General features: G+C 47.0%; 3 protein-coding genes, 2 long non-coding RNA genes, 1 other non-coding gene and 1 pseudogene across 14 annotated transcripts; 1 reads left to right on the forward strand and 6 right to left on the reverse strand.

Annotated features, from left to right (window-relative positions):
- Positions 1–298,523: 298,523 nt before the first annotated feature.
- On the reverse strand, positions 298,524–303,192 carry LOC119969986. Its single transcript, XR_005461501.1, has 3 exons — positions 302,951–303,192; positions 302,011–302,129; positions 298,524–299,042 (listed from the first exon to the last, which is right to left on the reverse strand). It is a non-coding gene; the product is annotated as an uncharacterized LOC119969986 (long non-coding RNA).
- A 39,369-nt stretch (positions 303,193–342,561) lies between these two features.
- Positions 342,562–507,381, reverse strand: mllt3 (MLLT3 super elongation complex subunit). 7 transcript variants are annotated; one of them, XR_005461575.1, is made up of 12 exons: positions 507,292–507,381; positions 504,948–505,131; positions 438,016–438,098; positions 434,904–435,047; positions 420,477–421,043; positions 386,824–386,905; positions 377,991–378,105; positions 371,291–371,393; positions 362,385–362,456; positions 354,353–354,429; positions 351,406–351,477; positions 344,961–345,010 (listed from the first exon to the last, which is right to left on the reverse strand). XR_005461575.1 is itself a non-coding variant. In XM_038804623.1 (11 exons), exons 1-11 carry the CDS (start codon positions 507,364–507,366, stop codon positions 344,879–344,881), a joined length of 1,629 nt encoding a protein of 542 aa, XP_038660551.1. In that variant the 5' UTR covers positions 507,367–507,381; the 3' UTR covers positions 342,562–344,878. The 7 variants fall into 7 exon arrangements, 6 of the variants coding, with proteins under 6 accessions (XP_038660551.1, XP_038660555.1, XP_038660554.1 ...); XM_038804623.1 differs by lacking the exon at positions 354,353–354,429 and having other exon boundaries at positions 342,562–345,010; XM_038804627.1 differs by lacking the exon at positions 354,353–354,429 and having other exon boundaries at positions 342,562–345,010; positions 507,302–507,367.
- Positions 507,382–507,569: 188 nt separating this feature from the next.
- focad (focadhesin) lies at positions 507,570–873,731 on the forward strand. 3 transcript variants are annotated; one of them, XM_038804621.1, is made up of 45 exons: positions 507,570–507,588; positions 582,886–582,993; positions 599,254–599,348; positions 599,441–599,515; positions 611,468–611,622; positions 615,266–615,370; positions 640,666–640,767; positions 641,607–641,811; positions 649,083–649,289; positions 654,726–654,813; positions 667,456–667,658; positions 669,426–669,686; positions 670,529–670,633; positions 671,564–671,665; positions 672,437–672,567; positions 676,251–676,377; positions 681,558–681,692; positions 684,102–684,152; positions 684,850–684,933; positions 717,372–717,519; positions 721,907–722,095; positions 732,638–732,759; positions 735,401–735,493; positions 749,877–749,965; positions 750,629–750,670; positions 755,382–755,490; positions 757,511–757,627; positions 761,353–761,591; positions 764,893–764,982; positions 766,579–766,726; positions 781,435–781,554; positions 786,880–787,002; positions 790,355–790,432; positions 792,505–792,576; positions 805,237–805,339; positions 809,936–810,016; positions 813,582–813,710; positions 814,983–815,098; positions 819,840–820,100; positions 824,133–824,222; positions 839,018–839,195; positions 842,293–842,390; positions 843,030–843,281; positions 846,404–846,479; positions 873,151–873,731. In XM_038804621.1, exons 3-45 carry the CDS (start codon positions 599,292–599,294, stop codon positions 873,222–873,224), a joined length of 5,430 nt encoding a protein of 1,809 aa, XP_038660549.1. In that variant the 5' UTR covers positions 507,570–507,588; positions 582,886–582,993; positions 599,254–599,291; the 3' UTR covers positions 873,225–873,731. The 3 variants fall into 3 exon arrangements, with proteins under 3 accessions (XP_038660549.1, XP_038660548.1, XP_038660550.1); XM_038804620.1 differs by lacking the exon at positions 507,570–507,588 and adding an exon at positions 574,478–574,630; XM_038804622.1 differs by lacking the exon at positions 507,570–507,588 and adding an exon at positions 576,521–576,539.
- Positions 710,333–710,494, reverse strand: LOC119970810. Its single transcript, XR_005461680.1, has one exon. It is a non-coding gene; the product is annotated as a U1 spliceosomal RNA (small nuclear RNA).
- LOC119970272 lies at positions 811,871–852,069 on the reverse strand. The gene is made up of 3 exons (XR_005461576.1): positions 852,003–852,069; positions 819,028–819,079; positions 811,871–812,121 (listed from the first exon to the last, which is right to left on the reverse strand). It is a non-coding gene; the product is annotated as an uncharacterized LOC119970272 (long non-coding RNA).
- Positions 873,732–888,902: 15,171 nt separating the features above from the next.
- Positions 888,903–984,563, reverse strand: hacd4 (3-hydroxyacyl-CoA dehydratase 4). Its single transcript, XM_038804630.1, has 7 exons — positions 983,781–984,563; positions 931,733–931,839; positions 919,691–919,818; positions 916,467–916,579; positions 898,113–898,219; positions 892,817–892,948; positions 888,903–891,091 (listed from the first exon to the last, which is right to left on the reverse strand). The coding sequence occupies exons 1-7, from the start codon at positions 983,852–983,854 to the stop codon at positions 891,009–891,011; spliced, it is 744 nt and encodes a 247-aa protein (XP_038660558.1). The 5' UTR covers positions 983,855–984,563; the 3' UTR covers positions 888,903–891,008.
- On the reverse strand, positions 909,641–911,779 carry LOC119970274 (annotated as a pseudogene).
- Positions 984,564–1,153,433: the final 168,870 nt, after the last annotated feature.

Raw genomic sequence — 1,153,433 nt, forward strand, 5'->3', positions numbered from 1 at the left:
ATAATAATATTCAGGAGCCTCCTCACATTCGTATTCAGTTGCCTGCCCTTAACGAAACCCGTCTGGTCCTCCTCAATCACTCCCGGGACACAGTCCGCTATTCTGGTGGCCAAAATTTTTGCCAGCAATTTGGCATCTACATTCAGGAGCGATATCGGCCTGTAGGATCCACATTGGAATGGATCCTTCTCCTTTTTCAAAATGAGCGAGATCAGTGCCTGCGACATAGTCGGGGGAAGGGCTCCTCTCTCCTTCGCCTCGTTAATGGTTCTGAGCAGGAGTGGGCTCAGTAGCTCTGAGAACTTCTTATAAAATTCTCCAGGGAAGCCATCCGGACCCGGGGCCTTGCCTGACTGCATACTTGCCAGCCCCTTAACTACCTCCTCCAACTCAATTGGAGCCCGCCTTTTTGCTTTTTAACCTGACACACTGTGAGTCCTCCTTCTGTCTGGCGTTCTTATCAAATGATTTGCCTCACTCAATTTCCTTTTGTTCTGATAAGGCCCACTAAGTCTTGCTTTTAATGGTTCCTCAAAAGTGGACATGGGTATTAAAGGTGCTGGTTTGAGTACTGCTTGAGGTTTCCCCATTACCTGACAGGTGAGACATGTATGGCTAAATTCAATTTCATCCTTATGCAGTCCAGCCCAATAAAAATTTATTTGTACTTTTGCTTGCATCTTCCTTACCCCAAAATGACCTCCTGCTGGAGCCTCATGTGCTACCCGTAAAACCTCCTTTCTATAGCCCACTGATAATACCGCTTGATGACCTTCTGCTCCTTTCTCATCTGCTCGAATATTTAAAGGTTTCCATTTTCTCATCAAACCTTATTTCTACTGTAATACCGTTGTGGTATACATTCAGATTACATCTCCGGATATGCTCTCTGGCATAACTTCCTTAGCTCTGAATATTTTTGTTTCAATTCAACCAACTTGCCTAAACTACAGGCATCTGCTTCCTTCACCACCTGCTCTGGCGCTGTACTAACCATTTGATTAATACGGTTTCTGATAATTCATCCAATTAATGCTCTTTGTCTTGGCTTATTATCTGATCAAACAAGGTGTCTGATAATTCAATCTCAGCCTCCCTATCATATTTCTCAAGTTCTCTTCCTCCTGTCTCAGCCGGCGGCTTTGTGATCAGGTTCCCCACAATCAGGAAACACTCCCAGATATACTTATTGCAACATCTCTGTTGTTTGACATTTCACTGGCTGTTCAGCTACAGTGGGCTGCACTCCCACCTGTGGTCCAGCTACATTATTATCCAAGATAAATTATGCCCCTAAAAATGGTATATGTTCATTATTCCTCACTTCACCACTTCCCATTGGACTCTCTGCCCTTACCTTACATAGTGGCTCGAACTAAGACACTTACCAGTAATGGGCCACATTACCACTGTTTCTGGCAATACTCCTTCCAAACTACACAACTCCTTATGTCTCACCAGTAAAGATTGACTTGTTACTGTATCCCTTAAGATTTTAATCGCCTTTCCTAGTCCACTTTGCCTGCCAATTTGCACAAATAAAAGTACAAATTCTCTCCAGCTAATTGCTTCCCCACCAGCCTGCTTTCAATCGTCAGAAAAGTGATGTAAGTTGTTGTCAACAGTGCTATTAAGTGATACTCAACAATAACCTGCTCACCGATATTCAGTCAAAATTTGACCCAGGACCAGAACATGTGCATGTGGTTCACAAGTTCAAACACCGTGCGCACCGATCTTCAATCCCCGCAAAAGAATCAGCTCATGCTGGCCTTGGTGAGGTGTGCCCTAAACACCACCTTGAGCTGTATCATGCTCAATCTCACATAAGATGATGTAGCATTCACCCTGCGGAGGAACTCAATCCACATCTCCTCCTCCAATATTGGTCCCAGCTCCTCCTCACATCTGACCTTCATCTCTTCCACCAAAACCTGCTCTTCCCCCAAGATCCGTCCATATACCTCAGACGCGCTTCCCCTCTTCTGACCCCGCACAGGAGAGAATCCTCTCCAACAAAGTGGATGGCAGCGCTATTAGGAATGTTGGCAATGCCCGCCGAACCAATTCCCCTACCTGAAAGTACAAGAGCACCCCCCCCCCCCCCCCCCCCCCACCCCCCTCCCCAAAGTCCTGCTTTATCTTTCAACTCCTCTAAGCAGGCAAACTGCACCTCCAGAAACAAATCCCTCATCCTCTTCCAGCCCCTTACCTTTCTACACCCCCCAAATGTGGCATCAAATTTCGCCGGTTCAAACACACGATTCCCACAGATAGGGGCCCATCTTGACACTATTCTCAACTTAAAATGCTGACTGAGTTGCCGCCATAATTTCAGAGCGTAGACAACCACTGGATTTGAAGATTATTTCGCTGGCGTAAATGGCGGCGATGCGGTCACCCGCGCCTCCAAGCTCGACCCTTTCTACAACCCCGACTGCATCCGCACCCAAGTAACTTCCTGGTCCCCACACCACTCCAACACCTTCTCCGCATTGGGTGCCCAATAATAAAACATCAAATTTGGCAGCGCAAATCCCCCGCCTGCCTATCCCTCTGTCGGACCCGAGGAGTTTTCCCCGCCCATATGAAACCCAATATGAGCCACTCCATCTCCTGGAGAAATTACATAGGTAGAGAAACTGGGAAGCATTGAAATAAAAACACAAATCACGACAAGATCTTCATCTTAATGGATTGAACCCGGCCCACCAACGACAACGGAAGGCCGTCCCACTCCTGTAGATCCGCCCTGACTCTACTCACCAGGCTAGTGTAATTCAATTTGTGAAGCCACGTCCAGTCCTGAGCCGCCTGGACCACCAGATACCAGAAACTAGTCCCAGCCAAATGGAATGGCAGCCCCCCAGTCCAGCTCCTCCCCACAAAGGGCTAACCACAAAATACTTACTCTTCACAACGCTCAGTTAGCCTTACCAGTGATGCCCGCATCCCATGAATGATAGCTGGTGTAATGCTACTCTGCCATGGTGCACTGGTTCTTAGCTGTTTCTTTGTCATTATTCAGCTTCCTACTCTGTCACAACCTTGGCCTTCACTGCTCCTTAAGGGAAGCCATGATGTGGAGATGCTGGCGTTGGACTGGGATGAGCAAAGTAAGAAGTCTGACAACACCAGGTTAAAGTCCAACAGGTTTGCTTCAAACACTAGCTTTCGGAGCACTGCTCCTTCCTCAGGTGAATGAAGAGGTATGTTCCAGAAACATATATATAGACAAATTCAAAGATGCCAGACAATGCTTAGAATGCGAGCATTTGCAGGTAATTAAATCTTTACAGATGGTGACTTTGCAGAACAAAGTTATGTAGCAGGCAACATTTACTCTTGAAACTCAGCAAGGGTTGTAGGTTGTACTTTGATATCCCCTTTTACCCTAACTTATCTCTACACACATCTTTTAAGTTCTGCTTCAGGTTCCAATCAAATGATCAGTGATCATCCTTCTAGGTAAGGTGCATCATCATTTCTGTGTTATACTTCTGTTTATACTTGGTACAAAAGGGCCATTAACCATGTCTGCAGTGAGTAAACTTGGTCTTCCTTTCTTTGAAATAATGGTGTAATTGAGAATTATCCTTAAAAATAAAGCATTTTCCTTGGCACGGAACTGCATAATTGTGCATTTTAGTCATATACCAGCTGCAAATTGATGGAGTAGCATTGGTTGGCATTCATGCATAAAATCATTCTGGGCACGGGGAACCAAATGATGCCATGCATGAGGTCAGTGAATGCATGGTCAGCAAATCTATAGAAATTTATTGTGCTGATACTGTGGGTCCTTTAAAAGAATTAAAACGTTGGGCAAGCAGAACAAGATCCCTATTACTTCTGTGGTGAATCTGTGTGCATCAAACTGGCTGACAGTGCATACATCGTCATATCTTACGTAAAACAATCCGGAGACATATATATTGATGGCCATGATGACTTTCATTGCCTCTTTGAGTGCCATATTGAACCTCGATTTGTGGGGCTCCATTCAGCATGTGGAACAGCTCCATCACAGCCTCCTGCCTCAGTCGCTTAAGGCAATGCTCCTCACTCATTACCAATTTATTTTGTTTTAGAATTGTACACTGAATGGCCCGATGGAATTGGCAAACTGGCATGCTAGGCGGTGGCATGAATTTGCATGCTTGCCCCCATTAGGGGTGAATAAAGCTGCTTCATTAGGGGCTAACAATTCTGCCCATAGTCATGGAAAATGTGTGTGATTTGGCTTAGAGCCATTTTAGTGCTGTGGTAAAGGCAGAAACTTGGAGAGTTGTGGGGAAAATGGGGAAAGTGGGGATTTAGCAGGTTCAAGGACCTGGGAGGAAAAATAGTTTATGGGTAGGACTGTAGTTTGCAAAGACAGCAAGTTGAGGTGTCTGAGGAAGGCATGATTAGGATGCCTTCAATAGTGGAGGTTGGTAATATATGAACAGAGGGAATCCTTTTACAATTTAATTTTGTATGGAAGTTGAGTGGTTAACAGTTTAGTGGGAATAGTGTCGAGTGAGTAGAAGGTGGTTGCATGGAGAAGCATTTAGATAAAGGAGATGAAATCGAGAAATTTATTTTTTCCAATTAATGGGAAATTTAGCGTGGCCAATTCACCTACCCTCATAGAATTTACAGTGCAGAAGGAGGCCATTCGGCCCATCGAGTCTGCCCCGGCTCTTGGAAAGAGCACCCTACCCAAGGTCAACATCTCCACCCTATCCCCATAACCCAGTAACCCCACCTAACACTAAGGGCAATTTTGGACACTAAGGGCAATTTATCATGGCCAATCCACCTAACCTGCACATCTTTGGACTGTGGGAGGAAACCGGAGCACCCGGAGGAAACCCACGCACACACTGGGAGGATGTGCAGACTCCGCACAGACAGTGACCCAAGCCGGAATCGAACCTGGGACCCTGGAGCTGTGAAGCAATTATGCTATCCACAATGCTACCGTGCTGCCTTGAACATCTTTGGATTGTGGGGGGGAGCCAAAACCCATGCAAACATGGGGAGAATGTGCAAACTCCACACGGACAGTGACCCAGAGCCGGGATTGAACCTGGGACCACGCGCCATGAGGCAGCAGTGCTAACCACTGTGCCGCCTTGCTGCCTTTTGACTCATAGTTAGAATGGAGATTCTGGGGAGGAGTTTCAAAATTTGCAGATGACACAAAACTTGGAAATATTGTGAACTGGAGAAGGAATAACAAATCGAGACAATATAAAATTAAGGGTACAATTTTAAAGGAGGTAGAAGAACACAACTGGAGATATATGTATATAAACCTTTGAAGGTGGCGGGGAAAGTAGAGAAAGTGGTTAAAAAGCCACATGGAATCCTGGGCTATAATAAATTGAGGCATAGAATACAAAATAACTGTCTAAAACACAGGTTCAGCCTCAACTGCAGTCATGTGTCCAATTAAGAACACTGGGCGAGATTCTCCGCACTCACGACGGTGCGGAGAATAGCGTGGCTCGTAAAATTTTACGGCCACGCTGTTCCGACGCCCTCCCGCTGTTCTCCCCCCCCCCCCACGCCCAACTCCCGACACGAATCGCTGCCGCCGTATTTTTACGGCCGGCAGCGATTCACAGCTGATAGATGGGCCGAGTTCCCAGCCCTTTACGGCTGTTTTTACGAACAGCAAACACACCTGGTCTGGCCGTTCGTAAAAACGGCCGTAAACACTCGCATTTTATAACCATGGCACCGATTGGCACGGCAGTACCACGGCCGCGGGCAGCGGGCCCGATGCCCGCGCACTATTTCTCCTTCCGCCGCCCCGCAGTATCCATTCGCGGGGCGGCTGAGGGGCAACCCGGCCCGCGCATGCGCGGGTTTCGCGCAAATGCGCGATGACGTCATCCGCGCATGCGCGGGTTGGAGTCTTCCAATCCGCGCATGCGCGGCTGACGTCATATGACGCGTCAGCCGGCGCTAACTCCGGAAAGCGGGCTTAACGAAATTCGTTAAGCCCGTGATGCCGGAGCTTACGGCGTCGGGCTGCTAGCCCCGACCGGGGACCAGAATCGGTTCCCGGTCGGGAAGGGGGGGGCTGGCGTCAAACCCGCCCGGGTTTGACGCCAGCCTTATGATTTCTCCCGTTTTGGGAGAATAGCGCCCACTATGCTTTAGGAAGGGTGTGAAGGCTTTAGAGAAGGTGCAGAAAGATGTACAAGAATGGCTTTAGGGATGAGGGTCTTCAGTTATGTGGATAGATTTGTGAAGCTGGAGCTGTTCTCCTTTGAGAAGGTTGAGAGAAGATTTGATAGAAGTTTTCAAGATGATTATCATAGATTATCATAGAATTTACAGTGCAGAAGGAGGCCATTCAGCCCATCGAGTCTGAGATGAGGCCTCTGGACAGAAAAGATAGTCAGAGACTATTCCCATTGGCAGAAGGATCAAGACCAGAGGACACAGATTTAAGGTGATTGCCAAAAGAACCAACGGCGATGTGAAGTAAAGGACTGGCTAAGGTGTATGGGTGTATGATGTAGGCAGCTTAAATCGTGGCTTGCAAAAGGGAATTAGGTAGATACGGAGAAAAAAATTGGAGGGTAATGGGGAAAGGGCAGGTGAATGAGACTATCTAAGCTGTTCTTGCCTGGATATGATGGGCTGAATGGCCTCTTTCTGTGCTGTAATTATTCTATGGTTCTATAAATGAACACAGGGAATTCAAGTGATATAGGCATAGCAGAAATTAGGAGAGATGTACAGAGAACGGGGCCTATCAATATGAATTAGTAAGAAATCCAGTGCTTGAATAAAATTTACTTGCAGAAAGCATGGAGTCAGACAGTGTGGAGAGGGAATGAGATTAATTATAAGTGGGGAAAGGTCACCCAGTGTGGGCTGAGGATTTGTAGAGAGTTAACGAGGAGCTGTCAGAAATTGGCCCAGAAATCCTGTGGGGCTGGGCAGCATTCGCTGTGTGCAAAAGCAAATCGGTTATACATCAGTGGAGTGAGAATTTTGAAAGTGACCCCCAAGAACCAGTAGCAGTGAATTTCAGGAAGCCCGGGAATGAGGTGTGTGGACGGTGAGTTGGAAATATAAATTTTAATGACCAACACAAGATGAATGTAATATATTTGTATTTGATGACACAAACACTCAGTTGAGATGCATTTGTCAGTTCGGAAAGTTATTTTTGCATTATCATTAATAGTAAATTGACAGTAATGAACACTGTGATTGATTCACTGACAGTGCAGTACTTTTAAATGAAAGGCGCGATTTTGTGGCCGCGTTGCGTGCAAGCGAGAGCACAACGCGGCCGGTAGAGGCTTCTCGTGGGCTTTCCGGTAGCCTTCAGCATGCCCAATAGTGGCGTGACCAAACGGCTTGGGTCTAAGTTTTGTTTAAACCTGCTTAGGAACGCTTACTCGGGATCTACTGGCCTCCCGAAATTGATCAGCCCCCCCAGCGAGGCTGCAACCCTCTGCCGTACAGCACTGGACCAGGTGGAACGGCACCCAGAGGGTCTCCCAGGCCATCGGGGACCCATGGGTGGCGAGGGATTGTGCAGGTTGGCTCCTTGGCCCTCCCCCTGGAACATGGGAACCTTGGCACTGCCACGCTGGCAGGAGCACTGCCCAGGTGGCAGAGCAAGGGTGTCTAGGTGCCAGGGAGGGACTGGCAAGTGTCAGGGCATGACGGGGCCATGCCCATGAAAGGAGGGTGGAGTGGGGGTGTGAAGGATGGGGGGGGGGGGTTTGCATGGCAGGGAAGTAGGGACCTCTGGGAGTTTGGGGGGTGACGGGTGGCTGTCCGAGAAAGGTGGGTGGGCCTGTAAGGGGCGTGGGGGAGCCTGAGGAACGGAGACCACCAGGGACCCTATGGTGTCCTCGGAGAGGGGTGTGGGGTTGTGTCCATGTGTGTGGGGCTGACATTGCCGATGGGTGGGGGACCCACAAGCTCACTTAGAGATCAGGACACCCTTTCAAAATGGCAGCCTAAGCTCGGAGTTCAGTTTCCTAGTGCTGAAATGGGCTAAACTGGTGAGAAACTCCCCAGGGCCCACAAAAATGACTACGGGCGTGATTCTCTGGAAAAATTTCTAAGCGTGGTAACAAGTGGGAACTACCACGAGCTTCTTGGCGCTGGGCCTGGGGGGCCGGCAACAGTATTCCACATTAATTGGTCCACTTAATGAGGCCCCAGGGGTTTGAGCCACAAATGAAGGCTCACCAGCCAATTCGCTGGCACTCCGCTTGCCACTCCCCCGCTAACAAGGTCGAGCAGCGCTTAAGCAACACTTGCTCAGCCAACCCCAGCCAGCTTGCAACAATGGCACCGAGGAGATCGACCCCAAGATTCGGGGATGCAGATCTGAGGAGGCTGCTAGGTGCTGTGGAGGCTAGGAGGGATGTCCTGTTCCCCCGAGGTCCCCGGAGGGTGATCCATAGGGCAGCCTGTGCTGCCTGGGACGAGGTGGCGATTGCTGGGTGTGTGACCAGGAGGACCGGCCTCCAATGCGGGGAATGATCTACACCGGGCAGCACGGGTGGGTAGGCTCCAATGCTGTCACCCACACCTCTCACTACTGAGACCTTTCCACTGGAGAGTCCACCCCCCAACTCTCCATGCAATCCCCAACCATCCTTCCACCTCCCCTTCTTTGCCCCCCCAACCCTTCCTTCATACCCCGTCCCACCACTGTGAACCACATGTGCGCCTAATGATACCCTCTCTGTGTCTCCTCAACTCTCCCATAGCCATTAGGAGAGGACCCAGACTGGCAGTGATGTGACAGACATAAAAGTCCTCACCACATTCGAGGAGCATACCCTCGAGGTGACTGGTGTGGCTGAGAACAGTGCAGTCACCAACGCAGAGGCGAGCACGAAGCAGAGGTGAGGAACCACGGGTCCCAGCCAAAGGAACTGTCAAACGTGAGTTGTTATTGCCTTACTGACTGACCCATCCCTCCAACTGACCACATGTCCATTCTCCCACAGGTCCTCCACCGACAACACATGCCCATCCCGAGTGGCCCCCTCTCCAGCTTCCCATGAGACCACCGCGGAGGAGAGTCCGAGGATGCCACCGTAATAGACGCATCACGGCTGTTATCCCCGCCTTCCACCCGATTAGATACACGCACCTCGGTGGGAAATGTTAGTGGTCAGGCTTCTGGGGCACAATCTGGTGAGCACCACACCACTGATGATGCACATCAGAAGGCATGATAGCAGCATCCCAACATGATGCTGAGCCTATGGAAGAGGTCACTCTGGAGCTGATGGAGACGTTAGGGGCGGCAGAACATTCAGAGCGAGATGTCAGTGTCCCTCCAGCAGATCCCTAGCTGCTTGGAGGAGTCCCAGAGGCAGGCTACGGGCGCAGGAGGTGGCAATGAGTGGCATGGAGGCCAACACTGCTAGGGTGGTAACCGCAGTGGAGAGCCTGGTTCACGCTGTCAGCACCATGAATGAAGGTGTCCAAGGTGTCACGCGGTCTGTGACGGCCATGGCTGAGGGTCTCGGTAGAATGTCCGACTCGCTGGAGGATGTGACCCTGTACCAGGCTGACCTTGATGAGGTTCTGTGGGACATGTCCCGCTCTCAGATGAGCATGGCCGATGCACTGCGGAGATTGTCCCAATCACAGGTGGCCATTGCCAAGGCGCTGCAGAGCATGTCCCAGTCACTGAGGAGCATCGCCGATAGCTTAGACACGATGGTGCAGACCATGGGGAACCGCCAGGACTGGCAGAGCCAGATGCTGCAGGGGCAGCCGGCGCTCGAACCAGCTGCCCCTCCATCCCAAGGTGAAGCCCAGCGACCTATGGGAAACGAGCGAGAGGAGGGGGCACTGGGGGCCAAGCCGGACCCGTCCCATGGAGTGGTAGCGGTGGGCACCAGCTCCCCCCCTCCCTGAGTTCCATCCCATTGATGAAACCCGTCTCACAGCCAACACACAGGACAGGGCGGCACGGCTGTGCATGTGCTGCTGACATATGAGCCGGGACCCACCGGCCTCAGCCCCTAGAGGACCCCCACTAGGAGCATCGAATGCCACGGGACGTGGTAAGCAGCAGGCTGCCTCCACCTCAGATGTGCATCCTGGGGATACACCACAATGTAGCGGTAGAGCTAGGAGGGCCAAGCACATCAAGAATCACTCAAGGTACGGGGGGAGGGGGAATGGGGTGGTGGGATAGGTAGGGGGTGAGGGGGTGGGATGGGGGAGGGGTAGGTGGTTTGTGGAGGAGCTGTTGTCAAGTGATAGTTAAACCCCAAACACTTCTTCAGTGTTTCCCTCCCTACCTCTTCGTCTAAGCAAAAAAAAACAATCACCGTATGGATCCCAGCCGAGTAAAGATCAAGAGGGAGACTCGAGGGCAGGTAGAAGGAGAAAGAAGTTGAACCGTGACGTCACAGCCTGCAGGTAAGTGATTGGCTGGTGAGTAGTTTTTCTTTTCCCTGAGGTGTTCTCGTGCCTTGTGCAGTGGTTGCTGAGTGAGTGTTTGCTGAGAAGGGGAGTAAATTTTTTAAAAAACTTACTGTTGGGAGTTTCCAGCTGAATCCGGTCGGAGTGAGGACAGAGTGACTGCTGGGTAAGTAGTAAAGATTTAAATTGTTTGCACGGGCCCATAACAGCTGATTGCTGTTCTCGTGCGGGGCGCAGTGGTTGCTGGTTAAGTGTGTTATTTTTACCTGTATTTAAGTTGGGCGGTTCCTAAACCCTAGCCACGACACTTGTAGTGTCCCCCACCCCTCTACCTCCTCTAACTTAAGGGGTAGAGTGATTAACAGGAAAGCTCTTTCTTTCTTTTTGTTTTACCTAGAGGGGATGGCTGGGAAGGCAGTGCGATGTTTCTCCTTACAGAATGTTTGAGGTGAGGGACGCCATCGGTGTCCTTGTTGATTTCACCTGTGGGAAGTGCACCCATCTCCAGCTCCTCAGAAACCGCGTTAGGGAACTGGAGCTGGAGCTGGATGAACTTTGGATCATTTGGGAGGCAGAGGCGGTCATAGATAGTAGCTTCAGGGATGTAGTTACTCCGAAGAATCAAGATAGATGGGTGACGGTGAGAGGGGCTGGGAGGAAGCAGTCAGTGCAGGGATCCTCTGTGGTCGTTCCCCTTAGTAACGAGTATACCACTTTGGATACTGTTGAGGGAACGACCTACCGGGGTAAGCCACGGTGAACAGATCTCCAGCACGGAGTCCGTCCCTGTGGCTCAGAAGGGAAGGAGGGAGAGCAGGGGAGCAATAGTTATTGGGGACTTGATAGTTAGCGGGACCAGATAGACGGTTCTGTGTCAACGAAAGAGACTCACGGATGGTCTGTTGCCTCCCGGGTGCCAGGGTCCATGACATCTCGGACCGTGTTTTCAGAATCCTTAAGGGGGAGGGGGAACAGTCACAAGTTGTGGTACACATCGGTACCAACAACATAGGTAAGAGAAGGGACGGGGATTTAAAACAGGAATTTAGGGAGCTAGGGTGGAAGCTGAGAGCGAGGACAAACCGTTGTCATCTCTGGTTTGTTGCCGGTGCCACGTGCTAGTGAGGTGAGGAACAGGGAGAGAGTGCAGATAAACACGTGGCTGCAGGGATGGTGTAGGAGGGAGGGTTTCAGGTACATGGATAATTGGAGCACATTCTGGGGAAGGTGGGATCTGTACAGACAGGACGGTTTGCAGTTGAACCAGAGGGGCACCAATATCCTGGGAGGGAAATTTGCTACGGCTCTTCGGGGGGGGTTAAACTAATTTGTCAGGGGGCTGGGAAAACAAGCTATAGTCCAGAAGCCAGTGTTGAGAGTAGTGAGGTACTGAGGAGGGTATCAAGGTCGCAGGAGTGTACCGGCAGACAGAAAGGTGGGTTGAAGTGTGTCCACTTCAATGCAAGGAGCATCCGGAATAAGGTAGGTGAACTTGGAGCGTAGATTGGTACTTGGGACTACAATGTTGTGGTCATTACGGAGACATGGTTAGAACAGGGACAGGAATGGTTGTTGGAAGTTCCGGGGTATGGAAATTTCAATAAATGTAGGGAAGGTGGTAAAAGAGGTGGAGGAGTAGCATTGTTAATCAAGGATAGTTTAACGGCTGCAGAAAGGCAGTTTGAAGGGGATCTGCCTACTGAGGTAATAAGGGCCGAAGTTAGAAATATGAAAGGAGTGGTCACATTGTTAGGAGTTTTCTATAGGCCCCCAAATAGTAATAGAGATGTGGAGGAAGAAATTGCAAAACAGATTATGGATAGGTGTGGAGGTCTCAGGGTAGTGGTCATCTATAGGTCGAACAGTTCGGATGGGGCAGTTTTTGTACAGTGTGTGCAGGAGGGTTTCCTGACACAACATGTGGATAGGCCGACAAGAGGGGGGGCCACATTGGATTTGGTACTGGGTAATGAACCGGGCCAAGTGTCAGATTTGTTTGTGGGAGAGCACTTTGGAGATAGTGACCACAATTCGGCGTCTTTCACTATTGCAATGAAGAGGGATCGGGCCATACGGCAGGGCAAGGTTTATAATTGGGGAGGGGTAATTATGATGCGATTAGGCAAGAATTAGGGAGCATAAGATGGCAATAGAAACTGTCAGGGAAAGGCACAAATGAAAAGTGGAGCTTCTTCAAGGAACAAATACTGTTTGTCCTTGATAGGTATGTCCCTGTCAGGCAGGGAGGAAATGGCCGTGTGAGGGACCCATGGTTCACAAAAGAGGTTGAATGTCTTGTCAAGAGGAAAAAGAAAGCGTATGTAAGGATGAGAAAACAAGGTTCAGTTGGGTCGCTTGAGGGTTAAAAGGTAGCAAGGAATGACCAAAACAAAGGGCTCAGGAGAGCTAGGAGGGGGCATGAGAAGTCCTTGGCGGGTCGGATCAAGGAAAACCCCAAGGCTTTTTACTCTTATGTGAGAAATAAAAGAATGACCAGGGTGAGGTTAGGGCCGGTCAAGGACAGTAGTGGGAACTTGTGCATGGAGTTTGAAGAAATAGCAGAGGCGTTGAATGAATACTTTTCTTCAGTGTTCACCAAGGAGAGGGGCCATGTTTTTGAGGATGAGAGTGTGATACAGGTGGGTAGGCAGGAGGAGGTAGATGTTATGAGGAAGGATGTATTAGCAATTTAAAAAAACTTTAGGGTCGACAAGTCCCCTAGGATATATCCAAGGATTCTTTGGGAGGCAAGGGATGAGATTGCAGAGTCTTTGGCTTTGATCTTTGGGTCCTCACTGTCCACAGGATAGTGCCAGAGGACTGGAGAGTGGCAATTGTTGTTCCTCTGTTCAAGAAAAGGATGACCCTGGTAATTATAGGCTGGTTAGTCTTACTTCGGTGGTCGATAAGTTAATGGAAAAAGTCCTGAAGGATAGGATTTATGACCATTTGGAAAGATGCAGCTTAATCTGGGATAGTCAACACGGATTCGTGAAGGATCAGTCTTGCCTCACAAATTTAATTGAATTCTTCGAGGAGGTAACTAAGTGTGTAGATGAAGGTAGAGCAGTTGATGTCATATACATGGATTTTAGTAAGGCGTTTGATAAGGTTCCCCATGGTTGGCTTATGAAGAAAGTAAGGAGGTGTGGGATAGAGGGAAATTTAGCCAATTGGATAAGTAACTGGCTGTCACATGGAAGACAGAGGGTGGTGGTGGATGGAAAATTTTCAGACTGGAGACCAGTAACCAGGGGTGGATCACAGGGATCAGTGCTGGTTTTTATCAATGGCTTGGAGGAGGGGGCTGAAGGGTGGGCCAGTAAATTTGCTGATGACACCAAGATTGGTGGAGTAGTGGATGAGGTGGAGGGCTGTTGTAGGCTGCAAAGAGACATTGATAGGATGCAGAGCTGGGCCGAAAAATGGCAGATGGTGTTTAACCCTGATAAGTGCGACGCGATTAATTTTGGTAGAAAAAAATTTGAATGCGATTACAGGGTCAACAGCAGGGTTCTGAGGAATGTGGAGCAAGAGAGAGATCTTGGGGTTCATGTCCACAGATCTCTGAAGGTTGCCACTCAAGTGGATAGAGCCGTGAAGAAGGCCTATAGTGCGTTAGCGTTTATTAACAGGGGGCTTGAGTTTAAGAGCCACGGGGTTGTTCTGCAACTGTACATAACCCTGGTGAGACCACATTTGGTGTATTGTGTGCAGTTCTGGTCACCTCATTATAGGAAGGATGTGGAAGTATTAGAAAGGGTGCAAAGGAGATTTACCAGGATGCTGCCTGGTTTGCAGGATAGGTGTTATGAGGAAAGGTTGAGGGAGCTAGGGCTTTTCTCTTTGGAGCGGAGGAGGATGAGAGGCGACTTAATAGAGGTTTATAAGATGATGAGGGGGATAAATAGAATGGACGTTCAGAGACTATTTTCTCAGGTGGATGTAGCTGTTACAAGGGGGCAAAACTAGAAGGTTCAGGGTGGGAGATATAGGAGGGATATCCAAGGTAGGTTCTTTACTCAGAGAGTGGTTAGGGTGTGGAATGGAGTGATAGTGGAGTCGGACACTTTAAGAACTTTCAAGTGGTTATTGGATAGGCACATGGAGCACACCAGAATGACAGGTAGTGGGATAGCTTGATCTTGGTTTCGGACAATACTCGGCACAACATCGAGGGCCGAAGGGTCTGTTCTGTGCTGTATTGTTCTGTATTCTACATTCTATCGGGAGGGTGGGGAATTGTAAGACACAATAAATACCCTTGGGCACAACCAGTATTACGCCTCTGGCACTTTTTTCTGCAATGCGCGCCAACCTCCGATCCCTTGGCCCTTCTCACCAGGCATCTTCCCCTCTCTGTGGCACACCCACCCTCTGTCAGTGGACATGTCCCTGGCGCTGTGTCATATCCTCTGGGTGTTCGGATGTTGGCTGCTTCGTGTGTGGTGTGGCCTCCTGCAGTGTTCAAACACAGTGTCCATGCATCAAGGTGTGATTGGGATGCTAAGCAATGACTCCCATATACTACATGGCCCACCCACGAGTTCATTTGGGATGTGTGAAGTGCTCACTTAACCACGATTTCCAATTCCCTATTAGCAATAACCTTCAGCCGCATGGCCAGAGGCCTTGGCAGTCGATGGGGAATATGGGTGGTCGGTGGGGCAGACGGGAAGGGACACATGATCCAGGGGTTGGCATGTGGTTGCCCTCCAGTTGCCCCCCCCCCCCCCCCCCCCCCCCCCCGACGCCTCCCTTCCCCGGAAGGCTGCTGGATATGGGGAGGCTCTCATTAATTGTACGGAAATAGGGCTTAATTGGTGATAATTGGTTTCTTGCCACACTGCAGCGAGATTCTGATTTTGCCTACGGGAGCAGGCTGGTTGCATCGCAAACTGTTTGGCGCCCAGCGCGTTTCTCATTTTCTGCCTCTCACTCTATTCACTGGCCTCGTTTCGCTCGAGCAAGAGCGCAATGAGGCTGGAGAATCATGCCCTAAGTTTGATAGCAGTGGGGAACTCCCTGAAAAACCCACTACAAATGAACTTAAAAATGTTTCCGTTAAATTCCGCCCAATATGATTAGCCATAAAAACAACTCTCAAGTATATATGATACATGTAAAATTCGCGTGGGAAGCCTCATTTAATTTTATTCCTGTTTCCTATCAGGTCCAGCATTGAAGTAGACAATGATGACAAGAATGTTCCAGAAAACTGGTATGTGATGACATCCACACTTGAGGATCACTGATGATAAAGCAATTGCTGCATTTTTGTCAAGTGTTTTTCTGCAGTCGATAACCAGAAAATTATCCAGCCAGAATACATTAACAATTATCATATAGAACAGCATCAAGATGCTGTTTGAGTGTCAGTTTGGAACATTGCGCATTAAGGTGACTAAATTTCCAGATTATGCAAGTTATATTTCTATCAGATTTCAATATTTTTGTTCATAAATGATTGCATAATGTTATATTTTATTATACAGACTTTTACATCAAAAAATACAGATTATGTTATCCTGTCTGCATTGAAATAAAGAGTCATCATACACCACCAGAGTCTAACTCCTTATTTCCCAGGATGTCAAAACTGTCAAACTACTTGAAACAACAACTTAGATTTATATAGTGCCTTTTATGGAATGAAACGTCACAAGGGACTTCACAGTAGCATTATAAAACAAAGTATGACACTGAGCCACACAAGGAGATAGTAAGTCAATTGACCAAAAGCTTGGATGAAGAGTTCAGTTCAGTTCCAAGGAGTGTCTTAAAGGGGAAAGAGAGACAGGGAAATTTATGGAGGTGTGGTGATCCACTGTGTAATTATATGTGTGCCTGTATTAGGGGATGTACAGTAGTACCTATACTACAGGTTCGCCGGTAGCCCCTGCCGGCTAGCTCCGCCCACAAGGAGCCGTATAAATATGCATGAGTTCTCCTGAGCAGCCATTCTACCAGCTGCAGTCGGAGGATAAACATCTAACTGTAATAAAGCCTCTATTGTACCCATTCGAGTCTTTAGTATGATTGATAGCGCATCAGGAGGGTATTCCAGAGCTGAGGCAACTGAAGGTGCAGCCACCAATGATGGAATGATTAAAATCGAAGAGGGAAAAAAATCAGTAAAAAGAGGCATGCAAATTTGTCTGATGGTTGTGGGGTTGAAGGAGATTCCAGAGCTGGGAAAGGGCAGGGTCATGGAGGGATTTGAAAACAAAGACCAGAGTTTTTAAATCACGGCATTGCTTCCCTGGGAGCCACTGTAGGTCAGCAAGCGCAGGGGTGATAGGAAAATGGGACTTTGCATAAGTTAAGTCATAGGCAGTGGAGTTTTGGATGATCTCAAATTTACAGAGCATAGAATGTGGGTGACTAGCCAGGAGTGCTTTGGAATAGTCAACTCTAGAAGTCATGACAGAATGAGCAAGTGTTTCAGCAGCAAATGAGCTGAGCCAGGAACAAAGTCATGTGATGTTATGGAGGTGGAAAAATGTGGTGTTCACGATAACATGGATTTGAGTTCGGAAGCTCGTTTCTGGGGTCAAATGTGACGCCAAGGTTGTGAACAGGCTGGCTTAATCTCAGACTGTTGCTAGAGAGAGGGCTGGAGTCAATAGTTAGGAACTGGAGTTTGGATCAGGGACCAAAATTAATCGCTTCCGTCTTCCCAATAGTCGCCTCCTTCCAAGTTTTCTTTCTCCTTGAAGCTCCTTCGTTGCCCCCAATTTAGCTGAACACATCATGCTTACCTTCTGTACCTGTAGCATGATATAATTAGCCAGTTAAATCAGTGGATCTCCTTTAGAATTGTTCAGGATATTTTTTTTTATTGGAGCATTTAACTAATGTGTAATGATCAATAAATGAATATACTGACAAGATTTAGGGGCTGAAGCTATAAAAATTAATATGCTAATTTTCATTGCAGCTGGAATGACAGCTCAAAGCTAAACCAGTGCAGGTTATTTCTGGCCATTTGAGGAGGATAGCCTGCTTGAAAATCACTTCAAAGAGGGATGAACTCTTCCTTAAGAAGCTCCACAAATAGAAGTTAAGACTATATAAATAGGCCACTAATCAGCTTACATGAACACATTAACTGTGGTCTTTCATTAAATCATTTGAATCCTTTAATTCCTTTCGTAACCTTTATATTTCTTATTTACCATTTAGCTTTACCAATTGTGACATTTGACTCTTCATTTATTGAAATTCTTGTTATGCAGTAGAATTCCGTCCAGAGGGGCAGATGCATACTAGGATAGTGCTCTTTCCAGCCACAGCAATCCATATCATTCGACCACCTCCATGCTGATTTAATGGAAAATGGGCAACAGCCCTCACTCTCAAGAGCTTCTTAATTATGTTTTTTTAATCATCTTTATTGTCACAAGTAGGCTCACATTCACACTGCAATGAAGTTACTGTGAGAAGCACTTATTCGCCAATTCCGATGTCTGTTTGGGTACACTGAGGGAGAATTCAGAATATCCAATTCACCTAACAGCACGTCTTTCAGAACTTGTGGGAGGAAACCGGAGCACCCCGAAGGAAATCCACGCAAACACGGGGTGAACGTGCAGACTCCGCACAGACAGTGACCCAAGCCAGGAATCGAACCTAGGACCCTGGCGCTGTGAAGCAACAGTGCTACCGCCACCCAGACATATGTCAATATGAAAAGACCTATGTTGTCACAAACATACAGCAGCCAAATACTTTAAATGACCCAACCTTGAGAGTTGTAGTTAGAAGAAACATAAGGTTTGGAAGAAAAGTAAAACAAATTAGGGAATTAGGAGGTGGAATACAATGATTATTCTGAAATCTTTGATTGAGCATTGGTAGAGAAAGTTTTTTACCATTTATTCTAGGTTTCTGGTGTTTTCAATAGATATTTTCAATTGTTCCGCCTCATCAGTTTCTCCCAAAAGTCAGCCTTGCATCTTTAATGTTCAGTCATACGATAAACTAACCCAAGATCATAACATGCTTTCATGTGAAAAGGTCAAATATAACCCAATTCCTTGATTTATTTTTGATACTATGGATGGATGACTAGAATAATGATTTACCATAAACCACAACACAATTTATAATTTTTCCTGGAGTGTTTCACGCAGGTGTCAATGGGCCTCTTGGCCCAGCGATTCAGTGGGCCACAGGAGGCCAGCACGGTTTGGAGTGCTGCGCGCAGCTCCGGCGGCCAAGTACCTCCGGCGCGGGTTCGCGCATGTGCATGGTGGCCGTTTCCACGCTGGCATATGCGTGTGGTGGCCGTTTCCACGCTGGCATATGCGTGTGGTGGCCGTTTCCACGCCGGTGCATGCACGTAGTGGCCTATTCCGCGCTGGCACTGCGCAACATGGCGGAGCCACACAGCGGGCCCGCGCTGAAGGAGGTAGGCCCCCTCTAGATCATGCGCGCCCGCCGATCGGTAGCCCCCGATCGCTGGCCTGGACGTCGTGCTGGCCACCCCCTGGATTCTGATCCCCCCACCAGGACAGCCACTGCGGCCGCAGGTCCGAGTTCCCGCTGGGTGGTACCAGGTTGGAACCACGCCGGCGGAACTCAGCGGGAATTCGACCGGTTGATCGCAGAGAATCGCCGCGGGGGCCATTTTCAACAGCCCCCGATCAACGCCGCCAATTCTCTGATCGCCCAATGTCAGAGCTGGTGGCGGGAATTTCCGGCATGACCGTCGATTCTCCAAACGAGAATCCCGGCCCATATTTTAGCAAGGATGTCACTGCCTTAAAGAGGGTACAGAATGGTACAATGAGGGACTTCAGTTACATGCAAAGTTTAGAGCAGCTGTGATTGTTCTTCGGGAAATAGAGATTTAATTCAAAATCATGAAGCTTTTAGATAGAGTAAATAAGGAGAAATTGTTTCCATTGGGAGAACGATTAGTAATCAATTGAACATAGATTTAAGGCAATCGATAAAATGGCCAGAAGTGATTTTTTTTTTGTTTAATTTTTTAATATTGTGATCTGGAATGCATTGCCTGAAAGGATGGTGAAAGTAAATTTAATAGCAAGTTTCATAAGGGAATTTAATAGACTTGAAGTGGAAAAATATACAGGGTTCTGGAGAAAGAGCAGGAAAATGGTAATAATTGAATACTGCTTTCAAAGAGCTGCATAGGCATGATAAACTGAATAATCTTCTGTACTACAAGCTTTTATGATTCTCAAAGTACAAATATGGAACACTGCACCGATTTGTGTGCGAGATACCGCATTTTCTAACATTCTTATTGAAACTATTCTGTCTAAAGAGAGCTTTTTCACTGTAATACTGGGAGAGCTCACAAAGGGACCTAATGGGGTAATTTTCAATATTGCTGCCCAGCTGGTAACCTGGTAAAGTGGGCTCGGAGAATCGGAGTAAAACAGCGCCAGCACGGCGGGCGCCGTGCAGCTCGCAGAAACGCTAGAGGTGGCCAGACGTGCAATTCTCCGGACACGCCGGCGTGGTTCTCACGTGGTTTAAAAAGGCGTCAACCAGTTGTGCTGGCTGATGCAGTGGCCGGAGGAGGTAGGGGACAGCGTAGGGCAAGATGGCAAGGCCGTGGCTGCGGGGGATGGGTAGGAGCCCCCCCCCCCAGGGTCGTGGTGCCGGGTTAGTGGGGGACGGGGGGGGGGGGACGGGACAGACAGCCGCCGTGGCCGGGAACGGCCTGCCATGACAGGGCAGAGCCAACGCCAAGGATGCCATGATGCTGGCCATGCAGATGGGCACCCACCCTGGTCGCTGGCTCAGCCCAAGCCTTCCGGCCGTTCAGATGGGTGCTGCCAGCCCCCCAAACCACCGCCCGCCCCCACCCAGCTTTTTGCACCCACCAGCAGGTAGATCCATGGCCGCACACACGGCAGCCCCTGGTGAGGGCAGTGCCATCAAACGGTGGCCCTGGCAGAAGGGACAAACGACAGGAGTCAGGGCATCAAGGGGGTGGGGGTGAGGGGGGCATGCGTGGCTGAGGCACAAGCTGCCAACCGGGGTGACCATGTAGCCCATGCCACCTGGTTGTGGAGGGGGGTATGCACCATACATAGAACATAGATGAAACTTTATCTACTCCCCCCCCCCCCCCCCCCGGCAGATCGTAGCATTGTTGGCCGCCGTGGTGGGAGCCGCTGCCCTGCATGAAGCCCTGTGGGAGCTGGAGCAGGAGCGTGACAGGGAGCTGCAGAGGCTGCAGCAGAGGATTGTGCCACAGTGGGTTAGGTGCCAGCCACTCAGGCTGGAGGGCCACCTGGAGGAGGAGGAGGACCATGACGAGGGGGAGCCACAGGACGAGGATGCTGAGGAAGAGGAAGAGGCGAGGGGAGGAGGAGGAGGTGGTGCCACGGCAGTGGAGACGCCCGATGACACCTCGTGTGTACTGGCGCCGCATTTCCGTCCAGGACCTCCCGGACAGAGCAAGCAGGAGGAGACTCCGGATGAGCCGGGAAACCATCGCCCATAGTTGCCACCTGATGGCACACCTGGCACCGCGTGTGACTGGGGGGGGGGGTGGACTCCCTCTCCCGGTGGCCGTCCAGGTGATGGTCGCACTCAACTTCTACACGACAGGTCGTTCCAGTCGCCGAGTGTCTGCATAAGTCTGCATAGGAGTCAGGGAGTGAGAATCCCTCTCCACCATTTAGAATATCAACCTTTTTTGGTATAGGGGGAATTCTAAATCTAGTGGTGAGTTTTTAACTTCACTACTCCGATCTGTGTCCGACACCGTCGCCCCCATTGCCTCACCGCAGATGCCAACCTGTGCGGTTTCGGCCTGGGTGCCAAGCATGACTGGCACCATTTCCTGCTCCTGCACGCGGATGCACTCCTCCACCTGGTCTGCAGGTGCTGGAAAACCACCATCGTCCCCTTCTCTCGTCCCTGGGCCTCTGATTGCATCGTTCACTGGGTGGGTGTGGGTATTCCAGGAACCTGGGACCCGTCTGGGTGGCAGCTGGTTGCTGGGGCCGGTCTGCACTCCGACCATCTGGCCCCTCAGCTGCTCCGACCTCCACCTGCTGTACCGGAGGGGCTGTGTGGTGCGCAACAGTGAGTGTTCCAGATGCCTCATCGCTAAAGAGCCCAACCGAGGTGATAGTCTCAGCGACGCTGGAGGTTGTAGGAGATAGCAGTGGCGTAAAGTCGATGTCCTCATCGGACCCGAAGTCCGGCATCCCCTGGACTGTGGTGTCATGTCTGTCTGTCCCCTGTGTGCTGGTCCCCTGGGTTGGGGTGCGCTGTGTGTCTGCCTCCTCTGTGCTGGTCCCCTGGGTTGTGGTGTCCTCTCTGTCTGTCCCCTGTGTTTCCGTCCCCCGGGTTGGGGTTTTCTGGCTGGCATCAGCCAGAGGGCTGTTGTTCTGGCTGCCCTCCCTGTCGTTACTTGCGTCCATTGGGGGTGGCCACCCTGGCATTGACTGGGTGTGGGGTGCGCCTGATGGGCCGGATCAATTGCCGGGCAGTCCTTCAGGACACAATATACCACGTATGGCCAGACAAGCAGACGGGTGGGATGAGGGGTGGGGTGAGAGGGTGGAACGCGGGGTGGGGTGAGGGGTTGGGTTGTGGGGTGGGGTATGGGGTGGGGTGGGGGTGAGGGGTGGGGTGAGGGGGTGGAACGCGGGGTGGGGTGAGGGGTTGGGTTGTGGGGTGGGGTATGGGGTGGGGTGGGGGTGAGGGGTGGGGTGAGGGGGTGGAACGCGGGGTGGGGTGAGGGGTGAGGGGGTGGAACGCGGGGTGGGGTGAGGGGTTGGGTTGTGGGGTGGGGTATGGGGTGGGGTGAGGGGTGGGGGTGAGGGGTGGGGGTGAGGGGTGGGGGTGAGGGGTGGGGGTGAGGGGTGGGGTGAGGGGTGGGGTGAGGGGGTGGAACGCGGGGTGGGGTGAGGGGTGAGGGGTTGGGTTGTGGGGTGGGGTATGGGGTGGGGTGGGGGTGAGGGGTGGGGTGAGGGGGTGGAACGCGGGGTGGGGTGAGGGGTGAGGGGTTGGGTTGTGGGGTGGGGTATGGGGTGGGGTGAGGGGTGGGGGTGAGGGGTGGGGTGAGGGGCTGGGGCCAGGCAGGGCGGTCTCACTTGGTGGCGCGCCTCCGATCTCGACATGGGCAACCTCCCGGTCCTCGAGTCCGTCAGCGACGTCCAGTGCCCTCTTTCATGCACAGCGAGGGCGTGAAATTCAGGTGAACCCCCTCCTGTTTTCTCTCTCTCTCTACAGTCTTGTCCTGGGGGGGGGGGGGGGGGCACACAAACATCAGCAGTGTTAGGCGGTCCGACGCATGCAGCCCAGCAGTTGGGTCTATGATCGCATAGGTGCACAGGGCACCCGGCCAATGCGCCTGGCATGGGTAGGTGCTGCCATGTAGGTCACAGCGGGGATTGTATCATCCCCCTGGGAAGGGGGGGGGCTGTGTCACGTGTGGGGCGTAGAGGGGTTGGTGCCATGGGCACACTGCTGGGTACTCACCCTGACTGCCCTGAGTAGGTCGTTCAGCTTCTTGCGACACTGCTCGCCTGCCCCGGGTATCATCCCGACGGTGCTGACGGCATCACCCACCTCCCTACATATACGTGAACAATGTTGCGCGTGGTCCTGCGGCCGGGTCCGGGTACAGAGACCCCCCCCCCCATCGGCTCAACTGCGTCCAGGAGCGTGTCGAGGTCAGCATCCCGCAACCTTGGCGCTGCGCGGCAGACGGCCGTCTTGCAAGCATCATCTGTGTGTGGCGGGGTTCGCGTCTATTTGAGTGCGCCCCGGCACCCCGTCAATTATCCAGCGCGCGTCTCTGACTCCGGTCTGGGGCTGCGCCCTCGCGCCTCCCATGGTGCCCGTGCTGGCCCCTTGTGGGCCACAGAATCGCTGGGCTTTGGGTCCCATTGACGCCGGCGTGAAACGCTCCGGTGTTTACGTCGGCATCAACATTTAGCCGGATTTTCGGAGAATGCAGCCCAAGAATGTTGAATCTGACTTTTTATCAAAACCATAAGATAGGTTCAAGCAAAATTCCCTTCTGGACAAAGTAGCTAAAAGTCCCAAAGATTAACACCCATCATTCCATAAGGGAACCTCTGAATACATTGCTCCTCAAACAGATGCAGTCTGTCAAGGCTGATACATTCTGTGATCAGCTCGGAGCCTCACCCCGGAACAGTGAGCAGAATATTCCAATAGTGGGGTTTTCCATCCCGCTACCTGAAGCGTTGGCGGGGTACACATCCAAACGGACATAAAATGGCACCTATTCAACAGGGTGGAAAATTGCCCAGTCTGTCCACGTAAAGAAGGGCAAATCGAATTCCATCAGGATACGCTGAGACATGAGAAAGGTGAGCAAGGTGTCGTCAACAGTTTCATCAAATGGCACACATTTACCAATAATCTGCTCATGGATGCTCAGTTTATGTTCTGTCATGGCCTGTGGCTTCAGATGAAATGAAATGAAAATTGCTTATTGTCATGAGTAGGCTTCAATGACGTTACTGTAAAAAGCCCCTCGTCACCACTTTCCGGCATCTGTTCGGGGAGGCTGGTACGGGAATTGAACCATGCTGCTGGCCTGCTTTCAAAGCCAGCGATTTATCCCAGTGTGCTAAACCAGCCCCGGATCCTATTAATCCCCTTGATCCAAACATGAACAAAGAAGCAGAACTCCCAAGGTAGTGGGGAGACTGACTGCCCTGACATCAAGGTCGGGTTTGACCATGTGTAGCAGCAACCAAGGCAAAAGTTAAGTCAATGGAAATGGGTGAATATTCTCTACTGGCTGAACCAAAAGCTAGAAACAGAAATATTGAAAATTACATGGCCCAACAGGCGATCATTTGGACCACTGTATCTGTGCCATCCAAAATTATCAGCATAATCCCAACTTTCACTTCTTCCTCTGTAGCCCCTCAGGATACAGAACCCAAAGTCCATATTCAAATGTTTTATAAATTGGATGAGCATTTCTGACTCTACCGTCCTTTCAGGCAATGAAATCCCATGACCCTCTGGATGATTAATAAGGGGATCAGAGGGGCAGCATGGTGGCACAGTGGTTAGCATAGCTGCCTCACGGCGCCGAGGTCCCAGGTTTGATCCTGGCTCTGGGTTAATATCCGTGTGGAGTTTGCACATTCTCCCCGTGTCTGCGTGGGTTTCACCCCCACAACCCAAAGATGTGCAGGGTAGGTAGATTGGCCATGCTAAATTGCCCTTTAATTGTAAAAAATAAATTGGGTACTCTAAATTTATTTAAAAAAACAAGGGGAGCAGGGGTTATGGGGAGAAGGCAGGAGTTTGAGGGTGAGAAAAATATCAGCCATGATTGAACGGTCGAACAGACTCAGTGGGCCAAGTGGTTTAATTCTGCTCCTATGTCTTATGATCTTAAAACATTGCTCTTCAACTCTCTTCTACTAATTACTTTAAGTCTATGTTCGCTGGTTATTGACCTCTCTGCTAATGAAAATAGACCCTTCCTGTCTATTCTTTCCAAACCCCTCGTAATTTTATTCATCTCAATTAAAATTCCTCTTAGCTTTCTCTTTTCTGAAGAAAACAACCTCTAGCTAATCTTTCCCCATAGCTAAAATTCTCCAGTCCTGGCAACATCCTCATTAATCTCCCCTTCGCCCTCTCTAGTGAGATTCTCCCTTTAATCCAGCGACCAGAGTGATTCGCAATACTTCAGTTACAGTCTAACTGGTGTTTTATGTTCTTCCTCTAACCTCCCTCTATGCCTCACTATTCCTTATTAACCACCTTATCTACCTGTCCTGCCACCTTAAAGGATCTGAGGACATGCACTCTAAGGTCCTTCTGTTCCTCCACACATCGCAAAATAATGCTCTTCATGATGTATTCCCTTGCTTTATTTGTCTTCCCCAAATATATTGGGCGGGACTCACCGTTGCCCGACGGCGATTGTCCAAATCAGGGGGCGGTGCGGGTCTGACGCAGGTTTTCTATTCTCCACCCCTCTGAAATGGCGTAATCGCGTTGCATGCCGCATGTCATTGGAACGTCGTTGGCGCGTCACTTGAAGGCCCTCCCCTGATGCTCTGCCCCCGATGGGCCGAGTTCCCAACCGCGCAGGTGAATGTGGTCTCAACGGTCGGGAACCCGGCGTGCCAGCTGCGGACTGTTTCCAGTACCACCACAGTCAGCTGGGAGCCATGCTGATGGCTGGGGGGGCTTCCGCAAGGGCTGGGAGGACTGGTGGGGGGTGGCCAGGGGGCCATTATTTGGCAGGTCGGGCACGCGCATGGCTGGTGCCATGTTTTACGGTGCGACCGCTACAGATCGTCGCCGTGCGCATGCGTGGTTATGGACCCGCCCATTCTCCAGCCGTTTATATTGTGGGAGACAGGAGTTTTACTCGGCACGGCTGCTAGCCTCTCACCGTTTGCAAGATCGGTGAGCGTTCGCCGCCAATTTTGACGTCGTAAAATGCCACAGTCCCTACACTGGCGTCAGCACATAACCTCCAAAACGATGAATCCAGCCCATTATCTCATAAATACCTTGCACAAAAGAAGTTGGCTGTGGTTGTTAGAGGCCAATCATTTCAGTTCCAGAAAATCACGGCAGAAGTTACCCAGCGCACCCGTGATCAGCTTAACCATCTCGAGCTGCTTCAGCAATGGCTTCACGTTGTCATAAGATCAGAAATGGGGATTTTCACTGCAGATTCTATAGTTTTTAGTAACATTCCTAACTCCTCAGATACTGAAGCAGTCTGCATTTTAGACAATATTCAGATTTGGACTAATACGTGGCCAGAAACATTGTGCCACGTTAAGTGACTGGAAATGACCGTGTCCAGCTCCTCTTGATATTCAACAGCACCACCATTGTTGAATCCTCCAGCATCAACACCCTGGAGGTTACATTGATTAGAAACAGAAGAGGACCAAGCGCATGAATACTACAAGAGGAAATCAGAGGCTGGAAATTCTCTGGTAAGTAACTTGCCTCCTAACATTCTAAAGCATGTCATTCATCGACAAAGTTAAGTCAGAAGTGAGGTGGAATACTCTCCACTTTCCTGGGTGAGTGTAGACTCAACAGCACTCCACTACTAACACTGCTGTCCCCATCATTACCATCGGCTCCTGCTCACTTGTAAAATGTGAGTTGGCAGAGGAAATCTCAACTAATTGTCTATCTTACAGGATACTGCAAGGCCTGGATAAAGAGGACGTGGAGAGGATGTTTCCACTTGTAGGAAAAACTAAAACCAGAGGACCCAATCTCAGACTAAAGGGATGATCCTTTAAAACAGAGATGAGGAGGAATTTCTTCAGCCAGAGGTTTGTAAATCTGTGGAACTCTTTGCTGCAGAAGGCTGTGGAGGCCAAATCACTGAGTGTCTTTAAGACAGAGATAGATAGGTCCTTGATTAACAAGGGTATCAGGGGTTATGGGGAGAAGGCAGGAGAATGGGGATGAGAAAAATATCAGCCATGATTAAATGGCGGAGCAGACACGATGGGCCAAATGGCCTAATTCTGCTCCTATGTCTTATGGTCTTATCTGGACTCCTCAAAGTGCAAGTATCTTAGCTGGTGCATGGTCTTCCCAAATCCTGTATGGTGTACCCTCAGAACAAATGAACTCTTCAGAAAAATAATTTCTAATTACTTCAGTTAACTCCTGGTACATGCGTGAAAGCTCTATGAGAGATAAAAGAGATGAATGAGCACTGGCAAGGCAAGAATGTTGCAACTTCTCATATCAACGTGGTATTATTTCATTCGTTGTTTACATGACAGCTAGTGCGGTATGACATTTGACTGTCTGATATTATTCTGTCATAGTTGGGATGTTCCCATCTCTGATGGTCGGACATGCCTAAACTCTACTGCTCTCCAGTATCTCTCTACTGAATTGCGATGTCACTGGAGGATTACTTCAGATCTCTGCCTTTTGTTCCGCTGTCTCTTCTCCTTCAAGGAGAGAAAGAAGGGACCAACTAAAGTTCAGTGGCACGTGATCACCTGATGGATGACAATCTTTTAAGAGGGTGACTATGAGGGAGAGGGGTCACATTGCATAAGGATGAGAATGAGTGTCAGTGGTGGATGGGGGTGTGAGGAAGTGTATAGGGAGAGGGTGAGTACACCCTCAAGGTGGATGTATATGAAGAATGATGTGATAGAATAACTTGTGACAGCAGGGTAGGGGTGTCTGTGTGTGTGGTGAATGTGATTCATACTATATATAGTTGCCAATGTCACTCCATGTATATATGTTCGTTATCTACCCATTGTAAGATCAATGCTGTATATAGTTACCAATATAACTCCGTGTATATATGTTCACTATCCACCATTGTAAGTGCAGTTGCACTATCCGACCACCAGGGGGAGTCGTTCTAGGAGTACGCGAGAATTTGTACTGGGCTCCTCCCTTGGCTCCGCCCATGACTCCTCCCCATGGGACCGATGTATAAAGATCAGTGCCTTAGAGCCAGCCTGCAGTCATCTGGAGTTCAACGACGAATAGGCTGGCTCTGTTGTTAGTGTATTAAAGCCTCTGTTCAGATCCAACTACACGTGTTCGCTGAATTGATGGTTCCATCAATTTAATACACTTAAGAAGCTGCCGAAGTAAAGCATGGAATCTGCTCTAAAACCAGGACGTCTAGAACTCAATCCGCAGGATGCAGAGGCGAAAGAAACCTTCTGCCACTGGCTGAAATGTTTTAAGGCCTACCTGGCTGAGATTAGCACCGCTGAAACTTCGGAGGAACAAAAGCTCAGCCTACTGCACGCGAGGGTAAGCCACAGAATTTCTACACAACTAAATCCAGCCAGTTCCTACACCGCAGCGCTGGCGATTTTGGACAAAATGTATATTAGGCCTATGAATGAGGTCTTTGCCCGCCATGTGTTCACGACTCGCCGACAACGGGCTACTGAAACTTTAGCTGAATTTGCACGCGAGTTGAACAATCTCTCAAATAACTGCAATTACCAGGCCGTAACCGCGGCCGAACATAGGGAGCTTGCTGTGCGGGACGTTTTTGTAGTGGGCCTTCGATCTAACTATGTACGCCAGAGACTATTAGAAAATGGGGCCCAGGACTTAGAGGCTACCGTAGAGGCTGCTATCACAATGGAAGTTTCCTTCCGAAGCCTCAACTCGTTTCCCGCAGACCCCGTTAACCACGCATGGGCCCCGACCTGAGGACCCGCCAAGCCTGTGCCGCAAGGCCCCCCCAGCTATCGCGCTGCCACAGCCGGTCGCCCTACTGTCCCAGTCAACTACTCAAGCTATCCAGCTGCTCCAGATAATTACTCAGCTCCCCCAGCCAGCTACTCAGCTCGCCAAACCAGTTATTCAACTGCTCCAGCCTGCCACTTCTGTGGACAAAGCAGCACTGCTCAGCCTGATCCGCGACCTGCAGCAGCTACGGGAAGAAAGGCCACTATGCTAGAGTGTGCCTCGGCAGAAGGGCCCCAGCCCTCAAAACCCCAACAGCCCAAAAATATCGCCCCCAGCACCAGCAGGCCCGCGGGGCCCGAAACGCTGCGGCCTACGCTAAGGCTCCGCCCCCTCCCGCCACATGCGATACATGGGGGCCGCTATCTTGGGAAACCTCCACCATGCGGCCGGCCACGTGCGATTCATGGGGGCCACCATCTTGGACGCCATCTTCATCACCATCCTCCACGTGCAATCCACGGGCCCTAGCTGCATCCCCAGACTCAAACGACCTCCCCGGACAGTCACCACATGGCCCGCAACTCAGCGCAGTGTTCCTGCATCAAGCTCGCCAGAACGCAGCGGCATCTACTCGACAGGACGCCCGATCGGAAGAATTCGACTCCCCCGGGCACTCACCACGCGGCCCGCAACTCAACGCGATCACCCTCGACCAATCCCGCCCCAAGCATCTGAGAAATTCGATGAAGGAGGTCCAGATCAACGGGTACAACACGTCGTGCCTCTTCGACTCCGGGAGCACAGAGAGCTTCATACACCCAGAGCTGGTAAGACGCTGTTCCCTCCCTATTTATCCCGTCAACCAAATTATCGCCCTTGCTTCGGGCTCCCATTCCAACCAATCCAAGGCCGCACTACAGCAACGCTAACGATTCGAGGCGCTAGCTATTCCAAATTTAAACTGTATGTCTTGCCCGACCTCTGCGTGCCACTCCTCTTAGGCTTGGATTTCCAATGTAATCTCAAGAGTCTCACCCTCAGCTTCGGCGGGCCCCTGCCCCCACTCACTATCTGCAGCCTCGCCACGCTGCGCATCGCCCCCCCCTCCTCTCTTCGCCAACCTCACCCCGGATTGCAAACCGGTAGCCACCCGCAGCAGGCGGTACAGCCTGCAGGATAGGGTATTTATCAGAACGGAGGTCTGAAGGCTGCTCAGTGAGGGGATCATAGAGGCCAGTAACAGTCCCTGGAGAGGTCAGGTGGTGGTCGTCAAGACCGGGGAAAAATTCCGCATTGTCGTCGATTACAGCCAGACCATCAATCGCTTTACGCTCCTAGACGCGTATCCCCTCCCCAGAATTGCAGACATGGTAAACCAGATCGCCCAATATCGGGTATTTTCCACGGTGGATCTGAAGTCTGCATACCACCAGCTCCCAATCCGCCCGGAGGACCGCCGCTACACGGCGTTCGAGGCCGATGGCCGCCTCTTCCATTTCCTCCGGGTTCCCTTCGGCGTCACTAACGGGGTTTCGGTGTTCCAACGAGCAATGGACCGAATGGTAGACCAGTACGGGCTGCGGGCCACGTTTCCGTATCTGGATAATGTTACCATCTGCGGCCATGACCAGCAGGACCACGACGCCAACCTCCACCGTTTTCTCCAGACAGCCCAAAAATTAAACCTTACATATAACAAGGCGAAATGCGTGTTCCGCACAAACAGACTAGCCATCCTCGGCTACGTCGTGGAGAACGGAGTCCTGGGCCCAGACCTGGACCGCATGCGCCCCCTCTTAGAACTCCCCCTCCCCCATGGCCCCAAGGCCCTCAAACAGTGCTTGGGGTTCTTTTCGTACTACGCCCAGTGGGTCCCCCAATATGCGGACAAAGCCCGCCCACTCTTCAAGGCCACACTATTTCCCCTGTCTGCTGAGGCACACCAGGCCTTCAGTTGCATCAGGGACGACATCGCTAAAGCAGCCATGCGGGCGGTGGATGAATTGACTCCCTTTCAGGTTGAGAGCAACGCCTCAGAGGTAGCGCTAGCAGCCACTTTAAACCAAGCAGGGCAGCCCGTTGCATTTTTCTCCCGTACCCTATCCGCTTCAGAACTCCGACACTCCTCAGTCGAGAAGGAAGCACAAGCCATCGTGGAGTCGGTCCGACACTGGAGGCACTACCTCGCAGGTAGGAGGTTCACCCTCATTACCGACCAACGGTCGGTCGCCTTCATGTTTGACAACTCGCAAAGGGGCAAAATTAAAAATGACCAAATTCTTCGGTGGAGGATTGAACTCTCCACTTACAATTACGATATCAAATATCGACCGGGGAAGGTCAACGAGCCCTCGGATGCCCTATCCCGCGGGACATGCGCCAGCGCGCAAATCAGCCGCCTAAAAGCCATCCACGATGACCTCTGCCACCCAGGGGTCACCCGGCTCGTCCACTACATCAGAGCCCGAAACCTGCCTTTCTCCAACGAGGAGGTAAAAGTGGTCACCAGGGACTGCCCGATCTGTGCGGAGTGCAAACCACACTTCTATAGACCAGACAGGGCCCACCTGGTCAAGGTTTCTAGGCCCTTTGAACGCCTTGCGATCGATTTCAAAGGGCCACTCCCCTCCACTAACAAAAACATTTACTTCCTTAACGTTATTAACGAGTTCTCCCGATTCCCCTTCGCCATCCCATGCCCTGATATGACCTCCCACACAGTCATTAGGGCCCTGCATAGTGTCTTCACCCTGTTCGGTTTCCCCAGCTACGTGCACAGCGACCGGGGTGCGTCCTTTATGAGTGACGAGCTGCGTCAGTACCTGCTCGACAAGGGCATCGCCTCGAGCAGGACTACCAGCTATAACCCCAGGGGGAACGGACAGGTGGAGAGGGAGAACGCGACGGTCTGGAAGACCGTCCTACTGACCCTCAGGTCCAGAAAGCTCCAAGTTTCCCAATGGCAGGAAGTCCTCCCTGACGCGCTCCACGCAATTAGGTCCCTCCTGTGTACAGCTACCAACCAAACCCCTCACGAGCGGCTCTTCATTTTTTCCAGGGGCACTACCACAGGGGTCTCACTTGCGGCGTGGCCCGGATGCCAGGCCCGGTTCTCCTAAGGAAGCACGTCAGGGCGCACAAAACCGACCCCATTGTTGAAAAGGTGTGCCTGCTTCATTCCAACCCACAGTACGCATTTGTTGAGTTCCCAGACGGTCGCCAGGACACAGTATCCCTCCGGGACCTGGCACCCACTGGATCCAGCCCCCCATCTACTCCCACCGAGGAACTCCTTTCCCCGTTCCCTATGCGGCCGCCCCTTTGCGCCCCTGATTCTGCAAGCTCACCCCACCAGTCCCGAGCGCCAGCACCAGCCCGCCCCCCGCGCCCCCAGTCTCCTTTCGACCAGGAGGTGTATGAGGCTCGGACAAGACTCGCCCCGGAGCCGGCAACCGTACCCCAGACTTCGACGCCCACCCACCACAAGAGGCTGCAACCCCGGTGCTCCGCAGATCAAAACGGACAATTCGTCCACCGGACAGACTGACTCTTTGAGCCATCACCCCCGCCGGACTTGATTTTTTTTTAACAAGGGGTGAATGTGGTGAATGTGATTCACACTATATATAGTTGCCAATATCACTCCATGTATATATGTTCGTTATCTACCCATTGTAAGATCAATGCTGTATATAGTTGCCAATATAACTCCATGTATATATGTTCACTATCCACCATTGTAAGTGCAGTTGCACTATCCGACCACCAGGGGGAGTCGCTCTGGGAGTACGCGAGAGTTTGTACTGGGCTCTGCCCAGGACTCCTCCCCCTGGGACCGATGTATAAAGATCAGTGCCTTAGAGCCAGCCTGCAGTCATCTGGAGTTCAACGACGAATAGGCTGGCTCTGATGTAAGTGTATTAGTTTATTCAGATCCAACTACACGTGTTCGCTGAATTGATGGTTCCATCAGTGTGCATTGCTGTAGGTAGGTAAATGTGTCACTTACTTACCTTTCCTTGTCTCGTTATGCAAGTGCTTTCCATCCTGCGTGCTTCTGCTGTTATCCTCCTTAGCAAACTTCAACCTCTTCAGAAATGACTGACGGATACAATTAACATTCTTCTGATTTTCGTACCCACGCTCGTGATAGCGTACCCCCACCCCTATCAGCTCCCAGTGTGCTATCCAGGTAAGATCCAGGCCCAAGTAAGTGACTGGATGTTCCCTTAAAGACATTTCAACCTCAGGATGCAGTTTAGTTGCAATTTATTTGAGCACTGTACAAACCTGCAGCTCACCCACCCCAGACAGGAAACTTACATATTTGGTGTTATTGCATTACTTCCAGATTGTCTCCTTTATCTGTCTTCACCTCTTTAATGTAGGAGCCCACTATGCCCACCTCACTGGAAATACATATCAATGCAGAAGGGGCAATTAAGCTCCAGTACAACAGCTCTGCGTGCCATTTTTCTGTTCATTACATCCTGTCAATTGATGCACTTGGGGTATAATGGGTAGGAGAATAGGCCCGGTGGTCAATGTTACCTTTGTGCAATGTGACCACCCACAAGTTGGATCCTTTAAATAACTGCTCATGGCCATATAAAAAAATTTAAGGAGCTCACACACTTAAGCAAATCACCCAGGGCAGCATGTGGCGCAGTGGATAGCACTGGGACTGCGGTGCTGAGGACCCGGGTTCGAATCCCGGCCCTGGGTCACTGTCCGTGTGGAGTTTGCACATTCTCTCTGTGCCTGTGTGGATTTCACCCCCACAACCCAAAGATGTGCAGGGTAGGTAGATTGGCACACTAAATTGTCCCTTAATTGGAAAAAAAATAATTGGGTACTCTAAATTTTTTTTTTTTTAAACAAATCACCCACGCACTCCAAGAAAAAAATTAAAAGGTATGTTGGTCAGTGTGTGAAGTTTCCAAATTGATGTTTGATGCAGACTTTTTGAACGGATACTGAGTGCTGAACTGCAGCTGTACCAGTTTTGGTTTCCTCGTATTCACGAGGCAGTGTGGCTTAAGCATGGCAATTATTCTTATTTCTCCAGTACTGTAGCCAGGCAGCTTTAATTATTCCGTAAAAAGGCTTTGGTGTGGAATAGACTAACCTTACCCAGCCCCTGACTTTCTTAGATCTTGAATCCAAGAACTAAAGATGCTTTTGTTCCCCTAATGCTATAAAACGGGATTATGATTCTCCCTCACTGGATGGATTCTTTTATGAATCTTAACAGAATTGGGTGATCTCTATATAGCAATCTGGTTTAATATTGTAATAATATGTTTATAATATCTCCATTAATTTATAAATTGTATTTTATCTTTAAAAGCTTTTTTCTAAATGGAGACATGAGTCAAAATCACTGGTAATGTATTTATATGAAACTCCATTATCCTCTATTTAAAAGGGCTAATGACTTAGTACTAATATGATGCACACAATTTGAACTCCAGATTATTACATAAAATTATAGTGAAAAGACAGCATACTTCTGTTCAAATAATTCAGATCTATTGTGTATTCTGCTCAATGCACCATCTTCCTCAGCCGTATGTTGGCAGTTAACACATCCTAATCTATATTCTTTCCTTTCACAATCACTTATTCAACTGCACCTGTCACATAACATGGACTATGTGTACACCACCTTCAATCATAGATCCAAAACAATTGAATAGTTGTAATAGAAATGTGATTCAGAATGCTGACATGGAACTATAACAGCTTCAATTTCTTGATATTCACAAGGCAGTCAGGGTTAAGTGTAGCACTCTTTTCCCTTAGCTCTAAAATAGTGGACTAATAGCCCAGGCAGACAGCTTCAGCACTGTACAAACAGGACTTTGGTGCGGAATAGCGAATTCCTGACTTTCGAGGGTTGAACTCGATTGAATCAGGCTTTTTAAAAAACTTGTAAAATGTTACAGCAATGTTTTCAGGACACATTTAAATAAAGAGGAAGGTGGCTAATTGAGTAAACACGATCTAATTGTGTGTATATTGCTAAACTGGAAAGAGTGCAGAAAAGAGTTCCTAGGATGCTGCTGGGACTTGATGGTTTGAGTTATAAGGAGAGGCTGGATAGACTGGGACTTTTTTTCCCTGGAGCGTAGGAGACTTAGGGGTGACCTTATAGAAGTCTATAAAATAATGAGGGGCATGGATAAGCAAGATAGTCAGCATATTTTCCCAAAGATAGGGCTGTTTAAAACTAGAGGACATAGGTTTAAGGTGAGAGGAGAGAGATACAAAAGGGTCCAAGGGGCAATTCTTTCACACAGAGTGTCTGGAATGAGCTGCCAGAAGCAGTAGTAGAGGCGGGTACAATGTTGTCTTTTAAAAACAGTAAGAAGTCTTACAACACCAGGTTAAAGTCCAACAGGTTTGTTTCAAACACTAGCTTTTGGAGCACTGCTCCTTCCTCAGGTGCTCCAAAAGCTGGTGTTTGAAACTAACCTGTTGGACTTTAACCTGGTGTTGTAAGACTTCTTACTGAGCTCACCCCAGTCCAGCGCCGGCATCTCCACATCATGTCTTTTAAAAAGTATTGAGACAGTTATATGTGAAAGCTGGGTACAGAGGGTTATGGGCCAAATGCGGGCAATTGGGATTAGCTTAGTGGTAAAAACTGGGCGGCATGGGCAAGTTGGGCCGAAGGGCCTATTTTCGTGCTGTAAACCTCTATGACTCTAATACTATTTGAATAGGTTTGAAACCTATCAATCATATCAATTATTTCATATCAACCAATTTCTTCGGTTAAAGACAAATATTAGAAACTCATAAACTGAAAATTACCTTTTGGCTTTAATATATGAGTGCTTAATGTGTTTGTATGACATCACTTTATCTATTGTCAACATTTTAAATAAATTGAAATTTAATGAATTAAAATTGAAATATTGGGCAGTATGATTTCAGTTGATTAAATCAAACATTCATACACTAATGTAACCACAAAAGGTCGAGGCTATGGTTGTACATGGGGACAAAGGGAGTGAAACAGTGATGCTTATTCACAAATCAGCTGTATGCCTTCAGCAATACATGGGATGTCTGATTTATAGAACTATTGTTGTAATGAGCCTTTCAATAAGCACTGCAGATGGAATTATCTTGTCCATTGTTGTGTTTTGGCATTATCAGTCCACAAGATATAAAATCTACTTTGGGTATTATCATTACAGTTTTATTTTTGTACTTGATTTAATTGTAGCTACTCATATCATCACAAAAGTAGGAATTCAATAATTGCCCTAATACAGAAACGACTGAATAGACTGAAACAAGCTCACTAATTACTTTAGATCAATTTTGATTGCCAGTAAAATCAACGCTTGCAGTATGGTTTCATTTCTCTAACATAAATACTTGCAAATCTGCAAAATATTACCAGATGCACAGGAGGTGTTTAATGTGTGGGTATGAAATTATTGGATCTTCGTTTGCATCGATCAGGGGTGCTATCAGTCAAGCTTCCTTGCAAATAGGAATCTGGAATTAAATCTCAGTAATGTTATGAACTGTGTGCCATATACATTATGGGCGCGATTCTCTGGCCTCGTTACACTCTCGATCAAGCAAAACGAGGCCGCTGAATAGTGGAAGAGGCAGAAAACAAGAACCGTGCCAGACTCCAAACAGTCTGCAAAGTAACCGGCCCGCTCCCATGAGGGAAATTGGGATCTCACCGTAGCGTGAGGAGAAAGCAATTATCACCACTTAAGCCTTATCTCCATACAATTAACGAGAACCACCCCACATCCAGCGGACTCCCGTCATTCAGCGGCCTCCCCAGCCACTTAGTACTCCTTTCGAAAGCCATGAACCTGGTGGAAGGCCTTCAGTGGGGAGCCGAGGAGGCGAGTAGCTATCTTTGCTCACAGGCAAAGAGTCCAGGGGCACTGGGCTTGCCACCCCAGTGTTCGATGGGAGGTGGGGGACCCCCGGCTAGGGATGGGGGACTCTCCACAGGGGTAGGCTCCATGGGAGATGGGGGTGGTGCTACGGGGCAACCGCACGTGGCTCCGTTCCTGGGGTGTCTACCCCAACGACCACCCATTACCCCCACCGATTGCCGAGGCCTCTGGCCGTGCGGCTGAAGGCTACTGCTAATAGGGAATTAACAATCATGTTAAGTGACCACTTCACACAACCAAAGTGGATTCCCATGGGTGGGCGGGCCATGTAGCATGTGGGAGTCATTGCCCAGCATCCCAATCACACCTTGATGCCTGGACACTGTGCTTGAAGACTGCAGGAGGCAACACCACACACGCAGCAGCCAACATCTAAACAGCCAGGGGGTGAGACACAGCTCCGGGGACATGTCCACGGCAGGAGGGTGGGTGAGTGCCATGGGTAGGGGAGATGCCCGGAGAGATAGGCTTTGGGTTTGGAGGTCAGACCACATTGTGGAAGGAAGTGACAGAGGCGTCATACTGGTTATGCACAAAGGTGTTTATTGTGGTTGACAAGTCCCCACCCTCCAGATGGTGCTGCCCCTCCCCCACCCTTAGTTCCCTCACCTCCTACCTACCCCTCCCCACCCCCTACCACCCCTCCCCATGTGTCCTCAGTGATCCTTGATGTGTTTGGCCCTCCTAGCTCGACCGCTATGTCTAGGTGTGGCCCCAGGATGCACATCCGAGGTGGAGGCAGCAAGCTGCTTACCATGTACCGTGGCCTTTGATGCCCTTGGCAGGCGTCTTCCGAGGCCGGAGGGCCCTAGCTCACTTGTCAATGCCAAATGCACAGCTGTGCCACCCTGCCCGTGTGCTGGCTGTGAGACGCGGTCTCCACAGAGGGATTTAATGGGGGAAAGCTGGGGAAAATTGACACCTGGCGCTCCTCCTCCCGCTCGGTGCCCACAGGGCCCTGGGTTTCACATTGGGATGAAGGGGCAGCTGGTTCAAGCCCGGGCTGCCCCTCCATCATCTGGCTCTACCACTCCTGGCAGTTCCCCACGGTCTGCACTATCGTGTGGACGCCCTTGGCAATGCTCCTCAGTGATGGGGTCATCTCTGCAGCGCCTCGGCAATGACCACCTGTGACCAACTCCGCAATGCCTAGGCCAATGCCATCTGAGAGCAGAACATGTCCCACTGCACCTCATCAAGGTCTGTCTGGTACTGGGTCACATCCCCCCGCTAGTAATGGTGCGACATTGTGCACCAGGCTCTCTGCTGCGATTGTCAAGCTAGCAGCGTTGGTCTCCGTGCCACGCATTGCTGGCGACATCTCCTGCGCCTGTAGCTTCTGGGACTCCTCCAAGCTATGGATCTGCTGGAGTGACGCTGACATCTCCCTCTGAATGTCCTGGCCGCACCCTAACGTCTCCATCATCTCTGAGTAACGCGCCTCCACAAGCTCAGCATCAGGCTGGGTCCCAGCTGAGTCCTTCGATCCAGCAGACCTCCGACTGCTGTCTTGCCTGGGGGGTTCCTGCCTTCACCTGATGTACATCATCAGCAGTAGTGTGCTACTCACCAGATTGTGCCCCAGAAGCCTGACTAACATGTCCGCCCAAGGTGCGTGTATCTGCGCTGGTGGAAGGTGGGTGAATGACAGCTGTGACGTGGCTAGTACGGTGGCAATCTCGGCGTTCTCAGAGGTGGTCTCATGGGAGACTGGAGAGGGGGCCACCCGGGATGGGTAGGCACTACGGGAGAATGGTCATGTGGTTGGTGGGAGGGATGGGTCAGTCAATAATGCAATAACAACTCGTGTTAAACAGGTCCTCTGGGTGGAGCCTGGTGGGTCCTCGCCTTTGCGGTGACCGCCAGTCTCCGCGTTGGTGACCGCTCAGTCCTCGGCCACACCGGTTACCTCCAGGGCACGCTCCTCAAAGGTGGTGAGGATCCCAAAGTCTGGCACACCACCACCTGTCTGGGCCCTCTCCCAGCAATTGTGGGAGAGCTTTTCCTGAGGCGACACTGGGGTGGCATTGTTAGTCACAAGCTTGGTTCACAGTGGTGGGAGGGGGTTCTGAAGGATGGGTTGGGGGGGTGGGGGGGGGTTGAAGTGGGAAGGGGGATAGAGGAAGGGTTTGGGGGATTAAAGGTGGAGGGCGGTGGACCTCCCGTTGGGGTGGAAAGGTCTTGGGGGGGGGGGGGGGGGGGGGGGTCATTGGTGTCTATTCACTCGTGCTGCTCGGTGTAGGTCATTTACCTTATTTTGGCACTGGAGGACAGTCCTCCTGCTCACATTCCCCGAGCTCACAGCCGCTGCCACCTCATCCCAGGCGGCACTGGCTACCCTTTGGCTCACCCTCCTGGACCTTCCCAGGAACAGGACATCTCTCCTGGCCTCCACTGCATCGAGCAGCCTCCTCAGGTCAGCGGCCTGTAATCATGGAACCATTTCCTCGGCGCTATTGTAGTCAGCTGGCTGGGGTTGGCTGAGCAAGTGCAGCTTAAGTGCTGATTGACCTTGTTAGCGGGGGGCTGCTGAATCGGTTGACAACCTCGTTAAGTGTACCAACTAACGTTGAATAGCGTTGCTGGCCTCGCTGGGCTAAGCGCTGGAAAGCTCGCGGCAGTCCCCGCTCACTACAACAGTTAGAAATCTTTCCGGAGAATTCCGCCCATTATTTCTTTTGCAGTGGCATAAACATATTTAAAATAAATGGTGTTATGGGAGCGAAGTTTTCAGAACCCAAAATGTATCATGGAGTTCAACCAACTTCTCCCTTTAATTTATTGTTGCTTTTGAAGCACACGGCTTGGTCTCCAGGTGTGGTATTACAATTATGGACACGTGGGTTTTTAAACACAAAACAATGTTTATTCCATGAATTCAACTTAACCTTTTTAAATAAACATTGGATCCCTTAACACCCCTTACTTCAAAGATAACCCCGAAAATAATACAACACTAAATAATCCCTCAAAATGTTCCTTCAAACCTCCAAAAGACTTAACACCTTTAAACAGAAAAACATCAAGTTAAAGACATTACTATTATGAGTTTAAGTCACCCAAATGATTCAGAGATAGTCTTTCATGGCAGAGATCACCGCAGATCCAACTTATTGCAAACACAGACACACCCAAGCTCTTTTTCTTCATGCAGCTCTCTCAGCAAACCAGCCAGGCACTTTTCAGCTGCTCTCTCAAACTGAAACTAAAAGCAGAAGTGAGCTCAGCTCAGTTACTTCCACCCTCTGACATCACTTCAGTAATATGAGCTGCTCCATTTCTTAAAGGTACATTACGTAAACATTCATTTCTTAAAGGTACTCTCACATGACACATCCCCCCAAGAAAAAAAAAACCCATCAACTTCAAGATGGTTTCATTTTTCACTTTTGCACCATCCACTAAGAAATGTACACAGTAAATATACTTTTTCGTTTCACAAAGAAAAACAACACACGCAAACAGGCATAATAATAAAGTCCATCTTTCCCGTTCTTCTTCCTCCAACCAAAATCCTTCTCGATTGACAGTCTCTTTGAACAAGAAAGTCAATGCATGATCCACCCATTCCCCTACACCTCGGCAATTCTCTTTAAAGTTAGATACTTCAGTTCAATTTGATCAGAGCCCCTTGCAATTCTCCAATACAGGGGCATCGGTTATCACAGCTTTCAGGCAGTCACATGCCTGTTGAAAGTCCGCTGTCCATTGAAATTTTTGACGTTTCTTTAGCAAGTCCATCAGTGGAGTAATCACGCCACAAAACTTTTGCACAAAGGTTCAATCAAATCCACTCATGCTAAGAAATCGCATTATTTCCCATCGTCATGAGGGTATCGGAAACTCCTCAAGGAAAGTGATTCGGGCTTCTCCAAATTCACTTTCGGCTAGGTTCATCACCAAACCCGCCTCCTGAAGTCGATCGAAGAACTCCATACGATGTTTTAAATGTTTTTTCCATGTCTGGAAGTTGGAAATAAAAGCAGATTGTCCCACTTTCTCGCGGCAATCCTTCAAACGTGGGATAGGGTAAGAGTCCGTTCTTGTAACTGCATTCACCTTTCGATAATCCACACACAACTGTTGGGTACCGTCTGGTTTAGGTACCATCACTATGGGTGAGCTCCATTGTCCGCAACCCACTTCAACTATGCCATTTTTCAGCATACTCTCAATCTCTCTGTTAACCCGTGCCAATTTTAAAGGATTAAGTATATATGGATGTTGTTTGATAGGAACAGCATTTCCCACATCTACGTCATGTATAGTCATTTTAATACTTCCCAATTTATCTCTACAAACTTGCCCATGTGATATCAATAACTGTTTCAGGTCAATTTGTTTTTCCTCTGGAAGGTAACTTAACAATTCATCCCAATTTTTAAGAACATCTTCATTTTCCAATTTAATTTGAGGTATGTCAAATTCACAATCATCTGGATTTGGTTCGTCACTTTGAGTTAGAATCATTAAAACTTCCTTTTTCTCTCCTTCCCTTTCAAAGTACTCTTTAAGCATATTCACATGACGCACTCGGTGAGTTTTCCTTCTATCTGGTGTTTTTACTACATAATTCACCTCACTTCATTTCCTTTCAATCTGATACGGTCCACAAAAGCTAGCTTTTAAAGGCTCACCTACCACTGGTAACAACACTAAAACTTTATCCCCACTGACAAAACTACGAACTTTGGATTTCTTGTCCGCTACCCGTTTCATCACATTTTGTGCAACTTTCAAATGTTGTCTAGCCAATTCACCTGCTCTATTTAATCGTTCCCTAAAATTTGACACGTAATCCAATAGTGTAATTTCCGATTTCTCACCCACCAATTTTTCCTTAATCAATTTAAGTGGTCCTCTTACCTCATGACCAAAAATTAGTTCAAAAGGACTAAATTTGGTAGACTCATTAGGTGCATCCCTAATTGCAAACAATACGAATGGAATTCCTTTATCCCAATCCTCTGGATAATCTTGACAATACGCCCTCAACATTGTCTTTAATGTCTGATGCCACCTTTCTAACGCTCCCTGCGATTCTGGATGATACGTAGTTGATTTAAATTGTTTTATTCCTAAACTATCCATAACTTCTTTGAATAACTTTGAAGTAAAATTTGATCCTTGATCCGATTGAATTTCTGTGGGTAGTCCATATCTAGTAAAGAATTTAAGTAACTCCTTCACATTCCTTTTAGCTGTAATATTACGTACTGGAATGGCCTCTGGAAACCTAGTAGTCACATCCATTATAGTCAAAAGATTGATTCCCACTTTTTGTTTTAGGAAGCGGTCCTACACAATCGATTAGGACCCTCATAAATGGTTCCTCAAATGCTGGAATGGGTATTAAAGGCGCTGGTTTTATCACTGCTTGAAGTTTCCCTATCACTTGACATGTGTGACATGATTGACAAAATTTACTACATCTTTATGTAGTCTAGGCCAATAAAAATGTTTCTGTATTTTAGCTTGAGTTTTCCTTATTCCCAAACGACCTCCCACTGGTACCTCATGTGCAACTCGCAACACGTCCTTTCTATACCCTACCGGCAATACTACTTGATGAACTTCTGCCTACTTTTCATCCGCCTGCATATGCACAGGTCTCCATTTTCTCATCAAGACATCACTTTTACGGTAATAACCCTCTGGTATACTCTCGGATTCCTCTTCCGTATATGCTTTCTGATATATCCGTTTTATTTCTACATCTTTCTGTTGTAAATCCGCCAATTTTCCTGAACTAAAAATATCCGTCTCATCCTCCACCTGTTCCTGTTCTTTTTCAACCATCTGATCAAAATCGTTTCTGATAATTGCACTTCAACTCCATCTTCACTCTTTGACTTCTCTTGTCTTAACCTGTGACTTTGCGACCGGGTAAGTACACAATCCGGAAAAATCCCAGGATATTCGTCCTTCAACCCTTCAGTTGTCTGATTTTTCCACTGGCTTATCAATCACAGTAGGCATCAGTCCCACCTGCGATCCAGCTATATCATTACCCAAGATAAACTGTATTCCTGGACAAGATAGTTTATCTATTACTCCTACTCCCACTTCACCACTCTTCACTGGACTTTCCAACTTTACCTTATATAATGGAACACTGCTCCTCTCACCCTGAATTCCACATATTACCACCTTTTCTGGCAACATTCTTCCCAAACTACATAATTCCTCATCTCTTACCATTAAAGATTGACTAGCCCCTGTATCTCTTAAAATTGTGACTTCTTTAACTGCTCCTCCTGATACACATGAGTAAACTTTACCCACACAAGTAAATTATTTAAAGACATCTGGCACCTTCTTTTTAAACTCCTCCAAATTTTAAATTTAAATTTAAATTCTTTTTAAACTCCTCCAAATTTTAAATTTAAATTTTAAATTTTTAAACTCCTTCAAAAGTATAATTTCTCTGAGAGCTTCATACGTTTGGTCTATTTCAAAGCCTTTATCCACCTATCAAAATTACTCTGTTTGAGCCTTTCAAACTCCATTTATGTTTGACCAAATTCTTTCCTTAAATTTCTAAACCTTTATCTGTAAGCTTCAGGCACTAGCTCATATGCACTTAAGATGGATTTCTTCACCTCATCATACATTCCAGATACCTCCTCCATTAGTGATGCAAACACTTCACAAGCTCTACCTACCAGCTTTGTTTGAATCAGTAACACCCACATGTCCTGTGGCCATTTCATTTGTTTAGCTACCTTCTCAATGCTTGGACATATTTAAATAGATTCCCACCAAGCCTTCGACTATGATGCTCCATCTCACTATCCTCATCACTATCATCCAACTGTACGTTTCCCTTTATGTCTGCCAATTTTAATTGGCTTTCATGTTTCATGGCCATTTTCTGAAGTTCAAACTTCCTCTCTTTATCTTTTTCCGTGATCTGTATCTCCCTTTCTTTTTCTTTTTGTTCTGCTAGGGCTATTCTTTCTTTTCTCCTTTCTTCTCTCTCCTTTTCTTTTTCCTCTCTCTCTCTCTCTTTCTCTTTCTTTCTCCTCTCTCTCTCTTTCATATTCAAGCCGCTTTAATTCTTTCTCATGTTCCATTTGTTTAATTTGCAACTGATTTTTTGCCATTTCCAATGAGTCAGACTCTATCTCAGGTAACTTTAAATGCTTAACCACCACCATAATTACCTCATCATTTCACATTTTGTCAGGTAATGGTAACTGCAATGTTTTTACCAAATCTAACAGTCTGCGTTTCGTCTTTGTCCGTAAGGTACTGCGTGTGACATTCTCCACCCCCCAAAACTTCTGAGCCTCTGAAAGAGCCATTGTTCACAACATTCTCCACACCAGAAAAGCAAAACTCCTTCACTGTCTTTAAGTTCACAAAAGCCAATCCAATAGATAGACTTTTATCACGGACGAGCCCCCAATTGTTATGGGAGTGGCATTTTCAGAACCCCAAAATGGAGTTGAACCAACCTCTCCCTTTAATGTACTTTTGAAGCACATGGCTTGGTCTCCAGGTGTGGTATTACAATTATGGACACGTGGAATTTTAAACACAAAACAATGTTAATTCCATGAATTCAACTTAACCTTTTTAAATAAACATTGGATCCCTTAACACCCCTTACTTCAAAGATAACCCCAAAAATAATACAACACTAAATAATCCCTCAAAATGTTCCTTCAAACCTCCAAAAGACTTAACACCTTTAAACAGAAACACATCAGGTTAAATACATTACTATTATGAGTTTAAATCACCCAAATGATTCAGAGATAGTCTTTCATGGCAGAGATCACCGCAGATCCAGCTGACTGCAAACACAGACACACCCAAGCTCTTTTTCTTCATACAGCTCTCAGCAAACCAGCCAGACACTTTTCAGCTGCTCTCTCAAACTGAAACTAAAAGCAGAAGTGAACTCAGCTCAACTCCCCCCACCCTCTGACTTCACTTCAGTAATATGAGCTGCTCCATTTTTTAAAGGTACATTGCTTAAACATTAATTTCTTAAAGGTACATGACAATGGGTTAATACCTCCAAGAAAATGTGCAGAAAGGATTTTGATACACGTGTGTTAATCAATAATATGATAACAGCGCCAATGTTACTTTAGAGTTTTTGTTAATCCAGTAAGGTTATTGGGGTAAATTCAATCCCACAGTAGTCAATGTGTCTCTCCTCTCGGGTGTTAACATTTAGTGATGTTTCCTGATAAAGTTCTCCCTCACATCATGGTTAGATATTTTCTTTAGAGAAAAATAATACCTAGTTTATCTTTCAACTTTTTCATCTATGATGTAAAAATATCAATATGGGTTATTTTCTTTCTGTTTTTGAAGACTTGCTCACTAAAAATTTAATTTTTCATCATAAATTCATTTTCCTTTGCTGGATGCACACAGAACGTTTTTAGAATGCAACTGTGCAATATTTTTCAAAGTGTGATCCTGCGTTTTAGATTCACCTTTCTAAAAAATATTTGTATTGAAAATATTTCATTTATGCTGATAAATTTATATCAAAACTAATAGCACAAAGAATGGATGTAACACAAAATAGTATAACAAAAGCACCACCAACCAAATAACTCTCAACCAAAGAAAACAAAAAGGAAAACAATAACCCTTCCCCCACCTTCAACGTCCCAAACAACTGACGATGTCTAACTCCTTAAAGAAAGAAAGAAATGAATGGTTGCCATCTCAGGTAGAACTTTCAACCGACCCCCTGACAGTGTACTTGACCTTCTCCAGATACAAAAATTCCATGAGGTCACCCAACCAAAACAAGGCACTAGGACAAGAAGGAGATTTCCACCACATCAGAACTTGCCTCCGGCAAAGGCGAGAACATTGGCCTTCACCGCCATTTGCAGCCCGATGAATCCGACGCCCTAGAAATGGACACCAAAGGACAAGGCTCCAGATGAATGTTAAGAATCTCAGATGTGATGTTTCAGGAGACCCAAAGGTTTACCAGCTTGGGATACAGTTAGAGCACATGGGCGTGGTTGGCCGGCCCCCGGAAACACCGCTCACACTTGTTTTCTACCCCCGGAAAAAAAACACCCTTCTTAACCTTAGTCAGGTGAGCCCTATGCACCACCTTGAGCTGGATCAAGCTGACCAGTGCACAGGAAGTTGTGGAGTTTACCCTGTGAAGGGCTTCACTTTACACCTCCTCATCCAAAATAGGTCCCAATTCGCCGTCCCACTTCACTTTCACCTCATCCACAGGGGCTGATTCCACCGACAGGATCCACCCGTAGATACCTGAAATACTGCAAACCCCCCCCCCCCAGATCCTGCTGAAGCTAGAATGTGCCCGAGCAGGGGCGACAATGGTGCCAAAGGAAATTATGGAAAAGCCTTTCGCACAAAATTACAAATCTGGAGGTGTCTAACCAAATTCTTCCCAGTTTCTTGGCCTTCTCCAGTTACAGGTTCCTTATATCTTCAGATGTATGGGTTTTTTCAACAAGAACACCCCAAAAACCAGGCAAAAAGGGTCAAAAAAGAAGTACCCTGGCAGGAGCTACCTAATGGAAGGCCTCACCCTACATGCCATTACCAGTAGTCTAGATTCATCTTTTTATACTGCATGCATGACGAGAAGTGTTTCCACATCTAGGGAAATCCAAAGCTGAGAGCGATAAATACAAGAGTCACCAATCAATCCATGAGGGAATTTCGGAGTAACATCTGTACTCAGAGCGGTTAGAACGTGAAATTTGCCATCACATGGAGTAAGTTGAGGTGAAAACTGGAGATGCACTTAAGGAGAAACTAGGTAGGTACATGAGGGAGAAATGAGTGGAAAGTTATACCGATCAGGGTTCATGAAAAAGAGATGGAACAAGACTTTTTTAAAATGTTTCTTTATTCATTCATTGGATGTGGGTTTCACTGGCTAGGCAAGTATTTATTGTCCATTTCTAATTGCCCATGAGAAGGTGGTGCTGAGCTACCTTCTTAAATCATTGCCGCCCACCCAGTTGTAAGTACACCTACAAGCAGTTAGAAAGGGAGTTCCAGGGTTTCGTCCCAGCGACAATGCAGGAATAGTGATCCAGTTCCAAGTTAGGATGGTGTGTAATTTGGGGGAGAACATCCAGGTGATGGTGTTCTCATTCCGATGCTGCCCTTACCCTTCTAGAAGGTGGAGTTCATGGGTTCGGAGTATGCTTTCGCAGGAGCTTTAGTGCATCTTTTAGATGGTACACACTGTTGTCACGGTGCGTTGGCGAAGGAGAGAGTGAATGTTTACGTTGGTGAATAGGGTGCCAATCAAGTGGGGTGCTTTGGGGGGAGCCGAGGAGCCGAGGAGCCGAGGAGCCGGGGCGGAGGAGCCGAGGAGCCGAGGAGCCGAGGAGCCGGGGAGCCGAGGAGCCGAGGAGCCGGAGCGGAGGAGCCGAGGAGCCGGGGAGCCGAGGAGCCGGGGCGGAGGAGCCGAGGAGCCGGAGCGGGAGCCGAGGAGCCGGAGCCGAGGAGCCGGAGCGGGAGCGGAGGAGCCGGAGCGGAGGAGCCGGAGCGGCGACAGGGGGGCCCAACAGCAGCAGGTCCATCCCCTCTCCCCCCCCCCCCCCCCCCCCACGCGGGCCAGGAGCGGTGCGGCGGCGGCCCCTCTTCTCTCCCCCCCCCCACGCGACCCAGGAGCGGTGCGGCGGCGGCGGCGGCGGCCCCTCTTCTCTCCCCCCCCCCCCCCCCACGCGGGCCAGGAGCGGTGCGGCGGCGGCGGCCCCTCTTCTCTCTCCGCCCCCCCCCCCCCCCACGCGGGCCAGGAGCGGTGCGGCGGCGGCGGCCCCTCTTCTCCCCCCCCCCCCCCCCCCACGCGGGCCAGGAGCGGTGCGGCGGCGGCGGCCCCTCTTCTCCCCCCCCCCCCCCCCACGCGGGCCACGAGCGGTGCGGCGGCGGCGGCCCCTCTTCTCCCCCCCCCCCCCCCCCACGCGGGCCAGGAGCGGTGCGGCGGCGGCGGCCCCTCTTCTCTTTCCCCCCCCCCCCCCCGCCAGCAGCGGGGACCCCCCCCCCCCCCCCCAGCCAGCAGCGGGGACACAACCCCCCCCCCCCAGCCAGCAGCGGGGACACAACCCCCCCCCCCCCCCCAGCCAGCAGCGGGGACACAACCCCCCCCCCCCCCCCCAGCCAGCAGCGGGGACACAACCCCCCCCCCAGCCAGCAGCGGGGACCCCCCCCCCCCAACCAGCAGCGGGGACCCCCCCCCCCCCCCAACCAGCAGCGACCACCGGCCCACTCGCCCCTCCCCCCCCCCCCCCCCAACTGCTGTGACCACCACGTGGCAAAGACAAAGGGACTCTCTCTCCTGGTTGAGTGGGGAAAAAAGAAAAAAGAGACTTGTATTTCTGTTCTTCCCAAAAGAAAACTGGTAAAGAGAAAAGGGGTAGGGGAAATAAATTTAAAAAAAAATATATATATATATATACATATATAGATATATAATAATAAATAAAATAAAAATAGGGTGCGGAAAAGGGGGAAAAAGAAGAACAAGGAGAGAAGAAAAGATGAAGGGGAAGGGGGAGAAAAAAGTGCCAGAAAGGAGCCAAGAGAAAGGGGGCACCGGAAGTAGACTGGGCAAAGGGAAAGCCAGCTCGGGCGAACGAGTCAACACGCGAAGCGGCGGGAAGGATGCTTCGCCGCATCCAGAAGAGCTGGACGGGCGGGCAACCTCTCCCCTGGGGTTAGAGGGGGGCGTGAATTGGAAGGAAGCCTTTGCCGAGGTGGTGAGGGAGCAGCTGCAGGCATTCAAGGCAGAGTTAAAAGCAGACGCAGAGGCCGCAGCACAGGCAGCAGCGACCAGGGCCATGTCAGGGGTGCAGCAGGTTCTGACCAGATTGGAGAAGAAAGTGGATGCCCAAGGGAAGATACTGGAAGCCCAAGGGAAGATACTGGAAGCCCAGGGGGCAACCATTAAAGAGCTGGAGAAGGCAGCGACTGACGCGAGCGACCGGGTCATATCCCTGGAGAGGGGAATGGTGAAACTGAGTGCAACACAGGGGAGCCTGAAGGGCAGGGTAGACGACCAGGAGATCAGCTCGAGAAGGCAAAATATCAAGATAGTGGGCCTGCCAGAGGGGATAGAGGGCAGAAATCCCACAACATTCGTGGCTGCGATGCTGGGCTCCTTAGTGGGGCGGGAAACTTTTCCCACCCCACCGGAAATGGACAGAGCTCATCGGTCACTGCGCCCGAAGCCCAAGGAAGGGGAAAAACCGAGAGCAGTTATAGCCAGACTGCACCGGTACCGGGATAGGGAGACAATCCTGCGCTGGGCCAAGGAGAATAGAGCCTGCAATTGGGACGGGCACGCCATCCGAATCTACGAGGATTTTGGAGCGGACATAGCTAAGAGACGGGCGGAGTTCAACAGAGCGAAAGCAGCTCTCTATAAGAACAAAGTACGTTTTGGTATGCTGTACCCAGCAAAACTCTGGGTCACATACCAACACAAGGAATATTTCTTTACAGCCCCTGCCGAGGCGAATAGATTCGTCGAGGAGCACGGGCTGGAAAAACGCCATGGGAAGTAGGGACGAGGGGCCCATGGCAAGGAGACACGTCATGCCGACGGGGGGGTGGGGAGGGGCGAGGCAAAGCCAGCCCCCTCCCCCCTGGCAGAAACACCCAGAACGGAAAACAACCCAATGCCCTAGGGCCCGCTCCAGGTGGGAGGCCAGGCCCCGGCACGAGGGAACGGGAGTACTGGAGAGGGGAGAGGGGAAGCGGGACAGCAACCTCCGAGAGGGGAGCCACCGTGCTAGCAGGAAAGCTAGCGAAGGGGGCGCGCAACAGAGCAGGGCCGCAGCGCACCCCCAACAGGGGGGAAGGCGCCAGGCAGGGGAGGGGGGGGATCACCCATCAAAGGTGGGAGAGCAAATGGGGACAGGAATGGGGGAGAGAGGGGCAATGGAGGGGTACACAGGGGTATCCCCGAAAGGGATAGAGCGGGGGGGGGGGGGGCACCCGGGGGGCGAGAGACCAGGGAGGGGAAACGCAGGGACGAAGGGACAAAAGAGGCCAGTAAGGGAATAGGGCCACAAAGTGCCACAGACAAGGGCTCGAAACAGGGAACTGCTGCAAGCACCCACCCAGTACGGTCTGTGGGTGAAGGGGCCCCCCGGAGTGCAGGGGACTACCCGCGTGGCGGACACAAAGTGGACGGCCATGGCGGGTGTCCCCGGGACAAGGGGGAACCCCGGAGCGCAGGGACCCGACCGCATGGGGAGAGCAGTGATAGTGGACATCCTGGACGGCCCCCTAACATAGGGAAACCCCAGAGGGCAGGGGCGCGTCCACCGGACAAATATGGTTAACCCCACAGGAGCAAGGGGGCAGAAGCCCCCCACCAGAATAGTCACCTGGAACGTAAGGGGACTTAACGGCCCAGTGAAGAGATCTAGAGTCCTCACCCACCTTAGAAACATGAGGGCCGACATAGTCTTCCTCCAAGAGACGCACTTGAGGGAGCGGGACCAACTGCGGGTAAGAAAGGGCTGGGTGGGACAAACCTATCATTCCTGTTATGGGGCAAGGGCCAGGGGGGTGGCGATCCTGATTGGCAAGAGGACAATGTTTAGGGCGACAAAGACGGTTACGGACCCAGGGGGACGGTATGTCATGGTCAGCGGGGCCCTGGATGGGGCGCCGGTAGTTCTAGTTAACGTGTACGCGCCCAACTGGGACGACACGAGCTTCATCCAAAAGACCATGGCAGAAATCCCGGACATAGCGACGCACCGACTAATCATGGGGGGGGACTTCAACTGTGTACAGGACCCAACGACGGACAGATCAAACCCCAGAACGGGGAAAACCTCAAACATGGCAAGGGAACTCAGCCACTATATGGAGCAGATGGGAGCAGTAGACCCCTGGAGATTCGCCCACCCGGGGGAGAAAGAATTCTCTTTCTTCTCCCCAGTACACAACGTGTACACCAGAATTGACTTCTTTGTGGTGGGGAAAACGGTGCTTCCAGAGATAGACAAGGTGGAATACTCCGCAATTGTGATATCAGACCACGCTCCACACTACATGGATGTGCGGCTAGAGACGGGAAGGGCCCAGCGCCCCAAATGGAGGTTGGACGGTGCCTTACTAGCTGACAAGGCCTTCAGCGAAAGGATAGCGCAGGCCATAGCGGAGTACACTGAGATCAACCAAAACGGGGAGGTCTCACCCTCCACGTTCTGGGAAGCGCTTAAGGCCGTACTAAGAGGGGAAATCATAGCCTACAAAGCGCAAAGAGATAGGGAGGAAAGGGTGGCTAGGCAGAAGCTGGTCGACTCCATACTGGAGGTAGACCATAAATACTCCGAGGCCCCGACTGTAGAACTCCTGGCGGAGAGAAAAGAATTACAAAGGAACTTTGACCTGCTCTCCACCAGGAAAGCAGTACACCAACTCCGCCAGGCACGCGGGGCCCTATACGAACACGGAGACAAAGCCAGCCGCCTGTTGGCCCACCAGCTGAGAAAGCAGGCAGCCAGCAGAGAAATCGCGCAAATCAGAGATACCAGAGGCACGTTGGAAACAGAACCAGAGAAGATTAACAAAACCTTCAAGGCCTTCTACCAAGAGCTGTACACCTCAGAGCCCCCAACGGGGAAGGCTGGGATGAACCGGTTTCTTGACGGACTGAACATACCAGTTGTGGGAGAGGGCAGAAAACGGGATCTGGAAGCACCACTAGCACTGGGAGAGATCATGGACAGCATTAGCTCCATGCAGGCGGGGAAGGCGCCGGGACCGGACGGATTCCCGGCGGACTTCTACAAAAAATTTGCGACAGCGCTGGCCCCGCACATGCGGGAGATGTTCACAGACTCGCTAGCTAGGGGCACGTTGCCACCCACGTTAGCACAGGCCTCAATCTCGCTGATACCTAAGAAAGACAAAGACCCAACGGAATGTGGGTCATACAGACCCATATCTCTGCTGAATGCAGACGCCAAAATACTGGCCAAAATCCTAGCCAAAAGGCTAGAAGACTGTGTACCTGAGGTGGTCACAGAGGACCAGACGGGCTTTGTCAAAGGTAGACAGCTGACCGCGAACATCAGGCGCCTGCTGAACGTGATAATGACCCCCTCCGGGGAGAGAACACAAGAGGTGATCGTCTCCCTGGACGCAGAAAAGGCCTTCGACAGAGTCGAATGGAAATACCTCATAGAGGTACTGGAGCGGTTCGGGCTTGGAACAGGGTTCACCGCTTGGGTAAAGCTCCTGTACAACGCTCCCATGGCGAGTGTACAGACCAACAATACCAACTCCCAATACTTCCAGCTGCACAGGGGCACCAGACAAGGATGCCCACTGTCCCCGCTGCTGTTCGCACTAGCAATCGAACCGCTAGCAATCGCGCTCAGGGCAGCAAAAAATTGGAGGGGGATCCGAAGGGGAGGTAGAGAGCACAGAGTCTCACTCTATGCGGATGATCTGCTCCTCTATATCTCGGACCCACAAAGCAGCATGGACGGAATCATCGCGCTCCTGAAAGAGTTTGGAGCCTTCTCGGGCTACAAACTCAACATGAGCAAAAGTGAGATCTTCCCATTACACCCGCAAGGGGGGGGGGGGGGGGGGCAGCACTAAAGGGGCTGCCGTTCAAACAAGCCCGACATAAATTCCGCTACCTGGGGATCCAAATAGCCCATGACTGGAAAGGGATCCACAAATGGAACCTCACCAGCCTGACGGAGGAAGTTAAAAAGGACCTGCAAAGATGGAACACACTCCCGCTCTCCCTCGCGGGGAGAGTTCAGACGATCAAAATGAACGTACTGCCCAGGTTCCTCTTCCTGTTTAGATCCATTCCGATCTACATCCCCAAGGCCTTTTTCAAAGCGCTGGACAAACTCATCATGGCGTTCGTATGGGGGGGTAAAAATGCTAGGATCCCAAAGAAGGTCTTACAAAAAACAAAAACCAGGGGAGGGTTAGCCCTCCCGAATCTACAATTCTACCACTGGGCAGCAACAGCCGAGCGAGTAAGGGGATGGATCCAGGAGCCAGAAGCTGAGTGGGTGCGTGCGGAGGAGGCCTCCTGCATGGGAACCTCCCTCCGGGCCCTCGCCACGGCAGCACTCCCATCCCCACCCAAAAAACACTCCAGCAGCCCAGTGGTGACAGCCACCCTCCAATCCTGGAACCAACTGCGGCAGCAACTTGGCCTGACCAAAATGTCGAACAGGGCTCCCATCTGCAACAACCATAGGTTCAAACCAGCACTGACCGACGCCACCTTCAAAAGGTGGAGGCAGGACGGGGGGACACTGACAGTCAGGGACCTATACACGGACGACAGGATCGCAACACTGGACGAACTGACAGAGAAATTTCAGCTAGCTGGGGGGAACGAGCTACGGTACCTGCAGCTCAAAAACTTCCTACGAAAGGAGACAAGGACGTACCCACAACCGCCACGACAGACACTACTGGAAGACCTACTGGACGCAAGTATCCTAGAGAAAGGGAACTGTAGTGACATGTATGACCGACTGGTAGATAGGGACGACACCGTACTGGACGCAACAAGGAGGAAATGGGAGGACGACCTGGGGATGGAGATCGGGTGGGGACTCTGGAGCGAAGCACTGCATAGGGTCAACTCCACCTCCACGTGCGCAAGGCTCAGCCTGACGCAACTAAAAGTGGTACATAGGGCCCACTTAACAAGAACCCGTATGAGTAGGTTCTTCCCGGAGGTGGAAGACAGATGTGAACGGTGCCAAAGAGGCCCGGCCAACCACGCCCACATGTTCTGGTCCTGCCCCAGACTCGTGGAGTACTGGACAGCCTTCTTCGAGGTAATGTCCAAAGTGGTGGGAGTGAGGGTGGAGCCATGCCCGATAGTGGCGGTCTTCGGGGTTTCAGAACAGCCAGATCTATTCCTGGGGAGGAGGGCGGATGCCCTTGCCTTTGCCTCCCTGATCGCCCGCCGTAGAATCCTGTTTGGCTGGCGGTCAGCAGCACCGCCCAGAGCTGCGGACTGGCTGTCCGACCTCTCGGAATCTCTCCAAATGGAGAAAATCAAATTTGCCATCCGAGGGTCGGACGACGGCTTCCACAGAACGTGGGAGCCATTCATGCGACTGTTCCGGGACCTATTTGTGGCCAATGTACAAGAGGAAGAATAGTCGGGGGAAGGTAGCGGGAGGGGGGGGGGGGGCTACAGGTTCGTTACGGGGGTTCGATGGCTAGCTAAGGCCCAAAACCAAGCTAAATAAACATGTTGAGGGGGGGAGGGGGGGGGGGGGGCGCAGTTGCTGCTGCGGGGATGCTTACCTGTGGATGTGTGTGTTAATTTTTGCGTGTTTGTTTTTGTTTGTTTTTTTTTTCTCTCTCCTAACAATTTGTGATTTGTTCAGTGTAAAATACGAAAACTGAATAAAAACATTTATAAAAAAAAAAGTGGGGTGCTTTGTCCTGAGTAGTGTTGAGCTTCTTGAGCATTGGTGGAGTTGCACTTATCTGGGCAAGTGGAGAGTATTCCATCACACTCCTGACTTGTGCCTTGTAGATGGTGGACAGCATCTGTAGGGAGAGAAAAGAGATGACATCTGGACTCGAAACATTAGCTCTTTTCTCTCCCTACAGATGCTGCCAGAGCTGCTGAGATTTTTCAGCATTTCCTTTTTGGTTTCAGATTCCAGCATCCGCAGTAATTTGCTTTTATTAGATGGTGGACAGACTTTGGGGAATCAAGAGTTGAAAATTCCCAGCAACTGATCTGCTCTTGTAGCCTCAGTATTTATGTACCTAGTTCAGTACATTTTCTATTGAATGGTAACCCCCAGGATGTGGATGTTGTGAGGAACTTAATACACCAGCTTCGACCTGTTGGACTGAATGCTCTGTTTCTGGCCAGTAATTTCTATGTAATTCTATGCATTTAAAAATAAGTTGTTTCATAAAAGGTAAGCCATTAAAATAATTGAATATTTTTCCTTCTGTTTATAGTTGTGTTCACAACATTACTAGAATAGCACTTTGTAATGAAACGAGTGGCATGGTGGCACAGTGGTTAGCACTGCTGCCTTGCAGCGCCAGGGGCCCAGGTTCAATTCTGGCCCCGGGTGACACTTTCTCCCAATGAATTTTATACAAAGAGTCGTCTCCCAAGTGCCTTTAACCAATAGTTCATTCAGAAAATGGAGCAATACCAACTATTATATACATATTCTCCCCATACAATTTAATGGCTATGGTTTGTTCCTACAGGGCAGAGGAAGGCCATTTGGCCCATCGAGTCAGTACTGACCCTCTGAAAGAGCATATTACCTTGACCCACTCCCCCACCTTATGCCCGTAACCCCATAAACCCACCTAACTACGCATCTTTGGACATTAAGGGGCAATTTATCATGGTCAATCCATCTAACCTGCACTTCTTTGGACTATGGGAGGAAACAGGAGCACTGGAGGAAACCCACACAGACACTGGGAGATAGTGTCACCCGGGGCCAGAATTGAACCTGGGTCCCTGGCACTGCGAGGTAGCAGTGCTAACCACTGTGCCACCATGCCACTCATTTCATACAACATATTTTTCTAAAAGGACTTCAAATTACAGTAACAGCACTGTTTAAGGAAGCAAAGTTAGGAGTTTAACATTTTGCCAGTGATCATTTATTGCGTAGACTTGTTTGAGAGTTTAAAACAATGTGCCTCTCCTAACACCTTGTGGTGATTGTGTAGCATTTATAAAGTGCACCATCTCTCCAGCAGTGCACATCACGTTTACTACACACAAATTCAGATTTTGTGTCTTGGTATATATCACTGCAGTGAATTTGAAACGATTTGTAAAGCGAGGTCCTGGAGGCAGGTGCCACCAGCAACCTCGGCTCTTGACAGATCAGGGTGCCCCTTTTAAAGGGTGCCCCGATGTAAAAAGAATTAAAATTAAAAAGGACCCCCACACTGAAATGGAAATCCACCCACATAGGGAACCCCCCCCCGCCCTCCCCCCACGGATTTGCAACTACCCGACCCCAAGGAGCTGCCCCCCTCCTTCCGCACAAACACCTATTCTAAATGGAGACTGATGCGGCTTGGGTCAGGGGTCATTCCTGGTATGAGGCTCCCTGGCTGCCCTCCCCATTTGCAGCCATTAAATCCATTGAACAGTTAGCCAGCATGTAAAAGTTAAAGTTTTTCCATAATAAAGTGAAAATGTGCTCCTCTGTACCCAAATGCGATTTGGACAGTTACTTGTTATCTGATAAATACATATCCCTAATAATAAGGGGAAAGTGTTCTTATCTGCAGACATAATCTCTTTAAACAGTAAATCAGTATATCAAAAATAAAGATTTCTCATAATCAAGAGAAAATTATCCCGTTTGTACCCCTAAACCCTTTAAAAGGCCTGTCAGTATCCAAAATTGAGGTCTGTGAGATGAAGGTGAAAGTTATGCTTTTAAAGTGGGGGAAACATTTTCACACAGAAAATTCCATTGCATTTTTAAGTATTAAAGGCACTGGGCTGGATTCCCCGCTTCAGGGACTATGTCTCCATGCTGTTGTGTAAACTGTAGTCTTTTACGGCAGGAAATTTGGCGTCAAAAGGCCACAGAGTCGCAGCCTTGCAGGGGGCAAACAGGCAGCTATTGTGCAGTTCCCAACTCCAACTGCAGACACAGCTCCCTGCACCTCCAGGTCAGAGGCCACGCATGTGCACGGTGGTGGCATTCAGCAGCTGTGCCCTGCTCCATGGCGGACTCAGACCGTGGACCTGGAAATAGTGCCGCCAATCGGCCGTGTGCCCGACCCGGACCATCCGCTCAATAATACCCCAGTCCCAAATCCCGAATGAGGCCCCCCCCCTGCCCTCCAATTGGCCCGCCCCCAACTATGGCGGCCGCGGACCTATCACGAACGGCAGGACCATGAGTTTGGCCGATAGGGGGAGGAGAATAGAGGGGCGGGCCTCTGGCAATGGCGTGTGGTGGTGGATACTCGGCACGGCATACTCCCAGAGCATGCCGCCTTTCCGGGGTCAGAGAATCGCTGAACCAGCTCCGGCCCCGATTTCATGCGGGAAACTGGGTTCTCCACCCCGTCGCCAAATGCGATTTTGCCGTCGGGATGCGGAGAATCCAGCCCATTGTGCATGGCTCAGAGGCTGAATGCTTTTGAACTGGATTGTTTACATTGAAATTCACACTCAATTGTCTGGTAAACGCAGTGGGCGTGATTCTCCGCTCCCCCGGTCGGGTGGGAGAACCGCGGGGTGGGCCGCTCTGGCACACCCCGCGATTCTCCCACCCCCCCAAAAGTGGCGTGTCGCGGGTTGCCGCCGGCCAACCTGCGCATGCGCGGCTGACGACACTTAGGCGCCGCCGGCCGCGTCATTCTCGGCGCGCTGCCTTGACGTTAAGGCCCGGCGGCCGAGTTTCCCGCAATGCCGCTTCTAGCACCCCGGGGGGGGGGGGAGAGAATAGGGGGCGAGGAGCGGCTTCCAGCGTTGGCCGTTGCGGAGAATTTCGCCCATTGTGTTTGACAGCTCGCTGGTACTTCAAAGCGATGAATCAGATTATTTATTTTTATAGCTCTGCAGGGATCCATTAAGTCAGGGTAGCAGTGTGGTAGCTACCGCTTATGTATATACTGTATATATATATATATATGTGTTTTACGGTAAGGCCCCTGTACTACAGATATGGGGGATGGCGCTACTGAAGGAAAACTACACTCAGCAGACGAACAAAATCTACACCACGCATCTCCTCTCCACACGGCGCCAACTTCCCGGTGAGCCTGTGGAGGATTTCTGGCGCGCCCTGCTCACCCTAGTTAGAGACTGTGACTGCCAGGCCGTTTTGGCCACTGAACACTCGAATCTGCTAATGAGAGACGCATTCGTTAAGGGCATTGGGTCTGATTACATCCGCCAGCGCCTCTTAGAAGGGGCCACGCTCGACCTCGCGGCGACCAAAAAACTAGCTCTCTCACTTACGGTCGCCTCACGCAACGTTCAGGCCTATGCCCCCGACCGTGCGGCCCAACCCCTGTGCATCGTGCACCACGCCGACGGTCACCCCATCATGGACCCCATCAGCGACCGCCCCAAGCCAATCCCACGCCTGTGCCGTGCGGCAGCCAACCAACCCCGGGAGACCCAAATGCTACTTCTGCGGACAGACATAACACCCCTGACAGCGCTGCCGGCGCGGAGCGCCCTCTGCAAGGCCTGTGGCAAGAAGGGACATTTTGCTGCAGTGTGCCAGGCCTGCTCAATTGCCGCTATTGACCCGGCATCCCCACGTGCGGCCAGTGGGTGCCGCCATCTTCCGCTCCTCAGACAACGTGCGGCCCGTGGGTGCCGCCATCTTGCTCTACTCACAACACGTGCAGCCCATGGGCGCCACCATCTTGCCTCCCAACAGAACCAATGGGCGCTGCCATCTTGCCTGCCCCAGGACACGTGCAGCCCCAGGGCGCCGCCATCTTGCCTGCCGCAGGACACGTACGGCCCGTGGGCGCCGCCATCTTACCCGCCTCAGGACCCCTGCCCATCGGGCACCTCATCAGGCCGCTCATCGCCTGCAACCGCCGCCGACCAGTTGCGTCTCGCCTCGGTCACGATTGACCAGACTCGACCACACAACCTCACGACCGCTTCAACAAAGGTGAAGGTCAGCTGGCACGGGATCTCCTGTCTGCTGGACTCCAGGAGCACTGAGAGCTTCATCCACCCCGATACGGTAAGGCGCTGCTCCCTCACGGTACACCCCCCGCTAACCAGAGAATGTCCCTGGCCTCCGGATCACACTCCGTGGTGATCGAGGGGTACTGCATCACCACCCTCACCGTCCATGGTATAGAGTTCAGCAGCTTCCGCCTCAACATCCTCCCCAACCTCTGCACTGTCTTGCTACTCGGCCTGGACTTCCAGTGCAGCCTCCAGAGCCTAACCCTGAAATTTGGCGGGCCCCTACCACCCCTTACCGCTTGCAGCCTGGCAACCCTTAAGGTCGACCCGCCTTCCCATTTTGCAAACCTAACCCCGGATTGCAAACTCGTCGGGTGTGGGGGGTGTACCGCGAGGGAGCAGCGCCTTACCGTATCGGGGTGGATGAAGCTCTCAATGCTCCTGGAGTCCAGCAGACAGGAGATCTCGTGCCAGCTGACGTCTGTCACCGTCATTAAAGCCCTCAACACAATCTTTGCTCTGTTCGGCTTCTCCGCCTACGTCCACAGCGACAGGGGATCCTCATTCATGAGCGATGAGCTGCGTCAGTTCCTGCTCAACAGGGGCATTGCCTCGAGCCGGACGACCAGCTACAGACCCCAGGGAAACGGGCAGGTGGAGCGGGAGAATGGGACGGTGTGGAGCGCAGTCCAGCTGGCCCTATGGTCCAGATATCTCCTGGCCTCCCGCTGGCAGGAGGTCCTCCCCGACGCACTTCACTCCAATCGGTCACTCCTGTGCACCGCGACTAACGAAACCCCTCATGAACGTCTCTTTGACTTCCCCAGGAAGTCCACCTCCGGGGTTTCACTCCCAGCGTGGCTGGCAGCTCCAGGACCCGTTCTCTTCCATAGACACATGCGACTCCACAAGGAGGACCCGTTGGTTGAGAGGGTACAGCTACTCCACGCCAACCCGCAGTACGCTTACATAGCATACCCCGACGGCCGCCAGGACACAGTCTCACTCAGGGACTTGGCACCAGCTGGTTCCACACACTCTGCCCTGGCGCCACCCTCCCTCCTCCCAGTGCACCCCACCGCAGCCCCCGCTCCGGGACAATCCGTCCTCCCCTTGCTCCCACCCGGGGATGAAGAGGATTTGCAACATGCTCCTGGAGTCACCAAAGACCAAGCCACCGCCTGTGTCGCCACCAGCACTGCAGCGCTCTCGACGGCAGATCAAAGCACCGGACCGCCTGAATTTGTAATATTCTCTGTGATTTTAAAGACAGCGTTCTGTATATAGTTCTCCACCACCCCCACTGGACTCATTTTTTAACAGGGGGCGAATGTGGTCGTCACCACTGATGTATGTATATATATGTGTTTTATGGTAAGGCCCCTGTACTACAGGTACGGGGGTAGATCCCTGCTTACTGGCTCCACCCAGTAGGCGGAGTATAAATTTGTGTGCTCCCCGTACAGCAGCCATTTCGTCAGCTGCTGGAGGAAGCCACACATCTCAGTGTAATAAAGCCTCAATTACACTACTCTCATCTCGTCGTAATTGATAGTGCATCAAGCAGCTGTATCTTTAACTGCAATTTTATTTTGAGTTTGTCTCGTTTCTCTTGAGTGCTTCCTAGAAAGTGAAGGGGCAGCATTTACAGGTGTTCTTTTCTCCATCGCTCCCTTTTCCAACTTCCCTCCATACCTCCCCCACCTCCCCCTCCCTACGCCTCCCCCCACTATCACTCCTCCCTCATCTCTACCCCGTCCTCCATCATCATCCTCATCCTCCCTCCACATCTCTCACACTCCTCCCCTCCCCATTCCTCGCCTTCTTCTTCCTCCCTATGCTTCGCCTTCCCCCCAACTCCTCCCCATCCCTCATCTCCCTCACCCTCCTTCTCCCACACCTTCCTCCCCTCCCTCACCTTCCTCCCCCTCCCTCACCTTCTTCTCCCCTCTCCCCTCCCTCGCCTTCTCCCCCTGCCTAGCCTTCTCCTCCCTCCCCGCCTTCCAACGGCCCCCTCCAGTCAGTGAACACTCCTGAGAATTATGAGGCTGACTTGTCTGCAGAAAGAAATGGAAATGTCAAGCACAGATGCAGCTGAAAGCTTCTGCCCTTGTGGATATTTCCATTATAACACCTACGACCAGGTCAGGACCATCTCCAAGGTAACGGCATCTTATGACACCTCAAGACGTTAACAAGGAGATAGTCTTACTTACGCTGGACAGACTCATTCATAGCACAACCAATGTTACTGCATTTTTCACACCCTCATCAGAAATTGATGTCGGCAGAACAACCATTATTCCCTTTCTTCACTTTTACATTCGGGAACTTGGATTTTAAGTTTTAGCAATTACTTTGGGCTAGATTCCCTGCCTCATCAACTATGATAGCACGGCATGGTAGCACAGTGGTTAGCACTGTTGTTTCACAGCTCCAGGGTCCCAGGTTCAATTCCCGGCTTGGATCCCTGTCTGTGTGGAGTCTGCACTTTCTCTCCGTGTCTGTGTGGGTTTCCTCCGGGTGCTCCAATTTCCTCCCACAGTCCAAAGATGTGCAGGTTAGATAGATTGGCCATGATAAATTGCCCTTAGTGTCCATAACGGTGAGGTTACTGGGTTACGAGGATAGGGTGGAGGTGTGGACTTACGTAGGGTGCTCATTCCAAGGGCCGGTTCATGCTCGATGGGCTGAATGGCCTCCATCTACATAGAGGTTTTACATAGAATTTACAGTGCAGAAGGAGGCCATTCTGCCCATCGAGTCTGCACCGGCTCTTGGAAAGAGCACCATACCCAAGGTCAACACCTCCACCCTATCCCCATAACCCAGTAACCCCACCCAACACTAAGGGCAATTTTGGACACTAAGGGCAATTTATTATGGCCAATCCACCTAACTTGCACATCTTTGGACTGTGGGGGGAAACCGGAGCACCCGAAGGAAACCCACGCGCACACGGGGAGGATGTGCAGACTGCGCACAGACAGTGACCCAAGGCGGAATCGAACCTGGGACCCTGGAGCTGTGAAGCGATTGTGCTATCCACAATGCTACCGTGCTGCACTGTAAATTCTATGATTGGCCGGAGAATTGGGCGCCATGCTTAAATCGAGGTTTGCGCCCCGTGCCAATTCAAGAGCTAAGCTCCGGTCCCACCCTGGCAGCATAAATGAGGTTTGCACCCCGCGTCGGTGGGGCATGCAAAATTGGCATTTGCATGCATTTAGATGTTATTGAAGGGTTGAACACAGAATGCTCCGCCCTTCCGCTTTGCTCCACCCCTCCCAGGCAGAAGTCTTGCAGGCGCGAATTACTACGTATCAGGCATCTATCGGCCACACTGTGTTGCTTATCAGATGCACATCGGCTGGTAGATCCCGCCCATAATCTATGAGGTGCCAATGCTTGGAGAGGGAATGTTGCCATTAGATCTTCTGCTTGTCCCTCTGGCGAAATAGGGAGTTAGTGATGACCAGACATTTTGTCAGGTGGAGGACTCCTTTGGTGTTTATTTTCCCCACCCCTTCCTTGATTATGGTCTTATAGATAGGTTCTCGATTAATAAGAGGATCAGGGGTTATGGGGAGAAGGCAGGAGAATGGGGATGAGAAAATATCAGCCATGATTGAATGGCGGAGCATACTTGATGGGCCGAGTGGCCTAATTCTGCTCCTATGTCTTATGGTCTAACATACATTTCCAAAGGTTTGTATCCTTCACATCTCTAGCATTGAAGTCGCCGATAAGAATCAGCTTGTCTCCATTTGGGATGTGGGACAGTGATTGGTCGAATCTGGAGTAGAATGCTTCTTTTGTCTTGTCTGTTGCATCTCGGGTTGGGGCATAGGCACTGATGGCTGTGATGTACTGCCTCTGGGACAGGATCAGCCGTAGGGTCATGAGGCGTCCTGACCTTCCAGGTCCCAAAATTCATTTGGGTGAGGTGGGGATGGGGTGTAATATACCTATGTATCTTCACACCAACCACCCACACCAGCGGAGTGAGGTCTTGGCCCAATGACAGGGAAATCCAATACAACTGCAGACCAGGCTTTGCTGCAAGTGTTACAAAGACAGTGACACTTTTAAGCATGCCACACTTGAAGTTAGATAATAATATAGCGCAAATTTAAACAGTTTCACGGATGTAAAATCAATAACAAAACCAATGTTCACTTATAAATAAATAATCATTTTTAATCCTGAAAAATAAATTAAATTACTTTAAAAGAACCAATAAGAACAGCCTCTATAAAAGAAAGAGCAAAAAAAAAATCTGAAAGTGAACCCTGGGAAGGTGACCGACCCGGACGGAATCCCTGGTCGTGCACTCAGAGCCTGCGTGGACCAGCTGGCAGAGGTATTCGCGGACATCTTTAACCTGTCCCTACTCTACTCCAAGGTGTAGCCATCTGGGATGGCCACTTACAAAGAGACATGGACATTTGCAAAGACTCAAGGGAAATATGGCCAATACAAGATTCAGGCAGGCTCAGAGCCTCAATGTATATTTATAAGCAGAGAACCAGACAGTATCGAAACCCCCAGCTGATTTACATTCTAATGACCCATTTCCCTCAGACAAAGGACTGGTACTTAGATATTCGATACAATTCCAGACACATCGGCGCCACTCCCTTTACTCAGGAAGCCCAGACAGCCAAGGTCAATGACCGCTTAGGACACATCCAGCCATCAAGGCACCCGCCCCTTTATTGGCTCAGATCGAAGGCAGTGATCGAAGTCTGCCGAATTATTGGGTCCAAGCCTAAGGACCGCCCAAAAGAGTGCAAAACCCCCCAAAGATAAAGAGAGACATTGCCATGTGTTCGATCTCTTTTGGACCTGGCGCTCCGGCAACGTCTATCTCCAACTGCAGCACTGCGACCAGAAGCAAGTCCAAGTTTAACGCTCGCTACCAGACGGATGAGCCCAGCTGAGCAGCAGTTACTTCTCCAGACCCAGCAGATCCAGATTCGACCAAAGGCCACTGTTCCTCTGACCTAAGCCGGGTGCCTGAAGTTAAGTACAGGTTGTCATAGTGTTAGGTGTAATTTAGCTCGTAGTGTTTATGTTGCATGTATAAGTTAATCTTGTGTGGAAATAAAGTATTATTGAACTTGAACTAACTAACTGGTTATTGGGTCTTTGATCGATATCCGGTTGAACCTTGTGGTGGTATCATTTGATACCTGGTGACTCTGAAAGCAATATAATATCAATATCTAGACAAAAGAAGGGCAACCTTATTGACTGCCATATTAATAGCGAGTAAATATAGCAACAGAGGTCCCCACCTGCTTCAAGAACACCATCATACCGGTGCCAAAGAAGAACCAGGCAACGTGCCTCAATGACTACCGCCCGGTGGCCCTGACTTCAGTAGTAATGAAGTGCTTTGAGTGGTTGATCATGAAGCACTTCACCTCCATACTCCCAGACTGCCTTGATCCACTGCAATTCACATACCGTTGCAACCAGTCCACAGCAGATGCCATTTCCCTGGCCCTACACTCATCCCTAGAGCATCTCGACAACAAGGACTCCTACATCAGACTCCTATTTATTGACTACACCTTCGCCTTCAACACCATAATCCCTGCCAAGTTCATATCAAAGCTCCAAAACCTAGGACTTGGCTCTTCACTCTGCAACTGGATCCTCAACTTTCTGACCCACACCACAATTGGCAAGAATAAACAACAACACCTCCTCCACAATAGTTCTCAGCACCGGGGCTCTGCAAGGCTGCGTACTTAACCCCCTACCCTACTCCCTGTACACACACGACTGCGTGGCAAAACTTGGTTCCAACTCCATCTACAAGTTTGCTGACGATACGACCATAGTGGGCCAGGTCTCGAATAACGACGAGTCAGAATACAGGAAGGAGATAGAGAACCTAGTGGAATGGTGCAGCGACAACAATCTATCCCTCAATGCCAGCAAAACTAAAGAGCTGGTCATTGACTTCAGGAAGCAAAGTACCATACACACCCCTGTCAGCATCAACGGGGCCAAGGTGGAGATGGTTAGCAGTTTCAAATTCCTAGGGGTGCATATCTCCAAACATCTGTCCTGGTCCACCCACGTCGACACTACCACCAAGAAAGCACAACAATGCCTATACTTCCTCAGGAAACTAAGGAAATTCGGCATGGCCACATTAATCCTTACCAACTTTTACAGATGCACCATAGAAAACATCCTATCTGGCTGCATCACAGCCTGGTATGGCAACTGCTCAGCCCAGGTCCGCAAGAAAATTCAGAGAGTCGTGAACACCGCCCAGTCCATCACACAAACCTGCCTCCCATCCATTGAGTCCATCTACATCTCCCGCTGCCTGGGGAAAACTGGCAGCATAATCAAAGACCCCTCCCATCCGGCTTACTCACTCTTCCAACTTCTTCCATTGGGCAGGAGGTACAGAAGTCTGAGAACACGCACGAGCAGACTCAAAAACAGCTTCTTCCCCGCTGTTACCAGACTCCTAAATGACCCTCTTATGGACTGACCTCATTAACACTGCACCCTGTATGCTTCATCCGATGCCGGTGCTTATGTACTTACATTGTATACCTTGTGTTGCCCTATTAAGTATTTTCTTTTATTCCATTTTCTTCCCATGTGCTTAATTATCTGTTGAGCTGCTTGCAGAAAAAAACTTTTAACTGTACGTCAGGTACACGTGACAATAAACAAATCCAATCCAATTTGTCTTAAAAAACTTCTAAACACCTTTAAAACAATTGTAAAAATTGTTGCTTGTTGTCATTACAGGCTGTGCAATCGGAGGAAAACTAACCAAATCTCTTTCCAGAAAAGGCTGATATATACCAAATAACTCTCTGCAGAAAAGGCTGATATATACCGACCAACTCTCTCTGCAGGAAAGGCTGATATATACCGACCAACTCTCTCTGCAGAAAAGGCTGATATATACCGACCAACTCTCTCTGCAGGAAAGGCTGATATATACCGACCAACTCTCTCTGCAGGAAAGGCTGATATATACCAACCAACTCTCTCTGCAGGAAAGGCTGATATATACCAACCAACTATCTCCGCAGGAAAGGCTGATATATACCGACCAACTATCTCTGCAGGAAAGGCTGATATATACCAACCAACTCTCTCTGCAGGAAAGGCTGATATATACCGACCAACTATCTCTGCAGGAAAGGCTGATATATACCGACCAACTATCTCTGCAGAAAACGCTGATATATACCAACCAACTATCTCTGCAGGAAAGGCTGATATATACCGACCAACTCTCTCTGCAGGAAAGGCTGATATATACCGACCAACTCTCTCGGCAGGAAAGGCTGATATATACCGACCAACTCTCTCTGCAGGAAAGGCTGGTATATACCGACCAACTCTCTCTGCAGGAAAGGCTGGTATATACCGACCAACTATCTCTGCAGGAAAGGCTGATATATACCGACCAGCTCTCTCTGCAGGAAAGGCTGATATATACCGACCAACTCACTCTGCAGGAAAGGCTGATATATACCAACCAACTATCTCTGCAGGAAAGGCTGATATATACCGACCAACTCTCTCTGCAGGAAAGGCTGGTATATACCGACCAGCTCTCTCTGCAGGAAAGGCTGATATATACCGACCAACTCTCTCTGCAGGAAAGGCTGATATATACCAACCAACTATCTCTGCAGGAAAGGCTGATATATACCGACCAACTCTCTCTGCAGGAAAGGCTGATATATACCGACCAACTCTCTCTGCAGGAAAGGCAGATATATACCAACCAACTCTCTCTGCTGGAAAGGCTGATATATACCGACCAACTCTCTCTGCAGGAAAGGCTGATATATACCGACCAACTATCTCTGCAGGAAAGGCTGATATATACCGTCCAACTCTCTCTGCAGGAAAGGCTGGTATATACCGACCAACTATCTCCGCAGGAAAGGCAGATATATACCAACCAACTCTCTCGGCAGGAAAGGCTGGTATATACCAACCATCTATCTCTGCAGGAAAGGCTGGTATATACCGACCAACTCTCTCTGCAGGAAAGGCTGATATATACCGACCAACTCTCTCGGCAGGAAAGGCTGATATATACCGACCAACTCTCTCTGCAGAAAAGGCTGATATATACCGACCAGCTCTCTCTGCAGGAAAGGCTGATATATACCGACCAACTCTCTCTGCAGGAAAGGCTGATATATACCGACCAACTCTCTCTGCAGGAAAGGCTGATATATACCGACCAACTCTCTCTGCAGGAAAGGCTGATATATACCGACCAACTATCTCTGCAGGAAAGGCTGATATATACCAACCAACTATCTCTGCAGAAAAGGCAGATATATACCAACCAACTCTCTCTGCAGGAAAGGCTGATATATACCGACCAACTCTCTCTGCAGAAAACGCTGATTTATACCAACCAACTCTCTCTGCAGGAAAGGCTGATATATACCGACCAACTCTCTCTGCAGAAAACGCTGATATATACCAACCAACTCTCTCTGCAGGAAAGGCTGATATATACCGACCAACTCTCTCTGCAGGAAAGGCTGATATATACCAACCAACTATCTCTGCAGGAAAGGCTGATATATACCGACCAACTATCTCTGCAGGAAAGGCTGATATATACCAACCAACTATCTCTGCAGAAAAGGCAGATATATACCAACCAACTCTCTCGGCAGGAAAGGCTGGTATATACCGACCAACTATCTCTGCAGAAAACGCTGATATATACCAACCAACTCTCTCTGCAGGAAAGGCTGATATATACCGACCAACTCTCTCTGCAGAAAACGCTGATATATACCAACCAACTCTCTCTGCAGGAAAGGCTGATATATACCAACCAACTCTCTCTGCAGGAAAGGCAGAAGCCTGAAAATAAACCACAACTGAAAGCAAAGTTTGATGTGAAGCAAAGGTCACACTCCAGGAAAAGCTGTGAGTAATACATTTCTAAACTACAGAGAAGATCATTACAGACTGCAGATCAAGGACTTTAATCAGCCAGCATGCTGTGAGGAAAGCGTACTAAAGAACCACCATTGGAGCAAAGACTTAAAAAAAAATAAATTCAGAGTATCCAATTATTTTATTCCAATTAAAGGGCAATTTAGCATGGCCAATCCACCTATCCTGCACATCTTTTTGGGTTGTGGGGTGGGATCCATGCAGACATGGGCGAGATCCAGATTGCGATGTCTTGGGAGATTCCGTTGGATCTCGCAAGCCGTTTCGAGCATCGCAAATTTCGCAAGAGCCCGCTCACGAGATTCAACGGCATGGTCCCGACACCAAGTCAGGTGCATCGAGCCGTTGAATCGCACCTCAAGGCTGACACTCCAGTGCAGTATTGAGGGAGTGCTAAACTGTCCGAGGTGCCATCTGTCAAAAGTCAAATTACCCCTAATGGTTCTTTTTGCCAGGGTGCCCAATTGGTTCATTGCCACAAAGGGAATGTAGGTGGGTTATCTTTGACTTAGAGAGCACTAATTACTATTGAGTTTGTATTAGGAAGTGGTGACAGAGAGGCATTGTCACTGGACAGGTAATCCGGATGGTGCTCTGGGTTCAAATCTAACCATGGCAGCTGGTGAATTTGAATTCAATTTAAAAATCTGCAATATTGTCGACTATCTCTGCTATCCTTACCTGGCACCTGTGAGTCCAATGTTGTTGACTCTTAAGTTCCCTCTGAAAAGCAATAAATGCTGAACCAGCGATGCCCACAAAAATAACTCAGAATGGGGTGTTGGGTTTGGCACAATTAATCCAAGCAACAAGAATGCCAATGGCGGGGGGACAGACTCTGAGGCTGGCCACATTCTCAGGTGGATGGGAAGGGACTGGCTGACTGTGACCACCAGCAGATTAGGGGACCTGGTGGGAATGGGTCTTGCTGTCGCTACCTCACCGGTAACGGCGCCTCTGATGTCTTCCTTCAGCAGTTCTTCTTCCCCCACAATGTGTCCAGCACCATGTGATCTTCATGGGTCTGATTTTGGCCCTGTCACCTCAGACTGTTCCATCAGGCCTCGCACGTCCTCTCCATGCCTCTCGGTTGTGACTCTGTAAACTCCTTTCTATGCTGCTGTGGACTGGCTGACCTTCCGCCTCAGAGAGACGAGGCTCAGAGACTTTGGGTGCAATTCTCCGGAAAGATTCCTCAATGTGGCAGCGAGCGGGAACTGCCACCAGCTTCCTGCCGCTCGACCCACTCAGGCCAGCAATGTTATTCAATGTTACTTGGTCCACTTAACGAGGCCCTGTGAGCTTCTTGCTGCAAATGAAGGCACGGCAGCCGATTCATCGGCACTGCACTTGCCAGCCCCCCGCTGTTGTGTTCCATGTTCTTGTCTAGCAATGAATCAACAGAAGTGCTGGTGACTTCGCCAGAACAATGATTTATTAATGTACATGTGGTAAGGTAATGATCCGATACAGACCAAGTTATAGAGTTGCTTTAGACTCTCTTGGAACTACCCATATGCACGGCAGACCTCATGTACGCCGTACAACCTTTTGCTGGTAGCCAGATGTCACCTGACTTATATCTGACGCCACCTGCTAGTGGGAGGTCACACTGCTGAGTACATGGCCACTGGCCTCGTTTCACGCAAGTGAGAGCGCAACAAGGCCAGAGAACCGTGCCCTTCAGCGCTGCCATATTTCCCCTTGTGGGGAGCTGACTGGCCACTCCAGTAATTCCGAAAGGTGCTTTTGGCAGCATTCAGCAGCTTGCAAATGTTTCCTACCTGCCCGCCTAACCATCTGGTCTGGCATCTTGCTGGATTCACCACTGAACTCCTCGGCCAGTTTTCTCTCTGGTGGTTCGAACTTGCCCACTCCGGTGAGTTTGTAGCCCCACTCACCATGAGGCCCACTTTGGCGGGTAAATTGTGCCTGCTGGTTGGGGGAAGTGCCTCTTGGAACAGATTGATTTGATGTGTTCCATGATCGTGTTCCATGACTCATGGCCACAATCGCACCACTTGTGCACCACTAGGTGCGAGAAGAGGAACAGCAACCATAGTTACTCTTCTCCATTTTGCGTGCCGTGTAGCCACCTCCAGTGACATCAATCTCACTTCTGTGAGTCAACATGAAGATACGAATTGGGAGCAGGAGTAGGCCATTCAGCCCCTCGAGCCTGCTCCGCCATTCAATAACATCATGGCTGATCTGATTGTGACCTCAGTGCCACTATCCTGCCTATCCCCGAGACCCTGTGATTCCCTTGTCAGACAATAATCTATCTATAATAAGGAAAATACAATGGATGCTTGAATTTGAAGCAAGAACAGAGGATGCTGGAAAATCTCAGCAGGTCTGACAGCATCGGTAAGGAGAGAAAGCAGAGTTAATGTTTTGAGTCCTTTTGGCTCTCTTCATCAGTGGGAGAATGTGTTGGATATTAAACTGTAGCTGCGAGAGATTGTAGCAAGATGTAGCAATAATCAAACTCCTCTGTCTGCGATCTGTTGAAATTGGAGCAGGGTGGCCGATATATTTGTGCTGCAAACTATGATCTTTGCCGTCTGGAGCCATATTTAATATAAGCTGATGATCATGGCATTGCAAACTCAGTACTCTGGGCATCCTCCCATCTTAGTAAAGGGAAACGTTATCTACAATAGAGCTCTGGGAGGCACCAAAAGCAGCAAAAATTGGTGACTTTCACACCAATAGTAATGCATGGCTACCTGGTCTTCTTCTAGGAGGTTGATGATGTCTGTGACCATCTGATATGATAAGTAAGCCCGCGGAAGCATTGCTCTTCTGAGAGCAAGAAAACAGAATCTCTGTTTATGAATTCTGTTATGTGAGGTAATGATTCCTATGATGTCAGCCCCTGCCCTGAAATTTCCCTCCTGTACACCTTTCTAAGTGATGATGTTCGCGCAGCACCCTGTCACTGCCGTAGTTCCTAATGATGGGCTTCCTTTGCTGACGCATTGTCCAACATATCCAACTTGGCTCACTGTGGTAGTCACCACTGATGTATATGCTGTATATATATATGTGTTTTACGGTAAGGCCCCTGTACTACAGGTACGGGGGTAGATCCCTGCCTGCTGGCACTGCCCAGTAGGCGGAGTATAAATGTGTGGGCTCACTGAGCTGCAGCCATTTCGTCAGCTGCTGTAGGAGGCCACACATCTCTGTGCAATAAAGCCTCGATTACATCCTACTCTCGTCTTCGCGTAATTGACAGTGCATCATTCCCATCCTGTCACGTTGAAAGGCTCCCAACCTTTTATGAAGCTATATCGACACAAGAGTTCTGTGCCAAATGTTGGCCGGAGGGAACTAAAACACCAGCTGTAGTAAGTGAGCTTTTAGACAGACAACTTAAAATAACCACACAGACTGCAGCTGAATCCTGCTCAGTTTCCTGAACTACAGAGATGTTAAATTTAAATCTAAGCAAAATTCAATAGAGAAAGATCTCATTAATGTCTCCTAATTGCTGTGATAGCTACCTGTTTGCCTGCACTAATGAATGTCCGAACTGTAGCAAGGAGGTTTTTCTGCAGTGATCCAAATGCGTTTCAGCTAAACTCAAAGCGGGCATTTTGGAACAAGGCTTTAGTTGTGAGATGAATGATAACTTATTTTAACCATCCATCCTTTCTTGGGTACAAAAACTAACTCCCCTCCCCCCAACCCTCAAAAGGATTTATTCTCTGAGCTGTACCCACTTGTTGGCTCTGGGTGATTAATAAGTAACATTGATCTACAAATCCCAGATCTACTGGAACGCTCAAAGACTGGACTTATGCCATTTGCTGCGACCAGCACTGGGACAAGCCTGATGTGTCTGGAGAGAACAGACAGCAACAGAGAAATATAGCAAATGTTATCAGACAGACAGATCCAGGATAAGGGCACAAAACAATGAGCAAGAGGCAAACTCTTGAGGAAACAGAATGAGAAAGAAGGAAAAGGTTGATTTTCTTTGTGTGCCTTTTTGTTTTATTTCAAGCCAGCCGTGGCCTGTTTTTCCTGTGCCCATGTGCATCGCCACAGCTCACAATCCACGGTCTGGTGGACAGCTTTATCTTTCAATGGATGAATTGAAATCAAAATGTATTACTTTGTGGTTTATAAAAGAAAATGAATGGAGAGGTAGGATGCATTTGGCAGAATGGTCATCAGGCCAAAGTGAGGAGAAAATTATGGGATGTGAAGAATAAAGCAAAACTAGATTGAGATCAGCTGGCTTTCTGTTCTAGTTGTATTATGGATTGCCGTAGAGGACAGGGATTGATTCTTTTGTCGCTTCTTTAGTTGCAGCGCTTTGTGCAATGGGAGTCCATGTTAGAAATTCTGATAAGAGAGTGTGCTGAAATGTTTCATCCATTAATTTTATTCATCGAAAGATCATGCAAGTGCGCTGATCTTTGACTGATAGCGTGGATCTAACATGGTCCCAGCGGTTTGGGATACTCGCGTGGCAGCTGCGGTCTCCATCTGCGGCTGCCGTGGTCAGGGGCGGGCCGATTGGAGGGCAGGGGGGGCCTCATACAGGACTGGGCAATTTTTGGATGGGCGGTCCAGGTCAGGCGCGCATCCATTCAGGGGCACCATTTGGGAGGTCCAGCTCCATGTTCTAAGTCCGCCATGGAGCACGGCACAGCCGCTGGAGTTCGCCACCGCGCACATGATTGGCCTCTGACCCGGAAGTGCTGGCGCCCGTATATGCAGCTGAAGCTGCTAGTTTCACGTCGGGTCCTTGCTAACCCCTGCAGAGCTATGAATATGGGGTTTTTCACGTCAGTTTTTCTGGCGTGAAAGGCCACCGTTTTTACGACGGCGTGAGGACATGGTCCCAAAAACAGAGAATCGAGCCGCTGATTCCTTCACCCAAATGGTCACTCTTCCAATGTAGGCAACGTGGTAGCACAAGTGGACAACACTGTGGCTTCACAGGGCCAGGGTCCCAGGTTCGATTCCCTGCTGGGTCACTATCTGTGTGGAGTCTGCACATTCTCCCCGTGTCTGCGTGGGTTTCCGCCGGTTTCCTCCCACAGTCCAAAGACGTGGAGGTTAGGTGGATTGGGCATGCTAAATTGCCCTTAGTGACCAAAAAGGTTAGGAGGGGTTATTGGGTCAGTGCAGACTCGATTGGCCGAATACCTCCTTCTGCACTGTATGTTCTATGTTTCTATGTTCTATAGCATTAAATGTCAGTGGGGTATTCTGCCATGAGGGGCAACACATTTGAGTTTTGGCATGCAAGTATACGCAGCAAATGTTACTGGATAATGATAAAGATTCCCAAAGGACATCACATTTCATGTACCGCCCGGGAAGGTATGTTCCCTTTATCCCTACTTTCTATCAGCTTTCTCTCAACACCTTACCTCCTTATGTCAGAAAGATACCTCAAAATCTGTGCATTTTTGTTCATGTCAATAATTTCATTATCAAATATCCGTTACTCGACACTCCCCTATCTACCCTGTTTGTGACCTCCTCATAAACTTTAACTAGATGACGTAACCTTCAAAAATCCAACGCTGATGGATCCTGGTGGGTTCAGCGGGGGCGGCTGCACGTGGAGGAGGAGCGGGGATCGTGACCTGGTCCCGGTGGGTTCAGCGGGTCGGCTGCACGTGGAGGAGGAGCGGGGATCGTGACCTGGTCCCGGTGGGTTCAGCGGGGGCGGCTGCACGTGGAGGAGGAGCGGGGATCGTGACCTGGTCCCGGTGGGTTCAGCGGGGGCGGCTGCACGTGGAGAAGGAGCGGGGATCGTGACCTGGTCCCGGTGGGTTCAGCGGGGGCGGCTGCACGTGGAGGAGGAGCGGGGATCGTGACCTGGTCCCGGTGGGTTCAGCGGGGGCGGCTGCACGTGGAGGAGGAGCGGGGATCGTGACCTGGTCCCGGTGGGTTCAGCGGGGGCGGCTGGACGTGGAGAAGGAGCGGGGATCGTGACCTGGTCCCGGTGGGTTCAGCGGGTCGGCTGCACGTGGAGGAGGAGCGGGGATCGTGACCTGGTCCCGGTGGGTTCAGCGGGGGCGGCTGCACGTGGAGGAGGAGCGGGGATCGTGACCTGGTCCCGGTGGGTTCAGCGGGGGCGGCTGCACGTGGAGGAGGAGCGGGGATCGTGACCTGGTCCCGGTGGGTTCAGCGGAGGCGGCTGCACGTGGAGAAGGAGCGGGGATCGTGACCTGTTTCCCCAAGGAGCAGCCTGAAAGCTGAAGGCCTCAAAAGACCACGAGCTGAAAAAAGAAAGTTTTTTTCTGTTTTTACTCTCCTCTGAAACAGGACGGTAGCGGCGGGGGCGGAGCCAAGCGGAGGCCGAGGGGACAGGCCCGAAGCCAGGGCGCGATGTAGGTGAGATGTCCCACATCGGATGGCTCCCGCCTAGAATGTGGTAAGAAGACTGAGCCTGGTTCCAGGGAAATTCTGGAGGTATACAAAAAAAAAGAAGAGAAAGAAGTTTTAAAGAAATTTGTGATTGACGAAGGAAGGAAGAGTGAGAAAAAGGAAAAATAATGAGCCGTTAAAGGATGCAAAAAGCAGCGTCGAGGAAGGGAGGAACCGCGGGCTTGCCGTTGAATGAGAAGACGGGTAAAAAAAAAAGTGCTGACAAGATGGCGGAGGCCAGACCGCATGGTGGAGCCGCACTACCTACAGTGGAGAAGATGACCGAGGTGATGGCGGTGAAGCTGGAAAAGCAGTTTGCGAGGCACATGGAGGCTTTGAGGAAGGAGATGGTTGTCACATTGAAGTCATTGGTGGAGGAGGCAATCGCCCCGGTGAGAGTAGCTGTGGCAAAGACATCGGCCGAGGTGAGAGAGCAGGGCGAGAAGATAAAGGAAGTGGAGGAGGCCGCGTCGCAGCACAGCGACCAGCTCACCTCGATGGGGGACGAGCTGCGAAGGGTGGTGGAGGCCAACAGAGGACTCTGAGCAAAGCTTGAGGAGTTGGAGAACCGCTCGAGGCGGCACAATCTAAAAATTGTGGGCTTGCCCGAAGGGATAGAGGGTCCAAGGCCAACAGATACTTTGCGAAGAAGTTGGTGGAGCTGATGGGGGAGGGGGAGAACCCCATTCGATACGAACTGGACCGAGTTCATCGGTCGTTAAGGCCAAAGCCCAAAGTGAATGAGCCGCCAAGAGCAGTAATCATCTTTTTCCATAAGTACTGCATGAAGGAGGAGGTGTTAAGCTGGGCGAAGCAGAAGCGCGAAGTGCAATGGGATGGCGCTGGAGTTCAGATCTACCAGGACTTGATGGTGGAGCTGGCAAAGAGACGAGCGGCGTTCGGGCGAGTGAAGGCGGCACTGTACAAGAAGGGGGTGCGATTTGGTATGGTATACCCGGCGAAGCTAAGGGTGACGCATGGTGCCAAAGACTTTTATTTCGAGAGAGCAGAGGCGGCTGAGGCATTTGTCCCAAGCCTTCTGCCCTCACAGACGTGAGGAGCGGAGCTGGAGGAGAGGCTGTGGACTGTCACTGGGGGGCTGGAAAATGCACAAATGTTATAACTTTCTTTTTACTAACGTGTACTGTAATTTACTTCTCTTCTCACTGTTACAGAGTTTAAGTTATTAGTTGGGTTGATTGGCATTCTGTGTTGCGACTGTTATATCTTAGTTTAGTGAATTATATGGGTTGGATTGTTGTTTTGGTTTTTTCTTTCTCTGGGACTGGGTGGGAGGGGATGGTATAGCGTGGCGGGGGGGCCACCCCTGCTAGCTAACTAAAAGGAGGTGAGGTGAACAGAGGTGAGGTGAGAGGAGGGTTGCGGACATTGGAGCCTGGTTGGCAGGTTTTGATCAGCCTACGAGGCGAGCGAGGGGGGGATGGGACTGATGCTGGGAGATGTTTTTCGAGAGGAAATGGGGTGATTTCTGGGAGGGGGCAAGGGGTTCGATGTTAATAATGGATAGGGGCGGGTCAGGCTCATGGGGCAGGACCCGGTGGTATGATGATGGTGGATAAGAAGGGTGGGGGGGGGGGGGGGGGGGGGGGGGGGGGTGAGAGACCCCCAGTTAGGATAGTCACGTGGAACATGAGGGGTTAGGAGGTCCGGTCAAGAGATCAAGGGTGCTTGCGCATCTTAAAAGTTTGAAAGCCAATGTGGCAATGTTGCAGGAGACTCACTTGAGGGTGAAGGACCAGGTGAGACTTAAAAAGGGCTGGGTTAGTCAGGTGTTTCACTCTGGACTTGACGGAAGGGGTCGAGGGGTAGCGGTAATGGTCAGCAAAAGAGTACGCTTCCAGATGGAGAAGGTGGTGGCAGATCAGGGGGGTAGATATGTAATTATGACAGGGGCACAGGAGGGGAGGCTAGTGGCGCTGTTAAGTGTACATGGCCCCAATTGGAACTATGTGGGATTCGCAAAGAAGGTGTTTGGGGCCATCCCCGACTTGGACACACGCAAACTGATAGTGGGGGGGGGGGGGGGGGGGGGGGGGGACTGGAACATGGTGCAGGAGCCAAGGTTGGACAGATCACGGCCACACTCGCTGGCCCCATCAAGGGGGGTCGAAGGCGTTAGCTGGGCTAATGGTGGAAATGGGAGGGGTGGACCCTTGGAGGTTTCTGCACCCGAGGGAACGGGAGTACTCGTTTTTTTCAGCAGTCCACAAGGTATATTCACGGATCGGCTTTTTCGTGGTGGGGAAGGCTTTGTTGGCTGGGGTTAAGGGGTCGGAATACTCAGCAATTGCAGTGTCAGATCACGTTCCACATTGGGTGGATATGGTGCTGGAGAAGGGGGTAGCACAGAGACCAAGGTGGAAATTAATTGTGGGACTTTTGGGGGACCAGGTGTTCGGTGACAAAATTGAAAAGGTAATTAAGGAAGATGTAGGTTTCCACTGTACGCGTGAGGTGTCGAAGGCGGTCATCTGGGAGGCTCCAAAGGTGGTGGTGAGGGTGGAGGTGTTCTCGTTTAAGGCCAGGGTGGACAAGGAGGAGAGGTTAGAGCGGCAGAGGGTAATAGATGAGATGTTGAAGGTAGATAGGAGTTATGCAGAGGATGGGGACCCAGCAAAGCTGGAAAAGAGGACCGACTATCTACCAGGAAGGTGGTGCGCCAACTGAGGCGAGCAAGGGCTGCAGTTTACGAACATGGAGATAAGGCGTGGCGTCTGTAGCAGTTCACCTCCGGAGGGAAGCAGCGGCAAGGGAAATTGTACAGGTGAGGGATAGGGCAGGGTAGTTGGTGGTGGCGCCGGATCTGATTAACAAGGTTTTTGATAATTTTATGAGAGGTTGTACAGGTCAGAGCCTAGAATTTCTAGATGGGTTGGAGTACCCGAGGTTAGGGGAAGGGGACAGGGTTACATTAGAAGGAGCGATAGGGGAGCAGGAGATAAAGGATGCGATTGGGAGGATGCAGTCAGGGAAGGTGGCAGGGCCGGATGGGTTTCCGGTGGACTATTATAAAAAATTCGAGGATAAGCTGGCACCCCTGATGGTGGGGATATTTGAAGAGGCGTTAGAGAAGGGGGTATTGCCACAAACCTTGGGGCAGGCATCGATCTCCCTGTTGCTAAAAAAAGATAAGGATCCGACGGAGTGTGGGTCGTAGAGGCCCATATCACTTCTGAATGTGGACGTAAAATTATTGGCGAAGGTACTGGCGGGTAGGCTGGAGGGGTGCCTCCCGAAGGTGATAGGCGAGGATCAGACAGGGTTCATGAAAGGGAGGCAGCTCTTTTCAAACATTCCGGCGCCTGTCCGGGGAGGCTGGTACGGGAATCGAACCGTGCTGCTGGCCTGCTTGGTCTGCTTTAAAAGCCAGCGATTTAGCTGAGTGAGCTAAACCTGCCCCTGTGAGCTAAACCAGTCCCTCTGAGCTAAACCAGCCCCTCTGAGCTAAACCAGCCCCTCCTCTAGCTGGTGGGGTTCCCAGGTATCTGCTGCTCTTGTCCTTCTAGATGGTAGTGGTAATGAGTTTAGAAGGTGCTGTCTCAGGAAACTTGGTGGATTACTGCAGTGCATTTTGTAGGTGGTACACACGGCTGCCACTCTTTGTTGGTGGTGGAGGGTTTGAATGTTTGTGGAAGGAGGAGCAATCAAACGGGCTGCTTTGTCCTGGATGATGTTGAGCTTTTTGAGTGTTGTTGGAGCTGCACTCATCCAGGCAAGTGGAGAGTATTCCAATACACTCCTGACTTGTGCCTTGTAGATAGTGGCCTGGCTTTGAGGGGTCAGGAGATGAGTTACTCGCCATAAGATTCCTAGCCTTTGACCTGCCCTGGTAACCACTGTATTAATATGGCTAATCCAGTTCAGTTTCTGTCTCACCCACTCCATGCTCAAAACCTATTCCCAGTTTTGATGAACGGTCACAGACCTGAAACATGAATTATATTTCTCTCCTGACAGATGCTGACTTACCTGTTGAGAATTTCCCACATTTTAGGCCCTGTAATTTGTATATTGGGCGAGATTTTCCATCTCGCCAGACCCGTTTTCTGGGGCGGCATGCCCCCACCGACAGCTGAAACCTCCGTCCTGGCAGCCAGCCAATGGGGTTTCCCGTTGTGGCTACTCACATGCCGTCCGGAAATCTGCGCGGGTGGGTGTGCTGCCGGTGAAGCGGAAGATCCCACCGATGGAGAATCCTGCCCATTAAGTTCCAATATGTTTCCCTTAAATTTCTTAAATCCAGTAAGTTCCTCTTGTACCACTAAAACATTGGGCGGGTTTTTCCTATCCTGCCTATGATGGGTTTCATGGCAGGTGGGAGCGAAGAATCTTGCAGCAGGCAAAATGTCGGAAACCTGACAGTGTAAAATAGTTAGCAATTGTCCCGATGGTACATGAAACACTGGCAAACAAGGGGGTAAAAGGGACGGCGCATTTCTGACTGGAAGAGGATCCACATTGGCTCTGGAATAGGAAAGGGTTTGTGAGTGGGGCACCTGAGGGATGGGTCGGATGGAGACTCAGAAGTGGATGGGTTGGTGTGGGGGTTGGGGGGGGGGGGGGGGGGGGGGACACTGTAGTCCTCAGTCATCAGGACAACGGGGAACTCTGAAAGTCCATGTCCTTGGTCTGGGGCTCGCAGTCAGGCATCACAGAGGACAGACACTCCTGTGGTGATGTGGAAAGGAGTTACCGATTACAAGCAGTCCAGAGGCTATGTGGACCTCATGGTCAGAAATCTGAGATAGGGGACAGTCCAGAGGTGTAGTGGGTATGCAGCAGGAGGAATCATTGGGAGCATGGTGTACTCCAGATACAGCGAGGGGTAAGGGCTGTGTGGTCCAGAGCGAATAAAGCATAAGTGGAAATGGTGGCATCTGCAGCCTGTAGATTGGAAACACATAATAATGGGAGGGGAAAGCGCTCCTGGGAAGGGGGGGGGGGGTTCACCTTAGTAGGTGATCATGCACACAGCCTTTGGATGGGGTGTGTAGAGGTCCAAGAAGTGGAGCATGGACGCGGCACAAGTCTGCGAGGGGTGGGGGGGGGGGATGTCCACCACAAACAACTATGCGATCGAGAATTATTTGGGGAGGCTGGAGAACAAAAGGAGGGTGATCCACCTTCAATTGTGAGAGTCATAGAATTCCTGCACTGCAGAAGGAGGCCATTCAACCCATCGAGTCTGCACCCTTCGAAAGAGCACTCTACCCATGCCCACTCACCCATCCACCCCAGCCTATCCTCATAATTCCATGAACTAACCTGCTCATCCCTGGCACTAAGGGGCAATTTAGCATAGCCAATCCACCTCATCGGGCTGGCACAATGGCATAGTGGTTAGCACTGTACAATTAAATGGTCAACGTACAAATTTACATCTTCAGTTGACAATAACATTCACATAGTCATGAAATATATGCCCAAAGGTACACCCATGACCCAAAAGTGACCTCACAATTTCTTACGTTTCCTGACCCTGGGTGCAGCCCTGACACCTGCAGCAAAGGTGGAGACGGCCTGCTAACTGCTACATTCTGATGTTTGCAGTGACCTTAGTGGATGTCCTCTGGTGGCTCAAGACCTGGAGGACCCCAGCCTGATAAAGGTCTCCTGCTATGGGGCAGAAGCACCTTTAGCGGCCTGAGAAGCTGGAGTGGGTGGGGTCACAAGCAGAAGGGACTGTGAGCAGCTGCACACCCTTGGAGTGGCCTGAGAGGAGGTCCCTGGGGAGCCTGACTGATGCTCATCCTTCCTGTTGGTGCCATGACTCCTGTAGGCTATGGTGCACATGGAGTGAGTTCAAGCTATCTTGTCCCATATTAACTATATATTGATAGTGTCCACAAGGGTGTGTGGCCCTCTGGTGCAGGGCTGAGTGGAAATCTAGCAACACCAGCTGGACCAAGGGGGGGGGGGGGGGGTGGGGGGGTGGGGGTGGGGGGGGGGGGGGTGGGGTGGGAACTGAGAAGTAACGTCCGAGTAAAGCTAGGCAGGCTTTTTTACACAGAGGGTGGTGAGGGCCTGCTACGCATTGCCAGGGGAGATTGTGAAAGCAGATACATTACCAGCATTCAAAAGGCATCTTAACAAATATATAGATGGGATGGTACAGAGGGATATGGCATTTGGAAGTTTGAGGGTTTTGGCCAAGGGTGGTGTCATGGCCAATACAGATTGGAGTGCTGATGGTCCTTTTCCTGTGCTGTATTGTTCTTTGTTCTCGGGCTGTGCCCCACCCAGATGTTTGTTTGGGCACTGGTGGAGGGTGTGGGTGAGCAGTGTGATGGTTTTGCTCGAGCTTCCTCTTCAGATGTGGTCTGGAGGCCTGGACTGTCGCTCAGCTGCCTGTGACCTTGAAGAGCTGGTGCTGAGTAAATAGGTCGCGATTCTCCGGAAATATTTCTAAGTGTTGTAACGAGCAGGAACGGCCGTGAGCTTCCTGGCGCTCGGCCCAGTGGGGCCGGCAACGCTATTCAATGTTAATTGGTCCACGAAACAAGGCCTCATGGGCTTCTCGCCGCAAATGAAGGCTCACCAGCTGATTCGCCAGCACTGCACTCAACAGCCCCCCGCTAACAAGGTCGAGCAGCACTTAAACAGCACTTGCTCAGCCAATCCCAGCCAGCTCGCAACAATGGCGCCCAGGAGACCAGCCCCAAGATTCAGGGATGCTGACCTGGGAAGGCTGCTGGACTTCGTGGAGGCCAGGAGGGATGTCCTGTTCCCCCGAGGGTCTTGGCGAGTCAGCCATAGGGCAACTATGCTGCCTGGGACGAGGTGGCGGTGGCTGTGAGCTCTGGGAGTGTGACCAGGAAGGACTGGCAACCAGTCCTGGAAAATGGTCAACGACCTACACCGGACAGCACAAGTGTGTTGACACTGATGACACCCCCGCTCCCCAACCTTTCCGCCCCAACGCGAGTGTTCATTCCCCAACTCTCTATTCGACCCCCAACCCTCCCTCCACACCCCCCGCCTTCCACCACTGTATTCTGAGCGTGTGGCTAATGATGCCCTCTCTGTGTCTCTTCAGGAAAAGCTCTCCCACAATCGCCAGGAGAAGGCCCAGACTGGGGGCGGTGTGCCAGACATGAGAATCCTCACCACCTTCAAGGAACGTGCCCTGGAGGTGACGGGTGGTCAAGGACAGAATGGTCACCAATGCGGAGGCTGGCAGACACCGTAGGGGTGAGGAACCACCGGGTCCCAGCCAAAGACCTGTCAAACGTGAGTTATTGTTACCTTGCTGACTGACCCATCCCTCCCACTGACCACATGTCCATTCTCTCGCAGGTCCTCCAGCCGACTGCACCGGCCCATCCCGGGCAGCTCCCTCTCCAGCTTCCCAGGAGGCCACCTCAGAGGAGAGCTCCGAGGAAGACACGATCGATGTGTCACATCTATCATCACCCTCCACCAGCTCAGATACTCACACCTCGGTGGGAAACATTAGTGGTCAGGCTTCTGGGGCACAATCTGGTGAGCACCACACTGCTGCTGATGCACATCAGGAGGAGGCAGGAATCCCCAGGCGAGACATTTGTTGGAGGTCTGCTGGATCCTAGGACCCAGCTGGGTCCCAGCCTGATGCTGAGTCTGTGGAACAGGCTATCTCGGAGCTGATGGCGACATTCAAGAGCGCCGGGACATTCAGAGGGAGATGTCAGCGACACTCCAGCAGATCCAGATTAGAGGAGTCCCAGAGCTACAGGCGCAGGAGATGTCACCGGCAATGAGTGGCACCAAGGCCAACACTGCTGGGGTGGCGACCGCAGTGGAAAGCCTAGTGTACACCATAAGGGAAGGTGTCCAAGGCATCAGGCAGTCGGTGACGGCCATGACTGAGGGTCTCGGCAGAATGTCTGATTCACTGGGGGATGTCACACTATGGCAAGATCCCGATTTCGCCGATGGGAGTGGGCCGGTTGCATCTTAAACTGTTTGGCACCTGGTGTAGTTCTTGCTTTTGGTCTCTCCCGCTGTTCACCGGCCTCATTTAGCTCGAGTGTGAGCGCGATGAGGCCGGACAATCATGCCCTGTCGAGAAGAGAGTTTCAGTTGATGAACATGAGCAATAAAACTCTGCATGGGACTCACTGTGAATGTCAGGATTTGATTAAGCGATGGAACTGTGATCCGTAGCAGGTTGCTGCGAGACGCCTATCACCCCTTCCCCACAGGACCGATCCCTGCCCTCCCCAGCCAGCCCAGCTGCTGTCTCCTTAACTTGCTGAGGGCAATGATGTCGACCATCCTTCCCCAGTCTGTGCTCTTTCGCGCCTGTTGTGGGCCAGCTTGTCTGTATGATGATGAAAGAAAGGTATGTGATCAGAGGGGATGGAGCAGAGGTTGGTTGAGATGCCTGACCCCTGTATAGTGAGTTCTTCCCAGAAGGGACAGAGGATAGATTGTGAGCAACATGATCGGTGGGGTGCTGGTTGTGTGAACCTCCTCCAGAGTAAGTGCGTTGAAATGTGTCCCCTGCTAATGGCTGTGTGAGATCCCTGAAGAGGGTAGCCATTTGAGTATATGATGCCATAATGAGAGTTCGATATTGGCGGATTTTGAATGATGGCTTATCCTGGTGGAGAGAATAAGATAATTTATCCCCTTGCTGAACTTGAAGACATTTTGGGCAAGGTTGTCAACTGCACTGACCTTCTCTATGACGGCCTCCAAGTCTGGAGACATGAGGTTGATATGCTTATTGGAGCTATCCCTGTGATACTGGTCAAGGTCTTGGGGACCTGGTGGGTGATGCGGTGTGCTGCATTTTTTTTGAGGCTGGAAACCTTGATCTGGTTTCCAGACATCTCTGGCAGTCTCTTAAGACATGTAGGCTGGAGACAGTGACATTCATGTGTTGGACTGGTGTTTAAAGATGGCACTCGAACCTTCAAACCTGCCAGCTGATGGCAAGTGGCCGAATCAGCTCCCGACACGTCAGTCAATTCGGCCTGATACCCACCTGTGCATAATTAATGAGCTTCTGAGCGCTGGATCGGGACAAGTTCTTGCCATTCCAGCCAATTGGGTGGGCGCTGCTGAAACCACCCATCACTGCATTTAGTCTCATTAATGGGAAATCCACCCATTATCTTTGTTTTCTATTGTAAGCATGGATACTGGGGACTAGATCTTTGCTCCTAGGTCTGGTGTACGGAGATAGGAAAATTCTCAACTCAACTGCAAACCCAATCTCTAAAAATGTCTGCCAATTTACGTTCTGGGGAGATGGGCTGGAATATAAATTGGGGCAGGTAACCCTGAAAGTAGGGAGGGGTCAAGGGTATGTGGGTGTGACAAGAGTTGGGCGACTCAGGCGCAGATAAAAAGCAAGTCTTCTGAAAGGTCCACTTGAGAGGTAGATCATCAATAGTGAAGGCCCTGTGCCTCAGAGAAGATGTTGGAGATTCTCCTTTCTGGGGACTAAGTCCCCACACCGGCGGGAAAACCGACGCCAACCACTCCCACGTCGACAGCCCCTGAAAGTGCGGAATTCTCTGCATTTTCAGGGGCGAGGTGGATGGTGGAGGGGTTGGCACCGCTCCAGCCGGTGCGGAACAGCCGGCATGATCTCGCGCATGCGTGGACCGGCCGGCATATTTCTGCGCACGCGCAGACCGCCTGGCATATTTTCGCGTATGCGCGGAGGTTCTCTTCTCCACACTGGCCCCCGGGCAATATGGCGGAGTCCTGCAGGGGCCCGGCACAGAAGAAAGAAGTCCCCCCATGGAACAAGCCCGCCTGCAGATCGGTGGCCCCGATGGCGGGCAGGCGACCGTGGGGGGCCCCCGGAGTTGGATCCCCACACACACCCCCCCCACACAAGGACCGTCCCTGCATACTCACCTGCCAGGTCCCGCCGGTGTGTGAGTTGAGTGATTCACGCCGGCGGGACTGGCCAAAACTGGACGGCCGTTCAGCCCATCGGGGCCCGGAGAATTGGCGGGGGGGGGGGCGCTGTCAACGGAATCCCACCGCCGCCCAAAAAAACGGCACCGGAGAATACGGCAGCTGGCGACAGGGCGGGATTTGCGCCTCCTCCCGGAGATTCTCCGACCCGGCCGGGGGTGGGGTGGGGGGGGGGGGGGGGGTGGGGACAGAGAATCCCGCCCGTTGTTGCCTTGTCAGGTGAGTGTCAAAGTTCTAAATGTTGTCCAACTGTTAGCTGACCCTGGAACGGATGGCCCATTGTAGGTTTTCCCTGTGGTAGAATTGTCATTGTTGCTACTTAATCACAGTGTACTCTACTGAACTGACTGAAAGCATGGAGTGGATTGTCACGACACAGCCATGGAGATGGCATTATCCTGCAATCACTGCCTGGTACAGATACCGTGCAGTCATGTAGTTAGCTGCCAAGACTCAGTGGCCATGACCATTATCCCATCCACATGCCAGCTTGCCACCTATCTATCAGGATACACCCACTCTGTTGACCCATGATCAGGTCCCTCACAGCTGCACATTGTTGAGGCATAACAGCGTGCCTAAGAGGGAAGAAACCAATCGGGCTGCCAGTGCTCATGTAGCACAGCATGGTACCTTGGAGTCGCAACTACAACATCCATGGCAGCAAGCATTTGTGCGGAGTCAGTTCTTCACCAAATCTTACCAGTAATCATTGATGATACCGTGAAAATTATTATGAAACTCGAATACTTACTTCAGGTACTACAGTTCCCAGTAGACCCAGGATTTTTGTGCATGTGCCAGTTGGGAAATGGTTGCACATGCACAGTTAGTCTTTTTTATAAAGTTCTTTAGGTCAGGAATCAATTCAAGTGAAACAGCGTGTAACTGCAGGTCATCTGACCTGAATAGCAGCACCATTTGAGAGATGTCCCAGGGAGCAGGACACGAGGAGGGGAACAGGGAGAAGATACCAAACAACGAACAAGATCCCAAACAGGGAGTGGAACAGAAACAGATCCCAGAAGAAGGTCACGGATAATGGACAAGGACAGAGGTCAGGAACAAAATTAAAGAGACAGGGAGCGCTGTGGGGAACAGCAAAATGGACTTGAGAGAAGCCTGAATAACCAAGAGGACAGCTAAGGTTGGTGATTCCATGCTGTGGACTGTAAGGGCAAAAATATCGTTTAGCACAGTGGTGTTCTGCTTGACATGGCTGAAGATCTGAAATTATGCTTGGAAGGTGAAACTTGAGTGTATGCAGAGATCCAGAGGATGGAGTCTCCGAACATAGAACGTACAGTGCAGAAGGAGGCCGTTTGGCCCATCAAGTCCACACTGACCCACTTAAGCCCTCACTTCCACCCTTTCCCTGTAACCCAATAACCCGCCTAACCTTTTTTGGACTAAGAGCAATTTATCCTGGCCAATCCATCTAACCTGCACGTCTTTGGACTGTGGGAGGAAACCCCAACACCCGGAGGAAATCCACACAGACACGGGGAGAACATACAGACTCCGCACAGACAGTGATCGAGTGGGGAATCGAACCTGGGACCCTGGCGCTGTGAAGCCACAGTGCATTCCACTTGTGCTGCTGTGCTGCCCGAAGCTGAGATTGAAACTCTGGAGGTGGATCCTTGTTGAAGCCATCCAAGTTGGTGTGACATTTGGAAAGAATTCCCAGTTTTTCAAACATAGAGATTGGAAACTCTTGCCAGAAAGGCAAAGTTTCAGTGAGATTGGTTGGCTCACGTTGTGACAAGCGTCTAGGTGGGTTGTTGAGAAATCCATAGAATCTGCTTTGGTCGCACCTGTCATTTACTTAGGAATGTGATAGATCTGTCCACGGTTCTCCAGTTAGTTTACAGATGCTGCAGACTGACCCTGAATATTCGAGCATAAAACAGATATGGTAAACTGTTCTCTTTTTGAATTTGCATGTGCCTGAAAAGATATAGCTGGAGTGAAGCAATCGTGAAAATTTGAATAATTTTCTTCCTTAGTACTGAGACTTTTCCCACCTTTTTGTCAGTTCATTTTTCTTGTTTAATAAATGTTATATTCTAACCGTTTAAAGTTTATCAGCAGACTCCTGTGAATTTGCTAAGTAACTTACCATTGCTTCTAAAACAAAACTAAAAGTTAGGATTTCTCAAGCCACGTTTCACTCTGGGATCTGATTTGTTCCGTAGTAACAGCAGTTGGAATCACGACAAGATGGATAGTGTGTGTGGAAGTGAACAAAAGCGAATGAGGGTCACAGCTGGATTGCCACCTCACTTATCTTGTTCGGGAGCTGGACATTTCTCCCCCACCTTCTGACTCAGGCCTGAGAGAAACCTGCAGTGTACCGGTTCCTAGAATACTTCTGAACAGGGCAGCAATGGCGGGGAAGTGAAGCCGTGACCCCTTTTTAAGGAAATAGCTGGTGTAAAGAAGGTAAGTTTAAATAACCAGCCACTATAAGAAGTCAGAGAGAATGCAAGCGTGTCGGGTGAATGGGTGTGGGATTAGGGTGGATGGGGCTGCAGGATCGGTGGTCAGTGGGTAGGATGGGGGGAGGGGGGGGGGATAAGGATGGTGGGGGGAGCACGGATTGGGTGGGGAGGGTAAGGGGGTAAGGAAGAGTTGAGGGAGTAAGGATGGGTCGGGTGGGTGGGAAGGGTGGGGGGTTAAGGATGATTCGGGGGGTAAGGATAGGTCTGGTGAGTAGGATGGGGTGCGGCGGGTAGGATGGATCGAGGTGGGGTCAGGTGGTCAGTCAGGGGTGAGAAGGTATTCGACGGATGGTTGAAAGTAGTCAGGAGGGCAGTTGGACATTATTGGGGGGATTTGGGAGAGTAGTCAGGGTTGGGCGGGGCAGGGGTCGTCAGGAGATCAGGCGGGTGGTCAGGAGTTAGGGCACAGTTGGGGGGTGGATGTGCAGTGGGGGATGTAATTGAGATTTAGTTGGGAGGGGGTCATCAGGGGATAGTGAGGGGGCGTCAGGGGATGGAGCTAGTCAGGGAGTGGAGGTGGTCAGGGAGTGGGGGTGTAGTTGGGGGTCTGGTTAAGTGAGTGGTCAGTACTATAATTACCCAGGAGTTAGAAGTGGTTTTAATCCTTCTAACATTCCCTGGGTTACTATTCTGCTGAGAGTTGAAACCATCCAAAGTCTCTAATTGAATCAAAGTTTCAGATGGTTCCCAGCACAGGATAATTACCCGTTCGAAGTTTAAACTGTAGAGCAATTCCATTGTGGCCCTTGCGTAGTTGCTTCAGGGTGGGGGGTCCCCCAGCACATGACCCCCCCTCCCCTCTCCCCCTCCACCTATTCCCCTTCCCCCTGCCCCCCCACTCGAGGGAATGGAAGTTCTGGGTTAATATGATCTCATTATTCATCATTGCTGCTTTGTTTTTAAGAGGTATTATTATCTCCAATAACTTGGTTCAAATGAAGTACAATTTAAAAATTAACACACAGCAGCAAATTAGGAGGTATTGGTCACTTCTGCGGACATTAATAAACTTAAGAAGAGGCATGAAGTTGACAAATAATTTCAATGGAAGTGTAAGGTAATGCACAATGGTCGGAGTAATATGGAGGTCACATACTACTTGGAAAACACAAACAGATTTCTCACGGCCATAGGGTGGGGGGGGGGGAGTCAAGACGAGAGTGACTGAGGTGGGGGTGATGCCGGTAAACAGTGGGGCACCACATTGGGACAGCTCCGTGACACATTCCCATTGCTGGGGAATTCTCCCACTGATGGGCAGGGACTGTCCACTGAATGGGGATGGTCAGCTAATTACCTTATTTAAGACCCCAATTAGATTCAGATGGCCCAGCAGCATTAGGCTGAAGGCAGAGTGGCTCACTGTCATGGCAGGGGCAATGTCAACTCCATGGAGGCAGCTGCCCAGGTTGCCATCAAAGTCAGAGGCTCCACAGTGTACAGAGTGGGTCAAGGAATCATGGCACCCCTCCGATCTGAAGTTTTATTTTAAAGATACCTCTTCGAGGGTGCCTCCATGTTGGGCTGCCTCTCTGTCTCCAACCAGCTACAGCAGTGTCCACTTCCTCCAATGGGGCAGTGAGGGATTCAGAGCCACTGACTCTGGGATTGGGCCAGCAGTATCAGGAGCCCAGCCACTATCCTTCAATGGACAGCAAGCTTGGAGGTGGCCAATTAGAAGGCTGCTTATCCCTGCACCAGTCTCACTGCCGGTGAGTGTGTGCTTTGGATGCCCATTTTGTCTGGTCACCGGGGTCCCAAATCCAGCAGGAAAATTCAGCCCCGAAATGGGGTGGGGAAACAAATAAATCCAGGGGGCAAAGTGGGTGGGCAACATGGGGAATAGATCAGGGGGAAGTGGCCACACCTGGGGAGGGTGATGCCTCTGATAGGTCCAGGGAGTGTGTAAGGAAGCTATACTGCCTTTCCAGCCAGTAAGCCAGGACTTCAAAGTGGTCCTTCCACTGTGAAGGATGACAGCGGAGACCCTTAAATATCCAAAAATGGTTTGAATTCAACACCTGACTCCTCTCCCACTGCATAAGAAATTGTGGTGGGGTTGGGTGTGTGTAGTAACCACTGGGAAAGGTGCCCGTGGCATCAGACCCAACTTGATGTCCCTGCCCACCAGGCCCCAGGGGGTGTACATTTCGGCCCTGTAAGTAATGTGAACAGCTCTGGTGTCTTGAAAGGTAAAAATAAAATTTACAAGGAGGTAACCAGAACTGAGAGAGTTAGACCACTGAGTAAAGAGTGACCAGACTCCACTAACTTTCTCTAAAACTACTATGTAACCTACTCTGTTCTAAGAGTTCAATTCCCGTACTGGCTGAGAGAATTCTGAATTCTCCCTCTGTGTACCCGAACAGGTGCCAGAATGTGGCGACTGGGGGCTTTTCACAGTAGCTTCATTGCAGTGTTCATGTAAGTTTACTTGTAACAATAAAAGATTATTATTATTAATAAGAGTGTATATGTTATCATTTTTAGACTCTGGTCCTCACTCTCGTCCATTCTTATTCTTTCCCTTCTACCTTCCACTTTCGTGGTCTAAAGTCCTTACTTTCTACAGAACTATGAATCCCTTTCCATTCCGAGGGTGATTCTGGTTAGCCTGGTACAGCTTATCCCAGTGCTGGTGTTCTGAAATGGAAACCTTCCTTTCCCATGTTTTGCTAGCTACAACGTTACTTTCCATATCTCTTGATCCTTACACCAATTAGCACATGGCTTGGGCAGTAGGCTGGAGATTACCATTCTCAAGGCCCTGCTTTTTTAATTTTAGCGCCTTACTTTAGGTAACCCCTCAGTAGCACGTCCTCCCTTTGCTTTCCCATGCTGTTGGTACTGACATGGACCGCAACAAACTGGTCACTCCTTCCCTTTCCAGCTGCTTCAATAAATCTATCCTGGAAACAGGTGGGCAACGAGGTCTTGGTTACAACTTGTTACCCTCTAATTATTGAATCCTCTATAACTATAATCTTCCCGTTCTGACCCTCTCCACCACCTTGCTGAGCTATTTCTTGCTGCGTTGATCAGCATTCTGACCAGCCTTCTTTGTTATTCCCACAAGCAGAAAGTACATCGGCCGGGATTCTCCAAAAACGCGGCTAAGTGTTGACGCCGGCGTAAACACCGGAGCGTTTCACGCTGGCGTCAACGGGCCTCTTGGCCCAGCGATTCCCCACAGGAGGCCAGCATGGCGCCGCAGTGCTCCGCGCAGGTCCAGCTGCCATACGTGGCCCTGCAATCCAGGCCGCGGGTCCACACATGCGCGCGGTGGCCGGCTGCGGTGTCAGCTCTGTGCAACATGGCGGAGCCACACAGAGGGCTGGCGTGGAAGAAGGCAGGCCTCCCCTAGATCGCGCCTGCTGTCAGCGGCCCCCGATCGCAGGCCTTGCCATCGTGGAGGCCACCCCCGGAGACTGATCCGCCCGCCTCCCCACCAGGACGGCCACCGCAGCCGTGCACCGAGCTCTCACCGGGTGAAACCATACGGGAACCATGCCGGCAGGAACTCGGCCGGTCAACCGTGGAGAATCGGCGCAGGGGCCTCTTCCAATGGCCCCCGACCGGCGCAGCGGTGACCGCGTGCGCCATCTGCCGGCAATTCTCCCGTCGCTGGAGGTTCGCATCCCGGCGTCGGATCCGATCGCGGGTCTGAGGCCCCATTCTCCGCCCCTGCGCCGAGCGTGATTCCGGCGCGGAGGCTCAGAGAATCCCGGCCATCATTCCTGTTAAATAGGACCAGTTTTCTGCAGATCGTCCTCCCTTTCATTCACTAATTGTCTCCCCACCTTGGAGACTGTTAGTCGCATATCCCTCTTCCCCTCCCTGCATCAATAAGAGGTGTAACTGCTCTGGAGTAAACCACCCAGATATCTCTTGCCCTTCCTTATGTGTCAGTCTCTCTAACTCATCCTGTAGCCTAATGGCGGAGTCTGAGTGATCCAAGAGACTTTCCTCACAAGTACTCTTGCCTGGAACAATCTCACTGTCCATAAATTCCCTCATACTGCAGTCCTAGCACACTGCCTGTGCTGCTATTATTTATTTTGTGTCCAGTTATTCATGTATTAGTATTGCCGATTCAGTTGGATATAAATTATCAGAGGGATGTAATCTGATTTCTATAAATGACTTCCATTCCTAAATTTAGGGTTCAGCCCATTACGCCTATTTACTTATTTAAAGCTGACAGTTAGGTCATTACAATTTCCTCCAGTATATTATTATTTTATGGTTTAGTTGATGCTTATTCTATTACAGAGTTAAATAATAAAGCATCGATAAATAATGGGCCACTTTAGTTTTTCTTCCTTGGGCTCTGTCAGTATGTTTCAGTGGGACCACCACTCATTCTCCCACACTGTCATTAAATGCTCTCTCCAGGCCCTTTCTGGTGATGCTGCGCCTGCCTTTTGTAAACAGTTACAGATTTGTCAAAAGCACTCCTTTGTCTGAATTTCAAGTAGACACAGCGCATTACTGTCCTGTTTGTGTTGCTTCTGATTTGAAGGCAATTAAGTTTCTAATCTAATTTAATTTGTCTTCACTGTGGACACATTTCATTTGGACATTTATGGCAGCTGCTACTGTGGTCTGCTGCTGACCTCTGGTGGCTAATGACAGCAGCAATTTGATTCACATTATTACTAACTGTATACTGTATATATATGATAGCAAAATGCTGCAAGGAATAATTTTTAAAGTTGTATATCCTTTCCAAATTCCAAAAGACGGCTGAACCAAGGACATTTTGAATCCCTTCAATCAGGTTTGCACCCCCATGAAGCACTGACAGTGCCTGTCTGCAGCTGTGTTCTCCCAGCAGAGAATTACTGGCTCCTCTTCCTGCTCTTACACGGTTAACTCTGGAGTACCCCATGAATCTCTCCTTGGCCCCTCCATTTATATTCTGTCCCTCAGTGACATCGCTCAAAAAAATCTTTTAATTCCACATGTTTTAAATATTTTTTAATTCAGCACAATTTTCAATTATAGCATACAGAATAGTCAAATAAATTTAGACAATTTTTATTAAAAAAATATACCCACAACCCAACTCGGACTTACCCAGAACCGTCTCTCCCCCCCCCCCCCCCCCCCCCCCACATTGCCGTATTACCTTTGCAGAAGGTAATGAGCGGCAGCCACCCCTCCTCTGATCCCCTTATGGCATTCTTGATCTTTTCCAAATGCAGGAATTCTGACAAATGCCCCAACCATGCCAAGGCTGAGGCGGTGCCGATGTCCTCCATCCGAGCAAGACTCTCCTCCAGGCTATTAGAGAGGCGAAGGCCAAGATATCAGCCTTCCTCCCCTCCTGCAGCCCCGGTAAGTCCGCCACTACAAAGATCCACACTTTGGGCACGGCTGCATTCTAACTCCAAAATCTCCTGCGTTGTTTTGAAGAAGGAAACCCAGAACTTAACCAGCTTGGGGCGAGACCAGAACATATATGAGTGGTTCGCCAGCCTCCTCGAACAATGCTATCCGATATACCCATGAAGAATCCACTCATACCTGCCCTGGTCAGTGAGTCCTGTGCATCATTTTAAACTGAATCAAACTCAACTTTGCAGAACCTGGCTCCACACCCCCTCCTCCAAAACCAAGCCCAACCTTTCTTCCCATTTCCCCTTTGCTTCCTCCAGCGAAGCCTTTTCCATCGGCATCATCTGCCCATATGTCTAATATCCTCCCTTCCCCTATCTAGTCGAGAGATAACACCTTATCCATAAGTGAAGGCGCCGGCAACCAAGGAAGCAAAGAGATTTCCTCACGCACAATGTTTTGCACCTGCAAATACCTGAAAACATTCCCTCCCGGGAGTTGCAACTTCTCCAGCCCAGCAAACATACCCTCCACGAACAAATCTCTAAATCCCTCAACACCTTCCCTCTCCCAGATCTTATACGTTGAATCCATCCCAGCCGACATGTACATTTATGACACCCAGCTCTACCTCTTCTGTCTCTGATACATCTTGCCACTTTTCCAGTATCCAGTACCTGATGAGTAGAAATTTCCTCCATCTAAATATTTGGAAGACTGAAGCCAGGGTCCCCATCACAAACTCTATTCCTGAAACGTTGACTCCATCTTTCTACCCGCCCACTGCCTAAGGCTGGACCATTCTATTTGACCTCAAGAGGAAATTCCGACCACAAATCCGTTCTGTCACCAAGGCCACATATTTTCTTCTCCATATCATCATGGGACTTCATTCCTGCCTCATCACATCCATGCCTCTATTCTCTCCAGAGTTGACCATGCCAACACTTTCCTGGCTGACCTCCCTTCTTCCCACATTGTGGTAGTGCAGCCCCTTTAAGGGGGTGGGCTCCATAGACCACATGACTGGCTCAGGACCATTCACTCTCCATCGAATCCACCCTGCTGCCTGACCACTATCTCAGGTAAAAGCAGTCTCGTCACAACCCATGTCCTGTTCGATATTGAGCTGAACTTCCAGCTGTGTCTGCGTGGGTTTCCACCGGGTGCTCCTGTTTCCTCCCACAAGACCCGAAAGACATTGGGCGGGATTCTCCGAACCCCCACTGGTTGGAGAATTGCCGGGGGCCGGCGTGAATCCCGATACCGCTGTCCTCCGAATTCTCCGGCCCCCCAAAAATCGCCCCGGTGTGAATCGCGCCCCCCGCCTTGGAGAATGGCGGGGACCGGCGCAACGCAATGGGCCCCGGGGCCGCCCGAATTCTCTGGGCCGTGATGGGCCGAAGTCCCGCCCATTTAACGAGGGTCCTGCCGGCATAAATCAAGGTTGGATCTACCAGCAGGACCCAGCTCCGTGGGCGGCCTCCAGGGTCCTTGGGGAGGTGCGGGGCGATCTGGCCCCGGGAGGTGCCCCCACCGTGGCCTGGCCCGTGATTGGGGCCCACTGATCCGCGGGCAGGCCCGTGCCGTGGGGGCACTCTATTCCTCCGCGTCAGCCTTGTACCGATCCGCAATGGCTGACGCAGAGATGAATCCCCCCTGCGCATGTGCGGGGATGACGCCAGCAGACGCTGTGCGCTCCCATGCATGTGCTAACTCGCGTTGGCCGGCGGAGGCCCTTCGGCACCGGTTGGCGTGGCACCAAGCCCCTTCCCACCGGCCGGCGCGGCGCAAACCACTCTGGCGCCGTCCTAGCCCCTGAGGGTGTGGAGAATTCCACACCTTTGGGGCGGCTCAGTGTTGGAGTGGTTCCCACCAGGGTTTGCGCTGTTTCTTCCCGCCCCAACAATTTGCGCAGAATCTTGCCATTGCTGTTTGGTAATTTGGACATTCTGAATTCTCCCTCAGCGTACCCCAACAGGCGCCGGAATGTGGCAACTAGGGGATTTTCACAGTAACATCATTGCAGTGTTAATGTAAGCCTACTTGTGACAATAAAAAGATTATTATTATTTTATTTAAACAGCATCTCCAGAGACCGCCTATTTCTTCTTATCTGGCTAACTCTATATCTTCTCAAAACACCCTGGCCTAAATCGAATTTTTTATTTTGCTTTACCAATTTTGGGGACGCATCCTTCAGTATCAATGTAGGCTTAAAAATCTGTTTCTCTCTTCCCAGCGCACTACTGGTTCTTCAGCTTAAAAGCCGATACGTTTTATTGCAAAGGCCATGGTCATTTGTCACATCTTGACCTTTGCCCTGAAGTGCAATGGGCTGGCTCCCTCACAGCAGGAACACCAGCCACAGCAGGAACTCCATCTTGTTTTCAAGGGTCACAGGTTCACATAAGCCTGCCCTCAGGCATGGCTTCATCTGCTCCAAAACAGGACGCTTTTTTTTTTAACTGTTGCCTCACAAAGTACATTCCACCTGACCGTTAGCTTACAATTTGTTAATTTTATTTCCTTGCATTTCTTAAGTTCGACTGGCATAGAGAAATGTATAGAAAGTGCCTTGCAGCAAATGTATCTGTGATGTGACCCTCAGGCTTGTCAAGGGAACAAAATTAAGCACAGGCGCTTGCCATTGTGTTGCTCTGTTAGTTTTGATAGCAGCCAAATTGTGGTCCAGCTTAATTATATGTATGGATCCCACTGGACAAATGCCACAGAATAAGACCTCTGACAGGAAAGAGTCCATACTTGGTAAAAAGGAGCTTTAGTGAAAAATGAGATATGTACGATTACCAATCTAGTATGACCATTTAAAAAATGATTCATTGTCCTGATTAATGGCTGCTTTTTTTCTACGGCATAATAATATGACAAAACAAAATAAATACGGTGACAACGGGTAACACAATAAAATGCCAACATATTCACCATTTCCTGCTAATGGGCACTTTCAGGGGAAATTCCTCATTGATAATTGTAGCAAGAGAAATGTGTTTGTCTCCACAGTAACATTTTAGCTGAAGGTTTTGACAGGAGGAAGGATGCCCTACAGCAGTATTCTATGCACATAAATGAATGCAATTTCCTGAACGTGCAGGAAATAGATAGCCCATCAGTTTTTAAGAGAGATGAAGCGTAATTCAAACTTAACTGACCCTTAGGAATTTGATGCAGAAGCAGTGGGTCCATAATTTGTGGTGTGCGACTAAACAATGGCGATTGCCATTGGCCCGTAAGGGCAGCACGGTAGCACAGTGGTAGCACAATTGCTTCACAGCTCCAGGGTCCCAGGTTCAATTCCCAGCTTGGGTCACTGTCTGTGCGGAGTCTGCACGTTCTCCCCGTGTGTGGTGGGTTTCCTCTGGGTGCTCCGGTTTCCTCCCACAGTCCAAAGATGTGCAGGTTAGGTGGATTGGCCATGCTAAAATTGTCCTTAGTATCCAAAATTGCCCTCAGTGTTGGGTGGGGTTACTGGGTTATGGGGATAGGGTGGAGGTGTGGACCTTGGGTAGGGTGCTCTTTCCAAAAGCTGGTGCAGACTCGATGGGCCAAGTGGCCTCCTTCTGCACTGTAAATTCTATGATCTAAGATGAACTTGCTGAGAGACCTAGCAATCTCGGTGGTGAGCGAGAAGGTTATCTCTCTCGCCATGCAGTGAATTGAAATTCCCAGTGTCGAGCTGAGTAATGCTACCAAGCAGCCAATCAGATTCAAGAATTCTCACAGACTGCAAACCCGGAAATGAAAAGCACTAATAAGCATTCCACTTTTTAAACATTTAACAGCGAACAAAATAAAGATTACAGCCAACGCATGAGGTTAAGGTAGAAGCTGAAATATAATGAAGAAAATGCACAGCACAGCAGTGAATGAGATACTGCTACTTCAGGATTGCTGAGTTAATCTGTGCCTTGGCTATGGATGGAACACTCCCAAAAAATGACTAAGGGCTCGATTCAACTAAATGCGAACAAAGTCCCATAGTGAGTGCGTTTAGCCACGATTTCCCAGCGCTCGCAATGACTCGCGCTTTATAGGGGACCTCAGCAGGGAATGTGCGGCCTGTTTTGTACACTTCAGAGCTCTGCTCGCTGGAGCTCCCCAGTGTAGCAAGAGATAAGGACGCCATTTTTAAATGGCATCCTGATCTCCGAGGTTCCTGAATCGATCCCCGACTCCCCCCCCCCCCCCCCCCCATCCTGAACGCACTATGGGAGGGTCACTCCCTGAACGTCCAACTTCTGTGCGAGCACCACATGAAGATCATGCACTGCGTGTGCACATTTAAAAAAAAATCTTTATTGTCACAAGTAGGCTTATATTAATACTGCAATGAAGTTACTGTGAAAAGCCCCAGGTGCCACATTCCGGTGCCTGTTCGGATCCACAGGGGGAGAATTCAGAATATCCAATTCACCTAATGCTTGCCAGGGAATGTGCACAACAGCTAAATCCTGGGGCACTTTGAGGTCCCCGGCACCTTCGAGGGAGACCCCAGGGTGACCGATTGGACCTTGTGGGATAAGGGGTACTCACTGAGGACCTGGCTGATGGGTGTCCTGGGGGTGGGAGGAGGGGTAACATGCGGGATCGGTGGCGATGCAAACTCACCCATGTGGCCTGGTAGAAGTCATTTTGCCTTTTGGGCGACTGTGTGGCGGTCCTTGTGACACTCCCTGCACTGATGTCTGCTGCCACTTCCTTTTAGGGGGCACTGGCAGTGGCTGACCGACCAAGCCCCGAGGGGAACAGGGTGCCCGGCTTGACTCCACCGCGTCCAACAATCTCCGAATCTTGGAGCTGATCTCCTTGGTGACGTAGCTGCGTGCTGTGTGGGGTTTTTGGATGGTCTCCTTGGTGACGTAGCTGCGTGCTGTGTGGGGTTTTTGGAGCTGGTCTCCTTGGTAACATAGCTGCGTGCTATGTGGCGCTAACAATTATACACAAAGACTCGAGTGAAGTACAAGAGAGGCTTTATTGCTGTGAGATGCTATTCCTCCGGCGGCAGCTGTAGAATAGTACCTCAGTGAAGCTAATGCATATTTATACACAAGCTCCCTGTGGGCGGAGCTAGCCGGCAGGGGCTTACCGGAGAAACCTGTATTACAGGTACGGCCATACATTCCCATACTGCAAGCACACATATCTACAGTGGTTGTATCACCACATTCACCCCCTGTAAAAAGTGAGTCTGGCGTGGGTGACGTGGAACTATAATACAAAAGGTGATCTATGTACAACAGGTCCAAACAACAGAAAACCAAGAGTCCATCCAGTTAGCAGGTCACAGGTTGAGCCGAATCGGCGGTCGAACGTTCGGCTGTGATCGGCGTAGCTGTGGTGGCGACGTTGGCACAGGCGGTGTTGGCGACGGCGGTGCAGGTGCTGGTGGTGTTGGTGCTGGCCAGTGGCGGGATGACTCCGAGAGCGAGCCGGAATCTTCCGTGTCCTCCAGTATGAGCATGGGGACGAGGGATGACCCGGTGGGGACGAATACGGGGGCGCCGGGGCAAAGGAGGGCGGCGTGGGCGGGAAAAAGGGCGTGGGATCGGCACCTGAGGGAGCCAGGTCCTGGAGCAAGACTGTCTCCTGGCGGCCATTGGGGAACTCCACGTAGGCATACTGGGGGTTGGCGTGGAGCAGGCGTACTTTGTCCACCAGGGGTTCCGCCTTGTGGTGCCTGACATGCCTATGGAGAAGGACTGGGCCTGGAGTTGTGAGCCAAGTCGGGAGCAACACCCCGGATGTAGACTTCCTAGGGAAGGCAAAAACACGTTCATGGGGTGTACTATTGGTCATGGTGCACAGTAGTGAACGAATGGAATGGAGCGCGTCAGGGAGGACCTGCTGCCAGCGAACGGCTGGGAGGTTCCTGGACCGTAGGGCCAGCTGGACGGCCCTCCATCCCGTCCCGTTCTCCCTCTCTACCTGCCCGTTTCCCCGGGGGTTGTAGCTGGTCGTCCTGCTGGAGGCGATACCCCTGCTGAGCAGGAACTGACGCAGCTCATCACTCATGAATGAGGATCCTCTGTCACTGTGGATGTAGTCGGGGAAACCGAACAGAGCGAAAATGGAATCCAGGGCCTTGATGACGATGGCAGACGTCATATCCGGGCATGAGATGGCGAAGGGGAACCTAGAAAATTCATCGACCACACTAAGGATGTAGGTGTTGCGGTTGGTGGAGGGGAGGGGCCCTTTGAAATCTACGCTGAGGCGTTCAAAGGGGCGGGACGCTTTCACCAGGCACACGCGATCTGGCCGGTAGAAGTGCGGCTTGCACTCGGCACAGACCTGGCAGTCTCTGGTGACTGTCCGTACTTCCTCGACGGAGTAGGGCAGATTGCGGGCTTTGATCGTCATGGTCCTGCTGGTCATTGCCACAGATGGTGACATTGTCTAAGTATGGAAAAGTGGCCTGCAGTCCGTACCGTTCAACCATTCGGTCCATTTCTCGTTGAAATACCGAGACCCCGTTTGTGACGCCGAAGGGAACCCTAAGAAATAGATACAGGTGACCATCCGCCTCAAAGGCAGTTTAGGGACGTCCAATTTACGGATGGGGAGCTGGTGGTAAGCGGATTTCAGGTCTATTGTAGAGAAGACCTGGTACTGCGCAATCTGATTGACCATATCAGATATGCGGGGGAGGGAGTACGTGTCGAGCTGCGTGTACCGGTTGATGGTCTGGCTGTAGTCCACGACCATCCTGTGCTTCTCCCCAGTTTTAACCACTACCAGCTGGGCTCTCCAGGGACTGTTGCTGGCCTCGATGATACCCTCCCGAAGCAGCCGCTGGACTTCAGACCTGATGAAGGCCTTGTCCTGGGTGCTGTACCGTCTGCTCCTGGTGGCACCGGGTTTGCAATCTGCGGTCAGATTGGCAAAGAGGGAGGGAGGCTCGACCTTGAGGGTCGCGAGGCCGCAAACGGTGAGGGGAGGTAGGGGTCCGCCAAATTTGAGGGTGAGGCTATGGAGGTTGCATTTAAAGTCCAGGCCTAGTGGGAGTGAAGCGCAGAGTTTGGGGAGAATGTATAGACGGAAACGGTCGAATTCCACGCCCTGTACAGTGAGTTTAACCAGGCAGGAGCCCCGGATCGGGACAGAGTGGGAACCGGAGGCTAGGGAGATCTGCTGGTTGGCGGGGTGGACCGCAAGGGAGTAGCGCCTCACCGTGTCCGGGTGAATGAAGCTCTCGGTGCTCCCGGAGTCGATGAGGCAGGAGGTCACGTGGCCATTGACGAGCACCGTTGTGGAAGAGGGTGCCAGGTTGCGAGGACAGGATTGGTCGAGCGTAACGGAGGTGTGTAGCGGGCGATCGGCCGACGAGTCTGACGAGTCCGACGAGTAGCGGCAGGGACCCGGGTCTCGTGGTCCCGTCCCGAGGGGAGGACAAAATGGCGGCGTCTGGAGTACCTGTGAGGAAGAAGATGTCGGCGGACAAAATGGCGGCGCCCATGGAACGCACATGGCGGGGGCGGCGAAAGATGGCGGTGCCCACTTATCGCATGTGGGGTCGGGGGCAGCGGACGATAGGGCCCATTGTGCGATTGGCTGAGGCGAGGGGGGTATGCGGGCGCGATAGCGGCAACTGTCTGGGACTGACACACCGCTGCAAAGTGGCCTTTCTTGCCACAAGCTTTGCATGTCGCGGTGCGGGCCGGGCAGCGCTGGCGGGGATGCTTCTGCTGGCCACAGAAGTAGCATCGGGGATCCCCAGGGTGTGCGGTGCGGCGAGCAGCGCAGGCGTAGTGCGCGAGGGTGGCTGCTGGGGGGGCCGGTTGCGGGGTCCATGAGGGGTAGGACGGGTGGGCCTGGGGGGGCCATTTGCGGGGTGAACGAGGGGTAGGAAGGGTGGGCCAAATGGCTAGCGGGGTAGGATCGCACACTATGGGAGGCGGCCATCATTGATAGCGCCAGAGTCTTTGTAGCCGTGAGATCGAGGGCGGCCCCTTCCAGCAGTCGTTGCCGGATGGGGTCCGATGCAATACCCGTAACAAAGGCATCCTGCATGAGTAAGTTTGAATGTTCCATGGCTGTGAGGGCCCGGCAGCCGCAGTCTCGTACCAGAGGTATAAGGGCCCTCCAAAAGTCCTCGATCGACTCACCCGGCTGTTGGACGCGAGTAGAGAGTAGATGTCTCGCAAACAGGGTGTTCGTCGACTGTGCGTAGTTTTCCCTGAGCAGTTCCATGGCCCTGGCGTAGTCAGACGCATCTCGAATTAGCAGAAAGACGCTGGAGCTAAGTCTTGAGTAGAGAAGCTGTCGTTTTTGAGCCTCCGTCGGGGAGGGTCCACTGAAGAGATGTAGGCCTCGAAGACTGCAAGCCAGTGAACGATGTCTTTCTTGGCGTGGGGCGACTGCGGATCCAGCTGTAGGTGGTCAGGTTTGATCCTGATGTCCATGGCGTAAGGAACATCTCACAGCAATAAATTGTGGCGCTAAGAATTGTACACAAAGACTCGAGTGAAGTACAAGGGAGGCTTTATTGCTGTGAGATGCTATTCCTCCGGCGGCGGCTGTAGAACAGTATCTCAGTGAAGCTAGCGCATATTTATACACAAGGTCCCTGTGGGCGGAGCTAGCCGGCAGGGGCTTACCGGAGAAACCTGTATTACAGGTACGGCCATACATCCCCCTACTGCAAGTACACATATATACAGTGGTTGTATCTCCACATGCTGTGTGGGGTTTTTGGAGTTGGTCTCCTTGGTGATGTAGCTGCGTGCTGTGTGGGGTTTTGGAGTTGGTCTCCTTGGTGATGTAGCTGTGTGCTGTGTGGGGTTTTGGAGTTGGTCTCCTTGGTGATGTAGCTGCGTGCTGTGTGGGGTTTGCTCTGCAGGATTGGATTAAGTTCTGTTCCCACTCGTTAGCAGGGGGCTGGCGGATGTGGTCCTGGCGGATCAGCCGGCGGGACGGACCCCATGGTGTAAAGCTTCAGGGCGGCCATCACCTTGACAGCCACCCGGAGCAGTTTTCTCCTCCTGTATCCCTATGATTCCGGATGCTCCACGATCCAACAAATATGTCGCACGGTCCCCCTGCTCAGCTGAGTCATCAAAGGCATGCTGGTCTGCCAGGCCCTCGAATGGCGGGCGCTGCAGGTACACACTAGGCCTGATGCGGAGTCTCCTTCCCACCTCCCCCTCGGCCTGTTGGCCGGCCGGCTCTCCATCTTCACCGGCACAGGTACCAATGAATGGCTCTACCCAAGCCAGCGGTAAGCACTGCGGCTCCTGTCCGGTGTCCTTCTGTAGGGGCTACTGTGGACGTCCCGCTTGGTTGGGCTGTGTGATGCCCCATCGGTGGGTGGCGCTCGGTTGTAGGAGGGGGTGGAGCGCGGAGATGGGGAACCCATATGGCCGGTGACAATCTGCGCATCCACGGGCCATGGTAGGCAGGTCAGTGAGGTGCGCAGCAAGATGGCTGCCTTGCAGGTCGCAGCAATGGTGGACTGTGCCTGGACACTTCGGTCTTGGGAGGGTCACCCCAACACCACTTCCCATTCCCTGGTGACCCCCTGCTACTCCCTCAACCACTGCCCCTCTGGCAGTCGCACTTCTGGGAACATGGCCTTCCTCAGAAGCCACAGTGCCTGTTTCCTGATTTTTAAAAACATAAGTGAATCTCGCCGTCAGTAATTCCTCCTGGCAGAGACAGGACATTGCGGAGGCCGTGGAGAATACCGGGTCGGGCCCATTAATGATATGCCAATGGTGTTTACACTACGTGCAGAGTAAAATGCAGTGGTGCCACTGTCAATGCACTGGTGCATGGAATTGCGTCAGGCACCAGTCACAATTTTCGGCTCACACATGAGTCTCTGGCCAATCGCGTTTCGTGATTCCGGCATCACTGGACGGAGAATCCCGCCCCAGTTATTATTAACTCATACACAGCCTGGAAATTCTGATTGACTGGCTGGCCTCTTATTATAACACTTTACCTTAAATACCCTGAGCCTCAAGGATCACTTTAGGGGTGATGATGTGATCCTTCATTTCCAGCAGGAAGTGCCACTCATAGGAAGTTCATTTTGAGTAAATATGAGATGAACAGTTTGTGATTTCCTGAGAGGTTCCCCTCAGAGGATGCAGTCCATTGGGAACACCAGATGGGTGGAATCAATCAATCGGTGGGATTCTCTGGTCTCCCGCCATGTGTTTCTTGGCGGTGCGCCTTTCACTGGTGATGGGTTTCTCCACTTCCGTTGTTTCTCGATGGAAGTTCCCATTGAAGCCACCTCACGCCGCCAAGAAACCTACGGGAAGGTGTGGGCTGCCGGTGGGAACAGAGAATCTCAATGGCTGGAGAGTTCCGGCCAATATGTGCCCACAGAGTAAAATTTCCAAATGATACCAAATGTCAATTAGACCAAACTTGGAGGAGTTCTATAAAACTCTGGTGAGACCACAATTACACTGTTGCTTCCTGTTCTGGTTGCCACGCTTTAGGAAGGATGTGAGGGTTCTTGGGTGGGTGCAGAGGAGATTTACCAGAATGGTTCCAGGGATGGGGGGCGAAATTCTCCGCCCCCCACGACGGGTGGGAGAATAGCGGGAGGGCCTTCCCGACATTTTTGCCGCCCTCCCGCTATTCTCCCCCCCCCCCGCCGAAGTCCCGACCCGAATCGCTGCCGCCGTTTTTTTACGGCCGGCAGCGATTCTCAGCTGTTAGATGGGCCGAAGTCCCAGCCCTTTCCGCCGTTTTTACGAACGGCAAACACACCTGGTCTTGCCGTTCGTAAAAACGGCGTCACAAACTCGCTATTAATAACCATGGCACCGATTGGCACGGCCGTACCACGGCCGTGCCAATGGTGCCATGGGCCCGCGATCGGTGCCCACCGATCGCGGGCAGCGGGTCCGATGCCCGCGCACTACTTGTCCTTCCGCCGCCCTGCAGTATCCATTCGCGGGGCGGCTGAGGGGCAACCCGGCCCGCGCATGCGCGGGTTTCGCGCAAAAACGCGATGACGTTACCCGCGCATGCGCGGGTTTGAGTCTTCCAAACTGCACATGCGCGGCTGACGTCATATGACGCGTCAGCCGGCGCTAACTCCGGCAAGCGGGCTTAACGATTTTCGTTAAGCCCGTCTTGCCGGAGCCTACGGCGTCGGGCTGCTAGCCCCGACCGGGGACCAGAATCAGTCCCCCGTCGGGAAGGGGCGCGCTGCCGTAAAACCCGCCCGGGTTTTACGCCAGCTTTACGATTTCTCCCGTTTTGGGAGAATCTCGCCCGGGGGATTTCAACAACAAGGTTAGGTTGAAGAAGTTGGGTTTGCTCTCTTTGGAGGGAAGGAGATTGAGAGAAGATTTGATGCAGGTGTACAAGGTTATGACAGTTTTTAATAAAGTGGAAGGAAATCTGTTCCAATTAGCCGATGGTACAAAGATTAGGAGATGCAGATTTAAGATTTTGAGCAAGAGTTGTTGGGAGAATATAAAGAAGCACTTTTTTTTACACAGTTAGTGGCAATGACCTGGAATTCCCTGCCCATGAGGGTGTTGGAGGCAGAGAAGATCAATGATTTCAAAAGAAAACTGGATGGACACTTGAAGGAAATAAACTTCATGGGCTACTGGAGAGCCGTGGTTCCCACCTGGGGTGCCATGAAAAAAGATTCAAAATTCATGTAAGTAAACTAAAGCTAACCTTTGTTAGCTCTGTGGTTGGCATCTCCAAGACCCGACGAATTTGGGAAAGAGCCGCACATGCGTGGTTTAGATTTCTTATGTTGGTCAGGTCCATGTGCCTGACCAATGGGACATGGAGCTGAAGAAAAAGGTCCCATATGCTTGCACAAAAAGCAAAAACTCAAGAAGGGCACAAAAACCCTGGAAGAGGTGTTACGGCATGGTCAATTCCAGCCCCACATGCCCTGGAGTCACAACACAAGTGAATTAATCAATAATTTTTATAAAAATACCCAAAGTATCTGGCCCTTGGCTAACAATAATTACATTCACCAGGTTTGTAAGTTGAAACACAATTACTTATCACAAGAATTTATATCAAGTATAATGATGAAATATGCAGTAAATCTAACTGGTTAACTACAAGCTAAGATCTACTTCTTACTTTACCTGTCCCACCCTCCACCCACACATACAAACACAGAGGGGTGGAAAGGGGTAAAAAATAATAAGGATGAAAGTCAATAGATCAGTGTCTTTGCTTCAGATGGTGGTTCTTTAGCACACATTCTTCACAGATTGCTTCCTGATTAAAGTCTCTGGTTTACAGTCGGTAATGGGTCTTCTTTGTAGAGTCTTTCATTCAGGGTCCCCGCAGGTTAGAAAATACAGTGCTTACAGGCAGCAGGCTTTCTGCAGAAATGCCTTATTTCTCATCAAACTGGGCCTTCTGCTCGAGGTTCACCTTCAGGCCTGTATCTTTGTGGAGAGACACTTTATTTCACATTAAACCCTGCTTTCAGCTCGTGGTTTGACTTCAGGCCTCTGCAGTCTCAAGTGAGCAGCACCCAGGCTTGCTGGAGAAAGAGTCAGCCCTCACAGAGAGTTAGTTAGATCGCTCATCCAGGCTCCCAGAATCAAAACTGAAACCAAACTGGAACCTTGTGACTCTGCAAACATTCCAGTGACATCACCTCGAATCACCACCTGTTACCGGGCTGAGCATAAGCTTGTGGGGCAATTCAGTGACCATCAGCCAAATCAATCAAACCGAGTCATCACTGATGCCAGCCAGTCTGCAATTATCAGTCTAAACCAGTACAGCCTTCTGGATTCTTCTGTTTTAATTAAAGGTGCAGGCCACTGCTCCCTTCTGTTTGAATTAAAGTAACAGGCTGCCTTAAAGACACATGTCCATAAATCATCCATGGATCAAAAATATAACAGCAAAACAAAAAGAAAGGGAAAATAAGGGAATAAACAGGAAGGACCTTACATAAGCGAGAGAGATAGGGAGGGTTTTTTTTAAAGGAGAGGGGACAGCAAGAAGTTAAAAACAAAGTTCCTAGTAAGTGAAGAAGACAGAGAAAATAGAGGGTGTGCCTCAAAATCTTTTATCGTATAGAGGTGTGCCATACCATATAAGAGGTTGGTAACCACTGTGATAGAGTATGTGAATGGCTGACTGGATTGCTCCATGGAGAGTCAGTATGGACTCTCCTCTGCACCATTAGTGATTCTGAGAGCTATTTGCAACTTTCTGTAACATTTCTAAACATAATTTTAAAACTTTTTAAACGCTATTTTAAAATTGCCAAATAATTGCTTCTATTCTTTTTTTTATTCTCTTATTTATGCTCCATTTTGTGAATTTATCTTATCCAATTTTTTATCCAATCTATCAATTTTTTTTAAGAATCAGGTTTAGTTTTACAAAAATACAGTTGTTTTCCTGTGCTTTGGGACTCTCATCTGAGGAGCTAAGACGGCCTCTTTTACAATACAAAACTGGTTACAAAACAGGTCATAATCTATTCAGTTAAACATTCAATAATGAGTAACTAACGTTCATGCTTTATCAAAGCACTCTTGGCTTGTATGAAGTGTCAAAGATGGGACACGGGGAGTGAGTATGTATGAGGGGTAAGGTCTACAAGGGCTTTACTTTTTTCATTATATCTGGGACCAAGACCCACTGCACTGAGGTAGGCCTTTTAAACAGCCCACTTGCCTCTACACTCGCCAACTTCTGTGGCTGTCTCCAAACACTTTCCAGGTAGGCTGGCCGAACGGACGTTTGCACTTGCCCTCTCTCAAAATGACTTTCTTGGTGTCATGATATTTAGACATGCAGATAATGATACACAGATAGGCAGCTAATGAACACAGAGAACAGGATATGACCAATGAGGAGTCACGACACTCAGGGGTGGTATCTCACTATAAAAGGCACGAGGCACTCACACTCTGCCTCTTTCCACTGATGAGCATCTACAGAGTGAGTCAGGGTGTATTTACAGTATCACACCTCCAGCACATGGCTGAGAGCTAGTCTGGTTCAGTCAGACAGAGTAACCACACTTAGGTTAGCAGAGTGTCGAACTCATAGAGAACTGTGCTAACTGTGCTACTGGTTCAATAAATCAGATTGAACTTCAAGGTCTAGAGTATCTTTTTTATTAAAGCAGCATCCAGTTGCAGCCTGTGTTATCCCAGAGTACATAACACATTTTTCCAGAGGCAGGTCAATATCTTAGGTAGCTTTACAGGGAGGTGGGCCATCACTGAACATCAAACTGGAGGGAGAAAGAGAAAAGTGGAAGAGAATGGGCCTCAAGAAGCTTTTGAAAATAGAGAGAAGTGATGAAATTGGGTTCTTAAGGGTGAGAATTCCAAGGATAATAAGCATACTGGTCGAACAAGTGACCACTTGATGATAGAATGGAATGTTATAACTGTTCCCTGAGCGAGGTCCACAAAACTGTTACCCTCCGTCCCCTCTGTGGTGTCTATCTTGGCACGAGTCCAAATTTGTTAAATTCTGGATAGGATACCACTTCCTTCAAGATCTTAAGTTGAAGTCCATCCAGAGCTGGGGATTTATCAACCCACTGACCCAACAATTTGGGCAATGCCACTTTCCTGCTGATTGTAATTTTCCTGAGTTCCTCCCTCCCTCCCATTTCCTGATTTGCAACAATTTCTGGGATGTTCCCCATGTCCTCTATAGTGAAGACAGATGCAAAATACCGGTTTAATTCATCAGCCATCACCCTACTTTCCATTATCAATTCCCCAGGAGCATTTTCTATAGGACCAACACTCATTTTGTTAACTCTTTTCTTATTTAATTATCTATAGAAACTCTTACCATCCGTCTTTATATTGCCAGCTAGCTTTCTCTCCTTATCAATCTTTTTGTCATTCTTTGATGTCCTTTACATTCTTTCCAATCTTCTACCTGCACTCACCTTTGCAAAAATATATGTTTTTTCTTTAAGTTTACTGCTGTCTTTAACTTTTTTAGTTAACCACTGTTGAGCCCTCACCTTGGAATTTTTCTTTCTCACTGGAATGTGTCTATTCTGTGCTCTGAAATATTCCTTCAAATGTCTGCCACTGAATCTGAAGCACATTTGCCAGTTCACTTTAGCCAGCTCCACTTTCATACCCAGGTAATTGCCCTTGTTTAAGTTTAAAATAATAGTCTTGAACGCACCCTCATCTCCCTCAAACTGAATGTAAAATTCAATTATATTCTAATTGTTGCTACTTAGGGTTACCTTCACGATGCGGTTATCAATTTATCTGAACTTATTGCACAATATCAGGTCTAGTTTGGCTGCCCTTTGGCTCCAGAACGTGTTATTCTAAGAAACTATCCTGAAAACTTTCCATGAAGTTCTCATCTACGCTATCTTTGCCCATCTTTTTCCAACTACATGTACAGTAAAATAGGTCATGATTAGCACCATACCTTTCTGACAAGCTCCCACTATCTCTTCTTTCATACTCTGCCTTATCCTGTATTTACAATGAGAGGTCCTGTACATCACTCACACAAGTGACTTCTTGCCTTTATCATTTCTCATCTGAACCTAAACTGCTTCTACATCCTGGTTTCCTGAACTTAGGTCTTGTAGCGGCCCCTTTAAGGCACGAGTTCTTGGACGGTCGTGTGACCCATTCGGTCAATCGGGCCGCAGCACACGAATCCTGGGGCTAAGTGCAGGATTTCCCTTGCAGTTAGGAGTCTGGAGTCATAGAGTACGGTAGCCTTTATTTCACTCGCTGTAAATAGTTACTTACCTTAAAAAAACATTTATTCGTTGATCTACTTGGTATCACCAGTCTTTCAGAATGTTACATTTGGTGATGAGGATCAATCGGAGTGTCTTCCTCCAGAAATCAGGAGTGTAGATCTCATGTGGAAGCCTTTTCTTTGAAGAAAACTAGTTCAGCCGTCTGAGAGTGTCAAAATGGCTGTTTTTGGGAACTTTGAGCCTTTCGACCTTAACATAGAGCAGTGGGTGCTATGTGTCGAATGCCTGTACTATTTTTTTAAGGCCAATAAAATTGGGGGGGGGGGGGGGAGAGAAGCAGGGGTAACCCTATTAACAGCCTGTGGGGGCTCCAATCTATAACCTGATAAGGAGTCTGGCTTCTCCTGATGCCCCCGACTTCAAAACATGTGGGGCTTGTGGAATTAGTAGAATTCAGGGACATTATCACCTGAAGCCCTCAATAATAATGCCATTTAATTCGATGACATGAACCCAGGGGAAATGATAACGGAAATCATGGCATGCCTAACACAAACAGCTAAACAGTGCACGTTTGGGTCTGCACTCAACAACATGCTGAGAGACAGTCTGTGGTTTTATCAGTACGGCAATGGAAATGATTAGCAGAGGCAGAGATACCTTAAAGAAGCAATTTGCGGTCGCCCAGGCTATGGAAAGTGCTGAAAGTGGGCGATGGACGTGCGAAGTGTGCAAGCAGGTGAGGTCCACCACGTTTGACAGGAAGCCACTGGTAGTCGTGGTGTCAGGGATGAAGGTGAAGTCAGTAATCAGCAAAGATAATGAGATTCTCTAATAATCTGCTGCTGCAATATATGGCTGAGTCCTAAAATCTGATTCAGAAAAGAGCAAAAGAGAATGCAGAGGTACAGGGAATTTGGCCCACAGACCAAGAGCAATGATGAATGCTACCTGTGTGTGGGAGATCACTGCCAAGAGAGATGTATGTTCACGAAGTAAGAAGTCTTACAACACCAGGTTAAAGTCCAACAGGTTTGTTTCAAACACGAGCTTTCGGAGCACGGCTCCTTCTTCAGGTGAATCTGAAGAAGGAGCCGTGCTCCGAAAGCTCGTGTTTGAAACAAACCTGTTGGACTTTAACCTGGTGTTGTAAGACTTCTTACTGTGCTCACCCCAGTCCAACGCCGGCATCTCCACATCATGTTCACGAAGTGATATGTTATGCCTGCAATTAGGAGAGGGAACATTAGAAGAAAGTGCAAAACTAAGCAGAGTCTACCGGGGACCAACAATAAAAAAAAATTCTGATTCCAGTATACAGTGTTGAGAATAACCCTGAAACGGATCTGAAGTATAAAGGTGAAACAAAATTAAAGTGGGCAAGGTGGCCCCAGTTATGATTGTGCTGGTGGCAAATGGTCAGCCACTCAGAATGGAGGTAGACATGGGTGCCTCCGCTACAGTTGTAGGTGAATAGACAGATTGTTATTTATAAGATGGGGTCCAGTCCTTGAAGTTAAGAAGCACAATGGCCAGTCTAGCCACATATACAGGAGAAACTTTAAGGATCCTCAGAACAACCTGGGGGGGGGGGGGGGGGGGGGGGGGGTGCAAGGACAAACAGATGGGCCGAGATTGGCTTAATCAAATTAGATTAAACTGGCTAGAAATCTTCAAAATTAACGAAGGAGATTTTCCTGGCGTCTTAAACAAATACCAGGAGGTGTTCCAAGACGAGTTAGACAAGTTACAGGGCCTAAAAGCAAACCTTTAAGTGCATCCTGAGGCCATGCTCAAGTTTTTCAGAACCCGACCCGTACCTTCTTCCAGATCATTAATGTATATTGTAAAAAGTTGTGGTCCACGCACAGACCCCTGCGGCACACCACTAGTCACCAGCTGCCATCCTGAAAAAGACCTCTTAATCCCCACTATTTGTCTTTTGCCAGTCAGCCAATCCTCTATCCATACCAGGATCTTACCATTAACACCATGGGCTTTTAACTTATTTAACAGTCTCCTCTGCGGCATCTTGTCAAAGGCCTTCTGGAAATCTAAATAACTCACGTCTACTGATTCTCCTTTGTCCAACTTGCTTGTTATATCCTCAAAGAACTCCAACAGATTTGTCAGACACGACCTCCCTTTGACAAAGCCGTGCTGACTCAGTCCTATTTTACCATGCACTTCCAAGTGCTTCACGATCTCATCTTTAATAACAGACTCTAAAATCTTACCAATTACCAAAGTCAGTCTAACCGGCCTATAATTTCTCGTCTTCTGCCTCCATTATTTATGAATGAATCCTTACAGAATCGGAGTGGTTTTATCAGATAAGGTGGAAGATGGTTCAGAAAGGCCTATTGCCTATGCCTCGAGGATTGTGACTGATGCTGAAAAGGCTTACTCACAAGTTAAAAAAGAGGGACTAACCATAACGTTTGGAGTCATGCAGCGTAGTAGCCGTTATCTCACTCTCTGTAAATAGTTAATTACCTTAATAAACAATTTATTTGTTGAGCTACTGGTGGGCGCCAGTATTTCAAGACACTACATTAGGTAATTCCACCCTAATATGCTAATACCACCAGAGCCACTCCCACATGTTTTCTTAGCTTACTGTCCTTCCCAAATGTCACATACCACTCAAGATCCAATCCCAATCTCTGTCATCCTGTGGCCACATCTCTGTAATGACTGTTAGATTATATTTATTAATTTCTAATTTCAGTTCATCTGTTTTGTTTCAAATGCAACATGTTTTTAGATACAGAGCCTCTAGTTTTATCCTTTTATTATTTTTATAGCATCTAGACTTATCTGCTGATTTACACTTAGATCTGTACTCCATGTCACTGTCTGCCACGGTATGTTTATCATTTTCCTTATTAGTCCCGTCCTCTCTTGTCTTGGCTCTACACTTCAATATCCCACATCTTCCCCAATTTTATCCCTTGCCTCCACTATTCGGTTTAAATCTCTCTCTACTTCCCTAGTTATGCAGCTCACTAGAATATCAGCCCCAGTACAGTTCAAATGTAGACCGTCTCAATGGCACAGGTCCCATTTTCCCCAGTACTGGTGTGTGGTAGTCACCACTGATGTATATACTGTATATATATGTGTTTTACGGTAGGGCCCCTGTACTACCGTATGGGGGTAGATCCCTGCCTGCTGGCTCTGCCCAGTAGGCGGAGTATAAATATGTGTGCTCCCCGTACAGCAGCCATTTCGTCAGCTGCTGTCGGAGGCCACACATCTCAGTGTAATAAAGCCTTGATTACATTCTACTCTCGTCTTCGTATTTGATAGTGCATCATGGTGCCAGTACCGCACAAACTGGAATCCACTTCTCCAACATCAGTCTTTGAGCCACACATTCACCTCTCTGATTTTATATACCCTATGCCAATTTGCACATGGACCAGGTAATAATCCAGATCTTATAACCTTTGGGGGTCTGCTTTTCAAATTTGTGTCTAGCTCCTCAAACACTGCATGCAGAATCTCTTTCCTCAATCTACCTGTGCTGTTGATACCTATATGAACCACAACAACTGGATCCTCCCCCTCCCACTGCAAGTTCCTCTCCAGCCGGAGCAGATGTCCCAAACCCTGGCACCGTGCAGGCAACACAGCACTCTGGGCTCTCGCCCATTGCTGCAGAGACCAATGTCAATCTCCTCACATTCCTTTTTTCTCCCCCCCCCCACTTGCATGGCTTCTTCACCCTGGTGCCGTAGCCAGTTTGCTCATCCATCCCCAGTCCCCACTCTTATCCAAACAAGCTGAGAGAACCTCAAACCTATTGGGCAACTGCAGAGACTCACAGTCTTGACCTCTAGGTCCCCTTGGCTGCCTCACGTGCAGCCAGACCCTCCTGTCCCTGCCCACTGACCAAATCAGAAGCCCCTGTCCTAAGTGGTGTGACTGCTTCCTGCGACAAAGCATCCAGGTAACTTTCCTCCTCCTGATGAATGGCGGTGTCTGCTGAGCGGCCTCGAGCTCAGAGACTCTGAGCCAGAGTTCCTCACGCTGTAAATACTTCCTGCAGATGTGTTTGCCCTTGATCACAAAGGTATCTGGAACCTCCCACATGTTGCAGCCTTGACACATCATCTGTCCTGCCATCCTTAATGTGTTTTAATTAATTCCTTAATTATATTAGTCACTTATTTATGTCAATTTTAAAATATATTTTGTTAACTTTACCACCAATTTGTGTACTATTTTAAACTGTAGGAATAGATTAGGCCTCAACCACTTATCAGATACTCAACAAACAGCGAGCTCCTTTCCCTATAGAATCAATTCCTACAGGGTGAGAAATATAGAAAAGACAAAAGGAAACAAATACCTACTTTCGCCCACTTCACCGAACTCCCCCACTCACCCAATTCCAAGTCGGCACTCAGTTCCTCAGCTGTGCTCATTTGCCAAGGCTGCACTAAAGAACATCTGGGCTGGATTCACCATTTCTGAGGCTAAGAGTTGACGCCAGCGGAGGCATTTTACGAAGGATCCTGTGACCGGTGAGGGGCTAGCAGCCACGCCCAGTGAAACTCTTGGCTCCCATGACAAAACGGACTGGAGAATGGCCGGGTCCATGGCCGCGCATGCGCATGGCGACGACCTGCAACGGTCACACCGTAAAACATGGCGCCGGCTGCCAAATACTGGCCCCTGGCCACCCCCCCCAGCTCTCCAGGAAGCCCTCCTGACCGGCAGCACAGCTCCCAGCCGACTGTGGCGGCGATGGATACAGTCCGCAACCGTTCCCGACCGCTGAGACCACACATTGACTGCGCCGTCGGGAACTCGAGCCACCGCAGCGGTGAATCGCAGAGGCCCCAGACAATAGAGGGTCAGGCCCGCTCATGGTATGCCAACGGTGCTTGAACGCTGCGTGGCGATCAACGCATTTTCGGGATCCAGGAAGATCCCATTTTGGCGTCAAACCGGCGCCTACCACGATTGTGGCGTCGGTGGCTATTTTCTGCCCAATCGCATTTCGTGATTTTGCCATCGGTCGACAGTGAACCCTGCCTGTATTTACAGCCAACTGAACTGGGGCTAGAGAAACCATATGCAACCAGTTAGCCAATTAACGAGTCAGCTCTCACAGCAGAATGTTTTTAACCTGTCTCAACTGCAAGAAAGAAAGAACCTTGTACAGTACTTTCCAGTTACTGCTAATTGCAGACTAGTTGAGATGATTTTAAGAGCAAAATTTAAGAACAAAATGAACACTTTAAACTCCTCCATTGACCAAACTCAAAGTATACACTCAGTTCCCCAGCTGCACTGGTTTGCTCATGAGAGTACCAATTAAGGAGGACAACTTTGTTGTATGTATCAGAGAATATATCCCTGCTGGTGTTGCTGTCACGTGATCTGTAGTGATGTCAGCAGAGTATTTGTGTGGGTTTTCAGTTCTCCATTTTAGATTGTACGAGCAACACCTCTTAATAAAACCTCTCATCGTGTTTGAAAGAATCCAGAGTGTGGGAACATCCATACCTTTTCTCTTTGTGGCAAACTCAGAGATATAACAGTTTCCAAGGTATTCTCTTTGTCCGATAAGCTGAAGAAAAATAAGTAATGACAGCTTTGGTAATTTTCAGTATGTGCACCCACAGCAGCAGTTTCAGGGGAGGTGGTGGCATAGTGATATTGTTGCTCGACTAGTAATCCAGAGATACAGGATAATGATCTGGGGACCCGGCTTCGAATCCCACCATGGCAGGTGATGGAATTTCAACTCAATAAAATATCTGGAATTAAAAGTCTAATCGTGACTATGAAACCATCGTTGATTGTCGCAAAAACCCATCTGATTCGCTAATCACCTTTAGGGAAGGAAATCTGCTGTCCTTCCCCAGTCTGGCCACTTGTGACTCCAGGTCCACAGTAATGTGGTCGACTCTTAACTGTCCCTTGAAGTGCAATGAGGGATGGGCAATAAATGTTGGCACAACCTGCGACACCCATGTCCCATGAACAAATAAAAAACATGAAACAGCAGAAATGGCATCGACCCAGGGGAGTTTGAATGTGAAGGCCGGGCCTCTGCATGTGATGGGACAATCACCCACATCCCTTGGAAATCAGATACCTTGCTTTGCCTAATGCAAGCCAGCTGATACTGGGACATATTTTTCTCTGTTGACCGAATGAAAAACTGTTTTGTTAAATTGCTATTGTTCACAAATACAGGACTGGATTCGCCATTGCCCGATGCCGATATCGTAATTGGTAATTGAGCGGAGAATCGACTCCGACGCCCAAATCGGGGCGGGCGCCGGTTTGAAGCCTGTCAGCCATGCTCCGCCCCCTCAGAAATGGCATAATCGGGATGGTGTGTCATCGGCCGGCCCTCCTACGATGCTATGCCCCCGATGGGCCGAGTTCCCGACGGCATGGGACACGGGTGGTCTCAGCGATCGGGTACCCGGCGTGATAGCTGCGGACTGTCTCCAGCGCCGCCACATTTGGCCGGGATCCATGCTGCTGGCTGGGGGGGCTTCCGCCAGGGTTAGGGGGACTGGTGGGGGGTGGCCAGGGGGTGGCCTGTGGGATTGTGGATGGGTGATTGGGTCCGCGCACGACTGGCGTCATATTGTATGGCGTGACCGCTGCAGGTCATCAGCCATGCACCTGCGCGGCCAGCGACCTGGCCATTCTCCGGCCATTTTCGGCCCGGGAGCCGGGAGTTTCACCCGGCGCCGCTGCAAGTTCCTCACCGGTCCTGGAATCGGTGCGGGGTCGGCACCAATTCTTTCATCGTAAACCTCCCACAAATTCTCTGTTTGAGCCGGCACTAAGCCACTGAAACGCAGAATCCAGATCACTGTTTGTGAAAGAGTTTTAATTTATCTTGCTACAGGGTTAAAAATATACCTCCTTTACCATCAACCCCGCTCATAAATTGACATCAGCTTTAATGAGACAACAATACCACCACCTTTTTCAAAGTGTTTCCAAGTCGAAGGAAGCATCATTTTTATTTCTGTGGAATGGGATTGCAAAAGCACATTCTTAACACCACAAGGCATTAACAACTCCTTAAGAACTCCTTTTTCTCCATTTTGATTACTTACATAGATTATTTCTCTACAGAAGTGAATATAATGCAGTTTTAAAGCCCTTTACATTAAAAAAAACCCAGTTTAATCACCCATTTATCCATCAAACACTTTCTGTAATGCATAGTGATCTTGATGATTATTTGGTTCCACTGGATGTCACTAGTGCATTGTATTTTTGAAGTACATCTTGGTCATTTCCAATAGTAGAGATAAAAAAGTTGTTTTAAAAACTATTTTAGCAGAGTTCTTTACAACAGACTCTTCAGTATTGCTGCAACACAATTTTGTCAGATTTATATTTAAGGAATATGAGAGAAGAGAATATTTTCCTTTATGGAATGGAATATTGCAGGGTCAAAATCTTGGACCTGGAACGTCATTGGGTCAAAATTTTGGAATTCTCAGCCGAAGATCACTGTGGGGGAAGCCTCACTGCATGGACTGCAGCAAATGGAGAAGGTCCACTAACACATCTCCAGTCAACTCTCACTGGCCTTGAAAGTGATACATCACAACATTTTTTGAAATTCAATCAAGGGATGTGGGCTTTGCTGGATAGACCAACATTCATTGCCCATCTCTAATTGCCCTTGAGGAGGTGGTGGTGAACTGCCTTCTTGAACCGTTGCAATCCCTGTGGTGTAGGTACACACATAGTGCAGTTAGGGAGGGAGTTCCAGAATTTTGGCTCAGCAACAGTGAAGGAACAGCGATATATTTCCAAGTCAGGATGGTGAGTGACTTGGCGAGGAACCTCAGGTGGTTGCGTTCCCATGATCTGCTACCCTTGTCCATCTAGATAGTCGTGGCCATGGAATCTGTTGAGGGACCTTGGTGAATTCCTGAGTACTTGTAGATGGTACACATATCTGCCACTGTGCATCGGTGGTTTGTGGAAGGGATGCCAATCAAGTGGGCTGCTTTGTCCTGGATGATGTCAAGCTTCTTGAGTCTTGTTGGAGTTGCACTCATACACGCAAGTGGAGAGAATTCCATTGCACTCCTGAATAATGCATTGTGGATGGTGGACCAGCTTTGGGGAGTCAGGGAGTGAGTTACTCAACGCAGGATTCCGAGCCTCTGACCTGCTCTTGTAGTCACAGTATTTATATGGTTAGTCCAGTTCAGCTTCTGGTCAATGGCAACTCCCAGGACGTTGATATTGGGGGATTCAGTGATGGTAATGCCATTGAATATCACGGGGAAATGGTTAGATTCTCTCTGGTTAGAGATGGCCATTGTCTGGAATTTATGTGGAGCAAATATTACTTGCCAATTCTTAGCCCAAGCCAGGATTTTGCCGGGTCTTGCTACATTTGGACAAGGACAATAAGAAAAGAAAATGCTGGAAAATTTCAACTTTGCAGCACCTGTGGATTAGTATCCAAGATGAATTTTCCTACATCTCTGGAGAGATAAACAGAGTTAACAGGTGCAATTCAGCCCCCTTGTTGCACCTCGGGGGTCTGGCAGGCCATTAGAGACTCCCAGATGGTTGGAGACAGGGCAGGGTAATACCGTGGCACTCCCCCCGCACCGGGCACCTTTGCACTGCCAGCCTGGCAGTGCCACCCAAGCACACTGAAAGTGCTCGGGTGGCACTGCCATGGTGCGGGGCACTGCAGGGTGCCAGGCTGGCAGTGCCAAGGTGCCTAGGTGCCAGGTTTGCACTGCCAGTGGTCGGGCCGGGGAGGGGGCCTTGCCCATTAGAGGGGGAGGTCTAAAAGCTGTGAGTGGGGGGGTGGGGGACTTGAAAGGGGTGGACATGCAGAGATCGTGGCAGCCGGTCAAAATGATGCCCCAATCTGCGCGGAACGGGTCCTGCTGACGAGCTCAGCTCAGCAGTGCAGGAAATCTACTAAAGTGTGGCCCGAAGGGGGAAACTCCCCAAGGAGTCTGACCACTAACATTTTTCACTGAGGTGCGTATATCTGCATTGGTGGAAGTTGGGGATGACAGCTGTGATGCCTCGATCGTGTCTTCCTTGGATCTCTCCGCTGAGGTGTTCACCTGGGAGGCAGTAGAAGGGGCCATCCGGGGTGAGCCTGCATTGTCGATGGAGGACCTGTGGAAGAATGGACATGTGGTCAGTGGGAGGGATCAGTCAGTAAAGCAATAACAACTCACGTTTGACAGGTCCTTTGGATGGGGCCCAGTGGTTCCTCACCTCTGCGGCATCCGCCAGCTTCCGCGTTGGTGACAGCTCTGTCTTCAGCCACCCCTGTCACCTCCAGGGCATGCTCCTCGAAGGTGGTGAGGATTCTAATGTCTGGCACACAACCGCCGGTCTGGGCCCTGTCCCGGCGATTGTAGGAGAGCTTTTCCTGAGGAGACATAGAGAGGGCATCATTAGCGACACGTGTGGTTCACAGTGGTGGAAGGAGCAGTGTGAAGGAAGGGTTGGGGGAGGGTTGAGGGAGAGAGGATGGTGTGAAGGAAGGCTTTGGGGGGTTGAAGGGAGAAGGGGGGTTGAAGGGAGAGGGGGAGCGGAGGGAGGGTTGGAGTCATTAGAGAGTTGGGGGGTGGATGCAAATGGGCAGAAAGGTCTCGGTGGGGTCATCGGTGTTGACTCATTTGTGCTGCTCTGTGTAGGTCGTTGACCTTTTCCGGCACTAGAGGCTAATCCCCCTGGTCACACTCCTGGTGCTCTCAGGTTGTTTAAGTGCTGCTCGACCTTGTTAGCGGGGGAGCTGTCGAGCGCAGTGCCAGCGAATCAGATACCGAGCCTTCATTTGCAACAAGAAACTTGTGGGGCCTCGTTAAGTGGACCAATTAACAGTGAATAGCGTTGCCGGCCTCGCTGGGCCGAGCGCTGGGAAGCTCGCGGCAATTCCTGCTCGCTACAACACTTCGAAATATTTCCAGTGAATCCAGCCCCATATCCCAAATGGAGAATCCTGCCCCAAGTTTCCCTCTCCACAGAGGATATGTGGAGCGTTTCCAGCACTTTTGTTTTTTACTTCAGTCCTCCAGCATCTATATGCTTTTATTTTAATGAATATTTAAAACCTGCATCATAGTTTTGACATGTTCGTCTCAGGCAAATTTTAACAACTTTCATGTCGGCTGTATTTAAAAGAATTATTTTGAAATGGCAGATTAATCATTTCCAAATACGACATTGAAAAGAACGTAGCCTCCTCTACTAAAGTGCATCTTCTGTTGGGGTTTAGGGGTTGCTATTGACAGGTACTCGAACAAACGTGGGGACCAGACAATCATTTGCTCCAACGAGAAGCAGGAATGACGAGAAGGAAAGGAATAAACCAGGAGAGAAGACGGAGTTGGAGCATTAGGCTAAAATATGACAGGTTAAAATGGCATGCAATTTAAAAACAAAACAAAACAAAGTCAGAAAACGCCAACGATTTCTGTATTCTACAGCTCGTCAGTCTGCATCTGAAAACTATTTTTGATAAAATCTATTCTGATGAAAGGTTCTTAGAATATTCAACTGTTTTTAGTCACTTCAGTTGCTGACAGACCTGTCTATTTCCAGCTTTTTCAGATCTTATATTAGCTTTTCAACACTTCCTCTTATCTCTACCATGATGCAGGTATTGCTGGTGATTTGAGAGCCTGAGGTTATATGAGCTACATTCCAGCATGTTATAGCCACATCACGTTCGCTGCACTGGAGTATGTTGCGTCACTGGGAGAACACCCCACATATATGGGCAGCACGGTAGCATTGTGGATAGCACAATGGCTTCACAGTTCCAGGGTCCCAGGTTCGATTCCGGCTTGGGTCACTGTCTGTGCGGAGTCTGCACATCCTCCCCGTGTGTGCGTGGGTTTCCTCCGGGTGCTCCGGTTTCCTCCCACAGTCCAAAGATGTGCAGGTTAGGTGGATTGGCCATGATAAATTGTCCTTAGTATCCAAAATTGCCCTTAGTGTTGGGTGGGGTTACTGGGTTATTGGGATAGGGGGAGGTGTTGACCTTGGGTAGGGTGCTCTTTCCAAGAGCCGGTGCAGACTCGATGGGCCGAATGGCCTCCTTCTGCACTGTACATTCTATGAATATATCGTGCCAATTTGGGTAGTCACCCTCCTGGAGAAATGTGTTACTGGTTTTCAGTAACTTTGTATGAGCGGGTGGGGTGGGTTGCTAATACTAAAAGTAGGAACATTTTTCTTCTATGTTCCAGGCTGCTTGTTAGGGTGGCAGGTGGGTAGGGTGGAGAGTACAGGAGGTGGGAGAGTGGCAGGTGGGTTCACAGCTAGGTGGGTCCAGGGGCAGTCAGTTCCGGTCATGGGATGTCAAGGGTTCAGGGTGAGAATCGGGCAGTGGGGTTGGGTCAGGATGAGTTGGGTAATGGAGGTTAGTCAGATCAGATTGGGGGTTAGTCATCTTGGGTTATGGGGAGACAGAGGGCGGGATTCTATAAAAATGGGGCTATGTCCCCACGCCGGCTGGAAAACCGGCGCCAACGACTCCGGCGTCAACGGGCCCTGAAAGTGAGGAATTCTCACCTTTCTAGGGGGCTAGGTTGCCGCCAGAGTCGTCCCCACAGCTCCAGCCGGCGCCGAAGAGCTGGCGCAAGTTTGCGCATGCGCAGACCGGCTGGCGTATTTCTGCGCATGCGCAGGGGTTCCCTTCTCCACTCCGGCTCCCGGGCAATATGGCGGAGCCCTACAGGGGCCCGGCGTGGAGGAAAGAGGCCCCCATGGATCCAGCCCGCCCACAGATCGGTAGGCCCTGACTTTCAGGCCAGGCCACCATGGGGGCCCCCCACTGGGGTCGGATCCCCCCCCCCAGGATGGCCCCCACACACTTATCTGTCAGGTCCCGCCGTGCGTGAGGTGAGTAATTCACACCGTCGGGATGGGCAAAACCTGACGGCCACTCGGCCCATCGAAGCCCGGAGAATCGCCAGAGTGGCCGCTTTCAACAGCCCCCAACCAGCGTGACGGGAATCCCGCCACCGCCCAAAAAACAGCGCCGAAGAATAGGGAAGCAGGCGTCGGAGCGGTGGGGCGAGATTCGTGCCCACCCCCAGGGATTCTCCGACCCAGCATAGGGTCGGAGAATCCCGGCCGGGGTGTCAGGGGGAAACTCGGATGATGGTGTCAGGTCAGGTCGAATCAGAGGGGGTAATCAGAGGGGGTAACTGTGTGTGCCTGAGTGGTCAGTTGTATAGTTACCCAAGAGTTAGACTTGGGTTTTCCAGTCTAACATTTCCTAGATAACTATTTAGGCAAGTTAAGTCAGGACTGCTCAAGTCTCCAACTCTAACTCAGACTTGGAGATATTTTCAGAGGCTGCTGGGTGCAGGGGAATTACACATCGAAAATTCAAACTTCCTCAGCAATTCCCACAGAATTCCTGTGTTGGGACTTCCAAATAATATCTCATTTGCACGAAAAATTCAGTGTTCAACGATTTATCAATTAGGCATTTATATCTTTTAATATTTGACATCTAAATCCTAGTCTACACATTGCTGTGAGAACTGCTTTTTGTCTTTTTCTCTCATTTCTTGCTGTAGTACTCCCCTATCCAACTAACTAATATCAAAAAAGAATATTATCATTTTTGAAATTCATTTCCTCGGGGTAGAGTTCAAAGAGTTGCAGATGTTCTGTCACTGACAGTGATTTATGTTTTCCAATATATGCAATAAATTATCCAAGGAGACATGGAGGACTATAATCATAAAAGACTGATGCGCACTGTCATGTTACATATTGGGTAACATACAATCTGCAGTACATTATGTGACAATACAATACAGGGAAGGATGGCATTAGCGATCCTTCAATTATTCTTTGAAATAGATACTGTCTTGGAACACACTTTTAAGTGTCTTTTTCTGCATAGTGCCCATTAATGCAATAATTCATTACCAATTCAAGTCAAGTAATACACAAATGCACAGGACTTTTTACTTAAATTTTAGAGTACCCAATTATTTTCTTTCGCAATTAAGGTTCAATTTAACGTGGCCAATCCACCTAACCTGCACATCTTTGGGTTGTGGGGGTGAAACCCACGCAAGCACGGGGAGAATGTGCAAACTCCACACGGACCACAGGAGTTTTTTTTGAAACAGCATCGCTGTGCAATGGCTGAGGCCCACCGTGTGCATCGCCAGTAAGGCCAAAATATATTTTATTGATGAACACATGGGAATATTGAGGATTAATAAAAATACAAACACCTATTAAGAGCAGTATGCAAACTAATGAGATTAGTTCATTGAAAGGACCATCATCCCTGTACCAAAAAAAAGTCAAGCAGTGTGCCTTAATGACTATTGTCCAGTGGCTCTGACATCCATCATCATGACGTGCTTCAAAAGGTTAGTCATGGCACAAATCAACTCCAGCCTCCACTTGCCTTGATCCACTGCAGTTCGCCTCCCGCTGCAACAGGTCCACAGCAGACGCCATCTCCATGGCCCTGCACTTTACCCTGGAACACCTAGATAACAAAGACACCTATGTCAGACTCCTATTTATCGACTACAGCTCAGCCTTCAACACCATCATTCCTCCAAAACTCATCTCCAAACTCTGTGGCCTTGGCCTCGACTCCTCCCTCTGTGACTGGATCCTGAACTTTCTAGCCCACAAGCCACAATCAGTAAAGATAGGCAACAACACCTCTTCCACGATCATCCTCAACACCGGTGCCCCACAAGGCTGTGTCCTCAGCCCCCTACTATACTCCTTATACACCTATGACTGTGTGGCCAAATTCCCCACCAACTCGATTTTCAAATTTGCTGATGACACCACCGTAGTGGGTCTGATTTCAAACAATGACGAGACAGAGTACAGGAATGAGATAGAGAATCTGGGGAATTGGTGCGACGACAATAATCTCTCCTTCAATGTCAACAGAATGAAGGAGATTGTCATCGACTTCAGGAAGCGTAGTGGAGAACATGCCCCTGTCTACATCAATGGGAATGAAGTAGAAAGGGTCGAGAGCTTCAAGTTTTTAGGCATACAGATCACCAACAGTCTGTCCTGGCCCCCCATGCCGACACTATAGTTAAGAAACCCCATCAACGACTCTACTTTCTCAGAAGACTAAGGAAATTTGGCATGTCAGCTACGACCCTCACCAACTTCTACATTTGCACCATAGAAAGCATTCTTTCTGGTTGTATCACAGCTTGGCATGGAGCCTGCTCTGCCCAAGACCACAGAAAACTACAAAAGGTCTTGAATGTAGCCCAGTCCATCACGCAAACCAGCCTCCCATCCATTGACTCTATCTATAATTCCCGCTGCCTCAGAAAGGCAGTCAGCATAATTAAGGACCCCATGCACCCCGGACATACTCTCTTCCACCTTCTTCCGTCAGGAAAAAGATACCAAAGTTTGAGGTCACGTACCAACCGAATCAAGAACAGCTTCTTCCCTCCTGCCATCAGACCTTTGAATGGGTTTGCCTCGTATTAAGTTGATCTTTTCTCTACACCTTGCTATAACTGTAACATTATATTCTGCAGTCTCTCCTTCCTTCCCTATGTACGGTATGCATTGTTTGTACAGCATGCAAGAAACAATACTTTTCACTGTATACTTAAATGTGTGACAATAATAAATCAAATCAAGTTATGTCTAGGTTTTGTGATGCAATTTTGGCCAACAATAATTTGAAATCTAATGAGATAAATCCAAGTTACTTTTCAGAGGAACTGATTTGATGAAACATAGCAGGAATTAGTACAAAGAGATATTTCAAATTGGCAATAAAATGGAGAGAACCTTTGGAGGAAATAATATTCAATTTAGAAGTCAAACACAAATACTTATAAGTTACTCAAACAATTCTTTCATTCTGGTGGTTTCAAATACTCTCTTTGAGAATATTACTTCGGAGCAATGAGTTTTGATGATGTTATGAAAAGAACTGATTTAGAGAAATTACATACATATTTGATAAGAATCTATTCAAGTCTCCACAATGCTTTTTATAGTTTACCCATTCTAATTTCCATCTTTCCTACAATACTCAGAATATGCAGGCCAAATTGATCAACCACATCCTATGCAACTAAGGCTGTGGCTCCCTATCTCACCTCATCTTCCTTAACTTCCCTGCTGCCTTCAACAGATCCTCCTTCTCTGTTCCATCCACTTCCAATGTCCCTTCTCTGCAGCCCACCATCAATGTATTTTTCCTTTTTCTCCTCTTCCCTGACTCAAAGCATACACGGGTCTGCTGCTCCCCTCCACAAAAAAAATGCTACATTTTATATTTCTTTAGGACTTTTTGCCTCTGGTACTAACAAAACTGGTCGGAGACTACACAGCACACACTGCTGCTCATTCTAACCTGGAATATCAATCAACACCATGGGATTCTCATTTGCAAATTAAAATGGGCCTAAATCAGCCATCCACTGGCAAGCACTTGTGAAGGTAGCAGTGGGCACAGGATTCATATTAATGGGACCGGAAGTCTACCAACCCAATTCTCAGGCTGTCATTGATTTTGACAAATTAAAATCAACCTTTTGTCCCACCGTATTTTAGTAATCTCCTATGCCAGCCTCACCAGGAGGAGGCAGCTCGTGATCCTGAGGGGTGGGGGTCACTGGTGACATCTCTACTCTTAGAGGGGCAGTGTTCCAGGAAGGGTTCCAAAGGCCACGTTGCAGGGGTCCTTTGGTTGGGTTGAGTTCTGCTAATCACCTCCTTCCTCTGCAGTGAGTCTGCCCTTCTGAGGAGTGTCAATCCCCTTGATGATACTGCTGGGGTATGAGGCTTTCTGGGGGGGGGGGGGGTGGACTGGGGGTGGGTGGGTGGACTGGGTGGGTTCCATTCTCACCAGAGGCCCTCTGAGCATTTACAAGACACACTGAGCAGACAGCAGTATGGACAGCTAGGAGCCTGTAAGTAGCACTAGGGAAGTTAATTTAATTCACATACTGCAGCACGGTGGCGCAGTGGTTAGTACCGCTGCCTTACAGTGCCTGAGACCGGGGTTTGATTCCGACCTCGGGTGGCTGTCGGTGTGTAATTTGTACTTTCTCCCCGTGTCTTCATGGGTTTCCTCCGTGTGCTCCAGTTTCCTCCCCACAGTTCAAAGATGTGCAGTTTAGATGGATTAGCCATGCTAAATTGCCCCTTAGTGTCCAAAAGGTTAGGCAAGGTTGTGGGGATAGGGCAGGGGGATGAGCCTAGGTAGGGTGCTCCTTCAATGAGTCAATGCAGACCCGATGGGCTGAATGGCCTCCTGCATTGCAGGGATTCCACAATTCTATACGCAGTGATGGCGGTTTGAACCAGGCCACTCCGAGGGGGACACCCTGAGTGCATGGACTTGGCACCAAGTCGTTCCCTGCTACAGCCAGCGGCCCAGGCAACTCTGCCCCCTGCACCCCACCCCCCTCACAGCTTTGAGAGTTTTTAAAGCGTTTTCTTACCCTCTGACTCCTCCTCAAAAGCCATGCCATCCAGGTCCCGCTTGTAAATACTTTCACCATTCGCGCCTGTGTTTCTCTCCCCCTTACATTGTGGAGAGGTGGAGCATATTGTGTCCAACCTACTAATGACGTTCAAATTCATGCGAATGACAGTTTTGCATGGGCCTTGTGTTGCGAAGAGCAAACTTCACTCCTGCTGCCAGCGAGGGACTGGAGCACGGCGTCGGATGCGGCGCGGAATGCAAATTGCAATTTTTGCATTACCTGCTGGTCTCCGCCCGATTGCAATTCTAGCCGCTGCCACTGGGAGGCGGAGAATCCGTTCTCTCAGCTCAGCACATCGCCTTTCCTGACAAAAGATATTCATGGGTGCAATTAAATGTATGACCTATTTTTGACCTTCCCTGTTCCACGTTATTGGCAACAAATCAAAATTTTCATGATCAAATTTTGTATTGATTGATTGAATATCCTCCTGAGAGACAGGCTCTATGTTGGCTTTCAGACAATCACAGCTAGTTAGTATGTAAAGTAGTTTCTATTGAATTCTGTTTCATTCAGTAATTGAAATTAAAGCAAACAGTTGTAAACCAACAACTTTAAAAGTACATCTCATTGGCACAGTGGTCTTTTAAAATTTCTTGCTTGGTTTCAACAAGCCTATCTTCATCCCTCTGTTTCTGCTGAATTTTGGCAATATTTTTAATGCAACCAATGAATATTGATCAGGGTACAATGGTTGGGATGAACACAACGCAAATTAAATTATGACTTATTTATGCAAGCTAGAAAATAGAAGTGTCTAACCAAACGCCCTTTCACCATCAGCCGCGCTTAAACCATCCTCTCACTGTTTCAACAGAAGTATTCAAGAAGTGTTCAAGAAGGGGAGTAGAGATAACCCCGGTAACTATAGGCCGGTGAGCCTAACGTCTGTGGTGGGTAAAGTCTTGGAGAGGATTATAAAAGATACGATTTATAATCATCTAGATAGGAATAATATGATTAGGGATAGTCAGCATGGTTTTGTGAAGGGTAGGTCATGCCTCACAAACCCTATCGAGTTCTTTGAGAAGGTGACTGAACAGGTAGACGAGGGTAGAGCAGTTGATGTGGTGTATATGGATTTCAGTAAAGCGTTTGATAAGGTTCCCCACGGTCGGCTATTGCAGAAAATACGGAGGCTGGGGATTGAGGGTGATTTAGAGATGTGGATCAGAAATTGGCTAGTTGAAAGAAGACAGAGAGTGGTAGTTGATGGGAAATGTTCAGAATGGAGTTCAGTTACGAGTGGCGTACCACAAGGATCTGTTCTGGGGCCGTTGCTGTTTGTCATTTTTATAAATGACCTAGAGGAGGGCGCAGAAGGATGGGTGAGTAAATTTGCAGACAACACTAAAGTCGGTGGAGTTGTAGACAGTGCGGAAGGATGTTGCAGGTTACAGAGGGACATAGATAAGCTGCAGAGCTAGGCTGAGAGGTGGCAAATGGAGTTTAATGTGGAGAAGTGTGAGGTGATTCACTTTGGAAAGAATAACAGGAATGCGGAATATTTGGCTAATGGTAAAATTCTTGGTAGTGTGGATGAGCAGAGGGATCTCGGTGTCCATGTACATAGATCCCTGAAAGTTGCCACCCAGGTTGATAGGGTTGTGAAGAAGGCCTATGGTGTGTTGGCCTTTATTGGTAGAGGGATTGAGTTCCGGAGCCATGAGGTCATGTTGCAGTTGTACAAAACTCTAGTACGGCCGCATTTGGAGTATTGCGTACAGTTCTGGTCGCCTCATTATAGGAAGGACGTGGAAGCTTTGGAACGGGTGCAGAGGAGATTTACCAGGATGTTGCCTGGTATGGAGGGAAAATCTTATGAGGAAAGGCTGATGGACTTGAGGTTGTTTTCGTTAGAGAGAAGAAGGTTAAGAGGTGACCTAATAGAGGCATACAAAATGATCAGAGGGTTAGATAGGGTGGACAGCGAGAGCCTTCTCCCGCGGATGGAGGTGGCTAGCACGAGGGGACATAGCCTTAAATTGAGGGGTAATAGATATAGGACAGAGGTCAGAGGTGGGTTTTTTACGCAAAGAGTGGTGAGGCCGTGGAATGACCTGCAACAGTAGTGAACTCGCCAACATTGAGGGCATTTAAAAGTTTATTGGATAAGCATATGGATGATAAGGGCATAGTGTAGGTTAGATGGCCTTTAGTTTTTTCCATGTCGGTGCAACATCGAGGGCCGAAGGGCCTGTACTGCGCTGTATCGTTCTATGTTCTATATTAGAAATTCCTCAAAAGTGAACAAAAGAACTGTAAATTTAATAATAGTAATTCTTTCAAAGGGATGGAACAGCAAAATTCAATGTTGAACATGATTACCAGAGTAGTAAATGACCAATTAACTGACAAGCATCTTAAAAGGTTCAAACCATCTTGCTTGACTCTGATTGATCAAGGTCTTCCACTGAGAATTGAACCAATGAATGGTTGTCACAAATTTTGTTTCGCTGAACAGGCGTAACGTCAGTCACCATCAAACAGTGTATTCTCCATGGCAACACTGCTACCAACCAGTCAGCACTCTCTTCTAATCCAGTATGAATTTGTTGCTTCCCTTGGGTTTGTAGTCTTGTGATAGTCTCGATAGGTCCAAGATCAAATGCTTTCACAAATATGTCTCTTTTTTCATTACCAAACGACTATCTTAGAAACTCATCTCTGTAAATTACTGATGCCTCAGAAACAGTGGTTGGGTTTTAGAGACTGAACAGTTGATTTTTCTATTCAAGGGTGTCATAATATACACATCAGTATATAATGGTGCAGACACATACTGACTGACACACTGCAAGACCAATCAACACACACAACACAGCAGCCAATCACCAGTTAGAGCACACTCACTATAAAGCCAGAGGGCACTAGTTTTCCCGCTCATTTCGGGATGCAGCTTCTGAGAAAGACAGAGCTCACAGCTTGTAGCACAGATCTTCACCATATGCTGATAGTCTAGACTGGTCAGGATAGGCATAGGTCTTCAGTTTAATCTAACATAGTGTTGACCCACAGTGAAAGTATGTTCAACAGTTCCTAGCTTAACAAAATAGTGTTGTACTATTTCAAGTGTTGGTAGCCTGAATGTGTTACTGCTAGGGTAAACGCAGACTCCACAGATCCAGCGTACCCAACACATCAAAGTGTTCACTTCCACCAGGAAAACCTGGCAGAGGGAGAATAGGACATGACATCCATCTGCCTCTTTAAATTGAAATGTTCAAGAACTTGTGGGGTAAATTCCATAACCCTTAAAAATGGCAAAGTGGGATTAACCTCCACCCATTGTTTGTGATGCAGGCAGCATGCCAATTCGCACCATTTGGGATGGGTCCAGGTTGGCAGGTTGGTCCAGCTCCTCCCGCTCAGTGCCCATTGGGCCTTGGGGTTCACCTTAGGACAGAGGGGCATCTGGTTCGAGCCTCGGCTGCCCCTGTCTGGTGAGCCACGTATGGCTACGTAAGGCTATTGTATATATGTTCACTATTGTTCTACTGTTCTATTACTATCATTATCTCCACTGTTGTATATACTTACTGTTATTGCTGGTCTGTTATTGGTTGTTGCTGTTGTACTGTTGGAATGTTGTTATTGGTGCTGCTGTTGGCTCCGCCTGTGGCTCCGCCTCTCTGAGGAGATATAAAGCCTGCCGATCTGGGGCAGTCTTGCAGTGTGGGAGGAGCTACAGTCTATTTTAGTCTATTAAAGCATCGGTTCACTACTACTCAGCCTCTCGACTGAATTGATGTCCATCACCCTGCACCATCTGGCTTTGCCAGCCCTTGCGGCCCCCCAAGGTCCTCAGTGACTGGGGCATGTTCTGCAGTGCCTCGGCAATGCCCACCTACAACTAGGACAAGCTCCGCAGCATCTCGGCTATTCCCATCTGAGAGTGAGACATGTCCCATTAACCTCATCAAGGTCAGCCTGGTACTGGGTAACATGCATCAGTGAGGCGGACATTCTGCCGAGGCCCTCAACCATGGCCATCATCGACAGTGTGATGTCTTGGACACCTCCACTCATGGTGCCGCCATCGTGCATCAGGCTCTCCACTGCGGTTACCAACCTAGCAGTGTTGGCCTCGGTGCCACGCATTGCCAGTGACATCTATTGCACCCGTAGCTTTTGGGATTCCTCCAAGCGGCTATTGACCTGCTGGAGTGTCGCTGATATCTCCCTCTGAATGTCATGGCCACACCTTAACGTCTCGATCAGCTCCGGGAAAGCCTCTTCCACAGGCTCACCATCAGCTGGGACCTGGGATCCAGCAGCCCACCGACTGCTGTCTCGCCTGGGGTTCCTTAATCCACCTGATGTGCATCAGCAGCTGTGTAGTGCTCACTAGATTGTGCCCCAGAAGTCTGACCACTAACATTTCCCACCAAGGTGTGAGTAGCTGTGCTGGCGGAGGGTGGGGATGACAGATGTGACACCTCAATCGTGTCTTACTCGGAGCTCTCCTCCAAGGTGTTCTCCTGGGAGGCTTGAGAGGGGGCCACCCGGGATGGGCTGGTGCAGTCGGCTGAAGGACCTGTGGGAGAATGGACATGTGGTCAGTGGGAGGGATGGCTCAGTCAGTAAGGCAATAATAACTCATGTTTGACAGGTCCTCCGAGTGGATCACGGGTGGTTCCTCACCTCTGCGGTGTCCACCTACCTCTGTGTTGGTGACCGCCCTGTCCTCGGCCACACCGGTTACCTCCAGGCCCCGCGCCTTGAAGGGGGTGAGGATTCTTGGACAGGATTCCCCGACCCCCCGCCGGGTCGGAGAATTGCTGGCGGGCTGCGGGAATCGCGCCACGCCGCCCGATGCCGGGTCGTGATTCTCCACAGAGCGGAGAATCAGCACCATTGGGGTTGGCATAGTCGGCACGGCGCCAGGTGGGGTATGCGCTGACCCACCCCGCCTGGATGGGCCGAGGGACCGTCACCAAAAGGCCGAGTCCCGCCGGTGCTGTTCGAACATCCTCTGAGCCAGCGGGGGGAGGGAGGGTCCGACCCCGGGGGAAGCCTCCTTCATGGCCTGGCCCGCGATCAGGGCCCACCAATTGGCGAGCCGGCCTCTCTGACGGGGGGGCCACCTTTCCTCCACGCCGGCTCCTGTAGCCCTGCGCCATTTGGTGTCGGGGCTGGTGCGGGGAAGAAGGCCACTGTGCATGCGCTAGTTGTCGCCAACCCAACTGCGCATGCACGGACCCCGTGGCGCCAGGTTCAGGCCGGGATCGGCAGTTAGAGCGGCAAGGGCCGCTCTAGCACCGTGCTAGCCCCCTGTGGGCCACAGAATGGGGACCCGGAATGGGCGCTGACGCCAGAGTAAAACATGTGCCTCTCGTCCGATTGGCTGGGAATAGTCATGTGACTGATCACCAATTGGTCGAGAGGCAAGTAGACCCGCCTCCGAGGCGGGGTATAAGTACCCAGAGTTCCCGGTGGTCGGCCTTTCTCTGTAGTCGACCACCGGGCTAACAACTAGCTGATTAAAGCCACAGTTTGGATCTTCATCGTGTCTCGACTCCAATTGATGGTACATCAATTTAATCAGCTAGAATTTTGGAATGGAGCCTGACTGCCTCCGCACCAGCCCCCATGCTGCAAATCTGTCTGCAATCTTTAAACACTGGCAGGCATGGTTTAATAGTTTCCTGACGACTGCAGCCGGCAAGCCCACCAAGGAGCAGAAACTCCACATCCTCCACTCGTGCGTGGGCACGGCGGTATACTCAATGATTGAGGACGGAAGCGATTATGATGCGGCCATGGATATCCTGAAAGGACACTTTCTCTGGCCAGTCAACGAAGTATACGCACGGCATTTCCTGACGACTAGACAACAGTTCCCTGGTGAGTCACTCGACGAGTTTTACCAGGTCCTCACAGCTCTAGGGAGAACGTGCGCATGTCCCCAAGTTTCGGCGACTGAGCACATGGAACTTTTAATTAGAGACGCTTACGTTGCTGGCATGCAATCCCCCTCCATCCGACAACGATTGCTGGAGAAGAACACCCTCAGCCTAGCTGAGGCACGGACTCTTGCAACCTCCCTGGAGGTTGCTGACCTGAACGCCCGCACATACGCTCCCGGCCGCGCGGCAACCCCCTGGACTTCATGGCACACGCCACCCCTGTCCTCCGTGGACCCCGACCCCTCCCCCAAGCCTGCGCTGCGGGTCGCTCCGACAAATTAGCGGGGCCCCGTTGCTATTTTTGTGGTCTCTCCAAGCACCCCCGCCCGCGCTGCCCGGCCCGCTCCGCTCTGTGCAAGAGCTGCTGGAAGAAGGGCCACTACGCGGTGGTCTACCAGACCAAGTCGGTCGCTGCTGTTCCGCGCAGCGACCGCGGATCGCCCCCCTCGGGCCCCCCTAGGGCCCAGCGCCGCGCACCAACCTCTCTGGCCCACCTCCCGGCCCCTGCAACGGCCCCACGGTCCTCCCGACCCTCGCTCCCAGCTGCCCCGACCGGCCCGCAGACGCCGCTGACACTGCCCTCAGCTGCCAAGAGGTTCCCACGGGCGCCGCCATCTTGGGCCCTGGACGCCATGTGCGGGCCATGGGTGCCGCCATTCTGGGGCCCCGGCTCCACGTGCGGGTCCTGGGCGCCGCCATCTTGGGACCCCGACTCCACATGCGGATCCTGGGCGCCGCCATCTTGGTCCAACACGGAAGGCCCTGCCAGCGATTACTCTGCCACCGAGGATGATCTGGAACTCTCACCATGACTTGCTTCCATCACACTCGACCAGTCGCGACCACGCACGCTCGCCAAGACTACGACAACGATTCAGCTCAACGGACACAAAACGAGATGCCTGCTGGACTCCGGGAGCACGGAAAGTTTCGTCCACCCCGACACGGAAGTCGTCCTCAGGATCCCCTGTCCCGACCTGGCTGGCCACCCCCAGGCCCATCTTGCTCTGGAAGCATGTGCGGGTGCACAAGTCCGACCCATTGGTTGAGCGGGTCCAGTTACTCCACGCCAACCCGCAGTATGCGTACGTGGAGTATCCCGACGGTCAGCAGGATACGGTCTCGCTTCAGGACCTGGCACCCACCGGCGTGCGGCCTTCTCCCCCTACATCAACACCTCCCCCCCCCCAACCCCAATTCCCCCCAGCGCCCCCACGACCCAGCGCATATGCCCCCTCTCCCCCGATTTAAGCGTCTCCACCACCGGCCCGGGGTACAGAGACACATCTATGACCAACGCTCCCGGAGGCAAGGACAACCATTGGCCCGACGTCACCGGCTCCACTGCAACGGTCCTCCAGAACACCATGGGCACCCGACAGGCTGATCGTGTCCATCTGATGCGACCATGGGACATTTTTTGGACTTTGATGTTATTCTGTTGCACCTTAAGTAGTAGTAGTATTGATTTTTTTGCCACGAACCAGAGGGCAGCCTACCTTTCTCGATTTTCGCTGCTCATACCACCAGTCCTCGGACCCCCCCTTGCCCCCCTCTCTCTCTTCCACTTACACACCCCCCCGCCTTCTTTCTCCACAAGGGGTGAATGTGGTGGTATGAATGTGAGCACTGCCATTGGTGCAGAGCATGGGTTTCCCATTGGCTCTGGCTGGTCATGTGCCTCTCGTCAGATTGTCTGGGACTAGTCACCAGTTGGTCGAGAGGCAAGTAGACCCCGCCTCCGAGGCGGGGTATAAGTACTCAGAATTCCCGGCAGTCGGCCTTTCTCTGTAGTCGACCACCGGGCTAACAACTAGCTGATTAAAGCCACAGTTTGGATCTTAATCTCGAGTCCAATTGATGGTACATCAAACACTCCCGTTTTTACACCGGTGTTGGCACTTAGCCGCCCGATGGGAGAATCCGGCCCATTAAGCCTGCCACCCCACCGCCAGTCTGGGCCCTGTGGCTGACCCTTCCGGACCCTTGGGGAACAGTACATGTCTCTTGGCCTCCACTGTGTCTCGCAGCCTCCTCTGATCTGCAATCCTGAATCTTGGGGCCGGTCTCGGGGGAGTCATTGTTGCCAGCTGGCTAGGGTTGTCTGAGCAATTGCTGCTTAATTGCTGCTCAACCTTGTTAGCGGGGGCCTGCCGAGCATGGTCCTGGTGAATCGGCTGGCAAGCCTTCATGTGCAGCGAGAAGTCCATGGGGCCTCGTCAAGTGGACCAATTAACGTTGAATTGCGTTGCCGGCCTTGCTGGGCCGAGAGCCGGGAAAGTTCCCGCTCGCTACCACACTTAGAAATCTTTCCGGAGAATCGCGCTCGATGTCACTGACAGTATCCCCAACTCCAAACCAACACGATTGACAGGCTTGGCTTCCAGCCAGATGGGGAACAGACCAAATGAGGCCACAGTACCAGGTAGGCCCACGCCACAGGGGAGGGGTCAATTTTGCAAATGAGGCGGGTGGGGGAAGGTGGGTCCATCCGGGGTTGGGGGGAGGCCTGTGGAGAACTGTGGTTTGGGGGGGGGGGGTTGGAGTGGAGATCAAAAGTCTTGTCTGCAAGTCGGGGGGAAATGGTAAATGTCAGGCTGAGGGGCCTATTCCCTCTTATAGGGGGTAAGCTTGCTGTATTGAGGAGCTAATTTATCCCCTAAATCCAATAATCCATGCTTGGGTGCAGCTGCTAGGTATTCAGAGACTCGGGAAATCCAGTCATTCAGAGTTGAATTCAAAATGTTGACGAACAATAAGATTCACAGCTGCATTATCATCTTAAAGTGAGAAACACACAATGGAACAGATTGGTCTTCCGAACCTCTATCCCCAACTCCATTAAAACCAAAGGTAGACGTGTTGCCAGTGGGTTGGTGTCAAGATTCTGATTTTTTTATATTTTGACTCCCCACTCGATCCAAACCCATTCAATTTTTTGTATTAAAATTCCTACAATAGATTTACCAATTATTTTTCTGCCTCAATCCTCTATATGTTTCTGGTATTATTTCTTTAAACTTACAAGACCCAACTTGTCATAAGACATTATCCAAATTGTATCTAGACACTTCAAGTGATTTATAGCTACCTCTTATTAGAAATCCCAGATGTTGGAAAAACAATTAGGCAAAATATCTCATGCCAATCTCCAACATGTTCCGTTTTAACTTGTCTTACGAGAAACTTCAGCGCACTTTTCTAAAATAAACCCTACATTTGGACTGGATCAGAAGTGACAAAAAAAAGTTTTTTTGCAGGATTTCTGACAAAGAGCTGTCGGGGTTCACCCTCTATACTGACTGCAACTTTAGGATTTAAGGCATGGGTGTCTGAATGCAGAAATCCTGAAGTTGCAGTCTATTATTCACTGCTCCACCCCAAGCTGCACTGTGGATACCAACCCCCACCCCCACTCCCTCCAAGTCCACACATATAAGGGATTTCATTGTAGTGCTTTTCAATTCCTGGTTAGCTGTTTGTGAGCATTCTTTGATATGATTGGTTGCTTGGATGTTTTGATGACATCACTTCAGTTTCACGCTGGAAATCCTCTTTAACTTTCTTGCGATGCAGTGCAGTGTAAAGTCATTGCAAGATCCTTCGGTGTATCTTTCGTTGTGGGCAGTGACGAAGGCCCTTGCTTAGCCTCCGACCGCAAAATCCAGACCATGGTGTTCAAATGGAAAGATGCATTTCATGATCTGCGTTCTTGAAATAAACAGTAATCTTCCTAGCCTCTGCTAGGACTATGACCACTAAATATGCATTTGTACTACTCATATAATAGGAAAAAAGATTTGTCTGAAGGTGTACAATAGTCAGATAAGTCAGAGTTATACTGTCACTTCACAGCCTTCAATTTTTGAGATGCTAGTTCCACACTCATGTTCAGGGAATAATATACTGCTGATGTTTCAGCTCACAGGCTGCTAACCTGGTGCAGTAATTATTCCACTGTAAAACATAGAACATACAGTGCAGAAGGAGGCCATTCTGCCCATCGAGTCTGCACCGACCCACTTAAGCCCTCACTTCCACCCTATCTCGGTAACCCAGTAACCCCTCCTAACCTTTTTTTTTGGACACTAAGGGCAATTTAGCATGGCCAATCCACCTAACCTGCACATTTTTGGACTGTGGGAGGAAACCGGAGCACCCGGAGGAAACCCAGGCAGACATGGGGAGAACGTGCAGACTCCGCACAGACAGTGACCCAGCGGGGAATCGAAACTGGGACCCTGGAGCTGTGAAGCCACAGTGTTACCGTGCTTCCTGCCCACTGTGCAACCAAACTCTAAGAAACTCAAATTATACCACAGGCTGAAACCTGAAAAAGGGTTAAAATCCTCAGCTCTCAGCAGTTTAATTTCTCCAATGTCTTTGTGGGAGATGGTGTTGTAGTGGTATTGTCACTTACCTAGTATTCCAGAACCCAGGCCAATGCCCTGGGAACAGTATCTGGTGGGATTTCAATTCAAATAATAAATCTGGAATATAAAGCTCATCTCAGTAATGTTGACCATAAAACTATGATTAATTGTCATAAAAACCCATCTGGTTCACTAATGTTCTTTAGAGAATGAAATCGGCCATCCTTACTTGGTCTGGCCTGTACATAATTCCAGATCCTCATGTGTTGACTCTAACTTCCCTTTGAAATGACCAGCAAGCCACTGACCAGCAATGAAATGACCAGCAACCAAGATGGCGCCGGAGCATGTTGCCTCTCTGTGAGCTCTCTCCCACAGATCGTCTTCCTACATCTCTTATAACCTTTTAAATCTTAATTCTAACACTAATACTATCTCTAAACATTCTCTTTTGTGTTTAGTTACAGGTCTGAGGATCCTCTGCCGTCCGTGGGCCAACCCATATGGCCCGACCCGACCCGACCCAGTAGGAGTCTACCAATGACCTGATCCTGGCCTCGACCTGGAAGTGGAAGAGGCCCGACGCAGAAGTCCAACCCCGACCGCGTGTAGGAATTGACCCGGCTCCCAAAGCCCCCGACTTGGCCTTGGAAATGACCCCGGCCCGGAGAAGCCCGCCCAGCGCCCAGACTTACCGACAGATCGAGGAAAGGAGAACCCATGTGGAGGCCCGACCAGGCCTTCTCCAAGGCCTGATTCCAGGAACGCCCGACCAGACCATCAACGCTGGAATTGAATACATGACCCGGCCCAACCTGACCCAGGATGACCCTGCCTACAACCCAAAATCAAACTAAACAACCCCAAAATGGCAGAGAACCCACACAAGGACCCGAACACGCTGAAAGGTAGATACATACTCGCGGAACCCAGGGGTCTGACCGTATTGCATACGTGCCCCATCGGCAACCCCGAAATCGCAACCAACACCCGGGACCCCGCCAGAGGCAACCACTTACCTTCCACAAGGTCAGACTTCTCCCAGCGGATCCCGGGACCATCCAGAAGCAGCTGCTGACTGAGAAAGCGAGGGAAATGCGGTGGTCTGCAGGTGAGACTAAAGCAACGCGGTTTCAAGTCTCCTCCCCCCTGCATACTCCTGGCAAACGTCCAAGCGATTGAAAACAAGCTGGATGCGCTGAACGCTAGACTTACCTCTCAGAGGGAAGTAAGAGACTGCTATGTGTTCTGTTTCATGGTGACATGACTCACTCCTGCCTCACCAGATTGTGCCATACAACCTGACGGCTTCTCAATTCACTGGATAGACCGTCCGGCGTCATCGGACAAAGGGAAGAGTGGAGGGGTTTGCCTCCTCATCAACTCCTCCTGAGCTCGGACATGGCAACACTGGTGGACTACTGCTCCCCGGACCTGGAATACCTGACTGTGAAGTGCCACCCATAGTACCGAGGCAACAGAAATGCCACCCTTGGTCCGAGGCAACAGAAGAGCTCTGACGCGACTGCTTGGAGTCAGTGGGCTGGTCCATATTCAAAAATAAAGCGACCAACCTAAAGGAGTATGCCACCACTGTCACAGACTTCACCAGCAAGTGAATAGAAGACTGCGTGCCAAAAAAGGTGGTATGTGCATTCGTCAACCGGAAACCATGGTTTAACCGGAAGATCCACTCCCTGCTGAAGACCAGGTCTGATGGGTTCAAGACAGGCCACCCTGATCTATACAAGAAATCCAGGTACGACCTCCGCAAAGCCATCAGGAATGCCAAGAGGCAATATCAAACCAAGCTAGAGTCACTGAGACCAACAACAGGGACTCTCGTCGGTTGTGGCAAGGCTTAAAAACATAACGGGCTATAAGCCAAAGCCAAGTAGAATCTTTGGCAACAGCGCAGCTCTCCCCGATGAACTTAATGCTTTATATGTTCATTTCGAGCTTGAAACCAACAAACTATTGTCATCTGCCCCAGCAGCCTCGGACACACCCATACCTACCATCACAGCTTCCAAAGTCAGGTCGGCCTTCTTCTTGAAAGTGAACCCTCGGAAAGCAATGGGTCCTGATGGAGTCCCTGCTCATGCATTCATGTCCTGCGTGGACTAACTGGCGGATATGTTTGCAGACATCTTCAACTTCTTCCTACTCCATTCCGAGGTTCCTACCTGCTTCAAGAAGACCACCATCATACCCATGCCAAAGAAGAACCAGGCAACGTGCCTCAGCGACTTCCATCCGGTAGCCTTGACATCTATCATTATGAAGTACTTCAAGAGGTTGGTCATGAGGCACATCAACTCCATATTCCCAGAAAGCCTTGATCCACTGCAATTTGCATACCGCCACAACTGGTCCACAGCAAACATTATCTCCCTAGCCCTACAGTCATCCCTGGAGCATCTCAACAACAAGGACTCCTACGTCAGACTCCTGTTCATTGATTACAGCTCCATCTTCAACACCATAATCCCATCCAAGCTCATATCAAAGCTTCAAAACCTAGGACTTGGCTCCTCCCTCTGCAACTGGATTCTCGACTTCCTGACCCATAGACCACAATCAGTAAGAATCAACAATAACACCTCCTTCACAATAGTCCTCAATACCGGTGCCACGATTCACAGCCATTATTGCTCTTAATTGAGGTTATTGTTGCTGAAGTGCAAGTGTGAGGTGTGTTCATGACAATAGCTGAGATTTGCCACTAGCCACAATCTGACCTTTGGTGCTAATTGAACAAATGTGCTGTTTCCCGATGATTGGTATAAATCGTGCCCATGCAAAATGGGCATCCAGGGTTGCTAGATGGCAGAGAGCACCGAGGCGAATGGAGCACAGTAATGTGAAATTAAATGTATTTCAACTAGTTCTTCACCATTTTTCTTAATTTTTCTACTATTGTTGCACGTTTTACTATGGGTGTAATACGCGTTTATTGGAGTGCATTAACACGCCTCCGTTTAAAGGCCGTGTGCTTAACACTACTAGGCTCTATGTATGTATTTTTCAGCTCAGGAGTCGCCAGATGCCGTATAGACACCTCACAAATATTCCAAGGTCAGGTTCAAAGTAATAAAACGATACACCGATTAGTAAGTTCCAAACGATCAATATTTATTATACAATTATAATAAATACGCATGCACACGCTAAGGGACTAAGCTATGACTAAACTAAGCGATCAGAATACTTAACTAAACAGGAACAGGCAAGGTCAGGGAGCGAGGCCTTCGTTCCGATCTTGGTCTGCAACCTTCAGAGAGCGTGCTGGTCACTGGGGGTCTAGAGGGCCTGGTTCGCGTAGCGAGCGTCGTATTGGCACTTACGGTTCGGCGGCTGGTGCTCAACGGCTGGAGTCAGGATACAGGTTGGAGTTCTTGGTCAAAGCCGGAGCACGAAACAACAGACAGGACCATGGGTGGGGGTCTATCTTTTATAGGGGTCCCCAATGTCCGTGCCTTTTCGGGGCGGGCTCTACCTTCAGGTATCGATTGGATCACTCCCAATCGATATCTTTTGAATTCCTCCAATGTGAGGGTCTTTCTTGATGGCGGGGGCGGTTTCTATAGTGGATACTTCTGGTGCCGCTCTGTCTGGACATCCACTTAAAGTATCTTATTCAAACCCAAATGTTGCCATTGTGTGTGCCTAGATCTGGACTGCCTCATTAGTATGCAAAGCGTTTTGCTATTATCACCTTTGGTTTGAGATCTTCCACCTGGCCAGAAACTAGTTTTGCTGCTTGCAAAATGCTAATGAGTCTTTGCAGACTGCTGCCTTGGCTAAACTGCTTTTTCCCTGCAGTCTTAGCAATTCTCCATCTTGTTTAGTCCAGTGTCCATTTTAGGTGGCTACAGTGGCTACACTATAGTGCACGTTTTCTTCTGCTTTAATGCCAGTTCTTGCCATTCCTTCAGAGACACTTATGTGTTTTACAATGAGAATCCCCTTCTCTGAGATTATTTTGCATAAAGAGGGATTACCAACAAAGAGATTTAAAGCAAATAAAGTGGCTCAAGAAGACCTCAGTGCCCATCTGCTGTTCATGCTTACCCAGGTGAATAAATTGAGCTCCGGCACCCAAATCGTAACAACCAATGAAGGCAAATTCCAGAACCTTACAGAGACCCAATGGCTCCTCAGTGATCTGAGTGGGTTAAGGTGAGTTAAATGTGAGAAGCCTTCAGCAGGACCTTAAAGAGGCGGGGTATTTATTTCAGGATGAAAAGAAGCAATGAGAGTGTGCTGCTTGTACCTCTTGTATGTCAAGAGTAGGAATGGCTCCTCCTGGCTTTTCAAAGATACAGCAGGTCACTACCAGCACAGACTGATCTTCATCCCCAACTCTCCACCCACCACCAATCCTGTTCTGGTTTATTGCCTGCCCCGTCCATCAGTCTCACTGCCCCAACCCTTCACCTCCCCGCTCCATTTCTGCAGCACCTCCAACCCAGCCCACCCCACAACCATGATTGGGTCTCAGGCCAACAACTTTAGCCTCACACTCACATCGTGTCTTCCACTTTGTGGTAGTCACCACTAGCAGCATTATATGTATTACGGTGAGACACGTATAGTAGAGATACATGGGTGAATCCCTGCCTGCTGGCTCTGCCCAGTAGGCGGTGTATAAATGTGTGTGCTCACTGGTGCTGCAGCCATTCTGGTTGCAGCTACAGGAGGCACATCTTTGCTCAATAAAGCCTCGATTATTCCTCTACTCTCGTCTTTGTGATAATTGACAGTGCATCACACTTCATGTCAGACATTGGCCTTCCTTGATTTTCTTCCCCCTCTGACTGACAGCCTCTCCTAATGCTTGGAGTTAGCCCAGGTTATTTTACTTCAGTTTGACCCCAGAAACCATGACACCGCATGCACTCAATGGGTTTACGCAGAGGAATCGGTATGTCTACCTGGGACTTTGGGTGAAAAATCTAAGCTTCTTGCACTGAACCGGCTGCACAGTATTATTTCTTTGCTTGCTACTCTTTCAACACTAATATTGACCTGACACGACTTGACACACCCAGAATACCTCACATTCATTGCCACCGCCGTTCAACTATTGCTTAATATGGGCAGGAACGCCAAAGGAAGCTTCTTTGGAATTCTGGTCGACAAAGTCAACAGGCTTCAGGATGCCAGCTGACAGGCCTCTCTTTTCTTCCCCCCCCCCCCCTCCCCATTATCATTATCAGCCCTCTCAAAGAAAGGTCATGTTGAATTTTCTGGAGGTCAGCGGTGATCAGATAATTACACCTTACAGCCATTTGTTGTTTAAACAGATGCTCCGATTTAATAAGAAAGGAATCGCATACCTCTTCCTTCTCACTGCCGACTGATTACAAAGAGGGAGCAGGTTCCCAGCTCATGCATAAACACACACTATTGAGGAAAGTGACTTGTCCACATTTACACAATACATCATTTGCAATATAAAATAGCTTTTAACTGCAGTTATTTTTATTGATTATTTATTACTTTATTTTTATTTATGTTTAATTTGTTAAAATCCCCCCTCCCCCACCCCAACCTTGTAATTTAAATGAAAGATATTGCATAACTCTTTTTTTTAATAAACAATTTTATTGAGGTAGTTTTTGGCTTTGTAAACAGTTACAGACATCAACAGAAAGAAAGCAAAAAAGGCAAAAATGTGCAAACATCCACGTACATTCAATACTTCAATCGTAACACACTGCACAAGCCCGCTCCTCTCCCACTGGTACTACCCGCCATTTTATCCCTCCTACTCTACTCTACTCTTACCCCCCACCCCCTGCTGACGCTCACTCTCCTGCAAAGAAGTCAATAAATGGTTGCCACCATCCGGACGAAGATCCCCTCAAGGCGAACTTAATTTTTTCCATACCCAGGAAACTCGACATGTCCGCAAGCCACAATTCAGTCTCCGGGGGCTTGGAGTCCCTCCATGCCAATAGTATTCGTCGCCGGGCTATCAGGGAAGCAAAGGCCAGAACATCGGCCTCTTTCTCCCCCTGGAGTCCCGGGTCTTCCGAAACCCCAAAAATTTCCACCCCTGGACCCATCGCCACCCTTGTTTTTAGCACCCGGGACATGACGCCCGCAAATCCCACCCAGTACTCCCTAAGCTTAGGGCATGCCCAAAACATGTGAACGTGGTTCGCTGGTCCTCCCGCGCACCTAGCGCATTTGTCCTCTATCCCAAAGAATTTGCTCATCCGAGCCACCGTCATGTGGGCCCGGTGAACGACCTTAAATTGGATCAGCCCGAGCCTGGCACATGTCGCGGTCGAATTTACCCTACTCAGGGCCTCTGCCCACAGCCCGTCCTCCGCCTAGCTCCTCCTCCCATTTAAGTTTCAGTTCCTCCGTCTGGGACCCTTCCTCCCTCATGAGCACCTTATAAATATCAGAGACTCTACCCTCCCCTTCTTCCCCCCTAGAGACTATTCTGTCTTGGATCCCCAATGGCGGGAGGCGTGGGAAAGATGGGGCCTGTCTACGAACAAAGTCCTGCAACTCTAGGTACCTAAAATAATTTCCCCTTACCAGCCCAAATTTCTCCTCCAAGCTCCTCAAACACACAAAGCTCCCTTCCAGGAACATATCGCCCACCCTTCCCACCCCCGCCTGCCGCCATACTCGAAACCCCCCATCAATACTCCCGGGGGCAAACCGATGGTTGTCGCAGATTGGCGCCCAAACCGACGCCCCCGTCTCCCCTACATGCCTCCTCCACTGGCCCCATATCCGCAGGGTCGCCACCACTACCGGGCTGGTGGAGTACCTGGCCGGCGGCAGCGGTAGAGGAGCCGTGACCAGGGCTGCCAAGCTGGAGCCCCTGCACGAAGCCGCCTCCTCCCGCTCCCAGATAGACCCCGTACCCACCATCCACTTCCTTATCATAGCAATGTTGGCCGCCCAGTAATAATTAATCAGACTCGGCAAAGCCAGCCCTCCCTCGGTGCGGTTCCTCTCCAGCATCGCCTTCTTCACCCGCGGGGATTTCCCCGCCCAGACAAAGCTCATGATATTGCATAACTCTTTTAAAATAAATTTAGAGTACCCAATAATTTTTTTCCAATTAAGGGGCAATTTAGCATGGCCAATCCACCTGTCCTGCACATCTTTGGGTTGTGGGGTGAGACCCACGCAGACATGGGGAAAATGTGCAAACTCCACATGGACAGTGACCCGGGGCCAGGATTCGAACCTGGGACCTCAGCGCCGTAGTCCCAGTTTTAACCACTGTGCCGCGTGCCATCCTGATATTGCATAACTCTTGTGACCAAATTTCAATTCTCTCTGGAGCAAAAGTATAAAACACCTGTTCCATTTAGTACTTATGTATTATTTTTGTGAGGCCACAGTTAAATGATCTTGTTAATATTTAAATGCTAATTTTGTAAACAAGTTACGTTTCTAAATTTGTTCATAAAAATATTATAACGGCACTTAACATTAATCTCCACATGTGAAAGAATTTGCGCTACTTCCTCCCACACATGAACTGCAAGTTCTAATGTGCTTGAGGAAGTCTTAAGGTTACTATTGATGGAGGAGGTAAATTATCCTGAAATTATAATTTGCTATCTTGTTTGAGTTTGTCAGCAAAGACTGAAACCAGGGTCACTCAAATAGTTTTGCTCGTGAGTGTTATATTATATCGCTACTCCTGGTAGCATGTTATATTACTGGGTTTAAGTAATATATGTCGCTACTAACTGTAGATGATGTTGAAGAACACTCGAGTCTTCGAAGTAAACTGGAAGAATTTATTAAGTAATGGTAAAACTAATGAATGAGTTCGACACTCCTCTGCACTAACTCGAGCAATAAAGTAAGGACAACTAACTGTACAATCCAGGCTGAGATCCTCTCTGCTACACTGCTGTTCTCTGGTAACTCCTGCTGGCAAGAGAGTTGAAAGAGAGCGAGAGCTTCTGGGAACTAAGTTATATAGTTGATCTAGTAATGCCGTCTAGTGGTAGTGTCACAGCTAGGTGTTGTGATTAACCCTTTAGTTAAATGTCTGTCTACATATCATTACAGTGAGAATAATACTTTTCCTCAGTTTCTTGTTTCTAATTATGTTTAGGGGATCGTTCATTTTGTGTAAATGATAACCCTCTAACGTTGGTATCTCTTGAAAGTTTTGGACAGTAAATTTTACCTCAGAAGCCGAAACGCAAATGCCATATTTTCAGTTTAATTTCTCCATTTAACAAAATTCCACTAAACAAAAGGCAGGAAACCCACTAACTAAATCACAGATTAGAAATTGGACAACACAGTGTTCGCTTCTTCAGGTGGAAAAGAAGTGCTGAAGGTGCAGTGCACACACTCTGGGAGCTCAACAACAGGATGAGAGGAACTTGGTCTGAAGGCCTCGGTCATTTGGTACTGGTGAGCTGCGTGTGCCAGTTATGTCAATCTATCAATGGGTGCACTCGGTAGTGGAAGACATTGCCAGCGTCCTGCCTGCAATTTAAAAAAAAATTATTGAACATTTTTTGCTAAGTACAACACGATAAAACAGGAAAACAGACCAAAAAACTCCGATAGTTCCCAAACCGCCCCTCCATAAAACCCTAACCCCTCCCTAACAACTGGCAGTGACTAGCTCTTTAAAGCACAAAATAAACGGCGGCCACCTTTTGTAGAATCCTTCAGTTGCACCCTTCATGGTGTACTTACATTTCTCAAGGTATAAAAACTCCATAAGATCCCCCAGCCATGCCGGGGCATTTGGCGGAGAAGCTGACTTCCACTCCAACAGAACCCACCTGTGAGCAATCAGCAAGGCGAAGGCTAGGACATCCAACCCCCGCCCCGTCTGCAACTCCGGCAGTCGTGACACCCCGAACATGGCCCCTACAGGATTGGGCTCCCAGTTCAATTAGTAGAATCGCTGAAAAGGTGCTGAAGAAGGATACCCAAAATCTCACAAGGTTAGCACATGCCCATGACATATTACATGATTGGTGGGGCCCCTCGCACAGTGCTCACACTTATCCGCCACTCCCTCAAACAGCCGATTCATCCTAGACCTGGGGTGGGATTCTCTCACCCCGGGGCTGGGTCGAAGAATCGCCGGGCTGGGCACGATTCGCGTGACGCCGCCCCGATGCCTGTCCACCAATTCTCCAGTGACCGGAGAATCAGCACCAATGCAGTTGGCGCGCCGCCGATCGGGGGTCGCTCTATGTGGCCCCTCGCCGATTCTCTGCTTGGGATGGGTGCCAAAAAAGCCCGAGTCCCGCCGGCGCCGTTTGCATGTAGTCTTACCCGGCGGACCTCGGCATCGATCCTGCGGGCAACGGCGTTGGTGGCGGGGGTGGGAGGGGGGAGCCGACCCCAGGGGGGGGGGGGGCCTCCATCGTGGCCTGGCCTGCGATTGGGGCCTACCGATCAGCGGGCCAGCCTCTCCTGGTGGGGGCTTCTTTTACTCTGTGCCAGCCCCTGTAGCCCTATGCCGTGTTGCGTCGGGACAGGCACGGAGAAGGAAGCTACTGCGCATTCGTGCCGGCTGCAGCGCGCATGCGCAGAGCCTCGGCGCATGCCTGGCACCGGTATCGGCTGCTGGAGCAGCCTGAGTTGCTCCAGTGCCGTGCCGGCCCCCTGTAGGGCAGAGGATCGCAACACTCAGCGGTCCGAGGACGCCGTCGTTAAACTCTCCGGCTTTTATGATGGTGTCAACACACTGCCGTCAGAAGGGAGAATCCTGCCCCTTGGTCTTGCCTGCAATTTTAATGCAGAGTCAGGAGGCGATCGCTTGCTCATCCTGACTCCTCAAACATGTAACAACAGAACCATAGCATGCAGAAGGAGACCATTTGGTCCATTATGGCTGTATTGGCTCTTTGAAAGAGCTATCGGAGCAATCTCACTTCCCTGCTCTTTCCCTAGAGCCCTACAAATTTTTACTTTTTGAATAAAGCATGCTGCATGGGTGCACTCATTTTGAGTACTCACTACACACCATATTGGTGCTAAGACCATTGCTTATGTACATCAGGGATTAAACACCTATTTCAGGCACCATTACTGAAATGGGGCGGCATTCTCCCCTACCCGGCGTGACGGAGGGTGCCGGCGTAGGGGACTAGCGCCTACCACTCAGGGGTCGGGCCTCCCCAAAGGTGGGGAATTCTCCCCACCTTTGGGGGCCAGCCCCACGCCGGAGCGGTTTGCACCAGAAGACTGGCGCAAAAAACCGGCGCCCCCGGCAGCGGGGCTGGTGGAAAGGCTTTCGCCGGCCGGCGCATCCGCCGGCAGTGACGTCAGCGGCAGCTGGCCGCTGACGTCACTGCCGGCGCATGTGCGATGTGGGGTTCTCTTCCGCTTCCGCCATGGCGGTGGCCGTGGCGGCCGCGGAGGAAAATAGTGCACCCAGGGCACTGGCCCGGAGTCTGAGCGAGGGGCCCCGATCGCGGGCCAGGCCACCGTGGGGGCACCCCCCGGGGTTCGATCACCCCCCGCCCCCGCCCAGGACCCCGGGGCCCGCTCGCGCCGCTGATCCCGCCGTTCCAGAGGTGGTTCAAACCTCGGCGGCGGGAGAGGCCTCCCAGCGGCGGGACTTCGGCCCATCTGGGCCGGAGAATCACCGCAGGGGCCCCTCCGATCGGAGTGGCGAGATTACCGCCACCCCCACTTCCCGGGTGGCGGAGAATCTCTGCCACGGCGGGGGCGGGATTTTCGGCGGCCCCAGGCGATTCTCCGACCCTGCTGGGGGTCGGAGAATTTCGACCCAGGTTAGGCTAAGTAAGGGTGGGTGGGACAGTTTTCCACTAAGGGTTTGATTGAAAGTCGCGGGGGGTGGCAATTTTGATGAGTAAGACAACAGCGTTTGTGAGCGCGAAGGAGGCGAGGGGCCCAGGTGGGAGATATGTGATTGTGAGTGGGGTCCTGAAAAAGTCACCTTAGTGCAGTGGCAGCAATGGCTTTGCATTTCTATTGTAGTTGGCTTGTTATTTGCATTTTTGGTGTTTCATTTTGTTGCACAACACATGATCATCCAGGTTCGGAATCATTGAGGCGGGTAGTGTTGTGTGTATATTCCTTCCCATTAACATTTGGGCAGGCGACAAACCTGACGACAGAGCAGCAGCTCTGTAGCTCAACAGCGCTAGTGAAAAATCCTTCTTATCAAGTGTGGACGATGACGGATGGTAGAGGGGATTGGAGGCATAAGCCTCTGGTAAGGCTGGTAACGTGGAATGTCTGGGGACTGAATGGGCCGGTTAAAAGGTCATGGGTGTTTGTGCACCCCAGGAGCTTGAAAGCGGGGGTGGTCATTCTGCAGGAAACGCATTTCCGTGTGAAGGACCAGCTTAGGTTAAGTAAGGGGTGTCGGGCAGGTTTTTCACTCGGGGTTTGATTCAAAATCAAGGGGAGTGGTGATTTTAAAGTGCTAAAAAGTAAGATTTGTGAGTGTGAAAGAGGTGAGGGATCCAGGTGGGAGATATGTGATTGTGAGTGGGGTATTGGAAGGGGCACCGGTAGTGTTGGTAAATGTGTATGTCCCAAATGAGGATGATGTGGGTTTTATGAGAAGGTTGCTAGCAACGATCCCGGATTTGGCCACGCACTGGTTGATCATGGGAGGAGATTTTAACTGTGTCCTGGAGCCGAGGATGGATAGATCGAGCCCCAGGTCAATGGGTAGGGTACGAATGGCAAGGGAACGGGGGGGTTTATGGAGAGGATGGGTATGGTGGATCAGCGGCCCCTTCAGAACCCAGGGGGAAGGGAGTATTCCTTCTTTTCACAAATTAATAAGGGGCGCGATTCTCCGCAAATGCGGCGAGTCATTAAGGCTGCCGTGAAACTGACCGTGTTTCACGGCAGCCTCTGCACCCCCTCCCAGGAACCGATTCTCCCCCCCGGGCGGGGCTAGCAGCGGGGCCCCGTGAACCACGACATCGCGGCCTTAGCGACCGTCGCTAAGTCCGCGCGCCAAGCGTCACGCCGGCTGACGCGTACGATGACGTCAGCCGCGCATGCGCGGATTGGACGGCTCCAACCCGCGCATGCGCGGGGCTGTCATCTCCCTCGGCTGCCCCGCGGACTGATCCTGCGGGGCGGCGGAGGGAGAAAGAGTGCGTCCGTTATGGACGCACTGCCCGCGATCGGTGGGCACCGATCGCGGGCCCATGCCCCCCTTGGCACGGCCGTGGTACTGCTGTGCCAATCGGGGCCCTGGATGCCCAGAACGGGCATGTTGCGGCCGTTTGTATGACGGCAGCAAGCAGGTGTGTTTGCTGCCGTAAAAACGGCCGTAAAGGCCTGGGAACTCGGCCCATCGGCCTGGGGAGAATCGCTGTTCGCCGTAAAAAACGGCGAGCAGCGATTCGTGTCGGGGGGCGGCCGTGGGGGGGGGGGGGGGGTGGGGAGAATAGCGGGAGGGCAGGAAAAATGTCGGGGACGCCCTCCCGCTATTCTCTGACCCGTAGTGGGCAGCGGAGAATCGCGCCCAAGGTGTATTCGAGGATTGATTACTTTGTAGTGAGTCGGGAGAGTTTGGTTGGGGTGGAGGGGGCAGAGTATGCTGGGATAGTTAAGTCGGACCAGGCGCCCCACTGGCTGGATATTCGGTTCAGATCGGGACGAGAGCAGAGGCCGGGGTGGAGGTTTGATTCGGTGTTGTTGGCGGATGGAGGTTTTTGTGATAAGGTGAGGGAGGTGATTAAGAAGTAAATGGAGTTGAATCAGAATGGGGAGGTGTCGGTGGCCATTTTGTGGGAAACACTGAAGGCAGTGGTCCGGGGAGAAATTATTTTCTTTAAGACTCAGGCAGATAGGGAAAGGAGGGAGGAACATGACCGTCTCTTGAGCGAAATAATGGAGGTGGACAGGGAGTATTCAAGGGTGCGCACCGTGGAGGGATTGGCAAGGAGGAAAAAGTTGCTGGGGCAGTTTGACAGGCTGACAATGGGGAGGGTGGTAGGGCAACTGCGTAGGGCAAGAGGGGGCAATATGAGTATGGGGAGAAGGCGAGTCGAGTGCTAATGCATCAGCTATGGAGGCAGCCGCATCAAGGGAAATATTGATGGCATAAACTGGGGCAGAGGTTGTGGTATCGGAGCCGGGGAAGATATACAAGGTGTTTAGGGATTATTATTATAAGGAGCTTTTCAGGGCGGACCCGGGGGGTGAAGAGCAGGACATGGGATGGTTTTTAGATGAATTGGAGTTTCCACAGTTGGAGGAAGAGTAGAGGCAGGCGTTAAGGAGCCCCTAGGACTGAGGGAGATATTGGATAGTATAAGCAGTATAAGGTCGGGGAAACCGGAATTTTATAAGGAGTTCACCGCGAACCTGACATCACATCTTCTGGGAGTGTTTAATAAGGTGTTGGAGAAGGAGGAGCTGCCGGAGACGATGGCACAGGCAATGATCACATTAATACTGAAAAAGGGTAAGTATCTGTTGGAATGTGGGTCGTAAAGGCCCATGTCGTTGTTAAATATAGATGTGAGAGTGCTGGCTAAGTAGGTGTTGGGAAGGATGGAAGGTTATGTCCCGGGGGTGGTTGCGGAGGACCAAACAGGCTTCATAACAGCCTTCTAGCAATATAAGGAGTTTGTTAAATTTCATCATGACCCTTTGAGAGCTCCGACACCAGAGGTAATGATGTCCATGGACATGGAGAAGGCTTCCGACTGGGTGGAGTGGTGGTACCTATTTGAGCTCCTGGAAAGGCTTGGGTTTGGGTTGAAATTTGTGGTGTGGGTGCACCTATTATTTGTGGCACCGAGGGCGAGTGTGCGGACAGAGGTTGAGGGGCGACCACATAGAGGTCTACAAAATTATGAGGGGTATAGACAGAGTGGATAGTCAGAGACATTTTCCCAGGGTCAAGGGGCCAATTACTCGGGGGCTTAAGGTGCAAAGGGCAAGGTTTAGAGGAGATGTACGAGGCAAGTCTTTTTACACAGAGGGTAGTGGGTGCCTGGAACTCACTGCCGGAGGAGGTGGTGGAGGCAGCGACGATAGTGACGTTTAAGGGGCACTTGACAAATACATGAATAGGATGGGAATAGAGGGATACGGACCCCGGAAGTGTCGAAGATTTTAGTTTAGACGGAGAGCATGGTCGGCGCAGGCTTGGGGGGGGGGGGGGGGCGAAGGGCCTGTTCCTGTGCTGTACTTTCCTTTGTTCTTTGTTCAATGACATGGGCCCACGGATCTTTGAACTACACAAGGGAACAAGGCAAGGTGCCCACTGTCCCCACTGCTGTTTGCACTGGCTACAGTGCCTCTGCCAATGGCTCTTTGGGAGTCGGCAGAGTGATGAGGGATTATGAGGGGACGGAAGGAGCATCGGGTGTCGCTCTATGCTGACGACCTACTGGGGAGCATGGAGAGGATCATGGGCCTGTTGGGGGAAGTTTGGGGCATTCTCAGGATGTAAGTCAAATGCAGGGAAAAGCAAAGTGTTCCTAGCGAATTAGGTCGGCCAGCCAATTTAGGGTGATGCCATTTAAGGCGGCCAGAGACAGGTTTAGATACCTGGGGATTCAGGTAGCGAAGAAATGGGCGATGCTATACAAATGGAATTAATAAAACTGGTGGAGGAGGCTAGAAAGAATCTCAAGAGGTGAAACACGCTGCACTTGACTTTGGCAGGGAGGGTCCAAGTGGTGAAGATAAACATTCTGCCGAGGTTCCTGTTCATTTTCCATGCATTCCCGATCTTTATACCGAAGGCCTTCTTTCAAAAACTAGACACGATTATTTCGGACTTTATATGGGCAGGGAAGCTGCTAAGGTTTAAGAGGACCTTGTTACAGAGGCAGAGGCAACAGGGAGGGTTGACATTGCTGAACTTGCTACATTAGTATTGGGCGACAAAAGTGGAGAAGGTGAGGAGATGGTGGGAAGGAGAAGGGGTTAGCATGGAGCATGAATCCTGTAGGGGGCACTGCTTAAAGAGCTATGGTGACGGCGGCATTGCCAATAGCGCCAAGCAGATACTCGGAGAGCCTGGCGGTGCAGCCCACGGTGAAGATCTGGAACCAGTTGAGGAGGCACTTTAGGATAGAGGGGATCATAGAATCATAAAATTTACAGTGCAGAAGGAGGTCATTCGGCCCATCGAGTCTGCACCGGCTCTTGGAAAGAGCTTAAGCCCATACCCTATATTAACACCCTATATGTTGGTGTTAATGCCGTTGTGTGAAAACCATGGTTTTGAGCCAGGGTGGGATAGATGGCACGTATACAAAGTGGGGTTGGTTAAGATGAGGGATTTATATCGGGAAGAACGGTTTGCCAGTATAGATGAATTTCCCAAGAGGAAATTCGTTTAATTATTATATGATTATTATTATTTGGATACCTGCAGGTAAGGAACTCCGTGCGGAAGGTTTGGAAGAAGTTCCCCAGGTTTTCCGCGGTACACCCTGTTGGAGTGACTGCTGCTTCCGGATGTGGAAGGGGAGGGTAAGATTGGAGACGTGTACAGGTGGCTGGGAGAACAGGGAGATAAGCAGATGCTGAAGATTAAGGAGAAATGGGAAAGGGAGCCAGGAGAGGAGATAAACTGGGGAGCATGGAGTGAGGCACTGCAAAGGGTAAATGCGATCTCCATGTGCGCAAGGATGAGTCGGATACAGTTCAAGGTGGTATACATGACTCGGGCAAGAATGAGTGGGTTCTTTTAGGTGGTGGCAAACGAGTGTGGGAACTGTGGGCGGGGACCAGTGAATCACGTGCATACGTTCTGGGGCTGTGAAAAGTTTGAGAGTTTCTGGGTGGGAGTTTTCGCAGCGCTAACAAGGATAGTGGGGGTGGGAGGTTGAGCGATATTTGACGGCGATATTTGGGATTTTGGAGAAGCCGGAGCTGATGGAGGGGCCAATGTTGTGGTCTTCGCCTCTCTTATTGCCTGGTGGCGGATCTTATTGGAGTGGCGGTCAGCAACGCCATCGGGGGTAGCGGCCTGGCTGGGTGACTTATATGACTTTCTTCGCCTGGAAGAGATAAAATACGAGTTAAAGGGTTCAGCTGAGGGCTTCAGGGCAAGGTGGAGGATGTACGACCGAGTTTGAGGAGTTGTTGGCCACGGGGGGCGTGAAAAATGGGGAAAATCTGTACAAACTGCGTGTTGGGAAGTTTGTTTCCTCAATCTGAATTGTTCATGTGTTGTAACTTTTTATAAACGTTTGGGATAAAATAATTTTTTTTTTTAAAACATGCCTTGTACCAGATTCCACAGGTGATTGGCAAACAAGCCAGTAATCTTTAAATGGACTGCTACGTGCTGCCAGAAAAAAATCAAGGCACATTTGTTTGCTTACTTAGTCTGGAACCACAGACCTTTCACAGATTTTAAACAGTTGGCAACAAAGGTCGGGGAGATGAGGATTTTGTTTTACACAGTAAATTGCTATAACCAGCAATGCACTGCCTGAAAGAGTGATCAAAGCAGTTTCAAAAGTAACATTTGAAATAGATTAGAAGTATAATTTTGCAGGGTTATATTTGGGGGGGGGGGGGGGGGGGGGAATCAAAATTGCGTCTCCTGACGCCACATTAAAATTGCACGTAGCTGCTGGCCTTGGTTCGCACACACCCTCCCTCATGATTATGCTGCTACCCATCCCCTGGTCACTCCCAACCCTCGGGCCGACTTGTTTCTCATGGCAACTGCTGTCCGCAGTTCACAAATACTATATAGCAGTACTATATACACTATACATACCAATTTTTTGTGGTCCTGCCATCTGCCCCAATGAGCAAATGCTACATCCAGATTGTACCCCAATCCAGATGTGGTCAAATTTCTAGGTCCTTATGTTGTACAGCCAATCACATCCATTGCTTTCAGCCAGGGGTCATTGGTTGGTGGACTAAAACAGGTTGTCAAAAAAGAGGGATTTCACCACCTTGCGCACCCTCTGCTAAAACGAAGTGTTGCTGCCAGATGTTATTCGGTCTAAAATGTTCAGCGCCAAAAACTGGTTAATATGGATTGATACCTGGAACTGCCAGGTGAATCGTTAGTTGCAGCTGAGTTGCCATGCCAAGGGCTCAGAGGAGGCAAGGCCCTTTTCTGTATACAGAGGAGAAACACGAGATGGTGCAGCCTTTTTGGTTCCGCTCATGCTCCTCAGATGCACAGGGTGTCTTTACTGGTTAGGACCAGTTTCTTGCCTGTGCTTTCAGTGGAGGAGTGTTCAGCCCTGGGGAAAGGACATTTGGAGGGCAGTTTAAGAATTAAAATTAAAATGGGCATTTCAACTATAAAAAAAAACCTCAAAGGAAAAGGAAGCGATAGAAAAGCACAGAATCTGGAATTAACCTAAACAAGTGGCTTCAGACGAGGCTTTAAAAATGCAGGACATCTGCCATTTCTGGCAATTAGTAGGTTTTTATTAACTTCAGTTTCAAACAAATTAATGCAATTTTTTCCAGAAAGTGACCTTGTAAATCACCCAGAATTATAATCAGTAGGAAGGAGTTGCCCTTTAAGAGCGTGCACATTCCTCAAACTGAGAAACGAATTGTGTCTGGTCATTTGGAAAGTAAATCGAGAGTGGCTGCGTGTACTGGTGTGTCACCAATGCTTTCACAACTGCTGACCTGATCATGTTGAAATGATCAGGTCACTGGTTAGGGCGAAAAGAAATGATAGCATGTAGCTACTGGTCAGTTATCAAACTGACACACTGCTGGGACAGACAACAATTTCATTTACATCTCAGAGCTTCCACTGCCACTCTTTATCCCAGTTTTACTATGCGGTCTCTATGTGGAGATGAAGGGATTCTCAACGTCATGTCCAGAAGCCGTGAGAAGAATGGTGCTCTTGTCATGCATTCATTTGCAAGGCGGGCACTTTAACCAGCTGATACAGGCTTCCAAACCCAGCTCTTCCACCATTCCTGATCATCATGACAGCTCCCTGTATTGGGAACATAGCAATAACCATTGGCTAGTGTTGTTGAATTGAATTCCAAAAGGTACTGTTTGTAACATATTAAGCATGCTGCTGTTTGGGAGAGTTCAGTGGGTCCTTTAGTAAATCTGCACCTTATTAACCTCCTGTATTTATGACATCAGCCCCTTGACTTCACAATTGAATTTGTCAAAGGCGTGAAAATGGAGTTACGAAGGGAGAAACGCACAATTGTAACTGTTCCTTTCATAAGTTATCTTTTACTCCTTCGCACCAGAATATTCTTTGATTTCCACCCCTTGAGGATACGTTAGCTTGCTTTACCCTTTAGAGCAACAAGGAGATGCAGCCTATTCTGGTTGAACTGTGTACCACTTTTTAAAAATAAATCTAGAGTACCCAATTCATTTTTTCCAATTAAGGAGCAATTTAGTGTGGCCAATCCGCCTAGCCTGCACATCTTTGAGTTGTGGGGGCGAAACCCACGCAAACACGGGGAGAATGTGTAAACTCCACACGGACAGCGACCCAGAGCCGGGATCGAACCTGGGACCTCAACGCCGTGAGGCAGCAGGGCAAGCACACTGCGCAACCGTGCTGCCCCAGCTGTGCACCATTTTTAACAAGTAAATCAGGTTAATACTCATGCACTCATTGTGACTGATGAGAACTGGAACAGATTTTATCTCTCGCTGCGAGGCAGGGGCAGAGGTGACAGTCGCCAACATAGAGCAGCTCCCTTCCTCTGATCACCAACATTAGTGCTGCTGCTTTAGGCACCAGTTCAGGACTCATATGGGATTGTATTTTTTTTCTATCATTATCATTTATGTCACAAAGCAATTATAAAAAGTAAAGGTGTTTCATAGTCGATGATCTTTTAACTATAGATGTTGTCACAATAATGCACTGGGCAGGCAGAACTCACTGAAACACTTCTTCATAGAATGATTTCTTGATACTAAATCAAAAAGATATCAGTTGGAGCAAACAAGGATTTCTTCATTAGAACAGAGCAAAGAAAGTGACTCATCCTTGACCACTCTCACTGAACTCCTGGCAACTAACCGAGAAATCTACTGGTGAAGGTCTGGACTATATGCTCTGCCCTCCATATATGATAAGAAACATTTCACACAGTGGTCTATCTATTCGTTCCGGCTTTGGTCCCTCAGCTTTCTGGTTGTTTTCCACTTTGTTTTGGCAATATTGCTTTGAAAGCCTGATACTGCCATTAGATACATTTCTATTTGGATTCAAGTCAAAGGGGTGTTCTGAGCACCAAGAAACACCACACTATCGGATGGCCATTTGGGGAGTTCGAGGGCCTCAGTGAGGATTGTGCGGCCGAGGCCACACTTAGTGCTGTTTTCAGCACTGAGGAGCTCGACTCGCAGGAATTTCTCACTGCAGGGAGAGATCAGGATGCCATTTAGAAACAGCGTTCCAATCTCTCAACCCACCCCCAAGCCCCAATTTACATTGTCCCCCTCCCCCCCTCGCCCAGTACCCCTTGTGCAAAACAAGCCAGCATGGCAGTGTCACCTGGGCACCTTGACAGTGCCAGGCTGGCACCCAGGTGGCCCTACCATGGTGCCAGTGCCAGGTTGCCACCCTGCCCAGAGGGCATGCACCTGGGGGCCTCCGATCCCCTGGGAGACCTCTACAAGTGTGTTCCATCTGGTCCCCATTTGTGGAGGCCAGTGCTGAACGACACTCGCCCAAGGTCTCCAAGGCAGGGGAGTTAGATCCCATGCCTTGGTTAGAGTTCGGGAACACATATTACATTGAGACTAGCTGCCTTACACTAATGTCCAGATTTGCCAGAAAGTAATCCCGCCTACAGTGTGCATACTTTTTTTTTATTCATTCATGGGATGTGGCCATTGCAGGCTGTGCCAGCGTTTATTACACATTGCTAATTGCCCTTGAGGGGCAGTTAAGAGTGAACCACATTGCTGTGGGATGGAGTCACATGTAGGCCAGACCGGGTAAGGACGGCAGATTTACTTCCCTTAAAGGGGATCGACAATCGATAATGGTTTAATTGTCATCATGAGACCTTTTAATTCCAGATATTTTATTGAGTATAAATTCCATCACCTGCTGTGGTGGGATTCAAACCCAGGTCCCCAGATCATTATCCTGAATCTCTGGATTACTAGTCCAGCGTCAATACCACTATGCCACCGCCTCCCCTCTCGCGATGTCTCATGAGATCGCATTAGACCCCGCGAGGCGTGGCGAGCCGGGTAAATCTCGGAAGAGGGAATCTCCCGGCATCCGGCCTCAACACACTGCTTTTCAGGCGCAACGCGGCCGGTAGATTCCGCCCATATACAGAAATAATGATCAAGGATTTGCAGGAACAATGTAGGCAGAAACATCAGTATCTGCAGGCAAAGCTGGTTCATAATGTAAGAGTATTGTAATTTGTACCTAACAATGTGAGAGTAATAGCTTTAATATGTCCGGATGTTAAATGCACACACATGAATTCTAGCATCATTGCCTGGCTTCATCAAGGTCAACATTCACTTGGCCCCAATGACCTTAAGAGTGCTCTGAGCAGAGGCACTTACTCAGTGGAAATAGTCAAAGCAGCTCAGTATTTACCCACCCCTTTGCAACAGAATGGAAGGGGAGGAGAGCTGGTTTTCCAAACAATATATCAACCTGCAAAACGTGCGTGTTTCTAATTGAGAGGTTGTCCCTCCGATACAATGAATCCATTCACCAGCTATACCTTCAGAGACTGTGTGAGAAACCACAGTGAAAAGATTGTTTTGTTGCTCGTGGGAGACCGATAATGCAGGAACTGTTTGGCTCAGAATGTACACGCCTTTATTGTCGTGTCCTGCTTCAACAAAAATTACTCTCATTGGGGACATGGGGCCGGCTTTTCTGTTTCAGAGACTAAGTGCTGATGCCAGGACTGAATCAGTGGTTTTCTACCAATCTGTTAATGGGCTAGCACTCGCGCCACGTGGAACTAGAACAATTCCAATGCAAAACGGTGTCCGATTTGCTGGGGATGGAATTGGCATTTGAGAGACTGACAAGCTGCAGCCACAGATAAGCATTCCACTCCCCACACACATTCATTCCAGCCAAGAAGCTGGCATCCCATTTCGCAGATGCAGAGCACGAGACCCTCCCGGATGCTGTGGAGGAGAGGTGGAGCATCCTGATCCTTGGTGTGGGAAGGAGGCTGCCAGCCACCGTCGTATGCCAGGCCTGGGCGCAGGTGGCAGAGGCCGTGAGCGCCGTGGGACCCACCGCCAGGACCGGCCAGCAGTGCCGTATAAAGCTGCATGACCTCCTCAACGCGGCCAGGGTGAGGAACCAGCTGGCACCAACCCCCGTCCCATACAACCGTATCGCACTCCCCCCACCCAGAGGGCAACCAAATCCCACCTGCCGGCAGTCTTCTCGCATCCCACCCTGCACCACATGCCAACACCACTCACAATGGCTGGTGCGCTGCACACACAGGCCACTGGCTGCCCACCCCCTTTGCTTCACACGTCCAACTACCTCACACTGCGCATTTTCTACCCACTCCCAGGAGAAAGCGCCGCACACCCCCCCCTCCCCATTCCCACACCCAACACTGGCTGTTCCCCCTAACCCTCTGCCTTCCCTACCGTACCCCTGGCCCTGCCAATGCCTGGCACCATGGGGCCTCTGGCCCTGACGCCCATCCCTGCAGGAGTACCGGAGGCTGGTGCTACCTGTGCCAACAGTACATTCTATAGCCCCCGTCTGGCGCCCTCCTGTATGGGCTACTATGGGTGTTCTGCTTGGATGGACCTTGTAATACATGGTGCCACGCTGCCCAGGTGGCGCCCGGTTGTGGTGGGGGGGGGGGGGTGGCCGGTGTCACTCTGCTCAGCAATGGGCCACGGTGGGCAGTCAGTGGGGTGTGCAGCAGGATAGTTACCTTGAAGGCCGCAGCCGTGCATGCCTGGACACCCCAGTCCCGGTGGAACACCCCAACCCCATGGCCCAACCCCTGGTCACCCACTCACTATTCCTAGCCAGCCCTGCCAGCGGCTGCATCTTTGGCAGCAGGTCCTATCTCCGCTCTCTCCCTCAGCAGCCACAGCACCTGTTTCCTGATATTAAATGCCACAGGTGAATCTCGACAAAGGTAATTCTTCCTGGCAGAGGCGCAGCATCACGGGAGGCCTGGAGAATACTGGGGAAGGCCCGTTGATGATATGCCAAAGATGTTTACTGTCCATGCAGCGTAGAATGCATTCATGCCCCTGTCGAGGCACCGGCACATGGCATTCCAGTGGGCATCTGCCGCCGATTTCTGGCTGGCGCATGATTCTCTGTCCAATTGTGCTTCGCGATTCCACCGTCGCTGGATGGAGAATCCTACCCATGATTGTTTGAACATGTATGCATGTACATTTACATATTAGCACAGCCACATTTATTTCTGCACTTTTACATTCATCTATTTGATCAAACATGTGATGGTGTATCTTGCCAAGTTGAAGGGCAAGTATGGGTGCACTGGAGGGAATATGCCCGATCTTAGTTGTACATGTACAGTTGCATAATATCAGATTGAAAGCCACATGACAAGGTCAATCAAGTTGCATTCTGCTGGACACTCTGCAACCAGATCTCGCAGCTCATACACGTAACTTCATTAAACTGACTTAGCAGACATGCTGCTAATTTGGTCTGCATTTTCCCACGTTGTCGGGTGATGCACAATCAATGGACACGAAACGTAGGTGAAGTCCGAAACGAAAGGCTTTGATGAGCAAGAAGTGAGCCTGGCTGCAGACGTTCAGAAATGGCCTGGCTGCTGGGGTACACGGGTTCTTATACCCCGCTTCGTAGGCGGAGCTACCTCCCTCTTAGCCAATAGGAATACGGAGAAACACGATACCTGGGCCAATGGGCAGCGAGCCCTCTGCACCAATGGCAGCTCACACTCCCAGGTGCCGTAATACCCATAGTCATACTACCACATGGGGTCAATTTCAAGACTTGAAGGCCAATTTCAATGTGTCGTTAATGAGTTCTATCTGATTATCTTTGCTGCAATATTCGAACCACAGTTTAGCACAGGAGATGCATTTGGAATTCCATAATCAGGCATGTGATGGCATGTCCAGAGCAATGCAACTGTTGTCCAGAGGGCAGCACAGTAGCACAGTGGTTAACACAGTTGCTTCACAGCTCCAGTGTCCCAGCTTCGATTCCCGGCTGGGTCACTGTGCGGAGTCTGCACATTCTCCCCGTGTCTGCGTGGGTTTTGTCTGGGTGCTCTGGTTTCCTCTCACAGTCCAAAGATGTTCTGGTTAGGTGGATTGGCCATGCTAAATTGCCCTTAGTGTCCAAAAAATGTTAAGTGGGCTTACTAGGTTACGGGGATAGGGTAGATATGTGGGATTCAGTAAGGTGCTCTTTGTAAGGGCGGGTCCAGACTCGATGGGCTGAATGGCCTCCGTCTGTCCTGTAAATTTTATGTTCTATGATTCTATGACATCTATGACTATGATCACAATTCCAGCTAAAGTACAGTGCTTGAGGTTATTTGTGTTAGACTTCCTGTCCAGCTACTTGTGGCCAATAATACATTGTAGACATTGGAAGTGGTCAAGATGTCTGAAGTGACAGCAGTAGCCTGATGAGGATAATAGCTTGGCATGTGGTAACTATTATTGTCAAAAAAGGGTTGATCAGTCAGCTAAAGTCTGATATATTGGCCACAAACTTCCAGGCCTGTTCACGGTGGGGGCAAATCCGGTTATGGCCGCTAACTCTTGTGGGAGGGTCATAACGGGATTTGCGCAGGGAGATCTCAGAATGAGATCTTCCCCGCCAGCGACGTAATCAGGTTCATGTCAAGTGAGGGCGTGAACCTAATTACCATCAATCTGAATGTGTTTAAGTAACGCTATATCTTCCGAGATGTCATATGTTACACTCCACTGCATGGCATCATGCCAGCGGGAATCGCTCCTTCGCTGCAACGGACAAGATGACTATGCCGGGGGAGGAGAGGCCAGTGTAGCCCCGATTGCAGAGCAGTGCACTGGCACCCTGGCAGTGTCAAGGGGTAGTGCCAGGGGATGCCGGCAGGGGGCAGGTAATGATGTTGTGGGGGGCATGATTTTACAGAAGTGTTCAGTATACAAAGAGTTACAATCAATCACTAGATAGAGCTAGATGCAGTAATAATAATAATCTTTAATATTGTCACACGTAGGCTTACATTAAGACTGCAATGAAGTTACTGTGAAAATCCCCGAGTCACCACACTCCAGCGCCTGTTCGGGTGCACCGAGGGAGAATTCAGAATGTCCAATTCACCTAACAGCACGCCTTTCGGGGCTTGTGGGAGGAAACCGAAGCACTCTGAGGAAACCCACACAGGCACTGGGAGAACGTGCAAACTCCACACAGATAGTGACCCAAGCTGGGGATCGAACCTTGGACCCTGGCGCTGTGAAGCAACAGTGCTAACCACTGTGCTACCATGCTAATGTCAGTACTATATAAAGCACTGACTCCCAAGCGTCTGGGAGAGAGAAGGCTGGCGTAGAGTGCATAGGAGAGATCTAGAGAGGATAGAGTACAGGTAGGATTAAAGTGCAGAGACTCATGTTAGTAGAATGTAGATTACTATAATTATTGTTTACTATAGGAGTAACTGATCGAGCTTAATTTAAGTAGTGTAAATAAAAGTTAGCTTCATGAATGAACTTAGCTTCTGTGGTCTTTGTGAACACTGCGACATCCATCCTGAAAACAACATCACAAAGAACACCACAGAGGGGGCGGGGGATGGGGGGGATGGATTCCACCCATTATTTGCAAGGAGCCATTTACAAATGTTTCTCAAATGAGCAAAATGTATGTAGGAAATATATGGTGCTTTGTTCAAGCTGGTTCCTAATAAACATATTAATTTAAATCTTATGTCCACCTATCCAAATGTTGTACCCTGTTTAGAAATTCAACAGTCTGAAAATCATTTATATAATGATGGATAAGCAGATAAAAGAGAGTTTAAGTAGCTTTGATAATCTGGCACTGGAGAGGTAATTCAATCAAGTTAGGCACACTCAATTTTTCTTTTCTGCCTCTCCCACAATGATTTTGAACCTATTAAAATTTATGGTGGAAAACTGCAAAGGCTGGATTCAAATTCCCAATATATTTCCGAGCAGACAATGCTCTGTAAGGTTAAGTAAAATCATAAATTGACCCCATAAATACCAAGAGCAGGTTCAATGAATACTAGATGGAAATCACCATTTTGTTGTTGTAAAATTAAAATAAATTGTACTCAATTTTTGGTATGTGAGCAACGTTAGGCACATCCTTGTATTGTTTCCCTGGTAACTGCATAATAGTTTTGATACGATGGAATAGTTAATTGGTTTGTAGTTGCAATCTAACTCTCAGCAACAGTTTGAGAACCTTAGTTAACACAATTTGCTCGTACATTCTTGTTTGGGCTCAGCAATTAGATATTTTAACACATGGAACACAAAAGGGGTGCAAAAGTGGAGACCCAGCAGAAATCAGGCAGTCATGCAGTTAAAAATTGCCAGATTTATTTACTCGCTGAAATACCACATTCATCCACTAGTTTTAGGTGTTAAACTGCTCTTTTAGCCATGGGCGTAAGCAAGAAAGTGTTTGTGAGAGCCAACATCAGGCAAAGCCCAAAGAGATCTAATTTTACTCCCACCTCCCACACAGATGATGCAGTAATGCTGCCGGGAGATGTGTCATTCTGCCTCTACGGACCTCCAGATCATCCGTTCAGTGATAGGTCGCATTTAGCTCTCTGTCAGGCAGGAGTCAGACATTTTGCAGATGTTAAGATGAGCAATGCTCTGTCCACACTGCAAGTCACCATAATTCTCCTGCAGCATCTGGTCAGTTGCTTTAGCGCCCTGTCCATGAATGGAGAGACCATGTTGATGACCTCCCGCAGGCTCCACAGTACAGTAGTGAGAAGAAGTGAGGTCCCAAGTTGAGAGAGGTCTTCACATCCTAGTCCTGGTCATCTCCAAACCGAGAGTCAATGAGGGTGCCCATTGCCCTGTGCCCCATGTGGGCCCCAGCCGAGGTTTGAGGAATCCACCCATGTGCATCCTCCTATGTGGGCACCTTTCCACTGAGCCTCACTCTCTCCCCTGTCATAAAATACCCACTTTCCCACAGTTGCCTCCCTCAACTCCACCTGACTTAAGCACTTCGAGCCTGAAGAATCTCAGCGCCCATGTGACCCCCCCCTCGCCCCCATGGGCGAGGAGTGAGGGTAGTTGAGTGCATTCAATGGCTCTGCATTCTAACCTCATGGGGGAACAAGATGCCTTGAACGGGTGACTGATGAGCGAATTCACCGTAACATCTTGCATGGAGGGCCACATTGGGGTCGCCTCTCTGTTATGTAGATGTGAGTATGCGCCTTAGAATTTAATACTTGGGGGCTTGGCTTCCAACTGTTTTGATGAACACAAATAACCAAGTAAACTAAATCAAATAAACTAAAGGAAAAATTAAAGGGACAGTTCCTTAAAGGGAAACTGCCATGAACAAAAAGTGAATGGCGCTTAAAAACAAGCAAATTGTGATTAAAGGGGTCAATAAGGCACCCCTCTGGAACTCAATGGGCACGGAAGGTCTTGTGGGTGTCATTGGACACTGCATGCACCCATTCCAGGTAGACCCGGCTGCAAACGTAGCTGCAGTAGGTGGGCAGACAGTCGAGTCGGACGATCCCTTCGGTCATCTGCTGCCTCGACCTGTTGATGACAAGTTTGGCCAGGCCCAGGAGCAGGTTCATGAGAGGGTCCTCCGCCATCCCCACCCCTCCCCGCACAAGGTCCCCATAGATCAGAAGCGTGAGGCTAAAGTGCATGCACAACTGCAACAAAAGGTTTTTTAAGTAATTAAGGAGGGAGAGCAGTCTAAAAAAAGTTATATTAGTATGGTCCACGGACTCCCCAATGCTGCAAAAAAGGGCAGGCATCTTGTGAGTCCATGAACCAATGCATCCTATGGTTATATGGTACTACTGCATGTAACACCCTCCACCCCAGGACCCCAATGTTACGGAGGAGGACTCCTCCGTAGAGGGACCGCTACTGGGGACCTCTGCCGCTGGACTGCAACAAGGCACGCCAAGGCATGTCCGGGCGATGGGCAAGGAATTGAAGGGTTTACAGCAGCAGCCCATACAGGAAACCCGTCCGTGGAGTGTAAAAGGGCATGGAGGGCATTTCTACGAAGCAGTTCAGGCTATGGGGCTCCGGCTCCAGAGGGATGGGGGGGGGGGGGGGGGGGGGGGGGGGGGTCCCAGAAGAACTCTATGAGCATTCTCTGGATTTTTGTAACAAAGACAGGAGAGGGGTCAAAGTGACCACCTGGTACAACAACTGGAAGCAATCAGCTGGCTTATGACCAGAACCCGTTCCTTGTGAGCCATTATGAAATTCCAATCAAGCAGGGGTACGCTCAGAGGGGAGTAAACTGCACATCTGCATTGCCTCGAGAGCATAATTGCCGTCGGGTCAGAGCACGACCGCTTTGAGGTAATGGATGGCATTGGTCGCGAGCCAGACACTCAACACCGCACGTTGCGCCAACTCATGGCGTGTCATCCAGACCTCTCCTCCGCCACCCATCACATCCCTGATCATCCCAGCAGCCATAATCAGTCCCTCCGCCAGCCTTCCAAAATGGTATTGATCGAGGTGAGTATTCCTGGGCAGCAGCTCCCTGACGACAGTTGCTACTCAGGAAAGGGCAGAGCTGTGGCGCGAGGCGACTATGTTCCAGACTGAGTAGGCCCTGGTAAAATACGGTAGCGCCTATAAGGAGTGACGAAGACCTGTCAGATCTATGAAGAGGAGCCTCCCATCATAGTTCAGGCCGTGCACCTGGCAGAAGAAATAGGTTTGATGTAGAGGTATTGCTGCAAGGTCTGAAGGCAGAACATCAGTCATCGGCCAGTAGCGTAAGGAGTTGCTGACGGATCCGTGTCTTACTGTTAAAAATTGCCAATTAGTGGCACACTCATGCATTGGAATACTGACTAAATTAGCACAATTAACTCATCAAGGAAGGGTCAGGAACCTGATTTGGCAACTGGCTTCTCCTTGTGGCAGGCTAGGCACACCAGATGCATGTGAAGACTGCAATTAGCATATCAACTTCATACTTAGGGGGCAATTTCATTCCCCCAGCTCTAAAGGGCTAGGGATTAAAAGAGCCTTCTAACTTGAACAGCCAGCTACACAGACAATAATCCTCGACAGCCTGGCCGCCATAACCAATGGCCTTGAACTTTCATGCTGCTCATGCTTTCTGGCTTTAAAGTGCTGCCTGGGTCTGGAGGTACAGACTCACTTCTCTCATCCTCCCTGCTGTGGTCAAATGAATAGATTTGTAAAGACGGACGGTTATTTAATTGAGGAATGCACTTTAATAGACTATATAAAAGATCGCAAAACTTCAATTTCAAAATCCTTTGTTCAGCACTCACTTTCCAATTGGTAGATTTGGGTAGCATTGCTGCTTCACAGCTCCAGGGGCCCAGGTTCGATTCCTGGCTTGGGTCACTGTCTGTGTAGAGTCTCCACGTTCTCCCCTTGTCTGCGTGGGTTTCCTCCGGGTGCTCCGGTTTCCTCCCGCAAGTCCCGATAGACGGGCTGTTAGGTAATTTGGACATTCTGAATTCTCCCTCAGTGTCCCCGAACAGGCGCCTGAATGTAGCGGCTAGGGGCTTTTCACAGTAACTTCATTGCTGTGTTAATGTCAGCCTACTTGTGACAATAACGATTATTATTATTTTTAAAGTGTCAAACATGGAACTCAGTCTTAACTGAAGCTAGAATTACAGAAAGAAACACTTTTCGATTAGATGTCAGATCCTTTTAAAATAATTCCTGGAAAGCAGTTATTTCCAGCAGCCTTTGTGGCATAAATGGGACATTCCGTAGCGTCACAGAGGACGGTAATTTAGTCAGTATTCCAATGCATGAGTGTGCCACCTTTCGAGGTCACTCAGATACAAGCTGCTGGCATCGTTACAACAGAGGAAGACAGACAAAAGAAAGGAGGATAAAGGCATTTTTGGCAAATTTGGCAGTGACAGGATTGGAGTGATGATGGATGAATGCACCTCAGGGACATCTGGGGCGGAATTCTCTGGGAATCGGCAGGGCGGGCAGAAATGGCGCAGTGGAGTGGTGGGAACCACTCCAGCGTCGGGCCGCCCCAAAGGTGCAGAATCCTCCGCACCTTCAGGGGCTATGACGGCGCCGGAGTGGTTTGCTGACCGGCGTGGAAGGCCTTTGGCGCCGCGCCAGTCAGGGCCGAAGGGACTCCGCCAGAGTCAGGAATAAAGTGGCTCCACAGCACAGGCCCGCCCACGGATTGGTGGGCCCCGACCGTGGGCCAGGCCACCATGGGGGCACCTCCCGGGGCCAGATCCCACCGTGATCCCCCAAGGACCCCGGAGCCCGCCCGCGCTGCCAGGTCCTGCCTGACCGACATAGAACGGGCGGGACTTCGGCCCATCGCAGGCCGGAGAATCGCCGGGGGCAGGGGGTCGCTGCCAGCTGCCGGCAATTGGAGTGGCGCGATTCCCACCCTTGCCAAATCTCCAGCGCCGGAGAATTCGGCAGACGGCGGGGGCGGGATTCACACCGCCCCCTGCGATTCTCCGACCCGGCGGGGGCTCGGAGAACCCCGCCCCGGGAATCTGTTTACAGGTGTTTCAGATGTGACTTAAAATATCATTATGTGATAAATTGCCCAGTGCGGAACACCAGGGTTTTCTTTTTTAAAATATTTTTATTCTCCTCCTTTTTCATAATTTTTCTCCCGAATTTACACCCAACAACAATCAACAACCAACAACAAATATCTCAAACCCCATAACAGTAACAGCGATCCCATCCTCCCACCATGCCCAGACATCAGCCCGCATGTTAACATAAACAAATGACAAAGAGAAAAAGGAATCAGGGATTATCCATAGCCATCTTCAACATACACAGCCCCCCTCCCCCCGCACCCCACCCACCCTTCCCCCCCCAACTAATGTTCGATGTTATCCAGTTCTTGAAAGTGCATAATAAATAGTGCCCATGAATTGTAGAACCTCTCCGAGCTTCCCCTCAGTTCAAACTTAACCTTCTCAAGAGTCAAGAATTCCAACAGGTCCCCCCACCACGCCAGTGCACAGGGTGGAGAGGCTGCTCTCCATCCCAGCAGGATCTGCCTTCGGGCGATCAATGAGGCGAAGGCTATGATATCTGCCTCCGCACCCGTTTCCAACCCTGGCTGGTCCGACACCCCGAATATGGCCTCCCGGGGACCCGGGTCCAGCTTCACATGCACCACCTTGGAAATTACCCTAAACACCTCCTTCCAGTACTCCCCAAGCTTTGGGCAGGACCAAAACATATGAACGTGATTAGCGCCCCCCCCCCCCCCCCCCGCCCCCGGCAACGTTCACACACATCTTCTACCCCTTCAAAGAATTGGCTCATCCTTGCCCTCGTGAGGTGTGCCCTGTACACCACCTTCAGCTGTATCAGCCCCAACCTCGCACACGAGGTGGAGGCATTCACTCTCCGGAGCACCTCACACCAGACCCCCTCCTCTATAACCTCTCCCAATTCTTCCTCCCACTTCGCTTTGATCCCCTCCAGTGGAGCCTTGACCTTTTCCAACATTTTCCGTACACCGCTGACACAGTCCCCTTGTCCAGTCCACTTGCCGCCAGCACCTCCTCCAACAACGTGGAGGCCGGTTCCTCCGGGAAGCTCTGTATCTCCTTTCTGGCAAAGTCCCGAACCTGCATATACCTAAACACTTCTCCCTGCTCCAGCCCATACTTCGCTTCCAGCTCCCTCAATCCTACAAATCGACCCCGGGGAAACAAATCTTTTAGAGTCTTAATTCCCTTCTCTTCCCATTTCCGAAAGCTTCCGTCCCAGCTCCCTGGGTCAAATCTGTGGTTCTCCCGGATCGGCATTTCCCTCGACCCTGCCCCCAACCTGAAGTGTTGGCGAAACTGCCTCCAGATTTTCAATGAAGCTATTACTACCGGACTCACTGAGTATTTTTCCAGAGCTATCGGGAGCAGGGCCATTTCTAGTGCCTTCAGCCCCGATCCCCTGCACGAACTCTCCTCCATTCTGACCCACTGGGAATCAACCCCTCTGACCCAGCTCTGCAACTTCTCCACATTCTCCGCCCAGTAGTAGTACATCAGGTTCGGGAGACCCAGACCCCCTGCCTGCCTTCTCCTTTGTAGCAGCACCTTCCTCGCTCTGGCCACCTTCCCTCCCCATATAAACAAGGTAATCCTCCCCTCAATCTCCCTGAAAAAAGACTTTCACAGGAAAATCGGTAGGCACTGAAAAATAAACAGAAATCGGGGAAACACATTCATTTTAACTGCCTTACCCGACCCGCCAGTGATAGAGGGAGACCATCCCACCTTGCCAGGTCGGCTTTCACTCTCCCCACTGAACTAGTGATGTTGTACCTGCGAAGCCTCCCCCACTCCCGGGCAACCTGCACCCCCAGATACCTAAAGTGAGTCCCTGCCCTACAGAATGGCAGCCCCACCACCCCTGCCCCCACCCCCAGTTGAGACGCCACAAAATACTCACTCTTGTCCAAGCTCAGTTTGTACCCAGAGAAAAACCCAAATACCTGCAGCAACTCCAATATTCCTCCTATCGACGCACTCGGCTCCGACACATACAGCAGCAAGTCGTCGGCATACAAGGACACCCTATGCTCTATCCCCGCCCTCACTAGTCCTTTCCATGCTCCAGAACTTCTTAATGCGATGGCCAACGGCTCAATCACAAGCGCAAACAGCAGGGGGCGACATAGGACATCCCTGCCTCGTCCCACGGTGGAGAGAGAAGTATCTCAAACTGATATTGTTTGTGCGGACACTCACCTTCGGCTCCTTATATAATAACTTTACCCAGTTCACAAATCTTGATCCAATCCCAAACCGTTCCAGCACTGCCATCAGGTACCCCCATTCCACCCGATCAAATGCCTTCTTGGCGTCCAATGCCACCACCACCTCTGTTTCCTTCCCTTCCGCCGGAGCCATAACGACGTTCAAGACCCTCCTAATATTCGAAAACAGCTGCCTCCCTTTCACGAACCCTGTCTGATCCTCACCTATCACCTTCGGGAGGCACCCCTCCAGCCTACCCGCCAGTACTTTCGCCAATACTTTTGCATCCACATTAAGAAGTGAAATGGGCCCATACGGCCCACACCCCGTCGGATCCTTTTCCTTTTTAAGCAACAGCGAAATCGATGCCTGCCCCAAGGTTTGTGGCAGCACCCCCTTCTCTATCGCCTCTTCAAACATCACTACCATCAGGGGTGCCAACTTATCCTTAAATTTTTTATAATATTCCACTGGAAACCCATCCGGCCCTGCCACCTTCCCCGACTGCATCCTCCCAATCGCATCTTTTATCTCCTGCTCCAGTATTGCTCCTTCTAACGTAGCCTTGTCTCCCTCCCCTAGCCTCGGGTACTCCAACCCATCCAGAAATTCCTGCATCTCACGGTCTCCCCCGGGTGGCTCTGACCTGTACAACCTCTCGTAGAATTCCTCAAAAACCTTGTTAATCAGCTCCGGAGCCACCACCAACTTCCCGGCCCTATCCCTTACCTGAAGAATTTCCCTTGCTGCTGCCTCCCTCCAGAGCTGACCTGCTAACATACTTGTCTCCATGTTCATAGATTGCACCACTCGCTCGCCTCAGTTGGCGCACCGCCTTCCTGGTAGATAGTCGGTCGAAGCTCGCCTGTAGTTCCTTCCTCTTTCCCAGCATCGCTGGGTCCCCATCCTCCGCATAACTCCTATCTGCCTCCAACATCTCATCTATTAGCCTCTGCCACTCTAACCTCTCCTCTTTGTCCACCCTGGCCTTAAACAAAATTACCTCACCCCAACACCAGGGTTTTCAAAACGACTTAGAAAGTTTGCAAGTTGAAGAGGGAGCTGTACTAGTCACATGAAGCTTCAGTTCAGTATAAGTGTAATGCCGTGGATTTGTTTTAATTGTGCCGTGTGATGCGACCATCAATTCACTCGAGACATGAGTAGAAGTAAACCGTGGCTTTAATCAACTTAGAACAGTGCCTGCCTGCGACTGAACCAATACTGAGAACCGCCTACAGGTCGACTGCTCTTTATACCTCCCTTCAAGGGGAGGAGCCATGGGCAGAGCCCATACATGCCCCAACATGTTCCCCATAGGAGAAGCGAACAAGGGCAGCAGCACAGATTCAAATACACTGGTGGATTATTGGTATAATACATTCACCACACCGTATTAGGCAATGATCGCACCTTGACAGAATGTGAAATGAATTTGTAAAAATGTCATATAGATTCACTCAGTAGTGAGGATCGAAGGAAAACCAAGGAATATTAAAGTTCTACTTGTTGACTTCCGGTGGCGGCTATAAAGGAGTAAGACACACATTTGGTGGCTCCCGCTCTGGTCAGACTTTTGGACCTTTCCCCCCGATTTTCTACCAGACTCGAACTGTAAAACCGAAGACAGAGGCAACTGTGTACTGAATTCCCACATCGGTGCATGGAGAGAAGGACTAGAAGTGCTTGTAAAGGCAGAAACAGAAAGACAGAGAAGGCTTGGGCTGAAGCTGCAGCGGGAGACAGCATGGCGGTGGACCGGACCTCTGGTTTATCGTCTCAGCGGTCAACAGAACAGCTGATGCAAGTTATTCAGGAAGGCTTTGCTAAGCAGAAACGGGACTGCTTGGACCTGATAAAAGAATCAATTGAATGGCTGGAGCTTAGATTGGACGCCCATGATCGGGCGATCCAGAAGGTGGAGAAGGCGCTGGCTGAGCAGGAGGAACATCAAACTGCGGTGGAGTTGGAGGTGGGGTTGCTGAGAGACCAGCATAAAAGGCTCCTGGAGAAGGTGGAGGATCTAGAGAACAGGTCCCACCGGCAGAAGCTGAGAATCGTTGGTCTCCCGGAGGGGTCTGAAGGAGTGGACGCTGGGGCATCCATAGCAGGTATGTTTGAGAAGCTGCTGGGGGAGGGGACATTCTCCCGACCCTTGGAGGTGGACAGGGCTCACAGAGCGCTCGCGAGGAAGCCGCGAATGGGAGACCCTCCCCCCCGAGTCGCCTGAGGACGCGCTGGACCTCATGAAAAGGAAAGGACTCATGGTGGACTGAGAACTTTCGAACTTTGCTGCAATGTTCTTGGGTTTTTTTTGTTTTGTTTTTCTGTTCTTTTTTAAAAAAGTTTCTCGTTTTTCATTTTGTGGAACCTGTTTGTAATGCTTTTTGCATTGATTTGGGACCAGCGGTAGAGCTGAGTAAGTTAAGGTTTTCATTTTCACTGTTGGGGATGGAGCTGTGCTTCTTTAGATTTTGGTGTTTTGCTGTCGGGCAATTGTGTGGGGATTGTTTGATGTTGGAGCATGTTTGTATGAGTAGGGGGGGGGGGGGGGGAGAGGGTAGAGGGGGAACAATAGGTGGGAGACTATCTGGCGCCAGGAATGGGAGCCACCAAGCTAGCTCGGTGGGCTAGCTCACGGAAGAGCAGTGGGGGGTGTGCATATGTTCGGTTTATCAAAGGGGTTGGGTTACAGAGTGTTGGTACGAGGGGGAGGGGGAAAAATGTTCTGCTGACGAGGAAGGGATTTGGGCTAAAGAACAGAGAGGAGGTTGGGGGCGGAGGCTGCCTGGGGGCAGACCAGTGGAGGCATGGAGCATGGGCTGGAGGCGGGCCCAAAAAAGGGGATGACTGATCGGGGAATGAGCCCCCCCAACTAGGCTGAACCCCATGGAATGTTCGAGGGTTAAATGGGGCGGTCAGGAGGGCACGTGTGTTTGCGCATTTTGGGGGACTGAACGCGGACGTGGTAATGTCACAGGAGACGCACCTTAGAGTAACTGACCAGATTAGATTGAGGAAAGGCTGAGACAGTCAGGTCTTTCACTCGGGACTAGACTCAAAGACTCGAGGGGTCGCGATCCTGATCAATAAGCGGATGGTGTTTGAAGCGGGTAGAATAGTTTTGGATGTGGGAGGTTGGTACATTATGGTCAGTGGGAAACTGGAGGAGGTGCAGATGGTATTGGTAACTGTGTATGCGCCAAATTGGGATGATGTGGAGTTTATAAAGAGGATACTGGGGAAGATACCGGACCTGGACTCGCACAGGTTGGTCATGGGAGGGGACTTCATCACAATTACTGACCTTGGCTTGGATAGGTCAAGCATGAAAACGGGCAGGGTGCCAGCAATGGCAAAGGAACTAAAAGGGTTCATGGAGCAGATGGGGGGGGCTGGATCCATGGAGATTTGGGCAGCCGAGGGTGAAGGAGTTCTCCTTCAACTCACACAGTGTACTCCCGGATTGATTTCTTTATTTTGAGCAGGGCCTTACTGGCAGGGGTGGTGGACACGGGGTACTCGGCGATCACAATCTCATACAATGCTCTGCACTGGGTTGACCTGCAGGTTAGTAAAGACAATAACCAGCGCCCGCAATGGAGGCTAGATGTGGGACTTTTGGCTGACGAAGGGGTGTGCGAGCGGCTGAGAAAATGTATTCAGGACTACCTGCAGATCAACGACATGGGGGAAATTTCAGCAGCGATGGTCTGGGAAGCACTGAAGGCGGTGGACAGAGGGGAGCTGATCTCGAGATGGGCCCAGAGGGAGAAAGTGGACAGGGCAGAGACGGACCAATTGGTAAAGGAGATACTACAGATCGATAGGAGGTATGTGGAGACCCCAGAGGCAGGGTTTTTAAGGGAATGGCGGAGTTCGGATTGTTAACCACAGGGAGGGTGGTGGAGCAGCTGAGAAAGGTGAGGGAGGCGATCTATGAGCATGGAGGGAAGGCCAACAGAATGCTTGCACAGCAGCTTAGAAAGAGGGAGGCAGCCAGGGAGATAGGGAAAGCAAATGACGGAGATGGGAACCTGGTTGGAGATTCAGCAGGGGTGAATAAGGCGTTTAGGAATTTCTACAGCAGGCTGTACAGGTCGGAACCCCCTACGGGTCTGGAAGGGATGAGGCACTTCTTGGAGAGGCTGAATTTCCCAAAGGTGGATGAGGAGCTGGTAGAAGGGCTGGGGCCCTGATCGGGTTGGAAGAGATAGTGGAGGGTCTGAAGGCCATGCAGTCGGGTAAAGCCCCAGGGCCGGACGGGTACCCAGTGGAGTTTTATAAAAAGTTCTCTGGTATATTGGGGCCAGTATTGATGAAGATGTTCAATGAGGCAAGGGAAAGAGGGGTGCTGCCCCCGACGATGTCACAGGCCATGATTTTGTTGATTCTGAAGCGGGACAAGAACCCGGAGCTGTGTGGGTCCTACAGGCCGATACCCCTGTTGAATGTGGATGCCAAATTGCTGGCCAAACTTTTGTGCTCCAGGATTGAGGATTGTGTTCCGGACGTTATTGGGGAGGACCAGACGGGGTTTGTTAAGGGTAGGCAGTTGGTGGTCCATGTAAGAAGGTTGTTAAACGTGATCATGATGCCCCCAGAGGGTAGGGAGGTGGAGGTAGTGATCACAATGGATGCAGAAAAGGCTTTTGATCAGGTAGAATGGGACTATCTGTGGGAAGTACTGGGACAGTTTGGATTTGGGCGGGGCTTTATTGACTGGGTCAGGTTGCTGTATCAGGCTCCTGTGGCAAGTGTACGGACGAATAGGACACTTCGGGCTATTTTAGACTGCACCAGGGGACGAGACAGGGATGCCCCCTCTCCCCACTGTTGTTCGTGCTAGCTATAGAGCCAATGGCAATTGCTCTGAGAGCCTCAAGGGGCTGGAAGGGGCTGGTCTGGTCGGGGGGGGGGGGGGGGGGGGTGGAGCACAGTGTCTCGCTCTATGCAGACGACCTGCTTGTGTACGTATTGGACCCATTAGAGGGGATGGAAGAAATCATGAGGATTCTAGGGGAATTTGGCCGGTTTTCGGGGCATAAGCTAAATATGAGAAAAAGTGAGATGTTTGCGGTCCAGACGAGGGAACTGGAGAGGCGATTGGGGGAGCTGCCGTTTAGATTAGTAGGGGGAGGCTTTAGGTAGCTAGGCATTCAAGTGGGACCGGCTGCATAAATTAAATCTGGCCCGACTAGTAGACCAAATGAAGGATGATTTTCGGAGATGGGACGCGCTCCTGTTGTCATTAGCTGGGAGGGTGCAGATGGTGCGGATGACGGTCCTCCCGAAATTCCTGTTTGTATTTCAGTGTCTTCCCATCTTTATTGCGTGGTCCTTTTTTAAACAGGTCAACAAAGTGATCTCTGGCTTCGTTTGGGCGGGCAAGACCCCGCAGGTAAGGAAGGTAATGCTTGAGCGGAGTTGGGGAGCGGGTGGGCTGGCACTGCCAAATTTTAGTAACTATTACTGGGCGGCGAATATAGCCATGATCAGGAAGTGGGGGAGGGGTCGGCATGGGAGCGGATGGAGGCGGCTTCATGCATGGGCACCAGTCTGAGGGCGTTGATAGCTGCGCCTCTGCCATTCCCACCGGCACATTACTCCACCAGCCCCGTGGTGCTGAGAGCCCCTGAGAGTCTGGGGGCAATGGAGGAGACATGTGGGAGCATCGGTCTGGTCCCCAATCTGTAATAATCACCGGTTTGCCCCGGGAAGTATGGATGGGGGCTTCCCAATATGGCGGAGAGCAGGGATTGAGAGGGTGGGGGATATGTTTATAGAGGGGAGCTTTCTGAGTATGAGGGTGCTGGAGGAGAAGTTTGGGTTGGCGAGGGGAAACAAATTCAGGTATCTGCAGGTGCGGGACTTCCTACGTAAACAGGTGTCAAAGTTCCCGCTCCTCCCGCTAAAGGGGATTCAGGACAGGGTAGTTTGCAAAGAGTGGTTAGGAGAAGGGAGCGTCTCGGACATTTGCAAGGAACTTATGGGGTCAGAGGAGACGCAGACCGAGGAGCTGAAGCGCAAGTGGGAGGAGGAGCTGGGAGGAGAGATAGAGGATGGTCTATGGGCGGATGTGTTGAGTAGAGTCAATGCGTCCGCAACATGTGCCAGGCTCAGCCTGATACAATTCAATGTTGTTCGTCGGGCTCACATGACAGTGGCCCGGTTGAGCAGATTCTTTGGGGTGGAAGACGGGTATGCAAAATGTGCGGTAGGACCAGTGAACCATGTCTAGATGTTCTGGACATGTCCGAAACTTAGGGGATTTTGGCAGGGGTTTGCAGATGTCATGTCCACGGTGTTAAAAACAAGGGTGGCATTGAGTCCAGAGATGGCGATTTTTGGGATCTCGGAAAACCCAGGAATCCAGGAGGAGAAAGAGGCAGACGTTCTGCCTTTGCTTCCCTGGTAGCCCGGAGACGGATACTATTAGCTTGGAGGGACTCACAGCCCCCGAATTCGGAGCCCTGGCTATCTGACATAGCTAGCTTTCTCTGTTTTGGAGAAAATCAAGTTTGCCTTGAGAGGGTCACTGTTCGGGTTCGCCCGGAGGTGGCAACCGTTCGTCGACTTCTTCGCGGAATATTAATCGTCAGCAGAAGGGGGGGGGGGGGTTAGTTTAGCTTAGTGTAGGGGGTTAATAAAGGTGGGACCTGTAAGGGAGGGAGATGGCTTTTGCACTATATTTATAGTTTCATGTACATTGTTTATTTTGTTGTTGTTACAATACCAAAAATACCTCAATAAAATGTTTATTCAAAAAAAAGTTCGACTTGTTTCAGGTTCAGGAATTACATTGAGGTCATTAAAAAGGGGGTGGGGTGGAATTTGCCAATGGCGAACATAAATACATACAAAAATATCAAGATTGTTCTGATAAACACTTCAACTCAAAGTCCTTTCAGCCACGGACTCTGTGAAAGAAACCACACAGTGATCAATGAGATGCTCCAGAAGACCTTAGCCAACCAACCCAATTACAAGCTAAAATCTGCCCTGGCCTGAGAAATGCATACAGAGAATTCACTTCAAATAGTTGGGGGCTATATCCGTATCAATTGGTCTACGGGAGGGATCCCAAAATACCTTCTATGGTTCCACTTTTCCAGTGGATTTGAATGCCCTGCTCAGAGAAGCAAGACAGAAAAGCCACAGAAGGAAATTCAGCGAGTTTTATGGTATCACGTAAGAATGTCCAAGAAAACTTTAATCCTGCGGATTTAATATACTATAAAAGAGAGGATCATAAAGAGTGGAATGATCTGGGTAAGGGGTGTAATGGAAAGACTGTGGTTCTGCAACATGAACTATTAAAGTCCATTCATCTTAGCTAATCGGGATTGATTATAAACTTTCAGAATCTAAGTAATTCATAGAAGGCGATTTGGCATCCTGAGCCTCATATATTCACATGTTGACACTTAAGAGGAACCAAATATGGTAGATTAGGGACGAGGTTAGGGACGAGATTAGGGACGTAGATTAGGCACTATAGACAAAGTGATACCCACACACAGAACAGAGCTGTCATACCAAAAGGACAACTATAAGGGTTGGTTTAGCACAGGGCTAAATCGGTGGCTTTGAAAGCAGACCAAGGCAGGCCAGCAGCACGGTTCAATTTCCGTACCAGCCTCTCCGAACAGGCGCCGGAATGTGGCGACTAGGGGCTTTTCACAGTAACTTCATTTGAAGCCTACTTGTGACAATAAGCGATTTTCATTTCATCTCCTTTCACTGTCTAGAGTGGGTATTCGGATGAGTTTCACACCAGAAGGATCCAGTGAATGGGGGCAAGTGACCATTGTAGGGAGAACAGGGAAAGCCACTGACAAGTTCAAATATTGACTGTATCTCCAAGGTGATGGAAAAGAGGTAAAATCTATAAACTGGCCAAATGAGGTGAAATGATTGGTCAGCACAGTGGCTAGCACTGTTGTCTCATAGCACCAGAGATATGGGTTCAATTCTGGCCTTGGGTCACTGTCTGTGTGGAGTTTGCACTTTCTCCCTGTATCTGTGTGAGTTTCCTCCGGCTGCTCCAGTCTCCTCCAACAGTCCAAAGACATGCAGGATAGGTGGATTGGCCATGCTAAATTGCCCCTGAGTGTCCAAATATGTGTAGGTTAAGTGGGGTTATGGTGATAGGTAGGGGAGTGGGCCTAGTGAGGATGCTCTTTCAGAGGGTTGGTGCAGACTCAAGGGCTAAATGGTCTCCTTCTGCACTATAGGAATTCTATGGTTCTATAGTCGAAAGCAAGAAATCACAGTGCGAGTCCCCATAATGGCTCTGGGAGTGACTCTGGCACTAGAAGACAATCATGTATCAGCATAGAATTGGTGATCATGGGAGGGAGAGACATCCTTTAGTAATTACCCAGTAAAACATAGGAGGGAAATAGGGGCCATAGCTTGACTAGGCTTTTCAAAAGAACATGGATTATAGAACAATCTAGGAACACTACCAGAAGTAGAAACCCTAATGATTGGGCAGTTTTGGTGGTTGTAAACAAATCCGAAAATAATTTAATAAGAGAGGCAAAACAAAACGAGTTGGGTAGTTAGAAGGAATTAGATGTCTACAAGTGCCAGATAGGGATTAGCAAGCCTTATCATCCAGATGGATACATGTGTGGAAAAAAATACTTCTTGGTGGGACATTTAAGGCTAACGCGAAACTAATGGCTTGGGGTTTCAAAGAGGGACTTGAAGGTCAAAATGTTAGAGTGGATTCCCGCATGGCAGCGAAAGTAATCTTGAAAATCTTCACCTAGTTTGCCACACATTCGTGGGAGTGAAGGTCAATTGATACAAAAGCCACATTTTGCTGGTTTAAGAATTTCAATGAGACATGTTTCTGAAACTAATCTAAAGAAGTTAGTGATATAGAAGTGGGGCACGGTAGCACAGTGGTTAGCACAGTAGCTTCACAGCTCCAGGGTCCCAGGTTCGATTCCTGGCTTGGGTCACTGTCTGTGTGGAGTTTGCACTTTCTCCCCGTGTCTGTGTGGGTTTCCTCCGGGTGCTCCGGTTCCCTCCCACAGTCCAAAGATGTGCAGGTTAGGTGGATTGGCCTTGCTAAATTGCCCTTAGTGTCCAAAAAGGTTAGGTGGGGTTACTGGGTTGCAGGGATAGAGTGGAGGTGTTGACCTTGGGTAGGGTGCTCTTTCCAAGGGCCGGTGCAGACTTGATGGGCTGAATGGCCTCCTTCTGCACTGTAAATTCCATGATTCAATGATTCTCTGAGAAGGGAAGCTATGAATATTAAACAAATGCATTTATGGATTGAATGGTGTGTCGACGGTATGGTATTTCTTGGTTTGGTCTGTGTTGCTCTGAAAGTGGGCTGTACTCAGCTGAAAGCAGACCTAGCAATATTCAACTGGTATCACAAAGAGAAACCCTCAGGCATCTTTATGATGCATGTCAATGATTTTCGATGGGGTGGTTCTGCCAAATTTGAGCAATTCGTGAAAGATAAGATCAAAGGGAAATGTAAGATTGGAAGTCTGGCTTCAGGAGCTTTTAAATATATAGGCTTAGACATTAATCAGAATAGGTCAGGAGTAACCCTGAATCAACAATGATATCTAGAAAGTGTTAATCATATCACAAGATGATCTTACATCCAAAGAAGTTAAGAAGCCTGATCAGACAATTAAATTGTCTAAGTACTCAGACCAGTGATGCCAGATATGACAAATTGGAACTTAGTATTATGAAGAAATATTCATTTTACTGCTCAAAGATGGAATAGATTGGGAGTGGTCTGTGGAATGTCAGAAAGTATTTGAAGCAGAGAAAGTACACGCCCTTATGGATGACTCTGTGGAGAGGTCTATTCCTCATGTTTCATGTGCTTTAACAAAGTCAGAACAAAATTAAACAATTTAAAAAGAGGCATTCGCAATCGTATATGGTGCTATTAAGTTTCAAGATACTTGTATGGCAGGAAGTAAACTTCGTCAATTGACCACCAAGTCATTATGATAATATTTGGTTCATAAAAGGGAAGACCATCCCTCGCAGCAGCATGGCTTCAGATATGGGTGTTGATTTTGATGGCCCATCAGTACGATATTAAATATGGTGAATCAGGACATTGCGATAATGCAGATTTTCTTTCAAAATTTCCCATGAAGACTTATTCATTTCTGGCTGCTGAGTTGCCTGTGAATTACTTTTACATACTGAAGTAACATGCCAGTGCATGCCAGAGAAAGTAGTGGAGAAACTTACATGGATGTGGTGCTCAGTAAAGTGCTCAATTATGCCATGAATAGATGGCCTAAAGCGTGTGAAGATGAGTGATGCACAATCAATGATTACTAAAGCGAGGTTGTAGTACAACTGAAGGCTTTAATAAGCTAGATGTTTCCCCCCTCCCAGCAGCTCAGGTACAGAAAGAAAGTTGCTGGGGCGGCACGGGCTCTTATACCCCGCCTTGCAGGGCGGAGCTACCATACAGTCTCGACCAATAGACAACATGCATTATCCACCAATGGTGTTCCAGCATTACTAGATACCGTAATACTGCTAACCAGACTACCACAATGAGAAAGTGCAGGAATATTTCACGCATAGAAATGAGTGTAGATCAAGGCTGCCTCCTATGGGGTGTAAGAATCATTATTCCTCCAAGGTTTAGCGAGAGATTGTTAGAGGAATTTCATCAAGGGCACAGGGATAGTCTGTATGAAAGCAATACAGGAAATAGTTTTGGTAGCCAAAGGTGGATGGGAATATTGAAGAATTGGTGAACATTGTGAAGTGTGCCTCAGAACGAGAAACAATCCAACCAATGGTCAAACACAAGAAACCCGTGGGGACAAGTACATGTCGATTTATTTGAAGTGGAAAACAAAGAGTACCATGTTTTGGTCGATAGTTATAACAAGTGGATAATTTTTGATTCTATGCCCAATAACACAAGTGTCCAAACTATTGAGGTTTAAAGAAGTTGATTTGCAATTTATTGAGTCAGATAGTGGCCCACAGTTTACATTGTAAGAGTTTGAAAAATGTCTGAGTAAGAATGAAATCAAACACATTCTAATAGCATCATATTGAATGGTGCTTCAGAATGAAGTGCACAGATTGTGAAGAAACCTTTGCAGAAGTATTTTCTAGACAACAAGATAGTCAATTTTTTGTTCTCTTACAGAATAATTCCACAGTCTACAACAGATTCAAACATGCTCATGGACAAGGTTTAGTTTGTTTACGTGTGATGTCAATAGAAAAGTAAGAAAAAGTCAAAATAAAGTGAAGATTAGTCAAGATACACCGGGTATAAAAGTTAGAGAGGTCAGTGCTGGCCAGAAGGTAATGGTGACAAGCCACCAAGGTGATGAGAAGTATGTGATTGGCGTTGTTGCAAAGGGACAAGGTGTGTTTACATATCTAGGGAAGATTGAAGAGAGACCCCATCAGTATCATGCTTGAAAGAGAAAATCTGACAACAGAAGAACATTAGAAACTTCCTATCGTCCAAATACCCCCACAGCCGAAAGTGAACGTCAGAAAGAAAGTGAAAGTCATAAAGAAACAAAACGTTTTAGAATTCACTGGTCGAACAAAGCAATGGAGAAATCAATGTCAAATCATTAACACTGCAATGAAGTTACTTTGAAACGCCCCTAGTCACCACATTGCAGCACATGTTCGGGTACACTGCGGGAGAATTCAGAATGTCCAATTCACCAAACAAGCACGTCTTTCTGGACTTGTGGGAGGAAACCGGAGCATCCGGAGGAAACCCACGCAGACACAGGGAGAACGTGCAGACAGTGACCCAAGCTGGGAATCGAACCTGGGATCCTGGCATTGCGAAGAAACAGTGCTACCCACTGTGCTACTGTGCTGCCCCCAATTAAGTGGAGTTGGGAGTCAAAGCTCAGATTTGGCACAGAAATGTTGATACAGCAGATTCAAGAGTATAGAGATGCAAAGAGATACCCAAATAGTAATATAAATAAATTAGATAGATTAACTGAAAGTATGGAGGAAAGAAGAATAAATGTTGTTCTTTGCAGTACTTCTCAGCAACTGATGAAATTTTTGTTAAACACATAATGGTGTTAAGGAAAAGCATTTTGTTTATGTGTAAAATACTCTGGCATTACCGGTCATACATATTTTAGTTGTAATTACTGCAAAAACAAGTATGCAACCAAAATTTCAGGTGCTTTTGATATTGTTTTAGTAATATTAAATTCTGAGAAATTATGTTCATGTATCATTTTACATTTTAATGCGTAAGTTGCTTTTTAAGTGGGGAAGGATTTTCCATTTTTACAGATGTCTTTGGCATTAGCCTTCAAAGATGTTAGATAACTTACATCTGTAAATGGGAGAACCAATGTACATTTTAGCCCCCTTTATATAAATTTGTCTGTAATGAATGGAGGAAGGCTACATACCTACCCCAGGAATCATCAGCAACTACTGCAGCCTAAGCAGCGATCTCCAAGGAGAGATTAGCTTCTAAAAAACAATTGATTTTTAAAGATGTCAGGTGGAACAGTACAGTATTCAGGGTCATCCTACCTGACACATCTCTTGGGTCATTGCCAGCAAGGTAAACGTTGTAACATAGATGCAGACAAATTCAGTAAGTTTTTCGTGGAGGTGCATTAGGTAGCTAAATTAAGCAAATGAGGAGTAAATTCTAATTAAAGGGGAGCTTTGGGGCAGTGCAGTGGCGCAGTGGTTAGCACTGCTGCCTCACGGCACGGAGGTCCCAGATCGCTCCCGGTCCCACGTCACTGTCCGTGTGGAGTTTGTGCAGTCTCTCCGTGTCTGCGTGGGTCTCACCCTCACATCCCAAAGATGTGCAGGGTAGGCGGACTGGCCACACTAAATTGCCCCTTCATTGGGAAAGAAACTTTAAATTGATTTTAAAAAAGGGGAGCCTCAGTCCATTCAACTGGAGTGCATGCTCTGAAAACCAATAACAACTAATTTTGGCGTCATTTATTAAAATCAAATGAGATCGCTAACTGATTTAGGAGTTTGCGATACGAGGTTAGATATTCAAAATGGTATTGATTCCATTCGCAATTTAAATTTAGAGTTTCTGTTATCGGAAGCTGATCAAAAGTGTCAGTTCCACACCTGGGCAAGAGGTTTAAAAGAAGTGAAGCATATTCTTTATTTTCTATTATGATTGCCCATGTGCTTTTGAGGAAAGAAACCTTGGGGTGTGTGGTGATCCACTGTGTAATTGTGTGTGTGTGCCTGTATTAGGGGATGTACAGTAGTACTTATACTACAGGTTCGCCGGAGCCCCTGCCGGCTAGCTCCGCCCACAAGGAGCCGTATAAATATGCATGACTTCTCCTGAGCAGCCATTCTACCAGCTGCAGTCGGAGGATAAACATCTAACTGTAATAAAGCCTCTATTGTACCAATTCGAGTCTTTAGTACGATTGATAGCGCATCAGCGTGATTAACCCTTTAGGAACTAAGCTTCTCTGGGAGTTGATTTCTTGTAAAGCATGACCATGTGATCAATTATCCAGGAGATAAATAATGGAATAGAGAAGTGTGAAGAAGTTAATTGTCGGGTTCAGTAGATTATGAATTTAACTATAGTCTAATGAATTTTGTTCTTCGAGCAGTCTGACTGCAGAACAAATAACATTTCTTTCCAGCAGAGTTTATTTGAAATTTGGTTTCCTGGCTAAAAGAGTTTTAACCCTTAGTTAACTGAAGAGCTCTCGTAACAGTGAGTTAGACTTCTGGGATAACCAAGTTGAGGAGAGAGAGAGAGAGAAAAAGAGAAAGAGAGTTCTAGGGCTGGATTCTCCCGCCCTGCCCCGGCTCGCTGCAAGAATGCCACGGGTGAGTTGCATACAATGAAGAATTTCATGGACCTCGGGCGGGATTCTCCGGTCACCGGGTGAATGCGGCCGGAGAATCCTGCCCTATTTTCAAGACCCCAGAGTTAAAGAATATTAGAACCCAAGAGTTCTGACCCAAGGTGACCACGTTTAAGGGACCAGCTTCATCTGTGTTGAATTGGCAGTCGGCAACCGTGGGACAACTGGAAGAGTTTTGAAGGAAAACCTTGCTGGAAATAAGGGAACGACCCAATAAATCTCAGTTTACATGAATATTTGAAGCAATACTCAGACAAAGTGGTCAATCTTCCAAATGTTGAGAAATATCTGACTTGAGTTCTGGGCTGTAGGTCAAATGGTGTACGAGGAAATTTGAGTTAGGAAATTTGGTTTAGAGCATAAGTAACTGAGATTAATTGTGGTTTTAATATCTTCACTGTAACATATTTTAAGATAATATCAATGTTTTATTTTTGTTTGGTAAAATACTTTTGACTTAATCAATGAACCTTATGGCTTCATTCTTTCAGTAAAAATGTGGGTTTTAGGATTCTAAAAGAAAAATTAAACACGTTACTGGTCTCTACTGAGATCATAATATTATTAGTTGAATATGCATTGAATGACTGCATTGAATGACTGAATTAAGTGAGTCGTCCTTCTGTGTGTTCACTTGCCTGTGAAATAAAACTTCCTAAAAAATCATAACTGCCCTCATCTCATGGAATGTTTTCTCAGTTCAAGTCAAAAAGATTGAAGTGACATGCATGAGTGCATGTGTAAAAGACACAAAGATCATGGGTGGGATTTACCGATCTCGCCGCCGCATGTTTTCCTGATCTACCGGTCCCACCGTTGTCAATGGGGCTTTCCCGTTGACAGCACCCCTCGATGCTGGGAAACCCGTGCGCCGGTCTGGGACTGGAATATCCCGCTGGCAGGAACAACCAGTAAATCCTACCCCACATTTTAACTTACTTGGGTCCCATTATCACATATTGAATATTGAACTGTACAACACACTCAGATCCCTTACAGGAGTGACTGATATCAGAGTATTCCAAAATATATCTAAGGCAAGACCCGAATCATGTACTACCTTCAGTTTGTATCAGCAGGTATCAAAAGGATATGAAAACATTCAAATGTCATGACACAAGATCGGTCTTTTGATTGTAGTGGAAACTGTCCATGTAAAACTTGCAGGCTACAATCAGTCCCCTCCAGTGGCTGATGTTGTACATTCCCAGACCCAATTGGGTCAGTCATTTATAGAAGTTGCGGGGAAACTTTATTTTTATTGACTTTTTTGCCCTGGATCTCCTTGTATGATACCATAACCTGGGAGTGTAATGATGGTAGCCATTGTATCATGCATTTGTGCCTTTTTCCTGTGTACTTCAGTAATCCCCCTTAATGTAGATGACTGAACATTTGATGTGACACAGCTTGATATGAATTATTTAACATTACTTAATTACAAAGGTGAATGTTAAAACAGCCTTCCTGTTTCAGAAAATCCCCCCCCCCCCCCTCCCCCACAGTGTGCCTCGTCTCTTTGTATCTCCCATCTGTCCACAGAAACAAGGAACAAAGGACTTTCCAACAGAATGAGTGTAAGGTGTTTTTTATGATCTAATCAAGCTATCAAATTGCCATAAACAGACCTGAAATGTTACGAGCAAGATCTTCCAGTCCTTCCCACCAGTGGGACCTTCCAGTCCGGTCAAAGTCAATGGATCACCATGCGAGGGTCAGAATATCCCTGACATTAACCTGAGGATCTCCAGCATTTTCTGTTTTTATTTCAGATTTCCAACATATACTCAGGGCAGCACGGTAGCATAGTGGTTAGCACAATTGCTTCACCGCTACAGGGTCCCAGGTATGATTCCTGGCTTGAGTCGCTGTCTGTGCGGAGTCTCCACGTTCTCCCCGTGTGTGCGTGGGTTTCCTCCGGGTGCTCCGGTTTCCTCCCACAGTCCAAAGATGTGCAGGTTAGGTGGATTGGCCGTGCTAAATTACCCTTAGTGTCCAAAATTGCCCTCAGTGTTGGGTGGGGTTACTGGGTTATGGGGATAGGGTGGAGGTATGAGCAGTGACGTGACAGGGAGGTGGCGGAGCCTGCTGTAGAGGAGCGGGCTGCAGTGGGGCACGTGCAAGCCGCCCAAGCCGCAGGGCCACATGCCCGAGAGATGCAGGAGGAGCACCACGCCTTGCGGGAGCCAGAGCAGGAGGATACCGAGGAGGAGGAGGAGGGTGTGCCACAGCCACGGAGGCGTCCGATGAGGCCTCGTGTTTACCAGCGCCGCATGTCGTTCAAGGACTTCCCGGTCAGGGCGTGCAGGAGGAGACTCCGGATGAGCTGGGAGATGGTCAACCATATCTGCCAACTTATGGCACACCTGCCACCACGTGGGACTGGGGGTGGACATGCTCTCCCAGTGGCCGTCAAGGTGACGGTCGCCCTCAACTTCTTCGCAAATTGGTCGTTGCAGTCGCCGAGTGGGGACCTGTCCGGCATCTCCTCGCCATCGGTGCACAGGTGCATCCGGGCCGTCACTGAGCCCCTGTACGACATCGCGGACCGATACATACGATGACGCCTATACAGTGGCCACAGACCATCGCGGAGCACCACTACAATGATGCCCATAGTGCGACCAGGGGTGTGGTCGAGAGGTGCTTTGGGCTGTTCAAGATGCGCTTCAGGTGCCTGGACCGCTCTGGAGGGGCCCTCCAGTACCCATCAGAGAGGGTCAGCCGCATCGTTGTGGTCTGCTGTGTCCTGCACAGGGGTTCTGTGCTGGAGGAAGAGGAGGGGGAGGATCAGGACGAAGGGCACTCCTCCCTGATGAGGAGCATGGCAGGGGTGGGGCTAATGCACGGGATATGGGGGATGGACAGCAACGGGAGGCTGCCCGTCGCCACCAGCTGGGCCAGCAAGCACGGGAGAGCGCTGATAGCCGCACGTTTCAGCGAACACGGTGGGTGGCAGGATTGATGGGCATGGGCACATACAGCAGAGTTCGGGATTTCCCCCACCACCGACCACCCTCACCTCCCCCACCACCACATCACCCGCATGCACACTACCCCCCCATGACACATTCACCTGCGGCACAACGGGATGGGGGTCACAAGGTTGATAGTATAAGCGGGTCTGGTAACAGGCATGGAGGCCACATCAAGACCCTCCACCTGGGTGCACCCTGCATGCGGCCTAGACACTGCATCTCATGGCCCTGTCGTATGGCTGGGGGCGGGTTGCGTGGTAGAACCTTGGGGGGTGGGGGATCGCAGGGCCGCACGTCACACTCACCGGATCGCAACATTCCATCGCATCACCCCTCACCCACACTGACACCCAGTCCCCGCCCCACCGCCGCAGGCATCGGACAGAGCACAGAGGCAGAGTTCATAGGTGTGAAAGGTGTTGAATAACGGATGTCCTGTACATGTGCCCTAGCCCATTTCACTATTCTGTGCCCTGCACCTGTGCCAACTTACTCTATGTCCACCTTTCTGGCCTTACGCGCACTATTACTACGTCCAGGTGTTCCCCCAGACGATACAGCAGAATGGGAGGTGGACTCCTGTCACCCCTGCCCTGTGACTAGGGTCCCCTTCGGCAGCCATTTCCTCGGGTGGCCCAGCCTGGATTGGCCAGGCTGCACCTCGGGCGATTGGGATGGCGTGGTGCAACCCTGTTCTGCCCGCTGCTCATCAGGTGCATCAGGAACAGTAGGGTTGGGGGGGGGGGGGGGCAGTCCAAAGTGGCACGGAGTTCTGGGACCTCCCCCTGCAGGGGGACCCGGAACGGCCGCATCATCTCTTCCTCCCTCAGGGTGCCCGGTGGTCCCCGGGCCTCTCCATGGGGCAGGGGTGAAAGCGGATCCAGCACCTGGGGCACCCCCATCACCTGGCACTGCCAGTCCTGGAGGCCCGCGCTGGTATCGACCAGGGTCTGGACGTTCACAGCCATGGAGCTCAGGGAGTTGGCCATCCCTGTCTGGCTCTGTACAACGACGGCCAGCACCTGGGCAATGGCGCCGATGCTCTCAGCAGTTAAGACTAGTTCTTATCATAATATCAGAAAAGTAGAGGGACCCCCACAGGAAGCCCCTAACCAGGGAAGCCCCCAGGGACACACAACAACGACCTCCTAACTAAAGGACAGGGACACCATAACTAAAGGAACCCCCCACAGGAACATCCTAACTAGAGGGACCCTCCACAGGGACCCCCTAACTAGAGGGATCTCCCCTCTCAGAAAAGAGACCTCTGACTCGGAGCTAGAGAGAAGTCCAGACAGGGGCAATGAAAAAATGTACAGTTGTAACATTCACCTGGAAGCCCCATGTGTTCTTTCCTGGAACGAGAACAGCTGTAACCCGTGTTTTAACCCCTCAGGTACATTAGATACAAGCCATTCATTCATTTCTGCTAGTGGCTTGTTGATTGACAGCTTCCACAAAATAACTGTTAGACTTGCTTCTTCTTCATGGATGAGTAAGTCTAAGTGCAGAAACTGCAGTGTCCATAAATATCAACCACTTCAAAGTGCACACCAATCACGCCCCTTCATGCTTGAATGATTTTGAAGTACTGAGCTGGAAATTGACAGGACTTGACTCTCTTTGTTGGATCAGGAAAAAGACGGTACCCAGGTTCATCACTATTGTATGATAATTATAGCCTATTATTCATTTTGGATGTTGTTTGGGGAACAGGGAAAGTCTTACTGGGTTCAGGTATTTTAGATATATTTTGTAACAAGGGGTATGTTCTATATATAAAAACTGTGTTTATTGCGTGAGAGTAGAGTAGTCCTGCTTGTGTGTATTTGTCTTTTATTTACTTTAATAAATAGTCTTTAATAATTATTACACAGCAACTGGGCTATTTATTCCCACTGGAGTTTCACTTGTCTCCTGACACCAAAACAAAATAAAACTAAACACCAGCACAAACTGTTGGTCCAAATTGGATTACTCTCACAGATAACATCAGCATGCTTCATGACAGAAAATTGGGTCCCCTGTCCGGGGTCTTAAAAAGGCTTAATTCCTTGGGTATACAAACGTTATGAGAGTGAGAAACAAGTGGAACCAAGTAAGAACAAGCTACATTAAGTTAGAAAGCTGCAGCAAATGGCTTTTGACCAAGCTCAATCTTATCTGGATGTAGAGAATGTTAACAGTGGCAAATTTGAAATGTGTGCCTAAAACCAAATTGCGACAATTAGAAGATAAATTGGAAGTAGTCTTATCTACAAGAGCGAAGAAAGCTGAAATAATTGAAAGCCTAGCAACACACTTAAATATACGAGAGGGGTTAGCCGGATCATGGGCGGCACAGTGGCACACTGGGTATCACTGTTGCTTCACAGCTCCAGGGTCCCAGGTTCAATTCCCGGCTTGCGCCACTGCCTGTGCGGAGTCTGCACGTTCTCCCCATGTCTGCGTGAGTTTCCTCCGGGTGCTCCGGTTTCCTCCCACAAGTCCCGAAAGGCGTGCTGTTAGGTGAATTGGGTATTCTGAATTCTCCCTTAGTGTACCCGAACAGGCGCCGGAATATGGCGACTAGGGGCTTTTCACAGTAACTTCATTGCAGTATAAATGCAAGCCTACTTGTGACAATAAAGATTTTTTTTTAATTCAACAATGGAGGATTTTGAAATAGCGAAACTTCAATTGCAAAGAGACACAGAAATTAAATAGTTAGAATGCAGGAAAATGAGAGCAAAAGTGTGTTCCAACAGGACTGAGAAGAGAGGGAGTTTAAAAGGGAAATGGAGAAAGCCAGAGAGAGAGAGACTTCCAACTTCACAAACAGGCAGCAGCAACCGAAAGGTTAAAGCGGTGGTGAAGGAAGGTGGTTCTAGATGGGAACCAAGTGGGGAGATGTTCCGGTATGTACAGGCTCTACCGAAATGTGTGCTTTTGAGAAAATAGCTAAACAGTTGAGATTGCCACAAGATTGTTGGATCTTACTCTTACAGGCCAAACTTGTTGGTAGGACTGGTGAAGCCTGCATGTCCTTATCAGAGGAACAGTCTAGAGACTATGAGACAGTGAAGAAAGCTATATTAAAGGCCTATGAGCTAGGACCAGAGGAATACGGACAGAAATTTAGAAAACAGACTTACCTTGAATTCCAAAGAGTTAAGCAAAGTAATTTTTACAGGTGGGTAAAGGCCTTGAAAATAGGAGAAACCTGTGAAGGCCTTAGGGAGATCATTCTATTGGAGAAATTTAAAGATTTGTTGCCTCCCATGATTAGAACACATGTTGAGGAGCAGAAAGTTAGAACTGCCAGACAAGCCGAGAAGCTGACGGACAAGTATGAGCGGGTTCATAGACCAAAGCATTTCTTTCAGCCCAATTTTAAATCAGATAAAGTGTGAAATTGGGAAGGTGCAAGAGGGGACAGGTCAGCCCAAGGAGGAGTGGTCAGAAACTCAAAGGAGGTCTCACCTCAAAATATAACCGAGTCTGTTGAAGGAATGACAGATATGAAAAAAGTCAAATGTTTTCATTGCAACAGACTGGGCCACACTAAATCACTATGTTGGAGGTTAAATGGTCGGCCGGTGGGTGTTAGAAATCTTAAAACCGGAAATTTGAAATTAGAGGCTGGAGAACAGGAAGTGCAGGTGGGATTTGCATACTGAGTAAAGGAGGAAGTAGTAGGGTGGATAAAAGAAAATTACTGCGGATGCTGGAATCTGAAACCAAAGAGAAATGCTGGAAAATCTCAGCAGGTCTGGCAGCATCTGTAGGGTGAGAAAAGAGCTAACGTTTCAAGTCCAGATGATCCTTTGTCAACTAATATGATGGAACATGTGTGCACAACTTGTACAGGGGCAGAATGCCCAGCAGGTGGCGAGCATGTTTAAAGAATTTGTGTGCTAGGGTAAAGTATTTCCCTGTGGATAGGATCAAAGGGGAAAATATATTAAATGTTACAATATACAGGGGCAATCCCTAATGTGGGATAAAGATGTTTGTTGTCCAGAAGGGATATTAAAAGAAACGGTACTTATCAGCAGCATTCTCGGAGAAAGGAAAGAAATTCCTTTTGCAGAAATAAGCTCACAGAGCAGCTTGAAGACAGGGGACGTATTGGTAGGTGTGGTTAAAAACGTTGCCCATTGCAGGCATTCTAGGGAATTATATCATAGGATCCCAGATGGTAGTGATGCTTACTGTAGTTGAACAGCCAGTAGAGAATCCTACCACAGAAAAATTACAAATAGACCCCTCTGAAGCATTTCTCAATTGCATGGTGATGCAATTAAAGGCTCATAAACTAAGACAAAAGAGGAAGGAGTTGCAAGCCCAAGAATCAGGTTAATTGATGCCCTCTTTAGCAGGCTGACAGTGAGATCAGATTATCTGATATAATTTTTAACCAGCTAAATGACAACGAGACAGACACAGAGGACAAGGAAATTGTATTCAATTCAAAGAGGTGGATTGAATTACAATAGAGTGACTCAAAAGTAACACATTTAAACACAATCTAACATGGAGTAATAGCCAGGGCTGATACAAAGGCTCAGACTTAGAGGTTTGTAACCGGAGAGAGAGAGAGCTTGTGTGGTTAACTGTGTCAGGCACTGGGTAAAACTGCTCTATTCAGCTCCGATGGCAAGTGTGGTAACAAACGGGAGGAGGTCAGAATATTTTGGGCTCCATCGAGGTACTAGGCAGGGATGTCCCCTATCTCCCTTACTCTTTGCATTAGCGATTGAGCCGTTGGCGATGGCACTGAGGGGTTCAGGGGGGTGGAGAGGACTGACAAGGGGAGGGGAGGAACATCGGGTCTCGCTCTATGCGGATGATTTGTTGTTGTATGTGGCAGACCCGGAGGGGGGAATGCCGGAGGTAATGGGGATACTAGCGGAGTTCGGGGACTTTTCGGGATATAAATTAAATCTGGGGAAAAGTGAGGTCTTTGTAATACACCCGGGAGACCAAGGGGAGGGAATTGGGAGGCTCCCCTTCAAAAGAGCAGTTAAAAGTTTTAGGTATTTGGGGGTGCAGGTGGCAAAGAACTGGGGGACCCTCCACAAGTTGAACTTTTCCAGACTGGTGGAACAGATGGAGGAGGAGTTTAAGAGGTGGGACATGGTGCCGCTGTCGCTGGCAGGGAGGGTGCAGTCAGTTAAAATGACGGTCCTCCCGAGGTTCTTGTTTTTGTTCCAGTGTCTGCCCATCTTCCTCCCCAGGGCCTTTTTCAAGAAGATAACAAGTAGTATCATGGGGTATGTGTGGGCACATGGCACCCCGAGAGTTAGAAGGGTCTTTTTGGAGCGGAGTAGGGATAGTGGAGGGCTGGCGTTACCCAACCTTTCAGGATATTACTGGGCGGCAAATACATCGATGGTACGAAAGTGGATGATGGAAGGGGAGGGGGCAGCCTGGAAGCGCATGGAGAGGGCGTCCTGCGGCAACATAAGCTTAGGGGCACTGGTAACGGCACCATGGCCGCTCCCTCCCACGAGGTATACCACGAGCCCGGTGGTGGCGGCCACCCTCAAGATCTGGGGGCAGTGGAGGCGACACAGGGGGGAAGTGGGAGGTCTGATAGGGGCACCACTAAGAGGGAACCACAGATTTGCGCCGGGAAACACAGGAGGGGGATTCCAGAGCTGGCAGAGGGCGGGTATTAGACAACTGAGGGACTTGTTTATAGAGGGGAGGTTTGCGAGCCTGGGAGAGCTGGAGGAGAAATTTGGGCTCCCCCCGGGGAACACGTTCAGGTACCTCCAAGTGAAGGCATTTGCCAGACGACAGGTAGCGGGGTTCCCCGCGCTCCCCGACAGGGGGGTGAGTGACAGGGTGCTATCAGGGGTCTGGGTCGGGGAGGGGAAGATCTCGGACATCTATAAGATTATGCAGGAGGTGGAGGAGGTACCAGTAGAGGAGCTGAAAGATAAGTGGGAGTTAGAGCTGGGGGAACAGATAGAGGACGGGACATGGGCAGACGCCCTGGAGAGGGTCAACTCGTCGTCGTCATGTGCGAGACTAAGTCTCATTCAATTTAAGGTACTGCATAGAGCCCACATGACGGGGACAAGGATGAGTCGGTTTTTCGGGGGTGAAGACAGGTGTATTAGATGTTCGGGAAGCCCTGCGAATCATGCACATATGTTTTGGGCATGTCCGGCACTGGAGGAGTTCTGGAAGGGGGTGGCAGGGACGGTGTCGAGAGTGGTGGGGTCCAGGGTCAAGCCAGGATGGGGACTTGCGATCTTCGGGGTTGGGGTGGAACCGGGGGTACAGGAGGCGAGGGAGGCTGGAATATTAGCCTTTGCGTCCTTGGTGGCTCGGAGGAGGATCCTGATTCAGTGGAGGGACGAAAGGCCTCCGAGTGTTAACACCTGGTTAAACGACATGGCAAACTTCATCCAATTGGAAAGGATCAAATTCGCCCTGAGAGGGTCGGTGCAGGGGTTTTTCAGGCGATGGCAACCCTTCCTAGACCTCTTAGATCAGAGATAGAAACTGAGGCCGTGACAGCAGCAACCCGGGAGGGGAGGGGAGGGCGGGAGGGAGGGGGGAGGAGGGGGGGGGGGGGAGGGGGGACAAAGACGAAGGAAGTACGGTAGCGGTGGTGGCACGGGCAAGGCCTGCCCGAGGACGCTGCTAGAAATGATAAGTTGGTCTGACTGTCGGTTCGCCGGCGGGGGGGGGGGGGTGGGGGGGACGCGCGAGTAGGGGGGGGGGGGGACTTTTTTCTTTTTCTTGTTAAGTAGGGGGGTTTGACTTTGTTTTGTTATAATTTAAATGTAAATGTAGGGGGGGTTAAAATGTTTGTATTTTGAAAAATTTCTTCAATAAAAATTATTTTTAAAAAAAAACTGTGTCAGGCACACCCCTGAAAGCTAGATTTAGTGGGCCCTGGTACATTGAAAGGAAAGTGAGCAAAGAAAGCTATCAGGTACGCACCCCAGATAGACAGAAATCACAGAGTGTGGCATGTTAAAAATAATGGGTTACAGTAGATGTGTACAAGCAGGAGATCTTGTTCATAATGAAGCAGCGGGAAGACGAGGGATCAGATTCTGACAGTGACTTCACTACAATTCAGACACTGTAGAAGCACTGGAACATTTAATCCAGTGGTTACATCATCTCCCAGATAAGAGGCAGGGCGAATTGACAGAGTTACTGCAGTCCTATAAATGTATTGGTGGGAATAAACTAGGTAGCACGCGGTTAACAATGCATGCCATAGTTGTGAGGGACGTGGATCCAATCAAACAATATCTATCTAGGTTAAATCCAGGTTAAATTATCACAGGTACAGAAGGCAGTTGAGTATAGGCTCAGGACTGACCTTATTGAATTGAGTTGCAGTGATTGGAGCTCCCCTGTAGTCATGGTGCCGAAACTGGATGGAACCCAGAGATTGTGCGTGGATCACAGGCGGGGGAATGCCATAGCCCAGAGAGACTCATTTCATATTCCAATATTCCACATTTGGAAGGCAGCATCAAAAACACTGGACTGTCTCAATACTTTAATAACTTTACCCGATGACTGGGATATTTATTCTCACTGGGGTGTCACTTGTCACACCAAAACAGAACAAAACTATACACCCCCATGAACTGGTGTTCCACGTTGGGACACCCTCACAGATAATGTTAGAGTGTTTCGTGACAATCACCACAAGATAAAATATAGGTGTGTTTCCTCAAATGCACATGTACCATCACAGCTGGTCAATCAGCCCCTCCACCAGACCATCTGTCTGTACAGACCACTTTAGCAATGGCAGAAAATGTCAGTAAGCAGTAAACTCTGACTTTGAGATCTTCTATATGCCGTCATTGGCTAGCAGCCATACAGCATCACAGTCGCCACTGGTTACCATGAGAGGCTTGCAAAAATGGCTGGATTTCTGCCTCAGATTTAGAATTATGCTCCATGCAAAGGGACAGGCCTCGGCCTTGACGAGGATCTGAACCATGAAATTTAGATATGGCTGGGGAGAAAGAACAAATAGCTCCCAAAGTTAGTCCCATATAAATAAAACCCACAAAGGAGCAGACTTGAACACCACAGAAGAAAAGTCTCATTGCTTATAAAACCATAATATCCAGTTTTCTTTAATAAAAGAATGATCTCCGCTGATATCAGGCACAGTAATTTGTGTGAAATTTGTTCAGTAGTGAAAGTTTCTACAGACTGTTCAGGATGTGTTTGCTTTTAAGAAGTGAGCTCTCAGATATATCAATTGATAATGCAATTCCTTTTGATAGACTAAAATGTAGAGAATGTGTTCACTTCATTTCTGCTTCAATACAATGGTATCCGGCTGGGTGAGCAGTTGGTAAGAGAAGACCCTTTAACATTGCCTTCAAAAGGAAGGCTTTTAAGAGTTATTCATGTTGCATACACAAGCGGCAAATCCTCTCCACTCAAATCCTTTCCTCCTACCATTAACTTCCACTTTAATGATACCAGGAGGTGATGAACCCTCCAAAGGCTATTGTGTTCATGAATGTAAATTATCATGAATCACCTTGGATAACTGATTTATTATTTCTAACCCGCTCAGAGACTGACATTGATATTTGTGGGATGCCTCGATATTTGTGGGAGGCAGGGAGAGATTAGGGAGCCTGTTTGTCAGGTGGAGGGGTTGTTGGAATCAGAAATCCCAGAAATGCAGAGGCCCAATTTCAGTTCTGGTTCTTTACACTCTGTTTCCCGCCCAGCTACTGGCCGGATTGACAGGCTGGGCACTGCTGGGCAGGAAGGTCAGCTCCAGAAGGCTGCATTGGTCACTGTTGGGATGGTTCCCAAAAATCGGGAAAGATCATAGAGCACAAGTTGGGTTTTGGGGTGGGTGACATTGACATATCACAGGGTGGGATTGTGTGGTTCAAAGGGTGGGGCTGTCAGCCAATTTTGGTAGTGGGCAGGGTTGGCAACGGGCAGACAATCTGTTTGAGGATTCGGATGCAGCACTCATCCTGGCCCATGTGGTGAATTATAAACCTCAGTAATTCACACTGTATTGTACCACATGTATTGAGCCAGTACTCTGTACCGGATTGTGTGTAATCGCGCGGCCCTGCCCATAGGGGGAGATGAGGAGTTTGTACTGGGCTCCACCCTTGGCTCCGCCCATGGCTCCGCCCATGGCCCCTCCCCCAACCGGAAGTATAAAGGTCAGTGCTGTGAGCCTGCTGCCAGTTCATCTGGAGTTCATCTCGTCACAGGCAGACTCTGTTGTAAGACGATTAAAACCACTGTTCACTTCTAACCACGTGTCGCGTGAATTGATGGTCTCATCAGCCCAGAAGAAGGGTTATACTACCTGCTTGATCTGGCTGTTCCAATTTCTGTTTTGCTGCCAGGTTCTCCAATCATTGGCCAGGATTTTCCACTCCTCTTTGCGGTGGGCAGCGTGTCGTGCTGGCAGCGTAAAATATCGCAAGAAGGCCAACAATCGGTTCTTTGTCGTTGTAAAACCAGGTATGACCTTGTGCTCCACCCATCGAAGGCAGGCCACGTTTCTCGCCACAATGCATCGGGTAGGTCATTTCAATATTTTTGCATGTCATTCTATGGTCTACTGGCCAGAATCATATCCCCACACTGGATCATCCAGGTTTATCTGGTGTGCAATCAGAACAAAGTGTTTCACAATGATGCATACGCGACGTGCACCTGGCGACCTGCACACTCCTCTTTGAGGTTAATTCGACTACCAGGCATTGCGAAACATTTACAAGAATCAGTGCCAGGATTTGCAGGCACCACCACATTGGTTTCCAGGGGTTGCCACAGGTCTACCTACCAGACCAGCGGTAAGGCAGGGTGGGGTTTCAAGGACGGCAGTGATAGGGGTGAACTGGGGAAGGGAGGCAACTGGCCCCATAGAGGAGACGGGCCTATCTACCTGGCTAGGCCTGTACTAAGGAAAGGCTCAAATGGCCTCAGAAAGCAGAGGGGTTGCAGGGCTAGTCCTGTACTGGGACTTCTGAGTGGGGATGGTAATACTCAGACACATGCGGGGAGGATGACGGAGGCGGGTATATGTTGAACAGTATAAGTAGTCAGTGGCATCAAGATGCAGATGGGCAAGATCCACGAGGTCCACATGGGCCACAGGCACATCCATTTAAAAAAGTTCAGGGGCTAACAAAGAGAATGAAACAGAAGCACAACAGGATTAAAGAATACAGGAGGTGGATGGGTAGATCTGCAAGGGAGGGAAACCCAAACATGAAGATTATCCAGGATGATGGGAGGGGCTTCTATAGTCACACAGGAAGAGTCCAAGCTGGTCTGGCAATGAGTTCTGCAGCACCATCGTCTAGCCTGCAGCGATGGAGCAGTACAAGATTAAAATGAGAAGCTCTGCTGCTGAAGTCGGTGTGGGTGGATTGAAGGGCAGCTTCATGCACTGCAGGGGGGCAATTAGAGGAGTACACAACTGAACTGTGCACTCCCAAATAAGGAGAGAGGCACAGCTAAGACATGTTAGGAACCTTTTAATGACAGTGCATGGAATCAGGCAAGTCAAGTAATGATGGCTATTCATGCAAGTCGAATCCCTTCACAGTGTTTACCCCTGTTTTACCCCTTCGTTCACTCAGGGTGGAAATTCCCCGGAATAATAGCAACTGGGCGAATGGACAAACTTCAGAAGCCTGTTAGAAAGTTGCCGCTGGATGGTTCACTGAACAAAAGTCACAGGACCTCTTCAAATAATTCCCATGAGTTATAGTATTAGCATGCAGAGAATGAGGCTCCCAGTGTCTGGGCTGGAAGCACCACACCCAAACACATGGCAAACGCAATGCCATAGCGGTCATGTCGTGGAAGGGGAATCTTGAAACACAGCCCGCACTGGCCATCATTTCAGGGGCAAGTACTCGCGACCTGGAAACAAAACCCTTGAACACACATTCACTGACGAGTTATTGACAGAAAGAAAACCTTTGGAGTCTAATGCTGACTCTTGTCTGTTTCACATTGATACCGCAGAAAGATGGAGGCTGGATTTATCATTGCCTGAAGTATTGTTTCCAGGCAGGAGAGAAGAATGTGACCCTTTGGATTGCCAAAGAGAGGAAAAAGAGCCTCAAGACCACAGGTCAGTAGGGTCACTTCTGGATACAGAGGTTGAGGCTCACAGAGACCAGGGTCTAGGGAACTCTCATCTCTTATGTGTAGGCCAGCAGGAACCAGTGTTGCCAACAGCTCTGCAGGTCCAGGGATCTGGTAACTCACATTTGCCACATTGTCTAGGAATTGGCACCATGGGGACTGGGAAGGATACCATTGCCAGTGGCTGTGAAATTAATGGCCCCTCTGAACATCTACACCAGTGGCTCATTCCAGGGTGCCACTGGGGACCTCTGTGAGATCATTCAAGTGACAAGGCACTAATGCATTCATGAGATCACAGACTTTCTTTTTGCCAAGACCACAATTACATCAACTTCAACAGAGATCATGTGAGCCAGGATGTCAGAGAACTGGGCTTTGCTGAGATTGCCCGATTCCCACGGGTGCAGGGTACCATCGACTGCACTCGTGTGGCTCTAAAGCTCCCTGGCAACAGGCACTGCAATACATAAACCAGAAAGGTTACCACTCGCTCAATGTGCAGCTGATCGGCGACCACAAGAAACCGATCATGCAGGAAGCATCCACAACTCATGCATCTCGAGTTGATCGCAGATCCTGGACATCTTCATGGGACCAAACATGATCCAGGGCTGGCTCTTCATTGATGACCTTGGACTCCTCCAGACAAATGGTACAACGAGGCTCATGCCACTAGCCAAGCATTAATGGAGCCACACCACAGGAATCCAAAAGAAGTGATTCTGATGCATGGATAGATCTGGCAGAGCACTCCAGTACATTCCATGGAGGGTCCCATGGATCATCGTGGCTTGCTGTGCGCTGCACAATCTGGCACTGCAAAGGGGGGAGGACCTGCCAGATGACAAGGTGGAGGAGCTACAAGTCTTCTTCGACGAGGAGGACCTCAAAAGGGATGAGGATGATGAGTTCAAGAAAGAAAAGGCTGCAGAGGAAGAGGCCATAGTACGGGCCAGACTAGAAAGATGTGCGCATGAGGCCCTGATAGCCACCAGAAGGACAATGATTTGTAGCGAGTACACTCTTGGACAAGTGTGTTCCATCATGGACCAGCATGAAAATCAGCATTGCATTTCCTCTCATTTTGCACATGCAGTTCAATATGACAATGAATAGTTATTTATCAGACTCAGGTTGTCCTGATCCTTTGAAGGATGATGAACCCTCGGCAGCATGTATCCTTGCTAAGATGAAGTGTTAACTGGAGGAGGGAGTCCCAGCATCAGACGTCAGAAGTGCTGCCTCCTCAAATGACTGTCCGGCATTTCAGTCTCAACGACATCTTACAAGAGTCAGGGACTGTCATTGGAACCTGAGTGGTCTCGTGGCTGAAAGCCTTTAACTGACACGGTTCCTCAAGGAGATCCATTTGAGGCAATGGCACTACGCACTCTGTGTAACATTGATGGTGAATCAGATAACTCACACTTTGCCCACAATGTCCAAAGCAACCATGTGTCCTTCCAGAGCTTGCTCAGAGCCTCTATTGCCCAACAGAAGTCATCATTTGAGATTAGAATCAGTGACTTTGGTGAGTGCTCAAATGAGGGGACGTACGACTGCATCTCTAGTTTGTGATGAGGACTTTGTCCCCTTCAGAGACACAATTACAGCGTGACAGACACTCAAGGTTCGACATTCAAGTGGCAGGACAATAATGTGGCTGAGGGGGATTGGGCTTCATCACTTTGAGGTGATAAGGTGCGCCCACCTATTGGTGTGTTTAGCAGATGTGCAAGCTCTGAATAAGGACTCATAGCATGAAAATCCTGCCGGGAGACAGAGAGCACATGGAGTTGCTCAATATATGACCCTTCTCCATGCATGAATACATCTCTCCCTGTACACTGCACTTTCACTTTTCAAGAATGCAGACAAGATAGGAGAACACCTTTGCCTCAATCTTACACAGCCAAAATTAAACAGAACATTACTCTGAAAAGCATGCGAACAAGGTTCGTTCAACAAGCACATTTGACATTCAGGTCGAGAAATCACTGATGTTCAGACTAATGTGCAAAAGGGTCAGACATTGTGCAACAGACAATAGGCACATAATAGTGATATCTGTGAAAAGTGGGGGGAGGGACCATGGTATCACATGATTGACAGTGACACAGTTCATCATAAAAAGGAGGCAGATACAAGAGGAGAAGTGAAATGGGTGTTGTTCTATTTACATCCATGTACAACGATATACAAGTTGTCAACACCTGTGACACCCTTGTGCTCGTGAATCTTATAAACTTTTTTAACCAGGCTGCTAGGTTTTGGTGTTTGCACAACATTGATTGATGAATTGATCCACAGTAGGGGTCGAGGCTGCCTGCTGCCCCCTACACCCTGTTGTCTGTGATTTCCTTGGCAGGTGTCCTACGGAGGGCTGGGACCTGGAGGGTCCCAGCCTGCTTTTGGTGTCTTGCTGTGGGGCAGGTGCACCCTCCTCAGCCTGTAGAGCTGATGGTGATGAGGTCACAGGAAGAGTGGATATGGATGGGCCAGGGAGTCCCAGATTGGAGGGCAGGGTGGGGCGGGGGGGGGGGGGGGGGGGGGGGGAGGCGAGGGTGTCCAGCTGTTGGTCCTCCTCTTAATGGGTGTCTGAAGGTCCCTGGCTGACCTTGAGGATTAGGGCAGCTGGCATGCGATCGAGGTGCCCCACACCCCTCCTGTTGACACTAATGCCTACAACAATGGAGTGCTAGTCCTGCAGCCGTGCAGGACTGATGTCCTTGACAAAGGTATCCATGACAGCCGCCATCCTGCCAGTGTTGGCCTTGACACACTGACATGCCAGCACTCTGATCTCTGACCCGCCACTGTCTGTTGTCTTCTGAGGAAGGCAGCTGACATCCCTTCCTGATATTCCCGAGATTGTTACTGCTGCTCCAGCAACCCAGGTGTGATGAAATCTGGACGTTTGCCCAAGTGCCATCAGATTTCCTGACTCTTTATGCTGTAGACCAGATTGTATGCTATGCCCACATGATTTTGACCCAGAGACTGCTCTAGAACTAGGTCCCACTGAAGCGTGTGCGCCTGCCCGGGTGGAAGGTGTGGTTGAATGCTATGACAGGTCTTCATCTCATCAGAGATGTGCTTAGGGCTGGAGTGGAGGGCATGGTTGCTTGACGGACTTGGGCACTTGGCAGCAGCGCCTATGAAAGAACATGGAGATATTTAGTGCATGGAAACCAAATAAAAAACAGGATAGTGCACTCACAGTAGCATTGAGTAAGGGGTGAGCTGGTGCTGGATCCTCGTGCGAGTGTTTGCCGCCAACACGGTCAACATCCTCGCCAACCAGCGTGATGGCTCGGTTCTCCAAATCAGTGAGGACCCTGAATTCCAGCCCTCCACTCCTGTTCTAGGACCTCTCCCTTTAGTTGTGTTCCAGCTTGTTCTGTACAAAGACAGATGGAAAGGGTGTGGGCAAGGTACATGCCAAGCCAGGGAAGAATGATGCCTGGCACATGTGGGCGGTGAGTGGTGCCATGGGTGGTGTGTGGTTGCGATCTCGGCGTGTGAGTAAGTGGTGGTGTCGCTCGAGCTAGTACTGAGTGAGATCACTGTGAATGTCTGATGGGCGTGTGAGTGTGTAAATTGAGGTGGTTGACTTACACTGATGGCACGGGTGAGATCATTCATCCTCTTTCTGCACAGGATGGCTGACCTTTTCTGTACAGTATTGGCACTGACCAAGCACTTATGGTGAAGTTGGTTACCTCCTACAACCAGAGGTAGGTAATGAGGACATGGAGACAGGCCTCCACTCTGTCCAGCAGCCAACCGAGGGAGGCACCATTAAACTACAGCGTGAAAATGCGCCACTGCAAGCGGAGGGGGGTGGGGGCATCAAATGTTACACTCGCTACCGCACTCAGTACAAGGTGGGGCGAATTCAACCCTTAGTTAAGTCAGACTTCCAACTGCACTGCTGGAGCCCAATTTAGACATTATATTGAACCATCCTGCCTCCCAGGCGCTGGACATCGGTGCAGACTACTGCAGGGACCAGCTCAGAAAACCACACTGAGTGGGTGAGGAGGGACTTTAATTTTTTTGTTAAACAGCATCCACTCTGGACCCATTCTGCCTGTTGTGAGGGTTAATCTCATCCCCACTATAGCTGGGCCATTTGGTACAAGTTGCAGTAAACTGGCTATAGACGACACATAGAGAAATTCATGGGGCTTGTCGCAGGATGTCATACTGTCCCTCGTCATTTGTCAGAATTATGACAGACACTGTCTCTTAACCGGCCTTTCAATGATTCCCCCACTCTGGCAACAGGAATTTTATTTTCACAAACCAAGAGGAGGCAAACCAATAGGTCTAATGGAAAATTGATCACATTAAGCTTGGATGTCTCACCAAAAAAATCGTTGATCAAAAAAATGATCAACTCAAGTAATGGTTGCGCTGATGTTTACTGCGGGCAGTCACGTGTTATCAAAACAGCCAATTAAAAAAATTATCCACCAACCATTGCATTGATCAATGTCACAAACGTTCTGCAGCAGTTGTTTGCTTTCATTAACCTATTACGATTGTTCTATAGCATAGAACATGGTGAGACAGCATTCAGCAGACACCTTTGAATGTTGAATGGTGCTGTGCCTTTAACAGAGAGCGTCGTCCTCTGTGCATATGTACAGTAATGTTGTTTTTTTATGGTCTCTGACCAGTTGGGAAAATAAGGCTGTGTCCTGCATGCTGTGCAGTTACTGCTTATTTGTGCTAATCTCATTATCCGTAACAGCAATGGAATAAATGCTCTTATGTGAATTGTACCATTTACTGTCATTTCCTGACCGACAACAGCTGTGTTAATGAATACATATGGAGTGCCTTGGGGTCATTACTTGATTAATAAAAAACAGACATAAACTTCTCTTTGCTGGTATGAAATCTTTAATGGATCTTTGCATTATCTTTCTCTCCCACTCACACTAGGAAATGACATTAGGCTTCTCTTTATGGTTATTGGCCTGTGGAAGCGAGCAGCTAACAACAGCACTTTTGGACGGAAGGTCAATAAAATGCTAACTGCTACATTATTTCCCCTTTGCGTTATATAGATCGATTTAGGAAAACAGTACCACATCAGGGGAGACTAGCGGGACTTTTTCCGAAAACTATAACTCAATTGTGTGTCCTCAAAAGTAAAAACCAGAGAGTATTTATTGTCTCTTAATCTACAGTATACAAAGACATGTTCGTGGAAAATGCAGCTGTGAAACTGTTCGATGGTTCACCGCTAGAGGGCTCCATTAGTTTGGGTTAACTTTCTAATCACAAGATCTACTGTGCTGTTCCATCTGACCAATCTCAGCACTAAAACAGATCTACTATCAGAAATAGAGTGATTTTAGTGTACAGATGCTCCATGATGATTTATAAGAGACTTTACTGTATGTTGTTTTTTAAATTTAGAGTACCCAATTCATTTTTTCCAATTAAGGGGCAATTTAGCGTGGCCAAGCCACCTACCTTGCACATCTTTGGGTTGTGAGGGCGAAACCCACGCAAACACGGGGAGAATGTGCAAACTCCACATGAACAGTGACCCAGAGTTGGGATCGAACCTGGGACCTCGGCGCCGTGAGGCAGCAGGGCTAACCCACTGCACCACCGTGCTGCCCTACTGTTTTGAATAAGATTTGATATTCCTGAAATGGGGGGGGGGGGGGGGGAAGAGACAAAGGTCTTAAAGGGCCAATGTCAAAGAATAAATCAAATAACGAGCAGATTTATTTAAATGTGATGTGTTGTGAAAATGGTTTTGTAATCTCAGTTAAGTTGGGTCATGTTGGGAATAAATAGTTTTCTATTTTAACAGCCAGTGCCAGTATCAAACGTTACAAAATCAGGCGTAGCTGGAGGTAAATGCAGAATAATGCTCTTTCTTTACTTGCACAACAATGTGAAATGAAAAATGAAAATCACCATATCCCCAAGGACCACAGGCTGCTCTCTCCTTCTGAGAGAGAGAGAGCTGGCTGTTGGTGGTTTAACCTAAGGGTCACCACACCTCAGGCGAGGGGCGAGGCAAGGCCTTCCTCAATAACCTCAGCCAGTAGGGGAATTGAGTGTTGCTAGCCACCCAGCCAACTGAGCTAATTGAAGGATAGGGTGGGGTGTGTGGGGGTGTAGAGTGCTCTTTCAGATTGTTGGTGCAAACTCAATGGGCAGAATGGCCTCAAGTGATTCTATGAGATTGCCAGTGGGCTATCAATTAAATGGAAAATGTGAAAAGTTCAATCATTAAGTACTTATTTTCTTAAGCAAACTTTATTTACAATCTACCCACCATGGACACCATTCAATTGAAGGCTATCTCCTCAGAGAAATTTCCACAAAACGGCTTCCTGGCTCACCAAACAAAACTCCAGTTTCTAATTCTCCCTCTACTGCTCAGTCCTGGTTACATTCCATAGTCTGCATGTAAAGTATGTTGCATCTGCTCACTCCTTATCCGAACAGCCCAGGAAATAGCGGCCAAAGCTTTGCGATTGTAATGATGGCAAAACTGTCAGTTTATGGAGCTAACAGCAAGTTCTGTACAGTTAAATTTGGAAGTATACAAAGTGCTGTAAGCAGAGTGTGCTGTTGAAGTCCTCACAGTACAAAGTCATCTAAAAGTCATTGAACTGATGTGAACTACCATTTTTAATGCTATTATTCTCGTTATTTTGCTGGTGAAAATGGCAGAGATGGTGTCACCAAGGCACCCAGACCTATCCCTCGACGTGACCCAGAATCCATCTGTATCGAACCAACGGCCTGACCCCAAACCACCCCCATATCTTCTCCGTATTGGCCGCCCAGTAATAATACAACAAATTTGGAAGCACCAATCCCACTGCCTGTCTCTCCCTCGGTAGGACCCTTCTCCAAATTAAAGGTGTTCTCCCCACCCATATGAAGCATGTTATGAGCCGCTCCATCTCCCGCAAAAACGACTTTGGCAGGAAAACTGGAAGGCATTGAAATAAGAACACAAATCGCGACAAAATGTTCATCTCAATAGTTTGAAATCGGCCTGCCAGAAACAGTGGAAGGCTGTCCCACCTCTGCAAAACCCGCTCTAACCCTGCTCCCCAAGCTTCTAAAATTCAGTTACCAAAGTCACGTCCAATCCCGGGCCATCTGAACCCCCAAACAGCGAAAACTGATCCCTGCCAGACGGAATGGTAATCCCCCTACCCAGCACCTAATCCTCAGAAGGCTAACCACAAAATATCCACTCTTCCCAACATTTAATTTATATCCTGAAAACGAAACAAACCTCTGAAATATCCCCATTATCAGGGGCGGCACGGAGGCACAGTGGTTAGCCCCGGGTCACAGTCCCTGTGGAATTTGCACATTCTCCCAGTGTCTGCGTGGGTCTCACCCCCCAGAACCCAAAGATGTGCAGGTTAGGCGAATTGGCCACACTAAATTGCCCCTTAATTGGAAAATAAAAGTGAATTGGGAACTTTAAATTTTAAAACACTATCTCCATTATTTCCCCCATAACAGCCCTGGATTTCTAACATACAGTAAAAATGTCTTCCATGCATAGGAACACCGTGGCTCTACTCCATTCCTCACAATTCCCCCTACTTATCCAAAGCCCTCAAAGCAATCGCCAATGGTTCGATTACCAATGTGAACAACAGCAGGGACATAGGGCATCTTTGCCTCGTCTCCCTGTGCAGCCTGAACGACCGCAAATTCATGTTGTTCGTTCGAACTGTAGAAGCCAGTGCTTCATATAACAGCGGGACCCATGATGCAAACTCAGGACAAATCCCAAGCTTCTCCAGAACCATGAACAAGTAGCTCCACTCAACCCTATTGAATGCCTCATTGGAGTCAGATACTCAATTATCTCCAGTTCTGGTCCCTCTGCCAGTGTAAGAACTACATTAAGCAGCCGCCTCCCATTGGATGACAGTTTTCTGCCCCTCCCAAACCACGTTTGGGCTTCCCCACCACCTCCAGGAGGCAGGGCTCCAGCTTCAACGCTAGGATTTTAGGCAAAAGATTTGCATCAACGTTGAGCAGAGAGATTGGGCGGTATGATCCACACTCTTGAGGGGTCCTTGTCCTTCTTCAGAAGGAGGGAGGTGGACTCCTGCCTCAATGTCCCAGGAAGGGAACCCCACGACAATGAGTCATTAACCATCCTCAGCACCAATGGAGCCAGCTTGTCCGCGAACTTCTTGCAAAGTTTTACCAGGAACCCATCAGGCCCCGGCTCTTTCCCCACTGCATCTTATCCAGGACCTTGTGGACCTCCTCCAGCCCGATCGACACCTCCAGTGTAACCAGTAAGTCATCCCCCGCCTGAGGAACTCCAAAGCCTCCAAAAACTCAACCATTTCCTGCTCTTCCACTGGTGGCTCCAACCTGTAACGTCCCTCATAAAAGGGAGCAAACACCTCATTAACCTTCTCTGGGGTTGAGACCAATTCCCCCACCCCTCCAATTCCCACACCTGCATAAGCCCAGAATCACCCTGGCAGGCTCTTGCCACCTTAACTGATGAGCGAACAGTTGGCTGGCCTTGTCCCCATATTCATATAACTGACAGCATTCTGGACTCATAAAGAGCTGGTCTCCAGTAATTCTTTAATTATCAAGGAGGTATCCGGACTTTAGCGGCAGTTGGATTTTATACCAACTGCATAGAGGTGTTGAAAAGGCGAGTCAAATGGTTTGTCTACTTTACAGTTCATCATTGCAACATCAATTGTATCTGTGTTCATGAAGATGAATTATGACAGTGCTGCAATTGGAGGATCCAAGCCCCCCTCAAAGAGTGTGCATTACCAGATTGTTAATTTTACCAACTGACAAGCTGTCAAATAAAAGATCAATGCTGTCTATGTGTAAAAGTCTTCAGGTGAGTTAAAAATGTTCACCTGGAGGATAAAATGGTACAGTATATTTCACACGGTTGAAAGGGTAGCCTATCATGGTAACATTGTATAAACATTTAATCCTTTCCCCATTGATTTTATGTATTCTGTCTAGACATCTATTAAGATAGAAGTTCTGAAGTTTGCTTGTTTACTTGGGGAGTTTTATGGGCTCTTGGCTGCAAACCAACAGCCTAATCATTTTACAAACACTTGCCTTAGTTTACACAGATGGTGTGAAGAGTCTGTTTATTTTTATGGGCTACCCAAAGGCTATATCAGAGCTTGCGTTTTGTTCATAATGTGGTTAGTGGGTGAGGGGTTTGAGGGACCGAGGAGGTAAGAGGGAGTGGGTGAGGGGGTGGAGGAGGAAAAGGGAAGGGCGAGGGGGTTTAAAGTGGTCAGAGCATTCATAGATAAAGCATTAATTGCATCAGGAGCATTGGACTGAAGATTTTTGGGAACAGAGAGTCCTTTAACCTGTCCACTCTGAAATGGGCCTGCCTCCATTTCCATCTCAAGAGGTGGCAGGTCCAATTCAAGGCCACAAAGTGCCCGCATTCCTGAAAAATCCCATGTGCCGGCAGTCTCAAGACAAGAATTGGGATCACAAAGGCGGCATTAATCCCATCTCCTCATTCCAGCCTCAGGCAGAAAAATCTGGCTTTATCAGCTGTTATCCTCTGTCCACTGGATTTATCAGCTGTTATCCTCTGTCCACTGGCTTTATCAGCTGTTATCCTCTGTCCACTGGCTTTATCAGCTGTTATCCTCTGTCCACTGGCTTTATCAGCTGTTATCCTCTGTCCACTGGCTTTATCGGCTGTTATCCTCTGTCCACTGGAAATAAGTCAAAATTGTTAAAATTTATGCAAAGAATTCAACAGCAAACAAAAAGTGGAGACCTTCATTCCTTCAGGTTAGGCTCAACTTAAGCAAGGGGTTCTGGTATGCAAGTACAGCGTGGTAACCCTACTGCACTGCCCAATACTCTTTGAAAGATACCATAAGACATAGGAGCAGAATTAGGCCACTCGGCCCATCGAGTCTGCTCCACCATTCATCGAGTCTGCTCCACCATTCAATCATGGCTGATATTTTTCTCATCCCCATTCTCCTGCCTTCTCCCCATAACCCCTGGTCCCCTTATTAATCAAGAACCTATCTATCTCTGTCTTAAAGACACTCAGTGATTTGGCCTCCACTGCCTTCTGCGATCCACAGATTCACCACCCTCTGGCTGAAGAAATTCCTCCTCATCTCTGATTTAAAGGATCATCACTTTAGTCTTAGATGGTGTCCTCTGGTTCTAGTTTTTCCTACAAGTGGAAACATCCTCCCCACATCCACTCTATCCAGGCCTCGCAGTATCTTGTCAGTGAAATGAAAATACATTTTCAACATTTTTATAAATGAATTTGTTCCTTATACTGAAATCAGGATAAACCTGCAGTAAGTACTGTGATAATGATCAAGTAATTTGAGAACCCTGAATGAAGTGTGTCTCTGACGTTTCATTTAATTTGGACTTAAGCTTGTTCTCTTTACAGCAGGTTCCACTTTAACAGGCAAATCGACACATGTGCGCCGTTCTTTGAAAAAAATATGTAACAAACACTGGGTGTAACTTCGAACTGGCCTCTAGGGTTATTTCACACACCAAACAAAAACTCATAATTAAAAGGAAAAATGACCATGGGGATAATGTTTTCAGTGTAAGTTACCTACTCCCATGTGTGTTCCACGTCGTTAACTTTAATAGTCTCTTTTCTTTGAACAGCAATACTCAGCTGAAGAGCTTCTCCGTCGAGCCCAGGAGGATTGCCATTTCATTCAAGCGGAAGTGAAGCAGACTGTGTTATGTGAGGTTGGTAGATCCTCGAAAACACTGCCCACCAGCCAGGGCTCGCAGATACCACGGGGGGGGGGGGGGGGGGGGCTGTCTTAAGCCTTACTCAGCTGGGTCTGCGTTGAGCCCCAATACCCTCCCATTGTTGCCAGCCTGACAGGAGTGACTGACTCACCAGCTAAAAGGGGTGGTGGTGTTTTCAGTATGAATTGTGAATAATAAATAGATATGGATAGACTGATGATTTTAACATCACATTTGAAATACGCACTTATGTATTTAAGCAGTGTTTACTGTTTGAGGGTACAAAGGAAGAGAGTTAAAGCCGAGATGGAATATAAAAGACATCTTCGGAAAAGATTGATTAAAACCAAAGTTGTTGAACTGAGTGCAGTTTCTCTTTTTATACTCTGACAAGGTTTGGTGTATGTTTCTGACTGCAAGCTTTTTGGTGTATTCAAAATAATAATTTCTGCTGGTCTAGGATATAGGTGCACTGAAGGTAGATTATATATTTTTAATGAGATTTGCCAAACCAAGCAATACATAAAATATGCAAAATCCATACACACCAGCCCAAAGGGGATTGTTTTTTTTTAAAAATGCAGCACGTTGATAGTTCAGAGCCATGTATCAATCCAGATGTACAGGATGATGTAAACTGATGTAGATGTGCAGGAATGGGAGGCTGCCTGGTTTCTACCTCTGATTTCTCCATTCATTGAATGCCTCATCATGGCTCAGCTATCAGTTGGATGAATTGGATCCAGGCCAAGCACTTCATAGAATTCCTACAGTGTAGAAGGAGGCCATTTGGCCCATCGAGTCTGCACTGACCTTCTGAAAGAGCACCCTCACTCGGCTCACTCCCCCATCCTGTCCTCGTAACCCCACCTAACCCGCACATCCCTGCACATTAAGGGGCAGTTTAGCATGGTCAATCCACCCAATCTGCAGATCTTTGGATTGTGGGAGAAAACCCACGCAGACACCGGGAGAAAGTGTAAACTTCACACAGACAGTCACTCAAGGCTGGAATTGAACCCAGGTCCCTGAGGCAGTGAGGCAGCAATGTTAACCACTGTGCCAAGTGTCATAGTCAGGACCATGGCAAAGTGAGAAAACATCGCTAGAACAATAGGTTAAAGAAGAGGGGGGGGGGGGGGGGGGGGGGGGGGAGAGAAAGGGTCCCGGTAAAGACAAAAATTAAATGACAGCAAGAAGTTGAGAAGGGGGTAGTGGGGAAGGAGTAGTGTGAAATTAGCAAAAAGGAATGCAAAGAAGGTGGCAAAATTAAAAAAAAAAAAGAGTGAAAGAACAAAAGCAAAGAGTTAATGGTAAATTGATACAACTAACTGATAATACGACAATTAGGATTTGTCCTCAGTTTTTTGAAGGGAAAATGTCAAGACCATGGAAAGGTTATTCAGGAAGATGATGCCAGGGAATCTTTGCTTATAAAGGGAGCTCCAAGAACCAAGGGGTCTTTTCATTTGAGCTATGAAGGTTAGGAGAACTTCTCTTCCAATCGGAAGGCTATTGGAATATTAGCCTTTAACGCAAGAGGATTTGAGTACAGGAGTAGTGAGGTCTTGCTTCAAATTGTGTAGAAGCTTGGTTAGACTGAACCTGGAATACTATGTGCAGTTTTGGTCTCCTTACTTCAGATAAAATATTATTGCCATAGAGGGAGCACACCAGACTTGTTCCGGCCTGTGGATTGTCTTATGAAGAGAGATTTTGCAAACTGGGCCTGTATTCTCTGGAGTTGTGAAGAATAAGAGGTGTCATAGTCCTAGAGCTTTACAGCACAGAAGGGGGCCATTCAGCCCATCGTTTAAAAAATATATTCTTGCATTTTTTTATTAATTGAAACAATTAATTCTATTCTGAAAATTATTCTGGATGGAAAAAGAGAATTCCAAACAATAATTATTCAAATATTACAATTCCTTAATTTACCAGCCTGCAGAATATACATTTTTAATGCATCCTCAGGAAAATCAAGTCTCTATTTATTCCCAGGATGTCATACTGCAAATTTAAATAGAACTACATTTTTCACTTTTTCTTTGTGAATTTATGAAGAACAATTTTAAGCACATCAGACAATGCCCTGGCCATCTGAAGTTGCCCTCAAGCTTGGGGAAGGGCGACCAATTCCATTTATATTTTTTATGGTTACAAGACAATTAAAGTCAAATTAGACAGGAATTCCATTCAGTTTAACTTTTTTTGTGTCCTTGTTATATCTGTCTTGCTAGAACACAATTTCAGTTGTAAAGCTAGGCATATTCTATTGGGTTGAAGATTGTATTTGTTACACTAAGGAAGTTTTAGTCCTCTGTGAACGCATTTACGCATCACATTGAAACCAACAAAGGAATAGACAGGGTAGATGCAGGAAAGATGCCTCCCCTGGTCCGGGCATCTAGAACTAGGCACAATTTCAAAATAACAGCAATGCCAATTAGGACCAAGATGAAGAAAAATTTCTTTTCACAGAGGGTTGGGAATCTTTGGTATTTTCTACCGCAGAGGGCAATGGAAGCTCAAGTCATTGAGTATGTTTAAGGTGGAGATTGCTAGATTTCTGATTAACAATAATGTAAAGGGTTATGAGGATAGCGTGGGTAAAAGGCGTTGAAGTGTCCTATCACCCATGATCGTACTAAATGTCAGAACAGGCTAGATGGCGTCCTGTTCCTATGATAGAGGGGTTTGTGTTTTAAAAATATTTATTCCTCGTCATGTACAAGGAGGATGTTACTTATTGCATATCTGCCCAGCCCATGTCACCACAACAAAATTAAGATTCAGTTTCCCACCAGTAGTCCCCAATGCTTACTAACTGTGGTCTCAGCGACGTTGTGCTCATTAATCTGTTTCTTACTTCATGCTCTTAACAATGAAATTGGAAAAAAGACACAAGGAAAGTATCAGTGGAGTTCAAAAAATTCACAAAAAATTTAGCATCTCTCATTGTTTCCACAATCCAGCTGTGTTTATAGTGTGATAACTGGTTTCGTTCTCAATGATAGTGACAATCTTTTTGTGCTTCTGGTTGGAGCAATAATAGTTCAAAGCTAACTACGGTTGTTGAAAGGGGCGTAAACCCCTCAGTGTGCGTTCTTTTAACCCTGTTCCTGAAAACCTACTTCAAAACCTCCGATGTTGGGTTGTCATGGCAAATTTGCTTTGCAGGAGAAATGATAAAAGCTGCAGTATTAAACCTCAATCACTATTGCTTTACAAGGTGGAAAACAAATCAAATATGGTTGATGATCAATGAAATAATTGTGTTTTTCTATTTGCCTAGCAAGTTCCTTCACAAGATCATTTGTCACAAGCATAACAAGTTAAATTAGGGGAATACCTGCTAAAATAAAGAAAATTGAATTCATTCACTGGGGGGTGATGATTGTTTAATGTGTACTTTCCTGTTCTTAGATTTGATCATTTTTGAATGGGGGAGGAAGCCGAAGATTTGTAATGACATTTCCCTCACTTTTCAAATACAAGTTCTAGCCCTAGTATCAAAAGAAGCTGTGGTCTGTATCCAGTGGGTATAAATATAGTTCCCTCTAATGGCTCTTTTTGCACAGTAGTAGATTTCATTCAAAACTTATCAAATTAATCTTTAATTGGTCTTGAAACAAAGTCCTGCTTCATAGCATCTAGCATCTGCTCGACCATCTCTCTTCCCAAACGCTTTGAGCTTTCAATTCTAGCTTTATCACGTCAAATACAAATCAAGTTCCATAATATACATTTGGTGAAAGAAGCATTCATTAAATTGTTCTTAACCCTGAACCTGAAGACATTATTCATAGAATCATGTGACATAGAAGGCGGCTATTTGGCACATCGGGTCTCTGCCAGGGTTTTCTCCATTATGCAGTTTTCAATTCAGGATAAGTTGGCAAACAGAAAATAGGAGCAGGACATTCGGCCCTTCAAACCTGCTCTGCCATTCAATGATCACGGTTGAACCTCTATCTCAAAGGCATACTTCCCCTCTTGCCACCTCTCTCTCTCTCTCTTCCCCTCCCCCCCGCCCCCATATACCTTGATACATTTAGAGTCTAGACATTTATCTAATTCCTTCTGAAATACATTCAGTGACTTGACCTCCACAGTCCCAGTGGTAGAGAATTCCTCAGGTTCACCACCCTCAAGTGAAGATATTCTCCTAATCTTAGTCCTCTACTCCATAGCACGGTAGCATAGTGGTTAGCAATGTTGCTTCACAACGCCAAGGTTCCAAGTTCGATTCTCACTTGGGTCACTGTCTGTGCGGGGTCTACACGTTCTCATGTCTGCATTGGTTTCCTCTGGGTGCTCCGGTTTCCTCCCACAAGTCCCGAAAGACAAGCTGTTAGGTAATTTGGATATTCTGAATTCTCCCTCTGCGTACCCGAACAGGGGCCGGAATGTGGCGACTCGGGGCTTTTCACAGTAACTTCATTGCAGTGTTAATGTAAGCCTACTTGTGACAATAAAGATTATTATAGACAACCCAGCCAGAGGAAATAACACCCGTGCATCCAATCTGTCCAGCCCCATCAGAATTTTAGTCATTTATAGAGTTCTTCGAAGATGTAACAAGTCAAGTGGATAATGGGGATCCTGTAGATATAGTATATTTGCAGCATTTGATAAGGTGCTGCACAAAAGGTTCACAAGCAACACAAGATTACATGAAATTTGAAGTAATTTATTAGCTTGGATAGAAGACTGTCTAACGGAGAGAAGGGAGAGGGTCAGGTTAAATGGGTCTTTTTCTGGTTGGCAAGATGTGGCTAGTGGGGTACCACGGGGTTTGGTCTTCGGCCCCCAACTATTTAAAATATACAATAATAATAATAATAACAACTTACTGTCACAAGTAGGCTTCAATGAAGTTACTTTGAAAAGCCCCTAGTCGCCTCATTCCAGCACCTGTTCGACTTAGATGCGTGGATAGAAGGCACTACCGTTAAATTTGTAGATATCATTAAAATAGGCGAGATAGTAAGTTACAAGAGGAAATAAGAAATTTACAAATGGATATAGATAGGTTAGCTGAGTGGGCTAAAATTTGTCAGATGGAGTTTAACTAGGATAAATATGAGATTATCCATTTTGGTCAGAAAAATGGAAAGGCAACTTATTATCGAAATGGAGAGAATCTTCGGTACAGAGAGATCGGGGTGTCCTCATACATGAATTCCAGGAAACTAGCATGCAGGTAATAAGGAAGGCAAATAGAGGTTTTGCTTTTATAGCTAAAGAAACAGAGTTTAAAAGTAGGGAAATGTTACTGTAAATCGTACAATGGCATTGATGAGACCACACCTGGAGTACTGTGTACAGGTTTGGTCCCCTTTAGCAGCGACGTAGTTGCATTGGAGACAGTTTAGAGGAGGGTCACTATATTGGTTCCAGAGATGAGGGGATTGTCTTATGAAGAGAGATCGAGCAGTTTAGGCCAATACTCTTGAATCACAACCATTACTTAATATTGTGGCGAATTTGCATTACAGAAGACTTTCCTTTGGAATAACATCAACGCTTGCTCTTTTTCAAAGAACCATGGATAAAATTCTAAGTGGATTGAACGGACTGCAATGTTACTTAGATGACACACTACTCAACACCGGTTCGCGTGAACAGGAGCATTTAGAAGCTACCCTGAAGCGCTTACAACGCCACAACCTGAGAGTTAAGGGAAAAAAGTAATGGTATCGGCAAATATGGTTTACACAAAGACCCAAAGAAAATGTCTGCAATCTTAGAAGTTCCACATCCTCAAAATCTGACACAATTATGTATGTTTTAGGATTGATGAATTATTATGGTAAATTCGTGCTGAATTTAGCAACACGAGTAAAGCCTTTACACAAGTTGCTATGCATCAAACATGCATGGCAATGGACAGGAGAATGTAAAAGTGCATACAATGAAGTGAAAGAAGCTTTGCTGAAATCAGAGCTGTTGGTTCATTATAATCCAAAAATGAAGTTGCAATTAGCTTGCGATGGTCATCCTTGGGGTTGGTGCAGTCGTCTAGCACATTTTGCCTTCAGAGAAATGACCAATAGCATTAGCTTCACGCACTCTTACAAGTGCACAAATGAATTCAGTTAAAAACTAAACTTTTGAGAATAATTTTCAATATAAGAAGGTTCCAACATTATCTTTAAAAGCGTCATTTTACCCTTTTGACTGATCATCAAACCTTGACTATAATCCATATAAAAGTATACCTTCTTCGGCAGCTAATAGATTGCAAAGATGGTCATTGATATTGTCAGCAAACTCTTACGATATCCAGTATTGCATGCAAAACTGATGCTTTATCACGATTGCCATTACAAGTCGAGCACAATCCTGAAGAACAGTTTGCCAATATTTTGTCTTTCTCGCTCATGGATTGTGTACCTGTGACATATCTCAAGTTCAAAGAGATACAAGAACCGATCCAGTGATGGGGAATGTGATGGACCTGGTCCAAAATGAAACACAGTCAAATGTTCATAATGAAAATCCAGAACTCAAGGCCTACATCAAACAAAGACTGGAGCTGACAGTGCAGAATGGAGTTCTACTGTGGGGAATCCATGTCATTATTCGTCCGTGCTTGTGTAGTTGAGTCCTTGACCAACTGCATGAGGGACATCCAGGTGTGGTGAGGATGAAGGAATTTACATGCAGTTATCGTTGGTGGCCAGGATTATATGCTCAAATTGAAGATAAAGTTGGGCAATGCCAATCTCGTGCAAAACTAAAGAAAACTCCACCATTACATTCGGGTTCGAACACTACTTGAAAGAGAACAGTATAATATCAAGTCAGCTCTATGTCATCCAGCAACAAATGGATTGCCAAACTTTATGCAATCATTAAAGCATTCTATCAAAGCATCGAAAGACCAGGGAACATTGCAAGTATTAGCATGCAAAGTTCACCAGCGATGCTGCTGTTCAAGGGAAAACTACGAACACAGTTTGATTTGTTAACTCCACCTGATACTTCAGAGATTGTCAAGTGACAACAACAAGCGCAAATTGCTAGGAGGGAGAAAATCTGTAAAAGACAAGTATTTAACCAGGGAGAGAGTGTTATCTAGGAATTACACTACTAACAAGAAATGGGTACAAGGCATGTTCCTAGCAAAGACAGGTCCAATTTCATGGACGAGTTTGCAGAAACTTCTCAAGAGGTTCTACCTTGGCAGCATGGTGGCTCAGTGGTTAGCACTGCAGTCTCACGGCGCTGAGGTCCCAGGTTCGATCCCGGCTCTGGGTCACTGTCCGTGTGGAGTTTGCACAATTCTCCTCGTGTTTGCGTGGGTTTCGCCCTCACAACCCAAAGATGTGCAGGGTAGGTGGATTGGCCACACTAAATTGCCCCTTAATTGGAAAAATGAATTGGGTACTCTAAATTTTCCCAAAAAAAAGAAGAGGTTCTACCTTTAGATGATCTTGTTGTTTGTTAATTATCAAGCACTTTGACCAGTTTATTAGTAAAACATTTTACCTAGCTGCTCTTGTTTGCGATTTGAACAAAGTTCACAATTCAACCCAAATTAGCAAACACAATAACAGTTATCCTCACAAAATACCCCAAATATAGTTTGCCCGAGATTCTAATACTACCTGTGCTGATTAACTTGATTGAGCTGTAGGTCCGATACTCTCAGCCTCAATCATCTCAGGGCACTGGTCTGCAAAAGGTGGGTCTCACACTCCTCTTCCATCTGTTCTGCTATTGAGTCTTCTCCATTGCCTCTCAAGTCTTGCTGGTTGTCCTGTTCTCATCCCCCTCTTCCCGCCCTTCCAGAAGTCTCTCTGGCCCTCAGTAATGAGGTCACTGAGCAGGGGTTGCAACATCCAATGGAGTTGCCAATTACAACTCTGCAGGGCACCTGGAACCAAAAATTCAGGCAATTGGCCATTTTACCACAATCTGGAGATCTATACTTCGGAATGGAGACCAGTTCAGATTCGTTTTCTGAGGACATTTCAATGCCTAAAGTGACAGATACCAAAAAAACTACTCCAGTTTTTGGAAGTAATGAGAACACTTCGGAGTTGTAAGTAACCAAGTTCAAGAACACCGAATTCTACCAAAAAAAAAAGGAATAGACACAGAGACTGTCTTATTGCAATTTATAGAAATAAGTAAAGACAGAGGGACTATATTCTTGCTGGTTCTGCATCACGGCATGTATAGCGACATCAAAAGAGTTGTGAGGGGACTTTGGGGAGATCACCATCTTGATTGTGTTGAGGAACATCCTGAATAAACCTCTCATTGTGTTTTGCAAGAATCCAGAACTCTATACCATTTCTCGTTGTGGCAATTAAAGAAATAACAGCATCCCATTAGCAGGATGCTAATTGGTTTTATGTTGGCTTTCAGTAGGATCCCTGATCCACCATGGTTGGCACTGGTGGAAGATTCCACGGGAAATTCACACTAGCATGAAACTAATTTTTGGACTCCCGCCTGATTCTATTTGCCACCTCCCCATCATTGAATCTGTTGCCGAATCCATGGGAGAATTCAACCCTGGACTCTGGGGACTGCTTGCAGTCCCAATCCTGTCCACTGCAGCTTCTGGTGCTGCTGCGCCGAAAGAGCTGCCAGCCAGTTGGATTGGCTGGCAGCTCTCCGAGGTGGGATTTCCTCCTGACCGAGGGCTAGACGTCCTGCCTCCATCCAATTAACACTCCTTGGGGCAGCTAGTATTGGTGGCGATATTTTGGCCACTGACTCCTCTTTTTTTTTTTTAAATAATTTTTATTGAAAAATTTTGATTTATACAACATTGACGCACCTTAGTAAAATACCGAAAATAACAATAATATTAACAAGCATATACATTCGCCCCATCCCCATGAACAACCCAGCATTTTAACAACAACGCAAATTAACACACTATAAAGTTACAGAATAAACACTACAATAATGCACACCCCCTCCCCCCCCCCCCCCCCCCCCCCCCCGGGTTGCTGCTGCTATTGACCAAGTTACTTATCTCTGAGCCAGGAAGTCCAGAAAAGGCTGCCATCGTTTATAGAACCCTTGCATTGATCCTCTCAGGGCAAATTTGACCTTTTCCAATTTTATAAATCCCGCCATGTCACTGATCCAGGTCTCCACGCTTGGGGGGCCTTGCATCCTTCCATTGTAACAGAATCCTTCGACGGGCTACTAGGGACGCAAAGGCCAGGACACCGGCCTCTTTCGCCTCCTGCACTCCCGGCTCTACCGCAACTCCAAAAATCGCGAGTCCCCACCCTGGTTTGACCCTGGATCCAACCACCCTCGACACCATCCCCGCCACCCCCTTCCAGAATTCTTCCAGTGCTGGGCATGCCCAGAACATATGGGCGTGGTTCGCAGGACTCCCCGAACATCTGGTGCACCTGTCCTCACCCCCGAAGAACTTACTCATCCTAGTCCCGGACATGTGGGCCCGGTGCAGCACCTTAAATTGGATGAGACTAAGCCTCGCACATGAGGAGGAAGAGTTGACTCTCTCCAAGGCCTCCGCCCAAGTCCCGTCCTCTATCTGCTTCCCGAGTTCCTCCTCCCATTTAGCCTTCAGCTCCTCCACTGACGACTCCTCCACCTCCTGCATTACCTTATAGATGTCAGACACCTTCCCCTCTCCTACCCACACCCCCGAAAGCACTCTGTCCATCGTCCCCCGCGAGGGCAGCAAAGGGAATCCCTCTACCTGTCGCCTAGCAAACGCCTTTACCTGCAGGTATCTGAACATGTTCCCTTGGGGAAGGCCAAATTTATCTTCCAGTTCCCCCAGGCCCGCAAACCTCTCGCCAATAAACAGGTCCCTCAATTTGCTGATGCCCGCCCTTTGCCACCCCCTGAATCCCCCATCCGTGTTCCCCGGGATGAACCGATGGTTGCCACCCAGTGGAGCCTCCATCAAGCCCCCTGTTTCCCCCCGATGCCGTCTCCACTGTCCCCAGATTCTTAGGGTCGCCGCCACCACCGGGCTCATGGTAAACCTCTTAGGGGAAAGCGGCAACGGTGCCGTTACCATGGCACCCAGGCTCGGACCTCTACATGACGCCATCTCCATTCTTTTCCACGCCGCCCCTCCCCCCTCCATCACCCATTTACGCACCATTGACACATTAGCTGCCCAATAGTACCCCAGAAGGTTGGGCAGCGCCAGCCCGCCTCTATCCCTTCCTCGCTCCAGGAACACCCTCCTCACTCTCGGAGTCCCATGTGCCCACACAAAGCTCAGAATACTGCCGGTCACTCTCCTAACGGCCCTAGGGATAAATATGGGCAGGCACTGAAAAAGGAACAAGAACCTCAGAAGCACTGTCATTTTGACGGACTGTACCCTCCCCGCCAACGACAATGGCAGCATGTCCCACCTCCTGAACTCCTCCTCCATCTGATCTACCAGTCTGGTAAAGTTATGCTTGTGGAGAGTCCCCCAGTCCCTGGCCACTTGCACCCCCAGGCACCTAAAGCTCTCCCCTGCCCGCCTAAGCGGGAGCCTACCAATTCCTTCCTCCTGGTCTCCAGGGTGCACCACAAACACCTCGCTCTTGCCCAAGTTTAATTTATAACCTGAAAAGGTCCCAAACTCGGCTAGCAACTCCATCACCCCCGGCATCCCTCCCACCGGGTCCGCCACATACAGTAACAGGTCATCGGCATACAACGACATCCTATGTTCCTCGCCACCTCGCACCAAGCCTCTCCACCTCTCTGAATCTCTCAATGCCATCGCCAGCGGCTCGATTGCCAGTGCAAACAACAAGGGGGACAAGGGGCAACCCTGCCTGGTCCCTCGGTAAAGCTGGAAGTACTCCGACCTCCTCCTATTCGTGGCCACGCACGCCATCGGGGCCTCATATAGCAGCCGTACCCACCTAATGAACCCTTCACCAAATCCAAACCTCCCCAACACCTCCCATAAGTACCCCCACTCCACTCTATCGAAGGCCTTCTCCGCATCCAGCGCCACCACTATCTCTGCCTCCCCCTCAATCGCCGGCATCATGATGACATTCAGCAATCTCCGCACATTCGTGTTCAGCTGCCTTCCTTTCACAAAACCTGTCTGGTCCTCATGCACAACCCCTGGCACACAGTCCTCTATCCTGGTGGCCAGGATTTTTGCCAGCACCTTAGCATCCACGTTGAGGAGAGATATGGGCCTGTATGAACAACACTGCTGGGGTTCCTTGTCCTTCTTTAAAATTAACGAGATCAGCGCCCGCGACATCGTCGGGGGCAAAGTCCCCCCTTCCCACGCTTCGTTGAGTGTCCGCACCAGCAAGGGGCCCACTAGATCCACAAACCTTTTATAAAATTCCACCGGGAACCCATCCGGCCCCGGTGCCTTCCCTGACTGCATCTGCCCGATCCCCTTAACTAGCTCCTCCAGCTCAATCGGCGCCCCCAACCCCTCCACCTGCTCCTCCTGCACCTTCGGGAAAGGAAGCCCGTCGAGGAACCTCTCCATTCCCCTCCTCTCCACCGTTGGCTCCGACCGGTACAGTTCCCCATAAAAGTCCTTGAAGACCTCATTCACCTCTACCCCCTTCCGCACCACATTCCCACTCTTGTCTCTCACTCCAGCAATCTCCTTAGCCGCGTCCCGCTTACGGAGCTGATGAGCCAGCATCCTACTCGCCTTTTCACCATGTTCGTACACTGCCCCTTGTGCCTTCCTCCACTGTGCCTCCGCTTTTCTAGTGGTCAGCAAATCAAATTTAGCCTGCAGGCTGCGCCTCTCCCCCAACAGTCCCTCCTCTGGTGCCTCTGCGTACCTTCTGTCTACCTCCAGCATCTTTCCCCCCAGTCTATCCCTCTCGCTCCTCTCCCTGTGTGCCCGGATGGATATCAGCTCCCCACGAATCACTGCCTTCAGGGCTTCCCAGACCATCCCCACCTGAACCTCCCCCGTATCATTCACCTCAAGGTACCCCTCAATACTTGCCCGGACCCTCCTACACACCTCCTCCTCCGCCAACAACCCCACATCCAACCGCCACAACGGACGTTGGTCCCGCACCTCCCCCATCTCCAACGCTATCCAATGCGGAGCGTGGTCGGAGATTGCAATGGCCGAATACTCGGCCTCCTCCACTCTCGGAATCAGTCCCCTACTCACCACGAAGAAATCTATCCGAGAGTAGACCCTATGTACATTGGAGAAGAAAGAGTACTCACGTGCCCTCGGCCTCACAAACCTCCATGGATCCACTCCACCCATCTGATCCATAAACCTTCTCAGTACCTTGGCCGCCGCCGGCCTCCTACCCGTCCTAGAGCTGGACCGATCCAGTGAAGGATCCAACACCGTATTAAATTCCCCCCCTATGATCAGACCTCCCGCCTCCAGATCCGGGATCCGTCCCAACATACACCTCATTATGCCTGCATCGTCCCAATTTGGGGCATACACACTAGCCAGTACCACCTTCTGTCCTTGTAGCCTGCCCCTAACCATAACATACCTACCCCCCTTATCCGCCACCACCTCCGATGCCCCAAACAACACATTTTTCCCCACCAGAATCGCCACTCCCCGGTTCTTCACATCCAACCCCGAGTGGAAAACCTGCCCCACCCATCCCTTCCTCAGGCGGACCTGGTCCGCCACCCTCAGGTGGGTCTCCTGAAGCATTGCCACATCCGCCTTTAGCCCCTTCAGGTGAGCCAGTACCCTCGACCGCTTCACCGGCCCATTCAACCCTCTCACATTCCAGGTGACCAACCGGATCAGAGGGCGTCCCGCCCCCCTCCCCCGTCGGCTAGCCATAGCCCGTCGACTGCCCGCCCCAGGCCAGCACCCCCTGCTCGACCCCATCCCCATAGCGACAACCCCTCACCTCTGTCCCCCCTGCCCCCACCAGCTCCTTCTTGACCCTACCAGCAGCAACCCGGTAGTCCCCTTTCCCCCCCCTCCCTTCCCCCCCAGGCTAGGAACCCTCCCAGCCGCGAACCGTCCTCCATTGTACTTCCGTGGGTCAGCTAACTTCTGCTGACCCCGGAAACTCCCGCCAATAGCCCGACCCCTCCCGAAGTGGGATCATCCCCCAATCTATCCCTCCTCCTGGCACCGCTCCAGCGCGGGGAAGAACCAGTTAAGGCCCCGCCTCCCCCATCACCGTCTCCACCCCCCAGCCCCGCAGCACGGGAAACCAGAGGAAAGCCCGCGCTTTCGCCCTGCCCTACCACACCTTTCTGACGCAGCTCCCAAATATCAGCCCCACTCCATACCCCCACTCCGACATAGAATACAACATACCCCCCGACCCTCCCCTCAAGATACACGGCCCAAACAATGCCCCACAGCACAAGAACAAAAACATAGCAGAACAACCCCTCCGTAAATAACCATATCAAAATTGCAAAAGTACTAAAACAAGAAGAACAAGAACAGAAGAAAAAGAGAACACAGCAACAGCAGAATCCAGCACTAATGTCTTACAGCCGACCTCGCAACCCCCAACCCCTAGTTCAAGTCCAGTTTCTCCGTCCGCACGAAGGCCCACGCCTCCTCTGGGGAATCGAAATAATGGTGCCGGTCCAAATAAGTTACCCACAGGCGCGCGGGCTGTAATATTCCGAACTTTATCTTTTTTCTATAAAGCACCTCTTTCGTCTGACTAAATCCGGACCGCCGCTTAGCCACCTCTGCACTCCAGTCCTGGTAGATCCGCACTACACCATTCTCCCAATTGCTGCTCTTCACCTTCTTAGCCCAGCGCAGCACGGACTCCCGATCACTGAACCGGTGGAACCTCACCAGCACCGCACGCGGGGGTTCATCTTCCTTGGGCCTCCTGGCCAGCACCCTGTGCGCTCCCTCCAGCTCCAAGGGCAGATGGAGAGACCCGGCCCCCACTAGCGAATTCAGCATTACAGCCACATAGGCTGTCAGGTCCGATCCCTCCAGCCCCTCTGCAAGGCCCAAGATCCACAGGTTTTTCCGTCTCATGCGGTGATCCAGCTCCTCGAAGCGTTCCTGCCACTTCTTGTGGAGTGCCTCGTGCCCCTCCACCTTACTCACGAGGACCACGGCCTCCTGCTCTCGTTCAGTGGCCTGCGTCTGCAACTTCTTGATGGCAGCACCCTGGGTGGACTGAATCTCTGACAGCCTTCTGTTCGTTTCCTGCAGAGAGCTCAGTACTTCATCCTTGAATTCTTTAAAGCAGCGCAGGAGATCAGTTTGTTGCTCCTGGGCCCAGAGTCTCCATTCCTCTGGAGCTCTGTCGGTGGCCATCTTGGATCCCTTCCCGCGTTTTTTCTGAGGAGCTGCTGCTGTTCTTTCCCCCTTTCCACTCCGAGTTCGAGGCATGGACTGCAGGGAAAGTCGTTCAGCACACCTTCCCCCACCGGGAGACGTCGAAAAATTTCCGTTTTGGGCTCTCAAAAGAACCGAAAAATCTCTTTAAAACGGGAGCTCCCAAATGTGTGGCTTACAACTCCATCACAGCCACCGGAAGTCCGCCACTGACTCCTCTTGATGGCAGGGAGGGGAACCCAGCCATCCTTACAACCCTGGCTATGCTGTCACACAGGTTTCCAACATGGAGAGCTAGTCCGCAATATTTCATCCCCAACTTGTCCAAATTAATAGTAGGCCGAGCTGACAAGATAAAGTTGTGCTAAGCAACTTGAAAATATGTACAAATTGCGAACGTTGCACCAAAACATGTACCCTGCACTCCAAAACCAATCTAGAACTCATGTTAAACGTACCCTTCCAACGCTGCTGACTTGAGCACTATAAATTTAAAAACAACTTTTTTCTACACACAATCTTATATTTTACTGCAGACACTGTAAACATTGTTCACTATTTGAAGAAAATTCAAGATTAGCTTTTCACTTTAAGAACTTGGCTACCTAGCAACTATTTTCTCTTTCATTCCACATCGGTCTACCCCAGATGAACGACTTAACATGACACATCTGATTAATTGAATGGAAATGTTGGCAAATGAAACAGCAGAGAAGCAGTGGGAAATATTTAAGTACGACATGGATAGACGTCAAGCTAAAAACACTTCAATCAGGAGAATTGCAGTCGAGACAAAGAACAGACTTGGGTGATTAAGGTTAGGTCAAAATTCAGTTTGAAAAAAAAATTCAAGGTATATAATCAAATTACTGTTAACAATACAGAAAAAAATACCAAAGAAAAAGCAGGAAAGGAGAATACAAAATTAAAAGACTGCTGGTCACATCAACAAATTTTGTAAACACCATGAAGGTAAGGGGGATGATCCAAGAAGGGCTGGAGGACAGTAATGAAACAAAGACGACAGTCTTTATGGTGGAGGCTGGGTGAACATTGAACCTAACAAGTATTCTACCTCCACATTTGCAAAAAGTAAAGTGAGGACAATTTGTAGGGTTTCCAGAAAAGTGCTTAAAAAGTTGAATACTGTAGGTGTCTGAAATGTGAAATAGAAACAGAAAATGCTGGAAATACTTAAAAAGGTCAAGCAGCATCTGCAGAGAGAGAAATGAAGGTAGGATTTTAGGCCAGGATCCCAATGTCGGAGTCAAATGGGGATCACAACCCCATGTCTGGGGAACAGTCACCCAGCAGTAAACAAAATCCTCAAATTGGCCAATTAGTGACTCGAGAGCCAGCGTCATCCAGTGAAGGACGGCAGGTAAGCTCTGAAAGCTGGAAGAGCCAACAGGAGGCCCTCCACCACTGAAGAAGTAGCAGACTCACGTTTCAGGTAAGACAAAGAAGGAGTCTTAAGATGGAGGTGTCTTCGCTCCAAATTATTCATTTTTTAAAAAAATAGACCCAGCCGTGGGGCCACCATCATGGACTGTCTTTTGCCACCAGGCATCTGGCCTTGACCTGAAGCCACGAGGTGCCGGGAGGTTCATGGAAAACTCATGTCAGCTTCTAACAATAGACATCAATGGCCTTTAACACCATTTAATTGGCTACCTGACACTCGCAAGGGGGCAGTTGCCACAAACTTTCACACCCATTCCCATCAGTGTATAAAAATCCTGCCCCGGGGTAATGTTTCAGGTCAATGAATTACCATTGAAATATTAAGGAAGCAATATTAAAATGGCTATTAAGATTATGTTGGGTATTTCCTTGGGTTGGCTAGATCAGCCTCCTTAAATGGAGTTTCCGACAACAGTGACCAATCAGGGAAAACCCTGAGGAAATCCTATCCTTAAAGCTGTTAAGTTAATGGGTCTGGATGGTCCACACTGCATTAAAAGAAACAAGCTCAATGTCAGAAGCAGAGGCACAAACCTCAACGTTCCAAAATTCTTCTCAACTAGTTTTGTACCAAGGCATTGGAGGGTCCAAAATTACAAGCCTATTCCAAAAAGAGACACGCCAGGTTATTACAGAGCAGTAGAAGGAAACAGTTGCAGACATAAATAAGGGAAAGCATTAATGAACATCCTTTTTAAAAAAAAAATCTGGATCATCTTTTGTGCTGCCTTCGATGTTGGATTTCCAAAATCTGAATTAAAATAACACCATCAAAAGCAGTTTCAGAAAGAACTCTACTGATCGGGAAGTTTTGTTCAATTTATTCTCAAGATGCAGACATTGCTGACAAGGTTGGTGTTTATTCCTCATTCTTAATTGTCTCGAGAAGATGGTGGCAGACACCGTTCTCATGAACCATTTAAAAAAATATTCTATTCAACAAAATTTATTATAAACAAATAAACTCATTCTATTGGGGAGGGGGTGGCGTAGTGGTATTGTCACTGGGCTAGTAAAGCAGAAACCCAGGGTAATGCTCTGGGAACCCAGGTTCGAATCACGCTACCATAGGTGGTGAAATTTGAATTGGAATGAAAAGTCGAATGACTATGAAACCATTGCCGATTGCCAGCTGGTTCAGTAATATCCTTTAGGGAAGGAAATTTGCCATTCTGACCTGGTCTGACTGACACGTGACTCCAGACCCACAGCAATGTGCTCGACTCTTAACTGCCCCTTCAAGGGCAATTAGGGATGGGCAATAAATGCCAGCACAGCCGGTGATGCCCACGTCCCAGAAAACAAATTTTTAAAAATACATCTTTAATTAATAACCCAGAAAACACAGGTGGCCCAAGTACCAAAAAATATTTTTGGCCGGACAAAACGGCAACCTCCCAGATCAGTTCCCATCTCCGGGGGAGGGGGTTCACTGGAGAAATATTGCTGTCAGATTCAGCTTGTGCCCCGAAAAGGAGCCAAACCTCCTGAGCAGCGCCATTATCTTCTGAACATTGGAGAGAGGGTCCGTAATATACAGTAACAGATCGTCCCTATTCAAGGACACCCTATACTCCACCTACCCCATGCTCTATCCTCCGCCACCAGAAGAAACAACCTCAATGCAATGGCCAGTGGCTTGATTGTTAACTGGCACAGCAATGGAGACGACAGGTACCCCTGTCTTGTCTTGTATCCCTGCCAAGTTGGAAATAAACATAACTCAGAGCATTGTCTGTACACTTGTATAAAAGCTTAACCCATGATCCAAATTTAGGTCCAAAGCCAAACCACCCCAAGGTTTCAAAGGTGTTCCTTAACTCAACCCTGTCAACCACTTCTCTGCATTCATAGGAATGATCACCTTGGGTTTGCTCTCCGAGGAGAGTGACAGCACAACATTTGACAACCTCCTGATCTTGGCTGACAACTGCGGCCCTTCACAAATACAGTGTGCTCCTTCGCAATGACCTCCAGTAGAGGAGTCCCTGCTTCATTGCTAACTTCTGCAGGCTTTTCACAGTAACTTCATTGAAGCCTACTTGGGACAATAAGAAATTATTATTATTAACTTAATGACAGCATTGAACAATGAGACCAGCCGATATGATCCTCATTCCAATGGATCCTTGTCCTTCTGCAAGATCAAGGAAATCGATGTCTGTGTCAGCGTGGGCGGCAAAGCCCCACATGATATGGAATCATTGAACATATCTAGTAAAAGCGGGATCAGCTGTCCAGAAAACTGTTTGGAAAATTCAACAAGGAACCCATCCGGCCCCGGCACCTTACCCGTCTGCATTAACCGGATACAACTCATTATCTCCTCCAGCCCAATCGGTGCCTCCAACTTGTGCCTTTTCTCTTGCTCCACCTCTGGGAAGGTCAATCTGTCCAAAAATTGACTCATTGATGAATCCACTCCTTGGGGCTCCGATTCATACAACCTACGATAGAAAGCCTCAACCACCTCATTCACCTTCTCTGGGACAGAAACAACCCTGCCAACCGAGTACCATCTGCCGGGAAGCTGCCTGCCACCTCAGCTGGTGAGCCAACAGACGGCCAGCCTTCTCCTCATTCATAGAAAGTCCCCCTCGAGCAAGGCAGCTGGGTCATCACCTGTCAACAACTCAAACTCCATTGCAACCTCTTTCTGTTCGCCATTATTCTGGCATTGTGGCAATCGAGTACTGACGATCCACCTTAAGAATGGAGTCCATCAGCCTCCTTCTCTCCACCTTCTCGGATTTATCCCTATGTGCCTTAAATGAGATTATCTTGCCCGTCACCACCGCTTTCAGAGCCTCTCAGAGCATGGACGGCGACACCGCCTCATTCCTGTTAAACCTAACATATTCCCCAATAGCAGAACATAGTTACTCACAAAAACTCTTATCCACGAGCAACGGCGAGTCAGTCTCCATGGGGGTCACTTGACAGCAGCCCGGCTCCAACAAGAAGTGACCTACCCATCATAAAGAAATCTATTTGGAAGCAGACCCGGTGGACGTGAAGGAAAAAAAGGAAAATCCCATATCCCACGGAAACCTAAATGTCCATGGGTCTGCCCCCTCATCTGTTCCATGAAAACCAATAACTCCTTTGCCACCGCGGATGGATTCCAGGATTTGACAAGGGGTCTCTGGCCCCCTCCCAATCCAGGATCAGCCATGCCAGGCATTCCCGCAGTGCCTCAAACTGCGCGAGCTCCTAGACCAATCAAGATGGCCGCCACATTCCCCATAAAATCAGCCCAAGAACCAAGGAATTGCCATCGTCAACAATCTCCTCTCCTCCTCCGCGCCCCCAGAAACCAAACAAATAACCAATCAAAAAGTAATCCTCCACCATGACCCCCACCAAAACAAAACCAAAAGCCTAAGCTCATTACCTAACAATTTTTAAATTTTTTTTTTAAAAAAGCATCCCACATGGCAACAAGCTGCAGACAGTCCCCTCCCCCCTTCTCTCTTTTCCTGTTAAGTAGCTATACCACTAGTAGAGTGACCCCAGACAGGGTAAAGATCAATGTCAACATAACAATACATCAATGATCAACCCCCACCGCCCAAACTGAACTTTAACACAGAACCCTAGAAGAAAAGGAAACAATATCCAGTCCCCCTTTCCGAAAATATAATGCTCAGCAGTACAAAATATCATCCCAAACTCCGCCCCTTACAAGTACCCACCAAAAAGCCCAAGCACAATCCTAAAACCTCCCCACTTTACAAAAATCCCCCACCAGATACAAGAACAGATGGACTTAACAATAAATAAACAACTCCATTGTCCTCAATCACTTCAGTTCATCCACAGTCTGCTTCCTGACAAATTCTTTCGCTCCTCTGGCACATCAAAATAATAGTCTGTGTCCTGTTGGGCGACATGGAAGCACAGTGGTTAGCACTGTTGCTTCACAGCGCCAGGCTCCCAGATTCGATTCCCGGCTTGGGTCACTGTCTGTGGGGAGTCTGCACGTTCTCCCAGTGTCTGTGGAGGTTTCCTCCGGGTGCTCTGGTTTCCTCCCACAGGTCCCAAAAGACGTGCTGTTAGGCAAATTGGACATTCTGAGTTCTTCCTCTGTGTACCCGAACAGGCGCTGGAATGTGGCGACTAGGGGTTTTTCACAGCAACTTCATTGCACTGTTAAATTAAGCCTACTTGTGACAATAAAGATTATTATACTCTTATGAAAGTTACCCAAAGATGAGCCAATACACCCCACCAAATCTCACGTTGTTTTTGTACAGCACAGCCTTGGTCTTATTAAACACTGCAGATCTTCTCACCAGCTCTGTCCCAAGACCCTGGTATATCCGCATGGCATGACCATCCCATCTACAGTCCCGATGGTCCTTCGCCCACCTCAGGACCCACTCCTTATCCAGAATCGATGGAACCTGACTATGATCGCCCAAGGTGACTCCCTCAATCTGGGCTTCTGCCTCAGCATTCTATCGGCATGGTCCAACTCAGGAAGGGTCAAAACAACCCTCTTCCCCACCAACTTTCTGACATGTAGTCTGTGGAGTTGGAGCCCTCCAGTAGCCAATGATCCTTAAGTTTTGCCACCTGGATTCTCCAGATTGGCAACCTTGGCCTTTAGCGCCCTCCACTGCTCCCCCAGCACCACCATCTCTGCCTCCAATGAGGTAATCCAATCACTATAAATCAGAGATCACTGGCTCTAATTTTTGAATCTCTCCTTTGTAGCTCCATCCACCAGTCCAACTTTTCCATGGTCACCTGGATTGGGGACTAATCCCCCTCCATTGCCTTCTTTAGATCCTCGGTCATCTCCTGTTGCTGCTTCCTAAAATTCAGCAGCCAGGAAGCTAACCAATTTCTTGGCCATTCATTGAGGGGCCCCAGTCTCAGCAGAAGCCGCCGCTGCCACCATGTTTTCCCCTGCTGGGACTCGAAGAGCTCCAAATTCCATTGATGTTCCCTTGCCTGCCTTCTGCTTGGAACTGTTTCTGCTGGACATTACATGAATTGGGGCCGGGGGGGGGGGGGGGGGGGGGGGGGGGAGATCCAATACTAATGAACTCTTCAGTTTCCTCGAAAACAAACAGCCATACATCAGGCGGAAAAAGCCAAAAACCAAGTACTCCATCGGGAGTCACCTCGTATGTGTCCGCTCAACACGAGGGAAGTCCCCTTCTTGAACCATTTCTGACTTTATGATGGAGGAAAGGTCATTTGATGATGCAAGCAAAGATAATTGGGACCTGGGTGCTGTTGTGATAATCCTCTGCAGTGATATATATGATTGGTTTCCAGAAACCACAAACTTTGTGGTAGGCACGATTCCAATCATTGACAATGTTTCTCGGCGTGTACATACAGTTTTAGATAATTGTTCCTCCCTGCAGGTGAAGCTAGCCATTAAAAGAGGAAATGGGGTTTTGGTGTATACAAGTACAGGGAACACAAGCAAGGTGGTGAATCACATCGGTTAGGCAGTGGGTGAACTTAGTGCCATTCTGGGCACCCGTTATGAATATATATTAGGAAAATGTGCTAGTAAACATAGGTATGGTGGCAAGAATCAAAATAGAGGCTTGGTCAGAAACATGGAAAACTAATCCCACAGAAGAAATATGAATGTTGGACGTCCCTCAAGCACACAGGTTAATTCTGTCAAAACAAAACAAGGCCGCAACGCATCATGCAGTACATTAGTCCAATCAGGATCGTCCGAAGATGTCAGTTCGAATCCTGGTCGGCTTTTAACTGCGCAGTTCACAGAGCCTAGCTGTTAGGCCTCTGCCCCTCAGCTGGCGAGCTCATATTCTATGAGCTCCACAGGGAGATCAATAGGATCATCCTCATGGGTCTCATGAGGATTATTACAAATTTATTACCATCTGCACTAATTGCAACATCCCTTCCAATTACCCTGGTTGCTCTCTTTTGTATCCTTTCAATAGCTGTAATATTATTTTTGGACTAGAACTAGGTGATGACTGTTGTGTGTGGTGTTTGACGTCTAGCAAGGAATCTCCCTCAAGATGATTGTAGCAAGATCATCTTTTATATCTTGAAAGACTGATTTGCATCCAGCAGGCCATCCTTTTTTTAAGGTATTGTTTCCCCTTCTGGAGCATCATGTCCTTTTCAGTTTCAGCTTTTATGGTCTGTAGTTTGCGGTCAGATACTGGCAGTATCTCGGAGATTAAACGAGTTGGAGTTTCCACTTTTCGGATAACTCGGGTTCTGATAGGTCAGCATCAATGGTAGCTTTGGAGAGGTTGTCCACAACACCCAAGTCTTCCCTGTACTCTTCATCTTGGTCATCTGAAATACTGGTTGAATGAATCCTTTCATCAAGCTGCAATCTTTCACAAGCATCAACTCCAATTAGCGATGATTTCTCAACCACTACCACCTCAAAGTCGATGGGTATCTCAGTCTTCCCATTCTTAACAAGGCAGCAGGATCCTCTTGTGGCTATTGCGTTACCATTGTAATGTGTGAGCCTCGAGGCGGACAGCTTTATTAGTGGTTTTACAATTTCTTGCGTTAAAGATCGGTACGTGATAATATTTGTGTGCGCTCCTGTATCAATCATAAATGGGATCAATTCTCCATTTATTTCTAATGAGACAGCCCACTCCTTAATTATCTTTGGGAGTGCCTTTACTGATCTTTCCTTCTGATCCGCTAGTGATAGCTTCCATCATGAAGGCATTCAAGGGCAGCATGGTGGCACAGTGGTTAGCACTGCTGCCTCACGGCACTGAGGACCCAGGTTTGAATCCCGGCCCTGGGTCACTGTCCGTGTGGAGTTTGCAAGTTCTCCCTGTGTTTGCATGGGTTTCACCCCACAACCCAAAAAACGTGCTGGATAGGTGGATTGGCCACGCTAAATTGCCCCTTAAATTGGAAAAAATAATTGGCTAATCTAAATTTTTTTTAAAAATGAAGGCATTCAAAAGTGAATATGGTGAGCAATCCTCTCAATCCACTACAATGTTGGATTTTTTCTCTGCACTCTGAAAACTTGTGCACTTTTGTTCCATCTGAAATCTTAATTGGACTTTTTCAATTTGGGTTACCAGAACAGTTTCTGATAAACAACACTGTGCTGCAAAGTCTGCCACAATTGGAACAATGTTTCCCTTTTGCCGGACAATTGTTTTTTGATTGTGGGCATGTCCACACCATGTGCACGTCATCACGCTTGTGATGTCACTTTCAAAATGGCCACTGGCCGTTGTACGCAGTTTTCTTTGCTGCAACACAGTATTAATGGTGTCAGCTACGTTTCCCTGATTTCACACTACAATTTTTGCCACAAATTAGGCATATTCGCTTGATGCCTGTTCACTGGCCTTACACATATTTATAGCGTCTTTAATCGATAAAGACGGTGGTCTTAACATTTTCTCAAGCAACTGTTTATTTCAAACACAACTTTGTCTCAAAGAATAGACTCGGAGGCTGAGGAAAAATTACGGGCTTGCGTTTGCAGCTTTAGAACGGTGATGAATCTCAGACTCTCCTTTGATCTGCAGCTGTTTTTTTTTAAAACAGATAATGCTCATAGACGTTTTTCAGGATTGGCAATCTCTCTACCACCATGCTGCATTTATTTTTATCCTCATCTGCTCTGAATTCAAATGAATTAAAGAGCTCCAGCCAAATTTAGCAGTGCTAGTTTCCATTGGTCGGAGGCATTTTCAAGCACAGAGGCAGAAATAAAAACTTCAAACTGTTGCTTAAAGAAAGCCCAGTTATGGCATAGTTTCCTCAGTGTCTTGAAGTGGTCAGGCTTCTTGAGACCTTCCATCTTCTGATCAGTATTTACTGTAGATTGTTTCTGAGCTGGAGCTTCTGAATTGCTTTTTCAATCTCCAATGCGATTCTAACCTAATCTAATTGCTGTTTCTTATAAGAAATAGACTCCTGGTACCATGTGGTGTTTTCTGTATTGCTTATTTCAGGATAGTTAGCGTAGTGTTCACAAAGACCACAGAATAGCTTTTAACTCAAAGCTATGATTTTATTTACACTACTAAACTGGGATTCGACACTCAGTCCTAAAGAATACACAACTGGTCACAGCATCGAACTACACTCATCTACTCCTAATCTCACCAATGGTATAAACTATAATCTAACCTTACTCTCACTATCTGCTCACTGGAGATAGAATGCTGCCATCTCCAAGCCTGGCACGCAAGTCCATTGAAACAAAATCAGGCACTATTTATAATTCTGCTGTAGAAAGCACTGTTTTGACTAAAGGTGTGCGCAAAGGAGCAAAAGCGCAGACTTCTGAAAGCAAAACACTGTTAAACTTTGGATTGGATGGGGCAGCAGGGTAGCATGGTGGTTAGCATAAATGCTTCACAGCTCCAGGGTCCCAGGTTCGATTCCCGGCTGGGTCACTGTCTGTGTGGAGTCTGCACGTTCTCCCCCTGTGTGCGTGGGTTTCCTCCGGGTGCTCCGGTTTCCTCCCACAGTCCAAAGATGTGCGGGTTAGGTGGATTGGCCATGCTAAATTGCCCGTAGTGTCCTAATAAAAGTAAGGTTAAGGGGGGGGGTTGTTGGGTTACGGGTATAGGGTGGATACGTGGGTTGAGTAGGGTGATCATGGCTCGGCACAACATTGAGGGCTGAAGGGCCTGTTCTGTGCTGTACTGTTCTAGATAGGAAGAGTTAATACCAGCTGAATCTGTCTCAATTAAACTTGCCTGCAGAGTCAATTACAAATGTCAAGAGAATACAGCAGCAGACTGCCAGGTTAATGGACCAATAGAGACAGTAAGCAAAATGATTTGGCTTTAATGGATGCGGTTACTAAGAAAATGAGGACGGATTTGAGTCAGAGAATGGAAAGTAAAACTTCAAGATGAGTCTTATGCCGAGTGGGAAGATTTTGGGGAGGGGGGGGGGGGGGGGGGGGGGGGGGGGGGGTAAAAAAGCATAACTACAGAATGTCATGCAGGTCCACAATGTACACCAGCCAGTATTCAGAAGCCAGAGGGATCATCATAAGTTAGCAATGTTGTTCTTGGCAAGGTTAACCAAACCAAACAATTGTCTAACCTGGGGCATGGAAACAATGTGAACTTAATCACCATGAGAAAGGAGATTTACATCTCAGAAGGTAAAGCCTGAAGCGGGTAACAATTTCCCAAGCATGCGAGAGGACAAACTTTATAAAACTGGTAGAAAAGTGAACTTTAAATCTTAATTGTTACATGTGTTTTGATGAAACATGCTGCTGCCAAGATAGGCTGCTTAATGGAAATTGTGACAGCGCGGTGGTGAGGGGGGGGGGGGGGGGGGATATTTCTTGTACTTTTGTAGTAAATTAGTTGTTAAAGTGCAGAGAATGTTAGACGTCATATTCAGGATAGTGTTCATGAAAACACTACTCTGGTAATGACTTTTTAATTCTTTAGGGCAAGGTGTTACAATTATGCAATTTATAAAGTTGCTTTGCTTTCGGACTGAGTCATTAAAGTAAAAAGAAGATTGTCATAGGACCTGCTCTGAAGTCCACCTGACAGCAAGGCTGGCTGGGTTTGATTTTAAAGATGAAAGGGGTCCAGATTATTTTAGTGGGAAGATGGTGCAAGGTGTATACACTTGGGACAGTGGCAGCTGTCTGTGTGTTAAGCGGATAGACAAGGGGTGGGCAAACTTTTCAGTGCAAGGGCCACATTCAGAAATTCACAATTTTAAAGGGCCGCATAGTATATTAATTAATAGTCCCGGTTGTAACCAATTAGCGTGCGGCATATACCTCAGCGCTTCCCCCGGCGGCATCCTGCCTTTAGCCCTCTTTTTCTCGACTTTTCAAAAATGGCGCTTCACCCGGTTATGATTCTGGGCGCCTCATATAGAACATAGAACAGTACAGCATAGAACAGGCCCTTCGGCCCTCGATGTTGTGCCGAGCAATGATCACCCTACTCAAGTCAACGTATCCACCTTATACCAGTAACCCAACATCCCCCCCCCCCCCCATTACCTTATTAAAAAAATATTAAAAATAAAAATTTTTTTTTTTTTTTTTTTAATGACTTGATCTTGGTGGGCCGCATAAAGACCTTTGGCGGGCCGCATGCGGCCCGCGGGCCGTAGTTTGCCCACCCCTGGGATAGACTGAGAGTCAAAGTCCTAGAAAAGTGTTGAGAATGTAGAGTAAAAATACCGTGCTAATTGGGCAGCATTGTAGCACAGTGATTAGCACAGTTGCTTCACAGCTCCAGGGTCCCAGGTTTGATTCCCGGCTTGGGTCACTGTCTGTGCACAGTCTGCACGTTCTCCCAGTGTCTGCGTGGGTTTCCTCTGGATGCTCCGGTTTCCTCCCACAGTCCAAAGATGTGTAGGTTAGGTGGATTGGACATGCCAAATTTCCCTTAGTGTCCAAAAAGGTTAAGTGGGGTTACTGGGTCACGATAGGGTAGGGCGCTCTTTTCAAGGGCTGGTGCAGACTTGATGAGCCAACTGGCCTCCTGCACTGTAAATTCTATGATTCTAAATAGTTATGCTTTAAACTGTTAATTTACTTGCAAGATACGAGTGTGTTGGAATCTCAAGGATAACTAATCAGTGTTTCCACCTGGAACCAAGACCCTTATAATTCCCATTGCTATGAAAATGGTTTTTCAGATAGCAAGGGTCAGAGATATCCTCGGAAACTCTCAGGCAAGGTTGGTCTACCATGGTCTGGGAGGGAGAGCAGCTAGGGGTGGCAAAGTTTCAGTGGTTCACCATGCGGGAATGCAAGTGGGAATTTTCTTCCGGAATAGAAAGACCACATTTGTGAGAAGTTGCGAGAAAATGAGCCTGGATGATTTTCACAGCGTTAGTTAGAAGTAAAATTCTCAAGGAAAACCCACGCTGTGAAAGACAATCCTGGAGTTAAAAGTTTCCAAGCTGAGAATGATGAAGATTGGAAGAAAATCCTCACAAGCCAAGAATTATTTTGGATTGATACTGGGAAATTGAACGTCTACCCAAAGGACACAACAATGTATACCTCGTGGGCATCCATGTGGCACTGAGGGCCATCAGCAGCAGGAGAATTTTATTCCACCACAATCTGTAACCTAATGACCTAGTACATCCCCTATTCTGCCATTATCTTTAAGCTGGGGCACCATTCCTGGTTCAATAAAGGGTGCAGGAGAGCATTCAATTACATGGATAGATTAGAGAATTTGGATGATTTTCCTTGGTGAGACGTTTGAAGAGATTTGATAGAGGTTTCCAAAATCATGGGGGATGGACAAAGTACATAGCGATAAACTATTCCCACTGGTGGAAGGATCAAGAACAAAAGGACACAGATTTAAGGTGATTGGCAAACAAAGCAATAGAGACAGGAGGGAAAACCTTCCCATCCTCAATTGTGGAAGAGCCAGAACATCATGCAAAAGACAAGGCTAAAACACTTGCAGCCATCTTGGACATCCTCCTAAGGTCTTCAGATGCCAGTATTCAACCAGCATTCACTTTACACAATGTCAAGTAATAGCTGGAGGCTTTGAATATTGAAAAGGCTATGGGCCCTGACAACATCCCAGCAATAAAACTGCAGACTTGGGCTCAAAATTAAATGCTGCCCTAGCCAAGCTTTTCCAGTACAGCTACAACACAGTGCCATCTAGCCAGCAATGTGGAAAATTGCACAGGAATGTCCTGTCCACAAAAAGCAGGACATAGCCAACCTGACCACTTACTACCCATCAATCTATCCTCGATCGGTGATTGAAGGTGTCGGCGTCAGTGTTATCAAGTGACAATTATACAGCAATAGTCTGCTCACTGATTCTCATTTTGGGTTCTTCCAGGGAAACTTGGCTCCAGACTTCATTACAGCCTTGGTTTAAACATGGGAGATTAATTGAATTCCAGAGGTGAGGCAAGAGTAACTGCCCTGGTCATCAAGGCAGCATTTGACAGATTATGACATCAAGGAGCAAAAGATAGCAAAACTGGAGTCAATGGGAATCAGGGGGAAAGACCCAAATCCCTGGGTGCCAAAATTTCCCAAGGTAGATATTCCTATAATGCTGTTGGCACAGGTGTATTGGGTGACACTGAAGTGTTCGTGTTATGGCTTCCAATTGAAACTGTAAGCACTTCTTCAGGAAATACCAATACAATAAAAAAGCCTAGTGTGTCAATGGCAGCTGAGCTGCATAGAATCCCCAGTGCAGGAGGCGGCCATTTGGCCCATCGAGTCTGCACCGACCCTCCGAAGGAACACCCCACCCAGATCCACACCCCAGCCCTATTCCTGTAACTGCACCTAACATTATTTGGACACTAAGAGGCAATTTAGCTTGGCCAATCCCCTTAACCTGCATTTCTTTGGACTGTGGGAGGAAACTCACGCAAACATGGGGAGAAGGTGCAAACTGCACACAGACGGTCACCCAAGGCCGGAATTGAACCTGGGTCCCTGACACTGAGTCAGCAGTGCTAACCACTGTGCCGTCAGGAAGTAACATTAACAGAGTCAATATTGCACGTTTGGTAGCTTGTTGCAACAGACGTACAAGACGTTTGTGTATGTATGAAGAGGATATTAACCCTGGTCCTCCAAGAATCCTCTGGCCTTCCCAAGCACCTCACCCTCAACATTTTCAGGCACAAGCAAGTCCTGTGGAGTTGATTATATTGTGTGCAAGGTCCAAGCGGCATGTAGGCTCTTCCCTGGATCGGCTCTGCCAACAGCTGCTGGGTCCCACACAGCATACAAGAATTAGGAGCAAGAATAAGCCATTTGGCCCCTCGAGCCTGCTACACATATCAATAAGATCTTGGCTGATCAGATTCAGGCATCAACTCCACTTTCCTTCTGTCCCCTAGAACTCTTGGCTCCCTTGTCAATCAAAAATCTGTTAAATTCAGCCTTCAGCACATGCAATGACCCAGCTGTCACTACTCTCTGGTAAGAGAATTCCACAGAGTAACCACCAAGGGAAAATTAATGTCTTGTTCCCTCCCCCTCCCTTCTTTTCTGTCACGTCCACCCAGGATCTTATGTAGTGATGAAGATTTAAACTAGATTGGCCGGGAATAGCAACGCAAGGAGGAAAACAGGCAGCGGGAAGTAGAGGAGTATTAACCAAGAAGGAGGATACATCTGAGAGTACTATCAAGGTAAATGAAATACTGGAATAATTTGATAGAATTCTAGTAGTCAATAATAAGTAATTAGATTAAGGTGGACTAAGTGTAAGTAAAAAAAGCCTAAATCACAGTTAATGTGCATATATGGGAATGTACATGGTATGGTTAATAAGGTCGATGAACTAGAGGCACGGGTTGGCAAATGGAAAGGAATGATATTAGGTAAAGTCACCATAGTGCCAGATGATCATAGGCTGCTTTCCCCTTTGAGAGGGGAGAGCTGACTGGTGGTGATTTAACCTGAGGATTATCACACCTCAGGCGAGGGAAAAAAAAGTTGAGATGGCAGGCCTTCTGGACTAACCTGGAATTATTGTTCTTCCTATAATGGAGACATGGCTCAAAGGAAGGCAGGACTGTATGTTAAATATTCCCGGATACAGGGTGTTTATGAGAGACAGGAAAGGAGAAAAAGGGGTGGGGAATGGAAGTATTGATTAAAGATGGCATTGCAGTGCTGGGCAGAGAGAGCGTTCCAAAGTGGTCGAGGATGAATCTCTCCATCTAAAGGCAAGGAATTAAAAAGATGCAATAACTTAATACTCGGCTGATCATTGACCACCAACTAAGGGAAAATATGTAGAGAAACAAATTTGTGAAGAAATTACAAAGAGGTTCAAGAATTATGCATAGGGGGGAGGGGGGAGACAACTTCAATTATCCAAATAAACTGGGATAGGAATAGTGCAAAGTGACAAGGAGGAGTGAGAGTTCCTGGAATGTATTCCAAATAGTTTTCTGCAGCAGAATGTTTCCAGTCCAACAAGAGGGCAGGCGCTGTTGGACCTGGTTCTGGGGACTGAGTTGGCCCAAGTGGATCAAATCTCAGTGTGCAAGCATTGAAGGAACCGTGACCATTGTATCATAAGGTTTAGGTTGGCCATGGAAAATGGATTTTCAAAAGGTATTTGATACAGAGCCATACAACAGAGCTGTGAACAAAATTCTAGATAATAGAATAAAAGGAAAGAAACTGGTTGAGTGACAGGAAACAGTCGTGATAAATGCTTGCTTTCCAGGTTTGAGGAAGTTTTGTAGTGGAGTTCCCCAGGGGTCAGTTTAGGCACCCTTGTCCTTCCTGATATATATTAATGACCTAGACTGTTGTGTTAAGGACATATTTTCAAAATATGCAGATGATACAAAGATTGGAAACATTGTGATATGCGATGAGGTTAGTCTTGAACTTCAGAAGGACATCAACCTGTTGTCGGATTGGGCAGACTAGTTGCAAATGCAGTTCAATGTAGAGAAGTGCAAGGTGATTCATTTTGGCAGGAAGCATATGGAGAAACTCCAAAGGAGGTGCAGGAACAGAGGGACCTTGGTGCATATGTACATAGATTATTGAAGATTGTAAAGCAGGTTAAAACAGCAGTTAATAATGCAAATAATATCTTACGACTTTATTAACAGGGGTATAGAGTACAGGAGTGAGGAGGTCACGTTAAACTTGTATAAGACACTAGGCCTCATTTGGATTACTACATCTAGGGGCAGCACGCAGTGTTCAGCACTGGGTTTACAGCGCTGAGGACCCAGGTTCGAATCCTGGCCCCAGGTCACTGTGTGTGGAGTTTGCACATTCTCCCCGTGTCTGCGGGGGTTCACCCCCAATAACCAAAGATGTGTAGGTTAGGTGGATTGGCCACGCTAAATTGCCCCTTAATTGGGAAAAAAATAATTGGGTACTCCAAATTTATTCATTTATTTATTTATTTATGAAAAGTACTGCATCTAGTTCTGGGCACCATACTGGAGGAAGGATGTAAAGGCATTGGAGTACCACAAGGACTGTTGAAAGATCCATTTACCTCAGCAAGTCAGCAGCCTATATGCTTTAGATCAGCTGCTAGAATCCCACAGCACAAACCTTCTCTTCCCATATTATCATCACACCGTAACTTTGCTGTGATAATTAGAATTCCCTACCTCTTGTGGTTGCCTGATCTCTGGCCTTATTTCATCACTTTACAATTTAAAGGGGCATGAATGAGATCAGGTGTTACACACCTGGTCAGCCCACAACAATGGCTAATTCATTGAATCAGACACGTAACATTTTAAGACTGTGCAGAAAGATTGATTTGTTCCAGGTGTGAGAATGGAAGAAATAGGACTTGGTTATTTTATAAACAAAAAAAAGAAAACAATATTTAAAACTTTTACTTCACAGTTCTAACACAAACAGATAACATGCAGTTCCTTAACCTTAACACAGTAAGTTCCCATTAAACATCATTCTAAATAACACAGCTCTCTTTCCAGTTATATAGACAGGTAAAAGATGATTCTTGCATTTAGGAAGCAATCTTTCTTCTGTTGGGACAGCTCTTTCAGAATCCTTTTTCTCTGTTGCAGTCTTCAGGGCCTCTTCCATGACTGCTTGCACCTTTCCTCTGTACCCTTTTCATGGTTGCTCATATCCTTACTGGTCTGTTCCAAATCGATTCTCTCTCTCTCTTTCTCTCCAAGCTCCACCCTGCTATTCAAACAAAGGTCCTCTTCTGGGATGTCCAGACTGGAACTCAACTGTAATGTGGGCTTGATTGCCCACTCCTGTTTACACAAAAGACCAGAGCTATTTCATTCATATGCACCTAGCTTTCCATTGATGGACAAATGAGTCATCAGAATCTATAATAGGATAATAGCTTGTCAAACAAGGTTGTCCCAAATGACAATGGATCTCAAGTGAATCACCTTATGCATTCCCTAAGGGGTTTAATTCTGAATGGCATCATGTGACTCAGCGAGGCGTGGGTGTATCCATTTGATTCTGCTGCCAGCAGTCTTCCCCCCCCCCCCCCCCCCGCTGGCCCCCCCCGGCGCCCCCCCCCCCCCCCCCCCCCCGCCCTGCCCCCCCCGGCGCCCTGCCCCCACGGCACCGCCCCCCGCCGCCCCCCCCCCCCCCCCGGCACCGCCCCCCCCCCCCCCAAATCCATCCATCCCCAGTCTGCTTTAACTCCTAAATTGCCCGTTACATCTTGAACCCATTACTGGACCTAATATCTCCCTATCATGACACAGGCTGCCCAATCATTATATTTAAACTTGCTACGCCGATTAAATTTTAATTCACCTTTCGTACAAAATGCTGCTTTCAGTAAAATCGACCATAAAGTAGCTGGATTGTTGTCAGAGATACTATTGCCCTCACTTGCTCCTGGCCTATGTGTGACTGTCCCACACCAATGTGATTGGCTCTTGACTGTTAGATGGAGTGGCCCAGAAAACCATTCAGCCAAAGCAGCAAAGGATTGACAATAAATGCTGGTCTTACACCCACAGCCCAGGAATTAAAATAAAGATGGGGCTCTCTGTGAGCTACCAGTTGTGGTTCCGGTCAGTTTTCGCAATGTAATTTTTAGCTGTCACGAGAATAGGATCAACTTTGTTGTGATGTCTTCAATGGAAACTCAGCCTTCTGACATTACTGGTTGATCAGGCTCACAGGTGGAGACTGGTCACTTAAGGAACCATATTTCAGCCTGTGTCAGTGCCTTGAGGAGAGTAAAATTGAAGAAAATGTACACCAACTATAACAAAAGCAGGCATCAAAAGGTCAAGATCAAAACATTTGCACACAACTATCCTTAAGGACCCATGCTATTGAGGGGGATAGATTTCTGTGGGATTGTCAACTGTGTGATTGATTGGACAGCCAGTTCCACAGGTGGACTTCACAACTGGTTCTTAAGGCTCAAGATGAAAAATGTTCCTGACTGACCCACCTTCCAATGTCAAACAGCCAGCTTCATGCGAGTGAATCCCAGATAAAGGAATGATTGTAGTAGGAGATAAAGAATGTAACCATACTTTCTGCATTTACTTCTGTTTCTTATTTATTCATTTATTAAGAATTGTGAATTTTCAAAATTTACAACCCAAATTACAGCCTTCCATCACATCGCATTACTTCTGATTTTCATGGACCTTCCTGGGTAACAAGCGACAGCTGCATAAAACCATTTACATTTAGAAATATTAGGGAAAATATTAAAGGCACTATATAAATGCAGGTTACGAATACAAGTAATTCAAATTGTTGACCGTTGGGAAAATTCTCAGTGCGATAGGAAGCCACACAAATTGATTGCCGGAAAAATGACCTGGTTGTAACTGAAAGCTATCTTTCAATTACAATTTTCCTATCATGCTTACCTGTGTCAATGTGGCAAAGCTTCTTCATTAAACATAACACAACTGAGGACAAGGGCAGAATCAGAGAAGCTCCCAATCTGTAGACAGAAGTCCTGCCCAGTGTTAGTTCGGTTTATATTAATTGGCATGAAATTCTGGAGGAGAGAGAGAGAGTTCCCAAAGGTGTCAAAGGTTTTGTTTGGTCTATTGCATGGCTTTTTAGGCAGGTTGAAGGCACAATTATGTGAAACACCTCAACGTAGTTGGAAAGTAGCTGACCATTAACTCCAAATTCATCCTATTATTAAATTAAACTGGACCCTGGGTTTCTGGCCTTGTTAGGTTTTTAGGCCCATTTCAACTCGTCCTTCATTCTTCCTCTCTCCTCTTTTAGATTGAGATCCATGGTCCCTGGCCTTTGTGAAGCATTTCCTCTTGTGAATGTGATACATTCAATCCATCAGTCTAGTATATCACAGGCTGTTTAGTTCCGACTTTTATAGTTACTACTCAATTTGGTAAAGCATAACAAAAATCACTGCTGAAATTGAAGCAATGTATCCCAAATGATAAACTGAAATAAAATTGCTCAGGGAAATGTCAGCACAAAGTATGTGACATGATAGGAAATAAAATTATGACGGCTTTTGCACTATGTTTATAGTTTCATGTACATTATTTCTTGTGTTGTTATAATACCAAAATAATACCTCAACAAAATGTTTACTTTTAAAAAAAAATAAAGTTACAAAGAAGGAGCGATAACGTCCTTATAAACCAATGGAATCCCTATGAATCTGCTTGGATTCACCAGTTAAGTATAGAACTGTTAATGGTCTTTCTGTGCTGCACGCTGCTTAACTGGGAGACAAGTTGTCCCTTTGCTGCTGAACATCTATCTGCCATTTTGGTGAACCTAGAGCCGTGAATCCAGCTTCTCCGTCTTTTCACTTCATCTTTTTTATTCATTTCATCCACAGACTAGGACAAATGTAGACTAAAAGGACAGAAATGGAACCATTTTGGGGACTATTTAGCTCATGTTTATTTTCTGAAAAAGCATTTTGTGAATCAATCCTGACAATATGCTCTTGAGCTTGTGACTTTCACAAATGATTAAATCTAATTTGGTTTGATATTAGTGCAATACTGCTTTCATTTCCCAATCATATTTAGTTACTGGACAAAAAATTGCTATACTTTTGTACATTTTTACTTTTCTTTTTGTAACGTACGTGATTGAAAGGAAAATCGAGACAACATTTGGAATTTAGCTTCTTTCTGCACATTGTTGCATAGAATTACATAGAAACTGCTAATTATTCCACCTTACCAAGCTGTTTGGTCTTCTATCTGTACTTATCCCATATATCCACGCTGCTCCAATATTTCTTTATCCCTTTTCTGATCAACCACCTATCTGGCCTACTCCTACACTTAAACAGTGGGACTATGTTTCCAGCAAGCTTCGGAACCCCAACGAGAGGGGTTCTATGCCCACCCATGTCAGCGTACCCACTGGGTAACCTTCCAGGAAGAAACCTCCTCATTGCCAGTCTCTGCATTCACCACCCGTCTCTGCATTCACCACCCGTCTCTGCATTCACCACCCTATTAGTTCACTGGGAGGAATAATGAGGTTGGATGCCCAATTAATGTGTTTTAGGAATATGAAGCTAGCAGCCTGACTGGGAGAGTTTGTGCGGCTGGGATAGATAGGTGAGCAAGAGGGTGGTGGAGGCAAACTTGGTTGTCTTCAAAAAAAAAAAGTCTTCAAAGAATTCATCAAACAAAGAGGCACAAATCTTGGAGGGCCATCAAGATGGGAGTGGAAATCTGTCTGCGGGAGCAGTGGATGGACATGATTGTGATCTCGTCCTGCATCACAGCATTAAGCCGCTGGCTCTGATGGCAGCCATGCCAGTCGCCGGGAAATCACCTTGCTCAAGGTGAACGTACTAGCGCCCTCACAAAATGGGCCTCAATCACTAATTGGCTTCCCACCTCTGTGGAACACTTAGCCAACCAAAGAGGGGAGGTCTTGTGGCACAGTGGGTAGCATCCCTGCCTCAGAGCTAGAAGCTCCGGGTTCAGGAATTGATGGCAAAGAAAGTGGCATTCATAATATGGCCAACTGGTTGAGTATCAACCTGCAAGATCCTTCGAACATATGCCAATGGCAGACGGTAAGAGCAGGAGATATTCCTGGTCAGCCATGTTTGATGCTGAGTGGCGCCCCCCAAACCTCTGGTGACAGACTAGCCAGGAAAAGATTTACGGTGAGAATAGATGGCAAACACGAGGTGCCGGAAGAGAAACAGCTGCCCCTAGTCTCAGACTACCCCTGGGAAAGTTCCCAAGAGACCAGAATATGTTGAAAAGCTGTCTCGACACTGCATCTCCCTTCTTTCCCCACTCCCCCTTACCTCCAAACTCTGACACAACAGGTCAGGAAAAAAATTCACCTGTGGTCTCTGCCGTAATCATTTGGTCTTGTGGTGCATTCCAGAGAAACTGATTTTTTAAAAAAAATATAGAATTTACAGCGCAGAAGGAGGCCATTCAGCCCATCGAGTCTGCAGCGACTCTTGGAAAGAGCACCCTACTTAAGCCCACACCTCAAGCACCCTATCTCCGTAACCCCACCTAACCTTTTTTGGACACTAAGGCCAATTTAGCATGGCCAATCCACCTAATCTGCACATCTTCGTAATAATAATCTTTTATTGTCACAAGTAGGCTTATATTAACACTGCAACATCTTTGGACTGTGGGAGGAAACCGGAGCATCGAGAGGAAACCCACACCTACACGGGGAGAATGTGCAGATTCCGCACAGACAGTGACCCAAGCCATGAATCGAACCTCGGACCCTGGCGCTATGAAGGGACAGTGCTAACAACTGTGCTACCATGTTTCTCCTGTGTTCTGTCCTAGATACCTCAGATTCAATTGTGTTCTGTATCTATGGTCCCTCAATTTGGATTCTTCAACCACTGGAGACAAAGAGCCTTGATTTTACCCCTCGTTTTCTGGATTACCAATCCACATAAGCAGCACACTATCACATCCTACTTCTGATCCAAGGAAAGGCAAAATATCATGACAGACATAACCATAGTTAACATGTTACCATACCAAGCAAAGTAGAAAACTATGACAATAATTAAGAAATGAAAAAATGAAGAAGGAGACCCACTAGCCTCAAAAACGCAAGGGAGATCAAAATGCAGTTTTCAGATTTCTTCGCACAATATAGAGTTGCAGGCTATGTCGTAGCATTCTTCCAAACCGGCCTTCTCCTGATTCTTCTAAAAAGGTATGGTTGGCAAGCAGAATGGGGAACGTCCAACGGAACCTGGAGCTTACACAGCATCAAAGCAGAGGACCTTTTATCCCCAAAAAACATGCTCTTTGACAATTAAAAACACTCTGGCCTAACCCAAAGATATGAAAGACACCTATAAAATGCAAGTTCATAATTTTATTTCTTTAATCTATCCATATATACCCACTCGTACAACTAAGCCGCCCCACAGAACAAGAACAATTGGAAAAATAAAAGAAAAGCTTGCATTTATAAAGGCAAAACACTTTGCAGCCAACAAGATATTTTTGAACTGAAGCACAGCTGATAATTGTTTCAACTGGAAACAGAGACAAACTGGGAAGATTATTTGCTGCTCAACCCAATTGTGAAAACCCACATTTGAGATACCTGCTGTGTAGGTTGGACCCTGGAAATCTCTCAGACTCAACTGAACCCAAATTAAACTGACCCCCAACAGCTTCAATGTGTCCTGAAAGTACAGTGCAGCAATTTCATAAAAGGTACGCATGCAATTTTAAAAACTTTTAAATAATTAACTGACGCCGCATGACTATCTTCTGCGATGGTATATCTTAGTATTTCACTGGACAGGAACCCAATCTCTTAAATCATTAGATTTATTATTCGGCAAATACTTGTCCGTTTGGCAGATCAATAAAGATACAAGTATGTGTTTCCATATGAATGCCTCTCATTATTAGAGCTCTTCAGATATGTTACCTCACCATTATAACCAACAAAACATGAGAAATAAAAACACTTCATATCCATCTCCTTCCCAATTTGTGCTAAATTGAAAACAAACTCGGAATGGTTTGATGTTAAAGTAGTAGTTCAATATTTGCCTTTTCGGGGGTGGCAAGTTACATTCCAAATACCAGCCTCCAATACAAAGGGAAAACTTCAGCTGAAAAGGCATTCTTCAATGTATTTCACTGTTTATTCTCAAACTTCAGAGCCCAGTTTGTTTGCTATGCATGTGAAGTCAGAATGCAATCTCCAGTGTGCAGATTCACTACCGTTTGGAGTCCATCAGGCCTGTCCTGCAGGAGTAAAATGATGAAGTGAAAGATTTACACCTCATGCACCATGTTCTTTGAACTCCTTAGCTTTGAACATGATTTATCCCTGCCATATTAGGTTATCAAATGAATGAGCAGACAATCATTTGTCTTCTGCCTCTCACTTATTTAGCATGAAAGACATGACAGCAAATGATCCAACATAAAACCTGTCCTTAAACAAAAAAGTGGTCAGTTCTTGGCATATTATAAAACTCAACTTGAATAATTAGACCTCAAAAGAAAGTAAAAGGTTTAATCCTGTTTGCTGGTGTAGCCAAAGGCTGTTTATTTTCATTTCAAAGCAATGGCCTGGAATTTCTTTGAGGGAGATTTTGAGGGCTCCCGTCTGGTGGAATCAGGACTGGAGCCCCCTGAAAATGGCAAGGCAGGACACACCGCCTCAATCCTACCGAGAGTGTGGTTGACACTTTGAAGTCAATTGTAACTCCAACTAACTTACTGATCGAGAAACTCAACGCATTGCATTCAACACTAGTTTTACACCCCATCCAATATTACTCTCTAATGGGCAGGCCAGATTACTACTGCTCTCTCTCTCTATTCCCAAGGATCTACCACTGGGCAGTAGAATTGCCTGTTTAAGTTCGGTGATAAGCTTTCTAAAGATGGTGACATACATTCAAATCTAATTGTCATTTTCGGACTTACTTAATGGAGTAAGAAATGCTGTTCTCACTATACTCGTTATTTGGCAAGATGTTTACTTCAAGAATAACAGATTTCCAAGAGTGACTACATTACAGAAACCTGATTTCACAGTCCAGGTATCGGAGAGCAAGATTTTCACGCATTCCAGAATATTAATAAATGAATGGTGTTGTGGTTTCATAAAACAACTTTATTAAAAACCAATTTCTTGGCAGTTGAGTGAATTTACACGATCAATAATCTGTACAGAATGAGATTTTCATTCCCTCTGTACCAAGTCACCATGCCATCAGTATAGAATGAAAAGCACTTAACAGATTTCAGGAGTGACATATAGTCAATTCCCCTTTGAGTTACAAAGTGCACAATCTCTGCACCTCAATTACTAAATGTTGGGTGGCAGTGACACAGTGGCTAGCACTGTTCCTTCAAAGCGCCAGGGACCCGGGTTTGATCGCTGGCTTGGGTCACTGCCCGTGCAGAGTCTGCATGTTCTCCCAGTGTCTGCGTGGGTTTCCTCCATGTGCTCCGGTTTCCTCCCACAAGTTCCGAATTACATGCTCAATGACATGCTTGTTAGGTGAATTGACATTCTGAATTCTCCCTGTGTAGCTGAACAGGTGCCAGAGTGCGGTGACTCCGGGATTTTCACAGTAACTTCATTGCAGTGTTAATGTAAGCCTACTTGTGACACTAATAAAGATTATTGTGTATATATTTATAAATAAGAGATAAATTAGATGGATGGTCACAAGGGTTCCCTGGAATCCTGTAATTCAGAAGAACACTGCATTAGCTCATCAGATCTAATGGGCAGCATGGTAGCACAAGTGGCTAGCACTGTGGCTTCACAGCACCAGAGTCCCAGGTTCAATTCCCAGCTGGGTCACTGTCTGTGCGGAGTCTGCACGTTCTCCCCATGTCTGCGTGGGTTTCCCCCGGGTGCTCCAGTTTCTTCCCACAGTCCAAAGATGTGCAGGGTAGGTGGATTGGCCATGATAAATTGTCCTTAGTGACCAAAAACGTTAGGAGGGGTTATTGGGATATGGGTGTAGGGTGAAAGTGAGGGCTTAAGTGGGTTGGTGCAGACTCGATGGGCCGAATGGCCTCCTTCTGCACTGTATATTCTATGATCTATCATGTGAATTGAACAGAAACCTAGTACACAATACGCAAAGACGAGTAAGAGTTCAATATATAGTTATACCAGACCAGCCCCCAACTTTTGTTAGGACACTGGATGGGAACCCCAAGCAATTTTTTTAATTTGTTAAACTGAGGAAAGGATACTTTCTCCCAGGGGTGATGACTCTGACCAATAGGTATCTTTTATGTTCAAATAAACTTTAAGTTAAATAGAATTAAGCACATTATCAAAAAATAGCTTTACAATTGACAGTTAAACAGTTCTAAAAAGGAAAGGAATACGTACTGTCGACACCCACCACTAATTCCAATTAAGCAACGAATACAGTTCAACTGCCACTAAAGTTAATAAAAGGTTGGGGGGGCAGCTCGGTGGCGCAGTGGTTAGCACTGCTGCCTCATAGCGCCAAGGTCCCAGGTTCAATCCCGGGTCACTGTCCGTGTGGAGTTTGTACATTCTCCCTCTGTCTGCGTGGGTTTTGCCCCCACAACCCAAAGATGTGGAAGGTAGGTGGATTGGCCAAGCTAAATTGCCCCTTAATTGGAAAAAGTGAATTGGGTATTCCAATTTAAAACAAAACAGGTTACTTGCTAGCTGAGCAGATCTTTGCAGAGAGAGAGAGATCCTTTTCAAGGAACAATCTGAAAATACTCAGAGCTTGTGAGACTCTTCTGTTCAAACTAACAGCATTTAGCAAAACTGCAAACAAACCTGGCTCTTCCCATCAATTACATAATCAGTATCCCACTAAATTCCATGACCTGCTTAGCTAGGACTAAACACTACCCCCTCAAAGTATCTACTTTCCAGGGAAGCTCCAGCAAGCACAACAATGTCCCATTAGCCACCTCTCTGTAAACCACTTCTTTGTAAACAAGTAAATGGTGAGAAGCAACAGTGACTTCAATTTTATGACACCTTGATTGCAGCTTTAGTAGACACACTGCATTTGAAACCAGGGTTTTTAAATAACTTTACTGCCACAAACAGACCTTAACCCAGGCTTTCAATAACATTACTGCAACAGATATAAAATACAATACATATAACAACTTATTACATTCATCACAATGTGTACATTGTGTAATAAATTACTTTCTCTCCCTTTTCACAAAAATAGAATTAATATACCAGATGATATGTGGCCTTTTCCAAGTTGCCGATGCGGAAAACGTGCTTGTATGGTAATGGCAGAAGGCAGATAAGAACAGGACGAGACTGTGCGGTCATCAAGAATTCCATTGATGATCAATAACTAGGCTTAAATATGGTCACATTGTAAAAAAATGTAGTGGGTATGGGTTGACATTCATGGGTCCACAGTCCAACAAGGAAGAAATATTGGTAGGAAAAAGTTAGAAAAAGAAAACAAGTAAAATAACTTTGCCAATGAAGCCATTGCAAGAAATGCTGTCCCTTTCGAGCATACAACACTGGTTTTGTTGCACCCATTACAAACTAGGGGAAGAATCTTTGCAAATGTGTTGATACCAAGGATAAAAATGGGGAAATACTGGATGATTTAGTGATTTAAGTTAATGTTCTTTCATTTCTGATCTGGATTCAAATCCAGTCGAGACTGATGCACATTTTCCTCTGTGGAGTGCTTGATACTGACTGTGGGGAAAAATATTCAGTTCTTAGTTGTTCATTATTCATAGAATCATACCAAACAGAAGTAAGTCAATCAATCCATCACTCGTGCGCTGACACTTTGGGGAAAAAAAAAGTCAGCCAGTTAGTTCCTATGCCCTGCTCTTTCCCCATATCCCTGCAATATTTTCCCTTTTCAATATCCAAGTTACTATGGAATTTTTTGGCAGATGATAATAACTCACCTCCTAAAAAGATTTCCCTTCACTTCCCCGCCGATACTTTTGCCAATTCTCCTCAATTTTTTGTTGTCCCAATAATATGCATAACTTCTGGCAGAGAAGATGCTAGCACCAAATATGAACAGGATGAAGACGGCTCAGTTGTGGCTTCCCTCCAATTTCCCAACTGTTTTCAGTCACCGTGGAACCGTGATTAGCATTGCTGCCTCACCGTGCTACAGACCCGGGTTCAATTCCGGCCTTGGGTGTCAGTGTGGACAGCCTTGGGTGCCTATGTGTAGTTTGCACATTCTCCCCATCTCTGCGTGGGTTTGCTCCGGGTGCTGCGGTTCTCACAGTCCAAAGATATGCATATTAAATAGGGTGGGTGCTCTTTTAGAGGATCAGTGCAGACTTGATAGCCCGAATTCCTTTTGCACTGTCGGGATTCTATGATTGGTTCATGGTTGCTCATTGAAGCTGGGACCAAAGTGGAGCAAAATCAACTCACCAAAAAAAAGCTTGTATGAAATAAAAAGCTCATACAATAAAGCTGATATGGGATTGATAAAGAAAGCCCTATTCTTGGTATATCCCTTTCTTCCTGACAGTATGCTTTCTTACTGGGCATACAAATCAACCCACTGACTCTTTGTTGCAAGTACCCAACTATCATATGGGAGGAAATAATGCAGCTGCAACCAATCCATCTTCACCCAACTTTCCCACATGCTCACAATTCAGGTGTCATCAGATTGCAATATCAGGAGAGGAAAGCCAGACCAATTCATCATCTCCATAGCCCAGGGTTGTTGATTTAGTCAAGAGATCCAGGTCCAGCTTGAAACTGGGCAGTGAATTTGACACTGAACCATCTGGAAATTAATTATAATTATTTTTAATATATTCACATCAATCAATTCTTTTACATCGCACTCACTATTATCAGACTGCAATTTTGCTTGTGGTAATTCCATTTGTCACTATTCCACTGATGTTTTAGCTCTCGCAATCTGTGATGAAAGTAATTCGGTCACTGGGCAACATTGTGCATATTGCCCAACTGCGGAATCTTTGAAGATAAATCAGTGTGCATGAGTAACTGATTGATGATTCTTTACTTGCATCATGAGTTTTTATTATCTACCAACAGTTGTTAAATCTTTCCTCACCTACTGTTGGATACCTCAGACTTGGTTACCAGACACCCTGACAGTTCTCTGGGATAAGGTTTCTCTTTCTGCAGAGGATGGTGTAGGAGAAAAAAAAATAAGGCAATATAGAAATGAAGTAAAGCAGTGAATTTTCCTCAGCTTGCTAATTTTGTCTCAAATGAGAGGTCATAGTCTTAGGTTTCAGGTAGCAAATTTAAAAAACAGAGATGAGGACAAACTACTTCTCCCAAAGGGATGAATCTGCAGAATTCGCTACCCCAGAGGGCAGTAGATGCTGGGGCAGGGAGTAAATTTAAAGAGGAGTTAGACAGGTTTTTAATTGGTAATAGGTTGAAGGGTTATCGAGATTGGGCAGGACGGTGGTGATAAGGCCATAATGAGATCAGCTACGATCGAATGGTGAAGCAGGCTCGATGGGCCAAATCCTGCTCCGATATCTTATTACTTATGAAATTTCACATACACATCTCCGTTTTTTGCAAGATTTATTAGAGGAAAATATATTGTATGTGATGCAATGGGACAAAAACAGAGTCCCGTTTTGTAGGTGTTGAGTGGAATGTTTCTCGGCGCTAGACCCCGCTATGCTACGACACTTTACCGGGTTTTTTTTTTTGGCTTCTGTTGGGAATGCATCAGAGGGCGTACTTACATGCGTCCAAATCTTCATACCCCCCACTGCAGCCAACTTACCTCTTCCGTGGTCCTCCAGCACCCCCCTCATCCCACCTCTTATGGGAAAGACACCCCTGGCCCGATCCCAGGCAGTCACGTGTGGCATATCAAGGGTGCCCAGGTAGCAGTGCGAAGGTGCCAGGCTGGCAGTGGAAGTGCCGAGAGCCAGATCACTCGGGATCTCTAATGGCCTGCAGGACCCCTTGGGGCTAGGGGGCTCCCTGCCGGTGCCATTACACCTGGCACAGCCGCATTTGTGTAGACCAGTACTAAATGGCGCCCAGGCGAGGTCTCCCAGACGTGGCTCTTGTGTCCCGGGCACTAGAAGAATCAGGTGCATCCCAGCGAGGGCTAGATTTAGTTCGCAATATCTCACGAGACAGTGGGCTGGTTTAGCTCACTGGGCTAAATCGCTGGCTTTTAAAGCAGACCAAGCAGGCCAGCAGCACAGTTCGATTCCCGTACCAGTCTCCCCGGACAGGCGCCAGAATGTGGCAACTAGGGGCTTTTCACAGTAACTTCATTTGAAGCCTACTTGTGACAATAAGCGATTTTCATTTTTCATTGAGAGCCATGAATCTCATGAGATTCAACAGCCTTGTCCCATCACCAAATCAGGTGCGACGAGGCCAGTAAATCGCAGCTATTACAACATCTAAAAGATGCAACAAATAAACATAAAATAGCACAGTATGGCAGAGATACTCCATGTGGTGAATTGCTGATCACAGCTGAAGCATGGAGGTTAGGTACATGATGGAAGAACAGAGGGTCACTCAAACTGGGATAGTTCCCACATTGTGCACCTTCCACCTAAACATTAGATTTGCTGAAGATGTAGGAGTAGATCACATAGTGTCCTTCAATTTAATATAGCTATTCGAGCCCTTTCGTTTCACTTCATTCTCTGCTACAAAGGAAGATGCAATTCAGTTGTGCAACTTTACATTGGAGATATTTATATATTAGCATGACCTATAAAAGATGTTTGAACAAGTATACTTTTGTTATTTAAGAACTTACAGACAAGAACGAGATGGACAAGGTTTAACAAAAGCACCTTGGACGAGTGTGGCATGAGAGAGAGAGGTCACTTATTAGGTAGCTCCAACCAGGATTCCTGACTTTTAGGTCTTTTTGCCTAATATTCAGGAGATTTTTGCAGGAAAGCACTCTGGATCCATACTACAGGGTTCCCGACAAAACACATGCCAAAAATGAAGAGGAAAGGAAGCAAAAAGTCAACAGTGGACAATTCTTTGGGGCAGCACTGTAGCACAGTGGTTGTCACAGTTGTTTCACAGCTCCAGGGTCCCAGGTTTGATTCCCGGCTTGGGTCACTGTCTGTGCGCAGTCTGCATGTTCTCCCCGTGTCTGCGTGGGTTTCTTCCGGGTGCTCCAATTTCCTCCCACAGTCCAAAGATGTGTAGGTTAGATGGATTGGTCATGCTAAATTGCCCTTAGTGTTCAAAATGGTTAAGTGGGGTTACTGGGTTATGGGGCTAGGGTAGGGCGCTCTTTCCAAGGGCTGGTGCTGACTTGATGGGCCGACTGGCCTCCTGCACTGTAAATTCTATGATTTGGAGGCTTTGCACAGTTCCACAGCAGAGAAAATGGTGACAGCAGCATTGCCCACAACAGCCGCCCCCGATAACAGCGGACATGTTGTGGAAGTTGATGTCGTAGAGCCTGTAAAAGCGATCGAAGGGCTGGAACCGTCCGGGTGAAACATGATAAGACCATTAAGGCAGTAAAGAAGCATCATGGCAAGGCACTAGAGGGTGTTGAGAAGGCACTGACGATGCAAGGCGAGAAGCTTGCATCCTGTTTCCACCTCCCCAACCCACACCCCCAGGAGCTGGACAGGGCCATTCAGGCACTTGGACGTGAGGGCTTAAGTGGGTCGGTGCAGACCCGATGGGCCAAATGGCCTCCTTCTGCACTGTGTTCTATGCTTCAGCATAAGCCTCGGCCAATTGAGCCACCTCAGGTGATCATCATTCAGTTCCACAGCTTTAGGAAGGAGAGAATCCTAAAATCGGTAGAGGGAAACCAGTGGACATACCTATACTATCAATGGCACTAGTTGCCTGATCACTGCGATTGGAGTCCTGTATCCCGAGGACCAGACAGGCTTTGAGAAAGGGCAGCAGCTATTGGCTAATATACAGCAGGCTTGGAATGTTGTTCACTCCCCTTCTCCAGCCCCCAAACCAAAGGTGATTATACTTATGGATGCAGAGAAAGCATTCAGCAGGAAGTGGGGGTACCTTTTTGAAGCGCTTGGGAGAGTCGGATTTGGGCTGAAGTTTATCCCATGGGATTGGCTGCTGTATAAATCCCCCGAGGTCCTAAATGTATACACTAATGTGTTGAATTGAGGGCATTTTCCACTGAATAGGGGTACAAGGCATGGGTGCCCATTGTCGCTCCTCCTACTAGCAATAGAACCTTTAGCTTATAGCGCTGAGGCAAATGGAGGAAGGAGAGAGCAAACGGTGTCTCAATATGCAGATGACCTGCTCTTGTATGTTATGGATCCAGTCACCTCTATGGATGAAATTATGAAACTAGTGCGGAGCTTTGACTCAGGCTGAACCCGGAGAAATGTGCCAATATTTTCTAGTTATGCCTCCGTGGAGGGGAGCTAATCTGGGGGCACTGCCTTTTTGTCGTACCAGGGTATCAGAGTGACTCATAACTGGTCCATGCTTCATAGATTAACTTGTACAAGTCCAGCGAGTAGGATGAGGTCAGATTAACAGAGGTGTGATGTCCTTCTGCAGTCCCTGATGAACAGGGTCCAAACGATCAAGATGAATATTCCACCTAGGTTCCTATTTTTGTTCCAATGTCTCCCTGTTTTCCTTGCCCAGTCCATTTTGCCAAGGTGAACAAGTTGGTGACTTATTTTAAGTCACCAAGAATTTGTACGGTGTACTTTCAGATGGACCAGCAGTCTGGGCACCTGTCGTTACCCTCTTTTCTCCTTTATTATTGGGCGGCCAATGTTGAGAAGGTGCTGGGGGAGTCAGACTATATGCAGGGAATGGAGACAAGTTTGTGTAAGGGTTTGAGTTTCCGGGTTTTGGTTAGGGATTCGCTCCAGTTCTCCCCAGCATTGTATTCCTGGAACCTCGTGTTCCTCTACTTTAAGGGTATGGAGGCAGTTTAGGCAGCATTACAAGCTGAACACCATGGCATTGCTGGGCTCCATATGCGGCGACCATCGGTTTGTGTTGTTGAGTTGAATGCGACATTTAAGTCATGGGAAAGGGTGTCACGTGGTGCAGTGGTTAGCACTGGGGCTGCGGCGCTGAGGACCAGGGTTCGAATCCTGGCCCTGGGTTACTGTCCTCGGGCAGTTTGCACATTCTCCCCATGTCTGCGTGCGTTTCACCCCCACATCCCAAAGATGTGCAGCTTAGGTGAATTGGCATGCTAAATTGCCCCTTAATTGGAAAACAAAACATAATAATTGGGTACCCTTTAAAAAAAAATAATAATAATTTTAGTAATAAGGCTGGGATGTGTGGGTTCTCTTGATGACATGGAGGATAGGTGTAAGCGGTGCTCTTGTGGGCCCGCTAATCACACCTACATGTTCTAGTCATGTCCAAGGATGGTAAGCCTTTGGGTCTCCTTCAGCACCGTGTCAGCGATTCTTAACATTGATCTGGAGCCTTATCCACTGGTGGCCATTTTCGGGATGGTGTGAAGGCAGACGTTCTTGCGTTTGCCTCGTTGATAGCCTGGAGGGGAGTTCTGCTGGTATGGAGATCTTCCGTACCATCCAGCGCCTCAGCCTGTTGTGGGGGGGGGGGGGGTTAGTTATTATTGTCGGGGGTAGGTAATTTTGTTGGGCTGGTGGGAGTTAAGATCAGTTGGGTTTTGTTTTGTTTTTAAAAAATATCATGACACTATTATTATGTTGGAACTACTTTCTGGGCTGTTTGAAGTTGAAGTTGGTATGTTTGTTATCAATTAATTTTTTAAAAATAAAAATGTATTTTTCAAAAAGCACATTAATGTATTTTAAAATTGGCACAAGTCTTTGAAACAGGTGCATTCTTATTTACTGAAGGGGGACTTTGGAAAAGCATAACTTGAGTCCAGGTAATTAAATTTATGTAGCCAAAACGAACCTTTGAACCTAAAAAGAGGCAGCATTAATCACATATCATTCTAAATTGGTTGTAAATGACTAGTGCCTCTGGGTCTCCAGTGTGCCATTTTTCCTTTGGTGCAATGAATTTGATGCAGAAATGGCTTCATTTGTTCTTTGATTGTGGAAAATACATCAAGATAATGACCTTGCTTGATGCTTGGGCACAAAGTTGTGATCGTCTTAATTCGTGCAGAGCTGCTGAAAATAGCAGGTTTACACAATATTGCAAAATTAAGTATTAGGAAATGGATCGACTGTCTGCAACACATTGATGGATCAGTTTGAAATAAGAGTTTATAGAGCTCTGAAGTGCACCAGATGTTGCTGTTAATCCATATAGCACAAAGTCCGCATTAATCCTTGCCTAAAGAGCTTCAAATGATGTTCAACAGAGATATGTAGCCAAAGGCCACAGTCCATTTTCATTATGCTAAGGGGGCACTGCCTTCATGTTTGACACATTTCTTCTTGTTTGGGAAAAAGGAAAATCCTCTGTATAAGAAAATGTAAATCAATGTGTACAGTGAATACAAATAGAAATACTTCCAGAATGCTGCAGGTCTCGATTATCAACCTCAATTCACTGTGAGAAACAACCCTTGATTCAGTCTCAGTTCTTACAATCTAATTTGCTACCTTTTCTGGAAGAGCGTTGTGTAGTACTTTGTTAAAAGGTATTCTGAATGCCCAAGAATGCTACGTTGATTGCATTTACCAGTGCCTGCTGAAGGAATACCATCAGGTTTTCTTAAGCACCACCTTCCTTTCTGAAATCTTTGATTAAATATTCCAGCATTTGTACTCCCACACATGAAGATTAACTAACCTGTATTTATCTAGATTAGCTTCCACCCTCCTTTTCATAAATATGTATTGCATTGGTCTCCCTCTCAGACCTGTCACACACAGCCACTCTCCATATAACCCCAAAAGAGAATTTGTAAAAAAAAACATTAGCTTTAGACACCTCTCCTCACAGTGACCCCACCTCATTTAATCATTCTATTTGTAGAATATGTTACTGATCTTTGATATTTTTTGAGATTCTCTTCGGTTTTCTTCCTTGCGTTCTGCTCGAGTTGGGAGAGGAAGGGCATCTTTTGTGGATTCCAATCCCTACTCTGTCATAAATCAATGTTTAAATAATTAAACTCTCTGAAATGTATTTTCTTATTCCTATTTATCGCCTTGATCTGTATCGTGATGTATTCCATTTACCTCCCATAATACAACACTATTGCTATATTAATCCCAGTTTTACTTTTGATCTTTAATCAATGTATTCTACAGCATGTATTATTTTTACTAAAACTGCTCCCCTTCCTCATTTCTTTCCTGTTCCCTTCCTCTCGGCCTGAAGAGGGTGTTGGTGACCATGGGCTGCCATTGGATTGGTTCATGATTACACTTAGTACACGTACTGCAGTGGCTTACTGTTGCCTTGTGCAGTTACCACCGGCCATCATGTGTACTGCAAGAATTTATAGGCTGCTAATCAATCTTATGGCAATGTTATGAATGCACATTCTGTGAACATCAAGTCCTGAAGTGGGACTTGAACCCAGAGCTTCTTTTTATTTGTTAAATCCATTTACGGGATGGGATGTCCTTTTTTAAAAAAAAAAATTTATAGGATGTAGGCTTAGCTGGTTAGGCCAGTAGTATCTGCTGCTCTTGTCCTTCTAGATGGTTGTGGGTTTGGAATATGTTGCCCAAGGAACCTTGGCGAGTTCCTGCAGTGCATCTTGTAACTGGTACACACCAAGCTTGTGTTCTTGCGGATCAGATGGAGAGTTCCTCGCTATAGGATTCCTAGCCTTTGACCAGCTCTGTTAGCCACAGTATTAATATGGTTAGTCCAGTTCAGTTTCTTATCATTAGTAACCCACCAGGATGTTTTTTTTTAAATTTAGATTATCCAATTATTTTTTCCAATTAAGGGGCAATTTAGCGTGGCCAATCCACCTACTCTACACATTTTTTGGGTTGTGGGGGCGAAACCCATGCAGACACGGGGAGAATGTGCAAACTCCACACGGACAGTGACCCAGAGCCGGGATCGAACCTGGGACCTCAGCGCCGTGAGGCGGTTGTGCTAACCACTAGGCCACCGTGCTGCCCACTACCCACCAGGATGTTGATTGTGGTAAATTCAGCGATGGTAATGCCATTGAACGTCCAGGGGCAATGGTTAGATCCTCTCTTGTAGGCGATGGTCATTGTCAGGCACCATGTTATTTGCCACTGGTCAGTCCAAGCCTGGATATTGTCCAGGTCTTACTGCATTTGGACATGGGACTGCTTCATTATCGGAGGAGCTACAAATGCTGCATTCATCCCCAATTCTGACCTTATTGTTGAAGCAGCTGAAAATAGTTGGACTTTGGACACTAACCTGAGGAACTCCTGTAGTGATGTCCTGGGGCCGAGATGATTAACCTCCAACCACCACAACTATCTTCCTTTGTACCAGGAATGACTCCAACCAGCAGAGAGTTGTTCCCAGATTCCCATTGACTTGAGGCCCCCTTGATGCCATACTTGGTCAAATGCTGCCTTGATATTGAGGGCAGTCACCCTCACTGCACCTCTGGCATTCAGCTCTTTTGTCCATGTTTGAGCCAAGGCTGTAATGAGGTCTGGAGCTAAGTGACCCTGACGGAATCCAAACTGAGCATCCGTGAGCAGGTTATTGCTGAGTAAGTGCCACCTAATAGCACTGTTGTGACTCCTTCTATCACTTTGCTGATGGAGAGTAGACGGTTAGTGTGGTAATTGGCTGGGTTGGATTTGTTCACTTGAGAGTCAACCACATTGCTGTGGGCATGGAGTCACATGTAGGCCAGACCAGGTAAAGATGGCCGATTTTGTTCCCTAAAAAGGACATTAGTGAACCAGATGGGTTTTTACGACAGTTGACAATGGTTCCATGGTCATCATTAGACTTTTAATTTCAGATATTTTATTGAGTTTAAATTCCACCACCTACTGTGGTGGGATTCAAACCCAAGTCTCCAGACCATTACCCTGGGTCCCTGGATTACTCGTCCAGCAACAATACCACTGCTCCACTGCCTCCCCTCCAGCCCAGATGTAGGGACACTACCACTGTGCCACCAGACTTCCACTCCTATTCGGTCTTCCTAAAAATATATAACCCAATGTTTATTTTCCACTCCTGAACAATCTGCAGCCACTTCAACTACCATCAGTTTGTGTCATCACCTCCAATATGCCAACTCAGGAAGAGTATTTGAGGACCTGGATCTCAAACCAGAAATTAAGGTAATGGCGTATCGGACAGCAGTGGTCTCTGCACTCCTATATACTTTGCAGACTTTTATAGCCTACAGCAGGCAACTGAAAAGTACCACAAACAATGCTTTTGCAACTTCCTCAAAATCCAGTGGCAGGTAAGGCAGTCCAACAGCAGCATCCCAAGCTAATATGCCTGACATTGAGTCACTAATCACTTACCATGAGCTCTGCTGGAAGGGCATGTAATTCGTGTGGCTGAGACCCGACTGCTGAAGCAACTGCTCTGCTGGGAACTTGGTCACCAGGAGACTCCCAGGAGGACAATAGAAACGGTTCATGCATGTCCTCAAACCCCTCTGACTCGTCAGAATCCCTGTCCATTAGGTTTGGCCAGATAGACTTAGATTCAATACCAGAAAAATAAAATCACAAAGCTTAGTTTATCTGTATTTTCATAAATCATGTAAACACAAATATCTCCAGTGAAAATCAGCTTAGTTACTGATATGAATTAAACCTCAGCATTGAACCTCATAATCCGCAGAGAAAATCATGAGGAGAGAATACTAATCACCGTAAAGAATAATCTATAAGCAGCTCTGTACTGCGTTACACTGCCCAGTGACCTGTAACTAGAACAGCAGCAAACCTGCAATGGGCAATACTTGACAAAGATTGCTTTGTTTCCTTGAATTTATTATTCATTAACCTGACTTTACATCAGGCCCACTTGTTAATTCAATTAAAAGATGCTCCCTGTGGTGAAAATGTTTGTTACCTCCGCTGCTGGAGTGGGCAGAAAATGTTTTTGCTCCTCTTTGTTAATTTGTTTGTCTGTAAACAGTAGATCTCAAAAACGAATGGATAATTTTAAAATGAAACTTTGTACTCAGTAGTGTATGACCCAAATAGGACTGATAAGCATTTGGCCAAGAAATGGATCCAGATTTTCTTTCCCAATAGATCCCTTTAATTAGAGGATAGGGCAAAGTGACTTTTGGGTTGTTTTGGTTAGAATGTTGCTTGTAGATTAAATTTGTCACTGCGTTCAAAGTGTGAGCAGAATTGTCTGAGCAGGTTGTTGACTGTGGATCAGCCTGAAGACGACATGGGAGATGGAAGCTCTGAATGACAAGATTTATTTTTTCAGTGTTCGTACAGAGCATCAACCAGACAGGGAAACATCTCAAGAGTTGCATATTGTAATAATGTAGTTAGCATGGTTAGCATGGATGTTTGTGGGGGGGGGGGGGGGGGGGGGGGGGGGGGAGAAAGAGAGAGGGAGAGGGAGGAGGGGGGGGGAGGGGGGTGCCCTCTTCATTTGTCCCAGGTGAAATTATTTGCATATTTGATCTGAAAATTAGTTTAGTAACTCATTGAATGGACCTGAAAAATGTTAGCAAACAGTATACTGTCTTTAATCCTGAACCATGTGTGTACGTATTGTCACAATCTTGTGTTAACTCAGATTGCACAAAATACTGTTTGATTAATTGAAAGAGAGAAAATCAGTTATTTCCAAGAAGTTATAATTTTACTGCATGCAGAGTGAAAGTGAGCCTTATAGAATATCTTAGCGGCTCTTTTGCAAAAGGGTCTGAACAGATTGGAAAGAATAACACATTGCTAGGAAACAGGGCTTCACATGGAGAAAGTAACAAAGCTTCTGAAACCAATACAAATACTGTAGTAATGAAAAGAAGAGGGCACCCGGTGGAGCATATACCTTCCTCATGCCGCGTTAACTCAATGTTATTACAATTACGTAGCTCTCCCTGGAGGCTATTCCCTACCTGGTTGATGCTCTGTAACTACAAAGTTGAAAAAAGAAAACTTTTTATTAAGAGCTTCCATCACACCGAGGAGGCTTCAGGCCAATCCATATCCAACAACCTGTGCTGAAAACTCTGCTCACATTTTGTGGTTGTGACAAATATCAGCACAGCAGCTGAGACAATCAACAAAATTCTAATTAAAATAATCCTAAAGAAAAGTAAATGTGTTTAATCTCCCAATGTTAGTGAATCCTTTAAAAAGAATCCTCACAAAAATCAGATCTTTCTCAGGCCATACCCCGTTTACCAAGCTTTGTTGAAATCCGGAGAAAACCCATGCAGATACGGAGAAAGTGAAACTCCACATTGACAGTCACCCAAGGCCGGAATTGAACCGGGTTCCTGGCTCTGCGAAGCTGCTGTGATAACCACTGTCACCCCAAGGCCTTCAATTTGAAATCAGAACCCAAAGTTGTACTTTCCTGGGCATTTTCAAAGAGCAACCGCTGTCAGTCTGAAAATTGTGCTCTCTTAATAAATAAATAAATAAATAAATAAAATAAATAAATAAAAAATTTGTCACAAGTAGGTTTATGTTAACACTGCAATGAAGTTACTGTGAAAAGTCCCTAGTCACCACATTCCAGTACTTCTTCAGGTACACAGAAGGAGAATTCAGAATTCTCAGCTGGTACAGGAATTGAACCTTGTTCTGCATTACAAACCAGCTGTCTATCCCACTGAGCTAAACCAGCCCTCACAACACTTGACACTCAACTATTACTGGCCGAAAGCAGCGACTGACATGAGCGACCGGGTCACGGCCCTGGAGAGGTAAGTGGCGAGACTGGGCGCAACACAGGGGAGCCTGAAGGGCAGGGTAGATGACCAGGAAAACAGCTCGAGAAGGCAAAATGTTAGGATAGTGGGCCTGCCAGAGGGGACAGAGGGTAGAAACCCCACAGCATACGTGGCTGAGATGCTGGGCAACTTAGTGGGGAGGAACACTTTCCCCACCCCACCGGAAACGGACAGAGCACATCGGTCGCTGCGCCCGAAACCCAAGGCAGGGGAACAACCGAGAGCAGTCTTGGCAAAACTGCACCGGTACCGGGATAGGGAGACAATCCCGCGCTGGGCCAAGGGCACGCCATCCGAATCTATGAGGATCTTGGAGTAGACATAACCAAGAGACGGGCTGAGTTCAACAGAGCGAAAGCAGCTCTCTACAGGAGCAAAGTGCGTTTTGGTATGATGTACCCAGCGAAACTCTGGGTCACATACCAAAACAAGAAATATTTCTTTACAGCCCCTGCTGAGGCGAATAGGTTCGTCGAAGAGCACGGGCTGGAAAAATACCAGGAAGGGTAGGGACGAGGGGCCCCTGGCAAGGGGCAACGACACGCCAATGGGGGGGGGGGGGGGGGGGGGGGAGGCAAAGCCAGTCCCCCCCCAGCAGGAACACCCAGAACAAAAAACAACCCACTGCCCAAGGGACCACTCCAGGTGGGAGGCCAGGCCCCAGCACGAGGGAACGAGAGTATTGGAGAAGGGAGAGCAGGCGAAAGGGGTGCAGGGTAGGATGGGGGAAGAGCAGGCAGAAAACCATAGAGGCCAGGCAGAGGAGAAGCGAGACAACAACCCCCGAGAGGGGAGCCACCGTACTAGCAGGAAAGCTAGTGCCGGGGGCACGCAACAAAGCAGGGCCGCAGCGCACCCCCAACAGGGGGGGAAGGCGCCAGGCGGGGGGGGGGGGGGGGGGGGGGGGATCACCCATCAAAGACGGGAGAGCAAACGGGGACAGGAATAGGGGATAGAGGGGCAAAGGAGGGGTATACAGTGGAGGAGGGAAAAGGGAGAGACCGGGGGGGGGGGGGGGGGCACACAGGGAGCGAGAGACCGGGGAGGGGAAATGCAGGGACAAAAGGACAAAAGAGGCCAGAAAAGGAACAGGGCTACAAAGTGCCACAACCAAGGGCTCGAAACAAGGAACCGCTGCAAGCACCCACCCAGTACGGTCTGTGAGCGAAGGGGCCCCCCGGAGTGCAGGGGACTACCCGCGTGGCGGACACACAGTGGACGGCCATGGCGGGTGCCCCCGGGACAAGGGGAAACCCCGGAGCGCAGAGACCCGACTGCATGGGGAGAGCAGCAATAGCGGCCATCCTGGACGGCCCCCTAACAAAGGGAAACTCCAGAGGGCAGGGGCGCATCCACCAGATAAATATGGTTAATCCCACAGGAACGAGGGGGCAGAAGCCCCCCACCAGGATAATCACCTGGAACGTAAGGGGACTTAACGGCCCAGTGAAGAGATCCAGAGTCCTCACCCACCTCAGAAATATGAAGGCCGACATAGTCTTCCTCCAAGAGACGCACCTGAGGGAGCAGGACCAACTGCGGGTAAGAAAGGGCTGGGTAGGACAAACCTACCATTCCTGCTATGGGACAAGGGCCAGGGGGGTGGCGATCCTGATCGGCAAGAGGACAATGTTTAGGGCGACAAAGACGGTTACAGACCCAGGGGGGCGGTATGTCATGGTTAGCGGGGCCCCGGTAGTTCTAGTCAACGTGTACGCGCCCAACTGGGACGACACGAGCTTCATCCAAAAGACCATGGCAGAAATCCCGGACATAGCGACGCATCGACTAATCATGGGGGCATGGGGGGGGGGGACTTCAACTGTGTACAGGATCCAAAGGCGGACAGATCAAACCCCAAAACGGGGAAAACCTCAAGCATGGCAAGGGAACTCAGTCACTTAATGAGCAGATGGGAGCAGTGGACCCCTGGAGGTTCGCCCACCCGGGGGAGAAAGAATTCTCCTTCTTCTCCCCAGTACACAACGTGTACACCAGAATTGACTTCTTTGTGGTGGGGAAAACGGTGCTTCCAGGGATAGACAAAGTGGAATACTCCGCAATTGTGATATCAGACCACGCTCCACACTACATGGACGTGCGGCTAGAGACGGGAAGGGCCCAGCGCCCCACATGGAGGTTGGACGGTGCCTTAATAGCTGACAAGGCCTTCAGCAAAAGGATAGCGCGGGCCATAGCAGAGTACACGGAGAACAACCAATACGGGGAGGTCTCATCTTCCACGTTCTGGGAAGCGCTTAAGGCCGTACTAAGAGGGGAAATCATTGCCTACAAAGCGCAAAGAGATAGGGAGGAAAGGGTGGCTAGGCAGAAGCTGGTCTACTCCATACTGGAGGTAGACCGTAAATACTCCGAGGCCCCGACCGTAGAGCCCCTGGCGGAGAGAAAAGAACTACAAAGGAACTTTGACCTGCTCTCCACCAGGAAAGCAGTGCACCAACTCCGCCAGGCGCGCGGGACCCTGTACAAACACGGATACAAAGCCAGCCGCCTGTTGGCACACCAGCTGAGAAAGCAGGCAGCCACCAGAGAAATTGCGCAAATCAGGGGTACCAGAGGCACGTTGGAAACAGAACCAGAGAGGATTAACAAAACCTTCAAGGCCTTCTACCAAGAGCTGTACACCTCAGAGCCCCCAACGGGGAAGGCTGGGATGAACCGGTTCCTTGATGGACTGGACATACCAGTCGTGGGAGAGGGCAGAAAACGGGACCTGGAAGCACCACTAGCCCTGGGAGAGATCATGGACAGTATCAGCTCCATGCAGACGGGGAAGGCGCCGGGACCGGACGGATTCCCGGCGGACTTCTACACAAAATTTGCGACAGCGCTGGCCCCGCACCTGCGGGAGATGTTCACAGACTCGCTAGCTAGAGGCACACTGCCACCCACGTTAACACAGGCCTCAATCTCGCTGATACCTAAGAAAGACAAAGACCCAACGGAATGTGGGTCATACAGACCCATATCTCTGCTGAATGCAGACGCCAAAATACTGGCTAAAATCCTAGAAGACTGTGTACCTGAGGTGGTCACAGAGGACCAGACGGGCTTCGTCAAAGGTAGACAGCTTACCTCGAACATCAGGCGCCTGCTGAACGTGATAATGACCCCCTCCGGGGAGAGAACACAAGAGGTCATCGTCTCCCTGGACGCAGAAAAGGCCTTCGACAGAGTCGAATGGAATTACCTCAGAGGTACTGGAGCGGTTCAGGCTTGGAACAGGGTAAAGCTCCTATACAACGCTCCCATGGCGAGTGTACGGACCAACAATACCAACTCCCAATACTTCCAGCTGCACAGGGGCACCAGACAAGGATGCCCACTGTCCCCGTTGCTGTTCGCACTAGCAATCGAACCACTAACAATCGCGCTCAGGGCAGCAAAAAATTGGAGGGGGATCCGAAGGGGAGGTAGAGAGCACAGAGTCTCACTCTATGCAGATGACCTGCTCCTCTACATCTCGGACCCACAGAGCAGCATGGACGGAATCATCGCGCTCCTGAAAGAGTTTGGAGCCTTCTCGGGCTACAAACTCAACATGAGCAAAAGTGAGATCTCCCCAGTACACCCGCAAGGGGGGGGGGGGGGGGGGGGGGGGAGAGCAGCACTAAAGGGGCTGCTGTTCAAATAAGCCCGACACAAATTCCGCTACCTGGGGATCCAAATAGCCCATGACTGGAAAGGGATCCACAAATGGAACCTCACCAGCCTCACGGAGGAAGTAAAAAAGGACCTGCAAAGATGGAACACACTCCCACTCTCTCTTGCGGGGAGAGTCCAGACGATCAAAATGAACGTACTGCCCAGGCTCCTCTTCCTGTTTAGATCCATTCCGATCTACATCCCCAAGGCCTTTTTCAAAGTGCTGGACAAACTTATCATGGCGTTCGGGAGGGGGGGGGGGGGGGGGGGGGGATAAAAATGCTAGGATCCCAAAGAAGGTCCTACAAAAAACAAAATCCAGGGAGGGGGGGGCTAGCCCTCCCGAATCAACAATTCTACCACTGGGCGGCAACAGCCGAGCGGGTAAGGGGATGGATCCAGGAGCCAGAAGCCGAGTGGGTGCGTGCGGAGGAGGCCTCCTGCATGGGGACCTCCCTCCGGGCCCTCGCCACGGCAGCACTCCCATCACCACCCAAAAAACACTTCAGCAGCCCAGTGGTGACAGCCACCCTCCAATCCTGGAACCAACTGCGGCAGCAATTTGGCCTGACCAAAATGTCGGACAAGGCTCCCATCTGCAACAACCATAGGTTCACACCAGCACTGACTGACGCCACCTTCAAAAGGTGGAGGCAGGACACTTGACAGTCAGGGACCTATACACGGACGACAGGATCGCAACACTGGACGAACTGACAGAGAAATTTCGGCTAGCCGGGGGGAACGAGCTACGGTACCTGCAGCTCAAATACTTCTTACGAAAGGAGACAAGGACGTACCCACAACCTCCACGACAGACACTACTGGAAGACCTACGGGACGCAAGTATCCTAGAGAAAGGGAACTGTAGCGACATGTATGACCGACTGGTAGAAAGGGACGACACCGTACTGGACGCAACAAGAATGAAATGGGAGGACGACCTGGGGATTGAAATAGGGTGGGGAATCTGGAGCGAAGCACTGCATAGGGTCAACTCCACCTCCACGTGCGCAAGGCTCAGCCTGATGCAACTAAAAGTGGTAGACAGAGCCCACTTAACAAGAAACCGTATGAGTAGGTTCTTCCCGGAGGTGGAGGACAGATGTGAACGGTGCCAAAGAGGCCCGGCCAACCACGCCCACATGTTCTGGTCTTGCCCCAGACTTGTGGAGTACTGGACAGCCTTCTTCGAGGCTATGTCCAAAGTGGTGGGGGTGAGGGTGGAGCCATGCCCGATAGTGGCGATCTTCGGGGTTTCAGACCAGCCAGATCTATTCCTGGGGAGGAGGGCGGATGCCCTTGCTTTTGCCTCCCTGATCGCCCGCCGTAGAATCCTGTTTGGCTGGCGGTCAGCAGCACCGCCCAGAGCTGCAGACTGGCTGCCCAACCTCTCGGAATCTCTCCAAATGGAGAAAATCAAATTCGCCATCCGCGGGTCAGACGACGGCTTCCACAGAACGTGGGAGCCATTCATGCAATTGTTCCGGGACCTGTTTGTGGCCAACGAACAAGAGGAAGAATAGTCGGGTGGCCAAGAATCAGGGGAAAATGGACGGGAATCGGGGGAAGGTAGCCGGGGGGGGGGGGGGGGGGGGGGTGGCTACGGGTTTGTTATGGGGGTTTGATGGCTAGCTAAGACCCAAAACCAAACCGTAAATAAATGCCTATAAACATGTGCCTCGGCCATATTGGGGAATGTAAAATATGTATGCCGGCTAAAGGGGGTGGCCACAGTTGTTATTAATGAGATGCTTACCTGTAAATATACATGTTAATTTTTGCGTGGTTTTTTTTCTAATAATGTGATTTGTTGGATATAAATATGAAAACTCAATAAAAAGCATTTTTTAAAAAAACTATTACTGGCCATAGCATGTTTCACAGAAGCACTTCAAGGTACAGAGAGAGAGGGGGGTGGTAGAGCGCTGTAGAATTAGGGACTGATATATATTTTCATTACATTAGAAAAATGAATTTCTGGCAGCATCAGTTCTTCCTCAAACAAACCCTCATGGAATAGGAACGTCACTGCCAATTGGCTTTAGAGTTCCACTGATCATATGCATTGTCCCATCACAGATATTACTTTTAGGAGTGGCAGGGTTTTTTGTGTGCCTTTCAATGCCAAGTAATTCAATCCTTATTTTTAGAAGATGTCAATATATTTGCAATGCCCCGCTTTCAATGGGGAGTTATTGTCTGTGATATGTTGAGCTTATTCCAAAAATATTATAGTAAAAGATATACTGCCTCGGGTCATAAATGTGAAAGATAGAACAGCACAACTGAGGGTTCCTGTAAGGTGCGTTTGTTACATTAAAGAGATTAGTTTTTGTGGTGTGTGCAGTCTGAACTTCAGATATCAGCAATCATAGTTACATCATGCTTTTGCGTCACTTGGATTGATAACCATTTTGGGAAGGCAAGTAGAACAAGATTCGCTGGTTTGGGCACTATTTTGTTATAAATTGTTCGCATGATTTTATTGCAATTGCAAAAAATCTCATTCATATCATCATGGTATTTTAGTCAATCCGCATGGATTTATTAAAACTACACATTCATACAAGGCCAGCATCACCCCATGACATTCAACATCTAACCCACTGAACCAGAACAAAATGAAACAAGACAATCTTTCCCGCCAGAATCCAATGGCCAATCAAACACACACTCTGACACAACCACCCAGCAGTTGTGGAGGCCGGACTCCTGTTCAAGTACCCTGGACATACAATTGTGCACATACAATTTATTTTAACCAAAGCTGCACTTCATCGAAAGATATTATTAAGATATATTAGGATAGCGAGAAACTAGAATACACAACAAAATATTGCTCAGTATTGTATTGTGGGGTAGAAAGGTGGCTCAGTGGTTAGCATTGCTGCCTCACTGTGCCGAGGTCCCAGGTTCAATCCCGGCTCTGGGTCACTGTCCGTCTGGAGTTTGGACATTCTCCCCATGTTTGCGTGGGTCTCACCCCCACAACCCAAAGATGTGCAAGTTAGGTGGATTGGCCACGCTAAATCGCCCCTTAATTGGAAAAAATGAATTTGGGTACTCTTTTTTAAAATTGTATTCTATTGGATAGGATGCTACATGTGAAGGTGGTCTGTATAACTCCACTGGTCCAATCAACTTTCAAAAGTTCAATAAGTTTCAATAGAAGACCCTCGAAATTTCACCCCTCCCCAAAACAAATCTATTTCACGCAGCGAAGATTTAGCAGGTTTGGCACCATTCAGATATCTTCTATTACATTTTTAAAAACGCGCTTTGGTTGACGCTCGCCTACCTTACCCAAGAATGTCGATCTGACGCTCCATGTCCTTATCCACTTTCAGTCACAGTGAGAAAGGAGGTGGCGGTAGTCCCCAAGAAGCAAAGCTAAAACACAAATGTACATCAAGTCAGATGAAATGGAATGTATAGCAAGAGTAAACACAAAGTCAGTTAGCGGCCAGGAAACCATCATCACACTGATTGGGCAGATTTACTCGAAATGGAAACATTTAATAAAACGCTCGGCAGCTTCAGCGGCTGCGGGCTTTTGATGTGGTTGAAATAAGGTAATAAACAAGGCAGTTACTGCCTGGATCAACTTCGACTTCTTCTTGAATAATTTAACAAACTTGAATCTTTTCTGGAGCGCGAGAGAAAATAATTGAATTCAACCCACTGGCACGTGTTTCACACTACGCGTGAAGACCTTTAGTTAATTATCTTAGTCTATTGAGTAACTGGTGATTGTATTTACAGATTTTTTGGGGGGGGGGGGGGGGGGGGGGAATTTATGAAGTCTATTGAAAAGCCCGCAGCACACGTGCATCTACTCAGTGGCGATGTGGATTGAAGTCTCCACAATTTCCGCTCAGGGTTGTGCAATCTCATTAAGTTGCATTGAATGAGAAGGTGTGCATAAATTATAGTTTCGTTTGTGCCCGGCTTGGTTGGAGCTTAAATTGAAAGAGGAAGCCTGCACTGTGTTGAAGTGCATTAAACACCAATTAATCCACACACTGGCCATCGCTGCATGAATAATACTGTCGAAAGTCTGACTGCAATTGAAGATTAATAATTGTGGCATGTGCATGCTTCTCAAAACATAATCACTCCGCGCTATTCAGGATCGCGTTGTAATCGAGGTATTAATGTTCCTATTAAAGTAGTTTCTTGTCTCGATTTGTGCGACACGATTAATTTGACGAAAACAATGATGAAACATGCCTGCTGGAGCGACTGACTTTCCAGTGTTTATAAATGTCCCGTCATCTGCAGCTAGATACATGTCATTCCAATGGTTTAGATATAATGGATTGATCTAGAGAGATATGGCTACGTGATGATGATGCAGAGAGTGTAAATCGCTTATAATGTAGTACTCCCAGCACAGAGCTTTGAATAGGAGTGCATCATAGAAATATAGGAATAGGGAGAGGGAGCGGGGGGTAGTACGGATTTGAATCCCAAATTCCCAACCTGACTTCCTATTGCAAGAAACTCTTCACTAGGAGTGCTAATTTTTAAAACCTTTTCCCAAATTGACAGAGCACTATTTGGTTCATCGAGCATCTGGTTACTCTGAAATCCCAGCTTGTGTCATGAATAGGAGGTAATTCATACCCATCCCACTACATTCTCTGTTTACACAACATACTTAATAAGTGATTAACGTTTGCACTTTCATTTCAAATATAATGTTATTGGTACACCCACTCCAGAGTCATTTTTGATGTTTAGGTTTCTGATCGATCGTTCACCTTTTCACCCCAATGTTTTTTTTTGCAGTTTTCTGTCTCATGTCTGCACTTTTGAAATCATATTCGCTTTCCACGTGACTTAGTCTAGTCTTCCTCCTAACTCTAAAGTTACAGGGCATCAGGGTTTGTTTTTTAATCTGGGTATTTCTATGACCATTATCTTAACCCCCTGTGCTTTGCAACGTGTGGATTCCGGTTAAACGAAAGATGCAATTATCTGATTCACTCTACCGTTGAATACTGCTTAATCAGTTGATACAGAGCATCGGCTCTATCTTTTTTGGCTTGATCAGAGGATTTTTCTCTTTCAGTGTAACATAATCCAATGGAGCCAACGATAAAACGGAATTGGTCTGTAGTATATGAACAAAGATGACGTTAAAGTGGCACCTATCTGATGATCTGGAGATTCTTCCATTGTGTCTTACACCCACTTTATGGTAAAGCACAGGGGGATTCCTCAGTGTCCACTGAGTGATTTAATTGAATGCACGTTTTTATGTTGTGAATCAATACCGTTAAACTGAAGGTTAAAATTGTCCAGAGTCATTTCAGTTTGTATTATTAAAGGTAGTAGCAAACAAGGCTTCAATCTAACATGTGTCCCAATTACATATATTTAAAAACAATAGATGGGATATCTTCATTCCTTCCCCCGCGGTGTTTATGTCACGTACAAATTGCAGTTGTGCGTGGATAGGCAGCCATCCTTGTCTTGCAATAAAACTCCTCCAAGCCCACCACCAGGGACGTAAGAATGGCCAGAAGATTCTGCAATTTCCCCACCCTCTATGGGGTAGTGTGAAGCAGAATCTCAGCATCTCTCCACAGCAGGAACGCCGCTTCAGCGTCTCCCAAGTAGAATATTCGAACTCTAATGTGCAATTTCCTGTATTCTTAATTAGGGCAGAAGAAATCTCAAAGTATGATACTACAAGTGTGACCAACATGCCAGTTTACATGAAAATGCGATAATCAATTCTGCTCTGCACGACGCGCTATGCCTTTCAATCAAGTGGGGTGGAGTACAGGCTAAATTAATTAGAATATACTGTTTATTGCCATGGATGGAATATGCTGTTCACTCCTCCTCACTACTCTCGTTCCTCCTTAAACTTCACTGGTTAGAGCTGGTATATAATCCATTCTTTCAGTAGTTTAGTCTCAGAGGCTCGCTCAACAGGACTAATCGTTGCCATAGCACTCCAGCACTGAGCAGGACTGTATCCCCACAGCTTTAGTTTGCTTAGAAAATTCCAAGGTGATTGTTTCTTACAGCACAGTGCATGCCACACCTGTTGCCGTCCAGTCAATGTGCTAACTGGAGGCCCACTGCTTTCTGTCATTGAGTTCTTGCATCAGCTTTCTCACATTTTATAACCTTCGTCCGCCACAATGTGACAATCCATTCTGCAGCATCTTTTATTGATGTGCTCTTTAACATCTTATTTTATTGCAAAGTTAAAAGTTGATCCAGCTTGTAAAATATTGCTGCACAAACTAGTGCAATAATCTAAAGAACTGGGAAGTGTAATTAGCACTAATTCCCTGGAACAGTGAGAAGTACCTACAAGAGGGGGGAAAAAACGTCAACAGCTCCATCTCTTGACCCCTTACCCGGATTCTCTGGGCGAGGGTGTCGATTAATACCAACAAAATGCCAAGGCTATGCCAGAGAATTTTGAGGGGGGTGGGTGGTATGAATGTTCGAGCTTTAACATTCAGAAACACGAACTTTAACCCGCGAATGTCTGGGTGATGAAAATAAAACGGACATCGTAAATGTTCCGCTTGGACTCCTGACAGGAAAAACAAACAAAGCTTCTTCGTACAAGAATGCTGTCTGGGTGACTGTGACTGAAACCTCCGCAGAGTCTGAAACCTAATCCTTCTGCCTATCTTTCCTCAGACTGTTTATTTTGATTTTTTAAAAAATAATCTATAAACTGTCAGCCCTTATTATGTGCCTTCCTGTATTTGAGAAAATATCTGTATCACCGAAGTTGACAAAAGTAGCAAAAGTGTTTGCTTAAATGCATCAGGTGTGTACTTTCTGGGGAATTTAAAATTGCAGGGAACAGCCAGGATTGTTTTTAATTCGTTTCTGTTTGATAATACCTTTATTAGTGCTAGCGGCCTTTCAGTGGAAATTGATAGCAGTGAAAGTGCAATATTTCCCATTTTGTCGTAACGTATGCTGAATAAGGTGGTCTTTCCTGGATTAGCTCTGCTTCATGGTCCAAGACAATGAATTTCCCAACAGGGATTTCATTACATGGAAAGGAACAGCGGAAATCCCTGGGCCTCCGGATGAAGGGATAAACCATGATGAACATGTATCCATTGCCTAGTTATCTGCTGCTGTAAGTCCGTGACTTTGTGGTGCTTTACGTGGTTTGTTGTGACTGGCATCTGCTGGCTGATTCTCCCTTTATCTTCCATCTGCTGTTTCCCCACCACTGTCCCAAGTGTCACTTCCAATTTGGCGACATTAATTTCACCTCAAGACGAGTGAGCAAAGTCCATTACAAATTTTCAAGGTGCTTGTAGAAGACTAAGTTACATCAACACTGCCAAGACTGCAATCTTTAGCTCTGGTGCATATTAAGCTCACAGGCTGTGGAGAAAAATGTGTGATAAAGAATAACGTGCAAGAAGAGTCACAGAGAACTGAAGTGACGCTTGATGATTCTTACCAGCCCGGTGAGGAGTTTCAGCCAATTTTCACTGTCCAACAAAATGAAGTTGTGTTTGTTGCATCATGCCAACATCATCATAGATATCATAGAATTTACAGTGCAGAAGGAGGCCATTCGGCCCATCGAGTCTGCACCGGCTCTTGGAAAGAGCACCCTACCTAAGGTCAACACCCCCACCCTATCCCCATAACCCAGTAACCCCACCCAACACTAAGGGCAATTTTGGACACTAAGGACAATTTACCATGGCCAATCTACCTAACCTCACATCTTTGGACTGTGGGAGGAAACCGGAGCACCCGGAGGAAACCCACGCACACACGGGGAGGATGTGCAGACTCCGCACGGACAGTGACCCAAGCCGGAATCGAACCTGGGACCCTGGAGCTGTGAAGCCATGGTGCTATCCACAATGCTACCGTGCTGCCCTGGAGTTCACACCATGACTGGAGTTCACACTACAACTTAGTGGCAACATTGCACTTATCCTCCTTCCTGGGCCAATGTGCTTGTATCCATGCATAGTTCAGTCTGGAAAATTAAGTTAATACTCCAGAAGAATTCCTGTATAATTCCTCTGTTTCATATTAAATATCAAACTCTGTTAGCTTTCCAATCTGGTATGCTCGGGACCATGTCATTTCTGGATTTTGCAATGATGCTAGAATACCTAACTGCAAATGTGTGAACTGGAAAACATTGCAGGAATAAACATTTACTGAACCTAATGCAGTGATAAACATCACAAAGCGATAATACAAACTATTGCATATTCATGTTTGTTCCTAGTTGGAACAAGGTCACTTTAAGAGTCTGATCATGTGACATTTTGAATATATCACCTGCGGTTTGCACGGGCAAACAGGCAGTTTATCCTACAGCCTGTAGAGCAAACACTTTTCCAATAAAGCTCTTATTTGTTTGTACCTTTGTAGTCTGCGAGCCCATCCTTTAAAAATACCGCAAAGAAAATTGGCGACGAAGAGGTGAGAACCACGCTGGCAGACTCCTGGAGAAGTAAAACAAAATATAGAAACATTGTCGATCCATACACGGACATCTGAAAAGAATAAAAAAGCTAAAAACTTTGCTACACTAAAGCTGGCGATGGATGTGTGCCAAATATTAGTGTTGCTATCGAACGAACCAAAATTTAAATATAGATTTCAGAGGAAATAACATCAAGAGGAAGCTCGCCACGTGCTCTGCCCAGAAAGATCTGGAACAGTACAGAGAGCGCTGTGAGTAGCAAGTACCCTGCAACAATAATTTCAAACTGGGGGTATTCAAAAACTTGGAAGGAAACAGCCTGAGCTCAGGGTACTTTGTTTGAAAAAAGAAGCAAAGTAGTGCTAAAGATCAAATGGCACATTGTGCTTCTGCAAGCCTCTTCCATTGTATAAATGGCGGGAATTTGTTGTGCCATGGGAATCAAGTGAATATAAAACTATGCCAGATATTGCAGTACCAACTTTCCCTGAGTTCAATGCGGGGGGATGGGGGGATGCCATTCAATCTCCTAAGATGCCTGGTGCAGCCAGAAATAACAGGCTCAAAAACCTTCATAAGATTGTGGATATATTGCAGGGCCACTTCTCATCTTGGTCATTGCCAAGAGGTTTAGGTTCCATAATCGTAACCAACAAGGTGAATCAAACACACAGTTTGTAGCTACTTTGAAGAAATTAGCTGAATACTGTTAATTAGGTGATGTTTTAAGTGACACTATTAGAGACAGACTAGTGTGTGGGCTAAGAAGCAAAGCTCTCCAAAAAAGGCTGTTAACAGAAAGAAACCAAAACCTAAAGAGAGCTTTAGAAATTTTGATCTCTATAGTATTAGCAGCTAAGGAAGCCCCATAATTAAAAAAATTTTTTTTTTATAAATTTAGATTACCCAATTTTTTTTTCCAATTAAGGGGCAATTTAGTGTGGCCAATCCACCTACTCTGCACATTTTTGGGTTGTGGGGGCGAAACCCACGCAGACACGGGGAGAATGTGCAAACTCCGCACGGACAGTGACCCAGAGCCGGGATCGAACCTGGGACCTCAGCGGCGTGAGGCGGTTGTGCTAACCACTGCGCCACCGTGCTGCCCTGGAAGCCCCATAATTAAGGTCAAACACTAGTATCCATAAAATATCACCTGAGACCTGAACACAGACACAGGTTCGAAATTGCCACCGATGTGCAAAAACTGGACATGCAGCAACAGACTGCTGGTGCAAAGATAGAAAATGCAGGAATTGTCGTAAAAAGGAGCACATCGAACATGCATTTTGGGGAAAGACAACAACTGTAAAAAGCAAGAACCAAATGTATCAAAAGGAAAACCAAATAGTGAGGAAGGGATCCACATAATACAAAAAGGGCATGAAAAAGGACCAGAGTCACAGTCACAGCCCATTGTCGGGCATAACAAACTATTACTGGATCACTTCTTTACTGGACCGACAACTGTGAAAATGGAGCTGGACACTGGAACAGTAGTTTTGTTGGTGCCAGAAACTATTTACCAAGAGAAACTATGACATATTGCCTTAAAGATTAGCACTGTTGCTTCACAGCTCCAGAGACCCAAATTCATCTCCCGGCTTGGGTCACTATCTGTGCAGAGTCTGCACATTCTCCCTTATCTGCAAGGGTTTCCTCCGGGTGCTCCAGTTTCCTCCCACAAATTCCAAAAGACGTGCTTGTTAGGTGAATTGGACATTCTGAATTATCCCTCTGTGTACCCGAACAGACGTTTTAGTGTTGCGACAAGGGGATTTTCACAGCAACTTCATTGCAGTGATAATGTAACCTTACTTGTGACACTAATAAAGTTTAAATGAAAGGATCATTCTAAAAACCTATACTGGGAAAGTGGTTCAGTTGTATTGATGTAAATGTGCAGCTAAACAGACAGGCCACAGACCTGTCCCTACACTTGTCCAGCCCTAATAGGGGGAAACTGGCTCGAGGTGAACCTCATGTCAGAGTCAGAAGCAGTCTACCGAACATTTGAAAGAAATATGCCATTGTCTTTAATGGAGAGCTGGGAAACATGAAAGAAATCTGAGTCAAGCTGAAGATTAAGGACAAAAGCCAAGGAAGATGTTTAAAAGCTAGGTCAGTGCCTTACATCAGGTCCTTGTTAATGTCCGTGGTTGGGCCATGCTGATAGTACCCGTGATGAGGAAAGACGATTCAGTGTGAATATGTGGCGATTTAATTTGTTGTGAAACTAGATCCCATTTATCTGGAGATAAGCTCATCAAAGTCATCAAGATCCTTGAACAATGCAGAAATGAACTATGCACAAATACAGAAGAAAGCCCTCGGCATCACTTTTGGATTTTTTAAAAAACAATACCTATATGGAAGAAATTTACTTTACTAATGGATTATCAACCACTGACAATGATACTTGGCCGCACACTGGTATTTCATCTCGAACAGTGAGCCGGATGCAGAGATGGACATTGCTGTTGTCTGCACATAAGTAATAAAATACTGTTCATCAAATCTCCATGGCACACTGATGGCTTCTCCAGATTATTTTTGTCTATTGAGTCACCAATTAATAATTTGAGTGGTAGTATTTGCTATTTAGAAGTTGCTAACACTCCTGCAACCACAGGACACGTTAAGAAGTGTACCAGAAAGAATCCACTCCTCTCAGAAGTTATGGACATGGTACTTTGTGGCAAGAGTGTGGGAGCAAACCTGGAGTTGAAGCCATATGTTACCCGAAGACTCTAACTATCCGGACAGGCTGGTTGTCTCCTCTGGGCAATGAGGGTCACCATTGCACCATTGTTAAAGAAACTTGTCATAAACCAACTTCATGAAGGTCATTGTGGGATAGTAAGAATGAAAGAGATAGCCGATCACATGATGCATTGATAATGTCATCAGTCGTTTGCGTGGGTAAACAGGCAGTCTATCCTAACAGCCAGTGGAGTAAACACCTTTCCAATAAAGCTCTTGTTTATTTTTACCTTTGTGGTCTGCAAGCCTATCCTTTTAAAAATACCACACAAATTGCTCTACCTATCCAGATACTCCAAATGTCCTGTACTAACATCATGCTGTTGATGTTGAGGGTCTTCTCAAAATAATTTGTACACCACTTGATGTTTCTGAACAATAGATTTCTAACTGGAGAGGTTACACAATAACAATGAGGCCATGACAATTGGAATGTTTTGCTTTATAGATACATAGATACATAGAAGATGCAGGAGGAGGCCATTTGGCCCTTCGAGCCTGCGCCGCCACTCATCACGATCATGGCTGCTCATCCAATTCAATAGCCTAATCCACTTTCTCCCCACAGCCTTTGATCCCATTCTCTCCAAGTGCTATATCCAGCCGCCTCTTGAATATATTCAAAGTTTTAGCATCAACTACTTCCTTTGGTAATGAATTCCACCGGTTCACCACTCTTTGTGTGAAGAAATGTCTCCTTATCTCTGTCCGAAATGGTTTACCCTGAATCCTCAGGCTGTGACTCCTGGTTCTGGACACAACCATCATTGGTAACATCTTCCTTCCCTGCATCTACCCTGTCAAGTCCTGTTGGAATTTTATAAGTCTCTCTGAGATCCCCCCTCATTCTTCTGAACTCCGAGAGCAATCCCAACCTAGTCAATCTCTCCTCATATGACAGTCCCACCATCCCTGGAATCAGTCGGGTAAACGTTTGCTGCACTCCCTCGAGAGCAAGAACATCCTTCCTCAGAGAAGGAGACCAAAACTGCACACAATACTCCAAGTGTGGCCTCACCAAGACCCTGTACAACTGCAGCAACACATCCCTGCTTCTATACTCAAAATCTCTTGCAATGAAGGCCAACATACCATAACCTACTCTCTCTGTCTGTTAGCCTTGACAAAGAGTCATCGGACTCGAAACGTTAGCTCTTTTTTCTCCCTACAGATGCTGCCAGACTTGCTGAGATTTTCCAGCATTTTCCCTTTCGTTTTAGAAAAGTACCGACAGGTAGAAAAGTCCTACAAAAACAGTACATCACCACTCCACCAATGCCTATCTGTACTTTTCCCAGAAAAAAAATGGGATGTTTTACGACATCTAGTTTAGGCAGCAGACAAGACTTTAGTTCAACATTTCATCTGAGATGTGCCACATCCAAAACTGCAGCATTTCCTCAATATTGCACTGGGTGTCAATTTAGATTTTATTTTACACTCAAATCCTCTGGCATAGGACTTCAATGCACAACCGTCTGACTCAGCAGTAAGAGTTCCACCAATTGGGGCATGCCAAACAATGCTTCAACGCAAGCTCCTGTGCAGGATCATTTATACTGATATGGTGTAAACTGAGAAACTAAGATGAAGGAGCACGAGACTGAGAACAGAGTGCTAGCTTGGGGTTTGGATCTCCTGAGGTGACATCAGGATTCAAAAGTGATGTGGGGCATGTTGAAGCAGCTGATTGGGTGAATATGGTTGGCAAATTGTTACTATCTTTATCACTTATAGTTTGTAAGGTCTATATATTGTGGTTTATACTTTGTAAGGATTATACTCCGCAGTAACGAGGGCGAGGGATGAAGAGCCCAAGGGTAATTGATAATATTTGATTTTAAAATGTTTAATTTAAAGAGGTAATTTATTGCAGGAAAGCTTAAAGCCACAACGTGCTCTTCCTGCACTATGTGGGAAGAAGGGAACATGTCCACTACACAGGGCCAGCATGCGTGCAAGAAATGTCTCCAGCTGCAGCTCATGGAAGGCCAGGTTTCATAGCTGGAGCGATGGCAGTGGAGCATCCATGAGGTGGAGACAATCATGGCTAACGCATATAGAGAGATAGTCACTCCACAGGCCAAGGCTCTACAGGCAGAAAGGGAATGGGTGACCACCAAGCAGAGCAAGAGGATTGGCAGGTAGTGCAGTAATCGGCTATGGCCATTCCTCTGAAAACAGATAGAACATAGAACATAGAACATAGAACAGTACAGCACAGAACAGGCCCTTCGGCCCCCGATGTTGTGCCGAGCAATGATCACCCCACTTAAACCCACGTAACCCGTATACCCGTAACCCAACAATCCCCCCATTAACCTTACGCTACGGGCAATTTAGCATGGCCAATCCACCTAACCCGCACATCTTTGGACTGTGGGAGGAAACCGGAGCACCCGGAGGAAACCCACGCACACACGGGGAGGACGTGCAGACTCCACACAGACAGTGACCCAGCCGGGAATCGAACCTGGGACCACTGGAGCTGTGAAGCATTGATGCTAACCACCATGCTACCGTGAGGCCCCCTACCGTGATGCCGTGATGCCGCTTTGGATAATGTCGGATAAATGACCTCTCAGGGGAAAGCAGCAACAGGCAAACTCGTTGCAACACTGTTGGCGCTGCTGCACAGGGGAAGGGAAAAATGTGGAAATGCAGTAGTTCTAGGGTATTCAAATGTAAGGAGAATAGGTAAGCATTTCTGTGGCTTAAAACAAGACTTCGGGATGCTATGTTGCCTCCCTCGGGTCAAGGATGTTTCAGAGCAGCTACAGGACATTCTGGAAGTGGAGGGTGAACAACCAATGGTTGTGGTACACATTGGTATAAATGACATGGGTAAAAAAAGAGGATGAGATCCTGAAAGCAGTATATAGAGAGATAGAATTAAGTTGAAAAGTAGGACCTCAAAGGTAGCGATCTCAACACTACTACCAGTGCCATGTGCTGGGCAGAGCAGAAATGACAGCATATATCAGATGAAGATGCGACTGGAGAAATGGTGCAACGGAAGGGTTTTAGATTCCTGGGACATTGGGGCCAGTTCTGGGGGAGTTGGGACCGCTACAAACTGGATGGTTTACATCTGGGCATGACCAGAACTGATGTCTGAGGAGGAGCGTTTGTTAGAATGTTTGGGGAGGGTTTAAACCAAAATGGCCATGGAATAGGAACCTATGGAAGGAGTCAGAGGAGAGGGAGACATACACCATAAAAAAAAGACAGAAAGGGGAACCAGAAAAGTGACAGGCAGAGAAATCAAGAGCCAAAATCAAAAAGGACCATTGTGAAAATTAATGAGAACAGGACAAGGAATGTTAAAAAGACAAGCCTTAAGGCTTTGTATCTTAATTAGAGGAGAATTTACAATAAAATGGATGAATTCACCGTGCAAAAATCGTTAATTGTCATGATATAGTCAGGATTATGGAGACATGCTGCAGGGTGACCAGGGATTGGAAATGAACACCCAGGTTTGCGGGTTTTCAGCATTTAGGAGGGACAGATGATAAGGAGAAGGCAGTGGAGTTGCATTGCTGGTTAAAGAGGAAATTAGCACAATAGTGAGGAAGGATATTAGCCTTGACAATATGGAATCTGTATAGGTAGAGCTGAGGAACATCAAGGAACAAAAATCATGAGTGGGGGTTGTATATAGACCCCCAAACTGTAGTATTTATGTTGGAAATGGCATTAAACATGAAATTAGAGAAGCATGCTATAAAGACACATTAGTAATTATGGGTGACTTTAATTTGCATATAGATTGGGCAAATAATTAGTAACAATACTGTGGAGGAGGAATTTCTGGAGTGTATAGAGGATGGTTTTCTGGACAAATACGTTGAGGAATCAATGTGAGCACGAGCCATCATTGGCAATCTAGTTGTGGGAGGCCCTTTGGGGATGAGCGACCATAATATGATAGATTTGTCATCAAAGTGTAGAGTGACATAGAATTAGAATAGAACAGTACAGCACAGAACAGGCCCTTCGGCCCTCGATGTTGTGCCGAGCAATGATCACCCTACTTAAACCCACGTAACCCGTATAACCGTAACCCAACAAACCCCCCATTAACCTTACACTACGGGCAATTTAGCATGGCCAATCCACCTAACCCGCACATCTTTGGACTGTGGGAGGAAACCGGAGCACCCGGAGGAAACCCACGCACACACGGGGAGGACGTGCAGACTCCACACAGACAGTGACCCAGCCGGGAATCGAACCTGGGACCCTGGAGCTGTGAAGCATTGATGCTAACCACCATGCTACCGTGAGGCCCCTAGGGTCACATAGGGTGTGATTTAACCGAAACATTTCTGAGTGTGATTTTGGGCGTATTTGTCAAGAGTGTTTCTCGACGACTGCAATGGCGAGATCGCAGCCCATATTTAATGGCACTTAATGCTGGAAATGAGCCCCCACGAGCATCTCGCCATTACTGGCTGTCATGCAGTCTGATTCGCAAGACTCGCACCTCACTGTTAAGAAAAATTAAAAATGAAAATGAAAAGAGGGAGCTGCTTTTAAATGTTCCCTCACCACTCACTCCCAGTCAACACACAAGCATGGCAATGCACAGACCTGCCCATCGCTTTTAGGATGTCGGCCTGGCCAGGCTACTCGCTGCCATCAATGTGAGATGGGACATTCTTTTCCCCCGAGGGGGTCGGAGAATCACCAATACCGCCTGGGAGGCAGTGGCAGCCGCTTTCAGTGTGGGCAGCATGACCACGAGGACCACCGTACAATGTCAGAAGAAGATCAATGACCTCCACCGAGCTGCAAGGGTAAGTTACCACCTCTCTCCTGGTGTCAGGTCTGCCTGCCACCCCTCAAATTCTGACCCCCCCCCTGCAAATCACTGGTGGACACTTCACACCCTCCCCACATCCGATCTTCATGCTTGCTCCTCAGAACCTACCAGCACCCACCAGCACAACCCCTTCTTGTCCATGTGTGGGCACCATACATGGCACCTATTGTAGACCCCCCTTGACCCATCAAGAGTGTGGCTCACAAAGCCCTCTCTTTGTCCCCGCAGGAAAGGATAGTCCAGAGTAAGCGGCAATGGGCCAAGAATAGGGGTTGAGCAGCACCGACTGAGGGTCAAGTATCATAGATCCGAGTCCTTACACACCATGAGGAATGGGCCCTGGAAATCACGGAGTTGATCGAGGAGGGAGCAGTCACCAACAGAGAGGTTCGCCTGTGCTACAGAGGTCAGGATCCACTATCCCTTCACCCAGATGACCTGCCTCAAGTGAGGCAAAATGATCCTTCCCTCTCACTGACCACATGTCTATTGTCTCGCATGTGATGGGGCCAGGTCATCCAAAGTCATTCCCCCTTCCTACCACCCAGAGACCACCTCGGAGGAGAGCTCTGAGGAGATCACCATTGAGGCATCACAGCTACCACCTTCACCCTCCACGAGCACAGAGACACACACCTCGGTGGGTGACATTAGTGGACAGGCTTCTGGGGCACAATTTGGTGAGCACCACACAGCAGTCAGAAACAGCAGTCAGAGGCCTGCTGGATCCCAGACCTCAAATGGGTCCCTGTCATATGCGGAGCCTCTGGACCAGGTTCTCCCAGAGCTGATGGAGATGATAGGAAACAGCCTGGACATTCAGAAGGGGACGTCAGCGACATTCCAGTGAGTCCGAAAGGCTACCGGTGCAGGTGATGATGCTGACAATGTGTGGCACTAAGGTCAACATTGCTAGAGTGGTGCCCGCCAGGGAAAACCTGGAGCATGACATCCGCATCTTGAGTGGTAGTGTCCCAGGGATGACTCTGTCTGTGATGATCATGGCTGAGGGCCTCGACATCATGTCCCAGTCACCGAGGGGCATGTCCGGGTTTTCACACAAGCATGGCAATGCACAGACCTGCCCATCACTTTGGGCATGTCGGCCTGGCCAGGCTACTCGATGCGAGATGGGACATTCTTTTCCCGCGAGGGGGTCGGAGAATCACCAATACCGCCTGGGAGGCACTGGCAGCCGCTTTCAGTGTGGGCAGCATGACCAGGAGGACCACTGTACAATGTCAGAAGAAGATCAATGACCTCCACCGAGCTGCAAGGGTAAGTTACCACCTCTCTCCTGGTGTCAGTTCTGGGGAATGTCCCAGATGTAGGGGGGCATTGCCGAGGCACGGCAGAGCGTTGTCCAGTCACTGTGGAGCATCACTGAGGGTGTCGAAACCGTGGTGTAGACATTAGAGAGCCACCAGGAGTGGAAGGACCAGAAGATTCTGAGGCCTCTGGAGTTCACTCCAGCTGATCCTCCATCCCAAAGAGATCCCCAGGGCCCTATGGGCACCATCAGGGAGGAGGAAGCGCTGGAGGCCAACCCAGAACTTGCCACCAAGGAGATGACGGCAGTCCCCAATTCTACCGAATTCGCCCCCCCCCCCCCCCCCCCCCCCCCCCCCCCCCCCTCCCACCTCCTGACACCGGCGCATCTCAAGGGGAGCAGGTAGAAGAGGATGGCATGGCAATGTTAGTGCTGCCAGTAAGTCAGCTGGGGCCTCCCAGCTCCAGAACCTCCAGAGGTCGTCCGCCAATGGAATCAAAGGCCACAGTGCGCAGAAAGCAGCAGCCCCATCCCCAGTGTCCCTCCCCCCCTGTAAGGCACATTGGTCCAAGATCAAATGCCCAGTGCGGTTGTGCTGCATGCCGGAAAATGGAAATGGCTGCTCACCTCCTCACTTCCCCTCAGCAGCCATTGCGCCAGTTTCACGTGTTTAAAAAGGAGTAATAAATACCACCCATGTGATTTCTCGTTGGGTGTCGGTTAATTCCTCAGACGCCGTTGCATTTGACTCAATCTCGCTAATGATATGTAAATAAATACAAATGAGGGTTAATATTCTCGCCATATTTGGACATGATCCAGAACTCGCCATCGGGACCGGGTTGGTTAGATAGTAAATTGATCTGCGCCTGGCACAAATCTTGATTTTGGCCTTTCCCGCTATTTACCTGGCACACCAAGATCCCTGCCAGGCGCAATGCGGTGGTTAAATCGCACCTGTATTTGATTTTGAGACTAGGGTCTTGAATCTAAATAAGGAAATGACAATGGTATGAGGGATGAGTTGGCTATAATGGATTGGGGAACATAGAGCTTACTCCTTCTCCTATTTTCTATGTTTCTGTGAATGGCCAAAGGTCATCAAACAATTGAGTGGAGATTATTATGTCATTGGATTGTAAGAACGGCGAAAGAGGGTTTAGCGAGAATTTATGAGGATGTTGCAAAGAATAGGGAATTTTAGCTATGAGGAAAATTAAATTGGCTATGGTTATTTTCTTTGGAACAAAGGAAAACTAGGGAAGATTTACTCGAGATGAAGAAAATTCAGTGGCATAGGTAGAGTGGGTAGTTGGGGCCTATTTTCCTACGCAGAAAACTAACCAAGAGGCATCATTTAAGTCAGTGACTGAGGGGAGTGCAGGAGAATTTCTGTTCACTCATAGGTTGGTGGGACCTGAATTCCATTGCTGACTGGGTGATAGAGGCAGAAACCCTCATTGCATTTAAAACCAATTGGATTATGGATTTGAAGTGCTGTAATCCACAGGGCTCTGGGCCAAGATCTGGAAAGTGAAATTCGGCTAGATAGCTCTCGGCCAGCTGGCACAGATTGAGTGGGCTGAATGACCTCCTGCTGTGCCATGGATCTTCTGTATCTAAGAACAGTTCTGGAATCCAGGCTTCAAATTGATTTGGTGCATTCAGATAGTAAAAGTAATGATTGTAATTAATAACTACTGAACACACATGCTCTTCCACCTCTGCCATTTTCCCCACAGATGGCTGCTCACTTGCTCTCTGTAATCAAAGTAGATACTTTGCATATGTGCTTATAAGAGCTTGAAATAACATAGCACCTTTCACAACCTCTAGACTTCACAAAGCATTTCACAGCCAATGAAGCACAGTCACTGTTTAGTATGCAAAAAATGTGCAGCAAGATCCAACATAAAGCAAATGGAGATTACCCGTTAAATTGATGGCAATTGAAGGAAAAATGTTAGTCAGGATATGGGATGACCTACCTCTGAATGAACAGAATGTAGGGCCTCAGACTGAAAACTCATCTGAAAGATGGCACCATCAATAATGTAGCACTCCCTCATGATTGTAGTGTAGTATCAGCCTAGATTCCAACTCATGGTGTGAGGCTTGAACACATAGCCTTCTGAGTAATAGACAAGAGTGTTACTATTGGGCCAAGCAGACATATATATATATATATTTGCACAAAATCACAAGTATTATTACATTATAATTGACTATAATTATCAGTTACTAATGTTACAGCACCATTCTCCCCCTGTTTGCGTGGGTTTCACCCCCACAACCCAAAAAATAATTGAGTACACTAAATTTAAAAAAAAACTATTGTTACAGCACATTCTGCATTTTAAAGTACATTCAGCATAAATGTTGTACAGGATTAATTACAAATCGAAGAAAGTATTAGAGCAACATATTGGGAAGAATCAAACATATGTCTAGATGGGCCTAGAGTGACAATGTTGCACCCCTAACAATGTATCCCATACACAGTGATGCCATTCCTGTTTATAATTAATATGCAATAACATATTTCACTATGTTTAATGTTCTATGAAAACTGAGAAGTTAAAATTCAGAAGTTAAAAGCAGTGAGCATAATGATTGGTGTTTCAGTGATAGCCATCGACGCACAATGAATTCTATGGTAGAAAGCAGTTTTACATCACACAACTCCCTACACAGTTTCCCAGTTTCTGCTGGGCCATCTGCAGAATCACATAGAGGAGTCAAGGTAATTCTCTAAAGAGAGAAAGAAAAAACTAACTGTGTTTCTCTGGTTTCCCACACGTTTCTCTTGTGCGCCTCCTAGGTGTGGTGTAGATATACTCTAACAAAACCAGCAAATTGGATCCCTTCTGAGTAGATTACTTCCCAAATACCAGTTTTATTTTCCAGAGTAATCACGCCTCCGATGATATTTTTGGATAATGTCAGCTCTACTGCTTAAATTAACGAATGAGGGGGCAGCACAGTGGCACAGTGGTTAGCAGTGCTGCCTTACGGCACCGTGGTCCCAGGTTCGATCCTGGCTCTGGGTCACTGTCCGTGTGGAGTTTTCACATTCTCCCCGTGTTTGCGTGGGCCTCACCCCCACAACCCAAAGATGTACAGGGTAGGTGGATTGGCCATGCTAAATTGCCCCTTAATTGAAAAAAATGAATTGGGTACTCAATTTTTTTTAAAAAACGTAACGAATGGAGACAAATGAGGTTCCACAGTGGAGCATTGAAATGCAATTATTTTAACCGTGGCATTTAAAGAAACTACATGGGTTGACGTTTAGTAGTGACTTAACTTTCATTGCACTTACTCTGAAAGGTCCGTTTTAAAATTATGGACCAGAGAACCTGCTTGGCCGACAACATCATTAACTCGAACCTATTTCTGGATAAGTGTGAAGTTGCTTGAAATGCTGGAGTTTTCTCTTACTATTAACTGAAATAAGAATCACAAAATATTCCACAGTTTTCAACAGTGAGTTCACAAAACCCTGAACTGCGAGACACAAGTTGATTAATTTCATTGTTAAAGAGTGCATTAGGGCATAGAGACACTAATAGCAAAGTTGACAAATACTTTCAGGCAAGTGGAGTGCTGGTTTTAATAGGACATTGTGCATTGACATGATTAATTAGATGTCTTTTTTTAACCTACTTGTTATAGAATAAAGGGGGCTTTCTTTTTTATTATTTGGTTTTGTTTAACGTGTTTGGGGAGGGCACAAGTTCTGTGTGACTTAAAAGTATTTTGTGATCTTATCTGCCTTAACTAAATAAAGTTGGCTTTACATGCTGAGGTGGCTGCATTTCAAATTAGCATTCATCAATTTGCTTTGCTGTCAGTGTAAACAGCAGGTTTTACTCTGATTATTTATTTATGTTATATGGCCTTCTATGCTTTCTACGTAACTTGTGAACTTTTGAAGTCATTTCCAAAACCAAGGTTGCTGATGGTGCCATGACTACTTGCTTGAGAGTGTAATTGTGCAAGTATTTGCAGGGTGTGTGAGGCGGAAAACAAACCAAAGCTTCATTGTGTGCACACTGTTAGGCCATTCTGATTCAGCCTCTTACAAACTCCTGTCTATAGTTTTGTAATATTAAGACACGGCTATTGAGCCAAATCTATGCAGTGCACAAAATGAAAACTGAAACTTTACATGATTCTATGTGAGTTAATGCACAAGTGATATTCACCTTTCATATGGAGTTGGCAATATATATCTTGGATATGGCTGTTGGGATGTGAGATTTTAATTAAATGAGCATGCTTTTTTTCGAAAATATTTTATTGTGGCATTTATAACTTTAACACTTTTCAACAATAAATTCCAACAGAACACACAACGTAATAACCATCACTCTCCCCGAACGCAAACCTCAACCAACATGGCTTATAAAAACACACAACCAGCCCTTCCTGGCCCTCCCGCCATCGGTTTTCCTATCCTTATTCGTCACTTTCATGCTTCCCCTTTTTCCCCCCTTCCCCCCCATCCCCTCCTCATCCCCCTGCTAACAGACTAATTTTTCTCGAAGAAGTCAATGAACGGCTGCCACCTCCGAAATCCCAGCCTGAGAAATTCCGCCATGTCACTAACACAAACCCCCGACTTTGGGGGCTCCGAGTCCCTCCATCCCAGTAGAATCCGTCTCCGGGCCACCAGCGAAGCAAAGGCCAAAACGTCGGCGTCACTTTCCCCCGCCCTGGGCTCTCAGGTCTTCTGACACTCCAAAGATCGCCACCACTGGACTCGGAGCCACCCTGCCTTGCAGGACCTCTGACATGGGCCGGAATTCCCCCCTACCTGGCGGGGCGGGGGGGTCCCAGCGTAGCGGAGTGGTGCCACCCACTCGGCGTCGGGCCTCCCCAAAGGTGCGGAATTCTAAGCCTCCCGGGGGAGCCCAAACTTCTCCTCCAGCTCACCCAGGCTTGCGAACTTCCCATCCACAAACAGGCCCCCCATCCTCCTAATACCTGCCCTGTGCCAACTCAGGAACCCGCCGTCAATTCTCCCCGGGACAAACCGGTGGTTCCCCCGTATCGGGGACCCCACCGAGGCCCCCACCTCCCCCCTGTGCCGTCTCCATTGCCCCTAGATTTTGAGTGTAGCCGCCACCACCAGGCTCATGGTATACCTCGTTGGAGGGAGCGGCAGCGGCACCGTCACCAGCGCCTCCAGGCTCGTGCCCACACAGGGCGCCATCTCCATCCTCTTCCATGCTGCCCCTCACCCTCCATCACCCACTTGCGCACCATCGCTGCGTTGGCAGCCCAGTAATACCCACAGAGGTTGGGCAGCGCCAGCCCCCCCCTATCTCTACCCCGCTCCAGGAACACCCTTCTCACCCTCGGGGTCCCCTGCGCCCACACAAACCCTGTAATGCTCCTTTTAACCCGCCTGAAGAAGGCCTTCGGATAAGGATGGGGAGGCACTGGAACAGGAACAGAAATCTTGGGAGCACCGTCATCTTGACTGACTGCACCCTACCCGCTAGAGACAGTGCCAGCATGTCTCACCTCTTAAACTCCTTCTCCATTTGCTCCTCTCCGCCCTTTTTAGTGGGAGCTTACCAATCCCCCCCTCCTGGTCCCCTGGGTGAACAACGAACAGCACGCTCTTCCCCATGTTGAGCCTGTACCCTGAGAAATCTCCAAACTCCCTGAGAATCCTTATTACGTCCGGCATCCCCCCCACCGGGTCTGCCACATACAACAGCAAGTCATCCGCATAGAGCGACACTCGGTGTTCCTCCCCACCTCGCACCAGCACCCTCCAGTTCCTCAACTCCCTCAACGCCATGGCTAGGGGTTCAATTGCCAGTGCAAAAAGCAGGGGGGGACAAGGGACACCCCTGCTGCATCCCTCGGTATAACCGAAAATACTCCGACTTTCTTCTATTTGTGGCCACACTTGCCACCGGGGCCTCATATAACAGCCTCACCCACCCGACAAACCCCTCCTCAAACCCAAACCTTTTCAGCACCTCCCACAAGTACCCCCATTCCACCCTATCAAAGGCCTTCTCAGCATCCATGGCCGTCACTATCTCCGCCTCCCCTTCTACCGCCGGCATCATTATAACATTCAAGAGCCTCCGTATGTTAGTATTCAACTGCCTCCCTTTCACGAACCCCGTTTGATCCTCGTGAATAACCTACGGCACACAGTCCTCGATCCGCGTGGCTAAAATCCTCGGCAACAACTTGGCATCCACATTTAAGAGTGAGATCGGCCTGTATGACCCACACTGCAGGGGATCCTTGTCCCGCTTAAGGATCAAGGAAATCAGCTCCCGAGACATCGTCGGAGGCAAAGCCCGTCCTTCCCTCGCCTCGTTAAAGGTCCTAACCAACAGAGGGCCCAGCAGGTCTGCATACGTCTTATAGAATTCGACCGGGAACCCATCCGACTCCAGCTCCTTCCCCAGCTGCATGCTCCCTATCCGTTTGACCAACTCCTCCAGTCCAACCGGCGCCCCCAGTCCCTCCACCTGTCCCTCCTCCACTCAGCCGGTCCAGAAATCACCCCATCCCTCCCTCCTCCACTGAGGGTTCGGACCGATACAGTTCCTTGTGGAAGTCCCTGAAGACCCCATTGATGCCTACCCCACTTTGCACCACGTTCCCCCCCCTATCCTTAACTCCACCGATCTCCCTGGCCGCATCTCGCTTCCGAAGCTGCTGCGCCAGCATCCGGCTCGCCTTTTCCCCATATTCATACACCACCCCCTGTGCCTTTCTCCACTGAACTTCCGCCTTCCTGGTGGTCAACAGGTCGAACTCAGCCTGGAGACTACGCCTCTCCCTCAGCAATCCCTCCTCCAGAGCCTCCGGGTACCTCCTGTCCACCCTCACCATCTCCCCCACCAACCTCTCCCTCTCTCTCTGCTCTCTCCTCTCCCTATGGGCCCGAATGGAGATCAGCTCTCCCCTAACCACCGCCTTCAGCGCCTCCCAGACCGTCCCCACTCGGACCTCACCATTGTCATTGGCCTCCAGGTATCTATCAATTCATCCTCGGACCCGCTCGCTCACCTCCTCGTCCGCCAGCAACCCCACCTCTAAGCGCCAAAGCGGGCGCTGGTCTCACTCCTCCCCCAGCTCGAGGTCCACCCAATGCGGGGCATGATCAGAAATGGCTATCGCCGAGTACTCAGTATCCTCCACTCTCGCAATCAGCGCCCTACTCATAACAAAGAAATCAATCCGGGAATAGGCCTTATGCACATGGTAGAAGAATGAAAATTCCCTGGCCCTTGGTCTCGCAAACCTCCATGGGTCAACCCCTCCTATCTGGTCCATAAACCCCCTTAGCCTCTCCTGCCCGTCCTGGACCTGGATCGATCCAGTGCCGGATCCAGCACTGTGTTTAAATCTCCCCCCATTATCAGGCCCCCCGTCTCCAAGTCTGGAATCCGGCCCAACATGCGCCGCATGAAACCCGCATCGTCCCAATTCGGGGCGTATACATTGACCAGCACCACCCGCTCCCCCTGCAGCTTGCCACTCACCATCACATACCTCTTGCCACTGTCTGCCACAACATTCGACGCCTCGAATGACACCCTCTTTCCCACCAGGATCGCCACCCCCCCGATTTTTTGCATCCAGCCCCGAATGAAACACCTGGCCTACCCATCCCTTCCTCAATCTAACCTCATCCGCCACCTTCAGGTGCGTCTCCTAAAGCATGACCACATCCGCCTTCAGCCCTTCAGGTGCGCAAACACGCGGGCCCGTTTACCTGCCTATTCAGTCCCCTTATATTCCAGGTTATCAGCTGGAACAGGGGGCTACCTATCCCCCTCCCCCACCGACTAGCCATTACCCTTCCTCAGCCCACCACGTGCCCGCGCCCCCCACGGCGGCAGACCCCCATCCTGACTCCCTCTACCTATTCCAGCTCCCTCTTGGCCATTCCAGCAGCAACCCGGTACCCCCCCCCCCCAACACCTCCCCCAGCTAGGACCCCCCCTAGCTGCATTGCTCCCTCCATTGCACTCCCATAAGTCAGCTGACTCCTGCTGACCCCGGCCACTTCCGCCACTCCTCGACCCCTCCCAGCGTGGGGCTTCCCCGCCTCCCCATTGCCCACCAGCAGGTTCTCCTCCTCCCCCTACCGCTCTCAGCGCGGGAAAAAGCCCACGCTTACCAGCTCCGGCCTCGCCCCCTTCAGCCCTCAGCACGGGAAGAAGCCCGCGCTTTCTACCTGTCCGACCCCGCCTCCTCTGACGCTCCCTTTACCGTCCCGATCCCCTCGCGGGGCCCCAACCCCCCTTCCTGCCATCAGCCCCCCACACTGCAGGTCTGCCCCCTCCCCGAGCCCATCCGACAGACCCAAGCAAAAAAACAGTGCTCCACCCATCCTAAAAGCAACAAAGAACCAACAATAAACAGAGAACCCCCTTCCCCCCTCAAAATGTAACACAGCTACACGCAAACCCCCGTGCCCAACCCTCAGTTTGAGTCCAATTTTTCGGCCTGTACGAAGGCCCATAAACCCCTGGGCCGTCCGGGTTTCCAGCAGCTTATCAATTAAAGCCTTCATCGGCTCCAGCAGCTCCGCTTTAAGCTCCCTAAAGCAGCGCTGAAGAGCCTCCTGCTGCTCCTGCGCCCACTGCATCCACACTGCCTGGTCTCCGCCCGCCGCCATCTTGTGCTTCTTCCCTCGCACCTGCTTTGGCTTTGCTACCACTTTTTTACTCGCCCCACTCCTGGTCCAGGCCATATACTGCTGGGGAAATGTTGCTGACTCCTTCCCACGTTGGGAAACGTCGAAAAAGTACCGCTGGGGGCCCTGAAAAGAGCCCAAAAGTTCGTTCCTAGCGGGAGCTGCCGAACGTGCGACTTAGCTCCGCATAGCCGCAACCGGAAGTGTCCTACATAGGAATTAATAACGACTTTGTGAACATGTACAGGCCTGGTACAAATTAGTTATTAACTTTTACATTCTATACACTGCAAATTCACTTCAATTACATAATCAGCAGATATTTATGCAATCAATTTAGAAGGCTGTAAACTAATGAAAGGGTCAAGTTGATGGAACCATCAATTCGCTAGACACGTGCTTTAAGATACGAACAGTGGTTTTAATCTACTTACAACAGAGCCAGCCTGTTCCACGTTGAACTCTCGATGAACTGAACGACTGGCTCTGAGCATTGGTATTTATACAGCAGTCCAGGGGGAGGAGTTGTGGGCGGAGCCAAGGGTGGAGCCCTGTACAAACTCCTAAGCATTCCCAGCACTACTCCCCCTAGTGGTCAGGCAACACAACTGCGCTTACAAATGCATGGTCTCATGTATATACAATACAGTGTGAATTACGGAGTTACATTCACCACACAAGTTAACATCATAAACCACAAGAACTAAGGTTAGGTGGACTCTGAATGCTGATTGAAGCTCAAAGTAGTTCCTCTGTTTGAGTTGATCATGACATTGCATCTGAAGGATAACAGCTTTGTGTCGCATGCATGCACTTTCATCAGCAACTTGGTCAGTTCACTTGTCATTCTTACCAGTTGAAATTAAGATAATTAATTGACAACTGATAAGTTAAACAATTAATGGATGATTCACCCCCAGATACTTCAGACTCTAAGGTGGCTCTAGGTGCCCAGGCTTATCCTTGAATTTACACAGGAACACACAAAATGGGAGCAGGGGTAGACCATACACCCCCCTCTAGCCTGCCACACCATTCACTCAGATCATAAACTTTTACATTAACTTGACTTTCCCACCCTGTGGCTATCTGTTGATTCCTTCAGTGGTCAAAAAGCAATTGATCACAGTTTTGAATATTCTCATCAAATGAACGACGACAACACTCTGGGGTAGAGATTTCCAAAGATGCACTATGATATGAGTGATGACATTTCTCCTCACCTTAAACCTAAATGGCTGACCTCCTTTTCCTAAGACTATGACTTCCAGTTCGAGGTTTTCCAGCCATGGGGGCCAGCCTTTCATCATCCGCCCTGCCAACCCCCCCCCCCCCCCCCCCCCCCGGGAAGAATTTTATATCTTTCAATTAGAATGACTTTAATTCTTCTAAACATCAGATAATATCATAGCTTAGGTCATAGAATGTCCAGTGCCGAAGGAGGCCATTTGGCCCATCGAGTCTGCACCGGCTCTTAGAAAGAGCACCCCATTTAAACCCACACCTCCACCCTATCCCCATTACCCAGTAACCTCACCTAAGTTTTTTGCCACTAAGAGGCAATTTAGCACGGCCAATCCGCCTAAACTGCACATCTTTGGACTGTGGGAGGAAACTGGAACACCCAGTGGAAACCCATGCAGACACATGGAGAACTTACAAACTCCACCCAGACAGACACCCAAGGCTGGAATTGAACCCGGGACCCTGGTGCTATCAGGCAGCAGAACTAACCAATGTGTCACCGTGCCGCCCCAAAAATAAATGAACAAATGGCCAATAGGAGACAGCATTAAAGGGCTCGTCCGGGATTTGAACCTGGGACGCCTCACAAGCTCCGAGCCTGAAACACCCAAAGCGAGAATCATACCCCGAGAACAACAAGCCGGCACGAATATAGACCCATTCTACTCACCTATCATCCAAGGAATCAATGTTGTGACCCTCTGTTGCATACCCTCCAACGTACGTATAGCATTCCTTTGGTAACAAAATCAAAACTGTACACATTACTCCAGGTGTGGTCTCACCATAGCCTTGTATAGTTGTAGCAAGGCATACTTACCTTTATACACCAGCCCTCCTTCTATTAAGACAAACATACCATTTACTTTCTTAATTGCTTGCTGGAACTCAATGTTTACATTCCGTAATTATTATATAAATACAGCCAAATCCCTTTGAATATCAACATCAGCGAGTTTCTCACCATGTAAAACGTATTCTGATATTTCATTCTTCCTACCAAAGTTATATTTTCACACTTTCTCACAATCTGCTCCTCTGCCACCATCTTACCTGATAATTTAACCAGTTCATATAGCTTTGCACCCTCTTTGTATTCTTAAAGAAAACACTCCCATCTAGCACTGGAGCCATCTTGAATATATTACCCTCAGTCCCCTCATCTAAGTCATTGACATAGATCATAAATAGTTGATGTCCCAGCACGGAGCCTGGTGGCACTTCACTAGTTACACACAGCCATCCTGAAAATTACTCTTTTACTCCTACTTTATCTTGCATCTGTTAATCAATCCCCAATCTTTGGCAATGTATTACCATCAATTTCAGGAGCCCTAGGCTTGTGTTTCAGTTCCCATGTGTGGTACCTTATCAAAAGTCTTCTGAAAGTCCAAATATACTCCATCCGCTGGTTCCCCCATATCTACTCTATTGCATGCTCAAAAACAGGTTTTTCAGACACTATTTCCCTTTCATACACCATGTTGACTCTGTCTAATCATATTGTGATTTTTCCAGGTTCCCGGTTACCACGTCCCAAACAATGGATTTTATTACTGATGTCAGGCTAACTGTTTTCTCCTGCCTTCATTTTCAAACAGAAGGGTTACATTTGCTATCTTCCTATCAATGTTCTAAAATCTAGGGATTTCTGAAAGGTCAGAACCATTGAATCTACTATTTCTGCAACCATCCCTTTTAAAACTCTAGGTTATGGGCCACCAGATCCAAGGAAACATTTGGTTTTTGGTCCCATTACTTTCTCCACTTTGCAAATGTTATTTCTTTTAAGTTCCTCACTCTCATTACATCCTTGTTTCCCTACAGTTTCCATGTTTCTTGTCTCTTCTGCTGTGAACACTTACAAAAATGATTTGTCTAACACCTCCACCATTACTGTATTCCTCATTATAATCTCCCCTGTCTGTGCTTCTAAGGGATGCATGTTAGTCTTCATTAATCCCTTCCTCTTTAGATATTTGTAAAAACAACTCTTAAATGTGTTTTTATTTTATTTTTCTTGTTCGCTTACTCTCATATTCTATGCTCTTCCTTTTTGTCAATTTTTGGTCATCCTTTGCTGGTTTTTAAAATGTTCCCAATCCTCAGGTTTACTACTCCTTTTGCAATATTTTCGGTCTCTTCTTTTAATCTAATAATATCCTTAACATCTCTAGTTTGCCATTGGTTGTACCATTTTACTAGCAGAGCTTTATTCCTCATGGAATATTCAATGAGAATTATGAATTATCTGTTCAAATATTTGTCATTGAGAAATTAGATTAAATATTGTGACGCGATCTATTTAGCCAACTTGCTTCTCGTACCTCCATAATTGGTTTTGGCTAAATTTACAACCCTAGTCTTGGACATTAAAGATCCATCATATTATGGTCTTTACTATAAGATTACTAATTAACATTTTCTCATTACATAACACTGGATCAAAAATAGCCCTCCTTTTAGTTGGTTCCTGGACATATGGGGCGGAATTCTCCGCAAGGCCCGACGCCATCGTGAAACCTGGAGAGGTTACGACGGCGTCGGAAGCCTCTCCCGGCCCCCTATTCTCCCCTACCCGGGGGGGATAGGCGGGCCGGGAAACTCGGCAGCCGGGCCTTGTCCCTGGCTTCAAGGCCCGGCGCGCCAGGAATGACGCCGCGGCAGAGCCTAATGACGTCAGCCGCGCATGCGCGGGTTGGACAGCTCAAACCCGCGCATGCGCGGTTGCGGTCTTTCCCCTCAGCCGCCCCGCAAGACGTGGCGGCTTGATCTTGCGGGGCGGCGGAGGGGAAAGAGTGTGTCCCCTTGAGACGCCGGCCCGACGATCGGTGGGTACCGATCGCGGGCCAGTCCCCTCCCGAGCACGGTCGTGGTGCTCAATCCTCGGTCCGCCCCCCCTAGGCCCCACACTTACCTGGCGTGCCATGTACAGGACGGCAGCGACCAGGTGTGGTTGCCGCCATCGTGAACAGGTCGGGAGCGGCAGGCCGCTCAGCCCATCCGGGTCGGAGAATCGCGGGCCCCCGTGAGAAACGGCGGCCCGCGTTTCTCCGAGCGGCGTGTCAGAAAACCGGATACGCCATTTTGGGGGGGTGGGAGCGGACCTCCCGCTATTCTCCCACCCATTGTGGTTGCGGAGAATCGCGGCCGTTGTTTTAGAAAATTGCCTCAAATTGTTTCTATGAACTTGTTCTCCAAGCTTGCAATTCACACAAGATGCCACCTTGGTAAAAGACTTGAAGCATCTGCTGGGAACAGCTGCACAGAGGATTGTTAAGGGACTGATTGACAATTACATTTCCCTGCTATTAAAGAGTGCAGCCTTGAACCAGCACCCCACCCATAATCCTGAGGAAAAATAAATAAAAGAGGCTGCATGGCATTTTTGGCAGTGAAACTTCATTTAACAACCTCTTCTGACAGTCACCAGCCAAACACGAGTTTTTTTTTAAATGTTCAGGATTTTAAGCACTGCTTAAATCCACGCTCAGCTTTCAATATTTCAATATTCACTTGCTGCTGGAGATCGACTACATTTGAAGACAACAATTACGGCACAATGTGAGCTTTCTGGGACATTTTGTTAAAATTCACCAACATTCTATCAATATTTTTGTCTGGCAATTCTCCCAAAATTTCACTTGGAGTGAGTAGTGTTCACTCTATCTTACAGGAAACAACAGAAAGGAAGGGCTCAGTCATGGGCTTCGAGCTAGGGGTCCCCCATTACTCTGGACAAGGATCTGGAGGAGGAGATGAGGCCCAGCAGAGAAACATGGGCAGGAAAATGAAGAGGACTCTCAGCAGGAGGATCTATCCACCCAGGCTCTTCAGAGAGCACAGGTCTTACACCCATGCTGCCATGGGAACCTCTCATTTAAATTCAAAAGTGTTTGGGAACAGGAAGGGATTCCATTTCCTCAATGTGCAGCTCATGTGTGACTATAAGATCATGAGACGTAGGAGCAGAAGTAGGCCATTTGAACTATTGTGTCTGCTCTGCAATTCAAAGAGATCTTGACTGGTCTGATATGATAATCCTCAACTTCACTTTCCTACCTTATCCCCGTAACCCATGGTGATTAAGTCTTTCCATCTCAGCCTTGAATACATGACCAAGCTGCTACAGCACTCTGCAGTAAAGAATTCCACAGATACACTGCCCTCTGAGAGAAGAAATTCCTCCTTATCTGGCCACATATGCAGATGAATATCTGCTACCAATGAACTGCTACCATGTGTTTACAATGAGGCATCATCTGTCCCACAGATCTTTGAGTCCCAGTGCAGTGTGGCTATTAGGTGACAAGGGTTATCCTCAATTTCATGATTCATGACTCCTCTAAGAAAGCCTTGGATACCAGCTTAGTGCTCGTACTGTGAGAGCCGTTCCGCCAGCAGAAAGGTAATTAAGCAGGCAATTGGGGTCCTCCATCAGACCTTTGGGTGCCTTGACCAGTCAGGAGGTGCCCTGCAATACTCAGCCAAAGTGATGTGCCCAGACTTATGGTGACTTTCTGCATGCTCCACAATCTGATGTCAGTGAGAGATCAGCCATTAGCACCAGCGAATGTGCCAGAAAGAAGAGGCTGAGGAGGACGGAGACAAAGGAAATACCAGTGATTTCCAGATTAATAGCCTGTGCCTAGATGCTCATCACCATTTATTGGAAGAGAATTGTGGGAGACATCTGCCATATAGAACATAGAACATTACAGCGCAGCACAGGCCCTTTGGCCCTCGATGTTGCGCTGACCTGTGAAACCCCTCTAAAGCCCACCTACACTATACCCTTATCGTCCATATGCCTATCCAATGACCATTTGAATGCATTTAGTGTTGGCGAGTCCACTACTGTTGCAGGCAGGGCTTTCCACGCCCTTATTACTCTGAGTAAAGAACCTACCTCTGACATCTGTCCTATATCTATCTCCCCTCAATTTAAAGCTATGTCCCCTCGTGTTAGACATCACCAGCCGAGGAAAAAGGCTCTCAATGTCCACTCAATCTAATCCTCTGATCATCTTGTATGCCTCAATTAAGTCACCTCTTAACCTACTTCTCTTTAACGAAAACAGCCTCAAGTCCCTCAGCCTTTCCTCGTAAGGTCTTCCCTCCATACCAGGCAACATCCTGGTAAATCTCCTCTGTACCCTTTCCAATGCTTCCACATCCTTCCTATAATGCGGCGATCAATACTCCAAATGCGGTCGCACCAGAGTTTTGTACAACTGCAACATGACCTCATGGCTCTGAAACTCAATTCCTCTACCAATAAAAGCTAACACACCGTATGCCTTCTTAACAACCCTCTCAACCTGGGTGGCAACTTTCAGGGATCTATGGACATGGACACCGAGATCTCTCTGCTCACCCACACTACCAAGAATCATACCATTAGCCCAGTACTCTGTCTTCCTGTTATTCCTTCCAAAATGAATCACCTCACACTTTTCTGCATTAAACTCCATTTGCCACCTGTCAGCCCAGCTCTGCAGCTTATCTATGTCCCTCTGTAACTTGTAACATCCTTCTGCACTGTCCACAACTCCACCGACTTCAGTGTCATCTGCAAATTTACTCACCCATCCGTCTACGCCCTCCTCCATGTCATTTATAAAAATGACAAACAGCAGCGGCCCCAAAACAGATCCTTGTGGTACACCACTAGTAACTGGACACCAGTCTGAACATTTCCCATCAACCACCACCCTTTGTCTTCTTCCAGCTAGCCAATTTCTGATCCAAACTGCTAAATCACCCTGAATCCCATGCCTCCGTATTTTCTGCAATAGCCTACCGTGGAGAACCTTATCAAATGCTTTACTGAAATCCATATACACCACATCAACTGCTTTACCCTCATCCATCTGTTTGGTCACCTTCTCAAAGAACTCAATAAGGTTTGTGAGACACGACCTACCCTTCACAAAACCATGTTGACTATCTCTAATCAAATTATTGTTTTTCAGATGATTATACATCCTATCTCATTATAAACCTTTCCAAGACTTTGCCCACAACAGAAGTAAGGCTTACTGGTCTATCGTTACCGGGGTTGTTTCTACTCCCCTTCTTGAACAAGGGGACAACATTTGCTATCCTCCAGTCTTCTGGCACTATTCCTGAAGACAAAGATGACTTAAAGATCAAAGCCAAAGGCTCAGCAATCTCCTCCCTAGCTTCCCAGAGAATCCTAGGATAAATCCCATCCGGCCCAGGGGACCTATCTATTTTAACACTTTCCAGAATCGCTAACACCTCCTCCTTATGTACCTCAAGCCCTTCTAGTCTAGTTACCTGTATCTCAGTATTCTCCTCGACAACATCGTCTTTTTCCTGTGTGAATACGGTCGAAAAATACTCATTTAGTACCTCTCGTATCTCCTTGGACTCCACACACAACTTCCCACGACTGTCCTTGACTGGCCCTACTCTTACCCGAGTCATTCTTTTATTCCTGACATATCTATAGAAAGCTTTAGGGTTATCCTTGATCCTACCTGCCAAAGACTTATCATGTCCCCTCCTGGCTCTTCTTAGCTCTCTCTTTCGGTCCTTCCTGGCTAACTTGTAACTCTCAAGCGCCCTAACTGAACCATTACGTCTCATCATTACATAAGCCTCCTTCTTCCTCTTGACAAGTGTTTCAACTCTTTTAGTAAACCACGGTTCCCTCGCTCGACCACTTCCTCCCTGCCTGACAGGTACATACTTATCAAGGACACGCAGTAGCTGTTCCTTGAACATGCTCCACATTTCCATTGTGCCCATCCCCTGCAGTTTTCCTCTCCAGCCGATGCATCCTAAGTTTTGCCTCATCGCATCATAATTGCCTTTCCCCCAGATATGACTCTTGCCTTGTGGCATATACCTATCCCTTTCCATCACTGAATTAAACGTAATCGAATTGTGGTCACTATCACCAAAGTGCTCACCTACCTCCAAATCTAACACCTGTCCTGGTTCATTACCCAGTCTCAAATCCAATACGGCCTCGCCTCTCGTTGGCCTATCTACATACTGCGTCAGGAAACCCTCCTGCACACATTGGACAAAAACGGACCCATCTAAAATACTCGAACTATAGTGTTTCCAGTCAATATTTGGAAAGTTAAAGTCCCCCATAACAACTACCCTGTTACTTACGCTCCTATCCAGAATCATCTTTGCAATCCTTTCCTCTACATCTCTGGAATTTTTGGAGGCCTATAGAAAACCCCTAACAGGGTGACCTCGCCTTTCATGTTTCTAAACTCAGCCCATACTACCTCAGTAGTCGAGTCTTCATCAAACGTCCTCTCAGCCACCGTAATACTGTCCTTTTTTTAAAAAATAATTTTTATTTAAATTTTCACAAAAAAGAAAATAATAACAGAAAATTCTAAGAACAAAAAAAACAGAACCCCCCCCTCTCCCGCCGTAAATACAAAAGAGCGTAATACTGTCTGTCCTTGACTAACAATGCCACACCTCCCCCTCTCTTACCACCTTCCCTGAGCTTACTGAAATATCTAAACCCCGGAACCTGCCTTACTTTCCACAAGTGGTGATGCATCAGGAAATCTGTTATCTGCACTATACCCTTTTCAACCCTTCCTCATGAAGAACGCACAAAAAAAGGCCACTTCCACCACTTCTCAAATACCATAATCACTCTTTATCTGCAGTAAAAGCAAACAATGGCGACATCACACAACTAAGAAATATTTTACCTATTGCCCCTTAGCGGCTATACAAAAAGTGTTGTTGCCTACTTTAGTGCTTTGATGAAGAGTAACGCCAGTACAGTAGCTGGCGAGGTGGATAACTGCTGCAGTATGGTAGTTCTTTCTTGGCTTCCATTTCCTCTGAGAACAAGGTGGATTTTGCTGCTGGGACAAAGCTGGAAGGGTTAGTGCGTGCGACCAGTACAAGTAGGGTGGCACAGTAGCACAGTTGCTTCACAGCTCCAGGGTCCCAGGTTCGATTCCTGTCTTGGGTCACTGTCATGCGGAGTCTGCATATTCTCCCCGTGTCTGCGTGGGTTTCCTCCGGGTGCTCCAGTTTCCTCCCACAGTCCAAAGATGTGCAGGATAGGTGGATTGGCCACGCAAAATTGCCCTTAGGTTAGGTGAGATTACCAAGTTACGGGGATAGGGCTGACGTGTGGGCTTAAGTAGGGTGCTCTTTCCAGGAGCCGGTGCAGACTCGATGGGCCGAATGGCCTCCTTCTGCACTGTAAATTATATGATTCTATGAAGAGAATGTGTGGGATAAGACCATATGAAGTTTGTCAATGATGATAATTTGGAGAGATCAAGAATCAGGAACAGGGAAACAGGTGTGGCCACATACCTCTTGGAAATATTCCCCCTGCTCTGTCCTGGGCCACAGCATCTCCCTCTCCCCTCCTTATTCACAGCCACCGTGCCTCCTCTCGGGGAGTGATATCATGCAGGCATGCTTCTCCTCCTAGAGTCAGGTCCTGCTGTCTGTTAAATGCTATATTCTCCTTGAAGGGAAAGTGCGGTGATTGTGAATATGTGTATTGGCAAGTGTGGCAGAGCTTCACGTACGCCTCCTTCAAACTGGTTTATTGCATTCGCTGCTCCCAATGCGGTCCACTCTAATTGGAGAGACTAAACAAAGACTGGGTGACCACTTTGCAGAATTTTTGGTCAGTCCGCAAGCAGGACCCAGACCTTCCTGTTGCTTGCCATTTTAACTCACCGCCCTGCTCCTACATGCCTGCTGCAGTGTTCCAGTGAAACCCAACAAAGTCTGGAGGAACAACACCTCCTCTTCCAATTTGGCACGTTGCAGCCTTCTGGACTTAACATTGAGTTCAACAACTTCAGATTGTGAACTCCCTCCTCCACATTCATGCCATTTTTATTTCTATCAATTTAGTTTATTTTCTTCCATCGATCTGTTTTTCCTTCACCATTGTCTCCCCTTCCCCCACTTGGGCCATCTGTTCCCTGTTCCAAGTTGTCTTTTGGCACATTGCCATTAACACATTCTGATCCCTCAATGTGCCACCACCAGCACCTTTCTTAGTCATTATCGCCAATTTACATATTCTTTATCTTTTTGTCCATGACATCTTTGTCATGGCACAGTAGCACAATGTTTAGCACTGTTGCTTCACAGCACCAGGGTCCCAGGTTCTATTCTGGCTTGGGTCACTGTCTGTGCAGAGTGTGCACCTTCTCCCCGTGTCTGCGTGGGTTTCCTCCGGGTGCTCCGGTTTCCTCCCACAAGACGTACTGTTGGGTAATTGGGACATTCTGAATTCTCCCTCTGTGTACCCGAACAGGTGCCGGAATGTGGCGACTAGGGGCTTTTCACAGTAACTTCATGACAGTGTTAATGTAAGCCTACTTATGACAATAATAAAGATTATTATTATTCTCCACTTATCGCTCTCTATCCAGCCCCACTTCAAGCCACCACCACCACCACCCCCCTTCCCCACAACAGTATAAATCTCATCCTATTTCCAGTTCTCTCTAGCTTTGACAGAGTTGTCCAGACTCTCTCTACAGATGCTGTCAGACCTGTTGAGATTGTGCAGCATTTTTTCTTTTTGCTTCAGATTCCAGCATACTCAGTAATTTTCTTTTATCATATTGTATTGGCAGTTATGTTTATGCATTTGTGTATATTTGAAGTCTCACGGTTGAAGATGTGAATGATACCCATGAAGGTGGGGGTGTAGGAATATCAATGTATGGTTAGATGGTGAGTGAAATATATTGAGGTTGTGATACCGGTGGTGGTGTAGTTATTTGAAGTGTGTTTGTGCGATGGGATCTTACCTTGTCAACTCATGTTACGTCATTACATTTCTTGCAAGAATAGAGACATGTCCTGGTGCCAGGGCTCCTGGCTGTTACCTCCCAGCAATATCCTCCCACACGAGTCACATTAGCCATCTCTGAGGCCTCCTTCCTCCGGTGGGACCCTTTGGACATTCTATGCCAAGGCCTCCAATGCTGTATTCAAGAACTTGGATGCTCACAGAAGCAGAACAGATACAAGGGGACTGAAAAACCTGGCTCAGACCAATAAACCCAAATATTCAGATCTTGAGTGCTGACAATGATTCTCCAGCATGTCTTCTAGATTGGCCAAAAGTGGTGTTGCTTGAATGTATTTTAGGTCATGACATCATATGCTTACAAACCAACAACAAAAAACTTTTCAAGAGAATACTCCTTTGAAAATACTGCTTAATGGTCTCAGCATTGGCACTACCAAAGGCTAATTCTTGTAATAAACATAAAAGCTCAACCTACTATGATAAGACATGTTCATCTCCGTAACAATTCTATGATTTGTTTTTAATAGATCCAGTAGAATAATATTTTGGTTCCATTGCTGGAGGATCTTTCACACATTTAGCTTTTCCATGTATAATCACCACCCTGACTTGAGATTTGTTGCCTTTCCTTCACCATCACTGGGTCGAAAGCCTGGAATTCTCTTCTCACAACACCGTGAGTGTACTTGCACCAGATGGACCGAGGCAGTTGAAGAAGACAGTTCATGAGCATCTTCACAAAGGGCAATTAGGAATGGGCAATAAAGGATGGCCTAGCCACTGAGGCTCAAATCCCTTGAAAGAATGAGAAAATAAATAAATAATGCTGTGAGTTTCATCGTAAGTCTGTTTATAGTGTAATAATCTTGTTTGGTGGCCTGTGAGCTTTTCATTACGGACCTGGTTGATAAATCAAACAAATGAAACCCATCCGAATGTGGGAATGGTCGCACAGGTGTTACTCATTAGTCAGCCCAATACATATACTATGTTCATTTTCTTATGTTCCACAGAGCGGAATGATAGGATACAAGTTCGCAACCTCCGATGTGTTAAGCTTCCCATCTCACTTGAGTCATTTGTGAATGTGCTTCCCCCACAGAAGGGAAAATTCTAGGGAGGGGAGATAAATCTTGGGCAATCTTGCGTACTTTCAAGCTGCAGGGGATTGACAAGGATTAAGAACAACTGACATGCTGGTCACATCCTGGACAAGTTGTGTGATGCAAACGGATCTAAAGCAGAAGAAAAAGTCTAAAATGGGGTTTGGAGATGAAGAAAAGAAGGGGTTTCTGGCACTCCTCAGGGCAACTTTAGTTTTGAACTAATTTTTCCTGTACAATCATTTTGAAACTCAAAAATCAGCACAGAATATAAGTGCCATTTGCAAATATGTGAAAGAGCACAAAATATTTGTAGTTATGAGGCATAGATATTCCACACCTTGTGTTATGTAATTTTGATGGTTCATAATTCATTACTGTAACATTAAAATGATGGCCATGTTTCCTGAATTTTCAATTTAATAATTCACAAATTATGTCCAACAGTATTTTTTGAAGGTGAAGCAAAATTAGAGTTACATAAAGCCTCACTTTATTTGACTGAATTTTAATGATGCTGCACAGATCATAGAAAGATGAGTATGGAAGAGACAGGCTGCAAGATCAGGGCTCATTTCTGCCAATCAAGCACATTCAATCTGTCTATTACCATATCTGTCTTTTCATGGATCTGTGGAATTTATAATTATCTCAGGGGCTTTACAACAGGAAAAGGGTTGTGGCTAAAAACAAACTAAATGCTGAAGGGTTCCACATTCAGCAGCGATGGGAATGGGGAACTAAAGTGTAGTATTTTCTGCTTGTTGTCCTGTCTCAATAGAAAATGTTGCATCCATAGACCACACCAAAATCCTTTCTTCCCTTTTTCCTTTCTTTGAAATCTTTTGCTGAACACTGTCTGAAAGGAGGACAAGCATGTAAATTATGCCAGACATTTTGTGAGCTCACATTTTCAGTACTGGAGGTGCACACATCACTGACTGACTAAAAAGGAACGAAGGGGTAAGAAAAAGGAAACCTAGCAAGGTCAGTAATCTTTCTGAAGAGAGCCAGATTGCTTCAAAGCCAGATTTGCTGGCTGCGATTTTTGTTTTTTTGTCTGTTAGCTGGGCCAGACGTGGTGGGCAGGGAATGCTCACACATCAGTGAGTAGCTGAGAAATATTGGAGAGAACAAAGTGCTTCTAACAGCAGTCGTCATGAAAATGAAATCAAAGAACGTGTTTTGATCGTGATTTGTTCTAAAAAGTTCTTTACTTACCAACAAAAAGACCCTAGTATCTACAAATCCCATTACCTCTCCGCAGTATTGCGATTTCTCTGACCAATGGCTAAAATAGCCAATTTGCATAGTGTGTAAATGTTAATTGGTATTATTGCTAAAATAATGCTTCCTGCACATCTCATTGCAACTATTATCCCCATCAAAAATAAACACTTTTCAGTGCTTCAGTTGATGCTTTGTTTTGCAGTATTTCTTTGCACTATCATTGTTTACATGACATGCACGTAGGGCAATTGTAAATATATGTGTTAGACATCAAGAGATACACTTATAACAAAATATGTGTTAAAGTGCAGGGAGATGTACAGTCTTTGATGCTGACCTGCTTCTTCTGGAGTCCTGCAGTTTGGGGTCAGTATGCATGAGTTTTCAGCCGCTTCTATTTTTCTTTATTAATCACTTCAAGTTTTAAATTAGTTTTTGTTTTCTGATGTCATAGCTCTTTATTACCTGTTTAAAATTACGTTTATTGTAATTATCATTGAAGCATTAGAAACCAATGCCAGGATTATTAGTCTTACGGACATTTCAGTGAAAATTTGTAAAGTTGCACTTCCATCTTACATTAGCACATATTGTCCCATCGACCTCAATTAAAAGTGACAAACAGAGAATGTCAGTATCAATGAATGTTTACACTTTGACATTTTTCCATTAGTTGCAGTTTTGAGGCATTTGCTTCTTTCTTTCTGTTCTGAAACTCCCTCCCTCCTCCTGTATCCGTACACTCAGTTAACATTTGCAAAACATATAATATATATGTTAAAGTGAACTATTAATTTGGACTGACAGCTCAAAGCCCTTCAGAGTAAGAAAGTACATGGAGAAACAATTTAACCCATCATAAAAACATCATAACATAATCATTTATGAGCTACCCATGATGTTATGCCAAACATTCAGAACTTGTGCCAAAAGCAGTACAGTGAGATTATTTTAATTCAAATGAAATGCTTCTTCATTGCATAATTATTTGTATTGCTTCCTTAATAGCCTAGAGGATGCTTTTGCGGGGCAAACTATCATAAAATGAGAACTAAATAAATGAGATTTTTTAATGACTTCCTTAGGTGCTGTTTGAGTGCTTTCCAGTAGCTCCACAGGACCTCTTTCTACAGCGTTGGACCTTTGCCAGTATGACAATCAGCAACTGAACAGACTCTTCTGTTGGAGATTATTTCTAGAGTTTCTTTTTTATTAGGGAACGGGGGTTATTTCTAAACTGAAACAGGATGTCCTGCTGATGTCTCAGGCTGTGAAAGGCTCCATTTTTTTTCAGCTGCGCCGGCTCTGTAAAATGGCTTAGTTTAATCCTGCGTACGGGTACATCGTAGCCGCAGATTTCTTTTATAACGCAGATGAATGCAGCCTGGCATTATGGATGAGCTTTTGTAGCTGAACTCCGAGCCACTTACAGCAATAACTTCATGCTCCTTCGGAAAGAATAACTTCACTGGCTCCAAGTGGCCACTGAGCCTCCAGGGGAAACATTTATTCCGCAATGGTGAACGTCTCGTCTGCCCTCTTATCACGGCTACAAAACAAAAACATTTTATGTGAAATGAATAGGCAAATATGAGTTGCTGTTAGGTTTCTCCGGAGCTGGAGATAGTGAATTGAGAAGGTGGGGGGGGGGGGGGGGAGCTAACGTCTCATTAAGTCACTGCATTGTAGAGTTCCTCAGACAGACTAACAACTTTTAACCCCACAATGTATTTGTGGCATGCAGCTGTAAAGGTGAGACCCATGCAGGCGATAGACTTCTCCCTGACTGCCGCCAAACATCACTTGTGACTGAGGAGCTGTCAGGAGGCGGACTTGCTGCAGGGGGCGCCTGACATGCAATTGGACTTTTTGCACAGTGCTTTGGGGCGAGTGACTGAGCTGAGAACTGATGGAGCTCTCTCTCTCTCTCTGCAGTTAGCAAACAATGGGGTGGACATGAGTGACAAGCAGCCCCAGGACCCGACTCTGTTAGTGTCTGCGTTACTGACGGCAGTACTCTAGTGGACTGACCCATACAGAATCTCATCATCATTGGAATCCAAACTCTGACACTTCTTCAGAGACCGCTTATTTTATGATGTGCTTTGAGCCAAGAAAGGGAACACTATCACTAAAAGTTCGCCCGAGCACAGTTTGGGTTAATAAGTCTACAACAGCAGTGGCTCTGTCCAAATGATGTGAATATACAGTGGATGGCTTCTTGCTTTCAAACCCCACACCCAATCTGCCTTGCCCAACTGTTAATGTACTGAATGAGCCGATTAACATAACGGGGGTGTCATCTGTTTAGGAGTGTGTTCAATAAGTCAAAATCCTGCAGACATGATTTCCTTCCCAATACGCCCTTACCTTCCTCTGCCTTCACGGCCTGAGTATTTTCTCCCGCCTGCTGTGTTGGTGGTGGTGGGGCGCAAACAAATCAGCGAACCAACTTTCAGAGAAACATCCTAACGCCGAAGTGGCTTTTCTAAACACAGCCCAGTGGATGGGATTAGTACCGGGTGCAAATGTTAGGAGGAGGCGGATAGAACATTAGTGGCCTAATGTCTCATCAGTCAGCAGTCTATAGTCACACAGTGCAACTCAAGATCAACAGCGGGTGACTCCACGCACAAGGTCATCGAAGGTGTAAAGAGAGCTCGATGTAAAAAAAGTCGTCTGTATATAGCCAAAAATTAGTAACATATTATCTGGCATTAAGAACATCTCATGGTTCTGTTGAAAGTGCCAGTCTCTTATTCATCACATTTAAAATTACAATGATATAGCAATCCCAGGGAAAATGGGACAGTTTATTTTGGTACCATTTATAGTTCTTTCTCTGTACATCAACATGAAATCATATTTAGTTGTAATTCAGATGTATATTGAGATTACACACTAGCCACTACATGATCAGAGTGACAGATTGCTGCCTTGAGGCCCAGTACTCCAAGCATCCACATGATTTATACTCTATTAAACAAATTGTGCTGTGTCTACTATTCTTTTTAATAATACGATGTGAATTCTAGCCCAGGATCACCTCAGTAGTTCGATATGTGCTACATACAGTAACACTTCAGATCTGATTATATGAAGCAGTAACCAGCTTGCTAGCCAGGCTGAACTAGGCTCAGATGGAGGTACGCCTACTCCTGATTGTTAAGATTGCGAGTTCAAGGACTGAAAAACATATAGGCTTATCCTATCCCCCAGTGCAGTACTGAGGAAGCACTGTATTGCAGTGTAGGCGGTATTTGTATTTTGGAAGAAATGTTAAACCAAGGCCCCTATTCGGGTGGATAGAAAGACTTCCATCACTATTTGATCAATAGGCAGTTGTCCTGGACAAGATTCATATGAAACATCTGCCTGTATGAAAATAATTACACTTCAAAAAGTAATTCATAGGCTGTGAGGTGTTTTGGGCATTCTGAATCAGTGAAAAATACTATATAAATGCATAATGGTCTTTGAGGAGCTGGAACAGACTCGATGGGCTGAACAGCTTCCTTCTGTACTGTGCTAGTCTACGATTTGGTTATTTCTTTCAAGCTGCTGTTATCTGTTAAGCTGTTCAAAAACGTTCAAATTCATAAAAACTATAGACACCACTGCATGCAACTTTGAATATATCAGCACTGCATTTGACATGTCTGGGCCAGAGGATCTGAACTTCCCTCTCTAAACCGTCTCCATCGCCTGCTTTCAGACACTCCTTAAAACCAAGGTCTCCTGCCCTAATATCTCTTTATGTGGTTCACTCTCACATTTTGACAGTGAAGGTTGGACGTTTTACAATATTAATAGTGTTATATAAATGCAATCTTTTGCTGTTAATAGTATAATGCTCAATTCTATGACATGACTGTATTGTGTCATCCACTAGCCAGTGATTTTCTGAATGTTACACACTCCTATCTGCATTTTAATCTATATGGTTAATTTTCATAAGGCACCCTCTTTGTGCGGCATCTTGGCAGATGACCACATATATAAAATGAGGGGAAGCATGCTTACAATTTCCTGATATGCATGGCCAGGTGGGTGAGGTTCCCCACCTCTAGCAAGCACTTGGAAAAGTGATCTCTTATGTGTAAAACACAGCATTTTCTACTCATCCTGCATCTTGGAGAGAAAACTAAAAAAAAGGTAACAATTAATGGAAAAATTACACTTTTGCAAGGTCACTGTTCATGTCTAGTGGGAGGTGCTGAAAAGGGTCCCGAATTTAAGCACACTTACTTAGACAGTCTTTTAGAAAGTAAATTTGTGATTATGTACTATCTTTCCTGACCTCTGCACATTCCAGACACTTTCCAGCCAATGACGTTCTTCTGAAGTGTAGTCACTGTTGTGATGTAGGAACCAAGGCAATCTTCCTGCACACAGTAAGCTCCCACACACAGCGATGTGACAATGACCAACACTGTGTCAGGGCATCAGCCTAGATTTTTGTGTTGAAGCTTTTTTTCTGGGACATTTACAAGATTCATTCCCTGCATGGCGGCTGATTTAGAGCCACTCGTTGTGATCTAATCGCTAGCTAGAGTGTTGCAATATGTTTTACTCACATGTTCATGCTTATTTACAAAACCTTCTCCAAGATGTCTGGTCCGCCTCAAGGTTAATCTAAAGAAAAAAAATGTTGCACTGTTTTAGTCTCATTTGAAAAATGGGAAAACATATTGGTGACAATCTGCATCCTGTAGGCACCATAGAAGTAATGCTGGGCTCCTCATATGCACACTGCTCAATATAATATATTCCGCAAGCAGGTTTGATTTACCTTCGGAATAGCAGGAGACATTGAGGAGAGACTGACGGCGGCTGTGTCCCACTGCTCTCCTTGAAAGAAGTCAGGAAGAAAATTTAAAAGGGATTAACTTTCCGCGAGTAAATCTATAAATCCAAACTGTGGGTTAATGCTGGACATGAATTCATACATTACATTATGACACAGTCTCAAATTTGGAATGTTGGACAGGCGTGCTAAACCCGATTATAACTGCATGTCATTCCTGGCACCACATTGGCACATCTGCTGCTCGCTAGTCAACAGCACAGCTGTTACCTTTCTCCATTTCAAACTGTTTTGGGAAAAAAAAACTTCAGCCCTGAGATGAAAGTCCACCAGCTTTACGGATTGCGTTCTAGGCGTATTACATTTGACAATTTTCTAGCATTGATGAATAAATCTACTGATGTGTTGGCTGACAGACAATTGCATGCAGCTATTTGCATTGGTTTAAGTCCTGCGCCCTGGCCCACAATAAATGCCCCGTTTAGCTTCGCTGTCTGTTATAAGAGACAAATAAACTCCTCCAATCTGATCACGCCCCAAAGTAAAAGAGTGCGCTCATCTGTCACAGTTTACAGCACATTTAAACCTGTTCAGCGTCAAACTTTTCTGGCCTGTTAAAAGCAGCAGAATGTTGCCTGGAACCATTCTGATAAAGTTTGAAATGACAGCCACTTGTATGATAAGTTATTGAAAGCAAAGTTACTTTGCAGATATGACAGCTGTGTCACTGCCTGTCAGCATGGACATTTCCAGCAGTGCCGATTAACGTGTGTTCAGTACTTCTGCTCTGCAATTTTGTCACTCAGTTTCAATGCAGTTGGAAGGATTTTGCTCAACATCCTTCAGCATATAGCTTTAGACCCATCCCAGTTTTAGCAGTCGAAAAACATCTCGGTGACCAAGCATATCCAGGTCACTGTGCATTGGTATAACATGGTGGAATATAGTTTGTGCAGGGGAATTGGGATTGGAGGAGACATCTGCTGCAATTGTCCTAAACATCATAAACATGCCGCACAGCTCAGGGGGCGATTGTTATGCGAGTGCACCAGCTTTACATTCCACATGTAGGATCTAAATTGTACAGCCCTCAAAACTGAGTGCAGGGCATGTGATCCATGAATACTTCATTCCTAGTTGACGTAATGTAAACAGCACAGCATCTTCCCATTAACTGCTCATTAATATGGATTTCCTGTGCAGCCACCACCAACTGTGCTATTGGTTAGCTGCACACCTCCAAGGCAGGCCCAAAATCAATACTTGCCAGCGCTATTTAAAGCTAGTTTGCACTGCTTAAAGCCAGTCTCCACAACATAACTTGTAGTTGCAGCAGGTGCTGGGAAACCTTTGTGAACGGAGTTTGACCTGGGAAAGAAGAATGGCCTACCATGGGAGACATTGGGCACTCAGAGTGGTGTTAGATCCTGCGACACGGGTCCCCTCCCTCAACTGTGTTGTGTAGGAAGCCCTGTGTCGCTTCCGTCTGATTAAGGTCCCTAACCCCACTCCTGCGGCCCAATCAGAGGCTGCAACTCTCCAATGCTGGCAGCGACAGCTGTTGTCAGTAATGCACTGTGGCCTACCCAGATGGCCAGTGCTGGATCCTAGGAGACAGGTGAGTGGATGATATGGTCGCTGTCAAGGGGTTGGAAGGAAATCAGACAATAATCATTATCTTTATTGTTACAAGTAGGCTTACATGAACACTGCAATAAAGTTACTGTGAAAGACCCCTAGTCACCACTTTCCGGCGTCTGTTCGGCTACACAGAGGGAGAATTCAGAATGCTCAAATTACCTAACAGCACATTTTTCGGGACTTGTGGGAGGAAACCGGGGCACCCGGAGGAAACCCGCGCAGACATGGGGAGAACGTGCAGACTCCGCACAGACAGTGGCCCAAGCCAGGAATCAAACCTGGGACCCTGGCGCTGTGAAGCAACTGTGCTAACCGCAGTGCTACTATGCTGCCCATGGATGCAAGAGCACGGGTGACATTCAGGAGCCCTCCCCGTTCCTGAAACTGGCTCCCTCACTCGGGCATTAAGTGCCTTTCAATGAGGGACACCCATATGAATCCACAGTCAAATCAGGGATGCTGGGTGGCATTCAGGAGTCATGAGTGACTCGTGCAAGTCCCATTGAATCCCTGAGTTATCACTAAATTCCCGTGGGCTCAGGAAAAATTGCCTTTGTTGACATTCCACCACAAAAGGGCAGCATTCTCGTGACGGGCCCTTCCCACCCACAAATAAATTGAGGACAGTTTTCCTGACACTGGGAATTATCGGAGTATACTCCTGCCTGGTTCCTCTGGCACCCCCACCATCCTGCTACTCTGGTAGCCTCCATTAAATTCAACCCCCACTTCTTTTCAAGGCTTCCCCTTGGTGGAGGGCCAGGCAGTAAAGGAAGACCAAGAAAACAATGAAGATGACTTTTCCAGGAGACACATCCGGAGTGAGACTCATACAGAGTGAGAGATTTAAACTTGGTAATTTGGTGCAGTGAGGTAATTCGGTGCAGAGTGTGAGGAGGTGCTTTTTAACCCTGGTAAGTGACTGGTAAGTAGTCTCTCTTTTTCTTTTCATTGTCTAATTTATTTATTTTTATTTTGAAATTGTAGTTGTTTAAGTTTACCAAGGGTTTAAGATATGGCAGGAGATCCCAGACCCGTGTCATGCTCCTCATGTGCGATGTGGGAGCTCAGGGACACGGCCACTGTCCCTGGCTCCTTCACGTGCAAGAAGTGTGTTCAGTTGCAGCTCTTGTTAGACCGCTTGACGGCTCTGGAGCTGCGGATGGACTCACTTTGGAGCATCCGCGATGCTGAGGAGGTCGTGGATAGCACGTTTAGCGAGTTGGTCACACCGCAGGTGAAGGTTACTGAGGGAGATAGAAAATGGGTGACCAAAAGAAAGAGCAAGAGTAGGAAGGCAGTGCAGGTGTCCCCTGCGGTCATCTCCCTGCAAAACAGATATACCGCTTTGGATACTGTTGAGGGAGATGGCTCACCAGGGGAAGGCAGCAGCAGCCAGGTTCATGGCACCGTGGCTGGCTCTGCTGCACAGCAGGGCAGGAAGAAAAATGGCAGGGCTATAGTGATAGGGGACTCGATCGTAAGGGGAATAGACAGGCGGTTCTGTGGACGCAATCGAGACTCCAGGATGGTATGTTGCCTCCCTGGTGCAAGGGTCAAGGATGTCTCGGAGCGGCTGCAGGACATTCTGGGGGGGGGGGGGAGGGTGAACAGCCAGCTGTCGTGGTGCACATAGGCACCAACGATATAGTAAAAAACGGGATGAGGTCCTACAAGCGGAATTCAGGGAGTTAGGAGTTAAACTAAAAAGTAGGACCTCAAAGGTAGTAATCTCAGGATTGCTACCAGTGCCACGAGCTAGTCAGAGTAGGAATGTCAGGATAGATAGGATGAATGCGTGGCTCGAGAGATGGTGCAAGAGGGAGGGTTTCAAATTCCTGGGGCATTGGGACCGGTTCTGGGGGAGGTGGGACCAGTACAAACTGGACGGTCTGCACTTGGGCAGGACTGGAACCCATGTCCTAGGGGGGGTGTTTGCTAGAGCTGTTGGGGAGGGTTTAAACTAATGTGGCAGGGGGATGGGAACCAATGCTGGAAGTTGGAAGGTAGTAAAACAGGGACAGAAACAAAAGGAAGTAAAGGGAAAAGTGCAAGGCAGAGAAGACATAGTCAGAAATCCATAAGGGCGACAGTACAAGGTACAGTGACTGAGGGGAGCACAGTGAATAGGCCCAGTAATAACAAAAGGAATAAAACTGGAGATGTTAAGATTCAAAACAGAGGTAAAAAAACCAACATAAGTGTACTTTACCTGAATGCTCGTAGTATTCGGAATAAAGTAAATGAGTTGGTGGCACAAATCATCGTAAATGACTATGATTTAGTGGCCATTACTGAAACATGGTTAAAGGATGGTCACGACTGGGAGTTAAATATCCGAGGGTATCAAACTATTCGGAAGGACAGAGTGGATGGTAAGGGAGGTGGTGTTGCTCTGTTATTTAAGGATGACATCCGGGCAATAGTAAGGGATGACATCGGTGCTATGGAGGATAAGGTTGAATCCATTTGGGTGGAAATCAGGAATAGTAAGGCGAAAAAGTCACTGATAGGAGTAGTCTATCGGCCACCAAATAGTAACGATATGGTGGGGCAGGCAATAAACAAAGAAATAACTGATGCATGTAGAAATGGTACAGCAGTTATCATGGGGGATTTAAATCTACATGTCGATTGGTTTAACCAGGTCGGTCAAGGCAACCGTGAGGAGGAGATTATAGAATGTATCCGCGATAGTTTCCTAGAACAGTATGTAATGGAACCTACGAGGGAACAAGCGGTCCTAGATCTTGTCCTGTGTAATGAGACAGGATTGATTCATGATCTCATAGTTAGGGATCCTCTCGGAAGGAGCGATCACAATATGGTGGAATTTAAAATACAGATGGAGGGTGAGAAAGTAAAATCAAATACTAGTGTTTTGTGTTTAAACAAAGGAGATTACAAGGGGATGAGAGAAGAACTAGCTAAGGTAGACTGGGAGCTAAGACTTTATGGTGGAACAGTTGAGGAACAGTGGAGAACCTTCCAAGCGATTTTTCACAGTGCTCAGCAAAGGTTTATACCAACAAAAAGGAAGGACGGAAGAAAGAGGGAAAATCGACCGTGGATATCTAAGGAAATAAGGGAGAGTATCAAATTGAAGGAAAAAGCATATAAAGTGGCAAAGATTGCTGGGAGATTAGAGGACTGGGAAATCTTTAGGGGGCAACAGAAAGCTACTAAAAAAGCTATAAAGAAGAGTAAGATAGAGTATGAGAGTAAACTTGCTCAGAATATAAAAACAGACAGTAAAAGTTTTTACAAATATATAAGACAAAAAAGAGTGGCTAAGGTAAATATTGGTCCTTTAGAGGATGCGAAGGGAGTTTTAATAATGGGAAATGAGGAAATGGCTGAGGAACTGAACAGGTTTTTTGGGTCGGTCTTCACAGTGGAAGACACAAATAACATGCCAGCGACTGATAGAAATGAGGCTATGACAGGTGAGGACCTTGAGAGGATTGTTATCACTAAGGAGGGAGTGATGGGCAAGCTAATGGGGCTAAAGGTAGACAAGTCTCCTGGCCCTGATGGAATGCATCCCAGAGTGCTAAAAGAGATGGCTAGGGAAATTGCAGATGCACTAGTGATAATTTACCGAAATTCACTAGACTCTGGGGTGGTCCCGGTGGATTGGAAATTAGCAAACGTGACGCCACTGTTTAAAAAAGGAGGTAGGCAGAAAGCAGGAAATTATAGGCCAGTGAGTTTAACTTCGGTAATAGGGAAGATGCTGGAATCTATCATCAAGGAAGAAATTGCGAGGCACCTGGATAGAAATTGTCCCATTGGGCAGACGCAGCATGGGTTCGTTAAAGGCAGGTCATGCCTAACTAATTTAGTGGAATTTTTTGAGGACATTACCAGTGCAGTAGATAACGGGGAGCCGATGGATGTGGTATATCTGGATTTCCAGAAAGCCTTTGACAAGGTGCCACACAAAAGGTTGCTTCATAAGATAAAGATGCATGGCATTAAGGGTAAAGTAGTAGCATGGATAGAGGATTGGTTAATTAATAGAAAGCAAAGAGTTGGGATAAATGGGTGTTTCTCTGGTTGGCAATCAGTAGCTAGTGGTGTCCCTCAGGGATCCGTGTTGGGCCCACAATTGTTCACAATTTACATTGATGATTTGGAGTTGGGGACCAAGGGCAATGTGTCCAAGTTTGCAGATGACACTAAGATGAGTGGTAAAGCGAAAAGTGCAGAGGATACTGGAAGTCTGCAGAGGGATTTGGATAGGTTAAGTGAATGGGCTCGGGTCTGGCAGATGGAATACAATGTTGACAAATGTGAGGTTATCCATTTTGGTAGGAATAACAGCAAACGGGATTATTATTTAAACGATAAAATATTAAAGCATGCTGCTGTTCAGAGAGACTTGGGTGTGCTAGTGCATGAGTCACAGAAGGTTGGTTTACAAGTGCAACAGGTGATTAAGAAGGCAAATGGAATTTTGTCCTTCATTGCTAGAGGGATGGAGTTTAAGACTAGGGAGGTTATGTTGCAATTGTATAAGGTGTTAGTGCGGCCACACCTGGAGTATTGTGTTCAGTTTTGGTCTCCTTACTTGAGAAAGGACGTACTGGCACTGGAGGGTGTGCAGAGGAGATTCACTAGGTTAATCCCAGAGCTGAAGGGGTTGGATTATGAGGAGAGGTTGAGTAGACTGGGACTGTACTTGTTGGAATTTAGAAGGATGAGGGGGGATCTTATAGAAACATTTAAAATTATGAAGGGAATAGATAGGATAGATGCGGGCAGGTTGTTTCCACTGGCGGGTGACAGCAGAACTAGGGGGCATAGCCTCAAAATAAGGGGAAGTAGATTTAGGACTGAGTTTAGGAGGAACTTCTTCACCCAAAGGGTTGTGAATCTATGGAATTCCTTGCCCAGTGAAGCAGTTGAGGCTCCTTCATTACATGTTTTTAAGGTAAAGATAGATAGTTTTTTGAAGAATAAAGGGATTAAGGGTTATGGTGTTCGGGCCGGAAAGTGGAGCTGAGTCCACAAAAGATCAGCCATGATCTAATTGAATGGCGGAGCAGGCTCGAGGGGCCAGATGGCCTACTCCTGCTCCTAGTTCTTATGTTCTTATGTTCTTATGAAGACATACTGTCACTTGATTTCACACTTGGAACCACCAGCTCAGATACTGCGCAGATCTTATAGGATAGCACAGAGGCAGGATTTGCACACAATGAGACACTGGTCACGAATGTACTGCATGGGAAAAAGGTAGCACAGGTTCCAGTTCACCAGAGGGTGAGATCACACACGAGTTGCATTTCAGAGGACTCAGATGAGGAATTGGATGGGCCAAGCTACAGAAAAAATAATAACGCAGAGTTTTAAGACCCACGTCAGGTGACACTGCAGAACAAGCAGCTTCCACCAAAGGTCTAAGTACAAAAATGGAAACTCAGGCTAAGTCACAAAAGTTCAGTTTGCTGTGGTGCAAGCTTAAACATCTGTCATCATTGCGGTAGATATTCCAGTAGGTATTCCAGATAGGTATGTAGGTATTCCAGCAATTCCAGTAGGTATGTAGGTATTCCAGCATTCCAGTAATCTATGCTCTAACAGCTGATAAGGATCGCTGAGGTGCTGCGCCAGGATAATAGCATTGGTTTCATGGAACTTAAAGCTGCTATGCTTTTACAAAATAAAACATTCCTACGCTCATCCCTGCCACTCCACCAGTGCCTCTGCTATTACCGGTCAGTCATTCAGCCCGAACTGGGTCGGCCCATACTAAGCTGGTGCAGTCTAGATTCACAGTTGCTTGAGTGAGTCCTTTCAGTCCATCTGCAGTCTCCCCTTCTGTAAGTCATCAACCTTCCATAAACCATGCTGCAGCCATTGGGGTAGCCATGTGTAGGAGCAGCACAAGCTTTGGTAAAAGGAACATGGAAGTGAGGCACTAAGGGAATGCACAAGGATGAGTTTAAGTTTGTGCACAATATGGCCTGATTTAATTTTTACATTTGGTTTGGAATGATCATTTTGTGTGGCATTTTCCTTTTGTATTGTGGCCAAGGGAAGAATGTGCTGCTTAGCGACAGTGGGGAGGTATCACAACATGTGGGATTGGTGGGGTTGATGTCACTGCTATTCAATTCAGCAGGTCTGACAGCATCTGTGGAGAGAGGAGCTAACATCTGGATGACGTTGACAAAGAGCCATCCAGACTCAAAACGTTAGCTCTCTTCTCTCTCAACGCAGAAGGAAGCTGTCGAAGTAACTGCCTCCCTTCCACAGCCTCCTTTCCTCTGTTTCTTCTCCTCAGCTTCTCGACTGCTAGGTGGCGGCAAGGACAGTTCCCTCCTGATAGCATGCAGGAAACCACCACACATCTTTTTTTTTAGAAAATATTTTATTGAAGCATTTGTAATTTTCATAATTTAACATATTGACATATCTAAAACAACCGTGGGCCGACGCACAAATAAACCCCCCTAGAAGAACAACAAACAATAAACCATGTCCCCAACTTCTCCCGCCCTGTCCCCAATTTCCCATATACTAAGTTCCCTGTCCTTATCTAACATCGCCATGCCTCCTGTTTTCCTCCCCTCCCCCTCCACTTTTCCCTTTCTTGCCTTACTGCTGACGTTCAATTTTTGTTGAAGAAATCGATGAATGGTTGCCTGTATTGATCCTCTCAGAGCGAACTTGATTTTCTCCAGACTGAGAAACCCTACCATATCGCTGACCCACACTTCTGACTTCGTGGCTCTGAGTCCCTCCATCTCAGCAAGATCCGTCTCCAGGCCACCAGGGAGGAGAAGGCCAGGATATCGGCCTCCCTCCTCCCTTTTGCTCCCGGATCACCCGACACCCCAAATATTTCCAATTCTGGACTCGGAGTTACCCTACCTTCCAGGACCTCTGACTTAACATCCTCAAATCCCTGCCAGAATTCCCTCAGTTTCAGACATGCCCAAAACATATGAACATGGTTGGCCAGGCAACCCCCACACCGTCCACATCTGTCCTTCAATTCCTCGAAGAACCTACTCATCCGGGCTACCGTTATGTGGACCCTGTGGACTACCTTGAACTGAGTCAAGCTAAGTCTAGCGCAAGACGAGGATGCATTTACCCTTTTCAAGGCTTTTTCCCACAGTTCAGTTTCCAGCTCCCCTCCTAGCTCCTCTTCACCTCTCTGATAGTGGCCTTACCACTCTATCAATTCCCTGTATATCTCCAAAACCTTCCCACCTCCAACCCCTGCTTTTGACAGCACTTTATCCTGTAGTCCCCTCAGGGGGAGGCGAGGAAAGCTTGGAACCTGCCTCCGTACAAAGTCCCGCACTTGAAGGTACCGAAACCCGTTCCCACCTGGCAAATCAAACTCCTCTTCTAATGTCTCCAAGATCGGAAAGCCCTTCTGGATGAATAGATCCCCAAACCTCTCAATCCCTGCCTGCTGCCATATCTTAAAGCCCTCATCCAGCCCCCACCGGGGCAAACCGGTGATTGTCACAGAAAGCCACACATCTTGAGACCTGTCTGTCTTAAGACCCAAGATTCCTCCTGAGCGATAAAGTGGTAAAATAGTTGCCTCAGCACGCCAAAGGTGTGTTTTATCGCATTTCGCAGGGCAGTGCGGTTCCTGGTGCATGTCTGCTGTGCACATGTGCATGTAATGCACATTGGAGTCACCAGCCATGTTGTCAGCATATAGCGCTTGCCACCCAGTCGCCAATCCTTTAGTTAGGTGTGGTGGTTAAAAGCAGCTGGCATAGTGGGCTGCCTGCTGCCAGGATACCTTTGGTAATGATTGGCCGCATGCTCTGGAAATTAAATACCTTTTGGTTCTGGTACAGGGCATAGTTGATAAGTGAGGCATGTGAAGCAATGTGCATACAGTCAGTACACCCTGCACCATGGGGACGCCTGAAATCCTTGCAAATGACTTGGGTTTGCTGCCCCGGCTTGTCTCTGCTAAGCAAGAATGAAACATAGTTATCCATCCATCATATGAGCCTCACTGTCCTCCCTTATACAGCCCTGAAAGGTAAAGTGCAAGATGTTACTAACATCTCCAACATCAGCCTTGAAGGAACCAGACACATAAAAGTCCATTGCACAATCACCTTCACACTGACAGGCATGCCCTTTTCAGAGGTGAATCCTGGATGAGTTAAATATTGGTCGTCACTGAGGCTAAAGTATGAGAATGGCTCCTTGAACACCTGGGTGGATATGGCCTCATCCTGAGAGTCTATTTTCCTCCTCCCTCTTCCAGTAGTACAATCTACTATCCAGTCATGCTCGATACCAAGGGGTGTCGAAGAATCCAGCCAAATTTGGGGGCAATCAGTTTGTACAGAAACCCTAAAGTTGAGAAAATATACTTCCGCACCTGTCACACAACCATGGAAATCAACAAAGCAAGCACAATTATAGCAACAAATCATCCAGAAAGAAACCTGGAACCAATTGATGACCCCTTTAAATGGTATCTCTGGTAGGGTGCTAGGGCTGAGGGCATTAACTGCAGCGTGGAGCTCCAAAATTGCAGTACAGGTGTCAAATCAGTGTACCTGCTCATTGGCATCATGATCTGCCTGTTCTGCATACGTCTTGGGGCCATTCACTGTGCACTTGTTACTGTCTCTACCAATATGGTTTGCAGAGTGCTTCCCATCAGAAGTGTGAGCATGTGCCGCATACACCATTTTTCTCTTTCACAATGCTTTGCATTGTGTGTCTTACACATGATTTTATACATTTCTGCAGCCTTCAAGTGAGTGGGTTGATTTCAAGGCAGTAGTGAAATAGCAGGCATGAACATATAAATTAGGTGCAGGAGTAGGCCAGTCAGCCATTCAAATAAAAACACAAAATACTGGACAATCTCAGCAGGCTTGACAGCATCTGTGGAGAGAGAATGGAGCTAATGTTTCGATCTGGATGACTCTGTCAAAGAGTCAGCCTCTCGAGCCTGGTTCAGCATTCGATAAGGTCATGGCTGATCTGATTTTGGCCTCTACCTTCTCACCTATCATCTTTGATTCTCTTGTCCGTCAAGAATCTATTTGACTCAGCTTTGAACATATTCAATGACCCTGCCATGATCTTATTGAATGGTGGTGCAATTTCAAGGAGTGAGTGGCCTACTCCTGCTCCTATTTCTTATGTTCTTACCTTATGCCTCCACTGTTCTCTGATGTGGAGATGCCAGCGTTGGGCTGGGGTGAGCACAGTAAGAAGTTTTACAACACCAGGTTAAAGTCCAACAGGTTTGTTTCAAACACTAGCTTTCGGAGCACTGCTCCTTCCACACATGAGGAAGGAGCAGTGCTCCGAAAGCTAGTGTTTGAAACACACTTGTTGGACTTCAACCTGGTGTTGTAAGACTTCTACACTGTTCTCTGAGGAAGAGAATTTCACAGGCTAAGGACCCTCCAAGAGAAAACCTTTCTCCTCATCTCTGTCTTAAATGAGAGACCATTTATTTTTAAACTGTGTCCCCGGTGCTAGTCTCACCAAAAGGGGGAAACATCTTTTTAACATCCGCCTTGTCAAGTCCCCTCTTGCTCTGATAAATAATATCACCTCTCATTCTGCTACTTCAGTGGATTCAGGCTTACTCTGTCCAACATTTCCTGATAGGGCAACCACTTCATCCCAGGAATCAGTCAAGTGAATCTTTTCTGCACTGCTTCCAGGCAAGTATGTCCTTTCTCATAATAAGGAGACCCACACTGTACACTGTACTCCAGGAGAGGTTTCACCAACCAAAAGAGAAATGATCTTGATTCTTCCTGCCAAAGTGGATCAGTTTACATTTTGCCACATTATACTCCATCGGACAAGAACATGCACATTTTGGTTGAAAGCCTCATCTTGCCACACCATAAAATGATATCCTGAGGGTGTTGAATGCTGCAGCTGAATTTGCACCAAGTGCTATTCTTGTAGACTGCCATTTTGGGAATACCACTGGGTGGAATTTTACCTTTTTCTTTGCAGCGTGGCAGCGGGCAGCAAAAGCGGTGTTGGGGCCAACAGCTTTCTCCAGCATATTGTCAGGAATATTGTGCAAAAGATTTAAAAGGGGAAGGTCCCATGACATAATGCTGGCGGCTCTGCCATCGAGTTTTTTAAAAAAAAGATGGGGAGCCATTTTAAAGGCCACCCCAGCGCACAGAAGTTAAAATGGACCCTGCCCAACATCTCCACCACACAATCCACGGGCAGTGGTCTCTCACGACCCTCTCCTCCATGAGTGATGCAGTCACCTGAGCTTCTCCAGTCTGCCCACCAGGTGCCCGTCGTGAGAGACAATCGTAATTCACGCCATCATGCTCTCACGCTGATGCGAATAGACTTATCTATTTATTCATTCATTTTTACAACAAAAGAGGGTGTAGAGACCTGATAATGATATTCAAATATCTTATAATGGGGTTCCCGACATTGAACATCAGGATTCCCGTTGCATCGCTAACAGGAGGGGGGGGGGGGGGGGGGGGCGCAATCGCAGCAAGACCTCCCACCGCGTAATAGCCGATTTGGGTTTCCCATGCAATTTTCCGCTCCCGTCACCAAACCCATCCCAGAAGAATGGGACTGGAAAATCTCAGCCGACTTTTCTTTGGGAATTATGCATTATGAAGTAGGGCAGCACGGTAGCATGGTGGTTAGCATAAATGCTTCACAGCTCCAGGGTCCCAGGTTCGATTCCCGGCTGGGTCACTGTCTGTGTGGAGTCTGCACGTCCTCCCCGTGTGTGCGTGGGTTTCCTCCGGGTGCTCCGGTTTCCTCCCACAGTCCAAAGATGTGCGGGTTAGGTAGATTGGCCATGCTAAATTGCCCGTAGTGTCCTAAAAAGTAAGGTTAAGGGGGGGGTTGTTTGGTTACGGATATCGGGTGGATACGTGGGTTTGAGTAGGGTGATCATTACTCGGCACAACATCGAGGGCCGGAGGGCCTGTTCTGTGCTGTACTGTTCTATGTTCTATGTTCTATGAAAACTATTTTTCTGTCATGGCACACTAATGATGAAGGAGAAGCATTTAAAATAATACCATTTAAGCAATCTTCCAATTTATCATACATTTTACAAAGTTTTGTTTTTGAAAAGTTCTCCAGAGGATGAGGAAATCGTTGAAATGCACAGAGATAAGAAACAATCTGAACCAAATCTGTCTTTACACGGTTCGTGAAAATTAATGACCCATCTCAATGGGAGCATTGCGGTATTACTGGCTGTCAATGCCAAAACAATTAAGCAGAGAAATTTCAAGACATGCGTCAAAATGATAAATCTGTTACTTAGCTGAATAGAATTTTACATCTCTCTGAACCTTTTTATTGTTTACTTTGCAATAACATTTTATTGCTTTTTGATATATTAAATATAAAGGCAAAACAGATGTGGAGCGAGACTAGAAGACTGAAGATGTATACAATGCTGCATAAGCTGCAAACCAGTTCTTGCAGACCTTAGGTTTTACCTAATCCCTCTATTTGTGGATAACGTATTTAAACAGTAATGTTACAGTTTTAACAAATGATATTCAGCCCTGCAGCAGAACCTGAAATGTAGACACTCTTGACAAGATTAGGGTTATGGAAGAAAACAGCAAGAGCACCATCAAAGATCGATTTTAAATGTTTGTCATTAGGATTTTTTGCAGCAGTAGACTGCCGCAACTTTTAAATAAATATGACTTCATTGTTTCTTTTAAATTAGTAATGAAGAATAAAGATTTCCAGAAGTTATTTTTAACATGAAGTGTATTCTGGAGAATGTGCGAGATGTATTAGTAAAGATGTAAATTTGGTAACAACCGACCAATGGACATTTTCTATTTACAGTTTATAACACTACCGAAATCTAGGAACGTGTAATAGTGTCTAATTCTTGTAGATTTTTTACCCTGACTGTTTATACTATACTGTCAGGTTGTGGGACCCTGAAAGTACTTTGATAGATGGCACCATTTTTGAAATAGATTCATAAAAGTTTTACTACCTAATTTGTAAGTTTCTACATATTTCTTCATTATACATCCTGCTGTTTCCTCTCAGGACACCTAGGTAGACACAGTGAATGATTCAAAAACTCCTGTCAAAACTATTAGTGTTAAATCAATTCTTTCAGAAGTCAAATTAAACAAAGGGTTTGCTTTGATTCTAAAGTTGTAGGGCTAACATACTTGGCGTCTTGCACGAGGCTAATGCACGAAACTGCAGAGAAACTACCAATGCAAAATAAATCTCTCACCATCTGGCACATTTACTGTTGACAATCTTTGCATCTTCCCTGAGCTTGCACCGATCTGATTGACCCTTGTAGCATTTAGGGGATCAGATGGAAAACCTGATCCAGCTCCAATAGTATAGAACAGAGTTTCTCAAACATTTCGAGCCATGGAATCCCTGGTGACCTTCCCGAGATCATCAGAGAACCTCAAACATTCTCATAATGTTGACGCCCTTTTTTGCCATGTAATAGGTGCGAATACAGAAATCAAATGTAAACAAGTTTTTTCTAACTACATCTACACATATATTAGGAATTAGGAAGAGGCACACAGTCACAAATACATTCGCCAGCTCATAATAACCCCTGACCAAACCACCCTCCCATGGACCCTTAACATTAACCCCTGGAAGTTATACTTTTAAATGAATATGAGTTTATGAGTGGGTAATATGGTTATAATTTAAAAGTTCTATTATCGAAAAATACTTAAGATTTCCCTTTTCTAATTTAGTGAAGCTGAAAAGCTGATTTTCACAACAAACACATACTCACACTCATCTCACTCCTTCTCACACTCATAGTTCTCTCACACACACTCACTCCCCTCTGCCTCATATGCACACTAACCCCCTTCTCTCACTCACACACACACGCACCTCCGCCCCTGCTCTCTCATAATCACCCACGAGAGGCACAAAGCCCCCACCCCACCCTCTCATATATTCAACTCCGAGGCTTGGATCCACACCCCCTCTCACACATGCCTCTCTGAGGCCCTGAATAACCCTCCCCCCACCGCTCCCTCTTAATGCCCCCCCCCCCGCCCCCACATGCCTCTCTGAGGCCCAGAGTCCCCCACCACACTCTCTCTGATGAGCCTCTCCGAGGCCAGGAACCACCACCCCCTCTCACGTGCGCCTCTCACCACAGGCTCCATTCTCAGGATCGATCCTTACTGTTAGCCATAAACTTTTCTGTCTACAAACAACAAGATAGAATAAATCAAATGGACCAATCAGAGAAATGCCTCTTGCATCATGAGCTGCTGGCGCAGCCAGTGCATCAAGAAGCCTTGCTCTGATTGGCATATTTTGTTGCTGTAATTATTTTTGAAATTGGTCAGTTTCTCCTTTCAACCTAGCCAGTCACATGGCAGCTGCCAGCTCCATGGCCACCCTGGGGACCCTTCATGGATGTCAACCCTGGAGCCCCTGGTATAGAATAACTGCAGCATAAAAGATTTCAGAGTCAGGAAATATTTGTAAAATGTTTTATTCTGGAGTCAAGTTCAAATTTACTCATTGTCATTGGTGACACATCAGAATAGGCAAGTGGGAGTTATAAAATTGTCCAAAGATCCATATCACCTCTCCCTGGCCATTTTACAGTGTTTGTTCCGTGGCTGATCTTTTACGTTGACTTAATGTGCTCCCACATAAAATGTGTGAGAAATTCATTTTAATATTAAAGGTAAGGGGCGGAATTCTCCGCTCCCCACATGGCGTGGGAGAATCGTGGGAGGGCCTCCCGACATTTTTTACGCCCCCCTGGAGGCCCCAGCGATTCTCCCCCCCTCCCGGCTCGAAAAAATCGCTGCTCGCCATTTTTCACGGCGAACGGCGATTCTTCGAGCCCGATGGGCCGAGCAGCCGGCCCTTCATGCCCGTTTCACCACGGCAGCAACCACACCTGGTCGCTGCATTCGTGAAACTGACGCCAGATGCCTGTTTGGGGCATCTAGGGGCCTGATTTGGACGGGAGCACCGCGACTGTGCTCGGGAGGGTACAGGCCCAGCGCTCGGTGCCCACCGATCGTCGGGCCAGCGTCCAAAATGGACGTACTCTTTCCCCTCCGCCGCCCGGCAAGATCAAGCCGCCACGTCTTGCCGGGCGGCGGTGGAGAAAGACGGCACCGTGCATGCGCGGGTTCGTGCCATCTGCGCAATGAAGTCATCCGCGCATGCGTGGATTGGAACTGGCAACCCGCGCATGTGTGGATGACTTCACATTCTCGGCGCGACGAGGTCACGGCCAGGAAAGACGGAGGCCCGCTCCTAGCCCCCCGGGTGGGGGTGAATTAGGTGCGGGGAGCGGGCTCCGAGGCCGTCGTGAACCTCGGCCGAGTTCACGACGGCTTTCACGAATTCGGCCCCCTGCGGAGAATTCCACACAAGGTAAATTCGCCATTGTCCCAGCTGACCATAGGCTGTTTTCGCCTTTGAGGGGGAGAGCGGACTGGTGGTGATTTAACTTGAGGATCATCACACCTACCTCAGGCTAGGGGCAAGGTCGAGAAGGCAGGGCCTTCAGGAATAACCTCAGTCAGTACAGAAATTGAGCCCGTGTGCTGCTGGTCTTGCTCTGCATCACCAACCAGCTGTCTAGCCAAGTGAGCTAAACTGCCCCAAATTTGAATATTATACAGTAATACAAGTTCAAGTAAAATTTCCCTATCTTCAGGTGGGAAATATGCTGTGTGAATACTAAAGATCAGACAAAATCAGAAATAAAGTTTCAAAGAGGACCAGCTGGATTTGTCTCGCGAGGACTCCCAAAGTCCAGCAGATTTCTGAGAGTTCCACAGTCACTGCCATACCTTTTCAGGATGTTTACTGCAGCCCCTCACAACAACAAAAAGTGTCGGTGCTCAGACATGTGAATCTCAAGGTTCTGCAACTGAGGAAGCATGCCAGCTACTCTACTAGCCAGTGGGTTTCTGCTACTCCCCCTCCACCACCACATGTTTCTGCTCACTTGTATTATATGACCCACTCAATGCACTCTCATTGCATGATGAACCCAAATCTCCACGACAGATATTGCTGTGTTGCCCCTGGCTGCGGGTGAAATATTTGACAAAGGTCCTGTGAGCTACAGGGTAAATTGTGTTGTTCCTGACACTGTTTCAGACAATGCTAATTTAGCTAGAGTGTGTCATGTCATTGTGCAGGAATGAATGAATGAATCATGCACAAGTGAATGAACAAGTGGAGAAAGAATAAAGGCCAACTTCAGGTAGTTTCTGTTTTAAACTGTCTCGGGATAGCATCTTCACTCATAGAAATTGAACCTAAGATGAACTTAATGTAATTGTTCAAGATTATAATTGACTAGTGATGGTACCAATCCAATTAATTTGACTACAAACATCTTATTAGATTTGTTCAAATATATGTTTGATTGACAACTTTCTTTACATTTTAACAGAACACTATTTAAATCTGTCACTCGGATTGGGGACGTTCTCAAGTTACTTATCAACACATCTCAGTTAAATTGCCGATTTTATCTGAAGTGTGTTTAAAAAAAAGGATAATCTGATCAAGTAACTGCCAGAGACTGAAAGAAAAGAAAAAAATAACGGCACTGTCAGAATCCACCTTGTATCACAGCAGTTGTGATCTTGAATTATTTTCTGATGCATGGGGACATTGAAATAGAAATAGCTAATATCAATTACTAGGTTTGGCAGCTAAAGCATGTCAAGGTTTAGTGTCTTCAGAAGACAGCAGATTACAAATAGGATTTTATTGAAGTTTGGGATAAAATTACTAGCTGAAACAAACTGGCCAGGATTCCCTGTTAGTTCTTTGGGCAAACTACAAACCTACCTTGACGTCTGTGCGAACTAAAATATTCTTTCTAGGGCATAGTGAGCTATTGCACCGATAAAAGAGATACTGAATTAAAACATATGTACAGTAAAAAAAAAAGTTAATAGTCATGAAAATGAGACTGTGGGACATTTTTTGCATGTTTCATCGCAACGTCTTCCGATCAGTTGAAAAATGGTTCCTGCTTTTTTTCTCAGCTGAAATAAAATGGAGGTCTGGTTAATGTGTTTGCTTCACTTGTATAACCAGCTCAAATTCTCTCCCAACTTCAGCAGAAAATCTGAAATGAATGCCTCATTCCAGGACTCTCATATATTCTAGAATGGCACTTCAGTCAGTAGTGACAGAGTGAAAGGTTTGCACGGGTAGTTTGAATGTGGATGTTGAAATGATAATGAAATTAGGAAGTGAATGTATGACTTTAGAATGGAAGCAAAATAAGTCTGCATCATCTGGTCCAAATAATTCCCGCTTCCAAACACATTTTACCAGAAAATTATACATGCCCTTGATTCCCCTTGCGCAACACCACAGGAACATGACAAATATATCACATTTATATTACTTACCTGTTTATATTGGATAGTTCCACTGACCACATCATGGGTTCACTGACAGGTATGTCTTATATAGTCACAAAAGGATATGTGGATGAGGAGAATCATAAAAGCTCAACCATGCAGAAGAATGCTATTCAGCCCATAGAGTCTGCACCAACCCTCCAAATGAACACCCAATCTAGGCCCACTCCCTCATCCTAACCATGTAATCCCACCTAACCCATACATCTTTGGACACTAAGGGGAATTGAACACAGCCAATCCACCTAACCTGCACATCGTTGGACTGTGGGAGGAAACGCACGCAGACACAGGGAGATCCTGCAAACGCCACACAGCCAGCCACCCAAGATTGGAATCAAACCCGGGTCCCTGTCGCTGTGAGGCAGCGGCGCTAACCACTGTGCCACCATGCCATGAGGAAGTTAGAAAGTTAGGAAGAAAATACCTTGCATTTAGGGTGCAGTTATAGTGCAATTTGTATGCTTTAAATAAAGCGGTCTTAGCTCCTTTGAGGGGATATGTCACTTGATTTGAAGTTTATACTGGTTGCTGTTTAATTCCAGTCTGGTGTGAAGCTGAATTTCAAAGAGATCCAAGGCTGTCTGCTGGCATACTTCAGAACCTTTAAAATTGTGAACAATTTTGTTTAGTTAAGGGGGAACAGATGCTGCTGCCCTTGTCTCTTAACATTAAAAAAAATAGCCACAGAGAGAGATGTCAAATGATGGAAATGCAGAGTTCTTCTGTAACAGGCAGTAGGATTCAGATCACACTCTGATAAAACAGCCTAACTACACCGTGAAGGCTGGCTGGTTAGGCAAAATCACCTCGTGCATTAAATGTAGAATTCAATTACATTTTGGAAAAGAAACAAATCGATTCTTCATTCAACTGTGTATGGTAAGTTAGAAAATGTGAAAAAGGAGAAAAAAATATATATTTTTAAAAAACTGTGTGGTAAGTTGTAAAGCAAGAGAAAAATATATTCTGACGAGGTCCTGTATGAAAATATTCTGATAAATTCTCCATACAAATCAAAATGACAAGGAAAGCTGCATACATTTAATGGGCTTTTCCTATCTTAAATTCTTATATTGTCAGATAACTCTTGACATTTGTTGGATCAATCCACAGGAAATGAGAATTCAATTTCTGAAACATCTATTTTTCAATAAAATATTAACTCTTGAACACCAGATTTTACTGAAGGACCTGAGCTCTCAACATTCCCAAAGGTCAGGGGCTTGAAGGAGATAGAAAAAAAAACAACAAAAGCATTAAGTTTATGATTGTTCTCAGGGCAATGGGAGGAACACTAACCCTGTCAAGGTAAGTGAGCCTGTGCAGTAATGGTTCTTTTATGATTTAAAGGATTAGCACAACTAAAATAAAAGCTTTTGCCACAAAAAAGGGGAGAAACAAAAATCTGTTTTATGCATTTTGGAATTTCAGTAACATTCAGAAGTCTGCTAATAGCATCTTTCTCTAATTCTCCAAGACTAAGCCATCTTGCTGCACTTACCACTCCTGAGACCACCCACACTGATGTACATACAGAAACCACATGTGTAAGGAATGTCTGCTGTTAATGGAAATCAATATCAGCATTACGACCCTATTATATGCACAGGCTGGCTCTCAGACAAGATCACTTGTTTCATCTTTTGGGTACCTTTGCTTAGTTTTATGTGGTTGCATATAAACACAATTTACTGTGCTGGTTTACTTATCAGATGTAGCTTGATTCTAACAAAGAATGTCTGTTTGAAACCTAATATCAATTATTTGTCAATTCATTTAACTACTTTCTGACATATTGATTGTAGATGAGAATATAGTGTACCATGTATTCTACTACATCTAATTTATGAGACGGTAAAGACAGCAGAAACACAATGATAATATACCAGAAAGTTCTCTTACTTGCCCTCGACTTGGTTACATTAATACTTAGGTTTCTCTCCTTCCTTATAAAGTGAACTCAACAATTATCTGCCACAGTAACGTGTTCTCACTTCAAGAAACAAACCTGGATTTACTTCAGAAATTTTGTTTCAAATATTGGCCAAAATTCTCCAAAACAATGACTGAGGATACGATTCAACCAATTGGGAACAAAGTCCAATAGCCTGTGAGTTTAAACGCGTGTTTCCCGGCGCTCACAGAGCCGAGAAACACATGGCTATTCAGCACGACTCACATTGTGCAAGGGGCCTCAGTGGGGAACGCCTGGGCCGAGGGTGCACATAACTCATTTAGTGCACATAACTCATTTAGTGCACTGAGGAGCTCTGCTTGCAGGACCTCCCCAGTGTAGCAAGAGATTGGGACGCCATTTTTAAATGGCAACTCGATCTCAGAGGCCCCCAAATTGATTCCCGAAACCCACTCCCCAGCCCGAACGCACTATGGGGAGAGTCACCAGCCTACCCCACCGGCGAGTGGGAGAATACCGGTAGCCGGGAGAATCCGATTTGCAACTGACCCAGCATATTTAAATATGTGAATCTGATTCACGCCCAGCGAGTGTATGAACCAGATTACGTCTGCTGCAGTGGGCCAGGAGCACTGCGCACTGATTGGCGCCTGGCACAAACTCTGGTTAGGGGCTCTCCTGCTATTCTCCCGGCCTCCCAAGGACTTGCGCAGTGTGCAACGCGGCGGTCGAATAGCCCCCATTAAGTAATGCAGTGCCTGCAGAACTATGTTCAGTGTGGAACATTGTGGTGTTTCTGGTCCTCAGGTCAATGTGGATCTGTCAATCCTCATCATGCAGGGTAGGGACAAGAGTATCACATTGATGTTTCTCTCTCCCTGTCACTGCTACCAGGAGATGATTGGAAGAAGTCAAAAACTCATGTAAACCTTTATATTCTGCTGACACTGACATGATACAGAGAAGAAACCCGTGGCAGAGTTGTGATTTAAGCTGGAAATGGGAGAAGGGTTTACATTGGTAAATTGGTTCCAGAGTAAAGTCTATTCCATATTCTTTGTTGTGTAAATATATATGCCATATATTTCCATTGTGACTACTTGCAGGATCTGAATCTAATGCTATTTTAATATTTAGAAATACGATCAAACCAAAAATTTACTCCAAGTCCATTACTTGAAACATGTAGCATGTCATGATGATTAATGCTTTTAAATTGTAAACAGGACCACCCTTGGGAGCTGGTTTAATGCCAGGTTCACTATAACTTACCAGTAGAATTTCTATTAATCCCCTCTACTAAACATTCAATGCTAGTCTTGTATTTAATCCATTCTGCTTGCTACCCCTTATTGTCTCTGGCCTTAACAACACTATTATTATTTGAACAGTGAGGAATTGTTATGCAATATGAACAATTACCACATTTGTACACATCTGTAACAATAGAAACAGTAGTTTAGGATTGTGAAAAAACCTTTCTAGATGTCATTTTTTGCAGTGGTAGAAGTTTTTAAACAAGTGTAGTTTCGAAATCATTTTCCTTCCCATTGGTTAAGTTTGTTCTCTCTCAGTCTTCCTTTTGTAATTCATCAGAGTTTTGACTGTCAAAGCCGAGAACACGAGCAATTGTAAACATCTCCAGGATTGCTGCCAATGTCATACTGCATCAACAGAAGAGGGTGCTCAAGTACAATTCCTAAGGAACCCTACTGATCTTCCCTTTTGCTTGGTGCTGTGTCCAACCACTCAATGTGGGCAGTCTTACCATCCCGTAGCAGCCAAAATATTGAGTCTGGTACAAAACTGGAGCACCAGGCATCGATGCCGCACAATATCATGCCATCCAACCACCCAAAACTGCAAACATTTTGAAAAACAACTTGTAGAAGATGTACATTAATTTGCAAATGATGGCCATTGACAACATTCATTCAGTTCAATAAACACATCTCTGGAAACAATTTGTGGAATTTCTGCATGTGCTCATGTACAATAGTTTATATTTAAAAACATCTCAAAATAAATAGTTTCAGAGTGCCTAACTCTAAAAGTATTTCAAATTTTATTCCTATTTAAACATACTAGAGGCAACTTATTTTCCTGTTTAGTAACATTTTTGGGGACATTAGGAATAAATATAATATGGGCTTTGCCTACCAGCTGCTGTCACATTAGCAGATAAATCATGGCAAACCCTGCACATCACTACAACAGGAAGCATTGGATGCATTTTTATACCAGGTTTACACCAATGGATCTAAAGTAAGACTGTAAGATGTAGGAGAAGTAGGCCATTCAGCCCAGTGTGTCTGCTCTGCCATTCAATGAGATAATGACTGATCTGATATTATCCTTGACTCCACTTTCTGGCCTTACTCCCATAACGCTGGATTTCCTTACTGATTAAATATCTGTCTATCTCAGCCGTGAACATACTAAATAACCCAGCCTCTATAGCCTTGTACGGTAAAGAATTCCATTAACTCACTACACTTTGAGAGAAAAAGTTCCTCCTCATTTTCCTTAAGTCAGGTAATCCCTTACTCCGAGATTATGATCTCTGGTCCTCAACTCTGTCTTCACAAGGGGAAACAGCCTCTCAGCATCTATCTTGTCAAGCCCCCTGAGAATCCTATATGTCTCAATAAGATCAACTCTCATTCTTCTAAACCCCAATGAGTACAGGGTCATGTACCTGGAATGTATTCAGTACTGTAAATGCCTCCACCTTCCACGAAGAATGTAAGAAATGGTCATATAATATATTTTTTGCAGTAATGTTAGTAAAACCTGGGTTAAGGTGCATACAAACATTATGCCTGCTAAAGCGATGATTAAAGCATAGTAAAAGTGAGGTAATCATTTATTTTGCAGGTGGCGTGTGCTGATAATGGAGTATTATTTATATTTAAAGGACAACTTGGGTGTAGATAATTTATGTGGGGCATTGCATTTGGTCCTGGCTAAACAGGCCATGGGAAACAGGTGTGAGGAGGCAGAAGAATATCTTATGCTTTGGGTGCACATGATGTAATTAAGGGAGGAGCCAGGTCTGTCTGAAAGAGTTAGTTTTCCTTAGGATTTAAATCTGAACAGAGGTATTTCAGTTTTGATCCTGAAAGGTTCTTTCTTCAAAGACTCTGTACAGAGAAAAGCAACTAGGAACCTGTTTGTTAACTTTATTCATGAGTGATACTTGGGCTATATTGATTTGATTTATTAGAATATAGTGGTAGGTTTAGGAAGTAAGTTAAAGTTGTACTTTTACATAAGTAATGTTGTAACTGCAAACTGCAATGCTATTTCACGGTTGGTAATGTGGTTAATCTGTGTTTAAATTAAAGTTTGTTCTAACATGAAATATACCAATGGGTCAGTGTTATCATTCGTGTGGTACACTAACATTTTCTCACAGTTATACAAATTGCAAAGAGTTGGGTTCTCGTCTGTGATCCCATCACTTCATCATACCCACTTCTGGCCATTGATTTCACACTTTCATTGATTACCAAAGTTACGATCTAATTTTTGGAACTTGGGTTTTAAATTCCATTCAAATTATTGAATGCAAGGATTCAACCTGATACAAGTTGGGATACATTCAACCTAGCTTGCAGTAAACATGGGTCCACAGCAATAATTCAGCATTTCATTGTCATCAAAATAGGAATCATAATCAGAAACACCATTGGATGGTTAGTGTGGGGAATGGAAAGCTGAAACAATTGTGCTATATCAAATACTGGGGCAGAGAAAAGATGTTTCATTCCACTGCTTCCTGTTACAAAAGACTTTGAAGTGCCCGATGGTGATACAGGGCACCTAAATTTGAAAGTGTTCCATTATCCACCTTTTAAAGTCCTCACCCTCACAAAAACCCCTTTCAAGTGCAAGCTGATTTCTACATAGTTGGAAGATTTTGATGGAGTAACTACAGTACAATCCACATGAGTTGAACCCCAGGGGATCCACCTATAAATTTGTATTAAACGGAACATTGTGAAAGTCGAGAAGGCCCAATTCCTGCATGGATGCATTATTGTGTAACCCAATGTTGTCTAGGTCAAAAAGAAAAGATGGCAAATGAAAACATGGCAAAACATTAATTGTGTGGAAAAAAAGTCTTTATTCAATTTGTTCACACCTTGCAATGGCCTGCCTTTGAAAAAGGACTGGGCCAGAGACAAGAACATTCTCTGCTCAGGTGGTCTTGAACCACTTAAGCAGAGCTTCTTCAATGTCAGGACAGTCAGCTCTAATCCTCGGCCTTCCTGAAGAGAATGCCTGCTTGTCAAACTGCTCCAACATGCTTGCCTTGGATGGTGGAGTCCCCCACTCCTTCGAGATGTCCACTTTCCATTTTATATCACAGTATTCCCCTTGCTGCATCACCTTCACTTTCTCTCTGATCGACACTTTTAACTTTCTCACATGGGTTGGCTACATTTGAAGGCTTTGCACATCCTTTCATAGGAAGTTGCGATGTCAAATGATGACTTGCCCAGCATTCCATGGTCCCACACTTGTGTGGTCTAGCTCTGCTCTGCTCTGATTGATTGGTACTGTCATATGACAAGCCTAGACAAGTATGGTTAACCCAGAGTTACCAGTGTGGGATTTTGGCTTTGTATTCTGCAAGTGAGATTTGGAACATAGGAGGAGCAGTCGGCCATTTAGCTCTTCGAGTCTGCTCCGCCATTCAATATGATCATGGCTGATCTGGTTGACATCTCAACTCCACTTTCCTGACTACCCCCTTATAACCTTTGACTCCCTTGTCTCTCAAAAATCTGTCTGACTCAGCTTTGAATAAGTTCAATGACCCAGCCTCTGTTACATTCTGGGGAAGACAATTCCATATACTTAGAACACTCAAAAGAAAACATTTCTCCCCATTTCAGCCTTAAAAGGGAGACCTCTTATTAAACTATGTCCCCGAGTTCTAGTTACCCCACAAGTGGACACATCCTCCCGTTATCTACTCAGGATCTTACGTGTTTCAGTAAGTTCACCTCTCATTCTTCCAAACTCCAATGAGTATAGGGCCAAACTTTCTTCAGTCAGGTGAACCTTCTCTGAATTGCTTCGAATGCAATTGCAGTTTTCTTCCCCCCAAATAAGGAGACCAGAACACTGCTCAGTATTCAAGATGTGGTTTGAGCAATCACCCACACAGCTGCAGGTTAATGGTTGACTGCTTTGACATAACTGTAAATTAGTGTCATCCGTGTTTGACTCATTGTGATTTTACTATATTTGCAGTTTTTGGGAAACCGGGAATCAACAATCCACTTTTTAAGTGAGAGGGAATTGCTAAAGCTGAACGTGAAATTCCTGGTTTATTAACAGGGCGAACACAGAGGATTGTTATCGGGGCCTTGGCCAAAACTTCAATAAGAGAGTCTGAAACCTGTGTCTGCCTCTGATCAAACAGACAGCTACCCAATTACCTGCATACATTGAAAAAGTTCCGATTTCTGATCCATGGTGTAAAAGGAATCCTTGCAGAGAGCAGAGAAGAGAATCTGTGCAGAAGCCATGCCCCCTTTTTGCAGAACCTACTGCTATATTCTGGCAAGTGTTTTAATATCCCCAAACTATGAGCAGACATGTGAGCGAATGGTGAGTTTACACTTGTATAGGGTGGTAGGTGTGCAGGTGGCAGCTGGGTGAGTGGGTAGGTCGTTGATTATTTGGGTTGAGAAGGGTTGTGAGGTTGCAGCTTGTGTTATGGATGCCTGGTCAGCTCTCAACAGTGGCTAAGTGACCAGAAATAAGTTAAGGTGGTGTGAAAAGATCGATTTGTTCCAGAAGTGATGATATGAAATATGGATTGGTTATTTTAGAAATAAACTTTATTAAAACAAAAAACAATATTTGAAATTTTAAACTTCAACCCTACCAATAACAGATTACATGTAGTTTCTTTAAAAAAAATAAAAAATTTAGAGTACCCAATTCATTTTTTTCCCAATTAAGGGGCAATTTAACATGTTCAATCCACCTACCCTGCACATCTTTGGGTTGTGGGGGTAAAACCCACGTAAGCACAGGGAGAATGTGCAAACTCCACACGGACAGTGACCCAGGGCCGGGATCGAACCTGGGACCCTGGCACCATGAGGCAGCAGTGCTAACCACTGCGCCACCCCTACATGTAGTTTCTTAACCGTAATACACGATTTCCCATTAAACACCACTTCAAATGAACATATAGCTCTCATTCCATGTACAGAGGCAGGCAAAGATGATGCTTGCTAGAAGCAATTTTCTTCTGTTGGACCCGTTTCTTTAGAAGCCTTTTTGAAAGCCTGTCTCTGGGACAGGTTTTCATGACACTTCTTGGTGGCTTTTCAAATCCTTCTGCTCTCCTGTTCAAAACAGGATTCTTTCTCTCTCTCACTGAGCTCCTCCCAGCCCCTCAAACAAAGATTATCTCCCGGGGTGCCCAGACTTGAACCCATTACTGTTATCTTGGCTGTTTGATTTCCCACTCCTGTTTATACAAAAGAACAGAGCCATGGACAGACAAAGAGGCCATCAGACTCCGTAATGGGCTAACGGCTGGTGAGACAGGAGTGTCCCGAAGGACAATGGATCGCAACCGAATCACCCTTGCTGAACAGGGGCATCCTGTATATTTCCATTAACGAGTTTAAGTTTGAATGGGACAACGTAACTGAGGTCAGGTGTGGACATATCCCTCTGACTCCATGCTAGCAATTTCCCCCCCAGTCTGTTTAACCCGCCTAAATTGCCTGCTACATGTTCAATCGCATTTCTGGACCCAATTTTCAAACATCTCCCTCTTGTTTTTTTTTTTTAAACTTTAGAGTACCCAATTCATTTTATCCAATTAAGGGGCAATTTAGTGTGTTAAATCCACCTAGCCTGCACATCTTTGTGTTGTGGGGGCGAAACCCACGGAAACACGGGGAGAATGTGCAAACTCCACACGGACAGTGACCCAGAGCCAGGATCGAACCTGGGACCTCGGCGCCGTGAGACTGCAGTGCTAACCACTGAGCCACCATCCCAACATCTCCCTCTTGTAATAAACAAAGAATAAAGAATACAGCACAGGAACAGGCCCTTCGGTCCTCCAAGCCTGTGCCGATCACGCGTCCTATCTAGACCAACCTCCTGTATCCTTCTATACCCAATCTGTTCATGTGCCTATCCAGATAAGTCTTAAAGGTCGCTAACATATCTGCCTCGATCGCTTCACTTGGCAGGGCATTCCAGGCCACCGCCACCTTGTGTGTAAAAACCTTCACCCGCACATCTCCACTGAACCTTTCCCCTCCTCACCTTGAACTTGTGCCCCCTTGTAATTGTCATTTCCGCACTGGGGAAAAGCCTCCAACTGCTCACCCTATCCATACCCCTAATAATTTTATAAACTTCTATCAGGTCACCCCCTCAGCTTCCTTCTCTCTAGGGATAACAATTCCAGTTTATTCAATGTCTCCTCATAACTAATACTCTCCATACCAGGCAACATCCTGGTAAACCTTTTCTGTACTGTCTCCAAAGCCTCCATGTCCTTCTGGTAGTGCGGTGATCAGAACTGGACACAGTATTCCAAATGTGGCCTAACCAACGTTCTATATAATTATAGCATAATTTTCGAGCTTTTATACTCGATACCTCTTCCTATGAAGGCAAGCATGCCATATGCTTTCTTTACCACCATTTCCACCTGTGCTGCCACTTTTAAGGATCTGTGGACCTGCACGCCCAGATCTCTCTGTATCTCTATGCTCCTGCCATTTATTTTATAGTTCCCACCTGAATTGGATCTACCAAAATGCATTTGTCCGGGTTAAATTCCATCTGCCATTTCTCTGCCCAATTTTGCAGCCTATCTATATCCTGTTGTATTCTCTGACATTCGTCATCACTATCTGCAACTCCTGCAATCTTAGTATCATCCGCAAACTTGCTAATCAGATCCACTACGTTTTCTTCCAAGTCATTTATATATATATTACAAAGAGCAGAGGTTCCAGAACTGATCCCTGCGGAACACCACTAGTTTCAGACCTCCATTCGGAAAAATGTCCTTCCACTGCTACCCTCTGTCTTCTAAGGCCAAGCCAGTTCTGGATCCATGCAGCTCGTTCACCCCTGACCCCACGTGATCTAATCTTTTGCATAGACTGCCATGAGGGACCTTATCAAATGCTTTACTAAAGTCCATATAGACAACATCCACAGCCTTTCCCTCATCAATCATTTTTGTCATCTCCTGAAAAAACTCAATCAAATTAGTGAGACATGACCTCCCTCATACAAAACTATGCTGTCTGTCGCTAATAAGACCATTCACTTCCAAATCTGCATAGATTGCAACCCCGAGAATCTTTTCCAACAACTTCACTGTCACTGACGTCAAGCCCACTGGCCTATAATTACCTGGATTATCCTTGCAACCCTTCTTAAATAATGTTACAACATTGGCTATCCTCCAATCCTCTGGGATCTCACCTGTGGTCAATGAGGACACAAAGATTTCTGTCAGAGTCCTAGCGATTTCATCTCTTGCCTTCCTCCGTAATCTGGGATAGATCCAACTGGCCCTGGGGGTTTGTCTTCCTTAATGCTTTTTAACACACCCAACACTTCCTCCCTCGTAATAACGACCTTTTCTAGAGTTTACACATCCTTCTGAGACACCACCAATCAGTATGTCCCTCTCCTTTGTGAAAACCGATGCAAATACTCATTAAGGATCTCACCTACTTCCTCTGGTTCTGTACATAATTTCCCTCCTTTATCCTTTAGTGGGCCAACTCTTTCTCTAGCTACCCTCTTGTTTCTAGTAAAAAGGCCTTGGGATTCTCCTTAACCCTGTCTGCTAAGGACATTTTGTGACAGCTTTTTGCCCTCTTAACTCCTTGCTTGAGCTCTTTTCTACTTTCCTTGTATCCCTCAAGTGTTTTATCTGTTTTTAGTTGTCTGTACCTCACATATGCATCTTTTTTCTTTTTGACAATATTCTCAATTTCCTCTTTTACCTTCCTACCTGTCTCGTCTAAAATACATATATCCTGGAATATTTAGCTGCCAGTCCTGTCCCTTTTTTAACCAAGTCTCCATTACAGCAACCCCATCCAAGTTCCGCGTGTGAATCAAGGCTTTAAGTTAATCTGTTTTACCTGTTATGCTCTGTGCATTGAAGCAGATACACTCCAGACCTCCAGTCCCACTGAGTTCAACCTCCCCAGCCTACCCTTCATCTTAGCGAGCCTGACCCTGGTCAGGCTCATCCCCAGTCTCTCTACTTGCTGACTTACTGTTCTGATTCCCACCCTCCTGTCAAATTAGTTTATACCCACCCGAACTATATTAGCAAACCTCTCAGCCAGGATATTGGTGCCTCTCCAAGTTCAGGTTTAACCCAACTTTCTTGTACAGGCCCCATCTGCCCTGGAAGATATCCCAGTGATCCAAAAAACTGAAGCCCTCACCCCCCCCTGCACCAGCTCTTTAGCCACGTGTTCAACTGCACCATATCCCTGTTGCTAGCCTCACTAGCTCGTGGCAAGGGAAGTAATCGTGAGATTACTGTCCTAGAGGTCCTGCTTTTAATCTTCTGCCAAGCTCCTTAAATTACCATTGCAGGACCTCGCTACTCTTTCTACCCATGTTATTCGTACCAATGTGGTCAATGACCTGTGTGTGATCTCCCACCCGTTTTAGGATGCTTTGTACCCGCTCAGAGGCATCCAGAACCCTGGCACCAGGGAGGCAAACTAACATCCTGGAGTCCTTTTCGCGGCCACAAAAGCACCTACCTGTACCCCTGACTACTGAATCCCCTACCACTATTGCTTTTCTAAGTTTTGGACCCCCCCCCCCCTCTCCCTGTGCAGCAGTGCTAGTCATCGTGCCTCTGCTCTGGCCACCGCTGCTGCTGTCCCCGGATTAAACAATTTCCTCAGTAATTTTACATTGTCTGTCTTTCTGCAGGATAGTAGACTATCAAAGCAAAATGTTGGATCTGGAACGGAAATACAAACATAACATGCTGGACATACTCAGCAAGTCTGATCACATCTATGGCGAGAGGAAGTGTTTAAAAAAAAATCTTTCATGGGGTTTTGGCATTGCTGGCTGCGCTAGCATTTATTGCCCATCCCTAATTGCCTTGAACACAGTGGCCTGTGAAACCATTTCAGAATTTAAGAATCAACCACCGCATTGCTGTGGATCTGGAGTCACATGTAGGCCAGACTGGGTTAAGACAGCAGGTTTGAAGGGCATTAATGAACCAGATGGGTTTTTCTGATAATCGACATTGGTTTCATGGTCGTCCTTAGATTTCAAGATTTTTATTGAATTCAAATGGCACCATCTGCTAGGGTGGAATTTAAACCTGGGTCTATGGATTATTGGTCCAATTATAATACCATTACACCACTACCTCCCAACATGTCAAACCTGTGATCTCAATTGGTTCTGATGAAAGGTCATAGGCCTGAAATGTTAACTCTTTCTTCCAAGGCAGATATTGGCATTAAATGGCATGGCACCATCTGAGATCTGGCTATTGGCACCAACTGGATCTAACAATCACCAGAAGAGACACTCACTCCAGTGGTGCTCTTCACACCTACATCTATCATACTGCGGATTGCAATGCTGATCACTCATTTGCCCGTAGCTGGCTAAGGTGCAACCATGGACAAAACTCCGAACACATGGGGATACAATCTTCCACCCTCGTTACACTTGTGCTCAAGCGAAAGGGTGAATAGCGGGAGAGGCCAAAAATGGGAACTGTGCCAGGCGCCAAACAGTTTGTGATGCAACTGGCCTGCTCCCATAGGCGGGAGCATGGCAAGAAACCAATTATCATTTAAGCCCCATTTCCACACAATTAGTGGGAGCTACCCCATATCCAACGGCCACCCGCCATTCAGCATCCTCCCCAGCAAGTGCTCACGCTGGCGCCGATTAGTACTCCTTTTTAATACTGTGAACCTGGCGGAAGGGCTTCTGTGAGGTGCCGAGGAGGTAAGTAGTCACCTTTGCTCACAGGCAAAGAGCTCGGGGCTGCTAAGCTTGCTACCCCTGTGCTCAGTTGGGGGTGCGGCAACTGGAGGGCAACCGCTAGGTGCACCACGATGCAGGTGGTGGAGAGTGTGGATGACAGCTGTGCCGCCACTATAACAGTTGCATCTTCAGAGTTCTCCTCCGACGTGTCCTCCTCGGAATCAGAGGGTGCCACCCGTGATGGCCCACTGGCTGATGGATCTGTGGGAGAATGGCCATGTGGTCAGTGGGAGAGATGGGTCAGTCAGTAAGACAATCACTATTCACTTTTGACAGGTTCTCTGGGTGGAGCCTGGTTGTTCCTCATCTCTACGGCGCCTGCCAGCCTCCGTGCCCTATCCGCAGCCACACCAGTCACCCCCAGGGCCAGCTCCTCAAAGGAGGTGAGGATTCTCAAGTCCGGCACACCACTGCCGGTCTAGGCCCTCTCTCCGCTTATGGGAGAGCTTTTCCTGAGGAGGCACAGAGAGGGGGCATCATTAGCCACACACCTGGTCCACAGTTGTGGGGGGTGGGGGTGTGAAGAGAGGGTTGGGGTTGAGAGAGTGCTGAAGGGGATGGGGGGTTGAGAGTTGCCAGCGGGCAGGATGCTTCCTTGGAAGGGTGGGGGGAGGGACATTGGTGTCTACTCATTCATGCTGCCTGGTGTAGGTTGTTGACCTTCGTCCGACTCTGGAGGCCAGTCCTCCAGGTCACACTGCCCGAGCTGCCTGTTGCCGCTACCTCGCCCCAGGTAGCACTGGTTGCTTCATGGAGCCTGGCCCCTAACTTGTGTTATATTCTCCCTCACTACCAGCGTCAAGAAAACTGTTGTTACGGGACAGCATGAGTCTGTGTTCAGACTGAACAACACACAACTGGAAGTCAGAAAATTCTGCTACCTTGGATGTTGCAACAGGCAACAGTCTCTTGACCATGAACTCGGCACATGCATTGGAAAGACACAAACCAAACTTGGCTGCCTTACAAAACAGGCATAGACTCACAGGACCAAGATGCTCATCTCAGGCACGCATCCTCTGCACATTGCTTTATGGCAGTGAAGCCTGGTGAATTGACACCTACCAAGGAACAAGGCTTAACAATAAAACCTCAATTACTAGTCTTTGGAACTCTCTTCCGCTGTGGAAGTAGAGTCATTGTATATTTTTAAGGCAAAGTTCAATAGGTTATCGATAAGGAAGTGGGTGAAAGGTTATCAAGGCGTGAATGTGGAGTTGAAGTTACAATCTGATCAGTCATGATATCAATGAATGGCAGCACAAGATTGCGGGGCTGAGTGACATACTCCTTCTCATTTGTCTGTTCCTAACTACCATATCCAGTGTCTACAATGCATCTGTGGCATCAAATGGAAGTCACCAATGAACATAGAACAGTACAGCACAGAACAGGCCCTTCGGCCCTCGATCTTGTGCCGAGCAATGATCACCCTACTCAAACCCACGTATCCACCCTATACCCGTAACCCAACAACCCCCCCCCAACCTTACTTTTTAGGACACTACGGGAAATTTAGCATGGCTAATCCACCTAACCCTCACATCTTTGGACTGTGGGAGGAAACCGGAGCACCCGGAGGAAACCCACGCACACACGGGGAGGACGTGCAGACTTAGCACAGACAGTGACCCAGCCGGGAACCGAAACTGGGACCCTGGAGCTGTGAAGCATTTATGCTAACCACCATGCTACCGTGCTGCCCAAGCAGACCTTTTGAAAGCAAACGCAACTAAAAAGGCTTCGCTGGCTTGAGCATGGGCACAGAATGGAAGATGGCTGCATCCCAAGGAGATGCTGTAGGGGGCATCTAGCCTGTAACAAAAGACCAGCAAATAACCCAAAACATCAAATATCAATAAATCAAAACTCCAATTCAAGGATGATGTCAAAAACACACAGGAAAGCCCTCAACATTAAACATGGTAAGTGGGAAACTCTAGCTGATGATCGTTGTGAATGGCCTCATCAGCTGTGGGGAGGGATTTGTCACCACAACACGTGGTTGCAGAAGCTCTAAAGCAGATGCTAGTCCTGAAAACATGGTGTCAAGCAGAGATCATCCCACACCAACAGCAAGGAACAACTTCATGTGTGGCACTTGTGGCAGACTTTGCCTTTCCAGAATCAGTTAGCTCAGCCATCAAAAGATGCGAAGCAGATGATCTCATCTGACCTCACCAGAGATCTGAGGCTACATTCCCACCATTTCACAGATGGAAGGATGTCAAACCAATCTGGGAGTGGAATTTTAACCCATAATCTTCTGACTCAAAGCCAAGAGTGCTTCCAAATGAGTCATGGCTGACACACAAAGAACTAAAAGCGAATTACCGCGGATGCTGGAATCTGAAACAAAAACAGAAAATACTGGGCAACCTCAATGTCTGACAGCATCTGGGGAGAGAGAAGCCAGACTCGAAACGTTAGCTCCCTTTTTGTTCCACAAATGCAGTCAGACCTGCTGAGATTGTCCAGTATTTTCTGTCTTTGTGACAAAGAATTATCCCAGGCACCACCTGTGGTTTGAGGAGGAGAAATTATCTGCGGCTGAGAGAGTCAAGGCAGTGCAAGTCTCCCAGTTTCAGCGTTAAGAAAATCTCTCTTTATGGTCACAGAGGAACTTAGGAGTGGGAGGGGGAAATCCAGTTGTCATGGTGTCCTTGGATAGCAACAACATAGGTAAGACTAAGAAAGACGTTTTGCTTTGGACGTGTGAGCAGCTGGGGTGAAATTAAGCCGAACCACAAAAGGTATTAATCTCTGGATCTTTACCCGAGCTACAAGCAAATTCTTAGAAGGGAAAAGTCATCATTGGCTGCCCTTTTATTTGAGGATGCGTCTACTCGGGGTTGTGAATTTCTGCCACGGGTCTTTATGGGACTGAACAGGCAGACTCTCGACCCACAGATCCTTTAAAAAACAGTATTTTTATTCAAATTTTAACATTTGAAAAACATTACAACACAAATAAACCCAATCCACCTCCCCTCCCCGCACCCTAACAGTCTACAGTAACTAGTTAGCCAAAACGCAGAATAAACAAACCTCATCTCTTGTGGAACCCTCATTCACCCCCATAGGGCAAATTTCACCTTCTCTAAATGTAGGAACTCCATTAGATCCCCCAGCCACACAAAAGGCACAGGGTGGATTTGACCCATAGATAGTTGGGCACATGGAGCAGGATGTCCCATGAGGCAGTGGGACTGGAGAGCAGGATTTGCTTCCTTCTCCTTCCTTCTTTGCTGCTACTCCATCTCATAATTAAGTCATTTGGACTCAAAAGCATGAAGCAGCTCAATACACTAGTTGTCTCCTTCCAGTTATCAATGTTAATAACTGCTGTGCTTCAAGGCAGTTTCTTTGCCCTCCATTTGAACAGTGGCCAGTTGAGAGTTGGGAAAACAGGATCTGAAAGGAGATAGTTTCCAACCACCCAGTGTCTCGCCTGTCAGAGTTGATTTTGCAGGAAAATTGCCTGAATGCTGTGGGGCTTATATGAGGGGAGGTTTAGAAATTTGAGAAAGGACAAAAGAGGAAGAATAATGGGAATGACAACCAGTGTCTAATACAGAAAAACAAAACATCCAAATAAGAGTGCACCAACAAAAAGGGTCAGAGTAGGGAACATGGTAAAAAGACAACAGTAAAGGCTCTTTATCTGAATGCAGGCAGCATTGGTAACAAGATGGGATGGATTTATAAGACATACAGAAATAATGAGAATTATACAATAGCCCATTATAGTGAAATGATTGCAAAGTGGCGATGGTTGGGAACTGATTATTCGAAGGCATTCAGAAGGATAAGGAGAAAATAAAAAGGAAATCGGGAGATCAGCATTGTAGAAAGAAATGATCTTGCCTTTGAAGATCAATATATAGAGAAATTGGATATAGCCAAGAAATAGCAAGGGAAAGTTGTCACCAGTAGGAGTAGCTGCACTGTAGGACACAGTATACATCAAGAAATAATGGTAACTTGTAAGAAAGCTCCTGTAATATTTGTGTTTCACTTCACAGTGTATGAATGAAATTGGCAAAGGTAACTGTGAGGATGAGCCCCTAGGGTGCACACAGAAGTTTTTTTTTAAAAGAACAATACATTCTGGAACCAACAAGGGAACAGACTATTTTCATGTGTAATGAGACAAGGTTAAATCAGGATTTCACAATAAAAGGATTCTCCAGGCAAGAGTGATCATAACATGACTTGGGTCTGAAACTAATGTTTTAAATTTAAATAAAGGCAATTGCAAAGGTATGACAATAGAATTGGCTACAGTGGACTGGGAAAATGGGTTAAAAGGTATGGCAATAGATAATCATACATTTAAGGAGATATTTCATAACTCAAAAAGACATTTTCCATGAAGAAAGACTACATGCAGAATGTGCCATCCGTGGATACCCAAGTTATGATATCAAATTGAAAGAAAAGGCACACAATGCTGTGAAGATAAGTGTTGGCCCAAAGACTTGGAATTTTACTTTTGGTCTGCCTCTGCTACTTTCTAAAAAAGTGAAATTAGAATGAGAGAGAGTGAACCAGTAAGAAAAACAAACAGTAAGAGCTTCTACCAGTACATTAACAAAAAAGTGTGTCGCTCAACTGAACGGTGGCACCTAGTCACCGGTATTTCCCTGTTTGCCATCACTAATTCCCCAGTCTCATCCTCTTTGGTGAAGTATTTTGTATCTGTTTTCATGGTGGAATACACAAAGGCATTACAAGAATCGTAGAACATCAAGGAGCAAAAGGGAGGAACATAAAATAATCATCACTGGAGAAAATCAAATGAGGTTAAAGGGTGACAAGTCCCTGGATCTAATGTGGTCACTTCTTGTATTAAAAGGAAAAAAAGGTATGCAATAATTACCAATTGCCGAGAGCTTCAAAAGGCTGGAATGAGCCTGTACATGGATATCTAAAGGGATTTTGATGGATTTGCTTTTTATTTCAAACAAGGTGACGCATTCTCAGCTCATAAATACTCCCTGCTTCTAAAGTGGCCTGGTCATTTCCACAAAATAGAAATCAGTAATCAATTAACATGTTGCTGAAAATTGGTATTAATTTTATACGGGGGGGGGGGGGGGGGGGGGGAGGTTTGGCAGTTGCACACATACAGTTCCTCAATAATTCCAAGCACAACGTCATTTACGGTTATGAACAATCCCCAAATGCAGGGGGAGGTGAAGGGGCAGATGTTCATGGGCAAGACCTGTCCAGACGATTAAAGATTAGAAAGTGCACGATTGGCTCTGGTGGATGAACAACCCACCCTCGGGAAGAATCTAAATAGTAAATCAAATGCAAGTGCTCATATAGGCTGCCATTTACTTTTGCTGTTTGACTCCAGAGCCATAAAATTAATCTGCTTTATTGGAAGAGTTTCAGAGTCTGATACAATGGCTTTTGCATTGTAGAAATGATACTCAATTTCAGAAAATGACGTTGAAATAGTCTGTTGGAGTAACTGGCAGGAATCCAGTAATTCTTACTAAATGTAGCAGAAACACTATTGCCACGTCTAAGGGGGGGCTCTAACATTTAATTCAGGTCTCAGTCCGTTACAGCGACTTGTTGGAAGGCTGAGCTGCAGAGCTACCACAAAGAAACTACTCGCAGATTTAGAAGAAAACTTTGGCACGATCCCTAAAAAATTGTTGTATCTCTTCCTCGGTATACAAGCATCTATAGTGTCCAGAGTAATAATCTAAAACTGGCAAGATATAAAGTGAGATCCAGAAAGTAACATAATAGTACGTCTGCTGTGAGGGTCACAACACGAGTTAACAGGCCTCGTAACAGTTTCAGTATCATTCATTAAACCGAGCAATAGCATGGTCTTTCACTCACGATCACAGTGCCTAAACTGCAAACAGTTATAAAGGGTTTCCTGATTCGCCGTATCGTGGATGCTATTTTATGAATAGACCGGAAAAAGTGTTGGATGCAGCACATTTGGAATTTTACATTTAATATTTGAAAATACAATGTATGCAGCTACTTTAAGGGAAAATGTCATAACCTAATAGCCCCAGGCATAACTGTCATGTTATCTAAACAAAGATACCACCGAGAAACAGTACTGTAAGAATATTAGAAAAGTACACAGATGTTAATTATTTAAAAAAGGATTTATTTTGTTCTCAAATACAAAAGGTTGATGGAAAAGCTAATGCAAAGAAAAATGTTGTAGGAGTGTGACACACTTGTTCTAATTAAATATTGTGGCATACTCAACATTGCAGCAAATTCTCCTTGGGATTCAAGCTCAAAATGCTAGGTCAAACTTTATATACATGGTTTATGCAACAAAAAATATTCGACTGGTGTCCCATGTTTATACAATACAATGGATGATTATATATGGATTCATTTCCATCTTTGTTTTATTACAAAATAACACTTGGTGATTTAAACCATAAATTTCCACTATCGCGTATTTTTCCTTCAAAGTAGTACAATCTGAAAAAATCTTTATTTCCTAATCCATGAAGCATAGAATCTTGCGAAAATACCAACAGCTTTTACTGCATTGCACTTTTCAACATCTTATTGTATGAACTATACGCAAATGAAGAATGACTAGATTAATCACAAGGCAGATTCTCTTTCCAATTTAATAAAATATTTTTGAAAGTTTTGAGTTGTACCACAAAATTTAGCCACAACAATCAAAATGGATCAAGCAACTACATTAAATTAAAGGGACTCAAAGTACCAAGTTAAACTTCTGAAAACTGCTAGAGCATATTTTCCTAGAATGAACAGTCTTGGTTTCACCACTGACACGACCAAATGAAAGAGTAATGGCAATTGAAAACACATACATCACATACATGAAATGAAACAATTTTCTTTTCCCCTCTTTTTAAAAAAAAGTCTGATTTTTCTGATATGAATTGCACATTAAAAGTATACTAACAAGGTAACATTTCAAGTAATGGACACAATGACTTATCTGAACCTCGTTATCATTGGAAAGTACACTTGTTCTGCTGGAAGCAGTTTCAGAACCTTCAGTAATAAAAAAAGTATTAAAATTCATCCCATCTTTGGACTGAAAGTAATAGTCAAAGTCTCCTGGAAAAAGATGCCATCGAAACATGATTTTACTGCAACATACTTGCTAAAGAAAGATCTATTTTTAAGAAATATAACTTTACTATCCAAAGGATGGACCGATAAGCACGCACATTTTGCCAGATGGTAAAGGTGGCAGAAAACCGATTTGGCAGTGAAGGGTGTATTTCAAATAAATAATTAATCCCAAATCAAGAATTTTCTACAACAAACTTACAGAAAATTGGGAACAGAATATTTTAGACAATCTCACTTCTTAAAAAAATTAAATAAGTTTGATATGCCAAAAGCTTTAAACTAGTGATCAACCAGCCTAGCATATATCAGTTTTATCTGCACTTTGCCAGCGAGTTCTGAATCTTCAGATGTATTTACCCATCACCAAGTCCATAGAGGTGAGCAACTTGGGGGTGTACACCAGTTTATATCAGGAAAACGAATAAGAACACAAGAATCTGAAGGAAGGCCAATGTAGGCAAAAACATATTGATGTGACTGCGCTTGCAGGCAACTAGCATTGCATTTAACAAAAATAAAGCTGTGGAATACTTTAAAAGGGCAAGAAAAATGACACCACAAATCCTTTGTTCCCTGTAAAAGGTTTGAATCAAATCTGAAAGAAATAAAAAAATCTCTGCTTAATAGCACGATTGTGCAGACAACATTCCTCCCAGTACAAGTACAGATCTGATAATTTGCATTGGTCGATCACTAATTAAAACATATCAAAGCTGGTAATGTTTCTGAGAACAGTGCACAGTAATAGATTTTAAACACTACAGTTCAATTACTAAGGCTAGAACATTTGTGTAGTTACATAGTGTCCCTATGATCGCAGCTAGTTTACAAAGGAAATCAAAAAACGAGATGAATTCACCAGATATCTGGTGACCGATTCCTACTGCATTCGTAAGCCTTGGTCATAAACGCGACCAGGGTGCTCAATGTCTGGTAGTGTTCCAAAGATCCAAGTTATTTTTCATGAATGGACTTTTTCAATAAATAGATAGATCAGTTACATACTAAGGCAGTGTTGCACATGCATCATTCGCCATGTGGACGTGGACACCACAAAGATACACATTACCACAGAGATTCATAAAGAGCAAACATCCAGGGGGTGGGAGGTAAAGGAGGTGATGAACCTCACAGGTCCAACACTTCCAGAACATTCCTCAGGCTGATAAGGATCTGTTGAATCTCTTGGCATTTTCCCCCAGCAACACGTTCAGGGGAGAGAAGCTTGACTGGCTGGAAAGAAACTGCTGTAAGTAGCTTTATAGAGCTTGATGTAACGGTTGCATCGCTAAAAGTTCAATTCTCCAGCTCGTAGCCGGGTATCAGTGTCCTCATGATGTTCCTGAAGTCTCCAGATAACTCTGTAGTTTTCGGACTGTGGTTTTATCCAGTGAGCAAAGGTCAAAGTCAAATGTTGTGTTTGTGATGTGAAAATGTCCAGTTTCTTCTATTAGGTTAACAATCTGAAGACAGAGAAGCAACAAATTAGCTGACTGTCACGATGAATTACTTATTTATGATATAGCTGCAAATGTCAGCTTTAATCAAGGAACCTTTGGTATCAATAGTACATCTGCATGTAGACACAATACTATTGGGAAACTGCTACTTCTTTCCTCGCTCTGAGCACAACCAGAAACCAACAAACTTTACTTCCAAAACTGCCCCTGTGGGGTTTGCACATTCTCCCAGTGTCTGCGTGGGTCTCACCTCCACAACCCAGAGATGTGCAGAGTAGGTGAAATTGGTCATGCTAAATTGACCCTTTATTGGAAACAAAAGAATTGGATACATCAAAAAACTTTACTTCCAAAATTGTTTTTTCTCATTATTTCTCCTAAATTTAAGGGTTTTCTTTCTTCAGTTGTATTGTTGGTCTCTACATCCCAAATCCCCATTCCAAATACTTGTTTAACGTCCACTTTGTCCATATGTTCACTTGCATGAACAGCAGTATGTCAATACAAATTACCATGAGAGGATCAATACCGAGCCCTCCCTTGCCTCACCCACAGTTGCCATTTAAAATAGGAACACAAAATGCACAGAGTTGGAAAATAGGGACAACATTTTCCAGAGGATCAAATATTTTTTGAAAAAGACATTTAGATTTCAATCTACCGTATTGGTATTGTAGGGCAGGCTCCAAAACATCACAGCATTAATATACAACATGCAGTTTGTAAGTCAATTTCTTTCTCCTTGTTAGATCTTCGCAGAAATAGAAACCTTTTTTGAACACCACTTCCAAAACTAAATCCCTCAGATGTAAAATGATCCAATCCTTGACTTTGGATCTATTTGATTTCCAATTTGATTTAGATGGTGTTTATGCACGTTCTTCTATTTCAGAGCTATCTGGCTGTGTCACTGCTAACGATTCAAGGGATTCAAAATCTGCAACAGTATAAAAGCAGTACAGTGCTGACTATATTAGCAAGGAGGGGAAAAGGTTTCACAGATGTTTACATCAGTATGTTATTGGTTAGGATCCCTTGAAATTTAAATCTAAATTGGTGCAAAATCAAATCTGCACAAAATGATGTTTAATACAACGCTATTCTGTTCACAGTCAGCCCACTCTTGGTCACTACCTAGTGACTAAACAGCTAGCCAAACACTGACTACATAAAACTTAAACTTACAGCCAAAAACTGGCCTTTGACCTTGACAAGCCTCCTCTCACTATGTGATTCATCTCTCCCAAACAAATCTTCTATTCCGTTCACCCTCATCCACTTATCGAGCTTCCCCCACATCTATTCCAGGTGGTAGCAATTTGCACCCAAGCAGAAGGCAACACTTTAAACAATCTTCACAATTTTGGAACAGATTCATATGATACAAGGGCTAACTTTATAAACGCCCAGTATAATGGAGAGCAGAGTTATAATAGCTCACTGGGAAATCACAGGCCTGATTACACACAATTTTCTATTCAACGTCATTTCTACACTCAGCCCCACTGGAAAGTACCTACAACTACAACCTGTATCTTTTGGTTTATGGACTTCCTATCTAGAGGAATATGCATTCAGATGTCTGTTGGACTGTCCAATCAATATTGTTAATCAACAGTGGGTATATGTACCACATGGACTGGGGTGTTGGAACTAAAAGGTTCCAGTTTTAATACCAATAAGGGAAATAACCAGGCCTCCAGTGCCTGAGATGCAACTGGAGAATATTCCATACTATTTGCTCAAGATTTGTACCTTGAACAGCTCAGGAGGAATTATCTGCCACAACTTGCTACAGAAAATGATAGGTTAGGTTTAGAATTCTGTTACAGATCACAGTCTTTTGTCGTTACCTTCTCAGCTTTAATGGCTTCAAAGTCAGTCACTCACACTTTATTTATACCAGCATTTTACAAAAGTATCTATTTATTAAAAAAAGCACACCTCAAAAACAGTCATTTTGAGAGATCTGGACTCGATAACAGTGTCTGTTCAAACTAACAGCTGATAAGTTACCAACAGGTGAAGCAAGGTTCCATGCTAATTGCAGAGAAGCTTTATTTCATAGTTAGTGAACATAGAAAGCAATAGTTTTTAACAGATTTACTTGGTTTAAATTGGTAAAACTGATTTTGATCTAATGAGGAAACATTAGCATGGGTAAAATTTTTACTGAACTAGCAATCCAGAGGCCTGAACTAATATTCCAGATACACAAAATCTGGGGGAATTCAAAACCAATTGATTCGTAATGCTGGAATAAAAAGCTAGTCTTAGTAATAATAATGAAGGAATAGGATTGTTGTAAAAATCCATTTGGTTTATTCAGAGAAGGAAATCTGCCTTCCTTACACACATCTGTAGACATGCAGCAATGTGGTTGACTCTTAACTGCCTTCTGAAATGGCCTAGCACACCACTCAGCTGTGCCAGCAATGTCAAAGAAGAATAAAGAACCACCAATGACCCTTCATTGACCTTGATACCAGAAACAACAAATGCCCACCCTACTCAGTCAGCTCTGCAAAGTTCTCATCACTAATATCTGGGGACTTGTGCCAAATGTGGGAAAGAACAAAGAAAAAAGAAAAATTACAGCACAGGAACAGGCCCTTCGGCCCTCCCACTCGCACAGAACTAGTCACGCAACAGCCCACCCATACCCATCAAATAATAAAACCAATGTCCTCCATCTCTATACTTGGGTATGCATTGTCTCACTGGCAGAACAGACCCCACCAGTGGATGGTGGCAGTGCTAGACAGTAAAGTTTTCACCATTGACTGCAGATCAATGAAGTTACATAGAAGCAGGCCAGACCATGAATAAGGAAACCTCTGCTGATTACCATCTATTTGGGCAGCACGATAACAGTGGCTAGCATAGTTGCTTCACAGCTCCAGGGTCCCAGGTTCGATTCCCAGATTGGGTCACTGTCTGTGCAGAGTCTGCACGTTCATCCGTGCCTGCGTGGGTTTCCTCCCACAGTCCAAAGCTGTGTGGGTTAGGTGGATTGGCCATGCTAAATTGCCCTTAGTGTCCAAGAAAGGTTAAGTTGGATTACGGGGATAGGGTGGAGGTGTGGGCTTTAGTAGGCAGCTCTTTCCAAGGGCCAGCGAAGACTCGATGGGCCAAATGGCTTCCTTCTGCACTGTAAATTCTATGATTCTATGATACTGCTCACCTTCAGCTGATGAATCAAACCACTACAGAAAAGATGGATAAAACTGCAGGGACTACCTGACATCAATTTAGGCATCAAAGCAACAAAGTCACACACTTCCCAGTCGCCTATGCAAAGTTCTCCATGTTGAACACCACTTGGAAGAAGAATTGAAGATAGCAAGGGCATAAAATTAATTCTCTTACTCTGAGTACAATGTCCATCACAAAGTCTGGCTCAGTAGGACCATTACTGACTGTGGTGGCTGAGGCCTGAAGGAACTGATAATCAGTCTGGGCCTGTGACAGGTGGTGAGAACACCAAAGAGAAAAAAAAACTACTTGATCTCGCCCTCAATTTATTGATCCACAACAGTATTGGTGGGAATGACCATTGCATGGCCCTGTGGAGACAAGTCCTGATTTGACATGGAGGATACTCTCTATTGTCGTGTGGCACTACTACCACACTAAATTGGATAGATTCAGACAGAAATATAAACAGGAAATGCTGGATAAGCAGGTCTGGCAGCATCAGTGGAGAGAGAAACAGAGTTAATGTTTCGAGCTCATGTGACTTCTTCAGAGCTCCGAGTCGGGGGCTAGCATTGCTGCCTCACAGCGTCAGGGACCCAAGTTCAATTCTGGCCTAGGGTGACACAGTATGTGTGGAGTTTGTATGTTCTCCACGCGTCTGCTGGTTTCCTCCTACGGTTCCGGTTTCCTCCCACAGGTTTCCTCCCACAGTCCAAAGTCCGAAGATGTGCAGGTCAGGTGGATTGGCCATTCTAAATTGTCCCCGAGTGTCCAAAGATGTGTATGTTAGGTGGGGTTATGGGAATAGGATATGGGAGTGGCCCAAGTAGGGTGCTCTCTCAGAGGGTCGGTGCAGACTCAATAGGCTGAAGACTCCCTCTTGCACTGTAGGAATTCTAAACATTTCAATCCATCAATGATGGCAGAACCCAGAAGTTAAGTGTAAAAGACGAAGTTGCAGTAGTTGCAACCATGCTCAGCAGAAGTGCTGAGTAAAATATCCATCGTGGCTTCTCCCGAGGTCCCCAACACAGTTGCCAGTTTTCAGCCAATTCAATTCACTCCACTTATGTCAAGAAATGGCAGAACACACTGGATGCAATAAAGACAATCAACCTGACTAGAAAGAGTGAAAAGATTTACGAGGATGCTACCAGGACTTGATAGTCTGAGTTATAAGGAGAGGCTGGATAGGCTGGGATTTTATTTTCCCGGAGCATAGGAGGCTTAGGGGTGATCTTATAGAGGTCTATAAAATAATGAGGAGCATAGATAAAGTAGATAGTCGTCTAGAAATAGAGGGCACAGGTTTTAAGGTGAGAGGGGAGAGATACAAAAGAGACCAGAGGGGAATTTCTTCACACAGAAGGTGGTGAGCATCTGCAACAGGCTGCCAGAGGCAGTGGTAGAGACAGGTACAATTTTGTCCTTTAAAAAGCAGTTCGACAGTTACATGGGCAGGGTGGGTATGGAGGGATATGGGCCAAATGCTGGCAAGTGGGACTAGCTTAGAGATAGAAATTGGGCGGCATGGACAAGCTGGGCCGAAGGCCCTGTTTCCATGCTGTAAATATCTATGACTCTATCTATGACAGCATCCAGGCACCACCCTCTGAAAAGAGTCACAACTGCAAACAGCTTAGTTGCAATCAATACTTCACTGGTTAGGGGATTCCTACAGTTTAACCTTTGTGTTTGCATGTCTACAGCCATGATTCAGGGAAAAGCATTAGTAAATGCTTCAATTCAGTTGGTATAAAAACCTGGCAAGCCACTAATAATTTATCAAGTCAAACGGAGTTGCTGGAATGAAATCATTTTGAAATCGCAACTTGAAAATAAGACATAGTATTATACTGAAGAAAATACATTCCTCTTTAAAACAAAATATCTGTACACTATACAATAGGTGAGCAAGACGGTTCGAATGTACAATTTACATGTTCCCCGTTCGTCAGCTTTTCCCCATGCCCTTGCCCCCCCTACCCTTTTTTGTTGTTCGACGTCAACCTTTCTTCTGTCATAGATGCTGTAGGCTCTCTTTCATTTTGTATTTGTTACTGTTGCCCCTATGGCTTTGTTGTAGGTGGCCCACTGCCCCCCCCAATCACAGTCTTTTCCAGCGTCCCCTCCTGATGTTTCCCTGGGTTCCTTCCTTGCTGCCCCCCCCCCCGCCCCCCCCTCACCCACTTTGTTCCTATCTGTTCTGTGTCATCCTGTAGGCCCTCATTGGCCCCATCACCCCCTTCCCTTCCTATGCACTATTGGCCTCGAACAGATCTTGGAATAGGCTGATGAATAGCCCCCACGCTTTGTGGAAGCCCTCGTCCGACCCTCAGGAGATGTATTTGATCTTCTCCAGTTGGAGAAATTCCGACAGGTCTGCCAGCCAGACTGCAGCTGTGGGTGATGCTGCTAATCGCCAGCCGAGCAGGAATCTTTGGTGTGCAATTAAGGAAGCAAAAGCAAGGGCATCGACCCTCTTCCCCAACCCCGAAGACTACCACTCTCGGGTAGTCATGGCTCTACCCTCATCCCCACAACCTTGGACATCGCCTCGAAGGCGGTTGTCCAGACCTGACAAGCCTGGGGCAGGCCCAGAACATGTGGTTGGCAGGGCCTTCCTGGCACCATTCACGCTTGTCCTCCACCTCCGGGTAGAACCTGCTCATTCAGGTTCTTAGGTGCGCTCTGTGCACCACTTTGAACTGCAATAGGCTTAGCCTTGTGCAGGAGGTGGTGGTGTTGGCCCTGCTCAGTGCTTTGCGCCAAAGTCCCCATCCTACTTCCATCTATCCTACTTCCGTCCTTAGTTCATTTTCCCATTTCTGTCTTGCTGGGTGTTCTCGCCCTTTCTAACAGTCTTCCGTAAACGTCCCCACAGTTCCCCGTCTCCATACTGTCCTTGTCCAGCAGTTCCTCCAGCATTGAAATATACTTTCCTTTTTATCCACTGCAGCTCCATCGCATTTAGAAGTAATAAAAGAAGGAAATGGATATAACATTAGAAGAACAGAAAGCAACGAGGCTGGAAAAGGAAAGACTGGTTGAGACACAACTGTCCTTTGTAATGTTCCTCATTAAACTCTCTGTTGGAATTCCAGGAATGCAAAAATAATTTTTAGAATCAATAATATTCATACATGGGATAAAGATAATGTGCTAATCAGTCAAAAACATGACTAAAAAAATATTCTTACCTGTTGTAGTATGTGCCTTTCACGAAGTGTCATTAGCCTTCTATGAAGCTCAACCAACTCATCGAGATATGCCTAAAGACAGATGGCCATATGCAAAATTACTATTGTGTTAACTTAATAAATGCATAACCTTATTTACGTATAAAATATTGCTCAAGAACTTTGAAAACATGGTCTCGCATGCCAGTTATACTCTTGAGAGATAAACATTTGGTGAAAGTTCATATTTGATATACAAAAGTATTTTACATTAGCTAGAATGTTACTAATGGCCATCATTTTGTGATCTACATATATAAAAGTGACTAAGGTTTTTCTTCTTAGAATTATAGAATCCCAATAGAGTCTGCATCGACCTTCCAAAAGAGCACCCTACCCAGGCCCATACCCTATCCCTGTAACCCCACATAACTGTTAGACACCAAGGGGCAATTTAGCATGGCCAATCCACTTAACCTACACATCTTTGGACTGTGGGAGGAAACTGGAGCATCCGGAGAAAACCCAAGAAAAAGAACTGGTGCACTTTTTGTCAAGTCAAGTTCCCCTGTATCACATGAATATTTGCCTTTTCGTTTCCTGCTTATGCCCCTGCTGTCTGTGGGGTTGCTTAATGGCAAGGCTGGTCAGATCTATGATTTTGTGATTCTATAATCACCCAACTGTTCCATTGCAGGGGTGATAATAGAACATGTGAAAGATAAACATTTAAAGACATTTTTTAAAATTACATTTTTCCTACCAATTCATGGATTTTTTTCCTATTGGTGAATCAACAAAAGTGAATAATCTCTCAAATGCTTTTCTATAAACAGAATCTTCCATTTCTTTGCACCAAAATGAGTCCAGCACAATGCACGCTGACGCCACTGCAGCAATTCCTATCAATTTGCCACATCTGATTTTCAGTGCAAAAAATCTCAGAGAATTCATGTTATTTCCACCTGTTCCAATTTTAAATTCCGGTGCAAGCTATGTCATGTCTACCGCATTTTCCAGAGGGGGCTGGAAGCAATGCAATAGTTTGGTTCAACTTCACCGCGACTCACACAGAATCTCAAGTGTCACGTTCATCAACCAAGCAATGAGAGTCCCAGGCTTGATTTCTTGTGAAATAGCGATATTTCACACAAATTATGATTTTTACAATGGATTTCTTTGAGAAATTAATAATCCAAGTGGACGGTGGGAAACCTTGGACTCTATGAACCTTGATTTCAGAGTTCCACAGAAAAGCAGTTGCTGTTTGGGATAAATCCTGGGAAACATGATGAAACTGGCTTAAGGGTAGAAAATGAAGAATGCAATGCCTCAAGGCTTGGCGCTGGGACTGATACCATTTTAAATTTACATCAGATTACTTGGATTCAGAAACTACATGTCAAGTAATCGAGTACACAATCTAATACAATCGAATCTACAAGGGAATTGAAATCGTACGAGACCACTCACTCAGAAATTTCAGAATTATTTGGACAAATGGGCAGAACAAGGCAGACAAGGTTTAATGCATGCATTTGTGAAGTGCTTTGCGCAAGGAAAAAAATTAATAAAATGAGCAGTTTATTGAAAAAGTCAAGAATGAAGTAGAAAATGGCCTAGGAATCTGGATAGCTCCAACAGTAAATATGTCTAACCAATTCTAGGGCAGCATTCACATTATCAAAGAGTAACCAATTCATAAAGAGAATGTGATCACAATGTACAGTGCTCTGGTCAGATTGCACCTTCAAAACTGCAGAGAGTTCTGATCAAGGTGCAGTGGAAGAAAGAGCGACTAGAATGATTTGGTGTTCACGGTCTGAATTCTGTGGAAATACTGGAGGAATAGAAAACTATTAGGGATAGAGAAAACGTTAAACTGGAATATCATGTTAACTGACTGGGTAAAGCAAGATGATAATAGTACAAACTAGTAAAAGGGGAATTTCTGCATCGACTCTCAGAAACTTCGACAGATGTGCGATAGAGAGCATCCTATCTGGCTGCATCAGCCTGGTATGGCAACTGCTCGGTCCAAGATGGCAAGAAACTGCAGAGTGTGGTGAACTCAGCCCAACGCATGGCACAAGCTTCCCACCCTCACATTTATTCTGTCTACACCTCCCGCTGCCTCCAGAAGGCAGACTGCATTATCAGAGGCCCTTCCCATCCAGGCTTTGCCTGCCTCCAGACCCTTCCATCAGGCAGAAGGTACAGAAGTCTGAAGACCCGCACATGCAGACATAGGAACAGCTTCTTCCCCACAGCTACAAGACTCTCAACGACTCCCTCTTGTACTGATCTGTTCCCTGTAAGAACACTATTCATGATGCCCTATGCTGCTCTTGCTCATGTGTTTGCTTTGTTTGGTCCCTTGTCCGGCACTGTAACTAAACACGGTTTGTCGATGAACCATTTGTCAATGCTCTCTGTTGATTATTATTTTTTACTATATACATACGGTATACGTTCCCTCGGCCGCAGAAAAATGCTTTTCTCTGTACTTGGTACATGCGACAATAAATCAAATCAAATTTTAAGACAATTAGAAAGAATTATTCTGTACAGAAAGAATGATAGAACATGCAAAATAGACAACTGATGGGAGTCGTGAAAGCAAGCATCATGGAATCATTAAACAAGGTGGATATTATAATAGAGAGAAGTGCCAAGATCTCTTCAAAATTATCAGTCAAGTAAAGCCAAGTAATCTTCATCTCTTAAAATCTTCTGGTCAAGTTTTTCTCCTCCTATACTTTCCCTTCAGCGATTCCTTTGTTTATTTATGCTAAAACTAGAACGTGAACGACAGATTTTAAATAAAATAATTGAAAACACTACACTGAAAGTAGATCTTTCATTCATATTTGTTTAGCAAACTTTAGCAAGGGTGGTAGTCCTGGCAACTAACTGGACAAGTCAACTTTGATTGGATAGTACATCCCAAGAACCACTGCCAACTTACATTTGTAAAATTCAAGATGCATGACAGTTGTGCCTCAAAGTTGTCCAGGAGGGAGCATTTGCATAGGCAGGAGAAAGCTGCAAAGAAGGAGTCAAAAGAAGCGTTTAAAGATCAGAAGTCATCTATTAAGGAACAAGGATTTTCTAGCCAAGTCCAGAATGCGGGGGTGAAATAGTTTGATGTCCTGCTACTAAAGGTATAATTGAAGGGAAGATGGAGGAGTGGAGGAACAAAATATAATCAACCGTAGCTGGAAGAGTACAGCGTGTGGACAATGATGGAGCACTTACTGCAGGTGACTCCAGGGTGAGGAAGAGGAGAACTGTTATGTCAGTGCACAGAGATAGATGGCAAAACAATTATATTGATAGAGAGATAGACAGCCAAAACTATTGTATATACAGAGAGAGAGAGATAGCCAAAACAATTATAGAGATAGGCAGTCAAAATAATGATAGAGAGATAGACAACCAAAAAATTAGATAGATAGGATGCAAATTGCTCACTTTCTGTAACTATTGATGTTGGTCCAATACACTTTTCTTGATGGCCATCAACCTCCTAGTACAAATGAGTACAATTTCTTCACTCAGTCCAGCAGTAACATTTGCTTGATATGGCAACCTCAAGTTGATATATCAACTGAAACAACCAACCAGTTAGATTATGTATAGGGCTACGCATGTGAGAATCTCAATAATTTACAAGACTGAGGGAAGACTACTAACCACAGGAGTGATTACATTGACCAAATATCTTTTATGCTGAAACAAAACTTTCATTTAAACACAGAATCAACCACATTAGCAACAAGGTAATAGCCTTACAATTAACAGTTAAATAGTTCTTAAATAAAAGGGGGGGGGGGGATAAGAACTTTAACTATCTACACCTGCCACTTATAAATGAAGTTAACAATCAAAGTTACTTGCTCGTCTGTGAAGGCCTTTGACCCTTTCAGGAACAGTCTGAAAATCATTCCCGTCAGACTCAAATTTGATGGCAAACTGCAGAAGTACAGCCAGACTTGGCTCCTCCCAATAATTTCGTCATCTGCATCCCAAGCATAAGGCCTTCTGGAATCTCCTCCCCCTACAATGTCCAAAGACCTGCTTAGCTAGGACTAGTCTCCTCCCTCTATGATGTCCCATGGCCTGCTTAGCTAGGACTAAACACAATCCCTCAAATTATCTACACCCCAGGGAACCTGCTATAAAAATACCACATTAGCTATCTAGATGTAAACAGATAAATGGTTAAAATGAATGATTGTCTCACCTTTACGACCCCTTAATCATAGCTTTAGCAGACATACTGCATGTATTTGTACCCAGTTTCTAATAACACTACTGCAAAATATAAAATACATATAACAATTTCCTACATTCACAGTTACAAAGCTACAATATAGTTGGCCTCAGAAATTTTAACTATAGAATAATGTGCATACCGAATCTCTTGTATCTCAAGAAAAATGCAACTCAAATTGACTGACTGTAGTACAGTCAATCAAGTACATGGTACTTGAACCTAGGTTCCAGAGGTCGAAATGAAGCCCAGCCATTTGAAACGAGGTATAAAGTAGATTTCTTCAGTGACTACATTGACACAACAACCATTAAGCATGGCTTATATTATGCTTGAACAACATTTTCAAAATTCAACAATTGAGAAACATCGGAATGGGCAGAAAATTATCCTTTTATTGGTTCAGTGGCACAACTTCTTGTTCATGCAGATTAATCTTAGCATACAACAGTAGGTAGAACGGATAAGCATATATAAGACCTTCTTTGTCAGATGAGTGAAAGGTGTTAAAGCAAGAGGTTAAGATTCCCTCTCAATTGTCAGCTATCTTCCCATGGCTGTTAGTCTGCAAACACAATCTAAAGCAGTGTTGTATGGAATCAAATCTGTTCTTAAAATTCCATACTTGGGACTTCCGGTGGTGACATGGAGAAGAATAGTTGCACACGAGGTTGCTCCCACCAGATAACATGTATTTAAGCCCTTGCCGCCTGATCTTTAATGATTCTGTCTGTGGGAAGGTTGCCGGCCACAGTGGCGCAGACGTTGATTTGTTTGATTTTAAAGAAAGATAAGGATCCAACAGAGTGTGGGTTGTATCGTCCTATTTCATTATTGAATGCAGCTGCGAAGTTGACGGCAAAAATTTTGGCAATGAGCTGGGAGCCCTACCTTCCAGAGGTTAAATAATTGAAGAACAGACTGGGTTTGTCAAGGGCAAGCAGCTGTCGGCCAATATTTGGCAACTGCTCAATGTTATTTTGACTTCGTCTCCAGCCCCTGAGCCAGAGGTAATTATTTCAGTGGATGCTGAAAAGGCGTTTGATAGGGAGGGGTGGGATATCAATGAGAGCTTTGGAAGGTTTGGTTTTGGAACTAGATTCATATCTTGGATCCAGATTTTTTATAGCACCTCTACTGCGAGCGTTCATGAGTGCCTTGAGTTAGAAATATTCTCAGCCTAAGAGATGTTCGAGGCAGGGGTATAGCCTCCTGGGGTGGCAACGTCCAGATTCTAAAATGGACACTCTCAAAGAGTACAGGGAAAAATGGACAGCACTAGAAAAACAAGCAGGTACAAGGTTTCCTGTGGATTGGAACTTGCAGAGCCCAGACAGAACTGAAACTACAAGCCATTAGCATAATGAGCTATCTCCGGGGACAAAAGAGAAACATTTAAACAATCGGTACTAGGGCAGACTCCCTGGTGCCAGTGGAGACTAAAACAAAGGCAGGCCAACGGTTACCTAGGGCCCGCCCAGCGATCGGGGAACGACCCTGTTATTGGAGAGAATCGATACAAACGATTGGGATATGGTCCAATTAATTGGGACCAAGTCCAGGGTCCGCCCAGAAGGGCGCAAAACTCTGGGGGCTAGAAAACAGAGTCCCCAAGGTCAGAACGCTCTCTCTGAAGCTCTCGGAAGAACTCTTCTTCTTCACCTCCACCTTGGCCGTTGGCTCTCAGCGACGAGAGGCTCGCCAAGCACCAACCAAGTAAGTCTAAGGTCAACGCACACTACGAGATAGGTGCTCCTAGCTACTATTCTATACCAGTTCGAAGCCAGTAGTATCAGAACCGGACAACGGCCATTGTTCCTCTGACTGAGTGGGCACCCGAAGCTAAGTATAGGCTTTTAGTAGTAGTTGTAGTTTAGTGAGTAGAGTTTGTGCATGAGTAATAATTGACTGTGTGTGTAAATAAATGTGCATTGATTTCAAACTTACTAACTGGTGTATCGAGTCATTGATCAGTATTCGGTTTTGAACCTTGTGGTGGTATCAGAAAGATACCTGGCGACTCTTGAGCAAAGGTAATTAAAACAGAGCAAATTAAGGCAAAGCATAACGAGCAACAGGGGGTGTCCATTGTTCCTGCTATTGTTTGCCTTGGCAGTTGAGCCTTTGGCCACAGCATTAAGGTCATCTATGAGGTGGAGGGGATAGAGAGAGAGAGACGGGGAGAAGAAGGAGCATAGGGTCTCTCTGTACACGGATGATTTGTTGTTGTATGTGACAGACCCGGACCTGCTCCCCAGTGTAGAGGAGATAATGAAGCTGCTCAAGAGTTTTGGCTTCTTCTCAGGATATAAATTGAACCTGAGAAAAAGAGAATGCTTTCAGATGAATTTCCCAGGGAGGAGAGCTGATCTGTGGAGGTTGCCTTTTCACCTGGCCAGGTCTAGCTTCAGTTATCTGGGAATCCAGGTGACCAATGATTGGGCCTCGCTCCATAAACTAAATTTTATGGCCTGGTATATGGGGTGAAGTGGAAGTGGGATCACCTTCCACTGTCCCTGGCAGACAGGGTCCAGTCAGCAAAGACGAATACTCTCCCACGGTTTCTATTTTTGTTTCACCGTCCCCCAGATTTCCTTCCCCAATCTTCCGTTGTGAAAGTCAATAAAATTATATATTTTGTTTGGGTGGGCAAGACCCCAAAGATTTGCAGGACGTTTTTGCACAGGGTAAACAGGGGGTCTAGCGTAATCCAATCCGTTATTTTATTATTGGGCAGTGAATATTGAAACGGTTCGAGGGAGGTTTAAGGGTACTGAGTCCACGTGAGGGTGGATGGAGAGGAGTACCTGTAGAGGCACTCGTTTGAAGGCCTTGGTTACGGTTCCTCTTCAGTTTTCCCCTGCAAAGTGGACTTCAAGTACTGTTGCTGTAGCCACTCAAAATATGGAGATAGTTTTGGCAATATTTCAAGCTCGGTGCTATGTCACTTAGCACCCTTCTGTGATAACCATCTTTTGTTTCAGTGGCAGTGGCCTTGGACTTCTTGTTTTTGGTGTTTGGGGGGGGGGGGGGGGGTTTGTGGAGGAGCGATTGGAGCGGTTCAGGGCCATGTTTATGGAAGGAACGTTCGCTGATTTTCAGGAGGGGCATGGCGAGTTCCAGCTCCCAATAACTAATCTGTTTAGGTATCACCAGGTGTCTAATTTTTTGGGTAGAGATTCCCTCCTTCCCCTTGGTACCCTCGCCCTTGTTGACGGATAGGCTTCTTTTAACGGTTGAGCTGGGTGGGGGAGAAGATATCGGATATTGATAGCTGCCTGGTGTCGGTGGAGCAAGCTCCATTGGATGAAGTTTCAGAGAAGTGGAAGAGGGAGCTGGGTCAGGCTTTTAAGAGAGTGGGGGTGTGGAGTGATGCTCTACACAGAGTTAACTCCACTTCAAGTGCTAGGCTCAGCTTGATTCAGTTCAAGGTCAAAAAATGTCAAGTATATCATGAGAGGTTCAGCAGAAGGGTTCTATTTGAGGTGGCAGCCATTCATTTTCTGTGCGTGTGTTTGGGGGGGGAGGGGTGGTTAAGTCTAGAGTTGTAATTGTTATGTAATATGCTTTTTACGGTGTTATTTTTATAAAAAATTTTATACTGCTCCTTTTTAAATTTTCTCCCAAATTTACACCCAACAATAAATAATAATCAGTAGCGAATGCAATGTCAATCCCCATATCAATAACAACGATCCCATCCTACCACCAAACATTAGCCCGCATTTAATATAAACAAATGACAAAAAGGAATCAGGAATTGCCCATAGTCACCATTAACACACAGTCCCCCTCCCACCAACACCCCCCCCCCCCCCCCCCCCCCCCCATAATGTTTGATGTGATCCAATTCTCGGAAGTGCACAATGAATAATGCCCATGAATTGTAGAACCCCTCCACCCTTCCCCTCAGTTCAAATTTGACCTTTTCAAGCGTCAAGAATTCCAGCAGGTCCCCGCGCACCGCCAGGGTACAGAGTGGAGAAGTTGATCTCCACCTTAACAGGATCCACCTTCGGGCGATCAATGAGGCGAAGGCTACATCTGCCTCCACGCCAGTTTCCAATCCCGGCTGGTCCGACATCCCGAATATGGCCTCCCGAGGGCTCGGGTCCAGTTTCACGTGCACCACTTTAGAGATTACACTAAGCACCTCCTTCTAGTAATCCTCCAGCTTTGGACAGGACCAAAACATATGAACGTGGTTTGCACCCCCCTCCCCCCAACATTCACACACATCTTCTACCCTCTCAAAGAACCAGCTCATCCTCGCCCTTGTAAGGTGCGCTCTATACACCACCTTCAGCTGTATCAGCCCCAACCTCGCACACAGGATGGAGGCGTTCATCCTCCGGAGCACCTCACCCCAGAACCCCTCTGCCATACCCTCTCCCAACTCTTGCAGCCACTTTGCCTTGATCCGTTCTAGCGGCGCCTTCTTCTCCTCCAAAATAGCTTAAAAACAGAATTTATATAATTTCCGATCTTCAGTGAGGCAAAGAAGAAATCTATAATCGAGAACTAAATTAGCACGAAAAATTCCGTTGCTCTGCATTTCTGCGCTGCACTATGCCAACTCTCTAACCTCTATTCCCAAATAAAGGCGATTGCACAGTATCCAAAATCTGAATTCGGGGAAGATAGTAAAATTGAATGCCATTCACTTTAACCCACCAAAAAAAGTATTTCTCAGAATATAAAATAGAATTAGACATGCTTGAATCCAAAGCACAATTGCCAGCGATTGCACCAGTAAGGACACTGCAGCTCACCCCTACCTAGAATGGGAAAAGGTCATCTTTCGAAATCAAGCTTATGATGTACCGCAGGGAAGGTGTAAAAGGAAAGAAAAGAAAATCCCAGGGAAATGAGGACCTCCAGAAACTCCACAAGTCTGCCACTAGTGCCAGGTGTGAAACTTCCCGTGCAAGGAGATTGGTTTCTTTCCTTCGCGCCCCTCTCCCTCATTGATGGACGAAGTTCTTTCAGCAGCAAGTGTATGGGAGGGAGGGAGGGGTGTCATAGAGCTACGATCAGCTGATGTCGCTGATCAGACCCTCTTGGATAAAATTAAAAGTAGGAGGAGGATTTGGGGCAGGAACTTGAGAATGGGGAGTGGAGCGCGACTCTATGTACAGTCAACTACCTCTTTGTGCGCGAGACTCAGCTTGACACAATTCAAGGTTGTGCATAGGGCGCATTTGACCAGGGCCCGAATGTGTGTATTTTTTGCGGATATAGGGGATAGGAGAGAGTGGTACTCTGTCCATCACACACATGTTCTGGTCCTGCGCTGGGCTCATGAACATTTGGGTCTCCTTCTTCATCATGTTGGAAATTCTTGTGGTTGACTTGGAGCCATGCCCTTTGGGACACACAAGTTCTGGTCCTGCGCTGGGCTCATGAACTTTTGGGTCACCTTCATCATAATGTCGGAAATTCTTGGGTTGACTTGGAGCCATGCCCTTTGGGGCTATTTTTGGGATCTCAAACTTGCCGGAGTTAGACAGGGGCAAAGACAGATGCTCTTGCCTTGGTTTCCTTATATCCTGCAGGTGAATCTTGTTTGGCTGGAGGTTGTCGTCGCGGCATAGTGCAGCAGCCTGGCTTGACAACCTGATGGAATTTTTACACTTTGCAAAAATCAAGTATCTAATTAGGTCAGCTGAAAGGTTCTGTCTCAGATGGCAACCCTTTATTTCCTTTTACAGAGAGTTGGTCACCATCAAATTCAATTTGAAAAAAAACACGCTACATCCCAAAATTCCCAGTCAAGAGGCTCCCTGATTCCTTGTTAACATCGTGAATGATGCTTTTGGCCATGTACGGTTCATACCTTGCTTCTACTAGAATGTCCAGGACATAGTTTGAACCAGCAATGTGGGTCAAGGCACCTGCAACTCCATAAAATGTATTTCTCTGTCAGCAAATACTTTTCTTACATGGTATAAGTCAGATATATTTTAGAAACATATTGTTCCCTCATTCTGGGGTTGGCTAAAACATATACACTTACACAAGAGCCTACTGAATACCAGCTCGAGCAGATCTCTTTGGGAAAGAGCATGTCTTGACCAATGCTACTAAAGCAGTCCTTCTGTGTTGGTGAACTGCAGGTTTTGACTGCTAACTGAATGCTGAAGAATAACTTTCAGCAGGTGAAATTATTTTGCATAAAATCATCATTTTCAGCTTTTGCTACAAGGTGACTGGCATGGGCCTGTTGAGGCAAGTGGTCTGTTTCTGTGTTGGAAGTTGTCTTTATGTAACTATGTCAACAGAAATACCAAGAAACTTCAAATAGTCAGAACAAGGATGGCTTCACAAGCACTAACTGTCTTAATTTGAATTAGAGCAGTAGGTTCAAGAGTTTTCCATTGGTACAACAGCTGCTGGCAACGGAAAGTAAGGAGAGATGGGGCTGGTCCACAGGTGGAACTTGTGAGTGAGGATAAAAAATCTTGACACAAGAAATTTGAAAATGTTTTAAACTCCTAGACCATTTCGCCCTCAGTGACTTTTCCCCACTGGACATTTTGAGGTACTTGCATGATGAAAAAATAAGGCAGGACAAATGTACCAGTATCAGAACTTGCCCGTGCTTTATAGCTTTACTTTGAGTGGCACACAATAGAACATGTGTACACATACAGTACGCTGATGGGAATGTCTGTAATATGCTGCTGTATGAAAGTACTTCAAGAAAGCAAGAAACACAGCTTACCTTGTCACATTCACCATTCTTTATTGTTTTCTCAGGTTTGCTTTGCTTTAATGGGCTTTTGACTTCTAACACCTGTTATAACAGAGGCGTAAAGACTTCAGCTACAAAGATCCTCAGTGCTATTCACTTTTGTCTGTACTCGGGTTCAGTAAAATGGCTATATTAGAAAGTTCCGGTCTTAAGATTTCCACTCACCCCAACTTTGAGTAACTTCCACAAAATCCCCATCCCATTCCTACACTTTCCTCTTTATGGGGATCATCATCCAAGACTTTTCCAGGTCTCCATCTATGCTGTCAACAAGACCCTATTAGCTCCCTCTTCCCAGAAATGGGCCACTTCATTTTTTAGTTTCTCTTCCAATTGCTTGGCTATGAACCAACATATTTTGCAGTTTCAATGCCAATTTAAAACATTAATGTGATTGGGATCACTGGCTAGTTCTCAGCATAGAAGATAAAATATTTAATTGCTATAGTTACAGGAGGAAGACCCTATTTTATTATTTAAAATCTTAAATTTCAGACGTGGGTAGAAACCTTAAATTGCCTGGAAGTATTTTCTGGACTTGACCATGCTTGAATTTTATGAAAAGTATTGCCCAATGAAAAATATTGCCTGATGCAATGTTGTGTGTGTGTGTTATATGTCAATATTCAGTCTTTTCTAATGAACCATTAGGAAATGCACTGTGAAGATACTGTCCAGTCAAAAATATTATGAAAAAGATCATACATTATCACTTGAAAATCTGTTGGCTTTCATTATGCAAGTGGAACACCAGCCAAGAGAACTTTAGAAATTAGATCAATGTCTTTTAAGATTTACTTCTTGCTCATCAATGGTTCAAAGATTTGCCTAAATTAATAGAACTTACTGACAAAGAGGAAAAGTGTAGTTGCTGCTCTGTCCGATGGACAGAAGTTACTTTTGTGCTAATGCATGTGGTTAACCCACTGTTAGCACCATCGACAAATAGATGCAGATATGGCCAAACAAAACCTCACCTTCCCTGAGCACCACTACCAACTTTTAGAAGTTAAAGGTCATTCAATTACACAAGCCCACGAGTCTACCATTCTTTCCCCCTTTTTGGAAAAGCTTACTTTGTAAGAAACAAGACTGGACTATTACCCTTGAGCTTACTACCTGAATTCAACAGAGAAATGGGCATCTTCTACCAGAAATACACCCTCCACCAAGAACCAATTCATGTAAATATGGTTTACATAGTCCAATAGAAATCATTTTTCTGTTTCACAGTGGTTGTGTGTACAGTCAGAATCAGTTAAAAATGAAAGGGGGAGAAAGGACATTTAAAGTTATCTGCTGTAGAAAATGCCAAAATAGCTATAATATTGCTCTTATAAATATTAAATGGGCCCACATCTGTTCATTAAAATTTAGATCATTCATCACAGGTCATAGAAGATGGAATACATAATCCCATCAGAAAATGGATTACATAATCTGTGTTCAGAATATGCAATAGTGGCTACAGTTGAAAGCACCTATCTTAAATACTATCATTTTGCAAATAAACACCATCCCAGTAGTGCATTGAATCTAAACATGCTGAGGGCACAAGGTGACTCAACAAAATTATTGAATCTAGGGGGATTATCTTTAATGTTCAATGTAGATATTATCATGGTGCACCCAATTTGCCTTACTTGAGCACATTTAACAGGATCAGCTTTTCAAAACCAAGAAGTTAACAGAAGAGCTCAACAGGCCAGGTTATGCTAAGGCTTGAAAATAATTTCTAATTCAAAGACCACTTGCCCTTTCCTGCAATTAGCTTGCAGTGAGGCAACTCGTATTTATAAATTCAGCTCTGAATTCCGACATTTAATGCCAAACGACGCAACCAAACTATTACACTGTGGTATACCAAAGTGAAACATTTCCCTTGAATTTCACAACTGTATAGTTTGATTTTCATTGTTCATTCTTATTTCGATTTAGTGTATAAAATAGAATACTTGACTGCATTTCAAAATGAAGCATAGAAAAGCGTTCAACCTTGAGAAGACATCTTTTGAGTGATCAAAAGAATTTCACATAAAAAACTGCAAACGTGTTAGGATACTCACACAGCAAGACAGTTCAAAGGGACAAGTTAGTTCTAAAAACCATTCCGGAACTGAATTCGCTCAAACAAAATCAATTTGGAACATAGGAAGATAGGAACAGGATTAGGCTATTCACCCCATTGAGCCTTCTCCACCATTCAATGTGATCATGGCTAATCAGGCACTTCAATGCCTTCTACGCACACGATCCCCATAACCCTTTACGTTATTGTTAATCAGAAATCCATCAATCTCTACCTTAAACATACTCAATGACTGAGCTTCTACAGCCCTCCAAAGATTCACAGGCCTCCGTGTAAAAAAACATTTGCCTCATCTCGGTCCTAATTGGATTCTCCCTTATTCTGAAATCGCAATGGCAGGCTGTGGCTAATGGGGCACTGCAAGCTCCTCGTCGCCACATTCCGGCGCCTGTTCTGGAAGGCCGGTACGGGAATTGAATCCGCGCTGCTGGCCTTGTCTGCATTACAAGGCAGCTGTTTAGCCCACTGTGCTAAACAACCCCCATCTGCCATGCTCCTGCCCATTCACCAAGTCTGTTTGAATCTTCCTGTAGCTGCTTTACATCTTCCTCACAATACACATTGCTGCAGAACTTGGAAATATTACATTTGGTTCGCACATTCAAATCATTGATCTATATTGTCAACAGTTGAGGTTCAACTGCTGATCCTTGCAGTGCCCCATTAGCCACAGCCTGCCAATGTGAAAAGATCACCTTTTATTCCTAACCTGTTTTCTGCTCATTAGTCAATCCTTAATCCATGCCATTATAATGCTTCTATCCCATATACTTTTATTTTGCTACTCAACCTGTTGTGGAGGATTTTATCAAAAGCCATCTGAAACTCCAAACACTGTATCCATTGACTCTCCTTTATCAATTTTGTTCATAACACCCCCAACAAGTTTGTCAAACATCATTTCCCATTTGTAAATCCATGCTGAATATGTCCAATCAGATCATGATTATCCAAGTATCCATTTATCACATCCTTGATGATAAATTCTAGCATGGAATATAACTTCATGGATGAAAATGGCAAATCATCACACTGCAACTAAAAGCAGAGGTACAGGCTAATGAACAGGTTAAGATTGAAATATGACTGGCAGGGGTGGTGGACACAGGGTACTTGGCGATCACAATCTCAGACCCTGCTCCGCACTGCGTTGACCTGCAGGTTAGTAAAGACAGTAACCAGCACCCGCAATGGAGGTTAGATGTGGGACTTTTGGCTGACGAAGGGGTGTGCGAGCTGCTGAGAAAATGTATTCAGGACTACCTGCAGGTCAATGGCATGGGGGAAATTTCAGCAGCGATGGTCTGGGAAGCACTGAAGGCAGTGGACAGAGGGGAGCTAATCTCGATACAGGCGGGGCAGAGACAGACCAACTGGTTAAGGAGATACTACAGGTCGACAGGAGGTATGCAGAAACCCAGAGGCAGGGCTTTTAAGGGAACGGCGGAGGCTACAAGCGGAATTCGACTTGTTAACCACAGGGAGGGTGGTGGAGCAGCTGAGAAAGACGAGGGGGGTGATCTATGAGCATGGAGGGAAGGCCAGCAGAATGCTTGCACAGCAGCTTAGAAAGAGGGAGGCAGCCAGGGAGATAGGGGAAGTAAATGACGGAGATGGGAACCTGGTTGGAGATTCAGAAGGGTTGAATAAGGTGTTTAGGGATTTCTACAGTAGGCTGTATAGGTCGGAACCCCCTATGGGGTGTTGGGGGGGGGGGGGGGGGGGGGGGGGGGGGGATGAAGCACTTCTTGGGGGAGCTGAATTTCCCAAAGGTGGACGGGGAGCTGGTAGAAGGGCTGGGGCCCCGATCGGGTTGGAGTGGAGGGTCTGAAGACCATGCAGGCGGGTAAAGCCATGGGGCCGGATGGGTACCCAGTGGAGACTTATAAAAAGTTCTCTGGGATATTGGGGCCGGTGTTTGTGAGGATGTTCAATGAGGCAAGGGAGAGAGGGGTGCTGCCCCGACGATGTCACAGGCCACGATTTTGCTGATTCTAAGCGGGAAAAGAACCCGGAGCTGTGTGGGTCCTACAGGCCGATACCCCTGTTGGATGTTGATGCCAAACTGCTGGCCAAAATCTCGACCTCCAGGACTGAGGATTGTGTTCCGGACGTTATTGGGGAGGACCAGATGGGGTTTGTTAAGGGTAGACAGTTGGTGGCCAATGTAAGAAGGCTGTTAAATGTGATCATGATGCCCCCGGAAGGTAGGGAGGTGGAGGTAGTGATCGCAATGGATGCAGAAAAGGCTTTTGATCGGGTAGAATGGGACTGTGAGGTACTGGGACGGTTCGGATTTGGGCGGGGCTTTATTGACTGGGTCAGGTTGCTGTATCAGGCTCCTGTGGCAAGTGTACGGACGAATAGGACAATATTGGACTATTTTAGACTGCAGCGGGGGACGAGACAGGGACGTCCTCTCTCGCCATTGTTGTTCACGCTAGCTATAGAGCCATTGGCAATTGCTCTGAGAGCCTCAAGAGGCTGGAAGAGGCTGGTGGGGGAGGGGGGTGGGGTGTGTGGACACAGAGTCTCGCTCTACGCAGACGACCTGCTTCTGTATGTATCAGACTCATTAGAGGGGATGGAAGACATCATGAGGATTCTAGGGGAATTTGGCCGGTTTTCGGGTTATAAGTTAAATATGGGGAAAAGTGAGATGTTTGCGGTCCAGACGAGGGGACAGGCAATCGGGAGAGCTGCCGTATAGATTAGTAGGGGGAAGCTTTAGGTACCTAGGCATTCAAGTGGCGCAGAGAATGGGACCAGCTGCATGAATTAAATCTGGCCCGGCTAGTAAACCAAATGAAGGACGATTTTCGGAGATGGGACGTGCTCCCATTATCATTAACTGGGAGGGTGCAGACGGTGAAGATGACGGTCCACCCGAGATTCCTGTTCGTGTTTCAATGTCTCCCCATCTTTATTCTGTGGTCCTATTTTAAGTGGGTCAACAAAGTGATCTCTGGCTTTATTTGGGTGGGCAAGACCCTCCGGGTAAGGATGGTAATGCTTGAGCGGAGTCGGGGAGAGGGCGGGCTGGTGCTGCCAAATTTTAGTAACTATTACTGGGCGGTGAATATAGCCATGATCAGGAAGTGGGTGGTGGGGGAGGGGTCGGCATGGGCATGGGAGCGGATGGAGGCGGCTTCATGCAAGGGCACCAGTTTGGGTAACGGCGCCTCTGCCATTCCGCTGGCATGGTATTCCACCAGCCCCGTGGTTGTGGCGGCCCTGAGAGTCTGGCGGCAATGGAGGAGACATGTGGGAGCATCGGTCTGGTCCCCAATCTGTAATAATCACCGGTTTGCCTTGGGAAGTATGGATTGGGGGCGGGGGGGGGGGGGGGGGGGGGGGGGGGGTCTGGATATGGCGGAGAGCAGGGATTGAGAGGATGGGGATATGTTTGTAGAGGGGAGCTTTCCGAATATGAGGGCGCTGGAGGAGAAGTTTCGGTAGGTGAGGGGAAACAAATTCAGGTATCTGCAGGTGCGGAACTTCCTACGTAAACAGGTGTCAATCTTCCCGCTCCTCCCGCTAAGGGGGATTCAGGACAGGGTAGTTTCCAGAGGGTGGGTAGGAGAAGGGAGCGTCTCGGACATTTGCAAGGAACTTATGGGGTCAGAGGAGCCGAAGCGCAAGTGGGAGGAGGAGCTGGGAGGAGAGATAGAGGATGGTCTATGGGCAGACGCGTTGAGTAGAGTCAATGCGTCCGCAACATGTGCCAGGCTCAGCCTGATACAATTTAAGGTCATTCACGTGGCTCACATGACAGTGGCCCGGATGAGCAGATTCTTTGGGGTGGAAGACAGGTGTGCAAATTATGCGGGAGGATCAGCGAACCATGTCCACATGTTCCGAAGCTTAGGGGATTTTGGCCGGGGTTTGCAGATGTCATGTCCACGGTGTTAAAAACAAGGGCGTCGCTGAGTCCAAAGTGGCGATTTTCAGGGTGTGGGGAGAGCCGGGAATCCAGGAGGAGAATGAGGCAGACATTCTGGCCTTTGCTTCCCTGGTAGCCCGGAGACTGATACTATTAGCTTGGAGGGACTCAAAGCCCCCGCTTCCCTGGTAGCCTGGAGACGGATATTATTAGCTTGGAGGGACTCAAAGCCCCCGAAGTCGGAGCCCTGGCTATCGGATATGGCTAGCTTTCCCTGTTTGGAGAAAATCAAGTTTGCTTTGAGAGGGCCACTGTTAGGGTTCACCCGGAGGTCGCAACCGTTCGTCGACTTCTTTGCGGAAAATTAATCGTCAGCAGGAGTGGGGAGGAGGGGTGGGGGGGTTAGTTTAGCTTAGAGTAGGGGGTTAATAAAGGCGGGACCTGTAAGGGAGGGAGATGGCTTTTGCACTATGTTTATAGTTTCATGTACATTGTTTATCGTATTGTTGTTATAATACAAAAAATACCTCAATAAAATGTTTATTAAAAAAAATTTGAAATATGAAGAATATATTTAGAGGTGGCACCCTCCATGATCCAAATGGATAGGACAAAAATATTTTCTCACTCCTGCTCACAACCATCTTGTTCGGACCATGGGGAAAAAGGAGAAGATTTTTCCTTGCAAGGAGAGGGAGAAGAAGAATAACCACACAATGAGTCATCACAACCTCCGAGGAGTCTATTGTAAAGAAGTCATTGCTGCCAATCTGGGACAGGTGTTATTTTCATGTCAAATCCACAACTGGAATTTATATAGCTCCTTTAAACTAGGAAGCACCCCGAGGTGTTTGACTGACACACAACGATAAAAACAACCTCCCAGTCAAAGGGTGACCAAAAACCTGTCCAGAAGTGTTGGGTTTCAAAGAAGTTCATAAATGGAAAGGAAAGAGATGGAGCAGCTTAAAGAGGGAAATCCATAGCATGCAACAGACTGTTACAGGCATAACCACCAATATTGGGATGAAGGATGGGGAAATATGCAAAAGGTAGAGTCAGGCGAAGAAAGTCATCGGTGGGAGATTCCAAGGTTGGGAATATAGAAAAGCAAGATCACAAAAATGATTATATCTTTTGCAGATGAGAATTTTAAAACTGCCCACCGAGGGACCTGGAATCAATGTCAGTCAGCAAGCACAGGACAGGTAGGTGAACAGGCTGAGGGGCAGAATATGTCATGGCAGCCGACTTTTCAATGAGCTGAAGTTTTTAGAGCACGAGTTTGGAAGCTCTCTAGGCAAGTGGGTGCTTTTGGCAAAGAGTGCAAGGTCCATCAGTGCTTGATATAGTCCAACCTGATAGCTGGCTAAGCATGTTGTGTACCTGATAATGCTCAAATCTGCATCCTTGAACTTGAGCAAGTCAAGACAAGGACTATTCCAGTGGTATGCACTTGTACAAAGAGTGTAAAATGTTTTACTCGGGACAAGGGCATCCAAGGTAAAAGAGAAGGGGCGAGTGAGCAGCCTCAATCACCAAGGAGGCCACAAAGGTTAGGTGGTCGATAATTTAAAAGTGTAATTTTAAGTGACTTGGGTGAGAACATTTTTCCATTTGCCGATGTAGAATCAACTGGAGTTAGAGGGTGGGGATGTGGGTGGTGAGGACGAGTGTGGCGAGAGGCCACATGAGACGGCTGTGAAAAAGGATCAGACAGTGAACACAAAAAGACTTGTAGAGAGAACGGGAATTTTAAAAAGGAGAAGGCGAGAGAGAGATTAAGATTGAAATCGCTGGGGTAAGTCACTGCTTCGTAGAGGCTGGAGGAGGACATTTCAAGGAGAAACCTAGGATGGAACAATAGTGAAGGAGAATTTTTAAACAAGGTGGAAACAAGTGAGATTCCAGAAAGTGCCAAAGTAGTGGGAAAGGGATAAAGAAGTTGGAATTTGATACGAATCATACCACCAAGACAATTCAGACAAGTTAGGTCAGCAGTTGAAATTATAACCAGGCTTCAGCAAGGTGCCCGAGTCAACACACATAAAGACAAGTTTCAACCAAAACCATGATATCAAAGCAATAATCAATTAAGGTTATAGATACCGAAAGCCTTTTCCACAAGTTAATAGACGTTCTTGAAAGAAATGCAGAGGGGCAGGGATGTTGATCTGATGCAACTGCTGAAGTGAGGGTGGTGAGGTTAGCTTCTAGCACTCTTGATGGGGTTGGCAGTTGGCATCACAAATTAAGGATGCAGGGAAGGGTGCCTCAATGAGTTCTCCAATAAATGCAGATCACAACTGGGTTTTGTAAAGTATTTTACTAATGGGCAGCAGGGCATAGTGGTTAGCACTACTGCCTCAGCGCCAGGGACTCGGATTCAATTCCGGTCTTGGGTGACTGTGGAGTTTGCACTTTCTCTACGTGGATTTCCTCGGGGAGCTCCGGTTTCCTCCCACAGTCCGAAGATGTGCAGGTTAGGTAGATTGGCCATGCTAAATTGCCACTTAGTGCCTAAAGATGAATAGGTTAGGTGAGGTTAGGTGGAGCTACGGGGATACGGTGGGGGAATGGGCCTAGGCAGGGTCCGAGGTCGGCACAGACTCAATGGGCCTTCTGCACTGCAGAGATTCTACGATTCGAACAGGCATTACAAAATATTAATTTACTGACAGGACGACCAACAGTACTGAACAAGATACAAATTGATGAATTAATGCAGTATGAAATGATAAATGATTAGAATTCAATTACTTAGATTTATAGCATGTCAAGAGGAATATAATTTAATAATATTAAATTTCAGAGACCTTGATTTTAACAGCGGTTTAGGTTCAATTTTCTTGAAATGACTTGCGCATAGATGCCTGCAGTTCATTGCATTGCTTTTTCTCATACCTGGTTATTGCTGTTGTTGGCTTTTAGTATTGGAGGTGCTTCACTTCTGGGTGGGGTAGAACGGCTACTGTTCTCACTGTCACTTCCATCACTCAAACTCATTCTGTATAAAGAAAAGCACAAAGTTTAGGCACAAATAAAAGGTTGGCACAGTAAAATCTCATAGCAAGTGGTCACGGGGGCACTGGTTAGTACTCCTTTTAAAAAACATGAAGCTGGTGGAAGGGCTGCTGCGGTGACCAGAGGAGGTGAGTAGCCATCTTCGATCCTGGGCATTGAGCCCGGGAGAGATGGGTGCCTCAGCATCCGCGGGTCCACCATGCTAACCCCTGGATTGTGTTAATCCCAGCCCCAGCCTGTCTGCCCATCAACCACCCATAACTCCCACTGACCATGGAGGCCTCTGGTCCTGCAGCTGAATGCTACTGCTAACATGGAACTGGCAATCGTAGTTCAGTGAGCACTTCACCCATCCCAAGTCATCTCCCATGGGTAGGTGTGCCATGTAGCATGTGGGGGTTATGGATTAGCAACTCAATCAAACACTATGCCTGAATACTGTGGGAGGCAACATCTGAACATGGGCCCCAGCGGCCATCCAGGTAACATTACGTGTGGGAGTCTGGGGTAGTGGTCCAGTGACCACTTTGCGTCCTGGGGTGGGGGGATGGTGGGGAAACTGGAGGGTTTCAGGATGGAAGACACCATTGGTTTTTAGTCTCTCACCCTCTCCAATTCCTTACAGATATTAAACGGTATGGATTATACCTTGGACCCTGCAAATGCTGCCCTGTGGTGTTGCTGGCAGGCTAGGTGGCCATACGCGGGAGAACAACATGACTGGAAAAAACAGTGGAGTTATAATAATGATTAAAGGGGCAGTTGGTCAGGACATTATTTGGAATCAAATTTTATTCACTATGAGGCATTATTCACTAGGGTGGAGGCATGGGCTTAAGTAGGGGCACTTTCCAAGAGCCGGTGCAGACTCGATGGGCCGAATGGCCTCCTTCTGCACTGTAAATTCTATGATTCTATGAAGGCTGGGGCAGCAGTGGCGACAGAGGCTCGAGGCAGCGGCCCATGTGTCGATGCCCGCCCCATAACCTGAGGACCCGGCCGACCATCGGGCCAGGGAAGAACCCAGAGATGGAGGCCTGCGATAGCCCAAGGTGTACAGGTGCTGGTTGTTTGAACAGAAGACGGATAGCGTATGCCGGAGGAAGCTCCATCTCTACAAGGAAGCAGTGTGGTACCTGTGCCATGTGCTCACAGACTTGGCACCACGTGGAAAAGGCAGATATCCGTACCTGGTGACTGTCAAGGTCACCACAGCCCTGAATATGTATGCCTCCGGATTATTCCAGGGCTCGAGCGAGGGCTTGTGTGGCATCTCACAAGCTACAGTCCACCAATATCATCTGTGAAGTCAGGGATGCCCTGTTTGCCTGGGCAGTGAACTCTATAAACATAGACATTGGGCCCAAGGATGCCCAGGCAGCAGGATTCTCTGCCAGACGGATGCCCCATATAGGGGTAATAGATGGCACACATCACCTTGTGCTCCCTGGGCAGTCTGGGAGTGCCCGAAATCAAGAGGAAGGGTTTCCACTCCTGAACACCCCAATTATTGTGCGACCACATGAAGATCATGCACATGTGCACACTTCCCAGGGAGTGTGCGCAACAGCTACATTTTGGGGCAGTCAGACCGCAACGGTCCCATGGAAGACCACTGCATGATGGCCGTTTGGCTTTTAGGGGGGATAAGGGGTACCCACTGAGGACCTGGCTAATGCCTCCAGTATGGAGGCTGGTGACCGATGCAGAGACCCAATACAACGAGGCCCATGCAGCCACCCGCGCTGTCGCTGAGCGGAGAACAGAAAAGGAGAGAGAGCGCGAGAGAGAGAGAGAGAGCGAGAGAGAGCGCGAGAGAGTTATATTAATTAACATCTGCCCCCAACTGCCCAATCCTCTGATGGTGCTTTCCCTCTTCCCCACCCCTCCCCAGACCCTATCCCCGTGCCCTCAGTGATCCTTAACTGATGCATCCCCAGGATGTACATCAGAGGTGGAGGCAGCCTGCTGTCTACCACAACCCGTGGCCTTCAATGCCCCTGGTGGACGTCCTTTGGGGCCGGAGGGCCCTGGCGCACTTCATGGCGGCACATGCCCCAATGTGCCACCCTGTACCGGGTGCTGATCCAATTGTCAGTGGGTGGGTATCGGGAGAGCAAGTCGCCGCTGTCGCCAGGATGGCTCCATGTTGGCACCAAGCACATCCTCCGCCCGGTCGGTGTCCATAGGTCCCTGAGGATCAACCTGGGGCGGAGAGGCAACTAGATCGAGCTTCAGCTGCCGCTGTGTCATTGGGTTCTGCTAGCCCTGTCAGCTCCCCAATGTTTGCAGTACAATGTCGATGTCCTTGCAATGCTGCTCAGTGAGTAGGACATAAGAACATAAGAACTAGGAGCAGGAGTAGGCCACCTGGCCCCTCGAGCCTGCTCCGCCATTCAATGAGATCATGGCTGATCTTTTGTGGACTCAGCTCCACTTTCCGGCCCGAACACCATAACCCTTAATCCGTTTTTTCTTCAAAAAACGATCTCTCTTTACCTTAAAAACATTTAATGAAGGAGCCTCAACATGCTCTGGAGGGCCTTGGCAATGCCCACTTGCGACTGGGACACATCTCCCAGTGACCGGGACATGCTCTGCAGTGCCTTGGCTATGCCCACCCGAAACTAGAAATGCCCACCTCTTCAAAGTCCATCTAGTACTGGGTCACATCCCCCAGCAACTGGCACATGCTGTCGAAGCACTCAGTCATGGTGGTGACCAACTTAGCCATGGCTTGGGCACCTCCACTCATGCCGCCGTGACATGCACGAGGCTTTCCACTGCGGTTGCCACCCTAGCAGTGCTGGCCTTGATGCCATGCATTGCAGGCACCATCTCCTGTGCCTGTAGCCTCTGGGACCCCCTCCAGTAGGTTATGGACCTGCTGGAGGGTCGCTGACATCCCCCTCGGAATGTCACGCCCACACCCTATCGTCTGCATCAGCTTCGGGTAAACCTGGTCCAGCGGCTGAGCATCTGACTGGGATCCAGCTGGATCCTGGGATCCAACAGACCTCCGACTGCTGTCTCGCCTGGGCGTTCCTGCCTCCACCTAATGTGCAACTTTGTGATGCTCACCAGAATGTGCCCCAGAAGCCTGACCACTACTGTTGCCCATCAAGGTGTGTTTCTCTGCACTGGTGGATGGGGGAGTGACCCATCTATGGTGGCTCTCCTCCGAGATGTTCTCATGGGATACGGGGAACAATCCCGGATGGGCTGATGCCTGTCGGATGGAGATCCTGCTGGAGAATGGACATGTGGTCAATGGTAAGGATGGGTCAGTCAGTATGGCATTAATTAGTCACGTGTGACATGTCATCCGAGTGGGATCCGTGGATCCTCAACTCTGCGCCGTATGCCAACATCTACGTTGGTGACAGATTTGTCCTCGGTCACTATCGTAACCTCCAGTGTCTGGTCCTCGTACGGGATGAGGACTCTGATGTCCGGTGCCCCACCGCCTGTATGGGACCTCTCCCGCAGGCTGGCGAGCGCAGTCCCAGAGAATCAGCAGGCGAGACAGTCATTTGTGGCGTGAAGCCCGTGGGGTCTCGTTGGGTGGACCAATTAACACAGTTCCCACTCACCACCACACTAACAAATGTTTTGGTTAATCGTGCCCATTGATTAAAGGTTTGGAATCAAACTCTTCAAGCATTTTCTAATCTTGAATTACAGGGCTTTAGGATCATGTAAGCAGACTCACTCAACCACCTTCCATCTTTTCAGAAAACAGACTGCTTTTTTGTCCTGTAGCTCTGCGGTGGCCATTCAAGTTTGACAACTAAGGCCACATTGTGAAATCGTATTGAAGTCACCTCAAAAAGTGAAGTGAAGAAATTTGCAGTATGAAAGAACTTTCTAAATGGAACAAAGACAAAATATTCCAGAATGCTGGAAATCAGAAATTAAAAATTAGAACATGCTGCAAGGTAGTCTGGTGGCATTTGTGGAGAGAAATAGAGTTAATGTTCTGGGTCACAATGACCCTTCACCCTTCAGTTCTGATGAAGGATCATCGCGACCTGAACATTAACGCCTGTTTCTATCCACAGATGCGGTTTGATTTTGTTTGGATTGGATCTAATCCAATTTGCAGAATCACAGAACTGTTACGGCGCAGAAGTAGGCCATTTGGCCCATCGCGTCTGCACCGGCTCTCCAAATGAGCGTCATGGATTAGGACCATTCTATTGCCTTTCCTCTATACATTGCACATTGTTTCTATTCAAGTAAACATCTAATGCCCTCCTGAATGCCTTGATTGAACTTGCCTCCACCACACTTGCAGGCAATGCATTCCATTCCTGAACCACTCATTATTGTGAAAAAGATTTTTCTCACATACATTTGTTTCTTTTGCAAATCGCTTTACATTTGTGCCCTCCCGTTCTTGATCCTTTTACAAACGCGAAGTATCTCATCTACTCTGTCCAGCCCTCTTTATAATTTTGAACATCTCTATCAAATCTCCTCAGCTCTTTTCTCCCCAAAGAGAACCGTTCGCAACCTCTCTCCAATCTATCCTCATAACTGAACTTTCTCACCCCTGGAATCATTCTTGTAAACCTTTCCTGCATTCTCTCATCATGTTCACATCCTTCCTATAGTGTGCCGTCCAGAACTGTACACAATACTCCAGCTGAGGTCTACCTAAAATCAGCATAATCTCCTCTGGAGGGAGGCAACGAATTGTACACACATATGCATAAGTTAGTAGAGCACTTGAAATGTAAATAGTAACATTTGCCTAAATGCAACAGGTTTTACACCAAAACTAGTAGTCTAGGATTGTTCAATAGAAATGCAGCCACATGGGAAAGCTTGAGTAAATGCAACAAGAGGTTAACAGATTAGATGAAAATCCATTCAGGCAGAGAAAAGTTAGATGCAGCAATGTGACTAAGAATCTTATTGTCCAAATTCAGTCTATAGTTGTGTAGCAATTTTATTAACATGGGGCCTCGTTAGGTGGACCAATTAGTTAACAAACCTACAAACAATACCCCATAGTTCTACTTTAAGATTTTCCTATTTTCTACTCATGTACTTGAAGCTAACTCTCTTGGAATCATCCTCATTGTCTCCTCAGAAGAAAATGCAGAATTAACAGGCTTTGCTGTCTGGTACTGTAGTTATCCATTTCGGAGCAGTCAATGGAAACCTTACAAACGACTAGATCTACATTTAGTTTTTCGGTGTAATTATGAAAAAGTTCATACTCGATATTTACGTATATGGACACCACAGTAAAAAGAATTATAATCAAATATTTTAAACATTATTGCAGTTATTTCAAGTCACCTCTCAAACTACAATGTAGGAAAGAACATGACAGCAAACACTGTGGAGACTCCATGTCTTTTACACGAGCAGCATATACTAAAAATCTAGCTTCTGATTATTTTATTTGGATGAGAAATTCTATGAACCTGCCTTCATCTCACAGTATACGCATGAAATAGAATACAACCATACATGTAATACTGTTGTATCCTTTTATAGCAGGTATTAAAAAAGCCAAGTTCAAGAACATTCTTGCATGTAAGCTCGCCATCCTGACTTGGAAATGTGTCACCGTTCCTTCACTGTCAAAATGCTTGAACTCCCTCTCTAACAGCACTGTAGGTGTACCACACCACATGGACTGCAGTGGTTCAAGGTCGCAGCTCCCAACCACCTTCTCAAGGGCAATTAGGGATGGGCAACAATTGCTGGTCTCGTCAGTGACGCCCACATCACAAAAATTATTTTTAAAATCGTGAAAAATTGTTAAACAAAAAAACTACAAACACAACCAATGGAGCAATAATACGCAGCACCACTCACCAAACTTTGCACATGTTCTTTAATTAAAGCCCTTGGTCATGCTTTCTTTAAACTAAAACATGTATAGATATTCACTTTGACAGTTACCACTGAACAGAATAAAATGCACGTGGCTCAATTACTAGAAATAATCAACTTTTAAGCAACATTGAAGTTTCACAAGACACTTAGAGCGTGATCTACCCGAATGTTCCAGTCCCGTGGCAAGCACATTTAGACGGGTGTTTCCATGTGTTCAAAGTGCCGAGAAACAGCACACTATAGAACACCCAATTGGTAGCTATGGGGCCTCAGTGGGGAAAACTCCAACAAGGCCGCACTTAGTCCTGTTTTCTGCACTGAGGAGCTCAGGTGCCAGGGTGACAGTGCCAAGGTTCTCGGGTTGCCCAGAGGGCAAGAGCGGAGACCCCCCCCCCCATCCCCCAACGAGTGCTGTTCTCTGTGCGCCCCATTTGTGGAGACCAGGACTGAGCAGCACTCGCCCATGATCTCCAAGGCGAGGGGATTAGATCCCATTGCCTTGGATAGATTAGGGGAGTGCATATTAGAATGAGACTAGATGTCTCACTCCAATAATATGTAGATTTGCTAAAAAGTAATTCACAATGTTAATTCTCTCAATAATTTATGCACAAAACATAATTAAAACTTTCAGCATAAATTAACATATGAACACAGCTAATGGAAGATGCCAGAAATTAGATATTTATTTATTTGCTTTGAATTAGCTCATTGCCATACCAACCTTCTTCCACAATGAGTATTTAATGATCTCTCTACATCAGACAGGCTTCTGTTCTCATCTTCATCTGACTCATTGCCTTCAGAATGGAGGTCTTCCATTATAGATCTCAATGGGCCTGTTCAAAAACAAAGGCAAGGAACTTCACAGAATTGTTACAACGCAAGGGGCCATTTGGATGCTGGTAGTTGGACTCCAGGAGAAGCTGAGACTATTTTACCGTTGAAGGTATTACATTGCAATCATATTCAGTCCTTACACATTCCCACATATACATTTTCCACAGGGTCAACTATTAGAAATTAAGCACAGAGATGTTGGTCAATTTGTTCTTCCTTTTTTATTATTTATTCTTCCATGGGATTTGGACATCACTGCTAAGGCCAGCATTTGTTACCCATCCTTAATTGCTCTTCAACTGCATGGCTTACCACACCACTTTTAAGGATAGTTTGGAGTGAACCACATCGCTGTGGATCTGGAGTCACATGTAGGCCAGGTACGGATGGCAGATTTCCTTCCCGAAAGTGCATTAGTGATAGTGAATCAGATGAGTTTTTATGACAATTGACAATGGTGCCATGGTCAAGATTATTGAGACTAGCTTTACAATTAATTGAATTTAAATTCCACCACCTACCATGGTGGGATTTGACCCACACCCCAGAGCATTGGTCTGGGCCCCTGGATTACTAGTCTGGTGACATTACCAATACACCACCTCCTCTCTTCCTCTACCATGGTTCATCAAGCCAAGAGGCACAGTAACACCTGCAGCCCTTATTCCACTTAATTCAGCACAGAGTGGGGAATTGAACATGGTTTTAGCCTTTGCTAAAACACTTGGAAACACTTAACCCATGAGTGAAACCTGGAAATTTGAAAAAACGAAACTACAAAGATAATTCTCAAGTTTACTGCACGACTGGGCAGCACGGTGGCGCAGTGAGTAGCCTCACTGTCCCGAGGTCCCAGGTTCGATCCCGGCTCTGGGTCACTGTCCACGTGGAATTTGCACATTTTCCCCGTGTTTGCGTGGGTTTCGCCCCCACAACCCAAAAGATGTGTAGGCTAGGTGGATTGGCCACCCCAAATTGCCCCTTAATTTAAAAAAATGAATTGGGTACTCTAAATTTATTTTTTAAAAGTTTACTGCACGACACTTCATACAATTAATTGCTTAGATACACAACATGAATGTTTCATGCCAGTTATTCCTTTTAGATTGAATTTTAAAAAGTCAGCCTGATTGCGATTAATCGATAATCAAATATATGAAAACTTGGAATTCTTGAAATAATTAGTAATTTTATGCACATTCACTGCAGTTCAAGCAACAAAACACCATGATCAAGTTCAGTGCTCAATGAGGAGTTGTTTTGTTTCTTTTCTCATTTCCTCCCAGCAGTAGTGGAGGATTAAGGTGGCTAAACAACAGGACAGACGTGTTTTGCACAGGCCCAACTCTAGGCACAGAAGATAAATATGGTTAGAATAGAGTTCAGAATGGAATCCAAATATTAACAGGCAAGATGATTTTTTGATTCACATCTGTCATAATATCCACTCATGTATATAATGAGATGCAGACAGGCAGTGATTGACACATAGGATGACCAGTAAGCTTACAACACAGTACAGCCAATCACCAGACAGGACACTACCACTGTAAAGCCAGAGGGAACTAGGTTTCCCGCTCTCTCGGGACCCAGCTATTGAGACAGTCAGAGTCCACGAGCTAGCAAGTGCAAACACCATGCGGTAGCCAATAAGTATGGTCAGGCTACTACAAGGTCACCAGTCAGATCAGTATAGTGTCGACCCACAGCTGAATATGTATAGCAATTCTATAGTTGAATAAAACAGTGTTGGATCTTCTCCAGTGTTAGACATCTGTTTTCAACTTCCCTGCATAGAGTGCAGTCCACATCGAACCAACCTGCCTAACACATCAACATCTGGTTTCAATTCTGAGTTACATTGATCATACTGGTAGCACGCAGAGTCAAACACTGTTGATTTAACATATATAAGCAATTGAACAGGTACTGCAGGCAAGCTTTCAAAAATATTGCACTGGGACAGTGGTCTATGGTGAGATCCTTCAGATGAGGCATTAATGGATATCACAGGTCCCTTGGCACTATTCAGAAACAGGGAGATCTCAGTCCTGGCCAAGACAACCAAAATAGACCACTTTATTAATGAGAGTGTTTTCAAATGGGAATATTTCCAAATGAAGTTCATCATAAACAGAGTGCAAACATTGGGAAATAGGCGCAGAGGGAGATGGAAGCACTGTTTATTTTCTCTTTAAACTTGTAGCGGTTCATAAGTTCACAGCAATGTGCATTGAATTTATTGGGCAGTGTTTTAGTGCATAGTGCAAGTCGATGTGCAAAAAAACTGAGCTTAAAAAAAAATCCATGTCAAAAGTATAAGCTTGGGAGAGGCAGAGGTCTACTTAGACTGCATGTGGAAGTTTGTGGACAGCAAATTGTCCCAAACAAACACGGTAGATGCCTCCATTTTTAATCTCACCAGCTGAGTCAGAGCTGGAGTGCAAATTGGATGCTCTGACAGAAAGGAAAAGGAGAAGTATCCGCCCAAGTTGTTCCAGACCTTTGTCATACCTTCGAGAGATGCAGGATAAGAATGAGATAAGAATGTGCAGAGAAATAAAAGCCTAGGTGGATAGGAAACAAGGCTCCAAAGTAACTGATCCTAACCAACAGTACAATGTTCTTGGTATCTGTGAGGATAAAGGTTAAAATTATAGGAACAACAAGCATAATATGGACTACGATACCTTGAAGCCAGAAGCTTTGCTAACTTGGTCGATGTTTAATGTGGCATTTGTAGGGGATTCAAAAATTAGGGGACAGATGTCATCTTCTGTAAACATATTTGAGGGCTTCACATTGTATGGTGACGACGTTGTGCCAACAGGTAGAAACAATGTAGGCAAGGACTGTTGTTCTTGCATAAACAGCAGTTACAAAGTAATTCTTCATATGTAAAGCAATTTAAGGTATTTTGCACCATAAAATGGCATACAAATAAATGCTAATAATTTTAAAATCAAATCTCCCAGTGGTTGATAAACATATTCAAATAAGCCACAATTGCACATTTACATTAAAAATGTCCAGTTTAGCAGGGGACGATGAACAGAGTGCTTTCGGGGGTGTGGGTAGGAGAGGGGAAGGTGTCTGACATCTATAAGGTAATGCAGGAGGTGGAGGAGTCGTCAGTGGAGGAGCTGAAGGCTAAATGGGAGGAGGAACTCAGGGAGCAGATAGAGGACGGGACTTGGGTGGAGGCCTTGGAGAGAGTCAACTCTTCCTCCTCATGTGCGAGGCTTAGTCTCATCCAATTTAAGGTGCTGCACCGGGCCCACATGTCCGGGACTAGGATGAGTAGGTTCTTTGGGAGTGAGGACAGGTGCACCAGATGTTCGGGGAGTCCTGCGAACCACGCCCATATGTTCTGGGCATGCCCAGCACTGGAAGAATTCTGGAAGGGGGTGGCGGGGACGGTGTCGAGGGTGGTTGGATCCAGGGTCAAACCAGGGTGGGGACTCGCGATTTTTGGAGTTGCGGTAGAGCCGGGAGTGCAGGAGGCGAAAGAGGCCGGTGTCCTGGCCTTTGCGCCCCTAGTAGCCCGTCAAAGGATTCTGTTACAATGGAAGGATGCAAGGCCCCCAAGCGTGGAGACCTGGATCAGTGACATGGCGGGATTTATAAAATTGGAAAAGGTCAAATTTGCCCTGAGAGGATCAATACAAGGGTTCTATAAACGATGGCAGCCTTTTCTGGACTTCCTGGCTCAGAGATAGGTAACTTGGTCAATAGCAGCAGCAACCCGGGGGGGGGTGCATTATTGTAGTGTGTATTCTGTAACTTTATAGTGTGTTAATTTGCGTTGTTGTTAAAATGCTGGGTTGTTCATGGGGATGGGGCGAATATATATGATTGTTAATATTATTGTTATTTTCGGTATTTTACTAAGGTGCGTCAATGTTGTATAAAATCAAAATTTCTCAATAAAAATTATTTTAAAAAAATTAAAAATGTCCAGTTTAATAAAAACTGGGAGCAGCTGGTTGTACTCCTTCCCTCATACGCCATATATTATGCCTCATTTACTATCTACTATATGCCATTACTTCGACTGTTCACCTGTTAAATATTGGCACAAAACAGTGTTGGATCAATTTAAAAGTGAAATAACATTTTGCCTCAAGCAATGCAACGTAGTGAGAAAGGGCATATATCATTTGCTAATTTTGTATTGAACCTGGGGAATGACACCTGGTTACAGAACAAGTGACCCTCACAAAGTTCAAGTATGATTGAACCCAACTTGTCCAATTCATTTTGCTACATTTCTATTATGCCATGCGCTGCTCTTATCCACCTAATTTCCCTGTAAGATTCCATGCAGAGCAGCCCAAGTTGTACTGTCCAAACACTTTCCCCTTATTCCGTGAAGTCTTCTTTCATAGACTTTAAACCATTTGCATGTGTGGGCTACCGTAATCAGCTACTTATTTTTTAAAATGTTTTTATTCTCCATTTTCACATTTTCCTTCAAAATTTACACCCCACCAACAAGCAGTAAACAGTAACAGATACAAAGTCAATACTCTTAACAACAGCAACAACCCAATCCTCCCACCACCCCAACTAACGGCCCACCTGTCAATATATGCTTCAAATAAAACAAACCCTGCCACGGTGGGAAAAAAAACAAAGGAGAAAAAAATTAAGGAGTCCGGAATCGCCCATGGTCACCATTAACCTATAGAGTCCACTTCCCCCCCATCCCCCACCGGACGACACTCAATGCCATCCAACCTCCGAAAGAGTACCGTAAATGACACCCAAGAGTTGTAAACCCCCTCCCCAACTCCTCCCCTCCACTTCCTCTTGTAAAAATCCCCCCCCCCCCCCACAACCTTGGTTCCTTCCCCCCCAACTTTCCACCCCGGCTTGACCCCTCGGACCCTGTTCTGCCAGGCTCCGATGGCCGCAACCCCTTCCCCCACTTTACCCCCATTCACTGGCCGGCCTAAACCGGCCAGTGTGGAGGCCACCGCCCGGGTCTCTTTCCTTCTTGCCCGGCCCCAGGAAAAACCCAGAAGTCCCCTTTAGCACACAAACCCCTCATACACACCCACACCCCAAAGAACCCTCATTACGACTGCAAGTCCCATTTCTTCTCTTGTCCGAAAATATACAACGTTGGCTCCTATAGCCCATACACCAGCACGCAGTGAAACAAAAAAAAAGAAAAAACACAGTCATGAGGCTACATCGGCACAAGACCATTTCTCAATTCTACCACAGTCCTTCTGCCTTCGCAAACTCCTCCGCTGCTTTCGCCTTCCCAAAATAAAAGTCCTTGAGCTTGTAGGTCACCCTCAGCTTCGCTGGATATACAATTCCGCACTGTACCTTGCTAATGAACAGTGCCCTCTTCACCCGGTTGAAGGCAGCCCGCCTCCTCTCCAGCTCACCGTAAAGTCCTGGTATACGCGTATACCAGCTCCAGCCACTGTACCATCCATTTCTGCTTAGCCCAGCACAGGACCTTCTCCTTTACACTGTACCTAAGGAAGCACAGTCACTACTCTTGGAGGCTCACTCGCCTTTGGTACAGGCCTCCACGACTGATGAGCCCGATCCGGTTCATATCGGGAGTGATCCTCCACCTCCCCCAATAGTTTCGCCAGCATCGTGGAAAAATACTCAGTTGGCCTCGGTCCTTCCACTCCTTCAGGCAGCCCCACATTCCTCAAATTCTGTCGCCTGGATTGGTTTTCCAGGTCTTCCATTTTGCCTTGCAGATCCTTGTTGATCTCTATCACCTTCCGCATCTCCTTCCCCATCGAGGTAAGTTGATCACTGTGCTGCAGTAATGTCTCTTCCACTTCCTTCAGTGCCTCGCCTTGCTCCTGCACATCCACCACTTCGCTCGCCACTGCCGTCCTCACCGGGGTAGTCGCCTCCTCCACCAGCGCTTTTAAAACCGCCCCCATCTCCTTCCTCATTGCCTCCATGTGTTTTGTAAACTGCCTTTCGATCCATGGCCAGCATCATAGTTATTTCTTCAGCCGTAAGAAATGTGGCCTCCCCTGGTGTTCCAACCTCCATTTTCTTTACTGACCCGGTGGTGACCTTTCCACTCCCCGACGGACTTTCAGACCCTTTTTTCACGGCCGTTTTTTTTGCTGGTCTTCGACATTTCCTCCCCCTGTGCTGTCTCCCGACTTTTGCTGCCTACGCTGTCCTTAGGACCGGGCGTTACCCCCCGACAATGCCGTTCCCGAGCGGGAGCCCTCCAACGCGCGGCTGCCTCCCATAATCAGATACTTATTAAAATTTAAACATTCTTTGCAATCGTTGAAGAGTTCATTAAAAAATTGAAACTGTCAAGTGGAGCCAAACTAATGTGAAAATGGTGCCTCCTTAAGGAGCGGGGAATCAGCTCAGCAGCAGGACACTTGCTTTCATTGAGAGATTTAAGATCCACTCCATGATTTTTCGCGCATGTAAATAGGGACATTCAGTTAGTATCACAGGAGCGCACGATGACTGCCACCAGCTTTCTGATGAGATGTGCTGAATTTTAAAAAACACTGAAGAGTGAGAAGTCCTTCTGATAAGCTGGCCAGTATTCATCTCAACCAATAACCAGCAAAGAAAATCAGAACAATTGCCCATTTTTGTCATTTGCTTTTTGCTGAACTGATGTCCGCAAATTGGTTCTCACATTTGACGAGGATTAGTGAAGTTTTGAAAAACAGCTAAAGAACTGCCCAATTTAGTCCCAAGTGCTATCCTTTTTCTCCATAACTGCAAATTCTCTAGGACACATCTAATTGCCCTGTAAATTTCTGAAGGAATTTGATTCCACTATCCTTTTAAAAATTGTTCAGTATTATGCCAAACATCTGAAAAAAAAGTAGAACGTAGAGCATACAGGGCAGAAGGAGGCCATTCGGCCCATCAAGTCTGCACTGACCCACTTAAGCCCTCACCTTCCACCCTATCCCCGTAACCCCTCCTAACCTTTTTGGTCACTAAAGGCAATTTATCATGGCCAGTCCACCTAATCTGCACGTCTTTGGACTGTGGGAGGAATCGGGAGCACCCGGAGGAAACCCACACAGACATGGGGAGAATGTGCAGACTCCGCACAGACAGTGAACCCAGCAGGGAATCGAACCTAGGACCCTGGCGCTGTGAAGCCACAGTGCTAGCCACTTGTGCTACCGTGCTGCCTAATTCTCTCCCATTTCCCCCTCATACTTTTTCTAATTAATTTGTATGTGATGTCCACCTACCCACTTGGCAGAGAACAGTTTCTCCCTACTTGTTCTTACAAAACCTCCCAATATTGAATATCTCTATTAGGTCTCTTTCACATGCTCTCATATTTTAAAAAATAAATTTATGTACCCAATTCATTTTGTTTATCCCCAATTAAGGGGCAATTTAGCATGACCAATCCACCTAGCCTTCACATCTTTGGGTTGTGGGGGCGAAACCCACGCCAACACGGGGAGAATGTGCAAACTCTATACAGACAGTGACCCAGAGCCGGGATCGAACCTGGGACCTCAGCGCCGTGAGGCTGCAGGGCTAACCCACTGTGCTGCACTCACAATCTCTCATTTAAAAGGGAACTATTTCATTTTCTCAAATCTCTCCACAACTCTGGTGTAATTCTGGCAGACTCCTCTGTACCCTCTCCAAGGCCTGGTTATTCTCCTGATGTGTAATGTCCAGAAACACAATATTCCAGCTGAGGCCTTTTCAGTGATTTGTGTAGGTTTAGCACAAATTTGTCTCAATTATTTGCAAAGCACTTCAGGTAATGCGGATGTAAAATTCAACAGAGAAGCAAAAAACCTTAATTCCTGGACAGAAAAAAAACTAGTATGTGATTTACTGGCTGCATCTAAGCAAATTGGCGCAGGCTGGGAGGGCCGAAGGGCCTGTTCCTGTGCTGTAATTTTCTTTGTTCTTGTTCTAAGCATTAATTTGTGAGGAATACTACAGTTGAGAATGATTTAAATGCAATAAGCTGGGGGTTGGCAAAAGGGGAAATGAGGTGGGAAATTAGACCCAGATCAAAAAGTGGAAGACATCCAACTGGCAGGTACATATATTGAAGAGGTACACAAGACGAGAAATGAGTGGACTAAAAGAGACAAATCCAAAAAAAAAGTGACAAACACTGTGGGACATACCAAGAACACGAAAGGTATAGAAGCAGTAGAAGAAAGATGCCCAAAATAGAGACTGCTGTGATAATACGGACATATGGCTGATCCTGGAGAATGGCAACGTATATAACAGAGCAATACAGTGCTCAGGAAAAAGAGTAAGGAGCGAAAGAGGTGCTTTGGGCACTTTTAAACTCTGGTATTCTTGAAAAAAGGATCCTGGAAGTTACACAATTAACCACTTTTTCTGGACATCCTCAGTGCTAAAAAGACAAATTAATATTCAGGCCATGCCTCGACTTGCTCCAGAGGTGTCTCTTTGACAATCGTATCAGGAAAAATATAAAATGCGGGAAACAAAAATATGGAAGTGACAGAAGAATGACAGATGAAATTGATAAGTACTATACCCACACCATACTGAGTACAGTGTTCAATTCTAATAATACATTGAAGCCCTGGTGTCAACTGAACTGACTGCATTAGAGGACTTGAGGACGGAGGGGAAAACTGCGAGAAAGTGAATCTTTTGCCCTTGAGTTAACACAAGTGACATCAGGAGGCATAGATGATGTACACATCGACTATTTAAATCTTTACCTTGTCTGTTGTTCTGAGATGGAGTAAAACTTGAACTGGAATTTGAACTGGAACTGGAACCAGCAGGACTTGGCTGTTGAGACTTTAACAACATAAAAACAAGGCAGAGTTAATGTTGTTGCAGTAGCTACCTAAACATTCAGTCAAAATAGCTACCAATTAAAGCTATCCTAAAAGCAGATTTGTCTGCTGGAAATACCAGCATGAACATTATTTTTCAGGTTCCGTATGTTAAAACATTTGCAAAACTAAGCTAAATCTGTTCAGATTTCTCTCTTCTCAATTTAAAACATGAAGCAGCAAAACAGCAAGTTCCGGAGCTGAGAGATAATAGGCATAGAGTTTAGATGGAACAAATTATGACAATGGATATGAATAGTTTTGTACCTAGGAATAGGCAAGAGCAATTTTGTCATGGATTATATTCCAGGTTGAATTCTTAGTCAGCTGTCTACCCCAATTATTAACCAGTCTCTTCATTTTTCATGTACTTCCTACACTTGTCTCGTCTCATTTTGTATTTCAGACGTTTATAATTTATTGCTTTTCTCATTTAGTTTTTGTGAAGTCTTTACTCCAGCAGTTAACAATTGTTGCCAGAATCCCAAAAATAAGATTATAGCTCTTAAACAACTTTGGTCACTCAATATGGTTCTACATTGCTCTTTTGCCAATTGTAAGTATCGATTAAAATCAATAACCGAATACTGCATGCAATTCATTCTTGATAAATGAACTTAATTGCCATTCGTACAGGAGGATCTTTGTACAAGCCTTTAAAAGTAACCCATTTAGAAATAATTGTTATAATAACAATGTAACAGAAAACAAATTAAATACATAGAGATCTTGGGGAGGGAAAAAAGCCTTCTGAAAAAGAAATACAAGAATTCTCCAACTTAGTGCATCAGATCCTCGGACAACGAGTGTTTCCCTGACCTTCACTGAAAGCAGCTTCCTGACCCTGGTTGCTGTACAAGTCAATTTTTACCCACAGACATTTTGTTTTTGAACACAGTATCAGGTCATTCCCAGCAGTTCTCCCTCTGTTACCTAGGTCAGTATTGGAAATACCACTATGTAAACTGGACGATGAGACAAGCTCTGTTCCATGAGGTAGAAAATTACTCTGCATGGATAACTGAGTCACGTTAAAAATGTGAGTTTATGGCATTGAAACCAAAGCCATGATCCAAAACCACTTGCGTGCAGACATCTTTGATGAGCTTAACAGTTGCTTCTGCTCATAAATCAAGCAATTGTACCATCCTAATGAGGAAAGTGATTTACAACCTGTAATTGCTTCACCCCCACAATCCACCCCCCCCCCCCCCCCCCCCCCCCCAACCCCAGCCAGGAACAAATCAGCCAAGTCTGCTAGGGTAATAAAGATGGCTGGGCAAAGGAGTTTGGGGGGTAGGGAAAACAGACAGAAGGAAGGCAAAACATGTCAAGACAAACATTTTCACTGCTCATAAGCAGCAAAAGCACTAAATACAGGAACCATGCAAATAATAGTAACTTTTCAAATTGCACATAATTCCAAGTAATTTGTCACTTTCAAAATAACGGTCAGAGCAAAGAAGTTAATTTTTGGAAATATGTTGGCTTTGGGAGAGGAGAAGAGTATATGACCCATAACTGGCTACTTAACCACAGAGATGAGATTTTTCCTTTAAAATTAGACTCCAAGAACCTTTTACGTAGTTTCAACTGGCCATAGCAAAAGGTGAATATGGCACAAGAAAACATACTTGTCGTCTACCACTGACACCGTGGAAACTCCCAAATCCTTTTTACTTGGTCCGCACATTATCGGAGTAGGCAGAGCAGCCGAAATGCCTAATGCGAGAAAACTCTCAGTAAAACGCATCCAGTTTTTGAGAATTCAAGAGGATCAAGATGGAATGCAAAATCTTTCTTAATAATAATCTTTTTTGTCACAAGTAGGCTTACATTAACACTGCAATGAAGTTCCTGTGAAAATCCCCTAGTCGCCACACTCCGGCACTTGTTCAGGTACACGGAGGGAGAATTCAGAATGTCCAATTCACCTAACAAGCATATCTTTCTGGTCTTGTGGGAGGAAACCGGAGCACCCAGAGGAAACCCACGCAGACCTGGGGGAACATGCAAACTCCACACAGTGACCCAAGCCGAGTCCCGAACGTGGGTCCCTGGTGCTGTGAAGCAACAGTACTAATCACTGTGCTACCTTGCCGACCCTGGCATTGATCTCAATTAATGCGCTGTTCACTTTGACATTTGTGCCTTAATTGCAATGTTGAGAGCACTCTTGCCTCTTCTGCTTGCCTCCTCCAAGAAATGTGTTTTTCTTCAGGAATCTCCTTGATCTATACATGCAAGTCAATGTGCCCACCTTTTGGTTCATGTTAATGTGTAAATTGTCCTTCTAGCCTCACTTTGCCATTACCATCGTGTACATCTCCATATTTTTTCCAAAAGTCCCTTTGCTCTGCTTTCTCCAGGGGTCTCCTTACCGCACATCTAGACTTGTTCGTCTCTAAATCACTGCATCCTTAATGTTCTGATATTTTTTTCCTCTATTGGTCAAACAGTTTCTCTTTTTGTCTCTCTAACTTTATTGTTTCTATAGTTTGTCACTCAACTTCTTTCTGTACCTATGATTTCTCTCAACAGCTTGCATCTTTAGTGTCTTTAAGAACAATTGAGTCTGGAGGTGGACAAATGCATTGATCAGGGATTCAGCAGAGATGGCTGAGGTAGGGGCAGAGGCTGCCAACGTTAACAGTGGAAGTCCACAGTCTGCATCCGATTAAGTCAAAACTTTAGGACGAAACTCGCCCAATTTTGGAACCAAGTCCTGTGGTGGGGAGCAGGAATTTGGAGCCTTTCTCCACTGTGGAGGCCTGCAGGAAAACACGGCAAATCCTCTGGCGCGATCTCGTTAATTATGCATCTGGATGCTTTGAACAGAATTCCATGGTAGGACAGACCTGATGGCTGCCATCCTATCCAGGAGCCATTTTGAAATGGCACCAACATCACTGATCCATTGCTGAAAAAAAATGGACCTCCTGAGAAAGAAGATGGTTCTCCAGGAACATTCAGACTGTACCCTCTCCAGGACAACAAATCTGGACTGTCCATTTGCAGGTGCTGCCCCGACTAATTGCTGTGGTGTCCCAGGGTCCAGTTTTGCGGGTAGCCTCCATCCCAAGCTCTGGGAACAGCCACAGGTATTATTCAGATGAGTCCAGACATCTGCATGCCACATTCTTCCTGTGATATATTTTCTGCTAGCATCATGGGAGAATCTGGCATGGGGTGTGTGTGTGTGTGTGTGTGTGTGTGTGGGGGGGGGGGGGGGGGGGGGGAGGGGGGGGGGGGGGAGGGGGGGTATTGGTGCCTTTCAACCATCCCATTAATAAGATGTAAATTAGTCTCATGTGGTCCTCCAATGGATTTTATGACCTGTCATGACAAGTACCAGCAGAAAATCCCACTGTGAATTCATGCTGGTGCAGAACCAATTTCTGGGCCTCTCCATGCCCGATATCAAAGCCACCGATGGGTGCTTGACAGAATTTCACCCTTAAAGAATTTGAAACAGCTTGATAGAGTGTTCAGGGAGGAGGATGGCAATGATGAAAAGTTTGTGACCGAGGCAAAGAACAAAATATCTGATGTTCCTAATGTTTAACATCTGAAATTGGACAGGTAGTTTTATAATATAGAGGCAGTGAAGAAAGGTGCCAGATAGGCAAACCTGGGTGCCTTTAGCATACACATAGAAGTTGCCCCCATGTCTTTACAGGATGTTGTCAAGGGACAACACGCCCATTAAGACAAGGAGACTACAGGGAGATACTTCAAAACTTGAGCTAATGGCGAGGGAAGAAAGAAAAGCTATTATTGGATTACAAAAACAGAAACACACAGCAGCATCCACAATAATCTAAACCAAACTGAAGAGGATGATTTTCTGCTCTATATTTAAGGTTGCAGGACATCACAGCTATAGTCAAAAATGTCTATATGACTTTGGTCAGGAGCATTCTGGTCAGTGAGAGGAGTGGAGTCAAGAAATTCAAATAGAAATTAGAGAGAATAATGGGCATGGATGTGGGAGGTGACAACACACTTAAAGACTTGAGAGGAAAGGAAAGTTGGAAATGGTGGAGGAGGTGTGCAAGGGCAGGAAAGTAGATGTGCAGTTTAAAAGATGATGACGATCACGTTGAAAAGAGAGAAATGCCTGGTTGGAAGGTACCATTTCTAATAATCAGCTGGCATAGAGGTCAGAAAGGGAAATTGCAGGTTTCCACCATGACAGTTTGGAAATGGCTCTTATCCAAGGTTACATATGACATCCTGTGTGACTATCACAAAGATAGACTTTCTGTACCTGGTCTTCTGGACCGGTCTGCAGCCTTTGACACAGTTTATCACACCATCGCCCTCAACTAATATCCAGCTGGGTGAGGCTGCAACTCGATTAGTCCCATTCTTATGTATCTATCGTAGCCACAGAACTGGCAATGCCTTCCCTTCCTAGTCCTGCAGTTATGTCTGGCATCCAAGGATCTATTCTTGGACACCTCTTATTTTTCACTTACATATTGTGCTCCCGAAATGCTGAAAAGTACTTCGGTTTTTACATCTATGCTGATGACACCTAGCTCTAACTTACCATTGCTGTCTCTAATTTGTCAGACTGCTCATTTGACATTCAGTAACTGGATGAGCAGAAATGTAATTGAAGACTGAAGCCATTGCCTGTGGTCCTCACCACAAACTCCACACATTCATCACCGATTGCATTACTGGCCCTGACAAACGTTTGAGGTTGAACCAAACGGTGTCATATTTGACCATGAGATGAACACTCAACCACAAACCTGCACTAAGTCAGCCCATTCCCATCTTTGCAACATCACCCCTTTATGCCCCGCTTCTGCTCACTTGATGAAACACTCATCCACTCCTTTGTTATGTAAAGACTGGACTCTTCCAACACACACTTGGCCAAGATCATAGGATATAGGAGCAGAATTAGGCCATTCGATCATGCCGGATATGTTCCTCATTCTCCTGCCTTCTCCCCATATCCTCTTATTGATCACGAAATCCCATTATTAATCTAGAATGCTAGATTTATGCTTGAGGTGCTGTTACTTACAGGGCTACAGACCAAGAGCTGGAAAGTGTACTCACACTAAATACCCCAATACTCACACTAAGTACCCTGACTCACACTAAATACCATTCAATAATCAGCCATGCTCACTAACCATCACTGGCTCCTAGTCAAACATTTTGTTTTTGTGGGTGGGGGGGGGGGGGGGGGGGAAAGGAGAAGAGAGAGAGAGAGAGAGAGAGAGAGAGAGAGAGAGAGAGAGAAGGAAAGAGATCCAGCTGGTAGTCCCACCATGACAAACCCCCACTACCAGTATTCCAGTGGCAGGGAATGTATTTAATGGGAAATCCCAGTAATCAGAAGACCCTGCCGCTGGCCAACGACAGGCGACTTACCCTTGCCGAGAAACACACAACTGGGAGGGTGTAGCAACCCCCCCCCCCACCCCACCCCCAACTTTGTTTCCAAATCCCTCCCGATCACTCTCATCTAGTCTCTCATGCTTCGGAGGATATCTGTGATTATTTAATTCTTTCATCCCTCCCCAAATCTCTCCACCATTTGTTCCAGAGTCATGCATTGGACTTCTCAGCCATACCAGAACCCACTGAATCAGAGTGGAAGCAGGTCATTCTCGATCCTAAGGGACTACCTATAAAAAAGGCACACAAGTCTGTGTCTCTTAATCCTCAAGTGATGTTGGGGTTGCTTTACTGGGAATGATAAGCTGATAATTAAAGGATTCATCCTAGGCAACTTCAAATATACTAGTAACAAAAAGTATGATGTGTTGGATTTAGAAAACACAATGATTACAAAACAATAATCCAATTTGGGACTCAGACAATGAACAGCAATAACAATCTAAACCTTTGGATACAAAGACTCTCTAATTCTGCAAAGTGATGTGAGCCTCATGGAATAACTGCTCTTTTGGATTTCCATTAAATGAAATTATAACTTTTACTGTAACAAAATGCAGTGCTTGGAAATTGAAAACGGTTCATTATATAGTATTATAGATGTTACTGGATATATAGTGAGTTACATAAATTCATTAAAAGTTAGTATTGGAAAAGTGGAATAAAGTCAAGGCATCAAGTTAAGGTAGTCAATTAAAAATGTACTTCATCCTAAAGTCATCCAGTAACTATCACTCATGTCACTTGCTTGCAAAAATCCAAATCGTCAGTGCCCGTCTTTTGTCAAACCCACTTTGAATAGCTAGAAAACATCTGTTACTCTCAAAAATGCACTTATTTGGTAGTAATGGTTATAAATTGGGAGAAGTGGTATTAAGTCAATTTTATGTATAAATAACCAATTTAGATCCAGTAAGGTATGCCTAAAGGAGAGAGAATGATAAATAAGCAAGCAACTATTTTGGTGGCAGTTAGCAAATCATGGTTTAAGTTACCAAGATGGAGTCATTTTGGCCAATTTACTTAAATAAAATGAGAATGAAAAACCGAGATGGATAGATCAGATCTCAAATGTTTCTTATTTCCCGCTCAATGAAATTAAATCACCTATATCAATTATCATTAAGGACAGGTCATATTCCCAATGGAGAGATTTTTTAAAAAAGTATCAATGAATGCAACTCTGTGCCAAACATACACCAAAAATGATAAAAGGTGCATAACAGTGAAATTTTGCCTGCTAGGAGTTCAGAAGGCATTCTGTTCAGGAGTACAAAGCTGTCTTGTTAGTTCTAGATATTTAAAAAAAAGAGGACTATTCTACTGGCTTTGACACCTCTAGAAAGCAGAGGCAATCTTCAGCACTAAATGTGTTTCTTGACACTTTTACAATCTGTTATCCCAAAGACTATGGTATTTATGGCATCATTCAGTTGGGGCATTTGACCACTTACCCTGTGGTCACTAATCACCGAGTGGATGGTTCATGGACCAGAATTAGCGTGACCAGAATTAGCGTGAAGGCATCCTGCAACAAAGAAGGGCTCATTTCCCTCCCCCAAAAATAAATAAACGTTAAGATAGACCCTTGACAGCGGAAACGGTGTCTTCTTCCTGTTTTACTGATTTTCTGGTCCCAGACAAACTAATGAGACTTGCAGTGAGATGTACTCATTTATGAACAGGCCCACTGGAAGATTTATAGTTTTCCAAGGCATTCTTTTTCCTATTGCTCTCCTGCTGATTCAAAGGAAACCATGGCTTCATCTTCATCATCATATCCACTTTACAAAGTCTTTTATGAGTAGGGATCACAGCATATTACTGCTGCACGGTTGCCACAATTCCAAAAATATTAAGGAAGCAATTCCAGAAATATTTTATGTAACGTCATGCTTCATAATGTACACACAAGAAAATCTAGCCAACTATATGAAAATGTTTAAAATATTAACATACAAGTTCCTCCATTTATTATTTTTCCAGTTTTTCTTTAGCACCAACTAGTGGAATTATATTCATTTGGTTGTGATGAGCAGTTTACAAACTTAGTTTACCTTTTGAAAAACATTTGAGCAATCGGGAAGGGGAATGAGTGTGGGGTGGTAGAGGAGAAGAGGTGGAAGGGGGGGGGGGGGGGGGAAGGGAAGGAGATAACTTATGCCACACCTGTAAATGCTGATGTGTTCTCACTAAACCAGTTGAAAGATCCTTCATTTTATAACTATACAGCTTTTGACATCAAGGGTGGATTGTGCCCTTGGGATGATCAAAAGCTACCACAAAGCACAATAGTGCTAAAGCTAGACCATTACAAGCATCTGACCATTGTGAAAGGATGAGGATACTTACTGAAGCCTAAAAAAACCAACTAGGGTGGTAAACCATTGTTAAGTCTATGGACTTCTGGGAGAATGGGATGTACTTTGATGTCTTTTTAATGCAATTTACAGGCTGTTTGTCTGTCTGGGTGTCTAGCTGACAGTAAACACATGGTCAAGCATCTTCAATAAATCACAGTCTTGAACACATGCTCTGGCTAGCCAGCCACCACTAAGAAACTCATAAAAGCAGAACCCAACACGTACACTCTCTTCTTGGATCTCATTTCTTTTAAAAAACATTTAAAGAGAGTTTGGTCTTGCTTTTACATTTTTTTTTCATTTTAAAACCCGCGAAAGCATTGCAACAATGGGCACTGTTTCAATTGTACTGATAGTAATATTAATACACCCTAACATAATTAAGTAGATCCCAGTTTATCAAAACTAGACATTTTCCAGCAATACATCTAAATTAACATGACTATTCAAAAACTCCAAGATACTTATATAGCAATCTTGCTATGTGAAGAACAACGATGATACTGGGACTTTGGGCTTCATGTTAAAATGCAACCATCAGAACAGTGACAATTCTGGCCAGTAATTCTGTCTTAACTGCTCTGGTCAAATAGCTTTCTTACATCTCTGCATCTTACAGGATACAAAGTCACAATTAACAAACCTCGAGAGATGTGGATAGAAATAATCAATTTCCCTCATCATAAAGTAACAAATAATATGGAACAGACACCAATGAAGGCTGCTCAGCTCAAATCAATAGCTCCCTTCAGGGGAAATAAAATGGTGAAATATATGGCCAGGAACAGGAAACAATAGGAACATAATTATTTCCTATGCTGCTGTTTACTGGTGGGGTTGGGGAAGAGAGTGGAAAACAACAGGAAGATATGTCCATTATTGGCAGGGCAGAATAGAAGAGAGGAAACATGAAGATAAATGAATACTTTAGCTCTGCTCAATAATAATCCAAACCACTAGAAGTTGTTTACGTAGAACTTTACTTCCAAGAGAACCCGGAGACCCATCTCATGAATGATGAGTATTCCAGAACGGGCTTATGAGCCAAACTGCCTGTACATGTTCACAATGTCCAAATCTTTCATATCTCAAGGCTATTTTTAAACACCTTTAAGTCGTACACAGATAATCTTTAGTGTTAAAAAGTTTAATCATCCAAGATTTAATTTTATTTAGTTTAAATATGAAAAACAGCTTTATCCACAATGTAGCTCCTGAATCATGCTTGTAAGCTTCGTTACAAGATAACATTTTTTAAAAATCAAAAATATCAGTAAGGAAAATGTAAAAGGAACTTCGATACTTTAAAATACATATTTCCCAATATAGGCGTCTCAACATGACTGAGCAGATTATTTGACAATATCCAATATAGTCCTCAGATCAACGTCAACGTAAGTGCACAAGTGTTGCCAACAGAACAAAAAGGCGTGCATGTAATGTTTCTGGGGGAGATTATATAAACACTGGATTTTTTTTGTTGTTGCACAAACTGAAACAAACCTAGCATTTTGCTAATTTTGAGTTTGAAACACTGCTTTTTAAACTTATCTCTTGAAATGCACCGGAAAGAAAAGGACCAAGGGGAACTAGCTATGGATGTAGGTCACGGAGTTTATTTTCCAATGGTCCTATGTCTTGTTGCCCAAAACAAAACAGTTAAAAAGTCGGGGCAAGTAACATTACTAAGTTTTATCCTTGGAAACAGGTACCAAGAAAAACAACACTGTTGAAGGGAATCTCAGGTTCTGAAAGGAAATTACTTAATAAGATTCCAATAATGTTTTTCTGACAGAAAAAAGATCTGTCCAGCAATTTTACACTGAAAATATAAATTACTGATTACCAATATCGTTCGAGTACAATAATCTAAAACTCTGCCGCTTCACAGATTAGATTTGAAGGGGTTGAAGAAGTGAAAAGGATGTTAAACCATGCAAGAAAGCCCAGTGATTAGCTTTGCAGCACACCTTTTGGGAGACAGGAGGAGAAGTGGGACAAGGTTTCCAATGGTACAAACAAAAAAAAGGAGCATGGAGTTCTGATGGTCCTGACCACTGGTGTCCTGGCCAACATGTTGTCCCTCAACATGTGACCATAGTGCTCAAATAAATGACTGCTTTGCAAAAAGGAATCAATTCTGAGAACCATATAAGACAATGAAGCCATAATGAAAGGCTATTAAATACAATACTATCAAGAACTATTCAGAGAGAGTTAGGGCAGTAAAAGCTGTGCAACAAAAAAAATGGGGGAGAAAGACCAGAAAACTCTAGGATTGGAGGGCTGTGACCAGTGGTGTTTCAAAGGGATCAGTGCAAGGACCTTTGCTGTTCGTAGTAAATATAATGAAAAAATGAAAATCGCTTATTGTCACAAGTAGGCTTCAAATGAAGTTACTGTGAAAAGCCCCTTAGTCACCACATTCCAGTGCCTGGTCGGTAGGCTGGAACGGGAATTGAACCCGTGCTGCTGGCCTGCCACGGTCTGCTTTCAAAGCCAGCTATTTGGCCCTGATTTGGAGGAAAATGTAACTGGTTTGATTAGTAAGTTTGCGGACGACACAAAGGTTGGTGGAACTGCAGACAGTGATGAGGACTGTCAGAGGATACAGCAGGATTTAGATCATTTGGAGACTTGGGCGGAGAGATGGCAGATGGATCTTAATCCGGACCAATGTGAGGTAATGCATTTAGGAAGGTCTAATACAGGTACGGAAAATACAGTGAATGGTAGAACCCTCAAGAGTATTGATAGTCAAGAGTGATCTAGGTGTGCAGGTGTGCAGGTCCACAGGTCACTGAAAGGGGCAACACAGGTGGAGAAGGTAGTCAAGAAGGCATATGACATGCTTGCCTTCATTGGCCAGGGCACTGAGTATAAAAGTTGGCAAGTCATGTTGCAGCTGTATCGAACCTTAGTTAGGCAACACTTGGGAATATAGTGTTCAATTCTGGTCACCACACTACCAGAAGAATGTGGAGGCTTTAGAGAGGGTGCAGAAGAGATTTACCAGGATGTTGCCTGCTATGGAGGGCAATAGCTATGAGGACAGGTTGAATAAACCCAATTCGTTCTCGCTGGAACGAAGGAGGTGGAGAGGCAACCTGGTAGAAGTCTACAAAATTATGAGGGCATAGACAGAATAGATAGTCAGAGGCTTTGTCCCAGGGCAGAGGGGTCAATTACTAGGGGACATAGGTTTAAGGTGCAAGGGGCAAGATTTAGAGGCGAGGTACGAGGCAAGTCTCTTTGCACAGAGGGCAGTGGATGCCTGGAACTCGCTGCCAGAGGAGGTGGTGGAAGCAGAGATGATAGTGACGTTTAAGGGGCATCTTGACAAATACATGAATAGGATGGGAATAGAGGGATACGGACCCCGGAAGTGTAGAAGATTTTAGTTTAGACGGGCAGCATGGTCGGCAGCGGTTTGGAGGGCCAAAGGGCCTGTTCCTGTGCTGTACTTTTCTTTGTTCTTTGATTCTCAATTGTCATATTTAGTGACAGTAGAGGTAGAAACGGCAATTGAAAAGGTAATTAGGATTTTCCATGAACGGGCCAGTGAATCTAAAAACAATGAAATAGAAATTACAATTTTAAAACGAGTAATTTTCTAGTCAGAGATCAAATATTGCATTTAATGCTAGATGACCCTTATAAGAAGGATGTTAGGAGTCATGGAAAAGAATACAACTGAGAATCACAAGAACAATATCAGGACGATAGGTTGCTCCAAAGACCCAGAGAATAATGATTTTCCATGGGAACAGCAAAGATTTAAATGTTGTAAGCACCGTTCAATATTCATTTTTGCCAGTTGAAGAAACAAGGCGGCAAATGTTCACGATTAAATAATCGAATGAATGAGGAAAATTAGAAAGTTATTTTTCAGAGTTATTAGATCATGAATTGCTTTAAAATATTGAGCTACTGAAGCAAAGACGAAGGGATTAAACATGTACAATAGTGTTGGGAAAGGGTGCGAAAAATTATCTGACTGGATCGTTCTAGTCAAGAGCGAACAGTGGCAGACAATAATTAAACATGTATTCGAATAAAATACAGAATAGCGCTGGGAAAGGGTGGGAAAAATGACCTGATTGGATCATTCTAGTCAAGAGCGAACAGTGGCAGACAATAGTCAACTCTATGCAGTTACTCCTATGGGCAGAAATTACAATGTCAGCGGGAATGTGAAACAGACTGTAACGGTTTTCAACTCATACCCTATCCTATTTTCCCTTCCATTGACTTTGACACACTCTTATCCACCTTTCAACCAAAGTTGAAAGTTTAACCGTTTGATTCCATATTGACCATCAACATTGATCCCAAGAATTCCAAAGCTACCCACCAGCTCAGTAAATTAAGCAAAAACAATGACCACCCTCACAAATCTACTCAAACGAGTGTAACGCACAAAAATTAAGATTCTAAATTGAATGTACATTTCCTACATAGAAACATTAACCTTTGAATTAAAGTTGCTGAATCATGCAACTTATTACAGATAGTACACATTCATTTTCATACGAGGGTTTGAACCTCCCCAGCCACATGGAGGAGAAAAGCGGTGGGGATCCTAATCAGAGCCCTTCTAGTTAAAGCTTCACCAAATCAAGTTATTAGGTATACAACAGTTGTGCAGCGATAATTCTCCCCCATCTTGAAGGGAAAGTTGGCAACATACACCGAGAACCTGAACACCGTATGCCATGTGCAATTTTATCTGTTCCGTTCCAAGACAAATTGGGCAGAAATCGTACTTGTATTTAATCTGTTACAACCAATAGAGTTCACCTACTTGAATTAGAAAAAAAAGGAAGTGTTGACATTTAAAATGTATTTCAATGAACAGATCACACGACTGTGGAACCAAAATGCGAAACTGTCACTACAATAAGTTTTATTTTCCCCAGTTGTATCAAGCTTAAGGATTGAACTTTCTCAGCACATAGATCATTAGAAATTGCTCACCCACTGAAAATATTTTCTGCTCAATTTTGTAATGCAACATTAAAAATGTTAGACAGCAGGAAGCATTATATGAATAAGATAATTTATACTTTTAAAAACATGGGCACAATAAAGTAATCAAAAAACAAAGTCGGTCTCTGCAACCTGAGGGGCTGGGTTGTTCAGGGAGGGAGTGGAGAAAAGAAAGGAAGAAAAAGCGGAGACTTTGGTTTTCACACAGACTGCACTATTATTCTACTTGCACCATAAAGCTATAAATCTGCAGCAACATCTACTAATAAAACTGTCACCGTCCTGTGTGAAGGTTTTTCTTGCTGAACTTTATAACGCGTGTGCATGTGTTAGGAAATCCAGATTTTGTAATTAAAATCATTCTTTAATCTAGTCAGGCTTCACTCACAGTTAAGAGTTAATAGAATTTGACTGTAACCTTGGAGCAGACATTTTAGGCCAAGTAGGTTTTCAGTATTACCACCCCCACCTTGGTACATAGATTGCTCATGTCAACAGGAACATAAACAGGAAATAATCAGAACCCTGCAATTATCAATTTCCTGAAACAAACAAAAGGAAAACAAAAGGGCACAATAAACATGGCACTCTTTGGTGGCCGTGTGAGTTTCCTGCCGACAAAAGGCACATTAATCGTTAACTGGGATCATAAAAGTTTGCACCTGCAGGACACTGTTTGAAGTCAGTAAAAATACAAGCTTCATTCATCATTACAAAAAAAGTTACTTTTCTTAAAAGAACGTGTAAGCAGCAATATGGTTGTCAAATCAATACATTTTACAAATTTGTTTTTCAACTAAACATATCACAACTCAAACCAGCACTGATTTGAGCACTTCCAATTCATCTTGGGGTGCCATTCTTCACATGTGCATCCATTACAAAAAGGTATTGGGCCCATTCCATACCACAAGTTGAATGCAAGGGGAATTTGTCAAACAAAACACAGCCAACTAATTTGGTTTTGAAAGGCAGAGTAAAGGATACATGAGAATGATATATCTTTTGGGATATGCCGAGCCCAGCCAAGTTGCCAACCCTGCATCACTCTCGTCATGCAACACAATTGTCAACGTGTGTATGTGACTGGCTCAGCAGCATCCAAATATCAATTTGCGTATTTAATATCAGCAAAGAACCAGATGTGATAGCTTGGCAGCTAACTCAGATTGAAAGTAGCTATGTAGGTCAATTAACTTTCTTTCCGTGAAGATTTAAAGCCAGAAGTAGGAATGGTGGAATTAATTCAACTATAAACAAGTAATCAACATGAATCATGTTTGGTTAAAAATGCTCGACAAAAAGAGCACAGATATTAAAGACCATTGGCAGTGTCAGCACAAGAATTTTACGAAGAACATTTCTTAATTGTTACTATTTCCTTAGAAAAGCCAAAAATGAAGTAAAAGTGGTTCAGTGACACAAATCCTTACACAATGGTATATAGTTCACAACCAATGTCCTGCTCAGGACTTTTGTTTTAGGATGCACAAAGCTTCATTAAGTATGCAGCTCGAGTCCTATGATCTGTTCGCAAACTGGCAACAATTTTGAGTTGATAGTTATACAGCTTTCATGGCAATTAAGGAACTGTTGCACTAAAACATTAAAATGAAGAAAACATACAAAGATTTGCAATGTCAATTTCTTTCACTTTACTCCGATAAGATTATGGTGCTTGGGTGGAAATAAAGCACTCAAGAAGTCAAAACATAGAAATTGAAATTAGAGCATATTAAATGGTTCTATTTAATCTGTTAAATTGATATTTAGAATTCAACATGAGCTTGCATCCAAATTACTTCCCAATTTAATTGAATCAGAAGATTTTAATTCTGATCAAACACTTATAATTTCTCCTACGTAATAATTTTCTCAACTAGTGAAATAGGACTGAGGAAAGTAAGCTTGCAAAAAGGGAAATTTAATAATACTTTGCAATACCATTCAGAATGGTGTTCTGATGTCAATGTACATGCTGAAGTGCATGTCCAATAAATCCAAAGTAAGGAATATAAATGGTGTACAAATTAAATCAAGATGTGGCGATGCCGGCGTTGGACTGGGGTGAGCACAGTAAGAAGTCTTACAACACCAGGTTAAAGTCCAACAGGTTTGATTCAAACACGAGCTTTCAGAGCGCAGTTCCTTCATTAAATCATTAAATTAAATTAAATCATGGGTTTTTGACGTGAAATGAAATGCAAATCGCTTATTGTCACAAGTATCTCAAACTGAAAATTTAGTTATTTCCACAACCTAGATTTATAGGCACTATGTCACAATCTGAGTTCTACAATGCACAACTGGAAAATATTGCAGATGTTTTAGAAATAAAGCAAATGTTAAGATTGGTCTGTGCAGTCTTCTCCTCGTGCCAACCGGATCAGAGAATCAAACACAGGAGGTAGTTCTACCCATCAAGTCCATCCCAGCTCTTTTGAAGAGCAATCCAGTTAGTCTCACTCTCCTGCTCTTTCCCCATATCCTTGCATATTTTCTCCCTTCAACCATTTATCCAACACCCCGTTGGATCTGTATCAACCACCCTACCAGGCAGAGCATTCCAAATCCTAACCACCTGTTGCATAAAAACTGTTTTCCTCACATCACCTGCCACCTTTGCCAACCACCTTAAATCAGTGTACTCTAGTAACCAACACCTTCAACCACTGGATGCAGGTTGCTCAATTTACTTTTATGTAAATCCTTCACGATTTTAAACATCTCTATAAAACCTCTACCAAGGTTTCTTGCTGCTGAAATGACGTTACGTCCTGTAGCAAGTTGACTTCATTCCTACCAAAGAAAAACAACTTCCTACTGTTCAATATATTTTTGTTCCTATTCAATCAAATATTATCAGAAAGTACATCAATTTACATAGAACATTGCTTTTAAAATGCATCCATTTACATGAGAGCATTGTTGTATGCGAGCCATTCAAAATTGTTTGTCAATTGATTCTCCCAGAACATACAAGTGTCAATAGATTTAAAGGATAAAATAGATTACTGCTCACTTGTGAGATGTTAACAGCATTGAAATATACGTCTCCATTTAAAGTTAGAAAGTAGTTGAACACAATTCAATTGCAACTTCAACATTTCCAACTTTATGAGATTGGCAACTTGAAGTACAAGATAGTCATTTGAAAATTTTGAATGCTGGCAGAAGACTCGCTTAATTTTCTCTGGTGCACAACTATCAGAAAGGACCCAAAAAAGAAACGCTTACTTTAGGAGTTTTTAATCTCAAAAAGAACTTAAGCTATAAAATTGAGATCGAATAGAAAGAACACTTACTTGTGTAAGTTTTCTTTCATAAACATCATAAGTGTCACCCGTACACGAGTAATTTAGAAAATATAAGCTCTTGGCAATAGCAAACATAGTACTGGGGGTAAATCGGTGAAGTCAATCAGCAACTGTCTTCTGCAAAGCTAGAACACCTATTTTCTTCAGAACAAATGTTAGAAAATCTCAATTTATTCATCAACTGGCTACAGAACATTAGTTAAAGAGTTAAAGAATCAGAAGTGTTTCAGGCATTCACAATGTTGGAAGCCCAACCACAGCCTTAAACTGCTGCATTCCTGCCTGAGCAGCTGCTGTAAATTAAATATCCTGCAGACTTAACAGCACTAAAATTGTTGTTTCAATGTAGTCGGTGTTGTAAAGATGTGACATTGTAGTTTATTCCTCTTAATTCAAATGATCGGAATTACTTTAAGAACCAAGTTTTCACCTCTATGCTATGTTGCTCAATGGTTCAAAACTTTCGTATGCAAAAATGATTGAAGGACCAGGAGCAGACTACTACTACTCTTGTCTTTCAAGCTAACTTTATTGCAAGAAACATGGGCAATAGTCAGTCCTGCTGTAAAAAGGATGTTTTCCTTCCAAAAGCTCTAGGGGGTGGTTGGGGGTGGGGGGGCAGAGCGGATTCTGCTTGCTGTTAACAGCTACCACATTACAGCAGGGCAATAAAGCTAGTAGAATACTGGGAGGTTAGATGAAGCCACCAGTTCTTTTTCTTACTTTATATCCCATTTTATATTTTCCAAATTCTCTCTCCAAAAAGAAAGCAGTGAAGCTTCTGACAAAATAAAGTACCGCACGTGCAAGAGGCAACTGTCTTTCTGGAGGGAAAGTGATGAGGAAAGAATGAGTTCACTTGCCAAGTTGAAGCTAAAGAAACGATAGAACTGCTAAACGTTTTTACACAACACTAGTTTATCATGGATTCGGCTGCAAATGTTACATTAATTGGCTGCTAGAAGTGGTGGGCGAGGATTATCTAGGAGCAACAGGCGCCACAAAGTACCCCCAACTCCCCCAAAAGGAATGACCATCAGAGCTTCTAAGACAAGCTAATTGTGCTGATCTCACTGGCACTTAACAGCGATGTACTCACAGGCTTTTTAAACAAAGGATCAGTACACTACTTAGTCATCTATTTCCTTCCACCTCCTGGGAAATTGAAAGATAAGTTTGTATGTAGACTATTCCCTTTACAAAAAGGAATTTTTAAACATGCAGGTTTTGAAATGCAGAATTAAACAAATTTGTGGGTGTGTCTTGATTTCAGATTTCAAAACTCAACAAATGATTTGGTTTGAATGCCTCTGAACGAGATTTTCTAAATGCAAAAATGGCCGTATGTATTACATTGTATAAACTAACTGTTGTGGTGAATTTCCTAGTTTTTCACTCTCCAAAGCTGGATAAATGTCTTTAGCTATTGCTTGCTGAGTTGAAATGACTAATTCATGAGGCATGCCAGATCATTATTATTGGCCGCTTCTGATTGGCCAGATTCCCAGCAGCAAGGCATTTTACAGAATTAAAATCAACAAGCATATAACAAATAATTAGTGTTAACTATCTGTCGACTTTAAAAGCAAAAACAGCACTGACCCACTCTGAACAACCACTGAAGCCTTGATCATCTCAAATACAGGGAAGTTTCTTCAACACCTCTCACACATTTGCAGAAATATAGGAAAATAGTCACTTCACTTTTAATCTCAAACTCTCCATTGCAATGGTTTTGTCCTTGCTATGTACAGCGCTCATGAAACTTTTCATTATTGCCATTTTAAACTCCTTTCCATTTAATCAATACATTGAGAGAATGAGTGATTGCAGTTTGTTTCTCCAATTTATTCTCTCAGGACCTCCTTCATCCCTTTCCTTCCTTCTGTAATCTTCATGTATTCATAACTCAAACATGCCAATTAAATCACAATGTCCTTCAATTTCTTTGATCTTTTATGTCTTTTCAACCATGACCATATCCTGCATTAAGAGACTTGGTTCCTCACCTTGGCTTCTTAATTAAAGAAAACATTATTTTCGTAACAAGTTACTTGCTGGGGAAAATTATGGCAAGGCTTCCATTTTAGGTTTCATATAATATCTGCATTCTGTACAAACCTGGTGTACAAGCATATTTAGCTGAGCGCCGGATTAGGGTTTTACAAATAAAATGTTAAAAACAAAATTCCATGTTCTGAAAATAAGTCACAAAAGTGTGGTTAGAATCCAACTTGCAGCTGTGACAAAAATTAATTCTCATTAAAGCAAACAGATGTGAAAATAATTCCCAGTTCAATGCATCAAAAATGCACAATCCCTATCAAAAGGAATGATTCAGAGGTTTTTTAACCATGTGATTACGGAGGTGACAAATTAATTTGCCACATACCGACTGTCCATAGGACCTGTGCTTCAGACCACATGCTTAATAGTCCTGTTTTGAATAGGGATGAAAATCAATCAAATTTGGTGCCAACACAAAAGTGAATACACCACTGCTTACAGAGGTCCAAATGTCATATATGGTTAGATCTCTGTATCACAATCATTTGAAAAGAACATAATGTTTAATACGAGGACAGTCAACATCTGGAATTTTTTTATTTTTTATTTCTCCATTCGGAGGTGGAACTTGACTGGGCGATGGAAGAGAAATGCAAAGAAAACAAGCTTCAGCATTATCCTATTCAGGCATTCAGGGAAATTGCGATTCACCATCAAGTTAGTTATTTATGGATAAAAAGATTTTTTTTTTTTTAAATTTTAAGAACAATTCATAGTAATTTAGCTTAGAAATTGCAGTTCAAGGTCTTCCTGCCAACCATGCAAGGATCAACTAGAATTCAAAACATTTGAGAAAACGCAGACATATTTAGTCTTTGAACATCATGTACAATTGCCTACTGTATGCAGAAACCCCACCTTTGTAGTCCATGCTGGTTATAACATTCATCTTAGACAGTGTGTAGAATTGCTAAATTGTGACACCAGAGAAGAGAAACTAGTATTACATGAATATCATTCATGATCATATGCAGCGAAAACCTGCGCCATTCTCTTAATAAACCCCCTTAAAGAAATTCACAAGTGTGCGCGTGCACACATCTGAAATAAACTACAAACTACAGTAATAACAAGTCAGCCATAAACTGGTTATAACAAATCAGCCATGAAAAATTAAAGGGTTGAGGGGGGTAGGAAAGCATAAAAAATTAGATATTAGAATTTGCATTAGAATATAACACAATATGAATATGATGGACAGAGTTAGATGATGCAGAAAAGCACTACACAAAACAAAATGTTCTTCAAAAAATTGATGTTGGAAACAAGTTAATTAAATTATACAGTGGTTAGGTTTTTCCAGCACCCTCCCCTCTTCTCTGGCAGCGGAGGTAGCTCGCCATTGGCTGCTGCTGGGATCTTCTGGTTTCGCCGAAGTCAATGGCAATTTGTGCTGCTCGCTGGCTGCACTGCCAAGAAATCATCCGCGTGCAGGGGGAGTGGGGAACCCTGTCAGTGAGCTTAACCAAATTAAGCACAAAATTCAATTTTTAAATGGGACAATTGATGTAACTTTACAAAAGCCTTGCCACAAACAAATAAACTGGCTAGTTACTAAAAACAATTCAAACTACTCTAACCCAGGCTAGTGCAAGTTAGTCCAAGCCAAGTAGAGTAGTAACTGTTGCACAGAAACAAAATGTACTCATGGCATTTTGTTCTTGCTGCAAAGTCCTATTAAGAGGACACACAGTACTTCAACAAATGCACAGTGCTTTTGAAATTTACAATGCCAGTTACAGGAAGTATACAGTAATTCCAGGACTCTCCTAAACCTGGCTTGAATACTTGGTCTGGCCTGTTACAGAAATTTCCATTCTAATTGCAAAGAACGTCAGCTAACTGTGCCCTGGTAAGATGTTACAAAGCTTTAACGACCAATGCAAACTATCGTATAACCCAAATGTTAAAAATATTAGCCCAAAGATTGCAGCCAGCAGCAAAGTTTAAGGAAAAGTTTTGCTAGAGTTTAAGGAAAACATCGTTGAGGCGAGAACTTAATTCCCTCTTGAGGTGCAGTAGAATGCAGCATTCATTAATGAGGATTCCCTGCATAGAACTGCCAAGCAGTAAATAACATTAAAGAATCACCAACAGTCAACAAGGAAATGAAAGCACCAAAATCAAATTGCCTCTCCAAATCGATCGATTGATTTTATTGCCACATGTACCAAAGTACAATGAAAAATATGTTTCTGCTGCCAAGGGAACGTACACAGTAGACAAAAGTACATTGACAGAGAGTGATTGGCTACAGTGCAGAACAAGGGCCAAACAAAGCAAATATAGGCAGCAATATCAAATCTGTGTTATTCTGCTCATGTGCTAAATCCAGAAGCTGTGGTCACTGTTAGAGGGGTAAACAAACGGAAAGAGCGTCCCAAAAATCAACCTCAGTTTTACTTTTCCTAATAACTATGCAGAAACCTCAGCACCGCTCTGCAGACGCAATCATAAATTCTTGTTACATTCTGTAAACGCAGAGTGAAAACAGAAGCAAGTTCAGCTGGAACTGATATTTATGATCCATGAACAGCAGAACCACTTACACGAGTCACCAAAAGATAGAACGGGTGACCAGTTAAATTTCACATTGACAATGGTAACTGGCCACCCATCTCTCAGGTCATAGGCAATGAATGTAGAAGATAAAGGTAAGAGTAGCAGATGGAGGGCAGAGGTAGAAGAAATTGGAAAAAAGTTAGTTAAAGATAGAAAGACAAAAGTTGTGCTGTTGAAAAATCCTACATCACATTTGAAACTTGGTGCCCCAAATCTGATACTCCAAAATGGAGCGCAGGTGTTCGCGCTGTCACGTTTCATGACGGCGCGAAACAGGGGGCCTGCACAGCGCTGGAGCAGTTCACGTCGCTCCAGCTTCCCTTCCCGGCGCCAAGTGGGCATTGCGCCAACCTCCGCATGCGCGGGGGACTTCTCCTGCGCGCTGGCCCCAACTCAACATGGCGTCGGTGTTCAGGGGCCGGTCGCGCAAGAAAATAGGCCTGGTTTTGGGGGGGGGGGGAGGGGGAGGAGAAGAGGCCACCCCGCCGAACGGTGGGCCCCGTTTGCGGGACAGACCCCATCGGAGGCCCCCCCCCAATCGGTGAAGGATCGCTTTTCCCCATTCCCCACCTCACAGGCCGTCCCCGACCTTTCGCGCAGAGTTCCCGCCTGCAGCAACCAGGGGTGAATGGCGCCGGCGGGACTCTGTCGTATCCGTGCGGCCGCCCGGCCAGAGAATCGGCAGCCCTGCCGATTCCAGCGGCCCGCGGCGTGTCAAACGCGCCGGCGCAAATGGCGCCAGCGTCGGTGCGCAGTTGCGGTGACTCTCCGGCCCGGCACGGGGCTCGGAGAATCGCCTCCTTGGTTCTTATTTGTAGATAACTTTTGAAGTTAATGTTATTCCATGAACAGGCTGAATTTTTAGACCATCTGTCAATGTGGTCTGAAGGAACAAATGTCGTCAAGGGAAATAATAATTTTGAAGTCTTTTCCCATGGCACGGAATCACACATCACTCGTGCACAACTTAACTATGGCATGATATTACCAGTTGTTCAACCTCAAGACCAATTTAACACGTTCACACCATCCACCACTCTTCTTCCCGGCTTTCAGAAGCTGAACATCTGGATCTGCATTCAAAATCATTTTAGCAGATGTTGTAACATATTGCTATATTGATTTACCAAATATTAAGATTAATGATTAAGCAATGAATCATAAAAGTTTATTCATTTGGCATAAATGCGACCTAGAAAATATTTGTTTAGTGACATCAAGAAAGTTGGAGAAATTTTATTTCTTTATATCTCCTCATATTTTCTTTTTCTTTTCCCTTTTTAGGTACCCGTGCCACATTTCCAACCATAGGCAGAAAAAAGAAAGGCTTTGGTGTCAGAAATGTGTAGAAAGTAGTCGATTTTATTTTTTTTCCCCATTTAAGAAATAATTCTGGCTCCCCAGTGACTCAGCTAAAAGCAGACATTCACCTGATGAAAAGGGCAATGTCCCTGGTAAATATTTTTGTTTGTGTACAGGCTGTTCATTCGAAGGTGCTACCTTTGAATTATTTTTTACAGCTTCTTAAAGATGACAACTAGGGAGCAGTCTGCATGATGCCTTCCAGGTTGCTATGAAGTCCTGCAGCTTACAAGAAAACTGAGAGGTGGCGATTACGGACTAAGTGGTGTGGGTGGGGACAACGTGTGAAATAGTAGGCAAGCTTCACAAATCCAGGGAACAATGCAACACCCAAAAAGGCACTTGTTTGGTGCACCCATTTTGGACAACTGGAAAAATATGCACTAATAGAATTGATATCTTAAACCTGCCCCACTTCAATGCATCATAGTTGCATCATGGTTGCATCAAAAAAGGAACAAAATTCTGAATACAAAAAGCATTCAGTGTGAAGTAATTCATGGATTTGCATAAATATTCAGTTTTCAAAAAAATCAAACCGCACTAGATTGTAGCCTTCTCACGTGTGCAAATTTACACTTGGTAAAAACGTTCTGTGCAAGTTTCAAGAAGTTAACAGTACTAGATCATATTTTCTCAAAATAAAAGTTACACTCCTGTGTTTTTCTTTTAAAACAAAATTTCAAAAATTGTTAGCACTTGGCAGATGCAATTATATTTGTACTCTGTTGCTCTCCAAGTAGCCTAGTTCTTCCTTTTCCTTTTCACATGTGTAGCTTGTTTATTTTCGCAGCATACACGAGAATGTCAATTTGTGGGATACGGCTTATTCATTTCAACACTACCTTCATTCGCTGCACTGAAAAGTAAACATTGACTTTCCGTTCAGGTTAGCACTCCTTATGGCCCACAAGCCGTGCTCTTCAAAATGCACTTACCTGCTGGGTCCTGTTACTCCTGCCTTCCTTCAGCTACTGCATTCTCTGAGATCTGGGAATCCATTTTCCCAGTATTAAATTCAAATGACCATCAGTATCTGAGGAAATGAAGCCTCATTTAAAAATTACAGGCCATGGTCTCCACATAGAGTTACTCTGATGCCTCTAATTTGCCTTAAAGAAGCAGGCACATTCACAATGGGCTGTGCCCAGGTTTTCAGATAATTAATTATTTATCCGGTCCTCCAATCATCAACCCCGCCCAGCCTCCTGTGGAAAGGAGGAATGGGATAAGGTAGGGTTAGCCACCTCCCTCCCATCCAATGTTTTGAGCAGGAGGGAGTTTTGGGGGGGGGGGGGGGGGGTGCAGGGCATGAGGAAGGAAAATTAAATACTCTTCGTTACCCCCCCCGAAAAGGTGTTTGGTTACTTTGGAGAGAGCTGCAGAGTTGGATGTTGAGTCGAATAGGACTTGTCTTTAGGACAGTTGCTAGCAGTCCTTCTGAATATTTACAGCACGTTTTCTATTTGAGACTTCCAGCATCCACAAAATATTGTCTTTCTGTTTGATTACTTTGCTCTATGCGCACAATCTTCACTTCACAGCATTGATTCACAATTCATTATAATATGTGGGTTAATACTTTGGTCAACAAAAGAACACAATGTTCCTGAATTCATTTAATGGAAATGTACAGTTGCTGAACAGATAAAATATTTCACCCACTGACTTTTATCCAGGCACCATGCCAATTTGGCAAGTGACTATTATAATAGACAAGGGTTGTGAGGCCTGGAGTTGCACGGTTTGTCAAAGAAACGTTACTGAAATTTGTCCATCAGCAAGATATCAATATCCAACCTCATATTCAGAAACAGTGCAAAGATCACGTGCAACATACTTCTTTAGATCCTTTAATACTTTCTGGCTTTAGATCTGGCCATTTGCAGTTAATGCAACTCTACTGGCAGTGCACTAAGCTTGTACAACTCCCTTAATGAGAATGAAGGCATCATACGTCGGCTAAGTTTTACAGAACAGAAGGCAGAACATTTTTTGATCCTTCTCAAATATCAAAGTGCAACATCACATTGCATGATTTCAACTCCCTCCATCTGAAGCAGGTCTTGCATTTCTCAACATTCAGACAAATCCACAGTCACTTGCTTTATCCCTCCTACTTTCCAGTCACTTCATCTGTATGGTTGATAAATTTGAGGTGGCAGACAACTCCCGAGGCAACAGGGCCCACAACATATTTCATAGAATCCCTATAGTGAAGTAGGAGGCCATTCAGTCCATCGAGTCCAAACGATCCAACAAAAGAGGGTCCCACTCCCCCGTCCTATCCCCGCCACCTAACCTGCACATCCCTGGACACGAACGGGCATTTTGCATGGCCAATCCAATTAACGTACACATCTTTGGACAGCGGGAGGAAACCAGAGCACCCAATTAATAAAATTCAGCAAAGGTAAAGAAAAACTGAAGGATACAATGTTCAAAACACACTGGAGCAGAGGATGAATCTGTTCTCCAAAGCCCCCCAAATGCCCAAGGAAATTCCATTACAGGGGCAATCATAGAAAAGTGGAAGTGTATGTGGAAGTGACAGAACCAGTTAAGTGCTACTCAATCTGGTTCTATCCCACACTTGCTCACTCGTGAGCTTTTCAGCAACAAACTCAGAAGAAAACAGTAGAAGAGCAGTAGGAAGATGAGTGGTGGTGACGCAGCCAGAGGCCTAATACCCAGCAGTGAGAAAGGCTGCAAGGGAGCGCTTGCTGGCCGTAGGGCAGGCTGGCTACCTGCCGGGACCAGGGAAGAAGGCTACAAGGGAAAGGTTGCCTGTCACGGGTGGGGTAGACACCGAACACTTTCTCCATTTGCAGATGTAGTGAGTAGGTCTCAGCACTGCTGAGAATGGGTGGAAATATTCCACATCTCGACATTTCTATTTCTATTGATGACAAAGCCTCAATCCATCAACTTTGATTGGAGTTGTGCACCATTCATCTAATGCCAGGTCACATTTGCCAGGTAAACTGAATAAGGACATATATTATATTATGTAAAGCAGCTAAATAACTTTTTTTTTTAATAAACATTTTATTGAGGTATTTTTGGTATGGTAACAACAAAATAAACAATATACGTGAAACCATAAACAGTGCAAAAGCCGTTTACCTTTCGTTAAGGTCCCACCCTTGTTACCCCCCTACTCTAACCCCCCCTCCCCCCCATCTGCTGACGATTAATTTTCCGAAAAGAAGTTGACGAACGGTTGCCAGCTCCGGGTGAACCCCAACAGTGAATCTCTCAAGGCAAACTTAATTTTCTCCATACAAAGAAAGCTAGCCATGTCCGATAGCCAGGTCTCCGACTTCAGGGGCTTTGAGTCCCTCCATGCTAATAGCATCCATCTCAGGGCTACCAGGGAAGCAAAGGCCAGAACATCAGCCCCCTTATCCTCCTGGATTCCTTGATCCTCCGACACCCCGAAAATTGCCACCTCTGGACTCAGCGCCACCATTGTTTTTAAAACCTTGGACATAACATCCACAAACCCCAGCGACATTGTTCGCTGGTCCTCACGCACATTTTGTACACCTGTCTTCCACTCCAAAGAATCTGCTCATCCAGGCCACTGTCATGTGAGCCCGGTGAACGACCTTAAATTGCATCAGGCTGAGCTTGGCACATGTTGCGGACATGTCGACTCGGCTCCACGCGTCCGCCATAGACCATCCTCTCTCACCTCCCAGCTCCTCCTCCCACTTTCACTTCAGCTCCTCGGTCTGCATCTCATCTGGCCCTATATGCTCCTTATAGATATCCGAGACGCTCCCCTCCCCTACCCACCCTCTGGGAATTACCCTGTCCTGAATCCCCCTCAGCGGTAGGAGCGGGAAGGTTGACACCTGTTTACGAAGGAAATCTCGCATCTGTAGATACCCAAATTCGTTACCCCTCGCTAGCCCAAACTTTTTCTCCAACACTCTCATACTCGGAAAGCTCCCCTCTAAGAACACATGCCCCATCCTCCTCTCAATCCTCGCTCTCCGCCATAACCGGAACCCCCCCATCCATACTCCTCGGGGCAAACCGATGATTATCACATATTGGGGCCCAGACCGATGCTCTCACTGCTCCCACATGCCGCCTCCACTCTAAAATGCAGTCTAAAATAGTCTGAAGTTGCCCTATTCGTTCATACACATGCCACAGGAGCCTGATACAGTAACCTGACCCAGTCAATAAAGCCCCGCCCAAATCCGAACAGTCCCACTACCTCCCACAGATAATCCCATTCTACCCGATCTGCATCCATTGCGACCACTACCTCCACCTCCCTACCTTCCGGGGGCATCATGATCACATTTAACAGCCTTCTTACATTGGCCACCAACTGCCTACCCTTAACAAACCTCGTCTGGTCCTCCCCAATAACATCCGAAACACAATCCTCAATCCTGGAGGACAAGATTTTGGCCAGCAACTTGCCATCAATGTTCAACAGGGAGATCGGCCTGTAGGACCCACATATCACCGGGTTCTTGTCCCGCTTAAGAACCAGCATAATCGTTGCCTGTGACATCGTCGGGGCGGCACCCCTCTTTCCCTTGCCTCATTGAACATCCTCAAAAACACTGGCCCCAATATCCCCGAGAACTTTATAAAACTCCACTGGGTACCCATCCGGACATGGGGCCTTACCCGCCTACATGGCCTTCAAGCCCTCCAATATCTCTTCCAGCCCAATTGGGGCCCCAGCCCTTCTACCCACTCCCTGTCCACTGCTGGGAAATTCAGCCTCTCCAAGAAGTGCCTCATCCCCTCCGGCCCCGTAGGGGGTTCCGACCTGTACAGTCTGCTGTAGAAATCACCAAACGCCTTATTCACCCCTACCGAATCACCAACCAGGTTCTCCTCACTGTCCTTTACTTTCCCTATCTCCCTGGCTGCCTCCCTCTTCCTAAGCTGCTGTGCAAGCATTCTGCTGGCCTTCTCTCCATGCTCATAGATCGCCCCCCTCGCCTTTCTCAGCTGCTCCACCGCCCTCCCTGTGGTTAACAAGTCGAACTCCGCTTGTAGCCTCCGCCGTTCCCTTAAAAACCCTGCCTCTGGGGTCTCCGCATACCTCCTATCAATCTATAATATCTCTTTTACCAGTCAGTCCGTCTCTGCCCTGTCAACCTTCTCCCTATGGGCCCGTATTGAGATTAGCTCCCCTCTGACCACTGCCTTCAGTGCTTCCCAAATCATCGCTGCCGAAGTTTCCCCCGTATCATTGACCTGCAGGTAGCTCTGAATGCAGTTCCTGAGCCGCTCGCACACCCCTTCATCCGCCAAAAGTCCCACATCCAACCTCAAATGCGGGCGCTGGTTAATCTTTGCTAACCTGCAGGTCAACCCAGTGAGGTGCACGTTCGGAGATTGTAACCGCCGAATACCTGCGTCCACTACTCCAGCCAGAAAGGCCCTGCTCAAAATGAAGAAACCATGGTTCCACCCCCCCCCCCCCCCCTTTCCCAGCATCCTCCTAATAAACTCCATTGACCCAGTTTGGCGCATATACATTAACTAATACCACCTGCACCCCCTCTAGCTTCCCACTGACCATTATGTACCGACCTCCCACGTCCGAGACTATTCTTCCCACCTCAAACACCACCTGCTTATTGATCAGAATAGAGTCTAGAATTTGAATCTAGTCCCGAGTGAAACACCTGGTTGACCCAGCCTTTCCTCAGTCTAACCTGATCCTTTACCTTAAGGTGCTTCTCCTGCAACATTACCATGTCCGCCTTCAATCCCCCAAGCTGCGCAAACACGCATGCCCTTTTGACCGGCCCATTTAGCCCTCAAACATTTCAGGTGATCAGCCTAGTTGGGGCGCTCATTGCCCCCCTCTCCGCCAATCAGCCATCCCCTTTTTCAGGCCTGCCTCCAGCCCATGTTCCGCGCGTCCACCGGTCCATCCCCAGGCAGCCCCCATCCCCGCCCTCCTCTCTGCCCCTCAGCCCATGTCCCTCCCTCATCAGCAGAACATTTGGCTCCCCTCCCAGTAACAGCACCCTGTAACCCAACCCCATTTACTAAACCAAACATATGCACACCCCACACTGCGCTTCAGAGGGCTAGCTGCTAAATAACTTCTTTATGGAATCGGTATTATTTTTATTTTCTCTGCATAATGAATGATTTCCATTTTTAGAATGGCTTTTAGGGTCTTGACTCTCCAATCAATGAAATGCTTTGGACGTGCACTCACTGTTGTGATGAAGGAAATGTAAGGAGTAAATTATCCATTAATTTAGGAGTCGAGAACTAGGGAACATAATCTAAAAGTTAGAACGAGATCTTTCAGGAGTGAGGTGGCATAAGTTTGGAACTCTCTTCTGTTGACCTACTGATGCTAAATAAGTATGAATGCCACATCAATTGCTGAATTTAAAGCAGAGATTGAGATTGGAGGTGCAGTAAATAGGATAGTAACTGCCTGGTTAAAATCTTCCAGCTTTCTGGACATGAAAATGCATTCACGGTGATCTTATCAGTCTATGGAAGACATGCTTCAGCTGGTGTGTGCAGGCGCGCAAATAGAAGCGTGCCAGCTATTTTGAGAAAAACCTTTATTGCTAGTTTATGCCTGCTGTGGTCTTGTATCAATTTAAATACAAGGGGCAGGATTCTCCCGCAATGAGCGAGGAGGGCCATACTGATGCCAAAGACTGGCGTGAACCACTCCGATATCAGGTCGCCCGGAAGTTGCAGAATCCACTCACTTCCTGGGGCCAGGCTGGCGCTGGAGTGGTTGGCGCTGTGCCAACTGGTGCCGAAGGGCCTCCACGAGTTGGCGCATGCGCAGAGCCGCTGGTGTGATTCCTGCACATGCGCAGGGGGTTTGTTCTCCACGCCGGCCATCGCGGAGGCTTAGAGGCCAGCGCGAGGGAAAGAATGCCCCCATGGCACAGGCCCGCCCTCAGATGGGTGGGCCCCGATTGCGGGCCAGGCCACCGTGGAGCACCCCCGGGACCGGATCCACCCCCCCCAGGACTCCACTAGCTGCCTTCCAAGCCAGGTCCCGCTGGTATGGACCTAGTCTAATCCACGCCGGCTGGACTGGCCGCAAACGAGTGGCCGCTCGGCCCATCGGGGCCCGGAGAAGGGGGAGGGGCAGCTGCCAACAGCCCCCCGACCAGCGCAACACGGAGAATTCTTCATGGCAACACCTCTGCCAGTTGGAGTACAATTGCTAACAATCCCGCCCAAGGTGTCTCGGAAATTAAAGACTTTGCTTGTGCATTACAGCTTTAAGTTTAAAGAAGAGAGGATGAATCACAGAATTCAGTCCAATCACAAAATTGCTATATCGCAGAAGGCAGCCATTTGGCCCATTGAAGATATTGTTGGATTGTTCTAATTCTGCTTCTGTGCAAGTCTAACACAACACAAATACAAAAGGCAATGTTACTATGTGATGGCATCACCTAATTAAAGGTTAGTAATACTCCAAATTAAAAAGTGGAAACTTGAATCACTTTTGACTTCCTTCAGGCTCAAGTGATGCAAGGAGCCTGTAACTGGCCAGGATAACAATAGTATCATTCAAGAAACTCCAAGTATAGCCCGTAAATTATTTTCAACCCTGAAAGCAAGTTGCTGCCAATTTTCTGGCAATACACTGAAACTATTTGTTTGGCAGTAGAGTTAAAAGTACTGCTGAAAGACACATGCTGTCGAAGATTTTCATCTTGCATTCATCAGAACAATTCACAAGGATAAGAAATTGTAAAAGGTACAACAATTTCTATTGCACAAGAACAGTGAGCTTTGATTATTAGCAATTGTACTCCAATTGGCAGACGTGTTGCCATGAAGAATGCACTCGAGTAACGACCGACAGTGAACTGCCAAGCTTTGTTTAAATTCAAACTAGGCAAGTTGACTTTAAATGGTCAAATGAACTAGTGATTTTGTTTATATGGATTCCAATAAAGCCTTTGGTAAGATGTCACATGGCAGGCTGCTCAGAAAAGTGAGATCTTATGGGACACAGAAAGGTGGCAGACTGCATCCAAGGTTGGTTTAATGGCAGGAAACAAAGGGTAATGGGGCAGCCCTGTGGCACAGTGGGTTAGCCCTGCAGCCTCATGGTGCCGAGGTCCCAGGTTCAATCCTGGCTCTGGGTCACGGTCACTGTCGAGTTTGCACATTCTCCCTCTGTTTGCATGGGTTTTGCCCCCACAACCCAAAAGATGTGCAGGCTAGATGGATTGGTCACGCTAAATTGCCCCTTAATTGGAATGGAAAAAATGAATTGGATACTCTAAATTTATTACTAGAGTAGAAGGGCTTGAGGTTCATAAGGAGGAGGTGTTAGCAATTCTGGAAAGAGTGAAAATAGATAAGTCCCCTGGGCCGGATGGGATTTATCCAATGATTCTCTGGGAAGCTAGGGAGGAGATTGCTGAGCCTTTGGCTTTGATCTTTAAGTCATCTTTGTCTACAGAAGAGACAAAGAAGACTGGAGGATAGCAAATGTTGTCCCCTAGTTCAAGAAGGGGAGTAGAGATAACCCCGGTAACTATTGACCAGTGAGCCTTACTTCTGTTGTGGGCAAAGTCTTGGAAAGGTTTATAAGAGATAGGATGTATAATCAGCTGGAAAGGAATAATTTGATTAGCTAGCGATAGTCAACACGGTTTTGTGAAGAGTCGGTCGTGCCTCACAAACCTTATTGAGTTATTTGAGAAGGTGACCAAACAGGTGGATGAGGGTAAAGCAGCTGATGTGGTGTATATGGATTTCAGTAAAGCGTTTGATATGGTTCCCCACGGTAGGCTATTGCAGAAAATACGGAGGCATGGGATTCAGGGTGATATAGCAGTTTGGATCAGAAATTGGCTAGCTGGAAGAAGACAAAGGGTGGTGGTTGATGGGAAATGTTCAGACTGGAGTCCAGTTACTAATGGTGTACAACAAGGATCTGTTTTGGGGCCACTGCTGATTGTCATTTTTATAAATGACCTGGAGGAAGGGGTAGAGGGATGGGTGAGTAAATTTGCAGATGACACTAAAGCCGGTGGATTTGTGGACAGTGCGGAAGGATGTTGCAAGTTACAGAGGGACATCGATAAGCTGCAGAGCTGGGCTGAGGGGTGGCAAATGGAGTTTAATGTAGAAAAGTGGGAAGTGATTCATTTTGGAAGGAATAACAGGAAGACAGAGTGCTGGGCTAATGGTAAGATTCTTGGTAGTGTGGATGAGCAGAGAGATCTCTGTGTCCATGTATATAGATCCCTGAAAGTTGCCACCCAGGTTGAGAGGGTTGTTAAGAAGGCGCTTATATTGGTAGAGGGATTGAGTTTCGGAGCCATGAGGTCATGTTGCAGCTGTACAAAACTCTGGTGCGGCTGCATTTGGAGTATTGCGTGCAATTCTGGTCGCCGCATTATAGGAAGGATGTGGAAGCATTGGAAAGGATGCAGAGGAGATTTACCAAAATGTTGTCTGGTATGGAGGGAGGATCTTGTGAGGGAAGGTTGAGGGACTTGAGGCTGTTTTCGTTAGAGAGAAGAAGGTTAAGAGGTGACTTAATTGAGGCATACAAGATGATCAGAGGATTAGATAGGGTGGACAATGAGAGCCTTTTTCCTCTGATGGTGATGTTTAGCACGAGGGGACATAACTTTAAATTGAGGGGAGATAGATATAGGACAGATGTCAGGAGGTAGGTTCTTTACTCAGAGTAGTAAGGGCGTGGAATGCCCTGCCTGCAACACTAGTGGACTCGCCAACACTAAGGGCATTCAAATGGTCATTGGATAGACAAATGGATGCTAAGGGAATAGTGTAGATGGGCTTTAGAGTGGTTTCACAGGTCGGCACAACATCGAGGGCCGAAGGACCTGTCCTGCGCTGTAATGTTCTATGTTCTATGATTGATGGATGATTTTGGCAAATGGCAAATATTTTCTAGTGGTGTTCCACAGGGCTCAGTGTTGGGACATTGCTGTTGATCATGTATGCTAATGATGTAGAATTAAATGCGAGTGGCATGATTGGGAAATTTGCAGATGACGGGGAAATTAGCTTTTAGTTGATAGTCAAGAAGATAACTGTCGACTCCAGAAATACATTGAACGGGTAGAGAAGTGGGAAATGGAATTCAATATGGAAAAAAAAAAAAAAGTGTTGAGGTATGCATTTAGGGAGGGCAAATAATGTAAGGAAATACTCAATAAACGGGAAGATATTGAGAGGGGTTGAGGAAATTTGAGGCATGGGAGTACATGTCCACAGCTCTTTTAAGGTGGACAGGATGGTCAAGAAAGCCTATGGAGTACTTTCCTTTAATGGGTGAGGTACGGAAAACAAAAGTCGGGATATAATGACACAACTGTATAAAACACTGGTTAGGACACATCTGGAGTTGAGTCTTCGAACTCTCTTCCCCAGAGAGCAGTGGAGGCAGTGTCAGTGAATATTTTTAAGGCAGAGTTAGATATTCTTGACAAACATGGGAGTCAATGGTTATTGGGGGTAGGTGGGAAAATGGCATTGAGGCTGCAATCAGATCAGCCATGACCTTACTGAATGGCAGAACAGGGGGTTCTGCCACCCAGAACAGGGGTTGAATGCTCTACTCCTGCAGTAAATTCGTTATGTTTGCAAAATTTAATATCGAGTGAAACATATCCTTCGCTCAAATGTGAATTGACTTGTACATCTTCAGTATTTTCTGTTTTCATTTCACAGCAAAAAGGGTTTTATTTCTCACTTGGCCATAGAGACAGAGCAGTTCGAGGGACAAACAATCACCAATTTGACGGACAATGTTAACAACAAACAAAAAAACCCAAAATGTTTGCTCCAGTTCATGCAGCATCACCAAAATCCCAACAGCTAGTCCGCAAATTTTACATTACCAGAAAATTACCCATTTCATGGACACACATGGAGGCGGCAGGGGCGAGAGATGAGAAAGAGACAAAATTACATTGCTATTCACTTGCTGTGAATGTGATCATGTGTAACGTCCAATTTTTTTAAATTCTGAACTCAAAATTTGCCAATTAATCTTTCTGCTATTTTTGACAAATCCTTTTATATTTCATTGAAAGGTAATAAAATTCATTTTATTGAAGGAAAGGCAAAAGTGAACATTTTGACTTTGAAGAAGGAAACAAAATAGAGACTGCAAGTAAACACCTTGTATCGGGTCATCCACATGAACTTCAGTTTTCCTTCTGTCCCATAAACATTGAAGGAGTTGGATTAATAGGGATTTAGGAATGGTCCAAGTTCAATGATGTATCAATTTGTACATATAATCTTAACTGTAATTACAGTGCCCTTTGAAGATTGTGGTCACTGTCTCAAAATAAGCTTAGATTTCAAGGAATAAAATTTCTTATGTCGCCATTTTAAGAGAGAAAACCTCTATCTTATATCACACACCCCAGCACTATTGTTAAAATTACATTTTAGTATTTCCACGTACCTCAGATTTAGGAGACATTTCATCTAATGCAGAGTCATTTGGGTCTACAAAGTCTTCAAATGGTGGTAAACTAGTCTTCTTTTTCTCTATGACCTCATTTTCCACTTTGACCTTTCCTGCCTTGGCATGCGATTTGTCCTTAATTGGTTTCTTTTCAGAAGGGGAAGCACTGGAAATGCTTTTAAACAAAAATTCAGAGCTGCTTTTCTTTTTTTTCTTAACTACAAGTTCATCAGAGTCCACATTCGGAGGCCTCTTAGTCGGAGCTTTAACGTCCTGTTGAATGCCTCCGGGCCCACTTACTGTGTTGTTTTCCAATGATTTTGGCTCTTTTGACATTGGTTTTGGTTCCTTAAATGCTGTCTTAGGAACGGTTTTCTCATCTTTTAGTGGCTTGTTTTCTTTGGGTTTCTTTGAGAACTCTTTGGAAGTTTTATTGTTTTCCCTGGAAGGTTCTTTGAAGGCACTTTTGTGCTCTTTCGAGTCTTTAGGTGGTTTGTCCTTGTGCTCTTTCGTGGATTTGTGGGGCTTGGAAGAGCTGTTACTGTTGCTGCTCTTATTTGGGTCCTGGAAGATTGGGGTGGGGGTGAAAGGGGAGGAGAGAGGGGGGAAAAACAGCTTTATAAACCTAAATATGATAATGATTCTTGTGGAACATATGCATACAGTATATGAATAGCAGGACAGAAACAAGGGTAACACACTGCTGCAGTACTTCTGAGGCAAAAAATAATAATTTTGTTCACACTTGCTGTCAAATGCTGCACATAAATAATCGTCACTTGGGAAAGCTGGTGAAGGATGCTGAGCATCCATAGAATTGTGCCCCATTAGATGCGTCTTCAGGGAGGGGTACAGAGGCACTTCACAGGAGAAAAAATAGCCATTGATTTCGTCAATTTTCCAGCATTCTTAACAATTCCTATTCAGATACATTCTTCACATTTCAGTTTTAAAAGTGACATTAATGCAATTGTGACAGGTAGCACTGCTAAAGTGGACCAACTGAACTATTTGTCCAAAGGTTGATTATATGGAGAATCAGGAAAAGAATGGGAGAAGGTTCGCTTTTCAATTTCAGGTTTGCTCCGTTTTTATGCCTGCTGGACGAAAGGAAGCTTGACGTTTCATTAGGTTAACACCAACATGCACTCGATATTAAAATATTTAGAAATAAAATTACATTTGTTGCTGTAACTGATTGGATGCTAGACCATCTAATACTCTTATAAAAAAAAAAGTGGCCGAAATTCACATCTGTTCAAAAATGTTTTTAAAATCTAGTTTCCCAGGAACACCATACCACCACCCTGCCTCAAATTCTAAAGCTTCTAAATGTTGGTGACACCAATGAATAGTAACCTCTGGCAATAAACCACCAGACTTCAGACCACACACATGGAAATGCAGTTGTACAGGGCTAGTATTTCTAATAAAAAAAAAATCAAAGGCTGCAATTACATATTAATGGATTTTTAAAAAATGTTATTGCAACTAGAGTGCCAAAATATATTTTTTAACATATTTAAGAATATAACTGGATAGAAAAGCTTTAATAAAAGAAAGACACGCAGTCGTTTCAAACCCCTGCGGTTTGAAAAGGCTCGATTTTTGAAGGAGTTGAGTTTTCCATTACACTGGTTTTCTGCAATGATATTGAAGCATACATTCTGAATGAAAGGGCACAGAACAAATTGCGAACACATGAAGTCCCACTTTATAATGTGGTCACATTTAAATGGAAAAAGAAAACCTGTTCCAAGTAATTTTTTAGACCAAGTCTATACTTCTGTACTATTATTTGCAAGATTTTCCTGGAAATTGGCAAACGGTAGGCAGGAAAAGCAGCGTTGAGCCCACCAAAGGCAATATGGTACTTAGTAGTGCAAAAGAGTTTCCTCCATGGGCTATACGCCGTAACGCTGCCAGGAAAAAATTATTCTAATAGTTACATTGCAGTAAGTGATTGATGATTTGCCCACCGTGCCATCATCTCAGCGCAGCAATCATTAGAGACTCCACATTTAAATGTTGCCCCAGCCACACTTTGTAGGTCGCTGGGAAGTCATCGCTGTCAAGAAATCCACCCCACAGCTTGCAGACAGCTCCCTGGAGAGACTCTCGGATGCAATAGAGGCCTGGGGCAGGATTCTCCCCTACCCAGCGGGGCGGGGGATCCCGGCGGGATGGAGTGGCGTGAACCACTCCGGCGTCGGGTCGCCCCAAAGGTGCCATGGAAGATGGCACCACTACACAGCGGTAACCTAAAATCAGGCTGGGGCCCTCGAGCTCTCAACTCTCCAAAGGAAGCACACCAAGGTCATCGCAGACAACAGGCCGTTGCAGACAGCAGGCTTCCTCCATCTCTGCTGTGCATGCTGGGATACACCTAGACATAAGGTTAAGAAGCTCTAGTTCAACAGCATGGGCTCAGGTGTTAAACATTTGTAAATAACGTTCACCGCTTCAACTCTTGTTAATTGCACCCTTTCTATGACTCCTTGTCTGATGAGCTATGTTTCTGTAGCCCCAACCAGATTTTCGGACAGAAAATATTTGCCTTTCTTGCATTAGCTTTTGTCAGTGCCTTCAACATGGCTCCAAAAAAAGGAACACGCTAAACGCTGCAAATCTCATATGGTTTATATATTCTAATTACTCAACAAGCCAAATCGTTAAGAATGAAATCTATTCCACAAATAGAAACACTGTAACAATTCAATTTACAAAATTACTTCTTGAATTAGCTTTACGCAAAGAACAGGGACATCCCTTCCATTAACACCTCTTACTAATACTTTTTCCTTCATAAAACTTCCTGGAAAACAAATTCTAGCATCGGCCACCATCAATGATTGATCAGCTCCTGTGTCTCTCAAAATTGTAATTTGTTTACTAATTTTGTTAGACGAGCAAGAGAAAACCTCCCCTATTTGAAAGAAAACATCCAGAAGAAAACAGCACTGGGGAGAAGAAAATAGAGCTAACATTTCAAGTCTGGATGACTCGGTCAAAGACCCGCTAATAGCCTAACTTCTGTTGCCAGTACTCAAATAATTCTCTGAACTATCCTTCGATCTATCCTCCTTTCTTATGGATTCTGAAGGAGCACATTTCACCTGTACCACTGCTACAGTTTTAACAGCCCATTTCCATTTTAGATGCTTCCTTTCCTACTACTGCAACTGGACTTCCATTTAGTTTCCACCAATCTGCCCGAATATGTCCCACTTTGTTACAATGGAAACATTTAGGACTCCGAATGTCAGTTCTACCCTCAGCATCTTCCCTTTTGACAGGAGGTGACATTTTCTGACCATTCCCAACTGTTCCATCTCTTTCTTGACCATTTCTTTTCTTTTTCCCACTTTCTACCCTTCTCATATTTAAAAGGATGACGGAAAAATGGTGTTGTTCTACGAACTGGACAGTGTGTCATCATCAGCTAACTCCGCTGCCTGTCCAGCAGTTTTAACCTGTTGTTCCTCAACAGGCATCCTAAAATCCAAAAGGAAGTGAATCTTTACATTCTTCCAAAATAATCACTTCGATAAGGGGTTTGTATGTTCTCTATCTTTAACCCCCATAATCCAACAGTCAAAATGATTTTGCTTCAATGAGTGTGTCCTGGCTGTTTAGTTGCATTTTGAAATTTCTGCCTCTGTGCCTCAGGAACCAACTCGTATGCACAAAGGAGAACCTTCTTTATGGCATCAGAATCTACAGATAACTTTCAGATAACGATGCATACACCTCACTAACTATCGACCAGTCTACTTTGTTAAATTAATATTCATATTTATTTTGGTACTTTCATCTAGTTACCTCTCAGCAGTGCTTCCATATTCCTTTTGGAAGAGCTTGTATAAATTTAAACAATTCCCCACTATATACATGTTCAGAACTGCGTCCTTCCTCAACCTGCTCTAGTGTCTCTGCTTTAGCTTGCAGCACTGCAAGTTGAAATTCTCTCTCCCCTTTTCCTGGTCTTCCCTTGCTAATCTTTCAATTTTCCACATCAAGGTTTTTCATTTAAATTTCCTTTTACAGATTGGTGACAGTAAAGACATGTTGTCCGTCCGTCCCCCCCCCCCCCCAGTCCAAAATGTCGTCTACACTGGTTCCAAATTCTTAAAGATGCCACTACAACTGGGCACAGAGTGTCTGGCCGGGGAGAACGGAAGAAGGGCCGTATCCACCGCCTTAGATATGACCCTATACAAGAGGCCTCCTCCATCTGACCCCACCCCACCAGGCTCCTCAAACCATCTTCACACTTTCCCAATGTTCGCCGCCCAGTAATAGAGCATCAGATCTGTCGTTCTCTCTGCAGAAAGCTCTTCTAATCCTAGGAGTCTTTCCCACCCAAACAAAGTCAGAGATCAGTCTAGCAAACCTCGCGAAAAAGATTTGAAGTAGATCGGAAGACTCTGGAACATGAATAGAAACCTCGGTTGAACGTTCATTTTGACTGTGTGTACTGTACCAGTCAAGGTTAGTGGGAAGGCATCCCACCTCTTCAGATCCCCCTTCCGCTCATCCACCTGACTGGTCAAGTTCAACTTATGCAACATTGTCGAATCGTGCACCACCTGAATCCCGAAATAGCATCTTGGCCAGCTCAAAAGACAGCCTCCTCAGATCGGTCATCTGCCCAAAAGAATTACCGGGAATATCTCGCTCTCTCTCATATTCAATCTATACCCTGAAAAGGATCCAATTTGTTTTCAACAGTTCCATAATTTCTCCCATATCTGTGAGAGTATCAGAAATTTACAAGTTATATGCATGAAGGGACATGCTTATGTTCCTCATTCCCCCCCTCTCAATATCTTTCCATTCCCCTGGCGATGGAAGGACAATGGCCAATGGTTCAATCGCTAGTGCAAACAATAGTGGAGACACCGGACAACCCAGTTGGAAATATCCTGAACTCACAGCAATGGCCCGGACACTAGCCATGGGGGAAGTTTTTCCCAGGAAATAAAGTGGGACGAAACCCAAATCGCCCCAAGACCTCAAAGAGGTAGGGTCCACTCCACACGGTCAAAGGCCATAAGAATTTGGAACCAGTTTAGACAACATTATGGACTGAGGGACATGTCTTTAACTGTCAACCAAACTATGATAACATAGGTTTGCACCGTCAGGGCTGGATGCAATGTACAGGATATGGAGAAGAGGGGTTCAGGGGTTTGTTTGTGGAAGGTAGGTTTGCGAGTCTATAGGAGATGGAGGAGAAATTTCAACTCCCGAGGGCAAGCGCATTCAGGTATTTGCAGGTGAGGAACTTTATTCATGAAGTGTTGTCCTCATTCCCCATTTGCCGAGACCCACACTGATAGATAGAGGCTGCGATGGGGCAAGGGAAGATCTCCGATATATAGGAGTGTTTATTGGAGATGGGGAAATTATCACTGGAAGAGGGGAGGGGGAAGTGGGAATTAGAGCTGGGCCTTGGGCTAGAGGGAGGGGTGTGGAGTAAGATCCTGCATAGGGCGAACTTTACCTCCTTCTGCACTAGGTTGAGCATGATACAAGTTAATGTAGTACATAGAGTGCACTTAACTAAGACGCGCATGGGTGGATTCTTTCCCGAGGTAGAGGACAGGTGTGAGCGTTGTTCAGGGGGGCCTGCAAAGGACTCGCATATGTTCTGGTCCTGCCCCAGGTTAGTTGGGTTCTGGACCTCAAATGTTGAGATCATGTCGGAGATTGTTGGGATCAAACTAGAGCCATGTCCACTGCTGGCGATCTATGGGGTGTCAGACTCCTCGGAGCTCCTTGAAATTTTCATAGAATTTACAGTGCAGAAGGAGGCCATTCAGCCCATCGAGTCTGCACCGGCTCTTGTAAAGAGCACCCTACCCAAGGTCAACACCTCCACCCTATCCCCATAACCCAGTAACCCCACCCAACACCAAGGGCAATTTTGGACACCAAGGGCAATTTATCATGGCCAATCCACCTAACCTGCACATCTTTGTGACTGTGGGAGGAAACCGGAGCACCCGGAGGAAACCCACGCACACACGGGGAGGATGTGCAGACTCCACACAGACAGTGACCCAAGCTGGTATCGAACCTGGGACCCTGGAGCTGTGAAGCGATTGTGCTATCCACAATGCTACCGTGCTGCAGTGAGGGAACAGAGGCTGACGTCTTTGCCTCCTTGGTGGCTCGGAGATGAGTCCTGTTTTGACAGAGGTCAACGGTGCCACCTAAGGCCTCGGCATGGTTGAGTGACCTGGCAGAATTCCTGCGATTGGAAAATATTAAATATACCCAGAGAGGGTCGGAAGAAAGGTTCGATTCCAGGTGGATGCCGTTTATCACTTTCTTTGAGGACCAGTTCATGGCCAACAGTTAGGGGGATGGGTCGGGAGGGTTAGGAGGGGAGGGGATGAGAGAGGGACAATAGTGGGGCTGAGGGGGGATAATGGATATAGGGCTGTTGCTGTTACTTTGTTAAAATAAAACTGAAAGTTGGTATGATATAGTTAAGCTTTTGTATGTAGGAATTTGATAAATGTTTGGAATAAAATATATTGAAAAACGAAACAAAAGTTCCTTTTGAAAAGCTCTCCTCAATTCCCCTTTCTTTTCCGGCATTTATAATTATTTTATTTGTAACTGAATATTAGCCAATTCAGTTGTCTTTTTTAAGAGAACGTGGTCATTCTGACAACCCTTGCGGAGAACGTGGTCAATTTGACAACCCTTGCGGAGAATGCGGTGAATCAGACAACCCTTGCGGAGAACGCAGTCAATCAAACAACCCTTGCGGAGACCGTGGCCAATCAGACAACCCTTGTGGCGACCTTGGGTCTATTTGACAACTCTTGTGGAGAACGTGATCTATCGGACAACGCTTGCGGAGAACGTAGTCTGTCTGACAAACCTTGCGGAGAACGTGGTCTATCGTACAACCGTTGCAGAGATCGTGGTCTATCTGACAAACCTTGTGGAGAACGTGGTCTGTCTGACAGCCCTCGCAATTTTAAGGGTTTTGCTATACTTTCATTGATCTCAGCTTCCCTTACCCCTGCAGGTAATGCCAATTTCAATTTATCTCCCAATTTAGTTAACTGACTTTTGGTTACTTTCTGTAACCAGTCAAAGTTGCATCTTCCATCCTTAGGAAAGTCTGAGCAATTTCCAACTCCACTTTGGATTCTAATCTGTACAATATACCCCACAGTAACTCTAATTAATTTGTGCAGTACCTCAGTACCCACTTACTCATCTAAAATCATAGAATTCCTACAGTGCAGAAGGCGGCAATTTGGCCCATCGACTTTGCACCCTACCTAGGCCCACTCTCCCAACCTATTCCTATAACCCAGTAACCCCATGTAACCTTTTGGACACAAAGAGGCAATTTATCATGGCCAATCCACCTAACCTGCACAACTTTGGAGCACCCGGGTTGAGATGCACGCAGACATGGAGAACATGCCAACTCCATACAGACAGTCACCCAAGGCCAGAATCGAACCCGGGTCCCTGGCGCTGTGAGGCAGCAGTGCTAGCCACTGTGCCACCGTGCCGTCCAAAGGAACTACAGATCTGGGATTAAACAACAAATCCCAGAACTAAACTTTACTATACAGCATCCAGTAACTTGCTTTCCACGTTTCATAACATCCCAACAAATTATTACCAATCAGCATCCCATAACCCTTCCTCCACATTTTGAAATTCCAACTCAAAGGATTCTAATAGATGTTACAACTAGATGGGAAGATCCCAGATGGAATCCTGGTTCAAAAGATCATAACTTAAAAAACATGGAGGGACAGAGTCACAGGACCTCTAATTAGTTTTACCAAGAAAAAACATCAAACGTGAAAAGTTGGATTATTATACAATACTCCTTCACTTCCCCCTTAGAATAGCACAGATTACAAATTACATTTTAACCTACAATGGTTTAATTAGCAAGTAAAATCATGATATTTTCAGAATTCACTTGAGTTAGATCTTGCAATTTATTTGTCGCACAGAGACAAGACCATTCAGCCCAACAAGGCTTTACCCGTTATGCTCCACACAAGCCTCCTCTCTTCCTTCAACTAACACCCACCAATGTAAATTTGTACCTCATTCTCCTTCAATGTTTATCCAGCTTCCTATCAAATACATCTACATTATTTGCCTCAGCTACTTGTGGCAGGGAATTCTACATTCGAAGCCACACTTGCAATAAAAGCGGCAGTAAGGCGGCACAGTAGCAGTGGTTAGCACAGTCGCTTCACAGTTCCAGGGCCCCAGGTTCGATTCCCGGCTTGGGTCACTGTCTGTGAGGAGTCAGTACGTTCTCCCCGTGTATGTGTGGGTTTCCTCCGGGTGCTCCGGTTTCCTCCCACAGCCCAAAGATGTGCAAGTTAGGTGGATAGGCCATGCTAAATTACCCTGAGTGTCCAAAAAATGTCAGATAGGGTTACTGGGATAGGGTGGAGGTGTGATCTTAGGTAGGGTGCTCTTTCCAAGGGCCGGTGCATTCTCGATGGGCTGAATGGCCTCCTTCAGCACTGTAAATTCTATGATTCTATGACAAAGACGTTTCTCCCAACTTCCATAAGTTTTGTTTCTGACTACCTTGTATTAATGGCCCCTACTTGTGATCATGGAATCTTTACAGTGCAGAAGGCCACTCGGCCTATTGAGTCTGCACCAACACTCCGAAAGTGCACCCTACCTTGCCCCAGTCCCCACCCTGTTCCCATAACCCCATCTAACCTTTGGACACCAAGGGGCAATTTAGCATGGTCAAGCTACCTAACCGGCACATTGTTGGACTGTGGGAGAAATCCGGAGCACCTGGAGGAAACCAATGCAGACATGGGAGATAAAATGCAAACTCCACAGACAGGTCAAAATCGAACCCAGGTCCCCTGGCATAGTCAGGGACCAGTGCTAACCACTGTGCTGCCCACATCTCGTGCCGCAAGTTAAACAGTTTCACTATGTCTTCCCCATCCAATCTTCTCAGATCTTAAAGACTGCTGTTAGATTATCCTCCTGTCTTCTCTTTTTGAAAGTTTGTTTAATCCTTCTTGAATAGGCATGGCCTCAGGCAACATTCGAATAAATTTCTGGCTATAAATTAAATCTAGGTAAAGAATAAATGTTTTGGAAGGCAAGTCCATTTAGGCACGTTACCCGTCCGCTTCAAGTTTTCATTATTTGGCCCACAATTGGGTCTAGGTTCACAAATTGAATTCTTCAAGCTTGACCAATAATGTTGAAAAGGACCTACAAAGGTGGGACAACCTTTCTCTAACTTTGGCAGGCAGGGTTAAAACAATAAAAATGAACATCCTCCTTGGATCTTTCGTTTTCTTTTAGTGCCTCCCCATTTTCCTTCCAGGTCCTTTTTTATTAAGATTAATAAATTGATATCTACCCAAGAATCCCAGAATCCAGTGTTCTGGTCCAAAGAGATAGACAGACAGAGGGCTTGGCCCTCCCAAACTTATTGTTTTATTAGGCCGCTAATATTCAAAAAAATTGTATTATGGATCATTGATCCCGGTTCAATCTGGGGCCAAATGGAAGCTCGTTCTTGCACTACATCCACTTACTTTGCCACCTCCCGCTGCCGTGGGAAAGTGGGCAGCATAATCAAAGACTCCACCCACCCAGGTTATTCTCTCTTCCAACTGCTTCCATCGGGCAGAAGATGTAGAAGTTTGAGACCACGCATCAATAGATTCAAAAACAACTTCTTCCCCGCATTTACCAGACTCCTGAATGTCTCTCTTATGGACAGAACTGATTTTTCTACACATCTTCTCTACAGTTGTAGCACTATATACCGCACAATTCACCCACTGTCTTTGTATTTTCATTATGTATCCTCATGTATTTATCGTCTGTTCCATTTTTATTTCCATGTATGGAGCGATTTGCCTGGACTGCACACAGAACAATACTTTTCTCTGTACCTCTGTACACGTGACAATAAATTTAAATCTAAAATCTAGTTACTGCACCATTGCCCTTTTCTCCAAGTAGATTTTCCTCGAACTCGGTGGTCTCCTCTCAGAATCTCAAACAGTTCCTACAACATTTTGAAAATCTTTCCTGGTCTTCACTGGCCCCTATTTAGAACAATCACCTTTTCTTACCTTCTGGACTGGACTCGACCTTTAACTCGTAGAAATTGAAGCGACTTGAACATTGTGGTGACCTGTTTGTGGAGGGGAGATTTGCCAGCTTTTTCTTAGCGGACAAATTTGAGCGACCCAACTCTGGTCTTTCACGCTACATTCAAGTTTGTGATTTCTCTCGTACAGCTTTCCCATCCTGTCTTCTGGCTCCTGCTGCCAGATTGCTGAAAAGGATTCCATCCTCGACGCAGCTGGGCAGGGGGTGGGCTATCTCAGACCTATACGGCCACGTTCTCTCGTCTGATCCCTCCCCGCTAAACGGGAGTGGGTGAAATGGGAGTGAACTGGGCCCTATACTCACTAGCAAGGCTTGGAGAGAGGCCCTTTCCAGTATCAACTCCATGTCTTCATGTGCCCCGTTAAGTTTAATTCAGTTCAAAGATGCTACATTAGATGCACTTGACCAAGACAAGGATGAGTGGGGTTTTTACGAATGTTGAGAATAGATGCAATCGCTGTTTGCTTTCCCCAGATGATATTAAACATGCTTTGGTCCTGCCCCAGACTCGCCAGCTTCTGGGCTTCCTTTTTTAGCACTATGGTTGAGATTCTCAATTTGGAATTACTCCCATATCTGCTGGTTGCCATTATTTGACGTTTCGGACTCACCGGCAGTTCACTCTTGGGTAGAGGCGGACGTTATCGCCTATGCCTCACTGATAGCCGAAAGGCTCACTGCTCGATTGCAGGTCTTCAGTTCCGCCTAGTGCCTCTGGCTGGTTGGGGGGCTTATGTCCTTTTTGCCTTAGAAAAAATTAAATTCACTATCAGGGATTCAGTGGAGAGACTCTGCCTGAGGTGGTTACTGTTTATTTCCTTTTTCAAAGATCTTGACACCATCAGTTTTAATGAGATTTAGGTAGTGTTTAAGTTATTTATCTTTTCTTTGCTTTATTTGTATTATTTGCATTCTTTTGTTGGTTATTTGTTAATGTAAAATCTTACTAAAAACCGACTTTAAAACCAAAGAAATGCCAGTTTACTTGCTGCAAAAGCACTTCCTTTATACATGAGGAAAAGAAGCATACTTGGACTGTGAATTGTTATGTTTCAGTTTAAGCATAAACTTTACGCCCACATACATAAGAAGTGGGAATGAACCATCTACTCCATAAATGGAGTTCAACCTAAGCCAGCAGACACATGGGAACATCACCGCCTGGAGGTTCCCCTCCAAGCTACTTATCATCCGATTTGGAAATATGTTGTCGATCCTTCACTGTCGCCGGGTCATAATCCTGGAACTCCCTCCCAACAGCACTGTCGGGGTAAATATGCCAGAGACTGCAGCAGTTCAAGGTGGCGGCTCACCACCAGCCTCAAGGGCAATTAGCGACGGACAATAAATACTGGCCTAGCCAGCGATGCTCACAAATCATAGAATTTAGAGTGCAGAAGGAGGCCATTCGGCCCATCAAGTCTGCACCCTTACAAAGAGCACCCTACTCAAGCCCACGTATCTCCCCTATCCCCGTAACCCAGTCACTTAACTTTTCTTCATTACGTAAATCAAAATTTAACTTCTGTTCTTGTTGATATCTGTTAAATCATCTAATGATGTATACAAATTGACCAACGTCCTTAGTATCATGTTCTACTGCCTCCACTCTTAAAAACAGACTTCCATGAAAGATGTTGAGAAATCATAATTCAATTTCAGGGTTCATTTGTAATTTGGAACATAAGTAATGCTGTTCTGTAGTTTAATGACTGTTTTACCCTTGGCCATGAGCTTAGCTCAGTGGTAGGGACTCTTACCTGTCAGAAGACTGTACGTTCAATATCCACACCAGGGCACAAATTTAGCTTGGCGCTTCACTGCAATATTACAAATGCACTGCAATGTCACAGGTGCCATCTTTCCCTAACATATTAAAATCAAAATCCATCTGCTTGTTCAAATGGCCATTAAAATATTTCATAGCACTTTTTCTGCATAAGAGATGGCAGTTCTTTCAAAGCCCTGGTTTACATTCATTCCTCAACCAACACTCCCAAAACTAAATTAACCAGTACTGAGTCAGCACGGCTTCGTCATGGGGAGGTCATGTCTGACAAGGGTTCGTTGAGGATGTAACAAGGAAGTTAGACAAAGGAGAAGCAGTGGACGTGATTTATTTAGATTTCCAGAGGCCTTTGACAAGATGATGCAGAGGAGACTGTTAAATAAGTTAAGAGCCCATGGTGTTAAGGGCAAGATCCTGGCATGGATAGAGGATTGGCTGACTGGCAGAGAGTGGGGATAAAGGGGTCTTTTTCAGGATGGCAGCCGGTGATTAGTGGTGTACCTCAGGGGTCGGTGCTGGAACCACAGCTTTTTACAACATACAATAATGATCTGGAAGGAGGAACTGAAGGCACTAAGTTTGCAGATGATACAAAGATCTTTAGAGGGGCAGGTAGTATTGAGGAAGCAGGCGGGCTGCAGAAGGACTTGGACAGGCTAGGAGAGTGGGCAATGAAGTGGCAGATGGAATACAATGTGGAAAAGTGAGAGGTTATGCACTTTGGAAGGAGAAACGGAGGCATAGACTATTTTCGAAATGGGAAGGTGCTTAGGGAATCAGAAGCACAAAGGGACTTGGGAGTCCTTGTTCACGATTTTCTCAAGGTTAACATGCAGGTTCAGTCAGCAGTTAGGAAGGCAAATGCAATGTTAGCATTCATGCCGAGAGGGCTAAAATACAAGACCGGGGATGTACTTCTGAGGCAATACAAGGCTCAGGTCAGACCCCATTTGGAGTATCGTGAGCAGTTTTGGGCTCCATATCTAAGGAAGGATGTGCTGGCCTTGGAAAGGGTCCAGTGGAGGTTCACAAGAATGATCCCCGGAATGAAGAGCTTGTCGTACGAGGAACAGTTGAAGACTCTGTGTGTGTACTCGTTAGAGTTTAGAAGGATGAGGGGGATCTCATTGAAACTTATAGGATACTGCGTGGCCTGGATAGAGTGAACGTGGAGAGGATGTTTCCACTTGGAAAAACTAGAATCAGAGGAAACAATCCCAAACTAAAGGGATGATCCTTTAAAACAGAGATGAGGAGGAATTTCTTCAGCCAGAGGGTGGTGAATCTGTGGAACTCTTTGCCGCAGAAGGCGTGGAGGCCAATTCACAGAGTGTCTTTAAGACAAAGATAGATAGGTTTTTGATCAATAAGGGGATCAGGGGTAATGGGCAGGAGGCAGGAGAATGGGGATGAGAAAAATATCAGCCATGATTGGATGGCAGAGCAGACTAGATGGGCGAGTGGCCTAACTCTGCTTCTATGTCTTATGGTCTAATTGTATTCTTTTTTCTTTTTTTGGGACATTACAGAGCAAAATGTGATGGCATATTTTGTCTGCAATGACAGAAACTTTGAAAGTTAGTGCGAAGCTCTTTGTGATGTTTTAGGGAGATTTTTAAAAAAGGGTCAACCTCATTCACTTGATAGTTTCAGTATTAGTTCAGAATAACACCAATTTATTAATGAGCTAAAATAAAACTTCAACTGAGATGAAAGTATCTAAAACTAAGAGCACGTGGTCAGAATGAGCAAGGGACGTTCAACCCTCTTCTACGGACAAAATTCAAATCATCTCATGCTCCATTGAACTGCATTAGAATTGGGCAGGTTGCTGTAGTAGCAGGGTATCTAATGTGATCTGCTGTTAGACCCTGACCCAGCATCCTTCAGCTCAAAATGTTTTACCCACAAAGTGCTCACTGATAACAGCAGAACGAGGAAAAGAGAGAGAGAATGTGGACTTGATTGGACACAGCAACGGGGTATCTCCTTGACCAATGCCAATTGAAAGGTACAGGAAGAGTAGTTATGACGGTGCAATGAACATCCAATTATTCTGCTACTCTACAACCTCATTCATTTTCAAGCTTCTTGAGGATAGTGGGGGAAAGCAAAAGATGTACATTTGCACTACTACTGCTCCAGAGCCCCATTAGTGCGTGTGTAACCAATGCTAAGAATTCAAACCAATACATAAGAAGTACATCACTAATTTCTCAGATGCATCAGATCCTTGGTCTTTTTGAAAACATGTATGTTGCTTTGCCTTTTGTTCTAATGAGTTAACCATCTTTTAAACTTGACTGTTCGGATTGCCTGGTAATTATCTGCACGCGCATCTTCAAAGAATGATTCCTCACAAAAATAAGCCCATTGCATTCAGTGAAAAGCAGGCATACATATTCATTTATCATACTGCTGGAGCTTCCGAAGCTCCAATATTTCAACTGAAAATAAGTACATACCCCTCCTGCTTTCAACAATTTTCGACGGAATTCCTCAGTTGGATTATTGAAGGTGAGTTTTTCACATCGTAGATGATTTACAGGTGGATGTCCCTCAAGGTGCAGGAATAAGTCATAATCAAAGCGTACCTTCTTGGGCTCTTCCTGAGGAAAAAGATGTAGAACTGTTAGTTTTGAAGATGCAATCTCACCAGAATATTTTTGGCTTTACGACAGTTTACATTTACCAAGAGCTCTTTCAGCAACAATACCTTAATTGGTCAAAATGGTCACTCAACTGGGTCAAAGCTATAAAACAGTTTGTTTAAACAAATCCAAAAATGTGATAATCAGGAGATTTATGCTGCTCGTGACTGTAGTATTATTTAGAGGACTGCATCCCAAGTACTCAGGGTGCTGCAAAGAGGAAAGCTACAGAAAAATACAGCAGAACATTAATGCAACAATAGCCTGGGCCACAGTTTTACTCATGGGACAATAGGGTATGGGCATGATCTTTTAAATGAAAAATCTCAATTCTTTTAGACCATGTCCTTAGCCTCTTAAAGTGTTCCAATGAAGCACAAAGCCCGCTTGAAGAACAGCACCTCATCTTCTGATTAGGCACTTTACAGCAATCGAGACTCAATGCAGAGCTCAACAATTTCAGATCCTATTATGTTGGGTTTACTTGTCTTTTTTCTTTTAAGCTTTCATACAGAAGTTCTGCAACATTCTGTCTTTCCACCTCCTCTAGTCATATCTTTTCTTTTTTTTTTACTTGATCCACTACTACTCACTTTAGCCTTGCAACACTAGTCCATTTCATCTTTGCTTTTCACCCTATCACATGCCTTCCCTTTCGTAAAGACCCTTCCCCTCCCCCTTACATTTGCTTTAAACCCATTACATTTATAACTTTTCCTCGCTCTATAGAAAGTTCATTAACCTGAAACACCAAACCTTTCTCTCTCCATAGATGCTTCGAGACCTGCCGAGTATTTTCAGCATTTTCTGTTGTTAGCTAATAATTCTATCCCAAAAGATCAAAATAGAGGTAGGAGGCAAACTAGCAGTGAATGGATGCTTTTCTGACCGGAGAAGTATGCAGTGGCATCTCTCAACAATTAGTATGGCTACTTTTCATATTATATGCAAATTTTCTGGAACTTGGGCATCGGGAGTAAGTATACTTTTGAAGTCTGCGGATGATACAAACCTACCAATATAATAAATAATAAGCATGATAGTCGCAGGGATATAGACTGGTGAAAGGGGCAAGTACATGGCAGATGCAATTTAATGTGTCTAAATGTGACATGATGCACATAAGAAACAACATGAAGAGACAGTACAATTTAAATTATGTTATTTTGAACAGGGGGACAGATTTCAGTCATCTTTGAAGGTGGCAAGGCAAATTGATAGGTAGTTAAGCGTGTGGGATACATAGCTATGTAAATAGGGCGCCTGATTAAAAAGAAGCCTAAACGCTTATAAATCTTTGGAGAGATCATGCCCATACCCCAATCTTCGGTTCAGCCTCAGCTGGGATGTCAAAAGCCCTGGAAAGTTTAGAGAGAAGACTTACTAGGATGATATCAGCGATCAGGGACTTACTTCAGTTATGTGGGGAGATTGCAGAAACTAGGATTGTTTTCCTCAAAGCGGCAAGTTAAGGGGACACTCAATAGAGGTATTCAAAACTTGGGAGATTTTGACAGAGCAAATAGGGAGAAACTGATTCCTCTGGCAAGTGGGTGGGTAACTAGAGATCATAGATTTAAAACAATTAGCAAAACAGAAAATAAAGGGAACATTCAAATTCCGCTCCTCATGCCCCCAAGAGAGTTAAGACCTGAAATGCATTACCTGGAAAGGGTAATGAGAGTTAAGATACCACAGGAATTTTCAAACGGCAATTGGTCATGTAATCGAAGAGGGCTACTTTGCAGAGTCATGGGAAAAAGAGCTGGTTCAGGCATGAAGCAGAATACTCTCCTTTTGTACTGAGAGATTTAGGAATGGAATTGAAAAGTGAGAAAACAGGAAAATTCTGACAACTTTAGCCACAATCTATTTCCCGTTCAATTTTTGTTTTGCCAGGCTATTTTATTGAAGTGTGTCTCCCCAAAAAATAGTGTGCATTGCCACTTTTGGAGACGTGGAGAGGGCAGGGAAGAATAGTTGGTGGTGGGAAAGAAAATGCTTTCATTTTGTTTTAAAAAAAGGCCTGCTCCAAACACTTGCACAGACTATTTCCTCCAGTAGTTTTCATTTTTGACCAGTCAATTGGTATTGCTGTATTAAAAATTTAGACCGTCCCAAGTGTAACAATTGTGAAATCCACTGCTGTTGTCTCCCAACCCTTCTGTTAATACTTGTTGCAGATGTTCTGGTCTGATAACCAAATCCAGAGCTGAACTACCACAGCAACAAGACTTCTGGCTCCATTAGAAACTGAACAAACATGCTCATCTAACAGTTACACAATGAAAGTAAATTCAGCCATTAATTATTTACCCCAATAAGTCATATTTTAAAAAAGGTGAATTTGGTCATTTTGATTTTCTATTCCTCCCCACCGAAACACTGCCTTGAAATTTATCTCCTTTTAAATGGAAACAAACACAACAATGTTATCAAACGGTGGAAAGTGCTGAATATGGATGTCACAAGTATAGAATTAGAATTCCTACAGTACAGAAGGAGACCATTCGGCCCATCGAGTCTGCACTGACCCTCTGAAAGAGCACCCTACCTAAGCCCACTCCCCTGCCTTATCCCCATAACAAAATGTCACCTGCACATCTTTGGACTGTGGGGGACCTGGTGGAAACCCACGCAGACACGGGGAGAAAGTGCAAACTCCACACACAACTCCACACAGTCACTCCAGGCTGGAATTGAACCTGTCCCTGGTGCTGACCACCTTGCAACCCATTTAGTAAATTACTGAAAAATACACTATTAATGCATGTTTTAACAGTTTGTAAACATGGTGCATTAGCTGTTTTGCCAGACCTCTGCTGTAGCACACACTTAAAAAAAGCAGCTGTAAACTTTTATCCTGCTTTTATTCCAACTGCAGGCTAAGAGTGCAAACTAAAGTTTCACATGATAGCTTCTTTACCTTGTTTTTGAAATACACTTCAATCGGCATTATAAAACCAGCGTATCCTGACTCCTCCACTTTGTATGGTGGATCCTTGCACACTGCACTCAAAAAAGAAAGAGATTATGAAATAGTTCAGAACAGAAAATACTCACCCAGAGGTATAGGTAGTAACCTGTAATAGGAGTGGAAGTTTAAGTAAAATATCTACTGAGGTGATACCAAAACAAGTAACTTTTCCCAAAACACAAGTCATGCCCAGGGCAAAAACAAAACTCAACACAACATGGAAAATAGAATTGTGAAAATTTGCCCCAAATTTCTTTTCTAAATTCTCGACATCAAGCTTTATACAAATGGCAAGTTCAAATGCCACATTTTTCACAGTGAAGGACTACAATATTGTCCAACATTTAGGATGAAGAGGACAGATGAAATGGGATCTTTTGCAATGCTGCAGCAAGTCTCATAAACTGGAACTTACAACAAAACATGTAGAATCTTTCCTTTTAACTAGAGTATGTCAAATAGAAGCCAATAGAATCTTTAATGTACCAAGTAAATTCCCCATCATTCATCAAGTGTAAAATTCTCAATAAATATGATTTGGCCATCACGAAGGAAAATAGATGTTCTGAACAAACATTGTTAACTTGCCAGATTATACCCAAAGGCAGCAGCAGTACAATAGAGTTGATTTACCAACTTGTGTTATATTTGTTCCAGTTTATATTGCAAAGCTGAAAGAATTATTGGTTGGACTTGGGTACAGAGATTTACAGATTGGAAACTAAAAAGCCTAACCCAAGCATATTGTATGCTTTCAGAATTAAACTGTACTGCTTCTAGTTGCAGATACAAGCCATTTCGAATCAAATTAAATCAAAATGCTAGAAATAAATGCTAGAAATATACTGCATGTCAGCAACATCTGTAAAAAGTTAACATTTCACAAAAGGTGCTTAAAAACCATGAATGGTTTTGATAGAATAAATAAGAAACTATTTCCAGTGGCAGAAGGGTCAGTAACAAAAGGTCACAGATAGACAAAAGTACCAGGGATGATGTGAGGAAATATTAATTTAAAAAAAAAGATAAAACAGAGTAAGTTGTAGTGATCTGGAATGCCTGCATGGGTGGTGGAAGGAAATTCAACAGCAATCTTCAAAGGGGAATTGGGGAAGTACTCATGTGGGTAACAGTGTATCAGACTGTGGGAGTGAGACTAAGTGTATAGCTCTACTAAAAGAACTGGCAGAGGCACAATGGATTAGGGGGCTTGGGAACATCAATGACAGCTTTCTGTATTTATTTCAAACTTCAAGAATGTTCTTTTTTAAAAAATTTAATACAGCGTCAACCTTAGGAATGTATACTACTGGCAGGGAGCCTCGTCCACGTGGTAGACCTATTGGGACAATGATGCATTTGTAAAACTGGCCCCAAAGTTGTGTTTGCTCCATTAACGCTGACGATATTCGGTACTTTATTGGCTGCAAAGGACTCGAGCCATTGAGTTGCGAAATGTGTTATAAAAATTTAAGTTTCTTAAAAAAAAAATAGTGGGACAGGAAGTTAGAGCTACCACACCTCCCACCTAATCATCATCATTCAGACATATCTTGATTTACAGGATCCGAAATTAATCTATTAAGATTCAAATGACCAGACTTCAGACTGAGAAATGCGTGGTATCACCTATATTTTAAGTACACATTTATTTGGCACCTGTCTCCATTAGTTTGATTGCCTTATTACTCTCCAAACCTAACTCCACCACTGCTTTGCTTCTTTCCACCATAGACTGAAATTATTTTACTCTATCAATAGCTTCCACATCAGTTTCCTTACTGTACTAAAATTAAATATATGAAAGTGCAAGAACAGTCTTGAAAACACCATGAAAATTAAGTAAAGGTAATGAAGCTATTGGTGGGGTAGTTATAATTAACAGGTGAATTGCTGATATTTGATTTTAGCCCTTTAGTAGACTCCATAGATTATAGACTAGGTTTAACATATTCTTGTTAAATTTTGATGCTGTAACCTGATACAAAGCATAAAGATTTGAAGTGAAATTTGGATGTTAAAGCCCAAACTGACACCAAAACCAAGTGGAATAAAATACCAGGCATCAGTGTTGGGACCAGTAAAGTTTCTAACAAAAAAACAAAACAGCACTTTGAAGGTCTTAGTATATTGACAAATAAAACCACCATACTTTAGTCAGACTATAACTTGCATGTGGTGTCCAGTTCTGGTCACCAGTCACAAAGGTGCCACGAGGCTCAGCAAGAAAGCCTAGAGAAATTGTACTTCCCAATCTTAAAGGTGACATTCATGGGATACTCCAGTAACATAGAAACAGGAGTACTACCACCAACACCCCCTCATGTGCACACTGCCATTCAATGCAAATGTGGTTGATCTGTGACCTAAATATGTATACCTGCCTTTGTCCGTAATACGATTGATCATAGAATTTATAGTGCAGAAGGAGGCCACTCGGCCCATCAAGTCTGCACCAGCCCTTGGAAGGAGGACCCTACTTAAGCGACACCTCAACCCTAACCCCGTAACCCCATCTAACCTTTATGGACACCAAGGGAAATTTAGCATGGTCACTCCACCTAATCTGCACATCTTTTGACTGTGGGAGGAAACCAGAGCACCCAGAGGAAACCCATGCAGACACGGGGAGAACGTGCAGACTCCGCACAGACGTGACCCAAGCCGGGAATGGAACCTGGAACCTTGAAGCTGTGAAGCAACTGTGATAACCACTGTGCTACAGTGATTGATTGATTTTCTTTTTAAAAACCAAACCAAGCTTCGATTTAAAATTTAACAATTGGCCACGCAGTTTCTAATTTCACTGATGAAATGTCTGGCTGTAATTTTTTAGAATGCCCCCAAAACGTATGCTCCCCAGCCATCAGAATTAGGTATATGCGACCTTCTAAATTCCAGGGAATATGAACAGAGTTTGTATCATCTCTCCTCGTAATGCAAGCCTCAGAGTCCAGGCCATCATTCTGGTCAATCCACAGTTCATTTCCACAGTCAAGTTGGCATGCTCGCTGTATGTCAAGTGTATGTTCTAACCAGAGCTTTGAGGAGCTGAAGCACATGCTGTAACCTCTTGTATTGTAGATATCAAATGTAGTCTTCCACTCGGAATCTTTAGTTAAAATTTCATGAACAGGTACAGGGCCCACAGATGTTTCTGGATTGTCACCATTTAGAAAGTATCCTCTTCAAATGAAGATGCATTTGCTGATGCAGAAATCCATTTGCTAGTTTTGTGCGTTCACTTACCCAGCCAAGCGGTACCCATACCGCTACATATGTGGCCCAAACTTTCCAACGTTACAGCAGTGCCATTGCCTGGGCCCACATTCTTTGCTGTACTATCACCAGTACCTTCAACGACTTGATTCACTCCACAGTTCAAATTGGCTGGTAACTGGCTTTCCGGATGTTGGGCACTTCATTTGGAGACAAAAGATGGATCATCCATTCAGCACTTCAGGCTGAAGACGACTGTAAATGCCTCAGTCTTGTATTTTGCACCACGTGTTTGGCTCCCCCAACCCACCACCACCTGTCCTGAAAGATTTAGGAGCCTCCACCTCCTGTTAGTTGTAAATATTCCTGGACAATTAAACAATGGGATGCAGCAAAACATTGATCAGTTGGTTGTTGGATTGCTCTGCTTTCTCGTTCCTGCTGCTCTCTCAGTTTAGAATGCATGTAGTCCTGTTCTGTTGCTTCACCAGGTTGGTAGCTCGTTTTTAGATGTCTGGTCCTGCTTCTGGTATGCTCTCCTGCACTCTTTATACTGACTAGGGATTGATCCCTGGCAATGGTGCAGCGAGTGTTATGCCAGGCCAGGACGTTGCCAAGGTGGTTGAATACAACATTGCTGCTGGTGGGGTGGCTCACAACGCCTCTCGGTCAGCTTTGAGCTGCTAGACAAGTTCAGAATCTAGCCCATTCAGCATGGTGGTAGTGCCACACAACATGGAGGATGCCCTTCATCTCTACAGCACTGTGGTGGTGACTCAACTGTCAAGAACAGATGCACCTGCAACAACTGGATTAGTGAGGAAGAGGTGAGGCAGGTTTCTCCCAATAATTGTTCGTAAGTCAACATGTGCCGCAGTATAACATGCATGTCTATCAGGACCCCCGTCAGTAGTGGTGCCTCTAAACCACTCTTGGCAATGGACATGAAAAATCTCCACCAACATCCACAATATATTCGGTGTTCGTGCGACTCTTCCACTTCTTCCAAACGGTGATTCATCAGCTAAGGAGGGTGGTAGGTGTTAATCAGCAGGAAACTTCCTTGCCCTTGTTTGACACAATGCCATGAAACTCAAAAGGGTCTGAAATCAATTTTGAGGACTCAGACACGCCCCTCCCTCGTGTGCCACCAACTCTATTGGGCATACCCAGTGATGGTGACAGAAGAGTATGGAAATTCAGTGCAACTTGTGATTCAGAGAGAGAGTCCGGCTAGGTCAGGCTGTTGTTTGACTTGTGGGCCAGCTCTCCCCAATTTTGGCAAAAGCTCCCAGATCCTAACGAGGATGGCTCTGCGGGGTTGATTGTATTGTATTTTCCAGTACCTGGGTCTATGCTAGGTGGTTTGTCCAGTTTCATTCTTATTTTGATTTCCCAGTGGCATTCTGTTGCAAGTGAATAACTTGTTAGAACATTTCAGACTGCAGTTAAAAGTCAACCACATTTCTAGAGTCACAAGAGGGCCAGACTGGGCAAGGACACTAGATTCTCTCCCCAAAGCACATTTGTAAACCAGATGGGTTTTTACGACAATCAACAATGGTTTCATGGTCATCATGGAGACTGCCTTCTTAATCCATATTAATTAAAGGTAAATTCCCTCAGCTGCTGTGGTAGGATTTGAACTTGGTAACTGTGGAACATTTGCTGGGCCCTTTGGATTACTAGTTTGGTAATAATGTCACTGTTCGCAGAAATTTTATATCTCCTTCCTGCACTGGTAACCATCATCGCCGTTGGTAAGATTTTCTCCCACACAGCTTTGTAATATCTAAAAAGAATTGAGTCAAGAACGTCACAAGGACAATGCACAAGTGATCGTGTGACAGAACTGGCTCAACAAATTTAAAAACCAGACAGTACATCAAGTTGTAAAAATTCTGACTGGTGTGATCAATTTATTTGAATGAAAGAAATTAAACAATCAAATCATTTTGTTAAGAGTACCATGATTTTTATAGACGAAAACCCACGAGTCTCTCTTCAGTTAGTCACTTAGAGATGTCCAATTAAAACAGCTGTACCAGTGTTTGTGCTGTTGATAGTAAGTAGACAGACTGCCAACATTTCCCATGCCTCCATTTTAAGGCAAGATTTTAAAATGTTTACAGAAGTAACTGGGTTGAGTTGTCCAACTACAAATTTCCTTTTAAATTTGAGGACTCGTGTGCTATTGCTTCAAGTCTTGTCTGACTTTATGTGCCTAAATATTAGTTTCCCACGAGAATACCACAATCAGTACAAATCATAACAATTACTCTCCAAAAACCAACCTCATATTGAAACATTGAGGCACTGCAGGTTTTGCTTTGAAGTTTCCCCAATACAAGTTTTTAAAGAAACATATCACAAGGCGAATGCTATATGTTGAAGCGCCACTGCGCGGGTTCAATTCCCGTACTGGCCTCCCCGAACAGGCGCCGGAATGTGGTGACCTTTCCTTTTCACAGTAACTTCACTGAAGCCTGCTTGTGACAATATGTGATTATTATTATTATTGCTAAAAAATACAGCACTGGAGGCCATTCAACCCATTGAGTCCACCCCAGTTCATTTGAAGAGAAAACACCTACGGTGCAAATACATTTTCTTGCATGGTCTGGTTTTTCTGCCAGTCACCTTGAATTCATGTCCGCTGGTTACAGATCCTTCCCACTATAATTTTTCTTTATAAAAAATCATGGAAGGCTTTAGATACGGTAAATACATTTCTATCATATATCTTCCAACCTATCTTGCTGTTGAAATCACAACTTTCCATGTTAAGGTTACTTGATAGCTACCATGCAAATGCAGCAACTTCATGCCATTCAATGTTGAGGCAGACGGCATGATGCTGCATTTGCAAAGCTAAAGGCAGAGTGCATCCCAATTCAGATGCGACATTCGGATATTCACATTTAACCTATAAAGATGCAATTTGTGCATAAATAAAGCACCAACTGCTTCATTTTCGGTCAACCATTACGTTGACAGCAAACACTGACTGGCCAATTAGTGTAATAACAGAAAGTACGTTCACTGACCTATGTCAAGAACTTGGTTCTACAAATATCATTCCTGCTAAGATGCAATAAATGATGAGGTTCTTAAGGCAATATAACATACTACTTTTCCCAATGAACAAATTCAGTCAATTCTACTTGCTGGCAGGAACCAAAATGACCAGCTGCAGGCATTTACTGACACACAGAACTATATGGAAACTCTGAAAGCAAGTGGAGACCATCATAAGATTAATGCTCAATACAAGATGCATACAGAAACTTAAATATCCTCAAGGTGCAGATATTGCACTGTTCAGATATTGCTGAAAGGAATAGTCAAATAACAGAGTATAGTCAGATAGTTTGGTGCAAAAAGAAACTGAATGAAATCCAGGCATTACTGACCGTCTTGGTATTTATTTCTTCACTAATGTGATTGCAGGCAATGGTGGCAAGGCTGCATTGCAATTGTTTGCACAATTGGACAAGTTGCTAGGTAAATTCAGGAGTGCATTAAACCATCTCATGTGATTCAGGCACAGTCAACAGAACATAAATTGCAGGGTCCTTTTCTTGAAGCATGTTTTATGAAATAACGGTTTCATCAATAATTTGACAGCTTTTGCGGATATTGTTCTCATGACATGATAGGATTTAAACTCCTAATCTCTGGGTTGTTAATCTAGTAACGTAACCACTGCATTACCATACCAAAGAGTGCATAAAATGTCAGAAGATGTACCACCGCCCCTTCCCCCCCCCCCCCCCCCCCCCGCAAGCACTGTGAATGCAACTGGTTAAAGGGGTTCTGATGAAACAATATCCTCGCAAACTTACAATCCATAGCCAAATTGGACTCTTTGATCTTTGGCCATTAGCTAGTTAAGATCAGCCTGGTGTGAACAAATGGGAAAGTGGTGGCACAAGATCCCACATTTGGAAGAATGATGTGGCTTAAAAGCCAATAGGAAAAAAATAATATTGATTCATTACAACAGTTTAAGTAGCAGTGAACGTACCACTTACAAGCTGAACCATAATTGGCCTCATTACTTTTAAGCTTTCATTGGTCACGAGATTTCTCGATCTCTGCTCCAAAATTCAAATGCTAAAAGACACCTCCAGTTTCTGAGTTTTAAAAAATAACCTCAACAAGCAATTAATTGCTTGGAGTTGAAAGCAAGTATTGGGTCATCCGAAGGCATCTGAAATGGAATGTGCATAAACTAAAATCATATACCTTATTGTTTTCTATTTTTTAAATATACAGATCAATTCGCATGGTTTTAGAATCTAGTTCAGCTGAAGCAAATAAAAAGTGCCCGGAAGTATACCATTGTCTTCAGTGAAGCTTCACATAGCCAGTACATGGTGCCAACAATATCTGACTGTTCATTGGTGCTTACAGATTTTCTTCCCACTGCACTTTTAAGCCTCAGCCAAAGCTGGATTTTTCCATGTGTAGACCAAAAAATGCATAACTCGATGTCAATTTAACTGAAATTACCTCCATGTTATTGCCATTTACTTCATAATGATAGAATCCCTACAGCGCAGAATCCCTACAGTGCAGGAGGCCAGAATCCCTACAGTGCAGGAGGCCATTCGGCCCATTGAGTCTGCACCAATCCTCTGAAAGAGCACCCTACCCAGGCCCACTCTCGCGGTCTATCCCCATTACCGTGGACAGGAGGTGAATTTTTCATGGCCAATTCACCTAACCTGCACATCTTTGGACTGTGGGAGGAAACAGGACCACCCGGAGGAAACCCATACAGACACTGGGAGAACGTGCAAACTTCGCACAGTCACCCAAAGTTGGAATCGAACCTGGGTCCCGGGCGCTGTGAGGCAGCAGTGCTAACCACTGTGCCACCTACAACATAACCGAAATGGCACAATAGACTACTTTATTTTTCCTCCTGCGGCTTTTCTTTAGAAGCAAAAACCTTCTACGCTGCAGGTAAACTGATGAAGAGTTGCTGTGATGCTCACTAATGTTTGCTCTGCACAGATGGATTGGATTTTACAGGGTGCCACCGTATCTGCACCATTTTTTAAAAAGGAACCACTGGGACAGCCCTGCAGCAATTTAAATTTAGTACAGCAACTCGTATCACAAAACAAAATATGACAATTTTGTAACAACAATGCCCCATAATCAACTTGGGGAACTGAGAGGCAAGCTTTCCAATTTGTGCTCAGCAATTTCACAGCCAATGATGCACAAACAAATGTCATGTGTACATATTTCCTCTTTTGCTAACAACAAAATTCAAGAGAATTTCTCCATATGGCTGCTAAGAACATGATTGACTCCCAAGTGTGCCAACTTCTGTCCCCTTCACTTCTGTACTCTTTTCACGAAGTTAGCATAATAACATTCCATGACTAATTTTTAAAAAAAGATCAATCTGTTTGGACTTCTAATTGGAAACACAACTAGCATCTTTAATGTCGTGTGTTCAAACTCTACTTGGGAAAAAAAAACTAAACTAAATGTACAGTCTTTTTTTCATGTTATTCAAGTTCAACATCATGGTTGGAATTGGAACACGTCCACTAGTTTTGGATTCATCAGTAGAATGCCAAGGTCTCCCCAGGCCATCTGAAAGCAGGTGAGCGTTTTCCCTTTTACTCCAATGAGCTTTCATCTCAATTCTGGAAAACAGCCTTCTCCAGCATGACTGCAAAATGAAACTAACTTAGATCCATTCCACAAGGCAGGCACAAACTCCGAAAGAAGTCGTGGTGCACATCATTGCGACATCAATTAGCGATTAGACAGATTGCTGCAAACTGACTTGACTTCTGAGCCACACTTTCCAGAAAGAGAAACTTTCTTTGCTGGATACAAACACAAAGGCGAAAAGGTGAAGGCAATTGTAACCCAGTCATTTTACAAACTTGGCTGACAAATAGATGCAAAATAGTTATGGGAATAATTCAAGACCGCCAAACAAGCAGGTCATGCATGTTCAAAAGCATATTTTCAGAAATTCAATAGTCAACACACAGATATCTAGGTGAAATGCCATGATATGACTTTAATTTTAATTTGCTCAATTTTGGGACAGCAACTTTTTTGCTTGAGATTCTGTTCCAAAAACAGCACAATCTTAAAATCCTTTTTGCAAGGGATTCTGTTCCAAAATCAGCACTATCTTAAAATCCTTTTTGTAGCTGCCACTGGTCATCAGCAAAGTCTGCATTTCGCACAAATTGGAATGATTTGAATTTTGCCATCTTGTATTTGGAAATTGTTTTTAAAAACTGGAGGCTGTTTTTTCACTATCCTCCTCACAGTTCACAAAACTCCTTGGCTGGGATTCTCCGACCCTCCGCGCTGCAATCGCGCTCGGCGCAGGGCTGAGAATTGGACCCGCGACGCCTTCGCGCGATTATCCGGCGACTGGAGAACCGCCACCAGTCACGCGGTCGACACGCCCCTGCGCCGATTCTCCGCGGATGACCGACCAAGTTCCCACCGGCGTGGTTCACGTATGGTGCCATCCGGCGGGAGCTCGGAGTCGCGGGTGCGGTGGCCATCCTGGTGGGGGGTGGGATCTGTCACCAGGAGTGGGGGGGGGGGGGGGGTGGTCCTCCATGACGGCCAGGCCCGCAATCGGGGGCTACAGATCGGCAGAATACTTCTTTGCTGCCGGCCCGCTTTGTGGGTCCACCATGTCGCATGGGGCCGGCACTGCAGGCAGCCGCCACGCGCATGCACGGACATGCGGCCGGAAGTGCAGGGCCCTGTATCGGCAGCTGGAGCTGCATGGAGCACTCTGGGGCCTTGCAAGGCCCCTTAAAAACGGAGAATTACCCCGGACTTTCAAGAAAAAGCTGTTTTTTCATGGGCGTGGGGACATTGCCCCATTATTGGAGAATCCCGCCCCATATTCTTAAATTTTGCCTGTGCACCCAAGTCTAGATCTTGGCATTTAGCAGTTTTCTTGATCTACATTTAAAGGACTGGTGTTTGTTCTATTAAATTCTCTGTTCCACTTTGCACAAATTCAATATTTCTTCCTTTTTAAAAATTCATTCAGAAAACCTAAACTTGTTCAGGATAATTAAGAGTACAACTGGATAATTATGAGAAAAACTGAGAGAGACCAATTATTCTTAGAATTCTATGATATCATTTCACACTCTTGCGAAGATCTTGACTCACTTGTAATTTCCGCTTATTTACTCAAATATTTAAAAGGCATTTCCATCAATACCACTTAATTTGATATTATAAAAGGGTGCTCATGTGAGCATAAGCCAACATTAATGCTTTGTTATTAAAAAGTTGCAGTACAGCCAGTGCAAAAGATGGTGCAATACAACCTCCTGGACATTATTTACTGCATTCAGACAATGCAACTCCAGTTTCCAATACACATATGACTAGTTTTGAGTTGACACCTAAACTACTTCACATTTGACACTAAGTAGCAACAAAAAATGGCCAGTTACATTTTTGGTTTGAAATAGCTGAACTAGCAACGTGGTCAGGCAAATTCCATACAAGCTTCTTCATGTTACTTCCCTGAAGAACATTCACAAAATTAATTTGAAAACTTGCACAGAAGGTATGGTCTCACTTTCTCCTGCAGTTGCACACAGAAATTAAACATGTGAATCAAGCTTGGGTTTATTTAGAAATGAGTACTTTCCAGTATGGGGTGCCTTCCCTTCATATCCATTCTAGTGGTGCGAGTAGGAAGGAGCAAGTACTCAGAGCTCCCTTCTAAAGTGGGTGATGATTGTAACAGAGACTTTGGAGTCAATCCAGAGTCACTGACCCCAGGAAATCCTCTACTTGCTCAAAATAGAGAGCTGCAAAGACATTTCCAAATAATAATTCAGAATGTTTCAGGCTCACAGTGGACAACCTACAGTCTGTTCAGGGGCCAGAAATTCTGAAAACATAAATATCGCTAGGGTACAAGCAAACTGAGCATTCAGAAAAATGCCAGTCCCCATCTGGGAAGACAGCAGTGAAAACCTCTTCGTAGCTGGGTTTTGGCATCGGAAGGCAACAGCTGCATTTTATTTACTTTGCAGCCTCACAGCCGCCTTTTAGGCAGCCAGCAACAACAGTGCTGAAAAGGTGAAGGGAGGAGATTATATTGGAGCAAAGATCCAAGGATCACAAACAGTACTGAAAAGTAAAATAAGCATTTGTTCAACAGTAAAGCAGTTGAGAGAAAAGATTAACATGTGGGCTCGCAGCTAGCAGTAATTATTAAACTACCATTATTTACACCTCCCCAGGGAGGGCTCCACATTACATTCCCTCCCCTCTGTAATTTAAAATGGTATAGGTACAGACAATCATTTTCCAGAATACAATATGAAACCAGTATCAATAATACTTGCTTTTGATTGTTTTTACTGTAATCAATCAATTCCGATGACCAAAACCTGCAAAATAATTTATAGGTTCACGTTTTCATAACACCAGTGCCTGTTAATCAAAAAATATAATTGACAATAATGAAAATAACTTTTCTCATTTCTTCCTACATACTTTCAATGAATCCAGTTGGCTTCTTCCTCTCTCGATAAGGCTATCACCTTCCATTTCTATTGGCATCACTCTGCATCCTCAAACTCTTTGTGTCAAATTTAAACTTTGGCGACCAATTCCACTTGACAGTTGGCACTGTGGCATTGATTGATTCATCTTAATCAAAGACCCTGACTCACTTTGGTCTCCCAGTAGATTCAGTTGATGCTGTCAAACTGTCAGTTTCTTAGCGGCTTTCACTTTCTCTCGGATTTCGCTTTGGGCTACAGGAAGTATTTGGAGAATGGACGGTTTACCATGCTCACCCTAGATTTTCTAATTCAAGCAACTGATCTACATGACACTGACGGAGTCTCTCTCCGATCTTCACGAGATATGCGACTGCGCCAAGTCTCTTTTATAATAATAATAAAATAATCTTTATTGTCACAAGTAGGCTTACCTTAACTCTGCAATGAAGTTACTGTGAAAAGCCCCACATTCTCCACATTCCGGCCCCTGTTCTGGTACACAGAGGGAGAATTCAGTCCAAATTACCGAACAGCACATGTTTCGGGATTTGTCGGATGAAACCGGAGAAAACACGCGGAAAACGTGCATACTCCACAGTGACAGTCACCCAAGCCGCAAATTGAACATTGCATCTACAGCTCTGAAGCAACAGTGCTAACCAATATGCTGCTGTGCCATCAACTCTAATCAACTGTATAATCGCAGACTTCTCATCTCGTCAGCGGTTTTTCACCATGACATTCTGACCAGCACTGAACTCTCATTTCATGCCAGGTGCATTGCGACTCATTCACTTTGTCTTGCTTTCTTCTTTTCTATTGATGCCACAGTTAAGCAAACTAAGATCCTAGGTTAAGCGTTGACACAAACTGGAAGTGACCAACCTGTTGTAGGCTGTGGGATTATTCCTTAAGAGAACAGAAAGATGTTTAACCCATGTTGAAGAGAAACATGGAAATTACTGCACAGCTTGTTGCTGAGTAAGTACTGCTGCAAAGACTTGTTCACAATTTCTGCACTACTTTCTGCAGCACCATTCGATGCTGGGCGATGTGGCAATATTTATACAGCGGATTTTTAAAATTGAACCATCTTTCACCATGGATTAGCAGAAATTAATCGAAGACAATTTACTCGTGGTAAACTTGTTCACCTTCTTGGGTTCCTCCTCTGCCATTGTACAGCATGTAGAGCAGAGAAGCAAGCCATTTCACTAAACCCATCTAGAAATATAGCTTCAATTCATCAGATTCTCGATTCTGCAATTTTTTGAAACTGCCGTCTTTAAACTATTGAATCCTGATCAGGTGCGGACTGACACTCCAGCAATTATGCTCCCATCCAAGCCTCCTCTCACACTACTTAATTTAGGGTTAATCATATAGCATTTCATCTTAAACTCAACCTTCAAATCATGCTGCTGGAACAAAATTCCACTATTCTGCTTCCAGTTCTCCGCTCCCAGCCATGATTTATTTTAACTTTATGCTCAACTCTTTATTTATTATGGTTTCAAATGAACATTAATTTCAGAATAACTCATCTCACAGACAGTTACATTACTCCCAAGATACATATCGAATTTAGCCATGGTGCAATCACAATTACAAATTGGAGCTGCTCATTACTGCATTGATTCAATTTAATTCCCATGGTGCTATTCTTTCCACATTATCTTTCACTGCAATAACACACATTAGTCCATCATTCTATATTAATCCAAAAAAGTTCCAATATAACAAGTTACGTTCCTATCCCTGCGATTCTCGCCCAGTTCATTCTGAAAGGAGAGTTGGCAGAATACCATTAAAATTTCAAAAACTGAACAGATTGGATAGGCTGAACGACCTCCTACTGCACTGTACTGTGATTCCAGACTATAATATAGATCTACCACCCTCTGTGCGCAACATGTCAGATGAATCCAACATGGAGACTGATGATAATGGCTAAAAGTAAAGCTGCAAAATGTCTGTATGTCTATTTGCATTACAAGGAAAAAGAGTGGGCATGGATTTCTTTGAAGAATCATAATGAAGACGACAATTAGGAACACAAACAGAAAGCAGAACACAATCAATCCTGAGGCAACTCGGATCCTTATAAAACCAGAGACTGGTGAAAACTGCCAGAATAGTTTTTTGACTTGTATGATTTTGCAATGCCTCCTGCACGAACAGCCCGCATGACTATCGTTACATTCACAGACTATAAAATGCATCGCTTTGCAGGAAAGCACACAACACTCCTTCACTTCCCTGTACAGTCAGTACATACAGTGACTACTTTGATAGTTTTAACAGGCTGGCAAAAGCACCCTTTTTTCTCAAGAGATATAGTGTAAAGAATGCAAGTGTGACAACAAACTAAGCTGCCTCAGTACTTTTTAAAACCCACATTGGAGGAATGCAAGTCCACACCTGATCAGGATGGAATAGTTTAAAGACGGCCTTCCAGAAGTGGTCTCAAAACTGCAGAATTGAGAAACAGATCAGGAGCAATTTAAAGCTGTATTACTAGATGGTTATTGAAGTGATATACCTTCAGATTATCAATATGAAACAGTTTAATGACATCCTTTGCTTTATATTAATACTCATACCACTCATTTACTTTATTTTCCACATCACCATTACAAAAGTATGTTGAAGTTGGAAATGGCACCAAGTGGTACATAAATTAAAGGAATCAACTTGTCATTTTGCAACAAAGAACGCTTTCTGTTAGACTTGGCGACAGTGCACAAATAGTCTCATTTTCCTTATTTAAGTGCCCTGGTTTCTTTCCGATATTAGTCAGCTGAATGGGGCTGCACTCGATTCCCAGGAGCTCTTGATCCACTTTTACCTATTGAATTGTAGCCCAAGCATTTCCAGTAATGGCCTCTCTCCCCATCTTTATACTGTCATTTCTGGAAACCACTACCCGGCCCCAGGCAAGGATCCATTTGCTCCTTCTGTACATGCTGTCCCTTAGTGGCCTCAGCTAAAGGCATGGGGTGCGATTTAATGGAAAACTTTCTAAGTTTCTATGACGCTCCTGCATAGCCATCCCCACTCCATTCGCAGCCACGCCGGACCCCTCCCACATTCCTCTCTCTCTTTCTCTCTCCCCCCCCCCCCCCCCCCCATGTATCGCACAATCCCCAAAGCCCCCTCCCACAGCCCCTCCCCCACAGGTAACCACGCGTACGACTACCGATGATGTGTGGTTCTCCCCCCCCCCCCCCCCCCCCACCACCACCACCACCATGGCGATTCCCCACGCCCGCTTCCCATGAGAACACCTCGGGAGAGCAGCTCCAGGGATGCAGCCATAAAAGCTGCGATACAGCTGTCATCCCTATCCCTCCACCAGCGCAGAGACACACACACACATCCACCGGTGGGCAAGGGCAGTGGTCAGGCTTCTGGGGCACATTCTGGTGAGCATCACACAGTTGCTGATGCACAATAGATGGAGGCAGGAATGCCCAGATGAGACAGCAGTTGGAGGTCTGCTGGATCCCAGGCCCCAACTGGGTCTCAAGTGAGATGCTGAAACTCTGGACCAGATTTTCCTGGAGCTATTGCAGATGATAGGGTGTAGCTGTGATTTTCAACGATCCTCCAACATGTCCATAACTGATTGGAGAAGTCCCAGATGTTACAGATGCAGGAAATGGCACCGGCATAGCATGTCCCAGTCACTGAGGAGCATCACCAAGGGTGTTGACTCCAAGGTGCAGATATAGGGGAGCCACCAGAACCAGATGACGGAGGGGCAGCTGGGACTCAAACTAGATTTGACATGTACTACAATTGACACTTATTTTACTTTACCGCTACTACTTTCAACCCCCCAAATTCCCCCATGTTGTCCAATAACAATTAATAATTTCTAGAGGAGCTATCATTTCTTCCAGTTACAGAGTCTTCAGCCCTGCCACAAACTCACTACCACTTCCATTCCACTCCCCTACTATCACTGTTTCAGGTTCATCGAGAATGCTTGCCACCTTGGACTCCCAACCCCATATTCATCATATCACTTGCATCTCCTGAACACAGCCCATCTGCTTTATCAAACCTTCTTCCTTGCATTAGTCATCTCCTTCTTCCTTGCATTAGTCATCCCCTGACTCAATTGTTCGAACATAAACACAGAAATTACTGGAAAAACCCAGCAGGTCTGGCAGCATTCATGAAAATTAAGACTCGCATTAACTCAATTTCTCTCTCCATTTCATCTCATCCTAGATAACTTTTCATTCCTCTAACTGTGGCCACATGTGCACCCCTCACTCACTTGAGTCCCAAGGCAGCCATGCCTTTAGCCATCTAGACTGTAAGCTTTAAAATTTCTGAATCAAACCTTTATACTCAGTTCTTCTTGAAACCACCTCTATGACCAAACCTTTAGTCGTCACTACTAATATCTTCGATCCAGTGTTTACTTAAATGATTATCACAATCATTTGTTTTGTCCTCTTAATACAAAAAGAAGTGTAAATGAATCTTAGTGCATTTCAAATCCGGGTTTGCCATTTTGAGAAGTCTTCAATGTAATTGGGTGCTTACATTGCTTAATGAGATCCAGATATATGGAGATCCACTGGACCTACGCTCGACTGAAATTAATGTCAGGAAAGGCAGATATATGGAGGTCCACTGGACCTACACTCGATTGAAATTAATGTCAGGAAAGGCAGATATATGGAGATCCACTGGACCTACACTCGATTGAAATTAATGTCAGGAAAGGCAGATATATGGAGATCCACTGGACCTACACTCGATTGAAATTATGTCAGGAAAGGTAGATATATGGAGATCCACTGGACCTACACTCGATTGAAATTAATGTCAGGAAAAGCAGATATACGGAGATCCACTGGACCTACACTCGATTGAAATTAATGTCAGGAAAAGCAGATATATGGAGATCCACTGGACCTACACTCGATTGAAATTAATGTCAGGAAAAGCAGATATACAGAGATCCACTGGACCTACACTAGATTGAAATTAATGTCAGGAAAGGCAATCCGCACCAGAGAACCTACTAGATATTGGTCAATAGCTTGGAGGTCGGGAGTGAGCACCTTCACTGCTACCCTTAAAATCTGGGCCATACGTTATGATCATAGCTGGGGCTAAGGGGACAGGGTGGAGGTGTGGGCTGAGGTAGGGTGTTCTTTCCAAGGGCTGGTGCAGGCTCGACGGGCCGAATGGCCTCCTTCTGCCCTGTAAATTCTATGATTCTATGATCTTCTCCCAAACACTTGTTCTTCTATAGCCTCAAACTATACCCCTTTGATGGGAAGATTCACAATTATCACACAGCCTTTGTTTTATCCTGCTGTATATAGTTAAATGTGCAAATCATTTGCATAACTTTTAGTATCCCACCACTTGGAATCTTAATGGTCAGATAAAAAGAACTAAAAACATGGGCCATGATCTAGCGGGCGCGTCACATCCAACTCGGGACATAGTTGGTCAATCTCAAGATTTATCAACCTCGTCACACCCGTCACGAGGCCTTGCAATTTGGATGCTGCCGACCGAGGGTGGCACTATAGGTCTTCCCGGCAATTGGAGGCCCTGGGTAGTTGGGCTGTGGGCAAGATGATACCCTGCCATCCTGGCAATGCCACCCTGTCAGGGTGCCCAGGTGGCACTGCCATGCTGACAGAGCCATGGTGCCCGGTGGCATCACACTCGGAGGGGATTGGGTCGGGGATGCCCTGCCCTTGAGACAGGATGTGAGCTAGAGGCTCCCTTAGAATCAGTAAGTTGGGGTGTTGGGAGGGTCCACAGACCACTGTAAGGGGGGGGGGGCTAGAGATCGGGCCGCTATTTAAAAATGGTGCCCCGATCTCTTCCTGCACTGGCAAGCAAGAGGAAATGGGACTAAGTATGGCCTCGGTGGGGCGTTCCTTGCTTAGCCCCAGAAATGAGTTCTGTTTAATAGCAGTGTAGTGCTCAGCGCTGTCAGTGCTGGGAAACACCTGGCTAACACCCCCGACATGGGATTCTCTGTTAAATCGCACCTGATTTTAAATGGTCCCAATGTTTCCATACAAGTTATAAAAGTTATTCACTTTTCAATTTATACAAGATATAAAGAAATTATAAAGATTCGCTCTTGGCACATGGATGGTAGTTCGGTTGTTGTGGGTCAAATCAATAAGGGTGGCAGCTTATTAATCAAGTCAGTTCATTGTCAAGTTGATATCAAACTTTAGATCCAGTTTTTATTTTAATCTGTAAATGCAATTCAAATTCTCAAAACTGCAATGGTGTGATTTGAACTCTGGTTACTAGTTCAGTAATTCAGCCGCTATGCTACCAAATTCACCCCTTCAGGTACTATTCTCCTTATCCTTCAAATCTGCCAGCATCATTTTGCTTCTCAACCACAAATTCTATTTCCCAGGCACCGATCCATCCCTCTGGCAAGGGAGAGTCCAAATTAGACTACTTGAACTTCAATTCAAGAATTAGCTTCCAACCAAATATTCATGCTATCCCCAAGACCACACATTTGCATTCTTTACCATCCCCCAATTTTGCCCCTACCTCAGTTCACCTGATGCTGAAACCCTCACTCAGGCCTATGTTTCAGTGGACTCCTGGCCAGTTGCCAATCTGCTATATTCCCCACATGCTCTTTTGCTGGTGTCCCAACTGGTCTTGTTCAATCATCTGCTTTAGTAATAAATACCAGGATTTCAAATTATCTTCCTTGCTTTCAAATCCTTCACAGTTGCTTCACAGCTCCAGGTCCCAGGTTCGATTCCTGGCTTGGGTCACTGCCTGTGTGGAGTCTGCACGTTCTCCCAGTGTTGCGCGAGTTTCCCCCGGTTTCCTCCCACAGTCCAAAGATGTGCAGGTTCGGTGGATTGGCCATGCTAAATTGCCCTTAGGTGTCCAAAATGCTTAAGTGGGGCTACTGGGTTGTGGGGATAGGGTGGAGGTGAGGGCTTGAGTAGGGTTCTCGTTCCAAGAGCCGGAGCAGAATGGCCTCCTTCTGCACTGTAAATTCTATGACCCCTCCATGTGAGTAATCTCCTGTAGTCCTGCACCTCTCAGATATCCACATTCCTCCAATGCTGACTTCTTGAGCATCCCAATTTCAATCATTCCACCATTCCTGATTGCGCTTTCAGCTGCCAAGGCCTTCTGAAATGCCTCCTTAAACCTTTCTGCCTCGCTTCTGTCCTCCAAGGAACACCTTAAGCCCTACCTCAGAGTAAGCTTTTGGCCATCTCTCCTCTAACATTTCTATCCATGACTGCCTAATTGTATTCAGTAACACTTCTGGGAAGCACCTTGGGATTTTTCTAGGTTAAAGATGCAACATGAATACAAGTTACCATGCCTCTAATTATAGATTTAGCATTGAAGTACCACCCCAAAACAAAACTGAACAATTCAGCACTTAAAGGAATAATATTTTCACAAGATTACAGTTAAGAAAACTCATTAGTCAAGTCCCTATTTAAAATTACTATCAATTTAGATAACATGAATTTTAATAACCTTAAATATGTAGTAGGCAACTGTTGACCAGAAATACATCTCCCTTACAATTTCAAAGAGAAATATAGCTAACTAAATGTATGAGGCAATGATACATTGATGGTGCAATGCGTAAATATTGAAGGGCATGCAGTTTTTTAAAAAACTCACTATTGCAAGTGTATATGGTATTACCAACTACAAATACAAGAACATTTGTATACCAACACCAACTGAGATAAGTTTAATTGTGGCTGGTCAGGGATTTCAGATTAGCAATTGCAGTACTAGAATCTATGGAACTGAACAAGCAATTGCATTATTCAGTTGCTGACATTTTATTGCCTCTTGATTTAGAAGGTTTGGAGCTCAAGCCTCATCACGGCCATGAGCCCATAATCATGGCAGTAAAGTACTGGCCAATGCTGCATTAGCAGAGGTATTGTTTTCAGAACAGGTGTGAAACAGAGGTCATCGCTGGCTGTGCAGGTCAGCATAAAAATGCCTACCTGGAGTATTCAAAGATTAACAGGGAGTTCAGTATCCTGGACAACATTCCAACCATCACCACCGTTTGTTCAGCTATTCATTTGCAGTTTGAGGAGCCTTGTAGCATTGGCTGCAATAATTCAAAAGCAATTCAGTGCTGTCAAAGTGACCCGAGGACATAAGTGTGAATTCTTCTCTTTTTTACAAGAGTACCTTTGGGTAAGATTATAGAGGGGGCAGGAGTTGAGGTGGAAAAACATAATGCCACTATAGATCAATTTAAATAGGCACTGCACACTCAAACAGGTGTGGTATTGAGGTTTTTTTCACCCCAAACAAGCTTTACAGCACATCAGTCATCTTTTCATGCTTAAATATTACGCCAGAAATCTGCCTTTTAGGCAGGCAGAATCAAGAGTCCCTTGTGCTTGTGGATATATCAGTGGAACAATGGGAAACAGCATTTAAAAAAAAATAAAAATTTAGAGTACCCAATTCATTTTTTTCAATTAAGCAGCAATTTAGCATGCCCAATCCACCGACCCTGCACATCTTTGGGTTGTGGGGATGAAACCCACGTTAAAAACGGGGAGTATGTGCAAACTCCAGACTGACCAGTGACTCAGAGCCGGGACCTTGGCACCGTGAAGCAGCAGTGCTAACCACTGTGCCACCTGGAAAACAGCAGAATAATCATCTTTCACCAAGTCTGAAGACCTCTCCCCTTCCCACACCGCCAAACTCAGAAAAGGAAGCGATGAACATCTTTGAAGTTTCAATTTGCAACAAAAAAAAATCAACCAAACTTTCCAATATTATGTCCTTCGTCAAAATTGAACCAGAGCAATACAAGATCATCTTCCTGCATGAAGTGTGGTGCAGTCTTTGTAAACTGAAAAATGTACAAATAAAAAACAGCCATGAGGACATGTGTGGGGACCAAGACCTCACCCTGTATATTTTTTATAAAATAGATGTAGATATCATCATGGTTATTTCTAAAATTGTAGAACTGGACAGAACCTTTAGATTGGCTGAATTTGTGTCTCTTTTTGACCCCAAAGTTATTTTTGAAGAGACACCCACTACGATACAGCCCAGACAGAGAAGTGAGAGAACTATGCAAGGCCATCTCCATTGCATGCCAACCAGATCCTTCTAGTGGGATCGAGGACTCAGCTTTTCAATCATTCATGGGTGGGGCAACTGCCCATTTTGGGGACCCAGACAAGGGATAGCTCCCTTGTCAAAGGGTGGACAGATGTGAATCATGTAACATGAAGCTAGCGTGTAGAACTGGAAATTATACCTTGTGGACCTACAAAGCTCAGTCTGTCACTAATCTACAAGCAGCCTCAAAGTGGCACGGTAACATAGCACTGTGGCTTCACAGCTCCAGGGTCCCAAGTTCAATTCCCACCTTTGGTCACCGTCTGTGCAGAGTCTACATGTGTCTGCATGAGTTTACTGCCACAGTCCAAAGATGTGCAGGTTAGGTGGATTGGCCATGCTAAATTGCCCTTGGTGTCCAAAAGGTTAGGTGGGGTTAATGGGTTACGGGGATAGTGTGGAGGTGTGGGCTTGAGAAGGATGCTCTTTCCAAGGGCCGTGCAGACTCGATGGGCTTCTTCTGCACTGTAAATTTCATGATTCTGTGAAAAGGGGCCCAGATAGAATACCTGACTTCATCTACAGTTTTTCTGTTGTGATCTCTGTGCCATTGCCCAGAAGACTAATTTCCCTCTGCTTGCCTATCATGTGAAGTCAATGCCACTGGAAAAGTAAATTATACAACTGCAGTTTTGTGCCCATGAACCCAAGAACCTCAACAGATGGAATGCTTCATTGGACTTCGACCCCATGTGAAATTTTCATTTACAGTGAAGATACCACAAATCTTTATTTTCTTTACTTTACTTTTCAGTTCTTGTACTGCACGAGTGCACAGGGGTCTACGTTGCAACCCTCCTCCCACATTTCAGTGTGTGCAACTAAACTAACCCTTCGAGTTCGTCCTTTGCTTTGAGGTTATTAATAGGAGATTAGATCACACAAAAACGGAGGTTGGGAAATATGTCACTGAAGTAGTAAATAAATCAAGACACCTTTCCATTTATGGATGGGTTGAGGGGGGAGAAATCAGGGCCTTTTAAATTAACCCCTTCCTCTCCGTAACAATTCAAGTACTAACATACCTTTTGTTGTGTTGTGGCTTGCAGCCAGCGCCCAATCATTATTTTGGGACAAAGAAATCACTCGTTTAAAGTCACAATCACTTGCAAATACAAAAACAAAACCAACTGCGCTTATGAAATGGGCAAATATACCATGCAGTGACACAGTAATCAAGATCAAGCAAATCCTAGCTTCAATCCCTGCTCCAAACGAGCTGATCACAACCAGTTTGGCAGCAGTATTGGTATTTGGCCTCAGTATCTGCATATTTGGTACTGTTGCTCGTTCTGGGTGAGTGTGCTTAACACTCAATTTGGCTCTGTTTCGTTACTTAGCTCTGGAGTCGCCAGGTACCGTTAAGATACCGCCACAAGCTTCAAGGTCAAGTTCAAAGCAATAAAACCATACACCGATTAGTAAGTTCAAACAACTGAGTTTATTATAATACAATTATAATACTACCCATGCACATGCTAAGAGGATTAAACTATTCCTACCCTAAATAAACCAATACTTATCTCAAAGGGAACTGCCGGATCAGGGGACAAGGCCTCTTGCTCTGCTCTGGTCTGCAGACTTCAGGTTGGTACTAGTTAAAAGGGGTCAGGAGTGTCTATCTCTGGTAGCGATCGTTGTGAGACTTACTTGCTGGTGGCCTCTGTCCCAAACCTCTCCTCTCTCTCGTTCAAGGTCTTCTTGGCAAAGCTGGTCGAAATGCTGGTCCAGAGAGGAGGGCTGGTTAAGAAGAACGAACTGTGTGGGGGATCTGTCTTTTATAGGTGCCAGGGCTTCGCGCCCTTTTGGGCGGACCCTTTTCCTGCTGGGAATCGATTGGGTCTCTTCCCAATCGATATGTTTGAATCCCTCCAATACGGAGGCTGTTCCTTGGCTACTGGGCGGGCCTTCAGGTGCTTTGTTTTTGAACCCCGCTGGTGCCGGGGTGTCTAGTTTCCCATACACTGTTGCAATCACTTCCCCATTTGTGTCCATTGTCCCTGGGATCGTTCCATTACTATGTTAATTATCCCGGAGATTGCCTCATTAGTATGCGGAATGTTTGTTTCGGTGCTGTCTGCTCTCTTAGCAGACAGAATACACATTGGCTTGGTGCAGCCTGCTTGTGCTGTTAACATTGTCCATTTTAACCTGCAAGCTTTGCGTTCCCCCATTTTGTATTTAGGGAATGGCCAACTTCGGTGGCTACAGTAGAAAAAAGGAAAACCAGTCAGCAGTCCCACTTGTGTTCTTCCGACATCCAAAGTGAAAACCATTATCTGACACCATGATGCACATGCTCTGCTGTCTCATCCGGACCTCAAAAGGATTTGACAATTGCAGAACAACATTGTCGAGTAGCAAAGAAAATCATAGTATTTCAATCCATTTAAGGAGTCAGACAGGAAAATCAGAGAAAAGGACAGCAAATTAGTGTCAAAACGCTGCATTTGCCACTATGACCTGGATGTATTGGGTGAGCAGTTAGGCGTTTAATAGCTGCCATTTAAACATGGTAATTTAAGTTTTCTACCTCCCCCATAATACAGTATAGCAAACTTTTTTTGGTTGCACTCCATTCAGATGTCAGTGCTTTGGTTTATTCAATTAAAGTTAATTTGCGTGCAAATGAAGTACAATGTTGGCATTTAACTGGTCTTGTTTTATTGGACAAACTGAATAAATGCATTAGGTTGCTGACGTGCCAAGTTCAAAGCTTTACTCCAAATTTAAAAGGATAGGTAAATGTGGTGTTTTTTTAAATAAGAAACTTCAATACCAATAATTTAGAAAGGGGCAAGTCATTTTAAACCCAAATTGAATCCCAACACTTGTTGAAAATTCAATCCTCAAAGCAAATAAGTAGAAGATGCTGAAAGCAAAAAAGTTTGAATAGTTACATCATTACATTACAGGTGGTTTTAATTGCTCTCATTACAGATCAATGAGCCAAAACAATAACATATTTATGCCCCCTACCCCCAAAAAACATTCATGCCGTCTTCAAAGATATCCTCCCCAAATTTTGCTGGAGATCACAAAATCCCTTTGCTTAAAATGCAACATTCAAGTGTGAATGGTCCACTGTGAAAAACTAAAACATTACCAAAAAAATACTAGTTCTTCTAATGACCTTCATTTCCAATTTATTCAGGTGACGTTACTAATCAGTCTGCAAGTCAAAACTAATAACCAATTATTTTCCCTTCTAATCAGATCTCAATGGCGTTCATTGTATGAGAGCGCTCAGTCCAAATTTGCTAGATCTACCGAAATTCTTCTAAATACACTGAATGGAAAGAAAGGGAGGGGGGAGAATTTCAGCTAGCCAACAGTTTAACGGACAGAGTTTACTTGAGATTCTATCAGCCAGAACTGTGCCTCCTGCTCGAAGGCCGATTATATTCATTATAAATGGCTTGTGTGTCACTTAAACCCTTTACAAGTACATCTACGTCAATCTGGTATATGGATGTAATCCAAAGATTATTTTTTTTAAAACTCTGCTGGAGTATTACAGACCTTGATTCTAGGCACAAAAGAGTAAAATTCAAAAATATATTTTATGGAAATTAAAACTAATTTTGAAGGACAGAGCCCGAATGGCTCAATATAGTAACCCAAGTCACAATAATAACCATCAAGTTATAACCTATCAAGCACATTCATAGGTTTGTATAAAACCCAACTATGGAAAGCTTGATGACCACATTTCAAAAGTATATAATTGGCAGTGACGTTTTTGAGATGTCTCGAGTTCTCCACGGCCATCATGTGAATGAAAATCTTTATTTGCTGTACCTCTATTCCATCTGTACACGTGCACAGTCATTATAATTGATTTCCATTGTCACCCGATTTCACATCTACCCAAGAGGTCAAACAAGAACTTTTATTTAAAGGTCTCAGTGAAGGATCCCCTCATACTGCATTGTAGCATCAGCATATACTTGATGTTCTCTGGAATGGGACTTGGAACACAAAATTTTCTAACTCCGAGGCAAGAGTGCAGTCACTGTGCCAAGGTTGCTGCCTGTATTAAAATAGTTGCTGATAAAACTGATGTCTCCTCCAGACGGAATTTGATGTGTTGTCATTGTAGGCCTACTGTACTTTAATTCAGATCAGATGCGCTCAAAACAACCCAAGAGGAACACAGTTGAGATTGTTTCTTCATATCAAATATATAAGACACATGAACACAAAGCAAAACTAAGGAGAGGGTGCTGGGGGAATGGAACGGCCTGAAGGTGGATAAATCACCCGGACCGGACGGACTACACCCCAGGGTTCGGAAGGAGATAGTGGTGATCTTTCAGGAATCACTGGAGGCAGGGAAGGTCCTATAGGATTGGAAAGTGGCTAATGCAACACCCCAAGAAGGGAGGGAGGCAGAAGACAGGAAATTATAAGCCAGTTAGCTTGTCTTCAGTTGTTGGTAAGACTTGAGTCTATTATTATGGATGAGATTACGGAGTACTTAGAAGTACTTAGATCACAGCCAAGCTCATATCAAAGCTCCAAAACTTAGGACTTGGCTCTTCACTCTGCAACTGGATCCTTGATTTTCTGACCAACAGACCACAATCAGTAAGAATGAACACCAACACCTCCTCCACAATAGTCCTCAATACCGGTGCCCCGCAAGGCTGCGTACTTAGCCCCCTACTCTACTCCCTGTACACACACGACTGCGTGGCAAAATTTGGTTCCAACTCCATCTACAAGTTTTCTGACGATAGGACCATAGTGGGCCGGATCACGAATAATGACAAGTCAGAATACAGGAGGGAGATAGAGAACCTAGTGGAGTGGTGTAACGACAACAATCTCTCCCTCAATGCCAGCAAAACCAAAGAGCTGGTCATCGACTTCAGGAAGCAAAGTACTGTACACACCCCTGTCAGCATCAACGGGGCCGAGGTGGAGATGGTTAGCAGTTTCAAATTCCTAGGGGTGCACATCACCAAAAATCTGTCCTGGTCCACTCATGTCGACGCTATCACCAAGAAAGCACAACAGCGCCTATACTTCCTCAGGAAACTAAGGAAATTCGGCATGTCCACATTAACCCTTACCAACTTTTACAGATGCACTGTAGAAAGCATCCTATCAGGCTGTATCACAGCCTGGTATGGCAACTACTCAGCCCTGGACTGCAAGGAACTTCAGAGAGTCGTGAATATCGCCCAGTCCATCACATGAACCTGCCTCCCATCCATGGACTCCATCTACACCTCCCGCTGCAGGGGGGAAGCGGGCAGCATAATCAAGGATCCCTCCCACCCGGCTTACTCACTTTTCCAACTTCTTCCATCGAGCAGGAGATACAGAAGTCGGAGAACACGCACGAACAGACTCAAAAACAGCTTCTTCCCCACTGTCACCAGACTCCTAAATAACCCTCTTATTGGCTGACCTCATTAACCCTACACCCTGTATGCTTCATCCGATGCCAATGCTTATGTAGTTACATTGTATATCTGGTGTTGCCCTATTATGTATTTTCTTGAATTTTGTTTAATTCCCTTTTCCTCCCATGTATTAAATGATCTGTTGAGCTGCTTGCAGAAAAATACTTTTCACTGTACCTCGGTACACATGACAATAAACAAATCCAATCCAATCCAAGTGCATGGTAAAATAGGACTGATCTGCAAGATAGGAGATATGGCTCAAACAAGTTATGGAATGCCCTCATCTTGCACAAAGCAGAGGAGTTAATTGAACAGGAAAATCTGAAAGTGCGACAAATACAGACTTAAGGAAATTACTTTCCAAATTTGGAGTTTCATAGAATCTCGACAGTGCAGGAGGCCATTCAGCCCATCAGGTCTGCATGGACCTTCAAAAGAGCACGCTACCTAGGCTCACTCCCCTGCCCTATCCCTGTAACCACACCTAGACTTTGGACAATAAGGGACAATTTAGCATGGTCAATCCAGCTAACCATCTGCTCCTCAATTCAAAACTGCGCATCCAGCTGCATGTTAACTTGGCTCAACCTAGAATCCATTCACCAATGGAAAGATCATTTAGTTACACAAATGGGTGACCATGGATGACCATTAAATATAAAAGTTTATATTTTAACAATGTTTTCCCATGTTGCCACCAGAACAGGTCTGGGATTATTACCGATGTCATGCCCCCGTATACTGCAGCCGATAGTTTCAGAAACTGGCCATTAAAATGACAAATCATGTGACTGTTGGCTTTGCCACATCTCAAGTGAATACCCAAATTAATATGGACCGTCACAGCCATTCAGGGAACTTACACATTTTGTTAAGGATAGGCCAACACAAATGAACCTTCCAGACTGATGTAATTCTGTGTCCTTCCATGAAGCCAAATCAAAAAAGGTATTTTCAGATTGAACGGGACATTCACGAACAAAGAGACCCACTGTCTAAAATCTTCATTAGGTGTTAAACCACCAAACAGGTTGTGACTCAGCATGAAAACATCACCCCTCGTTTGGAAAAAGACTTCAACTAGTATGAACTCACATGGTGATACAGCCATTTCTTTGCTTTTAAAAATCAGCTAAGAGTTGATTGCAGCAGTTCCACCAAAGCCATCGAACCGATACTTCAATGGTCAGAGAATCAGACCACAAATTTGCTGTAAGTCACCAAGCAGCCACTGTAATTAACTGCAATACCTTCAAGACTCCTCCAACCTATTCCAAACTCCTAGAAATTGAACAAGAAAACTCACAGCCTGTTGAGAAACCAGAGTGTAAAACCCTGAATTCAACTTAACTCAATGACTCAAGCCCTCCACATGGGGGACCAGAGTTCATGAATCAGAAACTGAAATAGCTACAATCTGTAAAAGTGCATTACCTTACCTGTGTGGGAACAAGAGAGTGAAATGTAGGGTTAAATTTGGGGTGGGATGGTGGCACAGTGGTTAGCGCTGCTACCTCACAGTGCCAGGGATCCAGGTTAGATTCCAGGCTTGGGGCCTTTGTGGAGTTTGCACATTCTCACCATGTCTGCATGGGTTTCCTCAGGGTGCTCCGGTTTCCTCACACAGTCCAAAGATGTTCAGATAGGTGGACTGGCCATGCTAAATTTCCCTTTAGTTTCCAAAAAGTTAGTTGGGGTCATGGTGATAGGGCGGGGGGGGGGGGGGGGGGCCGGGTCGGGTGTTAGTTCAGAGGGTTGGCCTCCTTCTGCATTGTATGGGTTCTATGATTCCAAGTGTGTGAGAATAAATAACCTGCTCTACCCTAAACTCAAAAGCTTGCTGCTCACTTTAAAAAAAAGGAGATTTACAGGCAGTACAAAAAGATTGGTATCACAGACAGAATGTAAGGTAGAGAAATCAGAACACCTAGGTTAATTCCTGAAAAACATGAGCTATTTAAGTTGCAACTGGCTAGCATTTTACCGCTTATATTACAAATGTTAAGCTGGCTTCCCAAGTTAATACAGGTGGCACCAACTTCCAAAGAAAAGACTCATCAGATTCCACAACCACCAGCCTCCTTGGTTTTGACAATCCGGAAAAAAATTTCACTTCACAATATCCTACAATAATCATATCACCATCAATAGAAAGGTCAAGAAAATGCTACTTAATTCTGTTACATACTTCAATCTCTTGAATCATCAATTGCAACGTTAGTGGTTTAGAATTCCAGATTCACAATTCATAATTGACACCACACTCGGGAAATCTCCACTGCTTAGGAACATTCCATTATACAGCTTCATTAAAAAACATTAATGATTGCAATCAACTCAATTCTACTTCCTTACTGAGTGATTTAATTTCCTGTGCAATGTTCTTTGAAAAGTCGGTTCCGAAATTTTCTTCATTTGAAAAGTCAGGTTATATAATTTTTTTATTATATAGGTTTTAATTTTAAGATGAACACTACAGAATAATTCATGGATTTGACTACTGTTCAAAATATTTTAAAAAAACAATCTTTTAATATCCAGCTCATGATAGGTGAAATGCAAACACATTTGAATGGACTACAACTTCCCAAATGATATTTAACTCAAGGTGCACAACTCAAAGAATGGACTCTTTTAAAATACACAACATATTTAAAATACAGTGAGTCATTAAGCATCAGCTTTTGTGGAAAATGGGCACATGAACACAAGTCTTCTCCCCATCATGGTTGTACTTTAAAAAAAAAATGTCCAAGACATCAGTATACCCTTTTGGGTCATAGCCCAGACGGAAAACCAACATTTACACAACCTTGCAGACAACTTCACTGGCTCATAATCCAAGGGGTCTGTGTAAACCTGTCACCAGTTTCACACAACACTCCTGTGTCTCAGCATTTGCTTTAGTTTAAGCCGGAATGCAATTAATGGTGATGAGCTGCAGGTTTGAATTGTACCAAAGATTTAGCTTTTTAAAAAGTACTAGGAGGTCTTTCAAATTATACCACATGGAAATCTCATTTACAGGAGAAAAAAGGCTTTGCCTCTCCATATGGCTGAGTGTGCGGCCATTATAAAGCAGACATTAGACACAATATAACAAAAATATTTTTGAAGTGTCATTTTGGGCACAATTGGCGGGGTGTTTCTTGACGGCCACATTGGCGAGATTGTGGCCCACATTTAACTGCACTTAGTGCTGGAAATGAACCCCCATGGCTCTCTCGCCATCTGATTCACCAGATTTGAGCTTCCGCGTCTTGCCACCGACAAGGTTTTAAGCGCTCCCTCACCAGTCAACAAACATGCATGTCAGCGTGCAGACCTGCTCCTTGCTTTGTTGATGCTAACCTGGCCAGGCTTCTAGACGGCATCAATGCGAGACCAGTTTCCCGAGGGGGTTGGAGGACCAGCAGCAGGGTCACCAATATCGCCTTGGAGGCAGTGGCTGGCAGTGTGGGCCGCATGACCAGGAGGACCGCCGTACATTGTCAGAAGAAGATCAACGACCTCCACCATGCTGCAAGGTAAGTTACCACCTCTCTCCTGGCATCAGTTCTGCCTGCCATCCCGCAAATTCCCAAACCCCACCCTCCTACACTTCACTGACTGACACCTCGCACATCCGATCTTCGCGCTTGTTTCTTAGAAGCCACTGACACCCACCAGCACAACTCTTGCGTCCAGGTGCAATACCCACATATGCCACCTGCTATAGACCCCCCTCCCTCACCCATCAAGTATGCAGTTCATAATGCCCTCTCTTTGTCCCCACAGGAGGGACCGCACATAATAAGAATTAAAGGGCCAAAATGGGAGGGGGGGGGGGAGAACGACAGAGAACCAGAGTCCTTATTCCCTATGAGGAATGGACCTGTAAATCGCAGGGTTGACCGAAGAGAGAGCAGTCACCAACACGAGGTTGGCCTGCTCCACAGAGGTGCCCCTTCACCCAGATAACCTGTCTCAAATGAGCAGTTCATGTCAGACAAAATGATCCTTCCCCCTCAGTGACTGATGTCCATTTTCTCACATGATCTCCATCTGTAGGGGTCGGACCATGCGGAGTCATTCACCCGCTTGCCAGCCAAGAGACCACCTCGGAGGAGAGCACCATCGAGGTGTCACAGCCATTACCTGCATCCTCTACCAGCATAGACACAGCTTGTTGGGTGACACAATCTAGTGAGCATCACAGTTGCTGATGCACACCATACGGAGGATGGAAAATCCAAGGCAGTCAGAGATCTGCTGGATCCCAGGACTCAGCCGAGTCCCAGCCAGATGCTGAGCCTCTGGACAAGGTTCTCCCAGAGCTGATGCAGATGATAGGACAAAACTGAGAGATTCAAGAGAGGATGGCAGTGACACTCGGGTGCACGAGAGGATGCGAACAATGTGTGGCTCTGAGGTTAACACTGCTGGGTGGCGACTACAGTGGAAAACCTGAACCATGACATCCGCATCTTGAGTGGTGGTGCCCAAGGCGTGGCTCAGTTTGTGACGGCCATGGCTGAGGGCCCAGTCATGTTCCAGTCACAAGAGGGACATATCCCAGACACAGGTGGACATTGCCCCCCACCCCCCGAACTGACACCGGTGAATCTCAAAGGCAGAGGGCAGAACAGGGTGGCAACAACGATAAGTTGGCTGGGGCCACCCCCCAACCTCAAGCCCTGCAGAAGACATCTGCCAATGGTATCAAAGGCCACAGGGCGTGAAAAGCAACAGGCTGCCCCACCTCCGATGTGCATCCTGGGGACTCACCGAGCCATGGCAGTAGACCACGAAATATTAAGAGGGAGGATCACTGAGTGTTATTTCTCCACCTTCCCCACTGCCTCTTTGCCGCCCACTTGTTTCCTCCGTTTCTCTCTCAGTTGCACTGCCTCTCCTTCTCCTTCGTCCCCGGCAACCGGATCACCTCCTGGCATCGGCTCCTTGCCCGCTTTCTGGAGCCGCCCGCCGGCCTCCACACACCGGTGGCTCTGGTGCTTCTCCTGCAGTCACCAGCTGCCTTCCTCTGGCTGCCTCCTCCCGGCTCCTTCTTGGGGAGCCAGCCCGGGCTCTTCACCTTGGCTCTGTGGCCGCTCTCCGCTGCTCCCCCAGGCTTTGTGGGTGAGGATGGCTCTGGTCCTCCATGTGCTTCCCATTCAAGTAGTAACCAGGCCCGAGTCTGCTTAGCTTCCGAAATCGGGAACTTTCAGAGTAGTATGGGTAGGAGGAATGGAAATACCAAATATGCACAGTTAAAACATGTTATACCTAATACATAGAACATAGAACAGTACAGCACAGAACAGGCCCTTCGGCCCTCAATGTTGTGCCGAGCCATGATCACCCTACTCAAACCCACGTATCCACCCTATACCCGTAACCCAACAACCCCCCCTTAACCTTACTTTTTATTAGGACACTACGGGCAATTTAGCATGGCCAATCCACCTAACCCGCACATCTTTGGACTGTGGGAGGAAACCGGAGGAGGAAACCCACGCACACAGGGGGAGGACGTGCAGACTCCACACAGACAGTGACCCAGCCGGGAATCGAACCTGGGACTCTGGAGCTGTGAAGCATTTATGCTAACCACCATGCTACCCTGCTGCCCCGAAGCCTCTGTTGCATTAATCTTCACAGCGGGCCTGCCTGAACCCCCACCCCCTGTTGCCCGCTGCTCACCCCACCCCCGTGCACAGTGGCCCAAGATCAGCAGCCTCCTGATTCAGAGCCCATTCAGCGGATGGGTCAGCAGATTAGGAGTGTCAGCAGATTAGGAGTCAGCAGAAAGACAGGAATCAGACTTGGCATAAACCGAGGAGCACGAGAGCTAACCTCACAGTTATCATCATTGTCATGCCTTGTGTATTGACCCGCTGACAGTGCCAACACAGGCGCATCACCCTGGGGTGATGCTCTACAGGCCCTTGAAGCGTGGAACATGGATGATTTTCACAGTAACTTTATTGTAGTGTTAATGCAAGCCTATTTGTGGCAATAATAAGAGATTCACACTGCAATGAAGTTACTGTGAAAAACCCCTAGTCACCGCACTCCGGCACCTGTTCGGGTACACAGTTGGAGAATTCAAAATAATTTACCAGCATCCAAATCATTTTGTCACTCCCCCTTCTCTTTCTCTCTCTTTCCGCCCGCCCGTACCCCCGCACTAGTCCCACAGTGAAAAGGTGCTCACAGATGAGCAAAATACACTGGAGAAGTCACACCGACACAGCAGGCTGGAAGAGAGAGAGAGCACTCCCTCCCCAACACTGGCAGTGGTTCTGAACTACAGGCCACAGAAGCAAAAGGGTCTGTAGCAAACAAGCCCACGACCTCTCGACATTAAACAGCAACAGCACAGAGCAAGGATGCAGCTTCCGAACATTGGACATAAACAAGCAACATTAACCAAAAGGCACCAGTAATTTGCATGGTCACCAAACCTGAAACAGTAAACAATGACCTGCACAATAAGCCACCAACAATCTTCAAGTCGCTCAGTTGAATCAGCCACTACTCTTCCCTTTAGTCAGCACTGGCAGCAGTGAAAATCATCCATGTTCCACCCTTCAAGAGCCTGAGGGTGATGCGCCTTTGTCGGCACTGTCAGCGGGTCAATAGACAAGGCAGGACAGTGATGATAACTGAGAGGTTAGCTCTGGTGCGCCTCAGTTTATGTCAAGTCTGATTACTGTCTTTCTGCTGACTCTGAATATCACTCTTGTCCCTTCCTCACTCCAGTCAACAGAAGCACTAGAGGCAGCAGCAAAGTTTCCAAGCCACATTTTCTAAGTGGCAGCAACAGCCATCAGGTCACTCCTCTTTTCTCCACATCCCCCCCCCCCCCCCCCCCCCCCCCGCCCCTCCCCACCCTTCTATGTCACAGAAGAAGAGACAGCAGCAGACAGACACACATCCTCCAAGTAGCTGCAGCAGCATGCAAGACACTCCTCCTCTCTTTTCACCCCCCCCCCCCCTCCCCAACCCCCCATAACTCTGGCAACTCAGAGTAGCAGGCTCAAGACAAAAACAATTACCCGAAAGCCATACTAACACAGAACACAGAAGAGTGAGAGAGCACCTCTTCCCCTCCTTCAGACTGGTAGTAGGCCCACCTACAGCCTCCCATTTCCTTTTTGCACACCACAGAAGAAGAGGCAGTAGCAAAAAAAAAACAACAAACAACTCGGCTTGTAGGCACTGTGAAGCCAAAGCAGGAGCTTTGGGAGGACATGCGCAGCCAAAGCAGGAGCAGTCACTTTACACAACCACTTGAGAATACTTTTTTTATTAAATGATCTACAGTAACAAAGATTTGAAAATCAACTATGCAACATTCCGCATATCACACCAACCGTCAAACCAACAAGGAAATGTCCTCGCTCCACATTAGTACCAACACAAAGCTATATCAGCTCATCTTCACTAAAAAAAAGACTAACACACCGTATCAACCCGCAGTTTCATCAAAAGAAATGGGAGGACAAGCTTGAGAATGTGCCAGAATGTCCAGAGCCCTGTCACAGAAATGGTCCATCGTCCATCAATGTGCAACCCATTCCATGGCGCCACCCTCCATCCAGGAGCCACAGCAGTGCAGACCCACCCACAAGGCCCAACCCCACCTGAACCCAATCCTGGCGTCCATACACTCCACTGGCGCTCAAGGTGCAGTAGAACATCTTGCCCAAGAGTTCAAACCACAGGGACACGCCAGCCACATGCAGCACTTGCCATACCAGCAACAAATGCATCAGCAATCCACAAAAGTATCTGCATGGCACTGGCAGGTGGCCCACCTGGAATAATGCCACGCACCAGGTCCCACAGCACCCCACTGCTTCAAACCAGATTGCACCCTGGGCCCATACGTCCTCCCAAGCCCGGTGTTCCAGGACCCAGGCATCTTAGAAAAAAAATTGTTCTTCTTTCCAGCTATAGAAAGGAGGGAAACAACAACAGCAGTCTCCAGACATCTGCAGCCACCAGCAGGAGCAAACAGCAAAGACAACCTGCAGCTGCGAAGTGCTCTCAGACCTAATGCTTTAGCCTTCAGCTGTGAAGTTAGAGGGTGCTCACAGTCAAGGGGAGTTAAAGTGACCTTCAGCATAGAACCAAGAGCAGGGTCGATCGTGGTGTGTTTGGTAGGACAGACGGGCAGTTGACCCTGTTGTGTGTATCCACGATATTTGAAGATGGCTTGAAGGCCTCACAGCCAAAAAAAAAAACCCAGCCCCGACTCCAGTACCCTTGAGCTGCACGCTGGAAAATAAAATTGGCTACTCCTCACATCCTCAGTGCCAGCTGAGTACTAAATGACACCGATGTCATTTCTAACTGGGGATCCAGCTAATTCACAGGAGGCCGCTGCATTTGACTTCAATCTCACTAGTGAGATGGAAATGAATGCAAATGAAGGTTATTACGCGAGGCGTGATCCAGAACTCATCAGGCCGGTTAGATCACAAATTGATCGTGCCCGGCGCCAATCTCTACTTTGGCCTTCCTTCTATTTATCCCGGCACACTCAGATCCGCATCAGGTGCCACGCGGCGGTTAAATTGCTCCCATCAGCTCTCAGACTAAAACATTAAATTCAGTCCAATTTCCACAAACCGAAATGCATTAGCCCTGTTTGTTTAGGTGGGGAAAACCTTTTTGTGAAAGGTTTTAAAATTTCATACAAAATTAAAAAAAATACAAACAATAATCCTTAGCCAAATGCAAAACACCACAAATGACCCAAGAACAAAAGCCCCCCTTTCTCACTCAACCTTCCCCGCCCCCAACAAATTAGTACCCTACCACTTCCCGGCCCCTCTACCGTGCTCCAACAGCCCCTCTACCCTCCTCCAACAGCTAACAGTGGCCAGCTCTCAAAAATACAATGTAAATGGCCACCATCTCTGGTAGAACCTTTCCATTGACACCAACCCCTCTCTCTCCCCCCCCCCCCCCTTCCCCATAGAGGTGGATCAAGCCGACAGGTCGCTGAGGAAGAGGCCAAAAGGCGGGGTAGCAGCCAAGGGCAATGGGGGTACAATTGCATAGTTATCTGGACAAGAAAAATCTGTGGGCGAAGGAGACGAGGAAGTGCACATGGGAAGGGAATGTGATTCCAGGATCTGGCCAAGGAGCTGGTAAAGCACCAAACTGGGTTCAACAGGGTCAAAGCCGGCCTGTTGAACAAAGGAGTGAAATTTTGGGTGCCATATCCTGCCTGGTTGTGGGTCACATACCAGGGCTCACCGGGTTGAATGTTGTATCATATTTGATATCATGTTGGTTATTGGGGTTGTGGGTATAAGTGGGAATGTGGAGGAGCGGGTAAGAGTGATTGGGTCTGTTTGTGGGAAGGCACAGTCGCACAGTGGTTAGACTGTTGGTTCACAGCGCCAGGGTATCAGGTTTGATTCCCGGCTTGGGTCACTGTCAAGTCAGCACATTCTCCCCATGCCTCCTCCCACAAGTCCCGAAAGATGTGATGTGAGGTAATTTGGACATTCTGAATTCTCTTTTCGTGTACCCGAACAGGCGCCACTAACTTCATTGCAAAATATTTTTGAAAAATAGTGGTCGAACAAGCAATGCCCATATCCCAGGAATGAATGCAAGTCAGCTCACCCTCCTCCTAACAGCCTCCCTGAACAGGCGCTGGAATGTGGCGACTAGGGGCTTTTCACAGTAACTTAATTGAAGCCGACTCGTGACAATAAGCGATTTTCATTTCATTTCATTTTCAGTCAAACTACTCGCCAGCTGAGCAGTTTATGGCCCATTTATGGCCCGTTTCATGCAGACAGCTCACTGGCAGTAATCAAAATTAGTCTGAATCCAAAAACATGTTGGGCAACCCTACGCAGACTTCAAGGTCGTTATGGGGCTATGCCACCAAATTTACACTCGTTTTGGCTGGAAGTTGAATTCCCTCCACAACATGAAGGCTTCTTGTTCAAATCCTTAAAATAACAAAAAAAAAAATCACATACCTTGTAGGTGCTTCCCTGCCACATTACAGCATCATAACCTTACCAGAGCCATGTACTGAACGTGTATGTAACATCGTGGTATTTATATACAAGTAGTGTCACATGTGATCTCTTGCACCACATAAATACAAATGTGCACTTCAGTTTCAAAACTTTTAAAGATACCAAACTTATACTATATGGGACTTCGGCAGCACGGTAGCACAGTGGTTAGCACTGTGAATTCACAGCGCCAGGGTCTCAGGTTCGATTCCCTGCTGGGTCACTGTCTGTGCGGAGTCTGCACGTTCTCCCAGTGTCTGCGTGGGTTTCCTCCGGGTGCTCCGGTTTCCTCCCACAGTCCAAAGACATGCAGGTTAGGTGGATTGGCAATTATAAATTGCTCTTAGTGACCAAAAAGGTTCGGAGGGGTTATTGGGTTACGGGGATGGGGTGGAAGTGAGGGCTTAAGTGGATCGGTGCAGACTCGATGGGCCGAATGGCCTCCTTCTGCACTATGTTCTAACCTGTCTGACCTAAAAGGACATGTACCACTGGGTTTTTGCCTGAGGCTGCATGGAAACTAAAAGACAAATTGCATTACTAAACTATGACCCTGCTATGTCTTCAAATAATTCGGTAGAGGCCTGATGTCTGAGGAATGCATCCTATTTGAAGAATGAAGCAAACCTGGAAGGTAAAAGTTGTTTCATGATTTTGCATCCTTCACACCCTGCACTGCAGGGAGAGGAAACACCTGATGTTGAGAGAAATGTGGCAAAGGTAGGTAGATAGGTCATAGAATACAAAGCACATCTAGACAGTAATGTTCACTGAATGACTGAAAATGGTGTATTTTATCAATTGGAATTCAGTTTGAAGATTCTGAAGAAATCATAAAATGGCTGTTGTAATCCAAAATCGACATCCAGTTACTTCCTGCAAGACAGGTGAAGTGTTGGCTAGTGTAGACTTGAGAGATGAACAGACACTTCCAACACTGATGAAGGTTCAACTCAATTTTATTAACTACTTCTAACTAACTAACACACTATGACTGTGGGTCGAAATAATGCTAACTTAAACTAGAGACCTTAGTCTTGTCCGAACCAGTTGATTTTCTCAGCACGTGGTGCAAGTCTGTGCTGGGCTGGATGAGTTCTTGTTACACTCAGCGGCAGCACCCAGAATGATCGGGAACCATGGTGCCCTCTGCCGTTATAGTGTGTGTATTCTAACTGGTGATTAGCTGCGGTGTTTGTACATGTTGATTGGTCCCTGTGTGTGACCATCAGTGTGTGTCTGCACGATGATATGCTGGTGTATATTATGACAACGGTAGAGTGAAGAATGCACATTATCTATTTGGCTCTTCATTATTTTGTTGCCATCTTACTGTGGATTTTTCCACAAGAAACCAAAAATTCAGAGACCGATGAAACATTTCTGCAGAAGCATCTACATAGTGGAAAGGGAGTTCCAGTTCTGACTTCTGCTCAAGTAGAATAAACTGCTTGCCTCATTATACAAATTCCTACCTCTTTTTATGGAACAAGAAGAAATATACTCAAAATTAGTGGTACAACCATTATCTCAAAGACAATGAACATGAATGTAAAATATTGCATTGCAGTATTGTTAAGATTTCTTGGTTTGTATGAAATTGGTCAATGGCCATTTCGCCAATAATTAAAAACTTGTAGCTGCAACACAAACTCAAATAAAACAAGGATTTAAACCAATATGTAAGAATTTTGGAAGATACAAGTCCCTGTGAGAGGTTTTAAAACATGCACATTTTTCACGGGAACACTCCGATGGATAACACTAAAAAAAGAGTCTCCAAGGACTTCCGGTGGCGGCGATGACGTAGGAAGCCGCACATTTGGGAGCTCCCGTTTTAAACAGACTTTTCGGCTCTTTTTAGAGCCCAAAACGGACATTTTTCACGTCTCACGGTGGGAGAAGGTGTGCTGATCGACTTTCCCCGCAGTCCATGACTCGAACTCGGAGTGGAAAGGGGGAAAAAACGGCAGCAGCTCCCCAGAAAAAATGGGGGAAGGAATCCAAGATGGCGGCCGGCAGAGCTCCAGAGGAGTGGAAGCAATTGGCCCAGGAGCAGCAAGCTGTTCTCCTGCGCTGTTTTGCAGACTTCAAGGTTGAGGTACTGAGCTCTCTGCAGGAAACGAACAGAAGGCTCTTGGAGATTCAGACGACCCACGGTGCTGCCATGCAGGCGTTGCAGGCGTAGGCCGCTGAACGAGAGGAGGAGGCCGTGGTCCTCGTGAGTAAGGTGGAGGGACACGAGGCACTCCACAAGAAGTGGCAGGAACGCTTCAAGGAGCTTGATCACCGCATGAGGCGGAAAAATCTGCGGATCTTGGGCCTTGCGGAGGGGCTGGAGGGGTCGGACCTGACAACCTACGTGACTACGATGCTGAACTTGTTAGTGGGGGCCGGGTCTTTCCATCTGCCCTTGGAGCTGGAGGGAGCACACAGAGTACTGGCCAGGAGGCCTAAGGAGAACGAACCCGTGCGTGCGGTGCTGGTGAGGTTCCACCGGTTCAGTGATCGGGAGTGTGCGCTGCGCTGGGCCAAGAAGGTGAAGAGCAGCAATTGGGAGAATGGGGTAGTACGGATCTACCAGGATTGGAGTGCGGAGGTGGCTAAGCAGCGGTCCGGGTTTAATCGGACGAAAGAGGTGCTTTACAAGAAAAAGATAAAGTTCGGAATGCTGCAGCCTACGCGCCTGTGGGTAACTTATTCGGACCGGCACTATTATTTTGATTCCCCGGAGGAGGCGTGGGCCTTCGTGTGGACGGAGAAACTGAACTTGAACTAGGGGTTGGGGGGTCGGTTGTAATACTTTATTGCTGGATTCTGCTGTTGCTGTGTTCTCTTTTTTTGTATTGTTGCAATTTTGATATGGTTATTTATGGGGGTGTTGTTCTGTTATTTGTTTTTGCTGTGGGGCATTGTTTGAGTTCTGTATCTTACGGGGAGGGTTGGGGGGGTTTGTTGTATTCCATGTCGGGTTGGGGGTATGGAGTGGGGCTGGTATTTGGGAGCTGCGTCAGAAGGGTGTGGTGGGGCAGTGCGAAAGCGCGGGCTTTCCTCTGGTTTCCCGCGCTGCGGGGCTGGGAGGTGGAGACGATGACGGGGGGGAGGCGGGGCCTTAACTGATTCTTCCCCGCGCTGGAGCGGTGCCTGGAGGAGGGATAGATTGGGGGCTGATCCCACTTTGGGAGGGGTCGGGTTTTTGGCAGGAGTTTCCGGGGTCAGCAGAAGTTAGCTGACCCACGGAAGTACAATGGAGGACGGTGCGCGGCTAAGAAGGTTCCTAGCCTGGGGAAGAAGGGGGGGGGGGGGGGGGGGGGGGGGGGGGGAGAAGGGGACTACCGGTTTGCTGCTGGTAGGGTCAGGAGGGAGCTGGTGGGACAGAGGTGAGGTGTTGTCGCTGTGGGGACTGGGTCAGGCAGGGGGTGCTGGCCTGGGGCGTGCAGTCGACGGGCTATGGCTAGTCGAGGGGGGAGGGGGGCAGGACGCCCTCTGATTCAGTTGGTCACCTGGACTGCAAGAGGATTGAAAGGGCTGGTGAAGCGGTTGAGGGTACTTGCTCATCTGAAGGGGCTAAAGGCAGACGTGGCAATGCTTCAGGAGACCCACCTGAAGGTGGCGGACCAGGTCTGTCTGAGGAAGGGATGGGTGGGGCAGGTTTTCCACTCTGGGTTGGATGTGAAGAACCGGGGAGTGGCGATTCTGGTGGGGAAAAATGTGTCGTTTGAGGCATCGGAGGTGGCGGCGGATAAGGGGGGTAGGTATGTTATGGTTAGGGGCAGGCTACAAGGAGAGAAGGTGGTACTTGCTAGTGTATATGCCCCAAATATTGATGATGAGGGCTTTATGAGGCGTATGTTGGGACGGGTCCCGGATCTGGAGGCGGGAGGTCTGATCATTGGGGGGGACGACGACTTCAATACGGTGTTGGATCCTTCACTGGATCGGTCCAGCTCTAGGACGGGTAGGAGGCCAGCAGCGGCCAAGGTACTGAGAGGGTTTATGGACCAGATGGGTGGGGTGGATCCATGGAGGTTTGTAAGGCCAAGGGCACGGGAGTACTCTTTCTTCTCCCACGTACATAGGGTCTACTCTCGGATAGACTTCTTCGTGGTGAGTAGGGGGCTGATTCCGAGAGTGGAGGAGGCCGAGTATTCGGCCATTGCAATCTCCGACCATGCTCCGCAATGGATAGAGTTGGAGATGGGGGAGGTGCGGGACCAGCGCCCGTTGTGGCGGTTGGATGTGGGTTGTTGGCGGAGGAGGTGGTGTGTTGGAGGGTCCGGGCAAGTATTGAGGGGTACCTCAAGGTGAATTATACGGGGGAGGTTCAGGTCGGGGTTGTCTGGGAAGCCCTGAAGGCAGTGATTCGTGGGGAGCTAATATCCATCCGGGCACACAGGGAGAGGAGCGAGAGGGATAGACTGGTGGGAAAGATGCTGGTGGTAGACAGGAGGTACGCAGAGGCACCAGAGGAGGGACTGTTGGGGGAGAGGCACAGCCTACAGGCTAAATTTGATTTGCTGACCACTAGAAAGGCGGAGGCACAGTGGAGGAAGGCACAAGAGGCAGTATATGAACATGGTGAAAAGGCGAGTAGGATGCTGGCTCATCAGCTCCGCAAGCGGGATGCAGCTAAGGAAATTGCTGGAGCGAGAGACAAGAGTGGGAATGTGGTGCGGAAGGGGGTAGAGGTGAATGAGGTCTTCAAGGACTTTTACGGGGAACTGTACTGGTCGGAGCCAACGGTGGAGAGGAGGGGAATGGAGAGGTTCCTCGACGGGCTTTCTTTCCTGAAGGTGCAGGAGGAGCAGGTGGAGGGGCTGGGTGCGCCGATTGAGCTGGAGGAGCTAGTTAAGGGGATCGGGCAGATGCAGTCAGGGAAGGCGCCGAGGCCGGATGGGTTCCCGGTGGAATTTTATAAAAAGTTTGTGGACCTAGTGGGCCCCTTGCTGGTGCGGACACTTAATGAAGCGTGGGAAGGGGGGACTTTGACCCCGACGATGTCGCGGGCGCTGATCTCGTTAATTTTAAAGAGGGACAAGGACCCCCAGCAGTGTGGTTCATACAGGCCCATATCTCTCCTCAACGTAGATGCCAAGGTGCTGGCAAAAATCCTGGCCACCAGGATAGAGGACTGTGTGCCAGGGGTTGTACACGAGGACCAGACAGGTTTTGTGAAGGGAAGGCAGCTGAACACGAATGTGCGGAGATTGTTGAATGTCATCATGATGCCGGCGATTGAGGGGGAGGCAGAGATAGTGGTGGCGCTGGATGCGGAGAAGGCCTTCGATAGAGTGGAGTGGGGGTACTTATAGGAGGTGTTGGGGAGGTTTGGATTTGGTGAAGGGTTTATTAGATGGGTAAGGCTGCTATACGAGGCCCCGATGGCATGCGTGGCCACGAATGGGAGGAGGTCAGAGTACTTCCGGCTTTACCGAGGGACCAGGCAGGGTTGCCCCCTGTCCCCCTTGTTGTTTGCACTGGCAATCGAGCCGCTGGCGATGGTGTTGAGGGATTCAGAGAGGTGGAGAGGTTTGGTGCGAGGTGGGGAGGAACATAGGTGTCGTTGTATGCCGATGACCTGTTACTGTATGTGGCGGACCCGGTGGGAGGGATGCCGGGGGTGATGGAGCTGCTAGCTGAGTTTGGGACCTTTTCAGGTTATAAACTAAATTTAGGCAAGAGTGAGGTGTTTGTGGTGCACCCTGGAGACCAGGAGGAAGGAATTGGTAGGCTCCCGCTTAGGCGGGCAGGGGAGAGCTTTAGGTACCTGGAGGTTCAGGTGGCCAGGGACTGGGGAACTCTCCACAAACATAATTTCACCAGACTTGTAGATCAGATGGAGGAGGAGTTTAAGAGGTGGGACATGCTGCCACTGTCGTTGGTGGGGAGGGTACAGTCAGTCAAAATGACGGTGCTTCCGAGGTTCTTGTTCCTCTTTCAATGCCTGCCCATCTTTATCCCCAGGGCCTTCTTTAGGAGAGTGACTAGCAGTATTTTGAGCTTTGTGTGGGCACATTGGACTCCGAGAGTGAAGAGGGTGTTCCTGGAGCGAGGGAGGGATAGAGGCGGGCTGGCGCTGCCCAACCTTTTGGGGTACTATTGGACGGCCAATGTGTCAATGGTGCGTAAATGGGTGATGGAGGGGGGAGGGGCGGCATGGAAAAGAATGGAGATGGCATCATGTAGAGGTACGAGCCTGGGTGCCATGGCAACGGCGCCGTTGCCGCTCTCCCCTAAGAGGTATACCACGAGCCCGGTGGTGGCGGCGACCCTAAGAATCTGGGGACAGTGGAGACGGCATAGGGGGGAAACAGGGGGCTCGATGGAGGCTCCATTGGGTGGCAATCATCGGTTCATCCCAGGGAACAAGGATGGGGGATTTAGGAGGTGGCAAAGGGTGGGCATCAGTAAATTGAGGGACCTGTTTATTGGCGGGAGGTTTGCGGACCTGGGGGAACTGGAGGATAAATTTGGGCTCCCCCAAGGGAACATGTTCAGATACTTGCAGGTAAAGGCGTTTGCTAGGCGACAGGTAGAGGGATTCCCTTTGCTGCCCTCGCGGGGGACGATGGACAGAGTGCTTTCGGGGGTGTGGGTCGGAGAGGGGAAGGTGTCTGACATCTATAAGGTAATGCAGGAGGTGGAGTCGTCGTCAGTGGAGGAGCTGAAGGCTAAATGGGAGGAGGAACTCAGGGAGCAGATAGAGGACGGGACTTGGGCGGATGCCTTGGAGAGTCAACTCTTCCTCCTCATGTGCGAGGCTTAGTCTCATCCAATTTAAGGTGCTGCACCGGGCCCACATGTCCGGGACTAGGATGAGTAGGTTCTTTGGGGGTGAGGACAGGTGCACCAGATGTTCGGGGAGTCCAGCGAACCACGCCCATATGTTCTGGGCATGCCCGGCACTGGAAGAATTCTGGAAGGGGGTGGCGGGGATGGTGTCGAGGGTGGTTGGATCCAGGGTCAAACCAGGGTGGGGACTCGCGATTTTTGGAGTTACGGTAGAGCCGGGAGTGCAGGAGGCGAAAGAGGCCGGTGTCCTGGCCTTTGCGACCCTAGTAGCCCGACGAAGGATCGTGCTGCAGTGGAAAGATGCGAGGCCCCCAAGTGTGGAGACCTGGATCAGTGACATGGCGGGATTTATAAAATTGGAGAGAGTCAAATTTGCCCTGAGGGGATCAATACAAGGGTTCTATAAACGATGGCAGCCTTTTCTGGACTTCCTGGCTCAAAGATAGGTATCTTGGTCAATAGCAGCAGCAACCCGGGGAGGGAAGTGTTCCTTATTGTAGTTTCTATTATGTAACTTAATATTGTGTTAATTTGCGTTGTTAATATGCTGTGTTGTTCATGGAGGTGGGGTGAATGTTTATGATTGCTAATATTATTGTTATTTTTGGTATTTTATTATGGTTCGTCGTTGTTGTATAAATTCAAAATTTTTCAATAAAAATTATTTTTTTAAAAAGTCTCCAAGGTAATCTTTCAATAACAAGTGTGGTGTTCTTTAGTAATCATATATAAATTAATCAAAATGTCTTTAAATCCATTTGATATTTGACCCTACCAACATGGCTCTGTGTATCTTGGAAACATCGGAGGTCAAAAGAGCTGTATGAAACACTTCATTCTAAAAGTGAAAATGACGGTCGTCTGAAGAGAGCGTGTCTCTTGAGAAGCACAAACCCGTGAAATGGTCCTGATCTTTCACTTGGGGTGGACTCATTTGATTGGCATTCCATGATGCCCAACTGGCATGGGTCGCTTTCATGTATTGTACTCAAATATAATTGTCAAAAAAATAGTTTAGGCATTCATTATGGGTGCACTTTGCGAATCCTTGACAAAACTGGCAAGTTACAGCACCGTGTCTAAAAAAAGAAACCTTTTATTCAACACAAAGTTGCAGCAATTGAGAATGGATTATTGCATTTTCCGTCGTATTTAAAGTTGTTGGCAGATGTTGGTATTGGCACTTACTTTATGGGTGTATTACATGGGTCAGTGCCATACAGTAAACACATGCCAGCTGGGACAAAGTCTGATAAAATTCAGCTTGGTGCTTTGCATTCAACTGCTCATTTGTTTTTGTCTGCTTCATTTGTTCTCTACATCATTTTTGAGCACAGGGATTAGTCATTGGTATTGTGATATGACCCCCAAAAATAAAGCACAATATTTATTTTATGCTTTTCTGCAATAGTACAGCCTGATTTCCTAGATAAATGGAAACTGGAATAGTATCAGTTTCCTAAAAACGTGAAAGAACCACATCAGCTTAGAAAGAAAATCTAGCACAACGCAACTGCATGTGTATTTTTAAATGCACTGTTTCTCCACAATCTTTGAAGCTAAACTGTACTCTCAATGTGAGCTGGATGCTGAAGGATAGTTCCCCAAGCCAATTATTGTGACAGGGTGGGAACCTACTCAAATGGCAATTCTGGATTTCTTGGGGCGCCCTACACAGAATTGAAATTACTCAATCATCAAGCATTGGTGTTATATGCGGTGTCCCCTACAATCACGATTTGCCTATAATAGAGCCACGGATGTGGTATATTTACCAGTTTATAGCATTTGCTCTGGTTTCCTCCCACAGTCAAAAGATGTGCAAGTTAGGTGGATTGGCCAGGATCAATGTGCAGGATTACAGGGATAGGGCGGGGGAGTGGTCCTGGGTAGAGTGCTCTTTTGGAGGCACAGTGTAGCTTCAATGGGCATCGTTCTGCACTGTAGGGATTCTATGGACTTTTAACCAAGGGTGCAAAAGTCAGTCCCAAAAAATAAGTGTGGCGCATATAAAGGTTTTCTTAGACTATGAAATCAGTAAGATTAGAGAACAGATTTACTACAGAAATCTTTCAGAACATTGGTCTGCCTTAGAGTAGCTGTGTATCCTCTGCAATAGAGTAGCTGTATATCTACCAATCTCATAATAAGTGGTATGACTCCAGCACCAATGTACTCCTTTTTCTATTAGGCTCATCAAAACTCAAATGAAGCTTTGATATTCAAAAGGATGACATTTTCTGAACTTGAGAAACGGCAACGCACGTGACAACTGCAAAAGGTACAAACTGAAATGGTCAACTACACCAAACTGCTCAACTTTTATCGTCATTTACTTCCAGTCCACAGTGTGTGTTCACATTAAGTTGCCCAAGGCCAACAAAGTTGCAGCAACTGCAGTCAACACAACTGCATAATATTTGTTGTTTCCCCTGATATCAAAGTGCAAGTCAAAAAGCATCTCTTTTATTTATGTAATATTTACAATATGGTTTGTGGGAGCAGAATGAGCAGATGGGTCGAGCTTATTTTCCATCAGGTGATAGGCTCCCAACAATAACTAATGTCACCTCAGTTGGGGAAAAAACAGTTGCAGCCAGCCATTTGAAAAACAAACTGCTTTACCCAGAAAAGCCTGCAATCAATTTCATTAGCTAAATTGACACCTTAAATTAATAGTCTCTCCACATGGGCAGGAAGCTGCAACAATAAGGGTGGTAAATCTCAAATGATGCCTGAACAATTCTCCAACCCTTTTACTGTCTTCCTCATTACTATCTGAAACCAGACAGTAGGTCACGCAGCCCAAGCTGAGATATCATGAAGCTGTGTATTCACTGATGACTGTAAGGTATTTATTTATGTGAATGGGAACCTACTCAAATGGCAATTCTGGAGTGAAGGGATACTTTGTCCTTGCTTAGATGCTCAGGTAGCAGGATATGTAGTTCCAAGCAAGTCTGCTAACCTCAATTTAGAAGACATGTAATGTTACATTGTGCAGACACAAATTACCACATAAATGCACTACATAGTCCACTCCACCATCAGGTGATACAAAATGGTGTACACCATCCAGAACCTAATCCAAGCCGTGATTACATGGCAGTCAGATATTTTTCCTCGACTGCAAAAAAAGAAATGCTTTGAACAAAACCAGTGTTAATTTCTCTGCAACAGTTCACAATCGTGGTTGGAACACAATGCCACTGGCTTTCATCCAAAAGTCAAACGATTCCAGTTCCAAAAATATGTAGTATGAGTATACAGACTGTAAATGAGGATCATAATGATCCTTCAAATTATTGAACTTACAAGTAATTTAACTTTACTCGAGGAAGTTTCTTTGATCAGTTTTGAAGTGTTTTATTTTAATCTGGTTACTGCACGTTTGAAGTTGTATAATTTTCTTGTAACAAAAAAAGTAAAAAAAACTTTTATATTGGATAATTCCACATCCTAGAACCTTTATTTCACAGATAGTACCTGTGCACAATTTGATATCCAGATAAATCTGTATAAAAATAACATTTACGTAGATGAGTTGAGTTTGTGTCCTTGTGCATTCTCTCAATTGGGATCATCTGGCCTACTGTGAGAGAGAGAACCATTTTCTCTCCTCTTGGGGTTCACTTATTGCCTTGTAGCTGTCCTGGTTTACAACTCTTCGGTTGCATGATTTTAAAAAGCTGAGTGACTGGTGTGAAGGGAGAGGGGTCGGTGGAGGGCAGTTTTAAACATTGTCACTCAATGAAACAGTAGTCTGGAATTTTAAATATGGATGTCAACCCCAGATTTCAGAGGTTCAAAACTTCTCTGTGCATCTTTAACCAAAGTTTCAAATCTTTAGCTAACTGTTTAACCACAGGCAAGGCGAGAGAGAACAGGGCTGTATGAAAAACTCTATATGGGCAAGCATTAAAACAGTGCTTTAAACAGCACTGAATATTTACTCCCATTCTTCAGCACAAAATGAAAAATAATTCTCAAAATGAAATCTGGATACTATTAACCGAAGCAGGTTTGAAAGATGCCATTCATAATAAAATATCAGCACTAAATATGTATCATTCTAATAGTACTGGCAGGAACCCGAGTAAGTTGAAGTCCACTGGTTTTGATTAGAACTGACATTTACATCCAAGCTTAAATGGTTTCAATCTGCCTACAGGATGTGGGCATTTTTAAGATGGACTCACTGTATCTGAATCAAGGGAGTTTGAAATATTTATACTTCAAACCGGTTTGTCCACTTAAAATCATTGTTTAAAAACCAAGTCACCAGATGTCAAGGGGGTTCCTCAAGCTCATACATCTGTGCCTGAAGCTTTGTTACATTACAAAAGCGAGCAACATTTTCTGTAACATTATTTCTTTTGATAATTTGGTACATCTTCACGAAATTAGGTCAGAAGCCCCGAAAGAGAGCATCAAAACCCTGTAGAATGATCCTCTGCAACCCACCCCACAATTACACAGAAAAAGTTTTAAAACGATTGGGTTCACCGAACACACGTTTAAAAAAAAACCAAGTCATCATTTCTTCTTACCAAGAGTATCAGAGCATATAATTACAAGTGCAGTCAGATTTCTCGAGCTCGTGACCACATGAGAACTGCTAGTTAATTTTTCAGTAATTTAATCCCACAGCCTACAGTTAAATTCGAAAGATTCAAATCTCTACATTAAGTAGAAGGGAGGTTAGTTTTTGACTTTGCATTCCCCAACGCAGAAAAACGTAGCTCACCGTGAACATATATCGGATATGCAGCCACTTGTGTGCATGACCTGCCGACCACAATGGTTGGAAAATCATGAGACTATGTCCCCGATTTTCTTGCACCCACTTCCAGCAGGCAATGTTTTCACTCTGCAGCACAAAGTCAGAAAATTACTCTTGTATGTTAATTATATTCCAATTTCATGAAGCATTCAAGTCAGAACATTTGTTGGCTGTTTGCAGTGCAAAGTTGTTCTTGAAAAAACAGAATAAACTTTATACAAGCCTGCAGTAAATGTAGCTTGTTAAGCTTTTTCACCAGAAATAAAAATTTAGGCATCAATGCTTGTATTTCAAATAAAATGTTTATACAAAGTTAAAAGCAGGTCCAAGTTGCTCTTTGGGTCATGTATTTATTTCCCAGTGCAAAACAGCCATATACCAATAGAGACTCAATCAGTATAATACGTTGAGATAAGAGTATGGTGCTGCAATTGGAAAATTTGTACTTGCCATGCGGAAGTGTCCGAACAGGTCCATTTCCTCAAACTGAACTTAAATTCTTGTCCAAGTTCATACGTGTAGAAGGATCACAGGGATAAGGCTACCAGAAAGTAGTCTGCAATTGTGGCATTTGCACTTTCAATGGATAAATAAAAGTTAAGGAAAAGAAACAGCGCTGATGGGGTGGGTGGATGCTTTGGGGAGTTGTTGAAACAAATGTTAAGGAGTTACAGTGTGACATAAAATTCTCCATTTAATCCCTGCACTAACGTCTAGCAAGTGTGCAGGAAATGTCCAATTTTCATTGTATATGATCATTATCAAACTTCAAGTTAAAAAGTTTAATTTGGATATTTCATATGCATTCACGGAGTACAAATTATTAACCGGATTTGAATGCTGATGCAGTCGGACAGTGGAATTGACTCCGAGTGTGAACCAAACACCAAATTCATCAAGTTGATAAATGAGCATTAAGATGAATCAAAGATCACCAAAACTGATTTCAGCAACTGCATAGACCTGCAAGAACATTATTCACGGCACCCTATGCTGCTCTTGCTCATATATTTGCTTTGTTTGGCCCCTTGTTCCACACTGCAACCAATCACTGTTTGTCGATGTAACATTTGTCAATGTTCTCATTTGATTATTCTTTGTCTACTATGTACATACTGTGTACGTTCCCTCGGCCGCAGAAAATTACTTTTCACTGTACTTCGGTACATGTGACAATAAATCAAATCATTACAGTGCAAAAGGAGGCCATTCGGCCCATCTAGTCTGCACCGACCCACTGAACAAGCACGATATCTAGGCATAGCCCCGCATCCCCACCTCGGAGAAATTTAGCATGGCCAATCCACTGACCTACACATCTTTGAATTGTGGGAGGAAACCGGAGCACCCAGAGGAAACCCACGTGGACACTGGATCCACACAATCACCCGAGGCCGGAATCGAATCTGGGACCCTGGCCTTCTGAGGCAGCAGTGCTAACCACTGTGCCACCATACCACCCACTATTAGTTAAAATTAAATCCCACTTCTAGACACCATTAGCACGAAAGAAAATATGGTTGGTGTAGAAAATTTACTTTTGACACAAGGCTTTATTTTTTGTTTTGTACAAGTTACCCTGTAACCTCATTTTCCATGAATGCAGCATCATTGGCACTGACATCACGTGTCCAGCTGAGATTGGTCATAAAGCCCTAATTGCAGTAGTCACTCGTGATCCTACTGTAACCAGAGATAGGTTGAACTAAATGGTTTTAGTGAAAAGTAAATCAAACTCGATCACCTGCTCTCTGAGTTCTAACTAACCTGTGCGTTTCTAGCTTTTTCTGTCTATTAATGAACAGATTTATTTAGTTGTACAAATAAATCTAATAGAACTCTGATGTTCATCTAATTAATGATTACAGGTTAAAATAATGTCAGTGAAAAAATTAACAACCCTTTTCCAATTACAATGATCACTAACATGATCTAATCTACCATCCTCTGTTTCTCTCCTCCTCAAGGCACTAACTTGCTTGAGGATACAATTCCACCAGTGCCACCAGCTCTCCAATTGTCAACCAAGAATCCTTTTGTCACAAGTAAATTTGAGACAGACCTGATGACTACACAATGCACTCTAGAATGGAGTGCAATGAGAAGCAGGAATGGGTTGATGTGTATCCCACTGCCCCATACCGAAATCCGTCAGCCGCACACAGATCAAAGATCAGATCATAAACCTTCCTCATCTGTGGGGCTCACTACTCCATCACATTAAATTCTAGTCAAATCCCCCCACCAATATCTATATTGGTACTAAACCCAAAAAGGCAATTTAGAAAGCTAAAGCCATTCTACTGGAGTAACTTTACAAAAATATATTGAATTTGCACCACTGCAAACTTTGATGTCAAGACCCGACGTTAAATTGATTTCAGGCAATTTAATATTGTGCCTTGACACCAAAGGCTGAAGTGGTGCAAATTCAATGGACACTAGACATGCAGTGTGAATGGAATCTGACAAGAATAGGGATAGTTTCAATCTGATTCCTCGTGAAGAAAGTCACAATACAACATTTGTAAAACCTGGCACTGAGAATATTCCCCTAATTTCTTTCAACTACATGTGCAATGGTGCACAAGAAGAAGCTTGATCTTCCAGCTAGCTGTGCTACACTGAACAGGAATGGCTCCATGTTAAAAATCATTGTGAGGGGAAGAGGAAAACATCAAACCTGCAAAATTGTGCAATAAAATGTGTCGCTGAATGAAGTGATGTATCAACAACAATGTTAAATCAGGTCATCACACTTGGAACAGGCATCAGCATTATTTCTGTCACCTCCATGGATCATTATTTTAAAAGACAAGTGTTTACCCTCACCAGTTTTTTAAACTGGTGATCTATTATGAGAAAACATCAATTTACATTCAGGACATATATGACAGAGGTATGTATGGCCTAGTGGGCAAAAATGGAGTGTAGTTAAAAAGTAATGCATATCAGCAAGTCTCAGGTTTGCACTAGTCCTCAGAAGACAACAGAGCAGATTCTGGAGCTAGATTAGTGTACTGGGTTAGTGAGAAACATTGAAAGAAAACATACAAGCCTCTTTTTTTGATTGCTATCTATATCCATGTACAAAAGAGTACATAATTCAAAAGCAATTTCAGGAAAATAAAGGTTTCCTAGAAAACGTGATTGTTTGACATGTATTTTGAATAGCCGAAAAGGTTGAATGGAGACTAAAACATTGGCACCCCGTAATGTGGTGAATGGCATGTGACTACTACTGGATGATTGTGCAAGGAGAGAAAGAGGATTGGCTGTGATGGTCTCAACTGCTGAATATTCTGCCAGCACTTGCCATCTAGTCCCGGTTCATGCGTTGAGCTCAGTGAAATACTGGAGGTTCTGCCATTCTTACACCACTCTACCTCGCTCACCCCACATCCTCGAAAAAAAAAGACCGAGACAACTGAGCGGGTAAAATAAATTGCATTCTCATCAGGGGACAGAAAACTAAAGTCATCAGGCAATACAAAATCCAGCCTCATTCTTCTAATGTCAGTTCTGCAGAGGTTGTCACTCTGAAAATCAGGACACCTGTCTAAATCGAGTTTGTTGCTGCTTTAACAGGTTTCCACAGTATTCATCTGCCAGTGTGTAAAAACAAACAGGAATACCACCCCCAGTTGGGAGTTGCAAGATCATAGAGTTGAGACTGAATAAACTGCTGGTCCTTGGTAGTTAACAATTTGTTACTGCCCATTTGGTGAAACGTATGTCAGCAAGATTGATATTTTGAATGATCAGATGTGTCTAAAGACCAGCTTAAAATTCAGACTCCCGAGGTCTGAACAACACAACTCGTGTTGAAAAAGTTGTACATTAACAAGTTGTATTGTTTGCACTTGTATTCAGCAATTAAAAAAAATACATTGCCTGGTTTAACAAATGCCATTTGAAAAACTAGAATTCCATTTGTTTTACTCTGGTGAACAAAACACAAAAAACAAACGTTGGGAACCAAAGAACAAACACAATCGTGCAATTCAAACACGGGCACAGCTTTGCTGCCATTTGAATCCAACTGCCAATGCATTTAAAATGATTTTTGGACTAAAACAAAAGCAGAGAAACTTATCCTAGAATAGTTGCTGTAGAATACAACACATTATCTTGCAGCAGTTATAAATTGCTGTTGCTCATTATCTGGAAGAGCTATTTATGTTTGAGTTGCTCTAGATCACAACACAATGGAGTTAAGGATACCTGGGATAATGTACATTCTATTCTGATAACAGCTAGTTTTAGCAAGTGGCTTAGGGCAGTCTTGTTCAAACTTGTTTTCCGGGGACCCATTTTTACCAACCGATCAAACTTCGTGACCAACGCAAGCCGACCTTCGCGACCCACCATTTTCTCTTACCTTTAATGTGAGAAGTGAGCCTGCTTGGTCCTCACGATCTCACTCCAATCAGGTTCACAGGAGGAGAGGGCTCGGCACATAATTAGGTGCAGGATTCAGACGGCTTTGTGCCATCTTCATCTTGTGAGGACGTAAAATCCAATCGCACATGTAGGTCATTGTGAAGGACAAAAGCTGCAAAGTGCTCATTTTACTCCGTACCAGATACTCCTTGGAGGGGCTACTCCAGAATGCTGACAGTTTCAATTAACTTTTGCTGTGTTTTTAATGTGCTGTCAATGCGGAGGTGCAGAAGTTCAGTCAGCTTCATTTGGAGTCAGGCTGGCCAGTCCATTGACAGTTTCCTTACTAATGCTGCTCCTTCACCCCTCCGATGGGGTCTGGCCTGCAATCGGGGCCCATTGATTGGTGGGCCGGCATCCCCCCCCCCCCCCCCCCCCGGGCCTACTTTCTGGCGCGGCCGGTCCCTGAACACTGACCCCATGTTGAGTCAGGACCGGTGCGCGTAAGAAGTTCCCCATGCATGCGCAAAATGCCGCGGCCCAACTGCACATGCGCAGGATTGAGCTGGCCCAACTGCGCATTCGCGGGTTGGCATGGCACCCATTTGGCACCATGAAAGGAGGCTGGAGCGGCGTGAACCGCTCCAGCGCCATGCTGGGCCCCTGTGGGGGCCAGAATCGTACGCAACCGGGCCCGGTTCGCGCCGTTGTGAAACCCGATGCCGTTCATGACGTCGCGAATTCTTGGCCCGTTATTGGAGAATCTCCACCCCAAATTTTAGCGATTTGACAATGCAGGCACTGGTAATTGGAAAAGAAAATAGGCACCTGGTAGTGAAGCAGAAAGCAAAGTCCAGTGCAAACATGTGCAGGATTTCACTGCTGACAACGAGGTTCAGCTAACAGGACGATTCAAATTCTAAAACACAAGATCACAAACTGTGGAAACACAGCTGGTAACTGCAACCTGACAACTATTTGGAAAATTGAGATTATATCTTACAAAAGGGACTAACTGAAACTCAAACAAACATTTAATAATATTATAATCTTTATTAGTGTCACAAGTATGCTTACATTAACACTGCAATGAAGTTACTGTGAAAATCCCCTTTAAAAAGCCAACAGGTCTTACAGAATATAGCTATCGGTATCAAACAACCAATTATGAAGTATTTTTGCTGTCATGACATGGTAAAGGTTCTATTTCCCACTACAACATTGTGCCACATAAAATTCAAGTCAATGAAAATATTACTCCCAAGCTCATTGCAGCTTCGAGGTAATGGTTTTGTATTCACATATAAAAATCTGAAACCATTGTCATTTGAGACGACTGCATCAATGAGCTGTGACTTTTGCACTCCAGATGTTCACTGTCCTACAAACAAGTTAGAAATGTTACAAGAATAAGTTTTTGCAGCAGCTCATGATTTGAGGAAGTGACCCAGCAGCAGACAGCCTTATTAACTATGCTTCAATAAACTACTTCCTGAGAAGGCCTTTCATTGAGAAAACCATATAAGAATTTGCATTTATGGTGCAGTTCCTGTTTACACGTTCTTTCCAGCTCCCTTAGCTTTCCCATTTCTTTTTTTTTGTTTCTTGCTAGCAGCACCAACCTGTCACTTCAAAGCCATCCTTTGTGCTCCACCTATAGAAGTTAGGTATGATTTCTGGCAAGTCATAAAACAATTACTGCCAAATTCTTGGATTCTCTTTGATTTCTGGGCTTGCCTTAAGGTTCAAAGCAATTGGTGAGCTCTAACCTCAACATGCGATGCTGGGCATACCAATTCTTCAACATGTTTTTTGACAGATTTAAAGATAAATTCTTCTTCAAATTACTACACTTGGGAAAGACCTAAACCTGCATTCCCAATATGTAAAGCGATTTAAAATTAATAAGCTTACGTGTGCAAGTTGCAAACTTTTCCAACAAAGAATTTAAAGATCCTTTCACTTTCAGCCAAAAAGTGACAATTATTTGAAACTAAAAATCACAATAGCAACAGTTAGTTTGAGTTTTGAAAAACACACAGGTAATTATGTAACAAAATCACAGATCATACATGTATGCTGCACAGAATACTCAACTTAAAAAAGAAACAACTTTAGGCTGTAAGCTATCCAAGGATCAGCTAGATGTGGACACGCACAATTATACAATTGCTCAGTGCAGCATACTATTAACATACTGCATTATTTCAACTATTTAGGTCAACTTGCCCCCATGTAAACCAGGATGTAGTTGTTGTCTAATGTAAACCGGTTATTGCTGTGGGGAGATGGGATAGGGAAAAACAACTTAAAATGGAGAAGCACAAATGCTGGCCACAAACCAGTTCCATTTTATTTTTGTAGCTGCACCACTAAAAAAAAATAGAATTCTTGAAATTCTGTATATTGGAGGACCCACATAAGTAAGTAACTTTAAACTTGTATGCACATACACGTCTGTGCTAGTTAGAATGCAGAATTAACGAGAAAAAAGCTGCCGTATAGATCCAGTAAAAACTAAATTATAGCATTCCAATTAATTCAAACTGCTCCTGTTATTTTTGCTTTGGAACAGCCATCATCATTGCTATAACGTAGAAAATACAACAGCCAATTTGCACTCAGCAAGGTCCCACCAACAGCATGTGGTAATGACCAGATAATCTGTTTCTTGAGACTTGAGTATTTGAACAAAACAAACTAACAAAGCAGAAACCAGTTTCTCCTTGATGTAAGTGCAAAAGTTTATCATGGAGAATTCCTTCAGATGAACTACCATGTTTCACGTACTTTCCAACAGGTTTATTTTTTTTTTTAAACTTGCATTTCCAAAGCCCTTTTCCTCGTCTTTGAATAGCCTGCAATGCTAGACAATTATTTTTCTAGAACAAACACAGCAGGATTCCAGAATAACCACCAAATGACAGTGAATGGTGGTAGACAACTCACTGGACTGCATAATATCTCCACCCTCAAAAATGGAGAGCCCAGCACATCAGTGCAAAAGCTGAGGATGAGCATTTGCAGCAGCCTTTAGCCATAAGTATCGAGTGGATGATCCATCCAGTCCTCGTCCCACCATCAGATCCAGTCTTCAGCCAAATTAATTCACTCCAGGTGATAACAAGGAACTGTTGGAGGCACTGGATACTACAAAGACTATTTGTCCTGACAACATTCCAGCAATAGAACTTTCCATGTCCCTGGACGAGCTGTTCCAGTACAGCTATAACACTGGCAATGTCCTGTATCGAGAAACTGGCGAAATCCAATCCAGGAAATTATCACCCCCATCAGTCTACTCCATCAGAAGGGATCATGCTCATCAATAACCTGCTCAATGTCGCTCAGTTTGGGTTCTGCCAGGTTCGCTCAGCTCCTGACCTCATTACAGCCCTTGAACAAACAAGAACTGAACTCCAGAGGCGAGGTAAGAATGACTACCCTGGACATCAAGGCAGCATTTGATAGAGTATGACATCAAGGAGCACCAGCAAAGTGTCAATGGGAACCAGGAGAAAACTCTCCAAAGGGTTGGAGTCAGACCTGACACAAAAATAAGATGGCTGTGGTTACTGGAAGTCAAACATCTCAGTTCCAGGACATCACCACTGGAGTTTCTCAGGGTAGCCCAGTAGGCCCTGCCATCTTCAGCTGCTTCAATTACCTTTCTTGCACCATAAGAGCAAAAGTGGGGATTTTTGCTGATAATTGCATAATGTTCAGCACCATTTGCAACTCCTCAGACCTGAGGCTGTTCATGCCCATATGCAGCAAGATCTGGTCAATATCCAGGCTTGGGCTGACAAGGGGTAAGTTACATTTGTGCAACACAAGTTCCAGGCAATGACCATCTCTAACAAGAGAGGATCTAATCATTGCCTCTCAACATTCAATGGCATGACCATCTCTGAATCCCCACTATCAACGTCTTCAGGGTTACCATGGACCAGAAACTGAACTGGACCAACCATATAAATACTGTGTCCACAAGTGCACGTCAGAGTTGAGTAATTCACTTCCTGACTGCCCAAAGTCTGTCCACCATCTGCAAGGCACAAGTCAGGAATGTAATGTAATACTGTCCACTTGCCTGGATGAATGCAGCTCCAACAGCACTCATGAAGCTTGACAACATATAGGACAAAGCAAAGCAACATGCTTGATTGGCAACCCTTCCACAAACATTCAGTCCCTCCACCACTGGCACACAGTGGCAGCCATGTGTACCATCTATAAGATGCACTGCAAGAACTCACCGAGGCTCCTTAGGCAACACCTCAAACCCTGACCGCTACCATCTGAACAAGGATGACAGACACACGGGAACACCACCTGGAAGCTCCCCTCTCAACCACACACCAACTTGGCTAAAACATACATCGCCATCCGATTAGTGTTGCTCGGTCAAAATCCTGGAACTCCCTCCCTAACATCACTGTCGGTACACCGACACCACATGGACTGCAGTGTTTCACGAAGGCGGCTCACCACCAGCCTCTCAAGGGCAATTAGTGATGGGCAATAAATTCTGGGCTAGCCAGTGAAGCCCACATCCCATGAGCTATTTGCTTTTAAATGACTAATCAATTTAATCCGTTTTAGGGGTGCTGCTGTAGAACAAATGCTGGTCTGGGCATGGAAAAAATGTACATTCATTTGAATAGGCAGATATGACCTCAGCATCAAATGCAGCCAAAAGAAAAGGTGGTAATTATAATAGTATTCCTCTGAAGTAGTAATGTATATGTGCATGTTTTGAAACGGAATTTGAACCTGCAACTTCCTAATTCACATGCAAGAGTGCCATCAGCTAAGTCAAGCTTTTCCTTCATGCCAGTCATAAAAACTGACTAGTAGGAAGTTATGCTGACTAACAAAAAGTAAAATAAGACATTTTCCCCCACAAAAAGGATTTAGCCATTGCAAGATACTCAAGTATATTAAATACTTCAAATTATATAACATTTTAACCTCAGATCGATTACATCCATTACATCGATTCAATATCATTCCAGAGAATCAAGGCACCCAAATGCTAACAGTATGACCCTGAGCTTCCAATTGCCTGTGTCATTTTAATTCTACACCTCGCTCTCATGGTGACCTCCCTGCAAGGAACAGTACTCCTTCTTCTCAATTGGCTGCCCTTTAAGCCTTCTGGACTAAAATTATTGAATTCAATAATTTCAGACTGTAACTTCAGCTCCTCATTTGGTTCCTTTGCTCCTTTTGGTTTTTCTCTCATTCCTTTGGCAGTGTGTGTTTACAACTCCAGGCATATTTTGGTCCTATACTTGCCCCATTAACTTGCCTTGCACCTAGACCCCCTTTGTCCTTGAACCACAGTTCTGATTAAAAGCTCACTTCCGGAAATGTTAACATTGTCGATGTTACCTGACCTGCTGAATATTCTCAATATTTTATTTTACCCGGCTTATTCACTCTTCCAACTTCTTCCATCGGGCATGTGATAAAATGGCTGAGAACATGCTCGAACAGATTCAAAAACAGCTTCTTCCCACTGTTACCAGCTTCCTAAACAACCCTCTTATGGATTAATCTGATCTCTCTACACATCTTCTCTACTTAGTACTACACTCCTGTAAGCTTCACCCAATGCCAGTGTCTACGTCGGGGTGGGCAAACTTTTCCGTGCAAGGGCCACATTCAGAAATTCACAATTCACAAATGGCCGCATAGTATATTAAGTAAAATAATTACTTCACCTGGTTATGATTCTGGGCGCCTCATATAGAACATAGAACAGTACAGCACAGAACAGGCCCTTCGGCCCTCGACGTTGTGCCGAGCAATGATCACCCTACTCAAGTCAACGTATCCACCCTATACCAGTAAGTAACCCAACAGCCCCCCCCCCCCATTAACCTTAAAAAAACATTTTTTTTAAAAAAAAATTATTAAAAAAAAATTTTTTTTTTTTTTTTTTAATGACTTGGTGGGCCGCAGAAATACCTTTGGCGGGCCGCATGCGGCCCGCGGGCCGTAGTTTGCCCACCCCTGGTCTACGTAGTTACATTGCGTATTTTATATTTGCCCGATTTATTTTCTTTTCATGTATGGAGTGATCTATTTGATCTATACGCAGAATACTTTTCACTGTACCTCGGTACATGTGACAGTAAACAAATTCAAACCAAGCCTTGTTCCACAAATACAACATTCAGGAAGAAACGTTCCCCAACTCTTATCAGAGCTTTGCTTTCTGAACTGATCAAGAGTTTTTACATCAACTACCCTTCCTGAAAGTCTGTTCAATTTGTTGATCATTGTGAAAGAATTTAAAATTTACCTTTCACTGAATTTAACTTGCGTCATCTCACATTTATCATAGACTGACTGAAGCACAGTCAGTCTATTTGAACATGCGTCCACGTCACTCCCCTACCATTTCCCTGCTGCCCTGCATTGTTTTTTATTAGATAATTATCCAATTCCCTTTTTTGAAAGCCACGATTGAATCTGCCTCCAGACTACACGCAGGCAGCACATTCCACATAACCACTTGCTACATAAAATTGTCATTTTTTTTGCCATTCACTTTAAAAACAGAGCCCTCTGGTCCCCAATGGAACATTTCCTCCTTTATTCTGTCCAAGTCACTCATATCTGAACACCTCTAGCAATCTCCTCTCCTCTTCTCCAAGGAGAACAACCCCAGCTTATCCATATATCCCCAGAACTGAAGTCCAAAACTATTCTCTTAAAATCTTTGCTGCACCATCTTTAAAGCCTTCACATTCTTCCAAAATGTGGTGTTCAGATTTGGGCACAATACTCTGGTTGAGGCCAAACCAGTGTCTTCCAAAGGTTCAGGATAATCTCTTTGCTTTTGCACTCTGTGCCCTTATTTATGAAGACCAGGATTCCATATGACTTAATAGTTTTCTCAACCTGTCCTGTCATCTACAATGATGTGTCCACGTTTACCACCCCCCACCCCCGCTTTAGAATTATCTCTATTTTATACTGCTTTTCCTCATTCACCCTAGAAAACATTTCAGTTCACACTTCTCTGCACTAAATTTCATCTGCCACATGCGCAGCTATTCCACCATCCTGGGAAGTCAATCATCTTGCTTGGTGCACAACACTTAACAGTTTTGTCACCCACAACTTTTAAATTTGTGCCCTGAACACCCAAGTCTTGGTCATTTGCACAAACTCAAGAATAGCTGCAGTCCTAGCATGGATCTTGGCGAGTCTCACTGTATACCTTCTTCCAGGTAGAAATAAAAACAAATTGTTCACCACTCGTTGATTCTCGTTACTCAGCCAAATTTGTATACATGTTGCCATGTTCCCTTTTATTCCATGGGCTTCAACTTTAATCCAGTCACCAAAGTCAAAATCCTCTAGTTAAACACACTTGCCTGAAACAAATCTGTACTGGCTTTCTTTAATTAGTCCATATTTGCCCAAGTGAATACCAATTTTGTTAAGGAGGGGATTGAAGGAGTTTAGTGGATCACAAAATGCTAAGTGACAGAACCAAAAGCTGGTAAATATGGCTAAGTTTATAACAATAGGACAGATGGAGAGTTTAAGAACAGGTATGTTCACCTGCTGGCCTAGCCAGCAGGTAACCATCAAAAGATTGTTTTTCTCATTGATTTTTGTGGCCCCGTGTTGTACAGAAATTGGCAGCCAGATTTGCTAATTTTTCATTGTGTAGTCACTCTTATAGAAAGTAGCTCATTGGTTGCCAAGTGCTTCGAAGATCATGGTTCTTACCATACACATGCAAATTCTACTTCTACAAAATGCCCAATCATGTTTCAAGGATAGATGGAAATGGAGATTGGAGGTGAATGGAAAATATAAAAGAATGGCAAATAAAAATTAGGGGAGATGAGTGAACATGTCGCCAAACCAAAAACCTCAGGCAAAGGGATTTATGAGGATGAGTTTCAAATGTTGGGGCTCGATGGCTAGGTAAATCATAAATCATGTTTTTCCTTGGTTAGTCTCTGAATAATATGAAGAACAGTTTTGAAAAAAACTTTGAACTAAGTGATGCTCAGAAAAGCAAGTGTTACACACACACATGGGGAGTTTAAACTTTGAGACTTATTTACTTATTTAGTGAAACCTAGAGATCAAATAACCTGAAAAGTATCTATCGCAATAGAAGGGCTCCAGAGAAACGTTTTTCATCAGAATAAAAAGTCACAATTTATGATGTTCCTGAAGTTCTTTTGGGACACCCACCAATTTGAGTTGGCAACAAGGTCACCAGGGAACAGGCATCAAAATGTTTGATTAAAAGTGCACATCTCCTTCAGAAAACTAAGCACATGTAAATTCCTTAAAGTTAAATTCTCCCTTTAATAATGTTAAAAAGAAGAATGGTGGAGAGGGAACGATTAAAGAGTTATTTTTGAAAATAAAATTCAGTTCCTTTTCCACACGCAATCACGCCAAGTGATTGGCGGGTTTTGCTAGACATTTTCTCCAATTTTTGGAATGCTCAATTAATTTTTAGCCAAATCCCATACATTAGCAAAGCATTTTAAATATATTTATGTGCAAACTTTCAACTATGGAATACACTGCCATCTAGTTGTGATATAACTTTCAAGAGAGGAGGCAAAATCCTGAATTAAGTAAGAGCCGAAGTTTAGCATGAAGGTAGTCTCTCCCCAACTAATTTATTTGTCTGTTTTGCCAAAACATCAAATTCTTGCTTACCCAGGGCTGCTCGAGGGCAGGTAGTCTTTGTTTCTTTGGGTCCTATTAATATATTTCTTCAGTCTCAGTGTAAACACACCAACAATCAAGTCCAATTTGCAATGCATCCACACCCTCTGCTCTCGCAGTGTTGCTTTATGGCACCCTAAAAACAGCCTTGATATAAAAATTGGCTTCTAATCAGTTGGCTGCTGAATATAGCTCAGTCACACACCAAAGCCTTTTAATTACACTCAAACAGCATATCCAGGTGGCACTGCTGCCTCGGGTACGGAGGACCCAGGTTATTGTCTGTGTGGAGTTTGCACATTCTCCCCGTGTCTGCGCATGTCTCACCCCCACAACCCAAAGATGTGCAGGGTAGGTGGATTGGCCACGCTAAATTGTCTCTTAATTGGAAAAATAACAAAAACAGCATATCCTAAAGTCTCTATCTGGAGTTTTAAAAATATGACAAAGGGGCAGTTATGGACAAGGCTAACAAGTGTAAAAGGAACTGGAGGAGATGTTCCCCTATGTAAAGTTGAAGATTATTCTGCCGTTGCTAAATTTCCAACACAAATCAAAGTGATAAGTGCAAGAATTTCAATGCTGCAGGCCGCATTTTGTTTTAAATGTATGTGCGCAGAGAATTATTTACTTTGCATCTGGCTGCACGATGCTTAATCTGGGCACGCTTGGATGCTAGCAAAGGGAAAATGTTCCATTTACAGCTGGAATTCCTCACAAGGATGAGTAGAAACATTACATGACACGTGACGTATGGTGAATATCCAGGCTTCCTCGGCCACACCAGTATTAGTGTAAAAAGGAGGTAAGAGGTGAATAGTAATTTAAAATAGAAGCATTAATAGTGTGTCCCTTCTGACTTACTTCAAAACCCAACTAAGTAAGCTTAGGCAAAAGCACAAATCATGGAAATCTAGAATGAAAACAGAAAATGCTGAAAACAACTCAGCAAACATCAGCATATCAGTTGAACTTTTTAACTATAGGCCCTTCATCAAAATGGGTCCACACATTAACTTGACCTGTTGTTTCTGGCATTTTGTTTTAAATATTTTTAATCTGCCAAAAGTAGCACACGCACAATTAAGAACTCCCTGATTGAGTTGTAGGAGTAAGGATTCATTCCTCAAGATTCAAGTAGACAGTAATACACACAAAAAAACCTTTTCCGAGGTCTCTGGAAAGCACAATGGGACACCAAAGAAAATCACCAATGTTTTTACTAATCGGAGTCTGCAATTCCCCTTCGTTACAGGAATACAGAGTTCGAAGAGTGTGCATGTCCACCCAAGAAACATTAGCAAAATTACAACGCTTATTATTCCGACCAATTATCTGCCAGCAACACTAGACCTACTCTCCAGCTGAGATACAAATACACCTTCAATGTCTCCATCCTCTTCCCAATCATAGATTGGAACCTTTTACAGCCTTGGAACGTGGTTATTTACATTTAAAAAACAACTGCCCCTAGTCCCCAAGGTACAAACCTAAAAAGCATCAAAATTAATCTTAAAAAAATGCCAATTGACTTATGTACTTCAGCATTTTGTTTCTCGGAATTTGCAGTTCAATGAACAAAACAACTTAAGACACTCCAGAAACATTACCTGCAATCATTGTCAAAGAAAGAAAACATCACTCTTGTACATGTCAGAAAGCTTCTACCGCTAATGGAACACATGATAAAGTCACACAAAAAAGTATCCTCAGGTTCCATCTTAAAAATCAGGTGCATTTTCAGACCATAGTGCCATGAACCAATGATGCGATATCATTCAATTGCTGAGCATTGGATGTGCAATGAAGACAAACCAATTTGTAAAAAAAATTACAGAACAGTAATACAAACTTTTGAAGCATTAAAAACATTTGGCAGCTTAAGGTTTCAAGCTTATCAGCTCTCAACTTCAGTCAGAAAAAAAGTGAAGAAACTAATTTTACACTTATAAAAACTTATTTTAAGCAGTGAATACACTGGTGATTTTTTTTTTAAGCCCTTTCCCAGATTTTGCCACCTGAAATGGAAGAGGACATCAAATGATTGTTTCTTAAATACCAGCTGGAACTTTCCTAAATACATAGTTACTCCTCACAAGGGGACTTGAAGTAACTACAGGGATTGTTGCATTTACCAGAATTAAATTCCAGAAAGTTAGTGGTACAAGGGACAATACAGGGGCTGTTTAGCACAGGGCTAAATAACTGGCTTTGAAAGCAGACCAAGCAGGCCAGCAGCACAGTTCGATTCCCATAACAGCCTTCCCGAACAGGCGCCGGAATGTGGCGAATAGGGGCTTTTCACAGTAACTTCATTTGAAGCCTACTCGTGACAACAAGCGATTTTCATTTCATTTCATTTCAGATAAGATGCTAAATAAAATACTGTCTTCCCATTTAGGTACAAATATTCCTGTGGCCCTAGTCAAGGACAGCAGAGGAGTTCTCCTAGTGGTCAGGCTAACATTTATCCCTCAATCGGCACCATCAAAACAGATTATCACATTAAGAAAATGTGGCAGTCAATGAATCCTCCTCTTCAAAATTAATTTGTTAACTGAGCAGCACTTCAGTGCATCCGGAGGACATCAGCAGTTTCTTTTTCCTACAAATATTTTACATTCAAGTGTTGTATTCAAGTTACAGCACTGTTTATAATTTCAAATATTATCAACAGTTCCAGTTGTCTGAAGTGCAACATATGAAGTGACTTCAAATTATTTGAAATTTAAAAGAGCACTTTGGATTTCTGTGGATGGTAATTCTTAGTACAAACTAATCCATTTTAGCAAAATTGACAGGGTTATCAAATAGTGGGTATATAAACTGTAAAGCGTGGATCTTCAATACTATTTTATGATGTAGACGTCCAAAGATCGACATATTTTCCCTTCCTAGCAGAGCTGAAAATCTTTCTCCCAACTTCAACTTCCCCATGCACCATCCTACACAGCAGTTTTCTCCCCTTTTTCCCATAGCAGCGCATTACCTTCTTTACAGATTATATGTTCTTGCATTCAATCTTCTTGCTCCCAAATCACCCATTTCCTTCAATTAGATTAGTGCCAAGGGAGCTTCTCTGAGTCAGTCTCCCTCTCCTCTACAAACCTCTTCAGACTGTACCCCATCGTAGTTCTGCAAGTTATGTCCCTGCTACATTCTCTCCTCCCCTGCTTTCTTTTGAATTCATAAGCCTTGGAGCCCCTTCCCCAAATCCATTTATCTTACCACTTCCTATCTCACTTTTCAAAGCATTCTCAAAACCTACCAACTGCTTGATTTGGTCCCAGGTACGTGAAGTGGTCCCTGGGCTTACAAAAAAAAACGTATTCCACAAAATAAAAGTTATTGCAAAGCCAGACATCTACTGTGTATTTTTTAATTACTACCACAAGCTGCATATGTAATTGGTTAACAGACAAATTGCTTTTCCTGTCACTTTCAATTTTATAGGTTTGAGACAGCAACTAGGCTCACTTTACGTGACAAAATTATATCAGGTGTTATTTATCAACGTATACAAAACCAGGGTCCTTTGACAAGTTCAAAAGGAGTTAAGTTACCATAACAAACAAGAGTGAATGTAGAGCTATCCGTCTCAGATTTACTATGCTTTTGTATGCCTCTGAAGACCGACCTCAGAATCAATTGATAATTAATCAAGCATGGTTACAATCCAATTTAACTAACATGGGATGTTAAGTACCACATTTCATAAACGGATGGGTGAATGAATGAGTGAACAAATGAATGAATATCACAGGCCCTCTGACCTTTCTGATGCCTTGAATCATGACAAAGTTTTCTGCTCATCATAAAGTATCTACACGTAGGAATTGAGAAGCATGTGATTTTACCTATACAATGAGTCAAGTAGTTGATACCAGAAAAGGAAGTATTCCCCATTGAGTTACAATAATGATCTGACTGAGCTGCAAGTTTGTACACCCATCCCATTCAATGCTAAAATATTCAGCATGACACGTCAAAAATCTATCTTTGGATTTTTAAGAGCCACTGCCTTCTCCCTTCAGGGACTGAAGTTAACCAAACATGGAGCAGATCTCGAAGGGAAAACATGACATTAATTTTCTTAGATTGGCCTAGACAGTGACATTCCTATCTGTCTGCCCTACCCCCCCCCCCCCCCAAATTAGCCAACAATTGGACAATAGGAAAAGTGGGGTTTAGGAGGGTGGTGAAAATGGATACTTCAAAAATAAACCTGTAAGGGCAGAAATAAACTTGCAGGTTTACAGGATAGAGGGTGGGAATGGGATTGACTGGATTGCTCTTCAGAACGCCAACATGACCAAAAGGCCTCCTTTTACGCCCTCGAAGCTCTTTAAAGCTCCTTGAATAAAACGAACAGAATCAAACTGACTTCAGGAGACACTGTAGAATTTAAGCATGCCCTCCCTTCCACTCAAAAACGTGCACCGACGTTTGATGGAAGTTGCTAGGGAATGTGTTAAAAAAACACGTTGATTTGTGGTCAAAAGGTAGATCTGACATGGGGGGGGGGGGGGGGGGGGGGCGGACGGGAAAGAGTGGCGCTGTTCCTGATGGGCAATTCCCCCTCAAATCCGGATTCAAATTGAGCCCCAGTCTCTTTATCGCTGGAACACAGTAGCAACCAGTCAGCGCTGCGCATCTCCCCGCAAACCCAAAACGCCTGGAACAGCAGCAAATATGTCAGTTAAGACATTTCTCGGACGCTCCAACATATTTTCTTGCTCTCTCGCGGGCGCACACAGATTGTATAAACTAAACTCTGGGCTTGTTGTACACAGACATTAACCTTAATTCACACGAATATGAGCAACCCACCAGTTGAGTACCTGGCAACCTCAGTTCAGAAGACTCGACAGAACAGGGAGCAACTATTTTAGGGCATGTAAAGTTCTGTGAATATTTCGGACACTTCCCCGTGCCTGCTGTGCAAACTGACAGCTTTACCTGTTCGAGTCGGATTCAGAGGCTAGATTCAAAACGTTCAAGTACCTCCCCACACCCAACAAAGGTATTTCCAATGTACCTACAAATGTCTGGTATTTTACATGTACACCAATAACCTGAAGTTGGGTTTTTGCAGACAAGTGTTATATTAAATGCAGTTTCATCGCGCTTCTTTGTCACTACCGCACTTGGTATAACTTTAACAAGTTTCCAACCGCAAGTGGGTGTATCAGGTACAAAAGTTGACGAACCAAACGCAGAACGTGAATGGTTGTTGCCTGCTCTGGTCTAAAAATCGGCGATGAAAGCAATTCCCTACGATTAACGGAACAAATGCCCAGTTATAATCCTCGCTGTCTACACGCAGGATCACACAATTGACCAACAGCACACGTGTGAAGTAACACTTTGCCACCACCTCAAAACACATGCCAACTTGGAAAAACTGTTTCAGTACTTTATGTAATCTCAATCTAGTGCATCCAGCAAAACACAAATCAGCATCTCAAATTGTTAAAACAGTGTCTATTTGAAATATTGTTACTGCCAGTTTAGTGTGAGGATGTCTAGAGTACCCGAGTGCATGAAGCTCAGTGTAGAGATTGTATCACTACATTGAATAACAAACACAATATTTAAACATTGTTGCACAAGCTTATGGCAAATGCCTTCCTGCTGTTGTTTCACAAACCCACCCACTCCCAGCGGACTCTTTGAAGACACCTGAGCTTAAAATGAACGCAGAGAAAAAAAAAGGTTATGGCCCGCAGGAGCACGACTCCACAGAAAATACAACCGGGTCTTGAAACCAGAATAAATACATTTCGGTGTTTTTTGTGTGGTTGTCGTTGAATTATTTTCTTACCCCGCTTAGGTCTGGGGAAGCTGTCGTGCAAGTGAAAGACGACTTTCTCCACAAAGTGCTGAATATTGCTTTGCTCCGGACCCCTGACAAAGACCATCCAGTCGTGGGTGAAACCTTCCACCGTGGGTTTTTTCCGAACCTGGGCCCGATGGCCTAACTCCAGTTTAACCTGAACAGCGGCACACTGAAAGGGAGAGAGAGAGCACGTTAAACATGAAGCAAGGAGCCTGGGCGCCGGAGGGGGGGTGGGGAGAGAGAGAGAGCTAGAAGCAGCGGACGACAGGAGCAGCGAAAGGCGCCAGGGCTCCTCCGAGCCTCCCTCCCCTGGACTGGACTAAAGACTGTGGACACCATAGGGGGAAGCTGGCGGCTTATTGCAATCCACAGGCATGTGCCATCAATAAGAAAAAAAACAACTCTGGGCAAATATATTTATAAAACACCTTGTCAGCTTCGGGCCACTCAACAGCAGAGATGTGGGGCTTATTTTTTTGCGGGTTACTTACCGAGGCGGCCATCCTCACAGAGAGAGGGAGGGACAGGCCTCAGAGGCAGTTGATGCAAAGTGGAGAGTTGCTGTGGGTGTTTGGTGTGAGAGTACAGACGGAGCCCCCGCCGATGGCGGACATTGTATTTACACTCTCTCACTCACTCTCTATATGTGTGTGTGTGTGTCTCTCTGTCTCTTACTGACTGAGGGAGAGCCCAAGCCGCCCCGAGCATGCGCGTCCGTCCCCCCTCCTCTCTCTCTCAGACAGGCTGAGCACCTTCAATGCTGGATACAATCAGCTCTCCCACTGAGAGAGTTAGAGAGAGAGCCTACTGCACAGATACAGGGTCAAATCAACCCCACATCCACACAGGCAATGCACAGGTTACCCCCCTCCCCTCACACACACATACACCAAACAGACAAGGCACATTGAGAAGCGCATATTTATTGTTATTACCGCGAAAGATCCAACTGCACGGACAGAAACGCAGCTGGAAGAGAAAATAAACCTTCGCTGAAAGGACCTGTAAACGACATTTGCTGAGGGATAAGATATGTGGGGTGGTGGGGGAGAGCAAACGCTTCCAGCACAGGAAAGCTGTGGTTACTTTATAGAGAATGATCAAATACACAGCAAAGCCTCTTGTGAAAAGGAACATGTGCGTGGTATGTGATAAAGTCACGCCGTGTGCTTGGTATTTGTGCAACAGTGACACCAGGAATGTGAACAGCTGGGGGAGGAGGCGAGATGGTTTGTGACGAGAAACCCCAGAAAGAAACGAATCCCTTTCTTTATCCCCATTGCCTTTTCTGGCCATTTATTGGTCTTGGAGCACATGCAGTCCACAGGATGGGAAAGCGGTGCGCTGCAAGTTACACACATCACTGCCGTTCCTCAGCCCACAGGGGGCGGCAAGTGGACGGTGTGGAAGCACAAGAGGACGTTGCTTCGGGAGTAGCAGAGAATAAAGCAGAAACCATGCGTTTTTTTTTCGATGCGTGGGCAATGATCTTCAACCTGTCAGCAAACGAAAGATGAAAATGAAAATGATTTTTAACGTGAATTAATACAGTGCATTTCCCGATGAACGGTCTTGCAAATACTTGGGGAGATAAATCTGCCAGATGAAAGGGAGAGCTGCCAAATCTTAGGAGCAAGGCACTATTCTCACAGCGAGTCGCTGAGTCTGAACAGAAACCCCCCAAATGTCAACAAAATGGTTTCATGTCATGAAAAGCGGAGTTTACAAGGTTGTTCATTCGGTTGTTCAAGAAAATGATTTCGACACTGGAACAAAACTCAGCAACAAGGCTTACATTCAGTCAGATATAATGGGATAAATTTACTTCAGAATTTGTAAAACAGCAGAGGGGCGAGCAAACGTCGGGGACTATCTATTTAAGTGTGTTTGTTCTCTCCCTCCATCAGTTGGCACGAATATAGTTTATTTATTTCTACCCTCTATGTTTATAGTGGTGTTCCTTGACTGAAATGGGGAGAAGCGCCGCTGTGTAACAGTCTGCACCATCCGGGCCCTTTCACATTTGTAAATTCTCATTAACCTCTGGTGCTTGCTTCCTGCACGCCTGAAATGAGATTTATAAACTGAATCTGCTATTCATCCTAATACTAAACACGATGCATCCTTTCAAACATTTCCCGCATTGGTCGCACTGCTACACCAAACAACCGGCCGCTATTCTGCGCACAAACCAACGCTTCCGGTCTGTGCACTGGATACATTTATTGGGCGCGTCAATAGATCGGCAATTACTGAACACAGCCTAACTCGGGCAACAGTTCTTCAACATAACATTCTGCATTCACCATCAACTTTTTTTTGAATTAACTTTTAATAACTTTGTAGCAGCTTTTTCTTTTGATTGGTGAACTTCTTCTTCTTCTTCTACTTCTTCCCGCGACATCCTTACCCGCTCGCAAACTGAAACGATAAAGCGAAGAACATTATATAACGCCTGTCATGTGTCCGCATGACTTCCCAAAGCGCTTAACAACCAATGAACTACTTCTGACGCGCAGCGCTTTGCAGGGAAAGGAAGCAGCCAATTTGACCCAGCAAAGTCCCACAAACAGCAGCAGAATGCATGATCAGTTAATCTCGTCTTGTCATGTGGGATGCTAGCTCGGTAAGTATTTTGATGCTGTATGATTAGCTGAATCCCATGCCCTTCATAAAACGGTGCCTTGGGATCTTGTATCTCTACTTGGGTAGGTCGACAGCACCTCCAGTTGGAGTGTCATTTTCTTTCATAGAACCCCAACAGTGCAGAAGAAGGCCATTCGGCCCATCGACCCTCCAAAAGAGCAACTAGGCCTGCTCCCCCACCATATCCCTGCAACCCCGTAACCCTTTTGGACACTGAGGGGCAATTTAGCCATGCCAATCCACCTAACCTGCACATCTTTGGACTGTGGGAGGAAACCGGAGGAAACCCACGTAGACACTGACTCCATCTACACCTCCCAGTGTCTGGGGAAAGTGGGCAGTGATGCGCGATCAATAACTACTGAAACAAAGGAGTAGTCCGAATTGAAGGCTTTAATCTACAAGATGTTTCCCCAGCAGCTCCAGTACAGAAAGAAGTATGGCTGCTCTTATACCCCGCCTCATTGGGCGGAGCTACCTTACGTCTCGACCAATGAAAAGGCAAACACTTGGGCCAATGAGCAGTGAGCCTTCTCCACCAATGGTAGCTCACATTCCCAGGTACCGTAGTACCTCCAGTCATACGACCACATTCACCCCTTGTTGAGAAAAGAACTTGGGGGGGGGGGGGTGCTTGGGCGTCCAGCCATGACTGGTAGTCCAGTGCGGGTGGGACAATTTACTGGTAGTATGACTAGTGATATGGGACTATACCTCTCTCCAACTGCGGCTGCCCACTGGCCCGTAACTATGTACAGAGTTGTGTTAACAACATAGCAACTTATTTACAGAGTCAGAGAAAAAATGGGTCCATTAAGAGTTCATATTGACTCGATCAGACGATCGGGGGCCTTGGACGTCCTCTGCGACCGACGGAGCTTCGTCGGAGATGTTGGAGATGCGGGCGTCCATGATTCTGGGAGCGATGATCCGGTCCTCGTGGAGGTTTCAACACCCCTAGACGGAGCTGGTGAGGGCCGGGCCATTGGGGGGGGGGGGGCGTCTAGTCCTCCAGACGGCTCAGGTGAGGGGGTTGGCGGGCCAGGGAGGGGAGCGCCTGCAGGGAGCAGTTGCGGTGGTGGGGGGGGGGGGGGGGGGCTGGTGACGAGGGCGATGGTGGGGATCCGGCAGGCGCCAGCTCCCGTAGAGAGACCGTGTCTTGTCGGCTGTCGGGGTACTCCACATACGCATATTGCGGGTTAGCGTGGAGCAGCTGGACCCTCTCGACCAACGGGTCCGATTTGTGCGCCTGCACGTGTTTCCGAAGCAGGATGGGCCCGGGGGCTGCCAGCCAGGTCGGGAGCGGGGTCCCTGAGGAAGATTTCCTGGGGAAGACAAGAAGGTGTTCGTGGTGAGTTTGATTTGTAGAAGTGCAGAGTAGGAACCGGATGGAGTGGAGGGCGTCTGGGAGGACCTCCTGCCAGCGGGAGACTGGGACATTTCTGGACCGTAGTGTCAGTAGGACGGTTTTCCAGACCGTACCGTTCTCCCTCTCGATCTGCCCGTTATCCCGGGGGTTATAACTGGTCGTCCTGCTTGAGGCAATGCCCTTGCTGAGCAGCAATTGACGCAGTTCGTCACTGATAAAGGAGGATCCCCTATCACTGTGTATGTACGCGGGGAATCCGAACAGGGAGAAAATGCTGTGGAGGGCTTTTATGATGGTGGTTGTGGTCATGTCGGGGCAGGGGATGGTGAACGGGAAGCGGGAGTACTTGTCAATCACTTTGAGGAAGTACGTGTTATGGTTGGTAGAGGGGAGGGGACCTTTGAAGTCCATGTTGAGGCGTTCAAAGGGACGGGAAGCCTTTATCAGATGCGTTTTTCAGGGCGGTAGAAGTGCGGCTTGCACTCCGCGCAGATGTGGCAGTTTCTGGTGACTGTCTTGACCTCCTCAATGGAGTATGGCAGGTTGCGGGTCTTCACGAAATGGAAGAAGCGGGTGACCCCCGGGTGGCAGAGGTCCACATGGAGGGCTCGGTGGCGGTCCACTTGTGCGTTGGCACAGGTGCCGCGGGACAGGGCATCGGGAGGCTCGTTTAGCTTCCCAGGACGATACAAGATGTTGTAGTTGTAGGTGGATAACTCAATCCTCCACCGCAAGATCTTGTTGTTCTTTATCTTGCCCTGCTGTGCATTGTCAAACATGAAGGCCACCGACTGTTGGTCTGTGAGGAGGGTGAACCTCCTGCCAGCCAGGTAATGCCTCCAGTGTTGCACAGCTTCTACTATGGCCTGTGCTTCCTTCTTGACCGAGGAGTGGCGGATTTCGGAAGTATGGAGGGTGCGGGAGAAGAAGGCCACGCTCTGCCCGCTTGGTTGAGGGTGGCTGCCAGAGCTACGTCAGACGCGTCGCTCTCGACTTGGAAGGGGAGGGACTCGTCGATAGCGCACATCGTGGCCTTTGTGATATCCGCTTTGATGCGGCTGAAGGCCTGGCGGGCCTCCATCGACAGGGGGAAAGTGATTGTTTGGATGAAGGGACGGGCTTTGTCGGTGTAGTTGGGGACCCACTGAGCGTAATAAGAGAAAAACCCGAGGCAGAGCCTCAGGGCCTTGGAGCAGTGGGGGAGGGGGAGCTCCATCAGGGGGCGCATGCGTTCCGGGTCGGGGCCTATCACTCCGTTACGTACTACGTAGCCGAGGATGGCTAGACGGTCGGTGCTAAACACGCATTTGACCTTGTTGTAGGTTGGGTTCAGGGGTTTTGCGGTTTGGAGGAATTTGCGGAGGTTGGTGTCGTGGTCCTGCTGATCGTGGTCGCAGATGGTGAAGTTATCGAGATACGGGAAGGTTGCCCGTAAACTATATCGGTCGACCATTCGGTCCATCTCTCGTTGGAAGACCGAGACCCTGTTTGTGACACCGAAGGGAACCCTTAAAAAATGGTAGAGCAGCCCGTCCGCCTCGAAAGCAGTGTACTGGCGATTGCTCGTGCGGATGGGGAGCTGGTGGTAGGCCGACTTCAGGTCTACCGTGGAGAAGGCCTTGTACTGTGCGATCCTGTTGACCAGATCGGATATACGGAGGAGTGGGTATGCGTCCAGCTGCGTAAACCTATTGATGGTCTGACTGTAGTCTATGACCATCCTATTCTTCTCCCCGGTCTTTACCACCAGAACTTGTGCTCGCCAGGGGCTGTTACTAGCCTCGATTTTTTTTTTTATAAATGTTTTTATTCAGTTTTCATATTTTATATTGAACAAATTACAAATTGTTAGGAGAAAGAAAAAAAAACAAACACGCAAAAATTAACATACATATTTACAGGTAAGCATCTTCGTAGTAGTAACTGCGCCCCCCCCCCCCCCCCCCCCCTCAACATGTTTATTTAGTTTGGTTTTGGGCCTTAGCTAGCCATCGAACCCCCGTAACGAACCTGTAGCCCCCCCCCCCTCCCGCTACCTTCCCCCGACTATTCTTCCTCTTGTACATTGGCCACAAATAGGTCCCGGAACAGTTGCATGAATGGCTCCCACGTTCTGTGGAAGCCGTCGTCCGACCCTCGGATGGCAAATTTGATTTTCTCCATTTGGAGAGATTCCGAGAGGTTGGACAGCCAGTCCGCAGCTCTGGGCGGTGCTGCTGACCGCCAGCCAAACAGGATTCTACGGCGGGCGATCAGGGAGGCAAAGGCAAGGGCGTCCGCCCTCCTCCCCAGGAATAGATCTGGCTGTTCTGAAACCCCGAAGACCGCCACTATCGGGCATAGCTCCACCCTCACTCCCACCACTTTGGACATTACCTCGAAGAAGGCTGTCCAGTACTCCACGAGTCTGGGGCAAGACCAGAACATGTGGGCGTGGTTGGCCGGACCTCTTTGGCACCGTTCACATCTGTCTTCCACCTCCGGGAAGAACCTACTCATACGGGTTCTTGTTAAGTGGGCTCTATGTACCACTTTTAGTTGCGTCAGGCTGAGCCTTGCGCACGTGGAGGTGGAGTTGACCCTATGCAGTGCTTCGCTCCAGAGTCCCCACCCGATCTCCATCCCCAGGTCGTCCTCCCATTTCCTCCTTGTTGCGTCCAGTACGGTGTCGTCCCTATCTACCAGTCGGTCATACATGTCACTACAGTTCCCTTTCTCTAGGATACTTGCGTCCAGTAGGTCTTCCAGTAGTGTCTGTCGTGGCGGTTGTGGGTACGTCCTTGTCTCCTTTCGTAGGAAGTTTTTGAGCTGCAGGTACCGTAGCTCGTTCCCCCCAGCTAGCTGAAATTTCTCTGTCAGTTCGTCCAGTGTTGCGATCCTGTCGTCCGTGTATAGGTCCCTGACTGTCAGTGTCCCCCCGTCCTGCCTCCACCTTTTGAAGGTGGCGTCGGTCAGTGCTGGTTTGAACCTATGGTTGTTGCAGATGGGAGCCCTGTTCGACATTTTGTACAGGCCAAGTTGCTGCCGCAGTTGGTTCCAGGATTGGAGGGTGGCTGTCACCACTGGAGTGTTTTTTGGGTGGGGATGGGAGTGCTGCCGTGGCGAGGGCCCGGAGGGAGGTTCCCATGCAGGAGGCCTCCTCCGCACGCACCCACTCAGCTTCTGGCTCCTGGATCCATCCCCTTACTCGCTCGGCTGTTGCTGCCCAGTGGTAGAATTGTAGATTCGGGAGGGCTAACCCTCCCCTGGTTTTTGTTTTTTGTAAGACCTTCTTTGGGATCCTAGCATTTTTACCCCCCCCCATACGAACGCCATGATGAGTTTGTCCAGCGCTTTGAAAAAGGCCTTGGGGATGTAGATCGGAATGGATCTAAACAGGAAGAGGAACCTGGGCAGTACGTTCATTTTGATCGTCTGAACTCTCCCCGCGAGGGAGAGCGGGAGTGTGTGTTACTAGCCTCGATGACCCCTTCCTTCATAAGCTGTTGGACCTCGGACCTGATGAAAGCCCGGTCCTGGGCACTGTATCATCTGCTCCTGGTGACGACAGGTTTTCAGTCCGGTGTGAGGTTTGCAAACAAGGATGGGGGATCGACCTTGAGGGTCGTGAGGCTGCAGACAGTGAGGAGAGGTATAGGGCCGCCAAACTTAAAAGTTAGACTCTGGAGGTTACACTGGTAGTCTAACCCCTGAAGCGCGGCCACGCAGAGGTGGGGGAGGACGTAGAGTCTGTAATTTATAAACTCCCTCCCCTGGACCGTGAGGTCGGCTATACAATACCCCGTGATTTCAACCAAATGGGAACCAGAGGCCAGGGCGATATTTTGCTTTACGGGGTAGACAGGGAGAGCGCAGCGTTTTACCGTGGCAGGGTGTACGAAACTCTCCATGCTCCCAGAATCCAGCAGGCAGGTCGTTTCGTGTCCATTGAGCAGGACCTTCGTCGTTGCGTAGAGAGGGTGCGGGGCCGAGACTGGTCCAAAGTGACTGAAGCAAGTCGTGGCAGAAGATCGGAGTCATCATCGGGTGGTGCGTAGTCACCCGCGCCGGGGTCCTCGGAGCCGATCCAAGATGGCGGCACCCACTGGTCGCACATGGTGTTCAAAACACAAGATGGCGGTGCCCGGAGGCCGCACGTGACGTTGGAGGATGGGGGCAGAGAAGTTTGCGGGCCGCAAGGGGCCCTTGGAGAGAGACAGGGTGGTGTCCCGCAGTCGCTGCCCGGGACCGCAGCGACTGCCTTGGCCTGGCAAACGGACAGAAAGTGGCCTTTCTTCCCGCAGCCCTTGCACGTTGCCGATCGGGCTGGGCAACGCTGTTGGGGGTGTTTTGCCTGGCCGCACAAATAACAACGGGGCCCAGCGGGGTTTCCAAGGCGTCTTGCAGCGCTGGCCTGGGGTGATTCCGAGTCCTTAGGGGTGAGGGAGGCTGAATTCCACGCTGCCCAGGGGGCCGCCGTGCGGTCGGGGGCGTATGAACGGGCGTTTCCATTCGCAACATCTAGAGAGTTCGCGAGGGCCCGTGCCTCCGTGAGGCTGAAAGTTTCCCTTTCTAACAGTCTCTGGCGGATTTGTGGGGACTGCATGCCCGCAACAAAGAGTCTCGGATGAGGAGTTCAGTGTGCTCATTAGCAGACACTTGTGGGCAGCCGCAGTTCCTCCCCAGTACAAGGAGCGCACGGTAGAAATCGTCTAACCACTCACCAGGGATCTGCTGCCTCATAGCCAGCAAGTGCCGAGTGTAAACGTGATTTACCAGCCGGATGAAGTGTCCTTTAAGCAGTTCCATGGCAGAGTCGTAGTCGGCCGTGTCCTCGATGAGCGTGTAGATGGCGGTGCCGACGCACAAGTGGAGGATGTGTAGCTTCTGCTCCCTTGTCGGTACGTTTTTCCGCCGTGCTGAGGTAGCTATTAAAACAAGCCAGCAGCACGGTAGCATTGTGGATAGCACAATTGCTTCACAGCTCCAGGGTCTCAGGTTCGATTCCGGCTTGGGTCACTGTCTGTGTGGAGTCTGCACATCCTCCCCGTGTGTGCGTGGGTTTCCTCCGGGTGCTCCGGTTTCCTCCCACAGTCCAAAGATGTGCAGGTTAGGTGGATTGGCCATGGTAAATTGCCCTTAGTGTCCAAAATTGCCCTTAGTGTTGGGTGGGGTTACTGGGTTATGGGGATAAGGTGGAGGTGTTGACCTTGGGTAGGGTGCTCTTTCCAAGAGCCGGTGCAGACTCGATGGGCCAAATGGCCTCCTTCTGCACTGTAAATTCTATGAGAATGCTTGAACGTGGCTGCTGCATTAGCTGTGTGGGGGCTGAGTCGCAGACTCTCCGGCTTGATGCAGAGCTCCATCCTTTAAAAACTTGTAGATTAAATTGATGCGCGATCAATAACTACTGAAACGAAGGAGTAGTCCGAATTGAAGGCTTTAATCTACAAGATGTTTCCCCAGCAGCTCGAGTACAGAAAGAAGGATGGCTGCTGGGAACACGGGTTCTTATACCCCGCCTCATTGAGCGGAGCTACCTTATGTCTCGACCAATGAAAAGGCAAACACTTGGGCCAATGAGCAGCGAGCCTCCTCCACCTATGGTAGCTCACATTCCCAGGTACCGTAGTACCTCTAGTCATACTACCACAGGCAGCATAATCAAAGACCCCTCCCTCCCGGCTTACTCACTCTTCCAACTTCCTCCATCGGGCAGGAGGTACAAAAGTCTGAGAACACGCACGAACAGATTCAAAAACAGCTTCTTCCCCTCTGTTACCAGACTCCTAAACGGTCCTCTTATGGACTGACCTGATTAATACTTCACTGTATGCTTCATCCGATGCCGGTGTCTATGTATTTACATTGTGTACCTTGTGTTGCCCTATCATGCATTTTTCTTTTATTTTATTTTATTTTCATGTTCTAAGTGATCTGTTTGAGCTGCTTGCAAATAATACTTTTCACTGTATCTCGGTACACGTGACAATAAACAAATCCAATCCAACGTGCAAACTCCACACAGATAGTCACCCAAGGTTGGAATTGAACCCAGGTCGCTGGCGCTGTGAGGCTGCCCGAAAGGTGTTGCCTGTAGTTCTTTTGGCAATCACTTTAAATCTGGTTACCAACCAATACTTCTGCCACTGAACACAAATTCTCTTTCATGTACCAAAACAATTCAAGATTTTGAACATCTGTCAGGTCTCTTACCATTCTCTGCTCTAAAGAAAGCATTCCCAGCTTCTCCAGTGTCTCCATGCAAATGGGGCCCCTCATCCTTGGTACCATTCTAGTAAATCTGTCCTGTACCCTCTTTGGGGCTTTGTCATTCTTCCTGAGGCCTGGTGTCCAAATCTGACACAATATTCTAGCTGAAATAAAAACAGAAAATGCTGAAAAACTCATCAGGTCATCAGCACCTGTGGAGAGAGGAACAGTGTTAACGTTTTGAGACAGTTTGATTTTTCAGAGCTGAAGGGTTAAGCAGTGTGTTTTATTAAGGTTGAGAATATGTGGATAGCACAATTGCTTCACAGCTCCAGAGTCCCAGGTTCGATTCCGGCTTGGGTCACTGTCTGTGCGGAGTCTGCACATCCTCCCCGTGTGTGCGTGGGTTTCCTCCGGGTGCTCCGGTTTCCTCCCACAGTCCAAAGATGTGCAGGTTAGGTGGATTAGTCATGCTAAATTGCCCTTGACTTCCGGTTGCGGTGATGCGGAGCTAAGCCACACGTTCGGTAGTTCCTGCTATTTTCAGTCTTTTGGGCTATTTTAAGGGCCCGCAGCGGTACTGCTTGGACTTTTCCCCATGTGGGAACACTTCCACTAAGATTCTCCGCCGGTGGATGGCCTGAACCAGGAGCGGAGCGGTCAAAATATCGGCTTTGGTGCAGAGAGAGGTGCGAGGCAGGAAAGGCAAGATGGCGGCGGGCGGGGAATCAGCAGTGTGGCAGCAGTGGGCGCGGGAGCAGCAGGAGCTGCTTCAGCGCTCCTTCAGGGAGCTGAAGGCAGAGATCCTGGAACCGCTTAAGGACTCCCTGGACAAGCTCATGGCGACCCAGACGGCTCAGGGTGTGGAGATCCGAGAGCTTCGGCAAAAGGCCTCGGAGAGCGAGGACAAACTCCTGGGCCTGGCAGTGAAGGTGGAGTCGCACGAGACGCTCCACAAGAAGTGGTCAGTGAGGATGGAGGAGATGGAGAACCGCGCCCGTCGGAAGAACCTGCGGATTCTAGGCCTCCCAGAGGGGCTAGAAGGTTCGGATTTGGGGGCCTATGTGACTATGATACTGAACTCGCTAATGGGCGCGGGGTCATTCCAGGGACCCTTGGAGCTGGAGGGTGCCCATCGGGTGCTGCGGAGGAAACCCAAGCCAAACGAGCCGCCTCGGGCGGTGCTGGTCCGTTTTCACCGCTTCTTCGACCATGAGTGTGTGCTGAGATGGGCGAAGAAGGAGAGGAGTAGTAAGTGGGAGAATGCGGAGGTCAGGATCTACCAGGACTGGAGTGCGGAGGTGGCAAAGAGAAGGGCTGGTTTTAATCGGACGAGGCAGTGCTCCACAAGAAGGGGGTCAAGTTTGGCCTGTTACAGCCGGCACGCCTCTAGGTCACTTATAATGACCGCCAGCTCTACTTTGACTCTCCGGTGGAGGCCTGGGCTTTCGTCCAGGCAGAGAAGCTGGACTTGAACTGAGGACTGGGGGCTGGGGAATGGTGTACACAGTCCCGGAGGCTTTGTCCTCCTTGGTATCCTTTCGCTTTTATCGGTTCTATTTGATGATGTCTTCTTGCTGTTCTGCTTTTTTGGTTTTTTGGGACTGTTATCTGCATCCGTTTTGTCACGTCTTTTTTTTCACTGGTTGATAGTTTGGGAGTGGTTCGCGGTCCTGTTGGGTCATGTGCCCGTCTTTTCCCACGTGTTGGGTCGGGGGGGGGCGGGGCCCGGGATGGAAGCGCGGGCTTCTCTCCCGTGCTGGAGGAGCAGTGGGCGGGGCCGGCACTGGGGGGGTGGGGTGTGGTGGTTGTGTTGCACTGGGAGGGTCATTGGGGTGGCGGGAGCAGCCGGGGTCAGCAGGAGTCGGCTGACTTACGGAAGTACAATGGAAGGGGTTACGCAGCTAGGGGGGCCCCTAGCTTTGGGAGGGAGGGGAATGGGGGGGGGGGGATGGGGGGGGGGGGGGAAATGGGGGGGGAATGGGGGGGGGTACCGGGTTGCTGCTGGAATGGCCGAGAAGGAGCTGGAGCATGTAGAGGGGTTCGGGATGGGGGTCTGTCGCCGTGGGGAACGGGCTCAGCGGGGGGCGCGGGCATGTGGCGGAATGAGGAAGGGTAATGGCTAGTCGATGGGGGAGAGGGGCAGGTAGCCCCCTGATCCGGCTGATAACCTGGAATGTGAGGGGTCTAAATGGACCGGTCAAACGGGCCCGCGTGTTTGCGCACCTGAAGGGGCTGAAGGCGGATGTGGCCATGCTTCAGGAGGCGCACCTGAAGGTGGCGGATCAGGTTAGATTGAGGAAGGGATGGGTAGGCCAAGTGTTTCATTCGGGGCTGGATGCAAAAAATCGGGGTGTGGCGATCCTGGTGGGGAAGAGGATGTCGTTTGAGGCGTCGAATGTGGTGGCAGACAGCGGCGGGAGGTATGTGATGGTAAGTGGCAAGCTGCAAGGGGAGTGGGTGGAGCTGGTCAATGTATACGCCCCGAATTGGGACGATGCGGGTTTCATGCGGCGCATGTTGGGCCGGATTCCAGATTTGGAGGTGGGGGGCCTGATAATGGGGGGGGGATTTCAACACGGTGCTGGATCCGCCACTGGATCGATCCAGGTCCAGGACGGGCAGGAGGCCGGCGGCGACTAAGGTGTTGAGAGGGTTTATGGACCAGATGGGAGGGGTGGATCCATGGAGGTTTGCGAGGTCGAGGGCCAGGGAATTTTCATACTTCTCCCATGTGCATAAGGCCTATTCCCGGATTGATATTTTTCATTATGAGTAGGGCGCTGATTGCGAGGGTGAAGGATGCTGAGTATTCGGCGATAGCCATTTTTGACCACGCCCCGCACTGGGTGACCTCGAGCTGGGGGAGGAGAGAGGACCTGCGCCCGCTTGGAGCTTGGAGGTNNNNCTCTTTGGCACCGCTCACATCTGTCCTCCACCTCCGGGAAGAACCGACTCATACGGTTTCTCGTTAAGTGGGCTCTATGTACCACTTTTAGTTGCGTCAGGCTGAGCCTTGCGCACGTGGAGGTGGAGTTGACCCTATGCAGTCTTCGCTCCAGAGTCCCCACCCTATCTCCATCCCCAGGTCGTCCTCCCATTTCCTTCTTGTTGCGTCCAGTACGGTGTCGTCCCTATCTACCAGTCGGCCATACATGTCACTACAGTTCCCTTTCGCTAGGATACTTGCGTCCAGTAGGTCTTCCAGTAGTGTCTGTCGTGGCGGTTGTGGGTACGTCCTTGTCTCCTTTCGTAGGAAGTTTTGAGCGGCAGGTACCGTAGCCTCGTTCCCCCCAGCTAGCTGAAATTTCTCTGTCAGTTCGTCCAGTGTGGCGATCCTGTCGTCCGTGTATAGTCCCTGACTGTCGTGTCCCCCCCGTCCTGTCTCCACCTTTTGAAGGTGGCGTCAGTCAGTGCTGGTTTGAACCTATGGTTGTTGTAGATGGGAGCCTTGTCCGACATTTTGTTCAGGCCAAATTGCTGCCGCAGTTGGTTCCAGGATTGGAGGGTGGCTGTCACCACTGGGCTGCTGGAGTGTTTTTTGGGTGGGGATGGGAGTGCTGCCGTGGCGAGGGCCCGGAGGGAGGTCCCCATGCAGGAGGCCTCCTCCGCACGCACCCACTCGGCTTCTGGCTCCTGGATCCATCCCCTTACTCGCTCGGCTGTTGCCGCCCAGTGGTAGAATTGTAGATTCGGGAGGGCTAGCCCCCCCCTGGATTTTGTTTTCTGTAGGACCTTTTTTGGGATCCTAGCATTTTTACCCCCCCATACGAACGCCATGATAAGTTTGTCCAGCGCTATGATGAGGCCTTGGGGATGTAGATCGGAATGGATCTAAACAGGAAGAGGAACCTGGGCAATACGTTCATTTGATCGTCTGGACTCTTCCTGCGAGGGAGAGTGGGAGTGTGTTCCATCTTTGCAGGTCCTTTTTTACTTCCTCCAGCCAGGCTGGTGAGGTTCCATTTGTGGATCCCTTTCCAGTCACGGGCTATTTGGATCCCCAGGTAGCGGAATTTATGCCGGGCTTGTTTGAACGGCAGCCCCTTTAGTGCTGCCCCCCCCCCCCCCCCCCCCCCCCCCACCTTGCTGGTGTACTGGGAAGATCTCGCTTTTGCTCATGTTGAGTTTGTAGCCCGAGAAGGCTCCAAACTCTTTCAGGAGCGCGATGATTCCGTCCATGCTGCTTTGTGGGTCCGAGATGTAGAGGAGCAGATCGTCTGCATAGAGTGAGACTCTGTGCTCTCTGCCTCCCCTTCGGATCCCCCTCCAATTTTTTACTGCCCTGAGCGCAATTGCTAGCGGTTCGATTGCTAGTGCGAACAGCAGTGGGGACAGTGGGCATCCTTGTCTGGTGCCCCTGTGCAGCTGGAAGTATTGGGAGTTGGTATTGTTGGTCCGTACACTCGCCATGGGGGCGTTGTATAGGAGTTTTACCCACGCGGTGAACCCTGTTCCAAGCCCGAACCGATCCAGTACCTCTATGAGGTATTTCCATTCGACTCTGTCGAAGGCCTTTTCTGCGTCCAGGGAGACGATCACCTCTTGTGTTCTCTCCCCGGAGGGAGTCATTATCACGTTCAGCAGGCGCCTGATGTTCGAGGTGAGCTGTCTACCTTTGACGAAGCCCGTCTGGTCCTCTGTGACCACCTCAGGTACACAGTCTTCTAGCCTTTTGGCTAGGATTTTGGCCAGTATTTTGGCGTCTGCGTTCAGCAGAGATATGGGTCTGTATGACCCACATTCCGTTGGGTCTTTGTCTTTCTTAGGTATCAGCGAGATTGAGGCCTGTGCTAACGTGGGTGGCAGTGTGCCCCTAGCTAGCGAGTCTGTGAACATCTCCCGCAGGTGCGGGGCCAGCGCTGTCGCAAATTTTTTGTAGAAGTCCGCCGGGAATCCGTCCGGTCCCGGCGCCTTCCCCGTCTGCATGGAGCTGATACTGTCCATGATCTCTCCCAGTGCTAGTGGTGCTTCCAGGTCCCGTTTCCTTCCCTCTCCCACGACTGGTATGACCAGTCCATCAAGGAACCGGTTCATCCCAGCCTTCCCCGTTGGGGGCTCTGAGGTGTACAGCTCTTGGTAGAAGGCCTTGAAGGTTTTGTTAATCCTCTCTGGTTCTGTTTCCAACATGCCTCTGGTACCCCTGATTTGCCCAATTTCTCTGGTGGCTGCCTGCTTTCTCAGCTGGTGTGCCAACAGGCGGCTGGCTTTGTCTCCGTGTTCGTACAGGGTCCCGCGAGCCTGGCGGAGTTGGTGCACTGCTTTCCTGGTGGAGAGCAGGTCAAAGTTCCTTTGTAGTTCTTTTCTCTCCGCCAGGAGCTCTACGGTCGGGGCCTCGGAGTATTTACGGTCTACCTCCAGTATGGAGTCGACCAGCTTCTGCCCAGCCACCCTTTCCTCCCTATCTCTTTGCGCTTTGAAGGCAATGATTTCCCCTCTTATTACGGCCTTAAGCGCTTCCCAGAACGTGGAGGATGATACCTCCCCGTTTTGGTTGTTCTCTGTGTACTCCGCTATGGCCCGCGCTATCCTTTCGCTGAAGGCCTTGTCAGCTAGTAAGGCACCGTCCAAACTCCATTTGGGGCGCTGGGCCCTTCCCGTCTCCAGCCGCACGTCCATGTAGTGTGGGGCGTGGTCTGATATCACAATTGCGGAGTATTCCACCTTGTCTATTCCTGGAAGCACCGTTTTCCCCACCACAAAGAAGTCAATTCTGGAGAACACGTTGTTTACTGGGGAGAAGAAGGAGAATTCTTTCTCCCCCGGGTGGGCGAACCTCCAGGGGTCCACAGCTCCCATCTGCTCCATAAAGTGACCGAGTTCCCTTGCCATGTTTGAGGTTTTCCCCGTTTTGGGGTTTGATCTGTCCGTCTTTGGGTCCTGTACACAGTTGAAGTCCCCCCCCATGATTAGTCGATGCGTCGCTATGTCCGGGATTTCTGCCATGGTCTTTTGGGTGAAGCTCGTGTCGTCCCAGTTGGGCGCGTACACGTTGACTAGGACTACCGGCGCCCCATCCAGGGCCCCGCTGACCATGACATATCGCCCCCCTGGGTCTGTAACCGTCTTTGTCGCCCTAAACATTGTCCTCTTGCCGATCAGTATCGCCACCCCCCCTGGCCCTTGTCCCATAGCAGGAATGGTAGGTTTGTCCCACCCAGCCCTTTCTTACCCGCAGTTGGTCCTGCTCCCTCAGATGCGTCTCTTGGAGGAAGACTATGTCGGCCCTCATATTTCTGAGGTGGGTGAGGACTCTGGATCTCTTCACTGGGCCGTTAAGTCCCCTTACGTTCCAGGTGATTATCCTGGTGGGGGGCTTCTGCCCCCTCGTTCCTGTGGGATTAACCATGTTTGTCTGGTGGACGAGCCCCTGCCCTCCGGGGTTTCCCTTTGTTAGGGGGCCGTCCAGGATGGCCGCTACCACTGCTCTCCCCATGCGTTCAGATCTCTGCGCTCCGGGGTTTCCCCTTGTCTTGGGGGCACCCGCCATGGCCGTCCACTGTATGTCCGCCACGCGGGTAGTCCCCTGCACTCTGGGGGGCCCCTTTGCCCACAGACCGTACTGGGTGGGTGCTTGCAGCGGTTCCTTGTTCCGAGCCCTTGGTTGTGGTACTTTGTAGCCCTGTTCCTTTTCTGGCCTCGTTTGTCCCTTTGACCCTGCCTTTCCCCTCCCTGTGTGCCCCCCCCTGGTCTCTCCCTCTACCCTCCTCCCCTGTATACCCCTCCTTTGCTCCTCTATACCCTATTCCTGTCCCCGTTTGCTCTCCCGACTTTGGTGGGTGATCTCCCCCCTCCCCTGCCTGGCGCCTTCCCCCCTGTTGGGGGTGCGCAGCGGCCCTGCTTTGTTGCGTGCCCCCGGCGCTAGCTTTCCTGCTATTACGGTGGCTCCCCTCTCGGAGGTTGTTGTCTCGCTTCTCCTCTACCTGGCCTCTACGGTTTTCTGCCTGCTCTTCCCCCATCCTACCCATTGGCGTGTCGTTGCTCCTTGCCAGGGGCCTCTCGTCCCTACCCCCCCCCCCCCCCCCCCCCCCCCCCCCCCCCCCGCTGTTCTTCCAGCCCGTGCTCCTCGACGAATCTATTCGCCTCAGCAGGGGCTGTAAAGAAATATTCCTTGTTTTGGTATGTGACCCAGAGCTTCGCTGGGTACAGCATACCAAAACGCACTTTGTTCCTATAGAGAGCCGCTTTCGCTCTGTTAAACTCAGCCCGTTTCTTAGATATATCCACTCCAAGGTCTTCATATATTCGGATGGTGTGCCCATCCCATTTGCTGGCTCTATTTTCCTTGGCCCAGCGCAGGATTGCCTCCCTATCCCGGTACCGGTGCAGTTTGGCTATGACTGCTCTCGGTTGATCCCCTTCCTTGGGCTTCGGGCGCAGCGACCGATGTGCTCTGTCCAGATCTGGTGGGATGGGGAAAGTGTTCCTCCCCACTAAGTTGCCCAGCATTGCAGCCACGTATTTTGTGGGGTTTCTACCCTCGGTCCCCTCTGGCAGGCCCACTATCCTAACATTTTGCCTTCTCGAGCTGTTTTCTTGGTCGTCTACCCTGCCCTTCAGGCTCCCCTGCGTTGCGCCCAGACTCGCCACTTCCCTTTCTAGGGCCGTGACCCGGTCGCTCATGTCTGTCGCTGCTTTCTCTAGCTCCTTAATTGTTGCCTCATGGGCTTCCAGTTTCCCCCCTTGAGCTTCCAGTTTCTTCCCTTGAGCTTCCACTTTCTCCTCCAATCTGGTCAGAGCCTGCTGCACCCCTGACATGGCCCTGGCCACTGCTGCCTGTGCTGCGGCCTCTGCGTCTGCTTTCAACTCTGCCTTGATTGCCTGCAGCTGCTCCCTCACCACCTCAGTAAAGGCTTCCTTCCAATTCACGCCCCCCTCTAACCCCAGGGGAGAGGGCACCTGTCTGTCCGGCTCTTTTTGATGCGGCGGTACATCCGTCCCGCTGCTTCGTGTGCTAATCCGCTCGCGTGAGCTGGCTTGCCTTTTGTCCCGCCTGCTTTTGGTGCCCCCTTTCCCTTGGCTCCCTTCTGGCGTTTTTTTCTCCCCCTTCCCTTTCATCTTTTCTTCTCCCCTTGTTTTTCTGTTCCCCCTTTTTCGATGCCTGATTTTTATTTTATTTATTTGTTTATTAATTATTTTCTCCCACCTCCTTTTATGCAACTCCCCTCAGATGGGCTTGCTTTGATGGGAGTGGGTGTAGAGAAAGAGAAAATAAATATATATCCCTCCCCCTTTCTCTTTAACAGTGTACTTTTTTAAAAATAAAAGTCCTTTTTTTTCCCCCCCCCTCACTTTTCCCCAACCTCTCTCACGCAGGAGAGAGAGAGAGTGAGAGGAGTCTGTCCAGTCCTTTGTTCTTGCCACGTGGTGGCTGCTGCCGGTTTTTTTTTGGGGGGGGGGGGGTGTATGTGGAGACTCTGCTCCGGGCCTGCTGGGGGGGGGGGGGGGGAGACGCCGCTCCGGGCCTGTTTGGGGGGGGGGGGAGAGACTCCGCTCCGGCCCTGGGGGGGGGGGTAGACGCCGCTCCGGCCCTGGGGGGGGGGTAGACGCCGCTCCGGCCCTTGGGGGGGGGTATGGACGCCGCTCCGCTCCGGCCCTTGGGGGGGGGGGGGTAGACTCCGCTCCGCTCCGGTCCTTGGGGGGGGGTTATGGACGCCGCTCCGCTCCTTGGGGGGGGGGGTCTGGACGCCGCTCCGCTCCGCTCCTTGGGGGAGGGGGTCTGGACGCCGCTCCGCTCCTTGGGGGGGGGGGGTCTGGACGCCGCTCCGCTCCGCTCCTTGGGGGGGGGGGGTCTGGACGCCGCTCCGCTCCGCTCCTTGGGGGGGTGGTCTGGACGCCGCTCCGCTCCGCTCCTTGGGGGGGGGGGGGTCTGGACGCCGCTCCGCTCCGCTCCTTGGGGGGGGTGGTCTGGACGCCGCTCCGCTCCGCTCCTTGGGGGGGGGTCTGGACGCCGCTCTGCTCCGCTCCTTGGGGGGGGGGGGTGGGGGGGGTCTGGACGCCGCTCCGCTCCTTGGGGGGGGGGGGGGTCTGGACGCCGCTCCGCTCCGCTCCTTGGGGGGGGGGGTATGGACGCCGCTCCGTTCCGGCCCCTTGGGGGGGGGGGGGGGATGTAGACGCCGCTCCGCTGCTCCGCTCTGCCGCCGCCCGGGCCTCTCCTGCCGCTGCTCCTGCTGCTGCCGCCGCCGCCGCCGCCGCTTGGGCCTCTGTCGCTTTTGTATTCTAGTGTTCTATTTATAAAGCCAAGGATCCCATATATTTTTTAACAACTTTCTTAACTTCACCTACCACATTGAAGGATTTGTATACATACACCCACATGTCTCCTGTACCAGCATTCGCTTCCACGTTGTGCCACTTAGTTCATATTACCTCTCATGAATTGACAGTTTACTTTTTGAAACTGTAACACACACGAGACATCAATCAAAGAAAAAAATTATTATTAAAAAAAAAATTTACCTTACCCAATTCTATTTTCTTTCCAATTCAGGAGCAACTTAGCATCGCCAATCCATCTAACGTGCACATCTTTGGGTTGTGGTGGTGGGATCCACGCAAGCACGCGGAGAATGTGCAAATTTCACACGGGCAGTGATCTGGGGCAGGGATAGAACCCAGGTCCTCAGTGCCATGACATGAAATAGATGATCACCATTAGCAGACCGTCGCCACTGCTGACTGCAGTTATCAGTAATCTCTAAACCTGGACATGTTGCACACATGTTGATATCTTTCAGCAGCACCATCTGCAAAATAGTCTAACAAGCTATATTTATAGTGTTGCAACATTTGAAATCTTTTTATGTAATATTAGAATATTGTTTGAAATTGGGTGTGCTACCAAGGGGACCCAGGATATTCATGCCAATAGGGAAATCCTCCATGGCAGAAGTCATAGAGGAAGATGATTGTGTTTGCCAGATGTTTCATTGCAGCCCCACGGCATCGCTAGCAGAATCCTTAAGAGTTGCATGAAATCTTTTTCAATGGCTTCGTCAATGTCTTTCCCTCTTTCATGAATATAATAGGGATGTTCCCTGAAAATTTCACTGTGTGCAGCTCCATTCACAACTTTTTTTATCATGAACCAGCCTGTGCCTGCCTCTGGTAGACCATGGGCAACATCTAGACTCGACCTGAGAAATGACAGGTTGCATTTGAGTCACATTGGTGTTGGACAGAGACCATCTTTAACAAGAGAAGAACCACTTCCTTTTTCCATCTCTGGCACCACCATCACTGAGCGGTCCCCATCAATATGCTGGAGATCACAATGAACCACAGGCTTAGCTGGGCCAGATCAACAATGCAATGGCTACAAGACCAGGCCAGATTCTGAGTACTCTGTGCATAACAGCTCAGCTCCTGACCACTCAACCATCATTTGCAAAGCTCATGTCAAGAGTTTGGCAGAATACTCATCACTCCCCAAGATAGATGCAATTGCATGAATGCTCAAGGAACTTGTCACCTTCCGGAACAAAACATAATCGACAACAAAGCATAATCGGCAACCTTGGCATGGACACAATATTTACCTCTAAACCACTGCCACACTGTGGCTGAAGCATGTCTTATCCACAGGCTGCATTTCAGTAACTCACCAAGCTAATCTCAATATCACATCCCAGACTTCCAGCTCTACGTCTGAGGAGGAGAGCAGCAATATCATGGGAACACAAGCACCCTCCTTATATGGACGCATAACAGCATTTATTAATCATTGGTCAATATACGAGAATTGTATTCGGAAAGGCTCAAGGAGAATGCCTACCAGGTTTTCAGGGAAGCGAGGGATGGAAAACAATGCAACCTTTCCAGCATTGCCTATGATCCTCAGAGAACAATTTAAAAAATATATGTAACTGAACTTCTTGTTTCCGTGTAGGAAGAAGAAATTTGCCTTGTTGCACAAAATTACATTGTTATTTCAGATGTTTTATTTGTGCTTACAGGTGCATTATTTTTACAGAAATAGATTGGTCATTGCAAATTAAACTGGAACTTTAAAAAAAATTGGTTAGATCTGCCCTCAGAAACATCAAGATTGGGAAAATGCTGGGAGTGGAATTTATGTTCATGGTGTACAGTCCATTGCAAAGCTGCTTAACTATGGAATTGCAATTAGTTTTAACAGATAGATGTAGATTACATTTTCAAATTCTAAAAAATAATATTTTTATTTAATTTTTTCGTCTTCTTAATTATTCTGAGGGCAGATATGGAATTGGTACATGGAGTGTAAGGTCTTTTCTAAACAACATCAACAGTGTTTCTTCAGCGCTATAAGTGCAGCCTCTACTGGGAGTTGACACTTTCACTTCCTACATCTGACACCCTGAGATGTATAGTTAATTATTGTGGTAATCTAAGCAATTTTGTGGCATGGGTTTGTGCCCAAACCAGAGTGAATCTCCTGAAACTCATTACACGTTGCATTCTTATACCTGTATAGTGGTGTCAGATCCAAGTTCCAGAACACGGCAGCAACTAGTCACCTCAAACTATAAATTGTAAATGTAATCATAAAATAGGTGAAACATCAAAATTAATCTGTTCAAAGTGATGAGGTTGACACGTTGCTGTGCTTGTATCATTTTCTGCTTAGTTCAGTGCTGGATGATAGCACCTCAGAGCTTAGTTTATGTTTTTGCAGCTGTGTTTATATCACAGGGATGTTCTTAATGTGGCTGCCAGAGATACATTTTTGTTATAAAGGTCACAAAGCTTTTGAATTCATGTTGAAGTCCTGAACAGAAATGGAACAGTAAGGGTGTGGGTGGATAGATCAAGACCAAATGATAAGAGCAAAGCAGAGTCTACCAGTAAGAAATGTTGAGCAATATGAGAGAATGGGGAAAACTGCATTGAAACAGGATTGCAAACTTGGCAGAGTCTTGTTGGTTAAGTAATGGGTTAAGAGACATTGCAATTAGTTGTCTCATTTATGTTAAGTGTTCAATGATTGTCTCATTTATGTTAAGTGTTCAATGATTGACACTGATATGTAAAGGGGCTTCAGGTGGACTCTGGAGCTGGTGATGATCTGTAGAGTTTTGTGCAGAGTGAGTTTGAACCATTAAAGGTGTGTTGGTGAAAAAGGAGCTGAACTCTTGCCTCTTCATACCACAGCATCTAGTACATGTTACAAATAGTAGCAGAGAATGGTTGCTGTGTAAATGTGAAGGCTTGAAAGATACAATTTTTCCAGATCAAACCAAGGAGTGAAAAAAAAAGGGAAACATGGCTGAACCCAGGGCAAAGATGGCTGGTTATGATTATCCTCCCCTATTTTCTGAAAGGGAATCATACGACCAATGGAGAAGTGCAGTAGTTATGTGGACTAAGGTGACTGCTTTAGGAAAGAGAAAACAAGGTATGGCATTGGCTCTTTCTTTACCATATGGCAGTAAAATCCGAAACAAAGTGCTTTCTGAGCTGGAGTTGGAAGAGTTAGACTCAGAAGAAGGTCTGGCGACTTTATTACTTTATATGGACAAGATTTATAAGAAAGATGACTTGTTAAGTGCGTATGAAGCATGGTCGGAGTTTGATGAGTTCAGGAAAATGGAGGATTTATCTATGGAAGACTATATAATGGAATTTGGCAGATTATATAAAAAACTGCAGAAACACAGGCTGGAATTTCCACAGTCTGTGTTGGTCTTTAAATTACTTGACTGTGCTAGAGTGAGCAACATGGATAGGCTCCTGGTTTTGACAGGAGTTCAGTTTACGGATAACGATACCTTATTCGAACAGATGACAACAGCTTTAAAAAAAAATTTGGGGAAACATTCGATTCCAATGGCTCTGATGACCCAAATAGGTCAGCCTGCTATAAGGCAGAATATGGAAGATACACTACTAACAGGATGGCAAAATCGTATGGCTACGAACAGGCCTCCAGACTATAAAAGAAGACCGAGACAAGGAAATTATGAAGACAGAAACCCAGTTAGAACCTACAATAGGAGGATGAACCCCAGAAATGCACGGGGCATGATAAATCGATGTTTTCGATGTGACTCTCAATACCATTATGCTTTCAACTGTCCAACTCGTTATGATAGAGTATTTGAAGCGGCACATGACACGGAAGAGTCAGAAGAGGAAAAAGATAGTGACCAGAAAGAAGGCATTGTCCTATTAACAAGCTGTTTTACGCCGGTAATGAGGGTGTTCGTTGCAGAATCTTTTAACTGTGCTGTATTGGACAGTGGCTGCACATCTACTGTGTGTAGGATTGACTGGTTAAAATGTTATCTGGACTAATTGGATGCTGAAAATCATAACAAGGTTAAGGAATTTAAAAGTTCCACAAGTTTCAGGTTTGGGGATGATAATACTCTGAAGTCGCTGAAAAGAGTGGTGATCCCTTGCAATATTGCTGGAGTGAATCATTTTATTAGCACGGATGTTGTATCAAGTGAGATACCTTTGCTTCTGAGCAGACCGTCGATGAAGAAAGCACACATGAAGCTGTATATGGAATAGGATAAGGCAACAGTTTTTGGAAAGACGGTGGACTTACAATTTACACAGTCGGGACATTATTGTATTCCATTATTGACAAATAATGTTTCAAGTAGAGTGGTTAAGGATGTATTAATGACAGTTGATAATGCGACTTTAGCTGGTAAAAAGCTTATTGTAGTAAAACTGCATAGGCAATTTGCACATCCGTCTCCTCGGAGGCTGAAAAATTTATTAAAGGATGCAGGGGTAAGGGATGATGACTATTCTAAGCTGATAGAACAGGTTAGTGATCGCTGTGAAGTTTGCAGGAAGTACAGAAGGACACCAGCACGACCGATAGTAACCCTACCTTTGGCCAGGGATTTTAATGACATTGTGGCCATGGACCTTAAGATCTGGGATAAAGCAAATAATATATTTATTTTGCATTTTGTAGATTTAGCTACCAGATTTAGTCAATCAACGATTGTACGAAGTAAAGAAAAAAGAGTAATTTTGGACAAAATTGTGGAAAAATGGATGGGGACAGGAATGGGTCCACCAGCAAAATTCTTTACGGACAATGGGGGAGAATTTGCTAATGATGAGTTTAGGGATATGTGTGAAAACATGAATATCAGAGTTATGAACACGGCTGCTGAAAGCCCGTTTAGTAATGGTGTCTGCGAAATAAATCATGCTGTTATCGATGATATGCTTCGGAAAATTTTGGGAGATCGATCAAACTGCACGCTAAATTCAGTTTTAGCATGGGCGGTACATGCAAAGAATTCATTGCAGATGGTTGGGGGCTATAGTCCTTATCAATTAGTGTTTGGTAGAAATCCTAAAATTCCCTCCATTTTGGATGACCAGCCTCCAGCTTGGGAAGGGACTACAATTAGCTCAGGTTTTGCTGAACATTTAAACGCGTTACATAGCAGTAGAAAAGCTTTTTTGGAAGCAGAAGTCTCTGAAAGAATTCGCAGAGCTTTAAGACATAATGTACGGCCATCAGATGCCGTTTTTCAACAAGGAGAAATGGTATACTATAAGAGAGACAATTCTAATGAATGGAAAGGCCTAGGGAAGATCATAGGCATAGATGGCAAAACATTTATTTTGCAACATGGTAATCAAACTGTTAGGGTACATTCATCAAGGATAATGGGTACCGATTACAAATTTTCAAATTTAGACAGAGCAGACAGACAAGACGAGGAACCAGAGTCATCTGGTACGCATGTGTTACAGAACTATGAGGACCAGTTAACTGATATAGACAGGGTTTCTGTAGAGGAACACGACACCTCTGATAAATTAGATCAGGCCATTTTTCTGAAAGGGCAACTGCCAAAGGTTGGTACAAAAGTGACATACTTGCCTGAAGGGTCTAGTCAATGGAAGGATGCAACTGTTATTAGTAGAGCAGGGAAGGTCACTGGAAAGTATAAACATTGGTTGAATGTACAGCATTCAGGGGAAGAAGTTAAGACAATGGATTGGGAAAACGAAGTTCAAAAATGGAGGGCACAGAAACGCAGTGCCAGTTCAGATAGTACATCGGATAGTGAACAGGTTCGCAGGAAAAGGTCAAGAACTATTGAAAGGACATCCCGCTACAGAAGAGAAAGATCTAGCAGTACAGAACGAGATACCAGTCAGGAAAGGGGACGTAGTTTATCAAGATCTCGGAACAGGAGTAAGACTACGAATACTAATAGAAGTAGAAGCCCACATGCACGTGAGATTTTGGTGGCTTCAAATAAATTAGATGAAAAAGTTATCAAAGATGCTAAACAGCAAGAATTGCATAGTTGGAATGAATTTGGGGTATACACGGAAGTACCGGATAGGGGACAAAAAGCTCTATCCCACAGATGGATTTGTACAGAAAAGGTTCTTCCAGATGGAACTTATAAGGTAAAGGCCAGGCTTGTGGCAAGGGGATTTGAAGAAAACTTAGACGATCAGGACTTAAGGGTAGATTCACCTACAGCAGGAAAGGTTATTTTAAAGATCTTCTTGGCTCTATTAGCCACAAAGGCATGGGAATGTAAATCTATAGATATAAAAGCTGCCTTTTTGCAGGGGCTTTAGCTCCAGAGAGAGATTTTTTTCCGTCCTCTTAAAGAATCAGCTAACACAGAAGGGGTACTGTGGAAGTTGAACAAATGTGTATATGGATTAAATGATGCATCGAGAGTGTGGTACTTTTCGGTGAGGTCAGTCTTGTTAAAGTTAGGCTATTGCCAGTTGAAAGCAGATCCTGCAATGTTTTACTGGCACTATTGAAGCTATTGTAATCTCTGGTTTGAGGAAAGAATTGAGGGTTGGAAGTCAGGCTTCCGGTGCATTTAAATATATTGGTTTGGAAATCGGACAGACTCAGTTAGGGGCAACTTTACGTCAGCAATCTTACTTGGAAAGCATCAGTCCGATAGCAATTAGTCGTGGCCGGGTTTCACAAAAAGACGCAATGGTTTCGAAGATCGAAAAAGAGCAACTGCGAAGTTTAATTGGGCAACTGAACTGGTTAGGAAGACAGACTAGACCGGATGTGAGTTTTGATGTCTTAGAGTTGAGTACAAAGATGAATGATCCCAAAGTGGAAGACATAATAAGAGCAAATAAAGTGTTGGCCAAACTAAAAATGCAGGAGTGTGTTTTGAATTTCCCTGTTTTAGGTGATCCTAGGCATTTGAAACTCATAGTTTATAGTGATGCGTCCTATGCAAATTTATGTGATGGAGTTTCAAGCGCAGGAGGTTTTATAATTTTTCTTTTGGGGAACAATGGTAAATGTTGCCCTCTTGTGTGGGAAACAAAGAAAATAAGGAGAGTGGTCAAAAGCACTTTGGCTGCTGAGACATTAAGCTTAGTGGAAGCGGTGGATATGGCCTTTTATATAAGTCAGATATTGACAGAAATTTTGGGATTAGAGGATTTAGGTAATATACCTATTGACTGTCACATTGACAATAAATCCCTGTGGGAAAATGTGCACTCTACAAAAAGTGTCAATGAAAAGAGGTTACGGATAGACATCGCAAGTTTAAAGCAGATGTTGGACAGAGGGGAAATAACAAAAATTAAATGGGTTGACAGTAGCTATCAACTGTCAGACTGTTTCACGAAAAGAGGGGCTAGTTCACAGAAACTTTTAGATATCGTGAATGAAGGGCGCCTGTTTCTGTGAATGTTGTTTTTCTTCTACTTAAAAAAAAGGGGGGAATCAGGTGTGTGTTTTAGCTTCTTGAAATTTTAGTTTCTTGAAATTTTGTTTTTACCTAATTGTTTTTTTTCTCCAAGGAAGGGGAGACTGTTAAGTAATGGGTTAAGAGACATTGCAATTAGTTGTCTCATTTATGTTAAGTGTTCAATGATTGTCTCATTTATGTTAAGTGTTCAATGATTGACACTAATTTGTAAAGGTGCTTCAGGTGGACTCTGGAGCTGGTGATGATCTGTAGAGTTCTGTGCAGAGTGAGTTTGAAACATTAAAGGTGTGTTGGTGAAAAAGGAGCTGAACTCTTGCCTCTTCATACCACAGCATCTAATACATGTTACATTGTTATCAACTCACACTGGATTTATTTTCTCACACTAATTCTCTCTGTCTTACAATTATCTCCACATTTCTTAGGACACTAATAGCTATTAACTTTCAAAGTATTTTAATAATGTTCTTGAACCTTTTCCAGGTAGATATATGAAATTAGTATTTTAATAATATTTTAAATATAACAAAATGAAATTGATTATTGACAATATTTGTGGATGAATGCCTAATATGCTAAAGTAACTTTATTCTATGCATTATTTTGGTTGGCGGAGGAATGTCACATAAACATATTCAATGATTGTTGATATCACAAATAATTTCTAGGATAATATCCTCTATTATACAGGATATATTTAAAATAACTTACTTACATTTCAGAAATACTTTACATTCAACACATCTCTTTTAAAATTAAATGATTATTAGATGGTAGAAAGTAAGTTTAAGGCTTCAGAGTTCAATAGGGAAAGTCAGAAATATGGAACCAGAAGACTAAGACAGAAATATATGACAAGTACTGAATAGACGCCAGTACAAAATGCTGAATAAATTGGGAGGGGGGGTGGGGGGGTTAAAAAAGCAAGTGCTAAATTTAAAGGAGAAAATTAATTTTAGGATTATTCCATATCGATTTAATCTAATTAAAATTGCTGTTCATTTACAAATAGCTCTTTATGCAGCAAATGTTTAAGTGCAAATTAAAACTAGGCTGAAAAATAAAGCAATCTCACGGGATAGGGTGGAGGCGGGCTTAAGTGGGGTGCTCTTTCCAAGGGCCGATGAAGACTTGATGGGCCGAATGGCCTCCTTCTGCACTTTAAATTCTCTGATTCTATTGTCTGAATCAACGCTTTAGATAATCAGGTAAAATGTAGAAGGTTTGGATTAATTGTTCCATACCATTTCAGGCTTCGCATCATCTGCCTATTGGAATTTTGACATTGTCAAGACTTCGGAGTGACTCTCAGATGATATTTTGAATTCTGAACTTATTGGCAAGGAACTGCAAGGAAAGACAGAAAGTAAAACCTACAAGAACATATGGCAGACAAATGGAAGGAGTCAGTTACAGATGTTTAGAAAAAGAAAGAAGAGTAGGAGTTTTAGAAAAGACAGATTGTGAGCAGCATGGAGAACTGAAAAAGCTTCCAGGATAGTTTTAGAACTTTGTGGAGAAGTGCATTTGCCAAAAATATCAAAAGGAAACAAAAAATACAGAACTGATAAACAGCAATGTTTTTTGTTGAACCAATGTAAGGCAGGAAAATAGATAAATAGTGGTCAATATTTTCTCCACAAACTAAAACATTTGTGTGTCAAAGAAAGAGTTCAAGCTAATAACAGTTCTGCTGCCAGTAATTAAAGATACAAATGAGCATAATTCTTTGAAAATTGCCGAGGAAAAGTGGAATAATTTGAAATCCAGACTCAGTACTTGTATTTGTTTCAGCTAGAAATAGGTATAATTTACAAAAACATGATTTACCTTTGAAAATTTTAATAAGTAAATAGAGGAAGGCGTTTGTGAGTCTTACTCACAGTTGTAACTTGTGCTGTGATTATTATACAAATAGTCATTTGAAAGTAAAGAACTTGAGTATTACTGAAAAAAAGGGCATGCTGTTGAAGCTTGTTGTCTCACACGCATCAGGCCAGATGCAAAGTTGCCACATTTCAAAGGAAGTAACAATTCATACTGCATGAGAAAAGGATGCTGATTGGTTGGCAATCGACTTTGATTGGTCCTGGTGCTGCCATGAAGAATGTACCAGTGAACCATTGCTCCCCCATGCTACTGTTAATTTTTAAAATGTGCAATGCCTGGACATGCTCCTTCTGCCGACAGAAGGTCTCTGCATATGAATATATATGTTCCATCTTGTATTCTAATTCGCCTTTGGAATGGAGCCATTGAAAGATTCCCTTTCCTCGCCATGCAAGTTGAGAAATCTGCTAATTCATTCTCTATGACTCTCTACTCAGAGGTGGATTCACAGGTTCTTGGGCTCTGTGTTCAGCTTCATGTTCATGGAACCTCCATCCCGGGATCTGAAGGTTGAAGCCCACCACTCGCTCACACTCTCTTCCCCATCCCTCGCTCACACTCTCTCTTCCTTCCACCCATCGCACACACTCTCTCTTCCTTCCACCCATCGCACACACTCTCTCTTCCCCCCCACCCATTTCACACACTCTCTCTTCCCCCCACCCATCGCACACACTCTCTCTTCCTCCCACCCATCGCACACACACACACACACACTCTCTTCCTTCACCTCTCAAACACACTCTCTCTTCCCCACATCCCTAGCACACACTCTCTCTTCTCCACCCTTGGACATATTTTCTCTTCCCCACATCCCTTGCACACTCTCTTTCCTCCACTCATCGCTCACACTCTCCCCTCCCTTGCACATGTTCTCTCTTCCCCCATCCCTCACACACACACTCTCTCTTCCCCCACCTCTCTCACACACACACTCTTCCGCACATCCCGAACACACACTCTCTCTTCCCCCACCCCTCACACATACTCTTCTTTCCCACCCCTCACCTACATTCTCTCTTCCACCATCCCGTGTTCATACTTTCTCTTCCCCCACTCCTCACACAAAAATCTTCTCTTCTTCCTTCCCACGCACACACCCTCTCTCTTTCCCCACCCCTCACACACACCCTCTCTCTCCCCACCCATCTCACACATTCTCACTTCCCCCCAACCCATCGCACACACTCTCTCTTCCCCCCCCACCCCACCATAAACTCCCTCGTTTCCCATACCCTCCCCTTGCACACACCCCCTCTTCCTCTACCCCCTGCGCACACTCTCCCCCCACCTATCACATGCACTCTGTCTTAACCCCTCCCCTCTCCCCTCACACACACACACTCTCTTCCTTCACCTCTCAAACACACTCTCTCTATTCCCCACATCCCTAGCACACACTCTCTCTTCTCCACGCTTGGACATATTTTCTCTTCCCCACATCCCTTGCACACTCTCTTTCCTCCACCCATCGCTCACACTCTCCCCTCCCTTGCACACGTTCACTCTTCCCCCATCCCTCACACACACACTCTCTCTTCCCCCACCTCTCACACATACACACACACACTCTTCCCCACATCCCTCACACACACTCTCTCTTCCCCCACCTCTCACACATACACACACACACACTTCCCCACATCCCGTGCACACACTCTCTCTTCCTCCACCCCTCACACACACTCTTCTCCGCATCCTGTGCACACACACTCTCTCTCTCTCCCTATCCCTCACACACACTCTCTCTTTCCCCACCCCTCGCACACACTCTCTCTTTCCCCACCCCTCGCACACATTCTCTCTTTCCCAACCCCTCGCACACACTCTCTCTTTCCCTATCCCTTACACACACTCTCTCTTTCCCAACCCCTCGCACACATTCTCTCTTTCTCAACCCCTCGCACACACTCTCTCTTTCCCCACCCCTCGCACACATTCTCTCTTTCCCCACCCCTCGCACACACTCTCTCTTTCCCCACCCCTCGCACACACTCTTTCCCAACCCCTCGCACACACTCTCTCTTTCCCCACCCCTCGCACACACTCTCTCTTTCCCCACCCCTCGCACACACTCTTTCCCAACCCCTCGCATACATTCTCTCTTTCCCAACCCCTCGCACACATTTTCTCTTTCCCAACCCCTCGCACACATTCTCTCTTTCCCTATCCCTCACACACACTCTCTCTTTCCCAACCCCTCGCACACACTCTCTCTTTCCCAACCCCTCGCACACACTCTCTCTTTCCCAACCCCTCGCACACATTCTCTCTTTCCCAACCCCTCGCACACACTCTCTCTTTCCCCACCCCTCACACACACTCTCTCTTTCCCCACCCCGCACATACTCTTTCTCTTACCCCACCCCTTGCACCCGCTCTCTCTTCCTCCCATTCCTCTCTCACACTCACTCTCTCCCTGCCACCACCAATGGTGTAGTTGGAAATGTTGAAGTGCAGGAGCTCTAAGAAAATGTGTTGGCCATATAATTTCTCAATCTTATATTAAATTGTTTACCAATGTATTAATTATTTGAGTCCTCAAATATCAGTAAAATGATGCTTTTTACGTGAAAAGTATTAGTGCAGGCTGCATTTCATGCCGCACCATGAATAGACACATTAGTCTTAGTGTTGCTCGGAATTCATTATGCAACAGTTGAATTTGAATTCAAGCCTATTAAAACATGAATTAGAGAGCTCCACTTCCTTCTGGAACAAAACTCGGTTAATAGAGTTACGACAGAACAAGCCCAAGGGGCTGAATGGCCTACTCTTGTTCATATGTTCCTATATTGATATCAATGAATTGGGGATTGGCATCTGTGTGAAAACATTCATGCATCAAGCCCTTTCTCCAGTCAATTCAAATCCAGATTTCCAAGTACTATTAGCCATCTAAATTAAAGGCTAACGTCGTTCCTTTCTGATTGTCTCCAGCATTTGAAGTGAATTGCTATCAGGTTCAGCAACCTGAGAAATCGTTAATGCTTCAAACCAAACTCAGGCCATTTATGGCATTTTCTTTCAGGGAGCCAATATTTAAGGCAATTGTATCTCCCACTCTATCATCTTCATTGGTGAAGATTAATACAAAACATAGAAATTTACATATGCAACTCCTCAATCCTCACCACCATGCTGAATTTTTCAAAGGACCTATGTGTTTTTTCTGGTCACTAACAGAATTCATAATGCTTTACTATGGGAATGCCACCTGATCAATTGTTTTTTTATGATGCATTTTTGGCATTCAAATGTGGCTTCAGATAACTTCAACTGTCTCTCATACCGATAAATGCCATCTTGCCAATGTTTTATACTTTGGTGAAATCTTTATTTCTGAGGCTACTTCCTGACTATTTACAGACATAACTTTATGTTTCTTTTCTATAACTTATTTCCATTAACCAGCGCACCAAAGTCTCCATTGTTGAAACCTTTCTTTTTACCTGAAAATTGAACCCATTCTGACAGCAGGTACCGCAAGTTGTCTGCAGAAATAGTTTTGTCAACCAATGAAATATGGTGATACAATGACTACTGATTTGAATTGAAGGGTTGTTAGGAGATGGAATGTTCCCACAGAAACAGTGGCAGGAATAGAACCCATCAAACGTTTTATATCTGAAATGTAAAAAAATGAGAAGTATGGGAAATCGGGCAGTGTGGTTAGTTCTCTCTAAGGGAGTGAAGTTACAATGATGGCCAAGAAACTTCCTTCTATACTGTGAATTTGTACAGTTTCCACATGGAAATTGGATATAATCTCAGGAGTACTGCTACTGATTTAATTAATTATTTCCTTAACATGTTGAGTAAGGATGAAATTCTTGCCTGCAACCTCAACTATCTTCTCTCTGCCAGACTATCTATTGAATAAGGTTAACACACCTGTGGTAGTCTGGTTAGAGGTATTACGGTACCTAGCAATGCTGGAACACCATTGGTGGATAATGCATGGTGTCTATTGATCGAGACTGTATGGTAGCTCTGCCCTGCAAGGCGGGGTATAAGTGCCTGTGCAGCCCCAGCAGCTTCCTTTCTGTACCTGAGCTGCTGGGGGAAACATCTATCTTATTAAAGCCTTCAGCTGTACTACAACCTCGCTTAGTAGTCATTGATTGCGCATCAATTTAATAAGCTACATTTTAAAGAATGGAGCTCCGAATCATGCCTGAGTGTCTGCAACTCAGCCCCCACGCAGTAAACTCAGCAGCGACTTTCAAGCACTGGCTGGAGTGCTTCAATGGCTACCTCGGAACGGCAGAAAACACACCCACAAGAGAACAGAAACTGCAGATCCTGCACTTGAGGGTGAGCCCAGAAGTCTACACCCTCATCGAGGACGCGGACGACTTCGATGCCGCAATGGAGTTGCTGAAAGGACATTACATTTGCCCTGTGAATCAGGTCTACGCCCAGCATGTACTAGCAACGAGGCAACAAATTCCAGGCGAGTCACTAGAAGAATTCTACCGTGCGCTCCTAGTGTTGGGGAGAAACTGCAGCTGCTCGCAGGTTTCAGCAAACGACCACACTGAACTGTTGATTCGGGACGCTTTCGTTGCGGGTATGCTGTCTTCTCAAATCCGCCAGCGTTTTCTGGAGAAAAAAACGCTAGGCCTCAAGGAGGCTCGGGCCCTTGCCGGCTCCCTGGATGTGGCCTCCCAAAACGCCCGCGCCTACGCCCCCGACCATGCGGCAGCCCTCGGGGCAGCGTGGAACCCCTCTGCAGCTGACTCCGAGGCGATGCCCCACACCCCCCCACAAGCTTGCACTGCATGACGGCCCAGCAACCCTGGGGGGCCCGGCTGCTATTTTTGCGGGCAAGCCAAACACCCCCGACACCGCTGCCCAGCCCATTCGTCCACCTGTAAAGGGTGCGGCAAAAAGGGCCATTTCGTGGCAGTATGCCAGACCCGGGCAATCGCTGCGGTCTCCGGAAGCGAATGCGGACCGCCACTACAACCCTCTCCACGGGCCCCTTGCGGCCAATGTGCGCCGCCATCTTCCTCCTCCAGGGCCACGTGTGGCCTCCGGGCGCTGTCATCTTGTTTCACGGACTCCACGTGCGATGGATGGGCGCCGCCATTTTGTGCACCCGCAGCCACGTGCGACCAGTGGGTGCCGCCATCTTGGATGGACTCCCAGGACCCCAGTGCAGATGACCACACACTGCCCGACGAGAACACCCAGCTGCTGCCACGTTTAGCCTCGGTGACCCTGGACCAGTCTCGGCCTCGACCACTCTCAACTGCTACAACAACGGTGCTAATCAATGGACACGAGACGTCCTGCTTAATCGACTCTGGGAGCACGGAGAGCTTCACACACTCCGACACGATAAGGCGCTGTTCTCTCCCCGTCCACCCTGTTAATCAAAAAATCTCCCTGGCCTCCGGTTCCCACTCAGTAGAGATAAAGGGGTTCTGTGCAGCAAACCTCACGGTCCAGGGAAGGAAGTTCAGAAATTACCGGCTCTACGTCTTTCCCCACCTCTGCGCGGCCACACACCTAGGGTTAGACTTCCAGTGCAACCTCCAAAGTCTAACTTACAAATTCGGCGGCCCTATACCCCCTCTCACTGTCTGCAGCCTCGCGACCCTCGAGGTCGATCCGCCTTCCCTGTTTGCGAACCTCACCCCGGATTGTAAACCCGTCGCCACCAGGAGCAGACGGTACAGTGTCCAGGACCGGATCTTTATTAGGTCGTAGGTCCAACAGCTACTGAGGGAAGGAGTAATTGAAGCTAGCAACTGTGGTGAATGCGATTCACACGGTATTATAATCTGTATATATGTATAAATTTTGTAAGTGCAGTTGCACTACCTGACCACCAGGGGGGGTAGCTCTGGGAGTACTCGAGAGTTTGTACTGGGATCCTCCAATGGCTCCGCCCAGGACTCCTCCCCCTGGAGCTGCTGTATAAAGATCCGTGCCACAGGGTCAGCCGGCCAGTTCACCGAAAGTTCAACGGCTAACAGGCTGGCTCTGCTGTAAGTATATTAAAACCGTTATTCTAATTCTACAAGCACGTGTCCGTAGAATTGTTGGTTCCAACAATTTAATATACTTATGAAACAGTCGAAATAAATCATGGAAGCAGCCCTCAAGCCCGGATGCCTAGAACTCGACCCGCAGGATGCAGAGGCTAAGGAAATATTTTCCTACTGGCTGAGATGTTTTAAGGCCTACCTGGCAGAAGCCAGCACCGCCGGAACAATGGAGGAACAAAAACTCAGCCTACTGCACACGAGGGTAAGCCAGAAAATCTCCACACAGCTAAATCTGGCCGGTTCTTACACCGCAGCGCTGGCGATATTGGACAAAATGTACGTTAGGCCCATTAACGAGGTTTATGCACGCCACGTGTTTACGACCCGCCGTCAGCGGCCTACAGAAACGCTAGCCGAGTTTGTACGAGAACTGAACAATCTTTCCAATGACTGTAATTATCAAGTCGTTACCGCGGCTGAACATAGGGAGCTTGCTGTGCGGGACGTTTTCGTAGCGGGCCTTTGATCGAACTATGTGCGCCAAAGACTGCTAGAAAAGGGGGCCCAGGACTTAGATACTACTGTGGAGGCTGCTACCGCTATGGAAGTCTCCTTCCGCAGCCTCACGTCGTTTCCCGCGGACCCCGCAACCTCATCATGGACCCCCGACCAACAATCCCCCCAGGCCTGTGCTGCACGGCCCCCCAGCTACCGCGCTGCTAAAGCCAGTTACTCTGCTGCCCCAGCCAGCTACTTAGCTGCTCCAGCCAGCTACTCAGCTGCCCCAGCCTGCCATTTCTGTGGCCAAAGCCAGCACCCGCGGCAGCACTGCCCAGCCTGATCCGTGACCTGCAGCAGCTGCGGGGAGAAAGGCCACTATGCCAGAGTGTGCCTCGCGAAAAGGGCCCCAGTTTCTAACTCTCCAGTAGAGAGAACAAATCGCTCCCAACACCAGCGGGCCCACGGGGCCCGAAACACTGCGGCCTACGCCCCGACTCCGCCCCCTCCTGCCACCTGCGATCCATGGGGGCCGCCATCTTGGCAAACCCCCACCATGCGGCCGGCCACGTGCGACTCATGGGGGCCGCCATCTTCCTCGCCGCTCACCACGTGCGATCCACGGGCCCCATCTGCATCAGCATGCTCAGAAAGCTCATCTGAAGACTACGACTTCCCCGGGCACCTATCACGCGGCCCGCAACTCAACGCGGTCACCCTAGCTCAATCCCATCCCAAGCACCTACGAAGTTCGATGGCGGAGGTCCAGATCAACGGGTACAGCACGCCATGCCTCTTTGACTCCGGGAGCACCGAGAGCTTCATATACCCAGAGCTGGTAAGACGCTGTTCGCTTCCTATTTTTCCTGTGAGCCAAACTATCGCCCTCGCTTCGGGCTCCCACTCAGTCCAAATCCAAGGACGCACCGTTGCTACACTCACAATTCGAGGCGCTAGTTATTCGAAATTTAAACTTTATGTCCTGCCCGACCTCTACGCGCCACTCTTATTAGGCCTGGATTTTCAGTGCAACCTCAAGAGCCTCAGCTTCGGCGGGCCCCTGCCCCCACTCACTATCTGCAGCCTAGCCACGCTGTGCATCTCCCCCCCTCCTCTCTTTGCCAATCTCACTCCAGATTGCAAACCAGTAGCTACTCGCAGCAGGTGATACAGCCTACAGGATAGGGTCTTTATTCGATCGGAGGTCCGACGGCTGCTCAGTGAGGGGATCATAGAGACCAGTAATAGTCCCTGGAGAGCTCAGGTGGTGGTCGTCAAGACCGGGGGAAAATTTTGCATGGTCGTCGACTATAGCCAGACCATAAATCGCTTTACGCTCCTAGACGCGTATCCCCTCCCCAGAATTGCAGACATGGTTAATCAGATCGCCCAATATCGGCTATTTTCCACGGTGGATCTGAAGTCTGCATACCACCAGCTCCCAGTCCGCCCGGAGGACCGCCACTACACGGCATTCGAGGCCGATGGCCGCCTCTTCCACTTCCTCCGGGTTCCCTTCGGCGTCACTAACGGGGTTTCGGTGTTCCAACGAGCAATGGACCGAATGGCAGACCAGTATGGGCTGCGGGCCACGTTTCCGTCTCTGGACAATGTTACCATCTGCGGCTATGACCAGCAGGACCACGACGCCAACCTCCACCGTTTTCTCCAAACGGCACAGAAATTAAACCTCACTTATAACAAGGAGAAATGCGTTTTCCGCACAAACAGACTGGCCATCCTCGGCTACGTCGTGGAGAACGGAGTCCTGGGCCCAGACCCGGACCGCATGCTCAACGCGGTCACCCTAGATCAATCCCACCCCAAGCACCTACGAAGTTTGATGGCGGAGGTCCAGATCAACGGGTACAGAACTCCCCCTCCCTCATTTCCCCATGGCCCTCAAACGGTGCTTTAGGTTCTTTTCATACTACGCCCAGTGGGTCCCTCAATATGCGGGCAAAGCCCGCCCACTCTTTAAGGCCACACGATTTCCCCTGTCTGCTGAGGCGCGCCATGCCTTCAGCTGCATCAAGGAGGACATCGCCAAAGCAGCCATGCGGGCGGTGGGTGAATCCACTCCCTTTCAGGTTGAGAACGACGCCTCAGAGGTAGCTCTAGCAGCCACTTTAAATCAGGCAGGGAGGACTGTTCCATTTTTCTCCCGTACCCTATCCGCTTCAGAACTCCGACACTCCTCTGTCGAGAAGGAAGCGCAAGCCATCGTGGAAGCTGTTCGTCACTGGAGGGACTACCTCACAGGTAGGAGGTTCACCCTCATCACCGACCAACGATCGGTTGCCTTTATGTTTGACAACTCGCAAAGGGGCAAAATAAAAAATGATAAAATCCTTCGGTGGAGGATCGAACTCTCCACCTATAGTTATGATATCAAATATCGACCGGGGAAGCTCAACAAGCCCTCGGCTGCCCTATCCCGCGGGACATACGCCAGCGCGCAGATCAGCCGTCTGAAAGCCATCCACATGGACCTCTGCCATCCTGGGGTCACCCGGCTCGCCCACTACATCAGAGCCCGAAACCTGCCTTTCTCCAACGAGGAGGTAAAAGCGGTCACCAGGGACTGCCCGATCTGTGCAGAGTGCAAACCGCACTTCTGTAGACCAGACAGGGCCCACCTGGTCAAGGCTTCTAGGCCCTTTGAACGCCTTGCGATCGATTTCAAAGGGCCACTCCCCTCCACTAACAAGAACATTTATTTCCTCAACATCATCGATGAGTTCTCCCGATTCCCTTTTGCCATTCCATACCCCGATATGACCTCCCACACAGTCATTAGGGCCCTGCATAGTGCCTTCACCCTGTTCGGTTTCCCCAGCTACGTGCACAGCGACCGGGGTTCGTCCTTCATGAGCTACGAGCTGCGTCAGTACCTGCTCGACAAGGGCATCGCCTCGAGCAGGACTACCAGCTACAACCCCAGGGGGAACGGGCAGGTGGAGAGGGAGAACGTGACGGTCTGGAAGACCGTCCTACTGACCCTCCGGTCTAGAAAAGTCCAAGTCTCCCAATGGCAAGAAGCCCTCCCAGTCGCGCTCCACACAATCAGATCCCTCCTCTGTACAGTTACAAATCAAACCCCTCACGAGCGGCTCTTCATTTTTTCTAGGGGCACTACCACGGGGGTCTCACCTCCGGCGTGGCTGAGGACACCAGGCCCCGTCCTCCTGAGGAAGCACGTCAGGGGGCACAAAACTGACCCCCTTGTTGAAAAGGTGCGCCTCCTCCATTCCAACCCCCAGTACGCATTTTTAGAGTTCCCGGACGGTCGCCAGGACACAGTATCCCTTCGGGACCTGGCACCCGCTGGATCCAGCCCCCCCCCACCCCCACTGAGGAACCCCTTACCCCATTCCCTATGCTGCTGCCCCCTCGCGCCCCCGATTCCGCAAGCTCGCCCCACCAGTTCCACACGCCAGCACCAGCCCGCCCCCAGCGCCCCCAGTTTGGACGAGACCCACCCTGCCATCGTACCCCAGCTCTCAACACCCACCCAGCCACCGCAAGAGGCTGCAACCCCGGTGCTCCGCAGATCGAAACAAACAATTCGTCCACCGGACAGACTAACTCTGTGAGCCACCTACCCCGCCGGACTCGATTTTTTCACAGGGGGTGAATGTGGTGAATGCGATTCACACGGTATTATAATCTGTATATATGTATCAATATTGTAAGTGCAGTTGCACTATCTGACCACCAGGGGGAGTAGCTCTGGGAATACTTGAGAGTTTGTACTGCGCTCCTCCCTTGGCTCCGTCCAGGACTCCTCCCCCTGGAGCTGCTGTATAAAGATCTGTGCCACAGGGTCAGCCAGCCAGTTCACCGAACGTTCAACGGCTAACAGGCTGGCTCTGTTGTAAGTATATTAAAACCGCTATTCTAATCCTACAAGCACGTGTCCGTAGAATTGTTGGTTCCAACAGCAACAGTCCCTGGAGAGCTCAAGTAGTGGTGGTAAAGACCGGGGAGAAGAATAGGATGGTCATATACTACAGTCAGACCATCAACCGGTTTACGCAGCTGGACGCGTACCCTCTCCCCCGCATATCCAACCTGGTAAACAGGATCGCGCAATACAAGGTCGTCTCCACGGTGGACCTTAGGTCCGCCTACTACCAGCTCCCCATCCGCACGATGACCGCAAGTACACTGCCTTCGAGGCAGATGGGCGGCTCTACCACTTTTTAAGGGTTCCTTTCGGTGTCACTAATGGGGTCTCGGTCTTCCAGTGAGAGATGGACTGAATGGTTGACCGATACGGCTTATGGGCAACATTCCCGTATCTCGATAATGTCACCATCTGCAGCCATGACCAGCAGGACCACGACACCAACCTCCGAAAATTCCTCCAGACCGCGAAAATCCTTGACCTTACGTATAACAAGGATAAATGCGTGTTTAGCACCGACCGCCTAGCCATCCTCGGCTACGTAGTGCGAAATGGAATTATAGGCCCAGACCCTGAACGCATGCGCCCCCTTATGGAGCTCCCCCTCCCTCACTGCTCCAAGGCCCTGAAGCGCTGCCTAGGTTTTTTTTCTTACTACGCCCAGTGGGTCCCCAACTATGCAGACAAGGCCCGTCCTCGGATCCAATCCACAGTTTTTCCCCTGTCGATAGAGGCCCGCCAGGCCTTCAGCCACATCAAAGCAGATATTGCAAAGGCCACGATGCACGCCATCGGCAAGTCCCTCCCCTTCCAGGTCGAGAGCGACGCGTCTGACGTAGCTCTGGCGGCCACCCTCAACCAAGCGGGCAGACCCATGGCCTTCTTCTCACGTACCCTTCATGCTTCCGAAATCCGCCACTTCTCAGTCGAAAAGGAGGCCCAGGCATTAGTAGAAGCTGTGCGACATTGGAGGCATTACCTGGCCGGAAGGAGATTCACTTTCCTCACTGACCAACGGTTGGTCGCCTTTATGTTCGATAATGCACAGCGGGGCAAGATAAAGAATGATAAGATCTTGGGGTGGAGGATCGAACTCTCCACCTATAACTACGAGATCTTGTATCGTCCCGGGAAGCTAAACGAGCCTCCTGATGCCCTGTCCCGCGGCACATGTGACAACGCACAAGTGGACCGCCTCCGAGCCCCCCACGAGGACCTCTGCCACCCGGGGGTCACTCGCTTCTTCCATTTTATCAAGACCCGCAACCTGCCCTACTCCATCGAGGAGGTCAGGACAGCCACCAGGAATTGCCAAATTGCCAAGCCACACTTCTACCGGCCAGAGAAAGCGCACCTGATAAAGGCTTCCTGTCCCTTTGAACGCCTCAGCATGGACTTCAAAGGTCCGCTCCCCTCCACCGACCGCAACACGTACTTCCTGAACGTGATTGACGAGTACTCCCGATTCCCATTCGCCATGCCCTGCCCCGACATGACCGCAGCCACTGCCATAAAAGCCCTCCACAGTATCTTTACACTGTTCGGGTTCCCCGCTTACATACACAGCGATGGGGGTTCTCCTTTTTGAGCGACGAACTGTGTCAATTCCTGCTCAGCAAGGGCATTGCCTCGAGCAGGACGACCAATTACAACCCCTGGGGAATCGGACAGGTAGAGAGGGAGAACGGAACGGTCTGGGAGACCGTCCTACTGGCCCTACGGTCTAGAAATCTCCCAGTCTCCCGCTGGCAGGAAGTCCTCCCGGATGCCCTCCACTCCATCCGGTCACTGCTCTGTACCATGACCAACCAAACATCTCACGAACGTTTCCTTGTTTTCCCCAGGAAGTCCTCCTCCGGGACCTCGCTCCCGACCCGGCTGGCAGCCCCCGGACCCATCCTGCTCTGAAAACACGTGCGGGCGCACAAGTCAGACCCGTTGGTCGAGAGTGTCCATCTTCTCCACATTAACCCCCAGTACGCCTACGTGGCGTACCCCAATGGCCGACAAGACACGGTCTCCCTACGAGACCTGCCGCCCGCCGGATCCCTGCGCGCACCTCCGCCACCAGTCCCACCCCCATCCCACCATTGCACCTTACAGCTGCCCCCTTCCCATGAGGATCGGTTCTTCCGCCGGCCCCGTCTAGGCCCCCCCGCCCACCGACGCTCCCCGCAGACGCTCCCTTCCCAGGTCAATCAGCTTCCCCACCAGCGCCGTCTAGGGGTGTTGAAGCTGCCACAGAGATCGAAACCGCACTCCCGGAGTCACAGACGCCCGAACCTCCACCGGTGTCACCACCGAAGCTTCGACTATCACAGAGGACGGCTAGGGCCCCCGATCGACTGATTGCTTCACTGTAACATGTATATAGTTAATTGTGAAATTGTAAAATTGTAAAATATTGTGTAAATAGTTATGATTATAAGTCAAAACGCTGTACGGAGGTATTACGGTACCTCCATAACCATAAATCCTACCATGTTGCAAAGTTATAATACCAAGCCACCACCCCCGCCGGACTCTTTTTTAACAGGGGGTGAACGTGGTAGTCTGGTTAGAGGTATTACGGTACCTAGCAATGCTGGAACACCATTGGTGGATAATGCATGTTGTCTATTGGTCGTGACTGGTAGCTCCGCCCTGCAAGGCCTGTGCAGCCCCAGCAGCTTCCTTTCTGTACCTGAGCTGCTGGGGGAAACATCTAGCTTATTAAAGCCTTCAGTTGTACTACAACTTCGCTTAGTAGTCATTGATTGCTGTGGTGAATGAGATTCACACGGTATTATAAGTTACCAATGTCACTCTGTTCCCATTGTATATACGTACCGATATTGTAAGTGCAGTTGCACTACCTGACCACCAGGGGGAGTAGCTCTGGGAGTACTCGAGAGTTTGTACTGGGCTCCCCCCTTGGTTCCGCCCAGAACTCCTCCCCCTGGAGCTGCTGTATAAAGATCCGTGCCACAGAGCCAGCCGGGCAGTTCATCGAAAGTTCAACGGCGAACAGGCTGGCTCTGTTGTAAGTATATTAAAACCGCTATTCTAATCCTACAAGCACGTGTCCGTAGATTTGATGGTTCCATCAATTGTGCATCAACACTCTAATTTCTGACCAATTATCAGAGTTTCATAATATACATAGCTAATTTTAGGTATTGCGGTTATGCTTCAAATAGGATAAATGAATTGATTGACAAAACCTCTGGGGTGTAAAGGAACCTCTATATTCTTAGACAATTTGGCTCAACATGACCCAAATCCTGATCCTTATAAAATATTTATTAGGTTGGGTAGCCGAAAGAGGTTGCAGCCCTGGTGGGGAGATTCTATATAGAGGCCATTGCCTTGATTTTCTCTTGCTTGCAATAACACAAAGGAAGAAAGGACATTCGTTGAAAAGCAGAATACATGCTGGTTTAGCACAGGGCTAAATAGCTGGCATTTAAAGCAGACCAATGCTGGCCAGCAGCACTGTTCAATTCCTGTACCAGCCTCCCCGAACAGGCACCGGAATGTGGCGACAAGGGGCTTTTCACAGTAACTTCATTTGAAGCCTACTTGTGACAATGAGCGATTTTCATTTCATTTCACATTGTTCGTTCTAAGGGAATGCCGACAGTCACTTGGCCTTGTCTCAGTGCTAAAGTGAGGGATTTAGAATCATAGAATCATATAATCCCTACAACGTAGAAGGAGGCCATTCGATCCATTGAGTCTGCACCGACCCTCTGAAAGAGCAATCCACCAAGCACACTCCCCTGTCCTGTCCTAATAACCCCTTAGCCGATCCTACACACATCTTGGGACACTAAGAGGCAATTTATATGGCCAATCCACCTAATCTGCACATCTTTGAACTGAAGAATATCTTCTCTCCCCCGGTGAGTTGATGGGGCACTCCTATACATGGTGATTGCCTCCAGTAGCCAACTGCATCACAATTCCAGGTGGCATATCCCAATTGGAGGCTGCTTTCAGGATTCGCTCTTTCCTGAGGGAGCCTGGATACAGACAGGCAAACAGGTCTCACACACACGCACTCAATCTCTTAATCACACATCATCAATGTTTTCCTCCTGGGAAATGACGGGGGGTGGGGAGGGGGGGGGGGAGATGAGCAAAGGAGAATGGGGTAAAGGAAGGAGGAATGGGTGGGAGAAGGAGGGGGCATGGGTGGGTTCAGGAGGGGGGATTGGGCTGAAAGAATGAGGTTGGGGCGAAGGAGAATGAGGGGTGATGGAGGGGGATAGGGACTGAAGGAAGGGGGATGAGATAGAGTGGGCTGAAAACATGCGATCCTGGTTCCTGCTGCTGTGGCCTGGGATTTACAGCTGCACAACTCAGATTTCAGCTCCACCCACATGACAGCTGTTCCCGCTCGCGTACTCTCTGACACAAACTCCCAAATGCTGGGCGCCGACCACCGCTGAGCTCCCAGGGGCTGGTTTAGCACAGTGGACTATACAGCTGTCTTGCAATGCAGAACGATGCCAGCAGCATGGGTTCAATTCCTGTACCGGCCTACCTGAACAGGTGCCGGAATGTGGTGACTCGGGCTTTTCACAATAACTTTATTGAAGCCTACTTGTGACAATAAGCAATTATTATTATTATCAGGCATGGTAGTCTTGGTCTCGTCCTGATTCCAGATTCAGAGGAGCACCAGGAGTGCCAGTATGGTGGCCTGCCCAGGTAGCCGAGCACCTCTCCTTCCCATTGGGGTCGGAAACTGGAGACTGGTTGGAACGTTCAATCGGCTTCCTGAACGGATCTTCAGCAAGGCTTCCAATGAGTCTACCCTGTGGCATTGGAAGCCTTCCCTGGGCCCAAACTTGTATCTGTCAAAATAGTTGGCCTCTATTCCCATATTCTGTGGAGGTGGCGGGGGGTGGGGGGGGGGGGGGGGGGGGGGGGGGGGGTGGGGGGAGCTGGCTTTGAGTCTAAGTTGTCATTATTCATGCAGACCTTTAACACCAAATATCAGCAAAACACTAACTACAGGAAGCTTACTGCTGAACCAAACTTTGTTGTTATAAATGTCAGTTTTTTTGAGTAGGATATTAAGTTAGAAATTTTGTAATTACTTAAGAAATGGATGCTGTAGTAGGAAGGGGTGAAAAGAATGTCGGATGGACAGGAGTTTCCTTCTGAATGGCAAGAGCTAAAACAGATTGAATAATCTTGGTTTGTTTATGTCCTGATTGATTACACGATCAATACTCTTCATTGCCGAGTTCTTGAACTCAATTGTGTCACTGTAAGAAGGTGCTGTGCAGAGGCTAAATGATTCCCTAAGGGGAAGAAAAATGACAGGAATGTCATGTTCTGGCTTTATTGTGCGTCTGTTTCAAGCTACATCATTATGGCATCAGCAAACGCTTATTATTAGGAAGGCTATACATCCTCTTAGCCAGATAACTGTGCAATCTTTCAAGATCTGGGGATAAGAACAATAGAAAACTGAGAAGGCAATGATGCATCTTCTATCAATGAAGCAACATCATTATTTCCTTCACTGTTATAATAACATTGAAGCGTAAACTGGAAGAAAACAAAGTATTGTTTGGCTACCACACTTCAAGTTTCACCGTAAGGATATATACATTGGTCTGCTTTGCTAAGTTGTAAGAAGAGTACTTTAACATTTTTGAAACATCTAAGATTTTTTGTTTGCAGACATATATCCTATATATTTTGCCTTCTTAGTCTTCTTTCAATAGTTAGAGACACAAGGATCAAGAGTAGACTATTCAGCCTTTCAAGCCTAAATTTCCATTCAATTTGATTGTAGTTGATATCTTAACTCCATGTACCCACTTTGGTTCCATAACCCTGAACATCCTTGCCTAACAAAAATCTATCTATCTAGTTGAGACTAAAACAGTGCATGCTTTCAAGAAGCAATTAGATATAGCATGTGAAGGGGATCAAAGGATATGGGGGGAAGGCGGAATTAGGCTACTGAGTTAGATGGTCAGTCATTGAAAACAGCGCGAGAGGAGAGACAGCCAGGACATTGAAAAGAGCGCGAGAGGTAAGACAGCTGGGACATTGAAAAGAGCGCGAGAGGAGAGACAGCAGGGACATTGAAAAGAGCGCGAGAGGTAAGACAGCTGGGACATTGAAGAGCGCGAGAGGAGAGACAGCAGGGACATTGAAAAGAGCGCGAGAGGTAAGACAGCTGGGACATTGAAAAGAGCGCGAGAGGAGAGACAGCCAGGACATTGAAAAGAGTGCGAGAGGAGAGACAGCAGGGACATTGAAAAGAGCGAGAGAGGTAAGACAGCTGGGACATTGAAAAGAGTGCGAGAGGAGAGACAGCAGGGACATTGAAAAGAGAGCGAGAGGTAAGACAGCTGGGACATTGAAAAGATAAGAGCGGCGGGGTGCCAGTGGGAGCAAAGATAATATAAGGCGGGAACCGGAAGTACGACCCGCGGACTTCTGGGAAGGATTTTCTCCTAGCCAATAAATTCTGGTGGAGAGGATACCCGAGACACTACACGTGTAGTGTCTCCCACCCGCCCTCCTCCTCTAACCTAATAATAACACGGGACACCACTGACAGAGTACCCTTCGTCGTCCAGTACTTTCCTGGGGCGGAGAAACTACGACATCTTCTTCGCAGCCTCCAACACATCATCAGCGAGGATGGACATCTTGCCAAGGTCATCCCCACACCCCCACTACTGGCCTTCAAACAACCGCGCAACCTCAAACAAACCATTGTTTGCAGCAAATTACCCAGCCTTCAGAACAGCAACCACAACACCACAAAACCCTGCCAGGGTAATCTCTGCAAGACATGCCAGATCATCGACATGGACACCACCATTACACGTGGAAACACCACCCACCAGGTACGCGGCGCATACTCGTGCGACTCGACCAATGTAGTCTACCTCATACGCTGCAGGAAAGGATGTCCCGAAGCGTGGTACATTGGCGAGACCATGCAGACACTGCGACAACGAATAAACGGGCATCGTGCGACTATCAACAGGCAGGACTGTTCCCTTCCAGTTGGGGAACACTTCAGCAGTCAAGGACATTCAGCCTCTGATCTCCGGGTCAGCATTCTACAAGGAGGCCTTCAGGAGACGCGACAACGCAGATCGACAGTTCCACCGCGCCACAGCAAAAAACCGCACCGACCTCCTCAGAAGACAAACACGGGACACCACTGACAGAGTACCCTTCGTCGTCCAGTACTTTCCTGGGGCGGAGAAACTACGACATCTTCTTCGCAGCCTCCAACACATCATCAGCGAGGATGGACATCTTGCCAAGGTCATCCCCACACCCCCACTACTGGCCTTCAAACAACCGCGCAACCTCAAACAAACCATTGTTTGCAGCAAATTACCCAGCCTTCAGAACAGCAACCACAACACCACAAAACCCTGCCAGGGTAATCTCTGCAAGACATGCCAGATCATCGACATGGACACCACCATTACACGTGGAAACACCACCCACCAGGTACGCGGCGCATACTCGTGCGACTCGACCAATGTAGTCTACCTCATACGCTGCAGGAAAGGATGTCCCGAAGCGTGGTACATTGGCGAGACCATGCAGACACTGCGACAACGAATAAACGGGCATCGTGCGACTATCAACAGGCAGGACTGTTCCCTTCCAGTTGGGGAACACTTCAGCAGTCAAGGACATTCAGCCTCTGATCTCCGGGTCAGCATTCTACAAGGAGGCCTTCAGGAGACGCGACAACGCAAAATTGCTGAGCAAAAACTTATAGCTAAGTTCCGCACGCATGAATGCGGACTCAACCGGGATCTGGGATTCATGTCGCATTACATTCGGCCCCCACCAACAAGCCTGGACTTGCAGAGGCCTACCGACTGAACTGGCTTGGGACAATTCACACCTCTTTAACCTGGAGTTACCTCTCTCTCTGCATCTTTGATGATTTGATTGCCTGCAGGTGCTCGCATTCCGGGGCATCTCTGACTGTGTCTATATAAACATTTCTGGAACAAGCCTTTCCATTCACCTGAAGAAGGAGCCGTGCTCCAAAAGCTCGTGTTTGAAACAAACCTGTTGGACTTTAACCTGGTGTTGTAAGACTTCTTACTAATAATAAGACCCATTGGTGTGAGCAGGTAAGTGCTATATTATATTATTATTTTTTTTTAAATTTGTTTTATATTTGTTTACCAGAACTTGGTTGAAATTAAGTGGTATGGCAGGGAAGGTAGTGCAATGTTCCTCCTGCAGGATGTTTGAGGTGAGGGATGCCGTTAGTGTCCCTGCTGATTTTACCTGCAGGAAGTGCAGCCAGCTCCAGCTCCTACAAGACCGAGTTATGGTACTGGAGCTGGAGTTGGATGAACTTCGGATCATTCGGGAGGCAGAGGTGGTCATAGATAGGAGCTTCAGGGAAGTAGTTACACCAAAGACTGGAGATAGATGGGTAACTGTAAGAGGGACTGGGAAGAAGCAGTCAGTGCAGGGACCCCCTGCGGTCGTTCCCCTGAGTAACAAGTATACCGTTTTGGATACTTGTGGGGGGGACGACTTACCAGGGGTAAGCCATGGGGTGCAGGTCTCTAGCACGGAGTCTGTCCCTGTTGCTCAGAAGGGAAGGGGGGAGAGGAGCAGAGCATTAGTAATTGGGGACTCAATAGTCAGGGGCACAGATAGGAGATTTTGTGGGAGCGAGAGAGACTCACGTTTGGTATGTTGCCTCCCAGGTGCAAGGGTAAGTGATGTCTCGGATCGTGTTTTTCGGGTCCTTAAGGGGGAGGGGGAGCAGCCCCAAGTCGTAGTCCACATTGGCACTAACGACATAGGTAGGAAAGGGGACAAGGATGTCAGGCAGGCCTTTAGGGAGCTAGGATGGAAGCTCAGAGCGAGAACAAACAGAGTTGTTATCTCTGGGTTGTTGCCCGTGCCACGTGATAGTGAGACAAGGAATAGGGAGAGAGAGCAATTAAACATGTGGCTACAGGGATGGTGCAGGCGGGAGGGATTCAGATTTCTGGATAACTGGGGCTCTTTCTGGGGAAGGTGGGACCTCTATAGACAGGATGGTCTACATCTGAACCTAAGGGGCACCAATATCCTGGGGGGGAGATTTGTTAGTACTCTTTGGGGGGGTTTAAACTAATTCAGCAGGGGCATGGGAACCTGGATTGTAGTTTTGGGGTGCGAGAGATTGAGAGTAGAGAGGTCAGGAGCACAGATTTGACTTCGCAGGAGGGTGCCAGTGTTCAGGTCAGTGGTTTGAAGTGTGTCTATTTCAATGCCAGGAGTATACGAAATAAGGTAGGGGAATTGGCAGCATGGGTTGGTACCTGGGACTTCGATGTTGTGGCCATTTCAGAGACATGGATAGAGCAGGGACAGGAATGGTTGTTGCAGGTTCCGGGGTTTAGGTGTTTTAGTAAAGTCAGAGAAGGGGGCAAAAGAGGGGGAGGTGTGGCGCTGCTAGTCAAGGACAGTATTACGGTGGCAGAAAGGATGCAAGATGGGGACTCTTCCGAGGTAGTATGGGCTGAGGTTAGAAATAGGAAAGGAGAGGTCACCCTGCTGGGAGTTTTCTATAGGCCACCTAATAGTTCTAGAGATGTAGAGGAAAGGATGGCGAAGATGATTCTGGAAAAGAGCGAAAGTAACAGGGTAGTTGTTATGGGAGACTTTAACTTTCCTAATATTGACTGGAAAAGATATAGTTCGAGTACATTGGATGGGTCGTTCTTTGTACTATGTGTGCAGGAGGGTTTTCTGACACAATATGTTGACAGGCCAACAAGAGGTGAGGCCACTTTGGATTTGGTTTTGGGTAATGAACCAGGCCAGGTGTTAGATCTGGAGGTAGGTGAACACTTTGGAGACAGTGACCACAATTCGGTGACCTTTACATTAGTGATGGAAAGGGATAAGTATACCCCGCAGGGCAAGAGTTATAGCTGGGGGAAGGGCAATTATGATGCCATTAGACATGAATTAGGATGTGTAGGTTGGAGAAGTAGGCTGCAAGGGTTGGGCACACTGGATATGTGGAGCTTGTTCAAGGAACAGCTATTGCGTGTTCTTGATCAGTACGTACCAGTCAGACAGGGAGGAAAGGGTAGAGCGAGGGAACCGTGGTTTACCAAAGAAGTGGAATCTCTTGTTAAGAGGAAAAAGGAGGCCTATGTGAAGATGAGGCGTGAAGTTTCAGTTGGGGCGCTTAATAGTTACAGGGAAGCGAGGAAGGATCTAAAGAGAGAGCTAAGACGAGCAAGGAGGGGACACGAGAAGTCTTTGGCAGGTAGGATCAAGGAAAACCCAAAAGCTTTCTATAGGTATGTCAGGAATAAAAGAATGACTAGGGTAAGAGTAGGGCCAGTCAAGGACAGTGGTGGGAAGTTGTGTGTGGAGGCTGAGGAGATAAGCAAGATACTAAATGAATACTTTTTGTCAGTATTCACTCAGGAAAAAGATAATATTGTGGAGGAGAATGCTGAGACCCAGGCTATTAGAATAGATGGCATTGAGGTGCGTAGGGAAGAAGTGTTGGCAATTCTGGACAAGGTGAAAATAGATAAGTCCCCGGGGCCTGATGGGATTTATCCTAGGATTCTCTGGGAAGCCAGGGAAGAGATTGCTGAGCCTTTGGCTTTGATTTTTAGGTCATCATTGGCTACAGGAATAGTGCCAGAGGACTGGAGGATAGCAAATGTGGTCCCTTTGTTCAAGAAGGGGAGTAGAGATAACCCCGGTAACTATAGGCCGGTGAGCCTAACGTCTGTGGTGGGTAAAGTCTTGGAGAGGATTATAAAAGATACGATTTATAATCATCTAGATAGGAATAATATGATTAGGGATAGTCAGCATGGTTTTGTGAAGGGTAGGTCATGCCTCACAAACCTTATCGAGTTCTTTGAGAAGGTGACTGAACAGGTGGACGAGGGTAAAGCAGTTGATGTGGTGTATATGGATTTCAGTAAAGCGTTTGATAAGGTTCCCCACGGTCGGCTATTACATACGGAGGCTGGGGATTGAGGGTGATTTAGAGATGTGGATCAGAAATTGGCTAGTTGAAAGAAGACAGAGAGTGGTGGTTGATGGGAAATGTTCAGAATGGAGTTCAGTTACGAGTGGCGTACCACAAGGATCTGTTCTGGGGCCGTTGCTGTTTGTCATTTTTATAAATGACCTAGAGGAGGGCGCAGAAGGATGGGTAAGTAAATTTGCAGACGACACTAAAGTCGGTGGAGTTGTAGACAGTGCGGAAGGATGTTGCAGGTTACAGAGGGACATAGATAAGCTGCAAAGCTGGGCTGAGAGGTGGCAAATGGAGTTTAATGTGGAGAAGTGTGAGGTGATTCACTTTGGAAAGAATAACAGGAATGCGGAATATTTGGCTAATGGTAAAATTCTTGGTAGTGTGGATGAGCAGAGGGATCTCGGTGTCCATGTACATAGATCCCTGAAAGTTGCCACCCAGGTTGATAGGGTTGTGAAGAAGGCCTATGGTGTGATGGCCTTTATTGGTAGAGGGATTGAGTTCCGGAGCCATGAGGTCATGTTGCAGTTGTACAAAACTCTAGTACGGCCGCATTTGGAGTATTGCGTACAGTTCTGGTCGCCTCATTATAGGAAGGACGTGGATGCTTTGGAACGGGTACAGAGGAGATTTACCAGGATGTTGCCTGGTATGGAGGGAAAATCTTATGAGGAAAGGCTGATGGACTTGAGGTTGTTTTCGTTAGAGAGAAGAAGGTTAAGAGGTGACCTAATAGAGGCATACAAAATGATCAGAGGGTTAGATAGGGTGGACAGTGAGAGCCTTCTCCCGCGGATGGAGGTGGCTAGCACGAGGGGACATAGCCTTAAACTGAGGGGTAATAGATATAGGACAGAGGTCAGAGGTGGGTTTTTTACGCAAAGAGTGGTGAGACCGTGGAATGCCCTACCTGCAACAGTAGTGAACTCGCCAACATTGAGGGCATTTAAAAGTTTATTGGATAAGCATATGGATGATAAGGGCATAGTGTAGGTTAGATGGCCTTTCGTTTTTTTTCCATGTCGGTGCAACATTGAGGGCCGAAGGGCCTGTACTGCGCTGTATCGTTCTATGTTCTATGTTCATGATCATAATGAATGGCGGAGCAGGCTAAAAGGGCTGAATGGCCTCCCCTTCTCCTATTTTGTATGTTTCTATGTATCTCAATTCCGCCAGGCTGTGCATCCCCAGCATCCAAGAAGGTCAGGTGGCAGCCATGCTTAGTCCTGTCAATTACCCTCCTGGCAAGTCACTGGAGAGCAAACAGGTAGAGAACTTTCATTCAGTTTTTTTGGAACAATCAGGGGGAGACTTCGATTTTGGATGTTATATTCCCAAGATGTTGAGATGAAAAACTCAGTGGAACTGGGTGATGCACTATCAATTGCCACAAAGACGAGAGTAGTGGAATAATCGAGGCTTTATTGAGCAAAGATGTGGTGCCTCCTGTAGCTGCTACCAGAATGGCTGCAGCACCGGCAAGCACACACATTTATACTCTGCCCAATGGGCGGAGCCAACAGGCAGGGATTTACCCATGTATCTCTAGTATATGTGTCTTACCGTAATACATACAATACTGCTAGTGGTGACTACCACATTCACCCCCTGTTAAAAAATGAGTCCGGCGGGGGTGGTGGAAAAAAATTCCAAGTTCAGTCTGTCGGAGGCTTTGACCCTCCTCTGCGATCGCCTCAGTCCTGGTTGTGATGTGGGGCCGATTTGGTCCCCTGTGACTCTGGGAGCATGTTGTCCTCGCCTTCGTCACCCCTGAATGGAGCCAGTGGGAGGACGGATCCTCCTGGGGCGGGGGCTGTGGTGAGGTTTGCTGGGGGGAGGGAGAGTGGTGCAGGGGTGAATTAGGCAACCAGGGGGGGGTGGGGGGTGCGGTGTCTGGTCGGGGGCCGTGGGTGGGGATCCAGCGGGTGCCAGGTCCCGGAGGGAGACTGTGTCCTGATGGCCATCGGGGTATGCCAGGTAGGCATTCTGCGGGTTCGCGTGTCGGAGGTGGACCCTTTCGACCAAAAGGTCCGACTTATGGGTCCGCAGATGCTTGCGAAGGAGGACGGGTCCAGGAACTGTCAGCCATGTTGGGAGCGAGACCCCGGAGGTGGACTTCCTGGGGAAGACAAAGAGACGCTTGTGAGGGGTTTCGTTTGTCGCGGTGCAGAGGAGCGATCGGATGGCGTGGAGTGCATCGGGGAGGACCTCCTGCCAGCAGGAGACCAGGATATTTTTAGACGGCAGGGCCAGCAGGACGGCCTTCCAGACCGTCCCTCTCCACCTGTCCATTTCCCCGGAGGTTGTCCTGCTCGAGGCGATGCCCTTGCTGAGCAGGTACTGACGCAGCTCATCACTCATAAAAGAGGATCCCCGATCGCTGTGGGCGTAGGTGGGGAAACCAAACAGTGTGAAGATGCTGTGGAGGGCTTTAATGACCGTGGCAGAGGTCATATCGGGGCATGGGATGACGAAAGGAAACCGGGAATACTCATCGACCACGTTCAGAAAGTACGTGTTGCGGTCGGTGGAGGGGAGGGGCCCTTTGAAGTCCATGCTGAGGCGCTCAAAGGGGTGGGAGGCCTTCACCATGTGTGCTCGATCTGGCCGGTAGAAGTGCGGCTTGCACTCTGCGCAGACTTGGCAGTCTCTGGTGACAACCCTGACCTCAATGGAAGAACCGGGTGACCCCCGGGTGGCAGAGGTCATATTGGAGAGCCAGGAGTCGGTCCACTTGTGCACTGGCACATGTACAGTGGGATAGGGCATCAGGGGGCTCGTTGAGCTTTCCCGGGCAATACAAAATCTCGTAATTATAGGTGGAGAGCTCAATCCTCCACCTCAAGATCTTGTCGTTTTTGATCTTGCCCCTCTGTATGTTATTGAACATGAAGGCAACCGACCGTTGGCCAGTGAGGAGAGTGAATCTCCTGCCGGCCAGGTAATGCCTCCAATGTCGCACAGCTTCCACAATGGCTTGGGCCTCCTTTTCGACAGAGGAGTGCCGAATTTTGGAGGCATGGAGGGTGCAGGAAAAGAAGGCCACGGGCCTGCCCTCCTGGTTGAGGGTGGCGGCCAGGGATACGTCCGATGCATCGCTCTTGACCTGAAAGGGGAGGGATTCGTCAACCGCGTGCATCGTGGCCTTGGCGATGTCCGTCTTGATGCGGTTGAAGGCCTGGCAGGCCTCAGCCATCAGGGGAACAACTGTGGTCTTAATGAGTGGGCGGGCCTTGCCGCATAATTAGGGACCCACTGGGCATAATGGGAGTAAAACCCCAGGCATCGTTTCAGGGCCTTGGGCCAGTGGGGGAGAGGGAGTTCCATGAGAGGGCGCATGCGGTCGGGATTGGGCCCTAGAACTCCATTTTCCACGACATAGGCAAGGATGGCTAAGCGGTTGGTGCGGAACACGCATTTCTCCTTATTGTATGTGAGATTAAGGAGTTTGGTGGTCTGGAGGAATTTTAGGAGGTTTGCGTCGTGGTATGCTGATTGTGGCCGCAGATGGTGACGTTATCTAGGTACGGGAAAGTGGCCCACAGTCCGTACCGGTCAACCATTCGGTCCATCTCGCGTTGGAAGACCGAGACCCCATTAGTGATGCCGAAGGGAACCCTAAGGAAGTGATAGAGGCGGCCATCTGCTTCGACGGCAGTGTATTGGCGGTCCTCCGGGCTGATGGGGAGCTGGTGGCAGGCAGCCTTCAGGTCCACTGTGGTAAAGACCCTACTGCGCAATCTGATTGATGATATGCGTGGGGGGGTACGCGTCGAGCTGCATGTACCGATTGATGGTCTGACTGTCGTCAATGACCATCCTGTGTTTCTCCCCAGTCTTTACTACTACCACTTGGGCTCTCCAAGGGCTGTTGCTGGCTTCACTGAGCCCTTCCCGCAGAAGATGTTGGACCTCCCACCTAATGAAGGTCCTGTCCTGGGCACTGCACCGTCTGCTCCTGGTGGCGACAGGTTCGCCGAATTTTAAGGTTAAGCTTTGGAGGTGGCACTGGAAGCCCAGGCCAGGTAACAGGGCAGCGCAGAGGTGGGGGAGGACGTAGAGCCGGATGTTGCTAAACTCTACGCCTTAGACGGTGAGGGGTGTGATGCAGTACCCCCGGATTTCCACAGAATGGGATGCGGAGGCCAGGGAGATCTTCTGGGTGATGGGGTGTACCACGATGGAGCAGCGCCTTACCGTCGTGGGGTGGATGAAGCTCTCTGTGCTCCCGGAGTCAAAAAGGCAGGACGTCTCGTGCCCATCGATCTTCACCGTCGTTGTTGCGGTCGCGAGGTTGCGGGGCCAGGACTGGTCCAGGGTGATCGAGGCGAGCTGCGGCAGATGCTGGGAGGTCCCAGGCTGGTCAGCGGTGGTGGAGGTAGTGGCAGGCGATGAATGGCCAAACAAGCAGGGGTCCTGAGACGCTGTCCAAAATGGCGCCGAAGATGGCGGCGCCCACGGGCTGCACATGGCTTGCAGAATCAAAGATGGCGGCACCCACGGGCTGCACGTGGCGTGTGAGGAGGAAAATGGCGGCACCCCTGGGTCGCACGTGGGGGGGGGGGGGCAGGAACGCTGGGCCTGGAAACAGCAGCGACTGACCCGGCCTGGCAAACAGAAACAAAGTGTCCCTTCATTCCACATCCGTTGCAGGTCGCGCTTCGCGCTGTGCAGCACTGCCAGGGGAATTTGTTCTGCCTGTAAAAATAGCACTTGGGCCCCCCAGGATTGGCTGGATGCCACGCGGCGCAGGCTTGCGGTGAGCTGGAGTCGGCAGCTAGTGGGGCCCATGAGGGTGCCGCGTGGTCGGGGGCGTACGACTGGACGTTACAGGAGGCCACTGTTAACGAGTTCGCGAGCTGCCTAGTTCCCGCAATATCAAGTGTACCCCCTTCCAATAGGCGCTGGTAGCCGTATGCAGACCTCATGCCTGTAACAAAGGCCTCTCGGATTAAAAGTTCTGTGTGCTGGACCGCCAAAACTGCCTGGCAGTCACAGTTCAGCCCCAGGATGTGCACGGCCCACCAGAAATCGTCCAGGGACTCACCAGGGAGTTGCTGTCTCGTGGACAGGAGGTGCCTGGCGTATAGTTGATTGACTGGCCGAACGTAATGTCCCTTCAGGAGCTCCATTGCTTCGGAGTAAGTGGGCGCATCTCGGAAGAGAGGAAAAATGTCAGGGCTCACCTGTGAATAAAGGACTTGGGGCTTCTGCTAGTCTGAGGGTTCCTCAGCGGATGTTCGGAGGTAGCTTTCGAAGCAGGCTAGCTGGTGGTCAAAAGCGGACGTAGCGTTGGCTGCTTGAGGGCTCAGCTGCAGGTGATCAGGCTTGATGCAAAGATACATCGTTTTAAAAATCTTTGCTCAATAAATTGATGCACTATCAATTACCACAAAGACGAGAGTAGTGGAATAATCAAGGCTTTATTGAGCAAAGATGTTGTGCCTCCTGTAGCTGCCACCAGAATGGCTGCAGCACGGGCGAGCACACACATTTATATGCCTGGGCGGAGGCAGCAGGCAGGGATTTACCCATGTACCTCCAGTATACATGTCTTACCGTAATATATAAAATACTGCTAGTGGTGACTACCACACTGGGGATACTGGGCGCAATTCTCCCAACGGGAGACAAAGTGCCGACGCCAGAGTGAAAACCGGAGTGTTTCACTCCGGCGTCGGAGGCTGCTCCTCGCCCCCTATTCTCCCACACCCAGGGGGATAGGAGCGGAGGCGCGTCAATTACGCGCGCCGGGCATTGGCGCCCGCGTCAAAGTGGCGCCGCCTGAATGACACGGCCGGCGGCGCCTAAATGACATCACCCGCGCATGCGCGGGTTGGCCGGCGCCAACCCGTGCATGCGCGGTTGCCGTCCTCCCCGTGGGCGCCCCGCAAGAATGGAGCATTGATCTTGCGGGGTGGCGGAGGGAAAAGAGTGCGTCTTTTAGAGACGCCGGCCCGACGATCGGTGGGCACCGATCGCGGGCCAGACCCCTCCTGAGCATCCCCCTGGTGCTCGATCCTCCCTCCCCCGCCACAGGCCCCACACGCAGTGGGCGCGCGCTGTTCACGCCGGCAGCGACCAGGTGTGGTTGGCGCCGGCGTGAACCGGTCGGATTAGGCAGGCCGCCCGGCCCACCCGGGCTGGAGAATCACCGCTTGACCATTAGAAACGGCGAGCGCCGATTCTCCGAGCGGCCTGTCGTAAAATGCGACACGCCGTTTTGGGGGGTGTGGGAGAATTGCGTGCGGGTGCCGGAGCGGCGTGGCGTGAATCGCCCGGCATCCCGCGATTCTCCCACCCGGCGTGGGGGTCGGAGAATCGCGGCCACTGTGTTCCACACTGCAGGCTCATGGAATGCAAAAATACCTAAATCACAAACAAGACCATTTTTAAAAAGGGAATTGAAATGTGAAGATTGTCGGTGCTGGAGAATGTATCGTTTTCAATTTGGGCACCAATTTGGCCACAGTTGGCTGTGCAGGAACTAGTCCCCCTCCACTCCTTTCCCACTCCAGCTCCGTATTAATCATCACTCAGCAAATGCGAGCTCCCAGAATTTAAATACACGTGCATGAGAACGAGCAGCACAGACCACTGGAAAAGGCCACGCCAACACAGGGCACAGCGGAAGAAGGAGAGGAAACACCCCCCCACCCACCAACCAGCATCTGTAGCGTGCTCCACAGGAAAACACAAAACCAGCAGGAATATAACAAGGACACCAGCTGCACCCCATAGACAAAATTGAGACAAAAACCAGAAACAATACAAAACCACCATAGAACATAGAACAGTACAGCACAGAACAGGCCCTTCGGCCCTCGATGTTGTGCCGAGCCATGATCACCCTACTCAAACCCACGCATCCGCCCTATACCCGTAACCCAACAACCCCCCCCTTAACCTTACTTTTATTAGGACACTACGGGCAATTTATCATGGCCAATCCACCTAACCTGCACATCTTTGTACTGTGGGAGGAAACCGGAGCACCCGGAGGAAACCCACGCACACAGGGGGAGGACGTGCAGACTCCACACAGACAGTGACCCAGCCGGGAATCGAACCTGGGACCCTGGAGCTGTGAAGCATTTATGCTAACCACCATGCTACCCTGCTGCCCCAAATTACCAGTGGCGAGTCAATGCATGCCACCCTGTCCCCCCCCCTCCCCCATCACTCATCCCCGCCCCCGCGGCCCACGCAGACACATATCAGCGGAAGGTGCCAATGTGCGTGCATGAAAGCATGTCTGTGAACATCAGTACATGCATATCGGTAAGAGTATGCATGCTAAAGAGTATATACATGAATGACTGCGTGTGCAGTGAAGATTGCATGTGCGTGAGAACGAGCAGCACAGACCACTGGAAAAGGTGACGCTGAGACGGGGCACAGCGGAGGACAGAGAACACCCACTCCTTCTCCAACACTGGTAATGTGCCTGGGGACTAGGCCATAGAAGTGAGAGGGGTCGCAGCAGGCAAGCACACAGCTGCCAGACCAGAAAAAAGGCAACCAACTGCCAAAGGTGCAAAAACGACCCCCCTAACCCGCATCTCTACATTGAGCCCGCATCAGTGGAAAGCCGTTTGGTGAGCCAGCCACTGGAAGGTCGCACCGACATGGAGCATAGCAGAGGAGGAAGAGAAAGTGTAAACCACCTCCCCCTCTCCAGCACTGGCAGCGCCTCGTTCCAACGACTCCCAGGCCACAGTGGCAGGAGGGGCTGAAACGGCGAAAAAAATAAACCACAGTTACATGGTACCCATCATATGATTTCACCCCCACAAACATAGACCAAACTCCGAAAAAAAGGAAAACTAGGAACACCAGGGATTTGCATGGATCCCATAACGGGAACAGCAGATGGCTACTGAACATTAAATGTCGCCGGTAGTCCATTAAAATGACTCGGCACAACCTCTGGGCTGCGCAGTCGAGCCAGGCCGCTGCCCCTCATCTCCTGTAGTATTGTCATCTTGATCTTCCATCACCACCCTGTCCGAGGACCGGGCCATAGGAACACAGGGGGCATTAATATGTGACCCACAAGTCCAGAATAGAATACATAGTCAACACACTAAACACAGCATTAAAACATCCACAAACTGCTCGAGCAAGTCCTCCTACATCCTCAGCCCGGTGGCAGGCCCGCCAAAATCCATTCCTCGTTACACTCCAGGTAAAAGAGACTTCTTTCTTCCTTCTCTTCATCCAGAAAGCAGCAAGTAAGCCCAAGGGGAAAAAGCAGCAGGCAGCAGCAAACAGCAAACTCTCAGCTACACCAGCCTCCAGGCATTTGCAGCAAGCAGCGAACACAAACTGCAGCTGGGACGTGCTCTCACAACTAACAAGGCCAATTCCTTCTTGCAATAGCCGTCAGCAGTGAAGCTTGAAGCTGCTCACAGTCAAAAGGAGTTAAAGTGATCTTCAGCATAGAAGCAAAGGCAGGGCTATGTCTTGGAGCCTTCTGGTAGTGCAGGAAGGCAGCAGCTGGATTCGGCCCTGTTGTTTTCCTTTTTAAAAATAAATTTAGAGTACCCAATTTTTCTTTTTCCTAATTAAGGGGCAATTTAGCGTGGCCTATCCACCTACCCGGCACATCTTTGGGTTGTGAGGGTGAAACCCACGCAGATACGGTGAGACTGTGCAAACTCCACACGGACAGTGACCCATGACTGGGATCGAACCTGGGTCCTCAGCGCCGTAAGCAGCAGTGCTAACCACTGCACCACCCTATATTTGCCCCTGCTATGGGTATCCACAAAATGTAAAGGTGGCTTGAAGGCCTCACAGATTAAAAGCCCCATCACGCCTCCACTCAGGGGCGACCCTTGACCTGGAATGCGTCAATCCCCCCGACCAAGCTGTACCCTCCTGAGAAACCCCTCCCCCCACCCGTCCGTGCACTGGGGCAGCAGCTCCATGCACCTGAGCTGCATGCCAGAACATGGAAATAGCTACTCACCACCTCAGTTCCCCCAGCAGTCATTGCGCAGCTTCACGTTTTTGAAAAGGAAAGCGACGTGATTTTCTTGCTGGGGAGCCAGTTAATTCACTGGAGGCCATTACATTCCACTTCAATCGCGTCAATGAAATGGAAATTCATGCAAATTGGCATTAATAATATGCATGCCATTTTTGGGCGACATCTGGAACTCTCCACCGGGAGCTGCCGGTTAGATGCAAACTGATTCGCGCCGGGCTCGTGGGTTTCCTCCGGGTGCTCCTGTTTCCTCCCACAGTCCAAAGACGTGCAGGATAGGTGGATTGGCCATGATAAATTGTCCTTAGTGACCAAAAAGGTTAGGAGGGGTTATTGGGTTATGGGGATAAGGTGGAAGTGAGGGCTTAAGTGGGTCGGTGCAGACTCGATGGGCCTAATGGTCTCCTGCACTGTATGTTCTATGTTAACAGCAGTAAAGGTACATAATTGGCCATTTTGGTGTGTGAATTAAACTTTTAAACTTAATAGTGTGGCTTGTGGAATAGTGGGGTTAGATAGACTGCGCCCTCCTTCCATCCTACTTGTAATACTGTACATACCTATACCCATGTGTTCCTCCAAGTTATGATTCCTTGCAAAATGTCTGTCTTTGGCTTCACATCTCCTTTTGTTGTGCCCCTGTGAAATGGCTCGGTATGTTTCTCCATGTTAACAAACTCTATACAAATTCAAGTTCTTACTCTGTTCTCCTCCACTGCTTCTCCTCTGTTTCAACTGCCTTTGTTTAGTTTAATGCCGACATGATCTATCATCAAGGACAAAATTGCGAGGCATCTGGGTAGAAATTGTCCCATTGGGCAGACGCAGCATCGGTTCGTAAAGGGCAGGTCATGCCTAACTAATTTAGTGGAATTTTTTGAGGACATTAAAGTACAGTAGATAACGGGGAGCCGATGGATGTGGTATATCTGGATTTCCAGAAAGCCTTTGACAAGGTGCCACACAAAAGGTTGCTGCATAAGATAAAGATGTATGGCATTAAGGGTAAAGTAGTAGCATGGATAGAGGATTGGTTAATTAATAGAAAGCAAAGAGTTGGGATAAATGGGTGTTTCTCTGGTTGGCAATCAGTAGCTAGTGGTGTCCCTCAGGGTTCCGTGTTGGGCCCACAATTGTTCACAATTTACATAGATGATTTGGAGTTGGGGACCAAGGGCAATGTGTCCAAGTTTGCAGATGACACTAAGATGAGTGGTAAAGCGAAAAGTGCAGAGGATACTGGAAGTCTGCAGAGGGATTTGGATAGGTTAAGTGAATGGGCTAGTGTCTGGCAGATGGAATACAATGTTGACAAATGTGAGGTTATCCATTTTGGTAGGAATAACAGCAAACGGGATTATTATTTAAACGATAAAATATTAAAGCATGCCGCTGTTCAGAGAGACTTGGGTGTGCTAGTGCATGAGTCACAGAAGGTTGATTTACAAGTGCAACAGGTGATTAAGAAGGCAAATGGAATTTTGTCCTTCATTGCTAGAGGGATGGAGTTTAAGACTAGGGAGGTTATGTTGCAATTGTATAAGGTGTTAGTGCGGCCACACCTGGAGTATTGTGTTCAGTTTTGGTCTCCTTACTTGAGAAAGGACGTACTGGCGCTGGAGGGTGTGCAGAGGAGATTCACTAGGTTAACCCCAGAGCTGAAGGGGTTGGATTCAGCTCCTGAGGAGAGGTTGAGTAGACTGGGACTGTACTCGTTGGAATTTAGAAGGATGAGGGGGCATCTTATAGAAACATTTAAAATTATGAAGGGAATAGATAGGATAGATGCGGGCAGGTTGTTTCCACTGTCGGGTGACAGCAGAACTAGGGGACATAGCCTCAAAATAAGGGGAAGTAGATTTAGGACTGAGTTTAGGAGGAACTTCTTCACCCAAAGGGTTGTGAATCTATGGAATTCCTTGCCCAGTGAAGCAGTTGAGGCTCCTTCATTACATGTTTTTAAGGTAAAGATAGATAGTTTTTTGAAAAATAAAGGGATTAAGGGTTATGGTGTTCAGGCCGGAAAGTGGAGCTGAGTCCACAAAAGATCAGCCATGATTTAATTGAATGGCGGAGCAGGCTCGAGGGGCCAGATGGCCTACTCCTGCTCCAAGTTCTTATGATCCAATGCAGTCAATGAATTTGCAGCAATTACGTATATGACGAGGGGCTTTTCACAGTAACATCATTGCAGTGTTAATGTAAGCCTACTGGTGACAAAGATTATTATTGTTATTCCCAGAATGAATGTTCGACTTATTTAATTACTTTCTGTCTGAGTTATAGAACCTAATAGTCCTACAAAGTGGAACAGCCCTTCAAATTTGCACTAGTTATTTTGATGAGGAACCTAGTTCGTACTACTCGTATGTTCCTCCCCATAGCCCGCAATTATGTCTCCTTTATGTTTTTATTTAATTCTCCTTTTGAAGTCTATATTGAAAATATATCCAACGCAGTCAATATTGACTAAATCCTAACCAGTTGTCGCTGACAGGTTTTTCCTCTTGTCGCATCCAGTTTTTCCTCTAGTCGCCTTAAATCTGTGTCCTCTGATTATCAACTCTTCGGCTGTTGGAAGTTGTGTCTCTTTATTTGAACTATAGCGAAATCCTTCATGGTTTCCATCAAACCCCCTCTTAGACCACTTACCTTAAAGGAGAACAACCGCAGTTTCTGAAGTCTGTGCACATAATTGTAATTCCGCATCACTAGAACCATCTTAGTAAATTTATTTTGTACCCTTTCTACATCCCATGGAAGTCTATTATTAGATTGTGTATTGTTTTTCACACTTCCAAGTTTTGTTATCTACAAATTTCAAGATTGTGTCCCATGTCAATAATTCCAAGTCATTAATAAATATGAAAGATAGCAGTGGTCTGAGTAGTAGTGAACTCTGGGGATCTCCACTTTACACCTTCCTCTGGTCTACAGAACAGTCATTCACCATTAATGTTTTGTCTCACATAGACAATTTTGTCTCCATGCTGCTCGTGACTCTTTTATCCCATGGTCTTCAACTTTGCTAACAAGAGTATATGGCTGTCCTGGTACATGGATCACAAAATGCAGGTGTAGAAAATGATTAGGAAGGCAAATGGAATGTTGTTTTGTATAAGGGGAATGAAACTTAAAAGTCTGAACAATTTTCTACAGTTGTACAGGGCTTTGGTGAGACCACATCTGGAGTACTGTGTCCGGGTTTAGAGTCCTTATGCAAGAAAAGATATAGGGTGGGATTCTCTGTCCCGGGACACCCGAATCATGTTCCCTGATGGGACAGAGAATCAGGTGGGGGGGGGGGGGGGGGGGGGGGGGGAAATTGGGATTGATGCTAGGCGACGACCCGATGCTCCAACCCCCGGAATCGAGGACCACACCATGCGCCGATGGGAGCATGTAAGTGAATGCAAATGGGTCTTAATGGGCCATTTGCATCCATTTAGCAAGCCGAGCACCCTATTCTCCGCCACTCCATGATTCCCCGGTCCCCGCACCTCGGAATCACGTGGGCGTGGATCACTTACGGCCTCTACCACCTGGGCCCCTGCATGGTGGACGTCAAAGTACAATGAAATGAAATGAAAATCGCTTATTGTCACAAGCAGACTTCAAATAAAGTTACTGTGAAAAGCCCTTAGTCACCACATTCTGGCGCCTGTTTGGGGAGGCTGGTACGGGAATTGAACCGTGCTGCTGGCCTGCCTTGGGCTGCTTTAAAAGCCAGTGATTTAGCCCAGTGTGCTAAACCAGCCCCTACAAGGAGTTACCCCCTTGGCCCATTGTAAGATCCACCACGCCAGGGCCACGCTGGTAGAGACAATCCAAGCCCAACGGAGGGCCACCAAATATTGACCACATTAAAGAGAGGTAAGTGTAGTACAATCACACACTTGGGTGATTGGAATGCACTTAGTGCTTGGAATGCACTTACCACATGTGTCAATGTTTGTTAATATTGGGGTTTCACCTCTTAGGCCACTGAACCATAAAGAAAGATGAATGAATCAAAGCTGCACATGGTTTGTAGAAGTTGTCAATCACAGACCACTACTAGAAAACAATGAATGGTTGGCAGCTCATGGATCTGTGAGAACCAGATGCCAGTCACAGCTGCTCTCCTTCCAGGAATGGACACATGGAGCTTCAAGGTAAATATTACAGCTGTAATTCTTCTCACCGACCCGTCTGGATTGGTCTCTAGCTTCCAGACAAGGGTCTCTTTTCCTGATTTTTTTGGGGGGGGGGGGGGAGGCCGTGGGGACTCCCTTTCGGCAGGGGTTCCCTGCGGGAGGTCCATCTATTACGGGGTCCCTGTGGGGAGTCTCCCTTTACAGGCGTCCCTGGTGGGTTTCTCTACTATGGGGGTCCCTGTGTGGGACCTCGCTATTACAGGGACCCCCCCGGAGGAGGGGGGGGTGGGTGGCACTGGTTAAGTCACTCCTGTACTTGGGGGTGGGGAGGGCACCCATGGTGTAGGGCTGCTGTACGGTGCAGGTGAGGGGGAGGGGGTGGGGAGTTCAGGGCTGATTTGCGTTGCGGGGAGGATGGCCTTCAGCGGGAGCCCGCTATTGGGCCGCCTGCACAAAGTGGTGACCCAATAGCAGGAATTCATAAATTTAGGCAAGGAACACTGAACCCAGTGGGATCGTAAACCGGTTGCAATTCAGAGAATTCAATTGAAAGAAACAGTTCAGAGATGGTTCACTCGACTGATTCCTGGAATGAAGGGTTTTCGTATGCAGGTTGGGCCTATACCCACTGGAGTTTAAAATATTGAGTTGTGAGCTTATTGAGAAGTATAAGAGCCTGAGGTGACTTGACAGCTCGGAATCTGATAGGATATTTCCCCTTGTGGGAGAGACTAGAACTAGGGGACCCAGCTTAGAAATAAAGGATCTCCCATTTAAGAAGGGGATGAGAATTTTTTCTCTTTCAGATGATTATTGGTCTGTGGAGTTATCTTCCCCTGAGAACAGTGGGGGCAGGGTCTAAAATATTTTTAAGGTTGAATTATAAAGGTTCTTGATTGACAAGACTGTCAAAGGTTATAGAAGGTAGACAGGAAAGTAGAGTTGAAAATAGAGGCCACAATCAGAGCAGTCATTATCATGCAAAGAGATGGAGTAGGCTTAAGGGGCTGAATGGCCTCTTCCTTGATCGTAATTTGTTGTTCAAATGTTTGTATGTGGTGATTTACAAATTCCTTTCAGAAATCATACGTACATCAATCACACTTCTAGTCTTTTAGTTATCGCCGCAAAAAACCTCAACAAACACAATTTTCCATCAATAAACCCATTCTGGCTCTTTATTGGTCCATGTTTCTCTGACTGGCTGTTACTTTTCTTCAGGTGATTGTTTCTAGAAGCTGCCCTGCCGTCAACATTAAATTGACTGACCCATCATTCCGAGGTTTATCCTTCTGCCTTTTTTTTTGAAAGGATATAACACTTGTAATTCTCTGGTCCTTTGGTACCACTTCTGTACTTCAGGGGGATCCGATTATTTCCACGGCAATCGACAATGCACCCCACCTACGGGGTGACTTACCAGTATTAAGGACTGCCAGCCTTCCTAGTTCCTCTTTATCTATTTTTAATCTGATCCAGAATCCTGGCAACCTCATTTACCACAGATTTAATAAAGTTGTCTTCTTTTGCAAACATTGATGACTCATTGTAAAGTTCCAGGCGAGTGACCACATGACAGTGAGGACTGTTAGAAAAACTCTATTTATTTAACTCACTCAATACCACTCCTACTCTCCGAAGGGTCTCCCACGTCTGGCCCACACTTGGGCTGAGGTAGTTATGTCCCATGAGGCCCTTGGATTAAGGGTGTAGCTCCACCCCATAACACCTTGTGAAGCCTGTGGATACTGTAGGTTTGTTGGAGCTTCTCAGTAGTGGCTCATGACATTGTCATGGACATGCAGTGGCCATCCATCCAGTTCGAATAGGCATCCAATTTAAGTAAATACATGGCTGCTTGGAAAGGTCCTGTGAAATCCACATGGAGTGGACTTCTGGCTAATCCCAACCTTGTCGCCAGTGTGAAGTCCGGACAAACGACCACATGGAAGCGAAGACTGTTAGAAAAATTTATTTAACTCACTCGATACAACTCCTGCTCCCTGAAGGGTCTCCCGAGCCCGGCCCACACTCAGGCCCGGGTATTTATGTTCTCTGGCCAGGTTATAACACTCATTTAGTACCTCGGCAAAGCTTGCTGCCTTCACCAATAAATCTCCATTTTTGTCCAAATCAGCCCATCACTCTCCTGGCTTTTGTATTACTTTTAATATACCAATAGAAGACCTTTAATGTTCATTGCCAACCTATTCCTGTACTGTCTCTTTCCCTCAATTTCCCTTTTCACTTGTCCCTTTGCCTTCTTATGTTCCAAATGTCATTATCAAGCTGACTTTCCTCTCTTACTCCTGTGTATCATTCCTTTGTTCTGTTGGTTATCAGTTATAGAGTCTTAAGCTTTTGGTCCTACTCTGTCCCCGAAGCCTCCAATTGATGCCTTCTTTACAATGGTTTTAAAGCCTTTTCAACTGTCCTTCCATTTTTGCTCATTGTACATTTCTTTGCTATGAAACGTCTTGGGATATTTTGCACATTAAAGATGCAACATTAATGTTGTCGTTCTTAGAAAGAATTACAACAACAGAAACTCTCCACATTATATACACCCTCAGAAGTAGTATGAGTTAAGTTTAAAACATATTTATTTTTGTCAATCTGTGAAAACATATTAAATATCAAACGAAACAAATCGACTGATGCCAAAATATACACATCTTTGTTCCAAAACAGTCATGACATTATAATCATATTGTGTGGTGGGGATTTGTATTCCTGGCAATTTCTCAGTCACTTTCCCTACAATTGGTGGAGACCCAGCTGGCATATCAGTAGCAAAAGACTTCCTCCCACTGGCTGGGACATAGGAGCATATAGAAACCAGGCCACAACATCACAAGAGGAAGCCAGATGATACTGCTTCTCCTCCAGAGAAGAAACAGTCAAAGCAAGGACAAGATGTCCATCAAGCAGATGTATGGCCCAACATTTATACGGAAAGTATATCCGCGGAGGGATAAAACTGTAATTGGAAGAGGAAAGAGAATTCTAAAGTATCAGAATGGACAAGTGTGAATTCAGTCTTTATGAAGCAGCTTTAGAATATGCTAATTAATGAGTGTGACCAGACACAGCTAATGCAAAGGGTGCAAGACACTCAGGTATAACTAGTAAAACTACATGTTCCAACTAAATTTCAAGTTTCTCTCTGAGGCTGGCTAGAGTTGGACATTGTAAAACTCACACTGAAACAATAGGAGGTCCCTTTCTGAGGTTGTGTTTGAGGCAGATTGTTGAGATGTAATTCTGAATGTTTTTCACAAAATTCTCATCCACTCAACCGTTACAAGCTATAATTCCTTGGGCAAAGATCAGAAAATATTGGAATTATGGTTCATCTCCTTATTTCTTAGAGTTAACCCACTCTTTCGGGTTACCATTTTGAAGTATTCTCAAAGTAAAAACCTTATAATAGAGGAAGTAATCAATTGGCATGATACTATTGCAAAATTTAAAGGACGTGATTCTCCCAAAACATTTCCAAGTTAATTTGTGGCGGGTTTTTCAGGGAGTAGTTTGCCGCCATTATTCAATGATAGTCACGTTTTTGGACCCTGGGAGTTTTTCACCGGTTTAGCCCACACTTAGAATTTTTTTTAGCACTGGGGAGCTGAACTCAGAGATCGGGCTGCCATTTTAAATGGGAACCCCAATCTCTCAGTGAGCTACACCCCCACCCATGGGCAATGTTACCCCCCCTCCACACACAAATGGATAGTACCCCACACCCCCCAAGTGAGGACACCTCGCTATGGGGTCCCTAGGGCCCCCCTCTTCAGGTTCCCCCAAGCCCCCTTACAGCACCCCCTCCCTTCCAGGACCCCCACCCTTCACCCCCCCCAACCTGCCGGAGGCCCCTAATTATTTGCCCTGCACTCTCCCACCCTTCAAACATCCACTCCACCCACATTTCATGGGCATAGCCTTCCTCTGTGCCTCACTCTTGCAGCCCCACCCTGGCACTCGGGCACCCTTGCATTGCCACCCTGACAGTGTTCCTGCGAGCTTGGCAGTGTCATCTAGGCACCTAGGCAGTGCCAGGGTGCCAGCTGGGCAGTGCCAAGGTGCCCGTATTACGGGGGAGGGCCAAGGAGCCACCCTGCACTTACTCTGACAACACAGGGGTATCCGAGTGCCCTGGATGACTTGCCGGTGCTGTGCCACCCTGTTCCACCCATTGACCCTGAGATGTGCCGTTGTCAGGAGCGGGCAATCGGGAAAGCTGGTGACTGCTGTTGTTTCCCTCTAAGGAGGCTCTGGATGGGCCTCCAGCACCCTCACCTCCCAGTCAGTGCCAATTGGGCCCTGGGGGTCACCTAGGGATGGAGAGGCAGCTGCAGTGTGCTCCAAAGGTCCCTGCGTGATCTGACTCTGCCAGCACTGGCAGCACCCCATTGTCTGCACCGTGGTGTCGATGCCCTCAGCAAATGCCCCTCTGTGACTGGGCCACGCTCTGCAATGCCTTGCCAATGTCCACCTCTATCTGGGACACATTGATTGGGACATGCCTCAGCAATGCCCACCTGAAACTGGGACATGCTCTGCAGTGCCAAGGCAAGGTCCACCTGAGACTGGGACACGGTCTTCAGTGACTGGGATATGCATCTGAGCACCTTGGCAATGCCCACCCAAGCCTGGGATATTCTCCGCAATGCCTCAGTCCACCTGCATCAGGAATACGTCCCCCGTGACCAGGACATGCAGTCCAGGCCCTCAGCCATGGCTGTAACTGACTGGATGGGCTGGTACCAGTGGATGGAGATCCTGCAGGAGAATGGACATGTGGTCAGTGAGAGGAATGGATCATCATTCTGTCATGAACAACCGAACAACACATGAGTGATGGGTCATCCGGTTGGAGGCCGGTGAATACTCACCTCTGTGGTGCAGGCCAAGCTTGATGTCGGAGACGGCTCTGTCCTCGGCCATCTTTGTGACCTCTGGGGCCCGTTACTTGTAGAGGGTGAGGATTCTGATATCCAGCAAACCGGCGGCCGTCTGAGCCCTTTCTCATCTATTATAGGCCAACCTTTCTTGCGGGGATAGAGAGAGGGCATTGTGAACTGCATTCTTCTTACCTTGTGGCAGGGAGTGGGGGGGGGGGGGGGGGGGGGGGGGGGGTGAGAGCATGCGGGGACAAGCATCGGCACCGCTGCTAATAATGGGCGGGGTGCACTGGTGGGTGCCAGGGTGTGCTGGGGCACAGGCACGGTATTGTGCTGGAGGGGTGCAATCCCAAACTAGAGGTCATGGGGAGCAGCTGGGGGGGGGGGGGGGGGGGGGGTTGGCAGATGTTACCGGTGCTAGCGGGCCAATGCCAACTCACCCGTGTGGCCGTATGGAGGTCGTTGAGCTTCTTGTGGCACTGGGTGGTGGTCCTCCTGGTGACAATCCCCGTGCTGACGGCTGCTGCCATTGCCTCCCAGGCAGCACAGGCTGCCCTGTGGCTGACCTTCCGACCCCCTCGGGGAACAGGGTATTCCATCTGGACTTCACCGCGTCCATGAGTCTGGCAGGTCGGCATCTCCGAATCGTGGAGCTGGTCTGCGCGGTGACATGGATGTGTGGGGTTTGCTTTGTGGGATCGGTTTAAGTGCTGCTCCCCCTCGTCAGCAGGGAGCTGCTGAACGCGGTCCCCCAAATCAGCTGGCGGCACAGTCATTTCCCATATGAAGCCCGTGGGGCATCATTACCGGCCCTAATTGGCATTAGATACTGGTAGCCATCGTGCCAGGTTGGCCGTCGGGAAGCACCCAGCAATTCTCGCTCGCTCCTGCGTTTAGAAATGTTTCCGTTGGATCGTGCCCGTTAACTGTTTATCTCCACAGATGCTGCCAGATCTGCTGAGTTTATCCAGCATTTTCTATTTTTATTATGCATGGAATATCCTTTGTTTCCGATGCATTCAACGTTCAGCTCAACCTTTTTTTTGTATTAACCCTTTAATGTCTTTGCTCATGACATTTGCGCGACAACATGATTAACCTCTGCAAAGAATGTGTATTGTCTTCTATTGTCCTGAGGACTAGGGGAGGGGAGAGGCCGGGCTGGAGGTGAACATTAACCTCTGGAGCAGGAGCGAAAGCTACAGAAATACGTGCCAGGATGAATTGTGACATTTGCATGGAACCCCAGTCTCTGCAGCGAGAGTGACTGGAGGGTGCCTGCCTGAGAAAGCTGCTGCCCAGGACAGAGGCCGTTTTGAGCCTCTTCCTGGCACATCCGTCAATCCACGTCAAAGCTGGCTGGCGGAGGGGGGCGCTGCGGCTGCGCAGTGTGGTGCGGCGGAGAGCAGCGAATGAATTGGGCATCCGGGTTCCGGGTAAAGTATTCTGGAACGTTGCAGCGCGTTCCATTCGAATTCTCAGTTGTTGCAGTTTCAGTGGGTGGAATTCTAATACATCAGGTCCGGTCTTTAATGGGGCGCGCGGTCTTTCGCCCTAGGACGGTTGCACCCAGTGTTTAATACCAGTCCGTGGCTTCCACACAGAGAGGCCTCACTGTACAACGTGCAGAAGGAGCCAGACACTGAATGGATCCCGCTCTGTTATCCCTCTGAGAACTGTGACTTTTGGATCTCTGGGACTGGTACATTACTAATGCCCTAGAATTTCAAACTCCAGCTTGACTTTTTTTAAAAGAGTCTGCTATCAATAGGCACCGCTTAAGTTCAAAAACTCAACCAAACTTGTTTCAGCGTCATGGTCATTTCTAGTTTAGGATCTGCAGTTTACGGTTTTAATTTCTGAGCGTACGTAGTCTAATTTATTGTGGTTGAAAGAATTTAAGCTTCTTCAGAATAGGACTTGTGGGTTGGAGTAATACATTAGCATAGGCAGAGGATTGATAAGGATCGACAGTATAAAGGAGTTACTTTTAGGTTGACAGTCTGTTACTCGTGGGATGCTTCAAGAATGTGTGCTTAACTTTACAATCTATGTTAACAAGTTAGATGGCATGACTGGGTAACTTATCCAAGGTTGCTAATCATAGAATTCCTACAGTGCATGAAGGAGTCCATTCGGCCCATTGAGTCTGCACCGACCCTCTGGAAACCACCCCACCCTATCCCCGCAACCCTACCCAACCTGCACAACTCTGGATGCTGAAGGGCAATTTAGCATGGCGAATCCACCTAACCTGCACATCTTTAGACTGTGGGACGAAACTGGAGCACCCAGAGGAACCTCACGCAGACACGAAGAGAATGACGATTCAAAGTTAGGTGGGAAAGTAAGCTGTGAAAAAGACACAATGTCTGCAAAGAGACATATTAAACAAGGAGGCAAGAAGGTGGCAGATGGAGTGCAATGAAGTTGGTATGAAGAATCATAAAACAGAATCTTTTAAAAATGGGGATTTGAGTGTCCATTTGTGTTGCATGTACAAGTTAACATGCAGGTACAATTAGGAAATCCAATGGTATGTTGGCCTTTATTGCGAGGTGGTTGGAGGACAAGAATAGGCAAAAACACAGTGTTTTGGTGAAACCACACCTTGAGTACCGTATACAGTTTTGGTCTCTGTGTCAAAGGAAAGATATGTTTGCTGTACAGATGAGGGGGGTGTCCTATGAGGGACGTCTCAGTAGAATGTGCCTGCATGTCTGGAATTTGGAAGAATGAGATCTCATTGAAACACAAGATTTGAAGAGGGCTTGACAGGGTAGCTGCTGAAAGACTGTTTCACCTGGTTGGAGAGACAGGGGGCGGGGGTTGGGGGGTGGTTGCTGGGGATCATAGCCTCAGACAAAAAAATGAACTTTAGGATTGAGATGAGAAGAAATTTCTTCACTCCAAGCGTTGTACATGTTTGGAATCTTCATTGGACTGTACATGTTAAGTTTTTGAGTATGTTGAAGGCTGAGAGTGTCAGGTTTTTGGGCACTTAAAGGAAAGAAGGATCGTGAAGATCTGAGGGGTAAACAAGTTGAGGTAGATGAGCAGCCAAGAGTAGGCTTGAAGAGCTGCATTGACTCCTGCTTCCATTTCTTATGGTCTTAATAAACACAACTTAGTTTGTTAGATTTTATTTTCATAATAAGGTCATGTCTCGGGAAGTTGCACTGGAGTTATTGTTAAAATGCGACACCATCAAGCTTCTAATGGACAACAGACTGCATCCTTAACACTTGTTTTCAGAGAGTGACGTCAGTGACACATTGATGTGTTTGTAAATACTGGAGCAACTACATGGTTATTGAGGTTCAGTTCATAAACTTTAGGAATATGGTGAGCAAAGCCTCTTCAAAATAGATAGCTATTGGAAAATAAAGACCTGGTATATCTTAAGGTTGACGTGCAGACCAATTCAAGCAACTGTTCATGTCCATGCTAGTGTTGGTTAAATCTTCAGTAATGAGATATCATTGCCTCACCCAGTTGTGTGCTTGCCAAACGAGGCGATTGGATAGCAAGGGAACCAACTCGGTGCAGATAACAACAACTTGTATCTATAATGCCTTTATGTAAGAAAACTTCCAAAGACCTTTACAAGCATTATTAAACAACATTTGACAATGAACCAAATAGGTGTGGGGCTAGATGACCAAATGTTTAAGGAGCATCCTAATATAGGATCAAGAAGTGGACAATTTGGGGAGGAAATTTCAGAGATCAGTACCTTGGCAGCCAATGATTGCAGAATTAAAATTGGGAATGCTGAAGAGGCTAGAATTGGTGGAACGCAGAGATCCCAGAGGCCGTGAGGCGAGAGGGACACCAAATCTTCCCTTCTGTAGGAAATGCAGAGACCATGGAGGGATTTGAAAAGAAGAATGAAAGATTGAAAATCAGTGTTGATTAACTGGGAGTCGGTGTAGGTCAGTGAGGATAGGGGAGATGGATGAGTGGGATTAGGTGTGAGTTAGGACACGGGCAGCAGAAGTTTGACTGGCAGGTTTGGAAAGGGTAGAATGTGGGTTGCTGGTCAGCGATGCATTATAATAGCCTCAAGTTTTGACATAACAAACATAACATAACAAAGGGGTTCCAGCAGCAGTTGAGCTGAGAAAAGACTGGAGCCGATATTATTAAGTTGTTAGATCATTAATCTGGGGTATTTGTGCATTATTTCGTTTGATAGCTGGTGCGGTAGCTTAATTAAAGGAGCTGTTTACTGATTAAATGCTGTTGTATTGCTCGTGCCTAACCCACTTAATTTGGTCTGTGATTCGACTTTAAAACTCATATCAGATCAGTTGGTCTGATTTCCCCCTCCACCATCTTATGGCTCTTGTGCTGCCATTTCTGCCGGTTACTGCAAATATGGGATGCTGTGTGGTCAGGGCTGTCCTGGTGTTCTGTACTTGAGAGGATGATGACGCTGAAGCATTTATAACCATCTTCAGCCCGAGGTGTCGAGTGAATTATCCATCTTGGCCTCCTCTGCAGGTCCCCAGCATCAGAGATGTCAATTTGATTCTTTCAAGTGATGTCAAGAAATGGCTGAAGGCACTGGATACTGCGAACGCTATGGGCCCTGACAACACCCTGATAATAGTACTGAAGACCGCATGACCAACCAAGCTTTTCCAGTACAGCTAAAACACTGGCATGCACCAGATATGTGGTTACATGTTGAATAGTTACTTTGCCTCCGTATTTGCAGTAGAAAAGGAGGATAGCTTGCCGGAAGACCCCAGGACATTAATAGTGGATTGGGCACCGAGAAAATAAAATAAACATCAAGAATGAGGAATTTAATGGAACTAAAGAGTGCCAAATCCCAATTGGTCAGATTAGATTTGCCCTGCTTTTGGGGATGGGCCATGCATGGACAATTTTAGGAACATAGGAACCTAAAATTCCTAGGTTTTTAGGACACCAGGTGGACCACAGTGGTTCAAGAAGGTGACTCACCACCACCTTCTCGAGGGCAATTGGGGATGGACAACAAATGTTGGCCTTGCCAGCTATTCCCCCGTCCCATGAGAGAATTTAAAACATTGTTTTTCACTAGTTATTAAGATGCTGGGAAAACGTTGCTACTGCAGTGCGAATGTGGTCACGAAGAAGTTGAATTATTTTCAGGGGTTTCCGGTGGATACACATTGGGGAAGGGCAGGTGCAGTCGGGACATACTGAGGCGAATTCTTAAATATGGTGATGAAATTTGAAGGTATCTCTGCGCATAAAAAATCTCTCAATGGGGACCAAGCTGATCTCAGGGCAGAGTGAGGATTCTTTATGTGGCTTAGTGCCAAATTTTGTTTGTTAGTGCTGCAGTGAAGCTCTTGGGGTGTTTTACTATGATAAAGGCACTATATCAATGCAGCTTAGTGTTAGATCTAACATCACGATCTAGATCATGAGTCCAGTGTGGCAAATTTACATAAACAGTTTCCAAAATGTGTACAGAAGGATTTGTAATGGAAAAATCAACATCAGGACAGAATATATGACTTTAAAAATTAGAGTTGCATCACAAAGAACAAAGACAAGGACAGCACAGGACCAGGCCCTTCTGCCCTCCAAGCCTGTGCCGACCATGCTGCCCGTCTAAACTAAAATCATCCGCACTTCGGGGTCCGTATCCTATTCCCATCCTATTCATGTATTTGTCAAGATGCCCCTTAAACGTCACTATCGTCGCTGCTTCCACCACCTCCTCCGGCAGCGAGTTCCAGGCACCCACTACCCTCTGTGTAAAAAGACTTGCCTCGTACATCTCCTCTAAACCTTGCCCCTCGCACCTTAAACCTATGCCCCCGAATAATTGACTCCTCTACCCTGGGAAAAAGCCTCTGGCTATCCACTCTGACTATGCCCTCATAATTTTGTAGACCTCGATCAGATCGCCCCCTCAACCTCCGTCGTTCCAGTGAGAACAAACCGAGTTTATTCAACCTCTCCTCATAGCTCATGCCCTCCATACCAGGCAACATCCTGGTAAATCTCTTCTGCACCCTCTCTAAAGCCTCCACATCCTTCTGGTAGTGTGACGACCAGAATTGAACACTATATTCCAAGTGTGGTCTAATTAAGGTTCTGTACAGCTGCAACATGACTTGCAAATTTTTATATTCAATGCCCCGGCCAATGAAGGCAAACTTGCCGTGTGCCTTCTTGACTACCTTCTGCACCTGTGTTGCCCCTTTCAGTGGCCTGTGGACCTGCACACCTAGATCTCTCTGACTGTCAATACTCTTGAGGGTTCTACCATTCATTGTATATTCCCTACCTGCATTAGACCTTCCAAAATGCATAACCTCGCATTTGTCGGGATTAAATCCCATCTGCCATCTCTCCGCCCAAGTCTACAAACGATCTAAATCCTGCTGTATCCTCTGACAGTCCTCATCGCTATCTGCAATTCCACTAACCTTTGTGTCGTCTGCAAACTTACTAATCAGACCAGTTACATTTTCCTCCAAATCATTTAAATATACTACGAGCAGCAAAGGTCCCAGCACTGATCCCTGGAGAACACCACTTGTTACAGCCCTCCAATCAGCTACTCTCTGCCTTCTATGACCTAGCCAGTTCTGTATCCATCTTGCCAGCTCACCCCTGATCCTGTGTGACTTCACCTTTTGTACCAGTCTGCCATGAGGGACCTTGTCAAAGGCCTTATTGATGTCCATATGGACAACATCCACTGTCCTACCTGCATCAATCATCTTTGTGACCTCCTCGAAAAACTCTATCAAGTTAGTGAGACACAACCTCCCCTTCACAAAACCGTGCTGCCTCTCACTAATACGTCCATTTGCTTCCAAATGGGAGTAGATCCTGTCTCATAGATCATAGAATTTACAGTGCAGAAGGAGGCCATTCGGCCCATCGAGTCTGCACCGGCTCCTGGAAAGAGCACCCTACCCAAGGTTAACACCTCCACCCTATCCCCATAACCCAGTAACCCCACCCAACACTCTCGAAGAATTCTCTCCAGTAATTTCCCTATCACTGACGTAAGGCTCACCGGCCTGTAGTTCCCTGGATTATCCTTGCTACCCTTCTTAAATAAAGGAACAACATTGGCTATTCTCCAGTCCTCCCGGACATCTGGTGTCCCCCAAGGATTTATCCTTAACCCCCTCCTATTTCTCATCTACGTGGTGCCACTTGGCGACATCATCTGAAGACGTAGCTAGTTGTCACATACACACTGACGACACCGAGCTCGACCTCACTACCGCCTCGCTTGCCGACTCTAAACTTGCTAAGTTATCAGGTTGCTTTCCTGACATGCAGTGATAGATGAGCAGAAACTTATTCTAGTTAAATATTGGGAAGACTGAAGCCGTTGTTTTTGGTTTCCCACCCAAACTCCTTTCCCTTCGGGGGAACCACAGATTTGAGCCAGGGAGGTGGGATGGAAATTTTCGGAAATGGGAGGAGAAGGGGATTAAGACACTAAAAGATTTGTTTCTTCGGGGTCGGTTTGCAGGATTGAAGGAGCTGGAAGCGAAGTATGGGCTCCGGAGAGTGAATGCCTCCACCTCGTGCGCGAGGTTGGGGCTGATACAGCTGAAGGTGGTGTACAGGGCATACCTCACGAGGGCGAGGATGAGCCGATTCTTTGAAGGAGTAGAAGATGTGTGTGAATGTTGCGGGGGTGGGGTGGGGAGTGGTGCTAATCACCGTTTGTATGTTCTGGTCCTGTCCAAAACTGGAAGGAGGTTTTTAGGGTAATTTCTAAAGTGGTGCACATGAAACTGGACCCGGGCCATATTCGGGGTGTCAGACCAGCCAGGGTTGGAAACGGATGCGGAGGCAGATGTTGTAGCCTTCGCCTCGTTGATCGCCCGAAGGCGGATCCTGATATGTTGGAGAGCAGCCTCTCCACCCTGTGCCCTGGCATGGCAGGGGGACTTGTTGGAATTCTTGACTCTTGAGAAGGTTAAGTTTGAACTGAGGGGAAGGATGGAGGGGTTCTACAATTCATGGGCATTATTCATCATGCACTTTCAAGAACTGGATAACATCGAACATTAGTTGGGGGGGATGGGTGGGAGGGTTGGCAGGGGGTGGGTGCGAGGGTTGGGGGGAGGGGGCGCAGTGTGTGTTGATGGTGACTATGGGTGATTCCTGATTCCTTTTTGTCAGTTGTTTATGTGAACATGCGGGCTAATACTTGGGGTTTGGTGGGAGGATGGGATCGTTGTTATTGATATGGGGATTGACATATTTGTGACTGATTATTGTTTATTGTTGGGTGTAAATTTGGGAGAAAATGTGAAAAAGCAGGAGAATAAAAAATATTTTAAAAAACTCTCTCCCCTTACTACGAACTCCATCCCGCTCCTTGGCAGCAGTCTGAGATAAGCCAGTCTGTTCACAACCTCAATGTCACAATCTTACATCCCGAGATGAGACCTGACCTCATTTGCACTGTCTATGTCAAAACTGTCTATTTCCAACTCCGTAACACCGCTTGACCTTGCCTTAGCCCATTGCTGCTGAGGGCCTTATTTGTGCCTTTGTTACCTCTAGATGTGACTATTCCAATGCATTCCTGGCTTATTTCCTGCATTCTACCACATCACAATAAATCCCCCCCCCCCCCCCCCCCCCCCCCCCAACCCGGAAGCCCGAGGTGATTTAAAACGCTGCCATCTATGGGCTGGATTCTCCGTCAGCGGGATGCTCCGTTTTGCTGGCAGCCCGAGCGTGTTTGGCTGCCCCACAGTGGGAAACCCCATTGACTGGCGGGTGTAACGGAGCATCCTGCCGGCGTGCTGAAACAGAAATCTGGCGTGGCGGAGAATCTAGCCCCATGTCTTAGCTCCACCTCTTTTTTTCTAAACCTCTCGTTTTCTCCTTAAAACCTCCCTCTTTGACCATGTTTTTGGTTATATGCCCAAATATGGGGTTCAGTGTCAACGCTTCTTTGAGCCTGACTGGATTGCTCCTCAGAGAACTGGCATGCAATCGATGGGCTGAGTGGCCGCTTCCAGAGCCCTGAGGACTCTGTTTTTGACTGATTTCTCTGTGAAGTGCTTGAGGATGCTTTACAACCGTAAAACATTGTCGATTGCTTTCGTTAAAAGATGATATATGAAAGTTTAGAGGATAGTAAACGTTATTCAAGTAAGATGTTTGGTCCAGAGTTTGCTGAGAAAATAACAATAAGATCACGGTTTATACAATTACTAATGTATATTTAAAAAAAACATTTAGTGGTGAGGAAGAGATAATCTGCGAGTGTGAATCGTCACAAATTGCTGGATGATTTATACTGCTGAATGAACTCGCCATTAAATTCCCGAATGCCAAGAAATTGGTGCATTTGCGCTGTTAATATGAACGAATCTCACCTCCAACATTTAGTGTTGGTAACTCATGTTGTAATGAGCATGTAAATGATATGATTTATGGTCTTCATGTGAAACTCCGCCAGGGGACAGTTGAAACTGGAATTTCATTCCTGTAGCTGGGAAATTGTTACCAGAGATTCTAACTTTTTTTAAAGTATCTATTTCAAAACAAATCTTAGTTTTCCCTATTGTCACATTGATGTCACTTTCTTAATCCAGTCTTTTTTGCCCCCTCTCTTATTTCTCTTTCTGTATCTGGTCCCCTATTCCTTCAACACTTAATTTGTTTCTCAATCATTATGTTTCACTGGTTACAGATCTGGACAATTGGATCTGAGGTTCATGATATCCCAGATGCCCTGTTGACCTTGCCATTGACAGATTCGCTTTTCCAGCAATTTATTCTGCAACAGTATAATCTGAAGGTGAGGCAACAAATCTAATTCCTGTACTCGGAGATGCAGCTCCAGCAATATTTGGGCCAATATATCCAAGTATTTTTCTTTGTATTTTAATAGTATAAACAACTAGAGTTAGTTGGGGAGTGGGTATATTTTCTGCTACTAGATTTTCTAGACATTGAGCAGCATGTATATAATTGATTCATTTTGAGCTGTATTTCTGTTGTATTGTGGATTTTGAATTATAGTAGTTGTACATAGCATATGCTCTAATTTCATTCATTGTCTATCTTCTGGACTATTAACAGTTAAACCCTGTTCAGCCTTTAGGGCTGATATGTCTTTGTTGCTTTTAAATCATTGATACGTTTGTAAATAATGTAAATCATTTTGATATGTCCCACTGATTTTGAAGCTTAAAGTAGTAGTTTTGTTGAAACTGGACTTTGTTCAATACAGGGTGCATCTTGCACCAAGCTTGCAACTGTTATCTGGTCTGTTTTGGCGAACGAAAACAGCTGTGTCGGAAAAGAATTGTTAAATATTCATTTGTAGGGTCGCGCAGCAAATATTGCACTGGGTCAGCAGTTTCCTGTCACCTTTGGGATCTTGATTTTAGCCTAACCCAGATGATGGCATAAGAATCTCTTCTCAGCTGCTGAATGAATTTCAAACAAGATCCATTCAGTTGGTCCATTCAACTCGGCTCATGCTGAGGATATGGCCTGAAGTTAAATCTCTCTACCCAAACTGGCAGCCTCACTCAGGATAAAGAAAACTGATCGAAGAAATAAAGATGACATATAGGCACAAGAGAAGGATTAAAGCATGATTTTGGCCAAAGTAAATAAAGGTTTACTTTGTATCGGAAACATGCTATTCCTGATGTAAAAATATCCAATCACATCCTGGCATTCATCATCTTGATGAAGAAAAAATACTAAATGTGCTCTTAGCTTTGAGCTGGCTCCAGTGTGGCCATTTATGCATTATTGAAACTGCTGGTGGTCTATTTGTTTATACTATAAGGTACTGAAGTTAGTTTAGAACATAGAACATAGAACAGTACAGCACAGAACAGGCCCTTCGGCCCTCAATGTTGTGCCGAGCCATGATCACCCTACTCAAACCCACGTATCCACCCTATACCCGTAACCCAACAACCCCCCCCTTAACCTTACTTTCATTAGGACACTACGGGCAATTTAGCCTGGCCAATCCACCTAACCCGCACATCTTTGGACTGTGGGAGGAAACCGGAGCACCCGGAGGAAACCCACGCACACAGGGGGAGGACGTGCAGACTCCACACAGACAGTGACCCAGCCGGGAATCGAACCTGGGACCCTGGAGCTGTGAAGCATTTATGCTAACCACCATGCTACCCTGCTGCCCCAGTTAGCTAGTTATAAATCATCCTTTGATCTTTTGGTATGTGATATTATCTTAACCCTTGATGATATCACTTATAGTTGCCTCCAAGCTTTTGTTACTTGATTAAAATCACACCAAAATTTAAATTTTATTTTCAAATTTTTAGTTACTACACAGGAGGACTGAAAGTGACTCCGTGACATAAGTGCAAAAAGTCAACTGTGCAACACTTTTCGGTACTTGCTTTACAAATATTCCATTATTTCCAGAATTGTGTTCTCCATGCCAACAGCATTCTGCAAATAATTCATTGACCTAACCTATTAAACAAATGCAGTTCTCCAATTCAGTGCTTCCCTCCCAAAGAAAAGCTTCCTTTGCATGTACCTCTCTTTCTACGTAATTTGAGAGTCTGTCTATGCGAACATCTTACATTCTAAGTTCTATAATATTCATAGATTAACAAAAGGACAGTGTTCTTCAAGGACAAATTGACAGGGTAATTTTAATGATAACATTTCCAAAGATGAACAGTTAAATTAAAATATTTACTCATAAAGTAGCAACAAATCTTGAAGCCCCATTTAACATTGAAAAAAAAAAGTTATTCTGTATATTTCACGAGTCATTATGCAGAGAGAGTTGCTTCATGACTTTCTGATTCCTGATAGGATTTCTGTGATGTTTGAGATTTCGGAAAAAGAAATATTTTCTTCTCTTCCAATTTAAATTCTTAAACTCCTGTGTGTGTCGCAGAATATAGTAAATCATTTGAATTAATTTAGTTAATGATTAGAATTATGATAAGAGGATAACCTTTCAAAATTAAGTATGTTATGGGCCAGGGTTTAGAGAACACCAAAGTATATCATGGAGTTCACCTGACCCACAACTGTTTATAGATTTTGGTTATGATGAGCAAAAGGGCCTTATGCACTTTTAATCAAAAACAAAGTTTATTCTATGAATTCAGTTAACATTTCTATAAACACACACAGTAAGCATTTTTATCAACTACAAACATATACACCACACAGCTACAGTTCTCTCTCTCTCTCATATATATATATATAATATAACCTTTAATAACTTCCCTTTCTGCTGTTTCAACTTGATAACAACATCCAATAAAACCAGAAAAACCCTTTTACCAAAGCAGTAGGTTTGAATTCTTTCCATAAAACAGGTGTCACTGTTAAATTATCAAGTGCTCTGGACACCTTTTAACATGCAGAGAGAGAGAGATGAGAAGCCTTCTTTGTCTGAATCCAGCTTCCAACTGTAAACCGAAAGTAAAACTCGGAGCCACAGCCAATTGCAGCTCAAAACAAAAGTAAAAGCCAGCGCCACAGCCCAGCTCCATCACACAATGACATCACTGAAGCCATTTTATAAACACACATTTCTTAAAGGGACATTCCCATGACAAGTAGTAAGAATAATCTTTATTGTCATAAGTAGGCTTACATTAACATTGCAATGAAGTTACTGTGAAAAGCCCCGAGTCGCCACATTCCGGCGCCTTTTCGGGTACACAGAGGGAGAATTCGGAATGTCAAAATGACCTACATCTTTCTGGACTTGTGGGAGGAAACCGGAGTACGCGGAGGAAACCCACGCAGACACGGGGAGAACATGCAGATTCCCGCACAGACAGTGACCCAAGTCGGGAATCGAACCTGGGACCCTGGTGCTGTGAAGCCATAGCGCTAACCAGTATGCTACCGTGCTGCCCAGAAGAGTTTGCAGAATCACAGAATAATACAGTGCAGAAGAGGCTTTCGGCCCATTGAGTCTGCACCTACGCATGAAATACACCTGACCTGCCTACCTAATCCCATTTACCAGCACTTGGCCCATGGCCTTGAAAGTTACGACGTGCCAAGTGCTCATCCAGGTTCTATTTAAAGGATGTGAGCAACCCACCTCTACCACCCTCCTAGGCAGTGCATTCCAGACCGTCACCAACCTCTGCGTAAAAAGGTTTCCCCTCAAATCCCTCCTAATCCTCCTGCCATTCATCTTGAACTTGTGTCCCCTCATAACTGACCTTTCAACTAAGGGGAACAGCTGCTCCCAATCCTCCCTGTCCATGCCACTCATAATTTGAAACTTTGATCAGGTTGCCCCTCAATCTTCTCCGCACCAGCGAAAACAAGCCAAGCCTATCTAACCTCTCTTCATAACTTAAACATTCTATCCCAGACAACATCCTTTTGAAACGCCTCTGCACCCACTCCAGTGCAATCACATCTAATCTATAATGTGGTGACCAGAATAGCACACAGTACTCCAGCTGTGGCCTCACCAAAATTCTATACAACTGCAACATGACCTCCCTGCTTTTGTAATTTGTGCCTCAATTGATAAAGGCCCCGTGTCTCATATGCCTTTTTCGCCACCCTACTAACCTGCCCTTCTGCCTTCAGAGACGTATGGACAAACACAGCAAGGTCTCTTTGTCCCTCAGAACTTCCCAGTGTCAGGCAATTAATTGAATACTTCCTTGTCAAATTACTCCTTCCAAAGTGTATCATCTCACACCTTTCAGGATTGAATGAGAATTTCGATACAACTTGTCTCTCGTACACTAGGATGCACAATGAGCTGCTATCTGTTGTGGTTTGGTGAATGCTGCACTTGTAGTCGGTTCAGCTAGAGAGCAGGAACTTTATATAAAATCCAAACTAAAATGACGAGTAGATTGGCTGTGGTAATGGGACCAAAGGAAATTGAAAGATATCAGGAGTTGACTGCAACACTAAAGCTGGTTAGACATGTTGCGTTCTCAAAAGATTCATCCATGTTTTTTGAAGTAGAAAAAATACTTTATAATTTCTGCGCACCTTTAGTAGATCCTTGGAAATACATGTGAATGGAGTATGCACAATGTACAAGTGATTAAGTTAGCTATGTAAAGAGAGAATTTTCTTGCAAGTATTCAAGAAGATAAAATCAAGTACCTTCAATTGGATCTATTTAGAGAGTAACTTGGAGAGAACCACACTTTTTTCAGTAAGAAATACAACAGACTACTGTGTGCATAACTAGGCTGCGGGAGAGATAATTGGTCAGTTGGTTAAAACATAGAAATTGGACTTGATAAACATGCATAAATTTCAAGTTTAAAAGGAGAAAAGAAAGCACTCAGGCAAGATTCTCTGTATGTGGGACATTTGTTACGACCTTGTCCAAGTGCATCTATTCTCTTCAAACAAAATAGCCAAGCTTTGTTGCAGATTGGATGAGGTAGCCATCATGACAATAATCAGATTTAGTTGTTCATTACTGACTGTCTGAAATAAACCCATCTCATGATGCACATTTAGTGCAAACACACAATCATTTTTTCTAGGAGTCACATTTTATTTGATTTCTATTTGTGAGAGAGACATGAAGGTTGCTTTCTTGAGTATATTAGATCATCTTTTGTATTGCTCGAATGAGAGTGTATGCAAATTGTGGTAAATTTTTTGTCTGACGTTTTCTTTGTACAAGTGCAATTGCCCATGATGACTATATATTAAAATTCATCCACCGGACATACATTGTTACAAATGCTATCGCTCAATGTGTACAGAGCAGACTTTAGCAGCCTTCCCACGGCGGGTTTTCCCATGGTGGAGGTGGCTCGCCATCATGATCTTCCTGTCTCGCCGAAGTCAGTGCCGATTTATACTCCGTGTCCATGCCCCGTGACAGATGTCGACTTCGGCAGGGCCGGCCGATCTCGCTAGACAGAAGGGCTGAAGTATTCCGCCCATAGACTTTACAGAACAGAAATTGGCCATTTATCCCACTAGGTGTATGCCAGTATTTATACTCCACACAAGCCGCCTCCTATTTTACTTAATCTCACCCTTTCGATATGTCTAATCTCGGTTTTCCTCTGACAGCGAATTTGGATATGGATAGTCAATGATGGCCCATCCTCAAAATAATAAGTCAGTGAGATGGCGATGCTGTTGATGTTCAGGGGAGGTAGTGATGATCATTGTGTGACACTCGTGTTGCCTGCCACTTGTTAGCCCAAGTCTAGATTTCGACCAACAAGAGCTGTTTCATTATTTGCATTTTAAAAATGTTTTCCTGTCAATTCTCCATTCAAAGAAAACCAATTATCTTTTTCCCTATGTATGAATATAAAGCCTTATTACCTTACCGACTGGATTTGGTTCCCGAGTTAGGATCCAGTTATTCCTCAACTTTGTGTCACGAAGTACAGCAAACAAAAATAATAAAAGGTGACCTGTTGCATGAGGCTGGATTTTACAGTGTGCCGCAATTTCAGCCACTCCCCTCCCTCACCCCCTCAGCTTACAGGTGAATGGTGGGTGGCAGCTGGGGGGAGGGGGTTAGAGCCCAGAATCCCAACAGCTGCTCTGCAGCAGTTTAACAGTAGTGGTGGTGGAGCGGGGGGGGGGGGGGGGGGGGGGGGGGGGGTGCCCTTGTGGGAGGAGCCTGCAATGGACTCAGCGGCCCCTCAAAGGACCTCCTGTGCCCCATGGCCTTCCCCTGTCATGTGCCAAATGCAGGCAGCTGTGGGATGAAGCCTTGAGTGGCTGTTAATTGGCTACATAATGGCATCAATAGGCCGAAGGGCGAGCTGACCACCAGATGCCTCCTTCTGCCCCATAAAACTTCAGGCCCGGCATGTAGGTGGTGGGAAGGCCACCCACTGGATTTTACATGCCTGCCCCACCTTCACAGCTGTTGGTGGGAGATTGTAAAATCCAGCCCATGTGCATGTTTATCCATTGATTCCAGACCTTTTCAATGATTCTTTCTGGAGCATCTAATCCTTTGTGGTCTGTTGGCATTCTTACTGTCTCGCTTCCAACATCACCTTTTATTATTTTTGTCTTATTTGTCACATGAAAACAACTGAAGTTTTGCGCCAATTTCTGTTAACTGCCTTTTAGGAAGGATGTGAGGGCCTTTGAGAGGCTGCAGACATTTACCAGAATGGATCCAGGGATGAGGGATTTTAGCGACAAGGAATTGGAGAAGCTGGGATTGTTCTTGGAGCAAAGGAGATTGAAGGGAGATTTGATGGAGTTGTGCAAGATTATGGCAGGTTTAGATGTAGACCAGGGTTTTACAAACCTTTCAAGCTGCAGAATCCCATGTGACCTCCTGAGGGCATCGGGGAACCTCAAACAGTCCCAAAATGTCCGGGAACCCCAAACAGTCCCTTTTTTGCCACGGGATGGGTGCGAACACAGAAATCAAATGTAAGCAAGTCTTTCTAGCTCTATCTGTGCTTATATTAATTTGGTAATAATTTAAACATTATCTGATTAAAAATAGAGAATTTATAATTTTTCATGGAGGAATGATGCCGGAGAGCTGATTCTAATATCGGACACATGCATGTCTCCCTCCTTCCCTCACACACACATATACGTCTCTCTCACATTCACGCACACTGGTCTCCCACATTCACACACACATGCACATCTCCCTCTCTCTTTCACACACGCGCACACACACAAACACCTGTCACTCACATTCACATACATGTGCATGTCTCTCTCAGTCACATACATGTGCATGTCTCTCACATTCGCACACACCCGCATGTCTCTCACATATTCATACACACCCACATATCTTTCTCACATTCACACATACCCGCATGTCTCTCTCGCGTTCACACATACCTGCATATGTCTCTCGCGTTCACACACACCCGCATGTCTCTCTCACATTCACACACACCCGCATGTTCCTCTCACATTCACACACACCCGCATGTCTTTCTCACATTCACATACACACACCCGCATGAGCAAGGCCTCCTGGAGCACTGGATTCTGATAGGCCTATCAGCAGGCAATGCTCGAAGAAGTCTTGCTCTGATTGGCCAAGTTGGTTACTCTAATTCTTTAAAAATTTTACACGTTCGAACTGGCGTTTACCAGTCAGTGGCAGACGTCCGCTTCGTGGGCCCCCAGGAGACCCTTCACAGGCCCCTTGGTGTCCGCGGACTCCAATTTCGTAACCCCTGAGGTGTATAAAGTAAAGCTCTTCCCAGGAATTGATTGTAGAAAGGACTGGGGGCACAGATTTAAGGTTTTGAGCGAAAGATACAGGAGGAATGCAAGGAAGAACTTGCTTAAGCAGCAAGTAGTAGTAGTGACTTGGCACTCACTGCCTGCGAAGGTGGTGGAAGATAAATGATTTCAGAAGGAAATCAAAATGAACTTGCAGGGCTATGGGAATAGAGTGGGGGAATGGTCTATGGAGGTGCAATGTTGACTCGATCGCAGAACTCCTTCTCCTCCTATTCCATAATGACTCAGTGAATGAAGGTTGCCATAGTCCCAGAGGACCATATGCTGACTGGTGGTGATTTAACCTGAGGGTCACCTCAGGTGAGGCGCAAGGTTGAGAAGGCAGGGCCTTCATGAATAATCTCAGCAGGTACGGGAATTGAACCCGGCTGTTGGCGTCCCTCCACATCAGCAAACCAGCCGTCCTGCCAACTGAGCTAACCGACCCCCCCAGTGACTCAGTACTCAGAATATCGTTAAAGAGCTGCTAAATCTACTAAAATATTTGATGTAGAGAAAGTCATTGTCCTGACATGAAAGTGCACTCGGCCCTACAGGAGATGTCGGTTACGAGTAATACAGAAGTTAAGTAGATATTTTACATATCAATGGCCGTCTGTTTTGCAAATAGAAGTGCTGAAGGAAAATAATTGACTCCTAATTGATGGAAAACAGACCAGGTACTGAACATGAAGCTAATTAAAAGGGAGAACTGGATGTGCACAGTGGCTTTTGTTTCTTCCTATTAATTATGTTTCAAACTAAGCCCTTTCCAGTATAATTGCGGCTTTCCTTAAAACCAATGGAATTTAGATGATTCTGCATTGAACTTTAGCTAAAGGTTGAATGCCTGCCACCAAATACAATTCTGCATCGATCTCATGTAATCACAGTCCCTCAGTAACTCCACAAGCTTTTTTACAGAATTATTTCCATCTTGTTAGTTTTTGTTAGCTCTGCTTTGCTGACATGAATTCCGATTTCCATCTTGGCAAATATTAACTACATGCGTATTGATATTATATTTTGGAAGCAGAAAAGACAGCTTGATTGTGTAATAACAGCTATGATTAAATTCTGACCAGGATGTTGAACTTGGCTCCATTGCCCAGCCACTCTATCTCGTGTTTTATAATGAATATTGAAACAATCTTCATTGTTTCAGTCAGTCAGTAAGTACCTGCAGCAATCATTTTGCTTCCCTCTAGAAAAGTGAATTGATTGAATTTTTGCATTGCATAAAGTGATACCGTTATCTCGCCAGAATAATGTCATTACGGCCCAAGACCGTAAGAAACGACTGAGAGTCGTGAACACAGCCCAATCCATCACCCAAACCCGTCTCCCATCCCATCTATCTACACCTCCCGCTGCCTTGGGAAAGCGGGCAGCATAATCGAAGACCTCTCACTTCCAACCTCTTCAATCGGGCAGGAGATACAAAATTCTGAGAACACGCACTAACAGATTCAAAACCAGCTTCTTCCCTGTTGTTACCAGACTCCTGAATGACCCTCTTATGAACTGAGTTGATCTCTTCACGCATGTTCTCTATTGAGTAGTACAACACTCCGTATGCTTCACCTGATGCCTGTGCCTATGTATTTCCATTGTGTCTTTACATTGTGCATGCCCAATGTTTTTTCATGTGTGGAACAATCTGTCTGGACTGTACACAGAACAATACTTTTCACTGTACCTCAGTACACGTGACAATAAATCAAATCCAAATAACTCACTTGTTGCACCTTGGTGGGCAAGATATTTGCAGAATCAACTTCATGTCGTAGGCCAGTGAATGCCCTTAGAGTTATCATAGATCATAGAATTTACAGTGCAGAAGGAGGCCATTCGGCCCATCGAGTCTGCACCGGCTCTTGGAAAGAGCACCCTACCCAAGGTCGACACCTCCATCCTATCCCAATAACCCAGTAACCCCACCCAACACTAAGGGCAATTTTGGACACTAAGGGCAATTTATCATGGCCAATCCACCTAACCTGCACATCTTTGGACTGTGGGAGGAAACCGGAGCACCCGGAGGAAGCCCACGCACACACGGGGAGGATGTGCAGACTCCGCACAGACAGTGACCCAAACTGGAATCGAACCTGGGACCCTGGAGCTGTGAAGCCATTGTGCTATCCACAATGCTACCGTGCATCTTATCTTTGTCACATTGCTAGGTCAGAATTGGTGTAAGCATACGGGTGAGGCAATTGGCACTTGCATTATTTGTGCAAATCATGTCATCATGCGAATAGTATGTGAGGTTATATACCAATATCCAAACATTGTGTCAAAGTTGTCTTGCTCCATCGTCAGCTCTGCGAAAACAGCTCTCTACAGATGCTGCCAGACCTGTTGAGCTTATCCAACATTTTTTGTTTTTATTTCGGGTTTCCAGCAACTGCAATATTTTGCTTTTATCTTGCTGTTTGCCTCGCCACCATTGAAATGCACTGAACGGTGTGAAGTTGCTGTTCTTACAGGTAGATAGGAAGCAATCTTGCCGCAGAAAGTCGTCATTTCAATAGCAAGAAGGCTTGGAGGAGATTTCAGAGAAATGTATAAAATTATGATGGGTTTAGATGTTTAAATAAAGAGTAATTGTATGTAGTGGCTGAAGGGTCAATAACCAGTGGCCACAGATTGAAGGTGATTGCCCAAAGACCCGATGACGTGAAAAGCATTTCAACGCAACAAGTGGTTAGGATTTGGAATGCACTACTTAATAGGAATGACGGAGAATGGGTTCATTAGTAGCTTTCAAAAGGAAATTGAATAACAGCTTCAAGGAGAAATTGTATAAAATCCGTACATAAATTATTCCCCCACTATCTAACTTTTGAAAAAATACTTCTGGACCTGTACAAAAGGGAACCTGCTTCAAAATAAGAACTGTCCTTTGAGGGAAGGGAACTTTTTTTTAAGATGGCATTTTCTACATCTGTCAAATTCAGATAGGTTGTTGCATGCAATTTCATTCTAATTGCACCAGATACAGTACCAGTGAAGTAAAAGCTACTGACAGAATGGACACTGCTGTGAAAGGTACATCTATGGTTTAACTTACTTTACCAATGACTTTATAGTTTAGATTTTGTTTGGTTCCAGCAATAATACAGTATAATTGTGCTGTTTTTTTATCTCCTCCAAATTCATGCAAGTCACCCTTTGTTTCTGTAACACATCATACCTTTCTTTGGCATTATGTTGTCACCTTCCAGTATGACTTGGGAAGTATATATGTTCATGCGTATGTTTACCCAAGAATCTAGAGTGCCACATCACACACCACTGTGCTACAATCTGCACCAAACCAAAAGTGTATCAGGCCACAGCAATTGACGTGATTTGAGCAATACATACAACAAAGCTCTAGCATTTGAGTCGATAAGTGTGATTATTTTCAACTTCAGGGAACCGCAGGACACAACAGCTGGCATCTGAGAGATCATTCCTGAATGGTCATTCCTCACAGAATGAAATGACGGCACAAATTTGTAATGGAACAATTTTTGAGAATCTGTGAAAGAAACATGCAATACTTGAGTATCCAGGCCCACGTGTAACACGATACTGAGACTCTGCAACATGTCGAGTCAGATTTTAATCTGTAACTCCTTATCGATTGTTAACATCTGTTTAGTATATTGCTGTGGTTTGCATAAAGGGCATGGGACAGATTTTTCTCCTATTTAACCAGGAAAACAGTCAGTACCAAACAATTCTGATCAAGGGACCTCTTCAAAATGTTAATCTATCTTTCTTCCTCTGCTAGTTCTGGTTTTTGAGGGTAGCTGAAGCATTTTCTTGTGAAACAAAATGTTGAGTTGTTTTTTCTAATCACAGCTAAATTATTGCATTTATGGTCCTACCGTGCCACTTATAGTCTTTGGAAAGCTAGTTAGAACATAGAACATACAGTGCAGAAGGAGGCCATTCGGCCCATCGAGTCTGCACCGACCCACTTTATGCCCTCACTTCCACCCTATCCCCAGAACCCAATAACCCCTCCTAACCTCTTTTGGACGCGAAGGGCAATTTAGCATGTCCAATCCGCCTAACCTGCACGTCGTTGGACTGTGGGAGGAAACCGGAGCACCCGGTGGAAACCCACGCAGACACAGGGAGAAAGTGCTGACTCCGCACAGACAGTGACCCAGCAGGGAATTCGAACTTGGGACCCTGGCGCTGAGAAGCCACAGTGCTATCCACTGTGCTGCCGTGCTCTCACCCCATATATATCAGGGTCTAGGTAGCTGAAATGGGGTGAATTCCATTCTCCAGCACTGTCATCCCTCACTTTGATGCACAGAAAAAATGAAAATAATGTACCCAGACTCTCAGAGGTGTGAATGTAAGGCTTTAACCTCAATTTTAATATATTGCCCAAAGCAATCATTGTTTTGAAATACTAAATATTGCGTGTCAGGATTTAAGAGCAGCAAACCTAATCCTTCTTCGAATACATAGTTGCTTTTGCTTGTAAATTTGACCCTACCTTGCCAGCTCAGTTTTAAGTATAAACTGGCCTTTTTAGACTCAACAGCAGCCAGCTCCAAGTGAAGGAACAGAACAGCCAAATATTCTGCTTGGAATATTGTACATAATCCTTGGTTTTGCAGACATATACTGGGAAGTGTACACATCTGATATGTAATCTAGGTGAGACTGAAGTTAAAATATTCGCAAAGCTTAGAATCAAGAGGAGTTTGCAATAAAATAAGGGTGACTTCAATAAAGTATATTCTAAAACAGCATCAAAAAGGTAAATTCAGTGTTTTATTTTGAAAGTCCGGTCAGTAGATGATGACAAGTGAATCAGTGGGAGGGCATTTTTTAAAATTTGAAAGCGTAATAAACATTTGGAATGAACTACTCGGTAAGGAAGTGGGAATAAAGACATTCAGACTGCAAGTTATCGGAGGATGCGTGCTGGAGGGATAACTATCTTGCTTCCATTCCCTTTGGCTGTGTACTTTAAAAACTAAAAAAAAAATTTAGAGTACCCAATTCATTTTTTTCTAATTAAGGGGCAATTTTAGCGTGTTCAATCCACCTACCTTGCACATCTTTGGGTTGTGGGGGCGAAACCCACACAGACACGGGATGAATGTGCAAACTCCACCTGGACAGTGACCCAGAGCCGGGATTGAACCTGGGACCTCGGTGCCGTGAGGCAACAGGGCTAACCCACTGCGCCACCGTGCTGCCCTTTGGCTGTGTACTTAACTCTGAAGTAACAATGCTGCAAATAATTAAATGTGCAGCTGATTCAGAGGAAAGAAACAACTTTGATCAGTAGATATCGTAACAGCTTTGGATACGTGACTGAAAAAGTTGAATTTTGGCACTTTTGCCAGAACATCCTTAAAAAAGGCTAGTCCATGGGCAATAGCTCTGTATTTCAAAAAAAAATGTTCACATTTTATGCCACAAACATTTTCACTGCATTCTCAAAGAAAAAAGCAAGTGGCTCAATCATTGATATCCACTCGCACCGATACAAAGAGAACCCAGAGCTCCCCAGGTAGTCAGGTGCACGTAGCTGCAGCTGAGTCACGCTGGAGCATCCAGCCTGTCCCTAAGTCTGAGGGATTCTTTAAAGGTTCTTCCGCCAACAACAAAGTCAACAGGATGTACATTTCTCAGTCATTCCCAATATATCACCAATATACAAAAAAACAACACAAAAATGACTTCAAGCCAGGTTGGCAAGTGTCAATCCCCCAAGCTCTAGAGGCGAAAATCTCTCTAAATCTGGTTAAAACAGATAATAGGGAGTTGGATGAACTACAAGCATCCTATGCTCTTCCAAACGCTATCCTCGTCCACAGCTTTTTTGCATGGCACACAATAGACCGATCGCCTGCCCAAACTCACATCAGTCCTGAATGTGGATTAATGTGGATTATCAGCTTTTACAGTCAAATGCAATGCTATGACAAAGGATATTATCTGCAGAAGCAATTGAAATGTCTCGCTCCAACGAAAATGGTACGCAAAGCTCGCTTAATGATTTCTGGTACCTGGCAGAGGGAATTAGTTTCAAAATTCCATTAAAATCAGCATGGTTCTGTGCAACAAGTGCAACCAATGCCTCACAGCAGGCCGTCCGAACCACCACGTTATCACTGCAGCACTTCTCCCACAACAAGTTCAGTGCAAGGCGTCCGTCAGCACATAGTCGTGGACCTTGGAATGTGCCAGTCGGTCGAGGACAATTCTTTGCACTGGAAGATCAGCAAGTTTCGGGCAGACCAAAGAGCATCTTTCACCGAGTTGATGACCTTCCAGCAGCAGTTGATGTTTGTTTCGGTGTGTGTCCCTGGAAACAGTCCGTAGAGCACAGAGTCCTGTGTCACAGAGCTGCTTGGAATGAACCTTGACAAATACCACTTTATCTCTAAGGTTAGGTGGATTGGCCATGCTAAATTGCCCGTAGTGTAAGGTTAATGGGGGGATTGTTGGGTTACGGGTTACGTGGGTTTAAGTAGGGTGATCATTGCTCGGCACAACATCGAGGGCCGAAGGGCCTGTTCTGTGCTGTACTGTTCTATGTTCTATGTTCTCTCTCCAGACCTTCTTTACAAAGGCATTTATTGCGCTCTCCATCTGCTGGCTTTACATTTCTGCACAAAGTCATAACTTACACCAGTTGGGTTCTGCTGGTTTAAAAATTACTTCAGCCTACAGTCAAGCTGCATTTTTAAATGTGCAATGTGTGAAATCCATCTTACTCCACAAAAATACAGACCTTGGGCGCGATTCTCCGCTCCCGGGAAAAATCGGGAGTGCCGTCGTGAACTCGGCCGAGTTTCACGATGGCGTCGGAGGCCGCACCTCTACCCCTATTCTCCCCTCTCGGCGGGGCGAGGAGCGGTGCTCCGTAACTCTCGGCCGCCGGGCATCGCACCGAGAGTGACGCGACGGCGGCGCCTATGTGACGTCAGCGGCGTATGCGCAGGTTGGCCGGCTCCAACCCGCGCATGCGCGGCTGACGTCACGACGGCTGACAGCTCGAACCCGCGCATGCGCGGTGGCCGTCTTTTCCCTCAGCCGCCCTGCAAGATGGGCGGCTTGATCATTCGACTTTTAATTCCAGTTTTTATTGAATTCAAATTCTATCATCCGCCCTGGTGGGATTTGAACCAGGGTCCCAAGAGCATTACCCTGGGTCTCTGGATTATTCTCTCTCTCTCACTCTCCCTCTCTCGCTCTCTCTCGAAACTTGCATCTCAGAGCATTTTGAAGGATTAAGGAAAGGAACATGGCAGAGAATTTCAGAGCTTTGAACAAGGATGAGAATTTGAAAATTATGGGGTTGCTTAACTTGAAGTGACTGTGAGTCAGTGAGCACAGTACCAGTCTGTTGGCAATCTTGGTGCCAACGTCATATCTACACCATCACTATGATTGCCTATGTGGATTTCCACAATGTTGTCTGACTCATTTGGTGCTGCAACCCTCATCAATGCTTTTATCACCTCCAGACTTGACTGTTCTAACCTACTCCTGGCCATTCTTCCATCTTCCATAGACTTAACCTCATCAAATCTCTGGTGCCTGTAAGCTTACTTCCATCAAGTTCCACTCTTCCATCATCCCTGTGCTCACTCATTACATTGCCTCCTGTCTAAACAAAGCCTTGATTTAAAAATTGTCATTTTTTTCCAATGGCCTTGCCCTTCCTATCTTTGTAAATTCCGACAGATTTATAACCCTCAGCTATGAGCCTTGCTCTAATTCTGGCCTCTTAGACTTAGTCAATTTCAATCACTATACCATTGACAGTTCAGCAGCTGAAGTCGAAGTATACTTTCCTTGTACCTCGATCTCTTTACCCCCCCTTTCTAACATTGCTTTAAACCTAGCTCTTGGAGCAAACTTTTGGCCTTTATATCCTCCTATGTGGTTTGGTAATAAACTTTGTTTGATGACACTCTTGTGAGGCACCTTGGAGCGTTTAGAATGGGTCTCCCATTTAAGATGGAGCAATTTATTTTCTGAAGGTTTGACAGTCTTTGGAATTCTCTACCCCAGGGACCTATGAAGGCTAAATCAATCGATCCTTTACATTTAGATAGAATTTACAGTGCAGAAGGAGGCCATTCAGCCCATCGAGTCTGCACCGGCTCTTGGAAAGAGCACCCTAACCAAGCCCATACCTCCACCCTACCCAGTAACCCCACCCAACATTAAGGGCAATTTGGACCCTAAGGGCAATTTAGCATGGCCAATCCACCTAACCTGCACGTCTTTGGACTGGGAGGAAACCGGAGCACCCGGAGGAAACCCACGCAAACACGGGGAGAACGTGCAGACTCCACACAGACAGTGACCCAAGCCGGGATTCGAACCTGGGACCCTGGAGCTGTGAAGCATTTGTGCTATCCACAATGTGCTATCTACAAAGCTACCGTGCTGCCCTATATATGTGTGGTTGAGTCAGGCAGATTGGTGAACTGCAGAGGAGTGGAGGATTATGGGAACCGTGGGATAATGGAGTTGAAGCCAAGATCAAATCGGCCATGATCTTATTGAATGGCAGAGCAGACTTGAAGAGTCACCACCCGTGCTTTGCTCCTGTTGCTTATGTTCTTATTTACTATGGCACTGTCGAATGCTGGTTGTTGATAGGGAGCAAAGGTTATCTGGAGGAATGTCACTTGAACAAGAGATGGGGAAGTTTAAAAATGAATGAGACCTGGTGAGCTAACTGCTTTCACATTCACTTGCGAATCCTGTTTGATGGCTTTGACTGTTGAAATAGCTGGTAATCAGTAAGGTCTTCCAGCAACATTCTCTTCGAAATGTAATATTAACAGTTTGTCTTTCTATTTTATAGGTCTCCCTTGAAAAATGAAGTAATAATTTGTCGCAACAATGTCAGAGGATTTGAAGAGGAGATTTGAATTCCAAAATTCAGCAATCCAGTCACAGGTAAGAAACCTCACCATTTTGAAAATTACATTAAAAAAAAAATTAAATTCTTCGGCGATTACTGCAGATTTAATATGTTTATTTTTGTATAGGCAGTGGGACATCTGGTTGCTGCTGTGTTAAAAGACAAGGGGCTGTCATCTGTGATCAACTATTCTTCAGATCAGGTTAGTGTTCAATACTTGGCTCAAGGTGGCCCAAGGCAATTTATCACAGTAGCATTCAATATATTTTTGAAACTCTTGAATTGCAAATTGCAAACCTTTGAGACCTGGTTGCTATTGCATTGTTGTTGGATGTTGTTAGTCTGGTAACCCTGCTGTGCGTTTAAAACAATTAGATTTGACCGTAAGTATTTGATAGCCTTTACAATGGCAATCGCTCTTTAATGAGCTTGAAATATGATGCGAAACCTTCTGAGGTCATAACGTGGAAACCTGTATAAGTTTTGTTTTGACATGTATGTGTTTCGTTCATGTTGACAGATCTGAATGGCATATTAGTGATTGAGGCGTTAAAAAAATGAATGGACATTGATATTGATGATAATGCTGTGCAGCAGGGATTCTGTCTGAAACTATATGCAGTAGAATCTTTCTTTTTCAAAGGCATTTATTCAGGCATTTTCATAAAAAACAAACCAATGTGGAAGCAAAATGGTACAACATTAGAAATAACCAACAACCCACCCCCTCCCCGTTCCCTACTCTTGCCCCCTTCCCTTTTGCTGATTCCTCAATCGCCATGAAAGAAGTTGAACGGCTTCCAACTCTAAGCGAACCATCAACTGACCCCCTCAGGATGGACTTGACCTTCTCCATCCTCAGGAATCGTGCCAGGTCACTCACCCACACCCCTGCTGTCGGCGGCTCTGAGTCCCTCCATCCAAATAAGATCACTCTCTGGGTTATCAGGGAGGCAAAGGCTAAAGCGTCGGCTCTCGCGCCCCCTGGTACTTTAAACTGAATGAGACTTAGCCCACGCCCAGACTTCCACCTCCCCACCCAGCTCCTCCGTCCACTTTCGCTTTATATCCCCCACCAGCGCCCCCTCCCAATCCTTCCCCTCCCCTATCTCCTCCTTTGACAGCACCTTGTCTTGCAACCCCAAGGGCGGTAAACACGGAAAAGATGGTACCCCTCTCTTCACAAAATCCCAATCCTGCAGGTATATAGAACTTAGAACATAGCACAGTACAGCACAGTTCAGGCCCTTCAGCCCACCATGTTGTGCTGACCATTTATCCTAATCTTAAGATCAACCCTAACCTACACCCCTTCAATTTACTGCTGTCCATGTGCCTGTCCAAGAGTCGCTTAAATATCCCTAATGTCTTAAATGTACCTGAAGCCGTTCCCCCTGGGAGGCTCATACTCTTCCTCCAGGTCCTCCTATTTCACGAAGCTGTGACCTACAAACAGGTCACCGACTTGCTCAATCCCTGCCTGCCACCAACCTGAAACCTTGGATCCAGCCGCCCCTGTGCAAACCTATGATTATCACGGATCGGTGCCACACCGAGGCACCCTCCAGACCCAAAAACTGCCCCCACACCCTCGAGGCTCATGGAGTGTATGGCTGGCGAGAACAGCAGAGGTGCTGTGAACAATGCCTTAAAGCTCATTCCCCTCCAATAAACCGTCTCCACGACCCCCCCCCCCGCTCCAAAAAAAACTTTTGTCCCGTGGGGTTTCCCCACCCATACAAACCCAGAGATCAGCGCGTTAACCTTTTTCAAAGAACACCTTCGGAACAAAGATTGGGAGGTTCTGAAGTACGAACAAAAACCTTGGCAGCACCATCATCTTAACTGTGCACCCGTACCGCCAACGACAATGGCAGAATGTCCCACCTCCTGAGGTCCCCTTTCATCTCCTCCACTTGTGCAACTGCGCCCAATCCCACGTCACCTGAATCCCCTAAAATTCATCCCCACTACCTTAAAAGGCAACTCCCCTACCTGACTCTCCTGCCCTCTGGTTTCAATCGGGAACACCTCGTTCTTTCCCATGTTCAACTTGTACCCGGAGAACCAGCCAAAGTAATACTGCTAGTCACCCTCCTAAAGAAGGCCCTGGGGATGAAGATGGGCAGGCACTGAAAGAGGAACAAGAACCTCGGAAGCACTGTCATTTTGACGGACTGCACCCTCCCCGCCAACGACAATGGCAGCATGCCCCACCTCTTGAACTCCTCCTCCATCTGATCCACAAGCCTGGTGAAGTTATGCTTGTGAAGAGTCCCCCAGTCCCTGGCCACCTGCACCCCCAGGTACCTAAAACTGTCCCCTGCCCTCCTAAGCGGGAGCCTACCAATTCCTTCCTCCTGGTCTCCAGGGTGCACTACAAACACCTCACTCTTGCCTAGATTTAGTTTATAGCCTGAAAAGGTCCCAAACTCAGCTAGCAGCTCCATCACCCCCGGCATCCTTCCCACCGGGTGCTCCACATACAGTAACAGGTCGTCGGCATACAACGACACCCTATGTTCCTCCCCACCTCGCACCAAACCCCTCCACCTCCCTGAATCCCTCAACGCCATCGCCAACGGCTCGATTGCCAATGCTAACAACAAGGGACACAGGGGGCAACCCTGCCTGGTCCCTCGGTAAAGCAGAAAGTACTCCGACCTCCTCCCATTCGTGGCCACACATGCCATCGGGGCCTCATATACCAGCCTCACCCATCTAATAAACCCTTCACCAAATCCTCTCCATTCCCCTCCTCTCCACCGTTGGCTCCGACCGGTACAGTTCCCCGTAAAAGTCCTTGAAAACCTCATTCACCTCTACCCCCTTCCGCACCACATTCCCACTCTTGTCTCTCACTCCAGCAATTTCCCTAGCCGCATCCCGCTTGCGGAGCTGATGAGCCAGCATCCTACTCGCCTTTTCACCATGTTCATACCCTTGTGCCTTCCTCCACTGTACTTCCGCCTTTCTAGTGGTCAGCAAATCAAATTTAGCCTGTAGGCTGCGCCTCTCTCCCAACACTCCCTCCTCTGGTGACTCCGCGTACCTCCTATCTACCTCCAGCATCTTCCCCACCAGTCTATCCCTCTCACTCCTCTCGCTCCTCTCCCTGTGTGCCCGGATGGATATCAGCTCCCCACGAATCACTGCCTTCAGGGCTTCCCAGACCATCCCCACCTGGACCTCCCCCGTATCATTCACCTCGAGGTACCCCTCAATACTTGCCCGGACCCTCTTACACACCTCCTCCTCCGCCAACAACCCCACATCCAACCGCCACAACGGGCGCTGGTCCCGCACCTCCCCCATCTCCAACTCTATCCAATGCGGAGCATGGTCTGAGATTGCAATGGCCGAATACTCTGCCTCCTCCACTCTCGGAATCAGTCCCCTACTCACCATGAACATAAGAACATAAGAACATAAGAACTAGGAGCAGGAGTAGGCCATCTGGCCCCTCGAGCCTGCTCCGCCATTCAATTAGATCATGGCTGATCTTTTGTGGACTCAGCTCCACTTTCCGGCCCAAACACCATAACCCTTAATCCCTTTATTCTTCAAAAAACTATCTATCTTTACCTTAAAAACATGTAATGAAGGAGCCGCAACTGCTTCACTGGGCAAGGAATTCCATAGATTCACAACCCTTTGGGTGAAGACGTTCCTCCTAAACTCAGTCCTAAATCTACTTCCCCTTATTTTGAGGCTATGTCCCCTAGTTCTGCTGTCACCCGCCAGTGGAAACAACCTGCCCGCATCTATGCTATCTATTCCCTTCATAATTTTAAATGTTTCTATAAGATCCCCCCTCATCCTTCTAAATTCCAACGAGTACAGTCCCAGTCTACTCAACCTCTCCTCATAATCCAACCCCTTTAGCTCTGGGATTAACCTAGTGAATCTCCTCTGCACACCCTCCAGCGCCAGTACGTCCTTTCTCAAGTAAGGAGACCAAAACTGAACACAATACTCCAGGTGTGGCCGCACTAACACCTTATACAATTGCAACATAACCTCCCTAGTCTTAAACTCCATCCCTCGAGCAATGAAGGACAAAATTCCATTTGCCTTCTTAATCACCTGTTGCACTTGTAAACCAACCTTCTGTGACTCATGCACTAGCACACCCAAGTCTCTCTGAACAGCGGCATGCTTTAATATTTTATCGTTTAAATAATAATCCCGTTTGCTGTTATTCCTACCAAAATGGATAACCTCACGTTTGTCAACATTGTATTCCATCTGCCAGACCCTAGCCCATTCACTTAACCTATCCAAATCCCTCTGCAGACTTCCAGTATCCTCTGCACTTTTCGCTTTACCACTCATCTTAGTGTCATCTGCAAACTTGGACACATTGCCCTTGGTCCCCAACTCCAAATCATCTATGTAAATTGTGAACAATTGTGGGCCCAACACGGATCCCTGAGGGACACCACTAGCTACTGATTGCCAACCAGAGAAACACCCATTTATCCCAACTCTTTGCTTTCTATTAATTAACCAATCCTCTATCCATGCTACTACTTTACCCTAAGTCTATCTGAGAATAAATCCTATGTACGTGGGAGAAGAAAGAGTACTCCCATGCCCTCGGCCTCACAAACCTCCATGGGTCCACCCCTCCCATCTGGTCCATAAACCCTCTCAGTACCTTGGCCGCCGCCGGCCTCCTACCCGTCCTAGAGCTGGACCGATCCAGTGAAGGATCCAACACCGTATTAAAGTCCCCCCCTATGATCAGACCTCCCGCCTCCAGATCCGGGATCCGTCCCAACATACGCCTCATAAAGCCCGCATCGTCCCAATTTGGGGCATACACACTAGCAAGTACCACCTTCTCTCCTTGTAGCCTGCCCCTAACCCTAACAAACCTACCCCCCCTTATCCGCCACCACCTCAGATGGCTCAAACGACACATTTTTCCCCACCAGAATCGCCACTCCCCGGTTCTTCACATCCAACCCAGAGTGGAAAACCTGCCGCACCCACCCCTTCCTCAGACGGACCTGGTCCGCCACCTTCAGGTGGGTCTCCTGAAGCATTGCCACATCTGCTTTAGCCCCCTCAGGTGAGCAAGTACCCTCGGCCGCTTCACCGGCCCATTCAATCCTCTCGCATTCCAGGTGACCAACCGGATCAGAGGGCGGTGGAACCTCACCAGCACCGCATGCGGGAGTTCGTTCTCCTTAGGCCTCCTGGCCAGTACTCTGTGGGCTCCCTCCAGCTCCAGGGGCAGATGGAAAGAGCCTGCCCCCACTAGCGAGTTCAGCATCGTGGCCACGTAGGTTTTCATATCCGACCCCTCCAGCCCCTCCGCAAGGCCCAAGATCCTCAGATTCTTCCGCCTCATGCGGTGATCAAGCTCCTCTAAGCGGTCTTGCCACTTCTTGTGGAGTGCCTCGTGCCCCTCCACCTTACTCACGAGGACCACGGCCTCCTCCTCTCGTTCAGTGGCCTGCGCCTGCAACGCCTGGATGGCAGCACCCTGGGTCATCTGAATCTCCGAGAGCTTTTTATTCGTTTCCTGCAGAGAGCTCAGCACCTCAGCCTTAAAATCTGCAAAACAGCGCAGGAGAGCAGCTTGCTGCTCCTGCGCCCACAGCCTCCACTCCTCTGGTGCTCCGCCGGCCGCCAGCTTGGAATCCTTCCCCCGTTTTTTTCTGGGGAGCTGCTGCCGCTTTTTCCCCCTTTCCACTCCGAGTTCGAGTCATGAAATGCGGAGAAAGTCGATCAGCACACCTTCTCCCACCGGGAGACGTTGAAAAAAATTCTGTTTTGGGCTCTAAAAAGAGCCGAAAAGTCCGTTTGAATCGGGAGCTCCCAAATGTGCGGCTTCCTACATCATCGCCGCCACCGGAAGTCCAGGAGGTGACTTAATTGAGGTATTCAAAACCAAGTGGATAAGATGTGGGATGAGCTGCCTGAGAGTGTGCAGGAGGTAGGTTCAATCCAGGCATTCAAGAGGGACTTGGATTATTATCTGAAAAGGACGACTGTGCTGGGTGATGGGGAGAAGATGGAGGAGTGGCACGAGGTGAATTGATCAATTGGAGAGATGGCGCAGACACGACAGGCCTCCTCCTGTGCTGTAACTATTCTGGGATTCTGTGAACTATTAACTACTAGTGGCTGTTGAGTTCACAGAAGTGGCCACACAGGAAGCTTAAGGAACAAAAAATGTATTTACCGAAGGGGCTACCTGCGCCCAGCCCACATCCGCCTCTATTTGGACATAGTTGCGCTCAACCTTGACCAGCGTCCTCGAGGCAAAGACGTCATCTGATGTGACAATAAGGCATCGGCGTTTCAAGTGACCAAAAGCGCCTTTGCGGGATCAAAGTGAGTCAGCAGCTGAGAAGTCAGCTTCCTTTTGACCTCCGTTTGGCCCCATGCCCATACCTGGTTCTTTTTGAGGAGACTCTGCAGGGAGCCAAACAGAGTCGCAAGGCCCGGGATGAATTTCCCATGGTAGTTGGTGAGACCTAAGAATGAACAGAGTTCTGTCGCTCCTCCCAGCATGGGGGCCTGCCGAATGGCCCGCACTCTGTCTTCAACCGAGTGGAGGTCCTCCCCATCTACGCGATAGCGCAGGGAGGTCACCTCGCGGAAGTGAAAAAGGCATTTCTCTTTACGAAGGCAAATGCCAGATTCCCAAAGTGACGGAGCACCTCATCTAGGTTATTCAGGTGGTCCTGTTCAGTTGTTCTTGTGATCAGCATGTCGTCCAAATAAACCGCTACAGGTGGTTGGCCCCACAAAATGGTCTCTGTCACAAGCTGGAAAATGGTGCAGGCCGATGATACACCAAAAGTCAATCTGCTGTACTCATACAACCCCCGATGTGTGTTCGCGTTATGTATTTACGAGACTCCGGGTCCAAAATCAACTGCAGCTACATGTGGCTCATGTTGCGTTTGGTGAATGAGTGACGCTGGTCAACTTGGAGTAAAGGTCGTCAATCCGTTAGATACCAGTCCAACTTGGAGGCCCTATTCACCATCATTTTATAGTCCCTGCAGAGGCGGACACTTCCTTCGGGTTTCATTACAGGGACGACTGGCGCTGCCCAATCCACAAACTTCACCGGACGGATGATCCTAAGCTTTCAAGCCACCTGAGCTCTGTTTCCACATTAGGCAAAAGTGCGTAAGGAACTGCATGAGCATGAAAATATCTCGGTTGTGCCGTAAGGTCCACATGGACCTTCGCCATGGCCCCGCGGACCATCCCCAGCCTGCGCTTAGAAACGTTGGGATACTTTGCCAATACTGCATTGAGGCTACCTGAGCTCATTCAGAAAACCTGCTACCAGTCAATGCAGAGGCGTTGTATCCAGTTGCGGCTGAGCAAACTGGGGCATCATCTTTTACCACGACCAGGGGTAGCAAGCGGACTGTTGCCCATAGAAAGTCGGGGCCATGGTGGTCTAAGCTGTGGCTAGCGGCTCTCCGGTGTACACGGTGAACTGAGCCTTGATGTCCCGCAATGACAGGAGCTGTACTCCTGTCCGGAGTTTCTCAGAACGTGTGTTGACCGACAACCGAGATGATGGCTCCTGTCTCCAACTCAATTAGTAATGGTTGACCATTGATTCGAACTGTAATCTTAATGGAGGTGACCTTGGGTGTGAAAACGCAGTTAAATTGCAGACCATCATCCATGGCTCTTTCACGAAAAAGGTGCGGAACTGAGGTAAGCAACCAGGCCTAGCGGGGCGACGGTAGGGATGGACCATCCCACAGACACCGCTCCGCGTGACCACGCCGGCCACGTACCCCACAATGCCCGGGGCCTTCCTCATCTGGATCAGGGAGCGGTTCCGCCCTGTCGCTGGAGTCCTTGGCCACTTGCTCGACCCCAGCAGGTTGCAGCCCAGGGTGGAGAACCGAGGGTGACCTGGTCGAGGGTGCACCATGCACCGGGGAGGGGGGATGGTACGCGGCCTAAACTGAGGACACCCATACCCTATAATTCTTGTACACCCTGTTCTGCGCTTTCCTGCGACAGGGCAATTTCTACGTCCCTCTTGAAGTCCAGTTGAGGTTCAGCGCTCAACCTCCGCTGGGTTGCCGTGTTACAACGCCGCAGACCAACCTGCCTCGCAACATTCAGAGAGGGGGGGCACCATGTTTGCAGAATCCCGCGAGTTTCCAGAGACGCGCCAAACATTCCGTTATGGACTCCCCAGGGGTTTGCTCGGTGGTAGTGTTCGATGCTGATCAATGGTTTGGGGTTGAAGTGATTCGCCACAAGCACTGACACGTCCACAAGTGGCCCAGAGTCCGGGTGGCGGGATATGTAAAGCTCTTAATCACAGTAAAGATGGTGCTTCATAAGCCGCCAAAGGAATCACGGTCTGGCGCTCATCTCCGATTAATAGAGTTGGGCCCAAAAAAAAACTATCCGTCCGACATTGTGACCAATCTTCAATATCTGCATCAAATGCTTCCAGCTTCCCCAAATGCAGATTCGCTATGGCAGCTGAAACAGCCTTCAGTGTCCTTTGGAGAAGCGGCTTGGTACAGTGAAAATAGCGCCGCCTGCAGCTCTATTTGATCCTCATCTCCAGCATTGAGTTCACAGAAGTGGCCACACAGGAAACGTAAGGAACTAAAGATTTATTTACAGAAGAACAAAGTATCTATATACAGTGGTCCCAGAAGGGTCTACCTGCGCCCAGCCCACACCCTAGCTGGGGATTTTTATGTTCCCGTTTACGCTCCTGGTGATGAAGATGCTCTGCCCCCTCACCGGGAATGCTCGTATTCCAGAGATCAGGGGGAGCCTAATCGGCCGGGCCCCGTGGGTCTTGTGTCGGTTACAACAGTGGCAAACTGAAAATTATGGAATGCAGAATATCTGATCAGAGAAGAAACAAATTCACTTGCTGTCTTTACAGAACTGTAAGGTCTTAAGCAACCTGAAGACTACGTAAATCTCTTCATATGACTGAAAAACTGAATTTAAAAAGAGAGAGAAGAATGTGAATACGTCAGTCTGGGATGCTGACTCCTGTCACAAAGATGGTTGATAGAAAAGTCTAAAGTGATTACATTTAATGTTCAAACCAAATCGTGCAAGAGAAAGATGAATACATTTTCTCAGACTTGGATTCAGCTTGCCAAGGAGCTCAAATTGAAAAAACTGGAGTAGGAAAAGTGAGCGAATTGAAGTTCAATAGGATGGAGATGTTTGGCAAAATAATTATCCAATCTGCATTTCCCTGTCCCATTGTAGAGGAGAAGAAACGATACTTATCACTGTATACTAATACATGTGACAAATCAAATCAAATGACATCATGAGCAATGAAGGCATAGAGCTGGTTTAGCTCAGTGGGCTAGACAGCTGGTTTGTGATGCAGAACAAAGCCAGCAGCACAGGTTCAATTCCCGCACCAGCTTACCCGAACAGGCTTCGGAATGTGGCGACTAGGGACTTTTCACAGTAACTTCATACTTTTGACAATAAATGATTATTATTGTACTGGATTAGAAAAAGTACATGTAAATAACTGTCTTCCCGAACTGGAGCATCTATAATCTTTATAATCTTTATTATTGTCACAAGTAGTCTTACATTAACACTGTGAAAATCTCCTAGTCGCCACACTCCAACTCCTGTTTGGGTACACAGAGGGAGAATTCAGAATGTCCAATTCACCCAACAAGCACGTCTTTCGGGATTTGTGGGAGGAAACAGGAACACCGGAGGAAACCCACGCGGACACTGGGAGAATGTGCAGACTCCACACAGACAGTGACTCAAGCGGGAATCAAACCTGGGACCCTGGTGCTGTGAAGCAACAGTGCTAACTACTGTGCCGCCCGTATCTAGAGCCCTGAGCAGGATACGGAAGAGTTGAACACTCCGGTGCTGCCTCTGCTGCAATCACAATCATTCCAAACAGAGAATATTTGTATAAAGATATATACTGGCATTGAAAAAATTAACAATTTAAACCAATTTAATAATGTTCTCTACTAGTTTGTTGTGGGCTCCTGATATTTGCACTGGAGTTAGAAAGGTGATTCAATTTGGCTGTATTTCTCAGTTTCCCAGGCTTCCTTTCAGTTAGGTTAACTCTTTTGGTGTATTATTTGAGATAAAAGGAAAAGGTATGATGAATGTTGGGTCTTAAGTAAACACTTTTCTACTATTTTCCCTCCTACAATTTCTATTGTAACAGACTGAAACTTTTTGGCATGTCTAATTAAAATTTGTTAGTCTTCCTTTAATGCAGAGGAGTATATTGTAGTACCACTTCAGAGACAAGATTTGTCTCTGGTGAGATATCCGCTTCCTGCCATCAATTGTAGCTTATGTATGTATGTACGTATGAATACATGCCCCGTGTGTCTCTCGACTGGCTGTGATCTTTTCGTTTTCTGTTTTTACGAAGTAGCTGATCAAAAATTCAAGACAGAGTGGGGGTGAGCTGGGGTGTGAAAAAGTCCACCTACTATTAGTTTTACATCACTTTGAATGAATGGAGAGCAATGGAAGTGGGTTAAGCCCAGTCAAATTTCGGTCTTGGCTCAATGGGAGTGCACTCACCCCGGGGTCAGAAGATTGTGGGTTCAATCCCCATTCTGGAGATTTGAGCAAATAATCCAGATTAATACTGGAGTGCAATATTTTTTTAAAAGTGTCACTTGGTTGGACTTGCTGCATTTCATTAGGTGGGACACTAAACCGAGAGCCTACCTGCCTATTTAGGCGTGTGTAAAAGATCATTTGGGATGATTTGAAAGCACAAGAGAGTTTTGCTGGTGTCCTGGCCCCTACATCAATTTACATAACGAAAACCTATTACTTGTCCATTATTTAATAACTAATTTGTGGAATCTTGTTGTATGCAAATTGTGCTTCATTCTGACAACAGTGACCACATGACCAAAGTACTTCATTATCTGTGGAGTGCATGAGGACATCCTGAGTTTGAGAAAGGCATTATAAAAACGGCTATTATCCACAATCAACTCCTTCCTCTTTCCTGATATTTGAACCCCATTCAATTAACTTTTAAGGATTAACTTTTGACAACAGAATAAAAGTGCTTAATTTGTACAGTCAAATTACGAGAAAGCTGAATAAACTCTGTTTGACATTAAGATGGAAATGTGTGGGGCACAACGTTCTTCCATTATCCAACTCTGACTTTTTTTCTCCCTTGTTGATTGTTGTTTTGTTCCTTTGCAAACTACCTCCTGTGCAAATAGATATGAAATTTTAAAATTACATGCAAAGTAAATGCTGGAGCATTGTGCTGTCCAAATCTTGACATAGAAGCATCTTTCCAGTGGATGGACGACGTTTATACTTTTCTTTATTTATGATTTAACAATTTTATGATTTGATAGGGAACTCATATTCTGATGCAACTCATCAATATCCTGGGGCCGATGGGAGTGAGCTATGCCATTATCATAGTCGAAGCACAATCCCAGCACAGGTGGCATAAATGCCCTGGAAAAGTAATGGAAAAAGGAGTCAGATAGTCTCAATATTCAATAATTTCCTGAAAAACGGGCCACTTACTCATTTGGCCTTTCTGGTCCCTGCTGCCTGGCCCCTCAAACCCTCTGGACTGAGATGGTCTCGGATGTAAGGCCGAAATTCATTGGAGGATGAAGTGGGAGGTCTAAATTCCTCGACAACCTTATTTAAATAGCTATATTGGGTTTGCACAAGTACACAGGTTTGGGGCAGGTGCTCAAAAGCCTTGTTCTGTAAAAGGGCTGAAACTTCATATCTCAGATCTCTGCTACCTTTCACCTGACATTTTGCATCTTGGGTACAGGTATTTGGCTGAAGAAGGTCAGAAGAAATCAGTCCCACAAATGTTTTGTGAAATTATTTAGTTCCACAAGATAATTAGAGAAGATGGAAGACTTTTGAAAATAAAATGAATCACTAACAGAGTTTCTGAGCGCTCTGAAAATCTGACAAAGTTTATGTTTATGATTTTACTTTACAGGAAGTTGTTAATGTTAACTAAGTGAGCAAGATTAATGAAACTTTGAGGGCAGTCTCAATTTCCTAGCTTATCTGATGGAAGTGTTTGGCTAGTATGCTGCAGTGATAAGCCAGGCATTTTAATTGACCATTGTGATACAGTTCTTATCATTATTTTTTTCCCCAGAGCCCTGCATTGAACTTGTTGTGGGAGAAGTGCTGCAGTGATAACGTGGTGGTTCGGACGGCCTGCTGTGAGGCATTGGTTGCACTTGTTGCACAGAACCATGCTGATTTTAATTATGTGCTCAATGGAATTTTGAAACTAATTCCCTCTGCCAGGTACCAGAAATCATTAAGCGAGCTTTGCGTACCATTTTCGTTGGAGCGAGACATTTCAATTGCTTCCGCGGATAATATCCTTTGTCATAGCATTGCATTTGACTGTAAAAGCTGATAATCCACATAAATCCACATTCAGGACTAATGTGAGTTTGGGCAGGCGATCGGTCTATTGTGTGCCATGCAAAAAAGCTGTGGACGAGGATAACGTTTGGAAGAGCATAGGATGCTTGTAGTTCATCCAACTCCCTATTATCAGTTTTAACCAGATTTAGAGAGAGGTTCGCCTCTAGAGCTTGGGGGATTGACACTTGCCAACCTGGCTTGAAGTTATTTTTGTGTTCTTTTGTATATTGGTGATATATTGGGAATGACTGAGAAATGTACATCCTGTTGACTTTGTTGTTGACGGAAGAACCTTTAAAGAATCCCTCAGACTTAGGGACAGGCTGGATGCTCCAGCGTGACTCAGCTGCAGCTACGTGCACCTGACTACCTGGGGAGCTCTGGGTTCTCTTTGTATCGGTGCGAGTGGATACCAATGATTGAACCACTTGCTTTTTTCTCTGAGAATGCAGTGAAAATGTCTGTGGCGTAAAACGTGAACAGTTTTTTTTGAAATACAGAGCTATTGCCCATGGACTAGCCTTTTTTAAGGATGTTCTGGCAAAAGTGCCAAAATTCAACTTTTCCAGTCACGTATTCAAAGCTGTTACGATATCTACTGATCAAAGTTGTTTCTTTCCTCTGAATCAGCTGTACATTTAGTTTATTTGCAGCATTGTTACTTCAGAGTTAAGTACACAGCCAAAGGGAATGGAGGCAAAATAGTTATCCCTCCAGCACGCATCCTCCGATAACTTGCAGTCTGAATGTCTTTATTCCCACTTTCTTACCGAGTAGTTCATTCCAAATGTTTATTACGCTTTCAAATTTTAAAAAATGCCCTCCCACTGATTCACTTGTCATCATCTACTGACCGGACTTTCAAAATAAAACACTGAATTTGCCTTTTTGATGCTGTTTTAGAATATACTTTATTGAAGTCACCCTTATTTTATTGCAAATTCCTCTTGATTCTAAGCTTTGCGAATATTTTAACTTCAGTCTCACCTAGTTTACATATCAGATGTGTACACTTCCCAGTATATGTCTGCAAAACCAAGGATTATGTACAATATTCCAACCAGAATATTCGGCTGTTCTGTTCCTTCACTTGGAGCTGGCTGCTGTTGAGTCTAAAAAGGGCAGTTTATACTTAAAACTGAGCTGGCAATGGAGGGTCAAATTTACAAGCAAAAGCAACTATGTATTTGAAGAAGGATTAGGTTTGCTGCTCTTAAATCCTGACACGCAATAATTAGTATTTCAAAACAATGATTGCTTTGGGCAATATATTAAAATTGATGTTAAAGCCTTAAATTCACACCCCTGAGAGTCTGGGTACATTATTTTCGTTAGTTTTCATTTTTTCTGTGCATCAAAGCGAGGGATGACAGTGCAGGAGAATGGAAATCACCCCATTTCAGCCATCCAGACCCTGATATATTTGGGGTAAGAGCAGGGCGCACGGCAGCACAGTGGATAGCACTGTGGCTTCACAGCGCCAGGGTCCCAAGTTCGAATTCCCTGCTGGATCACTGTCTGTGCGGAGTCAGCACTTTCTCCCTGTGTCTGCGTGGGTTTCAACCGGGTGCTCCGGTTTCCTCCCACAGTCCAACGACGTGCAGGTTAGGTGGATTGGACATGCTAAATTGCCCTTAGTGACCAAAAAAGGTTAGGAGGGGTTATTGGGTTACCGGGATAGGGTGGAAGTGAGGGCTTAAAGTGGGTCGGTGCAGACTCGATGGGCCGAATGGCCTCCTTCTGCACTCTATGTTCTATGTTAGTGGCAAGAAACCCTGGCAGTTGTGGGAAGGCGTAGTGTGTGGACGGAAAGATTTGCAGCAGTAGGGTTTGCTTTGGAGGCAGGGGGAAGTACTCCTGCTCCACCTGACCCACAAGTAGTATTGGAAAAGCACTTGAATCTGGATGTGGCAGCTGCTAACTCCCATCGGCTGCTGGGCTTTCCAACCCTTGGGGAAAACTTGACTAACAGCCGGCAAATTCAAATGGTTGCCAAGATCTAACGAATCGAGCCTTATTTAAATATGATTGTTACCTACCAGTCTTCCCAGAGCAGCTTACTCAAATACGCCTAAATCCGCAGCAATTAAGCATCAGTAATGCAAGAAACATGTTGGAAACGTGTTTTTATAAATGTAAACTTGCTCCCTACCCTCTACCCCTGAATGTGGGGGGATTGAAATTCTCTAGCATCATGTTCCCATATCCGATATAACTCGTGGCTGCAGGGTAAAACAATAAAGCTCTCTATTTTGGTCTGGCAATGTATTCGGACACAATTTCAGAACATCATCTCCTACTCCATCAATGTGTCACTTCTTTCCTTTCCTTTAAAAAGGCCAGCGGCAGGGTTCAATTCCCGTACCAGCCTCCCCGAACAGGCGCCGGAATGTGGTGACTCGGGCTTTTCACAGTAACTTCATTGAAGCCTACTTGTGACAATAAGCGATTATTATTATTAATTACTGGATATTCCTGTGCCCCGCCTCAGTGATATGTGCCAATTTATGCCAAATTAGGGAGAGCTTTTATGATGCAGGCTCGTGTCCATTACCAGTTGATCAATTGATTTATGACACAATTCACTTCACAGAGGATCCTTGCAATTTACAGATAGACTCTCATCCCTCTGCGCTGATTTGGATCCCAAATTCAGGAAGTGAATAACTACAGTATAATTTAGTCCCCAGAAATACCTCGTACCTGGTGGGTGGTGTTCTCACCTGTAATGGTGGTGCCCATGTCGATGACTTTGTCTATATAAATGTTTCTGGAATCCACTCTTCATTCCCCTGAGGAAAGAGCAGTGCTCCGAAAGCTAGTGATTCGAAACAAACCTGTTGGACTTTAACCTGGTGTTGTAAGATTTCTTACAATACAATCTTGGGTCAATTTCCCTTGAATGTAATTCCTTTATTTTTTTCAATTTTTAATTATTTTCTTCTCTGTTCCTGAATCCCTACACTACATTGAAATGTAATTATCTTCATAAATAAAGCAGTGTTATTGCTGTTTGGTTCATCTAACAGCAATGTTAAAACTTACTTGAAGATCACCGGGAGAATTTGGTGCGTCAAGTTTTTTTTTGATAATCATTACTGCAGAAAGTAGGAGTTTCTGGTCCCAAATTACACCATTGTAAATAATGAAAGCAATATCATTGAGCTTTTTCAAAGCAGTTAAAAATCCAGTATTGTTTGCTTAAATACTGAGAAAATACAGATTGTAATCAGAATTTCCCTTCTGATTTTATACAATGCACAAAAAAAATTGACCCAACATTTGCAATATCCAGTAAATAAACAAATGAATGCTGCATGCGTGTTTGTGTGATGTCGGCTTCCTCAGACTGCCTTTAAGCCTCAGAAGGTCAGTGTTCGCCACTTGTGCCTTCCAATTACGTACACCTCCAGTCTCAATTTAAAGGTTTTAATTTCATTTTTGGGCTGTAATGTTCAGGATGCTAAATTTGCTTCAACAATGCTATACACGGGATAATGCCAATTTTCTTTTGCAGTAATGTCCAAGGTTTGATTAAAAGTATTGGTAAATTGCTACAGATGCAAGCACAGGAAACTGAACAAAGTAAAAAAATGTTGTATTCGTGCCCCTATGCCATCAGGTAAGTCTTTGGAATACAAAATCTTATTACCATTATTTTGATGCCTTTGCCTTGAATACATCAACTTACAAAATAATTAAATCCCCACATTGCCCAGGATCTGAATTCAGCATAAATTGATGGGATAAATGTTTTCCAGTCTGCTGTATATTATGTATAAAATATATGTACATAAACTTGGATCAATCTTAGGTACTGTGAATCCAATTCCCACCTCACAAAACTGCCGAAAAACTTGATGGTGAGTGAATGTGCATTTTAATTTTGCTGGAGAAACAGCCATGATACCACTCAACAGGTTAATTTAGTTTCCAGGGCAGTAATAGTGCTTCCACAGACAGTTGTGACATAAGAAGGTAAGAACCAGTAACATGATTAGGAGTGCCACAACCTTCCTGTTTCCTCATACCTCCACGTTTTCTTTTTATTTTTCAAGTATTTATCCGATTCCTTTTCGAAAGTGATTATTGAATCTGTTTCCACTACCCTTTCCAGCAAGTGTATTCCAGATGACAACTCAGCAGTGGTTAGCACTGCTGCCTCACATTGCCAGGGACCCGGGTTCGATTCCGAGTCTGTGTGGTGTTTGTACTTTCTTCCCGTACCTGCATGGGTTTCCTCCGGGTGCTCCGGTTTCCTCCCACAGTCTAAAGATGTGCAGGTTAGGTGGATTGGCCATGATAAATTGGCCCTAGGTGGGGTCATGGGGATGGTGTGGGGTTATGGACCTAGGTAGGATGCTGTTTCAGAGGGCTGGTGCAGACACGATGGGCATAATGGCTTCCTTCTACACTGCAGGATATGATGATTCTATGAACTTGCTGTGCCATTTTTCTTCCTCGTGTAGCCTCTGGTTCTTCTGTCAGTTTCTTTAAATCTTTGTCCTCTTGTGAGCGACTCTTTTTCCACTGGAGCTAGTTTCTTCTTTTCTCTACTAAAACGGTTCAGAATTTTCAACAGCTCTGCCAAGTCTCCCATTAACAGTTCGAAGACTGAGGATGGATATGCTGAGCAACCAGTGGCAGGAACATGGAGGCAGGTGGTTGCTGATTTGAGCTCCATCAAATCCCTACAGTGCAGAGGAAGGCCATTTGGCCCATAAAGTCTGCACTGACCCTTCAAAAGAGAACCCTACCTAGGTCCACATCCCCCACCCCATTCCCATCACTCCACCCATTTATTCTGGCCAATCCACCTAACCTGTGTATATTTGGATTGCAGGAGGAAACCGGAGCACCTGGAGGAAACGCATGCAGACGTGGGAAAACGTGCAAACCCTACACAATCACCCAAGGCCCGAATCAAACGCTAACCACTGTGCTGCCATGCTGCCAAGATCATATGCTAAAAGCTCCTCTCAATTTAAAAATAAAACTTTGATAATTTCTCCTCCAATATTGGAATTTTCTGAAGTAAATAAACTTGGAGCCTTCCCTCATAATTTATAGCTTAATGATTTGATGTCATCCTGGTTGCCAACATTATCGCCAGATCCGTTCTACAGTTTTGATATACATCATTGAATGGTTACCAGTCATGCCAAAGCATGAATGTACAAGAGCCTTTATCTAGCTGAAGTATAATTCCCTTTGTCCTGTACTCAACCGTCTCAGAAATACCACCTCTTTCTCTCTCTCTATGACAACTTCATGAATAGAAATTACCATACATTTCTGGTTTCTACTTTTGCAGAGTCACTTTGGCATAGCTTTGAACTGCTGTAAAATAATGACGTAATCCAGCCAATACGTGCTGCGCCAGTGCAATATTGTCATTTGTTGATTAAATGTTATAGGTCCTGATATGATTGCATATTTGCATACACAAATTCTGTAGGTGGCATGAGAATTTGATAAAGTGACTTAAAGGACCATACAGGATCCTTGTAATAATAATAATCGCTTATTGTCACAAGTAGGCTTCAATGAAGTTACTGTGAAAAGCCCCTAGTTGCCACATTCCGTCGCCTGTTCGGGGAGGCTGGTACGGGAATTGAATCCACGCTACTGGCCTTATTCTGCATTACAAGCCAGCTGTTTAGCCCCCTGTGCTAAACCAGCCCCTTGCTAAACCAGCCCCTTGGCTTTATAAGTAGAAGCACAGTGCTGGATCCTGTCATAGCTGGCTGTGTGGATGGTGGGGATAATGATGCAGATGTTGGGAAAGCTGAAAGTTGAGTTTCCCCCACCGTTATGCTGTGGATCTGTGCCTGATAGTTAGCCTAACTTACAGGCTTGGCTTCCAGACGGGCAGAAAGTACTCTGGTGCCAGGTTGCAACTGCAGGTCAATTGCTTGGCCGTTGGAACTGATGGTAGGGGAGCTTGAAGGGAGAAAGGGAAAAAATGCACTTGCATTCTCCCCAAAACTGTCCTTGTTGTCCTTTGGCCCCTGGTTTCTGAATGTCTTGGGAATTCCCTAAACTGGATTAAACAGAAACCTGAAACAGATTAAATCAAAGGCTTCCAACATTATTAAAATATTGAATTGGCCAACCTGGCTCCTGGGGCACGTTGGCTGCCCGCCTCCTGCTAAACTCAGAAGAGGGCGAGTTGACGTTTGACTTGAGATTTCTGACGTTTTATCTACTGTCCCGAACCGAAAATTCCAACTTTTGGAGGTTAAGATTTAGCTCTTGGAGTACAGAAACAAGGAACTTTTGCTAAACCTTTAAGATGCACTGGGGCTGTCTGGTGGCACAGTGGTTACCTTGGGTGACTGTTTTGCACTTTCTCCCCATGTCTGTGTGGGTTTCTTCCGGATGCTCCAGTTTCCTCCCGCAATCCAAAGATGTGGAGGTTACCTAAATTGCCCCTTAGTGTCCAGGGATGTGCAGGTTAGGTGGGGTTGCAGGGATAGGGCGGGCGACTTGGCCTAGGAAGGGTGCTCTTTCAGAGAGTCGGTGCAGACTCAATGGGCCGAATGACATCCTTCTGCACTGTATGAATTCTATGATTAGACCTCGGCTCGTACATTGTGCCCAATTCCAGTTATTGTGTCATTTTCAGAAAGGTGCAAAGACCTTGGAAAGAGCATGAGGCGATTCACTTGACTGGAATGATACCAAGTATGAGAGACTTCAATTACACACAGTGATCAGGGAAACTGCGATTATTCTCCGTAGAGCAGAGGAAGTTTAATAGAGGTGTTCCAAATCAGGAATGATTTTGAGAGAGTAAATAAAGAAAAGCATTCTACTGGCAGGAGAGTCAATACCAGATTAAGATTATTGGGAAAAGAACCACAATGGCTTGGGGGATAATGGGGGAGGCAGGAGTGGTGGGGATGGTGCTGGGAACTGGAGATGAGGAGAAATAGTTTGTTCAGATCTGGACTGCCTGTCTGACGGACCTTTGGAAGCAAACTTGGTGATATCTTTCAAAACAAAATTATTTATGTAAATTGGTGAGGAAAAATTTGCAGGTTTTCTGGAAAAAGCGCAGGAAAGTAGGACACATTGGACAGCGCCCTGTGTTGGTAAAGGTACAATGGGCTAAATTGCTTCCTTCTATGCTGTAGGATTTCATGATATTTATAACATGTGAGGTCTGCATTATTCAGCATTATTGACATGTTTTGAGGGCAGATCATTGGATTGCCAGGCACTTTTTGGATTTGACAGGTAAATCTTGGATTACACGAGATGCAAGTGACCAGATGGTGAACACTAAAACTTCCAGAACCGGTTGTCGCTAATATTCAGCTTGAGAGCTTTTTAAATTGAATTTTGTTGAATTAGTTGCAGCAATTCAAGGGCTACTTTATTTTTAAAGAAAGAAATGCAACAGCATACTATTATAAAGCATATAATTGCACATGTATAAATTGTCATGTGTTGAACAGCAAAAAAAAATGTTTTTTGTTCTAATCATTTATTCTAACAGAAACATACACCAGGAGTTGTGACCAAAGGCTTTGGCTGTTTTGTGCATCAGTAGCTGTAATATAAATAATGCTCGAACCCCATTGATGATTATTTATTGTGGGTCCCGTGAACATAAATCAAATTCAGTCTCCTAAGAAGCTTTGGCGATCCTAACCAGAGGTTAAGGTGAACTGGAGGTTAAGCATACCCTTCAACTTGCATTTTGTGCATCATGATGGTGCTGTTTTGTGTCAGCACCCTGATCTTATTAGTCTAAAGGATGTGACCCTGGACAGCGTTGAAAAAAAAAATAATTTTATGGATGCCCAATGTTAATTCCTCTTGCTTCCTCATCAGTGCTTCCCCATCAGCACTCCCCACCCACCCACCCATTGTCGTCCCCTCAACTCCATGGTCTCCGCACAACTTTGTGATCAGGCACAAATCTGACCTGGCCGTTGATCTCTGCTGGTGCCAGGGTAAATTTGTACACAACATATCCTGGAATACCCAGGAGTGCAGCTGATTATTCTTTCTTTTAGCTCCAGTCATCTCCTCGGACAGTTAAATGTTAGGATTCCAAGACTCTTGAGAGATTTGAAAGTGTGAATATCCACGTGTCACTTTTCCGTTAGTGCATTTCAATGCTGCCATTCTGCATTCCATGTTTTTAAAATATGATGTTTCCATTAGAAATATGGACTGCTTTATTTCTGTGTAATTTTACCCGTGATATTTCCAGTTAGAATTGCACAAATTAGCATTTCTTGTTTTAAAGTATCGGGCAGGAACAGATTGAAATGGTTTCCGCCTAAAATTCTGTACATTTTGTTTTACATTGGCTCGTCTCAATTTATGAAAAAAATTATGGTCTTACTGCAGAATGTGTGTTGAAGTGTTGTCTAGGGTTAAAACAAAAACCCTCCAGTTAAAACAAGTTCGAGGACCTATTCACAATGCGAAAACAATTTGTTCTGATTAAATTAATGGCCAATGAAGCAGTGAAATTGAAAGATTAAAATGTGGAGCATAGTTGTGGTCCATTACATGGCTGAGATGGATTATCAGGTAGATATATGATAACCAGATATGCGGAGTCCAAATTTATCTCTTAGCATGTGCCACAATCTATTTTAATTAATTATCAGCATTGTTAAGAGTTTGGCTTTAGTTGTTGCCAGACAGCCCCTTTCTGTGGCAATGTAAAGTAGCTTTGTTGCCTGCTGTTGGTATGATTTATGCATGAAGGTGCATATGTCAACTGCTTTACACTTGCACGTATCCTGGGGCTGAGAACGAAATTTGCAAAAATTGAAGTAGTCAACAAATTCAAACAGTGACATAGTTGTTGTTGCAACTGCATGATGTTTATAAGGTTAATAGTTTCCTGACTAGCTTTAAATTTGGAGCAAATAATAATAATAATCTTTATTACTGTCACAAGTAGACTTAACACTGCAACTAGGTTACTGTGAAAAGCTCCTGGTCACCACACTCCGGTGCCTGTTCGAGTAGACAGAGGTAGAATTCAGAATGTCCAAATTACAAGCACGTCATTCGGGGCATGTGGAAGGAAACCGGAGCACCCGGAGGAAACCCACGCAGACACAGGGAGAATGGGCAGACACCGCACAGACAGTGACCCAAACCGGGAATTGAACCTGGGATCCTGGCGCTGTGAAGCGACTGTGCTAACCAATGTGCTACCCTGCCACCCACAGATAAAGAGAGTCCAGTGACCTGAAGTCTGCCTGACATTAAGCCTGTGTGAAATCGAAGGAAGGCTTGTATTGTTTTACTGATAGAGTGCAAGGTTTTTTTACACTTGCCGACAATGGCAACAGTCTTTGAATTTCCCATGAGTCTTCTCTTGAGTCTCCCAAAGTCCCGGAAAGGTGTTGCCGGTATCTGGTTGTAATCATTGTGCTGTAATTGTTCACTTAATTCTAGGTTGAAAGGGAGTTGGGATTACGGATAGTTAATCAGAATTTCTAGGGGTTAATATGTTTCATGTTGTCGTGGGGAAGAGGGCAGAGGAAGCCATCTTTGAGATCAGGTTCCAGGTTTTGTTCCAAAGAAATTAATATTACAGACAGATAGCAGAGATTCTGTGTCGTCAGCAGGTGAGCAATTACAGACGGATGCTGAAGCGACGGTCTCTAGTCAAAGAGATATATCCTGTACTTGTTGATGGATTCTGGGAGATTCATCTGACATGGCCAGGGGGCAAGAAATCAGTGGAACAGATTTTACTGATGGTGGTCAACACTCTGAAAGCTGGGGAATGCCTCTGGAAATGGACAGCTGAAGTTACTACTTAGTGAAATGGGGATATGGGCACCAATTGGAAGGTTGGAGCAACTGCGGACTGCTGGCTATAATTGCTGTAATTCCTTGGAGAGTGTAATAGCTAAAGTTCTATTGATTTGTTGCCGCAAAGAGAAAAAGTATGGAGGTGCCCACTCTCTAGATTCTTGGAAAACACGATGAGAGGTTTATTAAGGGTGTTGCTTATACAATCTAGATGGTGATCTGCTCAAAGCCCATCTTGACTCTGCATCAGATGAAGCAGAACCCGCAGGAATGTAATATCAGATCATACCACCCCTCCCCCTGTACTTCATTAGTGCATGATATTGGACCTGTGTGCGAGGATCATAGCTGGTACCGATTTCCCTTAGTGGTGTAATTCCTAGCTAACACTCTCACTTCCTGATTGAATACTCGTCTTTTAGAGATTTTTCCCCTCCTAACAATTTGTGCTTGTTGTCATTTAACAATCTTCGAAGTATCTGGTGGAGTTAATAAATCAAACAGTGTTCACAGGTTTGTCTTAAACAACAGCATTACCAGTGAACATTGCATGGTAGCATGTATAGTGTTGCGGTAAGATGTTAGGAATTTGTTTATTCTTCTTGAGAATGGCCACTGGTCCTTCGATGCTTTGACAGAATGCTTTAATGATTGCTCAAATGTTCAGCCAATCCATTTGTTGCTGGATTCTATGGAGTTGACTTGATATGGTGTACACCGCTTCCTTTCAAGTAGTCCTCTAATTCCTTTGAAGTAAACTGCGCACCAATGTCATTGACATTCTGCTCCTGTGTTCCAAATCTTGTGACTATCTTGTCCAGTTTTTCAGTGGTCTACTTCGTCATTATCGCGACTTCTGGCCATTTCAAGTGCACATCCAAAATCGCTAAGAATATGTGACCCTCCAGTGGACCAGCATAATCAATGTGCATTCTCTGCCATGGCTGTTTCGGCCATTCCCACGGATGTAATGGTTGTAATGTTGTAATGTTCCTTGGTCTTGCACAAGATTGGCATTGCCCAGACCTCTCTTCAATTTCAGCATCCAACCCTGGCCACTAATAATAACTGCACACTAATTCCTTCACCCGCACCTTACCAGGATGTCCCTCATGCAGTTGGTCAAGGTCCCTACAATGCAAGCACAGAGGAATAATCAGATTCCCCATAATCGAACTCCATTCTGCACTGTCAACTCAAGCCTTCATGTGGGCTTGAGGAAGGATTTTTCCGATGAACATCTGACAGCGTTCCTTTTTGGACCAAGTCCATCACCTTCCCCATCAGTGGATCAGTTCTTGTATATCTTTGAACTTGAGAAGAAGTCACAGGTACACTATCCACGAGCGAGAAAAACAAAAAGTTCTTCAGAGTCATGCTCGACTTGCAACTGCAATCGCGATGAAGCATCAGCATTTGCCTGCTGCTCGGACTTGCAATGCTGGAAATTGTAAGTGTGCGCTAACAATATTAATCTCCACCTTTGCAATCTGTTAGCTGACTAAAAAGGTATATCTTTAAACGCCCCGAAGATTGTAGTCACGGGTTGATGATATGACAGAAGGGTAAAATGACAGCCATAAAGGTAATGTTGGAACATTCTTACACTGAAAATAGTGCTGAAAGCTTCTTTTTCTAGCTGAATGAGCTAGTAAGAGAGTGCGAAGCCAATGCTCTCAGTTGTTCCTCTCCTGAAGGCGAAATGTATGAGACGAGTACACCAACCCTATAGTTTGAGGCACCACAAGTTAATTGTATTGGGTGGCACGGTAGCGCTGTGATTAGCACTGTTGCTTCACAGCACCAGGGACCTGGGTTCGATTCCCTGCTTGGGTCACTGTCTGTGCAGAGTCTGCACATTCTCCCCATGTCTGTGTGGGTTTCCTTCGGGTGCTCCGGCTTCCTCCCACACGTCCCGAAAGACGTGCTGTTAGGTAATTTGGACATTCTGAATTCTCTCTCCGTGTGCCCGAATAGGCGTCGGAGTGTGGAGACCAGGGGATTTTTACAACTTCATTCCAAATTTAAAGTAAGTCTACTTGTGACACTAATAAAGGTTATTATTAACTTCATTTTTGGATTATAATGAACCAGCAGCTCTGACTTCAGTATAGCTTCTTTCACTTCATTGTATGCATTCTTACTTTCTTCTGACCTATACCATGCCTGTAAGACAACCTGTGTAAAGGCTTCAATCGTGTTGCTAAATTCAGCACAAATTTACCATAATGATTGGTGAATCCGAAAAATGACCTTAATTGTGTCAAGTTTTGAGGACATGGTGCTTCTAAAATTGCTGACATTTTCTTTGTTTCTTTGATGTTCCGTTAATGATGTGATCAAGGTAATTTATGGATAACTTCAAAAAGTCACACTTTTCCTTCTTAATTGTCCGGTTGCGGCTCTGTAACCACCTCATGTTAGCTTCCAAATTCTCCAAGTGTGCCTGTTCACTCAAATCGGTGATGAGTATTTAATCAAAATAATATTGCACTCCATTCCATCCACTTGGAATTTAATCACTGGATCTTTGGAAAGGAGCAGGCGCAGATGTTATTCTAAAAGGAAGTCTTGTGTAACGAAACTGACCTTTGCGCGTCATGATGGTTGAGGTAGTGGCTGTGAGTCAGTAGTCACATTCATCTGCATATATTCCTTCGGTGAAAGATCAATTTTACTGAATTTCTGTCCAGCAAACAAGACTTCAGTTAGCACTGGATAACAACCTACGTCCAAAACCTGGTTAATAGTAGTGTTAAGATCTCCACAACTTCTCACTGAGTCATCCCATTTTAATACAGGAACGATTGGTGTCGCTCAATCACTTGTAGCAACAGGTTCAATTAATCTTGTCCTTAGTAATCTTTCCAGTTTTTCTTCAACTTTGGGCTTGATGGCGTATGGTACAATTCTATCTTTGATGCATCTATTGTTCAGAAGTTGTAGCAGGTTGCTCATTGAATCCACCGATTGATTGACTTTCCCAGTTAAGCCTAATTTTAGCCAACCATGCTGTGCCAAATGAAGCAGGAAAGTTTCCAGGTACAACATCAAAAGGCAACTTCGCCATCTGCCCATTTGCTTCTATTTTCAGTATAGCACAAATTTTAATGGTACAACCTCTTCAGTGTCCATCCTTAGGATCACACTTGATGGTTTTTAAAGGCAAATGCCTCAGCTTTTGAAGATAAATTGTCTCGGGCATTAGCAAAACCGCTGCACCCATATCCACTTCTATTTTAATTTCACGTTGTTCAAATTTTGGATATGCCCAAAAGCGTTGTTGATCGCCCTGCATTGGTAAAACACCTAGCTTTAGCCCTTGCAGTAGCTCGGTTTCAGTATCTTTTGATTGAGTTTGAGTTTCATCCTCTAATTTGTCAATACGACTAGATTGTTTACTTATTTTGTTCTTCTTGCATTTTCTTGGTGTAGAAGAGGTTTTCTGGGCCTTGCATGTTTTGGCATTGTGGCCTCCTTTACTGTAGTTCTTGCAAGTATTCAAATTACTCCAGCATTCCCCCAGTAAGTGTCCCACCTGTGTTCAGTGGTGACATGGTTGCACCTTTACAGCCTTGTTCCTTGAGGTATCCATTTGTGGGTCTTTGCTCCAACCCCTAACTGAAAAGCTTCTCTCGTGACAAGCCCCATAGATATGGCAACTTTCACAGCAGCTTTTGGAGTTAAATCAGTTCCAGTAAACAGCTTCCTCTGAATTGCTTCACTGCACAACCCAAATATCAACCTGTCTCGAGGAGTGTAATGATATCCACAATATCTAGTGTCATGTGAGAGTACGTTTAAGAAATAGGTGTTTATCAAACAGCTGCATGGATGTACCTTTAAGAAATGGGTGTTTATCAAATAGCTGCATGGATGTACCTTTAAGAAATGATGTTTATCAAATAGCTGCAGTGATGTCAGTGTGTGGGTGGAGCTGAGCTGTGACTGCTTTACTTTGAGCAAAAAGCTGATGTGTGTCTGTGTGTTTTAGTTTTGTTTTCAGAGTGGAGCGCTGCAGGGAAGGCAAGCAGATGTGTATGGATATCTCTACAAGTAAAGAATGTTCATTTGGGTGATTTCAAAGTAATACCTGTTTCTGTGGAGAATTTAAACCTGCTGTCTTTCTGTAAAAAGGGTCTTTTGGACTTATGGATGTTGTTAGGAAGGTTATGAAGGGTTACTTGTAGAATATTATATCTGTGGGGATTTTTGGCATTGATAGTTGTTGAGATGTTTACTGTGTGTTTATAAATTGTTAACTAGATTCATAAATAAACATGGTTTTGTTTTGAAAGTACTTTAGCTATCGGTTGCATTACACCTGTAGAGTGGGCCCTTGTGCTCCCCATAACCAAAATCTGTTAAATGTTGTGGGTCAGGTGAATTCCATGATATACTTTGGTGTTCTCTAAACCCTGGCCCATGACGCTAGCTAATCTCCCGAAAGACACTATCAACTGAAAAATGGTTTCACCTTCTTTCTGACTAGGGCGGTGGAATTGGAACCTTTCTGCAATCAGTAATGGTTGAGGAGGGAAATGCCCCTGTAAAATTTTCATTAATTCACTGATGGACTTGTCTTCTGGTTTTGCTGGCTGAACAAGATTCTGTAGCAGCATAAACATTTTACGGCCAAGTGATCTGAGAAATGTTGCAATCTTTAGGTCCTCCTGCCATTGTTGGATCCCGGCTCCTCGGGTCTGCAGTTCTTCCCTGCCGGTTGTGCTGGAAAGTAGGGCACAAAGAATCCCTTAAACAAACAATGAGGGATTATTTCCCTTTTATGTCTGAGTGTTTTGACTTTTCTACTGAGAAATGAGCAATGCAGAGTCGGCAGACATTGAAATCCCCGTTCCCTGCAGCCTGTGCAGCTTCATCATGTGCACTGCATGGTCGCAGCAGCCAAGACCCCACTCACTTGAATGCCAGTAAGCCTTCCCCAACTGCCGGTCTTACAGTTGCTGCCGAGAACCTTTGTTTAACCTTCACATCGGTGGCAGTGCTTAACCCGATGTCTGTGTGTGTGTGTGTGCAAGTCTGGTCCCAAGAATCTTTCATTGTTCCCACTGCTGTCCCACAATTAGTCAATGAAAATCTTCTTTTCAGCTGATTCTCTACCTTAGCCCTCAGCGCTAATTTTCTCTCCTGTTATATTTCTTTGTTGCTGCAAAGAGAAAAGGTACAGAGGTGCCCACACTCTGGCTTCTTACAAAACACGGCAAGAGGTTTATGAAGGATGTTGCTCAATACAATCAAGATTGTGATCTGCTCAAAGCCCGCACATATCCTCTGCTGATGTCACTACACATCACGTGACACAGAACCAGCAAGAATGTATTCCCAAAATACAGAACGGGTAATAACTATAAAAGGGGAATGTTCTTTTTTGAAGTTTCAAATATAAATTGCTTACCGAAAAAATAACGTTTACTCTATAGTGCTTTTTGTCGTTTGTTACCGTAAAAGTTTTAAAATGTGAAATCTTGCCATGTCATTCTTTCAGCTATCAACTGGAAGTTTGAATTACTTTTAAACGTTCTCCGCTTCTACAGAGAGTAACATTATGTTGTGTGAAATAGCTGTACACTCGTTCAGAACCATCTCAAATGTGCAGTATAATGCAGTATTAGTGAACAGAACAAAATATTATAGTGTCAATAGTTTAGTGCTTGTGTTACTGATTGTCTTTAAAATCATTCAGTGAAGTGGAGGTCCAAGCATCTGCTATTGTTTCCTGTGCTCCCAGCAGTGCTCGTTCTCTGAAAACCCGTGGATGGAGGCTGTGTCCACAGTTGCATAAAATATGATGTCTGACTTATGAATTTTCGGCTGTAGCTTCTTTCAGAAAAAGCGTCATTAATAAAAATTAGATGAAGTGTTGACTGGTTCTGTTATTTTCAGCAATTGCCTTGATGTGCTTTGCTGGATTATTACTACCTCACCATGAGTTTCTAAACGTTAAAGCCTTTGCTGCAAACTAAAATGATTATTGGATTGTACCAAGTATTTATTATTTCATAAGGAAAGAAAATCAAAGTAGGTGTGATACAGCTGAACTCTTTTGTTGACCTGATAAGGTTGAGAGGTGAGAACTAATATGGAGACATAGTGTGTAAGGTTAGCTATTGATTTTAGCTTACAGTGTAATCAAGTTCAACATTTGTCTTGTTAGTGTCTCCTCCTTTAATTAAAAACCCTACCATTTCTCAGAAGACACTGTTTGAAGCATCATTAAGGTCCTGTCAGACAGAAGCATTCAATCTAAGCTGTAATGACTTTATCCTGTGGATAAATGAGAGGAAAGCAAATTGCCCCTTTGTGTTAAATAGTCCTAAGAGACATAACAGCAAATGGCCTGACTGAGGTTAGACCAATAGTGTCCTCCTTATCCCTTTCATCTTGACTATTTGCTGTTTTTTTTAACCTGTTATCTTCTGATGCTTTGCTTGGAATTAGTCTTTAATAGGCGCGAGGTTGACAGGTGTATTCATTATCTGGGGTAATATGAAAGTGCGTGCAATTGTTGATGTGGAGATTTTGGATTGGGATGTAGTATTGTGGATTTCCACAGTTTTATTCCATGACTCAAATGACAAAAAACAAGCCTGCCGTGTTTTACGTTATGTGGGTATGAACAGGTTAACGTTGAGCATGGCCCGTAGATGGGTTTTGTAGTTACTGAAGCAATTCTTTCAGAAGTTCATGCCTCATTTCATGCATCACTTCAACCCTGTCAATGCAGTGTATGTTAACTTGTATTTGACCGGTGAAAGGGCAAGGTTAACTTATCTCACAAAGGTACTCTTTGCCAACAAATGATATTGTTCAAGCAGTCACCTTAACTGTGTGCCTGACAAATTACACGCAATGACATTAGATAGGTTTCTGCTGCTTAATGTGACAAATCTCCATGGGAACCTCTCTGAGGACAGAGATGGTCAGGCAGATTGTAACTGGTCACTCTGTCATACAAAGTGACAAATTCTAGATGAACATGACCTTTTGAACTTTGTATTGTTGACCTTTTGGAAGCCTTTGAGTATCTTTGAATCTTGGGATATATCCTTTATCTTGGGCATGTTGATATCAAGGTTTTGAAATTAAATCTTATTAAATTCCTTGGTAATGCATTCTTGTTTTTCCAATATATTGTACAGTATCACTCCCACTGGATGATTTGAGTTCAACTCCAAATATTAACAGTCAGTTATTCAGCAAGCAGAATACTGGTTTCTTATTTGGAAGGGTATAATTCAAATTTGCGATTTGTTATTGAAACGTGGCCACCCTCTGTGGCTGAGTGTCATCAACTCCAACCAGTGTTTTAAACAGAACTTTGTTTGCTGAGCCAAGTGCTTGGCCAATTTCAGGATTTCTCAATCAGTTTTACATTGATAGGAGTCTGGATGGTGTGGAGTTACTTTAAAAGCATAGTGAATTCAAAGAAGATGTAAAAATAGGCCGTGAAGATAAGCACACAGGGGAGAAAGAAACAGAAGGTTGATGGAAGGAGGCTAATGTAGGGCTTAAATCCTGGTATAGACATGTTGGGCCAAATTGCCTGTTTCTGTGCTCTAAATGCTTCATAAGAGATTTCTCCATCTCCCAACCTAAATTGATTGACTCCTCAAGTTGATACTATAACTCCCAGAGCTAGACTCTCCAGCCAGAGGAAATAGCTTCTCATCATCAGTACTTGCTTGTTAATGTTCTGTGTGTTTCCAATCTTGTGTACAAGACTGCCCAGATTGTTCTGCACACCAATATTTCATAGCTCCATATCTTTTAATAATCCTTCTTTTCTATTCTTCCAACTAAAGTGGATAATTTGACTTTTCCCTGTGTGGTGCCCCATCCAACCTTTTGCCCACTCACTTTACTGGTCTGTCATGTCCCTTAGAATCTTTGTAAGTTTCAATGAGGTCACCTATCATTCCTCTCATCTCCAGACAATACAGGCCCATTCTACAAAATCTCTCCTCATAGGACAACCCGACGGTATATATGGATGGAGTTTGGGGGTGGATCTGATCTCGATGGAAGGGGTGAAGGCCACATGGGAGGAGGAGCTGGGGCCTAAATTGGAGGAGGAGGTGTGGAGTGAGGAAAGGATCATTTCCAGCAAGGGTGACGACGGCGCCGCTGGATGTCTGAATTGTCTATCGAACAAACCTTCGTACCTGCAGGTACCCAAACGAGTCCAAGTCCATGTGCCTGAATTTTTCCATCAGTTCCTTCAGGCTGGCAAACTGCCCTTTCTGGAATAAATGACCCACTCTCTCTAGCCCCTTCCACACCCCAAATGCGGCATCCAACGTTCCCAGTTCGAACAAATGGTTGATCCAAATGGGGACCCACCTTGACACTGACCCCAGGTTGACAGAGCTGCCTCCATATTTTTAACGAGGAGACATCCACCAGGGTCCACAAGTACTTTGCCGGAGTAATGGCAGAAACACCATCACCAATGCCTCCAAGCTGGACCCTCTACAAGACTCAGACTCCATCTGCACCCAGGTAGATCCAGGGTCTCCACATCATCCCAGCACCTTCTCTGCGTTGGCAGCCCAGTAATTAAACATCAGGGCAGCATGGTGGCGCAGTGGGTTAGCACTGCGGCCTCACGGCGCTGAGGTCCCAGGTTCGATCCCGGCTCTGGGTCACTGTCCGTGTGGAGTTTGCACATTCTCCCCGTGTCTGCGTGGGTTTTGCCCCCACAGCCCAAAAATGTGCAGAGTAGGTGGATTGGCCACACTAAATTGCCCCTTAATCGGAAAAATGATTGGGTACACTAAATTTATAAAAAAAAAAGTAATTAAACATCAAGTTAAGTAGCGCAAGACTGACTGTCTATCCCTCTACAAGGCACCCCTCCGAATCTTCAGGGTTTTCCGAGCCCAGATGAAATCTGATATAAGCTGTTCAACTCCCTGGAAAAACGGTTTGGGTAGAAATACCGGAAGACACTGAAATAAGAAGAAGAATCTTGGCAAGATGTTCATCTTGGTGGATTGAACCTGGCCTGCCAAGGACAATGGAAGGCTGTTCCATCTTTGCAGGCCAGCCTTGATCCTACTCGCTAGACTGGTATAATTCAATTTACAGAGCTGCGCCCAATCCTGAGACACCTGGACTCCGAAATACCAAAAGCTAGTCTCAGCCAGCGAAAGTGTCTCCCTTCCAGGCCGGCTCTGCTCCCTGAAGTGGTGATCAAAAAAATACTCACTCTTCCCTAAATTGAACTTGTATCCAGAGAAGGATCAAAATGTTCTTCAATATACTCATTATGTCCCCCATAACTGGCCCCGGATCCCTCACGTACAGCAGAAGGTCACCGCATATACAAGACACCCTGTATTTCCCTCCCACCCCTTTTTTTAAATAAATGTTTTTATTAGGTTTTTGAATAAAGTATATTCACTGTTATGTACACAGAAAAAATATATATACGTAGAAGAGAAGAAAACTAAAGTAAAAGAAAACTGGTAGGATATTGTGCACTAGCTCAACAACAGCAACTCTGCACAGTTAGCAATATTATTTTAACACATAAGTAGGCACCTGCTTGTGTGTGTGGGGGAGGGGGCGGAAACTGGGGAGGTACATATACATTTGGGTGTCGGAGAAACAATTACCAGTTATGTCCAATATAGAGAGGCCAATACGAGAATGGATCTGGTGTTGGTGTTGTTACTTGCTTCTCCCGGACAGTTTTAACTGCTGTTGTCGTCTCACCTCCGCGTTCATCTCCGTTTCAGGCCGTTCATCCCGTCTTTCGCCGTATTTTCCTTGCTCTCTGTTCCTGTGTTTACCAATTTTGTATCCCTCCCTCTCTTGTCTTGGCTACTTTCCCCTGATTTTTGGCTACATGGCTATTCTTCTGCTTGTTCGTTGGCCACAAACAAGTCCCGGAACAGTTGGGTGAATGGCTCTCGCGTTCTGTGGAAGCCGTCGTCTGACTCTCGGATTTTCTCCATTAGGGGAGATTCTGAGAGGTCAGACAGCCAGTCTGCAGCTCTGGGTGGTGCTGCTAACTGCCAACCGCACAGGATTCTATGGTGGCCGATCAGGGAGGCAAAGGCAATGGCGTCCGCCCTCCTCCCCAGGAATAGATCTGGCTGGTCTGATGCCCCAAAGACCGCCACTTTTGGGCCTGGCTCCACCCTCATCCCTACCACTTTGGACATGGCCTCAAAGAAGGCTGTCCAGTATCCCGCAAGTCTGGGGCAAGACCAGAACATGTTAGCGTGATTGGCCGGGCCTCCTTGGCACAGTTCACATCTATCCTCCACCTGCGGGAAGAACCTACTCATACAGGTTCTTCTTAAGTGGACTATATGTACCACTTTTAGTAGCGTCCGGTTGAGCCTTGCACACGTGGAGGTGGAGTTCACCCGGCGCAGTGCTTCGCTCCAGAGTTCCCACCCTATTTCAATTCCCAGGTCTTCCTCCCATTTCTTTCTTGTTGCGTCAAGTACGGTGTCGGCCCTTTCTACCAGTCGCTCATACGTGTCGCTACAGTTTCCTTTATCTAGGATGCTTGTGTCCAGTAACTCTTCCAGTCTCTCGTGGTGGTTGTGGGTACGTCCTTGTCTCCTTTTGCAGGAAGTTTTTGAGTTGCAGGTACCGTAGCTTATTCCCCCTGGCTAGCTGGAATTTCTCCGTCAGTTGGTCCAGTGTTGCGATCATGCCGTCCATATATAGGTCCCTAACTGTCAGTGTCCTTCCGTCCTGTCCCCACGTTTTGAAGGTGGCGTCAGTCAGCGCTGGTGTGAATCTATGGTTGTTGCAGATGGGAGCTTTGTCCGACATTTTGGTCAGGCCAAATTGCTACCGTAGTTGGTTCCAGGACTGGAGGGTGGCTATCACCACCGGGCTGTTGGAGTGTTTTTTGTGTGGGGATGGGCGTGCTGCCATGGCGAGGGCCCGGAGGGAGGTCCCCACACAGGAGGCCCCCTCCGCGCCCACCCACTCGGCTTCTGGCTCCTTGATCCGTCTTCTTATTCGCCAGTGGTAGAATTGTAGGTTTGGGAGGGCTAGCCCGCCCCCACCCCCCGGATTTTGTTTCTTGTAGGACCTTCTTTGGGATCCTAGCATTCTTCACTCCTGTACGAACGCCATGATAAGTTTGTCCAGCCCTTTGAAAAAGGCCTTGGGGATGTAGATTGGTATAGATCTAAGTAGGAAGAGGTACCTGGGCAGTACATTCATTTTGATCGTCTGAACTCTCCCCGCGAGGGAGAGAGGGAGTGTGTTCCATCTTTGCAGGTCCTTTTTTACTTCCTCTGTCAGACTGGTGAGGTTCCATTTGTGGATTCAAAGAACAAAGAAGAACAAAGAAAAGTACAGCACAGGAACAGGCCCTTCGGCCCTCCAAGCCTGCGCCGACCATGCTGCCGGTCAAAACTAAAATCTTCTACACTTCCTGGGCCGTATCCCTCTAATTCCATCCTATTCATGTATTTGTCAAGATGCCCCTTAAACGTCACTATCGTCGCTGCTTCCACCACCTCCTCCGGCAGCGAGTTCCAGGCACCCACTACCCTCTGTGTAAAAAGACTTGCCTCGTACATCTCCTCTAAACCTTGCCCCTCGCACCTTAAACCTAGGCCCCCCTAGTAATTGACCCCTCTACCCTGGGAAAAAGTCTCCGACTATCCACTCTGTCTAGGCCCCTCATCATTTTGTAGACCTCTGTCAGGTCGCCCCTCAACCTCCTTCGTTCCAGTGAGAACAAACCAAGTTTATTCAACCTCTCCTCATAGCTAATGCCCTCCATACCAGAAAACATCCTGGTAAATCTTTTCTGCACCCTCTCTAAAGCTTCCACATCCTTCTGATCGTGTGTCGACCAGAATTGAACACTATATACCCAAGTGTGGCCTAACTAAGGTTCTATACAGCTGCAACATGACTTGCCAATTTTTATACTCAGTGCCCCGGCCAATGAAGGCAAGCATGCCGTATGCCTTCTTGACTACCTTCTCCACCTGTGTTGCCCCTTTCAGTGACCTGTGGACCTGTACATCTAGATCTCTGACTGTCAATACTCATGAGAGTTTGATCATTCATTGTGTATTCCCTACCTGCATTAGACCTTCCAAAATGCATTACCTCACATTTGTCCGGATTAAACTCCATCTGCCATCTCTCCGCCCAAGTCTTCAAATGATCTAAATCCTGCTGTATCCTCTGACAGTCTTCATCGATGTCTGCAAATACAACAACCTTTGTGTCGTCCGCAAACTTACTAATCAGACCAGTTACATTTTCCTCCAAATCATTTATGTATACTGCGAACAGCAAAGGTCCCAGCACTGATCCCTGTGGAACACCACTAGTCACAGCCCTCAAATCAGAAAAGCACCCTTCCATTGTTACCCTCTGCCTTCTATGACCTAGCCAGTTCTGTATCCATCTTACTCTCTCCTTCTATGACCAAGCCAGTTCTGTATCCATCTTGCCAGCTCACCCCTGATCCCGTGTGACTTCACCTTTTGTACCAGTCTGCCGTGAGGTACCTTATCAAAGGCATTACGGAAGTCCATATAGATATACAGACACCATCCACTGCCCTACCTACTTTTCCAGTCATGGGCGATCTGGATCTCCAGTTAGCGGAATTTGGCTTGTTTAAACGGCAGTCCCATTAGTGCTGCCCACTTACTTGTGGGTGTACCAGGAAGATCTCGCTTTTCCTCATGTTGAGTTTGTAGCCCGAGAAGGCGGCAAACTCTTTCAGGAGCGCGATGATTCCGTCCATGCTGCTTTGTGGGTCCGAAATGTAGAGGAGCAGGTCATCTGCATAGAGTGTGACTCTGCGCTCTCTGCCGCCGTTTTTGGATTCTCCTCCAGCTTTTTGCTGCTCTGAGAGCAATTGCTAGTGGCTCGATCGCTAGAGCGAACAGCAGCGGGGACAGTGGGCATCCTTGTCTGGTGCCCCTGTGCAGCTGGAAGTATCGGGAATTGGTGTTGTTGGTCTGTACGCTCGCCAGGAGAGCGTTGTATAGGAGCTTTACCCAGGAGGTGAACCCTGTTCCAAGCCCGAATCGCTTCAGTACCTCTATTAGGTATTTCCATTTGACTGTGTCAAAGGCCTTTTCTGCGTCAAGGGAGACCTCTGGTGTTCTCTCCCCGGAGGGGGTCATTATCACGTTCAGCGGGGGCCTGATGTTCGAGGTTAGCTGCCTAACTTTGACAAAGCCTGCCTGGTCCTCTGCGACCACCCCTGGTACGCAGTCTTCCCCTCTTTTGGCTAGAATTTTGGCCAATATTTTAGCATCTGCGTTCAGCAGTGAGATGGGTCTGTATGACCCACATTCCGTTGGGTCTTTATCTTTCTTAGGTATCAGCGGGATTGAGGCCTGTGCTAGCGTAGGTGGCTGTGCGCCCTTAGCTAGCAAGCCTGTGACCATCTCCCGCAGTGCTGTCGCAAATTTTTTGTGGAAGTCCGCCGGGAACCTGTCTGGTCCCGGCGCCTTCCATGCCTGCATGGAGCTAATGCTGTCCATGATCTCTCCTAGTGTTAGTGGTGCTTCCAGGCCCCATTTTCTGCCCTCCCCCACGACTGGTATAGCCAGTCCATCAAGGAACCGTTTCATCCGGACTCCCCCATTGGGTGCTCTGAGGTGTACAGCCTTTGGTAGAAGGCCTTGGAGGTTTTATTGCTCTTTTCTGGTTCTGTTTCTAATGTCCCTCTGGTATCCCTGATTTGTGCAATTTCTGTGGTGGCTGCCTGCTTTCTCAGCTGATGTGCCAACAGGCGGATGGCTTTGTCTCCGTGTTCGTTTAGGGGCCCCCGTGCCTGGCGGAGTTTGTGCACTGCTTTCCTGGTGGAAGACTATGTCGGATTTCATGTTTCTTAGGTGGGTGAGGGCTCTGGATCTTTTCACTCGGCCGTTGAGTCCCTTTACGTTCCAGGTGACTATCCTGGTGGGGGGGGGCTTCTGTCCCCTTGTTCCTGTGGGGTTAACCATACTTAACTGTTCGCCGCTGCTGCCCTTCGGGGTTTCCCTTTGTCAGGGGACCGTCCAGGATGGCCGATGTTACTGCATGCGGTCGGGTCCCTGCACTCCGGTGTTTCCCTTTGTCTCGGGGGCCCCGACATGGCCGCCCACTCTGCCTCCGCCACATGGGTAGTGCCCTCACTCTGGGGTCTCCCTTCACCCAGAGACCGTACTGGGTGGAGGCTTGCAGTGATTCCTTGTTCCGAGCCCTTGTTTGTGGCACTTTGTGGCCTTATTGTTGTTCTCTTTCTAGCCTTGGTTGTCTCTCCTTCCCTGTCCTCCCCATTATTCCCCCCCTTTTTTTTGTCCCTCTCCCATTTACCCCTCTTTTGTCCCTCTTTCCCCTGTTCCTATCCCCGTTTGCTCGCCTGCCTCTGTTGAGTGCCCCCCCCCCCCAAGCCTGGCACCGTCCCCCTGTTGGGGGCGTGTTGCGGCATACTTTGTTGCATGCCTCCGGCGCTAGCTTTCCTGCCAGTGCAGTGGCCCCCCTCTCAGGAGTTACTGTCTCGCTTCTCCCACACCCGACCTCTACGGTTTACTGCACGCTCTTCCCCCATCCTACCCTGCACTCCTCTCGCTTGCTCTCCCTTCTCCGCTACTCTTGCTCCCTTGTGCTGGGCCCTGGTTTCCCACCTGAAGCGGTCCTCGGGTAGTGGTTCGCTTTTCGTTCAGGGGGCGCTCGCCATGGGGCGGCGGGGGGGGGGGGGGGGGGCGGGGAGCACGGAGGCCTGGTGTTGCCCCCCCCCCCCCCCCCCCCCCAAACTTCCCAGTCGGCGGGCTGTTGTCCCTTGCCAGGGGCCCCTTATTTCTACCCTTGCTGTCGGTTTTCCGGCCCGACTTCCTCGACAAACTTGTTTGCTTCGGCGGGGGCTGTGAAGAAGTACTCTGTGTCTTGGGATGTGACCCAGAGTTTCGCTGGGTACAGCATACCAAAACACATGTTGCTCTTGTGAAGTGCTGCTTTCGCTCTATTGAATTTGGCTTCTCTCCTGGCTAGGTCTGCCCCAATATCCACGTAAACTCTAATGAGGTGTCCTTCCCATTTGCAGGTTCTGTTTTGCCTGGCCCAGCGCAGGATTGTTTCCCTGTCTTGGTCCCGTGCAGTTTAGCTAAACTGCCCTCGGGTGGTCCCCTGACTTTTGCTTTGGGCGCAGCGACCAGTGTGCTCTGTCCATTTCTGGCGGGTTGGGGAAAGCTTTCCTCCCCACTAAGTTGCCCAGCATCACTTATTCCATGGGATTTCTACCCTCGATCCCCTCTGGTAGGCCCACTATCCTTACATTTTGCCTTCTCGAGCTGTTTTCCTGATCGTCCACTCTGCCCTTCAGGCTCCCCTGCGTTGTGAGCAGTCTCGCCACCTCCTTCTCCAGGGCCGTAATATGGTCACTCTTGTCAGTCGCGGCCTTTTCCAGCTCCTTAATGGCTGCCTCTTGGGCTTCCAGTTCAGCCGGTTTGCGCACTTCGCTGCAAGTTTTTTGGGGGGGAATGGGACGCGACTATGTTCCCCCCTCCGAGCTCCGTTGCCCGCGACCGCTCTCCCGCCCACCCCTAACTATCCCTCTCCATTTGTTTGAGATCCTCGGTGCAATAGCCAGTGGCTTGATTGCCAAATTAATCAAGAGGGGATACATAGGACACCCCTGCCTCATCCCCCTAAGCAGCCAAAAAGACCTCAAACACATGATGGCGGTACGGACGCTGGCAGAAGGAGCCTTGTACAACAACGGCACTGATGATACGAACCAGGGTCCAGCCCAAACTTCTCCAAAGCCACAAGAGATACCTCAACTCGACCTTCTTGAATGCTTTTTCTGAATCGATCATCTCTGGTTCCCACCCAGCCGCTGGGTGAGAACCACATTGAGCAGTCGCCTCACACTGGATGCCAAATCCCGGCTGGTCCTCTCCAACTACCTCCGGGCGACCGGGTTCCAGCCTCAACGCTAGGATCTTGGCCAAAAGCTTTGTGGCGACATTAAGCACTGAAATTGGGTGATCCGACCCGCATTCTGCGGGATCCTTATCCTTTTTCAGGAGAAGAGAAATAGCTGTCTGCCTGAGTGTTTCAGGGAGAGAATCCCATGCCGGAGAGTTATTAAACATTCCCATCAATAATGGAACCAACTGATCCCCAAACTTCTTGTTGAATTCCACCGGAACCCCATCCGGCCTGGTGCCTTTCCTGTCCGCATCTTTCCTAATGCTGTTTGAACCTCCTCCAACCCCAGCGGTGCCTCAAGCTCCTTCTGCAATTCCTCCCGCACCCTGAGGAACTCCAGACCCTCGTAAAAACTCTTCCATTCCCAGCTCGTCTTCTAGTGGCTCCGACCTATAAAGTCTTCCAGAATGCTCGTGATGCCCCATTCACCTTGACTGAGGCGGAAACCAGCCAACTCTCTTGAGTCCCTAACCTGAATGATATCCCTAGCAGCCTCCTGCCAACTGGTGAGCCAAGAGACATCTGGTCTCCTCTCCATACTCATACACCCCCCCCCCCCCCCCCCTTTCCTCAAACGCACCTCCTGTATTCTCCATGAATGCAGCCAGCAACTTCGTCATACCCGAAGGGGCCAACGACTTTGGCAGCAGTGCTAACCACTGCGCCACTGTGCCACCCAAACAAGTGCAATCTATCCAATCTCTCTTTATAATGAAAACTCTCCTGTCCAGCCAGCAGCCTGGTAACCTCCGCTGCACCCTTTCCAGTGCTATCATCCCTCCTATAATGTGGATTCGATAACGGCACACAGTACTTTAGCTGTGGCCTCACCAGTGTTCTATATAGTTCCAGCAGAACCTCCCTGCTCTTAAACTCCATGCCACGGCTAATAAAGGCAGGTATACCATATATCTTAACCACTTTATCCATCTGCCCTGCTATCTTGGGTTGTACATGTGTACCAAGGTCCCTCTTCTTCGGTGCTTTCCAGGGTCCTGTCGTTTACCCTGTATTTCCTTTCCTTGTTTGTCCTGCACAAGTGCATCATTTCACTCTTATCCGGATTGAATTCCATTTACCTTTGATCAGCCCGTCTGACCAGCCTGTCTGTATCCCCCTGTAATTTGAGGCTATCCTCTTCACTATTTACCACCCTACCAATTTTCATATCATCTGTGAACTTACTGATCAACCATCCTACATTCAAGTCTAAATCATTTATATAAATCACAAACAGTAGGGGCCTCAACATTGATCCCCGCGGGACCCCACTGGACCCAGGCTTCCAGTTAGAAAAACACCCCATGGCCATCACCCTCTGCTTCCTGCCACTTAGCCAATTCTGGACAGTTAATCATGGGCAGTCACTCAGTGTAGTGGCTGAGGGACGGAAGGAGGGGAGATAAATTTTGGGGTGGGGTGAAGGCCATTAGAGACGAGTAAAAGAAAATGCAGGGCTTGAAGAAGGAGAAAATGGAGTGCTGGAGAAGTAAGGGGAGATTCTAAAGTGATCAGGGTTGCACCACCATTGGAATCCAGGTAGAGCTGGGACACAGATGATGAAAAGTATACCCATACTAGGTGCATTCACTTAGGTGAAATCTATTGCTGCATGTGATCCTCTCTCCATGAAAATAAAATCTTCCTCTGGGGCTTCATCTTGAAATATTGTGATTGATGAGGAAGGTGATCCCATGAGATGGATGGTCGGGGGTCATATTCTTTTCAGCAGTTCAATACAAATGAGTGGCATCTGAGCCCACTAATGAGGGCAGTTCAGAGTCAGCCATGTTTTGATAGGATTTGAATTGTGTATAGACCAGGCCAGATGTTGGGGTTCCCTCCCTGTAGAATGTTATTGAACAAGTTGTATTCTTACATTAATCCAGCAAATTTATTGCCACTTTTACTGATGTCTGTTTTTTTATATAATTAAAAAAAAAACTGAATTCTATTCTCAAACTGCAATAGTGGGATTTGAACGTGTGTTCTCTGGAGTATTAGTCCTGGCTTCTGGACTACTCATCCATTCTGATAAGGAGGCCCAAATGGGTGCCTTGGTAATCCCATCTGGGACAAATCTTTCTGCCTCTCTCAGCCTTCACCAAAGTGTGGGCGGTTACTTAAGTCTGGGATGGTGGCAGTACGCAAGAAGGCAGATGGGTAATTACTTGCTAAAGAGAAATAAAAGGGAGAGGGGCAGTGGGTATATAAAAGGTGGAATGAGAAAAATATAGACATCCAGTTGCCTGTTATCTTGCTCCGGAAATGCACCTGACAAACAGTCAGAGCTAGTGCTTAAGTAGAGACCAAGGATCATTCGCTAATGTGCTAACTTCACCTTTATGGGACTCGACGCTCCATACTGCTCGCCTTGCACAACTTGCTGTGACCATCAATCAAGGAATGAACAATTTAATTAGCCACACTAGGCATGGTTCCTTGTGCTCACAAGCCATAAATTTAGGTATCGAAGGTGAGATTTTAACTCATTCTACTTTATTGTTTCCAACACGTCATTATTGGCATTAAACCCTGCCACCCAATCCCATGACAATGTAACATGCAGTGCAGCAGAGAGAGAATTATTGAGGGCCGTGTTAACAAACTATTATAGCACGCCTATCCTGCTTACGTTCCATTTCAGTAATGCACACATTGATTCTGCCGCATGTATGGATTCAATGCAATTAAACATGGCAAAAAGCTACACCTAATTATGTAATATTTCTGAAGTGGCATATTTAACTGTATTTTAGATAACGTGAAAACATGTGCAAGAATAAATAAATTGAAGGAAGGAATATGTTGGCAATGGTTTTGATACGGGAGAAAATACTGAGTTATGTCCACTCTCTGCTCATCTCCTGTTTGATCTGGAGAGAATTGATTTGGTGCTATTTAGAGTTGATCATTCTTATTCAGAAACAAGTTAATGAACCTGCATACAATATCAATACATTGTAAAGGCAACCTCAGTAAGGAACATTTATTGAAATTAAGCCAAGCAGATTTGACCTACTTACTGTATTTGTTGTGTACATTTGTTTATAGTTTAAATAAAACTATCTGACTGCAAGTTTATTTTTATTTTAAAACAGTCATTACTGAGAAGTTTTGACAAGATAATGAAGTATTCCTTCTGCTAATATCATGTCTTGTTTTGTGCAGGAGCCCACCACATCCTTATATCTTTGTATTGGAGAACAAACCTGACAGCTGGCCATTCCTACTCCAGCAAATATCGGCTATTTTTCAACAGCCTTCAGAGAGGTAAACATGTTCAATTGCAGTACATCCATTAATAGATGTCATTGGTATTAGAGCAGTTTCATTAGTTAAAGGTAAAATATGTTTTAAAGGTTGTCAGGTTGCACACCAACTTAGTATACAAATGTGCAATGTCAAAGAGTGGTGGAATGTGGGGATGTGTCTGATTCTTGCTGGGCTCCGGAGTTTCCCCTTTGCTGAGCAAGTTGTTGAGTGCTGAGCAGGACCTGTCAGGAGGGAAAGGTAGAACTTCATCTTGGACCTGTCTCATTTTGGGTGGCATGGTGGCACAGTGGTTAGCACTGCTGCCTCACAGCACCAGGGACCCGGGTTCAGTTCTGGCCTTGAGTCACTGTCTGTGTGGAGTTTGCACATTCTCCCCAAGTCTACGTGGTTTTCTTCTGGGTGCTTTTGTTACCTCCCATCGTCCAAAGAGGTGCAGGTTAGTTGAATTGGCTATGCTAAATTGCCCCTTCATGTCCAAAAATATAAAAATGTGTAGGTTAGGTTAAGGGGTTACTGGGATAGGGCAGGGGAGCAACCTTGGGTGGAGTGCTCTTTTAGAGAGTTGGTGCAGACTCGATGGGTCGAATGGCCTTCTGCTCTCGGGATTCTATGATTCTATTCTATGAATCTAACAATTGATTACAATGTGTAATTCTCAGAGCTACTGGACATGATAGTTGCTTGTCTTCTTGTGGAGCAACATTGAGTGTTGCGCAGGGGGAATATAGTAAATGAGAAATTTGCGTACAGATAAAAAAAAGCTTTAAATGTAGATCGAATGGTATTGCTTAAATTGTAGAGAGATATAATAGTACAATTTTCTTTGTTTCTCAAAGGCTAAATGCATCCATTGTGACAATGATGGCACCGTTTTTCAAATATCTGTACTGTGAACCACACTGCCTGCGTGAGAACTCTGAGCTTCGTCTTAGTCTCCTTAAGATTGTACTGCAGACCCAATCCGGAGAGGAAAAGAATGCACCTACTCTTTTTGTCCAGCAGGCTCTTCGACTCTTCTTTGATCTTGTGCCACACTTGCAGGTAAGACACATAGAACCCATAGAGTGCCGAAAGAGGCCATTCGACCTATCAAGTCTGCATCCACACTCTGAAAGAACACTCTATATAGGCACACTCCATCGCCCTTTTCCCGTAACCTCATGCATTGATCATGGCCAGTCCACCTAATCTGCTCATCCCTAGACACTAAGGGGCAATTTAGCATGGCCAATCCACCTAACCTGCACACTGGACTGTGGTAGGAAACCGGAGACACGAGCAGTTGAAAACATCTATTCCTTAAAATGAAAGAAATACTGAAATGATCGAATTTTTGGAAGTAGCATTTCCAAAATAAGACCGGCAGAGTATTCACACGTCTACTCTCAAGCTATATTGTTTTTTAAAAAATAAATTTACAGTACCCAAAATTTTTTTCCAATTCAGGGGCAATTTAGCATGGGCAATCCACCTAGCCTGCACATCCTTGAGTTGTGGGAGTGAGACCCACGCAGACACTGGGAGAATGTACAAACTCCACATGGACAGTGACCCAGAGCTGGGATGAAACCCGGGTCCTCACCGCCATGAGGTAGCATGCTACCCACCGCACCATCGTGCCGCTCCTATATTGTTTTCGGAAACTTCAGTATAATTCTAAGGTTTTGCTTATGATCTCAGTAGCGGCCAATATAGTTTGTTTCTGGAATCTGAAAACCAAGGTTTTTATGAAAAGAATGAAGCCACAGACATCACAGTTTAAAACAAAAATATTTAGGTGACTTACACATTGCTGTTAATGTTCTGCTGGAATAAAGTGAACCGTGTGGATAGTTACTGTCAGCCGCACTCCAGAATAGAACTTCTTGGACAATACCGTTCTGAACATGGTAGGGGTTTGACTTACTTCTAGTTCACAACCGATTGTTCTTTCTGAAATCTATCCTACCCTCGCCTTGAATTGTTTCCCCCTTTTTTTTATTCTGGCTGCAGAATTGTTTAACTGAGCCAGCATTTAAAATTGTGAACTCCATTATTTCAGTCAAATGCTGCCTGTGGTACAGCAGCTTGCTTGGCCTTTGTATGGAGCACAGGATAAGAACTACTCATATTGGCTCTTAATGGACTTCGAATCCATGCCCTTTGCTATCCCAATGAAACTATTGAGGCATTATGACTCTTTCTAGTGCCTATGCATCATCTTATCTGTTGAGACTTATTAAGCTGGAAGACAGCAGCCAGCGCGGTTTCTGACTGAGCTATTCAAGCTCATGTGGCAAAAAGAAAAATCATTCTTCAAGAGTATAAAAATGCATCCATCATCCTGTTATCCCAGTTTTGAGAATACTGGCCAAGCCAGGTGCCTATTAGGATCTGGTTTGATATACCATAATCGTTTAAAGAATTTCATACGTGGAAGAATCAAGGGTAAGAAAATAAGCGACAGGACTCCCAAGTTTAAATGCTGAAAGAATCTCTACAAACGTGAACTAGCTTTGAACAAACCTGGTCGGCAAGATGAGTGGTGTGACACGGAGATTAGTGCTCGGCCCTCAGCCTTTTACAATTTATATGAATGACTTGGGTGAAGGGATCGAAGATATGGTTGCTAATTTTGCTGATGATACAAAGCCCGGTTGGAAAGTAGGTTGGCAAGAGGGCACAAGGAGGCTAAAATGAGACATGGGTTAAGTGAGTGGACAAAGATCTGGCAAATGTGGGAAAATGTGAAATTGTCCATTTTGTGAGGGCCACGAAGAATCCAGCACGAGTTTTCAGGATGCAAAGAAATAACATTTATTTACAATAACATATATATATACAACAGCAGCAGCAACTTCACTTGCTGCTCACTCCTCTCTCTCTCTGGTTCCAAACTGGCCAGCTCTATTCATGCAGGGAATCTGCTAATGATTTCTCTGCCCCCCTCATTGGGGAAGCTCATACTCCCACAGGATTGTGGGATTGTCATTAGTCCCCAGCCAATGGTAAGCAGGCAGGTCCATTTTGACAGGAAGAATGAAAAAGAAGTATGTTGTATAAATGGTGAGAGATTGCAGACAGCTCCGAGGTGCAGAGGGATCTGTGTGTCCTAGTGCAGCACTGTAGCATTGTGGATAGCACAATCGCTTCACAGCTCCAGGGTCCCAGGTCCGATTCCGGCTTGGGTCACTGTCTGTGTGGAGTCTGCACATCCTCCCCGTGTGTGTGTGGGTTTCCTCCGGGTGCTCCGGATTCCTCCCACAATCCAAAGATGTGCAGGTTAGGTGGATTGGCCATGATAAATTGCCCTTAGTGTCCAAAATTGCCCTTAGTGTTGGGTGGGGTTACTGGGTTATGGGGATAGGGTGGAGGTGTTAACCTTGGGTAGGGTGCTCTTTCCAGGAGCCGGTGCAGACTCGATGGGCCGAATGGCCTCCTGTGCTGTAAATTCTATGAAAGTGCATGAATCGTGAAAGATTAGTATGCAGGAACAGAAAGTAATTAGGAAAGCGAATAGATTTTTATTGTGAGGGGAATGGAATAGAAACCCCTTTGAAATGGCGGGATTTGAACCTGGGACTCCAGAGCAGTACTTTGAGTCTCTGGATTACTAGTCCAGTGACAATACCACTAGGCCACTGCTTCCCCCCTGTATGGAAGCTTCCGGGACTGTTTTGTTTACTTTATGAAAATGCCCATTTTTAGGCTGCAAAGGATGGCTGCCAATAGGTCACCTGACTCTGACTGTGGATTTCAGAAAACACTGCCACACCATCTTGAGAGTACAAAGTGAAATTCCAAATTAAGAAGTGTGAATACCGGACTTCCGGTGGTGACAGGTAGGAGAAGGGTGCACATAAGGTAGCTCCAGCCATGGTCTTTGTTTTTTGAACTTTTTCACCCGATGTCCGTGGATTCTGGTTACCAAAAGCGGCCCATCGGAAGGAATAAGGAATTTGTTGGCAAATTTATGTTGAAAATATGTGAAGATGGTTGATGGTAAGAAGATTACAGAGGGTAATCTTTCCACAGAACCAGTAAGCTGGCGAAGCCCAGGAGGCGGGAAGGCAGCAGACTGTGTGGCTGACTGAGGTGATGACGCAGGAGTTATAAAATGGTTTGCGATGCATTTTGAGGAGCAGGGCAGGGTGACGATGGAAACCCTTAAACGGTCATTGAGGAGACACTTGACCCGATTTGGGAGAACCTGATAAAACTTTGGGGTTACTGAAGGAGCATGGAGAGGCGCTGATAGGTGTGGAGGCGGCCTTGTCGTGGCATGGTGGTTGAATTGCGTAATTGAAAGCTGAGATGTTGCTGGCGGAGGAGAGGAACAAGGTTCTGAGGGCAAAGATGGATGATCTGGTGGACAGGTTGAGTCGACAGAACTTCATGAATCTTGGGTTATTGGAAGGGGTGGAGGGCCCAAAGCCGACTGAGCGCCTCTCTCAGATGTTTGTCAACCTTTTGGAGGGAACGGGTGATTGTCCCCTCCAGAGTTGGATTTGATCCACCGTGTACTCCGGTGGAAGCCTTGGGCGAATGAGCTAATTTTTGAATTCCACAGCTTCCAGGCAAAAAAGAGGGTTCGGCAATGGGCTAAAGTGAATGGGGACTTTAGATGGGAAGGAAGCATTGCAGCTTTTAATAAGGTGACGTCAACTCTATTCAGGACTGAAGTCAGGTTTGGAGTGGTTGAGAGTGACTTTGAGAGTGGCAAAGTTGAGAGTGACTTTTCAGTCTAAAGATAATTTCTTCAAAGGAGGCAGAGGTGTTTGTCAAGGAGTGCGGACTTGGACTTGATTAAATGGACTAGATTGGGACTTTAATGGGGTTGGCTTGAAATGTATTGTATTTTGTATCTGAAGGATATTTGGGATTGAAGGAGCTAAGGTTATCGGGGGTAGTGATAGGGTAGTAGTATGGTAGATATCTGGCCCCGGGGGAGTTTGAGTATTGTAAGGATGTTGGACATTGGTAACTCTTCCGTAATTGGAACGGGTTGGGGAGTGTAATTTTTTTATTTGTTCTTTGAACATACACCATGGGTGGGATTCCTTTGCTAGCTGTAAAATATCAGCTAGTGAACGGGAATGGCATGGCGAGGGCGGGTTGTGGGGACCTGAAAGTGGAGAAGGCGCGAACTGTGCATATGCAGCCATTCTACGGCTGACGCATATACAGAGACTGCCAAGGCCCGCTAGGAACTATAGTTCACAAACTCCAACGTCCCGATCTCCGATTTAAAGTTAAGGGTTTCCTCCTTTTCTCATTCTTTTGGGTTTGTTACAATAAAAAATTTGAGTTCATTATTAAAAAAAGACCCATTCGTGAAAGCGCATTTAATACCTTATTTCCCCTCAAGTACTTAATCCCTGATTAATAACAAACATTTGTATTTATCATCCCATGCCAACACAGCTGAGATAATCTATTTGTGCTGTTAATCAACCTGAACTTGCAGCCCTGCAACTGTAATAACTTAAGAAATAACATTATAACAATAGCTGTTATGTCAACAAACCTTTATTGAAACTTATAAGACAGATTTTTTAACAACTTGCAGTCACACGCAGACAATTTTTTAATTTTTTAATTTTTAAAGGACATGGGATTTAAATAACTTGCCAACTTTGTAGTTGTACATATCTTGGGCGAAATTCTCCGACCCCCAGCAGGGTCGGAGAATCGCCTGAGGCCGCCTAAAATCCCGCCCCCGCCGTGGCAGAGATTCTCCGCCACCCGGGAAGTGGCGGCGGCGGAATCTCGCCACTCCGATCGGAGAGGCCCCTGCGGTGATTCTCCGGCCCACATGGGCCGAAGTCCCACCGCTGGGAGGCCTCTCCCGCCACCGAGGTTTGAACCACCTCTGGAACGGCGGGATCAGCGGCGCGAGCTGGCCCCCGGGGTCCTGGGGGGGGGCGGGGGGCGATCGAATCCCGGGGGGTGCCCCCACGGTGGCCTGGCCCGCGATCGGGGCCCCCTGCTCAGACTCCGGGCCAGTGCCCTGGCTGCACTATTTTCCTCCGCGGCCGCCACGGCCTCCGCCATGGCGGAAGCGGAAGTGAACCCCACATCACGCATGCGCCGGCAGTGACGTCAGCGGCCAGCTGCCGCTGACGTCACTGCCAGCGCATGCGCGGACCGGCGAAAGCCTTTCGGCCAGCCCCGCTGCCAGGGGCGCCAGTTTTTTGCGCCGGTCTTCTGGTTCCAACCGCTCCAGCGGGGGGCTGGCCCCCAAAGGTGGGGAGAATTCCTCACCTTTGGGGAGGCCCGACCCCTGAGTGGTTGGCGCTACTCCCCTACACCGGGACCCTCCGTCACGCCGGGTAGGGGAGAATGCCGCCCCTTATCTGTGCTTCATGAGCACTTGCATCTCCACCATAAAGTTGTGGAACCAACACTGCAGGTTAAGGCCATTCCTGGTGTGAAAAACGGTCTGCTTGTCCTGTGCAGTGAGTTTAAATGGCCCAGCCGATTCCTAATTTATTCTGTATGCTTCACACTCCATCCCCTTCACCCACCAACGAAAATAGGATCCCCCAGAAATGGGGTTAAACTCCGGATTTCGGACCCGTCTGGTATTTTTAAAGATCTGCAGAGTCTCCACAACTCCTCGAAAATCCGGCTCTTTCTTTTTCCCCCACCTTATTTAACTTTAATTCACCCTCTTTCTAAGTCGTTACTCTGTTTCTTTCTTGATCCTTAAATCTCATTGGTCCTGCCTTTCACTAAAAGTTCTTGATGGCCCATTGCCATTGCTGAGCTATTGTCAACTTGCATATCTAGTGAGTAATGCTGCAAAATAATGTTTGACCTGAAGGGTGCAGGGAAAGATCAAACTAATAGCATATGCAGGAGATGCTTTCTTCCAGAAACATCTGGCCCACTGTGGTAAATTTGTAAATGAAGATTAAAAGACATCCATGACAAGCAATTGTCCTATTGTTATCAATTGTGCAAGTTTGAGATCTTAAATTCGTTTCTTGTACTTAATCTTCTGAACACTGGATGATTCATGTTCAATACCATTGTATGTGTAGAGTTTATAGAGAGCTGGATAGACCACTCTTGCAGATTTACCATCTGAAATTTTTGGGGCAGATTTTCAGATCCATTGCATGGACTGTAATCTAATGAATCAGCTGAGAAATGCCCCTGAGAAAACCTGGCTGATTGTCCATTAAATTAGAATTGGTTACTTCAGTTGTTATGCATTCCAAACGATTAATTCTATTGTATTTTTGTCTGCTTTTGTTCCTCATGATCACTTTATTTGTAAATAAATCAGGACATTAATTTAGCCTACTAGAAGTGATCTGGTGTTATAAATGTTTGAATTGCAGCAGAAAGTAAATGAGTTATGTCTTATTTTGTAAAAGACATGGTTTGTTTACAGAGACTTTAATTTCGCTGTGAGAAAAAGATTTTAGGCTGAGTCCAAATTACAGCACACCAGCTTGCACTTGGTTGTTAGTTGCATTGTTCACCAGTGTTCCTGAAATAGAAGCCAGTAAGATTTGCATGTAGATAGAGGTTCACAACCAGTAGGCGTCCGAAAGTACTCTGTAGCCACTGAAATATCTTTGAACTGTTGTAAAGTAGGAAACATAGCAGCCAATTTGCTCCCAGCAAACTCCCATAAAGAGCATTGTGATAATGACCTGATTATCTGTCTTTCTGATGTTGACTGGGGAAAAATCTTGTCCAGGACACTGGTGATAGCTCCCCTTCTCTTCTTCAAAATGGTGGAATGAGAATCTTTAATATCCACTCAAACAGTTAGATGGGGCCTCGGTTTAACATCTCATTCAAAAGACAGCACCTCTGACAGTGCAGAAGCCTCTCAGTACGGCACTGGAGTGTCAGCCTTCATTTGTGTGTCCATGTCCTGGAGTGGGCCAGCATTTATTGCCCACCCCTAATTGCCCTTGGGAATGGTGTGTCAAGCTGCCACCTTCAACTACTTCAGCCCATGTGGTAAGTACATCCACGGGACTTTTCTGCAGCAGTTTGATACAAGAGTGGCTTGCTGGCCATTTGAGAGGGCAGTTAAGAATCAACCACAGTGCTGTCGGCAGGTCAGTCCAGGTATGGACAACAGATTTCTTCCCCTAAAGGACAGGGTGAACAAGATGGGTTTTAAGATTATCCAGTAGTCTCATGATGATTATTAATGATTGTATTATTCCAGTTTTATTACTCATTTGAATTTAAATTCCCCAGTTGTCATGGTGGGATTTGAACTCCTGTCCCTGTCCAGGACTCTGAATTACTCATGTAGAAACAACATTAAAATCACTGTTGTATTTCTGTTTCTTTCCCAACAGGTAACTACTTTGCCACAGGTTACAGAAGCTTCCATCTTTCTCAAAGAGTTATCACTCGCTTTTCTTCACCATGCTCAGTTTTGGAAATCTGAACTAGCTCAGCTGTCTCTGCAACTGCTGTGTTTTTGTGAATTTAGTTTGAAAATCACAGGAGACTGCTCCTCCCTTATTCATCACGTTCATATGATTGCCAACAATGTTCCTGAGGTAAGCAGGGCGGGTTTTGAATGTACAAGTTTTAATCGTAAATTAAATTTGTCCTGACACATTATTGTAAAATGTACAAAGAATGTTCTTTCCCTCCATCAGCATTATTCACTAAAAAAAAATCTTCTAGGCGTTATGGGCCAGGATTTAGAGAACCCCAAAGTGTATCATGGAGTTCACCTGACCCACAACCTTTACTAGATTGTGGTATGGGGAGCACACGGCCCACTCTACAGGTGTGGTCGAGCAGAAATGGAAAAGTATTTTTTAAAGCAAAACAATGTTTATTCTATGAACTCAAGTTAACCTTTTAAAACATAGTGAACATCTTAGCAACCTTTAATTCAAATACAACACCCAAAGACTACAACACTAAGTAAACCTTTAAGCTTTCCTTTTTAACATCCATAAGACTTAAAAACAAAACCTTTATCAGAAGCGTATCAGGTTAAAGTCACTACTGAAAACATTTATAATTCTGAATTCACCAAATGATCAAGAGATAGTCTTTTGCTGGCAGAGAGAACAGCAGTACACACCTGCTTGGTCTGGCTTCAGCTCAAACACTGAAAACGAAACTAAAACACACCCTGCAGTTTGCTCGAAAACGAAAGTAAAAAGCTGACAGACAGCCCAGCTCCACCCACTCTCTGACATCACTGCAGTAGTAAATACCTATTTCTTAAGGGTACTCTCACTACTGATATTTATATACACATCCATTTATAAACACCCATTTCTTAAAAGTACTCTCACATGACATAGGTTAGAAAAATGGAAAGGCAACATATCCTCGATTTTATTATGAATATTATATCAATTATGCTGCTCTGTCACGCCTCTTCCAGAGCATCAATGCATCTTGCCGTAGAATTAATGCTGATAAACATTTTGGGATTTGCCATTGAGTAACAACATCCTCTCAAATCCATCGTGCCTCACAAAGTTTGCATTAAAGTTTAGAAAATGGTGGAAACGCTCAGCTGGTCTGCCAAGATCACTGGGGAGAGAATTGCTAATGCTTTGTGCCTGTGACCTTTCAACAGAATTAGAGGAAGTTTTTATTTCAGATTTCCAGCATCAGAGTCTTTTGCTCTTGGTTTCCTTTAAAATCTATCTGTGTGCAGTTTTTTTCGATGCGCAATTCCGTTAAATTTTCTTGCATAGCTGCGTGCACACTTTGTTTGCCCAGAAAAGGCCTGCGCTGTACGTGTAAGCTTGATGAGTTGTGTGTGTTACTTCATAGGCAGTACTTTACTCGCCATATCATGTAATTTTTATATTTATTCAATTACAATATTACTTCCTTCACAGGAATTACAATGAAAAAATTAGGGCTGCCAGGAATTCGGTTTACTTCATTTGGCATTTCAACTGTCAGGTCATTTTGCACTATGTACATGTCACATATGGAGCCCACTGGCTTCAAAAGCCCTGGGACATTAATATCTTGCAGTCTCCTGCTGCCAGACCACCAACTTCTTGTATTCTGGAAAGCAAAACGTTTGCCTCTCCAAGCCCTTGGCTCCAAAACAAATGACTTTAATTAGAGAAGGGGTACTGGTTGTGAATTGAAATGCACTTTAAAAAGAAAATCAAATTTAATGCTCCTTATCGGTTGACATTCATAAAACAATTGTTGGCTGGCCTCCAACCTTCAGATCTCTGAAACTTGCTTCTTGTTTCCTTAAGGCTTTGTGAAGTCTATGAATTTGCTTTCCCCTGTGCCAATAAGCTCTCTTGTGTGCTGTTATCTGTAGAAGCATCACTGGATGTTGAAAAATTTAGTAGGGTCTTTCATGCCAAATAGTTGATGTGCTCAGAAAAATTGCACAAGCATAAATCTACTTGTTTTCTAGGTATGCAATGTGAATTCTTGAATTAGAATGCATGGCTTTTCAACTGTTGGGCAATATATTTGCAAATTATATACATAGCGCGCGCCTTAATCATAGGATAGAATTTGGATATTTTTCTAACTTTATCATCTTCTTTCTGTCAGGCAGATTGCTAGTAAACCCCATGGGTGAAGAGTAGTGTTTTATAAAGATTGTTATCACAGGTGAATGGATAGGAAAGGATACAAATCTGCAATTAAAGACTTTAAAAACACACGAGCAACAATATTCTTATGTCTGAGCTACAGTCAGTTAAAAAAAAACCCACTGGCTGATACAGAATCTTTGCGCATATTTGCAATGAAGGAAACGTTATCGGGTTGAGATCTATTTATTTTTGTGTATCATTGTATTACGATCCCAGACTAGACCCCGATAGTGGCTAGTATACTGGACCAAAACCCCATATTTTATGTTTATTTTGCAAGAGTGTGCAGAAAAAATGTTTCGCTCCAGGAATGAGTGCATGAAAAAATAGGGATTTGGTATTTTAAAACAGAACTTTATTATGAGTGCAATATTAAACTCTGATTTCACACCCTATCATTTTTTTTAAAATTTAGAGTACCCAATTATTTTTTCTCCAATTAAGGGGCAATTTAGCGTGGCCAATCCACCTAACCTGCACATCTTTGGGTTGTGGGGGTGAAACCCATGCAGACATGGGGAGAATGTGCAAACTCCACACGGACAGTGATCCAGGACCAGGATTCAAACCCGGTCCTCAGCGCCGCAGTTCTAGTGCTAACCACTGCGCCACATGCTGCCCAATTCACACCCTATAATAACAGCTTACAACGACCCCTAAAACACGACGACTCAATTCCCCTTTAAACAACAAGGAAAGGAACTTACAGCTCTCAATCCATTTTTTAAAATAACATGGCAGAGAGTAATACTTGCTTTGCGGAACAGTTTTGGCTCCGGTTAAAACCCCTGCAGACTCTGGCTGGGACTCTTCAAAAAGCTGTTCCAACTGGCTTGTTTCAGGTACTTCCTTGTCCTCAGACAAGTCTGCTCTGCTTTAAAATAGCATTACTCTTCATTAAACTATTCTACTGGGAGAGAAAACTTCTTTTACTTGAGGTCAAAACAAGGCTGGCTGGATCAGCCATCAACTACTCTCCAACGCTTTTTCAAAAATGTCTCTCTCTGCATCACTCCAACCAGCACTGACACCATCTCCCCAAGCTGAAAACAAATTTACTTTTCAGGGACTGAAAACATATTAACTCCCCAAGGACTGTCCCCAGTCAAACCACAGTGCATTACTGAAAAATAGATTCTCTGGTCAATTTCACCTTTTGGCTCCTAAAAGCGCCCAGGCCCTGCAAACAGAATCTTTTTTTCAAAAACAGGTGAACTGCACTCAATCACACTCGAACTAACCCCAGGCGTTTTAACCCTTTAATTGTCCAATATATTTATAAATCAATTTTCCTAAAATCCTCCATTTGTCACACATTGTATGTTCAAAATATAAGAGGTTTTCACTTGGCTTATGGTTACTAATCGTCAGGGGACATGAGAAGTCTTTGGCAGGTAGGATCAAGGAAAACCCAAAAGCTTTCTATAGGTATGTCAGGAATAAAAGAATGACTAGGGTAAGAGTAGGGCCAGTCAAGGACAGTGGTGGGAAGTTGTGTGTGGAGGCTGAGGAGATAAGCGAGATACTAAATGAATACTTTTCGTCAGTATTCACTCAGGAAAAAGATAATATTGTGGAGGAGAATGCTGAGACCCAGGCTATTAGAATAGATGGCATTGAGGTGCGTAGGGAAGAAGTGTTGGCAATTCTGGACAAGGTGAAAATAGATAAGTCCCCGGGGCCGGATGGGATTTATCCTAGGATTCTCTGGGAAGCCAGGGAAGAGATTGCTGAGCCTTTGGCTTTGATTTTTAGGTCATCGTTGGCTACAGGAATAGTGCCAGAGGACTGGAGGATAGCAAATGTGGTCCCTTTGTTCAAGAAGGGGAGTAGAGATAACCCCGGTAACTATAGGCCGGTGAGCCTAACGTCTGTGGTGGGTAAAGTCTTGGAGAGGATTATAAAAGATACGATTTATAATCACCTAGATAGGAATAATATGATTAGGGACAGTCAGCATGGTTTTGTGAAGGGTAGGTCATGCCTCACAAACCTTATCGAGTTCTTTGAGAAGGTGACTGAACAGGTTGACGAGGGTAGAGCAGTTGATGTGGTGTATATGGATTTCAGTAAAGCGTTTGATAAGGTTCCCCACGGTCGGCTATTGCAGAAAATACGGAGGCTGGGGATTGAGGGTGATTTAGAGATGTGGATCAGAAATTGGCTAGTTGAAAGAAGACAGAGAGTGGTAGTTGATGGGAAATGTTCAGAATGGAGTTCAGTTACGAGTGGCGTACCACAAGGATCTGTTCTGGGGCCGTTGCTGTTTGTCATTTTTATAAATGACCTAGAGGAGGGCGCGGAAGGATGGGTGAGTAAATTTGCTGATGACACTAAAGTCGGTGGAGTTGTAGACAGTGCGGAAGGATGTTGCAGGTTACAGAGGGACATAGATAAGCTGCAGAGCTGGGCTGAGAGGTGGCAAATGGAGTTTAATGTGGAGAAGTGTGAGGTGATTCACTTTGGAAAGAATAACAGAAATGCGGAATATTTGGCTAATGGTAAAATTCTTGGTAGTGTGGATGAGCAGAGGGATCTCGGTGTCCATGTACATAGAACCCTGAAAGTTGCCACCCAAGTTGATAGGGTTGTGAAGAAGGCCTATGGTGTGTTGGCCTTTATTGGTAGAGGGATTGAGTTCCGGAGCCATGAGGTCATGTTGCAGTTGTACAAAACTCTAGTACGGCCGCATTTGGAGTATTGCGTACAGTTCTGGTCGCCTCATTATAGGAAGGACGTGGAAGCTTTGGAACGGGTGCAGAGGAGATTTACCAGGATGTTGCCTGGTATGGAGGGAAAATCTTATGAGGAAAGGCTGATGGACTTGAGGTTGTTTTCGTTAGAGAGAAGAAGGTTAAGAGGTGACTTAATAGAGGCATACAAAATGATCAGAGGGTTAGATAGGGTGGACAGCGAGAGACTTCTCCCGCGGATGGAGGTGGCTAGCACGAGGGGACATAGCCTTAAATTGAGGGGTAATAGATATAGGACAGAGGTCAGAGGTGGGTTTTTTACGCAAAGAGTGGTGAGGCCGTGGAATGCCCTACCTGCAACAGCAGTGAACTCGCCAACATTGGGGGCATTTAAAAGTTTATTGGATAAGCATATGGATGATAAGGGCATAGTGTAGGTTAGATGGCCTTTAGATTTTTTCCATGTCGGTGCAACATCGAGGGCCGAAGGGCCTGTACTGCGCTGTATCGTTCTATGTTCTATGTTCTATGTTCTATGTCAGTCAAATAATTTTTTGCCGTACTTCTGATATTCTGAATATTCTCCCGACTTGGTGCATTGCAATCATCTTTGTCAAAATAGTTTGAGTTCTGTTGCAGTATGATGCACAAAATCAGTAAAATCTAAAAGTCTTGTTTTTAATTGATCTGTTTGTAGAGTATTCCTGCTGAAGAGATGCTTGTTGGACTGAGTTTACTTCTGCTGCAGACTCCTGTGTGTCAGCAAGAGCACGTCTTGAATCTTGGTAAGCTTGAAATTAATGTTACAAAACACACTATTACAAACCCAGTTGATGTTATAACTGGAGAGTTATAACCCTGTGTGAAACCCTGACTCGAGAGACTATCTTTCATTTTTCTAAAATGTGGAGCAACAGATTCACAGGAGGACTGCTAATTAGCTTTACCAACAAGGAAAAAACATTTATGAAGCATGCAAAAGTTGGACTAAAATACAATATTTCTTTATTCTCTCTCCCACCCCCCCCCCCCCCCCCCCCCCTTAGTTTAACAATTACACACAGGTTTTAAGATTAGCACGGATTACTAAGGCTACAAACCTATTAAGCGACAACAGTCTCAATAACACAACTTCCCTTTAAACGCATAAGATGACTGTTGTCAAATTCCATTCTGAATCTTAGGTGAATGTTTGTGGATTTCTCATCAGAATCCCTCCCCAGACGATTGTCTCCTGAGAGTTTCCAAACTCCACTCCCAAACTTAAAATCTTTAACAGTGATGCTTTCCATTGGTGGTTTGCATTCCAAAATACAATCCAGGTTTTCCAAATCACTCGTTTAAACAGAGCTTCCACTCTACTTTTAACAGTGAATCCAGTATCCAGATTTTTACACTACCCCATTTAGGATTTCTTTGTCTTGACTGCTGTACAAACTGTCCACAATTACTTTAACTCTCGATTCCCAGACATCCTCCTTTTGATTTACCTCTGAAGTCTGCTTTCCTACTTTAAATCTGTTTACTGCAATGGTTTCTTTCACTCAATACTTGATTTATTCTTCCTTGAATTCTTCTGAACAATAGCTTGGTCTCAGCCATCTTAAGACCTCTATCTGTCTCAATTCCCTGGTTATCTAGACAGCAACTGGTTACTTGGAACGCCTGCCCCTTTATAGCTCCTGTCCTGTCCAGTCTTTCTTCTGGCATAGTTGAGAGATGTTCACTCATCGGTGTCCTGTCTTCAACTGCAATTTCACCAACTGAAACTGAAAAAGCTTTTCTATCTCGAAAGGGCCTCCAGTTTCTGAGCAATGCCCACATACTTTTGGCTATTTACTCTTCACACTGTAGTCCTCTCGAAGCACAATAGAAACTTAATTGGAACTTAACCAACCCCCTCACAAAAAAACACCTTTATCCAGCATGAATCTAACTATAGGTTTTACCCTTACAGACACACAATAGTAAATTAAACCCATTTAAAACTATGGGGGCGATTCTCCGATATGGTGGCCAAGTGTTCGTGCCGTCATGAACGCCGTCGCGTTTCACGATGGCGCGAACAGGACTCGGGCACGACCTATTCTGGCCCCCATAGGGGCCTAGCATGACGATGGAGCGGTTCACGCCACTCCAGCCTCCGTATGCGTCGCCAAATGGGCCGCACCATCCTGCGCATGCGCGGGGTACTTCTTACGCGCGCCGGCCCAGACCCAACATGAGGTCAGTGTTTATGTGCCGGCCGCGGCGGAATGTAGGCCCGGGGGGCGGGGCGGGGGGAGGCAGGCCCGCCGATTGGTGGGTCCCAACCACGGGCCAGACTCCTTTGGAGCCCCCCCCCAGGCCCCCGGTGAAGGAGCCCCCGCCCCTGCCACAGCCCTCTTCTCTCCCCCCCCCCCACCCCAGTGTTCCTGCAGAGTTCCCGCTGGCAGCGACCAAGTGTGAACGCCGCCGGTGGGACTCTGCCGTGATGGCGTTGTGGCGTCGTGCCGCAGTTGCTCCGATTCTCCGGCCCAGCGCGGGGTTTGGAAAATCCCCCCCCCTTATCTTCTAATAGTTACCAAAACAGATATAAATCCCTTAAAGCTACCCTTGTTTTCCGAACACTCCCTCTTTGAAAGAAATAAATCTTCATAATCTTGAAGATTTCTTTACACTGGTGTAACATCTACTTTACACAAACTTAATATGACAAATATCTAATCACATAACTTATATCATGAAAGTAGTTTTCTTACGGCATCATATTGTATAATTATAATGATTTAACAAAAACAATAACTTCAATAGCATCATCAGAATCTATACGTGGTAACATTGTCATAACTCAAGTCTTGTGTTTCTGTTTCTTCTGGTTTCCACCTTTCAACTCAGAAAAGAATGTTGCATTAAGGTCTACAGTGCAATTATTATTTTCGTGACATAGGCAGAGTTACATTTCGAGATGCACTTTCAATATTCACAATTTGATTTAACACACTCAAACGAAAGGGAGAGATTGTTGAACTTCAAAACAATAAGGAGGAAATGAAGGGGACGATGGATGGTCTGGAGTGTTGCAATTTAAAAGTTAACCCTGTGAATAAAAACTCATCGAATAATGGGAGAGTTAAGCAAAGAACTGATCCAAGTAATATTACTGATAGATTTAAGACGAGCAGAAAATAACTGAAATGCATGCAGAATTGGAAATTACAAATTGTCAACCACAAGTACTGAAATTGCCAAGTGGTTTTTCGGAGTCAATGGTCAGAGACACTGATTTTAAAATGTTTGTCGGTGATACTACAGAAGATGCAGGAGTTAGGTGTAAAGCAAGTGAACAGTTTGCCAAAGACCATTCGAACTCCATTGAGAACTGGGCTGAGATAGTTCAGAACTTGTGCTAAAAGGTAGAAGGGTTCAAACGAACTATGAAACTTCAGAGGGAGTAAGTGATTGACGTAACTCAAACAGAATTGAAAAGAGCTCATTTGAAACGTGACTGGGAGAAACAGCAAGACCACAAAGTTCACAGAACAAACAAAGCAAGAATACAAAACCAAATTTTGAGAAATCGGAAGAAGCATCTTAACAATTTTCTTGAAACAGCTGCAAGAGAATTTGACAAGAGAAGAAAGGAGATATTATTGCACAAACGGTCCCCAGTCAAATGTTCCGCTTTCCCTGCCTGATTCTCATTTGTTCTCAGCAGTTTCATTTTTCATTCGTTAACTCCTCTTTCGTGCATGAAAGTTGATTTTTTTCTGCGTTCATCAGATTTTCCTTCAGTTGCTTGTTACCTGCAATATGTGCCTCATTTTTCACCACAGTAGTTTTCAATAGTTTGTTCAGAGCACCATGATCAGCTCCCAAGTTCTAATACAGTTTTCCTCACATTACTATCTCCACAAGCCAAATCATTACTTAGGATGAAATGCCTTCAACCGGTAATTTGGGAACAATTCCCACTGCAACAATTCCATTTACAAAATTACTTCTTAAACTAACTTTACACAAAAATGGTTATCCGTTCCTTAATATCCCCTATTAATACTTTTCCCTTCTTAAAAATTACTGGAATACAAATTGTATCAACAGCCACCATTAATGATTGATCTGCTCCTTTATCTCTCAAAAATGTAATTTGTTTACTTTGTTAGATGAGTAAGGGAAAACTTCTCCCTTTGAAACAAAATATCTAGAACCTCCAATAGCCTGACTTCCTTCATCTGTACTCAAATAATTCTTTGAACTACCCTCAGAGCTATCCCCCTTTCTCATAGATTCTGAAAGGCATGTTTCACCTGGGCAGCAGGGTAGCATGGTGGTTAGCATAAATGCTTCACAGCTCCAGGGTCCCAGGTTCGATTCCCGGCTGGGTCACTGTCTGTGTGGAGTCTGCACGTCCTCCCTGTGTGCGTGGGTTTCCTCCGGGTGCTCCGGTTTCCTCCCACAGTCCAAAGATGTGCGTGTTAGGTGGATTGGCCATGCTAAATTGCCCATAGTGTCCTAATAAAAGTAAGGTTAGGGGGGGGGGGGGGGGGGGTTGGGTTATGGGTATAGGGTGGATACGTGGGTTTGAGTAGGGTGATCATGGCTCGGCACAACATTGAGGGCCGAAGGGCCTGTTCTGTGCTGTACTGTTCTATGTTCTATGAACCTCTGCTACATTTTCACCTGAGGAAGGAGCAGTGCTCTGAAAGCTAGTGATTCGAAACAAAGTTGGACTTTAACCTGGTGCTGTAAGACTTCTTACTGTTTTAACAGCCATTTCTTTTTCAGATGCTTCCTCTCCTTCATCTGCAACCAGCTTTCCATTTAATTTCCAACAATCTGCCATAATATGTTCCACTTTGTTACAATGGAAACATTTTGGCTTCCGAATGGCACTTCAACCTCAGCACCTTTCTTTTGGATCTGAGGTGAAATTTCTTGTCCATTCCCTACAGTTCCATCTCTTTCTTGGCTATTTGTTTTCTTTTCTTCCTACTTTCTGTTCTTCTCATGTTTAAAAGGATGACAAAAACAAGGTTTGGTTCCACGGAGCAGTTCATACTCATCAGCTAGTTGCAGTTTGAAAGTTTTGTTCCTGAACTTGCGATCCAATCTTTAAATTCTTCCAAAAGAACCAACTCTTTCTGAGTGCTTCATATGTGTGCTCTACCTTTAATATCCATACCCAATGATTAATATTAGTTTGGTTCTGTCTCACAAATCCAAATGAGTTTGTCCTAGCTGTTTTCTTACATTTTAAAATTCCTGCCTATATGCCTCAAAAACCAACTCATATGCACTACATCATAATGTGCAGACACGTCTTCAGACAATTATGCATACACCTCACTGTCTCGACCTTCAAATCTACTTCGTAAATTTGGACATTCCATCTGTTTAGCTACCTTTTCAGAAGATATTTTTCCTTACGGAGGAAGCTTTTGACCTGTATACGTCTCAGTTTGTTTCCTTTGGGTAATTGGAACCTCTCCGTGAGTTCCTCCACGGTTACTACTCTGTCATTTGTGTACATGTCCCCAATCATCAGTGCCTCCTTGTCCTGTCTCCACCTTTTAAAGCTGGTGTCCATTATTGTGGGAATAAATCTTTGGTTGTTGCAGATGGGGCCAAAGTAGACACCTCGTTTTTCTTCCGGTTGAGTCTGTAGTCCGAGAATGCTCTGAACTCCTTTAGATGTTTCATTATTTCTTCCATGCCTCCTAGTGTGTACCCTCATCTTTTGTCCTGAGTCTGCAGCCCTTGCATGTTCCCCCCATCCCAGTTTTCCCCCTGTTGTTTACCCCCTTAGAGTGTTCCATGCCCTGGAAAGTCACCAGAGCTTGGTGGGGTACAGCATCCCAAACTGCACATTGTTCTTATAAAGCGTCTCTTTGGCTTTTTAAGTTCCATCCGGCGCTGGGCCAGGTCTGCCCCAGTGTCTTGGTACACTCTGATTGAATGTCCCACTCAATTACAGGAACTTGTATGTCTTTCCCAATTCAGGATCTTTTCCCAGTCTTGGGACCGGTGCTGTTTCACAATGATGGCCCACGGCTGTTCCCCGGCATTGGACTTTGGCCGGAGTGACCTGTGGGCTCTTGGGATTTGGGGAAATCTATCCCTTCCAATCAGTTTGCCGAGCATCTAGGCCACATACTCCATAGGGTTCCTGCCTTCAGTTCTCTCCGGTGGGCCCACAATGTGGATGTTCTAGCGGCACGATCGATTTTCTTGGTCCTTGACCATCCCTTTAGTGTCCCTTGCATTGCCATTAACCTCTGTCTCCAGTGAGGCGATTTGGTCGCTCTGGTCGGTCACAGCCTTCTTCAGCTCTCTGATCGTCACTTCCTGTGTCTCTTGCCTCCTTTCCTGCTTTTCTAACGCTGCTTGCAGGGTGACCAACGCCTCGGCTACAGCAACTTTCACCATTGTCATCATTTCCGGTTTGATGGCATCCTTGAGCTCGGGTTCCTAAGTTAGGAATTTCCTCCATTCGATCACTGGGAGGTATCCCGGCATATGATCCGGAAGTTCTTCCTGCTCAGGTGTGGTTCGGACCTCGTTGCTTTGCGCGTTTGCCATTGCCTCGGCCTTTCTCTCCAGGCTCTTACTACCTTTGCCACCTCTTCGGCTCCTACTGATGTTGCTGCTTGGCATCCTTGTGGTGGTGTTGGCAGTGGGTGAGGGGTTTCTCCCCAATTTACCAGCTGTTTTGGGTTAAAATGCCTAAATTCGAGTTGCCAGGTGGAGAGCCATCTTTCTTACTTCCGTTCAGCACATTCCTGTCACTGGAAATACCGTTAACTATGTGTTTGATGTTCCACTGACCTCTATCTTATCTATGACTGATTCTGCACAATAGGAATTGGCCAAATGTTTGGATGGGATGCTGAAAACAGTTCTGAGTGAGTTTTCCGCATACATGGTGAAGGATGTCTTCCGTTTCAGGGGGATGAATATATGCAACCTGTATGTCAATAGCAATGACGTGCGATGTGTGTATTCAGTCTTACTGGCCTATTCACTAATGTGCCGCCCAAGGAAGCCATGGACATCTGAGTCATACCACTTTATTATGGGAATCTCGATGTGCTGCCGTTTTCTGAATAGGTATTCATTGCACTTAAGGTGGCACGGTGGCATAGCACTGCTGCCACACAGCGTCAGGTACCTGGCCTTGGGTGACGTTGTGTTTAGTCCTTTGTACTTCACGAGGGAACTCACCAGCACTTTGACTGCAGAATCTTTTATTGAGTCTCACGTGGTAAGATAGCAATCTGATACACAGCACATTATCATGGAGTCTGCTAACTACTCCTCTGGAACTTGCAGTTGTACTGACCATTCATTTGTATGTCTTATTACCCTTTCAATCTTCTTCTGAAGATGGCCGGCTGTGTCTCCCTTTATAGCGGAGTCACAGGTCTGGCGACCGCGTGGCGTCTCTGTAATGCCACCTGCTGGTTGGAGGTCGCACAACTTCCGACTGTGATATAGCCCATAGGCATATCACCACAGGTGACTGTGTGCAAAGTTTGCACTGTCTCCCCGGGCCAGTGTGGGTTTCCTCCGGGTGCTCCAGTTTCCTCCCACAGTCAAAAGATGTGCGGGTTAGGTGGATTGGTCATGCTGAATTGCCTCTTAGTGTCCAGGATGTGTAGGTTAGGTTACGGGGTTATTGGGATAGGGTGGGATGAATGGGAGGTGGGTAGTGGACCTGGATCAGGTGCTCTTTCGAAGGGTTGTTGCACACACAATGGGCCGAATGACCTCCTTCTGCACTGTCAGGATTCTATGATTCTTTAAGAACTTAGCAATTTGCGCAGTTGAGTTTAGCTTTGATGACACTATGCATGCCCAAATCAATAATTGTGCCGTAGGATCCCCTCTCGGCCCAGCGCTCGTGTTTTATTGGTTTCCACAAGAAACTTGTTTTCAATTAATTGAGCCCTAACCGTACATATTTCCGTTATGTAGTTGACACATTTGGCTTTGTTTGAATCCACAGCTGCATGCAAGAATTTCCTTCCACACCTTTGAGCTCCTCATTCGCACTCAAATTCACCTTTTGCAATGAAGCAGCCTAATCAGCTCCCTTTCCTCAACATGTTAGAGAAATCTTCTCATGGGCTCTTGACCGTTGGCTGCCACAAGCTTACTGACACTGGCTAATATATGTGTTGGGATGTGCCGTTGTAAGTGTGATGAGATGGGTAGAAATTGGCCTGGAATGAAGCACTGCAGTAAAATAAAATCTTCTGCACCACAACAGCAGGAGAGAAGTTAAAGTTGTGGTGGTAACCAAATAGACTTGAAACTGCGGATGACCTCAAAATAGAAGATATTTCTTCAGCTATTCAGAGGAGATTGACTTGCCCTCTCCAAGCTGCCCTCCTTCCAATTCTGATCCTGGGGAACCAGAAGTTGTGGAACTTTGTTTCTCTCTCCACAGATGCTGCCGGACCTGCTAAGTATTTCCAGCAAGCAGTTCATTTGAGAGCAAGCATTCATTTTATTTTCCATTATAATCTTGAATTTATCAACAGAACTTCCCGCTTGCTCTGAAGTAAGAAAACTGCTTTGTTGATTGCTTCATGTTTTTTTGGTATGTAAACCAAAGAGTGAAACTGTGGGTCAGCATGCCCTAATGCTAAATACGAGAGAGAGAGACTTAATTCTGTGCAGCTCAAGAGAAGTATTCATAATCATATTTGGCTTCCTTTGTCGATTTGTGGCAGTTAGACATACACCAGACAGTATTACTTAGATCATATTCGGGAAAGATGAAGAATATTTGACACTTAGGCCTATATGAGGGCTGGTTTAAATGAGGAAGGTTTAGCTCAGTGGGCTAGACAGCAGGTTTGTGATGCAGAACAAGGCCAGCAGCGCGGGTTCAATTCCCATGCCAGCTTACCCGAACAGGCGCTGGAATGTGGCGACTAGGGGCTTTTCACAGTAACTTCATACTGTGAGAAATCACAGGGGCTGGTTTAGCTCACTCAGCTAAATCGCTGGCTTTTAAAGCAGACCAAGCAGGCCAGTAGCACGGTTCGATTCCCGTTCCAGCCTCCCCGGACAGGCGCCGGAATGTGGTGACTAGGGGCTTTTCACAGTAACTTCATTGAAGCCTACTCGTGACAATAAGCGATTTTCATTTCATTTCATTTTCATATCTGGCGAAATGCATAATGGAAGCATGGAGGGTATCAGTGCCCTTGACTCTTCGATGAGGAGGGATATCTGCAAATGGGAGTATAAAATCAGTAAACCAGAATTTATTGACAAGATAAAAATGATCATTACTGAATATCAACACTTAGGGCAGGATTCTCCAGCCACCTTCGCCCGGCTACTGGAGAATCCCGCTCGAGGCCATTGCCGGCGTCCCGCCCGTGGCGTTCTTGCGGGGGGTAGGGCGGAACAATCCAGCCCTTAGTTATATTCTAATGTTTTCTATTCCAATGCAATGTACCGGAACTCCGTAGGCCACTTTGTATGTAGTCAATCCACTTATGTGATCTGAGTAACGTTCTATGTTAGTTGCTTGATTCAGTTGTTTGATTCAGCAAAGCCCTTAATTACAAAGTTACGTTTGTCCAAGTCTATGAGGGGGAAAAATATATTTGTGGTGTACCACTCATGCATTGCAGTAAATGAGACTCATTAAATGGTAATGGGCCATTTGCCTACAAAATAAAACTCCTACAAATACATGCACATAAAATATTGTAATTGCCTTTTTTTTTAACATCAAAAATTCCAGGCAATGTCCGTCATTAAAAGTTCTGTTGCTTAGACTGCAAAGGCCAAACCTGAATGAAATACTTCAGGCTGATGCCTCCTATATTTCCCTTGACAATTTAATTAGGCAGAAACATTTTCTGAATGGTAGTTTGTTATCTGTAACCACAACCTAAAACCTTTTGAAATTTAGATTGCCAACCTGCAGGAAAATTGCTTTCCTGTGAAGGATGAACAGCGGGGTGGGGGTGTAATTCAAATTGAACTTTTCATGTTTTAAATAGATCAGGAGAAAACATGCCGTACTTTATATTTTACAGGTCTTAGGGTCTAATGATTTTGATTTTTGAAAAAGCTAGATCTCTTCCAAATTACCCCTCAGATATGAAATGTGGACTTTTATTGTCTTTCCCAAAAACAAGCCTTTTTAAATATCACTTGGTTAAACTTCGTCAGGAGATTGTTCAATAAAATCCAGTGGTGCAATCGTTTTTTGACAATTTGTGATGAACAAAAGTGGATTATTAAAAATTAATTCATGGGATGTGGGCATTGCTGGTTAAGCCAGCATTTATTACCCATCCCTAATTGCCCTGGAAAATGTGGTGGTGAGTGGCCATCTTGAACCACTGAAGTGTAGGTACCCCACTGTGCTGTTGAGGAGGGAGTTCGTGGATTTTGACCTAGCAACAGTGAAGGAACTGCGATATATTTGCAAGTCAGGGTGGTGAGTGACTTGGAGGGGCCATTCGAGGTGGTAATGTGCCCATGTATCTGCTGACTGTCTCCTTTTAGATAGTAGTAGTCGTGGGTTTGAATGATGTGAAAGAGCCTTGGTGAGTTTCAGTAGTGCATCTTGTAGATGGGACACACGGCTGCCACTATTCGTTGGTAGTCGAGGGAGTGAATGTTTGGAAGGGATGCTAATCAAGCTGGCTACTTTGTCCTGGATGGTATTGAGCTGCTTGAGTATTGTTGGAACTGCATTCATCCAGACAAGTGGACAGTATTCTATCACACTCGTGACTTGTGCCTTGTAGATGATGGACAGGCTTTGGGGTGTCAAGAGGTGAGTTACTCTCCTCAGGATTCCCAGCCTCTGACCTGCTCTTGTTGACACAGTATTTATATGGCTAGTCCAATTCAGTTTCTGGTCAATGGTAACCCCGAGAATGTTGATAGTGGGGGATTCAACAATGGTAATGCCATTGAATGGTAAGGGTAGATGGTTAGATTTTCTCTCGTTGGAGATGGTCATTGTCTGGCACTTTACGTGGCACAAATGTTAGTTGCCACTTGTCAGCCGAAGTCTGGATATGGCCTTGCTGCATTTGGACAAGAATGTTTTCAGTTTCAGAGGAGTCGTGAATGGACCCGGGTTCGATTCCTGGCTTGGGTGACTGTCTGTGCAGAGTCTGCACATTCTCCCCGTGTCTATGTGGGTTTCCTCCGGGTGCTCCGGTTTCCTCCCACAAGTCCTAGAAGATGTGCTTGTTCGGTGAATTGGACATTCTGAATTCTCCCTCAGTGTATCCGGACAGACGTCGGAATGTGGCGACGAGGGGATTTTCACAGTAACTTCATTGCAGTGTTAATGTAAGTCTACTTGTGACACTGATAAAGATTATTATTCTGACTTTATGATGGATGGAAAAACATTGATGAAGCCGCTAAAGATTGGGTCTAGGACACTATCACAATGAAGGCCTGCAGTGATGTTCTGGAATTGAGATGATTGACCTCCAACTATCACAATCTTTGTGCGAGGTATGACTACAACCGGTGGAGGTGTTTCCCCCCTGATTCCCATTGACTCCGGTTTTACAAGGGCTCCTTGATGCCACACTTGGTCAAATATGCCCTGATGTCAAGAATGGTCACTTTGACCTCGCTCTGGAATTCAGCTTTATGTGACCATGTTTGTAATGAGGTCAGGAGCTGAGTGCCACTGGCGGAATCCAAACTGTGCGTCAGTGAACGGGACTGTTGCTGAGCAAATGCTGCTTGATAGCACTGTTAATGTCTCTTTACACCACTTTTCTGATGATCGAGTGTAGGCTGATGGGGCGGTAAATGGTCGTGTTGGATTTGTCCTGCATTTGTTTTGTGTACAGGACATACCTGGGCAGTTTTCCACATTGCCGAGTAGATGACAATGTTATAGCTGTACTCGAATGGCTTGGCTAAGGGTCCTTATTTATGATCTGGAAGCTCTGTGTTCATGAACGTCCTGTGTTAATGAACAAAACTGTTAAGGCAACTGCTGGATTCTCTTTCAGACTTTATCAGAAAGCATGCCTGAAGATTTTGCCACTCGAATTGGAATTAGAAAGAGTGAGCTGAGTTGAGTATTGAGTCTAACAAAAATAAAAAGGTTAAAATTAAGCAATAGGTTCAAAATTTAGTTTTGTGTTTATCCTTTTTGTTTTAGCGCTGGATTATTATATACACTTTCAAAATGTGAGATCTGAGCCTCTTCGTTTGTTTATTTTCTCCTACTTATGAAATGTTAATTCCCTCCCCAATCTCCAAATGTCAGATTTCTTAACATGTCTGCTTCTTTCCCTTACTGTGCCCCTAACCCGTGTGTCCGAATTCTAGAATCTACATGATACATCAGAATTCAGTGAACGTGCTCAATACAATTGTGCAAATGCTGATTTGATCTGGGTTATTCTACAGAAGGTTAATATGCCACATATTCCCATGTAAAGTTTTGAATTTTGCTCAAAGTAAAAGAGCTTTGTGCATTAGATGTTACACTGGCCCTTTTAAATGTATTGGAATCTATTCGGCTTCACGGAGACCTTGTGTAAAAAAAACTGTTTGACAGATAAACCTCTTTGTTAACACAATGAAGGACAGTTGTCCGAAGTTTTAAGAATAACAGATGATTATGTTCAAAGTAGCCATGCCTACACTAATAAGAAGGAATAGAATACAAAGGATTTCTCATTCCAACTTTTATTACTTAAAGGTGTGTCATTACATTGAAATCAAGGCTGTCCAATTTAGTCTTAGCAATCAAACTTCAAAGCTAAGGCAATTTAGAAATGTTTGTGCTTTTTATTCTTATTTGTCTTGTTTGATTGTTGTATGTCTGGAAGTTTGAAAAGGACAGTTCTTAGCACTGTTGGTTCATTTGTGGTCAGACCAAATTCTGTTATCATAAGTAGCTGGATGTATATGAAAATTAATGGGAGTATAGAGTAAAACTTTCTGAGTGGCCCCAACTCTACTCCCAAAGGCTGTGTAGTTGACAGAGCCACTTTGCAATGAACAGTTGCTTTTGAAAAAGAAAAGCTGCGTGTGGCTGTGTGGGAAAGCTCCCTTTTCGTTGTGATCACTGCTAGCTCACCCATGTTAAAAACTAATCTACAGATACTGATGATAACCATGTAACTTCATAATCGTGACTTTGGTATTGCCACCAATCTGAATAAAACTTCAATATGAGGAAAGAAAATTGAAACCTACTACTGTCAATATAGTTTTATTGAATGCCACACTAGTCACAAATCAACTTCATGATTGACAGTAACATTTTTTGTACTGTCCGGGATAAATTAATTAAACAATGGTCTCACCTCCTGCACTTTGGAGGCTTTTTCCTCGATCCTGTGCTTGTTCATTATTTTCTGTTCAAAATCAAATGTAAAAATCTAATGTAAGGATTTTAGCGCAACTCTTTCTAATCTTGACAGCACTGAAGATCCTGTCTGTGCCATCTGTGCTCAATTTACACAAGGCAGCCCTGACCCTCGTGATGCCATTACTGCAGATAGCATCTTCTACAGCGGTTATGAATTGTACATCAGAGGTTGCGCCAGTCAACCAGCAACTGGCTGTGAAACTCATGGATGTTATACAGAATAAGGAAGTGAAAGACTTTGCTCACAGACAGAAGGTGAGGAAGAGATGATTCCTCTGACATTTTGATTTATAAAATTCTGTAATGAGTAAAGACTCTGGGTGGAATTCCCCGACCCCTGCCAGCCGCGCGAATCGGGCCACGCCGCTCCGACGCTAGGATGCAAAGTGAGGAGAATCGGCGCCATCGGCGCTGGCGTGGTCGGCGCGGCGCCGGTCGGGGTATGCGACAACTCTCCGGCACGCGCGGCGCACCGATTCTCCGGCCCGAATGGGCCGAGCGGCTGTCATCAAAAAGCCGAGTCCCGCCGGTGCCGTTCTAACATCCTCTGAGCCAGCGGGACCTCGGCGTTGAAGGGTGCGGGGGCGGCCTGTCGGGAGGAGAGGGGTCCGACCCGGGGGGGCTCCATAGTGGCCTGGCCCGCGGTCGGGGCCCACCAATCGGTGGGCCGGCCTCTCTGCCCTCCGCCTCCTTTCCTCTGCGCCGCTCCTGTAGCCCTGCGCCATTTGGCGTCGGGGCCGGCGCAGGGAAGAAGGCCATTGTGCATGCGCGAGTTGGCGCTGGCTCAACTGCGCATGTACAGACCCCGCAGCGCCGGGATCGGCAGTTGGAATGGCGTAGGCTGCCCCAGCGCCGTGCTAACCCACTGTGGGCCGCAGAATGGGGTCCCGGAATGGGCGCCGATGCCGGAGTAAAACACTCCGGTTTTTACTCCGGCATCGGCACATAGCCGCCCGATGGGAGAATCCCGCCCGTTATTTTATCTGAAGGAAACTCATCCGTTATTTAATTGATATTTTTGTTTTAACAACACCAACTTGTGAAGCCCCTTGGGAAAAGAGTGGAACAAAGAAAACCTTGATAGGAATCTACCCAAAGAGACATTCGGGAAAATGACCAAAAACTTTTTCAAAGACATAGGTTTTAAGTAACATCTTACTAGAAGAAAGAGAGAGCGTTCGAGAAGACGCAAGGTTGAAGGAAGGAATTCCAGAATTTCGGGCCTTGGAGCTGCAGACAACACGTTGTATGTTTAATATGATTTAGACATCTAAACGTAATTAGAAAAGCCTGATCTCTCACATTGAGAACAATTAACAAGACTGTGGTTACAAATTTTACATTTAGATCTGCGCAACGTTTAAAGGAATATTTAAATTTTACATTTCTCACCAAAAGTCAAGTTGTTTCATATTCAATCAATTGTTTTAATCTACAGTGATTGTTATGTCAGTGAACTTTCATCACAATAAAATCTGACAACATAAATGCAATAAATAAGCGGGTAATTTTGTTTGAAAACGGGAGATGAGGGATGAATGTTGGCTTGGACACCAGGAGAATTACCTTCTTTTTGAACACAGTATAGTACACCAGACCATGCAGCTTGTCCACTGTACTTCACTGAATCTTCAGCCTAGATTAAATACCCTGGAGTCCTGGAGTGGCATCTCCTCATTTTGGGAGAGAGGAGTTTCCAGATACCTTTGCCTCCTAAAACAATTTAATTGCATGCCAGTTAACCTTCGGTGAAATTTGGTTGATAAGATCTGTGCTGGAGATTTAATTTGGAGTCGGCCCATGGCAGGGACAATGTAAACCTAAATTCAGTAAAGATCCTTATCAGGTTGGAATTTTTGTCAATTTAATGTTAGCTAAATTTGGAAGAAAGTTCCTCTCACTTACCAGCTCATTTTGATAATATGCTACCAAGTGTCAACAATTATGGACAATGATTGTTCTTTGATATTTTTCTGTTGCATGTATAGATGCTATAACCATGTTTCCCCACCCCCAATTTAGGCTTCTTGTGAACTTATCTTTCCCATAACCAATTGGTATAAAACTGTCTTTGCAACTTGGAAACTTTTGGATGGTTTCAGTGTGGATGTTAATGCTGCTTCGGTTTGGCTGTCTTCTATCAAATCAACACTGGCTCTAAATGACAAAGTTCCCGAACACATTACTCTGCTGATTGCCTATGTAATTTTAAAAGAGGATGGAGAGTGCCTTCGCAGGGCTTTGGATACTGTGACTGAATTGGCTAAAGCTGATCCTTCTCAGGTAACAATTCTACTGTCGCCAAACATATTCGAAGAATGTTAGCAAACAGCAGTTTTACAAGACAGTGATTCCACTAATGCAACTGGTTAGTCAAAAAGTGCATATTGGGTGAAATACTTTCCACCTTAGAATCCATAGAATCCCTACAGTGCAGGACGAGGCCATTCGGCCCATCGGGTTTTTACCGACTCTCCGAAAGAGCACTCTACCCAGGCCCACGCCCCTGCCCAACCCCTGCAACCCCCTGCATTGATCATGGCTAACCCACCTAACACACACATCTTTTGACACGAAGGGGCAACTTAACATGGCCAATCCATCTAACCTTCACATTTGAACTGTGGGAGGAAAGCAGAGCACCCGGAGGAACCCATTTAGACAGGGAGAGAACATGCAAACTCCACACAGACAGGCACCCAAGGCCAGAATCAAACCTGGGTCCATGGCGCTATGAGGCAGCAGTGGAACCACTGTGTACCTTGCCGCCCTGTTGCTACCAGGAATCACGCTTATATTTGTACCTTGAATGAGTTAAGGAGTGATTCATTTTAGCAATGCCTGAAATATGAAATATTTATGCTTCAAATACTGGCACTGGTTATTCAAGCTGACTGTTAGGAGATGAAATTTCCGCCTTCAATTGGTGTAGTTTTTTAAAAAGTGAGTAAAATAAGTAATTTACCTACTTCGTACTACATCATTTGAATCATTGTTTTGGAGAAGAAGCAATTTCAACTCTTCTGATTTACTACTTGTGTACTGAGAGGGGAGTAAAATTATTCAATGAATAATTGTTTATGTACTGTAAGTAATCGGATGGTTCCATTCCTTTTCATTTGCAGGTACCACATCTCATTTCTGTTTTGATGTTTAAATTGGGAAGACCACTGGAACCTACCCTGCATCTGGCTATTCTTTACACACTTCCTGCTCTGGGCACACACAAGGTTTGTGTTAAGAAGTAACATTCCTCTCATTAATGAAAATACTTGGTTACTTGCAGGATAACTAAACAAAATGGGCGGGATTCTCCCAACGGGAGACTAAGTGCCGACGCCGGAGTGAAAAACGAAGTGTTTCTCTCCGGCGTCAGAGGCCGCTCCTCGCCCCCTATTCTCCCATCCCCGGGGGGGCTAGGAGCGGCGCCGCGTCATTTACGCACACTGGGCCATGGCGCCGTGTAAAAGCGACATCGCGTAAATTACACGGCCAGCGCCGCGTAAATGACGTCACCCGTGCATGCGCAGGTTGCGTCGTCCCCGCGGGCGCCCCGCAAGACATGTAGGAGTGATCTTGCGGGGCGGCGGAGGAAGGGAGTGCATCTCTCAGAGAGGCCGGCCCACCGATTGGTGGGCACCGATCGCGGGCCAGACCCCTTTTGAGCGCCCCCCCTGGTGCTCGATTTCCCCCCCCCCCCCCCCCCAAACAGGTCGCCCCCGCAGCGTTTGCACGATGTTCACGCCGGCAGCGACCAGAGGTGTAGTCGGCGCTGGCGTGAACACGTTATATTGGGCAGGCCGCCCGTTTGTAACAGTCGAGCGGCGATTCTCCAAGCGGCCAGTCGTAATTCTCAGTGCGCCTGTTTTGGGGGGGGGGAGAATCGCATGCGGGTGCCGGGGTGACATGGCAGGACTCGCCCGGCGCCCCCGTGATTCTCCCACCCGGCGTGGTGGGCGGGGGGGGGGGGGGGGGGGGGAGAATTGCGCTCAATGCATCTTCAGTTAGGATTCGTAAATGAAGTGGAATTAAATGATTGTAAACTGTGGCCCATTTCAGGCATTGGAGGCCAAAAGGTGGATTGAGTATCTTCAAAAAAGAATTGTACACACATAACTAAAAAGTTGTCTTCTAACTCTTTTCTTAACTTCTGATATTAGGTTTGCGTTGCTCAGATAATTCGTGCCTTACAAATGCTGTGGAAAACAACAAAACTTAAAGCCATATCTCTGCGCCTTATGACAATTCTATGGGAAAATCAGGTGAGGAAACTTTGCCAGGTCAACACTCAAAATTAGAAAACTGATGAAAAAACTTAACCACACATGCAGTGTGGACTTTCAGCAGTATGCAATGGGCAGCAAAAGCCCAAAGTGAAGATTGGCCATTTTGTAAATAGAAAATTGAAATCCATGGCTCTCAGTCGATTGTAATCATTGTACAGTGAGCAGATTTGACCAGATGTTTGAGTGATCAAGTTGTTGAGTGTTTTATGTTGCTTGATTTGGGTAATGAGTTGCATAAATTATTTTGAATGGGCTATTTTTATAATCCAGTGTTTTCGTTCTTTTTTTTCCAAATTGTATTGCCTTGCATTTAAGTGTGGGTACTCCATTTTCTATGAATTTAGACTGAAGTTTATAACACTCTAGTGTTGTGGTCTGTTGTTTTGGTGAATTGCTAGCATTTTGTGTTTACTGTGAATGCAGCGAGTCAGGCTATAGAGCTACTCATGTACATCATCCTCTCCTGAACTGCAAGATTAAAAACTCAAGATGTTCTACCATATGAAAGTATACTGTGGCTGGTGTCTTGCAAACCTTATATGTTCCAACACCGATCAAAATATAGTTTTCTGTTAATATTTATGAGAATAATGTTTCTTCTGCCCGGAGTGTTTTTTCATTAATGTATGGTATCGGCCAAGAGTGTTCAGCTTTGAAGTTTTATGATTCTGCACTTCCAAGTGCTATTTTATTAATTATTTGTGCAGAGTCCTTTGCAACTACAATTTCATTTTGCTCACTTCTTAGGACCGTGTCTATCCAGAGCTACAGAAGTTCATGGCATTAGTTGATGTGCCATCGATGTCACTTGCTAAGGAAGATCAATGGGAACAGATGATAGCCAAAGCAGCATCAATCAGGGACATATGCAAAAAGAGGTGAGCATGCTCTCTATTGTGAGACGGAATATTGTATATTGCTGAAAAAAGGGCCCTGTTGTTCAAGCTTTTCATCTGGCACTCATCACGACAAACACAAGAATGCCAAATTTCAAACAACAATTTATACTGCAGAAGAAAAGGGTGCTGATTGGTTGACAAGTCAAATCTGGCACCTTCTGAGACTGGCTTTCATGGAAATATACAGTTACCTGCAAGGATTTCTTTACTCTCCTTGATGCACTCCATCCTGTGCTCAAATCTACTTTTGAGTTGGTGCAGGCTAATGCATTCCCTTTATTTGATGTACTAATGAGAAATCCGCTTATTGGTTCTCTACTTCTCTCACTAGTCAATAAATGTGTTCAGTTTTTTGTAGCTCCACGAGCTATCAGACTGGTCTTTGTCAGCAATCTTGTAAAAAGGACCCTCACTATTTGCTCACTTTCAAGTTCGATGCAGAACAGAGCATATCAAAGTTATTCTGAGAGATAATTGGATTGGATTTTGTTCATTATCACGTGTGCTGAGGTACAATGAAAAGTAGGGGTTGGTTTAGCTCACAGGGCTAAATCGCTGGTTTTTAAAGCAGACCAAGCAGGCCAGCAGCACGGTTCGATTCCCGTACCAGCCTCCCCGGACAGACGCCGGAATGTGGCGACTAGGGGCTTTTCACAGTAACTTCATTGAAGCCTACTCGTGACAATAAGCGACTTTCATGTCTTTCAAGTATTGCTCTGCGAGCAGCTCAAACAGCTCATTAAGTACATGAAAATAAAATAAAAAGAAAAAACATAATAGGGCAACACAAGGTACACAATGTAAATACATAGACACTGGCATTGAGTGAAGCATACAGGAGTGCAGTATTAATCAGGTCAGTCCATAAGAGGGTTGTTTAGGAGTCTGGTGACAGTGGGGAAAAGCTGGTTTTGAGCCTGTTTGTGTGTGTTCTCAAACTTTTGTGTTTCCTGCCCGATGGAAGAAGTTGGAAGAGTGAGTAAGCCGGGTGGGAGGGGTCTTTGGTTATGCTGCCCACTTTCCCCAGGCAGCGGGAGGTATAGATGGAGTCAATGGATGGGAGGCAGTTTTGTGTGATGGACTGAGCGGAGTTCACGATTCTCTGAAGTTTCTCGTGGTCTTGGGCCGAGCAGTTGCCAAACTAGGCTGTGATGCAGCCAGATAGGATGCTTTATATGGTGCATCTGTAAAAGTTGGTAAGAGTTAATGTGGACATGCTGACTTTCCTTAGTTTCCTGAGGAAGTATGGTTATCTTGGTCAGTTTATTGGTTGTGTGCATTGTGCAATCTTGTAAAAGGCTGCCACCTTTGGAATGAAAATGAAATTTGCTTATTGTCACGAGTAGGCTTCAATTAAGTTACTGTGAAAAATCCCTAGTCGCCACATTCCGGCGCCTGTTCGGGGAGGCTGGTACGGGAACCGTGGACCTGAACCATGTCTGGTCTATCTCAAATTACTCTGGAAAGGCAAAGTATCTAACGATGTACACACAAGGTTGAGCAAGCCATTTCACGCTGCTGCTATGCAGTGGCCACAGGAGTGATATTTTGCACAATTAGGGTGCTACCGTTAGACCAAGAAGACGCTCTGCTTACCAAACAATTGAGCAATGTCACGTATGAATTTAAGCATTTGTTCAATGCCAGGTCTATCAGCTCATGCATTCCAGTGAGTGGTTATCGAATAAAACAGCATTTTTACCTGGTAGTGCATCATAGGCAGAGTGCAGACCCTAAGCAAGGCTGGCTACTGTTCGATGTGATTGCATCATTGGGCACCATGTTCAGTTAACCTTGTAATGTGGCTCATTTACAGTTGATTGTAGTGACTTATATTCATATGCAAGGACTTGTTCTCTGAAAACAAGCCGTACACCTTTCTTTTAAATTACCTGGAAGCATGGGGTGTCCACAGCTCCCCTTTGGTCAAGGTGTTGCCATGGAGAAAGCAATCAGAGTTGACTTGCTAACCAAATCATACCCTTTTCTCCTGCAGCGTAAATTGGCGTGATTGTTTGAAATTTGGCATTTTTGCATTTATCCCGATGAGTGCAAAATGAAAAGCTTTGGCAACAAGTATCTCTTATCAGCAAAATTCAAGCTCTGTGCTGGCAAGCAATTGTTATTATTGTATATGTTCCTGTGCTCGAGTCTCGAATATTAGTGTAGAAGAGTTTTGATATAGAGTGGAGATGGTTCATGGATGCAAAATTAAGAAATAGGAGCTGGAGAAGAAACATGGTTACTCGCGCCTGCTCTGTCATTGCATATAACCACTCCTCAATCCCACTGGCCTACCTGTTCCCAAAATTCCTTGGTTCCCTGGGAGACCAAAATCCTGCCTATCTCAGCATTAATTATGCTGCCTCTAGGGTAGAGAATTCCAAAGATTCATAATTCCCTGAGTGAAAACAACTGTTCCTCATCTCTGTCCTAAATGATGACACCTGGTTCAAGGCTCCCCAATCAGGGGGAAAATCCGCTGTGTCAACCCCGTCAAGCCCCCTTCTGAATTTTGTCAGTTTTAATGACATCACCTCTCATTCTTCTAAATTCTAGCGGATACCGACCCAGTTTACACAGCCTGTCATCATAGAACAATCCCGGGCAGCACGGCGGCGCAGTGGTTAGCACTGCTGCCTAATGGTGCCAAGGTCCCAGGTTCAATCCCGGCTCTGGGTCACTGTCCATGTGGAGTTTGCACATTCTCCCTGTGTTTGCGTGGGTTTCGCCCCCACAACCCAAAGATGTGCAGGGTAGGTGGATTGGCCATCTAAATTGCCCCTTAATTTGAAAAAATGAATTGGGAATTCTAAATTTTAAAAAAAAATCATAGGACAACCCCGTCATCCCAATCTGTGTGATGCTATTTTCTCCTCTTTTTTATCTGGTAAGCTCCTTCTTTTGAAGGAATTAATCAGCTCAGCATCACTTGAATTTTTTTTCTTTCTGAGAATTTGTCCAGTGCTTCATCAGGGAAAAGTTTATTTGAATTTCACTTGAGGCTTCTTATATTTGAACAGACCTTTTTCAAGCTGTTTGATCACAGTTCATGTAAAATAATCTGTACGCCTGGATCATGTCAATCCTCAGTTCAGTATTTTCTCTCAATTGGAAATAAGTTCAGTTCTTCATTCTGTATTTGCCAAGCAGCAGAGGATTATGGTATTTCTTTGCACATTGTCAACGAACCATATGCTGTACTTGCATGTACTGATGTCATCATGTTACACATACGCTGTGGCCCATGTGGTCTCCTGCTGTCACGTTGTGTGAATCCCCATGGTCTTTTTTCCATCTGAAGGTTCTTTATTCCTTGTTTTGTTGTGAAAGTTTGGGACATAGTATCCAACCCTTCTACGGGAGTAGGTTAGATTGGAGAAATGCATCGGATACAATTGTCTGTGATCTGAAATGCACCAGCCTAGTCTTCAAAGGCAGTTTTCATAAGAGTTTAAACTTAATAGCCAATAAGGTTTCTCAGTCAGTTGTCCTTCCCAGAACAGCGATTGAAAAGCAGGTCGCTGGTAGATTCAGAAGGAGAATTACTTAAGCTGAGCAGGTTTAATGGATAAATCCAAGTAGGAGCTAAAATATTATGTTAGATATTTTAATACCCTTTTACATTACCTTTTACATATTTTTTGTTTATACTTTGGTAGATCTTACCAGCATGGAGCTGATATGTTGGCAGCAATCTACAAGGTATTGAATGAATGCATAAGACCAGACCAGGCTACACCTACAGTTCTTGCACTTCAGGGCCTGCATGCATTATGTCAAGCTGAGGTAAGTTTGGTGATTCATGGTGGGAAGCTGCTTAAATTTTGCTCGATATGCTATCCGGTTTTACACTGAAGTTGGAGATAAGGAGCACATGGGATTTACTCTGAAGGTTGTAGGTTTTTTTTGAAGTAATGTCATCCAGAAGTGAGCATTCATTGACAGTTAATTTTCACCGTGTTTAAACTGGATGGCACTGCCTGGGTGGCAGTGGGAGTTTAAGGGCACTACCCTGCCTAGAGCCCGACCACCCGGACCAACACAGTGGCACAGTGGTTAGCACTGTTGCTTCACAGCGCCAGGGACCCGAGTTCAATTCCAGCCTTGGGTCACTGTCTGAGGAATTTGCACTTTCTCCCTCTGCGTGGGTTTCCTCCGGGAGCTCCAGTTTCCTCCCACAGTCCAAAGATGTGCAGGTTAGGTGACCATGCTAAATTGCCCTGGAGTGTCCAAAGGTTAGTTGGGGTTATGGAGATAGAGCTGGGGATTGAGCCTCAAAAAGGTGCTCTTTTGGAGGGTCGGTGTAGACTCGATGGGCCGAATGGCCTCCTCTGCATTGTAGGGATTCTGTGATAAACTGATTTGAAGGTTTGCTTGGCACAGTTGACCTGAATGAGATGAAGTGTTAGGTAAGTGAACAAGATTTGATTTGATATTTTTATTCTTGTAAATGTATGAAACATGGACTGAAATACTATCTGCAAGTCACTCTGAAGGCATTACTTCCCCTTTCAGTGTGGCCAAGTGCACTTCTTTTAGGCATGTCCTTTTTAAGATTGGACTTTGAACATCTACCTTTTGCTTTATTTTCAATCATTGTGCTAAACAACACACAGTTGCTTCCATTCTAATGTTGGTTTCCTTGGTTCAAGATCAACTGCCACCGAGTGTGCAGAGAGCTTGGGGTGCAATGTAACGGGAAAAACAACCCAGTTTTGGGCGCCGAGAATGACTTTTTTTTGCCTCGGCGAGGAACACTCCATGGAGGCTGCACTTGCCTTAGTTTCCTGCACTGACAAGATCAGGGAACCATTTTTAAATGCCGCCCCAATCACTCCGATCTCTGGACTCTCCATCAGGGCCTTGGGACTCTTCCAACACCCTAACTTACCTGCTGATAGATCTGTACTTTGGTTAATAGATCTTGTGTGTCGTTGCACTATATATTACTCGACAGAACTTAAAACTGAAATGAAAAATGAAATGAAAATCGAGTAGGCTTCAATGAAGTTACTGTGAAAAGCCACATTCCGGCACCTGTCCGGGAAGGTTGGTACGGGTATCGAAACGTGCTGCTGGCCTGCTTGGTCTGCTTTAAAAGCCAGCAATTTAGCCCAGTGAGCTAAACCAGCCCCCGAGTTTCTGAGTAACTGAGCTTCATGCATGAAGTAAATTGTAACTTTATTCAATATATCAGTGCGGCAACACGTAAATATATTAACAAAATACAGATCCATCACCTGTTAAGGGGTCCTAAACCAATAGCTAGTAAGGACAGGGCAGTCCCGGGCCTGATCCCTGGCAGTGCCAACCTTGTGCCCGGTCCCTTCCATCTTGGTAATGCCAAGATGCCAGGTTGGCAGTGCCAACGTGCCCAAGTTGGAGTGCCAGGGTTCCACCCTGCCCAGAGACCAACCACCCGGGGGTCTCCATAAGACCATAAGACATAGGAGTGGAAGTAAGGCCATTCGGCCCATCGAGTCCACTCCGCCATTCAATCATGGCTGATGGGCATTTCAACTCCACCTACCAGCATTCTCCCCGTAGCCCTTAATTCCTCGCGACATCAAGAATTTATCTATCTCTGCCTTGAAGCCATTTAGCGTCCCGGCCTCCACTGCACTCCGCGGCAATGAATTCCTCAGGCCCACCACTCTCTGGCTGAAGAAATGTCTCCGCATTTCTGTTCTGAATTTACCCCCTCTAATTCTAAGGCTGTGCCCACGGGTCCTCGTCTCCTCGCCTAACGGAAACAGTTTCTTTGCGTCCACCCTTTCTAAGCCATGTATTGTCTTGTAAGTTTCTATTAGATCTCCCCTTAACCTTCTAAACTCCAATGAATACAATCCCAGGATCCTCAGCCGTTCATCATATGTTAGACCCGCCATTCCAGGGATCATCCGTGTGAATCTCCGCTGGACACGCTCCAGTGCCAGTATGTCCTTCCTGAGATGTGGGGCCCAAAACTGGATACAGTACTCCAAATGGGGCCTAACCAGAGCCTTATAAAGGCTCAGTAGCACATCGCTGCTTTTATATTCCAACCCTCTTGAGATAAATGATAACATTGCATTCGCTTTCTTAATCACAGATTCAACCTGCATGTTTACCTTTAGGGAATCCTCGACTAGCACTCCCAGATCCCTTTGTACTTTGGCATTATGAATTTTCTCACCGTTTAGAAAGTAGTCTATGCTTGGATTCTTTTTTCCAAAGTGCAAGACCTCACATTTTCTCACGTTGAATTGCATCAGCCATTTCCTGCACCACTCTCCCAAACTGTCTAGATCCTTCTGCAGCCTCCCCACTTCCTCAGCACTACCTGCCTGACCACCTAACTTCGTATCATCGGCAAACTTCGCTAGAATGCCCCCAGTCCCTTCATCCAGATCATTAATATATATGGTGAACAGCTGTGGCCCCAACACTGAACCCTGTGGGACACCGCTGGTCACCGGCTGCCATTCCGAAAAAGAACCTTTTATCCCAACTCTCTGCCTTCTGTCAGACAGCCAATCCTCAACCCATGCCAGTAGCTCACCTCGAACACCATGGGCCCTCACCTTACTCAGCAGCCTCCTGTGTGGCACCTTATCAAAGGCCTTTTGGAAATCCAGATAGACCACATCCACTGGGTTTCCCTGGTCTAACCTACTTGTCACCTCCTCAAAGAATTCTAACAGGTTCGTCAGGCACGACCTCCCCTTACTAAATCCATGTTGACTTGTTCTAATCCGACCCTGCTCTTCCAAGAATTTAGAAATCTCATCCTTAACGATCGATTCTAGAATTTTACCAACAACCGAGGTTAGGCTAATTGGCCTATAATTTTCCATCTTTTGTCTTGATCCTTTCTTGAACAAGGGGGTTACAACAGCGATCTTCCAATCGTCTGGGACTTTCCCTGACTCTAGTGATTTTTGAAAGATCTCAACCAACGCTTCCGCTATTTCTTCAGCCACCTCTCTCAGAACTCTAGGGTGTAGCCCATTGGGGCCAGGAGATTTGTCAATTTTAAGACCTTTTAGCTTTTTTAGCGCCATCTCTTTTGTAATGGCAACCATACTCAACTCAGCCCCCTGACCCTCTATAATTTTTGGGATATTACTCATGTCTTCCACTGTGAAGACAGACGCAAAGTACTTATTAAGTTCTCCAGCCATTTCCTCGTCTCCCATCACTAGCCTTCCGGAATCAGTTTGAATTGGCCCAATGTCTACTTTGGCCTGTCATTTGTTTCTTATGTATTGAAAGAAACTTTTACTATCATTTCTTATATTACTGGCTAGCCTGCCTTCATATTTGATCCTCTCCTTCCTTATTTGTCTCTTTGTTAACCTCTGTTTGTTTTTGTAGCCTTCCCAATCTTCTGATTTTCCCAGTGCTTTTGGCCACTTTATAGGATCTGTCTTTTTCTTTGATACATTTCCTGACCTCCTTTGTCAGCCATGGCTGTCTAATCCCTCCCCGGATAATCTTTCTTTTCTTGGGGATGAACCTCTGTACAGTGTCCTCAATTATGCATACAAACTCCTGCCATTTTTGCTCTGCTGTCTTCCCCACTAGGGTCTGCTTTCAGTCGAATTTCGCCAGTTCCTCTCTCATGCCCTCGTAATTACCTTTATTTAACTGTAACACCATTACATCCGATTTTGCCTTCTCTCCGATGGTGTGGGAGACCCCCCCCCAGGTGCCGTTCCACCTGGTCCAGGTTTGTGTGGACCAGTGCAAAACAGCACCATGGCGATGTCTCCCAGGTGCAGGCATTCGATCCCGGACCTTGGGAGAATCCGGCGCAGAAATCTTTAAGCGCGTCTAACTGGTCACTTAAATATGCAACTGTGGATCCCACTCGGTGAGGGCGAGATCCAGAACACATCGTCTCGTTATATTTTGTGAGGTGTTGCGAGCGTCACAAATCTCGCGAGATCTAACGGCCTTTTCACGTCAGGACTCGGGCGCGCCGAGGCCGTTCGATTAACCCCTTGGTCTTTAAACTTTCTGCATCAGTTTGTGCTTGTAAGAACTGGTTTAAAAATAAAAATGGTCACTTCTCCCCTTCCTCGGAAGCTATCGCTACTCTTGGTACACAGATATTTAAGAGCAGCTCAGTAATGATGAGCATTTTGACTTTTTGCTCTTCCAATGGATAAGTAGGTTGCATTTACAGTTCAAATGCTTCAGTTGCATTGAGAATAAATAGAAACCCACTCATTGTATTTGGCAAATCATTGGAGTTTAATTCTTAGGTTTTGCTACGATTTTAAATCTTGGGTGAAAACACTCCACACTCGAAATGAAAAGAGCTTCTCATTTAAAGTCAACGACACGCATTTAGTCAGTGTTATTTATTTGAGTTCGCGGTGTGGATTTTAATTGAATACGTATAGCAATATCAGAAACCATAAATTCAACACATCTAATGTGAGTAAAATGAAGTATTTTGTCTCGCTTTGATTTGGTCGCGGGTCCTTTAAATTCAGTCACCGCACATAAGCAGTTCCAAATCTGGCTGTGGTGATTTATGAACTAACTTCTCCCGATGCAGAATTACAAATTGCAGGCAAAATAATTCTGTCTGAAATACCAGTCAACTTTAAAAAAAATATTTGCTTCAACTTTTGTGGTTCCTTTCAATGACCCACACACCTCCCAAGTCTCCCTCCCCAATACTTACTTTATTTCTTCTACCGTTTCTCCTCTGTTTCTGCTCAGCATTCACTTAATTTGAACTGCTTACATCCCTGACGTACCTGTTCGCCTCGCCAACATCTCATGCGTTCACCACCAGCACATTCTTTGGAATTCTCTCAGTTTTCTTCTGAAGTTTTCCGAGGAAAATAATTTCTTCAAGATAATCAGCGAAAGCTTTATGAAGCATTTAGAAGTGAATGATAGCAGTTGCGGATTAAAGTGTTGGACCGCAAACATCTTGCTGAAGTTGTCCATTTCTTTCTGCCCTCCAGGTAGTTGATATTCGTTCGACATGGTACGCTTTGTCCCCAAAGCTCAGCTGTGACACACGACCCCTGGTTGTCAAAACCCTGACTGAAGTATTTGCTCTGGTTCCTTCGTTAAATGTGAAGTCCACGGAATATGAGGTAAATTGTATTAGCCAATGTGAGAGATGATCCAGGACTGGAATGGAATAGAGGAGACAAATGCTGAATATCACTTAAAAATAAACCATGACTATAGAACATTCAAAGTAGCAAAAAGCAAATTTAAGATTGATAACAGGGATTTCTTAACCCAAGGAATGTGCAGCACATTGAATGGTCTTCTGGGTAGAGTAATGGGAGCAAATTTACGAGAATAATTTAAAGATGCTGGGGTAAGGGCACTATGGTTTTCAAATGAATATTCTAACTCGCTTCTGGACACATAACGATTTAAAACCATGAAGATGATTTCCCTCTCAGAGAGATGGCAAGTGTAATTTTGCTCAGTAGTTATAGAAATTTCTCATGTCTTCTTGCTGCTAAAACTGCATTTCCACATTGTGTTTAACTGGATACCAAATGAAGCACTTAATACTAGATTCATTTAGGAAGGAGCTGGATGAATGCCCAGCCAGGACCAGAAAGCAACTTGTTTTAGGAAACATGTATAATGTAGTATGCACGGTGATCTCGGTATTCTGGAGATTTGCTTGATTTATTGTTTGGTTGGTGTGGAATGAGTTGGACAGGAATATTGCCCAACCTTTCCTTGAGATTTAATGGATTGAATCTTGCCCATGATGGAGTGTTATGTGAATGGACAATGGGAGCAACAAATTTGATAAAATTACCATTGCATGCTCAGTGCTATTTGTTCTTAAAAGTCTAAACATAACATGATGCTCCAAGTTTCACATTGCACTTCTGTTTGTGCAGCTCTGCCCCAGGCCCAGCAGCTCATCTGTGACTGAAACTCCCACGCATGCACTTGTTACCCGTGGGCTGTTTCAATGCACTCCTGGCTAGTCTCCCACATTCTAACCGTCACAAACTTGATGGCATCCAAACCTCTGCTATCCGTGTCCTTAGTTGCATCAAGCCGCATTCAATCATCACTCCTGTGTTAATTGCATATTAATCATTTTTAATTCTATGTAAGTGGGAGGCATTAATTAGGTTTCAGTTGGGCACATATGAAGAGATAGGTAATGGAACTGTGTGGTGTGGTTGACTTACAATACATGTATGTGTAATGTTTTACATTGTAAATAAGTGTAGGACTGAGTAGAGATTGGCTCCAGTGTCATCCTTCACCGACCAGCTTTCGGAATAGGACACCCTTTGCTTGCTGACTTACATTGGGTCCTGGTTAAGCAGAGCCTTCATTTTAAAATTCTTATCCTGATTTTTAAACCTTTCCATGGCCTCGCTTCTCCCCATCTCTGTAATCTCCTCCAGTCCCACAACCCTCTAAGAAATTCACACTCATCTAATTCTGGCCTCTTGAGTGTTTCCTATTTTAATTGCTCCACCTCAGGTGGCAGTGCCTTCAGCTGCTAGGCCCGAAGTTCTGGAATTCCTTTCCTAAACCTCTCCACCCAGCCCTTTTCGCTCAAAACTCGTTAAAACCAATCTCTTTGACCAAGGTTTTGATCATCTGCCCTAATATTGTCATATATAGCTCCATGTCTAATTTTGCTTCATAATATTATTATGGAAGACTTTAGAATGTTTGATTATATAGAATGCAATATATCAATGTAAGTTATTATTATATGTAGAATTTGAAATCTGTCTGCTCCCACTTTCCGAACCAAAATTGCTGCGGAATGCGCAGGAAATCTCCAACCTATCAGTTGGCACTTTGACCAACTTTGCAATGGCTGCAGTTAGATAATGTGACATCTTTATCCATATTACTGTTAAAGATCAAATGGACTGCAAATTGATATCTTCAGTTTGATCTGAGTGAAGTTGTTAGCTAATTCGTTGTCTGAGGGCACTTTCTTCCGAGATACATTTTCAGTGAAGTTTTAACTGGTCATTACCGTGAGCTTTCTGCTCCTGAGTGTGTTGACCCAAGCTCGGGTAAGGTTCCAGGGTTCAGAACTCCCTCTGAAACCTTGCCCAAGCTCGCATTGGATGATGGGTGACATCACAGCTTGATCCGCGCAGACATGCACCTTCTGGTAGGGTGCAGTGACCAGCTGGAAATTTTAAAGCTTTATCTGGGGAACATATTCATTGGAAAATTTATGTTTGAGATTTTGCTAAGTTATTGAGAAAAAATTGGACATGCACTGTTTGTTTTAAACTCGTTAAAAGAGTATTTAATATTGCGGTGGATATGTTTGACTGCCTCTTATAAGTAGGGTAATGGAAAGTTAAGAGGATTCTTGACATTGTACCAGTTTGCTTGCTTGTATCCTGAATGCTTTGACTGTTGAGAATTTGTTTTGAATGCCCATTGTTGGTTTGTTATAAATTTAATCAAAGCCTGATGTTTTTGGATTGTTCTACACTTCTAGATTACAATTATTTATGAGGGTTTTTTTGTTTTCTCCACAGCAATTCAGAGCGCAAGTTATAAGCATATTATGGAGCCACACCCAGAGTAAGGTATAATTAACTCGCGTCCTGCTGACAACATAGGAACTCGTCAGTGTAGCAGATGTGCCTTGCATGTGTATTTTAAGGTATAACATTTTGTCAGAAAGTTGCCGGGTATTGGATTGTTATTGATCAGTCCGTGACTAATTCAGATGTTCTGTACTTGACACCTAATTTTATAGCTGCACTAGTTCACAGAACTCACCCCAAGTCATTGCATCCTACCTTGTCATCTTTCCCATTTGAACACTGGTGCATAACCTAATTTAGAGATAGTTGTTTGACAAATCATTGGGAATAAATGTAAGAAAAAAAATGAACATCCTTCAGATACAGAATTATGTTGCATTAGAAATATAACATGAAACAGAGTGTCAAATTATTCAATTCTCAAACAGCCAGGGTGTGATTTTAAATTGATGTTCCTAGATTAATAGCCCTGGCCCCTGGACTACTGCTCCAGTAACATTACTATAGTGTTACTGTATCCATCTGAGTGATCATATAGAATTTAACAATTATTTCATGACAATTTTCATGTGAAGCATTTAGAATTGATGTGAACATACTTTATATTATAGTATTTAAAAATTGATACAGTATGAAATAATTCTTAATGTAATAAATACAGAGTGTAATCAGATTTGACAATGAGTTACTGTTTTCTGAATGGTATTCAAAAAGGAACTCCTTTTGCCCCTTGTAGAACTCACTGATAGCCTGCTCTGCATACAAGGCACTCTCTGCATTCACCTGTGAGGAATATACAGTTCTTCACCTGCCCGAACAGGTAAGCGATCGACAAACGTGGAGTATTTCTCTTCATTTGGCCTTTTTGTCCATTTTTCCTATCAACTTATGTATTGGTAGAATTTGATAACTATATATTGGTCAGGGTTGGGTGGTCACCAGCTAAGGACTGGCACTGGCCACTGACCTCGAAGAAAACTGCCCACCAAGGTTTAGTTGGATCAGTAGCGTCAACGTCCCTCATTACGACGTCAGTTTCATTTTGGCGTCACCTGTAGGGGATTTCTACATCCAGAAATCAAGCAGGCTGAGCAGACAATTAGATTGAAGAATTTCCCAGACAGCAAAAGGCTAAGTGAAAAGCAATGAATAACTTTCTATTTTTAATCATTTTACAGGGAAGATTAAGGCAGAAGCTGCAATGTGATGAACTTAAAAGATATTATTTTAATCATCTGTGGAATTTTTACTTACAATGGAATAGAGAAAATGACACTCAAAATTTCTAATATTAGTTCTTCCAGGCGAAATGGATTGTTCAACAGTAATCATGGTGCCCCACACTGTTAAAAAGCTAAGTTATATCTAATTCAACAAGGCATAAATAATTCAGTGAGAATATTGCGTAAAAAGTTACAGTTCACTGATTTCTCTGCTGATTGCACCTCTGAAGAGTGACCCTGTGGAGGAGCAGGCGGTTTCTGAACGAACCTTCCTAATTTCTCCATTGATATGTGCATATGCGAATGCCAGGCGCTCATGTCAGTTTTAGGCAGCTGATAGTTTTGCCATCATTACAAACACAGACTCTGGGCAATTCATAGAGTCATAGATGTTTACAGCATGGAAATAGGCCCTTTGGCCCAGCTTTTCCATGCCGCCCAGTTTCGATCACTAAGCTAATCCCACTTGCCCACATTATATGGGTTAATCAGTTGGATCACAGTTTTTGAGGTTATTATGACCAGGTGAGGAGGGGTAAACTGTCTCGCTTCTCATCAAACTCCTTGTTTGGTCACAACAAAGGTTTAAGTTTCTGTTTCATGAGGATATGCCATTTCCAAATCAGAATGTCAGAATGTATTTAACTATTTAACTGTGAGCAATAAAGAGCCAACCGAAGAAAGAGCAAATTTATTAACCACTAATCCAGAGGGGAAAAATAATGAAAACGTGCCATCATGTACACCGGTATTGGAAATAAGAGAAGTTAAGGGTCTAAATTTTAAAAAGTTAAAAGATTATATGGTTTAGCGTCCTTTGATTATCCTTCAAGCGTAGATTTTTTAATGTTGCAACCAAGCTGGTTTAGTGAATGCGGTCAGATTTAGAAGATGTTGTAACTATTGCTAGATCTTGGCTCGTTGGTAAATTATTTGTAAAGTTGGCTTTCGAACCATGTAATAGACTTGTTTCAAAAGAGAGGCAGAGGGAGAGCAGCAGTCATTAGCTTATTTCCTCTGCTGAAAGCTTTCTTATAATCTCCCTCTGTAGTGACTGGCAGCCTTGCCCTGAAATACTTAACCCATTGTGTATTTCCATGAGGTTTTGGGTGTGTCTGCCTGTGGCAGCCATTGTTTCAATATCTAGCACCTTTGAATTTTAATGTCTCCTCTTCAGACAGCGACGAGCTCCAATGGGTCTCTGAATTATGCCCCTCTCTCCACACTCTGCTGAGAATGATTTGTTTGCTTTATCACCTTTCCCTTGGAAGGTGGCCATGTATTTTCAAGTAGTTTGTTCTGTCTCATATAAAATGGCAACATTTCCAGTCAGTTGAAAAGCCGTAATTTCAAAAATAATGGGGCATAAAAGGACTTGGATTTGAAGTCATCCAGACCATGGCATTGTCAGTCTCTTCAGCTACATGTAACACTGTTCTTAGTTGGCAAAAACCACAGTGAAACATTATTCTAATTGGGAATAATGCAACTCCATTAGGATGGCTGGTATGGGACGAAAGAAAGAATTTACTTATTCATTCATAGGGTTTGCATCTTGTTGGCAAAGCCAACATTTATTGCCAATCCCTAATTGCTCTTGAGAAGGTGGTGGTGAGCCTCCTTCATGAATCAGTAAAGTTGATCCGGTGTAGCTTTCCCCACCTTTTGCCCCAGCTATAGTGAAGGAACGGTGATATGTTCACAAATTAGGATCGATTCGGAGGTGAACTTGAAGGTTACGGTATTCCCATATGTCTAGTGCCATTTTTCCTCTAGGTGGTAACGATCACAGGTCTATAAGATTCTGTCAAAGGAATCTTGGTAAGTTATTACAGTATATCCTTCATAATTTACACTGCTGCTACTGCGCACCAGAGTTGGAGGAAGTGAATGTTTAAGGTGGTGGATGGCAGCCAATCAGGAGGACTGTTTTGTCTTGGATATTGTTGAACTTCTTCACAGTTGGAACAGAACTCACTCAGGGAAGTGGAGAGTATTCCGTCACTGGACTGAATTTTACCTTGTTGGCAGATAGGCTTTGGTAGTCCAGAGATGAATCATTTATTGCAGCATGTGTGGCCTTTGACTTGCTTTTGTAGCTACAGTATTTATACAGCTGGTCTATTTAAATTTCTGGAAAATGACAACTCCCAGGATGTTGATAGTGGGGGGCTTCAATGATGGTAATGCTATTTAATATCAAAGAGAGGTGCTTAGAATTTCTCGGGTCGGAGATGGTCATGCCGATCAGCCCAAGCCTGAATGTTGTCCTGCTCTTGTTAAATGCAGGCTTGGGCTATTTTATTACTTGAGGAGTTACAAATGGTACTGAATATCATGCAATCATTGGCAAACATCTCCACATCTGATTTTGTGATGGAGGAAAAGTTGAACATGGTTGGGCCCAGGACACTGTCCTGAGGAATTCCGACAATGGTGTCCTGGGGCTGTGATGATTGGTCTCTAACAACCACAAATCCCTTCCTTTTGTGCTAGTGTTACTCCAACCCGTGGAGACTTTTCCCTATGATCCCCCTGATTTTACTTTTCTCAGAGCCTCGGGGCGGCACGGTAGCACAGTGGTTAGCACTATTGCTTCACAGCGCCAGGGTCCCAGGTTCGATTCCCACTTGGGTCACTGTCTGTGCAGAGTCTGCACGTTCTCCCCGTGTCTCCCTGGGTTTCCTCCGGGTGCTCTGGTTTCCTCCCGCAGTCCAAAGATGTGCAGGTTAGGTGGAGTGACCATGCTAAATTGCCCTTAGTGTCCCAGAAAGGTTAGGTGGGATTACTGTGTTAGGGTGGAGGTGTGTGCATAGGTAGGGTTCCCTTTCCAAGGGCCGGTGCAGACACAATGGGCCGAATAGCCTCCTTCTGCACTGTAAATTCTATTCTATGATATAACACTAGGCCGAATACAGACTTATGGAGTGCAGTCACTCCCAATTTACCTATGGATTTCAGCTCCTTTGTGTATGTTTGGACAAAACATGGTTTTGAGAGTGAACAGTTTCAGATACCCCTGTGTCCACACCAAAACTGGTGGAAAGCTATTCAACCTTGCTTGGGCATAACAGCTGGAACTTTTGTGATGCGTGTGTTAATTTCAGCGGCAAGTGACAGATTGCTGGTAACTGTGGAGTCTAGATATGTGAAGCAATCAACAATCTTGAACAAAAGGAGCTGCCTGGAAAAATTGGGAAAACTCGCATGTTGTTATTTTTGGGGAGCCACTGATGACTACCTGTGGTTGCACAGGCCAAATTGAAAGAGAGCTACACTAAGGCCATTGTCATTTCATAACCCAGGCTGGCCAACAGGAGTCTGCTCGACTGCTAAGACAAAGGACTCCACAACCTTCCTTTCGATTCATAATGGTTGAGACATTTAACAATCTTGGGCACCCAGACGAGAGATACACATCCTTTGTCAAAGACGGTGTGGAGAGGTGGGATTATGTGACATGGGCATCTGCCTTGCTGAACTGCAAAACTCAATCTACACGACTGATTCATCTCTGCAAACCTGTCTCATTGAGTGAAGTCAACACCACTGGAGAAGTGTATTACACAGCATTGATTTTCAGTCCATCAGCACCTGTGAAGGAGTACCTCACTGTGTTTTGATTCCGGACCTGGAACACACGTGAAACAATATTTATTTCCTCTGTTGCACTATAAATCTTCTTTTCTTCATCCCGCTCTTCACTATCTAAAGGTGAGGGGGATGTTGAAAACCCTCTTTTCATGTTTTGAGTATGTGCAAATAAATTAACCCTTTGAATTCATCCTATCTCGAGTTTGCTGTGGAGTTACATAGAAAATTGGATCATACTAAATCTGAGGGGTTGGGAAATACTTAGAACAAGGGAAGTAATCAAAACACCTTCTTGTTGTAGGCGGGTGGTTTAAGGAGAAATTAGTGCTGAATTTAAAACCCCTCCTGCCCGTAACAGTGGAAATGTCATTGGCTTAGCAATGAGCGTATGCTGATGGACCTGAGTTGGTAACCTTGTCCTTTCCAGAGATGTTGAGGATACGTGTGAGGCAGCAAAGGTGGAAAATATTCAGCCTTTTGCCCTGCCTAGCATACGTTGTCCAGGTCTCTCCCCTGCAGAGGAGTGCACTGAGGACCAGGATTAGTTGACTCACAGTTTGATATTCTCCATCAGGTTGCTCTTGTTCCACATTCTCTTACTCAGCTTGGATGTAACAGCTTCAGCTTTTGTGACGCATGTGCTGAATTCAGCGACAAGTGACAGATTCCTGGTGATTGTGGAACCCAGACATATGAAGCTCTATCAACAACTTGCAGGGTCAAATTGTCAATGCTGATAGATGGTGGTATCCTCGACCATAGCTTTTGTTTTCCTGATGTTGATTGTTAAACCAAACCATTTTCCGTTGCAGTTGTTCTTCAGAATGGATTGTCAGTGTGGCACTGTGATGAGGACTTGATGCACTTTTGTCTTGAACTCTGATGCGCAATGTTCAACAGCTTTCCATCTGTTCTGGTGTGTTAACAGACACCTTCTGTAGGTAGCCTGAAGACTTATGATTGCAGCACAGAGAAGAATCTCCGAAGAGTATCAATGCTAGAACACAACCCTGTTTGGCCCCCACTGTGGATCTCAAAGGGCTCTGATTTGCCCTGTCATATATGACCTTACCCATCATGTTGTTTTGAAAAGAGAAGAGCACATTGGCAGCTTCTGTGGACAGTCAATTTTCTCCAGCAGCTAAAACAGACCGCCCGCCTCTGCTCACACGTTTGAATAGCTTGGTGAGATCTATGAAGGCGATATGTAGTGGTCTCCTTTGTTCACGGCATTTCCTTTGCAGCTGCTGGACTGAAAAGGTCATGCCAATTGTAGATCTTCCAGTTCTGAATGCACAGTGGGATTCAGGATTGATGTGTTCAGCCAAGATCTGCAATCTGTTAACGAGGACAACACAGGCAAATAAATGCTTTTCTCATGATGCTCAGTGGGGAGATGCCTTGATAGTTGCTGCAATCACTGTGCTTGCCTTTATTCTTATACAAGGTCATGGGGCTCACTTGGCCATACAGCTGGTTCATGATGCAGTGCAAGGCCAGCAGCTTGGGTTCAATTCCCGTACTGGTTAAGGTTATTCATAAAGGCCCCGCCTTCTCAACCTTGCCCCTCGCCCGAGGTGTGGTGATCGACAGATTAACAGGTTAAACCCACTGTTTATTGTAGTCAGTGATGGCGATCTTCCCCGCCTTTGTTTTCAATGGAGCCATTTGCTTTTCTGATAAACAGGTTGCCTTTTTGATCTCTCTATATCTGCCCCAAGGAATCTTACAATCTGTTGGATTTTACTTTGAGCGGCTCTTAGGGTATGCAGAGTATTCTCGCTTGGGTCTTTTTTGTAATTAATAAGTGGACTGCTTGGCTTCACTGACAGATTCTATCACAGTGATATTAGCCTCGAGCCAGTCAACATTTTTTTTGCACTTGCCTCCCAGTGCGATATTGTAGAAGGTGTTTCAAAGTTTGTTCCATTTCACTTCTGCACTCAGTGGGAATGTCAGCGAGCACTGCTCATTCGAATCAAGACCTGGTGGTTTTTATCTGGGTAAGAAGTATGGTATATGTTGGTAAGAGATGACATTTTAGCTTTGAATGAAAAACTTCAAGAGTTACATCATCACCCTACAGCCAACCAGGGCAAGATCTGTATCATAGTCAGCGATGTGGTAGCTGCATGTATTGGGAATACTGTTCACAGAGTCATGTCTGATGATGATCATATCCAGCTTGTGTCAATGCCCTGATCTTGGATTCCTCCAGCACATCTTGTGACATGGTTTGTTCTGAAAGAAAGTGTTAGTTACACAAAACTCGTGATGGCAGCAAAGCCCAAGTAGTCTCTATTCATTTTCATTTATATTTCCTGTGCCATGTTGTCTGAGGCAGGAGGGCCATGCCTCCTAAAACATCCTCACTTGTGTGTTGAAATCCCTCAGTAGGTAAAATGTTCTATCTTATGGATTCTGCTGATAAGTGTCAAGCTGCTCAGCAAACTGGCCTTTTGCCTCCGTAATGGAGCCCAGCACTGGAGCATAGATATTCATGAGGATAACTAGCCTTGTTTGAGTTGAGAGTTGGATGGAAAGGACAGATTCTGAACCATTTGTGAGAAGTTCCTTTATCGAGAGTAGTGAGTTCCTCAGAGCAAACCTCACACTTCGCTCATATATTTCCTCTGATTCCTTCCCCCGACAGATAAACATGTAATGCTCCATTACGGATCCACTCTTGGCGAGTCTGGAATCTTACAAGGTTGCTATGTTCAGCCTATCAAGGGGAGGCAGTGGTGTAGTTGTATTGTAACTGGACTAGTAATTCAGAGACCCCGGGTGATGCTCTGGGAACCAGAGCTTGAATCCCACCTTGTCAGATGTTAAAACATGAATTCAATAAAAATCTGGAATCAAAAGCCTGATGATCGTCGATTGTCGTAAAAACCCTAACATCCTTTAGGGAAGGAAATCTGCCATTCTTCCCTCGTCTGGCCTACATGTAACTCCAGGCCCACAGCAATGTGGTTTACTCTGAAGTGTCCTCAGAATGGCCTGGCAAGGTACTCAGTTGAAGGACAATTCGGGATGGGCAATAAATGCTGCCACAGCCAGTGAAGGCCATATCCAATTAATTTTTCAAAAATTTCCATGTTGATCACAGCAAGTCGCCTGCCAGTCCCATGCTTGCCAATCGAAGGGTTGGCATCTTCTCTCTTTCCTGCTTGTCCAGCGGGATACAATAGCCCCTCCTACCATTGGAGACAGCACATAGCACCCGTTCTCCATCAATGAAATAGGGCATATCACTCGTAACTGCTGTCTCTGGTGTTGTCTTAACACTCTGCCACAAATCTGAAGTGTCCTCCCCAGGGCGCAAACTGGGCAAAGTTGATGGAGACCTTGGGCTGCCCAGATGTTAGGGTGGCCCTCTTGTCTGTGTTACACGTTTTACTTGAGTGTAATTTGCGTTTATTGGAGTGTATTAACACGCCTCCGTTTAAAGGCCGTGTGCTTAACACTGCTAGGCTCTATGTATGTATTTTCAGCTCGGGAGTCGCCAGGTGCCGTATCTAGACACCTCACAAATATTCCAAGGTCAGGTTCAAAGTAATAAAACGATACACCGATTAGTAAGTTCCAAACGATCAATATTTATTATACAAATATAATAAATACGCATGCACACGCTAAAGGACTAAGCTATAACTAAACTAAGCGATCAGAATACTTAACTAAACAGGAACAGGCAAGGTCAGGGAGCGAGGCCTTCGTTCCGATCTTGGTCTGTAACCTTCAGAGAGTGTGCTGGTTGCTGGGGGTCTAGTGGGCCTGGTTCGCGTAGCGAGCGTCGTATTGTCACTTACGGTTCGGCGGCTGTTGCTCAACGGCTGGAGTCAGGATACAGGTCGAAGTTCTTGGTCAAAGCCGGAGCACGAAAACAACAGACAGGACCATGTGTGGGGGTCTATCTTTATAGGGCCCCAATGTCCGTGCCTCTTTTGGGGCGGGCTTTCACCTTCAAGTATCGATTGGATCAAATCCTAATCGATATCTTTTGAATTCCCCCAATGTGAGGGTCTCTCCTCGATGGAGGGGGCGGTTTCTATGGTGGATACTTCTGGTGCCGCTCTGTCTGGACATCCACTTAAAGTATCTATTCAAAACCCAAATGTTGCCATTGTGTGTGCCCAGATCTGGATTGCCTCATTAATATGCAAAGCGTTTTGCTATTAACACCTTTGGTTTGAGATCTTCCACCTGGCCAGAAACTGGTTTTGCTGCTTGCAAAATGCTAATCAGTCTTTGCAGACTGCTGTCTTGGCTAAACTGCTTTTTCCCTGCAGTCTTAGCAATTCTCCATCTTGTTAGTCCAGTGTCCATTTTAGGTGGCTACATTTGTCATGATTAAGTCCAAAGAAATGCAAAGCAGCAGAATGTTTGGCACCTACTTTGTTGCAGGATTTGCCAGAATGATTACATATTTAGGTCTGAGTCTGCCTTTGGGCGCCTCCGCAGTTTTATTTTAAAAATCGGGTTTACTCCCTTAGCCTGAAGTATCCACAGTTAATGCGGCTATTAACCCATAGCTCGGAGTTTAGTTCATGAGTGCCAGGGCATGTCCACATGTTGACGTAGCTGCGCATTACACGTCTGGGGGGCCGGGGGGGGGGGGGGGGGGGGGGAGGGTGTGGGGGTGGTGGGGGTATCAAGCCTCTTCTGAATTCCTCTGAAACTTTAGCCTGGGGTTGTGAGGGAATCGGTTTTGTTTTTTGCCATGAGGATGCAGTGGTGAGGATTTGTCGATGAAGAGACAAGCTGCTAACCAGCAGGGTGAGACTTGCTCATTTGGCTGTTTTTTTCACATTACTGCTAGCCAGCGGTGTCGGTTGAAAATGAGACGCAAATCAGCTCACAAAGTGAAGGCACGTTAAATTACTTCACCTACACACTAGATGCACCATTTGGACCTATTGGACACATTTGGGGCCCTAACCTGGCGCACTATGTTAAACTGAGAGTTGGGAAATGAAAAATTATAATTTGAGTTTTAAAAAGAGCAGGAGCTGAGAGTCAAAACAGAGTTTGAAAAAGAGTCTTAGCTGTGCCACGATGCTGTGCTGGATCAGGCGATGACATCACAGGACTAGGAGTCACCTGCGGTGAGTTTTCTAATGAGTTTTTAATTTAATCAAATATCAATTAAGGTTATAGTATTTGATAAATTAGTGCAGATACTAAAATATGAAGCCACATTTGTGCTTTATGGTATAGTTACAATTAGTGTTCAATTAATTAGATCTGGAGGTTCTGTTTAAATTGCATTGAGGAGAGATTTTGCAGACTATTAAAATCAAAGATTTTTACATAGTGTTGAGCAAAACATTTCAATTGACCCCCTCTGAAAATAAGGTGATATCATGTCGGAGAGGCAGTTAGCTGCTGAGCATTTATTTATTTATTGTTTTTTATTGTCAAATGAACAGAGCTGAGACTGGGCAGGTTGGACTGTTCCATGTGCGAACTCCCCGTGTCTGTGTGGGTTTTTCTCCAGGTGCTCTGGTTTCTTCTCTCAGTCCAAAATGTGCAGGTTAGGTGGATTGGCTACGCTACATTGCCCCTTAGGGTCCAAAGGTATGCAGGTTAGGTGGGGTTTTGGGCGGGGAAGTGGACTTTTTCCTTTTTCAGAGGATGGGTGCAGATCGATAGGCTGAATGGCCTCCTTGTGGCCATCTAAAATGGCTGCCCACAAAGGATAAATTGTGGTCAAGTTGGGACACAGGCAGTACATAGCCCCTGTGTGTTGTGCAAAGGAAAACCAGATCGAACTGAAACTTGCACCTGTTAAAGGTCAATCACCGATTTCGCCAGGACAATAATCAAGGAATAGCAACAGTAGCAGACTCATCGGCGCCGCGTCCCCTTATTTGGAAAGGCATATGTACTTGGGAGAATGGTAGCTGGGACCCGCCCAGTCATCGAGGTACCCACCCCTAATTGTCCAGAATCAATTAGGGTGATCAAGATCCTATCGATCAACTGGATTCTGAGTTAGCACCGCCCAAAAGGGCATGAAAAAAGAGAAGGATAAGAGGCACTGTTTTGGGACCGGCCTGCGCCCACAGCAACTGCAGCATAACGACCAGCCAAGTTCAAGGCCCACGATCGCTACCTGAGAGAGACAAGCCGAACGAACCTGACGATTTCCAGCTGACACACATGGGGATTCAGATAAAGGCCTTGTCTACCTGCACAGAGCCGGTTATCCAGAAGTTAAGTAACGGTCATCTTAGTTGATAGGTGTAGTTTAATGCATAGCCGTGTGTATCATTGCACATAGAGATAAGTCTTGTGTTTAATAATAAACTGTCTTTTGAACTAACATACTGGTTGTGTGGTCATTTGGTCAATCCAAGAAACATACTCGCTGCTTGTGGTTTGTTAATAAAGATAGCAAAATTCTGCACTGTTAGAATTCTATGTCCAGGGCACTTCACCTGTACAGGAAGTGTAATCAACTGCGGAAGCATAAACTCTGGGTTTCACAGCTTGAGCAGCAGTTAGTGTAATTGCAATGGGTGTGAGGTGAAGAGCAGTGTGGCTTGCACATGAACAGATGTGGCCACCCTGCAGCTTAAAGTCATAGTCCGAAGGTTTTACAGCACAGAAAGAGGCCCCTTGGCCCATCATGACAGCGCCAGCCATCAAACACTATTACTCTCATCACATTTACCTGTACTTGCTCCATAGCCTTGTATGCTATGACGTTTCAGGCGCGCAAATGCTTCTTAAATGTTGAGGGTTCCTCTACCACCCTTTCAGGCATGAATTCCAGATTCCCACTACTCTCTGGGTGAAAAGGTTTTTCGTCAGATCCACTCTAAATCTCCTGCCCCTTACCGTAAACTTATACCCCCTAGACCTCTCTACTAAGGGGAAAAGCTTCTTTCTATCTACCCGTGTAATTTTGTACACCTTAGTCTGGTCCCTCGTCAGCCTTCTCTGTTGTCAGGAAAACTACCCCAGCCTAATCAGTCTCTCTTCATAACTGAAATGCTCCTGTCCAGGCAACATCGTGATGATTCTCCTCTCCACCCTTTCTCTTCTTAATACATCTATCCTATAGTGTGGCAACCAGAACTACATATAGTACTCTAGCTGCGGCCTAACGAGCATTTGATACAGCTCCACCAAAGGGCGTGAAGGGAGAAAGGGAAGAGTAGCCACCAGGCAGTCAGAAAGGAGCAGGCAGGTAGTGCAGATGTCCACTGAGTGCATCTCACTTCTGCAACCAGTATTGAGTTCTGAATACTGGTGAAAGTGATCGTTCAGCTGGAGAGCGCAGGCCAGAGCCAACTCCATGGCATCATGGCTTGCTTGCGTGCACAAGGAGGCATGAGGAGGATTGGAGAAGTAACAGCAATGGGCGAATGGATGGGTGTTTTGTAGATGCCTATTGAAGATGTTTGCCAAAAGAAGCAATAGTGACATGAGCAAAAGCTTTCTAATGCAGCAATCTGGAATGCACTGCCTGAGAGTATGGTGGAGGCAAGTTCAAACGTGCCTTTCAAAAGAGAATTGGATTATTATCTGAAGCGGAAAAAATGCGCACAGCTACAGGAAAAAGACAGGGGCGTCTGACTAGTTGAATCGCTCTTGCAGAGAGTTGATTTAGCCATGATGAGACAAATGGCTTCCTTCTGTACTGTAATATTATGGATTGAAAAAAGGAACCTTGTGCATGTAATCATTTGGATTCTTGGAAGTAGATGAAATGAAATGGAAATCGCTTATTGTCACAAGTCGGCTTCAAATGAAGTTACTGTGAAAAGCCCCCAGTTGCCACGTTCCGGCACCTGTTCGGGGAGGCTGGTTCGGGAATTGAACCGTGCTGCTGGCTTGCCTTAGTCTGCTTTAAAAGCCAACGATTTAGCCCAGTGTGCTAAACCAGCTCCTTGACCAGCTGCTTCACAATAGGTTTTTTGGAAGAATTCAGAAATGGTGTGACATGGCATAACAGCATATTCGAAAGTTGTTGACAAACAGAAATGAGGGAGTTAAGGTAAATGGGTAATAGAAACTCTCTGCTGTTCTGGTAGCAGCTGTGGAGAGAGAAACAGAGTTAATGTTTCAGGTCAATGACCTGTCATCAGAGTCAATGGATATTATTCAAACTTTTGAAGCATTGGAGGATGTGCACGCCAGGGTTCAGTTTTCAGTGTGTGTGTTTATATATTGTGAAGTAAATAAGTGACGTGAGTATAATTGACTGGAATGACAGGGAGGCCAAGAAGTTCAGATACTTAACTCTAAAAGTACGAGCGGAGGTAGAAGAAACCACCAACAAGGTAAGTAGAATTTTGGCTTTTATAAATATAGACTTCGTATCGAAGAATTAAAAAAAAAAATTGTATGCAATCAAAATCTCAGTCAGGTTACAGATGTTGCTCTGTGTACTAGGTGAGAAGTAGTTATCAATTAAAAGAGAACGAAGAGAGGAGTTAGGAAAACATTCTTTGCGCTCGGGTTTTTGGAACATGAGGATTTTATCACCAAGGGTTGTTGAGGTGGAGAACATTGGACCTCTTAGGAGAAAAGTAGAGAAATATTTGAGGCAAAGAAACATGCAAAATCATAGGAAACGAGCAGGACAATAGGATTAGCCTTGGGTTGTTCTGATGAAAAGTTGAGTTTTGTATCTAACAAAATCATGTCTTAGAAAGGAAGGGGGCAACACTTCCCTCAGCCGTCAGGCACCAGAGTTTGTTGCATGTCGAGAGCTTCTACAATTTGGTGCCCTCTCATTGAGCCCCACACACTCGAGAGGATCCGGCACTAGAGTGTACCAGGTGGCACAGCAAGATCATATCCTGTGTATCCTCAAATCCAGAGACATAAGCAGCTCTGCTGTTTGTATTGCACTACTTTACAAGTGCTACATTTAATACTGGGAACCATTGTCAGAGTGCTGCTTAAAGGGTATTGCAGTTAAATGCGTACAATTGTAATAAATTCTCCCATTGACAAATGTTGCATTTTAAAATGAGATGTGGTGACCTATTGATTTTAATTGTCACATATTTCACAGTAACTTCATTGAAGTCTACTCGTGACAATAAGCGATTTTTATTTCATTTATTTTTAAAAATAAATTTAGAGTACCCAATTTCTTTTTTTCCAATTAAGGGGAAATTTAGCGTGGCCAATCCACCGACTCTGCACACCTTTTTAGGTTGTGGGGGTGAGACCCACGCAGTCACGGGGAGAATGTGCAAACTCCGCACGGACAGTGACCCGGGGCCGGGATCGAACCCGGGTCCTCGGCTCCGTGAGGCAGCAGCGCCACTGCGCCACCGTGCTGCCCCAATATGTTACATGTCCAAGAAAGGTTTGTATTTAAAGCCCAAAGGTCAAACTTGCGATAAAACCATAGAAAGGCAAATATGTTGTTGCTCTACTTTGTAACACTTGGAGGAAATGCACGCACAGTCCACATTGTCGAAACATTGGCTCACTTGAAGGAAAGGAAAAGCTGAGGGAGAGTACTTTTTGTTCAAAGTACTCTTTTTTTTGTGTTTAACATGAATAACATATTTACTTGCAAGATTTTTGTTTCATATCATTGTAAAAACTAAAAATAACCTTTATTGTCACAAGTAGGCTTACATTAACACTGCAATGAAGTTACTGTGAAAGTCCCCTAGTCGCCACATTCCAGCACCTGTACGGGTATACAGAGGGCGAATTTAGAATGTCCAAATTACCTAACAACACGTCATTTGGGTCTTGAGGGAGGAAACCGGAGCACCTGGAGGAAACCCACGCAGACATGGGGAGAATGTGCAGATTCCGTACAGACGGTGACCCAAACCGGAATCGAACCTGGGACCCTGGAGCTGTGAAGCAACAGTGCTAACCACTGTGCTACCGTGCTGCTGTGGCTGCTCTTGTGGCTGTTTTTAGGAGACAGCTGACAGCGGCCCACGGACAGCTCAGTTAAATCCTGTTATTCACCGTCCCTATCCCCAGCACACCGCACCCCCCTACCATCCCCACCAATCCCTCTGGAACAACAAACCTCCTTGTGGGACCTCACAGCAGCTTGGCTTGGTGGTGGGGCAAACTAGAATTGAAAAGCAGAGCAGCCTTCCAATTTTCCATACCCAGCACTTTTATGCTCTGCCACCATGTGCTAAGACAAAAAGTGAATTGTTGTGGCATGTCAATGTGTTACCAAGTTGCATATATCTGGTTGAAATATTTTGGGTGTCACAATCATTCTTTCCTGAATATAACCCCTCACAAAGGAACAGTTGTCATTTTACTAGTATCATTACAATTGAGACGAAAAAAATTATTTTTTTCTTTGCTTACGATCCCCCCGCCGAATAGACACTGAGTGGCAGTTTCCGTGCTTGGGGAGTCTATAATAATAATATTTATTGTCACAAGTAGGCTTACATTAACACTGCAACAAAGCCACTGTGAAAAGCCCCCAGTTGCCACCCTCCGGCGCCAGTTCGGGTACACAGAGGGAGAATTCAGAATGTCCAATTCACCTAACCGCGTCTTTCGCGACTTGTGGGAGGAAACCGGAGCACAAGGGGGAAACTCCACACAGACAGTGACCCAAGCCGGGAATTTAACCTGGGACACTGGAGCTGTGAAACAACAGTGCTACCCACTGTGCTACCTAGAGCATGGGATCACAGTCTCAGCATAAGGGTCAATTATGTCGGACTGACATGAGGGGAAATGTCTTCGTTCAGAGGGTTGTGAATCTTTAGAATTCTAGACCTCTCAAGGTTGTGGATTTTCTATTGTTGAATATATTCAGGGCTGAAAGAGACGGATCTTTGATCCAGATATGGAACGCTTGCGGGAAAGTGGAATTAGACCAGGCAATCAGCCATGATCTTTTTGAATGGTGGAGCAAGCTTGGAGGATGCTTTAGACTACTCCTATTTCTTATGTTCTTAATCAACCTATTTATATCAGAGTTCATGTTCTCTCTTGATCAAGTATCAGTATTGTGCTTAGCTGGCCCCTGAACAATTAGATCAAATTGTCCCTAGAGGCCTTCATTCTGAAAATAACTCTGGTTGTTAACAAAGCTGTAGAAGGACGATAAGCAGTCGCAATGACTCGCAATTATCACGGAAAAAGTAAATGATTCAACTTATTTTCAGTTCTGCAGTTAGAGATGCCTCATTGTGCACTTTTCCTTGGTCTCTTTTTGATTTTAAGTTACAATTAAATATTTCCAAAAACATAGTTGCTCGTTCTGAATTCACATTTGTTTAGCTGAAGATTTACAAGTTCATCTGGACCTGACTGAATTCATATAAAGTAACTCCTGTACTTCTGCATCAATGCACTTTGTAATGATTATAAATAACCTGAACCAGCCTGCTGGCAAAGAATTGCAAATCTACATGTTTCAGTTATTAGGAACAACAGTGATTGCCTCATTTTAGTTAATAAATATAATCCCAACTTGATGCATGCCTTCTTCAAAAACAGACGCAGTTTCATTTTCTTTGGTATCTCTTCTGGGGAGACAATTTGAGGCAACCAACAAATCTTGCATCATTGTTCAGTCAATATAATGTCCACTCCCTCAAAGAGTCGGCTCGTCCTCACCCTTGTGAGGTGCACCCTATACACAACCTTCAGCTGTATCAGCCCCAGCCTCACCCACAAGGCTGAGGTGTTCACCCTCTGGAGCACCTCACACCGCAGACCTTCTTCCATAACCTCCCCCAACTCTTCCTCCCACCTGGCTTTAATCCCTTCCATGGACACCCCGTCATCCCCCAGAATCCTCCTGTAAATCACCTACACCACCCCTTTCCCCGTTCCCCCTGCCGGCAGTGACTCTTCTAACAATATGGGGGCCGGTGCTATCGGGGAGCTCTGAACCTCCTTCCCAGCAAAGTCCTGGAGCTGCAGCTACCTAAATCCTTCCCCTTGCCCCAGTCTGTATTTCTCCCCCAACACTTACAGCCTCGCAAAATGACCTCCCAGGAACAGGTCTTTTAATACCCTGACGCCCTCTCCTCCCATCTCCGAATCCGCCCGTCCAGCTTTCCTGGCTCAAGCCTATGGTTTCCCATAATCGGCATCTCTCCTGACTCCTCCCCCAGCTTAATGTGCTGCCTCAACTACCTCCAAATCTTCAGCGTTGCCACCACCACCGGACTCCCAGAGTATTTACCCGGGGCCATTGGGAGTGGCCCTCAACCTCGACCCCCTGCACAGACCCTCCTCCTCCATTCTAACCCACTGCCTACCCCCCGCACCCCAAACAATAAATTTGGGAGGCCCAACCCCCCTGCCTGGTGCCCTCTCTGCAGAACTACCTTTCTAATCCTGGCTACCCCCAAAAGACCGTCAGGCACTGGGATAAAAACAAAAATCGCGGCAGCACATTCATTTTAATCACCCGCATCTGACCTGCCAGTGACAGAGTGAGGCTATCTCTCCTTGCCAAATCTACTTTCACCCTCCCCACCAAGCTAGTAAAATCGTACCTACTTAGCCCCTCCCACCCCAGTCCCCGCGCCACCTACACCCCCAAATATCTAAATTGGGTTGCTGCACTGCGGAATGGCAGCCCTCCCACCTACACCCACATCCGGGACACCACAAAGTATTCACTCTTGTACAGGTTTCATTTATACCCTGAAAAGGACCAAAACGTTCGGAGAAGCTCCATTATATCCCCCATCGACTCGGCTCCCATACATATAATAATAAATCATCCGCGTACACGTACAGATTTTCTCTCTCGCTCTCTCTCCTCCTCTCTCCCCCCCCCCCCCCCCCCCCCCCCCCCCCCCCACCACCACCACCACCGTAATATTCCCTTCCACAACCCCAATCTCCTCACAGCGATGACCAACGGCTCTATTGCTAATGCACATAACAGAGGGGACATAAGACACTCCTGCCTGGTCCCCTGGTGCAGAGGAAAGTACCCTGAACTCATATTGTTAGTGTGGAGACTTGCCCTTGTTCCTTATATGGCAGCCGTACCCGCTGCGCGAATCTAGGCCTGATCTCAAACCTCTGAAGAACCGCAATCAAATACCCCATTTTACGCTATCAAATGCCTTTTCCACGTCCAGCTCAACCACCACCTCTGTCTCCTTTCCCTCAGCCAGCATTATGATTACATTTGGTACCCTGCTATTTTTTGAGAATAGCTGCCTTCCTTTCACAAATCCCATCTGGTCCTCCCCTATCACCTTCGGGAGGCAGGCACCACTCCAAGCTAGCCGTTAGTACTTTCGCCAATATCTTTGCATCAACATTCGGTAGCGAAGTAGGCCTGTACGACCCACACTCCGTCGGTTCCTTATCTTTCTTTAACAACAAGGAGATTGAGATCTGCCCCAATTTTTGTGGTTGCAACCCCTTCCCTATTGCCTCCTTAAACATCCCCACCATCATGGCGCCAAGTTGTCATTACATTTCTTAGAATACTCCACTGGGAATCCATCTGGCCCTGCCACCTTCCCTGATTGCATCCTCCTTTACCTCCTGTTCTCCTACCGGCCTCTCCAGTGTGGTTCTATCTTTGTTGCTATATTTATCTGGTTATAAATACAGCGGTCAATAGAGTTGGAGATGGGGGAGGTGCGGGACCAGCGCCCGTTGTGGCGGTTGGATGTGGGGTTGTTGGCGGAGGAGGAGGTGTGTAAGAGGGTCCGGGCAAGTATTGAGGGGTACCTCGAGGTGAATGATACAGGGGAGGTCCAGGTGGGGATGGTCTGGGAAGCCCTGAAGGCAGTGATTCGTGGGGAGCTGATATCCATCCGGGCACACAGGGAGAGGAGCGAGAGGAGTGAGAGAGATCGACTGGTGGGAAAGATGCTGGAGGTAGACAGAAGGTACGCAGAGGTACCAGAGGAGGGACTGTTGGGGGAGAGGCGCAGCCTACAGGCTAAATTTGATTTGCTGACTACTAGAAAGGCGGAGGCACAGTGGAGGAAGGCACAAGGTGCAGTGTACGAACATGGTGAAAAGGAGAGTAGGATGCTGGCTCATCAGCTCCGCAAGCTGGATGCGGCTAAGGAAATTGCTGGAGTGAGAGACAAGAGTGGGAATGTGGTGCGGAAGGGGGTAGAGGTGAATGAGGTCTTCAAGGACTTTTACGGGGAACTGTACCGGTCGGAGCCAACGGTGGAGAGGAGGGGAATGGAGAGGTTCCTTGACAGGCTTTCTTTCCTGAAGGTGCAGGAGGAGCAGGTGGAGGGGCTGGGTGCGCCGATTGAGCTGGAGGAGCTAGTTAAGGGGATCGGGCACATGCAGTCAGGGAAGGCGCCGAGGCCGGATGGGTTCCCGGTGGAATTTTGTAAAAAGTTTGTGGACCTAGTGGGCCCCTTGCTGGTGCGGACACTTAATGAAGCGTGGGAAGGGGGGACTTTGCCCCCGACGATGTCGCGGGCGCTGATTTTGTTAATCTTAAAGAGGGACAAGGACCCCCAGCAGTGTGGTTCATACAGGCCTATATCTCTCTTCAATGTGGATGCCAAGGTGCTGGCAAAAATCCTGGCCACCAGGATAGAGGACTGTGTGTCAGGGGTTGTACACGAGGACCAGACAGGGTTTGTGAAGGGAAGGCAGCTGAACACGAATGTGCAGAGATTGTTGAATGTTATCATGATGCCGGCGATTGAGGGGGAGGCTGAGATAGTGGTGGCGCTGGATGCAGAGAAGGCCTTCGATAGAGTGGAGTGGGGGTACTTATGGGAGGTGTTGGGGAGGTTTGGATTTGGTGAAGGGTTTATTAGATGGGTGAGGCTGGTATATGAGGCCCCGATGGCGTGCGTGTCCACGAAAGGGAGGAGGTCGGAGTACTTCCGACTTTACCGAGGGACCAGGCAGGGTTGCCCCCTGTCTCCCTTGTTGTTTGCATTGGCAATCTTGGCGATGGCGTTGAGGGATTCAGGGAGGTGGAGAGGTTTGGTCCGAGGTGGGGAGGAACATAGGGTGTCGTTGTATGCCGATGACCTGTTACTGTATGTGGCGGACCCGGTGGGAGGGATGCCGGGGGTGATGGAGCTGCTAGCTGAGTTTGGGACCTTTTCAGGCTATAAACTAAATCTAGGCAAGAGTGAATTGTTTGTGGTGCACCCTGGGGACTAGGAGGAAGGAATTGGTAGGCTCCCGCTTAGGAGGGCAGGGGAGAGTTTTAGGTACCTGGGGGTGCAGGTGGCCAGGGACTTCATAAGCATAATTTCACCAGGCTCGTGGATCAGATGGAGGAGGAGTTCAAGAGGTGGGACATGCTGCCATTGTCGTTGGCGGGGAGGGTGCAGTCCGTCAAAATGACGGTGCTTCCGAGGTTCTTGTTCCTCTTTCAGTGCCTGCCCATCTTCATCCCCAGGGCCTTCTTTAGGAGAGTGACTAGCAGTATTTTGAGCTTTGTGTGGGCACATGGGACTCCGAGAGTGAAGAGGGTTTTCCTGGAGTGAGGGAGGGATAGAGACGGGCTGGCGCTGCCCAACCTTTTGGGGTACTATTGGGCGGCCAATGTGCCACTGGTGCGTAAATGGGTGATGGAGGGGTGGGGGGGGGGGGGGGCGGCGTGGAATAGAATGGAGATGGCGTCTTGCAGAGGTACGGGCCTGGATGCCTTGGTAACGGTGCCGTTGCCGCTTTCTCCCAAGAGGTATACCACGAGTCCGGTGGTGGCGGGGACCCTAAGAATCTGGGGACAGTGGAGACGGCATAGGGGGGAAACAGGGGGCTCGATGGAGGCTCCATTGGGTGGAAATCATCGGTTCATCCCGGGGAACAATGATGGGGGATTCAGGGGGTGGCAAAGGGTGGGCATCAGTAAATTGAGGGACCTGTTTATTGGCGGGAGGTTTGCGGGCCTGGGGGAACTGGAAGATAAATTTGGGCTCCCCAAGGGAACATGTTCAGATACTTGCAGGTAAAGGCGTTTGCTAGGCGACAGGTAGAGGGATTCCCTTTGCTGCCCTCACGGGGGACGATGGACAGAGTGCTTTCGGGGGTGTGGGTCGGAGAGGGGAAGGTGTCTGACATTTATACGGTCATGCAGGAGGTGGAGGAGTCGTCAGTGGAGGAGCTGAAGGCTAAATGGGAGGAGGAACTTGGGGAGCAGATAGAGGACGGGACTTTGGCGGATGCCTTGGAGAGAGTCAACTCTTCCTCCTCATGTGTGAGGCTTAGTCTCATCCAATTTAAGGTGCTGCACCGGGCCCACATGTCCGGGACTAGGATGAGTAGGTTCTTTGGGGGTGAGGACAGGTGCACCAGATGTTCGGGGAGTCCAGCGAACCACGCCCATATGTTCTGGGCATGCCCGGCACTGGAAGAATTCTGGAAGGGGTTGGCGGGGAAGGTGTCGAGGGTGGTTGGATCCAGGGTCAAACCAGGGTGTGGACTCGCGATTTGTGGAGTTGCGGTAGAGCCGGGAGTGCAGGAGGCGAAAGAGGCCGGTGTCCTGGCCTTTGCGTCCCTAATAGCCCGGCGGAGGATCTTGCTGCAGTGGAAGGATGCAAGGCCCCCAAGTGTGGAGACCTGGATCAGTGACATGGCGGGATTTATAAAATTGGAGAGGGTCAAATTTGCCCTGAGAGGATCAGTACAAGGGTTCTATAAACGGTGGCAGCCTTTTCTGGACTTCCTGGCTCAAAGATAGGTATCTTGGTCAATAGCAGCAGCAACCCGGGCGGGGGGGGGAAGAGAGAGAGGAGGGGGGAGGAGAGAGAGGGGGGGGGAAAGAGAGAGAGGGGGGGGGAGAGAGAGGGGGGAGAGAGAGAGAGGGAGGATAGAGAGGGTGGGAGAGACGGGGGGAGAGAGAGAGAGGGAGGGAGAGAGAGGGGGGTGTTGGGGAGGGAGGGGGAGTTGGGTTTTCCTTATAGTTTCTATTTTTTTTTACGGTTATGTAACTTAACATTGTGTTAATTTAAGTTGTTAATATGTTGTGTTGTGCATTGAGGAGGGGCGAATGTTTATGATTGCTATCATTATTGTTATTGTTGGTATTTTATTATGGTTCGATGTTGTACAAATTCAAAATTTTTCAATAACAATTATTTTAAAAAATAAATAAATACAGCGGTCAATATGGTCGCCTTCCTTAATCCTAATTATGTTTACTCTAGAGTCACCAGGTATCTTTCGATACCGCCACAAGGTTCGAACCTGAATACTGATCAAAGAACCAATGCACCAGTTAGTTAGTTCAAAGTCAATACTATTTATTTACACACACAGTAATATCTACTCATGCACAAAATACCATTAACTAAACTATCTCTAACGCTAACGCCGATACTTAACTTCGGGTGCCCACTCAGTCGGAGGAACAATGGCCGTTGTTCGGATATGAGGCTGTTGGGTGCGAAGGTATACAGGAGAACAGCTAAGGTCATCCATCTGATGGTGAGTGTTGACCTTGGACTTACTGGCTTCTGGTGCAGCTGGTGGACGGGTCTCTCCGCTTCAAGAGCCGAGTCCAAGAGAGCGATTCTCTCTCGGGGGCTTCTTCTTATACCCGAAGTTGCTTCTTGCGCTTTTGGGCGGGCCTTGAACTTGGCCCCAATTAATTGGGCCATATCTTGATCACTCGTATTGATCTTGACCAATAAAGGGGTGGGTGCCCTGATGGCTGGGCGTGTCTTTGGTGGCCATTGGCCTTGCTTTGTTTGTGTCTTTCTGGCGCCGGGCTGTCTGCTATGGTATCGGTTACTTGAGTGACATTCATTTGTTCCCGGAGATGGGCCATCAATATGCTAATTGCCTTACAGTTTCAGTCTCGTCTGGGGGCTGTGGTTCCAATGCGCACACAGGCTCTGTGCCTGCCTACTTTCTCAGCATTGTCCATAGTTCCCTATAGTCTTTGCAAACATCCATTTTGTATTCTGGAAGTGGCCATCCCCGAATGGCCACATCTTCCATCCCCAACCTCGAGTACTTCAAACCATGCAGAACTCCCACATCCCCTGATCCTCTCCCGGTGGCTCCGACCGATACAAATTTTCACAGAACTCCTCAAACACCCCATTAACCTGGTCCGGGGCCACCACCAATTTGCCCAACCTATCCCGCACCTGGACAATTTCCCTCGCTATCGCCTCGCTCCTAAGTTGGCCTGCCAACATGCGCCCCGCCTTTCCATTCTCATAAATCGCTCCCCTTGCCCGCCTCAGTTGGTGAACAACCTTCCCCATGGACAACCGATTAAAACTAGCCTGTACCTCCCTCCTTCTGTCAAAAAGTGCTGGATCTGCATTCTCCGCGTACCTCCTGTGCATCTCCAACATCTCATCTATCAGTCTTTGATGCTCTTCTGTCTCCTCTTTATCCATCTTAGATATCACCCCGCCCCTCACCACTGCCTTCAGGGTCTCCCATACCACAGCGTGCGATACTTCCCATTTACTCCTCAATCACCCTCCCGGTCTTCTCACAAAAACGTTGGTCCCCCAGCAAACCCACATCCAATCTCTCTCCCCCCCCCCCCCCCCCCCCCCCCCCCCCCCCCGCCCCCAGACTGGGCAAGCGAGCACGGCTGTCACCTAGAACAAAGAACCTAGCCCCTGTAAAGTACAGCACAGGACCAGGCCCTTCAGCCCTCCAAGCCTGCGCCGACCATGCTGCCCGTCTAAACTAAAATCTTCTACACTTCCTGGGTCCGTATCCCTCTATTCCAATCCTATTCATGTATTTGTCAAGATGCGCTTAAATGTCTCTATCGTCCCTGCTTCCACCACCTCCTCTGCCAGCGAGTTCCAGGCGCCCATTATCCTCTGTGTAAAAAAACTTGCCTCGTACATCTCCTCTAAACCTTGCCCCTCGCACCTTAAACCTATGCCCCCTAGTAATTGACCCCTTTACCCTGGGAAAAAGCCTCTGACTATCCACTCTGTCTATGCCCCTCATAATTTTGTAGACCTCTGTCAGGTTGCCCCAGTCTTGGACTAGAGGACCTCTCCAGTCTTGGTTCCTGCACCAAGTTCCAGTCCCCTCCCACTATTAGCTCGTGCGAATCTAGGTCAGGAATGACCCTAAACACCTTCCTCACAAACCCTGCATCATCCCAGTTAGGTCCATACACACTTGTCAATGCCACTGACCTCCTCTCCAATGCCCCAGTTACTATCACATATCTCTCTCTCTCTCTCTCTCTCTCTCTCTCTCTTCTCCCCCCCCCCCCCCCCCCCCCCCCCTTCCTCCTCCTCTCTCTCTCTCTCTCTCTCTCTCTCTCTCTCCATCTGGAACCTCACTTTCTAACCAAAACTGCTATTCCTTGCATCCTACTGTCGAACCCTGAATGAAACACGTGGCTTACCCAGCCCTCCCTGAGCCTCACCTGATCCTTCACCCTCAGATGCGCAGACACCCTTGACCTCTTTACTGGCCCTCCAACACCCTCACTTTCCACGTAACTAACCTGACCATGGATCTCTCATCCCCCTATCCACCATCATCATAACTCCTGGCCCTGCCCACTGGGCTTGGCCCACCCGTCTCATTGTTGCCATCAAATTCCCCTACTCCCAGAATCCCCCCATCCACCTCCTCTCGAAAACACTTCACCCAGTATCGAACCCCTCCCCCCCCCTTTCCCTTTTCACACCTCTAGGCCCATCAAAACCTGTTCAACCATGCTTCAATGTCTGCAGCCCCTCCCCATACCACACCTCTGTTCACTAGCTGACCTAAGCTTGCTCGTGTGGAGACCCCGCCCAGGCCAATCCCCTCCCCCCACCGAGTCCTAGGAAAACAACAAGGAACTACATATCCCCTTCAAACAAACAAATCCAGTGCAAACACACAAACCCCAGAAAACCGTTGTTACGAAAAATCCTCACTCTTACCTGATCCAAATACCAAATAGACAACTTTACCCCATTTAACCCATACAACAACATAAAATATATACAATCTTCCATCCCCCCTACCCTCGATCCAAGACCAGTACTCAGACCCATTTCTCACTTCTGCCCCAATCCTTTTGCCTTCACAAACACCTCCGCCGCTTTCACCATCTCAAAATAAAAGTCTTTGGAGTTGTAGGTCACCCTCACTTCACTGGGTACACCATGCCGAACTGCACCCCACTATATTACAGTGCCGTCTTCACTTGGCCGATGGACTCCCGTCTCCTCGCCACTCCACGGTTAAGTCCTGGTAAATATGTATACCAACTCCAGCCCACTGCACCTGCAGCTTCTACTTCGCCCAACTCAGGACCTCCTCCTTCACATGGTACCTGTGGAAGCAGATAATCACAGCTCTTGGCAGCTCATTCGTCTTTGTTTTAGGCCTCAAAGACTGATGAGTCCTTTCCAGTTCGTACTGGGAGGGATCTTCCACCAGCTCCGCCAACATAGAATCATAGAATTTACAGTGCAGAAGGAGGCCATTTGGCCCATCGTGTCTGTACTAGCCCCCAGAAAGAGAACCCCACCTAAGCCCTTGGCAAAGTATTCAGTCGGCCTCGGGGGCCCCCCCACCCATTTGGGCAGGCCCACGATCCTCAGGTTTTGCCGCCTCGATCTGTTTTCCAGGTCCTCCAATTTAGCTCGCAGACCTTTGTTGGCCTTGACCACCCTCTGCAGCTCCTCACCCATCAAGGTGAGCTGATTACTCTCTTGCGACAAGGCTTCCCCCATTCCCATCATTTTCTCACCTAGCTCCCGCACCTCAGCCAAAGTCCTCGACACCGCCACCTTCATTGGGGCAATCGCCTCCTCCATCACCACAATCAGCGCCACCATCAGCTCCTTCGTCATCACCTCCATAGAACATAGAACAGTACAGCACAGAACAGGCCCTTCGGCCCTCGATGTTGTGCCGAGCCATGATCACCCTACTCAAACCCACGTATCTACCCTATACCCGTAACCCAACAACCGCCCCCCCCCCCCCCCCCCCCCCCCCCCCCCCCCTTAACCTTACTTTTTAGAACACTACGGGCAATTTAGAATGGCCAATCCACCTAACCCGCACATCTTTGGACTGTGGGAGGAAACCGGAGCACCCAGAGGAAACCCACGCACACACGGGGAGGACGTGCAGACTCCACACAGACAGTGACCCAGCCGGGAATCGAACCTGGGACCCTGGAGCTGTGAAGCATTTATGCTAACCACCATGCTACCGTGCTGCCCAATGTGTTTTGCAAACTGTTTCTCAAGTTTCAAAGCCATCACCTCGGTCATCTTTTCTGCCGCAAGCAGTGTGGCCCCGCCCAGTTGCCGAGCTGACCTTTTCGCTCGATGGCGAGCCTTCACTTGCTCCCTTCTTCACGACTACTTTCTTTTAGCTTTTCGACATCCCCCACTTTCCTTATGTCTTCCTGCAATTACTTGTCAGAAAATTGCCTCTGGGACCGGGCATTCAATTCTAAAAAATCAAGCCTCGAGCAGGAGCCATCCAACATGCGACTTCCTTCTCTAAGTTGCCACCGGAAGTCAACTCTGCCTTTTCATTGATTCACAAATTTTGCAGTTGACTATCCCGCGTTTGGGACATCGCAGGCGTCAGCACACCCGAAGTGTAATAGGCTAACCTCGTCCTGGGCGAACCACCTTCTTGATCATGGTTTCACCCCTGAATCACAGGATTTGGATGTCAGTGGAAAGGCCAGCATTTGTGTCATGTGCCTTGTTGACTTTGAGGTGGTGATGGTGACTCGCCTCCTGAAGCACTGCAGTTGAAAGATCTCCGAAAGAGCTTGCCTGGTATGGTTCCATGATATTGGTGCCGCAATGATAAAGGAATGATGAGATAATTCCACACCATCCTGACTTGCAGCTTGCATGTGATGGCTTTCCATTGCGGGTGAGTTACTTGCCACAGAATTTCCAACCTCTGACTTGCTGTTGTAGCCACAGTATTTATGTGGCTAGTCCAGTTTAGTTTTTAACATATGGGGAATAAGGGAATGGCAGAGATATTGAACAAATGTTTTGTGACTTACAGTCATGCTGTTTTTCTCAGTACATTTTAAAAATGTCTTAAATAATAGATTCCACAATTTTCAGTATTACTGTTGTGAGCCTAATTATTCTATTGTTCCCAGTTTTCTCTATCCCTCCTTTCCTGAATAACACTGTCACATTTACTAACTTCCAATCTGCTGGGACATTTTCAGATTCTATTGAATTTTGGAAAACTGTAGCCAGCACATCTGGTCAAAGCAGGTATTCCTTTTAGAGCCCAAGGAAGCAGACAAACACGGCCGAAAGCTTCGGGGATTTTTTGGACTTTAGCCACTTGACCTTCTGCAGTCCCCCATGCCTGCGTGGGCTTCCTCCGGTTTCCTCCCACAGTCCAAAGATGTACAGGTTAGGTGGATTGGCCATGCTAAGTTGCCCCTTAATGTCCAGGGATGTGAAGGTTAGGTTAAGGGATTATTGGAAAGTAGTTTTGGATGGAGTGCTCTTTCAGAGGTTTGGTGCAGACACGATGGGCCGAATGGTTTCCTTCTGCATTGTAGGGATTCTATGATTCTATGACCTTGTTTTTTCACTCATAGAACACATGGTTTTCATGCTGGTTCATAGCGCTCTGGCTACTGTTTTATTTCTCCCTCCCTCGTCTGTTTGTTAGCTGGAGGTTGGACTGCCAAACCTGTGATGGTGGTGGTCGGGGCAATCACAGAGAAAAACTGGCACCGTACGCTCCTGCTGAACATCAGTATAACCTTATGAACGCTAAAGCTGATGGAACCGCAGTAACCTGGAGATCAAGTGCATAGCCTTTTGAAGTGGTATTTGAACAAGATTATTATCATTGTGGCGACTGTTTGGAAAACAGGTAATGGCCATGCTCCATGACAATGATTTGTTATTTCATGAATGATGGAGGAAGATGATGATTTGGTTTCTGCCACCTTCACAAGGCTATCGTAATTCTTGAAAGCAGCAGCGAAGGAAGTTGCTTCTGTGTCATCTAGTTGAGAAATGGGTTCTTTCCGAAGTGATAGGTTTTGTTTCAGCTGATGCGAGATTATGGACTTCCATGTAAACTTTCAGGATCATTAGATTCCTTTATCAGGCTGTGCAAAAGTCTGAAAAAGACACCAAAGTGACTGAGTGATAAAAACATCTCAATGGTAGGCAATTAGTTATTTGTGTGGGTTCCAGTTTAAAATGACCAGTGATAAATGTTCAATAATTTGTCATGCAATCAGACTTGCTGGCCTCCCTTCTTGTCTCAATTGTTTCATGTGAATACATGACAAAAGTATCTCTTAGGAAGCAAACACTTACCAAACTAAGGCTCTGAACCTATTGAAATAAAAATATTGGAATTGTGATTGTAGTCAGGGGTTTCATTGTGTCTTAACTTCTCAAATTGTTGATGCTGCTGGCTAATCAAACTAAGAAATACAGGTAAAGATAGAAGAAAATGCTGCAGTGTTATTTTAAAAAGTGTTTTATAGCGATTTGCAAGTTACCCAAGCAAACATTGAAATTGATCAATAAATTTTGGATTTAAAATAGTGAATTGCACGCTTGCTTACTTGGAATTAGGACAAATAGATAGATTTTTCTTTGTTTCCCAATGTTAGTATGTTCATAACGTGTGTTTATTTTCTACTACTGAACAGAGGAGTATACCCCACATTGAGGGCAAAAAGTTTATGGCCCCCAGGCAGATTCTAGTCAGGGGTGGAGGGCTGGAGTTGCGCCCATCGCCTGTCCACCTTTGAGTCAGTTGTGGCTGTTAAGCCGTTTAAGAGCTTCCTTCTTGCGGCACGGTGGCACAGTGGTTAGCACTGCTGCCTCACAGCGCCAGGGACGTGGGTTCAATTCCGGCCTCGGGTGACTGTGTTAGTTTGCACTTTCTCCCCGTGTCTGCGTGGATTTCCTCCGGGTGCTCCGGTTTCCTCCCACAGTCCAAAGATGTGCAGGTTAGGTGGATTGGTCATGATAAATTGCCCCTTAGTGTCCAAAAGGTTAGGTGGGGTTACCTGGTTACGGGGATAGGGTGAAGGGGTGAGCTTACGTAGGGTGCTCTTTCAAAGGGCTGTTGCATATTCGATGGGCTAAATGGCCTCCTTTTGCACTATAAATTCTATGATTCAGTTGCTACTGGTATTTTACCTGAGGCAGGGAGGCCACATGCAACTTGGCGAGGCTGCTAAGTAAACCCTGGCAACCTGTCTGTGGCTTAGGTGAGTTTTCCTTCCTGTGCCCAATAGAGGGCTCCACTCCTCTGCCCAGCAGGAAGGGTCGCTCTTGCTTGAAGCTATCCTCCCTTTTCCCAGCTTCCCGATTGCCTGACTGCCCTTAGCCTGGCTACCCCAGTTGACTATTAAGTCTGGCCTCCAGCAATACGCCTGCCTGGGAAATGCGGGTAGCCCTAGCAGTGGCCACTTGGCCCGATGGTACAGCTGGGACTAGAGGGCTTCCATCCATCTAATTGTCTGACAGCTGTTGGAGGTGGACATCCTCCCTCATGGGAGTGGAGGCCAAGACCTCAAGCAATTAACTCCCTGATGCCCATAAGATCCGGTTGTGGCTTTTTAGTAGGTAAGATGGGTTCACCCCTGACATTTGGGGCAGCATGGTAGCCTTGTGGTTAGCACAATCGCTTCACAGCTCCAGGGTCCCAGGTTCGATTCCCGGCTGGGTCACTGTCTGTGCGGAGTCTGCACATCCTCCCCGTGTCTGCGTGGGTTTCCTCCGGGTGCTCCGGTTTCCTCCCACAGTCCAAAGATGTGCGGGTTAGGTGGATTGGCCATGATAAATTGCCCTTAGTGTCCAAAATTGCCCTTAGTGTTTGGTGGGGTTACTGGGTAATGGGGATAGGGTGGAGGTGTTGACCTTGGATAGGGGGTAGGGTGCTCTTTCCAAGAGCTGGTGCAGACTCGATGGGCCGAATGGCCTCCTTCTGCACTGTAAATTCTATGATTTCAGCCAGTGGGCAGGATATCACTGAAGAAAGTGCAGCACAGATGGTGCTTTTCTTCAACTCTACTTCCATTGATTTAAAACTGCCAGCTTGTTTTCTTACTTTTACCATGAAGACGTTTCTTCCTTTTGATCCAGGACATATGTCACTTGTTGATTCATTTGCCTGACCTTCCACTCTACAGAAAATAAACATTTGACGTTGTTGGAAATGAGGTCTGAAAATACCATCATTTTGGGGGGAGGTGTCGGGGTCTCAAATTTGGGGTGTGAGTGGAATCTGTCAGAATTCTAACTGTTGTAAATTGCAAGCTAAATTCTGGTGGAATTAGCTTTTGGCAGAAGATGTGATTGGGCCAAAAGTGGTCCATATAAGCAGATGAAGATTCAGTGGAACATATTCGTGGTATGTGTAATTTTGGTTTATTACCCAACTTCAATTTTCCTGCATAAGTGGTAGTGGGAATCGTGAACAGCAAATGCCTTGTGCATCCACTTGAGAGTGCAGTTGAATGGGGATTGGGATAACATGAAGGCCAAACTGGATCAGGGCTGCATGTTTCCTTCCCTAACAGGATATTAGTGAACCAGTTGGGTTTTTACAGTAATCCAGCAACTTCATGACCATTCAGTGAGGCCCAAAGTTGGCCTCCCAGGAATTTCAGCACTCTTAATGGAATTGCATCTGACTCAAAGCTACAGGAAAGAAAGTAGGACGTGGTCGAGTTCACAAAAAGTTTTTAGGAACTTAAGAACATAGGAATATAGGACTTGGGAGTAAGAGTAGGCAATTCAGCCCTGCGTGTCTATTCTGCTATTCAGTAATTTCATGACTGGTCTGGTTGGGGTCTCAACTCTACTTTTCAGTTCACACATACACACACACACACACACACACACACATAACCTTTGACTCCCTTGTCCATCAAAAATCTGCCTGACTGTACCTTGAATAAATTCAATGACCCAGCCTTCACTACTTACTGGCTAAGAGAGTTCCACATACTAATGGCCCTCAGAGAAAAGTTCTCCTCACCTCAGTCTTGGAAGAGAGATCTCTTATTCTCAAAACTGTATTACATAGTTCTGGTATCTCTCTTTCTCACTGTCTCTCACTCTCTCTCTCTTCCCCCCCCCCCCCCCCCCCCCCCTTAAAGAGTGGAAACGTCCGCCATCTACCTTGTCAAGTCCCTGGTTATTGTATGTTTTGATAAGATCACCTCCCATTCTTCTGAACTCCAATGGGCATAGGCCCAACCTGTCCAACAGTTTTTCATAAGATGAGCCCCTCATCCCAGGAATGAGTCAGATGCACCTTCTCTGCACTGATCCTAATGCAGTTATATCCTTTTTCAAATAAGGAAACAAAAACTGTACACCGTAATCCGGATGGGGTCTCACGAATGCCTTGTATAGTTGCAGGAAAACTTACCGACTTTAATATTCCATTCCCCGTGCAATAAACATCAACATTCCATTTGCCTTCCTAATCACTTGCTATACCTGTGTATTAACTTTCTGCGACTCGTGCACGAGGATACTCAGATTCCCGTCTATTTAAATAGTACGTTGCAGGTTTAGCACATTGGGCTAAATAGCTGGCTTGCAATGCAGAACAATACCAGCAGCGCGGGTTCAATTCCCGTATCAGCCTCCCCGAATGTGGCGACTCGGGGCTTTTCACATTAACTTCATTGAAGCCTACTTGTGACAATAAGCGATTATTATTATTATTATTATTATTATTATTATTATTATTATTCCATTCTCCCTGCCGAAGTGAACAAGATAACATTTTCCCACGTCATACACGCTTAACTTATCTATATCCCTTTGCAGACTCTGCCTTCTCTTGACAGCTTGCTTTCCTACCCATCTTTGTGTCATTGGCAAATGTAATTACCATATATTCGGTCCCTTCATCCAAATCATTGGTTTAGATTGTAAATAGTTGAACAGCCAGCACTGATCCATGTGGCACTCCATGAGTCCAACCCAAAAAAGACCCTTTTATCCCTACTCTCTGTTTCCTGTCAACCACCCAATCCTTTATCCATGCTAATATGTTATCCCCCACACCTAGTAATATCCGTAACGTGACAACTTATCAAATGTCTTTTGGAAATCCAAGTATATCACATCTATAGGTTCCCTTTTATACCTCTTGCTTGTTTCCACCTCAAAAAAACTCTAATGTTGGTTAAACACAATTTATCCTTTCACAAAGCCATATTGACTCTGCCTGATCATATTATGATTTTCCTGCTATAACCTTTAATAGTGTATTCTAGCTGTTTCCCTAGTGACGGACGTGAGGCTAACTGGCCTGTAGTTTCCTGCTTTCTGTCTCCCTTATTCTCTGAATAAAGGTGCTACATGAGCTATTTTCCAGTCCCCTGGATCCTTCCAGCATCAAAGGCTTTTTGGAAGATTGCAATCAGTGCGTTGTCTCTCATGCACTCAATTAACTTATTTCCAGGCCACCTTTGCCAATCTGATTCTTCCAATATGTGAGCATGTTAAAGTCACCCATGATCATTGCAGTATTTTTTTTGCAAGCCCCATTTATTTCTTCCTGTAAATAACTACTGTTAGGAGGCCTATAAACTACTCCCACAAGTGATCTCCTGCTTTTCCTATTTGTTGCCTCTACCCAAACTGATTCTACACCTTGCTCTTTTGAACTAAGGTCATCTCTTGCTACTGTCCTAATGGCATCCTTGATCAAGAGAACTACCCAACCACCTTTTCCGAGCTTCCAATCTTTTCAAAATATCCATACCCATCAGTATTCAAGGAAAGGTTGAGGGAAGCAGTTAATTCAACTTGGCTGCTCTGGTGAGGTTCTGAAAGAAAAAAGAAAACTTGTTTTTATATGATGCCATTCATGACCTCAGAATGACCCAAAGCACTTTACAGTGACTCAAATACTTTTGAAATGTAATCACTATTGTAATATAGGATAATATGCACCCAGTTTGCAATGTGTTCCCGCATTAAGTCTCTGCCTCCTCTTCAGATATGTTGTGTTATTGCTGACCACTATAGAGTGCATTTAACTCCCATTCTTTTCCACGTTTTCTATAAGTTTTAAGTTAGCTGACCTTGTCATTTATGGTGGCTTTTCGGCAAGTTAAAATTTCACCATGCCTCCTTTCCAATGGCGCAATATCCTCACTGTGGTCTTTTTGGGCCCACGTTATCTCTTTGGAGTGATCCCACCTTAAGGTGACTGAAAAGTTAGACCTGACATTTGCAAAGATATTTTTAGCAAGTACCCAAGAAATATCAGTCTCTGAGGCAAGGCAGTGAATACACAAGCTCCAGAAACAACTTTTGGCCTATTAATGCGGCTTTTGTGTTCTTTGAACATTATCTTTATATTTTATTTTTAATTGGAGCCTTCCTTTCTTCATTGCTTGGATGACCTATGGCGATTAAAGATGAAAAAAAGTATTTGTGGAAATTTTTGATCAAGTTTCCATGTAGAACGTCAGAAATATACATGTCTATATAGTCAAATTATAATTTGAAAAGGAGTGGAAGATTGATAATGTAAGAATGTTGTATTTTCTTCCTAGGTAAGGCCAGAAAGAAAAAATGATTATGAAGACGATGAGATGGAAATGAATGTGGAAGGGGAGGAAGAAGAGAAGGAAGAAGATCTTTCGGTCCCAGGTGCATCTTACATGAAGCTGCTTTTAATGACTCCGCTTCCTGTGCTCTCTGGTATGTTCTGTGACCGCTAACTATTCCATTTAAAGATTAATCAGCAACATTTATTTGTAGCAGAAAAAACATATTTAAAAAAACGATATAAAACATTGATTCTGGAAGATAAGCGTCAAGGCTTCTGAACATTAGCATGGGGTGGCACGGTGGCACATTGCCTCACAGCGCCTGGGACCCAGGTTCGATTTTGACCTCGGGCGACTTGGCGTGGCATTTGCACTTTCTCCCCATGTCTGTGTGGGTTTCTAAAGCCTGAATGGCCTCCTTCTGCACTGTAGGGATTCGATGATTAACCACAGTTTGCACTTTTATTGTTGTGTTGGGGTTTTGACATTGCAGGGACAGTGCATCTTATTGCCTCGAGGATTGAAAATGTTGCGAATCTACCACTTATAATAATAATAATTCTAATAATCTTTATTGTCACAAGTAGGCTTACATTAACACTGCAATGAAGTTACTAAGAAAAGCCCCTAGTCACCACATTCCTGCACCTGTTCTCAGAGGGAGAATTCAGAATGTACAAATTACCTAATTACTAGCAAGTCTTTTGGGACTTGTGGGAGGAAACCCACGCAGACACGCGGAGAACGTGCAGACTCTACACAGACAGTGATCCAAGCCGGAATCGAACCTGGGACCCTGGAGCTGTGAAGCCACAGTGTTACCCACTGTGCTACTGTGCTGCCACTTTAGGATATCGTCAAATGCATAGACGAAAGATTGCATTTAAGAGGAATCAGGTGATGTCCATGACCTTTGTAATGGCCCAGAACATTTCCAAAAATGATTATATTCGAGAACAGTACTAGAAAGCATGGAAGAAATGCTAGTCTTGTTCGGCCTCGCCACTAATCTTAACCCCAGGTGATGTGGAATCTATAGAGGATTAGAATACGAAGGTTTTGTATCTTGCTACAGCTGTATAAAGCTCTGGTTTCACCACACCTGGAATATTTTATTCAGTTCCAAGCACCACACCTTAGGAATAATGTATTGGTCTGTGAGGGAGTGAAGTGTCTTAACAGAAGCTTCTACTCAGCCTGACAGCAGTTGGCAAAGCTGCTCTTCAACTTAAAAACTTTTAGCAAAGTCCCAAACCTATATCAAACTACAAAACTACAGACAGATCTGGCTCCTCCCATGAATAACATCATCTTTATCCCACTATGATGTTCTATCATTTGTTTAGCTAGGTCTACATACAATACGTCAGATTTTATCTACTCTCCAGGGAATCTCCAGCAATCATAAGAATGTTGCGTTAGGCATCTCTCTGCAAGAAAGTAAACGGTTAAAATTAATCATCAGCATACCTTTCACAACCTCTTAGTTACAGCTTAAGCAGACACTGAGTCTGGATACCCTGGGCGGGATTCTCTGAAATGGAGTCAGAGTGTCCGCGCCGTTGTGAACACCGTTGCGTTTCACGATGGCGTGAAACGGGCGCGGGCACTACCGATTCTGGCCACCACAGTGGGCCAGCACGGCGCTGAAGCGGTTAACGCCGCTCCAGCCTCCCTTCCCGGCGGCAACCGGGTGCCGCGACAACCCGTGCATGCGCAGTGGCGCCGTTCCAACCTGCGCATGCGAAGTGGCGCCGCGCCAACCCGCACATGCACGAGGGACTTCTTCAACGTGCCGGCCCCGACACAACATGGCGCGGGGGTTCAGGGGCCGGTCGCGTAACAAAATAAGGCCAGGGCTGGAGAAGTCGGCCCGCTGATTGGTGGGACCCGATCGCAGGCCAGACCCCATCGGGGGCCCTCCCCAGTTACGGAGCCCTCTCCCCCACTCCCCGACTGTGCACGCAGAGTTCCCGCCGGCTGCGGGTAGGTGTGGACGTCGCCAGCGGGACTCTGCCGTTCCCGTGCAGCCGCTCGCCCCATCAAGACCGGAGAATCGGCGGCCCACCCACGACCAGCGCCGCGCCAAACGCGCCGACTCAAATGACGCCGATTCTCTGCTCCTCGGAGAATTGTGTGCCGGCTTCGGGGCGGCGTGGCGCGGTTGCGCCAATTCTCCAGTTCAGCGTGGAGCTCGGAGAATCCCGCCCCCTAATCTAGGTTCTTTAATAATATTACTGCAACAAATATGTACCTTAACCTAGGTTTTAGCATTACTGCCACAAATGTAAAATAAAATATATATCCCAATTTCTTACTTTCGTCACATGTATCAGGTTGAATCATCATCGTCTGCTTTAATGCATCTGTAGTTATTAGGCTGTGAGAGACCCAAGATTGCGTATCAATTTTGAAACGTGAAGATTATCCTCAGTTAGTGTGAAGGTTGACCTAATGCTCAAAAAGCACCTTTAAGTTTTCATCTGCGATTCCTCCTCTCCGCACATGACCCACATTACAGTTTTTTTTCTTTTTTTAAAATTTAGGGTAATGATTACTGTAAATTGCCTTTTTACTAAATACATATTCTGTTCAAGTGCCTAAGTGATTTTACAACAAATAAATGGGTTTACAGGACAAGCTAATGTCCGAGGATGAGATCGGCAAAGCCATGGCGTCAGATATATCTGGGGAGCTGATGGAGAGGGAGGCCGCCCGGTGGAGGAGGTCCTGCACAAGTAGGGCGACGAGTTGAGAGGGACGATGCAAGTTGAGGTGTGGAGTTGAGGCACTGCGGAGGATAAACTCTTCTTTGCCTTGTGCCAGACTGAGTCTGGTACATTTTAAGGTGGTGTAAAGGGCTCATATGGCAGGGTCGAGGATGAGTCCGTTTTTCCAGGGATGGAAGATAGGTCTGGGCGGTGTGCAGGGAGTCCAGTGAACCATGTCCATATGTTTTAAGCATATGTTCTGAAGATGGAGGGCGTCTGGAAAGAGTTTGCCAACGTAGCGGGGCCTCACGGTAGCATGGTGGTTAGCATCAATGCTTCACAGCTCCAGGGTCCCAGGTTCGATTCCCGGCTGGGTCACTGTCTGTGTGGAGTCTGTACGTCCTCCCCGTGTGCGTGTGGGTTTCCTCCGGGTGCTCCGGTTTCCTCCCACAGTCCAAAGATGTGCGGGTTAGGTGGATTGGCCATGCTAAATTGCCCGTAGTGTAAGGTTAATGGGGGGATTGTTGAGTTACGGGTATACGGGTTACATGGGTTTAAGTGGGGTGATCATTGTTCGGCACAACATCGAGGGCCGAAGGGCCTGTTCTGTGCTGTACTGTTCTATGTTCTATGTAATGTTGCTGATTTTGGGGCTTGAGGTGGTACCAAGCCCGTGGATGGCAATATTTGGGATGTTGGAGTATCCGGGAGTGCAGGTGGAGAGAGAGGCTGACGCGGTCGCCTTTGTCTCTCTGATAGCGACGGATATTCCTGTGCTGACGGGATTCGGAGTCGCTGAAAGTGGGGGCATGGGTGAGCGACTGGGCAGAGTTCCTCCACCGAGAAAAATTCAAGTTCGCAATAAGAGGGGAGGAGGACGGACTCTCCACAAGGTGGAGGCTGTTCATTGACTTCTTTAAGGGACATCAACAAGTCAATGTGAAATGAAAATGAAAATCGCTTATTGTCACGAGTAGGCTTCAAATGAAGTTACTGTGAAAAGCCCCTAGTCGCCACATTCCGGCGCCTGTTCGGGGAGGCTGTTACAGGAATCGAACCGTGCTGCTGGCTTGCCTTGGTCTGCTTTCAAAGCCAGCGATTTAGCCCTGTGAGCTAAACAGCCCCTGTGGGACGGTCAGGTGGCGGAGTTCTTTGTCTTTTGTTTAGGATTTGGTAGTGGGGGTGGTGCTGGGTATAAAAGGAGGGGGTAGAGGGGGCGATATGGGGGAATCGTGTTAATTGTGTGTGGTTTACTGTTGCTGTTGTTGTTTGCTTGTTTCTGTTCTGTATATGTTTGAAAATACCTGCAATAAAATAGTTTTAAAAAACAAGTAAATGGTTTGGCTGATTTACACCCACGGATCTGCCAATCTTTGTACCTTTCTTCTTAATGATCTGACAATAATACGCAGGAAGTAACTTTTCACATCCTTGGGTCTGAACTTCTGGTTTTAAGTCTTGATCATAGTTTGCTTTAATTTTGAATAAAGTTTGTGACTAAAGCTCTTCCTGGCTGCCTTGGAAGGCAGAATGCAGTCATTCTTTTCTCTGTCTAATACAGGGTTGTGTGTCCTGGGGCGAGTGTTGACAACATAGTAATTAATCACTGAGGAGCAAAGAGTTAAAAGCATTTGTCTCTTCAATGGACCATCTGACATTGCTTACTGGTAGCTTCCTGAATAAAGGTTTAGGCAGAGGTGAACCCGAAGTCAAGATAACACATGGGAGCAATTGTCTTGACCATGCTATTTAAATTTGAACTTGCAGTTACTAATTTTGTCCATCGTGACAGCCAGAAGTAGTAATCCTTTGACCTTTTCCTCGCAGCTTTTGAAGAGCTTTTGTCATCCCTTGTGACCCAAGAATTGACTGTGATGCCCCGCGGGGTGTATTATTCAGCACTCCGAGGCGGAACCGTGCGCTCTGACCAAGGGAAGACTGTAGCAGGGATTCCGAACTTCATGCTCAAGACATATGAGAAGAACAAACAACCTGGACTGAAGTCTGGCCTGGCAGGTGAATTAGTGATCAATCTTTTTGACAAAGTGTTTGGGCACTGCTGTTCCCTTATCTGCATTCCCAGAAGTTTCACAAATCAAACCAGTTTAATCATTGCAGTGCCATTTTACACATGTCAATGTAATCCAATAAAAACTGCAACTGATAATAGAGAGTTGCTCTCTAAAACTAGACAAAGCTACATCTACCCCTCTCCTGCCCATTGCACTTGCTGCAGATGTCACCGATCTACCTCAAAGTGTAGGGGATGAATGTTTGGAAAAAAAGAGTGCTTGAAAAATACATTTCATACCTCTGGGATTCTTGAGACTGCATAGGATATTTGACTTATATTTTTGCATTTTGGTTTAATAGAATTGTTAAGTCCTCATGTATATACGTTTCTGTCAGGTGGAAGTTGCCTCCTGTCAATGTTTGGGAGGATTCCACAAATCACATCTAACTTAAATCTCTCTATAAGGTATGAATGAAAACGTAACTGTGAAGGTGATTGAAGGCCCTGCATTTCTTTAATAGCCTTGTATTGGTTGTTTAGTATACTTTTTAAAAATACACTGTGTAAAAAGATTTCTGATTTATTTCACCTTCACAGAGGTAAGCTGTTGTTAACATTCTGCAGGACAAAACCATCTGGAAACACTGTCCCATTAGGAAATTTGCTTTTAACTGATCTTGCACTGTTCTGCAAAGTACACTTAAAAATGAATTGAATACTTTGGATTCTTCCCAGTGGTGAAATCATAAGATAATTGTCGACATTATTGTTCATCGAAGACAACCGCTGAAGGCAACACATTGGAATGTGTTACTGCCTGTAAGGATGCCCATGCCTAATTTCCCCAAGACACATGAACACCCTCAAGTTAGATAGAAGTTCAATTGTTAGCCATTAACAACCACTATTTATGCTTATAATAGCACCTTTAGCAAAATTAGACCTTCTGAGACACTTAAACGGAACATTATAAACAAATCATGACAACGAACCACAAAAGGTGATAGAAATGCTAATGTTAAGGTGTGCCTTAAAGGAGAAAGGTAGAGAGGCAGAGAGGGATTCCTGAGCTGAGGCTCAAGATAACTGAAGGCACAGCCACTAATGGTGAAGCCATTAAAATAATGGATGCACGACATTCCAGAATTCGATGAGCACCAATATCTCAGCAAGTTGTGGGGCTGGAGGAGATTACACGATGATGCCATGGAGAGATTTGAAACAATGATGAGAATTTTAATACGTTGACGTTGCTTGACTGGGTGCCAATATAGCTCAGCACATGCGAGATTGATGGGTAAACAGGACTTTGTATGAGTGAAGACACAGACAGCAATGTTTTGAATGACTTCATGTTTATAGGGGAGTGGGGAGGGCAGGTGGGGGAGAATGTGATAGATCAGCCAGGAATGCACTGGAGTAGTCAAGTCTAGAGGTCACAGAGGCAGGAGTGAGAGCTTCAGCAGCAAATGGGCTGAGACATGGGAAAAGACCAGCTCTTTTGATGAAAGAAGTGATGATGTCTGATTTAAAGGAAGGCGGAACAGCACCCGAAGGGAGTGAACAATATGGTCACATAGGGAATAGGAGGGGATGCTGGGTGGTCAGCAATTGACAGGAATAGTTTAAAGAGAGCAGTTCGGTCTCATGGCAAGATGATCTCAAAGGAGATCTCAAGGGAGATGGTCCAGAAACTGGAGAATGATATAAGTTCAGTGCTAGGGCCAGGGGGGAGCTTTGAAGTAAATGTTGCCCTGTGACTAGTAGAAGGGAAGAATGCAGCAGAAGTAGCTGTTGGAATGGCCTCAATCTTTGTGACAAAGCAATCCATGAGCTATTTGTACTTATGGTTGAAGGTGAGGGTGGAAGAGGAGGGGATGGGGATTCAAAAAGACAGCTTGCAGTAGGGGGAAGAAGCCAGGGGTTATCTTTGCATCCAGGATGATCCTGGAACAGTGAGTAGTTTCAGCAAATGGGAACAGGACCCAATAGCATTTTACATGCTCCAGACAGATCTGGCATTGAACGGTTAAACCAACTGTCCACATTTTTTCAAGGTTGCTTCCCAAGAACTTAAAGGAATGAAGGTGAGGGATGTACCGGGGGAAATGGCCTGGTTGCGAGAGAGAGTAATGATTTTATTGAGGATTGGTGCATCAAGGTGGAGGTGAGGGTGCAGTTTAGTAAAGCAGCAGCTGCAGAAATGAAAAGTTAGCAGACTTGATAGTGTGTGAAAAAAAGTTTTTTTTAAATAATTTTTATTCAAATTTTCAACAAATCTTTAACCAACAAAACAAAAGAAAAGAGAAAAACAGTAAACCCCCCCCCAAATACAAAAGCAATAAATTAACAAAAATAATGAACATGAAACCATGAAACCAAATACACATCCTCTATAGCGAACAAGTAACGGCTGCCACCGCCGGAAGAACCCTTGCACCGACCCCCTTAGGGCAAACTTAACCCTCTCCAGTTTGATGAACCCAGCCATGTCGTTGATCCAGGATTCCGTGCTCGGGGTTTCGCATCCTTCCACTGTAAAAGAATCCTGCGCTGGGCTACCAGGGACGCAAAGCCCAGAATACCGGCCTCTTTCGCCTCCTGCACTTCCGGCTCCGATGCTACCCCGAAAATTGCGAGGCCCCAGCCCGGCTCCACCCTGGAGCCAACCACCCTTGACAACGTCCCCGCAACGCCCCTCCAAAAGCCCTCCAACGCAGGGCACGCCCAAAACATGTGGTTTGCTGGGCTCCCCGAACACCTGCCACACCTGTCCTCCCCCCCACAAAAGAACCGGCTCAGCCTTGTCCCAGTCATGTGCGCCCAATGCAGCACCTTAGTTGGATTAAACTAAGCCGTGCGCAAGAGGAAGAATTCACCCTCCCCAAAGCATCCGCTCGCGTCCCCTCATCGATCTCCTCTCCCAGCTCCTCCTCCCACGTATCCTTCAGCTCTTCCACCGAGGCCTCCTCCCCCTCCTGCATCAATTAGTAGATTGCCGAGATCCTCCCCTCACCAACCCACGTCCCCGAAAGCACCCTGTCCTGAACCCCCCTTGGTGGCAACAGTGGAAACTCCGCCACCTGCCGCCTAACGAATGCCCTAATCTGCATATAGCTGAAGGTATTCCTTGGGGGGAGGCCCAACCTTCCCTCCAACTCCTCCAGGGTCACAAACTTCCCATCACGAAAGAAGCCCCCCATCCGCCTGATACCCGCCCTGTGCCAGCTCAGAAACCCTCCGTCCATCCTCCCTGGTACAAACCGGCGGTTCCCCCGTATCGGGGACCAGACTGAAGCCTTCACCTCCCCCCTATGCCACCTCCACTGCCCCCAAATTTTGAGGGTTGTCACCACCACCGGACTCGTAGTATATCTTGTTCGGGGGAGCGGCAACGGCGCCGTCACCAGCGCCTCCAGGCTCGTGTCCACACAGGACGCCGCCTCCATCCTCTTCCATGCATCCCCCTCCCCTTCCATCACCCACCTACGTATCGTTGCCACGTTCGCAGCCCACACAGGTTGGGCAGCGCCAACCCCCCCACTTCCCTCACCCGCTCCAGGAACACCCTCCTCACCCTCGGGGTCTTCTGCGCCCACGCAAACCCCATAATACTCCTACTGACCCTCCTGAAAAAAGCCTTCGGGATCATGATAGGTAGACACTGGAATAGGAACAGAAACCTCAGGAGCACCGTCATTTTGACCGACTGGACCCTGCCCACTAGGGAGAGTGGCAACACATCCCACCTCCTAAACTACTCCTCCATCTGCTCCACCAGCTTCGTAAAGTTGAGCCTATGCAGGGCCCCCCAGCTCCTGGCTATCTGGACCCCCAGGTATCTGAAACTCATCTTTGCCCTTTTCAGCGGGAGCCCCCCTATCTCTCTCTCCTCGTCCCCCATATGCACCACGAACAGCTCACTCTTCCCCCCCCATTGAGCATCTACCCGGAGAAGTTCCCGAACTCCCCAAGAATCCTCATCACCTCCAGCATCCCCCCCACTGGGTCTGCCACGTACAACAATAAATCATCCGCGTACAACGACAGCCGATGCTCCCCCCCCCCCCCCCCCACCACTATCCCCCTCCAGTTCCTCGACTCCCTCAGCGCCATGGCCAGGGGCTCGATCGCCAGCGCAAACAGCAGGGGAGACCGCCTCGTCTCCCGGTACAGTCGAAAGTTCTCCGACCTCCTCCCATTCGTAACCACACTCGCCACCGGGGCATCATACTGCAGCCTCACCCACCTAATAAATCCCTCACCAAATCCGAACCTCTTCAAAACCTCCCAAAGATATCCCCACTCCACCCTGTCAAAGGCCTTCTCTGCATCCATCGACGCCACTATCTCCGCCTCCCCATCCACCGCCGGCATGATTATGACATTGAGAAGCCTCCGCACATTAACGTTCAACTGCCTCCCCTTCACAAAACCCGTTTGATCCTCGTGTATGACCTGCGGCACCACATCCTCCACCCTCCTGGCCAATATCTTGGCCAGCAGATTTGCATCCACGTTGAGGAGCGAAATCGGCCTATATGATCCACACTGAAGGGGGTCCTTATCCCGCTTCAGAATCAGTGAGATCAACGCCCTGGACATCGTCGGGGGCAAAGCCCCCCCCCTCCCTCGCCTCATTCAAGGTCCTCACTAGCAGCGGGCCCAGCAGGTCTGAAAACTTCCTATAAAATTCAACCGGGAACCCATCGGGTCCCGGTGCCTTTCCCTGACTGCATACTCCCCATCGCATTAACCAGCACCTCCAGCCCAACTGGTGCCCCCAGCCCCTCCACCTGCTCCTCCCCCACTCTCGGAAACCTGAGCTTGCCCAGAAAGCGGTCCATTCCTCCCTCCTCCACTGGGGGCACTGACCGGTATAACTCCTCATAGAAGGTCCTGTACACTCCGTTAATGCCCCTCGTACTCCACACCAGATTCCCTCCTCCATCTCTAACTCCCCCTATCTCCCGAGCCGCCTCCCGCTTCCGGAGCTGGTACGCCAGCATCCGACTCGCCTTTTCCCCGTATTCGTATACCTCCCCCTGCACCCTCCTCCACTGCGCCTCTGCTTTCCTGCTGGTCAATATATCAAACTCCGCTTGGAGACTACGACGCTTCCTCAACAGCCCTTCCTCTAGGACCTCCGCATACCTCCTGTCCACCCTCACTATTTCGTCCACCAGCCTCTCCCTCTCCCTTTTCTCCCCCCTCTCCCTATGTGCCCTGATGGAAATCAGCTCCCCCCTAATCACCGCCTTCAGCACCTCCCAGACCACCCGCACCTTCATCTCCCCATTATCATTAATTTCTAGATACCCCTCTATGCACCTCCGGACCCACCCGCATACCTCTTAATCCGACAGCAGCCCCACCTCTAACCTCCACAGCGGGCGTTGATCCTTCCCCTCCCCCAGCTCTAGTTCCACCCAATGCAGGACGTGATCTGAGATGGCTATCGCTGAATATTCCGCCCCTACTACCCTCGGAATCAACGCCCTGCTCAAGACAAAAAAGTAAATCCGTGAGTAAGCCCTGTGGATGTGGGAGAAGAACGAAAACTCCCTGGCCCCCGGCCTCATAAACCTCCAAGAATCCACCCCTCCCATCTGGTCCATGAACCCCCTCAGCACTGTGGCCGCCGCCGGCCTCTTACCCGTCCTGGACCTGGAGCGATCCAGTGCTGGGTCCAGCACTGTATTGAAATCTCCTCCCGTTATTAAACCCCTCCATCTCAAGGTCTGGAATCCAGCCAAACATGCGCCACATAAAACCCGCATCGTCCCAATTTGGGGTGTACACATTAACCAGCACATTAACCGCTTACCATCACATATCTGCCACAACTATCCGCCACCACACTCAACGCCACAAACGACACTCTCTTCCCCACCAGAATCGCCACCCCCCCGGTTCTTCGCATCTAACCCCGCATGGAACACTTGCCCAATCCACCCCTTTTTCAACCTTACCTGATCCGCCACCCTAAGGTGCACCTCCTGGAGCATAGCCACACCCGCCCCCAGCCCCTTCAAATGCGAGACCACCGGGGCCCGCTTGACCGGCCCATTTAGCTCCCTTACATTCCATGTGACCAGCCAAATCGGGGGGTTATTCACCCTCCCTCCCCACTGATCAGTCATAACTCTTTCTCGGCCAACCACATGCCCGCAGTCCCCGCACGGCCCGTTCCCCACAGTGGCAGATCTTCATCCCTACCCCTTCTAATACCTTCAGTTCCCCTTCAGTAAGCCGGTCCCCCCCGCCCTGGTGTAACACTGCCACCCTACCCCTCGACCGGCATCGTATGTATGCAAATTAATAGAAAGGCAAGTGGCAGAGAGCTAGCAGGCAACTCATGTTATTACTATATTCAGAAAGGGAGATGGAACAAACCCAGAATACTATTTGCTAACTAGCTTAGTGTCAGCGTTAGTAAAGACAGTGGAATAGAAAAATATCTAGAAGCTGAAAAGAAGTGTTGCTATATTTATTTGGTTATAAATATGGCAGTCAATATGGTTGCCTTCCTTAATCCTAATTATGTTTGCTTTAGAGTCGCCAGATATCTCGATACAGCGATAAGGTTCACACCCGAATACTGATCAAAGAGCCAATACACCAGTTAGTTAGTTCAAAGTCAATACTATTTATTTACACACACGGTTAGACCTACTCATGCACAAAGTACTACAAACTAAACTATCTCTAACGCTAATGCCTATACTTAACTTCGGGCGCCCACTCAGTCAGAGGAACAATGGCCGTTGTTCGGATCTGAGGTTGTTGGGTTCGAAGAGGTAACAGGAGAACAGCTAAGGTCGTCCATCTGGTAGCGAGCATTGATCTTGAACTTACTTGCTTCTGGTGCAGCTGGTGGAAGGGTCTCTCTGCTTTGAGAGCCAATTCCAAGAGAGCTAATCTCTTGTGGGGGTTCCTTCTTACACCTGGAGGGGCATCGCGCGCTTTTAGGCGGGCCTTAAACTTGGCCCCAATTAATTGGGCCGCTTCCTGATCAGTGCTATCAATCTTGACCAATAAAGGGGTGGGTGCCCTGATGGCTGGGCGTGTCTTAGGTGGCCGTTGGCTTGGCTTTGGGGAACTGGCGCCGGGATGTCTGAAACAGTATCGGTTGCTTGAGTATCTTTCCTTTGTTCCCGGAGATGGGCCATCAATATGCTAATCGACCTATAGTTTCAATTCCGTCTGGGAGCTGTCTCTCCAATATGCATGCAGGCTCTGTGCCTTCTTGTTTTCCTGACATTGTCCACAATTCCCTACATTCTTTGCGAGTGTCCATTTTGTATTTTGGAAGTGGCCATCCCAGATGGCTACAGAAATCAACATGAATTTCAAAAGAGAATTTCAGACATGATGAACCATTGTGAATTATTTGAAGTGTAACGGAGAATAGACAGTGATAATGCAGTAGATGTGGTATATATGGACTTTCATTCGTAATGTATTCGATAGACTCATGACAATCAGAGCATGTGGAGTTAGAGGACAAGCACAGAATACATGGCTAATTGTCTATGAAACAGAAAACATATAGTAGGTTCATATATTAATATATATTAAAATTACTACTGAAACTGCTGGAAAATAGCAAGTGGTGTTACACAGGGATTGATGCAGGGACTACTGGTGTTGCTCACCATTTGCGTGAGTGATATGAACTTGGGAATCACATGCCTGGTAACAAAATATGTGAGTGATCCTAAATGGGTTGAGGGTATAGTTAATGCTGAGGAAGATTGCAACAAAATTCAAGACACCATTAGCAAACTTGCAGCATGGATGTATAAATGACATTAATTTCAGTAGAGATAAAGGTGAGTTGTTGCATTCTGGCAGGAGGAATAAGGAGACCACATTCTCCTTGGAAAATAAGAGCCTATACGGGGTAAAGGTGCAAAGTGATTGCAATGTCTACAAATCAGGAAACGCAGGCTAAGAAAGCCATGATCAGGCTAGACAAGACACCAGGTTTCATTTCTCGGGAAATTGAATTCAAAGGCAGAGAAATTATGTTCGACCTTATGGAACCTTAGTTAGAATACTGTGTGCATTTTTGTGTAACATAAAGAGGATATAGAAGCATTGGAAAAAGTGTAGAAAAGTGTTACAAGGATGAGACTGAAATAAGAGAGTATGACGATCGGAAAAGACTGAAGAGATTTGGGACCCTTTTCTCAAAAAAAAGAGAAGATTGAGAGTGAATTCTCCAACATCATGAACAAGTTCATTGGGTAGGCCAGGAGATGATATTTCCATTTGTATGGGAGTTCACAACTTGGGCTATAAATTCAAGATAGCTACTAATAAGTTCAACAAGAATTCAAAAGAATGCTGCGCATGTGGAATTTGCTACCATGCGGAGTGGTTGAGGCAAATAACATAGCTGTTTATAAACAAAAGTTGGGTTAAGTACATACGGGAGAAAGGAACAGAAAGATATGTTGATAGTAAATTGGGAGTATGTGCATGATCATGAGCATTGGCATAACCCTGATGGGGCCAAATAACCTGTTTTAATATTGTAATTTTATAAAGGATTATTATAGTACTTATTGTCAGCTATTGAAAGCTTATCCCAAAATGTTTTGATATAACTTAGTTCCCAGGCTGTCACACCAACCCAACCAAGACCACTCCAGTAGGATATGACCCCAGTATTGGAATAGGCATGGGTGGATCCGATTGTACAAAGTGAGTGTTGACTGCCTTTCTCCGAGTCACCAGAGGTCTACAGCTACTTTGCATTATCTTCCAGAAGGAGAACAAGTTACTTCAGGCTATGATGGAGTGATGTAGTACTGATTCAGCACGCATACCTTATTCATTGAGAACTATGTAAGGATTCGCTCTCAGTTGATTATTGAACACAAGGATCAAGAAAGAATGCTGTAATTGTCCCAGTGGACACTTCTGGAGGTTATAGTATTTCAGGTTTCTAATCATCAATTTCTGACCTAATGTAGTTCCATCACATCAACAGTAATTGTGCGTGAATTAATTTGAGGCTCTATCTCATGTTCAGGCTTATAGACCGTTATTGTATCCCCATAGCCTCTGTGGATTTCTATTTCAGAATCTTGCTCGCCCACCTGTTATCTTTCATATACAGAAAACATATTTGCAGTCTCCCATTAAGGAAGAAAACTCAACTTTCCAGAGAGGTATAAACAGTGAGAGATGAGGAGGCTCCCCACCTACTCCTCACATTTTGAGCACTTTGAGTAAAGCTTCCGCAGTTGATTTAGTCATATTGAAGTTCCATTAATTTTTAGGAATTAAATGTAGGTTAATGCAGTTAACTTTCAGGAAACCGGTGAAGTTGTGGTTGGAATCAGCCATGGATTTGTTTGACAAGAGGTCAGGAGAGTCAGTATCATGCCAATTCAGTAGACTAAATTTAGCAGTTAATAAAGGAAGAGCACTTGCCTTTTCTGATGCGAACAACTGCTTACATTCATTTTGTGGACTTTTGAGTGACAACTTACTGTAATTGAGCATTTAGTACACTTGGCACATTCTGTAGGTGATCAGGGACCTGGGTAAACAGGGCAAGCAACAATGTACCTCTACAACTTTAAAAAAGTCTGCACAGGGTCTGAACCAGGAAGTGTAAGTTACAATAATTGATTCAATATAAAATTGAGAGAGAAAACAATAGGACCAAGGAGAGATGAAAGAGATAGGAATTTTTTTTGTCTGAATTTAAATCTGAAGGAATGCAACTGCAAACATTTTGAATATTAGATTTATATTGCCCGAACGGTTTGGCGTGCAGTTAAAACTTCAGTCATATTTGAATGGATAGGTCCTAATCTTTTCTTGTGTTAATTGGGTATCTATTGTAAAGTCACACCCTTACATATACTTTAATGTCAAGGTTTTTTGTCAGGTGAGGTACTGTCAGAGTGAAGCTTTTGGAGGAGCAGGGCAAATTGAACAGTAACTTCCAGCATCTACTCCACATGTGCAGATGCCAAAAGGAGGCTGCTGTGCAATTATGCTCCTTAATAACAGTGAGAGCTGCTAACTTCAAGGTTATTCCTCCCACAAAATCCAGGTCAATTAAGAATATCAGGTTTGACGTTTAGGCCTGGCTGAAAAAGTTAATGGAGCAGCTAGCTGTTTTCTGGCAGCCAAGAGGCCAGAGCTTCTAAAAGCACCATTAACTCTTGACATATGTTTACGGCATATTCCAGATAATAAAAAGCAAGAGATTCTCTGAACATCCCCAACATTAATTTCTTAAAGAGTCAGAGTTTTAATTTTTTAATTTTCAGTGTTTCTATTTTTTTACCGAGAAGGTTGAACAAAGAATGGGAAGGTGATTATAGTGAAAAAGTGGCAGCATGTTCAGTGCCTATCTCTGGATTTCCAGTTTATACCTCTTGCGATGAAGCTTTTGTATTTCACTGATAGCTTCCCATTATTCAGCTAATTAAGGTGCGATGTTGTTGCAGCTTACATTCTATTATGTCTCCCTGAAAATTAGTCATCCAGTTAAAGCTGTTACTGTTTTCTTGCAGCTGGTTTATTGCTTTGCTATGATCTACACATTCAGATAGATAAAGATGGAAAGCCTATTAATCGCTTTCTTGTGAGTCGAGGACGTAACTACCAGCAGATGCTTGCGGCCCTTATCCACGAGGTAGGTTTTTCATGTCATTCGTGAAATATATTCAAAAAACATTTCGCGTTTGCGCAGAATTGCACCTGATTGAGTGTATTTTTAATAGGCAGTTTCCTATTGGCCAATAGAACAATCTGGAACTGTTTTCTGCACGTCAGAGTTCCTACAGTTTGGCTTGATGTGTGGTCTGTTATACTTCCCCAATAGCAGGTAGTTGTGGAAACTCTTGGGAGTCCAGACTGGGACCAAGGCCTGGATCCCAGAAAGCAGCACATTTCAACAAAATGTTGTGGCCATAATTATTGCAAGGATGGGACCTCCTCCGGGTTCCTGTCTGCCCTGACCTGGTCGCGATTCTATGCGGGCAGGGCCTTGAAGGACCACCTCTGTAAGTCTTGCCCAAAACCATAAATCTGTGTCTTTGTACAACCAGTTAATTAGAACAGTTTTTCTTTGTACACCTTATCTAAATCTGTCATAATCTTGTATACCTCAATCAAATTGCCAATCAACCAAACCACTTTGCTCCAAAGAGAACAACGCCAACTTAACCTCGTAGCTAAAATTCCTCATCACTGCAGCCATTCTGGCATATCTCCCCCGAAATGCACAAGGGCCCTCCAGTCCTTCCTAAAGTGTGGTGACCAGAACTGGATATAATATTCTACCTGTGACCTTACCAAAGCTCTATAAAGATTCAGCCTAACTTTCCTGCTTTTGTACTCAACAACTATATTCATACAGTCCCAGACCCTTTCAGTGTATGTGGCCACCTTCAAAAATCACCATGAACACCAAGTCCCTGCCCTGTGCTATCAAATCTATATTACTTCTCCCTATCCTTTTTTTTTTAAAATTTAGAGTACCCAATTATTTTTTCCAATTAAGGGGCAATTTAGCGCAGCCAATCCACCTACCCTGCACATCTTTGGGTTGTGGGGGTGAAACCCACGCAGACACGGGGAGAATGTGCAAACTCCTCACGGACAGTGACCCAGGGCCGGGATGCTTCTCCCTATCCTTATGCAAAGTGTAAGGGCTCCTCCTGTTGATTCCCTTATTCCTATTTCTTTTATTTTGTTTTTATTGCTTTTTTTCCATGCATCGTTAATGGAGACGTATCTTTAAGTCGAGCAGAGGAAGTAAGGAACTCAAAAGTGTCAAACTAGTGTACTGTGTAATAAAGTATTGTATTTTGGGCAGAAGAACCTGGACTTTATGACACCCAAGAGACTGGAAGGGTTTGTTTTGATTGGTTGTCTTGCATTCAATGGATTGGCCAGGGACTGTATTCTGCCCGGCAACCGACAGCAAGTGATTCCTGTCAGGTGGGGGTTTTCGGAGAGAACCCAGGGGAAGCCATTGGACTCCCAAGGCGGAAGCAGCTCTTTCTCTGCTGTGCTGCCTACTGTCTGAAGGCAGAATCTTCTAGACCCTGAAAGAAGAAGCTGCTACTCTCTCTCAAATGCCGGCTGCCTGCTATTTCTGTGAATCTACAAGCTGAAAGAAAAGATAACATCCATCTGACAGCCTAGACTGAAGAAGAAACTAACTGGAAGATGCCCATCTGAAACAAAGAATTATCCTTGGATTTTCATAATTATTTACACCCCTCCTTTCCCTCTGTTTGTTTGCCTATGCGTGTGTAGAGGGTGGGGCAAGTAAAAAGGGAATGGGTGTTTGAGATTAGATAGGTAAGCAGTTATATTTGTTGCCTATTAAATTATAGTTACTGTTAAAAATAAAAAGTGAATTTTGTTTAATTTTATAAACCTGACGACTGTAGATATTGGGCAGCCGAAGACCTCTGCTAATTTAAAATAAAAGTTCATTTCAACCGTGTTGTGACTCAGCGTCAAGTGGCGCTGGAATTGGCTGCATTTTCCCAGGGTGTTGTAATGAAAGTACTTAATAAATGTTCCATCCAGCCTTACGTTGTGCCTCTAAGCCTATATCACCCTCTTAGTCCAAAATGTTGGAGCCTTACCCTCCGCCTCTCAGCCTATATCACCCTCTTAGTCTCTAAGATGACCCACCCAGTTCCTACCCTCTTACTATTGACAAGCTGGTTGAAGATTTTTGTTTTTGTTTTGTGTTAACAGCAACTCTATTCTTCCTCATGTGGCTCTGAAGTCATTTTTTGAAAGGTGAAGAGATGAGGGAAGGTGGGGATAGTCCATGCCATAACGCATAAGTGAAGGTTGAAGAAACCAATGCATTCACCTGCAAAATAACAAATGAATGGTTTTGATCAGCATTGTCTGCAATACTTCAAAAATGTGGGCTTTATGATGTATTCAATCTCGATGAAGCAGGACATTTGTGGGAACGTCTTCAGAGGGTTATCCTCTGGGAGATCCTCTGGGAGCAGTTTGAACAGATCTGAGAAGCTTTCTCTTTTCATTCATAAAAATGAATGGCCAAAGTGTTTCAGAAATATTCCACATTTTCCTGAATAATTGGAGGAGGGAGATTTTAAAAAAATGACACTAATTGTCACTTCTCTTGGCATTCTTGGACCTTTTGTTAACTTCATAAAGAGATTCTGTGACAATTAAAATGGTGAAGGTTGGAATTAAGATGTGAATATTTTCTGCATTATCAAACAGTACAATTGTGTGCATGATAATTGATGATTATTGTCTGGTCAATCTTTTAGGTGCCTATCCAACCTTCTGAGTGGCATAAATCGATGTTGCTGTCCCAGGCATGGCTGGGATTTATGGGAAGAACATACCAGGCAGTTCTGCAGGTAAATGTACAAGTTAGAATTCTTGAGACTGCAACAGTTTCCTACCCCATTCCAAAATGAAAACTTAATAATCATGGCCAGTAACTCTACATCTTAAATTTTGCAAACTATTTTTGCAGATTGAATACTTTCTCAGAAGAATGAGAGTACAAGTGCCTTACAGAACTTGACAGCTATGGATACAGGAAGAGTGTTTCCCTGGTCTAGAGGGGACAAAGTCTCAGAATAAGGGGCAGGCCATTTAGTACTGAGATGAAGAGGAATTTTTTCATTCCGAGTGTGGAGTCTTTGGGATACTCTCCCCCAAAAGGCTGTGGAGACTCAGTAATTGAGCATGTTCAAGACAGAGATGAATAGTTATCTAGATAGTAAAGACATCAAAGGGTATGGGGTTCATGCAAGAAAATGGCATTGAGTTAGCAGATCAGCCAGTATCTAGCTGAATGGCAGAGCAGGCTCAAGGAGCCAAATGGCCGACCACTACTCCTATTTCCTCTGTTTCAAAGTTCTTCAGAGCAGTCCTTCAAACAGTTTCTCAATTTATTCAGTATGGTGCTGTTCATTTTGCAATGTTTATGTTAAGCTTGATTAGACTTTCAAGTCATAGTTTCCAATATGTGTGAAGTGCCTGTTTTGTAACATTGCCTGGACACTCCAGGTATCTATTTTTGGAGTGTTCTGATTTGGCAGTGCGCAGTTAGTGCGCTCGCTCTCCCAGCATTTCCAATTTTGTACTGTCATCTAATTAGATGAAAAAAAAGAGTTCCTAAGAGTACTTGGAGTAGGGCAGCACGGTCGCCAAGTGGTTAGCACAACCGCCTCACGGCGCTGAGGTCCCAGGTTCGATCCCGGCTCTGGGTCACTGTCTGTGTGGAGTTTGCACATTCTCCCCATGTCTGCGTGGGTTTCGCCCCCACAACCCAAAAATGTGCAGAGTAGGTGGATTGGCCACGCTAAATTGCCCCTTAATTGGAAAAAATAATTGGGTAATCTAAATTTATTTTTAAAAAAAGAGTACTTGGAGTGAGGGCAGCACGGTGGCGCAGTGGTTAGCACTGCTACCTCACGGCACCGAGGACCCGGATTTGATCCCGGCCTCGGGGCACTGTCCGTGTGGAATTTGCACATTCTCCCCGTGTCTGCGTGAGCCTCGCCCCAGAACCCGAAGATGTGCAGGGTAGGTGGATTGGCCACGCTAAATTACCCCTTAATTGGATACTTTAAATTCATTAACAGAAAGAGTACTTGGAGTGGGCTTCCGATTACGTCATGTAAGAGCAAGATGCACAAAAAGTGGCTCCTGGCCTTGTTTTCAATCCCTTTTACCCTTTTTCTGGGCGGTTTTGATGCCCAAAAGCCCTTAGTCTGGTTAGAGAACATTTTTTCTCAGCAGAGGCATGTTGAAATTGTCAATGAAGAAGCTCAGTTCGAGAAGGAGCAGGAGGGTAGCCCTGAGAAGTTGATGGAGGAAAGATGGCCGCTGCACTCATTACATTAGACATGTTGGTCATTGTGCTGGTGCAGGAGCTGGAGAAATTTGGTAAACAGATGGATTGGCAGTTCGAGCGGTAGGGCAAGGAGGAAAGTATCTGCTACCATAATTATCAAAAGAAGGAGAAGGTTTTGGAGTGGTCAAAGAGGATCCGGACCATTGACTGGGACGAGCACATGGTGCGAAGCCGGCGCTTTACAGTAAGGGTGTACGGTTTGGGGTGGTGTACCCAGCAAGGCATGGTGGCACAGTGGTTAGCACTGCTGCTTCACAGCTCCAGAGTCCCGGGTTCAATTTCGGCCTTGGGTGACTGCCTGTGCGAGTTTGTACTTTGTCCCCGTGTCTGCGTGGATTTCCTCCGGGTGCTCCGGTTTCCTCCCACAGTCCAAAGATGTACAGGTTACGTCGATTGACCATGCTAAATTGTCACTTATTGTCCAAACAAAGGTTAGGTTCGGTTACAGGGATACGGTGGAGGCATGGGCTTAAATAGGGTGCTCTTTTCAAGGGCCAGTGCAGAATCAATGGGCTGAATGGCCTCTTTCTGCATTACAATTATTTGATGACTCTAAGGCTGCAGGTCATTATTGGCTCAAAAGATTATTCATTTAACACCAAGGAGCAGTCAGAGGCTTTCATGAGAGAGAAATTGGAGCCGGTGTGAAGAGGACTGTTTGGGACTCTGTGTATGAAGGGAGGGGTGTTTGTGTAATATATGTATGCTCTTGTGTGTTATGGATCTGGTTCTGTTGGGCTAGGGGCAATAATGATAAAAATAAGGGGATTGTTGTATTTGTTTTAGAAGGAAAAGAGGTCTGTAAATGTTGTGGGGGTTTGGGCATATTGGTGGGCAGTGTGGGCTAGGAGAGATGGGTGGTTGTTGTTGTTTTTGAGGGGTCCCTACTGTGGGCCACATCGCTGGCGATGAGGAGCAGGGTGGCTTGCGAATGGGAGTGGAGTGGGGGAGAGGCTGTGACCTGTTGGACCATGTTGGGTGGGGCGCAATGGGCCTAGCTGTTTGTTAATGGGGTGGGTCATGTATACCAGGCAGTCTGTGGGTCCAGGAGGCAGGGCGGGGGTGGGGAGGAGATCCAGGAATTTGGGTAGGGTCATTGAATCACAGTGTTGATGGTTGACTTGAGAGGGGAGGACGGTTGAGAGACACCTGACAGGTTGATCACCTGGCTCGTATGTCGGCTGCCATTCCAGAGGTAGATGCACAGCAGCTGAATTTTTGGGGGGGATTTTAATTGCATTCTGGACCCAAGTTGGATCACTCCAGACTGAGATCGCTGTTCCTTTCGGGGATAGTGAAGTGTTGGCCGCATACATGGAAGAGACAGGAGGGGTGGATCCATGGCGGTTTGTACATACAGGGGTAAGGAGTTTTTTCGCCGAAGGATTGACTTCTTTGCTATGGGTAAGACCCTGCTCCCCGCGGTAAAAAATGGGGAGTAGTCAGCGGTGGTTTCGGACCGCTGCGCCGCATTGGTGGACTTAAAGCTGGAGGCAGGTTGGGCGCAGCTTACAGGATGTAGGGGCTGCTGGCGGATCTCGGGTTTTATGAATAGGTTTTTAGGACCATAAAGAACTATGTAGAGTGGAATGCGAATGGGATGGTTTTGCCCACTATGTTGTGGGAGGCATTAACGGCGATGGTCAGAGGACAGATCATCTTGTACAAGGCGCATATGGATAGGGAGGCTAGGCAGGAGTGGCAGGGGCTAGTGCTCGAGGTTCCTCGGTGTGAAGAGGGAGTATGCAAGTGACCCCACGCCAGACCTTTGTGCAAGTTGGAAGAAACTGCAAATGCAATTTGACTTGCTGTACATGGGCCAGGTGGTGCGCCAAATGCAACGTGCAAGGAGAGTGGTATATGAGTATGAGGAGAAGGCTGCCAATCTTTTTTGCTTATCAGTCAAGGCAGCAAGAAGCTGCTAGTGAGATCGTGCAGGTGTAGGTGCTGGGGGTGGATTGGTGCCTGCCCCAGAGAACGTCAATGGGATGATCCGGGCCTTCTACGAGGGACTTTATAAGTCAGAGCCACCAGTGGACGAGCAGGGGATGGCAGAGTTCTTAGAGGGTTTGGAGTTCACCCAGGTGGGGGTAGATCTGTTGGAGATGCCGTTGGGTTAGGAGGAGGTTTGCATTACATTGTGGAAGATGCAGACTGGGAAGGCACCAGGGTCAGATGGGTTCCCGGTAGACGTCTATAAGAAGTTCATGGATCAGTTGGCTCCAGTTTCCCTCCAGAGATGTTGGGGCAGGCATCCATTTCCCTTCTTATGAAGAATAATAAGGACCCCACAGAGTGCGGTCATATCTGCCAATTTCTCTGCTCCGTATGGATACAAAACATTTGGTTAATATTTCAACGTTAAGATTGAAGCTCTGTCTCCCGGAGGTTGTGGGGGAAGATCAAGACAAGCTCTGTGAAGGATAGAAAACTGGCATCCAACGTGAGGCGGTTACTCAACGTGGTGTTCTCACCGGTGGTAGGCCCGGAATTGGAAATAATTGTTCTTTGGAAGCAGAAAAGGTGCTGGAGAGGTTGAATGGAGTTACCTGTTTGCGGTTCTGGAGAAGTTTGGGATCGGTCCTGGTTTTGTTTTGTGGGTGCGACTGCTATATGAGGCACCTTCTTATCATGTGCGAACTAACACCTTACATTTCGGGTCCTATAGGCAGTATAACAGGATGAGACAGGGTTGTCCTGTATCTTTGTTGATGTTTGCGTTGGCGATTGAGCCATTGGCAATTGCTTTGAGGGCTTTGGACAAGTGGAGAGGAATTGTGAGGGGGAGAGTGGAGTACAGGGTGCCTTTGTATGCTGACAATCGGTTGCTGTATATAAGGGACCCAGGGGCAGTGATGAGGGATATTATGGGAATATTGAAGAGGTTTGGCTCCTTTTTGGGGTATGAATGTTGGAAAGAGTGAGTATTTTGTGGTTGGGCCCCCGAGGGGAGGAGCTGGGGTAGGGTGGCTGCCGGTTTGTCTTGCTGGGACTAGTTTTTGCTATCTGGGGGTCCATGTGGCACGGGATTGGGGCACGGCATCACAAATTGAATTTCATCAGCCTGGCTAGGAGTACGGTTAGGGCGGCTTTATAGAGGTAGCCCAGCCTTCCATTGATAGTGGTGGGCTGGGTTCAAGTGCCAATATTAGTGTTTCTATTTCAATGCCTCCCAGTCTTTTTGCCGGAAGTTTATTTTCGGAGGGATGGGGGGGCGGGTAGAGTGGCTCATAACGGACTTCATATGAGCGGAGAGAGCTCCTCGGTCCAGAGGAGGGTCTTGCAGGGAGAGAGACAGGGGGTGGGTTGGGGGGGGGGGGGGGGGGTGCAGTTGGCGCTGCTGAACTTGATGTTTTGATTTTGGGCGGCCAATGCAGAGGTGGTGCTGGATCGGTTTAGGGAGGAGGAAGTCACTGAGGTGCAGATAGAATCGGGGTTGTGCTTGGAGGTGCTGTGAACAGCATTTCTGCTGTTTGCCCCCGTGAAATATTCTTTAAATCAATGGTCATCTCCATGTTAAAGATATGGTGGCAACTCCATCAGCATTTTAAGCTGCGGGTGGTATCGAGGTGGGCCCCTTTCTGTAGGAACCATCTGTTTGAACCAACGGAATTGGATGTCGCATTTTGGGGGTGGAAAAGCAAGGGGCTGGAGAGGATGAGGGACTTGTATTTGGAGCGTCGGTTTGCTAGCTGGGAGGAGCTGAAGGAGAAAGCAGGACTTGAGGGGGTGAATATGTTCGGATACTTTCAGGTGTGGGATTGGGTTCGGCAGACGTTTTTGACGTTTTTGGAGGCACCACCATCCACTTTGCTGGAAAGGATACTCTCCCTGTGTGGGGTCGGACGAGGGAAGCACATCTGGTATATATGGACGGATCATTGTGGGGGGGGGGGGGGCACGTTTCGGTTGAGGAGGTGATGGCAAGGTGGGAGGAGGAGCTGGGACCCATTTTGGAGGAGGAGGTGTGGAGTGAGTCTCTCTGCAGAGTGAATGCTACATCATCCTGTGCAAGGTTAAGTTTAATGCAGTTCAAGCTGATGTTCAGGGCACACCTCACCAATAACAGAATCGGTCGATATTTTTGAGGGGGTTGAAGATAGGTGTGAGTGGTGCTCGAGAAGGCCTGTGAATCTTCTGGTCCTGCCTCAAGTTGGTAGGTTTTTGGGGTCTTTTTTTCAACACCATATCGGCAATCCTGAACGTGAATCTGGATCCCTGTCCGTTAGCAGCCAAATTTGGGGTGTCGGACCAGCCGGAATTGAGGACCGGTGTGGGGGCGGGTGCTCTGGCTTTTGCCTCGGTGATGTATTCTGCTGAGTTGGAGGCAGACGACACCACCCAGTGCCGCATTGTGGCTGGGTGACCTGATGCAGTTTTTGTACCTCAAGACAGTCAGGTTCACTGTGAGGGAGATGATCAACGGGTTCTAGTGTAGATGGTGGCCATTTATATTGCACTTTAAGGATATGGTGACTGTTAGCTGTTAGTGGGGGGGGGGGGGGGAGTGGGTTGTTCTAGGGTTCCTTCTGGGGAAATTGCCATAGTTGTTGATGGGAGTTTGTCTTTTGGGCGCTGATGCATGTTTTTCTGTTATTTCGATTTGTATAAAATATAAAAAGTTTCAATAAAAATATTTAAAAAAAAGAATCCTTAGAGTACTGAAACACACATATGCAGTACTCTGATGAGCAACGTTTCTAATGCTGCAGAATTTACATTGCTAATGATGTGAAAACAAATCCCAGGATCCTGTGGCTCTTTACCGGCGTTAAAAACCTCAACCCAGTCAGTGGACTACCTGGGGTCTTTGTAAAAGATCATGTTGCAATTATCCCTTTGGCTCGTGTGAAGCCGAAGTGATGAGAGACCACCCACTGAAGGGAACCATGCCCCCAGTAGCCCAAGTTGAAGTGGGGCCCATTGAAATTTTTACTATGCTTTCAGAGCTGTGTACCAAAATCAGTTTCTAAGATGTGCTGTAAACCTAACCTCTAATCTTGTGTAGACACAGATTAAATCTATTTCCAGAAACATTTCAGATCAACTTGTTTCTAATTTTAATGGTTTCAGTAGTTTAATCATGTTTTCAACTTTGAAATATTAATTATCAAGCCTTGGATCATTTTTGCAACTAGAATTTGGTGCCTGGTGCAATTACAGGAATAAATTGTGCATCAGTGTGGCTGCAGTTCGATTGTACCTCCAGGGTACTCTTTCAGTTAAGCACAGAATTTTTGTTAAAACCTAATTCAAATGGACTTCTGGCATGGTTTCTTTTTCAGTATTCTGATGAAAATTATCCTTCACGGTATAACTCAAAGGCTGCAGTCACTCTCTGTTTCAGTGTAAAAACTCAAAGGGAAATTTCTTAAAACTGGACAGAGAAAGTCTAACTCTTTACCTGTTCGATTGACATGTTTGTAAATGATTAACACAGCGAGTGGTTTGGGTCTGGAATGCACTGCCCGGAACCTCGCTGGAGGCAGGTTCAATCGAGGGATTCGAGAGGGCATTCGATGATGATTTGAAGAGAAACAAGTGTGCGAGAGCACGGGCAAAAAGGCAGGAGAATGGCAGAAAGTCCCGATGCTCATTTGGATAGCTGGTGCAGACAGGATGGGCTGAATGGCTTCCTTCTGCATCGCAACAATTCTGTGATTAAAGGTGAGATTTGTGGTACTTCAGCACAGAATTGGGTTTCGTGTGATAGGGTGATTAGGGCCTGTGCACCATTTTTAAGTGGGATTAACGCAGAACCCTTACATTTTCATTGTTTCCCAGAAGAAATGTGGAGTGGCAAACAGAAGACTGAAGAGAAGTTTGTCATGATATGCAAACATGCAACCAATGAACACTCAGAATAGGACACAACCAATGGGCAGTCAGGACATTCTGAGGTGGCATCACCACAAGGGGCATGACATAAACACCATAAAAGGGATGAGGCACTCACACCCTGCCTCTTTCCACAGACAGACATCTAGAGAGTTAGACAGGGTTGATCAGCAGCATCACACCCCAGTACGTGGCTTAGAGCAAGCTGTTTTTGCAACAGTTAGACTGAGTTACTACAGTTAGATTAGCAGAGAGTCAAACTCATTTGAGAACTGTGTTAATAGTTCAATAAACATGTTCAACTCATTTCAGAGTCTGGAGCATCCTTTAGTTAAGACTGCATCAAGTAGCAGCCTGTGTTATCTGAAGCAGCATAACACAACAAAGTTATTTTGCACCATAGTAAAGTACCTTTACATTACAGAAAACCAGGCAGGTTTCACCACAAAATAATTGACACCAACTTTCATCATAGAGCAGGGAAAATAGAACACAGATCTTGATATGAAATGATATGAAATCATACATCAACATACATCATACATCTATAGGTATGTCAGGAATAAAAGAATGACTAGGGTAAGAGTAGGGCCAGTCAAGGACAGTGGTGGGAAGTTGTGTGTGGAGGCTGAGGAGATAAGCGAGATACTAAATGAATACTTTTCGTCAGTATTCACTCAAGAAAAAGATAATATTGTGGAGGAGAATGCTGAGACCCAGGCTATTAGAATAGATGGCATTGAGGTGCGTAGGGAAGAAGTGTTGGCAATTCTGGACAAGGTGAAAATAGATAAGTCCCCGGGGCCGGATGGGATTTATCCTAGGATTCTCTGGGAAGCCAGGGAAGAGATTGCTGAGCCTTTGGCTTTGATTTTTAGGTCATCATTGGCTACAGGAATAGTGCCAGAGGACTGGAGGATAGCAAATGTGGTCCCTTTGTTCAAGAAGGGGAGTAGAGATAACCCCGGTAACTATAGGCCGGTGAGCCTAACGTCTGTGGTGGGTAAGGTCTTGGAGAGGATTATAAAAGATACGATTTATAATCATCTAGATAGGAATAATATGATTAGGGATAGTCAGCATGGTTTTGTGAAGGGTAGGTCATGCCTCACAAACCTTATCGAGTTCTTTGAGAAGGTGACTGAAAAGGTAGACGAGGGTAGAGAAGTTGATGTGGTGTATATGGATTTCAGTAAAGCGTTTGATAAGGTTCCCCACGGTCGGCTATTGCAGAAAATACGGAGGCTGGGGATTGAGGGTGATTTAGAGATGTGGATCAGAAATTGGCTAGTTGAAAGAAGACAGAGAGTGGTAGTTGATGGGAAATGTTCAGAATGGAGTTCAGTTACGAGTGGCGTACCACAAGGATCTGTTCTGGGGCCGTTGCTGTTTGTCATTTTTATAAATGACCTAGAGGAGGGCGCAGAAGGATGGGTGAGTAAATTTGCAGACGACACTAAAGTCGGTGGAGTTGTAGACAGTGCCGAAGGATGTTGCAGGTTACAGAGGGACATAGATAAGCTGCAGACCTGGGCTGAGAGGTGGCAAATGGAGTTTAATGTGGAGAAGTGTGAGGTGATTCACTTTGGAAAGAATAACAGGAATGCGGAATTTTTGGCTAATGGTAAAATTCTTGGTAGTGTGGATGAACAGAGGGATCTCGGTGTCCATGTACATAGATCCCTGAAAGTTGCCACCCAGGTTGATAGGGTTGTGAAGAAGGCCTATGGTGTGTTGGCCTTTATTGGTAGAGGGATTGAGTTCCGGAGTCATGAGGTCATGTTGCAGTTGTACAAAACTCTAGTACGGCCGCATTTGGAGTATTGCGTACAGTTCTGGTCGCCTCATTATAGGAAGGACGTGGAAGCTTTGGAACGGGTGCAGAGGAGATTTACCAGGATGTTGCCTGGTATGGAGGGAAAATCTTATGAGGAAAGGCTGATGGACTTGAGGTTGTTTTCGTTAGAGAGAAGAAGGTTAAGAGGTGACTTAATAGAGGCATACAAAATGATCAGAGGGTTAGATAGGGTGGACAGCGAGAGCCTTCTCCCGCGGATGGAGGTGGCTAGCACGAGGGGACATAGCCTTAAATTGAGGGGTAATAGATATAGGACAGAGGTCAGAGGTGGGTTTTTTACGCAAAGAGTGGTGAGGCCGTGGAATGCCCTACCTGCAACAGTAGTGAACTCGCCAACATTGAGGGCATTAAAAAATTTATTGGATAAGCATATGGATGATAAGGGCATAGTGTAGGTTAGATGGCCTTTAGTTTTTTTTCCATGTTGGTGCAACATCGAGGGCCGAAGGGCCTGTACTGCGCTGTATTGTTCTATGTTCTAACAATTAGGGATATGGCTGCATATGGGCCTCACGGTAGCATGGTGGTTAGCATCAATGGTTCACAGCTCCAGGGTCCCAGGTTCGATTCCCGGCTGGGTCACTGTCTGTGTGGAGTCTGCACGTCCTCCCCGTGTGTGCGTGGGTTTCCTCCGGGTGCTCCGGTTTCCTCCCACAGTCCAAAGATGTGCGGGTTAGGTGGATTGGCCATGCTAAATTGCCCATAGTGTAAGGTTAATGGGGGATTGTTGGGTTACGGGTATACGGGTTACGTGGGTTTAAGTAGGGTGATCATTGCTCGGCACAACATCGAGGGCCGAAGGGCCTGTTCTGTGCTGTACTGTTCTATGTTCTATAACATACGAGACATGAAGTTGCAAGTGATCGGTGAATGATTGTTTCAGGATGATACTACACTGGCACCTGTATCATATTCTATTTATATGCCGTCATAATTTGGGCAGCAAGGTAACTATGAATGAAGGGGAAAAGAAATATTGAGGGCTTTTTTTTGCTAACGATGTGCCACACCCGAAATAGAATTACTGGTAATCACGCTTGACGATTTACTTAGCATGTTGCCAACCATGGGACCTGGGTCTTTGAGGTTGTGATTGAAGTGTTCAAATTCATTTTAGGGTTTCTTGGTCTTGCCCGACTGCTTTTGTAGTTCATTTTGTATTTTCCAATCTTGTGACTGAGATTAGACTCTGAAGGAGAGTTAGTAGGAGTGATCTGAAAATCGTATTGTGGTACTGCTCACAGCAGTGAAAATGTTGTGTTCAGCATGTCTGTGAACGGTAGCTCTTTTGCAATTAAGGAGCTATACAGTGCACCGAACATTCTCCAGTTACTTTATTTGTGCTTGCTTTGCTTATTTTAATGGTTTCAGTCCTTTTCGATGAATTTGGAGAAAACGGTTCAGTAAATTTAGGTCTGATACTGCTTCCTTATTCTTACTGTTTACTTGGTTCAATGTACAGATTTTCTCTTTCACATAGACCCTAACTAAGGCTTGCTTAATTTCAGCTTGCAGAATGTGTATTTGTACAGTCCTCTGTGCACTTTAATTGGCAATTGTTTCAATTATTTTAAGGACCTTTTGATTCAGTTGATTGATTAAAAACATTTGAGACATATTTGAGACATATTCGGGTGCATCTTTATTTTCCCATCTGCTCAAGGTGTTGACTGCTTTTTGGGGGGTTTGATTCCACAGTTGCCAGTCATCCTCTTGGTGGCTCCCCCAATGACCGCTGTTCATATTCAGGTCAATGGGCTGCGTAAATGCAGCAGTCCTGACCCAAAGACTGCATGTATTTTCAGCAAGGTTCCTGGGCAGTGATGCGGTTCCTGCTATATGTTCCCTTCTTTACCATAGGAGCACTGTGAGCAATTGTAGCATTGCTGCTGATGCTGAGATCAGTTATCTCAATACCTGCCAGATGCTGATTTCCGGATAATCCTAATCTTAGTAAACTGAAGTGGACAGTTCTGCTTTTTCTGTAGCTGTTTCCAGGAACACACAGCAGACTTATTTTTGGGATGGCTTAGCCACCTGAGTTTTCTTAATTTTCTGTTTTGTTTAATATATCACCTGTTGACTGTTTTCATGTGCGACGAGATGTGATAACACTTTCTCATTCCAGTGGATAGTAATTAAAAGTACAGGGTGTGGCCTGTGAAACTAAATTCACCAATACTCCTCACTTGTATTTATCTAGCGTCATTATGACAGTAACATGTTCTAAGGAGCATTTTCAAACAGAATTTGACACTGAACTACTTTGAGGAGACAATTGGAGAGTTGGCCAACTGCTTGCTCAAAGAGGTCAGTTTTAAAGAGCCTCTTAAAGGGGGCAAGAGAATAGGTTGTTGGATTGAGTTAGTGGGGCATTTCCAGGCATGTGGAAGGCGGCAATCTTGGTGATGGACAAGACATGAAGCTAGAAACTCAGCTTAGGATCAGGCCGAAGGCCAAGGTTGCGGCACAATTCACCATGATTTTATAATGTTTTGTTAAATTGTTGTCAAATCCTTCAGAGGACTAAATAAATGTTTTCTTGATTACTCTGAATTACAGCAATTCATTTCTTTGAAAGATTTGTGATTTGAAACACTCTTGAAAATCGATACATTCAGTGCCCATTTAACCTTTAAAAAATAAAAGCACATAATATCAGTTTTTAATGCAGCAGCTTCACGTGAATGAAGTTTAAGTATGTCAAACTTGCAGATAACGACCATTTTAAAAGTGATAAGATTACATGGAATCAAACCTTAATGCAAAGAAGCTTTAGATTAGGTGTCACTTTTACAGACTTGCTTGAAAAGCCTTGTAATTCATCTTAAAAATAATGAGTAATATTTTTTGGTCCACCGTTTTACCACAAGCTAATTAAGTGCTCTTGCCTACCAGTACTATTATATTTTCTTGACTGAAACATCATGGAATCCAGGTGTTTTCGTTTGGGGAAGTGCGTTAGAACGATTGTGAGTTCCAAAGAGTCAAAGCTGTTTGGTTTCATTTCACTCCAACTCATTCTCCTGAACCCCTCCTTTCTCAAGCAAACCCTGGGGTGGTGGTGGGAGATGGGTGAGGGGGAAAGGAGGGGAGAGGGAGGGTGCAATGACAGACAAGGCCACGTCCTATGTGTAGGCGAGGGAGAGGGCTTCCCTGGACACTCACCGTTGCCTCTTGTCCTCCATCCTCTGGCTGGTCCTGCGGATCCTCATCGGGCTCACCCTCCAACTTCACCTGGCCTGGTGCCTCCTCGTCCTCCTCCTCGGAGGCGGCCACATTTTCCTCTCCCTCCGCCTCCAGCAAGTCGCCCCGCTGCTGTGTCAGGTTGTGGAGGGCACAGCAGACCACCACAAAGCGGGCGACCCTCTGGGGGGTGTACTGCAATCTACTACCAGAGCAGTCGAGGCATCGGAATCACATTTTGAGGTGTCCGATGCACCGCTCAGTGACAGCTCGGATGGCGCGTGGGCTTCGTGTATTGGGTCTTTGCATCGGTTTCCCGCCTCCTTACTGATGTCAATAGCCAGGTCCTCAGCGGGTACACCTTATCCCCCCAGGGCTAATCGGCCATCCTGGGTTGGTCCTTGAACAAGCCGGGGATGTATCTTGTTGGGCCTGGTCTATTTCAAAGTTTATTTAGTTTGCTGCCCGGGCAAATAGAGCATCTGTGACTTGTGGGCTGTAACTTGTGGGATGCCTCACAAGTTCCCGCTCGAACCCTGCAATGATCCTGTGGCTTTAAAGTTCAGGGCTGCAGTGTCCTTGACAACCACCAGGAGCTGATATCCTCCTCCTCCACATGATGCCCCCCCCACACACATTTCCTGCCATCCAACAAGCCCAGCCCACCTGACACTCTCAGCCACGGTAGGGGCTCCTGGTCACTGAACCCCACATCCTGTACCTCTGACACCCGCACGTAATGGTACCTGTACCACCGCTACTCCCCTCACTGGTGCACACACCCACCCTCTGGTTGCGGACATGCCCCCGGTGCTGGGGCCCAGCCCCTGGATGTTGGCTGCTGCATCTGTGGTGCTGTCTCCTGCCATGTTCAGGCACCGTGTCCAGGCATCACCATCTGATTGGGATGCTCGGCAATAGCCACTAAATGCTACATGTTCCGCCTACCCACCTGGGGTATGTGAAGTGCTCACTTAACCACGATTTCCAATTCACTATTCTCAATAGCCTTCAGTCGCACGTGCAGAGGCCTCCACGGTCAGTGGGAGTTATGGGTGGTTGGTGGGGCAGACAAGCAAGGGCAGGGGTTGCCCTCGTAATGAGTACACATGATCCAGGAGATGGAATGACCCCCCCCCCCCACTCACCAAGCCCAGGGGTGAATTCTCCACCAGTGGCAGCCCCCCCCCCCCCCCCCACCCTGACAGAGCTGCCCCCCCCAACCTACGCACCGGGGCAGCAACCCCAGTGCCCCCAGGCTGATTGCCTGTGAGCGAAAATGGCTACTCACCTCCTCAGGTCCCTGCAGCAGCAATTCAGTCAGCTTCACGTTTTTTAAAAAGTTGTACTCATCGGCGATCGTGTGACCACTTGCTGGGGAAGCGGCTAGATCATGGAAGGCCATTAGATAGGGGCTCTTTCCCGTTAATTGAATGGAGATTGGCTTTTAATGGTGACTATTGGTTTCTCACCACGCCACAGCAGGATCCTGATTTTGCCAACGGTAGCTGGCCGGTGAGATCACAAACCGATCGACGCCTGGGTGGTTCTCAATTTTGGCCTCTCCCGCAATCTAACGGCTGTGTCGTGCTCTGGCTCGAGCACAACGCGGCCATTAAATCACGCCCAGTGTTGGAGAATTGTCATTCTGGGTTCCAGACCTGAATTGTCATTGGAACGATCCCAGGGTATTTCGTACAGTGCTGGCTCAGTTATACTCAGAAAAGCTGTGGCAGAACCCCCTTATTCACCTCTGTGTTGCCAATTACATCTATTGGCACAGCTTAATAAGCAGTGAAATGGCACATGTCTACAAGGGGAGGGTATTCGGAGATTGCCACATGCTGGTTTCTTTTTTCAACAGTTGCTTGCTTTTAAATTTAGTCTTCCTGCCTCGGTGTCAACTGATGTACTGTTTCCTCCTGTCTGCAATCACTGATTGCTAATAGTTTCATTGTGGGATGATGTCGTTGATTGATGTCTTTGTCTATAGGGGAGACAGGCTGAACTGGAGATGCAGCAGAAGCATGGGAAAGATGATCCTGAGGAACTGCAGTACAAAAAGTTTATATCCTGGCTCTGGTAAGAAGGATTTAAAAGCACATTTACATCTATCTTTGTTTTGAGTATTAAACAGCAATACCCATATTTTCCATCTAATTGCAGTTGCATTGCATTGCATTGCAGTTTGACTTGTTGTAGAATTCCCAAAAATAATACTCCCTGAAACCTAATTCTTTACATCATTTTGGAACAAACTGGTGAACAAGAAAATGCTATTTTGCCTGATCCACCAGGTTCTGTGGGACAGATTAGTTCTGAGTCTCCCATCATCCAAATTAGAACATTTATGTTTACTATGAATTTTCAAACACCTGGGACCATTTAGTTGTCAGGCATGTCCTTTACCTTCAGTTTTCAAAGGATTTCATGTCTGTCATTCGTAACATTTCTCAAAAAGACTCGAGTGGAGCTTTCTGTTTTGTGCTGAATGGTTCCCAAGTGTAAAATATGAGAAGACAAACCACCGAATGAGATGTTTTCAAATGTTAGCATGTGAGAAATCAGAACTTCTGCTGCTTTGAAGATCACCATCACCCCAAAATCAGCTTAATGGAACGGTAAACGTAGTGGTGTTGCGAATCGAAAGTGCAGATCATTTCAGTTTCATTTCTGACAGTTCAAGAAGTAGCCACCTGATTAATGAATATAAATGATCTTAATCCTGTTGCTTCTCTTCAACAGGGTCAGGGACCTGCTAACTGATGTGGTTAAATCAGCTTCAAAGTAAGTGGTGATTGCGTTATTTAGTCACTGCTGCACTCTAATGGATTATTCTGTTCTTTTGCATATCTCCTAATGTAAATCCCCTTTACACAGAGCACTCAGTTACTTGCGAAACAGAGAATTTTGTAAAGGTGGGATGACGCCAAGAAAACCCCCTTCTAAAAAGAAACATCAAGTGGTTTCAAGGAATAGTCTTTGAATGTCACACTCTTTCTTCTCAGTTTCTAATTTGCCGACTTGGATTTTTTTTGTTGTTTCTTTGAAATAGATGGGGACAGGATACATTGGCTTGAGAAATATAATGATCCTGACAGTAGGACATAATTAATTGCACACTTGGAAATATATGATCACTGGAGCACATTTTGACTAAACAATTACTCAAAAATATTGGGGGTTTTTTAATTTAGGAGTACTTTAACTGTCAGTTATGGGTAGGAAGTAATGTAGTGATAACATCACTGGCTAGTATTTGAGAGGCCGAAGTTCAAATCCCACCAAGGCGCCTAATGAAATTTAAATGTAATTAATAAATATCTGGACTTAAAAGCTCATCTAATGGGAACCGCGAAACCATTGATGATCGTCGTAAAAATGCGTCTGGTTCAACTATTGTCCTTTAGGGAAAGAAATTTGCCTCCATTACCTGGCTTGTCCTTCATGTGACTCTAGACCCACAACAATATGGTTGACTCTTAAATGCCCTCCGAAATCTATCAAAAGCAATGAAACCAGACGGCCTATTCAGCATCGACCTAGACACCAAAAACAATGACACACCAGCCATATCAACCCTGTAAAACTCTCCTTATTAACATGTGGGGGGCTGTGCCAAAATTGGGAGAGCTGTCCCATAGACCAGTCAAGCAACAGCCTGTCATAGTCATACTCACCGAATCATAGGTTAGAATGTCCCAGACGCCACCAACACCATCCCTAGAAATGTTCTGTCCCACCAACAGGTCAGACCTACCAGAGGGGGCAGCACAATGATGTACAGTCAGGAGGAAGTTGCCCTGGGAGTCCTCAATATTGACTTTGGACCCCATGAAGTCTCATGGCATCAAACCAGACATGAGCAAGGAAACTTCCTGCTGATTACCACCAACTTTTGTGTGTCCCCACCACCCACCCCCGGCTGATGAATGTGTTCTCTATGTTGAATACCATTTGGAGGAAATGTTGAGGCTGTCAAGGGCACAGAATGTACTCTGGTTGGGCAATTTCAATGTCCATAACCAAGAGTGACCTGGCAACACCATTACTGACTGAACTGGATGAGTCCTAAAGGACATAGCTGCTAGCCTCAGTCCGCAGCAGGTGGTAAGGAAACCAAACAGAGTGAAAAACCTACTTGACCTCATCCTCACCAATTTACCAGTCACAGCTGAATCAGTCTATACAGTATCGGTAGGAGTGACCACTGCGCAGTTCTCATGGAGAGAAAGTTCCATCTTCACATTGAGGATGCCCTCCATTGTGTCGTGTGGCACTACCACCATGTTAAATGGGATAGATTACGAACAGATCTAGCCACTCAATAAAGGGAATCCATGAGGCCCTGTGGTCAATCATCAGCAGAGAAATTGTATGCAGCAACAATTTATAAACTTATGGCCCAGCATATCCCCCACTCTACCATTACCATCAAGCTGCGGATCAACACTGGCTCAACGAAGGATGCAGGAGGGCATGCCAAGAGCTGCACGGGCATACCTTAAAAATGACGTCTCAACCTGCTGAAGCTATAAGAGGACTACTTGAATGCCAAACAGGAGAAGCAGCATGCACTAAGCAAAGCTAAGCAATCCCACAACAGCCCTGAAGCACTTTCAACAATCTTCAGCAAGAAGTGCCGACTGGATGATCCACCTCTGCCTCTTCTGGAGGCTCCCAGCATCACAGATGCCAATTTGATTCACTCCATGTGGCGCTGGGTGCTACAAACGCAATGAGCTCTGACAACATTCCGTAATGGTACTGAAGACGTGTGCTTCACACCTAGCTGTGCCCTAGCCAAGCTGTTCAAGTACAGCTACAGCACGAGAATCTACCCGACAATGTGGGAAATTGCCCAAGACAAATCCAATCCGGCCAATTACTACCATCAGCAAAGTGACAGAAGGTGTCGTTGACAAGAGTCGTCAAGTAGCACTTAATCAGCAATAACCTTCTCACTAACCCTTGGTTTGGGTTCTGCTCAGGTCACACAGCTGACTTCATTGCAACCTTAGTCCAAACATGGACAAAAGAGCTGAACTCAAAGAGGTGAGGTGAGACTGACTGCTCTAGATATCAAGGCAGCATTTAACTGAGTGTGGCATCATAGAGTCCTTGCAAACCAGAAGTTAACTGGAATCCGGGGCAAAGCTCTGCGCTGGTTGGACTCATACCTAGCACAAAGGAAAATGGTTGTGGTTGTTGGAAGTCAGACATCTCAGTTCCAGGACATCGATGCAGGAGTTCATCAGGGTAATTTTGTCGCCCCCAACCATCTTCAGCTACTTCATCAATGACCATCGCTGTACCATCAGGTCAGAAATGAGGATGTTCGCTAATGATTGCATAATGTTCAGTATCATTCACAATTTCGCAGATATAGAAGCAGTTTGTGTCCATATGCAGAGAGATATTTTGATTTGACTTGATTTATTGTCACATGTACCGAGGTACAGTGAAAAGTATTTTTCTGCGGCCGAGGGAACGCACACAGTACGTACATAGTAGACAATAATGAATAATCGACGGAGTACATTGACAAATGGGACATTGACAAACAGTGATTGGTTACAGTGCAGAACAAGGGGCTAGACAAAGCAAATACCTGAGCAAGAGCAGCATAGGGCGTCGTGAATAGTGTTCTTACAGGGAATAGATCAGTCGAAGGGAGAGTCATTGAGGAGTAGTAGCTGTGGGGAAGAAGCTGTTCCTATGTCTGGATGTGCAGGTCTTCAGACTTCTGTATCTTCTGCCTGATGGAAGGGTCTGGAAGAAGGCAAAGCCTGGGTGGGAGAGGTCTCTGATAATGCTGTCTGCCTTCCTGAGGCAGCGGGAGGTGTATACAGAATCAATGAGAGGGTGGCAAGCTTGTGTGATGCGTTGGACTGCGTTCACCACACTCTGCAGAGTGAAGTGGCAAGTATCATTTGCACAACACAAGGCAGGCAATGACCATCTCCAACAAGGGAGAATCTAACCATCTTCTCTTGGCAATCAATCGCTGAATCCTCCACCAATCAACATTCTTGGACTTACTATTGACCAGGAACTGTACTGGACCAGCCATATAAATACTGTAGCTGCAAGGGGAGGCCAGAGGCTGGATATTCGGCAGCTCGTAACTCACCTCCTGACTCTCTAATGCCTGTCCACTATCAACAATGTACAGGAGTGTGAAGGAATAGTGTGATGTGGAGATGCCGGCGTTGGACTGGGGTGAGCACAGTAAGAAGTCTTACAACACCAGGTTAAAGTCCAACAGGTTTGTTTCAAACACGAGCTTTCGGAGCACGGCTCCTTCTTCAGGTGAATGGAAAGGCTTTCCATTCACCTGAAGAAGGAGCCGTGCTCCGAAAGCTCGTGTTTGAAACAAACCTGTTGGACTTTAACCTGGTGTTGTAAGACTTCTTACAAGGAATAGTGTGTTCTTGCCTGGGTGAGTGCAGCTTCAACAACGCTTAAGAAGCTTGACACCATTTAGGACAAAGAGGCCCGCTTGATTGGCACCCCATTCACCGTGTTTAATCTTCAATCCCTCCACCACCAACACACTGAGGCAGTAGTATGTACTGCATATTGCAGCTACTCACAAAGGCTCCTTTGACAGCACGGTCGAACCCCACAAGTGCCGCAGATACACGGGAACATCAACCCCTGCAAGTTTCCCTCCAAGTAACAGACCATCCTGACTTGGAAATATATTGCCATTCCTGCACTGTCACTGGATCAAAGTCCTGGAACTTCCTTGCTAACAGCACTGAGGGTGTACCTATACCACCGAGATTGCAGTGGCTCAAGAAGGCAGTGCACCAGCACCTTCTAAAGGGCAATTAAGGATTGGGAATGAATGCTGGTGTAGCCAGCGACACCCACATCCCATGAACAAATGTAACCCCACAGCTACTGGACTCCTCAGCGTCTCTCCCTTCGACTGATCTGTTCCCTGTAAGAACACTATCCACGGCGCCCTATGCTGCTCTTGCTCATGTATTTGCTTTGTCTAGCCCCTTGTTCTGCACTGTAACAGTGGGTGGATACCTAAATTTGTCAACATCGACAAACCCAGTTCAGTTATCCCATGGGCGATGTTCTCTAATTTATCTGAACAATGTGTCTTAAACCGAGTCCTTGACTGGAAAGATGGCTCCTATGCTCTCTGAATGTTTGAATTTCAGAACATTCTGTTTAGTGGATTCATAGCAGTGGGGACTTAATGCAAACGATCTGCATTTAGTTGATATAGGACCCTTGGAGTTTTTGAAGGGAGTATGCTTATTTGTGTGGCTGAATAGAGACCATGGTGAAAGATGAATGCGCTAACTAACTGCAGGACACAGTCCCCAGAGTGTTTATTTAAAAGTGGGAATCAATCTATTTTTTTCATGATGACTGTGATGGTTTTTGCAGTTTGTGTTTTTCTTGTTGTAGGATGGTTAGCAGCTTTGAGAAACAAATGTGTGCATTTCCTGTTGATCTTCTGTTTGGTTAACAGGGACAGTCCTGTTGTGCAGGGAAATTCCATCCTCGCTTTGACTGGACTTGCTGTGACTGTGGCCAAATATGAGAACAGTCTGCCGTCAGAAGCAAATGATGTACCTGAAGTAGGTTCACGCCATGGTCTACTTTGTTAATTATTTTCATTTTCTTCTGCACGTGCCGGCTGCCAATGCTTTGGGATAGATTATGCTTGTGTTTTGTGGCAAAAACAGTGCAATTGACACTTCTCGGCCTCTTCGTCCATGTCTCCTAAATCCTAACGAACATACAAATATAAATCTGGGTCGTCATGCTAATAGCGAGACAGGCTTGAGTAAAAGTGGATTGAGGGTGCTAGCTGTAGTACGGTGCAAATCCTGCTTATTTAAATTGACACAAAATGAAACCATTCTGATGACGGTTAACATGTTTTCCATTGATCTGACAGGAGAAAGGCTTCAAATTTCTTGCACAAAAACTTGTGTTTTAGGATAGAAAATAGGAGCACGAGGAGGCCATCTGGTCATCCAATCCTGCTCGGCCATTCATTATGATCAAGGCTGATCATCCAACACAGTAACCTGTTCCCTCTTTTCCCTCTACCAGTTGACCCCTTTAGCCCCAAGAGCGATATTGAATTCCTGCTTGAAAACATATAACAATTAGGCCTCAACTGCTTCCTGTAGTAGTGAATTCCACAGGCTTACCACTCTGGGTGATAAGATTTCGCCTCTTCTCAGATCTAAAAGGTTACCCCATATCCTTAGACCATGACCCCTGGTTCTGGACATCACCCACCATTTGGGAACATCTTTCCTGCATCTATCCTGTCTAGTCCTGTTAGGATTTTATAGGTTTCTATAAGATCCCTCCCTTCATTCTTCTGAGCTCCACCTAATATAATCCTAACTGACTCAGTCTTTCCTCATATGTCAGTCCCACCATTCCAGGAATCAGTCTTATAAACCTTCTCTGTATCCTCTCTATAACAAGAACATTTAACCTCGGATAAGGAGACCAAAACTGCAAGCACTATTCCAGGTGTGACCTCACCGAGGCCCTGTATAATTGCAGCAAGATATCCCTACTCCTGTAATCGACTCTTCTCGCTATGAAGGCCAACATACCATTTTCCTTCTTTACCGCCTGCTGTACATGCATGCTTACTTTCAGCAACTGATACGTGAGGCCACCCAGGTCTCGTTCCACATTCCCCTCTCCTAATTTACGGCTATTCCGATAATCTGCTTTTCTGTTTTTGCTACCAAAGTGAATAACCTAAAATGTATCCACATTACACTGCATCTGCCATACATTTTCCCACTCACTCAACTTGTCCAAATCACTCTGAAGTATCCTCCTGACAGCTCTTCCTCCCACCCAGCTTTGTGTCATTCACAAATTTGGAGATATTACATTTATTTCCCTCATCTAATTCATTAGTGTATATTGTTAATAGCTGGAGTCCCAGCACCGATCCCTGTGGTACCTCACTCGTCACTTCCTGCCATTTGGAAAAGGACCCGTTTATTTGCACTCTTTGTTTCTTGTCTGCCAACCAGTTTTCTATCCATCTCAAGACACTATCCCTATTTCCATGCCCTTTATTTTTATACGCGAATCTCTTACGTGGAGCTTTGTCGAGAGCCTTCTGAAAGTCCAAATAAATGGCATCCACTGGCTGCCCCTCACCAACTCTACTAATTACATTCTTGAAGAATTACAGTAGATTTGTCAAGCATGATTTTCCTTTCGTAAATCCATGCTAACTCTGTCCGACTCTACCACTGTTTTCCAAGTGCTCTGCTATACAATCTTTTATAATGGACCCTAGAATTTTCCCCACTATCAACACCAGACTGACTGGCCTATAATTCTCTGTTTTCTCTTTACCTTCCTTTTTAAACGGTTACATTAGCTACTCTCCAATCTGTCTGAACAATTCCAGAATTTATAGGATCTTGGAAGATGACCACCAATGCATTTACCATGTCCAGGGCAACTTCCTGAAGTAAATGTTTTCTCAAACTGCTGTACACACGCCACTGATACAGTCAGAAAGATGCAAAGAAATGGGGCAAGAGACATGGATGTTGTGCTTTTTTTATTGTCCATTGATCACACTCTAATTTCTTATCTATGCAGATTGGGGCTGATATTTTGCCAACAGAGCACTGGATAGCAATGGTGGTGGAAACGCTGTTGAGCATCGTTGACAGTCACTATCGTCCAAAGGGGCGGATCTTCCCATGGTTCCAACATGTAAGTACCATTTTTTGGACAGACAGTAAAGCATTTGCAGAACCAGGACAAGGGTTATGTAACATTTTTATGACTTGATTGAAATTTTATCGCAAAATAATAGAAATTCGATTCTATCGGTGAACAGAAGGCAAGAGAGCAAATTCTGAACTCTTGAAAGCACATAATTTGAGAACCAGTCACGCCTAATATCAGATCTTTCTGTGTGGAAACAGGTACAATGTCTTCATGACATGCAGGTGGGAGAATTCCTTTTCCTCTTGTGGGTGGGTCCAGAACTAGGGGGCGCTGTTTTAAAAATGAGGAGTTGCCCATTTAGGACCGAGATGAGGAGAAATGTTTTCTCGGAGGTTTGTGCGACTTTGGAACGCTACCTCAGAAGGCGATGGAAGTGGGATCAGTGAATATTTTTAAGGCGGAGGTAGATAGATTCTTAGATCTCAGCTGAACCCATTGGTGCTGCTGAATCAACTTGTGTGCTGGCGGAGGTATCTTCCCCCCTGACTTTGGAACATCTTTGGAGCAAGAGAAATTCAGATGCTGGAACTTTAAACTGCAGAACGTTCTTAAAAATCTTGGATGATAATTTCTCAACTTTAACGTCAGGGTGGCTTCCTTTTAAATGTGGACGCTGTTCCTGCTCGGTTGCAGGCTTCCTGATGTCAGAAGCACCCCCCGGGTCACTGTCTGTGTGGAGTTTCACAGCTCCTCGTGTCTGCGTGGGTCTCACCCCCACAACCCAAAGATGTGCAGGGTAGATGAATTGGCTGCGCTAAATTGCCCCTTAATTGGAAAAAAAATAATTGGGTACTCTAAATTTATTTAAAAGAAGAACCACCAACCCACCATGTGATCCAACGGCAAGCCCACATCACCTGTCTTCATGAACCTGCCGCCATGTAAGTTATGCCAGTTCCCCAATGACTTCTGGGCCCACTGGTGGTTGGAATGATGTAGGACATAATCCAACCATTGTTGGTTCCAGTACCCTGTTGTATTTTAGCCACTGTGAAGATTACTATCCAACTGTTTACTCATTTTTAACAAAAATCTCTTTCATTTTATTTTTAACTAACCTTCATAGAAGCCTGTCCTGTAAATCTCATTAATTCCCAGGCCATTTATATGTCTTCCCTTGGTCTCGTCTGTCTGGTGATCTTCTTTCCTGCCCAGCTTATATTTAGGCTTGTTTCATTTCTTGTAGCTTGCTGCTCAATGCCACACACCACTCCCCACCATCAACTTTTCTGCTGGACACTGGTTGTGTTCCTGTAGGGATGAAGCTGCCTATTGGAACAGTTCCTTCCTGTCATAGAACTGGTCTCAGTGTCCTATGAGAAGGAACTCCTTTTTTCTCATACCTGCCCATTAGCCGCATGTTCATTCTCCTGATCTGCCTATCTTTTTGCTATTTAGCATGGGGTCTGATCAATAATCCAGAGGTTTAGCTATTGAGGTCTTTCTTTTTTTAAGTTAGTTCCTAACGCTTGATCCTCTTTCACTTTAACCTCCTCCATGCATCTGCTTATTTCATTTGACCACAACAGTTGAATTTACCCCCTCCCTTTCCAAGCTCCTTTTTATCTGCCTCGTGAGAGCTGTTTGGAAATGTATCTGGTTGGGCATTTCTACTTCCCAACTGAAAGCTTAATTTAGCAGTTTACAACTTAACATGTCCACAGTTTAAACCACTTGGCAGTTCCTCAGAACATGGAAAACTCTGGTTCACCTTTCCTTGGGAATGGAGATATTACTCTGAAACCCTTGCTGTAGATCAGCGTGATGTAGACTGGGTGGTGTTTGGTGTTCATCTTGTGTCTTTATCAAGGTCAGTTCCCAGTCTTTTGGAGGATTTAAAATTGAACTGATCTTCCTCATAATTTGAACTGAAACATGATTTCCATTATGTCGATGTTCACATCGTAAGTTTTTCACTGAAGGACATGGAGGCATTTTCAACGGAGAATGAAGACATGACGCCTCATTACATCCGAGGGCATTCCAATGTCTGACTTTCTGAACTGTAGACATTGTTGTCAGTTATCAAATGCGGCAGTAAGTAAATGAAATAAATTCCCAGATAACCTGCTGTCAGTGTTATTGATTGAGGGAAGAATGTTGACCAAGATACCACAACAATTATGTAATGTCTTTTGCATAATAAATGTCCCCAGAGGGCTTCACAGGAGCTTTGTGAAGCAAATATTGGAGAGAATTCCAGCACTTGGGGCTGATGCAACTGAACGCACGGCCACCATGGTGGAGTAATTAACATCAGGTAACCTGAAGAGGTCAAAATTAGATGTGTTTAGAAATCTTGGGGGTGTTAGGACCTGGAGTAGGGTTGGAGGGACAAGGCCATGGAGGGATTTCAAAACAAGGATGAGAATTTTGAAATTGAAGTGTTACTTGGCCAGGACCCAATGTAGGTCAGTGAGCACAGAGATTATTACGTGTTTTTTAAATAGAAGCATGAAATCTTTTAGGTTTCCCTGAGCAGGGAAAAAGTCTATGGTTTAACTGATCATCCAAAAGACACCCACCTCTGATAATACAGTCCTTCTTTAGCACTGCACTGAATTATCAGCCTGCATTATAGAGCCATAGAAGTCCAACAGTGCAGAAGGATGCCATTTGGCCCATCCAGTCTGCACCGACGTTCTGAAAGAGTACCCAATCTAGGACCACTCTCACATCCTATTCCCCCAAAACCCACCTAAACTGCACATCTTTGGACACCAAGGGACAATTTAGCGTGGCTAATCCACCTAACCGGCACGTTTTTGTCAGTGGGAGGAAATCGAAGCATCCGGAGGAAACCCATGCAGACATGGGAAGAAAATACAAATTCCACACAGGCAGTCACTGGAATCGAACCCGGGTCCCTGATGCTGTGAGACAGCAGTGCTAACCACCATGTCAGGTTTTCACTCGAAGATGTAAAAGTGCTGCTAACTGAGCTAAACTGATACATTTTGTGTAGTATGAGGGGACATGGCCACTCCTGTGCATCTTCTTCACAGTAGAGGTCTTGCTGCTTGACTCTTACTTTAATCAAATGCTGATTCTTGTTCCAAATAACTCCAGGAAGGAGAAATATTGTTACATCTAGTAATGTTTGGTTAAGGGGAGAGGTCCAAAAATGAGCGGTTTAGGTGTATTGGCCATGTTAAATTGCCCGTTAGTAACCAAAGGATGGAGGAGTGGGTCAAGGTAGGGTGCTGTTTCAGAGGGTCAGTGCAGGCTCGATGGGCTGAATGATTTCCTTCTGCACTGTAGGGATTTTATGGATTCTTTGGATCAGGACCCTGGACTTAGTTTTGGATTGCTGTAGCAAAGAGCCAGCACAAAGGTATAAATGGTCTCCTTCTGTTCTATAAACCTCTTTGGTTCTGTGTTCAGAGGGTTATTCATGAAGGCTCTTGCTTCTCAACCTTGCCCCTTGCCTGAGGTGTGGTGATCGTCAGGTTAAATCACCACCAGTCAGCTCTCCCCCTCAAAGGGGAAAGCAGCCCATGGTCATTTGGGGCGATGGCAATGATACCTTTACAACAACGACTTTCATTTACATAATTCCTTTAATGAGGAAAAGCGCCCAAAGACTCTGCACAGAGGCATAATCAATTGACAATGATTGCTGAGCCCAAGAAGGGGAGCTCAGTGGAATATTGGAGGGAGCTGTCTTCAATATGTGGGTCACTAATATTGATTTATGACTTTCACAGAAATCCTACTCTGGCGAGAACACGGCCAGTGCCATCGCGCGCTCCTGCGCTGCTACCGCATTGACGCTTCTTGTACCTGTTTTTATCACATCTCGCAAAGAGAGCATCGAGGAGGTCCTTGGCATTCTTGTTGCAGGTTTACCAGGAAAACCAAATGCTGACCCGTCCCAAGCTGTTCAGTTTCACATGGGATTGGCCACGGGAATGTTCCTGTCCCATTTATATGAGGAAAGAATGAGGTAACTATTGAAGAAGTATATTCCCTGTTTCAAGCATTCACGAGAATGTACAATGTTTCACAACTTGGCACTGGTTGGCCAAGAGATTTGTTGTGCAAAAGGACTGATTGTAAATGAAGATGTTCTTTTCCATCTCACTCCGATCACAGCCTATTAACAGACGATGTTGGTCTGTTCCAATCTTCTGCCACAGGTGGGTAGCAGCATGCCACTTTGGACATTACTCATTCTGCTTCATACCCCAATTTTAAATAGGCCCATCAGAGAACTTTTTAAAATTAACTCATGGGATTTGAGCACTGCCATCAAGGACCAACATTTATTACGCATCCCGAAATAATTGCCCTTGAGATGGTGATGGTGAGCTGCCTTCGTGAACTACCACTGTCCATTTGGTGTAAGGACACCCACCGTGCTGTTAGGAAGGGAGTTTCACAGTAAAGGAATGGCAATATAGTTCCAAGTCAGGATGGTGCCTAGCTTGGAAGGGAACTTTTAGGTGGTGGTGTTCCCATGCATCTGCTGCCTTTCTAGATTGCTAGATGTTGTGGGTTTGGAATGAACTGCCCAAGGAGGCTTGGTGAAGTGTATCCTGTAGATGGTACACACTATAGGGTGCAATGAAAAACTACTGTGAGTAAAGCAGTCCTTTCAACTTGCATTTATATAGCACCTTTAAGAAAGATAGATAGATTGTTAGGAATATAGATAGATAGATAAATCGATAGTAATATAGATAGATAGAATGATAGATCGATAGTAACATAGATATATCGATTCATAGATACATAGATCGATAGTAATATAGATAGATAGATAGATCGATAGATAGATAGAGAGATAGATAGATAGTGATATAGAGCCTAATTTACACAGGTATACATGGATGGAAACGGAACCAAAGAATGAGATCTTGCTCTGTATGACAACACTGGCATCTACCCAGCAATGTAGAAACTTTCCCAGTATTGTCCTGAATACAAAAAGCAGGACTTTTCCAACCCAATTAATTATCTCCCCATCAGTCTGCTCTCAGAGCTATCATGGGGGGGTTGGCACTGCCGAATTTGTTGTATTATTATTGGGCAGCCAATGTGCAGAAGGTGTTGGGGTGGGGTGGTGTGAAGAGCAGGAGGCTACCTGGGTGGGCATGGAGTCGGGGTCGTGCAGAGGGTCTAGCCTGGAGGCGCTGGCAACGGCGTGACTTCCATTTACGCCGCCGAAATATTCTTCGAACCCAGTAGTTGAAGGTATGGCGGCAACTTGGTCAGCATTTTAAGCTGAGGGCAGTATCAAGATGGGCCCCTATCTGCAGGAATAATTGCAGGACGCTCAGTTTGGGTTCCATCGAGGTCACTCCCAACCGTATCACAGTCTTTTCTCAAACGTGGACAAAAGAGCTGAATTCCATTGGTAACGGTGACGACCCTTGACATCAAGGCTACATTTAACCGAATGTAGCATCCAGGAGCAAATGCGGAGTCAATGTGAACCAGGGGACAAACTCTCTGCTGGTTGGAGTCATACCTGGCACAAAGAAAGATGATTGTGGTGGTTGAAGGTTAATCATCTCAGTTTCAGGACATCTCTGCAGGAGATCCTTGGGTAGTGTCCTCGGCCCAACCAGCTTTAGCTGCTTCATCAATGACCTCCCTTCCGTCATAAGATCAGATGTGGGGATGTTCCCTGATGATTACCCAATGACCAGCACCACTTGTGACTTCTCAGATACTAAATCAGTCCATGTCCAAATGCAGCAAGACCTGGACAATATCAAGCTTGGACTGACAAATGGCAAGTTACATTTGCATCACACAAGTGCTGGGCATTGACAATCTCCAACAAGAGAGGATCTAACCATCGCCCCTTGATATTCAATGGAATTACCATACTGAATCCCCCACCTTAAACATCCTGGTGATTACCATTGACCAATACTTGAACTGGACTAGCCATATAAATACTGTGGCTCCAAGAGCAGGTCAGAGACTACGAACCCTGAGGCTGGTAACTCACCTGACTCCCCAAAGCCTGTCCACCACCTACAAGGCACAAGTCAGGGGTGTGAGTGCAGCTCCAACAACATTCAAGAAGCTTGACACCATCCAGGACAAAGTCCACTTGATTGACACCTGTCTACAAACATTCATTCCCGCTACCACTAAAGAACAATGTCTACCATCTACAAGATGCACTGCAGGAATTCACCAAGGCTCCTTAGACCACACTTTCCAAACTTATACCATTACCATCTAGAAGGACAAGTACAGCAAATACATGCGAATTCCACCACCTTGAATCGCTTCTCCAAGTCACCCACCTGACTGGGAGACATACCGCTGTTCCTTCAATGCCGCTGGGTCAAAATCCTGAAACTACCTCCCCAACAGCACTGCGGGTGTACCTGCACCATATTGACTGCAGCGGTTCAAGAAGGCAGCTCACCACCACCTTCCCGAGGGCAATTAGGAATGCGCAATAAATGCCGTCCTGGCCAGTGAAGCCCACCGCCTGTAAATATATTTTTGAAATAAAATCGAATGTTAACTTGAAACCCAAAACAGCGATTCCTGCTTCAAGGGGTTAAAGTGAGGGATGAACCAAAGAAAGTTCATTTTTTTTATTATGATAGAATTCCAGATGAGAATCAGGAGAATTTTAGCTCCATCATCACTCAACGGGAGAGCTGAGACTTTAGCAATGACAGTCTGATGTGGGAGTGAGAACCGCTTACCCATCCTTGTGACCTTTGTGCCGCAATTCACATGGAAAGATTTAATAACTTCGACAGAGCTACTAACTTGGAGCTTTTTGAAGCCATTGTAATTTAAAATTCAAACATCATGCTTCGCTTCAAGCAAACAGAAAGTGAAGGGAAAATCAGAGACACGTGACTGTTCTGGTAACTGTGCAAACGCAGATAAAATAAATCGTCAAAATTGTTGTGCTGAAAATCAGCTGGAAATTAACATCTTAAATACACACCATTTCTGTAATGGATTCCCCCCCATGGGGGTATTGCAGGCAAAATGTTCAATAATGCATGAATGTATGGGAATTCTGTGTGCCGCAGAAGTGATGTATGCAAGAGCAGCCATTTGGAATTAGAGCTCATGTTGAAGTGTGAATGTTTTTATCCTTTCCTACCCTGTAAAATTTATATTAACTCATTCTAGGTTCTGAAGCGCAGCATGCATTATTTTAAACTATTTCATGCTTGAATTTGCAGAACATACAAAATCAGTTTTTGAGCTTGAGGTGATGTATGCAAATTTGATGTCTTCTATCATCTGTTTGGCAGTGATGTCGCGGGGCAGAAGATGAATTTGCTGCTCATGAAGTCCCTCGATGCTCTGGAGCAATGTTGCTTTGATACTACCTTGGAATACAAGTGCGGTTTGATTATCTTTCTGTTCATTTACCTTTAAGGCATGGTTTTAGAATCTGGCAGTAATAATGATCTTATCAGCGAGACGATTCAGTTCTATACCAGCTAATTCAGCACATTGAGTTTCTAGAATGTAAAGATGAAGAAATCAAAATGTGGAAAGCACCAGTACAAGCCATGCAGTGCATTCTACAAATAAGTCCCTGATGTGCATACACATATTCCCTAATGTTAGAAAGTGGCAAGTGTTCTATTAGGTGATAATCAGGCTGTACAATTTTACCTCTGGCAGGTGGTATTTATCAACAATTTGCTTGTTGGTGGTACTGAATTATGTTTAAACGTATTTTCTGCACTGTGGTGGCCATTTAACTTGGCTGCCACTGAACAAAGACATTTCAGGCAATGTCACTTTTTAAAATAATTTAAAGTACCTAATTCATTTTTGCCAACTAAGGGCCAATTTAGCATAACTAAAAGTTCTTCTATTGGGCCCCCTCCTCCACCAACACCCCGTTTCCCTCCGTCCCCACCACCCTCCTTTCCCCTTTCTCCCCACCGCCCCCTTCCTTTCCCTTCTGTTGGTACAGAGGCAAGAGTATCTGGCCTCTCCAGCGCAAAGTTTAGTGCTTGTACCATTTGTTTTTCATAGAAATGGGTTGTGAACTGTTTTAATAATCAGAGTATCATGTGGCAGTGCTGCAGATTTAGCTATGAGCTAAATATGAGCTATTTACTTAAGAGATTCCAACCTCTTTGCTAACTACTGGATTACGACTGCTGCATCATCAGCTCAGCATGTTGTGCGAACGGTTTGAAACCTGCAGAACTTTATATTTCAGAACATGGGTTCCCTGCTGGGTCACTGTCTAGGCGGAGTGCAGATGCTGCACATTCTGCCTGTGTCTGCGTGGGTTTCCTCCGGCTGCTCCGGTTTCCTCCCACAGTCCAAAGACGTGCAGGTTAGATGGATTGGCCATGCTAAATTGCCCTGAGTGACCGTAAAAGGTTAGGAGGGGTTATTGGGTTACGGCGATAGTGTGGAAGTGAGAGCTTAAGTGGGTGGGTGCAGACCGATGGGCTGAATGGTCTCCTTCTGCACTTTATGTTCGATGGTCCTCATTTTGTTATTGAATATATTACACATCAGCCTTTTCACCTGTTGGTCCCTTTTCACTGAACTTAGTGCTGATGAGCAATACCTTGTTTACAGGGATTAATAAGGCTGATAGCAGAATAGCTATTCCGTGTCCTTGTTTAATGAGACTCAGGAGTGTGCATTCTGCTCCACTGCTCTGCTACTCCACCCCCAGGATCCAGCGATGTTTTGCAAAACATTTGTGTAAAGTTACTTCATCATCACCTCTTTTGGGACCATAATTTAGAGTGTCTACTTGCCAACATAAAACCGTGAGAATGGGTGAATTAAATATAACATTTCCTGAGTTTGATTTTATAGCCTGTCTATAGTAACTTTTGTTTTACTCTCCGGTGTAAGTATGGAATAACCAATGTCAGCCATGCGGAGGCTGGAGAATAAACAGTCTCTGAGGCTCCACTGATGATTCTCCTGATGCGTGTTGTTTTTTATTTTTGCAGTACAGGATGTATCCTGGGAGTGGGACTGGTTCTGTCCCTAATGAGCCAAAGCAACCAAACAGAATCCCGTGTTCATGTCTCTGTCACCCTTGGTAAACTCTGTGACAGCTTGGATGAAAGTGTGACTCAGAGCAGGTTATTGCAAGAGGTAGGATGGTTCCAGAGTAATCATGTTCACACGTAGAATAAATAATCGTTTGAATCTTTACAGAAGCATGCATGCTTTATCAGTATTGCAATTAAACTGAAGCAACTAAATCTCTGATACGTAATAACTATACACAGGCCCAACATCCTGATCAGGTCCAGGATGGAGAAGAATTCTGTTCATTTTACTGCCACAAGCCATTTTTCTAATGCTTCAGTTGATGGTGGGCGGAGTGTTGAGTTGAGGGCTGTCAGGGTGTTGAGGTGAGGACTAGTGGGGTGTTGAGTTGAGGGCTGGAGGGGTGTTGAATAGAGTTGAGGACTGGCGGGGAGTTGAGGTGAGAACTGGTGGGGTGTTGAGGTGAGAACTGGTGGGGTGTTGAGTTGAAGTTTGGCGGGGTGTTGAGTAGAGTTGAGGACTGGCGGAGCGTTGAGTTGAAGGTTGGCGGGGTGTTCAGTTGAGGGATGGCGGGGTGTTGAGTAGAGTTGAGGACTGGCGGGGTATTGAGTTGAGTTGAGGGCTGGCAGGGTGTTGGGATGAGTTGAGGGCTGGCGGGGTGTTGAGTTGACGGATGGCGGGGTGTTGAGTTGAGTTGAGGGCTGGTGGGATGTTGAGTTGATTTGAGGGCTGGCGGGGTGTTGATTTGAGGGCTGGCGGTGTTGAGTTGAGGGCTGGAGGGGTGTTGATTTGAGGGCTGGTGGGGTGTTGAGTTGAGGGCTGGCGGGGTGTTGATTTGAGGGCTGGAGGGGTGTTGAGTTGAGGGCTGGTGGGGTGTTGAGTGGAGGGCTGGTGGGGTGTTGGGTTGAGGGCTGGCGGGGTGTTGATTTGAGGGCTGTCGGGGTGTTGAGCTGAGGACAAGCGGGGTGTTGAGTTGAGTTGAGGTCTGGCGGGGTGTTGAGTTGAGGGCTGGGGCTCTGGTCTGATTGAGGGCTGGGGTGCAGGTCCAGTTGAGGGCTGGGGTGCGGGCCTGTTGAGTGCTGGGGTGCAGGCCTGTTGAGGGCTGGGGTGCAGGTCCAGTTGAGGGCTGGGGTGCGGGCCTGTTGAGTGCTGGGGTGCAGGCCTGTTGAGGGCTGGGGTGCAGGTCCAGTTGAGTGTTGGGTGTGGGTATGGTTGAGGGCTGGGATGTGGCCTGGTTGAGGGCTGGGCGGGGGTCCGGTTGAGGGCTGGGGTGTAGGTCTGGTTGAGGACTGGGTGTGGGTCTGGTTGAGGGCTGGGGTGCAGGTCTGGTTGAGGGCTGGGTGTGAATCTGGTTGAGGGCTGGGGTGCGGGTCTAGTTGAGAGCTGGGGCACGGGACCTGTTGAGGGCTGGGGTGTGGGTCTGGCTGAGAGCTGGGGCGCGGGGCCTGTTGAGGGCTGGGGCGCGGGGCCTGTTGAGGGCTGGGGTGCAGGTCCAGTTGAGGGCTGGTTGTGGGTCTGGTTGAGGGCTGGGATGTGGTCTGGCTGAGGGCTGGGATGTGGGTTTGGTTGAGTGCTGGGTGTGGGTTTGGTTGAGGGCTGGGTGTGGGTTTGGTTGAGGGCTGGGTGTGGGTCCGGTTGAGGGCTGGGATGTGGCCTGGTTGAGGGCTGGGGTGTGGGTCTGGTTGAGGGCTGGGGTGTGGGTCTGGTTGAGGGCTGGGGTGCGGGTCCGGTTGAGGGATGGTGCGGGTCCGTTTGAGGGCTGGGGTGCAGGACTGGGTGTGGGTCTGGTTGAGGGCTGGGGTGCAGGTCTGGTTGAGGGATGGTGCGGGTCCGTTTGAGGGCTGGGGTGCGGTCCAGTTGAGAGCTGGGGCACGGGGCCTGTTCAGGACTGGAGTGCTGGTCTGGTTGAGGGCTGGGGCACGGGGCCTGTTGAGGACTGGGTGTGGGTCTGGTTGAGGGCTGGGGTGCAGGTCCGGTTGAGGGCTGGGTGTGAATCTGGTTGAGGGCCTGTTGAGAGCTGGGGCGCAGTCCAGTTGAGAGCTGGGGCGCGGGTCCAATTGAGAGCTGGGGCGCGGGTCCAGTTGAGAGCTGGGGCGCGGGGCCTGTTGAGGGTTCGGGTGCGGGTCCAGTTGAGGGTTGGGGTGCGGGTCCAGTTGAGGGCTGGTTGAGGGCTGGGGTGCGGGTCTGGTTGAGAGCTGGAGCATGGGGCCTGTTAAGGGCTAGGGTGCGGGTCCACTTGAGAGCTGTGGCGCGGGGCCTGTTTAGCTGGGGTGTGGGTCCAGTTGAGGGCTGGGGTGCTGGTCTGGTTGAGGGCTGGGGTGCTGATCTGGTTGAGAGCTGGGGTGCTGGTCTGGTTGAGGGCTGGGGTGCTGATCTGGTTGAGAGCTGGGGTGCTGGTCTGGTTGAGGGCTGGGGTGCTGATCTGGTTGAGGGCTGGGGTGCTGGTCTGGTTGAGGGCTGGGGTGCAGTTCCAGTTGAGGCCCTACTGCAGACAAAGGTCATTGATCCTGCATAAGTTCTCCAGTGTCTTGTCCTGGCATTGAAGATTTCCGTAACATATCTTTGACTCAAGAAGGGTCTCAGAGCAGTTTGCAGCTGTGCCTTTAGGGCTACATTTTGTTCAGCACCATTGGCTTTGTAGTGTCCAGTGGCTTCAGCCTTTTCTTGATATCACCTGAAGTGAATTGAATTGGCATCTGTGATGCTGGTGCTCTCGGAATGTGGCCGTGATGGATCATCTACTCGGCACTTCTGGCTCAAGATGGTTGCAAATGCCTTGTCTTTTGCACTGATATGATTGGCTTTCCCATTGTTGAGGATGGAGATATTTGTGGAACCTGATCCTCCAGTTAATTGTTTAATTGTCCACCACCATTCCTTGACGGGATGTGGCAGGAATGCAGAGCTTAGATCTGAACCATTGGTTCTGGGATCGTTGAGCTCTATCTATTGCATGCTGCTTCTGCTGTTTGGCATGCAAGTAGTCCTGTGTTGTAGTTTCACCAGGTTGACACCTCAAAGATAGGTGTGCCTGGTGCTGCTCCTGGTGTGATCTCCAGCACTCTTCGTTGAACTAGGGTTGATCCTCTGGCATATTGGTAATGTTAATATCAGTACAGAGGGGGCACCTGAGGACAAGGGTTCAAGTCCCACCACGGCAGTGCTGAAATTTAAATTCAAATCAGAAAATATGGAATTGAAAGGTACTCTCACTAATGGTGACCATGACAAGTTTCAGCTTTTGTTGTAAAAATCTATCTGGTTTACTAATGGCCTTTCAGGAAGGAAGTTCGCCATCCTTACCTGGTCTGGCCTACATGTGACGCCAGACCCACAGCAATGCGGTTGACTCTTAAATGCTCTCTGAAATGGTTTAGCAAGCCATACAGTTGAAGGGCAGATAGGAACGAGTAACAAATGCTGGCATTGCAGCCTCGCCCAATCCCATGAGAGAATAAAGATTAAAAAAAGAGTGGGGAATACACCAGGCCATGTAATTTCATGGATGTCCAGTTTAGAGGAGCTAGGTAAAATGAAAATCTAGATTTTTTTCAAAATTGTTATATTCTCATGTGCCGCAAAGAGAAACGATATGGAGGTGCCACACACTTTCTTGCAAAGGCGATGCAACGTTTATTAGGTTGCTCATACAAGCCAAGGTGGAGGAGAACTGAAGCCCACATAACCACTCAGCTCAGTCATTACAGTTCATGTGACGTTCCATCAGTGGGTATGTATTTACTTAAACACATAACACCCCCTCACCCTTTATCTCATTAGTACAAATGACAATTTTCTTCATGTTGACAACAAACCCACTTATACATTAGATATTTTACTTTGCACCATATATTTTTACATTTATGCAACTTAATAAGATAATCTCTCAAATGTCTATCCCTTTTAAGTTGTACTTGACATTCTGGAACCTGACTACCCGAGACCCTTGAAGTGTCTTATTTTTAAGTACTTCAAGTTTTTCTGAAGTTTCTTCAGTGTCTGTCTCCATAGGTGTTGAAAATTCCTCCGAGACAGAGGCCAGAATTTCCCAGCTGTTCATACTGGCGGGATCCTCTGGACCCACCGATGGCGCACTCCCGCCTCAGGTTTCCTGGAGACAAGGGGTGCATTCAACAGGAAGTCCAGTTGACAACGACGGGACCAGAAGATCCCGCTGGTGGACCGCCTCTGCGCCTGAAATACACGCAGCGGCTTGCTGGGTAAATCCCACCCAGAATCTCAATTTGTCTCTGTGTTTGGTCTCTGTTCAAAAGTATCACTGTTCAGATTTCCCGACGAAAATTCTTCCTGGGAAGTTGCAGCAATTTCACTTTGGAAGCTAGTAGTTGATCGGTATGATATCACCAAACTTGTTCACCATCCGTCTGCATGGTGTATGATATTTGATCTGTAATTGCTAGGATAACAGCAGATACCCATTTGTAGCGTAGCTTCTTACTAGCACTCATTCTCTGAGTGAATACGCGTTTTTTCGAGTTTTGTTCTTTCCTAACAATCTGTGCTTGTTATTGTTGTTTGACAATTTCAGAAGTACCAGGTGGTATCAAAAGGTCAAACTGTGTTCTTAGTTTTCTTTTGAAAAGCAGCATTGCTGGTGAACACTGTGTTGGTGCAAATGCGGGGTTTCAGGATGACATCAAGACGTTATTCACTCTTGACAATATAAGTTCAAAAGAACAAAAAGTACAGCACAGGAACAGGCCCTTCGGCCCTCCAGGCCTGTGCAGACCATGCTGCCCGACTAAACTACAATTTTCTACACTTCCTGGGTCTGTATCCCTCTATTCCCATCCTATTCATGTATTTGTCAAGATGCCCTTAAATGTCACTATCGTCCCTGTTTCCACCACCTCCTCCGGCAGCGAGTTCCAGGCACCCACTACCCTCTGTGTAAAAAAATCTTGCCTCGTACATCTCCTCTAAACCTTGCCCCTCGCACCTTAAACCTATACACCCTAGTAATCGACCCCTCTACCCTGTGGAAAAGCCTCTGACTATCCACTCTATCTATGCCCTCATAATTTTGTCGACCTCTATCAGGTCGCCCCTCAATCTCCGTCGTTCCAGTGAGAACAAACCGAGTTTATTCAACCGCTCCTCATAGCTAATGCCCTCCATACCAGGCAACATCCTGATAAATCTCTTCTGCACTCGCTCTAAAGCCTCCACACATACCTTGGTCAGCTGCCTTGACAGAACATTTAAGTGACTGTAGAAATTGCTTGGCCAATCTATTTGTTGAAGGACGGTATGGCGCTGACATTATGTGCTGTATACTGTTGGGTCACCCTGGGTTAGTGCGCAGGCAATTCCAGCGCCACAGATTCCGCAGTCCCAACACAAGTAATTTAACCAATAATTTATTTAAAGTTTCTGAGATCTTTGGCCCTTAACTGCTCCACTGACCTACAGGCACCAAATCTGTAAGTGAAACACAACAAATGTTTATTTATAACAAAAATAGAGATAAGACATGCCACACTTAATAATAGAACATCGGCCAGCTAAACACCTACCAGCCCCCCCCCCCCCTCCCCCCTCCCCGCCTTTTACTGTCCCACTCTGTACCCAAACGCACACAACAGACACACACACAGGGAGGGGAGAGGGGTCACAATAAAGAGGATTAATATGAAATGGAAGATATGTCCTTGCTTTGGATGTTGAAATCGTTGCAACAGCAGGCTGTCCCCCCAGGATGCGGAGTGATTCAAACCAGCAGTTGGATTGCTAGCAACGGTCTCCTGGCAGAACTCCCAGGCTATAGGATTTCCTCTGGGGAGCCACTTTAACTTATATTAACCTGGGTCTTCTCTCCAATAGAACAGCCTCAGGCCTGTGTAATTCTTACCAGTTTTCCACTCCACCCGAATGGCCAGCAGCCATTCTGAGATAAGAACAGAGTTCTCCACATGAGGTTTTAAAAGGCTTTTCAAACAACTGACCCTGCCTGCAGCTAGATTTTTCTTGCAGTTTAATCTGGCTGTGTAGCGAGAAAAGTCTTTACTTTGGATCTTTAGACCAATTCCATCAGATGAGAGAGTGAAATAAGAGCTGTGACCCTGCTTTCAACTGGCGGCTTGTCTGGACTTCCTGAAGATTTTTTTTTGTCTCCCCTCAAACCACGTTCTCAGCCTGAGTTTTAACCTTACTTGCTTTCCCACTCACTAGAATGTCATCCAGCTTTACTGAGGAGAAAACAGAATCTCCAGTCGGGTGGCTGAAAGAGATTGATCCTTTCAGGAAGAGAGAAACTCGAAAGCGCCTCCTTCAGCCTGGAGTTCCAAACAAAAATAAAAACTGTAAACACAGTCTCACAGAGGAAGGAACATTCCAGAAGCGGTCAGCACCAATCAGCATAGGATATCAGTTGAGCCCCGGCAATCTGAAACAGTCTGTTGACTGACAGCCATTTCCATCATCACTGATTATAGAATTATAGAATTTACAGTGCAGAAGGAGGTCATTCGGCCCATCGAGTCTGCACCGGGTCTTGGAAAGAGCACCCGACCCAAGGTCAACACCTCCACCCTACCCCAGAACCCAGTAACCCCACCCAACACTAAGGGAAATTTATCATGGCCAATCCACCTAACCTGCACATCTTTGGACTGTGGGAGGAAACCGGAGCACCCGGAGGGAACCCACGCATACACGGGGAGGATGTGCAGACTCCGCACAAACAGTGACCCAAGCCGGAATCGAACCTAGGACCCTGGAGCTGTGAAGCAATTGTGCTATCCACAATGCTACCGTGCTGATGTCAGACCAAACAGCACATCCTGCTGTGCCTTGTTTTTTTTAAATTAAGGTGAAGAACATCTTAAAGGCATGGGTCCCATTAATTGTCCAGGTCCAGAAATTGGAATAGCAGAAATTGAAATGCCATTGTGCTGCTACCTCTGGGGTTTGTCCTGCTGTTAAGAGAGGGATTGTGACAGTGGTGACAGCGATAGTAAAGTACTATTCTGAGATTATGACTATGTCAGGCTGTTGCTTTATTCGTCAGCAGGACAGCTCTCCCAATTTTGACACAAGCCCTTAGACATGAGTAAGAAGAACTTTGTAGTGTTGGCAGGGCTGGGTTTGCCATGGCCATTTCCAATGCCTAGGTCTTTGCGAGGTGGTCCGTCCGCTTGTCTTTCTTCGTGACCTTTCTGGAGTGGTTTGATACAACTGAGAGGCTTGCTCAGCCATTGCAGAGAGCATTGATGTGGGTCTGGAGTCACGTGCAGGCCAGATCAGGTAAGGACAGCATATTTCTTCCCCGAAAGGCCATTAGTGAATCAGATATGTTCGTAGTCACTATTACCAAGAGAAGCTTTTTACTCCAGATTTATTAATTGAATTTAAATTCCACCATTTGCCATGATGAGATTAAAACCAATGTACCCAGCACATTACCACTATGCTACCATCCCTCTGTAAAGACGTTGGCCTGAGTTTTCAGGATGGCGAGCGCTCGGCAGCAACCACCCTGGAAGTCGGCAAGGAAAATATCCTTTCTGACAGGCCTGCTGCCATTTTACACGCAGAGCGTTGATTGGCTGGCAGCTCTCCAGCCTCGCCAGGCACAGAGTTGCAGTGGCTAGAAGAGGTACTGCAGCACTGTGCCTGAGCCTAAGTCTCAGGACCACAATTCAGGTAAAGTGCCAGTGGTCCTGGGACAGGAAAGTAGGGTTGCCCTGGGGGAATGCTGATTTGTTGGGGGGGGGGGGGGGGGGGGGAGGACTGGAATTCCCAGGTCCCTGAAGGGAGGCTGCCTCCGAGGGGTCTTCAAATTGACGCCCACCCATTCTTGCCCGAGATCGAGACTGAAGACTTAAAAATTGAGCTGGGCAGGACCAGGCCCTTATGGGGCTGCAGGGTGGGGGGGATTGTAAAATTCTGGCTGTTCTGTTTTTAACCGGAATATAGGGCTGCCTTATTATCTTAGCCATAGCCTCTCTATTTATCCAAAGAGGAAATAGAACAATATTCTGTGTTGCACTATTTCTTCTTCCTCATTTGCACTGTTGCTCGTTGTGTTCTTTCTCTAATTGGCTCTGTTTGTGGCGGTTAATTTGATCGCCCTCCTTAATTCTAATTACGTTTGCTCAAGAGTCGCCAGGTATCTTTCGATACCGCCACAAGGTTCAAACCTGAATACTGATCAAAGACTCGATACACAAGTTCGAAATCAATGCTTGTTTATTTACACACACAGCCAATTATACTCATGCACAAACTCTACCAACTAAACTATCACTACTGCTAAAGCCTGTACTTAGCTTTGGGTGCCCACTCAGTCAGAGGAACAATGGCCTTTGTCCGGTTCTGAGGCTGTTGGGGTCAAACTGGTACGGAATAGTAGCTAGGAGCGTCTATCTCATAGCATGCGTTGACTTTGGACTTACTTGTTCTGGTGCAGCTGCTAGGTAGGCCTCTCGTCGCTGAGAACCAAGGCCAAGAAGAACGATTCTCTCTTGGGGGCTTCTTCTTATGCCCAAAGGGGCTGAGCGTGCTTTTGGGCGGTTCTTGAACTTGGTCCCAATTAATTGGACCGTATCCTGATCATTGGTATCGATTTCCTCCAATAAAGGGGTGGCTGCCCTGATTGCTGGGCGGGCCCTAGGTGGCCGTTGGCCTGCGTTGTTCTCGTCTCCTCTGGCGCCGGGGTGTCTGCTTTGGTATCGTTTACCCAAATGTTTCTCTTTTGTCCCCGGAGATGGCTCATTAGTATGCTAATGGTTTTGCAGTATTGGTCTTGTCTGGGAGCTGCAAACTCCAATCAACAGACAAACCTTGCTCCTGCTTGCTTTCTCAGCATTGTCCATTTTCCCCTTCATTCTCTGCAAGTGTCCATTTTGTAATCGGAACATGGCCACCCCAGGTGGCTACAGCACGCTACACCATGTCAATATCATTCACAGGCATAGAATTAGCTTCTGCATGTCCTCGTCACAGTCTTTGTGCTGTCAGATTATTTCATTTGTATGGGGTTGCATTCCAGCCCTTTGACTTTTACCACGGGGAAGGGCAAAAACAGCAAATTTAGGCGGATATTGTCATCTATACTGAAAGTTGTTTGCGATAAAGTTTCAGAAAACAACCATGTAGTGTTTAGAAATTGGTAAAGTACAGATAGAAGGACAAAGAATTGAGGAGCTTTGAAAATTTGAGAGACCAGTGTTGAGGTGGTTGATTAGTGGGCAGTTGACGGCTGGGTTTTGGGCATCCAAGTATGTGGAGAAACTGGGGGGGTGGAGTGGGGTGCCTTTTAGGACCTTGGAGGGGGGGGGGGGTGACACTTTACCCTGACCCTGTGCTGTCTTTTATCAGCCCCTGAGTAATGGGGTAAGATTGATTTCTCCATGTTAAATTCCAGTCTCTTTTCAGTGGTCCAGTCTGCCCCTCTACCTTGACATTCTCTCCATCAACACCCCCCCCCCCCCCCCCACCCCCCCCCCCCCCCCCCCCCCCACCCCCCCCTCCATGTCCCGGGCATTTTCCAACAGATTCTCAAAGGGTCTCTGTGGATTTTCAGGATCAGAAAAATTAAGACCACTTTCCACTGAGTTTATATTTAGAATGTCAAAGCAATTTGCAGAAACTGTTAATTACACTGCTGCGCTCGTTACTTCACTCACAGCAATGAGTAAGGGAAGGTAAGCTTTCACATTGAAACTATTATTAACACCAACCAAATACCTAGCCCCCACCCAAAAGTTGTCCTAACACAATGACAAGGTTGTGCAGCAGACCATGACAAACCTTAACAACTGTTCTATCAATTACCACAGAGCTTGTCCAAAGCAGTCCAGCCAGCAGACTCAGAAAAATGCTAGCATGAATTTCATTGTATGCAAGCTGTTCACGTGTGTGAGTGTGTTGCTCACTGGAGTCATCTGCAGTGGATCCCCTGAGAGCCATCCTTTGTGGCTCAAATGCAGCTGGTACACCATACTGTCTCAGAATGCAGACATTATGACTGCTGCCAGTTTACCAGGCATTAATCTGCATGATTTACTTCCTGTGGCTGTACACCAGCTAGACAGAGAATGCATCTCTTTGGGTTCTGATAGAACGGAGCCCACAGATGTGCATGCAGTACACCCTACACTATGAGGAAGCCTGCATCCCTAGCAAAGCCCTGTGCTCACTCCACCTGAGAACGAACAATGAAATGTAGCAAGCTCTCTGAGAATCGAAAGCCTCAGGGACCTCCCTATGCAAAAGTGGATATTGCAAATATCTCCAGCTTCAGCCTGGAAGGAGCCAGGTGCAGAACAGTTTGTTGCCGCGGACACTTTCACAGCCGCTAGCAATGCAGTCCTTGACCTGCTCTGAGGTTGGAGTTGTGACTGCAGCGTTGGGCATATTTCGGTGAGAATGTCCTCATTGAAGATGCTGTACACATTGTTCCTCACTAGGGTTTGGGGAGGGAAATTGCTTCCTAAAGATCCTGAGCAAATGTGGCTGCCTGCGGAGACCTTTTCTCCCCTCACCTCCTCTTCAAGAAGCTTCTTCTGCTCGGCATGGCTACTGGTCATTCTCCAAGTCATGCTGTATTCCAAGAGGAATGCCTGTTCGTGACGCCAAGTCTAGGAGCAACAGGTTACTGCAGAATTCTTGAAGTCAGCAAAAAGTTTTGACCACATCATTTCCTATAAATATTTGTAACTTAAAACCAGCATTAAAAGTGCCAAATACTTGTAGAATCAGAGCAACAACCAGAAGAAACAAATCTGCAACTGACTTGTCAGTAGTTAGAGCCTATTACACAGTGCTTATGGACGTTCCCTCCTGCTGATGAATGCAGGTTTAGCTGTGTGAGTTTAAGAGAGGGCACTAGTTGGAGTGTTGAACTCCTTAATGGCATCATTGGTGTCAAAGTCAAACTGATAGCCAATTGTTATGCTTGTGCCGATGCTCTTGTCAATATGGTGCCAAGTGCAGTGTGTCCACAAAATGTCAGTTTGGAGATTTAATAATAATAATCGCTTATTGTCACAAGTAGGCTTCAATGAAGTTACTGTGAAAAGCCCCTAGTCGCCACATTCCGGCACCTGTTCGCGGAGGCCTGTACGGGAATTGAACCCGCGCTGCTGGCCTTGTTCTGCATTACAAGCCAGCTGCTGAGTCTACTGTGCAAAGCCGGCCCCTAAGAACACCCACAATGCCCCAAAAAACAGGTGCAAACAAACTCCATTTTGTCCTTTCAAACTGTCAGACCCAGGAGTACAAGAATGATCATTAGGATAAAATGATAGTTGATCCATTATAGCTTCGCCAATTTTATTAATATGCCATCGGCACATTTAATTATGTCATGCTTTTATTTCCTTGAGTGGTATGTTATTCCAAAAGTTTATCACTATTTCAGTAAACCAGCTTTTCTCCAATATGCTGATTTTCCACAAATTTCCTTATAATTCCTCTAAACCTATTTTCCAGGAATACCTTGATGCAATGTTTTGGATTTACTTCATTTAGCTATGCTTTTCATACTTTATTTATGCTGTTCCAACATCTGCAGAAACAGCTACGAATTTAAAGAGAAATTCAAATTTCTACTTTTTGGAATGGAAAGGATTACACATCCAAGATTTTAATGTTTAAAAATAACTTTTACAGTATCAATGAATAAAGACAAAACAATACACAAAAAGTAGGACAAATCCAAGCCGGCCAATTGTTGCTCTATCAGTCTACTCTCAATCGTCAGTAAGGTGATGAACGGAGGTCATCAATAGCGCTGTCAAGCGGCACTTGTCTAGCAATAACTGCTCACTCACGCTCAGTTTGGGTTCCGCCAGGGTCACTCAGCACCCAATCTTATTACAGCCTTGGTTCAAACATGGACAAAAGAGCTGAATTCCAGGGGTGAGGTGAGAGTGACTGCCCTTGACATCAAGGCAGCATTTGATCAAATATAGCATCAAGGAGCCCGAGCAAAGCTGGAGTCATGGGAATTGGTGGTGGGGGAGGGGACTCTTAACTGGTTGGAGTCATACCTGGCACAAAGGAAGATGGCTGTGGTTGCTGGGTGTTCAGCCATCTCATTCCCAGGACATCAGGGCAGGATGTTCTCAGGGTAGTGTCCTAGACGCAAACATCTTCAGCTGCTTTATCAATGACCTTCCTATCAACATGAGGTCAGACATTGGGGATGCTCGCTGATGATTACACAATATCCAGCATCATTTGCAACTCAGCTGACACTGAAGCAGTCCACATGCAAATGCAGCAAGACCTGGACAATAGCTAGGCTTGGGGTGGCAAGTAGCATTTGCGCTACACAAGTGCCAGGCAATGACCATTTCCAATAACAGAGAATCAAACTATCGTCCCTGGCATTTAGTGGCGATCCCCAACTATCGACATCCTGGGGATTACCATTGACCAGCAACTGAAGTAGCCACATCAATACTATGGCTACAAGAGCAGGCTGGAGGCTAAAAATCCTGCGCTGAGTAACTCATGTCCTGACCCCAAAACCTCTTCGCCACCTACACGGCACAAGTCAGGAGTTTGATGGAATACACCCCACTTGCCTGGATGAGTGCAGCTTCAACAACACGCGAGGAGCTCGACACCATCCAGGACAAAGCAGCCCACTTGATTGGCACCCCTTCCACAAACAATCACCCCTTCCACCACCGATGCATAGTACCAGCAGTGTATACGCTTTACAAGATCCACTGTAGGAACTCACCAAGGCTCCTGAGGCAGCACCTTCCAAACCCACGACCACTATCATCTAGAAGGACAAAGACAGCAGATACATGGGAACACCATCACCACCTGGACGTTCCCCTCCCAATGTTTTTTTTATTTGTTCATGGGACATGGGCATTGCAGGCTGTGCCAGCATTTATTGCCCATCCCTAATTGCCCTTGAGGGACAGCTAAGAATCAACCACACTGCTGTGGGTCTGGAGTCACATCTCGGCCAGACCAGGTAAGGATGGCAGATTTCCTTCCTTAAAGGGCATTAATGAACCAGATGGGTTTTTACGACAATTGACAGTGGTTTCATGGTCATCATTAGTCTTTTATTTCCAGATTTGTATTGAATTCATATTTCACCATCTGCAGTCGTAATTTGAACCTGGAACCCCAGAGCAATACTCTGGTTCTCTGGATTACTAGTCCAGTGACAATACCACTATGCCACCACCTTCCCTCAGTCATTTACTCAGTCATTTAAGGAGAAATTCACTTCTTCTGGAACTAGTCCAAGTGTTTTACTTATGTTCTTTTCTAATATTATTTTCTACCTTGCGAATTTTCCCTGGGGATTCTCCCTGTAGCCTCAACTCGGCAGACACTCCAGCCTTGTCTGAACTCCTCACTAACTAAGTTTTCAAACTGAGCACGATACGTGCAATGCACAAGGGAGTCTTTATTTCTCTACTTAATGTGCAGGACTGGTCAACATCTATCTTCGTCCTATCTGACCTGCCAGTTGGCTGCTCATCATCCAAGATGAAACATGGCAACTATGCTCTGATCTGGGTGATCAGATGCCTCTGGGCTTTTAGGCAAACCTGTAATCTGATCCCAATTTTGTTTCCTCTCCTCTCCATTGCAATGGGTGTCACAGTAGCCCTGCATCCAAATCAAAATGGTAATTGCCTCTCTCCAGTTGTCATGGGATGCTTTTCATCCCAGAAACAGATATAGGGCGGGATTCTTCGGCCGCATCTGCCCGGCGACCTGAAATTCCCATCTGAGGTCAATGGCCTTTAACATGGTCCGCCCCCCCCCCCCGTCCGTGGCGATCTTGTGCCGGGCGCAGCTGAAGATTCCAGCTGATAGGTTGCGTACCAACTTTTTCCGGCTTGATGCCAATAACACCTGTTTGGGTTCTCGGAGACTCACAGTTTTCTCACTGGGGACTTGGGGTCCACTGTCATTATTCAAATTCAACATTCAGCACCTCCCTTTCATTAACACAGTGTAACTCTGCTTATGATCTAATAACTGAATCATCCAGGATTACTGTCAGACACACTGTAGTAAAGGTCTCATGACTCTTTCAATTCAACAGTTCAAAACTATGATAATCTTATCAACCAAAAATAATTGTCCTGAAGCACAGTAAACATATAAACCTCACACTTGTAACAAATAGGGATAATTCACCTTCATTTGCTGCCGAACGCACAGTAATCGGGAAGACTGGAGGTTTTTGAAAAATATATATTTTTATTGGCATTTTTCACTTGTGATCCAAACTCTGCAGAATACTAGAACCAACCATCATAATCAACATAGTAACAATATCAGCACAGGCTGTCCCCACAACCATGGTGGTAGCCTCCGTTCTATCCTTTCCTTACTTTATTTACAAAGGCGTGTATCTCATTTTTTAAGAAGTGTTCTTATTGGGACTTTTAACATTTAGTGATATGGATTGCGCACATTTTTACACATGTATGTACAACTGTTGCCAGGGCTCTTTACATTGTTCATAATTTATAAATACTTTTACATTAGTTTTACTGGGGAGGGCGATCCTGTTCCCCCTCATGTTCTTGGGTGGGGGGCGGGGATTAGGCAGATTGTTCAAACCCGGATCAACTGCTTGGCACGTAGCTATGCCCACCATTATACCGCCATCGCCGAGCATTGCTTTGTCAAGTGACCGTTTAATTTTCCTCTATTTAAGCTAAGTAAATAAGCTGGCCGAAGTCTATGGACTACGCACTGATAGCTATGAATTTTATTTGTTGTACTCAATTGTCTGTATGATGTAAGATTATTAGCAATGAAATAATGGTCATTATCTTCATTTTTTTCAGGTGTTGGCTTATTCAGTGGCGTGTGTGAGTGTTTCTGCTTTCAGTGCTGGTATCATACCAGCGGATGAAGCTGAAGAGATCATGAACAAGCTGCGGACCTTGGCAGAACAGAGCCAACAGGTCGGTGACCAGTCTGTGTTGAATTGCCCAAAGTTCATGAATGCAGCTTTATAGAAGAGTACTAAAGTTTTCAGACAATACCGCGTTCTCTCAGTCTCCTGCCTTTGCAGTTGGAGATCCAGGAGACACACCTACCCTCCCCATTCCTCCTCCCATCAGCCAAAAATAATGTTCCAGGGCCGCTGTCTTTAGAAAAGGAGGGACGAAAAGCAGAAAAAATCCTAAATGGCACAATCTCGGATGAACAGAGTGAATCGAGGGGATTTATAAATGCATTTGATCCAACCCTCAGGAGAACACAGTTGACCATAGTGCAGTAAGCATATCCATTTCCTACAACAACTATCCTTATAGAAAAGCAAGATACTGCAGTTGCTTGAAATTTGAAATACAAACAGAGATTCTGGAAATACTCAGCATCTGTGGAGAGAGATGGTCATTATTAACCCAAAATGTGAACTCCGTTTCTCTCTGCAGTTGCTGCCTGACCTGCTGAGTATTTCCAGCATTTCCTGTTTCTGTTTCTATCCTCCTAGCTTGCCTGAGTGGCATTGCCAGTTTGTACTAAGTTGTCGGCAATTTCAGGGCAGCAAGGTAGCAAGGGCAACATGGTAGCATAGTGGTTAGCACTATGGCTACACAGCGCCAAGGTCCCCGGTTCGATTCCCGGCTTGGGTCACTGCCTGTGCGGAGTTGGCACGTTACCTCCGTGTCTGCGTGGGTTTCCTCCGGGTGCTCCGGTTTTCTCCCACTAGTCCCGACAGACGTGCTGTTAGGTAATTTGGACATTCTGAATTTTCCCTCTGTGTACCCGACCAGGTGGCGACGAGGGGCTTTTCACAGTAACTTCATTGCAGTGTTAATGGAAGCCTACTTGTGACACTAAAAATTATTATTATGTCTTGTAGCCATATCCCAAAGTAACTGGGTTGAGGCAATCCAAAATTGGATGACCAGTGGGACTCCAGAATGAATGATGACAAAAGACATTTCCAACATAATAGACTTGTTCCATGTTAAAGTCTGCCATAGATAACATTTTGGGTTCCATGGCTTTATTTGTACACATAACAGATGTTAATGTCTTACTTTTTATGGGAATCAACTCTTCATATCTTTCATCTCCATTTCTACAAAAGTAAACTGGGAGTTGGAACAATAATCCACCATTGTGACTTGAACCAAATATTTGAGTACTACTTCCGTTGTTTACAAAGGTACACTGAGCAGAAACTTAGTGAGGTGAAGCTTTATACAGAACGTTAAACTGCTGCAGCGGGTAAACATGCAGCACAGCGGTTATGATTCACTTAGTTTAATTACTGTTTGTGTCATGATACAAAATAAAGTGCACGGCAGGCTTCCCCACATCAGTAGGTCACCTTAATTGACTCAAACATGGTGTCTTCCAGCTACCCGCCCAATATTTCTGAGCCTGCTTCAAACTTGTGTATCCCTAAAACCAGATTGCTAACATGTGAGGATTTGTTCACCATCTTTTTCTCCTCACAGAAAGTAGTGACTTTGTTTCTGAGCTCTTCCCTTTTCCACTAGAAGTTGGCTCGGGAGATACTAATCAAACCTGGCACAGTACCTCCTCTTCCAAATTCGCTTCCAAAACTCAATAGGAAGAAATGGTGTTTCATCACCCTTAGATGTGAATGTTTGTCGTTAGCTCCTAGCATGACATAATGACTCCCCTGTTGTTCCTGATTGTTCTCACTCAGCATAGCTTTGTCTAACTTTAATACATTTTCTGTAAATGCTTGTATCCTGTGGCTTTTCTTTTTAAAGCTGTGTAAATGTGCTTGTTTTAAAACCCAGCCCTTAAGCAACTCTTCTATTCCCAAATGCTTTTGGTGGGAAAATTGGTCATTTTTTAAAAAACATACATGACCAATTGCAGACATTGCACATTTCAACTCAAATCATGGCTATTTTCCATATAGGTCAGTCTACTAATGTGCGATAACATAAAGCTGATGTGTTTTAAAGTAAATGTGCCAATGAGTTTATTGGATACGTTTTATTCAGTTTAGCTTTGGGGTTAATGTGCCAGCACGTTTTTGGATATATTTTATTCAGCTTGGATCGGAAGTGTGATTCCGAGACTTGAGCACACAATCTTGGTTCAGACTTCATTGCCTCTTTACCTCTTGTCAGAGGTTCCATTTTTGGATGAAGCATTGAACAGATAATCCGTCTGCCTGTTCAGTTATACTCAGATATTCCAATGGCATTAATAATAATCTTTATTAGTGTCACAAGTAGGCTTACATTAACACTGCAATGAAGTTACTGTGAAGATCCCCTGGTCTCCACATTCCGGCGCCTGTTCGGGTACACAGAGGGAGAATTCAGAATGTCCAATTCACCTAACAAGCACATCTTTCAGGACTTGTGGGAGGAAACTGGAGCACTTGGCGGAAACCCACAAGGAGAACGTGCAGACTCCGCACAGACAGTGACCCAGGGCGTGAATCAAATCTGAGACCCTGGTGCTGCGAAGCAACCGTGCTAACCACTGTGCTATTGAAAAAGAGCGGTTACATTCCTGCCGAAACCAATAGCACCAAAAATAAACAGATTAATCTCACCCACTGAGTCCTGCTACACTGCCACAATAGTAATAAAGTAATTAAATTCGAACTGTGCTGGACAGACGAGATTCAGGGAGGATGTTTTCCCTGGTTGGGGAATCTAGAACCAGGGGACACAGTCTCAGGATACAGGGTAGCCCATTTAGGACTGAGATGAGGAAACATTTCTTCACTCTAAGGGTCATGAATCTGTGGAATTCTCCAGAAAGCTGTGAAGGCCAAGTCTCTGAATGTAGTCAAGGAAGAGATAGATTTTTTTTAGATTTAAATGGCATCAAGGAGTATGGGGAGAAAAGAGGAATATGGCATTGAGATCAAGGACTAGCCATGATCCTATTGCATGGCGGAGTAGGCTCAAAAGGGTCGAGTGGCCTCCTTCTCCTAGTTTCTATCTATCGATGGTTCAATTTATAATTCTGAAACCTTTTAAGACTTCCTGAGAATCTAATTGGGCTCTTTTTTAAACAAAAGGTCTTTCTTTTCTTTAGGTACAGACTTGCACAGATTCTGATTGCCTGTTGGCATCCAGCGATGTGACGATTTTCACTAACAGGCCTGGGCAATGTGATTTCCCTGGTTGTCCTTTGGCCTCAAAGCTGAATGGAACTTGTTCTCTCTGTCCACACATACAACTGTTAAGTATTCAGCAAAAGTCACTGGGGAATATTCAGAAGCAGGAACTCTGGCATGTTTTTATCTATGCTCCAGCTGAGTGATGCTGGTTGTCAGTATTTGCATCCCTACTCCAGTCCTTGCTGTGACCAAAAAGCTCAACAGAGAACGGGACCTCCCTGCCCTAAACAGCTTCACTGCACAGCAGACATTGTTCGGGCTCTTAGTAAGAACAAAAAACAAAGAAAAGTACAGCACGTATATTTGTCAAGACTCCCCTTAAACGTCACTATCATACTTGCTTCCACCATCTCCTCTGGCAGCGAGTTCCAGGCACCCGCTATCCTCTATGTAAAAAAACTTCCCTTGCACGTCTCCTCTAAATTTTGCCCCTCGCACCTTTGACCTGTGTCCCCTAGTAATTGACTCTTCCACCCTGGGAAAAAGAATCTGACTATCCACTCTGTCCATGCCCCTCATAAGCTTGTAGGCTTCTAACTCCACCATTTGTCAAGTGTTTTTCTTGGCCTGGTAACAGGGTCGCACAAGTGCATTCAAACTAATGACACCAAGGGGTTGAAAGAAAAATGAAGATTCAGGTTATCTTATCTTCTAGTCTTATTACTCATATTCATGATTCACACATTAATATTGCACAACTAAGTGAAGTCATTCTCAGTTTTCTTCCCTGAGTTGGTGCCCACAAAGAGAAAAAATACAGCTTATTGTAGGCAGTGAATATATTTAACTGTTATTTGTTAATGCCAGGCGATGTCAGTGTTTAAAGCTGAAAACGTGCAAGCCAGCTCGTGTAAACTGTGGGTTGATAAGAGTCGTAATAATTACTATTATCCATGTGGGTGGCCAGCTGAATAGTGTGCAGTTTTGATTCCTGATGCTTTCCATGATGGTAGGAAGGAAAATAAATATCTTTCTAAAGACATGTGGAACTAGCTCTGCCAGACTGAGGTAAATCCAAGCAAAACCAATAATAGAATAAAAGCTCGAGATTGTGCCCTTTAAATACAGAATTGTACAAGATTTCCTTTTCACTATTATATATTCACTTGGTGAGCAGGAATTGAGCAGTTACTCCAACTTTCATGACTAAATACTTCTCCCCAGCTCCACGCACACAGCTATGACGTTTTTATTTTGTGGAAAACAAAAATATATAGAAAAAAATCCCAGGTCAATGGAGGGGAGAAAAACCTCTCTGGAAAATTCCTCTCCGAACCTTCAGACCAGAGCCAGAGTAAGTGATCACATGGATCAAAACATAGGATTAACACCTTCCGTAAATGAGACTCTGGCAGGAATATGAATGATTGTATTTAGGTAGCAGTATCAATACAAACAATGTGAAGTCATTGACCAGGATCCTGTAGGGGGTAGGCCTGTAGCTTCAATATATGGAAACCTTGACTTGTTTGATTCACAGTGTGAATGAAGAGCCTTTGTGGGAAATCAATGTCATTGGGCCATGACATAGATTGTATTGACATTGCTGTGTGGAAATTTGGAACATTTGTGGTAATGCGTGTTGCTAATATGTGCCTTCAATTAACCAGTCAGAGAGTGGGACACTCCCAGCCATGTGGAAGTGTCGGAATCTAATTACAGAATAGAAAATAATTATTCCGAGAGGTTGTGATTCAACAAAGTTTTGAATTCTGCTTCTTTGTTAACTGGGCCAAGTTATCAAACCCAGGCATGGACATATCTTTGCATTGTGCCACTTTGAATACAGAATCACAGAGGCCCTGCAGTGCAGAAAGGGCCATTTGGCCTATCGAGTCTGCACCGACCCTCTGAAAGAGCACCCATGCTGAGGCCCACGCCCCCACCCGACCCCACCTAACCTGCAAATCCCTGGACACTAAAGTGCAATTTAGCATGGCCAATCCACCTAACCTGCACATCTTTGGACTGTGGGAGGAAACCGGAGCACCCGGAGGAAACCCACGCAGACACGGTGAGAATTTGCAGACTCCACAGAGACAGCCACCCAAGGCCGGAATTGAACTAGGTCCCTGGCACTATGATGCACCAGTGCTAACCACCATGCCACTCCAATATTAAAGCTCTAAATTTGATTTTCTTTTATTCTCAGACTCCAGGTTTTGCCATGGCTCTTGGGAACTTGACTCATGGCCTGGCGGTCTGTGGACACGGCAAGGCCGAAGACCTTAATAACCGACTACTTCCTGCGTGGATGAAGATTCTTCTCGCCGAGGTCGGAAGTTGTTTATAAAAGTGATCTGTAATTCAATGAATTTATGCTAGTTCTACCTCTATTAAATATTCATGGTGCTCCAATGCATTACAAATAAGTAAACAGTGAGGGGAATAGTAACAGATCTCAGGAGAATGTACGTGTAATTTAATGTATGAAATTGTGTATTATGGTTGGAAGAAGGTTAAGAGCCAATGCAAAGTAAATGGTACAATTTTAAAGAGGTGCAGAAACAGGAAGACCTATGTACACAAATCATTAGTGGCGGCAGGTCAAGTTGAGACGGTTGTTTAACAAAAACATGCAGGGTCCTTAGCTTTATAAACAAATGCATTTAGTGTACGAGACAAGGAAGTTATGGTAAACTTGTAAAGTGCTAGTTAGGCCCCAGCTAGAGGATTGTTTCCAGGTCTGTACTCCACACTTTACGAGGGATTTCAAAGACTTTAAAAGAGTGCAAAAGAGATTTACTGTCATGACATCAGGGAAACGGGACTTCAGTTACATGGAAAGACGAGAGGAGCTGGGTTATTCTACCTAAAACAGAAAGATTAATGAGTGATTGGATTCAAAATCAAGAAGGATTTTGTGGTGTAAATAGGTAGAAGCTATTTCCAGTGGCCAAAGGGTAAAAGAATTAGAGTTAAGATGGGAGAGAGATTATTTTGCGCAGTGCGTAAGAGTGGTGCAAACAAATCGAATAATACCTTTGAAAAGACAGCTTGAAGGGAAAAATATTGCAGATCTTTGAGAAAAGGGTAGGGGAATGGGACGAATTGGATAACTCTTTCAAAGTGCTGACACTGGAACACTGGGCTAAATCATGCCATTCTGAGATTTTACAGTATCTTTACATGTGACAGGTCAGAGCTAAACTTTAGATACACTGCTTATGTATAAATAGAAGACCTATTGTCTAAAGAAATAAACCTGTGTTAGCAGCTCTGGATATAATTTAAGCCAATTCGGTCCTTTGCATGTTGGTATACAAATCAAATAGACCAGCCTTCTGATTATGGTGTAGCAATAATGATCGGTTGATTCCTGAAGCATTGGGAGCAGAGAGTAGGTTGTTTAAAAAAAAATGTCTGTAGCTGTGGGAGCGTTGGGCAGGAGTGAGGGATCTGGGAGAAGTAGAGGTGGTCTTAAGGTTCGTTGAGGATTGTGAAGAGGGTCAGTGGTTTCGGGGTAGGGCTGGTTAAAGATCTTGAGACTTGTAGTGGAGGTGTTGGGAACAGAGGTTTGAGCATTGGAGATGCAGAGTTAATATATTTGACAGGAGTAGGCTTATCGGAATGGAGTCTGAGACCCTATCACCTTCTTCTCAGTCATAAAAACAATTCAGAAGCCATGAACTGACTGTTAATTGATTAAAGCACCCATTATGTCTTTGGTAAACTTGCTGGCCACACACACCCATTGTGCTGAATTTCGATAAGGTGAGTAATCTTTATAAACTTTCCTGATGCTTAAGTGTGGCATCACAGGAAGTGTACACAAAAGCATGACAGAAAGTATATGCTGACACAGTTTACAATGGGGGTGATTTTGAGCCCATATTAGCCGTCCGCAGAATCGGCGGCACGGGTGGAAAATTCCACTAAAATCCAGGAACGTGATTCTCACCGTAGAGATCACGAGTCCTGACTTTCCTTGCCATTTGCCGGTGAAGTCAGGAGGTTCCCACCTTAATTTTAATATATTTACATCAATCCGAATCTTATTAGCGGACCTCCTGCCACATGATTTCCCCCCTCACTAATAATAATAATCTTTATTAGTGTCACAAGTAGGCTTATATGAACATTGCAATGAAGTGACTGTGAAAATCCCCTAGTCGCCACACTCCGCTGCCTGTTCGGGTACACTGAGGGATAATTCAGAATGTCCAATTCACCTAACAAGCACGTCTTTCGGGACTTGTGGGAGGAAATCGGAGCACCCGGAGGAAACCCACACAGAGACAGGGAGAACGTGCAGGCTCTGCACAGACAGTGACCCAGGCCGGGAATCGAACTTGCGTCCCTGACACTGCAAAATAACAGTGCTAACCACTGTGCTACTGTGTACTAAATATGTTCTCCAGATTCAGAACAAGTTTGGCCAGATGTAAGGCAGTCGAGGGGATCCCTCTGGGGGCGAGGAGGTATGTATAGCTCCCCGGAGGGAGGTGGGGTGGGGGGGAAGAGAGACATGCCTGGGCAGTTCCCTAGCGCTGCCCCAGTACAGGTTGGCATTGCCAGATTGACACAGTGCCAACCTGGCTATGCCAACACAGTCGACGGTGTAGGATGAGTACCAGTGATACTTCCGTGCTGTTGGTTGGGGGGGTGGAATGCTGACGAGGATTATTTGAGGCTGAGGTTGTTGGAATGCCAATGAGGCTGCAGTTCTGATCAGGGTGCCCTTTAAAGATGGTGCACCTCTCTTCATGGGGAGGAGGCCCTTGCCTTTGCCTCCCTAATTGCCCACTGGAGAATCCTGCACCTCTTAAAACTGCAGACTGGCTGTCCGACCTATTGGAATTTCTCCAAATGGAGAAAATTAAATCTGCCATCCGGGGGTTGGAGGAAGGCCTCCACAACACATGGGAGCCATTCACCCAGTTGTTCCAAGACCTGTTTGTAGCCAACAGCCAATAAGCCAAAGGAAGGGACAGGGTAGTAATGTTACAGCAAGGAGAGGAGGGTGAGGGGATACAAGGAGGCATGGAACCTCAACTATGCCTAACCAATTGCAAAACACACGACACCATGCCAATTCAACTGGAGCAGGACACAAGAGCAGACGAGGGAAGAAGGCACGCCAGATGGACAGAGGGAGAGGGGGGGGGGGGGGGGTGGTCAGGAGGAAAAGTGGGAGCAGAGGATGCAGCCAGAACCAAACGCCTACTGGAAAACGAAAAACAAGAAACTGTAACCATTGTAAATAACGTAAGACGACTGATGTAAATAACAGAAACAGACCGGTTGCTGTTAGGTAACTTGGACATGCTGAATTCTCCCTCTGTGTACCTGAACAGGCGCTGGACTGTGGCGACTAGAGGCTTTTCACAGTAACTTCATTGCAGTGTTAATGTAAGCCTACTTGTATGTCCTATGCATATGCTCCAACAGAGTGTTTGAAAGAGTACATTACCTGATGTTAATGGTGTAGTGATATCACAATAAAGTTTCTAGTTCAAATCCTCCAATTGCCCCACACGCATGAGTACAGTATTGACGGGTAGTCTATCCATTATGTCCTGAAGTCAGTTATTTTTTTACAGATTGACGACTTTGCATTGTATGGCTCTATGATAACTATCAAAGCAGTTCAACTTATCTTTCTCATTTCCTTACATCTGTCAAAGGGTTGTCCCACAATGCATCGATTGGCTGCGGTAAATGGTCTTGTTGGTTTAGTGGGATCTGAAAGTTCTCTGATACAGGTATGCTTTATTGTTCTGAAATTACTTACCAGCGCAAAAAATGTTTGAAATGAACCATTCAGGAGCCTAAATAAGAAAATGAAATAAAGCCATTTTAGGAGTTTATTAGCAATAAAATACAGTGTAATTATTTGGTAATTGGTGACGTGAAGTGGCTACACATCTCAAATAAATTTCCCGTCCTGTTTAAGGTGTAACTGGAGAGAATATATGGGGTGAACTTTAAGTGCAGCAGTGAGTGAGGTGTCCATAACCTGTACAAGGAGCTTGGTCAGATTATAGGAGGGCAGGTGGGTGGAGAAATATGATGTCAAAATCATCTGATATATGGGGGAAGAAGGAAGGAAAGTTTCTGTAAAATCAACCTCCAGATTAATGTGATAAATAAGCACAAATAAGCATCTGTTAGTGGGACATAAAGGATATTCGTAAACTGGTCATGAGATCCCAAATATTACACCTGAGAAAGTTTGGTTGGGATAATATTCCTTTTGGACCCAGATGAATGTTGGGGACTGAGGTGTCAGTCAGTTCTGCATAAAACTAAAGTTAACTATTTCAAGACGAAACTGCCTGGTCTACCTAACTGCTGAACAGACAACACAAAGGAGCATCTGATTAGATCAAGGTTGTTTTGGCTCGGCATAGCCCTTTTAGTTCATGTGTTAAGTTCCCCACTCGGTTTATCTGAACCCTCTGCCAAATTCCTAGTACTCCCCAGGGTAGAGAGTTTGTTGTGACAATATTTGCCCAGTTTTCCAGAAGGTATAATGTAATTGAAAACTAAGTCCTCACTAGCTCTTTGTCAGTTGTCTGGCTCACACACAAGTTAAAAATGAAAAATTTAAGGCTCAGAAGGAAACTCAGGTGGAACTTTCCACCGATAGTCCTCAAATCATTGTGTAGCATTGCTGATCAATTGTGTTTTGGTAAATATGGGGCGCGATTCTCCGCAAATGCGGAGAGTCGTAAAGGCTGCCGTGAAACTGGCCGTGTTTCACGGCAGCCTCCGCGCCCTCTCCCGGGACCCGATTCTCCCCCCCGGGCGGGGCTAGCAGCGCGGCCCCGCGAAGCATGGCATCGCGGGCTTAACGACCGTCACTAAGTCCGCGCGCCAAGCGTCACGGCGGCTGACGCGCGCGATGACGTCAGCCGCGCATGCGCGGATTGGACGGCTCCAATGCGCGGATGACGTCATCACGCATATGCGTCAAACCCGCGCATGCGCGGGCCGTCATGCCCCTCAGCCGCCCCGCGGACTGATCCTGTGAGGCGGCGGAGGAACAAAGTGTGCGCACCGATCGCGGGCCCATGCCACCCTTGGCACGGCCGTGGTTGTCCGGAACGGCATTTTGCGGCTGTTTTCACAAACGGTGAGAGCAGGTGTGTTTGCGTTCGTGAAAATGGCCGTAAAGGCCTGGGAACTCGGCCCATCGGCCAGGGGAGAATCGCTGTTCGCCGTAAAAAACGGCGAGCAGCGATTCGTGTCGTGGGGCGGCCGTGGGGGGGGGGGGGGGAGAATAGCGGGAGGTCGGGACAAATGTCGGGAAGGCCCTCCCGCTATTCTCCGACCCGTCGTGGGCAGTGGAGAATCGCGCCCATGGATTTAGAGCTTGTATGAGTATAATATATATTGCTTTCAAACAAATTTTGAAGTACAGAAGCAGGCAGGTCAGATTTGTTTGTTGCAGATTATTGCAAAGTTACACCTTCAGTATGATTAAAGTTGGAAATGTGAAGCAATCTCTTAATGGTCCATGTTTTCTCCGGTAACCATTTTCACTAAGCTAATATGTTAGGACAGCGTTAGATGTGGTAGCTGTTTCACGTCTGACAAAGTGATCTCACATTTACATTTATTTTCAGATCTAAACAAAAAAAAACCCAAATACCTTATTAAATATGAAACTATTAATCAAATGCCTTGAAAGGAAGTTAACAGATCTAGTTTGTGAAGCAACAGTGCAATAAAACCTCAAGCACTGTGTTCGCTTGTCAAACTTTTGCCAGTCGCGGTTGATCTCTGAATCTAAAGCTGTCTAATCATCTGCCCTTGGCTCTTTGGTGTGCAGCTGAAGTCGGAAACAATCCAGTCATCGCAGTTTCAATCAAAGATGAATGAAGTCATCAGAGCAATGACTCAGGTGAGTTTCAGATGCCTGCTAATTTATGATTTTAATATCGAACAGTCTGCGGAGTAGATTGAATTGTCACTGAATCATAGATAGTGGTTGTCTTTTAAAGCCCTTTCTCCACTCCCCTACTGTGCGAGGCAGATTTGTTTGTTCTGTCTGTCTGTGAACATAGTTCTGTCACATCAATAACTTTAAGAAACCCCAATTTAAACCAACTTCACAAATTGGCCCCATTCTGAATTGGCCCATTCACATGCGTGCACTTCACAGAGGGGTATGAGATGATTTCTCCACAATAACATGTTGAACTAAAATTACTTCCTCTGCTGCTTCTCAAGTGTATCAGGCGAGACCTTGGAGCAATTTGTTACTACTTCAATATCTTGCAACCTTTTAATTACATTTTCCCCAAACTCGAAGTTGACATGGGATTTCATGTTATATTTTGTTGATGGGTTAATGTAGGATTCCATCAGCATCCACTCTTATTGCTGCCAGTGTCGCCATCATAACTCAAACATTACCTCAGTGTTTGCACAGATTTTAGAAATCCTTTTACTGAAGGCTGTTCTGTTCATTTGCAAACAATTGCTGCTTTAACGTTATACTGTAATTCCATTTTTTTGATAGTTTGTGTTTCTTATTGCACATCAAATTTTGTGGATGTGAATCAAAAACATTTTTCTAGCCAGCACCAACAACAAGGTTTGCGGTTAGATGCATGGCAATCCAGATATTGGTAAAGCTCATTTTAACTCTTGTCCTACCAATGTCCCACTACTGCAACTTTGTGATTTTATTCTAACCTCAGCCATCTTTATAAGTGCTTGCAGCATGCTTACCAGCAGAATACTCATGCCCATTAGAAATGATACTGAGTGGCACACTTTTTTTGTGTGGATTCCTTAATGCCAAGAGACAATATAAATCTACCCATCAGTCTGGGCTGCAAGTAAAACTGGAACCCAGTGAAGAGAAAGACCACTTCAACCATTTAGCTTTTCAGTAACTGGTGTTATGTGCAGGTTCTTATTTGACCCCTCGTTTTTAATGCTAAATTTATAACGTGCTGCCCCAAACACATTGCAATCATTGTGATTCCATCATTGCCTGCATTCTCGATTATCCAAGAGAACTTTCATAAGAAATGGGAGATCGCTCTAGAGAAAGGGTCATTGGGGCAGTCATGCCCTGCAAGTTTGTGTGTAGTGGTGCTGAGTAGCCCTGCAGGTGCAATGGAGGCTGTGTGCGCCGCACTGGCTGAGTTGCTGACCTGGCACAGGGCGATGAAAGCGGGGAAGTTGAAGCGGTACTGGTTGATGAAGACGCCGCTGAAGAACTCGGAGAAGGCGGAGCAGAGCAGGTAGAGGAGCCCGGAGGCAGGGACCGCCGCTTCCATCCCGGAGGATCCGACTGGAGGCCGATTAAAGATTAACTCGCCAGGCCATGATATAGTGGAACATTTCCCCCGCGGTCAATGATCGACAGGCACACTGCAAAACCAGCCTGCTTCTGAAATAATGAAAACGCTCAAAAGCACACAGCAACTCAGACCCATTCACATTGTGAGTGTGACCTTCACATGCAAGTGTTGGAACTGCATTCGCATAGCGCCTTTCACAACCTCAGAAGGTCCCACCCAACCACCCTCTCCTCCTGGTTTATTCTTCACACTTGCTAGATTCCAACAGCGACTGCACTTCAACAGTATTTCATTGGTTGTGAAGCGCTTTTGGCCATGATAGGCAAATGCAAGTCCTTGGATGACCCCTTTCTTTCAGATGCGGGTGGGTCTGTTTTTTATTTACAGATACCCTCTTAATTTCCTTGGGAAACTAGAACCAGAGGTCATCATCTCAGACTGAAGGGACGATCCGTTAAAACAGATGAGGAGGAATTTCTTCAGCCAGAGGGTGGTGAATTGGTGAATCTGTGGAACTCTTTGCCGCAGAAGGCTGTGGAGGCCAAATCACTGAGTGTCTTTAAGACAGAGATAGATAGGTTTTTGATCAATAAGGGGATCAGGGGTTTATGGGAAGAAGGCAGGAGAATGGGGATGAGAAAAATATCAGCGATAATTGAATGGTGGAGCAGACTCGATGGGCCGAGTGGCCTCATTCTGCTCCTATGTCTTATGGTCTAATGGGAGGATATAATCAGGGAGTGGTCAGGCCAGAATATGGGTGGGTTTTACCTTTGCTGGATAATGGCCCCCCGGTTGGAGAGCCTAGTACATAAGCTCACAGTCTCAGGATGGGGAGAAAGGGCGGGGTAGTCAGCCATTTTGCATTGAGATGAGGAGACGCTTCTTCGCTTAGAGCTGTGAATTTTTTGGAATTCTCTGCGCCAGAGAGTGGTGGATGGTCACGTTTATTCAAGATTGAGATCAATAGATTTTCATGCACTGAAACGAGCCAAGGGAGATGGGAATAAAAACAGAAAACGCAAGATAAAGCCAGTGGGCCTGGCAGTATTTTGGAGAGACAAACAGTTAACACTTCGAGTCCCTATGGCCCTTCTTCAGAGCTGAAGAGGGTTGGAAACTCCATACGAACATTTCGCGTCACACGGACACGAAACGTTAACTTTGATTCTCTCTCCAAAATTACTGCGATCCTAATTGACAAGAACTCAGTTTTCCCATTCTCAGATTATAGTCAACCCCAATAATTGATATGTTTTAGTTTGTGGCTCCCTGTTGAACACCTCGGTTGTCCTGGTTAACAGCCTGCAGCTGGGATGATATGAATTTTATTAATTCTCTGCTGGCCTCTCTCCCAAACCTCGACTCACACCATCTTATTTTAGGGGGGGACCTGAATTGTGTTTCGACCATAGATTGGATCCTTCCAAACCTAAATCTCTTGTTCCATTGGGGTATGCCAGGGCGTTATCTTCTTTTATGACTCCAATGAGGGAGATGGAGCCTTGGCGCTTTTTGCACCCAAAGGATAGAGACTTTTTTTTTCAAATGTCCACCATGCATAATCCCCTATTGATTTTTTTGTTTTGAATAGGGTTCTCCTCCCTTTGATGGCGGCGGCTGAGTACTCAGCAATTGTTATTTCAGACCATGCCCTGCACTTTACTGATTTGTTGCCAGAGTCTGGTCCCACCCAACCTGGAGATTAGATACTACATTGTTAGCGGATAGAAAATTTTGTGGGTTTGTGTCCACTTCCATAGACGACAGTATAAAATTTAACAGGTCCGATTAAATCCCACCCTCCACGCTGTGGGAGGCTCTTACGGCAGCCCTCAGGGGGAAGTTATCTCTTACAGAGCATATATGTTAACGACAACTAAGTTGGAGAGCAGAGATTGGTACATTCCATCATAGAGGTAGGCCACCTGTACTCGCTGATCCTACTCCAGAGCTGTTGGCAAGTAGGAAAGAAATTATGGACTCAGTTAGAGTTATAGTCTATGAGCAAGGCGGTGCATCAGCGACAATGCTCCAAAGGCACTTTTTTAGGAGCGTGGGGAGAAGGTCAGTCGTCTTCTGGGTCACCAACTCCAGTGGCAGGCGGCCTCCCGGGAGATCACTCAGATACTCCATTCGAGTGGCAAACTTGTTTCCACCCCTCCCCAGGTTAATGCAGATTTTAAATCCTTTTACTGAGACCTTTATAGATTGGAGCGCTCTGCAGATAAATCGATAATGTCCGACTTTCTGGACGATCTACCCATCCCACTGGCTGAGGTGTCTAAGAGCCGTGAGTTGGATTCCATGCTACCCGCTAAACCCCCCCCAAACCGAAACAAGATTTTAAAATGTTCTGGGTTGATGCAATCTGGCAAAGCACCTCGCTCGGATGGTTTTCCGAGTGAATTTTACCAAGGTTCTCGGAGCAGCTCGCAGCATTATTATTGGGCATGTTCAATTATTCCCAATCCCGGAGTCGCTGCCTCTAACCCTCACTCAAGCCTCTGTTTTTCCCAGTTTCTTCAAGGGGACAAAGGTCCAACAGAATGTGGTTCATATCGTCCTATCTCATTTTTAAATATTGGTGTCAAGCCCAAGGTATTGGCACTTCAGTTGGAGCCTTGCCTACCAAATATAATTTTGGAGGATCAGACAGGCTTCGTGAAAGGCCGATGCTGAAAATGCATTCAGTTGAGTGGAATGGAAGTATTTATTTGAGATTCTTGTGAGGTTTGTATTTGGTCAGAAATTTGCTTCCTGGATTCGCCTATTATTTAATGCCCCTACTGCCGGTGTTCGTACAAACCCTTCGAACTTTCTTTATTCTCCCTTGAATAGGCACCAGGCAGGACTGCTCACTTTGTCCACTCTTGTTTGCCCTGGCAATTGAGCTGCTTTCTATCGCATTGAGGTCCTCTAGTCAATGGAGAGGTATCAGTCCAAATGGGGTGGAGCATCGAGTGTCTCTCTCTCTATGCAGATTACCTACTTCTTTATATTACAGATCCAGCCCCCTTCCATCGACGGGATAATGAAGTTGCTTAACATCTTCTGCTCCTTCTCTGGGTACAAACTGAATTTCGGCAAGAGTGAACGTTTCCCGGTTAACCCCCAATTGGGAACGTTACCTTTTCACCTTTCTGATACGAGCTCTCGCTACCTGGGTGTACGGGTGGCCCAAAAAAGGGCCTCACTTCATAAATTGAATTGCACAAGTCTGGTTAATAGTGTTAAAATAGATTTGCAGAAGTGGAACGACCTTCCACTGTTCTTGGCGGGAAGGATTCAAATGTCCAGAAACGAAGAAGAAAAATATTAAAGGGCGTGAGAAGAGAGCAGGAAATGGGATTTGAGTTCATTGCTTCAGTCGGGAGAAGGATGAGAAAAGCTTGCATTTCTCTAGTACCAGTTGTTGTGTTCCATGGTTTCCCTGATGATGAAGACACATAAAGAAAATACATGCGATGAACCAGAGAAAAAAAAAATAAGAAATGGGAGATCAACAAGACTTGAGGCTGCACATATTATTTTGGTTCTTCACTGGGCTCTGTAGCTCTGCACCAACCAGGACATTAACTGGTATTCAAACAGTTCATCTGTCAGACGATTGTACATCTCAAAGTTTCTGCCACTGGTATATTTGCAGCTCCAGGCACTGCGAGATGGGAAACGAATACTTCACCAGCACCAGCCAAGACTGTACGGCTGAGCTCGAAAGGCAACTTGCCGTTGCCTCTAGTGACCCTTTCAGCAGTCTCCGCAGCTCTGATTCCAGTGGTGCTGTCAGGTTTGAGTACAAAGCCTGTCCTTTTAAATGGGGCTTGTGCAAGTGAGTGGAATCCGCTTACCAGCGCAGGAACTCATTTATGCGGAAATCTCTTTATTGATTTCAAAGTTGAAAGCTGTGCAGCATTTATGTCAGTACAGATTGCTAATGTGTGGCGGGGCTGGTGGTTGGAGTCACCACTGAGCATATGGCGGAGCCTGTGGGATAATTTGATCTTCTTGACAAGTGGAGCAATGCAATGGCTTATTACCGGAGGATGTAGGGAAAGTGCATTCACAATTCAGAGTGGGATCAGAAAATAAATTTGGGAGATTCTTAGTAATATATCAAATTCCATTACCAGTTTAGTATGGGCTCCACTCCATTGTAACTAGTGAACAAACTTCAAATGATTGGGGCTAAATGGATTTCGAAATAACATACCACCACTCAATAGCTAGCGCAAATGTATTTTGCAAGCAGATGAAAAATCTGTGCTAAATTCCATTTGGGTTAATATATGTGTGCACACGTGGCGCAGTGGTTAGCATTGCTGCTTCACAGCGCTGAGGTCCCAGTTCCGAACCCGGCTCTGGGTCACTGTCCATTTGGAGTTTGCACATTCTCTCCATGTTTGCGTGGGTTTCACCCCCACAACCCAAAGATGTGCAGGGTAGGCCATACTAAATTGCCCCTTAGTTGGAAAAAATGAACTGGGTACTCTTTAAAAAAAAAAAAAAAATTTTTTTTTAATGTGTGCACTTCTTTTCAAACAATTTGAATTCCTTTCAAGTTAATTTCCAAACTTCCTGTCAACCCTTTTTGTGAGATCTGTATCAGTATTTCTAAATCCAGTTAACCCCCGCCTTTCGTGTCCCCCTATCGCAATTTTGTACACCCGCTCACGCCTGTGTATCCAGTCACGGTTTGCGCCCCCGAAACTTCGCTCATCCGTGATTAAAAATTTAACAATCCAGATGCCACAAGTTCACAATGACATTTAAACAGTACACCCCTGTTGTAACAGGTGGCATATTCCACGTTTTTGAACCCGAGTTGCTGCTCCCCTGCCCTCCAACCATTATAATACTGCAACACAAACTAAACAGCACTCGCGCAAGCAAACGTTTCATGTGGACCCAAAAGGTTCATAAAGGACTTCATAAAATTCCTCAGAAACCATTAAGAAACACTTCCTTTGTTCCTCGAAAAAAGTGCGCACTGTAAATGTCCCTTCATTATGTCTGTGCAGTCTCCATGTGCACATGGGTTGTTGTGATTTCTAGGTTGTCTAGATTTTTGCAATACAGTTACAAGACAGTACAGAATTTTACTAAAGATGTAAGTCAGCAGCAAGCAGAAAACTCCCCAGGAAGGTGATGACAAAAGTTATAATTCTAGATAAGACTGCGGAAAGGTGCAAGTGTTTCTATGCTGCCCAGGGAATAGTTCGTGAATGAATCCACAATTAGGTACTGGCAGTCTAAAGAAAGAATAAGGGTCAGTGTTTCTGGTAGTCGTACTGCCAGGTTAACCTTTGTGAGCAGGAAAGACCCTGGAGGAAATGGGGAAGCTACTCAATGTGTGGATAGAGCACTGGCATCATTTAGTGCTCCACTCATTTGTAACAAAGCCCCTGAATTGTATCAGAACATAAAGAGTGGTACAGAGGGTAGTGCAGATGTCACCAGTGACAATGGAAGAAGTGCAGAAGGTGCCTGTCCTTCTGTTTCCAAAGAATTCTCAGACAGCAAAGGGTGGTTCCATCGCTTTAATAAGTGCTTCGGGCTGCATAATGTGAAGTTGGTGAGAGGAGTTGCTTCAGCTGACCATGCAGCTTCAGGAATACACTGAGAAAAGAGGCTACCAGGCAAAACAGGTCTTCAGCACACGTGAAACTGGCCCGTTCTGGAAGAAGATGCCAAGTAGGTTGTGCGTTTCAAAACAGGAAAAGACAGTTAAAGCAGCAAAGCACAGATTGACACTTCTGCAATTTGCCAATGTGGCTGGCTTTAAACGTAAACCTTTTCTGGTTTATAGGTGAGAAAACCCTCGAGCTTTCAAAGGGAAGAATAAATGTCATCTGCCAGTCTTTTGGAATGCTTTAACAGCAATGCCTGGGTTACAGCAGCAGTCTTTGAAGACTGGTATGCCAGTTGTTTTCTGCCAACGGTTTGCATTTATCTGAGGGAAAATAACCTGTCTTTTCAAGGTCCTACTAATGCTCGATGATGCACCTGAGCGTGCACACACACTCTCGTTGAGCACCATCCAGACGTTGAGATTGTTTTTGTCCTGCAACGGTAACCTTGCTTATCCAACCAGTGGATCAGGAGGTCGTTGCCTCATTTGAGGCTTACTACACTGGACATAGTTTCAGTCGCATCCTCTGGAAGCAGAGCCTTCAACCACAATCCCTGATTGCAATTCAACAACCTCACAGTAATTTTTTTTTTAAATTTCATTTTTACCAGGTGTGGACTTCGCTGGTTAGGCCAGCATTTGTTGCCCATTCCTAATTGACATTGAGGAAGGTCATTGATTTTCTTTTATAAATTTAATGTACCCAATTCTTTTTTCTAATTAAGGGACAGTTTAGCGTGGTCAATCCACCTGCCTTGCACATCTTTGGGTTGTGGGGGTGAGACCCACACAAACATGCAAAGGATGCGTAAACTCCACACGGACCGGGGCCAGGATTGAACTTAGGTCCTCAGTGCCATAAGGCAGTAGTGCTAACCACTGTGCTGTCCAGGAAGGATATTGATGAAGCAACTGAAAATGGTTGGGCCTTGAACACTACCCTGAGGAACTCCTGCAGTGAAGTCCTGGAGCTGAGATGATTGACCTCCAACTACCACAACCATCTTACTCTGTGCTTGGTATGACTCCAATTAGCGGAGAATTTTCCCCTGATTCTCATTGACTCCAGTTTTGCTAGGGCTCCTTGATAATGCTCGATCAAATGCTGCCTTGATGTCAAAGACGGTCGATATTGAGGACTCCCAGGGGGACTCCCAAGGCAACTCCCACCCAACACTATAACCAATGTGCCGCCACCTCTGCTGGGCCTGTGGGACAGGACATACCCAAAAATGGTGATGGTGGTATTTGGGACGTTATCTGTAAAGTATAATTCCGTGAGTATGTAAGGTTGTTGCACTCACAATTTTGGCACAAGCCCCCCTTAGTAAGGAGGATGTTGCAGGGTTGACATGAAATTGCCTGTGTCGTTTCCAGGTCGATGCTGGGTGGTCCATCCGATTTCTTTCCTTTTTATTGACTTTGTCACAGTTTGATACAACGGAGTGGCTTTCTAGGTCATTTCAGGTGGTATTTAAGAGTCAACCACATTGCTGTGGGTCTGGAGCCACATGTAGGTCAGACCAGGTAAGGACGGCAGATTTCCTTCCCTGAAGGACATTCGTGAGCCAGCTGGGTTTTTACAACAATCGATAATGGTTTCGAGGTCATCATTAGACTTTTAATTCCAGATGTTTATTGGATTCAATTTCCACCACCTGCTGTGGTGGGATTCAAACCCAGATCCCCAGAGTATTACCCTGGATCACCAATCCAGTGACTATACCACTACACCACTGCCTCCTCAATTGGACATAATTAAGGACTTATGGGATGAAGTTGAGGCTTCAACCATAAATGTTTGCCAGAAAATTAGGGGCAGCAGGGTAGCATGGTGGTTAGCATAAATGCTTCACAGCTCCAGGGTCCCAGGTTCGATTCCCGGCTGGGTCACTGTCTGTGCGGAGTCTGCACGTCCTCCCCGTGTGTGCGTGGGTTTCCTCCGGGTGCTCCGGTTTCCTCCCACAGTCCAAAGATGTGCGGGTTAGGTGCATTGGCCATGCTAAATTGCCCGTAGTGTCCTAAAAAAAAAGTAAGGTTAAGGGGGGGTTGTTGGGTTACGGGTATAGGGTGGATACGTGGGTTTGAGTAGGGTGATCATTGTTCGGCACAACATCGAGGCCGAAGGCCTGTTCTGTGCTGTACTGTTCTATAAAAATAGCTTGGCCTCAAGCTATGAATGATTTCACAGGGTTCCCCAATGTAGAAGTAAAGTGGTTAGGATCATTAACTTGGCAAAACATGGAAGAATTGGTTGAACTGACGGGATTAAAGGAACCTAAAAAGGAGCAGGAGCGGGAAGATGTTCACAACCAAGATGAAGGCAGATCTCCGAAGGCCAGTCAAAGGTTTGAAAAAACAGGTAACAGACCATGCAACAAGCAGAGAAAGAAGCATCGCCTTTTGTCGTGAGATTGAAACAACTATTGCTGCTTACAAAGCACTTTACAAAACTGGAAAACAAAAGGCGAAGCAATCAACAATAACCTTGTTCTTCTCATCCAAATCAACCACATCAACGCTTATATCAGCCACATCACCCACTCCATTTCCCTCCATTCTCAAGTAAATTATGATACCTGTACTGTATAGTACAGTAATGTACAATAGTGTGATTTGTAAATTGCACTAGTATGTACTGTACTGTATTCTGCAATTGGCAAGTTTTAAATAGTTTTTGTTTTCTCGTGTTGACAATTTCTTCAGTAAAATTGATTCAATTAAATTCAATCCAAATATTGACTCCGTTAAATGTACAAAAGTGAAATTTGGGGATGGCTGAAACATGTCTAATTCAGTCCCATCATCAACTGGATATGACGTTCACGGCGGGAGTTGACTGTTTTTCAATTCAATTTTAGTCTAGAGCTCACTAACACGGTACCTTTTTCATACATTGGAGTCATGCATTATTGGGTCTGTCCTTAAACCTGATAACCAACTACTTACATAAAATTATAGTTTCGCAAGAAACCTACGGTTGACTAATTAGTGTGCTAATGACTAATTCAGGTGATGAGACAGTGTCGAAACTGATATATTTACTTTGCGCTTTATGTGACATGGCAAATTGTAAAACCGAAGAAAAAATTTGTTAAAATTTTGGCAGTAAAAATATGGCTACCTTCATTTGCCTGATGCCAGCCAATCACAGAAATGTGGGGGGCGATTCTCCGAGCCCCGCGCCCGGCCGGAGAATCGCCGCAACGACACCTGCGCGTGATTCTCCGAGGTGCGGAGAATCGGTGCCATTTGCGCCGGCGCGTTTGGCAGGCGCGGGACGCTGGAATCAGCAGGGCCGCCGATTCTCCGGCCCGGATCCAGCCCAGATGGGCCGAGCGGCCGCACCGATACAACAGAGTCCCGCCGGCGCCGTTCACCCCTGGTTGCTGCCGGCGGGTATTCTGCAGGAATGCTTGGGGGCGGCCTGTGGAGGGGGAGGAGGGCTCTTTCGCCGGGAGGGTGGCCTCCGATGGGCGGGCTGGCCTCTGCCCCTCCAGGTCTACTTCCTAGCGCGGCCGGTCCCTGAACACCGTCCCCATGTTGAGACGGGGCTGGCGCGTAGAAGAAGTCACCCGCGCGTGAGCGGGTTGGCGCGGGCGCCGCATAAGGAGGCGTGAACGGCTCCAGCGCCGTGCTGGCCTCCACATAGGTCGTACCCGGGCCCTGATCGCGACGCCGTGAAATGCGACGGCGTTCACGACGGCGCAAACACTTGGGCCCAGTATTGGAGAATCGCCCCCGTGGTGAGGTACGCAGCCAATTCTGTTGCACATATTACCTAATATATTACTTTCTGATCTGATGTGTGCAACAGTTGAGTTAATATTTTGAGAGGTGTCGACAAGTCTTAATGCAATACAAACCAGTTTCAGGTAGCCAAGAACAAAAAACCCATTTGATCACCCATAGAACAACATAGAATATAGAACATACAGTGCAGAAGGATATCATTCGGCCCATTGAGCCTGCACCGACCCTCACTTCCTCCATAACCCCTCCTAACTGTTTTGGACATTTAGGGCAATTTATCATGGCCAATCTACCTAACCTGCACATCATTGGACTGTGGGAGGAAACCGGAGCACCCAGAGGAAACCCACGCAGATGGGGAGAACGTGCAGACTCCGTGCTAACCACTGTGCTACCATGCTGCCCTAAATGTATTTGATTTTTCTGAGAAAATAAACTAACATTTTTATCCCTGAGAATGTCTGTGGTTTCCATTATGTTCAGATGCTTGTTGGAGAGTCGGAAATAAATCTGGTTTAAATTTCAGTCGACAAAACATGCGGGCACAGAATGCCCCATAGTTCTCCAAATGGCAACTTTCGGTCTGGACAAATTGTAGTTTACCAATTCTAACCTCTTCCCACATTGACTGGCGAGTTATTGCTCTCCTGTAATGGCCAGGAAATTGCTTTCATGTGCTCAAGAATGACATTGGCATATTCCTGGATGCAGGTGTCCTGATTTTTGCCCTCTGGAAACTTGTCTGCTCTCTGAGCAGTTGCTCAATGCTGGCAGCCCTTTTTTCATTTGCTCGGAATATAAACCAATAAATATGATAAAGGGATCAGAGTAATCTCTGTGTTGAACAAAATATCTTGATGCCAAATGAAACTTACCTTGTATCATCTTATTTGAATTCACGCCCATTTAATTTAAACCGCATGTGTAACACTGATGGAATATGGCAACTTTGGAACATCGTATTATTGTAATGTAACATCAAGCAGCTGTGAAACTAAATCTCTTACTGTGCAGGTCCTGCTTCTCCCTCATCTATTAGGACATTTGCAGATACGCAACTTGTGCTTCCCGAATGCTATGCCTCTCACATTAGCATCAATTATAATTGGCTAAGTAGGTTGTTACTTTACCTCTATTTTCAGCCCTAATGATCCTGCAATTTGTTGTAGAAATGCAAAATGAGCAACAAAGTTGTGAAGAAATACAAACAGAAAAGGCTGGGAATACTCGGTCGATCAGGCAGCATCTATGGAGAGAAACCGAGTTAAGGTCTCAGGCTTCTGACCCTCCATTGGAATGGAGAAATCATTTTGAGTATCAGTTGTTCGCTCAATCATCCAGAGCTAGGTACAATGATAAATTCATGGCCAATACTTGCTGAAGGACATTGAAGGTATTGTGTTTTGGACCTGTGGTGCCTCCTGATCAGTATTTAGTGTCACCTTGGATGCTGATCAGTTGTCATTTCCTGCTGAACCACTCATCAGTGGACTTCATTGGTGGGTGATAGCAGCCAATTGATCCCGACCTGTGTGTCTAGGCCCAGAAAGGACACTCTACAAGTGGATTCAGTTGTCTTCCTTTTAAATTAATGAGCTATTGTTGTTTATGGTTAAATAGCTGAAGGCTGTTCCATTCTTCCACATGGTCACTTTGGCAGCTAACCTGCCTATTAATAATTACAACAAATTGTGCCCCCACATTAAAAACGTATCATGTAAAGCTCCACAGGAATATCTTTGTTGAAATCTGAAAGAACTGAAATTGTTTTAGGCATTACACTTGCTCAGTTACATGACTTGCAGTATTCTGTGTGTTTTTCTTTTACTTACCCGCCTATTTATATATTGTCTTATCACAGATAATTAGCTTTTCTGGAGTAATTGGACTCCAGTCCAATGCTGCCTGTGCTTTAGGACATCTTCACTTGACCAACATGTCGTCCAGTCAGAGTAGGACATCAGGTTAGTCATAAGAATACAAATTGTGGAAAGGTGAAAACTATAATGATTCTACAAGCGCAGCAATACCTGCAAATGTTTTATTTACCCATTTCAATTGTGAAGATTTTAAACAACAAGAACTTGCATTTATATAGCACTCATAAAGTTGCAAAACCAAGCCCAGGCACTGTGCTGGAGTGAATACCAATCAAATTTAACACTGAGCCACACAAGGAGAGATGGGAGCCTAGTGTCAAAAGCTTGGTCAAAGAAAAAGGGAATCTTAAAGGAAGAGAGACAGGCAGAGAGAATTATCGAGCTTAGGACCTAAGCTTGTGAAGCTGCAGCTGCCAATGATGGGGAAAAGGCCAGAAATGGAGGAGCACAGAGATTTTGGAGGAGTATTGGATGGATGGAGGTGTTTGCAGAAGCAGGAAGGCATGAAGTTGCGAAGGTGTTTGAAAACAAGGATGAGAACTCGATAATTTAACATCATCCGACAAAGATTCCTGCACGTTTCAAAATTTTCCACAGGTATTGGTCTTCAATATATAAATTAACTCGTGTCTCGAGTGCATAGCATCCTTTAAAAGTCTTGCTTTTCCTTTAAAGTAGAAACACAGAGCTTGAGTGGGTTACTCTGAGATTAAACTCTTGACAATTCCACTGAAGAAAGATGTGAATTATTTTTGTTGTGTCCCTGACAGCTCCGTGATAGCTCCGCTAAATTTCCAGAACTGACAGGCCATGAATAGAAGTCCAGAGGCACTCACATTAGGCATCTGTCATGATCCACAGTTGAGGGTGTGGGAACCACATGATGAGCTAAATACGAGTGTCAGTGTGGCCATTTCATTTCTGTCTGTTTATTTTGAGCCTTGCATTTGACATTCATCATTGCTGCCATTTTACAGGGTTTCTTCTCAGTGGTCGATCTAATGCTGGACCATAGTTGGGTTGAGTCATTGGAAACAGAAGGTTCTACCAAAGGCCGCAGCGGCCCACTTTTGCAAAGCAAAGCCACAGAAAAAATGTGATCAATGTTGGTTTCGAAATAATAGTTAGAATAGAGGAGCAACAGCCAGGTACTCTTCAGAATAATCCCATTTTGCTCACCTGAGGGGATGAGCAAAGGATCACCTTGGCTTAACATCTCATCCGAAATATAGCACCTCGGAGAGTGCAGCATTCCCTCTGTTAAACATTGATGTATCTGTCTGGATTAGGTGATCAAGTCTCTGGAGTGGGGTCTGAGCCCATGGTCCTACTGACTCAGAGGTGAGAGAGGTACCACTGAGTCAAGATTTAGTATATTGTATTAGTGGCTTTGTCGATGAGAGCTACTGCAGTCAGTTACCAGACCGGGATTTCCCAGTCTGTCCCGCGGCGAGGGTTTTCATAATGGGATGGAAAGTATGATGGACCAACCAAAGCTTGCCGGTGGAGGTGGGATCTCATAGAAATAAGGAGCGGAATTCTTCGACCCCCTGCCGGTATTCAGGCGGGGGCTGGGATCATGCCACGCTGGTCGGGGGCCGTTGGCAACGGTTCCCCCCGGCAATTCTCCGGGCCCTGATGGGACGAGCGGCCGTCGCCAGTCTCGCCGATGTGAAATGGACATGGTCCCACACGGCCGGACCTGGCTGGTAGGCCGGCAGGTGCGGTCCTTTTGGGGGGGGGGGGGAATCCACCCCCCGGGGGGCCCCCATGGTGGCCTGGCCCGCGATTGGGGCCCACCGATCTGCGAGCGGGCCTGTGCCGTGGGAGCACTCCTTCCTTCCGCGCCGGCCTCTGTAGGGCTCCGCCATAGCCGGCGCGGAGAAGACACCCCCCTGTGCATGCGCAAGAATATGCCAGCCGGTCTGCGCGTGAGCGGAACCACGCCGGCGGTTCTGTGCATGCGCTAACTCGCGCCGGCCCTTTGGCGCCGGTTGGCGTGGCGCCAAAGCCTCCGGCGCTGGCCTAGCCCTCGGAAATGCAGACTCTGCAACTTCCGGTTCGGCCGATGCCAGAGTGGTTTGCGCCATATTTGTACGCCGGCGCCGGGCCATCAGGGAATTCGGGTGAATCCCGCCCAAGGGGTCACAGATCTGAGGATACAGGGTAGACCATTTAGAATTGAAATTAGGAAAGATTTCTTCACTCAAAGAGAGGTTGGCCTGTGGAATTCGCTACCACAAAGCAGTTGAGGCCAAAACGCTGTGGGCTGGATTCTCCGCTGCCCATCAGCGGGGTCCCGATGCAGCGTGGAATTGGGTAAAAATAGGATTGCCGCCAGGGCAGCACGGTGGCCTAGTGGTTAGCACAACCGCCTCACGGCGCTGAGGTCCCAGGTTCGATCCCGGCTCTGGGTCACTGTCCGTATGGAGTTTGCACATTCTCCCCGTGTCTGCGTGGGTTTCGCCCCCACAACCCAAAAACGTGCAAGCTAGGTGGATTGGCCATGCTAAATTGCCCCTTAATTGGAAAAATAACTGGGGTACTCTAAATTTAAAAAAAAAAGGATTGCCGCCCAATGCCTCTCCCCCCCCCCCCCCCCCCCCCCACGCTGGCAGTGGAATTGGTGTTCTCGCCCTTGTGCCAGTGGGAGGATGCAAATGGGTCTTAATAACTCATTTGAATCCACTTAGCAGGCCAGGCACCATATTCTCCGGGTCTGTGATTCTCCCGTCCTCTGGGCTGGGAACCACGTGGGGGTGGATTACTACTAATATTGCCCAGCATGGCCCTGACAGGGTGGACTTCCCGGTGGACCAAAGGGATAACCCCTAAAGGGAGTTGCCCCCAAAGTCCATCCAAGAGCTACTCTCCCTCCACAATACCAGAGCTGCCCACCTCATGCAGCCCACCCCCAGAGGGGGTCTCTGTGGGGGTCCCCCTATTAGGAAAGCTCTGTGAGGGATCCCCTTATTTAGGGGTCTCTCTATGGAGTCCCCCTATTTAGGCGGTCTCTCTGTGAGTCCCCTTATTTAGGGGGTTTTGGGGGATCTCTGGGGATTGGGGTCTCTTTATTTAGGGGTCTCTGGGAGGTCCCCCTATTTAGGGGTCTCTAGGAGGGTGGGTGGGTCACACCTGTACTTGGGGAAAGGGGGGTTGTTTTAGCTCTTTCTGATGTTATAATATATTGCTGCAGGTTGTCATTGAGTGTAGACCATGATTCTGCAAATAGTAAGCTTCTAGTCTTGCCTGTGAGGGGAGATTGATCTAAGACTTGGTCCAACAAGGATAGAGTGAAAATGGAGGGTGAATCATGGCATCTAATTTTGCGTGTCCCTTGTGACTCGACACCGAGTGAAATTGGCAGAGGACTGAAATTAATAGAAATGAAGACGAGCTCCTTTGAGAACTGAACAAATGGTTGGGCGCATCTAACAGGCTGATGAGAGCTGCAGTGTTCGCCCTTGCGGCTCCCAGAGTCGGGGTGAGGGGGAGTGGTGCCAGAGGGAAGAAAATGTTGAGTTAACTCTTACTGCCATGACTGAAGCAACAATGTCTACTGTACAAACTTGTTCATGGGCTCATGCTCCTGCACTGCTATTTGACTGTGAAATGCTTTGTGCAATGAAGGCTGGAGTCTGGAAGATAGAAATGTAGGAAGAAGGAAGGGAATTTGATAAATTTGCCGACACCATTTTGCAGAAAATCTTTGCAATCTCTGATTCTTACCTTTCTCCTCTTAAGAGTTAGCAATGTTTGTAATCGAACGTTATGCATTCAAGAAGAATAAAAGATTACTTTAAGTCTCACAACATCCATCCAGTCTTGACCTGGCCTATTTTGGACACCACCTCGATCAGCAAGCAGGACTAGAAGGAATTCTAAACGGCTTTACCTCATTCAGAGCTGCTCATTCATTACTACTGATGCCAAACCCACAAGGTCTTACTGGAGACCTGATGTGCTGATCTTGTGGAAGCAACAATGATAATTTGAATGTTAAGTACCTTCTACAAAGTGCAAGGCTCTCCAAATAGTTTTTTAAAAATGTTTTGACCGAGGGCCTTGTTTTGAAAACGGTCACTTCTTGCCTCCCACCACTGCCCCCCCTCCCCCCCCCCCCCCCCCCCCCCCCGGCCCAACCACCCCACTTAGCATCTCCTTTGACAGTGACCTGCAGTACAGCATACATGCTGTGCATCAGTTGATGCCACATTTTTCAAGTGATTAAGCTACCAGGATGCTGAGACTACGTCCCCCGTTGCCAAGATACTGAGCCGTACATTTCGCAAGAGTTTGGAGAGCAGACTATTGAAACTGAATATGACAGCAGGGTTTTACTTGTCAGCTAACATCAACTTTGAAATGTGTTCCCAGTGTTGTTTTCTTTTTGCCATCTATCTCTCATCTAATTACAACTGATTTTTAAAAGAATCAAACTGCCGGTTCTTCGAGAACTGCTATGTTGCGCCCAGCAGTTTTCATGTCGGTCTAAGTAGTTTTGCACTTCTTTTTTAAGCTGCTTGGTCGACTGGCTAGCAAAGCACTACGGATTGTTTGAGCGGTGCTTCACACTTTTTGAAACCTGTGAGTGATGTGCTGACCAATAACACAGGGTGTCATTGTTTGTGGAGTTAATTTATGTGGTTTTTTACCTAATGAGTTCAATCGTTTCTGCAGTGCCGCCAGATTTCGGCTATTTGCCAGAAAAGAGTGTCATCAGGTCTGCGACTGATTATATCATTGAAGCAGGGAAAAAAGGTATGATATTGAAAAGATTTAATTGTGTCAAATTTGTTTCCCTTTCAAAAAGAAAATGGCTGATTAACTGTCTCGGTGGTCAATTCTGATTGCACGATGCTCTTGGAATTGATCTGCGTTTGGGTCAAAATGATCTTTTTTTAAATGATTATTGCACCCTGTTTCCCTTAAATTTACCCACTGCTTCACAAGATGCCGCATGATTGCGATGTTTTGTTGCAAACGAAAGTCTTGACCAGCCATCTCTGGAGGGTTACTTTGTTTAAACCTAAATCCTGGTCTGTACTTTGAAGTACTCCATATCAATGATTGATTCCATCATTTTCCTCACAACATCGAACATTATTTGATAAGGGCTTATATGGTTTGAGCCTGCTTGAAGGTGGTGTTACTTTGCAGCTGAGGACCATTTCGGCACGTTGCACGGGTGTGAATTAAAGACTGGGTGTAAGATTGAGCTCAGTTCATTTTCAAAAATTCTTGACCGAGCACAGGATTTTGATGTGCCCTAGATCTTGTTTGATTCTCAGATCTAGTAATCCTAACACATGAGAAAACGAGAACACTTGACACAATTGTTTAAAAAAGCACCGCCCAGATGAATTCTGGCTTATCCAATTAGGCTCTAATTGACCTTTGACTGCTTTCTGAAATGGTATTGATTATATTTTTGAGAAAGCTTAGGATGGCGCATGTAACGGGACAATTGAAACCTATTTTGATATTGCTAATGGTCCATTCAGATTAAAATGCCGAAGGCTGTCACAGCACCACTGGGTTCAGAAGGATGAAACCAAGTATAATTGGCTTCAGTTGAAAGCGCACTAGGAAAGAAAGTGTGGCATTCTTGCAAGAATGTTCACTGGCTCAGACCACATATTCTACTCTGTAACTCTTCCTTTCATCATTCTGAACCCAGTGGTGCTGTGACAGCCTTCAGCATTTTAATCTGAAGGAACCATTGGCAATATCAAAATAATGCAATAAAAAACTGCAGATGCTGAAAATGTGAAATAAAAGCAAAAGAACCTGCTGATGCTCAGTTATCAGGCACATCTATGATGTAAGCAAATGAGTTATTGTTTTGGGTGTTTATTCTTTGTCAGAATAATTAAAAAAAACAAAAAACTTTGTTTTCCAATTCAGGGGCAATTTAGCGTGGCCAATCCACCTACCCTGCACATCTTTGGGTTGTGGGGGTGAGAGCCACGCAGACACGGGGGAGAATGTGCAAACGCCATATGGACAGTGACCCAGGAGCAGGGATCGAAACCAGGTCCTCAGCGGTGTGAGGCAGCAGTGCTAACCACTGCGCCACCATGCTCCCTCTTTGCCAGAATTAACAATGGGTCATAGTGCTGGATAACGCATGAATAAATGAGAATCTGCAGACACATTCTCAATCTTTTCTTCCTTGATTCTAAATCAATTAAGCCGTTCATTGTTTTTGCTTAAATCAAGTGAACTGAATGTTGTGAAAATACCACAGTCATGGTTAGCTAATAATGCTAAAATTGTCCAGTAATCTGCTCAAGCTGCTACTAGAATGCAGTGGGCCCAGTGTTGGTCACTGACTTGCATGTTGTGGCTGCAGTTCAGAGGAGAATCATGAAGCTGACCCCTTGAATCAGCAAACTGAGCTATGAGCACAGATCAATCTCGAAAGAAGGCAACTAAGAATGTGGAGATTTATATTAAAGTTTGATATTAATGGTGTAAAATTTGTAAACTTGAAGCATAAATAAACCAACACAAGGAGGAAAAGGGCCCAAACTGGTGAAGGGTAAAGAAGAATTTATTCTCACAAATCATAATCATCAGGAGACATAATATTGTGGATTCAAACCCCACTTTTGGACTTGAAACAAAATTGCGGCTGCAGCATTCGAGGTATGTTGCATTGTTGGAGATGCTGACCTTGTGGTGTTGAATGGAAGCTGTGTTTCCAAGTCTTAGTTGTTTTGGTGGTTCAGCTGTAAACTAAGGATCTTCGGCACAATTTGAAGATGATAAGGGATTGCCTTGGCCAACATTCCTGCTTTTAAGCAGCACTTCTGAGACAAGGTTAATTGGCCATTCACCTGATTGGGAGTCGGAGAATATTGCTGTGTGTAAAACGACAGGCACATTTAATCACATGGCAACAGTAATTATCTTGAAAGTAATTAATTGTGAAGTGCATTTAATGATAGGGTGCTATGACCGTCTTAATCTAACCTGGGGATAAATTTTTGAATTGAACTAAATACCTATTCCCTGGTGCATTCTCCATGGCGGCACCTTGACCAATCAGAGCCCACTTGCCTATCTATCCACACACTTTTCTCATGCTGTACAAATTGTTGTTCCATTTAAAATTGGTAATCTTGTTTCTGTCTTGATGAGTGCAATTTGAAAAACTTCAATAGCATGTCTCTTTTTTTGAGAAACATTCACGGTTAAAACCCTTATTCAGGATCCTATTGGGTGATGGAATGGGAGCTGTAGGCTTTCCATCTTTGGTCCAGGTGATTTGAGATTACTTCCCTTATTTGTCTTGTGCCCTATAAGGAGAAGCCTGATAATTGGAACACCTTTGGGGCTTGACCTTTCTGTACTGCATCAGCAGATTGTTGTATCACCCAAAGGAGAAGGAAAGCCTGGTGGAGTACAAGGTACTCCCCACCTCTGGCTAATTTACTAAATAAAGCCGCAGGTATCTGTATGCTTCATCAGTTATTGTGACTTCTTTCACTCCTGTGGAAACTCCCATTTCAGATCTGCTCTCACTCGCAGCTGATCTCCGATCTGGATTACTGGGCACAATGCTTGCTTTTCTGAATGGCTCCTTTCACTCTCACAGCTGGAAGGCAGATCTTGAGATGAGTGTGTTGGGATGCGACGGGGCCAATTGTCACATCCATCGAGCATGCAGTTTGAACATGATCATGCACCGAAACTGTGAATGGCACCAACAGATCCTGGGTTGTTGCAATAGCTCCTGCCAGCACAATGTACAGCAAAAAACACAACCTGAGGTCAAGCACAACAATGCTCAGCCATGGCACCCCCAGATCTGATTCCAACTTGCCCAAAGCATTAACGTTTGTGCCCATCAGTGCAGTTTCTTCAGGACAGATGTATGATATACCCTAAACCCCATGTACTGTGGTGCTTCTGCAGCAACAAGTGAAATAATTGTTTCTTTTTTAGCTTGAAGAAATGCTCCCTTGGGCTTTTCTTAAATGTTGAATGAGCACGGTGCAAGTCAGGTATTTCCAAGGGTCTGATAGCTATTAACCCATTTGCTGGGGCCATCCTATATATAGGTTTCAACAAGACGCCCTCAGAGTGGCTTTAACCCCTGTAAAAACTATTGTGCACCTGGGACTGAAAAGCAAGCATCCAAGTTAAATGAGGAGTATCTGCTACACGGTGAAAAACTATTAGGTGTCGTGTACTATTTCTAATAGCATAAATGAACTCGGAATGAACTCAAAATCTGTCCGCCACTGCAATCCACAGTAACACACCATGCTACCTCTACACTGTTTTCTTACATCTGGTTTTCTTCTTTGATTTGTAGGTCCTGAGAGAATTCCTCCCCAGTTAGTAAAGGTTTTGTTGGGGCCCATCGCTGGATGTGGGAACAGCTTTCAATATCCCCCCGTCAATTGGGCTTCCATACTTTCTCCACTTATGAGACTGAATTTTGGTAAGTCATATAGAGAAGGTGCAGCGATTGATTACAAGGCAGTGATATAAAAGGCCCATTATTATCCTAAGAGGTTATATGGCTATTTTCTTCCCTTTCAAAAGGGTACTCAATGCCAATGGCTTACCAATACCTACTTTAGCCTCAAATGGTGGGATAGATACCCAACAATTTCATTTATATTTGAAACTCAGTCTAAAATGCATGGTCTTTCAATCAAGGTCATACTCTTTTGTTGGCTTTCTAAGGCTGGGTACAGCAAACTTATTTCTTCACCTGGTCTATTGTCCTAGCATTTTAATGCAGAGAGGGGATGGATGCTGGGACGATTACAAAGGGATGATATGAAGTGAGGAATGTTACATTTCTGCGAAAATACTTTGTAAATGTGACAATGATATACCGCTCTCTGTTGGCCCGACCGAGTGGTGAATTCAGTCAGTAATGTTTATGGTGTTTCGTCCCCAAGTGCTCAATGATAAGATAATTACATTATAAATTACAATATTCCTTCAAACAACTCCTCGAACATATTATTATTTGGAAAGCTCAGCTTATCAGCAAAGCCAAGTCTCAACTAATTGATTAATCCATTGCCAACTCTTATGGGTTCTGTCCTGGGGAGAAACAAAATCTGACGTGATGAAAGGTCCGGCACTCCAAGGTCAGGAGAGGTTAGCTTCTGTGTCGAAAGTGCTGGTTAGCCTTTCAAATTTGACACTGAAACCCCTCTTGTCAAATTAACTATCTGTGGGTACTCGGCCTTCGAGTTGATTTGTGCCTTGAAAGTTCCTGCTTGGTGAAAGTTTGGTGATCTCTTTTAATGAGTGCGGGAATAATTTAACATTTGCCTTTTTCTAAAGTTATGGCAAGGATTGGAAGTACTGTATTGATGATTTATAATATCCAGCCCCCACTTCACCACCACTGCTGTCAAGTTATGTTATTTTAAACGCCACCGTCCTGCAACGCAAGCCTTTATAAAAGGCCAGAGCTTGCTCCCTGTGCTAGCTGCACTGCTAAGCTGTTGAGAGTGGGGGAGTCGTTGGTGAGAAATCGCACTCCACCAAAATGCCATGGCCTCATCTTAACTTAGCTGAAGAAATAAGTTTGGAAATGAAGATTTGTCGGTATCTTGTTCTAATTGTGTCCAGGGAAGCAGCTACAAATTGCACGAACCCTGCAGCCATTCCTGAAGTAAACAGTGCCATGCAGTGGTCACGCTGTAACATACCACCTTTAATACCGTTTTTTTTCACCCCTTTATTGTAGGTGAAGACATTCAGCAGCACTGCATTGAAATTGCAGTTACCCAGGCTCAGACATCACAAAGTGCTGCAATGTTTTTAGGAATGTGGGTGGCACCACCATTAGTGCACAGCCTTAACGTATGTATTGATTTTTAATCCCTCAATGAAACTTTGTTCTGTATTTTTACATCCTTAGTTCAGTCTGTTCAACATGAACATGGAAAATGTTGGTGATCACCTTGAATGAAAAGTTGCTTGTAGCTTTCCTCTCCTTACATCGTAATTGCAGGGTTTACTAAGGTGTTATAATAAGGCATTGCTCTTGTCAGCCAAAGCACTCCTGGAAAATAAAATAACCCCACTCTTTTTTGGACTGAAAGCCATCTTCTTGAATCCCTGTCCCTATTGGGTAGCACAGTGGTTAGCACAATGGCTTTACAGCACCAGGGTCCCAGGTTCGATTCCCGGCTTGGGTTACTGTATGTGCGGAGTCTCCCCGTGTCTGCGTGGTTTTCCTCCGGGTGCTCCGGTTTCCTCCCACAGTCCAAAGATGTGCAGGTTAGGTGGATTGGCCATGCTGAATTGCCCTTGGTGTCCAAACAAGATAAGGGGGGGTTACGGGGATAGGGTGGAAATGTGGGGATAGGTTGAAGGTGTGGGCTTGGGTAGGGTGCTCTGACCAAGGGCTGGTGCAGACTCGATGGGCCGATGGCCTCCTTCTGCACTATGGATTCTGTGATTTCCAACGCCCTCACCTTCAACAAGTGCGAGGAACTCATTGACCTCGTTATCACATTGATTGCAATTAGCTTTTCATCCGGCCCTGGCATTTCCCTCCAGCCCACTGGACCATCTCAGTTTCCCCCCCTGCCCGAGCATCGCTCCCCCATTTCTTTCCGGTTTCCCCTTATGCCAATGCTCACATGTCAAGTTTTGCTGTTGAGATATAGTACCTGTCTCCTTCAAATCTGCTGGCATTACCCCTCTCCTCAAAAAAGCAATCCTTGACTCCTCTGCCCTTGCAAACTACTGTCCCATCTCAAATCTCCCTTTCCTCACCAAGTATGAGTTGAGTGAACCTTCCCTGAACTGCTTCTGACACAATTATACATTTATTTTCAATAAGAAGACCAAAACTGCACTCAGGACACCATCGGCACAGGTCTCACCGATGCCGTGCACAACTAGACAACATCACCTGAAAATAAAAACAATCCGCTGTCGAGTGCCCCAGAAGCCCATAACTCACCCATACCCACCATCACAGCTTCCGAAGTCAGATCGGCCTTCTTGAAAGTGAACCCACGGAAGGTGACGGGCCGAACGGGATCCCTGGTCGTGCACTCAGAGCCTACGCAGGCCAGCTGGCAGAGGTGTTCGCGGACATCTTTAACCTATCCCTACTCCACTCTGAGGTCAACAGTGCCTATACTTCCACAGGAAACTTAAGGAAATTCAGCATGTCCAGATTAACTCTTACCAACGTTTACAGATGAACCATAGAAAGCATCCTATCTGGCTGCATCACAGCCTGGTATGGCACCTGCTCGGTCCAGGATTGCAAGAAACTTCAGAGAGTCGTGAACACAGCCCAGTCGATCACACAAACCTGCCTCCCATCCATTGACTCCATCTACACCTCCCGCTGCCTGGGAAAAGCGGGCAGCATAATTAAAGACCCCTCCCACCCGGCTTACTCACTCTTCCAACTTCTTCCATCGGGCAGGAGATACAGAAGTCTGAGAACATTCACGAACAGCCTCAAAAACAGCTTCTTCCCCACTGCTACCAGACTCCTAACTGACCCTCTTATGGACTGACCTCATTAACACTACACCCCTGTATGCTTCATCCGATGCTGGTGCTTATGTAGTTACATTGAATACCTTATGTTGCCCTATTATGTATTTTCTTTTATTCTCTTTTCTTTCTAAGTACTTAATGATCTGTTAAGCAGCTTGCAGAAAAATACTTTTCAGTGTACCTCGGTACACGTGACAATAAACAAATCCAATCCAATCCAATCCAAAACAGCGCAGATTCGCTGATGATAGCTGGCTAGACACCCAGCTCTGTCTTGACCTCTCCTCAATTTCTAGATCATCAAACTGCTTATCTGACATACGAGATTGGACTCCACCCATGCTTCAACTCAGCTGTTTCAGGAACCATCACTGTTTGTTAGCTCCAGACTTGATTATTCTTTTGCACTCTTGGTGAACTTCTCGTATCCATGAACGTGAGTACATCCAACACTCTGCTACCCATGTCCTTACTTGTGACAAGTCCTGTTCATTCATCACCCCATATTCACCGATCCCTGCCAATTCCAGGTTAAGCGACACTTCAATTCTAAAATTCTCATCTTTATTACCAAATCTCTCCATGGCCTTGACCCCCTATTTCTGTGGTCTCCCCCATGGATAATATCTGCATTTCTCTAAGTCCAGCCACTTGAACATCTCCGATTTTAATCATTGCACCATTGATGGCTGTGCCTTCATCTGCCTAGGCCTGAAACTTTGGGCTTCCCTCTCCCACCTCTCTGCCTCACTTGTTTCCCTTAAAATGTTCCTGAAAACGTAGCCTCTTTGACCAAGCTTTCGATCACCTGCCCTAATATCTCCTTGCATGGCCTGGATGTCAAATGTTGCTTTGTAATGGTCCCGCGACGTGCATTGTGACATTTTATTACCCTGAAGACTCAACACAAATATAGGGTGTTGTTGCTGCTCAAACGAAGGAAGCACTTTCCAGTTTCAGGCATCCACAATGTATTATCTGGGCCAGAGACAATGAGGTCAATCTTTGTCTTTCTGTGTGGGTGGTCATCTGTTACAACTTATTGGATGGACTCTTACAGGCAGGGATCTGCTCCACTATGTTACTGCCCAAGAAGACAAGGGAAAAATTGAACACAGTATGGCCAAATCTAACATCGGAGGAACAGATTCTGTTTTCTATTTTGTTGCCCGATCATCTTTAAGATCTCTGACACAAATGAATCGGCTTCTGTCCTGCAGTGAGCAATTTAGTGCTGTGGTTTGTGGCTGCGAATAACTGAGCTGAGTTTGACAAATTACTTATTCTTGTCTTGCTTTTCCGTTAATTCTGATTCATTTGATTTCAGTTCAGTTTGTCTTCAGTTCTTTCATTCATTTCTCTCTCACTCTCTTTTTCTAACCCCTGCCATTTTCCTGCCTTCACCTTTCACGCTGGTGACCCTTCAGCCTACATTTTACAATTCCAATTGGCAGCCATTTTCAGGCAGGAACTGTTTCTTCAATGCCAGCTCAGGCTAACCATTTGGATGTTGCTCTGATGCAAACACTACATTCCAGAAGTGATGGATGGTAGATTTATGAAAGATATAAACATTTTTGTTCAAATAAGTTTTGATTTTTTTTTCCTCCCCTTTGGTTATGATGCATTTGGGGAGGCTGGTTAGCTAAGTTGGCTAGATGGTTAGTATGTGGATCATAGTAATGCCAACGGCTTAGATTCCCCTTCCGGCTGAGGTCGACTTGGGACCTACCCCTGAGAGCGGAAGGCAATGGCAAACCACCCCTGACAAAAAGTCAAGAAAATGGTTCCGTATGAAGTGCCAGCAGACAATGAACCAAGGAACTGGCCATCAGACAGGGCACACACGGACATATAATGCTTATATTTCTGGAGGTTTACTTTACTGCCTTTCTGCAACAAAACTAGAATTTGTATCATGATTCTGATCCTTTTCCATCAAGCAGGTTAGAAAAAAAGAGGTAGATTTTTGCCCCAGTGTAGACATTTTACTGTCGACCAGTGGAATGCGCCTGCTAGTCATCCAATAGTCTGGGTGAGAAGCCTGGTCCATTTTGGGGCAAGGCCGTTTTTTACATTCAACTACTGGTAGAATGCAATCAACTATATCCACATACCACCGCACCACCACCCCACGGGCACCCCACGCCACTTCAGGTCGTCACAATAGCCGTCTCCCCGGCACGTTTCGAGCCAGAGTAAGATCAATGGGAGTGGAATCTGATCTTGCACAGAGAAGAGGGACACATGAGGTACAGCCATACCAGGCTTGTTTTGTGGGATCTCCAAGGAACTCTTTTCCTGCTCCTCCCAGCCCTGCAATATACAATAAAACACAATTATAGGCAGCTCTTCAATTCGACCAACAACTGATATTGGGTTCAGACTGTGTGGGGCACAGTCTGCCCAGTACTGTGCTGAAATAACAGGTACCATAAGGCCCCAAATCACACAACGGGCCATACTGCCTGACCTTTGCGTAGATATTTGAGCTGCCTCCGGTAACTTCCGAAGAGCATACAGCATGAACCTGAACAGTAACGATTCTCACCGGCTGTCACTGCTGGACAGAAGGCCTCAATTTCGCCTTCCAGCATGTCGACAGTTATTTCTGGTCTCTTGTACTTTTCCTAGCATGATAAAGTCTGGGTAGCATATCAGTAACAAAAAATGTTTGAAAAGAAAATAAAGATATTCATTTAGAATCCATGAAGGAGCTCTTTAGGAACCAGAAAAACTGAGCCACATTGTCTGCAATCTCTCAATTAATTTTACCAATTGTATTTTAACAAGTCAATGCCAAACCAGCAGCTTAGATAGTAACAAGATTTGTCAAGAACCTAACCATTATTTATGGCTCACAGCCTTACAGCAGAATGGTACGTTGTGTATTACAAGGTAGATCTCGACCATAGTTATAAAGCAATTAATCATTAGACTTGCGGTGCAGAATTCCACATGAGATCTCCAAAGTGTACAAATCAATTTCAAACTCAAAGATAAGTTCCTTCCCTCGGCCAGTAACAACTTAATTTCAAATCAAGTTTTATATTCTGTCCTTTTATTTTGCCTACAGTTGGAGACAAGAAAATACCTCTTTACGTCTCTTGCTTCCTGGATGAAATATGTGCCGGAAGATAAACTTCAGACTTTTGTTGAAGTCCTCGCAATCCAATACTTTACAACAGAGATCAGACAGAAAAGCCCAGAGCTTTGTCATTCTGTTCTGCAAGGTCTGAATGAGGCGATGAAGGTTCCAACTCAAGTACCGCACAGCTGGAGCCTCTTGTGCAAAAGTGTCGAGAAGATTTTTGAGATGCTTCCTAACAAAATCCAGGTACAGCTTTTTTGCAACAACGTTGGATCCAACTGGTACAGTGTGCCTGCCGTAAAAGAACACCTCAAAGTGCTTAATGAAATGATGAGAAGGTCACCTATCAAAAGGGGAAATTCTGGGGGCAGGGTGAGGAGAAAATGAAGGCAGAGTCTGATGGATTTTTGGGGAGTTTTTGAAGGCAGAGGTAAAGGTATTCATGCAAAATATTTATGTGGGGGGGGGGGGGGGGGGGGGGGGGGGAGAGCGTTCCAGAGGTGCAGTTAATACAATGACTGATCAATTTTCAGTGGTGGTGCAGATAGCGTGATTCATCTGCAATTGGAGGAGCAGATTGCTGGAGATCATGCGATCAGAAAAGATGGCTTTGCTTGAGTGATGGAAGACCGGGGAAAGATTTGAAAATGAGAATGAAAATCTTTAAAACTTGACCTACTGAAGCACAGGGAGTCATTGGAGGTTGGCATGGGTCAGGGTGAGGACTGTACATGATCTTCCACCTGAAAAGATGCAGGCTACAGAATTCAGAATTAACTGGTGTGTGGAGGCAGGAATAAATTGATCCTCAAACTCTATCAGGGATGGACAGACTATCTAAGAGTTCAATAAGATGTAAAAGATGGAAACAGAGTACACCAATGATGAATATGTAGACATAAATGGAGAGATATATGAGGATATATGTGAAGCAGTTATGAATGGAATTGATAAATGCTACCATAGACATGGATCCCAAGAGAGACAAAATGAAAAGAGTTGAGGGATCAACAATATTAACAGTAGAGAGTGGGAGTCATGAACCACAGTCAGATGGAATGATTGTAACATTGATTGAGGCATCTTTGTTCCTGTGGTTGGGGAAGAACAATGAATTATGAGGGGGTTGAGTAATCAGTTGAGGAACAATATGTTCAAGGATCCTGTAGCAATGGATAGATTTGAGATAAAGCAGTGATCGTAGAAATGGATGGATTGATTCCTTAAGAAAGGCAGTGATTGTCAAAGTTTTGAAAGGGAATAGCCTTGAACTGGAAATTGGTTAGTCAAGAACTGGCTTGGAAGGAGTTCAGAGAGCAATTTTTATTATATGAATTTGATGAAGACTGAGAAAGATAAATGGGAGAGAGGATGTAGTTGCAGTGGGATGGGGTCATGAAGTAAAGGATAAGGGCTAAGTTGTAGGAAAAATGTTGCATGTTTATCTTTATTCATTCATGGGACATGGGTGTCAATGGCAAGGGCAACATTTATTGACCTTGAGAAGATATGAATGTGGGATTTAGGAGCAGGAGCAGGTCGGTCATTCCTTTGAGCTTGCTCCATCCATCAGTGAGATCTTGCTCCCCCCTCCCCCACGCCTCACCAGCCCCCATAACCCTAACTCCAACTCCCTTGTCTGTCTAACGAGTAAATCTAACTCGCAGGGCAGCACGGTGGCACAGTGGTTAGCATTGCTGCCTACGGCGCTGAGGACCCGGGTTCGAATCCCGGCCCTGGGTCACTGTCCGTGTGGAGTTTGCATATTCTCCCCGTGTCTGCGTGGGTTTCACCCCCACAACCCAAAGATGTGCAGGATAGGTAGATTGGCCACTCTAAATTGCCCCTTAATTGGAAAAAATAATTGGGTACTCTAAATTTATTTAAAAACAATCTAACCCGCCATGAATAAATTCAACAACCCAACCACCACTGCTTTCTGGAGAAATGAATTCCACAGACTAATGGCTCTTTGAGAGAAAATAATTCTCCTCATCTCCATCTTAAACAGTAGATCTCTTATTATTATCTCTTCTTCCACAAATGGAAACAGAGTTAATATTTCAGATTGATGACTGTTCTCTCCACAGATGCCACCTGACCTGCTGTGTATTCCCAGCATTTTCTGTTCTTATCTTTTGATTATTAGTTTAGTAGTTTAACAATGAGGCTCCTGTATCCTTTTTGTTATTGGGGAGCTCTAGTCTTTGAGACTAACCGTCTATTTAAGAGTCAGACATTCAGTACTAATGATGAGAAATTCAGATTAAGGAGAAAGCTTTCTAAAACAGACCAAATCCAAGATGTAAAAGTATAGAAGAGAAGACGGGCTAAGTAAAGATTTATTGGTTAGGTGATGCAAAGCTTGTATTTTTAAAAGCTGTGGGTTGCGGAAGGAAGGCAAGATGAGGGAAAAAATTGTGTTTTTTAACTTCTTGTGGATGAATCCTGGAAATTAAATGTTCTCGGACAGTCTGCCTTACTTTCGTGGAATGGGACGGATCACAGCAGCTTCTCTTAAGTACAGCAATGGAGTGTGTAGATCAAAGATCACAGAATTAACAGTGCAGAAGGAGGCCATTCAGCCCACCGAGTCTGCACCAGCTCTTGGAAAGAGCACCCTACTTAAGCCTGCACCTCCACTCTAACCCCGTGGGTAACCCAGGAAGCCCACCTCACCTTTTTTGGACGCTAAGGGCAATTTAGCATGGCCAATCCACCTAACCTGTGTTTGCATCCCATAACTCAGGCAGGGCAAGTGTAATGCAGAAGTACGTTTTATCCACTTCCACAATATTCCACATTGATCTCAACCTTTAAAAAAAAAAACAACGATAACCAGGAGCACAGCTGTGAGCGGCCGTGTATATTGTTTGGAAGCGGGTTGTGAACCTGAGCAGTTAAATTAGTTCAGAGTGATGCTGCTCGATGGATCTGCACCACCTGTATATTATGCTACAGCTGGCAGCCACTTGCCTTTTCAGTTAGCTATGGCTTTCTATGATTTTAATGAGGTTGATATTCTGTTTTATCATACAGGCATTCAATGTAGTTAGTACCTGTGCTGCAGAATTGGGATGCACTTAACTTAACTGGATAACTTATTTTCTAAAATGGCATAAATAATAGGAGAGAAGGTAGCATTTTCTTTGTACTCATCTCAGATTTCTGCGTTTTGGACACTATTCGCATATCTCTTCTGCCATGCAGATAGCTAATAGGACATATGCCTTAGTCTGATTCAACTCTCCTTTCAATATTTTTTTCTTTTTCTTCCTGTGCAGCATTCCTTGGCTCTGTCTCCAGATGGACTGGTTGAGATCAGGCATTTGGTGCATGGCCAAACACACAAACTTTCTGTTATTTAATCATGAATTTAATTATTTATTGACAATGTAACCACTTTGTTTCCCGTGAATTGCTAGTTTTTTAATTCAAAAGCATAATTACAATTCCACATGTTGTACAGACCTGTCACCCTGTGTAGTGAAACCATTGCAGCATTTTTTCCATATTATAAAGTGTAGTTCTTCTCCCAACTTTGCACTTTCCTGTCCAAGTTTTGCTGGGTTACGATTAGTGCTTAGATACGCTTAGGCCATTGAAAGCGCTAACGTCCTGGTTGTGATCAGCTAGCTTGATGCTGACCAGCAGTCAAACCAGGTCTTTCGAGCTCAGTTACATGCAGAGCTATCTGGGTCTTCTGCATGTTTTTAAGCTTTACTAAACTCATGACTCCTTGGGACCATTGGCTTGGAGCAAGTGTCGATAGCAGAATTTGCAGTGGAGTGTCATAAATGCTGCCTGTAACAACTGTCTTACCCCAATTCATTTAGCTTCTCCACTGCGTTCAGCCTCTCCTCCAGCCAATTCCCCTCACATCATCAATTCTCATCTTTTATATTAGGTTGGGTGGCATGGTGGTGCAGTGGTTAGCACTGCTTGCTATGGCACTATGGATCCGGGTTCAGTCCTGGCCCCGGGTCACTGTCTGTGTGGAGTTTGCACATTCTCCCCGTGTGTGCGTGGGTTTCTCCCCCACAACCCAAAGATGCGCTGGTTGGGTGGATTGATCACACTAAACTGCCCCTTAATTGGAAAAAAATAATTGGATACTCTAAATTTTAAGAAATAAAACTTATATTAAGTTGGTTGTAATTTTATTGATAGAAAAGCAAAGTTGTATCAATCGTAATCATAATTTTAATGAACATTTTAAGAAGGAGAATCACTTGGCTTAAGGCTAATCACATTCATACATCCTTATTTCCTTTACAGGTCACTGAGCTGAACTTTTATGTTGGGATTGCTAAGTGCCTTTCTGAACTAGGTGATAATGAGATAGACAGAATAACCCAGCCTACCAAGGTAATGCTGCTTTTGGAATACCAGTAAGTCATAACCTAAGAGCCAATGGCCAACGTGTCTGTTCTAGATTTTTCTATTTGGGTAGGTTTTATCTGTTAGTTGTGGAAGATGACAAGCATCATCTTTTTAATGCATCCCCAACAAGGGGTGGGGGGGTGAATTTTAATGGGCAAAGGCAGATGGACACAGGCGCAGCCATGGGGTGAAATTCCCCCCCAAAATGGCATCTGATTATCATCTGCTCACTTCCAGGTTTGACCTGGACAGGTTCGGAGGTCAACGGGTGACCTCACTCCCGACCGTGCATTAGTTGGAAGCTAAGTAAAATATTCACAGGGCTAACTAGTTTACAATTTAACATTCTGGCTTTAATAGCTAACACGGGGATTCCCGAGCGCTCTGCATCTCGCCTGGGGTCAGGAGGTGAGTGCACAGGAGGGAATGATTGCCAACTGAAAATGCCACGCTTAGAAGGCTTTGAATCTGAAATTGGCAGGTTTGTGGTTAGTCTACTTCTGTCACCTGAAATCATGATATAGAACAGGGGTGGGCAAACTTTTCCGTGCAAGGGCCACATTCAAAAATTCACAATTCACAAAGGGCCGCATAGTATATTAAGTAAAATAATTACTTCACCCGGTTATGATTCTGGGCGCCTCATATAGAACATAGAACAGTACAGCACAGAACAGGCCCTTCGGCCCTCGACGTTGTGCCGAGCAATGATCACCCTACTCAAGTCAATGTATCCACCCTATACCAGTAAGTAACCCAACAGCCCGCCTCCATTAACCTTAAAAAAATTTAAAAAAAAAAAAAAAAAAAAATTTAAAAAAAAATTTTTTTTTTTTTTTTTTATGACTTGGCGGGCCGCAGAAATACCTTTGGCGGGCCGCATGCGGCCCGCGGGCCGTAGTTTGCCCACCCCTGATATAGAATATATGACATACAAACAGGCTAATCAGCCTAGTCAGTCCTTGCCAGTGTTTGTGCTCCATTCAAAGCTCCTCACTAACATCTTTTCTTATCTCAATGTATCGTCATAACTATCTATTCCCTTCTCCCTCATTTGCTTGTCTCCTTTCCCTTGAAATGCATCAATACTATTTGCTTCAGCCATTCCCTGTGACAGTGAGTTTAACATTCTCACCACTGTCTGGGTGAAAACATTTCTAAATTCCTTATTGGATATCTTGGTGACTATCTTATATAGGTGACCCCTAGCTGTCCTCTTCCCCTCAAGAGGAAATATTCTCTTTACATCAACTCTCTAAATCCTTTCACAATTTTAAAGACCTCTGCTCGCTCACACCTTCGCCGCCATTTTTCAAGAGAAAAGTGAGCCTGCTAATCCTTTACTGATTATGTGTACTCTCACATTTCCGGTATCGTCCTTGTAAGTCCCCTCTGCACCTCTCCAGTGCCTCTATATTCTTATTATACCAGAAGGACTCTAAATTCTCCTGAGTGTTATCTAACCAAGTGTCAATGTAGGTTTAGCGTAACTTCCCTTAGCCCTCTCACAATAAAGCCAACTGGTTTGCCTTTTTTATGGCCTTGCTAATCTGTGGCACTACTCATAATGCTCAGTGTATTTGTACACTTGAGACCATCTTGTCCCTCTACCCTTCCAAGACTTAAACCATGCAAGTAATAAACAAACTCCCTCTTCTTCCTATCAAAATATGCAACCTTAAATTTATCTGTGCTGAGCTTACTTTGCCAAGTTTGAATCAATTGCAACATTTTGGAGTTACCTTCAAGTGCTTGGCCTTTACTCACCTGCAGCTCGACTTCCTTGCTGTCAGCCTTCACTACTGAATGCAAGTAACGTATGCAGCAATAACCTGGACCTTTGAGAAGGAGCAACCACACCAACAGCAAGGTCAACAGGAGCACCAGTGCCACCAACAGCAGCTATATGCTGCTGCACAGGACAGAGGGGATTGACAGAGAGCACGAACTTGAAGGAGGCGGTACCATCAGCACAGAGTATATGAAAATGTAATGGAAATCGCTTATTGTCACAAGTAGACTTCAAATGAAGTAACTGTGAAAAGCCCCTGGTCGCCACATTCCGGCCCCTGTTCGGGGAGGCTGGTACGGGAATTGAACCGTGCTGCTGGCCTGCCTTGGGCTGCTTTAAAAGCCAGCAATTTAGCCCTGTGCTCAACCCATATGAGGCCAATGATGAGTACCATCAGCACAGAGTATATGAGGCCAATGATGAGTTTCCTGAATGTGTCAGAGCACCATTGCCTTAGGAGGCTCGTGTAGACCTCTGCAACCTCCTGGAACAATACCTCTGGCCAAGTGGGAAGTGGATGGAGAGATGGTAGAAGGACGTGATCAAGGATAGCCTACACTAACATTATGGGAGTACCAAGATGACAAATTCTTTAAAAAAAAAAAAAAAAAAATTTTAGAGTACCCAGTTATTCAGCGTGACCAATCCAACTACCCTACAGATTGTTTTGAGTTGTTGGGGCGAGACCCAGGCGCGACATGGGGAGAAGGTGCAAACCCCACCCGGACAGTGACCCGTGGCCGGGATCGAACCTCGGTGCCGTGAGGCAGCAGTGCTAACCACTGCACCATCGAGCCACCCCTTAACATGACAAATTCTAGGAGGTGACTGTGGATCTGGATTGAAGAGTTAACATGGAGGGAAAGATTAAGGAAGGAAAAGAGGGCAGTAAGGAGAGAGAGAATGATGAATCGAGATGGAGGTTAAAACACCTCGGGTGAGAAGTCACTTGGTTCAGAAGCTTCGAGAGAAGATCAGTGCCTATAACTCAGTGAGCAAATTGTCACAGTATTGGGTGGGCGAGAGAGAATGAGGATTTTAAATGAGAAGTGAGAGTGTGGAATGAAGTGAGATACATAAAGGAGAAGAAAGTGCCCAAAGAGTAGGGAGACAGACCAAGATGCGTTTTAGTGATAACAGGCAGACCACGATGATTGTGACAGTCTGGACGAGGCAAGTGGTGAACGATGTAGCTAGGAGGGAGTCTCCATTTTGGGCAAAGGTGTCATCATCCCTCTGGCAGGTTCCTATCAACGCCATGATACTGAGGCAATCATCCACAGTAGCATAGTCTGCAGCAGCTTACTTCACTAACAAACAGATATTATGGAGGCAGGTGGAGAGCACGGCGATGATAGCTGTACCACCGAAAAAGCCCACAGGACCAGCACCGAGAAGGGGAGTTCGACAAGGAGGAGATTGGCAAGATCACCCACAGCCGATGTGCTGGGCAGGAAGGTCATCAAGAGAGTAGAGTGAGGTTTTACCCATGAGGAGGCAGCAACGAATATGTTGATGGCCTCTTTGAAGAATGCCAAGAGATGATATCATTGGCTAATCAACGAGCATCAAGCCTGGGACGTGGCAGGAAAGTAGGAGGTTTGAGAAATATAAAGAGGCTGGGCTAGGAATTTGGTACGGCAGTCTACCTGAGACAGGAAAATTGAAAGGGGGCGTGAAAATAGAAGAAGAATGTGGGGACTAGAAGGGTCAGAAAGAAAAAAAGTTAAAAGAAGGAGGAATATAATAAAGTGGAAATGAAAGTGATGGGCTCGGCCCAGAGCAGCAGCCAAATTGTGCTTGCAAATGGCCACGGGGAAACTCATGTTACATCTGGAGGTCAGGTATCTTTCATTTGGATTTATATATTCTGGGAGGAGTCACAGAATTAAGGGCAACAATAGGAGAAAGTCCAGAATTAAAGTCCTGTAGTAGGAAACAGCGAACAGCATTGACAAACAATTGATCACGTTCACCAGATTCAGAGGGCGATAGGCTTCGCTGCAGTGACTGGATTTCCACGGGTTCAGAGGATGGCTAATTATCTGTATGTGGCACCCTTCAGAAATGGGAAAGGCTTTCACACTTGAGCACTTACAAGGTGATTGTGCGCGTCTGTGCCCAGTATCCTGGGAGCTGCCACCGCTCCTTCATTTTCCATCTGCCACACAGCCTCAGTGACTGGTTCCTAGGAGACCAGGGCTACCCTCTGATGACCTCGCGGTTGACCACTGTGACGAACCCCACCACTGACTCAGGAGAGATCTAACAGAAGCCACATCATCGCCTGGGCAATATTAGAGCATGTGATTGGCTTGCTCAAGATGCTATTCAAGGCAGATCTGGAAGCGGCCTTCAGTGTGCGCTAGCAAGGATCTCCTGGATTGAAGTGGCCGCCTGTGCCCTTCACGACATGACTTTGCAGATTAGGAGTGAAACTGCCGCAGGAGGAAGCCTGATGTGCCCATGGCTTCAGCCGCTGCACACCGACCTGTCAGAGAATCCTCCAACAGACCCATCCAAGCATGCTTCACTTAACATTTGTGTATGCAGTCATCTCAGAATTCCATCAGAAATGTCCAACACACCACGTTCCAACAGTCAACAAGCTCACCGACTCACCTGTCCTCATGAAGGCCGATCAGACCATTCACCTAAACATTATTGATCAGGGTGAATGGGGGATGGACCAAAGGAGAGGCCATGAGAATAAGGAGTTCACATTAAATTATGCATTAATTCAGATAAAGATCATGATTACCACATTGATATTGAATCTCCTTGTGCAACTATCACCCCTATCTGGTAATATTCCTGTTGTTTCAGCAGCATAGAGGCAGGCTCCAAACATTCTGACATATGAGATGGGTTAGAGGCCTGCCCCACCTGCTTCATCCTGTGTCAAGTGACAGTCAGAGTGTACAGACCATTGGTTTGGGCCAGCTTACAATTGGTGGCCTGTCATTATTTAATTCTGCATGAGGGTAACCACTTTCCCCGTGGAGGTGGTCATCAGAACAGATGCTTGAGACATCATGGCACTCATGCTAGAGTTTGACGCCTACGGTCTCTCCCCACTGTCTCTGGAAATGCTGACGGAAGTCCACAAGTTCCCCTTTCATGGATGACTCTGAAGACTCAGTACCTGCATCTCACGTGAGTGGAGCTCGGGGGTATCCTAGACTCTCTGACTGGGATTCTCCAGTGCTATACCTGTCTCCAGCACCTGCTCACATGTGATGTGTGTCTCCCCATATGCCCCCCTATCTGTGATACAACGAGGTGTGTGTCTGGGCTGGTGGAGGATTAACAGTAATCATATAAGGGTGCTTTCTCAGAATGCTCACCCTACTGAGAACTCTGGGCTGGACCCTCATCATCTCTGTTGCCAACCATAAAGGACCTGTGTGGGGCGAAAGACATGAGTTTGTGTTGATGGTGAGAAAGAGCACAAACTCGATATAGTGCAGATCATGACAGTTTGTCATTGCAGTGGTCAAATCAGCTTAAATGACAGTTAAGAACATAGAACGTACAGTGCAGAAGGAGGCCATTTGTCCCATCGAGTCTGCACCGACGTACTTAAGCCCTCACTTCCACCCTATCCCCGTAACCCAATAACCCCTCCTAACCTTTTTGGACACTAAGGGCAATTTAGGATGGCCAAACCGTCTAACCTGCACGTCTTTGGACTGTGGGAGGAAACTGGAGCACCCGGAGGAAACCCAAGCAGACACAGGGAGAACGTGCAGACTCCTCACAGACAGTGACCCAGCGGGGAATCGAACCTAGGACCCTGGCGCTGTGAAGCCACAATGCTATTCACTTGCTAGCACTGCGAACACTCCCGCCCAGAACATAAGCGCGTGATTTACTGGTCCTCGCCCACACTTCTCACACTCGTCTGCCACCCCTTGGAAGAACCCACTCATTCTTGCCCGAGTCATATGTACCCTGTGTACCACCTTGAATTGTATCAGGCTTACCCTTGCGCACGAGGAGGTCTCATTTATCCTTCGCAGTGCCTGACTCCATACTCCCCAGTTATCTCCTCTCCCAGCTCCCCTTCCCATTTTTCCTTAATCTTCACCACCTGCTCACCTCTCTGCTCTCCCAGCCACCCGTACATGTCTCCAATCCTGCCCTCTCCTTCCACATTCGGAAGCAGCAATAGCTCCAACAGGGTGTACCTCGGTAACCTGGAGAAATCTTTCCAGGCCTTGCGCGTGAAGTCCCTTACCTGCAGGTACCAAAACTCACTTCCTCCCGGGAACTCTTCCCTCTCCTTCAGTTCTTCTATACTGGCAAACCCTTCTTCCAGGTACAGATCCCTCACGTTAACCAGACCCACTTCTCTCCACTTCCTACACATGCCCTCTATCCCCCCAGCTCAAAACCATGGTTTTCGCACACCGACATCTCTTCTATCCTCAAGTGCCTCTCCTCAGCTGGTTCCAGACCCTTACCGTGGACTGCGCCACTGGGCTGTCTTGAGTATTTCCTTGATGCCTTTGGCAATGCCGCCATCACAATAGTCCTCAAGCTGGACCCCCTACAGGATTATTCCTCCATTCAAACCCATTCTGCCCCTTCTTCACACCATCGCCTCGCCTTCTCCACGTTCGCCGTCCAGTAATAATTTAGCAGGTTCGGCAATGCCAACCCTCCCTTCTGCCTCTGTCTCTGCAACAGGGTCCTCTTAACCCTTGGCATCTTCCCTGCTCACACAAAGTCTGACATAATCATATCCGGTTTTCGAAAGAAGGCCTCTGGTACAAAGATCGGAAGTGTCTGGAATATGAACAGGATCCTCGGCAGAATGTTCATCTTCATCGCTTGGACCCGCCCTGCCAGAGTCAAATGCAGTGTGCCCACCCCTTCAGCTCCTCCCTGGCCTCCTGAACCAGCTTTGCTAGATTCCACTTGTGAAGCATCACCCATTAACCTCGCTACCTGAATCTCCAGGTATCTAAACCTGTCTCTGGCCTGCTTAAATGGCATCCCCTCCTAGATTGGCTCGTTGACCCAATTCGTTCACTGGGAACACTTCGCTTTTCCCTACATTTAACATATCCCGAGAACGCCCCAAACTTATTCCAACAGGCCCATGATCCTCTCCATTCTCTCCAGCGGGTCCGAAACATAGCGTAGGTCGTCCACGTATGGCGACACCCGATGCTCTCTTCGCTCCCTCGTAAACACGACCACCTAAGAGCCATTGTCAGAGGCTCTATCGCCACCGTTAAGTTCCGTGAACCCCTGTCATTGGTCCGCACACTCTCCATCAGTGCCACGAATAACAGGCGTGCCTGTGCCACAAACTTCGGCTGAATCCCGAATCTTCCCAGGACCTCAAACAAGTACCGCCACTCCACCTGGCCAAATGCCTTCAATGCATGCATGGACACCACTACCTCCGGAACCTGAGCTCTCAACGGGGTCATGAGCATGTTTTTTTTTTAGAAAATATTTTATTGAAGCATTTGTAATTTTCACAGTTTAACACATTAACATTTCTTAAACGACCACGCGGGCAAAACACGTAAAAAAACTAAAAAACAGTAAACAATGTTCCCTACTACCCCCGCCCTATCCCGTAATTACCCGTATACTAAGTTCCCTGTCCTTATCTAACATTGCCATGCCTCCTGTATTCTTCCCCCACCCCCTTACTGCTGACATTCAATTTTCCTTGAAGAAGCAGGGCAGCACGGTAGCATGGTGGTTAGCATAAATGCTTCACAGCAACAGGGTCCCAGGTTCGGTTCCCGGCTGGGTCACTGTCTGTGCGGAGTCTGCACGTCCTCCCCGTGTGTGCGTGGGTTTCCTCCGGGTGCTCCGGTTTCCTCCCACAGTCCAAAGATGTGCGGGTTAGGTGGATTGGCCATGCTAAATTGCCCGTAGTGTCCTAAAAAAGTAAGGTTAAGAGGGGGGGGGGTTGTTGGGTTACGGGTATAGGGTGGATACGTGGGTTTGAGTAGGGTGATCATTGCTCGGCACAACATCGAGGGCCGAAGGGCCTGTTCTGTGCTGTACTATTCTATGTTCTAAGTCAATGAACGGTTGCCATCTCTGGGCAAACCGCTGAGTTGATCCTCTCAAAGCGAACTTGATTTTTTTTCCAGACACAGAAACCCTGCCATATCGCTGACCCACACTCCTGACTTCGGGTTCTCTGGGTCCCTCCATCCCAGCAAAATCCGTCTCCAGGCCATCAGGGAGGAGAGGGCCAGGACACCCCCCCCCCCCCCCCCCCCCCCCCCCCCCCCCGGCCCCCGGATCTTCCGATACCCCAAATATTGCCAGTTCTGGATTCGGAGTTACCCTACCTTCCAGGACTTCTGACATAACGTCTGCAAATCCCTGCCAGAATCCCACCAATTTCGGACATGCCCAAAACATATGTACATGGTTGGCCGGGCTACCCCCACACCGCCCACATCTATCCTCCACATGTTCAAAGACCTGCTCATTCAGGCTACCGTCATGTGGGTTCTGTGGACTACCCTGAACTGGATGTCATGATCATGTTTAACAGCCTCCTCATATTACTAGAGAGCTGCCTGCCCTTTACGAAGTCTGTTTGGTCTTCCGCGACCAACCCTGGGAAACAACCTTCCATCCTTCCCTCCACCAGCACTTTCACATCCGTTTTTAACAGCAATGTGGGCCTATATGACCCACATTCCAACAGGCCTTCCCCTTTTTTGGTACCAATGTGATCGTTGACTGCATCATCGTCTCTGGCAACTCCCCCTTCCTCAATGCTTCATTAAATGCCCCAAGAGATGCAGTGCTAGGTCCGTCGCAAACTCCTTATGAATTCCGTTGGACCCCAGAGCCTTCCCTGACTTCATACCTCTTATTCTCTCCAATACCTCCCTCAGCCCCAAGGGCTCCTCTAGCCCCTGCCTCTTCTCTTCCTCCAACTGTGGAAACTCCACTTTGTCTAAGAACCGTCCCTGTCCCCCTCTTCCCCCTCTTACAGGACCCCCCCCCCCCCCGGTCCGCCCTGTACAGCTCCTTATAGTAATTCCTAAACACCTTGTTTATCTTCCTTGGCTCCAATTCCACATCCCCCGCCCCAGCCTGTACCTTCAATATTTCCCTGGACGCAGCCTGCCTCTGTAGCTGATGCGTTACCAATCGACTTGCCTTCTTCCCGTATTCATACTGCACCCCACTTGCCCTACACAGCTGTCCTACCGCCCTCCACGTCATCAACCTATCAAATTTCCCCTGTAATGCTTTCCTCCTCGCCAATCCTCCGCACCCTCGATTGCTCCCCATCAAACTCAATTATCTCATTCATTAATCGTTTATATTCCTCCCTCCTTTTCCTATCCGCATGTGCCTTGAACGAGATAATCTCCCCTCGGACCACCGCTTTTAGTGCTTCCCAAAATGTCTTGCCGACTCCTCCCCATTTTGGTTCAACTCTACATAATCTTTAATCACAGCCCTTTATGCGCACTTTATCGCAAAACCCTCTATCTGTCAACAACCCCAATTCGAGCCTCCACCCTGGCCTCAGCTCTCGTCCCGTTCTAAGCAGGATCTTCAGTCAATGGGGCGCATGGTCCGAGATTACTATCCCCGCATATTCTGCCCCTCCATCCCAACCAAAACCTCCCGGCTCACCACAAAAAAGTTGATTCTTGAATACATCCTATACACATGTGAGAAAAAAGGAATACTCCCTTACCCCTGGGTTCTTGAAGCGCCATAGGTTCACCATACCCATCTTTTCCATAAACCCGTCCAGCTCCTTTGCCATTTGTATTCTACCCATTGACCTAAGGCTTGATCTATCTACCCAAATCTCTGGGACACAATTAAAATCTCCTCGCATAATCAACTGGTAAGTGGCTAAGTCCGGGATTGCTGCCAGCAACCCCCTCATAAATCCTACATCATCCCAATTCGGTACATGCACATTCACCAACACCACCGGCGTCCCTTCTAATATCCCACTCACAATCACATATCTCCCACCCAGGTCCCTCACTTCCTTTGCGCTCACAAAACCGTTTTCTTGCACATCAAAATTGCCACTCCCCGTGACTTTGAATCAAACTCAGAGTGGAAAACCTGACCCACCTATCCCTTTCTCAGTTTAATCTGGTCCTTGATGAGGAGGTGCAGCTCCTGCAGAAAGACCACCTCCGCTTTTGAACTTCTTAGTTTGCAAAGACCCGAGATCGTTTGACTGGTCCATTGAGCACGCGCACATTCAATGTTACCAGCCGCACCGGGAGCTTGCGCCTTCATTCCCCTCTGCCATCCGCCATCCTCCCTTTTCAGCTCTACCCCCCATTAATTTCAGCCTGTACCTAGCTGATCTAAGATGGCCCCTTTCTCCACCTCGACCATGTTTCTTCTCCAACCTCACCACATCACATCACAATCCCTTCTCCTGTGACCACCTCTCTCGGCCTTCTCCCCCACCTCACTTCCGTTCGCCAGCATTATCTGTCAATGTGGCAACGCCTGACCAAAGACTCCTCTGAGTGCCTCTCCCCCACCCCTATTCCACCCTCGCCTCTGCATTCTGTGAAGAAGGCTCACTGAGGACCTCACCCTCCCCCACCCAAACAAAGACTCATCTCAAACCACAGGTCACCTCCCCCAAAGACAGGAAAAAGCAAGAAACATAGCCACAGGCAGCAGGAGGGGGTGGGGACAGCCGTCCCCTGACAAACCTTTCACCCCCTTCTACCCTTTGTTGACCCAACAGAAAAATGAAGGTGGCTCCCCTGCTCTCGGCTTCTGCCTCAGAGACCTCTGCACTCTGTCCACCTCCGGGGTCTTGTCCAGCCAGCATCCTCGAAATGTGGCACTCACACCTTCCACTCCTTCAGGCAGGCCAACTATTAGCAGATTCTGCCTTCTTGACCTATTTTCCTGCTCCATCTTTGCTCTAAAGGTCTTGCAACGGTCTCCTAAGAGCCCCACCTCCGCCTCCAGTGCCACCACCCGATCGCTGTGGTCCGACATCACCCTCTCAACCTCTCGGATCTGCGATCCCCATGCCCCCAAGCATTTCTCCACCGTCTCCACCGCACCCTTCAGGGGTGCCGCAGCCCCTTCAATGGCCTTTGAGCGATCCTCCTGCATCTCCTTCCTCTGCTGGCAGAAGTCTTCCTTGATGAAGGTCATCAACTGCTCCATCTGGGGCTTTCCGACTTGCACTGACCCTTCCCCCTCTGCCATCTTTCCAATAGCTGCTGCACCACAGATCTCTTCCAACTCCTTGGCCATGTCTTTCACCACCTTCTGCCAGGTTTGGTAACCAGCAGACATACCACTACTGGGGGGGACCTTCTCCGACTTTCAGTTACACTTTTCCGTCGAAGTTGCATCCTATTTTTGGTGAAAAGACCTCTTTTCTATGCCTTCAAGCAGGAGCTGCCCTGTGTGTGACCACTCACACCAAGGCCGCCACCGGACGTCCATTGGCCAGGAATCTGGTAGAATGCTGAATTAACAGTCACGGCAAAGCCCATTCCTGCAGCAATTGGCTTCCAGATTTAGTGCTGATCCCACTATTCCGGCCGGGACTGAGCGTGGTAAATGCAACCTATAATTGTGAAGATTATGATACTTAACTGTTACATTTCTTAACTACTTCCTCAATACTTTGTTGATAGGCCACAGCCTGTGGCCTATCCCTATTGAGAGTGTTCAAAATCTCTTAAAATGCAATTTTATTATTTAAGAACTGCATTATATAATGAGAATGAAGTGTGACAGAATCTTTGTGTCAAATCTGATCAGCTGAGAATGCTTAAAGCTAAGGATAAATGCACAGTCTCAGCAATTATACTTTTGGTGTTAGTATAGAAAATGCATAGCAGTTGTCACCAGGTCAATGCTTTGGATTAAGCGTGTGAATATTCTCAAAACAACAATGTTTTTTTCTGTTCCAACATTTACAGAGGTCCCATGATTTCCAGCGTTAGTGATTTTTATTTTCTCTTTCGGGGGAGATGATGGTGTAGTGGTCATGTAACTGTAGAGGGAAACGGACCCAGGAAGTGTAGAAGATTTTAATTTAGACGGGCAGCATGCAGGCTTGGAGGGCCGAACGGCCAGTTCCTGTGCTGTACTTTTCTTTGTTCTTTGGACTATAATCATCTCCGTGCTGTTGACCATGGAACCATTGCTGATTGTTGTAAAAACCCATCCAGTCCTTTCGGGAAGGAAATCTGGCCTACATGTGACTCCAGATCCACGGCAATGCGGCTGACTCTTAACTCCCCTCTGAAATGGTGTGGCAAGCCACTTGGTTCAAAGGCAATTAGGAATGAACAACAAATGCTGGCCTTGTCAGTGATGCCCACATCCCATAAAAGAATAAATCAAAAAAGAAATGCATAAAGATTCTCTAAATGACTGGGTGCTTCCTCACATGGTACTTTCTGGAATATATATTGGAAGATGTGGGGCGGGATTCTCCAATAATGGGGTTATGTCACCATGCCGGCGGAAAAACGCAAGCGAATCACTCTGGACTTACCTGGAGAAAATCCTGAGTGATTCTCCTACCTGGAGGGGGATAGCAGGGCCCCGGAGTGCTCCTTGCAGCTCCGGCTGCCGATACGGGTCCCTGCACCTCTGGTCGGGGGACCGCGCATGCGCACGGCGGCGGCCTGTGTCGACCCGCACCGCGGACCGGCACCAAGAAGATAGGCCTCCCCCCACAGATCGCGCGCGCAAGCGGATCAGTGGCCCCCGATCGATAGCCTGGCCATCCTGGAGGCCCCCCTCCCCCGGTGAATGATGCCCCGCCCCCCACCAGGGCGGCCGCGGACTCACGCCGAGTGGAACCATGAGAGAACCACGTCGGCGGGAACTCGGTCAGCTGCACTTGGAGAATTGCGGCGAGGGTCTCTTTCAATGACCCCCGACCGGCGCTGCGTCGACCGGGCGCGCCCGATTGGCGGCGATTCTCTGGGGCGGGAGAATTGCGGGAGTGCGTCGGACCCGATCTCGGGTTTTGACTTCAGTTTACCGCCCCTGCGCCGAGCGCGATTTCGGCTTGGGGAATCCCACCCGTGTTTTTTTTATCTGTAATTTATAGTAATTCCCCGGCTATTTTGGAAGTAATGGAATAACAATGAAGAAAATATTTTCAAAGAAAAAGAATCGGCAACATGAGATCCACAAAGAACCAAACCAAAATAATCAACTCCTGTTCATTTGTTCACCATGATCTTTTGCAACTTTACTAAACATCCAGTCAGATGCCATCTCTGTCCTTTCTTCCAATCACTGCCACGTTTTTCTAACCTGTAATTCGAGGTGTGCAAACCCGGACTACAGATGGGGCGAATGGGAATAAGTAACGATGAAGAAAATGGGTCATCTGTCAAAGTTCAAGAAGATCTTTGTTCAGAAGTACACATCTGGGGCGGGATTCTCCGACCCCCCCCGGGCGTCAATCACACCCCCCCCCCCCACCCGTGTCCTGAATTCTCCGCCCCCCCGAGATTCGGCGGGGGCGGAAATCACGCCAGTCGGCGGGCCCCCGCGATGGTCTGAAGTCCCGCCGCTGTCAACCCTCTCCCGCCAGCGTGGATTAAACCACCTACCTTACCGGCGGGAGCAGGCGGCGCGGGCGGGCGCCGGGTTCCTGGGGGGGGGCGCGGGGTGATCTGACCCCGGGGAGTGCCCCCACGGTGGTCTCGCCCACGATCGGGGCCCACCGATCGGCGGGTGGGCCTGTGCCGTGGGGGCACTCATTTTCTTCCACCTTCGCCATGGTCTTCACCATGAGAGACCCCCTCCCCTGCGCATATGCCGGGATGACATCAGCAGCCGCTAACGCTCCAGCACATGCGCGGACTTAGGCCGGCCAGTGAAGTCCTTTCGGCCCCGGCTGGCGTGCCGCCAAAGGCCGTTCACGCCAGCCGGCGCAGCGGGAACCACTGCTGTGGGGGCCAGGCCCCTCAATGTGAAGGCTTGGCCCCTCCGCACCTTTGGGGCGGCCCGACGCCGGAGTGGTTCACGCCACTCCAACACGCCGGGACCCCCCCACCCCGCCGGGTAGGGGAGAATCCCGGCCCTCGTTACATTGTTAAAAATGGAGGCAAATACAAGAATGGGCCAAACCTGGCAGGATTCTTTGGACATGGGGCTGGCCAACCTGAAAAAGCAAACGAAAAGCTTCCTCCCGGAGCATTTTGCACCGTCTCCAGTCTCTCACTCTGGATATTCAGTGCTGCTCAATTCAGTACCATCTATGACAAACCTTTAATAGCTCCCTCCCATATACTTCAGATTCCTTATAGTCCAATCCCACAGGATTTACTTATCTCTAACCTCATGACCATTGTCTGAAACAGGATTATACTGCCTGCTCTGCATGTCGCTATTAGCTGAAAACTTTCAATTTTCAGTTTTTCGAACACTCTAACTCCCGCCCACCAGGATAATCTTTGTAATCCTCTTCTCTACCTTCCACCAACTTCCACTTGGGTTTTGTAGAGAAGGAGGAAAGCAAAGTTCAGTGGCGCTAATTACATGCACCCAATCAATAAGATATGCATTTTTGAGACTGTAAATGAGAGTGGGCTGTCGTACATTGATGCAACTTGAGTTTTCACCCAAGGCAGGCTGCTACTGTGAACAAAATACATGAAGTCAAGTCACCATCGTCCCAGGTGAGCAGAGGCTGCTTTCCCCTTTGAGGGGGAGAGCTGACTGGTGGTGTTTCAACCTGAGGATCACCACACCTCTGGCAAGGAGCAAGATGGAAGATGGAGATCAGAAGATAGAGCCCGCATGAGTAACCTCAGCTGAACCCATTCAAAGAGATTGCAATAATTTAGCCGTGCATGGTATTTTAATAGATCACAGCTTTTAGGCAAGAATAATAGATATGAAATCATCATGATATAAAGGTGAGAGATATTGGGTGCTAATATGACTTTTGGTTTAGTTGACTCTCATTTAACTCATTAACTCTGAATGAAATTTGTTGCAGAATACAATTGCAAAGGCCACCTTTATCAGAGCATATCTGGTTTCCCGGGGTCGAGTTCCTCTGCTGTGCTTTAATGACATTATCGCGACTGCGGTGGGCAGCAGTCAGTTGGGAACTGTCACCTGGATTATGTTGCAGAGTTTTTACCAGTCTCGACTTATGAGCCATCAGAACACAGGTAAGCTGGGAGGGATGGACCAATGGGGGCTTGAAGACCTTGCTGTCTCGGGCAATATGAGTAAATAGCCTGTGATGCGTGGCTTTAAAGTTGTTCTAAAAAGCCAATATTAAAAATATTGCTTGATCTTCCTGAGGTAACCTCTGAGGTAATTGTTACCACTGAGGTCCTCACTGAGTGCTGACACATTCCAAATGAGCAGTTCCATTGCCTTTTTTAAGATGTTGAAATATCTATGACATTTCAACTCCTTGGGCGCGATTCTCCGTTCCCCACGCCGACGGGTGGGAGAATCGCGGGAGGGCCGCTCTGGCACCCCCCGCAATTCTCCCACGCCACCCCCCCCCCCCCCCCCACCCCCCAAAATGGCGTGCCGCGAAACGCCGCTCGGAGAATCGCTGGTCGCTGCCGGCGTGAACATCGCGCAACAGGTAAGTGTGGGTCCTGTGGGGGGCAGAGAGAGCACCACGGGCGTGCTCATTAAGTGACTGGCCCACGATCGGTGCCCACTGATCGTCGCGCCGGCATCTCTAAGAGACGCACTCTTTCCCCTCCGCCGCCCCGCAAGATCAAGCTGCCACGTCTTGTGGGGCAGCGGAGGGGAAGACGGCAACCGCACGTGCGCGGGTTGGAGCCGGCCAACCTGCGCATGCGCGGCTGACGTCACTTAGGCGCCGCCGGCCGCGTCATTCTCGGCGCGCCGCTTTGACGCAAGCGTCAAGGCTCGGCGGCCGAGTTTCTCGCAACGCCGCTCCTAGCCCCCCGGGGGGGGGGGGGGGAATAGGGGGCGAGGAGCGGCCTCCGACGTCCGTGTTTCACTCCGGTGTCGGCCGTTGCGGAGAATTTCGCCCCTTGTACCACATGGAAATTTTGTTTTTATGCGTTCTCGATTGCCTGCAAGAATGATTTTGCAGGGCACCACCCTGTTGGGTAGTTCTTTACTGCTATTACACAGGAGGAGCACAGACATCTCAGAGGGTTATAGAGTTGGAGGAGGGTGTCCAGTTAGCGGAGTGGTGTGGAGGTGAAGGACGAATGGGGACTTGGTGTGAGTTAGGTGCCGACTCTGAATAATCTTTAGTTTCGGGACAGTGAAAAACGGGAGTATGACCAGGTGTGTGATGGAATAGTCAAGTCTAGAGGCAACAAACGTATGGATCAGGTTTTCAGGAACAGTTAAGCTGAAGCAGGGACAAATCAGGTGGTGTCATGGAGCTAGAAATTTGCAGCCTTAGTGAAGCTGTAGATATATTGCTGGAAGCTCAGCTTGAAGTCCAATACAAGGCCAAGGTTACAAACCTCCATGCTTGCCTGCAGCCAGTTGCCAGGGGGAGATGGATTCGGTCAATGGCAAAGGATCAGAATTTGTGACAGGGAGCAAATAATGTGTGTGAGAGCGAGAGGAATATCAGACCGGGTTAATGTGTGTGAGAGCGAGAGGAATATCAGACTGGGTTAATGTGTGTGAGAGCGAGAGGAATATCAGACTGGGTTAATGTGTGTGAGGCAGTTGAATATCAGACTGTGTGTGTGGTGTGAGGGAGGGAGAATATCAGACAGCGTTAACCTGTGTGAGAGCAAGGGGAATAACCAACCTGGTTTGGGTGTAAATAAGAGGGGGGAATATTAGATCGGGGTTGTGTTTGTGAGGAAAAATATTAGACTGTGTTTGTAAGTTTGAGAGAGGGGATGGCCTACCATGCAGGGTTTGTGTGTATGAGGGAGAGCAATATTTAGGCAGGCTTTATGTGTGTGAGGGAGGGCAATATTCAGACAGGGAGTGTCTGTGAGAGAGGCTAATATCAGACAGTGTCTTTGTCTGAGCAAGAGGAATATCTGTTAGGATTTGGGTGTGAGGAAGTGTGACAGTGTGTATAAGAGAGGGGAATATCAGGCATGTTTGATGTGTGAGGGAGAGAGGGAGTATCAGGCAAGTTGTGTGTGTGTGGGAGCGAGGGGAGTATACCAAATAAATTTCCCTCTACAGTGTTTCAACGAGCAAGTACAACATGCGTTCGATCCAAAGTAAAGTTCCCTCTAACCACTGCCCATCAAACAGTCCCAGGACCCTAACACCATGGGTTAGAGACACAAGAAAGCTCTCACAACCTTCCATCATCCAACAGTCACAGGATATCAATAGAGGCAGTTTAATGCTCACTCTACATTGTCAACTCTAATACTCTCTGAGAAAGTACAGCATGGGTAAGATATAGAGTAAGGATACTTCGACATTGTCACCGTCAAACATTCTCCACACGGTTACTATAACCAGCAGGAGGGCATTGACGTCATTCAGGGTCGGGTTGTACACCATTTGGGGCGGGCTGCCACATCACCAGAGGGCGGGGTGTGACATGAGGGCCCCACAAAGAGGGAGAGCACCGGGACCCCCAAAAGTGTAAGTCCACCTCTGCTTGTGAGCCCTAAATGTGTCAGCCAGTGGCCTGGGCTCTCCTGGCTGACTGGCTGTCAATACCTTGCCAGATCTCTGGCATGTGAGGTGTGCAGGAACTCCCAACCCAAGGCCTCAACCCTTGTTTGAGTAGATGACGGGTTCACCACCTGACGGCTGGCTGGAAAATCTGATGTGACGCTGTGACCCCAGGAAACCTCACCCTAATTTCTATCCCTTTTTCCCTCGCTCTTACCAGAGTGGCAGTAGGCATATGTCAGATAGGTTGTGTATTTTTGTTCCCACTGTATCAGAGCCTTGATAATCAGCTAATTTCCAATATCCAGCAGAGGGCAGTCACACCAATTATGGCTAATAATTATATGGAGTTCTGTTCTAATTTCTGTAGCCGAGTATGTTGGTTTTGCCTTATACCACAGCATGACATGTTGCCATAATTCCTCACACCAAAATACCTGTTGCAATAGACAAATGACCATGGGCTGCACTTGGACACCATCTCTCTGACTGCGGAGTGGCAGTGTCAAAGTCACAGATGCAGGCCACACACTCACCATTTTATTTGGACAATGGGGGCCTGAGGAAGGAAGCCATGCCTCTCAATGGTTAATAAGTAGTGGCGATCATGAAGAAGCAAAGTGACAAATATACCACTGACACTTTATTCTGCTTTTTGCTCAGGTGTAATAAAACGGATGGAATGGCTGTTGGAGCTGATGGGCCACATCCGGAATGTTGCTCACGGGTCAGCTCCCATGCAGAATGCAGACCCGAAAGAGGTACCCTTGTTGGGAGATTTGCTTTGTAAATTTGAAATGCTTTCTGTCCCAAGGAAATTCTGTAGGAATTAGTTGGAATTACGGCCACACATCCATTGTTTAGGAATCTTGATGTTAAGCAGAGGACTGCAAGGTGATTAATGCCACTTGCAGTTTGTGCTAGAATATGTCCATTATGGACCAGCCAGAATATGTTGTAGTTGTAAAATTGAAAAGATGTATCCCATCGTCCACTGTAGCTAAGAAACACAGTCATTTGTCAAACTCACTGATAAACTGGTGAAAACGTGTGAGGTATATTCTGTAGCATGGCACATTGTGTCTGCAAGTTGTAAAGTATGTTTCTTACGTCATTCAGTAAATAAAAGTCTAGAATAGGCTAATATACAATTAATGTGGTCCTGAGATTACCTTCAAACATTATTTAGTTAGCTCTCCCAAATAATTATTGTGCAGTCACTAAATTAAAAGACAGCAGGTTGATTTTGTGTTTTAGTTTTGTTGTAAGCTGGTGGAATGAAAGATGAGCTGCAAATTTGTGTTATCAATCAAAAAGTGACAACTAAAATGCTGTTTGATATGTTTGTCATGAGCAATCTTTGGCCCACGATGTCCAATAGCTTGTTATTATTTTTGAAGGCTGTGGATTTTTTGCTGAGCATATTTGCTGCTGCTGTTGCTGTGTGGAGTGACCACACGACACCATTGATGCTTGGTGTTCGGGCTAGCTGGCTGCTACGCATTGAAGAGAAAAGTTTAATCAACTGCGTGGAATCTCCGTTTGGCGGCAGTTCAGTGGATTCCCTGTCCGTACAACAATGTCTCCACTTTCTACCACAAAGCATTCTCTTATTACTGGCTAAAGACCCATGGAAAGACCAAACGCAAAAGGTGAGTTAGTGCTCAGACATCATAATGGATTTGGATTAGGGTTTATTGTCACGGAGGTACAGTGAAAAGTGTTGTTCTGCGTACAGTCCAGACATCATTTCATAGATGAAAAAACATAGGACACACGATAGATACACAATGTAAATACATAGACACAGATATCGAATGTAGTACTACTCAGTAGAGAAGATGCATGGATAGATCAGTTCAGTCCATAAGAGGGTCGCTCAGGAGTCTGGGAACAGTGGGGAGGGAAGAAGCTCTTTTTGAATCTGTTAGTGTGTGTTCTCAGACTTTTGTAACTTCTGCCAGATGGACGAGGTTGGAAGAGCGAATAACCCGGGTGGGAGGGGTCTTAGATAATGCTGCCCTCTTTCCCAAGGCAGCGGGAGGTGTAGCCAGAGTCAGTTGATGGGAGGCGGGTTCACGTGATGGACAGTGCTGTGTTCATGACTCTCTTAAGGATTGAACCACTTAAGGACAGTGGGGGGAATCTATATGTTGAATCAGAAGAAATGGGCGAGGTACTAAATGACATTTGCATCAATGTTCACCAAAGGAAGGGACTTAGTGGAAGATGATTCTTGGGTAGAGTGTGTGGACAATCTTGATCATGTTAACATTGAAAAGGAGGAGGTATTGGGTCTTTTAAAAGACATTAAGGTAGATAAGTCTCCTGGACCGGATTGGATTTACTCCAGAATACGGAGGGAAGCAAGGGTGGAAATTGCTGGGGCCTTGGCTGACATCTTTGTTTCCTCATTCGCTATAGGTGAGATCCCAGAGGACAGGAGAATAGCTAATGTGTTACCGCTGTTTAAGAAAGATAGCAGGGATAATCCTGGAAACTATAGGCTGGTGAACCTCACGTCGGTAGTAGGTAAATTATTGAAGAAAATTCTCAGGGACAGGATATATACCCATTTGGAAACAAATGGACTCATGAGCGATAGACAGCATGGTTTTGTGAACGGGTGGTCGTGCCTACTAACTTGATCAAGTTTTTTGAGAAGGTGACAAAAAGATGATTGATATGAGGAGGGCGGTGGATGTTGTTTACATGAACTTCAGTAAAGCCTTTGACAAGTGCCTCATGGCAGACTGGTACAAATGGTGAAGTCACACGGGATCAGAGGTGAGGTGGTAAGATAGATACAGAACTGGCTCAGTCACAGAAGGCAAAGGGTAGCAGTAGAAGGGTGTTTTTTCTGAATGGAAGGTTGTGACTAGTGTTGTTCCACATGGATCTGTGCTGGGGTCTCTGTTGTTTGTAGTGTACATAAATGATTTGGAGGAAAATGTAGCTCGTCTGATTAGTGAGTTCGCGGATGACACCAAGGTTGGTGGAGTGGCAGATAGTGTTGAGGAATATCAGAGAATACAACAAGACATAGATAGGTTGGAGATTTGGGCAGAGAAATGGCAAATGGAGTTTAACCCGGACAAATGTGAGGTGACGCATTTTGGCATGTCTAACATAGAGGGAAAATATACTGTAAATGGCAAAACTCTTAGGAATATAGAAAGTCAGAGAAATCTGGGCGTGCAAGTCTACAGATCTTTGATGGTGGCAACACAAGTGGACAAGGTAGTCAAGAAAGCGTACGTAATGCGCGTCTTCATTGGATGGGGCATTGAGTATAAAAACTGGCAAGTCATGCTACAGTTGTGTAGAACTTTGGTACGGCCGCACTTGGAATATTGCACACAATTCTGGTCGCCACACTACCAGAAGGATGTGGAGGCTGTGGAGAGAGTGCAGAGGAGGTTTACCGGGATGTTGCCTGGTCTGGAGGGTGTTAATTATGTGGAAAGGCTGAATAGACTCGGACTGTTTTCATTAGAAAGACGGAGGTTGAGGGATGATCTGACAGCGGAGCCGGAGCTGCTGAAGGGGAATGGGCCGACCTTGTGGCCATTGTCCCTCTGATTGCCCGGCAATGGATACTTTTGAATTGGAGGATGCGGCATAATTGGGAGACTTGTATGGGTTTCTCAGGTCGGAGGTGGGCTTCTAGGTACAGTTGAGGCCATTCATGGCTATATTTGAGGAGCTGTTTGTCTTGGGGGAAGGGGGTGCAGTAAATGGGGGGGAAAATGTACAAATTGTATACTCTGTAGGCTGTTCAGGTTGTGTTACTATGTTGAGTATATTTGGAATAAAATATCTTTTTTAAAAGAAAGATTTGGCTGCTGACCAATTTCTCACCCACTGCATTTCCCCCACCCCTGTGCTGTTTCCCAGCATTAAGCTAGGAATTCTGTTTTAATTATTCAAGACATTTAGACTGCAAATCCCTGTTGTATATTGGTATAATTTGCTGCGTAAATGTACTAAACATTTTACACCTGGCTCCTGACTCAGTATTTGGAAATTCGTTTGTCGAAATATGCCCTTAAGAAAAGATGCACGACCATGTGCCTGGCTGTGGCCTGACAATTAGTCGTAAGTTTATTGAAGCACTTATTGTGTTGTTTTTTCTAAAGGACATTCCTCAAGGGTTGATGGGAAATGAGGAAAAATAGAGCAGTGGGAAAGGCAGGGAAGAGGCTTTAGGCAGGTGGTTCTGTGAAGATGTTCACACTGAACTTGGAGACAGAGCTGGAAGGTCCGTTAAAGAAAGACAGAAGTTCTGCAACACTTAACTGGTAATCAAGCCGGGAATATTTAATCCAAGGTAAGTTTAATAAATGGTTATCCTTAAGCATTCAAATTATAAGCAGTACAGGTCTGCACATAAAACTTGGAAGACAGGGAGTATAAAATCATAGATATACAAAAACAATCCAAGAAAAATGCCTATTTTTGGTCTATTATTATTGGAAACCGGCAGCACGTTTATATGGGCCAGTGAATTTTGGAGCTCAAATCCCCTTTTACTGTGTCCCAGAGAATAATTTTCCACAGCTGACCTTTATGTCTCCTTGGAAATAACTGAATAAATTCAATATTCATTGCTTCAGAATTGTAAAAACAAAATTCTGATTATACACAATAAACTGAAAACTATTAAAATAACTCCACAGAAATTGAGTACATGTTAGTTCATAAACAAAGTTGGTTGATGCATTATGATAATCGGAATCTTCCATTGAGTTTTGTATTTCTGTTTCCATTGCAGTTCATTGATTGGCTCTTTACCATAGTAGAAAGTCCGCATGAAGCATTATCATTGGATACGTTGAAAATGATCAAAGGTATTATTACTGCTTTTATCTAAAGTTTTATATATCCTTGATAGAACATTTGATCTGGTGCTTTCTTAAATCATATTCGACCGTTAATCCTTACACGTAATTTACTTATTAGGCTAATATATTGGGGTCAGTTTCACTAGTGCTGTGTAGGTTAAAGAGGAAGGCTGGCTGCTTGATTTTTTTTTGTTCAAAGGATTGACTTTTTTCTTGGTTCCTGTTGCTGAGGGGCTGCTCTGGCAACGCTATTGTTAGAGAGCAGTCCTGTGACTCTCTGAACAGCTCCACTGGCGATGGTTAGAGCTATTTCACTGCCATAGCTTGGCTGTGGTTTTGGACCAGTCAGGACACACAGAAAAAGTTGTCTTAACTGCAGGAGAGCAAGAATAAGTAACCTTGGGAAATGCTGATGTTTGTTAAATGTTATGGAAGCAGAACTGCTTTGTATCACAAATGGGCAACATCTATGCTAGATTCTGATTCTATAATTTTAACTTAAACAGGGTAAATTAAGTTTAAAACATTTTCCTCAAGTAACCAAACTCTTAAAGGAATTCTTTGATACAAAAACAAAAGGAGTAGTCAATATACAAGATTGTCTTGATGGGATTGTTGATCAAGTAGGATGTGATGTGTTGGGCAGGCTGGGTCGATGTGGACTGCACTTGATGCAGTGTAGCGAGAGACAAACCTCCAACATTTGATAAGATGCAACACGATTTTATTTAATGTTGCTTGTTCTGGGTGAGTGTGCTTAACATTCAATTTGGCTCTGTTTCGTTACTTGGCTTTGGAGTCACCAGGTATCGTTAAGATACCGCCACAAGTTTCAAGGTCAAGTTCAAAGCAATAAAACCATACACCAATTAGTAAGTTCAAACAAGGAACATTTATTATATTACAGTAATCTACTAATCTTGCATATAAAACTATAAGACTAGGCTAATCCTACCACTAATAGGTCAAATACGCATCTGGATAAGGGGACTGGCGGATCAGGGAACAACGGCATCTAGCTTTGTCCTGGGTCCGCAGGCTTCCAGTAGTTATGGACTACAGGGGTTCAGGAGTGTCTACTCTCGTAGCGTGCGTTGTGACTTACTTGTTGGCGGCTGCTGTCCAGACCCCTCCTCCTCAAGGTTCTTCTGCTGCAACGGTGTTCTGCTGGGAGGGCTGGCTGGTCAAGGAGAGGCTGGCAGAGAGAGAGCTGGGGGCGCGGTCTCTGACTTATACTCCTCTCAGGGTCTTGCGCCCACCTGGGCGGATCCTCTATATTCTCGCAATCGATTGGGTCTCCTCCCAATCGATTGATTTGAATTCCCCAATAACGGGGCAGTTCCTCGATCACTAGGGCGGTTCTTGGGACTTATTGTTTTGGGCTTCTTTGGCGCCGAAAATTCTGGCCTTCCATTCAATGTATCAATTTGTGTTTAACTTGTTTCCATTGTACCTGGGGATCGCCCGGTATCGCCTCATTAGTATGCTAACTGTTTTCTTTTCATAGTGCTGTCTGGTTTCTGCAGCAGTCAGAACTGGTTTCTGCAGTAGTCTGAATATACAAGCGTTTTGCAAGCTGCTTGCTTTTACAATATGTCCAAATTCCCTGCATTCCTTGCAATCTTCCATTTTGTGTTGGGCAGTGGTCACCCCAGGTGGCTACAATGTCTTAACTATTATACATGTTCAACTGTGGGTTGACACTATGCTGACTTGACTGGAGACCTGGTACTAGCCTGACCAGACTTATTAGCTACCGCATGGTGTTTGCACTGGCTAGCTCACGAACTCTGACTGTCTCAGTGGCTGGGTCCAGAGAGAGCGGGAAACCTAGTGCCCTCTGGCTTTATAGTGGTAGTGTCCTGTCTGGTGATTGGCTGCTCTGTTCTATGTGCTTACTGGTCATCTTGTGTGTCAATCACTGCCTGTCTGCACTCCATTATATACATAGATGTATATTATGACAGGATGGGCTGAAATGTGGTTACACTTTGTTATGTTTATTGAAGTAGTGTGTAACAATTTTTGATCCATATTTCACACGGGACGAAGGAAATGTCCTCTGTTTATGACCAAGACATGTCTCTCTTAATTTCTAACATGCCTATGTAACTTGAATTCCCTCGGTGTCCATTTTCATGTACATTTTAGCTATCATTTCAGATCCAAATGTCCATTGCTTCGATCTCTTTCTTTCTCCCATTACCTCTCTCTGACCATTTTCCCTTCTCCCCTCTTGGTCTTTCTCCGTCAACTCATCACTACTGCTCTCCCTTCAAACTGGCCTACCAACACATTGTCCAGAGTCCATAGAGCCAACCATCACTGCTTCCTCAAAAGCAGGAACCCTAACTTCCTCATCCTTCCTTGTCGCCAACTTCCGAGACAGTGTGCCAGCGTTGCCAACCATTTTGTTGTCCCATTCCATCGCAACTCACTCCACCCCGTTGGACTCTTCGGACTGATCTGGCAGCACGGTGGCACACTGGTTAGCACTGCTGCCTCACAGCACCAGGGTCCCAGGTTCAATTCCGGCCTCGGGTGACTGTCTGTGTGGAGTTTGCACTTTCTCCCCGTGTCTGCGTGGGTTTCCTCCAGGTACTCTGGTTTCCTCCCACAGTCCAAAGACATACAAGTTAGGTGGAGTGTCCAAAAAGGTTAGCTTGGGTTATTCACTTAAGGTGGACGTATGGGCTTGGGTAGGGTGCTCTTTCCAAGGACCGGTGCAGACCCGATGGGCCAAATGGCCTCCTTCTGCATTGTAAATTCTTTGATTCTATGATCCACATTTCTTCCTCCAGAATCTCTGTTCACTCACAAAACAATGCTTTGCCCTTCATTATTGCCTGTGAATTATTATATTGACAATCTGTTTTTAATTAAAACTTAGCTCATTGGTATGAATGCCTAGCCGTATTGAAGGATCTCCATCTGTCCCCAACAGTGACAGTGATGTCCTTATCACCAAGTCCCACCTTGGACTCTTCCTGTTGCTGCTGTGTTCCCACCTTCCTTGAGTGTCTCACCTTGTCTCAGCCTTCTCGCCTCCTTTAAATCCTCATTGTCTGCTGTTCAGGCCCCAGCCAGAATTCCTCTCTGAGATTTCCACCTGGACCTTTGCACTGAGCGACTCGACATCCTTAGTAGTCTCCGTCTAAATCCCACCTCACTTACTCTCTCTCCTCTGAATTCACTGTTCTCCAGACCGAGTCTACACCTCTCCGTCCATGTAAGCCCACCCACCCCCTCAACCTTAACCTCTCCCACCATCTCTCTACTCCGATGGCCTTGGTCATTAGTATGACCATCTCAGACCATGTTCTTGTATCTCAACAATCGCGCCCACCTTGCCCGCTTCCAAACCCGCTTCCTTCTGTGTCCATCTCAGGATAAAGTTCTCCTCCAGGTCACTTAAAATCACACTGTCTGACCTTTCATCCTTTTTGTGGCACAATCATCTACAGCTCTCTTTGTTCAGACATCCCTCTCCTCTGGCTTTGATATCCTGCTGGCCACCCAGCTTCCTTATTGGCCTCTGTACGAGTCATCTCTCTCCTCAGGTCTGCACTCCTCCCTTTCAAATCTGTTTTCATCTCCCCCTCCTCAAAGAAAATCCATCCATGTGTCTTTGCAAACTACCACCCCATCTCCAACCTCCCTTTCCACACATGTCCTTGGATGTGATGTCACAGTTCAAATCCATGCCTATCTTTCCCACATCTCCAAGTTTGACTCTCTCCAGTTAGGTTACTATCCTGCTGCAGCATTGTAGCAACCCTAACCAAGTTACAGATGACATCCTCTGCAATTTTGACCACGGCACACGATCCCTGCCCATCCTGCTTGATCTGCCTGCAGCCTTTTGGTGTGGACGATGTTATCATCCTCCTCTAATGTCTCTTCTCTGATATTCATCTTATTGGGACTGGGTGTTTGGCATAGCTGTTAACACTGCATTTGTAGACTGAACATCTCCAGCAATAGCTTCTCTGCCCTGCCTTGTCACTTCCGCAGGTCATCAATGATCTTTCCTTGGCCCCTTCCCATAGAGTCATCAGCCGGACTTTCCCGGCAGTCTGATGGCGGCGGGATTCTCTGGTCCTGTCAGCAGCTTACCTGCGTCTGCGGGTTTCCCAGTGTCGTGAGGTGGCATCAATGGGAATTCCCATTGACAGCGGCAAGAACAGGAAATTCCACCACCAGCGAATCGCGCGCCGCCCCGCCTCCGGCTGCTGAGAAACACACGGCTGGGGTGTGCAGAGTTTTATAGCACAGAAAGAGGCCCTTTGGCCCATCGTGACTGCGTCAGCCATCAAGCACCTATCTATTCGAATCCCATTTTCCAGCACTTGGTCTGTAGCCTTGTATTCTATCGTGTTTCAAATGCTCATCTAAATGTTTCTTAAATGATCTGAGGGTTTCTGCCTCTGCCATCCTTTCAGGCAGTGAGTTCCAGATTCCTATCACCCTTCTAAATCTCCTGCGCATTATCTTAAATCTATGAGCCCTGGTTATTGACCCTACTAAGGGAAAAAGATATTGATCTACTAAGGGGAAAAGTTCATTCCTCTCTACCCTATATATGTCCCTCATAATTTTATACACCTCAATAAGGTCCTCCTTCAGCACTAACAAGAACAACCCCAGCTTAACCAGCCTCTCTTCATACCTGAAACACTTCACCCCAGGAAACATCCTGGTCCTCTCCATCCTTTCTAGTACAATCACTTCCTCCCTATAGAGTGGTGACCAGAACTGCAAATAATACTCTAGCTATGGCCTATAAGCATTTCATACAGCTCCAGCATTACCTCCCTGCTATTATACTCTATGCCTGGACTAATAACAATATCCCATATGCCTTTTTAACTGCCTAATGATGATAAAAATAATCTTCATTAGTGTCAGAAGTAGGTTTACATTAACACTACAATGAAGTTACTGTGAAAAGCCCCTTGTTGCCACATTCCGGCGCCTGTTCAGGTACACGGAGCGAGAATTCAGAATGTCCAAATTCCCTAAAAGCAGGTCTTTCGGACTTGTGGGAAGAAACTGGAAAACCCGGAGGAAACCCACGCAGACATCGGGAGAACGTGTAGACTCCGCACAGATAGTGACCCAAGCCAGGAATCAATCCTGGGACCCTGGCGCTGTGAAGCAACAGTGCTAACCAGTGGCGCTACCGTGCCGCCAATGCACCCCATGGTCCCTCTGATCCTCTGTGCACTCCAGGATTCTACTGTTCATTGTGTATTTTCTTGCTTGTTCGTCCTTCCAAGATGCATCACCTCACACATTTCAGGGTTAAATTCCATTTGCCGCTGTTCTGCCCATCTGACCAGCCTGACAATTTCATCCTGTAATCTAAGGCATTCCTCCTCACTATTTGCCACACCACCAATATATGTGTCATCTGCGAACTTAGTAATCATGCCCTCCACATTCCCATCTAGTTAACTAATGCGCACGACAGACAGCAAGGGACCCAGCACCGATCCCTGTGGTACACCATTCTCCTCCTTCATTTACCTGCCCTTCCGTGGTGAAATCATCCGCAAAGGGTCAGCTTCCTCGTCTAGCTCTACCTCGCCAAAACCTGCGCCTCAACTTTTCCCTGCCTCTGTGTACAAACAGTTTACCTCACAGTCAATCGTGGATGAGTAAACTTCAAGCTAAACATTAACCCATTCCCGCATAACACATGAGTGCCCACCCAGGAAAAATAGATTGGAAAAGAGGAATCCTGCGGATGCTGGAAATCTGGAATAAACACAGAAAATTCTGGGGGGGCGGAGGGTGGGGGGCGGAGGGTGGGGGGTGGGGGGGGGGGGGGGATTCAGCAGGTGAAGCAACATCTGTGTAGAGGCAGAAACAAAGTTAACATCTGGGACTGCCCTGTCATCAGAACTGGAAACAGTTTGAGGGGCCGTCTCCGCGTAAAGAAAGGCATTTTTAAAAAAACAAGTCTAAATATGAAAACAGCTGGGAGTTGTGTGAGGACAGCAGCAGGTGGAGGTCCCACCACTGTTGTTATGAGGAGGAGGATCCAGCATGGGGTGTCTTTGTGCAGCATACAGCTGCTACTTCATCAGGAATGAAATAAAGCTGAAATAAAGTCAGGCTTTACATGTTTAACTTTCTGAAACATGAGATGGAGAATAAAATACACTAGTCCATCGTGGACCACACATCGTTAAATGAGCCTTACCCCACACTGGGTTGAGTTTTGTGTCTTTGGATAATACTTGGAAGAAATGAAATTCAGTGTGTATTGAATTATTCAGCACGCCATTCACATTTCATGGTTTCTCAAATGTTAACACTTTATACATTTGCTCCCAAGTCATTGCTAGATGCTGAAAGGGAGCTGCTGGTGATAAAACCAGTGAACCTCTCAGAATACTAATCTGCTGCTCAAGACTGCATGGTGCCTCATAATTCCCTAGCCACGCTAAGGTGCCCACAGTACTGTGGCAGCAAGAACGTGCCGTATCAAGACTCGAGATGCACTGATAACCCAAGTTCAGGGCGGTCGATACAGAGGAATAAACCAGATAGTCTGCAATGGTGCAAAAGCAAAATACTGCCGATGCGAGAATTCTGAAATAAAAACAGAATATGCTGGAAATAGTCAGGCAGCCTCTGAGGAGAGAGACATAATTGATCATTCAGGTCGATTACTTTTTCCTCAGAACTCTGCTTGCAGCAGCTGGTTTTGCATCTTTCAACCCACTTTTTTTTAAACCCACTCTGTAGACTCTGTTCAACAGATCCACTTCAGCTGGCTGTAGATCACCGACTGTCCTGCAGGTTTGTAGCTGGTGGAAAACTGACCTCAGCCAGTGACAAATAAACAGCTTTGTACGTGTGCTTTGAGCGTGCAACCATTGAATCCCAGTACTCTTGCTTCACAATGATGCAATAAACTGCATAACCAGCCCCCATATACAACAGATAATTCTCCACCATTGTCAAAGCTTTGACAAAGAGTCATCCAGACTCAAAACCTCCATTCTCTCTCCACAGCTGCTGTCAGACCTGATGAGATTGTCCAGTATTTTCTGTTTTTGTTTCAGATTCCAGCGTCCGCAGCAATTTGCTTTTATCCACAGTTCCTCAGCATGACTAACTACATCCATGTTTCGGATTAAATCACAAAGCTAGTTTTTAAGCTTTTCTGTTTCAATATTATAGTTATCTCTTCACTATTAGATAAACTCTGTAACAATGTCTGTACACCAGGTTTTTCTTATTGTTTTACTCTGTCGTAAATTTTCATTGTACCTCGTACACTACCAATATGATGTCTTTAGAGGGAGGGGCAGAAATTTGTCTTTCAGAATGCATCTTTCTCCCATTCCTGCCCCCTTCCTTTGGCCTTCGGGGACACACAGGCTGTATAAAGAATATATCTCGTATTAAAATAACAGTGAAAGCTCAAAATCGGGGTCAAACACCATCTGGCATTCTCTATAGTCCTGTATACACAAAGCATTTATGTACAATGGCATGAAATAATCAGTGCTGTTCGCTGCATTCCAATGTGAGCATATAAGCCTTTTGGTCAGATGCCAAGACCACCCATATCATGTTGTGCCAGTGGAAATGAAGCATAGCGATGGAGAGAAGGTTCTTCACGTACAGAGCACGTTTGATAGACTGGCTGTCTTCATTCATTTTCTTCATCTTTGAACTCTTTGGTGAAGATATGCCTGTTGCCTGTGCTAAAATTTCATCACATCCAGTTGGAAATCGGAGGGGAAACTTCTCAGAACCATCGAAGTAAATAAAAACGATTTAATGAGCTGCATATCTGGAGTGACTAACTGGATATGTAGGCACACGACATGACAGGAAGTATGCTTTCAATAATCAGAGGCTGCTGTCATCAGACAAGGTACATCGATTAATACTTTCAGTTTCTGCCCCAGAAGATTTTGTATTTAATTCTGAGATTCTCCTCTCCTCTCCTCTCTCCCCCCCCCCCCCCCCCCCCCCCCCCCCCCCGGTATGTTATGACCTTTGTGTGTTTAACTGGGAAAATGACGAGCCTGACTGCCGATTTCTCTAACCTGCAGTCCCAATCACCCCCTGCTGACACAAGTGACCATAGATCATAAAATTTACAGTGCAGAAGGAGGCCATTCGGCCCATCGAGTCTGCACCGGCTCTTGGAAAGAGCACCCTACCCAAGGTCAACACCTCCACCCTATCCCCAGTACCCCCACTCAACACTAAGGGAAATTTTAGACACTAAAGGCAATTTATCATGGCCAATCCACCTAACCTGCACATCTTTGGACTGTGGGAGGAAACCGGAGCACCCGGAGGAAACCCACGCACACACGGGGAGGATGTGCAGACTCCGCACAGACAGTGACCCAAGCCTGAATCGAACCTGGGACCCTGGAGCTGTGAAGCAATTGTGCTATCCACAATGCTACCGTGCTGCCCTAAGTGATGGAAGATGTCTCTGTACTACTGAGCACCATTTTCCTTTCCCCCATTTTTCCCCACTCCCAAACTTAAGCGATCGATGCTTAAAAGAGAATGAAAATAATCCAAACTCACCGGGGAGGAGGGGGCCCATTTAAATGTTCAAACTCGTAACTTGCTGGCAATGCTGGACCGTCGGGAGCTTTTGGACTATAGACAAGATTTTTTTTTTAGTGCCACTGGATCTTATCTATAAGTTATGTATTCGTTGGGAGCTATGGGGTTCATTTTAACACAATCCATTGAGCAAGACACAGGCAGTTGAGTTGGATGTTCATTTTCCCAGGGCCAGGAAGGTAAATCATGGATCCTCGTGCTCCTCCTGATTCCAGGACCCATTCTCTCCCCCGCCCCTACCTCAAACTTGCATGTCATATTTTTCCCCCCTTTCAAGATTCACCAATCAATTCACCAAATAATCACAGAGAGGTTCGAGGAATATGATGTCGGCCATTGTTGCAAAATAGTTACAAATATTGTCCAATATATATGCAGCATGGGTCATTAATATTAAGAGCAGCAACGAGAGAATGCAGTATTAGTTTGTGTGTTCCACTGACGCTATTAGGGGAGATCTTGTGGCGCAGTGCGTAGCGTCCTTGCCTCTAAGCGATAAGCTCAGGGTTTGAGTCACATTCCAGGAAGGTGCATTCTTAACGTGGCTGACAACCTGCAAAATCCTTCCAACACTGCAATGGCAGGCAGTAAGAGTGGGAAAGAGTCCTGATCATCTATGGTTGATGCGCAGCAGTGCCCCTGAGCTGTAAACCCCTGGCAACAGGTTTAGCGACCTGTTCCGGGGAGAAAAAGCTCACTGTGGAAACAGATGAAAGTCTGCCTTGTGCAACACTAGGTACGGGAAGAGAAACATCAACTGTGACTATTAAACAAACCAGAGGGTGCAAAGTTCACCTTAACAGCAATAACAGCGCCAAAAGGTAGATCCATCCTCACAGAACCCTGGGAAACAATCGGATGGCAAACATGCCCCCCCCCCCCCCCCACCACCCAAATCACAACCAGCACCCAGGACTCCGCCAGACACAACCACTTACCTTCCACAAGGTCAGACTTCTCCCATCGGATCCTAGGACCATCCAGAAGCAGCTGCCAACCGAGGAAATGAGGGGAACGCGACAGTCTGCAGGTGAGACTAAAGCAACGCGGTTTCAAGTCTCCTCCATCCAGCATACTCCTGGCAAATGTCCAAGCGATCGAAAACAAGCTGGACGAACTTAACACTAAACTTACCTTTCAGAGGGATGTAAGAGACTGCCGTGTGCTCTGCTTTACAGAGACGTGGCTCACTCCTGCTTCACCGAACTGTGCCATACAACCTGAGGGTTTCTCAATACACTGAACCGCACGGTGTCATCAGGCAAATTGAAGGGTGGATGGATTTGCCTCCTCATCAACTCCTCCTGATGCTTGGGCGTGGCGACCTTGGCGAAATATTGCTCCCGAGACCTGGAATACCTGACTGTGAAGTGCTACCCATACTACCTTCCATGTGAGTTCACTTCTGCCATCATCACGCGGTCTACATCCCACTCCAGGCGGAAGTGAAGAAGACACTTGATCAATTGTACACCGCTATATCTAACAGTGAAACAGAACACCGGGAGGCCTTGTTCATCATGACCGGGGACTTCAATCAGGCCAAACTCAAGAGTGTCCTGCCAAAACTTCACCAACACATCTCCTGTCCCACCAGGCGTCCAACATCCTTAGCCACTGCTACACAAACATCAAAGGCGCCTACCGATCCATCTCCCAACCGCACTTCGGAAAAGCGCATCATAAGACGGTCCTCCTTCTCCCGGCATACAAGCAGAAACTTAAGCGTGAGAATCCGGTTAAGAAGGTTGTGCAATGCTGGTCTGAGGCAACAGAAGTGTTCCTACGCTACTGCTTGGACTCAGTGGATCGGTCCATATTCAAGAACTCAGCTGCCAACCTAAATTATTATTTTGCCACAGTCACAGACTTCATCAGCAAGTGTGTAGAAGAGTATGTGCCGAAGAAGGTAGTACTTATGTTCCCCAACTGGAAACCGTGGCTTAATCAGGAGATTAACTCCCCACTGAAGGCCAGGTCTGAGGCATTCAAGACAGATGACCCTGACCTATATAAAAAATCAGTTCGACCTCTGCAAAGTCATCAGGAAACAATAAGCTAGAGTCACAGACTAACGACACGGACTCGCATTGATTGTGGCAAGGCTTAATCACCATCACAGGGCTACAAAGCAAAACTGAGTAGAATCTCCGGCAGCAGCGCACCCCTCCCCGATGAACTCAATGTATTCTATGCACGTTTCGAGCAGGACACCATCAAACCACAGTAAACTGCTCCAGAAGCTTCGGATGCACCCATACCTACTGTCACAGCTTCCGAAGTCAGATCGGCCTTCTTGAAAGTGAACCGTTGGAAAGCAGCACGTCCTGACAGAGTCCCTGGTCGCGCACTCAGATTCTGTGCGGACCAATTGGTGGGAGTGTTTGCGGACATCTTCAACCTCTTCCTACTTAGTTCTGAGGTTCCCATCTGCTTCAAGAAGACCACCATCATACTGGTGCCAAAGAAGAACCAGGCAACGTGCTTCAACAACAACCGTCGGGTGGCCTTGATGTCTACTTTGAAAGGTTGGTCATGAGACACATCAACTCCATACTCCCAGAATGCCTTGATCCACTGCAATTCACATACCGCCACAGCAGATGCCATCTCCCTGGCCCTACACTCATCCCGGGAGCATCTTGACAACAACGACTCATCAGACTCCTATTTATTGACTACAGCTCCGCCTCCAACATCACAATCCTAGCCAAGCTCATATCAAAGCTCCAAAACCTAGAACTTGGTTCCTCCCTCTGCAACTGGATCCTCGACTTCCTGACCCATAGACCACAATCAGTGAGGATAAACCTTCTCCACGATAGTCCTCAATACCGGGGCCCCAGAAGGCTGCCTACTTAGCCTCCTACTATACTCCCTATATACACACACAGCTGTGTGGCAAAATTTGGCTCCAACTCTATCTACAGGTTTGCTAATGATATGACTGTAGTGGGTTGGATCTTGAACAATGATGAATCAGAGTACAGGAAGGAGATAGAGAACCTAGTGGAGTAGTGTAACGACAACAATCTCTCCCTCGACGTCAGCAAAACTAAGGAGGTAGGCTGTGACTTCAGGAAGCCAAGTATCGTACACACCCCTGTCTCCATCAATGGTGCCGAGGTGGAGATAGTTGACAGCTTCAAATTCCTAGGTGTGCACATCACTAACAATCTGACCTGGTCCACCCACAGCGACACTACGACCAAGAAAGCACAACGGCTCCTATACTTTCTCAGGAAACTAAGGAAATTCAGCATGTCCACATTGGCTTTTACCAACTTTTACAGATGCACTACAGACAGCATCCTATCTGGCTGCATCACAGCCTGGTATGGCAACTGCTCGGCCCACAACCGTAAGATACTACAAAGAGTTGTGAACACAGTCCAGTCCATCACGTGAACCTGCCTCCCATCCATTGACTCGGGCTACACCTCCCGCAGCCTTGGGAAAGCGAGCAGCATAATCTAAGGGCCCTCCCAACCGGATTATCCTCTTTTCCAACATCTTCCATCAGGCAGGAGATACAAAAGTCTGAGAACACGCACCAAAAGATTCAATAACAGATACAAAAGTCTGCGAATGACCCTCTTATAGACTGAACTGATCTCTTCACACATCTTCTCTACTGAGTAGTATTGCTCTCTGTACACTTCACCCGATGCCTGTGTCTGTGTATTTACATTGTGTGTTTATGTATGTCCTATGTTTTTTCATATATGGAACCATCTGCCTGGGCTGGACACAGAACAAAACTTTTCACTGTACCTCGGTACACGTGACAATAAATCAAATCCAGATTGTAAGATTGTGAACTTGGCAGGTAAATATCCCATTAGTTATTGAAAACAATGTGCAGATGATAACACTGATTTCAGTATTTGGGGGATAATTGCCACACTGGCAATCCAGGTTGCAAGAAAGCTTTTCAGATTTTGTTTTATGTCTTATTTTATGAGGGCAGCACGGTAGCATTGTGGATAGCACAATTGCTTCACAGCTCCAGGGTCCCAGGTTCGATTCCGACTTGGGTCACTGTCTGTGTGGAGTCTGCACATCCTCCCCGTGTATGCGTGGGTTTCCTCCGGGTGCTCCGGTTTCCTCCCACAGTCCAAAGATGTACAGGTTAGGTGGATTGGCTATGAGAAATTGCCCTTAGTGTCCAAAATTGCCCTTAATGTTGGGTGGGGTTACTGGGTTATGGGGATAGGGTGGAGGTGTTGACCTCGGGTAGGGTGCTCTTTCCAAGAGCCGGTGCAGACTCAATGGGCCGAGTGGTCTCCTTCTGCACTGTAAATTCTATGAATTCTATGAACTACCTGTTGTATATCAAAAAGAAAGACCTTCTCCAAGCTGCAGCTCACAATGTTGAAGGAGGGAGAGAGTGGTTATTCTCATTCGCATGCCCGAGCTCCTTCCTCCATCCCTGGACAGGAATGACCAAAGAGGCAGCTCGCTGCTTCACCTCTGCCCACCGACCCCGCCATGTGGCTGACGGGAGGGGGCCACACTGCTCTTGAGAATGGGAAGCAGGCCAAGTGGAGACACGGGCAGAAGGGTGGAAGAGCTGCCAAGGTTATTTAATTGATCCATTATACAGAAACTCCACCTCCCCAAGCTCTACCACCTTGGCAAACTTGGCTCGGGGCCCCCATTCCACAGCCTTTGCTGCACTCACAGCCTCCTCCTCACACTAGGCCCAGAAGATAAAGGCAGTGGGGGTAACAGTGGCCCCAGGAGCTGGATTCTATCTTGGCTTTTGACTCCCTCCCAGGGAGCCTCTCCTGTGCTTTGAACCCACTCCAGCTTTTCACGTTGCGCCTCTTCTCAAACCTGCGTATACCATGCTCTGCCTATAATAGTTCCGGGGTGTTTGACTTTCAGCTGGGACCGAGGCGGGGGTCAGCGCTTTTATGTGCACGTTGTAATATTTGATGCAATGAACTCTCACTCACCTCAATCAGAATGAGAAATTTTGAGGCTGCATTGAGACTAACTTGGGTTCCGCCTGTGTGAGATACCCTGCAACAGCTTGAGATGCTCCCAACCTCTGATGGGCCGTGCCCCCTCCCCCTCGACCCTTGTTGGCTGTAATGATGGGAACATAGCAGCATTGTATCCTGGAGTAAGTATATGGGTTACCACTTTGCCACCAGAAAAAATGGAGAACCTTCTGTCTGCCAGGCACCCAGCTTGTTGACCACATCCAAAGACCCAACAGAATACATTGACTCTGCTGTGTCAGTTAGCGATGTGGAAGGACCGCAACACTTGGGAGTCTTTGAATTCTTGAGCAAAGAAATTGCGGCAGGAATATTTCTCCAGTAAAATGCAGTAAGTGAAGGATAGCTCCCTATGCAAATTATACCCATTAACTCAAACCTCGATACTTACAGAATTATAGACTCCAGGTATGATTGATGGGGCAGTGGTCCAATCATTTCCATTCTGACTGGGGCTTTCATTGCCACTATATGGAGCCTTTCATAATGAGCGGAGCAGCTGCCTGGAGAGGCACTGTGCTGGTAGAAAGTTAAAGCAGCACCCTCCCATTTTAACAGGCCAGAGGTCTTACATGGGTCAAAGCGCTCAGGCAAAGAATGGCTACGTGCCAACAGGAGATTGGATGCTCTGCAGTCTGAAAGAGTTTGATCCTTCAGGGAGTGATGGTCACTACACAGTCCCCTCTTTCCCTGTCCCCTACACCCTCCTCTCTCTCTCCCCCTCCCTCCCTCCCTCCCTCTACCCTCTGTTCCCAAATTCCATTTGCATTTATCTGATTCTTGATTCTCTCAGGCTTGCTTCTTTTCTTTCTCACTCCCTCTCTCTCTCTCTCCCTCTCGCGGGCGCTCTCTCTCACTGTCTCTTTTTCTCATCTGTCTCTTACTCTCTCCGTCCCCTTTAAGAGAAAATGTCAAGCTTTCTCTTCACCAACATGAAGTAGAACGCTGAAGGAATATTAAACATTCAGTTATTGTCTACTTCTTTGAACCATTGGGGTGTTTTTATTCTGAAAGGTCTTTTAAAGTTTGTTATATAATGGTACCCTCTATTGTCCATGTAACTGAATTAGTAATCTTAAGTGACCTTGATTGGTTTACTTGGTATTTTTCAGCACTATATTAAGAATTCAAGTCCACTATTGAAACTCACAGACATTCCCTTCATATATACCTACAACACAAAAATACCTGTTCTGATTCAACTGAAGTTTTGAACCAGATATATGCATGTGCTGATGAATCGAATGGACATATTTGGTACCAACCGTTAGATCCAATGTAGCATGTTCAAATTGAGAGTAAGGGCTCCATCTGGTTTGACTCAGTAATGTATTTGGAATGTGTCTATGCAAAAAGAACATTTGAGGCAAGAGGAAAAGATTAGACCTTGAATGCTGACGTTTATTTACTCGAAAAGTCACCCTCGAGGTTATTGCCAAAAGTGCAAGCTTTGTGTCCAGTGTCTTAAATTTCCATTATCACCGGCATCTTTCATTGCCCGGGAGAAGTGGCTAAATGGCATTTCATTGTCAGGAGGATGAAATGTGAGTTTTGTATTCCGGTCTCTTGTCAGGAGTTGTTCCATGGTTCAATTCTATCATAACCTTACGCTATAACATTTAGTCTTGTGCAAAATTACAACATCTTGAGGAGAAAAGCTGGAGGATCAGAGACAGATTGTCCTAGGTCGGCTCTCTCGGTGCTCGGTCTGACTCTGGGCAACAATGCAAATTCCAGCATTTACAACAATGAGCCCGGGCCTTCTGGGCTCCTGTGTTTCGCAGCTTGTGAAACCCTCTCTCCTGGGCTCTGCGTTTTACACCTCTAGCTTCACGTCCTGTTGAAGTCAACAGAGAGTAAAATCGGAATAGGCCTGAACCCATCCATTTCCTATCTAATGGGTTAGGTTAAAACTATTCCCATACTTGAATTATTGATGCAGCTGCTGGATCTTTTATAATGGGATGAATTGTTTGTTGTTTAATCAGGTGGTCATTTAGGAGTTAGCTTCTGAATTCTAGTAGAATGAAGCATTGTTAAAAACATTGCTCTCATTTCCCAGCAAGTATATCCTTACAATCCTTACTGCACGCGTGTGTTTCTACAGAGAAAAATAATGAATACCAGGCCATAATTGTGAGGCAGTAATCAGAGTGAGAAGCTCAGAAGATGATGCAACTCAAATTTTCCTGTCAACATTCCCTGTTACTTGTTGTTCATATTAAATTACTATACAAAGTAGAAATGAGGCAAGAGAAGGGAAATCTTTCTGTTATTTTGTCAGTTCTTCTGTTAGATGTGACTATTGATGTGGATGCAAATTAAATATTTTAAGATGGTAGATGATAAAGTATTACTCTAATAGCTAGGTACACCACAGTGCTGTTGGGATCAAAACCCAGGATTTTGACCCAGCAACAGTGAAGGAACGGCGGTATAATTCCAAGTCAGGATGATTGGTTTGGAAGGAACTTCCAGGTGGTGATGTTGCTATGAATCTGCTGATCTTATCTTTCTAAATGCTTTTGGTTGTGGGTTGGGAAGTGCTATCTAAAGAGTATTGGTGAGTTCCTGAAGTGCATCTTGTGTATGATGCACAGTGCGTCGGTGGTGGGGGGCGTGAACGTTTGTGCCAATCAATGCCAATCAAACGGGCGACTTTGTCCTTGTTGGTGTCAAGCTTCTTGAGTGTTGTTGAAGCTGCACTCAGCCAGGCCAGTGGAGCGTATTCCATCACACCCCTGGCGTGCTCTGTAGTTGGTGGACAGGCTTTGGGGAGACAGGAGGTGAGTTACTCACTGCAGGATTCCTAGCCTGTGACCTACTCTTGTAGCCACAGTATTTATATGGCTAGTCTAGTTCAGTTTCTGGTGAATGGTAACACCCAGGATGTTCATATTGGGGATTCAGTAATGGTAATGCCATTGAATATCAAGGAACCTCCATGTTTTTAAACTCTCTTCCTGGTTATATCTCTTCCCCCATCTTCAAACCCCTCTTAAAGCAGTCTTCAAGCTTCCATGTTTTTTACTCCTACTCCTCCTTGGATTTGACCTCCTGCTGTGAGGTACATTAGAATGTATTACTACATTGAGATGGGGCCACATGGATGCTGAGCATCCTCCTGTACTTCAGCCCAGTGTCTGAGACCCAACCATCTTCAGCTGCTTCATCACTGACCTTGTTTCCATCATAAGGTCAGAAGGGGAGAGATACTCGCTGATGACTGAATGGTGTTCAGTACTATTCGTAACTCCTCAAATATTGAAGCAGTCTGCATCCAAATGCAGCAAGATCTGGAGAGTAACCTGGCTTGGTGTAAGAAGTGGCAAGTAACATTCATGCTGCAGTGCCAGGCAATGACTATCTCCAACAAGATAGAATCTAACCATCACCCCATAACATCAGTGGCTAAATCCCCCACTACGAACAACCTGGGGGGGTCACCGTTGACCAGAAACTGAACTCGATCAGCCGTATAAATACTGTGGCTAGGAATTCTGAGGTGATTAACTCACTTCCTGATTCCCCAAAGCCTGTCCACAATCTACAAGACACAGGTCAGGAGTATGATGGAATACTCTCCACTCTGTGACAAATGTGAGAAATTTTCAAATTTGTAAGTTTCTATTTAGCATTTTTGCTGTGATTGCAAAGGGAGCCATTGTTTTTTGCAATGTAACCTTTCGTGACAGGACAGAAGAATGTGGTGTGTTTTTGGATTGGGGTGTTGTAGTTAATGAGAGGGGCCAGGTTTGGTAATTGCTTCTGGAACACCAAGCTGGGCTGATATGGTTCAATTTGATTACAAATAAATCTCTTTCCGAAAGGACCTACAACAAAAAAGCAAGAAATACCCTGGTTTGCTGACTTTGTCCATGAATGGTATTTAAGATATGTTGGTTTGCTAATTGGAATTATGAAATGAAAAAATGAAAGAAAATCGCTTATTGTCACGAGTAGGCTTCAATGAAGTTACTGTGAAAAGCCCCTAGTCGCCACATTCCGGCGCCTGTCCGGGGAGGCTGGTACGGGAATCGAACCGTGCTGCTGGCCTGCTTGGTCTGCTTTAAAAGCCAGCGATTTAGCCTTGTGAGCTAAACCATCCCCTGGTTATATCATTCCACCAGAAGTTCCAGTCTCACGCCGACTCACGGGTTTCCTGGCGATGAGTGCTGTCAACGGGAAATTCCATTGACAATGATGGGACTAGTATATCCCGCTAGCGGGCCGCCTCCGATGCCGAAAATCATGCGGCAGGGTGGTTGATAAATTCCGCCCATTATAACGGTTAATTATAAGCTATTTCCTTGTTGCTAATGTGTTTAATTCTGTGTTTAAATTAAAGTTTGTTTTATCATAAAAGCAGTCTGCTGACCAGTGTTATCACTCACTCCTGTGGTGTAGTTTTCCAAAGTAAGAATTTGGGTTCTCGTCCAGAATCCCATAACAAATTGGGATTCTGGTCTGGACCCACAACAACTCTTTTGGATGGGTGCAGCTCCAACAACATTCAAGAAGCTCGATACCATCTAGAACAAAGCAGCCCACTTAATTGGTAACCCTTCCACAACTTTCACTCTTTTTGCCACCAGTGCACAGTGGCAGCAGTGTATACCATGCACAAGATGCACTGTAGGAACTCACCAAGGCTCCTTAGACAGCACCTTCCAACCCCATGGCCACTACCATCTAGAAGGAAAAAGGCCAGCACAAGAGAACACCACCACCTGGAAGTTCCCCTCCAAGCCACAAACATCCTGACTTTGAAATATTCCTTCAATGTAACTGGGTCAAAATGCTATAATTCCCTCCCAACTACAACACATGGATTGCAGTGGTTCAAGAAGGCAGCTCACCACTGTGATGAATGTAGAAATGTTGATATATTGGTTTATATGTATTTGGTGTAGTAAGGGTTAAAGTCCTGGATTAGTGAGTAACTGCTGCAGTTTTGGTTTTAAAAGTCTTATTTGTAAGGCAGCTAGACATTTTGGAGACAATGGTGCAATTAAAGCATCGTAAACGTAAGATCATAATTTATTCCAGCCAGTTTACCAGTCTTCTTGCCGAAAGCATTTTTTATGGTGGTGTAACGGTTGATTTTGACGTTTGTCTGGGCAGGCTAGGTGACTAAGAAAACGGTGCTTCACAGAGGGCGACAGTCAGGGGGTTTGGCTCTGCCAAATCTAATGTATTATTATTGGGTGGCAAACGGCAGGAACGTGCAGGGTTGGGTTGGGAGCCGGAGGCAATGTGGGTGAGGATGGAGGCAGGCTCTTGTAGGGGGTTGGGGTTGTCTACATTGACAACGGTGCCACTCCCATTTGCCCCAGGGAAATATTCAGGTAGTCTGGTGGTGGTGGCCACACAGACGATATGGAGACAGTTTTGGCAGCATTTTAAGTAAGGGCGAGGTCGAAGTTGATGCCGATCCGAAAGAATCATTTGTTTGAGTCGGCGAGATTGGATCCTCGGCTTTGGGTCTGTGAGGAGCAGGGGGTGGTGGAAATTATTATTTCTGCAAGTGCGGTTCATAGAATTATAGTGCAGAAGGAGGCCATTCACCCATCGAGTCTGCACTGGCCCTTGGAAAGAGCACCGCCCTATCCCAGTAATCCCACCAACCTTTTTTGGACACTAAGGGCAATTTAGCTGACCAATCCACCAAACCTGCACATCTTTGTCACGAGCTTGGAGGGCTTGGCGGAGATGTTTGGCGGAAGGAGGCCTTTAGATTTTTACAGGTGTGGAATTTTGCAAGGAAGGTTTCCCCAACATTTCCAGTGACACTGCCCTCCTCATTGTTGGAGTGGGTGTTACCGGTGATGGGTTGGAGGGTGTATGAACTATAGGATCTTTGGGAGGATTCTGGAGGAGGATACGGCGTTGTTGGAGGGGGTTAAGGCCAAGTGGGAGGAGGAGCTACGAGGGTGTGCTGGAGAGGGAGATGTGGTGTGAGGTGCTGCAGTAGATGAATGCCTCAACCTCATGTGCGAAATTAGGGTTAATACAATTAAAGGGGGTGCATAGTGCGCACCTGACAAGGTCAAGATTGAGCCAGCTGTTTGAGGGGTGGAGGACGTTTGCAAGCAGTGTGGGAGGGGCCCGGCCAACCCTGTACATATGTTGCGGTCCCGTATGAAGTTGGAGAAGTTTGGGGCTCGTCCTTCAGCATCATGTCGGCAAACTTGGACTTGGCGCCCAGTCCCCTGGGGGACATATTTGGGGTGTCGGATTTGCCGGAGCTGCAGACTGAGGGAGATGTTTTGGCCTTTGCCTCGCTGATTGCTTGCAGGCGGGTTCTGTTAGGGTGAAGGTTAGATTCTCCACCCTGTACTTCAGTGTGGCTGGGGGACCTGATGAGTTCCTGTATCTTGAGAAGGTTAACTTGACCTTGGGGGTGGGGGCAGGGTGGGTGTTATTGAAGGATTCCATAAGAGATGGGGCCTGTTTATTCTTCACTTATTGTCAGCTGCTAAAGAGGGGGGTGTGTTATTTTTCGAGTCATACGTGTATTATGAAAATCGTTTATTGTCACGAGTAGGCTTCAAATGAAGTTACTGTGAAAAGCCCCTAGTCGCCACATTCCGGCGCCTGTTCGGGGAGGCTGTTACAGGAATCGAACCGTGCTGCTGGCTTGCCGTGGTCTGCTTTCAAAGCCAGCGATTAGCCCTGTGAGCTAAACAGCCCCTAAACAGCCTATTAGTTGGTGGTGCGCATGTGGGGGTTCTTACGTTATCTTTTTTACTTTTTGTTTTATGTATAAAATGTTAAAAGCCAAATAAGAATATTTTCTTTTTTTTTTCTTTTTTTTAATATAATTTTTATTGGAATTTTTTACAGAAAATATAAAACATAACGACAAATAATGAAATGCAACAAAATAAACCATAATAACTGTAACACCCCCAGACCGTATCGACGCATGTATCCCATCCCCCACCCCCCCAACCCCAATGAACAACAAAAGAACTTAAAAATAAATTTAAATTAACTAAACAAACATAGTCATCGTCCGCCCCCCCCCCCCTCACCTTTTCTCTCCCCCTTCTCCCCCCTTCCCCCCCCCCCCCCCCCCCCCCCCCGGGTTGCTGCTGCTACTGTCCCCATACCCTATCGTTGAGCCAGAAAGTCGAGAAACGGTTGCCAACGCCTAAAGAACCCTTGTACCGACCCTCTCAGGGCGAATTTGACCTTCTCTAGCTTAATGAAACCCACCATGTCATTGATCCAGGTCTCCACGCTTGGGGGCCTCGCATCCTTCCATTGTAGCAAGATCCTTCGCCGGGCCACTAGGGACGCAAAGGCCAGCACACCGGCCTCTTTCGCCTCCTGCACTCCCGGCTCCACCTCAACACCAAAAATCGCGAGTCCCCACCCTGGCTTGACCCTGGATCCCACCACCCTCGACACCGTCCTCGCCACCCCCTTCCAGAACTCCTCCAGTGCCGGGCATGCCCAGAACATATTGGCGTGGTTCGCTGGACTCCCCGAGCACCTGACACACCTGTCTTCTCCCCAAAGAACCTACTCATCCTCGTCCCAGTCATGTGGGCCCGGTGCAGCACCTTGAATTGGATGAGGCTAAGCCGCGCACACGAGGAGGAAGAATTAACCCTCTCCAGGGCATCAGCCCATGTTCCGTCTTCGATCTGTTCCCCCTGCCACCTAGCTTTCAGCTCCTCTACTGACGCCTCCTCCGCCTCCTGCATAACCTTGTAGATATCAGATATCTTCCCCTCTCCCACCCAGACCCCGAAAGCACCCTGTCACGCACCCCCCTCATGGGAAGCGAAGGGAATCCCTCCACCTGCCGCCTAGCAAATGCCTTTACCTGCAGATACCTGAACATGTTCCCCGGGGGGAGCCCAAATTTCTCCTCCAACTCCCCTAGGCCTCGCAAACCTCCCATCAATAAACAGGTCCCTCAGCTGTCTGATGCCCGCTCTGTGCCAACCCTGAAATCCCCCATCAATGTTCCCCGGGACGAACCTATGGTTCCCCCTTAACGGAGCCTCCATTGAGCCCCCACTTCTCCCCTATGTCGCCTCCACTGCCCCCAAATCTTGAGGGTAGCCGCCACCACCGGATTCGTGGTATACCTCATAGGAGGGAGCGGCCACGGCGCCGTTACCAGGGCCCCCAGGCTTGTATCTCCACAGGACGCCCTCTCCATCTGTTTCCATGCTGCCCCCTCCCCCTCCATTACCCACTTGCGCACCATCGACACATTGGCCGCCCAATAATACCCCGAGAGATTGGGTAACGCCAGCCCCCCCCCCATCTCTACGCCGCTCCAGGAAGACCCTCTTCACCCTCGGGGTCCCATGCGCCCAAACAAAGCTCATAATGCTGCTAGTCACCCTTCCAAAAAAGGCCCTAGGGATAAAGATGGGCAAACACTGAAAAAGGAACAAGAACCTCGGGAGAACTGTCATTTTGATGGACTGCACTCTACCCGCCAACGATAGCGGCACCATATCCCACCTTTTAAATTCCTCCTCCATCTGTTCCACCAGCCTGGTAAAATTAAGCTTATGGAGAGTCCCCCAACTCCTGGCCACCTGCACCCCCAGGTATCTGAAACTCTTCACTGCCCTCTTAATGGGAGTCTCCCAATTCCCTCCTCCTGATCACCCGGGTGTACTACAAATACCTCACTCTTGCCTAAATTTAACTTATAGCCCGAGAAGCCCCCAAATTCCGCTAACAGCTCCATCACCCCCGGCATTCCCCCTTCTGGATCCGCCACATACAACAACAGGTCGTCCGCATACAGCGATACACGATGTTCCTCCCCACCCCGCACCAGACCCCTCCATCTCCCTGACTCCCTCAACGCCATAGCCAAAGGTTCAATCGCCAGTGCAAAGAGCAAGGGGGACAGGGGGCACCCCTGCCTGGTCCCACGGTAGAGCCTAAAGTACTCCGATCTCCTTCCATTGGTAACTACACTTGCCATCGGAGCCGCGTAGAGCAGCCTCACCCATTTGATGAATCCCTCCCCGAATCCGAACCGCTCCAGCACCTCCCACAGGTACCCCCACTCAACTCTATCAAACGCTTTCTCCGCATCCAGCGCCACCACTATCTCAGCCTCCCCCTCCACTGCCGGCATCATAATAACATTTAGCAGTCTCCGCACATTCGTGTTGAGCTGCCGTCCCTTGACAAATCCTGTCTGATCCTCGTGTATCACCCCTGGCACACAGTCCTCTATCCTGGTGGCCAGGATCTTCGCCAGCAACTTAGCGTCAACATTGAGGAGCGAGATAGGCCTGTATGATCCACACTGCAAGGGGTCCTTATCCCGCTTCAGGATCAGAGAGATCAGTGCCCGCGACATCGTCGGGGGCAAAGCCCCCCCCTCCCATGCCTCATTGAAGGCTCGCACCAACAGGGGGCCCACCAGATCCACATACTTTTTATAAAATTCCACCGGGAACCCGTCCGGCCCCGGCGCCTTACCTGACTGCATTTGTCCAATCCCCCTGACTAGCTCCTCCAACTCTATCGGCGCCCCCAGCCCCTCTACCAACTCCTCTTGAACCCTTGGGAACCATAGCCTATTCATGAAGCTCTCCATTCCCCTCTCCCCATCGGAGGTTCTGACCGGTACAGTTCCTCGTAGAAGTCCCTAAAGACCCCATTTACTTCTATCCCCTTCTGCACTACATTCCCACCCCTATCCGTCACTCCACCAATTTCCCTAGCCGCATCTCGCCTGCGGAGCTGATGCACCAACATCCTGCTCGCCTTCTCCCCATACTCATATACCGTGCCCTGCGACCTCCTCCACTGTGTCTCCGCCTTTCTGGTGGTCAACAAGTCAAATTTGGCCTGCAAACTACGCCGTTCCCCCAGCAACCCATCCTCCGGTGCCTCCGCGTATCTCCTGTCCACATCCAGGAGCTCCCCCACCAGTCTCTCCCTCTCCTTCCTCTCCCTCCTTTCCCTATGGGCCCGGATGGAGACCAGCTCCCCCCGGATCACTGCTTTCAGAGCCTCCCAGACCATCCCCACCCGGACCTCCCCCGTGTCGTTGGTATCAAGATACCCCTCAATACTTCCCCGGACCCTCCTACACACTTCCTCATCAGCCCGCAGCCCCACATCCAGGCGCCAGTGCGGGCGCTGGTCCCGTGCCTCCCCCATCTCCAGATCAACCCAGTGCGGAGCATGGTCTGAAATCGCTATGGCCGAATACTCGGCATCCTGCACCTTCGGGATCAATCCCCTGCTCAGGATGAAAAAGTCTATTCGGGAATAGACCCTATGAACATGGGAGAAAAAGGAATACTCCTGCGCTCTCGGCCTCCCAAACCTCCAAGGATCCACCCCTCCAATCTGGTCCATAAACCCCCTCAGCACTTTGGCCGCTGCCGGTCTCCTACCCGTCCTTGAACTGGACCGGTCCAGTGGGGGATCCAGCACTGTGTTAAAGTCTCCCCCCATGATCAGGCCCCCTGCCTCCAGGTCCGGAATGCGGCCCAACAAGCCGGCATCATCCCAATTCGGGGCATATACATTAACCAGCACCACCTTCTCTCCCTGCAGCCTACCCTTTACCATAATATATCTGCCCTCCTTGTACGACACCACCTCAGCCGCCTCGAACGCCACCCTCTTCCTCACCAGAATCGCCACCCCCCCCGGTTCTTCGCGTCCAATCCTGAGTGAAAAACCTGCCCCACCCACCCCTTCCTCAGACGAACCTGGTCCGCCACCTTCAAGTGGGTCTCCTGGAGCATAGCCACGTCCGCCTTCAGCCCCTTCAGATGAGAAAATACCCTAGTTCTCTTAACCGGCCCATTCAGCCCCCTCACGTTCCAAGTAATCAGCCGGATCAGAGGGCAACCTGCCCCTCTCCCCCGCCGGCTAGCCATAGCTTATCAACTGCTCGCCCCAGGTCAGCTTGCCCCGCCTGACCATGGCGATAACGCCTCTCCTCTACCCCCCCGGCCCACGCCAGCTCCTTCCTGGCCATTCCAGCAGCAACCCGGTAAAAATAAGAATATTTTCAATAAGTACATGTACATTTTCTTGGATCGGGTGACAGAAGAGAAAGTTCCTACACTGAGATAGAATGAGATACTGGCATCGCTGCTAATTAGGCTTCTGTCATTTAAGAAGACGTCATTTGGGGCAGCACGGTGGCGCAGTGGGTTAGCCCTGCTGCCTCACGGTGCCGAGGTCCCAGGTTCGATCCCGGCTCTGGGTCACTGTCCGTGTGGAGTTTGCACATTCTCCCCGTGTTTGCGTGGGTTTCGCCCCCACAACCCAAAGATGTGCAGGGTAGGTGGATTGGCCATGCTAAATTGCCCCTTAATTGGAAAACAATCATTTATATTAAAAAAAAGAAGACGTAATTTGAACAGATTAAATGATAACATTTTGTCATTACTTAAATATATATATCACCAAATAATGGATTGTATAATGTCCTGGCTGTTTACTGAATAAACGGTAAACTTAGGTTGTCACTGAAATTGGTTATTTTGTCATATTATAAAATGAGGAATTAACAATACCAATTGTTTAAAATTGGGCATCAATGACTAGGCCAGCAATTATTGCCCATCCCTAATTGCTTTAAAAAGAAACTATTGACTGTGATCATGGGACCAGTGAATGCCAGGATCTAATTGCTAACAAGACTGAAGATTTGGGGTATTTATTTCCAGTCCAGGCTATAAACTTCTAGGAAAACCAGTTAATGTTTCAATGAACTGCTTTTTAAAAATTTGGTTAATATCTGGGGCAGCATGGTGGCATAGTGGTGAGCACTGCTGTGTCACAGCTCCAGGGTCCCGGGTTCAATTCCGGCCTCCGGTGACTGTGTGGAGTTTGCTCTTCCTCCCCATGTCTGTGTGGGTTTCCTCTAGGTGCTCTGGTTTCCTCCCATAGTCCAAAGAGGTGCAGGTTAGGTGAATTGACCAAGCTAAATTGTCCCTTAGTGTCCAAAAGGTTAGGTGGGGTTACAGGAAGCGTCGGGTGCTCTTTCCAAGGGCCAGTACAGACTCGATGATCCAAATGGCCTCCTTCTGCACTGTAGATGGTATGATTCTATGATCTCATGAGGAGTGGCATTGAAGGCTGTGGTGATAAATTCAGACGTCACTTAATCTGATAACTGCCTGGAGCATTGTCACTCAGTTGCTGCAACTGTGAAGTGGAGTTGGTCACAGTTGAGTAACATCGATCATGGTGTTCCATTTACATACTGGAGCTTAATTGTCTTTGGAGTTCGAAGAAATTTCAGGGTTTCTTTGGGACTTTTATCGGTGTTTCTTCATCTGCTTTCAAAGGTTGAGTGATTAGTGATTAATGCTGCATGAGTATCCCATTGACTACACACCACATACGATCGGTAGAGAACTGGGTTTCCAATTGTCTTTCAAATTAATCAAAAACAAGCTGTTTTCTGGGGTAAATTGCTGGTTAGTGAACTTGGTCAACAAAGTACCAGTTATTGACTGTGTGGGTGGAACTTACTGCTGGTTTTATTGGCACAGAACGCAAACCTTAGCAACTGCAGTAATAAAGAAGTATTTATAATGTGTGATTTTGCACAATGTTTAACCACGTATTTCAGCTCAGTTGGGTAACTTCCTAATAGAAATGCTGATGCATTTGCAAGAAACTGCAAAGTGACCGACTGGTATGTCAAATATATCTGGATGAAACAGGATTATACTTCATCAATATTATTATTTATAAATATTAAATTTAAATATTAATATATTTATCAATATATCAACAGTAATTAACAATAATTACTGACTCCCATTGTTCTAGATAGAATTTATCAATTCACTATTTTGTAAAAATGTGGTTGGCAAACTGTAATTCTTTTTTAATTTTTAATATATTCATGCTCTTGTTACATTTTGTCAGATATTGAGAAATGTCTATTTTTGTGCTGATTAATTAACCCCGGTACCCGAAATTGATCAAAATGATCCAGCCGTACCTTGGGAGTTGGCTTTAGGTTAAATTGTGTCTTTTATATTTATTGCAGTGTAACAAGTGTCTTCTTCTGTTTCTCATAGCTACGCTGCTGGCACTGAGATTTTTGCCTGAGTACAGGAAGAAAGCCATCTGGACTCGTGCATATGGATGGTAGTTGCCAAATATTTGACGACTAATCTGATCAGCATTAAGCAGGGGGCCTGACTTTGCCAGCAAGCTAAGACTCCATCGGTGGAAAGGAAAGGAAGTAGAGACGTGATAATGCACTCATGTGGCAAGAAGCCAGATGTATTCCAAAGCCTTGAAAGACGAGCTGTTTGCTACTAATAATGCATAAGTGGCCTTAGAGCTTGCATGTCTATCACATACCATCGCATATGTCGGGGATATCTTCTGCTATTTGTTTACAGAAGCAATTCACCTCCAGCAGTGCTTAGAACGATGATGATATTAATGTGATTTGTTGTGTTTCTGAAGGCATCGCCAACGTCGAAGGAATACATTTAAAAGCAGACAGATTTACCTCGTGGTTTGAAGTTTTGTTTCCTGTAAGAGCAGTGTGCTATAGCTCTGACCATTTCGTGCCAACATTTTGTTTGCTACAAAAGATGCGGCACTGCAAATCAGTTCGATGAAATAAAAACATCCATTCATGTCCAGAGACTGTGAGTTTGAAGTTCTTGTGTGAATGTTGATTGAATCTATGATTAAAAGCTGCCTCATGCTGAAACATTCGGTGAACTGTACTGCTTCAGATTGTGTACTTCGACTGAATTTTGCAGTGTTCAGATGGATGCTTCTTATTGTTACTGAGCTACAACTGAAGTTTCTTTGAAAAGGGATCAGTCGCCACGTAAATAGAAATGAAAACTGCCATGTTGATCAATTCAGACCAGCGCCGTTATGCCATCGTCTATTTTAGTGTGAAGTTGAGAAATGTTTCTGTTTTTGCTAAAGTTTATATTTAAGTATTAATTGTTGTGAGCTAAAATGTACTTTCTGAAAGGGTGGCCGAAACAGAATCACTATAATTTTTAAAATGGAATTGGGACTCAGGAATCCAATACAGGAAAGAGCAGGGAATTGGGACTAATTGGTTGAGCTCTTTGACTAGGCCGTTGGGTCAAACGGCCTCCTGTCCTCTGATTCCATAAATTCCTCGTTATAAAATATGAAATTTGTTTCAGCAGCAATTAGGACTGTCCGCCGATCACTCAAGTTCTCACTGATCTATGCTGGTGCCTTAATGTATCCCTCTGTATGCTCCTCCAGTCCTGCAAATTACCTAAACTCTCCCATTTCACTGACTCTGTCTAATTGTGCATCTGCCTCCCTTCACTCATGATTGACAGCCGTGACTTCAGGTTCACCAAACCTAATGCTCTGGAATTCCTTCACTGGAGGTTCACCAGACTAATTCCCGGGATGGCAGGACTGACATATGAAGAAAGACTGGATCGACTGGGCTTGTAGTCACTGGAGTTTAGAAGAATGAGAGGGGTTCTCATGGAAACATGTAAAATCCTAATGGGACTGGACTGGCTAGATGTGGGAAGAATGTTCCCGATTTTGGGGACATCCAGAACTAGGGGGGGTCACAGCCTAAGACTAAGGGGTAAACCATTCAGGACGAGATGAGGAAGAACTTCTTCTCTCAGAGAGTTGTGAACTTGTGGAATTCTCTACCGCAGAAAACTGTTGGAGCCAGTTCGTTGGATACATTCAAGACGGAGCTGGACATGGACCTTGCGGCTAAAGGGATCAAGGGGTATGAGAAGGTGGGAGTGGGATACTGAATTTGCATGATCATGTTGAATAGTGGTGCAGGCTTGGAGGGCCGAATGACTTACTGCTGCACCTATTTTCTATGTATCACCCTGCCTCTTCATCACTTTGGACCCTTCTCAAACCCACCTCTTACTCACCCTTCAGTCATCATTCCTGATATCTTCTTTATTGGTTCAGAATTTGTTTTTAAATTAAGCTTCTGCGAAACAATTTGATTCATTTTTATACTAAACCTGCATTCACACAATGCCTTTTGTTATTTCTGCTCTTTCATACTACCGAAGATGCACTTGGAGAAACATAAATTTAGATGAGTGCATGTGGAAACATGTCCTTGATCAGTGCATTGCACTTTTAGTTTTTAAGAAATGCAAGAGAAAGGCTCAGACTTTTTAACATGATGTGGAGATGCCGGCGTTGGAGTGGGGTGAGCACAGTAAGAAGTCTTGCAACACCAGGTTAAAGTCCAACAGGTTTGTTTCAAACACGAGCTTTCGGAGCACTGCTCCTTCCTCAGGTGAATGGAGAGGTGTTCCAGAAACATTTATATAGACAAAGTCAGAGATGCCAGACAATGCTTGGAATGCGAGCATTTGCGGGTAATCAAATCATTACAGATCCAGAGATAGGGGGTGATCCCAGGTTAAAGAGGTGTGAATTGCTCAAGCCAGGACAGTTGGTCGGATTTTGCAAGTCCAGGCCAGATGGTGGGGGGTGGATGTAATGCGACATGAATCCAACATCCCTCTTGAGGCCGCACTCATGCGTGCGGAACTTAGCTATAAGTTTTTGCTCGGCAATTCTGCGTTGTCGTGTGTCCTGAAGACCGCCTTGGAGAACGCTTACCCGGAGATCAGAGGCTGAATGCCCTTGAGTGCTGAAGTGTTCCCCGACTGAAAGGGAACATTCCTGCCTGGTGATTGTCGCACGATGCCCGTTCATTCGTTGTCGCAGTGTCTGCATGGTCTCGCCAATGTACCATGCTTCGGGACATCCTTTCCTGCAGCGTATGAGGTAGACTACATTGGTCGAGTCGCATGAGTATGTGCCACGTACCTGGTGGGTGGTGTCTCCACGTGTAATGGTGGTATCCATGTCGATGATCTGGTATGTCTTACCTTTCCATTCACCTGAGGAAGGAGCAGTGCTCCGAAAGCTCGTGTTTGAAACAAACCTGTTGGACTTTAACCTGGTGTTGTAAGACTTCTTACTGAACAAAAAGGGAGACTAGTGACGAGGGCTAGCAGAAGATCACATGGTTATAATTCCAATGTGCAACCCACACACGTGGGCAACATGCATGTAATGAAAGCCGTTTAGTCACAACAATCTTAGTAATCTGGTGGACAGATTGCTGCATTGCTGTGAGACCCTACTATCCCCTTTAAACACAGGCATCTGTAACCATAACAGCAGCAGTCTGACCTTGCATGCCAGAAATCCGAGCATCCACTGCGACGCTAAGATGTTTGGAGGCTGCTCTTTGCTGCAATGAAAGCTGAAATATTGGCCATTAGATGCATCATAGTTGGAGTGACAACATACAATCACTTTTTAAAACATGATCTGTGTTTCAGCGACCAGCAGAAATAAACTGAAGAACAAGATTTACATAGAAACATAGATAATAGGAGCAGGAGGAGGCCTTTCACCCCTTCGAGCCTGCTCTGCCATTCATCACGATCATGACTGATCGTCCAACTCAATAGCCTAATTCTGCTTTCTCCCCATAACCCTTGATCCCATTCTCCCCAAGTGCCATATCTAGCCACCTCTTGAATGTATTCAATGTCTTAGCCTTAACTACTTCCTGTGGTAATGAACTCCACAGGCTCACCACTCTTTGGGTGAAGAAATGCATCCTCATCTCTGTCCTAAATGATCTACCCGAATCCTCAGACCATGACCCCTGGTTCTAGGCACACCCACCATCGGGAACATCCTCCCTGAATCCACCCTATCTAGGCCTGTTAGAATTTTCAAAGTCTATGAGATCCCCCCTCATTCATCCGAACTCCAGCGAAAACAATCCTAACCCAGTCAATCTCTCCTCGTATGTCAGTCCCGCCATCCCCTGAAACAGTCAGGTAAACCTTCACTGCATGCCATTGAGCAAGAACATCCTTCCTCAGAAAAGGAGACCAAAACTGCACACAGTATTCTAGATGTGGAAACAACCTAAGTTACACAGATCAAACATGGCTTAACAGGCTACTTTATATCAACTTAAAGAAAAGGCCAAATAAAACTACCGCGGATGCTGGGGATCTGAAATAAAAACAAAGTGCTGGGAAAACGCAGCAGGTCTGGCAGTACCTGTGGAGAGAGGAAAACAGTTCATGCTTCATGTCCAATCTAACTTCTTTGGTCCAAAGAGGACTCATTTTGGACTCAAAAGGTTAACCCTGTTTCTCTCAGACCAGCCGCAGCCAGACCTGCTGCATTGTTTTAGCACTTTCTGTTTCCGTTAAAGAAACGGTCCTTTTGCATTATCCAACTGACTCAATCGAAATCCATGATACATGAAATATGGTACATTTTTACTTTTCACCATGTTTCTGGCAGATGATTAGCAAATCAAGATTAAATCTTAAGACACTCACAGTTTCCAGCAGATATCACTTTTGCCTGCCGCACCAGGTCAAATCCTTCAGTGTCCTTGTTTTTGCTCTTTACAAAGAACATTTTACAAAAATAGAGGCTGCTTCTTGCCACAGCGGCAAATACCTTTTGCCCCTCTGTCTTTACAAAACCAGCCGGCCCCTGTCCTTTGTTTCAATGTGTGAAACTGGTCACTTGAGCTTTAATAGATCTTGGTTATAGATCATGTGGGCTAGTTTCCAGTTAGAATTAGTACGATCACCATTCCAAGATATCCTGTTTCATCTTAAATTAAAAGAGACTGTTTAAAACATAACCGTTTTATAAAATTGCATTCATTATGTAATGGAATTGGCTGCCAGTTCCCTACTGGAAAGGATGTGTTTCAAGCTCTGCTCAAAACACTGCAGAGTCCGTCCTTGGCCAAATGCACATGCTGCCAGATCTGATGAATTTTTCCAGCACTTTATGTTTTTATTTCAGATATCCAGAATCCAGAGTGTTTTGCTTTTATCTTATTTATCTTGCCCAGGCCATGATGTCCAAACCATGCTTCATGGTCTATCTCCAATCTTGCGTTGATATCCTCAATAGGTAAAAATGTTCTGATATAGAGATTCTGATGATAACATTTATGAATCTCCTCATAGAACTGGCCTTTCATCTCTGTAGTGGAGCTCAGCACTGGAGCATAGATACTCATGAGGCAAACTGGCCCTGTCTAAGTTGAGAGATGGATGGAGAGAGCATGTTCTAAACCATTTGTGGGGCATTTTATTACCAAGAGTAGTGAATTGCTTACAGCAAAGGCTGCACCTTGCTCACACATTTCATTGGAACTGTTTCCCCTGCGAATGTGAAATATTTTTCTTTGTGATCCATTCTTGCCGAGCCTGGTCTCTTGTGTGGGGATGCTATGCCAATCTTCAACCTATCAAGTTCAATGTTGATCACAGCTGTCTTGCTCATGTTACTGACCAGCTTTAAGTTGTCTGTCTACGAGGCGCACATTTTCCTGGCCTTTCAGTTCGACAATCGACGAGTTGACATTTGTTTCGTTGTTCGGTGAGATGGATTTTGTCTAGATATTGAGCAGACTCCAATATCTCCAAGCACCCATTGATAATAATCTTCATTGTCACAGTAGGCTTACATTAACATTGCAATGAAGTTACTGTGAAAATCCCCTAGTCGCCACCTTCCGGCGCCTGTTCGGGTACACAGAGGGAGAATTCAGAATGTCCAATTCACCTAACAGCACGTCTTTCGGGACTTGTGGGAGGAAACCAGAGCACCCAGAGGAAACTCACGCAGACACTGGGAGAATGTGCAGACTCCACACACAGTGACTCAAGCCGGGAATTGAACTTGGAACCCTGGAGCTGTGAAGCGTCAGTGCTAACCGCTGTGCTACCGTGCTGCCCCAACAGCCCCAGACAGATGTGGACAGTCAGTATCTTACCAGTTGGAGGTTGGGGTTGCATACCAATGAAACTTGCTCATTTAGCTGTCTTTTTCACACTGCTGCTAGCCAGCGGTGGGGGCTGATAATGAGAAGTAAGCTGGCACATAAAAGCGGAAAGCATGCTCACTCTCTTCACCCACATACCAGAACCTCGCATAGAACATTTGTTCCTATCCTGACTCAATCATCTGTGAAGAAGACAGCACAGAGTTGCATTAGGAACTAAGTAGTGGGGGGGGGACTGCAGTAATGACTCTCACTCTGCCAGCATTGAGATTAGCGCTGTCAAGCACAGTGCCCTGAATCACATTCTTTTAAAATACATTCGGGTTCACTCTTACTGAAAGGTGCAGAAAAATGTTTAAGTATTCGCACTTGTTTTATGTCAAAGACACATATAGTATCTGTTCAGTACAGTACAATAATGACACTCTAAATTGGCTTAATGACATAGACTGACTTCCGGTGGTGGCATGTATGAGAAAGTCACACGTTGGATGGCTCCTGCTTGAGGCTTGATTTTTTAGAATTTAATGCCCGTTCCCAGGGGCAATTGTTCGTTACATAAATGCAGGAAGACATAAGGAAGGAGGATGTCGAAAACCCAAAGGAAAGCCGCCGTGAAGAAGGGGGCGAGTGAAGGTTTGCCGTCAAGTGGAAGGGTCTGCTCGGCAAATGGAAGGTTGCCGGAGGCTGGGTGGGACCACACTGTTCACGGCAGAAAAGATTTCCGAGATAAGTAAGTTTCTTTAAAAACAGTTCGCAAAGCACATGGAGGTGATGACGAAGGAGATGATGGCGGCGCTGAAGGAGCTCGTGGAGGAGGCGATTGCCCCGGTGAAGGCGGCGGTGTCGAGGACCCGGCCGAGGAGCGGGAGCAGGGTGAGAAACTGAAGGGAGTGGAGGAGGCCTTATTGTAATAGAGTGATCAGCTCACCTCGGTAGGTGGGGAGCTGCAGAGGGTGGTGGAGGCCACAAGGGTCTGCGAGCCTAAGTGGGGGACCTGGAAAACAGCTAGGTGGCAAAATCTGAGGATCGTGGGCCTGCCCAAAGAGTAGCAGAGGCTGAAGATCCCTCCCGGTACGAACTGAATTGGGCTAATAGGGCGTGGAGGCCTAAACCAAAGGCGACTGAGCCGCCAAAAGCAGTAATTATTTGCTTCCACAGGTACCACTGGGGCTGTTTAGCACAGGGCTAATTCGCTGGCTTTGAAAGCAGGCCAGCAGCACGGTTCGATTCCCATAACAGCCTCCCCGAACAGGCGCCGGAATGTGGCGACTAGGGGCTTTTCACAGTAACTCTATTTGAAGCCTACTCGTGACAATAAGCGATTTTCATTTCATTTCATTTCATTTCATGTGAAGGTGAAGGTCCTGAGTTGGGCGAGGCAGAAGAGGGAGGTGCAGTGGGCTGGAGCTGGTATATGTATGTACCAAGACTTAACCGTGGAGTTGGCGAGGAGGCAGGCGGCCTTCAGCCGAGTGAAGATGGTACTGTATAATAGTGGTGTGCGGTTCAGCGCAGTGTACCCAGCTAAGTTGATGGTGACCTACAACTCCAAAGACTTTTATTTCGAGACAGTGGAAGCAGCGGAGGCATCTGTGAAGGCAGAAGGACTGGGGCAGAAATGTGAAATAGGACTGAGGATTGGTCTTGGACTGAGGGTAGGGGGGTGGAAGGTTGTATGTTGCTCTATTTTCTATCTTGTTATATATGTACTAAATGAGTTGAAGTTGCCTATTTGGACAAGGTAAGAGTTGGGATTTTCTTTTGCAGTGGTAGATTTTTGGGGTTTGTGTGTTTACACTGGGGTTGTGTGTTGAAGGGGATTTCTTTGTTTTCCTGGGACCGGACTGGGTGGTAGGTGGGGGGAGATGGGGGGGGGGGGGGGAGTGGGGTCTGGGCAGGAGCCTTCACACTGGCTAGCTCAAGCTGGCCAGTGAATGGGGTTGTGGTGGGGGGAGGGGCTGCACCCATCAGAGCCTGGTAGAACAGGTTTTGATGGGTCTAGGAGGTGTGAAAAGTCAGGGGAGGGGATTGACACCTGGTGAGGTGTTTTCGAGAGAAAATGGATGGAGGAATTCTGGGAGTGGGAGGGGTTCGATGGTAACAATGGGATAGGATGGGCCAAGCCCTGGAGCTATGATGATGGTGAATGGGGGGGGGGGTTTGTGAGAGACCCCGGGTTAAGACAGTTACGTGGAATGTGAGGGGGTTTGTTCGAGGGAGGTTTTCAGTGTCATTAAGTGGGTAGTGCTTGTGAACTTGGAACCAGGGCCCCTAGAAGCCTTTTCGTGGGGTCGGACCGGCCTCACTGATTGCCCGGAGGCGGGTCCTGTTGGGGTGGAGGTTAGCTTCTCCATCTTGTGACACAGCTTGGCGGGGGGGGCTGGCTTAAATTTCTTTTGACTCTCAGGTTTATGGATTGATTGTTAATTTTTATTTTTTACCTGGAATGTACGGATGGATGTTTGGGTCTGTATATTGAGCGGGGTGCAGTTTGTATGTAGGGATTGTTATTATATTTATTTTTGTTGTTTTTACTTTGTTTATTGATGAAAATGTTGATAATGAGGAGAATGAAAAGATTTTTTAAAACGTCGGCTCGTTTCTTAAATAAATGTTTCTCTTGGGCATCTTCTTTTCAGGAAAACAGTACCAGGGTACAGAATATTTCTGCAGTGTGTACTCAAGTGATTATGTCAGAATTCCTCCCATCCCCACTCCATAAGGGTACATGGAAAACATTTTAAAATATACATGAGCCCAGTTATTGGACGTAATTGTAAGTTCTTTAATGACTCTCAGACGACCAAAGATTTCTCTATTTTGCCTAAACACAAGAGCACCACCTACCTTTCTAGAGTGGTACTTCAATACTCCAAGGCATCTCGCAAATTCTTGCTGTGCAGCATTCTTCACTGAATTGTGGAATTCTTTTCTGACTGAACCCTAAAATACAAGCTAAGTTAAATATATTCCACTGATTTATAAGAATACAAGGAAAAGTAGGGCAGTACATCAAGGGCATCAGAGAGGCGCAGTGATTATAGCTGCTGTTTCACAACACCAGGGAACCGGGTTCGATTCCTGCCTTGAGTGACTGCGTGTGTGGAGTTTGCACATTCACCCAGTTTCTGCATGGTTTCCTCCAGGTGCTCCGGTTTCCTCCCACAGTCCAAAGATGTGCAGGTGATAGGGATTAGCCACGCTAAAGTAGTGTCCAGCGATGTGCAGGTTAGGTGGAGTCATGGGGATGTGATGCTCTTTCGGAAGGTCAGTGAGACTCATTGGGCCAAATGCTCTCTTTCAGCACTGTAGGGATTCTATGGAAGCCCAAGCCATCAGGAAACAATGCGCATCATTAATTCAGACTACAAAATCCTGAAAGATGCAAAATAAATGCTAGTGGCCAATTCAAGTAATGCTCTGGGAAATTGTCTCTGACGCATGGTAGCACAGTGGGTAGCACTGTTGCTTCACAGCTCCAGGGTTCCACGTTCAATTCCCGGCTAGGGTCACGTCTGTGTGGTAGAACAATAGAACATTACAGCGCAGTACAGGCCCTTCAGCCCTCGATGTTGCGCCGGCCTGTGAAACCAATCTAAAGCCGATCTACACTATTCCATTATCATCCATATGTTTATCCAATGACCATTTAAATGCCTTTAATGTTGGCGAGTCCACTACTGTTGCAGGCAGGACATTCCACACTCTTACTACTCTGAGTAAAGAACCTACCTCTGACACCTGTCCTATATCCATCTCCCCCCAATTTAAAGCTATGTCCCCTTATGCTAGACAACACCATCCGAGGAAAAAGGCTCTCACTGTCCACCTATCTAATCCTCTGATCATCTTGTATGCCTCGATTAAGTCACCTCTCAACCATCTTCTCTCTAACGAAAACAGCCTCAAGTCCCTCAGCCTTTCCTCACAAGATCTTCCCTCCATACCAGGCAACATCCTGGTAAATCTCCTCTGCACCCTTTTCAATGCTTCCACATCCTTCCTCCAATGCAGCGACCAGAACTGCATGCAATACTCCAAATGCGGCCGCACCAGAGTTTGTACAGCTGCAACATGACCTCATGGCTCCGAAACTCAATCTCTCTACCAATAAAAGCTAACACACCGTACGGCTTCTTAACAACCATATCAACCTGGGTGGCAACTTTCAGGGATCTATGTACATGGACACCGAGATCTCTCTGCTCATCCACACTACCAAGAATCTGACCATTAGCCCAGTACTCTGTATTCCTGTTACTCCTTCCAAAATGAATCACCTCACACTTTTCTGCATTAAACTCCATTTGCCACTTCTCAGCCCAGCTCTGCAGGTTATCTATATCCCTCTGTAACATGCAACATCCTTCTGCACTGTCCACAACTCCACAGACTTTAGTGTCATCCGCAAATTTACTCACCCATCCTTCTACGCCCTCCTCCAGATCATTTATAAAAATAACAAACAATAGTGGCCCCAAAACAGATCCTTGTGATATACCACTAGCAACTGAACTCCAGGCTGAATATTTCCCATCAACCACCACCCTCTGTCTTCTTCCAGCTAGCCAATTTCTGATCCAAACCGCTAAATCACTCTCAATCCCATGCCACCGTGTTTTCTGCCTACCGTGGAGAACCTTAGCAAACTTTTTATTGAAATCTATATATATAGCTCATCAACTGCTGTACCCTCGTCCATCTGTTTGGTCACCTTCACAAAGAACTCAATAAGGTTTGTGAGGCATGACCTACCCTTCACAAAACCGTGTTGACTATCCCTAATCAAATTATTCCTTTCTGGATGATTATAAATCCTATCTCTTATAATCCTTTCAAAGACTTTGCCCACAACAGAAGTAAAGCTCACTCGTCTATAGTTACCGGGGTTGTCTCTACTCCCCTTTTTGAACAAGGGGACAACATTTACTATCCTCCAGTCTTCTGGCACTATTCCTGTAGACAATGACGACATAAAGATCAAAGCCAAAGGCTCTGCAATCTCTTCCCTAGTTTCCCAGAGAATCCTAGGATAAATCCCATCCAGCCCAGGGGACTTATCTATTTTCAGACTTTCCAAAATTGCTAACACCTCCTCCTTTATGAACCTCAATCCCGTCTAGTCTAGTAGCCTGTATCTCAGTATTCTCCTCGACAACATTGTCTTTTCCTTGTGAAAAATATTCATTTAACGCCTCTCCTATATCCTCTGACTCGACGCAAAACTTCCCACTGCTGTCCTTGACTGGCCCTACTCTTACCCTAGTCATTCTTCTACTCCTGACATACCTATAGAAAGCTTTATGGTTTTCCTTGATCCTACCTGCCAAGGACTTCTCATGTACCCTCCTGGCTGCTCTTAGCTCTCTCTTTAATTCCTTCCTGGCTAACTTGTAATTCTCAAGCGCCCTAACTGAACTTCATGTCTCATCTTTACATAAGCCTCCTTCTTTCTCTTGACAAGTGATTCAAATACTTTAGTAAACCACTGTTCCCTTGCTCGACCACTTCCTCCCTGCCTGACAGGTACATGCTTATCAAGGACACGCAGTAGCTGTTCCTTGAATAAGCTCCACATTTCAATTGTGCCCATCCCCTGCAGTTTCCTTCCCCATCCTATGGATCCTAAGTCTTGCCTAATCGCATCATAATTGCCTCTCCCCCAGCTATAACTCTTGCCCTGTGGTATATACCTATCCCTTTCCATCACTAAAGTAAACGTAACCGAATTGTGGTCACTATCACCAAAGTGCTCACCTACCTCCAAATCTAACACTTGGCCTGGTTCATCACCCAGTACCAAATCCAATGTGGCCTTGCCTCTTGTTGGCCTATCTACATACTGTGTCAGGAAGCCCTCCTGCACACATTGGACAAAAACTGACCCATCTAAAGTACTCGAACTATAGCGTTTCTAGTCAATATTTGGAAAGTTAAAGTCCCCCATAACAACTACCCTGTTACTTTCACTCCTATCCAGAATCATCTTTGCAATCCTTTCCTCGACATCTCTGGAACTTTTCTGAGGCCTATAGAAAACTCCCAACAATGACCTCTCCTTTCCTGTTTCTAACCTCAGCCCATACTACCTCAGTAGATGAGTCCTCATCAAACGTCCTTTCTGCCACCGTAATACTGTCCTTGACTAACAATGCCACACCTCCCCCTCTTTTACCACCTTCCCTGAGCTTACTGAAATATCTAAACCCCAGAACCTGCAACAACCATTCCTGTCCCTGCTCTATTCATGTCTCCAAAATGGCCACAACATCAAAGTCCCCGGTCCCAACCCATGCTACAAGTTCACCCACCTTATTTCGGATGCTCCTGGTGTTGAAGTAGACACACTTCAAACCACCTTCCTGCCTGCCGGTACACTCCTTCGACCTTGAAACCTTAATCATGACCTCACTACTCTCAATGTCCTGTACACTGGAGCTACAATTCAGGTTCCCATCACCCTGCTGAATTAGTTTAAACCCTCCCGAAGATCATTAGCCAATTTTCCCCCCCAGGATATTGGTACCCCTCTGGTTCAGATGTAGACCATCCCGTTTGTAGAGGTCCCACCTACCCCAGTATTAGCCCCAATTATCCAGGTATCTGAATTCCTCCCCCCTGCACCATCCCTGTAGCCATGTGTTCAACTGTTCTCTCTCCCTATTCCACGTCTTGCTAGCACGTGGCACGGGTAACAACCCAGAGATAATAACTCTGCTTGTCCTAACTCTAAGGTTCCACCCTAGCTCCCTGAATACCTGCCTTACACCCTCATCCCTTTTCCTACCTATGTCGTTGGTGCCTATGTGGACCACGACTTGGGGCTGCTCCCCCTCCCCCTTAAGGATACCGAAAACACGATCCGAGACATCATGGACCCTGGCACCTGAGAGGCAACACACCAACCGTGAGTCCGTCTCGTTCCCACAGAATCTCCCATCTGTCCCCTTAACTATGGAGTCCCCAATGACTAATGCTCTACTCCTCTCCCCCCCCCCCTTCCCTTCTGAGCAACATGGACAGACTCTGTGCCAGAGACCTGTACCCCATGGCTTACCCCTGAGAAGTTGTTCTCCCCCACCAATAGCTAAAAAGGTATACTTTTTACTAAGGGGAACGACCACAGGGGATACCTGTCCTGAGTGCTTCCTCCCATCCCCTCTCACCATCACCAATCTATCTTCATTCTTTGGAGTAACTACATCCCTGAAGCTTCTATCTGTGACCACCTCTGCCTCCCGAATGATCCGAAGTTCATGCAGCTCCAGTTCCAGTTCCCTAACACAGCTTTAGAGGAGCTGGAGATGGGTGCACTTCCCACAGGTGCAAGTGTCCCTCACCTCAAACATTCTGCAGGAAGAACATTGCACTGCCTTCCCCTCTAGCTAACGGTGTCTGCATGGATTTCCTCTGGATGCTCCGGTTTCCTCCCACAGTTACGGGGATAGGGTGGAGGTGTGGGCTTGGATGCTCTTTCCAAGGGCTGGTACAGACTCTATGGGCCGAATGGCATCCTTCTGCACTGTAAATTCTATGATTCTATGACTCCCTGAGGCAATTTAGCAAAGCTCGAGGAGTGGCCTGGAATTCTTCATCACAACTTCTGTTTTACACTGGCCATTCTCCTTTCCCCTCAGGCACCTGCCACGTTCCCTTTTAAAGATCAGACACAGCATTCCCACCTTGAAATGAAATGAAAAATGAAAATAGCTTATTGTCACAAGTAGGCTTCAAATGAAGTTACTGTGAAAAGCCTCTAGTCACCACATTCCGGCACCTGTTCGGGGAGGCTGGTACGGGAATTGAACCGTGCTGCCGGCCTGCCTTGGTCTGCTTTAAAAGCCAGATCTTTAGCCCTGTGCTGAACCAGCCCCTTGGGTAGATACGCAATCTTCCGTTCGGCTAACATCACATTTTAGCTGGAGTTTGCTGTCAGTGTTGACAGCAGCTTCTGGATCTCCATGTTATTCTGCATAGTTACGGGCGTCCCAAACTTGCTGTCAGTTTCCATGAGTCTATGCTCTTCCTGAGGGTACCATGTAATTACTCCCACACATGGCTATCTCCATTACAATGATGATTTGACAAAGATCCACTTTTACCCTGCTAGTCTTGCTGCAAAAGTACCCTGAAAAAGTTACATCTTGTTCATTAATTAAGTTCATAGTTACTGCTAAATACCTTCACTGGTACTGAAAAGCTGATTTTACATTTGTGGATACGATAAAAAATAATCCTACATTTTTAAAGACGGCTTTTTTTAAAATGTCTGTTTTTCTTTATTTTTTAAATTTTTATAAAATAAATTTAGGGTACCCAATTCAATGTTTCCAATTAAGGGGCAATTTAGCATGGCCAATCCACCTACCCTGCACATCTTTGGGTTCTGGGGCGAAAACCACGCAAACAGGGGGAGAATGGGTAAACCCCACACGGACAGTGATGTTTGCATTTATTTTAACTTTAATTTAATCATACATACTTTTATTTTGCTAACTGAACATTTAATTTAAAAGTAAAGGGCTTCAAATGCGTTTAACTTCCGGGTTTGCTGTATGTAAACATTTCAATTTGATTGGTTGCTTACCCTGCCTGCTGACATCACTGCTGCTGCATGTCTGGAGATTCCCTTTGGCTTGGCGCCAGAGTTAAACTGCCAAGAGGAAGGGAGAATCTCCTAGAATACTTGGATTCACATTCTAAGTATCGTCTTGCATCATTGATTTTGTCTATATATGTGTTTCTGGAGCCCACCTCTTCATTTACCTGAGGAAGGCACTATGCTCTGAAAGCTAGTGATTCAAAACAAACCTGTTGGACTTTAACCTGGTGTTGTAAGACTTCTTACTGTGCCCACCCCAGTCCAAAGCCGGCATCTCCACATCATTAGAAATAAGGTATAGCTTTAAGTGGGTTTAATTTAATGTTTCTGTACCTAGAAGGGTAAAACCTATAATTTGATTCATACTGGACAACGGTGTTTATTTGTGTAGGGATTTGTTTCAATTCCAACTTTGATTCTATTGTGCTTAGAGAGGGTTGCGGCATGAAGATTAAATAAAATGCATAGCAACTGGAGCCTTGTATAGTAGAAAAGCGTTTAAGTTTTAGTTTTAACTGAATTTGTGGGCAGTTGAAGATAGGAAGTGAGGGAGAAGGCAGCTCTCACAGCTATGCTAAAAGCAGTTGGTTTAGTAGGCTACAGGAGGCACATCTCTCAACTTTGCTGGAAGAAATGCCATACATGGAGTAATGGTTAAGAAAATAAGTGCAGAGATCTGAAGAGCAGCTAGTTATGGAAACTAGAGAAATGAAGTTACAAGAAATCTGGAATTAAATGAACAGAGACCAAGATAGTGTTCAAAGAATTCAAGAGAAAACAAAGTGTTCTGAGTTAAAGGGACAATTGCAGTAACTAGATTTAAAATGGGACAGCAGACTTCAGAAGTAGATGAAATGTTTGATGTCATTTTAATACAGTCTGGGAATTGAGAGTTAAAGCAATTGTGAGCAGTTTACACAGCAGTCAAGACAAAGAAATTCTAAAGGGGCAAGTACAAAATCCTGGACTGGATTCGCTGTTGAAAGTGGAACAAAAGCTTTGTTTAAAAGTGTCATTTGGAAAACGTATTCTAAGAAGATTTTAAAGCGTGTTTTTGGTAGTGAGACTTGGAAACTTTAGAGTAAATGAGTATTGTATTATCAACCAATTTTTCCATGTTTAACAATTTTCTTTTGTATTGTTGAAACTAATTAACGGTCCTGTTACTCTGTTCCTCCACGTTTTATAAAAACAAAATAAATTTCTATCGTCTTTTGAGCCAGGGTTCCATTCTGGGGGCTTCCTGTCATGTCCTATTATGTCAACTGGGATCGTAACAGTATTTTATATATATTTATATATACATATATATATATATATATATATATATATACACACACATATATATGACAAATCTTTCCAAAAAGTTCAATATTACAAGCTGATTTTATTTACTGATTTCCATTTTATCATGGTTAAAAATCCAATACAATGTAATATAGAGTTACTGCTTTGAGTAGACATTATATATTGATCTTTAATGAAAATTACGATTGGCTAACACTAAACACACATTTGTGTTAGTGTGTAGTGATAATTAAGAAAAAAATAGCCAGAAACCTTCCATTGCCTTTAGATTTGTTTAACTGAATAGTTTTCATTGATGCACTATTGTACTTGTGCCAGAGGTTTATAATAGTGCACTATGAATAACAATTAATGAAACTGTTTAACATTTAATTAAGATATGATAGCTTAGAGCGTAAGGCCAGTTTGGTGCTCAACCTTGAATCTCCCGAGCACTTTTCTGGACCCAATTTAAATGTTACACCAGGGGGATTCACATCCCTACCCCTGCCCGCCCTGCCTCGCCTCCCCCATCTGTCCCCAACTAACCTTTCTAGATATTGAAATATCCAACTATTAGAAGGGAACTGCGCTGTGTTCATGTATGAAGTCCGACACAGAGAGCTCATGTCTCAACAAGACAGTTACATTTCTAGCCAAGAAGCCGCCAAGCAATGTATAGTTCAACTAATTGGAGCCTCAACTGCAATTCTCTGCCTCAAGAACAGCAGTTGCAAATCCACTGCAAGATCTGTATTTCTGTTGCTTTCCTATCCTCGTGCTACCTTCTACCATGATAGAATGAGCCAGTTTAGTCTTGGAATTTCAGTTACCTGCAGCCCAACTCAAAATTAATCAATTAATCAAGGTGTGCTTTTTTAAGAATGAAGATTAATGGACCTTTTCCCCTGAATCGTTTCACTCCATCACTCCTGGCAAAGTGACACCTGGCAATTGAGCCTCTTAAATTTTATGCAAGTCTGGACTTTAAACCTGCATTTTTGGCATGCAAGCGTTCGAAAGAAGTTAGTTGTTTAATCAGTCTGGAGAACAATGAAATCTGGATAAATTTACCAGGAAATGTTCAATGGAATGAAGCTAAATTATGCCAATGCTGAGTTAACCAATTGTAACTCGATCAAATACAGAGAGATGCAGTTCAGCTGTGCACTAATAAAATCCCTACCATTCACCTCACTGGAATCGAATGTTAATCCACATCTGTTACATAAGCAACTATCAAGGCTTACTTATAACGTTGAAAAATAAACCAATCATTTCTGCAACAGAAAGGCAGCAGGCATTCCAATGACATGCCATTACAGCTTAGGACCTCAAAATGCTTATGGTGAGCAATGACTGCAGAGTTTTAAAACAACAAATTATTCCCATGCAATTCACAATTTTGGCAATTTATGTGAATTTAAGAAGATTTAATTTGCAAACTTCATGGGGATGTTGCTGTCGCCTTTAGATGTCGTTGTTAGAGTCAAAACGTCCCATTCTCAGGGTCTCAGCAGCGACTGACAGATTACTGAGGCTGACTGCTGGGGTTTGATTTTCTCTTTGGGAACCCGGGTAATTTCCGGGTCCCAGCCTTCGGGGTGGCATCGGTGTCACTGCCCCGATGCTCTCTTCAAATGTGAATATTTTCATTGGGGCCTGCGGCAAACCCAGCCCACAACTGGGCATGGCCGGGCGCTGGGAGCTGCCAGTAAAGCACAGTCGTCAAAGAGAATTGGGGGGCTCGAATCCTCACTGAACAGAGACGTGGCCAAGGAGCAAAACTGTCAAGTAGTGCACCCGATCTCACACAAAACACCCTGAATCCAGCTGCATTATAATAAATGACCAGCCCGCCTCCACAGAAAGGATTGGTTTCATGTCCTTTCCCTCAATTTAATAAAAGCAGCCAGCGGGCAGGTTGGGTGGAGGTGGACCGATCCCTGTTTCAGATTTTTGGAATTTTTAACCTCTCGACCAAGCACCAACCCACCCATTTTGGGATTAGTTTACGATTCAGCCCATTTCCGTGCAGTACTGACGAGCAGTGAGCACTGCAGTTACATTTAGTATGGTGGTGATCTGAAAGAGTTTCTGTGAGTTCCTTTGAGCAAGCTCAGACTCCAAATTTCCGGTGGCTTTTTCCAATCCTGATGAACAACGCGGGCAGGGATTCGAATTTGTTAGTTTTGTTTTGATTTCATCGTGCATCTTCTTGTGTTCTGTTCTAACTCTTCATAGAATTGGCGGCAGTTGCTGTACAGGCCTAAATTAAACAGGAAAAAGCAATTTAAAAAAAAGTTACAACAACTACGGTCAGGGAAAAGTGCATGAATGCGGCATCACTGCTGGTGTCCATTCAATGTACATATTTAGGAAGTTTGGAGAACTCGACAGCCGAATTGCAGATAATTCTGCATTTTTATTGGTCTTAACAGTTATTTAACATCAACAGTTATTTACATATTAGATCCAGTCTTTTGCATTGTTTTCACAAGGTACTTTGTATATAGATATCTGATAGATTTCAACTGGATGGAGAAAAGTTGGGAACTCCACGGCACTTCCACGGGGGTAGCCTGACACTATTTAAGTGCTGACCTGTTTCAGGCCTTCCATGGAACCGAGCCCTGCACTGGAGCAGAAATTCCACCACCAGGAGCGATGGTGCATGCTGCTGGAAACTCCAAAGGCCTGAGGATCATCACTGGATCCGTGGACACAGGTGACAAGGGTGTGGTAGAGGGTCGTGAGGAAGGAGGGAGGGTAGTGATTACAGGCAAAAGCAGGGGGTTGCCTTTAAGTGCCCCTCCCTGATGTTGGGTTATTCAGTTGGGGATTGACAACCCAGGACCACCATGAGGCTGCAAGTAAACCAGACCAGGTCTGATGGATGGCCTACAGGACACACGGGAGAGCCATGCGAGTCACATTTAATCCCCGAGAAACCACTAAATTCTGGTGTGTTCAGGGATAATTGCACTCAATTGACTCATTAATGAATTTGCCAGTGGGTGGAATTCCTGCGATAGGCCCTTCTTACCCTCAAATTAATTGAGGACAGTTTACCAGACACCAGTCTGGTTTAGACACCAGTTTACCGGACACCAGTCTTGGGGCTGGTTTAGCACAGGGCTAAATCGCTGGCTTTGAAAGCAGACCAAGGCAAGCCAGCAGCACGGTTCAATTCCCGTACCAGCCTCTCCGAACAGGCGCTGGAATGTGGCGACTAGGGGCTTTTCACAGTAACTTCATTTGAAGCCTACATGTGACAATAAACAATTTTCATTTCCATTTTTTCACCAGGAATCCAATGTGAGTACTTCTGCATGACTCTCCCAGCAGTCCCCCCACCCCCTCATGCCTGCTCTAGCGGGCTCCATTAAATTCCACCCTTAATTATTTTTGCTGGGGCACGCATCTTTGGAAAAATGTCTGAGTGATATGTTATTAAAAATGACGTGCACCATGTGTTTACTTCACCATAGTATATATTACTTTATTGTGAATGAAACACCGATCACCCAAAGTTTTACATTTAATTTACTTTCTTCCTTCTCCAGTTCTTTCCTACGCGATCCCTGGTCAAACCTTCCAGCAAAGACAATGGACAAGAGAACTGCCCCTACTCTTCTGCCAGTACTGCTCTTGAGCCAACTGCTCTGAAGTGCATGAGGGCAGCACAAGGATGACTTAATTGGGTCAAAACCCTCACCTCTAGGAAAGTGCCTGATTTCTGATCAGTTTTTGTTTCCTCCTGGTTCACAGATCACAAGATAATTATGGATGCAGAAAGCTGTGTGACTCATCCATCCAGAAACACCCACAAGATTAAGATCAGTAAACTCTCTTTCTGCAAAGGTGGAGTTGCCAACCTACATTCCGTTAGACAATGTGCGTGAGTGCCATCATTCTATGCTTATGCTACCTCGAGCTATTGATTTACCTTCGTACTTATTTTAAATCAGATACAGGAAGAATGTCAACTTACCTAGAGCAAGTATCAGACAGTAGAGTTGCAGTAAATATGGAAAATGTATTGGCACAGCAATAGGTCCAGGTAACTGAAAGGAATAGGTCCCCAGGATTTCAAAATATGGCAGTGACTGGTAAATGGCAATTACTGGGGAATAAGAAAGAGTCTGTTAGTAACTTAAACACTGAAACCTTGATTGAGGAGACAGCAGATAGTACATGGCTTTGCTTTACTGAAGGCTGCTGTGGTATTTGTGCACCGCAAAACTTAGCATAATTTTAGGGCTTTTAATTTCCCAGTTTATTCTGACGACATAGAAATAAGAAATGTTCGTTAATGCATAGCTCGGTGATTTGGGAAACCCAATGCATTGTAGCACAGAGTAGTCAGATGCAGGTTCATTCCTGCACTCTTGCACATGGTGAACAAATCTGTGTCATGTCTCCAGAGAAATACAAAGTAGAGGCTCGGTATTTCCCTACAGGGGAGCCCCCAGAAAAATCAGATAGAGACCCACCCTGGGCTGGTGCAGTAATCTGATTTAGAGCATTGAGCACAAAAAAGTTTAAAGGATTTGTATGAATTCCATATCGCACATTATGGGTACTGAGCAACCGCGTGTATTTAAAAATGCCTTTCACCTTTTAAGACTCCGGTTCAGATCCTGGCCAGGGATAAAGGATGAAAGTCTTGTCACTCAGAGTCACAAATGAGTTGTGACAGACTCCACCCAGTTTCCAGTCAAAATAAATCCACACTACAAAACTGCTTTGAATGGACTGTTGAATATGACAAGTCTCATTTGACAGGCCCAGACTGTGGAGAATTGAATTGTCATGCTTGTATAGCTGAGGGCATGTCTCAGAAGCTAGGGTTGAAAAGCAATCATGTTGACAGGTCAGGGCAGCACAGCCGAATAAGTGGAAAGCCAAACTGCAAAGTAACACTGAAAATACAGTCACTGGATGTAAACGTAATGTAATAAAAATGTAACTTGTTCAATTTCATTTACTATATATTCTCTTCACGTTGTCACCTCGCCCTCTGCTTGTATCTATGATTAAGGAAGTCACACCATCAACATCATCTGCCATATCTTTTCTCAGATCAATTTGCTAGTTAGAAAACCAAAAGGAGCTGTATTGCAAAGTCTTAAAACTTTGTCATTTTTCCCACCAACATCACATTTGTCAAGCTTTATTGCAAATAGGTGCACTCGCGGTAGCCAATCTTATCAGTGTGATAATATATCTTGCAGCTTGAGATTTGTTTCTTGTCCAGACAGCAGACAAGCTGCTCAATAATGAGTCACAAATTCCTGCTGCACCATTGAATTAAAAGCTCCGTTTTTAACTGGGTTTAGATAGAGAAAGATACTATTAGACTTGATGGTTTACTCTTTCAAAACCCTGCCTGCATTTATTCAGTGTTCGTGCTTCTTCCTCCACTTGCAGCACTGAGAAGCAGAGGGGCTTGTCTCATATTTTCAGCTTTACCAGTATACAGTCTCCACCCAACCCAGAGTTAAGCAATCTCTTGGGTGAGGCAAAAAACAGACTTAAAACATGGGCCAATTAAGAGAAAAAGACATGGAAATTCTTCCTCAGCCCCCTCAGGCATTTGAATTTACTCCATGAGACCGCCCTAGCCCTGATTAACACAAGACAATTCTTGTATGAGTCAGTGGATGTAAACGTAAACGCCTTACCTCGAAACAGGTCCAGCTTAGAGGCATTCAGTGTTGATAGATTGTAGGGTGACCATTGCTATAGCTCAGGGATAGTGGACACCAGAGCAGCTGAAAACTAGACTGCGCAGTATAAAATGGGATGAATTAATTCTAATGCCCTACTTCTGTAATTCCATAGCGAGCCTCCGTGCTCGGTGGCCTGTCACTTTTCAAGTTTGGTGACGGAACCGGTGAGGTGAGCTCATTGGTATTTAGAACGATACAGCGCAGTACAGGCCCTTCGGCCCTCGATGTTGCACCGACATGGAAAAAATCTAAAGGCCATCTAACCTACACTATGCCCTTATCATCCATATGCTTATCCAATAAATTTTTAAATGCCCTCAATGTTGGCGTGTTCACTACTGTTGCAGGTAGGGCATTCCACGGCCTCACCACTCTTTGCGTAAAAAACCCACCTCTGACCTCTGTCCTATATCTATTACCCCTCAATTTAAGGCTATGTCCCCTCGTGCTAGCCACCTCCATCCGCGGGAGAAGGCTCTCGCTGTCCACCCTATCTAACCCTCTGATCATTTTGTATGCCTCTATTAAGTCACCTCTTAACCTTCTTCTCTCTAACGAAAACAACCTCAAGTCCATCAGCCTTTCCTCATAAGATTTTCCCTCCATACCATGCAACATCCTGGTAAATCTCCTCTGCACCCGTTCCAAAGCTTCCACGTCCTTCCTATAATGAGGCGACCAGAACTGTACGCAATACTCCAAATGCGGCCGTACAAGAGTTTTGTACAACTGCAACATGACCTCATGGCTCCGGAACTCAATCCCTCTACCAATAAAGGCCAACACACCATAGGCCATCTTCACAACCCTATCAACCTGGGTGGCAACTTTCAGGGATCTCTGTACATGGACACCGAGATCCCTCTGCTCATCCACACTACCAGGAATTTTACCATTAGCCAAATATTCCGCATTTCTGTTATTCTTTCCAAAGTGAATCACCTCACACTTCTCCACATTAAACTCCATTTGCCACCTCTCAGCCCAGCTCTGCAGCTTATCTATGTCCCTCTGTAACCTGCAACATCCTTCCGCACTGTCTACAACTCCACCGACTTTAGTGTCGTCTGCAAATTTACTCACCCATCCTTCTGCGCCCTCCTCTAGGTCATTTATAAAAATGACAAACAGCAACGGCCCCAGAACAGATCCTTGTGGTACGCCACTCGTAACTGAACTCCATTCTGAACATTTCCCATCAACTACCACTCTGTCTTCTTTCAACTAGCCAATTTCTGATCCACATCTCTAAATCACCCTCAATCCCCAGCCTCCGCATTTTCTGCAATAGCCGACCGTGGGGAACCTTATCAAACGCTTTACTGAAATCCATATACACCACATCAACTGCTCTACCCTCGTCTACCTGTTCAGTCACCTTCTCAAAGAACTCGATAAGGTTTGTGAGGCATGACCTACCCTTCACAAAACCATGCTGACTGTCCCTAATCATATTATTCCTATCTAGATGATTATAAATTGTATCTTTTATAATCCTCTCCAAGACTTTACCCACCACAGACGTTAGGCTCACCGGCCTATAGTTACCGGGGTTATCTCTACTCCCCTTCTTGAACAAAGGGACCACATTTGCTATCCTCCAGTCCTCTGGCACTATTCCTGTAGCCAATGATGACCTAAAAATCAAAGCCAAAGGCTCAGCAATCTCTTCCCTGGCTTCCCAGAGAATTCTAGGATAAATCCCATCCGGCCCCGGGGACTTATCTATTTTCACCTTGTCCAGAATTGCCAACACTTCTTCCCTACGCACCTCAATGCCATCTATTCTAATAGCCTGGGTCTCAGCATTCTCCTCCACAATATTATCTTTTTCTTGAGTGAATACTGACGAAAAGTATTCATTTAGTATCTCGCTTATCTCCTCAGCCTCCACACACAACTTCCCACCACTGTCCTTGACTGGCCCTACTCTTACCCTAGTCATTCTTTTATTCCTGACATACCTATAGAAAGCTTTTGGGTTTTCCTTGATCCTACCTGCCAAAGACTTCTCATGTCCCCTCCTTGCTCGTCTCAGCTCTCTCTTTAGATCCTTCCTCGCTTCCTTGTAACTATCAAGCGCCCCAACTGAAACTTCACGCCTCATCTTCACATAGGCCTCCTTCTTCCTCTTAACAAGAGATACCACTTCTTTGGTAAACCACGGTTCCCTCGCTCGACCCCTTCCTCCCTGCCTGACTGGTACGTACTTATCAAGAACATGCAATAGCTGTTCCTTGAACAAGCTCCACATATCCAGTGTGCCCAACCCTTGCAGCCTACTTCTCCAACCAACACATCCTAAGTCAGGTCTAATGGCATCATAATTGCCCTTCCCCCAGCTATAACTCTTGCCCTGCGGGGTATACTTATCCCTTTCCATCACTAACGTAAAGGTCACCGAATTGTGGTCACTGTTTCCAAAGTGCTCACCTACCTCCAGATCTAACACCTGGCCTGGTTCATTACCCAAAACCAAATCCAATGTGGCCTCGCCTCTTGTTGGCCTGTCAACATATTGTGTCAGGAAACCCTCCTGCACACATTGTACAAAGAATGACCCATCTAATGTACTCGAACTATATCTTTTCCAGTCAATATTTGGAAAGTTAAAGTCTCCCATAACAACTACCCTGTTACTTTCGCTCTTTTCCAGAATCATCTTCGCCATCCTTTCCTCTACATCCCTAGAACTATTAGGTGGCCTATAGAAAACTCCCTAAACTCCCTAAACTCCCTTTGCCGGCCTGCAACACAGTCTGGGACTGCGTCTCTGCAGCAGGTGACCAAATATGCTGTGCCAGGCTGACTGAGAAAGCACGAGCACAGGCCCCTGGCAGTGCATCACTGTGGCAGCGCGATGGCACAGGGACAATCCTATTCAGGGCAGTGACCATTTGCATTGTGCGTGACCCCAAAATAAAAATACCAGACATAAAGGGACTGGCCAATAGAAAACTAGACCATCCTGCATAAAACCAGCTGGAAGGCCAGCCTACCAGATGAGCGGGCATCCTATTCTCCAAGGCCACAGTTCTGCAGGAAAATCTGAAACTCCTAACATCAAGGCTATTTCTAACCTTACATATTAAAACTGTGGCCCCAGTCCTCAGTTCACACAACTGGTCTCCATAAACACTATCTAGTCCCTTCATTATCCTTTAAACTTCAATTAAATCAGCTCCAAGTCTATGCTTCTCTAACGTATGGAGTCACAGCTTTTTGTGCCTATTTGCATTTCAACTAGGAATTAATTTTGTGGCAGTCCTCGCCACCTTTTCCAAAGCTTCAATATTAATGACCATATGAGGAGACGAGAATTCGACACTGTATTGTTTGAGGCTTATAACCAAGCCCTGGTGGTAAGGGCTTGAGAGCATGCCTCTAACCTACCTTGAGACAAGGTCATTGTTGCAGAGAGATTATAGTGGGAGATAAAAGGGTGGGGAAAAAATAGAAGATAATTGATAAAGAATTGAGAAGAGCATAAATAAATTCTGTGAAACATCATTACCGAGGTTTAAGAAAGGTAATATGGTGAGTGAGCAAACATACCTTCTGTCACCATTATTGAAGGGGAAAGCGGTATCCAAAGGCAATGATGAATCCATGACAAAATATACAAATCAGTTCCAATGACTGACAACATGCGATACGGGTACCTGTAATTGATGATGGCGTTACAGTGTTAGAGGCAGCTCATTTAATTACAAACCATCTGTAGTTTCAATTTCACAGAAAAAAATATTGAGGTTTCGGGGTGTTTTTTGTATTAGGAAGCCACGCTGTCACCTAGTCTGAAATGCTTTTTACATATCATGGAATGAATCCATGAGAGTTATAAAAAGTCATCAGATATATTACAGCAGGACCAGGATGCCCTTGCACATGAATCACAGATAGTCAGCATGCAGGTACAGCAAGTACTCAGGAAGGCAAATGGAATATTAGCCTTTATTGTAAGGGGGACAGTGTATAAGTGTGGAAGTCTTGTGACAACTGCACAGGGCATTGGTGAGAGCACACCGAGAGTATTGTGTACAGTTTTGGTCAACCTACTTAATGAGGGACATACTTACATTGGAAGCAGTTCAGAGAAGGTTCACTCGGCTAATTCCTGGGATGAAGGGTTTGTCTTATGAAGAAAGGTTGAGCAGTTTTTGCCTACACTCATCGCAGTTTAAAAGAATGGGAGCTGATCTTGTTGAAACATGTGAGCCGGAACGTTCAAGCTTTGCAGCATTAGATTGGGGTGGGGGTAAGGGGAGGAGGTGATATTCCAAAGATACACTGGGGAACCGCTCTCAGAGCTTCACAGGTAAGGTTTGGATGGCAATTGCCAAGAAACGCATTACCCCCCCTGCAGGCCTGTCCCATCCCCACCGCAGTGCCAACCCGAACCCCTCCACAACCGACATCCCAAACCGCCCAAGGTCTGACTGACCTGGTTTACGGCAGCTTGTGCTGTAAAAAAAAAAGGGCATGTCCTGCTTCACTTTTTAAAAAAAATAATTTTTATTCAAATTTGCAACAACAAATTTTATCACAACAAAGAAAAACAGTAACCCCCTCTCCAAATACAAAAACAATAAATTAACAAGAAAAAGAAATAGGCATAGAACAATGAAAACGAACCCCTGTAACAAACCCGTAAACCCCCCCCCCACCCAATCCCCTCCCCCCAGGTTGCTGCTGAAGTTAACCACCCTCTAACGCCAGGAAATCAAGAAAAGGCTGCCACTGCCGGAAGAACCTCTGCACCGACCCCCTCAGGGCAAACTTGACCCTCTCCAGTTTGATGAACCCAGCCATGTCGCTGATCCAGGATTCCGTGCTCGGGGGCTTCGCGTCCCTCCACTGTAAAAGAATCCTGTGCTGGGCTACTAGAGACGCAAAGGCCAGAATGCCGGCCTCTTTCGCCTCCTGCACTCCCGGCTCCGATGCGGCCCCAAAAATTGCGAGCCCCAGCCCGGTTCCACCCTGGAGCCAACCACCCTTGACAAGGTCCCTGCCACCCCCTTCCAAAAGCCCTCCCACACCGGACATGCCCAAAACATGTGGGTGTGATTCGCTAGGCTCCCCGAACACCTGCCACACCTGTCCCAGTCATATGCACCCTATGCAGCACCTTTAGTTGGATTAGACTAAGCCGTGCGCAAGAGGAGGAGGAATTCACCCTCCCCAGGGCGTCCGCCCATGTCCCCTCATCTATCTCCTCTCCCAGCTCCTCCTCCCACTTTGCTTTCAGCTCTTCCACCGAGGCCTCCTCCTCCTCCTGCATCACCTGATAAATTGCCGAGATCCTGCCCTCGCCGACCCACGTACCCGAGAGCACCCTATCCTGAACCCCCCTTGGCGGCAACAGTGGAGACTCCGCCACCTGCCACCTAACAAACGCCCTAATCTGCATATACCTGAAGGTATTCCCAGGGAGGAGACCCCACTTTAACTCCAACTCCTCTAAGGTCGCAAACTTCCGGTCAAGGAAGAGGTCCCCCATCCACCTGATACCTGCCCTGTGCCAGCTCAAAAACCCTCCATCTATCTTCCCTGGTACAAATCGGTGGTTTCCCCATATCGGGGACCAAACTGAGGCCTTCACTTCCCCCCTATGCTGCCACCACTGCCCCCAGATTTTGAGGGTAACCACCTCTACCGGACTCGTAGAGTACCTTGCCAGGGCAAGCGGCAACGGCGCCGTCACCAGCACCTCTAAGCTCGTGCCCACATAGGACGCCGCCTCCATCCTCTTCCATGCAGCCCCCTCCCCCTCCATTACCCACCTCCGAATCATTGCCACGTTCGCAGCCCAGTAATACCCACACAGGTTGGGCAGCGCCAATCCACCCACTTCCCTACCTCGCTCCAGAAATACCCTCCTCACCCTCGGGGTCTTCCGCGCCCACACAAACCCTGTAATACTCCTGCTGACCCTCCTAAAGAAAGCCTTCGGGATCATGATGGGTAAACACTGGAAGAGGAACAGAAACCTCGGGAGCACCATCATCTTAACCGACTGGACTCTGCACGCTAGGGAGAGTGGCAACACATCCCACCTCCTGAACTCCTCCTCCATCTGCTCCACCAGCTTCGTAAAGTTTAACCTATGCAGGGCCCCCCCAGCTCCTGGCTATCTGGACCCCCAGGTATCTGAAGCTCCTCTCTGCCCTTTTCAGCAGAAGCTCCCCTATCTCTTTCTCCTGGTCCCCCATATGCACCACGAACAGCTCACTCTGTCTCCAAACACCCCGAGCATCCTCATCACCTCCGGCATCCCCCCGCCGGATCTGCAACGTACAACAATAAATCGTCCGTGTGCAACAACAGCCGGTGCCCCCCCCCCCCCCTGCACAATCCCCCTCCAGTTCCTCGATTCCCTCAGTGCAATGGCCAGGGGCTCGATCACCAACACGAACAGCAGGGGAGACAAGAAACACCCCTGCCTCGTCCCCCGGTACAACCGAAAGTCCTCCGACCTCCTCCTGTTCGTCACCACGCTCGCCACCGGAGCATTATACAACAGCCTCACCCACCTAATAAATCCCTCACCAAACCTCCTCAATACCTCCCACAGGTAGCTCCACTCCACCCTGTCAAAGGCTTTCTCCGCCTCCATCGATGCCACAATCTCCGCCTCTCCGTCCACCGCCGGCATCATTATGACGTTGAGAAACCTCCGCACATTGACGTTCAACTGCCTCCCCTTCACAAAAACCGTTTGGTCCTCGTTAATAACCTTCGGGACCACCTCCTCCACCCTCCTGGCCAGTTTCCTGGCCAGCAGTTTCGCATCCACATTAAGGAGCGAGATCAGCCTGTAAGACCCACACTGGAGGGGGTCCTTATCTCACTTCAAAATCAATGAAATTAATGCCCTGGACATCTTCGGGGGCAAGGCCCCCCCCTCCCTTGCCTCATTCAAGGTCCTCACTAACAGCGGGCCCAACAGGTCTAAAAACTTCTCATAAAATTCAACCGGGAACCCATCAGGTCCCGGTGCCTTCCCTGACTGCATACTCCCCATCGCATTGGCCAGCTCCTCCAGCTCTACTGGCGCCCCCAGACCCTCCGTCTGCTCCTCCCCTACTCTCGGGAACTCCAGCTTGTCCAAAAAGTGGTCCATTCCACCCTCCTCCCCAGGGGACACTGACCAGTATAACTCCTCATAAAAGGTCCTGAACACTCCGTTAATGCCCCTTGCACTCCGCACCAGATTCCCTCCTCCGTCCCTAACTCCCCCTATCTCCCTCGCCGCTTCCCGCTTCCGGAGCTGGTGGGCCAGCATCTGACTCGCCTTCTCCCCGTACTCATATACCGCCCCTTGCGCCCTCCTCCACTGCGCCTCCGCTTTCCTGGTGGTCAATATATCGAACTCCGCTTGGAGACTACGACGCTTCCTCAAAGGCCCTTCTTCCGGGACCTCCGCGTACCTCCTGTCCACCCTTACCATTTCTTCCACCAACCTCTCCCTCTCCCTTTTCTCCCGCCTCTCCCTGTGTGCCCTAATATAGATCAGTTCCCCCCTAACCACCGCCTTCAGCGCCTCCCAGACCACCCCCACCTGCACCTCCCCATTGTCATTAGTTTCCAAATACCCCTCTATACACCTCCGGACCCGCCCACATACCTCCTCGTCCGACAGCAGCCCCACCTCTAACCTCCACAGCGGGCGTTGGTCCCTCCCCTCCCCCAGCTCCAGGTCCACCCAATGCGGAGGGTGGTCAGATATGGCTATCGCCGAATACGCCGCCCCTACCACCCTCGGAATCAGCGCCCTGCTGAGGACAAAAAAGTCAATCCGGGAGTAAGCCTTATGGACATGGGAGAAGAACGAGAACTCCCTAACCCCCGGCCTCATAAACCTCCAAGGGTCCACCCCCCCCATGTGGTCCATGAACCCCCTCAGCACTGTGGCCGCCTCCGGCCTCTTACCGGTCCTGGACCTAGAACGATCCAGTGCTGGGTCCAGCACTGTATTGAAATCTCCTCCCATTATCAAGCTTCAAGATCTGGAATCCGGCCAAGCATGCGCCGCATGAAGCCTGCATCGTCCCAATTTGGGGCGTACACATTAACCAGCACCACCCGATCCCCTTGGAGTCTACCGCTCACCATTACGTATCTGCTACAGCTGTCCAGCACCACGCTCGACACCACAAACGACACACTCTTCCCCACCAAAATCGCCACCCCCCGGTTCCTCGCATCCAACCCCGAATGGAACACTTCCCCAACCCACCCCCTTCTCAGCCTTACCTGATTTGCCACCCTAAGGTGCGTTTCCTGGAGCATAGCCACACCCGCCCCCAGCCCCTTCAAATGCGCAACCACCCGGGCCCGCTTAACCGGCCCATTCAGCCCCCTTACATTCCATGTGACCAGCCAAATCGGGGGGGCTATTCTCCCTCCCTCCCCACTGATCAGCCATAACGCTCCCTCGGCCAACCACGTGCCCGCAGTCCCCGCACAGCCCGTTCCCCACGGTGGCAGATCCCCATCTCGACCCCCCCCATAGCACCATCTGTTCCCCTACGGCCCTTCCAGCAGCAACGCGGTACCCCCCATACTCACCCCCCCAACAATACCCCCCTTCCCCCCGCCCCCCTAGCTAGGGCCCCCCTAGCTGCGTTGCCCCCTGATCGTACTTCCGTTAAGTCAGCCGACTCCTGCTGACCCCGGCTGCTCCCGCCACTCCAACGACCCCCCCGGTGTAAGCCAACCATCCTTCCCCCCCGACTGGTACAGACCCCTCCCATTCCGACTCCAGCGCGGGAAAAAGTCCGCACTTCCAACTTAAACCCCGCCCCATAACCCAAAACGCGGGAAAGAAAAAGGCGCGCACTCAACGGGCCTACAAAACATCTTCCCAGCGTTCCACCAGAAAGAAAGGAACCGAAATTTTAAAAACCCAAAAATCCAACAGAAAAGTACAAGGGAGAACAGAGCCTCCGGACAATATACATCAGCCTCCAACCCCCCCTCAATCCTCAGTTCAAGTCCAGCTTCTCTGCCTGGACAAAGGCCCAGACCTCTTCCGGGGAGTCAAAGTCGTACTGGCGATCTTTATAAGTGACCCAGAGGCGTGCCGGCTCTAACAGGCCAAACTTCACCCCTCTCTTGTGCAGCACTGCCTTCGACCGGTTATAACTAGCCCTTTTCTTTGCCACCTTCGCGCTCCAGTCCTGATAAATCCAGACCTCTGCATTCTCCCACCTGCTGCTCCTCCTTTTTAGCCCATCTCAGCACGCATTCTCGGTCGACGAAGCGGTGAAAACGGACCAGCACGGCTCGTTCGGCCTGGGTTTCCTCACCAACACCCGATGGGCACCTTCCAGCTCCAAGGGCCCTTGGAAGGACCCCGCTCCCATCAGCGAGTTCAGCATCGAGACCACATATGCCGCCAGGTGAACCCTCCAGCCCCTCCGGGAGGCCCAGGATCCACAAGTTCTTCCGCCGCGAGCGGTTCTCCATTTCCTCCATCCTCGCTTGCCATTTCTTGTGGAGCGCCTCGTGCTGGTTCGAGTTGCGCTGCTCCACCATTAGTTTCCTGACAACAGCATTTAGCTGTCTGTCACACAGTTGGAACAACATGACTTTGTTATATGTTTGTGGCAGATACGAATGAAATTCACTACAGAAAGTTAAGGCTTGTCCATTTCATTCTAAATACACCTTTATCAGCATTATCAGTCAACCTCTCCAGCAGTGAAAATTAACTCTTACAAGTATAAGGTCTCATTCCTTCTGCTTGTTGGAAATTTATTAAAAATGTAATTTTCTGATGTTTCGATTCTATCATATTTTCTCTTTATCTACCCTTGCTTTCCCCTCTTATTTCCCTGTCTGTACCTGATTTGATATTGATTTCGCCAACGATGATTTATACTTCTGCTGTTTATTTTCCACTCCCTCAATTTGATTGCTGAAGGAGATACACGGTTCACTCAGGTCTCAGCTATTTGGTTTTCTTCACCAGCCCATTATCCACTTGTACATTCTTAGCTTGACACGCAAGAAAGGTAAAAATCAAAATGTGCGAAGGTGGTGGCAGATGCCGCTGGATGGGCTGCTACAGTAAATTATAGCCCATTGTTTCAAACCTTAGCAAAATGTAAGTTTCCAATTATTACATTTTCTTGGCCTTGCCTGCATTCCTGCTCATTTCCTCCTTATCCTCAGCCGAACGCAGAGGCAATGCTTATCACGAAAGGCAGAAAAGACTGGGGCTCTTTTTCCCTCAAAAGGAAAGGCAGAAAGACGACCTGATAGATTCTTTCAGGTTGTGCAAGGGTTTGATGCAATAGCTGTTGGAAGGGGCGTGATCTAATGGAGAAGTTTCTAAGTGCGGTAATGAGCAAGAATTGCCGGGTGCTTCCCGAAGCCGACTCGGCAAGACCGCCACTGGTATCTAACGGCAATTAGCGCCGGTAATGATGCCCCACGGGCTTCACGTTGGAAATGTCTGTCCCGCCAGCTGATTCACTGGGACCGTGCCCGGCAGCTCCCGCTAACAAAGGGAAGCGGCTCTTAAACCAATCCCAAGAGCAAACCCCAGACAGCAGGCATCCATGCCACCGTGCAGACCCGCTCCACAATTCAGGGATGCCAACCTGTCCCGACTGTTTGATGCAGTGGAGTCCAGACACGACAGGGAGTGTCACCAGGAGGACCTCCAGCCAGGGCCGCAAGAAGCTCAATGACCTCCATCAAATGAGTTGGCATTTGGTTTTGGGCAGCACGGTAGCATTGTGGATAGCACAATGGCTTCACAGCTCCAGGGTCCCAGGTTCGATTCCGGTTTGGGTCACTCTCTGTGCGGAGTCTGCACATCCTCCCCGTGTGTGCGTGGGTTTCCTCCGGGTGCTCCGGTTTCCTCCCACAGTCCAAAGATGTGTAGGTTAGGTGGATTGGCCATGATAAATTGCCCTTAGTGTCCAAAATTGCCCTTAGTGTTGGGTGGGGTTACTGGGTTATGGGGATAGGGTGGAGGTGTTGACCTTGGGTAGGGTGCTCTTTCTAAAAGCCGGTGAAGACTCGATGGGCCGAATGGCCTCTTTCTGCACTGTAAATTCTATGAAATTCACAGCGCCAGGGTCCCAGGTTCGATTCCCAGCTTGGGTCACTGTCTGTGTGGAGTCTGCACGTTCTCCCTGTGTCTGCGTGGGTTTCCGGTTTCCTCCCACAGTCCAAAGATGTGCAGGTTAGGTGAATAGGCCATGATAAATTGCCCTTCGTGTCCAGGTTAGGTGGGGTTACTGGGTTATGGGATGGGGTGGAGGTGTGGGCTTAAGGAGGGTGCTGTTTCCAAGGGCTGGTGGAAACTCGATGGGTCGAATGGCCTCCTTCTGCACTCTAAATTCTATGATACCAGCCCTCTGGCACTGGTCCCACCTGTCACCCCTGCTCCCCTGGTAACCCTGCGGTTGGCATTGCAGCACCCACCCCAAATGCCCCCCCTCAATACCGTGCCTGTATCCTTGCACACCCTGGCACCCACCAGCACCCCTACACATTTCCAGCAGGGACACAGAGGGGCATCGCTGAGGGCGTTTAGACCATGGTGCAGACAATGGGGAGCCGCCAGGGCTGCTAGTGCTCACTCCAGCAACCCCTCCAACATGACCCATTGGCCTTACTGGCACCGACTGGGAGGAGAGAGATATACCGGAGACCAACATGGAACCTCCCTACAGGGAGATGACGGCGTTTACCAGCTCTCCCGAATCCCCCCTCCTGACAATGGCATGTCTTGGAGTCAGCAGAAAAAAGGTGGCATGGCAAGGCATGTGCCACCAGCAACCCGGACGGGCACTCCAGAGGACGCCTGCCAGGAGCATCAAAGGCCACAGGGCATGGAAAACAGCAAGCTATCTCCACCTCGGGGGTGTATTCTGGGGACATACCTGTATACTGTATAGCAGCAGAGCACAGAGAACTAAGTAGATAGAAGATCACTGAGAGGGCATTGGGGAGGATGGGGGTGACACCATTGGTAGCTAGGGACAGTTAGGGTCACCATTGTACTCCACAAAACACGCTACACCTGAGACATGCGCATCCCCGTCCCGTTTATTCCTCACTGTGGGCCGGCCTGTACCCCTCTCTCTGTTTCCCTCCACCTACCCCTGGTCCCAACTCCCGGGCCCAGTGGGTCCAGGATATGCGGTGCTATGTCTTTTCGTCCGACGTCATTTCGTCCAACGACACTTCGTCCACGTCTTTTCGTCCAACGTCTTTTTGTCCGCCCGTCTTTTGGTCCAACGTCATTTTGTCCGGTGATTTTTTTCGTCAAAGATTTTTTGTGACTTTTTACGTGTTTTTGCTGGATGATTTTTTTTGTCAAAGACTTTTTGTAACTTGACTTTTAGTAACTTGCTTAGTAGCACCACTCCACTTTAACTTTTGTACATGGAAATCTTCTCTAATGCACATAATATACAATAAAGGATCTTTATTACCGGCCTCTTTCCTTTAACGAGCCTCGTTAAAGGATAGTTATTATCGTTCTCTCCCCTTTAACGAGCCTCGTTAAAGGATAGATATTATTTGTCTCTTTCCTAATCCCGAATTCGCCCATCCCGAAATGGCAAAGTTCATTGTGTCAACGAAGAGTAATCGGAAGGTGGCTGATGGAAATAACTATATCTACGATTTTCATTCGAGCAGTGCAAACCTAGGAAAAGAATACTGGAGATGTGAGAAAAGAAGGCTATGTTCAGTGCGGATTCACACGGTCACGGAAAACAATGAGCCTAAAATTATTTATTTCTCTAATGAGCACCTTCATCCAGCTGATGTCGATTCGTTAAATGCTAGAAAAGCAGTTGCAGAAATAAAGCATGAAGCAGTGGAAAACATAGCAGCAAGTTCACGTAGCATACTAGCGGCCAAGTTTACGCAGCTATCAGAAAATACCTGCTCTCAACTCCCAAGGCTGCCCGTCGTCTCAAGGACTATTCAAAGGTGCCGACAAAAAAATTCTGGATTTCCCGCTAATCCAGCGGCTAGACACGGTTTTGAAATACCTGACAAATATTGCAAGCTTGACAAGGGCGAGCAGTTTCTGAGGTTCGATTCGGGCGTCGAGGATCAACAGCGCTTACTAGTATTCGCATCAGAAAGTGCTCTTCAGGATTTAGCATCATATCGTCATTGGGCATGTGATGGACCATTCAAGATTGTGCCACAACAGTGGTTTCAACTGTTCTGCATTCATGTACAAGTTAAAGGTAGCAGTCTACCACGGGTCTTTGCATTACTGCCGAATAAAAGGAAGCAGACATACGAATTATTCTTTGACCAATTGAAAATTATGCAACCTGATGCAGATCCGATTGATATCATGGCAGATTTCGAAGCTGCAGTTCACAAGGCAATTAATTCATCATTCCTTAATGCATCTGTCGTGGCATGTTTGTTTCATTTGAGCCAATCTGTGTTTCGAAAAATTACCGATTTAGGCCTCAAAGAAAAATACAACACAGACTCTGAATTCTGTCTTAAAATTCGATGTTTTTCAGCATTAGCTTTCCTCCCCGTTGAAGATGTCGAAGAGGCTTATGAAGATTTGATAGACGATGAAGAAATACCTGCTGAATTCATCGTTTACTTCGACTTGACTTACATAGGCATTGTGAGAGGACGTGGTGCCAGACGAAGGAGAGAAACACCTACGTTCCCGACAGCTGTATGGAATGTTAATCAGCGTGTTCTACAAGATCTACCGAGAACAAATAATGCCGCTGAGGGGTTTCATTCTGCGATAAAGCGTTCGGCGGGTGGAGCTCATTTGAATATCTGGAGGTTAATCAAAACTCTGAAGGAAGAGGATGGGTTAATAATAGGCAAAAAGGCTCAAATTCTTCGGGGGGATCAGGCGACTTCATGTACGCGATATAAGAAAATAACTGAACACCTCAAAAGATTGGTCGTTGAATATGATCCTACAGCGAAAATTGATTTCTTGAGGAATGTTGCTCACAATTTACATCAATTTTAAGTAATTTCGGGAATTCATCAGTAGTAAACTTTTAGATCTTTTTAACTGCATTTTTAGATTTTTTAACTTTTTAACTGCATTTTTAAGCTTGCATTTTACTTGAATTTCATCAATTACTTGCATTTTAGCAATTAAATTCACTTGCTGTATTGTGCCTGCTTTCTATCAATTAAATGCTTTTATACGGAGTTGATTTGCAATTGGTAAATTGGACGAAGTGACGTTGGACCAAAAGACGTGCGGACAAAAAGACGTTGGACCAAAAGACGTGGACGAAGTGTCGTTGGACGAAATGACGTCGGACGAAAAGACGCGACACGGGATATGCACCCCCCCCCCCTCCCCAACGCCCCTCCAGAGCATACCACCTGCAGGTGATGGGTGTGAGCCCCCTGTCAGCAGACAGACAGGAGTCAGACTGCGGCATAGATTGAGGAACACCAGAACTCACCTCACAGTGGGTTATTAATAATAATAATAACCTTTTTATTGTCACAAATATGAAGTTACCAGTTGGGTTTTTATGACAATCAAGAATGGTTTCAGGGTCATCTTCAGACTTTCAATTCCAAATTTTAAAATTGAATTTCACCATCTGACATGGCAGGATTCGAACCCAGGTCCCCAGAGAATGACTCTGGGTCTCTGGATTACTAGTCCAGCGATAATACCACTATGCTACTGCGGGACCTTTTGCAGGTACCCAATGAAGTGTCCAGCTCCGAATGGCTAGGAAGTAGCTTTTTCCCCATTTGGCTCGTTAACCATTCGCAAACAGGTGGGCCGAATTCTCCGGCCGTTCGCTGGCGGCGGGACTCTCTGGGCCCACTGGCAGAGTGCCCACGCCCCAGGGGTTCCCCCGCGCCGTGAGATGGCTTCAATGGGAAATCCCGTTGACAGCAGCGGGAGCAGAGAATCCCGCCGCCGGTGAACGATGCGCCTCCAGCTGCCGAGGGACACGAGGCTGGGAGGCCAGAGAATCCCGCCTGTGATTTTATTTACTTATATATGGGTCAAATGATTGTTTCACCAGCTCCTTTAATAAAAGTTCACTTTTGGTAATTTCAGATTCACAGTTCTTCAACATCCATCTCAAATATCTCGCGCAACTACAGATCTGTATCTTTAACAGCATCAACATTACTAACAGAAATTTCTGTATCTTGAATAGAATCAGCATTACGAACAGCAATTTCTGCATCTGGAACAGCATCAGCAACACTATCAGGCTGCTGTGCTGGGACATAAATAGTTGAAATTGTCAATCCTTCCTGACTGAGCTCTTCTTCTGTTGGTATTTTCAGTGTCAACTCATCACCTTGTATTCGCTTTTCCTTGTCAGTCTCTGTGCTGGGTCTCTCTCTGCGAAGCATATCATACCAACGGGTCTTTTCGAACTGCTCCAACCAAATGCAAATCAAATTGCAGACTGGTCTGGTTAACGAAGGCTTCACTTCCGGTCTGTATTTTGGCCCTGTATATTTCTTTGTGGGCTTTGGTTGGCAACAGACTGAATATACGATCCGATGTGTTCAGTGGAATGCAACCGCTGGTACTTAAAGATAAGGGTTACTGTCTATCTTTGATACTGGTGCAGGGTAAACAAACCCACCAATTGCAGGCCAGAATGCTACGGTTAATCCAGCCTCCAACAGCACCAATCCAGTTTGCGCAAGGAAATAAAATGCCCAAAGAATACAACCCAAGCACAGGCCCCCCACACATGCCGTGCATACTGAGTGCTACCTGTATGATTCCTCCCATGAAGGATGGCAGAACTGCCATCGAAGTACAAATTACTCCAAACATCACGCATAAGCCGTGGCAGAGCCAGGTGCTCATCTTGCTTGACATGTTGGGGAAGAAATGCGCAACAAAGTCTTCATACGTTACAGTCGCCAGAGCATTCCCGGACCAGCCTCCCCGAGCAGGCGCCGGAATGTGGCGACTAGGGGCTTTTCACAGTAACTTCATTTGAAGCCTACTTGTGACAATAAGCGATTTTCATTCATTAATTTCATTAATGCTGGCAGCTACTGTGCTAAGTGTGCCACTATATACGCAGTCTACAAAAAGTACAGGAAGCCCTGGGAAGTGCAACAGTATATTCATAACAAAGTAGGGCATTAGCTGTTCTGCTGCTGAAATGAACCCTGCAGTCCAAGGATCACAGTTTACGTAAAACCCATACATAATCAGCCCACAAAAGACTGCACAGATATTGATCACCTTGAGTCCAAACAAATTCAGTAACAGTGTCATTTTGGCATGTTTTTCTGGTTTGCACGAAAGGCATCTTTGGATGATTAATTGATTCATTCCATAAATTCCTAACCAGGTAAACGTGCCTCCTGCTACCAAGGTCCAAAATGTATGACGCCTCAAAGGATCTGCAGAAAAATCAAATATATTGAGTCTTTCGCCTTCCGTAGCTATCTTCATCACCTTGCTGCTTCCTCCTAAACTGATGGTTCCTTGGATAAGAACTATGAAAAATCCCCAAACCATCACAAGCAGCTGGAATGTGTCTGTCCACACCACTGCCTTCAAACCACCCAGGGTGCAGTTGAAGGCGCAAACACTTCCAGTTGCAAACACTGAACCCCACAGATTAAAACTAGTCACTTGACTCAGTGCCAGAGCTGATGCATAAATCACACCACATGTAGAGAATGGTTTGCGGGATATATATAATAGTATCAGCAAGACGAACCACATTACTGAACCACAATTCCAAATACTCGCAGGTGCTGGCGATGCCGGAGCGGTAAAAGACGGGCAGGTAGAGGTAGGCCGTAACGCCAACCACGAAGACGTAGGCCAAGGAGAAGAGGATGAAGAGAGCGCCGTTGCGGTAGACCTCGGCCGGGCCACCCAGCATGGTGATGGCCGACATGAAGCTGGTGGTGAGGGACAGGCCCACCGGGAATTTGGGGATTTTGTTCGCAGTCCCTCTCCTCTCCTCTAGTACCGAGCGCGATGGCCCGATTTTGTCTGACATCTTCTTGAACGACCAGCGACACCTGTACACTTTGGGCCATTGCTGGCCACCCCTCTGGGTTCTTCCCTGGCCTGATGGGTGGACGGGTCGTGAGGGTATGGGGTGGGGCCCTGCACATGTGGTTCCACCTCAAGCCTCTGTCGATGCTGCTGCCACCGCCTTCTCCGGTGTCTGGTGGTCTGGCCTGGAGGTAGCACCACGAGGGCAGCTGCTGTGGGTTCCACAATATCATCCATCATGTGATATCTGTAAGGAATTGGAGAGAGTGAGAGACTGACAGTCAGTGAGGGCTTTGACCTCGGGACCCTCGAGTTCTCCAAGCTTTCCCCACCTTTTCAAGGTGCCATCCAATGAGCCGGTTGTGCTGGCCGGCCTGCTTTGCACACACGCTCCGGTATCAGCATGGACAGGGCTCTGTCCCAGGGGTGTTCAGTTGGATGGACAGGAAACAGCCGAGGTTGCCCCCGGTATGGGTATACACGATCTGGGCACATTGGACCCACAGGAGCTGGTCCCTCACCCCTAGCCCAGGCGCGACCCCCCCCCCACCAATGGCGGCCAACCACCCCCGAACCTGGTGCGTCCGTTCCTAACCCCCCCCCCCCCCCCCCCCCCCCCCACCCCGGGTTCCCCCACTCGCTCTGAGCACTGAGGCAGCAGCACTGGTGCCCCCTGGGCTGATTGCCCATTTCGATGATGGTTACTCACCTCCTCCGAACCCCACAGCAGCCATTGCGCTAGCTTCACGCTTTAAAATAGGTGTGCTTCAGGGCCCACCGGGGCCCACCCACGTGACTGCTCTCTGGGGAGCCGGTTAGATCACAGGAGGCCGTGCGGTAGGGGGTCCTTCCCCTGAATGAGATGGAGCTTGGCCTTAATTGGTGATTATTTCTTTCTCGCCACACTGCGGCAGGATTCAGATATCACCAACGGGAGCGGGCCGGTTGGATTGGAGGCCAATCGGCGCCCAGCGCAGTTCTCTATTTTGGCGTCTCCAGTGATCTAACCGGATCATGCGTATTTACACTAGGCGTGACGCTGCCTTTAGATCGCGCCCTGGATGGTCCTGCCTGTGGGAGATACCAAAGTCATGGACTGTGGGCTGAATTCTCTGCCATTTATTACTGGCAGCCCGGGGGGTTTCCCAACAGCATGGGGCTGCCCCACAATGGGAAATCTTATTGACCAGCCGGCGAAACGGAGCATACCGACGGTGTGCCGCACCAGAAATCTGGGGCTGGATTCTCCGCCTTCAGGATGCTCCATTTTGCCGGCAGCCTGGGGGTTTCCCGACGGTTTGGGACTGCCCCACAGTGGGAAACTCCATTGACCAGCCGGTGAAACGGAGCATCCCGCAGGCGTGCTGAACCAGAAATCTGACACGGCGGGAGTGAGAATCCAGTCCCTGGTGCGGCGGGACGGAGAAACCCGCTCTGTAAATTTAAGGATAGTAACTAATAAATGAGAAACTCCTCGACTCGGAGAGGGTTTAGAATGTGAAACTTGTTACTACAAGGACTAGTTGAGCCAAATAGCACAGATGCATTTAAGGAGATGCAAGATAGGGAGAAAAGAATCGCACAACATGTTGATAGTCAGCAGGGTGAGGGTGGTGGCAGGAAACGGATTATGGGGACAATAAACACCGGTGTAGACAAACTGAGCTGAATGGTTTATTTCTGTGCTGGAAACTTTGGGGTATAGTTCTATTCATGTCGGTAGTCCTCAAATTCCTTGACTAAATATCTTCTAGCTGTTAATGTGCATAAGGACAGTCACAGATGGCACAACCACAGTGGTGACAGCGCAGAGAAAACTTTATACAAAATGTTAGCTTCCAGGGCTGCCTCAGAATTCAAATGAAAGAGCAAAAATTCTAGAGTCTCATATAAATGTGCAGAGAACTCTCAATATAGTATTCAGAGTTATGTGGTGATCCAAATAAGTATCACTCCCCGATACAGAAAAGAGTCATTCTCTAACATGCTCTATGATGCGCTACCTAACATTTGAGAAAATGTCTTTCTCAGAATCAGCATCACACAAAATTCATTTCATACTGACAAACATTATTATTGGCAAAGATAACATATGGACAGAAAAGCATCAACAATCATCACCTCACTTAGCACATGTCACCAAGCACTCGGCAGAATGCATGCATTCAGTTTAAAATATCTCTTTGCTAGATAAGCATCAAAAACCAACATCTTTGGACACGTGCTCAAGTCAGCCTTGTAAAGGCACCAACTTTATCTCCGCATAATTCTGAAACAGTGATCATTACCCAGTGCCTGTTTAAGTTGTCAAAAGACCAACGCTTTAGAACATAGAACAGTGCAGCACAGAACAGGCCCTTCGGCCCTCGATGTTGTGCCGAGCAATGACCACCCTACTCAAACCCACGTATCCACCCTATACCCGTAACCCAACCCTTAACCTTACTTTTTAGGACACTACGGGCAATTTAGCCTTAGTGTTAAGAGATAGTAAACTTAACATAGAAATATTTGCAGTAGAGGAATTGCTTAAATTCCCACTACTGCAAACAGAGATGACAACTATCAGGATGCCTCCCAATCTCCAGCCTCCACTCAGTCCCTCCCAATCTCCAGCCTCCACTCAGTCCCTCACAATCTCCACCCTCCACTCAGTCCCTCACAATCTCCACCCTCCACTCAGTCCCTCACAATCTCCACCCTCCACTCAATCCCTCACAATCTCCAACCTCCATTCAGTCCCTCACAATCTCCACCCTCCACTCAGTCCCTCCCAATCTCCACCCTCCACTCAGTCCCTCACAATATCCACCCTCCACTCAGTCCCTCACAATCTCCAGCCTCCACTCAGTCCCTCCCAATCTCCTCCCTCCACTCAGTCCCTCACAATCTCCACCTTCCACCCAGTCCCTCACAATCTCCTCCCTCCAATCACTCCCTCACAATCTCCACCCTCCACCCAGTCCCTCACAATCCCCAACCTCCACTCAGTCCCTCACAATCCCCAACCTCCACTCAGTTCCTCTCAATCTCCACCCTCCACCCAGTCCCTCACAATCTCCAGCCTCCACCCAGTCCCTCCCAATCCCCAACCTCCACTCAGTCCCTCACAATCTCCACCCTCCACTCAGTCCCCCCCAACCTCCAGCCTCCACTCAGTCCCTCACAATATCCTCCCTCCACTCAGTCCCTCACGATCTCTACCCTCCACTTAGTCCCTCACAATCTCCACCCTCCACTCAGTCCCTCACAATCTCCACCCTCCACCCAGTCCCTCACAATCTCCAGCCTCCACCCAGTCCCTCCCAATCCCCAACCTCCACTCAGTCCCTCACAATCTCCACCCTCCACCCAGTCCCTCCCAATCCCCAACCTCCACTCAGTCCCTCACAATCTCCACCCTCCACTCAATCCCTCACAATCTCCACCCTCCACTCAGTCCCTCACAATCTCCACCCTCCACTCAGTCCCTCACAATCTCCAGCCTCCACTCAGTCCCTCACAATCTCCACCCTCCACCCAGTCCCTCACAATCTCCACCCTCCACTCAGTCCCTCACAATCTCCACCCTCCACTCAGTCCCTCCCAATCTCCAGCCTCCACTCAGTCCCTCCCAATCTCCTCCCTCCACTCAGTCCCTCACAATCTCCACCCAGTCCCTCATAATCTCCTCCCTCCAATCACTCCCTCACAATCTCCACCCTCCACCCAGTCCCTCACAATCTCCACCCTCCACTCAGTCCCTCCCAATCTCCAGCTTCCACTCAGTCCCTCCCAATCTCCAGCCTCCACCCAGTCCCTCCCAATCTCCAGCCTCCACCCAGTCCCTCACAATGTCTATCCTCCACCCAGTCCCTCCCAATCTCCACCCTCCACTCATTCCCTCACAATCGCCACCCTCCACTCATTCCCTCACAATCTCCACCCTCCACTCAGTCCCTCCCAATCTCCACCCTCCACTCAGTCCCTCACAATCTCCACCCTCCACTCAGTCCCTCACAATCTCCCCCCTCCACTCAGTCCCTCACAATCTCCAGCCTCCACCCAGTCCCTCACAATCTCCACCCTCCACTCAGTCCCTCACAATCCCCAACCTCCACTCAGTCCCTCACAATCTCCACCCTCCACCCAGTCCCTCACAATCTCCAGCCTCCACCCAGTCCCTCCCAATCCCCAACCTCCACTCAGTCCCTCACAATCTCCACCCTCCAACAACTCCTTTCCCAATCCCCAGCCTAAACCCAGTCCCCTCCCAATCTCCAACCTCCATCTAATCCCTCCCAATCCCCAGCCTCCAACCAGTCCCTTCCCATTCTTTCTCATTTAATGCTGGCATTTTGTCTGCTGACTAACTTCAATATACACAGTCAGCTTCCTCCTTCCCCTTCAATTATCACGCACTTCTCTCCCCCTTATTGTCATCATGTCTCACTTTCCCTCTCCCCTTTACTTTAAATTATTTTCCCCTTTCATTTCTCACCTGCACTGCTATCCGTTCTATATCTTCCTTTCCACTTCTACTTATTCTTGCCCCTCTGCTGTTACTGGCAGCCATTCACAGCCTTCCATCCTTGCCTCTCCTGTGGAGCAGTAATCGGGGCCTGTTCTGATGCTTTAGCCACCAGTCCTGTGAGGAGTGGAACTGAAGGGACAGAGGACTAATTCTTCTCAGCAAAAGGTTGATGGGGTGACGGACTGGGTCCACAAGATGCTGAGTGTTACAATGCGAGCTATCAAAAGTTGCCATGTTTGATCCGATTGTTATGAGATAAAATTGAGCCAAAATAAGGCCTTACTCTGAAGTTGTGTTTGATGAGCTTTTTTTCTGGAAGTTCATTTTGCTATACACTAAGGTTAACAGAGGTTTCACTCAGTAGGCTATTGGTCAATCGTACTCTACAGTTACTTACTTGATTACATCCAGGGTGCTCCAGAGGGAAAACAAGGCCCAAACAACATTTTTGGACTGCATCTCCTCTTGACTGGCAATGACCACAAAAAGGATTATGTTCCTCTCTGTAACCTGAAAATATAAATCAGCAATACGGACAATAAATCTGTGAGCTTTCCACTCATTGTGCTCACAGGTGAGGTTAACCCAAATGATCTGACAACTTGAAAAAAGGAAATAATTTCCTCCCAGATTCTGCTATCTATTTATTGCATCTATTCCTTTACCTGCAAATGTACAATATTGATCAGAATGACTTAAATCTGTGTGGTGATCTAACCACTGTATATATGTGTGCTTGCAGTAGGGGGATGTATGGCCGTACCTGTATTACAGGTTTCTCCGGTAAGCCCCTGCCGGCTAGCTCCGCCCACAGGGAGCAGTATAAATATTCGTAAGTTTCACTGAGATGCCATTCTACAGCTGCCGCCGGAGGAATAGAATCTCACTGTAATAAAGCCTCTCTTGTACTGCACTCGAGTCTTTGTGTACAATTGTTCTCGCCACAATCTGAAACTGTGGACAGATCATGCGGGATTGTTTCTCTGTGACAGACCAGATCAGGTTAGACTAAACTGATGTTCAACGCTAATATAAAGAATCTGTGATAAAAATTTTACTTAGAGGAACTGTTTTTTTTTTAAATTAGTTTGATTGACCTGATTTCAGCAAAAAAAATTGTTCCAAACGAGCAGCCAGGCTCGGTAACCAGAGGGCACTGGTTTGAGATAATTGACTAAAACACCAGATTGGAGATTAGGAGACCTTTTTATATGCAACGAGTTGTTGTATCTGGATTGCAATAGCTAAAAGGAAGTTAGATTCAGCAATGGCTTCCTTAAAACAACTGTTTTCTGAGCTGGCCAAGTGGAACTAATTGCATTGCTCTTTCTGAGGATCAGCATGAGGACCATGTCCTCTCTGCAGTGACAGTATGATTGGACAATATTATGTGATGACTATAATGTATTGAAATATTATGTTGATTTATTGTTATTATTTTATCACTATTACATTGATTATAATATTATATTGTATAATATTATGGGCGCGATCTACCGGCCGTGATATGCTCTCACTTGAGTGCAACGCAGCCATGGATCCTGGGAGAGCCCTCCAACAGGCTTCCCGGCAACGTTTATCTCCTGCGAGGCGTTAAAATCAGAATCCTGTCCAAAGGGGACATGACCAAACGGTGCACGCATAAGTGAGGTTTAAACCTACTTAGGCAAGCCTGCTTGCATCTACCGGCCTACCAGGATCTATCAGCCTCCCCAGTGAGACCACAGCTGGGCCCCATTCAGTACTGGTCCACACAAACATGGAATCTATTGAAGGGCCTTGGGTGGTCAGGGATAGTGCAGGGTGGCTCTCTGGCCCTCCCCCTGGGACTCAGACACGTTGGCATTGCCCAACTGGCACCTTGGCACTATCACCCTGACACAGCCAAGTTGCCTGGGTGGCATGGCCTAGGTCAGGGCCCGGATAATGGTGGGGACCAGCGCGACTCAATGGGCCCCGGGGCTGCCCGAATTCTCCGGCCCGCGATAGGCCGAAGTCCTGCCTGTTTTTTGCCAGTCCCGCCGGCGTGAATTGGAGTAGGTCCCTTACTGGCGGGACCTGGCGGCGCGGGTGGCCTCCAGAGTTCTTGGGGGGGGGGGGGGGGGATCTGACCCTGGGAGGTGCCCCCACGGTGGCCTGCCCTGTAATCGGGGCCCACCGATCCGCGGGTGGGCCTGTCCTGTGCCGTTGGGGCACTCTTTTCCTACGTGTCGGCCATGTCAGCCTCCGCAATGGCCGATGCGTAGGTGACCCCCCCCCCGCGCATGCGCGGGGATGACATCAGCAGCCGCTGACGCTCCCGCACATGCGCGTACTTTCGACAGCCGGCGGAGTTCCTTCGGCCCAGGCTGATGCAGCGCCAAAGGCCTTCCACGCCAGCCGGCGGGGTGCAAACCTCTCCGGTGCCGGCCTAGCCCCTGAAGGTGCAGAGGATTCCGCATCTTTGGGGCGGGCCGCGCCAGAGTGCTTCACGCCACTCCATCCCACCGGGACCCCGCACCGCACCGGTTACGGGAGAATCTCGCCCATTATGAACAAAGTTGCCAGATCAAGTGTCTCCCCTTGGAAATGCAGGAATTTTGTTTCTCATGAAGCCTTACCCAAGCTGAATTTATCATGTGCGCCTTCTTTAATAAATAAAACCTCAGACACAGTAGGGTCCAATGGTCATCACATTGTTCAGTCAAAGTGCCTATCTGAGGAAAGATATGGAGATGCCGGCGTTGGACTGGGGTGAGCACAGTAAAAAGTCTTACAACACCAGGTTAAAGTCCAACAGGTTTTTTCGAATCACTAGCTTTCGGAGCACTGCTCCTTCCTCAGGTAAATGAAGAGGTGAGTTCCAGAAACATATATATATATAGACAAAGTCAAAGATGCAATACGATACTTTAAATACAAGTCTTTGCAGGTAATTAATAGGTTATAGGTCCAGACGGAGCAACTGGAGAGAGGGATAATCCCAGGTTAAAGAGGTGTGAGTTGACTCAAGCCAGGACAGTTGGTAGGATTTCGGAAGCCCGGGCCAGATGGTGGGGGGGTGAATGAAATGCAACATGAATCCAAGGTCCTGGTTGAAGCCGTACTCATGTGTGCGGTACTTGGCTATAAGTTTCTGCTCGGCGATTCTGCATAGTCGCTTACCTGAAGATCAGAGGCTGAATGGCCTTGACTGCTGAAGTGTTCCCCCACTGTCAACCGGGACCTTGGTTCATGTCGCATTACATTCACCCCCAACCATCTGGCCTGGGCTTGCAAAATCCTACCAACTGTCCTGGCTTGAGACAATTCACACCTCTTTAACCTGTGATTATCCCTCTCTCCAGTTTCTCCGTCTGGACCTGTAGACTTAATTACCTGCAAAGACTTACATTCAAAGTATTGTATTGCGTCTTTGCCTTTGTCTAGATAAATGTTTCTGGAACATACCAATTCATTCACCTGAGGAAGGAGCAGTGCTCCGAAAGCTCATGATTTGAAACAAACCTGTTGGACTTTAACCTGGTGTTGTAAGACTTCTATCTGAGGAATGTCAAACAACTGGATTTAATAAAGAAACAGAAATCACAAATTCGCAGAGGGAAAGAAAGAGCTTGGTTTGCTTTCGGTTATTAATCTTACCTGGAAGAATCGTGGATGAAACGGGCTCTGTTCAACGCGAGAGAGTATGTGGATCAATTCCAGAACTGACAACAATTGGCAGAAACCCATCACAGCTCCTATGGAATGGTATGTGTCCACTAGGCTGTCTTCAATAAAACCACAAGAAATAAAATAGTCATTTTCTAGTTCCAGCGATCAGATACAGTGAAAAGTAGAGGCTCTCACATTCCCCCAAGCACTTGGGTGCAGTCACATTGACACAAGTCTGGCAGCAGACTGACTGGCTGGCTTCCCTACAAAGGATTGGCATACAAAATAGAGGGTCCTGATTTGGCAACGGGTAAAATGGACAAAACAGCACGTATTTAGGGGCAGCACGGTAGCATTGCGGATAGCACAATCGCTTCACAGCTCCAGGGTCCCAGGTTCGATTCCGGCTTGGGTCACTGTCTGTGCGGAGTCTGCACATCCTCCCCGTGTGTGCGTGGGTTTCCTCCGGGTGCTCCGGTTTCCTCCCACAGTCCAAAGATGTGCAAGTTAGGTGGATTGGACATGATAAATTGCCCTTAGTGTCCAAAAATTGCCCTTAGTGTTGGGTGGGGTTACTGGGTTATGGGGATAGGGTGGAGGTGTTAACCTTGGGTAGGGTGCTCTTTCCAGGAGCCGGTGCAGACTCGATGGGCCGAATGACCTCCTTCTGCACTGATAATTCTATGATTATGACTTGGATTGTGCCGCAGATAACTTCCCAATTCAGTGGGGTCAACCATTCTTTTATCCTACCAGATGTCTCCCACTACCTTGTCCCTACCAATACGTAGAGGGAGCCACGAATGCAGCAATAAAGCCCCTGATGGACTTCCGGTGGCGGCGATGTCTGAGTGAGCCGCACATTCGGCGGGCTCTCACTCCGGCGGGTGTTTAGGGGCTGATTCCCCGCGATAGCGGGAACACGGACCTGAAGGAAGGCGGCAGTGAAAGTGCTGAGGAGCGGGCTGCGGCACATGGAACAGCGGGAGTCCAGGAGGCAGAAGAAAAGAGAGAAAAAAGGACAGAGACAAGGACCTGAAGAAGCTTACCTGGAACCTAAGATGGCGGACACACGGACCCTGGACTCAGCAATCCAGCAGGCGCTGGATAACATGCTCCAGGTAATTAAGTCCAGTTTTGAAGCGCTGAAGCGGGACAGCTTGGACCCAATCCAGAAACCGGTGGATCAGCTGAACCAGAGGCTGGATGCGCAAGATGTTAAAGTTAAGGAGCTGGGAGAGGCGGTGGAGGAGCAGGCGGATGCGCAGACAGTTGTGGCACTAGAAGTTGACGGGCTGAAGGAGCGGCAGAGAAGACTTCTAGACAGAGTGGAGGAGCTGGAGAATAGAGCCCGCAGGAACAACCCGAGGATGGTCGGCCTCCCGGAGGGGGCTGAGGGAGCTGATGCCGCAGCGTTTGTAGCAGACCTATTGATGCAGCTGATGGGGGCTGAAGCCTTTCCTCGACCGCCGGAGCTGGAGGGGGCATACAGAGTGCAGGCGAGACCCCCCCCCCCCCCCCCCCCCCCCCGCCCAATGGTGATTAGGTTTCACAGGTTAGTGGACAAGGAGCGGGTGCTGCAGTGGGCAAAGAGCGTCAGGAGCAGCACGTGGAACAACAGTGTTCTCTGCATTTACCAGGACGTAAGCCAGGAGGTGGCTCGGCGGCGAGCAGCCTTTAAGAATGTCAAGGAGGTGCTGTTCAAGAAGCACGTGAAGTTTGGTTTGCTGTTCCCGGCTCGTTTATGGGTCACGCACCAGGGTCAACACCACTACTTCTCCGAGCCTGAAGAAGCGATGGACTTTGCGAGGGATCGGGGCTGGTCCTGAAAAGAGGCCCCACGGACGCAAATTAGGGCCCGAGGGCTACCGTGGGAAGGTACGCCGATTGGGCCTGGACTGCTGTTCAATGGTTTGCTGGGTCAAAGGTGCCAAGCGGAACATTTGGGACTCTTTCCTTTGTTCATGGACATTGGTTTGGTTTTTGTTTTGGTTTTTTCTCTTATGTTTTTGTTTTTTCCTCTTTTTTCTGTTTTTTCCTTTTTGGGCGGATTTGTATTTTTTGTGCAGCTCGCGGAGGACACTGGAGCCGGCACGGTAACGAAGGGGGGCCGGTCAGCAAGGGGGGCCAAGGACATGGGTTGGATTTTTTTTTTTGTTTTGTTGATGTCCATGCCTTCCTGTGCCAGTGAGTTTGCTCCAGTGGGTTGGAGAGGGGGATGGGGCGCCGGGGAGTGGGGAGGAGGACGGGGAAACAATGGGAATGAGACAGGAAGGCGCCGGAGTGTTGAATCACCGGGCTAGCAGATTGGCTAGTCAAGGGAGTCAGGTGGGGGGGGGGGGGGGAGATCACAGCCAGTGGATGGCAGGGGTGGGGGTATCGGGGGATGTTGTTGGGGGGGGGGGGGGGTTGTTCTGCTGACGTGGGAGGGACTTGAAATAGGCACTGGAAAGGAGATCGAGGGTGGAGGCAGCCAACAGGCGGGCCAGGAATGGCGCGACACACGGGCCGGGGGCCGGCCCGAGAAAGGCTATGGCTGACAAGCGTGGGGGGGGGGGGGGGGGTGAGTTGTGCCCCCCGACCAGGCTGATCACCTGGAACGTCAGGGGACTGAATGGGCCGGTTAAAAGGGCGCGGGTGTTCGCACACTTGCGGGCTCTGAGGGCGGACGTCATTTTGTTGCAGGAGACACATCTGAAAGTGTCTGACCAGACCAGGCTAAGGAAGGGCTGGATTAGCCATGTCTTTCACTCGGACTTGGACTCGAAGTCCAGGGGGGTGGCAATCATGATCAACAAGCGGGTGCAATTTGAGGCTGAGGGCATAGCTGCAGACAGGGGGAGCAGATACCTGATGGTACGGGGCAGACTGGAGGGGAGAAGAGTGGTGCTGGTGAATATATATGCCCCGAACTGGGATGACGTGGACTTCATTAAAAGAGTGCTGGGGAAGATCCCGGACTTGGATTCTCGCAGGCTAATAATGGGAGGGGACTTTAACATGGTCCTTGACCCGGCTTTGGATCGGTCGTGTCCCAGAACGGGTAGACTCCCAGCAATGGCAAGGGAGCTGAAAGGATTTATGGAGCAAATGGGGGCAGTGGACCCCTGGAGAGCCAGCCAGCCGACAGGAAGGGGCTACTCGTTTTACTCGCACGTCCATAAAGTATATTCCAGGATAGATTTCTTTGTACTAAGCAGGGGTTGTATAGTGGAGGTAAAGAACAAGGAATATTCGGCAATTACTATCTCAGACCATGCCCCGCATTGGGTAGACCTGCAGATCGGGGGAGCGAGCTACCAACGCCCGCAATGGAGGCTAGATGTGGGACTGCTGTCGGAGGAGGGGATCTGTGAGAGGCTTCGGAGGTGTATGCAAAATTACCTGCAGGTGAATGACACGGGGGAGGTCTCAGCGGCGACCCTGTGGGAGGCGCTAAAGGCAGTAGTGCGGGAGGAGCTGATTTCAATTGGGGCCCACAGAGCCAAGGCAGACCGGGAAGAGATGGATAGATTGGTCAGGGAAATGGGTCGGATAGATGAAGAGCACGCGGAGTCCCCGGGGGAGGTTTTACTCAGGGAGAGGCAGAGACTACAGGCAGAACTGGGGGCACTATCCACGAGTAGGGCCGTGGAACAGCTTAGGAAGGCGAGGGGCGTGGTGTACGAGCATGGGGAAAAGGCTAGCAGGCTGTTAGCGCAGCAACTCAGGAGGAGGGAGGCGGCCAGGGAAATAAGTGGAGTGATGGATGGGGAGGGGCACAAAGTGGAAGACCCGGCAGGATTGAATAGGGTATTCCGGGACTTCTATCGCAAGCTGTATACTTCGGAGCCGCCGGAAGAACCGGAGGAGATGAAAAGGTTACTGCACGGGTTAACATTCCCAACAGTAGGTGGGGGGCGAGTGGATGAGCTGGGGACCCCGATTAGAGTGGAGGAGGTATTGGGGGGCCTAAAGGCCATGCAGTCGGGGAAGTCCCCGGGGCCGGATGGATACCCAGTAGAGTTCTATAGGAAGTTTTCTGAGCTGGTGGGACCGGTCTTGGCGAGGGTTTTCAATGAGGCAAGGGACAGAGGGACCCTGCCGCCGACAATGACGCAAGCCACTATATCACTGATATTGAAGCGGGGTAAAGACCCGGAGGCGTGCGGGTCCTGCAGGCCAATCTCCCTGATTAATGTTGACGCCAAGCTCCTGGCAAAGGTACTGGCGGTTAGAATGGAGGACTGCGTACCGGAGGTGATTGTGGAGGACCAAACTGGGTTCGTGAAAGGTAGGCAGCTGGCGGCCAACCTGAGACGATTACTTAATGTGATAATGATGCCCCTGGCGGGCAGGGAGGTGGAGGTAGTGGTGGCGATGGACGCCGAGAAGGCCTTTGACCGGGTGGAGTGGGACTATCTATGGGAGGTGCTCGGACGATTGGGTTCGGGGAGGGACTGGTGGATTGGATCAAATTATTATATCAGGCCCCGAAGGCAAGCGTCAGGACTAACAGAGAAGTGTCGGAGTACTTTAGGCTGTACCGAGGGACCAGACAGGGCTGCCCACTCTCCCCGCTGCTGTTTGCACTGGCCATAGAGCCGCTGGCGATTGCACTGAGAGCCGCAGAAGGATGGAAGGGGAGGGTGAGGGGCGGGGTAGAACTCTTTATGCAGACGACCTGCTCCTGTACGTGTTGGACCCAGTGGCCGGGATGGGAAGTATACTGGGAATGTTGAGGAAATTCGGCCAGTTTTCAGGATACAAATTAAATACGGCCAAGAGTGAAATGTTTGTGGTACAGGCAAGGGGCCAGGAGAACAGATTGAGGGGGCTACCGTTTAGGCTGGTTGAGGAACATTTCTGGTATTTGGGAATCCAGGTGGCATGAGACTGGGGCAGGCTGCACAAGTTAAATTTAGCCAGGGTGGTGGAGCAAATGAAGGGAGAGTTTCGGAGATGGGATGCACTCCCGCTGTTGCTGGCAGGGAGGGTGCAGACTGTAAAGATGACAATCCTCCCTAGATTTCTGTTTGTTTTTCAGTGCCTCCCGATCTTTGTCCCACAGTCCTTCTTCAAAAGAGTTAACAGGATGATCATGAGCTTTGTCTGGGCGGGAAAATCCCCGCGGGTGAAGAAGGCGATGTTGGAGAAGAACCGCAGCGAGGGAGGGCTGGCTTTGCCGAGTCTGATTAATTATTACTGGGCGGCCAACATCGCTATGATAAGGAAGTGGATGGTGGGTACGGGGTCTATCTGGGAGCGGGTGGAGGCGGCTTCGTGCAGGGGCTCCAGCTTGGCAGCCCTGGTCACGGCTACTCTACCGCTGCCGCCGGCCAGTTACTCCACCAGCCCGGTAGTGGTGGCAACCCTGCGGCTATGGGGCCAGTGGAGCAGGCATGTAGGGGAGACGGGGGCGTCGGTTTGGGCGCCAATTTGCGACAACCATTGGTTTGCCCCCGGGAGTATGGATGGGGGGTTTCGAGCATGGCGGCGGGCGGGGGTGGGAAGGGTGGGTGATATGTTCCTGGAAGGGAGCTTTGTGAGTTTGAGGTAAGGGGAAATGATTTTAGGTACCTACAGTTGCGGGACTTTGTTCGTAGACAGGTCCCATCTTTCCCACGCCTCCCGCCAATGGGGATCCAAGACAGATTAGTTTCTAGGGGGGAAGAAGGGGAGGGTAGAGTCTCTGATATTTATAAGGTGCTCATGAGGGAGGAAGGGTCCCAGACGGAGGAACTGAAACTTAAATGGGAGGAGGAACTAGGCGGGGAAATGGCGGACGGGCTGTGGGCAGAGGCCCTGAGTAGCGTAAATTCGACCGCGACATGTGCCAGGCTCGGGCTGATTCAATTTAAGGTCGTTCACCGGGCCCACATGACGGTGGCTCGGATGAGCAAATTCTTTGGGATAGAGGACAAATGCGCTAGGTGCGCGGGAGGACCAGCGAATCACATTCACATGTTTTGGGCATGACCTAAGCTTAGGGGGTACTGGGAGGGATTTGCGGGTGTCATGTCCCGGGTGCTAAAAACAAGGGTGGCGATGGGTCCAGGGGTGGCAATTTTTGGGGTTTCGGAAGACCCGGGAGTCCAGGGGGAGAAAGAGGCCGATGCTTTGGCCTTTGCTTCCCTGATAGCCTGGCGACGAATACTATTGGCGTGGAGGGACTCAAAGCCCCCGAAGACTGAGTTGTGGCTTGCGGACATGTCGAGTTTCCTGGGTATGGAAAAAATTAAGTTTGCCTTGAGGGGATCTGTACAGGGTTTCGCCCGGAGGTGGCAACCATTTATTGACTTCTTTACGGGAGTGTGAGCATCAGCAAAGGGGGGGGGGGGGGGGGGGGAAGAGTAGAGTAGGATGGATAAAATGGCGGGTAGTACCGGTGGGAGAGGAGCGGGCTTGTGCAGTATGTTACGATTGAAGTATTGAATGTACGTGGATGTTTGCACATTTTTGCCTTTTTTGCTTTCTTTCTGTTGATGCCTGTAACTGTTTACAAAGCCAAAAACTACCTCAATAAAATTGTTTATTAAAAAAAAATAAAGCCCCTGATGTCCTTTGAATAGGAACTTCATATCTCATGATCGTTGCACAATTAGATCTTCAATCCCTAACAGTTCCTTCAGCGTCACTGGGTTAAAATCCAGGAACTCCTTTCCGAGCGCACTGTACCTATGCAGCACAGGGACTGCAGCGGTTCAAGATGACAGCACACCACTACCTTCTCAAGGGCAATTGGGGATGGACACCAAATGTTGGTCTAGCCAACGGCACCCACATCCCGTGAACGAATTTGTTGAGACAGACATTTAAAAACAGGTGACATCTTCCGAGCTGTATTAATCTCAATTTCCTACACCAATCGGCTTTCATTCTTGATTTATTCAATAAATTGATGGCAACAGGAGATCCTCTCAGAACCCCAACACTGAAGCATTATGGTAGATAGAAACAATCTAAGATCAAATAAGTCTTTGAAATTTGGTCCCCATTCCTAGTTCATTGGGCACATCAATTCTGGAGACACCGATGCCTCACCCAAATGGCATCATTGTTAAAGCCCTGATGGCATGACCAAAACCCAGCATAGTAAGTGATAGTTACTGTTAGTATCAAAGACCATGTCCAGAGACATTCAACTGTCCCAGCTGCTACCATGCAATGGATGTCCATGTGACGCAGTAGATTTCCCTTCTTATTGTCAAATATTCAAACTTGCTTTTAGATGTGCTTCGAGTGTCTGTAGTTCAGCTGTTGATGTGTTTCCAAAGGACCCTCACTGAAGTAAAGTTGTATGTTTAGCAGTGAGGATCCTACTCACCTAATCCGAAAGTGCCGACAATTGATGCTGAACGCTAAAAGTGAAAGATTGTTCCATTCTCCGACATAATTACTCACACTGAACACCTCCTTCTCTGATTTTGTTTTATTGTAAAAGTATTTTCATGAATTACAAAAGCCTCACTCTGAATTTTAACCAGAAGGGAGGGCTACGGCGTGTGGTGTGCATTTACTCTCCCTGCCGAATCCAAAGTAAACCATTTTAAGTATTTACCTTCAACTAATTCATCTGCTTTTTCTGGCCACGGAGACCTGCTATTTTCAGGTTGCTCCCGATCCCAAGGCAATCCCACTTCTACTTAGATCAATATCGGAGAAAAGTTAATTCAGTGGTATGACGCTAGAACTGGGGACCTTGATGAATGGTCCCTGACACAAGGGGGATTCAGTTCCAGGCCTTCCTTATGGGGCCCGGACGAGAAAATCTTCAGCATTTACCTTTGGGATTTGGGAATCAGGATCTCCTGCCTTGGATCAGCAGTTGACAGCTGAAAGATCACTTCCATTTAAATTTAAGTGATGTCATTAGGCTGCTACTTGGAAAACTAATCAGGCTACCAACTGCCATTTATGGTAATGGCCTGATATCAGTATCTTCAAATTTGAAGAACACGATTGGTGTTGAGTCATGATTGAGTAGCTTGGATACTTTAATCCCCATCCCCATCCCACTGGATGGGTGGCAGAAGGTCAGGGGAGGAGGGATTAAAATTGAGGCCTCAGAGTCTGACAAGAGAGAACCCCCTCTGGTGCAAGTGATTGGAGTGCAGAGCATCACAAAGCTGAAGGCTTTTCAGCCTTTTCAGCCTCATGCATTGAGGGACCCAACATGTCGAGGAAATGTTCCAAGCTCTGGGAGCAACTACTAATAAACTGATTGCTTTGGAATGGATATTTAGGAATACAGCAGCTAAAAGCCTTAAAAAGCATTGGGAGAAAAACACCTTGGGCAGAATTATCCAGCAGGAACTCAGCATTCTGCTGGATAAGCACTCAGATCAGCACACCATCGCCGTAGTCATGAATGGGATTCTTCAGTGGCTGGGCAAGAGCGGGACAAGACACCTCGAACTCCCTCCTGATGTCCCTTCTCCTCAAGAATTCAGGAAGGGGCCCTCAAGCACCAACAAGCAGAATGGGGAGCTTCCACCCAGAACTCTCCAAGGGTGTTGAACTGCTCCAAATCCCCTCCACCCCCAGTAACTCCAGCCACTCAGGCAAAGCAGGGTAAACCCGATCCATAGCAGGGGACCGTTATCAGGCCTGTTTTCTGAGATTGGCGGGTGCCCTGTGGAGGCCCACGGCCTGATATCGGTCTCCTGCTATGGATCAGGTTCACCCTCCTCAGCTTGAGTCAGCAGGCAGCCTCCACTTCTGCTGTGGATGTCAGGGATGTAAGAAGCATAGCTGTAAGGTCAGAAAAACTAAGAAGTACTGAGAGTGCAATGGTGCCACAGGTGCTCACTAACTGTAAATACTTTGCACATGAGTGGAACATATTTTTCTTTTTGCCTCAAAGTCTCAGGGAGTGAATGGATCTCTTTTGTGATGCAATTCCAAGGTCATACCTGTGTAACAGATCAACACCTCCAACCCTGTCCTCAAGTATCTCCCAATTTGGGTGTCTCATTCAATTTCAACTCAGTCAGCCGCCTGCATGTGCACAGAAACTACATGAACAAAGCCAATATAATGTTTGTCAGGTTTGGGTTTTGGTTACAGTTCAAGTAATAATCAAGAACCTTAGGTATTCATGGTGGCCTGCAGCGTGATGTCGTGACCGTATTCAGGGCTAAACATTACCCCTATAATAGTTCACACTCTCCACCTGCATGATGCACAGCAATGAGCTTAGCTTGCACTTGCTGACTCTTGAAATTTCTGCTAGACAGCTATGGCCATGTGATGTTATAGGTGTTTGTCAATTGTGCGAATGACTCAAAACATACCAGCTTCCAGGTACCTCACATAAACCTGCATAATCGGCTTTCAGTGGTCACAGGCCAGATGCACATTGAGATAGTGGAAGCTTTTGCTCTTGATAAATCTTACTGGCTGCTGCCAATGAGCTCTTAAGGCCACATGTGTGTACGTCGATGGCACCCTGCACATAGAACATAGATCAGTACAGCACAGAACAGGCCCTTCGGCCCTCGATGTTGTGCCGAGCATTGTCTGAATGTAGGAATCTGCAGCTTGCTGTAGGTCTCATTGCTTCGGCAGCCTGACTGGCTTCACCTGGGGAAAACTGGAATTGAAAAGGGCCTTACACATTTTGAGGGTGGAGGAATGCAATTTTCCACAGAGAGTCCCAGTGGAGGTCTGGAATGATCCTCTTCCAAAGAAGTTGAGTGTGGTGTTCACCTTTTGAGCCACTGGCAATAGGTGGCCTCCCAGTCCCTGTGGCAAAAGCCTCTCGAACAATGTGGCAGATGTGAGTCATCACATCCTTTGACAACTGAAGGTGTCTTCGGCACTGTCTCTCATTCATCTCCATATATGGGAAGCGTCTTCAGAATATCCTGGGTCACAACAAATGTCTCCATCAAATTGGTCTCTCCTCCTCAGCTTCTGGGTCTTTATGAGGCCCCATTGGCCCATATTCCTCAAGGTAAGGCTGTTCCCTGGAGCCTGCCAGATGCCAACAGGCCCTTCTCCTCCTCAGTTGCATCAAAGCCATCAAGAAGGATGCATTGCATTCTGCACTTCTCTTTGTTCCTATGTAACTGGAGATGTCCCAGGAATTCAGCATCAGGAGCACTTTGCCACAATCCTAGATTCAGTGCTGCAAGCTCTTAATAACCTATCCAGGTCAGGGAAGGTGAACAGATTCACATATCCACCTACATGCTGATGTGCACATCATCACACCCCCTCACTTTACTCCAACACTTCACTTCTCACATCTAATGACTTTACAAGCACAGCAATCCTTTTTCCGTGAACTTCCTCACATAACCATATCAATCCGCCACAGGAATTCACCCTGATCCTTACGTCAATTGGTCTCTCCTTGATAGACATCTTCACCAAAGGCATCGATCAGGTGAGCGCGTGACATTAAATTCACTTTCCTATATCACAGGAGAAAAGAGTACAGGACACTAGAGAGGATAGATCTAAAGAGGAGGGGCATCCATAGATTTCACGGAGGAGAAAGCAATGGTGGTTATTGCTGTCCCTATTCATCGGGGATGGAGAGATGGGGACCTGCCAGTAACCTGATGCCAGAATCAAATATAATTCATACAATCAACTTACAGCTCAACAAGGGGCCCAATGGCCAATTGTGACACTGCCACCAAAAGGAAGTTATACAGGTGAATCTCACATGTCATACAGCACTCAGTCATGTAGACTTGATTTTAGCAGTCAGTGAAAGCTGATCATCTTCATCATGATACGTTGTAACATTCTTACCTTGCCAGTACTAATATTTTTTTAACTACGCTAGGACTTCCATGCAACAGGCCTCCACGGACTTGCCAATGATGAATCTTCAAAGGGGATGATTTCTTCTCAGGGTCCACCATCACATGACTCCAGCTTACCATCTACCAGCTCAGATATTCACACATTGGTGGGACCAGTTGATAGATAGTTGGACTTTTTGGCTTAGCAAGAGAACAGCATAGACATTTCACCTCTGAGGGCACAGCCATCTTCATGCTCTACTCAGCTGCGCACAAATGGTGTAACCGGCAGGCTACTGATGAAGAGGATATATCATTGAGGAAGAGCAGAAGTTTCACAATGTACTGACAGGTATCCGAAGCACTATGTCCAGCATTGGGAAAGTTCACCCCAAGCATGAGTGGGTTGATGTCACAGGGCATTGTGACAACAGGCGCGATTCAGCGACAACGTTGTACCCGGCGCGGATCCGGGCTCAACGGGTGAATCGCACGAGGGTCTCAAATCGGGATCCGCACCGGGCCGATGGCGAGTCACCCGATTTGCTCTGCCTGAAGCAGTCCAGATATCGTCCTCACTGGGCGAGATTCAAATCTGCATATTTAAATGAACAATTCAGTTCATTCACAAGTCCCTGGGGAGTCAACGGCCACATCTGTGAGACCTTGCCAGGGTGCTGGTTTCCCCAAATGTGGACCAGGCATAACGGCAGCATTGGGGGGGGGGGGGGAGACGTTCCCAGGGGCCTCGACAAGATTACGGAGGTATGGAGGCAGGTACAAAAAGTGAGGGTGGGTGCTGAAAGGGGGGAAGGGGGGGGGGGGGGGGGGGGGGGTCGTGTTGAGATCAGGGCTACCATTCAAAATGGTGCCCTGATCTCAGCAGGAAATCAACTAAAGTGTGGCCCTGGCCCAAAAAAACAGCAATGAGCCAATGTATAGCGGGGTGAATTTTAGCGCTGTAGCCGCTGAGAAACACCCTGCAAAACATGCCCAAAAGCGGACGTTTAACTTTTATCCACTGAATCGCGTCCAAAGACTTCCTGCACGGATAGAACACCCAACTGCATGGCATATCAAACAGGGCAATCAAATGAGTCTGTGCAGGCCAATCATGACAGCGCAGATTCTTGAGCCTAATGTAGTGTCTGAAGCCTTATGTTTGAAGAATGTATGAGAATACATTTGCTTTCAGTAAATGGCCTCTGCAGAAAGCAAACTCTGCAGGAAGCATCCCCAATATTCGATGTGAGAAAACCCTGGCGGGCACATATAGTAAGACAGTCCTTACCTTCACCAAATGTTAAGAACCTGGCAGTTATGTTTGTAGAAATCCAGGAGTATCCACAGAACTGTATCAGATTGTACGTGAAAAGGTACAAGGTCTTCAACTTATATCTGTGAAAAAGAAAATAAAACCAGTTTCAAGCTGCTTTTAAAATGGGCATTATTGACTCGCTTAGCAAAATCTAACTGGAGAATAGAGCAGTGAAGGTTAGGTGATGCTTCTTCATGCTGGCAGATAACAATTAGGGCAATATAACATTTGAGGGAGTTAAATGATTCTTTCACAGTAATAAATGGTGCTGTAACCTGCAAGGCTACGGACCAGGTGCTGGAAAATGGGATTAAAATGAGCGGCTAGTTTCTTTATTCCCTGTTTTTGGCCGGCGGAGATATGATGGGCTGAATGGCCTCCTTCTGCACCGTTAGTTTTCTGTGGTTCTGATAAAAAAGACCTAAAAACATTGATGTTGATTTCTCTTGATGTCTTTTTTAATTATCATTTACATTTTTGTCACTTTTTGGCCTCATGATAGGGACTGCCACCAGGCTTCAATTAAAAGAATGGAATTGTTTCAGCCATTTATATACTCACAAATGCCACTTCAAACCACATGCCTCTCTCTACAATTGTAACGGTCTTGACACTTTTCTAATACTGTCACTTTGGATCACTGACCCAATGAGTCAGCCAAAAGTACTGACTGTCCACATCTAATTAGAATAGGAGTGATCAAATGGTATTCCAGATTGTAATGTGAATTCCTGGGCGCTTGGTTATAAATCCAAAGACTCCTTAAGTGGAGCAAATGGCTCATCCTTCAACTTCACCTTATTTTCCTCTGTTTATAAGAATTCCAGAAACGCGAGATCAGTCAATTGTAGGCTACTCTTGCAATAAATCTCCACACAGATTGTGTCTGCGCTTTTAGTTGGCACCTGTTGTAGTTTCCATGGTGATAACAACAAACAGCAAATAACAATGAAAAAGAAAACCCAAAGGAATAAAACAGTGCATTGAAGACATTAATGAGAATTGGAAGCCGGTCAAATTGTATCATGTTTTCCCTATTATGCTTAAAAAGTAAATAATTGAAGTTCCAACAAAGGTTTTGTGAAACACATTTCCTATCCAAAAAAAATTCCATTCAGTCAAAACACAATAAATCCTGTAATAGGTTTTTGATGATTCTCAATTGATGATTTGTATTATGTAGTGAGTTGTGCTTTGCTCAAATAGCAATGTGTTTTCATTGCATTCTAAGCTTTATGTGTGTTCAGGATCTCTGTATGCCTAGAGTCCAATACTTGAAGATAGTTTTGATCTCTGACTGCCTAAAGGAGTCTGATTTTGACACACTTTCCCATCTGGACTATCATTCTCCTGCGAGGGCCTAAGAGGGTAATTATTTAATTCCTGTGCCACATTCGAGTGAGCTCAAAGCTGCAAGTTGATTTCTTACAACTACATACCTGTGGCAGCATGAATACATTTCATAACAGTTTAAGAACAAGTGGAAAATGAAAATTGCTGCTTCTCTCAAAGAGTCACCATTGCACACCAGTCATTCATTTTTGAGGGTGTAATTCAGTTCGTACACATGCACATTGTTTAGAGGTGTCGCAAAATGTACACTACATGACTTTCTAGTGGCATGCGTACTCTAAACACATTAGATCAAGCTAGATCCTAAAAGACAAATTGAATGATAAGTTAATGTTGCTTTTATGGAGTGAGTTCCCAGTGACAATGAAGGAACAGCATTATATTTCCAAGTCAGGATGGTGTTTCGTTTGGAAGAGAACTTGAAGGTGGTGGTGTTCCCATGCCCTTGTCCTACTGTGTGGTAGTGCTTGCGGGTTTGGAAGGTGCTGTTGAAGGAGTCTTGGTGAGTTGTTGCAGTTCATCTTGTAAATGGATACAAACTGCTGCCACTGTGCGTTGGTGATGGAGGGAGTGAATGTTTAAGGTGGTGGCTGGAGTGCCAATCAAGCGAGCAGCTTTGTCCTGGATGGTGGTGAGCTTCTTGAATACTGTTGGAGCTGCACTCACCCAGGCAAATAGGCAGTATTCCATCACACTCCTGACATGTGCCTCGTAAATGGTGGACAGGCTTTGGCGAGTCAGGAGGGGAGTTACTCGCCTCATTATTCACAGCCTCTGACCTGCTCTTCTGGCCATAATATTTATGGGGTGGAACCTTGAGCTGCCAGGACCAGGAAGCTTGGTGGGTGGGGGAACTTAATATTTAAGGAGGCAAAGTCAGCTTCCTTTTTTTAAAAAAAAGTATTTTTATTGGCATTTCAATTTTACATGGTGAAACTTTTGCATCCAATATTTTCATTTTATACATTTCTTATGTACGTACAATCTTTCTTGGTATATCTTCTCGCCACCCCCATTCCCCTCTCCCTACCTCCCCCTCCCTGACCCCTCCTTGGTATCCCACTCTTCCACTCTGGGTGTTCTATCACTGAGCTCTTGTACTTCCCCCACTTTTCCTCCCCCCCTTCCTTCTGTGTTTTTTGTTGCAGGCCTTGTGGGTTCGGGGAGGAGGGCTTTCTGTCCCCTCTCCCCCCCCCCCCCCCTCCCCCCCCCCTCCCCCCCCCGCCCCCCTTCCATGCTTCTTCCTGTGGTTCCCCTAGATTTCCTCCTCATTTCCTCCTCCCTTCCCCTTTTGTACCTCTTAGCGTTGTATGTTTTTGTCTGTTCTCTCCCGTCTTTCCCTCTTCCCTCTTTCCCTAGTTGCTGTTGGCCTCAAACAGCTCTTGGAACAGGCCGACGAATTGTCCCCATGCTTTGAGGAAGCCTTCCCCCCGACTCTGGTGTACTTGGCCTTCTCCAGATGGAGAAATTTCGGCAGGTCTTCCAGCCAGTCTGCAGCTGTGGGTGGTGCTGCTGATCGGCAGCCGATCAGGATTCTCTGGCGTGCGATTAGGGAAGCGAAAGCAAGGGCGTCGGCCCCCTTCCCCATGTGCAGCTCTGGCTGTTGTGATAGCCCGGAGACTGTCACTCTCGGGCATGGCTCTTCCTGATGGTGGGATTTAACTAAGGGATTAAGTTCTCAGAAGTTTGAAGGCAGCAAGCATCAGGAAGTCCCTTTGCATACATCAGCATTTCATGTGTGCTCATTAAAAGGCAGTATCATCAGATTATTTTTAGAAACATTTTATTGAGGCATTTAGAATTTTAACATTTTAACATATTAACATTCTAAATAACACACGCAAAAACACCACAGTAACATACCAAACGTCCCCCCGCCCTAACTTCTAGCTACCCAATTATTAGATTCCTTGCCCTTATTCTCCACTTCCATGCCTCCCCTTCCCCCACCAGCTCCCCCGCCCCACCTTCTGCTGACGGTCAGTTTTCGATGAATGGCTGCCACCTCCGAGCGAACCCCTGTATTGAACCCTTTAAAGCGAACTTAATCTTCTCTAGCCTGAGAAACTCTGCCATGTCACTGACCCACATCCCTGACTTTGGAGGCTCTGAGTCCCTCCATTCCAGCAAAATCCATCTCTAGGCCACCAGGGAGGCAAAGGCCAAAACGTCAGCCTTTCTCCCTCCTGGGCTGCCGTATCTTCCGACACTCCAAATATTGCCACCTCTGGACTCGGAGTCACCCTCCCTTCTACCTCTGATATTTTTAAAAATAAATTTAGAGTACCCAATTCATTTTTTCCAATTAAGGGACAATTATGTGTGGCCAATCTACCTAACCTGCACATCTTTGGGTTGTGGGGGTGAAACCCACGCAGACATGGAGAGAATGTGCAAACTCCACGCAGACGGTGACCCAAGGCCGGGACACGAACCCGGGTCCTCAGCGCCGTAGTCCCAGCACCACATGCCGCCCTCAGGACCGCTGACATGACATCTGCGAATCCCTGACAAAGTCCCCACAGCTTTGGACATGCCCAAACATGATTCACCGGACTTCCCCCGCACCTCCCACAGCTGTCCTCCACCTCCTCAAAAAACCTACTCATCCGGGCCACAGTCATATGAGCCCTGTGGACCACTTTGTACTGGATCAGGCTAAGCCTGGCACACGATGAGATTGCACTGATTCTTTTCAGGGCCTTCTCCCATAGCCCGACTTCCATCTCCTCACCCAACGCTTCGTTCCACTTCCTCGTCACCTTCCCACTCCATCAATCGCTTATATATTTACAAGACCCTCCTCTCCCTAACCCCACCTTATCCTGTAGTCCCCTTAGAGGGAGGCGAGGGAAGCTTGGAACCTGCCTCCGGACCAAGTCCCGTACCTGCAGGTACCGAAATCCGTTCCCACCCGGAAACCCAAACTCCTCCTCTAACTCTTCCAGGCTCAGGAAACCCTCCTCAATGAAGAGATCCCCAAATCTCTCAATCCCTGCCCGCTGCCACCTCCTAAAGCCCCAATCCAGCCCCCTCGGAGTGAATCGGCGATTGTCACAGATCGGTGACCACACCGACTCCCCCCCTCCAATCTCATGTGCTGCCTCCATTGCCCCCACACTTTCAGGGCTGCCACTACCACTGGGCTTGTGGAGTACTGAGCTGGCGAGAACGGCAGAGGTGACGATAACAGAGCCTCCAGACTCGTGCCTTTACAAGACGCCGCCTCTACCCACTCCCACACTGACTCCTCCCCCACTACCCACTTCCTAACCATTGAAATATTAGCCGCCCAGTAGTAATTAATAAAGTTCGGAAGGGCCAGGCCTCCCTCCCCGCGTCCCCGCTCAAGAAGGACCTTCTTCATCCTCGGGGCTTTCCCAGCCCATATAAAACCCGAGATCACCGCGTTCATTTTCCTAAAAAATGCCTTGGGGATAAAGATTGGAAGACACTGAAACGTGAACAGCAATCTCGAGAGGACTGGCATTTTCATAGTCTGCACCCTCCCCGCTAATGACAGTGGGAGCACGTCCCACCTGCAGAAGTCCCCTTTATTTGCTCAATCACCCTGCCCAAATTTAATTTATGAAGCTGACCCCAGTACCTTGCCACCTGAATCCCCAGATACCTAAAACTCTTTCCCACCACTTTGAACAGCATCTCCCTCAGTCTCCTCTCCTGGCCCCTTGCCTGGATCGCAATGACCTCGCTCTTGCTCATGTTTAGTTTGCAGCCTGAGAAGCGACCAAATTCCTCCAGTATTCCCATAATTCCTGCGATTCCCCCCAACGGGTCTGTTATATACAGGAGCAAATCGACTGCATAGAGTGAGACCCTATGCTCCACCCCCCTCCCCCGCCTCACACTATCCCCCGTCAAATGTTCAATGCCCTCAGCGCCACTACCAAAGGCTCTATGGACATCCCACAGGTACCTCCACTTCACCCGATCAAAGGCCTTCTCTGCATCCATGGCCACACCACCTCAACCTTACGCCACTCTGCAGGCATCATTATCACATTTAGGGGCCCTTCTGGTCCTTGCCTATTACCTCCAGGACACAATCCTCTACACGCATGGCCAAGATCTTTGCCAGCAATTTAGCATCCACATTCAACGGGGAGATTGGTCTATATGAAACTCTCTGGATCCTTATCCCGCTTCAAAATAAGGGAGATTGATGCCTGCAATAACATTGGGGGGAGCACTCCCAGCTCCTTAGACTCATTAAAAGCCTTAGGAAACCAGAAAACATTTTATAAAACTCAACAAGGTATCCGTCAGGTCCCAGGGCCTTACCCGATTGCATTGTCCCCAACTCGCATATAACCTCCCCAAGCCCAACTGGGGCTCCCAAACCCTCCACCAACTCCTCATCTATCCTTGGGAACACCAACCCCCCTGGGAATCGCTTCATACCCTCCTCCCCTACTGGGGGTTCCGATTTATATAATCTACTGTAAAACTCCCGAAACACATCTCGCCTCCTCCTGTTTCGTCAGCTGGTGCACCAGCATCCTGCTGGCTTTTTCCCCATATTAATACACCGCCCCCTTCACCCTCCTCAGCTGTCCCTCCGCCTTACCTGTGGACAGAAGCCCAAATTCTAGCTGCAGTGTCTGACACTCCTTCAGAAAGCCCATCATCTGGAGACTCTGCATTCCTCCTGTGCACCTGTAAAATTTTGCCTACCAGTCTGTCCAACTCTGCCCGCTCAGTCTTCTCCTTATGTGCCCGAATTGAGATGAGTTTCCCTCCTAATCTCCACCTTCAGTGCCTCCCACAGCTCCCCCGCTGAAACCTCACCTGTGTCACTGATCTTTACATATCCCCGAATGGCCTCCCTCACCCGCTTGCACACCTTCTCCTCCACCAACAGCCCCACATCCAACCTCCCTTGTGGCCGCTGGGCCTTTCCTTTATTGACTTGCAGGTCTACCCATTGTGGGTCGTGGTCTGACACCACAATTGCAGAATATTCAGCATCCACCACCTCAGCCAGCAGCGTTTTGACCAACACAAAGAAGTCTAGCCAGGAATATACCATATGTACATGGGAGTAGAATGAAAACTCCTTACTCCTTGACATTCCAAATCTCTACAAATCCATCCCCTCCATGCGCTCTATAAACCCCCGCAGTTCCTTTGCCGTAGCTGATACCTTCCCAGACCTAGAACTCGACCAATCCAGCCTCGGATCCAGGACCGTGTTGATATCTTCCCCCATAATCAGTCGATATGAATATAGGTCTGGGATCTTCCCCAGCACCCGTCTGACAAACTCAACATCATCCCAATTTGGGGCATACATATTTACCAATACCACGGCCATTCCCTCCAGCTTCCCAGTAACCATAACATATCTACCCCCTGGATCCGCCTCGGTCTTCCCCACCTCGAACGCCACTCGCTTATTAACCAAGATTGCCACCCCCCTTGTTTTAAAGTCTAATCCCGAATGAAACACCTGTCCAACCCATCCCTTCCTCAACCTAATCTGATCCCCCACCTTCAAATGTGTCTCCTGCAACATGGCCACATCCTTCAGTTGCCTCAAGAGCGTGAACACACGGGCCTTTTTGACTGGTCCATTCAGTCCCCGAATGTTACATGTGACCAGCTTGGTCGGGGGGGGCGCAGCCACCCCCCTCCCCCCACTGATCAACCATAACCTCTCCTAGGCCAGTCTTCGGCCCATGAGTTTCATCAGATTTAAGTGCACCTTTCAAATTAAGTTTTCTGCGAGTGGAAAATATGTGCCTTCAGATTCATGACTGCATATAATTATGCACCTGCTTGCAGCAGGCGAGGTCATGTACTTGCTAGAGTTATTTCATTTGATCTATTGCCACTTGTACCGAAGCTCAGTGAAAAGTACTTTTCTGTGGCCAAGGGAACGTAAACAGTATGAACTTAGAGGACAAAAAAAAAGAATAATCGACAGAGTACATTTGACGAATGGTACATTGACAAACAGTGATTGGTTACAGTGCGGAACAACGGCCAAACAAAGCAAATACATGAGCAAGAGCAGCATAGGACGTCATGAATAGTGTTCTTACAGGGAACAGATCAGTCCGAGGAGGAGTCGTTGAGGAGTTTAGTAGTTGTGGGGAAGATACTGTTCCTATGTCTGGAAGTGCGGGTCTTCAGACTTCTGCATCTTCTGCCTGATGGAAGGGTCTGGAAGAAGGCAAAGCCTGGGTGGGAGAGGTCTCTGATAATATTGCCTGCCTTCCTGAGGCAGCGGGAGGTGTAGACAGAATCAATGTGCGGGTGGCAAGCATCGGCCATGCGATGAATTAGAGTGAGTAGCCCCTGCTTTTTCCTTTTGGGGAGGATTGTTCTGTGACAGGCCATGACTGAGGTCCAGCGGCAGCATTCAAAAGACAATAGAGCAGAACTGTCTGAGGCAGCGAGGGAGGGAGGCTGACCGAGGCAGCGAGGGAGGGAGGCTGACCGAGGGAGGGAGGCTGACCGAGGGAGGGAGGGAGGGAGGCTGACCGAGGCAGCGAGGGAGGGAGGCTGACCGAGGCAGCGAGGGAGGGAGGCTGACCGAGGCAGCGAGGGAGGGAGGCTGACCGAGGCAGCGAGGGAGGGAGGCTGACCGAGGCAGCGAGGGAGGGAGACTGACCGAGGCAGCGAGGGAGGGAGGCTGACCGAGGCAGCGAGGGAGGGAGGCTGACCGAGGCAGCGAGGGAGGGAGGCTGACCGAGGGAGGGAGGGAGGGAGACTGACTGAGGCAGCGAGGGAGGGAGGCTGACCGAGGGAGGGAGGCTGACCGAGGCAGCGAGGGAGGGAGGCTGACCGAGGCAGCGAGGGAGGGAGGCTGACCGAGGCAGCGAGGGAGGGAGGCTGACCGAGGGAGGGAGGCTGACCGAGGCAGAGAGGGAGGGAGGCTGTCTGAGGCAGCGAGGGAGGGAGGCTGACCGAGGCAGCGAGGGAGGGAGACTGACCGAGGCAGCGAGGGAGGGAGGCTGACCGAGGCAGCGAGGGAAGGAGGCTGATTGAGGGAGGGAGGGAGGGAGGCTGACCGAGGGAGGGAGGCTGACCGAGGCAGCGAGGGAGGGAGGCTGACCGAGGCAGCGAGGGAGGGAGGCTGACCGAGGCAGCGAGGGAAGGAGGCCGACTGAGGCAGCGAGGGAGGGAGGCTGACTGAGGCAGCGGGGGAGGGAGGCTGTTTGAGGGAGGGAGGGAGGGAGGCTGACTGAGGCAGTGAGGGAGGGAGGCTGACTGAGGCAGCGAGGGAGGGAGGCTGACTGAGGCAGTGAGGGAGGGAGGCTGACTGAGGCAGAGAGGGAGGGAGGCTGTCTGAGGGAGGGAGGGCAGGAGGCTGTTTGAGGCAACGATGGAGGGAGGCTGACTGAGGCAGCGAGGGAGGGAGACCGACTGAGGTAGCGAGGGAGGGAGGCTGACTGAGGCAGCGAGGGAGGGAGGCTGACCGAGGGAGGGAGGGAGGGAGGCTGTTTGAGGGAGGGAGGGAGGGAGGCTGACTGAGGCAGAGAGGGAGGGAGGCTGACCGAGGGAGGGAGGGAGGGAGGGAGGGAGGCTGACTGAGGCAGTGAGGGAGGGAGGCTGTTTGAGGGAGGGAGGGAGGCTGACTGAGGCAGAGAGGGAGGGAGGCTGACTGAGGCAGAGAGGGAGGGAGGCTGACTGAGGCAGCGAGGGAGGGAGACTGACTGAGGGAGGGAGGGAGGGAGGCTGTTTGAGGGAGGGAGGGAGGCTGTTTGAGGGAGGGAGGGAGGCCGTCTGAGGCAGCGAGGGAGGGAGGAAAGCTGTTTGAGGGAGGGAGGCTGACGGGGATGGTAACATGTGTGGAGATTGATGGTTATGGGCTCAATGATAAAGGGGGAAGGTTAAGTGTAACAGAGGGGAGAGGAAAGGTTATGTTGGGTGGGTCAAGGTGAATGGGGGGTGGGTGATTGTGGGTGGCGATAGGGGAGAAGGTAGTGGTGTGGGTCTGTAATTTGACATATACCGGGCGAAATTCTCCGACCCCCATGACGGGTCGGAGAATAGCGGGAGGGCCTTCCCGACATTTTTCCCGCCCTCCCGCTATTCTCCCCCCCCCCCCCCCCCCCCCCGCCCAACTCCCGACTCGAATCGCTGCCGCCGTTTTTTTACGGCCGGCAGTGATTCACAGCTGTTCGATGGGGCGAAGTCCCAGCCCTTTACGCTGTTTTTACGAACGGCAAACACACCTGGTCTGGCCGTTCGTAAAAACGGCGGGAACAACTCGCTTTTTATAACCATGGCACCGATTGGCACGGCAGTACCACGGCCGTGCCAAGGGTGCCATGGGCCCGCGATCGGTGGGCACCGATCGTGGGCAGCGGGCCCGATGCCCGCGCACTATTTGTCCTTCCGCTGCCCCGCAGTATCCATTCGCGGGGCGGCTGAGGGGCATCCCGGCCCGCGCATGCGCGGGTTTCGCGCAAATACGCGATGCCGTCATCCGCGCAGTCTTCCAATCCGCGCATGCGCGGCTGACGTCATATGACGCGTCAGCCGGCGCTAACTCCGGCAAGCGGGCTTAACGAAATTCGTTAAGCCCGTGATGCCGGAGCTTGCGGCGTCGGGCTGCTAGCCCCGACCGGGGACCAGAATCGGTTCCCAGTCGGGAAGGGACGCGCTGGCGTCAAACCAGCCTGGGTTTGACGCCAGCCTTACGATTTCTCCCGTTTTGGGAGAATCGCGCCCCACATTTTTTAAATGTCTACCTGAAACACAGTCATTCCAAATGTGCATTCCTTCAAAGTGGGAGGAGGATTATAAACGTAAGCACAATTTGCCAATTAAAGGGGACACCCTGGAAATCCTGAATTAAACAGATGGGTTAGGTATCTTCTCATCTCAATGGTCAGCACCCAAACACAGTAGTATTGCTGCCTAACCAATTCCTTGGGCGGCTAGAGTTCCCAAAGGTAAATGAGGAGCTGGTAGAGGCCCTGGGGGGTCGATTGGGCTTCGGGAGCTGTTAGATGGACTGGGGGCAATGCAATCGGGTAAAGCCCCGGGACCCGACGGATTCCCAGTGAAATATTATAAGAAGTTCACTGGGTTACTGGTTAATGCTTTTAACAAGTCCGAGGAGTTGGGAGTACTCCCCCCAACGTTATCACAGGCATCAATTTCTCTCATCCTGAAGTGTGGACAAGCATCCGGAGAGCTGTGGATCGTACAGGCAAATCTCCCTCTTGAATGTAGATGCCAAATTATTGGGAAAGATCCTGGCCACTCGAATGGAGAATTGCATCCCGGAGATAATTGAGGAGGATCAGACGGGATTTGTAAAGAGCAGGCATCTGACATCCAACATTAGACGGCTTCTTAAAGTAATTATGATGCCAGCGGAGGGGTGCGTGGCTGAGGTGGTAGTTGCCATGGACGCAGATAAGGCTTTCGACCGGGTGGAGTGGAAGTATCTATGGGATATTTTAGGCAGGTTTGTGTTTCGGCAGGGATTTGTGGAGTGGGTCTGGTTATTGTACCAGGCCCCAGTGGCAAATGTACGAACTAACTGAGTTCAGTCAGAATACTTTAGTCTGTGTCGAGGGACAAGGCAGGGATGCCCGCTCTCCCCATTACTGTTTGCCATGACCATAGAACCCTTAGAAATGGCTCTGAGAGCAGCGAATACCTGGCGGGGTGCGGTGGTGGTGGTGGTGGGGGGGGGCAGGGGTGGTGGTGGAACACAGGGCCTCTCTCTATGCGGACGATTTGTTGCTTTATGTCACGGACCCCGTGGGAGGGATGACCAAAATCATGATGGTATTAGGAGAATTTGGGAGATTTTCAGGCTATAAGTTAAATATGGGAAAGAACGAGATGTTCGTGATCCAGGTACGGGGGCAGGGAAGGAGACTGAAGGAGTTACCTTTTACGTGTGTGGGAGGAGTTTCAGGTATCTGGGGATTCAGGTGGCCAAGGATTGGGGGGCAGCTTCACAAGCTAAATTTGGGCAAAGCAATGGATCAAATGAGAAGGGATTTCTGTAGATGGGACATGCTCCCATTGACACTGGCAGGGAGGGTTCAGACGGTGAAGGTGACGGTCCTTCCGAGACTGCTTTTCTTTTTTCAATGTCTCTGATTTTTGTCCCAAAGGCTTTTTTCAGAAGTACGAATGTGGCACTTTCGAGGTTTATATGGTAGGGTAAAACCCCCGAGAGTAAAGAGGGAACTCCTGGAACGGACCAGCGGAGAAGGGGGCTTGGCTCTCCCGAGCTTTATTAACTATTACTGGGCTGCCAACATGTCAATGGTCAGGAAGTGGATAGTGTGAGATAGGGAGGGAGTGGGTCTGGGTGTGGATGGAGGCAGCATCCTGCAAAGGTACGAGTCTGGAGGCTTTACTGATGGCGCCCCTGTCGTTCTCGCCGGCTTGGTACTCTACAGGTTCTGTGCTGGTGGCAGCCCTAAGGGTGTGGGGGCAATGGAGGCAGCATATGAAACTGGAGGGGACATCAGTGTGGTCACCGATCTGTGACAATCACCTGGTTTGTCCGGGGGGGGGGGGGGCGCTGGATGGGGGCTTTAAGATATGGCAGCGGGCAGGGATTGAGAGGTTTGGGGATCTATTCATCCAGGAGGGCATCCCAACCTTGGAGACATTAGAAGAAGAGTTTGACTTGCCGGGAGGAAATGGGTTTCGGTACCTTCAAGTGCGGGACTTTGTATGGAGACAGGTCCCAAGCTTTCCTCGCCTCCCCCTGAGGGGACAACAGGATAAAGTACTGTCAAAAACAGGGGTTGGAAGTGGGAAGGTTTCGTAGATATACTGGGAATTGTTAGAGTGGGAAGGGGCCCCTATCAGAGGGGTGAAGAGGAAGTGGGAAGAGGATCTAGGAGGGGAGATGGAAACTGAACTGGAAAAAGCCTTGAAAAGGGTAAATGCATCCTCGCCCTGTGCTAGACTCAGCTTGATTCAGTTCAAGGTAGTCCACAGGGCCCACATAACGGTAGCCCGGATGAGTAGGTTCTTTGAGGAGGTGGAGGACAGATGTGGACTATGTGGAGGTAGCCCAGCCAACCATGTTCATATGTTTTGGGCATGTCCGAAACTGAGGGAATTCTGACAGGGATTTGCAGATGTTATGTCAGAAGTCCTGGAAGGTAGGGTAACTCCAAGTCCAGAATTGGCAATATTTGGGGTGTCGGAGGATCCAGGGGCAAAGGGGGGGAGGGAGGCCGATATCCTGGCCTTCTCCTCCCTGGTGGCCTGGAGACGGATCTTGCTGAGATGGAGGGACTCAGAGCCACAAAGTCAGGAGTGTGGGTCAGCGATATGGTAGGGTTTCTCAGTCTGTAGAAAATCAAGTTCGCTCTGAGAGGATCAATACAGGGATTCACCCGGAGTTGGCAGCCGTTCATCGATTTCTTGAACAAAAGCTGAACGTCAGCAGTAATGGGGGAAAGGGAAAAAGGGGAGGGAAGAAAACAGGAGGCATGGTAATGTTAAATAAGGACAGGGAACTTGGTATACTTAGTATTGGGGATAGGGCAGGAGAAATGGGTACGTGGTTTATTGTTTGTTGTTATTTTAGGGGGTATTTTGTGCGTCAACCTGCGCAGTTGTTTTCGAAATATCAACATGTTAAATAGTGAAAATTACAAATGCCTCAATAAAATATTTCCTACAAAAAATGCATTGCTGCCTAACCCACTGGTCTCATTCAGCTGAGATCCCAGCAAGGTTGGGAGAAGGAGGAGTGGATGTGCCGAAGGAGAGTTCCTGCTGACCTGGGGAGGGCGGAATGGAGGGATTTGGCAACCCTATGATCTCTGGTGGGGGGGGGGTGCAGAGAGAAGATGCAGGGAACATGTAGGGAACTTGGATGTCGGAGAACTGTAGGTTGGGAATGATTGTGGAGAGAGGAAAGATCATAGAACGGTTATGGCCAAAGGCCTGAGGCTCACGGGTAACTTTGGGAAGCTCAAGGATGATAGAGTGAGTGCCAAGCATGATGGATGGCAGCTTAAGGGTTACGGAGGGTGGAATGTACAATTTTGCTGGGGATAAGTTTGAGGAACCTTGATAGGGGCCATGGCGGATAAGGGGGTGGGTGAAACTAACCCGAGGGCAAGCTAAAGGGTGACGGATTGAGGGACATAGGAATGAAGGAAAGCTCAATAGTGACTGAGCGGGATGAGAACCTATATAAGGATTCAGAGCAGGGAATCAAGGACAAGAGAAAAAGGCAGAAATGGGAATAAGAAAAGTGATAGGCAGAAAATTCAAGGACTTTAATCAGATAATGACACTAAAAAATAGGAGAGATGAGACAAGGAACGTTAAAAGGACTAGCCTTAAGATTTTGTACCTGAACACATGGAGCATTCGAAATAAAATGGATGAATTAGTTGTGCAGATAGATGTAAAAGGATATGAAATAGTTGGGATTACGGAGACATGGGGCTGGATTCTCCGCACCCCGATGTCGAAATCGCGTTCGGCGACGGGGCGGAGAATCCAGTTTCACCCATAAAATCGAGACCAATGCCAGTTCCGGTATTCTTCGCCCCCCCGAAAAGCAGCGTACTCGGGGAATATGCTGCACCACGTATCCCCCACCTGCGACCATTGCTGGAGGCCTGCTATTCTCCGCCTCCAACCGGCCGAAGTCCCGACAGCCTCTTTCTAATGTGGTCCCACCGTCCGTGATACCCGTGTGGCGGCTGCGGACTCAGTCCGTGGCCGCCACAGTTGGGGGCGGGCCAATCGGAGCACCAATTCGGAGGTCCAGGTCTGCGGTTTGAAACCGCCATGGAGCACACTGCGGCTGCTGGAGGCCGCCAGCAAGCGCATACGCAGCCTCTGACCCAGGCTGGTTTAGCTCACTGGGCTAAATCGCTGGCTTTTAAAGCAGACCAAGCAGGCCAGCAGCACGGTTTGATTCCCGTACCAGCCTCCCCGGACAGGCGCCGGAATGTGGCGACTAGGAGCTTTTCACAGTAACTTCATTGAAGCCTACTCCTGACAATAAGTGATTTTCATTTTCATTTCACGTGCGAGGGGCCATATCGGCAGCTGGAGCTGTGAGCTCCATGACACCTGCCTGCTAATCCCCTGCAAGGCTGTGGATCTGTGGCCTTTTGACGCCAGTTTTTCTGGCCTAAAAGACCATAGTTTTAACGACGGCGGGGGACATAGTCCCGAAAACAGAGAATCCATCCCATGGTTCCAAGGTCACCACGGATGGGAACTAACATTGAAGGCTATTCATTCTTTTAGGAAACACAGACAGGAAGGAAAAGGTGGTGGAGTTGCATTGTTGATTAAAGAAGATATTGATACAATATTGAGGAGATATGTTAGTACAGATGATGTGGAATCTGTCTGGGTTGAGTTAAGAAACACCAAGGGGCAAAAACATTCGTCGGGGTGGTATAAAGTTCACCAAAGTGCAATGGTAATGTTGGGAATAGCATTAGACAGGAAATCAGAGATGCATGTGATAAAGGAACATCTGTAATTATGGGTGACTTTAATCTGCATATATGATTTGGTGACTCAAATTAGTCACAGTACAATAGAGGAGTAATTTCTGGAATGTATACAGGAGGGTTTTCTGGACCAGTATGTTGGGAAACCAACAAGGCAACAGGCTATCTTGGACCGGGTGTCTAATTCATCAACAATTGTGCTGGTGAGTATCCTGTTACAAGTGGTGTCATTCTGGAGCTTAACAAAGCAAAGTTTGGGTCGCTGTTGGAATCCCAAGCTTTTTAAAAATAATTTCTTGACTATATATACTCCCTTCTCAGCCTTTCCATTGGACTGTGGATGAAATGGGTTGGAGGTGACATACTGAAAGGCGTACTGTCTAGTGATCTCCGTCCATTTGCTCCTATCAAAACACGGTCCATTGTCACTCATTACGGTGAATGGGATGTCATGCCTAGCAAATATCTCCTTTGTAGCCTTGATGACTGCCTTCAAACTCGAGTTGAGTAGCTTGATTACCTCCGGATAGTTCGAAAAGAAGTTGATGATTAACAAATATTCATTGCCTTGGAAGAAAAACAGATCAATGCCTTCTTTCGATCACGGGGTCATGACGATTTCAAACATTGCAAATGCCTCCTTCTGTTGATGGAACTGGTTCTTCTGACACTTCTTGCCACACCTAACTCATCTCGCATTCAGTCCATCCTCGCTGTGGATTCAGAGGACGAATAGCAGGCGGTACTGCAGGAACCGCTGACCCATCCAGTTCAAGCTGGACACAGGTGCTTCTGCCAACCTCCTCTCACAGGCAAACTTCAAACACATCAAGAAGCCCCCTAAGGTCATTTCCAGCAACCTGTCAGCTCCTGGACTACAACAGTAATGCCTTCACGACACTGGGGTCCTGCCATCTACTCGTCTCCAACCGGAGTACCCATGCACGGCTAAGGTTTGAAATTGTCAAACTGGACAGGGCTTCCCTACTCGACGCACATGCCTGCAAAATGCTAAACCTGGTGCAGCGGGTTCATTCAACGACATCCTCCAACGTGGATCTTCAAGCTGGCATTGACGACATCCTCGCTCAGTATCCAGACGTGTTTGACGGGATGGGCTCTTTGCTATATCGGTACAAGATCTTACTGCGACCTGATGCCAAGCCAGTGGTCCATGCACCACACCGGGTCCCAGCTCCGCTGAAGGAGCGCCTGAAGGAACAGCTCAAGGAGCTGCAGCAGCAGGGGATCATTTCCCAGGTAACTGAACCAACTGACTGGGTCAGCTCGATGGTGGTGGTTAAAAAACCCTCTGGGGGTCTGCGCATCTGCATTGATCCCAAGGATCTCAACCAGAATATAATGTGTGAACACTACCCCATCCCAAAGCGGGAGGAACACACCAGTGAGGTATCATAGAATTTACAGTGTAGAAGGAGGCCATTCGGCCCATCGAGTCTGCACCTGCTCTTGGAAAGAGCACCCTACCCAAGCCCACAACTCCACCCTATCCTCATAACCCAGCAACCCCACCCTACACTAAGGGCAATTTAGCATGGCCAATCCACCTAACTTGCACATCTTTGGACTGTGGGAGGAAACCAAAGGAGGAAACCCATGCAGACATGGGGAGAACGTGTGGACTCTGCACAAACAGTGACCCAAGCCGGGAATCAAACCTGGGACCCTGGAGCTGTGAAGCCATTGTGCTAACCACTACGCTACTGTGCTGCCCCGAGATGGCACATGCATGGTTTTTCACAAAGTTAGATGCGTCACATGGATTCTGGCAAATCCAGCTGGATGAGTCCAGCAGAAGGCTCTGCATCTTCAACACACCGTTTGGCAGGTACTGCTATAACCGTATGCCGTTCTGCACCGTCTCGGCATCAGAGATATTTCATCGCATCATGGAGCAGATGATGGAGGGCATCGAAGGGGTTCATGTGTACGTGGACGACATCATCATATGGTCCATGACATCCGAGGAGCATGGTTCCTATCTCCAGCAGCTATTCCACCGTGTCCACACCAATGGTGAGAAGCTGAACAGGGCCAAATGTTGCTGTGGCATGGTGATACTCATGTTCCTAGGAGACCAGATCTTTTAGCAGGGCGTGTGCCCTGACACAGACAAGGTCAAGGCCATCGCAGCCATGAAGATCCCGGAAGACAAGAATGCGGTATTGCGCTTCCTGGCATGGTCAATTTTCTGGCAAGTTCATCCCAAACACGGCCTCACACACCACGGCCCTATGAAACCTAGTGAAGAAGTCCACTGCCTTCGAGTGGAAGGCGGCCCATCAGGCAGAGTGGTTGGAGCTGAAAGCCAAGCTCACCACTGCACCCGTATTGGCATTTTTCGACCCAGACAGGAAAACGAAAATCTCGACAGATGCGAGCATAGGTGCGGTCCTGCTGCAACGCGATGACACCTCATCCTGGGCACCAGTTGCCTACGCATCAAGGGCAATGGCGCCCACTGAACAAAGGTATGCACAAATCGAGAAGGAATGCCTGGGCCTTCTCACTGGCATTCTCAAGTTTCACGACTATGTCTACAGCCTGGCCGACATTCACAGCAGAGATGGCTCACAGGCCCCTGGTCCACATTATCCACAAGAGCCTTAATGACATGACGCCTCGGTTGCAGCATACACTCCTAAAACTCATGAAGTGGCACCCACACTTTCAGTCCACATCTTTCTGCTGAGGACTGCAATCCAAACTGGATGTCTGACAATCCCCTGCCCTCGCACACTTACACTGCTCTTGCTACTGTGCACATTATTTTGCAGTGACTACATGGTGCCACTTACCCTGGCAGAGTGTAGCAGAATGTTCATCCCCTTCCTGTACTGTATCCAGGCTCTGGAGTTGGCCCCATGGAGGCTAACTGCTGTGACTTTCATCCAGGCTGCCTTGATCAGACAGGACGGCTTCCTGCTGCCACCCTGGCAAAGAGGAGCTCCCACCTTTCCCAAACAGCCTGGTGGAGAGCCTGCGGTGAGGCATCGCTGAACCGTGGGCCCCTCTTCTTTGTCTTCTGTGTGGCATCACTCCTGAACAGAAGTTAGCAGTTGAGGTTATCCAGGGTGGATGGGGGTGGCGACGGGTAAGGACCAGCAGGTTTTACTGCAGTTGTCTACTCAGAAAGCCACATTGATGCTCCTGGCTTGCAGAGAGTGAATGCCTGTCCGGGGACCCTTTAAGTATCGTGTTGGGGCCATTGACTTCCTGGCTGCCCTGCCACAATAATCGCTGCACTCCTCACCAATGCAGGGCTAATTAATGTGTTGTTCAGAGCAGAAGCATTTCCTGTTCTGCCACCAACAACCTCACTGCCATTGAAGATTCCACCCTGTAAGGCTGGTCCAGTTCAGTTTCTGGTAAATGGGACCCCCTCTATTTATAAATAGAGGCATAGTGTACAAAAAGGAACCTTTATAAAATACTTGTTCGGCCTTCTCCTGGAATATTGTGTCCAATTTATGACGTCACATGTTAGAAAGTATGTGGCGGTTTCGGAGAGTCTGCAGAAAAGGTTTACAATGAATTAAGTTCTCGGTGCATTCTTGAAAAAAAATCAAGAGGCTTGTCCTCAAACTCGCCATGATGTCTTCAAATGTCTTCAAATGTCTTTGAGAGTTTTAAACTTTCATTTGCCAGTTCTTCCCTGCATATAGCACACATGGGCTTTGCATCCTGGTTTGCATTGGCACAATTAAAGCTATACCTCAAGAAATCGTTTTTATACTGCTTTATTCCCGATTTCATCTGAATGAGTTGTTCACCAGAGGCCCTGGAGCTTGGGATACTGCTCACATCAGCACTGCTTTGTCCTGACCTGAACTCTCCTGCGAAGCTCTCTCCAGCAGATTAAATTGTGAGATCTGGCCTGTTTGTATCTCTGGCCCTCTCTTCCGTATTACAAAATAATCCATCTTCAGTTCTTCATGCAGTCCTGTTGCTTGCTTGCTGGCAGCTACAAAATGGAGGAATCTCCCCTCCATGATTTTGTGCCCAAAGCACGGATGTACAGGGCACATGGCATTAGTGTATGCGCTGGGCATGTGACCTTCTCTCTGCCACTGCCACGTTGGAAAGACTCCATCATTCATATTTAAAGGCCAGTTGCAGCTGGACCCTGACATAATGGATCCCTGCAGAATTCTAAAAATAAACAATCTGATTCATCGCTTTGAAGTTCCAGTGAGCTGTCAATCACAATGCTTTTAACAGGCAAATGAGTGTGAATTTCAGTGTAAATAATCCAGTTCAAAGCATAAAGTCTCCTAGGCATACACAGTGCCTTCAATGCTTCAAAAGGCAATGACATTGACTATGTGAAAATGACGTAAAAGGTTTCCACCACTTTAATGGTATAATTTTCACCTTCATCCCACAGACCTTTAAACTTGGCATACTGACAAGACTTTCTAAAGGGTTTAGGGGTACAGATGGGATCACTTTCACTTTATTATGAGAAAACTTTATTTCTAACATACTGATTTAAGGTTGCAGATGAGAACATTATCACTTTTTTGTTAGGGATGTGTATTTATGAGATAATGAGTGACTGTTTACATTATATAGGTTTACACATGAGCACGTTAGCACTATATTATGGGAAAGCTTTAACTTTTACACAGTGAGTGGCTGTTTTAAAGGCTGCAGATGGGAGGAACAACCAAAGGATCCTCTCCTCTCAGAAAGGACCCCCATCGGCATCCTTGTTGCAACTGTAGGGAGGGTACTTACCACCTTACCACCCCTCAGAATGCAAAGGCACCAGGTTGGCACGGTGAAGGGGTGAGGCTGAAAGGGGTGGAATGAGGGGGGTGCTGAAGGAGGTCTGGGGGGTGAAGTGGGTTGAAAGCGGAGCATGGGAGGGGGCCAGAAGGGGGTTCTGAGGGGGGCCTTGCCAGCAACAAGGGTGATGAGGTTTCCTGCCTGCGATCCAGGGTGTGTGTGTGTGGGGGGTGGGGCTCAATGGGCCGAGCGGTCTAATTCTGCTCCTATGTCGTATGGTCTTATGGTGTGGCTGCAGCAGCTAATGGAGACTGGAGCGCCCTTTAAAAAGTGCACTCCGATCTCAAGTGCGGGGCCTGTCCAAGAGATTAGGTCCCTCTCCTCTCAGTTGCAGTTCAGATTCTGGCATGCCATAGAATGGCACAGAAAATCTGATTTGAAAATGTTTTTTTTCCAGGTACCTGGGAATGGCTCCCTGTGTCAGTGGGGACCAGTCCCAATTCTCCACTGGCGGGAGCACTTAGACTCCTGAACGGAGAATCCTGGCCAATGTCAGAAAATACCAAAACTGTCACGTTTCTGAAGAATCATGTCCAAAATCTGACAAGACATTGAATTCTAGCAAGTTATATCAGACCAACGTCCGAGACTACTTTCTTATCAGTACATCATACTAGCTGCAAGGATTACCTCTACGGTGCAGTGACGTTTACGCCTTAGACTTTCTGATCTTAATTTTTTAAGTTTTAGTTTCAAAAAGCAGCCATACTTCAGAATTTAGATGCTGAATTAACATGTGGAGTTATCATAGTTGGTGGTGTGCACTGCTCGCATGGTTTTTCAAATCACTGATGTGTTTCTACAGCTATTGAAGCTGAGTGAATGTACTATTTAAGACAAAGTTAGATAAGCACATGCAAGTGACAAATATATTAAAGGATACAGAGAATGAGGTGAAGGTAGACAACTTTGATATGGACCCAATAACAACATAGGTAGGTTAGGGGCTGGTTTAGCTCACTCGGCTAAATCGCTGGCTTTTAAAGCAGACCAAGCAGGCCAGCAGCACTGTTCGATTCCCGTACCAGCCTCCCCGGACAGGCGCCGGAATGTGGCCTTAACCAATTTCCTTAACCAATAAGATTGGAGGATTGATAGGGCAGCACGGTGGCACAGGGGGTTAGCCTTGCTGCCTCATGGTGCCAAGGTTACAGGTTCGATCCCGGCTCTGGGTCACTGTCCGTGCGGAGTTTGCTCATTCTCCCCGTGTTTGCGTGGGTTTGCGTGAATGTGTTCATTTGCGTGAGAAATGAACAGTGCAGTGACTGAGAAGGAAGGCAAATTAGAGAGCCTGAATTCAATGTAAAATCTGGTACACAAAGGAAATTAAAGAGAAAGACTGAATTATGATCAATAGAAAAAAAGAGTTGAATGGAAAAGGAAAATAAACATTTTAATGTTAGCTTTTACAATCTTTAGATCTCTGACAACAATAGAAACCTGAAAGAATGAGGTTCTAAATTTCTAATAATAAATATCCAGGCCAGGATTCTCCGAAATCCGGCCAAGTGTTGACGCCGGCGTCAAAACCGGCGCGAGCGACGCTGGCGTCAATGGGCCTCCAGGCCCAGTCATTCTCCCCATCCTCGGGGGCTAGAACGACGCTGGAGTGCTGTGCGCTGTTCCGTTGCCGAAAGCCAGCCCGCCACGGGTCCGTGCATGCGAGCCACGACCAGTGCAGGTCTGCGTATGCGCGCCGTGGCCATCTCCGTGCGGCCCGCAGGCAACATGGCGCAGCCCTACAGGGGCCCAGCACGGAGGAACACGGTGCGCCCGCCGGTCAGTTGCCCCCGATCATGGGCCTGGCCTACTTTGAGGCCCCACCCTGGAGTCAGCTTCCCCCCCCCCCAACCAGGATGGTCCCCGCAGCCAGAACGCCGAGGTCCGCCGAGTAGGACCATACGCAAACGACGCCAGCGGGACTCGGCAGGCACTCGGCCCATCGGGCGCACAGAATCACTGTGGGGGCCACTTTCAATGGCCCTTGACCGGCGCCGCAGCGACTGTACCAACGCGATTGGCAGTGATTCTCCAGTCAGCGGAGAATTGGCGGCCCGGTATCGGAGCGGTGTGGCGGGATTCGGGCGCCTCCCCGGTGATTCTCCAACCCAACGCGGGCTCGAAGAATCCCGGCCCCAATGTCAGACGGGTAGATTGGCAGTAATTAACAGTTGTAACATTAATAACTGTGGTTAAAGTCCTGACACTCCCTTCCTGACAGCATTTATAGTCTATCTACCCCATGTGACCTGAAGTGGTTCAACAAGGGGCAGCACAGTGGCACAGTAGTTAACACAGTTTTAAAAAAAGATACGTTTAGAGTACTCAATTCATTTTTCCAATTAAGGAGAAATTTAGCGTGGTCAATCAACCTACCCTGCACATCTTTGGGTTGGCTGGGCAAGACCCATGCAAACACGGGGAGAATGCGCAAACTCCACACGGACAGAGACCCAGAGCCAGGATTGAACCTGGGACCTCGGCACCGTGAGGCTGCAACGCTAACCACTGCGCTACTGGTTAGCACAGTTACTTTACAGCTCCAGGGTCCCAGGTCGATTCCTGCCTTGGGTCATTGTCTGTGTGGAGTTTGCACGTTCTCCCCGTGTCTGCATGGGTTTCCTCCGGGTGCTCCGGTTTCCTCCCACAGTCCAAAGATGGGCAGGTTAGGTGGATTGGCCATGCCAAATTGCCCTTAGTGACCAAAATGGTTAGGTGGGTTACAGGGATAGGGTGGAGGTAGAGTGCTCTTTCCAAGGGCTGGTGCAGACTCGATGGGCCGAATGGCCTCCTCCCGCACTGTAAATTCTGTGATTCTGTGAAGATGGCTGACCACCATCTTCTCAAGGTCTGATGTGCAATAAATGTTGACCTAGCCAGTGATGCCCACATCTCATAAAAGAATAAAGGGGAAAAAGGGTACTTAGAAAGTAAGTGGCAAGACTTGTCTTTCTATGGCAACCTTAGTTTGTACCTCCATTCAATGCATTTTAATGGAGGAGCAGACAGCATGATGCTGCTTACACAAAGGTAATGGTGGAGCAGCCCAACATAGTCAGCAACTGCTGAATGTTTGAGTTCAACCAATGCATCTGCACCTCGCTGAAGTTGCTGTACCATTTATCGGCCTTTTGGCTAAGATTGAGCGTAGATTGAGCCTTTTGGCTCAGATCTGGTATGTCTCCTTTATGGGGACCATGAATTGGATTCAATTTGAATTGTTTTTTGGAGCAGGCAAAGAGCTGGATTAGGGGTTCGCCTCTGTCCACACTCTGAGCCCTGGCTGTGTAACTAAGATAAAGTAATTTTTTTAAAATTACGCATAAATAACAGTGCACATTAACCTCTCCCCTGTCTCCACTAACGTCATGGAATGTATAGCTACTTCTCTTTTGAAATTCGATACTTAACCTTTGAACTCTGTAACAAGTGGAGTAAGTGAAGTGAAGTGTTACCATTTCTAGTATTGTGAGATGGCTTAACTATCCGTTCCAGTGCTCTGCAGGGTTAGATGTCAAAGGCCTTGGAAGGTACACTTTTCAACAGCTTGCCTTGGCAAAAAAAAACTCTGCATGATTTATAGGATCAACTGATTTTTGCATTCGACCAAATAATAGTCTCTGAAGGTAAGGTAAAAACACTGGATATGCACTTGGGGTGCCATAACTTGCAAGGATGCAGACGAAGAGCCAGAAAGTGGCAATAGACTGGATAACGCTTTATCAGCAGACAAGAACAGGATGGGATGAATGGCCTCTTTCTGTGCTGTAAATATTCCTATGTTTCTTTGGTAATCTCAAAGTAATTAGTGCCAGTGTTGACCACAGCAATTTTACAACGCAAGGGTTAAGTACTAATTATCTCATGTTGCGCAAGTGCTGTAGCTGACAGGAAAACTGTGAAACCTCAAAATTATACTTCTTTAAACTGCTAGTTCCTCTTTACCTATTGATTTCCTATCAAATATAAATATACAGTTAAGGGCAGCCAAGGAACACTGTACGGTGTGCACATTGTATTTAGATCTACTACCTGTAAACAACTATATCCTGAAGTCAACCAGAAGGTTTTTGAAGTTTGATATCTGTTTGTAAACTCCTGGTTTATGGTCAGAAGAAAGAGCAGAAGTGAATTGCTTTCTTTTTCTTCATATATTGTTCTGCTTTTCTAACAAAGTTTGAAATGTCATGTCTGAAGTATGACCAATCCAAAGCCTTTTCAAACTGTTGCTACCCACCAATTTGGAAGTGATGACCCAATAATCTGCCAGATTTTGTTTTGGCTTGCCTCATTACTTTATTCTTCAACTTGGCTCATATTTGCCCCTTTTCAAGTCTTTGAATCAAATCGATAACAAAATTACATTTGAAAAAAAAGGTATTTCATTCCAAACATGCCCAACATCAACAGAATACACAGTCCTTCAAAACATAGTCCGCAGTTTGTACAGTTTAATCCCCACCACCCCCTCGCAACGAACGGCTCCTCAAATAAGGTCATGAACGGCCTCCACCGCACCTTCGGAGCCCCTGCGATGAACGGTTACTGTACCCTTATCATCATGTAGGTGATGCTCCCTTTAAGACCGGGCTTGGAACCCTGGGGGACTCCGCCTCCAGCTCCGCCCACCATGGAGTCGTATACAAGGGGTCGCCCTGTAGGCGGCACCCAGTAAGCACCCGTCTCGGCACCAGGCTAGTTCTCTGCTTATTAAAGCCTTTCTTTTGGGGACTTGTTTATTGATGGTACCTTTGCCAGTCAGAGAGCGCTGGAAGGGAAATTTGGGCTACCTCCAGGGACTACCTTTAGGTACATGCAGGTTCGGGCGTTCGTGAAAAAGCAGGTGCGGGAATTCCCACGGCTGCCTGCCTGGGGGTACAGGATCGGGCTTGTGGGTTGGGGATGGCAAGATATCGGAAATATACCAGGAGCTGCAGGCGGCGGAGGAGATCTCGGTGGAAGAGCTAAAGGGCAAGTGGGATGAGGAGCTGGGCGAGGAGCTGGATGAGGGCCTGTGGGCTGATGCCCTGGGCAGGGTCAATTCCTGCGATATTTGGGGTATCAGAAGATCCAGGAGTGCAGGAGTCGAAAGAGGCCGAAGTTCTGGCCTTTGCCTCCTTGGTAGCCCGGAGAAGGCTCTTGTTAATGTGGAGGGACGCGAATCCCCCAAGCGTGGAGGCTTGGGTCAGTGACATGGCTGGGGTTCTCAGGTTGGAGAAGATAAAGTTTGCCTTGCGAGGGTCTCTACAGGGGTTCTCCAGGCGGTGGCCACCGTTCCTTGGCTTTCTCGCAGAACGATAGGTGGAGGTCGGCAGCAGCAGCAACCCGGGGGGGGGGGAATGGGTGGGCTGTTTTCACATTATTAGTTAGGGGCAGATGCCCGATTTTGTTTTGTTTGTTAAATTCTTAGCTGGATAGAGGGTTAAATGGTTTTTGTTGATATATTGCTTTGTTTTCTTTGTATTATTCTCTTTTTTATAGTGTTTTGTAAAAAAACTATTGAAAATTTTGGAATAAAAACATTTAAAAAAAATTAAAGCCTCTTTTACCGTTCTACTCTCGTGTCATTATTGAGGGTACTACAATTTAATAAGCAGAACTACGTTAGAATGGACGCAGGTCTCAAGCCAGAGAAGCTCAACCTGGAAGCACAGACACCGGAGGCAAAATAAATTTTTAAGTACTGGCTCCGCTGCTTCGAGACCTACCTGGAATCCTCGGAGACTCCAGTCCTCAGGCCACGCAAGCCGTGCCTACTCCATGCCCGGGTGAGTCACAGAATCTCCGCCATGATCGAGAAGACGACTACTTACGACGAGGCGGTCGAGATCCTATGCAAGCGTTTCGTCAAACCCATAAACGAGGTACGTGCCCGGCATCTGCTTTCTACCTGCCAGCAGCGCTCAGGGGAATGCTAGACGAGTTCGTGGAAAAGCTCACCACGCTCACGGCAGAAGTCCACATGAACCTGCACATCTGAGACGCATGCCGAGACGCATTCGTGTCCGGCATCCATTCCAGCGACTTCTCGAAAATAGAGCTAAAGACCTCCAGGACACGGTAACAGTCGCCACCTCGCTGGAAGTGGCCCGCCACAACCTAGGCACGTACCCCGCGGACCCTGCGAGCCCCCTCGGACTTCCCCAGACTCAGCCACGCTACAGGCCTGCACCGCGCGGCTACCCGCCCAGACCGGGGGCACACCGTGCTATTTCTGTGGGTAGGGCCAGCACCCATGTCCACGCTGCCCAGCCCGCTCCGCCATCTGCAGCGACTGCAGGAAGAAGGGGCATTTCGCGAGGGTCTGCCTGGCCAGGCCCAGGTCCAGAAACAAAAAGATCACCAGACCCGGAAATCAGGCTCACAGGCCCGCAGGCCTCGCAACGCGGCTGCGCACCAACCGGACACGCCCCTTTCTGACACGTCATCGGCCTCGTGCAAGTTACGGGACGGCCATCTTGGCGCGGCCATCTTCTAGACCCGACACATGCAACCGACGGCGGCGGCCATTTTGTGAATCTGATTTGCCGGAGAACCCGGACTACCTGCAACTGGGAGCGATCACCGTCGATCAAACGTGGCCAAAGCACCTGCAGAATTCCATGATGCAGGTCCAGATCAACGGGCGCGACACACCCTGCCTCTTCGACTCTGGGAACACGGAGAGCTTTATCCACCCAGAAATGGTAAGGCGCTGCTCCTTGCGCACCTATCCCGCATCCTAAACCATAGCCCTCGCCTCTGGGTCCCACTCGGTCCAAATCAAGGCGTATTGTATTGCGGATCTCTCGATCCAGGGCGCCGAATACACTCATTTCAAACTCTATATCCTCCCTCACCTCTGCGCCCCCCTGCTGCTCGGTCTGGATTTCCAATGCAGCCACCGAAGCCTGACACTGATGTTCGGCGGACCTTGCCCCCCCCTTCACGGTATGCAGCCTTGCGACACTGAAAGTCGCACCCCCCTCTCTATTTGCGAACCTCACCCCCGACAGTAACCCCGTCGCCACCAGGAGCCGGCGGTACAGTGCCCAAGACAACTTTTATCAGGTCAGAGGTCCAGCGTTTACTGGGAGAGGGGGTCATCGAGGCTAGCAGCATCCCCTGGAAAGCACAAGGGGTGGTAGTACAGTCTGGGGAAAAGAAACGGATGGGCGTAGACTATAGCCAGACCATAAACCGCTTCACGCAGCTCGATGCGTATCCCCTTCCCCACATAGCAGAGATGGTCAATCAGATCGCTCAATATCGTGTATTCTCCACTGTCGACCTCAAATCCGCCGACTACCAGCTCCCTATCCGACCGAAAGACCGCCCCTATACTGCTTTCGAAGCAGCCGGCCAGCTCTTCCACTTCCTTCGGCGTCACAAATGGGGTCGCCGTCTTCCAGAGGGCGATGGACCAAATGGTGGACCAGTACGGCTTGCGGGCTACATACCCGTACTTGGACAATGTCACCATCTGCGGCCATGATCAGCAGGACCATGACGTGAACCTCGAAATGTTCCTCTAGACTGCCCGAGCCCTCAACCTGACCTACAACAAGGAAAAATGCGTTTTCCACGCAACCCGACTAGCCATCCTCAGCTACGTCGTGGAAAATGGGGTCCTAGGTCCCAACCCCGACCGCATGCGTCCCCTTAAGGAACTTCCCCTCCCCCATAGCCTCAAGGCCCTCAAACGGTGCTTGGGGTCTTTCTCCTATTACGCTCAGTGGGTCCCCAAATATGCGGACAAAGCCCGCCCACTCATAAAGACCACGACATTTCCCCTGATGGCTGAGGTCCGGTCGGCCTATAGTCACATCAAGGCCGACATCATCAAGGCCGACATCATCAAGGCTCCAAGCGTTGACGAAACCATCCCTTTCCAGGTAGAGAGCGATGCGTCAGACATCGTCCTGGCTGCTACCCTCAAACAGGTAGGCAGGCCAGTAGCATTCTTCTCCCGGACCCTCACCACCTCTTAGATTCGGCACTCTGCAGTTGAAAAGGAGGCGCAAGCCATTGTGGAGGCCGTGCGGCACTGGAGGCACTACCGAGCCGGTAGGAGGTTCACCCTCGTTACCGACCAATGGTCGGTAGCCTTCATGTTTGATAACGCACAACGGGGCAAAATTAAAAATTATAAAATCTTGAGGTGGAGGATCGAACTCTCCACCTACATGTATGATGTCAAGTATTGTCCAGGGGAGCTCATCGAGCCCCCAGATGCCCTGTCCCGCGGTACGTGCGCCAACGCGCAGGAGGATCGCCTGTGGGCTATCCACAATCACCTCGTCATCCGGGGGTTACCCGGCTCGCCCACTTTATCAAATCCCGCAACCTACCTTACTCCACCAAGGAGTATATCATATACTGCATCAGTATCTGCTCAGCAAGGGCATCACCTCGAGCAGAACGACCAGTTATAACCCGCGGGGAAACGGGCAGGTGGAGAGGGAGAATGCAACAGTTTGGAAGGCTGTCCACCTGGCCCTATGGTCGAGAAGTCTCCCAACCACCCGCTGGCAGGAGGTCCTACCCGATGCCCTCCACTCCATTAGGTCGCTCCTCTGCATGACCACGAATGAGACCTCTCACAACCGCTTGTTTGTCTTCCCCAGGAAGTCCACCTCCGGGGTCTCGCTTCCACCTTGGCTGACGATTCCGGGACCTGTTCTTCTCCAGAGGCACGCGAGGAGCCATAAAATGGACCCCCTGGTCGAGATGGTCTGACTACTACATGCAAACCCCCGATACGCCTACGTCGAGCACCCCGACGGCAGGCAAGACACTGTTTCCCTCCGGGATCTGGCACCCGCTGGTTCCCCCACTACAGATGCCCCCCTCTCACGGTTTCCCTGTGAGACTTGGCACCCACTGATGCCCCCGCCCCCCCCCCCCCCCCCCCCCCCGGTCCCCCTCTCCGTCGGTAGACACCGACCATGCCCGCCCCCATCCCCACCACCACACTCCCCGCCGGCGCAGGCACTGCTACCCCCAACCCCAGCTATCCCCCCTGCGCCCCGGCCACCTACCCCGACCCGGACCAAAGCTCCGACCACAGTGCTTCCAGATGTACCCTCACCAAAGACATCTGTGTCCGCCGCACCACCGCCCGAGCTGAGGAGGTCGATGAGGACGATCAGGCCGCTGAAAAGACTAGACATGTGATTCCACTTCACCCCCGATGGACTTTGCGTTTTTTTTTTAAACAGTGGGTGAATGTGATGAATGGTTACTGTACCCTTATCATCATGTAGGTGGTGCCCCTTTAAAACCTGGCTTGGAACCCTGGGGGCTCCAGCTCCGCCCACCAGGGAGTTTTATATAAGGAGCCGCCCTGTAGGCAGCACCCAGTAAGCACCCGTCTCGGCAACAGGCTAGTTCTCTGCTTATTAAAGCCTTCTTTACCATTCTACTCTCTTGTGTCGTTATTGAGGAGACTACACCCCCTCAACTAGAACTTAATTTTCTCCAGCCGGAGAAAGTCATACAAGTCCCCCCAGCCAGGCTGCCACCCATGGGGGCGTCTGTGACCTTCAATTTAAAAGGATCTTTCGCTGGGCAGGAAGAAGTTGAGTTTGTCTGCCGCGATGCCACACCCCCATCCTATTTCTCTCCCCATCCTATTTCTCTCCCCAACTCCTTCTGCCACTTAGATTTATCCTCACCACCTTTGACCCACCTGCTCCCCCAACCACCCGTATATGTCCCCAATCCTACCTTCCCCCAAATCATCAAGGAGCAGCAGTTGCTCCAACAACATGTACTCTGGTGACTGGGGGAGCGTCTGCCACTCCTTTCGCACAACAGCCCGCACCTGCATATACCTAAACTCGCTCCCCCTTGGCAGCTAAAACATCTCCTGCAGCTCATCCAGCCCCACAAACATCCCCTCCGGGAATATATCCCTAACCCGCTCTAGCCCCACCTCCCTTACCTCCCATATATCCAATCCATCCCCCCCCCCTGGGCTTAAACCTGTGGTTCCCACACAGTGGCGTCAACACTGACGTTTAATCCAACTTGAAATGCCTCCTCAACTAATTCCATATCCTGATAATGGCCTGCATCACTAAAATTACACATTTTAATTCACTCTTGGGATGTGAACATCTCTAGCAAAGCCATCATTTATTGCCCATCGCTAATTGCCTTTGGGAGGATAATGGTGGCAAGCAGCTTTAGTGAGCCTCTGCAGTCCATGTGGTAAAAGTACTCACATAGTGGGCAAATTTATCTATCTCGGGACATTGCAAACCCGAACCGCGATCGGGTGGAGAATCATGCCATGATCCGCCCTCACTGGTGGCAATAACACGGCTTGCGCCTCGTACCGGCGGGGGCAAGCAAAACCAGCATTAGCATGCACTTGTACGTGATTAGCGTGATGGACAGTATGCTCCGCCCTTCCACAATGCTCTGCTCCTCTCAGGCGGAACTCTTGTGGTCGTGAATTACTGCAAGTATTTACAAAGATTGACTGGCGCCATGGTTGGGAGGTTAAAAGACACTGAAAAGCCGTTGAAAACTGTCAGACTTGCTGGGGGACAGCTGTTTGGTTTGGTCCAGTAACGGGTAGCGACTTGGTGCCATGTCCATGGTAGCGACTTGGTGCCATGTCCATGGATCTGGGGTGTCTCCCTCGGGATTGGGGTAGCCTGGCTCAGACCACCATTCCTCCAGTCTGTCTTTTAACTGCGAACCTTTGGTGCTACTTACAGGCTCCTGGTTGCTCACATTTCTGAGTGCTGCCTGTGACCTTTAATTGCTCAGACGGCCTCTGGTCACCTGGGAGCCACCCAGGCCACCCCTCCAACCACCCTCATATCCCAGCTGTATCATCAAGGGCCAAGCTCAATCAGGAGCCTACCAGGTGTTGGCACTCCTCAGAAGCACTGCCCCATTGCAGAGGAAGCTGGGGATCAGCAGAGCCCACCCAAGCAGGAGGTCGCCTGCACTGCAGCCTTTGGAGCCCCCCTTGGTTCTCTTCCCATCTCAGAGCAGAGGACTCACCAGACCCTCACCCCGCTGGATCACTAGCTGCCTCCTCCTGGTGACACTGGCAGCACTGACTGCCTCTGCCACCACCTCTCAGGTAGTTTTCAGGAGGGTAGGCTCGAGACTGCGGCCCACACTGGGAAAGAGGGTGTCTCTCCGCTTTTCACTGACATGGAGCTGTGGGTCCACCTCAGACTCCCGACCTTGGCGGCAGGTCTTCTCTGAGCCACCTTGGTGGCTGCAGCGAGTGTGTGATAAATGAAGTTCTTGAAAACAGCTCCAACTGCCAGGCTCTTTGGCCCTAACTCCATCCCCAGAGGTTAGAATGCCTGCTGAGCCAGGAAATTCTCAGAATTCATGCCAGCAAAGTGCTGGCCCATTAGCATGTCCTGAATTGCTCCAAAAATAATGCCTCCAACAGGAAGTGAACAGCACAGAATTTAGTCTCAAGTCAACAGTGGGATTCTGCCCTACCCGGCGGTGCGGGGGGTCCCAGCGGGACGGAGTGGCGTGAACCACTCTGGCATCGGGCTGTCCCAAAGGTGCGGAATCCTCTGCACCTTCAAGGGCAAGGCCCGCCCCGGAGTGGTTTGCGCCCTGCCGGCCGGCGGGGAAGGGGCTTGGCGCCATGCCAACCGGCGCCGAAGGGCCTCCGCTGGCCGGCGCGAGTTGGTGCATGCACGGGAGCGGCAGCGTGTGCTGGCACCATCCTGGCGCAAGCGCGGCAGGGTTCATCTCCACATAGGCCATCACGAGGACCACAGCAGCCGATGTGGAGGAATAGAGTCCCCCCATGGCACAGGCCCACCCGCAGATCGGTGGGCCCCGATCGCAGGCCAGGCCACCCTGGGGGCACCTCCCGTGGCCAGATTATCTCTCCACCCCCCGCCCACCCACCCGAGAACCCCGAAGGCCACCCATGGAGCAGGGTCCCGCCGGTCGGGAGCAACATTGATTTATGCTGACGGGACCCTCGTTCAACGGACGGGACATCTGCCCATCGCGGAGCGGAGGCCCTTCGGCGCCGGTTGGCATGGCGCCAAGTCCCTTCTCCGCCAGCCGGCGAGGCGCAAACCACTCCGGGGCGGTCCTAGCTCCTGAAGGGGCAGAGGATTCTGCGATCCCACCGGAGAATTCGGGCGGACCCGGGGCCCATTGAGTGCGCCGGTCCCCGCCATTCTCCGAGGTGGGTGGCGTGATTCGCGCCGGGGCAATTTTTGGGGGGGCCGTAGAATTCAGTGGACGGCGGGGACAGGATTCACGCCGACCCCCGGCTTTTCGCCGACCTGGCAGGGGGTCGGAAAATCCTGCCCTTAGTCTCCCAAACGGAGAATTTCACCCAGTATTGCTGAAGTTTATTGCTTTGCACTCATCAGGACAATTCACAAGAATACCAAATGTGAAGAGAACAACCATTTATACTAGATGAGAAGAGAGTGCTGATTAGTTGAAAAGTGGACTCTGATTGGTAGAGGCCTAGCATTCCTTGGAGGATATACCAGTTGCTGTTGACTGACAGTTAAATGTCAAGCATTGTTTGAAATTTAAACCATGCAGCTTGACTCTGATTGGTCAAGGCATTGTCCTGAGGAATGAACAAGCAAATGGCTGTCATTTATTTAAATCTGCAGCTGGTTGTAATAATTTCCTTGCATGTCTTAATTGCATCCATCCTGTGCTCAAATTCACCTTTGAAATACAGCGGTCAAATTAGTTCCTTTTTCTTGACAAACTAGATGAGAAATCTACCAGGGAGTTCTCTACAATGATCTACCACAGGCCTACCTTCACTGGTCAGATCATTTTGCGCTGTATACCACACAAGTTTATGAATAGGATTAAGGTCATCACTTTCAGCCCTGAAAAGTTCTCAGTCGACCTCAGATTACGCTGGAAGGGCAAGGTATCTCAAATCATTGAGCAATAGGTAAAGCTAGCTATTTTACAGCACTACTATGCAAGTGGTATTCACCACTAACAGGGTACTGTCATTAAGCCAAAAAGTCTATAAGCAAAGACTACAAAGCTTATCACACAAATGAGTAATGTGGTATTTGAATTTCAATGCCAGTGTGATGCTAGGTATGTAGGCGTAAATTCCAAAGATTGGCGGATTGTATTAAACAACATGTCCCTTCCATTGTTTGCAACAGGGAAGGTACAGACCATATCCAACCAGTCGGTGCTTGCAAAACTCAAAAACACAGTGGCCAACATTAGATGTGATCTGCGATTGGATAACACTTGCGAAATAATTCTCAATGTGCTAAGAATTTCACTGACAACCAATTTAAGATCGTCAGTCAGGCTCACAATGTGGTGCATTTGCATGTAGCAGAAACTACAAATATTAATACACAGGGTCCTATTATTTGCAAAACAGAAAACACATGTACACACATTGCGCCTGTTTCAGCTAAACAAATTAATTGATAGTCATTCGATGGTTCGTTCCTCAAGACAATGCCTTGGTCAACCAGAGTCAAGCTGCTGGTTTGAAATTTCAAATAATGATTGGCAGTTAACTGTCAGTCACCATCAACTAGTGCATTCTCCATAGCAAGGCCTCTACCAGAGTCCACGTGCCAACCAATCAGTGCTCTCTTCTCAATGAGTATAAATTGTTGTTCCATTTATCTAATATCCAGCATGGGCCCATGGGATGGGAATGCTTGTCTTCCTCGTGCTCCTTGTGGAGTGCGAGCTACCCTGCTAGTATTACCCAATTACCCAATGTATACAAGGTCAGCCAGCAAGGCATTGATTAGAGAGCCAAATCCGATAGGAATCTACCGGGTAGTGTATATGTGGTTTATGTGAATAAAACTTTGTTCATATTTTACTCGGTGTGGACTCCCCGTGTCCTTATTAAACTTTACATTTATTGTCCTGATGAGTGCAAGACAAAACACTTTCACAAAATACTCCTTTTTCATCAATACCCAAGTTCTGTACTACCAAATGACTATTTACTCGTATAGTGCTGTTAGGGAGGGAGTTCTAGGTAAAGAAGAGGGAATGACAATATATTTCCAAGTCAGGGTGGTGTGTCACTCAGAAAGAAGCTGCAGGTGGATGGCGTTCCCATGTGCCTCCTACCCTCCTATCCTTCTAGGTAGTAGAAGTCCCATAAGCTCCCAAGTATGGGAGTTGCTTTTAGGGAAACCTTGACGAGTCGTTGCTTTATGTTCATCAAGATAATATGAGGATTGCAGTGACCATGATGTAAGATATACATGTCCCTAGTTTTGAAAAGAATTCATAAGTAGCAGCCAAATATGTTCCACAAATTACTATTTTTTAAATGAACAAAGTACATATTGTACTGATCAAAACTGATCCCATTAGTGGTTAAAAACAACAATTTTTCTTTAAAAAACCCACTAAGTACACCCAGTTCAGCTACAGTATGATTTACATGGAGAATAAAGCTCCCTCTCTAGAACTTCAATGGTCAACAGACATGTCCATTGTTTGTTATTTGAATAATAATCTTTATTATTGTCACAAGTTGGCTTATATTAACACTGCAATGAAGTTACTGTGAAAAGCCCCTAGTCGCCACATTCTGGCGCCTGTTCGGGTACACAGACGGAGAATTCAGAATGTCCAAATTACCTAACAGCACGTCTTTTGGGACTTGTGGGAGGAAACCGGAGCACCGGGAGGAAACCCACACAGACACGGCGAGAACGTACAAACTCTGCACAGACAGTGCCTCAAGTAGGGACTTGAACCTGGGACTCTGGCGCTGTGAAGCAACAATGCTAACCACTGTGGTATCGTGCTGCCCGGTAAGCTAAGTAATAAGCACATTTGTTCAATCCATATTTATGATTTCACCATAAATTTAAACAGAGGAAATCTTCCCCATGTTTAACTTTTATTGCTGGGCAAAAAACAGATGATAGTGAATCGGTCACCCATTTTACACTTTGCCTAAACTTTATAATTGAATTCTGTAGAAAAGAAAATCAGGCGAGATGCAACGCAAATGATCAGTTTGCTCTTGGCTGTTTCCTGCTGAAAACAGAACTTCAAGTTACACAGGTCTCTCAAATCAATTTGGGTAAATGCAGCATCCCTATCATTGTTGCATTTCTCGTTCCAGGGGCAATCTCTTTTTTTGGCCTCTTTAGGCAGTTGCTTCAATCATAAATGGTTTGAGAGTGGAGAAGCTATTTTACCTTGCGCCAAAGGCAGAAAATGCTGGAAAATTGTAGCAGGTCCTACAGCATCTGTGGATCTGCTGTCAAACCTGCTGAGATTTCCCAGCATTTTTCTGTTTTTGTTTCAGATTCCACCATCCGCAGCAATTCTCCTTTATTTTACCGTGTATCCTGATACAAACCACTTGCATTTTTATGTGGTGCTTTCACCATGTCAAAACATCCCTATGCACTACCAGGAGCATTGTGAAACAAAATTTGAAACAGTGTCACATGAAGAGATGATTGGATAGACTAAAGGTTTGGTCAAGGCAGTAGATGTTAGGGAGTATCTTAAAGGAGGACAAAGATTTTGAGGTGGAAAGGGGAGGGGAGCAGGTCAAGGCCCAGGCAGCTAAAGGCACAACTGCCAAAAGTGGAACACTAAAATGTCCTGTAATCATAAATATAGTGAGGAACATGCAGTATTGGAAGAAACTGATTTGGTTTGCACCACATGTCATGTGATGTACTTTTTAAAATGGTATGAATAAAGTATATTTTTGGAGAAAAAATTTTAAATTGTAAATCCGCAATCGGCCAGAATTGAACCCAATTTCAGAGGATTGTAGAGTTAGAGAATGTTGCAAGGATAGGGAGGGGTGAGATCAGAAAGGAATATGGAAATAAGGATGAGAATTGAAAAAAAGGAGATAGTGCACAATCAGCAACCAATGTTCATTAGTGAGCGCAGGGATGATGGGTAAATAGAATATGGTGTAAGTTAGCATATGGGCAGCAGGGTTTTGGATGATCCTACGTTTATGGATGGTGTAGGGTAGAAGGCTGTCAAATGAACAGTCGAGTCCAAAGGAGTTCCAAAGACTCACAACCCGCTAAGGGAAACAATTTCTCCTCATCTTTGTCTTAAATGGTGACCCCCTTATTGTTAAACAGTGACCCCTAATTCTAGATTCTCCCACAAGAGGAAGCATCCTCTCCACATCCACTGTGTAAAGCACCCTCAGGATCATATACGTTTCAATCAAGCCATGTCTTCTTCTTCTAAACTCTGGTGGATACAAGTTTAGCCTGTCCAATCTTTTCTCAAAAGACAACCCACCTTTCCAGGTGTTAGTCTAGTAAACCTTCTCTGAACTGCTTTTAATGCATTTACATTCTTCCTAAAATAAGGGCACCAATACTGTACACAGTAACTCCAGATGTGGTCTGACCAATGTCCTATATAACAGAAGCACAACGTCTACTTTTGTATTCAATTCTAACAATTCTGGTTGTCCTCTTTATGATACAGGTCTGGTTGTAATTCTTTAATGTCAATTTTGGTTTTACTTGAATTATGAGTTAATTTTATCAGCCAGTGTTCTTCTTGAGATTTGACAACAACTTTTAAGATTTCAGGGCGGCACGGTGGCACAGTGCTTAGCATTGCTGCCTACGGCGCTGAGGACCCGGGTTCGAATCCCGGCCCTGGGTCACTGTCTGTGAGGAGTTTGCACATTCTCCCCGTGTCTGCCTGGGTTTCACCCCCACAACCCAGGTGCAGATTAGGTGGATTGGCCACATTAAATTGCCTCTTAATTGGAAAAAATGAATTGAGTACTCTTAAACAAAAAAGATTTCTTGCTGCCGGATGAGGGAAGTTATGTATTTTAACCATAACATAATGGCTAGGATGTTTTGATTTCTCAAGTGAAATTTTGACCAAATGTGACTTTTCATGCATGCCAGTTAAAATTGTTCAACAAATTGGACAAAAATTCCAGTAAACCCATCATAATTGGACTGTGAGGGACATTCGTTGGCACGATATGAGGGACAATGCGACTGAGGTGGCTCCCACTGGAAAGCTGATATTTGCACCCCCTTTTCCTGGTACAGCGGATCATTTACCTTTCAGAATTTTAAAATATTTTGTGGGAAAGAGTTCTCTCTCATTTGCAATGCCCAAGGGAGGCAGAGGCAAGAAAGATTCGAGCTGAAACCCGTCAACTGATTCTGAAGCCTCTCAGGATACAATTGGAGGTAAGATGGCAGAGGTAGCTTCTTTCTCTCCGACCACTCCACAAATGGCCGAGGCTCTCACCAGCATTTTGGCGAGTGGGGTTGATAAAAAAAAATTGTCGGTGGATCCTAATAGATCAATTGAAGAGGCCTTGGCCTCCACTTGTTTGGTTCTTAAAACTACAAGTAAGACCGTCGAAGCTCATGCAACTACATGGTGGAGGCTTTATTGGATCAGAGTGATCAGATCACCCCTCTGGAGTCCAATCTTGCTTGGGTGGTTGAAGTCAACAAATCTTTAAAAACCAAACTGAATGACCTGAAGAACAGATCCAGGAGACAGAACATTTGTATTGTGGGGTTACCGGAGGAGACTGGGGACCGCACCCCTACTGAATATTTCTCGAGCATGCTTCATAAAATGGTTGATGAGGGTGTACTCACACCCTCCCCCACAGGTTCTTTGACATGCAAGGGAACATCATGATCTCAACTGGGAAGGCCACTCCATTAGACTGTACTAAGATTTGAGTGAGGATCTAGCAAAGAAAATAACCACTTTTAATGGAGTGAAATGAAATGAAAAATGAAATGAAATGAAAATCGTTTATTGTCGAGTAGGCTTCAATGAAGTTACTGTGAAAAGCCCCTAGTTGCCACATTCCGGCGCCTGTCCGGGGAGGCTGGTATGGGAATCCATCTTATACAAGAATGGAGTCAAGTTCGGGATGGTCTATCCAGCTTGTCTCGGAGTAACTTTGGGGGGAAAAGATCATATTTTTGACATGCCGAGAGATGCCGACTCCTTTGTTCGAATGCACAAGTTGTGCCATATTGAGCTGTTTTATGGGTCTGTGGATGGGCACTTTGTACTTTGTGGATTCGGTCAGAAATTTGCCTCTTGAATTTGCTTGTTGTACAATGCCTATGGCCAGTGTTCGTACGAACTCTCTACACTCAGATTACTTCCCATAAAATAGGAGCACTGGACAGGACTGCTCTCTTTCTCCACTTTTGTTTCCCTAAGCAATAGAGTCATTCTCTATAGCGTTGAGGGCCTCTAGTCAATGGAGTGGTATTAGTCATGATGGAGTGGAGGATCGGGATCTCTTTATGCAGATGCCCTACTTCTATACATTATGGACCCAACTCCCTCCATCGATGGCATAATGAAGACACTTAATACCTCCGGCTCCTTCTCTGGCTATAAATTAAATTTAGGCAAGAGCGAATGTTTTCCGGTTACCTTCCGGAATGCAAGCCCAATTAGATGCATTACCTTTCCACCTCTTGCTACTTGGGGTTGTGGGTGGCCCACACCCGGGTTCACTTCACAAAATGAACTATCAAGCCTGATCAATAATGTTAAAATGGAGTTACAGAGGTGTAACAACCTTCCTCTATCTTTGGTGGGTAGGATTCAAATAATTAAAATGAACGTACTTCCTAGGTTTTTATTTCTCTTTCAATGTCGCCCCATTTTTCTGCCCAAATACTGTTTTTGTTAAGGGTAACAAATTGATATTGATTTTTATTTGAGCGGATAAGAATCCCAGATTCTGGAGCGTTCTACTGCAAAGGGAGAGACAGACAGAGGGCTTGGCCATCCCCAATTTATTGTTTTATTACTGGGCTGTTAATATTCAAACACTGTTGTGGATTAGTGGCCCCGATCCTATTTGGGGCCAAATAGAGGCGACCCATACACTACATCTACTCTTCTTGCCACAGTCACTGAACTATTGCCCTTTCCTCTCACCAGATTTTCCTTATACCCGTTGTGGCCTCCTCTCTTGGGATTTGGAAACAGCTTTGACAAACTTTTACGCTCCTTTCCCTGTCTTCACTGGCCCCTATTTGTAACAATCACCTTAGCCTCTGGATTGGACCCAATATTTAAATCTTGGAAATCAAAGGGAACTTGGGCATTTTGGCAACCTGTTTGTGGAGGGGACATTTGCCAGTTTTAGGGAGCTGGCTGGCAAATGGGAGTTACCCAATTCTAGCCTTTTTTATTATTTTCATGTTCATGACTTCTCTCACATGGTTTTCCCTTTCCTTCCTTTGATTCCACCTTCCCCCTTGTTGAAGAGGATTTTATCCTTGGTTCAGCCTGGAAAAGGGTCTTCTGACCTATATGCCCATATTCTCTCGTCGAAGCCCTCCCCATTAAACAGGGATGGGTGAGATGGGAAAGTGAGCTGTGTCCTATATTTACTAGTGAGGCTTAGAGGGAGGCCCTTCACAGGGTCAACTCCGTGTCTTCATGAGCCTAATTCAGTTTCCGGTGTTACACAAGGTGCACTTGACCAAGGATCGAATGAGTTGGGTTTTTTTCCAAATATTGAGGACAGATGTGATCGCTGTTTGCTTGCCCCAGCTAACCATACATATATGTTTTGGTCCTGCCCCAAACTCACCAGCTTCTGGGCTTTCTTTTTTAGTACTATGTTGGACATTTAAACCATGTCACCTGGTAGCCATATTTGGGGTTTTGGATTCCCCGGGGTTTCACTCTGGGGTATAGGCGGACATTGTCACATTTACTTCACTGATACCCGGAGGCGAGTAGTGTTTGGGTTGCAGGTCTCCCATTCCACCTGGTGCCTCTAACTGGTTAGGCGACTTAATGTCATTCCTACACTCAAAGAAAATCAAATTCACCATTAGGGGGTCGGTAGAGAGGTTTTATCTGAGATGGAACCATCTATTTCCTTGTTTAAGGATTTAGACACGGTTAGCTGTTAGGGGGTTTAGTTATAATGTTAAAGTTAATTATGTATTTTTGTTTTATATTTGCTTGTAATTTCTTGCATTCGCGTGGTTGTTTGGTATTTTGTTGTTATGTAAAACTTCAAGAAACCTAATTTTAAAAGTAAGTAATTGGGGCAGCACAGTGGCAGTGTGGTTAGTACTGTTGCCTCACAGTGTCTCCAGCACTTGACCCCATACCTTTGAATGTTATGACATTTCATGGGCTCATCCATGTACTTTTTGAAGGTTGAGGTTTCCCGCCTCTACTACCTTCCCAGGCAGTGCCTTCCAGACTCCGACAATCCTCAAATCCCCTCTAAACCTCCTGCTCCTCACCTTCAAATTATGCCCCCTCATTATTGATCGTCAACTAAGGGAAACAACTGCTTCCTATCCATCCTGTCCATACCCCTCAATCTTATAACCCTCAACCTGTCAGGCCCCCCCTCAGCCTTCTCTGTTCTAAGGAAAACAGCTGAAACCTATTCACCCTCTCTTCATAGGTCAAGTGCTCCATCTCAGTCAACATCCTGGTGAATGTCCTCGGCACCCTCTCCAGCACAATCACATCCTTCCGAAAGTGAAGCGACCAGAATGGCAGACAGTACTCCAGCTGTTGTCTAACCAAAGTTTTGTAAAGCTCCAACATCACCTCGCTGCTCATATAATGCCACGACTCATAAAGCCAAGTGTCCCATATTAATCTGTCCTGTTGCCTTCAGGGATCTGTAGACAAGCACTCCAAGATGCCTCTATTTCTCTGAGCTTCCTTGTGTCCTGCCATTCATTGAGTTCTTGACTTGTTACTCCTTCCAAAGTGCATCACCTCGCACTTATCAGGGTTAAACTCCCCCTGCCACAGATCTGCCCATGTGACCAACCGTCCAAATTTCTCTGTAACCTAAGGACATCTTCGCTATTTACCACCTTGCCAATCTTCGCATCATCCGCAAACTAACTTATCATCCCCCCACATTCTCATTTATATTGTTTATATACATCACAAACAATAATGGACTGAACACTGGTCCCTGTGGTACATCACTGGACACTAGCTTCCAGTCACACAAACAGCCTTCTACCACCACCCACTGTCTCCTACCACTAAACCAGTTTCAGATCTAATTTGCCAAGTTAACCTGGATCCCATATGCTTTTACCTTCTTCATCAGTCTCCCATGTGACTTTGTCAAAGGCCTTGCTGAAATCCATATAAACCACATCGACTGCTCTACCCTGATCTACACACCTGATCACCTCCTCAATCAAATTCGTTAAGCATGGCCTCCCTCTGAAAAGCCATGCTGACTATCCTTGATCAAACCTTGCCTCTCCAAGTCGAGATTAATTTTCGCCTTCAGAATTTTCTCCAATTGTTTCCTTACTACTGAGGTGAGACTCACTGCTCTGTAATTTCTTTGTTTATCTCTACCATTGATCTTGGAAAGTGCAATCACTTTTGCTGTCCTCCAGTCCTCTGGCACCTTCCCTGTGGCCAGAAAGGAATTAACAATTTGGGTCAGAGTCCCTGAAATTTCTTCCCTTGCCTCTTACAGCAGCCTGGGATATAACTCATCCAGACCTGGGGATTTGTCCACTTTTAAGCATGCCAAAACCCCCAATACAGCCTCAATCCCTGTGTCAAACTGCTTTTCCCTCCTTTTCCCGAGTGAAGACAGATGTGAAGTACTTGTTTAACCCTCTATCAATGTCCTCCGGCTCCACACACAGATAGTCCCCTTGGCCCTTCATGGGTACTACTCTTTCCCTGGTTATCCCCTTCTCCTTAATATACTGACAGAATATCTTGCGATTCTCCTTTATCCTACTCGCCAGTGCTTTTTCATGCTGCCTCTTAGCTTTCCTAATGGCTTTCTTAAGTTCCCTCCTGCACTTTCCATACTCCACTAAGGTCGCTGCTGATTTGTTCCCTCTGCTAAAAGCCTCTGTTTTCTTTCTTACCCAGTCCTAAATATTAAGGCTTAAATGTGTATTGGGGAAAGGTGAGCAGACAAGTGCTGACCCCTAAATGCCTGAGGATTGGCCTGATGTGTTGGGTAAGCTGGGTCTGCGAGGACTGTGTTTACTGCAGCAGTGAGAGAGACAGGCTTCCAACACTTGAATAAATGCAACTCTATTTTATTGAACTCTTAACTATCATACATGCTTTAACTTTGGGTTGACACTATGTTGAGTTGACTGGAGACCTGAGGCTAACCTGACCAGACTATCTTACTACCTCATGGTCTATGTTCGAGTTGTTGCTTATGGGCTCTGAATGTCTCAGAGGCTGGATCCCAAGAGAGCGGGAAAACTAGTTCCCTCTGCCTTTATAGTGGTTTTATCCTGTCTGGTGATTGGCTGCTGTGTTCTGTGTGTTCATTGGTCATCCTGTGTGTCAATCAATGCCTGTCTGTGCACCATCATATACTTGTGTGTATATTATGACATGGCCCTCGCAGCCAGCCACAAAGTGGGTTTGCAGCAGAATAAAGCAGGACAATGTGAGCAATGTGAATGTGAACAGAATGAGAAAGTAGAATTAATTTGCATGAAAAACACAATCAGACTGGGAGTACAACATTTGTTGCAGGATATATAATTAAGTGATCTTTTAGTTCTACATTGTTGTCCTTTGAGCAAAATTGAGTCTCTACTAGGGTGAGCATATTTTCAAACAGCAAAACTGGGACACATTGCAAAGTCTTGGGAAGGCAGGGTTCTGTGATAATTGACATGTTGCGGGGAGGAGTTGGGGGAGGGACAGTTGAAGGCAGGGGATCATTTGATGAAATCTGCCAGAATATTTCTGAACAGAGTTGGCAACCGTATATCCAATTATTGAAGACAGATTTCAGTTTCTGTGACATTCCGGCCTCATTTTCTCAGAAAACCTAAACCAAGGCTTTGCTTATCACAAGATCCCTGCCAGAATCCTCTCATCTGCTTTACATTTACTGCGCAAATGCACAATGGTAAGGCCAATCTTCATTTGATTTGTTTAATTTCATTTCTTCACTGGATTCTAACAATGGACATTTTCAGCTAGAAGGTGGATTTTAAATTAGTAAATGTGCCTCACGCCTGACAGACTTTTCTTCCAGAGCAGCACACAGGAAAGCATGCAATCTTTCAAATGAGTAGCTTGGTTGAAGATGCCACAAAACTGTCTGTCACCTTCCTCAACGCTGATTTGTGGCTTACTAATGGGTGTCATCTGACTCCCCTCCCCCCGTGTTGTCCCTTTTTGGCCGACCTCAGACTCTCTGCCCCCTTTTCCACCCCCCCCCCCCCCCCCCCCCCCCCCCCGGGTTGTGCGTTCCTGGCATTCCTCATTATCTTTTGTTTTTTTTCCCCTCTCTAATCCTTCCAGTTCCCCCTCTACTGGTTGTCGTCAGCCTCAAACAGGTTTTGGAACAGACCGACAAATTGCCCCCATGCAGTAAGGAAGCCTTCCTCCGACCCTCGGATGGCGTATTTTATCTTCTCCAGATGGAGAAATTCCGAGAGGTCAGCGAGTAAGTCTGCAGCTGTGGGTGGCGCTGCAGATCGCCAGCCGAGCAGGATTCTCCAGCGTGCGATTAGGGAAGCAAAAGCTAGGGCGTCGACCCTCCTCTCCATGTGTAGCCCTGACTGCTCTGATACCCTGACGTTTGCCACATTTGGGCATGGCTTCACCCTCACCCCCACAACCTTGGACATTGCCTAGGAGAAGGCTGTCCAGAACCTGTTTCGTTTGGGGAATGCCCAGAACATGTAGGTGTGGTTGACCGGGCCCATCTGGCACCGTTCACATTTATCCTCCGCCTCCGGGAAGAACCTGCTCATTCGGGTTCTGGTCAGTTGTGCTGTGTGCACCACTTTGAACTGCATTAGGCTGAGCCTTACGCCCGAGGAGATGGAGTGGGCCCTGTTCAGGGTTGCGCACCAGGGACCCCATCCCACTTCTGTCCCCTGTTCATCCTCCGATTTCCGTCTGGTCTTGTCTAGTGGTGTCCGGGCTCTGTCCTGTAGCTGTCCGTATATTTTCCCACAGAATCCCCCCTCCTTATTGTCCGTGGTCATCAGGTCCTCTAATAATGTAGTCTCTGGGGTCCTGGAGTATCCTACTGTCTCTTTGCGGAGGAAATGTTTTATTTGTAAGTGTCTAATTTCCTGTCCTCTCGGCAATTCTCATTCCTCCGTCAGTTCGTTCAGCGTCACTAGTCTTCCTCAAAGAATTCTAACAGATTTGTCAGACATGACCTCCACTTGGCGAAGCCATGCAGACTCAGTCCTATTTTGTCATGTACTTCCAAGTATTCCGCAAACTCATCTTTAATTTTTTTTTAATGTATTTTATTCCCAACACATTCAAAAATACAAAAACATAAATAATCTTGGGAACATTGTCCCTAACTCACAATTTTACAGTCTGTTTTTCCCCTTTTCCACCCCCTCTTGCCTCCTCCACCCCCTGTGACAAACAATTCCTCAAATATGGTCACGAGCAGTCCCCACTGTCTCAAAGCCCCCCGCTGAACCCCTCAATTCAAATTTAATCTTCTCCAAAGTTGTACATGTCCCCCAGCCAGGCCGCTACCCCTGGTGATGTTGTCAACTGCCATTCAAGCAAAATACTTTGCCAGACACCAGAGAGGCAAAGGCCTCGATGTCGGCCTTCCTCCCCACCATCAGCTCCGGCATTTCCGATACCCCAAAAATCGCCACCATAGGATCCGGCCTGACCTCCACCCCGACAATCTTTGCTAACATCTCGAACACACCTGCCCAATATCTCTCCAACTTCTCACAACCCCAAAACATATGCATGTGGTTCGTTGGTCTTTGCCCACACTTCTCACACTCGTCTGCCACCTCCTGGAAGAACACACTCATCCTTGCCCGAGTCATGTGTACCTTGTTTACAATCTTATACTCATCCTCGCACACGAGGTGATGGAATTCACCCTGTGCAGCACATCACTCCACACTCTCCATCCTATCTCCTGACCCAGCTCCTCTTCCCATTTCTCCTTGATCCTAACCCTGTGTTCCCCCCTGCTCCCCAACCACACATATCTATCACCAATCCTACCCTCCTCTTCCACATCCTGAAGCAGCAACTGTTCCAGCCTGCGAAACCCTGTGCGCGATTCTCCGCTTCCCACGCCAGGTGGGAGAATCGCGGGAGGGCCAGACGAATCACGCCACGCCGCCCTGGCACCCCCCGCGATTCTCCCACCCCCCCCCCCCCACAAATGGCGTGTCACGTGTTTCGACACGCTGCTCAGAGAATCACCGCTCGCCGTTTCTCACGGCGACTGGCAATTCTCCGGCGGGCCGAGCAGCCTGCCGAACCCGACCGGTTCACGCCATGCCAACCACACCTGGTCACTGCCGGCGTGAACAGCGCGCGACAGGTGAGTGTGGGGCCTGTGGGGGGCGGAGGGAGAATCGAGCACCACGGGCGTGCTCAGCAGATGTCTGGCCCGCGATCGGTGCCCACCGATCGTCGGACTGGCGTCTGTAAACGACGCACTCTTTTCCCTCCGCCGCCCCGCAAGATCAAGCCGCCATGTCTTGCGGGGCAGCGGATGGGAAGACGGCAACTGCGCATGCGCGGGTTGGAGCCGGCCAACCTGCACATGCGTGGCTGACGTCACTTCAGCGCCACCGGCCGCGTCATTCCCGGCGCGCCGCTTTGACGCAAACTCCTAGCCCCCTGGGGCGGGGGAGAATAGGGTGCGAGGAGCGGCCTCCGACGCCGGAGTGAAACACTCCGGGTTTCACTCCGGCGTCGGTACTCAGTCTCCCGTTGGGAAAATCGTGCCCCCTTTCTACACCTTCCGTGCAAAGTTCCTCACTTGTAAATACCTAAATTCACTTCCCTTCGGGAGCTCTACCCTCTCCCACAGCTCTTCCAGACTTGCGAACCTCTCCTCCAAATATAAATCCCTCGCCCTCAGCAGCCCCACCTCCCCCATCCGTCTCCACCGGTTTGAACACCTGGTTCTCACACAACGGTGTTAACACCGACTTCCTCTCCATCTAAAGTGTCTCCTCAGCTGGTTCCAGACCTTTATCGTGGGCTGTACAACCGGGCTCTCCATATATCTCCTCGGTGCCAGCAGTAGCGGTGCTGCCATCATGGCCCTCAGGCTGGAGCCCCAACAAGATTCTTCCTCCATCCTAACTCATTCTAAACTCTCTCCTTCCCTCCACTGCCTCACTTTCTCCACATTCGCTGCCGAATAATAATGCAACATGTTCGGTAACGCCATCCCCTCTTTTTGCCTCTTCCTCTGTATCAGCACCCTCTTTACCCTTGGCACCTTTCCCCGACCATATAAACTCCGAAATGACTGTGTCCAGCTTCCGGAAAAAGGCCTTCAAAAAAAAAAATGGGGAGTTGTCTGAAATTCGAATAGGAACCTTGGCAAAGCATTCATTTTCACCACTTGAACCCTCCCTGCCAGCGTCAGGTGTAGTGTACCCCACCTCCTAAAGTCCTCCTTTATTTCCCCCACCAACTTTGTTAAGTTCCATTTGTGTATCGTTGCCCGTTCCCCGTCATCTTGATCCCCAGATACCTAAACCTATCCCTGACTACCCTAAATGGCAAAATCCCTAAATTAACGCCCCGACCTGCCTCGTTCAGCACCTAGCTTTTCCCCACGTTCAACTTATAACACGAGAAAGCCCCGAACCGCTCTAATAAGACCATAATTCTCCCCATACACTCCAGCGGTTCTGACACATATAACAGCTGGTCATCCGCATATAGCAACACCCTACACCGCCTCCTAATCCTCTGCCACTCTGCTGACCCCCTAAGGGCCATTGCCAAGGATTCTATTGCTAGTGCAAACAGCAGCCACAGTGGACACCCTGCCTCGTTCCCCTATGCAACCCGAAACTCTGTGAGCTCATCTCGTTTGTCCGTACACTTGCCACCGGGACCACATACAGCAGACGCACCCATGTCACAAACTTCAGCACAAACCCAAACATTCACGGAACCTCGAACAGGTACCGCCACTCCACCCCGTCAAATGCCTTCTCCGTTTCCATAGACACCACCACCTCCGGTACCCATCCTCTCGATGCGATCATGATCACATTCAATAGTCGCTTTAAGTTACGCGAGAGTTGCCTGCCCTTCACGAAGCCGGTTTGGTCCTCTGCAACCACCCCAGGACGCATCTTTCCATCCTCTCCACCACTAATTTAGCCAACACTTCACATCTGTATTCAACAGTGATCTGGGCCTGTATGACCCACACGGTAGCGGGTCCTTCCTTTTCTTTGGCATTAGTGTAATCGTCACCTGTGTCATTGTCTCCGGCAGATTCCCCTTCTCCAGCGCCTCGCTAAATGCCCCCAGTAGATGTGCCGCAAAGTCCTTATAAAATTCTGCCGGGTAACCATCCGGCCCCGGGGCGTTCCCAGACTTCATCCCTTTTATACTTTACATCACTTCTCTCAACCCTAATGGCTCCTCTAGCACCTGCCTCCTCTCCTCATCCAGCCATAGGAATTCTAGCCCGTCCAAAAACTGCCCCATATCCCCTTTTTCACCCCCTGGATCGGCCCTGTATACTTACGCATAATACTCCCTAAACACCTCATTTATCCTCACCGGCTCCGACACTGCCTGCCCCTTCCCAGTCCGTACCCTCAGGATTTCTCTGGACGCGGCCTGCCTCCGTAGCTAATGGGCTAGCATGCGACTCGCCTTCTCTCCATATTCATACTGCACCCCCCTCTCCCTCCATAGCTGCCCAACAGCCCTTCCCGTCATCAGCCTATCAAACTGCCCCTGTATCTTCTTTCTCTTCGCCAATCCCTCCACGGAGGGGGCCCTCGTAAATCCCTGTCCACCTCGGCTCTCTCGCCCAATAATCGTTCATACTCCTCTCTCCTCTTCCTATCTCCATGCGCCTTGAACAAGATAATCTCCCCCTGAACCACCACCTCCAATGCCTCACAGAATGTGGCCGCTGATACTTTGGTTCAACTCCACGTAATCCTTAATCACCAACCCCACCTTATTGCAGAACACCCCATCTGCTAAAAGCCCCGAGTGTAGTCTCCATCTCGGTCTATGTTCCTGCCTGGAGCTAAGTCGAACCTACAGCCAGTGTGGCACGTGGTCTGAGATTACAATTCCCGCGCATCCCGCTCCCACCACCTCCACCAACACCTCACGGATATCACAAAAAAATTTATTCTTGAGTATACTTTGCACGTGCGAGAAGGAGTACTCCCTCTCCTCCGGATTCTTAAATCTCCACAAGTCCACCATACCCATCCTGTCCATAAACGCTCCCAGATCCTTTGCCACCCGCAGCCATCCCATTGACCCGGGGCTCGAACTGTCCACCCTTAGCTCCAGCACACAATTAAAGTCCCCTCCCATAATTAACTGATGTGTGGCCAAGCCCAGAAACGATCCCAGCAACCCCCTCACAAACCCTATATTGCCCCAATGTCCCAATTCGGTGCATATACGTTCACCAGCACCACCGGCATCCCCTCCAACACCCCGCTCACCGTCACGCATCTCCCACCCAGGTCCTGCACTTCCTTGGCACTTACAAACTCTGTCCTTTTACTCAACAGAATGGCCACCTCCCCCCGACTTTAAATAAAACCCTGATTGAAAATACCTGAGTGAAATAACTGATGCACCCATCCCTTTCTCAACCTAAGCTGATCCCTCACCCGGAGGTGCACATCCTGCAGAAAGACCACCCCGGGCTTACTTCTCAGGCGCGCAAAGACCCGAGATCTCTTCACCGGCCCGTTCAGCCACCACTCCACTCCCCTCTATTGTCCGCCGTCCTCCCCTACAGATTCTGTCCCCTTTAATTTCCCCCTAAACCGTGTCCCATCCAAGATGGCCCCCTTCTCCGCCCATGACCACGCTTCTTCTCCAACCCTGCCATGTTGCACCTCCATCCCCCTCCCCTATCCCCCTCCCCTATCCCCCTCCCCTATCCCCCTCCCCTCTCAGCCAACCCTTGTGACCATCTCTCCCACCTCGCTTCCATTTACCAGAATTACCTGCTAGCGTCGCAGCTCCTGTCTGATGGCTCCTCCTATCTACCCCTCCCCCTACCCTTTCCTCTTTGATCTGTGTAAATGGTTCTCTGTGGACCTCTCTCTCTTCCACTCAAATAAAGACACATCCAAAACCACAGGTCCCCTCCGCCAAAGAATAAACACCACCAAAGGCGGCAGGAGGGTTGGGGGGGGGGGGGGGGGGGGGGGATTACCCCTCAACAAATTGTCATCACAAAATTTCAAAAGTCACCCACAGATTCATTGGATACAGCACCCCAAACCTGATCTGTCATCGATAGAGAGCCGCCTAGGCCCTGTTAAACCCAGCCGCCTTTTCGCCAGCTCCGCTCCAATATCCTGGTATATTTGGATGTTGTTCCCCTCCCATCTGCAGTTCCGTTTCTCCCTCACCCACCGTAGGGTCTTTTGCTTCTCCACAAACTTGTGAAGCCTTACACCACCTGCAGTGGCTCCCCTCGTCAGACATCTCCATCTCCCGTATCTGCGACCCCTGTGCCTCCAAACATTTCAAGACTCTCGACTTCAGTGGCCTTCAATCGGTCTTCCTGTATCTCCTTTCTTTATTAATGGAACTCCTTTGATAAACGCCATCAGCTGCTCCACCTGGGGTTTTCCAGCATGCAATGGCCCTCCCCACTCCACCATTTTTCCAATTATTGCTGCGCCACAGGTCTCTTCCAATTCCTTGGCCAGGTCTTTAACCTTCCTCAGCCAGGTCTGAGAACCAGTAGACATACCACTCCCAGGGTGAACTTCTCCTCCACACCTTCAACTATAGCACCTTCAACGGTAGCATTGTGGATAGCACAATAGCTTCACAGCTCCAGGGTCCCAGGTTCGATTCCGGCTTGGGTCACTGTCTGTGCGGAGTCTGCACATCCTCCTCGTGTGTGCGTGGGTTTCCTCCAGGTGCTCCGGTTTCTTCCCACAGTCCAAAGATGTTCAGGTTAGGTGGATTGGCCATGATAAATTGCCCTTAGTGTCCAAAATTTCCCTTAGTGTTGGGTGGGGTTACTGGGTTAGGGGGTTATGGCCATAGGGTGGAGTTGTTGACCTTGGGTAGGGTGCTCTTTCCAAGAGCCAGTGCAGACTCGATGGGCTGAATGGCCTCCTTCTGCACTGTAAATTCTATGATTCCCGTCAAAATTCTCACGTTTTCGGGTAAAAAGAGCTCAAATCCGCGCCTTGGAGTCAGAGCTGCCCTGTGTGTGACACCTCACTTCATGGGTGCCATTGGAAGTCATAAATCGTCGTTAATAATGGACTCTAAAATTTTACCAATGACCAAAGTCAGGTTAACTGGTGGATACCACTGTCACACTTTCTTTTTCACCCAGAGGCTGATCCCTTCCCAGCTCGTGGAACTAATTTATAGGAATCCATGTTGGTATATTGCTCCCCATGACCTCCTATAAATCACCAGCAGTAACTTCTATAAATTAATCCCAGTCCCTCCGATAAATCAGTGCCTCCACCTTGGCCTCCAGCTCTCCCCCACTTTCACACACTCTCCCACACTAACCTCCGACTCTCCCACACCGACCTCCGACTCTCCCACACCGACCTCCGACTCTCCCACACCGACCTCCGACTCTCCCACACCGACCTCCGACTCTCCCACACCGACCTCCGACTCTCCCACACCGACCTCCGACTCTCCCACACCGACCTCCGACTCTCCCACACACTCCCACACCAGCCTCTGACTCTCCCACACACCCCTACTGGTCTCAGACTCTGTCCTCTGGTCTCAGACTCTCCCCCCACTGGTCTCAGACTCTCTCCCCCTGGTCTCAGGCTCTCCCCCCACTGGTCTCAGGCTCTCCCCGCACTGGTCTCAGGCTCTCCCCGCACTGGTCTCAGACTCTGTCCTCTGGTCTCAGACTCTCCCCCCTCTGGTCTCAGACTCTCCCCGCACTGGTCTCAGGCTCTCCCCCCACTGGTCTCAGGCTCTCCCCCCACTGGTCTCAGACTCTCCCCGCACTGGTCTCAGACTCTCCCCGCACTGGTCTCAGACTCTCCCCGCACTGGTCTCAGACTCTCCCCGCACTGGTCTCAGACTCTCCCCGCACTGGCCTCCGACTCTTCTCAGAAATGCTGACAGGGAATCTCTCATAAAGTTCATGTAAAGAGGGAAAAGCTGCAATGATTGTGACACCAGGATGTTTCATGAAGAACCTGGCCTGTCCCAGCTGGAACACCTGGCCAATCACCATGGTCACCATCTACCCGTACTTTAGATAGAAACTAAATCTCCTGTGACAATATTTGAATCAGATCAGTAATTTGTCCCAATGACCAACATCCTTCCCCCAAAGCAGCATCACCTGAATCATCTCATTGCTCTTTGTGGGATCGCACAAAATTCCTTACATATTTCAAAAGATTTCACGAGTGAATGAGGCATGTGATTAAGTGCTGGACGGATACAAATATTTATCTCTTCCAGGTTTCTATGGTCTTTGGGCGGCACAGTAGCACAGTGAGTAGCACTGTTGCTTCACAGCTTCAGGGTCCTGGGTTTGATTCCCGGCTTGGGTCACTGTCTGTGGGGAGTCTGCATGTTCTCCCCGTGTCTGCGTGGGTTTCCTCCGGCTGCTCCGGGTTCCCCCCACAAGTCCCGAAAGACGTGCTTGTTAGGTGAATTGGACATTCTGAATTCTCCCTCCGTGTACCCGAATGTGGCAACTCGGGGATTTTCACAGTAACTTCACTGCACTGTTAATGTAAGCCAATTTGTGACACTAATACAGATTATTATTTTATCCCCATTCCTGTGACATTAGCATTTTTTTTTTTTAAAAGTTAGCCTTGGTAGGGATCTTTCGCCAGCTCATCTGATCTGATTGTGGGACTTAAACGGTTCCTCACTTCACAGATGTTGCCTAACCTGCTGACAGCTGCCAACATTTTCTCCGTGTTGTTTTTTTTTAAATTTCAGATTGCCAGCATGACCAGCAGTGTGTGTCTGGTTTTCACATTACTTTCTGCAAAATGACGAGGGCTTGCTTGCTGGGGGAGCTCTTGAGGGTGTTGGCTACCATGCCCTCTCCTCATTCCCCTGCATCTGCTCCTCTCCCTTTTCCTGATCTGGTCAGTCGTAGGAAACGTGTTACTGACATTGTCAAGAGCGTCCCCCCCCCACCCCCTCTTTTCCTCCCCACCCCCCTCTTTTCCTCCCCACCCCCCTCTTTTCCTCCCCACCCCCCTCTTTTCCTCCCCACCCCCCTCTTTTCCTCCCCACCCCCCTCTTTTCCTCCCCACCCCCCTCTTTTCCTCCCCACCCCCCTCTTTTCCTCCCCACCCCCCTCTTTTCCTCCCCCTCCCCGTCCCGTCAGTGTTCCTCTGCCACGATATCACAACAGCAAAGGTCAATGAGGTGGTCTTCCGAGCGTCGGAGGGGTCAGAAGGACGTTGCTCATTTACCTGGCCTGGGGTGCCGCTTCCTTGGCCGGCGGGTGGTCCTCGGGCACTTCTTCTGCTCTGAGCTCGGGTTCCATGGCTGAGCTCTCTTCACTGAGGCTGCTAAGGAAGTTCGAGCCGCTCTCACTGCTCAGGAAGCCTGACGTCAGGGGCTCCCGGGTATGGGAAGTATCTTGTTTCTGGGACAAGAGTTGAGCTGCCAGCTTGGAGCGATTCCATGAGACGCGGCTGATTTATTTAAAAAAACACACACACACGCTCAGGAAATGACAGAACAAAAAAAAAGCACCTCGCAATCCAGTGGGAAGATGGGTGATCTTTGCAAGCAACCCCCTGTCGCAAAACATTTGTGTCGATAAATGTACGCCGTTTCTTTGGAAATTAAATACACTTCTTTAGAAAACAAAAACAATTAAGGCCTTGTGTTGTGACAGAAAGTAAAACAGAGGAGAATTGCAAGATAGATCCCGAGCTGAAACAGCCTTAGCTGCTCAGAGAAGCTTCAAGAACAACTGCCCGAATTACTTCAGAGCAGTTCAGTGTCTTGATAAGGAGTGCGTGAAATGATGGAAGAGCCGGATTATTGGGAGATTGTTTCAGTTTGGGGGAAGGACACAGGGGCAGACATTTGAAGAGAAGTGAAAGCCGCCTGGACATTAAGACAGGGGGTTTCCTTTTCCGTGGAAGAATTGGGAGGCTGCAATGCGCCATCAGCGGCTTTCAATAGAGATCTGGACTGGCTCTTGACTCAAGGCAGAGATGACATCCTCTCCAAATTAAATGGACTAACAGATTTATGGTCCACGTGATCTCTGTAGCGAATGTATTATGGTAACCATGTGATCCCTGTGGCGAATGTATTATGGTAACCCTGTGATCCCTGTGGCGAATGTATTATGGTAACCATTCACCACTGTACTACATTGTACCATGCTGTTGCTCATATGGGCTCCACCTATGGACCATTGTACTGTACTACACTGATTGTATCATGTTGGTGCCCTTGTGGGCTCCGCCCCCTTGAGGGGAAGTATAAAGAGTAGCTGCCCTGTAGGCTGCTCTCATTGCAGAGCAGTCGCAGGCAGGCACTGTTCCAGTTGATTAAAGCCACTATTCACTTCTATTCTGTCTCGTATGAATTGATGGTCACATCAATCTCCTTGAATGTTTCCATTTACCTGAAGGGATCAGACAGGAATTCTCCAGAGTTTATTTTTCCCCTACTGGCCATATTTATTTTCCTTTTCTGTCTCTCTCAGTAATGATGTACATGGCTGTGGAAGTGGGGGTGGGGAGGAAGAGGCGCAGGAAGTGTCTGGAGAACACTCGTGCTCATGTGGGCAGGAATGATGGACCAGTTTCTCTCCCTGTCATTCACGTGCCTTTGGGGCAGGGTGGCAGACCAGCTATGTTCAATTCAGCCCCTGTGTTTTCAGATTTACCTTTTGAGATACCCTCAATTATGACGCAGGAGAGAAGATAGGTAATTCAAAGGCTTTAATCATCTGAGAACTGAACAGCAGCCGAGAAGCGTGCTCATCATATGCTGCCGAGTGAGCCTCATCTTATATATCGTTTCCTGGGGGCGGAGCCAGGGGCGGAGTCCCTCAGGTTTCCAAGCCCGGTCTTAAAGGGCCAATGCATTAAAGGTAAGGTACCATTACAGCAGCTACTGATAACATTCATCACACCTTTGAAATGAAAACTCAGTCAAGTTTACAAGTTGGTAAATCAGGTTTTTGCAGACTAAGGTCTGACATCAGGTACGTTTCATGATTGATTATTTTTATTTCATCCCAATGACTAAAAAATATAAATACCAAAAACATGACTGGGATATTCATGAATGACACATTTCTCAATGTGTTCTTTGCGTTGCACTTGTCTTCAATCCCAACCCTAGGATTTTGATGTAACTTAAAAGTATGCCCAAAACTTGGAAGCCTTCTGCCAATTTCCATGATTCTCATATGAAGAGGGCAGGTCTTCTTCACTGTGCTGGGAAGTGGAGGATGCACCATAGGCCCGTTTGTCTTAAATTCAGTGTGTGCTCCATTGAAAACCCCCATGTAAACCTGCTCTTCTTGAAGATCCCATTGGAAATTGCCAAACTTTCCTGTAATTACCTGTTACAGCTGTAGCACCATGATAGGATTTTCAATATTAAAGTTATCATATCTGGCCTGTCACCTAGAATCCACCATTTCAATGATCATCCTTCAGAGAACTCATATCTTTTCCCCCACAAAATGTGTTTGGAATAATGTTTTTCAAATTTTCATTGATGGGAGGTGGGCATTGCTGGCTCAGCCAGCATTTATTGCCCACTCCTAATTGCCCTTGAGAAGGTGGTGGTGAGCTACCTTCTTGAATCGCTGTAGTCCCTGTGGTGTAGGTACACCCACAGTGCTGTTAGGGAGGGAGTTCCAGGCTTTTGATCCAGCAACAGTTAAAGAATGACGATTTGTTGCCAAGTCAGGGTGGTGAGTGACTTGGAGGGGAACTTCCAGGTGGTGGTGTCCCCAAGTATCTGCTGCCCCTCACTTTGAGATGGTAGCTGTTGTGGGTTTGGAAGGTGCTGCCTAAGGAGCCTTGGTGACTTCATCATACATGTTTTGCTCAGTAACTGATTTCCAATATTAAAAATAAGTGTATGAATAAAATCTTTAAAAATGACAAACAATTGCAGAATTCACAGTGACCTATGAAGCACTTTTAATGTCACCATCATAGTGTTTACTTGAAGGTTGAAGGTTTTAGCCTCTCCTAAAAATTCTAGGTTTGGATTGGGCCTGACCGTTTGGGTGGCAATTTGAGTTGAACCATCCCGCCGCTCCTAATTTCTTTCCTGGAAATCTTCTTAATCTTGTCTCGCCCAACTTTTCCACTCAGGCTGGTTGAAAACTGTGCACCTATGTCTTTCTTTGAGCGTTGCTGAATCAGACAGACAGAGGCCACCGTCTGAGGGAGGTCGGATAGTCATGGGCGTGGGGTGCTGTTGGTCAATGGGGGGGGGGGGGTGTCAAACAGTCTTGACATCAGAAGGTGTCAAAGAGCCAGGGGAGGGGTGAGAGACAAGGAGCTGGTGACAGCCGGGTTGTGGATTGGGGCGATGGTGGGACAGTCAGGAGTGGGTGTGCGTAAATCGGGGGTGGGGTGGGTCAATCGGGGAGGGAATGGGTCAGTCGGGGTGGGGTGATCAGTTGGGGATGGGGTGCGTTAGTCAGGTAGGAGGTGGGAAATTTGGGTAGGGGGTGGGTCGGTCGGGGAGGGGGTGGGTCAGTCGGGGATGAGGTGGATCAGTCAGGTGTGGGGGTGCGTCAGTCAGGGTCGGGGTGAGTCGGTCGGGGAGGGGGTGGGTCAGTCGGGATGAGGTGGATCAGTCAGGTGTGGGGGTGCGTCAGTCAGGTTTGGGGTGGGTCAGTCGGGTAGGGGGTGGGTCAGTCGGGGATGAGGTGGGTCAGTCAGGAATGGGGGTGCGTCAGTCAGGGTTGGGGTGGGTCAGTCGGGTAGGGGGTGAGTCAGTCGGGGATGAGGTGGGTCAGTCAGGAATGGGGGTGCGTCAGTCAGGGTTGGGGTGGGTCAGTCGGGTAGGGGTGGGTCAGTCGGGGATGAGGTGGGTCAGTCGGGTAGGGGGTGGGTCAGTCGGGGATGAGGTGGGTCAGTCAGGAATGGGGGTGCGTCAGTCAGGGTTGGGGTGGGTCAGTCGGGGAGGGGGTGGGTTAGTCTGGTAGGGGTGGGACATTTGGGTAGGGGGTGGGTCAGTCGGGTAGGGGGTGGGTCAGTCGGGGATGGGGTGGGTCAGTCGGGGATGAGGTGGGTCAGTCAGGGTTGGGGTGGGTCAGTCAGGGAGGGGGTGGGTCGGTTGGAGAGGGGGTGGGTCAGTCGGGGATGAGGTGGGTCAGTCAGGTGTGGGGGTGCGTCAGTCAGGGTTGGGGTGGGTCAGTCGGGGAGGGGGTGGGTCAGTCGGGGATTAGGTGGGTCAGTCAGGTGTGGGGGTGCGTCAGTCAGGGTTGGGGTGGGTCAGTCAGGTAGCGGGTGGGTCAGTCGGATAGGGGGTGGGTCAGTAGGATGGGGGTGTGGGTCAGTCGGGTAGGGGTGGGTCAGTCGGGTAGGGGGTGGGTCAATCAAGGATGGGGTGGGTAAGTCTGAGAGAGAGTGTCAGTCGGGTGGGGTGGGTCATTTGGGTCGGGGGTGGGTCAGTCGGGTAGGGGGTGGGTCATTTGGGTAGGGGTGAGTCAGTCAGAGAGGGGGTGGGCCAGTCGGAGAGGGGGTGGGTTAGTTGGGGAGTGGGTGGGTCAATCGGAGACGGGTGGGACAGTCAGGGGTGGCGTGGGACAGATGGGGAGGGGTTGGGACAGTTGGGGAGGGAGTGGGACAGTCGAGGAAGGGATGGGTCAGTTGGGGAGTGGGTGGGTCAGTCGGAGAGGAGATGGGTCAGTTGGGGAGGGGTGGGTCAGTTGAATAGTGGGTGGGGCAGTTGGGGATGGGGTGGGTCAGTCGGGAGGGAGTGGGGCAGTTGGGGATGGGGTGGGTCAGTCGGGAGGGGGTGGGACAGTTGGGGAGGGGATGGGTCAGTCTTGAGCGGGTGGGACAGTCAGGGGTGGTGTGGGACAGTTGGGGATGGGGTGGGTCAGTCGGGAGGGGGTGGGTCAGTCGGGAGGGGGTAGGACAGTCGGAGACGGGGTGGGTCAGTCGGAGCCGGAGCTGGTCAGTCGATGATGGGCTGGATCAGTCAGGAGGGGGTGGGACAGTCAGAGATGGTGTGGGACAGTTGGGGATGAGGTGGGTCAGTTGGGGATTGGGTGGGTCAGTCAGGAGGGGGTGGGACAGTCGGGGATCGGGGGTGGGTCAGTCGGGGTTGGGTGGGACAGTCGAAGAGGGTGTGGGACAGTTCGGGATGAGGTGGGTCAGTTGGGGATTGGGTGGGCCAGTCGGTGGGGTGGGACAGTCGGAGATGGGGGTTGGGTCAGTCGGGGTTGGGTGGGACAGTCGGATGGGGTGTGGGACAGTCAGGAAGGGGGTGAATCAGTTGGGGAGGGGTGGGCCATTTGCAGAGGGGGTGGGTCAGTTAGGAGGAGATTCACTAAGTTTATTCTGGAGTTGAGAGGATTGGCTTATGAGCAGATATGGAGTAGACTGGGACGATACTCATTGCAATTCAGAAAGTTGAGGGGAGATCTTATAGAAACATATAAAATTATGAAGGGCAGGGCATAGATAAAATAGAGGCAGGGAAGTTGCTTCCACCGGTGGGTGAAACTAGAACTAGGGGACGTAGCCTCAAAACAATGGGAGCAGATTTAGGACTGCGTTGAGGAGGAACCTCTTCACCAAAAGGGTTGTAAATCTGTGGAATTCCCCTGCCCAGTGAAGCAATTGAGGCTGCCTCGTTCAATGTTTTTACATTGCGGGTGGGTGGCGTGAGTCCCGTCCCCGCCGGCTGCCGAATTCTCCAGCGCCGGGGATTTGGCAGGGGCGGGAATCGTGCTGCGCCGGTCGGGGGCCGTGGGCAGCGGCGCCCCCGGCGATTCTCCGGCCCACGATGGGCCAAGTGGCCGCCCATTTTCGGCCAGTCCAGCCAGTGTATATTACACCAGGTATTTACCGGCAGGACCTGGCTGCGCGGGTGGCCTCCGGGGTCCTCAAGGGGGGGGGGGGGGGGGGGGGGGTGGGAGATCTGGCCCCGGGAGGTGCCCCCACGGTGGCCTGGCCCGCGATTGGGGCCCACTGATCTGTGAGCGGGCCTGTGCCGTGGGGGCACTCTATTCTTTCACGTCAGCCACTGTAGTCCTCCGCGATGGCTGACTCAGAGGTGAAACCCCCTCTGCGCACGCGCTGGGATGACGCCAGCACATGCTGGCGCTCCCGCGCATGTGCCTACTTGCGCTGGCCGGCAGAGCCCCTTAGTCGCTGGTTGACGCAGCGCTAAGCCCCTTCGTCGCCGGCCAGAGGGTTCCGCACCTTTGGGACGGCCCGACACCGGAATGGTTCACTCCACTCCTTCGCACTGGAGTTGCCCGCCCTGCCAATTCCCGCAGAATCCCGCCCCTTATGTTCTTAATTCTTATCTTGGAACGTCCCAGGTTAGAGGGGTGGTTTGGGGCAGGAGAATGTAGGGGTGGTTCCCCAATGCAGCTTGTGGTGTACCTCCCAGTTCCTCTGCCCTGGAGCTTGGAAGTTTGAGTTTAACCCACAGTCGTGTCAGTGTGAACTCAATGTGCATTGTGCGGAGTAGCCCATTTGCCAGGGTTACATTGGTACTGTTCTGTCTGCAGGACTGATGGAATAGTTTTTCTTTCCTTTCTTGCAGTTTCTGATCAGTTGCTTCTAAAAATAATCTGGGGAAATGCTATCGGGCAAATTTCAAAAGCAATGATCTGGTAATATTCTTTTAAAAGGGGCTGGTTTAGCACAGTGGGCTAAATAGCTGGCTTTTAAAGCAGACCAAGGCAGCAGCGCGGGTTCAATTCCCGTACCAGCCTCCCCCAACAGGTGCCGGAATGTGGCGACTAGGGGCTTTTCACAGTAACTTCATTGAAGCCTACTCGTGACAATAAGCAATTATTATTATTATATTAAATGTGTTATTTTAAAACAGACAGGCCAAATGCATTTGTTTATTTTCCCAACTTGGGAAAGTGAGAAAAAAATGATACTATCCCGGCTCCACACCAATTGTCGTCTTTGTTTTGTGATCTATAAATTGAAGAAAGCTCACTGAACTGAAAATATATCTGCTCCCGGTTCAATTTTCAAAAAGAATTCACCAGTTAAATTTTGATATAGAACATAGAACATAGAACGATACAGCGCAGTACAGGCCCTTCGGCCCTCGATGTTGCACCGACATGGAAAAAATCTAAAGGCCATCTAACCTACACTATGCCCTTATCATCCATATGCTTAGCCAATAAATGTTTAAATGCCCTCAATGTTGGCGTGTTCACTACTGTTGCAGGTAGGGCATTCCACGGCCTCACCACTCTTTGCGTAAAAAACCCACCTCTGACCTCTGTCCTATATCTATTACCCCTCAATTTAAGGCTATGTCCCCTCGTGCTAGCCACCTCCATCCGCGGGAGAAGGCTCTCGCTGTCCACCCTATCTAACCCTCTGATCATTTTGTATGCCTCTATTAAGTCACCTCTTAACCTTCTTCTCTCTAACGAAAACAACCGCAAGTCCATCAGCCTTTCCTCATAAGATTTTCCCTCCATACCAGGCAACATCCTGGTAAATCTCCTCTGCACCCGTTCCAAAGCTTCCACGTCCTTCCTATAATGAGGCGACCAGAACTGTACGCAATACTCCAAATGCGGCCGTACTAGAGTTTTGTACAACTGCAACATGACCTCATGGCTCCGGAACTCAATCCCTCTACCAATAAAGGCCAACACACCATAGGCCTTCTTCACAACCCTATCAACCTGGGTGGCAACTTTCAGGGATCTATGTACATGGACACCGAGATCCCTCTGCTCATCCACACTACCAAGAATTTTACCATTAGCCAAATATTCCGCATTTCTGTTATTCTTTCCAAAGTGAATCACCTCACACTTCTCCACATTAAACTCCATTTGCCACCTCTCAGCCCAGCTCTGCAGCTTATCTATGTCCCTCTGTAACCTGCAACATCCTTCCGCACTGTCTACAACTCCACCGACTTTAGTGTCGTCTGCAAATTTACTCACCCATCCTTCTGCGCCCTCCTCTAGGTCATTTATAAAAATGACAAACAGCAACGGCCCCAGAACAGATCCTTGTGGTACGCCACTCGTAACCGAACTCCATTCTGAACATTTCCCATCAACTACCACTCTCTGTCTTCTTTCAACTAGCCAATTTCTGATCCACATCTCTAAATCACCCTCAATCCCCAGCCTCCGTATTTTCTGCAATAGCCGACCGTGGGGAACCTTATCAAACGCTTTACTGAAATCCATATACACCACATCAACTGCTCTACCCTCGTCTACCTGTTCAGTCACCTTCTCAAAGAACTCGATAAGGTTTGTGAGGCATGACCTACCCTTCACAAAACCATGCTGACTGTCCCTAATCATATTATTCCTATCTAGATGATTATAAATCGTATCTTTTATAATCTTCTCCAAGACTTTACCCACCACAGACGTTAGGCTCACCGGCCTATAGTTACCGGGGTTATCTCTACTCCCCTTCTTGAACAAAGGGACCACATTTGCTATCCTCCAGTCCTCTGGCACTATTCCTGTAGCCAATGATGACCTAAAAATCAAAGCCAAAGGCTCAGCAATCTCTTCCCTGGCTTCCCAGAGAATCCTAGGATAAATCCCATCTGGCCCCGGGGACTTATCTATTTTCACCTTGTCCAGAATTGCCAACACTTCTTCCCTACGCACCTCAATGCCATCTATTCTAATAGCCTGGGTCTCAGCATTCTCCTCCACAATATTATCTTTTTCTTGAGTGAATACTGACGAAAAGTATTCATTTAGTATCTCGCTTATCTCCTCAGCCTCCACACACAACTTCCCACCACTGTCCTTGACTGGCCCTACTCTTACCCTAGTCATTCTTTTATTCCTGACATACCTATAGAAAGCTTTTGGGTTTTCCTTGATCCTACCTGCCAAAGACTTCTCATGTCCCCTCCTTGCTCGTCTCAGCTCTCTCTTTAGATCCTTCCTCGCTTCCTTGTAACTATCAAGCGCCCCAACTGAAACTTCACGCCTCATCTTCACATAGGCCTCCTTCTTCCTCTTAACAAGAGATTCCACTTCTTTGGTAAACCACGGTTCCCTCGCTCGACCCCTTCCTCCCTGCCTGACTGGTACGTACTTATCAAGAACATGCAATAGGTGTTCCTTGAACTATCAACTAATTAATACACCAGTGCTCGTTGACTGAGAAAATAGAATTGTTCATTGTTTATACCTGTGTTAAAGTGGTTCTGTCAAGAGATAGAGCGGGCATGAGAAGAGGGACGGAGAGAGAGGGGGAGTACAGAGAACGGGTTCTTAATTCTAGTTTTTCTTCAATTGAATTTTTTCAACAAAGTCTCCCTGAAGGAAACATAAAAAGGAATGGCAGTAGGAAGAGGGCAGGAGAGAAGCAGATTAGGTATGTTGGGGTTTTAGCCACCTTGTCACCTAGCGCCGGCCCTAGGGTTGCTGGAGCCCCGGGCAAGTTGAACTTCGGCGCCCTTGGAGGGGGGCGGGGCCGAGAGAGGGGGGGCGGGGCCGAGAGAGGGGGCGGGGCTGAGAGAGGGGGGCGGGGCCGAGAGAGGGGGGGCAGGGCCGAGAGAGGGGGGGGGGGGGCCGAGAGAGGGGGGGGCGAGAGAGGGGGCGGGGCCGAGAGAGGGGGCGGGGCCGAGAGAGGGGGGCGGGGCCGAGAGAGGGGGCGGGGCCGGGAGAGGGGGGCGGGACCGGGAGAGGGAGGGGTTCGGGAGAGGGAGGGGGTCGGGGGAGTGAGGGGGTGGGAGGGGGTCGGGGGAGGGAGGGGGAGGGAGGGGGTCGGGGGAGGGAGGGGGTTGGGGGAGGGAGGGGGAGGGAGGGGGTCGGGGGAGGGAGGGGGAGGGAGGGGGTCGGGGGAGGGGGAGGAAGGGGGTCGGGGGAGGGAGAAGGAGGGGGTTGGGGGAGGGAGGGGGCGAGAGGGGGTCGGGGGCGAGAGGGGGAGGGGGGCGAGAGGGGGAGGGGGGCGAGAGGGGGAGGGGGGCAGTGGCGAGCGGACCCGAGGGGGGGGGGGCAGACCGAGGGGGGGGCGGACCGAGCGGGGGGGGCGGACCCGAGGGTGGGGCGGGCCCGAGGGGGGGGCGGGGCTGAGAGGGAGGGGGTCGGGGGTGAGAGGGGGGCGGGGGCGGGGGCGAGAGGGGGGCGGGGCGAGAGGGGGGCGGGGCCGGGAGAGGGGGGCGGGACCGGGAGAGGGAGGGGTTCGGGAGAGGGAGGGGGTCGGGGGAGTGAGGGGGTGGGAGGGGGTCGGGGGAGGGAGGGGGAGAGAGGGGGTCGGGGGAGGGAGGGGGTTGGGGGAGGGAGGGGGAGGGAGGGGGTCGGGGGAGGGAGGGGAGGGAGGGGGAGGGAGGGGGTCGGGGGAGGGGGAGGAAGGGGGTCGGGGGAGGGAGAAGGAGGGGGTTGGGGGAGGGAGGGGGCGAGAGGGGGTCGGGGGCGAGAGGGGGAGGGGGGCGAGAGGGGGAGGGGGGCGAGAGGGGGAGGGGGGCAGTGGCGAGCGGACCCGAGGGGGGGGGAGCAGACCGAGGGGGGAGCGGACCGAGCGGGGGGGGCGGACCCGAGGGTGGGGCGGAGCTGAGAGGGAGGGGGTCGGGGGTGAGAGGGGGGCGGGGGCGGGGGCGAGAGGGGGGCGGGGGCGAGAGGGGGGCGGGGCGAGCGGACCCGAGGGGGGGGGAGCAGACCGAGGGGGGAGCGGACCGAGCGGGGGGGCGGACCCGAGGGGGGGCGGACCCGAGGGGGGGGGCGGGGGCGAGAGGGGGGCGAGAGGGGGGCGGGGGCGAGCGGACCCGAGGGGGGGGGAGCAGACCGAGGGGGGAGCGGACCGAGCGGGGGGGGCGGACCAGAGGGGGGGGCGGACCCGAGGGGGGGCGGGGCGGGGCGGGGGGCGCGGACCCGAGGGGGGGCGGGGGGTCGGACCCGAGGCCGGGGGGGGAGGGAGCGGACCCGAGCGGGGGGGCGGACCGAGGGGGCGGAACGGGGGGGGGGGGCGGACAGAGGGGGGGGCCACCCCGGGGGAGTGCGGCCACCCTGGGGGAGTGTGGCCACCGCGCATGCGCTGGTTGGCACCGGCCCAACTGCGCATGCGCGGGACCCGAGTCTCTGGCGCCCCCTAGCACATGGCGCCCCAGGCGACTGCCCGAGTTGCCGGTGCCTTGAGCCGGCCCTGTAGGAAGGGAGTGTGAAGGTTAGGAGCTATTTCAGTGACAGGTCCAGAGTTTGAGACAGGGGTTTAACTGGTCATTGGAAGGGGGATAGGGAGGAGTGAGAGGTTATTTTGAAGGGGATGGAATACTGGAAAAAGAAAGAAACACAGAAGAAGTGAGTGCATGGGCGAAGCACAAATTAATGGGAATCAAATGGAAAGGTTGCAACAGAGGGATACAGTTTCCTCAAACATTGCACCCCAGAAACAGCCTCTAGCCATTGCTGCTCCTTTCCCTGCTATCCCATATCACAAAACCCAGCATCTCTTACCCCAAGGAAATAAATGAAATACAGAGAGGGATGTAGAAGAGAACAGTGAAAGAACAGGAAGGTTAAGGAGAGAGGAACAGAAAAAGACAGCAACTTGCTGGAACACAGGTGGAAAGGCAAGGGAAGCACCAAACACAGACAGCAAAACACTCACCAGCTCTGGCAGCACTGTGTGAAAGGAGAACACAGCACAAAAGCATCCAAGGCTCTGTGGCATATCAAACATGTGGCAACAAGTATCACAATCGTCTTGAAGAAGCGCATGGTGCAGCATTGTCTATAAACGCAACTTAAGTATGTTTGCACTTTCTGTAATAACCATTTTGAAATGTCTAATTTTCTTTTGATTGTTTTGAAGCACCTCAGAGGGCAACATGATCAATGTCAGAAACCTGAATATCGTTGTACTTTCTGTGATAGCCATTTTGTAATGTTTGTGATGTTTTGTTCAGATATTTTATGAATAAATTATACCTTTTTTTTAAATCCAGAAGCAACGACAGCAACATGAAGACAGAAAAGACTGTCTTTCACTTAACGTGTGCAATGTTACAGAGAGAAACCTGTGGATTATTATAAGAATGGAAATAGCTTGTATTTATATATTAATGTCGTAAGTTATCCCAAGGTGATCTCCAGATATGTAATTGGAAACAAAATTGATACAGAGCCACGTCAGAGATGTTAGGACAGTGACCAAAGAACTAGGTCAAAGAGTTAAGTTTTAAGGAGCATCTTAGAGAGAGGTAAAGAGGTAGAGAGATTTTAAAGAAGGAATTCTAGAGGTGAGAGTCTAAACAACCGTAGGCACAGCAGCCAGTAGATCCCGGGATAGATAGAAGATAGGAGCAGAAGGAGGTCTTTTGGCCCTTCAAGCCTGCTCCACCATTCATCAAGATCATGGCTAATCATCCAACTCAATAGCCAAATCCTGTCTTCTCCCCATAGCCTTTGATCCCATTCTCCTCAAATGCTATATCTAGCCGCCTCTTGAATATATTCAATGTTTTAGCATCAACTATTTCCTGTGGTAATGAATTCCACAGGCTCATCACTCTTTGGGTGAAGAAATGTCTCCTTCGATCTGTTCAAAATGGTTTACCCTGAATCCTTTGACTGTGACCCTTGGTTCTGGACACACCTATCATTGGTAACATCTTCCCTGCATCTACCCTGTCTAGTCATGTTAGAATTTTATAAGTCTCTATGAGATACCCTCTCATTCTTCTGAACTCCAGCGAGAACAATCCCAACCTAGTCAATCTCTCCTCATATGACTGTTCCACCATCCCTGGAATCAGTCTGGTAAACCTTTGCTGAACTCCCTCGAGAGCAAGAACATCTTTCCTCAGAGAACGGAGACCAAAACTGCACACAATACTCCAGGTGTGGCCTCACCAAGGCCCTGTATAATTGCAGCATTCTGCTTCTAAACTCGGAACCTCTCACAATGAAGGCCAAAATACCATTAGCCTTCTTTACTCCTGCTGCACCTTCAGCGATTGGTGCATAAGGATACCCAGGTACCGCTGCACACTCCCCTCTCCCTATTTACAACCATTCAGGTAGTAATAGGCCTTCCTGTTTTTGCTTCCAAAGTGAATAACCTCATACTTATCCAAATTATACTGCATCTGCCATTGATTTGCCCACTCGCCCAACCTGTCCAGATCTTGCTGTAGGATCCCTGCATCCTCGTCACAGTTCACCCTCCCACCCAACTTGGTATCATCTGCAAACTTACATTTTGTTCCCTCATCCAAATCATTAATATATATTGTGAATAGCTGGGGTCCCAGCACCGATCCCTGCGGTACCCCACAAGTTACTGCCTGCCAATTTGAGAAGGACCCATTAATCCCTATTCTTTGTTTCCTCTCTGCCAACCAGTTTTCTATCCACCTCAATACTTTCCCCCAATCCCATGTGCTTTAATCTTGCACAATAATCTCTTATGTGGGACTTTGTCAAACACTTTCTGAAAGTCCAAATATACCACATCAACTGGCTCCCCCTTATCAACTGTACTGGCTACGTCTTCAAAAAATTCCAACAGATTTGTCAAGCATGATTTCTCCTTCATAAATCCATGCTGACTCTGACTGATCCTGCCACTGCTTTCTAAATGTTCCGCTATAAAGCCCTTGATAATGGATTCAAGAATTTCCCCCACTACTGATGTTAGGCTTACTGGTCCATAATTCCCTTCTTTCTCTTTACCTCCCTTTTTGAATATTGGAGTGATGTGAGCTATCCTCCAATCTGCAGGGTCAGTTCTAGAGTGTATAGAATCCTGGAAGATGACTACCAATGCATCACTATTTCCAGAGCCACCACCTTAAGCACTCTGGGATGCAGATTCTCAGGCCCTGGGGATATATCCATTTTCAATCCCAACAATATTCTCAGCACCATTTCTCTACTAATGTTGATCTCCCTCAGTTCTTCCCTCTCACTAAAACATTCACTCTCCAACATTTCTGGTATCTGATTTGTGTCCTCTTTTGTGAAGACAGAACCAAAGTATGTATTTAATTGCTCAGCCATTTCTTTGTCCCTTATTATACATTCCCCTGTTTCTGTCTGTATGGGGCCTACATTTCTCTTTACCAATCTCTTTCTCCAAGAGCCAGTGCAGACTCGATGGGCCAAATGGCCTCCTTCTGCACTGTAAATTCTATGATTCACATACCTATAGAAATTCTTAGTGTCAGTCTTTATGTTCCCTGCAAGTTTCCTTTCATACTGTACTCTCCCCTTCTTAATCAATCCCTTTGTCCTTCTTTGCTGAATTCTAAACTGCTCCCAAACTTCAGACCTATTGGCCGGGATTCTCCCCTACCCGGTGGGCCAGGGGGTCCCAGCGTAGCAGAGTGGAGCCAACCACTCCGGCGTCGGGCCTCCCCAAAGGTGCGGAATTCACCGCACCTTTAGGGGCTAGGCCCGCGCCGGAGTGGTTTCCGCCATGCCGACTGACGCCAAAACCAGCGCCAACAACCGTTGGCACCCGCCGCCCGGTGTCAGGGCTGGCCGAAAGGCCTTCGCCGGTCCGCGCATGTGCCAGTGCGTCAGCGGACGCTGACGTCACCACCGGCGCATGCGCGGTAGGGGGGTCTCTTCTGCCTTCGCCATGGTGGAGGCCGTGGCGGCGGTGGAAGAAAAAGTGTGCCCCCCACGGCACTGGCCCACTGGCCGATCGGTGGGCCCCGATCGCGGGCCTGGCCACCGTGGCGGCACCCCCGGGGTCCGATCGCCCTGCGTCCCCCCCCCCCCCTCAGGGCCCCGGGGGCCTGCTCGCACCGCCAATCCCACCAGCACCAGAGGTGGTTTAAACCACGCGGCAGGATTGGCCTGTCAGCGGCAGAACTTCGCCCATCGCGGGCCGGAGAATCGCCGTGGGGTGCACGCCGATCGGCAGGGTGTGATTCCCGCTCCCGCCGATTCCTGGGTGGCGGAGAATTCTGGCCACAACGGGGGCGGGATTTACGCCGGCCCTGGGCGATTCCCCGACCCTGCGGGGGGGTTGGAGAATTCTGCCCATTATTTTTCTTGGCCAATCTGTATGCTTCTTCCTTGGATTGGATACTATTTCTAATTTCCTTTGCGTGCCATGGATTCTCTCTTACCCCCTTTGCTTTTGTGCCAGACAGGAATGAACAGTTGCTGTAGTTCCCCCATGTATTCCTTGAATGTTTGCCATTGCCTATCCACTGACATCCCTTTAAGTAACTCTCCCCAATCTATCAAGGCCAACTCAGGTCTCATATCTTCAGAATTCCCTTTATTAAGATTCAGCTCTCGAATCTCTGAATCAACTACTTCACTCTCCATCTCGATAAAAAAATTCTATCATGTTACGGTCACTCATCCCCAAGGGACCTCGTGCAGCCAGATTGGCAATGATTCCCTTCTCATTACACAGTACCCAGTCTAAGATGGTCTGCTCTCGAGTTGAGTCCTCCACATATGTCAAGAAAACTAACCCGTATACACTCCAGGAGTTCCTCCTCTACGCCATTGTGGCTAATTTGATTTGCCCAATCTATGTGCAGATTAAAATCACCCAAGATCACTGATATTTCCTTATTACATGTGTCTCTAATTGTGTTTTTAATGCCATTCCCAACCTCACCACTGCAGTTTGGGGGTCTATATATGACACCTACTAATGTTTTTTGCCCATTGGTATTGTTGCTCGTTCTGGGTGAGTGTGCTTTACACTCAATTTGGCTCTGTTTTATTTCTTAGCTCTAGAGTCGCCAGGTATCGTTAAGATACCGCCACAAGATTCAAGTTCAAGTTCAGACCAATAACTCAATACATCAGTTAGTAAGTTCAAACAAGACACGTTTATTATAATAGTTATCTACTACTTATGCATATAAAACTAAAAAGACTAGGCTATTCCTACCACTAACAGGCCAATACTTATCTGGAATAAGGGAGGTGCCGGATCAGGGAACAATGGCCTCTTGCTTTGTCCTGGATCCGCAGGCTTCCAGTCGGTGTGGACTAAAGGGGTCAGGAGTGTCTACTCTCGTAGCGTGCGGTGTATGACACTTACTTGATGGTGGATGCTGACCAGGCCTCTCCTTCTCAAGGTCTTCTGCTGCAAAGGTGTTCTGCTGGGAGGGCCGGCTGGTCAAGAAGAAAGAATCAGTCCTGGGACCTGACTTTTATAGGTCCCAGGGGCTTTGCGTCCTTCTGGGCGGACCCTCTCTAAACCTGCAATCGATTGGGTCTCTTCCCAATCGATTGATTTGAATTTCCCCAATAACGGGGCTGTTCCCCGGTCACCGGGCGGTTCCTTCCATCTTATTGGTGTCCTTTGTCTCAGACTCCACTGGCACCGGGATGTCTGACCTTCCATAGAATGTAGCGATTGCAGTTAACTGTTGTGTCCATTGTGCCTGGGAATCACCGTGAATCGCTCACTTAATATGCGCAGCTTGTTAGTTACAATTCTGTCTGGTTTCTATAGCAGCTAGAATACAGGGGATTCTGCAAACTGCCTCTTTCTTTGCCAATGTCCATTTTTCCCTGTAACCTTTGCATTCTCCCATTTTGTGTGAGGAAGTGGCCAACCCAGGTGGCTACAGTATTTCTCAACTGTACCCACACAGACTCCACATTGTCAGAGCTAATATCCTTTCTCACTATCGTGTTAATTTCCTCTTTAACCTGTCCTTCCTAAACACTGAAAACCCTGGGGCATTTAGTTCCCATCCTTGGTCACCCTGCAGCCATGTCTCCGTAATCCCAATTATATCATACCCATTTATATCTATCTGCGCGATTGGTTCATCCACTTTATTGCAAATGCTCCGTGCATTAAGGCACAGAGCCTTTAAGTTTGTCATTTGCACAAGAAACCTGAACTGTAGCAACGCAATGTTCTGGATGTGTTGTAGGGCTGGAGGTGTTTACAGAGATGGGGAGAGGCAAGGCTCTGGGATGAGAATTTTAAACTTGGGGTGCTGCTGGACAGGGAGTCAGTGTAGGTCAGTAAGGACAAGGGGGTTGAGTGAACTGGACTTGGTGTGAGTCAGTATGTGAGCAACAGAGCTATGGGTGAGTTAAAGTTTATGGAAGGTGGGAGACCAGTCAGGAGAGTATTGAAATTGTCAAATTGTTATTGGAGGTAACAAAAGCATGGATGACAGTTGCAGCAGCAGATATGCTAAGGCAAGGATGATGACTAAATAAACATGGAATAATTGTGTGACAATTCTAAATGTTTTATGCTGCACATCATTAGTCATCATCTACATAGCTCTGGGCATCAGTGTCTGCTACAGCAAACACACATTGCAGACAGCTGATTCTGGATGTTTCAGCACTTGCTGGCCGAGCAAAAAGACAGCGATGAAAGACTGTTCACAAATGGATGCCATGAATAATGGGAATCTATTCGACGGGATAACCCCTTGAAATAATTATATAACCCAAAGGCTTTTTTCAGGAAAATGAACGCGGCCATATCGGGTTTTGTGTGGGTGGGTAAAACCCCGAGAGCAAAGAAGGCACTCCTGCGGTCGCGGAGAGGGTGTCTTTGCCCACCCGAGCTTTATTAACTATTACTGGGCGGCCAACTTATCGATGGTCAGGAAGTGAGTAGTGGGGGAGGGGTCGGTTTGGGAGCGAGTGGAGGCGGCATTCTGCAAAGGGTACGGGTTTGGAGGCTTTACTAACGGCGCCTCTGCCATTCTCGCCAGCTCAGTACTCTTCAAGCTCTGTGGTGGTGGCAGCCCTCAGGGTCTGGAGGCAATGGAGGCAGAACATGAGTTTGGAGGGGGCGTCAGTGTGGTCACCAATTTGTGACAACCACCGGTTTGCCCCGGGGGGGCTGGATGGGGGCTTTAAGAGATGACAGCGGGCAGGGATTGAGAGATTTGGGGACCTATACATCCAGGAGGGCTTTCCGACCTTGGAGGCACTAGAGTCGGAGTTTGAGTTGCTGGGTGGAAACGTGTTTCGGTACCTTCAGGTACGGAGGCAGGTTCCAAGCTTTCCTCATCTCCCCCTGAGGGAACTACAGGACAAGGTCATGTCAAAAACAGGGGTTGGAGAAGGGAGGGTTTCGGGGATATATAAGGGGTTGATGGAGTGGGAAGGGGCCCCTATCAGGGAGGTGCAGAGGAAGTGGGAAGAGGAGCTAGGAGGAGAACTGGAAATTGAACTGTGGGAAAAAGCCTTGAAGAGAGTCAATTCGCCCTCGTTGTGTACCAGGCTTTGGTTGATCCAGTCCAAGGTGGTCCACAGGGCCCACATGATGGCAGCCCGGATGAGCAGGTTCTTTGAGGAGGCGGAGGACAGATGTGGGCGGTGTGGGTGTAGCCCGATGAGCCATGTACATATGTTTTGGGCATGTCTGAAGTTGAGGGGATTCTGACAGGGATTTGCGGACATTATGTCAGAAGTCCTGGAAGGGAGGGTAACTCTGAGTCCAGAACTTGCACTATTGTATCGGAAGATCCGGGGACCAAGGGGGGAGGGAGGCCGATGTTCTGGCCTTCTCCTCCCTGGTGGCCTGGAGATGGATTTTGCTGGGGTGGAGGGACTCGGAGCCTCTGAAGTCAGGAGTGTGGGTCAGCGACATGGCAGGGTTTCTCAGTCTGGAGAAAATCAAGTTCGCCTTGAGAGGATCAATTCAGGGGTTCACCCGGAGATGGCAACTGTTCATCAATTTCTTCAAGGAAAATTGAACGTCAGCAGTAAGGGTGTTAGGGAAAAAGAAGGGGGGAGGAAAACAGGAGGCATGGCAATGTTCCATGGCATGGAACTTAGCATACGGGTAATTAAGGAATAGGGCAGGGTAGTCGGGGACGTTGTTTTCTGTTTTTTGTTCTTTTACGTTTTTGCGTGTTTCGGCCCGCGCGGTTGTCTAAGAAATGTTAATGTGTTAAACTGCAAAAATTACAAATGCTTCAATAAAATATTTCTGAAAAAAAAAGAAATAATTATATAAATGCATTGCAGGTCAGTATAAATGATTCAGCATGCTGTATACGTAGTGGAATGACCTGCAGCCTCGTGAGTTGTACCTGGAAATGAGGCTTGTCATCCTTTTCGTGGGTTGGATGTCTAATTCTCAGTGTGATCCTTTTATCTGTTTGCAGTGTTCTTCACAGAATCGTAAAAGTAAAGGAGACTGTTCAGCCCATTGTGTCTGTGCTGTCCTTCTGAAGGAGCAATTTATTTAGTAGGCTCCCCTGCCTTTTCCCCTCCACCCTGCACATTCGTCCTTTTCAGATAATGATCCAATTCCCTCTTATAAACCTCAAGTGAAGCTAGCGCCACTGCACTCTTGGGCAGTGCATTCCAGATACTAACCTCTCACTGTGTCGACATTTTTCCTCATGTCACCATTGCTTCTTTTGCCAATTACAGTAAATCCACATCTCTTTGTTCTTGGCCCATTCATCAATGGGAACCGCTTTTCCCTATCTATTCTGTCCAGACCGCTCATAATTTTGAATACCTATATCAAATCTCCTTCGCAAAGGAAAACAATCCCAATTTCTCCCTTGTTCCCTTTATTTTATATTGTCTCTGTATACGTATACGGGCAGCACGGTAGCATTGTGGATAGCACAATCGCTTCACAGCTCCAGGGTCCCAGGTTCAATTCCGGCTTGGGTCACTGCCTGTGCGGAGTCTGCACATCCTCCCCGTGTGTGCGTGGGTTTCCTCCGGGTGCTCCGGTTTCCTCCCACAGTCCAAAGATGTGCAGGTTAGGTGGATTGGCCATGATAAATTGCCCTTAGTGTCCAAAATTGCACTTAGTGTTGGGTGGGGTTACTGGATTATTGGGATAGGGTGGAGGTGTTGAACTTGGGTAGGGTGCTCTTTCCAAGAGCCGGTGCAGACTCGATGGGCCGAATGGCCTCCTTCTGCACTGTAAATTCTATCTATGAATATTCTTCCTACCAAACTGAATCACTTCACACTTTTCTGAATTAAATTTCATCTACGCATTAAGCACCCATTCTATGAGCCTGAGAGAGGTTTATTTCGGATCCCCCAGGGTGTTAGGACCACTGCTGTTCCTGATATATTGACAATTTAGGCCTTGGAGTACAGGGCTCAATTTCAAAATTTGCAGACTGTGGTGAATGTAATATATTAATAAGGGGCAGCACGGTAGCATGGTGGTTAGCATAAATGCTTCACAGCTCCAGGGTCCCAGGTTCGTTTCCCGGCTGGGTCACTGTCTGTGTGGAGTCTGCACGTCCTCCCCGTGTGTGCGTGGGTTTCCTCCGGGTGCTCCGGTTTCCTCCCACAGTCCAAAGATGTGCGGGTTAGGTGGATTGGCCATGATAAATTGCCCTTAGTGTCCTAAAAAGTAAGGTTAAGGGGGGGGGGGGGCGGTTGTTGGGTTACGGGTATAGGGTAGATACATGGGTTTGAGTAGGGTGATCATTGCTCGGCACAACATCGAGGGCCGAAGGGCCTGTTTTGTGCTGTACTGTTCTATGTTCTATGTTCCATATATTTTAATTTACACTGTCTTTGTAAGCGCAGTAGTGCTATCCTACCACTAGGGGGAGTAGTGCTGGGAGCACTCAGGAACTTGTACTGGGCTCCACCCTTGGCTCCGCCCACGACTCCTCCCCCTAGTGCAGCTGTATAAATACCCGTGTCCAGAGTCAGCCTGGGTCACTACGAGTTCATCGACAGGTAACAGGCTGGCTCTGAAGTAAGTCGATTAAAGCCTAGATTCACATCGGAAACACGTGTCTGGTGAATTGATAGTTCCATCAATTTAATCGACTTAAGAACAGTAAAGATCGATTATGGAATCGCACCTCAAGCCTGGACACCTGGAACTCAACCCGCAGGATGCAGAGGCTAAAGAAATCTTCTCCCACTGGATCCGGTGCTTCAAGGCCGACCTGGCCGAAGCGAGCATAGCTGAAACTACAGAGGAACAGCAGTTGAGTCTACTGCACGCGTGGGTGACCACAGAATCTCTACACAACTAAACTCGGCCAGTTCATATACTGCGGCGCTAGCAGTTCTCGAAAAAATGTATGTAAGGCCCATTAATGAAGTTTACACTCGCCATGTGTTCACGACTCACCGTCAGCGGCCTACGGAATCACTCGCCGAATTCCTGAGAGAACTTAATAATTTGTCCAATGACTGTAATTACCAAGCGGTTACCCCGGCTGAACACAGGGAATTGGCAGTATACGATGTTTTTGTAGCGGGCCTCAGGTCTAACTATGTGCGCCAACGACTGCTGGAAAAGGGGGCCCAGGACTTAGAAACGACTGTGGAAGCTGCTACCACGATGGAAGTCTCCTTCCGCAGCCTTAACTCATTCCCCGCGGACCCCGCGACCTAATCATGGGCCCCCAACCAGCGACTCCCCCAGGCCTGTGCTACGCGGCCGCCCAGCCACCATGCTGCCCCAGCCAGCCACTATGCTGCTCCAGCCTGCCACTTCTGCGGCCAGAATCAGCCACCGCGGGCGAAAAGGCCATTACGCAAGAGTGTGCCTCGCAAAAAGGGCCCCAGCTTCTAACTCCCCAGCGACTCGCAGTAATCGCTCCCCTCACTCGCAGCCCCGCGGGGCCCGAAACGCTGCGGCCTATGCCCCGACTCCGCCCCCTCCAGCCACGTGCGATCCAAAGGGGCGGCCATCTTGGAAAACCTCCACCATGCGGCCGGCCACGTGCGACTCATGGGGGCCGCCATCTTGGACGCCATCTTCCTTGCTACCCGAGACGTGCGACTCATGGGGGCCGTAATCTTGGACGCTATCTTCCCCGCCGCCCGCCACGTGCGATCCACGGGCCCGATCGGCATCTCCGCGCTCGGACAATTCAGCGGAGGAATTCGAATTAGACTATGAACTCAGAGGGCAGTCATCACGGGGCCACTCCAGCACAGCTGATCGAGCCGCCGACTACCCGCAACTTAACGCGATCACCCTGGACCAATCACGACCAAAGAATCTACGAAACTCGATGGCAGAGGTCCGTATCAACGGGACAAAACGCCATGCCTCTTCGACTCCGGGAGCACAGAGAGCTTCATACATCCAGACCTAGTAAGACGCTGTTCGCTCCCCGTTTACCCCGCGCAGCAAACTATCGTGCTTGCTTCAGGCTCCCACTCGGTCCAGATACAGGGGCGCACCGCCGCGACACTCACAATCCGAGGAGCTAGTTACTCGAAATTCAAACTCTACGTTTTGCCCGAACTCTGCGCGCCACTCTTATTAGGCCTAGACTTCCAATGTAACCTCAAGAGTCTCACCCTCAGCTTCGGAGGGCCCCTGCCCCCACTCACGATCTGCAGCCTCGCTACGCTGCGAATCCCCCCCCCCTCTCTTTGCCAATCTCACTAAGGACTGTAAACCCGTAGCCACTCGTAGCAGGCGGTATAGCCTGCAGGATAGGGTATTTGTCAGAGCAGAGATCCGAAGGCTACTCAGTGAGGGGGTTATAGAGGCCAGCAATAGTCCCTGGAGAGCTCAGGTGGTGGTCGTTAAGACCGGGGGAAAATTCCGTATGGTGGTCAACTACAGTCAGACTATAAATAGATTTATGCTCCTCGACACGTATCCCCTCCCCAGGATTGCAGACATGGTAAACCAGATCGCCCAGTACCCGCTCTTTTCCACGGTGGATGTGAAGTCTGCATACCACCAGCTCCCAATCCGCCCGGAGGACCGCCACTACACGGCATTCGAGGCCGATGGCCGCCTCTTCCATTTCCTCTGGGTCCCTTTTGGCGTCACTAATGGGGTCTCGGTGTTCCAACGAGCAATGGACCGAATGGTGGACCAGTACGGGCTGCGGGCCACGTTTCCGTACTTGGACAATGTCACCATCTGCGGCTATGACCAGCAGGATCACGACGCCAACCTCCACAGTTTTCTCCAGACGGCACAGAAACTGAACCTCACGTACAACAAGGAGAAATGCGTTTTCCGCACATCCAGACTAGCCATCCTCGGCTATGTTGTGGAAAACGAAGCCCCGACCCGGACCGTATGCGCCCCCTCATAGAACTCCCTCCCCCTTATTGTCCCAAGGCCCTCCAACGGTGCTTGGGATTTTTTTCCTACTATGCCCAGTGGGTCCCTCAATATGCGGACAAAGCCCGCCCACTCTTTAGGACCACACGATTTCCCCTGTCAGCCGAGGCACGCCAGGCCTTCGATGGCATCAAGGAGGACATCGCCAAAGCGGTCATGCGGGCGGTGGATGAATCCACTCCATTCCAGGTTGAGAGCGACACCTCAGAGGTAGCTCTTGCAGCCACGTTAAATCAGGCAGGGAGACCAGTCGCATTTTTCGCCCGTACCCTCTCCGCTTCAGAACTCCGACACTCCTCAGTCGTGAAAGAAGCACAAGCCATTGTGGAGGCTATCCGTTACTGGAGGCACTACCTCGCAGGTAGGAGGTTCACCCTCATCACCGACCAAAGATCGGTTGTCTTCATGTTCGACAACTCGCAAAGGGGCAAAATTAAAAACGACAAAATTCTGAGGTGGAGGATCGAACTCTCAACCTACAATTACGATATTAAATATAGACCCGGGAAGCTCAACGAGCCTCCGGATGCCCTATCCCACGGGACATGCGCTAGCGCGCAGATCGACCGATTAAAAGTCATCCACAATGACCTCTGTCACCTGGGGGTCACCCGGCTCGCCCACTACATCAGGGCCTGAAACCTGCCTTTCTCCAACGAGGAGGTAAAAGCGGTCACCAGGGACTGCCCGATCTGTGCGGAGTGCAAACCGCACTTCTATAGGCCAGACAGGGCCCACCTGGTCAAGGCTTCTAGGTCCTTTGAACGCCTCGCGATTGATTTAAAAGGGCCACTCACCTCAACTGACAAGAACGTTTACTTTTTAAACGTCGTAGACGAGTTCTCCCGTTTCCCATTCGCTATCCCGTGCCCCGACATGACCTCCCACACAGTCATTAGGGCCCTGCATAGCATCTTCACCCTGTTTGGTTTCCCCAGTTACGTACACAGCGACCGGGGTTCGTCCTTCATGAGCGACGGGCTGCGTCAGTACCTGCTCGACAAGGGCATTGCCTCGAGCAGGACTACCAGCAGGACTCCCAGGGGGAACGGGCAGTTGGAGAGGGAGAACGCGATGGTCTGGAAGACCGTCCTACTGACCTTCCGGTCTAGAAAGCTCCAAGTGGCAAGAAGTCCTCCCAGACGCGCTCCACGCTATTAGGTCCCTTTTGTGCACGGCGACCAATCAGACCCCTCACGAGAGGCTCTTAATTTTTTCCAGGGGCACAACCACGGGGGTCTCACTTCCGGCATGGCTGAGGACGCTGGGCCCCATACTTCTGAGGAAACACATCAGACCCCCTTGTTGAAAAGGTGCGCCTGCTCCACTCCAACCCCCAGTACGCATTCGTCGAGTTCCCTGACGGCCGTCAGGACACAGTATCCCTCCGAGATCTGGCACCCGCCGGATCCAGCGCCCCCTCTACCCCCATAGAAGGACCTCTCACCCTACACCCTATGCTGCCGCCCCCTTGTGCACTCGAGCCCACGAGCTCGCTCCACCAGTTCCACGCCCCCGCGCCGGCCAGCCCCCAGCGCCCCCAGTACCCGGTCGAACCAGGAGAGTATGAAGCTCGGATACAACCCCCCCTGGAGTCCGCCATCGTACCCCAGCACACAACACCCATCCAGCCACCGCAAGAGGCTGCAACCCCGGTGCTCCGCAGATCACAGCGGACAATTTGACCACCGGACAGACTGACGTTGTAGGCCACCACCCCGCCGGACTTGATTTTTTTGCAGGGGGTGAATGTGGTGAATGTAATATATATGATATGATAATTCACACTGTCTTTGTAAGCGCAGTAGCGTTATCCAACCACTAGGGGGAGTAGCTCTGGGAGTACTCAGGAACATGTACTGGGCTCCGCCCATGACTCCTCCCCCTAGTGCTGCTGTATAAATACCCTTGTCCAGAGTCAGCCTGAGTTCACTAAGAGTTCATCAACGGGTAACAGGCTGGCTCTGAAGTAAGTCAATTAAAGCCTAGATTCATATCGGAAACACGTGTCTGGTGAATTGATGGTTCCATCAGTAACAAAGGGGTGAGAGCCAAAGTGGAGAACCTGGAGAACAGGTCACAAAGGCAGAATCTAAGGATTGTAGGACTGCCTGAGAGGCTGGAGGGTCAGAAGCCGACAGAGTATTTTGTGGAGATGTTTGCCAAGGTGATGGGGAAGAGTAGCACTCCTCCCTCTACGAGTTGGATAGGGCTCACCAGTCACTCCGGCTGAAGCCGAAGGTGAATGAACCACCAAGAGCTGTGGTAGTCTGCTTTCCTCATTACCAGGAGAAGGAAAAGGTGCTGAGACTGACAAAGCTGAATCGAGAGGCGAGGTGGGGTGGCGTTGGTATAAAGATATGCCTGGATCTCACGGCAAGGACTGGGACTGAAATGAGTTTGGACTTTGGTTGTGTTAATCCTTTTTCAATTGGCTTTTTTCTATTGTCCTTTCTCTTTTTTGTTTTTGTTTATTTTTCGTAAGCTTAGGGGGCTCTGGCAGGGGCCACCTCGCTCGCAAACGCGAGTTTGCTAGCGAACGGGAGCGAGGTGTTTGGAGGGCCCGCGGTCATTAGAACCTGCGTGGACAGGTTTCGATGGGCCTGAGAGATGTGAATCATAGGGGGGGGGGGTGGGGACGAAACTGAGTGAGGTGGTTTTGAGAGGAAGTGGCTGGGTGTTTCTGGGAAGGGGGCGAGGGATAGGGGGCTGCCGTTGACCAGGGGTAGGGCCGGGACCCACCTATTGGGTAGGGCCAGGAGTCGTGTTTATGACTGATAGGAGGGGTGGGGCTGTTGCGAGGGGGGTGGGGGAGGTGTTGAGAGACCCCTGGTCTGGGTGATAAAGTGGAACATGCAAGTACTGGGGGGACCGGTGAAGCGAGCAAGAGTTTTCTTGCATCTGAAGGGTTTGAAAGCTGATGTGGTGCTGTTGCAAGGGAGCCACCTGAAGGTGAAGGGGGCCAAGTGAGGCTTCAGAAAGGCTGGGTGAGTCAGGTGTTCCACTGGGGCTTTGATAGTAGGCCTTTTGATGGGGATAATGATTTTGGTAGGTAATTGGGTGAGGTTTCAGATGGAGAAGGTGGTGGTTAATCAGCGGGGTAGGTACGTTATAGTAACAGATGCTTTGGAAGGGAGGTTGGTGGTGTTGTTTGGCAAATACGCCCCGATTTGGGATGATGTAGGATTTATGAAGAAGATGTTGGCTGCCATACGGAATTTCGATTCATACCTGTTATGGGGAGGGGAACCCATGGAGGTTATTGCACCCGGGGGATATCGGGTACTCGTTCTTTTAGCCAGTACACAATCAGGGATTTACTTTTTTGTTGGGGGAAAGGCGCTGTTGGGTGGGGTGAGGAAGGCAGAATATTCTGGATTATTATCTCAGACCAGACTCCACATTGGGTGAATGTGGTCCTGGAGAAAGGGCCAGCTCAGAGGCCTGCGTGGAGCTTGGACATGGGGTTGTTGGTGCACCCACATTTCTGAACCAAAATGAGAAAGGTGATTGAGGATTATGTAGGGTTCAATAAGAATGGGGATGTTTTGCCATCAGTGGTATGGGAAGCATTGAAAGCAGTAGTGAGGGGTGAGGTCATCTCCTTTAATGCTGAGGTGGACACAGAGACCAGAAGTGAGTAGCAGCGGTTGGTAGAGACGATTGTGAAGGTGGAAGGAAGGTCTGCGGAGGATCCTACTCCTGATCTTCTGGTGAGGAGAAAGGAATGACAGGCGAGGTTTGACCTTGTGCCCACGGGAAAGGCGGTTTGGACGTTGAGACGGACAAGGGGGGCTGGTTACGAGTACGGAGAGAAGGCCAGCTGGTTGTTTGAAGGCTAAGTGGGAAGAGGAGCTAGAGGTGGCACTGGAGGAGAGATTGTGGTGTGAGGTGCAGCGGAAGGTGAATGCCTCAACCTAGTGTGCTGGGCTGGGGTTGACACAGCTAAACGCAGTACACAGAGCGCGCCTGACCAAAGCGAAGATGAGCCGGCTGTTGGAGGGGGTGGAGGATATTTGTGACCGGTGTGGGAGGGGCCCAGCCAATTACGCACACCTATTCTGATCCTGTCTGAAGTTGGAGAAATTTTGGAGGTCATTCTTCAGCACCATGTCTGTTGTGGTGTTCACCCTGGGGTAACACGGACTGCAACAGGATGCAGATGAACTGTAAAGCATACACCAAATGTAGGCGTTGGTTCAATACAATTTATTGAACTTCTGTAACAATGCACACAGCTGGCTGTGAGTTGACACTCTACTACTCTAAGTGTACTAACTCTAACTAACTAGACCAGACTAGCTCTGATCCACGTGTAGAAGGTGCTAACTAATATATACACCCTGACTGTCACTACAGTTGTCACCAGTGGAAAAGAGGCGGAGTGCTGATGCCTCATGAGTTTTATAGTTGGAAGCCCCTCACTGGTGTTCTGTCTGGTGATTGGTCGTGTCCTGTCCTGTATGTTGATTGGCTAACCTGGGTGTTTGTCACTACATGTTAAGACCATAAGACCATAAGACATAGGAGTGGAAGTAAGGCCATTCGGCCCATCGAGTCCACTCCACCATTCAATCATGGTTGATTTCAACTCCATTTACCCGCTCTCTCCCCATAGCCCTTATTTCCTCGAGAAATCAAGAATTTATCAATTTCTGTCTTAAAGACACTCAATGTCCCGGCCTCCACCACCCTCTGTGGCAATGAATTCCACAGACCTACCACTCTCTGGCTGAAGAAATTTCTCCTCATCTCTGTTCTAAAGTGACTCCCTTTTATTCTAAGGCTGTGCCCCCGCGTCCTAGTCTCCCCTGCTAATGGAAACAACTTCCCTACGTCCATCCTATCCAAGCCATTCATTATCTTGTACGTTTCTATTAGATCTCCCCTCAACCTCCTAAACTCCAATGAATATAATCCCACGATCCTCAGACGTTCATCGTATGTTAGGCCTACCATTCCTGGGATCATCCGTGTGAATCTCCGCTGGACCCGCTCCAGTGCCAGTATGTCCTTCCTGAGGTATGGGGCCCAAAATTGCTCACAGTATTCTAAATGGGGCCTAACTAGTGCTTTATAAAGCCTCAGAAGTACATCCCTGCTTTTATATTCCAAGCCTCTTGAGATAAATGACAACATTACATTTGCTTTCTTAATTACGGACTCAACCTGTTCTTACCTCATGATGTGCATGGGTGCATATGATGACAATATCGGCGATCTTGCAAGTGGGCTTCGAGCCCAGTCCCCTGGGGCCATATTCCGGGTGTCAGACTTGCAGGAGTTGCAGACGGGAGCGGGTACAGATGTTTTAGCCTTTGCCTCGTTGATTGCTCGAGGTCAGCTTCTCCACCCTGTGCCCCATCAGTGGTTAGCACTGCTGCATCACAGTTCCAGGGACCTGGGCTCAATTCCTCATGTGACTGTCTGTGTGGAGTTTGCACTATTCCCCCCTGTCTGCGTGGCTTTCCTCCTGGTGCTCCGGTTTCCTCCCACAGCCCAACGATGTGAGGCTGGATTCTCCGACTTGGAGGCTGTGAAAACTGTGCCAGGAAAGCTAACGCAAAACGGCCACTGATTCTTCGTTTTGCTGGGGGCTAGCAGGGAAGCAGCGTAGATCACCTGGCCCTAGCTGCCGATAAGGCCTGGAGAATTGCCGGGTTCGTGGCCGCCCATACGCACTGCGGCGGTCGCAGCCTGTGAAATAGTCCTCCCCTTCGGCCGACTCGCACATCCCGGACCGCCTCACTACAATGCCCCCATACCCGAATATGTTCACCCCTGCCCGTGGATCGGCCCTCCCCCGACTGTGGCGGTGCTGGACTGAGTCCGCAACCGCCATGCTGAGTTTCCGATGGGTGAGACGACATGCGACCCACGCCGTAGAGAACGCAGCATTGCAGGGCGGGCCTCAGGAAATGTACGGAGGCCGTGGATACGGTGTGCGGTGTACGAGTACACCGCTTTTCAGGGGGGCGAAGCATCGCGAAAGCGGCGCTGCCCCCGATTTCGACATCATCGGGGGTTCTCCGGCCCGTTGCCGAATGTGATTTCAGCGTCGGGGATCGGAGAATCCCACCCGCTAGCTCACACAGGTTAGGTGGATTGGCCAAGTTAAATTGCCCTCCGTGTCCAAAAAGGTTTGGTGAGGTTACTGGGTTACGGGGGTAAGGTGGAGGTGTGGGCTTAAGCAGGGTGCTCTTTCCAAGGGCCGGTGCAGACTCGATGGGCTGAATGGCCTCCTTCGACACTCTAAATTCTATGATTCTGTTCTATGATCTCTGCATGCTTTGATTCCCATGATCCTATTGCCAGCTCAGCGAGCACAATAGGGGGCTGGACTCTCCGAGCCGGAACATGATTTCTGAAGGAAAGTCCAGAGTGAAACACCAGCATTTTGATCCTGGCATGGGGACATGAGAAGTGGAGGTTCTGGCATGAATCCAGTCTAGGATGTTTGGTCTACTCCAGTTCCTATTTCCTATGTTGGTATGTTACAGCCACAAAATTTTAATTAGGTTGTGGTTTCACAGATTGGAATAAGTACAAGTAACTCACACATGACTAGATCTAAGAGAGATTTCTATTTCCTCACTATCACATATGGATGACTGCTCAAACGTACAAGGGGAGAGGAATTCTCCAGATTGTTCACTGTAACCTTGAGGAATATTAGTGGAAACCCCAGAGAAATGATCCCAAGCTGTTTAGGCCATGAGTGTATGAGGGCTCTGTGGACCCATCTGTAATGCTGCCAGCAGAGAGCAGCACTGACTATATACACTGGCAAGATTGCTTACCCCAAAGTACGTGCTGCGATTGTCTATTGTTGACAAGTGATTTTCCAGATTCTGCTGTTGCAACACAAATTAATTTCAGTTATAGTAAAATAACAATGTAGAGGAACTGCGGTGCATCTTAATGCACAGGACTGGACCTTAGAATAGTGGTTTTCAAACTCAGGGTCGCGACCCATGGGTGGGTCACGAGGATGTTTTGGGGGGGGGGGGTCGCGGTGCTCTGTCGCGGCGTTCCTGTTCGTGGGACGAGCGCCAGACTGCCGCGACCAACCTTTAAAAATGCCGGCCGCGACGTACTTTGGAGATTGCCGGCCATCCCGCGCATGCGTGCCGGATCAAGCAGTGCGCAGGCCCGGAGCCCAGCAGGGTGGACAGCCTCCTCCTGACGTCAGCTCACTGTCCAGCCCAGTATTGTTTCAGAAAACGACCGAGAGCGGCGGTAGAGAGCACGTCATGCACCCGTGCGCTGACATCACGTGTTCTGGGCGCGAGAGAGATTCCTCCATTTTGCAGCTGCCAGCAGTGCTGGTGTGAACTCCTAGGTCTCTGGTGAACAACCCAGTAAGAACAACAGATGACATTATCAGAAATGTAGCATTGAATAACAAAGCAAGTGAGATCGTGAGGATCAAGCAGGTCATCTGTCACATTAAAAGTAAGTGAAACCGGTGGGTTGACCAGCATGCGTCACAAAGGTCGGCCGGCATTGGTCATGAAGGTCGGCCGGTCTGATATGGCAACACCAGTGCCTCCCGAGAGACTGGGGCTCTACAAGTCCTGACCCTCCTGAGGATGCCTGCCAAGGGCATCTCAGGCAACAGGGCATGGAAGGCAGCAGGCCACCTCCACTTCTCATGTGCATCCTGGAAATACAGCGAGACGTAGTGGGAGGGTTCGTAAGGCTAAGGATGCACAGTGGGCAGCACGGTATCAAAGTGGTTAGCACTGTTGCTTCACAGCTCCAGGGTCCCAGGTTCGATTCTGGCTTGGGTCACTGTCTGTGTGGAGTTTGCACGTTCTCCCCGTGTCTGCGTGGGTTTCGTCCAGGTGCTTCGGTTTCCTCCCACAGTCCAAAGATGTGCAGGTTAGGTGGATTGGCCATGCTAAATTGCCCTTAGTGTGGGGTTACTGGGTTACGGTGATAGGGCGGAGGTGTGGGCTGAAGTGAGGTGCTCTTTCTACGGGCCGGTGTAGACATGATGGGCTGAATGGCCTCCTTCTGCACTGTAAATTCTATGATTAAATGGACACAGAATGTACATTTGTGCAGTTAGGCACAGATAGCGGGGGGTCTTTAACTAATGTCACAAATGCACTTGTTACCGCATTAAACACTCTTATTCACAACCTTCCGGTCTCCCTACCATGAACCCTCCTCCCAGTGGGATAACGCTTCACCCTATTGGGACACAGCTTTACTCACAGACCCTCAAGCTCAGGCAAACTGTTAGGCCCACTCAAAGAGAAAATAATATACTTCCTGAAAGGACTCAGGCATTCATCAGTGAGCCCTTGATCCCTTGATCCTCTTCCCTAATCCCCCTCCAGTGCTATGCAACAAACTAATCTCAGGCTGAAACTCATGAGCCGGGGAGTCAGCATGCTGGCAACAGACAGACTGGAGTCAGACATAAGCAATAGCTGAAGAGCATCACAGAGCTTTCCTCACTGTGAATCATCATCAACCGCCTCTATTTTTTGATCAGCAGGCAAAGGACTCCCCGGACACAGGTACTGATTGCACTGCCTCACTGGTGAGGCGGAGTCTCCTGCAGCACATGTTGTCCAACTGCTCCATGAAGGCCTCTCGGGTCCTGTATACCCTCAGTCTTCTTCTTTACCTTCATGCCCCCTGTTCAGCTGCTGCTGCCTCCGGCCCTTCAGCCTGTCCTGCGGCCCCCCAGGGCCTCCTGGTGCTGGGTGTTCCCTGGGTGCCACTCATTGCTGCTGGAGTCTGTTCTCCAGTGCTATAATTAGCAGAATTGCCAGCTCCACTGGCTCCATACAGATCTGGATCAGTAAGATGCAAGGGCTGAGAGAGAGAGAGACAGTCAGGTTACTGTTGCAGCTGTTTACCTCCAGTACCTCCCTTTGTCCTCCTGGTCCTGGGAGCAGCCAGTCTTACACCTTATCCAGCGGCTTACATTCACTCAAACTCTGGTGTCATAGAGTCATAAATGTTTACAGCATGGAAAAGGCCTTCGGCGCAGCTTGTCCATGCCGCCCAGTTTCTTTCACTGAGCTAGTCCCACTTACCCGCATTTGGCCCATATCCCTCTATACCCACCCTGCCAAAATAACTGTCTAACTGCTTTTTAAAAGACAAAATTATACCCGCCTCTACCATTGCCTCTGGCAGCCCATTCCAGATGCTCACCATCCTCTCTGTTAAGAAATTTCCCCTCTGATCTCTTTGGTATTTCTCTCCTCTCACCTTAAACCTATGCCCTCTAGTTTTAGACTCCTCCACCTTTGGGACAAGATGTCGACTATCTACCTTATCTATGCTCCTCATTATTTTATAGACCTCTATAAGAACACCCCTAAGCCTCCTACGCTCCAGGGAAAAAAATCCCACCTATGCAGCCGCTGCTGATAACTCAGACCATCAAGCCATGGTAGTCCTTCTATCTCCATTGCTTGACCAGCCCAGGTCAATGCCCTCGACCCTTCAGGGTTGCCTCTGACCTCCCGTATGGTTCTCCCATCCCTTAACCTCTTCATCACATGAAGTTCTGACAGAAGGTTTCATTGGTTGCCCATTCCTCATGGGCAGGGTCAACTGGACGCTTCTGTCCACCTTGAGGGCTAATGGATCCTCTATGGCAGACGCTGGGATCTGGCACTTATGCAGACACTGTCTCTCTCAATCCTGTACACCCAAGCATTTATCCGTGAACCATGAGTTTTCACCCGTGTCCTTGACTTTGAGAATGTGGGCAGCTGACATTAATAAGAGTTAACTCACGAGGGCCAATTAGTTTGATAAGTCTCAGGAATGGTGGAGGGCACAATTACTTTCTGCATCATGGATAGGTAAGACTAATAGGCACCATTCTTACTCAGGCTGCATCGTCCCGAGATCATTGCTGTCAGGCCTTCACACTTAAGACTCCTGGGCAGCCACACCATTAATTTTTAATGATTACCTCCCACCATCCCAAGGGCCCCCAACACCCCACCACTCCAGGCTGGGCAAGGTGTTGCCTTCTCTTTCGAGGTTTCATCCACCCAGCCCCTTTAGTCTGCCTCCTTCAGTCACATTCCAGTCTTCCCCCAACCTCATGAGCCCCGCACTCACAGGCACCCCATACTACTAACAGCTGACTTATATTATATTGTTACTCTTGGTAGCATGTCGTATGACTTGGTTAAAGTAATATCTGGTGTTACTAGTTGCAGATGATCTTGAAGAATACACGAGTCTTCAATGTAAAGTAAACAAATTAATTAATTAATGATAAAACTAATGAATGAGTTTGACACTATACTGAACTAACTCGAGAAATAAAGTAATGAGAAATAACTGTACAAACTGTATCTGAACTACACGTGGTGGCTAGGCTGTGATCTAACTCAGCTACATGACTGCTATCTAGCGACTCCTGCGTGGAAAAAAGACCAAGAGCCTTTGGGAGCTCAGTTATATAGTGTGCTTTAGTGGTGCCCTCTAGTGGTAGTGTCACAGCTAAGTGTTGTGATTAACCCTTTTGTTACATGTCTGTACACATATCATTACACTGACTAACTCAGCACTCATTCAACTTTACTAACAACACAGGCAGCAGACTGACACAGTGCTCTAAAAATGTTTAAACAACATGGGCAGCAGGCTTCAGGACAACACACACCAGCCATGACCCCCCATCCCGGAGGCCTCTGACTAACGCCCATCTCCCCCCCCCCCCGGCGCCCCCCAATCCTGAGCCCCTCACTGAGTCCCCCCATCTGCCCCGGTATTGGGCAGCGGGCTCTGTCCCCTTGTTGGACTCCCTGGTACTAGTTGGAGAGGGGGATCTCACTTCTTTCCTCCCTCTTGGAGGTCATGATGCCTGGTTCCCATTTTTGAAAACTAGTAGTAATTCGCGCCCGTGTGACATCTTGTCCAATGGGTAGGAAGATTCGATGAGGTCTGAACTTCCAACTTTAACCGCACTAAGTACATTTTAATGTGTTCAAATTGATGCAAATCAGGTTTGCACCTCTTCTGATCACTTCATCGGGGGCGGGCCCAGGAACATCAGTAACGTGATGTTGAGGTTCACCACCTACAGAAGTATCCAGGAGGTAACCGAGGTGTTATAGAGGAGGAGAGAGGATACCATCCTTTTCTCCCTGAGACAGGAACAGTATGTTGAAAGCGCACCTTCCTCAGCACCCTGTCAAGATAGTGAAGTTCCTGAAAGTGCAGATTGCCAATGACTGCACACAGTGAGCTCTGCAAGCCCCTCCATGTTGACATGGCCCAATGCCACCATTGTTCAAGCTACCACCTTGTGAACATGCAAAATCTGTGTGACCATGCCAAGAAATCCAGCTCTGTGAATGCCCAGTCTCCTGGCAGCACCCAGGATGCTTTGATCCTACAACAATTGTCATTTGCCACCATCTTCAGGACAGCCAGCAAGATGGCTGTATGGTGACAAGGGCTACCTCCACTACACATGGTTCATGATTCTCTTCTGTCATTCCACCACATAAGGTGAGAGAAACGAAAGCCCAGGAATGACTCGCAACACCATGGAGCAAAGCGTCGGCCTCTTCAAGCAGATATTTTACCACAGAGATTAGTTGCCGGTTGCAGGATGCCCACGAGAAGGCGTCCATGTTTGTGGTAGTGTGCTGCATTCTCCACAGCCTCACAACTGATCTCCTGGAATCCAGAGGCCATCTTGAGAGGAAGAGGAAGATGAGGAAGAGCTGGAGAAAGGAACGAGATGAGATGCTCCATGTGCAGTGGACAGGGCAAAGCGGATAGCAGAGACAGTGGCTCACAGAGCCCTCAGCATGGGCTAGTCCAGCGGTACTGCCATGAAGCTGGTCACCACTTCCATAATGTAAATGATCGGCTGCCAGTTCTGTGCAATGCCCTCCCCGATAGTGGAACCTAACTCTTCCATTCTCCTCGCCAACTACTGTAGGCAGTCTGGCAGAGCTGCCAATGGACTTTGTCTGCACCATTGTTACGTTTCCTGCAGTCTGCTTTAACAAAGTCCTCATCCTAGGCCCGTGAAATAAAGCTAACTTGTGGCCCCACTTAATAGGGCATTACACAGATGCTGGCCCATCCAACAGTCCTTCATGCCCTCTGACTTACCACATGCAGATCCTGACTCTAAACTAGCCTCTAATGTTAATGCAGTGCCAGTATCTGAGCGGGTGGCTGTGTTCGGGAGAGGGAAGTTTTTTTCTTTCACAGCTTCCATCCTCCTCTCACTGTGTGGCCTGAGGTCGCATGGTGAGAGCAGCCAGCAGTTCATGACTACCTGAAAGCAGAAATGTTCAAGGAGGAAAGCAAGGGGAAGAGGAGGTTGAAAGGATAGCAGACGGTCCACAGACACTTCATCTGCAGTTGCCGTTTCATTGCAACTTTCAGTAAGGATGAGGAGTGGAGAGGGTGCGTGAAGCAGAAGCTTACGAGCATTCGGAATGGTCACAGCACACCAGGTGCCACTGGCCCCAGTGTCCTTGATCCTGAGGATCATCTGTTCAAGGCCGATGAGGGGGTGGATCCATTGTGGTCCTCTGTTGGCCATCTGGCTCTCCCTTTGTTTGTGCGTGTGAGCTTCTCCTGCACGTGAGAGGGCAGTGTCAATAACCGTGTGCCAGTGTATTTGGCTGATATCACTGAATAGAGGAGATATGTGAAAGCAGTGAGGGGCGTGAGTGCAGCTGGTAGCATTGGTGAGAGTGGGTGAGGTGTAAGCAGAAAGGTGTTCGGTGTGAGTCCTAAGTGGCAGGGTGAGTTGCTGGGCGAATGGTGGGGCTGTGGTGCACTGAACAGGGTGGATCGCTGTGCTGGGTCAGTGATGTGATTCACAGGTTCATTCACTCACCTTGATCACCCGATGAGGCCATTTAGGTTTTCCAGAACTGCCGCTAAGTTCATGAGAAACGCTCTGAGCATTGACCACCTCATCACCTGCTTCCATTAATTTTAGAGGATTATTCTTGAGGGCTTCCTGCCCACGCACCAGAAACAAGCCTACTTCCTGGACTTGACCTCTGACCCAGTGCAGCCCGGGCAGCAGCATTAAATTGGGGAGTTCTTTCCTTTTCCTGATCGGCCCTACTTGTCCCAGAATGATTAAAACATTCTTTTCTACATAAAATTACCAAGAATATACATTACAGAAACAAACCATTCAACCAAACCAGTCCATGCCAGCATTTATGCTCCACGCGAGCATCCCTCCGATTTGTCCTCACCTAAATCTATCATTGTAACCATCTAATCCCTTGTCCTTCATAAAGCTGTCTAGTTTCCTCTAGGTGGCGTACTGGTTATTAAGACAAGTTACATGAAGTATTGCAAGTACCCCTGTTTCACTGCTTCTGAAGCAAAATCAATCCAAATATAAGAATGTGACATGCTAATGTAATTTTAAAATGACGCATTGAAGCAATTAAGAAATATCTACATTGCTATTTTCTCATTACGTTAATTTCTGATATTTTCCAAGTTTTAATTTGAGGTAGGTAAGGCTGTCCTTCAGTGGTATTGAAAGTGGGTTCAGGCAATGCCCTACTCCAACTTTATACCACATCTGCTTTGTACACAGCAGTGCTTTAATACGTCTTGCCCGTTTGCTTTTTTTTTTACAGAATCTTGCCTCCATTTGTATGACATCATATATAGGGCAGCACGGTGGCACAGTGATTAGCTGCTGCCTCAGAGCTCCAGGGTCCCGGGTTCAATTCCAGCCTCGGGTGACTGTGTGGAATTGCACTTTCTCCCCGTGCCTGTGTGGGTTTCCTCTGGGTCTGGTTTTCTCCCACAGTCCAAAGATGTGCAGGTTAGGTGGATTGGCCTTGCTAAATTGCCCCTTAGTGTCCAAAAGGTTAGGTGGAGTTACTGGATTATGGGGATAGGGTGGAGGTATGGGTTTAAGCAGGGTAAACACACATCTCTTGCTTAGTGCAGACTTGATGGGCCGAATTGCCTCCAGCACAGCTATCAAATGTTTTGCCCTAACTAACAACCAGAATATTTGGTCAAAACAGCTATTTATTTAGGATAAGGCTGTTTCACAAATGGTGAATCACCTTCTTTGCTGACAAATGATTCAAGCAAATCCAATCAGGGCTAAAATTATCTGCAGCTATCTATGTAGGACCTCTTCACTGCAGGCTGGAGTTGATTTTCTAAGGTTGTGCAGTGAAAAATGACTAAGAATGGCAAGGAACTACCCCTCCTCCATTGTTTCTTCTCACTCAGACTCTATATCACCTTCTCTCTGTACTGCCTTGGCAAATGTACTGATGTGGTACCAGAAGGACTGAATGATGCAAGGTGCTGTGATGTGCTGAGCTACTGGGACGTGAATGTGCTTCCTCCGCTACACCATAGAAAAAGAAGAGACAACCTCTGTTACAGCTCTCAATGTTTTGTAATCTGAGCAAATCTGAGTTCTTTGTACATGCAAAAATCCTAACATCAATTTTGTGTGCAGGCCCTAAGCACTTTTATTTACCCTGGACCATTATGGCAGGTGATGCACTCCTTCTGTTTCCTTGCTGTTCTTTTTAACTTCACCCCCTATACAAAGCTTTATATTGTCTGACTTTAGGGACTTTCCAGAGTGACACTTACACAATCTAGTGTAAGAACATTCCTGAGGGGGTTTTCTGATAAGTGGCTCTCTATTAGCACTGAGACAGGGACTTTCCAGGGTCTAGTTTGCTTGTGCAAATGTGTGCATTTCACACATACAACACTCTTAAGGATCTTAAGAGAATTTTCCGCTGGGGCATCGAGGCAGCGAGTGTCTGGAGTGGTGAGCTGTTAGCTTGCGAGAAGCACCCAACCCAATCTTCTGAAATTTGGTCAAGAGAGGACCTGTTAAATGTTCAGAGCAAGTTAATAGCTGGTAACTCAATGACATAGAGTAGTGATGGGAAGGAGGAGGTTGCGGGATGCAAGAAATAGACCACAGCAATATTTCATCAAGGCTGCAGCTATGGTTTAAAGAGCTGATTGATATTAGCCAACAGTAAAGGAAGAGATGAGTGCTCTGATTTTCTGTTCATGATGTGAGGTGAAAGAATGTGGTCCGCTTTACCCTTCCATCGTACTTTGCTCAGCAAACAAAGATGCACGATGATTAGCATGCTAGCTAAAGTGAATTCCAATGGCCAGAGACACCGGAATCGGAGGGAGATATTAATCTAAGGAGTTTTCTTTTTTTAAAATAAATTTAGAGTACCCAATACATTTTTTCCAATTAAGGGGCAATTTAGCGTGGCCAATCCACCTATCTGCTTGGGTTGTGGGGGCGAAACCCACGCAAACACGGGGAGAATATACAAACTCCACACGGACAGTGACCCAGAGCCGGGATCGAACCTGGGATCTCGGCGCCATGAGGCACCAGGGCTAACCCACTGCGCCACCGTGCTGCCCTAATCCGAGGAAGTTTACCAAGATAATGATAACTAGTATTTTTTTTTAATTTAGAGACCCAATTCATTTTTTCCAATTAAGGGGCAATTGAACATGGCCAATCCACCTACCCTGCACATCTTTGGGTTGTGGAGGCGAGACCCACACAGACATGGGGAGAATGTGTAAACTCCACATGGACAGTAATAATGTATGTAAAATGTATATAAAAATATTTGGGGCAGCATGGTAGCACTGTGGCTTCACAGCGCCAGGGTCCCAGGTTCGATACCCCGCTGGGTCACTGTCTGTGCGGAGTCTGCACGTTCTGCGTGGGTTTGCTTCGGTTTCTTCCCACAGTCCAAAGATGTGCAGGTTAGGTGGATTGGCCATATTAAATTGCCCTTAGTGACCAAAAAAGGTCAGGAGGGGTAATTGGGTTACGGGGATAGGGTGGAAGTGAGGGCTTAAGTGGGTCGGTGCAGACTCGATGGGCCGAATGGCCTCTTTCTGCACTATATGTTCTATCTATCTATACGTGACTCAGAGCCGGGATCAAACCTGGGACCTCGGCGCCATGAGGCAGCTGTGCTAATCACTGTGCCAGAGTGCTGCCCGCAAACCAGTATTCTACCATATCAAGAAGATGGGCAAAATGTCTGGGAAGCTGATAGTTAAAAAAAAACTTTATTACTCCTTAACTGAGGCTGCAGTTTAAGTCCTCAGAAAACAGGTTTTCTTTGCTTACATTGCATGCATCAAAACATACATTATTACCAGTACTTCAAAACTATATGCCTTGTAATTTGCATTTGAAATGTTTCCACAAAACATACTAACGTGCATGAAAGATGCTCAGATCATCATAAGCAACAGTGCAACAAAGGCTGGCCATTTGGTTTTCACATGTCAATGTGCTTTTCAACCTTTCTATATTGGAACAGTCTCATTTGTAAAAACCACCTACAATAAGTAAAAATATTTTCCAGGTAGAAGAAGTTCCTAATTTTAGGCCTGTGTGAGCAGTCTACATTCGACCCGGTTGTGTTTAAGTATGTAGAGGTAGTGGACAAGGATGAAGCTGAAGGTAACAGCACAGAGCTGAAGCTGTCCCATCATATTCCTGTTATTCTTCCTCCGTTGATTTAATCAATTGCTCGTTCACTTACCTGTCATGTTTCAGGAACTTTTGACAACTTTTCCCAGAGAGAGAGTTTGAAGAAAAGTGGCCTTTGAATGTTGCATTTAAAGTAAAAGCAGACAAGTGCAAAAATGAACCTAGTGGTTAATACAAATGGTTTTCCACAAAGACTGAAAACAATCGGTAATTTATTAAGCAAAACCAGAAAATGCTTGACAATCTCAGCAGGTCTGACAGCATTTGTGGAGAGGGATCGGAGCTAACATTTAGGGTCTAGATTGTCAAAGCAGAGTTAATTTGAGTAATTGAGGGACGTCTCATCCCAATTGTTTTGAGAAAATGTTGGTCCAAGACCCTCAGAAATTGCTGGTATGTGTTGTGTTCCAGCTGTAAATTGAGGGGTATTTAAAAAATCAATAGGGCTGAATCTTATATTGACAAGCAGTGGAAAGGCTGGCAACAGTGGGCTTTGCCCTGGCTCTTTAACTCAGCCATGGCATTAGCACCCATTTCCAGGTTTCCTGCTCAATTATAGAGTGCAGGGGTGATGATGACCTGCGCTGTTTCAATGAGAACACTCCACCTTAAGCGGTCCTGGCAGAGGCCAGAACAGTTGCAGCAAACCTTGCTTGTGAAGGCTACTGGAGGCAAGATCATGAGGAACTTGCTAACACAGGAAGTGATTAAAACAAAAGGATGGTATCGAGGCATTTAAGAGGATGCTAGAAAAGCATTGAGGGAGATGGGAGATAGAGCGTTACAAGGATAAGCTTAATAATAATATTAATGATAAGAATCTTTATTGTCACAAGTAGGCTTACATTAACACTGCAATGAAGTTACTGTGGAAATACCCGAGTTGCCACATTCCGGCGCCTGTTCGGGTAAACTGAGGGAGAATTCAGAATGTCAAAATGACCTAACAGCACATCTTTCAGGACTTGAGGGAGGAAACTGGAACACCCAGAGGAAACCCACGCAGACACAGGGAGAATGTGCAGACTCCACACAGACAGTGACCCAAGCCGGGAATCAAATCTGGGACCCTGGTGCTGTGAAGCAACAGTGTTAACCACTGTGCTACCATGCTGTTTAGATGGAAATGAGGAGGAGGCTCGAGTGGAGCATAAACACCTGCACTGATTCGTTGGGAAAATGGCATGTTTCTGTGCCATATACTCTATGTAATCCTCCCTCAGACCGAGAGGAAATGCAACAAGGTCTGACTTAGGTTTAGAATGCACGTATGTAAATTCAACGCATGATAAATAAGGTCAGTGAGCAGCAGGTGCAAATAGCCAGATAGGAATTTTTTTTAAAAATGTATTTTATTACAAACACACATCAAAACAGGTTACAGCGAACAAACACCCTGGGAAACATGCATTCCTACATTGAATTATACAGTCTGTACAGATTTATCCCCTTTTTCAGCCCCCCTCTCCCGACGAACAGTCCCTCAAACATGGTCACAAATATCCCCCACCTTTACTCAAACCCACCTGAAGAGCCCCTTAACTCATACTTTATCTTCTCTAATCGCAGGAAGTCGTACAGGTCACACAACCAAGCTGCTGTCTCGGTGGCGATGCCAACTGCCACTCCAGCAAAATTTGTTGCCGTGCAATCATAGAGGCGGAGGCCAAGACATCGGCCTTCTTCCTCTCCATGAGCTCCGGCTTCTCTGAGACCCAAAATATCGCCACCAAAGGGTCTAGGACCACCTCCTCCTCCACTATCCTGGCTAAGACCGCAAACACTCCCGCCCAGAATCTTCCCAATTTTTGTGAAACCTTAAAACATGTGCGTATGATTCGCAGGCCGCCGCCCACACCTCGCCACATAGGAATATGATGGCAGGGCAATAATGGGAACCTGGCTCCAAAATGGGCAGCACTGGGTACTCCATATTCCGGTGTAAGGTGTTCTGCAAAGATAGGGGAGGAAGGGTGGAAATCTTACTGTGCTGGAGAGAGAATGCCCTGGAGGATCAAAGATATTATTTATTTGGTCTGTAACCAGAGGACCACCTCCAGACACAAAAACTGACCCTTAATGTCTGTGGGTACCTGCAGGTCAACTGGAAAATCCCTGTCGGCCTCTTTTAATTTTCCTTAAAGTGGCCCATTTACATGACGCAAAAATGGCCCAGAGTTGAGCTGGAGCTGGAGAATTAGCACACTGGCTAGTCAGACTATTTTTAGCTCCCGCCCACCTCCATTCCTGGCCCTGGCTGGCGAATCCAGCTCAGTGGAGAACGCACCAGTCTGAAGAAAACTGATTTGGAGAAAAAACATATACACACATTGCACATGTTTCACTTGAATTAAATAGGTTACAGCCATTCACTGGTTCATTCCCCAGGGCAATGCCTTGAGTAATCGAATTCAACGTGCCTGGTTTGAATTTAAACAATGCTTGGCAGCTAACTGGTGCATTCTCCGTGGCAGTGATTCTACCAATCAGAGTTGACTTGCCTACCAATCAGCACTCTCTTCTCATTAAGTATAAACTGTTGTTCCCATTAGATTTGGTATTCTTGCAAATATTCTGATGAGTGCAAATCAAAAAATTGACATGTATCTTTTCTCAGCAATACACAAGTTCTGTACTACCATACGGTTACTTCCAAAGTTCTTCATAGGGGGTCCGATAGTGCTTTACAGACAACATTCATGAAAGGTGCTATGTGAATGTCAAGGGCTGAATAATATGGAGAGGGTTTGGGGGAGGGGGAAGGGGGGGGGGGGGCAGCTGACTTACCCCTGAGAGTAAAGTCACCATCTAATTGATGTGCTTCAGAGCCATAATGCATTGTGGATGGGCTTAACAAGGGCCAAGTGGGAAGACCCATCCTTGTCAGTTGCCAACCAATCCGATTGGCCAATGGCTCCTTCAGTCCTGGCAATATCAAAGGCACATTAGTAGCCACTGCCAGAATTGCAAGAAGGTGCAGAAGACACAGGGCCCTGGGAAGTCAGTAAATCCATGGAGGGTTTTAGGTTGGTCAGGGAAGGGGGTGGGGGCGGGGAATAGGGGGAGTTAGGTTAAAGGTAACAAGAAAGGCGATTCGATCCTAATGAGGCTGCCCCCCCCCCCCCCCCCCCTCAACAAAGATCGAACTTCCTCTTCCTTCCTGCCCTTTAAAGGTTTCATTTTAAAAAAATCAAGCTACCTGGCTGCCCTCGCCAAACAGTTTATAGTATGGGCAGCATATTGATTGCATATTTGAATCTGGTCGGTGGGCTACTGTCTTCCAGCTCCGTTTTATTGGGGTGAGCTCATGGATGTGTGGGAAGGTGGTGGGGTAGGTATTCATGCTATATTATGTGGCCCCCTGCCCGAAACACACCCAACAGGGATATAATGCAGGCCCAAGTCTTTCCAGATTTACTGGGGTGCCCATCAGGAAACTGGCTGCACACCATCCACTCCTTTACAAGCAGATATTATGGGCGGTGCTTCCCCTGATTTCCAATATTTGCTCACAGCTGTTACCACACCCTGGACAAGTGTATGGTCAATTTCAGCTCCATTTGACCTGGAGTCGAAACACAATTAAAATTAACAAATTAATTCTTAGAAATTACCCTGAGCGGGATTCTCCCTTCTGGGGACTAAATTCTCAAGCCGGCGGGAAAACCGGCGTCAACCACTCCGCCGTCAACAGCCCCCGAAAGTGAGGAATTCTCCAAATTTTCAGGGGCTAGGTTGACGCCGGAGGGGTTGGCGTGAGTTTGCGCATGCACGGAATGGTTGGCGTGATCTCGCGCATGCGAGGACCGGCCAGCATATTTCCGCGCATGCGCAGACCAGCCGCCGTTTTTCCACGCATGCGCGGAGCTTCTCTTCTCCGTGCCAGCCCCCGGGCAATATGGCAGAGCCCTACAGGGGTTCTACGCAGAGGAATGAAGACCCCACGGAAACAGCCCGCCCACAGGATTGGTAGGCCCCGATCGCGGGCCAGGCCACCATGGGGGCCCCCACCGAGGTCGGATACCCCTGCGCGCCCCCCAGGACCACCCTCGCCAGGTACTGCCGTGCATGAGGTGGTAAATCCACGCTGGCGGGACTAGCCAAAACTGGATGGCCACTCGGCCCATCGGGGCCCGGAGAATTGCCGGGGGGGCCGCAGTCAACGGCCCCCGACCGACATGGCGGGAATCCCACCGGCCCCCGAAAAACGCGCCGGAGAATAGGGCAGCCAGCGTCAGAGCGGCGGGGTGGGATTCTTGCCTCTCCCCGGGGATTCTCTGACCCGGCTGGGGATCGGAGAATCCGGCCCCTATGTCTTTGGTCTCTGGCTGCCCAACAACTACAGTCACCAGGTTTGTAAATTTAAACACAATTAAATTTTATTAATAACAATAATTATGAGCAAATAGGCAGCAAAAACACTGGTTAACTATTATCTAATTCCGAACCTCTTTAACTGGCCCTCACATTCTCCACACACCACAAGTCAGACAAACACATAGGGGAAAGAGCAGTGTGAAGTAAAATAAAAAGCATAAAATACTTTGTTTCAGATGGATGTCTTCCAGTATATCTTTCTTCAGCCTCGGCCTTCAGTTGGAGATCAGTAATGGTTTTCACTGTAGATTCATCAAAGTCTCAAAATATCTCTGCTGGTTCAGAAAACAGCAGTTAGGCAGCATTTCTGGAGAAAGAGTGTGTGAGAGAGAGGGAGAGAGAGAGACAGCAACTCACAGCTTCTCCCCTCTGTGTCCAGGACCTGTTTGTCCCTTTTTGGATTTTCTGCAAACTATCCAACATGGATAGGGCCCAATCACTGCCTTTTGCCGGGCAGAATACGGTCTTTGGCCTATACATTGGCCACGAGCCAACCAATCGAACCCCAAATGCCTCTGATCCCTTGGGTGCCAGAAAGTCTGGGTTCTGCTATTCAAAAGCTAAATCCCCAATAGCATAGTATACTATTTTGCATCTTTTTACTTCCTTTGCTTTTTTTTTTTATAAATTTAGAGTACCCAATTATTTTTTCCAATTAAGGGGCAATTTAGAGTGGCTAATCTACCTATCCTTTTTTTTTTTTTTTTTTTTTTTTTTTTTTTTTTTTTTGCACTGAGTGCTGAGCTTGTGGCATTTGAGTGCTACAGTGAGAGTTTGGTGACTGAGGGAGTATAAGGGTTATTTAAAGTCTAGTATTTCTTTTATTTAGTTAATTAACTTAAAAGTTGCTGTTTGGTCTATAAGAAGGTGAATTTTGAATCAGCTTTAAACAAGGTTCTACTTGGACTTACTTGCAGCTGGAGCTTGTTAATTAGTTAATTGCATTAGGCCAGTTTTTAGAAGCTAGAGTCACAGTATAAATAGGGGCTAGATACAGTGCAGACTTTGTTTGCACTGAGTGCTGAGCTTGTGGCATTTGAGTGCTACAGTGAGAGTTTGGTGACTGAGGGAGTTAGATGAGGATGGAGTAAGGTACTCCTTTCATTTAATTTCCTATATTTATCAAAGAGCGTGAAGGGAACCAGGAGTTTAGAGTACAGCTGACTGGGAGCAGAGCCGGAGGGCGGAGGTCCAGTTGGTCCACAGGGCAGCTAATTCTGTAAAGTAAGAGGGGATGGAGGCTAGGGCAGTTGCATGCTCCTCCTGTAGGATGTGGGTGGTGAGGGATACCACTGGTGTCCCCGCTGACTATACCTGCGGGAAGTGCACCCAACTCCAGCTCCTCAGAGACCGTGTTAAGGTACTGGAGCTGGAGCTGGATGAACTTCGGATCATCCGGGAGGCAGAGGGGGTCATAGAGAAGAGTTACAGGGAGGTAGCCACACCAAAGGTACTGGACAAGAGTAGCTGGGTTACAGTCAGGGGAAAGAAAACTAACAGGCAGACAATGCAGGGATCCCTCGTGGCCATTCCCCTTCAAAACAAGTATACCGTTTTGGATGCTGTTGGGGGGGATGACCTACCGGGGGAAGGCCCCAGCGGCCAGGTCTCTGGCACTGAGTCTGGCTCTGGGGCTCAGAAGGGAAGGGGGGAGCATAGAAAAGCAATAGTAATAGGAGATTCAATGGTTAGGGGAATAGATAGGAGATTCTGTGGTCGCGAGCGAGACTCCCGAAAGGTATGTTGCCTCCCGGGTGCCAGGGCCAGGGATGTCTCTGATCGTGTCTTCAGGATCCTGAAGGGGGAGGGTGAGCAGCCAGAAGTCGTGGTGCACATTGGTACCAACGATGTAGGTAGGAAAAAGGGTGTGGAGGTAATAAACAAGTTTAGGGAGTTAGGCTGGAAGTTAAGGGCCAGGACAGACAGAGTTGTCATCTCTGGTTTGTTGCCGGTGCCACGTGATAGCGAGGCTAGGAATAGGGAGAGAGTGCAGTTGAACACGTGGCTGCAGGAATGGTGTAGGAGGGAGGGCTTCAGGTATTTGGATAATTGGAGCGCATTCTGGGGAAGGTGGGACCTGTACAAGCAGGACGGGTTGCATCTGAACCAGAGGGGCACCAATATCCTGGGGGGGAGGTTTTCTAGTACTCTTCGGGAGGGTTTAAACTAATTTGGCAGGGGAATGGGAACCGGATCTGTAGTCCAGCAACTAAGGTAGACGATAGTCAGGACGCCAAAGCACGTAGTGATGCAGTGGGGAAGGTAACAATGACAAAGGAGAGTACTTGCAGGCAAGGAGATGGGTTGAAGTGTGTATACTTTAATGCAAGAAGCATCAGGAATAAGGTGGGTGAACTTAATGCATGGATCGGTACTTGGGACTACGATGTGGTGGCCATCACGGAAACTTGGATAGAAGAGGGGCAGAAATGGTTGTTGGAGGTCCCTGGTTATAGATGTTTCAACAAGATTAGGGAGGATGGTAAAAGAGGTGGGGGGGGGTGGCATTGTTAATTAGAGATAGTATAACAGCTGCAGAAAGGCAGTTCGAGGGGGATCTGCCTACTGAGGTAATATGGGTTGAAGTTAGAAATAGGAAAGGAGCAGTCACCTTGTTGGGAGTGTTCTATAGGCCCCCCAATAGCAGCAGAGATGTGGAGGAACAGATTGGGAAACAGATTCTGGAAAGGTGCAGAAGTCACAGGGTAGTAGTCATGGGCGACTTCAACTTCCCAAACATTGAGTGGAAACTCTTTAGATCAAATAGTTTGGATGGGGTAGTGTTTGTGCAGTGTGTCCAGGAAGCTTTTCTAACACAGTATGTAGATTGTCCGACCAGAGGGGAGGCCATATTGGATTTAGTACTTGGTAATGAACCAGGGCAGGTGATAGATTTGTTAGTGGGGGAGCATTTTGGAGGTAGTGACCACAATTCTGTGACTTTCACTTTAGTAATGGAGAGGGATAGGTGCGAGCAACAGGGCAAGGTTTATAATTGGGGGAAGGGTAAATACAATGCTGTCAGACAAGAATTGAAGTGCAGAAGTTGGGAACATAGGCTGTCAGGGAAGGACACAAGTGAAATGTGGAACTTGTTCAAGGATCAGGTACTGCGTGTCTTTGATATGTATGTCCCTGTCAGGCAGGGAAGAGATGGTCGAGTGAGGGAACCATGGTTGACAAGAGAGGTTGAATGTCTTGTTAAGAGGAAGAAGGAGACTTATGTAAGGCTGAAGAAACAAGGTTCAGACAGTGCGCTGGAGGGATACAAGATAGCCAGGAGGGAACTGAAGAAAGGGATTAGGAGAGCTAAGAGAGGGCATGAAAAATCATTGGCGGGTAGGATCAAGGAAAACCCCAAGGCCTTTTACACATACGTGAGAAATATGAGAATGACTAGAGTGAGAGTAGGTCCGATTAAGGACAGTAGCGGGAGATTGTGTATTGAGTCTGAAGAGATAGGAGAGGTCTTGAACAAGTATTTTTCTTCAGTATTTACAAATGAGAGGGGCCATATTGTTGGAGAGGACAGCGTGAAGCAGACTGATAAGCTTGAGGAGATACTTGTCAGGAAGGAAGATGTGTTGCGCGTTTTGAAAAACTTGAGGATAGACAAGTCCCCCGGGCCTGACGGGATATATCCAAGGATTCTATGGGAAGCAAGAAATGAAATTGCAGAGCCGTTGGCAATGATCTTTTCGTCCTCGCTGTCAACAGGGGTGGTACCAGAGGATTGGAGAGTGGCGAATGTCGTGCCCCTGTTCAAAAAAGGGAATAGGGATAACCCTGGGAATTACAGGCCAGTTAGTCTTACTTCGGTGGTAGGCAAAGTAATGGAAAGGGTACTGAGGGATAGGATTTCTGAGCATCTGGAAAGGCATTGCTTGATTAGGGATAGTCAGCACGGATTTGTGAGGGGTAGGTCTTGCCTTACAAGTCTTATTGAATTCTTTGAGGAGGTGACCAAGCATGTGGATGAAGGTAAAGCAGTGGATGTAGTGTACATGGATTTTAGTAAGGCATTTGATAAGGTTCCCCATGGTAGGCTTATGCAGAAAGTAAGGAGGCATGGGATAGTGGGAAATTTGGCCAGTTGGATAACAAACTGGCTAACCGATAGAAGACAGAGAGTTGTGGTGGATGGCAAATATTCAGCCTGGAGCCCAGTTATCAGTGGCGTACCGCAGGGATCAGTTCTGGGTCCTCTGCTGTTTGTGATTTTCATTAACGACTTGGATGTGGGAGTTGAAGGGTGGGTCAGTAAATTTGCAGATGATACGAAGATTGGTGGAGTTGTGGATAGTGAGGAGGGCTGTTGTCGGCTTCAAAGAGACATAGATAGAATGCAGAGCTGGGCTGAGAAGTGGCAGATGGAGTTTAACCCTGACAAGTGTGAGGTTGTCCATTTTGGAAGGACAAATCTGAATGCGGAATACAGGGTTAATGGTAGGGTTCTTGGCAATGTGGAGGAGCAGAGAGATCTTGGGGTCTATGTTCATTGTTCTTTGAAAGTTGCCACTCAAGTGGATAGAGCTGTGAAGAAGGCCTATGGTGTGCTAGCGTTCATTAGAAGAGGGATTGAATTTAAGAGCCGTGAGGTGATGATGCAGCTGTACAAAACCTTGGTCAGGCCACATTTGGAGTACTGTGTGCAGTTCTGGTCACCTCATTTTTAGGAAGGATGTGGAAGCTTTGGAAAAGGTGCAAAGGAGATTTACCAGGATGTTGCCTGGAATGGAGAGTAGGTCATACGAGGAAAGATTGAGGGTGTTAGGCCTTTTCTCATTAGAATGGAGAAGGATGAGGGGCGACTTGATAGAGGTTTATAAGATGATCAGGGGAATAGATAGAGTAGACAGTCAGAGACTTTTTCCCCGGGTGGAACACACCATTACAAGGGGACATAAATTTAAGATAAATGGTGGAAGATATAGAGGGGATGTCAGAGGTAGGTTCTTTACCCAGAGAGTAGTGGGGGCATGGAATGCACTGCCTGTGGTAGTAGTTGAGTCGGAAAATTTATGGACCTTCAAGCGGCTATTGGATAGGTACTTGGATTAGGGTAGAATAAGGGAGTGTAGGTTAACTTCTTAAGGGCAGCACGGTAGCATTGTGGAAAGCACAATTGCTTCACAGCTCCAGGGTCCCAAGTTCGATTTCGACTTGGGTCACTGTCTGTGTGGAGTCTGCACATCCTCCCCGTGACTGCGTGGGTTTCCTCCGGGTACTCCGGTTTCCTCCCACAGTCCAAAGATGTGCAGGTTGGGTGGATTGGCCATGACAAATTGTCCAAAATTCTATGATTAACCTAGGACAAAAGTTCGGCGCAACATCGTGGGCCGAAGGGCCTGTTCTGTGCTGTATTTCTCTATCTATCTATCTATCTTTGGGTTGTGGGGGTGAAACCCACGCAGACACGGGGAGAATGTGCAAACTCCACACGGACAGTGACCCAGGGCCGGGATTCGAACCCAAGTCCTCAGCGCCGTAGGCAGCAATGCTAACCACTGTGCCACCCTGCGGCCTTACTTCCTCTGCTTGACTTGGATTGGAATTTGTTGCTCGTTCTGGTGAGTGTGCTTTACACTCAATTGGCTCTGTTTTATTCCTTAGCTCTAGAGTCGCCAGGTATCCTTATGATACCACCACGAGGTTCAAGTTCAAGTTCAGACCAATGACTCAATACACCAGTTAGTAAGTTCAAACAAGACACGTTTATTATTACAGTTATTTACTACTCATGCATATAATACTAAGACTAAACTGTTCCTACCACTACTAGGCCAATACTTATCTGGAATAAGGGAACTGCCGGATCAGGGAACAATGGCCTCTTGCTTTGTTCTGGATCCGCAGGCTTCCAGTTGGTGTGGACTAAAGGGGTCAGGAGTGTCTATTCTCATAGCAGGCGTTGTATGACACTTACTTGTCAGTGTAGCAATTGGCCAGGCCTCTCCTTCTCACGTTCAAGTTCCTGGAGAGCTGCTGCAAAGGTGTTCTGCTGGGAGGGCCGGCTAAGAGATCGAATTCATCTTGGGACGTTACTTTTATAGGTCCCAGGGGCTTCGTGCCCATCTGGGCGGACCCTATACCTGCTTGCAATCGATTGGACCTCATACCAATCGATTGGTTTGAATTCCCCAATACTGGGGCTGTTTCCCGATCGCTGGGCGGTTCTTGGGGCTGTTTGTAATTTATTGTCCGGGACTCCTGCTGGAGTCTAGCTTGGCCTTTGTTATTCTTAATTGTGTCCATTGTGCCCGGGAATCACCGGGAATCGCTCAATTAATATGTGCAGCTTGCTAGTTTCTATGCTGTCTGGTTTCTTCACAGACAGAATCTACAGAGAGGTTCTGCAACCTGCTTGCCACTCTGACATTGTCTAATTTTCCCTGCATGCAACTCCACGTTCCATTTTATGTTGGGAAGTGGCCAGCTTCGGTGGCTACAAATTGGATTTTGTTTATTGTCACGTGTACCGAGGTACAGTGAAAAGTATTCTTCTGTGAACAGCTCAACAGATCATTAAGTACTTGAAAAGAAAAAGAATAAATGAAAATACATAATAGTGCAACACAAGGTACACAATGGGCGAGATTATCCGACCCCCCGCCGGGTCGGGGAATTGCCGGGGGCGGCGCAATTCCCGCCCCCGCTGGCTGCCGAATTTTCCGGCGCTGGAGATTTGGCGGGGGCGGGAATTGCACCGTGCTGGTTGGCAGGCCCTCCCCCGACGATTCTCCGGCCCACGACAGGCCGAAGTCCCGCCCATTCTATGCAGGTCCCGCCGGCGTAAATTTGAGTTGGTCCCTTACCGGCAGGACCTGGAGGTGCGGGTGGGCTCAGGGGTCCTCGGTGGGGCGCGGGGCGATCTGGCCCCGGGGGGGGGGGGGGTTGTCCCACGGTGGCTTGGCCCGCGACCGGAGCCCACCAATCCGCAGGCGGGCCTGTGCCGTGGGGGCACTCTATTCCTATGCGCCGGCCGTGTAAACCTCCACGATGGCCGGCGCGAAGGTGAACCCCCCCTGCGCATGCACAGGGATGACGTCAGTGGACCCGCGCGGCCGGCGGAGTCCCTTTGGCTCCGGCTGTGCGGCGCCAAAGGCCTTCCATGCCAGCCGGCAGGGCGCAAACCACTCCTGCGCCGGCCTAGCCCCTGAAGGTGCGGAGGATTCCGCACCTTTGGGGCAGCCCGACGCCGGAGTGGTTCCCACCACTCTGTCCCGCTGGGAACCCCCGCCCCGCTGGGTACGGGTGAATCCCACCCAATGTAGCTACATAACACCGGCAATGGGTGAAGCATACAGGGGTGTGTTAATGAGGTCAGTCCATAAGACGGTTGTTTAGGAGTCTGGTAACAGTGGGAAAGAAGCTGTTTTTGAGTCTGTTCGTGCGTTTGTTCTCCCGATGGGAGAAGTTGGAAGAGTGAGTAGGCCGGGTGGGAGGGGTCTCTGATTATGCTGCCCGCTTTCACCAGGCAGTGGGAGGTGTAGATGGAGTCAATGGATGGGAGGCAGGTTCGTGTGATGGACTGGGCGGTATTCACGACTCTCTGAAGTTTCTTGCGGTCTTGGGCCGAGTAGTTGCCATACCAGGCTGTGAAGCAGCCAGATAGGATGCTTTCTATGGTGTATCTGTAAAAGTTGGTAAGAGTTAATGTGGACATGCCGAATTTCCTTAGTTTCCTAAGGAAGTATAGGCGCTGTTATGCTTTCTTGGTGATGGCGTCGATGTGGGTGGAACAGGACAGATTTTTGGAGATGTGTACACCTAGGAATTTGAAGCTGCTAACCATCTCCACCTCGGCCCCGTTGATGCTGACAGGTGTGAGTACTGTATTTTGCTTCCTGAAGTCAATGACCAGCTCTTTAGTTTTGCTGGCATTGAGGGATAGATTGTTGTCGCTGCACCACTCCACTAGGTTCTCTATCTCCCTCCTGTATTCTGACTTGTCATTACTCGAGATCTGGCCCACTATGGTAGTATCATCAGTAATATTGTAGATGGAGTTGGAACCAAATTTAGTCACCCAGTTGTGTGTGTACAGGGAGTATAGTGGGGGGCTAAGTACGCAGCCTTGCAGGGCCCCGGTATTGAGGACTATTGTGTCGGTGGTGTTGTTATTTAGCCTTACTGATTGTGGTCTGTGGGTCAGAAAGTCAAGGATCCATTTGCAGAGTGAGGAACCAAGTCCTAGATTTTGGAGCTTTGAGATGAGCTTGGCTGGGATTATGGTGTTGAAGGCGGAGCTGTAATCAATAATCTGATGGAGCAGTCTTTGTTGAAAGATGTTTTAGGGATGAGTGTAGGGCCAGGGAATGGCGTCTGCTGAGGACGGGTTGTTGTGGTATGCGAATTGCAGTGGGTCAAGGCGTTCTGGGAGTATGGAGGTGATAAGCTTCATACCTAACCTCTCGAAGCACTTCATCACGACTGAAACCAGGGCCACTGGACAGTAGTCATTGAGGCATGTTGCCTCGTTCTTCTTTGGCACCGGTATGGTGGTGGTCTTCTTGAAGCAGGTGGGGACCTCGGAGCGGAGTAGGGACAGGTTAAAGATGTCCGCGAACACATCTGCCAGCTGGTCTGCTGAGTGCACGACCAGGAATCTCGTCCGGACCCGTCGCCTTCCGAGGGTTCACTTTCAGGAAGGCCGATTGACTTCGGAAGCTGTGATGGTGGGTATGGGTGAGTTATGGGCTGCTGGGGCCCTCGACAGTGGATTGTTGGTTTCCTGCGAGAACCGAGCATAGAATTCATTGAGTTTATCGGGGAGGGGTGCGCTGCTGCTGAAGATACTGCTCGGCTTCGCTTTGTAGTCCGTGATGTTGTTTCGGCCTTGCCACAACTGCCGAGAGTCTGTAACGCTAGTCTGTAACTCTAGCTTGGTCTGATATTCTCTCTTGGCATCTCACATGGCTTTGCGGAGGTCGTACCTGGATTTCTTGTATATGTCAGTCTCGCCTGACTTGAACTCCTCAAACCTGTCTTTCAGCAGGGAGTCAATCTCGCGATTGAGCCATGGTTTCCGGTGGGGAAATGCACCCACTGCTTTCTTTGGCACGCAGTCATCCACACATTTGCTGATGAAGTCTGTGACGGTGGTGGCATACTCATTTAAGTTGGTCGCTGAGTTCTTAAATATGGACCAGTCCACTGTCTCTAAGCAGACACATAGGAGCTCTTCTGTTTCCTCGGACCAGCACTGCATGACCTTCTTAGCTGGATTGTCTCGCTTGAGTTCCTGCTTGTATGCCGGTAGAAGGAGTACCGTCTGATGCTTTGATTTTCCAAAGTGTGTTTGGGGGAAGGAACGGTAGGCACCCTTGATTTTTGAGTAGCAGTGGTCAAGAGTGTTGTCGCCCCTGATTGGACAGAGGATGTGCTGGTGGAATTTTGGCAGTATACTCTTGAGGTTGGCCTTGTTGAAGTCTCCGGCCATGATGAACAAGGTCTCCGGGTGTTCTGTTTCATAGTTGTTTATAACTGTACAGTTCGTCCAGCGCCTTCCTCACTCCTGCGTGGAGTGGGATGTAAACATCTGTGATAATGGCTGAAGTGAACTCGTGTGGAAGATAGTATGGGCGGCACTTCACGGTCAGGTATTCCAGGTCCAGGGAGCAGTCGGTCGCCAGGGTCGCCACATTCAAGCACCAGGAGGTGTTGATGAGGAGGCAAACCCCTCCACCCTTCACTTTGCCTGATGATACGGTGCGGCCTGTCCAATGAATTGAGAAGCCTTCAGGTTGTTTGGCACAGTCCGGTGAGACGGGGGTGAGCCATGTCTCTGTGAAACAGAGCACACAGCAGTCTCATACTTCCCTCTGAGAGGTAAGTCTGGCGTTAAGTTCATCCAGCTTATTTTCGATCGCTTGCACGTTTGCCAGGAATATGCTGGGGAGAGGAGTCTTGAAACCGCGTTGCTTCAGTCTCACCTGCAGACCGCCATGTTTCCCTCGCTTCCTCGGTCAGCAGCTGCGGTTGGATGGTCGCCGGTGTTTGTCCATTAAATATCCTTAAAGGTATATTATGTCCATTAAATATCTATGGATCAAAAAAGATAACGACAAAGTAAAAGAAATGGGAAATAAGGGATTCACCAGGAAGGGCCCTTACGCCAGTTAAAGATAGACCTCTTAAGGTGAGATGCAATGGACTGCCTGGGATTTTTTCAAATTCAAAGATGAATAAAAGGCAAAGAACTGAAATACAAAATACTCAAAATATTTAACAGGACTTTCAGTAACTATGGCATGAGCATAGAAGTTAATGTATCAAATGTGGGCCCTTCATTGAAACCTTTCTGACGTGGGCCTATGGCTGAAACCGTAGCTCTGTTACATAGAACATAGAACAGTATAGCACAGTACAGGCCCTTCGGCCCACGATGGTGTGCCGACCACATATCCTAATCTAAGATCTCTGTTCTCTCCACAAATTCAAAGGATGACTGACCTGCTAGGTTTATGCAGCAATTGCTAAGTTTGTTTATTTAAGAAAGTTTTGGACCAGTCATGAATTTCCATGAGTCAATGTGAAAAGCGGTAGACAATCACTTCTTTGAAGAGATTTTCCATTGCTTGTCAGAGCTCGATGCATTACTCAACCAGAGACTTGACTCCCCACTTCCAATGCAGTTTTATTTACAAAATCGACTGTAACTGGCTGTGAGAAATCAAATGCAAATCTGCAAAAGGTGCAGACAGAAGCAATAGAAAAGGATAGATGTGTACGTGATTAAAACCCATAATAACATGATAGTACCATGAGTGTTTGTAATCTCCTGGCAACCATTAGGATAAGGAAAGATTAATAGATAAGCCCCAATTGGCTTTATTACTAATGCCTGGATCATTTAGAAGAAAGTAGTGGAATTCTAGGTGCATGTATTTGGTGACCTATGTGTAATCACAGGAATCTGGCTGTGAAAAAGGAGTGAACAACTGAAGAATTTATGAATCAGAGAGTTTTGCAGAGCAGGACCATTTTAATGGGCGGCACGGTAGCATAGTGGCGAGCACTGTTGCTTCGCAGCGCCAGGCTCCCAGATTCGATTCCCGGCTTGGGTAACTGTCTGTGCGGAGTCTGCATGTTCTCCCAGTGTCTGCGTGGGTTTCCTCCGGGTGCTCCGGTTTCCTCCCACAAGTCCTGAAAGACGTGCTGTTGGGTGAATTAGACAGTTTGAATTCTCCCTCACTTTACCCGAACAGGTGCCGGAGAGTGGCAACTAGGGGATTTTCACAGTAACTTCATTGCTGTGTTAATGTAAGCCTATTATGACACTAACAAAGATTATTAAAAAGATTATTATTAAATAGGCAGAGGAGTAGAATTGCTGGTCAAAGGATATATCATGTAAAAGTCATGAAAATGATAGAAGGGAAGAATGCAGACAATCTGGGTTATTGGTTTTGCCATTGAGTCTGTACTGTGGCGGCACGGCAGCACAGTGGTTAGTACAGTTCCAGGGTCCCAGGTTCGATTCCCAGCTTGGGCCACTATCTGTGCGGAGTCGGCACGTTCTCCCTGTGTCTGCGTCGGTTTCCTCCCACAGTTCAAAGATGTGCGGGTTAGGTGGACTGGCTACGCTAAATTGCCCTTAATGTCCAAAAAGGTTAGGTGGGGCGAATGGGTTATGCGGATAGTGTGGAGGTGTTGACCTTGGGTAAGGTGCTCTTTCCAGGGGCCGGTGCAGACTTGATGGGCCAAATGGCCTCCTTCTGCACTGTACATTCTGTCTACTCAGGCTAATATCCTCACTTAATCTGCGCTAACTTTGGGAAGCCAATGTTGAATGTTCACTGACAAAATTGTGCCATGTGCTTATTAGTAACGTAGTGAAACATTCACTCCCTTCACCACTGGCACACAGTAGGATCCTGTAGGATCTACTGTATCAACTTGTCAAGCCTCATTTCCATATCCATAGAATTCCTGCAGTGCAGAAGGAGGCCATTCAGCCCATCATGTCTGCACCGGCCCTCTGAAAGAGAACTCTACCTAGGTCCACTCCCGCGCCCTATCCCTGCAACCTTGTAACCCCACCTTATCTACACATCTTTGGGCAGTAAGGGGCAATTTTAGCATGGCCAGTCCACATAACCTGCACATCTTTGGACTGTGGGAAGAAACCGGAGCACCTGGAGGAAACCCAGGCAGAATGTGCAGACTCCATGCAGACAGTCACCAAGGCCGGAATCGAACTCAGGTTCCTGTCGTAGTGCGGCGGCAGTGCTGAACACTGTGCCACCTTGCCGCCTCTGACAGCACCTGCCAGCCCATGACCTCCAGCACCTCGAGGGAGTGACAACAGTGTTAAACTGTGGTAAATAAGGCGGGCAGAAGTCAATATTTTCTCAGTTTGAGATTTACTCACAAAGTGAGACATTACACATGTACAGCTCTGGGCTGTGGAAGGAGGCAGGGCTGGAGTGGGTTAGGAAACATGATCGCCGATCATATATTTGCAGAACTGGACGAGTTGCAGGACTGGTTCGAGCTGCCGAGGGGCAGTGTGTTTAGGTATATGCAGGTGCGGGGCTATGCGTGAAAGGAGTGGGCATTCCCCAAGCTAACGGAGTGTACACTGTTGGAACAACTGCTGTTTCCTAACGACCAGGGGGAGGGCAGAATTGGAGATATATACGGCTGGTTTGAGGAGAAGCGCAGAGCGCAGGTGGTGAGGATCAAAAGTAAATGGGAGAAGGAGTTGGGGAGGGAAATAGGTTGGGGCCTGTGGTGTGAGGCGATGCGGCGGGTGAACTCTACCTCCTCCTGCGTGAGGATAAGCTTGATTCAGTTCAAGGTGGCGCATAGGGTACACATGACTTGGGTGAGAATGAGTGGGTTTTCCCAGGGAGTGACTGATGGGTGCAAGAAGTGTGGGTGGGGCCGGTAAATCATGTGCATTTGATCAGGGGCTGCAAGAAGCTGGAAAGATATTGGGAGACGGTGTTTGGAACGCTATGCAAGATAGTGAGGGTGGTGGTCAAGCCAGACCCAATGGTGACAATTTTTGGGGTCTCGGAAGTGCTGGAACTTCTGGAGGGAAAAAGGGCCAACATTGTGGCCTTCGCCTCTCTGATTGCTCGGCAAAGGATCCTGTTAAATTGGAGGTCGGACATGCTGTCGGGGGTGGCGACTTGGCTGGGGGATTTGTTCAACTTTCTCCAGTTGGAGAAGGTTAAGTTCGATTTGAAGCGGTCAGAGGAGGCTTTGAGCTGGGTGGAGGCTGCTCATGAAGTTATTTGAGGAGTAGTTTGTCACGGAGGGGAGGGGCTAAAAGGGGAAAAATAATACAAACTGCGGATTGTGATTTGATGGACTGTGTAATTTGTACTTTGTTGATGTTACATGTGTTGAAATAAAATACCTTTTAAAAAAGAACGTTCTGCTCCTAACTCTACAACCAATAAATGTCTCTTTTGAGCAAATAACTCACAAATAAGATAATTAGTTGACAACTCCTCAGGGCAGTGGAACAAAAGACAAAACTTTAAAGTAACATTTTGGGGACTGATGATGCACTCCAGCCCACGTGGTGCTCACCAGTTGTGGAAGGTTTCAAACATAGAGCTTTGGCCACCAGAGCGGATTTACCAAACTCGATGTGGCCCACCAAAGTGCTTTTTATTTGAAAAATACTATTAAACTGCTCAGCAAATAACAATTTGGTTCCTCCCTGCTTTGTTGTTGATTGGGCAGCACAGTAGCACAGTGGATAGCACTGTTGTTTCAGAGCTCCATGGTCCCAGGTTCTATTCTAGCTTGGGTCACTGTCTCTGTGTGGGGTGTGCACGTTCCCCTGTGTTTGCATGGGTTTCCTCCGGGTGCTCCGGTTTTCTCCCACAGGTCCCAAAAGATGTGCTGTTATGTAATTTGGACATTCTGAATTCTCCCTTTGTGTACCCAAACAGGAACCAGAATGTGGCGACTAGGGGCTTCTCACAGTAACTTCATTGCAGTGTTGATTTACCGTCAATTACCACGAGACAAGAATGGTGAAACAATCGAAGTTTTATTGCCCAAGATTTTGCGCCTCCTGCAGCTGCAACCAGAAACCAGGACTGAGGGAACCTGAAACCCTAGAAAGAGCATATACTTATATACGTCGTCTGCTGGGAGGAGCCAGCAGGCTGGGATTTACTGTGGTACCTGTAATACATGGGCAGTACCATAATACATGCAATGTGTTACCAGTGGTGTTTACCACATTCACCCCCTGTTTAAAAAATAGTCAGGTGGGGGTGAAGAAAACATTACAGATTGAGTCTGTCGGGTACTCTGACCCTCCGCTGCGATCGCCTCAGTCCTGGTGGTGGTGTGGGTGCCAATGTGGTCACCTGCGACTCCCGGAGCATATTGTCCTCTCCTTCGTCAACCCTTAGTGGATCCAGTGAGGGGACGGATCCTGTTGGGGTGTGGGCTGCGGTGAGGTTCGCTGGTGGGAGGGTGGGTGGCGCAAGGGTGAACAAGGCAACCTGGGGGAGGAGCGGTATCAGGTCGGGGGTTGTGGGTGGGGACCCAGCGGGTGCCAGGTCCCGGAGAGAGACTGTGTCCTGTCGCCTGTCGGGGTGTGCAACGTAGGCGTACTGTGGGTTTGCATGGAGGAGGCAGACTTTCTCAACCAAGGGATCCGATTTATGGCTCCGCACATGCTTCCGGAGGAGGGCGATGTTTTGTTATGCTCTAGGCGTAGCATAAGCAGCTTCCTTGTGGTGCACTTGACAAAGGAAGGTTCAGACATGGAGATAACTTCAACACGTTTATTAAACTATTTACACTTCTCCTACTTGGGTTCGCCACTGCTGTTAATCCTTCTATAGCTACTCAGACTGACTAACCAGTCTGCTACAATCCACGTGGTGGGAGTGATATTGAATCAACCCTGTGTCTCTACTCACTGACTGTCTCCACTGGAAAGAGGAAGATCATGTGTGTTGTGTCCTTTATATATGGGTTGGTGTAATGCCCTCCTGTGGTGGTGTCACCTCTGTGTGTATCGTGAATGCCCATTGGTCGTGTCCTATCTAACAGTTCTATTGGTTGAGTGTCTGTGTGTCATGTCTCTGGTGCTCCCTCTAGTGTCTAGCTAGTCTACAGGTATTTACATTAACCCCTTGTGTATTTACAGTGAGGCATATCACCACATCCCCCCTTTTTTCCACGTTACATATTTTCTGTTCACTTAAAGAAAATTGAACAAAAAACAGGTAGGTAAGTTATGGCATGTACAAGTCATGAGAACAGTGATTAAACAATAAGTCTAAATCATATGTGTGAGTCCAAAACCCATCAATCATCATGGTCAAATGTCTCTCTTGGTGGATTGGTGAGTTTGATGGTGGCATGTCCTAGTAAACGCCATCCGTGTCCCTGTGAATCAGGAACCAAGAAGTGGTCAAATCACTTCGTTCTTTGATTCGGAATCCTTTTTTTTTCGATGTTTGTGATGATGATGTTGGATGGCATCTGTCCTGAAAGCCAGGTTGCCTCTTGGTGGTGCAGGACACGTGAATTGGGAAAATGCATCGTCCTGCCATGGTATGTACTGAGCTGAGCAGTAACAGTGTCCCTCATGGGCAGAGTCGTACCATGTCATATCAGTCGCAGTTCCATCGGTGTAGTGTTTGTCGTTGGTACGCGTCGTGTCCTTGTCTGTGAGATGGTGTTTATAGGTTGTAATGTTGTGTTTGCTGGTTCTGTTGTTGTGTTCGCTGCGCTCAAGGACCACACGCTGTGGATTATACACGTCCTTCACATTGTTACTCGTGTCAGTGTGCATCGTGGCATCTGCTGTCACCCTGAGCATGCCGTCACTGAGTTTGCAGCACTCCCTGTCTGGAGTAAAGTCCGGCTTACGTGAATTAGAGTTGGCGTTTGGTTGCTCCCCATCTGGAGTTTGGTCTGTTTCGCCTGAGTCAGTGTTGGTTTGTCGATGGTCCCCATCTGGAGTCTTAGCAGGTTCACTGGAGTCAGCTGAGATTTCTTGAAGCTGCATGTCTGGAGTCGGAACATGCCGGAATGCATTGAATTGTGGGGAGGTTCGAGCGAATGAGGTTGGAAGTAACGTGGTGTCACCGGAGTCACCAGTGGTCTCACAGTGATCGTTGAGTGCCTCTGTACCCACTAGCTGAGGTCTGTCACTTTGCACATCTTGCATGGGAAGTGGGATGCTGTCGTCACTCGTCTCACATACAGTGGATAAAGCCTCAGTAGTGTGGTAGTATGACTAGGGGTATTACGTTACCTGGGATTGTGAGCTGCCATTGGTGCAGAGGACTCGCTGCCCATTGGCCCAGGTATTGTGTGCCTCTTATCCCTATTGGCTAAGAGGAAGGTAGCTCCGCCTACGAGGCAGGGTATAAGAACCCGTGTTCCCCGGCAGCAGGCCATTTCCTGTACGTCTTCTGCCGGGCTCCCTTCTTGCTAATTAAAGCCTTTTGTTTCGGACTTCGCCTACGTTTCGTGTCCATTGATTGTGCATCAATTTAATTAGCAAGGTTTTAAAGGATGGAGCTTCGCATCAAGCCGGAGTGTCTTCGACTCAGCCCTCATGCAGCGAAAGCAACAGCCGCATTTAAGCATTGGCTGGCTTGCTTCAATAGTTACCTGATCACAGTGGAAAATGTCCCGATGAGGGAGCAGAAATTGCACATTCTCCACTCATACGTCGGCACCGCCATGTAGACGCTCATAGAGGACACGACAGACTACGACGCGGCTATGGACTTGCTCAAAGGACATTTCATACGGCTGGTGAACCAAATCTACGCTCGGCACTTACTAGCCACAAGGAAGCAGATCCCTGGTGAGTCCCTGGACAAATGTTACCGTGCCCTCCTCGTGCTGGGGTGGAACTGCGGCTGCCCACAGGTGTCTGCTGCTGAGCATACCGAACTTCTGATTCGAGATGCCTTTGTTGCAGGTATGCAGTCCTCGCAGATCTGCAAAAGACTGTTGGAGAGAGAAACTTTAAGCCTCACGGAGACACGGGCCCTCGCCTCCTCCCTAGACGTTGCGAATCGTAACGCTCGCTCGTACGCCCCGACTGCACGGCGGCCCTCTGGGCAGCGTGGAACTCGGCCTCTCTCACCCTCATGGACTTGGACCCCCCCCAGGCCTGCGCTGCAGGGCACCCCGAGAAAACCGTGGGGCCCGCTGCTTTTTTTGCGGCCAGGCAAAGCACCCCCGTCAGTGCTGCCCGGCCCGTTCCACAACCTGCAAGGGCTGCGGGAAAAAGATCCACTTTGTGGCCATTTGCCTAGCTAAGGTGGTCGCTGCGGTCCCAAGCAGCGACCGCGGGACTCCCCCCCCCCCCTCCCGGTCTCCTCAGGGCCCCATGCGGCCCGCGGATCTCGCTGCCCCCACCCCCCACCGCCACGTGAGATTCCCGGGCGCCGCCATTCTACGTCCCCGGCGCCATGTGCGACCCCCGGGTACTGCCATTTTGGACCCCCGATTCCACGTGCGGGGAACGGGCGCCGCCATTTTGTCCACCCCCCACCATGTGCGGCCGACGGGCACCGCCATCTTGGATCAGCACCGAGGACCCCGCGGGTGTCTACTCCCTGCTTGATGGCAACTCTGAATATCTGCCACGACTCGCCTCAGTCACACTGGACCAGTCGCGGCCTCGTACCCTTTCCACAGCGACCACGAAGATTCTGCTCAACGGCCACGAGACAAACTGCCTGCTGGACTCCGGGAGCACAGAGAGTTTCATCCACCCTGCCACGGTAAGACGCTGCGCTCTCCCTGTCTACCCGGTTAAGCAGAAAATAGCTCTGGCCTCCGGTTCTCACTCGGTACAGATCACGGGGTGCTGCATAGCGGACCTCATGGTCCAGGGGAGGGAGTTTAAAAACTACAAGCTATTCGTCCTCCCTCACCTCTGCGCGGCAGCACTCCTGAGGTTAGACTTCCAGTCTAACCTCCAGAGCCTAACATTCAAATTCGGCAGCCCTAAGCCCCCCACTCACTGTCTGCAGCCTCGTGTCCCTCAGTGTCGATCCCCCGTCATTGTTTGCAAACCTCATCCCGGATTGCAAACCCGTCACCACCAGAAGCAGACGGTACAGTGCCCAGGACCGGACCTTCATCAGGTCCGAGGTCCAGCGGCTTCTGAAGGAAGGGGTCATCGAGGCTAGCAACAGCGCCTGGCGAGCACAAGTGCTGGTGGTAAAGACCGGGGAGAAGAATAGGATGGTCATAGACTATAGTCAGACCATCAACAGGTTTACACAGTATCTCCAACCTGGTCAACAGGATCGCGCAGTACAAGGTCTTCTCCACGGTGGACCTCAAGTCCGTCTACCATCAGCTCCCCATCCACGCGAGCGATCGCAAGTACACTGCATTCAAAGTGGACGGGCGGCTCTACCACTTTTTAAGGGTTCCCTTCGGTGTCACAAACGTGGTCTCAGTCTTCCAACGAGAGATGGACCGAATGGTCGACCAATACGGTTTGCGGGCCACCTTCCCGTATCTCGATAATGTCACCATCTGCGGCCACGATTAGCAGGACCACGACACCAACCTCCGAAAATTCCTCCGAACCGCAAAACTCCTGAACCTGACCTACAACAAGGACAAATGCGTGTTTAGTACCGACCGTCTAGGCATGCTCGGCTACGTAGTGCGTAATGGATGATAGGCCCCGACCCGGAACGCATGTGCTCCCGATGGAGCTCCCCCTTCCCCACTCCCCCAAAGCCCTCAAGCGCTGTCTGGGTTTCTTTTCATATTATGCCCAGTGGGTCCCCAATTACGCTGACAAAGCCCGTCCCCTCATCCAATCAGCCACGTTCCCCCTGTCGATGGAGGCCCGCCAGGCCTTTAGCCGCATCAAAGCAGATATTGCAAAGGCCATGATGCGAGCTCTCGATGAGTCCCTCCCCTTCCAAGTCGAGAGCGACACGTCTGATGTAGCTCTGGCGGCCACCCTCAACCAAGCAGGCAGACCCATGGCCTTCTTCTCCTATACACTCCACGCTTCCGAAATCCGCCACTCTTTGGTCGAGAAGGAAGCACAGGCCATAGTAGAAGCCGTGCGACATTGGAGGCACTATCTGGCCGGCAGGAGGTTCACCCTCCTCATAGACCTCAAGGTCAGTGGCCTTCATGTTCGACAACGCACAGAGGGGCGAGATAAAGAACGACAAGATCTTGCGGTGAAGGATCGAACAGTCCACCTACAACTACGACATCTTGTTTCGTCCTGGGAAGCTAAACAAGCCTCCCGATGCCCTGTCCCGCGGCACCCGTGCCAACGCACAAGTGGACCGCCTTCGAACCCTCCACGTGGACCTCTGCCACCCGGGGGTCACCCACTTCTTTCACTTTACAAAGACCCGCAACCTGCCCTACTCCATCGAGGAGGTCAGGACAGTCACTAGGGAATGCCGCACCTGCGCGGAGTGCAAACCGCACATCTACCGCCCCGAACAAGCACATCTGATAAAGGCTTCCCGCCCCTTTGAACACCTCAGCATGGATTTCAAAGGTCCCCTCCCCTCTACAACCGCAACACGTACTTCCTCAACGTGATTGACGAGTACTCCCGCTTCCCGTTCGCCATCCCCTGCCCCGACATGACCACACCCACCATCATTAAAGCCCTGCATACCATTTCCTCCCTGTTCGGGTTCCCCGCTTACATTCATAGTAAGAAGTCTTACAACACCAGGTTAAAGTCCAACAGGTTTGTTTCAAACACGAGCTTTCGGAGCACGGCTCCTTCTTCAGGTGAAGAAGGAGCCGTGCTCCGAAAGCTCGTGTTTGAAACAAACCTGTTGGACTTTAACCTGGTGTTGTAAGACTTCTTACTGTGCTCACCCCAGTCCAACGCCGGCATCTCCACATCATGGCTACATTCATAGTGACAGGGGGTCCTCCTTTATGACTGATGAGCTGCACCAATTCCTGCTCAGTAGGGGCATCGCCTCCAGCAGGACGACCAGCTACAACCCCAGGGGTAATGAACAGGTCGAGAGGGAGAATGGTACGGTCTGGAAGACCGTCCTGCTGGCCCTACGGTCCAGGAATCTCCCAGTCTCCCGCTGGCAAGAGATCCTCCCAGACGCCCTCCATTCAATCCGGTCACTTCTTTGTACATCCACTAATCAAACACCTCACGAACGCCTTCTTGTTTTTCCCAGGAAGTCTTCCTCAGGGACCCCGCTCCCGACCTGCATGGCAGCCCCCGGGCCCATCCTGCTCCGGAGACACGTGCGGGTGCACAAGTCGGACCCGTTGGTCGAGAGGGTCCAGCTGCTCCACGCGAACCCGCAGTACGCGTATGTGGAGTACCCCGATGGCCGACAGGACACGGTCTCCCTACGGGATCTGGCACCCGCCGGATCCCGGCCACCCCACCCCGGCGGCAGCCCCCCTAACCCCTCCCCCAACCCCAACTGCCCCCGGCAGGTGCCCCCCCCCGCCCCACCGACACCTTTATATGCGCTGCCTAGTGGACAGGATGACCCTCCCCCGGCCTGGCCCTCGCTAGCTCCGACTAGGGGTACGGACGCAGCCGCAAGGACAGGATCATCGCCCCCGGAGTCACGGACGACCACCACTCCAACGTTGCCGGCACAGCTCCGCAGGTCACACAGGACGTCCAAGGCACCCGACTGGCTGATCGAGTCCATGTGAACTGTTGATGGACTCTTGTTTTTTGCTTGTTCTCTAGTTTTTTTTCTGTTCTCAAATCTGTATATAGTTATTGTGTCTTGACTCAACCCTGTAAATAGTTGCGGGCCAGTGGGCAGCCACCATTGAGGAGGTACGATCCAACATCACTAGTCATACTACCAGTCTCTTATATACTCACACGGGACACCCCCCCTCTCCATGTCCGCATTGCCTGTACACCCCACCCCCTGGTTCCTTTCTCAACAAGGGGTGAATGTGGTAGTATGACTAGGGGTATTATGGTACCTGGGAGTGTGAGCTGCCATTGGTGCAGAGGACTCGCTACCCATTGGCCCAGGTATCGTGTGCCTCTTATCCCTATTGGCTAAGAGGAAGGTAGCTCCACATACGAGGCAGGGTATAAGAACCCGTGTTCCCTGGCAGCAGGCCATTTCCTGTACGTCTGCTGCCAGACTCACTTCTTGCTAATTAAAGCCTTTCGTTTTGGACTTCACCTACGTTTCTTGTCCATTGATTGTGCATCAAGTAGGTTCTTGTTGTTCACTTGGGCTGGGTAGACTGTCAGAGTCTTCTCCATGTGGCTCAGACAATATGGGTGGACCGTCATAGTCACTTTGTTGTTCATTTGGGCTTGGACTGTCATAGTCACGTTGTTCTTCACTGGAGCATGATAGACCGTCATGGTCGTCCTGCTGTGCACTGAAGCGTGGTAGACTGTCATAGTCTTCTTGCTGTTTACTTGAGCATGGCAGACTTGCATCGTCTGCTGCTAGTTGGTCAGAGGAGGTTGCTAGACCCTCATGGTCCTGTTCCTGCAAGGACTGCGCTTCGGAGTCTTGCGTTGCTTCTATTGTGGAGTCTGTCCACTAGCTCGCTGTGGAGGCTTGTGACACTGGAGTCACTTCTTGTTCATGCAAGGACTGCAGTGTGGAGTCTTGCGTGTCTTCTATCGTGGAGTCGGGAACCCTTAGCGGTCTGTGGACCACTCTATGTGTGGCAACAGGCCGCTCTCTGTGGGCTTGTACCGCTGTCTGTCTCTTAGTGTCAGGCCGCAGCATAATCCTGCACTCACGAATCAGGATGTCGTATATGCTGGGCTGAAGACCCTCAAATCCGAAGAATGAATCTGCGTCTGCATCGGACTCAGTACGGGGATCGCCATTTCTAATGAAAAATCCTTCATCTGAGTCATAGTCCTCTAGGACCATATCATCACTGTTTGTGTCGGGGCTGGCATGGGGCTCGCGATGTCCAGAGAAGAAATAAAGGTCGGTGTCGTAGTATTCAAAGACTGAATCATCTCTTTGGGCGTAGCTAACTGCTTGTTGCAGGGTTCTGCGGAGATTACTTTCAGTTCCTGGTTGAATTTCAGGCATTATGCTGTCATTCCAGGTGAAAGAAGATTGTTTTGCGGCTTTAAGAGGATTTTTCTTTTGATTTGGGACATTTCCCTTTTAAATGGCCGTGGTCCGGGGCCTCAAACGTCATGACGCATGTGACGTCAGACGTAGAAAGCGTTTGCGCATGCACATATCGCTCTTCCTGTACTGTGGGCCGTTTTCTAAATTGCGCATGCGCGGCTTCTCGCGCATGCGCAAACGGACATTCCTGTTCTGTGTACATCTCGCGCAACTGCGCATGTGCAGTACCTTTACAAAAATGGCCCCGATCAAAATTGTTCTCTGTTCTGGGATCTCTGCCTTGTGGCAAGTACTGGTGCTTCTCTTACTGTTTTCTGCTGGTTGGAGTGTGTTTTCCTCACAGTATTTACCAAATTTGTCCAGGACTGTCTGGAAGTTGCTCCTGTTTTGCCTTTTGGAGAATTTGAACGTTTTAAAGATTTCTTCTGCTCTGACACCGGCGATGGGGAGCAGAAGCTCTGTCTTTTCAGCATCGGCCACGTCTTGTAGGTCGGCTGCTACCAGGAAGATTTCAAACCTTTGCCGGAATGCCCGCCAGTTTTCGCGGAGATCTGCGGGACCTGGATCTCGAACATGTTGCCTGGTTGTTACTGTACACTGAGTTATGGCTATATGGATTGAAACAGTGCACTCTGGTACCATGTCTTGTAATGCTGTAGGCGTAGCATAAGCAGCTTCCTTGTGGTGCCAAAGGAAGGTTCAGACATGGAGATAACTTCAACACATTTATTAAACTATTTACACTTCTCCTACTCGGGTTCGCCACTACTGTTAATCCTTCTATAGCTACTCAGACTGACTAACCAGTCTGCTACAATCCACGTGGTGGGAGTGGTAGTGAATCAACCCTGTGTCTCTACTCATTGACTGTCTCCACTGGAAAGGGGAAGATCATGTGTGTATATATGGGTTGGTGTGATGCCCTCCTGTGGTGGTGTCACCTCTGTGTGTATCGTGAATGCCCATTGGTCGTGTCCTATCTAACTGTTCTACTGGTTGAGTGTCTGTGTGTCATGTCTCTGTTGCTCTCTCGAGTGTCTAGCTAGTATACATGTATTTACATTAACCCCTTGTGTATTTACAGTTATGCATATCACCACAGACGGGTCCAGGAACTGTCAGCCATGTTGGGAGCGAGACCCCGGAGGTGGACTTCCGAGGGAAAGCAAACACACGTTTGTGAGGCGTCTGATTAGTAGCGGTCCACAGGAGCGACCGGATGGAGTGGAGTGCATCGGGGAGGACCACCTGCCAGTGGGAGACCGGGAAATTTCTAGACAGAAGGGCCAGCGGGGTGGCCTTCCAGACCGTTTCCCCGGGGGTTGTAGCTGGTCATCCTGCTCAAGGCGATGTCCTTGCTGAGCAGGAACTGTCGCAGCTCATCACTCATGAAGGAGGATCCCCGATTGCTGTGGATGTAGGTGGAGAAACCGAACAGGGTGAAGATGCTGTGCAGGGCCTTGATGACCGTGGCAGAAGTCATGTCAGGGCACGGGATGGCGAAAAGGAACCGGGAGTACTCATCAATTACATTGAGGAAGTACACGTTGCGGTCGGTGGAGGGGAGGGGCCCTTTGAAGTCCATGCTGAGGCACTCAAATGGGCGGGAGGCCTTCACCAGGTGCGCTCTATTTGGCCGTTAGAAGTGCGGCTTGCACTCTGCGCAGACTTGGCAGTCTCTGGTTACGGTCCTGACCTCCTCAGATTGCGGGCCTTGACAAAATGGAAGAACCGGGCGACCCCCGGGTGGCAGAGTTCATTGTGGAGAACCCGGAGTCAGTCCACTTGTGCGCTGGCACATGTACCGTGGGACAGGGCATCTGGGGGCTCATTGAGCTTCCCCGGGCGATACACAATCTCATAGTTATACGTGGAGAGCTCGATCCTCCACCTCAAGATCTTGTCGTTTTTGACCTTGCTCCGCTGCGTATTGTTAAACATGAAGGCAACCAACCATTGGTCAGTGAGGAGAGTGAATCTCCTGCTGGCCAGGTAATGCCGCCAATGACGCACAGCTTCAACGATGTCTTGGGCCTCCTTTTCGACAGAGGAGTGCCGAATTTTGGAGGCATGGAGGGTGCGGGAAAAGAAAGCCACAGGTCTGCCTGCCTGGTTGAGGGTGGCGGCCAGAGCTACGTCTGATGCATCGCTCTCTGAAAGGGCAGGGTCTCGTCGACTGCGTGCATCTTGGCCTTGGTGATGTCGCCTTGATGTGGTTGGAGGCCTGGCGGGCCTCAGCAATCAGGGGAAAAACTGTGGACTTGATGAGTGGGTGGGCCTTGTCTGCATAATTAGGGACCCACTAAGCGTAATATGAGAAAAACACCAGGCATCGTTTCAGGGCCTTGGGGCAGTGGGGGAGAGGAAGTTCCAGGAGGTGGCGCATGCGGTCGGGGTCAGGCCCTAGGTCTCCATTTTCCACTACGTAGCCAAAGGTGGCTAAGCGGTTGGTGTCGAACACGCATTTCTCCTTATTGTAGGTGAGGTTAAGGAGTTTGGTGGTATGGAGGACTTTTTGGAGGTTTGCGTCGTGGTCCTGCTGATCGTGGCCGCAGATGGTGACATTATCTAGGTACGGGAAGGTGTCCCGCAGCCCATACTGGTCAACCATTCGGTCCATCTCTCGCTGGAAGACAGAGACCCCATTGGTGACGCCGAAGGGAACTCTAAGGAAATGATAGAGGCAGTCATCTGCTTCGAACGCAGTGTATTGGCGGTCCTCCGGGCAGATGGGGAGCTGGTGGTAGGCGGACTTCAAGTCAACTGTGGAGAAGACTGCGCAATCTGATTGACCATGTCAGATATGCGTGCAAGAGGGTACGCGTCGAACTGCGTGTACCGGTTGATGGTCTGACTGTAGTCAATGACCATCCTGTGCTTCTCCCCAGTCTTCACTACCACCACTTGAGCTCTCCAGGGGCTGTTACTGGCCTCAATGATCCCCTCCCGCAGAAGCCGTTGGGCCTCCGACCTGATGAAGGTCCTGTCCTGGGCACTGCACCGTCTGCTCCTAGTGGCGACGGGCTTGCAGTCCGGGGTGAGGTTTGCAAAAAGTGAAGGTGGATCGACCTTAATGGTCGTGAGGCCGCAGACGGTGAGGCGGGGCAGGGGTCCGCCGAATTTCAAAGTAAGGCTTTGGAGGTGGCGTTGAAAATCAAGACCTAATAACAGGGCAGCGCAGAGATGGGGGAGGACGTAGAGCCTGAAGTTGCTGTACTCTGCGCCCTGAACGGTGAAGGCCGTGACACAGTACCCCCGGATTTGCACGGAATGGGATCCGGAGGCCAGGGATATTTTCTGGGTGGAGGGGAGTACCGGGAGGGAGCAGCGCCTTACTGTAGCAGGCCGAATGAAACTCTCTGTGCTCCCGGAGTCAAAGAGGTAGGTCGTGTCATGCCCGTTGATCTTTACCGTCATCGTAGCGGTCACATGGTTGCGGGGCCGAGACTGATCAAGGGTGATGGAAACGAGCTGCGGAAGATGTTAGGAGGTCCCGGGCTGATCAGCGGTGGTGGAGATATCAGCGGGCAGCGAACAGCCAGACGAGCAGGAGTCCTGAGGCGTGGTCCAAAATGGCACCGAAGATGGCGGCGCCCATGGGGCGCATATGGCGGGCGGCATCAAAGATGGTGGTGCCCACGGGCTGCAAATGGCTTGTGGTGGAGAAGATGGCGGTGCCCCTGGATTACACTTGGGGAGTGTAGCAATGCTGGGCCTGGAAACAGCGGCGACCGACCGGGCCTGGCAAATGGAAACGAAGTGGCCCTTCTTCCCACAACCGTTGCAGGTTGCGCTCCACGCCGGGCGGCGTTGCCTGGGATGTTTGCTCTGGCCACAAAAATAACATTTGGGCTCCCCGGAGTTGGCTGGCTGTCACGCAGTACAGGCTTGCGGTGTACTCGAGTCGGCAGCTGATGGGCCCCACGATGCCCACGAGTGTGCCGCGCGGTCGGAGGTGTAGACCTTCAGATTACGGGAGGCCACTTCTAGTGAATTAGCAAGCTGCCTAGTCTCTGCAAGATCGAGTGTATCCCCTTCCAATAGTCGCTGGCGAACATATGTAGATTTAATGCCTGTGACATAAGCGTCACTGATTAGTAGTTCGGTGTGTTGGACTGCCGAAACTGCCTGGCAGTTACAGTTCCTACCGAGAATCTGTATAGCCCGCAAGAAATCGTCCAGAGTCTCCCCAGGGAGTTGCCGTCTCGTGGCCAGGAGGTGCCTGGCGTACACTTGATTCACCGACTTAATGTAATGTCCCTTTAGTAGCGTTATCGCTTCTGTGTAGGTAGGCACATCCCGGACGAGGGGAAAAACATGAGGGCTCACCCGTGAGTAGAGGACTTGGAGCTTCTGTGGGTCCGAGAGTTCTTCAGTGGCTGCTCTGAGGTAGCCTTCAAAGCAGGCTAGCCAGTGCTCGAAGGTGGACGTGGCGTTGGCTGTGTGAGGGCTCAGCTCCAGGCGATCAGGCTTGATTCAGATGTTCATCTTTTAAAACCTGGTGCAATAAATTGATGTACCGTCAATTACCACGAGACGTGAATGGTGAAACAATCGAAGCTTTATTGAACAAGATGTTGTGCCTCCTGCAGCTGGAACCAGAATGGGAGCAGCGCAGGAGAGCTTACACTTTTATACGTTGCCTGCTGGGAGGAGCCAGCAGACTGGGATTTACTGTGGTACCTGTAATACAGTGGCAGTACCGTAATACATGCAATGTGTTACCAGTGTTGTTTACCACAAGTGTTGATGTAAGCCTACTTGTGACAATAAAGATTATTATTATTAGGTTCACGAATGAGCCTTTCAGCAGCAAATGCAGAGAGAAATCAATCCTGTAATTGGATGAGCAGCAAAGTGTGGAAAGGTAAGTTTTGTGAAACAGTCAGATAATTGATGACCTGCATCAACGACTTTGATCTTGGAGATTTCCTGTTTTTCTCTAAGATTTGTTTCATGCGATCATGGTTAATCCTTGATCTTTTTTCACCTATAGCTTTTGTAAAGTGTATGTTATCCCACAAGGAAGGATTATTTATGTAGCATTCAATGGACTAACAGTTCTCAGCACACACCTTTTCTGGAATTTTCCTAATATATTTGTCAAATAGAATCCCATACCCACTGCTTCCAGAAGAGTCAGTGTTTTCGCATCTAAAGTACTTTTAAACCCCCCTTTTTATTTCTTTAGCTCCCCATGCTAAACTGGAAATTTTCCTTTTCATCCACTAAAAATAGTGGGCCTGATCTTCCTCAGGAGTGGCAATCAGCTTTGGATTGACTCCACTCTCAGTTTTTTCCTGAAACCCTGTCTCGTCCCTAGGTGTGGGTTTGCTCAATAATTACCCAGAAGTTAGAAGAGGTTTTAATCCTTTAAACCTTTTCTGCGTAATCATCAACTGGTGTATTAGCTGTGGCGATGCCTCTACTAACCAGAGTCCACTTGCTAACCAATCAGCACTCTCTTCTCACATAGTATAAATGTGTCCACTTGCCAACCAATCAGCTCTCTCTCTCTTCTCATACAGTATAGATTGTCCTTTTCCCCTTCTACTGGTATTCCTGTGAAGTGTCTTGATGAGTGACACCAGGGTAAGTGCCAAGAGGGTGCCCCCGGGTCACAACCATCCCTCCCCCCTTTACTTAATCACCCCCCCCCCCCCCCGGCATGGGGGGTGGAGGGGGATTGGGGCAGAGTGAGTTGAGGGTGGTTCACAAAGTAGTCACAGACCCAGCGCTCTGGCCCCCGAGGAGAGATGCAATGGTCTTATTACAACTTGACCCCCCAAACTGTGCCAGTATCTGAACGGACTGCTGATACCTGCCGTATTGTAATGATCTACCTATGCCCCCTCCCCCAACAGGACAAGACCGCTCACAACACCCGTGAGCGGAACAAGACTGGAGGGGGTTCGCCCATCCTGCACCCCCTCACCACGTTTGAGCAGAAGGCACTGGACCTTGTTGGGGGATCTGCCACCCGGGAGATCGCGCAATGCGAGGTTGGCGGAGCTGCAACAAGTGAGACAACCTTGCATGACAAACACCCCCCTTCCCCATCTTCTGTCCGTTCACACACCCTGCCCACTTGGACACCTCCCCCATCCTCTGTCCCTTCACATACCCTGCCCACTTGGACACCTCCCCCATCCTCTGTCCCTTCACACACCCTGCCCACTTGGACACCTCCCCGTCCTCTGTCCCTTCACACACCCTGCCCACTTGGACACCTCCCCCATCCTCTGTCCCTTCACACACCCTGCCCACTTGGACACCTCCCCCATCCTCTGTCCCTTCACACACCCTGCCCACTGGAACACCTCCCCCATCCTCTGTCCCTTCACACTCTGCCCACTGGGACCGTCCAGCGCCCGGCCAAGCGTCTCTAAATAACCCGTTTCATTCTCTTCCCTAGGACGTGATGCCGAACGACCAGGGCCGTCTGCCTCCAGGCGGACACAGGCATCTGCCCCCACCTCACCCAGGGCCGCACGACAGACGGTGCCCGATCAGCGGGGAGTCCCATCCTCCCCAACCGAATCTGTGGAGCAGGACGCCCAGAGGGCGGCGAGAGAGCAAGAGAGAGAAATGGTCCGCGAACGCCCTGCAGCCTCTCAGCGGGCCGATGACATAGAGGAGGTGTCCACCCAAGATGACCTCGAGCTTGCGGCACAGCTATCTCCCACACCATCCACCATCCCAGAGACACTCACCCCGGTTGGGCTATTTAGTGATGAGGCTCCTGGGTCACAGTCTGGGTCGCACATCACAGCTGAGCAGGTACAGCAGGTGGAGGTCGGAGCAGCCGAGGGCCCGGACTGGCGGAGGGCAGGCCAGGCCCAGCATCCAGCTGGCTCCCAGACGTTTTCCGAGTTCCTGGAGTTTCTCGGAAGGAGCAATCACAATATGGTGGAATTTAAAATACAGATGGAGGGTGAGAAAGTAAAATCAAATACTAGTGTTTTGTGTTTAAACAAAGGAGATTACAAGGGGATGAGAGAAGAACTAGCTAAGGTAGACTGGGAGCTAAGACTTTATGGTGGAACAGTTGAGGAACAGTGGAGAACCTTCCAAGCGATTTTTCACAGTGCTCAGCAAAGGTTTATACCAACAAAAAGGAAGGATGGTAGAAAGAGGGAAAATCGACCGTGGATATCTAAGGAAATAAGGGAGAGTATCAAATTGAAGGAAAAAGCATATAAAGTGGCAAAGATTGCTGGGAGATTAGAGGACTGGGAAATCTTTAGGGGGCAACAGAAAGCTACTAAAAAAGCTATAAAGAAGAGTAAGATAGAGTATGAGAGTAAACTTGCTCAGAATATAAAAACAGACAGTAAAAGTTTTTACAAATATATAATAAAAAAGAGTGGCTAAGGTAAATGTTGGTCCTTTAGAGGATGAGAAGGGAGTTTTAATAATGGGAAATGAGGAAATGGCTGAGGAACTGAACAGGTTTTTTGGGTCGGTCTTCACAGTGGAAGACACAAATAACATGCCAGCGACTGATAGAAATGAGGCTATGACAGGTGAGGACCTTGAGAGGATTGTTATCACTAAGGAGGTAGTGATGGGCAAGCTAATGGGGCTGAAGGTAGACAAGTCTCCTGGCCCTGATGGAATGCATCCCAGAGTGCTAAAAGAGATGGCTAGGGAAATTGCAGATGCACTAGTGATAATTTACCGAAATTCACTAGACTCTGGGGTGGTCCCGGTGGATTGGAAATTAGCAAACGTGACGCCACTGTTTAAAAAAGGAGGTAGGCAGAAAGCAGGAAATTATAGGCCAGTGAGCTTAACTTTGGTAGTAGGAAAGATGCTGGAATCTATCATCAAGGAAGAAATAGCGAGGCATCTGGATAGAAATTGTCCCATTGGGCAGACGCAGCATGGGTTCATAAAGGGCAGGTCATGCCTAACTAATTTAGTGGAATTTTTTGAGGACATTACCAGTGCAGTAGATAACAGGGAGCCGATGGATGTGGTATATCTGGATTTCCAGAAAGCCTTTGACAAGGTGCCACACAAAAGGTTGCTGCATAAGATAAAGATGCATGGCATTAAGGGTAAAGTAGTAGCATGGATAGAGGATTGGTTAATTAATAGAAAGCAAAGAGTGGGGATTAATGGGTGTTTCTCTGGTTGGCAATCAGTAGCTAGTGGTGTCCCTCAGGGATCCGTGTTGGGCCCACAATTGTTCACAATTTACATAGACGATTTGGAGTTGGGGACCAAGGGCAATGTGTTCAAGTTTGCAGATGACACTAAGATGAGTGGTAAAGCGAAAAGTGCAGAGGATACTGGAAGTCTGCAGAGGGATTTAGATAGGTTAAGTGAATGGGCTAGGGTCTGGCAGATGGAATACAATGTTGACAAATGTGAGGTTATCCATTTTGGTAGGAATAACAGCAAACGGGATTATTATTTAAACGATAAAATATTAAAGCATGCCGCTGTGCAGAGAGACTTGGGTGGGCTAGTGCATGAGTCACAGAAGGTTGGTTTACAGGTGCAACAGGTGATTAAGAAGGCAAATGGAATTTTGTTCTTCATTGCTAGAGGGATGGAGTTTAAGACTAGGGAGGTTATGTTGCAATTGTATAAGGTGTTAGTGAGGCCACACCTGGAGTATTGTGTTCAGTTTTGGTCTCCTTACTTGAGAAAGGACGTACTGGCACTGGAGGGTGTGCAGAGGAGATTCACTAGGTTAATCCCAGAGTTGAAGGGGTTGGATTATGAGGAGAGGTTGAGTAGACTGGGACTGTAATCGTTGGAATTTAGAAGGATGAGGGGGGATCTTATAGAAACATTTAAAATTATGAAGGGAATAGATAGGATAGATGCGGGCAGGTTGTTTCCACTGGCGGGTGAAAGCAAAACTAGGGGACATAGCCTCAAAATAAGGGGAAGTAGATTTAGGACTGAGTTTAGGAGGAACTTCTTCACTCAAAGGGTTGTGAATCTATGGAATTCCTTGCCCAGTGAAGCAGTTGAGGCTCCTTCATTACATGTTTTTAAGGTAAAGATAGATAGTTTTTTGAAGAATAAAGGGATTAAGGGTTATGGTATTTGGGCCGGAAAGTGGAGCTGAGTCCACAAAAGATCAGCCATGATCTAATTGAATGGCGGAGCAGGCTCGAGGGGCCAGATGGCCTACTCCTGCTCCTAGTTCTTATGTTCTTATGTTCACCCGCACAGCCCATGCATCAAGAAACCCAGGGACACAATGACGGGATGAGGGCTGTCTTCCAGACTCTGCAGACGCTGTTAGAGGAGTCGAACCGCGTCCACGAGCAGGGAGTGGAGCCGCTCATGGCAGCAACCCAGGCCGACACTGCACGGGTGGCAACCGCGGTGGAGGCAATGGGTCAGGTTATGCAAGGCGTTGGGCTTAATGTGCACGCGTCATCCTCGGCCCTGGACAGGGTTGCCCTCTCACAGGCAGCAATGCGCCAGAGCCAACACGACATTGCCGGCATGCTGCGGGCATTGGCCGAGTCTCAGCAGGTCATGGCCCAGTCGCAGCACGCCATGGCACAGTCCCAGCAGTCGATAGCACAGTCCCAGCAGTCAGTCGCGGAGAGCATCAACCGCCTGACACATGTGCTGGATGGCGTTGTGCACTCACAGGTTGAGATCGCACAGTTCCTGGCGGGAATGTCTAACTCCCTGGACTCCGTCTCTGCAAACCTTCGGATCCTGGTGGATACCGTTGCAGGTCTGGCAGCGCCAGGTGTCGGTGGCGCGACGGGGCACCTTCCCGCTCGCACCTCTGTCTCAAAGTGAGGCCCGGGGGCCACCGGGCTCCCCGAGGGAGGAGGAGGTTTCGGGGCCCGTCCCATTAACTCCATCACGGGACGTCCCGAAATTCTTGGCCTCCCCCCGTCCCATCCCTGGTGCATCGGGTGGGCAGCAGGCAGAGCAGGGTGGCACAATGTCACCCGAGACGCCCGCAGAGCAGCCTGGCCCATCAAGGCCGGGTCGCCCCAGGAAACAGTTGGCCAAGGAGAAACGAGTCGAGGGGGGCGATTCGCAGCAATCCTCCTCCACTCCTGCTGTATCATCTGGGGAATCACTTAGACGTAGTGGTAGGGCCCGTAAGGCAACAAAGAGAGACACTGAGTAAGTTGGCATGGGTGAAGGGCACGTTTAGTTGTCGGGGCTAGGGCACCTGTAAATTATTGTTAACATTAAACGCACTGTTCCACCTTACTTGTAATACCGTGTGATTGTTCCACAGCCACAGGAATCATGATGGTGACCGAGTGTCGCTGGGGTTGACGAGCGGTGAAACTTCGGTGCTGGGTGTGCATTCCCTGCCCCTCCCCCCACCCCCTCCCACAGCTAGCCCACGCGGGCACGTGATAGAGTGTCCGTGACGATCTCAGCGGCCACTAAGGTGGATGGTTCAGCTATTGCTATGGGTCAGACTCTCTCTAACGACTCTGAGCTCACAGCTCATCGCAGAGCGGGCTGTCATCATTCCACATGGCACTGATCGCACCCGCTGATACAGCCATCAATGTTGTGCCATACCGTCTGGACCCAGTGGTATGTCAAAGTGGAGCAGTGTACACGGAGAGGGGGTGTGAGGGGGGGGGGGGGGGGGGGTAGGGTTGTGGTGGTGGCAGTTGTGTGTTGACCCTATGCACGACTAGCGATGCAGGTGGTGGTTTGGTGTTCAGCGGGGACGTCGCATGCGACGCGTGAACTGTGCTGCCACCAAGGTGTCGCGTGCCCGCCGGGTCCGTCGTGCCGCCTCCTGGGCATCACCAGCAACTGGGTCGTGTCTGCGTGCTGCGCCCGCCACTCCACCAGCCTCCTCCTCCTCCTCCTCCTCTTCCTCCCTCCTCCTCCTCCTCCCTCGCCTCCTCCTCCTCCTCCTCCTCCTCCGCTGTGCTGGCACCACTGCCACTGGCTTCTCCCTCCGCCTCCTGCAGCAGGTCATCTCCCCTCTGCATCGCGATGTTGTGCAGCGCACAGCAGACCACAACAGTGCGAGCGACCCAGTCGGGCTGGTACTGCAGGGCCCCTCCGGAGCGGTCCAGGCACCTGAATCTCATCTTCAGGAGGCCAAGGCAGCGCTCCACCACACCCCTGGTTGCTGCATGGGCCTCGTTGTATCGTGTTTCCGCATTGATCGGAGGCCTCCGTATAAGCGTCATCAGCCAAGACCTCAGCGGATAACCCCTGTCGCCTAGCAACCAGCCCCTCAGCCGGGGGGGACGTCCCTCAAACATCGCAGGGATGTACGACTGCGCCAGTAGTCATGCACACTCCCTGGGAGCCTTGCACAGACGTTCATGAACGTCATGTGGGGGTCGCATACCACCTGGATATTCATGGAGTATGTCCCCCTCCTGTTTGTGAACACCTCCCTGTCCCCTGCAGGCGGGCGCATGGGGACGTAAACACAATCGATTGGCCCCTGCACCATCGGTATCCCGGCCACGCTGGCAAATCCACGAGCTCGTGAGTCTTGAGTTGCTTGGTCCTCGGGAAAGGTGATGTAGCGGTCCGCGATGGCATAGAGGGCGTCGGTCACATCCTGGATGCACCTGTGGACCAATGACTGGGAGATCCCGGAGACGTCCCCGCTCGGAGACTGGAAGGAGCCGGTAGCATAGAAGTTAAGAGCGACCGTCACCTTGATGGCAACCGGGATCGCGTGTCCTCCCCCCGTTCCACGTGGGGCGAGGTGCGCCACGAGGTGACAGATATGTGTCACCTTCCCCCTACTCAGCCGGAGTCTCCTCCTGCAGGTGATGTCCGTCGTTGTTAGGAAAGAGATCCGGACACGGTACACCCTCGGCCTTGGTCGTCGCCTCTGGTGCCGTGGCTGCACCCTCACTCTCTCCTCCTCCCCCTCCTCTTCCTCCCCCACCATGCTGCTCGACGACTGGCAACTCCGGGCCGGAGAATAGCTGGGGGCCAATAAGTCGGGCTTCTGGTCATGTCGGGGGGGTCTTTCGAGGCCTTTGCCGGGAATGCCGACGTGTAGTTTGTGCGGGGTTCGGAGAATAGCGGGAGGGCGTCGGACCGGCGTCACCGTGAAAATATGCGCGGCCCACTATTCTCCGAACCGTGTGAGTGCGGAGAATCGCGTTCAATGTGTCCAAGTTTGCAGACGACACTAAGATGAGTGGAAAGCAAAAAGTGCAGAGGATACCGGAAGTCTACAGAGGGATTTAGATAGGTTAAGTGAATTGGCTAGGGTCTGGCAGATGGAATACAATGTTGACAAATGTGAGGTTATCCATTTTGGTAGGAATAACAGCAGTAGGGATTATTATTTAAATGATAAAATGTTAAAACATGCTGCTGTGCAGAGAGACCTGGTTGTGCTAGTGCATGAGTCGCAAAAAGTTGGTTTACATGTGCAACAGGTGATTAAGAAGGCAAATGGAATTTTGTCCTTCATTGCTAGAAGGATGGAGTTTAAGACTAGGGAGGTTATGCTGCAATTGTATAAGGTGTTAGTGAGGCCACACCTGGAGTATTGTGTTCAGTTTTGGTCTCCTTACTTGAGAAAGGACGTACTGGCACTGGAGGGTGTGCAGAGGAGATTCACTAAATTAATCCCAGAGTTGAAGGGGTTGGATTACGAGGAGAGGTTGAGTAGACTGGGACTGTACTCATTGGAATTTAGAAGGATGAGGGAGGACCTTATAGAAACATATACAATTATGAAGGGAATAGATAGGATAGATGCGGGCAGGTTGTTTCCACTGGCGGGTGAAAGCAGAACTAGGGAGCATAGCCTCAAAATAAGGGGAAGTAGATTTAGGACTGAGTTTAGGAGGAACTTCTTCACCCAAAGGGTTGTGAATCTATGGAATTCCTTGCCCAGTAGAACAGTAGAGGCTTCTTCAATAAATGTTTTTAAGATAAAGATATAGTTTTTTGAAGAATAAAGGAATTAAGGGTTCTGGTTTTCGGTCCGGAAAGTGGAGCTAAGTCCACAAAAGATCAGCCATGATCTCATTGAATGGCGGAGCAGGCTCAAGGGGCTAGATGGCCTACTCCTGCGCCTAGTTCTTATGTTCTTCTTTCAGCAAAAATAGAGAAACATATTCAGCAGGTAACAGGGGAGTGGTGGATGGGATAATAAAAGAAGGGTAATGTTGAATTTAAATTATATTGGATTGACTCACTCCCTGCATGATTTTCTTTTTCATATACTTTAGTGCAGAAAAACATCCCAAGGTGCCTCATAGAAGTGTAGTCAGATACAAATCGATGGTGAGTCAAAGAAAGAGACATTAGGAGGAAGTGACTAAAAATTTAGTCAGGGGTGATAAGTAGGCTCAAATGAAAATAAAAAAGTCAAGAAGCAGAGATGTTTTCTGAAGGAATTCTACCATGTGGAGTTTAGATGGCTTAATACACAGCCGCCAATGGTGGGTTACAGAGAATCAGGGGAATCCAACCTCCTTGCGATCCCTTCTTCAATGACAAACATCCGCTGCCCCAGATTTCTGTTGCGGCACACCCCCAGGATTCTCCGTCTCACCAGTCAGCCAATGGGGTTTCCCATCGTAGGCAGCACCACGCCTTCGGGAAATCCCCGGGCTGCCGGCGCAACGGAGAATCCCGACAGCGGAGAATCCAGCCCAAGATGCTTGTTAAAAAAATTTAGAGTACCCAATAATTTCTTTTCCAATTAAAGGACAATTTAACGTGGCCAATCCACCTACCTTGCACATCTTTGGGATGTGGGGGGTGAGACCCAAGCATACACGGGGAGAACGCGCAAATTCCACACTGTGAGTGACCCGGAGCCGGGATCAAACCCGGGTCCTCGACGCTGTGAGGCAGCAGTGCTAACCACTGCGACACTGTGCCGCCCTAAACATAAGATGCTGACTTGGGACATTTTAAAAGCAAATTAATTTGAAATCATCCTGTCCACTGGCATGGGACTCCATTTTATGCAGTTAGATACTTGCATGCTGATCCCGAAGGTGCAGGATGCAGAGTATTTGGCCATAGCGATTTCAGACCATGCTCCGCACTGGGTTGATCTGGAGATGGGGGAGGCGCGGGACCAGCGCCCGCTCTGGCGCCTGGATGTGGGGATGCTGGCTGATGAGGAGGTGTGTAGGAGGGTCCGGGGAAGTATTGAGGGGTATCTGGATACCAACGACACGGGGGAGGTCCGGGTGGGGATGGTCTGGGAGGCTCTGAAAGCAGTGATCCGGGGGGAGCTGATCTCCATCCGGGCCCATAGGGAAAGGAGGGAGAGGAAGGAGAGGGAGAGACTGGTGAGGGAGCTCCTGGATGTGGACAGGAGATACGCGGAGGCACCGGTGGAGGGGTTGCTGGGGGAACGGCTTAGTTTGCAGGCCAAATTTTACTTGTTGACCACCAGAAAGGCGGAGACACAGTGGAGGAGGTCGCAGGGCACGGTATATGAGTATGGGGAGAAGGCAAGCAGGATGTTGACGCATCAGCTCCGCAGGCGAGATGCGGCTAGGGAAATTGGTGGAGTGACGGATAGGGGTGGGAATGTAGTGCAGAAGGGGACAGAAGTAAATGGGGTCTTTAGGGACTTCTACGAGGAACTGTACCGGTCAGAACCTCCGATGGGGAGAGGGGGAATGGAGATCTTCATGAACAGGCTATGGTTCCCAAGGGTTCAAGAGGAGCTGGTAGAGGGGCTGGGGGCGCCGATAGAGTTGGAGGAGCTAGTCAGGGGGATTGGACAAATGTAGTCAGGTAAGGCGCCGGGGCCGGACGGGTTCCCGGTGGAATTTTATAAAAAGTATGCGGATCTGGTGGGCCCCCTGTTGGTGCGAGCCTTCAATGAGGCATGGGAGGGGGGGCTTTGCCCCCGACGATGTCGCGGGCACTGATCTCTCTGATCCTGAAGCGGGATAAGGACCCCTTGCAATGTGGATCATACAGGCCTATCTCGCTCCTCAATGTTGACGCTAAGTTGCTGGCGAAGATCCTGGCCACCAGGATAGAGGACTGTGTGCCAGGGGTGATACACGAGGATCAGACAGGATTTGTCAAGGGACGGCAACTCAACACGAATGTGCGGAGACTGCTAAATGTTATTATGATGCCGGCAGTGGAGGGGGAGGCGGAGATAGTGGTGGCGCTGGATGCGGAGAAAGCGTTTGATAGAGTTGAGTGGGGGTACCTGTGGGAGGTGCTGGAGCGGTTCGGATTCAGGGAGGGATTCATCAAATGGGTGAGGCTGCTCTACGCGGCTCCGATGGCAAGTGTAGTTACCAATGGAAGGAGATCGGAGTACTTTAGGCTCTACCGTGGGAGCAGGCAGGGGTGCCCCCTGTCCCCCTTGCTCTTTGCACTGGCGATTGAACCTTTGGCTATGGCGTTGAGGGAGTCGGGGAGATGGAGGGGTCTGGTGCGGGGTGGGGAGGAACATCGTGTATCGCTGTATGCGGACGACCTGCTGTTGTATGTGGCGGATCCAGAGGGGGGAATGCCGGGGGTGATGGAGCTGTTAGCGGAATTTGGGGGCTTCTCGGGCTATAAGTTAAATTTAGGCAAGAGTGAGGTATTTGTAGTACACCCGGGTGATCAGGAGGAGGGAATTGGGAGACTCCCATTTAAGAGGGCAGTGAAGAGTTTCAGATACCTGGGAATGCAGGTGGCCAGGAGTTGGGGAACTCTCCATAAGCTTAATTTTACCAGGCTGGTGGAGCAGATGGAGGAGGAATTTAAAAGGTGGGACATGGTGCCACTATCGTTGGCGGGTAGAGTGCAGTCCGTCAAAATGACGGTTCTCCCGAGGTTCTTGTTCCTTTTTCAGTGTTTGCCCATCTTTATCCCTAGGGCCTTTTTTAGAAGGGTGACTAGCAGCATCATGAGCTTTGTTTGGGCGCATGGGACCCCGAGGGTGAAGAGGGTCTTCTTGGAGCGGGGCAGAGATGGGGGGGGGCTGGCGTTACCCAATCTCTCGGGGTATTATTGGGCGGCCAATGTGTTGATGGTGCGCAAGTGGGTAATGGAGGGGGAGGGGGCAGCATGGAAACAGATGGAGAGGGCGTCCTGTGGAGATACAAGCCTGGGGGCCCTGGTAACGGCGCTGTGGCCGCTCCCTCCTACGAGGTATACCACGAGTCCGGTGGTGGCGGCTACCCTCAAGATTTGGGGGCAGTGGAGGCGACATAGGGGAGAAGTGGGGGGCTCGATGGAGGCTCCGTTAAGGGGGAACCATAGGTTCGTCCCGGGGAACATTGATGGTGGATTTCAGGGTTGGCACAGAGCGGGCATCAGACAGCTGAGGGACCTGTTTATTGATGGGAGGTTTGCGAGTCTGGGGGAGTTGGAGGAGAAATTTGGGCTCCCCCCGGGGAACATGTTCAGGTATCTGCAGGTAAAGGCATTTGCTAACGGCAGGTGGAGGGATTCCCTTCGCTTCCCGCGAGGGGGGTGAGCGACAGGGTGCTTTCGGGGGTCTGGGTCGGAGAGGGGAAGATATCTGATATCTGCAAGGTTATGCAGGAGGTGGAGGAGGCGTCAGGAGAGGAGCTGAAAGCTAAGTGGGAGGGGGAACTGGGGGAACAGATCGAAGACGGGACATGGGCTGATGCCCTGGAGAGGGTTAATTCTTCCTCCTCGTGTGCGCGGCTTAGCCTCATCCAATTCAAGGTGCTGCATAGGGCCCACATGACTGGGATGAGGAGGAGTAGGTTCTTTGGGGGTGAAGACAGGTGTGTCAGGTGCTCGGGGAGCCCAGCGAACCATGCCCATATGTTCTGGGCATGCCCAGCACTGGAGGAGTTCTGGAAGGGGGTGGCGAGGACGGTGTCGAGGGTGGTGGGATCCAGGGTCAAGCCAGGATGGGGACTCGCGATTTTTGGGGTTGGGGTGGAGCCGGGAGTGCATGAGGCGAAAGAGGCCGGTGTGCTGGCCTTTGCGTCCCTAGTAGCCCGGCGAAGGATCTTGCTACAATGGAAGGATGCGAGGCCCCCAAGCGTGGAGACCTGGATCAATGACATGGCGGGTTTCATTAAGCTAGAGAAGGTCAAATTCGCCCTGAGAGGGTCGGTACAAGGGTTCTTTAGGCGGTGGCAACCTTTTCTCGACTTTCTGGCTCAACGATAGGGTACAGGGACAGTAGCAGCAGCAACCCGGGGGGGGGGGGGGGGGAGGGGGGGAAGGGGGAGGGAAAAGGGGGGGGGGGGGGGGCGGACAATGACTATGTTTATTTAATTTAAATTTATTTTTAAGTTCTTTTGTTGTTCATTGGGGTTGGGGGGGGTGGGGGGATGTAATACATGCGTCGATACGGTCTGGGGGTGTCACAGTTATTATGGGTTATTTTGTTGCATTTCATTGTTTGTCGTTATGTTTTATATTTTCTGTAAAAATTCCAATAAAAATTATATTAAAAAAAAAAGATACTTGCATGCTTCCTTTAATGCAACAACAATTGATTCAACAAGATCTCATTTTTTTTAACCCTTTCTGATGAGGGTGTTTGAGAAAGATTTGAAAGGAGACTGTTGTGTTAATCACCTTGGGATAACACAGACTGCAACTGAATGCAGTTGTACTTGAAAGTAGACTCCAAACTTTGATGTTTGTTGAATATGCTTTATTGAACTTCTTAAGCAGAGCACACACTTCATTGTGGGTTTGACACTCTACTAATCTAAGTGTGCTAACTATAACGAACTAGACCAGACTAGCTCTGAGCCACGTGAAGAGGGTGCTAACTGACATATACACCTTGACTGTCACTCCAGTTGCCACCAGTGGAAAGAGGCAGAGTGTTGATGCCGCGTGAGTTTTATAGTGGGAGACCAGCTTCTAGTGTTCTGTCTGGTGATTGGTTGTGTTCTATCCTGTGTGTTGATTGGCTATACTGGGTGTCTGTCACTGCCTGTCAGTATCTCATTATGTGCATGAGTGCATATCATGGCAGAGACAAGGAAAAGGGAGACGCAGTAAGGCTAACTCAGGCTGTTCCAGAGCTGTTAACCCAGGCAGCTGAAGACAATTCTGGGGGAAAAGAGGAGGGGGTGGTGAGAATGTGCACCATTCTCTACTTTCCACCGAAATAAAACAATTGGTTATTTTCATGCACCTCAAGCAAAGGGTTTCTCTTTATGTATAGTAGTTCAGTTTTCACACAAACACTTAAGCAGACTTCAGCACCCTGTACTATTCCTTGTGTAGTTGGGAGTACCACAAACAATCAAGATCAAATTCTGACTCATGTCTGCAGCTCAAGACCATTTTGCGGTCCTGGGAGTGCCAAAAGCTATCAAGATTAAATCTTGCTTCATGTGTATAGGCTTGAATCCTATTTGCAGTGCATGTGCTGATTTGTTCCATTGTATTTTCCCTTCCCAAGGCAGGTTGTGAAAAATTGCTGAAAATTCACGCTTTTCATCAGGTAGCCACAAGCTTTGTCAGCGACTGGAGAATTAAGAAGATCTGCAATTATACTGTTCTACAGTGATGTCATGACGAACAGTGGGGAGGGGGGGGGGGGGAACTTTCAACCACAGGGAGAAGGTTGTGTAAATATTGGATCATCTGCCTGACAAACATCCAGTCCGATTTTCTTTCTTTTCTTTTAAACGCATTTTTTTCAAACTTATATCAAAGTAGGTTTCAGCAAATAAACACTCCGGGAAACATTCTTCCCAACAATCAACCATACAGTTTGTGCCGGTTTTTCTCCTTTTTCACCCCCTCTCCCCATCACCCACCCTCCCTGCGACGAACAGCTCCTCAAACACGGTCACAAACATCCCCCACCTTTTCTCAAACTCCCCTGCTGAGCCCCTTAACTCATACTTTATTTTCTCTAACCGCAGGAAGTCATACAGGTCACCCAACCGATTTTCTTTCTGATTAATAGATAGGATAACCAATGGTGTGCATGGCAAGTGGTGTATCCAATGGGGGCAATTTTCAGCTCGCATTCATCGTCAGAGGGAACTGCGACGCAGGCAGAAATTCCAGAGAGATTCGGGAAATGTGACCAAGGGCAAGAACGTAATTTTTTTTTTTTATAAATTTAGGTTACCCAATTATTTTTTCCAATTAAGGGGCAATTTAGCGTGGCCAATCCACCTATCTGCACATTTTTGGGTTGTGGGGGCAAAACCCACGCAAGGGCCTGTTCTGTGCTGTACTGTTCTATGTTCTATGTTCTAAACACGGGGAGAATGTGCAAACTCCACACGGACAGTGACCCAGAGCCGGGATCGAACCTGGGACCTCAGCGCCGTGAGGCAGCTGTGCTAACCACTAGGCCACCGTGCTGCCCTAAGAACGTAATTTTAATGGATTTAAATGAATTTCAATATTTTTAGCCAACCCCCTCCCCCACAGGATCCCCCCCTCACTGAATATTCACACCGTGCCAATGTGACGTCACGTCAGCAAGTTTAACAACAGCTTTATAAAAATTAAATTCAGTCACAGCATCCCTCCAGGGACGCAAAGTATAACCCCAGGGGAGAGGGACATGCCTGGGCGCTGCCCATCAGCTGCACAACCCAGAACATCGATTCTGATTATATTCAATTGGATTGAATACCTTTTGGAGATTTTAGATCAGATTTTCTGATTTGTGTTAGGAAAGGTGTGGGCGCTTAATGTAAACTACCTGTAATTACTGTTGTCTATCATTTATTGCTAAACGCCCATGGTAATGCACATTACCAGTGTGAATGTGAGCCAAGTGAGATGTCAATGCATGCATGTGGGAGGAAGAAATGAAAATATGACATTCTGTGCCAAATTTCTGCACTAATTAAGTGAAAATTGTCAACTAAATTGAATCCCATCTTCTTGATGCCAGGGAGCTAATAAAAGTGCTCATAAAACGTTAATGAGTTCTCATAGAGTGATACAGCACAGAAACAGGCACTTTGGCCCACCATGGCCGGGATTCTCCAGTCCAAGTTCTGACGCTGGCGTCAACAGCGGCGCCAACCACTCCGGCGTCAACGGTCCCCGATAATGAGGAATGCTTCCCTTCCTAAGGGGTTAGGTTAGCGCTGGAGTGGTCCCCACAGCTCCAGCCGGCATGGAACATCTGGCGTGAGTTCGCGCATGCGCGCTATGGTCGGCATGATTCCGCGCATGCGTGGAATGGCCACCGTGATTCCGCTCATGCGTGTGGTTTCCTGTATCCGCGCCGGACCCCGGGCAATATGGCGGAGCCCTACAGGGGCCCGCGCGGAGGAACATAGGCCCCCACGGAACCAGCCCCCCAGCCGATCGGTAGGCCCCACTCGTGTGGGACCTGAGTAACCCATGCTGGCGGGACTCGGCCGAACCCGGCGGCCACTCGGCCCGTCGGGGCCCGGAGAATCACCGGGGGGGGGGGGGTCGTTGTCAACGGTCCCCGACCGGCGCGGTGGAAATCCCGCGGGCTCCCGAGAATCGGCGCTGGAGAATCGGTAAGCTGGCGTCGGGGCGGCAGGGTGAGATTCTCGCGTCCCCCTGGGGATTCTCCGACTCGCCGCGGGGTCAGAGAATCCTGGCCCATGTCTATGCAACCACCAAATACCAATCTGTACTAATCCCATAGCCTACTGCGCCTTGACGATTTAAATGCTCGACCAGATGCTTCTTAAATGTTGCGAGAGTACCTGATGACTAATTGCAAGGTTAATATCCCTTTCCATAGGAATAAGTTGCTGCACAGAAAGTTACTTCACAAGGTTAGATCTTGTGGAATTAAGGGTAATTTATTAGCTTGGATAGAAAACTGGCTGACAGACAGAAGACACAGAGTTGGGATAAAGGGCCTTTTTCTGGATGGCAAGATGTAACTAGTGGGATGCCACAGGGTTCAGTCCATGGGCCCCAGCTATTTACAATCTATATCAACTACTTGGATACAGGGATAGAAGGTTCTACAGCCAAATTTGCAGATGACACATAAATAGGTGGGACAGTAAGTTGCAATGAGGAAATAAGAACCTTACCAATGGATATAGATAAGTTAGGGGAGGGGCCAAAATATGGCCGATGGAGTTTAACATGGATAAATGTGAGGTCATGCATTTTGGTTGGAAAAATGGGAAGGCAACTTTTTATCTAAATGGGGAGAGACTTTGGGGTGCTCTGTTGCAAAGGGATCTGGGGGTCCTTGTTCATGAGTCACAGAAAAGTAGCATGCAGGTACAGCAGATAATAAAGAAAGCAAATGGAATGTTGGCATTTACAGCAAAAGGGATTGAGTATAAAGATAAGGAAGTATTGTTGCAACTATACAAATCATTGGTGAGACCGCACAGGGGCTGGTTTAGCTCACTCAGCTAAATCGCTGGCTTTTCAAGCAGGCCAGCAGCACGGTTCGATTCCCGTACCAGCCTCCCCGGACAGGCGCCGGAATGTGGCGACTAGGGGCTTTTCACAGTAACTTCATTGAAGCCTACTCGCGACAATAAGCGATTTTCATTTCATTTCACCTGGAATATTGTACACAATTTTGGTCCTCTTATTTGAGGAAAGATGTAGTGGCATTGGAGCCAGTTCAGAGGAGGTTCACTTGGTTTAGTCCAGAGATTAGGGGTTTGTTGTATGAAGAGCGGTTGAACAGTTGAAGCCTATACTCCCTAGAGTTTAGAAGAATGGAGGAGATCAAATTGAGGTATACAAAATGATAAAACGTATGCTAAGTCGACGTGGAGCCATTGCTTAGCCAATGTCATCACTTCAAGTAATGTTCCCCAATCCGCCATAGCCAACTCAGGTCTTATACAATCATGGTTTCCTTTATGCCACGCTTCATCTGGATGAAAAATACTGTCATATTATGGTTGCTCATCCCCAAGGGGTATCGTACAATTAGATTGTCAATTATTCTTTTCTCATTACACAACACCCAGTCTAGGATGACCTGTTCTCTAGTTGGTTCCTCAATGTATTAGTCCAGAAAACCATCCTACACACACTCCAGAAATTCCTCCTCTACTGTATTGTTACTAATTTGATTTGCCTGAACTATATTCAGATTAAAGTTACCCATAATTACATATGTTCCTTTACGGCATGCATCTCTAATTTCCTGTTCAAAGTCACCCCCAAAATCACCACTACATTTTGGGGGTAGATATACAATTCCCACTAATGTTTTTTGCCCATAGGTGTTTCTCAGTTCTACACATACAGATTCCACATCCTTCCTCACTATTGTGTTCATTTACTCCTTAAGCAGTAATGCAACCCCACTGCCTTTTCCTTTTTGTCTGTCCTTCCTAAATCCTTGGTCACCCTGTTGCCTTGTCTCCATAATCCCATCTGTTTCATAACCGTTTACATCTATTTGCGCGATCAATTCATCCACTTTATTGCCAATGCACAGGGCACTAAAGCTTGTCTTTTTAACATTGCTTGTCCAGTTCTCATTGTTTTTCAGTGTGGCCCTGTTCGAATCTGAACCTTGATTTATCTGCCTATAACTTTTCTCATTCCCCTTTCTGTCTTTTCTTCTTGTTCTTTTGTTCCCCCCTCCTCTGACTCCTTGCATAGGTTCACATTCCCCTGCCAATTTAGCTTAAATGCTCCCCAACCACTCTAGCAAACACTCCCCCTAGGACATCAGTCCCAGTTCTGCTCAGGTGCAACCCATCCATTTTGTACTGGTCCCATCTCCCCCAGAACTGGTCCCAATATCCCAGGAATCTGGAACCCTCACGCTCACACCATCTCTTCAGCGATGTATTCATCTGTTATATCCTGCTGTTTCTGCTCTGACTAGCCTGTGGCACTGGTAGTAAGGGGAGGAGGACTGATGACGGTGGACGCCCGAGGGTGGGCCTGAGGAGTTGTGGGGCGCGGGCTGGAGGCTGGCCCAAGAGGGACTATGGTTGATCGGGAGGGGGTTGTCGGGTGCCCCCCAACCAGGCTGATCACATGGAACATGCAAAGATTAAATGGGCCAGTCAAGAGGGCCCATGTGTTTGCACATTTAAAAAGATTAAAGGCGGCTGTGGCCATGCGGGTGGTGTTTAAGGTGGGAAATATAGGTCTGGATTTTCCAGGCACGTGGGGGTGGAGGATCCAATTTCACGCTGAAATCGTGCCTGGCACCGTTCTGGCAATTCTCTGGGACCCGAGAATCGGCGTGATTGCAGAGTACACTGCACGACCGGGGAGCCATTGACAGAGGCCAGCCCAGTGATCCTCCGCTCCTGACCAGCCGAGTTCCCAACGGCGTGGAACTAACCTGGTATTGCCGGTCGGGGTGCCAGTGTCGGGGCGGGAGGGATCAGACACCGGGGCGGGGGGGGGGGGGGGGGGGGGGCTTATAGTTGGCCAGGGGTTAGATCCACACGGTCAGATGCTCAGGCGCGTGGCCGATTGGGGGGCTGTCTAATTTTTATGTCTGTCTCCGCGGTCCAAGTCCGCCATGGAGCTCGGCGCGGCCGCTGGAGTCCGCCACTGTGCGCATGCGCAGACTCAAAACAGGAAGTACGGGGGCCCATATCCACAGCTAAAGCTGCGTGAATTACTCCGGGTCCATGCTCGCCCCCTGCAGGACATTGAATTAGCTGTACTTTTTCCAGGAATCTCGAGAGTAATAGTCTAGCATTTTTACGTGGCATGGGGACATACTTCCATTTTGGGAGACTATTATCGGTTAATTATCAGGGGGGGGGGGGGGGGGGGTGGAATTTAATGTGGTCCTGGATCCGAGACTGGACCGGTCAAGTTCGGGGTCGGGGAGGGTGCAAACAACAGTCAAGAAGCTTCGGGGGCTCATGGAGCACATTGTGGGGGGGGGGGGGGGTTTGGATCCAGGGGGGGTGGGGGGGGGGGGGTTGGGGGAAGGGTGGATCCATGGGGCTTTGGAAAGCCGAGGGTGAAAGAATTTTCGTTTTACTCCCATGTGCACAAGGTGTACTCCCGAATAGATTTCTTTCCGTTTGACAAGACATTGTTGCCAGGGGTGGTTGATAGCGAGTATTCGGTAATTGTGGTGTCAGACCATGCCCCACACTGGGTGGATCTATGAGTGAACAAAGGGGGAGGGGGGGGGGCAGCACCCGGAATGGAGGCTGGATGCGGGTCTGATCGCGGAGGAAGATGTGTGCAAGTGGGTGAGGAGGTCCATCTGGGGTTATGTAGAGATTAATGACACGGGGGAGATTTTGGCAGGTACGGTTTGGGAGGCGCTGAAGGCAGTGGTCAGTGGGGAAATTATATTGATTTGGCACATAGGGAGAAGGCAGAGCGGACGGAGATAGAAAGGCTAGTGGAGGAAATCCTGCAGGTGGACAGGAGATATGAGGAGGCCCTGGAGGTGAGGCTGCTAAAGAAGGGCAGAGTTTGCAGATGGAATTAGGGTTAATATCTACGGGTAAGGCAATGGGGCAGTTGAGAAGGGTGAGAGAGGCAGTATATGAGTATGGGGAGAAGGTGAGCAGGATGCTAGTGCACCAGTTGAGGAAGCAGGAGGCTGCGAGAGAGATTGGGAAAGTGAAGGACACAGGTGGGAATACGATCTTGGACGCAGCAGGGTTTGAACGGGGTGTTTAGGGAGTTTTATAGCAAATTGTATGAGTCGGAACCCTGAGCTGGGGAAGAGGGGATGAGGCAGTTTCTGCAAAGGTTGGAGTTCCAGAAGGTTGATGAGGAGTTGGTGGAGGGCCTGGGAGCCCCAATTGGGCTGGCAGAAGTAGCTGGAGGCGATGCAATCCGGTAAGGCGAGGGGGCAGGAGAAGAGACTGGGTGAGGTGCTGTTCAAGGTGGTGGGAGGGAGCTTTCAATCTTTGGGTATCCAGGTGGCGCCGGAATGGGAGCAGCTGCATAAACTGAATTTGCGTTGGTTTGTAGAACAGATGAGGGGGACATTCGGACTTTCAGAGGTGGGATGTGCACCCATTGTCATTGGCGGGGAGGGTACAGACAGTTAAAATGACAGTCATCCCAAGGTTTTTGTTTGTTTTTCAGAGCCTTCCAATTTTTGTCCACAAGGCGTTCTTTTAAAAAGTGAATGCAAATTTCTCGGGATTTGCCTGGGCGGGTAAAACCCCGCAGGTGAAGAAGGTGCTGCTGGAGCAGGGGCGCGGGATGGACGGGGGGCTGGTTCTTACGAATTTTATCAATTACAATTGGGCGGCAAATATTGCGATGGTCAGGAAGTGGGTATTGGGGAGGGGCCGATTTGGGAGCGGGTATCCTCTTGTAAAGACACGAGTTTGGGAGCACTGTTAACGGCACCTCTGACGTTCACGCCGGTCAGATACTTCACAAACCCGGTAGTAGTGGCAGCCCTGAGGGTGTGGCACAGTGGAGGCAGCATATGGAGTTGGAACGGGTGTCGGTGTGGGCACCGATATGTGGCAATCACCGGTTCACTCCGGGGGGGCTGGATGGGGGATTTCGGAGGTGGCAGCGGGCGGGGATCGAGAGATTTGGCAATCTTTTAATTATCATAGATTATCATAGAATTTACAGTGCAGAAGGAGGCCATTCGGCCCATCGAGTCTGCACCGGCTCCGGGAAAGAGCACCGTACCCAAGGTCAACACCTCCACCCTATCCCCATAATCCAGTAACCCCACCCAACACTAAGGGCAATTTTGGACACTAAGGGCAATTTATCATGGCCAATCCACCTAACCTGCACATCTTTGGACTGTGGGAGGAAACCGGAGCACCCAGAGGAAACCCACGCACACACGGGGAGGATGTGCAGATTTCGCACAGACAGTGACCCAAGCTGGAATCGAACCTGGGACCCTGGAGCTGTGAAGCAATTGTGCTATCTACAATGCTACCATGCTGCCCCAAATTGATGGCGTCCCACCTCTGAAAGTCCGAATGTCCCCCATCATCTGTTCTACCAACCAACCCAAATTCAGTTTATGCAGCTGCTCGCATTCCCGCGCCACCTGGATATCCAAAGATTGAAAGCTCCCTCACACCACCTTGAATTAGTTTCGCGAGTTTGGAGGAGCTGGAGGAGGAGTTTGAGTTGCCAGCTGGGAATGGCCCCGGTATCTGCAAGTGAGGGATTTTGTGTGGAGGCAGGTCCCGACCTTCCCGCACCTGCCGCACCAGGGTCTACAGGATAAGGTGGTGTCGAGAACAGGAGTAGGAGAGGGGAATGTTTCAGAGATCTGTAAGGACTAATGGAGTGGGAGGGAGCGCCGATAGGGATGGTAAAGAGAAAATGTGAATAAGAGTTGCGTGGGGAGTTGGAGGCTGGATTACGAGAATAGGCCCTTGTGGTGGTATGATTAACATAGCTGTCTGCCATTGGTGCAGAACACCGGCTTACCATTGGCCCTGGTCGGTCATGTGCCTTTGGACCGATTGGTTGAGACCAGTCATGTGACGGCTCCCCGATTGGTCGAGAGGCTGAGTTAACCCCGCCTCCAGGGTGGGGTATAAATACCCAGTACGCCCGGCGGGCGTCCATTTACTGTAGTCGACCGCAGGGCTAACATCTAGCTTATTAAAGCCATACTTTTGTACAGCAACTCGTCTCGCATTCAATTGATGGTACATCAATTTAATAAGCTAGAATTTTGAAGATGGAGCTCCGGATCAAGCCCGAATGCCTCCGCATCAGCCCGCAAACTCAGAACGCATCGGAAATCTTCAAACATTGGCTGGCGGGCAGCACGGTGGCCTAGTGGTTAGCATAACCGCCTCACGGCGCTGAGGTCCCAGGTTCGATCCCGTCTCTGGGTCACTGTCCGTGTGGAGTTTGCACATCCTCCCCGTGTCTGCGTGGGTTTCGCCCCCACAACCCAAAAATGTGCAGGGTAGGTGGATTGGCCACACTAAATTGCCCCTTAATAGAAAAAATAATTGGGTAATCTAAATTTAAAAATAAAAAAAAAAAAAAACATTGGCTGGCATGTTTCGATGGTTACCTGCCGTCCGCAAGCAGCCCCCCCACCATGGCACAGAAGCTTCATATCCTCCACTCCAGCGTGGGCATGGCGGCCTACGCGATGATAGGGGAGGAAAAAGATTACGACGCGGCAATGGATAAACTGAAAGGACAGTTTCTTAAACCGGTAAACAGAGTGTTCGCCCGACATCTGCTGGCTACCAGACAACAGCTCCCCGGTGAGTCATTAGACGATTTTTACCAGGCCCTCGCTGTCCTGGGGAGGAATTGCACCTGCCTCCAAGTTTCAGCCACGGAGCACATGGAACTTTTGATTAGAGACGCTTACGTGGCTGGGATGCAGTCCCCCGCTATCCACCAGCGAATGCTGGAAAAAGACGACCTCAGCCTAACTGAGGCACGGACTCTCTCCACCTCCCTGGAGGTCGCCGACTTAAACGCCCTCGTCTATGTCCCCAGCCGCGCTGCAGCACCCTGAGCCTCCTGGCACGCTTCCGCACCACCATCTGCCGCTCCCGACCCCCCTCAGGCCTGCGCCACGGGATGCCCTGACAAGTCCGCAGGGCCCCGCTGCTATATCTGTGGGTTTGCCAAACACCCTCGCCCGCGCTGCCCGGCCCGCTCCGCCCTCTGTAAGAGCTGCGGGACGAAGGGCCATTTTTCGTCGGTCTGCCAGGCCAAATCGGTCGCTGCTGTACCGCGCAGCGACCGGGGATCCCCCTCCGGGCCTTTCCGGGCCCTTCCAGCGCACCGCGCCAATCTCTCTCCCCCCCCCCCCCCGCACCCAGGCCCCTGCGCCCGGCCTGCGCGCCTCTCTGCCCCCGCTCTCAGCCGCTGCGATCGGCCCGCCGGCACCGCTAACCCCGCCCCCAGCAACCACGAGGGTCCTGCGGGCGCCGCCATCTTGGGTTCCGGACGCCACGTGCGGGTCCTGGGCGCCGCCATCTTGGGGTCCCTACTCCACGTGCGGATCCTGGGCACCACCATCCTGGACTGGCACACAAGGTCCTGCCAGCACCTACTCGGCTGACGACGACTACGACGATGGATCTTCTCCACGGCTCGCAGCCATTCAACTCGACCAGTCACGGCCACGCACGCTCGCAAAAACAACGACGCTGATCCACCTCAACAGCCACGAGACGGGCTGCCTGCTGGACTCTGGGAGCACGGAAAGCTTCGTTCACCCTGACACGGTAAGACGTTGCGCGCTCCCTGTCCATCCTGTAAAACACAAAATCGGGTTAGCCTCAGGTTCGCACTCCGTCCGCATCACCGGGTGCTGCATCGCAGACCTCACGGTCCAAGGGAAGGTTTTTTAAAATTATAAACTCCTTGTCCTCCCTGACCTTTGCGCACCGGCACTCCTAGGACTGGACTTCCAGTGCAACCTGCAGAGCTTGACCTTCCAATTCGGCGGCCCTATACCCCCCTCACTGTCTGCAGCCTCATGTCCCTCAAAGTGGACCCCCCTCCTTGTTTGCTAACCTCACCCCCGATTGCAAACCCGTCGCGACCCGGAGCAGACGGTACAGCGCCCAGGACCGGACCTTCATCAGGTCTGAGGTCCAGAGGTTGCTGAAGGAAGGGGTCATCGAGGCCAGCAACAGCCCCTGGCGAGCCCAAGTGCTGGTGGTCCGGACTGGGGAGAAAAACCGGATGGTCATCGACTATAGCCAGACCATCAACCGGTTTACGCAACTGGACGCGTATCCTCTCCCCCGTATTTCCGCCATGGTAAACGATATCGCGAAATACAAAGTCTTCTCCACTGTGGACCTCAAGTCTGCCTATCACCAGCTCCCCATCCACGCGAGTGACCGCAAGTACACCACGTTCGAGGCTGATGGGCGCCTCTACCACTTCCTCAGGGTTCCATTTGGTGTCACAAATGTGGTCTCGGTCTTCCAACGGGAGATGGACCGAATGGCCGACAAGTACGGATTACGGGCTACCTTCCCGTATTTCGATAACGTTGCCATCTGCGGCCACGACCAGCAGGACCATGACACCAACCTCCGAAAATTTCTCCACACCTCAAAACTCCTTAACCTCACATACAATAAGGATAAGTGCGTGTTTAGCACCGACCGTCTAGCCATCCTCGGCTACGTAGTGCGTAACGGAGTGATAGGCCCCGACCCTGAACGCATGCGCCCCCTGATGGAACTCCCTCTCCCCAATACCCTCAAATCCCTCAAACGCTGCCTGGGTTTCTTCGCTTAATACGCCCAATGGGTTCCCAATTACGCTAACAAGGTCCATCCCCTCATTCAATCCACGACCTTCCCGCCGTCGTCGGAGACCTGCCAGGCCTTTAGCCGCATCAAAGCGGACATCGCAAAGGCCACGATGCGCGCCATCGATGAGTCCCTCCCCTTCCAGGTCGAGAGCGTCGCATCAGAAGTAGCTCTGGCGGCCACCCTGAACCAAGTGGGCAGACCCGTGGCCTTCTTCTCCAGAACCCTCCAGGCTTCCAAACTCCGCCACTCCTCAGTGGAAAAGGAAGCCCAGGCCATAGTCGAAGCTGTGCGACATTAGAGGCACTATTTGGCCGGCAGAAAGTTTACCCTCCTCACAGACCAACGGTCAGTGGCCTTCATGTTCGATAATGCACAGAGGGGCAAGATTAAGAACGACAAGATCTTACGGTGACGGATCGAGTTGTCCACGTACAACTATGAGATCTTGTATCGTCCTGGGAAGCTCAATGAGCCTCCTGATGCCCTGTTCCGCGGTGCCTGCGCCAGCGCGCAGATAGACCGCCTCCGCTCCCTCCACGCGGACCTCTGCCATTCAGGGGTGACCCGTTTCTACCATTTCATAAAGGCCCGCAACCTGCCTTTCTCCATCGAGGAAGTCAGGACAGTAACCCATGACTGCCGCTTCTGCGCAGAGTGCAAACCGCACTTCTACCGCCCCGAGCGCGCGCATCTGATCAAAGCATCCCGCCCCTTCGAACGTCTCAGCATTGACTTCAAGGGGCCCCTTCCCTCTAGCAACCGCAACATTTACTTCCTGACGGTAATCGACGAATACTCCCGCTTCCCCTTCGACATTTCCTGCCCCGACATGACCACATCGACCGTCATTAAGGCCCTCCTCTCCATCTTCTCCCTGTTCGGCTAACCCGCATATATACATAGCGATCGGGGGTCCTCATTTATGAGTGACGAGCTGCGTCAATTCCTGCTCAACAGGGGCATTGCCTCAAGCAGGACGACCAGCTATAACCCTCGGGGTAACGGACAGGTCGAGCGGGAGAATGGTACCATCTGGAAGACTATACTACTGGCCCTCCGGTCCAGAGATCTCCCTATTTCCCGATGGCAAGAGGTTATCCCCGATGCCCTACATTCAATCCGCTCACTCCTCTGTACCACAACTAATCAGACACCTCATGAACGTCTTCTTGTTTTCCCCAGGAAGTTGTCCTCTGGATCCCCTCTCCCGACGTGGCTGGCCGCCCCCGGACCCATCTTGCTCCGGAAGCATGTGCGGGTGCACAAGTCCGACCCGTTGGTGGAACAAGTCCAGTTACTCTACGCTAACCCGCAGTATGCGTACGTGGAGTACCCCGACGGTCGGCAGGACACAGTCTCCCTCCGGGACCTGGCACCCTCCGGCGTGTGGCCCTCCCCCCCTTCACCACAGACCCCCCCCCTGTTCTTTTTCCCCCAGTGCCCCACCCAGGCCACCCCTCTCCCATCCATGGTGTCTCCAACACCAGCCCGGGTGACGGAGACAGTTCAAGGACCATCGCTCCCGGACTCCAGGATATCAGCAGAACCACCACCATTGGCTGAACCAGCGTCACCAACTCCACTGCGGCGGTCTGCCAGGATGTCACGGGCAACGAAAAGGCTGATCGAGTCTATTTAACTTTCAACAACACCATGGACCTTGTATGCACAGTATGTTTTTTTTCTTCTCTCGCTACTACTCATACCACCAGTTCTCTCCCCCCCCCCCCCAAGCTCTCGTTGACACCCCCCCACCCCCCGGCTTCTTTCTCCGCAAGGGGTGAATGTGGTGGTATGATTAACATAGCTGTCTGCCATTGGTGCAGAACACCGGCTTACCGTTGGCCCTGGTCGGTCATGTGCCTCTCGACCGATTGGTTGATACCAGTTATGTGATGGCTCCCCGATTGGTCGAGAGGCTGAGTTAACCCCGCCTCCAGGGCGGGATATAAATACCCAGTATGCCCGGCGGTCGTCCATTTACTGTAGTCGACCGCAGGGCTAACATCTAGCTTATTAAAGCCATACTTTTGTACAGCAACTCGTCTCGCGTTCAATTGATGGTACATCAGCCCTGAGACGGGTTGATGCATCCTCATCGTGCGCCAGGCTCAGCCTGATACAATTTAAAGTGGTCCACAGGACACACATGACTGTGACCCGGTGGAGCAGGTTCTTTGAGGGGGTAGAGGACAGGTGTGGGCGTTTGCGGGGGGGGGGGGGGGGGGGGGGGGGGGGTCCTGCCAACGTCCATATGTTTTGGGCATGTCCAAGGCTGAGGGGTTTCTGGCAGGGGTTTGCTGACATCATGTCAACGGTCTTAAAAGTGAGAGTGGTGATCTTTGGTGTCGGAAAATCCGGGACCCCACGGGGTGGGAGAGATCGCTGTCCTGGCCTTTGCCTCCCTGGTGGCCCGGAGACGGATCCTACTAGGACGGAGGGACTCGGAGCCTCTGAAGTCGAGGGTATGGGTTAGCGACATGGTGGAGTTTCTCAGACTCTCGAAAATTAAATTCACCTTGAGGGGATCGTTGCAGGGGTTTGCTCGGAGGTGGCAGCCATTCATCGACTTCTTTGAGTAAACTTAAGCTGTCAGCAGGGAGAGGAAGGGGTGGTTTGAGGGGGGTGGCGAGTAAGGACAGGAGAAACAACGGAAGGGGAGCTGGGGAAGGTGGCACTGTCTGTGTCAGCCATGTTGGCTGGAGTCTGTAACTGGGGGGGTTTGTTGGTTATATTGTTTTGTTCTTGTTGAAATCTGATGTTTAAAATTGTTAAAATTATAAATGCCTCATTAAAATATGTTCTAAAAAGAAATAATCCAGTAAGTTATTTTACCCATCTAACAATAATTAATAATTCATGCATGTCATTTAAAAAAAAACGGATTTTCAGACATTGCTGGATTTTGGATAGCCAGATTTGAGACACTCTCGCTGTATATACATTATAGTTATGCAATTATTCTTTTGTTCTGTTACTGCTTGGTGCATTTGTTTGGTATTTAATATTACCAGAAGGGATCTAACAAGTTCAGTATCCTATTTAAAGATAACGGAGCAGTGGGAGCACTCTGGAGAATGAAGGAAACTAAGATTCACTTGTCAGTGTTGCCTGAAATACAGTAAACAAAAAGAGAAAATAAATCCTAAAATCAACAGGATTTTACACCCAGAAGATTATTCGGCATTTTCCTTTACAGAAATCGAGTGAGCTGTTTTACATTTCGAACATTTTCAGTTTCCATTACAGATTTATGTATAGTTTTAACTTGTATAGCTTAGAGCAGGCATTTTCAAATTCATTTTGATTCAGTTTTTTCATTTATTTATTCATTTTATATATTTTTTTTTAACAAGTTCGGGGGGGGGGGGAGGGGGGGGGTTTATTTGATAAAATGTTACAGGAAAAAAATGCAGAACTTTGGACAGATGGAGACTCCATGCTTTCCGACACCGGACGGCTACCCCTTCATCAACAAGTTTCATTGGAGGAGCGTGTACGAGAGCCAAAGGGACCAAAACCATTTCCTCCATTTTTGTCAGCAGTAAACAAGATAAGAGAAAATGGTGGGTCGCGCAGGTCGGCCGGCGTGGGTCGCGAAGGTCGGCCGGCGTGGGTTGCGAAGGTCGGCCGGGTTGGGTCCCGAAGGTTGGCCGGTTGGTAAAAATGGGTCCCCGGAAAAAGAGTTTGAAGAACACTGGCTTGGAGAAGATTTTTATCCACAGGCAACAGCCATATCAATGGCTGGTATATAGATATTAAAAGAACATTTAATATGACATTGCAGCATCTTCAATATTGTTTTTGTTTTTCAGGATGTCTACATTAATGGGGGAGCGAGTGAAGCATATATAGTGATACATCAACATAAGAACATAAGAACATAAGAACTAGGAGCAGGAGTAGGCCATCTGGCTCCTTGAGCCTGCTCCGCCATTCAATGAGATCATGGCTGATCTTTTGTGGACTCAGCTCCACTTTCCGGCCTGTTGCACGTTTTACTTGAGTGTATTACGCGTTTTATTGGAGTGTATTAACACGCCTCCGTTTAAAGGCCGTGTGCTTAACACTACTACAGCTCTGTGTATGCAATTCTGCTCGGAGTCGCCAGGTGCCGTATTTAGACACCTCACAAGTATATCAAGGTCAGGTTCAAAGTAATAAAACTGTACACCGATTAGTAAGTTCAAACGATTGATATTTATTATAACAAATATAATAAATACACATGCATACGCTAAAGACTAATACTTATTTCTACTATTAAACGACTAAATACTTATCTAAGTAGGAACCAGCAAGGTCAGGGGACAAGGCCTTTGTTCCTTTCTGGACTGCACCTTCTGTTCACTAATAGTCGGCAAGAGTATAAGCAATGCCTGGGTCACGTAGCGAGCGTTGTTTTGGCACTTACTGAACGATGGCTGATGCTCAACGGCTGGTGATGGAACTGGAGTCAGGATGCGAGGTATCAGCAAAGCGATGAAGACAGCAGAGAGTCGGAGCCAAACAACAGAGCCGGAGCAAAAACAACAGAGCCGAAGCAAAACAGAACGGACCATGTGCGGGGTCTACTTTTATAGGTCCCCCCAAAGTCCGTGCCTCTTCGGGGCGGTCTCTACCTGCTGTATATCGATTGGGTCTTCTCCCAATCGATATTTTCCAAAGCCCCCAATCTGAGGGTCTCTCCTCGATGGGTGGGGCGGTCTCTAGGGTTCTTTGTGATGGATACTTCTGGTGCCGTTTCTTCTGGGCGTCCACTCAAAGTATCCATTCAAACCCAAATGTTTCTATTGTGTGGGCCCAGATCTGGATCACCACATTACTATGCAAATCGTTGTTGCCATTTACACCTTAAGCTGAGATCCTGCACCTGGCCATAAACTGGTTTTTATACGTGCAGAATGCTAATTAGCCTTCTGCAAACTGCTTGTCCTTACTAAGACTGTTTTCTCCCTGCAGCCTTAGCAGTTCTCCATTTTGGTAGCCCAGTGTCCATCTTAGGTGGCTACAGGCCCGAACACCATAACCCTTAATCCCTTTTTTCTTCAAAAAACTATCTATCTTTACCTTGAAAACATTTAATGAAGGAGCCTCAACCGCTTCACTGGGCAAGGAATTCCATAGATTCACAACCCTTTGGGTGAAGAAGTTCCTCCTAAACTCAGTCCTAAATCTACTTCCCCTTATTTTGAGGCTATGCCCCCTAGTTCTGCTTTCACCCGCCAGTGGAAACAACCTGCCCGCATCTATCCTATCTATTCCCTTCATAATTTTAAATGTTTCGATAAGATCCCCCCTCATCCTTCTAAATTCCAACGACTACAGTCCCAGTCTACTCAACCTCACCTCGTAATCCAACCCTTCAGCTCTGGGATTAACCTCGTGAATCTCCTCTGCACACCCTCCAGTGCCAGTACGTCCTTTCTCAAGTAAGGAGACCAAAACTGAACACAATACTCCAGGTGTGGCCTCACTAACACCTTATACAATTGCAGCATAACCTCCCTAGTCTTAAACTCCATCCCACTAGCAATGAAGGACAAAATTCCATTTGCCTTCTTAATCACCTGTTGCACCTGTAAACCAACTATCTGTGATTCATGCACTAGCACACCCAGGTCTCTCTGCACAGCAGCATGCTTTAATATTTTATCGTTTAAATAATAATCCCGTTTGCTGTTATTCCTACCAAAATGGATAACCTCACATTTGTCAACATTGTATTCCATTTGCCAGACCCTATCCCATTCACTTAACCTATCCAAATCCCTCTGCAGACTTCCAGTATCCTCTGCACTTTTCGCTTTACCACTCATCTTAGTGTCATCTGCAAACTTGGACACATTGCCCTTGGTCCCCAACTCTAAATCATCTATGTAGATTGTGAACAATTGTGGGCCCAACACGGATCCCTGAGGGACACCACTAGCTACTGATTGCCAACCAGAGAAACACCCATTAATCCCCACTCTTTGCTTTCTATTAATTAACCAATCCTCTATCCATGCTACTACAACAAAGCTACTTTAACAGTAATCTTACTGCTCATCTTTTGGTTTTCCAGCACTAATTACAGCAATGCCTTTGAAAACTTTTTTTTTTTTAATGTTTTTTTTATTGAGTTTTCATATTTTATATATGACAAATTACAAGTTATTAGAGAGAGAGAAAAAAAAAAAAAGGAAAACACAAAAATTTAACATGAATATTTACAGGTAAGCATCTTCATAACAATAATTGTGGCCGCCCCCTTTAGCCAGCATACATATTTTACATGCCTTTGAAAACTTAATGATTAAAATACATGCTAGCTAACAACATTTTCCCTTTAATTTTCTAATCACTAACGCTAATTAAATCATTGACTCAAAACTGAGCTGGTCCACCTATTGTCTGGTGACCTAAAGCAACTCCGTGAACCGTGACAACTGATAGCCATTCCCAGTGTTGAACGACAACATTTCATTGATATTCATTTTGAAGAAGGCATCAATATATCAGTACTGAGAATTTGTATCTGTATTTTAGAGAACGGCAGCCCGGTATTCTATCTTTTGCCACAAGTGAATTAATAAACAATGAACAAAATCACAGAAACATGTCTTTCAAATTTTTAATAATTGGCTGGACAGCTGGTCTGTGAAGCGGAGCCATGCCAACAGTGCTGGTTTAATTCCCGTAACGGCTGAGTTATTCATGAAGGCCCTGCCTTCTCAACCTTTCCACTGGCCTGAGGTGTGGCGATCCTCAGGTTAAATCACCACCAGTCAGCGCTCTCTCTCTCTCTCTCTCTCGCTCTCAAAAGGGAAGAGCAGCTTCTGGCGCTCTGGGACTACGGGGGGTCTTTCAATGACTATACAAAATAGAGCAGTTAGTGACAGTATATATACAATACCGATTCTTTAATGTTAATCAGCCGCCTAACCACACGGTTCCTCCTACACTTTGCGAAATGCCATTTCATTTTCCAACAACAAGCCCTTCTTTCACCTTTTTCTATTATGCATGTTTTAGGAAGGGAGGATTGTTCAATCCCAACTTCAGTTCAAAGCTAATGTTCAGAGTAAGCTCGAAGGTCAGATGATGATGGTGCTTGGTGCCTGACAGTTTCGCACAACTGTAACTCCACATTTACTGACTCCTTGTTCTACCTCTATGTCCTCAGGCATGGTGTGGCAACTGACACATAGGGCAGGGGCAGAATTAGCATAATCCGATGGCTGGATCAGAGATAATACACAGGGAAAACAGATGTGAGACATTCACTTAATGAAGGCACAAGATTGCTAGGTTTTCACAGAATCTAGAATCATAGAACCTACAGTGCAGAAGGAGGCCACTCAGCCCATCAAGTCTGCACCAGCTACCAGAAAGAGCACCCCACACCCCACCTAACCTAAGGGTAATTAATCATGCTCAATCCACCTAACTTGCACATCTTTGCACTGTGGGAGGAAACTGGAGCACCTGGAGGAATCCCACGCAGACTGCACATTTAAGGGCAGCACTGAAGCAATTAAATTCTGAGCTGCTTTGATATGAATGTTTCCATGTTCATGTTAACTGCAAGAACCATTTGTCATTAATTTGAAACATTAATATTTTAAGTCAGAAGAAACAATAAAATCAGATTGTGCTAATAACATTTATTAATAGCATCTTCACTTAGGTAGCCCCTCTAGATTGAGGAAGACTTGCTCCCATTCCAGTTCCTTGGATTCTGAGATGGCTGCTAAGCCATGACAGATTGCCGAATGTGGAGCTGGTGGTTTTTGCCGAGTTGGGTAGGTGGGTTGTTTGGAGGTTTTTGTGCTCCTGCCAATGACTTTAATGGGGAGAAGGTACAAACTCCGCACAGACAGTGACCTAAGCTGTGAAGCAACTGTGCTAACCACTGTGCTACCATGCTGTCACGTTGTATCGACCAATACGGAATTGAGGTGTTCCAAAGGATAGAACAGCTTTGTGGGGGGTGAGACCGATGCAGATACGGGGAGAATGTGCAAACTCCACACGGACAGTGACCCAGGATTGGGATTGAACCCGAGTTCTCAGCACCATGAGGCAGCAGTGCTAACCACTACGCCATTGTGCCGCCCCTGGGTATTGATACTTATTAAATGATCCAAATCAGAAACTGTTTTCCTCTGAAGATAGCATGTAGTGGGTGAATTATGTGAAGGACTGCTTAATTGGATGACTGGAGACTACTACTAAACGATGCATTTAAAAAAATACTTGGTCTGGAGGAGCAGTATAGCTTCCTCACTGTCTTGGGAGGCTAAGGCTCTCACGCGAGGTTGTCTGCAGGAAGGGAAAACAGAGAATTCGAAGTTGAGAATGGATTCTGTGGCGAGGAGGCAAGGACAGCATTTGTGGATGGTAATTGTGAAGCATGGGTGTGAGGTGACACAGTTATGAAGATGAATGTGAGTGTTGGCTGATGTCCAGATAGGAAGTTGAGGCTCTGAAGAGAGAGGAATGAGTGAATTCGCAAGAAGTGTTGTCCTGAGGATGTTGTGCAGGGGAATGCTGGGGAAAGTCAGAGTGTGTGGTTCGGCCATACCCATGTTATGCCCTCCTCAGGTCCTGGATGCCCATAGTGTAATATCTCCAAGTTAGATGGACCACACTTCTGCTGCTCACTTACATGTTCACCTGCATGGTTTGAATGGCTGGTCACTTCCTCATGTCCTTGGAATCCAAGTAAAAGTAAGAGACCGGGGGGGAATTCCCTCCATTCCTGCGATTGCTCCAGCCTCAGGAATCCATACCCAGTTCAGACATTGTGATGCCTGCTGGGATCACTTTGATTAGTAATTCTTCCTTTGGCAGATTCGCAGTGTCTTCCCACCCACTCTCCACAATTGGTTGAGAAACTCAAAGGTGGACACTAATCCCCGTGGATCAGTTAAAATCTTGCCCTTCTATTTCCGCACTGGTTCCAGGGTTCAAATCCAGGGCAGGCTGTTAGGATGAAAGTCTATTGCTAACTGATCATTTCTGTATTGAAATTAAAGGCCATGTTTACTATTAAATGGAATAATTCATGAGAGTTAATCCAATGAAGATGAATGGTTTAAAAGTGGAATCTTTGATTTTTACCAGTGCTAATTTCTAGATGTCCACACTAAATAATGACATCCCCTCTATTAAGATGTGGTCACATTAGCCTTGTTACATGGTTACTTCACTAACACTCCCAAATCGTGAACAAATATTTCCTGAACATCATACAGTTTTGCTGTATTCCCTGCCTCCCTTGTCTGTATATTTTCCTGTAAGGAGACATGTTTGAATAGCAATAAGTATGAAAGCAATTAAATTGTTTCTGGACTATCCTTTGAGCTATTTGTGGGCAAACTGGAAAATGTTGATAGTGAGTTATGAATTTCCTTTAGTCCAGTTTTCCTTTCTTTCTTTCTTTATTCTTCATTGCTGTTGCTTTATATTTCTTCGCATTTGTCTCTCTTGTGGCCACCTAAAATGGCCATCCGCAAAGACCGATGGGAAATGTGGTCAGGCTTGGGACACAGATAAGCTGCAGTTTGTATATTTGCAAACGGCAGCCCAGACTTATGCAGGAATCGACACCTGCTGAAGAAAGGTCTTCCCAGGACAATGGGTTCCAGATAGAAACTAACAATAAGTGGCAGACTCGAGGACACCTGTTTGCCTTATTTGGGAGGGCCTACTTGTCCTGGGCACTAACGGTCATGGCCGACATGGCCCCGTCCAGCCATCAAGGTGCCCACCCCTAATTGGCCAGGATCGATTAGGGTTAGTTACTTCACCTCGTGGATATTCCAAATCACAGCTTTCTGCAAATTAACACTTGTTTGGCTGAAAGTCCAACAATAATGAATAGTGAAATTTGTAGCAACAATATTAAACAGAAACTAAATCATATCTCTGCACTCTCCTCTCTGGCTCATTTTATATTGAATTCAGCAGGATGACCTGGATGGGTCCTAATCTCAGAAATCTTCTCTGCTCAGTTATAATCACTTTTACGTTGATGCTCCCTAAAACCTAATGTGATGGAATTGAAATCTGCAATAGGACTGCACATTTAAGGGCAGCACTGAAGCGATTAAATTCTGAGCTGCTTTGATATGAATGTTTCCATGTTCATGTTAACTGCAAGAACCATTTGTCATTAATTTGAAACATTAATATTTTAAGTCAGAAGAAACAACAAAAACAGATTGTGCTAATAACATTTATTAATAGCATCTTCTCTTAGGCAGCCCCTCTAGATTGAGGAAGACTTGCTCCCATTCCAGTTCCTTGGATTCTGAGATGGACGCTAAGCCATGACAGATTGCCGAATGTGGAGCTGGTGGTTTTTGCCGAGTTGGGTAGGTGGGTTGTTTGGAGGTTTTTGTGCTCCTGCCAATGACTTTAAAAAAATTTTTTTTTAAGAGTATCCAATTCATTTTTCCAATTAAGTGGCAATTCAGCATGGCCACTCCATGTACCCTGCACATCTTTGGGGTGTGGGGGTGAGACCCACACAGACAGAGGGAGAATGTGCAAACTCCACACGGACAGTGACCCGGGGTCGGGATTGAACCCGGGTCCTTGGTGCCTCCTGCTTGACGACTCAATGTGTTCAATGCCTTTCCGAATTAGCCTTCTCCATTTTGATTGGTCACAAAACAGGGTCTCCAATCAGTCAGAAGTTATGTTTGACCTCGTCAGGGATGCTTTGATTTTTTTTTTTTTTTTTATTGGAATTTTTTGCAGAAAATATAACAAAAAGTATAGCAAAAAGCAGTAATATGCAACTAACAGCCCCATAACACCCACAATTCCCCCCATACCGTAACATCACATGTAGGGATGCTTTGATGACATTCCCAAAGCGTTTCCGCTATTTTTCTGGGAGTCCCGTGCTGTGATTGAACTCAGAATAGAGCAGATGCTTCAGGTGCCTGGTGTTAGGCATATAAATGACCTGTCCATCCAATAGAGCTTGTTTTGAGTGATCAGTGCCCCGATGCTGGGCAAGTTGACTTGGGAGAGGACAGTGCTGTTGGACATCCTTTCTTGTCACTGGATCAGAGGATCTTCTGAAAGAACCAATTGTGTTACTTCTCCAGTGCTTTGAGGTGCCTGTTATAAGTTGTGCAATTCTCTGAAGCGTATCGGAGCACCAGGATCACTGCTTCCCAGTAAACTATCACCTTAATGTTGACTTTGAGATTCCTCAAATAATCTTTTCATTATTTGGCCAAAGGCTAAACTGACATATTTGAGGTAATGATTGGATTGTTTCTGTCTGCTGTTGTTGTAAGGAGGCTCCCAAGAACAAGTATGATTATCTATTCAACCGCCCACCCCAACATGCATCATCAAACAGTCCCAAAATAAAAGTCTACTCTGTTCATTAAAAGTATAATAGATCTTTTTCTAAAAAACATAGCCTGCAATTGACCAGACTTGTGTACTGCAGCTGGACTGTTCACTGACTGGCAAATGGTGACTTTTTAAGGCATCTCTTTGAACAGTAGGAAATAGAATGGTGACACAATTGGCTTCCTTTATTTGAAACAAGTATTTGAAGTAAAGAAAGAATGGTTTGCAATGGCTATGAAGGTAAAATACCTCAGATCTGACCACGTTCAGTTAATCCTGTTCACATTGATACTTTAGGAGTCTAGCCAGAGGTATTTTGCTGAACTTTTAACACTGGCTTAACAAATGTCTTAACATGGTTCCTAAAGTGTGGTATAATGACAGCATAAATGGTACTTCTAACCAATGTAAATAATGAGTTTCTCCTTACAACCTTCAACACTTAGCTTGCTGGCTGTCTGTATTTGAGTATATGCTAGAAATCACTGATTACTAGGTGACATGCTAATGAAACCATGCTTTGGTTATATGACTTAGTATAATTTCAGAGATGCTTCAAAAAGTCAGAAATTAGTGCATGAAGACTAAAAAAACTACAGATGTGCTATGCATTCTAGGCCATTTTACTAATTAAAACAAATTGTACTGCTGTCTTTAAAAGGATGAACTCTTGCTTACTGTGACATTAAACCTTTAGTGCCTCTTTTTTAGTCATGTGCATGCCAGATATGTAACTTAGTTATATATTTAAAATTAGCTGGCACTGTTTTAGGGTCTTTACACTCATTTAGGGGCACAGTCTTCAATAAATAAAAGACAAAGCCAAAAAATTAAAAGTTACTATTTAATGAGATGCTGAAATGAATTGTCATGGTTAGAGTGTGAAGTTTAATAGCTCTTAACGAAAAACAATCCAAAGATAATATATTACAGAAATTGCTGTAACACAAGGAACTACAAGGGCACAAAGAATACAATGGCATTCAATTTTATTTTGTATATGTACATATTTCATCCCCCACCCATATTTTCAGAGAAAAATCTGGACAAAGATGAAGTTATGTCAATGATCATCGAGTTCTTGCACAGAGTGAAGATTGCATGTCTTGGTTGCAGTTAGACAGGAAAGATGGCAGTACGTAGGCATAGCAGGTTACAACCACAACTGCTATGCCAACATCTTGCCTTCCCTCAAGCTCTTAGCAAAAAGGTGTAGAACTGTGGTGTAACTCTAAAATCGGTTCAAAATGTAAGATTCCTCCAGCGGAGTAAGTCCTAATTTGGTATGATGCTAATTCGATTTTTTTCAATTCATTATTATGTAATATTACCGCGAACAAGAATGATGAATAAATTATTGAAGGGTTAAATATTCTGCAGATGATTCTTACCTGGCTGGAGAAAAAGACTCCAATATCTTGAAGAAAGGAAAACCACGAGGGTGAGATAATCATGTGGGGGAAAAACAGGAAAACAAGTCGAATAGGAACACCAAGGAAAAGGTGAGTGGTATTAGCAATGATACTGGCAGTAGTGAAATGACAAGGAACAATTATGCAGGAATGTGCACATAGCCTCTAACCTCAGTCAAGCAATTGATACTTGGAGCTTTACAAGAGGATGCAATGTTGTCATTCCACTTCTATATAATTCTTTATGAGCTACCACATAATTCACAAACATGATAACAATATACAACTTTCATTTTTTTTATCCATTCGTGGAATATCGGCATCAATGGCAAGGCCACCATTTATTTCTTATCCCTAATTGCCCTTGAGAAGTTGGTGGTGAGATGCCATTTTGAATCACTGCAGTCCATGTAGTGAAGATAAACCCAGGGTGTTGTCAGGGAAGGAATTGCAGGATTTTGACTTATCAATGATGAAATTTTCAATCCAGCATGTTGTGTGACTTGGAGGGCTACTCGCAGATTCCCTTGTAGCCACAATATTGATACGGCTGGTCCAGTTATGTTTCTGACCAGTGGTGACCCCCAGGGTTTTGATGGTGGGGGATTCAGTGAACATAATGCCCCTGAATATAATGGGTAGATGCTCAGACACTCCTGTGGCATGGTCATTTGCCACATTAGCCTAAACCTGACTGTTGTTCAGCATGGACAGCTTCATTATTTGAGGAGTTGAAAATGGAAATGAACCCTGCTCAATCAACAACAAACATTCCTAATTCTGGTTTATAACTGAGGGAGGTCTTTGATGAAGTAGCTGAATATGGTTGGGCCTAGGATACTACCCTGGGGAACTCCTGCAGTGAAGGCCTGGGACTGAGTTGTATGACCTCCAATAACAACAGCCATCTTCCTCTGTGCAAGGTATGACTCCAACCAGTGAAGTGCTTTCTCTTAACTTCTATTGTTTTTAATGTTCCTTGATGCCACACTCAGTCTAATGCTTTCTTGATGTCAATGGCAGTTAATCCCATCTCTCCCCTTGAATTCAACTCTTTGCCAATGGTTCGACCAAGGCTGCAATGTGATGTGGATCTGATTGGTCCTGGCAGAACACATAATGAGTGCCTGTGACTATGTTATTACGAATAAGTCAATGCCACCTCCCCTCACACTGCTGATGATTGAGAGTAGACTGATGGGGGTGATATTGTCCTGCTTTCTGTGAACCAGGCATACCTGCCTATGTTTTTACTTCATTGTGTAGGGTCCAGTCTTGTAGCTGCACCAGAAAAATTTGAAAAGAGGAACTGTTGGTTGCGGAGACTTGAACACTGCAACAGAGATGTTGTCAGGGCCCCAAGGCCTTTTCTATATATCCAATGCATTTCTTGATATTTGAATTGGCTGAAGACTGGCATCTACAGGGACGTCAGTAGGAGGTTGAAATGAATCCCCTTTCTAAATTAACCATTATTAGGCATTTAATATAGAATAGTCTTCCATTTGCTTTGTAAAAATTAAGAATGCTAATTATGATGTAAGTTAAAATTAATAAGATGCCTGCTAGTTCCAATAGTCGCAATAGCTCTTTAGCCCCATAGGAGGTCTGAATTGAAAATAAAGCATATTGAAACGTCTTGCAACAAAGCTCAACATTTCACTACACGCTTTAAAATTACAGGAAAAACCGATAATTTAATCGGATGGCTCTGATTTTGTCTCAACTGAAAAAGTGAAGCAGTACTGGATGTCAATTTGCAGGGTGCATTCAACAATAGGTTAAGTGAATCGTGCAGGGACATGTATAGATAGGCACAGCCAAGTTTCTATTCTGAAAGACCTGTCTGTCTAGTGTAAGATTTTGGATAGATAATTGCGTAGCCCTGTAAATGGTTCCATTTTAATTCCTAAGGCTATGGTTGACCTAGTGGATAAAAATTCGGCGTACGTTTCCTGATGGTTACGTTTTGTATTTGCGGTTGCTGTTTCAGCTTCGACTAAAACGGGGTTATTTCAATCATCGACAGACACGTTAACCCAATCACACACACAGACATCAATCTATCATTTCTTGTCCAAAAATGAGGCAGAGGTTATTTCTGTCTAAAATCAAGCACAAGACGAGGCGCAATGTCTTTTCTGGTCAGCTTGCATGGCTGTCTTGTGGAGACCATGAATTGGATTCCATTTGAATTTGAATTGCTTTTTGGAGCAAACAGTGAGTTGCATAAAGAGCTTGCCCTGTCCACTCTGCGCATCGACTTTGTAACTTTAAGAATTCTTTTTTTAAAAGAAAGGTCCCGATTGCAGTGATATCAGAAATCAAGCAAAAAATGAGAAAAGGCACAGGGAAACACGCCAGAAAATGTTCCGTTATTATAGAAAATTTGTAACATTTCTAATTTTCTAAAGATTCTCAATAAAGGATTGACTCTGATCAGCAAAGAAGCCACTCACTTGTTACACAGTGGCGACCTGGGACACAACAGGGGGCGAAGCCAGCACGAAGGAAGCTTGTTGAATTCATTATATTGACTGTCTTTATAATGTATTTCTAATGGAGCTGGATAGAATTCAGGTTTTGGTAGCTGCTCATGACTGGCAGTTTAAATGTACACTTAACCTGTCACCAGACCCTCGTAACGCGACACTAAGTAATCATTGGCACGGTTAGATTTTTACACCGCTCATGTTTTTCCCCCAGACGGAACTTTTTCTTTCAGATTTTGAGTGTAGAATTTCAGTATGGATTTATTCCTGGAAGTACACAATTGGAATCGCAGTGGCTGCTTCCTAAGAATTTCTCCATCGGTTTAATTGCCGTGCTATTTGCCTAACGGATCTGTATCCACTGGGACTGACTAAAGCCAGATTAATGGTCCAGCGAAACAGAAATAAAAAGACCCACAATTTGTTCGAACGGGAGGTATGTAAAATGCTCGTTATTAGGCCGGGAGGGAACGGCCAGTGACATTGATACAGCACCACCGACTCATTCATAAATTGACACGAGCAGGGGAATGTGTCATTTCCAGCACTCCAAACGAATTCAACTCTGCAATGTGTACCATGTTTAATGTTCTGTTGTTATTTGAAAAAAAAAACGTGATTAATGTTCCGCTGCATTTTAACTCGGCGCAATAGCTTTCCAATTTCCGCCCTCTGACACATTTTCACAAAAAAAGCACAAGATGGCGATAATAAAATGTTTATGTGCAAAACACGGAACAAAGTACAAATTGCCTGCTGCATTTCCCACACTACAACATGCATGCTTCATTTACTGTGAAGGGCTTTCTGAAGGGAATGTCTAGATTCAAGTTATTTCTCTAAAATTAATTCAGAAAGCCACAACTGCGCAATCTGCTGTACAGTACAACCATTTCTCACTGTGAGCACCTGTCACCCACTCCTCACTTGAATATTACACTCGTGAGGGCTGCCTGCTCTATTTGAATAGCTAGAATTATATTAAAGTACTGCCTACGAGCCAGATGGGGGCAACCTATAGATCCAATGACTTTCTTTGTCAGTCTGGATCCATCTACCTCCTCCCAGTCACTCACTATCCTACTTGGAAATATATCACTGTTCCCTCACTGTCGCTGGGTCGAAATCCTGGAACTCCCTCCCTGACAGCACTGTGGGTGTACCTCGACCACCTGGACTGCAGCGGGTCAGGCAGTGGCTCAGCCCCACTTTCTCGAGGCAATTAGGGATGGTCAATGAATGCTGGCCCAGCCAGCTATGCACACATCCAGTGATTTTTCTTTTGTATCCTGCTAAAATAGGATCTGAAATCAAAACAACAAATGCTGGAAATACTCGACAGGTCAGGGAGCATCTGTAAAGAGGGACGTTTAATGCTTCAGGTCCAGATTAACTTTCATCAGAACACGGTTTTTGCAAACTCGGTACCACGTGGCTAAGAAACTCATCAATCCGGCCACTTAATTCCTTTGCAAGGGACTTAACAATCACAGAGAGCAGTCCAGCTAACATGCTGGAACATTTATTCTAACCTGATCTGTCTATGCATGAACTTCAGAAACCCGCTGAGGCCAGACACTGGGAACTGTCTGGAGTTGTTCAAGTGAAAGCAGCGACTAGTTTCATCTAGTTTTGTTTAAGGCGGCCACATAAATTACATTTAAAACCTCTCATTCAAACTCCAGCCACATTGTCCCGTCTCCATGGTAACCAGGTAAAGAGTAAGTCAGCTTGGCAGAACTGTATCTGACAGCCTTTTATTAAAACACGATTCGCGGTGCTTTCAAACTTCAGAGTCCTCTGAAACAATCTGTTGGTGCAAAGTTACTTTTATACTGGTACTCCTTCTGACAAGCTGGGTGTAGAGACAGAATTAAGTGGCCGGATTTGATGAGCTTCTTAGCCACGTGGTACCGAGTTTGTAACAACCGTGTTCTGATGAAAGTTCATCTGGACCTGAAGTATTAAACGTCCCTCTTTACAGATGCTCCCTGACCTGTCGAGTATTTCCAACATTTGTTGTTTTGATTTCAGATTCCTGTCATTTGCAATATTTTATTTTTGCACTAGCTCCAAGACCGTTAGCTTACCTACTTAAAGGCCACCTGGCTTCCAACTACTGAAGGATATTAAGTCATACTCTTGCATTTAAACCCGTGGGTTGGTAATGTGAAAGATGCAAAGGAGTTTAGTGTGGCTCGAGAACACTGGTGGAATTGAGTATTATGGTTGTTTTCCTTTATCGACACTAGGTGACTCATTGTAGCCGGCTATGAGCGGGGAGAGGCGTGCGGTTGCCTCTGCATGGAGCTTGTAGTGCAGATGTCCGTTGGGCACCATCTATTGAACAGACCACAATATGCACTGGCAGTATTTTCTTTCTTTCGTTATTTGTGCCAAACAACTGTCGTGGATTCATTTGACGCATTTTGGAACAAAAGAAACATCTAGTTCAGCAAACTGGAAAAATGATAAACTGCAACACATTAATAAGGTTCTCTTGTGATCTTCAACGTATTACTTGCAACCAATAAATTTCAATCTATTGCCCCTTTTGTGTGTGCCCTATGATGGTCGAACGTGTTGTGAGGTTCAAATAGGTCTGGATATGTGACTAATTGTGAATTGTATGCCAAAGTGTTTGGAGTGCCCTGTGGTGTAATTGATGGAATGCTCAGTATCTCTGAAGCAGTGCTTGTAGTTACTTGTAAAAGGCAATGTGGTAGCACAGGGCTTCTGCTGACAAATCTTATCACAGTTTTGATCAGCCAATTCTTTGTGGGATCTTGGGGCCCAAAGCACCCACAGCAATACTGTGAGAATTTGTGAGAAATGTTCTTTTTGAGCCTGCGAGCTGTACAATAATTTGAGTTTTACTTCTGTTACTTTAACTGGATTTTAAAACAACGTACGTTTCAATGTTGTCAAATTCAGCATTTTGCCTTGCTGTTATGCCAGCAACTCTGAATTCTGTTTGCCATAGTGATTTGGAATGCGAATTATTAAGCAAATAGAGATTGTTATGTGCAATATTAAACACTTCATCTAATTTGAATAATATGGGTTTCCTTGTGAAAATTAAGTAATGTCTTGCTCCATACATCACAGTATGGGTTGAGCTAAGAATAACATTTAGCTTCATACATGCAAGTGAATGCATTTTAATCAAGGTGATGATTTTCATTGATGTGGACCCATCCCTAATCTCAAATAAATGAGGGTGTCTTTCTCTCTCTCTTTCGTTATTTGAGAAACAGTGGGCGAGACTCTCTTCTTGGATTGTAGCAGTTAGCTTTGGAGGAATGCTAATGGACTGTTAGCATTGTGAAAGCTATGTACCGTTTATTCATCTATTTTATAGAAAATAAACCAATTTGTTGTATTGAAACTGTTAGCTCACCTTTTATAAAGATAAGAGATTGCCTGCAGCACAGTCGCATAGTGGTTAGCACAGTTAGCTTCATAGCTCCAGTGTCCCAGGTTTGATTCCTGGCTGGGTCACCATCTGTGTGGAGTCTGCACGTTCTCCCTGTGTCTGCGTGGATTTCCTCCGTGTGCTCCGGTTTCCTCCCACAGTCCAAAGATGTGCGGGTTAGGTGGATTGGCTATGCTAAATTGCCCTTAGTGTCTAAAAAGGTTAAGTGGGAATTACTGGTTTACGGGGATAGGGTAGATACATGGGCTTGAGTAGGGCGCTCTTTGTAAGAGCTGGTGTAGACTTGATGGGCGGAATGGTCTCCTTCTGCACTGTACATTATATGATTCAATGATATTTCAATTGCCTGTGAATGGAACGTGGAATCACATTGGGGGTCACTAAGTTATACTATCAACAAGGTACCACGCTAACAGTTAAACGTCCACTCTAGATCACAGGAATGCAATGAAACATCCAGTAACATTGAACACATGGTGAATGGCTAATGCAAAAAACCTGAAAGCTATTGTAGCTTTGATTAGTAAGGTTACTACAAAGAGGGTAACATTGCTTTGCTTACTGTGAAATTATATCTTATCCTGGAGACTGCAATTTCTCCATTCCCTGCATCACTGTGGCAATGGAATTAAATGCCTGCTCAACATGTCTCTTACATTTTACCACATTCTGCTAGAAGGAAGACCAAATGTTTATTGTTCATTCATGAGTTGTAGGTATCACTGGCAAGGATGGTTTATTGCCCATCTCTAATTCCCCTGAAGAAGGTAGTGGTGAGCTGCCTTCTTAACTACTCCAGTACACATGGTGTAGGTACACCCACAGTGCTGTTAGGGAGGGACATCCAGAAATTTGAGCCAGGAACAGTGATAAAGATCCAAGTCAGGATGGTGCGCGACTTGGAAGGGGAATTGCAGGCAAGATGGTGATGAGTTTCTTGAGTGTTGTTGGAGCTCCACTCATCCAGGCAAGTGGGAGTATTCGATCACACACCTGACTTGCACCTTGTAGATGATGAACAGGATTTTGGGAGTCAAGAGGTTTGATACTTGTTGCAGAATTTCCAGCCTCTGACTTGCTCTTCTCATCATATATGTGACTGGCCTGGTCCAGTTAAGGTTTTGGTCTATGGTAAGCCTCAGGATGTTGATGGTGGGATAATTCAATGATAGTAAGGCCATTGAATGTCAGACTGGTAGGTCCTTGCTTGTTCCAAATGGTTATTGCCTGGAATGTGTGTGGTGCAAATGTTACTTGCCACTTATCATGCCAATCCTGAATACTGCCTACAGCTTGTTGTTGCATGTGGACATGTACTGGTTCATTATCTGAAGAGTTATAAATGATGCTGAACATTATGCAATCATCAGTGACATCCCCACTTCTGACCTCATAATGGAGGGAAGGACATTGATTAAGCAGCTGAAGATGGCTAGGTCTAGGACACTGTGCTGAAGAACATCTGAAATAATGTCCCAGGGGTGAGATGACTGCCTCCAACAATCACAACCAGCTTCTTTTGTGATAGGTCTGACTCTAGCCAATGGACGGTTTACCCTGATTCCCACCAATTTAAATTTTTACAAGGGTTCTTTGTTGCCACACTTGGTCAAATTTTGTCTTGATTTTAAGAGCAGTCTCTCTCATCTCATGTCTCAAATTCAGCTGTTTGGTTCATGTTTAGAGTAGAATTTAATGAGGTCTGGAACTCAATGGGCCCGGTGGAACACAAAGTGAACATTAGTAAACCAGATATTTGTGAGTAAGTACTGCTTGATAGCCCTATCAATGACACTTCCATCACTTTGCGGATGATTGGGAGCAGTAAGTGGCTAGATTGGATTTGTCTTGATTTTTCTGGATGTATCCAAAATGTCCTATTTTGTTGTGTATGTGCCAGTATCGTAGCTGCACTGGAACAGTTTGCCTAGAGATGTAACTAGTTCTGGAGCAGATGTCTTCAGTGCTACAGCTGGGATATTGTCAGGGCCCAAAGCCCTTGATGTTTCCAGTGCTCTCTGCCATATCTTGTTATCATCTGGAATTAACTGAAGTGACCAAATGTTGACATTTCTGATAATAACAACCTCAAGAGGAAGCCAAGATTGATCATCCACTTAACACGCCTGGCTGAAGATGGTTTAAACATTTCAGCCTTACAATTTGCACTGATGTGCTGGGCTCCTCCATCAATGAGGATGGGGTCTTAAGCTGCTCCTTCAGCCATTTTGCCAATTAAGTCTGCACTGGCCCTTGGAAAGAGCACCCTACTTAAGCCCCACACCTCCACCCTATCCCTGTAACCCCGTAACCCAATAACCCCACCTAACCTTTTTGGACACCAGGACAATTTAGAATACTGCATCATGAGATTACTGACTTTAAGAGCTACAAACGTTGGCTCCATAGCACCTCTGGTTTCAGAACTATGGAAGGCAGCGGAGGTAAGAACAACACTGGTCCTGATACATTCCAGTGTGGCTTGTGTCACTAACCATGTTTGGAAGGGTGACAACGCAGGTATTCTGTGCATTCACCGGAATACTGCAGAGTGCGCATACTGTGACATCCATCAGCATCTATCATTGAGTTTCCAACCCAACCTGCCATTTTGGGCTTTGCATATCCTGTTAACACACTCTCTCCTCTCTTAAAGGTACATTGCTCAACGTGCAGCCAACTGCTTAAGGGACATTCCATCAGCCTTTTTTAAAAGCATCACCATTCACTTTTAGTTGAGCTGTTTTTGACTTTCCTTTGCCATTAGAGTTAGTGGAAGGAGGGTACTGGTGTGTTGCTGGAGGAGTTGACAGAAGCTCTTTCAATCACAATGTTGCAAGGAGTGACATGGATTTGAACAGCCTCGTGCGTATTAAGCTTGTTGCTAGTCAAGAGGGTTGTAGTGGCAGTTCCACCTGGGCTGCAGCATTACAGGGAGCAGAAGCAGAACCAGCAGAAACAAGAAGTTGTTCACAGACACAGGAGGGGAGCTTTCAATAGAAGGCTCTACCTACCTAAGGTTTTCAGAGAGCACTTCTCCTACCTCCACCTCAGTCAGGAGTAGTGTTTGTAGCAGTTATGCTTCACCAAGGAAATATGCCACAATCTTGAGATGGACCTGGAGGTGCAGAATAGGTTAAGAATGACACTGCCCGTGGCCCTCAAGTTCTATTCCAGGCTGGAACCAGCAACATCAAAAGGGTTTTTCAGTTCTGCATGGCTGCATCTGGGTGGCCACTGAGGCTCTTTATACCAGAAGTGAGGACTTCATTGTCTTCTCTTTAAGAAGAGAGAAGCTGATGGAAAGGGAATGTGGTTTTGAAAGGTGGCAGGATTTCTGATGATGCAGGGAGCCATCAATTTCTTGCATATGGATCTGTAGGCTCCACATCTCAATGGGAAAAAGTTCCATAGTCACAAACGGTTCCACTCCCTGAACATGCTGTTAGTGTGTGATCATGGCGAGACCATCGTCTTGATGAATGTTGCTACCCTGGCCGCAGTCACAATGCATTCATCCAGCCAGTCAGCTATTTTTACCACCATTGGGCCACCAGGTTGAACCAGAGAGTGGCTCCTCTGTGACAGGGGCTACCTGATCAACGTGTAGCTGATAACATCATCCACCACACAAATACACTTAGATTATACTCCTAGAATTAACACAATGCAGACACTAGGAACATTGTGGAGCAAAATGTTTTGAAATAATCTGCTGCTTACACCATTCCAAGGAGCCTTCCAGTATTCACCGGAGCATGTCTCACAATTTGTAGTGGTCCACTATATCCTACACAATCTAGCAATCATGAGGTCCTTTGCCACCAAATCTTTAGAAGCCATTTTAGCAAGAGTTGAAAGATAATAAGGAGAAAGAGGAAGGCATCAGACTCCGGTACCCCAGAATAAAAGTTGAGTAAAGTTTCTGCGCACTTTCCCAGCCCTCTGGCATGGAAGATCAGCGTCCTCATGTTCAAAACCCTGAAATAAAAGATAGCAGAAACCAACCATTCCATACCAACTTTTTCTAAATCACACTTAGAAAATTCCACAAATATTCAACTGTTCACCTTTGAGCTTTCCCTTGGTGCCTGTCCAGCAGGTGTCTTTGCCTGGCCTACATACACAGTGCTACCCCAGTTACTGTAACATGGTTGGGTGACGACTGCTGACTTTCAAGTAGGGAGACTGCAGGTGGCCTTTCAAGGTGCCCATCAGGGTCTTGAGTGTCCGGCGCATATCCCCTCAACATGAACAACAGCAGCCTGGCCTGGTTGGTTTTTAAAAATCCATTTTCAGGATGTGGGCAATGGTGGTTAGGCCAACATTTATTTTCCATTCCTAGTTGCCCTTCAGAAAGTGGTGGTGAGCAGCCTTCTTGAACCACTGCAGTCCCTGAGATGTAGATACACCCACAGTGCTGTTAGGGAGGGAGTTCCAAGATGCTGACCCAGCAACAGTGAAGGAATGGCAATATATCGGGGTGGGGAGTGACTTGGAGGGAAAACCCCAGGTGACGGGGTTCCCAGATATCTGGTGCTCTTGTCTTTCTAGATGGTAGCAGTCATGGGTTTGGAAGGTGCTGCATAAGGAACGTTCGTGAGTTACTACAGCTGCCACTGTTCATCAGTGGTGGAGGGATTAAATGTTTGTGGAAGGGGTAGCAATCAAGTAAGAGTTGCTTTGTCCTGGATGGTGTTGAACTTGTTGAGTGTTGTTGGGAGCCGCACTCATCCAGGCAAGTACACTCCTGACTTGTGCCTTGTAGATAGTGGACAGGCTTTGGCGGTATCAAGAGGTTGAATTACTCACCAAGGGATTCCTAGCCTTTGACCTGCTCTGGTAGCCACAGTATTAATATGGCTAGTCTAATTCCGTTTCTGATCAGTGGTAACCCCCAGAATGTTGATTGTTGGGGATTCAGTGATGGTAATGCCACTGAATGGCAAGGTCGATGGGCTTGGGAGAGTAGCAGTAATGGGAGAACGACTATTGTTATTCTGTCAGAGGACAGAGTTTCTGTTACACAGAGCTATTACCACTCCCCTGAGGCAGCACTGGAACTGCAGCTCCTGGTAATCTGCTGGAGCACAGTTTACTGGATTGCTATGAGACCCTGCAAGCCCTTTTAATATTCCTGGTGGTTACAGGCTGTGCCTCCATGGCACAAAACATGTCACTGAGACATTGGCTTCTGCCCATGTTGCAATGAAAGCTGAGTAATCAGCCATTAGATGCTGCATCATGGTTGAAACCAGAAGTGCCAATGGAAACACTTCACACTGGATAGGATGGGCTCCAAATTCTTCATGAAGCCCAGTGCCAACTTGGAGCTAAACTCCCCGAGGCTCCTTGATTGTGCCATGAAGCTCTTTGACAAGTCAGTCAATCCACTAAGCATTTAGGTGTGTGTATGCCTGTACTCTGCCCCACCAAAGTCCTCAGCAGAGTGCTTTGCAGCAAAACTTGTTTGCAACCTTAGCTGATTGGAATTGGTGTTATCCCTCCCCGTTGAACTGCTGCAGTTCAATTGTACCTGGTAATTCAGATCCAGGCTCTGTATTATCCTGTACGTTATGTCAATTGCCAGTATCTGAGCTAAGATTGCATGTGTCAGATCAAGTAATGGTGCTTTTTTTCCTCCGAGGTGTGCTTCTTTCTTACCCTTCATCATCATGCACCATTGGTTAGCCAAGCAGCAGACCTTCCGTCTGTGAATGTATAAATTCACAAGGGGAGGATTGAGGTGATTGAAGAGTGGTGGTGGCTGGAAAGCAAGACATGCGTGGTTACACATTGTGTAGTGCGTGAGGCTTAGATACAACATTCGAAGCTGCATTCACTGACTTTGACCCCTCATGTGAGATCATTGAACTTTTTCTGGCACTGTAACCAAGCCCTTGAGGCCAAACTACTAACTCTAGATCTGTGGTTAGCTGCTCCGATTCCCTTCTAATGTTTGTTTGGAGATGAGCTCTTTCCTCCTTTCCACTCCATGCATTAAAGTCTCCAGTGTTCCGTTGGGGAACCTAAAAACCTTCTGTTTAGCCTATTGCTCCATTTATCAGATTTCTTCCTACTCACAAACTCTATCTCATCTGTTTTTATCACCCATTGCAGAAAGAGTGTACCTTCCCTTTTAAAAGGTGTAGACTAGCTTTAAGAAATGCAGGTTACCTTTTATTGGTGCTAGCTTTGCATGAACCTGCAGCCCCTGCTGAGCAGGAAGTCGCTTTGTAGTAAATTTAACACTGGGCTGCACACAATACTGGAGATAAACAGGCAGCACAAAGTTTTCATGCTACCTGCATCACTTTCATAGTTTGCAGGGTAATTGTGCATCTTGATCTGTGTGCCCACTTGCTTGTCTGTACCCAATCTTTAGCCTGAGGTGGATTTTTCTAAGTTACTGCTTGGTATTTGTTTAAGGTGATGAAACTTGATGCTTTGCTAAATTTTACGTTTCCAAGGATTGCTGCAAACCTAATAATTCACAACATTCTGTGAAGAGAGCTGACAGAACATTATTAGTCTCTGTCTACTGGTTCCTGAATGTTCATTTACATGACCTATGAACTTTTTTGAGCATAATCAATTTCTATAATGGCAATGTATGTTAATACAGTAGATACAAGGTGGTCCTCCCCACCCCAACTTCCTGAATACTAGTGCCTCTATAATTATAAAGTTCAGAATTTAATTTTCATGTGGAGTCGACTGTTTCTCTGATTTCTGTTGTATGTAATTTTGGCCTTGTACATAAGAACAGCAGATATTCAGATGTTTTACTCACACTTGGTGGTGAGACAACCATTCATTTGTATTTAAGTGTGCAGCATTGAATAATTATGACACTTATTTTTCAGAAATTGATGACGCTCCCATTTAAAACCATCTCCCAAATATACTTGTATTTTTTTTAAAAAAGGAGTTACCTTGCCTTACCTTGGACGCCTATCCAGTATGCAGACTTTGTGGACTTCCTCCTCGATCGTGTGGCACGGTGGTTAGCACTGCTGCCTCACAGCGCCAGAGACCCAGGTTCAATTCCAGCCTTGGGTGACAGTTTGTCTGGAGTTTGTACATTCTTCCTGTGTCTGGGTGGGTTTCATCCAGTTTCCTCTCACAGTCCAAAGATGTGTAGGTTAGGTGGATTGGCTATGCTAAATTGCCCCTCGGTCAGGTTACAGAGATTTGGGGGGGGGGGGGCGAGGTAGGGTGCTCCTTCAGAGGATCGGTGCAGATACGATGGGCCAAATGGTCTCCTTCTGCACAGTAAGGATTATATGATCTATGATCTACATGGTCTGGACCTCAAGTTCGCACTATCTGTTATTTTGAGATCAGCATGATTGGTTCTCAAGATATTCAGAAGATATCCCCTTAGGCTATGAAGGGCAGAACATTAATGTGTGAGGTATCCAGGTCCTAATTAGTGAACCTCCGTACATAAAATCTTCTCTCAAATCTTCCTATCCAGAATAGGTGAAGAAGAATTGTTTTGCCATTTATATTGGGTTTAATCTGTTTTGCTAGAACTAGAATAAATAAAAAGCAGAAACTGGAGAAACTAGATGGTCTGCATAGCTGGTGCAATATTTAATTGTCAGCCATTTTCTGCCTACAAATGCTGACGTTTGTATTACAGGTGGATCCTCAGCAACTAGTTAATTCCTGTTAATGTTAGAGAATTTGCAAATTACAGAGGCCGTCGAAGCAAAATGGCTCCCATCAGTCCTGTGAAATTTGTTGCACTCAATTTAAAGGCTCCTGACTGATAATTTGCTTTAAAGAAACGGGGAGGAATTAAAACGTTCCTTAAAAGTTAGCGTTGAATATTCAAAATGTCTCCACTTTGGAAAAAAACACTTAAATGAAAACTCTCCAGTTTTGCTGGAGAAAAACTATATTTAAAAGCTCAATGAAAATTGACCTCTACATCACTTTAAGGATTGCATAGACATACCGGTTTAAACAGAAAGCGCCGCTACCCTTGTGTACTGAAGTCAGGGCGTATGAATTAGAAAAAGTAGCAGAATGCATAGCAAATTAACAGCAAAACAGAAAATAGAGAGAATGTGAGAAAAAGTTGTGGATGTGGACAGTGGAAAAGTGACTTTCCATGGGGATTGCAGCTCGGAGTGCCGATGGTTACAATTCACATAAATAATTTGGACACGATGATTCGGAAGTTCAATACAAAGCAAAACTGAGGGTACCAATCGAGCGCCTGGTGGAGTGTGTAGAGCTAACCCATGCATAGCCTCTTTGCAAATGCTGCCATTTTTATTGCAGTTGGATCCTCAATAACTAGGTCACATTTTGCGGATGAGACTAAATTTGGCGGTCCAGTTAGTACTGAGGAGAGTGTGGCAACATGCGAGGAGAGATTCGCAAGCCTGCAGAATGGGAGTGTAAGCGTCCGATGCATTTCAGTGAGTTTAAATGTGAGGTGGTGGGTTTCATTCTGGTAGGAGGAAAGAGGTCACCTTCCCCTTGGAAAATAAAGAGTCTAATTGGGGAGAGGAGACAGGAGATCCACGGATAAACTGTACAAATCATTTCAAACAGTGTGAATACATTTCTCGAGAAATCGAATTCCAAAACAGATAAATAAATAGAGTGGGAGGCGGTTCTAATGGAGCACAAACGCCGGGCGACAAGTTGAACTCGGAGGCTTGTTTCTGTGCTGTAACGTCTTTGCAATTCTTTCCAGAGAGAGGATGAAAAAGTACTGGAAAATTAGATTTGCCAACTTTACTAACGTTATTAAGGTGGGTTTTTTTTCATGGACCTGTAATGAGTGTTTTGGCTTTATAATCTGAAAATAACAAACTCTGACTCAAAAAGTGAGCGTCAATCGTTTCTGGGAATGGTTTAGTGAGAGCAAGGGACATGAATATTTTATTGTTGTGTGGCTGATAACGTGCAACTCGGCAAAGTGGTCTTCCACCTCCTCCCATTAGTTAAAAAATACAGAACCATGTAGAATATTCGATCTGAGACTTATTAGCTGGTGGGTCTTATATCCGCTGAAGCTACAAGAGGTATTTACTGTGCCTCTGATTTAAAAATCGGGCGGATAGTGAACGCTTTTCCCAGCTTGGAATACCGCTTTCCCGAATGGAAGACGCTTGGAATTACAACGCAATGCTTTAGACCAGATTGGATCTATCCGCCCCCCCCTTACGGATTCTGACTTTGAACGATTTCGATCGGTTCTCAGTTTACTATCTGCAGGATATTAACAAGACAACATTCGAAGCTAAAACGGCGCGACCACCCAATCATTTCCTAACTCCACCAAGATTTATACCTCGCCACTACTTGCATTGATCTACACCGCGGGACAAATAACTTAATCCTCAAAGGTGGTTCGAAATATATTTTCGTTCCTTTTCCATCTTCGTGTTCAAATACAAGGATTATACAAAGCGGCGTTTATACAAATTCATCGCACAGTCGATGGTGGAATCGTGTCCCAAACCCTGACTTGTGTTCTTGAAGTTTGCCGCTTCCAGCATAGTGAGCAACGTGACCTCGGTACCATCACAGATCACACTGGTCATCCGAATCGCAATTAAACCGAGATGGGATTTATTCAAAATTGCAATTGAATGATCTACACTGGCATAAATGTGTTTACGAAATTCCGAAGTATTTATGTTAAGGGGTTTCCTCACTGTCTAATACAGTATACCAGTTAACCTATACAGCTTTCTACTGTTTGCTACCGTATTAGCCAGACTTCTATAGTATCTCTGTTACCCTATTATACAGCCTTATGCCGTATCTCTCTTACACTATTATCCACCCTTATTCAGTATCTCTGTTAACCTATTATCCAGCCCAATACAGTATATCTGTTACCCTATTATACAGCCTTATTCAATATCTGATACCCTATAATCCAGCTACATACCGTATCTCTGTTACCCTATTATCCAACCTTAAACAGTATCTCTGTTACCCTATTATACAGCCTTATTCAATATCTGATACCCTATAATCCAGCCTTATACCGTATCTCTGTTACGCTATTATCCAACCTTAAACAGTATCTCTGTTACCCTATTATACAGCCTTATTCAATATCTCTGTTACCCTATTATACAGCCTTATTCAATATCTGATACCCTATATTCCAGCTTTATACCGTATCTCTGTTACGCTATTATCCAACCTTAAACAGTATCTCTGTTACTCTATTATACAGCCTTATTCAGTATCTCTGTTACTCTAGTTTACAGCCTTATGCCGTAACTCTGTTACCCTATTGTCCAGCCTTATATTGTATCTCTGTTACCCTATTATTCAGCCTTATACAGTATCTCTATTACCCTATTTTCCACCACCTCTTACCCAATTATCCAGCCTTATACAGTATCTCTATTACCCTATCATCCAGCATCTGTTACCCTATTAGCCAGCCTTACACAGTATCTGTTATCTTATTATCCAGCATTATACAGTATCTCTCTTTCCCTATTCTCCAGCCTTGTACGCGATCTCTCTTACCCTTTTATCCAGCCTTAGACAGCATCTCTCACCCTAGTATCCAGCCTTATACAATATCTCTTGCCCTATAATCCAGCCTTATACAGTATCTCTCTTACCCTATAATCCAGTCTTGCACACGATCTCTCTTACCCTTTTATTCAGCCTTAGACAGCATCTCTCACCCTAGTATCCAGCCTTATACAGTAACTCTTACCCTATAATCCAGCCTTCTCCAGTATCTCTTTTACCCTATAATCCAGCCTTGTACACAATCTCTCTTACCCTTTTATTCAGCCTTAGACAGTATCTCTCTCACCCTAGTATCCAGGACTAAACAGCATCTCTGACAATCCATTATCCAGCCTTATATATTATTCTGTTATTCTATTATCCAGCCTTATACAGTATCTCTCTTACCCTAATATCCAGTACTAAACAGTCTCTTTGACAATCCATTATCCAGCCTTATATGGTATCTATGTTACCCTATTATCCAGCCTTATAAAATATCTCTGTTACCCTATTATCCAGCATTGTACAGTATTTAATTTACACTATTATCCAGCATTGTACAGCATACTAAACAGTCTCTTTGACAATCCATTATCCAGCCTTATATGGTATCTATGTTACCCTATTATCCAGCCTTATAAAATATCTCTATTACCCGATTATCCAGCATTGTACAGTATCTTTGTTACCCATTAGCCAGCATTGTACAGTATCTCTGTTACCCTATTATCCAGCATTGTACAGTATTTAATTTACACTATTAACCAGCATTGTACAGTATCTCTGTTACCGATTACCCAGCATTGTACAGTATCTGTTACCCATTAGCCAGCATTGTACAGTATCTCTGTTACCCGATTATCCAGCATTGTACAGTATCTCTGTTACCCGATTATCCAGCATTGTACAGTATATGTTACCCATTATCCAGCATTGTACAGTATCTCTGTTACCCGATTATCCAGCATTGTACAGTATCTCTGTTACCGATTATCCAGCATTGTACAGTATCTCTGTTACCCGGTTATCCAGCATTGTACAGTATCTCTGTTACCCGATTATCCAGCATTGCACAGTATCTCTGTTACCCGATTATCCAGCATTGTACAGTATCTGTTACCCGATTATCCAGCATTGTACAGTATCTCTGTTACCCGATTATCCAGCATTGTACAGTATCTCTGTTACCTGATTATCCAGCATTGTACAGTATCTCTGTTACCTGATTATTCAGCATTGTACAGTATCTCTGTTACCCGATTATCCAGCATTGTACAGTATCTCTGTTACCTGATTATTCAGCATTGTACAGTATCTCTGTTACCCGATTATCCAGCATTGTACAGTATCTGTTACCCGATTATTCAGCATTGTACAGTATCTCTGTTACCCGATTATCCAGCATTGTACAGTATCTCTTACCTGATTATCCGGCCTTATACAGTATCTGTTACCTGATTATCCAGCATTGTACAGTATATCCTACCCGATTATCCAGCATTGTACAGTATCTCTGTTACCCATTAGCCAGCATTGTACTGTATAGTATCTCTGTTACCCGATTATCCAGCATTGTACAGTATCTCTGTTACCCGATTATCCAGCATTGTACAGTATATCTTACCCGATTATCCAGTCTTATACAGTATCTGTTACCCGATTATCTAGCCTTATACAGTATCTCGGTTACCCTACTATCCAGCCTTGTATATGATCTCTGTTACCCTATTATCTAGCCTTATACAGTGTCTGTTACCCTATAATCCAGCTTTCTACAGTATGCCTGTTATCCTATTATCCATCCTTGTACTGTTTGTCTGTAACCCTACTATCCAGCCCTGTACAGTTTTTCTGTTACCTTATTACCCATCCTTGCACTGTTTGTCTGAAACCATATAATGCAGCTCTGTACAGTTTTTTGTTACCCTATTATCCATCCTTGTACTGTTTGGCTGTAACCCTATTATCCACCCTTGTACACTATCTGTCACCCTATTATCCAGCCTTATATAATATATCTGTAACCCTATTATCCAGCCTTGTACACTATCTGTCACCCCATTACCCAGCCTTATATAGTATCTCTGCCACCTTATTATCCAGCCCTATACAGTATCGCTGCTACTCTATAATCCAATATTACACGGTATCTCTGTTACCCTATAATCCAGCAGTATACAGTATCTCCGTTGCCCTACAAACCAGCCTTGTTCAGTAACTTCGTTACCCTATTATCCAGCTTTATACAGTATCTGTTACCCTATTATCCAGCCTTTTACAGAATCTCTGTTATCCTATTATACAGCCTTATACAGTATCTGTTATCCTATTATCCAGCCTTATGCAGTATCTGTTACCCTATTATCCAGCCTTTTACAGTATCTCTGTTATCCTATTATACGGCCTTATACAGTATCTCTATTACCCTAGGATCCAGCCTTGTACAATATCTCTGTAACCCCATTATCCAGCCCTGTACAGTATCTCTGTTACCCTATTATCCAGTATTAAACTGTATCTCTGTTACCCTATTATCCAGTCTTACACAGTATCTCTGTTACCCTATAATCCAGCCTTCTCCAGTATCTCTGTTACCCTATTATCCAACATCACAGTATATCTGTGAAAGACATGCTTGTTAGGTGAATTGGACATTCTGAATTCTCCTTCCCACTACCCGAACTGGTGCCAGAATGTGGCGACTGTTGGATTTTCACAGTAACTCTTCATTACAATGTTAATGTAAGCCTACTTGTGACATTAAAGGTTATTATTATTATTATTTCCAGCCTTATACAGTACCTCTGTTTTCCTTTTAGCCAGCATCTATTACCCCATAATCCAGCCTTATACAGTATCTCTGTTATCCTATTAATATTAATAATAATAATCACTTATTGTCACAAGTAGGCTTCAATGAAGTTACTGTGAAAAACCCCTAGTCACCACATTCTGGTGCCTGTTCGGGGCGGTCAATATGGGAATTGAACCTGCGCTGCTGCCTTGTTCTTCATTACAAACCAGCTGTTTAGCCCACTGTGCTAAACCAGCCCCTACAACTAGCCTTAAACAGTATCTGTTACCCTATAATCCAGCTTTATACAGTATGCCCCTTGCCCTATTATCCATCCTTGTACTGTTTGTAACTCTATTATCCAGCCTTCTATAGTATTGCTGCTATGCTATAACCCAATATTACACGGTATCTCTGTTACCCTATAATCCAGCATTACACAGTATATCATCCAGTTTTATAGAGTATCTCCATTACCCTATAATCCAGCCTTGTACAGATCTGTTACCCTATTATCCAGTGTTGTCCAGTATCTCTGTTACTCTATTTCCAGCCTTATACAGTATCTGTAACCCTATTATCCAGTTTTATACTGTATCTATAACCCTTTTATCCAGTTTTATGCAGTATCTGTTACCCTATTATCCAGCCTTATACAGTATCTCTATTGCCCGATAATCCAGCTTTATACAGTATCTCTGTTACGCAAAATCCAGCTTCAGACAGTATGCCTGTTATCGAATTATCCATCCTTGTACTGTCGTCTGCAACCCTATAATCCAGCCCTCTACAGTTTTTCTGTTACCCTATTATCCATCCTTGTGCTGTTTGTCTGTCACCCCATTATCCTGCCTTGTACAGTACCTCTGTCACCCTATTATCCAGCTTTATACAATATATCTATTACCCTATTATCAAGCCTTGTACACTGTCTCTTTCACCCCATTATCCAGCCTTATATAGTATCTCTGCCACCCTATTATCCAGCCTTCTACAGTATCGCTGCTACCCTATACTCCAGCATTATATTGTATCTCTGTTACCCTATTTTCTTTCCTTGTACTGTTTGCCTGTAAACCTATTTCAGACTTGTATAGTATCTGTCACCCTATTATCCAGGCGTATACAGTATCGCTGATATCTATAATCCAGCCTTATTCAGTATCTCTGTTACCCTATAATGCAGCCTTACAGTATCTCTATTACCTCATTATACAGCCTTATACAGTATCTCTATTACCATTTCGCTTCATCTTATTTCACACTGACTCTCCGCCCTGCACTGTCATACCTGAATTGGATTCATTACCTTCTCCGGTTTAGGAGAATTGAGCAACGTGGGAAGTTCGAATCCCCTCGATTTAAATCCATCCCGCGGACGCCCAGAAAGGATTGTGCCAGTCCCTTACCCAGAGAGCTCCCTCTTTCCACGCGGCCGGTCGCAGCCGCCAGGGAAGGAGGAGGGGAGCAGGGAGTGTCCCTTTGCACCTGCCTCGCAGGCTCCAGCCTCTTGGAAAGCGGACTCGTGTCAGCTCGAGTCAGTTTTCCGCCCGGATCTTGGAAAGTGGCCTGGAGGTTGACGTCAGCGCAGGCAAACATTTCCCAGAAACGCGGGAGAGGCGCTCACCCCCCCCCCCCCCCCCCCCCCCCCCACAAATAAAAGGAGAACAAGTAAGGTTAGAACACAAGAAGACCATGCCCAACTGACCCAACACTTCCTCTAACATTAGGCAGCGTGGATTCACCCCAGCAGAAGTCACAGGCTAAATCCTGCCAATAAGACTCTTTGAAACACTTCACCCAGGAGCTCATCGCTGCTGATCTGACTCCCAACATTCTGCTTCAGCCTTGTAATTACAGCGTTAGCAATTGGAAATATTATACCACAGCAATTCTTGAAAAATAAGTTCAAACATTCGTTCTTTTTTAAAGTTTTGCTTCCTGAAAACTTCAAACGTTGTTTTTTGAAGTTGCATCTTTCCATTTTACTCAATACCCTTTCCAAAAAAAAAAATCAATAGGCACAGTCCGATTTTACCGGCTTCCTGGAATTAAAATACAATTGTGTCATTACTTTTGAAGCCCGTCATTCACAGAACCCCGCGTGGAATCCTTTCTGTTGCCCGCCCGCCTACATGACTCAAATAGCCCTTCTCGAAGCCACACATGGGTTTTCTTAGCGACTGGGACTCTCAGGATGGCCAATTGTCTTCTATATTCTGAGAGAATGTCTCTTATTTGGACTGTTTGTCCGGCTTTCCTAATTTCCAGCACAGCCGAACAGCCTGTGGGAGCCCCGGGGTCATGGACACTGTTGGCCACCAGCAGCCCCTGGTCCCGCTCCCACAGCTGAAGTGCCCCTTGTTTTATTTAACAGAATGGTAAACTGTCTCTCTCGATCTAGCTGCAGCATTCCACACGGCTGATCACACCACCCTCCTCCAACACTGAATGGAACTGGCCTTGCATGGCTCCATTCTCAACTAATGCCCGCCAGAGAACCACTTGCAAACACCTTCCCTTCCCGCCTCTACACACTCACCTCTGGAGTCTATCTTTGCCTCCCCCCTCCTTTTTCACACCTACATCCTGCCCCAACAAGAACATGTAGAAGTACAGTAGCACGGGCATTCTGTTACTATTAACCCTCTCTGTCTCTAAATCGTCAGAGTGCATCCAGCAATGAATCAGCAGAAATTTCATTCCCTCCAATCGACTCCACAAACCCTGTTCTCTGGCCTGACTCCACCAGTCGCCCCACACACACACACTCTGGCAACTGTCTGATATTGAACCAGACTTTTTGCAACCATTGTGTCATTTATTCATACCTGCAATGGAAGCAGTTCGGAGGACCATAATTCGGCCGATTCCTGGGATGCGAGACATATAAGGAAAGGTTGGGCCTACACTCATTCGAATTTAGAAGAAAGAGAGGTGGTCTGATTTTGGGGGAACTTGACAGGATAGAGGCTGAGAGGATGTTTCCTCTCATTAGGGGGGAATCTATAACCAGAGAGCACAGTTCAAAATAAGGGATCTCCTATTTAATACGGAGTTGGGGAAGATTTTATTTTCTCTGAGGATTGTTAGTGTTTGGATTTCTCTTCCCAGTGAACGTGAGTTATTGTTGCTGACAACCTCATTCATGCCTTTGTTACCCTAGACTTGACTATTCAAACACACTGCTGCCAGCCATTCCAAGTTCCATCATCAGGAAACTTGAGATAATCCAAAGCTCTGTTTGCCATGTCCTAACTTTTTTTTTTAATGTGATGTAGAGATGCTGGCGTTGGACTAGGGTGAGCACAGTAAGAAGTCTTGCAACACCAGGTTAAATTCCAACAGGTTTGTTTCAAATCACTACTTTTTGGAGCACTGCTCCTTCATCAGATGAGTGATTTACCTGAGGAAGGAGTAGTGCTCCAACAGCTAGTGATTTGAAACAAATCTATTGGAATTTAACCTGGTGTTGTAAGACTTTTTACTGTTTTGTTTTAAATATTTAGAGTACCCAATTAATTTTGGCCAATTAAGGGCCAATTTAGCGTGGCCAATTCACCTACCCTGCACACCTTTGGGTTGTGGGGGCGAAACCCACGCAAACTCGGGGAGAATGTGTAAACTCCACATGGACAACCCATGTCCTAACTTACATGACTCATTCACCCATCACTCCTGTGCTTGCTGACCCATGTTAATTTTCAACAAAGCAACATTCTGATTTCAACATGTAATAACTTGCATGGGACACAACCAGCTGATGATTGTTTCTTGTGCTCAATCGTGCCGCATGTTCCCCACTATGAGCGGAGTAGTTTATTCACTGATTTAAAAGTTCAGAAGGCTGACTAGAAGTGAGAAGTGAGGTGTTTTTTTTCTTTATTCATTCATATCATAAGGGTGTTGGTGGCTGGGTCAGCATTTATTGTCCGCCATTGCTGTGGGCCTGGAGTCACATGTAGGCCAAACCCGGTAAGCACTGCAGATTTCCTTCCCTAAAGGATGTTAGTGAACCAGCTCGGTTTTTACAACAATCAAATGATTTCATGGTCACCGTTAGACTTTTAATTCCAGATTTTTGCGAAATTCAAATTTCACTATCTGCCCTGGTGAGATTTGAATCCGGGTTCCCAAAGCATTACCCTGGGTCTCTGGATTTTTAGTTCCATGACAATACCACTATGCCACCGTCTCCCCTATTGGGCCTCGTATGGGTAATGTTGTTTGCTGAATAAAAATACTTTCTAAGGCATTCGTCAAACTCCCCTTGCTTTACTAAACTGGCAACGAGGGTGAATTGGTGCTGTTGGCATGCTTCCCGTTTGGTTGAGTCACCTCCCTGAAAATGTTTGTTTGAGTGGACTCTGATACGGAGCTCGTTGCTGTGCTGTTTTTTCAGAGCTTGCTTTTTTCAGAAGGCAAGAACCAGGCTGAGGCTTTGCTGCCGGCTTGTGGAGCACGTAGGCTCAGAGCAGTTCAGGGCCTGACGGATCCGGCAGTATCGGATGCTGCCTCATCTGACTGACTTCTGCTGAGGGTCATGCAACATTTCTGTCTGTTCCCGACCTGCCGTCATTTCACAATGTGATTTGCTGCGCAGAGTGGTCCACCAGGGGGTTCATTCTCGAGTTTGATGCTGCCCTCTTGGAACTTTGTTGTGTCGCCTGGACAACCCTGCCCGGTTGGTCAGAGGGTTGAGCTAGAGTGATTTGACCTGAGAACTGATGGTTGCCTGTGTCTGATAGTTGATGACTGGTGACACTGGTGGCTTGTAGGCTGCCAACGTAGGCGCGGTGTGCAAGTGCGCACGTTGATGATCCCCATTGCCTTGGCGTTGGCTGGACATTCCGTAGGGAATGCCGGTCCTTTGGTGGCATGTTAGGGACTCTGCTGTTTTTTAAAAACTGTGCACCTCCTCATCATTGTCTTCTTTTTGGAGTATCTTCAAATTTCAGTGGTGGGGGGTAACAACTTGCATGGGACACATCCAGCTTGGGATGATTGTTTCCCTGTGCTCATTGCGGCTGCAAGCTCCCCCACTATGGGCAGGGCAGCTCTGATATAAAAGTTCAGCCAGTGTGGGGCTGACCAGAAAGGAGAGAGGGCCTGGTGAGGTATACCAGGCCTCGTGTGGGGAATGTTGTTTGCTGAATAAAAATACTTTTGATGCAGTCGTCGGACTCCCCTCACTTTACTGAACAAAACATTTAACCCTTTGTTTTCAACTACCTCTACAGCTGGTTAAAATACTTTGAATAAAAACAATCAATAAAATAAATGAATCAAAAGGGGTGACTTGTGGGACACTGGAACAAAAATAAAATATCAAAGGAAACTTAGTTAATCAAATAAAATTTTGTTCCTGGGGCTTATGATCCAGACCAGCCCATCGGTCGTGAAAGACCTCAAGTGTCCCTTTGCAGGGACACCCGGCCATAAACATAGCCACCGAAGAGATGAAGACAGTCAAGTTAGACAACCCCCTCAACCGTCTACTTTCTGGATGAGTTAGTGGCCAACTTGGCCAGACCCAGGAATTGTTCACTACATCTGCATTTCTGCAGCCTTCAGCTGCCGAGACCCCAAAGTCGGAATTCCACATCTAAACATCTCCACCTCTCCCTCCTTTCACATTCCTTCAAACCTACCTCTTTGGTAGATCTTTTGGTCATCTCTAATATCACACTGGCACACTACCGTGATGCACTTTGGGATTTCTCTACTTTAAAGGCATCGTAAATGTTATTGTTCTTGTCCCAAATGGAACTGTCAAAAGTGGTATCTGCAATGCTCAAGAACATCTTAATTGATCATAAGGAAGATTGTGGAAACCAGAGCGATAATGCTATATTGGCTATTTTCCCAGAAAGATAAATGACTTGGATTTATGGTAATTACCGGCCCTAAGTGGTACTAGCCTGAGAATACTCAGTGTATTTAGCCATGCATGCTGTAATTTGGACTTTTCAGTTTCCCGTTTATACCAATCCATATTTCTAGTATCTATCGATTGTGTTTTTGGATTTGCCATCACATTTATTTCTGAGGCTTTTAAACTTTAAAAATGTACAATATTTCTGTTGTTTCTATAACCCCTCCCCCTTTATAGAAAACTGCCCTGTATTGCAACTGGGCTATCAGCACTAGCAAAACCGCGCCCTTTATTTCCTCAAATGCTTCTCCACATTCGTGTTACAATAATTGTTTCTCGGTACCCTTTGCAGAGTTTTTTATGCCAGTTTTGACGGAGGAAAAAATCGTCTTGCTTCCTTAAACTAACGTGTATGCGAGTTAAGGGCGTCTGGCTGCGTTTCATTCTAATAATTGGAGCTGAGATTGAGGATTTGCATTGTGGGGAATGGTAAGCATACCCCTACATCCATCTCTCTGCTCTATTTCAACAGCCCTCTCTGGCCACCATTTTTCAATAATTATGCCATTCAATTGGAACAAATGTTCTTTGCTGTTTACATGTGTGCTGTAACATTCATAACCTAGTACCATTTACTAAATGTAACCAGTTCATATTAAAACAGACTATACACATTTGTTTTCTCAACAGATCTTAAGTCCATAATGGCGAGAGAGCAGAAAGTAGCCTGACACCTCCATACAGTACTGAAGGAGTGCCATACTGTTAGAGGCGCCCGTCTTTCAACTGAGACATTGCGATGTGAGGTAAAACCTTTTCACCCAGAGATTATTTCACTGACATGCTCAAATTGCTGTCACTTTTTCTTACACGAGGTCTCTGGTTACCCTCACCTGCTGTAGAGCAGCGCCCTGAGGCCGTGAAAGGAGCTCTACAAATTCAAACCTTTGGTTATACTGACCCTGTTAAAGCCATACAACGGGAGAGGCGTGGCGGGCAGTGAACTGTGTGGCAGTGATAGGGGAGCATGCAGAGAAATGTGTCTTCCCCGTGACTAATTTACACAGGTCTTGACGAAAAATACTGAATCAAAGGCGTGGAATTCAGTCAATAAAGATTGTGTGGGGGGGGGGGGGGGGGGGGGGGGGGGGGCGATCGGCATTGTCTGCTCAAAGCAGGAGAGGTATGTCATCTGTAAGCATGGCAGGCTATAATTCAATCAGGAAACCTTGGGACACTTTGGGGGGAAAAAAAGTAATTGAAGTCTGACTTGCACAAAAGTAACCACGGCACGTTACAGGCGGCCGATCAGTCAGGGAAATGTGTCAGCTCTCCACCCGCACCGGAACAAGGTTTCCCCTTTTTGCAAATCTGTTTAAAAGTAAAATGGCCATTTTCAGAACAATGGAAACAAAAAAAAACTCGGAGATGTAAGTCGTTCCTCAGAGTGATATGGGGGACCCCTTGTTAATTTCAATGATATTTCAAGTGTTGTGCTCCCGGTTTCCTGGTCAGTTTCCATTTTGCAGCCATATCTCGCCCTGGCTTGGAGGAAATGTCATTTGTTTGAAAAAAAATGGCATTATCGATTCATGCAGGTTGACATGTGTCTGACCGCCCACCTGGAGTCAGAAGCCGGCAAACCAGATAGAAAGCTGCCCGCAAGGTACCTGTTGGAATCAACAATTCTACGGACACGTGCTTGTAGGATTAGAATAGCAGTTTTAATATACTTACAACAGAGCCAGCCTGTTAGCCGTTGAACTTTCGGTGAACTGGCCGGCTGACCCTGTGGCACTGATCTTTATACAGCAGCTACCGGGGGGGAGGTGTCCTGGGCGGAGCCAAGGGAGAAGTTCCGTACAACTCTCGAGCATTCCCAGAGCTACTCCCCCTGGAGGTCAGGTAGTGCAACTGCACTTACAATATAGACACATGTATATACAGGTTACAATCCGGTGTGAATCACATTCACCACAGTACCAAACGAAGGCTGCAAAATGTGGCCATACAGGGCACAACTTCATATAATATATAAACATGCCGGTACATATAGAATACTGACCTTCGTGCCTGTCAAAGCTCAATCCCAGTTTAACTCTGAAATATTTTAACCGGCCTGGCCCTGTTTGCTTCAGCGGAGTTCCTTGACATTTTTATTTTTTTTAAACGCACACCAATATTTAGTCTGTACCAATCTATTGGCACTTGTACTATTTCAGTCGGTCCCCTCGATAATTCAATCGGAACGACTCGACTTAAAATTGTTTTTGGTTTCCCTTTCCCACCATTTATAGAAATAGTGATCATTTATTTTAATGTCCAGTGTGAAAGCGCTTGCCAGTAGTGGGGTTTCCGGTGGTGGGGGGGAGGGGGGGGGAGCGGCTATGGGTCCATTATTGTACGCTTTATCATTCCTTGTAGTTTTCATTATTAATTTAATTATATTGCTGAAAAATAAGCTATGGGCTGGTTTAGCACAGGGCTAAATCGCTGGCTTTGAAAGCAGACCAAGGCAGGCTAGCAGCACGGTTCGATTCCCGTATCAGGCGCTGGAATGTGGCGATTAGGGGCTTTTCACAGTAACTTAATTTGAAGCCTACTTGTGACAATAAGCGATTTTCGTTTCATTTCAAAAGAGACGTGTTTCCATCTTGCAGTCATCAGGACACTCTCAGAATACCTTGTATCCTGATAAGTGGAGGATGATAAACTTTGACATGCCTCTTTTAGATTTAGATTTATTGTCACGTGTATGGAGGTACAGTGAAAAGAATTGTTCAGAGCACAGTCCAGTCAAATTTCTATACAGGGAAAACATAGGACAAATGATAAAAACACAATGTAAATTCATAAACATAGAAATCAGGTGAAACATATGGAGTATAGCGCTACAACAGTACAGAAGATGTACAAAGAGATCAGTTCAGTCCATAAGAAGGTCATTCAGGAGTCTGGTACAGCATGGAACAAACTGTTTTGGAATCTGTTAGTGCATGTTCTCAGAATTTTGTATCTTCTGCCCAATTGAAGAGTTTGGAAGAGAGAATAACTCGGGCAGGAGGGGTGTTAAGGCAGCGGGTGGTGTAAATTGAGTCAATGGATCCAGTTGCAGAGGGAGGAGCCAAGTCCTGGGTTTTGGAGCTTTGATATGAGCTTGGCTAGGATTATGATGTTGAAGGCAGAGTGTAGTCAATGAATTGGAGTCTGATGTAGGACTCCTGGTTGTCAAGATGCTCCAGGGATGAGTATAGGGCCAGGGAGTTTCAACAATACTCAGGTTCTGTACTATCAAACCACTATTTTCATTTTACTTAATGGGTTTTCAGTATATTCAAGAAAGAGATGGATAGATTTTTGGTACTAAGAAAATCAATGGAAATGGGGACTATTACAGGAGGCTGGGGTTGATTTGATTTAGTTAAATGAAGGAGCAATCTCCAAGGACCATTTATTCTGTTCCTATTTCTTATGTTAGGGAATCAAATTCAAATCTTTCCCAGGAAGCTTAATTTCACTTTTGGACAACTTTGATCCTGCCTTTTCTGTCAGCCGATAGTTCGGAAGGGAATTTGCTCCTCTTAACTGCTGGCAGAATTTGACAGTGCTGTCAAATTTAGTAATTTATAATAAAGACATTGAGCCAAAATGTATTGGACAGGGTATCTCACAGCATGTTCAATCAGTTAGACTTTGTTTTGCATCCTTCAGCATTCCTGCCCACAAAGCAAGGACATGGGGATATGTGGAACACAGTGAAAAATAGGACAAACAGTCCATTCATTGAAGGATGAGTTAAACCTGATGCGGTTGGAATTTAATGTAGAATTCACAGGCCTGAGTTAGACAGCTGGTTTCCTTGTTCTAAACTGCCAAGAATTAAGCTCTACCCACAGATCCTTTTGAACTGCTTAGGAATTTTTCAAATTGGGTTTAGCACCAGACTTGGGTTAAAGTGCAGTAAGTGTGAAGTTGAAGCTGTTTGGGACCACTATGGATGACAATTAAGACATGTCAAGTTGCTTAGTTATTCTACAAGAGCACCCAGTGATCAGAATATGTACATTTTAATCAAAACCTAATATTGTATTTCCTAACGTTCAGTCATCACATGGTGACCTTTTTCTATCTGGATAATGTCTACAACACAAGGCTGAAAATACTTGAACTTAGTGACTACCCGTGCATCTACTGGTTACAGTTGGCCAGTGTAGATTGTGGTAGAAAATTTATATCCAGAGTTTCTCTCCAGTTTAAGGTGAGCAGTAAGTGGTTTAGAGGGGACTTGAGGAAACATTTTTTCCATAGAGGGTGGTGGAAATATGGAACACGCTGTGTGAGAGGGTGGTGGAGGCTGGTACACTCTCTCAACATTTTAAGAAGCATCAGGATGAGCACTTAAATCGCCAAGGTATCGTAGGCTATGGACCAAATGCTGGTAAAAAGGTTTTGGTATAGAGTTGGTATTTGATGGTCATCATAAACGTTGTGGGCAGAAAGGCCTGTTTCTGTGCTGTGTCACTCTATGACTTTTACTTTAAAGTCTAGAGAGAAAACTTACCCAGCTTTAACTCCCCAGAGATTCAATTTGCTGTTATCCAGTATGTAAGCCATATGTGGCTAATTGGGAATCCAGATGTATCTAATTGAATTTTTCGATTAGCAAATGAAAAAAATGAATAATAGAGACTTCCATTGGGAATGTAATCTCAATATGAATTTTTCAATGTGTACACATTTGAACTTTATTTTGTATATACGTTGCTAATGTGGTAAAATATAAATCAGTGTATTTTTGTGTTTTTTTGATCATGGTTTACTTCCTTGGTTGTTTACACGATTGCAAACATTGACATCAGCACCATAATAACACCAATAATATTCAAAGAGGAATGATATTATCTATCGTGGTCAGCCCCTGGCAGCAGAGGTAAGTAAACCCAACAAATGAGGTTGCCTGAGTAATTTGTGAATGATTAAGTCACAAACAATTATACCATTACTTGCTTATCATATTTATCCTTTCAAGCAAGAGCTATTGGGAAAATATTCCTCTCAAATAGGCAAAAAAGCTTCAGTGAGGGTTGAAAAAGCCAAGTGTGGAAGAAGTATGATTAATGTCCTTTTTAGTTGGTTATGATATTGATCTCTCAAATTTTACTGAATTGAGATTATAAGCAGGAATATCCATACATTTAAATAAGCTCCTGCTTATAGTTTATAATGTTTCCAGGTCTGAAAAACCTCTCAACTACTTCTGAAAAAAAAACTTCAGCCAGCACAATGGGATTACACTCGATACATTTTCTAATTTAGAATTCCCTGCTCCAGGAGTCTCGAACTGCTCACTTTAAGTTTAGCATCTATCTCGAGTTTTACACCAATGACAGGTGGAAATAACCATGCAGCGATGAAAAGCCATTATAAATGCTAATTGGCATCAGATTGGGTGGCACAAAATCAGTATGGGATTGGACAGGTGGAATGAGGATAAATAGAGTCTGACTCTGAGTGTGCCATTATTGGTTTGTGCCCAGTCTGCTGTTTGAATTTTCATCGATCCTAAACACACCAAATATACTGGGTGTTTCCGGCTGGCACTTGGGTATGTTACAACTTGATTTAAATCCACAAAAATCATGTCCTCGTGCCAAAAAAAACAAATTCCAGTCCTCAACAACGACATTTACCCTCTGGCAGAATTCTTTAAATTAGTGATTAATGGTTTGGTAGTTATGTTTATTACTAATTAACAAGTTGCTGGTGCCTGCGCCTAAAAGGCTCTGCTCAGGATAAAGCCAGGAATGTGAAAGCAACAAGGTCACTGTCATCTTCCTCTGAGCAGACTACTTAATTTCTGAGTGCCACTGATAATACATAGTACCATTGTTTTTAATAATTGGGCTTCCATTAATAGCAGTTGAAAGGAAAATATATTGACATGCTAGAACAAGAAAAAGTGATCATTACAGCAAAAAAGAGCAGCTTTTAGATCAAGTCAGGTTAAGGCCCCACATTGCCAAAAAGAAAGATTTGCATTTATAAAGTGCTTTCATGACCACTGGATGTCTCAAAATGCTTTACAGCCAATGAAGTACTTTGGCAGTATAATCTCTGCTGTAATATAGGAAAGAGGGCAGCCAAGTGTCATATGGTAAAGTTCCCTGAACAGCATTGTGATCATGGCCAAGTAATCATTTCGGTGATGGCTTTTGAAGGATAAATATTGGCGAGGTGCAGGGATATTTCCCCTGCTCCTCTTCAAAATAATGCCATAGGATCTTGCACATCCACCTAAGCAGGCAGATGGAACCTTAGTTTAACACTCATCTAAAAGACAGCACCTCTGACATTCAGCATTCCCTCAGTGCTACACTGCAATGTCAACCTTGATTTCTGTGCTCAAACCCTGGAGTTTTTAAAAAATTAATTTGTTACGGGATATGGACTTCACTGGCTAGGCCAGCATTAGTTGCCCATCCCTCTTTGCCCGAGAGAAGATGGTGGTGAGCTGCCTTCATGAATCGCTGCAGTCCATGTAGTGTAGATAGACTTACAGTGCTGTTAAGGAGGGTATGCCAAGATTTTAACCCAGCGACAGTGAAGGAATGGCGGTATATATCCAAGTCAGGATGGTGAGTGACTGGGAGGGGAACCTCGTGTTCCCATGTATCTACTGCCCTTGCCTTTCTGGAGGGTAGTGGCCATGGGTTTGGAAGGTACTGCCGAAGGAATCTTGGTGAGTTCCTGCAGTGCATCTTGTAGATGGTACACACAGCTGCCATCACTATGCATCGGTGGTGGAGGGAGTAAATGTTTGTGGAAGAGGTGACAATCAAGCGGGCTGCTTTGTCCTGGATGGTGTCAAGCTTCTGAGTGTTGTTGGAGCTGCACTCATCCAGGCAAGTGGGGAGTATTCCATCACACTCCTGACTTGTTCCTTGTAGATGGTGGACAGGCTTTGGGGAGTCAGGAGGTGAGTTACTCGCCACCGGATTCCTAGCCTTTGACCTGCTCTTGTAGCCACAGTATTAATATGGCTAGTCCAGTTTCGTTTCTGATCAATTGTAACCCCCAGGATGTTGAGTGTGGGGGATTCAACAATGGTAATTCCATTGAATATCAAGGGATGATGGTTTGATTCTCTCTTATTTGAGATGGTCATTGCCTGGTACTTGTGTGGCACGAATGTTACTTGCCATTTGTCAGTCCAATCCTGGATGTTGTCCAGGTCTTGTTGCATTTGCACGTGGACTGCTTCAGTATTTGAGGAGTCACGAATGGTGGTGAAGGTTATACAATCATCAGTGAATATCCCCCACATCTGACCTTTTGTTGGAAGGAAGGACATTGATGAAGTAGCTGCAGATGGCTGCACCTAGGACATTAGCCTGAGGAACTCCTGCAGTGATGTCCTGGAACTGAGATAACTGAACTATCTTCCTGTGTGCTAGGTATGACTCCAACCAATGGAATGTTTTCCCCCTGAGTCCCACTGACTCCATTTTTGCTAGGGCTCCTTGATGCCATACATGATCAAATGCTGCCTTGATGTTAAGGGCAGTCACTCTCACCTCACCTCTGGAGTTCAATTCTTTTGTCCATATTTAAACCAAGGCTGTAAGAGGTCAGGAGCTGAGTGACTTTGGCAGAACACCATATATTTTTATTAAAACAGTACAAAATATATACAAGGCTAAATGGTACAGACACTAATTTTGTGTTGGAGAAACAGGGTACCCTCCTCTCAGTACCAATGTACGGGGGGGGGGGGGGGGGGGGGGCGCATACACTGAGTATCAGTGAGCAGGTTATGCGTAGTAGGTGCAGCTTGATAACACTGTTGATGACCCCTTCCATCACTTTACCGATGATGGAGAGTAGATTGATAGGGCGATAATTGTCTGGGTCAGATTTGTCCTGCTTCCTGTGTACAGAACATACCTGGGCAATTTTCCATCTTACAGGATAAATGCCAGTCTTGTAGCTGTACTGCAACAGCTTGGCCAGCTCTGCAGCATGTTCTGAAGCACAAGCACTATCGCCGGAATATTGTCAAGGCCCATATTCTTTGCAGTATCCAGTACTTTCAGCTGTTCCTTGATATCACATGGGGTGAATCGAATTGGCTGAAGACCGGCATCTGTGATGCTGGGGACCTCTTAGAAGAGATGGAGAAGGATCATCCACTCGGCACTTCTGGCTGAAGATTATTGCTTCAGCCTCGTCTTTTGCACAGATGTGCTGGGCTTCTCCATCATTGAGGATGGGGATATTTGTGGAGCTTCCTACTCCAGTGAGCTGTTTAATTGTCCACCATCATTCATGACTGGATGTGGCAGGACTGCAGAGCTTAGATCTGATCTATTGGTTGTGGGATCACTTAGAACTGTCTATCGCTTGGGGAGGTTTTGATTTGGTGAAGGGTTCAATTAGATGGGTAAGGCTGCTATAAGAGGCCCCGATGGCGTGCGTGGCCACAAATAGGAGGAGGTCGGAGTACTTCCGGCTTTACCGAGGGACCAGGCAGGGTTGTCCCCTGTCCCCCTTGTTGTTTGCATTGGCAATCGAGCCGCTGGCGATGGCGTTGAGGGATTCAGAGAGGTGGCGAGGCTTGGTGCGAGGTGGAGAGGAACATAGGGTGTCGTTGTATGCCGATGACCTGTTACTGTATGTGGCAGACCCGGTGGGAGGGATGCCAGGGGTGATGGAGTTGCTAGCTGAGTTCGGGACCTTTTCAGGTTATAAATTAAATTTAGGCAAGAGTGAGGTGTTTGTGGTGCACCCTGGAGACCAGGAGGAAGGAATTGGTAGGCTCCCGCTTAGGCGGGCAGGGGAGAGCTTTAGGTACCTGGGGGTGCAGGTGGCCAGGGACTGGGGGACTCTTCACAAGCATAATTTCACCAGACTTGTAGATCAGATGGAGGAGGAGTTCAAGAGGTGGGACATGCTGCCATTATCGTTGGCGGGGAGGGTACAGTCCATCAAAATGATGGTGCTTCCGAGGTTCTTGTTCCTCTTTCAGTGCCTGCCCATCTTTATCCCCAGGGCCTTCTTTAGGAGAGTGACTAGCAGTATTTTGAGCTTTGTGTGGGCGCATGGGACTCCGAGAGTGAAGAGGGTGTTCCTGGAGCGAGGGAAGGGTAGAGGCGGGCTGGCGCTGCCCAACCTTCTGGGGTACTATTGGGCGGCCAATGTGTCAATGGTGCGTAAATGGGTGATGGAGGGGGGAGGGGCGGCGTGGAAAAGAATGGAGATGGCGTCATGTAGAGGTACGAGCCTGGGTGCCATGGTAACGGTGCTGTTGCCGCTCTCCCCTAAGAGGTTTACCACGAGCCCGGTGGTGGCGGCGACCCTAAGAATCTGGGGCCGGTTGGCGTGGCGCCAAACACTCTGGCACCGGCCTAGCCCCTGAAGGTGCGGAGGAGTGGTTCACGCCACTCCTCTGCGACAGAGTGGCCCGCCCCGCCGGTTCACGGAGAATCCCGCCCATGGTATATAAAAACAAACTTTATTATTAACACAATATTAAACTACCTCAGCATCACAGCAATGTGGTTTAGAATTACCAGTTGATCAATGCTTAACAATAAAAAGAAAAATTTTAATTTTTAACTGACACCTTCTTTATCTCTAATCAAGCAAAACCCATCACAGGTCAAAAAACACTTTGAAATAAAGTTTTCAAACACAGGATTATTTGCCAATATTTGGAGAGAGAGAGAGAGATCTTTTGAAAAATGACTTGAAGAGAGAGAGAGATGCTGTCAGATTGATACGGATCGCTAACAGCCTTCTGCAGAAGCTGTTTTTCAGTTCACAGCCAAAACAAAACAAACTCAAAACTGACTGCCTGCTACAATCCTGGCTCTTCCAATTAACTACATCGTCTTCATCCCACACAAATCGCATAACCTAATTACTTAAGTTTAAACACAAAGGGCTTGATTCAGCCAATAAATTCCCAAGTGTCATTTTTGGCGGTTTGGTGGGGTGTTCTGTGCTGGTCATATTGGCAAGATCGCAGCTTGTATTCACTCGCATCGACTTCCAAAAATGAGCTCCCATATGAATCTTGCCATGCCTGGCTCCCTCGCCATCTGATTTGCCTGACTCCTGCCTCAGCTGCTCACCGCTAACGGGGATCTGCTTTTAAACACTGCCAAAGCACTCACTGCCAGTCAAGACACGTGGATGACAGTGCGGAGATCTGCTCCTTGCTTTGGGGATGCTGACCTGGCCAGGCTTCTTGACACAGTGGATGAGAGGTGGGGTACCCTGTTCCCCCAAGGGGTTGGAGAACCAATAGCAAGATCAGCAATGCCACCTGGGAGGCAGTGCCAGCTGTAGTGAGTGCGGGCAGCACTCTGGAATGACCCGGTGGCAGAAAGGATCAGTGCTGCAGTGACCTTCACGACCACCGGGAGAGGGTGTCCTCCTCCTCCACTGAGTGCCATGACCATGAGGATGTGGCACAGGTGCCGCACTGTCTCTCTGCTGAGACGCAGTCTACCAGCTCTTGGATTGACCAACAGTGCCTGTACACCTTGGCCCAGTGCTGGCCTTCTCTTCTGGGCCCCTCCTCAGCCTGATGGCTGGCTGGGTCTTCAGGCTGTGTGGTGGCCCCCTGCACATGTGCTGCGTCTCTAGCCTGCGTTAGCATTGCTGCTGTCTTCGGCGTCTGCCTGCCTTGGTTGCAGAGCAAGGGCAGGCTCCAAGGCATCTATACCAGCAAACATCTTTGTTTTTGGAATGAATTGGAGAAGAGAGACCGACAATCAGTTATAGCTTCCATCCTGGTACCCTCTTGTAGGAGCGCATCCAAGGACTGAGCATTGAGCTAGCTTTTACGTGAGGTTCCTCCCTCTCAGTTACAGCTCAGCTGAACACAAAGACCTGCAGACACATCAACTCTGGTTAAGACGGCTTTATTTTTCCAAGCTTAGTCCACATATGAGGATGAGTGATTTGGATAAATGCCAAAACCACACTGCTTCACACTGGTGCAGATGCCCCAATTATATAATGCCCCAAAAATCAATAGCCCACCCCAGTTGGACTTGATCCAATCCTTGGAGCTGTCAATTTGATAGTGACCAATGAAGGTTACTTGAAGCAACATAATGACTGTGGCCAACTCATGATTTAACCCCATCCTGCCACCTGTTGTTTACCAGGATACGTTATCTGATATGAAGTTGTTTTTCTGCCATCCCCAAGTTACTTACCGCAGCCAGTTCCTGCCCACCTCATTGTTCATCTAGGGGCAGAATGCTGAACTTAGTCCCTCTTTACACCATGGATTGTCTGAGACAGGATGTTGGGGCACTGATAACTGTTTACTGAGCTGTCATTGCTGACCACACTTTTTGTCTGATATTGTTTGTCTTAAATACATGGGCAAGTTACCTCGCTTATTCCCATCATGTATTGTGGCCCCTGCTTTTAGCAGGCATTTGAATGCTTGTTACTGCTATGTCCTAAAAATACATGTTTGATGGTTTTTTTTTTTTTTAAATAATTTTTATTGAAAGAGTTTTTCCATACAGACATTTACCCCTACTAATTTTTAAATTATTTACAACACAATCCCACTGACTAGGCAAATATCCCTCCCTCGCCCGCCCTCTCGCGCGCACCAGTCCTCCCCCCCCCCCCCCCCCAAGCAACAACTTAACACACAAGGCAGCCTACAGTTTCAGACATGAGCAGCGAGCAGACTTGCCCGCGTTACAGTCGTGCATGTCCCCCCACGACCATTGCTGCCCCCCCTTCCCCTCCCCTCCCCCCCTCCCCCCCTTCCCCTCCCCCCCTCCCCCCCTTCCCCTCCCCTCCCCCCCTCCCCCCCTCCCCTCCCTCCCCTCCCCTCCCCTCCCCTCCCCTCCCCCCCTCCCTCCCCTCCCCTCCCCTCCCCTCCCCCCCTCCCCTCCCCCCCTCCCCTCCCTCCCCTCCCCCCCTCCCCTCCCCCCTCCCCTCCCCTCCCCCCCTCCCTCCCCTCCCCTCCCCCCCCTTCCCCCCCCTCCCTCCCCTCCCCTCCCCCCCCTTCCCCCCCCTCCCTCCCCTCCCCTCCCCCCCTCCCCTCCCCTCCCCTCCCCTCCCCCCTCCCCTCCCCTCCCTCCCCTCCCCTCCCCTCCCCTCCATTGAATTAATATCCTTCGTCGAGCCACTAGGGACGCAAAGGCCAGTATTCCAGCCTCCCTAGCCTCCTGTACCCCCGGTTCTACCCCGACCCCAAAGATCGCAAGCCCCCATCCTGGTTTGACCCTGGACCCCACCACCTTCGACACCGTCCTTGCCACCCCCTTCCAGAACCCTTCCAGCACCGAACATGCCCAGAACATATGCACATGGTTCGCTGAGCTTCCCCGACATCTGACACACCTGTCCTCACCCCCAAAGAACCGGCTCATCCTTGTCCCCGTCATGTGAGCTCTATGCAGCACCTTAAATTGAATGAGGCTCAGCCTCGCACACGAGGAGGAAGAATTGACCTTCTCCAGTGCATCCGCCCACGTCCCGTCTTCTATCTGCTCTCCCAGCTCCCCTTCCCACTTGGCTTTCAGCTCCTCCCCCGATGCTTCCTCCGCCTCCTGCATTATCTTGTAGATGTCCGATATCCTCCCCCCTCCGACCCAGACCCCCGAGAGCACCCTATCACTCGCCCCCTTACTGGGGAGCAGGGGGAACCCCTCCACCTGCCGCCTAGCAAATGCCTTCACTTGTAAATATCTGAACATGTTTCCCGGGGGGAGCTCAAACTTCTCCTCCAGCCCTCCCAGGCTCGCAAACCTCCCCTCTATAAACAGGTCCTTCAGCTGCCGTATGCCCACCCTGTACCAGCTCTGAAATCCCCCGTCGATGTTCCCCGGGATGAATCTATGGTTCCCTCTTATTGGCGCCGCCAACAGACCTCCCTTTTCCCCCCTGTGTCGCCTCCACTGCCCCCATATCTTGAGGGTGGCCGCCACCACCGGGCTCGTGGTGTACCTCGTGGGGGGGAGCGGCCATGGTGCCGTTACTAGGGCCCCCAGGCTTGTGTTGCCACAGGACGCCCTCTCCATTCGTTTCCAAGCTGCCCCCTCCCCTTCCATCATCCACTTGCGCACCATTGACACATTTGCCGCCCAGTAATACCCCGAGAGATTGGGTAGTGCCAGCCCTCCACTGTCCCTACTCCGCTCCAAAAAGACCCTTCTCACCCTTGGGGTGCCATGCGCCCACACGTAGCTCATGATGCTACTCGTCACCTTTTTGAAGAAGGCCCTAGGGAGGAAGATGGGCAAGCACTGAAATAAAAACAAGAACCTTGGGAGGACCGTCATTTTAATTGACTGCACCCTCCCCGCCAGCGACAACGGTACCATGTCCCACCTCTTAAATTCCTCCTCCATCTGTTCCACCAGCCTGGAAAAGTTCAACTTGTGGAGGGTCCCCCAGTTCCTTGCCACCTGCACCCCTAAGTACCTAAAGCTCTTTCCTGCTCGCTTGAAGGGGAGTCTCCCAATACCCTCTCCCTGATCCCCCGGGTGTATCACAAAAACCTCGCTTTTGCCCAAATTTAGTTTGTACCCCGAAAAGTCCCCAAACTCTGCTAATAGTTCCATTATCTCCGGCATTCCCCCTTCTGGGTCTGCCACGTACAGCAGTAGATCATCCGCATACAGTGATACTCGATGTTCCTCCCCTCCCCTAGTCAGTCCTCTCCACCCCCCTGAACCCCTCAGTGCCATCGCCAACGGTTCAATCGCCAGTGCGAAAAGTAGGGGGGATAGGGGACATCCCTGCCTGGTCCCTCGGTGGAGCCCGAAATACTCCGACCTCCTCCCGTTTGTCACTACACTCGCCGTCGGGGCCGAGTAGAGCAACTTCACCCACTTAATAAACCCTTCCCCAAACCCAAACCGATCCAACGTCTCCCACAGGTACTCCCACTCCACCCTATCGAATGCCTTCTCCGCGTCCAGCGCTACCACTATCTCAGCCTCCCCCTCCACTGCCGGCATCATAATTACATTCAGCAATCTCCGCACGTTCGTGTTGAGCTGCCGCCCCTTCACGAACCCTGTCTGGTCCTCATGGATTACCCCTGGCACACAATCCTCTATTCTAGCTGCCAGGATCTTTGCCAGCAACTTGGCATCCACGTTCAGAAGCGAGATAGGCCTGTAGGACCCGCACTGCACGGGGTCTTTATCCCGCTTCAATATCAGGGAGATCAGAGCCTGCGACATTGTCGGGGGCAGAACCCCCCCCTCTCGCGCCTCGTTAAAGGCTCGTACCAGTACCGGTCCCACCAAGTCCACATTTTTCTTGTAGAATTCCACCGGGAACCCATCTGGCCCCGGCGCCTTCCCCGCTTGCATCTGACCTATTCCCTTGACTAGCTCCTCTAGCCCTATTGGCGCCCCCAGCCCTTCTACCAGCCCCCCCTGGACCCTTGAGAACCTCAATTTGTTTAGGAAGTCCTCCATTCCCCCTCTCCTCGTCGGCGGCTCAGACCGATACAACTCCTTGTAAAAATCCCTGAAGACCCCATTCACTTCTTGCCCCTTCTGCACTACCTTCCCGCCCCTCTCCTTCACTCCCCCAATCTCCCTAGCCGCATCTCGTTTGCGAAGCTGGTGTGCCAGCATCCTGCTCGCCTTTTCCCCATACTCATAGACCGCGCCCTGTGCCCTTCTCCACTGCGTCTCTGCCTTCCTGGTGGTCAGCAGGTCGAACTTGACCTGCAGGCTGCGCCGTTCTCCCAGCAGCCCCTCCTCTGGTGCCTCCGCATATCTCCTATCCACTTCCAATAGCTCCCCCACCAGCCTCTCCCTCTCCTGCCTCTCCTTTCTTTCTCTGTGCGCCCTTATGGAGATCAGCTCTCCCCTGATCACTGCCTTCAGGGCCTCCCAGACCATCCCCACCTGCACCTCACCCGTGTCATTCAAGTCCAGATAGCTCTCAATGCTCTTCCGGACCCTTTTACACACCTCGTCGTCCGCTAACAGCCCCACATCCAGCCGCCACAGCGGGCGCTGGTCCCGCGCCTCCCCCATTTCCACATCCACCCAATGTGGTGCATGATCAGAGATCGCAATGGCCGAGTACTCAGCTTCCCGTACCCTCGGGATCAGCCCCCTGCTCAACACGAAGAAATCGATTCTGGAGTACACTCTATGGACGTGGGAGAAAAAGGAATACTCCCTCGCCCTCGGCCTACCAAACCTCCATGGGTCTACTCCTCCCATCTGCTCCATGTACCCCCTCAGCACTTCTGCCGCTGCCGGCCTCCTATTGGTCCTTGAGCCCGATCTGTCTAGCCCGGGGTCCAGCACTGTGTTAAAGTCCCCCCCCATGATCAAGCCCCCTGCCTCCAGTCCCGGAATGAGGCCCAATAGGCGCCTCATAAAACCCGCGTCATCCCAGTTCGGGGCATATACGTTGACCATCACCACTTTCTCCCCCTGCAGCTTACCCTTCACCATCACATACCTTCCCTCCTTATCCGCCACCACCTCCTCCGCCACGAACGACACCCTCTTTCCCACCAGAATCGCCACCCCCCGGTTCTTTGCGTCCAATCCAGAGTGGGACACCTGTCCCACCCACCCCCTTCTCAGGCGAACCTGGTCCACTACCTTCAAATGGGTCTCCTGTAACATTGCTACATCAGCCTTCAGTCCCTTCAGGTGTGAGAATACCCTTGATCTCTTGACCGGCCCATTCAGCCCCCTCACGTTCCAAGTGATCAGCCGGGTCGCGGGACGACCCGCCCCCTTCCCCTGCCGATTAGCCATGTCCTGTTCCCTGCTCGCCCCGGGTCGACCCTCCCCTTCTGACCCGCTCCCCATGGCGATGTCTCCCTCCCCCCACCTCTCCAGTCCGCCACTTCCCGTTTCTGGTCTTTCCAGCAGCAACCCGGTGCCCCTCCCTAACCCCCCCCCCCCCCCCCCCCCCCCCCGGCTAGGACCCCTCCTAGCTGCGATGTACCCTCCATCGTACTCCCGTAAGTCAGCTGGTTCACGCTGACCCGGCCGCTCCTGCCACACTCCGACTCCCCCCGGCTCGGGGGGGGGGGCCTCCCCCCCCCTTGCCACTCCTCCCTGGCCCCGCTCCAGCGCGGGAAAGGTCGCCATTGCTAGCCACGCCCCGCACTCCTCCCCTCCCCCCTCCTCTGCCAGGCGCGCGGGAAAACAGAGGAAAGCCCGCGCTTTCGCCCTGCCACACCCCACCCCGCCATCTTCAGTTCCACCCCCGTCCCCGTCCATGCCTGTAAAGAACCCCCCCTAGGAGCCCATATCCCCGATCTGCTCTCCCCCCCCGTCCCGCCTCCCCAACTTAACATTATAAATAACAGATAGATAACAAATAACAATGTACTTAACAGTCGCCCTCTACCAAACAGCATAAATAACCATAAATAACCATGAATAACCACAATAACAATAACTAAGGGAAGTTGGCAAAGGGGGGAAAAAACATCAGAAGAAAAACCACAGCAAGAGTTCAAAATCCAAACAAAGAATTCAGCTGAAAGTACCCGAGCGGCTACGGCCGCCAAGTATCCCCTGGGTCTAATTCGAGTCCAGTTTCTCTTCCTGCACAAAGGCCCACGCCTCCTCTGGGGACTCAAAATAGTGGTGTTGGTTCCTGTAGGTGACCCACAAGCGCGCTGGCTGCAGCATTCCGAACCTGATCCGTTTTACATGTAGCACCGCCTTCGTCCGGTTGTACCGGGCCCGCCGCTTTGCCACCTCCGCACTCCAGTCCTGGTAGACCCTCACCGTCGAATTCTCCCACTTGCTGCTCCTTTCCCTCTTGGCCCACTCCAGCACTCTCTCACGGTCGCTGAGTCGCTGGAACCGCACCAGCACCGCCCTCGGGGGCTCATTTGCTCTTGGCCTCCTAGCCATGACCCTGTAGGCCTCTTCCAGCTCCAGGGGCGAAGGGACGGCCCCTGCCCCCATCAGGGAGCTCAGCATTTCTGCTACGTATCCCGGGAGGTCTGACCCCTCCAGGCCTTCTGCCAGGCCCAAGATCCTCAGGTTCTTCCGCCTCATTCGGGTATCCAGCTCCTCAAAACGGCTCTGCCATTTCAGGTGGAGTGCCTCGTGCACCTCTACCTTTCCCACGAGGACCGTGGCCTCCTCCTCCCTCGCAGTCATCTCCTGCTGCAGCTCCCGAATCGACGCCTCTTGGGTCGCCTGGGCTCCCATCAGCCTGGTGGTCGTCGCATTCATTGACTCCAAGAGCTCCATTTTCAGCTCCGTAAAGAAGCGCAGGAGAGCGGCCTGCTGCTCCTCCGCCCATTTCCTCCATTCCTCGGGTGCGCCACCGGCCGCCATTTTGGTCTTCTTCCCCCGCTTTTTTTTGGGAGCTGCTGTTGCTTTCTTTACCACCCCACTCCGGGTACCGACCATAAAGTTGGTCTAGTTCTCTTCAGGGAGCCTTCCCCCACCGGGATTTGTCCTTACAGCGCCGTTGGGGCCCTCCAATCGGCCCGAAAACACCTTTGTAGCAGGAGCAGCCAAACGTGCGACTTAGCTGGTCATAGCCGCAACCGGAAGTCATGTTTGATGGTTAATGGTGACTGCTGGGTGTACTTCTTACAATTAGTCTCAATCCTCAATAATCTAACTTATGTAGAACTATTCTAGTGTTATCCTAGCTATCCGGTTTTAAAGGGTCTCATTTCAGGACGCCCCCATCATCTCTAATTCCACAGGCCTCCACCACACTGAACATGACTGTCCAGATTTCTCAGAGTGCCATTGAGTGAGCCACATGTGTTGGAAAACCTCCCCCTGCACCCTCACACCCAGCCAGATGAGGAATCCCTGGACCTCAGACCTCTGTCAGCAACATTAGGGAGATTGTTCTCAGCTGCCCTCCACACATCCAGACACTTACCCTTTGGTTGCAAGAAGGCCCTCAAGTGGTGAAGCCTGCTCTTTAGTGTTTGATTGTTGGCAGCTGCATCAATGGTGCTGATGCTCCTGTTCAAGCATCAAAGGTTGCCAAGACATCCAACCCACTGATCATTCTCTCAGATATGGCACCTTGGGTGACTCCCAACATGCTGCTGCATTTGATTTCAATCTTGTTAATGAGATGAAATTAATGCAAATTAGGGTTAATGGTCTACTCGGAACTCTCCATTGGGAGTGGACCAGTTGAATCTCAAAATGGTTCGCGCCCAACGCAAATCTCGTGTTTTTTTTAACCTTTAACGCTATTCACCTGGTGTGCCCAGATCTGCACCAGGCACAACGCGGTGGCTGAATCACGTCAAATGTCTCTAATTATCTACTCCGCAGAAATCCTAACATAATCCTATATGTTTACAATCTCCTTGTAAACATAAGCATGGCTTGAAAGAATGATGATCTCACTGTGGTAGTATGACTAGAGGTACTACGGTACCTGGGGATGTGAGCTACCATTGGTGGAGAAGGCTCACTGCTCATTGGCCCAAGTGTTTACTTTTCATTGGTCGGGACGTAAGGTAGCTCCGCCCAATGAGGCGGGGTATAAGAACCCGTGTTTCCCAGCAGCCATTCTTCTTTCTGTACTCGAGCTTCTGGGGAAACATCTTGTAGATTAAAGCCTTCAATTCGGACTACTCCTTCGTTTCAGTAATTATTAATCGCGCATCACTCACTCTTATTTATTTTTTTAAACTTACAGTACCCAATTCATTGTTCCAATTAAGGGGCAATTTAGAGTTTCCAATCCACCTACTCTGCACATCTTCTGGGTTGTGGGGGCGAAACCTACGCAAACACGGGGAGAATGTGCAAACTCCATACGGCCAATGTCCCAGATTGAACCTGGGACCTCAGCGCCGTGAGGCAGCAATGCTAACCAGTGCGCCACCAAGCTGCCCTATGACCTCACTCATATGATATCTTAATTGCTCCTTTTTGCTGCCACAATGTTTGGCTGTCTTTCAAACCAGGATTTAAAAAAAACTGCAGCAGATACAAACACAGACTAACTCAGGGGTGGCAGAGTGCCAGGAACCCAGGTTCAATTACAGCCTTGGGTGAACGTCCATGTGGAAATTACACTTTCGCCTTTGAACGTCCGTGTGGAGTTTACACTTTCTCCCCGTGTCTGTGTGGGTTTCCTCCGGGTGCTCCGGTTTCCTCCCACATTCCAGAGAGGAGCAGGTTAGGTGGATTGGCCATGATAAATTTGCCCCACAGTGTCCAGGGATGTGTAGGTTAAGTGGGGTAATTGTTTGACGGGGATAGAGCTGGGTGTGGAGGTAGGGTGCTCTTTCAGAGGATCAGTGCGGACACGATGGGCCGTATGACCTTCTTCTGCACTGACGCTATTCTATGGTTCTATAAATATTGTCAATACGTATTTTAAAACATTGCTGCACTAGATACATATAATATATATGCAGTCATCACAAAAGGCCATGGGTCTGATAACATTTGGCAATGGTACTGAAAACTTGTGCTGCAGTACTATCCACACCCCTAGCCAAGGTATTCCAGTGCAGCTATAATGCTGGTATCTACCCAGCAATGCAGTAATTGCCCAGATACACAAAGTGGACATATCCAGCCAATTGCCACGCCATAAGTCCACTCCTGATCATCAACAAAGTCATGAAAAGTCATAACAGTGCTATCAAGTGGAATTTAGTCAGCAAATAACCTGCTGACTGATGATCAGCATGTGTTCTGTCAGGGCCATTCAGATCCTGACCTCATTACAGCTTTGGTCCAAATAAATAAATATGGACAAAAGAGCTGAACGCAAGAGGTGAGAGTGATTGACCTTGTCATCAAGGCAGCATTTGGCTGTGTGGCATCAAGGAACCCCAGCAAAACTGATGTCAATGGGACACAGGGGTTAAATTACCCACTGGTTGATGTTATACTTGGCATAAAGGAAGATGGTTGTGTGGTAGTCAGCACTGATGTATATATTGTATATAGAGGATGCCGGTGTAGGTGTTTTGTAGGCCCTGTACTACAGGTACGGGGGTAGTTCCCTGCCAGCTGGCTCCGCCCAGTAGGCGGAGTATAAATATGTGTGCTCCCAGTACAGCAGTCACTTCGCCAGCTGCTGTAGGAGGCCACACATCTTAGTGTAATAAAGCCTCGATTGCATCAGGTTGTGGTTATTGAGGTCAATCATCTCCGTTCCAGGTTATTGCTGCAAGAGTTCCTCAGGGTTTTAGTCTATGCTCGGGGAACAATTTTCAGCTGCTTCATCAATGATCTTCCTTCCATTGTAAGGTCAGATATTGAGGTGTTTTCACAATGTTCAGCACAATTTCCAACTGCCCACACTCTTGAACCAGTCCATGTCCATGCGCAGGAAGACTTGTGGCGCGATTTGATGGCCTCGTCACGTCCGACTTGGTTTCGGGACGAGACCTATGAATCTCGTGAGAAGCCTCTTGAGACATTCATGACGTTCACTGGGCAAGTTCCAGATCTGCATATTTAAATCAGTTATTATGCTCAATTAAATTTGCATGCGTCGGATTCTCCTTCCACCCGGGACCTAACAGGGCCTCGCCTGGGAGACCTCGCCCGGATGCCGTTTAGTTCTGGTCCACACAAACATGGATCATGTGTAATGGCATCTGGGGGTCTCCCAGGCCTTTTGACACTACTGGGTGGTTGGTGGCAGGGAAGGATGACACCTGGGACTCCGTCTGCCACCAGGGCACCTTGGCACTGCCAGACCAGCACCTTGGCACTGCCACCCTGGCACTGCCAGTGTACCTGGAGGCGCTGCCAGAATGGTACTGTCAGGGTGCCTAGTGACACTTCCAGACAAGCAGCAGTAGTGTCAGGTTTTCCGTGTATCAGGGCAACACTGCCAAGTGTCGGGACCCATGAAAGGGGGTATGAGGGGTGGTGGAGTAAAAGGTGAATATGAAGGGGCCTCATAATGATTGGGGTGGTGAAGGGTGGGGGGTCCTGAAAGGGGAGGGAGGAGAAGGTTGGGGGTCCTGAAAGGGGAGGGGGCACGAAAGTGGGGTGGGAGGCCTGACAAGGGGGGCCCTCAGCGACCTGGGAAGCCTGAGAAGGGGGGCCCTCAGCGATACCATAACCTTATGTCCTCACTTGAAGGGGAGAGTGTAATGCCCATGTGTGTGGAGGTGACATTGTCCATGGGAAGAGGGTGTGGGGAAACCTCAAGCTCAGTTAGAGATTAGGGCACTTTCAAAATGGCGACCTGATCTCTGCGCAGCAGGTCTCATGGGCGAGTCTAGCTCCCCATCGTTGAAAAATTTCCAAGTGTGAGCTAGGGGCCCTCTTTTTAAAGATGACAACCCCATCATCAGGCCCTGACTCAGCAGATTGACATCGCTAACCACGTCGCCAGATTCTCTGTTCACTGACTGGCAGGGACTCTGAATGAAAGCACGGTTGTGCAGCTGGAGAGCTACATGCTTTTTTTCAGCTTGAAACTGATACTGATAAATTTCGGAATGATTCCACACACGGGAATACCACCGCCTGCAAATTCCCATCCTTACCACTTACCATCCTCACTTGGAAATTTATCGCTATTCTCCCACTGTTGCTGGGTCAAAATTCTGGAATTCCCTTCCTAACAGCACTGTGGGTGCACCTACACCATATGAATTGCAGGGGTTCAGGATGGTAGCTTGCCACCCACTTCTCAAGGGCAACTGGGGGTGGGGCAATAAATGCTGGCCCAGCAAGTGACGCCCACAACCCATGAATGAATAAAAACAAATACCGGCAGGAGTGAAACTTCACAGTTTCCATTGTTAGATTTATGGGAAATAAAGGGTATGCTTTAAATCAGGATCATATATCACATCATTAACAGGGGCCTTATAGGATAAAACAACCGCACAAAATGTGGCAAGATTCATGCGTATTTATTGCACAAATCCTGCAATTGTTTGCCACTCAAGGAGTAGTTAAAGGTAAGATCCCATTTTTTGTGAGGTTAAGAGAACAGTAGTACAAATCATCCAGCAATTTGTGGTGATTCACACACATGCTATAATAGTTTCTTCCCACAAAGTGGAGGGTTTTTAAACACCAATAATGGCGAATGTGTCATTATTTTTCTGGGCTATTTTATCTTTGCCATAGGTTTTTATCTTTCTTCCAATTTCAAAGTGCAATGCTGAGTGACTTCTCACTAGAAATATGGGTTTTTTATTCCCAACATTAATTTGCAGCCAATGGTGTAACCCTCTGGGCTCGTCGGGTGTGTTTTGGCTCTCAGTTTCTTTGAGTCACTCAGACATGCCTCCCTATTAGTGATACTCCCAAAATAACTTAGCAGCGAGGGGGCCAGGCAAGTCACTTAAGGACGTAAACATTTGCTTCAAATAATTGCTCCTTTTAAAAATTTTATCCTTTATCCTACAGAGTGTTTTTTATATCAAAAGTAGACATTGCTGAGAAATAGATTTAACCAACTTATTTTGTACCGCGCTTTGCATTTTATTTGTATTGGGATGTATTACTCACTAATATTACTCTCGGCTATCTAGAACAAGGGTAGCATGAATACCCAAGAGGCTTGGGATATCAGAACATTTTAATGCTTTCCCCTCCTTTGTTTTAAACCAATAATTTGTTTCATGCACAATGAGAACTTAACTCAGTTACTACTGCAAGTGAGTCAACTTCATAACCAACCTGGAAGAAAATGTATGTATATCTATCAGATATTGATGTTTCTTGGTTCCCTGATAGATTAAGAATGTTAACAATCTACAGCCTTAGAATGTAACAAAGTGAATTTAAACCATCCAATTACATCTCGAGGAAAAGGAGAGGCGAAAATAAAAAAAATATGGAAAGATTATACTCAGTTTCAGGAAAAACTTTTGCAGATTTATTCACTCAAGACAAATTTAACAGGTACGCTAACTGAAATATTAATCTTGAGTATGGAATAGTTGGCACTAATATTTTGCTAGAATTGGGGAAGCAGTAAAAAACACAACTGTTAATCTCTCTTTACTGGTCACGTGCTTGCTAAAATATCATGTTTCACCTGTATTGTATTCAGATTTCTTTTTTTATAAATGTTTTTATTCAGTTTTCATATTTTATATTGAACAAATTACAAATTGTTAGGAGAGAAAAAAAAAACAAACACGCAAAAATTAACATACATATTTACAGGTAAGCATCTTCGTAGTAGTAACTGCGCCCCCCCCCCCTCAACATGTTTATTTAGTTTGGTTTTGGGCCTTAGCTAGCCATCGAACCCCCGTAACGAACCTGTAGCCCCCCCCCCCCCCCCCCCCCCCTCCCGCTACCTTCCCCCGACTATTCTTCCTCTTGTACATTGGCCACAAATAGGTCCCGGAACAGTTGCATGAATGGCTCCCACGTTCTGTGGAAGCCGTCGTCCGACCCTCGGATGGCAAATTTGATTTTCTCCATTTGGAGAGATTCCGAGAGGTCGGGCAGCCAGTCCGCAGCTCTGGGCGGTGCTGCTGACCGCCAGCCAAACAGGATTCTACGGCGGGCGATCAGGGAGGCAAAGGCAAGGGCGTCCGCCCTCCTCCCCAGGAATAGATCTGGCTGTTCTGAAACCCCGAAGACCGCCACTATCGGGCATGGCTCCACCCTCACTCCTACCACTTTGGACATAACCTCGAAGAAGGCTGTCCAGTACTCCACGAGTCTGGGGCAAGACCAGAACATGTGGGCGTGGTTGGCCGGGCCTCTTTGGCACCGTTCACATCTGTCTTCCACCTCCGGGAAGAACCTACTCATACGGGTTCTTGTTAAGTGGGCTCTATGTACCACTTTTAGTTGCGTCAGGCTGAGCCTTGCGCACGTGGAGGTGGAGTTGACCCTATGCAGTGCTTCGCTCCAGAGTCCCCACCCTATCTCCATCCCCAGGTCGTCCTCCCATTTCCTCCTTGTTGCGTCCAGTACGGTGTCGTCCCTATCTACCAGTCGGTCATACATGTCACTACAGTTCCCTTTCTCTAGGATACTTGCGTCCAGTAGGTCTTCCAGTAGTGTCTGTCGTGGCGGTTGTGGGTACGTCCTTGTCTCCTTTCGTAGGAAGTTTTTGAGCTGCAGGTACCACAGCTCGTTCCCCCCAGCTAGCTGAAATTTCTCTGTCAGTTCGTCCAGTGTTGCGATCCTGTCGTCCGTGTATAGGTCCCTGACTGTCAGTGTCCCCCCGTCCTGCCTCCACCTTTTGAAGGTGGCGTCAGTCAGTGCTGGTGTGAACCTATGGTTGTTGCAGATGGGAGCCCTGTTCGACATTTTGGTCAGGCCAAGTTGCTGCCGCAGTTGGTTCCAGGATTGGAGGGTGGCTGTCACCACTGGGCTGCTGGAGTGTTTTTTGGGTGGGGATGGGAGTGCTGCCGTGGCGAGGGCCCGGAGGGAGGTTCCCATGCAGGAGGCCTCCTCCGCACGCACCCACTCAGCTTCTGGCTCCTGGATCCATCCCCTTACTCGCTCGGCTGTTGCTGCCCAGTGGTAGAATTGTAGATTCGGGAGGGCTAACCCTCCCCTGGTTTTTGTTTTTTGTAAGACCTTCTTTGGGATCCTAGCATTTTTACCCCCCCATACGAACGCCATGATGAGTTTGTCCAGCGCTTTGAAAAAGGCCTTGGGGATGTAGTATTCAGATTACTGCCTGTTTCTCTTTGAATGCTTTTGATGAGGTATTGAAGGCGAATGAGAAAATTAGCCCTTGGCCAAATTACAGCGGTGTGGTGAGCAAAATCTACTCTCAATAGATTTGCAAAGCTTAAAAGTGTGGTAAGGCTCAAATATCTTTCAGTTTTGGTGTGGAAATGAGTGAAAAATGATGAGGCGTTATCCAGAATTCTGGAGATTTATTAGTTAAAAATGATTGAGCAAAGCTAAAAATTAATTCATTTATATATCTGTCAACCAGTTAATCTGGATAGATCGGTCTTGAAACCTATAGGATTTTATAAGCCCCAAGTTGCGGTCACCTAACTGTGACTGCCTGAATTTATGGTGTTCTTCACAGTGGGTTTTGATCTTTCATCCAGGTTTCCCAAATCATACAGAACAGCTTTTCTGCCAACTGACTACTTTTGGTGTAAAATCCAGAATACCATTAATATAATTTTAATTACCTGTGGTGTGGCAGCATATGTCGTAATGTAATCCCTAAATTACCATATACTTGATGATTACCATCCTGAATTTCATACAAACTTGAAATGAGCCTATTTGTGTTTTGGAGCGACTAAATCAGGCCTCCAAAAGGTGCTACATGAGAAGACTCTGGGCATGATTCAGGGATCTCCACTTTTCGGCACGTTTGGCGGGTGTTTCCTGGCAGCTGCAGCACCGAGATTTGCCACACTATTCACCGGCACTCTGCCGGTTTTTTGGGCTGCGGGGTTTCTCCTAGCTGAGGCTACACTTTAGCTGAGCTCGCCAGCAGGACTGGTTCCTCGCAGATCGAGGTGCCATTTTGAACGACAGCCCCAATCTCTAAAACCTCTGCTTTTCCTGCCCCTCCCTTTGCTTTCTGCCTCCCCCCCGCCCCCCTCACCCACCTCTAATGGGCAAGGCCTTCCCAGGCATGACCTCTGGCAGTGCCAACTTGGCACCTGAGCACCTGGCAGCCAGGTGATGCTGACTTTGTTAAAACTTCTTTGCAATAAATAGTTTGCTGATGATACTAAGATTGCAGGAGATGCGGATAGTGATGAAGATTATCAGAGAATACAACAGGATATAGATCGGCTGCAAAATTAGGCAGAGAAATGGCAGATGGAATTTAACCTGGACAAATGCGAGGTGATGCATTTTGGTAGATCCAATTCAGGTGGGAATTATAAAATAAATGGCAGAGCCATCAGGAACATAGAGACACAGAGAGATCTGTGCAGGTCCAAAGATCCTTAAAGGTGGCAATGGTAGTAAAGAAAGCATATGGCATGCTTACCTTCAGAGGACGGGGTATTGAGTACAAAAGCTCGAAAATTATGTTACAATTATACAGAACGTTGGTTAGGCCATATTTGGAATACTGTGTCCAATTCTAGTCACCACGCTACCAGAAGGACGTGGAGGCTTTGGAGAGAGTACAGAAAAGGTTTACCAGGATGTTGCCTGGTATGGAGAGTATTAGTTATGAGGAGAGATTGAATAAACTGGGATTGTTCTCCCTAGAGAGAAGGAGGCTGAGGGGCGACATGATAGAAGTGTATAAAATTATTAAGGGTATAGATAGGGTGAACAGTTGAAGGTTTTTCCCCAGCGCTGAAATGACAATTACAAGGGGGCACAAGTTCAAGGTGGGGGGGGGGGGGGGGGGGGGGGGGGGCTGGAATGCACTGCCAAGTGAGATGGTTGAGGCAGTTAAGTTGGCGACCTTTAAGACTTATCTGGATAGACACATGAACCAACGGGGTATAGAAGGATACAGGCGGTTGGTCGAGATAGGACACATGATCGGCGCAGGCTTGGAGGGCCTAAGGGCCTGTTCCTGTGCTCTATTCTTCTTTCAAATGACCTTACTGACAGTTTGTTAAAGTTATACCACCTTTGCCTCTACAGATCCCTTCTAATAATTTTGGAATATTGAAATAGTTGCCCTTTAAGAGATGTTGATGTCCATTGGTTCAGTCTGTTCTAACTTTAAAGGAGTTGGTCTCCTATAATAATGCATGGCCATCTAACGTCACCATATTTCATCACCACTGATCTGGCATCTTGATATCCAGATCAATATAATATATAGTGATAGTGTGAGAGAGAAGTGGATGTATCATTTATATTTTTCTCACACTATATATCTACTGTAATGAACTCCAATTGGCTTTATTGGTTGGCAAATTGGAGTATGAGCTCCCTCAATGATAGCTCATTGAGGGGGCCCATATAATCACCTGTGTAGGCTTTGTGAGCAGTCTTAAGTTGACTGGACTGCTAGCAGCACTGTTTGTAGCTGCTCTTGTAATATCGTTATTGTAAATAAATATTGGTGTGGTGACGGAACTCCTGCCTCCCGTGGATTACTACAGTGGCGACGAGGTAAACTACGAATTTTGCGGAGACCAGCTGCCGCACTCGGAGGGTAAGCCTTGCCATTTTTTTAAAATGCCGTTTTTTGGGAGGTTAGAGGCATTCGACCCGGCTATTGAGGACTGGTCCCAGTATGTGGAGAGAATGTGTTACTTCTTCCGGGCAAATGATATACTGACGGACGAAAGGAGATGGCTTATCCTGCTGTCGGCGTGCGGACCCTCCGCTTTCACCATTATACGTAGTCTGACTTATCCCGATGCGCCGGACACGAAAACTTTCCAAGAAGTAACGGAATTGGTGAAAGAGCACTACGACCCAAAACCACCCCTCATTTTGCGTAGGTACAGATTCTTCACAGCGAAGCGGGAAGACAGGGAGTCAGTCACGAATTTCTTGACCCGCCTGAGAAGACTGGCGGAAAAATGTGAGTTCGGCCCGACGCTAAATGAAATGCTTCGGGACCGGTTAGTGTGTGGTATAAACGACCTCACAATACAGAAACGCCTGTTGGCGGAAATGGAGCTAGACTGCAGGCAAGCGTTACAGCTCGCACTGTCCCAAGAAAAGGCAGCAAGTGGGGCGCAGGAACTACAGGGCACGCCAATGCAGGTAGATACCTGTGAGAGGGACTACCACAACGGGTCCTGCTACCAGATAGCCGCTCTCAGGAAAAACCTGAGGAACAGAGGGAAAAAGGAAAACCCCAGAACTGCCCCCAAGTCTGCCAGGACTAACTGGAGACAGAGGGAAGTACCGGCTGAGGCTCCCCCAACAGAGAAGGACCGTTTCTGGCACCAGACAGAGTGGGGTAACAATGACAGAAACCATAGAAGGAGGTGGCAAAAGAGGAATAGCAGGTGGGGACGCAGGGAAGTACACAACCTAGACACCCCATCCTCCTCCGAAGAGGGACAATTATATAATATTACTACGAAGAAAGCTGAACCCACTAGGATTACCCCACGGGTGAACGGGCGGCCGACAATAATAGAAATAGACACGGGTGTGGCCGTATCAGTAATGGGAGTGGCAGCATTTAGAAAAATTAAAGATGGACTCCAGCCACTAACCCTAACAAAAACATCGACGAAATTTAAAACCTACACGGGGGAACCCCTGGAAGTTCTAGGCACGACTCATGTACCTGTGGAATATGAGAAACAATTGCTCAGATTACCGTTGACGATAGTAGAGGGCTCCGGACCGAGCTTAATTGGACAGAACTGGCTGAAAGACCTGAAATTAGATTGGATGAAAATTTTCCAGAGTGGAAGCGGGCAGTTGAGTGGAGTACTCCAAAAATACCCGGAGGTCTTCCAGGAAGGTTTGGGGGAAATCATAGGCGCCAAAGCAACTTTGCACGTGGACCCAGAAGCCCTTCCGAAATTTTGTAAGGCCAGGCTGGTACCTTTTGCATTAAGGAAGAAAGTAGATGACGAAATAGAAAGGTTATGGCGCGACGGCATTATCAGACCAGTACAATTCTCGGAATGGGCAGCGCCGGTGGTACCAATTTTGAAGCCAGACGGCTCGATACGTCTCTGTGGAGATTTCAAACAGACAGTAAACAAATACGCACTGCTGGACAAATACCCAATCCCGAAAATAGACGACCTATATGCCAAATTGGCAGGTGGGCTTTTGGTCACGAAACTAGACATGAGCCACGCCTACCTGCAGTTAAAACTGGACAAGGGCTCCCAGAAGTTCACTACGATCAACACCCTGAAGGGCCTTTTTCGTTATACTAGGCTACCTTTTGGAGTGTCATCAGCCTGCGCTATATTCCAGCATACGATGGAAAATATTCTGCAGGGACTACCGCAGGTGGCGATTTATTTGGACAATGTCTTAATCACGGGTAGGACAAACAGGGAACACTTAAGGAACCTGGAGGAAGTGCTCAGGCATTTCGCAAAGGCAGGCGTATGGCTAAAAAGGGAAAAATATGTTTTTCTGGCCCCACAAGTGACGTTCCTGGGATATAAAGTAGACGAGTCAGGCTTACATCCATTAGAAGACAGAGTAAGGGCAATAAAAGAAGCCCCAGCTCCCACCACGGTCCAGGAGTTACGATCATTTCTAGGGTTGGTAACCTATTATGGAAAATTTATTGAAAATAGGGCATCCATCCTAGAACCCCTCCACCAGCTACTAAAAAAGGGGCAAGAATGGAAATGGTCCACCCGCCAAAACCGAGCATTTAGGGACATTAAGGAACAGCTGTCATCTGAAAATGTCCTAGAGCATTATGACCCAAGGAAGGAGTTGCTGGTCACTTGTGATGCATCCCCCTACGGGGTAAGAGCCGTCTTAGCCCATAGAGGAAGGAATGGGGAAGAATGGCCAATAGCCTATGCTTCGAGGACCTTGGCGATGGCTGAGAGGAAGTACGCCCAAATTGAGAAGGAAGGACTGGCGGTGATATTCGCAGTAAAGTAATTTCACCAGTATCTGTACGGGCGGAAATTCACCATAGTGACAGACCATAAGCCGTTATTAGGGTTATTAAAAGAAGACAAGTCAATACCCCCGATTGCATCAGCTAGAATCCAACGCTGGGCGTTGCTACTGGCGGCATATAGATACGTTCTGGAGCACAGACCGGGAACGCGAGTAGCACATGCAGATGCTTTGAGCAGACTTCCCCTCCCGGACACTCCGCCGCAAATACCAAAAGTAGAGGAGACAGTAATGACTCTAAATTTTTTGGACACCCTACCAGTAGACGCACAACATATTTGGTTGTGGACGCAAAAGGACCCAGTTTTAGCCAAGATGAAGCATTTACTGCTAACAGGGGAACTGGAAAGACCAGTGGAGCCCCAGATGCACCTGTACTGGAGCAGAAGGGACCAAATAACTGTAGAAGACGGTATCCTATTATGGGGAGCCCGGGTAATCGTCCCAGCTCAGGGCCGTCAGGCAATCTTAACTGAGTTACATCACGGACACCCAGGGGTGTCTAAAATGAAGATGCTAGCTCGAAGCTACGTTTGGTGGCCAGGTTTGGACACAGACATAGCAGCCTTGGTACGTCAGTGCCAGGAGTGCCAACAGGGGCAAAGAGTGCCACCAGCGGCGCCATTGCACCCATGGGAATGGCCAGGCAGACCGTGGACCCTCCTGCATATTGACCACGCCGGCCCTTTCATGGGCTCAATGTTTTTGGTGATAGTGGACGCCCACTCCAAATGGTTGGACATCCACTGGGTAAACATGGCAAGCACAGCATCGACAATTGAAAAGCTCAGGGCCTCGTTTGCAACACAAGGACTTCCGGAGGTATTGGTATCGGACAATGGAACGGCATTCACAAGTGGGGAATTTGGAAAATTCCTGAAGGAAAACGGAGTCCGCCACATCAAAACGGCCCCTTACCATCCAGCGACCAACGGCCTGGCAGAGAGAGCGGCCCAGACACTTAAAGCGGGACTCAAGAAGCAGCCAGCAGTGTCAATAGATACAAAGCTCTTCCGCTGGCTGTTTGATTACAGGACCACACCGCATTCCACAACGGGCATACCGCCAGCTGATGGGAAGGCGGCTGCGAACGAGGCTGAGTCTCCTTTTCCCAAATTTAACGTGGAAAGTGGAGAAACAACAGGAGGCCCAACGCAGGGGGCATGATAATAGTCGGCAGCAGAGACATTTCCAGGTGGGGGCACCGGTTTGGGTCAAGAATTATGGGAATGGACCAACGTGGGTCAAAGGCACGGTAGAGTCCCAAACAGGGCCCATATCCTATGAGGTTTCAATAGGAGGTAAGGTGCTGAGGAAACACCTAGACCAAATAAGGGCAGCGGAACCACACCTGGAGGCAGGCGAAGCAGGACCGCCTCAAGCTGGGATAGCCCAGACGGAAAGGATACCCACACCCCAGCCCCGAGCAATTTCTCCAGACCCCGTCATCCAGTCATCAGAGTCGGAGATGGACACACTCGACGAGGCCGCCGCGACACCTCTCCCCGAGGAGGAGGAAGAACAACTTCCAAGGAGGTCGTCAAGGAAAAGACAGGCATCTATAAGGTACACCCCGCCCACTTCGGAGAACGACCCGGCGGACGACACAGAGGTGACAGACCCAGACATGAGGAGCAGGAAGAAGCTCAGAGGAATGCCAGCTGGCAGGAATTCCTCGGACCTTGGGGGGGAGGGGTGTAATGAACTCCAATTGGCTTTATTGGTTGGCCAATTGGAGTATGAGCTCCCTCAATGATAGCTCATTGAGGGGGCCCATATAATCACCTGTGAGCAGTCTTAAGTTGACTGGACTGCTAGCAGCACTGTTTGTAGCTGCTCCTGTAATATCGTTATTGTAAATAAATATTGGTGTGGTGATGGAACTCCTGCCTCCCGTGGATTACTACATCTACCAACATTTCTGTGTTCTTGAGAATCATTTTAATTAAGCGTCCCTTTGTTGCACGTAAAGCAGCTTTACCATTTACCAGACTGACTCTAGCTTTGTGTTTCTTGGCCAAATCTGTATTTAACTTTTCCAATCCCCAAACTGTCAGTCTCATTTTCCCCAGCCTTTGTTGCTTTGTGTCAGATTTCAGTATCCCTTTTGTCAGACAATTGTTTCTGTGTTTTCCCCTGGCCTCAGCACCCTGTTGCCCTCTTTCCTGGGTGTTGCATCTGTAGCTCAGTTTGGCACTCCATTTGGCCCCACTTCCCAGATCCATGCTTGGGATGATTTCTGTAAGGCCGCAGTAGTTAAAGTAGAAGCTAATTAAACACATTTAAAGAGCAATATAATTTAAAATAATTTGCAATCAAAATAATGTCTGAAAGATCCTGCCTCCACATATGATCCTTGAAATGGATTATTATAATAATCTTTATTGCCACGGGTAGACTTACATTAACACTGCAATGAGCTTACTGTGAAAATCCCCTAGTCACCGCACTCTGGCACCTGTTCAGGTATATGGAGGGAGAATTCCGAATGTCAAGTTAAGCTAACCAGCACGTCTTTCGGGACTTGTGGGAAGAAACCGGAGCGCCCAGAGAAACTCACACAGGCGAAGGAGAACGTGCAGACTCTGCACAGACAGTGATCCAAACCGGGATTAGAACCCGGGTCCCTTGTGCTGTGAAGCAACAGTGCTAACCACTGTGCTACCATGCCGTCCTGAATGGAATAGGTGAAAGATGTTACAGTCGATCGAGTTGCATTTTACCTTAACACCTGAGTGTTAAGCATTATCTGGGCAAATACATTGAGAAAAATTCTGGAGGGAAGATTGTATGACTAACAGAATCTGCCAGATTTTCCTACCTTTTTAAATGCATGCAAGGAAAATTGCCTGTATTCTGTAAAATGTTGGTCTGCCTCCCCATCCAAATGTTTTCCTTGTTAAACGCTTTACACTCAGTTGATAGACAACTCCCACAATGCTTAAAAGTATACCGGGTGAGTGTTTCTTTTAATTAGAGATTAGTAATGTACGAATAACCTCAAGGCCAGCAAATGCTAGCTGCAAGTTAATTCTCACTTCTTTGGCACCTATTACGACACCCTCGGAGGCCACGGACCATGCTCCATAAGATTTCCCGCCTTTACCACGAGAGTATAAACTCCTCAGCTAATCTGGGGCAGGTTTTCCCCTTAACAAGGGGGGACTCTCTCAGTATAAAAACCCTGACATGGGTGCAGGTCAGGGAGGCTGGCCCTTCAGAGAGAGGAGTTGTTTGCTTTGTAATTATTGTGTATACCAAAATAAACGTTTGTTCACTCCTATCCTACATATCCTCCGTGCAGTCCCACAATTAAAATTCATCTTCCTTCATGGTTGAATAAACCTGAAGTGCTCTAACCACAATGCTCACAAACATCAATCACTTCAAAAAGAGTTAAGTGCATTCCAATCACCCCTTCATGCTTGAGTGATTTTGAAGTGCTCAGCTGGAAATTGACAGAACACAACTCTCTTTGAAGTGGTTGATGTTTGTAAATATTGTGGTTAGACTGCTTCAAAGTTACTCAACCATGAAGGAAGATGAATGGAGAAAGGCTGACAGCTGTATGTGTCTGGAAGCTGTCAATCACAGCCCAGCAAGGTAAATGAATGAATAGCTTGCAGCCCAAGGATATGAGGGGTTTAAACACAAGTCACTGCTTTCTCTTTCCAGGAATTGACCCATGGTGCATCATAAGACCATAAGATATAGAAGCAGAATTAGGCCACTCTGCCCATCGAGTCTGCTCCGCCATTCAATCATGGCTGATGTTTTCTCATCCCCTGATCCTGCCTTCTCCCCATAACCCCTGATCCCCTCTGTTTGAGCCAGCAGGTGAATGCCCAGGTGAGTATTATAACAGTATTTTTTTTCACTGCCCCTGCCTGGGATGGTGGTGCTGTCATTCTATGATGTCTGTCAGAGTGATCTCATTGGGTGTCACTGCTGGCATTGCTTGGAGGGCCTGTTAGAGAAATTGAGTTTGGACGAGGAGACAACATTTTCTTGTGAGAGAGGGGTCAAACACACACAGGCATTACGGCTTTGAAGAGCAAAGTAATTTAATTTAGTGATTAGTGACAGTGATACTTCGATAACGGCCAAACTACCAGGGCCTAAGTTGACCCGTACCCACTCTGTGCACCTATAACTCCATAATCTTACGAGGCCCACTGCTACGTCTAGGTGGGTCCTCAGGATGCACATCAGAGGGGGAGGCCGCTTTCTGCCTTCCGTGCCCTGAAGCCTGAGATGCCCTTGGTGTATGTCTTCTGGAGATGGGACCTGGAGGGAACCAGCCGACATTTGGGTGTCATTGGTTTAACTGCATCACTCTCTTCTTCCTGCTGTTGGTGCGATGTACCGGTGTCAGGAAGGGGGGGGGGGATTCAGAAGGGATGGGCACCAGTGACTCCATGATGGAAGGCCCTGGGATGGGATCCAATGCTTCCTCCTCCCCTCAGGTTGCACATAGGTCCCTGGGTTACACCATGGGGCAGAGGGGCAGCTGGAGTGGACTCCAGAAGCCTCTGCATCATCTGGTGCTGCCAGTCCTGGAGGCCTGCCAGGGTCTGCACCATGGTGTCGACGTCCTCAGCAATGATAGTCTGTCTTTGGACCATGCTAATGAAACCCTCAGTCATGGTCCTCAGAGACTGAGCCATTCCTTAGACTCAACCACTCATGGCTCAGACGCCCTGCCCCACGATTTCCATTACGTTCCCCACCCTTGCAGTTTTAGCTTGGGTGCAACGCAACACTAGCAACATCTCCTGCGCCTGAAGGCTTTGGCACTCCTCCAGTCGGCCTTGCAGTTGTAGAAATGTAACTGACAACCTCTTCTGGTTTTCCCGGCTCTGCCTTTGCATCTCTCGCAGCTGTGGGAGGAACGGCACCTGTTCTGGGATTAACCAGCTCTCCAACTGCCTGACCCCTGGGGTGTTTCTGTCTCCAGCTGATGTACATCGGAAGCAATGTGGTGCTCACTCGATAGTGATCCTGAAGCACAGTGGCACAGTGGTTAGCACTGCTGCATCATAGCACCAGGGACCCAGGTTCAATTTCAGCCTCGGGTGACTGAATGGAGTTTCCCCGTTCTCCCTGTGTCTGCATGGGTTTGCTCCGGTTTCCTCTCACAGTCCAAAGATGTGTGGGTTCGGTGGATTGGCCATGCTAAATTGCGCCCTTGTGTACAAAGATGTGCATGTTAGGTGGGGTTACGGGGATAGGGTGGGGATGTGGGCCTAGATAGGGCGCTGTTTCAGAGGGTCGGTACAGGCTTGATGGGCTGAATGGTCTCCTTCAGCACTGTTGGAATTCTAAGCCTGTCAGGTTCACCCACTGAAGTCTCTGCGATGGTGGAGAGTGCGGGTGATAGCTGTGATGTATCTTTGGTGTCCTCCTTGGAGATTCCCTTCCAGGTGATATTGAAGGTTGAAAGAGGACTTTGCGAATGGAAAACCTGGGCTCATCAGCTGATACCCCTGCAAGGCAAGGGACATGGTTTTAGTAAATGGAACATCACGGGTTTGGGCACTTAAACACCTTACTTGAGGCAGGTGACCTGGATGAAGATGCATTGGCTCCTGACTTCCCTGCCGCAGGCCAATCTTGCTGTCAGTTCAGGCCTGCTTCTGGCCCTCCCCTTCGAACTGCTTTGCTCTTTCCTCTCAGGAGTGAGAATGCGCAGCTTGGGAATACCCCTGCCTGTTTTCTCCCTTTCACGCCTTTTATGGGTTCTCATCTCCTGCAGGAAACCAAAAGGGACATTGTGAGTCCGATGCCTGGCAAGTCAGAGGTCAAGGACGACTGGCATTCGTGGGCAAAGCGCTTATGAAAGGGATTTTGATGTGGTTGCAGATAATGCAAGGAGGTCAGGTATTGGTCAGCAGTTATTCATAGAATTTGCAGTGCAGAAGGAGGCCATTCAGCCCATCGAGTCTGCACCGACCCTTGGAAAGAGCACCTTACTTAAGCCCCACATGTCCACCTTAACCCCGTAACCCCACCTAACCTTTTGGACATGAAGGGGCAATTTAGCATGACCAATTCACCTAACCTGCACATCTTTGTGGGAGGAAACCAGAGCACCTGGAGGAAACCCACACAGACACTGGGAGAAAGTGCAAACCCCACACAGACAGTCACCCGAGACTGGAATTGAACCCGGGAACCTGCAGCTGTGAGGCAGCAGTGCTAACGACTGTGCCACCATGCCGCCCCTGAATCTAAATTCCACCAGCTACTGTGGTGGGATTTGAATCCATGTCCTCGGAGCATTAACCTGAATACTCAGTCCAATGGCATGACCATTACGCCACTGCCTCCCCTTATTAATGAATTGAGTGAGGCCACTCTCACTTAAGACTCAAGCACATTTCTGTTGCTCCAGATTTCTAATAGAACGTTACTGAACCAGATGGGTTTTTACAACAAGCGACCATCATAGGTATGTCATGGCCACCAGAGACTAGCTTTATAATTCCAGATACATTAATTGAATTGAATTTGCACCAGCTGCCGTGGGGGGATTTGAATCCATGTCCCCCCCGGAGCACTAACCTGGGGACCTGTGAATTATTAATCCAGTGGCACAACGTCGCCCCGAAGTGGCAGCAAATGGGTTCCAGTTGACATCCTGGAGGTGACGGAAGGGATGAATGCCTCGGGGAGACAGGGAGCACTCCTCCTTGCAGCTCACTGGAGGTCATTTACCTTTTTGTGACATGGAACCCCTGTCCATCTGGCCATGCTGCTCACACTAACTACTGCTACCACCTCCTCCCAGACAGGATATGTCACGTTGCTTGGGGGGCACCCTGCCAACAAGTGGATAGATGGTGGCCTCCATTGCATCCAACATTCTTGTCAGGGCCCCTCCGAGATTCCTGGCACAGGTCTGCATGTGGCCACCCTCCTGGCTTCACTCAAAGTGCATGCTGAGGATCTGTTTAACCAGTGCTCAGCTGACCCTCGGGTGGGTGAATCAGGCGGCTCAGCCATGGTGTGGTTCATGTGTGGAAAAATAAAATCGGCTAAGTGACTCAAGATCGCAATCCGGATTGTGCCAGTGCCGACTTTCGGACCAAAATGAACACATTTTCCCAGAAAATTCTGCCCAGAGTTTCATAAATGAAATAACTCTCTCTGCAGATGCTGCCAGTCCAGCTGGGTTTTTCCAGCATTTTCTGTTTATATTTCTGATCAGCAGCATCAGCAGTATTTTATTTTTATTTAAGTCCAATGGCATCATTCTTTTCAATGGTTTATTAGTGTTTGATGTGCAACACATGACTGACATATTCCTCCTGTTCCATCATTCAGTAATCCTTGAGCTGAAATAGCTCCTGGCCATGTCAGAAACTTTGTGCATCAATATATCACAAGGCATTAAACACTTAGTGACATGTGAATTATATTTATTAAAATTGAGGAACATCAGCAGGTGAGTCAGAGGCCATATGACACGATTGATTGATTGTAACTTTTCCATTCATATACTGAAGATTGTCTTTATCACTGAGAACGTGTGTGTTCGTAT

This window comes from Scyliorhinus canicula, chromosome 8, assembly GCF_902713615.1.
Source record: "Scyliorhinus canicula chromosome 8, sScyCan1.1, whole genome shotgun sequence".
Taxonomy (NCBI): domain Eukaryota; kingdom Metazoa; phylum Chordata; class Chondrichthyes; order Carcharhiniformes; family Scyliorhinidae; genus Scyliorhinus; species Scyliorhinus canicula.

Bases quoted from the DNA above. Each gene is read 5' to 3' on its own strand.
- focad (XM_038804621.1), top strand. From the start codon at position 599,292: ATGTCAGAGGATTTGAAGAGGAGATTTGAATTCCAAAATTCAGCAATC. The intron at 672,568-676,250 runs GTGAGCATGCTC...ATACTTTGGTAG, and splicing joins AGGGACATATGCAAAAAGAG to ATCTTACCAGCATGGAGCTG. The intron at 846,480-873,150 runs GTATTATTACTG...TGTTTCTCATAG, and splicing joins TACGTTGAAAATGATCAAAG to CTACGCTGCTGGCACTGAGA.
- hacd4 (XM_038804630.1), bottom strand. From the start codon at position 983,854: ATGGAACCCGAGCTCAGAGCAGAAGAAGTGCCCGAGGACCACCCGCCG. The intron at 916,580-919,690 runs GTAAGATTAATA...TTATATTTTCAG, and splicing joins TTCATCCACGATTCTTCCAG to GTTACAGAGAGGAACATAAT. The intron at 892,949-898,112 runs GTATGTTTGCTC...CTTATTCCCCAG, and splicing joins TTCAATAATGGTGACAGAAG to TAATTGCCATTTACCAGTCA.
- mllt3 (XM_038804623.1), bottom strand. From the start codon at position 507,366: ATGTCGCGGGAAGAAGTAGAAGAAGAAGAAGAAGTTCACCAATCAAAA. The intron at 505,132-507,291 runs GTTAATTCAAAA...TCTCCCTTTCAG, and splicing joins CTGCTACAAAGTTATTAAAA to TGTGCCGCTGTTCAGGTTAA. The intron at 378,106-386,823 runs GTAAAGATTTAA...GTTTTTGAACAG, and splicing joins ATCTCAGAACAACAGACAAG to GCCCATTGAGATCTATAATG.